A 954,644-nucleotide genomic window follows, 5' to 3' on the forward strand; every position below is an offset into this window, starting at 1 on the left:
AGCTGGACTCGAGGGTTTGTCTGGGAAGGCCAGGATGTACCATCCCTAGTGATTCCCAATAGCTCAGTCAGTAGCCACCCTCAAGTCACTTTAGAGCCAAAGTTTTGGTGGCAGGGTCAGCTGTCATGATGAAAATACTCAGCAAACTAGTAAAGAAAGAAAGTTGGTCAGGCACACTGGCTCACACCTGTAATCCCAGCACTTTGGGAGGCCGAGGCAGGCAGATCACTTGATGTCAGGAGTTCGAGACCAGCCTGGCCAACACGGTGAAACCCCATCTCTACCAAAAATATAAAAAATTAGCCAGGCATAGTGGTGCATGCCTGTAATCCCAGCTACTCATGAGGCTGAGGCAGGAGAATTGCTTGAACCCGGGAGGTGGAGGTTGCAGTGAGCTGACATTGTGCCACTGCACTATGGCCTGGGCAACAGAGCGAGACTCCCTCTCAAAAAAAAAAAAAAAGAAAGAAAAAGAAAAGAAAGAAAGAAAGTTATTTAATCAGAAAAGGGCATTTATATAAAACCCACAGCTAAATCATACTCAGCGATGAAATACTGAAACCTTTGTACCCTTTCTCCATAAGACCAGAATGTACTGCAAGTTCTAGTCAGAGCAATTAGGCAAGAAAAAAAAAGGCATCTAAATTGGCCTTTTCATGAGAAAAGCATTCAACAAACTAGGAATAGAAGAAACATAATAAAGATTGCATATGAAAAAGTCATAGCTGATATCATGTTTAAGGATAAAACTTGAAACTGTTTCCTCTAAGATCAGAAACAAGACAAGGATGTCCACTTTTTTTTTTTTTTTGGAGACGAAGTCTCACTCTTGTTGCCCAGGCTGGAGTGCAGTGGCACAATCTCAGCTCACTGCAACCTCCACCTCCCGGGTTCAAGTGATTCTCCTGCCTCAGCCTCCTGAGTAGCTGGGACCACAGGCGCCTGCCACCACGCCCAGCTAATTTTTGTATTTTCATTAGAGACAGGGCTTCCCCATGTTGGCCAGGCTGGTCTCGAACTCCTGACCTCAGGTGATCCAGCCCACCTCGGACTCCCAAAGGGCTGGGATTACAGGCGTGAGCCACCAAGCCCAGCCAGATGCCCACTTTTGCTGTTTGTATTTAACATAGTTCTGGAAATCCTAGCCAGAGCAATTAGGCAAGAAAAAGAAATATAAGAAATCCAAATTGGAAAGGAAAAAGTAAAATTATCTCTATTTTCAGATGGCCATGATTTTTTATTTATTTCTTTATTTATTAGAGACAGGGTCTCACTTTGTTGCCCAGGCTAGAGTGCAGTGATGCAATCATAGCTAAGTGCAGCCTAGGACTCCAGGAAACTCAAGCAGTCCTCTTACCTCAGCCTCCAGAGTAGCTGGGGACTATAGGTACATCAGGCCTTTTTTTTTTTTTTTTTTTTGTAGAGAAAGAGTCTCACTATGTGCCCAGGCTGGTCTCAGAACTCCCAGTCTCAAATGATATTCTTGCCTTGCCTCACCCTTCCAAAGTGCTGGTACTACAGGCATGAGCCACCACACCCAGCCAGCTGACATGATTTTATATGTAGAAAACCTACAGAGTCTACCAAAAAAAAAAAATGTGTGAGAACTAATAAAGGAAGCAAGGTTGCAGAATACAAAATCAACACACAGGCTGGGTGCAGTGGCTCAAGTCTGTAATCTCAGCACTTTGGGAGGCCAAGGCGGGTAGATCACCTGAGGTCAGGAGTTCAAGACCAGCCTGGCCAATAAGGTGAAACCCCCGTCTCTACTAAAAATACAAAAAATTAGCCAGCCATGGTGGTGGGCGCCTGTAATCCCAGCTATTTGGGAGGCTGAGGTAGGAGAATTCCTTAAACCCAGTAGGCCGTGGTTGCAGTGAGCTGAGATTGCCAATTGCACTCCAGCCTGGGCAACAAGAGTGAAACTCTGTCTCAAAACAAAAACAAAATCAACACACAAAAATCAGTTGAAGCCGGGTGCAGTGGCACACATCCATAATCCCTCAAACTCATGAGGCTGAGGCAGGAGGATTGCTTGAGACCAGGAGTTCAAGTTCAGCCTGGACACAACAATGAGACATTGTCTCTAAAAAATAATAAAAAAAAAAATTTAAAAACTCAATTGAATTTCTGTACACTAACAATGAACAATTCAAAGGAAATTAAGAAAATAGGCCAGGCATAGTGGCTTGCACCTGTAATCCCAGCACACTGGGAGGCCAAGGCAGGCAGATCACTGGAGGTCAGGAGTTGGAGACCAGCCTGGATAACATGTTGAAACCCCGTCTCTACTAAAAATACAAAAATTAGCCAAGCATGGTGGCAGGCACCTGTAATCCTAGCTACTCAGGAGGCTGAGGCAGGAGAATCACTTGAACCCAGGAGGCAGAGGTTGTAGTGAGCTGAGATTGACCCATTGTACTCCAGCCTGGGTGACAGGGTAAGACTCCATATCAAAAAAAAAAAAAAAGAGAGAGAGAGAGAGAGAAAGAAAGAAAGAAAGAAAGAAAATAATTCCATTTGCAATAGCATCAAAAAGGACAAAATAGGCTAGGCATGGTGGCTCACGCCTGATTTTGGGAGGCCAAGGCAGGAGAATTGATTGAGGTGAGGTGTTTGAGACCAGCCTGGGCAACATAGCAAGACCCTATCTCCATGAAAATATTTTAAAAGTAGCCAAATGGCGAATGTCTATAGTCTTAGCTACTCAGCTTCTCCGGAGACTGAGGTAAGAGGATCGCTTGAGCCCCAGAGTGAACTATGGCCATGCCAGTGCACTCCAGCCTGGGCAAAGAAGTAAGACCCTATTGGCCGGGCACAGTGGCTCACGCCTGTAGTCCCAGCACTTTGGGAGGCAGAGGTGGGCAGATCACGAGGTCAGGAGTTCAAGACCAGCCTGACCAACACGGTGAAACCCCATCTCTACTAAATACAAAAATTAGCCAGGCATAGTGGCACATGCCTATAATCCCAGCTACTCAGGAGCTGAGGCAAGAGAATTGCTTGAACCCGGGAGGCAGAAGCTGCAGTGAGCAGAGATCACACCATTGCACTCCAGCCTGGATGACAGAGCAAGACTCCATCTCAAAAAAAAAAAAAAAAAAAAGTAAGATGCTATCGCAAAAAGAAAAAGATACTTAGGAATAAACTTAACTAAGGAAACAAAAGACTTGTATACAGAAAACTATAAAACTGCTGAAATAAAGACACAAATAAAAATCCTGTGTTCATGGATTGAAAGACTTGATATTATTAAGATGGCAATATTACCAAAAGTGATCAACAGATTCAATGCAATCCCTATCACATTCCAATAACATTTTTTCAGAAATAGAAAAACCATCCAAAAATTCACATGAACTCTCCAGAGATCCCCAAATACTCAAAACAATCTTGAAAATGAAGAACAATGTTGGGAGATCCCACACTTGCTGATTTCAAAACTTACTGTAAAGCTACAGTAATTAAAACTGTGTGGTACTGGCACAAAGAACACCTTATAGACTAATAGAATGGAATAGAGATCCCAGAAGTAAATCCTTCCATATATGGTCAAATGATTTTCAGCAGGGATGCTAAGGCCATTCAATGGAAAAAAAGACAGTTTTTTCAGCCAGTGGTGCTGGGAAAATTGGCTATCCACATACAAAAGAATGCAGTTGGACCCTCAGCTTACACTATATACAAAAATTAAGTAAAAATGCATAAAAAACCTAAATATAAGAGTGAAAACTGTAAAACTCTTGGAAGAAAATATAGAGGGGAAAGCTTCGGGATATTAGATTTGGCAATGATTTCTTGGAAATGACAACAAAAATACAAGCAACAAAATAAAATAGATAAGTTGGACTTCATCAACATTAAAAACTTGTGTGTATCAAAGGACACTATTAACAGAGTGAAAAAGCAACCTATGGAATGGGAGAAAATATTGCAAGTTATATATCTGATAAGGGATTGGTATCTGGAATATATAAAGAACTTCTGCAGGAACCAGGCATGGTGGCTTACAGCTGTAATTCCAGGTACTCAGGAGGCTGAGGTAGGAGGATAGCTTGAGCCCACAAATAACATACCCTCAGCAACATAGTGAGATCCCAACTCTCAAAAAGTTAAAAAAAAAAAACCACAAAAAAAAACTAGGTATGATGGTGCACACCTGTAGTCCCAGCTACTTGGGAGGCTGAGGTTGGAAGATCAGATAACTTCAGCCCAGGAGTTTGAGGCTGCAGTGAGCTATGATTGTGCCACTGCACTTCAGCCTGGACAACAGAGTGAGACCCTGCGTCTAGAAATAAATAAATAAAGACAGAAAGAACTTCTACAATTAAACAACAACAACAAACACCTGATTCAAAAGTGGGCAAAGAATTTGGACATTTCTCCAAAGAGGAGCTATATAATGGCCAATAAACATGGGGAAGGATGTCCAACATCACTAAATAGGGAACAAAAATAAAAACTACAGCAAGATATTGCTTCACATTTATTAGGATGGATGTTTTTAAACATAGGATGTTATTTTTTAAAAAACAGAAAATAACAACTCTTAGTGAGAATGTGGAGAAACTGGAAACTTTGTGTCTTGCTGGTAGAGATGTAAAAACTACAGCAACTGTGTAAATGGTATGGCCATTTCTCAAAAAATTAAACATAGCATTACTGTAATTCCACTTCTGGATATATATCCAAAAAAAACGAAAGCAGGCCTTGAACACATATTTGTACATTCATGTTCATAGCAGCATAACTCACCATAGCTAAAAAGTAGAAGCAACCCAAGTGTCCACAGACAGATAAACGAATAAACAAAATGTGGTGTATAAATTGATGGACTATTATTCAGCCTTTAAAGGAAAGGAAAATCTGACACATGCTATAATATGGGTGAACCTTGAGGACATTATGCTAAGTTAATTATGCCAGACATAAAAGGGACAAATATTATATATTCGACTTATATGAAGTACCTGGAATAGTCAATCAATTTTATAGAGACAGAAAGTAGAATGGTGGTTGCCAGAGGCCACAGGGAGTGGGGAATGGGCAGTTATTGTTTAATAGGTACAGAGTGTTTGAGAAGATGAAAAAGTTCTGGAGATGGATGGTGATGATGATTGCACAACAATGTGAATGTAATGCCACTAAACTGTACACTTTTTTTTTTTTTTTGAGACGGAGTCTCGCTCCGTCGTCCAGGCTGGAGTGCAGTGGCGCAATCTCGGTTCACTGCAAGCTCCGCCTCCCGGGTTCACGCCATTCTCCTGCCTCAGCCTCTCTGAGTAGCTGGGACTACAGGCGCCCGCCACCACACCCGGCTAATTTTTTGTATTTTTTTTTTAGTAGAGACGGGGTTTCACCGTGGTCTCGATCTCCTGACCTCGTGATCCGCCCACCTTGGCCTCCCAAAGTGCTGGGATTACAAGCGTGAGCCACCGCGCCCGGCCAACTGTACACTTAAAAATAGGTAAAATGGGCTGAACACGGTGGCTCACACCTGTAATCCCAGCACTTTGGGAGGCCAAGGTGGGCGGATCACAAGGTCAGGAGTTTGAGACCAGCCTGGCCAACATGGTGAAACCCCAACTCTACTAAAAATACAAAAAATTAGCCGGGGATGGTGGCATGTGCCTGTAGTCCCAGCCTACTCAGGAGGCTGAGGCAGGAGAATCACTTGAACCCGGGAGGCAGAGGTTGCAGTGAGCTGAGATCACACCATTGCACTCCAGCCGGGGAACACAGCAAGACCACCTCTTGAGAAAAATAAATAAATGAATAAAAATAGCTAAAATGAATCAGGTTCGGTAGCTCACGCCTGTAATCTCAGCATTTTGAGAGGCCGAGGTGGGTGGATCACCTAAGGTCAGGAGTTTGAGAACAGCCCTACCAACATGGTGAAACCCTTTCTCTACCAAAATACAAAATTAGCCGGGCGTGGTGGCATGCACCTGTATTCGCAGCTACTCAGGAGGCTGAGGCAGGAGAATTGCTTGAACCTGGGAGACGGAGGTTGCAGTGAGCCAAGATCTCGCCATTGCACTCCAGCCTAGGCAACAGAGCGAGACTGTCTAAAAAAAAATTAATAAAAATAAAAAAAAGTAAAAAAAAAGCTAAAGTGGTAAATTTTGTTACGTATATTTTGTCACAATAAAAAAGCATTATAAAGGCTGGGGGCAGTGGCTCACGCCTGTAATCCCAGCACTTTGGGAGGCTGAGGTGGGCAGATCACCTGAGGTCGGGAGTTGGAGAACAGCCTGACTAACGTGGAGAAACCCATCTCCACTAAAAATACAAAATTAGCTGGGCGTGGTAGCACATGCCTGTAATCCCAGCTACTCAGGAGGCTGAGGCAGGAGAATCGCTTGAACCCGGGAGGTAGAGGTTGCAGTGAGCCGAGATTGCACCATTACACTCCAGCCTGGGCAAGAATAGCAAAATTCCATCTCAAAAAAAAAAAAAAAGCATTATAAAAATAGATAAATTGGACTTTATCAAAATTTAAAGGTTGGGAAATCACAGACATTATCCAAAAAGTGAAAAGTGCTGGATGCAGTGGCTCATGCCGAGGTGGGAGGAAAACTTGAGCCCAAGGGTTCAAGACCAGCTTGGCCTATCTCTACAAAAAATTTAAAAATTGGCCAGGCGTGGTGGCTCACGCCTGTAATCCCAGCACTTTGGGAGGCCAAGGCGGGTGGATCACAAGGTCAGGAGATCGAGACCATCATGGCTAACATGGTGAAACCCCGTCTCTACTAAAAATACAAAAAATTAGCCGGGCGTGGTGGTGAGCGCCTATAGTCCCAGCTACTCAGGAGGCTGAGGCAGGAGAATGGTGTGAACCTGAGAGGCAGAGCTTGCGGTGAGCCGAGATTTTGCCACTACACTCCAGCCTGGGCGACAGAGCGAGACTCTGTCTCAAAAAAAAAAAAAAAATTTAAAAATTAGCCACATGTGGTGGCACGTGCCTGTACTCTCAGCTACTTTGAGGCTGAGGTGGGAAAGTCACTTGAACCCAGGAGTTTGAGACAGCAGTGAGCCGTAATCTTACCACTGCACTCCACTCTGGGTGACAGAGCAAGACCCTGTTTCAAAAAACTTAAAATTTAAATTTTAAAAATGTAAAACAAAAAAGAAAAAAATGTGTACAGGATTTTATTTTGGGGTGATGAAAATGTTTTGAAACTAGATAGAGGCTGAACGCAGTGGCTCATGCCTGTAATCCCAGCACTTTGGGAGGCCGAGGCAGTTGGATCACCTGAGGTCAGGAGTTCGAGACCAGCCTGACCAGTATGGTGAAAGCCCATCTCTACTAAAAATACAAAAAAGCCAGGCATGGTGGCATGCGCCTATTCTCCCAGCTACTCGGGAGGCTTTGACAGGATAATTATTTGAACCCGGGAGGCGGAGGTTGGAGTAAGCCGAGATCACGCCACTGCACTCCAGCCTGGGGGACAGAGTGAGACTCCCTCTCAAAAAAAAAAAAAAAAAAAAAAAAAAGCCGGGCGCAGTGGCTCTCGCCTGTAATCCCAGCACTTTGGGAGGCAAAGGCAGGCAGATCACGAGGTCAGGAGTTCAAGACCAGCCTGGTCAATATGGCGAAACCCTGTCTCTACTAAAGATACAAAAAAATTAGCCGGGCCTGGTGGCGCATGCCTGTAATTTCATCTACTTTTTTTTGGGAGGCTGAGGCAGGAGAATCGCTTGAACCTAGGAGGTGGATGTTGCAGTGAGCTGAGATTGCGCCATTGCATTCCAGCCTGGGCGATAGGGCGAGACTCCGTCTCAAAAAAGAAATAAACTAGATAAGGTGGTGGTTGCATAACACTGTGAATGTACTGAATGCCACTTAATTCCTCATTTAAAATGACTTTATGTTATATGAATTTTACCACAGTTTTAAAGAAAAGGAAACTGAAGTTCAGAGTGATTGAGTTACCTGAGATCTTACAGCCAGTAACTGGTGGAACCATAAATTGAACCCAGATCTGTGAATTCAAATAAAGCATATGTTACACAGTGAGAAAGTAGGTGCATTTACTTTATTTACTTCAGGGGTAAATGACTGTTATGCTGGTGCTTTCTCTCTTTCTTTCTCCCTTTCTTTCTTCTCTCTCTCTCTCTCTCTCTCTCTCTTTCTTTCTTTCTTTCTTTCTTTCCTTCTTTCTTCCAGAGACAGGGTCTTCATTACCCCGGCCGGAGTATAGTGGCATGATCATAGCTCACTGCAGGCTTGACCTCTTCGGTTCAATTGATCCTCTCTCCTCAACCTCCTGAGTACCTGGAACTACAGGTGTGCAGCACCACATCCGGCTAATTTTTTTATTTTTCTGTAGAGACAAGGTCTCACTATGCTGGTGCTGGTGTTTTTCTGAGAGCAGGTGTTTGTAAGGGAGGAGGGATGATGCCTTCTGCATAGTAGGCACACAATTTCTGTTTCTTTGAGGAAGGAAAAGCAATGATTCCCACTGATAAGGCTCTGAGGTCTGGAGAGAACTTAGGATGTTTAGGAGGGGCCATAACTCCCTCAAAGCAATGAAAGGATCTTCCTTAGGGATGGGAGGGAGGGACTAGCTTCTTTCACATGCTTTGTGACCTTGGTCAAATTACTTAACCTCCCTGAGCTAGGTTCTTCATCTGTAAAACAGGAATAACATGCTTACAGTGGTGAGAAATGGGGAAATGGCCCATAAACACTTTTTAAAGTGCTAAATGGGCCAAGTGTGGTGGCTCATGCCTATAATCGCAGCATTCTGGGAGGTTGAGGCAGGAGGATCCCTTGAGCCCAGAAGTTCAAGACCAGCCTGGGCAACATAGTGAGACCCCATCTCTACCAAAAATAAAAATAATAGCTGGCTGTGATGGTGCACATCTGTAGTCCCAGCTACTTGGGGGAGCTGAGATGGGAGGATTGCTTGAGCCCAGGAGTTTGAGGCTGAAGTGAGGTTTGATCATGCCACGCCACCATACTCTGGGCAACAAAGCAAGACCCTGTCTCAAAAAAAAAAAAAAAAAAGCAATTATATAAGGTAAGCTGGGTTCCCCAGACTGAGCTGCACTTTTGCAGTTATCTAGATTGTAGCATCCCATTCTTACTGGAATTGTGTCTGATTGCTCCAGATGGGACCAGGTCAGTCTATTGCAGTAGCCCTAAAATCTGGACACGGATTGGCTTCTGTGAGCATGTATTGAAAAGGATATTAGAGTTGCTACTGCCCACACGTTCGCCATCTGGTGATTCAGTTTCATCCAACAGACCCAGCGGATTTGTTATACAGAGATGAAAACCTCACAGTCCCTAAGACCCCTGGGAGAAACAGGTGCACAAACATAATTTTATTTTTTTGAGATGGAGTCTCACTCCATTGTCCAGGCTGGAGTGCAGTGGCACAATCTCAGCTCACTGCAACCTCTGCCTCCTGGGTTCAAGCGATCCTCCTGCCTCAGCCTCCTGAGTAGCTGGGATTACAGCCACTTACCACCATGACGGACTAATTTTTGTATTTTTAGTAGAGTCAGAGTTTCACCATGTTGGCCAGGCTGGTCTTGAACTCCTAAGCTCAAATGATCCACCTGCCTCAGCCTCCCAAAGTGCTGGGATTACAGGCGTGAGCCACCGCGCCTGGCCAACAAACGTAATTATAATACAGCCTTAACTCCTGTGAGAAGGGAGGTTCAGAAAAGGAAATATTTGGCTCAGACACTTAAGAGTCAAATCCCTCCTTTGGCCACTCCTCACCCATTTCCAGGCCTTATCCTAATCCCATAGCAGTCACCCAATGGGTTGGATGCACAGTAATGTGTCCAGTTCAAGCTAGAGGGTCATCTTTCCCTCCCAGCTAGTAAATCTACTCCCTCTAATGCCCAGCCCAAATGTGACCTGTTTTGTGATGGCTCCAAGAACCTGAAGGCCAGCCCTTTTTCTGTGTTTCTTTGCACTTCATCCTACAAATACTTATTGGGTAAATTTCATTTTGGCCCTGGAGATGGATTTATACCACTTGGCTTCTGTCCTAAGCGTGTATGTCCATTGGAGGAGTTAGAACAGCAGCAGGCAGTGGTAGTTACACCACTACAAGAGGGGAGCACAAGGTAAATACTCCCTGAAGGAGCTATAGGAGACACCTTTGGGGTCTTTTTAGCCCATCTTCCCCTCTGTAAAACTGCTTACCCACTCAGGATTAAGGGGAGACCCTGTGTGTCTTGTGAGTCTTCGTTCCCTACCAGTAGCTGAGTGGCCCAGGGAGATTACCTCATTACAGGTGGGCCAATTCGATTCTATATCCCAGGATTTTGAGTCAAGTTTCAAAGATGCAGAGAGCTATGAAGCAACCAGGCAGAAAGCACTGGGCTGAGAGTCCCAGAGGAGGGAGGGAGGAAAGGACTAGGGTTGTTGCCTGTGGAGTCTAAAGAACACCCCCATACAATCAGCTGGGATTGTAAAATCCTTACAATCAGCTCCTTGTTTTGCTTAAAGGAGCTTCAAGCGTTCTGGATACTATTACAATGGTCCTTATTGAGGCAAGAGTAGCCAGGCAGGCTCCCAACCTATGCTGAGGTAAAGGACAGAAGGGAACAGACAGGACAGGCCAGGGCCAGAAGTTGGGGCTGGGTGAAAGATACAGGAGAGGATTCTGAGCAAGGGGAACAGCATAGGCAAAGGCCAAGACATGGGAACTCCAGGATAATGTGCAAAGAGGCAAGGCTGGAGATGGGGCCAGGGCCACACAGGAACTTGTAAGCCACATGAAAGTCTAAGACAAATTGCAATTTAAATGGACCATAAGGGCACTAAGAGTAGAAGCCTGGGATTGGGGAAACTCTACGTGGCCCCTTTGGGGAGATGGTGGTGGCCTAAATTAAAAGTGAGAGGACTGGGCCAGGTGTGGTGGCTCACACCTGTAATCCTAGCACTTTGGGAAGCCAAGGGGGACAGATCACTTGAGCCCAGAAGTTTGAGACCAGCTTGGGCAACATGGCAAAATTCTGTCTCTACAAGGAAGACCAAAATTAGCCAGGCGTGGTGGCACATGCCTGCAGTCCCAGCTACTTGGGAGGCTGAGGTAGAAGGATTGCTTGAGGCTGGGAGGTGGAGGCTGCAGGGAGCCAAGATCACACCACTACACTCCAGCCTGGATGAGAGAGATCCTGTCTCCAAATAAATAAATTAAATAAACCAAATAATTTAATTTCTTTTTTTTTGAGACGAAGTCTCATTCTTGTCGCCCAGGCTGGAGTGCAATGGCATGATCTTGGCTCACTGCAACCTCTGCCTCCAGGTTCAAGCAATTCTCCTGCTTCAGCCTCCCGAGTAGCTGGGATTACAGACACCTGCTACCATGCCCAGCTAATTTTTTTATTTTTATTTTATTTATTTATTTATTGAGACTGAGTCTCGCTCTGTCGCCCAGGCTGGAGTGCAGTGGCACAATCTCGGCTCACTGCAAGCTCCGCCTCCCGGGTTCACACCATTCTCCTGTCTCAGGCTCCTGAGTAGGTGGGACTACTGGCACCCGCCACCATGCCTGGCTAATTTTTTGTATTTTTAGTAGAGACGGGGTTTCACTGTTAGCCAGGATGGTCTCCATCTCCTGACCTCGTGATCCGCCCACCTCGGCCTCCCGAAGTGCTGGGATTACAGGTGCGAACCTCTGCGCCCGGCCATTTTTTAAATTTTTAGTAGACATAGGGTTTCACCATGTTAGCCAGGCTGATCTTGAACTCCTGACCTCAGGCGATCCACCTGCCTCAGCCTCCCAAGGTGCTGGGATTACAGGCGTGAGCCACTGCACCTGGCCCTAAATCAAATAATTTTACACAGGGGCTGGGCACGGTGGCTCACACCAGTAATCCCAGCAATTTGGGAGGCCAAGGCGGGTGGATTACCTGAAGTCAGGAGTTCAAAACCAGCCTGGCCAACATCGTGAAACCCCGTCTCTACTAAAAATACAAAAATTAGCTGGGCGTGATGGTGCAGGCCTGTAATCCCAGCTACTCGGGAGGCTGAGGCAGGAGATCACTTGAACCTGGGAGGCATGTGCCTGTAGTCCTAGCTACTCAGGAGGCTGAGGCAGGAGAATTGCTTGAACCCCGGAGGCAGAGGTTGCAGTGAGCCGAGATCACACCACTGTGCTCCAGCCTGGGTGACAGAGCAAAACTCCATCTCAAAAACAAAACAATAATAATGATGATAATAATAATAATAATAATAATAATGATGATGATGATGATGGAACCAAGCAAGAGAAACTAAAAAAAAAAAAAAATGAAAACTGAATGTGGCTAGATGGAGGAGCAAGGGAGAGATCAGGGGAATGGAAGAGAAAACCTCTTGGAGTCTGTGGAGAATCAGGTCTTCCGCTCCAGCAGCCCCAGCCCCAGGTCCCTAAGGAGAGGATTGGGGTTCCTTCCTTCCTTCCTTCCTTCCTTCCTTCCTTCTTTCTTTCTTTCTTCAGACGGAGTCTTGCCCTGTCGCCCAGAGTGCAGTGGCGTGATCTCGGCTCACTGCAAGCTCCGCCTCCCCGGTTCACATCATTCTCCTGCCTCAGCCTCCCGAGTAGCTGGGACTACAGGTGCCCGCCACCACACCCAGCTAATTTTTTTGTATTTTTAGTAGAGACGGGGTTTCACCGTGTTAGCCAGGATGGTCTCCATCTCCTGATCTCGTGATCCGCCCGCCTCGGCCTCCCAAAGTGCTGGGATTACAGGCGTGAGCCACCGCGCCCAGCCGGATTGGGATACTTTCTTTCTTTCTTTTTTTTTTTTTTTTTGAGATGCAGTCTTGCTCTGTCACCCAGGCTGGAGTGCAGTGATTCGATTTCACCTCACTGCAACCTCTGCCTCCTGGGTTCAAGCGATTCTCCTGCCTCAACCTCCCGAGTAGCTGGAATTACAGGTGTGCGCCACCACGCCCAGCTAATTTTTGTATTTTTAGTAGCGAAGGGGTTTCATCATGTTGGCCAGGCTTGTCTCGAACTCCTGACCTCAGGTGATCCACCCGCCTCAGCCTCCCAAAGTGTTGGGATTGCAGATGTGAACCACCGCACCCAGCCAATGCTTTCTCATTCTTCCCCAGGGCAAGTGTCCCAACAGACCTGGTAGAACCACCAACCTACTCCAGCCCCCCTGGGAAGAAGAGGCAGTCCTCCAAGGTGGCCTTTCCATTAGGCTGCTGAGGGTGTGGGGTCGGGGAGCGTCCCCGGGGTACTGGTGGAATGTTCACTTCTGTGCCTCCTTCCTGATAGAAGAGAGCAGAAACTGCCTGGACTGTTGTTGTAGCTGAGTAGCCTTGAATGTGTAATTTAACTTCTCTGGGCCTCATCTTACTCATCTGTTTAAAATAGAGCATAATGCCTACCCTACCTTGTCAGACTGTCGAGAGAATACTCTGAAGGCTGAACATAGCACCTGGCACAAAGTAGGTGCTTACTTCCTCTCAGAGGTCTGGGCTGAGTGCAGAATTCTGGCCCCAACAGGGATTAGTAACTGTCACCAGAGGCCTGGCTTGTAGCATCACCAGTTAAGCCATGTGCCTGAGCTAGTGACAAAGCCTCTGATGCTTCAGCATACTGAGATAAAGGGCAAGAGGGACCTGTTCCCACCATCTCCCTCCCATGAATGGCAGCTGAGAGGGAACCATGGGACAGAGATGCCAATAAAAGAAAAAGCCAACTCATATTGAACACTCATCTGGGCTAGGCTAAGCCCTTCACATCCCTTAGCTCATGTAATCCTTGCAAACCCCATGGGATGGGCACTATTCTCTGCATGTGTGAGTATTTATTTATAAATATACAGATGACCCTTAAACAACACAACACAGATTTCAACTGTGAGGGTTGGCTGGAAACGGTGGCTCATGTCTGTAATCCCAGTACTTTGGGAGGCCAAGGGGGGAAGATGGCTTGAGGCTGGGAGTTTGAGACCAGCCTGCACAACACAGTGAGACTCTGTCTCTACCAAAAAAAAAAAAATTTTTTTTTTGAGTCAGGATCTGGCTCTTTCACCCAGGCTAGAGGGCAATGGTGCAACCTCGGCTCACTGCAACCTCCACCTCCCAGGCTCAAGCAATCCTCCTTCCTCATTCCCCCGAGTAGCTAGGACTAGCGGCATGTGCCATCACACCGGCTAATGTTGCTATGTTGCCCAGGCTGGTCTCGAACTCTGGGCTCAAGCCATACACTCATCTTGGCCTCCCAAAGTGCTGAGATTACAGGCGTGAGCCACCACACCTGTCCTCTACAATAATTGTGCCAGGTGTGGTGGCTCACGCCTGTAATCCCAGCACTTTGGGAGGCCGAGGCGGGTAGATCACGAGGTCAGGAGATCGAGACCAGCCTGGCCAACAAGGTGAAACCCCATCTCTACTAAAAATACAAAAATGAACTGGGCATGGTGGCGCATGCCTGTAGTCCCATCTACTCTGGAGGCTGAGGCAGGAGAATCGCTTGAACACGGGAGGCAGAGGTTGAAGTGAGCAGAGATCTCACCATTGTACTCCAGCATGGGCGACAAAAGCGAAATTCTGTCTCAATTAAAAAAAAAAAAAGAATTGTGCAGGTCCACTTATACAAAAATGTTTTTCAATAAATACATTGGAAAAATTTTTGGTGCAACAATTTAAAAAACTTGCAGATAAACCTTACAGGTTAGAAATATTTTTAAAATTTAAGAAAAAGTTATATCATGAATGCATAAAATACATGTAGATATAGGTTTATTTTTTCATTTAGCACCATAACATATCACAAATCTGTTATAAAAAGTTAAAATTTTTAGGCCGGGCACAGTGGCTCACGCCTGTAATCCCAGCACTTTGGGAAGCCAAGGCGGGCGGATCACGAGGTCAGGAGATTGAGACCATCCTGGCTAACATGGTGAAACCCCGTCTCTACTAAAAATACAAAAAATTAGCTGGGCATGGTGGCGGGCACCTGTAGTCCCAGCTACTCGGGAGGCTGAGGCAGGAGAATGGCGTGAACCCGGCAGGCAGAGCTTGCAGTGAGCTGAGATCGCGCCACTGCACTCCAGCCTGGGTGACAGAGGGAGACTCCGTCTCAAAAAAAAAAAAAAAAAAAAGTTAAAATTTTTAGCAGAGCGTGGTAGTGCACACCTGTAATCCAAGCTGCTCGGGAGGCCGAGGCAGGAGAATCACTGGGACCCAGGAGGTGGAGCTTGCAATGAGCCAAGCAAGACTCTATCTCAAAAAAATAAAAAAATAAATAAAATAAAATAAAAAGTTAAAATTTATCAAAACTTGCACATACAAGGGCTGGGCGCAGTGGCTCATGCCTGTAATCCCAGCACTTTGGGAGGCTGAGGCAGGTGGATCACCTGAGGTCAGGAGTTCGAGACCAGCCTCAACATGGGGAAACCCTGTCTCTACTAAAAATACAAAATTAGCCGGGCTCAGTGGTGCATGCTTGTAATCTCAGCTACTCGGGAGGCTGAGGCAGGAGAATTGCTTGAACCTGGGAGGCAGAGCTTGCGGTCAGCCGAGATCGAGCCATTGCACTCCAGTCTGGGCAAAAAGAGCGAAACTCCGTCTCAAAAAAAAAAAGGCACATACAAGGACAGGCATGGTGACTCACACCTGTAATCCCAGCACTTTGTCAGGCCAAGGTGGGCGGATCACCTGAGGTCACGAGTTCGAGACCAACCTGGCCAACATGGTGAAACCCAGTCTACTAAAAATACAAAAATTAGCCAGGCATGGTGGTACACGTCTGTAATTCCAGCTACTCGGGAGGCTGAGGCAGGAGAATCACTTGAACCTTGGAGGCGGAGCTTGCAGTGAGCCGAGATTGCGCCACTGCACTCTAGCCTGGGTGACAGAGCCAGACTCCGACTCAAAAAAAAAAAAAAAAGAAAAGATTCTTGCTGGCTGCGTGTCTGGAGCAAACCTCTCTCCTTTGGACACTGAGGTCTTCACGTGAAAAACAAGGGGACTGGGTAGATGATCATTAGAGCTTTGTCCAAGCTAACAGAGGGAGCTGGGGCTGTGGCTGCTGCTGCTAGCAGCTTCATCTCTGGAGCCCTTCCTGTAAGCCAGTGCTTCCCGCTGCCCTCCTTGCAACCACCCTCAAAGCAGGTATTACTATCTCCTTTTTTTTTTTTTTTTTTTTTTTTTTTTTTGAGACAGAGTCTCACTCTGTTGCCCAGGCTGGAGTGCAGTGACGCGATCTTGGCTCACTGCAACCTCCACCTCCCGGGTTCAAGCAATTCTCCTGCCTCAGCATCCCAAGTAGCTGGGATTACAGGTGCACGCCACCCACGCCCAACTAATTTTTGTATATTTAGTAGAGACAGGGTTTCACCATGTTGGAAAGGCTGGTTTTGAGCTCCTGACCTTAAGTGATCCGCCCACCTCGGCCTCCCAAAGTGCTGGGATTACAGGCATGAGCCATCGTGCCTGGCCTACTATGTCCATTTTACAGAGGAGGAATTGAGGCTCAAAGGGTTGCCAGGGCCACACAACTAGAGAGTTCAGGGTCATGATTCTAACCCAGAGTGAGTGCATGCTTCTTCCCCTCCCTGGAGCTGGGTTCCTGAGCCTTCTGTTTTGCTTTCCCCACAATAGGTGCTGGGTGTGTGTGTGGGATGTGTGCGGAGGATGTGCAGGAGTGGGTAAGAAGGAGCCCTGTGGCCTCCAGGAGCAGAAAGGTCCAGCTTACTAGACCCCAACATTTTAGGCCTCTAGGCCCCACCTCAGGGTAAAGGTCATCATGCCCATATCCTTTTTTTTTTTTTTTTTTTTTTGAGACGAAGTCTCGTTCTTGTCCCCCATTCTGGAGTGCAATGGCGCAATCTTGGCTCACTGCAACCTCCGCCTCCCAGGTTCAAGCGATTCTCCCACCTCAGTCTCCCGAGTACCTGGGATTACAGGTGCCTGCCACCACGCCTGGCTAATTTTTGTATTTTTAGTGGAGACTAAAAATACAGGCACCTGCCACCACACCCAGCTAATTTTTGTATTTTTAGTAGAGACAGGGTTTCACCATGTTGGCCAGGCTGGTCTTGAACTCCTGACCTCAGGTGATCTGCCCACCTCAGCCTCCCAAAGTGCTGGGATTACAGGCGTGAGCCACCACACCCAGCCCACCCACATCCTGTTTAATGCCAGTCTTTCCTCCTAGACCAGAGGTTCTCTGCCTTAGCGGAGTATTCGTTATCCGGGGAGCTTTGGAAAATATTGTTGCCTGCGCCCTAGAGATTCTGACTTAATTGAACTGGGGTAGGGTCTTGACACTAGAGGTTCATAAAGGCTCTGCAGGTGATCTGAATTGCAGCCAGGGTTGAGAACCTTGTACTAGCCTGTCAGCTTAGTCTTGTTCGTTCACCACACCTGGCCCTAGGGAATGTCCGCTTTTCTTTGCCGTGCCTCGCTAGCCACAAGGCAGAGAGCAGCCTTTGCTCTCAGCTATAATGCAGCTCCCTTTCCCTGCAACAAGGCTCACAGCACCATAACTCTGCTCTCCTGACTTGCTCTTAGAATGAGCCAAGGCCCTGATGCTTCTCATAAATTCTTTGAAACAAAAGCTCATAGAATTCAGACATGCCTGCCTTAGGGGGCACTGGAAGCCCACATTGCCTGTCTTCCCTCTGATCTGTATCTTAGGAGAAAAGAAAATGGAGAGGGCAGGTTTTGTACTGCACCCTGGCTGTCCTGAGCATCTTCCGGCAGGTGAGGTTGGCAGCCCCATGAAATCAAATATGCCCTGCATCCAAAAAAGGACCAGGACAATTCCAGAGGCTACAGGGATCTCGGAAGAGAGTTAGGCAAAGATGAATGTTACCTGGAGAAAGCCTTCTGTCTCCTGCCTATTTGACTCAGGTACAGAGAGGTGACTGTTGTACTCCTGACTTAGAACCCATGTGGGCTTTGAGCCCCTAAGGCCTAGATGCTGATTTCAGAGCCTGCAAGAGAGGAGCAAAGGTAGGAGCAGAGGGCCAGGTGAGAGGTGGGCTGGGGACACGCTGGTGGCTGGAAATAAGCTGAACTGGAACCAGGAACGAGAAGTAGTTGCGGCGGAAATATTCAGAGAACTCTTGAGGTGGCCACTACATGTGGCATTCTTTGTCCTGTTTCCATCTTTCATAAAGCCTGGACTTTGCAGTCACAGATTCACAGCATCTGAAAGGGTATGGAAGCCATGTGGTACATGGTTGTTTTTTGTTTGTTTGTTTTGTTTTTTGGTTTTTTTTTTGTTTGTTTTTTTTGAGACGGAGTCTCACTCTGTCGCCCAGGCTGGTGTACAGTGGCTCGATCTCTGCTCACTGCAACCTCCGCCTCCCAGGTTCAAGCAATTATCCTGCCTCAGCCTCTCGAGTAGCTGGAATTACAGGCACCCGCCAGCACACCCGGCTAATTTTTTTTTTGTATTTTTAGTAGAGAGGGGGTTTCACCATATTGCCCAGGCTGGTCTTGAACTCCTGACCTTGTGATTTGCCTGCCTTGGCCTCCCAAAATGCTGGGATTACAGGCATGAGCCACCATGCCCAGCCGGCTGGTGCATGGTTTTTAAACTGCATTCCTTGTAACACTAGGAGTTTTTCTGCCACATCATGACCTAGAATCTCTTGCATCATTCCTTTTCTCTACTTAATGAAGAGGTATACAAGATTTCACTGGGACTAAAAGGACTCTGTGGTAAAATCATAATACTAATATAATTTGAAAATCACGGATCTAGGCCAGGCGCAGTGGCTCACGCCTGTAATCCCAGCACTTTGGGAGGCCGAGGTGGGTGGATCACAAGGTCAGTAGTTAAAGACCAGCCTGGCCAACATGGCAAAACCTCATCTCTACTAAAAATACAAAAATTAGCTGGGCGTGGTGGCATGTGCCTGAAATCCCAGCTACTCGGGAGGCTGAGGCAAGAGAATCACTTGAACCAGGGAGGTGGAGGTTACAGTGAGCTAAGATCGCGCCATTGCACTCCAGCCTGGGCAACAGAGCAAGACTCTGTCAAAAAAAAGAAAGAGAGAGAGAGAGAGAAAGAAAGAGAGAGAGAGAGAAAGAAAGAGAGAGAGAGAAAGAAAGAGAGAGAGAGAGAAAGAGAGAGAGAGAGAGAAAGGAAGAAAGAAAGAAAGAGAAAGAAAAAGAAAGAAAGAAAGAAAATCATAGATCTAGTAAAGCCCTCTTTATGGGGGATGGATGAGGAAACTTGCCCAGGGTCACCTCCAGTCTCCTGTACCTCACACCAGGCCTGTCCTACAGGATGCCTGCTGGTTCTGTAGAGCAGAGAGCAGAAACCCTCAGTGGAGGCATGGCTTGAACACAAAACGGCCAAGACATCTCCTTGGTCTGGAGGAGACACATGGTGGTGAGCAACTCTCAACAGAATTAATGACACCAAGACCCAGACCTGCAGACCCTGAGAGGCAGTGAGACATTGTCTTAGCTTAACTGCCAAAAGTCCACAGGATTTGGTCTGTTTTTGTCTTCATGAAATGTAATGCCCTGGACAGGGATACAAGGCTCTTGGGTTCCAGGCTACCCCTGACTTCTGGGAATAGCAGCCTTCATTTTAAGGGAGGGAGCTGGGCATGGTCACTCAGGCCTTAGACTGTGAGCCTTGAAGGCAGGGTCTGTGCTGCATTCTCCACAGCACTGAAGACACAGGGTGCAGGGCCAGGCACAGGGCGAGGGCTCAGGAATCCTAACTTAAAACACACTTTTGTTCACTTGTTTTTCTTTTTTTTCTTTTTTTTGAGGGAGTCTCTCTCTGTTGCCCAGGCTGGAGTGCAGTGGCATGATCTTGGCTCACCGCAACCTCTGCCTCTGGGGTTCAAGCAATTCTCCTGCCTCAGCCTCCCGAGTAGCTGGGATTACAGGAGTGCCAGCTGACTTTTTCTATTTTTAGTAGAGACAGGGTTTCACCATGTCGGCCAGGCTGGTCTTGAAATCCTGACCTCAGGTGATCTGCCCGCCTCAGCCTCCCAAAGTGCTGGGATTACAGGCATGAGCCACCCACGCCTTGCCACTTGTTTTTAAAACAAAGTTTCCATTCAGTGGCTGCCCCCATGCCCAGCTTACGAAGTGTGACCTTCCAAGGCAGTAACTGAGTTTCCACATTTCGTGGAATGACACTTTGTCCCCGGGTTGTTTTCTGTTTTCTCCCCTGAGTTGCCTCTTCAGGAGGTGGGAGTCTCTACCCTCTGGAGAGAGTGGGCACCGAGCGCTCCACTTTCTTCTCTTAACACTCTTCTTCCTCTGCATAATCCAACGGGTAGGGGTGCCCCAAGGCTACCAGGGCCACTTTTCAATGTAGCAGAATTTGGCAGCATGTGCTTGCCCAGGAAACAGGTAGAAAATGATGGTCAGGCCAGGCGCAGTGGCTTATGGCTGTAATCCCAGCACTTTGGGAGGCCAAGGTGGGTGGATCGTTTGAGGTCAGGAGTTCGACACCAGCCTGGCCAACATGGTGAAACCCTGTCTCTACTAAAAATACAAAAATTAGCCAGGTGTGGTGGTGGGCACCCGTAATCCCAGCTACTTAGGAGGCTGAGGCACGAAAATCGCTTGAACCTGGGAGGCGCAGGTCTCAGTGAGCCAAGATCACGCCACTGCACTCCAGCCTGGGCGACAAGAGTGAAACTCCATCTCAAAAAAAAAAAAAAAAAAAAAAGGAAAAAAAAAGAAAAAAGAAAAGAAACTGAATGGTCACAGAGGGATGGCACTGAGGAGAAGATCTGGTCCCTGGCTTAGGGGCCTTAACCTCCTTTTTCCATGGATGACCCAGAACATCAGTGATCAGGACCCTTATATATATTCAAAAGGGGCAAGGGTTCTTCTCCGGCCCTAGGGTCTCAACGGACGGGACAATGGTCAAGGAATACAGGCTCAGGCCCCAACTGTTCTCATCTTTTGGCAATGACTGAGACACGAGAAAATGATCCCATCCTGAGTCTCCAATAACTGTCCTCACCCACTACAGCCTGAGGCTGGTCCAGTGAGCCCCTCCAGACCCCACACCCCTCTCCAGAGCCTACAGGCTGCTTGTGAAGTCCCTTCTCCCCTAAAGTCATGCCCACTACTCCCTGGTTGTCCTGGTCCCTGGTCCTGTGGGGAGGCAACCAGCTTTGTGACTTCACAAAAGGCTATCTTGTGAGAAGCCTGGACCTGCTGAAGCAGGAGCAGGGCAGAGGGGGCTCCCCTCAGGAACATCATGAGACTTTTCACAGAGAGACATCGCCACCTCTAAGGGATGAAGCGCTTCCCCATGGTAAGAGCCCACGACACCCTCTACACCTAAAAACTCCCCTCTTGATGATTTTGGCTCCCAGGCCTAACTGGGTACCCCAGGCTGTATCTGGCAACATCTCCAAGAGGGATAGGCCCATGGTAGAGGTATTTACTTTGGGTGGCACAGTGGGTCTCTGACCTCTGAATTTGTCCCATTCAACAAGCCATTCTTCTATAGGCCCTCTCTTTTTTTATTTTTTTAAAAAATTATTATTAATTTTATTTTTATTTTTTTTGTTTTGAGACAGAATCTCACTCTGTTGCCTAGGCTGGAGTGCAGTGGCGTGATCTCGGCTCACTGCAACCTATACCTCCTGGGTTCAAGCAATTCTCGTGCCTCAGACTCCTGAGTAGCTGGGATTACAGGCATGCACCACCACACCTGGCTAATTTTTGTAATTTTTTAGTAGAGAAGGGGTTTTGCCATGTTGGCCAGGCTGGTCTCGAACTCTCGACCTTAGGTGATCCACATGCCTTGCCCACCTAAATTGCTGGGATTATGGTGTGAGCCACCACGCCTGGCCGTAAGAATTATTTTTATTTTTATTATTTTTTATAGAGATAGAGTCTCACTATGTTGCCCAGGTTGGTCTTGAACTCCTAGGCTCAATGATCCATTTGCCTCAGCCTCCTTAAATGCTGGGATTACAGGTGTGAGCCACCATGCCAGGCCCAGGCCTTCTTGAAATGAAATAACTGATAGAGTGGTAAACTCTTTCTGACCTGAGTCATCATGAGGGTCTGCCCCAGCAGTCTCCAGGGTACCTTCAAATGGGTCAGGCCAGAGATCCCTGAATCCTGTAGAATGGTCTTTCTAAAAATCCAAGAGTGGCCAGAGCACGGTGGTTCACACCTGTCATCCCAGCACTTTGAGAGGCCAAGGTGGGTGGATCACTTGAGGTCAGGAGTTCGAGACCAGCCTGGCCAACATGGTGAAACCCCCCTCTACTAAAAATACAAAAATTAGCCAGGCGTTGTGGCGGGCACCTGTAATCCCACCGGCTCAGGAGGCTGAGGCAGGAGAATCACTTGAACCCAGGATTCAGAGGTTGCAATGAGCCAAGATTGCTTCACTGCACTCCAGCCTGGGGACAGAGTGTGGCTCCATCTCAAAATAAATAAATAAATAAAAGTTCAGGGGCTTCTGAGAGCTTGGAGGCCAGGCCAATACAGACTCTCTCCCCAATGTTGACTCCACTCTTCCTCCTGGAAGGATTTCCAACCCCAGGAACCTGAGGCAAAAGAGGCTAGGCGTGCTTGCTTTTTTATCTCCCCTTTACCTGTGCCCACTGGTCAATGTGGGCACTTAAGTTGTTGACTTTGTGGAGTCTGTTTCTTTCTCTGTAAAGTGAGAGTAGTGGATGTGGATGTAATCAGACATAATTACACACCATTTGGGAAATGATGTGGCATTCCCTCTCCTCATTTTCTGGGGGTGGGGTACAGGCCCACCAGGCAGGAGCAGGGCACCCAGTGAATGATTGGGATTTCCTCTTTGTCCAGGCTGGTGTTCCCAAAGCCTGGTAGCCTCCAGCCTCTAATTGGTGGCTCCTGCGACACTCCTGGACACTTGCAGTAGCAGTCTTGTCTAGCCAACAGGAGAGCAGGGGTGGATATGGGACAGCTGACCTCACTTCCCAGCTCCAGGGAAGGGAATTGCTGGAGGAAGCGCAGGAGTTGTGGGGTGGCACCAGGGTGAGGATGGGCTGGTAGGAGCACCTGGGTAAGCCTAGAAGGAGGTGCTGGGAGTGAAAAGCTCATAGAAGGATGGGAGCGGGAGAGGGAGGAGAATGAAGGAGAAGCTTGAAGCCCAGAGGACTTGGTGCTGTCCATCTTCCTACCCAGGGAGTGGGCGTGCTTGGAGGTGGGAGTAGGTAGAGCATGCTAATCTGTAGGCCTTGGTCCTGGGGCCAGGGCTGGGCTCTTCTTGCCTTTTCTCTGCTGCTGGGCAGCCCCCAAAGCACTCCTCACTCTTTCAGATGGGGCTTCCTCTTTCTTGGGCACACCATGGAGCAGGGGGTAGAACAGGCAGAGCAAGGTGAGATGGAGTCCAGAGATGTCCTACCAAAGAGGCCAATAAATCTCCTCCCAATGGTGCAGGACCCATGTGCCAGAACCAAGCCAGGTGTGTGGGCCTGGATTGTCTGTAGCTTTGTGTGTGCATATGCTTAGACGTGAAAATATTTGTTGTGAGGACTGGGTGCCTAATGCATAGTGTGCATGCTTGTATGTCTGGCACATGTGGGTATCTGTGAAATATACCACCAAGCACACTTGGAATGCATGTGCAGTTGGGAAAGCCTGGGTGCTCCCTCTTCACTTTCCCAGAAGTGGGAAGGAGGTGTTTGAAGGTGTCTGCAGGTGTGTGGCTATGTGCGTGTTGGGGAGGGGGAGGTGTTGGCAGGGGTAGAGGAGGCTGCAGGAGTTAAGAGTGCAGATTCCTGAGGGTGTGGCTGCTGGAGAGGCCCTGTTTGTCTCCTGCTCTGCTTCTCCTGCCTCCTAGGCCCTGGCTTCTCCAAAGCCCCTTCTTAATGCTTCTTGCTCCCATCACCAACCCAGGGCCCCAGGCTGAGTTTCTGTTTTTTAAAAAAAATTAAAAAAAAAAATTTTTTTGAGACAGAGTCTCTCTCTGTCACCCAGGCTGGAGTGCAGTGGCACAATGACAGCTCACTGCAGCCTCAACCTCCCAAGCTCAAGCAATCCTCCCACCTCAGCCTCATAAATAGCTGGGACTACAGGCACGCACTACCACGTCCAGCAAATTTTTAAGATATTTTGGAAAGCAGTGGAGCAAGGGTGAGTGTGGGGGTGTCTCTCTATGTTGCCCAGGCTGGTCCTGAACTCCTGGGATCAAGAGATTCTCAGCCTCTCAAAGTGCTGAGATTACAGGCATGAGCCAGTGCTCTGACCAGGTTGGGTTTCTGAAAGGAAGCAGTGCCATCTGGTGGCAGGCTGAGGCAGTGCCAGGAGCTGGTGAGCTAAGCCTCGAGCTCCCCTAAGGACTCTGCCTCTTAGGACCCCAGCCAGGGGAGAAGTCACCACTGGGCCGGCTAGACCATAGACAGAGGGGAGATATCCAAGGCTTAAATGCCCCATCCTCATACATTTTAGGTTCATGGCCCAGGGAGGCATGGCAGGAAAGTCACCTGAAGGAGTGCTGGAGGAAAGGCATGTGGGTTCCATTCCTTGTTCTACCTCTCTGGGTCCAGATTTCTCATCTGTAAAGGTGATTAACCATATCTTCCCTGTGTGTGTGGCAGGGTAGTGAGGGTTAAATGAGAGAGTGTGGCTAGAACACTTGGCTCAGAGCCCAGCATGCTCTGAAGTTGAAAGAAATGGTAGTGGCCATTACTGACAGAGGCAAAGTTCCAGAAGCACAGAGAAGGGAGCTGTGTGTTGTGGCAGGAGAAAGAAGTGAAGAAAGGTGACATGTCTGTGGCGCTCCCAGCACACATTAGAGAATCTCTGCTTGGAGCAGCAGCTCCAAGTTACACATTTAAGAGAAGGAGGATGGTCTCTTTTCTGGAAAGAGGGAAATGGGAACTAGTGGGGAATGAAACCAAGGGACCCAGGATTCAGGCTCCTTACTAGCTGTGGAACCTGAGCATAGCAGCAGGCTTGCTGTGTCTTGTGTTCATGTGACAGTATTGTCCGTGGAGACTCACGGAGTTGCACGGAGACTTGCTCAGCATTCCTAGAGAGATAATGAGCTGCATAAGGCCTTGAAGGTTGGGTAGGATCTTGTCAGGTCAAGATTCTGCTCAACTGCGGAGTCATGTTTATCTTCTATGCCCCACAAAAGGGACGGCTGGTCAGAGTAAGGAGTCCTCCAGTTCTGCTGTTAATTGGTTGTGTGATGCTGGGAAAGTCGCTCACTCCCTCTGGGCCTCATTTTTCCCAACAACATGAAGAAATTGAATTAAGTGACCTGTGAGGTCAGTCCTGCCTTAATCTATGACCTTTTGATTTTTCACTTCTCTGCCTCATGTATAATACCTGGCAATAAGTATCTATTGATTCTTACAGGCTAGGTCTTGAACGAAAAGACAGAGGCTGGGTGCAGTGGCTCATGCCTGCAATCCCAACACTTTGGGGAGTCGAGGCAGGAGAATCATTTGAGCCTAGAAATTCAAGACCAACCTGGACAACACAGTGGGACTCCGTCTCTACAAAAAGTTTTAAAAATTAGCCGGGTGTGGTGGTGCACACCTGTACTCCCAGCTACTTGGGAGGCTGGGGTGAGAGGATAGCTTGAGCCCAGGAGGTTGAGGCTGTAGTGAGCTGTGAGTGCGCCACTGCACTCCAGCGTGGGTGACAGAGTGAGGCCCTGTCAAAAAAAAAAAAAAAAAAAGGACCGAGAAAAAAGAGGCTGGGAGAACTCAGCCCAGGAGTTCGAGACCAGCCTGGCCAACATGGCAAAACCATGTCTCTACCAAACACACACACACAAAACAAAAACAAAAATTGGCTGGGTGTGGTGGCATGCGCCTGTAGTCTCAGCTGGAGGCTGAGGTGGGAAGACTGAGCCCAGGAGGCGGAGGTCCCAGTGAGCTGAGATCGTCACTGCACTCCAGCCTGGGCAACAGAGCGAGACTCTGTCTCAAAAAAACAAAACAAAACAAAAAACAACCAGTGCCTTCTGATTTAATGAGTGCTGTGATTTCTGATATGTTTATGAGAAATATTTTCTTAGATCACGGTATGTTCTAGGTAAGATGAGGCAAATGGCCGAATAAAACAGAGGCTCTTTGCGCACACAGGTCAGAACAAGATACTAAAAAGGTATCAGGCGATTATAGCACTGTCTTAGAAGGATTGGCTCCCTCACTTTTCACTTCCGCCTTCCGAAGCAGCCAGTGAGTACTCAGCAGTTCGCATTTATCCAAAAAAACTACAAATCCAGAAATCAATGCGCCAGGCGAAGAGCTCATGCGTCAATTGGGACTAGTGGGCCCGCCCCTAGACGCGGAACTTCATTTCCCAGGCGTCCCCGGGGCTCTTCGATTTTTCCCCGATCGTGCAGGCGTTCTCCTCCCGCCCCTTGCTCGCGGTCCTCGCGCCAAGTAGGCGCGCGCGCGCGCGGTGCACGTAGCGCGCGAGTGACGCATAATATGTGGGCCGCTGTGGAGCCGTGGTCGCGCTGTGTGTGTGTGTGAGTGGAGAGTGAGTGCGGGACCTGAGGCTGTGTGTGTGAACTGTGGCCACTGGCGGGGTCGGGGGGGGGGGGCAGCGGCGGAGCCGCCTCGGACGGTGAGTGGGAAATGGTGGGAGGCGACTCTACGGGAGGGGCGCGAGGAAGCAGGTCGCGCGGCTGGCCGGGCGGTAGAGTGGGCGCCGGGCTGGGGGGAGGGGCGGCACCTGCTTGGGCCGCCGGCGAGGAGGGGGCGGGCCGGTCTGCCGGGAGGCTGGGCCCGGGGCCTGACAGGACTTTTCCTCATCCTGATTCTTGTCTCGGGGGCGGGGCCTCCACGTTCTTCCTGCATTCCCCACGAGAAGCTTCCCGAGAGTAACTCTTCCGCCCGGAGTGGGGGGGCGGGCTGTGTCCGCCCCTACCTAGAGGAGGGGCGCATTTCATTTCCCTTGTTATCTTTTTCCTTCCAATCCTCCTAGTCTCTGTTCCGTACGGGCTTGCGGGGCTCCATCTTCCGTACTATACGGCGGGCCCCTTCCCGGACTGTGTCTCCGCCTCCAGCTCCAGTCACCTGGGCGGGCTCTCCCGTCTCTCGGCCTCGTGCCACCTCTCCTTGCACCCGCCCGGCTCTTGGACCGTGCGACGGGGGCGGAGCTTTCCGGGCGCTCCTCCTATCTCCACGAAAGAGGGAAGGGTTGGAAAGAGGTGTGCGGGTCCCGCAGCCTGGAGTCAAACCTCAGAGTGCCCGCCAAGCTTCCCTGGAGTCTATTTCCGGGGGTTATAGTAGTTTTCAATTGGGGTGTCAGAAGCGTTTGCTTAACAACTTCACTTCTTAGACGGTTTTCTGTCTGACTTACTGCAGTGGCAGTGCTCTGGTTTTCCATTTGTTGAGGAAATAGTTTTGGAGTGTTTGTATTAGCTATTTTTGAGTCACAAATGACTTGTCCTTGGCCACGTCATGTTGGTCTCGGTTTTTCCTTACCCTGTTTTTTCGATGAAGCCTTTCAATTAGTCTACATGTTTTAATTTTTTATATTAGTAGCATCTTCCTGTTCAAAATGCATTGTTAATGTACAGAATGAGAGGTTAATTGGTAATATCATCCTGCATTTTCTTTTTCCAGCTTACTGGAGTTTACCTTTAATGTTTATGTAAGTGTGTATATTTAGATTTTAGGAATCGATTTAGTACTTTTCTTAATGATGTGAACATTTGGGTTTTCTATATAGCAGTTATTCATTACCCATTTTTGAGTGAGTATATATTTTTGGATGTTAAAGAGAAAATAGAGAATTTGGGGAATGTAGGGAAATCATTTTGTGCTCAATATCTCTTGGGTAGTTGCTGAGTACAGTGTTTTACTGTTCTGCCTATTATACAGTTTTAAAATTTTTTATTTTTGTTCATTTATTTTTTATAGAGACAGTGGTCTCACTATGTTGCCCAGGCTGGTTTTGAACTCAAGTGATCCTCCCTTGTCAGCCTCCCAAAGTGTTGGAATTACAGACATGAGCCACTACACCTGGCCTGTTTTTTTAGATGCAGGATCTTGCCCTGTAGCCTAGGCTGGAGTGCAGTGGTGTGATCATAACTCTTTTTTTTTTTTTTTTCTTTTTTTTTGAGACAGCATCTCATTCTGTTGCCCCGGCTAGAGTGCAGTGGCGTGATCTTGGCTCACTGCAACCTCCGCCTCCCGGGTTCAAGTGATTCTTCTGCCTTAGCCTCCTGAGTAGCTGGGACTACAGGCACGCGCCACCACGCCTGGCTAATTTTTGTATTTATAGTAGAGATGGGGTTTCACCATATTGGCCAGGCTGGTCTTGAACTCCTGTCCTCGTGATCTGCCCACCTCGGTCTCCCAGAGTGCTGGGATTACAGACGTAAGCCACTGCGCTGGCTTTTTTTTTTTTTTTTTTTTTTTGGAGACAGAGTCTCACTGTGTTGCCCAGGCTGGAGTGCAGTGGCACGATCTCAGCTCACTGCAAGCTCCGCCTCCCAGGTTCACACCATTCTCCTGCCTCAGCCTCCCAAGTAGCTAGGAATACAGGTGCCTGCTGCCACGCCCGGCTAACTTTTTGTATTTTTAGTAGAGACAGGGTTTCACCGTGTTAGCCATGATGGTCTCGAGTGTGATCATAATTCATCGCAGCCTCCAACTCCTGGGCTCAAAGGAGCCTGCTGCCTCAGCCTCTTGAGTAACTAGGACTGCAGTCACAGGCTACCATGATTGGCTAATTTTTAAATATTTGTGTAGACTGTGTCTCAAAATGTTGCCCAGCTGACCTCAAGCAATTCTCCCGACTTGGCTTCCCAAAGTGCTGGGATTACAGGCTTGAGCCACTGTGCCTGGCAATTAAAAATTTTTTTTTTTTTTTTTTTTTTTTGAGACGGAGTCTTGCTCTGTTGCCCAGGCTGGAGTACAGTGGTGCGATCTCGGCTCACTGCAACCACCACCTCCCGGGTTCAAGCGATTCTCCTGCCTCAGCCTCCCAAGTAACTGGGACTACAGGCGTGTGCCACCATGCCCAGCTAGTTTTTGTATTTTTAGTAGAGATGGGGTTTCACCATGTTGGTCAGGCTGGTCATGAACTCCTGACCTCGTGATCCACCGCCTTGGCCTCCCAAAGTGCTGGGATTACAGGTGTGAGCCACCGCGCCTGCCTATTTTTATTTTTTTGAGACAGTCTCTCTGTGTCACCTAGCCTAGAGTGCAGTGGTGCGATCTTTGCCCACTGTAACCTCTGCCTCCTAGGTTCAAGCGATTCTCATGCCTCAGCCTCTGGAGTAGCTAGGATTACAGGTGTGTGCCACCACGCCTGGCTAATTATTTTTAGTAGAGATGGGCATTTGCCACATTGGCCAGGCTGGTCTTGAACTTTTGGCCTCAAGTAATCCACCCACTTCAGTCTCCCAAAGTGCTAGGATTACAGGCATGAGCCATAGTGCCCGGCAAACAGTCGTTAATATTATGCCATATTTTCTCTATTTCTGTGTGTGGTATCTATATATTTATTTTGTGGAATCATTTGAAAATAAGTTGCAGGCCTGTCATCCCTAAATACCCTAGCAGACACTTGTTAGGATAAGGAAATTTTACATAGGTATTTCTTGAGGCTTTATATTATCCCATCATGGGGACAATATTGTCATTTAACCCCACACAACAACTGTTTCCATCTTACAGATAAGGAAATTGAGATTTGGAGAAGTTAAATAACCAAGACTTCACAGGTATGTCAGCAGAGTTGGGATTTGAATCTTTGAAACCTCTTTTCTACCTAGTACTAGCTGGTCTTGGGGACCTCTCTGAGCTTCTTTCATCATGTGTAAAAAAGGGTAGGATGGTTGTGAAAATTCAGAATAATGTAAGTATAGTAAATTACTTAGCTCAATGTCTGTCCCATACTAGATATTCACTAATTGGTAACTATCGTGTCACCATTGAACAGACCATCATTTCTTCATAGCACTTAAAGAACTCACTTAAGAACTTGAGTAATGCACCGTTACTGTCTTGGGCATAACAAGGTGAAGATGACTGTTTTTTTGCTCTTGTTGTGCAAGCTGGAGTGCAGTGGCGTGATCTCGGCTCACTGCAACCTCTGCCTCCTGGGTTCAAGCGATTCTGCTGCCTCAGCCTCCAGAGCAGCTGGGATTACAGGCGCGTGCCACCATGCCTGGCTAATTTTTTTTGTATTTTTAGTAGAGATGCGGTTTTACCATGTTGGCCAGGTGGTCTCGAACTCCTGACCTTGTGATCCGCCGGCCTCGGCCTCCCAAGGTGCTGGGATTACAGGCGTGAGCCACCGCGCCTGGCCTAATTTTGTATTTTTAATAGAGATGGGGTTTCTCCATATTGGTCAGGCTGGTCTCAAACTCCCAACCTCAGGTGATCTGCCTGCCTCGGCCTCCCAAAGTGCTGAGGTTACAGGTGTGAGCCACCGTGCCTGGCCTTTTTTTTTTTTTTCTTTTTTCTTGAGACAAGTTCTCGCACTTCTGCTCTGGCTGGAGTACAGTGGTGCAGTCATGGCTCACTGCAGCCTCCACCTCCTAGGCTCGAGCAGTTCTCTTGCTTCAGCCTCCCCAAGTAGCTGGGACTACAGGTTGCAGTGAGCCAAGATCGTGCCCCTGCACTCCAGCCTGGGCAACAGAGCGAGATTCCGTCTCACAAAACAAAAAACAAACACAAAAAAACAAACATTGAAATAGGTACTACTACTACTAATTTTTAAATTTTTTTCATAGAGGCAGGATTTCACCATGTTGTCCAGGCTGGTCTCAAACTCCTGGGCTCAATCTGTCTGCCCACCTAGGTTTTCCAAAGTGCTGGGATTACATGTGTGAGCCACCACACTCAGTTGCTGACTGCTTTCATTGACACTATGTTAATTCACATTGCTATTATTAGTTAAGTCTGTTATAAGTTTATATTTTCCTTTATTTATGTATTTAAGTAATAAAGACAAGGTCTTACTGTTACCCAGGCTGGTCTCAAACCCCTGGGCTCAAGTGATCCTCCCACCTCAGCCTCCCAAAGTGCTGGGATTACAAGTGTGAGCCACCACGCCTTGCCTTTATATTTTTTTATTCTTTATTATTCTTAATATTTTTTTGAGATGGAGTTTTGCTCTTGTTGCCCAGGCTGGAGTGCAGTGGTGCAATCTCGGCTCACTGCAACTTCTGCCTCCCGGGTTCAAGCGATTCTCCTGCCTCAGCCTCCTGAGTAGCTGGGATTGCGGGCGCCTGCCGCCACATCCGGCTAATTTTTTGTATTTTTAGTAGAGACAGGGTTTCATCATGTTGGCCAGGCTGGTCTCGAACTCCTGACCTCAGATGATCCACCTGCATTGGCCTCCCAAAGTGCAGGGATTACAGGCGTGAGCCACCACGCCTGGCCTATTTTTTGTTATTTTTTTTAATAATAGAGACAAAGTCTCACTAAGGTTTATATTTTCCTTGGGCAAATGGTTATTCCCAAAGTTATAATTATCTTCAGGCATAGATTAGTTGGAAGTTCTGAAAATGATACCAGAAGTATATATGTATATGTTGCTAAGTTGAACTCTAAAATTTCAGTGTTTTAGGCCAGGCATGGTGGCTCATGTCTACAATCCTAGCACTTTGGAAGGCCAAGTGGAGAGGATTGCTTGAGCCCAGCAATTTGAGACCAGCCTGGGTAACATAGTGAGACCCTGTCTCTACAAAATCATACAAATTAAAAAATTTTAAAAATATAAAATTTTAGTGTTTTAATGCCTTTGAATTAATCTTTATTAGAGGTAGTGTTTTTTAAAAAATCATGTCTTTATGTGCTCTAGTAGGCTAACTGCTTATCTAAGAAGCAGTCTCTTCTGGATCATTTCTTTTCTCATTAAAAAATTGTGGTAAATTTACGTAGCATAAAATTAACGACTACCCATTTTGAAGTGTACAAATCAGTGGCACTTGTAGATTCGCAGTGTTGTGCAACCATTATCTCTTTCTAGTTCTAGAATATTTTTATCACCTTAAAAGGAGACCTCATACCCATTTAGCAGTCACTACCTATTTTCCCCTTTCTTCAAGCCCTTGGCAACTACTAGTTAGCTTTCTGTGTATTGGTTTACCTATTTCAGTTTTTTTTTTTTGGTGAGACGGAATCTCACTCTGTCGCCCAGGATGGAGTGCAGTGGCGCGATCTCGGCTCACTGCAACCTCCGCCTCCCAGGTTCAAGCGATGCTTCTGCCTCAGCCTGCTGAGTAGCTGGGACTACAGGCGCATGCCACCACGCCTGGCTAATTTTTCTACTTTTAGTGGAGACGGGGTTTCACTGTGTTGGCCAGGCTGGTCTCAAACTCTTGACCTCGTGATCCACCCGCCTTGGCCTCCCAAAGTGCTGGGGTTACAGGTGTGAGCCACCATGCCCAGCCTTCAATGTTTTATATAAATAGAATCATACAATATGTGCCCTTTTGTGTCTGCTTTCTTTCACTTATTGTTTTCAAGGTTTTTCCACATCTGTAGCATGTTACTACATTTTTATGACTGAATATTCCATTGTATGAATATACCACATTTTGTTTATCTGTTCATCTGATGATGGACTTTTGGGTTGTTTCTACTCTTTGGCTATTGTGAATAATGCTACCAAGAACATTTGTGTATAAGTCTTTGTTTGAATTCCTTTTTTTTTTTTTTCCTGAGATGGAGTTTTGCTCTCATTGCCCAGGCTGGAGTGCAATGGCGTAATCTTGGCTCACTTCAACCTCCGCCTCCTGAGTTCAAGTGGTTCTCCTGCCTCAGCCTCCCCAGTAGCTAGGATTACAGGCATGTGCCACCATACCCGCTTAATTTTGTATTTTTAGTAGAGATGGGGTTTCTCCATGTTGGTCAGGCTGGTCTCAAACTCCCAACCTCAGGTGATCTGCCCGCCTCGACCTCCCAAAGTGCTGGGATTACAGGTGTGAGCCACCACACCCAGCCCTGTTTTCAGTTCTTTTGGGTATATATCTAGTAGTGAAATTGCTGGGTCGTATAGTAATTCTACATGTGACTTAAAAACCTACAACTTTTTGAGAGAGTCCCAAACTGTTTTTTATAACTACTATACCCTTTTACATTTCTTTTTCTTTTTTTTTTTTTTTTTGAGACAGAGTCTGGCTCTGTCGCTCAGGATGGAGTGCAGTGGCACGATCTTGGCTCACTGCAAGCTCCACCTCCCGGGTTCACACCATTCTCCTGCCTCAGCCTCCCGAGTAGGTGGGACTATTGGCGCCTGCCACCACGCCTGGCTAATTTTTTGTATTTTTAGTAGAGACGGGGTTTCACCGTGTTAGCCAGGATGGTCTCGATCTCCTGACCTCGTGATCTGCCCGCCTCGGCCTCCCAAAGTGCCTAGATTACAGGAGTGAGCCACCGCGCCCGGGCCACCCGTTAACAATTCTACAAGCAGTATGTGCTCCAGTTTCTTCACATGCTTGCCAATGCTTATATTTTCTCATTTCTTAAACTGTACTCATGTTAGTAGGTGAGAAGTGATATCTCATTGTGGTTTTGATTTGCAGTTTCCTAGTGACTGATGTTGAGTATCTTTCATGCGTTTCTTGGCCTTTTTTTTTTTTTGTTAAAGACAAAGTCTCACCCTTTTTGCCCAGGCCAGTGAGCAGTGGGGTAATCTCGGCTGACTGCAACCTCTGTCCCCTCCGAGTTCAAGTGATTCTCCTGCCTCAACTTCCCGAGTAGCTGGCATTACAGGTACCCGCCACCATGCCGGGCTCTTTTTTGTATTTTTAGTAGAAGACGGGGTTTCAACTTGTTGGCCATACTTGTCTCAAACTCCTGACCTCAAATGATCTGCCTAAAGTGTTGGGATTATAGGCGTGAGCCACAGCACTCGGCCGATTTTCACATATACCGTGAGGCAAAATCCAACTTCACTGTTTTGTGGGATATATCCAATTGTCTCAGCACTACTTTTTTTTTTTTTTTTGAGACACGTCTTGCTCTGTCAACAGGCTAGAGTGCAGTGGCGCAGTCTTGGCTCACTGCAATCTCCACCTCCCGCAGGTTCAAGCGATTCCCCTCCCTCAGCCCCCCGAGTAGCTGGGACTAGAGGTGTGTGCCACCATACCCGGCCAATTTTTTGTATATTAGTAGAGATGGGGTTTCACCATGTTGGCCAGGATGGTCTTGATCTCCTGACCTCGTGATCTGCCCACCTTGGCCTCCCACAGTGCTGGGATAACAGGCGTGAGCCACTGTGCCCAGTCTCATCAGTACTTTTTTGTTTGTTTGTTTTTTGAGATGGAGTCTTGCTCTGTTGCTCAGGCTGGAGGGCAGTGGCGCTATCTCAGCTCACTGCAACATCCGCCTCCCGGATTGAAACAGTTCTCCTGCCCTCAGCGCCCCCGAGTAGCTGGGGTTACAGGCACGCCACCACGCCTGGCTAATTTTTGTATTTTAGTAGAGACGGGGTTTCACCATGTTGGCCAGTCTGATCTCGAACTCCTGCTCAAGTTATCTGCCTGTCTCGGCCTCCCAAAGTGTGGGGATTACAGGCGTGAGCCACTGCGCCTGGGCAGCACTACTTATTGAAAATACTTTTTTCCTATTGAATGTTCTTGGTATCCTTGTTGAAAATTGATCATAAATGTGAATGCTTATTGCTGGATTATCAATTCTATTGTATTTGTGTATACGTTGATCCTTATGTCAGTGCCATGCTGTTACATTTACTATAGTTTTGTAGCAAGTTTTGAAATCAGAAGTGTGATTTTTCCAAGTTTTTTTTTTTTTTGAGACGTAGTCTCACTCTGTTGCCTTGCTGGAGTGCAATGGTGCAATCTTGGCTCACTGCAGCCTCCGTCTCCTGGGTTCAAGCGATTCTCTTGCCTCAGCTGCCCCAGTAGCTGGGATTACAGGTGCGTGCCAACACGCCCAGCTAATTTTTGTATTTTTACTGGAGATGGGGGTTTCACCATATTGGCCAGAATGGTCTCGATCTCTTGACCTCGTGATCCACCTGCCTCAACCTCCCAAAGTGCTGGGATTACAGGTGTGAGCCACCACGCCTGACCCCAACTTTGTTTTTTTTTTTTTTCCCAAGATTGTTGTGGCTATTCAGGTTTCCTTGCAATTACATATGAATTTTAGAATCAGCATGTCCATTTCTGCAAAAGAGGTCATTGGGGTGTTTTTTTTGGTTTTTTTTTTTTTTTTTTTGAGACAGAGTCTCTCTCTGTTGCTCCCAGGCTGGAGTGCAGTGGCACGATCTCGGCTTACTGCAACCTCTGCCACTTGGGTTCAAGCTGTTCTCTTGCCTCATTCTCCCAGATAGCCGGGATTACAAGCGTCTGCCACCATGGTCAGCTAATGTTTTGTATTTTTAGTAGAGACGGGGTTTCACCGTATTGGCCAGGCTGGTGTTGAACTCTCGAACTCAGGTGATCCACCCACCTTGGCCTCCCAAAGTGCTGGGATTACAGGCGTGAGCCACCAAGCCTGGTCTGTCATTGGGATTTTGATAGCGATTGCATTTAATTTATAGACCACGTTGGAGTGTATTACCATCTTGATACTAAGCCTTCTAATCCATGAACACAGAATATCTTTTTGTTTATTTAGGTTATTTAAAATTTAGGTCATCATGAATTGACTCCAGCAATGTTTTGTAGTTTTCAGTGTACAAGTCTTGTGTTTATGCCTTTTTTGTTGTTGTTGAGACAGGGTCCCGCTATGTCTTCCATGCTAGAGTGCAGTGGTGCGATCTTGGTTCACTGCAGCCTCAACTTTCTGGGCTCAGGTGATTCTCTCACCTCAGCCTATCGAGTAGCTGGGAGTACAGGTGCACACCATGCCTGGCTAATTTTTTGCCTTTTTTGTAAAGACTAGGTTTTGCCATGTTGACCCAGCTGGACTTGAATTCCTGAGCTCAAGCAATCCACCCACCTTGGCCTCTTAAAGTTCTGGGATTAACAGGTGTGAGCCACCCTTCCTGGCCTTGTGTCTTTTAAATTAAATTTGTTTCTAATTATTTTATTATTTTTGGTGCTATTGTAAATGAAATTGTTCTCTTCATTTACTTTCATATTTTTTTTGGCTAGTGTATAGCAGTACAACTGATTTTTGTGTGTTGCTCTCGTACCCTGCAACTTTGCTGAATTCATTTATTCTAATAATTTTTATGTGGATTCTTTAGGATTTTCTGTATACAGGATAATGTCATCTAGTAATAAAGATAATTTTACTTCTTCCTTTTCAACTTGGATACCATCTATCTGTCTATCTGTCTATCTCTATACACACACACACACACACACACACACACACACCTTTTTTTTTTTTTTGAGACGGAGTCTTACCTGTCACCCAGGCTGGATTGCAGTGGTGCAATCTTGGCTCACTGCAATCTCCGCCTCCTGGGTTCAAGCTGTTCTCCTGCTTCAGCCTCCCCCGTAGCTGGGATTACAGGTGTACACCACCACGCCCAGCTAATTTTTGTATTTTTAGTAGAGATGCGGTTTCACCACATTGGCCAGGCTGATCTCGAACTCCTGACCTCATGATCCGCCCGCTTCGGCCTCCCAAAGTTCTGAAATTACAGGCATGAGCCACCGTGTCCAGCCTATATTTCTTTTTCTTGCCTAATTACTCTGCCTAGGATCCTAGTAGAGTGTGGTTTTTTTGTTTTGTTTTTTGAGACAGTCTCACTCTGTTGCCCAGGCTGGACTGCAGTGGCACAATCTTGTGGCTCATTGCAACGTCTGCCTCTTCGGTTCAAGCAATTCTTATGCCTCAGCCTACTGAATACCTGGGATTACAGATGTGCCCCATCACACTCTGCTAATTATGTATTTTTACTGGAGACGAGATTTCACCATGTTGGCCAGGCTGATCTCAAACTCCTGGTCTCAAGTGATCTATCTGCCTTGGCCTCCCAAAGTGCTGAGATTACAGGTGTGAGCCACCGCGCCAGGCCGAGGACTCCAGTACAGTGTTTTAATAGAAGTGGCAAAGGCAGGCATTGTTGTCTTGTTTCTGATTTTTGTGGCAAAGCTTTCAGTCTTTCACCATTGAGTATAGTGTCGTTCATAATCCCCTTTATCATATTCTAGAAGGTCTCTTCTGTTCCTAGTTTATTGAGTGTCACTCCCCCCGCCCCACCCGAGACGGAGTCTCGCCCTGTTGCCCAGGCTGGAATGCAATGGTGCTATCTCGACTCACTGCAACCTCCGCCTCCCAGCTTCAAGCAATTCTCCCGCTTCAGCCTCCTGAGTAGCTGGGATTACAGGCGGACACCACCACGCCCGGATAATTTTTTTTTTTTTTTTTAGACGGAGTTTTGCTGTGTCACCCAGGCTGGAGTACAGTGGCACGATCTTGGCTCACTGCAACCTCTGCCTCCTGGGTTCAAGCAATTCTCCTCTCTCAGCCTCCCAAGTAGCTGGGATTACAGGCGCATGCCACCATGCCTGGCCAATTTCTGTGTTTTTAGTAGAGACGAGGTTTCGCCCTGTTGGCCAGGGTGGTCTGGAACCCCTGACCTCAGGTGATCTGCCCGCCTTGGCCTCCCAAACTGCTGGCAGGAGCCACCGTGCCAGGCTTAATTTTTGTATTTTTAGTAGAGACGGGGTGTCACCATGTTGGCCAGGCTGGTCTCGAACTTCTGACCTCATGATCCACCCGCCTTGGCCTCCCAGAGCGCTGGGATTACAGGCGTGAGCCATGTGCCTGGCCTTAATTTTCTTAATATGCTGTTGGATTCTGTTTGCTAGTATTTTGTTGAGGATTTTTATGTCTACGGGCATAAAGGACATCGGGCTGTAGCTTTGTTTTCTTGTGATATCTTTATTTGGCTTTGGTATCAGTAATGATGGCTTCATGGAATGAATGAGGAAATATCTTTCCTCTTCAGGTTTTGGAGAAGTTTGAGAAGGATTGGTGTTAATTCTTCTTTAAATGTTTGGTAGGCCTGGTGCAGTGGCTCATGCCTGTAATACCAGCATTTTGGGATGTCGAGGCGGGCGGATTGCGTGAGGTCGGGAGTTCAAGACCAGCCTGGCCAACATGGTGAAACCCCGTCTCTACTAAAAATACAAAAATTAGCTGGGCATGGTGGTGCATGCCTGTAGCCCCAGCTACTTGGGAAGCTGAGGCAAGAGAATCGCTTGAACCCGGGAGGTGGAGGTTGCAGTGAGATCACGCCTCTGCACTCCAGCCTGGGCGACAGAGCAAGACTCTGTCTCCAAGTAAATAAATAAATAAATAAATAAATGTTTGGTAGGCTGGGTGTGGTGGTTTGTCCCTGTAATCCTAGCACTTTGGGAGGCTGAGGCAGGAAGATTGCTTGAGCCTAGGAGTTCACGACCAGCCTAGGCAACATAGGAGGGAGACGCTGTCTTTAAAAAAGAAAAGAAAGAGGAAAGAGAGAGGAGAGAGAGAGAAAGAGGAGAGAGGAAAGAGAGGAAAAAGAAAGAATTGGTTAAATTGTTGCCACATTCTACCAGCCTGGGTAGTACTCTTCAGGATTGTCAAGGTCATGTAAAACAAAGACAAACCCCCAAACTATCTATCATAGACCAGAGGACAGCAGATAGACATGACAGCTGAATGCAGTGTATCCTAGATGAGATCATGGAACAAAGCACATGATTTGAAAAATGGTGAAATCTGAATCAGGTCTGGAGTTTAGTTAATAATAATGTAACAATGTTGGCTTCTTAATTTTGACAGTGTACCACTATAATATAAGATGGTAACATTAGGGAAAACTGAACTGGGTGAGAGGTATGTGGGAATACTGTGTACTGTCTTTGCAGCTTTTCTGTAAATCTAAAATTACTCCAAATAAAAAGTTTGTTTTGACTGGGCACAGTGGCTCACGCCTGTAATCCCACCACTTTGGGAAGCTGAGTTGGGCGGATCACGAGGTCAAGAGATCGAGATCAGACTGGCCAACATGGTGAAACCCCGTCTCTACTAAAAATACAAAAATTAGCTGGGTGTGGTGGTGTGCGCCTGTAATCGCAGCTACTTGGAAGGCTGAGGTGGGAGAATCGCTCACTGGAACCCGGGATGTGGAGGTTATAGTGAGCTGAGATTGCGCCACTGCACTCCAGCCTGGCCACAGAGCATGACTCCGTCTTAAAAAAAAAAAAAAAAGAAAAAAATTTGTTTTAAAAATATATATATCGAGGCTGGGCACAGTGGTTCATGCCTATAATCCCAGCACTTTGGGAGGCCGAGCCGGGCGGATCATGAGGTCAGGAGTTCGAGACCAGCCTGGCCAATGTGGTGAAACCCTGTCTCTACTAAAAATACAAAAATTAGCCAGGCGTGCTGGTGTGCACCTGTAGTCCCAGCTATTCGGGAGGCTGAGGCAGAAGAATCACTTGAACCTGGGAGGTGGAGGTTGCAGTGAGCCGAGATCGTGCCACTGTACTCCAGCCTGGTTGACAGAGCAAGATGCCATCTCAAAAAAATAAAAATAACAACATATGTATAGTTAGTAGATAGCAGTAAAATATGCAACCTGAGTTTTCTCAGGTTGAAGTCAGAAGTCCATATTAGTCTGTCACACCTACAGCATTTCCTTTTTGTGGCTTTGGTTAGAAAGTCTGAAAATATGGCAGGGTGTGGTGGCTCATGCCTGTCGTCTCAGCACTTTGGGGGGCTGAGGCAGGAGGATCACTTGAGGCCAGGAGTTTGAGACCAGCCTGGGCAACAGTGAGACCCCACCTGAAAAAATAATAAAAATAAAAATAAGCTGGGCATGGCAACACATACTGTAATCTCAGCTACTCTGGAGGCTGAGGTGGGAGGATCCCTTGAGCCCAGGTGGTTGAGGCTGCAGTGAGCTAGGACCACGCTACTGCACTGGAGCCTGGGAGGCAGAGTGAGACCCTTAAAAAAAAAAAAAAAAAATCTGCCGGGTGTGGTTTTCGCGGCTGTAATCCCAGCATTTTGGGAGGCCGAGGTGGGCGGATCATGAGGTCAGGAGATCGAGACCATCCTGGCTAACACGGTGAAAGCCCCGTCTCTCCTAAAAATACAAAAAATTTGTCGGGCGTGGTGGCACAAGCATGTAGTCCCAGCTACTTGGGAGGCTGAGGCAGGAAAATCACTTGAACCCAGCAGGTGGACGTTACAGTGAGCTGAGATGGCGCCACTGCGCTCCAGCCTGGCGACAAAGTGAAACTCCGCCTCAAAAAAAAAAAAACAAAAGAATCTTTTTGATTTTGTTCAATTTTGGGGGTGGGGCAGATATTTTCCTTTGGAGTTATGTGTAATACAGGTGACATGAATCACTACTATTGGAATTGCGTCTACTTGATTAAAACACAAATATTTGCATTTTACAATGCAATGCAATAATGCAATGCAATAATGACATCATCTTTTACATGTATTTCTTTTGGTTTTATGGTAGATATCTTTAGAAGAGTTCATTTTAGATCAGCTAGTAATTCCTTTCTGATGTGAAACTCTTTATGGAATGGTTGCTATTTCTGAGAAGATACACATTTTGCGTGGCAGAATATGACATTTTGATTTTAAAGCTAATTTTATAAAGAAGTTGATGCTATAACCTGTCAAACATTTGCGTCTCATTTATCCCTTTTGGATCCCCTTATAAGCCTCTCATATGTGGGTGTCTTATTTGGTCCTCCAAAGCTCACCTCAGCTCCCTGCCCTTCTGCATTCCTAGTTTGACCACTCATCCCAGCCAACCTTCTCTGCCTCTCTTCTGGCCTCTTCTTTCCAGGAAATCAGCTGTGAGAAAGGTTAGGAAGCTTGAAGGATAAATGAGTTTACAGTGTTCCTTGTCCACTTTCATGCTGGCAGTAGTGTCCATTTCATTTCTTGGCCTTCTCTTTAAGAATTAACAGAGCCGGGCACGGTAGGTCACGGCTATAATCCCAGCACTTTGGGAGGCTGAGGCGGGTGGATCACCTGAGGTCAGGAGTTCGAGATCAGCCTGACCAACATGGTGAAACCCTGTTTCTACTAAAAATACAAAAATTAGCTGGGCGTAGTGGTGCCCGCCTGTAATCCTAGCTACTTGGAAGGCTGAGGCAGGAGAATCGCTTGAACCTGGGAGGCGGAGGTTGCAGTGAGCCGAGATCGTGCCATTGCACTCCAGCCTGGGCAGTAAGAGTGAAACTCTGTCTCAAAACAAAAAACAAAAAAAAAACGGAGTTCAAGACTAGCCTGGCCAGCGTGGTGAAACTGTGTCTCTACTAAATATACAAAAATTAGCCAGGCGTGGTGGCGGGCGCCTGTAATTCCAGCTACTGGGGAGGCTGAGGCAGGAGAATTGCTTGAACCCGGGAGGTGGAGGTTTCAGTGAACTGAGATTGTGCCATTGCATTCCAGCAGCCTGGGTGACAGGTGAGACTCTGTCTCAAAAAAAAAAAAAAAAAGAATTAAACAGGAGTGTGCCATGCCCTTTATCTTTGATAGAACTTCCCTCAAAGGACAGGACTAACGAGCAAAATATTTTTGGGAGTAGTTTTGGCCACATTTTGTGCTTAAAAAAATGTAAGCACAAAGTTTTAGACCTCAGAGATCTAGGCCTGGGATTATTGTGTATATTACAAGTAGGCATTAGGTAAATCTATTTTTTTTCTTTTTGAGACGGAGTCTTGCTCTGTCGCCCAAGCTGGAGTGCAATGGAGTGCCCTCGGCTCACTGCAACCTCTGCCTCCCAGGTTCAAGTGATTCTCCTGCCTCAGCCTCCCAAATAGCTGGGATTACAGTCACCTGCCACCATGTCCAGATAATTTTTGTATTTTTAGTAGAGACAGGGTTTCACCGTGGTGGCCAGGCTGGTCCCAAACTCCTGACCTCAGGTGATCCACCTGCCCCAGCCTCCCAAAGTGCTGGGATTACAGGTGTGAGCCACCATGCCTGGTGGTAAATGCATTTTTGATGAGGGAAAGGTACCATATTTTTTGTCTGATTTTCAAAGGGGCTCCTCAGAAGGTTAAGAATCACTGTTTTGATCCAGCTTCTTGCCTCATTTGACAGTTGAAGCTGAGGCTGAGAAAGACGAAAGTACTTGTTCATCACGACTGAATGGGTATCTAGGCTTGATGAGTATCCCAAGTTTTCCGCTGTACCACAAATAAATCCAAAGGGTTCAAGGGGTTAAATTTCCCTTTTTAATTTTTTCTCTTGCCTTCTCATCTCTTTTCTACCCCTTCTTCACTTTTATTTGCTCGTGTTCATTTATCGGTTGTCTTTTTTATTTTTATTTTTGCTTCCTTAGGCAAAGCCATGACTACAGTAGTGGTACATGTGGACTCCAAAGCTGAGCTCACTACCCTGCTGGAGCAGTGGGAAAAGGAACATGGCAGTGGGCAGGACATGGTACCTATCCTTACCAGGTATGAATAACTTTTTTAAAACCTAGTTTAATAAACACAACTCATACGCTAGATTTCTTCATACACACACAGACACACACACACACACACACACACACACACACACAAGTTTAAAAGAAGCAAAAATTGGTGTGGAGAATAGCATAGGAACATTTTCACCTAGACTGTAAATTCTAAATCGGTTTTTTTCTTTCCTCAGATTTAGTCTGTATCTCCCTACTTCTGAAGCTGTTTAATTTTCTTATTTAATTTAATTTTTTTTTTTTTTTTGAGTCAGAGTTTTGCTTTGTTGCCCAGGCTGGAGTACAATGGCGTGATCTTGGCTCACTGCAACCTCCGCCTCCCGGGTTCAGGCGATTCTCCTGCCTCAGCTTCCCAAGTAGCTGGGATTACAGGCTCCCACCACCATGCCCGGCTAATTTTTCTATTTTTTAGTAGAGACGGGGTTTCACCATGTTGATCAGGCTGGTCTCGAACTCCTTACCTTAGGTGATCCACCTGCCTTGGCCTCCTCCCAAAGTCCTAGGATTACAGGTGTCAGCCACTAAGCCTGGCTTTTTTTTTTTTTTTTTTTCCCCATACGGAGTTTTGCTCTTGTTGCCCAGGCTAGAGTGCAATGGCATGATCTCAGCTCACTGCAACCTCTGCCTCCCGGGTTCAAGCGATTCTCCTGCTTCAGCCTCCTGAGTAGCTGGGATTACACGTGTTTGCCACCACGCCCAGCTAATTTTTGTATCTTTTTAGTAGAGACAGGGTTTCACCATGTTAGTCAGGCTGGTCTTGAGCTCCTGAGCTCAGGTGATCCACCAGCCTCAGCCTCCCAAAGTGCTGGGATTACAGGTGTGAGCCACCATGCCCAGCATATTTTTAAATTAAAAAATAAAAATAAAAAAAATTGGACTCATTTCACAACTGTTTGGTGAATGTATCTTTTTTTTGAGACGGAGTGTTGCACTGTCTCCTGGGCTGGAGTACAATGGCACGATCTCGGCTCACTGCAACCTCTGCCTCCTGGGTTCAAGTGATTCTTCTGCCTCAGCCTCATGAGTAGCTGGGATTACAGGTGCGCGCCACCACCCCCGGCTAATTTTTGGTATTTTTTGTAGAGACGGGGTTTCACCATGTTGGCCAGCCTGGTCTTGAACTCCTGAGCTCAGGTGATTCACCTGCCTCGGCCTCCCAAAGTGCTGGGATTACAGGTGTGAGCCACTGCGCCCGTCCTGGTGAATATATCTTTACCTGGCTCTTCTGGCTCTGTTTTTTTGGAGACAGGGTCTCACTCTGTCACCAGGCTATAGTGGCATGATCTCAGCTCACTGCAGCCTTGATCTCCTGGGCTGAAGCCATCTTCTTACCTCAGCCTCCCTATTAGATGAGACCACAGGTGTGCACTACCACACCTTACTAATTTTTAAATTTTTTGTAGAGGGAGGGTCTCCCTATGTTACCCAGTCTGGTCTTGAACATCTGGGCTCAAGCAATCCTCCTGTCTCAGCTTCCCAAAGTGCTGGGATTACAGGCGAAACCACCGTGCTGGCCTACATGGCTCTTCTACAGATAGCTTATCATCCTCATTTCTGTGTCTCTCCTCATTTATTCATAACTTAATGCTTTTTTTATTCCCTACCTTGGTTTTAAACTAAATGGTTTTAAACTGAAAAACTTTTTTCGTTTTTATTTTTTGTTTTTTGGGGGGATGGAGTCTCACTCTGTTGCCTAGGCTGGAGTGCAGTGGCACGATCTCGGCTCACCACACCCTCCACCTCCGGGTTCAAGCAATTCTCCCTGCCTCAGCCTCCCAAGTAGCTGGGATTACAGGTGCCCGCCACGATGCTGGCTAATTTTTGTATTTTTAGTAGAGGTGGGGTTTTGCCATGTTGGCCAGGCTGTTCTCGAACTCCTGACCTCAAGTGACCTGACTGCCTTGGCCTCTCAAAGTGTTGGGATTACAGGCGTGAGCCACTGTGCCTGGCCTATTTTAACTTTCATTTTTTTTTTGAGATGGAGTCTTGCTCTCTGCCCCAGGCAGTGGTGAGATCTTGGCTCACTGCAACCCCCACCTCCTAGGTTCAAGTGATTCTCCTGCCTCAGCCTCTGGAGTAGCTGGGATTACAGGCATGAGCTACCATGCTCGGCTAATTTTTCTATTTTTTTTTTTTAGTAGAGATAGGGTTTTGCCATGTTGGCCAGGCTGGTCTTGAACTCCTGACCTCAGGTGATCCGCCCACCTCGGCCTCCCAAAGTGCTGTGATTACAGGAGTGAGCCATTGTGCCTGGCCTTCGTTAGGTATTGCTTATGTCTTGACTGGCCCATTAAGCAGCGTGCCTTGTAAGTTTACCCTCCAGTTTACCCTCTTTTAATACATCCTCCCCCTTGCTGAAAGATTCCCTTTTCTCATACACAAATATGATTTTCCTACCTTCATTCACAATTCTTCTCCGGCTTCCTTTTTCCTACAGAGTAAAATGTAAAGTTTTCAGTGTGGCCTATGTGGCCATTTATGATGTAGCTTACTTTCATAATATTGTAGTTCTTTCTCTATAAAAAAGAAATCAATGCATAAAAGGTTTTGTTTTCACAGCTATGATATTGGGGATGGGATGTTGAGGATTCCCACGTTCCACTGACCTTTTCCTTAGAAAACCCATGAGCACCTCTACCCAGCCTTTACTTTTCACTCTTTCTACCTTAGCAGATTTTTTCAATAAAATTATGTACCACACAGTTATTAAGTACCAGGCAGTGGGTAAATCATTATTTGAAGAGACACCAATAAAAAGACATAGTATCTGCTTTCAAGAATTTTACAATTTAGTGAGGAAACACATGTCAAAAAAACGGTTCTAGTATAGTGTGGTATAATGGCGGAAAATTAAAATACATACACATGAATGATAGGAGTATTAAAACAAATCAAGGGGTGCTGGGTTTGGTGCCTCACACCTGTAATCCCAGCCCATCGTAAATGGCATCACATCATAAATAGCTCCACAGGATGAGAAAAAGGAGGATGGCCTCTTTTTTCTCCCTCATAGTATTAGTCTCTTTCTGTAAGTATTAACTTTTGTTTTTTTTGAGGCAGACTCTAGCTCTGTCACCCAGGCTGGAGTTCAGTGGCACAATCTCGGCTTCTGCAACCTCCGCCTCCTGGCTTCAAGCAATTCTGCCTCAGCCTCCCGAGTAGCTGGGATTATAGGCACCCACCACCACGCCCAGCTTATTTTTATATTTTTAGTAGAGACGGGGTTTCACTGTGTTGGCCAGGCTGGTCTCGAACTCCTGACCTCATGATCCGCCCACCTCGGCCTCCCAAAGTGCAGGGATTACAAGCGTGAGCCACCCTGCCCGGCTGGATTAACATATTTTTTAATGTCTTTGTGCCTTTACACTTGGTATTTCTTTGGCCTGAAATGCCTTTCCTTGGCATGTCTGCATGGCAGGCCTAGTCCTTACAAGAAGTAGTTCAAGAATCATGTCTGTAAAACCTTCACTGACTTTGACTTCCATAGGTAGGTTTGGGCTCCCCATCATTAAAAAAAAATTTTTTTTTTTTTTTTTTTTAGTGACGGGGTCTCACTGTGTCACCCAGGATAGAGTGCAGTGGTATGATTATAGCTCACTGCTAAATTTCTATTTTTTAATTTTTTTGGTGGAGACAGGGTGTCATTATGTTGCTCAGCTGTTCTCAAACTCCTCACTTCAAACGTTCCTTCTACGTTGGTCTCCCAAAGTGCTGGGATTACAGGTGTGAACCACCATACTGGCCACCACTTTGTTTTGATGCTCCTATCATTCATATGTATGTATTTTAATTTTCCCCCATTATACCACATTGTACTATAATTTTATTTTATTTTATTTTATTTTTTGAGACGGAGTCTCGCTCTGTTGACTGGTCTGGAATGCAGTGGCGCGATCTTGGCTTACTGCAAGCTCTGCCTCCCAGATTCACACCATTCTCCTGCCTCAGCTTCCCGAGTAGCTGGGACTACAGGTGCCTGCCACCACGCCGGGCTAATTTTTTATATTTTTTAGTAGAGATGGGGTTTCAGGTTTCACCGTGTTAGCCAGGATGGTCTTGATCTCCTGCCCTCGTGATCTGCCCACCTCGGCCTCCCAAAGTGCTGAGATTACAGGCATGAGCCACCGTGCCTGGCTATAATTGTTTTTTTAGACAGGATCTCCCTCTGTTGCCCAGGCTGGAGTGTACTGGCGTGATCTTGGGTCACTGCAACCTCAACTTCCTGGGCTTAGTTGATTCTCCCACCTCAGCTTCTTGAGTAGCTGGGACTACAGGCACACACCACCCTGCCTGGCTAATTTTTTGTATTTTTAGTAGAGATAGGGTTTCGCTATGTTGCCCAGGCTGGTCTCGATCACTTGGACTCAAGCAATCCACCTGCCTCGGCCTCCCAGAAGTGCTGAGATTACAGGCGTGAGCCCCCATGCCTGGCCTACGACTGTGTCTTTTTATTGGTGTCTCCTCAAATGATGATTTGTCCACTGCCTGGTTCATAATAACTGTATGGTATATAATTTTATTTAATAAATGTGTCAAGATGGAGAAAAAGTGAAAAGTAAAGGCTGGGGAGGGTTGCTCATGAGTTTTCTAAGGAGAAGGTCACTGGAATGTGGGGATCCTTAACGTCTCATCTTCAATATCATAGCTGTTAAAAAATCTTTGTGCAATGATCTCTTACTTTTTATGGAGAAAGAACTATAATATTATGAACGTTTAAACGGGGATAAATGCATTGTTCCTAATTGCTTTTAATACACGGGGAATGTGAAAATACAAGTTTTTTTTTAAGGAACAGGATTATTGCTGACTGGTGGAAACTGGATTTTAATTGGTAGAGGCATTGGAGAGTAAGAAAGTTAGGCCAGGTGTAGTGGTTTATGCCTCTAATCCCAGCACTTTGGAAGGCTGAGGTAGGAGGATCGCTCGAGGCCACAAGTTAAAGACCAGCTTGGGCAACATAGTAAGACCCCGTCTTAAAACAAAACAAAAGAATAATTAAACACCATCTATTAAACAAGATACTTGAAATGCAGCCACAGTGAATTAGAGAATTTAAATATTGTGCTGTTAACATGCGTATAATTGATGTGACTGTGAAAGGAGGAGAGTGTCGTTAATGAGGATGGTTATGTGGATTCATTCACTTGTTCAAGAAATATTCTTTGAGCACTTATACTAAAAGTACTTAATGTTTTATTTTCAACATTATTTTACATTACCACATTTTATCCTCAACTTTTTCACTGTGCTATGCTCTTCAGCAATGCAAAGCCTAAAATAGAGGGGGGCTGTCCTCAAGGAGATAACTACCTGGGAAGCAACTAAGACGAATGGAGGCCTGGCATGGTGTGGCTCACACTTGTAATCCTGGCAGTTTGGGAGGCTGAGGCAGGTGAATTGCTTGAGCCCAGGAGCTCAAAACCAGCCTGGGCAACATGGTGAGACTGTTGTCTCTACAAAAAATACAAAAATTAGCCAGGCGTGGTGGCACGTGCCTGTAGTCTCAGCTACTCAGGAGGCTGAGGTAGGAGGATTGCTTGAGCCAGGTAGGTGGAGGCTGCAGTGAGCTGAGATTGTGCCACTACACTCCAGCCTGGGCAACAGAGACTCTGTCTCAACAACAACAACAAAAACTAGCAGATAAAGAACAATGCATAGTAGCATTGAATAGTATATAATGATGAAGTTCCAAATCAGGCAGTATGGTTTGTGTGTGTGTGTGTGTATATATAAAACACACCTACTGGAATGGGAAGGTTTGTAAATATTAAAGGGGTTATCAGAATGGAAAGAAAATGAGTAAATCAGTTTATTCCACTCAACAAATATTTGAGGACTTTTTTTGGTGTCAGAACTGTCAGAGGCACTTATCTGAACTTCACCTTCCTCATTTGTCACTCAAAGTATCTCTGAAAGATACATCATTAAATGATAGACATTCTCAGATTTACTTGCAAAAAAATGCTCAGCGAGGCAGTGGAAACTTAGGTTAGAATCCTGGGTTTTGACTCCAATTCCAGTGTTGTTTTTTTCCCCCCAAGGCTGGAGTACAGTGTTGTGATCATAGCTCACTGCAGCCTCAACCTCCTGGACTCAAGTGATCCTCCCACCTCAGCCCTCTGAGTGGCTGGGGCGCATGCTACCATGCTGCACTAATTTTTTTTTTTTTTTTTTTTTGTAGAGATGGGATTTTGCCAGGTTGCCCAGGCTGGTCAGTTTGTTTTATTTTAATCAGGGGCAACTTTGCTCCTTCACCAAATTGTGGATCTGTTTACTGGATATTTTCTAAAATAGTTTTAGGGTTTTTTTTTTTTTTTTCTTCCCTCATCTGGCTGCAGGTTTGGGTGTTTTAGTATATTCTATGAAGAGCAAATGAATTTTAGGCCTGTCTGCTCTTTTATTGACCATTATTTTTATGATCTTTTGAGAGTTTTGTAAGAACAATGTATGTCATTTTGTAACTTTAATTCATCAGTTTATTAGCCTTTGACTTGATTCTGTTGAAAGGGGCTGGCTTTGGTCCAAGCTGTGCAAGTGGGCTTGTTTTGTTTTGTTTTGTTTTGTTTTGAGATGGAGTCTCACTCTTTCGCTCAGGCTGGAGTGCAGTGGTGTGATCCCGGCTCACTGCAACCTCCGCCTCCCAGGTGCAAGCGATTCTCCTGCCTCAGTCTCCCAAGTAGCTGGGATTAGGTGCCCACCACCACGCCCGGCTAATTTTTTGTGTTTTTTTAATAGAGACGGGGTTTCACTGTGTTGGCCAGGTTGGTCTTTTTTTTGAGACGGAGTCTGCTCTGTTGCCCAGGCTGGAGTGCAGTGGCGCGATCGCAGCTCACTGCAAGCTCCGCCTCCTGGATTCATGCTATTCTGCCTCAGCCTCCTGAGTAGCTGGGATTACAGGCACCCGCCAACACACCTGGCTGATTTTTTTGTATTTTTAGTAAAGACAGGGTTTCACCGTGTTAGCCAGGATGGTCTTGATTTCCTGACCTCGTGATCCACCTGCCTCAGCCTCCCAAAGTGCTGGAATTACAGGCGTGAGCTGCTGCGCCCGGCCTTTTTTTTTTTTTTCTTGAGATGTAAATTATATACTGTAAAGTACTCTGCTAGATGGATTTTTTTTTTGTAAGACCATTATCTAGATCAAGTTATAGTAGAACTTGAGTACCAGATTGCACCCTCCTGCCTCATCCCAGTCAGTAGCTACCCTAAATTAACTGTTTTTCCTATTTTTGATTCTCAGTTTTTTGTTTGTTTTGAGATGGAGTCTCACTCTGTCACCCAGGCTGGAGTGCAGTGGTTCGATCTTGGCTCACTGCAGTCTCTGCCTCCCTGGCTCAAGTGAGTCTCCTGCCTCAGCCTCCTGAGTACCTGGGATTATAGGTGCCCACCACCATGCCTGGCTAATTTTCGTATTTTAGTAGAGATGGGTTTTACCCTGTTGGCCAGGCTGGTCTTGACCTCCTGACCTCAAGTGACCCACCTGCCTCAGCCTCCCAAAGTGCTGGGATTACAGGTGTGAGCCACTGCGCCTGGCCCGATTCCCACTTTTTATAATGCCAATTACTCTTGGAAAATGAGAAGACTAAACAGAAGAAAAAAACCCCACAATTAACACCTAAAGAGCTCTTACTTGTCAGGTTTTATTATAATTAACTTAAACCCAGGGAAACTCTGTAACGTAGAGATTATTATCTTGAGGCGCAGAGAGGTTAAATAACTTATCCAGAGTGTCTCACACTGTGGAAGAGCTCAGATTTGAACCCTGAAAATCTGGCTCCAAAAGCCACGTTTTTTTTTTTTTGTTTTTTTTTTTTTTTTGAGACAGAGTCTCACTCTGTCGCCCAGGCTGGAATGCAGTGGCACAATCTTGGCTCACTGCAAGCTCCGCCTCCCAGGTTCAAGTGATTCTCCTGCCTCAGCCTCCCGAGTAGCTGGGACTACAGGCGCCCGCCACCATGCCCGGCTAATTTTTCGTATGTTTAGTAGAGACGGGTTTCACCGTGTTAGCCAGGATGGTCTTGATCTCCTGACCTCGTGATCCGCCCGCCTGAGCCTTTCAAAGTGCTGGGATTACAGGCGTGAGCCACCATGCTGGGCCCTAGAGTGCAGCAGTTTTATCATAGCTCACTGCAGCCTTGAATTCCTGGGCTCAAGCCATCTTCCAGTCTCAGTCTCCTGAGTAGCGGGGACTACAGGATGTGTTGCCACCATGTCTGGCTAATTTTTTAATTTTTTAGTAGAGATGGGGGGTGGGATTTCACTATATTGCCCAGGCTGGTCTCTAACTCCTTACCTCTAGTGATTTTCCCACCTTGGCCTCCCAAAGTGCTGGGATTATAGGCATGAGCCACTGTGCCTGGCCAAGGCCATATTTTTAACTTCTCTGTTATATTTCTTAGTTTCAACTGAGGATGCTAGTAGATCTTTTTGTTTTTTCTTTTTTGATACTAGTAGATCTTACAATATGTAATTCTAAGTATATTTTGTGAAGCTGAGGTGGAAGTATTGCTTGAGTCCAGGAGTTCAAGACCAACCTGGGCAACATAGCAAGACGCTGTCTATATAAAAAATTAAAAAAATAGCCAGGTATAAGGCCGGGTGCAGTGGCTCATGCCTGTAATCCCAGCACTTTGGGGAGCCGAGGCAGGTGGATCATGAGGTCAGGAGTTAGAGACCAGCCTGACCAACATGGTGAAACCCCATCTCTACTAAAAATGCAAAAGTTAGCCAGGATGGTGGCATGTACCTGTAACCCCAGCTACTCAGGAGGCTGAGGTAGAATTGCTTGAACCTGGGAGGCAGAGGTTGTAGTGAGCCGAGATTACGCCACTGCACTCTAGCCTGGGCGAAAGAGCGAGACTCTGTCTCAAAAAAAAGAGAAAAAAAAAAAAAGCCAGGCATGCTGATTCACACCTGTAGTCCCACCTACTTGGGAAGCTGACGCAGGAAGATTGTTTGAGCTCAGGAGTTTGAGGCTGCAGTGAGGTACGATTGTGCCACTGTGCCACTGCAGTCCAGCCTGAGAGACAGTGAGACCCTGTCTCTTAAAAATAAAAATAAAAAAATAAAAACCATCACCAACAAAAAAAATATGTACACATACGTTATTTTGTGTGATTGCCCTTTGTGTTAAAGGGAGGTTTCAAAGTTTAGAGGGAAAGGAAGAAAAAGCAGAAATACTTTTGAAGCTTGAGTAGCATGGACCAGCAATTTTTGCAGAGAGTTTAACTCTTTTATATTTATTTAGTTATTTTTTTGAGACAGAGTTTTGCTCTTGTTGGCCAGGCTGGAGTGCAATGGCATGATCTTGGCTCACCTCAACCTCCACCTCCTGAGTTCAAGCGATTCTCCTGCCTCAGCCTCCCGAATAGCTGGAATTACAGGCATGCACCACCATGCCTGGCTAATTTTTTGTATTTTTAGAAGAGACGGGGTTTCTCCATGTTGGTCAGGCTGATCTCGAGCTCCCAACCTCAGGTGATCCGCCCGCCTCAGCCTCCCAAAGTGCTGGGATTATAGGCGTGAGCCACAGCGCCGGCCAAGAGAGTTTAATTCTTAAGACTAGAAAGGGCCGGATGTGGTAGCTCACACCTGTAATCCCAGCACTTCGGGAATCCAAGGTGGGTGGATCACCTGAGGTCAGGAGTTTGAGATCAGCCTGACTAACATGGCAAAACCCTGTCTCTACCAAAAAAAAATGCAAAAATTAGCTGGGCATGGTGGCACATGCCTGTAATCCCAGCTACTCGGGAGGCTGAGGCAGGAGAATCGCCTGAACCTGGGAGGCAGAGGTTGCAGTGAGCCGACATCGCGCCATTGCACTCCAGCCTGGGCGACAGAGCGAGACTCCATCTCAGAAAAAAAGACTAGCAAGGCTGGGTGTGGCTGCTCAATGCCTGTAATCCCAGAACTTTGGTAGGCCAAGGTGGGCTTGAGCCCAGGAGTTCGAGGTCAGCCTGGGGAGCAAATTCCCCATCTACAAAAAGTTTTCAAAGTTAGCTGGGCATGGTGGTGTTCCCGTAGTCCCAGTTATTCAGGAGCCTGAGGTGGGAGGATCACTTGAGCCTGGGACGTTGAGGCTTCAGTGAGCCATGAGTCGTGCTGCTGCACTCCAGCGTGAGCAACAGAGTGAGACCGTTTTTTTTTTTTTTTTTCTGGTTTTTGGGTTTTTTTTTTTTTTTTTTGAGATGGAGTCTCATTCTGTCGCCCCTGCTAGACCCTGTTTCTTAAAAAAAAAAAAAAAAAGACTGGAAAGTATAGTGTCCTAGAAATAAGCACATAGGAGAGATTGACTTAGGACAGAGCATGTTAGATGGAGAGTATGATAGTCTTATATTGGCTTGTCATTATTATAAAGTGTCAGTCTTAGGGCACCCAAATAGTAATTTTTCTTGTTTTTGTTTTGTTTTGTTTTGTTTTTGAGATGGAGGTTTGCTCTTGTTTCCCAAGCTGGAGTGCAATGGAGTGCAACCTCCACCTCCTGGGTTCAAGTGATTCTCCTGCCTCAGCCTCCCGAGTAGCTGGGATTACAGGCATGTGGCAGAATGCCCGGTTAATTTTGTATTTTTAGTAGAGATAGGGTTTCTCCATGTTGGTCAGGCTGGTCTCGAACTCCCGACCTCAGGTGATTGGCCCACCTTGGCCTCCCAAATTGTTGGGATTACAGGCGTGAGCCACTGTGCCCAGCCATTTTTCTTGTTTTATAAATAATGCATGAATAGCCGGGCGTGGTGGCTCACACCTATAATCTCAGCACTTTAGGGGGCTGAGGCAGGCAGATCACCTGAGGTCAGGAGTTCGAGACCAGCCTGACCAACATGGAGAAACCCCATCTCTACTAAAAATACAAAAATTAGCTGGGTGTGGTGGTGCATGCCTGTAATTCCAGCTACTCAAGAGGCTGAGGCAGGAGAATCGCTTGAACCTTGGAGGCGGAGGTTGCGGTGAGCTGAGATAGCGCCATTGCACTCCAGCCTGGGCGATGAGTGAAACTCCATCTCAAAAAACAAATGCATTAATAAAACAGAACTTTTCATACATTTAGCAACATGGATGACTCTCAAAACATGCTAGGTGAAAGTTAGATGTAAAAAGATTATATATGGTTCAATTTATGTGAAAGTCTGGAACAAGCCAGACACAGTGTTGCGTGCCTGTAGACCCAGCTACTTGGGAGGCTGAGGCAGGAGGATTGCTTGAGGCCAAGAGTTTGAAGCTGTAGTGTGCTATGTTTATGCTTGTAAATAGCCACTAGACTCCAACCTGGGCAACATAGCAAGACCCCATCTCTACAAGAAAAAAAAGAAAACAAATTCTGGATCAGGCAGAACTCAGTTGTAGTGAGAGAAAGCAGATGAATGGTTACTTGGGGCAGGGGTGGAGGCTTAGATGGTGGGAAGAATGTTACAACCTGAGGTAATAGCACTGTAACCCTGAAACAGGAGTGAAATTGGGCTCTTTGAATAACAGTGACCGAAGGTTAATGCAGGAGGGTGGAGGAGTGGAAGAAGTGGTCAGGAAGCAGCAGGCAGAAGCCGGATAATTGCAGGCCATAGTAGTACTTGGATTTAATTCAGGGTATTGTGGTAAGTCATTGGAAGTTGGAGAATGAATTGCATCAGATCAGACATGGAAGCAGGAAGCAAGGAGACTGGTAAAAAGACCATTGGAAGTAATCCAGGTAGTTGATGATGGTGGTCTGGATGAGGATAGGAGTGGTCAAGAATTAGAGAAGTGATGTGAGTCAGGAAGTACCTTGTAGTAGAGCTAACAAATTGTTGTGGGAGAGGGAGGACAAAAGGAAGATTTTTTTTTTTTTTTGAGACAGAGTTTCGCTCTTGTTGCCTAGGCTGGAGTGCAGTGGCGCGATCTCTCACCTCACCGCAACCTCCGCCTCCCAGGTTCAAGCAATTCTCCTGCTTCAGCCTCCCTAGTAGCTGGGATTACAGGCATGTGTCACCACACCCAGCTAATTCTGTATTTTTAGTAGAGACAGGGTTTCTCCATGTTGTTCAGGCTGGTCTCGAACTCCCAACCTCAGGTGATCCTCTTGCCTTGGCCTCCCAAAGTGCTGGGATTACAGGCGTGAGTCATCACGCCCGGCAAGGAAAGGAAGATTTTAAAGATGACTCCTACATTTTTGGCTTCTGAGGTGAAGGTAATGTTATTTTTTGAGGCAGGGGAAGTTTATATAAGAATGAGTTTGGGGGCCAGGTGTGGTGGCTCACGCCTGTCATCCCAGCACTTTGGGAGGCCGAGGCGGGTGGATCACAAGGTCAGGAGATCGAGACCACCATCCTGGCTAACATGGTGAAACCCCATCTCTACTAAAAGTACAAAAAGTTAGCCGGGCGTGGTGGTGGGCGCCTATAGTCCCAGCTATGCGGGATGCTGAGGCAGGAGAATGGCGTGAACCCGGGAGGCAGAGCTTGCAGTGAGCCAAGATCACACCACTGCACTCCAGCCTGGGCGACAGAGCGAGACTCAGTCAAAAAAAAAAAAAAAAAAAAAGAAGAATGAGTTTGGGAGAGGAAACTCTTTTATGAGATAATTGCTTAGATTTCTGTGTATATCAGAAGAAATAGTCTTTTTCTAACTTTGCTTTTATTTTCTACCTTGACTGTTGAATTGACTGTTGTAGGTGGTGGTCCATTTTTTTATGCTTGTCCAGAGTTGACCTCTTGTTCCCTTTGTGCTAGGATGTCTCAGTTGATTGAAAAAGAAACTGAAGAGTATCGTAAAGGGGATCCAGACCCATTTGATGATCGACATCCTGGTAAGACTTGTGCTCTTAAGTGTGGGTCTTCTTTTTTTCTTTTAAGACACTTTTATTAAAGCAAGGGTCTTTTTTTTTCTTTTTTAAAAAAGAAAAATTACTTATGGGAATATTTTTGAATTGAAATAGCATCTTCTGTGGTAAGTTTTAAGACTTTTTTTTTTTTTTTTGAGACGGAGTCTCGCTCTTTCACCAAGGCTGGAGTGCAGTGGTGCAATCTCGGCTCACTGCAAGCTCTGTCTCCCAGGTTCACGCCATTCTCCTGCCTCAGTCCCCCGAGTAGCTGGGACTACAGGCGCCCGCCACCGCGCCTGTCTAATTTTTTGTATTTTTAGTAGAGACGGGGTTTCACCGTGTTAACCAGGATGGTCTCAATCTCCTGACTTTGTGATCTGCCCGCGTCGGCCTCCCAAAGTGCTGGGATTACAGGCGTGAGCCATTGCGCCCGACCAAGACCTTTTATTTGTTAAAATGTTGCTCAAGGTGGAGCCAGTGAGGAAAAATAAATTTCTGGAAAAAATTGGAAATATTTTTGATATTTGCCAGTCAAATATCACATAACTAACCTAAAGGAACAAAAGTAGGTGTACTTTAGTTAACTCAGTTGATATGATGACAAAGAATTAAAAAGAAAAACGGTTTTCCTTTCAGACTTTTTCTTTTTTGGAGATAGGTACTCACTCTGTTGCCCAGGTTGCAGAGCAGTGGCATGATCATAGCTCACTGCAGCCTGGATCTCCTGGCTCAAACGATCCTCCCACCTCAGCCTCTTGAGTAGCTGGGACCTACAGGCATGTGTCATCATGCCTGGCTGATTTTTAGTTTTTATTTTTTTGTAGAGATGGCATCTTGCTTTGCTGTCCAAGTTGGTCTGGAACTCCTGGACACAAGCTATCCTCCCGCCTGGGCCTCCCAAAGTGCTGGGATTATAGGCATGAGCCACTGTGCCCAACCAACTTTTTTAAACCATAAAAACAAAAGGTGTTCGTCTCTGTGCCTTCATCTTTCTAATAATAATTATCCTTTTAATAATTATCCTTTTACTGTTGGGGAAATACAGTTGAGAGAGCATTCAGTGTCCTGCTTTTAGTTAGGAAGTTGATATTTGGAACCTTGATGGTTATGTCTGCTTTGGTGTCTTGAGAACTAAAGTATGCCTTCTCATGTTAATTTGGTTTACTTTGGGCTTATTTATTTATTTATTTATTTTTTGAGACGGCATCTTGCTCTGTCGCCCAGCTGGGAGTGCAGTGGCACTTTCTTGGCTCAGTGCAACCACTGCATCTTGGGTTCAAGCAATTTTTGTGCCTCAGTGTCCCAAGTAGCTGGGATTACAAGCATGCACCACCACAGTCGGCTAAGTTTTGCATTTTTAATAGAGAAGGGGTTTCATCATGCTGGCCAAGCTGGTCTTGAACTCCTGACCTCAAGTGATCCACCCGCCTCCGCCTCCCAAAGTGCTGGGACTACAGGCGTGAGCCACCGAGCCTGGCCAACTTTGGGCTAATTAAAGCCATGATAGCACCTGCTTTGGTATGGAATTTGCTACAGTGGTACAGAATTATGAGGAACTTGAGACTGCCATTTTATGTTTACTGTAAGGTGGATCACCAGTGGGCAAAGCTGAAGTCATGCATGGGCCCGTAGTGCATATAAGCTCAATGGCCTGAAGCAGTCCTTTGTGGAGAGGAGTCTGAAATTTTGGCCTGGCGTGGTGGCTCACGCCTGTAATCCCAGCACTTTGGGAGGCCGAGGCAGGAGGATCACCTGAGGTCGGGAGTTTGCGACCAGCCTGACCAACAAGGAAAAACCCTGTCTCTACTAAATATACAAAATTAACCAGACATGGTGGCGCATGCCTGTAATCCCAGCTACTCAGGAGGCTGAGGCAGGAGAATCGCTTGAACCCAGGAGGCAGAGGTTGCGGTGAGCCAAGATCATGCCATTGAACTCCAGCCTGGGCTCTTGTTGCCCAAAACTCTGTCTCAAAAAAAAAAAAAAAAAAAAAAAATTCGTGTGTGGAAAGAGAGTGTGAATGAGTGGGAGTTATAAAAATAAGGACATTGTATATTCACCTGAATGTTCCAGGGTTTACTGCTATTTCTTATACTTTTGTTCTCACATGTAAGCTAGGCATTTCAAATTGAGAGTCTAGTTGCTTATGTGATGTTATCTGCTGCTCTTGTCCTGGACATCCCTACTTATGACTACAGAGGAATATTCACCATTTAACCCACATCTTCAGTAACTCAAATCAGAGCATGAAGAACTATGAAAGTGAATGTGAAATCAGAAAATAAGTTAATGCATTGGATTATGAAAAGCATTAAAAGATAGATGATCATGATGAGTGTCATTGCCTGGAGATGGATTAAATGGCAATGAGGAAGAAGGGAGAGACAGAGAAAGATATGCCATTTTTCAGTAGAGCTTACAAAGCAATTTTTTCCTCTTAATGTTAAGCAATATTTGTCAGTGGCATTATTTCTTTTATTAAAAATAAAGATTTCAGTTTCATGATTTATAAACAGCTAACATTAGGTAACTATGGTCCTTGTTTGTTTTTGTGATACTTTCCTCTAATGTTTCTTTTTGTGAATTATTTTGAGATACTAATTAACAGCTTGGTAAAAACATATCAGCAGCTCACATCTTGTCTTCATTCTCTATTGTATGTTTTGACTAAATTTGCCTCTGTAAATGCTCTGAAAGGAAATGAAATGAAATAGAGGTTTCTGTTTTAAAAACAAACCAGGCTGTGCGCGGTGGCTCATACCTGTAATCCCAGCAATTTGGGAGGCTGAGGCGGGCACATCACCTGAGGTCAGGAGTTCGAGACCAGCTTGGCCAACATGGTGAAACCCCTACTCTACTAAAAATTCAAAAATTAGCTGGGCTTGGTGGCAGGCACCTGTAATCCCAGCTATTCGGGAGGCTGAGGTAGGAGAATCGCTTGAATTTAGGAGGTGGAGGTTGCAGTGAGCCAAGATTGAGCCACTGTACTCCAGCTTTGGCGACAGAGCAAGACTCCGTCTCAAAACACAACAACAACAAACCAATAATTCTCCCTTCCATCAACTAATTCTTTTATCATTAGGCTATGCATTTAGTTGATCCTAGGCCCCTGGCCTCCTTTCTTTCCACAAGAGCTAAGTTAAGATGGCCAAGGTTATTGTATCTTTAGGGTTAGTGATTGCTTGGTGGAATTCACCCCCGTCACCCTGACCCAGGGTGTCCTTACATGTTTGAGGATGCATCTCTGTTGCTGTTGTCATTGTAGTGGAAGGAGAGGTTGGACTTGGAGCCTGTCTTCTCCAGGCCACCCATCAATAGAAGCATGCTTCCTACCTTTTTATGGATGGGGAGTCAGAAGTTTTCTCTCTCTTAGGTTCCTTTATGATTCTTTTGTAGACCTTGTATACTCTTGGTGATGCTCGTCTGGATCTAGTGCTCATTTGTTTAATTCAGCAGTGCTGTATAGGCAGTATGCTAGGAGATGGGAAGGCTAGAGAGCAGTGTCTCAAGTTTTTACATTGTTATTTTTAAAGCATGTTTCTTTTTATATGTATATATATATTTATTATACTTTAAGTTCTGGGGTACATGTGCACAACGTGCAGGTTTGTTACATATGTATACATGTGCCATGTTGGTGTGCTGCACCCATTAACTCGTCATTTACATTAGGTATATCTCCTAATGCTATCCCTCTCCCCTTCCCCCACCCCACAACAGGCCCCGGTGTGTGATGTTCCCCTTCCTGTGTCCGAGTGTTCTCATTGTTCAGTTCCCACCTATGAGTGAGAACAGGTGTTTGGTTTTTTGTCCTTGCGATAGTTTGCTGAGAATGATGGTTTCCAGCTACATCCATGTCGGTTTTATTTTAATATATTTTTTTCGAGAGGGAGTCTTCCTCTGTCACCCAGGCTGGATTGCAGTGGTGCAATCTTGGCTCACTGCAACCTCCGCCTCCTGGGTTCAAGCAATTCTCCTGCCTCAGCCTCCCGAGTAGATGGGATTACAGGCGCCCGCCACTGCACCTGGCTAATTTTTGTATTTTTAGTAGAGACGGGATTTCACCATATTGGCCAGGCTGGTCTCAAACTCCTGACCTCGTGATCTGCTCACCTCGGCCTCCCAAAGTGCTGGGATTACAGGCATGAGCCACTGCGCCTGGCCTAAAGTACGTTTCTTATGTAATCTAATTTAGCACAATAATGTTTTGTTTCTGATTATTTTTGCTGGCATTTTATTAGTGCATATAACAACCCAGGTGCCTTTCCAGAGGTCTAAGTTGCTTGACTGGGATGTCTTACTCATTCCTTTATTTGTTCCTCCCCTCTTCTCTTGGTAGGTCGAGCTGATCCAGAGTGTATGCTGGGCCACTTGCTGAGAATACTCTTCAAGAATGATGATTTCATGAATGCAGTAGGTTTGCTTCTTACTTTTCTCCGGCGATTATCATCTGTAGATGCTGTATCTTTATTGTTTTTTCGTGAATAGTTTGCCTTCTCTTAAGGCCTTGACAAAGTTGGGAGTAGAGTTTTTTGCCAAAGTCCTGGTTGTGGCCATAATGCTTTCTCTTTGGTATGTACTTTGATATTGGTGAGGCCTCCCAAGGTATCTATGCTCATTCTTGGGCAAAATGATTTTGAATTTGAGAATATAGGGGCCTTCTTCAGTTTTTCAGTGGAAAAATAAGAGTGATGCATACAGCATGATTCTGCACTGACACTGTGGGGTATGCATTGGGCATGTAGAGGGATAGAAAGGTGCTTTCTATCTTGAGGAGGATGTGAGGAGTAAATAAGAAATACATATTTTACTCAGCTCCTGAACATAGTAATTGCTCAACAAATTGTGGCTGATAGGTTTGTTTTTGGAGGTGGGATGGCATGATGCTTGAGAACGTGGGCTTTGGGGGTCCATGTTTTGGATTTAAATCCAGCTCCATAGTTCACTGACAGACTTAAGCCTCTTCAAGCTTTATTTTCTCCCTGCCTTCTTTTTCTTTTCTTCCTTTTGAGACGGTCTGACTCTGTCACTCAGGCTGGCACAATCTTGGCTCACTGCAACCTCTGCTTTCCAGGCTCAGGTGATTTTCCTGCCTCAGCCTCCCAAGTAGCTGGGACCACAGGCGCCTGCCAACCACACCTGGCTTATTTTTTTGTATGTTTAGTAGAGATGGGCTTTCACCATGTTGGCCAGACTAGTCTCAAACTCCTGACCTCAAGTTATCCACCCACCTTGGCCTCCCAAAGTGCTGGGATTACAGACGTGAACCACTGTGCCCAGCCACAGCCGTATTTTTCTAGTCTATAAAATGGAGTTAATAGCATTTAAAACCTTTTTTGTAATCCTTGAATGAAATTAAGCATGAAGGTGCTTGGCAGAGAGCCTGGCACACGTTGAAGGCCCAGTAGGTATTAGCTATTATTATCATTTATTTATTTGCTTATTTGTTTTTTGAGACAGTTTCGCTTTTGTTGCCCAGGCTGGAGTGTAGTGGTGTGATCTCGGCTCACTGCAACCTCTGCCTCCCGGGTTCAAGTGATTCTCCTGACTCAGCCTCCCGAGTAGCTGGGACTACAAGGGATGCACTACCACGCCAGGCTAATTTTTGTATTTTTAGTAGAGACGGGGTTTCTCCATGTTGGTCAGGCTGGTCTCAAACTCCTGACTTTGGGTGATCCACCAGCCTCGGCCTCCCAAAGTTCTGGGTTTACGGGCATTGGCCACTGCACCCAGCCAGTATTAGCTATTATTGTCTGTATTATGTTGACTCATAGATTTATTTCTGTATCACCAATGTCTGTTTCTTAGTTTCAGATCACTTCCCAACTGCCTTCTAGACATTTCCTTCTGGGTATCTCCCATATAAACCTTGAATTTTACGTGTCTGACCATTCACTCCATAATCTATTTCTCTTGTTCTCTAGCTTAGTAACGATGTCCTTGTCTAGTTAGCTAGAAAGTGTCCTTTACGCCTCCAAGCTCTCTTATACAGTGAACTTACAGATGTTATTATTCCCTTCCCCTTAAACTTCACAAATCCCTCCAGTTCTGTTCTTGTCACCAGACCCCAGTTTAGCTAGATCACCGTTTAGCCAACAATTTCTTACTTGGTTACTGAAATAACATCTTCACTGGTTTCTTCTTGTCTTGTCCTCCTCTAATTCATTCTTCACTTTATAGCCCAGAAATTATGGTAACCTCTTGCTTAAAATCCATTAATGGCTTTCTGTTACCTTCAGGATAAATTTTAAGTTTCTTAGTTTGGTATAAAAACCAAATCTGTCTCTGAACTTTGTTCTCTGCAGTTTCAGTTCTTGCCTTCTGGCCCTCCTCTCCTCCAGCGTTTGCTTAGATACTTCCTTCTCGTCTTTTACATCCTGGCTTGGAATCCCTTCTTTTAAGCCTTCTCTGATTCTTCTGCAGGGGTCGTGTGCCCTCCTAGGGACTTCGGTAGCATCCTTTACTCATGGTATTACTTGTTTTCCCAACTGTCACCTCTATTGAATTACACATCTTTTCTTTGTTTTAGATAGGATCTCACTCTGAGTGCATTAGTAAGATCACTCACTGCAGCCTTGACCTCGCATGCTCAAGGATTCTCCTGCCTCAGCCTCCTGAGTAGCTGAGACCACAGGCATGTGCCACCATGCCTGGCTAATTTTTTGATTTTTTTGTAGAGACAAGATTTCACTGGGTTGCCCAGGCTGGTCTTGAACTCCTGGGCTCAAGCGATCCTCAGATTTTGGCCACCCAATGTGCTGGGATTACAGGGGTGAGCCACCACACCCAGCCTGGATAATGAATCTTGGGATGGTGGGACTGTGTCAATAATTATTTACTGTTATATGCCCAGCACAGAACATAGTACCGCTTAATATTAGAGATTCAGTAAATATTGAATAAGTGCCAAATGGAGACTTTTATTAATACATATTATTATATGTATTATATATATAATTTATTATAAAATTTGAGTTTTTATTAACCAGTGTCAAGAATATGGGGCTCATATTGCCCTGCTTATGCATTTAAAAAACTGTATATGCAGTGGTGTGGGGGCCAGATGTGATGGCTCATGCCTGTAATCCCAGTACTTGGGGAGGCTGAGGTGGGAGGATCACCTGAGGCCAGGAGTTAGAGGCTAGCTCAGGCAACATAATGAGGTCCCGTCTCTACTAAAAATTAAAAAATTAGATGGACGTGGTGGTGTGCACCTGCGGTCTCAGCTTCTTGGGAGGCTGAAGCTGGAGGATCACTTGAGACTGGGAGGTCGAGACTGCAGTGAGCCATGCTTGTGCCACTGCACTCCAGCCTAAGTGACAGAGTGAGACCCTGTCCATAAAAAAATCATGAAAAATAAAGTGTATATGGAAGGGGATAGGTTTATTTGTGGCATTTTGTTTGTTTGTTTTTTGTTTTTGTTTTTGTTTTTTTTTTTTTGGAGACAGGGTCTCATTGTTGCCCAGGCCTGAGTGCAGTGGTGATTAGGGCTCACTTCACCCTTGACTTCCTGGGCTCTGGGCATCCTCCCACCTCAGCCTCCCATGTAGCTGGGACTACAGGCATGTGCCACCATGCTTGGCTAATTTTTGTATTTTTGGTAGAGATGGGGTTTTGCCATGTTGTCCAGGCTGGTTTCAAACTCCTGAGCTCAAGTGATCTCCTGCCTTGGCTTCTCAAAGTGCTGGGATTACAAGTGTGCATCACTGGCATCAGCGTTTGAGCTTTAATTTCTATGATTGCTGAGTTGTTTTGGGGGGATTTGGCTTTAAAGCTGCAGAAGAAATTATGTGTGGTATCATCATGGCTCAGCAGGATCATAAGTGTTTATAACAATTAAAGGTTTAATTAGTAAAAGTTTAATTAGTTACATACGGTCTTCTTTCATACCCGTTAAGAAAGTAATGGGAATATGTTGCGGTTTTATTAGATGTCCTTAATTTGACTGGGTTGAATTTTAGATAAACAATATTTCTTTTTTTCTTTACAGCTGGTGAATGCATACGTGATGACAAGCCGAGAGCCCCCTTTAAACACTGCAGCTTGCAGACTCCTACTAGACATCATGCCAGGGCTGGAAACTGCTGTTGTCTTTCAAGAAAAGGTACTTAGTGAAAAGTAAAATCATAATTTTATTTTGTAATTGAATTATGATGTATTTGATTTGTCTTTATGGTTAAAATCATTGTTACAGTTTTTGTTATTCATATACTAATATATGTTATAAAAATCTAAGAAATCCTGACAGGCAATAATAAAATTATTTATTTTTTATTATCATTTTTTAAATTGAGATAGGGGCTTGCTGTATTGCCCAGTGAGCAGCTGGGCTCAAGTGATCCTCCTACTTTAGCATTTCAGATTGCTAGGATTATAGTCGTGAGCCTCTGTGCCCAGCCAAAAATTTAAAAATAGTTATTTTGACAAATACTTGTTGCTTGGGTGCTTATAGTTTTTTTTCTTTTTTTTTTTTGAGATGGTGTCTTGCTTTGTCACCCATGCTGGAGTGCAGTGGCACGATTTTGGCTCACTACAACCTCTGCCGCCCGGCTCAAGTGATTCTCCTGCCTCAGCCTCCCAAGTAGCTGGGATTACAGGCGCCCACCACCATGTCCACTTAATTTTTGTAATTTTAGTAGAGTTGGGATTTCACCATGTTGGTCAGGCTGGCCTCGAACTCCTGACCTCAGGTGATCCGCCTGCCTCGGCCTCCCAAAGTGCTGGGATTATAGGCGTGAGCCGTCGCACCTGGCCAGTATTTTTAATTTTATTTTATTTACTTTTTTTTTCTTTTTTTGAGACTGAGTCTTGCTCTGTCGCCCAGGCTGGAATGCAGTGGTGCAGTCTCAGCTCACTGCAACTTCCTCCTGGGTTCAAGCAATTCTTGTGCCTGAGCCTCCTGGGTACGTGGGATTACAGGTGTATGCCACCATGCCTGGCTAATTTTTGTATTTTTAGTAGAGACAGCATTTCACCATGTTGGCCAGGCTGGTCTCAAACTCCTGACCCAAGTGTTCCACCCTCCTTGGCCTCCCAGAGTGCTGGGATTACAGGCGTGAACTGCCGCACCTGGCCATTATAGAATTTTTTTAAATCTTGAGTTTATATGTTGTGTGGGTTGTTTTTTTTTTTTTTCTTTTTTTGAGACAGAGTCTTGCTCTTGTCGCCCAGGCTGGAGTGCAGTGGTGTGATCTTGGCTCACTGCAATTTCTGCCTCCCGGGTACAAGTGATTCTTTTGCTTCAGCCTCCAGAGTAGCTGAGACTACAGGCTCGTGCCACCATGCCTGGCAAATTTTTGTATTTTTAGTAGAGATGGGGTTTCACCATATTGGTCAGGCTGGTCTTGAACTCCTGACCTCGTGATCCGCCTGCCTCAGCCTCCCAAAGTGCTGCGATTACAGGTGTGAGCCACCGCGCCCAGCCTTTTTTTTGAGATGGAGTCTCACTCTGTTGCCCAGGCTGGAGTGAAGTGGTGAGATCACCATGGCTCACTGCAGCATTGACCTCCTGGGCTTAAGCTGTTCTCCCACCTCAGCCTTCTGAGTAGCTGGAAGTATAGGCATGTGTCACCATGCCCGGCTAATTTTTTAATTTGTAGAGACGAGGTCTCACTATGTTGCCAGGCTAGTCTCGAACTTCTGGGCTAAAACCATCTTCCTGCCTTGGCCTCCCAAAGTGCTGGGATTACAGATGTGAGACACTATGCCTGGCCCATGTGTTTCTGGAATGGATTTATGATGTTAGTCAAACTCTTACTCTTGGTGCGTGATCTTCCCAGTGATGAAGAGCTTTGTATTTGAGGAAGCCTTTCTTTCCTATTCTTCGTGGTATTTAGTATTCGTGTAGCTAATATTGGAAGATCTCTTTTGTGCTGTGTTTTGTTGTAGGGGCTTGGAATATTTTGTTAGCAACATGAGAGCTTTACATTCATGTAGGTGTTTGGGGGTGGGCAAACAAAAGTAAACTGGTAATTCCAAATAAGAGTAAGTGTTAGGAAGACAAGCAAGTGTTAAATTGATAGTGACTATGCATGTATACTTCAACTATCAAAAATTGGGGGCTGGGTAGACCAGGCGTGGTGGCTCACGCCTGTAATCTCAGCACTTTGGGAGGCTGAGGTGGGCGGATCACGAGGTCAGGAGATCGAGACCATCCTGGCTAACACGGTGAAACCCCGTCTCTACTAAAAGTACAAAAAGTTAGCCGGGCGTGGTGGTGGGTGCCTGTAGTCCCAGCTACTCGGGAGGCTGAGGCAGGAGAATGGCATGAACCTGGGAGGCGGAGCTTGCAGTGAGCCAAGATTGTGCCACTGCACTCCAGCCTGGGCGACAGAGTGAGACTCCGTCTCAAAAAAAACAAAAACAAGAAAAAATTAGGGGCTGGGCGTCGTGACTCACGCCTGTAATCCCAGCACTTTGGGAGGCCGAGGCGGGTAGATCACTTGAGGCCAGTAGTTTGAGATCAGTCTGGCCAACATGGCAAAACCCCATCTCTACAAAAAAATACAAAAATTAGCTGGGTGTGGTGGTGTGTGACTGTAGTCCCAGCTCCTTGGGAGGCTGAGGCATGAGAATCGCTTGAACCAAGGAGGTGGAAGTTGCAGTGAGATAAAATCATGCCACTACACTCCACCCTGGGTGACAGAGTGAGACTCCATCTCAAAAAATAAATAAATAAAAGAGAAAAATTAGGGCCAGGTGAGGTGGTTCATGTTTGTAATCCCAGGACTTTGTGAGGCTAAGGCAGGAGGACTGCTTGAGCCCAGGAGTTCAAGACTGGCGATGTAGCCTGGGCAATATAGCAAGACCCTGTCTCCACAAAAATAAATCATTAGCTGGGCACGGTAGCTCAGGCCTGTAGTCCCAGATGTTTGGAATGCTGAGGCGGGAGGATGGCTTCAACTCAGGAAGTAGAGGCTATGGTGAGCCCTGATCGTGCTACTGCACTCCAGCCCTGACAAGAGTGAGACAGAAAAAAAAAAATTAGTTGCTCAAGTTTTAGAAGTAATGTAAATATTTTGTATCTTAGCTTTAATAATTTGCTGTGTGAATTGGATATGCCACATAGCTTGCTTTTTTTTTTTTTTTTTGAGATGGAGTCTCGCTCTGTCGCGCAGGCTGGAGTGCAGTGGCGCGATCTCGGCCCACTGCAACCTCTGCCTCCCGGGTTCAAGCAATTCTCCTGCTTCAGTCTCGTGAGTAGCTGGGATTACAGGTGCGTGCCACCACACCTGGCTAATTTTTATATTTTTAGTAGAGATGGGGTTTCTCCATGTTGGTCAGGCTGGTCTCAAACTCCCGACCTCAGGTGATCTGCCCGCCTTGGCCTCCCAAAGTGCTGGGATTACAGGTGTGAGCCACTGTGCCTGGCCACTTGCTTTATTTTTAAAGCTATTAAAATTTTAATCTTCTTAAACACTCTGGAAATCTTTTTTTTTCTTTCTTTTGAGAACAGGTTAAAAGAAAAGCTCACTGTATCCTCGATCTCCTTGTCTCAAACCATTCTCCTGCCTCAGCCTCCCAAGTAGCTAGGATCATAGGCAAGTGCCACCATGCCCGGCTAATTTTTTAAAAATCTTTTGTAGAGGTGAGGTCTCCCTATGTTGCCCGGGCTGGTCTCACACTCTTGGGCTCAAGCAGTCCTCCCACCTCAGCCTCCCAAAGTGCTGGGATTATAGGAATGAGCTATTGCACCCAGCCTGGAAGTCTTATTATAGTTAAGTGTATGACCCAAATGAAAGATCTTGATTCTTATTTAGCTTTTAAGAAAATTCATATTAACTTTTATTGCAGAATAATTGTGCCACATAAAGTATTTTAGAGAATAACATTGTGATTAACGTTATAATTTGCAGTATCGCTTATAGACTAAAATCTCCAGTTAGCAACCCCCGTGTGAGACTGGAAGAATCTGTCTTTGTAAAAAAATTTTAATATGGATTATTTTGAAAATCAGGATGATAAAAGCATTTATGGCAATATATTTGTATACTCAAGGTTTATCTAAGATTACAGAATTTTTTTTTTTTTTTTTTGAGGCAGAGCCTAACTCTGTTGCCCAGGCTGGAGTGCAATAGTGTGATCTCGGCTCACTGCACCCTCCGCCTCCTGGGTTCAGGTGATTCTCCTGCCTCAGCCTCCTGAGTAGCTGGGATTACAGGTACCCGCCACCACGCCCAGCTAATTTTTTAAATGTTTTTATTAGAGATGGGATTTCACCACGTTGGCCAGGCTGGTCTTCAACTCCTGACCTCAGATGATTCGTCCGCCTCGGCCTCCCAAAGTGCTGGGACTACAGGCGTGAGCCACTGCGCCCAGCCGATTACAGATGATTTAACTGGGCTTTTTGAAAATTTCCATGTTGTCCTTGTAGGAAAATCATCTCTGTTTCTTTATAGTTTCATCATTGTAGATCTGGAAAGAAATGAATGCCCTTTGGCGGTTAGAAACACTATTTAAGGGAAATTATGAATAATAAAGCTTTCTGCAAGAACAGTTTTATCGTTTCCTAATTAATGGTTTATTGGGAGAAGTGACTTATTCCATTGTGCATTAGATTGGAAATTGTCTTGAATCCAGTGTTTAGAGAACAGATTGCAAGCCTCTTTCATATTGTGTTACTTGATTACATGATGATCTGTACCCTTCAGAAGTATCCTATGCAGCTTTTTTAAATGAATCAGTATTTCTTAAGATATTTTAATTATAGCAATTAATGAGTCAGAAATCATTATTTCTCAACAAATTGGCTATTGGTGTTCCTCAAAAGTTATAATTAAGACTTACTCAGCCTGGATAACCTAAGGAGACCTCATTTACAAAGAGATGGAGTCTCTTTGTGGGTGTACTGGTGCACACTGTGGTCTCAGCTGCTTGGGAGGCTGAGGTAGGAAGATTGCTTGGGTCCAGGAGGTGGACGCTGTAGTGAACTGTGATTGTGCCACTTGCTTTCCAGCCTGGGAGACAGAGCGAGACCCCATCTCAAAAAAGAAAAGAAAAAGACTTATTGCTCTAGGACAGTGTTTTTCAAATTTTGTGAAACATAGTAACATGTACTTTTTTTTAAACCTTGAAACCTAGTCCATACATTATATGTATGAAAAAGAAGTTTTAAAAACACTGTTTACTCTTTGTGCAATTCATTCTGATACTTTTTTACTTTATTTCTTTTTTAAAATGCTGGTTCAGTGTACTAAGTTGATTTTATTCAGCCACTGTTTTTAAAAAGTTGTTGACTTTTACTTTCAGAGATATTGAAAAAAAGCTTTACGATCTTTTTTTTTTTTTTTTGAGACAGAGTTTTGCTCTTGTTGCCCAAGCTGGAGTGCAACGGCACGGTCTCAGCTCACTGCAACCTCTGCCTCCCAGGTTCAAGTGATTCTCCTGCCTCAGCCTCCCGAGTAGCTGAGATTACATGCACCTGCCACCATGTCCAGCTAATTTTTTGTATTTTTGGTAGAGATGGGGTTTCACCATGTTAGCCAGGCTGGTCTCAAACTCTTGACCTCAGGTGATCCACCTGTCTCGGCCTCCCATAGTGCTGGGATTACACCTGACCTAAAATCTATTTATTTTTATTTTTTAAATATATATGAAAAAATAGAGACAGAGTCTCATTATGTTGCCCAGGCTGGTCTTGAACTCCTGAGCTCAAATGATCCTCCCCGGCTTGGTTTCCCAAGGTGCTGGCATTACAGGCATGAGCCACTCTGTCTGGCCTAAAATTTATTTTTATTTAAAATTATTTAGCTGCAGGCTGGGCAACATGGTGAGACCCCATCTGTAAATAAATAAATAAATAAATATAAATATAAATATAAATATAAATATATATATATATATATATATATATATATATATATATGCTGAATGTGGTGGCACATGGCTGTAGTCCTGGCTAGTTGAGAGGTTGAGGCAGGAGGATTGCTTCAGCACAGGAGTTCGAGGTTGCAGTAAGTTATGATTATGTCGCTGCATTCCGGCCTGGGTGACAGAGTGAGACCTTGTCACTAAAAAAAAAAAAAAAAAAAGAATTTCCTTTTTATATTGTTCATTGCTAGTGTATAGAAATGCAACTGATTTTTGTATGTTGATTTTGTATCCTATAACTTTGCTGAATGTGTTACTTAACTGACAGGTTTTTTCGTGTATGGAGTCTTTAGGGTTTTATACATATAAGATCATGTCATTTGCCAACAAAGGTAATCTTACTTCTTACTCTCTAATCTGGATTCCTTTAATTTCCTTTTTTATGTCTAATTACTCTCACTAGAACTTCCAGTACTATGTTTAATAGAAGTGGCAAAAGTGGACACCTTGACCAGGTGTGGTGGCTCACGCCTGTAACCTCAGTACTTTGGGAGGCCGAGGTGGGAAGATCGCTTGTGCTCAGGAGTTCAAGACCATCCTGGAAAACATAGTGAGACCTTGTCTCTTAAAAAATAAGTGGACATCTTTTTCTTGATCTTAAGGGAATGCCTTTCAGTCTTTCACCGTTAAGTATGATATTAGCTATGAGTTTTCATAAATGGCCTTTATTATGCTGATGTTTCTTTCTAGAATCTAGTTTATTGTTTTTTCATTATAAAGTATTGACTTGTCAACATTTTTTTGGTATCAGTTGCAATGGTTATGTGGTATGTTGAACTATCTTTGAATTCCTGAGATATAGTTTATTTAGTCATGATGTATAGTCCTCTTATGCTGCTGAATTCATTTTCCTAGTATTTTGTTGAGGATTTTTATAACTATAGTCATGAGTGATATATTGGTCTGTAGTTTTCTTTTCTCATAGTGTCTTTAGCTTTGGTAATGCTGGCATCATAAAATGAGTTAGGAAGTGTTACCTTCCAGTCAATTTTTGGGAAGAGTTATGAGAAGGATTGGTGTTAATTCTTCTTTATTTAATTATTTAGAGAGATGGGTCTGGTTTTGCTGCTTAAGTTTGTCTAGAACTCCTAGCCTTAAGTGATCCTCCTGCCTTAGCCTCTCAAATTGTTGGGATTACAGGCATAAGCCACCGTACCCGGCTTTAATTCTTCTTTAAATGTTTCATAGAATTTACTATGAAGTCGTCGTGTCCTGGCTTTTTCTGTTTTGGGAAGTTTTTGATTATTGATTCAATTTCCTTACTACTTATAGGTCTATTTAGTTTTTCTGTTTCTTTATGAGTCAGTTTTGGTAGATTTGTCCATTTTATCTTGGTTATCCAATTTGTTGTTGTACAACTGTATATAGTATTCTCTTATAAATCTTTTTATTTCTATAAAGTTGGTAGTAATGAGGCCTGTTTCATTTCTGATCCTAGTAATTTGAGTCCTCTCTTTTATTCTTGACCTGTCTTGCCAAAAGTTTGTCAATTTTGTTGATCTTGAAGAACTTTTAGTTTCATTGACTTTCTGTATTTTTCTATTCTCTATTTCATTTTTCTCCACTATAATCTTTATTATTTCTTTTGCTAGCTTTGAGTATTGTTTTTTTCTGGTGGCATATGGCATAAGGCATAGTTAGGCCTAGTTCCTAATTTGATTTGAGATCTTTCTTCTTTTTTAATTGCATGTGTTTGCCGCTATAAATATCATTCTGGCCGAGTGCAGTGGCTCACGCCTGTAATCCCAGCGCTTTGGGAGGCCGAGATGAGTGGATCACCTGAGGTCAGGAGTTTGAGAGCAGCCTGGGCAACATGGTGAAACCCCATCTCTACTAAAAATACAAAATTAGCCAGGTGCGATGGCATGTGCCTGTAGTCCCAGCTACTTGGGAGGTTGAGGCAGGAGAATTACTCGAACTTGGGAGGCAGAGGTGGCAGTGAGCCAAGACTGTGCCATTGCACTCCAGCCTGGGCAACAAGACCAAAACTGCATCTCAAAAAAAAGAGAAATAAATAAATAAATATCATTTTAACCACCGCCTTTGCTACATTCCATAGGTTTTGGTATGGTTGTGTTTTCATTTGTCCAAAGTGACTTTCTAATTTCCCTTGTGATTTCTTTGACTCATTAGTTATTCAGGAGTGATGTTTAATTTCCATGTATTTGTGAATATTATAGTTTTCTAATATTGTTGATTTCTAGTTTCATTCCGTTGTGACTAGAAAAGATTGTGAGATTTCAATCTTTTTAAATTTATTAAGACTTGTGGCCTAACATATGGTTTACTCTGGAAAAAAAAACGTAAAAGAACATGGAAAAAGTTCTATGTGTACTCGAGAAGACTGTAATCTACTGTCGTTGGGTGGAGTTTTCTGTGTACATCTTTTAGGTTCAATGGCTTATAGTGTTGTTCAAGTTCTCTGTTTCCTTATTGAGCTTCTGTCTGGTTGTCTTAATTGTAATTGAAAGTGAGGGGTACAGAGTTTTTGTTTGCATAATGAAGAAGTTCGAAAATAGATACTATACTGGTAATACTTATTTAACATTGTGAATGTACTTAGTTCTACTGAATTACACTCTTCAAAATGGTTAAACTATTGGATGTAAAATAAGGAATCAGAACTCTAAGAAAAGTCCAAGACTCTATGAAAAAACAAAAATTATAGTTATGGAATTTAAAAACTTAGTAAATGAGCTGGGTATAGGGATGCATGCTTATAGTCTCAGTTGCTCAGGAGGCTGAGACAGAAGGATCCCTTGAGGCTAGGAGTTCAAGATCAGCCTGGGCAACGAAGTGAGACCCCTGTCTCTATGAGTTAGAGTGAAGTTTAAACAGAGCTGAAGATACAATTAATGAACTGGAAGATCTGACAGGATAACTAATAATGAAGCTCCTAGAAATGAGAGATGAAAAATACGAAAGAAGTTGAAACATGGACTTAGAATTAGAAAGTTCAAAATATCTAAAGGGAGTTTCAGGTAGAGGGAGTAGAGAGATGAGAAAGGACAAAGGCACATTCAGAGAGATGACAGCATTCAGACAGATGACAGTAGAATTTTAAGAATTAACAAAAGACATCACCATTCAGATTCAGGAAGTACAGTGAAGATTACCAAAGAGAAGATCTTAAAAGCAACTAGAGTAAAAAAAAATTCCTGCAAATAATCAAACAGAGCAAACTTTGCCACAGCGGCAGTAGAGGTCAGAAGATAGTAGAAAATATCCTCAGTGTCTGTCTGTAAACATAGAATTTTTTTTTTTTTTAATTGAGTCAGAGTCTTGCTCGGTCGCCCAGGTTGGAATGCGGTGGTGTGATGTCAGTTCACTGCAACTCTGCCTCCTGGGTTCAAGCGATTCTCCTGCCTCAGCCTCCTGAGTAGCTGGGATTATAGACGTGTGCCACCACACCTGGCTAATTTTTGTATTTTTAGTAGAGATGTGGTTTCGCCATGTTGACCAGGCTGGTCTCGAACTCCTGACCTCATGTGATCCACCCGCCTCGGCCTCCCAAAGTGCTGGGATTATAGGCATGAGCCACTGTGCCTGGCCTGGAAACCTAGAACTGTTAATCAAAAGAAACAGTTTAGGAAGACAAAAGGTGGAACAAAATTCTTCATAACATGTCAGTGGAAGAGAATAGATATAATTAATATTTTAAGTTTGTTATACTGTTTGGAAAAAGGGCACAAAGAAATATGCTGAAAATACATGGTAAATATATTCTATATCAGTAGAAATTTTACAACAAAATTTCCAAAAATGTGTTCTTCAGAGTAGTTTTTTTTTTTTTTTTGAGAGACAGTCTTGCTCTGTCACCTAGATTGGAGTGCAGTGGCGCAATCTCAGCTCACTGCAACCTCTGCCTTACAGGTTCAAGTGATTCTCATGCCTCAGCCTCCCGAAAAATTGGAACTACAAGCACGTGCCTCTGTACCCAGCCAATTTTTGTAATTTTAGTGGAGACGGGGTTTCACCATGTTGGCCAGGAGGCTGGTCTCGAACTCCTGACCTCAAGTGATCCACCTGCCTTGGCCTCCCAAAGTGCTAGGATTACAGGCATGAGCCACCATGCCCAGCCCATAGTAGGAATTTTTAGAAAATGGTCAAAACTTTTGGTTATGTATAGAAGAATGAGCTGATGACTTTTTGGAAGAATTTAAGAAAAAGAAAATATTGTTTCTAAAAATATTTAAAACGTTTTATTATTATTATTTTTGAGACAAAGTTTTGTTCTTGTTGGCCAGGCTGGAGCGCAGTGGCGCGATCTCGGCTCACTGCAACCTCCGCCTTCCAGGCTCAGCGATTCTCCTGCCTCAGCCTCCTGAGTAGCTGGGATTACAGGCGCCTGCCACCGTGCTGGGTAATTTTTGTATTTTTATTAGAGATGGGGGTTTCACCATGTTGACCAGGCTGGTCTTGAACTCCTGTCCTCAAGGTGATCCACCCTTCTTGGACTCCTAAAGTGCTGGGATTACAGGTGTGAGCCACCGTGCACGGCCAGTATTTTTTTTTTTTTAATTTTTAAATTTATTTTTGTTTTTATTCTTTTTAGGGATGGGGTCTTGCTTTGTCACCCAGGCTGGAGTGCAGTGGCGCAGTCCTAGCTCACTGCAGCCTTGAACTCCTGGGCTCAAGTGATCTTCCTGCCTCAGCCTCCCAAGTAGCTTGGACTATAGGCGTCCACCACCATGCCCAGCTAATTTTTAAATTTTGTTTTTGTGGAGATGGGGTCTTGCTACGTTGCCTAGGCTGGTCTCAAACTCCTTACTTCAAACACCTGACTTCAAGTAATCCTCCTGCATTGGTTTCCCAAAGCATTAGGATTACAGGCATAAGCCACTGCTCCCAGCCTTAAGTACGCTTATAAGAAAATTAAGAACTTGGCCGGGTGCAGTGGCTCACACCTGTAATCCCAGCTCTTTGGGATCTGAGTAGGAGGTGGGCGGATCCCCTGAGGTCAGGAGTTCAAGACCAGCTTGGCCAACATGGTGAAACCCCGTCTCTACTAAAAATACAAAAATCAGCTGGGTGTGGTTGGTGTGCACCTGTAATCCCAGCTACTCGGGAGGCCAAGGCAGGAGAAACGCTTGAACCTGAGAGGTGGAGGTTGCAGTGAGTCGAGATTGCGCCACTGCACTCCAGCCTGGGTGACAGAGCAAGACTCTGTCTCAAAAAAAAAAAAAAAAAAGAACTTGTGTTTAGCAAAAGACACTGGCAAAAGCAAGAGTACTTCACAGAAGCAAAAGCCTGAATGGTCAACACACAAATGAAAAAATGTGGAACTTATTTAATAAACAAGGAAATTCAAATTAAATGAAATGCTATTTTTACAACCATCAGACTGATAGTGGTAGTGTTGGCAAAGATGTGGAAAAACGAAGATAACTTTTATTCACTGTTGGTGGAAATGTGAATTGTTGCAATCACTTTGGAAAAATTTGGCCTCATCTAGTAAAGTTCAGCATGCACATACCCTGTGACCTAGCAGTTCTCTTCCTAGGTTTGTATGTTAGATGTTTGGCTAGCACAAATGTAGTTTATATCACCATTATTGGTCAAGCGAATAAAATAACAGAGTATGGCAGTGAAGAGCATCTGTAGGTACACTGTCTAGGTTCACATCCTAGCTCTGCCACTAGTTTTGTAACTTTTGGTTCACTAGCCTCACTGATTCATTTTCCTCATCTGCAAATACAGTACCTGCCCAATCATACAGGCTTGATAGGAGGATGAGATAAATTAATATTTGTAGACTGGCCGGGCGCGGTGGCTCAAGCCTGTAATCCCAGCACTTTGGGAGGCCGAGGCGGGCGGATCACGAGGTCAGGAGATCGAGACCATCCTGGCTAACAGGGTGAAACCCCGTCTCTACTAAAAATACAAAAAAATTAGCCGGGCGTGTTGGCGGGCGCCTGTAGTCCCAGCTACTCGGGAGGCTGAGGCAGGAGAATGGCGTGAACCCCGGGAGGCGGAGCTTGCAGTGAGCCGAGATCGCGCCACTGCACTCCAGCCTGGGGGACAGAGCAAGACTCCGTCTCAAAAAAAAAAAAAAAAAAAATATTTGTAGACTGTCTTGAGTGCTATTTAAGTGTGCTACATGCAGCAATATAGATGAATCTCAAAAACATATATTGAGTAAAAAATAAGTTGCAGCAAAATATATACACTATCACAATTTATGTAGTTCAAAAGCATATAGCAGTTAACAAAGTTTAACAAGAAAATTCTTAAAATTTAGGAGTGTTTAAACCGCCTTGCAGGAGATGGCATAAGGAGGGGCACATGGGAGGTTTCTATTTCTTTAAAATTTTTTCTTTTTAAATCTGTGATCTGGAAAAGGTAAAAAAAAATATTATTTATTTTTATTTTATGTTTTTATCAATCTTGGCCTACAGGAGGTTTCTATTTTTTAAGCTGGGTAGTAGGACATAAGTGATTTTCAAGTTCTTTGGACCACACATGTTTATATGTATTCTATTTCATAATGAAATGTAATTAAAAATAAGTTTGGGGGCCGGGCGTGGTGGCTCACGCCTGTAATCCCAGCACTTTGGGAGGCCAAGGTGGGCGGATCACGAGGTCAGGAGATTGAGACCATCCTGGCTAACACGGTGAAACCCTGTCTCTACTAAAAATACAAAAAATTAGCCGGGCGTGGTGGTGGGCGCCTGTAGTCCCAGCTACTCGGGAGGCTAAGGCAGGAGAATGGTGTGAACCTGAGAGCGGAGCTTGCAGTGAGCCGAGATTGTGCCATTGCACTCTAGCCTGGGCGACAGAGCAAGACTCTGTCTCAAAAAAATAAATAAATAAAAATAAATAAAATAAGTCTGGGAGGCCAGGCATGGTTTCTCATGCCTGTAATCCCAGCACTTTGGGAGGCCGAGGTGGGCGGATCACTTGAAGTCAGGAGTTTGAGACCAGCCTGGCCAACACAGCGAAACTCCGTCTCTACTAAAAAATACAAAAATTAGCTGGCTGTGGTGGCACATGCCTATAGTCCAAGGTACTCAGGAGGCTGAGGCAGGAGAATCACTTGAACCTGGGAGAAGGAGGTTGCAGTGAGCCAAGATTGCACCACTGCACTCCAACCTGGGCGACAGAGTGAGACTTTTTTTTTTTTTTTTTTTAAAAAGAAGGTTCTAGTATGTGGGGCTAAATTAAACACTACTTTGATGGAGCACCTCTCAGAACGTTAATATATTACCTGTGCTTTGTGAGCTTCTATGAGAGGTACTTTCAGTGATCCCCAGTTGATCATGGAGCCTTTTGGGAGTTAACACCTAGATTAGGACTATATTCTGGGGATTGTTAATTTTTAGCTTGAGTTTTATTTATTTTTTAATTAATTTTTTCTCACTGCAAAGACCTGAAAGAGATAGCTTGAGTTTTATTGGCTGAATAGGCTCCTATTGCACAGATACTTTATATAACTAAGGAACCTATTGGATGCTGTAGTAGTACTTTTTTTACTCTTACAAACATTGAAATATTAAAATTTTTTTCATGAGACTGAAATCTTTGCTTATATTGTTAATCATGAACTTGGGCTTTTTCCGAAATTTACTATTTAATTTCCTTTACTATAGGAGGGAATTGTCGAGAATCTTTTCAAATGGGCCCGAGAGGCCGATCAACCATTGAGGACATATTCTACTGGACTGTTAGGAGGTGCTATGGAAAATCAAGACATTGCTGCCAACTATAGAGATGAAAATTCACAGCTGGTAAGGACTGTGTTAGAATAAATTTTTATATAAGATGGGACAGTATTCACAAGTTCTTTCTTGTTATTTGAATCTGAATAAGTAGATCATACTGATTACCTTGTACTGGAGCATGGCTATAATTTCAATATTAGTTTCCATAAGAGTTTTTTAAAATTGAAAATAGCTGTTTTTTTTTTTTTTTTTTTTTTGAGACGGAGTCTTGCTTTGTTGTCTGGGTTGGAGTGCAGTGACGCTATCTCGGCTCATTGCAACCTCCACCTCCCAGGTTCAAGTAATTCTCCTGCCTCAGCCTCCTGAGTAGCTGGGATTACAGGTGCCCGCTACCAGGACCAGCTAATTTTTTGTATTTTTAGTAGAGACAGGGTTTCACCATGTTGGTCAGGCTGCTCTTGAACTCCTGACCTCATGATCCACCCGCCAAGGCCTCCCAAAGTGCTGGGATCACAAGTGTGAGCCACCGTGTCCAGCAGAAAATAGCTACTTCTAATCTTGTCAAGGATGATGACATTGTATGCCAATAAAGAATAGTAACATTCCCTGTTTCCCTTTCTACCATTTGTATTATGAAAATTTTCAAACATGTAGTAAAATTGAAAGCATTTTACAGTGAACAACTACATATATACATCACCTAAGTTGATTGTGAACACTTATAATATCCATCCATCTGCCCTTTTTTTTTTTTTTTGCCTCCCCCCCATCAACTTTTAAGTTCTGGGGTGCCTCTGCAGGATGTGCACGTTTAGTACATAGGTAAACATGTGCCATGGTGATTTGCTGCACAGATCAACCCATCACCTAAGTATTAGGCCCAGCATCCATTAGCTAGTCTTCCTGATTTCTCTTCCACTCCCCTTCGACAGGCCCCAGTGTGTATTGTTCCCCGCAATGTGTCCCTGTGTTCTCATTGTTCATTTCCCACTTATAAGTGAGAGCATGTTGTGTTTAGTTTTCTTTTCCTGTATTAGTTTGCTGAGGATAACAGCTTCCAAGTGCCCTTCCTTTTATCTATCTACTATTCTAATTTTAAAAACGCAATTCAAAGTAAAGTGCACACATAATCCCTCTTTTTTTTTTTATTTTTTTATTTGAGACGGAGTTTCACTCTTGTTGCCCAAGCTGGAGTGCAATGGCACGATCTTGGCTCACTGCAACCTCCGCCTCCCGGGTTCAAGCAATTCTCCTGCCTCAGCCTCCCCAGTAGCTGGGATTACAGGCGAGCACCTCCACGCCCGGGAAATTTTTTGTATTTTTAGTAGAGACGGGGTTTCACCATGTTGGCCAGGCTGGTCTCAAACTCCTGATCTCAGGTGATTCGTCCATCTTGGCCTCCCAAATTACTAGGATTACAGGCATGAGCTACTGTACCTGGCCATCCCTCTCTCTTTAAAATGAAACACAGTACCACTTTATAGGGTTGGCCCAAAAACTATGTACTTAAAAAGGAACTTGAAAAATGATAATGTAGTTATGTATAATATACATGGCAATATCTAATGGAATACAACCTACAGTAGATAAAAGTTTGAGAAACTTTCATCTTTGGTTTTCAAAGACACATTACAAAAATCATGAATATATCTAATTTCTGCCCCTTCAGGTGTGATGGTCCAGGTCAACTTGACCCAAACAGATCAGTTGTCAATGATGTATTTTATGTGCAAATCTTCTGGTTTGGATTCTCTGGAAAATTTTATGAGGAACAATACTTAGCTGTTACTTATTTCATCAACTTATAGGAATCAAAGCAACACATTTATCAAATTGTTGCTATTACCAGGCCTTGGGCTCACTGCATGAGTCTCCAGTTATTATGTGGAAATAAGAATTATTAAGGATTACTTAATCCTTAATAAAGAGGCACCCCCTTTTTCTCCAATTATCTGTTGATAGGTGGCAATAGTGCTTCGAAGACTGAGGGAGCTACAGCTACAGGAAGTGGCTTTGCGGCAGGAAAACAAGCGTCCCAGTCCACGGAAGCTCTCTTCTGAACCCCTTTTGCCTCTGGATGAGGAGGCTGTGGATATGGACTATGGTGACATGGCTGTAGATGTAGTGGATGGAGACCAAGAGGAAGCTTCTGGAGACATGGAGATCTCCTTTCATCTTGATTCAGGCCACAAGACCAGTAGCAGAGTGAACTCAACAACCAAACCTGAGGATGGAGGATTAAAGAAAAACAAGTCAGCAAAACAGGGTGACAGAGACAACTTTAGGAAAGCCAAGCAAAAGTTGGGTTTCTCATCTTCTGATCCAGATCGTATGTTTGTTGAGCTGTCTAATAGCAGCTGGTCAGAAATGTCTCCCTGGGTGATTGGCACCAATTATACCCTTTATCCTATGACTCCTGCTATCGAGCAGCGACTTATTCTCCAATATTTGACTCCTCTAGGAGAATATCAGGAGGTAAGCTTATTGGGAAGAGTACTGTTCACATGTAGGAATTATTGTGTTCATTTCTGTGTTATTTTATGGTAGTATTTTATACAAAGATATATTCTAACTCTACCACAAACAAGGCTTTGCATGAAATGGTTCCAAGTCTTATGCAGGTCATTCCTGATATGGTCTATTTGATTAAAGTGCATTTACACATTTATCTTCACAGGGAGGGAGGAAGAGGTGCATCATTTCTTCAGGCTTCTATCCTCAAAGAGTGGAATAGGAAATACATGAAAATAAAGCCAAAATTTAAGACTTGTATTTGGTGTTCATTTCAGCTACTTCCCATATTCATGCAACTTGGATCACGGGAGCTGATGATGTTCTATATTGACCTGAAGCAAACTAATGATGTCCTGCTTACATTTGAGGCACTAAAGGTAAAGTTCTTAAAAGTATTGGGTCACTGGGGATTTTTTAAAAACTTTATTTTTTTTTTAAATTTAAGATGGAGTCTCACTCTGTCGCCCAGGCTGGAGTGCAGTGGCACGATCTCGGCTCACTGCAACCTCCGCCTCCTGGGTTCAAGTGATTCTCCTGCCTCAGCCTCCCGAGTAGCTGGGATTACTGGCACATGCCACCGTGCATGGCTGATTTTTATATTTTTAGTAGAGACGGGGTTTCACTTGGCCAGGCTGGGCTCAAACTCCTCACCTCAAGTGATCTGCCCGCCTTGGCCTCCCACAGTGCTGGGATTACAGGCGTGAGCCACTGCACCTGGTGAAGCTTTATTTATTTATTTTTAGAGATAGGTCTCACTCTGTCACCCAGGCTGGAGTGCAATGGGGTGATCATAGCTCACTGTGGCTTTGACCTCCTAGGCTCAAGTAATCCTCCTGCCTCAGCCTCCTGAGTAGCTGAGACAAGTGCATGCCATCATGCTTAGCTAATTTTTAAAAAATTTTTGTAGAGACAGTCTTGCTATGTTGCCCAGGCTGGTCTTAAACTGTACTGAAGCAATCCTCCTGCTTTGGCCTCCCAAAGTACTAGGATTATAGGTATGAGCCACCATACCCTGTGTCACTGAGCATTTTATTGACAGAGATGTGCCTGTGTGTTTTAGCATGTAATTTCTCTGCATTTTATTGCTCAGGGTATTTCTATAGCCAGATGCATCAGAATAGTAACAATCAAAACATTCTTGTTTAGACAGAAGAGAGGAGGCTTACTGAGTATCTCTACAGAAACTTAGGTGTTAATCTAAAAGGCTGAATGTTGAGATAAAAAGTGGATCTAGACATGGGGTGGCCTCAGTTATTCTTACTGAATAGGAGAGGAAAAACTATGAAATAGTGCTTGCTTATGCCCTACTTTTTAGATATTACCTGTATCAGCTAACAACAATTTTTTCTTTTTTTCTTTTTTGAGATGGAGTCTCGCTCTGTTGCTCAGGCTGGAGTGCAGTGGTGTGATTTCTGCTCACTGGAACCTCCGCTTCCTGGGTCAAGCAATTCTCCTGCCTCAGCCTCCTGAGTAGCTAGGATTACAGGTGCCCGCCACCATGCCTGGCTAATTTTTTGTATTTTTAGTAGAGATGGGGTTTCACCATGTTGGCGAGGCTGGTCTTGAACTCCTGACCTCAAGTGAACCACTCGCCTCGGTCTCCCAGAGTGTAGGGATTACAGGAGTGAGCCATCACGCCCGGCCACAGAAATTCTTTCTAAACTATGTACATATTGTATAATGTAAAATTACCTAGGGTTAACAAAATATAAACCAGAAAATGAGTAATGAAATAGCAGACAGAATTAGCTGGGCATGATGGCAGGTACCTGTAATCCTAGCTACTCAGGAGGCTGAGGTGGGAGAATCGCTTGAACTCGGGAGGCGGAGGTTGCAGTGAGCAGAGATTGTGCCATTGTACTCCAGCCTGAGCAACAGAGTGAGACTCTGTCTCAAAAAAAAAAAAAAAATAGAAATAGCAGACAGGCCAGGCATGTTAGCTCACGCCTATAATCCCGGCATTTGGGAGGCTGAGGCAGGAGGATAGCTTGAGCCGAGGAGTTTGAGACCAGCTTAGTCAACATGGGAGACCTGGTCTCTATAAAAAATACAAAAATTAGCCTGGCATGGTATCTTGCACCGATAATCCCAGCTACTCAGGAGGCTGCGGCATGAGAATCATTTGAACCCGGGAGGCGGAGGTTGCAGTGAGCCAGGATCACTAGGGTGAGCCTGAGCGACAGGGCGAGACTGTCTCTGAAAAAAACAAAACAGGCAGACCCTTGAACTCAGTAAAGATTTCAAAGGGGCTAAACATAGGAGGGCAAGTAAGTCTAATTCACAAGGTCCACACTTAATTCAAGGTGACTAAGCTGATCTGAATGGAGAGAGATAGTTGAATGAATAACAGTGTAGCTATCATACAGTTCTCCTCAATAGGTAACTGTTGAGAGATGAGGTCATTAAAATTACTTTTTAAAAAAATATATAACACTTCGGCGTGGCGCAGTGGCTCATGCCTGTAATCCGAACACTTTGGGAGGCTGAGGCAGGTGGATCACCTGAGGTCAGGAGTTTGAAACCAGCCTAACCAACATGGAGAAACCCCGTCTCTACTAAAAATGCAAAATTAGCTGGGTGTGGTGGCACATGCCTATAATCCCAGCTACTCGGGAGGCTGAGGCAGGAGAATCGCTTGAACCCAGGAGGTGGAAGTTGCAGTGATCCGGGATCGTGCCATTGCGCTCCAGCCTGGGCAATAACAGCGAAACTCCAAAACTCTGTCTCAAAAAAAAAAAAAAAAGTGTGACACAAACAACATTGTAACAGTCCTGAAAGCCAAAAGAAAATAATATTCACAGTCTCACTTATAATAAAATAACTTTTTATTTTTGTGCTTCATTCTAATCTTTATTAATAGACACAGTTGCTTTGAAAATAATTGTTAGCTAGACTTTACAATTTAACTTCACTTGTATCCTAAGAATGTTTACATGCAGCTGTATGGTTGTTCTATACAAATTAGATGCTCTGTAATTTTCTTATTTTAGTTTTGTGAGATACCTATGCTGTTTTTTTTTTTTTTGTTACAAAGGACATGGCAGAGAACATCTTTGCATATGATTTTGAGGTTATTTTCTTTGAATTTCTACTGCTTAGAACAGGGACTGGTATATGGTAAGCAATCAACAAATAGTAGTCACTTAGTAAGTGAATGAATTCTCTTAATATTTGTTTCTTGAACCATGGAAATAAGGATTTTCATGAAAAACTGAAGTTACCCTGCTGGGCTAAAGTTTAATTTTAAAGTGAAATTACAGTTAAAAAAAAATGCATAACCACACCAAACCTTCAGTGAAATCTTGGGCATGCAGAAGTCGGAAAAGAATGAATGAATATGTAGCAAGTAAAATTTTAAGATGAACATATAACAGGTATAAAACTAGCCAAGATTTGAATGGAACACAAAGATGATAAGTTACTTTGTTATGAGACTGAATATTACTTTTGTTTGGGTTTCCAAGATTGTTACAGTGTTTTCTTTCTTTTTCTTTTTTTTTTTTTCTGTCATAGTGACTAGACTGCAACAATGTTGTTTTTGTTATACATTTTATTTTATTTTATTTTATTTTTTGTTTTTTTGAGGACAGGGTCTTACTCTGTCACCCAGGCTGGAGTGCAGTGGCGTGATCTTGGCTCACTGCAACCTCCACCCCCCAGGCTCAAGCCATCCTCCTGCCTCAGCCTCCTGAGTAGCTTGGACCGCAGGTGTGCACCACCCTGCCCAACTAATTTTTTGTATTTTTGGTAGAGACTGGGTTTCATTATGTTGCATAAGCTACTCTCGAACTCCTGGGCTCAAGCTTTCCATCTGCCACCCTTCCAAAGTGCTGAGATTACAGATGTGAGCAACCGTGCCCAGCCCCCTGTTATACATTTTATAAAAAAGTAATTTTAATGACCTCATCTCTCAGTAGTTACCTGTTGAGAACTGTATGATAGCCACATTGTTATTCATTCAACTATATTGCTCCATTCAGATCAGTTTAGTCATCATGGATAAGTGGGGACCTTGTGAGTTAGTCTTACTTGCCCTCCCATGTTCAGCCCCTTTGCAACCCAGGAAATAATTTCCCTTTACGGAGTTTGGGGTCTTCTTGCTCTTTCTTTCTTTCTTTTTTTTTTTTTTTGACACAGAGTCTTATTCTGTCACCCGGGCTGGAGTGCAGTGGTGCTATCTTTGCTCACCGCTACCTCCGCCTCCCAGGTTCAAGCAGTTCTCCTGTCTCAGGCTCCCGAGTAGCTGGGACTACAGACATGAGCTACTACACCCGGCTAATTTTTGTATTTTTAGTAGAGATGGGGTTTCACCATGTTTACCAGGCTGTTCTAGAACTCCTGACCTCAGGTGATCCGCCTGCCTCAGCCTCCCAAAGTGTTGGGATTACAGGTGTGAGCCACTGCGCCCGGCCATTTTTTTTCTTTTTTTTTTTTTTGACAGAGTCTTGCTCTGTCTCCCAGGCTGGAGTGCAGTGGCACAATCTTGGCTTACAGCAACCTCTGCCTTCTGGGTTCAAATAATTCTCCTGCCTCAGCTTCCCAAGTAGCTGAGATTACAGGTGTGTGCTACCATGCCTGGCTACTTTTTTTATTTTTTGTGGAGACAGGGTTTCACCATATTGGCCAGGCTGGTCTCGAACTCCTGACCTCAAGGGATCCGCCTGCCTCAGCCTCCCAAAGTGCTGGGATTACAGGCGTGAGCCACTGCACCTGGCTCTTTCTTTTTTTTTTTTAAAGACACTTAAATATGTCAACTTTATTATTTCTCTATACATACCTTTATTTGTACTGAAAATTGTAAAAATAGCACAAAATTTCATCTTATTGCAGTCCAGACTTTTGAAAGCCAGAAAATCTGTTATGCTCTAGGCAAACTACCCAATGGTCTCTCTATATTCTTCCCCCCCAAGTGAGTTTGCTCCAAATTCTTGATGTTGGGTTTTGTCTCACTGACTTTGGGCTTCTAAAACACATGGGAATACTTTTGTCCTCTTGGTGCTTCTTTGGGTCAAATCAAACAGTAGAGCTAAAGTATACTGAAGTTATTCAAATACGTTCAGACTACACAGATCCTTTATAAATTATTAGTATCATGATAGGAAGGAAAAGATACAAGAAGAAAAATACATCCTAGAACTTATTTCAAAATTATTGGTATGCAATCTATCCTAGCATAGGGTAGCTTTTTCAACCTGCTGCATAAAATTACTAGCAAGAAAGGAAAGTACAAGAATAAGGGTTGTGGCTGACGTGGCTCAGTGTCATAATTCCGTATTCTAGCATCCTCAGAAGGATCCCATCGGTTATACATGCAGAAACTGCAGCGACATCTGAATGGTCCACTACTTGATTCATTCTGAACTCTCTTAAGCCCAGTGTTTGTTAGTTCTCTTTCAAGCCTAGGAACTCTGCTGAGTAACATGTATCTCAATTTTGCCATCCTTTTCTTTCTATACAGACAGCAGTGTTCTTACCCCTCTCATGTAGAGCAAGTCATCTCTGATTTCCCTGAGCATCATTGCTCCTGTATATTGTTGTTGGGGGTGAATTTTCTGGTAGATGGGAAGGGAATTCAGTACTAGGGTGTATAGTCAAGTTACTAAGGTTCTTTATCAACATCTTGAAGCAGAAGTTTTGAGAGGCCCCTGAATCGTCCTGGGAATTTTCTTCAGTGAGCATTTGTGAAGACTGTGGGACCAAGGTCGGATCAAACTTTGTGATGTGCACATCGGTGATCTTGACAAACACTTTCCTTGCTTTTTCTTTAATCATCTACCCTTTGCCGAACTGCTTATTTTACTACCACTTGGCAACTTTATTTTTGTCTTTGTTCTTTGCTGAACATTTATTGAGTGTTTTTTATGGGCCAGATACTTATGTTCAGGTACGAGGGATACAAGGAGGCCAATGAATAAATAAGTCAAGTCTTTGCCACTTACGGTTTGTTAAGAAAGACAGACATATAAACCTATAATTTTTTTTTTTTTTTTTTTTGAGACGGAGTTTTGCTCTTGTCACCCAGGCTGGAGTGCAGTGGCACGATCTCTGCTCACTGCAACCCCAGCCGCCTGGGTTCAAGTGATTATCCTGCTTCAGCCTCCTGAGTAGCTGGGATTATAGGTGTGTGCCACTATGGCCGTCTAATTTTTGTGTTATTAGTAGAGGCTAGGTTTCACTATGTTGGCCAAAGTAATATAGTTCCAAAGTATTTTGAAATGGAATAGAAATGAGGAAATTTGCCTTTCAACTTTCAGAAATTTCAAGTTCGGAGGAGGTCAGACATGATTAGAGTAACGTGTCTCTACATGTGGTATTTGGTGTGTGTGTATATAAAGTGTGTAAGCTCATGGTTATACTTTGCACAGTGGGATGAAGCTGGAGGTCAAAGTTGTCTCCAGTGGCCCAATGATACTGCTTTCAGTTGCAATTTCTGGTCCTGAACAGGGTGCAGTGGAAGAAGGGATTGGGTAATTGCTATTTTTAAAGGTTTTTGTGTGGAGAATTATAATGGGCGTCACACAGTTTAGCTGCGTCTTGAGAGGGGGAGTGGGTGGAAGTGTGGTAGAGTGTTGTGTAACAAACAAAAACTAGGGTAATGATAGAAGGGATTTGAATTATATATAAGGGTTAGCCTGAGCCTGGTTATTGAGAGAACTTTTGAAGAGGGCACATCCCTGTTTTTTCCATTGACCGTGGTGAGATTTGTGCAGATATCATATCATGTAATTACAAATCTGTTATTGGTACCTGGAAGACACCTTGGCATGGGAAACAGTAGGGGGAGCTCTAGCTTTCCCAAGGCCCTGTCTATGTTGGCCTGGGTTCAGAGTCATCAAGCAGCCTGCTGCTTGGATTATACTCTTTGCCCATAACATTGTGCAGGAGATCAAGTCCACCCAGAGAGGCTAGTGGGACTTGAACAGGCAGTTAAAAAACCTTAAAAGATAAAAAAAACTTTAAGACATCTATTTAAAATGCATGTGGTTAGTTCTAAAAATATACTTGTTTAGATAATTTGCTCAAGATTCTTCTTTTGGGGATATATTGATCAATTTAAAGGGAGGCAGATTTTGTGAATTCATTAGTAGTTGATGAGTCAGTGACTGAGCAAAAGCTAGGATATAGAGCTATTTAAAAAGGATTAAAATGGGAAAGTTAGCAAAAGTCCATTAGGGAAGCTATTAAGTTGGTGCAAAAGTAATTGCGGTTTTTGCTATTGCTTTCAAAAGCAAAAACTGCAGTTTTTCACCTACCTAAATATGTAATAGTAAAATGGTTGTAGGGTTACTGATTGATTGACTGACAGGGTCTTTGTCACCCAGGCTGGAGTGCAGTGGTGCAGTTGATCCTAGCTCACTACAGCCTTGAACTCCCTGGCTCAAGCAATCCTCTTACCTCACCGTCCTGAGTAACTGGGACTACAGGCATGCGCCACTGCATTTGGTTAATTTTTAAATTTTTTGTGGAGGTGGGGTTGTGCTGTGTTGTCCAGGCTGGCCCTGAACTCCTGGCTTCAAGCAGTCTTTTCACCTTGGCCTCTCAAAGTACTAGAATTACAGGAGTGAGACACCCCGCCTGACCAGTATCATTACTTATAGTAAAATTTTTTTTTTTTTTTTTTTTTTTTGAGATAGGGTCTCCTTCTGTTGCCCAGGCTGGAGTGCAGTGGTGCAATCTTGGTGCACTGCAACCTCCGTCTCCCGGGTTCAGGCGATCCTCCTGCCTCAGCCTCCCAAGTAGCTGGGGTTACAGGCACCCACCACCATGTCTGGCAAATTTTTTATATTTTTAGTAGAGATGGGGTTTCGCCGTGTTGGCCATGCTGGTCTTGAACTCCTGACCTCAAGTGGTCTGCCCACCTCGGCCTCCCAAAGTGGTGGGATTACAGGCGTGAGCCACCTCACCCAGCCCTTACAGCAATATTTCTCATCTTCATAAAAAAATCAGGCTGGGCATGGTGGCTCACTCACGCTTGTAATCCCAGCACTTTGGGAGGCCCAGGTGGGCAGATGACCTGAGGTCAGGAGTTCAAGACAAACCTGGCCAACATGGTGAAACCCCGTCTCTACTAAAAAATACAAAAATTAGCTGGACGTGGTGGCGGGTACCTATAATCCCAGCTACTTGGGAGGCTGAGGCAGGAGAATCGATTGCACCCGGGAGGCAGAGGTTACAGTGAGCCAAGACTGCGCCATTGCACTCCAGCCCTGGCAACAAGAACGAAACTCTGTCTCAAAAAAAATAAATAAATAAAAAATAATTTCCTGGTGTTAGGAAAGAAAAGAGGAATGTTAAGGAATCTTAGTCTTTTTGTTTACTTTAAATATTATTGAGTTTTCTTTTGTGAGGGGTTGTTGTCTCCTTAGAGGACTTCTGTATTTAACAGCTTAACTGAATATTAGGTCAAAAGGTTTTGTTAATTTTCTAGATTATTTTGTGGTAATTTGTTTCCTCATTTTTTAGCACCTAGCATCTCTCCTGCTCCATAACAAATTTGCCACAGAATTTGTTGCGCATGGTGGAGTACAGAAATTACTGGAAATACCTCGTCCTTCTATGGCTGCAACTGGTGTGTCTATGTGTTTGTATTACCTATCCTACAATCAGGATGCCATGGAAAGAGTAAGTCATCTATACAGGTTTGTGGGGATAAGATTAGGTTGGGGACAACCTCTTTAAAAGATCACATTTGCTGAATGACTTTTGGATAAGAAAAAAACAGTAGTTGAAGGAATAAATTTTAATGAAGCAAGGAACATGAAAGTCTAGTCTTTATAAAGCAGTCTAAAAATGTAAAATTGTTTAGAAATAGTTCTATTTTTTTCTGACTCTACTGGGAAAATGCTGGGTGGATTGGAGTCTGGGAGCTTTATTTAGTTTTTGCCATTTCTGTGGCATTAAGATTAGCCTTCAGGCACTTTTCCGATGTCTTAGTGCAGTGACATTTATGAGTTATTGTAAAAACAACAGGCTGGGCGCAGTGGCTCACGCCTGTAATCAGCACTTTGGGAGGTTTAGGTGGGTGGATCACCTGAGGTCAGGAGTTCAAGATCATCCTGGCCAACATGGTGTAACCCCATCTCTACTAAAAATACAAAAATTAGCCGGGCATGGTAGCAGGTGCCTGTAATCCCAGCTACTTGGGAGGCTGAGGCAGGAGAATTGCTTGAACCCAGGAGGCGGAGGTTGCAGTGAGCTGAGACTGTGGCATTGCACTCCAGCCTGGGCTACAGAGCAAGACTCCTTTAAAAAAAAAAAAAACACACACACAACAGACCTAGTCTCTCACTGATTCATTCACACACACATTTGTATCGTGTATAGAGGTGTATGTGTTTGTGTATTTTTAGAGACAGGGTCTCGCCCTGTTGCCCAAGTGCTCAGCTTGTCAGATAGCTAGGACTACAGGCTTGTGCCACCATGTCTGGCTACTTTTTATACTTTTTTTTTTTTTTTTTTTGACAGAATCTTGCTCTGTCTCCCAGGTTGGAGTACAGCGGTGCCATCTTGGCTCACTGCAGTCTCCAACTCCCAGGTTCAAGCAATTCTCCTGCCTCAGCCTCCCAAATAGCTGGGATTACAGGCACCCACCACCGTGCCCTGCTAATTTTTGTATTTGTAGTAAAGACAGGGTTTCACCACGTTGGCCAGGCTGGTCTCAAACTCCTGACCTTGTGATCCCCGCACCTTGGCCTCCCAAAGTGCTGGGATTACAGGCGTGAGCCACCACACCCAGCCTTTTTTTTGTTCTAATGACAGGGTCTCGCTCTGTTGTCCAGGCTGTAGACTGTAGTGCAGTGGTGTGATCACAGCCCACTGTAGCCTTGACCTCCCGGGCTCAAGCCATCCTCCCACTTCAGCCTCCCAAGTAGCTGGGACCACAGATGTGCACCATCACACCTGGCTAATTTTTGTACTTCTTCTTTTTTTTTTTTTTTTGTACTTTTTGTAGAGATTGGGTTTCACCATGTTGCCCAGGCTGATCTCAGATGCCCGGACTCAAGTACTCCTCCAACCATGGCCTCCCAAAGTGCTGAGATTATAGGCATGAGCTACCACACTCAGCTGATGCTTGTTTTATATTAACAAATAGTTCGTTATGGAGATAATAAAACCATCCCAACTGTTCTTAGGGCTGCAGAGAGGTTTTCCATTTGGTTCTACTGTTCTTCTAGTTAAGACTCTTTCATATATAATCTTTTTTTTTTTTTTTTTTTTTTGAGACAGAGTCTTGCTCTGTCACCCAGACTGGAGTGCAGTGGTGGGATCTCAGCTCACTGCAACCTCTGTCCCCTGGGTTCAAGTGATTCTCCTGTCTCAGCCTCCTGAATAGCTGGGATCATAGGCACGTGCCACCACGCCTGGCTAAATTTTTTTTTTTTTTCAGTAGAGACGGGGTTTTACCGTGTCGGCTAGGCTGGTCCTGAACTGACCTCAAGTGATCCACCCACCTCAGCCTCCCAAAGTACTGGGATTACAGGCATAAGCCACCGTGCCTGGCCTTGTGATTTTTTTAGAAGTGTAAATGGGTTATACATACCTATGTGGTTGTTTTTGTTTTTGTTTTGAAGCAGGGTCTGGCTCTGTCACCTATGCTGGAGTTCAGTGGCATGATCTTGGCTCACTGTAGCCTCGGCCTCCTGGGTTCAAACCATCCTTGCAAGTAACTGGGACAACAAGGGCACTCCACCACACCTGGCTAATTTTTGCGTGTTTTGTAGAGGCAGGGTTTTGCCATTTTGCCCAGGCTGTGGGTTATACATTTGAAAAGCAGTGGGCTCCTGGGATCCCCTAGGAAAGCAAAGCTCTTGTTACTTCTATTCCTGAAACATTTTTCTAATATTCTTATTTGGTGTGTCTTTTCTGGTAGAGTGAAATGGGTAATTTCTTCTTGAGCTATGACATTATTTATCTTTGCTTATTAATAATATCAGTTTTAATTTGTTTTTCTTTTGGTATTTATGCAAGATAGGTAGTCTTTTGGGAGTAATGAACTTATCTGTGTGTGTACATACAAAATTACTTATGGCTAAGATAGAGAAAAAAATATCAAGGAAACCTGGGGATGCTTTACAGTTTCATTTTGTGACCCATAGTAGACATCAAAATGTGTGTGAATTAACCGGAGAATGAATACCAAACTCCTAGACTTAGGATCAGAAATCTGAGCCACTTTTATCACATTGGAGAAGTTCCTTATCTCTTCCTCTTCTTTTAAGTGAGAATCCTAATACCTGTGTAATGGAGCCCTCGTGAGCATTAAATGATGTAAATATTTGTTGGCACTCAGTAAGTATAGGTTGTATTTAAATATTTATCTAAATTTAGGTCGTTTTCAGGTTTGGAATGGATCGTGTTCTAAAATTGCCTTTGTATTATTACCTAAACTTTGTACTAAGAGTGACTTGATTGAAAATGGTTATTGTATTCTGCAGATATCTATACTGGCGAATTTTTCATCCTGTTTGAGGGCTCCTTTGCCCACAGTTTAAAAGCATTGTTTTATTTGTATTTTTCTGCAGGTTTGCATGCATCCCCACAATGTTCTGTCTGATGTGGTGAACTATACCCTGTGGTTAATGGAGTGTTCTCATGCTTCAGGATGCTGCCATGCTACCATGTTTTTTTCAATTTGCTTCTCATTTCGGGCTGTCTTGGAGCTCTTTGACCGCTATGATGGTCTTCGTCGTCTGGTGAACTTGGTGAGGTTCCTTCAGTGCTTTTCTCACTAGGATTAAGGGTCCTGGTTGTCTTGGCTGCCCTTTAACAGCACACCCTTGAAGAAAGGAAGCTTCTGATTAGAGGAGTTTTGCTGCCATTCTTTTTGTGAAGTTTTTTTTCCCCTTTCTTCACAAATTTCTCTTTTTCTTTAGTAGTTAGAGGACACTGTGCCGTTGTAGACTTGCCTTGGATATAGTAATCTTATAATGGGGATTGGCAGTTGATGATGTTGATCTTTCGGAAAGCAATAGTTTTTTATTCCTGTACATTTTTTAATATGATTAAAAGCTTGTTCATTTTTTGGTATGAGTTTAATATTTTGCTTTCATATAGCTACTGTTAGCATGCTATATGCATAGATATACATGAATATGCTTTGATATTTGTCAGTCTTGTTAAGCATAAAAGTTTACTGATACATAAGCAGAATATATATGGAAAGTAAAAAAAAAGTTTACTAAAATATTTTCCCTTTTGTAAATCTTTTTACTTAACTCTTCTTGCCTTTTCCCCTCTTTTGCCCCAATATTTTGCATCTTAATAGATCAGTACTTTGGAGATTCTAAATTTGGAAGATCAGGGTGCGCTTCTGAGTGATGATGAAATATTTGCTAGCCGCCAAACTGGGAAACATACCTGCATGGCCTTGCGCAAATACTTTGAGGCTCACCTGGCCATTAAATTGGAACAAGTGAAGCAGTCACTTCAGAGGACTGAGGGTGGCATTCTTGTCCACCCGCAACCCCCGTACAAGGTGAGAGGACCTTGCCTTGAAAGGGAAAGTTCTGTTAGCCCTCTCTGTAGCACCTCAGTCCTGAAACTCACATTCAGATTAGTGGACTCTCTGTGCTATGTCCATTGTTGGAGTATACTTCCCTGTATGAAGGCAGAACAATTGAAAAATGGATGTAATAGGTCAATTTCAGGGAATTATTTTGCTTCCAGTTGTAAATTGCTGGGATTCTCGAACTAAAAGATTAACTGAAGTGTGTATAAAAAAGCTTTCTTTTTTTCTTTTTGAGATAGTCTCCCTCTGTCACCCAGGCTGGAGTGCAGTGATGTGACCACAGCTGTTTGCAACATTAACCTCCCAGGTTCAGGTGATCCTCCCACCTCAACCTCCTAAGTAGTTGGGGGACTATAGGCACACACCACCACACCCAGCTAATTTTTAAATTTTTTATGGAGATGAGGGTCTCACTATGTTGTCCTGCCTGGTCTTGAACTCCTGGACTCAAGCAGTCCTCCCACCTCGACCTCCCAAAGTGCTAGAATTACAGGTGTGAGCCACTGTACCTGGCAAAGAGCTTTTCTGTATGAAAAGTACTAGATGATTTGCCTTCTGTGCAGAATTTCTTTTCTGAAAATGTGTTTATAACTCCACTTCGCTATCATTGTGGAATTTGATATGTTTTGGGATAATGACGAGTAGCTGCATATTTTTAAAAAAATCACCAAGAGATTTCTTGAGACCAGCCTGGGCAATAATAGTGAGACCCTGTCTTTACAAAAACTTTAAAAATTGGCTGGGCTCTGTGGTGTGCATCTGTAGTTCTAGCTACTTGGGAGGCAGAGGTGGGAGGATCATTTGAACCCAGGAGTTCAAGACTACAGTGACCACTGCACTCCAGTCTAGGCAGAGACTGTCTCAAAAAAAAAAAAAAAAGCGGGGCGGGGGCATGGTGGTACACCTGTGTCAGCTACTTGGGAGGCTGAGGTGGGAGAATCACTTGAGTCTGGGGGTTTGAGGCTGCACGTGATCGGGCTGTGGCATTCCAGTCTGGGCAACAGAGTGAGAACCAGTCTCAAGAAAAAAAAAAGTCACAAATTGAAATCAGTCACATGATGCTTCTTTCTCTTAAGCTGTAACTTACATGCACAAAGGAAACTTCTGTTATCTTTTTGGACAAATCATATTGTGAGTCTAGTTATAAATAAGATAAAATATTAAGCAATATATGGTCATTATTTCACATATGGGCTTTTGACTCAAGAATTGTGGAACTTGAAAGGTATTATTATTTAATTTATAATTAAAACCTTGGCCAAGCATGGTGGCTCATGCCTGTAATTCCAGCACTTCAGGAGGCTGAGGTGGGAGGATTGCTTGAGTCTAGGAGTTCAGGGCTGCAGTGAGCTATGATCATGCCACTGCACTCCAGCATGGGCAACAAAATGAGACCCTGTCTCTACGAAAAATAAAATAATTAGCTGGGTGTGGTGGCATGTGCCTGTGGTTCTAGCTACTTGGGATGCTGAGACAGGAGGATAGCTTGAGCCTGGGAGATTGAGGCTACAGTGAGCCGTGATCAAGCCACTGCCCTCCAGCCTGGGCAGCAAAGTGAGACCCTGTCTCGAAATAAGTAAATAAAATCTGTTGGCCAGTGAGCGGCGCTCAAGAAGGTAGTAGGCAGATGTAGAGTTATATATAATAATAATACTATATATCTCTCCTTATAGGCATGCTCATATACTCATGAACAGATTGTGGAAATGATGGAATTTTTGATAGAATATGGCCCAGCGCAGCTATATTGGGAACCAGCTGAAGTCTTCCTCAAACTTTCTTGTGTGCAACTCTTGTTGCAGCTTATTTCTATTGCCTGCAATTGGAAGACCTATTATGCAAGGTGGGACCAGAGAGAGATTTCAAATGAAGTTTGATGCATCTTTTTATTAAAGTTGATGTTGGTTTGCGCATTGGTTATGCTTAACAAACATTTGTTGAATTGAATTGAAATATTGGACTTGAATCTGAGAAATTAGATTAGGCATGAAAATATGATTTTTAATTTACAGCACACTTGTTCATATATATGGTCTTGGTGATTGTAAAATTTGCATAATAGGCAAGGATTAGTGTCTGTACTGACAGAGAAGGTACATGATTTACATAGCCACAGCTGCAGAGCTGGGGTTAAAGTCTTGTCTTGAGGCTGGAGTCCAGGATTCTTTAGTACTTAGACTTTAAGTGTCTTGCTACTACTTGACAACCATATATAATGTTTGTATTACGTTCATATAAAATTGTCCTTTTACTCTTGGAATTCAACACACTGTTAGGATTTTTACAAATTAGTTGAAGGCAGAGCAGGACAAGGCCCAGAAAAGGGTGGCTGATGTAATCAGAAAACTGGGTAGGTTCTATTTGAAGATGATATAAAAAGGAATAAAACTGTTTTGAAAAAGATGGGGTCTTAAGATAGTAAAAAAGTTTATAAACAGAGTGCTTGACCTTCTTTTCCTATTCACTCACTGCCATAAAGATAAGAGAGGGGCTTATTTAGGGGAGTATAATATGTTTATTAAATCCCAGAGTTTAAATATAGTGAGGTACTCTTGGAGCAGGTGTTATTAAACTTTTTGGTTTCAGGATACCTTTACCATGTTAATAGTTACTGAGAACTCTAAAAGGCTTTTGTTTTTGTGTTATATCTATCAGTATTAGAAATTAAAACAAAATGTAAAAATATTTATGCATTAAAAAATGTGGGCCAGGCACGGTGGCTCATGTCAGTAATTTCACCACTTTGGAAGGACGAGGTGGGCAGATCACTTGAGGGTCCAGAGTTTGAGACCAGCCTGGGCAATATGGTGAAACCCCATCTCTACTAAAAATAGAAAAATTAGCCGGGCGTGGTGTTACGCACCTGTAGTCCCAGCTACCTGGGAGGCTGAGGCAGGAGAATCGATTGAACACGGGAGGCAGAAGTTGCAGTGAGCTGATATCATGCCACTGTACTCCAGCTTAGGTGACAGAGCAAGTCTTCGTCTTAAAAAAAAAAAAAAAAGTGAACCCATTGCATGTTTGCGTTATTCATGAAACATTTCCAAAATAAAACCGGGTAATTTTAGCAAGTTTGAAAAATTGTCTGGCCTAATATCTCATATCTGCTTCTGTATTCAGTTTTTATGACATCACATAATCTCTGGAAGACTCTCTTACTGTGCAATGAGAGAATGAGAGTGCAAAAGGAAAGTAACATCTTACTATTATGAAAATAGCTTTGACTTCACAGGACCTTCTGAAAGGGTCTCAGACTTCTAGAGGTCTCCAGACTATACTTTGAGAAGTGCTGTTTTAGAATATTGGAAAAGTAGGTTATTATATTTATTTGGAGAATTGTTTAAAAAGTGATGATAGGCCAGGCGTAGTGGTTCATACCTGTAATCCCAGCACTTAGGGAGGCTGAGGCGGGCAGATTGCTTGAGATCAGGAATTCGAGACCAGCCTGGGCAATATGGTGAAACCCCATCTTTACCAAAAATAAAAAAAATTAGCCTGGTGTGTTGCCGCATGCCTGTAGTCCCAGCTACTAGGGAGGCTGAGGTGGGAGGATTGCTTGAGCCCAGGAGGTAGAGAATGCAGTGAGCCAAGATGGTGCCACTGCACTTTAGCCTGGGCAACAGAGCAAGACTCTGTCTCAAAAAAAAAAAAAAAAAAAAGATGATGACAGCTCACAAGATAACTAGAAAGGGTATAAATACATTTTTTAAACTGGTACATCTGTGTTTATTTATTTTTTTGTTGGTTTTGGAGACAGTCTTGCTGTGTTGCCCAGGCTGGAGTGCAGTGGCAGGATCTTGGCTCACTCCAGCCTCCATCTCCCAGGTTCAAGTGATTCTTGTGCCTCAGCCCCTGAAGTAGCTGGGATTACAGGCACGCACCACAAAGCCCTGCTAATTTTTGTATTTTTTAGTAGAGACGGGGTTTTGCCATGTTGGCCAGGCTGGTCTCGAACTCCTGGGCTTGAGCGATCTGCCCGCCTCAGCCTCTCAATGTGCTGAGATTATAGGCATGAAACACTGTCCAGCCTATATTTGGATTATTGAAAAAATATGTCCTTGATTTTAAAAATTTATTTTTAGAAATAAAATTAATAAATGTTTCTGCTTTAGAATATGCAGAATCTTTTAAAGAGAAAAAATTACTCTTAGCATTCACTACATAATATTTGTAAATACACATAATTGATATTATACTTTTTAATCAAATTCATCTTTTTTATGAATATTTTCAAAACCTAGAGAGGCACAGAGAATAGTATAACAACTGCTCCATCATTAACCAGGATTGGCATGTTGTTGTATTTGCTTTTCTCTCAATTCTTTTTCTGCCTCCCCAGAGTCACCCATCTTCTGAATTTGAACCATATTCTCCCCACTCATGCTTTTATACTATATATATCTGTGTGTTCATAAATAATAACGTCGTACTGCTTTGCATGTTTTTAAATTATAAATATTTTCCTAAGTTCATCTTCCACAGCTTGCTTTTTTTACCCTTACATGCTTGAGGTTTATATATGTTGATATTTATTTAAAACACGGTATTTCTATACCGCAGTTTATTCTGCCATTGATGGCTAATTTAGTGTTTTTGTTTGGCTATTAAATAAATGGTATCATGAACCTCCTTTTGGAGGCTCTCTTGAGGTTATGATGTAGAGCATCTGGTTTGTAGGGTATCTGTGTTCTTACCTTTATTGGATATTGCCAAATTGCTTCTAAAAATGTTCATACCATTGTCATCCCCCACCAGCAATATTATAGGAGCTTTCATTTCTCTACTTTTTTTTTTTCTTTCTTTCTTTTTTTTGAGGCAGAGTCTTGCTCTGTCACCCAGGCTGGAGTGCAGTAGTGGTGCGATCTCGGCTTATCGCAACCTCCGCCTCCTGGGTTCAAGTGATTCTCCTGCTTCAGCCTCCTGAGTAACTGGGACTACAGGCACCCACTACCATGCCAAGCTAATTTTTGTATTTTTAGTAGAGACAGGGTTTCACCATATTGGCCAGGCTGGTCTCGAACTCCTGACCTCGTGATCCACCCGCCCTGGCCTCCCACCACACCCAGCCGTTTTTTTTCTTTTTTAACTACAAAAGACATCCAACATTTCTCTACTTTCTTGTTAGTACTTGGTATTGTCAGATTTTTAATTTTATATCTTACATTTTTTATTGTTATATCATTAATGTTGTATTTTGAACCCTTTCCCTCATTCTTTAGGGTTCTTTGAAAATGATTGTCAATGGCTGTAGTTTATGAGTGTACTATACTCTAACACATATGTTGCTCTTGTCTATGTGGGTTTTCTCATTCTTTTGCTATTTTAGTGTGGCTAATGAACATCTTAATACATAAATTCTTCTGATTATTTCTTTCTTTTTTTTTTTTTTTTGAAACGGAGTCTCACTGTGTTGGCCAAGCTGGAGTGCAGTGATGTGATCTTGGCTCACTGCAGCCTCTGCCTCCCAGATTCAAGCAATTCTCCCTGCCTCAGCCTCCTGAGTAGCTGGGATTACAGATGCCCACCACCACGCTCGGCTGGTTTTTGTATTTTTTAGTAGAGATGGGGTTTCAACATGTTGGCCAGGCTGGTCTTGAATTCCTGACCTCAGGTCATCCGCCTGCCTCAGCCTCCCAAATTGTTGTGATTACCAGCGTGAGCCACTGCACCCGGCCTGAGTCTTTTTTTTCTTTTTCTTTTTTTTTTTTTTTTTTTTGTGGAGACAGAGTCTCTCTCTGTGGCCCGGGCTGGAGTGCGGTGGCTCAATCTCAGCTCACTGCAACTTCCCCCTCCTGGGTTCAAGCAATTCTCCTGCCTCAACCTCCCGAGTAGCTGGGACTACAGGCACCCACCACTAAGCCTGGCTAATTTATTTTTATTTTTATTTTTATTTTAGTAGTGACAGGGTTTCGCCATGTTGCCCAGGCTAGTCTTGAACTCCTGAGCTCAGTCAGTCTGCCTGCCTCAGCGTCCCAAAGTGCTAGGATTACAGGCATGAGCCATCATGCCTGGCCCTGGCCTGATTATTTCTTTAGGACAGACTGTTAGAGGTGAAATTTCTAGGACAAGGTTTATGAACATTTTAAGAATCTTGTTTCATATTTCCAGATTACTTTCTTCTTCTTTTTTTTTTTTTTTTTTCATTTTTCTTTTTTTGTTTTTCGAGACAGGCTGTCACCCTGTTGCCCAGACTGGAGTGCAGTGGTGTAATCACGGCTCACCACAGCCTCAACTTCCTGGGCATAGGTGATCCTCCCACCTCAGCCTCCTGAGAAGCTGGGACTATAGGCACGTGCTACCACACCTGGCTAATATATTTTTTTCTATAGAAAAAGATAAAACCATGTTGCCCAGTCTGGTCTCAAACTCCTGGGTTCAAGTGATCCTCCTGCCTCAGCCTCCTAAAGTGTTGGGGTTATAGGCTTGAGCCACCGTGCCTGGCCTCCAGATTACTTTCCGGAAAGAGTGTGCTAATTTCTACTCTCACCAAAACTTTGAGAGTGTGTGTCTCTATATGTTTTCACTAGGATGAAAGGATTCAGGATTATTCTATTTTTTTTTATCATAGAAGTTTAATAGGTAAAAATTCCATTGCTACATTTTTTGGAAGTAATGTCATGGTGACTATAAAATCCTCTCTTGATGCGACAGCTTGAGGTAGAGCCACACTGGTAGTGGTTCTGATTTATTGTCTCTCTGTGTGTGTGTGCATTTGTTTGTGTCTCTCTCTCTTGATTCTTGTGGCTATACTCTAATTTCCCTTTGACTAATTCTTCTTCCTGTCCAGGAATGACACTGTGCGCTTTGCTTTGGATGTCCTGGCCATTCTTACTGTGGTGCCAAAAATCCAGCTCCAGTTGGCAGAATCAGTGGACGTGTTGGATGAGGCTGGATCTACAGTCTCTACTGTAGGTAGGTTGTACTTTGTCATTTTTGTTGTTTCTTGGTCTGAATTAGTTTTTTCTTTGCCACTCTGGTTGTGGTTACTTACCTGACCTAATTTTGGATTTTAGAACAGAAGTAGTAGAGGGGTGCTCCTTGTCTGTCTGTTATAAGGAGTACCATTCAGCAGATCAGGAACTAACTTAAAAAAAAATACAAATGTAGTACCAGATAGTTTGATGTAAGGGAGTCGTGCTAGTAAACTCAGGTTTTCTGAGTGGTACTGGCATTTCTGCTGTAACGGTATATTATAGCTTTCCTGAAAAGCTCACACTCTGAAGAGTCTTGCACTAAAAATAAAGTTCATGGGAAAAATGGGTTGAGGCAGGTAGTAAAAAACTTAAGCATCACAGCTTTCCAGGAGTTAAAGTGGAAAAAAAACAAAGTAAGCAGTTTTGTAACCTGAGTCAGCAATTGGCAGGTAGCTCAAAATGGGTAGAAACCATCATACATATATATAAAAAAAGGAAAATATACTTTGATAATATACTTTATTAAGAGCAAGGCTGATGAGGGCACTGCTGGGGTGAGCATGGGAAGTCGTGTGATGGGACAAGATGCAGGATAGGACTAAGACACAGGCACTTGTTTTTAATTTTCTTAGAGTGGAAAGGGTTCTGCTTCCACAGTAGCAGCGCAACTGAGGGCTTTCTCCGTTCCTAAGGTTTTAGTGTATTAAAATTAATAAACCAGAAAAGGCCGAGCGCAGTGGCTCACACCTGTAATCCCAGCACTTTGGGAGACCAAGGTGGGTGGATCACCTGAGGTCAGGAGTTCCAGACCACCCTGGCCAACATGGTGAAATCCCACCTCTACTAAAAATACAAAAATTAGCTGGGCATGGTGACGGGCGCCTGTAATCCCAGCTCTTTGGGAGGCTGAGGCAGGAGAATCACTTGAACTCAGGGAGCGGAGGTTGCAGTGAGCCAAGATCACGCCACTGCACTCCAGCTTGGGTGACAGAGCGAGACTCTGCCTCAAAAAAATAATAAAACCAGAAAAAATTGCACATGAACCTTGATTACTTTTCCATAATTATGACATGATTTCTCTATTTAATAACTGCATATGAGATATCATAAAAATACATTGTAGTAGAACTGTCTGCACTTTATACAAACCCTTGCAGTTTTTACAAAAGTAATGTAGTTTTTTAAAGTAAAACAAAGTGAGTAGAACACCAAATTTTGACTCTGGAACAACTATTGAAGTTGGCCATTAGTTTTATGATGAAAAATACATGATTTTTTTTTTCCCATTAGGTATCAGCATTATTTTGGGAGTGGCTGAGGGTGAGTTCTTCATCCATGATGCTGAAATTCAGAAGTCAGCACTTCAGATTATCATCAATTGTGTGTGTGGCCCAGATAACAGAATATCCAGTATTGGTAAATTTATCTCTGGTACTCCTCGGAGAAAGCTGCCTCAGAACCCTAAAAGCAGTGAGCACACCCTGGCCAAGATGTGGAATGTGGTTCAGTCCAACAACGGCATCAAGGTGCTCCTGTCCTTACTGTCCATTAAGATGCCCATCACAGATGCAGACCAAATCCGGGCCCTGGCCTGCAAGGCCCTGGTGGGCCTGTCTCGCAGTAGCACTGTCCGGCAGATCATCAGTAAACTGCCCCTTTTCAGCAGCTGCCAGATCCAGCAGCTGATGAAGGAGCCTGTGCTGCAGGACAAGCGCAGTGACCATGTCAAGTTCTGCAAGTATGCTGCTGAACTCATTGAACGGGTATCAGGAAAACCACTTCTCATTGGCACTGATGTTTCCCTAGCACGACTGCAGAAAGCAGATGTTGTTGCCCAGTCAAGGATCTCCTTCCCTGAGAAAGAGCTGCTTTTGTTGATACGAAACCATCTTATTTCTAAAGGGCTTGGAGAAACAGCAACCGTGCTGACAAAAGAGGCTGACCTGCCCATGACTGCTGCCTCCCATTCTTCTGCCTTTACCCCAGTCACTGCTGCTGCTTCTCCTGTCTCTCTACCCCGAACCCCTCGTATCGCTAATGGCATTGCAACTCGACTGGGCAGCCATGCTGCTGTGGGTGCCTCTGCCCCTTCTGCCCCCACTGCTCATCCTCAGCCACGGCCCCCCCAGGGTCCGCTAGCTCTGCCCGGCCCATCTTATGCAGGCAACTCCCCTTTGATTGGTAGGATCAGTTTTATCAGAGAGAGGCCATCACCCTGCAATGGCAGGAAAATCAGAGTGTTGCGGCAGAAGTCGGACCATGGCGCCTACAGCCAAAGCCCAGCCATAAAAAAGCAGCTGGACAGACATCTTCCTTCCCCACCTACGCTGGACAGTATAATCACAGAGTATCTTAGAGAACAACATGCTCGCTGCAAGAATCCAGTTGCCACCTGCCCACCTTTCTCCCTCTTTACTCCTCACCAATGTCCTGAGCCAAAACAGAGGCGGCAAGCGCCAATAAACTTTACCTCAAGGCTAAACCGCAGGGCATCATTTCCAAAGTATGGAGGGGTGGATGGCGGATGCTTTGATAGGCACCTTATCTTTAGCAGGTAAGAAGAGGCCCCTTCTTACTCCCTGGGAATTGGAATGATTCTTTTATTTAAATCAAACTGGGCAGTATCAGCATAGTTGGCCTGAAATACCACTGATTGTCACTTTGTGTAATACTTGAACAATGTAATTGTATCACCTTTTGTCAACCATGGGTTCCTTGTGTGATTGTTGGCAGTATATTGATATAATCCTTTGTGTTCTCATCTCAACTAGTATGTTTTCTAGAACCCACACCCCCTCATTACTGTCCATAAGGAGGCACCCAAACGTGTGCTGGTGCAAGTTGCTTCCTGTTCTGATTCTTGACAAATCTTACATAAAGGTTATGGGATCGCAGGTTTTAAACATGGGAATTTTTTTTTTTTTGGAGACAGATCTCTCTATCGCCTAGGCTGGAGTACAGTGGTGCTCTCTTGGCTCACTGCAACCTCTGCCTCCTAGGTTCAAGTGATCTCCTGCCTTAGCCTCCTGAGTAGCTGGGATTACAGGCAGGCGCCACCGTATCTAGCTAATTTTTGCATTTTTAGTAGAGATGGGGTTTTACCATGTTGGCCAGGCAGGTCTTGAATTCCTGACCTCAATTGATCCCCCCACTTCGGCCTCCCAAAGTGCTAGGATTACAGGCGTGAGCCACTGCGTCTGGCCTAAACATGGGAATTTTTGTTATTTAAATTTGTAAGTGGAAATCTTTTTCTTATTTAAAATAAAAAGTACTGAAGGTCACTGTGATTTTGGAAGAAGCCGTTTGAAACATTAATGTTAGGCCGGGCGCGGTGGCTCACGCTTGTAATCCCAGCACTTTGGGAGGCCGAGGTGGGCGGATCACAAGGTCAGGAGATCGAGACCACGGTGAAACCCCGTCTCTACTAAAAATATATATAAAAAAAAAATTAGCCGGGCGTGGTGGCGGGCGCCTGTAGTCCCAGCTACTCGGAGAGGCTGAGGCAGGAGAATGGTGTGAACCCGGGAGGCGGAGCTTGCAGTGAGCCGAGATCGCGCCACTGCACTCCAGCCTGGGTGACAGAGCGAGACTCCGTCTCAAAAAAAAAAAAAAAAAAAAAAAAAAAGAAACATTAATGTTCTGTGCTTTTTCTTCTATCCTAGCAGTAGCAGTTTGCTTTTTCTGAGTCCCTGCACATTCTTTGCCTGTGATTCTTTTTTTTGCTTAGATTCCGTCCTATTTCAGTGTTCCGGGAAGCCAATGAAGATGAGAGTGGCTTCACCTGCTGTGCATTCTCAGCACGGGAGCGGTTCCTGATGCTTGGCACCTGCACAGGGCAGCTGAAGCTCTATAATGTGTTTAGTGGACAGGAGGAGGCCAGCTATAACTGTCACAACTCAGCCATCACACATCTTGAACCTTCCAGGGTAAGGGTTCCTTCCTAGGATGCTATCATTCTTCCAAGATGAATTGGTGAACTAGAGTAAAGGAGGCTTACCCTTTATTGAGCTCTCTCTTTTAAATGAGTCCTCAACTGGAAAGTCTAGTTGAGGTTAACTCATTTCAGATGGAGACTGAGGAATACGGCAAAGTTATTAGGAAGAAAGGAACCATCTTTGACATCTCATGTTCCCCCCTCCCTTTTATCTATTCTATTTTTGTGGCTAGTTCAGTAGGATTTAATATTCTCTTAAGTTTAGTTATTTTCTAGGACACTATAGGTATATGTATTCAAATCCTAGTGGCTTCTGACCATTTCTTGGTTCTGGGAGTTATAAAATTGTCTCTTTAATTCAACAACATTTTTATGCATATCTTTAAAAATGCTAATGGCAGGTAGTGACATCTGCATGTATGTAAATACATGGTTACCCACCTTGCGCCTTTTTCTTTTAGGATGGGTCCTTGCTGCTGACATCTGCTACTTGGAGCCAGCCTTTGTCTGCACTTTGGGGAATGAAGTCAGTATTTGATATGAAGTATGTATCTGCTTTTGGAACCTAGTCTGTGCTTTATTTACCTAGTTTATACCCCCCTTCATTTGGTTCTTAGACTGGAAGCCTTTTGGGGAAAAAGGATGCTGTCAGTTTTTGTTAACTTCTCTCTTCCTCATCTGAGACTCATGTTTAATAAGACTATCTTTCTTAATTCCTGGATATTTTTATGAGGTGTATACATTCTCATTATGCAGCAGACCCCGACCCAGAATCTGTGTATTTTCCCATGTTCACATAGGACATTGCAGTCTTTGCTATGTTTCCTGTCTTTTCTCCTCTCGTCTCCCCTCCCATCCCCTCCCCTCCCATCCCCTCCCCTCCCTTCCCCTCCCCTCCCTCACCTCCCCTCCCCTCCCTCACCTCCCCTCCTTTTCCCTCTCCTCTCTTCTCTCCTCTCCTTTCCTTTTCTTTTTTTATTTTTTATTTTTTTTATTTTTTTGTGAGACAGAGTGTCGCTCTGTTGCCCAGGCTGGAGTGCAGTGGCGCAATCTCAGCTCACTGCAAGCTCCGCCTCCTGGGTTCACAGCATTCTCCTGCCTTAGCCTCCCGAGCAGCTGGGACTAGAGGCGCCTGCCACCACGCCTGGCAAATTTTTTGTATTTTTAGTAGAGACAGCGTTTCACCGTGTTAGCCAGGATGGTCTCAATCTCCTGACCTTGTGATCCACCGGCCTCGGCCTCCCAAAGTGCTGGGATTACAGGCCTGAGCCACTGCGCCTGGCCTTTTCTTTCCTTCTTTAGACGGGGTCTCATTCTGTCACTTAGGTTGGAGTGCAGTGGCACAAGCATGACCTGCTGCAAACTCCACCTCCCAGGCTCAAGTGATCCTCTCACTTCAGCCTGCTGAGTAGCTGGGACCACGGGCATGTGCTGCCACGCCTGGCTTATTTTTTGCATTTTTGGTAGAGATAAGGTTTCGACATGTTGCCCAGGGTGGTCTCGAACTCCTGAGCTCAGACAATCCACCTACCTCAGCCTCCCAAAGTGCTGGGATTGTAGGAGTGAGCTACCATGCCTGGCCCCTTTGCTGCGTGTTTCAAAGGCACGTGTGCCCTGTTTGTCATTTCTCTAAGGAATTCCCATTCATTATTTTGTATCTGCTTGGACAAGCTGATAGAAGGAATTTTCTTTGTAATCTAAGTGTATGATTGTTTCCTCTTGGGGAGTCCAGGATCTTTAGGTGAGTGTGATTGTGCAAGAGGCTGGGGGTCACCCTTGTTTCAGTTGGTTGCAGGAATATGTCCTGAAGATCTGTCACTTCAGTGCTCCTGTTGTTTGTCCATAGGCATTCCTTCACAGAAGATCACTATGTTGAGTTCAGTAAGCACTCCCAGGATCGGGTCATCGGCACAAAAGGAGACATTGCCCACGTAAGTACTTAAGAACCACTGTTTTCAAGCTGATTATACCCATTTGTTCATACTGAAATCTTGATAGAATGTGAGGACCTAAGTCCTTTGGGTAACTAGAAATCAATGATATTCCTTCCAGTTAGAATCTAAAAGTATGATAATATAGTTCTGAGCTGTATGGGAAAAATGTATAAGGGCTAAACGTGACGTTGAGAAAGATGTCATTAGCACCACAGATATTTTTGAATTCTTAGTAAGTTTTAGATTAGAAATGAAGTCTCTGCCTTTATGGACCCTCATTGGGGAGACAATAAAGAAGCAAATGTATGGTAAATTTAGGTGGTAAGTGTTTCAGAGAAAATGAAAGCAGGGTAAGAGGTAGGAAATGCTTGGTGGTGGTGTGGGGGGGACTTCTCTTTTATCTAGGGTAGACAGCATCACTGATGGGGTAATGTTTAAGCAGAGCTTTGAAGGAAACGCAAAATTCAGGAAGATACCTGGAGGAACAGCGTAAGGCACAGGAAATGGCAAGGGAAAAGCCCTTGCTTGGGAGGTGGGAGGAGAGCTGAGGTCAGCGAGGGGCCTGTATCTGGTAGCATCTTGTAGGTGGTAGTTAGGGCCTTTAGCTTTTCTTTTGAGTGAGATGAAGACACTGGAGGGTGAGTAGAGGATACATGAGTGGATGTAAAGTTCCTAAAGTGTGACTCTGGTTTTTGTGAGAGAAGCAAGAGCAGCCTTCCAGGTCAGAGGGTGTTGTACCACCTGACACATGAGAGGAGCTGTGGGTTTGGGTCTGGGTAGGCATGGTAGAGGCTATGAGAAATGGAGGACCTTGGCCCTGGGATTTTGGACACATGAAATTTGAGATTCTCTTAGACATTCAAGTAGAGAATGGGGATTGAATACAAAAGTTGGGAGTTGGCCAGACTTAGTGGCTATGCCTGTAATCCCAGCACTTTGGGAGGCTGAGGTGGGAGGCCAGGAGTTCGAGACCAGCCTGGGCAACATAGAGAGACACCCCCCATCTCTACAAAAAAATAAAATTGGCTGAGCTTGGTGGGCTTGGGACCTATAGTCCCAGCTACTCAGGAAGCTGAGACAGGAGGGTTGCTTGAGCCCACAAGCTGGAGGCTGCTGTGAACTATGATTATGTCACTGTACTCCAGCCTGAGTAACCAAGTGAGACCCTGTCTCTGAAAACAAAAACAACAAAAAATTGGGAGTTCAGGAGAGAGGTGTGGGTTGGGAAATATAAATATGGGACTTGTCCATATATTGACAGTATTTATTTATTTATTTATTTATTTATTTATTTTTGAGACGGGGTCTTGTTCTGTCACCCAGGCTACAGTGCAGTGGCACGATCACAGCCCACCACAGCCTTGACTGCCTGGACTCAAGCAATCCTCTTACCTCAGCCTCCTGAGTAGCTGGGACTACAGGCGAGCACCATCACACCTGGCTAATTTTTTTGTATTTTTATAGAGATGGGATTTCCCCAACGTTGCCCAGGCTGGTCTCGAACTCCTGGGCTCAAGTGATCTACTTTTCTTGGTGTCCCAAAGTGTTGGCATTACAGGCAGGAGTCACTGTCCCCAGCTGATAGTATTTAGAGCCATTAACTTATATGAGATCATCAAGGGGGCTAGAGAAGAGTTGTGGGTATAGAACCCTGGCATGTGTTTAGGAGTTGCCAAATGAGGAACTTGGGAAGGAAATCAAATATAGTGGCCAGTAAGGCATAATGGAACCCCGAGAAAAAGAGGTGCCTGGCCGGGTGCAGTGGCTCACACCTGTAATCATCCCAGCACTTTGGGAGGCAGTATTCTGTGGTAATCATTGATCCATGTGGAGAATTTGTGTGTTAATCCTAGAAACTGCTTTGCACATTTTCTCTTTAAATTTGTCAGTGGATGGATTGGTCTGATTTTTCTCTTCCCATCCCTTCTTCTCTGAAGATTTATGATATTCAGACTGGCAACAAGCTGTTGACTCTGTTTAACCCAGATCTTGCCAACAACTACAAGAGGAACTGTGCCACCTTTAATCCTACAGATGATCTTGTCTTAAATGATGGCGTCCTCTGGGATGTCCGCTCTGCACAGGCCATCCACAAGTTTGACAAGTTCAATATGAACATCAGTGGTGTTTTCCATCCGAACGGACTGGAGGTGATCATTAATACTGAGATTGTATCCTTTATACTCATGTCTTACCTTCTATTTGTTGTCTGGTTTGTGGTGCAGAAATAATTTGTTCTATCTTTACACCAATACCTGGTTAAAGTGTCCACACTGGTAATAATATGGTGCCTGTCCTTTGGTTTGAAATGTTAGTGAAATCTCCAAAGCACTGTTGCCAATGTTAGTAATTACTGACAACTTTCACTAGCATGTTTTCTATGTATTTGGTAAGAGTGACCAGTTTCCTACCTCCCAGTTCTCCAAGAATTGAATTAGCTTTTATCTGTCTTCAGAAGGATTTTACTTTTGCTCTATAAAAATCAGTTGCCACATAAGAGGAAAATGAAGTACTACTGTTGGGAGGAAAAGAGCTCATAAAGCATTCCTGTATATGAGGATACCCTAGGATATTTTCAGAGACATCATTCAATAATAGGCATTCTACATGTATTTGTTTTACCTTGATCTCATTGACTTTTAAAGTATCAGTACCTGGCAGGAGGAAAAAAAGTGATATTTTAGAATTTCCTCCCATGAGATTAGATAAGTTTTATGTAAAATAGTTTTCCTTGACCATTCCCCTCCTAGTGGGACCTTCGGACTTTTCATCTTTTGCATACTGTTCCCGCTCTGGATCAGTGTCGCGTGGTGTTCAATCACACGGGAACAGTGATGTATGGAGGTAATAAACCTTATCCTTTACTATTCTCTTTCCTTTTGCTCTACCCCTTCACTTAATTTGATACTTCTTTTTGGAACCATCTCTCACTTGTGAATTGGAAAGCATTTGAGAGTTGTAACATAAAAGATAAAAAATTGATAGTACGAATGGTGACAAAAGATATGAAAATAATGTTGATTTAGGGTGAAAGGCAGCTGACTTTGAAGATAACAAGGAAATCTTGTATGGAAAGAAATTTCATGCAGTATTTTCCAGTGTATCATTATGAACTTAAGAGCTTTTGCTGGCCCGGCATGGTGGCTCACGCTTGTAATCCCAGCACTTTGGGAGGCTGAGGCGGGCGGATCACGAGGTCAGGAGATCAAGACCACGGTGAAACCCCGTCTCTACTAAAAAAAAAAAAAAATACAAAAAATTAGCCAGGCGTGGTGGCGGGCACCTGTAGTCCCAGCTACTCGGAGAGGCTGAGGCAGGAGAATGGCGTGAACCTGGGAGGCGGAGCTTGCAGTGAGCCGAGATTGCGCCACTGCACTCCAGCCTGGGCGACAGAGCGAGACTCCGTCTCAAAAAAAAAAAAAAAAAAGCTTTTGCATTTGTCCCCTTGTGGTGTTGTAAGCCTTGTAAGTACAGTAACACTTCTTGGAGGTAGATGAGAGGCTGAGGGTATTATTTGTCACAATAGGTGGGATATGCAAGGAAGATGCTCTGTGAGGAGCTAACTAGATGCAGAGTAGATTTATGTACAAGGGAATTTGTATGTAAACCTATATGCAAGTAGATTGTTTTGATTGGCCATTAACATTTTCTGCACTTGTGAAGAGGGGATGTTTGTGACTCCTAATAGTGTTTCCTCCCCCACTGCCTCTCAAGCTATGTTGCAGGCAGATGATGAAGATGACTTAATGGAAGAGAGGATGAAAAGCCCCTTTGGGTCATCCTTCCGAACATTTAATGCAACTGACTACAAACCTATAGGTAAGCAGGAAGCGGGGACAGACATTGATCATTTTGTCATGTTTTGGTGTTCCTTATTTAAGATCCTTCATTTTCTGGAGGCCTGTAATTTTTTATTGAAAAACAGAGGAGTTATGGAAATACTTTTGAGCAATCATCCTGAATTCCTTTAGAGGAAAAACAGGTTTTAGGGTCACAGCAGTAGTCCAATCCCAGTCTTCTCACATTCTATTTTCCAGCAACCATTGATGTGAAACGGAACATCTTTGACCTGTGTACAGACACCAAAGACTGCTATCTTGCTGTCATTGAGGTAAAGGGAGCTTGCAGAGGCCCTGCTCTTCTGTTCTGATGTTTAGGATAATTTTCAAGTTGTACTACAGACATTCTGTCTGATATAAGATGTAAAGTCAATACATTCCTGAAGGTAGATTATTGATAACCTGTTCATTTGATGGGGCTGGGGAGATGTACAGTACAAAGAGAAATAGTAAGAAAATCCCAATATAAGACAGCTTAGAGGATCCTGTCTCCTTTTTTCCTGGACTCACACTGTCATCCCTTTCTCAGAGGAATCTGGGATCTCTCACCAGAGCAAGACTGGTTTGTTCCAAGGGTGATGGTTCCTCACCAAGTCTTTTCATTCTGTTTTTCTTCCCCTTTATGTGTCCTAGGTATAACATTTTCATAGTCAGCTCAAGAATTTCGGGTATCAGAAGCTTTGATAATTACAGGGTCAAGGTCATGGGCACCACTCAGGGCTGAGGCGTGGATGTGGACCTTCTGCAAACTAACTGCTCCTTATGGACTCGATGTTCTATTTCAGAATCAAGGCAGCATGGATGCCCTGAACATGGACACAGTATGCAGGCTGTATGAAGTGGGCAGGCAGCGTCTGGCAGAGGATGAGGATGAAGAGGAGGACCAGGTCAGTGGTCTTTGAGATTTCTTTCTGCTGAACAGTGCTTAATAGAGGTTATGCTCTGCTTTTTGCTGTAGGAGGTTTTAAAGGTCTACTCAACCTTTGCTACCTGTTGCCATATTCATAAGGCTTGTCGTGTACCCTTGATCACTGAAACTCAGAAGAAATTTTATTACAAGATTGTAACCAGGACCTGATGATCCCGTGAATTCCATTTGCAGAGCAATTTAAAGCTTAGCAATCTCTGCTTTTTTTTTTTTTTTTTTTTTTTTTTTTTAGAATGGAGTTTTGCTCTTGTCGCCCAGGCTGGAGTGCAATGGCATGATCTCGGCTCACTGCAGTCTCTGCTTCCTGGGTTCAAGTGATTCTCCTGCCTCAGCCTCCCAAGTAGCTGGGATTACAGGTGCCCACCACCACACCTGGCTATTTTTTGTGTATTTTTAGTAGAGATGGGGTTTCACCATGTTGGCCAGGCTGGTCTCGAACTCCTGACCTCAGATGATCTGCCCACGTCGGCCTCTCAAAGTGCTTGGAGTACAGGCGTGAGCCACTGCACTTATCCTAGCAATCTCTGGTTTTCATTCAGAGATTTTTTTGTGCCCTGTTCTGGCTTCAGATAAGCATCCCTTTATACTCCTAATGTCAATAAAAAACAGAACAGTCACTTTGCTGAGATGGACTGTAGAAATGGCTTAACCTTTATAAAGTTCTGGTTTATATTTTCTCAGTTTTATGGCATAGTCTATTATTAGGGTAAGAGTTGAACTTATAGGTAAAGATAAGATTTTGATACTTTTGAGAAGTTAAACATATATAAAATGTGGGTAGATAGTATCATGTCCCTCAGTCTTTGCATTTTGTTTTCATAGGGAATTTTAATTTGTGGTTGTATTATGCTAGGTGCTTGCCTGTGTGGTGTGTCAGTATGGGTTCTGAAGAGTTTCTGAAACTTCTGAGTTTCAGCAGATTTTTTCCAGCCTACAGGGCTCACACCACATTCTCTTTCCAAGAGTACACTCTCCAGGGCAGATTCTTTTGTCTAATTTTCTGAGAAATATTCATTGCTGAGTGAGTACTGTAAAGTTGAAAATGAATGACTAGGATTTGACTTTGCTCTTCAGATATTAAAGCAGCTAAAAATGTTTTCTTCCCCAGTTCTTGGGTTCATTTCTATTTTCCCCCCCACTATCGTATTCTTTAGTCTTGGTGCTTTGTCTCTTTTTTTCCTTTTTTTTTTTTTTTTTTTTTGAGATAGAGTTTTGCTCTTGTCGCCCAGGCTGGAGTGTAATGGCATGATCTCGGCTCACTGCAACCTCCACCTCTGGGGTTCAAGCAGTTCTCCTGCCTCAGCCTCCTGAGTAGCTGGGATTACAGGCACATGTCACTATGTCCAGCTAATTCTTGTATTTTTTTTTAGTAGAGATGGGGTTTCACAATGTTGGCCAGGCTGGTCTGGAACTCCTGACCTCAGGTGATCCACCCGCCTCAGCCTCCCAAAGTGCTGGGATTACAGGCATGAGCCACCGTGCCCAGCCAGCTTTGTCTCCTTTTTAAGGGCACAGAGGTGCTCTGGATGAGGAGCAGTGGCATCACAGGACCGGGGAAAGTACACTTCCCTCAGTTTGCATTGCCACAGCTTTCTTGCCCTCATCCTTCCCCTACTTTTTGATAAATCATGCTCAGTGGTTAGGGCTAATGTAATAGCTTTCTCTTAGTGTCCTTCCAAAACAGCTTGTACTTGCTTAAAAGCAAGAATTTTTGAAAATGGTAATATTTGAAAATGGTAATTTTGTAAGGATGCAAGTCTAATACTAGGGTAAAGGACCCATGTTTTTCTCTAATGGGACTTAGTACTGACTAAGCAAGGGTGTTTTGTTGAGATTTAGCTAGTTTGAGATTTAGCTATGTGTTTTACTGTTGGGCATTATAGGTTATGAGCATATAATTTGTTCTGTAAATCAAATCCTTTGAATATTGCATCACCTGTACGTCAAAGATGACACAGTATACCTGGATCAAATACACCTGGGTAAAAAAGCTAGCACAGAGACTCAATCTAAAATCCCCTGTGTGTGCTCTCTTGGTCTTCACTGTTCTGACTGTCTAAGCATGCGTTTTATTAGAGGTCTGAGATGATTCATGATCTGCAGAAATGGGCTTCCGAGCAGAGTGAGGAGACTCTCGTGTGGTGGGCAGCTGGTGGCCATGGTGGGATCAGAGCAGAGCCTTCCTCAAGGCCTGGTAAAGGATAATTAGGCTGTAGAGTTTGAAACAACTTCACCAAATACTGCCAAGGATCTCCTAGTGTAGAAAGGCTTTCCTTTACTGCTTTCCAGCTATATGGGCTCTATAGGGGCCTTGGTTTCATGGGTGAGAGGAGCCAGCAGTGTCTAAAAGCTCAAGTGAGTTATGAGATATGGGTAGAAGGGAGAGGTTTTCCGATGGATACTTGAGATCTTTGATTTATTTGTAACATGGATTTTAGTGTTTTCTTGAGTGCTGTGCTGTTACAGCTTATACATGTTTCTAGTCTTTCTGGGTAGCAGAGCTTGGTATTAGGTCCTCCAAATTTCATGTGGTTGCCTTGAGTGGGTTTCTTAATACTGCCTATTCTTTTATTCTCACTTCAGTTTGCTACCTTAGACACCTCACTCCCTTAATGCCTACTTTTTCACATTAGCTATCATGAAACAAGATGTAGTTTATTCTTGAGTCCATACAGAGGTTGCAGTTGTCAGGCCATTTGCACGTACGTTACAATGGTATGGGTGGCTGTCGACTGCTTTGTCCTCCATGGGTTTATTCATCACTACCAGGTATCAGTTCTGAATCAGGCTTCTTGGATGTTACATGTTGAAGCATAAATCTGAGGCCAAAACTGGGTTATTTGTCAACATCATTATCCCAGCCCTCCCATATCCTTGCATTTAATAAGGCAGTGGGCGGCAGTCTTCTCTGGGAACCATCACCTGGGTCCATGTGATGCCTGGTGTCTGTCTTTGAGGGGGCGGTCAACTCAGGAAAGTTGAGATCGCCCTAGACACCTTGGGAGTTGGAAGGCTGTTCTCTGGGTTGGCCTTATTCTTGCAGACATGGAGTGGTGAGAGGCAAACGCACTGGAGATTGGTGGCCGGCTGTGGAAGCAAGAGGCCACAATAAGGGAATAATTTAAGAGTTACACTCCTCTTATCCCACCGTCTCCAGGGAGGCTTGGGTCAGGGAAAAGACTGACTAATTATTATTCTTTTGTCCTGCTTAACTTCTGAGAAGTTAAGGGAGAAGGAGATTAGGAAGGGCATATGGTAGTGGTCAGGACTTTTGACTTGGATGCAGGAAGGAAAGCAAGAGGCTGCCTCAGCGTGTGATAGCCAAGAGTGTGAGGGGCAGGCTCAAGAGGGCTCTAAGGAGTGGCTCTGGAGCCCAGCCTGTAGATGAGCCGGAAAGCTTTCTAGCTCAGAGAAGACTAGGTGGCAGGGTAGGTGTGCAACATGGCTAAGTTATTATTGTGGCTTCCAGATTTCTTAGGATCTAGGCATGTTTCACTCCATACTGATATTACAGCTCTTACTGATCATCTGGTGCATTTCATGTTTGAAGCACCTCTGTTAGAGAACTGCTTATCCCCTCAAGCCCTTGGCATTTTGATTTTTGATTTAGAGATGTTTCGGGTGGGATAATACCGTATCTATTTGAGTAGGTCTCTTTTGTAACCTTAATTCTGTTGATCCATGCTCCTTCTAGAATCTTGTGGAGTTTGGCTGTTTTTACTATCTCCATCAGATTTCTTCCCACTGCCTCTCATGCACAGTATGCCAGCTTGAATTTTTTTTAAACTCACTTTCCTTTGTAGGAAAACCAGTCTCTAGTTTTACTTTGCTTTGTACGCTTCACCTGATTTTAAAACTAGAGACTTTCCATTTTCCTATGAATCATTTGCTATTCAAAGTTTTGTCCTAGTCTAGATATCTGTTCTCAGGTCTTCTCAGATGTTCCAGATATGACTTATATGGCTCAGGGATACAGGCACCTGTGACCAACACCTTTGAATTTGCCTTTTCATTATAGCAAAATAAATTCAGAAGCCTGAATGGTCAGCTGTCATCTAATAAAATGGTCCAGCATAAAGAGCTTTATCGAGATATAATTGACATGCCATAAAATATTTGTCCTTTGTCCTTATGCTTAAATAAGTTTGGAGATTAAGAGGAAAGAATGAAAGGTACAGCTGTATCTAGATGAATGAAAACCTACACAATGTATTGGACAGCCATAAATATTTGGTTCCCGAGGCTGCTAGTCTGCCTGCCTTCAGGCATTTGATGAAAGCAGAGATAAGCTAGTCACCTATCAAAGCTCATTATTATCCATTAGAAGTTTGGTATCTGTTTTTTTTTTTTTTTTTTTTTTTTTTTGAGATGGAGTCTCGCCCTGTCACCCAGGCTGGGGTGCAGTGTTGCGATCTTGGCTCAGTGCAACCTCCGCCTCCCAGGTTCAGGCAAATCTCCTGCCTCAGCCTCCTAAGTAGCTGGGATTGTAGGTGCCCGCCACCACACCCGGCTAATTCTGTATTTTTAGTAGAGATGGGGTTTCACCATGTTAGCCAGGCTGATCTCGAACTCCTGACCTCAGGTGATCTGCCCACCTCAGCCTCCCAAAGTGCTGGGATTATAGGCATGAGCCACCGTGCCCAGCCTGGTGCCTGTGTTTTTAGAAATCAATTCACTCATCTTTGATTTGACTTTTAGAAAAGTTACAAAACCAAAGATAAGTAATTGATCATTGCTCCTAGATTTTGACAAGCCAATACATTTTAGCTAATTATACTTAACCTTAAATTTATAATAAAAAACTCAACAAAGGAATAATGCTATTTTCCACTCCATTTTGGAATCTGGGGCACACTGTGTGCTGTGCTTCCTGTGTGTTCTCCACTGCCTAGAAGCAGATGGTAAGAGTCTTTACTGATTACACACACCTGATCAGAGCTGAATGTGTTGATTCCTGAAAGGCTCATTTTCCTAAAGAATTAAAATGTAACTTGAGTTAGATTCTGCCAGTGAGGAAAGAAAAACACAAACATTTATGACCCTAAAGTGAACCTATAGCCTTTAAGGACAGAAAAAGTATTTTTTAAAAAGTAGGCATTTATACATTTAGCAAAATATGACATGTTACATAAAGGTCAGGATCAGATTTGAATGACTGTTTTTTTTTTTTGAGATGGAGTCTCGCTCTGTGTCGCCCGGGCCTCCGCCTCCTAGGTTCAAGCAATTCTCCTGTCTCAGCCTCCCAAGTAGCTGGGACTAAAGGCGTGTGCCACCACACCTGACTAATTTTGTATTTTTATTAGAGACAAGGTTTCACCATGTTGGCCAGGCTGGTCTTGAACTTCTGACCTCAGGTGATCCACCCGCCTCGGCCTCCCAAAGTGCTGGGATTACAGGTGTGAGCCACCGCGCCCAGCCAAAGTGTGGGTAAAAGGCATCTGAAGCCTATGTAGATGGAGAGCTTATTAGGTTTGGGAGAACTGAACCTCTTGGCATAGAAGGTGAGAAGCCAGTGTGAAGGTGGTGGTGAGGTGGGGATGAGAAAAGTGCCTGTGGTAATAGGGTCTCAGGGTTGGCCGAGATCCAGAGCAGGAGTGGGCAGCATGCTTCCTCCTTTGACCAGGGCTGAAGGCAGGTTTAGATGTAGAGGGGACCAGAGAGCAGCGGAGGGAGCTTATGCCAGTTGACCTATTTTCTGTAAAGGAAAGGGGTGAGTTGTTTATCTGCAGGGTTTGGGGGCTTTGGGTAACCATGAAATTGATGTAGGTGGAATTAGGAGAGAAGAGTTTTAGAATTCTTTCTGTAGGGAAATTTATTAGTACCTTAATTTAAAATGGCCTGGCCCTGAATTCCTCTAAGCCCTAAAAGAAGTCTTAGAGGATTAAAAAAAAAAAAACCAATATCCCTGGATCCAAAACATTTTCTAAATGTTGTCAGAGTTGAGTCAGGATTCTAGCAAAAAAAATTTTTTTTTTTTTGAGACAGTCTTGCTCTGTCGCCCAGGTTGGAGTGCAGTGGCGCGATCTCGGCTCACTGCAAGCTCCACCTCCCGGGTTCATGCCATTCTCCTGCCTCAGCCTCCTGAGTAGCTGGGACTACAGGTGCCCGTCACCACACCCGGCTAATTTTTTGTATTTTTAATAGAGATGGGGTTTCACGGTGTTAGCCAGGATGGTCTCGATCTCCTTACCTCGTGATCTGCCCGCCTCGGCCTCCCAAAGTGTTGGGATTACAGGTGTGAGCCACTGCACCCAGCCTGTTTGGTTTTTTTTTTTTTCCCTCAAAGAAATGGGATCTTACTCTGTTGCCCAGGCTGGAGTGCAGTGGCACAATCGTAGTTCAATGTAGCCTTGAATTCCTGGGCTCAAGTGATCCTCCTGCCTCAGCTTCCTGAGTAGCTGGGACTACAGGTGTGTGCCGTTGTGCCCAGCTAAGCTTTGCTTTTTCATTAAATACTTATTTTTAGTTTTTACTTTTTGGACCACTCATTATTGGAAGCTTTATTCTTTAGATCTGAAGGAGAGGGGCTCATGCCACCAGTTAGTTGACCAGCAGAGAATGCACCTAAAATTGCTTCCTAGAATCTCTTTTGGGTTCTGCCACAGCATTTTGGATGGGTCTTGTGAGCCTCTGCTTCATGATCCCGGTTTCAGATTTAAAATTTGGAAAGTGAGTTTATGGTTATGTCCATGTGTGATAAAATACGTGGTGAGAAATCAGCATTGGGCATTAAATACAAAGTAGAGACAACAAAATGAGGTGCTCAACTTGAGATTCAGGTAGATCTCTTTCCTACTAATTTCCCCTCCTCTCTCATGGTCACATATGATGTGTTCGTGGCCTTCTGGGATGAATATATATACATCTGTTTCTTCTGCTATAAAATTAAGTAAAATTTGGGTTTGTCTGCTGCAGGAAGAGTTTGGAATGGTATCTAGTTCAAAGCTTAGACCCTGCTTGAAAACTTTCCAGGATTGCTCTTGATATGGAAGCTTTTTGTTCAGTTCTTGTAGATCAGCTAAGCCTTGATGTTCTTCAAAATGAAAGAGAATTGTCTTCATGAATTTTCTGGCTAGCCCATGCCTATTTGAACAGTTTAACCTTTCATGTACCCACTCAACCGTGGACCTTTAGTTGTGCTATCTTAAATTTTAAATATAAGTGTTCTGTCCATGAAGTCTTAAGAGACACAGGGCCCTGGGTACTTTCTTCTTTACTTATTTTTAACTGTGGCACTTTGTTAGTGGATTAGCTAATTTTGGTCAAGTCTATGAAAATATGCCTGGAAAAAGAGGCAAAAGTTGTAATCTGGTAAGCACTTGGATGATTTCCCCTGAATTTTGACCCCGCTCTCCTTTCCCAGTTATTTGTATGAGCTTATGTGCTTTCAGGGACTGAGAGCCTGTCTGTGTTTCAGTTTATCATTGTTGACTCCAGACACACATAGTTCCTTTGAGGTGGGTGAATGCTTAGTAGTTATTTATCCACTCACCTCTGGAGGGGATGTGTGGCCAAGGCTATGGAATAGTCTCAGGTCTTCTATGTGTGTGTGTGTGTTGGCACATACACAAATGCTCCCACAAAATCTGGTACAGACCATACATGCACTTGCACAAGTATTAAGAGTACTAGGTATTTAAAAGGGGCTCAGTTTTTCCAACATAACTGGCAGAAATTTTGAAGAGTCTAAATTACTGAATTACACAGTTTATCAAAAAGTCACTAATGGTGGTTCCAAAATTACCAGAAGTCCGCAAAGCGGAGCTACCCTGCTGAATGATCCCAGCTTATGTTACACACTGGTTTCTAGTGGCTGGGTAAGCACAAAATGCTTGGTTTTTAAGTGCTTGGCAGGCAGTAACACCTTTAAAATGAAAAAAGATGTAACCACTCAGTATAAGTTTTAAAATAATGAAAACAAAAAAAATGTTTTTGTGCTTATGTTGGGCTTATTCCATCTTGACTTTCATTAGGTTGATGTATTAAATGAATTTTACATTTTATTATTGTAACAATCAGAATCCTTTGCTATTGGCAAGGCTGACAGTTGATGTTTGAGCAGCAAGATAAGTGTCTTGAGTGGCAGCTACGTTTACTTGGGAATGCCTGTTATCCCTGTCAAAGCAAAGAGGTATCTTTGTGTCCTCTCCCTTTTGAAGAGAAACAGTTGCAATTGTAATGCAAACCTGAAATCTGTGGCAGATGCCAGAATGTACCATTTACAAAGCCCAGGGTCCCTAGAACAAAGTATTTCATTGATGTTCTGGTAATTTTCTTACCTTTGGCAAGTTCTTGTAAGAATGGAAAGATAGTTTCTCTAGCATACTTTTTTTTCTTTTTGGCTTATAACAGGAAATACGGGTTTCTGTTAGTGTTCTATATTTTAAGTCTTTTGTTGCAATGTTGTTCTGATCAAATGTTTATGATAGCATGGTTAGGAGCTTATCCACATTCTTGGTTAGAAGATCAAGGGCAAGAGCTTGAAGGGCTGAGGAGATAATGAGCAGCTGTGTTCTTCCATTTTGTTAAAGCGTTGCATTTTAGATTCCAGGTAAAAGGATTTTTTCTAGTGCCTCAGCTGATTTCACTTGCTTTGGTTGATGCAGGTGAGAAAGAAGAGCCCCCTTGGGCTCCTAGAATATTGATGGCAGAGACTTCTGTGAAGCGAGTTGTCTGTTTCCTTGCATAAGGGGTGTGACCATTAATCCTTGTTTGAGAGGTGCTTTGACCATCTTGAGGGACATGTGTGCCTATCTCAGCCGTCACTGAAAAGTCTGGCTGGCTCATGAAGTCTGTGCTTGTCTAGATCACGATCCCCTCTACTGACTGTTTCCTACCCTGTCCCTTTGGTCGACTCGCCATGTGGCCCACATGGGTCAGGCCTCTGTGTTTGTACTAATGAACCTTATGCTTTCTTACCAGGAAGAGGAAGAACAGGAGGAAGAAGACGATGATGAAGATGATGATGACACCGATGATTTAGATGAGCTTGACACTGACCAGTTGCTGGAGGCGGAGTTGGAGGAGGACGACAATAATGAGAACGCAGGGGAAGATGGGGACAATGACTTCTCTCCCTCTGATGAGGAGCTAGCAAATCTTCTAGAGGAGGGAGAGGATGGGGAGGATGAAGACTCTGATGCAGATGAGGAAGTGGAACTGATCCTGGGGGACAGTAAGTATAGGGCAGAGTTCAGGCTGAGCCTTGGCACCCAGGGCAAGATCCCTTCTTTTGTGCCCATACAACTTAAGAGGGCAAGCCATACCACGGTTCTGTGCCCCATAATTTGATTCACTACTCTGGTCTCTTGAGGCAAAGCACCTTTGCATCTCTGCCCTCCTCTCCTATCAGACTGTGGAACCCAACCAAATGGCTGTCATCTCTTATCTTTCAAGTAGAGATTGGCAGACTTTTTCTGTAAGACCAGACAGTAAATATTTTATGCAGCTGGGCATGGTGGCTCACGCCTGTAATCCCAGCACTTTGGAGGCCGAGGCGGGTGGATCACCTGAGGTCGGAAGTTCGAGACCAGCCTGGGCAACATGATGAAATCCTGTCTCTACTAAAAATACAAAATTAGCTGGGCGTGGTGGTGCATGCCTATAATCCCAGCTACTTGGGAGGCTGAGGCAGGAGAATCGCTTGAACCTGGGAGGCGGAGGTTGCAGTGAGCCGAGATTGTGCCACTGCACTCCAGGCTGGGCTAATAGAATGAGACTCCATCTCAAAAAAAAAAAAAAAAAAAAAAAAATGCTTTGTAGGCTATATGGCCTTTGTTGCAGCTCTTCAACTCTGCAGTTGTAGTGAGAAAGCAGTCATAGACAATCCGTAAATGAATGATTGTGGCTGTGTTCTAATAAAATTTTGTTCTGCAAAAATAGGTGGTGGGCTTGTAGTTTGTCAACTCCTGCTTTAGAGGATTAGCCTTAGAATGAAAGGCCAAAGTGTAGCTCTCTGCTGAGAGGCACAGCTAGAATCAGTCAGAAGCAGCCCCTCATGGGGTGCTGTTCTTTTTGGGTTGAATTATAAAGAAATGCAGGCCCTCTTGTGGAGGAGCCCTTTCCTGTTTCCCTTTGGCTAATCCCTCCTAACGGCCAAGGGACAAATATTTTCCCTTTGGCTTCTGGTTTATTCACCTCCTTTTATTTACCTTTTTTTCTTAATCCAAATTTTGAAGAACAAACTCCAGTTTTTCTAGTTATTTCCCATTAGGTTTCTGAAGTCAAGTTGTCCCCTGACTATGGTAATGAATCCTGCAGAAATCAGCAAATAGTTCAAAGAGCCTATTAGCTCTGCAGCTGTACATGAATCTTCTTACCAAGGCTGTATTTTGAGGAAGCTTGAGGGTGGGAGGGTAGGGGAGTGTCTTCTATCTGTTCATCTGCTGTTGATCAACTTCTGTTTTTTCATACTTGGAGGCTGAGGTGATTCAGTGGAGTAGGCCGAAGCCATGGTCAAAGTTTTAATGAACGTTTTTGTCATGTGAATAGTGAGACATGGGAAACAAGTTATACCTCCTTTCAATTACAAGTAGTTAGCAGGGCAGGTTCGCAGGGTCAGCAAACAGCAGGCCAGCTGATGGTGGTGCTCCCAAAATCAGAGAACATCACTTTAATTTTTCCATTCTTAATTTGAATATAAAGCCACTCAGTTTGTATTTGGCCTGTACAATTACTGCCTCTTATAGCTGTTCAGGAAATTCCTTCTTTCAAGCCAAAGGTAATCTGGAAAACTTTAACTCTATCAGTTGTGAGAATGTTGTTACTTTATGAAAATACGATGTGAAAATAATGGATCACAACTTGAGGACGTCTCAGAGTGGACTTCAGAATTGAGGTGGAGATGCAGAGGTGGCATCTGGAGCACACTCCATGGCTCTTTCTGTGTTTCATAGAAGAGCCAGCTGCTGTCAGCAAGCAGAGCATTCTTGGCACCCATGGTTTTGCCTCACACTAATCCTTTAGAGCAGTAGCTCTGAACCTTACTGGGCTTATGAAGAGCCCTTTTAGGATAGGGTGAAAGCCATAGAAACTATAGAAAACCACACCCATGTGCCCCCATGTACCTTTACATAGGCCCTGGAGCCTTCAGGGACTCCGTGATTCCAGATGCAGAGCCCTGGCCCTAGGAAGAGAAACAGCTTGATTCTGAGATCTTTTTTTTTTTTTTTTTTTGAGATGGAGTCTTACTCTGTCACCCAGGCTGGATGCCGTGGTGCAATCTTGGCTCACTGCAAGCTCCGCCTCCTGGGTTCATGCCATTCTCCTGCCTCAGCCTCCCGAGTAGCTGGGACTACAGGTGCCCACCACCACCCCTGGCTAATTTTTTGTATTTTCAGTAGAGACAGGGTTTCACCGTGTTAGCCAGGATGGTCTCGATCTCCTGACGTCGTGATCTGCCCACCTTGGCCTCCCAAAATGCTGGGATACAGGCGTGAGCCACCGTGCCCGGCCTGATTCTGAGATCTTTATGTGTCTCTGCTTGTCAGCCCTGCCTCCAAAACCTGTATGTTGTAGAGTGACAGGTTAAACACTACAGGGACTAATTATACCTAGATTGTCTGCCTTAGCGACCTTTCAGAATGGGAGGTCCTAACCAGGGTTTGGGATTGGGTACTTCAACACTTGGAGAATGGAGAAAGGATAAGGAAGGTGGAGAAAGGATAAGGAAGGTAGAGAAAGGTGTCCTGTGATCTGACCACCAGAGGGGAGTTGGTGCCCAAGCCCTGGAGGTTTTCTCTCGGACTTTGAGCCTGACAGTTACTTGCTTAAAGAAGATTGTGCTGTGATCTCGTTAAACTGCATTTACAGTTCTTAGATGTGCTACAGTGTGGTTAAGATTCTTAGTTCTTAAGAGCTGCATAGCTGCTGGGCAGAAGGGTCTCAGGCCGGTGGGTCTGGCATCATTGGCTTGTGGAGAGCATGAGTCCTGGGGGATGCTGCGGATGCTGCCGCAGGGACCAGGCAAGTTTGTGGTATGGGGTGGGGACACAGTGCTGGACTTGGCTCTGGGGAGGAGGCCCCACACCCTCCTGTGACACTTCCTCCTGGAGCTCTTATAGCAGAGGAGCTGAGGCTTGCTTTGTTCAGCTGTGTTAGATAATAGTTCTTTGCCGTCTCCATCTTGTTTTCCTACTCTTCACCAATACATCACCAATACAGTCAGGCCACTCTTGTGCCCACTTAGACCCAGGAACACTGGTTTTGTCAGCCATTTCTTTTGCTTACTTCCAGACTTTTTTGTATCATTGCCATGTTTTTCTTGGTTTTCCTTTGTCCACTTCAGTTTTCCTCCTAAAGGAAATTGTGTTTGGGGATAATGAATGAAGGAAGGTTTGGGAACATGAATTGTTCTTTCTCTGTTTGTCCGTGAGTTGATTCTCTTAGGCACTGGAAAAGGCTGATGAGGGATTCTTTGCATCTAGTGGCTGCCCCTTACCACACGGGGCATTTGCAGGCCTCCAGCTCAGGGTTTGTCTGTTTTACGGGGGACCTAGTTAAAATGGTTTCATAGCCTCCTGAACTACGAGTAATCAAATTGGGCACTGAGAACTTTCCTTTTCTTTGACTCAGCGAATATTAGAGTCCCTACAAGCTAGGTACCCTGTTTCTTTCTGATTTTGATCAGCCAGACATGGTGTATCTACCTCATCTTGAGGGTCCTTTTTGCTACCACTTAAGTTTCACCCCTTAACAGATCCTTCCAGAAGTGTTAATGTGTCTGTGCGCTGCCAGAGAAGGCAGATTGTCAAGCAGAGAGGGTCCTCATCAGAAACAGTGCTGTCTTCCAGGGCGTCACACTGCTCCTGCTGGCCTCCTGCCTCTGGATGGGTAGCTACTTCTCCTGTATTGCTGCAAATTGGCCTGCACCTTTTTGGGAATATAATTTGCAGACTATATTCCGAAATTACAGAGGCGTGAATCTAGACTATCTCTGCCTTGATGGTCGGTCTTCTGAGGATTGAAGGGAGTGACTAAGGTGTTTCAGAAAAGATACATGCCTCACTTCTGCCTGGTCTTAGCCTGCCTTTCTAGTGGTCTCTTGGGATCAGGCAGGCCTGTGCCCATCCTTGAAGGACACCAGAGGCCAAGGGCCATGGAGGCTAACTCACTGCTCCCCTCAGCTCTGCCCCGTGGCATGGGGGGAAGCTTCAGATGGCACTCGCTTGATCCCTTCAGCGCCTCCCAGGCAGGAAGCAGGGGCACTGTGTCTAGGCCCTTAGGAGAGCATAAGGTCTCAGGGAGAATACAACTGCCAAGCAACAGGAGTATTCTCCAGAGCCAGCTCCAAGGAGTTAATTGATGTATTTTCTTCTTTCTGGAAACCGGTAGTCAACCTTGCTCGGGCATGAATGTATGTGAGTACAGGTGCTTCTGTATGAAAGCTTCCTATAAGCCTAGTGTGTAATCTTGTCTCTCCCTTTTCTTCCCTTTCAGCTGACAGCTCTGACAACTCTGATTTGGAAGATGACATCATCTTATCTCTGAATGAGTGAGGAGCCATCACTGCTTGGAAGAGATTCTTGGCAGGCGAGAAACTGAGTCAAATGAATTCAGAACATATTCCCTTCTCTTTCTCCCAGGGCTGTCTGTCTTTTAAGGAGCTGCATGCCCTGCATTCAGAAGATTATGGCTTAGAGAGCCTCACTGGCACCCGAGAGTCCTTCCAGAAACAATAACAACCACAAAAATGACAACAGGGACTAGGCCCTACTCTGAACCCCCCACCCCCACCCCCTACCATTTCCTAGGATGGACATATCTTTCAAGGGAAAAAAAAAACATGTCTCTGGGGTATTTCACAATATATTTTCTTTGTATAATGTTCTTTACTTAAAGAACAAGAAATAGTTTTTTATAAAACTTTAAAAAGGAAAAAAAAACAGGCATTTGTAACTGAGGGTATGAACTTATATCCACCAGGTCTCTTGTCCCTGCACTTCATTTTCTTTGGAAGAAAATGATGTCTAAAGAACAATATAGAGGCATTTTTACATACGTATTTAAATGAAAAGGAAAATCGTGATTTCTTAAATTGATAAGGATTAAGAATATTTTATTATAAATATAATATATGATTTTTTAACCTGTTTTGTTGCCTCATATGCTGTCAGGTTAATTTGTTTTCCTTCGTGCCAGAGGTGGGGAGGAAGGCACTCTTGTCTGCTGAGTAAATGCCTAAATTCACCTACCTTCATGGTTTGGGGGCAGCATGGTCATTGTGGATATTGGTTTTGTGGAGTTGAGGGAACTTAGGATATAAGTTCACTCCCTCTATTTTTCTTTGTGATTCAGTTTTTCAGAAATCTTTTTTTTCTTCCCTTTCTCCCCAATGTGGAAATTACAAATCAAAGGCCTTTTTCTTTAATGTAAAGTGTATTTATTTAAAAAAAAATACAAAATAAACTACAAGTCTGTCTTTGTTTATGGCCTTTCCCTATTTTCTTTTACCCAAGTGGGGTGTGTCCCTTTTTTGCAGCTCTAGCCAGGCCATAGAGAAGACACCTTCCAGGAGAGGCAGGGAGAGCATGTTCTGCCCACATAGAGCACTCCAGGGAGGAAAGTATCTTATACTCACAGTGTCTGCCCCTGCCCTGTAGCTCTCTCATGGGGAGGGCTTGTTTTTGTAAGGGTAATGTGGAGAGAGGAGAGGTCAGGGCTTTGTCCCCTGTGGACGCAGCTCTCTGTTCTCATGTTCTGGATCCAGCAGGCTGCTCCCAAGTACAGATTTGGTGGAACTCGAAAGGGAGGTATTCTGGGAAGTTTTGGAGGATGGAGTTGGCAAAGCTAAGGAGTGAAAGCATTTTGGCCGTCTATGTAGCTGGGGCAACGGCCACTAATGTTTTCTGAAAGGGATTGTGACAGTGGACTTGAGCATCCTGGCAGGTTAGGGGTAGTGGAGCTTGGTCTGCATTTGTAGAAAGATACTTCAGAGGCCCCTAAAATTGGCCTGTGGTTAAAATGTGTAACCGCCAGGCAAAGTACCAGGGATTTCCACCTTTTCACTCACCCACCCCACCCTGTTTTCCTTCCCACAATAAATAGAAGACCATAGTCTCTTTCTTCCTTTGATTTTGCCCACATAACAGCTGCTCAGTTTGTTACATAGGTATTATCCAGCTAAAGTGACTTCTCTCCCTTAACAGAGAGAAGAGGGAACAAATTTGGTTGTGAAGTAAACAAGAAAACACAAGATGGCTAAAACTCTCCAAGGGCAGGTAAAGCCCTGCTGGGCTCAGAAGCACTATAGAATTTGCTGTACACACTGAAGTGGGTCTGTGTCACACAGGTATTTCTTAGTCCTCTGGAGAGCAGAGAACTCACTCAGCTCTTCTGCTCATGCCTCACTTTAATGGTAGTTAACACTTAACCAGTGGAATAGTCTGACTGCTGGTACTGATGGCATCAGAAGAAAACAGGTTAACAATCAAGAAGTAGTGAAAGCACTATGTTCTAGTCATTAACTCAACGGAGCCAGTCTCAACTCTGCTGGGAGCACCCACAGGTCTCTAAGGGGGAGAAAGGGACTATAATAGGAAGGCAGAATTCAGGTTGGCTTGGCAACACACCCTCAGGAACATGTGCTAAGGGGCTAAGGAAGCATCAGCTGTCTTCCTTATTCTACCAGGGCTGAAAATCGGAGTCACTTAGGAGGCAGCATGAGAACAGTGGCACACCACCAGTGAGGCAGATGTTGCCTTCTTGTCTTTAAGCAACACCTTAGACAGGGCCTGAACCCCGGGTGGGGGCACTGGATGCCTGAAGTAAGAGTTTTCTCACTGGGGCAGTCTCATAAAATCACCAGGACATTGACCACCTGACCACCCCTAACTAGTGCTGGCCAAGGCCTGGGAGTTCACAGAACCTGCTAGGTCTTAAGAGCAAAAGGAAGGAAGTGGTTGAGGGCCAGGAAAGAGAAGGAATGCCATGCCCAGGGTGTTACTCCTCACCAAAACTTGGCAGTTCTTTTTGGGGCCATGGGACACCTTTCTCTGAAGAGGGGTTGGATAAGGCAAAGGTTGAAGTGTCTTCAGGCACGTTTTCTAGCATGTTTCCTTTTACTTGGTTCTGTCTCAGAAAGCTGGGAGGTAGATTCTTCCGGGTCCTGAGTACCTGCTTCATGAAGGAAGATGATAGGCAGCCCAGAGTTTTGGACTTACATACCAAGCAGCTCTGGCCTGTGACTCAGGCGTTTGTTGGAGAGCTACAGGAAAAACACTGCAGTGTGCCTTCAACAGGACAAGACCCACTCCTGTTTCTGGCGGTACCAGCTACCCTGGAATGGTGGCGTGTCCTGCTGTACCCAACTGACTGACTTGCTTAGGTACCTGGCAGCTGTGACCACAGCTCAAGTAAAAACAGGCAAATAATAAATATGCTTAACATGTCTTTGTGTTGCTGTTTTGTTATGAACGTGCTTGCTCTCTTGCGAGGCACCTGTCCATTCCACATCACCGAGGGGTCTACAAGAGCACTGCCAAGTGTTCCTGTGGACCAGCGTGGCCTCTCCACAGCCTGCACGGAGCCCCAGCCTCTAATCTCAGGTGTCACTCATGCTACCTCATCCCAGCTCTGGTAAGGGAGACCTGGAGAGAGGATGCCACGGCCAGCAGAACCTGGAGTTCCTGGTTATCTAGGGGCTCATTCGCTTACCAGAGCTTCTGTTCTCCTCAGCCGACAACGTTCCCTGTTTGAACATCTAAGGTGCCAGACACTCTGAAGAATGGCATTTGGGGTGTTCCATGGTGACAACTGTGTGCTCTGGTTTTCCTCCCTGGCCCGCACTGTCCGCACTACCTTACTTGAGACAGGGAAGACACAATTTCACCCTTCCTCCCAGCTAGAGGGTACCTCCGCATCCGTTTCCTCCCCAACTGGCTTGAGTGGCTTCAAGCTCTAGCACTGCCTAACAAACAAACAAACACCTCAGTGACTTGTGATTTCCCCCCAGAAAAATATCTATTATTTCCCAATGGTCTCCACCTCGGCATCAGGGCACAAGGTGTAGGCACATGCTCTGATCTTGCACCTAGGAAACCGTCATTACCAAGGGCATCCCCTAGTCCACTGTGCTCCCCTGTAAGTACTTCAGTCTAGAGGTTCAGTATCCCCCCACAAAGCTCTAGGTATGACTGGGCACGGGCCTGCTCTATTACCCATCAGCCCTGAACAACCACAGAAAACCAAAAATCACAAACATCTAGGCAAAGTTCATGAGTAAATCCAAGGAAGGCTGCCTCCAACCCTCCATTCCAGTATTTGGACTCCCGGGCGCCTGGAAACCTGAGGCAACTCTGTCTCCCAACACTGGGTATCTCTGGGCTGAGTGAGGCTAGAAAGGAGGCTGAACCAGGAGCCTGGACAGATCAGGGGCCCCGAGACCGCCTGGCATCAACAGTGCACAGCTTCTCCTTGTACAAGACTACACAGCTGCTGAAGGCTACCCGCTGCCAAACATGCCGAGTGGGCACTCTGTCCCAAACAGCCACAGCTCAAACTGATCATGGACACACACCCGGTTTAAGGCAGAAAAAACCAGTAGCTGCTGACCACAGGCCTTGGGCTCACCCCATCCCTTCCTTTGCAGGGGCTCTACTCGAGCTTGTGTGGCGGCGTCCAGAGCCCAAACTGAAGCTTGCCTGCTGTCAGCCAAGATAAAAACGAGTGTGAGTAGAGTCCAGACTGAGCCTGAAGAACTGAGAGGCCGAGAGTGACCCGTGCAGCAGTGGTGCTGCAAAGATGACGTAGGGCATTCGTGTACATGCACTAGGGAAGTCTTCGATTCTTAGCTTGATTAAACCAGGACTCTGAACAGGTTTAAAAATCCATCCTCTGTCAAAGGTTTTACTGACAACTTTCCATACAGTTGGTCAAAAAATAAAAAAATACAGAACCACAGCAGACAGTATCTTGCACACTAGAAATCAACATAACCGGATTCCCTTCTCATCGTTTAAAAAAAAAAAAATCCCCCAAAATCTAAGAACTTAGTTTTGGTGGTGGACAGGACTTTGATCCCCACCCAAATGAACCAAAATAACCCAGGAGATAATTCAAACCAAAGTGGTAGGGTAGAGAGGGGATCAGATTTTAAAATAACTGCTTTTGTGACACAAACATGACGCTGGGAAAGACACGCTTGGGCTAGGCAGTGTCTCTGACGATGACTATCACCATGTGTTCTTCTTCTAGCTTGCCCAATGTCCTTAGTGCTGACTGGAGGTACTGCTGGGAAAAGTCGCAGGGCGGGAAGGCGTAGAGCATGCCTGTGCCGTCTCTGCCCTTGGACCCCCCCACTGGCAAGCTGATCACCCCTGCAGCCTGCTTCTGTTTCAAGTAGGAAACCAGGTTCCTGAGAAGCCGCCTCTGCAGACCAGGCTCCACTGTCGGCATCCCCTCAGTGCCAAGCCCACTGGGGGTTGCCTGGGTGGCTAAGAGGACCGCATAGCCGTTGGGGCTCCCCTGCTTGATGCGTCGTGTGACCTCGTCAAGCTTGGGCTGGTCCAGTCGAAGGCGCTGGGCGATCTTCAGCTGGGTCAGCTTGCTCCCAGAAGTGTGGTCTTTGAGGAGACTGCTGATCACCCCCTGGTCCCCCTCTAGGATATGCATAGACGTGGGGAAGCAGCTGTTTTTCAACACGAGAAGCCCATTCCAACCCAGCTGTAGTGTCTGAGCGTACTCTGAAAGATTCTTCAGCTTTTTGGTCTCATGTTTTGGCTCTTCGAGAGGCTTGGGCTCAGCCTCCGTGGTCCGGTGATTGCGCTCGCTGTCTCTTGCCTTCTTCCCGTGGGAAGAGTCTGCAGCCTCGTGGTGGTGGTGGTGGTGGCCCCGTTCCTCAGCCCCGTGTCTGCTGTTGCTGAGGGAGTTGCTGCTGGACTCCTTGGTCCCTTCACTGGAGTGGTTCTCCTTGCGGCTGCGCTCAGGGGTGCGGTCGGAGCCCCGCTCTGACTGCTGCCCACTGCCCTTGGTCCTACTCCGTTCCTCATATGGGGAGTGGGTTGTCCTCCCACGGTCACTGGAAAGGCTTCTCCGTTTCCGCCTCTCTTCCCAGGGCTTGGGCAAACCACGGTCTCCATCTCCCCCCCAACGCTCACCACTCCGGCTGCGCACTGAGCGACTGTAGCCCTCAAGGCTGTTTCGGCGGTCGGAGCTTTTACTGGGGCTGGTCCAGTCCCCTTCCAAAAAAGTCCGGTCTCGGTCTGAGTACAGAAGGTGTGGGGGCGTCCTGTCCCGCACCAGGTCGGCGTCCAGGTTGCGGTGCCGGGTGTATCCATCTGTGAGCAGCTCATAATGCACAGGGAGTGGCGAGGGCTGGTACTGCTGGGGGTACCGAGTCTCCTCTGCTTTGGCAAAATCCACGCGGAGCCTGCGGTCTGGTCCACCCAAGGGAAAACCCCTCATTTTAGCACAGGCGGCCTGGGCTGCGTCCAAGCTCTCGTACTGAATATAGGCAAAGCTATCTCCTTTGACGTGATCAATGGTCCGAATGCTCCCAAAGCGGTCAAACTCTCGGGCCAGAGCCGCCAGTGACGTGTTAGGTCCCAGGCCACCCACCCAGAGACGAGTGGTGGGGTTGGCCTTGCCATAGCCTATCTTAATGGGGTTGCGACCAATCACTCGGCCCGACATGGCCACCTTAGCCCTATGGGCCATGTCCAGGTTCTGGAACTTGAGGAAGGCATAGGCACCGCCCTGGCCACGGGCAGGCCTCTTGATGACCACCTCCTCGATGATGCCATATTTCTCGAAGGCCCTTCGCAGCTCCACCTCAGATACGCTGTGGTCCAGGTTCCCAATGAAGAGGTTGCGCGTGGCCCGCTGGTCGTCCTCAGGCATCAGGTCCTCCTCGCACACAGCTGGGTAGCCATAGGGGCGCCCACGGTCGTCGTACAGCCCATAGTAGTCCAGGGCCCGCTCCCGGGACAGTCCCACCGCGGCGGCAGCGGCGGCATCCAGGGCGAAGGCTGCGGCGGCGTGGCGGGCACGGGGCTCCCGCAGGGGCGGGGCAGCGACGGGGGACAGGGAGCGCTGCTTGTACTGGTAGCCTCCGTGTAGCGGGAGGTAGCCAAGCGGGTCGGCGGGCGCGGGCGGCCCTGGGGGAGGCGTGGAAGCGGCGGCGCTGCTGCTGCTACTTCGCCGACTGCTCCCGCCGCCGCCGCCGCGCAGGTACACGGGCTCTACCTTGAGCGGGCGGTCGTAGAGCAGCAGCTGCCGGGCCAGGGCGTGCTGGCGGGCCTCGCGCGCGTCCTGTGGGTGCCGGAAGTTCACGTAGGCCACACGGCCCAGCTCAGGCGTGTGCGACAGGCGGAGGCTGATCTCGCCGAAGCGCTTGAACTGGTGGAAGAGCCGGTCCTCGAGGTGCTCGGCGGGCAGCGCGGGGCTCAGGCTGCTGATGAGCAAAGTCTTGTACTCAGGGGCGGCCGCGGATGAGCCGGGACCCGCGGGCTCGGCCCCAGGCGGTGGCGGAGGCGGCGGCAGAGGAGACGCGCGGGGCGACAAGCCGGAGGCGCCCGGGTCCCCCGAGGCCTTACCGCCGCGTCCCCCGCCGGCAGCGCCGGAGCCCGAGGAGCGCCCGCTACTCGCGCGGTGATTCGCGTCCCCGGTGCCGCGGCCGTCGCGATGCCCGCCCCCGCCGCTTCCGCTGCCGCGGGGTTTGTCGCGGGCCCGCGCTGGAACCGGGTGCTTGGCGCCTCCAGAGGCCTTGTGCGCCGCCCGCCGCCCGCCCGCCTCCGCCTCCCGTTCGCGCTCCCGCGGACGCTTGGCCGACGATGACGAGCCGCGCCCGCTCGGGCTAGAGTCTCGCTCGCTCTGCCGCTTCATGGCGCTGGCGCGGCGGGCGGGCGGCCCGTAAGTCTCTCACAGCGGCGGCGGCGGAGGCGGCGGCCGAGGAGGCAGCGCCCCCGGCGCCGCCATCTTGGACAAAAGGACTCGGCGCGGCGGTGGCGGCGGGGCGGGGCGGGAGCGGCGCCGAGGGGGCCGGGCATTACGTTATCAAGGTGCGCCGGCCGTGCCACGTGACTCTGCGGCGGGCGGAGCAAGACCCGCGCCGGGCCTGCGTCATCGCGCTGCGTCGCCCAGTGCCACGTGACCCTGTGAGTGCCGGGTGAGTGGGCCTCGGCCGCGCGCTCTGGCGCCACCGCGCGGCCCGCATAGCCGATGCTTGAGGCTATGCCGAGTGTAGCGAACCCTGAGAGGCCGGCGGGACGACCTAACGCTTTGTGTTCCCAGGCGTGCTTTGCCGCTCTGGGTCCAACTATCTCCTCTTGCAGGCGCTGGAGCCCGCGCTGATTGGAGCAGGAGTGGCAGCTTCCACGGGCGTTGGGGTCTGGGGCATTGACCCAGTCAGTGGTCTCTTTATGTAGTATCCCCTCAGTCCTAGGACTAGGCTTGAGCAAACCCCACATCACCCTCCTTGGCATCTCCTGCCTGGGATCCGGGGCTGACAGCCCCAAGGACTAATGCATGCCTATCCTTAGCCCCTGTCCAGGACCCAAGGCCCACATTCTGCGCATCCTCCACGTGCAGGTTCACCTGCAGCAGTCCCTGAAAAAGCCGTGAAGACAATTGCTGTCACGCAGGTAATAACCGAAAGCAGAGACAAACCTGCAGTTGCAGTTGATGGAGTTGGAATAGACTCTTTAACGCCACTCTTGGGTCCCACCCTCTTCTGTGGGCATCTGGGCAGACAGCAGGCTGAAAAGGTAGGGCCACAAGAGCCAAGGATGAAGAGGCCTTATGCACAGATAGTGCCAGCAGTTATCACAGCTTTCCACGCTGACCCTCGCTGGCCAGTACCCTCCTGTTCATCACCTTCAGGAGGACCTCTTCTCCCCAGGTGAGGTGAGGGAAAGGGTGCCCAGGTGCTCAAGCCCATTGAGGAAGCTTTCATTCTCCAACGACAGTTGCTGAAACCATGGTAGAACCTGACCCAATTTCCGGCACAGAATCCTTGCGATGGGGAAGAGCACACCAAGTCATGCCCTCTTCTCACAATGAGAAAGCAGCTCCTGGAGCAGCTCAGGCAGGTGCAGGGGGAAAGGTCTTGGAAGAAAGCAATGGGTTCCACAGCAGCAAGGCCTCCTACAGGCAAACGGAGCTTAGGAGACACAAGTGAAGTGATCTGAGGCAAGAGCAATTCCTTGGAAAGTACTGGTTCTTAGTCCGTCCTTTCAGGTGGTTTCTAAAGGTGTCTTCATTGAGCCACAGCTCACACTAACAATTGGGTTTCCTAAGCACAAATGCCACAGAGTGGCCTAAGCAGCAGACTCCAGCAAAACCCTGGGCCTCAACTGTTAGACTAATTTAGGGTAAACAAAGGCAAAAGGCTGCTTCCCACTCCCTCTTTGTATAAGCTGACTCCTGCCAGACTTGCAAAAACTGGAACAGACATCAGAGGCTTGGAATGGACAAAAGAGCAAGTAGGTGGCCAGGCCAACAGCATCTTTAGAGAGATGTCAGTGCTGACGTGCACTGTTATTGAAGATATCCTTGTGGAAAACCACACTCCACATACCCTGTCTTGCTTGTACTGAGCCACAATATAAGGCCCTCTAATGTATCCCAGACTCACTCCTCCTAGAGCTGTGGCCTCCAGCTCTCTTGGGTGGGTAAGACAGATACTGTATCAAGGGGCAGGGTATTAAGTGCAGCACCCACCCCCTCCTCCTTTCTGCTGAGTGCCTGCTGCCCTCTAGTGGCACACACCCAGACACATCAGCTGGCCCCAGGCCCTATGTCCTGCTCTGGTATTTTCAGCACTGGTGGGTTGAGGGATAAATGGGAATGAATATCCCCCCAGACTGCAACTGGAAAGCATAAACTGGTAGGAGCCTCCTGGGGCAAAACCCCATTTTGGTATTCACTATAATTCTGCAAGGACAGCTAGAAATTTTTTTTCTTTAATAAAAAAATCCTAGACACACTTTGAAGTCCTAGAGTACACCAGCAACAGAAGGAAGGGAATCCCCTCATGGGGGTACTGTAGGGCCAGCATCATCAGGAAAGCTCCAGGCTTCACATCTGATACAGTATTGTCAGGAGCCCACTTAAAAAATAAATTACAAAAAGGCTGTTTTGGGAGCAAGCAGTTGGACTGTTTTCTCCCCCTCAGGTGCAACAAAGATTGAGCAGACTACAAATCAGTCCGTGCACTGGCTGCCTTGGGGGCATATTTAGGCATCAGTTCATTTATCTTCCGGATGTAGTCAGACTTTTCTGCACAGCCTTTGCATGTCTCCCCCCAGTCATCCAGAATCTTCTTTAGCTCTTTAACTCGGAGCTTCTTCAGGTCCACTGTGCTCAGGTCGATCTGCTTGTCTGGAGGAGAGAGCAGGGAGAGTCACTGGCTGGGTGGAGCACCTGCAGTCCCCCAGTAGTCCCAGAATATGTCACTCCCTGAACGGCCAAACCAGCCCTACTGGTTTCAGAGGAAGAGACATTTCCAGACAGATTTACAGGCATGTCAGTGCCTACTGCCCCCACAAGAGGGAACTAGCCTCTTCACCAGGAAGGCTGGCCACATATTGTGTCTACTACAGATATGCAGTGTGAACAAGGATAGGGACAGAGGCCACTGTCCTTATAGGAGAAACATGGTTCCCATCTTCCAAGTGTCTCTGACATAGTCACCACATACTAACAGCTCCAGGCTGGTGACAAAGAGCAGCCCTGTTCAGGTCCTTGAGTTAGGAACTTAACTCTCCATGACCACAGTGACCTGGAGCCAACTGGACCTGTACCAGGAAGACACAAGTAGGCGAACACAGGTCCTTGGCCATTCAAGTTTTTCAGAAGAGGCCCTGACTGTTTCTGAAGACTGGGACTATGTACAACCAGAGACCCAGTCAGCAAGAGAGATGCTGTAGTTCCTAACTCTTGGGCTTGCATGCTTGGACATAGCGTTTCTTTTCAGAATAGTAAAGATCACTGGGACTTCAGAGCTTGCAGCCAGAACCAGCCTGTTAAACCCAAGTCGTACCATGTCCCTTCTCTGCTCAAAAACTCCTAATACTCCTAACTTCATGCAGATTAAAAGCCCTCACCAGCCTGCAATGCTCTCTGACTTGCCATGCCACTGGCCACCTTTATCCTGCCTGTATCCTCTGCCTGGAATGCTCTTCCATTAGCTGGCCTCTTGGCTAATCCTCACCTCCTTCAAAGTTTGCTGAAATATCACCTCTTCAATAAGGCCTATTCTGACCTCCACCCACTTCCGTGCCAGAGCCCTCCAGCATTTAGCACCATCTGTCATACAATACAATCCACTCGTGACTCTAGCTCACCATTTTCCTCTCCCAGATGGGAAACAAACCCAGAAGGTGCACAGCATTCATTAAGAAAGGACTAGGCATACTCACCATACTTAAGCTCACAAATCTGGCTGTCCTTCTTCTTAAGCTTCTCACAGATCTTCTCCACAGGGATGTGGTGGGCCAGAGGCTTTGATACCTCATTGATGATTTTGGTGGCTGCATCATCTGTGGCCCCGATATAGTAGCACTGGAGCAAGAAAGGACAATGGCCTTCAGAAGGTGCTTGAGAGCCATCTCCTCCAAACATACTGACACCTTGAAACATCATCTCTCTGTAGGGTCTTTTTTTTTTTTGAGATAGGGCTCCCTGTCGCCCAGGCTAGAATGCAGTGGCATGATCATGGCTCCTTACAGCTTCAATCTGTTGGGTGGTGATCCTCCCCTCTCAGCCACCCTAGTAGCTGGGTCTACCGGTGTGGGCCACCACACCCAGCTAATTAAAACAAAGTTTTTGAGACAAAGTTTTGCTCTGTCACCCAGGCTGGAGTGCAGTGGCGCAATCTCAGCTCGGCTCAGTGCAACCTCCGACTCCCAGGTTCAAGCAACTCTCCCTGCCTCAGCCTCCTGACCAGCTGGGATTACAGGCGCCTGTCACCATGCCTGGCTAATTTTCCTATTTTTTAGTAGAGATAGGGTTTTGCCATGTTGGCCAGGCTGGTCTTGAACTCCTGACCTCAGGTGAGCCACCCACCTCGGTCTCCCAAAGTGCTAGGATTACAGGTGTGAGCCACCGCGCCTAGCCTAAAAATTTTTTTGTGCAGACAGGATTTCACCACTTTGCCCAGGCTGATCTCAAACTCCTAAGCTCAAGCAATCCTCCCACCTTGCCCTCCCAAAGTGCTAGGATGACAGGCATGAGCCACCGCACCTGGCCCACAGCTGCATTTTTCGGTGCCCTGCCTGTACTGGTAGTCAGATTCAGCCAGTGTAAACCCTGGACTCTTAACACATGCTCAGTCCAAGCTGACAGCCACCAAATGAATTTAAGTGTCACCAGGATTCAAACCTTTAACAGAGAGAAAAGCCAGAGACCGCCAGGGAAATTCAAGTTAGAAAACCCATTGCTTCACTAGGGCTTTTGTCTTGGATTCGGCCTTTGCCTATCCTGTGGGCACCCTGTCACCTTCTCCTGTCCACATACATGCCAAACTCTTTCAGGCCTCTGGGCACTCACACTGCTGTTCCCTGTATGGGATGGTCTTACCCCACTTCAATGATAACCCTTCCTCAGAGAGACTTCTTGGCCACTCTAAATCAGCACCTGCTGGTCCATTTTCTTCATGACACCCAGACACTGCATTATTTGTGTGCCCGGCTGTCACTTCTTTCCCCTGATATTCCCAGTGCCCAGCACATAGTAGGTGCTTAATAAAGACTAACAGGATTAAAAAAAAAAAATCACAGTTTCAGAACACATGCCGCTTTGAGAAGGACACAGAAGCACTTCAGTCTCACATTAGTTTATGGAGAGAGTAGCTGGCTTCCTGAATAGAGGTGGGCAAGGCCTTTTATCAAACGGCTGGTGAAGCCAAGGGTTAACATGAGCCAGGGCCAGTTGGGGAGGGTCACCAGCTACTTACCAACCGATTCTCTTTGCCTCTTGCTTCCCGGCAGAACTTTATAAGTTCGTTTTCAATAGTGGCTGGTGAGAATGTGACATCTCTGTCTTTGAGGTCCTGGTAAAATCTTCCCAGATAAGAAATACAAACTGGAAAAGAGAGGGACGGGAGATGCTCAGCAATCACCAAGCTGTTCCAATCCACCAGGAAAGAACTCCGCCAGCATTTTTAATAGGAGACACGGAGATGAATCATTAGAGGTGAGCTTTTCCATCACCGATTTTTCTCAGGTGTCTACAGGTAGACAGAACCCGGTTCCAGGTGGCGGGGGTCCCCTGGTACACCCAGGGCATCAAAGGACCAAGCATCACCCAGTGACCTATAAACGACTCCTCCCTGCTCCTTTCATCAAGTTTAAGCCCATGGTGAACACGTGTCCTTGAGACGGGACTCACTGTGACCTCACAAATGGAGAGACTGGAAGGTGAAGAGAAAAATGATCAAAATGCTGCTGCTAATTTCCAAATACAACAGCCGACCCAGAGGTGCAGCTTCGTGATCCCAACAGACAGGGCGCAGCACCCATGGCCAGCCCTGGAGCTCCCGACGCCGGACGGGGAGCGGTAACCTCTAGATGGTGCTGGGGACAATAACTCAGGCGTGATGGAGATTTCAAGCCAAGTTTTCAACGGGATCTAGTCTCAACTTTTCTTCGTCGGACCAATGTTTTCTAGGCCCAGGAAAGATTTACTAGGGCGGGCGCCGGGGCCTCCTCATGCAGGCCCCGCCGGGACCCGCTGTCGCCCCCGCCCCCGCCCCCGCCCTCTTGGCCCCGGCCGTCTGGTGATTTTGTGGGGTTCAGCGCCGCCGCCAGAACGGTCACGGAGCGCGGCCCCAGGCCCCCTATCCTGCACCTTCGCAGTCGCCCGGCCGCAGCGCCCGGCTGCTCGGCAGCACGCTCAGAGCCAGCGCCACCGCCAGTCCCTGCGTGGCCCACATCCTCCTCATCCTCCTCATCCTCCTCCGCTGCCGCCGCCGACCGACTGAACCGCACCCGCCGCGCCGCACCGCCTCCAAGTCCCGGCCGCGCGCCGTAGCTCCCCATTGGCGGGGGGCCCTCCGGCGCCCTCCCACACGCCACTTCCCCATTGGTCCACGAGCCGCAAGCCCAGACGGGCGGCTCCACGCTGCCCTCCCTCATTGGCTGGTGGTGTCTGAGCCCTAGACAGTTGTCGGCCGCTGATTGAACCCGGACCGGCCGCAGGAAGCGGCTACAGCAGCGACGGAAGCGGTGTGGGCCGCCATCTTGGATAAGGGCAGCGACTCTGGCTGAGGCCGGGTACTGCTAGCTGAATGGGATTCGGCCACGCCTTACATCTGTTGAGTTGACCCGCGTACCCCTGCCCTGGGCCCCAGGCTCGCTCGAAAAACCCTGCTGATCTCCTTGCTCGGACTCCGACTCGTGGTACAGGAGTTCTGGGGTCAGCCAACACAACAGGTTAGGCAGGAAGGGCGGGCGGCCGCAGGCAAGGCTCAAAGAGGTTTCTTTTTTTCTTCTTTCAGTCGCGTGGGCAACGGACCCAATCTTTGAAAGCCCACGTGCTGATCCTCCAGCTGATCGGAGCCCGCCGTGCATAGGCTGATAGGAGACGTGCGGGGTGGACGGACTGCGGGACATCCGGAGGAAGGGCTCAAGGCGCGCCAAGCTCAAAGCTGGGCCGCCACTCTAGACCGTGGAGGGAAGCGCCCGGGCCGGATCATCGGTCGAGGACATGGGTTCGCCTCAGAGTGGGAAGGTGAGGGGCTCGGGGGGTGCCCTTACAAGCTCTGAAGCGTGGCTTGGTGGCTGGCCAGCCTCCTCCTGCCTCCCCGGCTAGGGCCTCGGGGGTCCCCCGCTGCCGAGGGGCTTCCTGAGTGGGGTCCCGGGAATCACTAGAGAAGCACTGGAGGATGTTTCCTTTTCGACTGCCCTTCAAGTGCCCTGCTGGCTGCCTGCCTTGAAGGCAGGATGCGGGAAGGGTTGGCTCTACTCAGTGCAGAAAGGACATGTCTATGGGGCTAAAAAGGGCTTGGAGCCCGGCGACAAGGGTTGGAGAGGGGCACATCCTCTGCTCCCATTCAGTGAATTCAGTGGATCAGTATCACGTATTTATCTTTAATTCACATCACAGCAGTCAAGGAAGTGGGGAAAGGGGGGAAAAAATCAAGTGGCAGATATTTACATCTAAAATTCACATTACTTGTTGGATTTTGAACATGCTACCACAATATATACAGTAAAATACCTCTTGGGACAATGGTACAAATTTTGTTTCGTTTAACTTTGCTTTTCTGGTACAGGTAAGATCATTTTTAAATCACTTTTTTTCTTTAAACATGAATGCACAAAAGAAATGGTTAGAAGTTTCCTTGTTTTAAATAAGCACAGAATGCGGGAGGTTAAAAACACATTTATAGGGCTGAATACCAATTGGACATCACACTCTATACATTTTTTGCTCAAATTCCTGTACAAATACACAGCATTCAAATAGGTATTTACAAATAAGCTTGAAAGAATGAAAATCAGTATTTTACAATCTTTTCAAAGGGTTCTCATCTCTGGCCTCCCATTTCCCCTCAGACTAATTCTCCAACAAAAGGGATTTCAGAATGTGTCCTTTTCATTCAGTTAGGGAAAATGGAGAGGGAAAACAAACGGTTTCACCTTGCATAATGCGAAGCCAGATGAACCCATACTCCCCTCCCTACCTCTTGTGCCACCAAGTGGAGAAGGTAGCTGTTCTTACGTGATGACTGCCTTGTCCAGGGATTGACGTTCAGAAGTGCCTTAAAATCTAAGCCCTCCTACCTATAAATCAAATCTGAAGCTAGCCCCCAACCCTCTAACATCTGTGAACAACAGATGGTCCAGCGATTGAAGCTTGCAAATGAATGTAGGCTGAGAAGCAGGCCAGCCCTTTGAGGTGAGGGCTGCTGTGACTGACCCACATCCTCAGCAGCCTTCTGCCCCACTCTGCCTGCAGTGAACCTGGTGGTATCAGAAGGGACCCACACTGGTGATAAACCCCCAGAAAAACCCTGGAGGTAATTTAGACCTCCATCTTTCCCAGTAGGTTATCAGCATTTCTGTTAAACAAGCTGGGGTTTGTTTACAAGAGAAAAACACACTGACCGTGGCCTTTACTGTCTGGAAAGAGGGGCAGTGGAGAAGGGACAAGGGGCTCAGGCCCAGGGCCTGGTTGTGGAGGTCACACAGGCCAGCAGAAGAGGAACTGGGGGCAACACACCTGCCCAACAAGGCAGCCTTGTGACCATCATTAATGTGAACTCGAGCAAATAAAAGAAAAAAAATATTTTGTAGGCTTTTTTTTTTTTTTAAAGTAACTTAAAAGCACCCTGGTAAAGTACTACTATACCCACCTGACCCTATCCCCCCAAATAATAAACTGAGAGGAAAATCAGTGCCCTGACTTGAATGAGGTTCCTCTAAAGACACCACTGCTCTGCTTTATAGTTTCCTATAAAGACACCAACAGACTAGGGAGACTGGAGAAACTGCCCTCCTGCCAGCCCCGAACCCTGAGTGGTGGTCCCCATGGCCTGGGGCGGGTTGCTGTATGTGGCCACTTGGGAGATGACAGTTCTACCTGCATGGCTATCTGCTTCCAAAAGGAGAAGCCCCCTCCCACCCTCTTTACCCAGGAGCCTGCTGAACCTGACCACATGTCCTCAGGGCCTGGAAGCCTGGCTGGGCAGCCAACCCCACGGCTCAGAGGTAGTGCTGAAAATCCCTGATTCAGGAGCTGATGGTAGGCATTCTGGACGCTTCTGAAAGCTTCGAGGATTTCCGGCGCCTGCCACACCCCACACTCACTCTTACACCAGTCTCTCTACCACATAGGAAGGGGACCAGCTCCCCCTAGGAGGAAGGTAGCTAGGATAGCCCCTCTGGCTCCATACCTCCACTCAAACCCCAGAGGGTGGGAGATAACCCTTGCAGATCCAGTCACCACTGGGGCTCCTGTGGGGCATGAGGTGTTTCAAGAATGGAAGGGAGCAAATGGTCAGAAATAATGTGATGGAGAGAAAAATCCAAGGTGGAGTAGGAGATGGCTGGCCCATTGAACCCTGGCAGTGCCCTGGGCATGCGGTTAGGCCAGTCACATGCCTGAGCCAGCAGGTTGGTCCAGCCAGCCCCTCAGTAGCACACTCCTGGATGGAAGAGGGGCAGGTGGGCAGGCATTTGTGCAAAACGGCTTGTGGCCCTTTTTCCACCTGTGACATGTCTATATGGTCCTTGCAATCCCTGAATGCAACCATGAACTCTTCTGTCCATACAGCAAAGGAAGAGGTCCTTAGTGCAATTTCCATTCTGTGCCTCTACCCTGGAGGGAGGGCCTGGGCTCCCACTCCTGGGCCCTGCAGTGTGGCAAAGTGATTCTGTCTGTGCAATTTCTCCATATAGCTCCACATGGTCCAGAACTGCAGGAGGAAGAAAGCATCTACTGCATAAAGGAAAGAAAGGGAAACCCATAGAAATGGAAATGTAAAAAAAAGGGAAGCCACAACCCTTCATGCTGCTGTGGCCTCTGTACATGGCAACACATGAGTTCACGGCAGTAGAACGGAGACTTGGGGGTAGTTCTCTCCTGAGTGCCAAGCCTCTCTGGCTCCCTGGGGTGGGGCTGGGGGACTTGCTTTTCAGACCTGGAGTGATTGGCAAGCTGCTTACTGAGGGCGGCATCCCAGCCGCCTCGTTGCCCCTCACTGCTCCCCTCGGCCGTGCTCCCAGGCCATGCGGGCCTGCTCCTCCTTAGCGCTCCCAGGAGGCAATGAAGCCTTGCGGTGCAGGCCTCGAGGCCTCTCAGTCTCTTCACGCAGCAGCACCCCCTCATCGTGCTCCAGGGCCGGCAGGCGGGGGTGGTAGGGCTTGGGTGGCAGCGCAGGCGGGTCCATGGGGTCCTGAGGGATGACGCACCCTGGGGCTGAGTGGCTTCGGCATGGCTGGGCCTTGATGGAGTCCAGGACGGCAGACTCAGAGAGGCTGTAGTGGACAGGGAGGTAGGGTGCCTCAAGATCTTCGTCAGCATTCCAGGCCTGGCTCGGCATGGAGTCCATGGTGTCGGTGCGAGGTGGGGCCTCCGAGGAGTGCCCAAAGTTACTCTCACTCAAGGAGGACACGCCGCTGCTGGCACTGCCGGACAGCGTAGAGTTGCTGCCGTCCAGACCTGACTGGGGGCTTGTGGGGGAGGCTGGGATAGGGTGGAGAGGAGACTGCGAAGGAAAGGGTGGGCATGTTAGAATCCCTCTCTCCAGACAGGCTGACTTGCCTGCCATGGGAAGACCAAGAGCCTGCTTATGAATGAACTTTAACCCTCATCAACAGCATGTTTCTTGTTTCTTCAGCAGCAAGCTCCCAGCTCCTCCCACCACCCCCAAGCCAGTGGAACTCCAGAATCATCTGCATTTCTGTGGCCAAAAAATTGCCCTGCCCTGGCTGCTGGGCATTGGTGCCCCCTGGTCCCAGGTCCCAGGCTGCCGTCGGTGGCTCTGGGATACTGACATAAAGGCTGGGTCATCAGGCCTGTTGAGGGGGGGCAGAAAGAACCCTGGTGGGCCATGGACCAGAGGAATGTATTCTGCTGCTAAAATCTGTGATAGACTCAGTCTTTTCCAATTTGCAGACAAGCTAACAGGAAATTTTACTCTCCTGAGTTTTTCATAAAGTTCTTGCTTTTACTGAATTCTAGTTTGAAATGCTCTCTGATCCACCACAGGAACATTTGTTTAGCTAGCGAACTACGGTGTGTTGATACCTTGGTGCTGGCTGAGAGCCCCCAGGTTTCCCAGTGCTCACTGCCCACACACTCTTGGTACTGTGTGTTGTTGTCTCCAGGACCCTCTGATCTCCCTGCCCTCATCACATTTGCTTCAGGACACAAGTGTGCACCTGCAGCTCAAGTGTGGCTCTGGCCATCCCCAGCTTCTGCCAGGCTGGGGAGAGAGGTGAAGGGGAGGGCTCCAGTTCCTCCTGTAGACCCCAAGGGTGGTTCTAGAGCAGACGAGGTGACTCATCTCACAGCCTGGTGGGGCTGCCGCTTCAGTACATTACCTTGCGCAGGGTCCGGGCAGGGAGGGCTGGGGGGGTATCACCCAGAGGGTGGTGGAAGGCGTCAAAGTGTAGGGAGTAATGACCTGCAAAGGGAACAGAACCAGAGCCTCAGCTGGGGGCCCTGCACAGGCTTCATGCCAGCACCATCTTGCTGGGCCAACTGGGCAGGCATGAGAAGAGTCCCCTGGGGACCCCTCAGCATTGAGGGCTATGGATAAACCTCTCTTTACACTGGCCTTCTCCAAAACACAGGCTGCTGGGGTAAAAGAAACTCACTCCACACAGGAAGTCAGAAAAGTTGAGTGCTTCAGAGTCTGCGGAACAGGCCTCAGGCAGCGGCAGCTCTAGCCCACTGCTAGGCGATGAGACAGTCTGGTGAGAAGTGTGCCTGGCACAGTCAATTCCATTGTCTTCAGCCTTCTGGTTGGGATGGCGTTCCTGAGCTAACCTGCTGTACTCAGAAACCTCACTGACCCCAAAGCCCAGCAGGATCCTTCCTGTGGTGGGGGTGTTTTTGCTTTGGCTGAGTCGGCCCAGAGAATGGCCCATCTTCTCAGCTTAGATGGCTGTTGCTGTGGCCCTTGAGCAGAGTCTGAGACCAGGGACTATTGGGGGACCCGCTGGAGGTCTTCTTACCATGCAGCAGGCTTCGGGGAGGCACTGGGGGGGCCAGGATGCACCCCATATGGGCAGACAGGAAGGGCTGGGCCTCTTGGGCTCCGCTATCCAGACTCCAGCTGCTGGGGGCTGCTGGCACAGCTGAAGGGTGGAAACAGATGGCATGAAGGGAGGTTACTTCTCGAGCCACCCTCTGGGAGAAGTACAGTTTGTGGCTTCTCCAGTGTGCACCATGTATCCAGCACACGTGTGGGGCATGCCAGCACCTGGAACTAAAAACACTGGCCAAGCAAGGCACTGTGGCCCACAGGGGAGAGTGGCCAGGGATTGAAGCTGCTTAAGAGGAGGGCAACAGAGTGAGCTTATGTCTAAAGAGTATTCAGGATGAGATAGCTGAATGTGCAGCAAAGAGTGAACACCTGCAGCCTCTGGGATCTGCCAGGAGGAGAAGAGAAAACAGGACAGAAGAGTAGAGATGAGAATGAGAGAATATAGAGAGAGCACAGGACATAGAGCTCCTTGCCAAAGTCTAGAGTCAGCTCTCCTACTGCCCAGGCTCAGTGGGAAAAGCAGGGAGCAAGGACAGGTACCTGTTGGAAGAAACTGCAGCCCAGATCCAGCTGGACCCACTGCTTCCCAACAGGAGGAGGGAGGGCTGTGGAGCCGATGAGTACCCTTTGGCGTCTACAGAACCCCAGTTCCTAGCACCCACATGCCATGGATGCAGGGGTGCAGTGGGCCCAAGCTAAAGGGAAGCACAGAGTGCCCTTCTGTGTTAAAGAAGGAGTCCACTGCCAGAATACTGTCCCCTCAGCCACAGTTGGGATGACAGGCTTTTCAGGAGGAGAGACGAATGATGGCTGGACCTTGGGGTCTGAGGGTGCCACTCTGTAGAAGCAGCAATGGACATGTGAATTCTCTTGGCCAGCTCCTCCTAGAGAACAAATACCAGCAAAAAGAATTATGTCCTTTCTCTGTTGGAGCCAGGCAACTCTCCCCTTTGGGCTATTAGCAGCAGAGAAGCGGCTCACAATCCAGGTGCTGTCACTGGATTTGTTCTAAGGCCGTGGTAGCTACATTGAGCCTGAGGTGGCTGAGGTTTGGGTTCTTCCTGGTCTACACACAGAGACGGGAATTTCAGCGTCTAATGGGAACTGAGAGGCTTTGGAAGGGAAGGAGCTAGAGTCTGTCCTTTGAAAAGGATGTGGCCAGAGGGGCTGGGCCCCCTCAGCTGTCCAGGGATAAGACTGTGACATCCATCATCCTCTTCTTCCTCGTTGCTCAGGAACTGGCGTGAGCTTGCAGCAGAACACAGGGTAAAACTCCACTGTCTAAACAGCCTCAGTTCTGAGAATTGCCCCGTCTCCTGGTATGGTTGATGGCTGGTGGCAGGAAGGAGGGGTGTGCCAGCGATTGAGTTGCAGGCAAAGACACTTAGCTGTTGCCTGAAAGGAGGAAAGAATTCTGCATCTAATGAGCATCAGGTGGATTTCACCAAATAGCCTCCTTAGAGAGCCTGAGCCATCCCAAGAACAGGCCCACTTACCTGTTGGTGAGGCTCCCTGTACCTTCCCCTCTCTGCCAAAAAAAGCACCTTCTCCATAAAAAGCCACCAAAGAAATATCAGGGAAGACGAAGCTTGGAAATGGGTCTGGGCGGCTTCCCTAAAGGGGTTGTGACAGCCCAGGATCTCAGATGCACACCTAGCCTTGGAAGAATTATGGGGTGCAGATGTTCACCCACAAGGGCTCAAAGGAGCTCTAGGGCAGGAAGGCTATGGGAGAAGAAAGCTTACAGGGCTGTAATGGTTTACAAAAGGGTGCCTGCCTGAGTGACTCCACATAAACCAGAAGCCATCAAGTTTGCCCTGCAGCCTGATGTCTATGAGCAGTGGGGCCAGTAGACCTTTGCCATGTAGCACAAGTGCACTGGGGCTAGAGGGAAGGCTAATATAGAATGACTTATCCTAGGAAAAGAGGGGTGATCCCAACAGGTATCCTGTCGCCTCCCTCTCTCACCATTAACAACTGTCCAGCACTGGCCTGAGGCCGCCAGTGCATAGCCCGTGGTCCTGAAGGCAGGCTCGCCTGATCTGGAAGTCACTGCATGGCAAAAAGAGATACCTGTAAGTGAGAGATGTAGTCCTCATGTGGTTCAGAACCCTGACGGACAAGAGAATGATGACAAGTATGTACAGTTCCTGCCCTGGAGGATCCAGGTAGAGACTTAGGGAGCTATACTCTGGCCTGTGTGTTGCCACTAGGCAAATGTCTGATTAGCTGCCTTCTAAATGCTGGCCCTGTGGTATGGATATGCTTGCTCTGGGTTCAGCCTCTGTTGTGAGACAACCCTCCTTTCCTTCCACACCTAGGGGTGGGCGTGTCCAGCTCCTTGATGTAGTCGTAGTCTGGCCTTGGCCTGAGGCCTGAAGCGCTAATGTGTCTGGTTGGGGTAGGGTCCTGGTCTGGCCACCAGCACCTGTTTGAACTCTAAGCCTGTCTAGACTCTTGGCTACTTCTGACATTGCTCTGCATCTCAGCTGAAGAAATGCCACTGTGGATTCTGGCCCTTCAGGCGAAAAAGACACTCTCTTTTGGGTCACAGGTGCAGAAGTCCAAGAAGCTGCATGTTTTCGGGATATACGACCTTGAAGCTATGAAGGCATCTTCAGCCAGTCTCCAGGCCCTTTGTGGCGGGGCACCCAGCTTCAGTGCCCATCAGTGTTTTGTCTCTTTAAAGAGGACACAGAGGTATGTCTTCCATGATGAGCAAAGGTGGAGCATAACAGTGGGGACAGCACATAGCACTCGATGAACAGAACAATGATAACGTGATGTTGACAGTTTCGGAGGGACGTGTTCTGATGGAATAGGGATGACAGGTTGTATTGGTGGGAACTGAATGTGCCCTAAACTCCAATAGATGGAGCAGCTAGGCAGAGAACCTGTGAGGAGGGGGGCGGATATGAGGCCAGGTTCTGGGTGGCAGGAAGGCTCAGCACTTAGTATTATTCTGTTAAAATTAACTCAGATCTCTGTGTCTGAGGTCTGAGTCTGCTTCTTCCATTGGCTTGCAGAAGCAGAACACAGGGTAAAATAGCCCACTCTCTAAATAGCCACAGGTCTAAGGAGGATTGCTCAGTCTCACAGTATGGTTGGTGGCCTTGCAATAAAAGATGGATTCACAGCAGCTGCTGGCCAGAGTGGCTACAGGAGGACTGGACTCCTTTTGGGGCACCCTGGGCTTCACTTGGAGAAGCCTGTCTTTGGGAAATAGCATGTCTTTCCCCTTCCTCTTGGGGCTTGTTTGGCCACGACCTGTTCTGAGCTCCAAGGAAAGATCCCTGAGGGCCCAAGCTGAGAGGGACCAAAGGGGCCACAAGGCCTGCTGAATTCTGGGGGTGGCCGGGAGGAGTCTAGGGAAGTAGTTGTCTACAGTTTGCAAACAGAAGCCCAAGTTTCCATAAAGGTGGACTCAGGGCAGGAGGCAGCTGGGACCTCTTTGAGGGTAGGCCCTGAGGAAGGAGGGAACAGGATATAAACCGTAGCATCAAGTCAGACATGGGTTAAATAGTGAGCACAAGAATTGGTCAGAATTCTGGACAGACAGACAGACCTGAGTGTTGAAGTATGGCTTAGCCGTGGCCAGCTGGTACTCAGGGACAAGAGTCAGACACTCAGGATGGGGACAGACATGGGGGGAAGGCCACCTGGGGAACAATACCTTTTTCAGCCACAGACAGATTGGGATCACTGCAGGGTTTGCAGGCTCCGACCACTTGCTGGAACAGGGCTCGCTGGAAATTCGGCGGCTGAAGGAAGGAGATAAACATTATAGAGAGTGAAAACAACCAGTTATATCTTGGGAGGCAGTGTTGTGGGCCACAAGAGACAGGACACTACAAGATCAGACAGGGAAAACAAAGCAGTGGCACAGCTCACACTTGAGATATATTGAGACCTCCAGGCCAGCCCTAGGAAAGACTATCCAGGGTGTCTGGTTCTCAGTACTTCTATACACAATATTTGTGATACCATCCTCCAGTATCTGGCTAGGACCCAGGTTGTCTTATGTAGGGCCCAAGAAACAGAACATAGCTACCTGGGAGCATCTGTTTGCATCCTTTTGTCTGGCCAGAGAGATCCCCACTTCCCCATGAGCATGACAGGTTTAGCCTCCTGGAGAGGCCCTGCACAGGCCCATGCTAGCACTGAAGGTAGACGAAAGGACAGTATCAAGCCTAGAGTCACAGACAGGACTTGCTGTTTTGATGGGCAGCTGCCAAGCAGACCTCATCCCTCTACCTGGCAGAGCCAACCAGGCACAGGGAGGTACCACTAAGAAACTCCTGGCATTCTGAGGCTAGGTAATGGTCACTGAGAGGTGACTTTTATGGATCCTGATAGAAGGGCAGGGGCAGACTGCCCAAGAGAGGGAGTTAATCCCTACAGCTTCTTGATCAAGGTCCCCAGGCAGAGCATTTGGAGAGCTGTGCAAATGGCATGTAGAACAGCCCCAGCAGGTAGTGAGGGACTTCAGTTGGATGGATGAATAAAAGAGGCAGAGTTTGCTCCAGTGAGGGTGCCCCACAAATAGGGAGGAAGAACATCTTCCAGACCAATGTGTCCACCACTGCCTTCTCAGAACAGGCTGCAAAGAACCAATTACTTCTGCTAGACTGTTTAGGGATGAGGAGTCCAGGAATCTGGTGGGAAGGACAGATAGCTACATGAGCAATGCTGGTTCCAATGGTGGTTCCTGCCACCATTCTACTCACGCCTACACTCTGTCTGGATTGCTGGTCCTCAGGTTCACTGCACTCCACATCCAGGAGCCCAGCGGCCTTTTGAGGGATCTTACAGTGGAATGAGAGAGGCATGTAGGACAATGCAGAAGGCCCAGCAAATGCAAGGAGGGAAGCACAGGCTAACACACTTGCAGCAGAGGACAGTGTGGTGGGTCTATTACCTGTCCATTCTCCAGGATGGCTGCTGGATACATGGCACTGCTTGGGCGGTCTCGGTATGTGGGCAGCAACAACATCATTTCACGGGCATGGCGGTACTTATCTGGCAGAGAGGGAGAGCCTGTAACCAAGTGAGAACAATCAAGCACAGATGACAAGCCACAGATGGAGGGTCCAGCAGTCAAGCATCCTCAGGACTAGGGAACCAGGGTAGGTGTCCCTTGCAGTTAGGATGAGGATGAACTCAGCAAGCACAGGAGGAATGAAGCAGAGCCTGGTTGTTAGATGGTGGCAGTGGCTGCACCTCATGTCCCAGCCAAGGCTGACATACGGCAGGCTGGTGAGATGCAGATCCGCTGACAGAGCCCCCACCATGCTCAGAAGCAGAGAGTGAGGAGAGTTAAGAACTGCAGCAGGGTGGCTAGGGGCTCCCTGCAACCAGCACTGTCAGGAAATGGGTGTGGCCTGTATGCTGGGCTCTCCTGGGGTCCAGGCATGGGAACAGGCCAGCTTGCAATGGAGACACTCACACAGAGACAGAGACACTCAGATAACATTGAGTGTTATTACTTGACATACTGTGTCTTTATGCACTTACCTTCTCCTGACACCACTGGCCCTGTTCTCACCTGGCTCCCTACCGCCTTTTCTCAGAGGCTTCTCCCTCCCAGATTCTAGGTCCCAGCACCTGGCCTCTGCCTTCCTGCCAGTCTTATTGCAGCCCTAGAGCCAGGCTGGCTGGGGGCCAGGGCTCTGCACACAGGTTGCTCTCCAGGGTTTTGCTCTGTGACACTTGCCCTTCCGTGAACTCAGGGTTCATGGAACTAATGTGGAAATTATGGGGCTTTAACTCAGGCTCTTTAGTTGACTTGATTCATGTTCTACTCCTGTGAGGCCTCTGCAGTGATTTCCCCTAGTCTGAGGGACTGTTATGGAGGCCACACCATGCCACATGTGGTGTGACTCAGTCCCCATGGATTCAGGCCATAGCCATAGGTCCAGGAACTTGTCAACCCATGGTCCTTGAGAAGATCTTCCACAGAAGCAGTAAGAGTAACTTGCTGGCTTTCCTGGGGGAATGGGTAATTTGGAAGGCCCTCCAAATGTGCTCATTGTACCAGATACCAGCATATCCATGAGAAACCACTGGGGGAGTCGGAGCCCTCACAGGAGGATCACCTGGACCTCAAGCCTCTGCCTGGCTCTTATGGTTGAAACCCCTCTCTGGGATGTCCTCTGAGTGAAGTTGGGTAGTTTAGACCAACCCATGAACTCCAGCTGAATCTGCAGCTGGGGTCAATCTGCAGCTCCTAGAGGCTCTGTGTCTCTGGAACTCAGGGTCTCTGGGGCTTTCCTTTGAGTGTGCAGTGCCAGCACTGTCAGGACACAGCTAAAAATATGTCTTCTTCAGCCAGCTTGCCACGGGAGTCCTTGAGAAATTCCTCTTGTATTCATTTCAGTCCAAGAAGATGAGGCTAAAATACTTTGAAGAAGTCAGCATAATAAATACCAGTAATGTAACTTTTTCCACAGTTGGTCTGAGTGATCCTGTTTGTAGAACCTCAGGGCTGGCTTTAAGACCCAGTCATTAAAAAATATCCTTACAATTGTAAGAGAATGACTAAAATATGATTTTTAAAACTTGACCTGAATTGCTATTTTGTGATTTTACTGGTTTCTATGTTCTCTTTTAGAACCTGTACTCTTAGGCAACCTCAAGAAGATGGCTATGTAAAGAGAAATGAAAAAAGCACCTATTCTCACTGACCGATATAGAGCTTTCCCAGCAAGAAACTCTCAGAATGCTTCCTGAGCCTTGCAGCCCACAGCTCTAGACAGGACTACTCTCTGTTCAGTATGCACCGAAAAACACACAGCACCTTTAGACCAACTCAGTAACATCAAACCCATATCTGATGCCCATTCCACACCAAGCATGTGGTTGGAACCTGGTATACTGTCTTGCTCAGGTTGTCCATGGTCTCCCACCTCATGGAGCTCACAGCCTGGCTCATAAAGAAAACCCCACATCTGCATACTCAATATCCTGATCCGTGTGAGGGTGTTAGGATGGAGATACAGAAGCCTGAAGGCTGTAGCCAGGGCTCAGGGGCTCTGCTGAAGATTCAGACTCATGTTATGGTGGTCTCTCTGGGCTATGGTGGCCACAAAAGGGTGCTCTGTGCCACCACTAAAATTTTTAACTCTACCACTTCACTTCCCTCCCCCTGCCCTCTGCCCTGGGCAGCCAATCCCATGGTAAGAGAAGGTGATGGTTACTTTTAATGAAAACATTTGAACAACACAAGGGTTTCTGTGTTCATAGGACTTCTGAATTATGTGAGTTGTAGTCTAGTAAATCCCAGTGTCAATGAATTACTTAAGGATTATTCAAAATCCCTGTTTCCTAGCTCCAATCAGCCTTTTGATCAGCAGGGGGAGCTGTCAACTCACAAGAGTTTAGGTGAAAAAAGCACCTATTCTCACTGACCGATATAGAGCTTTCCCAGCAAGAAACTCTCAGAATGCTTCCTGAGCCTTGCAGCCCACAGCTCTAGACAGGACTACTCTCTGTTCAGTATGCACCGAAAAACACACAGCACCTTTAGACCAACTCAGTAACATCAAACCCAAATCTGATGCCCATTCCACACCAAGCATGTGATTGGAACCTGGTATACTGTCTTGCTCAGGTTGTCCATGGTCTCCCACCTCATGGAGCTCACAGCCTGGCTCATAAAGAAAACCCCACATCTGCATACTCAATATCCTGATCCGTGTGAGGGGCCTTGCAGGCCATTCCTCTCAGACATTTCCAAAGCAACAGGAATCACAGCAGCGTCCATGGGTATGGCATGGAAGACCACTGGTCTCATGACCACTCTTGGGAGTAGGGGAAGTAACCCCAATGCAAAGGACTTCCCTCAAGATCACCTTTATGAAAGCTTTCCCCTCCCTGGTAATACCAAACACAAACTTCAAACAGAGTGGACTGTTTCCTCCCTTCTTTGCCCAGAGTGCATCTACTACAACATCTATTACATACATTTGAAAGTATCAGTCTTTCTGTATGATGCCATGTCACACAGACCCTTCTATTTTGTCTCCCAGGGCCTAACACTGCTTGATGGATGTAGGACTTGCACCTTTCTCCAGATGAGCCTGCACATGGATTGTATGGAAGTTGTGGTCTAGAAGGGACTTGCTTTCTTTCTTACTGCCTCTGATCTTGTCACTATTCTCTTTGGGCCCACTTCTGTTTAACCATTTTATTTTTGCACTTAATGTTTACCCCCAAAAGGGAAGGGGCTTCTCTCAGCCTTCTTCTGTGTGATATTCTGGAGTTTGGCCATTGTGACAGCTCATCTCCAAAAATGGTTACCATCAACACCTTCCGTCCCAAAACACACACGCCATTCCTTACAACATGAGGTGTAATCTCATTCCTCTGTCTGGTATCTGGGTTGACATTAGTGACTTGAGGAGACAATAGAAACGTGGGGACTTCCTGGGACATCCAAGGCTGGGTAAAAAGGGGCCTTGAGACTTCTTCCTGGATCTCTTGGAATGCTTTCTCTGGGGAAAATCAGCTGCCATGCTGTGAGAAGCCTAAGTCACATGGAAAGGTCATATATAGGAGCTCAAGTTGACAGCCCCAGTCACACCCCGAGCTGGCCACCAGCATCAATTGCCAGCCATGTATGTGAGCCATCTCGAATATCCAGCCCAGCTGAGCTTTCAGATGATTCCAGCCAGTGACATCTGACACCAAGTGAGAATTGCTCAGTGAGCCCTGTAAACCCACAGAATAAGAGATCATAATAGATTGTTTTGAGAAGTTTTGGGGGTGGTTTATTATGCAGCAACAGATAACCAAGCCATTTGAAGTAAAAATGAGTTATTTCCAAACAAGGAGAAGATAATTTCTCTCTATTCAGCACTGACACAGTGGCAAGAGCCATGCAGGTTCCTCACTGAGCATTCAGTAAAAGCTTGATAAGTGAATAAATCAGTCAACAGCTGGAAGGAAAAGGTGGTAACCACCAGCCTGTGAGGTCCCCAATAGCAGGGCCTGCTTATTCCTCCTCTTTCTTCTTTTCAGGACACTAAGTATCTGGAACAGCCTAGAGGAATGTTCAGAGTGCAATTGAGTTCAAATGTCCATCCTTGGTTGCCTTCCATGTTTATCAATCATCATGATTCAGAGCTCTGTCCTCAGCAAGAATACCAGATAAAGTCTTAGATATGTCAGAACATATCTTAGAGACGCTTTAGGTTAGGGAAAAAAACAAAACCAGAAGGGATTACATAATCTGTTTCTGCAGCTCTATTCAGGACTATTTACCTGAAGACACTATAAATGCCAACCTCAACTGTGGCATTCATGGCTCAGGGGTTCTTTTTATTCCCAAGGCCGTCTTTCAGTATGCCTTCTTGATAACACATATCACTGCTCCTTCTCTATGTCTGCAGCCTTCGCATACTGAAAATCTTCAGCATGCACCAATCTTTTGGTTCATTTGTCCTATTTAGTACTAGAAATGTCTGCTTTCAAATGCTGGCTCCCCTTTTCTGACCTCAGAGTCCATGCTAGGGAGGAAATATGGGCAGTGGAATGGGCATGAGAGTGAGGGCTGGTGAGTGTAAAGATCTGTGCACCAAACTTAGCTTGGCCATGAACTGGCTAGGTGGCCTTAATTCCCTTGCCCTGGAAATGAGGGCTTGGTCTGAATACTTCAGGTGAAGTCTGACTGTGCCTGCTGCAACCTTACTCCACTTCCCTCTACAATCTGCCAAGGCTTTTCCCAGGTGGTCACTGCATCTTTTCACTGTGCCATATAGCCATCACTCCTACTGTGGGCTTCTCTCCATCACTCCTACTGTGGGCTTCATGGGTTTGTGTGCTTTGGAGAGCTTCTTTTCTTAATGACTTCCCATGTCATACATTTGTGCTATTACATCAATCAGACGTAGATTTTCACATAGTCCCATATTTCTTGGAGGCTTTGTTCATTTATTTTTACTCTTTTTTCTCTAAACTCTTTTCGCTTCATTTCATTCATTTGATCTTCAATCACTGATACCCTTTCTTCCAGTTGATCGAATCAGCTACTGAAGCTTGTGCATGCGTCACGTCATTCTCATGCCATGGTTTTCAGCTCCATCAGGTCATTTAAGGTCTTCTCTACACTGTTTATTCTAGTTAGCCATTCATCTACTCTTTTTTCAAGGTTTTTAGCTTCTTTGCAATGGGTTCAAACATCCTCCTTTAGCTTGGAGAAGTTTGTTATTACCGATCGTCTGAAGCCTTCTTCTCTCAGCTTGTCAAAGTCATTCTCCATCCAGCTTTGTTCCATTGCTGGCGATGAGCTGCGTTCCTTTGGAGAAGAAGTGCTCTGATTTTTAGAATTTTCAGCTTTTCTGCTTTGGTTTCTCCCCATCTTTGTGGTTTTATCTACCTTTGGTCTTTGATGATGATGACGTACAGATGGGGTTTTTGTGTGGCTGTCCTTTCTGTTTGTTAGTTTTCCTTCTAACAGTCAGGACCCTCAGCTGCAGGTCTGTTGGAGTTTGATGGAGGTCCACTCCAGACCCTGTTTGCCTGGGTATCACCAGTGGAGGCTGCAGAACAACAAATGTTGCTGTCTGATCCTTCACTCTGGAAGCTTTGTCTCAGAGGGGCACCCTGCCATATGAGGTGTCAGTCGCCCCCTACTGGGAGGTGCCTCCCAGTTAGGCTCCTGGGGGGTCAGGGACCCACTTGAGGAGGCAGTCTGTCCGTTCTCAGATCTTAAACTCCATGCTGGGAGAACCACTACTCTCTTCAAAGCTGTCAGACAGGGACGTTTAAGTCTGCAGAAGTTTCTGCTGCCTTTTGTTCAGCTATGCCCTGCCCCTAGAGGTGGAGTCTACAGAGGCAGGCAGGCCTCCTTGAGCTGCAGTGGGCTCCACCCAGTTCGAGCTTCCCAGCTGCTTTGTTTACCTACTCGAGCCTCAGCAATGGCGGATGCCCCTCCCGCAGCCTCACTGCCTCCTTGCAGTTCGATCTCAGACTGCTGTGCTAGCAGTGAGAGAGGCTCCGTGGGCGTGGGATCCCCTGAGTCAGGCACAGGATATAATCTCCTGGTGTGCCCTTTGCTAAGGCCATTGGAAAACTGCAGTATTAGGGTGGTAGTGTCCTGATTTTCCAGGTACCGTCTGTCATGGCTTCCCTTTGCTAGGAAAGGTAACTCCCCCACCCCTTGCACTTCCTGGGTGAGGCGATGCCCCACCCTGCTCCATGGGCTGCACCAAGTGTCTGACAAGCCCCTGTGAGATGAACCCGGTACCTCAGTCGGAAATGCAGAAATCACCTGTCTTCTGCATCACTCACGCTGGGAGCTGCAGACTGGTTCTGTTCCTATTCATGATGGGGAGAATGGAACCAAATTGGAAAACACTCTTCAGGATATTTTCTAGGAGAACTTCCCCAACCTATCGAGGCAGGCCAACATTCAAATTCAGGAAATATAGAGAACACCACAAAGATATTCCTCGAGAAGAGCAACTCCAAGACACATAATTGTCAGATTCACCAAAGTTGAAATGAAGGAAAAAATGTTAAGGGCCGCAGAGAGAAAGGTTGAGTTACCCACAAAGGGAAGCCCATCAGACTAACAGCAGATCTCTTAGCAGAAACTCTACAAGACAGAAAAGAGTGGGGGCCAATATTCAACATTCTTAAAGAAAAGAATTTTCAACTCAGAAGCCAAACTAAGCTTCATAAGTGAAGGAGAAATAAAATCCTTTACAGACAAACAAATGCTGAGAGATTTTGTCACCACCAGGCCTACCTTACAAGAGCTCCTGAAGGAAGCACTAAACACGGAAAGGAACAACTGGTACCAGCCACCGCAAAAACATGCCAAATTGTAAAGACCATCAATGCTAGGAAGAAACTGCATCAACTAACGAGCAAAATAACCAGCTAACATCATAATGACAGGATCAAATTCACACATAACAATATTAACCTTAAATGTAAATGGGCTAAATGCTCCAATTAAAAGACACAGACTGGCAAATTGGATAAAGAGTCAAGACCCATCAGTGTGCTGTATTCAGGAGACCCATCTCACGTGCAGAGACACACAGAGGCTCAAAATAAAGGGATGGAGGAAGATCTACCAAGCAAATGGAAAACAAAAAAAAAAAAAGCAGGGGTTGCAATCCTAGTCTCTGATAAAACAGACTTTAAACCAACAAAGATGAAAAGAGATAAAGAAGGCCATTACATAATGGTAAAGAGATCAATTCGACAAGAAGAGCTAACTATCCTAAATGTATATGCACCCAATACAGGAGCACCTAGATTCATAAAGCAAGTCCTTAGAGACCTACAAATAGACTTAGACTCCCACACAATAACAATGGGAGACTTTAACACCCCACTGTTAATACTAGACAGATCAATGAGACAGAAAGTTAACAAAGATATCCAGGAATTGAACTCAGCTCTGCACCAAACGGACCTAATAGACATCTACAGAACTCTCCACCCCAAATCAACAGAATATACATTCTTCTCAGCACACCACACCCATTCCAAAATTGACCACATAGTTGGAAGTAAAGCACTCCTCAGCAAATGTAAAATAACAGAAATTATAACAAACGGTTTCTCAGACCACAGTGCAATCAAACTAGAACTCAGGATTAAGAAACTCACTCAAAACCGCTCAACTACATGGAAACTGAACAACCTGCTCCTGAATGACTACTGGGTACATAACGAAATTAAGGCAGAAATAAAGATATTCTTTGAAACCAATGAGAACAAAGACACAACATACCAGAATCTCTGGGACACATTTAAAGCCATGTGTAGAGGGAAATTTATAGCACTAAATACCCACAAGAGAAAGCAGGAAAGATCTAAAATTGACACCCTAACATCACAATTAAAAGAACTAGAGAGGCAAGAGCAAACACATTCAAAAGCTAGCAGAAGGCAAGAAATAACTAAGATCAGAGAAGAACTGAAGGAGATAGAGACACAAAAAACCCTTCAAAAAAATCAGTGAATCCAGGAGCTGGTTTTTTTTTGAAAAGATAAAATTGATGGACCGCTAGCAAGACTAATAAAGAAGAAAAGAGAGAAGAATCAAATAGATGCAATAAAAAATGATAAAGGGGATATCACCACCAATCCCACAGAAATACAAACTACCATCAGAGAATACTATAAACACCTCTGTGCAAATAAACTAGAAAATCTAGAAGAAATGGATAAATTCCTGGACACATACACCCTCCCAAGACTAAACCAGGAAGAAGTTGAATCCCTCAACAGACCAATAACAGGTTCTGGAATTGAGGCAATAATTAATAGCCTACCAACCAAAAAAAGTCCAGGACCAGACGGATTCACAGCCGAATTCTACCAGAGGTACAAAGAGGAGCTGGTACCATTCCTTCTGAAACAATTCCAATCAAAAGAAAAAGAGGGAATCCTCCCTAATTCATTTTATGAGGCCAACATCATCCTGATACCAAAGCCTGGCAGAGACACAACAAAAAAAGAGAATTTTAGACCAATATCCCTGATGAACATCGATGCAAAAATCCTCAATAAAATACTGGCAAACTGAATCCAGCAGCACATCAAAAAGCTTATCCACCACAATCAAGTGAGCTTCATCCCTGGGATGCAAGGCTGGTTCAACATACACAAATCAATAAACGTAATCCATCATATAAACAGAACCAAAGACAAAAACCACATGACTATCTCAATAGATGCAGAAAAGGCCTTTGACAAAATTCAACAGCCCTTCAGGCTAAAAACTCTCAATAAACTAGGTATTGATGGGACATATCTCGAAGTAATAAGAGCTACTTATGACACAGCCAATATCATACTGAATGGGCAAAAACTGGAAGCATTCCCTTTGAACACTGGCACAGGACAGGGATGCCCTCTCTCACTACTCCTATTCAACATAGTGTTGGAAGTTCTGGCCAGGGCAATCAGGCAAGAGAAAGAAATAAAGGATATTCAATTAGGAAAAGAGGAAGTCAAATTGTCTCTGTTTGCAGATGACATGATTGTATATTTAGAAAACCCCATTGTCTCAGCCCCAAATCTCCTTAAGCTAATAAGCAACTTCAGCAAAGTCTCAGGATAAAAAATCAATGTGCAAAAATCACAAGCATTCCTATACACCAATAACAGACAAACAGCCAAATCAGGAGTGAACTCCCATTCACGATTGCTTCAAAGAGAGTAAAATACCTAGGAATCCAACTAATAAGGGATGTGAAGGACCTCTTCAAGGAGAACTACAAACCACTGCTCAATGAAATAAAAGAGGACACAAACAAATGGAGGAACATTCCATGCTCATGGATAGGAAGAATCAGTATTGTGAAAATGGCCATACGGCCAAGGTAATTTATACATTCAATGCCATCTCCATCAAGCTACCAATGACTTTCTTCACAGAATTGGAAAAAAACTACTTTAAAGTTCATATGGAACCAAAAAAGAGCCCGCATTGCCAAGACAATCCTAAGCAAAAAGAACAAAGCTGGAGGCATCATACTATCTGGCTTCAAACTATACTACAAGGCTACAGTAACCAAAACAGCATGGTACTGGTACAAAAACAGAGATATAGACCAATGGAACAGAATAGAGCCCTCGGAAATAATAGCACACATCTACAACCATGTGATCTTTGACAAACCTGACAAAAACAAGCAATGGGGAAAGGATTCCCTATTTAATAAATGGTGCTGGGAAAACTGGCTAGCCATATGTAGAAAGCTGAAACTGGATCCCTTCCTTACACCTTGTACAAAAATTAATTCAAGATGGATTAAAGACTTAAATGTTAGACCTAAAACCACAAAAACCCTAGAAGAAAACCTAGGCAATACCATTCAGGACATAGGCATGGGCAAGCACTTCATGACTAAAACACCAAAAGCAATGGCAACAAAAGCCAAAATTGACAAATGGGATCTAAACTAAAGAGCTTCTGCACAGCAAAAGAAACTACCATCAGAGTGAACAGGCAACCTACAGAATGGGAGAATATTTTTACAATCTACCCATCTGACAAAAGGCTAGTATCCAGAATCTACAAAGAAGTTAAACAAATTTACAAGAAAAAAATCAAACAACCCCATCAAAAAGTGGGCAAAGGATATGAAAAGACACTTCTCAAAAGAAGACATTTATGCAGCCAACAGACACATGAAAAAATGCTTATCATCACTGGCCATCAGAGAAATGCAAATCAAAACCACAATGAGATACCATCTCACACCAGTTAGAATGGCCATCATTAAAAAGTCAGGAAACAACAGGTGCTGGAGAGGATGTGGAGAAATAGGAACACTTTTACACTGTTGGTGGGACTGTAAACTAGTTCAACCATTGTGGAAGACGGTGTGGCAATTCCTCAAGGATCTAGAACTAGAAATACCATTTGCCCCAGCCATCCCATTACTGGACATATACCCAAAGGATTATAAATCATGCTGCTCTAAACACACATGCACATGTATGTTTATTGTGGCACTATTCACAATAGCAAAGACTTGGAACTAACCCAAATGTCCATCAATGATAGACTGGATTAAGAAAATGTGGCACATATACACCATGGAATACTATGCTGCCATAAAAAATGATGAGTTCATGTCCTTTGTAGGGATATGGATGAAGCTGGAATCCATCATTCTGAGCAAACTATCGCAAGGACAGAAAACCAAACCCTGCATGTTCTCAGTCATAGGTGAGAATTGAACAATGAGAACACTTGGACACAGGGTGGGGAACATCACACACTGGGGCCTGTTGTGGGGTGGGGGGAGGGGGGAGGGATAGCATTAGCAGATATACCTAATGTAAATGACGAGTTAACAGGTGCAGCACACCAACATGGCACATGTATACATAGTAACAAACCTGCACGTTGTGCACATGTACCATAGAACTTAAAGTATAATAATAAAAATAAATAAATAAATTTGTGATATTTTTCTTTGGTTCCATAATAATGAGAAGAACAAAGAGACTCCCTCCTTCTGAAGCCTGGAAGCAAGAGCAAGTGACTGGCTGGCAAGCTCAGACCACTGTCACTACCCTGCAAAGCCAACCCTGGGAAGCACTCGATCCTATGTACCACAGCTAATTTCCATTCCATTGCAAATGTTTCTGTCTACAAGGACAGAATCAACTTTCACTTGGGAACCAGGATTAGAATGTGAAAAAGATGCTGCCTCTCAAAGAACAATATTTATTCAACTGAACAAGAAATCAAGTAATAATTGGCAAGGTAAATAGGTTTTTACAGAACCATCTCTCCTGAGAAAGCCTTTCCCAACTGAAGAAAAATTTTTTGGTTGCTGTTACTGTTTTAGAATAACATTTTCCAGGGTTAATTTTAGTCTCCCAATTTACTTTTCATACTTTGTCATCATGCCTGATTCCTCAAGACAAAAGACTCACTTTTGCCTTGACTTTGATCTTTGTTCTAGCAAAACTTTCAATGGGAAAGAAGTGAGCTTTCTTCTAAGCTGTGTGTCCTGTGACTGAGGTAGAAATGCAATGGCTGCACAGTGGCAGCCACTGCTCAGAGCGGAGTCTAAAGCCAGCCAGGGAAGAGGCCTGGAGGCAGGAACTCTCGAGTCCTTAGTGGTAAAAGCACAAATGAGTATTCTCTAAGTCAAGGCTGCTCAAAGACACAGCCACAGATGAGAGGAAGCCAAGTGGGGTTCATGAAGACCTTCTCTTCTCCATTCTGCAAGTAGCACCCTGCCATCCTTACCTCGGGCACTGGAAGGGGCAGAGGTAATCATCTGGGATGGTGCTGAGTGAGTGGAACTCAGGCTGGAGGAAGAAGGGCTTGCCTGGGACGAGGACAGAACAGAGACGTTGGTGACTGAGCCCTGGTACCTGGGATTGGGATACGCGAGCTGCAAAGGGAGAAAAATCAGCAGGATAGAGGTCTGAATGGCTGGGACTTTAGGGCTGGCACAGAGTTTGCTTTTTCATGCCCTGAGGTGCTCTGCCCCAGTGCCTTATGCTATACCCTGAGCCCTGATGGAGGCCAGGCTAATGGCTGGGCAACTAGGGGCCACCCACACCACCCATATGGAACAAAGTTGTTGGGCTGGCCATATTACGGTGACCATGGAGGGAGCAGGACTAAGCCAACAGGAATGCCAGGCAAGGGGGCAATCTTGCAGAGGATCTTTCCCATGGGATCTCTTAAAGCAACCAGGACTGAAGCTGGATTTTCTTCTTGGGAAATAAGGCCTGGGAACCGAGACTTAGGATGGTGTGTGGAGGAACGGCGGCTTTCTAGCTCTGGTGAGGGGTGTTCTGAATTCAGGAGCTAGATAATTAGGCAGGGCTGCCAGACACTGCAACAGCAAGGTGAGTTCTGTAGGCATGGTGCCCTGGCCCACTCTCCCTGGACAGCTCTGTACCTGCATGTGGTGGTACAGGTCCTCGGGAGCATCGCCCATGGAGCCGTCGCCCAGCATCACCATGTTTCCTGCTTCACTAGACGCATGTGAGGAGAGAGAGGATGATGAATGGCGGCCTGTGCCCATCAAGTTCATGGGGCTGTGAGCAAGAGTGGGAAATAGGGAGGAGTCAGGCCCATGGCAGGTGGCAGCGGGAGAGTAGAGCGGAATGTGTGGAACAGTCATCCCTGGTTTCAGCTACCACCAGTTTGGATGGTTCCATAGCCAATGCTCATACCCATCTGAGGCCTGGAGCAGTCCTGAGCTGTACCCTGCTACTCAGGAGCCCTTGGTCTGGGAGAGACAATGGTGTGGTACACTGGACAAGCCTCTACCTACAGCTACATGGCTTATGGCCACTCAGTTTAATGACATTAGCAGTTTCTCAGGAGGAGTAAGAGATATACCAAATCAGGTCAAAGATCTCAGGTCCCCCTTTCTATGGGGTATTAGTCTGGGTCAGTGCCTAACCCCTCCAGCCCCCCACACCATGATGGGATCTGCTTCTTGGTCAGAGGCTTCTTCCTAGTGTGGGAAGCTACCAAAATAGCTGGCTGTGAACTATCTGCGGGCCTCCTTCCACATCTGTGGCCAAAAGGCTTGTCAACAGCTCTCCTCTAGCAATACCAGGAAAGCTTCTCATTCATTTGTTCCTTATTTACTAAGTGCCCACTCTGTGCTGAGTTGCTGCTCACACTGGAAAACAAGCCTAAGTGAGAGGGTCCTCTCACTAGTCTCCTCCTCCAACCTGGCCTTCCTGGCCTAGAGGCTTTCAGTATTCTCAGTTGAGCCCCGGCAAACCAGTCTTTGATGTTCACATCACTATGCTGTTTCTTCCTTAAAACGGACTTGGTGATCCTCATTCTCCTTGGGATCAAGTCCAAAGGCCTGCATGAACAAGGCCCATTCAGAGCTGGTCCTATTCCCTGTCCATGCCCTGGAATCCTGCACTCCAGCCACTTGGCTCTACTCAGAGTGCTGACCAGGCTGGCTTGTTCATATCCTGAGGCTTCTGCATGTGTCAGTCAATTTGCATAGATCTTGCCCTATCACCCTCCTAACCCCTAGAAAACATCTACTTATCCTTCAAGACTTACCCCAAATGCCCCCTCCTCCATGTTCCCACAGTATCACGTATACACTTTTCTTACCCAGGATAGTGACTGATTGAATGCAGGGTTTGGGTCCTATGGCAAGAGCCACATAAGTGTTTGCTGTGTGTGTGGGTAAGAGGGAATATGAGTATACACAAGGACTCTTTCCTCTGACCCTTGACAATTTAGACTCACCTCTCCAGAGGGAACCCTCCCCAGCCCTAAGGCCATACCTGTGCCGGTGGGTCATCTTGATGCTCTCCGGACTCATGGGGCTATGGGATGTCAGAACATTACCCCGTGGGGTGCTGGTGCCTGAACATGCAGGACTTAGCTTATCCAAACCTGGAAACTCCTGTTGAGAAATGAATGCCCCTTCATAGAGAGTAAAGAATAAATAAGTAACTAAGGGATGTGAGGGAATAACTGACTGGTGATCAAAAATGTAAAAGAAACAAAAAAGAATCATATGGTTGGCTGAACCTGAACTGCTGACTTCCTTTGGGCAATGCCCCCTTCACGACCAAAACACCCTCCTAACTGCACTGGAACCTAGACCAAAGGCCATGTGCGAGGCCCCAGGTTGACTCCACAGTAAGAGAAGCACATCTGGAATGAACTGAAGCTGGTCTGAGCTCATAGGAGTGTGTTAACAGGTTTTCTCGCTACAGAATAAGTAGAACAAGATCTGGGAAGAAGGAGAGGAAGAGCTTATTATTAGTTGTCAATCGGTGGGCACCAATTACATAAGGATTGGTGTCGGGTTTTATTAGACTGCTAAATGGCCAAGCTCTTAGTGACCTGGGTTGACTGTGACACAGTCTACAGGGAGACAGAACATAAAATCCTGATGTATGTAACTGAAAAATAGTACAGCTCTATTTAAGCTTAATTAATTCATATTAAGTATGTAGATTTCTGGGCAGACACTTCTGATCTCAAACCCTACTGGGTGACAGCATGTTTGTTTGTGTCCCTGTGTGCAACTCAGAGGAAACAACTGTTAAGGTTTCCTCAAGTCCTTCAAAATCTGTAGTGAACACGGGCCCTAAGTCCACTGGGGATATTTCTGAGCTTGGTGTGAAGAAGCACCGGGTTTTCCACCCGCTTCTTCCAAAGCATACAGAGGGCTAAAATGTATTTCTGTAGCTGGAGAAAGGATATGTGTGCACATGGAAGAATGTGATATATATATAGGAAAGTGTTTTGTGCTTTTTGCTGCAACCCACATGGCAGAGAACCTCCCCAATGGCCAGGGTCCAGCCTGCTTGGGTCACCTGCTGTGATGGGGAAGTTTGCACACAGCAGAGACCAGTCAAACAGGCAGGAGACCCTGGAATGAGAGGTAGTGGAATGAATACCCACCAGACTCAGCGATACTGCCCAGGTTCTTAACTAAATGGACACTCCAATTTTAAGGCGGAGATGTAAAAGAGCTTCTCTGCATATTTCACCTTGAAATACCATGGGAGAATCCTAATAGAGGGATAAATTTCAGGATCTCCAGGCTTTCCTCTGGAAAATGTGCCCCTACCTCTCAAACTACAACAAGCTTCTTTTTCTCTTTTCATGCTGTCCATACTTGTCCACACAAGCTGACACCTGCACTGGGAGCCTGGAGGGACGGAGATGACCAGAACCTACAGCATCCAAGAACAAAGCAGGTCCACCCCAAATGGGTCAGGCCCACTGAGTTTAAGTAGTTCAACCTCCCTCAGGGCTACTGTGGCCATGGTTATCCCTAGAGGGGGAATTTTTTGCTCACGACAACCTCGTGCAGCATCGAACAGCTCTACTTCTTGTCTCCCTGCCACTTCTATCCAGTGGTCCTGGGTGATGAGAAGAGAACTTGGCTTGGGTGCCAGGTAGCAGCAGGTAATTAGGCTCATATCCCTTAAGATCTGGGAGCCAGCCTGTTTAGCAGGAAGGGATCTCTAGAAAACATTTGGAGTCAGCCCCACAGTTGAAAATGAGGTTTGGGTATGTGAATAGGGGGCTCTATCCTCAGCCAGTCAGCATTTCCTCTAAGACCTTGCCAAGGAATAGTGGTCCTAGAATATAAGTCCTGTTTGTGTGTTTAAGTCCTTGGACCAAACCCTACTGTGGAGGCTGAAGAGCTGGGCCAGAGTTAGGGAGACTTTCAGGAGCCTGGTCCAGCCCCAGGACCTGCCTGACTCCTTTAAGAACTGCTAGCATGAAAGTACTGCTCATCCTAGGCTATCTCAGATGTGAGCCTGGATCACCACACATGATAGAGGAAGTTGGGAAGAAGAGGGAGGGAGGGAAAGAGGGAGAAAAGGGAGTTGGGAGGAAGAGTAAAAAGAGGGAAAAGAGAACGATTAGAGGGAGGAGAAAGAATGAAGAAGGACAGGGAGAGAGGAGGAGGAGGGAGATGGGGAGAGAAGGCTGGCTCAGGCCATGCCTATCTCTTTACGTTCTTGGGATGAAAAACATCTCCAAAAAGATCCCTACATGTGGGCCATATACTTCAGCTGTTTTCCTTCACATATGAAAACCTGTTTACTAGCACAGTGCCCTGAAAAATGTTCCCTGCCCTTGAATCTGGCTCCTCCTTTGGGAGTGAGTGAGTGAGAGGATCCTCAGCATCCTTCCCCTGGATATAGCATCCATCCCTGCCCCCTGTCCCTCTGTAGGGAGGACAGCCTCTCTCCCCCATCCGGCCCCCGCCCAGGCTCCCTCCCTCCTATTTTCCTTTGGTTTGTGGTGTAGGTCTGGAGGAAGTGACACCTGGTTCTACTGCAGCAGGGGCAGGACAGGGATCAACTTACATGGTAGAGACTGGCCCGCATCATCTGGAACTGATCAATTAGCTTCTTATGCAGAGGCCGCATTTCTGGGTGCACAAACTTCTCATGAACTGCTAGCCCAACTCCAAGGACATGAACCTATCAGAGTCACAAACAAGGCCACTCTGTGAACCATGAGCAGCCCCTGAGAACTGAAGCCATCTTGTAGTGCATGGCTTTTCTCACCTGGCTGCTGGTCCCCAAGCTCTCTAAGACATACCTGCTCCTGCATAAGCTCCTTGAGCTGGGTGATCTTCTCAGCATCTCCTGGGTGCTTGTTGATGTAATCTTTATCAAAGAAGGCCTGTGAAAGGAAAGGCCAAGTCAGGAAGACTCTTCCCAAGACTACTACTTAAATGGAGCCCAGGAGACTTGAGTCCACTAATGCCACCTAAAAAGCAGCCAGGCTGTTTCCTCATAGTACACCAGTCTGGCCTGTTTGAACTTCTGGCAGTTAGAGGTGTGTTTTTTTGTCTGAGAAGGATTGAACGTGGCCAAGCCATCTAAGTTTGGATGCTGACCCCAGTCCCTCATGGAGCCTGGATGGCCTAGGTAGGGCAGGCAGGACTGGTGGACTGGGAGTAGGGGCTAGCCTCTTATCCAGCCTACGACTCACTTCTCCTGATGGGCTGGGCTCCAAGGCTCCTCTTGGAGGGCACTTAACATCCTCCCATAATCAGGATTACAGATTACCCATCTCAGAGTTCAGAGAATAAAAATGAAGAAAAGCCCCTACCAGAGAACTGTGCCAAAGAAACAGGGAGTGATAGGGAGCTTACGGCCTCATTCCAGGACCATGCCAAGGGAGGGCATGTAGGGAAGGCTACCTAAGGAGACTATAATCTTGAAAAGAGAAGCCTGTGAGCCGCCTTCCCAGCCAGGCTGCCTGCATGGTTTTGGCCTGTGGCCACAGCTTACCTCCTGATAGCGTGCAATGCCTCCATTGACAGCTGCATCAATAACACCATTCAGGCACATGCTTAGCAGGTTGATATTGCCATGCACCTGCTTGTGTTGATATTGGCTGATCAGGGAGCGTAGCTCCTGGTTCTTATTCTCAACCACTTGGATGGCATTCTCCAGAGGGCTCACCTCCACCTAGGGGCACACAGCACACAGAGTCATCTCAAAAATGATGATAACCCCTCATCATCTTCCTGAGATCTGGGGTCTAAGATCTGTGGTATTGATTCCCCTTCCTTGTTCCTGTGAACTTGAGACTCCCTGGACCCTTTCCACTTCTGTTGTCTGATTTATAGGCACTTGGAAGTACAGCAAATAGTGAAGAACACTAGTTCTGAAATCAGAGCACTCTGGTTTCTTGAATCTCAGAGAATAGTTTTCTCATATGTAAAGTAGGAGGTTGAAAATACCTGCTGCTCAGGGGTGTTGTATGGATTAGATAAGAGAAGGTACACAAAGATCCTAGCACAGGGTTGACCTGTGGGAGCCTTGGCCAGGCAGGTGGCCGACGCTCTCTTTTTCTTTAGTCCTTAGAGAAGGGCCCCCAGAGCTGGGGCTGATGGAGCAGTTGTGAAGCTCAGCTTCATCTGAGACATGTCTCACCAGTTCCCTCCTCTCCACTTCAAACCACCGAGAGATGCCAGGCAAGCTGTGGGTCAGGGTCAGTGTGGTACGTTCAATCCACAGGCTCTGTAGGGAGGGAACAGGCAGGTGTGGGCAGTTAGGCAAGTTTTGCCACACCCTGCCTCCCTGAGGGATAAAACAGTGGTGAGTTCCTAAGAAAGTTGAGCTTGTCCCTGGACTTGCTGTGTGTACTGCCCCTGTTTTCCTAGATTTGTTCACCTTGAATTCATTCTCCTTGTCCTTGGGGCCTTTGTGAAAAGGCCTGTCGTACCGGAACTTCCTCACATTGTTGACGCGATAGAAGCTCTTGACGCGATCTGGTACCCTATCCATCTGCAGAACATCCACATAATCTGGAATGGGCGTCACTGCATAGATCTGCAAGTCTGGGCAGGAAGTGAAGGAGAAACACAGACTTGCCAGAGCTGGACCTGAGAGGCTGACCCCTGTTATCTCCTCAAAGGGGGAAGTGCACCATAGCCCCTGCTCCTTACTGACAGCCCAGTGGGGGAGGCAGTGGCATCTCTAGGGGCAGATCAGACCCAAGCACAGTTAGGTAAATCTCTATCTGCTCTCTCCCTCTCCCTGCTCTAGTAGTTGAGTTTCATGAGCACTCAGCCAAGGTGAGATGTCAACAGCCAAGTGTTCTCTGGTGCCCCTTTAAGAAACAAAGGGAAAGAGGGGAATGCAGGCATCCACCCCACGGGAGTGAGAGAAGGCTGCAAGGGTCTGGGCTTCACCTCTATAGGTAAAGCATATTTACTGAAGAACAACTTTTAAATAAAATACTGTTTGAAATCTTTGTGGAAAAAAAGCAGGTAAGAGTCCACTTGCCCTCCCTTCTCTGAAACAAGCTTGCCATAGTCATGGCAACTGTCATGTGGTCCCCAAGGAAGCTGTGTGTGAAAGGTGAGGGGAAGGGCAGTGTTTCCATTCAGACTTCCAAGTGCCACCAAACCAAAGGAACTCCCCATCTTCTCCTGCTCCACACATCCTTGGGCCCTGGCCCAGTCCGCCTGATGAAGACAAGGGACAATAATAGTACACATGGGAGTGGAGCAGGGCACAGCACAGGTGGTATCCCTGTGACAAGAGCCCTGATAGGACCCCAAGTCACTCTGTAATGATTGCTCCTGGCTGCCTGGGCAGACTCCTCATAGGGCAGGGTGAGGATTAAGCTGTTGGAAGCAGCCAGCCTGAGGATAAAGGCCCTCCTGAAGCCCCACTGGTGACTAGACCACCCACTGCTAAGGGCGCGCCACTGCTTCCTCTTTGAGACATTAGTGCCTTGCTAAGCGTGTGCTAAGCAATGAGGACACACTCAGGTTTAGGACTATGGGATATCTAACCTGTGTGGTTGGCAATGTGGTAGAGGGGCAGCTGACTGGGTGGACCTCACCTCCCAGGGCCCCTGCCCTCCTCCTTCCACCCAGTATCAAAAGATACACTGGGCATCGCACTGTAGGATGGCATCATCAGGATGGTTGGGGTGCTGCATGGCGACAGCCTGCGGAAACTCGCTGAGCATCCTCTGCTGGAAGGCCTCCAGCCTCTCGTAGTCATGGCCACGGCACACGTATTCTTTGTTCTGCCATAAACAGAAGAGCACACTCTATGTATGCTTTGCTTGTAGCCCCCCACCTCCACCCTGGAGTCAGTAGCTACATATAGCACAAACATATCTTAAGAGCCTTCTCTATATCAGGCCCTGGGTCAGGCACAGGACATTGCACTCAATCCCCAGACAATCAAGGAGGCAGAAGAAAAACAAAGCGAGAATTACACTGTGGTGTGGCAGCCCCAAGGGAAGGATACAGGCTGCAAGAAGCTTGGAAGAAGGAGAAAAACCTTACGCAGGAAAGAGAGCAAGGTGGGAGATGGGATTTTAGAAAAAGCTATGTTTAAAAAATGTCCTGAAAGGTCCACCTAGGTCAGGCTGGTATGGTATGGTATGAGTGGAGAAGGGCAATCTATGTGGGTACCGTGACAACCAGGGCAACAACAATCAAGACAGGAAAAGGCGGAGCTGGAAAGAAGGTGTCTGTGTAGAGAACTGGTAGAAGCAGTTGGGCAGAGGGGGCACTGCCAGCCCCTCTTGGCATGTGTTCAAAGGAAGAAAGAGGCGTCACAGGGCCAGCCATATGCTTCCCAGGACAGGGTTAATCACTGGGCAGGCCTTGGAAGACCCTGACCCTGACTCCAATGTTACCAAGGAGTGATTGCTGTGGGTGCCACCAAATAATTTTAAATGGGGGGGGGCGGTGATCAAGTGTGTGGTTCTGAAGGATCACTTTTTTAAATTTTTTTATTATTACTTTTTATTATTATTATACTTTTAAGTTTTAGGGTACATGTGCACAATGTGCAGGTTTGTTACATATGTATACATGTGCCATGTTGGTGTGCTGCACCTGTTAACTCGTCATTTAGCATTAGGCATATCTCCTAATGCTATCCCTCCCCCCTCCCCCCACCCCGCAACAGTCCCCAATGTGTGATGTTCCCCTTCCTGTGTCCACGTGTTCTCATTGTTCAATTCCCACCTATGAGTGAGAACATGTGGTGTTTGGTTTTTTGTCCTTGCAATAGTTTGCTGAGAATGATGGTTTCCAGTTCCATCCATGTCCCTACAAAGGACATGAACTCATCATTTTTTATGGCTGCATAGTATTCCATGGTGTATATGTGCCACATTTTCTTAATCCAGTCTATCGTTTTTAGACATTTGGGTTGGTTCCAAGTCTTTGCTATTGTGAATAGTGCCGCAATAAACATACGCGTGCATGTGTCTTTATAGCAGCATGATTTATAATCCTTTGGGTATATACCCAGTAATGGGATGGCTGGGTCAAATGGTATTTCTAGTTCTAGATCCCTGAGGAATCGCCACACTGACTTCCACAATGGTTGAACTAGTTTACAGTCCCACCAACAGTGTAAAAGTGTTCCTATTTCTCCACATCCTCTCCAGCACCTGTTGTTTCCTGACTTTTTAATGATCGCCATTCTAACTGGTGTGAGATGGTATCTCATTGTGGTTTTGATTTGCATTTCTCTGATGGCCAGTGATGATGAGCATTTTTTCATGTGTCTGTTGGCTGCATAAATGTCTTCTTTTGAGAAGTGTCTGTTCATATCCTGAAGGATCACTTTTATTAGTTGGGAGAAACAGTCTAATGTTGCCCAGTGCCCAGTAGGTATTCAGTAACTGTTTATTGCATTAATAACCCTTTGGCAGCAAATTCCTTTGCAAACATGACAGCAGAATAAATAAATATCATTCTAAGTACAGATTTCTTAAAACTTTCTGTTATGTCACATTTAGTTTGGGTTATATCTCAGTTTTTCTCTTTGTGGACAAGACACCCCCAACTATGCTTGCTCTGCCTATGTCATAGCTGGTCATGAGTGGGTGGCTGGAGAAAGTTCCCCTGAAACCCACTGGTGATACAGTCCCACCCAACTCCCTAGCCAGACCCATTTCAACAAAATGGTATCAGGCACTGCCAGCCCCTCTTGGCATGTCTTCAAAGGAAGAAAGAGAGAGAGAGGCGTCATAGGGCCAGCCATATGCTTCCTGGGACAGGGTTAATCACAGGGCAGGCCTTGGAAGACCCTGACCTTCTTGAAATAGGATTTCTGTCTCATTTTTACTTTCTCTCTCACTATGGGAGAACTTGGCTAAGGCTGGGCCATGTGTCTGTATTGTTTTTTTGTTTTTTTGAGATAGAGTCTCACTCTCTTGCCCAGGCTGGAGTGCAGTGGTACAATCTGGGCTCACTGCAATCTATGCCTCCCAGGTTCAAGTGATTCTCCCACTTCAGCCTCTCAAGTAACTGGGATTACAGGTATCTGGCAACATGCCTGGCTAATTTTTGTATTTTTAGCAGAGATGGGGTTTCACCATGTTGGCCAGGCTGGTCTTGAGCTCCTGACCTCAGGTGATCCACCCCCCTCAGCCTTCCAAAGTGCTGGGATTACATGCATGAGCCACTGTGCCCAGCCTGGGCCATGTGTCTGGATGAATCAGAATGGAAGGGATTCTGATTCTGATTAACGCTAGAAGGGAAGTTAAGGTCAGGAGGAGCAGGCTGGCCTCTCCAGTGGAACAGACCAGTAGTTAAAGGACAGAGATATTTCTACATCTTTTGCTTGATAAATAAAATTGACAAAGAAAGTACTTGTGAAGAACTAGACTTTTCATATCATTCATATGTACAACCTCACCAACGTCTGTTCATGGGTCAAATGATGAGAAATATAAATTCCCTCAAGAAGGGAGGGTTGGATGTTTTCCTGACGCTTTGCAGATTAATAGAAAATCACATTTGTGAGGCGAGGCAGGCAGATGGCCCAGAGAAACCAAGCTGACAGAGCTAAAGTAATAGATGGCCTGTGCATTCAGGGATGGTAGGAGAGTAGCCTAGCCTTCTGGGGAAGGCCCAGCAGGAAGAACACACACAGTGTTGACCTTGAGGCTGACTGTTGGTTTCATATTCACTTGGGCAAGAGCCCCAGCATCCCCACAAAAGACAGATCTGGCCACCACTGCTTTGTACCTGGTTCTCACCATCTGCAAGGCAAAGAGCTACCTCCACTGGGGCTTATTATTCTGCCACAGATGAACTGAGCAGCTGAAATAAGGGAAGGTAGCACGTAGGTTGGCTGAGGAAATTTGTATGCATGAATTATACATGCATCATACCTCTCCTTGAGATTGCACCTTGTGTGGAGATGGGAATGGATTGATGGGTGATATTTCCTAACACCCCTTGTTATTCTTCCTCCATTACCAGGGTCTTTGAAACCACATTTGAACATTTGGACTGTTACTTGTGAGCATGATGTGGATGGCTTAGATGCAGGTTTTATGCCAGGTCCTACCTGACAGAAAGCTCCAACAACCCTGCGACACTAATGTGTCCTGTGACATGAGCATGAAAGGGTGGGAAACAGGTTGGACTATGATGGAGCATTCCTGCTTGGCAGAACAGAAACAGGGGACACCAGGGCCTGATTCTGTAATATCCAAAATAATGATGTTTTACAGTGAAATTTCATTTTTGATGTACAAATTGTGGATCTATACAGGAAGAAGAAAATGATAAGAAAGCATAATTTGCAAAGATAAAATGAGAAAAAGGCAAGTTACAAGACCAGAATCATTAGTTTGTCAAAGGACTTTCTGAAAATGCTTTTGGTTTCTAATTCTTGTACAATTGCTTCTACTTCTTTTGCTGATTTCCACCACTTCCATTTTTCTTATATGATCTATACTGATGGGGCTAGCAAATATGCCACTTCTGAAATGCCTGGGCTGGATGGTCACTAGAGATGAAGGAGGCCCAGTCCTCTTAAGAAAGTCTCTCTACTCATTCCTGGCTGGGCGCAGTGGCTCATGCCTGTAATCCCAGCACTTTGGAAGGCCGAGGCGGGCAGATCACATGAGGTCGGGAGTTCGAGATCAGTCTGACCAACACGGAGAAACCCCGTCTCTACTAAAAATACAAAATTAGCCAGGCGTGGTGGCGCATGCCTGTAATCCCAGCTACTTGGGAAGGCTGAGGCAGGAGACTCGCTTGAACCTGGGAGGCAGAGGTTGCGGTGAGCCAAGATCGTGCCATTGTACTCCAGCCTGGGCAATAAGAGTGAAACTCTGTCTCAAAAAAAAAAAAAAAATGTCTCTCTACTCATTCCCATTCTGCTACTAGAAATACTCCTGTGGAATAGAGTTAGAGCCTTCCTGGGGATCACAATTAGGCAGTGAGCTTGCTGTCCCTGTCATATTGCCAGTGCTCACACAGATCGTTTTTCCTTCTAGCCTAGAATGATTACTGCCCAAGAAAAGTGCAAGTTGACCTGCCTTACTTCTGCCATGTGGTTAGCCTGGACTCTGCCGCTAGCAGACTAGCTTTTTTTAAAGGAGATATTAAGCCCGGTTGACCCTTGATGTGATAACAAGCTTGTTATTGCTCATTGGCTAACCCAATTTCTCCAAGAAGACAGGATCCCAAACATATCAAAGGGAATTTTCCCAGCTACTTGCTGAGACTTGTGGACAGTGAACTTTAGTTAAAGATATTGGAACTGGGGGTGATTAGATTAGGTCTCAACTGCTCCAGGGCCCACACATCAAGGCAGCTTCATTTAGATAATCTGAGAACACATCTCTATGGGATTCAGCCTATAGTGTATGTTGACTACTCCTGGAGCCTCTGAGTTGTGCTGAATAAATAAGAAAATCACCACTGGTGTCAGTAGATCTATGCTCAGTCATCCTTTCCACTCTTTTTATATTCCAGTTCAGCCTGCCAGGGAATGGTAGGGAGAAAAGGCTGTTGTCATCCTGGGTCAGAGGACTGGCTGCCTAGAAGAGGCTTTCTACAGCCAAACCCAGTGCTTGGCAGCTCCCTCAGGATCCTAGGAGCCACATGCTGTGTTCTTCAGGTTCTCTCATACCAACAGTTCTCCATCCTGGCTGCACAGGCTACAGTGCAGCCAGGAGGAAAAACCATCATCTTAGATGACAAACCTAAGAGGCCAGTCTACTGTTAAGGTCAGGGCTTTACTAGTGCCCTATATGGCTGAGAAGAGTCACAATGGAGGTTCCAGGCACTGGAGGCAGAAGTTGAAAGGCACCTATGGGACACTCTTAGACCCTGGTCACTTCCTGAAGAAACTCCATTGATTTGGTAAGAAAGCCACCCTCACACATTCCTGGTAGCTACAGAATAACAGAGCAGACTAAAACAGAGTCTGAAGTTGGCAGCCAGTCCAGTCAAATAAAACCAAATGCCTGTTGTTAACTGGTCTATCCTCTGTAAAGAAGTATTCAGTAGAAAAGGCAAAAAGGGGAAGAAAAGAATACAGGTTTTAAGTGAATTACGTGTAAAATATATAAGTTCTTGTGGCCATCTGAATGGACTCACCCGAAGAAAGAAAGGAAACTTCCTGCCATAGAAGCCGACCCGAAAGAACTCAGGCTCCAGGCGTTGCTGCTCCATAATGTTGTCATAGTAGCTGGCCTCCATTTTCTGTGAATGAGAAAGGTCTTCAGGTTGGCTTGACTGCTGCTGGTATCCAAAGCAAGTTCTCCCAGGCCCAACTGGACAGTGTCTTCTGGAAAGGGATCATGGCAACTCAATCTAGACAAGAAGTAAGTGAGCCTCTAGACATGACCAGCCTCTCTCCAGGGCGTTTCATCATGGAAAAGAGAGTCCTCCATCACCACTGTCTGATGGTGGGATGGGGACAGGCCTGCCCACTGCAGCCCTGTGCAGCTGCTGTGAATGTCCTTCCTAGGGAATGGACTCAGCCCTATAGAGATCTGGGCTTACTGTACTTGGGAGGCACACTTTTAACATGGACATTTTCTGCCTGGGGATTTCTGGTTTTGACCAATACTCACTATACCAGTTAACCTCTGACTAGGTTGCTTGTAGCTGGCTACTAGCAATTCTCACCACCATTTTGCATCAGTCCAACTCTTGTTCATCTATCATCTGACTAAAGACGTTAACAACTGTAGTGAGGAAGGCTCAGATGCCAACAGCACTGGTACTCACTCCAAGTTAAGATATTTTAAACTTGAAAAGCTAACTAATATCCATGATGTCTAGCATTCCAAGGTCTGTAACTTTTTTACTTGTGGCTGACCTAGCTTCACATTCAGAAAAAAACTCACTGCAACTTTGATTGGGAAGATAGCTCTAATGCATTCAATCAAGCCAGCCTGCCAGAACTGGTTAAGAAGCCACTGCTAGAGGAACATGCCCAAACACCAATCTGGATCATAGAACAGGAGAGTTAGCCCAAGGATGAGGGTGCAGAAAGGGTGAGTTGAGACTGCTAGCCTCTTTTTTGCTGATGAAATCAGCAGCCATTATGATTCAGAACCCAGCACTAGCAACCAGGAAAAATTTGGTGCAGACCCTCAAAGCCCATCGGGCATTTGATTTAGTTTTTTAATATTCTGCATCAAAGAAGGCAGCAAGTACAACATGCTTAAAAGTGACCATAAGCAAAGTGGGGAAAGCTCGTAAAAAGATTTTGGATGAAGCATCCATAAACAAAACCATTCCAGGAAAAGCTTCTCTGTGAAGTTGAGCTGCCACCTCCTTGAAACCACCATCCTATCCTGCCTATGCCACTTCTCCCTTCTCTGAGCACCAGTGGCTCTTGGGGTCTAAATCATACAATTATTTGTCAGGTGTTATTTTTAGTTTCGTAGTCAGACTGCAAGTGTCCTGAGGGCAGGAGTCTTGGCTTTTGTTTCTCTTGTATTGTCCACAGCACTAAACCAAGGGCTGGGCCCATAAAGAACACTCATTTAGAAACTGATGCCAGTCAGGGCTGGGGCTGGGGGAGGGGCACAGCTCACCCGAATCCAGCTGAGGCTCTGGTAATCATAGAGGCTCTCGTACTGACACGCCAGCTCCCTGCATAGTGGGATCCCAAACTCCCAGCTCTGTGTCAGAAATAGAAATAGGGCTTCAGCATCTCATCCTCAGAATAGCCTAAGCCCACATTAAACACATCAGAAGACACACAACAAAAGGTCTCCCGCCAGCTCCAACTCATGTGTCACAAAGAACATATGCCTCAAAACCAATTTGGGGGGCATGACACAGCCGTGTGGCTTTCTAGCTCAAGCATAGTTTTTAGGTCTCTGCTCAAATGTCTCCACCTCCAAGAGGCCTCTCCTGACTACTTTGTCAAGAATAGGCACTTCCTTGTCCATTTCTGTTCTGTTACTATGAAGTTATCTTAATTTAAAAAAATTACTTACTTTTTTGTTGTATTAGTCTCAATCAGATGATAAACAGAATGAGGGCAGGGACCCTGTTTATTTTGTTCTCAGAGACTAGAACAATGCCAGGAATGTATCAGGTACTCAATAAAGATTTATTTGATGAGATAATGAAACACTAATTTTTAGATTAAGATCGTTTAAGCTCAGAAGCAAGTATGGAAACCAAGAAGAAAATGCTTACTCAAGGACTTGGCAGTAGGCCTGACAATTTCCTTTATGGAACTAATTGACCTTAAATTAGGCTTCACATGATCCTTGCCTAGTTAGATTCCAGGCTTTCTGTGGTATGGCTCCTGTTACAGCAACATGCCCATGCAACAGCCTGAGAGAAGGCTGCAGTGGCCTTCATTAAGAGGTGATATTATCCATTTCCTCCTTTAAAAAAAATATATACCTCTTTGGAAGTCAAATTGTCCGTGTTTGCAGATGACATGATTGTATATCTAGAAAACCCCATTGTCTCAGCCCAAAATCTCCTTAAGCTGATAAGCAACTTCAGCAAAGTCTCAGGATACAAAATCATTGTGCAAAAATCACAAGGATTCCTATACACCAATAACAGACAAACAGAGAGCCAAATCATGAGTAAACTCCCATTCACAATTGCTTCAAAGAGAATAAAATACCTAGAAATCCAGCTTACAAGGGATGTGAAGGACCTCTTCAAGGAGAACTACAAACCACTGCTCAACGAAGTAAAAGAGGACACAAACAAATGGAAGAACATTCCATGCTCATGGATAGGAAGAACCAATATTGTGAAAATGGCCATACTGCCCAAGGTAATTTATAGATTCAATGCCATTCCCATCAAGCTACCAATAACTTTCTTCACAGAGTTGGAAAAAACTACTTTAAAGCTCATATGGAACCAAAAAAGAGCCCACATTGCCAAGACAATCCTAAGCAAAAAGAACAAAGATGGAGGCATCACACTACCTGACTTCAAACTATACTACAAGGCTACAATGACCAAAACAGCATGGTACCAGTACCAAAACAGAAATATGGACCAATGGAACAGAACAGAGTCCTCAGAAATAATACCACACATCTACAACCATCTGATCTTTGACAAACCTGACAAAAACAAGCAATGGGCAAAGGATTCCCTATTTAATAAATGGTGCTCGGAAAACTGGCTAGCCATATGTAGAAAGCTGAAACTGGATCCCTTCCTTACATCTTGTACAAAAATTAATTCAAGATGGATTAAAGACTTAGATGTTAGACCTAAAACCATAAAAACCCTAGAAGAAAACCTAGGCAATACCATTCAGGACATAGGCATAGGCAAGGACTTCATGACTAAAACACCAAAAGCAATGGCAACAAAAGCCAAAATTGACAAATGGGATCTAATTAAACTAAAGAGCTTCTGCACAGCAAAAGAAACTACCATCAGAGTGAACAGGCAACCTACAGAATGGGAGAATATTTTTACAATCTACCCATCTGACAAAGGGCTAATATCCAGAATCTACAAAGAACTTAAGCAAATTTACAAGAAAAAAATCAAACAACCCCATCAAAAAGTGGGCAAAGGATATGAAAAGACACTTCTCAAAAGAAGACATTTATTCAGCCAACAGACACATGAAAAAATGCTCATCATCACTGGCCATCAGAGAAATGCAAATCAAAACCACAATGAGATACCATCTCACACCAGTTAGAATGGCCATCATTAAAAAGTCAGGAAAACAACAGGTGCTGGAGAAGTTGTGGAGAAATAGGAACACTTTTACACTGTTGGTGGAACTGTAAACTAGTTCCACCATTGTGGAAGACAGTGTGGAGATTCCTCAAGGATCTAGAACTAGAAATACCATTTGACCCAGCGATCTCATTACTGGGTATATACCCAAAAGATTATAAATCATGCTGCTCTAAACACACATGCACATGTATGTTTATTGCGGCACTATTCACAATAGCAAAGACTTGGAACCAACCCAAATGTCCATCAATGATAGACTGGATTAAGAAAATGTGGCACATATACACCATGGAATACTATGCAGCCATAAAAAAGGATGAGTCCATGTCCTTTGTAGGGATATGGATGAAGCTGGAATCCATCATTCTGAGCAAACTATTGCAAGGACAGAAAACCAAACACTGCATGTTCTTACTCATAGGTGGGAACTGAACAATGAGAACACTTGGACACAGGGTGGGGAACATCATACACCAGGGCCTGTCGTGGGGTGGTGGGAGGGGGGAGGGATAGCATTAGGAGATATACCTAATGTAAATGACGAGTTAACGGGTGCAGCACACCAACATGGCACAGTATACATATGTAACAAACCTGCACATTGTGCACATGTACCCTAGAACTTAAAGTATAATTAAAATATCTATCTATCTATCTATCTATCTATCTATCTATCTATCTATCTATCTTTTGGTTAGATTGAGGGTCACTGGTTTACTTGATATTTTACCTGGGCTCCCCAACTTCTCCATACTAATAAAAATGTTTTATTATAGGAAATTTAAGCATATAGAAAAGTAGAGAGACTAGAAGAATAAACCCCTATCCATCATCCGGCTTCAACAATGACCAACTCACAGCCAATCTTGTATTATTCATACCCTATTCACTTATTCCTTCCCATAGTATTTGAAACAAATCTCAGATATAATTTCACCAGTAAATATTTCAGCATAAATCATTAAACATAAGTATTATATTTGTAAGAATACTCTTTGAAATAGCATCAGGGAGAAGGAAAACATTGTTTCATTTGGGGTTGTGTGTCTCAAAAGAGTACATTTTTCTATCCTTCAAAGAAATTAACACCATATGGATTGAAACCGCAGGACCAATTAAAAAGATGAAAACAAACCAGAGGTTTTTGTTGTTGTTGTTGTTGTTATGTGTTTTTTTGTTGTTTGTTTGTTTTAGAAACAAGGTCTTGCTCTGTCACCCAGGCTAGAATGCACTGGCATGATCATAGTTCACTGCAACCTTGAACACTTGGGCTCAAGAGATTCTCTTGCCTCAACCTCCTGAGTAGCTAGGACTACAGGTGGGGCTAGGTGTGTGCCACCATGCCTGGCTAGTTTTTAAAATATTTTATAGAGATGGGGTCTCGCTATGTTACCTCGGCTGGTCTCAAACTCGTAGTCTCAGGCCATCCTACCACGTTGGCCTCTCAAAAGTGTTGAAATTACAGGCATGAGCCACCATGCCCAGCCAAACAGAATTTTAAATAGACCCTGACTCCTTGCTTTAATATAATGCCTGTGCCTCAGTGAGCTAGAAAGCCTCTTGTACCCCCATTATCACAGCTTTCAAGGGGGCATATTCAGTCCTCCCCAAGTGCTGCTTGGGCAGGTTTCAGCAACAGACCCACAACAGGGTCTACCTGGCTGGCAGCTTCATGAGGGCTAGCTAAGTTTACAGCTGAGTTGTATACAGACTCCTGGCCAGCCTGCCAAGAGCCAATCCATGGGAGACTGCTCATTTAGATGATAATGGCTGTATGTGGGGCTAAAGATGCCCTGTCTGCTAACAGTAGCTTCCAGTAAAAAACAGGTCTTCTCCTCCATTGGGATCAATGCTCATCTATCTTGCCAGCATCTCTGCCCTAGCTTGTAACCCTGATGCTCCAAGGCAACCCTCTCCACCACAATTAGAATGAGCCAGGACCAAAAATTTTAAGACACTCTGCAAACCTTGAGGAGTATGGTGTAACACTGGTGGGCTTGAGGGCTTTGAGAGCTGCCTCTGCACAGAATTAGTAAATACACTACAGACACAATGTATCCCCATCCACATCTTTTGCCTTGGTTTCCCTCCTTCAGGCAGGAGGCAAAGCTAACTCTAAAACTCCCTACCAGTGTCTGAAATCCAGTCACTTCTACCAGCTCCTGCAGATTTGTGCTTTTGTTTTGTTTTGTTTTGAGACAGAGTTGCTCTGTCACTCAGGCTGGAGTGCAGTGGTGCAATCTCAGCTCACTGCAACCTCCGCCTCCCATGTTCAAGTGATTCTTGTGACTTAGCCACCCAAATAGCTGGGACTACAGGCGTGTGCCGCCACACCTGGCTAATTTTTGTATTTTCAGTAGAGATGAGGTTTCACCATGTTGGCCAGGCTGGTCTTGAACTCCTGACCTCAAGTGACCCGCCCACCTTGGCCTCCCAAAGTGTTGGGATTGCAAGCATGAGCCACCTTGCCTGGCCTAATATGTGCTTTTATATATCCTTGTTGCTCCCTCGCAGGGACAGCACAAGAAGTTGTACTGACTTAGGGCTCATTCTAATCAAATGGCAAAGGAAGGGAAAAGCATGGGCCACCAGTCTGGCAGTCTGTTTGCACATTACGTATTAGAAGTAACAGTCATTCCTTCAAATAAGTTTGGACCATGGTAAACCCTCAAGCAGGAGAGCCCAAGCCCACTCCCACAGAAGTGGCTGGTCTAGCCCTGATGGTTTGCTAGCCTCTGTCCAGCTTCTCCTCCTGCCTGCTTCCTCCACCTAGAGATGCAGGACCAACTCTGATCTTCACATCACCCCTTCCTTCTCTCAACTCTCACCCTGCCACATCCTGTCTCTTTGGAGTTTCCATCTCTCCTTGTCTGGCCTGGGAGAGCTGACTCTCTGTGGACCAGAGCCCAGTCCAACTTGTAGCAGGTTTGTAAGTCAACTACCTCACTACAGGAGATAATGGCCCAGGACTAGGCTATGGCCATGTTATTAGCCATGGCTAATCCTCTTGGGTACCCAGGACATAAACATGAGACCAAGGGAGATTGTGTTGTCTAAGGCAGACACCAGAGAGCATGTGCCAGTTTTGAGGGGTGTACTGGAACAATGGTGGGTCTAAGGGCTTTTCAGAGCCCCATCTACATCTTTTCCCTTGGTTTCCCTCCTTCAGGCAGAAAGCAAAGCTAGTCCAAAATGCCTTACCAGTCTCCGAAATCCAATCACTTCTCTTCTACTACTTTGTGTCCTCGTTCATTCTAAAGATAACTGGAGTAGAGGCCTTGGAGTGAGTGCTTTGGAGCAGCATGGTTACAAACTAGGGAAGAGATGCCAGCAAGACAGATGAGCCTTGATCCCACTGGAGGACATTTGTTTCACTGGAAGCTACTGTCAGCAGGCAGGGTATCTTTAGCTGTACATGGCGCCATCATCACCTAACGAGCAGTCCCTACGGGGCAGCTCTTGGGGGTAGTGTCTGGAAGAAAAGCCAGAAGGGGCTTGCCTTGTGAGGCAGGGTGTGCTGGCAGTGTTGAGAGCTAGAAACTCATTACCTGCTCCTCCTTTCTTTCTTTACCCTTCTCTTGTTGCCAAGGTGGCTTTTCTCTTGGTGCCAAGCATCCCTGCCCCACAGGAGCATTTTTTTCCCATAGCATCTGGGTTTTGCTTTTCTAGAACCATGGTTTTCTTCTTGAAAACCCAGAATATTTTCAAGAAGGACTGGTTAATCTCACCTAATAGTTTCATCAGGAGCTGAGGCACAGGAACAGACAAGGTAGGCCTTCCGTGTGAGCCTAAGACAGTGGGTCTGACAACTGCCCCTTCGAGGATGAGCTCATGAGAGGGCTCACTGAGTGGTCTCTACTCAGCATAGACTCTGGTCCTCCAGCAATTCAGGGCAAAGGCAGGATTGCAGGAGAAGTGAGGAGATTCCTGAGAAAGTGGCCTATGGAGTCTCCTAGTCCTTCTCTCCTTCTTGTCCATCTACAGTACTCAAGCACACTTTGTGTTTTACTCCCTAGTCCATGTTAAAGTTTAATCCAGCTTTTCTATGCATTACTATAATGTGGGATGAAGAGGGGACCATCAATGCTCATGCATCCCACGGGTAGACTCAGTCAGATTAGGATAACTCTCCACTCTGTACTCTGTGCCCATGGAAAGAAATGAGAATGAATGCACTAGAAGCACACATGCGTACTCACACCATGCTTATGTCATTCCCTGTGAGCTAGGAGGGCTTGCTGGGTATGTGGGTGAGGGGCAGCTCCAGGTTAGCCAGGTGCCAGGAAAATAGGCCTAAAACTGCACGTGAGGGGCTCTGTGTCAGGCCCTGGATCAGCAAGGACCAGAGGCTTTGGGTCAGCATTGTGGATCAGTCGCATGGGCTGGCTGAGAGCTGTGCATGGGCATCCTTTCTGGGCTAGGTTACATAAGAGTTTCTGTGCTTTTGGAAAGGTTCTTGCTTACCAGTGCATTCTCTGTATGGGGAAATGTTTTCTGAGTGAATATTTTTGACAAACACAGAAGTCCCCCATGTTATGTAAAACTGAAGAATGTTTTCTGATTTATAGGCAAAAGCCATTAATGTTTAAATCTTTCTTTTTGATGAAAAAACTCATCTCAAAAAACAATTTCCATTTGAGTCAGGGGCTCAGCTACTATAATTCCATGAATGACCCTATTTCAGCTTTAAAATGTGCTCAAAGCTTAGTAATGAGAAAACGGCTTCAACAAGTTTTTCCAGCACAAGGGCCACATCTAACAGTAGGTAGTCAGAGGGCCCCATGTAGAGCTCTCCCAGAGATGGGAGGAGAATGGCTGGGAAGTCCCAAGGAAGCCTAAACCAGTGCTGACAACGCTGCCTATCCCATAGAAAGTAGTTTGATGGAAAATAACCCCAATATGAGAGGAGCCCAGGCTGTGCTGTAGGGAAGGGAAATCTAAGAAAAGAACACATACCAGTTTAGGACTCCTTTGGCTGTGGTTAAAATCCATTCATTTCTACCACTCATATTTTATATGGCAGCAGATTAGAAAGCCGTATCAGTTCTTTAAGTAAATCCAATAAAAACAAACAGGGTTCCAGAAGCCCCTGCTGTAGAAGCATTCGTATTTATAGATATGCAAAGCTGGTACGTGGGGTAGTCTCTAACACCTACAATCTGGATATGGCTTTCAAGCCACAGAATTAGGCTGTTGTCTTTTTCTCCCTCAGAGAAAATCATGCTGCCTCCACATCTTAGGCACATAGATAGGCACCCACCCATTCACCACCCCACACACTAACCCCTGCAGCTGCTGTTAACCCTATGGTGTCAAGATGCCATGCATCACAGCAGAAGCTGAAGGGCTAAAGGGCTTGCCTAATGATGCGTACCTTGCCTTTGTTGAAGTAGTGAATGATCTTCCGGCACAGTCCCTCCTTCCGCTGCCACTCTGTCTGCGATGGGTAGTGGAGGAATTCCCGTAGTGGCCGGTCCTCCCACTGCAGCAGCTCACAGTAAAGCAGCAGGGTAAATGCGGCCTCTGTGGGGACAGACGGCACGGAGGTCCAGGGGCTTCCCTTGCTCAGGGGCCCAGGAGCAGCCTGGTGTCAGAGGAGTATGCTGGGCAGAATGCCAGTGCAAGTCATGTGCAGCCCAGGTCAGGGACACTGGATACCAAAGATGAAACAGTAGGGCTGCTCAGCAGCAAGCCAATAACCCTTGTCCACAGCATGAAGGAGCCAAATATTCTGGTAGACACCTTCCTTCCATGGCCTGGTCACCTGTTCCGGCCTCCAGATTAATAAAGAATGGTTCAGCTACCCAAAAATCTGTGCACAGGTTGCCTTGCTTTGGGAGACGTTGACACATCAGAGAGAGCTCTTGGGTTCCTTTTTGCTCAACTGACTACAGCTTCCTTTCCAAACTTCTCAGAACTGGCTCTTAGGGCTCCATTACCAAAGGAACCTAAATTGATACTAGACCCAGAGTGAAGGCCTGGCAACATCTTACTCTTATGTGTGGAGCAATTAGAGAAGGTTATGTAAAACAACAGCAGTGAAATACCATGGCTCCCTACATTCCAAGGGATGAGTCATACTGAATCACAGCCACGGCTCAGGGGCCTCATTACACAGTTTTCTCTCTTCTGTTCTATTTGTTCATTTTTAGTGGGCATCTCCTACTGGCAAGTTAATTAGTTCTAGCTTCTGTGCTTCTGCCTGGCTTTCAAGGCCCTACTCAAATCTACTCCCCATGACTTTGAAGAATCTCATTTCTAACCATTTATTGACCCACTTCCAGTTTTAGCTAGGCCCACTTGCCTGTGTCCACTCTTTAGGCTCCTCCTCATCCTTGCCTCTTTGCCTGTGCCCTTGCCACTGGAACTTCCTGCCAAGGAATGTACACGCCTCCTCACGGGATCAGGAAGCCTTTTCTCTCTAGGGACAAGCCCTGTGGAACTCAGGGCCTCCCTCTGGAGCTTAGGAAACCATGGAACGTCTTTTTCTTCCTTGTCTATATTCTTTTCAGATGTCATTCCCTGAGCCATCAGAGACAAGGCTTAGCACTCTTTCTCTATTAAAATCCCTGACCCAGCCTCTCAGTCATGGCCCAGTTCCCTAGGAGTTTAGCAAATGCTTCTACTGATACATAACATTTATCAAAGTCTTTCTCTTCACTGCCCTCTCGGAGGGTTGCTGGGATCATGGGTGCGAGTGGATGCAGAGAATGGTAGACTCAGCCCAGTCATTTTATTTTATTAGCCAGCTGAATTTAAGATTCAAAGCTCAGTCATTTTAGATTTAATTCTTGCCAAGCTGTGCTATCAGATAAGATACCATCTATGCCAAACACTCTCTAACGGCTAGAGATAAAGAAGGAGGATTCTCTGTTTCTACAAATCTACCGAATTGCAATAGTGTTTGCAGACAAGGATAGCTTAAATTTCCTGGTCTGTCACACAAATTCAAGTCCTATCGCCTAAGAGCTAAGACATAATGGCTGGTCACCACAGTGGAGAAAATGGCTCTTTGAAGGGAGCGATGGCCTAAGTCAATCAGATAGGACACATGTGCATGCACGCAATCCCCTGATTCAGTGTGGTTCTCAGTAAACAGATGTGACAGCCACTTTGAAATGCTTTAAAATTTGTTCTAGTTAGAAAAGGCCTTGATATTGGATTAAATTGTAGATACAATGAAAGGAGCCCTGTCTGGCCTGTCGAGAAGTCAGATGAACATTCTTCATACTCTACACTGGGTGCACAATGTGAGGCTGCTATGCAGTTGCAGGGTCTGAAGAGCCTAGCCTGCAAGGAAGGTCTGCTAGTGAGTTCTGGAAGTTCCAGGGTTAGGGGGATATTCCTTTGTTATAACCTTAGCTCCAGCTTTGAAAGTCCTAAAAAAGGCTCTCTGTTCATAAGGAGTGACAGTGAGCTCAGGATGCTCTGAACCTGGTGCACCAGAATTTGGAGGTCACCCTTGAGACTTCAGAGGGGTGGATAGGAGGGAAGAAGAGTGAAACAGCCTCAAGTAGTGGAGGACATGGCACAAAGGCACAAGTGGAAGTTTCGCCTGCTGTCTACCATGTGCCACACAGGAGTTGAGGGAAATGAGTGAGGTGAGGGGATAGCATAAGCCCCAACATTCTGCTGAGATCTGGCAGGCACCAGCCTGAAGCCTTTCTCTGCCTATTGCACAAATCCCTTCAGTTTGTCCTCATGGTCAGGCATGGCTCTCTCTTCTCCCCACTTACCTGTGTAGTTTTCGGCCTGCAAGTGCATGTCACAAAGCTTATGGATGTAGCGGATATACATTTCTTCCTTGTTAATCTCAGATTTGTAAAAATTCTATAATAAAGAGAAGGAAATACCTGTCAACTACCTGGGGAAGCCATAGCCAAGCTCTGGGCAGCTGGCCAAAGCCGTGGGTGTGCCGGGCAGGAGGGGGAGGGCAGGCCCTGGAGGCAGACAGCACCAGAAGGAGAAAGCACCAGCCAGAAGGAACACCTGCTATGGGTGGAACCACTGGCAGGTCTATGGGAGCCCTGGGTAGTGTTAAGAGGAAAAGCATCAGGGCAGATCAGGAGTCAGGGTTGACTGTGAATTGGGGTATGTCAGGTTTAGTGGGTCCTTGCCAAGAGGCCAGGCTAGAGTTCTTTCCAAAGAGAAGCTCATTTCATTCCTTCCCCAAGTAGGAATGTGTTTGGGGAAGTGCAGGCCTCTAAGATACCAGTAACAGGGCTGATGTCCTGATTCAAACCCTTAGGCCTACGGCCATGTATTCTAGAAGGGCCAAGCCAATCAGTGCAGGACAGAAACCATTTCAGTAGGCAGAGAGAAGTCAGGGCCCATGTCCTCTCACCATCAGGTTAACAGTGCAGCCGATCTTCTTATTCTCTGTTTCCTCTCCTTTCATGCAGTCCCTGGAAGAGACAGCACAGATGAGCACCAGATATGAAATGGGGCCTTGAGACAACACACAGAACTGTACTATCACTGGGGCATTAGTATGACCAAATCCCAGATTGAGATGGCCTCCAACAGGAACTGCTTCCATAGATAAGGACTCTACTGTGAGCTCCTTTAGCTTTGGAACCATTCTCAGGGCTCAAAGATCTCTGTTCAACTGAGCCCCTTATTCTGGTGGCAGAGCACAGAGAGAGCCCAGAGTTACATCAGGGTATTAAGTGGCACCTACCAATGTCCTTGGCACAAAAGGGTGTATGAATTAAGTGGAAGGCCAAATCCTCAACTTCCCAAAAAGGGAGGCACAGAATTCTCCTTAAAGGGCAGGTTTCATTTTGTGGGAGTGCTGAATAGAAGCCAAGACCCTCCACTTCAGGGCCCTAGCTTCAGGGCCCTGTACATGTTCACCACCTAGTTGACATTTCTCCCTACGGTTTCCTTCCTGTGTACTAGTGTTTGGAGCCATTTATCACCAGAAGCAGCAGGTCTCATGCTTAAAGCATCAGCCAGGACTGAGCTGCATTCATACCTAGCAGGGTCTGGGTGTAGGAGGGGTCAGGGATGGCCTGTGAGAGACAGGAAAATAGGAACACTGAGAATGGATTTTTCCAAGATAGGGAGAGGGTTGGTCAAAGCCAAGCTCCTCTGGAAAGGAGCAGAAGCCTGGCACAAGGAGATGAAGGAGAATGAGAACCAGACTGGTGAATCCAGCAAGACGTCTCCTATGCCAGCCAGAGTGCCATCTGCCTGATGTGTCTCCTTCCATAGCAGCCCACACTGCTATGGAGAAGATCTAGTTTCTTGTGTAGCTGTGTATTAGCAGTTCTGGGGAAAAGCTGCAGAAAGGGGTTTATACAGATTTCTAGGGTCAGGTTGGAGAGTGTCTTTGGCTTTGCTCCACTGACAGGCACAGGGCCAGTGAAGAGCAGTATAGCTGGGAGTCAGGGTCCCTAGGCCAAGTCACTGAGCCTCTGGATGGTCATTTGACAAACCCAGTTCTCCCCACCTTCCCATCATGCAGAGGAAGAACATCGGGATGACTTCTTTGAAAGAAAAGGATGTTGAAAATCCATACTCCTCTCATGGTATTCTGCAAAGCCAAATGTCCTTCCTGTGGAAGTCTCCTGTCAGAGTTGACAGGTTTGTGAGGTTTGGAACTAAGGCCCTCCTTTCTAGGGGGGTTTGACCTATCAGCACATTCACCACATAAGATATTTGGTTCCTATGTAGCCAGACATGAGGGTCCTGAACATCCCTCTGCAGAACCTGTCCCTTTAGTGCTAGCAGGGCCAGGAAACTGCTTGACTTTTCGAGGAGTGAGCCTGAGGTCAGATGGCCAAGTTGTTCCAAGCAACCCACACAATAGTAGAAGGCATCTGTCTCCCCAGTAAGTTGGCCCCATGAAGGGCAGTGAGATCTTACCTAGCCACTTTGGCATTTAGTGATTTATATTTTCTATAAAGCATCTGAAACATTTACCAAGGATTAACTTGTTTGGCCATAACCAGAACTTCATAGCTAAGTCCCTTAAACAGAAAGGAACTGGCCTCAACACTGTGATACCAAGGGCATCCTACACACTTCTGTGCTCTATGACTGCTTCTCCTCTGCACTGCTGACAGCAGACTCTTTTTTTGTGCAGCTCTGCATCACTTGTGTGTGGCTACTTCATGGTGGATGCCTTTTAAAGTCTGACTTAGGTGCAGCTGTTGCTTTCCTCTTGCTCTTTCTCTGAAGGGTGAGCAGGGAAGACTCCAGAAAGAGGCTTCTGAAGCATCCAGCTCACCTGGGTAGTGGGCTGGCTGGGGACTACATCAGTGACCAGGCAGCCCTCATTGCAACCTGAGGGGCCTGGGAAAGGCAGGCTTCATAGCTCTCAGTTGCCTGTTCCAGGTAGAGGTTCCACTTTGAGCCACAAGGGCTTGGCAACTCTAGCTCTGTCCCTGTCTGTTCCAGGCACACACACACACAAAACCCTTCCAGGGCTCTGCTTCCTAACCTGGGAAATATAGTTACTACCAGCGAGAATCTTCATGTCTGACACAGAGTGTCAGATTCACACAAAAGTTAAAGACACTGATATAAAAGTTGAAGAGGTATTCCCCTGAGTGTCTACAGTTTTGCCAGTCTAAAATTGAGTCTTACATAACAGGTTCAGGTAATTCTAGAGTACAATCTATTGATTATTTGTTTAATCAATGTATATATTTTAAAACTTTGAACAATTATTTTTTCCTTTTTGTTTGATGTCCTTCCCTTGAGTCATATCAACAACTATTTTCTTTTTCTGAGACAGGGTCTCATTTTGTCGCCCAGGCTGGAGTTCAGTGGTGCAATCTCAGCTCACTGCATCCTCGACCTCCCCGGCTAAAGTGATTTGCCCACCTCAGCCTCCAAAGTAGCTGGGACCACAGGTGCATGCCACCACGCCTGGCTACTTTTCCAATTTTTCATAGAGATAGGGTTTTGCCATATTGCCCAGGCTGGTCTCGAACTCCTGAGCTTAAGCAATTTGCCTGCCTTGGTCTCCCACAGTGCTGGGATTACAGGCATGTGCCACCGTGCCTGGCCAACAACTCTTTTCTTAGTAAGTTCTTGAACTAACTGCATTGAGGTAGAGGCAAAGAGTTGCTTGGTTCCTGCATGGTCTTTCCAACAAGTTTATCACTCATTATTTACTATGCACCTGCCAGGAGCTGGCCCCCATACAGGGGAACAGGGAGATAAGGACAAGGTTCCTATCCTCAAGGAGCTGGTCCTCTTTTGTAAGGTAAGACAGAAAGATGACAAATGATCATCATTCAATGTGTGCACGGAAAGGTAAGCTCCTGGCTTGGGAAAGCTTCCTTAATAGAGGTGAGTTGGAAGACCACTCTTGGGAGAGAACACAGTATACAGAGAAGCCTGAAGGGAAAATACAAGTGGTTAAGTGGTGACAACATGGACACAGAGATAGGGCATGGTTCTTGAGTCAGCTAGATCTGAGTTTAAATCCTAGCTGTTGTACTTATTCTTTTTTTTTTCTTTTTCTTTTTTTATTATACTTTAAGTTCTAGGGTACATGTGCACAACCTGCAGGTTTATTACATATGTATACTTTAGTTGTCTCCTCATGGATAAAAAGAATGAGGATGCTTATGGGATTAGATAAAACGTATGTAGAGCACTCATGTGGTAGATTTTCAATAGACCGGTGCCATCATCAACATTATGCTGTTTCCTTTCATGTTAGCAAGGAGCAACACTGGGAGGCTGGGGTGTAGGGCATGAGTACTGGGGACTAGCAGAAGATTGGTCTGGAGAAGTGAGCAAAGGCCAGTGATGCCATATTAAAGACTTTGGGCTTTTTGTAGATACTACCACCGAGACAAGAAATAGAGAATGAAGTTGGTTTTGGGCATGAGTTTGAGCTGCTTGTAGAAGGCAGCTAAAGAAATCAAACAGGCGGCTAGAACAAGGCCTTGGAGCCTAAGAAATTATTTTATGCTCCTTCGTTAGGCCATGGTGAATAAAGCCAAACTTTAGAAAATGTTTTGGAAAGGGGGAGGTGCAGCGCTTTGCCCACCTCTCTTCCCTGTCTAATTGCAGCTGCAGGAGAAGCTACAAACCTGGTGTGAACAAAGAAGTCTCCTGCTGTAAAAGGGGCCCCAAGGCCAGCTTTGAACTCAAAAGGCCCAGGAAAAATGGGCTAAAGTTCGCACAAGCATAGCTGTGCTACAGAATGGGGGGGATGCTTAAGACATGAGCACATTTCTCAGCAATTCCATTTCCATTTCCAGGCCAGTGCATTGGACACCTGAATCTTTTGCATAGCAGCATCTTCTACTTCAGCAGCAACTGGAACCAGGCTTAACTCTCCCATTTCCTGATCCGTGAGCTGAAAATGCTCCCCTCATTTGGCATTTGCACAGCTTATAGCACAGAGAAGGCAACTATTGCTTGGAGCTGGGTTTCATTTATCATTTCTCCTCACCTTCCTCCAGGCTCCCAAAAGGCACCTTCAGCCATCACCTGAACCCTGCTGAGAGAATGATTAAGCCTGCAGTTGTGGTTTCATTGTCATGTTTGGACCAATTCAAAAGCCATGATACAACTGAGAAGGCAAACTTTCATTAAGAAATTCTAATTCTGGCTGGGCGCAGCAGCTCAGGCCTGTAATCTCAGCATTTTGGGAGGTCGAGATGAGAGGATCACTTGAGCCCAGGAATTTGAGACCAGCCTGGGCAACATAGTGGGAACTTGTCTCTACAAAAACAAAAAACAAAAAATTAGCTGGGCATGGTGGCTTGGGCTTGTAGCCCCAGCTACTCAGGAGGCTGAGGTGGGAGGATCGCTTGAGCCTAGGACTTCGAGGCTGCAGTAAGCCATGATTGCCCTCCAGTCTGGGTGACAAAGCAAGACTATCTCCAAAAAAAAAAAAAAAAAAAAATTCTTATTCCACATGAACTCCCAGACTGAACATAATATGAAGATCTCTGAGCTCACAGGCTGTTTCCTCTAATCTATTCTGGCCATGACCAGGGGACAGAAATAAATAGATTTTAGATAAAGAATATAGGCATTGAAAAGTGGGGTCCCTAGTCCCTGGAAAAGCCAACTTCAAGTCCTCCAGGTGATACTTCTATGCTCATCTGCCATATGGTTCTGAGGAGGGTCTGCACTAAGGACCTACAACTGTTCCCTGCCCTGCTCTGGAGAGAGCTTTACTCTTCCCTCTTGCTGTGCCCATTCCTCTGAACCTTGACCCTTCTAGATGGAAGGCCAGATGACTACATGTCCCCGAGCTCCCTCCTGGGTACATGTGTCCACATTTTAGTGGGGAATCCCAGGAGGACCTAGCCTACCCCTGGGAAAAGTCTCTGTCTCTGTCTCTCCTTGGTCATCAGCAGATTCCTATTGACTGGTGATGGCACCCAATATCACAACAGTCCTCCCCATGAAGGGCACATGGTCTCAGTTTTCAGGTCAGGGGGATTCCCTTGCTAGAGAGAGTATCCTGACAAGGGAAGAGGTGAGCAGGTGGCTGAGAAGATACCTGTAGTCAAGAAGACGTTCCATGAGGCGGGTGACTGAGGTCACAAAGGAAATGCCGGTTTCGCGCCATGTTTCTTGTTCAACCTTCTCCAGCAGGCTATTGGTGGAGGGGTGGAGAAAGCAAACACAATTCATGAGCCTTCTCCTGGGCATAAGAGTGAAGTCCAAGAGCCCATGGAGGCTGTGATGGATCTGGAGACAGCAGACTTACCACACTGCAGTCTTACCTGGGGTAGGGCCCAAAGAGCTGGGTTCTACTCCATGCAGCAGAAAGCAAAGACAAGAAGGTTACTGAACTGGCAGCAACAAATGAAAACACATCTTCGATTTCCATGTACAAGTTCCTAAGGATGCCACTGAGGTGGGGGGAGGGAGGGGCTCGGCTCCAGCCACCTTAGGCCTACACTGTAACTCACTTCTGTTCTGTTCTGAAAGAGTAGTTGAGGTCTGTTCTGAAGTAGTTGAACAAGAGCCCACTGAGGGATAAGGCTGACTTTGCCAATGGCTGATTGTCTTTATCACTGCCCAGAGCCATCCTCACCAAGGTCTGTTTTTCAAAATTTTAATTTTTCTTTTTTAAGATGGGGTCTTGCTATGTTGCCCAGTCTGGCCTTGAACTCCTAGCCTCAAGCGATTCTCCTGCCTCGGCCTCCCAAAGTGCTTGGATTATGGGCATGAGCCACCACACCCAGCCTAAACCCATCATCTTCATGGAAACTAAGGGAAAGATCCCACTAGTCCTGGGGCCCCAGCATGAGGGAAAGTGAGCAAGTCCAGGAGCTATACTTGGCCATCCTACTGTCACAGGGAATGCTCCCAAGCAAAATGTGCCACAGCCAGGAGCTAAATGCCCAGGTTTTTTTCTTACTTGACAACCCCATGCTTCTGGTACCTCAGGGCAGCCCCTGGCTTCTCCAAAAGCCTGGCTTCTGAGATCCTCTGCCATCCCACAGGTCTTTCCTAAGGGACAATGACTTGAACTCATTCTGCTTGTTCCAGTGATGAGCCCAGGTCCATCCTTCACTCCATACAATCCTATTCCTGATTCCTTTCCACACTGTTCCTTGCTCTCTAAGGTCATAAGAGTCACCTGGGGTGGCAGACCCAGCTAGGGGTCTAGCACTGAGGACTCAAACCCACAGCCTGACTGCTGTTAATGCTGCTGCTACAATGATGACTGTCTCCTTGCACAGAGCATACTGCCTAGGCCAGGCTTCTGAGAAAGTGAGGGTTTTCCAGGTGACTCCTGTTGTTAGAGAAGGTAAGAACACTGAATCTGACTTCTGTGGCTTTATCGGTTGAGAAATGTACCAGCATTTTTCAATTGTGTTCTACAGAGGTCTCTGTCCTAGAGGACAGGTGGAAATGTTCTGTGAGCACACAAGCATGGAAAATGCTGATCACTATACCCTCCTTTTGGAGATTTTTCATATCCTTTTTTTTTTTTGAGATGGGGTCCTGCTATGTTGCTCAGGATAGTCTCGAACTTCTGGGCTCAAGCAATCCTCCCACCTTAGACTCCCAAGTAGCTGGGATTACAGGTGCATACCACTGCACCCAGCTCATATCCTTTTGCATAACAAAGGCTTTGAGAAGTCCTACAATAAACAGGCTTGTTCAATTTTGCTTAGCTGAATTTTTTCTAAACTAATTTACCCATGATTTACTTTTTTTTTTAGCATACCTACAAACATCTTCCAAAAACACAAATTGGAAAATGATGCTCCATGTTATCAGTGATTCTCAGTTCTTAGACTGATTTTAAAAGAGCTTATAAACATGATTTGGTCAGGTAATTAGTAATTGCAGATTATTTTTGTATTTTTTCCTTTGTAGTAGTCATTTGTTAGTGGCCAAGGAACACTGCCTTGTTTCCACAATTAGACAAATCTTCGGCTAAAAAAGAAATACTAAAGTATGGATTCATTTTCACAAATTATAATTACTTAAATTTAAAATAAATTTACATTTTACCTCATGACTCCTCAAGAAACAAAATGGGCATGGTATAGCGGAAAGACTCTCCCATTTTGAAATTAGAAGATCTGGGCCCTCCTTCCAGAGCTGCCTGTTACTGATCATCCAACTGAGTGCATGCTGGCACTTCCCTGAGCCCAGTTCTTTATCTCTCAAGTGGGAGGGAAGATAATTTCTACTCTGCACACCTTGCAGGTATGTTGTGAGGATCAAATAAGGTAAGAAATGCCAATACATTTTGCACACTGGAAAATTCTAAGCAAATGGATAGTATTATTCCTGAAAAAATATGCTAGAGGTTTGTCTTCAAAATGGTACTAAAACAAAGAACATCTCAAAGTTGGAAATAAGTAAGATGGGGAGGGTATTCTAGAGCTGTAAATATCTTAAGATTTCATTTTTTAGGAAGATAAAATAGCAACATCACTATCTACTTGCGAGGGCCATAGTTCCCCTGAGTCTCTCTTCAGGTCTCTTGGCCTCCATCAACTCAAGCCAGAAACCATGGAATGGAGGACCCAGAAGAACCCTGACATCATTCAGTACAACCATCTCATTCCACAAACGTGAAAACTGGCCTGGAAAGAGTGTTGCAGCTTCTTCAAGAGCTCACTGCAATGTTTTTCAAGATGATTGTACTACCTTACAAAGCAGAGCAAACAGGAACCTGTCTCTCAAAGGGGGATTTATCCCCCACCTTGAAATGCCAGCACTGAGCCCAGAACTGAGTCTCCATGAACCGTCTGCCCCCCATCCAGATGCAGTGCATGTTATGAAGACATACAATGATCCTCTTCCTGTCAGCAAATCTAGGAGCTCAGAGATTACCTGTTTTCTATCTTTTCAGTCAACCATGGGACTCCCTGAAAGAGCTTGGTTTCTTGTTGACAGAAGTTGTGCATTGCTACCATCAGGAACAACCCAGGTCTCTCTTGATAACCAACCTCTAAAGCCTGCCAGTGCAGTTGCAACCTCTACTTTTCATTGGCCCACTTCATCCCATCCCCCAGTGTGGTGTGCCTGGGACTGGAGCAGCTTACAGTAGGCTGAAGAGCTCCCTGTAGCTCTCGTCACCTTTCCCTTCTGACACCATGCTGTCCAGCTTGTCAATCAACTCGGCCTCCACCTAGAAGGAAGCAGAGACTTCATAAACCTGAGATGACCTCAGAAGAAGAATGGGCAATCCAGTTCCTGTGGTGGGTGAGGATGGTGGGAAACTACTTCCGGATCCTGTCCTTGCTCCAAAGAAATCCCAGGGAAGATAGTATCTTACCTATAGCACCAAGAAACCACTCTGCCTCCCCAAATCAAGAAGGCCTCCCACCCTAGTGGTTTGAAAAAGAGATAGGACTTAAAAGTCTCAGGTGCTCTTTCCAATCTAAAGGCAAAAGGCAAGGATTCCCTACAGAGAAAAGTATTTTGGATTCAAAAGAGGCCTTTTTCAGATGTTTTTTTCCCCCTTTAAAAACATTAATTCAAAAGAATTTGTATGCATAAAATATATTTGGTTAGAACTTTACCCTGTAGTCAGCCAGTCAAAAAGGATGCTTTCTGGGGAGCTTGTCCTCACTCTAATGACTGGCATTAAATGGAGCTGAATGAGATTTGAGTGTTTCCTCCAGAGAATTTCCTTCAGGATAACAGGCTCCACTGTTTGTACCCACAGAACCTAGAGCCCTTGAGGCTGCTGTTCCTATCACTGGACCATCACTGGGTCCCTGCATTTGTTATTGGATACCTAAATCATAAGGAGCAAGACTATATTTGTTCCTACCCCATGGATTTGCAAGGGCATTCAGCAGTACTCAGTCACTTTTCTTTTTTTAAAATTTAATTTAAAGTTCAGGGGATACCTGTGCTTGATTGTTTGATTGTTTATTGGTACCTGTGCCAGGTTTGTTACGTGGGTAAGCATGTGCCATGGTGGTCTGCTGCACCTATCAACCCATCACCTAGGTATTAAGCCTCAGATGCATGGGCTATTTATCCTGATCTCAGCCACTTTTCTAATAGGTCTCACTGGATTTACTCTGAGGTGAGAAACGGGTTGTAAGTGATATGATATAAAATTGTTTTAACCTTTTATTAACCTTTATTTATTTTGAGATGGAGTCTCACTATGTCAGGCTGGAGTGCACAGGCGCGATCTCGGCTCACTGCAACCTCCACCTCCCAGGTTCAAGCGATTCTCCTGCCTCAGCCTCCTGAGTAGCTGGGATTACAAGCACGCATCACCATGCCCAGCTGATTTTTGTATTTTTAGTAGAGATGGGGTTTCACCATGTTGTCCAGGCTGGTATTGAATTCCTGACCTCAGATGATCCAACTGCCTCAGCCTCCCAAAGTGAGGAGGCACTCACAGGCGTGAGCCACCACGCTCAACCCCTTTGTTAACCTTTAAACTGTGGTACTGTGATATTATTTATTATTTCATATAAACAAAAAAGCCACGGTATGGCTGCATGAAATAATGTACTATAAACAGAAGCCTTTCTCACTATACAGAGAGCAAAGAATCCTAAGGCTAAGAAATAATAAAAGAATAACTGAATTAGTAAATTCAGTGAAGGCAATTAGGGCCTCTGAAGTCTGATGACCAGAAAATGAGGACAGATCAATAAATATAGCCTTTTTTTTTTTTTAATAGTGGTCTGCTACATGGCCAGGGCAGGGATGAGTGAGTTGCTTGAATATACATTTGAGAAGAAACAGAAAGTCTGAGACCTGGGGTCCTTAGGGATTGAAGCCGTCTCACTCTCTGTGTAGAGAAGAGGCATAAGCAGGGACTTGCCTGGGGTTATGTCAAGACAGGTAGAGCTGCATCTAGAAGTCAAGGTGGATCAGTCCCACTTCAGAGCTTTTCTTGCCTCACTGGGTCAACCTGCTGGCTAAAAGGCCCCCAAGAGATGGGCCTGATTATAACAAGGGATCTCTCTTCACACATTGTGGTATAGGTAGATTGTGCCTTCAGAACAGAGCAAAAATGTGGGGAGGGGACCTAGAGCAGCAGAGAGTACAACAGTGTAAACAGGGTACAACAGTCCACTGGAAACTAAATGTTTCTCAAAATGGGTCTCTGGGCCAGCAGCAGCAGTTTTACCAGAGATCTTGTTAGAAATTAAAATTCTCAGGCCTCCTCTAGTTTGCTGGATCAGAAACTCAGGGTGGGAGCACACAAGCTGTGCGTTAATGAGTCTTCCACGTGCTTCTGATACCTATTCAAGTGTTTTGAACTTTGTATTAGGCAAAGAAGCTGGTGATGAGGCTGGGTGTGGTGGCTCACGCCTGTAATCCCAGCACTTTGGAAGGCTGAGGCGGGCAGATCACCTGAGGTCAGGAGTTTGAGACCAGCCTGACCAACATGGTGAAACTCCATCTCTACTAAAAATACAAAAAAATTAGCCAGGCGTGGTGGCACCTGCCTATAATCCCAGCTACTCCGGAGGCTGAGGCAGGAGAATCACTTGAACCCAGGAGGTGGAGGTTGCAGTGAGCCGAGATCGTGCCACTGCATTCCAGCCTGGGCAACAGAGTGAGACTCCATCTCAAAAAAAAAAAAAAAAAAAAAAAAAGCTGGTGATGGAAGGATATGGGGGACATTACTTAATCACCCCTACAGCGCTCATAAAGGAGAAGTTATCAGGAGAAATCTAGAAATCTAAAACATGGGACACTGAATATCAATGCATGCAAAATCAACATCTCTAAGTCAAACAAAATAATAAGTTCTTCAAACATACTATGTACCATCAAGTTTGCAGTTACTTTTATTCCACAGAAACAATATTCCTGAAGTGACATCTTCATTCAACAAATATTTGTCCTGTGATATAATGAGCTGCATAGTTCTGATATTTACCTCTCTAAGCCCAAGTTTCTACATTTGTGAAATAGGAATGGTGGTAACATTCCTCTTTGGTGTCACTGTGCCCTGGATCTTGGGAAGTACTCAATAAATGCTAGTTTTGATTTTCATCTCTATAAGCCTACCACGTCCCAGGCACCATGGTGGGTTCTGAGATATAAAAATGCACAAGAAATAATCCTGATCCCTAAGAGCCCATCATCTGGCAGAGGAGGCAGGTATGACAGCTGACACGGCTCAGCATGGTAATTGCTTAGATGGAACATACACAGAAAAGGTAGTCTGGATTTCAAAAAATTGTGCTATAAAAACTTAAGAAAGGTTTCTGACTCTTTGATCTAGTGATTACAGGTTGAGAAATTTACCTAAGAAACTGAGAATAAATATTTTTTGCAATATTAACAACAAAAATTTGGAATGAACCTGAGTTGCTAAAATTAGGGGCTGGGAGAGGTGGGTCATGCCTGTAATCCCAGCACTTTGGGAGATGGAGGCAGGTGGATCACATGAGGTTAGGAGTTTGAGACTAGCCTGACCAACATGGTGAAACCCCATCTCTACTAAAAATACAAAAAGAAATTAGCTGGGCATGGTGGCACACGCCTGTAATCCCAGCTACTTGGGAGGCTGAGGCAGAAGAATTGCTTGAACCTGGGAGGAGGAGGTTGCAGTGAGCCAAGATCATGCCATTGCACTCCAGCCTGGGCAACAAGAGGGAAACTCCGTCTCAAAAAAAAAAAAAAAAAACAAAAAAACATGTCAGGCATGGGGGCTCATGCCTGTAATCCCAGCATTTTGGGGGGCCCAGGTGGGCAGATCATGAGGTCAGGAGCTCGAGACCAGCCTGACCAACAGGCTAGTAGTTTTGTAGTTTTAGTAGAAACCCAGTTTCTACTAAAACTACAAAAATTAGCTGGGTGTGGTGGCATGCACCTATAATCCCAGCTACTCAGGAGGCTGAGGCAGGAGAATCACTTGAACCCGGGAGGCAGAGGTTGCAGTGAGCTGAGATCGTGCCTCTGCACTTCAGCCTGGGTGACAGAGCGAGACTCCGTCTCAAAAAAAAAAAAAATTAAAAAAATAAAATTAGGAGCTTAACAAAATACATTACAGTCCAGCCATACAATGGAATACCATATAGCCTCTAAACTGACAGGGTAGTATAGGGGAGCATTAATTCACATGAAGAGGTAGTCATGACAAGTTGCTACCAAAAAAGGGATATTGCAAACCAATATATAACAACAATTTCATTTTTTTGGCCTTTTTTTTTGAATACTTTAGGTTCTGGGGTACATGTGCAGAACGGGCAGTTTTGTTACATAGGCATGCCTGTGCCATGGTGGTTTGCTGCACCCATTAACCTGTCATCTACATTAGGTATTTCTTCTAATGCTATCCCTCCCCTAGCCCCCATCCCCTGACAGGCCCTGGTGTGTGATGTTCTCCTCCCTGTGTCCATGTGTTCTCATTGTTCAGCTCCCACTTATGAGTGAGAACATGCAGTGTTTGGTTTTCTGTTCTTTTATTAGTTTGCTGAGAATGATGGTTTCCAGCTTCATACATGTCCCTGCAAAGGACATGAACTCATCCTTTTTATGGCTGCATAGTATTCCATGGTGTGTATGTGTCACATTTTCTTTATCCAACCTATCATTGATGGGCATTTGGGTTGGTTCCAAGTCTTTGCTATTGTGAATAGTGCCACAGTAAACATACATGTGCATGTGTCTTTATAGTAGAATGATTTATAATCCTTTGGGTATATAGCCAGTAATGTGATTGCTGGGTCAAATGGTATTTCTGCTTCTAGATCCTTGAGGAATTGCCACACTGTCTTCCACAATGGTTGAAGTAATTTACACTCCCACCAACAGTGTAAAAATGTTCCTATTTCTCCACATCCTCTCCAGCATCTGTTGTTTCCTGATTTTTTAATGATTGTCATTCTAACTGGTGTGAGATGGTATCTCATTGTGGTTTTGATTTGCATTTCTCTAATGACCAGTGATGATCAGCTTTCATTACATATGTTGGTTGGCCACATAAATGTCTTATTTTGAGAAGTGTCTGTTCATCTTCTTTGCTCACTTTTTGATAGGGTTTTTTTTTTCTTGTAAATTTGTTTAAGTTCTTTGTAGATTTTGGATGTTAGCCCTTTGTCAGATGGATAGATAGCAAAAATTTTCTCCTATTCTGTAGGTTGCCTGTTCGCTCTGATGATAGTTTCTTTTGCTGTGCAGAAGCTCTTTAGTTTAATTAGATCCCATTTGTCAATTCTGGCTTTTGTTGCTATTGCTTTTGGTGTTTTAGTCATGAAGTCTTTGCCCATGCCTAGGTCCTGAATGGCATTGCCTAGGTTTTCTTCTAGGGTTTTTAAGGTTTTATGTCTTACATTTAAAGTCTTTAATCCACGTTAAGGTAATATCTGTATAAGGTGTAAGGAAGGGGTCCAGTTTCAGCTTTCTGCATATGGCTAGCCAGTTTTCCCAGCACCATTTATTAAATAGGGAATCCTTTCCTCATTGCTTGTTTTTGTCAGGTTTGTCAAAGATCAGATGGTTGTAGATGCATGTTGTTATTTCTGAGGCCTCTGTTCGGTTCCATTGGTCTATATACCTGTTTTGGTACCAGTACCATGCTGTTTTGGTTACTGTAGCCTTGTAGTATAGTTTGAAGTCAGGTAGCGTGATGCCTCCAGCCTTGTTCTTTTTGCCTAAGATTATCTTGGCTATGCAGGCTCTTTTTTGGTTCCATATGAAATTTAAAGTAGTTTTTTTTCTAATTCTGTGAAGAAAGTCAATGATAGCTTGATGGAGATAGCATAGAATCTATAAATTAGTTTGGGCAGTACGGCCATTTCATGATATTGATTCTTCCTATCCATGAGAATGGAATGTTTTTCCATTTATTTGTATCCTCTCTTATTTCCTTGAGCAGTGGTTTGTAGTTCTCCTTCAAGGGGTCCTTCACATCCCTTGTAATTTGTATTCCTAGGTATTTTATTCTCTTTGTAGCAAGTGTGAATGGAAGTTCACTCCTGATTTGGCTCTCTGTTTGTCTGTTATTGGTGTATAGGAATGCTTGTGATTTTTGTACATTGATTTTGTATCTTGAGACTTTGCTGAAGTTGCTTATCAGCTTAAGGAGATTTTGGGCTGAGACAATGGGGTTTTCTAAATACACAATCATGTCATCTGCAAACAGAGAAAATTTGACTTCCTCTCTTCCTATTTGAATACCCTTTATTTCTTTATCTTGCCTGATTGCCCTGGCCAGAACTTCCAATACTATGTTGAATAGGAGTGGTGAGAGGGCATCTATGTCTTATGCTGGTTTTCAAAGGGAATGCTTCCAGTTTTTGGCCATTCAGTTATGATACTGGCTGTGGGTTTGTCATAAATAGCTCTTATTGTTCTATTTTGTTGATCTTTTCAAAAAACCAGCTCCTGGATTCACTGATTTCTTGAAGGGTTTTTGTGTGTCTCTATCTCCTTCAGTTCTGCTCTGATCTTAGTTATTTCTTGTCTTCTGCTAGCTTTTGAATTTGTTTGCTCTTGCTTCTCTAGTTCTTTTAATTGTGATGTTAGAGTGTCAATTTTAGATCTTTCCTGCTTTATCTTGTGGGCATTTAGTACTATAAATTTCCCTCTACACACTCCTTTAAATATGTCCCAGAGATTCTGGTACGTTGTGTCTTTGTTCTCATCGGTTTCAAAGCACATCTTTATTTCTGCCTTCATTTCGTTATTAACCTAGTAGTCACTCAGGAGCAGGTTGTTCAGTTTCCATGTAGTTGTGCGGTTTTGGGTAAGTTTCTTAATCTGTGGTCTGAGAGACTGTTTGTTATGATTTCCATTCTCTTGCATTTGCCAAGGAGTGTTTTACTTCCAATTATGTGGTCAATTTTAGAATATGTGCAGTGTGGTGCTGAGAAGAATGTATATTCTGTTGATTTGGGGTGGAGAGTTCTGTAGATGTCTACTAGGTCTGCTTGTCCCGAGCTGAGTTCAAGTCCTGGATATCCTTGTTAATTTTCTGTCTTGTTAATCTGTCTAATATAGACAGTGGGGTGTTAAAGACTCCCACTATTATTGTGTGGGAGTCCAGGTCTCTTTGTAGTTCTCTAAGAATTTGCTTTATGATTCTGGGTGCTCCTGTATTGGGTGCATATATATTTAGGATCATTAGTGCTTCTTGTTGCATTCATCTCTTTACCATTATGTAATGCACTTCTTTGTCTCTTAGTGCTTCTTGTTGCACTGATCTCTTTACCATTATGTAATGCAGTTCTTTGTCTCTTTTGGTCTTTGTTGGTTTAAAGTCTGTTTTATCAGATACTAGGATTGCAACCCCTGCTTTTTTTTTTTTTTTTTTTTTGCTTTCCGTTTGCTTGGTAAATATTCCTCCATGCCTCTATTTTGAGCCTATGTGTGTCTTTGCATGTGAGATGGGACTCCTGAATACAGCACACCGATGGGTCTTGACTCTTTATTCAATTTGCCAGTCTGTGTCTTTTAAATGGGGCATTTAGCCCATTTACATTTAAGGTTAATATTGTTATGTGTGAATTTGATCCTGCCATTATGATGCTAGCTAGTTATTTTGCCTGTTAGTTGATGCAGTTTCTTCATAGTGTTGATGGTCTTTACAATTTGGTATGTTTTTGCAGTGGCTGGTACCGGTTACTCCTTTCCATATTTAGTGCTTCCTTCAGGAACTCTTGTAAGGCAGGCCTGGTGGTGACAAAATCTCTCCACATGTGCTTGTCTGTAAAGGATTTTATTTCTTCTTTGCTTATGAAGCTTGGCTGGATATGAAATTCTTGAAAATTCTTTTCTTTAAGAATGTTGGCTGGTCATGGTGGCTCATGCCTGTAATCCCAGCACTTTGGGAGGCTGAGGTGGGCAGATCATGAGGTCAGGAGATCGAGACCATCCTGGCTAACATGGTGAAACCCCATCTCTGCTAAAAATACAAAAAAATTAGCTGGGCATAGTGGCGGGCACCTGTAGTCCCAGCTTCTCTGGAGGCTGCGGCAGGAGAATGGCATGAACCCAGGAGGTGGAACTTGCAGTGAGCTGAGATTGCACCACTGCACTCCAGCCTGGGCGACCAAGCAAGACTCCATCTCAAAACAAAACAAAAAACACAAAAAACAAAAACAAAAACAAAAGAATGTTGAATATTGGCCCCTACTCTCTTCTAGCTTTTCTGGCTTGTAGGGTTTCTGCAGAGAGATCCACTGTTAGTATGATGGGCTTCCCCTTGTGGGTAACCTGACCTTTCTCTCTGGCTGCCCTTAACATAGTTTCCTTCATTTCAATCTTGGTGATTCTGACGATTATGTGTCTTGGGGTTGCTCTTCTCGAGGAGTATCTTTGTGGTGTTCTCTGTATTTCCTGAATTTGAATGTTGGCCTGTCTTGCTAGGTTGGGGAAGTTCTCCTGGATAATATCCTGAAGAGTGTTTTCCAACTTGGTTCCATTCTCCCTGTCACTTTCAGGTACACCAATCAAACATACGTTTGGTCTTTTCACATAGTCCCATATTTCTTGGAGGCTTTGTTCATTCCTTTTCATTCTTTTTTCTCTAATCTTCTCTTCACGCTATATTTCATTAAGTTGATCTTCAATCTCTGATATCCTTTCTTCCACGTGATTGATTTGGCTATTGATACTTGTGTATGCTTCAAAAAGTTCTCGTGCTGTGTTTTTCAGCTCCATCAGGTCATTTATGTTCTTCTCTAAACTGGTTATTCCAGTTAGCAATTCGTCTCACCTTTTTCAAGGTTCTTGGCTTCCTTGCATTGGGTTAGAACATGCTCCTTTAGCTTGGAGGAGTTTGTTATTACCCACCTTCTGAAGCCTACTTCTGTCAATTTGTCAAATTCATTTTCCGTCCAGGTTTGTTCCCTTGCTGGCTAAGAGTTGTGATCCTCTGGAGGAGAAGAGGCATTCTGGTTTTTGGAGTTTTCATCCTTTTTGCAGTGTTTTCTCTCCATCTTCATGGATTTATCTACCGTTGGTCTTTGATATTCGTGACCTTCAGATGAGGTCTCTGTGTGGATGTCCTTTTTGTTGACGTTGATGCTATTCCTTTCTGTTTGTTAGTTTTTCTTCTAACTGTCAGGCCCCTCTGCTGCAGGTCTGCTGGAGTTCGCTGGACGTCCACTCCAGACCCTGTTTGCCTGGGTATCACCAGTGGAGGCTGCAGAACAGCAAAGATTGCTGCCTGTTTATTCCTCTGGAAGCTTCATCCCAGAAGGGCACCCACCAGATGCCAGCCAGAACTCTCCTGTATGAGGTATCTGTTGGCCCCTACTGGGAGACGTCTCCCAGTCAAGAGACACGAGGGTAAGGGAACCACTTGAGGAGGCAGTCTGACCCTTAGCAGAGCTCAAACACTATGGTGGGAGATTCGCTGCTCTCTTCAGAGCCATCAGGCAGGGATGTTTAAGTCTGCTGAAGCTGTGCCCACAGCTACCCCTTCCCCCAGGTGCTCTGTCCCAGGGAGATGGGGGTTTTATCTATAAGCCCCTGACTGGGGCTGCTGCCTTTTTTTCAGAGATGCCCTGCCCAGAGAGGAGGAATCTAGAGAGGCAGTCTGGCTGCAGTGGCCTTGCTGAGCTGTGGTGAGCTCCACCCAGTTCGAACTTCCTGGTGGCTTTGTTTCCACCGTGAGGGTAAAACCGCCTACTCAAGCCTCAGCAATGGCAGAAGCCCCTCTTCCAACCAAGCTCGAGCATCGCAGGTCGACCTTGGACTGCTGTGCTGGCAGCGAGAATTTCAAGCCAGTGGATCTTAGCTTGCTGGGCTTCGTGGGGGTGGGAGGCACCGAGCCAGACCCCTTGGCTCCCTGGCTTTAGCCCCCTTTCCAGGGGAGTGAAGGGTTCTGTCTCACTGGCGTTCCAGGTGCCCTGGGATATGGAAAACAAAACAAAACAAAACAAACAAAGTCCTGCAGCTAGCTTGGTGTCTGCCCAAATGGCCACCCAGTTTTGTGCTTGAAACCCAGGGCCCTGGTGGCGTAGGCACTGGAGGGAATCTCCTGGTGTGTGGGTGGTGAAGACCATGGGGAAAGTGCAGTATCTGGGCCAGATTGCACAGTTCACAGTCCCTCATGGCTTCCCTTGGCTAGGGAAGGGAATTCCCCGACCCCCTGTGCTTCCTGGGAGAGGTGACGCCCCACCCTGCTTTGGCTCACCCTCTGTGGGCTGCACCCACTGCTCAACCAGTCCCAATGAGATGAGCTGGGTACCTCAGCTGGAAATGCAGCAATCACCCGCCTCCTGTGTTGATCTTGGGAGCTGCAGACCAGAGATGTTCCTATTCGGCCATCTTGCCAGCCCTCTAACAATTTCATTTTCTAAGTTAAGAAAAGCCTATGTATTGAGAAGAAAAAGTCTAAAAAAGACATAAACTGCCTCCTCTCCAAGTTCCTAACAATGGTAGGATTATGGGTTAAAATTTTTCGTTACAGCTATTGTTTTTTTTTGAGATGGCGTCTCGCTCTGTCACCAGGGTGAAGTGCAGTGGTGCAATCTTGGCTCACTACAAACTCCACCTCCCAGGTTCAAGCGATTATCCTGCCTCAGCCTCTTAAGTAGCTGGGACTGCAGGCACACACCACCATGCCCAGCTAATTTTTGTAGTTTTAGTAGAGACAGGGTTTCACCATGTTGGCCAGGATGGTCTGGATCTCTTGACCTTGTGATCCACCTGCCTCGGCCTCCCAAAGTGCTGGGATTACCAGTGTGAGCCACCACGCCTGGCCCACTATTGCATTTTAAATTTTTCTACATTAAATAAATATTGTTCTATAATTAGAAAAAGTATTTTTAGGCTGGTCAGTGTTAGTGATGGTGGAATGCAACCCAGCCCCATTTTCAGCTGACTCAGATGACCCACAGTGCAGCTCTGCAATGTCATCCACTTCTTGGTAACAGTTTTTTTTTTTTTTTTTAATCAGGTGTTGTGCATTTTGCACATTTAGAAGGCACAAGTTGTGACAATACAGAAAAGTAACAGTTCCTTTTTTGTTTGAAGTTATTATTTCCCAAAGACCTGGAGGCATTAGAGCTACACACTCCCAAATTGATTTATCTTAAATACTATTTACCCATGATAAAAAGAATCTATAAAAACTTAGAGCTAGTATCATATTTATTTATTTGTTTAATAGGAGAAGCACATAAGGATAGTATCATATTCACTGGTAAAGACACTGGTGAATACCTTCTCCTAAGAACAAAGCAAGTTTCTCATTGCTCTTATTTAACATCATCCTGGAGGTCCTGGCTGATGTGATATGGCAAGAAAAATAAGAGATATATAGAGTAGAAAGGAAGAAATAAAACTCTCTATTCTCAGGTGACATGATTGTCTAAATAGAAAATCCCAAGGAATCTGCAAAAAAGCTTCCAGAATAAGTAAGTTTAGCGAGGACACAGGATATAATGTTAATATATAAAAATCAGTTGAATTTCTATATCCTAGAAACAAAAATAAAACAAAATTTAAAAATTGCAATCATTTATTTATTTATATAAACAAAGTGGAACATTTTAATTGAACTTTCTTAAAACCAATGGATCAAGTAGCAAAGCATTAGTAAGGCTACAGAAGTTCAAACAATATAATTAAGGAGCTTGAGCTACTAGATAAACATAAATTTTACTCCCTCACCCACAGAATACCCATTGTTTTCAAGTTCATGTAGAACAATTTTTTGAAATGCTGCATACTTGACAATAAAGGGAGTCTAAAACCTCTTCAAAGAATCAACATCATTCAGTTGCATGGAATTATTTAGAAGAGCACCAAAAAACAGGAAATACATATAAATTAAATAACATATGTGTAAGATCTGTATACAAAACACTGATGAAAGAAATAAAAGAACACCTAAATAAATGGAAAGATATACTGTTTCCATGGACTATTAAGACATCAATTCTTCCCAATTTGATATATACATATATATATATATATATATATATACATATATATATATATAAATTTTTTTGAGACAGAGTCTTGCTCTGTTGCCCAGACTGGTGTGCAGTGGTGCGACCTCAGCTCACTGCAACCTCCCTTTCCCAGGTTCAAACAATTCTCCTGCCTCAGCCTCCTAAGTAGCTGGGATTACAGGCACCTGCCACCACACCTGGCTAATTTTTATGTTTTTAGTAGAGATGGGGTTTCAGTGTGTTGGCCAGGCTGCTCTCAAATTCTTGATCTCAAATGATCCGCCTGTCTTGGCCTCCCAAAGTGCTGGGATTACAGGCATAGCCACTGTGCCCAGCCCCCAGTTTGATTTATAGAATCACTGCAATCCCAGTCAAAATACCAGCAGGAATGCTATAGATATTGACATGCTGATTCTAAATTTATTTAAGAAAGGAAAAAGAATTAGATAGCTAACACAATACTGAAAAAAAAAAAGAACGAAGCTGGAAGACAGACTCACACCATGTAGTTTTTTTTTTTTTTTTTAGATGTAGTCTTGCTGTTGCCCAGGCTGGAGTGCAGTGGCGGGATTTCGGCTCACTGCAGGCTCCGCCCCCTGGGGTTCATGCCATTCTCTTGCCTCAGCCTCCCGAGTAGCTGGGACTACAGGCACCCGCCACCTCGCCTGGCTAATTTTTTGTAATTTTAGTAGAGACAGGGTTTCACCGTGTTAGCCAGGATGGTCTCGATCTCCTGACCTTGTGATCTACCTGCCTCAGCTTCCCAAAGTGCTGGGATTACAGGCGTGAGCCACCACGCCCGGCCACACCATGTAGTTTTAAGACTAACTATAAAGCTACTATAATAACGTAGTGTGGTATTGATGAAAGAATAAATGTACTGATCTACGGAAAGACTAGAGTCTAGAAAGAGATTCACACAAATATGGTCAATTGATTTTTTAAGCAGTTTTAAGTGACAATAATTATATCTATTTATGGAGTACAATATGATGTTTTGATATATGTATACATTGTGAAATGGTTAAATCAAGCTAATTAACATATCTGTCACCTCGCCTAATTATTTTTTTTGCAATGAGAACATTTAAAGTCTACTCTTTTAGCAATTTTTAAATATACATCATTATTATTATTATTATTTTGAGATGGAGTCTCGCTCTGTTGCCTAGGCTGGAGTGCAGTGGTGTGATCTTGGCTTACTGCAACTTCCACCTCCTGGGTTCAAGCAATTCCCCTGCCTCAGCCTCCTGAATAGCTGGGACTACAGGCATGTGGCACCACGCCTGGCTAATTTTTGAACAATACATTATTATTAACTACAGTCACCATGCGGTGCAATAGCTCACTAAAGCTTATTCCTCCTAACTTTGAATACGAAGTTTCAAAGTTCTTTTTTCTTTTTCTTTTTTTTAAGCTTCTCCTTGTCCAAACCCATTTGTTTTTCTTTTTTTTGGCAATTGATTTTTGACCAAGGCAGAAAGACAACTGAAGAAAGGATACTCTTTTCAACAAAGATGCTGGAATAATTGGACATCTTGTTGCAAAATAAAAAAAAGAACCTGATCCATCCTTCATACCTTATACAGATATCAACTCAAAATAGATCATAGATCTAAATTTAAAATGTAAAATTGTAAAACTTCTAGAAGAAAAGACAGGATAAAAATTTTTGTGGCCCTATGTTAAGAAAAAGTTCTTGGGGTATGACCCCAAAAGCATGATCGATAAAAGAAAAACATTGACAAATTTGACTTCATAAAAATTAAAAACTTTTTTTCTAAGAAAGATATTGTTTAGTAAATGAAAAGATAAGCTAGAGATTTACAGAAAATATCTGTAAATCATATGCTCAACAAAGGACTTACATATAGAATATATAAAGAACCCTAAAATTCAACAATAAGGAAAGCAACAACTCAAATGAAAATGAACAAAAGCTTTGAACTCATTTCACCAAAGAAATATAAGGATGGTATATAAGCACATGAAAAGATGCTGAACATCATTAGTCACTAGGGAAATAGAAATGAAAACCACAATGATATACAACTACACACCTATTAGAATGGTTAAAACAAACGAACAGACAATACTAAGTACTGGTTAGTATGTGGAGCAATCGATTATATACTGCTGCTGGGACTTCAAAATGGTATAGCTATTTTAGAAAAGAGTTTGAGAACCTCTTCAAAAGCTAATTATAAACTTGTCACAAGGCCCAACAATCCTATTCCTAAGTATTCACTCAAGAAAAATAAGAGCTTATATGCATACAAAAACCTGTAAAGAAATGTTTTTAGTGGCTTTATTTATAATCCACAAAAAAGGAAATAACCCAAATGTCTTCTGAATGGTGAATGAATGAACTAAATACTACTCAGCATAGAAAAACTACTGATACAAGCAGTGACATGGATGAATTTCTCAAAGCATTATGCTAAGTGAAAGGGGCCAGTCTCAAAAGGCTACACTTTGCTTGATTCCATTTATATGACAGTCTAGAAAAGGCACAACTATAGTGATGAAGAACAGACCTATGGTTGCATTTGTTAAGAATAGGGGAAAGGTTTGACTACAAATAGACAGCAAGACTGAATTTTTAAGTATTCAAAAACTCTTGATTGTGGTGGTGGTTACACGACTATGCATTTGCCAAAACACACAGAACTGTAAATCAAAAAGAATACATTTTACTGTATGTAAATTTAAAAATAAATAAATATTTAAAAATTACTGTTTGCCTGGTCTACTTCTCACTGTTACAGTCACCTATTCTAAGACCACTGGTTCATCCCAGAATCACAGGCTCGGAAGGAGCTTAGTGAGGAACTGGTACAATTTCCAAGCCAATACAGAAAATTCCCCTAGAGGTTTCCTGGGAGCTTCTGCTTGAAGATCATCTGCCAAGAGAGAAAATCTCTATCTCCCAAAGCAGGCCTGCTTACAGTGGACAGTTTTTGCTGTTAGCAAGTTATGTATTTTATTAGCTAAAATTGGCTTCCTCACCATTAGCCCCATTGGTCCTGGTACTATCCCCTGGAGCTACAGATATAAAGGCAGGGGCCATCTCCTACACTTAGTGGTGGCAAAAGAACTACACAGGAGGACAGCCTGAAGCCACTCAGTTGGAAGCCAAGGGGCCTGTATCTCCTGGACCAACCCCTCTGTGCAGTAGTCTGTAAAATGCTGGGCTACCTGAGCCATGAGAAGTCATCTGGTCTGGGCTGCAGCCCTAGAAATGCCTAGATTATACAGTGAAAATCCTCAGTAAAGGAATAGCATCACACTCCCAGGGCCCTATCATGAATGAAACTGGGAGGCTACAGTCTCAATCATTCTCTCATTGATCAGAAAGTTATAGTGATGTTCATTCTTTCCTGGCCTCATTATTTTCTGGCCTCTAACTTCATGAAGAAAATCCACAAATCAATTTTGGCCAGCAAGTAAGGGAAAACCCTTGAACAGGATTCAAATTAGCCAAGCTACAGCCCATCCCCACTAGAATCATGGCTTGGTCTATCTAGGCTACCTGCCTAAGCAGAAGGGATCCATTCCAGAGAATACCCTGAAAACTGCCAGGTGTCTTACCTGTTTGAAGTTGCCATTTTTTCTCTGCTCCCAGTCCATCATGTCATGAAAGATGGGAATCATGATATTCCGTACTTCTGGCTGTGGGACCAGTGTCACACCCAGAAAAGGACCAATCATTCCCGGAATAAAGTGGATCTTATGTTCACCTGAAAAACAAAACCCAAATTAGTTTATGCCTGCTTTGCTCCTTCCATGGAAGATTCCCAAACGGGGCCACAACACATGCTACAATCTATACTGGAAGCTTCCGAGAGCAAAGCAAGCTCTCATCTATGGTTTTCTGAGATACTCTCCCTCAACTTTTTAGAGTTTATGGATAAAGTTGGCCTAGCCCAGTTAAAGCAAATGCGCAACAGTCACAAAACTGCTTTTCCAAAGAATTTCCTGACAGGTCCCACAAACTACCTGAAAATCTCTCTGAGATGAAGGAACAGAGTTTGCTACTTGAGACAGAATAGGTTTCTGAGTAATCTATGAGTGTCAGATGGTCTATTCACAGTGTTTATTTAACAAGAAAAACCCATATATTTCTGCTTAAATACAATGCACTCTCCTTGGAGTTTCTAGCTCTAGCCCAGAGACATTTAAGTGATGAGGATATCCAATCCCTGGTCTAGCCACCAGAGGTCTAGTAAGTCCATGGACTTTTACACTGCCTATGTTCATGTATGCCAAAGAAGTCCTCCTCCTGAGCTAGCAGGAGCCTCCTGCACAGCCCTACCCTAAAAGGCTGGCTTAGAGATTCTCTCTTTACCCACCCTGAACTCCCTTTGTGTTCATATTGCATTTCTGATGGTACCATTACCCCTACTTGGCTCAGCTCAACCCTCAACTTCCTTAATGAAGCATTTCCATGGTAAGTGCGTGATGTGGGTTTCCCTCTCATTGGCGTGCCATCTAGGGTATGTTAGCAGAAGCCAGAGACAGTCCTGTGGATGGTGGGATAGGATTTTTCTCTTCCTTGCAATGGTAAAATAGAGTGAACCATCTTTCAGAGCTCTGCTCTCAGTCCTTCAGAGACTAAGGAGGAGATAAACTGTGGGTCTGTGCAATGAATGCTACAACCAAGTAAAACCATTTCTTGGGGACCAGAGAATGTCATTTCCAGCAAAAGAAATGAGGTAGAAAAGGCTTTATCAGGCAAATCTGGAATTTAAAAAAATTCCATTTTGAAAACCTGAGAAGCAAATGTTTAGCCCTGAGGCTGGTTCAGTATATCCCAATTTTGGTACTTGGCACAATAGCCAGTCTTTTGCATTCCTGGGAATTTCAGAGTCAACTTTGGGTTAAAATCCATTTCCAAACTGTGCTGGATACAGGGAACCAGAGTGCTGGAAAGTCGGCTTGGGGAAAATGCATCCTCACTCATGAATAGAAGGCCCTCCCGCCGGCAGAAATACTTCATATCTTACTTGCTGCCTCTAGGTTAGTGGTGGGGATGGTTAACAGATGACTGGAGATTTTATGACCATCATTCCTACAGCTTCAGAGCCATGAGCTCAGCTGAAAGCAGACTTCACTTGAAATAATAATAGTTCTCTAGCATCCTGACAGGCCACTCAGAACTCTACAATATCACAGGATGGCCCACTCAGTCACCAGGGCAACCCAGAAATTCTACCAAAAACACTGATCTGACAAATTTAGATTCAAAGCAGTGGCTATTTTCAAAGCATTCAAAGCAGAAGCTGTGCAAAGAAGGGAAGCCAAAACTGACTCACTCAGAGGTTGCAGTTCTCTTCTTATATGTTACTCCATGCAATTGGTGTCAAGCATCTGATCTGGATACGTGAATACCAGAGATCCAAGAAATGTTTCAATCTTTATTAATGGACACCTTTGCTCATGTACTGGGTATCTCAGATCTAAGCTTCTGAGCCTGCAACATCCAGACTGGGAAGTGAAGAGCATGGAGGATCTTACAGGAATGGGTTCTCAAATTGGAAAAAACTACTACAGTCCTCCTTTTCTTTTTTTCCTTTTGACTTTAGTTCCTAAAAAAAGGGATTTGGCATATGTATTACTGAGGTCTTATTTCTCAGACAAACTCTCCTTGCCAAGGGCTTTAAGCACATGTGCTACACCATCCATCTGAGGTGTTATGTGAAAGATATGTAAGGATCTCTTGGGTCTGAATTAACATTCATAAAGCCTGAGAGACGTTATTAGTCTTGCTACTTTCTATTTGGCTATGCAATATATAGAAGGGAAGAATAGGGAGAAAAAACCTACCCAAATTCTGCCACATGCTGAACAGTTCATAGGCCATCATTACACGCATGTCCCCATACCTAAGAATAGTAACACAGGAGGCAACCGTTAGTGGGAGAAGGTTCAGGAAGATAGGGCTGCAAACCCATGAGGTCAGTACTTCAGCACTGTTTGTTTCTAATGTTTCCCAATGCGCTAAGCCATTGGGCTCTCCACTGAACTCCCACACTTGGGCCCCTGGGAAACCACCCAGCTGAGAACCTTGTGGACCTCTGAAGGAACTCTCATGGAAACATAGCCCTATTTGGCCAAGCGGTAAGGAGATGAATATAAGACATTAAGACATTTATCTTACTTATCTAGAATCTTCTTCCTTTTGGCTGAGGTGATAATTTCTAGCTGAAGGCTTGGCTGATTTATGAATAGAACTGCCAGGCTAAAATAAGAATTCCACACCTAGAGAGACAGAGAAAGAGAAAACGTGACAGTCTAAGAACTTAATCTTGTAGGGAGAGTTACTAAATACATGCATGTAGCATAGAACCCATTTTACAATCTTAAGATCCTCATTTTTTCCCTTTTAAACATCTTTGCAAACAAGAATTTTTCTTTTTTTCCCCCTTGACTCCTTCTGAAGCCAATTGTGTTGATGCTGGACTAGAAAGCGTACTCATGAAGTTTGGCTACCAACACTTCCAACAGGGGTATCCCAGGTCATATTCTAATCATCATCAGGCTTGGAAGCTGTTTGATACTATGAATCTATTAATAAAGCAAAAAACAAGTGAGCTTGGTTTTGGCTTTCTAAGGTTATTGCAATAATAGTGATGGATTTCAGGAGTGCCTACCTTAAAGTCAAAGTCAGTCTCTGTGAAATTCTTGTGCAGTGCAGAGGACAGGTACTGGACAGTAGTGACTATAATACTGCAGTAAGGAAACAAGGCATTGGCAGAATTAAAAGACTAACAATGGCATCTGATGGCTTGGTATCAGCTGTCTATAGCCTGTGTGCAAACTTCTTGAGTACGATTTGTTCCCATGTAAGATGTGACTATAAAGGAAAGAGAAAATGGTACAAACTCTATAGAAAAAAACTCTACAGAAAACCAGTCTTGGAGAAATGCCCCACAGTTGGCAGGACAGCACAGGACATCAGTGGGTTCTAGACCTAGTTCTGTCATTACCTGGCCTTCATACTTCTCTCTGGGTCTCATTTTCCCTGCCTATAAAAGGTGGTAGGAGTTCGATGATTCTTTAAGGTTTCTGCCAGTTCAGAGTAGTTCTAGTATTTTGGGGACCTCTGGGTAATCAAGAGATATTATGATCACTTTGTAGGACTTAGAACATAATTTTATTATTATACTGGATAACAGGGGTTTCTATAGTTAATAAATCTTTGCTTTTGTCATATACTATTATTTTCATCTATGTGTCATTTGAATTCAGCTCTTTTGGTCTAGCTTGAGTAATCACTCTCAATCTTAGCCTGGGCACATAGAAGGGACAATGGGAGGCTGTCCTGCTGGAACAAGAGAGTGAAGTGGAGAGGAAGTCTAGTGGGACAGTACGTTTCATTACATAGGGCCTTGGCTACCTGGCAAAGAGACTTACGTCTAACAGTGGCCACCTCTGCTTAGATGCAGAACATGACAAAAACAGTGCATTAGAAAGACTAGTCCACCACTAGAGGGGGTGAAAAATTTAAAGGGTCAAAGCTTTGAAAGAAAAAGCTGCTCTTGCAGGATAAGCTGGGGAGCCTGAAGTGCTCTGAATGGAGCTAAGAGATAGAAACAAGAAAGATTCAAATGGAAAAGTCACTATTTGAGGAAGTATCTGTGCAACTTTGTTTACAATCATCCTTCTATTCTTTATAAAACATTTGTATTTTGGAAAAAGTTACAGTGCTTATAAAAGGTGTAAAGTGGAAAGACCATGCTAGTATCTTGCTAATATATCTAACGAACACTTTCACTGTATTTTATATGTCAATATAAAAGGCAGATCAGTGGGAGGAAGCAATGGGCTAGAGTGTGGAGGCCAAGCAGCCTTCTTCTGAATAGAGAGAGACCAGATGAGCCAGCCCCTTACCACGTGCATCATTTGTCTGGTTTGCCAGGAGGAAGCACAAGCTAGAAATATAAATGAGGCAGTCAGGTTAGGATTATCTTTAGAGTAAATTCTATGTCAGTAATCAGAAGTGGTCAGAGCCTTGCAGCCAGGTCTCAGGTGGATAACTGGCACTGTCTATGGGAGGCAAGCACTGCCTGGTAGACAACACAATTCAAATTGAGAAGAAGGCTTGGGATAATGCCTAAACCTACAGGGCAGCAGAGGCCAATGGGCCACTGAGGCAGGCCTTCCTCAAGGAAGAACCCTTCTCTGGATATTATATTTCACATCCTGAAAATTTCCTTCTGTATGCTTACGGTGCCATCATCTACTAAACACAAAAATATTTTTCTCATTTGCCCTCTCCTCTCTGTTCCCATGGCCCTGGCCTTTATTTGTCTTGCTCATGTGCTCCCTCTCTGAAATACACATACTCTTCTTAGTCTGAGAACAGCTCAGTGATGCTGATACAGAGCCCTTCCATACTCACTTGCTTGTGAGCAGTCTCATTACCATCCAGTCCCGAGGGAAGACACTCATCTTCATCAGGTTCCGGAACACGCAAAAAATCTTCAGCAGAAATTCCTGACAGCAGAGGAAAGCTGATGTGAGACACCACCACCACAATATCCATCTCCTCAATAGGCCACTCCTGGCCACTAGATCACGACAATGGGTGGGACCAGTGACTTAGATCTGGTTCTCTCTGTGAGTTGTTTCTCTCTTAGAGGGCTACATGAGAGTGAGTTCTGGGTACTCTCACAGGCCAGATGGAAGCAGACCCAAACTGTGCAGAACAGAGGTAGCTCTATACCCACAGTGCCCAAAGCAGCTCTATACCCACTTTATACCCACAAAGCCCAAAGCATGGGACAGACTAAGGTCTAGCCAAACTGGTGTCCGACTGATTCCATGGGCTTCATTTTCTGGGGCATGGCCCCTGAGCGTTTGATTGTAAGAACATGCTTTTTTGGATATTAAGAACACAATGATGGGAGAGGTACTTTAGGAATGGCAGAGTAAAGACCTCTGAAAATCTGCTTGTCCATGAAAGCAATGGGGTGGCTAATACTGGTTAACCAAAGGCTTGTGACAATCTAAGAAATGTTTACTCAAGAAAAATGGATGAATAATAACAATGAGTTTTGTTGCATTTTTAATTTGCACTATTCCCATCCCCTCCCACCTCCACAGTAGCCTTAAAAACAAGCTGCTGTAGAATCATGAAAGTCATGAAAACCAGAGCTTAGCAGCCATTAGAAGGGACAGAATGGTTTTGGAACTCCTACAAAAAGTCCCAACCCCCAGAATTGTTATTATTTGACCTGCTTGGCAGCTTCCTGGAAAAACACCATTCATAGGGTTTGTCTTAATTTAACCTGACTCAGAGCTCACTCAGTGAGGAAAACTCTATACCCAAGGCATTTGTTGGAGGAAAAAAAAAACATATAATTTAACATCCCAGCTGCATGAAGCAGCCATGTCATTTTGGGCAAACCAGAGAATGGCTAAAAAAAAATTATAAGGAAAAGCTGAGGAATGAAATATCCATAGGAGGCCTTGAAAAGCTCTGACATATTCCTGGGAATCTAGAAGGCCACACATGAGTGCAGGGCTGTGCACATTTCTAGGGAAGGCCTGAGAAGGCCTAATCTCTCACCTGTGCTGACCTTGAGGCTCTGGGCAAGCAGGAAGTGAAGGCTACGGCCGAATTGAAAAGTGCTGGAGCAATGACAGTCAGCCCCAACACATACATATAAAAAAACCCTTAACAAAATGTGGAGAGTGATTGATTTAAGGCATTTAAGAAAATCTCTGTTCAGTTATTAGCTGATCATTAACTAACTGCATGGAGACTTTAGTGACTGCATATAATTAAAAAATATCAATATTAAAGAATGGGTCCAGGCATGGTGGCTCACACCTGTAATCCCAGTGCTTTGGGAGGCTGAGGCAAGAGGACCACTTGAGGCCAGGAGTTTGAGACCAGCTTGGGAAACATAGCAAGATCCCTATCTTTACAAAAAATTAAAAAATTAGCTGCATGTGGTGGTACATGCCTGTAGTCCAAGCTACTCAGGAGGTTGAGGTGGGAGGATTTCTTGAGCCCAGGCAAGGTTGTAGTGAGCTATGATCACATCACTGCACTACAGCCTGAGCAATACAGCAAGACCCTGTCTAAAAAAACCCCAAAAAGCAATGAGTCCAGTAATGTCGTTAAAAAAAGAAACAAGCATCATCAACAACATAAAGCAATAAAAAGCAACAATAACAAGCCCTGGGGATGTGGGGAAGGGATCTGATTTCCAGAGTTGCCAAATTATTTAAAATGTCCAGTTTTCAACAAAATATTATAAGATATAAAAAAATAGGAAAGTATGGCCCATACACAGGCAAAAAGAAGTAAATAAAAACTTTTCCTGAGGTAGCTCAAACACTGGACTTGCTTGGAAAATACTTTAAACAAAGAACTGAAGGAAATCACACTTAAAGAATTAAAGGAAAGTGTAAGAACAATGACTCACCAAATAGAGGATACCAACAAGAAGGGTAGAAATTACTTAAAGTACACCAAATATAAATTCTAGGATTGAAGAATATAATAACTGAAATGAAAAATTCACTAAAGGGGCTCAGCAGCAGATCTGAGCTAGCAGAAGAATTAGCAAATTTGAAGCCAAGTAAACTGAGATTATCTCAAGTAGGAAAAACAAAAAGAAAAAAGAATGAAGACAAATGAACAGAGCCTCAGATACCTGTGGGGCATCATTAAGGGTATAAACACACACACAGTGGTAGTGCCTGAAGGAAAAGAAAAAGAGAAATGGGAAGAAATAATGGGCAAAAACTTTCCAAATTGATAAAAAAACTTTACACAGCCAAGAAGCTCAACAAACTCTACAGGGGATAAAATCAAAGAGATTCACATATAGACACATTAGAATCAAAAGTGTCAAAAGCCAAAAATAAAGAGAATCTTGAAAGCAGCAAGATAAAAACAACAAACAACCCTCAATAATATTAACAGGTGACATCATCAGATATAATGGAGGGCAGAAGGCAGAGAGCAGAAATATTCAAAGTCTGAAATGAAAGACCATCAACAAAGAATCCTATAGCCAGCAAAACTACCATTCAAAACTAAAGAAACTGCGAAGCACAGTGGCTCATGTCTGTAATCCTAGCACTTTGAGAGGCTGAGATGGGAGGATTGCTTGAGCCCAGGAACTTGATACTAGCCTGAGCAACATAGCAAGACCCCATCTCTACAACAATAAATTAAAAAAAGAAAAAAAGAAAAACTAGCTGGTGTGGTGGTGTGCACATGTAGTCCCAATGACTTGGGAGGCTGAGGTGGGAGAATCGCTTGAGCCTGGGAAGACCGATGTGGCAGTGAGCTATGATTGTGCCACAGCACCCCAGCCTGTGTGACAGAGAAAGGCCCTGTCTCAAAAAAAAAAAAGAAGAAATCAAGACATTCTCAGGTAAAAACAGAGAGAATTTTCTATTTGTAGACCTGCCCTATAATAAACACATACACATACATACACACACACACACACACACACACACACACTGAGGGAATTAAAATGGCATACTAAATACATTTAACACAAAAGAAGGCAGTAATCGAGAAACAGATGAACAAAGGTGGCATAAGACCTATATAAAGCACATAGCAAAATGGCAGGTGTAAAACCTACCAATTACCTTTATTGACAATTACAGTAAACATAAATTAATTAAACACTCCAACTAAAAGACGGAGTTGGGAAAAATTAATTTAAAAATATGATCCAACTATATCTACAAGGTATACACTCTAGATTTAAAAGCACAAATACATTGAAAGTAAAAGAATGGAAAAATATATACCATGAAAATATTACCCAGACGAGAACTGGTATGGCTATATTAACAGACAATATAGACATTAAGACAAAAATTTTTGTTAGAGACAAAGAAGTATATTTTTATAATGATAAAGGGGTCAATTATGTCTGGAAGTCGTAATTATAAACATATATGCAACCTAAAAACACAGCCTCAAAATATATAATGCAAAAACTGACAGAATGGAAAGTAACAGTAGACAATTCAACAATAGTTGAAGACTTGATATACCACTAACAGTCAGAACAACTAGACAGAAGATCAGCAAAGAAATAAAAAACTTGAGCAATATTATAAACTATCTAGCTCTAACAGATGTCTATAGAACACTCCATCTAACAACAAAATACACACGTTTTCCTCAAATGCACATAGAAGGAAAAATATGTGCATTCCCTTCTCTAGGATAGATCATATGTTAGGCCATAAAGAAAGTCCCAATAAATTTAAAAGAAGTAAAATCAGAGGGGTGAGGATGGCCAGCTAGAAACAGCTGCAGTTGGAGGGTCCCACAGAAAAGAAACAAAACGGTGAGTGAACCCTGCAGTGGCAACCACGGTATCTAGGTTCTCTCACTGGGAATGACTAGGTGGTTGGCATGACCCATGGAGAGTGAGGAAAAGCAGGGTGGTGCGATGGCTCACCTGGGAGCCACGTGGGGTAAGGGGGCCCCCCACCCCCAGCCGAGGGAGGCAGTGAGGGATTGTGCTACCCAGACTGGGAAACCATGCTTTTTCCACAGATTTGTGCAACCCATAGATCAGGAGATCCCACTTGTGAGCCCACGCCACCAGGGCCTTGGATCCCAAGCACACAGCTGTGTAGATTCTCAGCAGCCACTCAGCTGGAGGCTAAGACAACTGAGTTCCCCCTAAGTGAGGGGTGGCAGCCATCACTGCAGCTGCCTGCTGTCTGAGACAACTGAGCTTCTGAGGGGGAGGGGAGGTCATCATCACTATAGCTGGCCGCTGCCTAAGACAAATGAGCTCCCCAGGAGAGGGGCAGCAGGCATCACTATGGCTGCCTGCTGCCTAAGATGATTAGCTCGCTGAGGGAGGGGCAGCAGCCATTACTGTAGCTCCAGTTTACAGTTTTTCCCCTGCTGGTGCTGGGGAAACTGGACGGTTTGGATCCAAACTGCCACACTGGCTGTGGCAGACTGTGGCCAGACTGCCACTTTAGGTCGGACCCTGACCCATTCTTCTTCACTGGGTGGGGCCTCCCTGCAGGAATTTCAGCAACTCCAGCCAGGGGTTTAGGGACAGAACTTTGATCTCCCTGGGACTGAGGGGTGGCTATGGTCTCCGTGGATCAGCAGACTTAGTCTTTCCCCCTGCTAGCTCTGAGGAATCCAGGCAGCCCAGACAAGTGGGATTCCCCCCCCGCACAGCACACCCCCTCTGCCAAGGGGCAGCCAGAGTGCTTCATTAAATGGGTCCCAGATCCCGTGTCCCCTGACTGGGTCAGACCCTCCAATAGGGGTTGCCAGACATCTTATATAGGAGCATTCCCACTGGCATCAGGTCAGTGCCTCTCAGGGACAGAGATCTCAGAGGAAGAAGCAGGCAGCTATCTTTGCTGTTCTGCAGCCTCCTCAGGTGACACCTCGGGGTGTGGGAGGGACCCAGGTGAATAGGGTCTGGAGTGAACCCTCAGCAAACCAGAGCAGCCCTACAAAAAGGGGCCTAATTGTTGAAAGAAAAACAAACAGAAAGCAACAACAACAGCATCAACAAAAAAGTCCCCACAAAAACCCCATCCAAAGGTCAGCAGCCTCAAAGATTGAAGCTAGACAAACTCATGAAGATGAGAAAGAATCAGTGAAAAAGCACTGAAAACTCAAAGAGGCAGAGAGTCTCTTCTCCTCCAAATGATTGCAATACCTCTCCAGCAAGGACAAAGAACTGGGCAGAGGCTGAGATGAATGAATTGACAGAAGTAGGCTTCAGAAGGTGCGTAATAACAAACTTCGCTGAGCTAAAGGAGCATGTTCTAACTCAATGCAAAGAAGCTAAGAACCATGATAAAACATTACAGGAGCTGTTAACCAGAAGAGCCAGTTTAGAGAGGAACATAAATTACCTCACGGAGCTGAAAATACAACATGAGAACTTTACAGTGTAAACACAAGTATCAATAACCGAACAGACCAAGCAGAGAAAAGAATTTCAGAGCTTCAAGACTATCTTGCTGAAATAAGGCAGACAAGATTAGAGAAAAAAAAATGAAAAGGAACAAACAAAAGCTATGAGAATATGTAAAAAGACTAAACCTACGACTGATGGGGGTACCTGAAAGAGACAAGGAGAAAAGAACCAAGTTGAAAAACATACTTCAGGATATCACCCAGGAGAACTTCCCCAACCTAACAAGACAGGCCAACATTCAAATTCAGGAAATCCAGAGAACCCCAGTAGGATACTCCACAAGAAGATCAACCCTAAGACACATAATCATCAGATTCTCCAAGGTTGAAATGCAGGAAAAAATGTTAAGGGCAGCCAGAGAGAAAGGCCAGGTCACCTACAAAGGGAAGCCCATCAGACGAACAGCAGACCTTTCAGCAGAAACCCTATAAGCCAGAAGAGATTGGGGGCCAATATTCAACATTCTTAAAGAAAAGAATTTCCAGCCCAGAGTTTCGTATCTGGCCAAACTAAGCTTCATAAGTGAAAGAGAAATAAAATCCTTTTCAGACAACCAAATGAGGAGGGAATTTGTCACCACCAGGCCTGCCTTGCAAAAACTCCTGAAGGAAGCACTAAATATGGAAAGGAAAACCATTGCTAGTCACTGCAAAAAAAAAGTACAAAGGCCAATGACACTATGAAGCAACTACGTCAACAAGTCTGCAAAACGATCAGCTAGCATCATGATAACAGAATCGAATTCATACATAACAATATTAACCATAAATGTAAATAGGCTAAATGCCCCAATTAAAAGATACAGAATGGCAAACTGTATAAATAGTCAAGACCCACTGGTGTGCTGTATTCGAGAGACCCATCTCATGTGCAAAGACACACGTAGGCTCAAAATAAAGGGATGGAGGAAAATTTACCGAGCAAATGGAAAGCAGAAAAAAGCAGGGGGTTGCAATCCTAGTTTCTGACAAAACAGACTTTAAACCAACAAAGATAAAAAAAAGATAAACGGCATTACACAATGGTAAAGGGATCAATGCAACAAGAAGGGCTATCCTAAATATATATGCATCCAATACAGAAGCACCCAGATTGATAAAACAAGTTGTTAAAGACCTATAAAGAGACTTAGACTCCCACACACAATAATAGTGGGAGACTTTAACACTCCACTGTCAATATTAGACAGATCACTGAGACAGAAAGTTAATAAGGATATTCAGGATTTGAACTCAGCTCTGGATCAAGTGGACCTGATAGGTATCTACAGAACTCTCCACCCAAAAACAACAGAATATACATGCTTCTTGGCACCACATGGCACTTACTCTAAAATCGATCACATAATTAGAAGTAAAACACTCCTCAGTGAATGCAAAAGAAATGAAATAATAACAAACAGGATCTCAGAACACAGTGCCATTAATTAGAACTCAAGATTAAGAAACTCACTCAAAACCACACAACTACATTGAAATTGAACAACCTGCTCCTGAGTGACTCCTGGGTAAATAATGAAAGTAAGGCAGAAATCAAGAAGTTATTTAAAACCAAAATCAAGAAGTTATTTGAAATCAATGGGAACAAAGAGATAATGTACCAGAATCTCTGGGATGCAGCTAAAAAAGTGTTAAGAGGGAAATGTATAGCACTAAATGCCCACATCAAAAAGCTGGAAAGATCTCAAATAAATCTTTCTAATATCACAACTAAAAGAACTAGAGAACCAAGAGCAAACAAACCCAAAAGCTAGCAGAAGACAGGAAATATCCAAGATGAGAGCAGAACTAAAGGAGACAGAGACATGAAAAAGCCTTCAAAAAAAAAAAATCAATGAATCCAGGAGCTGGTTTTTTGAAAAAATTAATAACATAAATGGACTGCTAGCTAGATTAATAAAGAGGAAAAGAGAGAAGAATCAAATAGACACAATAAAAATGATAAAGGGGATATCACCACTGATCCTGCAGAAATACAAACAACCATCAGAAAATACTATTAACACCTTTAGGCATGTAAATTAGAAAATCTAGAAGAAATGGATAAATTCCTGGACACGTACAGCCTCCCAAGACTAAACCAGGAAGAAGTTGAATCCCTGAACAGATCAATAACAAGCTCTGAAACTGAGGCAGTAATAAACAGCCTGCTAACCAAAAAAGCCCAGGATCAGATGGATTCATAGCTGAATTCTACCAGAGGTACAAAGAGGAGCTGGTACCATTTCTTCTGAAATTATTCCAAGCAATTGAAAAGGATGGACTTCTCCCTAACTCATTTTATGAGGCCAGCATCATCCTGATACTAAAACCTGGTAGAGATACAATAAGAAAAAGAAAACTTCAGGCCAATATCCCTGATGAACATTGGTGCAAAAGTCCTCAATAAAATACTGGCAAACCAAATCCACCAGCACATCAAATAGCTTATCTACCATTGATCATGTTGGCTTCATCCCCGGGATGCAAGGCTGGTTCAACATACACAAATCAATAAAGGTAATTCAGCACATAAACAGAGCAAAAGATAAAAACAATATGATTATCTCAATAGATGCAGAAAAGACCTTTGATAAAATTCAACATCCTTTCATGATAAAAACTCTCAATAAACTTGGTATTGATGGAACACATTGCAAAATAATAAGTGGCATTTATGACAAACCCACAGCCAATATCATACTGAATGGGCAAAAGCTGGAAGCATTCCCCTTGAAAACCGGCACAAGACAAGGATGCCCTCTCTCACCACTCCTATTCAACATAGTACTGGAAGTTCTGGCCAGGGCAATCAGGCAAGAGAAACAAATAAAGGGTATTCAAACAGGAAGGGAAGAAGTCAAACTGTCTCTGTTTGCAGATGACATGATTCTATATCTAGAAAACCCCACTGTCTCAGTCTAAAAGCTCATTAAGCTGATAAACAACTTCAGCAAAGTCTCAGGATACAAAATCAATGTGCAAAAATCACAAGCATTCATATATACCCAAGGAGAGAGCCAAATCATGAATGAACTCCCATTCACAACTGCTACAAAGAGAATAAAATACCTAGGAATACAGCTAACAAGGGAAGTGAAGGACTTCTTCAAGAAGAACTACAAACCACTGCTCAAGGAAATCAGAGACGACACAAACAAATGGAAAAACATTCCATGCTCATGGATAGGAAGAATCAATATTGTGAAAACAGCCATACTGCCCAAAGTAATTTATAGATTCAATGCTATTCCCATTAAACTACCATTGACATTCTTCACAGAATTAGAAAAAACTACTTTAAAAGTCATATGGAACCAAAAAAGAGCCTGTATAGCCAAGACAATCCTAAGCAAAAAGAACAAAACTGTAGGCATCACACTACCTGACTTCAAACTATACTACAAGGCTACAGCAACCAAAACAACATGGTAGTGGTACCAAAACAGACACATAGACCAATGGAACAGAATAGAGATCTCAGAAATAAGACTGCATATCTACAACCATCTGATCTTCAACAAACTTGACAAAAGCAACAGGGAAAGGATTCCCTATTTAATAAATGGTGCAGAAAATTGAAGCTGGACACCTTCCTTACACTTTATATAAAAATTAACTGAAGATGGATCAAAGACTTAAATGTCAAACCCAAAACTATAAAAACCCTAGAAGAAAATCTAGGCAATACCATTCAGGACAAAGGCACCAGCAAAGATGATAAAAACATCCAAAGCAATTTCATCAAAAGCAAAAATTGACAAATGGGATCTAATTAAACTAAAGAGCTTCTGCACAGTAAAAGAAACTAATATCAGAGTAAACAGACAATCTATAGAATGGGAGAAAATTTTTGCAATCTATCCATCTGACAAAGGTCTAATATCCAGAATCTACAAATAACTTAAACAAACTTACAAGAAAAAAAACCCCATTAAAAAGTGGGCAAAAGAGATGAACAGACACTTCTCAGAAGAAGACACTTATGCGGCCCATAAACATATGAAAAAAAAGCTGAACATCACTGATCATTAGAGAAATGCAAATGAAAACCACAATGATACAGCATCTCACGCCAGTCAGAACGACAATTATTAAAAAAGTCAAGAAACAACAGATGCTGGTGAGGCTGTGGAGAAACAGGAATACTTTTACACTGTTGGTGGGAATGTAAATTAGTTCAACCACTGTGGAAGACACTGTGGCAATTCCTCAAAGACCTAGAAGCAGAAATACCATTTGGCCCAGCAATCCTATTACTGGGTACATACCCAAAGGATTATAAATCATTCTATTACAAAGATACATGCACTTGTATGTTCATTGCAGCACTGTTCACAATAGCAAAGACATGGAATCAACATAAATGCCCATCAACAATACACTGGATAAAGAAAATGGGTTACATATACACCATGGAATACTATGCAGCCATAAAAAGGAATGAAATCATGTCCTTTGCAGGGACATGGATGGAGCTGGAAGCCATTATCCTCAGCAAACTAACACAGGAACAGAAAACCAAATACTGTATGCTCTCACTTATAAGTGGGAGCTGAACAATGAGATCACATGGACACAGGGAGGAAAACAACATAGACTGGGGCTTGTTGGGGAGTGAGGTGGGGGGAGGGAGAGCATTAGGAAAAACAGCTAATGCATGCTGGGCTTAATACCTAGGTAATGAGTTGATAGGTGCAGGAAACCACCATGGCACACATTTACCTATGTAACAAACATGCACATCCTGCACATATACCCTAGAACTTAAAATCAAAATTTAGATTTAAAAAATTGGTTCTTCGAAAAGATCAACAAGATGGACAAACTTTTAGCTGCATTGACCACGAAAGAAAAAAAGAACTCAAATTAGTCAAATTAGGAACAAAAGAAGTGACATCATTACCAATGTTATAAAATCAGAAAGGATTACATGGTTCTAGTATGAACAAATGCATGCCAACAAATTATATAACCTAGATGAAATTGACAAATTCTTAGGAAGTTACAGCTACCAAAGTTCATTCATGAAGAAATAGAAAATCTGAGTATACCTATTCACAAGCGAAAGATCCAATAATTAAAAAGGTTTTCACAAGAAAATTCTAGGACAAGACGGTTTCACTACTAAAATCTATGAAATGTTTAAAGAATTAATACCAATATTTGTCTTCTTCATTATATCTACTCTCTTTTTTTGTTTTTGAGATGGGGTCTCACTCTGTTGCCCAGGCCGGAGTGCAATGGCACAATCACAGTTCACTGTAGTATCGGCTCCTGAACTCAAGGGATCCTCCTGCCTCAGTCTCTTAAGTAAAGAAAATCTCAACAAATTCAGCTGGGACTAAACTGGGACTACAGGCATGCACCACTACACTCAACTAAAAAAAAAAAATTATTATTATTATTATTTGTAAAGACAGGGTCTTGCTCTATTGCCCAGGTTTGTCTCCAACTCCTGACTTAATGCCTCCTGACTTGACCTCCCAAAGTGCTAGGATTACAGATATGAGCTACCATGCCTGGCCTGTTATATCTACTCTCAGTGTGAAGTGCTATCTTGTAGATTTAATTTACATTTCCTTAATGAGTAATAATGTGGAGTATCTTTTCTTGTGCATATTGGCTATGTGTCTGTCTTCTCTGGGGAAATGTCTGTTCAAATCCTTTGCCCATTTTTTTTTTTTTTTTTTTTTGAGACAGAGTCTCGCTCTGTCGCCCAGGCTGGAGTGCAGTGGCGTGATCTCTGCTCACTGCAAGCTCCACCTCCCGGGTTCAGGCCATTCTCCTGCCTCAGCCTCCCGAATAGCTGGGACTACAGGCACCTGCAACCACGCCCGTCCTTTGCCCATTTTTAAATTGAGTTTTCTATCTTTGAGTAGTAGGTGTCTTTTTGAATATATTCTAGACCACAAGGTGTTTACTAGATGTATGATTTGCAAATATTTTCTCCCATTCTGGGGTTATCTTGATGGTAGCCTTTGAAGCACAAAAATTTTTAACTTTGATGAAGTCTAACTTACCTATTTTTTTCTTTTGTTGTTTGCACTTTGGTGTTATATCTATGAAACCACTGCTTAACGCAACAAGATATACTACTATGTTTTCTTCCAAGAGTTTCATAGTTTTAGCTTTTACATTTAGGTCTGAAATCCATTCCTGAGTAGCTGGGATTACAGGTGCCCGCCACCATGCCTGGCTAATTTTTAAATTTTTGGTAAAGACGTGTTTCCCCATGTTGGCCAGGGTGGTCTCAAACTCCTGACCTCAGGTGATCTGCCTGCCTCGGACTCCCAAAGTGCTGGGATTACAGGTGTGAGCCACTGCACCTGGCCCTACATGTGGATATTAGGTTGTCCCAGAACCATTTGTTGAAAAGACACTTCTTTCCTTACTGAATTATCTTGGCACTATTATAAAAAATCAATTTACTTTGGGAGGCCGAGGCGGGCAGATCACGAGGTCAGGAGATTGAGACCATCCTGGCTAACACAGTGAAACCCCATCTCTACCAAAAATTCAAAAAAATAGCCGGGCATGGTGGTGGGCATCTGTAGTCCCAGCTACTCGGGAGGCTGGGGCAGGAGAATGGGGTGAACCCAGAAGGCGAAGCTTGCAGTGAGCCAAGATCGTGCCACTGCACTCCAGCCTGGGTGACAGAGCAAGACTCTGTCTCAAAAAAAAAAACAAACAAAAAAAAAACTAATTTAAATAAGAGTTTATTTTTGGACTCTTCAGTTTTGTTGATCTATGTATCTATCTTTATGTCAGTACAAATCTTGATTACTGTTACTTTGTAGTAAGTTTTGAAAATGGGAACTGTGAATCTTTCAATTTTGTTTTTTCCAGGTTGTTTTGGCTGAGTCCCCAATATTTTGACATGAATTGAAGGCTCAGACTGTCAATCTCTGCAAAAATGCAGCTGGAAGTTCTTTTTTATTCATTCTGATGATATTGTAACTGGGATTTTTTCTTAATTTCATTTTTTGAATCATTTATTGCTGGTGTATAGAACTATAGATTTTTGGATATTGATCTTATGTCCTGAAATCTTGAACTTGTTTGTAACTTTTGATAATTTTCTTGTGGATGCCTTAGAATTTTCTGTATATAAAATCAAGTTAGCTTGAGCAACACAGTGAGACTCCATCTCTTAAAAAGAATTTAAAAAGTTAGTCAGGCATAGTAGTGAGTGCCTGTAGTTCCAGCTACTTGGGAGGCTGAGGCAGAAGGATCACTTGAGCCCAGGAGTTTGAAGCTGCAGTGAGCTATGATCATGCCACTGTACTCCAGCCAGGATGACAGAATGAGACCTCACCTCCTAAAAAAAAAGAATCAGGTCATCTGTGAATAGAGATAGTTTCACTTCTTCCTTTCTAATCTGAAGAGTTACCCCCACCCCTCAATGCCTTATTGCCCCAGCTAGACTCTCCAGTATAATAAATGAAAATGGCTAGAGCACACATCTTGCCCTTGTTCCTGATCTTAGGGGAAAGAAATTAATCTTTTGTTACGAAGTATGATGTTAGGTGTGTGTTTTTCATAGATGCCCTTTATAAGGTTGAAGAAGTTTGCTTCTATTTTTAGTTTGTTCAGTGATTTTATTACAAAACAAATATCAAAATTGTTGGCGGATTTTTTTTAATGCTTTTTCTACATTTGCTATGGTTTGGATATGTCCCCTCAAAACCTCATGTTGAAATCTCATCCCCAATGTTGGAGGTAGAACATAATGGGAGGTGTTTGGGCCATAGGGGTGGATCCATGAAGAATAGATAAATGCCTTTCCTTGGGGAAAAGTGAGCTCTCACTCTATTAGTTCCCATGACAGCTGGTTGTTAAAGACAGCCTGGCACCTTCCCCCTCTTTCTTGCTTTCTCTCACCATGATGTCTCTGCACACACTGGCTCTCCTTCACCTTCTGCCATGAGTGGAAGCAGCCTGAGGCCTTTGCCAGAGACCCAATCTTAAACTTTTTCAGACATTAGAATTGTAAGCCAAATAAACCCTTTTTCTTTATAAAATAATCAGCCTCAGGTATTCCTTTATAGAAACACAAAATGGACTAAGACAACATTCACCGAGACGATCATGTGGTTTTGTCCTTTATACCATTTAAGGGTGTATTACACTGATTTTCTTTTTAAAAATTTTTATTTTAATTGACAACAATTATATATAATTATTAAACACAATCTGATGTGTCAATACATGTATACATTGTGGAATGAACAAATCGGGCTAATTAGCATATCCATCACCTCAGATATTTATCATTTTTTTGTGGTGAGAACACTGAAAATACTGTCTTAGCTATTTTGAAATATACACTCCATTATTAACTACTGTCACCATGCTGTGTAACAGAACACCTGAACTGAAACTTTGCACTGACCAACGTCTCCCCTTTCTGTCTACTGCCCCCACCCCTAGCCTCTAGTAACCATCATTCTACTATCTACTTTTCGAGTTCAATTTTTTTTTTTTTTTCTTTGAGATAGAGTCTCTCTCTGTCGTCCAGGCTGGAGTGCAGTGGCGCGATCTCGGCTCACTGCAAGCTCTGCTTCCCAGGTTCACGCCATCTTCCTGCCTCAGCCTCCCGAGTAGCTGGGACTACAGGCACCTGCCACCACGCCTGGCTAATTTTTTGTATTTTTAGTAGAGACTGGGTTTCACCATGTTAGCCAGGATGGTCTCTATCTCCTGACCTTGTGATCCGCCTGCCTTGGCCTCCCAAAGTGCTGGGATTACAGGCGTGAGCTACCGCGCCCAGCCTCGAGTTCAATTTTTTAAGATTCTACACATAAGTGAGATCATTTGATATTTGTCTGTGCCTGGCTTACTTCACTTAACATAATGTCCTCCAGGTTCATCCATGTTGCTGGAAATGACAAATTTTCCTACTTCTTTTAAGGCTGAATAGTATTGCCTGTGTATATATACCACATGTTAAAAATCTATTCATCTGCTGATAGACACTTAGGTTTTTTCCATGTCTCTGCTATTGTGAATAACAGTGCAATGAACATGGGAGTGCACATATCTCTTTGACATACTGATTTTAATTCCTTTGGGTATATACCTTGAAGTGGAATTGTTGGATTATATGGTAATTCTATTTTTAGTTTGAGAAAACTTCATACTGTTTTCCAAAATGGCTGTATTTACAATATCACTAATAGTGTACAAGAGTTCCCTTTTCTCCATATCCCCACCAAGTTATCTTTCATCTTTTTGATTATAGCTTATCTAACAAATGTGACATGATATCTCACTGTGGTTTTATTTTGTGTTTACTGATGACTAGAAATGTTGAGCATTTTTTCATATATCTGATGTCTTCTTTTAAGAAATGTCTACTCAAGTCCTTTGCCAATTTTAAAAATAGGGTTATTTGTAGTCTTGTTATTGAGTAGCTTGAGGTTCCTTGTATATTTTGGATATTAGTCCCTTATCTGACATGTAATTTGCAAATATTTTCTCCCAATCTGTAGGTGTTCTCTTCATTCTATTGTTTTCTTCACTGCGAAGAAGCTTTTTAGTTTGATGCAATCCCATTTTCTGTTTTTATTTTCACTGCTAGTGCTTTAGGGATCATATCCAAGAAATCCCTACCTACATCAACGTCACAGGTTTTCCCCTATGTTTTCTTCTAGTAGCTTTATCATTTCAGGTCTTCAATCCATTTTCAGTTGATTCTTGTATAGGGGGGTGAGATAAAGGTCTACTTTCATTCTTCTATATGTGGTTTATCCAATTTTCCTAACAACACTTATTAATAAGACTCCTTTTTTCATTGTGTGTTCTTGGCATCTTTGTCAAAAATCAATTAATGGTAGATGTGTGGGTTTATTTCTGGGCTCACTATCCTATTCTATTGATCAGTGTCTGTTTTTTTTGCCAATACCATGGTGTTTTGATCACTATAGTTTTGTAATATGCTTTGAAATATGGTAGGGTGATGCCTCCAGCTTTGTTCTTTTTAGTCAATGTTGCTTTGGCTATTTGGGGTCTTTTTTGATTCCATACACATTTTAGGATTGTTTTTTTTTTCTATTTCTGTGAGGAATGACATTGGAATTTTGATGGAGATTGCATCGAATCTGTAGATTGCTTTAGGGAGTGTAAACATCTTAACAATATTAATCCTTCCAATCCATAAACATGAGATATCTGTCCATTTATTTGCGTAATCTTTAATTTCCTTAATCAATATTTTATAGTTTTCAGCATACATGTAGATGTTTAATTTCCTTGGTTAAATGTACCCCTGAAACCTGGCCAACATGGTAAAACCCCATCTCTATCAAAAAATACAAAAAAATTAGCTGGGCGTGGTGGCATGCACCTGTAAACCCAGCTACTCAGGAGGCTGAGGTGGGAGAATCTCTAGAACCTGGGAGGTGGAGGTTGCACTGAGCCAAGATTGTGCCACTGCACTCCAGTCTGGGAGAGAGAGGGAGGCCCTGTCTCAAGAAAAAAAAAATTGTAACTCCTAAGTATTTTGTTTTTTTAAAAATACTATTGTAAACGGGATGGTTTTTGTAACTTCTTTATTTTTGTAGAGAGGAGGTCTCACTATGTTGCCCAGGCTGGTCTCAAACTCCTGGGCTCAAGTGATCCTCCCATCTCAGCCTCCCAAAATGCTGGTATTACAAGTGTGAGCCACCACACCTGGCTTGTTTTCATAATTTCTTTTTTAGACAGTTTGTTGTTATTGTATAGAAACACAACTAATTAGGTGTTGTCTCCTGCAACTTTACTGAATCTGTTTTTCAGTTCTAACAGGTTTTTTTGTAGAGTCTTTGAAATTTTCTATATATATGACCATGTCATCGGCAAACAGAGACAATTCTACTCCATCATTTCCTATTTGGATGCCTTTTCTTTCTTTCTCTTGCCTAACTGCTCTGGCTAGGACAGAAGTATTTATTACAGAAGTATTTAGTATTGTGTTGAACAGAAGTAGTCAGAGTGGTCATCCTTGTCTTGTTCCTGATCTTAAAAAAAAATGCTTTCAGTTTTTCACTGTTGAGTGTGAAGTTAATGATGGGCTTATCATATATATTTATTGTGTGAAGAACATTCTTTCTATATGTAATTTGTTGGGAATTTTAAAATCAAGAAATGAAGAATTTTTTATATGCTTTGCCTGCATTTATTGAGATGATCATTTTTTCTCCTTCATTCTGTTAATATGGTGAATCACATTTATTGATTTGAGTATGATGAACCAACCTTGTATTCCAGTGATAAATCCCACTTGAACATGGTGAATAATCCTTTTAATGTACTGTTGAATATAGTTTGCTAGTCTTTTGTTGAGGACTTTTGCATCTATATTAATCCATGTTACTGACCTATATAGCTTCCTTTTCTTGTAGTGTCTTTGTCTGGCTTTAGTATCAGGGTAATGCTAGCCCCATGAAATGAGTTTGGAAATATCCCCTCCTCTTCAATTTTTAAGAAAAGTTTGGGAAGGATTATTATTAGTTTGTCTGTAAATGTTTGGCAGAATTCAACTGTGAAGCCATCTAGTCCTGGGCTTTTCTTTGACGGGAGACTCTTAATTACTGATTCAAGCTCTTTTACTAGTTATTAGTCTGTTCAGATTTCCAGTCTCTTCATGATTAAGTCTTAGTAGATATATGTTTCTAGGAATTTATCATTTTCTCCTAGGTTGTCCAATCTGTTGGCATATAATTATTTGTAGCAGTCTCTTATGATCCTTTATATTTCTGTTGTCAGTTGTAACGTCTTCTCTTTCATTTCTGACTTCACTCTTCTCTCTTCTTCTAGTCTAGCTAAAAGTGTCAATTTTGTTTTGCTTTTCCGAAAATAAAGTTGTTTAGTTGATTTTTCTTTTCTTTTTCTTTTTTTAGTGTCCATTTCATTTACTTCTACTCTGATCTTTCTTATTTCTTTCCTTCTGTTAACTTTAGGGTTAGTTTTTTCTTATTTTACTAGTTCCTTGAGGTGTGACATTGGGTTGTTTATTTGAGATCTTGCTTCTTATTTGATGTAGGCATTATTGCTATAAACTTCCCTCCCAGAGCTGCTTTTGCTGCATTCTGTAAGATTTGATATGTTTCCATTTTTATCTCTAGATATTTATTATTTTTGTTATTTTTATTTTTATTTCTGAGATAGAGTTTCACTCTTGTTGCCCAGGCTGGAGTGCAGTGTCATGATCTTGGCTCACTGCAACCTCCACCTCCTGGGTTCAAGCAATTCTCTGCCTCAGCCTCCCAAGTATCTGGGATTACAGGTGCCTGCCACCACGCCTGGGTAATTTTTGTATTTTTAGTAGAGACAGGGTTTCACATCTTGGCCAGGCTGGTCTTGAACTCCTGACCTTGTGATCCACCTACCTTGGCCTCCCACAGTGCTGGGATTACAGGCATGAGCCACTGTGCCCAGCCCACTGTCTCTTTTTATAATTTTTGACCTAAAGTCAGCTTTGTCTGAAACAGTATAGCTACCCCTGCTCTTTTTGTTTCCATTTGCATGAAATGTTTTATATATATATATATGTATATATATATATATATATATATATACATATATATATATTTATTATACTTTAAGTTCTAGGGTACATGTGCACAACATGCAGGTTTATTACATATGTATACATGTGCCATGTTGGTGTGCTGCACCCATTAACTCGTCATTTACATTAGGTATATCTCCTAATGCTATCCCTCCCCTCTCCCCCCACCCCACAACAGGCCCCAGTGTGTGATGTTCCCCTTCCTGTGTCCAAGTGTTCTCATTGTTCAATTCCTACCTATGAGTGAGAACATGTGGTGTTTGGATTTTTGTCCTTGCGACAGTTTGCTGAGAATGATGGTTTCCAGCTTCATCCATGTCCCTACAAAGGACATGAACTCATCATTTTTTATGGCAGCATAGTATTCCATGGTGTATATGTGCCACATTTTCTTAATCCAGTCTATCATTGTTGGACATCTGGGTTGGTTCCAAGTCTTTGCTATTGTGAGTAGTGCCACAATAAGCATACACATGCATGTACCTTTATAGCAGCATGATTTATAATCCTTTGGGTACATACCCAGTAATGGGATGGCTGGGTCAAATGGTATTGCTAGTTCTAGATCCCTGAGGAATCGCCACACTGTCTTCCACAATGGTTGAACTAGTTTACAGTCCCACCAACAGTGCAAAAGTGTTCCTATTTCTCCACGTCCTCTCCAGCACCTGTTGTTTCCTGACTTTTTAATGATCGCCATTCTAACTTGTGTGAGATGATATCTCATTGTGGTTTTGATTTGCATTTCTCTGATGGCCAGTGACGATGAGCATTTTTTCATGTGTCTGTTGGCTGCATAAATATCTTCTTTTGAGAAGTGTCTGTTCATATCCTTCACCCACTTTTTGATGGGGTTGTTTTGTTCTTGTAAATTTGTTTGAGTTCTTTGTAGATTCTGGATATTAGCCCTTTGTCAGATGAGTAGATTGCAAAAATGTTCTCCCATTCTGTAGGTTGCCTGTTCACTCTGATGGTAGTTTCTTTTTTCATCCCTTCACTTTCAGTGTATGAGTGTCCTTTAAGGTGAAGTGAGGCTACTATAGGCAGCATATAGTTGGGTCTTTAAAAAAAAAAATCCATTCAGGAACTCTACATCTTTTGATTGGAGAATTTAATCTATTTACATTCAAAGTAATTACCGATAGGCAAGGACTTATTTACTAGTGCTGTTTTAATTGTTTTCTGGTTGTTTGTGGATCCTTTGTTCTTTTCTTCCTGTATTGCTTTCTTCCTTTGTGGCTAGATGGCTGTCTAGTGGTATGCTTTGATTCTTCTATCTTTTGTATATTAATTACAGGCTTTTGCTTAGTAGTAACTCAAGTGGCTTACATAAAACATCTTATACTAATAGCATTTTAGGCTGATAACAACTTTGATTGCATAAAGAAACTCTGTAATTCTCCTCCTCCTACCCTCCACCTTCAAATAGGCCCTAGTGTCTGTGGTTCCCTTCTTTGTGTCCATGTATAGCTCCCACTTATAAGTGAGAACATGCAGCATTTGGTTTTCTGTTCCTGCATTAGTTTGCTTAGGATAATGGCCTCTAGCTCCATCCATGTTGCTGCAAAAAACATAATCTCATTCTTTTTTATGGCTGTGTAGAATTATATGGTATATACATTCTTTTTTAAAATAACCTAGAGCTGTTTCTCTATTTTGTCACTCCCGTCCTAAGTCATTTATACTCAAGTCTCTCATCTCTCTTCCCCCAGGCTACTCCCTTTCCTCTGTCTCTTTACTTCCTCCACCCATTTACTTTAAATACACACACATGTGTGTGTACACACACACACACACACACACACACCTCTCCTGGGCTAGGCTGTTTCAGCTTAGGAAATAAAAAATAAAATCTGTTGGCTTATGAGTAGCCTTTACCTGCAGACAGAGAGGCATACTGCTATCAAGGAAGTCAGCTTTTCATGCTCTCAGTTTCTTTCTTCAGGACCATTTCCTCCGCTCCTTTTCTTTCAAACTCATTTTCAGGAAAACTAGGCCATTAGTCATTTACTCCCTCATTCTAAGTGAGTTTTTGTCGCTTGTTATTTTGAGTAAAAGGTATTTAAAAGCCTTTATGTTAACTTTTTTCTTTCTTTTATTTTAGGTTCGGGGTACATGTGCAGGTGTGTTATATAGGTAAATTGAGCATCATAGAGGTTTGGTGTCCAGATTATTATATTGCCCCAGCAATAAGCATAGTACCTGATAGGTAGTTTTTTGATCCTCACCCTCCTCCCACCCTCCACTCTTAGATAGGCCCTGATGTCTGTTGTTCTCTTAATTTTTTTTTTTTTTTTGAGACGGAGTCTCACTTTGTCACCTAGGCTGGAGGGCAGTGCTACAATCTTGGCTCACTGCAACCTCTGCCTCCTAGGTTCAAGTGATTCTCCTGCCTCAGCCTCCTGAGTAGCTGGGATTACAGGCATGTGCCGCCATGCCTGACTCATTTTTGTATTTTTAGTAGAGACGGGGTTTCACCATGTTGACTAGGCTGGTCTCGAACTCCTGACCACAAATGATCCCCCTGCATCAGCCTCCCAAGGTGCTGGGATTACAGGCATGAGCCACTGAGCCTGCCTGTTGTTCTCTTCTTATGTCCATGAGTACTCAATGTTTAGCTTCCACTTACAAGTGAGAACATGTGGCATTTGGTTTTCTGTGTTAGTTCACTTAGGACAATGGCCTCCAGCTCCATCCATGTTGCTGCAAAGGACATGGATCTCATTCTTTTAAAATGGCTGTGTAGTATTCCAACGTGTATATGTACCACACTTTCTTTATCTAGTCTACCACTGATGGGCATTTAGGTTGATTCCATGTCTTTGCTATTGTGAATAGTTCTGTGATGAACACATACATGTGCATGTGTCTTTATGGTAGAATTATTTATTTTCCTTTGGGTATATATCCAGTAATGGGATTGCTGGGTTGAATGGTAGTTCTTTTTTAAATTGAGAAATCACAAAACTGCTTTCCATAATGGCTGGACTAATTTACATTCCCACCAGCAGTGTATAAGTGTTCCCTCTTCTCTGCAACCTCACCAGCATGTTATTTTTTGACTTTTAATTTTTTAATTTTAATTTTTACTATTTTGAGACAGGGCCTTGTCCTGTCACCCAGGTGGGAGAAATGTGGTACAATCAGCTCGCTGCAGCCTTGATTTCCTGGGCCCAAGCGATCTTCTTACCTCAGCCTCCCAGATAGCTTGGACCACAGGCACATGTCATCATGTCTGGGTAATTTTAATTTTTTTTGTCAAGATGGGGTCTTGCTATGTTGCCCAGGCTGGTCTTGAATTCCTGGGCTCAAGTGATCTTGCTGCCTCAGCTTCCCAATATTTTTTTGACTTTTTAATAACAGCTATTCTGAGTGGTCTCAGATAGTATCTTGCTGTGGTTTTCATTTGTATTTCTCCAGTGATTAGTGATGTTTTTCATGTGCTTGTTTGCTGTATGTCCTCTTTTGAAAAGTGTCTGTTCATGTCTTTTGCCCACTTTTTAACAGAGTTGTTTTTTTGCTTGTGAATTTAAGTTCCTTACAGATTCTAGTTATCAGACCTTTGTCAGATGCGTAGTTTGCAAATATTTTCTCCCATTCTGTGGCTTGCCTGTTTATTCTGTTGAGAGTTTTTCTGTGCAGAAGCTCTTTAATTAGATCACATTCATCAATTTTTGCTTTTGTTGCAAATTGCTTTTGGTATCTTTGTCATGAAATCTTTGTCAGGGCCTATGTCCAAGTAGTTCTTTTTTAAGTTATTTGAAAATCTTCCAGAGTTTTTATAATTTTAGGTTTCACATTTAAGTCTTTAATTCATCTTGAGTTAATTTTTGTATATGGTGTGACGAAGGGGTCCAGTTTCAATCTGCATATGGCTAACCAGTTATCCCAGCACCATTTGTTGAATAGGAAGTCTTTTCCCCATTGCTTCTTTTTGTCAACTTTGTTGTAAATGAGATTGTTGTAGGTATGCAGCTTTATTTCTGGGTTCTGTATTCGGTTCCTTTGGTCTATGTGTCTGTTTTTTGTATCCGTACCATGCTGTTTTGGTTACTGTAGCCTTGTAGTATAGTTTGAAGTCAGGTAATGTCATGCCTCCAGCTTTGTTCTTTTTGCTTAGGACTGCTTTGGCTATTCAGGCTTTTTTTATTCCATATCAATTAAAAAAAGTTTTTTTTTTAAATTCTGTGAGAAATGTCATTGGTAACTTAATAGGAATAGCAATGAATGTGTAAATTGCTTTGAGTTGTATGGTCATTTTAACAATATTGATTCTTCATTCTTCCTAGCCATGAAGATGGAATGTTTTTCCATTTGTTTGTGTAATCTCTGATTTATTTTAGCAGTTTTGTAATTCTCCTTGTAGAGATCTTTTACCTCTCTGGTTAGTTTTATTCCTAGATACTTTATTCTTTTTGTGGCTATTGTGAATGGAATTACATTCTTGATTTGGCTCAGCTTGAATGTTGTCGGTGTATAAAAATGCTACTGATTTTTTACATCGATTTTTGTATCCTGAAACTTTGCTGAAGTTGTTTATCAGATCTAGGAACTTTTGGGCAGAAGTTATGGGGTTTCCTAGGTAAAGAATTATAACATCTGTAAACAGAGATAGTTTGACTTCCTCTCTTCCTATTTGGATGTGTTTTCTTTCTCTTGCCTGATTGCTTTGGCTAGAACTTCCAAACTAAACTCTTTTTTTATTTGAGATGGAGTCTTGCACTGCTGCCTGGGCTGGAGTGCAATGGCATGATCTTGGCTCACTGCAACCTCTGCCTCCTGGGTTCAAGCAATTCTCCTGCCTCAGCCTCCCAAGTAGCTGGGATTACAGGCGCCCGCCACCACACCCAGCTAATTTTTTTTATTTTTAGTAGAAACGGGGTTTCACTATGTTGGCCAGATTGGTCTCAAACTCCTGACCTTGTGATCTGCCCGCCTTGGCCTCCCAAAGCGCTGGGATTACAGGTGTGAGGCACCGCACCCGGCCTTACCCTCTTTTTAAAATTTCTTTTTGTTCCTCAGATTATATAATTTTCAGTGACCTGTTTTTGATTTCACTAATCCTTTCTTCTGCTTGATCTAGTCTGCTGCTGAATCCTTTTATTGACATTTTCAGTTTAGAGTATTCTTCAGCTCTATGATTTGTTTGGTACTTATGTACACTTTCTGTTTCTTTGTTGAGATTCTCAGTTTATTCTTTCATTGCTCTCCTGACCTCAGTGAGCATCTTTATGAACATTATTTTGAATTCCCTGTTGGATGTTCACATATCTACACTGCACTTGGGCTGGTTTCTGGAGATTTATCTTATTCTTTTGTTTGAAATATACTACTGTTTATTTTCCTTGATGCTCTGTGGTTCATTTCTGCATATGAGATAAGACAATTATTTCTCCCAATCTTGTCAGATTGGCCTTGTGTAGAAGGATCTCACCAATCCATGGATCCAGAGATTCTAAGGTGCCTCTCAAATCTTTGTGTTTGTGCAGACTGCTGTCTCTGTTTTGGGTGGCCTCCTGGAGCTTAGGATGTGCCATGTCCTCTCCATACTCTGAAACTGGTAACTTAGGAGCCAGACTCTTGTTGTGTAGCTACAAATATTAAAGTGTTGGATGCATGCTCCAGTTCATTGCATCTTCATGGTAAAGCTGAACATGGGCATTTATATCCCACTGTTGCTGCACTAAGCTGGGGAAGAGGATCTGTTGCAAACGTTGTATGTCTACCTCTTGGCTTTCTGTGATCTAGGGCCACTCAGGAATACAAAGCCCCATTTTCCCAGGGTTAGGTTATTAAGGAGATAGTCTCTTGGGTGGGAGCTATAGAAGTTGTGGCACTTCATGTGTGGCCAATGCCTTCCAGGAAGAATGGGTACACTTGGACTTATCACTGTGGTGAGCCAAAGGAAAGGCTCATGAAGTACTGAGCTCTGGCTCAGGCTGCTAAATGGTTATTGTTTGTTTGCTCCATTAGCTCCCTGAAACAAGTTCAAAATAAGCCAAGCCATAAAGCAGCCACTGGAATTATGTGCCATGAGACCCTTCTAAAGAGAAAAATCGGAGCTGCATGTTCCTGCCCCTTTTCTGCACTACTCCAAAGGGGTATTAGCTCCTGGAAGTGTTTGTGTGCTCATTTAAAACCATCTCTTCGTTCTGTGATCTAGGGAGATTAATAAATGCCTAGTTCTTTCTGCTCCTAGAACTAAGAGGTTTAGGAAGGAGTCCTTCGGGAGGTAACTGTAAAAGTTGGGGTACTTGATGCATGGCATAAACCCCTTCCAGGGAGAAACAGAGAGGTGAGTTTTTAAAGCCACTTTTCTGCACTGATCCTGGCAGATGAAGACCCTGGAAGTATTTATGTGCTCATATAAAACTGCAATTTTTTTCCTGAGGTCTAGACAGACTCATATATATGCAGCTTCCCTTGCTCCCAATGCTGGGAGGTTTAGGATGCAGTCCTTCGGGTAGAAGCTGTAAAAGTTGGAGTACTCAATATGTGGACAATTCTTTCCAGGAGGGATTAATAGGCCTGCAATTGTTCCTGGGATGAGCTAGGGGAGAAGGCCTGCGAAGTACCAATCTGCTTCTCAGGCTGCTGGTGGGCCAATACTTGCCTGTCCCTTTAACTCATGAATGTAAGTGAGTTAGAAGCCAGATCACCAAGTAGTCATACACTCCTTCCAGGGAGAAACAGAGGAACTATGTTTTTAAGCCCCTTCTCTGCACTGTTTCAGGAAGATAAAGCCCCAGAAGTGCTTGCATGCTCATACGAAACCACGACCTTTTCATGTAGTCTACGGACACACGCATGCCAGTCCCCTTTATTCCCAGAACAGGGAGGTTTAGGATGCAGTCCCTTGGGTAGAAGCTATAAAAGCTGGGATGCTCAATGTGTGGACAAACTCCTTCCAGGAGAGGAGTTTGTCTGAAATTATCACTAGGGTGAGCTGGGGGAGGAGGCTCAGGAAGTGCCAATCTGCTGCTCAGGCTAGCAGCAAGCTACTACTTGTCTGCTCCTTTAACTCCCCAGTCTAAGTCAGTAAGAAGCCAGACTGCCACATGTCCACTGAAAGAGTTTGTCTGTTCCTGAGAGACACATGGAGCTGCATTTTTGGAGCCCTTTCTATGCACTGCTTCTAGAGGATAAAGCCCTGGAAGTCCTTGTGTGTCCATATAAAATTGCTTTTTCCCTGTGATCTAGAGATACTTACATGTGTCAAACTTCCTCCCCTCCGGAGCCAAACCATGGCAAATCTTAGAATTAGGGTGGTATATGTGAGGTCCAAACCCTCTTCTCCACAGTGAGCAGGTAAACGTTAAGGATTCCTTTCCTGATTTTATGGTGCAGTGTCAGGGGTGGGGTTTATGCCTGAGTGTGCCCCTCAGCTTTTCCTACCCATTCAATGTGGATGTTTCCTCAGTTTCCTGGTGGGTAAAAGTCTTTCAATGGATCTCCTTCTCTCAGAGGGAAGTGATTCATGAATAGATGTTTATTTGGTGTCTGTGGGTAGAGGGAAAGTCAGGAGCTTCCTATTTTTCTGTGTGGCTCACGTCATTCCTTGACAATTTTCACATGTTAAGCCAACCTTGCATTTCTGGGATAAATCCTACTTGATCATGTTATATAATTCTTTTACTATGTTGGTGGATTCAGTTTGCTGGTATTTTGCTGGACATTTTTGTGTTTATATTCATAAGGGGTATTGGTTTGTAGTTTGCTTTTCTTGTGATGTCTTTGTCCAGGTTTCTTATCACAATATTTATTACTGACCTCATAAAATGAGTAGGTAAATGTTCTGTCCTCTTCTACTTTTTGGGATAGTTTGCAAAGGATTGATATTAATTCTTATTTAAAAATTTGTTAGAATTCACCAATTAAGGCATCTGGTCCTGGGCTTTTCTTTGTGGGAAGTTTTTCTTTTCCTTTTTTTTTTTTTTTTTTGAGACAGAGTTTCACTCTTGTTGCCCAGGCTGGAGTGCAATGGCACAATCTTGGCTCACTGCAACCTCCACCTCCCAGGTTCAGGTGGTTCTACTGCCTCAGCCTTCTGAGTAGCTGGGATTACAGGCGTGCACCACCACACCAGTATAATTTTGTATTTTTAGTAGAGACAGGGTTTCTCTATGTTGGTCAGGTCAGGCTGGTCTCGAACTCCCGACCTCAGGTGATCTGCCTCTGCCTGCCTCGGCCTCCCAAAGTGTCGGGATTACAGGTGAGAGCCACTGCGCCTGGTTGGAAGTCTTAAATTACTAACTTGATGTCACTATTTGTGATGAGTTTTTTTAAGATGGATATAATCAGAAGCATTAAATTGTACACTTTAAAAGTATGAATTTTATGGTATAATTATAGCTTAATTAGGTCGTAGCCTATTCCTCTCTCTTATTTGGAAGTGTTTTTGCCTCTCTCAGCATTTCACAAGTTACTTCCTCTCTTCCTTTGTTCTCCTCTGCCTTTGCCTCTTTTGGGAAGTTCTAAGTTGCTAGCCAATTGGGTCGGGTATAGAATGTGAGGTCCCATTCCAGCCAATGGAAACCAGATACAGCAGTAGGGTGGATGTGTCAGGTTATAAATGACCCTGTCTCCTTTGTTTGTGTATGCTCTTGTGGCTGGACTGCTAGCGAGTGCACCCTTTCTGCAGAAGGTAAACTAGCCTTGCTGAGGAATCCTTTGTCTCAGTGTAGATCTTTTGTGACATCGAACTCCTGTGCCCAACACAGGAGAAGTGGAAGACTCCTCTCTGGGGAATGAACAAGTCCAAGTCCTCCAGACACAGGAATTAGGGAATGCTCTGACCAAAAGGGCAGCTCTCTTTGGCCATCTACAGGGAAGCCTGCTAGAGAAAGCCCTGCCTATACATAGAGTTTGTAATCAGCACTAAAGGACTTCACTTTTAGATACACACTATCATCCAGCAGTCTCTACAGGAAAGTCTGCAGGAGGAGAGTCTCCAACACAAAAGATAGTGACTGAAATAAATAAAAGCAGTGGGGGAGCAAATCTCTAGGAAAAAAAATTGATCTGACATCTCATAGATTTGACCATAAGGCAAGCTGGAAGAAGAGATATATTAGAAAGATGATAGCAAGAGTGGGAAATCCTCACCAGATTTGATGACCAAAACAAAACAAAGCATAAGCAAATAAAAAAAGAGGCAATTAATTTTTATAAAAACAATAAGTTCGACAACAAGCTTGTCTAACCCACGGCCCATGGGCCATATGCAGCCCAGGATGGCTTTGAATGCAGCCCAACACAGATTTGTAAACTTCCTTAAAATATTATGATATATATATTTTAGCTTATCAGCTATCGTTAGTGTTAGTGTATTTAATGTGTGGCCCAAGATAATTCTTCTTCCAATGTGGCCTAGGGAAGCCAAAAGACCGGACATCACTGTTCTACAAGAAAAGAAATACAATCCCAGGACAGTCTTGGCTCACTACAGTACTTATTTAGCTGTAATAAAGAAAAGATAAACAATATAATCAATGCAAACAAAAATATATGAAAACTACATTGGGAGAATGGGAGGAAGGATGTGTGTGTGACAGAGGAATGATTCTGGAGAATCATTTTCATTTTCCATAGAAAGAGGAAAATAGATAATAACAATAGCTAAAAATAGTAGTAGAAGCTTCCTGAAGAATAGCAAAAGAATTGAAAGTGGCTGCCTTTGTGGAGTAGGAACTGGACATGAGTCAGGCTGAGCCAGGAAACCATTGTATTTTTTAAAAAAATTATTTCTGGGCCCAATCGATCCTCTCACTTTAGCCTCAAGAGTAGCTAGGACTACAGGTGTTTTATATTATGAACTTTGGTAGTACGCTTTGGCTTTTTAAAGTATGTATAGCAATCTGTGATAAAAATAAGCCCCTCAGTGCTCCAGACCCAGAGTTTGGCAGCAAATGAGCAGTGCACACCCTTGCTCTCTAAAGGTATCTTCCACAAATATATTTAAATGAAAAAAAATTGACACCATTATTATTATTAAAGGTATTAAAACAGCAAATCCTAATTTGCAGGTACAAAATAATAAGGGTAACTGCCAAGTTACTAAGAAAGGAAGGAGTCCTGGTTTTCCGACAACCAGCGTGGGACAGAATAGCCTCTAATAGAGGCACATCATCACAGAGCCACTAATAGTCAAGGAAAACTTGGCAGTGTTACCAGGGTCCAGCTGTGAGGACACTGCTGGCTTTCAGCTTCTGGAGGCCAACACTCAGCTGTAAAGTAGGGCTGGTGAATCCTACACCCATGGCAATGCTAGTCACTTGCACTCATCCCCCTGACAGGGAAAAAGCCCCCGGGGAGCGCTGGCTGCACACTTCCTCTCCCAGAGGAAAGGTGTTCTACTGCCTACCTTGAGTTCATCTTTGCTCTGGAAGTTGTCCAGGAGGTGCTGGAAATGGGTGTCACACATCTGGCGGAGCAGTGAGAGAAGGCAGGACACATACTCGCCCTAGGGAGCAACCCAAAAAAACACTTAGCATGGCCAATTGCAAGGGCTGTGTTCCCCCAATCGACAGAGGGCAAGGAGAGAAGGGAGGGTCTGAGATGGCCCCAATGATCATGGAAGAAAGATGACAAATCTAGCCCTCTAAAGCTTTCTTTTCTGCTAAGGAAAGCCCGGAGGGATTGGCGGCGGGGGAATAAGCCCTCTGCAGTATGGGGCTATTGAAAAACCTCAAACTATAATAAAGTAGTACTGCAAAGTGAGACAAATATTCTCCCTTTTTTTCCTAGGAAAGTTTTGGCTAAATAGTCCTTTGCTGCCAAGGCACTGTACTGAAGTCTATAGAGGATACTTGGAACAGGGGAGAGCTTAACCTCCTCTGGATAGAATTTGGACTCTGCCGATCCTGCTGGGCTAGAGCAGCCCTTCTACAAGGACTTCTTTGGAACCTCCTAGAATTTGCATAGGGTTACTGGACTGGGCAAACAAAACACAGTGGATCAATATGCCTGTATGAAAGGCAGAGGAGTTAAAACTGACCTTTTTGAGGGGACAAGCTATGGGCTTTAAGACAAGTAGAAATTAAAGGAGAAATATCAATGTTCAAAATGTCTTCAAGTCCCAACTGGGATACACGGAATAAAATCCTGCTTTAAGGACTTCAAAAACCATCTTACAGCAACTTTTGGCATGGGGCAGACAAGCATGGCCTCCTCTTAGTTGCCTCCTTAAAAGGGAGGGAGAACACTTACTTCACTTGGGCAATTTTCAAATGTTTATAAACTCATGAGGAAGTGACAACAGGTTTTAGTCTCTCAAACCCTTTCTAGGTCTCTGAAATTATTATTATTGTTGTTTTCTGAGATGGAGTTTCGCTCTTGTTGCCCAGTCTGGAGTGCAATGGCATGATCTTGGCTCACTGCAACCTCCACCTCCTAGGTATAAGCGATTCTCCTGCCTCAGCCTCCCGAGTAGCTGGGATTACAGGCGCCCACCACTATGCCCGGCTCATTTTTTTTTTTTGTATTTTTAGTAGAGACAGGGTTTCGCCATGCTGGCCAGGCTAGTCTCAAACTCCTGACCTCAGATGATCCATCTGCCTCGGCCTCCCAAAGTGTTGGGATTACAGGCATAAGCCACCGCGCCTGGCCTGAAATTATTAAAAATACATGTGTGCAAAATATATATGTTCATGAACCTTATTTTTATCTGAAAAATGGGCATAATAAGCTATAGGTAATTTGTCATGAGGGTCAGATGGGTTAATGTACATAAAGCATTTAAGAATAAAGTCCATTATGTAAAAAGGTACTGAATAAATTACAGTTATTATCATCCTCATTATAATCTACATAAAATGAATCACTTCCTTAGTACTGCTAAATGAGCTAATATTGGACAAGTGCTTAAAGCAGGGTCTGGCCCACAGCAAGCACTGTGTAAGTGCTGGTTAGAAGGCTGGGTTACCAGGAAATGCCAGGGTACACATATATATATATGTTTTTTACTTACAGTGAGAGTGCCTTCAACAGAGGCTCCTAAAGGAGCAGACACTCTTTCCCCCAGTGCTCCAGAACACATACCTGCTCCCTGAGTGCTCCCTGCTCTCCCTAGCACGCTGTAGCTTGGCCTGCTCCAGAGGGTTTTCTTCAGAGAGATCACTGTAATCTCCCATCTGCCAATGGAAAGATTCCACGAAAACTGTTTATCATGTCCCCACCTCAGGGCTGAGAAGTAAGTCTACTCTGGAGTTGGGGTGCATGAGGGGCCCAAGGCATTGTCTCTCTGCCCCTCCTGAGAAGCCTTCCCAGTTTGTTTCTCTTCTAATTAGATCACAGAAAAATCATTATTCACTAATACCAGTGAAATTTACTTCATCACATTTTTCCAAATGCTAAAAATTTAGATACAAACATAATGGACAAAAGCAACTAATTTGTAGATAGAAGCCAATTCTGAGAAAATTATTCTGTCCTGTACATCATTTAGGAAAACCTGTATGAGGGGGTTCCTAGAAGAAATAGTCTGTTTTTCACCTTCAACCTCTTACTACATCTTACATACATCCCTGCTTCATTCCACAATATAGAAAATGACTTGGCTCAAAGTATGCAGGAAAACAGGACAAGAAACATTCCCCAGATCTGCCTGGGAATATGAACCTGGAGCTTTCAGAGTAGAGAGGAGAGTCAGACTCAAGAAGGGAAGAGGGCAGCATGCTGACAACCATGCAGGAGGGGAGGCTGAGATGAAGGTGGTGGGATGGTAAGATGGAGGGGGAGTGCTGTGGAGAAGCCCCGGGTTAGAAAAGAAGGCAAGAAAACCTGGATGTTAGTTACTAACAGTGATCTCGGCTGTGCACTGCGGGCACCGCTGCCCTCTTACCGCCTCCTGAGCGTGCGATTTGCTCATGATGGTGAGCAGAGTCTGCAAGAGCACGTCCAGGAGGCTCTCCACCATCATCTCTACTTCCTCCATGACATCTGCCTCCTGGAGCGAGCAGCAAGAGAGCACACCATTAGCACCAAGCCAGGCTGAAGTACAGCTGGCAGCACTTACTAGGTCAGCCACATCAGCAGTAGTCTTCTGGATTCGCAACACCAAGCTCTCAGTCTCACCAACATGCAGTGTCAAGGAACACAGGACAATGGCTTTGAGAGAAGGTGAGGCACAACTGCCACTGCTGCCCAGGCATGGTGGCTGGGGCCTTACCCTAACTCAACACCACCTGCAACTTTGAATCTCAAGCAGATACATTAATTTTGATATACAGGGCAGAAGCAAAGATCCTGAGTTATATGTTTTCTTTGATTTCCCTAGAATAGCCAGGAGAAGGCAAAACTCTGCTGACACTTTCGGAAATGATAAAGTTTGAGAAATGGTGACGAATTCACACTACAGGGTGTGGCAGCGGCACCTTCACTAGTGCACAGCACTAATGCACAGAAGTAGCTCATCTTTCTGAGCACCCTGTTTTCTCCTCAGGGTTTTCCCCTTGGGTGCCCTCAATTTTTGCCAGCCAGGACTGCTGCCTAGATATGCCTGGGTCCACTTCTAGCTCCTCAGCACTCTTGCTCGTGTTACAGGGTCCATTTGAAGGACTCCAGCCTCAGTGCATCTTTCTCTGGCCACCTCACAAAAACAATGGAGCATGTCTCCTCATTAAGGGCCACTTCCTAATTTAGGAAGAGTCTGTTATCCTATTATAGACCTCTCACATTCATCTCAAATTCTGTAGCATGATTTTAATTATCTCACAAAGAGATTCCTGTTGCCTCTTGTCTAAGATGTGTATACTATTACTGGTCCTCGTGTCTATCCTTTACCCATACATCAATCTATCATTCACTAAACATTTACCATGTGCCAGTCACTGTTTGAGAACCTGAATATATAGAGGTGAACAAGAGAGATAATATCTCTGCTCTCATTGAGCTTCAATTTCATTGTCCCTCTACCCATCCATCCATTTTAACTATACTCTGCCCCATTCCACATGAAGAATTTGAGCAGCTCTTGGGACCAAAGTCATCTTTCCTATCTGTCGAACTGATCATAACACTTACCAGTGATGTATCTTTGGGTAGTTATAAGCAACTAATTGCACTGACTCTAGCCCTACAAACACAACCAAACCATCACCTCCAAGTTTTTACTGGTTCCCACTCATGTTCCATTCCTCCTCTTTTTTTGCTTCAATTTCTCTCTTTCCTTTAGCAATAAGCTGTCTACCCCCTCAATACAACCTTGGGCTACGAGTAGATCTTATGTGCTTGGTGTGGCTTCTCTGAGGCCTGGTAGGAAGAAGAGCTGCCAAGTCTTACCTGGAGCCAAGATCAAATAATAGGGCCATTATCACCATCATAGTCACTCTCTGCCAAGCTAGACCTCTGTCACCAGATGGCACTTTAAGTTTGAACATTAGAGTATCCTATTGAGTCCCTGTCCCCTGCTCGAACAAAATATACTTTTTTTTTAGGTGCCTCTCCCACTCCGTGTGGATAGTCTATCCTTATCACCTGGCAACTGCCCTTCATTTTAAATGCATGTGAAATTCTATTCTCTAGCAACTTAATAAAATGGCATAATTTAAAAATCCATTTTTGTTCTACATTTCTTTCTTTATGCTTTTCTTTAGTTTCTGAATTTTCTATAAGTAATATGCCTTTCTTCTATGATCAAAAGTACATGAAATAAGTATCATTAAAATAAATTCCTACCCTCACCCGTGCCTAATTCATATCTTTCCTTCTCTCTTTCCCTACCTCAGTTCATCCCCTCCTACCACCGATTTCTTTTAAAAAGAAAAAGTAAAGAGGAAAGAAAATGGGTAAAAGCAATATCAGTTGAAACCCGACCCCTAAAGCACAATTCTACCATCCTCTGAGGCTCAGAGCTCTGGTGGGCAACATTAACCTCTCGTATGCCCTGACCTCATTTGGCACTGTATAGGAATGCCATATGGGTGGAATCAAGCTGTCAGGAAGCTAACAGAAGAGCCTGAATAAGCAAGCTACCTCTCAAGTCTGGATCTGCCTCCCTGTGCTCATGCCTGAATATTCTCAGAAAACTCCCAAGAATCCAGAATTAAAACCTATTGATGGAAACAGCATGACACAGAGTTGGGCTTTGTGGTACTACAGATAACTATATTTCTGGGTAGATTTATGGTAGTGCAACCTTTAAAAATAGCAAGAATGTGTTGTACTGAGAAACCTGCTGGGAACACACAGGCCTCCATTCACTTGGGCACCTTCCTGTCACTGATGAAAGCATCTGTGACTGAAAAGTGCACAAAGTGATCTTTGTTGGTCTGCCTCTGGCTAAAGTAACACAAGACTAGGGAAGAGCTGAGCAGGGTGGAGTGGGTGTGGGGCCACTACCAGAGAGCTGGTCTTGACGATGGAGAAGATGCTGCCAAGAATCCCTGAGCAAATTAGCAGCTCTTTCTGCTGCCTCAGGTGAAGGTGAATGTGATGGAGAACCACAGGAAGCAGGATGCGGCGGGATTCTGGGAGAGAAAATACAAAGGTGAAGAAAACTTTAGAGGAGAACTAGTTACTGCGGGAAGCCAGTGGCACTGTGAGACTTAGCTATTCTCAAAGCAGGTGCGGTTCAGACTAGAGCAATATGAAGGTAATCTCCTCACCTTACAAGGGCCTGAAAGCTCACTGCCTGGAGATTATAAGCCATCACGTGACATTATTCTTCCATCTTTCCTTTGTTCTCATTTCAATACCAAGCATCCATGACATTTTGTGCAGGATGAATGTTAGCAGTCTGCTTCCAAATGAAGTATCTTTTTTTGGAAACAGGGTCTCATTCTGTCACCCAGGCTGGAATGCAGGGGCATGATCATGGCTCCCTGCAGCTTCAATTTTCTAGGATTGCTAGAGCAATCCTCCTACCTCAGCCTCCTACGCAGATGGGACCACAGGTGTATGACACCACACTCGGATAACTTTTTCATTTTTTGTAGATGAGGTCTCACTATGCTGCCCAGCTAGTCTTGAACTCCTGGGCTCAAGCGATCCTCCCTCCTTGTCCTTCCCAAATGCTAAGATTACAGGTGTAAGCCACCACACCTGGTCCCAAATGAAATCTCTTTAATGATCAGACTCCAAATTAAAAGCACAGTTTACAGCGAAAATTCCACTTAAATGGTATACTTAGTATGAACTATGCTGACTGAACTTGCAGGCTTGAAATGGATTATAGATTGTCCCTCTTTATGCCCTGGCTAGGTAGATAGTCTGACACTTCCACTCCTGTGAGCGTTTACCTTGCCACAGCCAACAGGCCTGCTCCCTTTCCCCCACAGGCTTGTTAGATTGCTGCTCAGTGTGTACACAGCAATGAACACAATTGAAGCACGACCTTTGTCTTGTCACAAGACTTTGATAATTGGCCAACATCTATCACCAATCCTACTGAACACTTCAAATGATTTCTCCCAATGTTACCGAATAGCACTTTCATCAGGATCTGACTATATTTAGAATCCTAAATTTAGGAAGGCTGTCCTACTTCAAGCTCCCTTATTAACTCGTTCTGAGACCTCAGGCAAGTTGACTCCTCTCATGAGCTTTATTTTCCTCATCTGTAGAATGGGGTGTAAGGGCCTCTTCTATAATACATTTACTTCACAAGGGAGGTTAGAAGACAAGTGAAATACAAGTGTGAATGTGTTTCTGGCACCCTGTATTCCTATGTAGTCAGTGATTGTGTGACTCTGCAGGTCCCATCATATCTGGCCAGCATGATTTAGTCAGATTATCAGTAACACAAACAAGCCATGGCACTTTGGATTTATTGTTCATATATGTCCTTTGTTAAGAGTTACACATGAAATTCAGACAGCAAATCTTTTTCAGTCAAAGACAAATTACATGACATATAAGAGATTTGGGCACTGCCTTGTCAAATGCTTAGAATATGTTCAAACAGAATAGAATACTAGCTAGTCTAGATTTAAAAGGCTGCTTGAATAAAAAAAGTTGATACTGCACTGTGTAGATGAAAATACCAACATACTTAGTATTTGTAACAACCAATAGCTGCTTACAGAAAAAAAACAGTGGTTAGTTACTAGAACCTGCTGAAGAAGAGACCAAACTTATACTTTGTGAAAACCAGTGCTGGTTAAAGGACATCACTGGTAAAGAACCTTTTGCTTCAGGGAAGATGCTGCAACACAAGCATTCAATGAAAGTGAGATGCAAATGAAATTTTGGTGGTGCTTGTCATCTAAAATCCAGTTACATAGTCCAAGGCCACATAAATATTAAGAAAATTTTTCTGAAGTGTTTGTGTGAAGCAGCAAGTACATGCAGAGATATTAGAAATAAAGTATGTCAGTGAGAGCAGTCTGCTGTTCCCCTTCCCACATATTTTGAAAGCATTTTCTTTCTTTTTTTTTTTTTGAGATAGAGTCTCACTCTGTCGCCCAGGCTAGAGTGCAGCGGCGCAATCTCAGCTCACTGCAAATTCTGCCTCCTGGGTTCACTCCATTCTCTTGCCTCAGCCTCCTGAGTAGCTGGGACTACAGGCGCCCACCACCATGCCTGGCTAAATTTTGTATTTTTAGTAGAGACGGGGTTTCACCATGTTGGCCAGGATGTCTCAATCTCCTGATGTCGTGATCCACCCGCCTCGGCCTTCCAAAGTACTGGGATTACAGGCGTGGGCCACCGTGCCCAGCCGAAAGCATTTTCTTTAAGCAGTGCACAAAGCTCAAGTGTGAACAGTGGCCTTCAGTGACAGTGTGCCCAAACCATTAATAAAGTCTTCAGTATAGGAGCCGGAGAAGAGACAACTGTTTACCAGAATAAACAGTTCCTGGTGGAAAAAAGATGACTTTCTTGGTGGCAGCTTTACTACTACTAGCAATGTCATACGCTGGCAGAGCTAAGTCAAAGGGAACATCTATTTAGTATTACAAATGTGTGTAGCACTGGGCTAGAAATTTTTGTTCTTATACTTTAAAAGTCAAACCTGGCCGGGCGCGGTGTCTCACACCTGTAATCCCAGCACTTTGGGAGGCTGAGGCAGGCGGATCATGAGGTCAGGAGTTTGAGACTAGCCTGGCCAATATGGTGAAACCCTGTCTCTACTAAAAATACAAAAAAAAAAAAAAAATTAGCCAGGCATGGTGGTGCATGCCTGTAGTCCCAACTACTTGGGAGGCCGGGGCAGGAGAATTGTTTGAATCTGGGAGGCAGAGGTTGCGATGAGCTGAGATCATGCCACTGGACTCTAGCCTGGGCAACAGAGTGAGACTCCGTCTCAAGAAAAAAAAAAGTCAAACCTAAAAAATTAACCACCAAAAATTATAAAAATTCTAATAATTGTTTTGCTGGTGTTTTGGATTTATTTCTGTGCCTCAGAAGTTTATCCTACCACAGTGATATTATTCTTAAAGAATCAGGCTCACACTGATCTTAATATTTGGCCATTGAGCATTTGGTTGTCCCTGCAAGGCAGAACTTGATCACATATGATGTGGCTTCAGGAATAAAACCGGAAGTTCTTCGTGAAAGACAGACTAGGCTGCTAATATATTAGATTGTCCTGACCCCTTGGGGAGCATAAAGAGCTCCCTGTCCATTTCTCTCTCTAATCCTTGTTGTTTCTCCAAAGACTGGAAAAGGTATCGAATGGTATGGCAAGGAAACAAGAAAGCACAGGGTCCTCAGGGCCCCCTTTCAGGGCCTCTTTTTTTTTTTTTTTTTTTTTTCTGAGACAGTCTCCCTCTGTTGCCCAGGCTGGAGTACAATGGCATGATCTTGGCTTACTGCCACCTCCACCTCCTGGGTTCGAGCAATTCTCCTGCCTCAGCCTCCTGAGTAGCTGGGATTACAGGTGCCCGCCACCACGCCTGGCTAATTTTTTGTATTTTCAGTAGAGATAGGGTTTCACCCTGTTTGCCAGGCTAGTCTGGAACTCCTGACCTCAAGTGATCTGTAGGGCCTCTTTTATTTTCTTGGTTTATCCTTATTTCCTTGAGATAGTCCCTTCTCTTTTCCTCTCCTTCCTTTCCTGAGGATATGGCAGGCTCTGTTCTTGGAAGCTGTGGGCCTGGAGGCAGGGCCCTCATGAACAAGATTAGCGACCTTTTAAAAAAAGAGACCCCAAAAAAGAGCTGCCTTGGCCCTTCTGCTATGTGAGAACACAGAGAGAAGACAGCTGTCTATGAACCAGGAAGTGGGCCTCACCAGACACTGAATCTGCTGGCGCTTTGATATTAGACTTCCTAACCTCCAGAACTATGAGAAAGTTTGCTGTTTACATGCCACCCAGTCTATGGTATTCTGTTACAGTAGCCTGAATGGACTCAGACACCACCCCAGTGACATGCTCGTATGTATGGATTCCTAGGAATAAACTGTGAGTAAGGCAGTAGGCCTAGGTCTTGGCTGCGTTCTCTATTATAGTTTACCAAAAAATTCTGTATCTTAAGGGTCACTGGTTTCTTGCATAATGGTTGAGGAAACTGATCCTTTGATTATCACTTGGCTATCACCTCTGGAAGGAAGGAGGACTCTCATCCCAACTTGATTTACCTGAGAAAGAAAACAGGCGGCTATCCACTGTCCTGGCAATGGACTGCAGCTTGACCACGTCCATTGACTGCCCAATGTGCACAGTGCTGGGCATGCTCCCCAGTGTCCCTCTCACAAACTCTGCCACCTCTTGCACGGTGAACATTTGCAGCAGCTCGTCAAAGATGGTTGGGAAAGAATTGAGGAGTGCAGCCTGTAGAAGCAAATGAAGCTGTGGTTAGCACAGAGTTAGGGTGTGTGTCTATCTTTCATGCTCAGACAATGATACAAGGTGGTGAGAGGCTGAGAAGACACTGTAGCATCTCTGCCTTGGGTGGGCTCCTCCCTGGCCACTGACTACAGCACTCAGGCATGGAGCAAGAAAAACCAAAAAGGAAATGGAAACAAGATAATTTACTGGGATCCAGGCAATCTGAGGCTTTCATAACTTGCATACAGCATTTGCTGGCAAGAGAATGGGGTATAAAGAAAAATCTGCTCAATGTGGCTTAAGATCCACAGTTGTTTCTATTCATAAAATGGATTTATATTTTTGTTTGTCTCTATGATCAAGTTCTTAACTTTCCAATTTTGGTTCCAAACTCAAGAAAGTATGGCAGAGAGAGCTGAGTTCCTTCAAGCAGCACCAGCTGAACTCTGCTCACAGCCCTGCAGCCAGTGATCCAGTTCTGAGAGCTGTACCATTTCCCCAGAATAGAGATTCTCATTTGCAACCATGAAATATGAAGACTTCATAAATTATTTTCTTCATAAGTGATGCCTGGTAGTCTCAAGAGTAAATTCAAGAGGATGGGAAATGTGTGTATTTAGTTAGCCATAAACTCTTGAGGACTATTCACGTGGGCTTAGAGTTCAGCCACCTAGACACCCAAGCAAGGGAGTGGGAGTGTGCATGTTAGGCTTTTCTTCTAGGATGTAAGCTCTGGCAGACCATAAGGTAGTTTCTTGAGAACAATCTGATAATAGAACAGTTCCACAGCCTTTGGGAGGCAGAGCACTATAGGAGAAAGAGAATGGGTTTTGGAAGTAGACACAAGTTCAAATCCAAGCTTTAACACTTACCTGACACATAAACTTTGGCAAGTTACTGCCTAATTCTCTGTTTCCCCATCTATAAAATGGGGATGATGCTATTATTTATGTCTTGATACTGGTATGAGGGAAATTTTTACATGAAGTTTCTCGTAGAGTGCCTGGAACACAATAGGCCTTTGATACATGCTGGTTCTCATTATTTTCTCTTGTCTAAGTGAAGCAGCATGAAGACTTTTTTCACTTCTCTTTTTTTTTTTATTATACTTTAGGTTTTAGGGTACATGTGCACAATGTGCAGGTTTGTTACATATGTATCCATGTGCCATGTTGATTTCCTGTATCCATTAACTCGTCATTTAGCATTAGGTATATCTCCTAATGCTGTCCCTCCCCCCTCCCCCAACCCCCCTTATGCCATTAACTCAGGATTTACAAAGAGAAACGGAGTACCATCTTGAGACAAAAAGGTGAGAATGCACCCTTCCCAAATGGCAGGTTGGGGAGGGAAGGCTGTTTTCTTGACTGCTCCATCAGGCAACAAACACTGGCTTAGAGTGAATGAAAATTTATGCCATGGAAAACAGGCTTGTGCTGTGGTCTTTATTCGAGCCAGGCCCAGTTGCAGAACTTATACGAATTCTATCTGCAGATTTATAACTCCCTGGAATATCAAGGAGATTGTTTTGCAGTAATTAGAACCAGAACAAAACACATCGTTAGCAGCTTAGATATAAAAGACAAAGGAGTGGTGAAGTAGTGTTGCTTTATAATCAATAACAAACAGTAACTCATTTGCTCTCTTAAATGGTAAAATATCCTGTACTTAGACACCAGGACAGAAGGATTCTCACACCCTGACATCTTCTAGTGGTCATAATCAAAGATATAAAGTCTAACTGAATTTTATATATATATATATATATATATATATATATATATATGGAGGGGGAGCGAGAGAGAGAGAGAGAGAGAGAGAGAGAGAGTTGTGAAACTCAGGAAACATGAGCCTTGCACCAAAGAAGAAGGTCTGATTCTCACACAGGTCTTAGCCAAGACCAGATCTAAGCTATTTATCTTGATGTAGTAGGAGTGTGCCACTCAGTACAGGGCATTACTGTGTTACAAAGTTCCCAGAAAGCGTATCTGCATTGCTTTGCTAGCTACCTCTAATCTCTCCATATTTTGGCTGTGGGAGGGGAATGGAAGAGGAAGATGAGCAGCTTAAGGTACTTAGAAGGGGAGATCACAGGTGTCTTCCTTACAGAAGCACCTGGAAGCCTTGAGGTACTCATAGAGTTCCTTATAGACTCCCTTATAGAGTCCACTCCCTTATAGAGTCAAGGAAGCCTTAAGGTACTCCCAGTTGATCACCTGTCCTCTGGGCTGAGAAACCTACAGGCAACTGGTATCAAGAGGCAACACAGAGGCAAGTGGAAAACAAAAAAGTACACTATTTTAATATTAAATGAGGCAGAGTTTAAATACATACTTGGGCTAACAATATACCTGGCAGTGACTGAATGACTGGACATGAGAGAGGCTGTCTGATCTTTGCTGACAGGTTTTGGTGTAATATTTAGCTTCAAAAAGTTGAAGAACTATATACCATTACATAAAAATTGACATTCATCTTGTAAGGAAAAATACCTCCCTTTTGACTGGGGTAATGAATTCTTGATTTGTTCTAGGGTAAGGCTGTGTGGAAAGGTAACAGATTCGCTGGCCAGGCAGTTTTGTTTATTTTTGAGACAGAGTTTCACTCTGTCGCCCAGGCTGGAGTGCAGTGGTGCAATCACAGCTCACTGTAGCCTTAACTTCTTGGGCTCAGGTGATTGGTCAGGTAGTTTTAATATAAGAAAGCAAACTTTCTTCCCATACTGATATTTCTAATATTGAATCTAATCTAATCTTTTTTCGAAGTTTTATTTTAATTATTATACTTTAAGCTCTGGGATGCACATGCAGAACGCGCAGGTTTGTTACGTAAGTATACAGGTGCCATGGCGGTGTGCTGCACCCATCAACCCGTCATCTACATTAGGTATTTCTCCTAATGCTATCCCTCCCCTAGTCCCCCAACCCTCAACAGGCCCAGGTGTGTGATGTTCCCCTCCCTGTGTCCATGTGTTCTCACTGTTCACCTCCCACTTATGAGTGAGAACATGTGGTGCCTGGTTTTCTGTTCCTGTGTTAGTTGACTGAGAATGATGGTTTCCAGCTTCATCCATGTCCCTGCAAAGGACATAAACTCATCCTTTTTCATGGCTGCATAGTATTCCATGGTGTATATGTGCCACATTTTCTTTATGTAGTCTATGACTGATGAGCATTTGGGTTGGTTCCAAATCTTTGCTATTGTCAACAGTGCTGCAATAAACATATGCGTGTGGCTGGGTGCGGTGGCTCATGCCTGTAATCCCAGCACTTTGGGAGGCTGAGGCAGGTGGATCACCTGAGGTCAGGAGTTCGAGACTAGCCTGGCAAACAGGGTGAAACCCCGTTTCTAATAAAAAATAAAAAAATTAGCTGAACATGGTGGCATGCGCCTGTAATCCCGGCTACTCAGGAGGCTGAGGCAGGAGAATCGCTTGAACATGGGAGGTGGAGGTCGCAGTGAGCTGGGATCACTGCATGGCACTCCAGCTTGGGCAACAAGAGTGAAACTCCATCAAAAAAAAAAAAAAGAAAGAAAGAAAGAAAGAAAGACAGAAAGAAAAAAACCATACGTGTGCATGTGTCTTTATAGTAGAATGACTTACAATCCTTAGGGTTTATAGCCAGTAATGGGATGGCTGGGTCAAACGGCATTTCTAGTTCTAGATCCTTGAGGAATCGCCACACTGTCTTCCACAATGGTTGAACTAATTTACACTTCCACCAACAGTGTAAAAGCGTTCCTATTTCTCCACATCCTCTCCAGCATCTGTTGTTTCCTGACTTTTTAATGATCGCCATTCTAACTAGTGTGAGATGGTATCTCATTGTGGTTTTGATTTGCATTTCTCTAATGACCAGTGATGATGAGCTTTTTTTATATGATGGTTGGCTGCATAAATGTCTTCTTTTGAGAAGTGTCTGTTCATATCCTTCACCTGCTTTTTGATGTTTTTTTCTTGTAAATTTAAGTTCTTTGTAGATTTTGGATATTAGCCCTTTGTCAGATGGATAGATGGCAAAAATTTTTTCCTATTCTATAGGTTGCCTGTTCACTCTGATGATAGCTTCTTTTGCTGTGCAGAAGCTCTTTAGTTTAATTAGATTCCATTTGTCAATTTTGGCTTTTGTTGCCATTGCTTTTGGTGTTTTAGACGTGAAGTCTTTGCCCATGCCTATGTCCTGAATGGTATTGCCTAGATTTTATTCAGGGTTTTTATGGTTTTAGGTCTTATGTTTAAGTCTTTAATCCATCTTAAGTTAATTTTTGTATAAGGTGTAAGGAAGGGGTCCAGTTTCAGTTTTCTGCATATGGCTAGCCAGTTTGCCAACACCATTTATTAAATAGGGAATCCTTTCCCCATTGCTTGTTTTTGTCAGGTTTGTCAAAGATCAGATGGTTGTAGATGTGTGGTATTATTTCTGAGGCCTCTGTTCTGTTCCATTCGTCTATATATCTGTTTTGGTACCAGTACCATGCTGTTTTGGTTACTGTAGCCTTGTAGTGTAGTTTGAAGTCAGGTAGCATAATGCCGACAGCTTTGTTCTTTTGGCTTAGGATTGACTTGGCAATGCAGGCTCTTTTTTGGTTCCATATGAACTTTAAAGTAGTTTTTTTATAATTCTGTGAAGAAAGTCAGTGGTAGCTTGATGGTGATAGCAGTGACTCTATAAATTACTTTGGGCAGTATGGCAATTTTCACAATATTGATTCTTCCTATCCATTAGCAAGGAATGTTTTTCCATTTGTCTGTGTCCTCTCTTATTTCCTTGAGCACTGGTTTGTAGTTCTCCTTCAAGAGGTCGTTCATATCCCTTCTAAGTTGTATTCCTAGGTATTTTATTCTCTTTGTAGCAATTGTAAATGGGAGTTCACTCCTGATTTGGCTGTTTGTCTATTATTAGCGTATAGGAATGCTTGTGAGTTTTGCACATTGATTTTGTATCCTGAGACTTTGCTGAAGTTGCTTATCAGCTGAAGGAGATTTTGGGCTGAGACAATGGGGTTTTCTAAATATATAATCATGTCATCTGTAAACAGAGACACTTTCACTTCCTTTCTTCTTATTTGAATGCCCTTTATTTCTTTCTCTTGCCTGACTGCCCTGGCCAGAACTTCCAACACTATGTTGAATAGGAGTGGTGAGAGAGGGCATCCTTGTCTTGTGCTGGTTTTCAAAGGGAATGTTTCCAGCTTTTACCCGTTCAGTATAATATTGGCTGTGGGTTTGTCATAAATAGCTCTTATTACTTTGAGATATGTTCCATCAATATCTAGTTTATTGAGAGTTTTTAGCATGAAGGGATGTTGAATTTTATCGAAGGCCTTTTCTGCATCTATTGAGATAATCAAGTAGTTTTTGTCATTGGTTCTGTTTATGTGATGGATTACATTTATTTTTTTGTGTAGGTTGAACCAGCCTTGCATCCCAGGGATGAAGCTGACTTGATTGTGGTGGATAAGCTTTTTGATGTGCTGCTGGATTCAGTTTGCTAGTATTTTATTGAGGATTTTCGCATTGATGTTCATCAGGGATAGTGACCTGAAATTTTCTGTTTTTGTTGTGTCTCTGCCAGGTTTTGGTATCAGGATGATGCTGGCCTCATAAAATGAGTTCGGGAGGAGTCCTTCTTTTTCTATTGTTTGGAATAGTTTCAGAAGGAATGGTATCACCTCCTCTTTGTACCTCTGGTAGAATTTGGCTGTGAATCTGTCTGGTCCTGGGCTTTTTTTGGTTGTATGCTGCTAATTTCTACCTCAATTTCAGATCTTGCTATTGGTCTATTCAGGGGTTCAACTTCTTCCTGGTTTAGTCTTGGGACGGTGTGTGTGTCCAGGAATTTATACATTTCTTCCAGAGTTTCTAGTTTATTTGCACAGAGATGTTTATAGTATTCTCTGATGGTAGTTTCTATTTCATGGGATCAGTGGTGATCGCCCCTTTATCATATTTTTTGTTGTGTCTATTTGATTCTTCTGTCTTTTCTTCTTTATTAGTCTGGCTAGCAGTCTATCTATTTTGTTAATCTTTTCAAAAAACCAGCTCCTGGATTCATGAACTTTTTCAAGGATTTTTCGTGTCTCTGTTCTGATCTAAGTTATTTCTTTTTCTTTTTTTTTTTTTGAGACAGAGTCTCACTCTGTCACCCAGGCTGGAGTGCAGTGGCGTGATCTCGGCTCACTGCAAGCCCCGCCTCCCAGGTTCAGGCCATTCTCCTGACTCAGCCTCCTGAGTAGCTGGGACTACATGCACCCGCCACCACACCAGGCTGATTTATTGTATTTTTAGTAGAGACAGGGTTTTACCGTGTTGGCCAGGATGATCTTGATCTCCTGATCTCATGTTCCGCCCACCTCAGCCTCCCAAAGTGCTGGGATTACAGGTGTGAGCCACCACGGCCAGCTAGTTATTTCTTGTCTTCTGTTAGCTTTTGAATTTGTTTGCTCTTGCTTCTCTAGTTCTTTTAACTGTGATGTTAGGGTGTCGATTTTAGATATTTCCCGCTTTTTCCTGTGGGCATTTAGTGCTATAAATTTCCATCTAAACACCGCTTTAGCTGTGTCCCAGAGGTTCTAGTACGTTATGTCTTTGTTCTCATTGGTTTCAAAGAACTTCTGCCTTAATTTCATTATTTACCCAGTAGTCATTCAGGAGCAGGTTGTTCAGTTTCCATGTAGTTGTGTGGTTTTGAGTGAGTTTCTTAATCCTGAGTTCTAATTTGATTGTACTGTGGTCTGAGAGACTGTTATGATTTCTGTTCTTCTGCATTTGCTGAGGAGTGTTTTACTTCCAATTATGGTCAGTTTTAGAATATGTGCAATGTGATGCTGAGAAGAATGTATATTCTGTTGATTCGCGGTATAGAGTTCTGCAGATGCCTATCAGGTCTACTTGGACCAGAGCTGAGTTCAAGTTCTGAATATCCTTGTTAATTTTCTGTCTCATTGATCTAATACTGACAGTGGGATGTTAAAGTCTCCCACTATTATTGTGTGGGAGTATAAGTCTCTTTATTGGTCTCTAAGAACTTGCTCTATGAACCTGGGTGCTCCTGTATTGGATGCATATATATTTTGGATAGTTAGCGCTTCTTGTTGCATTGATCCCTTTACCATTATGTAATATCCTTGTCTTTTATGATCTTTGTTGGTTTAAAGTCTGTTTTATCAGATACTAGGATTACAACCCATGCTTTTTTTTGTTTTCCATTTGCTTGGTAAATAGTCCTCCATCCCTTTACTTTGAGCCTACGTATGTCTTTGCATATGAGATGGGTCTCCTGAATACAACACAATGATGGATCTCCTGAATACAACACAATGATGGGTCTTGACTCTTTATCCAATTTGCCAGTCTGTGTCTTTTAATTGGAGCATTTAGCCCATTTACATTTAAGGTTAATATAGTTATGTGTGAATTTCATCCTGTCATTATGATGCTAGGTGGTTATTTTGCCCATTAGTTGATGCAGTTTCTTCATAGTGTCGATGATCCTTATAATTTGGTATGCTTTTGCAGTGGCTGGTACTGGTTTTTCCTTTCCATATTTAGTGCTTCCTTCAGGAGCTCTTGTAAGGCAGGCCTGGTGGTGACAAAATCTCTCAGCATTTGCTTGTCTGTGAAGGATTTTATTTCTCCTTCACTTACGAAGCTTAGTTTGGCTGGATATGAAATTCTGGGTTGAAAATTCTTTTCTTTAAGAATGTTGAATATTGGCCCCCACTCTCTTCTGGTTTGCAGGGTTTCTGCAGAGAGATCTGCTGTTAGTCTGATGGGCTTCTCTTTGTGAGTAATCCAACCTTTCTCTCTGGCTGCCCTTAACAGTGTTTCCTTCATTTCAATCTTGGTGATTCTGACGATTATGTGTCTTGGGGTTGCTCTTCTCGAGGAGTATCTTTGTGGTGTTCTCTGTATTTCCTGAATTTGAATGTTGGCCTGTCTTGCTAGGTTGGGGAAGTTCTCCTGGATAATATCCTGAAGAGTGTTTTCCAACTTGGTTCCATTCTCCCTGTCACTTTCAGGTACACCAATCAAACATACGTTTGGTCTTTTCACATAGTCCCATATTTCTTGGAGGCTTTATTCGTTCCTTTCATTCTTTTTTGTCTAATCTTGTCTTCACACTGTATTTCATTAAGTTGATCTTCAATCTCTGATATCCTTTCTTCTACTTGATTGATTTGGCTATTGATACTTGTGTATGCTTCACAAAGTTCTCGTGCTGTGTTTTTCAGCTCCATCAGGTCATTTATGTTCTTCTCTAACCTGGTTATTGTAGTTAGCAATTCCTCAAACCTTTTTTTAAGGTTCTTAGCTTTCTTGCATTGGGTTAGAACATGCTCCTTTAGCTTGGAGGAGTTTGTTATTACCCACCTTCTGAAGCCTACTTCTGTCAATTCGTCAAACTCATTCTCTGTCCAGGTTTGTTACCCTGCTGGCTAGGAGTTGTGATCCTCTGGAGGAGAAGAGGCATTCTGGTTTTTGGAATTTTCAGCCTTTTTGCACTGGTTTTTCTTTGTCTTCCTGGATTTATCTACCTTTGGTGTTTGATGTTGGCGACCTTCGGATAGGGTTTCTGTGTGGATGTCCTTTTTGTTGATGTTGATGCTATTCTTTTCTGTTTGTTAGTTTTTCTTCTAACAGTCAGGCCCCTCTGTTGGAGGTCTGCTGGGGTTTGCTGGAAGTCCACTTCAGACCCTGTTTGCCTGGGTATCACCAGTGGAGGCTGCAGAATAGCAAAGATTGCTGCCTATTCCTTCCTCTGGAAGCTTCGTTCCAGAGGGGCACCCACCAGATGCCAGCCAGAGCTCTCCTGTATGAGGTGTCTGTTGTACGCTACTGGGAGATGTCTCCCAGTCAGGAGACATGGGGGTCAGGGATCCACTTAAGGAGACAGTCTGTCCCTTAGCAGAGCTCGAGCACTGTGCTGGGAGATCTGCCATTCCCTTCACAGCCGGCAGGCAGGAACATTTAAGTCTGCTGAAGCTGCGCCCACAGCTGCCCCTAGGTGCTCTGTCCCAGGGAGATGGGAGTTGGATCTAGAAGCCCCTGACTGGGCCTACTGTCTTTCTTTCAGAGATTCCCTGCCCACAGAGGAGGAATCTAGAGAGGCAGTCCGGCTACAATGGCTTGGCAGCACCGTGGTGGGCTCTGCCCAGTCCAAAGTTCCTGTCAGCTGTTTTTACACAGTGAGGGGAAAACTGCCTACTCAAGCCTCTGTGATGGTGGATGCCCCTCCCCTGACCAAGCTTGAGTGTCCCAGATCAACATCAGACTGCTGTGCTGGCAGCGAGAATTTCAAGCCAGTGGATCTTAACTTGCTGGGCTCCATGGGGGTGGGATTCACTGAACTAGACCACTTGTCTCCCTGGCTTCAGCCCCCTTTCCAGGGGAGTGAACGGTTCTGTCTCGCTGACGTATGAAAAAAACTCCTGCAGCTAGCTCAGTGTCTGCCCAAACAGCGGCCCAGTTTTGTGCTTGAAACCCAGGGCCCTGGTGGTGTAGGCACCTGAGGGAATCTCCTGGACTGCAGGTTGCAAAGACCATGGGAAAAGCATAGTATCTGGGCCGGAATGTACTGTTCCTCAAGGCAGTCTCTCCCGGCTTCCCTTGGGGAAGGGAGGGAGTTCCCCAACCCCTTGCGCTTCCCAGGTGAGGCGACGTCCCACCCTCCTTCTGCTCGCCCTCCATGGGTGCACCCACTGTCTAGCCAGTCCCAATGAGATGAGCTGGGTACCTCAGTTGGAAATGCAGAAATCACCCGCCTTTTGTGTTGATCTCGCTGGGAGCTGCAGTCCGGAGCTGCTCCTATTTGGCCATCTTGCCAGCCCTCTGATCCTAATTTAATCTTAATTCTTAGCCAAAGATTCCTAGTTATTCCTACTGTTTTTCAAATTATTTCATTCAACTTCCGGAATGGACAAAAGCTAATCTAAACTTTCTTTTTTTTCTTTTTCTTTTTGGAGACAAAGTCTCAGTCTGTTGCCCAGGCTGGAGTGCAGTGGTGCGATCTTGGCTCACTGCAACCTCCGCCTCCCGGGTTCAAGCAATTCTCCTGCCTCAGCCTCCCGAGTAGCTGGGACTACAGGTGCATGCTAGCACACCTAGCTAATTTTTTGTATTTTTAGTAGAGATGGGGTTTCATCATGTTGCCCAGGCTGGTCCTGAACCCCTGAGCTCAAGCAATCCACCCGCCTTGGCCTCCCAAAGTGCTAGGATTACAGGCGTGAGCCACTGCACTCAATTTTCATTAATACCATGATTAATCAGGAAATAAAATTCCCCATACATTCTGAATATCTCCTATGAATAAGATGTTCATAAAAAACTAAGTAGTATGGTAGCTAAATAAACTTGGTCTAAAGACATCACAAGAACAAATTTGTGCTTCTTCTCCAACATAAAGCCACTGAGCTGTTTTACATCTGGCAGCTGAGGCACAGCCAGATTTGCAGTAAAAGCAGCATTTTGTTCTATCAGGTATTTCCTTGTAAATAATCCCTTACCCAACACACATGATGTTGGCAGGGCTTCTTCATCTCTGAAAACCATAGGACAAAGAAACCACCTGCTGAGAAGGAGGAACCCAGCAGCAAAGCTTCCCTGCGGTGTGCGAACCTGAGTAAAAAGGAGTGTTTCTGAGTTTCGGCTGTCCAGACTGAGCACAAACCGGATGGACTGGAAAAGTTCTTGGATACTGGATCTGAATTGTTCCTCTTCCATTCCACAAGTGGCTCGTGAGTACAGGATCCGTGACTGTACAATGAACTTGAAAAGGTACTCCAAGGCCTGAAAAGTGTGGGAGAAAAAGTGATGGAGAGGTGTTGAAGATGCTCAGGAACTCACATAGCAGGAAACAAGGGGCAAAGTAACAGCAGTTTCTATACCAAAATCAGGTGATGGGCAATTCTAACTATGGAGATAGACAGGCACTTTATTTTTTAAAATTTTTTCTCAAATATCCAAATTGTCACTAAGCAGCAGCTACCTTCTTATTGAAAGAATCATCAAATAATTTCACAACTGTTTTCTGAGGTTCTGGAATTGAGGAGCCATAGACTGTTACAGAAATAGTTGAATTCAAGAACACTCAGAGTTTAAAAAATAAGTTTCTCTGTATTTTTTTTTTCAGGTCTGGAAATAAAAGGGTCACAAGGCAAGGATGTAAGAAAGACTCAAGTTTACTGCAATAAGGAAGCGTCCTAAAAGACTCAGGAGTCCTCAGACTTAGGAGTCTCCTACATCTTTAAGATACAGCTAGGGCCTGACACAGTTCCTCCTTTTTCACCAGGGGTCACAGAAATCTGAAGAAAACCTGTCCCAGGCTGCACAGGAGTTGATAGGGCTGATAAATCCAGTATCCACCCTCTTCCCACCAAGACATCTGCCATAAGCAGTTCGTAAATAGTACAAGATGAAGCTTCTGCAAAAAAGTTTGGGAGCAGAATCTGATTCTGAGGAGTTCCTGATGCTTGGCTCATGCTTACAGAGTAATTTTCTTTTAAAAGAACAAATTCAAGACCCAATACTGTGTTTTCTAATAAAAAAAAAATGCCACAGATTTCCCAGACACTGAAAAGGCAGAAATAATGGAGAGAAACTTATGCAAGGCTGAAACAAACAGAAGTCAGGTACTTGAAATATAAAACAGGAAACAATTCCCAAACTACCTTTTATGATCTATCCAGCTGTTAGATGGTTTGGAAAAGCAGAACTTAATATTTTGTGGCCCATACAAAATTCAGTTGGCACTGAGGAATGCCAGTTTAGAAAAATGTGTCTTCCAGGGCTTGTACCAGATAATTCTGTAGAAGAAATTAGTGTGCGGCCTCATCTCCATAAATGCTCACCCTCTGTTCTAGTAGCTTTTTAATGCCTAGTCTATAAAGAACTTGAAAAATCTGTTAGTTTCTAAACCCAGACACTTGCAGGCTAGACTCTGCCACTGCTCTAGTATGTTTATATTGTGGTGACTCTTCAGGCCCATGAAGCAGAAAGTATACACTTCTGAGCTAGCTTCATTTATTAAGTTATGCCAGTTTGAAGTCACTGAAGTAGGAGGTATTTTCCATCGGAACAAAGAAAATAAATGTTTGCATTTTCCAAACTAAATGGCTAAGTAGCAGGTCTGGCATTCCCCTTTAGGTACTTTGGTTTTGTATGATTAAGATGATGGCTTGCTGGGCTCAGCAGAGGACAAAAGAGGGACAGGGTCAGAACTGACACCCTGGAATCCTTATAGGTAAGGACTAGAATCCCTATAGGTAAAGGATAGAATAGATCTTCTTGGAGCAGCCTAAAAAAGCCAGGACGTACTCGGGAGGCTGAGGCAGGAGAATGGCGTGAACCCGGGAGGCGGAGCTTGCAGTGAGCCGAGATTGCGCCGCTGCACTCCAGCCTGGTCAACTGAGCGAGACTCCGTCTCCAAAAAAAAAAAAAAAAAGCCAGGATGGTTTCCTCAGTTAGGTCATACAGAAAATGAAAAGTATTAAGACCTGGAAAGATTCACCAAAAATGTATTATGCATAGAAGTACAAAATGAACTTGTTGAGCATCTTACTGTCATATGCCCAAGCCCCGGAAGATGCAGGAAGGATTGGCAACTACGTGGAGCATTGGAAGTAAAGACAGGAAAATAAACGAGATTTTTTTTGAAAAGTGGAATTTTAGGTCACCTGAGAGGTAGGCAAATCTAATTATGTGCTCCATACTACTCCTCTAATTTTAAAAAGTTTTTTTGTTTGGTTTTTAAGTTTGACACAGTTACCACAAGAGATGTAATGAGTGGCATGAAACATTCACCAGTTTCAGGGAGGCAGAACCAGACAGCAAAGTGACTTGCACCTTTAGGTCATAAGAGCTTGCTTCCTCTATTAGGTTACATAATATAAGACAACTAGCAGAGGAGCACAAGGCTGATGTCAGAGAAGTCTCCATGCAAACCCGGATGAGGACATGGAACATAAACCCACTTCCAGTCATCTCTCAGTACCTGACTTCCCTCTTCCCCACTCCTCTTGAATTTTTGGATCAGCACCATCTTGGTCAGGACCAGGTGATGGTGGCCACCTCTGACAGATTCAACTGGGGAAGGACAGCGGGGAGAGGAGTGGAATAGAAGGTGAGAGGTGGAGCCTGTGGAATTTGCTCAAGGTTTAAAGGTGCTCCTAATACTGTGTAGAGACAATGGAGCACTTAACTGTGGCTGAAGCAGCTGCCCTGTCCATTTTTGCTTAAGTCAATAAACCTGTAAGAAAAAGAGATCCTAAAAGTTATTACCATGTTTGTATCACCAAGAAGATCCACCATGCCCTCTCTTTCCTCCTTGTGGCTACCTGCTAAGGAACTGATACAGCTCAGCAGTGAAATGTGTGCTGTTGTTTTGGAATGCCTTGTGAAGAGCCACCCTAAAACCCACAATGACACCCCCTACATGCCTCTCACATTGTGAACAAACAATATAACAAAGTGAGAAATAATAAACTTTTCATTTTCACCTTCTTCAATAGAACTTTTTTTAAGGTCATGCTTCTGAAGGTAAAAGGAAGAGATAAGGTTATGAGTGGAAAGATATACTGAATCAAAAGTATTAAGGAAGAAGTTTCCTGGTTCATAGCTTTTGATATTGGAATGAGAAGTATCAGGCCACGAGCATGCATCCTATGAAGAAGAAGGAAAACAGGATTAGATGGAAACTTACTAATCTGGTGAAGGAGACTTATAAGCTGAAATCTGATGAAGAGGAGGAAATGACCTGATAAAACCTTAGTGTTGGATGTATTACAGAACAAGTGTGAAATGGTGAGAACAAATATGAAAACACCTCAGAAAAATGCTCCCCCAAAAGGGAATTCTTCCTTCTCCCTACCCAAACCTTATCTTTCCCAGAATTCTGTACCTCCATAAATGGCCTTGCCATCAACTCAGCTAATTTAGCAAGACCCCTTGGAAACAGCCACAGTTCTCCCTTATTATCATCTTCTACAACCAATCTAGCATTCCCTTGCTTTAGTCACATCAGTTGCCTTTTGGTTCCTTAAAAACCCAAGCTCTTGGAGATGGGTGCAATGGCTCATGCCTGTAATTCCAGCACTTTGGAAGGTGGAGGTGGGTGGATCACCTCAGGTCAGGAGTCTGAGACCAGCCTGACCAACGTGGTGAAACCCCGTCTCTACTAAAAACACAAAAAATTAGCCAGATATGGTGGCATATGCATATAATCCCAGCTACTTGGGAGGCTGAGATAGGAGAATCGCTTGAACACGGGAGGCAGAGGCTGCAGTGAGCCAAGATTGTGCCTCTGCACTCCAGCCTACACAACAAGAGTGAGACTCCGTCTAAAAAACAAAACAAAACAAAACAAAACAAAAACCAAAAATGAAAACTCAAGCTCTTGGCTGGGTGCAATGGCTCACACCTGTAATCCCAGCACTTTGGGAGGCCAAGGCAGCCGGATCACCTGAGGTCAGGAGTTTGAGACCAGCCTGGCCAACATGGTGAAACCCCATCTCCACAAAAAATACAAAAATTAGCTGGGCATGGTGGCATGCGCCTGTAATCCCAGCTACTCAGGAGGGTGAGGCAGGAGAATCACTTGAACCCAGGAGGCAGAGGTTGCACTGAGCAGATATCAGGCCACTGCACTCCAGCCTGGGCAAAAGAGTAAGTGAGACTGTGTCTCAAAAACAAAACAAGGAGGAGGTTCCAAGATGGCTGAATAGGAATAGCTCCAGTCTACAGCAATGCAGAAGATGAGTGATTTCTGCATTTCCAACTGAGCCTCCCCTGGTGATACCCAGGCAAACAGGGTCTGGAGTGGACCTCCAGCAAACTCCAACAGACCTGCAGCTGAGGGTCCTGACTGTTAGAAGGAAAACTAACAAACAGAAAGGACATCCACACCAAAAACCCATCTGTACGTCACCATCATCAAAGACCAAAAGTAGATAAAACCACAAAGATGGGGAGAAACCAGAGCAGAAAAGCTGAAAATTCTAAAAATCAGAGGGCCTCCTCTCCTCCAAAGGAACGCAGCTCCTCGCCAGCAACGGATCAAAACTGGACAGAGAATGACTTTGACGAGTTGAGTGAAGAAGGCTTCAGACTATCGGCAATAACAAACTTCTCCGAGCTAAAGGAGGATGTTCGAACCCATCGCAAAGAAGCTAAAAACGTTGAAAAAAGATTAGACGAATGGCTAACTAGAATACACAGCATAGAGAAGATCTTAAATGACCTGATGGAGCTGAAAACCATGGCATGAGAACTATGTGATGCATGCACAAGCTTCAGTAGCCGATTTGATCAAGTGGAAGAAAGGGTATCAGTGATTGAAGATCAAAGGAATGAAATGAAGTGAGAAGTTTAGAGAAAAAAGAGTAAAAAGAAACGAACAAAGCCTCCAAGAAATACGGGACTATGTGAAAAGACCAAACCTACATTTGATTGGTGTACCTGAAAGTGACGGGGAGAATGAAACCAAGTTGGAAAACACTCTTCAGGATATTATCTAGGAGAACTTCCCCAACCTAGCAAGGCAGGCCAACATTCAAATTCAGGAAACACAGAGAACACCACAAAGATACTCCTCGAGAAGAGCAACCCCAAGACACATAATAGTCAGATTCACCAAAGTTGAAATGAAGGAAACACTGTTAAGGGCAGCCAGAGAGAAAGATTGGGTTACCCACAAAGGGAAGCCCATCAGACTAACAGTGGATCTCTTGGCAGAAACTCCACAAGCCAGAAGAGAGTGGAGGCCAATATTCAACATTCTTAAAGAAAAGAATTTTCAACCCAGAATTTCATATCCAGCCAAACTAAGCTTCATAAGTGAAAGAGAAATAAAATCCTTCACAGACAAGCAAATGCTGAGAGATTTTGTCACCACCAGGCCTGCCCTACAAGAGCTCCTGAAGGAAGCACTAAACATGGAAAGGAACAACCAGTACCAGCCACCACAAAAACATGCCAAATTGTAAAGACCATCAATGCTAGGAAGAAACTGCATCAACTAACGAGCAAAATAATCAGCTAACATCATAATGACAGGATCAAATTCACACATAACTATATTAACCTTAAATGTAAATGGGCTAAATGCTCCAATTAAAAGACACAGATTGGCAAATTGGATAAAGAGTCAAGACCCATCAGTGTGCTGTATTCAGGAGAACCATCCCACATGCAGAGACACACATAGGCTCAAAATAAAGGGATGGAGGAAGATCTACCAAGCAAATGGAAAACAAAAAAAAGCAGGGGTTGCAATCCTAGTCTCTGATAAAACAGACTTTAAACCAACAAAGATCAAAAGAGATAAAGAAGGCCATTACATAATGGTAAAAGGATCAATTCAATGAGAAGAGCTAACTATCCTAAATATATATGCACCCAATACAGGAGCACCCAGATTCATAAAGCAAGTCCTTAGAGACCTACAAAGAGACTTAGACTCCCACACAATAATAATGGGAGACTTTAACACCCCACTGTCAACATTAGACAGATCAATGAGACAGAAAGTTAACAAGGATATCCAGGAACTGAACTCAGCTCTTCACCAAGTGGATCTAATAGACATTTATAGAACTCTCCACCCCAAATCAAAAGAATATACATTCTTCTCAGCACCACATTGCACTTATTCCAAAATTGACCACATAGTTGGAAGTAAAGCACTCCTCAGCAAATGTAAAAGAACAGAAATTATAACAAACTGCCTCTCAGACCACAGTGCAATCAAACTAGAACTCAGGACTAAGAAACTCACTCAAAACTGCTCAACTACATGGAAACTGAACAACCTGCTCCTGAATGACTACTGGGTACATAACGAAATGAAGGCAGAAATAAAGATGTTCTTTGAAACCAATGAGAACAAAGATACGACAGAATAGAACCTTTGGGACACATTTAAAGCAGTGTGTAGAGGGAAATTTATAGCACTAAATGCCCACAAGAGAAAGCAGGAAAGATCTAAAATTGACACCCTAACATCACAATTTAAAGAACTAGAGAGGCAAGAGCAAACACATTCGAAAGCTAGCAGAAGGCAAGAAATAACTAAGATCAGAGCAGAACTGAAGGAGATAGAGACACAAAAAACCCTTCAAAAAATCAATGAATCCAGGAGGTGGTTTTTTGAAAAGATCAACAAAATTGATGGACCACTAGCAAGACTAATAAAGAAGAAAGAGAATAATCAAATACATGCAATAGAAAATGATAAAGGGGATATCACCATCGATCCCACAGAACTACAGACTACCATCAGAGAATACCAGAAACACCTCTACGCAAATAAACTAGAAAATCTAGAAGAAATGGATAAATTCCTGGACACACACACCCTCCCAAGACTAAACCAGGAAGAAGTTGAATCCCTGAATAGACCAATAATAGGCTCTGTAATTGAGGTAGTATTTAATAGCGTACCGACCAAAAAAGTCCAGGACCAGATGGATTCACAGCCGAATTCTACCAGAGGTACAAAGAGGAGCTGGTACCATTCCTTCTGAAACTATTCCAATCAATAGAAAAAGAGGGAATCCTCCCTAACTCATTTTATGAGGCCAGCATCATCCTGATACCAAAGCCTGGCAGAGACACAACAAGAAAAAGAGAATTTTAGCCCAATATCCCTGATGAACATTGATGTGAAAATCCTCAATAAAATACTAGCAAACTGAATCCAGCAGCACATCAAAAAGCTTATCCACCAAGATCAAGTGGGCTTCATCCCTTTGATGCAAGGCTGGTTCAACAAAAGCAAACCAATAAACATAATCCATCATATAAACAGAACCAAAGACAAAAACCACATGATTATCTCAACAGATGCAGAAAAGGCCTTTGACAAAATTCAACAGCACTTCATGCTAAAAACTCTCAATAAACTAGGTATTGATGGGACGTATCTCAAAATAGTAAGAGCTACTTATGACAAGCTCACAGCCAATATCATACTGAATAGGCAAAAACTGGAAGCATTGCCTTTGAAAACTGGCACAAGACAGGAATGCCCTCTCTCACCACTCCTATTCAACATAGTGTTGGAAGTTCTGGCCAGGGCAGTCAGGCAAGAGAAAGAAATAAAGGGTATTCAAGTAGGAAAAGAGGAAGTCAAATTGTCCCTGTTTGCAGATGACATGATTGTATATTTAGAAAACCCCATTGTCTCAGCCCAAAATCTCCTTAAGCTGTTAAGCAACTTTAGCAAAGTCTCAGGATACAAAATCAACGTGCAAAAATCACAAGCATTCCTCTACACCAATAACAGACAAACAGGGAGCCAAATCAGGAGTGAACTCCCATTCACAATTGCTTCAAAGAGAATAAAATACCTAGGAATCTAACTAACAAGGGATGTGAAGGACCTCTTCAAGGAGAACTACAAACCACTGCTTAATGAAATAAAAGAGGACACAAATAAATGGAAGAACATTCCATGCTCATGGATAGGAAGAATCCATATCATGAAAATGGCCATACTGCCCAAGGTAATTTATAGATTCAATGCCATCCCCATAAAGCCACCAATGACTTTCTTCCCAGAATTGGAAAAAACTACTTTAAAGTTCATATGGAACCAAGAAAGAGCCTGCATTGCCAAGACAATTCTAAGTCAAAAGAACAAAGCTGGACGCATCATGCTACCTGACTTCAAACTATCCTACAAGACTACAGTAACCAAAACAGCATGGTACTGGTACCAAAACAGAGATATATATCAATGGAACAGAATAGAGCCCTCAGAAATAATACCACACATCTACAACCATCTGATCTTTGACAAACCTGACAAAAACAAGCAATGGGGAAAGGATTCCCTATTTAATAAATGGTGCTGGGAAAACTGGCTAGCCATATGTAGAAAGCTGAAACTGGATCCCTTCCTTACACCTTATACAAAAATTAATTCAAGATGGATTAAAGACTTAAATGTTAGACCTAAAACCATAAAAACCCTAGAAGAAAACCTAGGCAATACCATTCAGGACATAGGCATGGGCAAGGACTTCATGACTAAAACACCAAAAGCAATGGCAACAAAAGCCAAAATTGACAAATGGGATCTAATTAAAGAGCTTCTGCACAGCAAAAGAAACTACCATCAGAGTGAATACGCAACCTACAGAATGGGAGAAAATTTTTACAATCTACTCATCTGACAAAGGACTAGTATCCAGAATCTACAAAGAACTTAAACAAATTTACAAGAAAAAATCAAACAACCCCATCAAAAAGTGGGCAAAGGATATGAACAGACACTTCTCAAAAGAAGACATTTATGCAGCCAACAGACACATGAAAAAATGCTCGTCATCACTGGCCATCAGAGAAATGCAAATCAAAACCACAGTGAGATACCATCTCACCCCAGTTAGAATGGCAATCATTAAAAAGTCAGGAAACAACAGGTGCTGGAGAGGATGTGGAGAAATAGGAACACTTTTACACTGTTGGTGGGACTGTAAACTAGTTCAACCATTGTGGAAGACAGTGTGGCAATTCCCCAAGGATCTAGAACTAGAAATACCATTTGCCCAAGCCATCCCATTACTGGGCATATGCCCAAAGGATTATAAATCATGCTGGTATAAAGACACATGCACACGTATGTTTATTGCGGCACTATTCACAATAGCAAAGACTTGGAACCAACCCAAATGTCCATCAATGATAGACTGGATTAAGAAAATGTGGCACATATACACCATGGAATACTATGCTGCCATAAAAAAGGATGAGTTCATGTCCTTTGTAGGGATATGGATGAAGCTGGAATCCATCATTCTGAGCAAACTATCGCAAGGACAGAAAACCAAACACCACATGTTCTCACTCATAGGTGGGAATTGAACAATGAGAACACTTGGACACAGGGTGGGGAACATCACACACTGGGGCTTGTTGTGGGGTGGGGGGAGGGGGGAGGGATAGCATTAGGAGATATACCTAATGTAAATGACGAGTTAATGGGAGCAGCACACCAACATGGCATATATATACATATGTAACAAACCTGCACGTGGTGCACACGTACCCTAGAACTTTAAGTATAATAATAACAAAACAAAAACAGAAACAAAACCCAAGCCCTTTCCCATCTAGGCTTTTAAATATTCTGTTTCCTCATTCTGGAGTGCTCATTCCCTAACTGTTAACACTGACTTTAGCTCAGAGATCACCTCCTCAGAGAAGCTTTCACAAACCCTTGATCTGAAGTAAACCCTCCTTTCCAGCTAGTCTGTTCCACGATCTTATTTCCTTCATAGTACTCATCGAGATTTTTTGTTTGTTTGTTTGTTTGCTCTTGAGATGGAGTTTTGCTCTGTCACCCAGGCTGGAGTACAGCAGCACAATCTTGGTTCACTGCAACCTCCGCCTCCCAGGTTCAAGCAATTCTCGAGCCTCAGCCTCCTGAGTAGCTGGGATTACAGGTGCATGCCACCATGCCCGGTTAATTTCTGTATTTTCAGTAGAGATGGGGTTTCATCATGTTGGCCAGGCTGGTCTTGAACTCCTGACCTCAGGTGATCCGCCCGCCTCGGCGTCCTCAAGTGCTAGGATTATAGGCGTGAGCCACCACGGCCAGCCAAGTTTTTTTTTTTTTTTTTAAACTGACTTTCTAAGCCAATGTTGGTGGCAACATTGATTAGAATAAATACATGTATTTATTTGTTTTACATATATTGTATGTCTTTCCCCACTTGAATGAAAGTACTATGAAGCCCTAGTCATTTTTGTTTGGGCTCCTGCTGAATCTCCAGAGGTTAGAAGTGTCTGAAGCATGGTAGGTATCAAGCAACATTGACTGAATGATTAAACGAATGATTTTTAGGAGAAAATAACTTCTGCGCTGCCATCTCCAGTATCCTTAAGCAATTATTTTTCAGGCTGATATAGAATCTTTTGCATTTAACTCAACTTTTATCCACTCAAATATTGTGTTAGGCACCCGACAGGTGCTAGGGTTCTGAGAAGAAGAGAACCCAGGCCCTTTCCTCACATGCCTCAGCACCCTGCCCTACACTTGTGTTCATGCCTCCCTTTAGGGCACTGCGGGTATGTTCTTCAAGAAGATGGGCTGGTCTTATTCATCGTTGCATCTTAGACCCTAGGACAGATGCTCAGTAGACATTTGTATGAAAGAGGACAGAAATGAGCCTTGTAGCCTCAGATTTTTACAGAATGTGCAAAGAAGAGGAAGGCTAAATGCAAATCTATGATTTGATTTTGCCCCTTCAGTCTGATAATGCTTGAGAAAACATTCTGTTACCTGTTAAACATGTGGAAAAGGACAAAAACACAGGTCCAGTACTTGTTGCAGGTAATGTGATATTAAAAGAGGACAGAAATAAAGCAAAACTACTTTGCTTTTTTCTTTTTACAGCAGAACAGTAGCCATGAAAAGAAGTTACCAGACAGTGGAGTTAACTCAAAATGAGAACAGTCCCCTGTCAATTGGAGCTACCCAGCAATACAAAGGGCTGTCTTGTCAGGGAACCTGTCCAAGCAGGGATGCTGACAATGGTCATGACCATGGAAGACCACAGGTTCTTCCTAAGGCCACAATTTTAAGATTATCTTCTTCTGAACAAATCCACATACAGTGCATCCACTCAGCTCTTTCTACTTAAAACAGTTCAAAAAAATCAATGCTTAGTAACTACCAAAAAAAGAGTATACTATTAGAGGATCCTAATTCAATCAACGTTGCCACCAACATTGGCTTAGAAGGAGTTACTATACTTTAGCCAGTGGTAGAAAGGACTGATACTATAGGTAACAAATCAGGCAGGGGAGGACGGCCAGGAGCCATGTGCACATCATCTCTCCCTCCTTCTTTAAAGTTATCAGGAATAAAGGCTTTCTGGGACAAAATCAAGGTAAGGAAAAGAAATTATGTGGATCAAGACAGTCATTCCTGAAAGCAGGCCAGGTACTGCGATGTCTACATTTGTCCTGCACATTGTATCACTGAGATTACTCACAAATAATTGCATGAGTGGGTCTCTTATGTATGGAGAGGTTAGTACATTACCCGCATAGCTTCTTGAATGTGGTCCTGTCGAATCAGTTCTGCTGAGCAGTCCATATACCACTTCAAACAGCGGATGAGCTCCCTGGGAAAGAGAACAGTTCCAGAAACCCCACTTTAATTCAAAAGTAATACAGCCTGAAACATTTGTAGCCCTGAATTAGGCAAATAGGAAATAATATTCTGCTGATGAGCTAGAAAGGAGTGATAGATCCATTACAGCTTTGGACTATTCAGGTCACCTGAGAACAAACAACACTCTTTGTCCATAGGAGTTGCCACATTTTAATCAGCAACTAAAACAACTTTTTCCCACTCTCTCTGACATACATTTCTTTTTGATTACAAGAAAGTTTCCCCCAAGTCTGGGCAACATGGCGAAACCTTATCTCTACAAAAAAATAGAAAAATTAGCCAGGCATGGTGGTGCGCGCCTGTAGTCTCAGCTACTCAGGAGGCTGAATCAGGTGGATCAATTGAGCCCAGGAGGTAAAGGCTGCAGTGAGCCATGATTGCACCACTGCACTCCAGCCTGGGCAACAGAACAAGATCTCATCTGAAAAAAAAAAAAAAAAAAGTGTTCCTAAAGACCTGGACTGGATGTGTATTTTTGTTTTGTCTTAAATTGCTAGGTTTTCAGAACATCTGACACCAGCTAGTAAATAGTAGACTCTGAATAAAAGTATGCAGTCCCAGGAGTCCCTGTTCACAACCCCTGCTCTATCTCATCTATCTTATTTCCTTAGGACTAAGTCATCTGAATGGAATGAGATTACTGGGTCAGAAGGTCTGCATATTTATATGGCAACAGAGCACAGAGGTCAGGAGTATAGGCCGTGGTCACATCTGGGGCCTATCAATATCTAGTTTTGTATCCTTGAATGAGTTATTTAATCCCCTGTGTCGCGTTCTTTTCAATGAAAATATGGGGGAAATAGTATATCTCAAAGTTATCGTAAATACTAATAGAAAGACGCATATAAAGCCCATAGAACAGTCTGCTCTCCAAAGTGACATCAAAGTATCAGAGTTCCAGTGATTCCACAGCCTTGCCACCGCTGGGTTTTATTTATATTTTCAATAATTATGCTAATTCTGTATAAGAAAATGGTGATTTCTGGCTGGGCGAGGTGGCTCACACCTGTGATCCCAGCACTCTAGGAGGCTGAGGCAGGCAGATCACGAGGTCAGGAGTTTGAGACCAGTCTGGCCAACATAGTGAAACCCCATCTCTACTAAAAATACAAAAAATTAGCTGGGTGTGGTGGTGTGCGCCTGTAATCCCAGCTACTTGGGAAGCTGAGGCAGAAGAATCATGTGAACCCAGGAGGCAGAGGTTGCAGTGAGCCAAGATCAGGCCATTGCACTCCAGCCCAGGCGACAGTGCAAGACTCCATCTCAAAAAAAAAAAAAAAAAAAAAAAAAAAAAGAAAGAAAATGGTGATTTCTTATTGCTTTAATGGTCTTACTTATTTTTTTCTTTGAGACAGACACTTGCTCTATCACTCAGACTGGAGTGCAGTGGTGCGACCTTGGCTCATTGTAACCTCCACCTCCAGGGTCCAAGCAATTCTTGTGTCTCAGCCTCCCAAGCAGCTGGGATTACAGGAAGGGGAGGATGCACCACCATGCTTGGCTGATTTTTGTATTTTTAGTAGAGATGGGATTTCACCATGTTGGCCAGGCTGGTCTCGAACTCCTGGCCTCAAGTGATCCACCCGCCTCAGCCTCCCAAAGTGCTGGGATTACAGGCGTGAGACACCATGCCTGGCTTGCTTTAATGGTCTTAGATAACCTGTGTTTCTCATATTTGTTTACTAGTTATATAATCTCTTTTATGGACTGTCTTTTTATATTCTTTGACATTTTTTTGTGGGTGCTATTTTAGCTATTCGAATGTTTCTCATGGAAAAACCAAGACATCTTTAGCAGGTTTACCATCATTTCCTAGAAGTAAAAGTATAGCAACTACGTAACAAACTATAGTTTGAAATATCAGCTGAAAGCCCACAGCTAACATCAAACATAATGGTAAAAGACTGAAAGCGTTTCCTCTAAGATCAGAAACAAGATAAGAATCCTCGCTTTTGACACTTTTATTCAACATAGCACTGGAAATCCTAGCCAGTGAAATTAGGCAACAAAAAGAAATCAAAGACATTCAAATTGAAAAGGAAGAATAAAATGCTCTGTTTTCAAATGATATAATCTTATATGTAGAAAACCCTAAAGAATCCCCCAAAAAACCTGTTAGAACTAATAAATAAATTCAGTAAAGTTGCAGGACACAAAATCAACACAAAAAATCAAATACATTTCTATACGCTAAAAATGAACAATCTGAAAATGAAATTAAGACAACGATTCCATTTACAATAGCATCAAAAAGAATAAAACACTTAGGATACATTTAACTAAGGAGACAAAAGAGTTTTATACATGTTGCTTAAATAAATAAAAGATAGCAATAAATGGAAATACATCTTATATTCATGAATTAGAAGGTTTAATATTGTTATTAAAGATGTAAATGCTACCCAAAGTGATCTACAGATTCAATGCAATCCCTAACACAATTCCAATGGCATTTTTTGCAGAAAAAAAATATCCATCCTAATATGGAATCACAAGTGACCTGGAATAGCCAAAAACATCTTGAAAAAGAGGAACAAAATTGCAGTCTCATACTTCCTGATTTCAAAACTTACCACAAAGCTACAGCAATCAAAACAATGTTGAATTAGCATAAAGACATATTTATAAAACAATGGAAAAAAATAGGCCAGAAATAAAGCCTCACATACATGGTCAAGGGGCCAAGGTACCACCCTTTTGACAAGGATGCCAAGACCATTCAGTGGGGGAAAAGACAGCTTCAATAAATGGAACTGGGAAATTGGATATCCACATGCAAAAAGAACGAAGTCAGACACTTATCTTATACAATATAAAAAATTAACTCAAAATGGATCAAAGACCTAAATATAAGGGCTAGAATTATAAAACACTTAAAAGAAAAGATAGGTGAAATTTTCATGATATTAGGCAATGATTTCTTGAAAATGACACCAAAAGCACAGGCAACAACAAAAAATAAGGTGGACTACATCAAAATTTTAAAAACTTCTGTGTCTCAAAGGACACAATCAACAGAGTGAAAAGGCAACCAAGTGACTGGGAAAAATATTTATAAATCATATAACTGATAAGGGGTTAATATCCAGAATGTATAAAGAACTCCTATAACTCTTAGGGTGGCCACTATAAAAAAAAAACAGAAAATAGCCTGGTCCTCAGTGGGTCTGGAGGAAAGGTGAGTGAACTATTAAGGAGCAACTTACTCTTACCAGTGGCCTCTGGAACCCTGGCAGGAGAGCCCGCAACCACCACAGATACTTTAGTTGGCAGGGAGAGCTGCTTAGAGAAGTGGTAGGGGTAGCAAACCAGATGATGTGGAGCCCAGGGGGTTTGGTGTGGGAGTGTCTGTAGTGGTGCACAGCCAGGGACGGCCATCCCCCTAGGCTCGACTTGCTCCCGTGGGAGACTTCAGTCCTAGGGGAACTGTTGGTCCTGAACTCTGCAGGGTGGTCTTGCCCATCAGATGGGGCTGATCTATCCTGAGCACCCCTTGGTTGGCTGGCCTCGCCTAGGGCCCAAGTCTGGCCATACCTGCTTGCAGGGCAGCCTCAGGTGACCTGGGGGCCCCACATCATAGCTTCTACACAGACCATGCTTGACGGGGGAGAGCTCCGCTGGGGCAACCCTATGCCACACACCAGCCCGCATGCCCCCTCCCCATACTGCAGCTTCCCCAGGACCCACTGCAACTCTCCACAATGCTTTACTGGCTTGTGTCTGCACTGGCAGGTTTTGCTTTCCTTTTTCCATTAAAAAGTGGGCTAGCATGTAGGAGTGCAGCCTGTCCCTCGCTCCCACCACCATTGCAGATGGAGCCTTGGTGGGCACGGAGCCAGCCAGCCCCGTCCTTGTCAGTGCCCCACCCTTGCCCTAACACTGTGCAGAGAATAGCAGATCCTCCCATAACCTGAGTGACCACTTCTGCTTGCAGGACACAGAGAAGGCACCTAGACCTTCAGTGTCCCAACCCTGAGTCATCACCACCTCCACCATGACTGCGCAAAAGTTGCCAGTAGGGGCCCCAGCTCTGCCTAGCCATGTTGCCTCTGCCACCTTGGTCAATGCCTGCAGGGAGGCAGGTACCCTGGCACTGGCACCTGCTAGCATTCTGCCACAGGTGACTCTGCCACAGCTGCTGTACCCACTGCTGCTGGCACATGTGAACGGGGATAGATCCAGCTGTCACTGCACTATGAAACACTTTGGCTTACACCACCCAGCCAAAGTGGAATGGCCAGCAGTCTGGGAGCATCTTGGCCTACCCAGTACAGTGGATTCCTAACCTTGAGGAGCCAGAGAACAAAGCTGGGGCCCAATACAAGTCCCCAAGTTGTGTTAGAGTGCACAGTCCAGGAGTTGAGAGCTGAGCACTGTCCCCTAAAATGTTCCAGAAATGAATCCAGCTGGCTGAATCCACCTTATACCACAATCAAACATTCAAGGTCATCAAACGGGATAAAAGGGAAAAAAAACCCATCCAAAGGATATCAACCACAAAGATGGAAGAGTGACAAGCCCACAAAGATGAAAAAGAACCAGCACAAGGACCCTGGCAACTCAAAAAGCCTTCTTTCCTCTAAATGACTGCATCACCTCTCCAGCAAGGGTTCTGAACTGGGCTGAGAGGGCTGAAATGACAGAAATAGAATTCAGAATATAGATAGGAATGATGATCATTGAGCTACAGGAGTACACTGAAAGCTAATCCAAGGAAGCTAAAAATCAGATAAAACAATGCAGGAGCTGATAGACAAAATAGTTAATATAGAAAATAATGTAACTGACCTGACAGAGCTGAAAAACACTCTACAGGAATTTCAGAATGCAATTGCAAGTATTAACAGCAGAATAGACCAAATTCGGGAAAGAATCTCAGAGCTTGAAGACTGGCCTTCTGAAATATGACAGTCAGACGAGAACAGAGAAAAAAGAATGAAAATGAATGAACAAAACCTCCGAGGAATATGGGATTATGTAAAGAGACCAAATCTACAACTCACTGGTGTCCTTAAAATAGATGGGGAGAATGGAACCAACTTAGAAAGCATATTTCAGGATATCATCCATGAAGACTTCCCCAACCTAACTAGAAAGGCCAACACTCAAATTCAGGAAATGCAAAGAACCCCAGTAAAATACTTCACAAGAAGATCATCTCCAAGACACATATTCATCAGATTCTCCAAGGTCAAAATGAAAGAAAAAATGTTAAAGGCATTTAGAGAGAAGGATCAGGTCACCTACAAAGGGAAGCCCATGAGACTAAAAGTGGACATCTCAGCAGAAACAAGCAAGAAGAGGCTGGGGGCCAATATTCAACGTTCTTCAAGAAAAGAAATTCCAACAAATAATTTCATATCCAGCCAAACTAAGCTTCATAAGCGAAGGAGAAATAAGATTCTTTTCAGACAACCAACTGCTGAGGGAATTTGTTACCACCAGACCTGCCTTACAAGAGCTCCTGAAGGAAGCACTAAATATGGAAAGAAAAGACCAATACCAGCCACGACAAAAACACACAAGTACACAGACCAGTGACATTATAAAGCAACTACATAAACAAGTCTGCAAAATAACCAGCTAACATCATAACAGGATCAAATCCACACATATCAATACGAACTTTGAATATAAATGGACAAAATTTCCCAATTAAAAGGCATAGAGTGGCAAGCTGGATAAAGAACCAGGACCCATTCGTATGCTGTCTTCAGAGAGACCCATCTCACATGCAGTGACACAGATAGGCTCAAAATAAAGGGATGGAGAAAAATCTACCCAGCAAATGGAAAACAGAAAAATAGTGGGGGTTGCAATCCTGATTTCAAACCAACAAAGATTACAAAAGACAAAGAAGTGTATTACATAATGTTGAAGAGTTCAACAAGAAGACCTAACTCTCTTAAGTATATATGCACCCAACACATGAGCACCTAGATTCATAAAGCAAGTTCTTAGAGACCTTCAAAGAGACTTAAGACTTCTACACAATAATAGACGGAGACTTTAACACCACACTGACAGTATTAGACAGATCATCAAGACAGAAAATTAACAAAGATATTCAGGACCTAAGTCAGCACTAGATCAAATGGACCTGATAGACATTTACAGAACTCTCCACTCAAAAGCAACAGAACATACATTTGTCTCATTGCCACATGGCACATAGTCTAAAATTGACCACATAATTGGGACACAAAACATGCCTCAGCAAAATCACTGAAATCATACTCTCTCAGACCACAGCATAATCAAATTAGAAATCAAGACTAAGAAATTCACTCAAAACCATAAAATTACATGGAAATGGAATAACTTGCTCCTGAATAACTTCTGGGTAAATAATGAAATTAAGGCAGAAATCAACAAGTTCTTTGAAACTAATTAGAATAAAGATACAGCATACCAGAATCTCTGGAACACAGGTAAGGCGTTGTTAAGAGGGAAATTTATAGCACTAAATGCCCAAATCAAAAAGTTAGAAAGATCTCAATTTAACAGCCTAGCATCACAACCAAAAGAAACTAGCAGAAGACCATGAAATAACCAAAATCAGAATTGAACCAAAGGAGACACAAAAAACCATTCAAAAGATCAATGAATCCAGGATGATTTTTTTGAAAAAAATTAATAGACTGCTAGCTAGACTAACAAAGAAGAAAAAAGAGAATATTCTAATAAATACAATCAGAAATGAAAAGGGGGATATTCCCTTTGACCCCAAAGAAATACAAATAACCATCAGAGAATATTATGAACATCTTTATGCACATAAACTAAAAAATCTAGAAGAAATAAATAAATTCATGGACACAAACACTCTCCCAAGAGTGAACCAAGAAGAAACGGAATCCCCAAACAGACCAATAATAAACTGTGAACTTGAGTCAGTAACAGCCTACCAACCAAAAAAAAAAAAAGCCCAGGACCAGACAGATTCACAGCCAAATTGTACCAAAAGCACAAAGAAATGAGGCCAGTGGTTGGGCACAGTGGCTTACACCTGTAATCCCAGCACTTTGGGAGGCTGAGACAGGCAGATCACGAGGTCAGGAGATGGAGACCAGCCTGGCCAACACGGTGAAACCCCATCTCTACTAAAAATACAAAATTTAGCCAGGCGTGGTGGCATACGCCTGTAGTCCCAGCTACTCAGGAGGCTGAGGCAGAAGGATCGCTTGAACACATGAGGCGCAGGTTGCAGTGAGCCAAGATCGCACCATTCTACTCCATCCTAGGTGACAGAGTGAGACTGTCTCTCTAAATAAATAAATAAATAAATAAACAAAAAGTAGGCTTTATCTTTGGGGTACAAGATACCATCCTGCACCAGCCAGAATGGCTATGATTAAAATGTCAAAAAATAACAGATGCTGGCAAAGGTTGCAGAGAAAAATGAATGCTTATATACTGTTGATGGTAGTGTAAATTCCACAACCATTGTGGAAAGCAAAGTGGCAATTTCACAAAGACGTAAAAACAGAACTACCATTTGACCCAGCAATCCCAATACTGCATATAAACCCACAGGAATACAAATTGTTCTATCATAAAGACACATGCTTGCATAGGTTCATTGCAGCACTGTTCACAATAGCAAAGACATGGAATCAAGCTAAATGCCTATCAATGGTAGACTGGATAAAGAAAATGTGGTACATATATACCATGGAATACTATAAAAAAGAATGAGATCATGTCTTTTGCAGAAACATGGATGAAGCTGGAGACCATTATCCTTAGCAAACTAACACAGCAACAGAAAACCAAATACCACAGGTTCTCACTTATAAGTGGGAGCTACATGATGAGAATGCATGGACACATAGAGGGGAACAAAACACACCGAAGCCTATCGGAGGATAGAGGGTAGGAGGACGGAAAGGATCAGGAAAAATAACTAATGGGTACTAGGCTTAATACCCAGGTGATGAAATAATCTATACAACAAACCTCCATGACACAAATTTACCTATATAACAAACCTGCACATGTACCCCTGAACTTAAAATAAAATTAAAAAAACAAATTAAAAAACCCGGCCAGGCATGGTGGCTTACACCTGTAATCCCAGCACTTTGGGAGGCCGAGGTGGGCGGATCACGAGGTCAGAAGAGCAAGACCATCCTGGCTAACACGGTGAAACCCCGACTCTACTAAAAATACAAAAAATTAGCCAAGTGTGGTGGTGGGCACCTGCAGTCCCAGCTACTCGGGAGGCTGAAGCAGGAGAATGGTGTGAACCCGGAAGGCAGAGCTTGCAGTGAGCCAAGATCACGCCACTGCACTCCAGCCTGGGCGACAGAGCAAGACTCCATCTCAAAAAAAAAAAAAAAAAAAAGTGGTAAATATATACAATGAAACATTATTCAGTCTTTGAAAGGAATGAAATTCTGACCCATGCTAAAACATGGATGAGCCTTGAAGACATTATGCTGAGTGAAATAAGCTACTTACAAAAGGACAAATACTGTAATTACACTTACATGAGGTATCTAGAGTAGTCAAATTCATAGAGACAGAAAGTAGAATAGAATGGTGGGTGCCAGGGGATAGGGGAGGGGAGAATGGGGAGTTATTTTAATGATTACAATATTTCAGTTTTGTAACATGAAAAGAGTTTTGGAGATGGACAGAGTTCTGGTGATGGTTGTACAATGATGTGAATGTACTTAATGTCACTGAACCCTACACTCAGAAAATGTTTAAGATGGTCAATTTTGTGTTATGTGTATTTTATCACAATTAAAAATAAAAAGTTTTTATAAAGTCAGCTGAACTTTTTAAATGCTGGTTGCAGCTAAACTTTTTTAAAGCCTATATTTCTACTCAAACACAAGTCCTAATGATGATACCAAATGGAACTTACTTGTATGCCAGAGCTCCAGCAAAGTGCTTCTGGATATACGTGTCCATCACAGGTCGAAAGTGAAAATACTTGATGTCTCGGAGCAGGTTGATGATGAACACCTGGGAGATATGGAGAGTAAGCCATCAGGGTACACTGGAGGCCTGAGATCTATCCCCAGCAGGAAACAGAGTCTTCCTTCTCCAAATAATGGCAAATTGTCAGTGCTTTCCTCTAGCATTCCCCACGGGTAGTGAATGTAAGATTTCCATTCTGTGTCTGTATTTCTGTCTTGTCTTTTCTCTAACACCCCAGCCTCCTGATTCAGACCCTGGCTCATCAGTCTCTTCCTGTATTTACTCTGAGCCTCTTCCCTCACAATAATGCTGGGTGGTACAATACGTATCCGGGAAAGGCAAAACAATATGCGTGTAGATGGCATAAACAATAAGGTATCCCCAAAAACGTGGAAAAGAGAGGAAAAAAAGCTTGTCCTCTGAGCCGAATCAGCCTATGAAACACTGTATCCTTCAGAAATGGGGCTGGTGGACAGGCAAATTAGGAAGAAGAAGAGCCGGAGGGGCAAACTCATTGCAACTCTCACCTCTGCTCCCCATCTATGAGAGTATCTGGCTCTTCTTGAACGTATGGCTCTCTGTGGGACTGGATATATTATGCAAAATGCACTAAACATTCAAATCACTGTCCATTTTCATTAACCAACCTTCTGAGACTCTAGTTCTGAAACAACTGTGTAGATTCTGGACCTGCACAGGTCTCTAGAGACCAGCATGGGTAGCTCTCTGCTTTTCATGATGGTTATATCCTACTTTGTAAGCGAAAAAATGGGCCATCTGATTTATTGTATTACTCTCTGGGTTTCTGACCTCATGGAGGTCACTATTTCATGGGCCAGGCATACTGCAATAGTGATGAGATGGAAGATCCAGAAACTATAAAGCCAAGGTCTGGACTTGATTGTGTTAGATTCTTCAAGTTTGATCTGCCTGGTTGGTTGCTTGGTCTTCCTTGGGTGACGCTCTTTAGTCCCTTTTCTATTGGAAACATCTATATCTTGTGCTGATTCACTCTAATAAATTGCTTCCCTTAAATTTTCTGAAATATATGACAGGAATAATTAATAAAAGTAAAGAGTCAGGAAGGTGACTTACCAGAGACTGAAAAACCAACAGGCCGTACTTCTCTGTATTATCATCCAAAATCACAAAGAGTGTATCTAAGATGTCCTGCAGAAACTGAAACAACATAAAAAGCAGAGGGCTCAGGTCTCAGGACCTTACATGCACAAACTTCCATGAACCAATGAATTTAACTTCCAATAAAAAAGGGAAAGATCTCTTAGGATCTCAAAATACCACTTAAAAATCATCTAGTACCCTGACCCTCCACTCAGCTAAGTGATAACTAGGTGCACTTGAGGTGTTGGCTTATAGCCCAAAGGGCCCCAAGAAAGACTTAGAGAGGCTCTTCCTGTTGGGTGAGTGATACATTTCTAAGGAAAGGGCGATGACCTAAAAACCATAGAACACCTATGCAGAATAGCAATTTTGATATAAAAACAATCTAAGTGATACTGATGCCAAATTTATTTTGAGAAAAAGAGCTTACTGGTATCCCCAAAAGTTCAGTAGTCTCTTGCTCTCCACTGTGACCTAACTATATAGAGTATATTTGGATAAGGGTGTGGCAAGTTAGGCTTTACCTACAGACACTATTTTTTGGTCTAAGAATTAGTATTACAGGAGAAGGGAGAATGCATTCAATGAGGGCTGTCAATGGGGGTAAAAAATGTGGCAGCATTTTTGTTGTTGTTTGAGCATGTGCCTATTTTTGAGATGCAAAAACAAAGGAAGAGAATAATAAATATTGATGGACACTTGCAGCCTTCAAAAATCAAGTCTATCCTTCTTCCAGTTTAAAAGATACAATGTTTACAATTCATTTCTGAAAAATATGAGGTAGAAGGTGTAGATAGGGGTAATAATGATGGGTCAAGACTGGCTATGGGTAATGGTCTTTGGGGCTGGGTCAGAGATACATCTAAGGTTCTTTATACTATTCTGTATACTTCTGCATATGCTTGAAATCTTCCAATAAGAAGTAAAAAATATTTCAAAATGCTAGCACATTCTCTTTACATTCTCTTCTAGCTAGCTGGAGACAAATTATTGATGCTGAAACTAGATATGCCAGTAGGATGTTCTCTTCTCAGGAATATAAAAGCTCACCCTTGAAAAGGCAACAGACTTCTTAATACCTTGTTTACTGGTTGATATTTTCAATATTCTTAGAAGGAAAATATGAGTATGATTTATCTTAAGTTTTAAAACTAGCATTAGATTGCTTTGGAGAGTTTAAAAATTTTTATGATAATCTGATCACATAATTAAAACAAAATTCATACATCAACTTCATGAAAGTACACAGTGGTACACAACTGTTCCTGACTTGGAAACACTGTATTGTGTACTATTGAGTTAATGGAGCTGTGAAAGCAAAGTTAGATGGTGCATTTGTGCTCATTCATTTGACAATTGTGATGGCAAAGCTAAGAATGTTCATTATGGACAGGATGCCTTCTCCAGATTTAATCTCTAGCCTACATTCCATTACTCTTGCTGATAACCAAAAATACTTCTATTTTCCTCAGTAGAATTCAGTCCACTGTGTAGGATTCACCTGATGGGCTTTCACCACCAGGAAGTGCCTGGGGTTTTTATTGAGCTAAGGGGAAACACTCTGCCCAGAAAAACCCTATGAAGGCAACTGGGGACTGGCAGTGTTGATGTCAGCCTGCTAAAGCCATTAGATAGGAAATGTCACAAAGGTACTTGGAGAAGGCAGTTAACGTAGGGGTAAGGAAGGAAGGTATTACGGACTCCAAGTGAGAGACTAGACAAAATCAGCAGGTACAAGTTAATGAGCAGTATTTAGAGTTCTTAACATCAGGAGAGTAGAGCCAGAAAGATATCAGGCTTAAACATAGTTTTTAAAAGTTAATAAACTGATATGCTATATACCTTTTTAAAAAAGGAGCTAACAAAAAAATCCCAAAGTATGATTCCTTGAGTATGACCCCCAAAGCAAAGGCAACAAAAACAAAAACTGATACAGAAAACAGACAACTCATGGATTGGGAGAAAATATTTCCAAACCATGTATCTCTGATAAGGAACTAATATCCAAAATGTATAAGGAACTCAAACAACTCACTAGCAAGAGAACAACCCAATCAAAAAGATGGGAAAAAGGACCTAAGTAGACATTTCTCAAAAGAAGATACACAAATGGCCAACAGATATATGAAAAAATGCTCATCATCACTAATCATCAGGGAAATGCAAATCGAAACCACAATGAGATGTCACCTCATCCCAGTTGGGAGAGCTATTACCAAAAGATAAAACATAACAAGTGTTGGTGAGGATGTGGAGAAAAAGGAATTTTTATGCATTGTTGCTGGGTATGTAAATTAATACAGCCATTATGGAAAACAGTATAGAGGTTTCTCAGAAAACTAAAAATAGTATTACCTTATAAGCCAGCAATCCCACTACTGGGTATATGTCCAAAGAAACTGAAATCAGTAGGCTGAAGATGTCTTAGACATCTTCAGAACATGGGAGAGGTCTGCACTTCCATGTTCACTACAAAATTGTTAATAGCTAAGATATGGAAACAATCTAGGTGTTGATCAGCAGAAGAATGGATTAAGAAAATGTGGTATATGTTAAAAAAGCCAGTAGCTTTTCTCTACACCAACAATGTTCAAGCTGAGAGCCAAATAAAGAATGCAATTGCGTTTACAGTAGCCATACACAAAAAATACCTAGGAATACATCTAACCAAAGTGGTGAAAGACCTCTACAAGCATAACTACAGAATACTGCTGAAAGAGGATGGGCACGGTGGCTCAGGCCTGTAATCCCAGCACTTTGGGAGGCCAAGATGGGAGGATCACTTTAGGTCAGGAGTTCAAGACCAGCCTGACTAACATGGTGAAACCTTGTCTCTACTAAAAATACAAAAAAATTTAGCCAGGCGTGGTGGCACATGCCTGTAATCCCAGCTACTTGGGAGACTGAGGTAAGAGAATCACTTGAATCTGGGAGGCAGAGGTTGCAGTGAGCCGAGATCACGCCATTGTACTCCAGCCTGGACGACAGAGGGAGACTCCGTCTTAAATAAATAAATAAATAAATAGAAAGAAAGAAAGAATACTGCTGAAAGAAATAATAAATGACATAAACAAATGGAAAAACATTCTGTGCTCATGGGTTGGAAGAATCGATATTGTTAAAATGGCCATACTGCCCAAAGCAATCTATAGATTCAACACTATTCCTATCAAACTACCAATATAATTTTTCCCAGAATTAGAAGAAACTATTCCAAAATTAATACAGAACTGAAAAAGAGCCCAAATAGCCAAAGCAATCCTTGGCAAAAAGAACAAAGCTGCAGGCATCACATCACCCCATTTCAGACTATACTACAAGGCTACAGTACCAAAAATGCATCATACTGGTACAAAAACAGACACACAGACCAATAGAACACAACAGAGAGCCTCAAAATAAAATGGCCTACCTACAGCCATTTGATCTTTGACAAAATCAACAAAAATAACAATAGGGACAGGACTCCATACTCAATAAATGGTGCTAGCAGCAAAGGAAATATCAGTGGAGTAAACAGACAACGCTCAGAGCATGAGAAAATATTTGCAAACCATGCATGCAACAAAGGATTAGTATCCAGAATCTACAAGGAGCTCACGCAAATCAGCAAGAAACCACAAATAATCTCATCAAAAAGTGGACAAAGGACATGAATAGACATTTCTCAAAAGAAGATATACAAACAGCCAACAAACGTATGAAAAAATGTTCACCATCATTAATCATCAGGTAAATGCAAATTAAAACCACAATCAGATACCACCTCACTCCTGCAAGAATGGCCATAATTGAAAAGTCAAAAAACAACAGAAGTGGGTGTGGATGTGGTGAAAAGGGAACACTTTTATACTGCTGGTGGGAATGTAAATTAGTGCAACCACTATGGAAAACAGTATGGTGATTCCTTAAAGAACTAAAAGTAGATCTACCATTCAATCCAGCAATCCCACTACTAGGAATCTACCCAAAGGAAAAGAAGCCATTATATGAAAAAGATACACGCACATACATATTTATGGCAGCACAATTCGCATCTGCAAGGATATGGAACCAACCATTAGTAAGGTAGTGAGGGATAAAAGACAACATATTGGGTACAGTGTACACTGCTTGGGTGATAGGTGCACCAAAACCTCAGAATTCACAAATAAAGAACTCATCCATGCAACCAAAAACCACCTGTATCCCAGTAACTATTAAAATAAAAAAAAAAAAAAACATAAAAAAAGAGTGTAACAATTGGCAAAAAATGAATGGTGCTGAGATAGCTGGCTACAAGCAGTTAAGGTAGAGGTAAGAACATTCTTCCTCAGGCAGTATATTTACACTGTGTGGAAATTAACAATTTCCTTCCCACTGACATGCTGCAGCTACCACATTATTCATGCTGAAGAATGAAACTGGACCCCTACTTTCACTATGAACAAAAATGAACTCAAGACGGATTCAAGATTTAAGTGTAAGATCTCAGACTATAAGAATCCTAGAAGAAAACCTAGGAAACACCATTCTGGACATTGGCCTTAGGAAATCATTTATCACTAAGTCCTCAAAAGCAATTGCAACAAAAACAATTGACAAATGGGACTTTAATTAAACTAAAGAGTTTCTGCCTAGCAAAAGAAACTATCAACAGAGTAAACAGACAACCTACAGAATGGGAGAAAATATTTGCAAACTATGCATCTGACAAATGACTAATATCCAGAATATATAAGGAACTCAACAAGCAAAAAACAATTCCATTAAAAAGTGAACAGAAGACATGAACAGACACTTCTCAAAAGAAGACATACAATAAAGTGGCCAATAAACATATAAAAATGCTGATTATCACTAATCATCAGAGAAATGCAAATCAAAACCACAATGAGATACTATCTCACAACAGTCAGAGTGACTATTAAAATGTCAAAAAGCCTGGGTGTGGTGGCTCACTTCTGTAATCCCAGCACTTTGGGAGGCTGAGGCAGGCGGATCACTTGAGGTCAGGAGTTGGGGACCAGCCTGCCAATATGGCAAAACCCTGTCTCTACTAAAAATGTGAAAATTAGCCAGGCATGGTGGCACATGCCTGTAATCCCAGCTACTTAGGAGGCTGAGGTAGGAGAATCACTTGAACCCAGGAGGCGGAGGTCGCAGTGAGCCAAGATCACACCACTGCACTCCAGCCTGAGCAACAGGGCAAGACTCCATCTCAGAAAAAAAAAAAAAAAAAAAAGTCAAAAAATAACAGATGCTGGTGAAGCTGCAGAGGAAATGGAACTCTTTTTTTTTTTGAGACAGAGTCTCACTGTCGCCCAGGCTGGAGTGCAGTGGTGTGATCTCGGCTCACTGCAGGCTCCACGCCCCCCGGGGTTCACGCCATTCTCCTGCCTCAGCCTCCCGAGTAGCTGGGACTACAGGCACCCGCCACCTCGCCCGGCTAATTTTTTGTATTTTTAGTAGAGATGGGGTTTCACTGTGTTAGCCAGGATGGTCTCGATCTCCTGACCTCATGATCCGCCCGCCTCGGCCTCCCAAAGTGCTGGGATTACAGGCGTGAGCCACCACGCCGGAAAGGGAACTCTTATACCTTGTTGGTGGGGATGTAAATTAGTTTAGCTCCTGTGGGAAGCAGTTTGGAGATTTATTTAAAAAACTTAGAACTACCATTTGACCCAAATCTTATTACTGTGTATATATCCAAAAGAAAAAAAAAAGTCATTCTACCAAAAAGACCCATGCAGCACTCAAATGTTCATCACAGTATTATTCACAATAACATAAGACATGGAATCAATCTAGGTGCCCATCAACAGTGAACTGGATAAAGAAAATGTGGTACATAGGTCGGGCGCGGTGGCTCATGCCTGTAATCCCAGCACTTTGGGAGGCCAAGGCGGGTGGATCACGAGGTCAAGGGATCGAGACCATCCTGGCCAACATGGTGAAGTCTCGTCTCTACTAAAAATACAAAAATTTGCTGGGTGTGGCGGCACGCACCTGTAGTCCTAGCTACTCCAGAGCCTGAGGCAGGAGAATCGCTTGAACTGGGGAGACAGAGGTTGCAGTGAGCCGAGATCACGCCACTGCACTCCAGCCTGGCGACAGAGTGAGACTGTGTCTCAACAAAACAAAACAAAACAACAACAAAAAAAGACAATGTGGTACATGTACACCATGGAATAGCATGCAGATAAAAAAGAATAAAATCATGTCCTTTGCAGCAACATGGATGCAGCTGGAGTTCATTATTCTACAGAAACTAGCAAGAACAGAAAAACCAAATACTGCATGTTGTCACTTGTAACTGGGAGCTAAACATTAGGTACTCGTGGACATAAGGTAACAATAGACACTGGGGACTACTAGAGTGAGTGGGGAGGGACGGGGACAAGGGTTGAAAAACTGTTGGGTACTATGCTCACTACCTCAGTGATCAGATCATTTGTAGCTCAAACCTCAGCATCATGTAATATATCTATGTAACAAACCTGCACATGTACCCACTAAATCTAAAATAAAAGCTGAAATTATAAAATAAAAAAAGAAAACATGGCATATAAACACAATGGAATGCTATTCAGCCTTAAAATGGGAGAGATCCTGTCGTTTGAGACAACGTGGATACAATTGGAGGACATTAAGCTAAGTGAAATAAGTCAGGCACAGAAAGACCACACGATCACACTTATATGCGGAATACAAAAAATTGAACACATAGAAGTAGAACGTGCAATGAGGAATACCAGAGGCTGAGGGAAGGTTGTGGTCATTCTGCAATCATTCTACTTTGTAAACATATATTCTGCACTGTTAAAACATCATATTGTATCCCATACAGATAAACAATTATTATTTGTCAGTTAAAAATAAAATCAAAAATAAAAGTATTCCAAAAGAGGAAAAGGAAGCTAACAACAACAACAACAACAACAAAAATCTGATGAAACAGTCTCAGAGGGTTATTGGCAAAAATCATGACAAAGTAAGGTCTTCTGCCCAGATTCTTCCTCATTCAGTATGTTTAAATTATATGGAAGACATACCTTAACAATTTCCTCCCCACTGACATGCCGCAGCCGCCCTAGTACATCCATGATCCGGTCGGGGAAGGCCTTCCACTTCAGCAGAGCTAGGAGGTCCACTAGAAAGCAAGCCCAAAAGATGATTAACCCTTGAACCCTGGATATTCTTTTATTTTATTTTTTTTTTTAGACGGAGTCTCACTCTGTTGCCCCCAGGCTGGAGTGCGGTTGTATGATCTCAGCTCACTGCAACCTCTGCCTTGCAAATTCAAGTGATTCTCCTGCCTCAGCCTCCTGAGTAGCTGGAATTACAGGCATGTGCCATCATGTCCGGGTAATTTTCATATTTTTAGTAGAGATGGTGTTTCACCATGTTGGCCAGGTTGGTCTTGAACTCCTGACCTCAAGTGATCTGTCCGCCTCGGCCTCCCAAACTGCTGGGATTACAGGCGTGAGCCACCGCACATGGCTAAACCCTGGCTATTCTAAGGTCAAGCAAGGCCCAGACTCTCCCAGTCAAGGACAGGTGGAATCTAGAGGAACAGAACTAGTTGCAAGCATCACCACAGACTGAGTCCAAGGCCAAAGACTCATCTGTGAACTCTGGATGTACTGTGGGGCTACTAAAACCATGGAAAACCTTGTAGGCTGCTATTGCTGAGTGATTCCTTCAACTTCAAATGAAAAGAAGCCCATTATTATGGCATCAAGAAGGAATAATTTCTCTCTCCCTTCACATGCACTAGTAATGTGGAGTGAACAATGGAGGAGGGTGGAAGGCACCACCCTGCAGGCATTATCACCTACCGTTCTGGGTGAGTTTGGTAGAGGAGAGCTGAGTGGAGATGAAGAAAGACTCTTTGGTGCTGCGCTGGAAGATGAGGCTAGAAGGAATATTAGGGCAGCCATTGTAGTCCTCTTTGCAGCAGGGCAGGCCCAGGTACAGAGCATGGTTATTAAACGTGCTATTCTCATCACACTGTAGGCAAAAATGGAGAAAAAAATGTCTCCTGAGCCATGCAACATGCAAAAACCAGGTCCTAGGAATTTCTGGGCTGATATTTGCTCTCATCTTCCTAAGGCTGAACGTTGGGCCTCAGGTCCTCTTGGAAGAGTACTTTCTGTTCAGAAACTCCCTAGAACAGCTCATGTGCCTTTTAAACAGAATATGGTGGGGCATGTGGTTGCCACCTAATGTGCAAGTAACCTTGGGTGGCAGCTATGCTATGACAGTTGACAGTACCATGATCTCAAATAGCAGGTCTAAGAATGTACTAAACAAGACCACAATGGCAATGAGGGGTTGGTAATGGATTTCCATCCAGTGAAGCAAGAAGTAGAAAACAAAGAACCTGTTGGCATTACCTGTGGGAGGAAGGCCACTGCACTTAGAAGACAGAAGCCTGCCCACAGATGTCCCACTGTCACCCACCAGTGCACTTCCCTGGGTCTTCTGGCCTGCCCAGTGAAAACCACCTAACTGAGAACCATGTGTGAGAGTGGCCTCAGGGCAGGTGAGGGGTGGAGATGAAAGGCAGCTAGGCTTCATACCTTGTACACATAAAGCTCGTGAATATCATCTGAGAGGGTGGTGCCATCGTCACGCATCAGGGGTGAGAATGCAAAGCCAAAGAGTTTCTTTTCCCCTTTGTCCTTTGCTGTAATCAGAGCCAAGTATTAGTTGTTTTTTGCCTTCCACTCTGCTTCCTCATGGAAATTCTCCTTGTGCTTATCACCTATGCTCTTTTGTTCCTCACCTCTTTCATTAACTAGGTGGCAACCTGACTGCAGGAATGATGAGAAATGTACTGAAATGAGTTTCCATTCATACTCAAGGCATATAGGCTACCTAGATCCAAAAAGAAACTAAATTGCTGGTCTTGATGAACTAGGGTCTCTTTAATAAGCAGTTTAATAATGGTACAAAGGAATACTCAAAGCAGAATGACAATGGATAATAATTTCAGACACTAGGTTAGACACCAGGATGGGCCAACACAAGACTTCGTGGTTTTGAATCACTGCTTTTACAGTCACAAGAACAGCCTCTGGTGACATCCCATCTCTGAGTATCTGTTTATTCCTAACTCTTCATTTTCTTGTCCAAATAATAAGAATCCACTTAATTCTGTTCCAGAGAGGTGAGAGTTATATTTATATTCTCAAGGGAATGTGGGGGGGAAGTCTAACTCACTGGAACAATGTCTGAACTCAAAGCGCAGATGGGAGCCCCGGAACCGGTCAATGGGGATAGGCAATTTGATAATTTCTCCCCAGCGAGGACTATTACTGTGGTAGAGGACAAAGGAGTGGTAGGAACTCCTATTTGGCTCTCCTGAACCCAAGCTGATGCAATCCTGGAAGAAAGAAACAAAATAAGATGTCATCTTCCTAGTAGGAATGTCTGGATTTCTGTGTCACTAGGACACTTTTCTTCCTCTTGTCTAAAGGTCTCATTTTTGCTCTAAGAAAAATCTATAAGATAAGAAAATGCATTTGATTTAAATTCAATACTTTTGGAAGCAGTTACGTAGATGGTATATGAAATCAGTAGTCACAATGCTCCTTGTTTTCTTTGGGGTGAAAGTAACCACACGTACTCCTCAAAAACAGAGAGAAGCGGGGTGGTGCATCTAAATCACCAAGGTAGGCTCTTCATCCTCACTAAGAAGAGAAACAACAAGCTGCATGAGAAAAGTCAACTCTATGTAACATTTTACCAGATCAGAAAAAAAATTAAATTACAAAGTGGAGAGAGCCTGTTTTCTAATTGTCCTCAGTCCTACATTGGACTGGCATTTTAGGTCACCCCTGGCTGACTTTCTTTAGATATAAACAAGTTAGGCCAGATTTAACTTAACCCATCTCCCAAATATTGCCATGAAGATGCAGTCTCAATATTGCCCATGCCCTTGTCTGGACAACAGGAAGCTTTGGGACACATAATCCAGAGTAGGTCCCCGTCCACACAGGGGTGATGTGATCAGCTGACCATTCTCCTGCCACTGGCATGCTCCATGCAAACAGTGAACAGGCTTAGGTTTTTGAGTTAAGTTTTTAAAATGACACACAAATCGTTGTTCCTACTACTATTTCAACATTCTCCTCTATTTCTGTCTTGATTTGGGAAATGATTTTGACTAATTTTACCCTTTTCCTCTGTCAAATAGGAATGATCATTCCTGTTCTATCTCACAGGGCTGCTGCCAACACACAGAAGCAAGGTTTGTACAACACCGATTTGTCTTCTACAAAGCGGGCTGCAAATGATGCCTTGTTATTCACTGCAGACTTTACCATGACTAGACTGAAGAAAAAACTCACATGCAATAGAAAAACAGCACTCCAAGTCTTCACTTTCAGTGAAGAATAACAGAGGACATTTGTACTACATTGGCTTTAATCTTCCACGGCCTGAGTCTGCTGTTCTTTGTCCTATAACTTGGTACCAGGAAGTGATTGTCTAAGTTCCACCCTTGACCAAAGTGTAAATATAACTTTCTGTATTAGCCCAAGGAATAAAAACGCAGAATGAGACCTAATAACAGTTACCAAAAGTAGGCAGCTCTATGCTAGGTGGAATGGCAGGAGAGGCAACATGTAGGACAGAGCTAGAGGGAATAGGCCTAAAATGGAGCAAGAGGGATTCAGGTCAGACACTAGGATAAATTACCGCAATGGCTGTACAATACTGGAAGTCATTATCAAAGCACACTTTAGGGTTTTCTTTAAGAAAGAAGAAGGCAGAGAAAAAGGCTGATGGGGTGATTTTAATCCTGCTTGAAGAGAATGGGCCTCCGGATAAAGTCCACAGAGAATTATTATAGGATTATCCTCCAAATCAAATGACTGACTGGCAAGCCTTACCTTCAAGATTTCTCCATCTGCATAAAGCACATACATGGTCACTTCAATATTCTTTTGTACACTCTTTCCACCTCTCTCGAAATCCCCCTTCTCCAGGGTTAGGTACAGGTCATTGCGGATATCACCTGCGGGGAAAGAAATGCCATGTCTTTATGACTCCGGAAGCCATACTGTCCCATTTTCACGGAGAACTAGCTAGCATTTGGATCTTCTGGGGCTTGGGTGGGTGCTCAGGGCATTCCAAGCTTGGTTAATAATGATGGACATTCTACCAGTATCAGTGCAGCAGCACTCAGGTTGGTTAGTCATGTGTTCTCTAAGTCCGAATTCTAAAGATGTTCACCACACCTTGTCGAGGGTGGAGAATCATCAGTCTGCTACTGTCAGGACAAAGGCTAAATAAAGTCAGTCCTGAAAGTAAAATCCAAACTTAACAGAACTTTACTATGGCTTATTGCTATTTTTCTTCATTTTAACTTTCTCCTTTAAAGTCAGGTTATTGCTATTATAGTGGGATAAATCATAGTTATACCTGGAATTTTTAACAATTGAAAGAGGCTTCTTATAAAAGTCTTTTAATTGCACATTAGTTTTCCTATGGAATTTAAGTAATACTTAAATTTGTAGACTGATTTAGCACAAAGTGAATAGTCTAGATTTTTAAATTATTTATTCTAAAATTTTAATTTTTATCCTTTTCTGAGTCAAATAGTCCAGAAAATTTTAATGCTTAATCTAAAGAATAGGTGCTTCATTTAAATATTACCCTGGTTTGAACTCTCTGGAAGTTATTCTGAAAATAATCTATGAGGTTTTTAAAAGCAGTTATCTGTTGGCTACCAGAAATATTATTCTAGGTTGCACAAACATTTTTAGTTTCTGTGGCTCTATACACAGGTTAAGCAATAAACGTCCTTCAAATGAAACATTTTCAAACGTTTCCTAGTTATATATACTCATATACAACTAGCGGCTGAGCATGGTGGCTCATACCTGTAATTCCTGCTATGGATTATAAGGAGGCTGAAGTGGGCACATTGTTTGAGGCTAAGAGTTCCAGTCTAGCCTGGGCAACATAGTGAGGCTCTTCAAAAAAAAAATTTTTTTTAATTAGCTAAATATGGTAGTGTACACCTGTAGTCCTAGCTACTCAGGAGGCTGAGGAGGGAGGATCGCTTGAGCCCAGGAGTTTGAGGCTGCAGTGAGCTATGATCATGCCAGTGTACTTCAGCCTGGGTGACAGAGTGAGACATTGTCTCTTAAAAATAAATAAATAAATAAAATTAGTGTCTTGGAGATTGTTAATGACAGAATTTGATCTCTGTTGACTATACAGAGATATGCTCACAGTTTCTGGGCAGAGCATTTTAAGGTAAAATGCCAGTTTCAAAAGGGAAGGATTAAGCTACATACTCCTATAGTTTTCATTTTTTTAAAAAACAGAATGCCTTTGGTGATCGTCTAGCTGAGAAAATTTATCAATGCAAGTAATTGTACCCTCTGAGTTACAGACTGAAGCAGTTTATTTTCATCAGGTCTTTAGCTGCTCTTTATTTGGAGAACAGACCTGCCTAAACTAGAACTATTCTCAGTCAGGTTAGGTATTAGGCTATTGGGCTTATGGGTTGCAATTATGCAATTATGGTTTCAATTTCAAGAGTGGCAATTTGTGAAAATGAATGTTGCTGGGAGGGAGAGGCTTCTTGTCAAAATCTCTCTGGGGGATCATTTCAATCAAGCTCTCCACTAATTCTCTTGGAACTAGGAGAAAGCATAAGCAGAAGCAAATGTGAAAAGCTCCAGGGATCTAATGACCCAGGCCTGCCGGCCTGCCTTATAGATAGCCTTCCATGGTTCCCCCACTCTTCAGCTGTCCCTATTGAATGTTACATGTTCACAAAAACTACAAGTGGGATCATGCCTCTGGGTTAAGGCTGTGCTTCCAAGAGGCTCCTGTAAACTTTGGCACCAACTGCTGGGAAATATTACCAGGAGAGAGAGGCATGAGGGCAGGCACACTACAATGAAGATGAGAAAGAGAAAGCTGGAGCAGTGGTTTTGGAGGTTAGTTTGCATACCAGTGCCTGGATGATTGTATTCGAACCACCAAGGGAACTTGTTGAAAACAGATTTCTAGCACTCACACCTTGAAATTCCAGTGGGTCTTGTGTACATATATTTTTTAAAAAATCACCAAGTGATTCTGATGTTCTTCATTATTTAACACTAGGAAACCAGAACATGGAGGTCTGCTGGGAGGACATTGATGGAGTTTGGGTAGGAGTGGGGGACTGGGCAGCTCTTAGGCAGCATGGAGATGTGCTGAGAGGGTGAGTCTTTTCTACAAGAAGTAGGAGTAGGTATGTCTGAGGGTAGCCCCGATGACAGGTCTCTCCTTTAGGAAGGACCTTGGGCAGCCCTGACTCCCTTTGTTAAGTACCCTCTGTTTCCTAAGGTTGGCAGGGCATCTTACAGCATCAGTAATGCCTTACATTGGGTGCTTAGTGCCTGGGTGACATCCAACAGATTTTCTTGAATGAAGTGGAACGATCTGAGTTTTTTTTAATAAGAGGGTCTCGGAATAAAATATTTATCCCTTTCACAGTCTCACAGGATCTGTTGGTACAGCTGCACTCAGAAAACTGGGCACTTTAAGTTTATAGGAGTTGACAAACCTTTTCTGTAAAAGACTAAATAGTAAATATTTTAGGTTTTGTCGGCCACATATGTCTCTGGCAGGTGTTGTTTGTTTTTACAACACTTTTAAAATGTAAAAGAAAAACATTCTTAGCTGGCAAGAAGTACAAAAATAGGCTGTTGGCTGGATTTGGCCCATAGGCTATAGTTTACTGATACTTGGCTGGGAACGTTTATGTGTGAAGAACAGCTGCACTACACTGCAACTGCACATCAAAAATACAGATTCCTGTGCACCTAGACAAACAGCTACTGGGACAAAGCAAGGTAATGAACCTGGGGCTATGTTATTATGACAGGGATTGGCCTGGAATACTCTGAGGTGCTTATGCAGTGAGCAATCTTAAAAGTAAACAGTGCTGTTCAGCCACCAGAAATCTTAAGGGGATAGATAGGGAGCACTGTGACAGACCAGTGACAGGTCTGACTCTCTGAAGACCTGCATCCTAGTGACTCTGGAGAAACAGTTCATGACGTGTTTACAGATTTCTTCTGAGAGTAGTCTCAGAGGTCTCCCAACCTCTGAAGTCCAGCTCAAGCACCAGAACATTTGTTAGCAAGAGAATCTCTTGCCAGATACTCCAGTACTACTTGGAATTTGGGGTCAAATGTTTCATTAGTGCTAGCCCATGTGGAATTCCAACCCAGCAGAAATAATCTGGGAAGGCCCAAACAAGTTTGGCCAGTCAAAATCTGATATGAGTTCTTTATTATATTCACATTCCTTCTGTAGAAATTACTCACACTTCATATTAGGAGGCTCTGGGTTCAAGTATTTTATTTACATATATATATATATTTTTTTGAGATGGAGTCTTGCTCTGTTGCTGAGGCTGGAGTACAGTGGCACAATTTCGGCTCACTGCAACCTCCACCTACCGGGTTCAAGCGATTCTCCAGCCTCAGCTTCCTGAGTAGCTGGGATTAAATGCTCCCGCCACCATGCCGAGCTAATTTTTGTATTTTCAGTAGAGATGGGGTTTCACCATGTTGGCCAGGCTGGTCTGGAACTCCTGACCTCAGGTGATCCGCCTGCCTCGGCCTCCCAAAGTGCTGGGATTACACACGTGAGCCACCGTGCCCTGCCCAATAATATTTAATACTATATTATTTATACCTTGTCTACTTCTAGACAGGATTAGGAGGGGTTTCTACAGATGTGCTTTCTCTTCCTTAAGATCATGTAAGATGAGAACTGACTTTCTTTCAGTACAATTGGGATGATGCCAAGCCTATCTGTTGGAAGAATAGAAGGATGTCTCCTAACAGAATACATGGAAATGCAGAGATGTTAGCTACCATTCAACTTGGATGGTTTTAGGTATGTAACCAATGGAGTAGTTCTTATTTACTTGAGGAAGAGACCAAAAGAAAAAAAAAAAGGCTCTTGAGAGGACTTCTTTAGAGTACCCAGGAAAGAAGGATTCTTTCTTCTTCTTACCATGTCTTTGGTGTCACACTTCTGGTTTCCATTGTAACAAAGTCAGTGATGCTCTTTGCTCTAACAGGATGAGAGGTATGGGCATAGTGTGACATCACTATAGATAATTTTTCCTTTCTTGAGTCAGAGATGTGATGATCTTCCAACCTCTTTTGAGACTAGATGTGATTATTCTTAAACCAGCCCTTAGATACACTGCCATAGCCTCATTTGACACTCAGATCGACCAGCGCTATGAACCCGCTTGTGGTAAATAATGTCATTGCTCCCCTTGAGGAAAGCTTTCTTCCAAAAACCATCTCTCTGTTGGTTTGCCTTTTCATGTGACGTATGTCCCAACAAAGCCAAAAAGAGAAGCTTTCCGCCTTTCTGAATCTTTGTGGCTTGGAGTAAGCATGATTCCTTTTCTTTTCAATGAATGCAACTGATCAGTCTCATACAAAAATTGTTTCCTGTATCTATACACCTTAAGCTTGTTAAGATTCTCTAGACATTCCAATATGTCCCCAGTTTCTTCAGATCTTAGTGAATACTCAAAAGTAATACACAGTGTTATAGGATGGGCTGGTAGCTTTTCTTTTTATGTCTTGTCAGTTACCCAAGAAGGTAAGGCTGATGAGGATTATTAATATGTACATGACACCCCACCCCAGTATTGCAACATTCCATGAAACAAATGAAGATGAGAACAAAGCAGGCAATAAGCAGACAGAGCACACAAAAGACAGAACTTACACCCAACTATCTTCATCTCTGCATCAGAAAGAAAGGGGCGAAAATGAAGGGACAGCACAGAGAAAAACAAGAACAATTAAGACAAACAGGAAAAGAAAGAAACATCACTTGAAGGTCAGTGATGAAACATGTACATTTTTGTCAGGAGTCAAAGAAAAGGACAGAGTGTGTCTCTGAGCACAAGGGGAAGAGTCAGAGAGTCCTCTAAAAGGATGTCATGCCTATATAGCTGCCTTCTAATAGATATGTCCAAAGGGGAGCAGTAATTGAGTAAAGGGAATCAAGAAGGGAAAAACATCCATAAGCAGAGTACTCTCTAGGACATGGTTCTCAAAGGGGGTCCCAGACCAGCAGCATCACCATCACTTGAGAGCTTGTGAGAGATGCAAATTGCCAGGTCCCACCACAATCTTACTAAGTTAGAAACTCTTGGGGTGGGCCCAGAAATCTGTGGTTTATGGGCCTTGCAGGTGGTTCTGAAGCACACTAAGGTTCGGGAACCATTGCTTTAGGAAAAAAACTTAGTCATCTGTTAGAACAACATAATAAATCATAGATGGACTTCTCATGACAAGACAGAAAACCATTTAATATGTAATTTGGCTCATATCACCTACAATCAATGATAACCTTAGGAATTCACAGCTTAGAAAATAGGTTAAAACATTGTACTTCCCAAAGAACCATGACAAAGCCCTTTATTTCCACTGACTACAGGGTACAGACTTTCCAGGAAAGCAAAGAAAGAGAGCCATAGCAAGTGGTGGCACATCTCTGCTGGCTTAGACATGGTCTGAAGAAGGGTACGGTCCCTTCTTGAGCAAGAGGTTTTTTGTTTTGGTTTGGTTTTGGCTTTGAGACAAATTCTGCTCTGTCGCACAGGCTGGAGTGCAGTGGTACAATCTTGGCTCACTGCAACTTTTACCGCCCGAGTTTAAGCAATTCTCATGCCTCAGCCTCCTGAATATCTGAGACTACAGGTGCACACCACCATGCCTGGCTAATTTTTGCATTTTTTTTAGAGATGGGGTCTCACCATATTGGCCAGGCTGGTCTTGAACGTCTGGCCTCAGGTGATCCACCTGCCTCGGCCTCCCAAAGTGCTAGGATTATATGCGTAAGCCACCGCACCTGACCGAGTAAGAGGTTTTATTTTATTTTAATTTTTTGTTTGAGATGGGGTCTCGCTCTGTCACCCAGGACTGGAGTGCAGTGGCGCCATTTTGGCTCACTGCAACCTCTGCCTTCCAGGTTCAAGCGATTCTCCTGCCTCAGACTCCTGAGTAGCAAGGATTACAGGCGCCCACCACGACCCCCGGCTAATTTTTGTATTTTTAGTAGAGATGGAGTTTCACCATGTTGGCCAGGTTGGTCTTGAATTCCTGACCTCAAGTGATCTGCCTGACTTGGCCTACGAAAGCGCTGGGAATACAGGCGTGAGCCACTGTGCCTGGCCTGAGCTAGAGGTTTTAAATCATTCCTTTCAGGTTATACTCTTTTGGCTGACGGTTTTCTTTAAAGTTTTATTATAGCTAATTCTGACACAGGAGTTACAGAAAACAATGTTAACATCAATTTGTTTACCTGGAACACCTGGCCTGTTTGTCTTGCCTGCCTGTCTTCTTAAAAAAATCAAGAAAAGGACTAAAAGATGCCATAGAGTTATTATTAGCTTTTGTACTTTAATAAAATGAGTTTAGAAGGAAAGAAAAAGTATCCACTGAAATATGGTCATCAACTAACAAAAGGTTATATGCTCAGTTTTTAAAAACAACGGCTAAATTTCTCATATCTATTTGTTCTTCTATAATCTAAGATGGCATTTCCTGGTTTGGCTCCCAGAACACCAGCAGTATCACTGTTACCTCCTGCTCATTATCACGGGTCACGAGCAGAGCTGAATGGCTGTGTAGTCATGGCCTCAGTTATGGCAGAGCAGAGTATCTCATGCTCACATCATCCCTGTGATATGTATGTACACTCTCATGGAAAGCAATGGTAGAATGTCAAAAAGATCTTTTTAGAAATCATATGTTAGCTACTGGTGTGGCTAGAGCCTGTCTGAACTCTCCCTTACAGCTCTGCCAGTATGCTTTGACAAGGACCTATCTGGGCCATCCTGACCAAAAAAAAAAAAGACCTTTCCAAATGAGTGTTTGATAGTTTCTGCCAAATGCTGGATAGTTTTAAAATAAGGATCACAGTTTATGAATACTTCTAATTTTTCCATTTACTTTAATTTCTCAGACTTATCATGCTGTCATGGTCACAGTTACTGACATGATTTCCTTCCTTCTTATTTCTCCACATGTTCATGGGTCAAGAAGATGAAGTTGCAGTTTCTTGTAACTTGGTCACACCAGCACTGTGAGAGCTGAGGGGACTGCTACAACTCAAGTAAAACACTCTCACAGATGATGGGTGGACTAGCTGCAGGTAGAGATGTGGCCAGGGTTTGAAAGACTCCTAAGGACTTCTTAACACAGTCACTGTTTCCCAAGACAGGCTGACCACAATGTAAAACACTCTTGCATACTTTTCCTGTTGATCCAATAGGACCTGCAGGTACAGTCCTATCACTTTGCCCAGGGACTGCAAACCTACTCTTGACAGTATATTAGGGCATATTAAGGGGGAAATGCAAGTTGCTAACAGCCCACAACCCTGTAAGTGGCCATGTGTGCAAAAAGCTCTTTTCTCAGGAAGAGAACGGGTGGAAGAGGGGGCAGATTATGCAAAAGGGCTGCTCTGAATCAGACCTTACTTTCGGCTATAGCACTCAGTACTTCAAAGGCAGGCTCACAGCCTCACCCTGGGCCTGCCAGGACTGCCCAGTATCTCTGCCTTGTGGGGAAAATCATATGATGATCCCTTAGCTGCCTGGAAGAGGGAAAACCCCCTTAACCTCAGCTTGCCTCACTAATGCTTGAAATTACATATTTCCAGTCATGTCTAGCTGTGTGCCAATGATATGAAGAGATGCAGAGTATCCTAAAAAAGATTTCTTTCCACAGATGAGGTTTTGACAATGTAAAAAATCGAATTTTGCTTAAATACATTTTTGACTGAAGCTTGTTCCTTTCTAGCCTCTGATCACTTGGTTTTAATCGCAGGAGTATGTGAAGACTATCAGGAAGGTAGTATCCAAATCTTAGAAAAGTTCTCAAGAGAAAGGAAGGACTTTAAGTATATCCCTTGGAATATACTCCACCACATAAGCCTAGATATCTAATTTTTAAAAGATCACCAGGTCAATTTTGGTAAGTATTTATTCTTTTTTCAATTTTGGTAACTTTTTTTTTTCATAGTCAAGAAGCCTGACTCTGCTTGGGCTCTTTCCCTAATTATCAGCCCAGAAAGAGCTAAGAAAGGTGTCACGACAGGATGGTAGAAGTGTCCTGTGGCAGTCATTACCCCTACAACAGCTTTTATAAGCATGAAGTCTCCCTAGCATTTAGAAGAAAACATAATTGATCTACTAGCCTAAATTTCCCATCCAAAAGACTCTCCTGTGTGCATGAGTAGAAGACGAAGGCTGTGTGTAGCAGCTTGCTCTGCATTTACAGTGTCTATGGAGAGAGAATGAATGTGACAGAAAATAAATCTGGGCATAGCCTGGAAAGTTGGAAGGCAGCTGGAACCCATCACATAGGCCTTCTCTATGCCCAGGCTACCCAACTCTTTGTGTATGTGCTGGCAAATGCTTCCAACAAGAGAATTTAGTGAACCACCATGAAGAACTCCAAATAAATGATATTTAAAGTGATCACAATCAGTTCAGTCTAGCCTGGTCTGGCCTGGCCCTTTACAACAAAAGCAAATAAGCTTTTAGCAGAGCATTAAAACTCAACTGAGGCCAGGCGCAGTGGCTCCAGCCTGTAATCCCACCACTTTGGGAGGCCGAGGTCAGGAGTTTGAGACCAGTATGCCGTACTGGATCACTTGAGGTCAGGAGTTCGAGACCAGTCTGGCCAACATGGTGAAACCCTGTCTCTACAAAAATTACAAAAATTAGCCAGGTGTGGTGGTGTACACGTGTAGTCGCAGCTACTCAGGAGGCTGAGGCAAGAGAATTGCTTGCACCTAGAGGGTGGAGTTTGCAGTGAGCCAAGATGGCGCCACTGCACTCCAGCGTGGGCAACAGAGTAAGACTCTGTCTCAAAACAAACAAACAACGACAACAAAAAACTCAACTGAGAGGGTAGGTCCACTCCTCCTAGAATCTATCCAGATAACCAGACATTTACCCATTCTAATCTCCTTTTCCTTATTTGCATCTTTTCTGCTTATCAGGACACCTAACATCCATCTGAACCATGCCTCTACCCTTTCTTTACTCCTGATAGCACCCTTGGCTCTGATACCCCATTTGGATCCACTTTTCCAGGCCTACCCATGTCTGCCTAATTAGAAAACATGAACCTGATACTGACCTACTGGGACCACAGTTGAGGGTCAATGCATTCCCAATTTCTGCCCTGGCTCTCCACGGGGCATTAGATGAAATGAGTGAAACAATTCCTGAGAAGCTGGCCAGGTAGTGCTATATTCACAATGTCTAATTTATACCATTTGCCTGATCTATTTTTCTGATACATGAAAATGGAAATGTATCTGCTATTCCTACACATATGGGATTCACTGATACTACAGGCATATATTTTGATATATTCTTCCCCTTAAGCAGGAAGTTGTTGTGAGACAATTATATTCTAAGAAATGTGATGGAAGAGTAGAGTATAAAAACTCTCCATGAAGGTTCCATATTCACTTCTACCATCCAGCCTTCATAGAAGACAACAAAGCCAATCTGCTGGATTGTCATGTTGCACTGGTGAATGTAATGTAGGGGCTTCTGGAAAAGAACAAATGCCTATAAGAGCCAAAGGGCCATTGACTACAGACTGCAGTAAGCAGCCTGACTTGGGATGTGGGAGATTTTAATAGCTGCAGGTCTTCTCCATAGCACAGTTCACCACCTGCTCAGGAGGGGAGCGGTAGATTCCATCCTAACCCAGCTTCCTTCCCAGGCCCAAACAGTTCTGCATACCTGGCATAATGACATCAGGAAATCCCAATTTTCTTGTAATCGCCAATCCCCTATTAAATATCATGGGATTTTCTCTCCGAATCTGTTCCATGTCTCCACGAAGAAGCTGCAGAGAAATGATAAGACCTGCAAAAACAAAAGCATTTTCTTAGAACCCTGTTACATAGTACTTGAAAAGGCATAGTCACATTTTCCAGAAGAAAATGTGCAAAGTTCAGCAAAATTCTTGAGAAAAACTTTTATGCAGACAGTATAAGTTATTCTGAAGAAACATTTTGGAAAGCTAAAGAAATTTAAGTCAAAGTGACCCCAATAACCCAGAGAATTAGTCTATTAAACACAGACTGAAGTCTGGGAGATTGAGTCATCTCTCCCTCTGTTCCCCAGCATCCAACTAGGGTCCAGCTGGCCTTTGTGAATATTGAATGAGAGGGTTGAACTACATAAGTCGTATATTTAGGAACCTAGAGAAATCTAAAGACTGGAAACAAGTATGACCAAAGAAGACCTTCAGTCAGGCCATCTCAAATATGAGAAATGAGCAAGCTAAGATGTGCTGTGTTTTATGCTAGGAGTATGCCAAAGTGTGGGAAGTAACTTTCTAGTTCAATCTTGCACTGGCTTGCAACAGAGGAGACATCACATTCTGCAAAGAAAAGAGGGCGCTTTTGTGGGACTAACTAAGCCGTGACTCCATGAGGATTTCAGATCCTCCACATGATCTTTAATCAAAACTTGGGAGTATTTGTAATATCCCCTCAGGTGAGCTGCTTTCTGGCTCATTACTTACACCCTTGGAGTTGTGCACAAAGTTAGAATCTCCTGAAATTTCCCCTCCACACCACCCTCCTGAGGGTCCCCGATGCAGCTACTGGCTAGAAGGCTGTAACAGTTAAGCCTGTATGGAATTAGGAAGTGTTACCTCTATAACTGTGAATGGGTTTATCTGTTAACAGGATGAAGAATTTAGGTGTTGATCTATGGGTTGACAGGAGGCACCCTCATTGGTCTATAAACTTGGGAGTTAAATAGCAGATGAACATTTATAGAAATGAGGGAATAAGGTGTTATGATAATGAATACAATTAGAAGAGTAGTAGCTGGAATGGAGATAGTAACAAGCAGAATTGTAAAATAAGAATGGTCTAGGAATGGGGAGGGAGGAGGAAATGGAGAAGTAGACAAAGAGAGAAGTCAGATAGAAGAGTTACAGATATTTTATCTGGCAAGAAAAGTATGCCATAGCCAGGAATATGTACTCTCAGAGCTGGGCCAAGGGAGGAAATACGGTTCTACTACAGCCCGGACAGAACCTCAAGATTATCTCATTGCTTCTGCTAAACTCACGCTTTCCAAGAAACTTTGGGATTACAAACATGGTATCTCAAGTGTCATTAACACTAGGATCACAGTGCCCTGAAAAGGCAAACATATAGTATTCCAGTTGGCATTCTGGTTAGATAATCAGTGTTTAAGGTTTCAACCCCTCTAAAGTAATTATCTTAAGCCTAATCACTGGTGGACTAAACTGCAATTAGTTTATGAACCTGAAAGGCTGGGAGCCAGAACCAAAACCACAATAATCTTTGTAGAGAACAGCTTGGGCTATATCTGCCCTCACCTCATAACCTACTAACTTATTCATCTTTGTTGTCTGTACATAGCTATCAAATCATATCCTCTGGGTAAACAGAAATCCATTGACTTAGGAGACAGCCCAACATGAAGCAAATAGCTGGGGATGAAAGTCTCCATAATTTGAGGGGGTTGTGGTTGGAAGGCAAAAGCAAAAAAAAAAACAAAAAACAAATCAGTGGGTGTACTCTAATCATTCTGCATTGGCAAGGGTTTAAGTACCCACTGACTGCCTTTTGTCTTTGCATTTTCTGATCAACCAAAACGGCGTATAGATGCAAAGTGAAACTCATGAAGATGTTGACTAAAGGTGCTGGGAGTGTCACAGTTAGCTTTTGAGCTACCCAAAGGGATCCTAAAGAGCTGCTCTCTACTTCTAAACATAACAAATAAGGGAAAACCTTCAAGTTTATGCAAGAGATCAAATGAAAAGGCATGCAAAGAATGAAAGAAATCACCAATAGAGGCTATAAAAACTGTATGTCCTTTTGTAGAGTTGAGATCCTGGAACTTCTGGGTTTCCTTTCTAGTTCTGAAACCCTGGGTGATTGAAGCACATACCAAATAATGCTAAGGCATGATTCTGAGCACAAGAGAGCCTTCATGAATAGTTCAGTAAAGTGACCCACTCGCTCACCCAGTATGCAACCAGTCCCTTGGCAACACTTGATGTTCTACCTGACTATCATCTCAATGGGGCCCTCAAATCAACCCAGCCATCCCATTACTGGGTATATACCCAAAGGATTATAAATCATGCTGCTATAAAGACACATGCACACGTACGTTTATTGTGGCACTATTCACAATAGCAAAGACTTGGAACCAACCCAAATGTCCATCAGTGATAGACTGGATTAAGAAAATATGGCACATATACACCATGGAATACTATGCAGCCATAAAAAAGGATGAGTTCATGTCCTTTGTAGGGACATGGATGAAGCTGGAAACCATCATTCTCAGCAAACTATCACGAGGACAAAAAACCAAACACTGCATGTTCTCACTCACAGGTGGGAGTTGAACAATGAGAATACTTGGACACAGGAAGGGGAACATCACACACTGGAGCCTGCTGTGGGGTGGGGGGAGGGATAGCATTAGGAGATATACCTAATGTAAATGATGAGTTAATGGGTGCAGCACACCAACACGGCACATGTATACATATGTAACAAACCTGCACGTCGTGCACATGTACCCTATAACTTTAAGTATAATAATAAAAAAATTTAAAAAAAAGAAAGAAAATAACAAAGTCTAAACAATTTCTCCGTTAATCTGGTCTCACTGATTACCTGACACAAGAAAACCATTTTCTTACTGAACATCTTATTGGATTAAAGACTGACCCATAAAAAAGTAACTGGACAAATTAACACCTGTGTAAATATTGCAGGGTACCAACTTGACTCTGTTCTTGTGCCCCACCTCCCCCACCCCTCCTTGTGGAAATGCTGGATGAGGATTAATTATATAAATTAATGTCAGCCCAAGATGTGGAAATAAATTGTAGTTAACAGTCATTTTAAAATAAATAGAAAACTTGTGTGTTAACTGCTTTATCTTCACTTGTCCTTAATGCTCTTCATGCTACTACTGGAACTGTTAAAAGTTCAGTTTGTAGCTACATATCCAAAGCCAACAACGGAAATGAAGAGCCACATCTATTTAAAGTTCACATAGAAGAGTTGCTGCTGGATGACACATTTACTCTCAGCACTCAAACCCAATGTAGCAATTGCTTCTGCATTTTTAAATTATGTGACTTGAAGGAAAAGCACTAATGACTTCTGAAACAGAACTGCAATGCAATGAACTGCCCACAATATCTAACAAAGATGGGTAAAAGTTTATAGCAAAGTAAACTAATTTTTAATAAAGATGTATCTTTAATTAAGCAGACTAATAAAGACCTGAACTATTCCTTGAGCAATCTATAAAATTCTCTGACACAAAGACCCCAGAGTCCAGCAGTAGAAAACTCATGCTCAGAAGCTTGGCAACTGAGTAGAAAGGCCAAGTCCTGGAGTCTGAGGCCTGGGTTCTATCCTTATTCAGCCACTAAGTCATTTTGCTGAGCTTCAGTTTCCTCATTTATTTAATGAGGGGGTTGAAACAGGTAATTTCCAAGGTCTCAACTAGCTTCTAACATACTTCAAAAAGCAGCAGCCTGTTCCTCCTACTGACTTTTCCACAACTACACAGAGACCTCCTCTCACTACAGCCATCCTGAGGCTCTCCGAAGTCTATGGTGCCCCACAGAGAGATCTTTCTAACACTGTTTAAATGGCAAGTGTCTGTGAGTTCTAGACAAAAATCAGACACAGAATATGGCACAGTCCCTGCTCGCTCTGGGGAGCAAGACAAAACTCATCATCTTAGGAAGTTCTGGCCAGGACAATTAGGCAGGAGAAGGAAATAAAGGGTATTCAATTAGGAAAAGAGGAAGTCAAATTGTCCCTGTTTGCAGATGACATGATTGTATATCTAGAAATCCCCATTGTCTCAGCCCCAAATCTCCTTAAGCTGATTAGCAACTTCAGCAAAGTCTCAGGATACAAAATCAATGTACAAAAATCACAAGCATTCTTATACATCAATAACAGACAAACAGAGAGCCAAATCATGAGTGAACTCCCATTCACAGTTGCTTCAAAGAGAATAAAATACCTAGGAATCCAACTTACAAGGGATGTGAAGGACCTCTTCAAGGAGAACAATAAACCACTGCTCAATGAAATAAAAGAGGATACAAACAAATGGAAGAACGTTCCATGCTCATGGGTTGGAAGAATCAATATCATGAAAATGGCCATACTGCCCAAGGTAATTTATAGATTCAATGCCATCCCCATCAAGCTACCAATGACTTTCTTCACAGAATTGGAAAAAACTACTTTAAAGTTCATATGGAACCAAAAAAGAGCCCGCATCACCAAGTCAATCCTAAGCCAAAAGAACAAAGCTGGACGCATCATGCTACCTGACTTCAAACTATACTACAAGGCTACAGTAACCAAAACAGCATGGTACTGGTACCAAAACAGAGATACACATCAATGGAACAGAACAGAGCCCTCAGAAATAATGCTGCATATCTACAACTATCTGATCCTCGACAAACCTGACAAAAACAAGCAATGGGGAAAGGATTCCCTATTTAATAAATGGTGCTGGGAAAACTGGCTAGCCATATGTAGAAAGCTGAAACTGGATCCCTTCCTTACACCTTATACAAAAATTAATTCAAGATGGATTAAAGACTTACATGTTAGACCTAAAACCATAAAAACCCTAGAAGAAAACCTAGGCATTACCATTCAGGACATAGGCATGGGCAAGGACTTCATGTCTAAAACACCAAAAGCAATGGCAACAAAAGCCAAAATTGACAAATGGGATCTAATTAAACTAAAGAGCCTTTGCACAGCAAAAGAAACTACCATCAGAGTGAACAGGCAACCTACAAAATGGGAGAAAATTTTTGCAACCTACTATCTGACAAAGGGCTAATATCCAGAATCTACAATGAACTCAAACAAATTTACAAGAAAAAAACAAACAATCCCATCAAAAAGTGGGCAAAGGACATGAACAGACACTTCTCAAAAGAAGACATTTATGCAGCCAAAAAACACATGAAAAAATGGTCATCATCACTGGCCATCAGAGAAATGCAAATCAAAACCACAGTGAGATACCATCTCACACCAGTTAGAATGGCCATCATTAAAAAGTCAGGAAACAACAGGTGCTGGAGAGGATGTGGAGAAACAGGAACACTTTTACACTGTTGGTGGGACTGTAAACTAGTTCAACCATTGTGGAAGTCAGTGTGGCGATTCCTCAGGGATCTAGAATTAGAAATACCATTTGACCCAGCCATCCCATTACTGGGTATATACCCAAAGGACTATAAATCATGCTGCTATAAAGACACAGGCACATGTATGTTTATTGCGCCACTATTCACAACAGCAAAGACTTGGAACCAACCCAAATGTCCAACAACGATAGGCTGGATTAAGAAAATGTGGCACATATACACCATGGAATACTATGCAGCCATAAAAAATGATGAGTTCATGTCCTTTGTAGGGACATGGATGAAACTGGAAATCATCATTCTCAGTAAACTATCGCAAGGACAAAAAACCAAACACCTCATGTTCTCACTCATAGGTGGGAATTGAACAATGAGAACACATGGACACAGGAAGGGGAACATCACACTCCAGGGACTGTTGTGGGGTGGTGGGAGGGGGGAGGGCTAGCATTAGGAGATATACCTAATGCTAAATGACGAGTTAATGGGTGCAGCACACCAACATGGCACATGTATACATATGTAACAAACCTGCACATTGTGCACATGTACCCTAAAACTTAAAGTATAATAATAATAAAATAAAATACAAAAAAACACAAAAAACTCATCATCTTAACCTGGTGAAGCAATGGTAGAAGTTGCTCTTTCATGAATTAGTACTATCATCTCTCTTTTTAAATATTCTCTAGATGTTTTAATCACATTATGTCCCAAGAACGTGTAGTCAAGGGCACCTCTTTATAAATCAAATAAGTAAATAAAGCAAAGAACATGACAAATATTGATGTGAATGGTAGTTTCCCAAATTGCTAGTAACTTTCCTATCTGTTCAAAACAAAATTTTATTTGTCTCTTGCGTTAGCCTAGATTTAGCACAGTGCATGGAGCTACTTGGCATCCAGGCACATGTATAAGGGAAAACTGTCATTTAAAAATAGTGACAGGCTCTGAGATATCCCCCAAACCCCCACTAGGGTTTTAGAGGAATCAAGTTGTTACAACTGAAGGTCTCAATCTGGGCAGCCTCTGGTGTGGATCTCCTCTAAGGATCCTCCTAGTTGAGCATCTGCTCATCCCAACAGAGAAAAAACAAAGTTTTCTACAACATGTACTACTCTTTAGAAACTGCTTGCCTCTCAGTGACTTTACACTGTCATTTAAGGACAACTTATAATTTCCAACAAGGTCTATGAAAGTTAAAACAAAGAGGATTATGTAAAAGAGGTTATAAAATGATTTAGAGGTAAAAACTGTCAGGAGTAACCTGGTTCTGTGTAAATTAGATAGCTATCTGCAAGGGTCTATAAAGGCAAATAGGCTTTTAAATAATGCTTCTAATTTAATCAAGCATTAATGTTGAACTTAGAAAACAATATAATATGTAGAACTGCACTGAGATTATATAGAAATTATTTAAACAGAGTTTTTAAAGAAAGGAAGGGAAAAGGAAAAGGAGAAGTTGAGCTAAGATGAAGCTTCTTTGAAATAAAGATTTTCCATTCTAGTTTCAGAATGACTGATACTGGCAGACTAATCACAGATTCTCATTATGGTCAGTCTTTCAGGAATAGAAGGAGAAGTGTGTGATGTCTATATCTATATAGATATCTAGCTATATATATACAGAGGTATTTATTTGGCTGAGTATAATCTTTGTTTAGGCAAACATAGACTTCACAATGTAACAAACCCTGCAACATTTTTGCTCACTCTGGATTTGAATTGGAACTCAAGTTACCTATCAACACATATGGAACTCATCATAGAAAAAACAGAAAATGTATTTTGGTCAGCAGATATTAGGGAAGGCCTCAAATTATTACAAAAAGAATGAGTAGGAAATGCCTGGGCAGGAGAATAAATGTCTATAGGGAATACAGCAGCCAATCTGCACCAACCAACCGAAGTGCTGTATGATTAGCAACTACAAATGCAACATACAATGTTCTAGTCAGAGAAGTACCTCACCATGGCTGGCGCTGGGGGCAGAGTACTTGGCACTGGACTTTCGGATGATGTTCTCGTGGATCTGGGACCACTCACTCTCGTTGTTGCACCTGTAACAGAAGGACAGGTGTTATGGTACTCAAGTATTTCAAACACCTGGTCTGATGTTCCAATGTGTAACACTTAAGTTCGAAGGGAAAAGGATCCCTCACTTTCCTAAAGAAATGATGTTATGTTTTACTAAATTAAACAAGGCTCATTTCCTATTAAGCAAAAAAGATATACTTGGGCAAAGGATAGAAACTCTAAAATGAATCCCTACAAACATTTAATTGGCAAAATTCCTTCTCTCAGAAGTAACACTATCCCACATGAAAAATTGTTTCTTTTCTAGCACCCATTGCATGCGTGTGCACAGACATATAAACAGGCCCCAGAGGAAAGTTCCTGATGGAGGAAAAATATCTCCTCTCAACAAGTACTACTGTTTAGAAACTGCTATGGCATTGGTTTTTTACTGTCATACAACTGTCATTATGACTGGCCCCAATGGAAAGCCCTGCTAAGCTAAAAGCAATGTTGATACTATTTGCATGAAGCTATGTTTTAACCAGACCAAGTTAAGAAAAGCTTGTGAGAGCAGTGGGCTTGATTTACCATGAAGTCTTCTGTGGTCAGGGGGAAGGAGGACTTAGCAGACAAAGCTGGATGCCTAAATGTGTAAGAATAAAGTTTCTTCCTAGGAATAAAGCTCTTTCCTAGGAACTATGGGATTGAGACAAAATAATGGAGGAATAACAGTGCATTTCTCTTACATTCTGATGTTTTAGTGTCTTCCTTCTAAAGGTCAATTCCCAGAGAACTGCAACCACATAACCATTTGGAACAAAGTTTAGGAACAGAGACTAGGAATTCCTTATCCTAGTACAGACACCTTGATAAAACAATTGGAAAAAGATGAGGGTAATCTTGAAAATTCCACTTGACACTTAGGGAGTTCCCACAGCCCTGGTTCTACCCCGTCCCCTGTTGGTTAGGAAGGTATGGATCTACCTATCCCAGAAAACAAGACCCATGCAAAAAGGAGAACCCATGGAACTTTTCATGGATTACTCAGATGTGTCCAGTTCAGCATGGCCACTTCCAGGAGGAGACCCCAGTAAGAGTTATAGAATGTGCCATCCAATAGTATAAAGCATTTCAGGTCTCTAAATAAAAGGGTTGGAATAGAGGCCACTCAGAGATAAAGGAGGTCAGTTACTAGCTTAATTAATTGTTACCCAGTAAGTGGCTCTTTGGACTCCTGGCCATAAAAATATACCTCATTTACTCAGAGCTGTTGTGATGAATGGTTAAAGGAGGTTCTCACAGCCCAGGGCTCTGAGAATAACTTTCTGCCTATAGAATTTCTTCCAAACAAGGAAAGAGGGAAGAGTATCCTTTAAAACAATCTCTTGTGATTTAGCAACTTGGCAGGAAATTAAAAGCCTTGAAAATTACCTCCCCTACTGGATGTGGTAATTTCAGTTTTTCTCCAATAAAATACTCACTGGTACCATGGTGGTATGGTGGAGCTGGAGCTTTGTTAGTCATACCAACAGTGGCAATCTGTATTACTTCACTCGCATCTATCCCTCCACCCAACACATACAATTCATTTGCTAGACAACTGACAGCCTGTTCCTGCCATTCCTCTCCCCTTGCATACCTCTTACCTATTTGTGACCTTCACAGCTCTGCCTTCAGCCCATTTCCTTCTTACTCTACAAGCCTTCCTGGGCAATCTCACCCATTCCCATAGCTGCAACCACTACCAGAGGCTGCCAAGCTCCAAAGCATTGTCTCCAACCCAGACTTATCCCAAGCTCCTGATCTACATGGCCAAGAAAATTCATTTCTCCCCAACCTGGCTGTACCCAGAGATGCCCTCTCACTGAGAGGAACTCAGTAGTTCACTATACCCTTCCAGCATTCACCATATCCTACAGATTTTGCAATCATAAAATCTCACATTTGACTTCTCCTCTTCATTGTCTTGGTTTGGTCATTATCATCTCTCTTCTGGACCAGTATAATAATCTTCTAACAGGCCTTTTACACATCTTGCTTTCCAGAATGTCAATTTGGTCATATGGCCACCTTTCTTAACGCCCGTCACAGGTTAGGGTTCAAACTTTTCATCAAGTCATTTAAGGCAGTCTCATCAGGGTCCTCTCTTACCTCTCCAGATCTCTTTTACATTGAAAAAGCCTACAAAGACTCTACTTTATTAATTGTATTTCTTGCCTTTCTTTCCCCCTCTTTTTTTTTTAAAGGATTCAGTTCAATATTGCCTTTCCTATGAATCCTTTCCAGCTTGCTCTATTATTTTCCATTCTCAACATCCCTAATTTAGACCTGACCACTACTTCTTTTGAGTGTTCACTGAATTCTGATTTCCAGAAGAATACCTATTATATTTCAGGGCACCTATTTGTCACTTCACCCGACTGCAAGTCCTTAGATGATAAGGACTGTGTCTTGCTAATCATCTCCACCATGTAGCAAAACTTGTAGCACATAATAAGTGCTTAATATAATATTTGTTGAATAAGTAAATGGAATAATTGCCAAGGTCAATTGGTTCTTATAGCTTAAATGTTGCTAATTAAAACTTTGCCATCACTCTGCATCAGAATTACATTACACTAAAGGCAGATATTGAGGAAAACATTCTGCATTATGGTCATCTTATGAAATCATTACTAGATCTATCTTAAGAGGAAAACAGTAAAAGAGCAGTGAAAACAATCACATTTCTGGGGAAAGTAAAGGAAAAATGAATGGCCATATTTGTGCCTATTTGAGTCAAGGAGGATGGGAGCACCAGTGGCTGGAAATATGCTTGAAAGAAACTCCTGGTAGCTCCAAAGGAAAGACTATTTGAAATCAAATGTCATGCAGATTCATTTGCAGACTGCAAAGAGTGAAGTCTCGAAATTTTGCAGTCTACTCATGACTGGCTATAAAAAAGATTTAGCTTTGCAGAACTGCCAAGTTATTGTTACAAAGGCATCAATTTACCTTCAGTTATCAATGCCTCTTTTTATTCTCTTAATACAACACTTGCTTTCAAATACTATATGCTGTTAACAATGAATTCTTTCTTTCTATCTATTGACTGATCTATACAGGGTCTCACTGTCGCCCAGGCTGGAGTGCAGTGGTACAATCACTGCTCACTGCCACCTTCACCTCCCCAGGCTCAGGTGATCCCCCTACCTCAGTCTCCAGAGTACCTGGGGCCACAGGCACACAACACCATGCTGAGCTAATTTTTGTCTTTTTTTTTTTTTTTGTAGAGATAAGGTTTCACCATGTTGCCCAGGCTGGTCTCAAACTCCTGGACTCAAGCGATCCTCCCACCTTAGCCTCTCAAAATGCTAAGATTACAGTCATGAGCCACCACACCTGGGCTAATTGTTCAGTTTTTAAAATTATTCTCTTTAGTCCGAACCCCATAAAAGTCTTCATCATTTCATGCCTATCTTACTCATCCTCATGTTATCCCTGATGTAGTTATTAAAGGCATATTTAGGTAAAATTTCTTTCTAAATACTTAAACCTCATTCTGTGGTGATAGATGTGCACCTTCTTTTTCTTTTTTTTTCTTTTATTGAGTCGGAGTCTCCCTCTGTTGCCCAGGCTGGAGTGCAATGGCACGACTTCAGGTCACTGCAACCTCCACCTCCCTGGTTTCAAGCGATTCTCATGCCTCAGCCTCCTGAGTAGCTGGGATTACAGGCACCCGCTGCCACACCTGGCTAATTTTTGTATTTTTAGTAGAGACAGGCTTTCACCATGTTGCCCAGGCTGGTCTTGAACCCCTGACCTCAAGTGATCCGCCTGCCTCAGCCTCCCAAAGTGCTAGGATTACAGGCATGAGCCACTACGCACAGCCTGAATGTGTACCTTCTAAAGCTATTCTTACTCACAATTCCTTAGTTTGAATTAGTATAAAGAGCAAGTGGGTTTTCAAACCCACAGAAATGCACACAGATTGTATTAGTCACAGTCTAACTAGATCCATCCCTCCCTTTCCCTGTTTTTTTTTTTTGGTGAAGCTACAAATGACCTGTCAGTGAATGATAAATAATAATATTACATTCAAAAGAAACCCCACTGCTCTGTATCCTCTGCTCTAAGAGGCCCAAGTGGCTCTGTTGCAGTCTCTGTCACTCTTTGACGTGTAGTGGGAGATCCCTAGGAAGATGTTGGGAGATCCCTAGGAAGATGTTGGGACATCCTGGAAGCGGGAAAATGAGGCCAGACCTGTCTGCTCTTCCCTGCGGGGTTTTGTCACTTCGCAAACCGTGTTCAAAGAATTGTCCCTGAATCCCAGAACAAGGAGGTGAAGAGAACAGAGTGAAAAGCACCTGTGGTTAAGCAGCTCTGCAGGTGTGCAAGGTGCAGAAGCAGGTTCACCAAGAGGTGGATAACTTTCTTGGGTCTATTCGCTTCTCCAACTTCCCCTGACATCTCATCCCTGAAGTGTGTGAGGTGCAAGGCATCATTTTCAAACATAGCCTTTGGCAGACTGCTTGCTGTCCTGCAGCCCAGTAGTGCCAGGACTGAGGCATGACAGAAACTCAAGCTGTCGCTACTGGGACTGGGGAGTATGCTGTGGAAGCATACCTACAGCCAGAGCTAAGAAGCAAGCAAGGCATGGGGTGAAGCTGCTGGTGCTGAGAAGCGAGTGCCACCAGAATGGAGACTGGGATGCAAGTGGGGTAAAATATGCCACTGGGACTTGATCACCAGCTGGGTGGGGCTCCTGCAGCTGAGGTGGGCTACCCCTGCCAGGGCCAGGGAGCAAGCCCCATTGGGACTAGGGTGTGAGGAATGTGCATTCCCACCTGCTGGCCCAGGCTCTGGTCACCGACAATGACCCCACCCTCTATTGTGACAGGGTGTTAGCACAGCTGCTAACACCCCTCACCTGAGCACTCCACCTGGGGCCTGCGGAATGCCCTGTCCATGATGGCTGGTGCTGTTCTCACCATTCGAAGGTCTGAGCACAAGCCTACCTAGTCCAGCTTCACTCTCTGCTCTGTGACAGAGAACACAGACCAGGGTCCTGGCAAATACCCAACCCAACCACTTTGGGCACTTGAGTACTTCTCCTGGGGGCCTAAGCTCCTGGCTGCTATCACCTCATCTGGCACCTGCCTGCACATGCCACCTGAGTTCCTGGAGATTGGGCTACCCAGCCCATCAGAGCCACCACCAACATCAACGCTCATCACTCAGGACCCAGGGAGTTCTCCCACTACCGCTACTGCTATCACTCATGCCATGTAGCTGCCCAGGAATCTGAGAATCTGCCCACTTGTACAATCCACCACTGCCACTACCAGCATCTGAGCAAGCCATGTGGAGGCCCACCAACTGACCACAAATAATTGCCAACATGGCTGCCAGTGTACGCTGCCCAGTGACACTATCACTGGCCCACCTGGCATCCTAGTCCCCAGCACAACTTCCCCACAGCCTTAACTAACAACTGTACCGTAACCTATCTAGGAAATCACAGATGCCACTAATGCTGTTTACAGCCAAAGAAATCACAGAGAGATGACACCACTGCACACACCAGAGTCAAAGCCAAAGTACCCTACCCAACCAACACCATAGATACAACTTTAGGAAAAGGTCTTTCCCTACTAAAGTAAAATCAAAAACAGGAAGAAGTGACTGTTACTCCAGATACACAGATTTCAATGTAATGACACAGGAAACATGAAAAAGCAAGGAAATATGACACTTCCAAAGGAACATAATAAGTATCCAAAAATAGATCTTAATCCAAGAAATTTTTGAAATCCCAGATAAAGAATTCAAAATTTTGATTTTACAGAAGCTCAGTGAGATACAAGCGAATTCAGAAAAACAATTCAGGATATGAATGAGAAATTTACCAAAGACATAGTTTTTTAAAGTACCAGATAGAAATTCTGCAATTGAAGAATTCACTATAAGAACTACAAATTACAGTTGAAAGCTTCTGCAATAGACTAGAATAGGCAGAAGAATCTCAGAACATGAATATAAATCTTTTGAAATAATCCTGTCAGACAAAAATAAAGAAAAAGGAATAAAAAAGACTGAGCAAAGCCTTTGTGACAATTAAATATTAAAATTATCAACAAGTTCAAAGAGACAAAGACAGGATTGGAAAATGTATTTAACCAAACAATAAATGAAAACACCTCACATCTAGCAAGAGATTTAGACATTTCAGATACAAGAGACTCAGCAATCCCCAGGAAAATACAATGCAAAACGGTCGTCTCCACAGCACATTATAGTTAGACTGCCTAAAATCAAAGATGAAGAGCAAATCCCAAAAAAAGCAAGAGATAATCATCTATTCACATATTCACAGGCCAGAAGAGAATGGGGTAATATATTTAAATAACTAAAAGAAAAACGTCTGGCCAAATGCAGTGGCTCATGCCTGTAATCACAGCACTTTGGGAGGCTGAGGCAGGAGGCCTACTTGAGTCCAGGAGTTTGAGAACAGCCTACGCAGCATGACAAGAACCAATCTTCGAAAAAAAAAAAATTAGCTGGGCATGGTAAAGTGTGCCTGAAGTCTTAGCAATATGAGAGGCTGAGGCAGGAAGATTGCTTGAGCCTGGGAAGTTGAGGCTGCAGTGAGCTGTATTTACACCACTGCACTCCCACCTGGGTGACACAGTGAGACCTTGTCTCAAAAAAAAAAAACGAAGAAAAAAAGACAAAAAAATCTGACAGCTAAGAATGCTATACACGCAAAATTATCCTTCATAAGTGAAAGAGAAATAAAATCTTTTCCAGACAAGCAAATGCTAAGGGGATTCACTGCCCCTGGACTGGCCCTACAAAAAAATTCTCATGAGAGTCCTAAACCTGGAAGTGAAAGGATGACATTTACCAAGATGAAAACACACAAAATGGCCAGGCATAGTGGCTCAGGCCTGTAATCCCAGAACTTTGGGAGGCCGAGGTGGGCAGATCACCTGAGGTCAGGAGTTTGAGACTAGCCTGGTCAACATAGTGAAACCCCATCTCTACTAAAAATACAAAAAAAATAGCTGAGTGCGACAACACGCATCTGTAATCCCAGCTACTTGGGAGGCTGTGGCAGGAGAATCACTCGAACCCAGAAAGTGGAGGCTGCAGTGAGCCGAGATCTCACCACTGCACTCCAGCCTGGGTGACAGAGCAAGACTCTGTCTCAAAAAAAGAAAAAAAGAAAAGAAAACACACAAAAGTATAAATCTCTTTGGCAAAGTAATCACACGGAGAAAGAGAAAGAACTCAAATGGTACCACTGCAGAAGTCCAGCAAATCACAACAACCAGTAAAAGAAAAAGGAACCAAATTATATAAAAAAATCAGAAAACAATTAATAAATGACAGAAACAAAGCACCACATTATCAATAATGACACTGATCATAAATAGATTAAATTTTCCACTTTGCAGATACAGAATGGTTGAATGGATTTTTAAAAACCCACAATCTGACTATTTGCTGTTTACAAAAAACTCGGGCCAGGCGCAGTGGCTCATGCCTGTAATCCCAGCACTTTGGGAGGCCAAGGTGGGTGGATCATGAGGTCAAGAGATTGAGACCATCCTGGCCAACATGGTGAAACTCTGTCTCTACTAAAAATACAAAAAAATTAGCTGGGTGTGGTGACGCGTGCCTGTAATCCCAGCTACTCGGGAGGCTGAGGCAAGAGAATCACTTGAACTCAGAAGGCAGAGGTTGCAGTGAACCGAGATCACACCACTGCACTCCAGCTTGGTGACAGAGCGAGACTCTGTCTCAAAAAAAAAAAAAAAAAAGAAATTCACCTTAGCAGTAAAGACACATACAGACTGAAAATGAAAATAAAGAAATGAAAACAAGATATTCTCTGCAAATAGAAACCAAAAGCGAGTAGGGATAGCTATATTTATACTAGAGAAAACAGACTTTAAGTCAAGAACAGTAAAAAGAAACAAAGAAGGTCATTATATAATGATAAAGGGATCAATCCAGCAAGATGATACAAAATTCTAAATATATATGTAACCAACATTGGAACACCTGGATTCATTAAAACTAAAGAGAGAGATAAACTGCAAAACAATAATATTTGGGGACTTCAACATTCCACTCTCAGCATCACACAGATAATCTAGACAAAAAAATCAACAAAGAAACATTGGATTTAAGTTGCACTTTAGACCCAATGGAGCTGACATTTCAGAACATCCTACCCAACAACTGCAGAATATATATTCTTTTCATCAGCACAAAGAACATTCTCCAGGATAGACCAAATGTTAGGCCATGAAACAAGCCTCAACTCACTTAAAAAATCAAAATCATATCAAGTATCTTCTCAAATCACAATGGAATAAAACTAGAAATCAAAGCCAAGAGGAACTTTGGAAACTATATAAATACATAGAAATTAAACAACATACTCCTCAATGACCATTGGATCAACAAAGACATTAAGACGGAAATTTAAAAAAATCTCAAAATAAACGAAAACAGGAACACAACATACCAAAACTTGTAGGACATAGTAAAAGCAGTGCTAAGAGGGAATTTTATAGTAATAAATGCCTACATAAAATAGTTGATAGATTACAAATTAACAATCTAACAATGTATCTCAAGGAACTAAAAAAGCAAGAACAAATGAAACCCAAAACTAGCAGAAGAAAAGAGCAAAATGAAATAGAGACTGAAGAAAAACAAAACAAAGGATCAACAAAATGAAAAGTCGGTTCTTCAAAAAGATAAACAAAACTGATAAACTGCTAGCTAGACTAACCAAGAAAACAAAAAAAGAGAGAGAAGCCCCAAATAAACAAAATCAGAAAAAACAAAGAAGACATTACAATTGATACTACAGAAATGCAAAGAATCATTAGAGACTATTATAAACAACTATATGCTGACAGACTGAAACACCTAGAGAAATAAATTCCTGGAAACGTACAACCTATCAAGACTGAATTGGAAAGAAAGAAAAACCCTGAACAGACCAATAATGCATAGCAAGATTATATCAGTAATTAAAAAGCCTCCTCAGAAAGAAAAGCCCAGAACCAGATGGATACACAGCCAAATTCTACCAAACACAAAAAGAACTAATACGAATTGTCTTGAAACTACTTCAAAAATTGAAGAGGACAGAATTCTCTCTAACTTATCCTACAAGATCATCACTACTCTGATACTAAAACCAGGCAAGAACGCAACAATAACAACAAAAACTATACACCAATATCCCTGGTAAACACAGATGCTAACATCCTAAACAAAATACTAGCAAACCCAATCTAAGAGCCAATCAAAAAGTTAATACATTATGATCAAGTTGCATTTATACCAGGGATTCAAAAATGGTTCAACATAAGTAAATCAATAAACATGATACATGAAATCAACAGAATAAAGGACAAAAATCATATGATTATCTCAACAAATGTAGAGGAAAATTTGATAAAATTCAACATCCCTTCATGATAAAAACTCTCACAAAACTAGGCATAGAAAGAGCATATCTGAAAATAATAAAGGCCACATACAACAAACCTGTAACTACCATCACACTGAATAGGGAAATATCTGAAAGCCTATCCTCTAAGAACTGGAACAAGACAAAGTTATCCACCTTCACCATTCCTATTCAATACTGTACTGAAAGTCCTAGCCAGAGCAATCGGGCAAGAGAAAAAAACTAACAAGTATCCAAGTTGGATGAGTTAGCCCGAGTTAGCTAGTAGACTTCTGTGAAGTCCCCTGTGATGGAGAATGAGGAATGGCTTCCCTTGGTTCTAGCTGGAGACTGGGAATGACCACAAGGCTGGGCACCTGACTCCTGCACTTGTAGCTACTGCACACTTCCCATTTGCCCCTGGTTCTGGCCAAGAGAATTCATCCCCACTCAAGATTATATCACAAATTTCAGTTGGGAGCTTCTCTCAACCTGTGACTGCTGCCTGAGTTAGCTAGCAGACTTCTGTGAGGTCTCCTGTGATGTAGAATGAGGAATGGTTTCCCTTGGTCCAAGCTGAAGACTGGGAATGCTCACAAAGTTCTTTCTCTGCTGCTCCTACTTTTTTAATTCTTCACCACTCCCTAAATAGTTCCAGTGCTGGGTGGGGTTAAGGCCTTCCTCTGTGGGCTGAATTGTGAAGCATTGGCATCTGTGTTTATCAGGGATATTGACCTGTTAGTTTTCTTTTTTTCTTGTGGAGTTATTGCCTGGTTTTGCTATCAGGGTGGCGATGATCTTGTAGGATGAGTTAGAGAGTTCTGTCCTCTTCAATTTTTTTTTGGAACAAGCAGAAGAATGCAACAGGACCCCTATTTCTCACCATATACCAAAAAAATCAACTCATAATGGATTAAAGACTTAAACATAAGACCTGAAACTATAAACATAATAGAAATTTGAAAACCTAGGGAAAACACTGCTGGACATTGCTCTAGGCAAAAAGTTTATGACTAAGATCTCAAAAGGCAACAAAAACAAAAATAAACAACTGGTAGTATATTAAACTAAAAAGCTTCTTCACAGCAAAAGGGGATGTTCTGTAAGTAGTGTGGAAATATTTTTCCCTTTCAACAGGTTGTCTGTTTACTCTAGCAAACCAGAAGCAAACCTGAGTAAACAGACAACCTGTTGAATGGGAAAAATATTTCCAAACTACTTGTACAACAAGGGACTAATATTTCTAAACTACCTATACAACAAGGGACTAATATTCAGAGTAGACAAGGAACTCAAACAACTCAGCAGGAAAAACAAACTAATAATCCCATAAAAAGTGGGCAAAGAGTTTTTGTGTGTTTTTTCCTCCCAAGATGGCAGATTGGAGGTAGTGTCAGCATGTCTCTTCCACTTGGAAAGACAATAGTATGTAGAGATTCACACTGAACTTTTTTTCAAGAAGCAACACAAGAACTGAACAGGAAAGCTTAAAGAAACCACAGACCCTTTAAAAGAAGTGGCAAGTTGCAAATTATATCATGAGGCAGGTATAATTGACACCAAATCCCCAGAGTGTGAGAGGGGGAGACACTGCCTCCAGGATATACACCACCACTGGGAACCCGGCAATTCAGCCCACAGGGGAAGGCCTTAATCCTACCCAGCACTGGAACTGATTTAGGGAGTGGTGAAGAATATAAAAGTAGGAGCAGCAGGGAAAGAGCCTTGTGAGCATTCCCAGTCTCCAGCTTGGACCAAGGGAAGCCATTCCTCATTCTACATCACAGGGGACCTCACAGAAGTCTGCTAGCTAACTCAGGCAGTAGTCTCAGGTTAACAGAAGCTCCCAACTGAAATTTGTGATATAATCTTGAGTGCAGATAAACTCCCTTGCCCAGAACCAGGGTACAAGTGGGAAGTGTGCTATAGCTAGGAATGCAGGAGCCAGGTGCCCCAGCTTTGTGGGAGTGGACTGGGAGGGGTGTAGCATGAAAGCCCTGATTGCTGTCTCCACGGGGAAGATTTATAGCCTGGGGCAGTTTCGAGTTCTGAGTGTAGACAGCCTGGAACTTAGCTAGCTGCTACTAATGGATCACTGCAGGTGTGAGACCTGCCTTGCCAACTGTGTGAGAGCTGCGTGGGGCTTACTCTCACCTACTACTTTCCATTCCCTCTGCAATCTCTTCTGTGCAGCAGAGGCAGCAACCTTCCTCCATGGAACATTACCTCAGTGGCCAGTAAACCACCCGCAGAGGTGGTGATCTCCACAGAGATCTCTGTGATCTCCATAGAGGCCAGTGCTTGCCCTGCAAGTGGAGAGCCAGGGTGTGGACCTACCTGACCCAGCTCCCACCTAGATTTGTCCCTCCACCCACCCTGGTGGCATAACACAAAGAACAGAAACTTTTGGGAGCTCTCTAGCCCCACCCCTCACCTGAGAAACCAGAATACCTCTCCTGGGTAACATAAGGCAAGCACAAATCCCACTGCTACTACAGCAGGTGGTGCTCTTTTCCTAGTGCCATCTCCTAGCTGGGAGGCCAAATGACACAGTTCATTGCAGAATCTGCAGATAGAATAACACTGTGTCCAGAAAGGAGAAAACTTGTATGTTACCTCAGGTATTACCATTGCCTGCACCACCCTGGCTAATCAGGAGATCCTGAGTCTGTCCTAGTGACCAGTTCATTACTACTATAACTGGCATCTGAGAAAGTCAACACACTAAGGCTACTTATAACCAAAGAATCTCACAGAGTTTACATCACTCCTCTGCCACCCCTATCAGAGCTGGTGCTGATAGCTGCTGGTGGGAGACTTGAGGACAGGTCATATCACTGGATCTCTTGCATAGGTTCATCAGCACCAGCCTGCAGTATGGCAGCCCCACTGGGCAGTTAGACCAAGAGAGCAGTAGCATTCACAGCAATCTGGCTCTAAGGGACTCCTACTCTTAAGGAAAGGGGGAGTACATCACATCAAGGGAATACCCTATGGGACAAAAGAATCCAGATGGCAGGCCTTGAGTCTCAGATCTTTCCAATGGTGGGAAGTTTCCTTCAGCAGAGGCACAGTTGAAGTGCTGGGCTTAGTGGGGAAAGTCTGTGGCTATACCCCAACAGTCAGAAAGCCCTTGCGCTTGTGAAGGGTCCTGAGAAGGATACATCTTTTCCCCCTCATCACCACTGCAGACACATTTGAGGCTTCTCCCATGTGAGCTCCATGTGGGTGCACCTATTGAAAGCCTTTCTGGAATGTGGTGAAAAGGGAACACTTATACACTGCTGGTGGGATTAGTACAACTTCTATGGAAAACAGTATGGGGATTTCTTTTTTTTTTTTTTTTTTTTGCGTATCAAACATATTAGGAAGGTTGCACATGGGAAGACGGGGAATAGAAATGGGGAGTGGGAATCAAAGAAAATAAATGAGAGAGGGACTTTATATGGATCAATGATAACAACTCAATCCTCTATTTGACAAAGAAGAAGGAGAAGGAAGAGGAAGAAAAAGAAAGTGGGATAAAGGATCAGAAAGGGAGGAAAATAGAAAAAATTAGAGTATGACTCCAGGGTAGACCTGTTTTGCTGTCACTGGGTTGGTTGGTTGGTTTGTCTGTTGTATTTTTCATATGTTTTGCCATGTTGGCCAGGCTGGTCTCGAACTCCTAGCCTGAAGTGATCAACCCGCCTCGGCCTCCCACAGTGCTGGGACTACAGGCGTGAGCCACTACGTCCAGCCCCCACATTGCTTCTGGCCTCCATGGTAGACCTCCCAGACGGGGCGGTCAGGCAGAGGCGCTCCCCACATCCCAGACGGGGCGGCCAGGCAGAGGCACTCCTCACTTCCCAGACGGGGTGGCCAGGCAGAGGCGCTCCTCACTTCCCAGACGGGGCGGCCGGGCAGAGGCGCTCCTCACTTCTTCCCAGACGGGGCGGCTGGCCAGAGGTGCTCCTCACTTCTTCCCAGATGGGGCAGCTGGGCAGAGGCGCTCCTTATTTCCCAGACGGGGCGGCCAGGCAGATGCGCTCCTCACTTCCCAGATGATGGGTGGCTGGGCAGAGGTGCTCCTCACTTCCCAGACGGGGCGGCCGGGCAGAGGCGCTCCTCACTTCCCAGACGGGGCGGCCGGGCAGAGGCGCTCCTCACTTCTTCCCAGACGGGGCAGCTGGCCAGAGGTGCTCCTCACTTCTTCCCAGATGGGGCAGCCGGGCAGAGGCGCTCCTCACTTCCCAGATGGGGTGGCCGGGCAGAGGCGCTCCTCACTTCTTCCCAGACAGGGCAGCCGGGCAGAGGCGCTCCTCACTTCTTCCCAGAAGGGGCGGCCGGGCAGAGGCGTTCCTCACTTCTTCCCAGACGGGGCAGCCGGGCAGAGGCGCTCCTCACTTCCCAGATGGGGCGGCCGGGCAGAGGCACTCCTCACTTCTTCCCAGACAGGGCGGCTGGGCAGAGGCACTCCTCACTTCTTCCCAGACGGGGCGGCCGGGCAGAGGCGCTCCTCACTTCCCAGACGATAGGCAGCTGGGCAGAGGCGTTCCTCACTTCCCAGATGGGGAGGCCTGGCAGAGGCGCTCCTCACTTCCCAGACGGGGAGGCCTGGCAGAGGCACTCCTCACTTCCCAGACGGGGCGGCCGGGCAGAGGCGCTCCTCACTTCCCAGACGGGGTGGCCGGGCAGAGGCACTCCTCACTTCCCAGATGGGGCGGCCGGGCAGACACGCTCCTCACTTCCCAGACGGAGCGGCCGGGCAGAGGCGCTCCTCACTTCTTCCCAGACGGGGCGCCCGGGCAGAGGCGCTCCTCACTTCTTCCCAGACGGGGCGCCCGGGCAGAGGCGCTCCTCACTTCTTCCCAGACGGGGCGCCCGGGCAGAGGTGCTCCTCACTTCCCAGATGATGGGTGGCCGGGCAGAGGCGCTCCTCACTTCTCAGACGATGGGTGGCTGGGCAGAGGCGCTCCTCACTTCTCAGACGATGGGTGGCCGGGCAGAGGCGCTCCTCACTTCCCAGACGGGGCAGCCGGGCAGACACGCTCCTCACTTCCCAGACGGGGCGGCTGGGCAGAGGCGCTCCTCACTTCTTCCCAGACGGGGCGCCTGGGCAGAGGCGCTCCTCACTTCTTCCCAGACGGGGCGCCCGGGCAGAGGCGCTCCTCACTTCTTCCCAGACAGGGCGGCCGGGCAGAGGCGCTCCTCACTTCCCAGATGATGGGTGGCCGGGCAGAGGCGCTCCTCACTTCTCAGACGATGGGTGGCCGGGCAGAGGCGCTCCTCACTTCTCAGACGATGGATGGCTGGGCAGAGGCGCTCCTCACTTCCCAGATGGGGCGGCCGGGCAGAGGCGCTCCTCGCTTCCCAGACGGGGCGGCCGGGCAGAGGCGCTCCTCACTTCCCAGACGATGGGTGGCCGGGCAGAGGCGTTCCTCACTTCCCAGATGATGGGGGGGATTTCTTAAAGAACTAAAAGTAGATCTACCATTTCATCAAGCAATTCCACAACTGGGTATTTACCCAGAGGAAAAGAAGTCAATATACCAAAAAGACACTTGCATATGTAAGTTTACTGCAGTACAATTAACAACTGCAAAGATATGGAACCAACCTAAGTGCCCATAAACCAATGAGTGGGTAAAGAAAATGTAGTTATATATACACCATGGAATACTACTTGGCTAAAAAAGAAATGAAATAATGTCTTTTGCAGAAACTTGGATGGAGCTAAAGCCCTTATTGTAAGTGAAGTAACTCAGGAATGAGAAACCAAATACTGTATGTTCTTACTTATAAGTGGGACCTAAGCTTTGGTATGCAAAGGCATAAGGAGTGATATAATGAACTTTAGAGACTCAGAAAGGGGAGGGTGAGAGAGAGATGAGGAATAAAAAATCTACACATTGGATACAATGTACACTACTTGGGTGATGGGTGCACAAAAATCTGACTTCACCACTATACAATTCATCCATGTGACCCAAAACCACCTGTACCCTAAAAGCTATTGAAATAAAAAAAAAATAGTGGGCAAAGAATCTGAACAGAATTTCTCAAAAGAAGACATACAAATGGTCAACAGATAAATGTAAAAATGTTCAACATCACTAATCATCAGGCAAATGTAAATCAAAACCACAATGAGCTATCATCTTATCCCAGTCAGAAAAAGAAGAAAATAACAGATGTTTGCATGGATGCAGAGAAAAGGGAACTCTTATACACTACTGGTGGGAATGTAAACTAGTACAAGCACTATGGAAAGCAGTAGGGAGATTTCTCAAAAAACTAAAAACAGAATTACCATTTGATCCAGCAATCCCACTACTGACTGTCTACCCAAAGAAAAAGAAATCAGTATATCAAAGGGATATCTGAACTCACATGTTTATTGCAGCACTATTCACAATAGCAAAGATATGGAATCAATCTAAGTGTTCAATGGATGAACAGATAAGAAAAGAAAATGCGATACACACACCCACACCCCCACATCCCCTGAAACAAAATACTATTCAGCCATTGAAAAGAATAAAATCATGTTACCTTTAGTAACATGGATAGAACCAGAGGTCATTGTTTTAAATGAAATGAGGCATGAAAAGACATTCTCACTTACATGTGGGAACTAAAAAATTTGATCACATGGATGCAGAGAATGGAAAGATAAATAACAGAAGCTGGGAAGAGTAAGTAGCAGGGAGGAAGCTGATGAAGACAACTGGATTAAAGGATACAAACACACAGTAAGGAGGACAAAATTCAGTGTTTGAGAGTTGAGTAGATTCACCATATTTAACGAAAATGTATTGTACTTGCGTGGTGGACACCCTAAATACCCTGACTTGACCACTATGCATTATATACATGTAACGAAATTCCTCATGTACCTCATACATTTGTAGAAATAAAATAAAACCTACATCATTTTAAAAAACAATTACTATGCTGTCTTCAGTGAAACCTACTTAAATAAGTAACATTGTTTTAGCCTTACAATGTTTAGCATATTTAATAAACTTCATTTACTCTTAGAATAACATTAATTCTCTGCTTTCCACTTGGTACTAATGTGTCTCCAAGATATGAGGGCATCTCATGAAGAAATTTTAAAAAATGAAAATAGTTTAAAATACAAATGAAATAAAGGAGCACAAAAGACTATGCTGAGCATTTTTCTAGAGAACAGATAAAGAAAGGAAGGCTCCATTGTTCATCCTGAGTCTAGCTCTTTCCTCTAATAGCTTATAAGTCACTAAGGCCCACCCTGCCCACGTTCTCTACCACAATCATATTACATGAAGGCACATCTTGAGAAATCATTCTGTACTACAGTCACTGTATTAGTCTGTTTTCACGCTGCTGATAAAGATATGCCCAAACTGGGCAACTTACAAAAGAAGGAGGTTAATTGGACTCACAGTTTCATGTGGCTGGGGAGGCCTCACAATCATGGTGGAAGGCAAGGAGGAGCAAGTCATATCTTACAAGCATGGAAGCAGGCAAAAAAAAAAAAAAAAAAAAAAAGCTTGCGCAGAGAAACTCCCATATTTTAAAACCATCAGATCTCAAGAGACCCACTCATGAGAACAGCACAAGAAAGACCTGCCCCCATGATTCAATCATCTCCCAACAGGTCCCTCCCACAGTATGTGGGAATTATGAGAGCTACAAGATGAGATTTGGGTGGGGACACAGAGCCAAACCATATCATTCTACCCCTGGCTCCTCCAAAATCTCATATCTTCACATTTCAAAACCAACCATGCCATCCCAACAGTCCCCCAAAGTCTCAACTCGTTTTAGCATTAACTCAAAAGTCCACAGTCCAAGGTCTCATCTGTGCCAAGGCAAGTCCCTTCCACCTATAAGTCTGTAAAATCACAAGCAAGTTAGTTACTTCCTAGACATAATGGGGGTACAGGCTTTGGGTAAATACAGCCATTCCAAATGGGAGACTTTGGCCAAAACAAAGGGGCTACAGGCCCCATGCAAGTCTGAAATCCAGCAAGGCAGTCAAATCTTACAGCTCCAAAATGATGTCCTTTGACTTCATGTCTCACATCCAGGTCATGCTGATGCAAGAGGCAGGTTCCCATAGTCTTGAGCAGCTCCACTCCTGTGGCTTTGCAGGGTATAGCCCCTCTCCTGGCTGCTTTCACAGGCTGGTGTCGAGCGTCTGTGGCTTTTCCAGGAGCAGGGTGCAAGCTGTCTGTGGATCTACCATTCTAGGGTCTGGAGGATGGTGGCCCTCTTCTCACAGCTCCACTAGGCAGTGCCCCAGTAGGGACTCTGTGTGGGGGCTCTGAACCTACATTTCCCTTCTGCACTGCCCTAGCAGAGGTTCTCCATGAGAGCCCTGCCCCTGAAGCAAACTTCTGCCTGGGCATCCAGGCATTTCCATACATCCTCTGAAATCTAGGTGGAGGTTCCCAAACCCCAATTCTTGACTTCTGTGCACTGGCAGGCTCAACACCATGTGGAAGCTGCCAAGGCTTGAGGCTTGCATCCTTTGAAGCCACGGCCCAAGCTCTACCTTGGCCCCTTTCAGCCACAGCTGGAGCAGCTGAGATGCAGAGCACCAAGGCTAGGTGCCCTAGGCTGCACACAGCATGGGGGACTCTGGACCTGGCCAACGAAACCACTTTTTCCTCCTAGGCCTCCAGGCCTGTGATGGGAGGGGCTGCCGTGAAGATCTCTGACATGCCCTGGAGACATTTTTCCCATTGTCTTGGGGATTAACATTTGGCTCCTCATTACTTATGCAAGTTTATGCAGCCAGCTTGAATTTCTCCTCAGAGAATGGGATTTTCTTTTCTATCGCATTGTTAGGCTGCGAATTTTCCAAGCTTTTGTGCTCTGCTTCCCTTATAAAACTGAATGCCTTTAACAGCACCCAAGTCACCTCTTGAATGCTTTGCTGCTTAGAAATTTCCTCCACTAGATACCCTAAATTATCTCTCTCAAGTTCAATGTTCCACAACTCTCTATCACAGGGGCAAAATGCTGCTGGTCTCTTTGCTAAAACATAACAAAAGTCATCTTTACTCCAGTTACCAACAAGTTCCTAATTTCCATCTGATACCAACTCAACCTGGACCTTATTGTCCATATCACTATCAGCATTTTGAGCACAGCCATTCAACAAGTCTACAGGAAGTTTCAAACTTTCCCACATTTTCCTGTCTTCTTCTGAGCCCTCCAAACTGTTCCTCTGCCTGTTACCCAGTTCCAAAGTTGCTTCCATATTTTTAGGTATCTTTTCAGCAGTGCCCGACTCTACTGGTACAAATTTATTGTATTAGTCCATTTTCACACTGCTGATAAAGACATACCCAAAACTAGGCAATATACAAAAGAAAGAGGTTTAACTGGAGTCACAGTTACACATGGCTGGGGAGGCCTCACAATCATAGTGGAAGGCAAGGAGGAGCAAATCACATCTTACATGTATGCAGCAAGCAAAAAAAAGGGCTTGAGCAGAGAAGCTTCCTTTTTTTAAAATGATCAGATCTCATGAGACCCATTCACTATCATGAGAACAGCATGGGAAAGACCCACCCCCATGATTCAATTATCTCCCACCAGGTCCCTCCCACAACACATGGGAATTATGGGAGCTATAAGATGAGATTTGGGTGGGGACACAGAGCCAAGTCATATCAGTTACCCTGAGAGAGAGAGCATGCAGTTAGCTGACACTTAGAAGCTTTACTATCTTAGAACAAGAAAGCAAAGCCTCAAAATATACAATGGAAACTCTGAACGTACATTTTGTTTGATCTTTATAGAGTTCATTACTTGGTGCTTGCAGGCTACTTATTAAATGCCTACTTGACCATTATATTTAAGAAAGGGACCTCTGCTCCTTAGTACAGAAAGAATGTTGGACATTCTTTTCCTATTTATTTGCACTCTTTATAAGAGTTTTAGAGTCACAGAAAAATTGTGAAGATATTATAGAGGTCCCACATATCCTGCACCCAATTTCTCCTATTATTAATACTTTATCTTTATTTTATGGTACATTTGTCATAATTAATGAACCAATACTGATAATTTATTATTAGTTAAGTCCATACTTTATTCAAATTTTTCAGATTTTCTTAGTTTTAACCTAATATCTTTTTTCTGCTCCAAGATCTCATCCAGGTATCATATTACACTGAGGTATCATGTCTCTTTAGGTTTCTCTTGACTGTGACAGTTTCTCAAACTTTTCTCATTTTAGGTAAAATTGACAGTTTTGAGAAGTAATAATCAGGTATTTTGTAGAGTTTTCAACTGGGATTGCTCCCATATTTTTTCCATGATTAGAAGTAATGTGTTTTGAGGAGGAAGATCACAGAGATGAAGTCTCAGTCTCATCATATCATATCAAGGGTACATGCTATCAGCATGACTTATGCCTGCTGATGTTATCCCTGATCATCTGGTTGAAGTAGTGCTTGTCAGGTTTCTTTACTGTAGTTTCCCTCAGCCCCCTTTCCACACTGTTCTCTTTAGAAAGAGTTCAGTACGCACATGTCACACTTAAGGAGTGGGGAATTATGCTCCACCTCCTTGGTGGTTATCTATATACATACGTTACTTGAAATTCTTCTACATAAGAGATTTGTTTCTTCTCCCTCAGTTATTTATTCTATCATATTTATTCAAGTATCGACTCACGGATACTTATCTTATACTTTGGGTTAAAATTCTATATATATATATATTTTTTTTTTTTGCTAAAATTGTTCCAATTTTGGCCATTGGAAGTTCTTTCACTTGGCTTCAATGTTCCTTTGATATACTCCCACCACTGTGGATCTTCTAAAATTTAAAAAAAAATTTTGAGCACGTCTTTGCTTTCTGGCACTTTCTGCTCCAGGATCATTTTGTATATTACCTACTCTAGTCCTAGACTCAGCCATTTATCTAAAGAGCCCTGTTTTTTTTTTCTTTTTTTTTTGTTTCAAAGCAGACTTTTGCTCTTGTTGCCCAGGCTGGAGTGCAATGGCACGATATTGGCTCACTGCAATTTCTGCCTCCCAGGTTCAAGTGATTCTCCTGCCTCAGCCTCCCGAGTAGCTGGGATTACAGGCACCTGCCACCTTGGCCAGCTAATTTTTGTTATTTTTAGTAGAGACGGGGTTTTGCCATGTTGGCCAGGCTGTCTCGAACTCCTGGCCTCAGGTGATCTGCCCACCTTGGCCTCCCAAAGTGCTGGAATTACAGGCATGAGACACCACCCCTGGCCTATATTTTTTTGTTTGAAAATGATATTAGAAACCAAGATCTAGGCTCTAGGTATGGTCATTGCAATTGGAGTGTTTCCTGTAGGCCCTCTCAGCTGACAAAGTGAGGAAATATTTGTGTGTATACTAACGTATGTACATGAACATATTTAAAATCTTTTAATATGTAACTGTATGTGCCTATATTAAGCTAGACATGAGTTTATACAATGTCTCCAACCCTACCCCACTGCTGTGTGAGGCATTCCAATCTATAACCCTTGCTTATGTATAACCTCCTACTCTAAGAATGAGTAGGAGCCTGGTATAAACTGCTCCTTCGTGTTTATTCTTGTGAAACTTTATTTTTACATCTATTTTATCGTTTATTTATCTTGTATTATTTATCTTGTATTATAATTAATTTATGTTTGGTTTTCCCAATGAGACCATTAACTCCTTGAAGGTTTGGATGATGTCTTTAATTAGAGAATATTAAAGGTAAAAGGAATTTTAGAAGTCTAGAGGAGAAAAGGATACATACCATTTAGACCCTATAGGGATCTGAGTCTCAGCTCCCTGATGTACAGCCCAAAGTCCCTCCTACTATTCCTCTTCCCCTCACTCTTCCTGCCCCACCCCCAACCATTTCAAGATAGCTCTTCTTCTCACTCTTGATGAGAATGAGTAAAAATGCCACTGGTATCTCACCATTCCTTCACACTTTAATACACCCAGAAACCAAAGAATGGATTAGTATACACTTAATTTTTACAATGTTAGGCACATGCAATCAACCATGAATATGTAAATAAAAATGTTTATACTTTCACAAAGCAGATTTGATTTCCTCAAGTATTTAATTTCATATCAGAGGACAATGCTTAATCAATGTCTAATCAATACTCAAAGGTAGAAATTAACTCCTTTAATTCATTTTATTTCAAGTATACAAAGGGCCACACAGGAAGTGGCAGATGGAGAAAGTCTGGGAATTAGGGTTCATGCCTTAAAGGGGATAGCCAGACTTAAGTTAGCCAGATGTCAATGAGGAACCCAGATGCATATATTTGTCTGTGAGCCAGGATTAGTATAAAAACTGTACTCAGAGAGGAAATAGGAATGGGCTGTTCGCTGATCAAGTTCTCACTGAAGGCACACCACCAATTCAGCAGAAATTAAAAGCATGAGTTACAGAGCTGGAGAAACAATTCTGCTTCTGTCTATAAAAGCTTTTTTGGAACTGACTGAAAAATCAAGTAAGTAACTCCTTGAAAATTTTAGAGAGCACCTGTTAGCAGGAGAAATATTATCACAATCTTCACTATGGCTTAACATCCAGGGCAATAAAGATCAAAACCTCTCATTACACCATTTGGAGGAGTTTCCACTTCTCAGTTGGTTTAAAAGCCAAATATATTATAATAATCAATCAGAAAAACTTCAAGGTGAAATACGAAGGTTTCAAAGAATACTACTTCCTCCAAGTACCTATTTCTCTATTAGCAAGAAAAGAAGCAGCTAGAGGCAAAGAAAGACCAGCGGCTTCTTATGGGGAACCTGACTATGGCAGGAGGTCCTCTCTGGAGAGCAAGGAATAAATACACTCAATAGCACCTCCAGGATGGAAACCCCCAGGGAATAAGTCTAATACCTTAGAGTAATATGGCAAAAACCACAATTACTTTTGCACCAACCTAATAGCAGCAAGTGGCCCTTCCTAATCGGCCAGGTACCATACCAAAGCCTTTACCTATATTGACTCATTTGATCTTCACTGCAACCCAACAAGATAGATATTGTTAAAGATGAGAAAACTGAGGGATAGAGAGATTAAAACCCTTGCCCGAGGTCATACAAACTATAATATGGTGGGGTCAAGATTCAAACATAGGCAGTTTAACTCTGGAATTGGTACCTTTAACTATGCTAGCTCTACTGGGAAGGCACCTACCTCTCTGTGACTACTAAGTAAAAGCAAATCCACCCTTATCCCAGAGCAGGGAGTTAAAGAAACAGACTTTGCGTTTTACACTCTTTCTACAAAAATTTTTTTTAACAACAGTGAATGGATACAAAAGATAATTTATAAAATGTATAAGAAGTGCTGTCCTCAGACCAGCAGAACTGGCATCAACAGTGAACTTGTTAGAAATGGAAATTCTTGGGCCCCATCCCAATCTACTACATTAGACATCCCACGGAGTGCCATCCAGCACTGTGTTTTAACAAGCCTTCTACTGATAAAGTACTGGTATCATGAACACCTGTGTACTCACTGCTCCTGTTAGAAAAAAAACATTCTATCACCTCTGAAGTTCTTCTTCAATCCTGCAACCTTCTCTTTCAGGAACTCCTCAGAGGTAATCACTATCCTGAATTTTGTGGTTATCATTTGTTTTCCTCCATAACTTTCTCATGTTTTGAATCTACAATAAATATACTGTTTATATGTTATTAAATAGGCTATTATGCCTTTCTGAATAAGGTTCTTACAGCAGTTAAAAGGAAATACATTAAAAATTACCTTTTTATTTATAAAAATTTCAACCATTTCTCATATACACCATGGAATACTATGCAGCCATGAAAAAGGATGAGTTCATGTCCTTTGTAGGGACATGGATGAAGCTGGAAACCATCATTCTCAGCAAACTATCGCAAGAACAAAAAACCAAACACCGCATGTTCTCACTCATAGGTGGGAATTGAACAATGAGAACACTTAGACACAGGAAGGGGAACATCACACACCAGGGCCTGTTGTGGGGTGGGAGGAGGGGGGAGGGAAAGCATTAGGAGATATACCTAATATAAATGACGAGTTAACGGGTGCAGCACACCAACATGGCACATGTATACATATGTAACAAACCTGCACGTTGTGCACATGTACCCTAGAACTTAAAGTATAATTTTTAAAAAATTTAAACTATTTCTTATTTTACAACTTGTACATGTTTAATAGTCAATTAAAATAAAGACAAATAGCCTGTATGTGTATATACATGTAATTATAGCAATTTAGCAGAAACATTTATTTTTACTCCTCCTTCCAGGTTTCTGTAACACTGAGGGCCTTTCTGCCCATTCACTCACCTTACTGGGAGAAGTAGTAACTTCTCTGGTCAGCGCATCTAGAACGACCTGTGCATGAACATCTCAGTTCTGCCTCTTCCCTCCTTTGGACTAATCTCCTTGCAGAGAGCACACAATCTCTCCACCACAAGGCTCCACATTGACACTGATTTTAAAGGTCTTTCTAGTTAAGGGTTCATGTTAATCACAAGTTGTAATGGGTTGAATGGTAGCCCTCACAAAGATATGTCCTTATTTTAATCCCCAGAACCTGTGAATGTTACCTTATTTGGAAAAAGGGTCTTTGCAGATGTAATTAAATTAAGGATTTTGAGATAAGGAGATTATCCTGGATTATCTGGGTGGGCCCTAAATCCAATGACAAATATCCTTATAGGACAAAGGCAGAGGGAGATTTAAGACAAACAGAAGAGAAGACAATAATGTGAAAAAGAAGCAGACAGGAGTGATGTGGTCCCATCCAGGCATGTTGACAGCCAGAAGTTGGAAGAGACAAACAATACATTCTCCCCTACAACCTCCAAAGCGAGTGCAGTTGTGCTGACATCTTGATTTCAGACTTCTGGCTTCCAAAACTGTGAGAACGAATTTCTGTTGTTTTAAGCCACCAAATTTGTGATAATTTGCTACAGAAGCCACAGAAAACTAACACACAAGTCCACATGGCTCATAAATCTAAATCATGACCTCAAATTCAAGTTTTGTTGCTAACGAAGGTGGCACTTGTGTGTGTGTGTGTTTTTTTTTTTTTTTTTTTTTTTGAGACAGGGTCTCGAGCTGTCACCCAGGCTGGAGCACAGTGGCGTGATCTTGGCTCACCGCAACCTCCGCTTTGTGAGTTCAAGTGATTCTCCTGCCTCAGCCTCGAGAGTAGCTGGGATTACAGGTGCCGGCCACCATGCCTGGCTAATGTTTGTATTTTTGGTAGAGATGGGGTTTTGCCATGTTGGCCGGGCTGGTCTTGAACTCCTGACCTCAAATGATCCGCCTGCCTCGGCCTCCCAAAGTGCTGGGATTACAGGCGTGAGACACCACGCCCGCTGGCCCTTGTTTTTTTTTGAGACAAGGTCTCGTTCTGTTGCTCAAGCTGAGTGCAGTGCCATAATCATGGCTCACTGCAGCCTTGAACTCCCAGGCTCAAGCAATCGTCTGACCTCAGCCTCCAAAAGAGCTAGGACTACAGGCATGCACCACCAAGCCCGGCTAATTTTTTATTTTTTGTAGAGATGGGGATCCTCACTATGTTGCCCAGGCTGGTCCTGAACTCCTGGACTCAAGTAATCCTCCTGCCCCCTTGGCTTCCCAAAGTGCTGGTATTACAGGCAAAGGTAGCACTTCTATCCACACTACTTACATGTATGCACACATTAGATATTTATATTTATGCTAGTCTACATTGTATGTCTATTTGTATCTATACCTGCTTTACATCTACATTTTTATTTGTTTTGATCTCAGCTAGGGAGATCTATGATATCCATTAGGCCCCCTAATGGCAATGAATAACATTCTTAGTTTACTCGAAATTGTTAAATAATTGAGAAGGAGGGCAAATGGCAATGAATAACATTCTTAGTTTACTAACTTGAAATTGTTAAATAATTGAGAATGAAGGTTGACCTTTGTCAAATACTTTTTTGATATCAGGATGACTATGGTACTCCACCTTTGGATGACTGGTATGATGCATTGTATAATAATTGCACTGGGATCAGAGAGTAAGGGCTATGCAATTTCTGCCTTATGAAAATTACAGAAGTTTTTCCTATGAACAATTTTTGTAAATGTTTCACAAGCAATGGAAAAGATGTGTTCTGTTTGTAAACACAAAAAAATGTGTTTACAGCTGGGAGGACAATATGGCCTGGTGAGATGGAATACTCTACACCTGTTGTCCTGACATCACTACCACTCCCTTTGACTATCACAGTGTTCTGGTTTAGACTAAGTTATGCTCATCCTATTTAAAGGTAAGAGAGCAAGTGGTTAAAAGCATGGTCTATTAACCAGGCTGCTTAGGCACGTTCCTCCCCACTCTGTGCCTTGTTTCCTCATCTGTAAAAGAGAGAAAATAACAGCCCATGGTGAGTGCTCGATGATGCCTTTATTATCTGTTACATCAACTTTATCCAAATTCTTTTTGTACTTATTTCTGTGTTCATATCTGTCAAAAAGCAAGTGAAAATATCTTTTTACTATACTTTTGTCTTTGCTTTTTATTTCTAATAAGTTGACTGTAACTTTAAGTCAACATTATTATATACGTTATGTTCATGACAATTAGATCTTCACTATAAATTCCACCATGGACTGGCATGAAATGACTCTTCTATCCCTGTGAAGAAAAGAAATGGGCTTTCTAGAACAGTAAAGAGCTGGAGGCAGAGACTCTTTCAAGGTCCCCCAGCTCTGGCTCTGCTTTCTCTTCCCAGCTAAGAAGGTGGGTATGTTAAAGCTGAATTTGGTCAGCGTTCCTTTAAACAGAAGTGCATGAACGGCATTCCTCCAGAATGGGGGTGTGAACATTGAATTTAATGGGTAGCAAAGAGCAACCCTCTACTTTGCAGAGATCAGGCAATCAGGGGCTGGTCCTGTTAGGGATTCTGAGGCTGAAGGAGTGGTGATGTCACATGCCATGTTTGTGCCAACCCTGAAAGGCCACTTTGCTTGCCATGAGATCATGTGTTCTTGGATGATGAAATAAGAAACTGAATTTAACTTTACAGTGGGTGTATGTTCTCTTTCCATCAAACCCTGATACTCCTGACATGACACACCCATTTCATATCTTTCACCTTATACTTTATCATTAATATTGTGACATTTGTTTTCATTATTTGTATTTGATTATACTTAGCCTGTTTACTTTTAGTCTTTGTGAATCTCTTATTAATATCATATAGATGGATTTTGTTTGTTGACTATTTTGAGACTTTTTTTTACTATTTTGAGTTTTTTTTTTTTTTTTTTTTTTTTTTTTTTTTGAGATGGAGTCTCTCTCTGTCACTCAGGTTGGAGTGCAGTGGCATGATCTCGGCTTACTGCAACCTCTGCCTCCCAGGTTCAAGTGATTCTCTTGCTTCAGCCTCCTGAGTATTTGGGACTACAGGCATGCACCACCACGCTGAACTAATTTTTGTATTTTTAGTAGAGAGGGGGTTTCACCATGTTGGCCACGCTGGTCTGGAACTCCTGACCTCAGGTGATCTGCCTGTCTCGGCCTCCCAAAGTGCTGGGATTACAGGTGTGAACCACTGTGCCCGGCCAAGAATTTATATCTTACATATTTTTTCATCTTAATTACACTTACTGTTGTAACTGATATGGATAGGCTTTCTCCTATGCTTTGCTCTTGGCTTCTGATTTTTAAATGCTATTTTAAAGCCACTTTTGAACTATATGGTTTGTGTTCTTACCTGTACCTTTGTGGGGAATAATTATACATCCTGCATTTATTTCTATGAGGGGTTACCTTTAGATTAGAAACGTCCAAATTTTTCCTATAGTTTGCCTCTAAAACAAAAAGAATGCCTAAATTTTAACTAATAGAAATATTAATGCTATTTTTGATCTAATTTATGCCTATATTATTGGTTAATAAGAAGTATGATAGCCCAACAGCAATAAAAACTAAATGCTGATTATAAAGAAGCATAACATTTTAAAAGTAACATGTTCTATAAAGCCTGTGATATGGTATCTATCTCTAGCATTTTTGGTTATTGTTGCTTTGTTTTGAATCATCACAGATTAAAAAAATTAATTTTGAAATCAAACTATGATTACTAGCACTATCTTACTCTTCCAAGAAATGTTATCAACTTGCTGGGTCACCTACTTAACCAGGGTGTGGCCATATCCTCCTCTGTAAAATGATAAAGCCTGACTGATTACACAGGGTTAGTATGAGGTTTCAAACTGATTATATATCCAGAAGGGCCCTGAAAGTAGACAGAGTACTAAACAAATGTATACTGGCATTATTATTAAAACAGGTAGTAATTAAGATATTATTGATGGAATTATGTAGGATTTGTAGTTTAAATGTAAAAGTGGAACTTGCCAATGACCAAGAATCACTAGGAAAAAAAGACAAACCATTTTAGATGGCATGCAACATGCCCATTATTTGAGTACACCTCATTTTCTGAACCACCAGTTGTATAATTTATTTTTTTATCTCTTTCTTATTTGATTCACTAGTTCATAGGGGTTCTCTTTTTCTGTCTCTCTTAGATTGCCTTATTCTTTTAAGTCAGCTAACAAAGCTGACTTAACAAAAGGTAACAAAGTTGAAGGTAGCAGACCTTATTACGACTATGTTTGTCTACTCTTTCAGCAACCATTTTTTTTTTTGAGACAGAGTCTTGCTCTGTTGCCCAGGCTGGAGTGCAGTGGCGTGATCTCAGCTCACTGCAAGCTCCGCCTCCTGGGTTCATGCCATTCTCCTGCCTCAGCCTCCCCAGTAGCTGGGACTACAGGCACCCGCCACCAGGCTTGGCTAATTTTTTTTTTTTTTTGTATTTTTTAGTAGAGACAGGGTTTCACCGTGTTAGCCAGAATGATCTTGATCTCCTGACCTCGTGGTCTGCCTGCCTTCAGCCTCCCAAAGTGCTGGGATTACAGGCGTGAGCCACTGCACCTGGCCAGCAACCATTCTTTCATATCATCCTTTTTGGAAGAGGAGCAGAAGAAAAAAAGATGGGAAGAGAATACAGATTTGTTTTCCAATCCTACAGCAGAAAATACTTGGGACCTAAGGTACCAATACTGGGATCTGTGTTAAAGACTCCTGTTGTTAATTTCTCACTCCTGCATAAACAAGAGTCATCCTGAACTGACTTTCTTCACTCTGGCTCATTATTTGATGAATTATGTTTTGCAGCAGAAATAATATACAGACAAATCCAATTGTCTACTGAGGCTACAGATAGTGGGAACTGGAAGTCAAAATAGAGCAGTTCTATGGGCACAGACTTATTTGAGTCTTCCTTGTATGACTTAGCAGACATTTGTTGCACATGTTCAAACAATGCATGTCTGAACACTGTCTGATAATGGACATGGCAGATAATGGTCCTGGATAGATGATGATCCATGGAAACTGGGAAGGTCTAGACAAGGAGAGAGAAATTTGAGCACTTCCTTACCTGACTTATAAGTAGGAAGCAGTATTTTCATTTAACGTTATTATATACAAAGACTAGAACCTTCTTTTCTCTGTACCAAAAGGAGGATGGCCCCCACTCCCATGTATACCCCTGGAAGCATACCTATAGATCTTGATCTCACTGCAAATCTTAAAGTAGCCTGCAAATCCAATTCTAGCCCCTCCCAACTGCAGTGCAGGAGAAGTCCTACCCATCCAGGGACCTGCTGGGAGATACATCTGTCTATACCTCTGGAGGCAGACCTGCAGACCTCAGTCTGACTGAAGATTTTAAAGAGGCCTTGTAACCTGGCTCCAGCTTTTCCCAGCCACAGTCCAGGCACAGTTCTGCCCACTCAGGATCCACTGAGAAACATGACCATCTGTGTCTCTGGAGGCAGATCTGCAGACCTTTGTCTGACTGTGGATCTTGAAATGGCCCTGTAACCCAGATCCAGTCCCTCCTAGCCACAGTCTGAGTGGTCTTGCATTCCCAGTAACTCAAGAGAGACACACCTGTCTAGAGGCAGGACCACTAAACTTAGTCTGACTTTGGATCTTAAAGTGGCTTGATAACCTGCCTCTAGCCCCTCTCAGCCATGGTCTAGGAGCAGTCCTGCCCACCCAGGGACCCAAGGGAGAAACACCTATCTGTGCCACTGGAGGCAATTCTGAAGACCTTGGTCCCTGAAGCAGCCCTGTGTCTCATTTCAAGCATGACTCAGCTGAGGTCTGGGGCTAGTCTTGCCTGCCCAGGAACCCACCCAGTGACCTGGCAGGAGCATTCTCAGAGAATCAGTGGGAGCCACAACAGTCTGTACATCTGTAACTGGCCTGCCACTTGAGCAACCAACTGGGGCGCCTTGCCTCAACTCTATTGAACAAGGTCCTGAAGACAGTGCAGTCTACTCAGGGACCTGACAGGATCCACACTCACCTGAACTCCTAGAAAGAGGCCCACCAACTTCAGACTCCATTGTGAAACCAACAGAAGTCATATGACCTGATTTCAGCCTTGCCCAAATGTGATATGAGAAGTATTCCCATTAGTCTGGGGACATAAAAGAAAGTCCTTACCTGCCAAAACCAGTCTTGCTTTTTCATAGGCACTGACATTAACACAAAGCGACCTGGATCATGAAGAATCATGCAAACATGACACCACCAAAAGCAACCGATGAAGCTCCAATAAATGACCCTAAAGAAGTGGAGATCTATGAATTTCTTAATGAAGAGTTCAAAATAATCATTGTAAAGAAGCTTAATGAGATGCAAGAGAACAGACAGATAACTAAATGAAATCAGGAAAATAATGCATGAACAAAATGAGAAGTTATTTATTTATTTATTTATTTATTTATTTATTTATTTATTTATTGAGACAAGAGTCTTGCTCTGTGGCCCAGGCTGGATGTGAGTGGCATGATCTCAGCTCACTGCAACCTTCACCTCCTGCGTTCAAGTGATTCTCATGCCTCAGCCTGCCAAGTAGCTGGGATTATAGGCACAAACCACCACACCTGGCTAATTTTTGTATTTGTTACATTTTTTTTTAGTAGAGACAGAGTTTCGTCATGTTGGCCAGAATGGTCTTGAACTCCTGACCTCATGTGATTCGCCCACCTCAGCCTCCCAAAGTGCTGGGATTATAGGGGTGAGCCACCATGCCCAGCCAAGAAATTTAACAATGAAATAGAAACCATAAAAGGAACTAAAAAGATATCCTGGAACTGACAAATACAATGATAGAATTGAAAAATTCAACAGAAAGCTTTGACAGCAGACTCTATCATGCAGAATAAAGAATTCGTGAACTCAAAGACAGGTCATTTGAAATTAGCCAGCTAGAGACACAAAAAGAGAAAAGAGTGAAGAAAGCGTATGAGACTTATGGGGCGCCATGAAGATAACAAATATAAGCATTATAGTAGTCCCAGAAGGAGAAAAGAAAAGGGGGCAGAAAATTTAAAGAAATATTGGCTGAAAATGTTCTAAATCATAGGAGAGATAGGACATCCAGATTCATGAAGCTCAAAGGATCACAAGCAAGAGCAACCCAAAGAATATGATCTTGTCAAAGTGTCGAAAGTAAAAGACAATTTTGAAAGCAGTAAGATATAAGCAACTTGTCTCATACAAGGGAATCTCTATTAGACTATCAGAAGATTTCTCAGCAGAAACCTTGTAAACAAGTAAGAAGTGGTATGATATATTCAGTGCTTTAAAAAAATCCCAAGAATACTTTTCCTAGCAAAGCTGCACTTCAGAAAGTAAGAAAATATAAAGATATTCTTGACAAACAAAAGCTGAGGAGGCTCATCAACACTAGACCTGCCTTTTCAGAAATACTGCAGGGAGTTCTTCAAGCTGAAATACAAGAACACTAATTAGTAACATGAAAATATGTGAGAGTATATAACTCAGCTGGGCACGGTGGCTTATGCCTGTAATTCTAGCACTTTGAGAGGCTGAGGCAGGCAGATCACTTGAGCCCAGGAGTCTGAGATCAGTCTGGGCAACATGGTATATGACCTTGTCTCTACAAAAAATACAACAATTAGCTGCATGTGGTGGTATGTGCCTATAGTCCCAGTTATTCAGTAAGCTGAGATGGGTGGATCACTTGAACCCAGGAGGTCGAGGCTGCAGTGAGCCGCAATTGTACCACTGTGCTCCAGCCTGGGTGACAGGGTAAGACTATGTCTAAAAAGAAAAAAGAAAGAAAGTATAAACTCACTGGTAAAGGTAAGTATACAGTCACAATCAGAATACTGTAATGATATAAATCACTTATAACACTAATATATAGGTTAAGAGACAAAAATATTAAGAATAGTTATTGCTACAATAATTTGTTAATGGTTACAACATGTAAATATGTAAACAGTGACATAAAAATATAAACTGGGTGGGGTAACTAAAAGTGTAGAGTTTTTCACACACAATTGTTATTGTATCAACTTGAATTGTCATAACAAAAAATTATAAAATGTTTTATGTAATCTCATAGTAAGCACAGAGAAAAACCCCCAGTAGTTACACAGAAGGTGGAGACAAAAAGTGAAAATGAAAGCATACCAGTATAAAAATTAAACAAATTCCAAAGAAAGACAAGCAAGAGGAAGGAAAAAATAAGACAAAACTACCAAACTACCAAAAAAATCATAAAACTACCAAAAAAATCATAGAACAGTGAACAAAATGGCAAAAGTAACTTCTTACCTTTCAATTACTTTATATGGAATTGGACCAAATTCTCCATTCTAAAGACAGAGTAACTGAATGCATAAAAATGCAAGATCCATCAATATGCTGCCTATTAGAGACTCACCTTAGCTCCAAGGACATACATAGGCTAAAAGTGAAGTGATGAAAAAAGATATTCCCGCTGGGCGTGGGAGCTCACGCCTGTAATCCCAGCACTTTGGGAGGCCAAGGTAGGCAGATGGCAAGGTCAGGAGATGGAGACCATCCTGGCTAACATGGTGAAACCCCATCTCTCACTAAAAATACAAAAAAATAGCCAGGCGTGGTGGCCCATGCCTGTAGACCCAGCTACTCCGGAGGCTGAGGCAGGATAATTGCTGCAACCTGGGAGGTAGAGGCTGCAGTGAGCCGAGATTGTGCCACTGCACTCCAGCTTGGGTGAAAGAGCGAGAGACTGTCTCAAAAAAAAAAAAAAAAAAAAAAAAAAGAAACGATATTCCATTCAAATATAACCAAAAGAGAGTAGGAGTGGCAATACTTATATTAGACAAAATAGGTATTCAGTCAAAATCTGTCACAAGACAAATATGGACTCTCTGTAATGATAAAGAGTGAATTCATCCAAGTATATAAGTTGTATATATATATGCACCCAAAATTAGAGCATCTAAATATATAAAGCAAATATTAATAGTTCTACAGGGAGAGATATAGTACAATACAATAACAATAGGGGACTTCAATACCTCACTTTGAAAAGCTAAGAGATCATCCAAACAGAAAATCAAAAAGGAAATAGCAGACTTGAGTAACAGTGTAAACCAAGTGGATCTAACAGACATATACAGAGCAACAGAATACACATTCCTCTCAAGCACACATGGAACATTTTCCGGGATACAGCAATACAGCATTTATTAGGCCACAAAACAAGTCTTTTTTTTTTTTTTTTTTGAGACGGAGTCTCGCTCTGTCACCCAGGCTGGAGTGCAGTGGCAAGATCTCGGCTCACTGCAAGCTCTGCCTCCCAGGTTCATGCCATTCTCCTGCCTCAGCCTCCCGAGTAGCTGGGACTACAGGTGCCCACCACCACACTCCGCTAATTTTTCTGTATTTTTAGTAGAGACGGGATTTCACCGTGTTAGCCAGGATGGTCTTGATCTCATGACCTCGTGATCTGCCCGCCTTGGCCTCCCAAAGTGCTGAGATTACAGGCATGAGCCACCGCACCCGGCCCACAAAACAAGTCTTAACAAATTTAAGAAGAATGAAATCTCAACTATTTTTTCTGACCACAATGGTATGAAACTAGACATCAATAACATGAGGAAAACTGAAAATTTCACAAATATGTGGAAATTAAACAACACTCTTTTGAACAACTAATGGGTCAAAGAAGGAAATTCATAATATACCTTGAGATAAATGAAAATGAAAATAAAACCTATCAAGACTTATGGCATGCAGAAAAAGCAGTTCTCAGAGAAACATTTACAGCAATAAATGCCTACCTGCAGAAAAAATATCTCAAATAATGTAATGTTAATATCTCAAGGAACTAAAAAATAGCAAACTAAGCTCAAAGTTAACAAAGGAAGAAAATAATGAAAGTTAGGGCAAAAATAAATGAAATAGAGACAAAGACAACAGAAAAGATAAACATAGTTAACAGTTGGTTTCTTGAAAAGCCAAATTAAATTGACAAATCTTTTTTTTTTGAGATGGAGTCTCGCTCTGTGGCCAAGCTGGAGTGCAGTGGCGCGATCTTGGCTCACTGCAATCTCTGTCTCCTGGGTTCAGGCCATTCTCCTGCCTCAGCCTCCCGAGTAGCTGGGATTACAGGCACGTGCTACCACATCCAGCTAATTTTTGTATTTTTAGTAGAGATGGGGTTACACCATGTTGGCCAGGTTGGTTCTGATCTCCTGATCTCACGATCCGCCTGCCTTGGCCTCCCAAAGTGCTGGGATTACAGGCGTGAGCCACCGCGCCCGGCTGACAAATCTTCAGTTGAATTAACCAAGAACACAAAGAGAGAAGTCTCAAATAAATAAAATTATAAATGAAAGAGGAAACATTACAACTGATACTACAGAAATACAAAGTTATTATAACAAACTTCTATGTACAATTATGTTAAGAAATTAGATAACCTAAGAAAATGGATAAATTCCTAGAAACATACAACTTACCAAGATTGAATCATAAAGAATAAAAAAAAATCAATAATAAGAATACAGAAGCAGTAATAAAAAATCTCCCAACAAAGAAATGCCCAGGACCAAAAGGCTTCATGGGTGAAGTCTACTAAACATTTGAAAGATAATTAATGTCAATCCTTCTCAAACTCCTCCAAAAAAAAAAAAAAATGAAGAGAAGGGAGCATTTTCGAACCCATTTTACAATGCCAACATTATCCTGATACTAAAGTCAGATAAAAAGACTATAGGTTGAGTAACCCTTATCTAAAATGCTTGGGACTAGAATTGTTTCAGATTTTTAATTTTTTTAGATGTTGGAATATTTGCATTATACTTACTGGTTGAACATTCCTAATCTGAAAATCTGAAACCCAATATGCTCCAATGAACATTTTCTTTTGAGAATCATATCAGTGATAAAAAATTTCAGATTTTGGAGCATTTCAGATTTTAGGTATTAAACCCATACCATATAAAAAAAGAAAATTACAAGTCTGATGAACACAGATGCAAAATTTCTGCTGAACACAGATGCAGAATTTCTCAGCAAAATACTAGCAAACCACATCCAATAGCACACTGAAAGGATCATATACCACAATCAAGTGAGATTCATCCCTGGGATAGCAGGATGGTTAAACATACATGAACCAATAAATGTGACGTACCACATTAAGAAAATGAAGGATACAAATAATACGACCATTTCTTTTTTTTTTTTAACTTTTATTTTAGATTCAGGGGTAAATGTGCAGGTTTGCTATATAGGTAAACTCGTATCATAAGGGTTGGCTGTACAGATTATTTCATTACCCAGGTACTAGGCCTAGTACCCAATAGCTATTTTTTCTACTCATCTCCCTCCTCCCACCTTCATCTTCAGGTGGGTCCCAGTGTCTGCTGTTCCCCTCTTTGTGTCCATGTGTTCTCACCACTTAGCTCCCACATATAAGTGAGAACATGTGGTATTTGGTTTTCTGTCTCTGAGTTAGTTTGCTAAGATTGATGGCCTCCAGCTCCATCCATGTTCCTGCAAAGGACGGGATCTTTTTCTTTTTTATGGTTGCATAGTATTCCATGGTGTATATGTGCCACATTTTCTTTATGCAGTCTACCATTGATGGGCATTTAGGATGATTACATGTCTTTGCTATTGTGAATAGTGCTACAACGAACATACATGTGCATGTGTCTTTATGATAGAAAAATTCATATTCCTTTGGGTATATATCCAGTAATGGAATTGCTGGGTCAAATGGTAGTTCTGCTTTTAGGTTTTTGAGGAATCGACATACTGCTTTCCACAATGGTTGAACTAATTTATACTCACACCAACAGTGTATAAGTGTTCCCTTTTCTCTGCAACTTCACCAGCATCTGTTATTTTTTGACTTTTTAATGATAGCCACTCTGACTGGTGTGAGACGGTATCTCATTGTGGTTTTGATTTGCATTTCTCTAATGATCAGTGATGTTTAGCTTTTTTTCATATGCTTGTTGGCCACATGGATGTCTTCTTTTGAAGGTGTCTATACATGTCCTTTGCCCAGTTTTTAATGGCATTCCTTTTTCTTGTAAATTTGTTTAAGTTCCTTATCAATGCTAGATATTGGACCTTTGTCAGATGCATAGTTTGCAAATATTTTCTCCTATTTCTGTAGGTTCTCTGTTTACTCTGCTGATAGTGTCTTTTTCCATGCAGACTCTCTAATTAGATCCCATTTGTCAATTTTCACATTTGTTGCGATGGCTTTTGTCATTTTCATCATGAAATCTTTGCCCATTCCTATGTCTAGAATGGTATTGCCTAGGTTGTCTACCAGGGTTTTTATAGTTTTGGGTTTCATGTTTAAGTCTTTAATCCATTTTGAGTTGATTTTTGTATATGGGGTAAGGAAGGGGTCCAATTTCAATCTTATGCTTATTGCTACAAAGTTATCCCCGTGTCATTTATTGAATAGGGAGTCCTTTCCCCATTGCTTGTTTTTGTCAGCTTTGTTGAAGATCAGATTGTTGTTGGCATGCTGCCTTATTTCTGGGCTCTGTATTCTGTTCATTTGTCTATGTGTCTGTTTTTGTACCAGTACCATGCTGTTTTGGTTACTGCAGTCCTGTAGTATAGTTTGAAGTCAGGTAGCATGATGCCTCCAAGCTTTGTTCTTTTTGCTTAGGATTGCCTTAGCCATTTGGGCTCTTTTTTGGTTCCATGTAAGTTTTAAAATAGTTTTTTCTAGTTCTGTGAAGAACGTCACTAGTAGTTTGATAGGAATAGCATCCAGTGACCATTTCAACAGATGCAGAAAAAGTGTTTGACAAAATTTAACATCCTTTCATGATGAAAACTCTCAATAAATTAGATATATAAGAAATAAAGGCCATTTACGATGAGCCCACAGCTAATATCATATTCAATAGTGAAAAGCTAAAAGCCTTTTTTCTAGGATAAGAAACATGACAAAGATGTCCACTCTCGTCACTTTTGTTCAACACAGTACTAGAAGTTCTAGCCAGAGCAATCAGGCAAGAAAAAATAAGACACATCCTGACTGGAAGTGAAGAAGTTAAACTGTCTCTGTTTGCAGATGACATGACCTTATATACATATAAAAAGCCTAAAGACTCAATAAAAAAGCCGTTAGAATAAATTCAGGAAAGTAGCAGGAGACAAAATCAACATAAACAATCAGCAATATTTCTATATACTAATGACAAGCTCTCCAAAAAAGTTAAGAAAACAATGTCATTTATGATAGCATCAAAAATATATAATATTTAGGAATAATTTAACCAAGAAAGTGAATGATCTATTTACTGAAAACTATAAAACACTGATGAAAGAAATTGAAGAAGACACAAATAAATGAAAAAAATATCCAGTGTTCATAGATTGGAAGAATTAATATTTTCAAAATATCCATATACTACCAAAAGTGATCTACAGATTCAAGGCAGCCTGTATCAATACTCCAAATGACATTTTTCACAGGAATAGAAAGGAACAATCCTGAAATTTGTATGGAACCACAAAAGTCTCTGAATACCCAAAGCAATCTTGTGAAATAAGGACAAAGCTAGGGGCATCACACTTCCTGATTTCAAATAATGTTGTAAAGTTACAGTAATCAAAATAATATGGTAATGGCATAAAAACAGACACATAGACCAATGGAACAGAATACAGATCCCGGAAATAAACTCAGTGAACTAGTATTTGACAAGGGTACCAAGAATACACAATGGGAAAAGGACAGTTTTCAATAAGTGGTGCTGCGAAAACTGGACATCCACATATAAAAGGATGAAATTGGACCTTATCTGACATAAAACATAAAAACTAACTCAAAAGAGATGAAATACTTAAATATAAGACCTAAAACTGTAAAACTCCTAGGAGAAAACAGAAATAAAAGCTCCTTGACATTGGGTCTTAGCAGTGATTTTTTGAGATATGACAACAAATACACAGGCAAGCCAAAATAAATAAATGGAACTATATCAAACTAAAAACCTTCTTCACAGCAAAGGAAACAATCAAAACAAAAAGGCAATCTATGGAATGAGAGGAAATATTTGTAAACCATATATCTGATTGGGGATTAATATCTAAAACTATATAAAGAACTCATATAACTGAATTGCATAAAAACAAATAACTCAATTACAAAACAGGCAAAAAGGCCTGAAAGACATTTTCCCAAAGAAGACACACAAATGGCCAACGGGTATATGAAAAGGTACTCAATATCACTAACCATCAGGAAAATACAAATCAAAAAGAAAATGAGATATCACCTCACATCTCTTAGGATGGCTGTAATCACAAAACAAGAGATAACAAGTGATGACAAGAGTGTGAAGATAAGGGAACTCTTGAACACTGTTGATGGAAATGTAAATTGGTGCAGCCATTATGGTATGGCAGTTCTCCAAAAAATTAAAAATAGAACAACTATTTGATCTAGCAATCGCACTTCTGGTATATCCCGAAGAAAAAGAAATCAGTATCTTGAAGAGATATCTGCACTCCCAGGTTTGTTGCAGTATTATATACACTAGCCATGATACAGAAACAAACAGCCATCAACAGATGAATAATAAGGAATATACACAGGCCAGGCATGGTGACTCACGCCTATAATCCCAGCACTTTGGGAGGCCGAGGCGGGTGGATCATCTGAGGTCAGGAGTTCAAGACCAGCCTGGCCAACATGGTGAAACCTCGTCTCTGCCAAAAATACAAATATTAGCTGGGCATGGTGGTGGGCACCTGTAATACCAGCTACTCAGGAGGCTGAGGCAGGAGAATTGCTTGAACCCGGGAAGTGGAGGTTGCAGTGAGCTGAGATTGCGCCATTGCACTCCAGCCTGGGTGACAAGTGTGTGAGACTCCATCTCAAAAAAAAAAAAAATATATATATATATAGTTCTTTGAATAAAAATAATATATATAATTATACATAATAAAGAATATGGCCGGGCGCGGTGGCTCACGCTTGTAATCCCAGCACTTTGGGAGGCCGAGGCGGGCGGATCACGAGGTCAGGAGATCGAGACCACGGTGAAACCCCGTCTCTATTAAAAAATACAAAAAATTAGCCGGGCATGGTGGCGGGCGCCTGTAGTCCCAGCTACTCGGAGAGGCTGAGGCAGGAGAATGGCGTGAACCCGGGAGGCGGAGCTTGCAGTGAGCCGAGATTGCGCCACTGCACTCCAGCCTGGGCGACAGAGCGAGACTCCGTCTCACAAAAAAAAAAAAAAAGAATATATAATTACAATGGGAAGTGACAGATGAATAACAAGGAATTATATATTTTCTTTATTATTCATCTGTCAATTCCCAATGTAATTATATTTACTTGTGATGGCCACTGAGATAAATACATCTATTTTATCTTTTGAAATATAATAAATAATGGTATAGAATTAAAAATTATGTATCAATTATACATGTAACAGATTATTCATCCATAATAAAAAAGGGAATCCTGCTTTTGTGACAACATGGACAAGCCTAGGGGGCACTGTGCTAAGTAAAATAAGTCAGATATGGAAAGACAAACACTACATAATCTCTCACTAATATGAGGAATCTAAAAAAGTCATTCACAGAAGCAGAGAGTAGAATGGTGGTTGCCAGGGGCTAGAGGATAGTGGAAAAGAGGAGGTAATGGAAAGATGTTCATCTCAGGACACAAACTTTCAGTTGTAAGATAACTTCTGGAGATTTATGTACAGCATGGTAGCTATAGTTAATAATGCTATATTGTATATTTGCTAAAATGGTAAACATTAAGTGTTCTTACCACAAGAAAAGTAAATATGTCAAGTGATATTTGAATATGTTCCTTAGCTTGAATGTGGTAATCATCTGACAATGTTTATGTATATCAAATAATCATGTTGTACAATTTAAATGTGCACAATTTTTTATTTGTCAATTATAACTCAATAAGGCTAGGGGATAAAAAGAGGATGGCCCAATGGGCCTTCACCCATTTCAGAATGTGCTTCCATTTAAGAATGGCTCCTGGCCGGGCGTGGTGGCTCACGCCTGTTGGGAGGCTGAGTACGAGGTTAGGAGATGAAGACCATCCTAGCCAACATGGTGAAACCCCATCTCTACTAAAAGTATAAAAATTAGCTGGGCGTGGCGGCGAGTGCCTGTAGTCCCAGCTACTCGGGAGGCTGAGGGAGGAGAATGGCTTGAACCCCGGAGGCGGAGGCTGCAGTGAGGCGAGATTGTGCCACTGCACTCCAGCCTTGGCGACAGAGCGAGACTCCGTCTCAAAAAAAAAAAAACAAAAAACAAAAAAAAATGGCTCCTAAACAAGTACTCTTAAGACAGTTTCATGGATAAGGTGGTTATGAAGCAAAGAACCCAAAGACAGTATTCTCAAAAAATGCCTGAATAGGCCTAGTGTCTATCCCAAATATGAGCAGCAGTTCCCTTCTAGTCATCACTCACAGAAGAGGTTGCCACCTAATATTGCTTTAATTAAAAGAAGTTTATTTCTTTACATTTTTAATTTTTGTGGGTACATAGTAGGTGTATGCCACTTGGTATTTCTGGCCTCATAAAGCCTTTCATGATATGGGGCATTCTCTGAATCTCCTTTTTTTTTTTTTTTTTTTTGAGATGGGGTCTCGCTCTGTCACCCAGGCTGGAGTGCAGTGGCGCCGTCTCAGCTCACTGCAAGTTCTGCCTCCCGGGTTCACGCCATTCTCCTGCCTCAGTCTTCCCGAGTAGCTGGGACTACAGGCGCCCACCATCACGGCTGGCTAATTTTTTTGTATTTTTAGTAGAGACGGGGTTTCACCGTGTTAGCCAGGATGGTCTCGATCTCCTGACCTCGTGATCAGCCTGCCTCAGCCTCCCAAAGTGCTGTGATTACAGGTGTGAGCCACCGCGCCCGGCCTGAGTCTCTTTATTTTGAACATCACAGCACTGTTTGGGTAAGTTATGTTAATCTGAAATTACCTCAATCAATGGGAGTTTTTAGATGCTTATGAAGGTTATCTGGCAGAATTGGTTGAAACGCATTTTTTTTAAAAAGGAGCAAAGCTACACAGATTTAGTAATTATGGTTGGGGTATGATCACCAAATTGAAGTGTTAAATGCTATTGTAAAAACCACCATTAAAGTAGCATAGTAAATGGTGGTATCATCTTGTGCCTCAAGATGAATTTCCAGAATGAAAGCATAATGAAAGTGTCAAAGAATGATGCATCAAAGCCAATCTGGTGGGAGTAAAAATAATGTGCCTTGGAAAACTGTGTCAGATAATTCAGAAAGTGGCTTAAGTGAAGACAAAGACCCAATGACATGGCTGCATATGAATAATTTAAATAAATTTTTTCATAAAATTTGAGAGTCAAGAATAAGCAATATATCTCAATTTTACATAATATGATTGAGTACATAATTTGTAATACATATTTTATAATATAAAATACATTGTAATCCAAATTAAAAATTTAATATTCAAAATATGTATTTATCTTGTTTCATTAAGGTTGGACTAAATATGTTTATTTGGACATTTTTCATTGTAAAATTGGACAGCAATCATCACATATTCAAAGCCATCTTGTATTTGGTTACATGCATTATTTATGGACACCCACCCCCTCCAATGTTGGCTTTAGCTCCTGGCACTCCTTTTGGGTTCTAAGTACAGCATGCCCTGTGCCTGCTTGTGACCCCTTGTCCTTCTGGTCAAGAAAAATACAGTATCTATATCAGACAGAAATGTACATATGGTTATTTATTTGTGAGTTTTAAGGCGTTTGACTCATTAGGAAGTGACTTAGTTTTCATGCCTCAGCTTCTTATTGAATTTTTTTTTTTTGCTATTTTCTTATTTTTTTTTTTTATTATACTTTAGGTTTTAGGGTACATGTGCACAATGTGTAGGTTTGTCACATATGTATCCATGTGCCATGTTGTTTTGCTGCACCCATTAACTCGTCATTTAGCATTAGGTATATCTCCTAATGCTGTCCCTCCCCCCTCCTCCCACCCCACAACAGTCCCCAGAGTGTGATGTTCCCCTTCCTGTGTCCATGAGTTCTCATTTTTCAATTCCCATCTATGAGTGAGAACATGCGGTGTTTGGTTTTTTGTCCTTGCGATAGTTTACTGAGAATGATGTTTTCCAGTTTCATCCATGTCCCTACAAAGGACATGAACTCATCATTTTTTATGGATGCATAGTATTCCATGGTGTATATGTGCCACATTTTCTTAATCCAGTCTATCGTTGCTATTTTCTTAAAAGAATGTGTGGTGCCTTCCCATACACATGTGAAAACAACATTATACAGCAGAATAGTGGCCTTGGCAGAGACAAACAGGAGTTTCTACCTTCACTGGTTAAGGCTGACTATGAACAATGAAAGAAACGATGAGAATGTGAACAACTAATCAGATATTTGCCAACTCATTCATTAAAACTATATAAGAGGTTTTCATCTTTGTAAAATCCTGTCCTAGCAAAGGCTAAAGCACTATCAATAGCAATTAGTAAACTCTTTAAGCTTCCAATTCAATCTAACCAACAAAAATGTTGCCTGAAACTTACTGGAAAATATTGCTTCTCCTGAGGGCTAGATTCACTGTGCTGATGTGGATTAAAATGACTAATCCTAGAATAATTCTATATTGTACACAAAATCAATTTCACAAACATGCATTTGATAGTCTGAAAGTCTGTTAATATTTTCAAGTGGAAAAATTATTGTACATTTTAACTCTATTAATCCTTCAAAAGAAAATTTGAAAAAAATATCTTCTCTATAAACATATTTTTTCATCTTTTTAGAACTAGTATATTAGACACAGCCCATCCATAAGAAGGAGCTAAGAAAAATACATACATGAATCCTGTTTCTCGCAGAAAGCTGTTGCTTTAGAAGCAATTAGGCCAATTAAGCCTGACAGCATGATTTCAGGAGGAATGCTGTGCAAGCTCCTATCTGTAATGAAAATTTGCACCGAAACAAGGAAGGCATAATACATGCAAAGAATAACATTTCTGGAGTGCTATCTATAAATCTCTTGCCCTTGGAAGGAATACAGTGGAGTAAGATGATAATGATGATGATTTTGGATTTCTGTTTAGTCCTTTTCAAAGGGAGGAAAGCATATTAACAAGCAGGTTCCACCACTCATCAATTTGGGGATTTGGTAAATGGAAAAAGCCTGTGACTGATGCATGGAAGGAGGAGAAAACCAGCCAAAATTTTCTTTGTAAGTTATGATTCCAAAGGAAGATCCTCATCCCATAAAGTATACAACTCTGACAGGAACAAAGCTGAAGGGAAAATAGGTAATGAGGAGATTGGGTTTTTATTTTGAAATCAATCAAATGTGGCTTAACAGAAATTGTGAATTAAGCTTATTTCATGCTCAAGTCAGAGCAACAGATAATACAGAAAAATCTCTATACAATATTATGGTGAAGATACATTAACATGGTGATTGGAAGTATTTTATTTAATTTAGATAAACAATATTGGGTTTTTAAACTGAAAGATGAGTTTTTAAAAATTCTCACAGTTTTAAATATACTTGCTTTAAAAACTTATTAAACTCACCACTGATCATTTTTTAGCACTACAATTTGTGTCTAACTATATGAGCAAAGATGGAGTATATGACTGAATTCTGCATTTCTTTTCATTATTGTGTTTTTCCTATTGTTTAACAAGTTAGAAGGAGATGGACTGCTTATCTAAGACAATATCCCTTGGTTGAAGAACACTAAAAATAATGCCATGCCTGGTTGGATGTGACTTATCGATCTCCGGTGGCACAAGTGAAGAATAATATCTCAGCTCCTCAGAAAAATTGGCTATCTTTCATAGAGAAACTTGACTCATGATCACTCTTTTAAACAATCTTGATCATTAGCCAGCTCAGTTATAATAACTGGTGGGCAAGTATTAGACATGCAAGACTCTCATAGCCAAGACACATGAGAAGCATATTGTTAGCTTTTCTGCAAATATGTAAGATTGGTTAATTCTGGAGAAAAAAGAAAATGTGTACTATCAGATTTTCACTTTACGACAGAAGGTCCCAAATGAAGCTGTTTCAGAATTACCTGGGAAGCTTATTAAAAATAACACTGCCTGGGCCCCATCCCAAATCTTAGCTCAATCTTCCGCATTTTCTTTTTTTCTTTTCTTTCTCTTTTTTTTTTTTTTTGAGATGGAGTCTTGCTCTGTCGCCCAGGCTGGAGTGCAGTGGCGCGATCTCGGCTCGCTGCAAGCTCCGCCTCCCAGATTCACGCCATTCTCCTGCCTCAGCCTCCCCAGTAGGTGGGACTACAGGTGCCCGCCACCACACCTGGCTAATTTTTTGTATTTTTAGTAGAGACAGGGTTTCACTGTGTTAGCCAGGACGGTCTTGATCTCCTGACCTTGTGATCCGCCCGCCTCGGCCTCCCAAAGTGTTGGGAATACAGGCGTGAGCCACTGCGTGGCCCGTGTCCACAAGGTTTGAGTACTGCTACTCTCAAGGGCAGTGCTGGGATGTCTTATGCTACAAATCATTAATATTCCTGATGTCCATTACTCACGTGTAAACCTTAAGAACAAAATCCTTTTCTTCCTTTACTTCTGTGAGTGACTGTAGGACATCCAAGATGCTTAGGACCGCACAGCCATATGGTCGCCTGTAGTGCAGGTGAGGAGGACCTTTCTTTGAGTCGTTCAGGAGCATCCGGCCTTGGGCACAGCAGAAAACACCAGTCAGACTGAGAAAAGCATGCTCCTCTCCAGTATCACCTAATTGTCATCCAAGGATGCCTGAGCTACAGGCACCTAGGAAATCCTCTAAGGTGAAGACTACAGGGCTGAAAGGAGTCATCCAAGGATATTTATGTGGAAGAACACCAAACAGGCCTCTGGCCAAAGCTCTTTCCTATACTACATTCAATCTAATCATTCTTATCTGACTCTAAACCAATATTAACACTCCATTTATTAATCACATGAAAATAAAAGTGATTTTATGAATTTCTTAGAAAAACCAATGTGCTAATAATAGATTTAAACTTCTCAGGTATGTTTTAGATACAAAGTTTAGTATTTTAGCTGCCAGGTATAAACTACATATGCACAGACAAGGAGGTTACTGTGTTCTTTCAACCAAATTCTGCTGTCAAACATCATCCTGAACAATTGTGGGACTGAGAGTAGTCTTAGAAAGTGGATGAGTGTTTACTTTTCCTGCTTACCAAAGCTGTGCCTACAGTGGCAAGAAGACTTGCAAATGCGGGAACCTTAACAAACACTCTATTTAGTACAGCAAATAGCTGTTTTGTTGGCAAGGGATTAAAAAATATTCTTTGATAAAAATGTACATGATAGGCCAAAACTCAAACCTATGAAGGAGGACTTGGTTCGCCATAGCCCCAAAAGTTGTATCATAAACTTGAAATAAGTCTGAGCAAACAAACCACAGAACAGTAGTAAAAATCACTTTTTCATCTTGGGTGGGGTAGAAGTGAAATGTCATCCATCTTCTGGAGTGATGATAATAACTCTAATTTTGTGGAGAGAACCACAGATACATAATTTCAAACACAAACAATAGGTGGTGAATGGCCTTTGCTGTGAAGTTGGCACCTCTGGAAACCTGCTATAAGATCTCTGAGGGAAAGGGTAGGTACAGAGGCAGGGCACTGTGTTAGAAATAATGTCCAGAAGCAGACCATTTTAAATAAAAAGTTTGGGTCTAAAAACGGAGTGGAAGGTTTTAAATGATTACAAAACACAAACAAAACCCACCCCCCCGAATCCATTTATATCAAACCAAGCTACCATAGCAGTTGAGCTTAGGTATAACTTCAATACAAGCTGGACTCTAATCCTGAGACCTGAAATTACAGGTAAGATCTAGGGAGAAAACAAAGCTCATGCACAAGACATACTTATCCCAAGTTGGGCCAGTCTTAGTCATGTGAATGGGTAAGGTGAACAGTACCTATTCGGATCACATGGGCAACGATATACAAATCTCTCTTCATATCTTTGCTGCTCAGATCCTAAGAGAAAAAATAAGTAAATTCAGGCAAGGAATACACAGAAAATAATTAAAAATTCATTTTGAATCTCTAGTCATTTGCTTTTACTGTATGTTATAGGTAGGGGAAGGGAGATTACAGCACATAGCACTTTAATGGTTTATAAGATGCCTGCAGTGAAAGTCTGGATATCTTATATGCCTTTGGAAGTTTATTTTATTGACAACATTTTTCCAGCTCTCATTTAGACCACTTAACAAATAAAAAGTCTATAAAAGTTCTCACATTAGAAATCTTCACGATACTGCCTTATTCCATGTTTACTCTAACATCATATAAAAACATTCTGTAACAGAAGGAATAAATGTTCAGTAAAGAAAAAATTGGGAAAACACCAAAAAAGCTCATCAATAACTAAAATTCTGTAAGTTTGTTCTCCACTAATTTTACATTGATTCCTCTGTCCACAAATGATTATTACACACTAAGTTGTTCCACTTAAAAGAGATTAATTTGGTATCAGTGAAACCTCAATAATTTGATTTCTATTTCTAAATTCTGATATTTATCATTTGTACTAAATTATAGTTGAAAATAACCTTATTGAAAAAAATTAAGGGTTTCCTTTAAGTAAACAGATATGATCCAGAATCAGAAAATTTCCAAACCAGAGTTATGAAAATCATTCCCCTCCCTCCCTCCCTTCCTCCCTTCCTCCCTTCCTTTTCTTTAAAAAACAAGGTCTTGCTCTGTCATCAGGATGGAGTGCGGTGGTGCGATCACGGCTCACTGCAGCCTTGTCCTCTGGGTCAAGCGATTCTCCCACCTCAGCCTCCCAAGTAACTGGTACTACAGGTGTGCACCATCATGCCCAGCTATTTTAAAAATTATTTGTAGAGATGGGGTCTTGCTATGTTGCCAGAGCTGGTCTCGAACTTCTAGGCTCAAGCAATCTTCCTGCCTCAGCCTCTCAAAGTGTTGAGAATACAGGTGTTACCATGCCCAGTCTGATAATCATTCTATTTGTGTTTAGAACATATGTTGAAATGTTTGTTGAGTATGCATTATGCTTTTTAAATGTATTGTGCTTGAAATAACAAAAATTCTTTAATATATATTCTGTTTCAGATTTTTCACCAGGCCATCAACTTGCTGCTCTCTCAGCCATTATTGTGAGTTAATGATACTTGATGGAATAACCTTTGTCCTTAATGTGACAGGTTTCTGTGATCTCCCTTTTGCTTCTAGGAAAGGCTCCCTTAGTTCCATTTCCTTCTCCTCTTTCATCTTTTGATTGACCCCAGATGCCTGTCTCTCTTCAATTAAAAAAAAATGTAGTCCCAGCTACTCGGAAGGCTGAGGCAGGAGAATGGCATGAACCAGGGAGGCAGAGCTTGCAGTGAGCCGAGAAAGAGACAGTGCTACTGCAGTCCGGCCTGGGCAAAAGAGCGAGACTCCGTCTCAAAAAAAAAAAAGGTACAATCAAATGGCAGTCATGATTTGGAATGAGCTTAGAGATTCAGAGTCTCCATGTTTCTTAATTTGTGAACCCTGTTGCAGGGTTAGCACTAGGGTGAGGCAAGCAAGGCACCTAAGGTGCAAAATTTAAGAAGGCACTCGCTCTCAAGATCCTGTGCTTTGTTTGCCTTAGCCTAGTCCCAGCCTCGCCCTATTAAATGGCCCTGAACATATGAAAGAAAAGGAGACACTAAGAAGTAGTATCTGGGCCAGGCGTGGTGGCATATGTCTGTAATCCCAGCACTTTGGGAGGCCGAGGTGGGAGGATCACTTGAGGTCAGGAGTTCGAGACCAGCCTGGCCAACATGGTGAAACCCCATCTCTACTAAAAATACAAAAATTAGCTGGGTGTGGTGGCACGCACTTGTAATCCCAGCTACTCAGGAGGCTGAAGCAGGAGAATAGCTTGAACCTGGGAGGTGGAGGCTGCAGTGAAACTAGATTGTGCCACTGTACTCCAGTGACAGAGAGACTCCATCTCAAAAAAAAAAAAGTAATATGTAGTGGTGAAACTGAAGCTTTTAGATGGTTATAATATTTTGTCAAGTTCTTAAAATAATAAAGTATGTTTATAATGAAACAGGTTACAAAATAATTAAACATAAATTGATATCTGGAATCACAAAGATATGTTTTTACATGAAAGTTGTGTTTGATATTGAAAAAGGATGTTTCATGCCCCATTTCACTAATTCTTTTAATTGAACATGGAATTTAAAATATTATTAAAATAGTGCTATATTTTGATACTTATTAAGATGGTACTAAACAAGTGAAAATTGAAAACCAGGTTACCATTTTTTTTTTTTTTTTTTGAGGCGGAGTCTCGCTCTGTCGCCCAGGCTGAAGTGCAGTGGTGCAATCTCGGCTCACTGCAAGCTCCGCCTCCTGGGTTCACGCCATTCTCCTGCCTCAGCCTCTCCGAGCAGCTGGGACTACAGGTGCCCGCCACCACACCCGGCTAATTTTTTGTATTTTTAGTAGAGACGGGGTTTCACCGTGATCTCGATCTCCTGACCTCGTGATCTGCCCGCCTCGGCCTCCCAAAGTGCTGGGATTACAAGCGTGAGCCACCGCGCCCGGCCCAGGTTACCATTTTTATATACTTTTTTGGATGGAAAGATGTTGATTACTGAAGGATATAGAAATGTTCAACACATTTCAAAGTGAAATGGTTCCTCCTACACAGCCTGGATTGTGTACATCCAAACTATCAAATGACTCGTATAATCACTGACTCCAATGTACCTATGGAATTCAAGCCAGTTTCCAAAGATGTCCAAATACTAATCTGATGGGTTGTACACAAAAATACTAAATGTTTCCCTTGACTCTGCTGAGTGAATAAAAGAAGCCCTAAGTATAATTTATGGTATTTTCCAAGTGGCTGAGTAGGGGCTCTTTCTGACCATCATGTACACAGCATCCAGAACTTTCAGTGGTATTTATTTGACATCAATAGAAATAAGACAATAATTAGTGCAAGAAAATATTTTAAGCAAAATTATTATTTGTGAGTTCCACAGAATTTCAGTATAAAAGCTATCTTATTAAATGTAAGTGCATGACTAAACACAGTTACCATAAGGTTTGTTAAACATATATTCTTCAAGACTAAGCACCAAGGGTGGTTATCTATGTTATATTACTCACATGACCTGTAAAAGAAAGATGAGAAGAAGGGTGATGTATCTATCATTCATCTGGTGAGCAGGATTTCAATCCTGATTACATGGCATGAATTAGATTTGTTCACTGGACCAAACTCTCTAATCCTACTTAACTAGGAAGCTGCTCCCAACTAAACAGTGTGTAGAAGAGACAACTGGGGACAATGACTTAGGGTCCAGCATCTTAGACTCACTCATTTGAAACATGAAAAAGTTAATTAACTTCCCTGTGCCTGGGACACTCTTTCTCTATAGAGATAATGGGATTTACGAATACAAAATAAAACCAGCTTATTCATACGTAAGTTGCAGAAAATAAGGTAGTATTTTAATACATAATGTTATTATAGTAATTCAAGTTGAATTCTGAACTCTAAAAAATCACTACTCAAAATTCTATCTTGGAATGTAGAAGAGTATAAAAAATATATAAAATAAAATGACAGCTAATGCATGGACAACTGTACAAATGCATTCTCTGAGTTGGTCACTTGAATATGACAGCAAATAAACATTTATTCATTTGTTTATGTAACAAATCATTACTGACATCTTGCAGGCAGTGTGTATGAGGTCCTGAATATCTAAGAATGAGTAAATACAAATAGATATACTTTCACACATTTATCTATAGAGCCATTGTTTAGCATGAAAGTCAGCAAAATCCTCATTGTATTGGCTGTCCATGTAAGTATAAAACACAGTCTCCTTGGATAAAATTCTTCCTTGGTAGGAAACCCTAAAATCTAACCAAGTCAGAAAAACTAAGGCCTCAAAGAGAATAAGGCCGTGCCAAATAATGTGACTTTAATGTGGCTCTGAAGTGTGCTGAGTAACCTTGTAATCTGCTCAGTTTGTGTGATTCCCTTTTCCATATTCTAAGGTAAGCTAACAGGTCAGCATCAATCATAGTTGTGGCTACATTTTCTTGCATTTACTCTGAGACTCTGCAGCACATACGTCAATCTAGGAAACTCCCTTAGCTCATAGGAGGAACTCAAGTCTCAGATAATGAGAAAACAGGTCCCACCTATATAATTTCATAGAGCTTAAAGTAAAACATAAAAATCCTGGCTAAGATAATCTTGTTCAGAAATCTTGTGTGCTTTGTAAAAAATCCTCAAATCATGTTTCGGACCTTTTTAAAAAATCCAGGGCAGGGCTGGGCTGGGAACATTGACTCATACCTGCAATCCCAGCATTTTGGGAGGCCAAGATGGGAGGGCTGTTTGAGGCCAGCAGTTCAAGACCAGCCTGGGCAAAATAGCAAGACGCCATCTCTTAAAAAAAAAATTAGCCAAGCATGGTGTGCACCTATAGCCCCACTACTCAGGAGACTGAGGCAGGAGGATCACTTAGAGCCCAAAGGTTCAAGGTTTCTATGTGAGCTATGATCAGGCCACTACACTGAAGCCTGGGCCACAGAGTGAGACGCTGACTGCAAAAATAAAAAAAAATTCAAAAAAAAAAATAAATTTAGGGCTGCACTACAAAGAGAATTATGGAAGTATTAATAGTATATTTAGCACCCTGTGCCTTCCCATTGTGGCAGAACAAGAGCACATCATGCATGTTATGTGCAATAAAGTTGGAGCTATAGCTTTGGCCTCTGGGCTCATATGGATAATTAAAATGCTAAATGAAAATTTTGATTTACTGTAATTACATTCAAATACCACCCTAATTAAGTTCATTTTTCAAAAGACAAAGACTGTACTCATCATATTCAAGAATTCAAAGACATCACATGCACGCAGCTCTGTTCCCACAAATCCAAGAAACAAGGAATCAACAATTTCTCCTGATGCTTTACCAGGTAATATCAGAGAATCAGAATTTAGAAAAACCTCCTAAGGTTACTGAGACATTCGAGAAGATGGGTGTCTCTTACTAATTCTGTTTCAGAAAGGAGGTCCTACAAAACCACCTCAGTGTTCAGGAACTCCCACTTCAGAAGCTCTCAGCCAATAGACTAACCTAAATCCCATTTACTACAATTTAGATTCTTTCTTTCATTCTTTTCCAATTGAAGACAGAGAGCTGATCTTCCCAGACTAAGCCATCTTAACTCCCTTAACCGCCATCATGGGTCTGCTTTTCCTGTTCTTTCTCCTTGCATTATCTCCTAAGCCTTTACTGCTAAGCTCAAAGATGGACAAAATATTATTTTAGCTTAGCTAGATTTATAAATCTTTCCATACATCTGGAGCATTATCAATAAAAGCTATCCCTGTGAAAGTGGTTTCTGATTCTGCAGTAACATCATTTGATGTTTTGAAAGATAAAGTTGCAGTAAATGAACTAAAAAGTGAGGTGAGCAAATATAACTGTATCTTTTACAGAAAGTCACGTATCAGATCTCCAGATTAATCCCATTTGCATTTAAGAGGCCCAATGTAATCTTTACAATATCTGTCCCCTGTCAATCACACACCATAAGCAAGGTCAGTGACACTGTGAAACTATCACAATAGGTTTTGATGTATCTCAGGATCACTGAAACAGATCAAAGAATCCACAATAATCAAAACTGGTTTAAAATTGTGACACAGTCTTGTTTTATTCTACAGCAAATAAATTAACTCAAATAAATACCACTGGATAGTTTTTAACAAGGTAAAAACAAATTAGTAAATCAGAATAAACTTGAAGAACACACATGGCAAGGTGGGATTGTGAGGTTTGGTATTTTCTAATCAGCAGATTTCCAAATCTTTTCTAAGTTGATTGGTCCATAGTTGTATAGACCATGAACAACAGTATGGCTTTTCAGAAAAAACTGAAGTACAGAAACAAGGGGATTCCATTCCAAGATAGCCAAATAGGAACAGTTCTGGTCTGCAGCTCCCAGCATGATCGACGCAGAAGACAGTGATTTCTGCATTTCCAACTGAGGTGCCTGGTTCATCTCATTGGGACTGGTTGGACAGTGGGTGCAGCCCAAGGAGGGCAAGCCGAAGCAGGGCGGGACATCACCTCACCTGGGAAGTGCAATGGGTCGGGGGATATCCCTTTCCTAGCCAGGGGAAGCCATGACAGACTGTACCTGGAAAATCGGGACACTCTCGCCCAAATACTGCACTTTTACAACTGTCTTAGCAAATGGCACACCAGGAGATTATATCCTGTGCCTGGGATATCCTGGATGGGGCCCATGCCCACGGAGCCTTGCTCACTGCTAGTGCCGCTGTCTAAGACTGACCTGTGAGGCAGCAGCCTAGCAGGGGAGTGGCATCTGCCATTGCTGAGGCTTGAGTAGGTAAACAAAGCGGTTGGGGAAGCTCGAACGGGGCAGAGCCCACTGCAGCTCTGCAAGGCCTGCTGCCTCTGTAGACCCCACCTAGGGGGGCAGGGCATAGCTGAACAAAAGGCAGCAGAAACTTCTGCAGACTTACATGTCCCTGTCTAACAGCTCTGAAGAGAGCAGCGGTTCTCCCAGCATGGTGTTTGAGCTCTGAGAATGGACAGACTGCGTCCTCAAGTGGGTCCCTGACCCTCGTGTAGCCTAACTGGGAGACACCTCCCAGTATGGGCTGACTGACACCTCATACAGGTGGGTGCCCCTCTGAGGCGAAGCCTCCAGAGGAAGGATCAGGCAGCAATATTTGCTGTTCTGCAGCCTCCGCTGGTGATACTCAGGCAAACAGGGTCTGGAATGGACCTCCAGCAAACTCCAACAGACCGGCAGCGGAGGGACCTGACTGTTAGAAGGAAAACTAACAAACAGAAAGGAATAGCATCAACATCAACAAAAAGGACATCAACACCAAAACCCCATCTGTAGGTCACCAGTATAAAATACCAAAGTTAGATAAAACCACAAAGATGGGGAGAAACCAGAGCAGAAAAGCTGAAAATTCTAAAAACCAGAGCACCTCTTCTCCTCCAAAGGATTGCAGCTCTTCACCAGCAACGGAACAAAGCAGGGTGGAGAATGACTTTGATGAGTTGACAGAAGTAGGCTTCAGAAGGTCAGTAATAACAAACTTCTCCGAGCTAAAGGAGGATCTTCAAACCCATCTCAAAGAAGCTAAAAACTTTGAAAAAAGATTTGACGAATGGCTAACTAGAATACACAGGGTAGAAAAGACCTTAAATGACCTGATGGAGCTGAAAACCATGGCTCAAGGGCTACATGACACATGCACAAGCTTCAATAGCCAATTTGATCAAGTGGAAGAAAGGGTATCAGTGATTGAAGATCAAATTAATGAAATAAAGTGAGAAGAGAAGTTTAGAGAAAAAAAAGTAAAAATAAACAAAGCCTCCAAGAAATACGGGACTATGTGAAAAGCCCAAATCTATGTCTGATTGGTGTACCTAAAAGTGAGGGGGAGAATGGAACCAAGTTGGAAAACACTCTTCAGGTTATTACCCAGGAGAACTTCCCTAACCTAGCAAGGCAGGCCAACATTCAAATTCAGGAAATACAGAGAATGCCGCAAAGATACTCCTTGAGAAGAGCAACTCTAAGACACACAATTGTCAGATTCACCAAAGTTGAAATGAAGGAAAATATGTTAAGGGCAGCCAGAGAAAAAAGTCAGGTTACCCACAAAGGGAAGCCCATCAGACTAACAGCGGATCTATCAGCAGAAACTCTATAAGCAGAACAGAGTGGGGGCCGCTATTGAACACTCTTAAAGAATGAATTTTCAACCCAGAATTTCATATTCAGCCAAACTAAGCTTCATAAGTGAAGGAGAAATAAAATCCTTTACAGACAACCAAATGCTGAGAGATTTTGTCACCACCAGGCCTGCCTTACAAGAGCTCCTGAAGGAAGCACTAAACACGGAAAGGAACAACTGGTACCAGCCACGGCAAAAACATGCCAAATTGTAAAGACAATCAATGCTAGGAAGAAACTGCATCAACTAATGGGCAACATAACCAGCTAACATTAAAATGATAAGATCAGATATCTACCTATAACCTTCTGTCTCATTGATCTGTCTAATATTGACAGTGGGGTGTTTTTATCTACCTTTGGTCTTTGATTCTGGTGACCTACAGATAGGGTTTTGGTGTGGATGTCCTTTTTGTTGATGCTGATGCTATTCCTTTCTGTTTGTTAGTTTTCCTTCTAACAGTCAGGTCCCTCAGGTCACACATAACAATATCAACCTTAAATGTAAATGGGCTAAATGCCCCAATTAAAAGACACAGACTGGCAAATTGGATAAAGAGTTAAGACCCATCATTGTGCTGTATTCAGGAGACCCATCTCATGTGCAGAGACATACACAGGCTCAAAATAAAGGGATGGAGGAAGATCTACCAAGCAAATGGAAAGCAAAAAAAAACAAAAAGCAGGGGTTGCGATCCTAGTCTCTGATAAAACAGACTTTAAGCCAATAAAGATCAAAAGAGACAAAGAAGGGCATTACATAATGGTAAAGGGATCAATTCAACAAGAAGAGCTAAGGAGCACCAAGATTCATAAAGCAAGTCCTTAGAGACCTACAAAGAGACTTAGACTCCCACACAATAATAATGGGAGACTTTAACACCTCACTGTCAACATTAGACAGATCAACGAGACAGAAGGCTAACAAGGACACCCAAGAATTGAACTCAGCTCTGCACCAAGCAGACCTAATAGACATTTACAGAACTCTCCACCCCAAATCAACAGAATATACATTCTTCTCAGCACCACATCACACTTATTCCAAAATTGACCACATAGTTGGAAGTAAAGCACTCCTCAGCAAATGTAAAAGAACAGAAATCACAATAAACTGTCTCTCAGACCACAGTGCAATCAAATTAGAACTCAGGATTAAGAAGCTCACTCAAAACTGCACAACTACATGGAAACTGAACAATCTGCTCCTGAATGACTACTGGGTTAATAACTAAATGAAGGCAGAAATAAACATATTCTTTGAAACCAATGAGAACAAAGACACAACATACCAGAATCTCTGGGACACATTCAAAGCAGTGTGTAGAGGGAAATGTATAGCACTAAATGCCCACAAAAGAAAGTGGGAAAGATCTAAAATTGACACCCTAACATCACAATTAAAAGAACTAGAGAAGCAAGAGCAAACACATTCAAAAGCTAGCAGAAGGCAAGAAATAACTGAGATCAGAGCAGAACTGAAGGAGATAGAGACACAAAAAACCCTTTGAAAAATCAATGAATCCAGGAGCTTTTTGAAAAGATCAACAAAATTGATAAACCGCTAGCAAGACTAATAAAGAAGAAAAGAGAGAAGAAACAAACAGATGTAATAAAAAATGAAAAAGGGGATATCACCACTGATCCCACAGAAATACAAACTACCATCAGAGAATACTACAAACACCTCTACACAAATAAACTAGAAAATCTAGAAGAAATGGATAAATTCCTGAACACATACACCCTCCCAAGATTAAACCAGGAAGAAGTTGAATCCCTGAATAGACCAATAACAGGTTCTAAAATTGAGGCAATAATTAATAGCCTACCAACCAAAAAAAGTCCAGGACTGACAGGTTCACAGCTGAATTCTACCAGAGGTACAAAGAGAAGCTGGTACCATTCCTTCTGAAACTATTCCAATTAACAGAAAAAGAAGGAATCCTCCCTAACTCATTTTATGAGGCCAGCATCATCCTGATACCAAAGCCTGGCAGAGACACAACAACAAAAAAGAGAATTTTAGACCAATATCCCTGATGGACATCGATGCAAAAATCCTCAATAAAATACTGGCAAACCGAATCCAGCAGCACATCAAAAAGCCTATCTACCACGATCAAGTTGGCTTCATCCCTGGGATGCAAGGCTGGTTCAACATACACAAATCAATAAATGTAATCCATCACATAAACAGAACCAATGACAAAAACCACATGATTATCTCAATAGATGCAGAAAAGGCCTTTGACAAAATTCAATAGCCCTTCATGCTAAAAATTCTCAATAAACTAGGTATTGATGGAACGTATCTCAAAATAATAAGAGCTATTTAGGACAAACCCACAGCCAATATCATACTGAATGGGCAAAAACTGGAAGCATTCCCACTGAAAACTGGCACAAGACAGGGATGCCCTCTCTCACCACTCCTATTCAACATAGTGTTGGAAGTTCTGGCCAGGGCAATCAGGCAAGAGAAAGAAATAAAGGATATTCAATTAGGAAAAGAGGAAGTCAAATTGTCCTTGTTTGCAGATGACATGACTGTATATTTAGAAAACCCCATTGTCTCAGCCCAAAATCTCCTTAAACTGATAAGCAACTTCAGCAAAGTTTCAGGACACAAAATCAATGTGCAAAAATCACAAGCATTCCTATACACCAATAACAGACAGAGAGCCAAATCATGAGTGAACTCCCATTCACAACTGCTACAAAGAGAATAAAATACCTAGGAATCCAACTTACAAGGGATGTGAAGGACCTCTTCAAGGAGAACTACAAACCACTGCTCAACGAAATAAGAGAGGATACAAACAAATGGAAGAATATTCCATGCTCATGGATAGGAAGAATCTGTATCATGAAAATGGCCGTATTGCCCAAGGTAATGTATAGATTCAATGCCATCCCCATCAAGCTACCAATGACTTTCTTCACAGAATTGGAAAAAACTACTTTAAAGTTCATATGGAACCAAAAAAGAGCCCACATTGCCAAGACAATCCTAAGCCAAAAGAACAAAGATGGAGGCATCACATTACCTGACTTCAAACTATACTACAAGGCTACAGTAACCAAAACAGCATGGTACTGGTACCAAAACAGAGATATAGACCGATGGAACAGAACAGAGGCCTCAGAAATAACACCACACATGTACAACCATCTGATCTTTGACAAACCTGACAAAAACAAGCAATGGGGAAAGGATTCCCTATTTAATAAATGGTGCTGGGAAAACTGGCTAGCCATATGTAGAAAGCTGAAACTGGATCCCTTCCTTACACCTTATACAAAAATTAATTCAAGATGGATTAATGACTTACATGTTAAACCTAAAACCATAAAAACCCTAGAAGAAAACCCAGGCAGTACCATTCAGTACATAGGCATGGGCAAGGACTTCATGTCTAAAACACCAAAAGCAATGGCAACAAAAGCCAAAATTGACAAATGGGATCTAATTAAACTAAAGAGCTTCTGCACAGCAAAAGAAACTACCATCAGAGTGAACAGGCAACCTACAGAATGGGAGAAAATTTTTGCAATTTACCCATCTGACAAAGGGCTAATATCCAGAATCTACAAATAAATTAAGCAGATTTATAAGAGTAAAAACAAAGAACCCCATCAAAAAGTTGGCAAAGGATATGAGCAGACACTTCTCAAAAGAAGACTTTTATGCGGCTAACAGACACATGAAAAAATGCTCATCATCACTGGTCATCAGAGAAATGCAAATCAAAACCACAATGAGATACCATCTCACGCCAGTTAGAATGGCGATCATTAAAAAGTCAGGAAGCAACAGGTGCTGGAAAGGATGTGGAGAAATAGGAACGCTTTTACACTGTTGGTGGGAGTGTAAACTAGTTCAACCATTGTGGAAGATAGTGTGGTGATTCCTCAAGGATCTAGAACTAGAAATACCATTTGACCCTGTGATCCCATTACTGGGTATATACCCAAAGGATTATAAATCATGCTACTATTAAGACACATGGAGATGTATGTTTATTGAGGCACCATTTACAATAGCAAAGACTTAGAACCAACCCAAATGTCCACCAATTATAGACTGGATAAAGAAAATGTGGCACATATACACCATGGAATACTATGCAGCCATAAAAAAGGATGATTTCATGTCCTTTGCAGGCACATGGATGAAGCTGGAAACCATCATTCTAAGCAAACTATCACAAGGACAGAAAACCAAACACTGCATGTTCTCACTGATAGGTAGGACTTGAACAATGAGAACACTTGGACATAGGGTGGGGAACATCACCCACGGGGGCCTGTTGTGGGGTGGGGTCGGGGGGAGGGATAGCATTAGGAGAAATACGTAATGTAAATCACCAGTTAATGGGTACAGCAAACCAACATGGCACATGTATACCTATGTAACAAACCTGCATGTTGTGCACATGTACCCTAGAACTTAAAGTATATATATATATATAAAGAAAAGTACAGATCACAGTAGGAAAAGATCCCCTATTTAGTATTTGGAAGAGGACTATTTAGTTTGTCTTGCTGTATATGAACTCACTAACAAACTACAAAGCTGTAAACTTGGTGGATACCTTTAAAATAAATTATGCATCAGAAATTATACATCTCAGAGAAATTCCCAGTGGCCTTGGATAAGAACAGTAAGAAAGACCTATGTCAGATTTTTTTTTTTTTTTTTTGAGACAGGGTCTGGTCTCACTTTTTCACCTAGGCTGAAGTGCAGTGGTGCGACCTTGGCTCATGCAGCTTCAACCTCCTGGGCTCAGGCGGTCCTCTCGCCTCACATCCCCAAGTAGCTGTGACTACAGACACACGCCACACCCGGCTAATTTTTGAATTTTTTCTACAGATTGGGTTTTGGCATGTTGTCCAGGCTGGTTCTGTCAGGTTTTAAGTGTCTATTATATGAAATAGCTTATAAAATCTGTATCAGTGAAAGGTACTTGATATTTCATTAATAAAAATTAAGTTTAAACCTGTATATAATTTCAGTTTTCTATAAATATTTTATTAAAACCTAATAGAAACATAAATCAAGTCCTATTCTCCCCAGTGTTTGTGGAAATAAGACTAAAGGCTTGTTTCCAGGGTGACAATATCCACATAGCAGGCCACTGGTTAGAGTCAACAGCAAAGGAGGAAAAGAGAATTCGTACATACTGTAAAAAGGGCACACATTCGTTCTATCTTCTCTGGGTTCCTTGGCCCACCATTCTTGTTCAGTCTTACCAGAAACCGCTCACTGAAATGTAGGAAAGAAAGATATAGAGAAATGTGAGTAACACACTCCAGAATAAAGAAAAAGAGCAGATATGGAAAAACACTAAACATATTTACATAGCAGCTTGCAGTGACAAGCAAGGCCAAAAACACATGTCTAGTGGCAGGACACCCTCTTTTTTCCTGCCAAGTAACATACAAAGGAAACCACAAACTGCCTGATAGGTGCTTCTGTTTATTTGCTGATTGTAGCTGTGTGTTTTATCTGTTTGAAGGTGTGTGCTCCCTGAGGGCAGTAAGGAGGACTGTATCTTATATTTCTCCCAGATATTCCCAAAACACCAGCATGATGCGAAATCCATAACAAGCATATACATTCTTTGATGTGAGTACTCAGATCATCATAAAACTATTCATCATATTAGATCTGAAAGAATCTACATTACCAAATTTACATCTTCTATATCAGAAGTCCCCAACCCCAGGCTGCAGACTGCTACAGGCCTGTGGCCTGTGAGGAACTGGGCCGCACAGCAGGTGAGCGGCAGGTGGACAAGCATTACCACCTGAGCTCTGCCTCCTGTCAGATCAGCAGCAGCATTAGATTTTCACAGGAGCACAAACCCTATTGTGAACTTCACGTGGAGGGATATAGGTTGTGTGTTCCTTATGAGAATCTAACTTAATGCCTGATGATCTAAGGTAGAACAGCTTCATCCCAAAACCATCCCACACCACCATCTCCACCCATCAGTCTATGGAAAAATTGGCTTCCATGAAATTGCTCACTGATGCCAAAAACATTGGGGAGTGCTGTTTTATATAACTCTTGAGAATCACTTTAGGGCAGCAGTGTCCAATCTTTTGGCTACCCTGGGTTGCAATGGAAGAAGAAGAACTGTCTTGGGCCACACATAAAATACACTAACACTAATGGTAGCTGATGAGCTAAAAAATAAAAATAAAAATAAAAAAAATCTCACAATGTTTTAAGAAAGTTTACGAATTTGTGTTGGGCTGCATTCAAAGCCATCGTGGGCTGCATGCAGCCTGTGGACCACAGGTTGGACAAGCTTGCTTTAGGTCTTACAAAATGTTACAGCAACTTATAAAATCTTTGGTGGAAATTCAAAAAGAAATGATGTGTTATAGCTAAAGCCACCGTCAGAATTTAATAGAGCCACTAAATATTTTATTCTCTAAATAATATACATAATTTCAGGAGGAAATTAAAATTACTGGACTAGAAAACCTTAGAAACAGTGTTTGCAACATTTGGAGAAATGTCTCTTTACTCTCGCATCTCCTTCCTGCCCCTGTGCAGAATCTCATTCCCACCTCTTTATCCAAAGATTCACTACCAACTGTAAAGGAAAACTGTGCCATGGTGAAGATAAAGTATGTGATTCCAAAAGTAACTTACTTATCTTGTGCCTCCAGTCATGTATTCATGGAATATATGTAGTATCAGTTTAGTTTGTTCATGTATTCATTTGATCAGTCTACAAATTGTTATTAAGTTCTGTGTGCTTGGCATGTGAATATAAATGTGAACAAGACACATACAAGGTACTTTTTCCTCATACAGCTACGGTCCTCGTAGGCAGTTAGACACGCAGAAATGAATCTCAGAAAGATTTGGGTCAGATATAAATTTGAGATTCTTCAGCCAGGGGAACAAATGGGAATAAGCAGGGAACATGCAAAGAACAAAGAGAAAAAGGGGCTTTGGTCAGATTGCTGAGGGACAATGACATTTAAGAAATGGGTAAAAGAAAAACTATCAAAGTAGACGCATGGGGCAAATGGAAAAACAGAAGAAAAATATGAAGGATGGTGAGATGTTGCACTGGTCAAGTGAAGAGAGTGTCTGAAAGAGGAGGGAGGGGTCAACAAGGTCCAAGACCACTGAGAGTCACATGTAACAAGGACAAAACTCTCGAATACAGATCACTGGTGATTCTGGCAAGAACTGTTTTAATGAAATGGTAGAGAAAGATGCCAGTGTGAGGAGTAAGAAAGAAATGATGAAGCACAGTCTAGCCCACACTTTAAAGAATGGTTGTGAAGAGGTGGAAGTGATGCATTTTTAGTTAAATGGGCATGTGGGGTTGAGAGAGTCTTTGTTAAAATATGGGATAACCCACATATACATAGTCAATTAATTTCAAATGAAGGTATCAAGGGGGGTGTACAGTACATTCAGCAAATGGTGCTGAACAATCCATATGAAAAAAACTAAGCCTTGACCCTTGCTTATAAAAATTAACTTGAATGTATCACAGGCTCGAATACAAGAGCTAAAACTGTAAAAGAAGACAACTCAGTGAAAAATGAAGACAAGTATCTTGTATATCTTGTTCACATTTGTTTCCCCATGTAGCACATAGTAGAAAACTTTCTGTGGCCAGAGATTATTAAGCAAATATCACAAATCACAATAAAATGATAAATTAGACTTTACAGAAATTAAAAGCTTTCTTTTTAAAAGATACTGGTGAGAAAATGAAAGGACGAGCTACAGACTGAGAGAAAATAATCACAAAACATTCACCTAAGAAAAAACTGTATTGAGAACATATAAAATGTCCAATAAGAATAAACATTCAAATAAAAAATGGACACAAGATTTGAACAGACCCTTCACCAAAGGATGTGCAGAGATGGCAAATAAGCACAATAAAATATCATTAATCATTAGAGAAATGCAAATTAAAAACACGGTGAGGGCTGGGTGTGGTGTCTCACACTTGTAATCCCAGCACTTTGGGAGGATGAGGCGGGTAGATCTCCTGAGGTCAGGAGTTCCAGACCAGTCTGGCCAACATAGTGAAACCCCGTCTCTGCTAAAAATACAAAAATTAGCCAGGCATGGTGGCAGGTGCCTGTAATCCCAGCTACTCAGGAGGCTGAGACAGAAGAATCGCTTGAACCCAGGGGGCGCAGGTTGCAGTGGGCCTAGATCACGCCACTGCACTCCAGCCTGGGCAAAAGAGCAAAACTCCATCACACACACACATACACACACACACAACAGAAAACAAAAAACACAGTGAGATACCATTACACACCTACTAGAATAGCTATAATTAAAGAATGAATATACCAGCCGGGCACGGTGGCTCACGCCTGTTATCCCAGCACTTTGAGAGGCCGAGGTGGGCAGATCACATGAGGTCAGGAGTTCGAGACCAGCCTGGTCAACATGGTGAAACCTCGTCTCTACTAAAAACACAAAAATTGGCCAGGCATGGTGGCCTGTGCCTGTAATCCTAGCTGCTCTGGAGGCTGAGGCAGGAGAATTGCTTGAACCCGGGAGGCAGAGGTTGCAGTGAGCCGAGATTGTACCATTGCACTTCAGCCCGGGCAACAAGAGAGAAACTCCATCTCAAAAAAAAAAAAAAAAAAAAAAAAGAATGAATATACCAAAGGCTGGTAAGAATGTCAAGTAACTAGAACTAAACCTCTCATAAACTGTTGGTAAGAATGCAAAATGGTACATCCACTTTGGAAAACAGCTTGACTGTTTCTTATAAACATATACATACTAAATGACCCAGTAATTCTCCTATGTGTTTACTCACGAGAAATGAAAAAATTTACCCAAAGATCTATATATAAATATTTATAGCAGCATTATCCACAATGGCCAAAACATGTAAGAACCCAAATATCCACCAGGGGGATAAATGAATAATCTACATAATAGAGTATCATTTCACAATTTTAAAAAACAAACTACTGGGATGTATAATAATATGGATGAATATCAAAAGCATTATACTAAATGAAAAAACTCAGTGAAAAAAGGCCATAGGCTCTATGTCTCCATTTATATTGCATTCTGGAAAGGACAAAACTATAGGAACAGAAATCAAATCAGTTGCTAGGACTGGGGAAGAAGGGTAGGGACTGACTGCAAAGGTACATGAGGGAACTTTTTGAGAGTGATGAAATGCTCTACTTCTTGACTGTGGTGATGGTTTCACAACTATATACATTTGTCAGGACTCACTGAACTATGCATTAAAAAGGGTGAATTTTACTGTGTATAAATTACATTTTAAAAACCTGACTCAAAAATAGATGGGATACACCTAAGAAAATTTATATCTAATGGGACAAGGCTTACAGAAGGAGAACTACTGAAGACACAGGATATAACTGGTAAAGGAAAATCACTGAGTAGGTGAAGAGGGATAGAATCCAGGAAAGAGTGAAGAAGGAAACAATAGGTGTAGATACAAATAAGCTGTGGTTTTAGTAATAGTGTAGATACAAATAAGTTGTCAGTTTTATCACAGATAGGAAATAAAAAAAAGTAAAGTAAAAAAAAAAAAAAAAAAAAAGGCTGGGCGCCGTGGCTCACGCTTGTAATCCCAGCACTTTGGGAGGCCGAGGTGGGCGGATCATGAGGTCAGGAGATCGAGACCACGGTGAAACCCCGTCTCTACTAAAAATACAAAAAATTAGCCTGGCGTGGTGGCGGGCGCCTGTAGTCCCAGCTACTTGGAGAGGCTGAGGCAGGAGAATGGCATGAACCCGGGAGGCGGAGCTTGCAGTGAGCCGAGATTGCACCACTGCACTCCAGCCTGGGCGACAGAGCGAGACTCCGTCTCAAAAAAAAACAAAAAAACACTTCCAAAAATAACAGAAAAAAATTCTCAAGACCATTTAAGAGAAAATGTAATGGGGAAAGGTAGAAAAGACAGCTGTGACACAGATAAGTGAAAAAGTGGCAAAAACAGAGTCAAGGCAATTCTCTCCCCAAAGTATCTTCAATCTTTAAAAAGCTTGCCATCTCCTTTGCTGCTACGAGTCTTGGCCATTACTTGACTAACTTGGATTATTATAACAGCTTCCCGGCTCTACTTCCGTTTTTGCCTCTCTAAAAGCCATTCTTGGAGAGACTGATCCTTTTAAAATACAAATCAGATCATATCTTTTCCCAGCTTAAAACCTTTTCATGCTGTCAACTGATTTTTTACAAGGGTGTTAAGATAACTCAGTGGAGAAAAGAATAGTATTTCAACAAACAGTGTTGGGACAACTAGATATTCACATGCAAAGGAATGAAGCTGGACCTTTATTTCACACCATACATAAAAATTAAGTAAAAATGAATCATAGATCTACATGTAAGAGCTAAAACTACAAAATTCTTAGTAGAAAATATAGGTATAAATTCTCATGACCTTGAATTAAGTAATGGTTTCTTAGGTAGGAAGGACACCAACAGCACAAGCAACAACAAAAAAAGGGACTTCATTACAGTAAAAAACTACTGTGCATCAAAAGACACCATGAAGAAAGCAACAAACAAGCCACAGAATGGGCAAAAATATTTATAAATCATATACAGATAAGGGACTTGTACCTATAATATATAAAGCTCTCTTAAAATTCAATAATAAAAAGACAATTCAAAAGTGGGTAACTTGAATAGATATTTCTCCAAAGAAAATACACAAATGGCAAATAAACACATGAAAAGATGTTCAGCATCATTAGTCATCAGGGAATTGCAAATCAAAAGCACAATGAGGGTACCACTTCACACCTCTAGAATGGCTTTATTAAAAATGATAGATAATCATAAGTGCTGACAAAGAAATGGAGAAACTGGAACCATCATACACAGCTGATGGGAATGCAAAATGGTACTGCCACTTTGGAAAAACAGTCTGGAAGTTCCTCAAAAGGTTAGCTAGTAACCGCATGACCCAGAAATTCTACTCCTAGGTATATATCCAAGAGAAATAAAACATATGGTCACAAAAAAATTTGTACATGAATGTTCATAGCATTATTAATAATAGACAGAAGGTGAAAACAACCAAAATATCCACTGACAAATGGATAAAATGTGGTAGATATAGCCAAATAACAAAATATTATTCAGCCATAAAAGTAATGAAGTACTGACACATACTAAAATGTTGATGAACCTTGAAAACAATATTCTAAGTAATGGAAGCCAATCATATAAGACCACACACTGTATGATTCCATTTTTATGAAATGTCTACAATAGGCAAATCCACAGAGACTGAAAATAGATTAGTGTTTGCCTAGGGCTGGGGGTTTGGAGTAAATGGAGTGACTATTAAATGGTATGGGATTTCTTTTTGAGTTGATGATACTGTTCTAAGATGGACTGTGGAAATGGTTGCATAACTCTAATATAATAAAAGCCACTGAACTGTACCCTTTGAATGGGTAAACTCTATAGTATGTGAATTATATTACATAAAGCTGTTACAGAAAACAAACAAACAACAAACTTTTTCGTGGTTTACTCTCACTCTCAGATAACAGGTAAACTCTCCAAAATCTGCATGGCCTTGTGTGAAACACTTGACTTGGCCTGTCTTACAGCCCCATCTCATCTCACATGAGCCTTTCTTGCTTATTCTCCAACACACACTGGTGTCCTAGATACAAGTTTCTTGAACATGTCAAGCTCATTCTTGCCTTAGGACCTTTGTGTATGTTGTTTTCTCTGGAATGCTGTTCTTTCAGCCCAAGTGGCTGGCTCACTACCATCCTTCAGATCTTAGCCTAAATGCCAGTTTCCTAGAGAAGCCAACTTTGACATGTTGGCAAGAGCAGTACTCCTTTACCCCTTCCCATTACTTACTCACTTTTTTACAGCATGTGGCACAAACTAATTATTTTCTTTCTTTGTTTATTGCCTTTCTCTTACACAAGAGAATAAAATCCCAAGGATAAGAACATTTGTTCCCCTCTGTACCTCTAGTACTTCTAAGAGCCTAACCCTATAATAGGTGCTCAATAAATGTTGAATGGAAAAAGGTGGAAATTTCCTGAAGAACTGCTGTATGGTGTGTGGAAGTTTGCTAATGAGGGTCACCATAAAATGAATGGGTACATCACCATCACACTATGCAGAAACATCCATGAGCCAGGAGGGAGCAAATGAGATAGCACAAATCAACCTTCTAATTTGGTGACAAAGGACCAACAAGCATCAAGTATGTTGTGACAGACACAGTCCCCCAGATGCTCACTAAATCCATGTTTTCTGTTTCTTCTTGGGTACACAGCCAGAGTATACATCTTAGCCCCCCCATTGCAGTTGAGTGGAGCCATGTGACTGAATTCTAGACACCAAAATGTGAATGAATGTGATGTGTGCAATTTCTAGGCTTAGTCCTAAAAACTTTTTTTTTTTTTTTTTTTTTTTGAGACGGAGTTTCGCTCTGTCGCCCAGGTTGGAGTGCAGTGGCGCGATCTGGGCTCACTGCAAGCTCCGCCTCCCGGGTTCACGCCATTCTCCTGCCTCAGCCTCCCCAGTAGCTGGGACTACAGGCGACTGCCACCACGCCCAGCTAATTTTTTGTATTTTTAGTAGAGACAGGGTTTCACCGTGGTCTTGATCTCCTGACCTTGTGATCCGCCCGCCTCGGCCTCCCAAAGTGCTGGGATAACAGGCGTGAGCCACCGCGCCCGGCCAAAAACTTCTTATATATGTGCCTTCATGCTTTTTCCCCTTCTAGAGACCCGGAGTGGAGATGACCCCCAGTACAACTTTGGTGCTATGTATTGATGATGGCAGATTATCCATTAGTCTTGGTCCCTAAATGAATGTGTGGATGAAGGCTACCTTACTAACTGCAAATTCACCCACCCAGGGCTGTTATAAAAGCAAGAAAATACACTTTTATTGTGTTTGAACCATAATATATTTTGTATTTGTTACAGAAGTTGATCTAACTAATACGTATACCATGCACATAACAATCCCCAATTATCTAATAATGTGATAATATGTCTTCACAGATACATGAGTATAAAAGTAGGTTTCAGGAAGTTTATGTGTTTCGAAGAGATTTTCAAGAGAATCTATCATAACTTCTGTACTACTCTTCAGAAGAAAAACATACAATTGCTCTCATCCCCACATTATACGCTCTGTGAATCTCTCAAAAGCAGACACCTTCCCAACAGGCTGCTTTTTGGAGCTGCCCATAGCGGGGTACTATTTGGAGGGACTTACACCAAGGTCTTGTCCAAAGATAAAATGGTAGATTAAGCAAATATCTAGGTAAATAGGCTTGCTGGCTCTATCAGAACATAGGAACTTCTCTTTTTCTCCTCAATAATGAAAGGAAGCCCTTAAGTTTAGTTCTCACAGTGCCAACCTGAGCTTTACATTTCCTCAAGACTTTCATACTCTAGTTTCACCTGGCCTTTTTGACAATTTTTAACACTCAAAATAACTGTCTTTTTTTTCACTTCAGAGGGCTTTGGGCATACATATAATTATTTCATTTATCTATCACACCTGTTTATATACCTGTTTATTTATATATTTTGCTAGCTTCTCCAATGGGTATGATAAATAAATGCTGCTTTCCATTAACATTCAAACTATTTGAAGACAAATAATCTATCCAATGTTCCCATGATTTGTCGATAGTTGTTTTACAAAAAAAGTGGCAAAATATTGTTGGGAAATACTGTATTGAACACAGACAGGTTTCTACCCTCTAGGACTTTTCAGAGGCTTAAAATGGTGGTATATGTTTTAAGAACTAAGGGGACAGGTGACATTTTACCCCACAACCCACTTTTGTGTAAGGCAATGGAGTCTGTAGAAACATATTCAGATAAATGCTGATTGAATCTACCTGGCAACTAGAGCAAGAGCAAGTACTCATACTCTTCAAAGGTGTAACAGAAACTGTGGCCAAGAGAGTCAAATTTACTCATGAGATTTCATAAACACTCACACCTCTATATGAGTAATTCTTTCTCTTTAATATGAATGAGAAACCATCTTTCTAAGTTACTATCTGATCTCTTTCAAAAGAAAAAGAGATGGTTAATTCTTACTCTTCAGTAAGCAATATTACAAGACAACTACTCTACCTTTAGTTGTTTTTATGATGATGAACTATGGACATATAGCATATGAAGTTACATTAATTTCATATTATTGGTCAAGTTCTTACAAATGAATCCCATAATTTCAATCTGTGACAAGTCTAATGGTGTCTTAATTTTAACTACCTTTTTTGAGATTTATAATTCTTGGATGGCACTGCATTTTGTATATGCCTTCATTGATGGCAATTCATGTATCCCTTCAACAAATGTTTGGTGACTGCCAATGAGGTACCAGCCCATGCCAGGCACTAAGGCAGAGACAAGTTTCTTATCCTCAATGAGGGTACATCCTAAAGACTCTGTTCTGGAAACGGAAGCAGTTTTCTCAAATAAATTTAGAGGAATTCTCCCAACTTTTTCAATTTAATCTTTATGTTCCTCATTCGGTCCTCCATGAATATGGATGCCAGCTGCTTAGCATCTCTCTCATGATAACCTGCCAGGTGCTTGAAAATAAGCAAGTAGCCCCAAGGTTATACTACACTGTATGACCCAACAGGGTGCAGGAAATCAACATGGCACATGGATACATATGTAACAAACCTGCACATTGTGCACATGTACCCTAAAACCCTAAAGTATAATAATAAAAAAAAATGCAAAAAAAAGGAAATATCTAATATCCCCTCATAGATTCATTTTCCAATTTAGATCACTTGGCTTTATTTCTCAAATTAAGTTTTCCCACTTCATTTTAAAGCACAGAAAGCAGAAATACACAAAAAAAGGGGTTTTATAAAGGCAAATGATGGTACAGGGCTATGGTTTCCAAATTTATTTTTAGTGTCAGCTTTTCTCTTCTTTTCAACAGAATCTTACTCTGTTCACCAACATATAAAAAATTTCTTGGGTTGAATCAGAGGTGAGGGTTTCAGGAAAGGGGGATAACGCAGGAATCCTCCATAGTTAGGCCTCCACTCTGACCACCAGTTCTCCTTGAGACACTTCAGGACTCCAAGTAACATTTTTGTAACTACTGGTATAATGCAAGGGTTCTTTCTAGCCTTCCTCTTTCCCTTTTATTCTTTCAACAAACATTCACTAACTTCTATCGTTTTGCAGAAACTGAACTAAATGCTGAGGCTATAGAAATGAATTCCTGTCCTCAAGTCTGGTGGAACAGAGACACATATAAACCAAAAATTGCACCACGATGTGAAAATGCTATAATTGCATAGAAAGGGGCTGACAAGACTGGGCACAGTGGCTCGTGCCTGTAATTCTAGCACTTTGGGAGGCCAAGGCAGGAGGATCACTTGAGCCCAGGAGTTCAAGAATAGCTTTGGAAATATGGCGAGATCCTGTCTCTACAAAAAATTAAATATTAGCTGGGCATGATGGTGTACATTTATAGCTCTGGCGACTCAGGAGGCTGAAGTGGGATGATTGCTTTGAGCCTGCTGATGTCAAGGCTGCATGCAGCCTTGCACCCCCAGTCTGGGCAACAGAGCGAGACCCTGTCTCCAAAAAAATAAAAATAAAAATAAAATAGAAAAGAGAGTACTGGATAGCTGGCCAGAGGTGCCATGCAACACAGTGTGGATTATTTACGTGTGAAGAATTTCCAAATTTGACTACCATTAGTAGTACCTGGCAACTTACTTAAAATGCAAATATCCTGGGCCAAACCCAAGATCATCTGGATCAGAATCTCTAGAGGAAAGGATTCCTGGAGACGTTCCAGGAATCTATAATTTTAAGGACTTCAACTGGTGTTAGGGTTAGCAAGTTTGAAAAACCCTATTGTGGGCCTTAGAGAGGCTCTGAAAGTTCAAACTTGAGAAGCAGCATGATCCCCTAATGTTTAGACTGAGCATTTGGGCTGCAATGAGAAGCCAGGTTGGTAACATAGAAAGTACTCCAGAGAGACAACAGGAGTAGCCCAGGCAAGCTATGACACAGGCTTGAAACTGAGGAGAGGTGAATGGATGTGAGATATATTTAGGAGACACAGCTGACCAGATTTAGCAGTTGACTGGATGTGGCTGTATCAACTAGAGAAGATATAAAGGAAGATTATATAAATTTTGGGTGTACATACTGAATTTGAGGTCTCTGTGGAACACATATGTGAACAGAAAACAGGCAGCTAAAAACCCATGTCTGAAAGTCAGAGAAAATATGTGAGAGGGAGATACAGCTCTGGTATTAATTATTTTGCTGTAGTAGCTGCAACAGCAGCCACAGAGTGAGTGTTTTTTTGTGTGCCAGGCATTGTTTTAAGTATTTCTTTTCTTGCCTAATTGCTCTTGGTCTTTACAACAGGTATCTTACCTCTGAAGAAACTGAGAGTTGGAGAGGCAAAGTTCCTGGCTTGAGATGAAAAAGTAGAGAGTAGTAAAGTTGAAATTCAAATCTGGAAAGGTTTGACCTCAAAGCCCATGCTTTATCTGTTATTTCCTCTCAAGAAATAAGTACTGAAAAAAAGTTTTGGGGTGTGGAAAGTTCGGTTCCATGGGAAAATACACCTGAGAAATGCTGCAAGCCACATCTTGCTCCAGAGATGAAGAGTGTCTGTGTGGCATAGGCTCCTAGAGGTGCTGCATGAAAGAAACCTATCTCCAGGATTCCTATTACCTACATGTACTCTGACTCTTCCAACTACAAAGTCTATGCCATGTACCCACTCCAGCTCTTCTGGAGGCACACAGTTTGTTTGAAGTTGATGACATTCCGACCAAAGAGACACAGATAATGATTCGCTTGATTAAGAACAAGCAGAAACTTGAATGGCAAATAACCCTAGAAAATTAGCTTTTTCCATTTTGTCTAAGATAAAACAGACACATGAGTAAATTTGCTGTTACATATTCTCAAGTAATTATAAAAACATTTTTGTAATTATACAGCCCCTACCAGGTCTTCAGAAAACAGAACTACCATTTCACCCAGCAATCCATTGCTGGGTATATACTCAAAGGAATATAAATCATTCTACCACAAAGACACATGCAGGCATATGTTCACTGCAGCACTATTCACAATAGCAAAGACAGGGAATCAACCTAAATGCCCATCAATGGTAGACTGGATAAAGAAAATGTGGTATATACACACCATGGACTGCAGCCATTAAAAAGAACAAGATCCTGTCCTTTGCAGGAACATGGATGGAGCTGGAAGCCATCATTCTTAGCAAACTAACGCAGAAACAGAAAACCAAACACTACGTGTTCTCACTTATAAGTGGGAACTAAATGATGAGAACACATGAACCAAAAGAGGAGAACAATAGACACTGGGGCCCACTGAGGGTAAGGGTGGGAGGAGGGAGATGAGTAGAAAAAATAACTATTAGGTACTAGGCTTAGTACCTGGGTGATGAAAGAACATTCTATCACCTCTGAAGTTACTTCTCAATCCTGCACCCTTCCCTCTTAGTGGGCCCAAATCAATAAATTCAGCCTGACCCAACTCTATGTTCCTTCTACCTTTATCCCACACCCTTAATATCCATTCCCATGCCTGTTCTCCAGATTTCTGTTTGTATAAATTAGACCCAGCAATCCCATTACTGGGTATATACCCAAAGGATTATAAATCTTGCTACTATAAAGACACATGCACATGTATGTTTATTGTGGCACTATTCACAACAGCAAAGACTTGGAACCAACCCAAATATCCATCAATGATAGACTGGATTAAGAAAATGTGGCACATACACACCATGGAATACTATGCAGCCATAAAAAGGATAAGTTCATGTCCTTTGTAGGGACATGGATGAAGCTGGAAACCATCGTTCTCAGCAAACTATCTCAAGGACAGAAAACCAAACACTGCATGTTCTCGCTCATAGGTGGGAATTGAGCAATGAGAACACTTGGACACAGGGTGGGGAACATCACACACCAGGGCCTGTCATGGGGTGGGGAGAGGGGGGAGGGATAGCATTAGGAGGAATACCTAATGTAAATGACGAGTTGATGGGTGCAGCACACCAACATGGCACATGTATACATATGTAACAAACCTGCACGTTGTGCACATGTACCCTAGAACTTAAAGTATAATAATAATAAAGAAAACTCAAGCAGTTCTTTTCAAGTGTAGTGCACCTTCTCATGGGTCACACTCTCAGCCTCACCTCTAGGGACCTGCCAGGACTTTAGTCTAGTTATAGCTCTAGAAGCAAACAGGGTTGTTGGGGGTGAGTCCTGAGGAAAGTCAACATCATCCTGCCTGGCAACTGCCTCAGATGAGGCCATCAGTGTTGTCTCAGGCAGCACAGCATTTATCTCCTCAAAGGTGGAAAGGCTGATGGCAGATTGGGTCGGGGAGGGGATGCTGACATGACTGGGGATGGGGACGGTGTTCTTTCTGGCAAAAGAGGTTCATCAGAGTTCACAAACTCAGTGTCCCCAGCTTCATCAGGGTCCTCCCACACATCCCTATTCCAAGTTGCAGGGTCCCATTATTTTCCCATAAATGCCCTCACTTTAACAGTAGACACCTGGCAAGGCTGTGCATGCATCTTTCAATGCAGAACAGCCACTCGCATGATAAGAGCTTGTGTCTGTTTTTCCACAATTCTAGCTCTTTCTCTACAGGAACATAATGAAGCTGGTTGGTCGCTCCTAAGTTTGGTGGACAAAGTGATGAAAGAAAATGATAAACTTAGGGATTCTATCTCCCAGCTTCAGAAGCAGTTATGGAGCCTCAAATCTGCTACGATTGCCCTGAGTGACAGTCTTATCTCCTGAGGCAGTTGCCAGGCAAGATAATGTTGATTCTCCTCAGGACCCACCCCAACACCCGTGTTTGCTTCTAGACTTATAACTAGGCTAAAGTCCCAGCAGGTCCCTAGAGGTGAGGTTGAGAGGGTGACTCATAAGGAGGTGTGCTACACTTGAAAAGAACTGCTTGAGTTTTCTAATTTACATAAACAGAAATCTGGAGAACAGGATGGGAATGGATATTAAGGGTATGGGACAACGGTGGAAGAAACACGGAGCTCGGTGAGGCTGAATTTATTGATTTGGGCCCACTAAGTAGGGACTCTGCATTTAATGTTGCAGCTTGGGGAGTTAAAAAAGGTTCTAATAGTTTATTTGGTTAGCTGAAATATGGATTAAAAGATGGTCCACCGTGAGAGAGCTGGAAATGCCTGATCTCCCTTGGTTTAATGTAGAGGAAGGGACCCAAAGGCTTAGGGAGACTGGGATGGTGGAGTGGATTAGTCACTTTAGACCTACTCATTCCAGCTGGGAGGGTCCAGAAGATATACCCTTGACCAATGCCTTGCAAAATAGATTTGTGAGGACAACACCTGCATTTTGAAGATGCCCTATAATTTGAAGAGCCCTGTAACTGCTCTTTTCTGTATGCCAGATCTAACAGTGGGAACCACAGTCACTCAATTACAAAATGTAAATACAATGGAAATAACTGGATCCCAAGGTGGCAGAGGCCAGGTGGCAGCACTCAACTGTCAAAGGCAAAATGGGCCTACCATAATGGACAGCGGAGGCAAAGCGGCAATCAGAATAGTCTGACTCATGTAGAGCTCTGGCACTGGCTAAGTAATCATGGTGTTCCTAGAGGTTAAGTTGATAGGAAGCCCACTGCATTCCTACATAATTTATACAAGCAGAAAATTTCTAGGTTGAACGGACAAAAGATTAATTTGAATTATAAAAACAGAGAATCATGGCCCCGAATCTATTTCCAGACTTGAACCAGTTTACAGATCTAGAACCCCTTGAATGAAGGGAAGCCAGGTACCCCCAAAGAAGGACCCCACTACATTACCAACAATTTATGCAGTGAATCTTTCTCCCATCCTTCCCCAAGGAGACCTCCAGCCTTTTACCAGGGTAACTGTGCACTGGGGAAAGAGAAATGATCAGGCATTTCGGGGACTACTAGACACTGGCTCTGAGCTGATGTGGATTCTAGGGGACCCAAAACGTCATTGTGGCCCTCCAGTTAATGCAGGGGCTTATAGAAGTCAGGTAATTAATGGAGTTTTAGCTCAGGTCTGACTTACAGTGGGTTGCCTGACTGAGCCTGTGGTCATTTCCCCATTGCCCGAATGCATAATTGGCATAGACATACTTAGCAGATGGCAGAACCCCCACATTGGCTCCCTGACTGGTAGGGTGAGGGCTATCATGGTGGGAAAGGCCAGATGGAAGCCATTAGAGTGGCCTCTACCTAGACGAATAGTAAACTAAAAAACTATTGTGCCCGGGTGCAGTGGCTCATGCCTATAATCCCAGCAGTTTGGGAGGCTGAGGTGGGTAGATTGCCTGAGCTCAGAAGTTCGAGACCAGCCTGGGCAACACCATGAAACCCCATCTCTACTAAAGTACAAAATATTAGCCGGGTGTGGTGACGTGCACTTGTAGTCCCAGCTACTCGGGAGGCTGAGGCATGAGAATTGCTTGAGCTCAGGAGACAGAGGTTGCAGTGAACTGAGATCACTCCACTGCACTCCAGCTTGGGCTACAGAGTAGGACTCTGTCTCAAAACAAACAAACAAACATACAAAAAACCAATATTGCATCCTTGGAGGGAATGAAAGATTAGTGCCACCATCAAGGACTTGAAAGACGTACGGGTGGTGATTCCCATCACATCCCCATTCAACTCTCCCATTTAGCCTGTGTAGAAGACAGATGGATCTTGAAGAATGACAGTGTATTACCGTAAGCTTAACCAAGTGTTGACTCCAATTGCAGCTGCTTTACCAGATGTGGTTTCATTGCTTGAGCAAATTAACACATCTCCTGGTACCTGGTATGCAGCCATTGACTCTGCAAATGCCTTTTCCTCCATTCCAGTCCATAAGGCCCACCAGAAGCAATCTGCTTTCAGCTGGCAAGGCCAACAATATATCTTTACTGTCCTTCCTCAGGGGTATATCAACTCTCTGGCTTTGTGTCATAATCTTATTTGGAGAGACCTTTATCACTTTTCACTTCCATAAGATATCACACTGGTCCATTACATTGATGACCATTATGCTGCTTAGATCCAGTGAGCAAGAAATAGCAAACATGCTGGACTTATTGTGAGACATTTGTGTGCCAGAGGATGGGAAATAAATCTGACAAAATTCAGGGAACTTCTACCTCAGTAAAATTTCTAGGAGTCCAGTGGTGTGGGGCTTGTCGAGATATTCCTTCTAAGGTGAAGTATAAGTTGCTGCATTTGGGCCCTCCTACAACCAAGAAAGAGACACAATGCCTAGTGGGCCTACTTGGATTTTGGAGGCAACATATTCCTCATTTGGGTGTGTTACTCCGGCACATTTATCAAGTGACCTGACAGTTTTGAGTGGGGTCCAGAACAGGAGAAGGTTCTGCAACAGATCCAGGCTGCTGTGCAAGCTGCTCTGCCACTTGGGCCATATGACCCAGCAGATCCAATGGTGCTTGAGGTGTCAGCGGCAGATAGGGATGCTGTTTGGAGCCTTTGGCAGGCCCCCTTAGGTGAATCATAGCGGAGTCCTTTAGGATTCTGGAGCACGGCCCTGCCATCTTCTGCAGATAACTACTGTCCTTTTGAGAGACAGCTCTTGGCCTGCTACTGGGCTTTGGTGGAAACTGAACGTTTGAGACTATGGGTTAAGTCACCATGCGACCTCAATGGCCTATCATGAGCTGGGTGCTTTCTGACCCATCTAGCCATAAACGAGATCATACACCGCAGCATTACATCATCAAATGGAAGTGGAATATACATGATCAGGCTTGAGCAAGTCTTGAAGGCACAAATAAGTTACATGACGAAATGGTTCAAATGCCCATGGTCTCCACTTCTGCCACCCTGCCTTCTCTCCCCTAGCCTGCACTGATGGCCTCATGGGGAGTGCCCTAGGATCAGTTGACAGAGGAAGAGAAAACTAGGGCCTGCTTCACAGGTGGCTCTGTGTGATAGCAGGCACCACCCGAAAGTGGACAGCTGCAGCACTACAACCCCTTTCTAGGACATCCCTGTAGGACAGCAGTGAAAGGAAATTTTCCCAGTGGGCAGAACTTCAAGTAGTGCACCTGGTTGTACACTTTGCATGGAAGGAGAAATGGCCAGATGTGCGATTATATACTAATTCATGGGCTGTAGTCAATGGTTTGGCTGGTTGGTCAGGGACTTGGAAGAAGCATGATTGGAAAATTGGTGAAAAAGAAATCTGGGGAAGAGGTATGTGGATGGACCTCTCTGAGTAGTCAGAAACTGTGAAGATATTTGTATCCTATGTGAATGCTCACCAACAGGTGACCTCAGTAGAGGAGGATTTTAATAATCAAGGAGATAAGATAACCCATTCTGTGGACACCACTCAGCCTCTTTCCCTAGCCACCCCCGTCATCACACAATGGACCCATGAACAAGGTGGCCATGGTGGCAGGGATGGAGGTTATGCTTGGGCTTAGCAACGTGGACTTCCACTCACCAAGGCTGACCTGGCTACGGCCATTGCTGAGTGCCCAATTTGCCAGCAGCAGAGACCAACACTGAGCCCTCGATATGGCACCATTCCTCAAGGTGATCAGCCAGGCAGGTTGATTATATTGGACCTCTTCTATCATGGAAAGGGCAGAGGTTTGTCCTCACTGGAATAGAACTTACTCTGGATATGGGTTTGCCTATCCTGCATGCAATGCTTCTGCCAAGACTACCATCCATGGACTCATGGAATGCCTCATCCACCATCATGGTATTCTGACCAAGGCACTCACTTTTACGGCTAAAGAAGTGTGGCAGTGGGCTCATGCTCATGGAGTTCACTGTTATTACCATGTTCCCCATCATCCTAAAGCAGCTGGATCGACAGAACAGTGGAATAGCCTTTTGAAGTCACAATTACAATGCCAACTAGGTGACAATACTTTGCAGGGCTGGGGCAAAGTTCTCTAGAAGGCCATGTATGCTCTGAATCAAAATCCAATGTATGGTACAGTTTCTCTCATAGCCAGGATTCACAGGTCCAGATCAAGGGGTAGAAGTGGAAGTGGCACCACTCACCATTACCCCTAGTGACCCACTAGCAAAATTTTTGCTTCTTATTCCTGCAACATTACATTCTGCTGGCCTAGAGGTCTTAGTTCCAGAGGAAGGAACGCTGCTATCAAAAGACACAATGATTCCATTAAACTGAAGTTAAGATTGCCACCTGGACACTTTGGGATCCTCCTACCTTTAAGTCAACAGGCAAAGAAGGGAGTTACAGTGTTGGCTGAGGTGACTGACCCAGACTATCAAGATGAAATCAGTCTACTGCTCCACAACGGAAGTAAGGAAGAGTAAGCATGGAATACAGGAGACCCATTAGGGCATCTCTTAGTATTACCATGCCCTGTGATTAAGGTCAATGGGAAACTACAACAGCCCAATCAAGGCAGCACTACAAATGGCCCAGACCCCTCAGGAATGAAGGTTTGGGTCACTCCACCAGGAAAAAAACCACGACCTGCTGAGGTGTTTGCTGAAGGCAAAGGGAATACAGAATGGGTAGTAGAAGAAGGTAGTCATCAATACCAGCTATGACCACGTGACCAGCTGCAGAAATGAGGACTGTAATTGTCATGAGTATTTCCTCCTTCTTTTGTTAAAAACATTTGTGCATGTACACACTTGTACTAAGAAAATATCTTCATTTTATTTCCTTTCTCCTTTATCATGTGACATAAGATTTATTGACTTAACATCAGCATTTAAGTATTGTTAACTTTATGTAATAGTATTTGGGTTGGGGATTGGTGCGTTTCCGGTTGTGTGAAGGATAGTTGTATTATGTTGGGCTTAATTATGATCTTATTATTGTCTTTATTCAAAGATTATGTATGATCTCAGGAGATGTGTACGGGTTCAAGTTGACAAGGGGTGGACTTGTGATGGTTAATACTGAGTGTCAACTTGATTGGATTGAAGGATACAAAGTACTGATCGTGGTATGTCTGTGAGGGTGCTGCCAAAGGAGATTAACATTTGAGTCAGAGGGCTGGGAAAAGCAGACCTACCCTTAATCTGGGTGGGCACAATCTAATCAGCTGCCAGCAGAGCTAGAATATAAGCAAGCAAGAAAATGTGAAAAGAGAGACTGGCCTAGCCACCCAGCCTACATCTTTCTCCCAAGCTGGTTGCTTCCTGCCCTCAAACATGGGACTCCAAGTTATTCAGTTTTGGAACTCAGGCTGGCTCTCTTTGCTCCTCTGCCTGCACATGGCCTATTGTGGGATCGTGTGAGTTAATACTTAATAAACTCATATATATATATATGGGAACCCTAACACAGAGGGGAACAACAGACACAGGGGCCTACTGGAAGGTGAAAGGAGGGAGAAGATCAGGAAAAATAACTAATGGATACTAGGCTTAATACCTGGGTGATGAAATAATCTGTATAACAAACCCCCATGACATGAGTTTACCTATGTGACAAATCTGCGTATGTACCCCTAAACTTAAAGGTTAAAAAAAAGAAATCATGTACTTATGAAAATTAACTAAATGGTAGCTTAATGTAGTGAGCTACAAACAGTTGTTTTCGCTCTAATAATTTCTGCTCTTATCCCAGTATCAGGCTCCTAATTCTGACAATAACAAGCATGTAGATGAATAAATGGGGGCAAGGCTCTGATGACAGGACAGCACAATGCTAAGTCAGTTCATCTTTGCTGTCTCCAACATTCAGGTCATAATGCTTCTGAGGAAGGTGTGTGCCCATGTGAGGACACTGCAGGATGAGAAGACTGACCTTCCCTTCCATGTGTTTTGCTAATCACACCTATGGGAACTAAAGAAGTGTACATTTTATATTCCTCAGCTAAAAGTTAAGTAGTCTGAAGTACTTACAGAGAGAAGTAATGACACTTGGCCCTCGATGCCAAAAAAGCAATGTTACTAATAGAACAGCAGATGTTTCTCCTTTTTAAGGAAAAACTCTTTTGCCTGGTGTACAAAAATGCACCTTTCCTACACAGGCCCTTTGTGACTTCCCAAGAGTAACCCAGACCTAGTAGTTTTGAATGGCATGCTGAAATAATGATCAGATAAATAAATGAATGAAGGTTGAATAAACCAATTTAGTTTAAAATTACTTCATCAAGTGTACAAAAGACTATCCTCTCAGTCTATCTGACTGTACTTAGATAAATATGTAACCTAGCACTATCACAAGAAAACAACACATTTAAGAGCAAATCACTGATAACACGATTTAGTGTTTTCCTATTTACTGGTTTCCAATTTATTTACTATGTAAACTGAAAAGATTTAAACAAGTGCTAAAATGTGCTTGCTCTCTTAAAGCCTCATGTAAAAACACTGTCTTAGTAATAATAATATTGACAGTCTTCCTGATCTTGTTACTCTCCCTTATTACCTATACTGGTATTGATAATCTTGTTCTATGCTTTCCAGTTCCTTGCCACAACGTGAACATTTTTGTTCTTTTTAACTTCATTCCCTTACTCACTATACAAGTTTTTCTCTGTTTGGCATAAAACAAGACATAAGAGTATTTAAGTTTTTTTTATAGTTTGCCATGTAACATACATACTCCTCTATATTTGTCCTGTTGTGATTATGGAAGTCCTCTAAGAATACCAGAATATACATATTTATATTTATTAACTTGTTATTTTCACTATTTCTGCTGCTGTTTCTGTGTCTCAATGAGGCAAAGTCTTGCTTGCTTAATATGATATTACATGTCACAGTACAAGATAGAGCTAGTCACAGACTTAGTCCAAAATGAGGGAATCCTGATGAGAAAGACAGAGCTTACAGAAACTAAACACACACAGAGGAAATAGAAAAATATAGGCTGTTTATAAACGGGAGCTAGAAAATTGAGCCAACCTGAAAGCCACATTAATATTTAAATTTGTCAGATATTTTACTAGATATTTTCTAGGCTTTTAAAGTACACAACTGGGAAGTTCAGGAATAACTTCAGGGAAGAACATCAAAGAAAGTTCCTAAATGCTTTCAAATTTTTAGTACTTAAGAACTTTAAGGTTTTAGAAACATTGAAAATATAAGAATGTCCACTGCACTATGTTAAATTATTTTTTACTCTCTCTTAATATAAAAAATTATGGCTATTTATTTATTTATATTTGAAATGAAGTCTCAGTCTGTTGCCCAGGCTGGAGTGCAGTGGCGTGATCTCGGCTCCTAGGTTCAAGTGATTCTCCTGCTTCAGCCTCCCGAGTAGCTGGGACTACAGGAACACGCCACCACACCTGGCTAATTTTTTTTTTTTTTTTTAGAGACAGGGTTTCACCATGTTGGCCAGGCTGGTCTCGAACTCCTGGCCTCAGCTGATCCACCCACCACAGCCTCTCAAAGTGCTGGGATTACAGGCATGAGCCACTGCACCCAGCCTTATGGCATTATTTTTAAAACAGTATTATAGTATTGTAGCTAATAAGCTACAGAGACAAGATTTTAGCCTAAGCCTGGCTTTTCCAAAATCTGTACTCATTCCAACTGTCTTTCAAGATACAGTATCTGAATGGTGAAAATAAGATTTAATATTGATAAAAAAGAAATAAAGCATTTGAAAATAGCTACATCTCTGTAAATATTACATATTTATAAATGTGCACAAATGGATATACCCAGACTTCAAAGAACTCTCTTAATTTTCTTCTTTTGCTTCATGTCTTTCCTTCTTCTTGATATTCTGTGCACTCAGTCTATCCTTTCTGCCATGGCCCTGCACAGTCAGCTTACCAGATCATTCGGCTCACCAGGTTTTATGCTGTGCTAACCAACAGGGTAGCCACTAGCCACATATTGCTATTTATATTAAAATTAAATAAAGTTAAAGACTCAGTCACATTAGCCACATTTCAAGTGCTCAACAGTCACATGTGGCTAGTGGCTACCATAATGACCCCCGTATATAGAACAAATTCAGTTGTATTGGACAGCCTAGCCCTGCAGGGTCTGTGAGGGGTCACTGAGACAAAGGACCCTGTACTACTACATAGCAGCACTGTTCTCATATTAGAGAAAACTATATCAAGTTCCAAAGTACAACATTATAATGCTGGCAGCACTGAGGTCAGGATACACAGGTGGGGTTCTTGGGCTGGAGGAAGGATGTCCAGAGGGCCAGATCTAGGAATGGCACTCTCTGGTGCAGGCAGTCCTCATCTCCAAGGCTTAGAAATGGCAAGAGGAAACCTGACATCTAAAAACCTAGCAGTCAAAGCATAGATGAAGTTGTTTGTGGTCTACATAGTCATGGTGGGCCAAAATTCTAAGAACCAGGAGCTTGGGGCACAGAAAAGAGTTAACATAGCAGGCCTGAGACTGCTATCCTTAGAAAGGTCTGCTTGCAAGGCTGGCCCTTGGCTGGCATCTGGTATTTGGTTTTCAGAGTGTTCCCAACAACTAAGGGTGGCTCACTATGCCTAGACTGTCTGTGTGAACAATGTGGCTTATGTTAAATACCTGCTTCCCTTCTGGGAGCTCGGAATTTAGCATGTGCTACACAGAGGGCGCCTATGTGACAGCCCCCAATAAACCTTGGGTGCTGAGTCCCTAATGGGCTTCCCAGGGCTGAAACATCACATACATAATGCTACATTTTCATTGCTGGAAGAGTGCTCTGTGTGACCCCTCATGTGTGAGACAGAGAGCACAACGAAGCTTGTGCGTAGATTCCTCCAAAGTCTGTGTCTTTCTCTGTTATGATCCAGCTATGTATCCTTACTACATCACTGTCATAAGTCTTAGCCATGACTACAAGTATATGCTAAGCCCTATAAGTCCTTGTAGTGAATAATCACTAAGGGTGGTCCTGGAGAACCCCAACACGTCTTTTAAGTCCAGCGTCCTTGTCTGCAAAGCAGCAGAGACTCTATGTCTTACATCTCAGCAACCCTCAAAGAATATAGGGCAGGGCAGGTAAGGCCAGTGGCAGTGTGAGTTCAGAGTTTAGGACGAGGACAAGGACAGATCTCAGAGGTCAAACTCAGGAATCCTTGTGAGTTCTGGCCTATGGGGCTGAAGCTGGAAAACCATGGGCAGGGCTAGTGTTGGGTGGAGATGGACCATGGGTAGGCTGAATTATCCTCAAGGGCAGTGGAATGAAGCTATGGACTGGTTATGGCTGACCACACCCTGGTCAGGAGCAAAGTGTGGAACCAGAGTAGGTGGATAAAATGAAGTAGATGCTGAGGTATGAGGCATATGACAGCATGGGGACTGTTATCAGAGTGGGTCTTTTATGCTTTAAAGGACAGTTTTCAATCTGGGCTTGAGACAGGTTTCAGAAGATCTATGTATCCTCTGAAGCAGGATGTAAACGATTATGTGTCTGTGTGCATATAAAATCTTCCAAGGAGAGAGTATCAAAGGGTCCCAGCACCGTTCTCCCTAATCTATCTCTATGTCCTCATATATCCATAAATCCTGCAGGCCCATGTCAGATGTCAGGATGTTCTTCTGGGCAGTGGGAAGCTGGCTGCAAGTCAATCCCTCCATTTCCTTTTCCACTTTTTCCATTTCCTTTTCCACTTTTAGGGTCAAAAGTCAAAAAGTCTGTCTTTTGACTTTTTGACTTTTGACCCCATGCAAATGCCACTAACCAAGTCAAAATAAATTAGGTTGAACTGTTCCTCTTAAGCTATCCATAGGGTGTTCAGCCTTATCAATATGAGTATTAATATACTTCACATATTTCTCAATGGAAGTAAAAATATGTTTCAATGCAAAAATCCAAGAAGAACTATTTAAGACATATAACAATTGTGTATTTCAGGGTTTCTGAAGCATATAAATGTTTCTTTCTCTTTCTTTTATTTTGAGACAAAGTCTTGCTCTGTTGTCTGGGCTCACTGTAACCTCAAACTTCTGGGCTATTCCCATCTGAGCCTCCCAAGTACCTAGGACTACAGGTGCACACCACCATACCTGGATACTTTTAAATTTTTTTGTAGAAACCAGGTCTTACTATGTTGCCCAAGCTGGTCTTAAACTCCTGGGCTCAAGCAATCCTTCCAAAGTGCTGGGATTACAGGCATGAGCCACTGCACCAGTGCCAAATGTTTAATTCTGATATTAGAAAGTTTATTCCTCAGCTTTTTTCCTTAAATCTGAGCTCATGATATGCTTCCAGGGATGTAACATTCTGGCCATCAAGAAAAAATAATATCCTAGGGGGTTGCTGATAGGGAAACTTGCTTGCTGTTTTTTGGAAGGGACAGTGAGCAGTTATCAAGTACAGACGCTTGGGCTTCTGGAATCCATGACTATGACCATTAGTTCCTCTTAAAAGCTTCTGATTTCTATCTCATGCTAATCCTGTGATACGGTTGGCTATTCTCTTACGAATCTCTGAAGCAATATGGAGTAATGAAAATAATGCAGGACACAGACAGGGATTTAAATCTTGGATTGGATACTAGCAAACTGTTCAACCTCACTCAGTTGATTTAGGGACTGAATTAAACAATGATGTAAAGCTCCTGACACAGGGTTTGGTACATGCTCTAGAGGAGTGTTCACTCTTGCCCCTTTCTCTCCCTCATTCCCCACAGAGACTGACCCAGACCTTTACATTTCTCCTTAAGCCTCTTAGAAAAACACAAATCATTGAACATAAATGTCTTCCAATTGTCTTTAAAACTTATCATAACTCAACTTATTTAGGATTGCAGGTATTTCTATCCTTCCTTCCCAGTCCCTGTGGAATAGCGCCCCACTGAGCAATCTCTCCTCACTGAAATCTCCATGTCCCCCTTCTCTGCCAGCTCTTTTCCTGCTCTATAAGCTTTCCCTGGGATTCCTGGGCAAGGTGGCTGAATAGGAAAAGCTCCAGTCTGCAGCTCCCAGCAAGACCAAAGAAGAAGGGGGGTGATTTCTGCATTTCCAATTGAGGTACTCAGTTCATCTCATTGGGACTGGTTACACAGTGGGTGTAGCCCATGGAGGGCGAGCAGAAGCAGAGTGGGGCATCACCTCAGCCCGAAAGCACAAGGGGTTGGGGAACTCCCTCCCCTAGCCAAGGGAAGCCATGAGGGACCCTGCTGTGAGGGATGGTGTTATCTGGCCCAGATACCACGCTTTTCCTATGGTCTTTGCAACACACAGATTAGAAGATTCCCATGGATGCCTACACCACAAGGGCCCTGGGTCTCAAGCACAAAACTGGGTGGCTGTTTGGGCAGACACTGAGCTAGCTGTAGGAGTTTTTTGGTTTGTTTTTGTTTGGTTGGTTGGTTTTTTCCATACCCCAGTGGTGCCTGAAACGCAAGCAAGACAGAACCATTCACTCCCCTGAAAAGGGAGCTGAAGCCAGGGAGCCAAGTAGTCTTGCTCAGCGGATCCCACCCCCACGGAGACAAGCAAGCTAAGATCAACTGGCTTGAAATTCTTGCTGCCAGCACACAAGTCTGAAGTCAACCTGGGATGCTAAAGCTTGGTGGCAGGAGGGATATCTGCCATTACTGAGGCTTGAGTAGGTGGTTTTCCCCTCACAGTGTAAACCAAGTCACCAGGATGTTTGGACTTGGCAGAGCCAAACACAGTGCTTCAAAACCACTGTAGCCAGACTGCCTCTCTATATTCCTCCACTCGGGAAAGGCATCTCTGAAAGAAAGGCAGCAGCCCTAGTCAGGGGCTTATAGATCAAACTCCTATCTCCCTGGGACGGAACACCTGGGGGAAGTGGCAGGTATGGGCGCAGCTTCAGCAGACATAAACGTTTCTGCCTGCCAGCTCTGCAGAGAGCAGCGGATCTCCCAGCATGGCGCTTGAGCTCTGCTAAGGGACAGACAGCCTCCTCAAGTGGGTCCTTGACCCCCGTGCCTCCTGACAGGGAGACAACTCCCAATAGGGGTCGACAGACACCTCACACAGCAGAGCTCTGGCTGGCACCTGATGGGTGCCCCTCTAGGACAAAGCTTTCAGAAGAAGGACAGACAGCAATCTTTGCTGTTCTGTAGCCTCCACTGGTGATACCCAGGCAAACAGGATCTGGAGTAGACTGCTAGCAAACTCCAGTGGACCTGCAGAAGAGGGCCATGATTGTTAGAAGGAAAACTAACAAACAGAAAGGAATAGCATCAACATCAACAACAAAAAAAAAAGACCACGCATAAACTCCATCCAAAGGTCACAAACAGCAAAGACCAAAGGTAGATAAATCTACGAAGATGAGGAAAAAACAGTGCAAAAAGGCTGAAAATTCCAAAAACCAGAACGCCTCTTCTCCTCCAAAGGATCACAATTCCTTGCTACCAAGGCAACAAAACCGGACAGAGAATGAGTCTGATGAATTGACAGAAGTAGGCTTCAGAAGGTGGGTAATAACAAACTCCTCCGAGCTAAAGGAGCATGCTCTAACCCAATGCAAGGAAGCTAAGAACCTTCAAAAAAGGTTAGAGGAATTGTTAACTACAATAACCAGTTTACAGAAGAACATAAATGACCTGATGGAGCAGAAAAACACAGCACGACAACTTCGTGAAGCATACACAAGTATCAATAGCTGAATTGATCAAGCGAAAGAAAGGATATCAGAGACTGAAGATCAACTTACTGAAATAAGTTGTGAAGACAATATTAGAGAAAAAAAGAATGAAAATGAACAAACGAAGCCTCCAAGAAATATGGGACTATGTGAAAAGACCAAACCTACATTTGATTGGTGTATCTGAAGGTGAAGTAGAGAATGGAACCACGTTGGAAAACACACGTCAGGATATTATCCAGGAGAACTTGCCCAACCTAGCAACACAGGTCAACATTCAAATTCAGGAAATACACAGAACACCACAAAGATACTATTTGAGATGAGCAACCCCAAGACACATAATCGTCAGATTCACCAAGGTTGAAATGAAGGAAAAAATGTTAAGGGCAGCCAGAGAGAAAGGTCAGGTTATCCACAGAGAGAAGCCCATCAGACTAACAGCAGATCTCTCTGTAGAAACCATATAAGCCAGAAGAGAGTGGGGGCCAATATTCAACCTTCTTAAAGAAAAGAATTTTCAACCCAGAATATCATATCCAGCCAAACTAAGCTTCGTAAGTGAAGGAGAAATAAAAGTCTTTACAGGCAAGCAAATGCTGACGGATTTTGTCACTACCCAGGCCTGCCTTACAGAAGGAAGCACTAAATATGGAAAGGAAAACCTGGTACCAGCCACTGCAAAACAAACCAAAATGTAAAGACCATAGACACTATGAAGAAATTGCATCAACTAGTGGGCAAGACAGCCAGTTAGTGTCATAATGACAGGTTCAAATTAACACATAACAATATTAACCTTAAATGTAAATGGGCTAAGTGCCCCAATTAAAAGGCACAGACTGGCAAACTGGATAAAGTGTCAAGACCCATCGGTGTGCTATATTCAGAAGACCCATCTCATGTGCAAAAACACACACACGGTCAAAATAAAGGGATGGAGGAATATTTATCAAGCAAATGGAAAGCAAAAAAAAAAAAAAAAACGGGTTGTAATCCTAGTCTCTGATAAAATAGACTTTATCCAACACGATCAAGACCAACAAAGATAAAAAAAGACAAAGCAGGGTATTACATAATGGTGAAGGGATCAATGCAACAAGAAGAGCTAACTATCCTAAATATATATGCACCCAATACAGAAGCACCCAGATTCATAAAGCAAGTTCTTAGGGATCTACAAAGAGACTTAGACTCCCACACAATAATAGTGGGAGACTTTAACACCCCACTGTCAATATTAGACAGATCAACAAGACAGAAAATTAACAAGGATATTCAGGACTTCAACTCAGCTCTGGACCAAGCAAACCTAATAGACATCTACAGAACTCTCTACCCCAAATCAACAGAATATACATTCTTCTCAGCACCTCATAGCACTTATTCTAAAATTGACCACATAACTGGAAGTAAAGCACTCCTCAGCAAATGCAAAAGAATGGAAATCATGGCAAACAGTCTCTCAGTCTACAGTGCAATCAAATTAGAACTCAGGATTAAGAAACTCACTTGAAACTGCACAACTACATGGAAACTGAACAACCTGCTCCTGAATGACTACTGGGTAAATAATGAAATTAAGGTAGAAATAAAAAAGTTCCTTGAGACCAATGAGAACAAAGATACAATGTACCAGAATCTCTGGGATACAGCTAAAGCAGTGTTTAGAGAGAAATTTATAGCACTAAATGCCCGCAGGAGAAAACAGGAAAGATCTAAAACCGACACCCTAACATCACAATTGAAAGAACTAGTGAAGCAAGAGCAAACAAATTCAAAAGCTAGCAGAAAACAAGAAATAACTCAGATCAGAACAGAACTGAAGGGGATAGAGACACAAAATTCTCTTCAAAAAATCAATGAATCCAGGAACTGGTTTTTTGAAAAGATTAACAAAATAGACTGCTAGCCAGACTAATAAAGAATAAAAGAGAGAATAATCAAACAGACACAATTAAAAATTATAAAGGGTTGATCACCACTGATCCCACAGAAATACAAACTACCATCAGAGAATACTATAAACACCTATAAGCAAATAAACTAGAAAACCTAGAAGAAATGGATGAATTCCTAGACACATACACTCTCCCAAGACTAAACCAGGAAGAAGGCAAATCCCAGAATAGACCAACAAGTTCTGAAATGGAGGCAGTAATTAACAGCCTACCAACCAAAAAAACTCGAGGATCAGACGGATTCACAGCCGATTTCTACTAGAGGTATAAAGAGGAGCTGCTACCATTCCTTCTGAACTTATTCCAAACAACAGAAAAAGAAGGACTCCTCCCTAACTCATTTTATGAGGCCAGCATCACCCTGATACCAAAACCTGGCAGGGACACAACAAAAAAAGAAAATTTCAGGCCAATATCCCTGATGAACATCGATGCAAAAATCCTCAATAAAATACTGGGAAGCCCAATTCCAGCAGCACATCAAAAAGCTTATCCACCACGATCAAGTCGGCTTCATCCCTGGGAGGCAAGGCTGGTTCAACATACACAAATAAAAAAATGTAATCCATCACATAAACAGAAGAAATGACAAAAACCACACGATTATCTAAATAGATGCAGAAAAGGTCTTTAACAAAATTCAACAGCCCTGCATGCTAAAATCACTCAATAAACTAGGTATTTATGGAAAATATCTTAAAATAATAAGAGCTATTTATGACAAACCCACAGTCAATGTCATATTGAATGGGCAAAAGCTGGAAGCATTCCCCTTGAAAACCAGCACAAGACAAGGATGCCCTCTCTCACCACTCCTATTCAACATAGTATTGCAAGTTCTGGCCAGGGCAATCAAGCAAGAGAATCAAATAAAGGATATTCTAATAGAAAGAGAGGAAGTCAAATTGTCTGTTTGCAGATTACATGATGGTATATTTAGAAAATCTCATCATCTCAGCCCAAAAACTTCTTAAGCTGATAAGCAACTTCAGCAAAGTCTCAGGATACAAAATCAATGTGCAAAAATCATAAGCATTCCTTTACACCAATAATAAACAAATAGAGAGCGAAATCATGAGTGAACTCCCATTGAAAATTGCTACTAAGAGAATAAAATACCCAGGAATACAACTTACAAGAAATGTGAAGGACCTCAACAAGAACTACAAACCACTGCTCAAAAGCATAAGAGAGGACACAAACAAATGGAAAAACATTCCATGTTCATGGATAGGAAGAATCAAATATCATGAAAATGGCCATAATACTCAAAGTAATTTATAGATTCAATGCTATTCCCATCAAACTACCATTGATTTTCTTCACAGAATTAGAAAAAAACTGTTTTTTTTTTTTTGAGATGGAGTCTTGCTCTGTAGCCCAGGCTGGAGTACAGTGGTGCAATCTCGGCTCACTGCAAGCTCTGCCTCCCAGGTTCATGCCATTCTCCTGCCTCAGCCTCCCGAGTAGCTGGAATTACAGGTGCCCGTCACCACTCCCGGCTAATTTTTTGTATTTTTAGTAGAGACGGGGTTTCACTGTGTTAGCCAGGATGGTCTTGATCTCCTGACCTCATGATCTGCCCGCTTTAGCCTCCCAAAGTGCTAGGATTACAGGCAGGAGCCACCACACCTGGCCTAGGAAAAACTACTTTAAGTTTCATATGGAACCAAAAAAGAGCCCATATAGCCAAGACAATTCTAAGCAAAAAGAACAAAGCTGGAGGCATCACGTTGCCTGACTTTAAACTATACTACAAGGTGACAGTAACCAAAACAGCATGGTACTGGTACCAAAACAGAGATATAGACCAATGGAACAGAACAGAGGCCTCAGAAATAACACCACACATCTACAACCATCTGATTTTTGCCAAACTGGACAAAAACAAGCAATAGGGAAAGGATTCCCTATTTAATAAATGCTGTTGTGAAAACTGGCTAGCCATATGAAGAAATCCAAAACTGGATCCCTTCCTTACACCTTATACAAAAATTAACTCAAGATGGATTGAAGACTTAAACATAAGACCTAAAACCATAAAAACCCTAGAAGAAAATCTAGGCAATACCATTGAAGACACAGGCATGGGCAAAGACTTCATGACTAAAGCACCAAAAGCAATGGCAACAAAAGCCAAAATTGACAAATGGGATCTAATTAAACTAAAGAGCTTCTGCACAGCAAAAGAAACTATCATCAGAGTGAACAGGCAACCTACAGAATGGGGAAAATTTTTGCCATCTATCTATCTGACAAAGGGCTAATATCCAGAATCTATAAGGAACTTAAACAAATTTACAAGAAAAAAACAAACAACCCCATCCAAAAGTGAACAAAGGATATCAACAGACACTTCTCAAAAGAAGACATTTATGCAGTCAACAAGCATATGAAAAAAACTCATCATCACTGGTCATTAGAGAAATGCAAATCAAAACCACAGTGAGATACCATCTCATGCCAGTTAGAATGACGATCATTAAAAAGTCAGGAAACAACAGATGCTTGAGAGGATGTGGAAAGACAGGGACACTTTTGCACTGTTGGTGGGAGTATAAAGTAGTTCAACCACTGGGAAAAACAGTGTGGCGATTCCTCAAGGATCTAGAACTAGAAATACCATTTGACCCAGCAATCCCATTACTGGGTATATACCCTAAGGATTAAAAATTATTCTACTATAAAGACACATGCACACATATGTTTATTGCAGCACTATTCACAATAGAACCAACCCAAATGCCCAACAATCATAGACTGGATAAAGAAAATGTGGTACATGTACAACATGGAATACTATGCAGTCATAAAAAAGGATGAGTTCATGTCCTTTGCAGAGACATGAATGAAGATGGAAACCATAATTCTCAGCAAACTAACACAGGAACAGAAAACCAAACACCGCATGTTCTCACTCATAAGTGGGAGCTGAACAATGAGAAAATATGGGCACAGGGAGGGGAACATCACACACTGGGGCCTGTTGGGGGTTGGGGGGCAAGGGGAGGGAAAGCATTAGGAGAAATACCTAATGTAAATGACAGGTTGATGGGTGCAGCAAACCACCATGGCACATGTATACCTATGTAACAAACCTGCACGTTCTGCACATGTATCCCAGAACTTAGAGTAAAATAATAATAAAAACAAAGAAACAACAACAACAAAAAAGCCTTCCCTAACCCTGTCCATTTTGTTTTCCACCAAACTTCTAGAGGTATCCTCATTTCTGCCTCTATATTCCTACACTGCTCTTTCATTCCTCAGCCAACTTTGGTTAAGTTTCTACTTATCCAAAAATTCAAAACACTTTATTTAAACTAAAATCTCCACTGATGGCCTCCACATCCAATCCTATCATTGTGTCACTCCTCTGCAGCCTCTGGCATTGATGTTGGTGTGAAATAATGTTGGCCACAGGAAGCGTCCCTGCCTCACCCTATCTCTGTTCTTGAAATGTTTCCTTTGTTGGCTTCTATTGATTCTCCCGTCTGACCGCTCCTTTACAGTCTACTTAGCTAGGTCTTCTTCCTTTTCATTCCCCAGTTTTTTCCTTCATCCAATTCTTTATCTAAAATATTCCCCCTTGGTTATTTGGCACATTGTTCTGATGTCAACAATCACTGAGTGCTAATATCTAAATCTCTGGCCTAGACTTCTTTCTATATATGTACCATTCCAATCATTCAGGCATTTTTTTTTTTTTTTATGAGACAGGGTCTTGCTCTGTTGCCCAGACTTGAATGCAGTGATGCAATCATGGCTCACTGCAACCTCGACCTCCTGGGCTCAAGTCATCCTCCCACCTCAGCCTCTCAAGAACCTGGGACTACAAGCATGTGCCACCATGCCTTGCTAATTCTTATTTTTTGTAGAGATGGGGTCTCGCTTGTTGCCCAGGCTGATCTCAAACTCCTGGTTTCAAGTGATCCTCCCTCCTTAGCCTCCCAAAGTGCTGAGACTGCAGGCTGTGACTATCAATTTCTAACAAACTCTCAAATTTTATTGATGTATTTGTCTTTGAATCAAACTTCAAATAGCAAGGTTTGAAGGAACTATAATGAAAAAAGATTTGTTGAACCACTGGGCACTGCAGAATACAGGAAAATTCTGAGTATCAGTGTTGGGGTATGAGGGATTAACAGGTATATTAGATCACTGATGCAGACATCTATGTGAGTCCAGTGATTTATCTGGGGTCTTGCAGTGTCTCAGTGTCTTATGACTGGGAGTCTGTCTGATTTACAGTCCAAGGGAAGCTCTCAGCAGCTCTGGAGTCAGGGTGGATTAGTGTTTCTGGTATGTGGATTAATGTTCGAGAAGCTTCAGAGTTTCAGTGATGGTACAGCTTCTAGCAATAGTATGTGGGGGCCAACACCAGTAGATTACTGGGGTCTTTTAGAGGTCAATGGCTGAGGAGGCCCAGAGTTTGGCAACTGAAGCGGAATTGTTGTGGGGTCAGTCACTGGGGTTCTGAAATGTTCAATGTTTTAATAATCTGCAGAGTCAGTGTCACCTCTTTAGAGAGGTCATGCCTAACTGCCCTTCTTTAAAAAGTGCCATGCCCTATTTCTGTGATTCTCATTGCTTCATTTCTTCGAAGAATTTACCTCATGTCAGTTTTATAAATATATATATTTATTGTCTATCTCCCTCTCTAGAACATAAACTACAAGAATACAGGGATTTTGTCTTGTTTTATGCTGAATCCCCAGCACCTGGAACAGTATCTTATATATGGTGGGCATACAATGTGTTTTGAATAAATAAACAAGAAGAATATTATAGATATAATCTCAAATCCACTCAAATTTATAAAAAGTAAATGATTTTCAAATCAGCACTGTATTAGTAACAAATTACTTATAATACCCTCTTAATACCTTTTAGATGTAGCAGCTCTACCCAAAATCCAACAGAGTCCTTGAGCTCAGCTGTCGCAGGCACTAGTTCTTCACCTTTCCTACACACCGAAATCATCTGAGAAATCCTGTTTTAATTAATCTGTAGAGTGGCCAGGATATTAAAAACTTTAATTGTATGTGCATTTAAGATTAAGAACTCCTGGTTTAAAACCTGTCCACTCCTTTTGCATACCCTCCTGTGGCTAATGGCTTCTACATACACTCAACAGTCGCCCCTCCTGCTTCACATACCTCTAAAAACAAGTCTCTTGAATGTGTCCTTTTATCTTTATTGTCACTTCCACTATACAGGTAGCAAACTATGCCATCTTTCTTTTTCTCTCTAAATGTACCAAAGTACAGTTTACATATGGTAATAGGCACAAATCTAAGTATACAACTTGATGAATTTTTGCTTAGGGAACCACCATGGCAGATCATGATGCAGAATTAATTCCACCATCTAAAAGGTTCCGTTGTGATCTTTCTAGTGAATACCACCAACCATGACTATAGTTCAGGTTTGCCTATTCTTGAACTTTACATAAACAAAATCACTCAATATGTATCCTTTTGAGTCTGGCTTTTTTACTTATAATTTTTTCTCTTTTTTCTAAAAAATTTATTAGTGCTACAATGAATATATGCATGCATGTGTCTTTATAACAGAATGATTTATATTCTTCTGGGTATATACCCGGTAATGGGATTGCTTAGTCAAATGGTAGTTCTGTTTTTAGGTCTTTGAGGAATTGCCACACTACTTTCCACAATGGTTGAACTAATTTACACTCCCACCAACAGTGTATAAGTGTTCCCTTTTCTTCACAACCTCGCCAGCATCTGTTGTTATTATTTTTTACTTTTTAATAGTAGCCATTCTGACTGGTGTGAGATGGTATCTCATTGTGGTTTTGATTTGCATTTCTCTAATGATCAGTGATGCTGAATTTTTCTTATGCTTCTTGGCCACATGTATGTCTTTCTTTGAAAAGTGACTGTACATGTCCTTTGCCTACTTTATAATGAAGTTTTTTTTTCTTGTAAATGTGTTAAGTTTCTTATAGATGATGGATATTAGACCTTTGTCGGGTGCACAGGTTGCAAAAATTTTATCTTATTCTGTAGGTTGTATGTTTACTCTGTTGATAGTTTCTTTTGCCATGCAGAAGCTCTTTAGTTTAAATAGATCCCATTTGTCAATTTTTGCTTTTGTTGCAATTGCTTTTGGTGTTTTCATCATGATATCTTTGCCCGTTCCCATGTCCACAATGGTACTGCCTAGGTTGTCTTCCAGGGTTTTTATATTTAAGTCTTTAATCCATCTTGAGTTGATTTTTACATACAGTATAAGGAAGGGGTTCAGTTTCAATCTTCTGCATATGGCTAAGCAGGTATCCCAGCACCATTTCTTGAATAAGGAATCATTTCCCCATTGCTTATTTTTGTCAGCTTTGTCAAACAGCAGATAGTTGTAGCTGTATAGCCTTATTTCTGGTCTCTCTATCCTGTTCCAGTGGTCTATGTGTCTGTTTTTCTACCAATACCATGCTGTTTTGGTTACTGCAGCCTTGTAGTATATTTTAAAGTTAGTATATTTAAAACAACAAAGCAGAGTAGCATGATGTCTCCTGCTTTGTCCATTTTGCTTAGGATCGCCTTGGCTATTCTAACACTGATTCTTCCTATCCATGAGCATGGAATGTTTTTCCCTTTGTTTGTGTCATCTCTGATTTCTCTGAACAGTATTTTGTAATTCTCATTGTAGAGATCTCTCACCTCCTTGATTAGCTGTATTCCTACATACTTTATTTTTGTGTGTGGCAATTGTGAATGGGACTACCTTCCTGATTTGGCTCTCAGCTTAGCTGTTGTTGGGTATAGGAATGCTAGTGATTTTTGTACACTGATTTTGTATTCTGAAACTGCTGAAGTTGTTTATCAGCTTAAGGAGCTTTTGGGCCGAGATTATGGGGTTTTCTAGGATGGAACCATGTCATCTGAAAACAGAGATAGACTTCTTCTCTTCCTACGTGGAGGCCCTTTAATTCTTTGTTTTCCCTAATTGCTCTGGTCAGGTTTCCAACAATCTGTTCAATATGAATGGTGAGAGAGGACATCCTTGTGCCAGTTTTCAAGTGGAATGCTTCCAACTTTTGTCTATTCAGTATGAAGTTGGCTGTGGGTTTGTCATAGATAGCTCTTATTATTTTGAGGTATGTTCCTTCAATGTCTAGTTCATTGAGAGTTTTTAACATGAAGAAATGTTGAATTTTATTGAAAGCCTTTTCTGCATCTATTGAGATAATCATGGGGTTTTATCTTTAGTTCTATTTATGTGTTGAATCACATTTATTGATCTGAGTATGTTGAATCAACCTTGCATACCAGAGATAAAGCCTACTTGATCACGGTGGATAAGCTTTTTGGTGTGCTGTTGGATTCGGTTTGCTAGTATTTTGTTGAGGATTTTTGCATCAATGTTCATCAAGGATAATGGTCTGAAGTTTCTGTTGTTGGTGGTGGTGGTGGTGTTGTGTCTGCCAGGTTTTGGTATCAGAATGATGCTGACCTCATAGAATGAGTTGGGGAGGAGTCTCTTCTCATTTTTTAGGAACAGTTTCAGAGGAATGGCACCAGCTTTTCTTTGTAGATCTGTAGAATTTGGCTGTGAATCCATCTGCTCTAGAGCTTTTTTTTTTTGGCTGGCAGGCTATTACTGATTCAGTTTTGGAGTTTGCCATTTGTCGGTTCAGGGATTCAATTTCTTCCTAGTTCAGTCTTGGGAGGGTGTATGTACCCAGGAATTTATCCATTTGTTCTCAATTTTTTTAGTTTGCATGCAGAGTTGTTCAAAATACTCTCTGGTTGTTATCTGTATTTCTGTGCGGTGAGTGGTAATATTCCCTTTGTCATTTCAGATTGTGTTTATTTGAATCTTCTTTTCTTTTTTTTTTTTTTGAGACAGAGTTCGCTCTGTTACTCAGGCTTGAGTGCAGTGGTATGATCTTGGCTTACTGTAACCTCTACCTCTCAGATTCAAGCAATCCTTCCACTTCGGCCTCACAAGTGGCTGGGATTATGGGTGTGCGCCACCATGACTGGCTAATTTTTGTATTTTTGGTAGAGATGGGGCCATGTTGCCTAAGCTGGTCTCAAATTCCCAGGCTCCAGTGGTCCCCCTGGACCTCTGGACTTGGCCTCCCAAAGTACTGGGATTACAGACATGAGCCATTGCATCTGGCTGGATCTTCTCTCTTTTCTTATTAGTCTAGCTAATGGACTATTTTATTATTTTTTTCAAAAAATCATCTTGATTCATTGATCTTTTGAATTTTTTGTGTGTCTCAATCTTCTTCACTTCAGATCTGATTTTGGTATTGGTTATCTTCTGCTAGCTCTGAGGTTGGTTTGCTCTTGCTTTTCTAGTTCTTTTAGTTGTGATGTTAGGTTGTTAGAGATCTTTCTAGCTTTTTGATATAAGTGTTTAGTGCTATAAAGTTCCCTCTTAACACTGTCTTAGCTGTGTTCCAGAGATTCTCATACGTTGTATCTTTGTTCTCATTAGTTTCAAAGAACTTGATTTCCACCTTAATTTCATTATTTACCCAAAAGTCATTCAGGAGCAAGTTGTCCAATTTCCCTGTAATTGTGTGATTTTGAGAGATTTTCCTATTCTTGAATTCTATTTTTATTGCTCTGTGGTTTGAGAAAGTGGTTGATGTGACTTTGCTTGCTTTGGATTTGCTGATGATTGTTTTACGTCTAATGGTGTAGTTAATTTTAGGGTATGTGCCATGTGCAGATAAGAATGTATATTTTTTGGGGGGGTAAAGAGTTTTGTAGATGTCTATCAGATCCATTTGGTCCAGTGTTGAGTTCAGGTCCTGCATATCTTCATTAATTTTCTGCCTTGATGATCTAATACTGTAAGTGGGGTGTTGGAGTCTTCCACTATTGCTGTGTGGGAGTCTAAGTTTCTTTGAAGGTCTCTAAGAATTTGCTTTATGAATTTGAGTGCTCCTGTGTTAAGCGTATATATATTTAGGATAGTTAGGTCTTCTTGTTGAATTGAACCCTTTACCATTATATAATTTTTTTTGTCTTTTTGATCTTTGTTGGTGTGAAATCTGTTTTGTCTGAAATCAAGATTGCAATCCCTGCTTTTTTCTGTTTTCCATTTGGTTGGTAGATTTTTCTCCATCCCTTTATTTTTAGCCTATGGGTATCAACGAAATGTGAGATGGGTCTCTTGAAGACAGCATACCACTGGGTCTTGCTTCTTTATCCATCTTGTTACTGTACCTCTTAATTGGGGCATTTTGCCCATTTACATCCAAGGTTAATAGTGAATGTGTAAATTTTATCCTGTGTTCGTGTTTATTTGTTTAAGCTATTTGCCAACTTGTGTGGCTGCTTTGTAGTGCCACTGGTCTGTGTACCTAAGTGTGGCTGGCAATGGTCTTTCCTTTCCATATTTAGTGCTTCTTTTAGAAGCTCTTGTAAGGCAGGTCTGGTGGTAACGAATTTCCTCAGCATTTGCTTGCCTGATAAGGATCTTCTTTCCCCTTTGTTTATGAAGCTTAGTTTGGCTGGATATGAAATACTTTGTTGGGATTTCCTTTTTTTAAGAATGATACCAGCCTGGCCAACATGGCAAAACCCTGTCTCTACTAAAAATATAAAATTAGCCAGGCAAGTGCCTGTAATCCCAGCTACTCGGGAGGCTGAGGAGAAGTGCTTGAACCCAGGAGGCGGAGGTTGTAGTGAGCCGAGATCATGCCACTGCACTCCAGCCTGGACAACAGAGCAACACTCTGTCTCAAAAAATAAAAAGAAATGTTGAATATTGGCCCTCAATCTCTTCTGGCTTGTAGGGTTTCTGTTGAGAGGTCCACTATTCGTTTGATGGGCTTCCCTTTGTAGGTGAGCTGTCCTTTCTCTCTAGCTGCCTGTAATATTTTTTTCTTTCATTTCAACCTTGAAGAATATGATGACTTACGTGTACTGGGGATGATCCTCTTGTGAAGTGTTTTCTGGGAGTTTTCTGCATTTCCTGAATTTGAATGTTGGCCCTCTAGCTAGGTTGGGAAGTTCTCATGCATGATATAATGAAATATGTTTTCCAAGTTCTTTCCATTTTCCCCATCTCTTTCAGGGATGCCAATGAGTTGCAGATTCAATCTCTTGATAATCCTATATTTATCGGAAGTTTTGTTTGTTCCTTTTCATTCTTTTTTCTTTATTCTTGTCTGTCTTATTTCAAAAAGCCAGTCTTCAAGCTCTGAGATTCTTTCCTCAGCTTGGTCCATTCTGCTGTTAATACTTCTAGAGTGTTTTTCAGCTCTAGCAGATTGGTTATGTTCTTTTCTATACTGGCTATTTTGTCTGTCAGCTCCTGTATTGTTTTACTGTGATTCTTAGCTTCCTTAGATTGTGTTTCAACGTTCTTCTGAATCTCAATGATCTTCATTCCTATTCATATTCTGAATTCTATTTCTGTCATTTCAGCCATCTCAGCCCAGTTAAGAACCCTTGTTGGAGAACTGTTGCAATTGTTTGGAGGAAAGAAGACACTCTGGCTTTCTGAGTTGTCAGAGTTCTTGCACTGGTTCTTTCTCATCTTTGTGGGCTAACGTTCCTTCAATATTTGAAGTTGCTATCCTTTGGATGGGTTTTTTTCCCTTTTATACTACTTAATGACCTTGGGGGTTTGATTGTGATGTAAGGTGGGTTCAGTACAAGCTTCATTACTGGAAGATTTTAGGAAACCAAGGCTCAGCTCAGGACTTCTATAATGTGTGGTTTCACTCTGGAAACTGATATCAAGCTTGGCTTTGAAATCTGGCTTGAGGTTAGGAATCTGCTGCACTGGAGGGGTCAAGGTGCTCTGGGACTGCTGGTCACAACACTCTGCTGGGTGGTGCCAACCAAAGTACTTCATATGGTGGTGGCAGCGGGATCTGTCTTTGTTTTCATGTGCCAATGGCAGCAGCAACGCAGTGGGGAGCACGCTTGTTGCTGGGGCAGGGTGCTAGTGGGTACTGAGGTGCCAGCCTCCATTCAAGCATTTGAAGTTTGGCTGGGGGGACACTCCCTCCTAATAATGACTATGCTCACATTTGCACAATGGTGGTGTTAGCACGGGGGCAGGGTACTGGTGGGGGCAGGACTGTGTGTATCCACTGCATGCATTGATGCCAGCAGCAGTGGCTGCTCAGGGCTAGGAGCAAGTCCACTGTTTTCCATGCCTAGTTTTATGCCAGTGCCCCTGGTGCAGGGGCAAGGCACAGGTGAGGGAAGGAGCCCACCAACATTTTGAAAACAATGGCAGTATGGCAGGGGGAGGCAAGGGCAAGGACACTCATGTATGCAGGTGTGGCATGGCACAGTGCATGCACACACACACATGCCTGCAAAGTGATATAGAGGGTGGCCATGGTGACGTGTGTGCAGGCAAAGTGGCATAGGGAGGCTGCAGTGGAGGAAGGGTGTGGGTGGGCTGCAGCCTGTCAGTGGGGGCTGCTATGCTGGAGCTCTCTGCCGAATAAGTGTGGTCTGCCAGTGCAGGAGCTATGATGTGGGTACCCACAAATTACCTAAGGGCCACACTGATGCAGGCACAGCCAGGCTGGGGCCCTGGGAGACGCTAGCCAACTGAGGGGTGCTCAGGTCTGACCCAGCTCTATCTCATGGGCCAGACCACCTTGCAGAGTTCAGGTCAGACAGTTCCTCTAGGGGCTAAAGTCTCCTATTGGAGCAAGTGAAGCCTAGCAGGAGGGGCATCTCTGGCCATGCTCCACTACAGATGCTCCCACACCAAACCCTCTGGGCTCCACCCTGGCCAGAGTTCTGCCCCTACTACTTCTCTAAGCAGCTTTCCCTGTCAACATAAGTGTCTGTGGTGGTTGAAGGATCTCTTCCTGCCAGGATTTGTGGGGCCTGTGGCAAGAGCAGATTGTTCCTTGTCTGTTCAACTCACCCTCTCTGCAGGAGTTGTTGAAGGTCAGGAATGAATCCTGGTGCATGGTAGCCCCATGCAGAATTCCCAGCTTCTTCCCCCTTCAATCCAGCCTCTATGTCTTCCCTCCATTTGCTCACAATGTCTTCCCTCTGAAGATCTTCTAGGAGTGCAACCATCTTCCCAATGTCCGGATGTCAGTGGGAAATGTTCTTCTGGCTCCAACTAATTGGCCATCTTGGAGCAGGAGTCTGCGTCTGGCTTCTTTCACCCAACATAATGCTTTCAAGATTCATTCATGTTGCTGTATCAATACTTCATTCTTTATGGTTAAGTAGTATTCCATTATATATAGATACAATGTATGTATATAGATACAATTATTTATCATTCTCCTGTTGATATGTGATTTGTTTCCAATTTTTGGCTATGATGAACAAAGCTTCAATGAACATTCTTGTTTGTCTTTTTTATGGGCACATGCCTTGTTTCTCTTGGGTATATACCTAGGAGCAGAACTGCTGAAACAGAGTAGGCATATGCTTAACTTTATTAGAAACTACTTAAACTTCAGACCCAACCTCTGCACATTATCTGTGCACTATGAGATCCTCACCATTGGAGGGATGATTTGATATTTAAAGATGACTATGCCAGGCCCCTCCTTAAAATTCAATCATGTTCTTTATCATCTTCTTTATAAATAAGGCCCAAGACCCTTAGTTGGCACAGAACACTCCTCTCCCTCATCTCTGATTTCACCATTCATACTATAACAACATCAAATGCTTGTGGTGCTTCCTGCCACTGCTTATTTCCTAAGTCTTTATTCACACTCTCTCCTTTGCTTGGAATACCTTCTGCCCCTCAGTGCAAAGATTAGTAGGAGTACTCATGCTTCCCCATTATCTCTTCCAGAAAACTTTTCCTAACCCTCAGGAAGAAATGGGAAATTCTCATTAGCTAGGTGTGGTGGTGTACACCTGTAGTCCCGCTAGTCAGGAGGCTGGGGTTGGAGGATTACTTGAGCCTAGGAGGTTAAGTCTGCAGTGAGCTGTGATTCCACCACTTCACTCCAGCCTGGGAGACAGAGCAAGACCCTGTCTCAAAAATATTAAAAACATTTTAAAAATTAAAAAAGGAATGGGAAATCCTCCTAGACGTTCTGACAATACCCTGAGCAACTCTTTATTGTTGTTTATATATTTTTCTCAGATTATAAGTGTTTACTAAAGTAAATCTGGGAACTACTTAAAAGCAAAAGCAGAAAGCTATAACTGTCCACAGTCCCACTAAAATTGTTCACTCAGAGGCAATCATAATCACTGTTAACATTTTCACATAAAGCCATTTTACTGCCGCCACTGGTCCAAACCCAATCTCTCCTGCTATTATTATATTAAGTCTCCTAGCTGGTCTCCTTGTTTTTGCCTGCATTTACCACAATTCACTGTCAACATGGCTACTACAGTGAACAGGTTAAAACCCAAGTCAGAACATGTCCCTCTTCTCCTCAGAAACCTTCAATGGTCCCCACTTCACTTAAAGTAAAATCCAAAGCATTTATAATGGCCTTCAAAACCCCACAGTTCTCTACCACTCCCTCACCAAGGCCAGATATTTGTTTCTCTGACTTCATGGTCTACTTTGTCCTATGTCCTTGCTCATTTTGTTCCAATGACACTGGTCTCCTTGCTGTCCTCAAGCTCATGCTTCTGCCTGAGAGCTTCTGAACTTGCTGTGGTTCCCTGTACATGGAAACTTCTTTTCCAAAATATTCACCTGATTGTTGCCCCAATTCTTTTAGGTCTGTACTCAATTGTCATCCTCTGAGTAAACCTCTCTCCTCATTTATCCTATCAAAAATTTCCCCTATCCCATGTTCTAGCTCCCTTCTCTGCTTTATTCTTCTAATACATACAATATCTGTATACAAATAATTGAACACATCGCATATTTTACTTACTCGTCCTGTTTTTTGTCTGCTTCTCCCTCATCCCCCATGATGGGTAGAAATACTGCTGTCTAGCTCCCTAGTATATCCCCAGGACATTAGAACAAGGCTCATCCCATTGTGTAGTTGGATAAGTGAATATCCTCCAGTTTTTTTTCTCCTTGAGCACAAACATAGCTCAGGAAGCTCACAGAGTCCAACTTGTCCAAAGAAATGTATCCTTCCTTTGTACACATAAGGCAATAGATTTATATTAAGTCCTTGAAGGCAGAGGTATTTTACTGGTTTTCACTGATATCTGGGACTTAGAGAATGACCTGGCACATTGTAGGCACTAAATAGAGTCAACCCACTTTAAGCATTTGGAGAATTGTTTTGAACCTTCTATGAGACTATTGCACATGGCTTAAGTATCTTGGGAGTAGCTTATCAATTTTTTGAGGGTAGATTTACTAGAAATGGCAGAAAGTAATTCACGGCTAAGTTTGGTAAAGGTAGATAATCAAGAAAGGTAAAATGATTTTTGTCGAATAAACAGGACGACAATAAGGCTCATTTTCCTATGCCATTTATAAACTAGCTTTGCTTTCACTTTTTGAGATGCTAGAATTTATCTCTTCTGTTCTATTCCCTTTTTTGTGCATGAGCATGTCACCTACTTTGCTCTGTAGTCTCACTGTAGCACAGGCTCCAGCTCTCGGGCCTGTACCATCATTGGTTTAGTGCGTCTGCTATATATTTCTCTCCATTCTATGTCTTGGGGTGCTGAAATATTTATATTTTCCATTAAAAGCCCTTGAAAGAAAAAGATATCATTTTATATATTTAGGTTCAAAACTTAATAGCAACAATCAGGTAGACATTTAATAAAGAGTTTTACAATTTTGATTTGAAGAGTCTATATAAAGTGTATTGTGGCTTTCCTGCAGTGGGAGGGGAATAGTAGTTTTAATGACAATTGAGTTCAAGGTAAACAACTGGCGGAATCTATTTCCAAGGCAGTCTCTGTTCTAAATGTGCTCAGAGGGAAAGATATTTGGAGCATTCTTTCTCAGAAACCAGCAGCCATATCTCTAGATGCCATTAGAAGTTTACACATAGACAAAATATTCTCCCTTTTCTAACCAAGAATTGATTTTTAAAAACTCATAATTGTATATATTCTATATTTGAAATTCTAAATTTCTATTTTTCTCTCATACCATTTAACTTTTTCTAATGCGTCACAATTATTGGACTCCTGGTTCCCATGCACTGTAAAGGAGCCATCTAGTCTCAGGGCTTCCTTTTGTTTGTGCTATTTCTACAACACTATTTCTTCTATTCTTTTGTAGCTGATTTCTAGTTACCCTAACAACAGCCACACAGCTTACTCCATGGACAGCAAGTGTACATATATGTCACTCAATTTTCCATTCTCTCTAATGAGTCTCCAGACTTTGTTTTTAAACATCATTTAGCACATTCCTCAAAATATAAATCCTGATATACTGATCCAGACTTTGTTTTTAAACACCATTTAGCACATTCCTCAAAATACAAATCCTGACATACTGATTGATTTGCTGACAGGATCCAGTACCTTGTGTTCTTCACTTCCATGTGAAGATTAAAATATCCAGTTTTTTAAATCTTGCTCTGTCTTGAGATGATCTTTAATAAACCCTGATCTACAGCCAGGCAGATATTTTACATTGCTTTGTAAATGTAAAAGTAGAGAAAATAATCCCCAGTTTATGAATAAATGCTCTGGTGCTGACAGAAACACCTCCAGTCACTAGAAGTCTGTGTCCAGAGACCCTCAATGATTGTGACTCCAAAGACACCAGCCACAGGCCTTATAGTTGAGCTGTTTCTCCAAGTACCATGTTTTCAGATAAACACAAATTAGTTAAAATTTCCCCAGCTAAATATATTTTAACGACAACAAAACTTTTTAAAAGAAGTGCAAGAAAGGTAGTGAACTTCAAGCTTGTATTTTCTTTGATTCCTTCATATTTTCCTTTATCCCCAACTCTGGAAAAGCTTTAGTGGTACTTTGCAAATTTGAGATTTGGCCAAGTGGATGCTGGGATCGGAGGGGAAGTAACTGTCTGTTTAAATCATGCTTTCTGTGAGCCTGGCTTTGAGGCAGGAGTAGAAATGGGAGAAAGCCTAAAATGCCTTAATCTGAGTTCAGCTGGATTCTACACGAAGCCTTTTTTGCAACTATAGATTTAATGTTGGAACTCCATCTTGAGAGTTTATAATAAGTCATTTGTTCATTTGATAAATGTTACCAGCTCATAGCAGGCTCTGTAACATTTTTGCTTACATCAGCAATATTCTAAGGAAAGGGAACAGAGGGAGGAATTAGTGTGTACATATTATGGCTATTTTCTAGTTTTCACGGTAAGTTGAAAAACATCTTCAAAAGTTTACCACCACTTTATTCATAATGGAGTATCATTCTACCACAAGTTATCTATTTTCCTTTTCAGCATCCTGATGATCTCTGCTGCTTTGCAATTTTCTAAGAAAGACTAAGCTGGGTGTGGTAGCTCATGCCTATAATCCCAGTATTTTGGGAGGCAGAGGTGGGAGAATCACTTGAGGCCAAGAGTTTGAGATCAGTCTGGGCAACATAGCAAGATGTCATCTCTACAAAAAAAAAAAAAAAATTTTTTTTTAATTAGCCGGGTGTGGTGGCATGCACCTGTAGTCCAAGCTATTCAGCAGGCTGAGGCAGGAGAATCACTTGAGCCCAGGAAATTGAGGCTGCAGTGAGCCATGATTGTGCCATTGTACTCCAGCCTGAGCAACAGAGCAAGATCCTATCTCAAAAAAAAGATTAATTAAATTTAGCTATTGCTTTGTTGAAGTAACTAATTTTTCTGGTTATCCCATAACTTTGGATTTTATCCTGGACCTTGTAAATGTTACGTTGTACAGAATCTGAATTCTGTTATATTCTGAAGAGAATTAGTATTTTTGTTTTAATGGGGAATTAACTTGATTAGACTTAATCTATAATCTCCGTTTCTCCCGTGGTGGGTCAAATCACAGTTTTCTTTTAGCCTTAGTTGCTAGCTGCTTTGCGTCTGCCTTGGATATGCATGGTTCAGAGGTGAGCCAGTGACATGGGTAGAGCTCATCCACAGAATTTGAGATTCCCATTTCCTGCTCTCTTCTCTCCAGAACTCCCTCTGGTGGCCATACTTGCCCCAACTTCCATCTCTTGGTTCCTCAGGCTAAAAATATGGCAGGCTTTCTAATGGAGTTTTAGACACTCTATACTATGCTAGGACTACAGCTCACTTTCAGATCAAAACCACAAAAACAGAAAATTCACCTCATGTTGATCTTTTTCTCCAACTTTTTACTGCCTTACAATATCTGCCTGCTTTATTCATTTGGCAACACTGTCAGGTAGTTTTTGGATTTTGCCCAGTGTTAACTGTAGGAGGGCCAGACTGTCAGGGGCTTACTCCATCATACCAGAAACAAAATAAGCACAGCTTTACCTTTAGAAGATAGCCAGAATCCAAGCCCATCGTCTGTCATCTGGTCACTGCAAAGGCTTTCTTTCTTTATCTAGTTTTTTTATTTATCCTTAAGTAAATAAGGGTGACACGGCTGCCAGGAATTTGATCCCTTGGCTCCACCTCATTAATTTGGAAATCATTTAGAGATCAAAGGATGAGAGGATGGGAGAAATTAAGTCTCTTCCCTGGAAGGTAGCCCCACAGTAGGTGTATCTTCTCAGTAAGGCCTACCCTGACAATCTTATTTAGCATAGCAAATCTCCCTTATACTTTACTTCTTCTATTCCATAACACTTATCCCTTCGAATATGATACAATTTCCTTATTTCTATTTACTGTCTGTCCCTATTATGTAAGCTTCATGAGAACATGGATTTTTGTGTGTTTTATCCACTGCCATATTACTAGAGCCTGTAGCAGCACAAGCACATAGCAGGTGTAAAAATAAACATTTGGTGCATAAATAAATGACTTTATCAAACACTGTAACTTCTACCTCTGATCTCACTTAATTCTCCACATTCCTCTCCTCACAGAGGATTTTTTTGATATGTGAGATGCATCAGTCATTCTGCTCTACCTTGTCCTACGTATTATGTTTTAAGCAGAGAAGAAGTCAAATTTCTTGTAAACAATGTGAAACTTTCTAAAGAACCTGATCTTTTCTTTCACTGTTTTTATCTAGACTCTGCAGGATGATACATTAAAAATTTTCCACAGCCTAACAGCTAGACTCAGAACATAATGAAGGATGGCATATACAGAACAGCAGTTTCTGATCTTACTTTCAGATGAAAAAGGCAGGTTTAACCATAGGCCAAAGTATATATCTAAAGTAAAAGTTTCACTGTGTCTATCTCTCAAAAGACTTTCACTTTAATGCTTCCGAGTAAGAGCTGATGTGTTGGGCATATATGTAGAAGCATGTCAAGACAGCCTGACCACTAGTATGAAATATATTTAGCTTTAAACCCTATTTGAATTCATGCTGTCTGTATTTTCAGTTTTGAGTTATGTAACAAAATATACTGATGAAAAACTTAGCAGGGCAACAGGATTATAAAGTTTCACTTAAACATCCATTTGTTGGCCTCCTCATCCATAGGGCACAGAAATCATTAGCTTTCTTTGTGGATGTGTGAGAAAGAGAAAGAAAAAGAGAGAATACTATTAATTTCTCTAGCCCCTCATAATTTTTAGGGAAGATATGTATACTGACAATGACAGACCAGAGAGCAGGGTAGAAAAAGAAAGTGATGTTAACAGTTACCAGAGACAAGGTACCAACTCCTCTCTTATTTCTGCCGGGACTCACAGAAAATCTTTGTGAAAATGTTGGTTAGTGAGCTGGAGTCTATGTCCTGGACCAAGTTAAGACAGGCTAGACTTTACCATGGGGCCTAGGGTCGAAGGACCAAGACTAAATTGCAGGTCTATTAGTGGACTACCTAAATCCTGCAGATAAGCTCTAGCTGCGTTACATACATAACCTCTTTTGCAGAAGGAAACAAAATTGTTTGCTTTAATAAAAAAGTGCTCACCCATCATTTTAAAATGAAATTTATCTCCAGGGTCCCCTAAGATTTTCACAGAGGCAGATTATCTCATTTGGGTAGAATGCTTGACTCTCAGGGAGAGCCCTCTATTTCAATTATAGAAGCAACTGATTTTCAAGAAAAAGTTTATTTTATGCAAGGTATCTTGAATGCTGAAAAAACTCCAAGAGAGTAAGAATGGGACTTTGGGCCAGGCACGGTGGCTCACGCCTGTAATCCCAACATTTTGGGAGGCCAAGGCAGGCAGATCATGAGGTCAGGAGTTCAAGATTAGCCTGGCAAACATGGTGAAACCCCATCTCTAATAAAAGTACAAAAATTAGCTGGGCATGGTGGTGGGCACCTGTAATCCCAGCTGCTCGGGAGGCTGAAGCAGGAAAACAGTTTGAAACCGGAAGGCGGATGTTACAGTGAGCTGAGATCGTGTCACTGCACTCCAGTCTGGGCAAAAGAGCAAAACTCCGATCGGTGGCTGGCAAGATGGTCAAATAGGAACAGATCTGGTCTGCGGCTCCCAGCGAGATCAACGCAGAAGGCAAGTGATTTCTGCATTTCCAATTGAGGTACCCAGCTCATCTCATTGGGGCTGGTTAGACAGTGGGTACAGCCTATGGAGGGTGAGCTGAAGTAGGGTGGGGCGTTGGCTCACCAGGGAAACACAAGGAGTCAGGGAACTCCAGCCCCTAGCCAAGGAAAGCCGTGAGGGACTGTGCCATGAGGGACAGTGTACTCTGGCCCAGATACTATGCTTTCCCCACGGTCTTCGCAACTCACAGACCAAGAGATTCCCTCAGGTGCCTACGCCACCAGGGCCCTGGATTTCAAGCACAAAACTAGGCGGCCGTTTGGGCAGACACCAAGCTAGCTGCAGGAGTTTTGTTCATATCCCAGTGGCGCCTGGAGCACCAGTGAGGTGAGACAACCGTTCACTCCCCTGGAAAGGGGGCTGAAGCCAGGAAGCCAAGTGGTCTAGCTCAGCAGATCCCACCCCCATGGAGCCCAGGAAGCTAAGATTGACAGACTTGAAATTCTCGCTACCAGCAGAGCACTCTGAATTCAACCTGGGATGCTGGAGCCTGGTAAGGGGAGGGCCAGCCACCATTACTGAGGCTTGAGTAGGCAGTTTTCCCGTCACAATGTAAACAAAGCCACCTGGAAGTTCGAACTGGGTGGAGCCCACTGCAGCTCCACAAAGCCTCTGTAGCCAGACTGCCTCTCTAGATTCCTCCACTCTGGGAAGGGCATCTCTAAAAGAAACTCAGCAACCCCAGTCAGGGCCTTATAGAACAAACTCCCATCTCCCTGGGACAGAGCACCTAGGGGAAGGGGCGGCTGTGGGCGCAGCTTCAGCAGACTTAAGTGCTCCTGCCTGTGAATCTGAAGAGAGCAACGGATCTCCCAGCGCAGCGCTTGAGCTCTGCTGAGGGACAGACTGTCTCCTCAAGTGGGTCCCTGACCCCTGTGCCTCCTGACTGGGAGACACCTCCCAGCAGGGGTCGACAGACACCTCATACAGGAGAGCTCTGGCTGGCATCTGGTGGGTGCCCCTCTGGGATGAAGTTTCCAGAGGAAGGAACATTGCTGTTCTGCAGCTTCCGCTGGTGATACCCAGGCAAACAGGGTCTAGAGAGGACCTCCTGCAAACTCCAGCAGACCTGGAAAGCTAACAAACAGAAAGAAATAGCATTAACATCAACAAAAAGGATGTCCACACAGAAACCCTATCCAGAGGTCACCGACATCAAACATCAAAGGTAGATAAATCCACAAAGATGAGGAAAACCCAGTGCAAAAAGGCTGAAAATTCCAAAAACCAGAATGCCTCTTCTCCAAAGGATCACAACTCCTCACCAGCAAGGCAACAAAACTGGACAGAGAATGAGTTTGGTGAATTGACAGAAGTAGGCTTCAGAAGGTGGGTAATAACAAACTCCTCCAAGCTAAAGGAACATGTTCTAACCCAATGCGAGGAAGCTAAGAACCTTGAAAAAAGGTTAGAGGAATTGCTAACTACAATAACCAGTTTAGAGAAGAACATAAATGACCTGATGGGCCAGAAAAACACAGCACAGCTTCACTTCGTGAAGCATACACAAGTACCAATAGCCGAACTGAGCAAGTGGAAGAAAGGATATCAGAGATTGAAGATCAACTTAATGAAATAAAGTGTGAAGAAAAGATTAGAGAAAAAAAAAAAGAGAAAAAGAATGAACAAAGCCTCCAAGAAATATAGGACTATGTGAAAAGACCAAACCTATGTTTGATTGGTGTACCTGAAAGTCACGGGGAGAATGGAACCAAGTTGGAAAACACTCTTCAGGATATTATGCAGGAGAACTTCCCCAACCTAGCAAGAAAGGCCAACATTCAAATTCAGGAAATATAGAGAACACCACAAAGATACTCCCCGAGAAGAGCAACCCCAAGACACAAGAGCAACCCCAAGACACATAATCGTCAGATTCACCAAGGTTGAAATGAAGAAAAAAATGTTAAAGGCAGCCAGAGAGAAAGGTCGGGTTATCCACAAAGGGAAGCCCATCAGACTAACAGTGGATCTCTCTGCAGAAGCTTTACAAGCCAGAGAGAGTGGGGGCCAATAGTCAACATTCTTAAAGAATTTTCAACCCAGAATTTCATATCTAGCTAAACTAAGCTTCATAAGCAAAAGAGAAATAAAATCCTTTACAGACAAGCAAATGCTGAGAGATTTTGTCACCACCAGGCCTGCCTTACAAGGGCTCCTGAAGGAAGCACTAAATATGGAAAGGAAAAACCAGTATCAGCCACTGCAAAAACATACCAAATTGTACAGACCATCGACACTATGAAGAAACTGTATCAACTAATGGGCAAAATAACCAGCTAGCATCATAATGACAGGATCAAATTCACACATAACAATGTTAACCTTAAATGTAAATGGGCTAAATGCTCCAATTAAAAGACACAGACTGGTAAATTGGATAAAGAGTCAAGACCCATCAGGAGACCAATCTCACATGCAAAGACACACATAGGCTCAAAATAAAGGCATGGAGGAATATTTACTAAGCAAATAGAAAGTCAAAAAAAAAAAAGCAGGAGTTGAAATCCTAGTCTCTTATAAAACAGACTTTAAACCAACAAAGATCAAAAAAGACAAAGAAGGGCATTACATAATGGTAAACGGATCAATGCAACAAGAAGAGCTAACTATCCTAAATATATATGCACACAATACAGGAGCACCCAGATTCATAAAGCAAGTTCTTAGAGACCTACAAAGAGACTCAGACTCCCACACAATAATAGTGGGAAATATCTAAAATCTATGCCCTAACATCACAATTAAAAGAACTAGTAAAGCAAGACCAAGCAAATTCAAAACCAAGCAGAAGACAAGAAATAACTAAGATCAGGACAGAATTGAAGGAGATAGAGACACGAAAAATTCTTCAAAAAAATCAATGAATCCAGGAGTTCATTTTTTTGAAAAGATCAACAAAATAGACCTCTAGCCAGACTAATAAAGAAGAAAAGAGAAAAATGAAATTGATACAATAAAAAATGATAAAGGGGATATCGCCACTTATCGCACAAAAATACAAACTACCACCAGAGAATACTATAAACATCTCTACACAAATAAACTAGAAAAATATAGAAAAAATGGATAAATTCCTGGACACATACACCCTCCCAAGATTAAACCCGGAAGAAGTCAAATCCCTGAACAGACCAACAACAAGTTCTGAAATGGAGGCAGTAATTAGTAGCCTACCAATCAAAATAAGCCCAGGACCAGAGAGATTCACAGCCGAATTCTACCACAGGCACGAAGAGGAGCTGGTACCATTCCTTTTGAAACTATTTCAACCAATAGAAAAAGAGGGACTCCTCCCTAACTCATTTTATGAGGCCAGCATCATCCTGATACCAAAACCTGGCAGAGACACAACAAAAAAAGAAAATTTTGGGCCAATATCCCTGATGAACAATGATGCAAAAATCTTCAATAAAATACTGGCAAACCCAACTCCAGCAGCATATCAAAAAGCTTATCCACCATGATCAAGTTGGCTTCATCCCTGGGAGGCAAGGCTGGTTCAACATATGCAAATCAATAAATGTAATCCATCACATAAACAGAACCAATGACAAAAACCACATGATTATCTAAATAGATGCAGAAAAGGCCTTCGATAAAATTAAACACCGCTTCATGCTAAAAACTCTGAACAAACTAGGTATTGATGTAACATATCTCAAAATAGTAAGAGCTATTTATGACAAACCCACAGCCAGTATCATACGGAATGGGCAAAAGCTGGAAGCATTCCCTTTGAAAACTGGCACAAGACAAGGATGCCCTGTCACCACTCCTATTCAACATAGTATTAGAAGTTCTGGCCAGGGCAATCAGGCAAGAGAAAGAAATAAAGGAAAGAGAGGAAGTCAAATTGTCTCTGTTTGCAGATGACATGATTGTAAATTTAGAAAACTCCATCGTCTCAGCCCAAAATCTCCTTAAGCTGTTAAGTAACTTCAGCAAAGTCTCAGGATACAAAATCAATGTGCAAACATCACAAGAATTTCTATACACCAATAATAGATGAGCAGAGAGCAACATTATGAGTGAACTCCAATTCACAATTGCTACAAAGACAATAAAATACCTAGGAATACAACTTACAAGGGATGTGAAGGACCCCTGCATGGAGAACTACAAACCACTGCTCAAAGAAATCAGAGAGAACACAAACAAATGGAAAAACATTCCATGCTCATGGATAGGAAGAATCAATGTAATGAAAATGGCCATACTGCCTGAAGTAATTTATAGATTCAATGCTATCCCCATCAAGCTACTACTGACTTTCTTCACAGAATTAGAAAAAACTATTTTAAATTTCATATGGAACCCAAAAATAGCCTGCATAGCCAAGACAATCCTAAGCAAAAAGAACCAAGCCAGAGGCATCATGCTATCTGACTTCAAACTATACTACAAGGCTACGGTAACCAAAACATCGTGTTACTGGTACCAAAACGGATATATAGACCAATGGAACAGAAGAGAGGCCTCAGAAATAACACCACATGTCTACAACCATCTGATCTTTGACAAACAACACAAACAAGCAATGGGGAAATGATTCCCTATTTAATAAATGGTGTTGGGAAAACTGGCTAGCCATATGCAGAAAACTGCAAGTGAACCCATTCCTTACACCTTAATACAAAAATTAACTCAAGATGGATTAAATTGCTGCCTGTTCTCTCCTCTGGAAGCTTTGTCCCAGAGGGGCAACTGCCAGATGCCAGCCAGAGCTCTCTTGTATAAGGTGTCTGTAGGCCCTTACTGGGAGGTGTCTCCCAGTCAGGATATATGGGGGTCAGGGACCCACTTGAGGAGGCAGTCTGACCCTTAGCAGAGCTCAAATGCTGTACTAGGAGGTCCGCTGCTCTCTTCAGAGCCATCAGGCAGGGACATTAAAGTCTGCTGAAGCTGCACCCACAGCTGGTCCTTCCCCCAGGTGCTCTGTCCCAGGGAGATGGGGGTTTTATCTATAAGTCCCTGACTGGGGCTGCTGCCTTTTTTTCAGAGATGCCCTGCCCAGAGAGGAGAAATCTGGCAGTCTGGCCACAGCAGCCTTACTGAGCTGCAGTGGGCTCCACCCAGTTCAAACTTCCCAGCGGCTTTGTTTACACTGTGAGCATAAAACCACCTACTCAAGCCTCAGTAATGGCAGACGTCCCTCCCCCAACCAAGTTCGAGCGTCCCAGGTCGATCTCAGTCTGCTGCTGTGCTGGCAGTGAGAATTTCAAGCCAGGGAATCTTTTAGTTTGCTGGGCTCCATGGGGGTGGGACCTGCTGAGCCAGACCACTTGGCTCCCTGGCTTCAGCACCACTTTCCAGGGGAGTGAACAGTTCTGTCTCACTGGCGTTCCAGGTGCCAATGGGTTATGGAGAAAAAAAAACTGCAGCTAGTTCAGTGCCTGCTCAAATGGCTACCCAGTTTTGTGCTTGAAACTCAGGTCTCTCATGGGTTAGGCACCAGAGGGAATCTCCTGGTCTGCGGGTTGCAAAGACCATGGGACAAGCGCAGTATCTGGGCTGGAGTGCACAGTTCGTCAGGCTCAGTACCTCATGGCTCCCCTTGAGTAGGGGAGAAAATTCCCCAACCCCTTGCACTTCCCAGGTGAGGCAATGCCCCGCCCTGCTTTGGCTTGCCCTCCATCGGCTGCACCCACTGTCCAACCAGTCCCAACGAGATGAACCAGGTACCTCAGTTGAAATGCAGAAATCACCCACCTTCTGCATCAATCTTGCTGGGAGCTGCAGACCAGAGCTCTTCCTATTCGGCCACCTTGCCAACAATCCATCTTTTTTTTTTTGAGACCCAGTCTCACACTGTCAGCTGGGCTATAGTGCAGTGGCGTGATCCCGGCTCAGTGCAACCTCTGCCTCCTGGGTTGAAGCGATTTTCCTGCCTCAGCCTCCTGAATAGCTGGGCTTACAGGAGCCCGCCACCACACCCAGCTAATTTTTTGTATTTTTGGCAGAGACGGGGTTTCACTATGTTGTTCAGGCTGGTCTCAAACTCCTGACTTTGTGATTTGCCCTCCTCGGCCTCCCAAAGTGCTGGGATTACAGTCATGAGCCATTGTTCCTGGGCCACAATAATGGAATAGTTTTAACTGTTTCATATATTGGACTTTTTCATAAAATTTAGCTTGAAGAATGGATTTTTACACACACATACACACTCTCACACACACAAATAAAGTTTACAAACATCTGGATAGTAGGAAAAGAAGAGCAGCCAGAATCCATATCCACACAGCCCTGGCCTGTAGTCTTGCCTATGTGCAACAGTTTTAGCTTTCATCAATACCACTACGACCTTCTCTACAATAACTTTCCCAAGGGCACATACTAGGAGCCATTGGTGATAAGGAAAATTCACATGTCCTGATCAATGGGTGCATCATTTTATCCCTATGCCAAAGTAAAGCATAGTGTATTAATATTTTTGTCAAGATCAGAGGCACTGTGGGGCGTGCAAATTAACTGTTTTTCTTTTGCATTCTGTTATAACTTCCATTTCTAATTTTCCCACATGTAATATATAATTGGAAAAGTGAAAAATCTGCTTTCGAATTTAAAGTACTAAAGCAAGTAAAAGCCATAAAGCATTCCTAACACAAGAAGTTCCCAAGCAATATAAAAGAAACTCAGAAGATGTTCTCCTTTCATGGGCTGCCCAGACAAGACACCATCAGCCCCCTTCTTCTGCAAACCCTCTCTTCCACATGCAGCAAGCCAAGGCCCAGGGCTTCCTGCACTCTGGGGCTGTGTGTCTCTGCTGCATTTGCTTGGTTCTATGTTTCTCCTATGCCTTTTCTGTGGTATTAAATAGATGCATCCTTTTCTCTCTGTGAGGTGGTGATAGCCAAGACTCGATTTTGAGCTTCTATGTGGAAAAAGTCATAAAAAAGGCAGCCACCCATGGTATGGTTTACATGACTTAAGGGCACATGGAGAATTGGGGCCAAAACTCCTAGCTAATGAGATGAGGTTACTTTATCTTGTTTTGCTTCTTCTGTACATCTGTCTTCTCTGATGGCCAGAGATGCCTATGACCCATACCATCCTAACATAGAACCTTACCAGAATTTCCAGTGACTCTCACCTGATCTGCTTGCCTTCCCTCATGTCATATAAGGAAAAGAAGACATCGGTGTCTTCCCCAATAGTATTGTAAGTGAAACTCTTCAGGCTGAGGAAGAAGTGATGTGGCACTGGCATCCGACATGTTTCCCCATGACGTGGGCGCATTGTATCTACCTAATGAGGAAGAAAAAAACCCAGTGATTTTTATTTTAGTTATTTTTTATATTGATCATTAAAAGGTGGAAACTAAATTACAAACTCTTTTCACACTACTGAAGGAGATTATTTGAGAAACTGAAGATGTTTTCTCTGCTTGTAGAGGATACTGCATCAACAGACTTGGGTTGAGGTGGGCAAGCAAGCAGCTGGGAGGACTAAACAGTGAAAGAAATATAGGGACAGTAATTCCAACTTACAAGTGAACTAAAAATCTCCACCAGGTGACAAATATCTTAATTCTCCAGGAAACCATTTTCTTTTTTCTTTTTGAGACAGAGTCTCACTTTGTCACCCAGACTGGAGTGCAGTAGCATGATCTTGGCTCACTGCACTCTTACTCCCGGGTTTAAGCAATTCTCCACCCTCAGCCTCCTGAGTAGCTGGGATTACAGGCACCTACCACCATGCCCAGCTAATTTTTGTATTTTTAGTAGAGACAGGTTTCACCATGTTGACCAGGCTGGTCTCAAACTCCTAACTTCAGGTGATCCGCCTGCCTCGGCCTCCCAATGTGCTGGGATTACAGGCATGAGCCACCGCGCCCAGCCCAGAAAACCATTTTCAAAGTCATTTTAAAGAAATACCATTATGACCCCAATGCGCTTAATTTACACTGTTACCTCGTAATAGTTACCATTCCAAATAACATTTTTATTTTCTCCCAGACTGATTCACTTTAGTTTCAGTCTGCTTTGATTGTGCTTATGCCAATTTGCACAGTAGAAGTAGAGTCTGGCCAAAACTGTTTAGAGGTCAAGCCTCCTCAGATAAAGACACCACACAGTCAAGAAGTCAGTGGTGTCTGTCATTTCCTGGTGTGTTCATATGTTGTAATCTCTTAACAGAAAAAGTTAGGGGAAAGGCTGGAAGACCCAGGAAAGCCACTTACCTGGGATGTGCTTTGCTGTACACTTTGCCGGCTAGATAAATGCTATGGGAAGAAGGAAAGAAAAATAAACTCTACCGGGAAAGAAACTACATTTTATTAAGAACTTTCTATATGCTGGGCAGTCTGCTATGCCTTTTATATTCATGATCTCATTTGATTCTGATAACTTTGTAAAATAAGTGTTATTCATATTTGGTGGAGACAACTAAGGCTTAGAGTAAGGACGTAATTTGCTGAAGGTCACATAGCAAGAAAGTGGCAAAATCCAGATTCAAACCTGAACCCTTCCACATCTGACTAACAGACAAGTCACAAGTGGGTGCCTGGTACTAAATTTTTGCTTTGCCACTGTCGTCTCCATATACTGTACCACTTTCTGAGCTGCCTGATCCAGCTTCTTCAGACTTTCCACAATGATGCCTTTAACAATAAAGGGCTCCCTCCCAAACACTTCCCCATGCTGTTCCTTTACTGCTGGCTGGCTGAAATTAGAAGAAGCAGATTCCAATTCAAGCTATGCCACTCAAAGACTGTGAAATTTCAGACAAATCACTTAATCTCTCCAGGAGACATTTTCCTGAACGTAAAATTCAGATAGGAGCCTGTATTACCTTCCTTACAAAGTTATTGTGAAGCTCAAATTACATAATGAGCGTCAGTATGATATAGAAGTTAGGGACCTAAGTGCAGAAGTGAGGACCCTAGGTTTTGAATTTTTAAAAAGTGTTTAAATTGATACATAATATTTTAAAATATTTATGAAGTGCATGTGATATTTTGATACATGCATACAATGTATAATTATCAAATCAGGGTATTTAGAATATTCATTGCCTCAAACATCTATCATTTCTTTCTGTTGGGAACATTTCAAATCTTCTCTTCTAGCTACTTTGAAATGTAGAATAAATTACTGTTAACTACACTCACCCCACTGTGCTATCAAACACTAGAACTTATTCCTTCTAACTAGATGTTTGTACTTGCTGAGCAACCTCTCTTCAACCCCACCACCCCACCATTCTCAACCTTTGGTAACCCTCTTCTATTCCCTATCTCCAAGAGATCCACATTTTTTTGTTTTTGTTTTTGTTTTTTAGCTCCTACATATGAGAGAACATGAGATATTTGTATTTCTGTGCCTGGCTTATTTCATTTAACATATTGACCTCTAGTTCCATCCATGTTGCTACAAATGACAGGATTTCATTCTTTTTATGGCAGAATAGTATTCCATTGTGCATATATGCCACATTTTCTTCATCCTTTCATCTGTTAACAAACACTTAGATTAATTCTATATCTTGGCTATTGTGAACAGTGCTGCAATAAACACAAGAGTGCCGGTGTCTCGTTGATATACTGATTTTTCTTTCTTTTTGATAAATATCCAAAGTAGGACTGCTGGATCAAATGGTGGTTCTGTTTTGTTTTTTGGGAAGTCTCATACTGTTTTCCATAGTGGCTGTACTAATTTACATTCCCACCAACAGTGTATAAGAGTTCTAAGTATATCAGTATATCAGTTCTAAGAGATTTTTAGTAGACTCTTTAGGTTTTTCTATATATAAGATTATGTCATCTACAAAGAGGGACAATTTGACTTCTACCTTTCCAATTTAGATGCCTTTTATTTCTGTCTCTTGCTTGATTGCTCTGGCTAGGACTTCAAGTACTATGTTGAAAAGGAGAATTAAAAGTGGGTATCTTTGTCTTGTTCCAGTCTTAGAGGAAAGTATTTCAGCTTTTCCTCATTCAGTGTGATGTCAGCTGTGGATGTGTCATATACAGCTTTTATGCTGAGGTATTTTCCTTCTATGTCTAACTTGTTGAGAGTTTTTAACAGGAAAAGATGTTAAATTTTATCAAATGCTTTTTCTGTGCCTATTGAGATGATCATATCGTTTTTGTCCTTCGTTCTGTCAATGTGATGTATCACACTGATTGATTTGCACATGTTGAACCATGCTTGCATCACTGGGATAAATTCCATTTGATTATGGTTTATAATCTTTTTGACATGTTGTTGGATTCAATTTGCTAGTATTTTGCTGAGGATTTTTGTGTCAGTGTTCATTGTGTTCATCAAGGATACTGGCCCATATTTTTTTTTCTTGTGTCCTTGTCTGACTTAGTATCAGTGTAATGTGTAATGCTGGTCTCGTAGAATGAGTTAGGATGAATTCTCTCTGCCTCAATTTTTTGGAACAGTTTGAGAAGAGCTGGTGTTAGTTCTTCCTTATAAGTTTGGTAGAATTCAGCAGTAGAGCCATACAGTTCTGGGTTTTTCTTTGCTGAAAGACTTTTTATTACTGATTTGATCTCTTTTCTTGTTACTGGTCTATTCAAGCATTTCATTTCTTCCTGATTCAATCTTGGTAGATTGTGTGTGTCCAGGAATTAATCCATTTCCTCTGGGTTTTCCAATATGTTTGCATATAATTGTTCATAGTAGTCTCTAATGATTCCTTGTATTTTTTTTTTTTTTTTGAGATGAGTCTCACTCTGTTGCCTGGGCTAGAGTGCAGTGGCAGAATCTTGGCTCGCTGCAACCTCCAACTTCTGGGTGCAGGTGATTCTCCTGCCTCAGCCTCCTGAGTAGCTGGGATTACAGATGTGCGCCACTATGGCCACCTAATTTTTGTATTTTTAGTACACATGGGTTTTTGCCACGTTGGCCAGGCTGGTCTTGAACTCCTGACCTCAGGTGATCCACCTGCCTTGGCCTCCCAAAGTGCTGGTACTCCAGGAGTGAGCCACCATGCTGGCTGATCCTGTGTATTTCTGTGACATCAGCCGTAATGTATCCTTTTTTGTTTCTGACTTTATTTTGATCTGTTGGGAACACCCTAAAATCTGGCCATAAACTGGCCCCCAAACTGGCCATAAACAAAATCTCTGCAGCACTGTGACATGTTCATGATGGCCATGATGCCCACACTGGAACGTTGTGGGTTTACTAGAATGAGGGCAAGGAACACCTGGCCCACCCAGAGTGGAAAACCACTTAAAGGCGTTCTTAAATCACAAACAATAGCATGAGGGATCTGTGCCTTAAGGACATGCTCCTGCTGCAGATAACTAGCCAAACCCATCCCTTTAGTTTGGCCCATCCCTTTGTTACCCATAAGGAATACTTTTAGTTAATCTATAATCTATAGAAACAATGCTTATCACTGGCTTGCTGTTAATAAATACATGGGTAAATCTCTGTTTGAGGCTCTCAGCTCTGAAGGCTGTGAGACTCCTAATTTCCCACTCCACACCTCTATATTTCTGTGTGTGTGTCTTTAATTGCTCCAGCGCCACTGGGTTAGGGTCTCCCTGACTGAACCGGTCTTGGCATGGACCTTCTTTTTTCTCGATTAGTCTAGTGGTTTCTTGATTTTGTCTTTTCAGAAAACCAGCTTTTTGTTTCGCTGATCCTTTGTATTGTTTTTTTTTTTTTCAGCTCTATTTTGTTTAGTTCTGCTCTGATCTTTATTATTTATTTCTACTAACTTTAGGTTTAGTTTGTTTTTCCTTTTTTGGGGTCCTTAAGGCACACCATTAGGTTGTTTATTTGAAATCTTTCCAATTTTTATGTAGGCATTTATTGCTGTAAACTTCCCTCTTAGTACTGCTTTTGCCATATCTCACAGAATTCGGATATGTTGTGTTTCCATTTTCACTTGTTTCAAGCAAGTTTTTAATTTCCTTTTTAATTTGTTCATTGACTCATTGCTCATTCAGGAGCATGCTGTTTAATTTCCATGTGTTTACACAGTTTACAAAGTTCTTCTTTTTATTGATTTCTAGTTTTATTTCCCTGTGGTCTGAGAAGATACTTGACATGATTTTGATTTTTCAAAATTTGTTGAGACTTGTTTGTGGCCTCATGTGCTGTATCCTGGAGTATGTTCCATGTGCTGATGAGAAAAATATGTGCTCTATACTGTTGAATGAATGTTTTGTAATGTCTGTTAAGTACATTTGTTCTATAGCACAGAGTAAGTCTAATGTTTGTTGACTTTCCATCTGGATAATCTGTCCAGTGCTGAAAGTGTAATGCTGAAGTCCCCAACTATTAATGCACTGGGGTCTGTTGAACTCTTTTGCTCTGATAGTATTTGCTTATATATCTGGGTCCTGTGGTATTGGATGCACATATATTTACAACTGCTATATCCTCTTGCTGAATTGATCCCTTTATCATTACCTAATGACCTTCTTCATCTATTTTTATGTTTTTTGATGTAAAATCCATTTTCTCTGATATAAGTATAGCTATTATTGCATGCTTTAGGTTTCTATTTGCATGGAATTTTTTTTTCCATCCCTTCACTTTCAGTCTATGTGTGTCGTTATAGGTAAACTGAGTTTCTTGTAGAGAACATATAGTTGGGTCTTGATTTTTTTAAAATTTTATTATTATTATACTTTAAGTTTTAGGGTACATGTGCACAATGTGCAGGTTTGTTACATACATATACATGTGCCATGTTTGTGTGCTGCACCCATTAACTCGTCATTTAGCATTAGGTATAACTCCTAATGCTAGCCCTCCCCCCTCCCCCCACCCCACAACAGTCCCTGGAGTGTGATGTTCCCCTTGCTGTGTCCATGTGTCCTCATTGTTCAATTCCCACCTATGAGTGAGAACATGTGGTGTTTGGTTTTTTGTCCTTGCAACAGTTTACTGAGAATGATGATTTCCAGTTTCATCCATGTCCCTACAAAGGACATGAACCCATCATTTTTTATGGCTGCATAGTATTCCATGGTGTATATGTGCCACATTTTCTTTATCCAGTCTATAATTGGTGGACATTTGGGTTGGTTCTAAGTCTTTGCTATTGTGAATAGTGCCACATTTTAAAAATCAATTCAGCCAGTCTATATTTTTTAATTGGAGAATTTAAACAGTTCACATTCAAGGTTGTTAGTAACAGGTAAGGACTCATTCCTGTTGTTTTGTTAATTATTTTGTGATTAATACATTCTTCATTTCTTTCTTCCTTGTTTGTTTGCCTTTAAGATTTGCTGTTTTTTTTTTATGATGGTAATGTTTAACTCCTTTCTCATTTGTGTATGTACACTACCAGTAAGCTTTATACTTTTGTGTGTTTTCATGATGGTAGACATTGTCCTTTCACTTCCAGATATAGAAATCCTTTAAACATTTCTTGTTGGACTGGTCTAGTGGTGATGAATTCCCTCAGTTTTTGCTTGTCTAAGAAAGATTTTATGTAACCTCCATTTAAGGATAGCTTTGTTGGGAATAGTATTCCTGGCTGACAATTCCCCTCATGCCCCCACCAATCCTTCACCCCAGAACTATGAATCTGTCATCCCATTCTCTCTTGGTCTAGAAGGTTTCTGCGGAGAAATGTGCTGTTAGTCTGGTGGAGATTCCCTTATATGTGACACGATGCTTTTAACTGTTTTTAGAATTATTTGTCTTTGATTTTTAATAGTTTGATTATATATATATATACCTTTAAAATCTTATTAGATTACGTCTATTTGGGGATATTTGAGCTTTCTGTATTTGGATGTCTTTATCTCTTGCAAGACTTGTGAAGTTTTCACTATTATCTCATTAGTAGGTTTTCTATATCTTTGCCCTTGCCTTCTCCTTGTGAAACTGCCAAAATTTGAATAGTTATTTGCTTCTGGTATCCTGTATGTCACATAAGCTTTCTTTACTCTTTTTTCTTTTCATCTGATTGATGTCAAAAAACCTGTCTTCAGATTCAGAAACTCTTTTATTTATTTATTTATTTATTTGAGATGGAGTCTCTCTCTGTCGCCCAGGCTGGAGTGCAGTGGTGTGATCTCGGCTCACTGCAACCTTCGCCTCGTGGGTTCAAGTGAGTCTCCTGCCTCAGTCTCCCAAGTAGCTGGGCCTACAGGTGCACATCACCATGCCTGGTTAATTTTTTTCTATTTTTAGTAGAGACAAGGTTTCACCATGTTGGTCAGGCTGGTCTCAAACTCTTGGCCTCAGGTAATCCACCTGCCTTGGCCTCCTAAAGTGCTGGGATTATAGCCATGAGCCACTGCACTTGGCTGGAAAGCCTTTCTTTTGCTTGATTTCATCTATTGTTGAAGCTCTTGATTGTATTTTTTATTTCATTCACTAAAGCTTCAGTCCCAGAATTTCTGTTTGGTTCCTTTCTATGATGCATATCTCTTTGTTAAACTTCGGCTCATGAATTGCTTTTCTGATTTTTTATTGTTTATCTGTGTTCTCTTGTATCTCACTGAGCTTCTTTAATCTTATTTTGAATTATTTTTCAGGGATTTCGTACATTTTCTTTTCTATGGGATCTGTTACTAGAGAATTATCGTCTTTGTTTGGAAGTGTCATATATCCTTGCTTTTTTATGTTTCTTGTGTCCTTACATTGATACGTGGACATCCAGTGTAACAGCTGCTTGTTCTAATTTTATAGATTGGTTTACATAGGGAAAGACTTTTTCCTATAGATGTATATTTAGTGTTAGGTAGCGTGCTTTGGATTTGATTCTAGGTGAGTGCAGTAGCAGACTCGCCATATGATTTCTTCAGCTATAATCAGTGTCAGTGGTGTTTGTGAGTTCTGTAGTGACTTAGACTGCGGTTGTTAGTAGAGGCTGTGGTGAGGCTTAGCTAGGAACAAGAAGGTCAGATGGGCTGGTCCTCAGGTCCCCAGGTGGTATATGTGAGACCCCATGGTGGAAGGTCAGTCCTTCGGCCTCCAGGCAGCATGCTTGGGTGCTAGTGATAATGATCAAGTGGGTACTCAGGCCCCGAGGTGGTACACATGGCACTGGCAATGGCAGTAGCAGTGGTGTGCCACCTCTCAGGTCCCTTAGTACACAGGCAACAGCTAGGGCAGTTTCACCAGGCTGATCACCCTAGATGGCACATGGGGACAACAGCTGTGTGTAGGATAGGTCTGTCCTCTGGCCCCCAGGTGGTAAACACAGGTGCTGGTGGCAGGAGGAATGCTAGTCAATACCCAGGTCCTGGAAGGTATGTGTGGGTACTGGTGGTGACAGGTGAGGTGGGTCAATCCTTAGTTCCTTGGACTATGCACTTATGTGCCCATGGCAGTATATGGGGCAGACTGGTCCTCAGGTTCCGGGACAACGCACACAGGTGAACCAGTCCCCCAGGCCTCTTGAATGTGTTGAATGTGTGTGCAGGTATGCAGTGGCTCTGCCACTGGAGGGAGCAGGATTGCTATCAGTGGCAGTAGCCCCAGACATGCAGCTCTCAGGCTCTGGGGAGCACAAGCTTTAGCTTTCTGTGTCATGGGGGCAGTCTCCTAGGTGCACTGCACCACCCATTCCCCAGGGTGTAAGTCACTGTGTGGGCTAAAGCGCTGGAGACCCAGGAACAATGCTGGGTCCAGCATATATTGTGATGCTGCAGCCCTCTGAATGGACACAGGCGGATGTCAGCAGGGCTCCAGGGATGTGCAGATTCGGGTGTGTTGGACCCAAGGGTACAAAAATGTAGTCTGGTGGGAGCTAGGCTCTCAAAATGACACCGTGCTGTGGCCACTTGAATCTCAGAGGTAGTGTGAGGCCCAGCCCAAACTCTCTGGAACAATGCCTTTTCTCCACAATGGGGAGTTCCTTCTAGCTCCAAGATTATCCTGGGTGGGCTGGCTGCTTTGCTTGCCTCTCCTTCCATGACTCTGAAGTTTCTTGTCACTTCTCTGATGAACTCCAGTATTCTGTCTTAGATGCTCTGTTCAATATGTAGTTAATTACTCACTGAGTAGAAGGCAAGTGCCAGGTGCCTCTACTCAGCCATCTTGATGCCACCCTCTGCAACCCTCTAGTTTTGAATTTTTTTTTGTTTTTTTTTTTTTGAGACAGAGTCTTGCTCTGTCGCCCAGGCTAGATTCCAGTGGTGCGATCTAGGCTCACTGCAAGCTCCGCCCCCCAGGTTCACGCCATTCTCCTGCCTCAGCCTCCCGAGTAGCTGGGACTACAGGTGCCCGCCACCACGCCTGGCTAATTTTTTTTTGTATTTTTAGTAGAGACGGGGTTTCACCGTGTTAGCCAGGATGGTCTCGATCTCCTGACCTCGTGATCTGTCCGCCTTGGCCTCCCAAAGTGCTGGGATTACAGGCGTGGGCCACCATGACTGGCCTAGTTTTGAATCTTGACTCACACTTATATCTGTGTATTCATCATCTGAAAAGTGAGTATAAAATTTTATGCCTAACTCAACCTCACAGAGTTTGAGCAGACTGACTCAGCATATTACCTATCATAGTGTAAGTGGCTGATAATTATTATTCACAATTGGTATTTTTATTATTAGTATAATTGTTACTCTTTTTTATAATTAGTTATTACAGAAAGTCATTCACATTTAGAAGTAAACCCTGGCCAGGAATAATGGTGAATTTACAAATGTTCAGTGCCTGGTGTTGGTAAACTCAACAATGACAGATTTCATCCTGCTTCCTTTTGGACCCTAGAGGTATGGTACCACACTCATTTGTTGAATTGCTCCATATCACATGGGTAAGAAGAATGGTTGTGGCAGTGGAAGTTTCCATTTCTTTTCCAAACACATATATTTAACCCTATATAAAAGAGAAGTACAATTAAATATTGATTTAAATGTGTCTGACCAGCTATATTTGCTTATTACTAAATATCCATGTGTATATTTAGTAATATATATCCATGTGTATATTAGCAATATTATATCCATGTGTATATTATATCCATGTGTATAATATATCCATGTGTATATTAGCAATATTAACTAATTATTATTGAGTATTAATGTTCATTCATGGAAATATATGTCCCCATGATATATATATGAAATACAAAAAATCAAGTCTCCACCAGCTGGACAAAACATCATGTAGAATGTATATGCACAAAAGAAAAATTCACATATAAAATAGGTTTTAAAAAAGTACAAAAAAAAAATTCAAGCATTCCAAAACAAATCAGGTTTTCTGTGGTTTACTGACCATATCTCACTGGAAGGTTACTAGACTAAAATAAATTCCGTTGTTTTATTTTATATCCAGGAGCTGCACTAAGCCATTTTTCTCAAGTAGATTTACTGTTAACCCATTAAAAGGACTACCAATCTTGGTAGTCATAAATTTTCAATTAGAACTATATACAGAAGGAGTTTATGAAGCAGCTAATTTCAGTATGAAACATCCCTGTTGACAATAATAAGTCATTTTTTTATTTCAGTCATCAAATTTTGAGAGACTGATTTAGTCTGAAAGCACACCACATGGGCAGCCAGAGAAAGGCATCGGAACTGGCATTCTGGAACCTCTTTCAGGGCACTCCTGTCAACTAGCCTTCAGCTGGTCAGCCAATACCTCCCTTTTCAGTGTAATCATCACCTCTATTAGGGTTGTAATGCATTGTTTCCATGTTTGCTACGTAACTCTAGACTTTGCACTTCCAGGGAGCAAAACACTATCTTATTTATCTTTATACTACAAGTGCCTAGCAATGTGTATCAAAAATATAAATTAATTAAGAAATGCATGGAACACATTACTGCCTCTGCCAGTTTTTCCCCAGTAGAGAAGTCATTTTCAGCCCTGTAAAGTCTCTTGTTCGTTTAGTCTACAAAAATCTAGCAATATGGAAAGAAACTATGCAGCTTTGGATATGTTAACCAACTGAATAACAAAATTAATTGCCTGCTATATAGGTTGGGAATTGTGTTAAATATTGTGAGTCTTACAAGGAAGTATAAGGCATATCTAGTCAGAATCTATGAAAGGATGAAGCATATAAAATTACTGATTTTTAGTAAATAATCTAATTGACTGATTTATTCCAGAAATGAATGTATAAATATTGAGCTATTAAAAATATTAATTGACATAAGAAGACAACAGGCAAACACAAATCCCAATACATGATAATGTGGATGGATAATAATGAAGCAGGGGGCTATAATGCAAGTGTTCCGTTAGATGTTGCCACAATTTAGAAACTCTCATATTATGTAATTTTTGAGTGTCACATTTCACAAAGATGCATGGCTAATTAAGATTAACACAAATAGTTTGTGGTGCCTATTGAAATACTTTATATTTTCACAGCACCAATTCTCTATTGTTTAAAATGGATTTAGAGTTGTTATGATGCAGAATTGAAGAGCACTAAGGACTTCCTCTGGTTTTCATCATAAACAATGCAAAATCCTGCTAAGTATGGTGGTTCATGCCTGTAATCCCAGCATTTTGGGAGGCCAAGGTGGGAGGATCGCTTGAGCCCAGGAGTTGAAGACTAGCCTGGGCAACATGGCGAAATCTCATCTCTACCAAAATAATAATAATAATAATAATAAAATAAAAATTAGCTGAGTGTGGTGGCACGCACCTGTACTCCCAGCTACTTGGGAGGTTAAGGTGGGAAGATTGCTGGAGCCCAGGAGGTGGTGGTTGCAGTGAGCCCAGATCACACCACTGCACTCCAGCCATGGCAACAAAGACAGACTCTGTCTCAAAACAAACAAACAAAATAAAACAAACAAACAAAAAGAATGCAAAATCCAACTGTGTATTTAAAGAGACTTTTATCAATCATTATCATTCAACATTTGCATGGAGGCTTCATTTTTTATTAAAAAAATGCTATGAGTGCAAACTTTAAGTATAATCTTATTCATACGGGATTTTTTTCCCTAAAATCAATGACAAGGAGTATTATAATCAGAAAGTTTCATATAAAGTCTTCATAATTTCCAGCAATAGAGTTACATGTTAACACAAAATCTAAAAGGATATTCTTTTGAATCTTGAACTTTTAAGATTTAACCAAAAATTTACTGTGCAATTTAACATATAAATCCTAAGTGGTTTTTAATAAATGTGTGGACTCTTACAATTGTTTTTTATCATATCTAATTGTATGAAAAAGCAAATACATGAGATAAAAAGACAGGAAATTTAGCAGAAAATGAAATAAAGAGGGCTTTCATTGTGTCAGAATCCCTTTCCTGGATAACACACAGTAGACCTTTTGATTTACTCCTTCATTTTAGAAGGAATAACTTACTCTTCAGTAGTTTGCTGAAAAGGAGTTAAAGAGCATTGTTATTATTATTGTTTTGAGACTCTGAGTGACCAAAATTCTCTTTAGGCTACTCTCCCACTTGATTTATAATGTGGCTGAGTAAATATAGAATTCTGGGTTGAATGTTATATTCCCTCAGAATTTTGAAGGTAATGCTCTTATTTCTAATTTTTAATGCTGCTATTAGGAAGCCAAATGTTTTTCTTACAACAAATCCTTTGTATGTGATCCATTTTGTTCTTTGGAAGTTTTAAACTAATCTCTATCTCTAGTGAGCTGAAATTTCATAATTACGTTGGGCCCTTTAAATCTGGAGACTCATATCCATGTTCTGAGAAAGTTTTTAATATGATTCCTTCAGTAATTTTCTTTCTTTGTTTCTTTATTCTCTCTTCTGAATACTGGGCTTCCTGAATTGAACCTCTAAATTTTTAAACGTTTTCTCTCCTACTGTTACTTTATTTTGTTGCTGTTCTGTTTTCAGGGAGATTTTTCTCTATTTTCTAACCTTTATTCCAAGTGTATTCCAGTAATCTGCTTTTTAATTTTGTAAAGCTCTTTGGATTGTTGTACTCTGTTTCCTAATTTCTCTCTGCAGACAGCAATCACCATTTTCTTCTGTTGGGCTGTCTCTTTCTTCCAAGTTCCTTCCGTATGTTGTTCATTTTGGTCTCTCTCTCTGTTTCTTTCTCTCCCTCTGTCTCTCTCTTTTTTCGAGATTCAGATTTGTTGTATGGATATTGCAAAATTGTGAGGTCTGGGCTTCTAAGTGTACCCATCACCCAAATAGTGAACATTATGTGAGAGCTTTGTCTATTGATGCTTGGTTGTCTGGAAGTGCTGTATGGCCACTGGGTTTCACTGTATGGAGGTGGTTATCTAATTCAGTCCTACAGCCTTAAATACCATATGTAATATGATGGCTCTAAAACTGTTTTATCTGAACTTCACTTATGAGCTCTAGACTTTCAGCATCTCTGGTGGGATATCTAAAAGGCATCTCAAACGTGAAAAGAAAATCAGAACTATAGATCCTTACTGCTTCACTCTCCAAACTGCTTCTTCCACAAGGTTTCCCATTTCACTTTTATATAATTAGGCAGGTCAAAAACACAGGTGTAATTCTTTTCTGACCTTTCGCTTTCTTGTATACACATATGGCAATTTAATCTATCTACAACTATGGTTCTAACTTCAAAATATATTCAGAATCCAACTTCTTACTAGTTTCACTCTTCTAGCTCTAGCTCAAGCTACTGAAATTAAGATCTCCTGCTTGAATGACTCTTCTCTACTTCTATTCTTGCCCCACTCCAATCCTTTTCCACACAGCAAGCAAAGGCATCTTTTAAAAATGTAAGGCTGATCATGTGATTCTCCTGCTCAATTTACCTTCACAAGCTTACTGTCACACTAAGAATAAAATCCAAAACCTTTACCAAGAAAACAGCATCCTCCAAGCCACTATTCCAAGGGGAATTCTTAGTTTCAAACTCTCATTCTCTCTTCACTTTCCATATCTAACTGATCATCAAAATTTATCAATTTTAATTCCAAACATCTACATTCTTATTGTATTTCTTGTCCATTGCTGCCTAGCCATTTTTCTTACCTGAATCACTCCTGTGGGTCTCTTTCCTCCCTCATTCCAGTCTTTTGCATTTTATATTCTCTCTAGACAGAGTCAATGTTTGAAATCAGTATCTGCTTATGCCACTCTCATGCTTCTTTCAGACTACTGGATAGACTCTAATTTGAGAAATACAAAGCTCTTCATGGTCTGACTTTTGCCTCCTTCTTGGCCTCACTCCCACTCACTAACATGAGTTAGTGTTACTTTATGCCAAAGTTATGAAATGTCTTATCATTTCCTGGAACTGCCACTTCCATATGCTGTGTGCCTTTTTGGAATGTCTTTCCTTCTCTTTTCCTACTCCCAGGAAACCAGTCACTACCTCTAAGAGCATCATTGTATACTTAAATTATGCTACACAGCACATATATGCAGCACACATATGGCAACTGTTTGACTGTGGTCTATTGATTCCACTAGAGTAGAGTTTCTAACATAGGGTCCATGCATGGGCTTCAGAGCAAGCATCAGGAGAAACTATCCATCAATTCTCTAAAACTGATTATAAAACTTTGTATGCAAAGCATACTTGCATTGTCCTGGGAGAAAGTTTCACCTGATCTTCTATGATCCAAAAGGGATTAGGAACCAATACCCTAGATAGTGAGATTCTTTAGGGAATAGGTAAGTCTTGTTCATACATTTTGTTTTTTAAATAGATGGGTCTCACTATGTTGTCCAAGCTGCTCTCAAAATCCTGAGCTCAAGCGATCCTATCACTTCAGCCTTCCGAGTAGCTGGCTGTACCTACAGGTGCATGCCACCACATCCAGCTATCTTTAATCTCTATATCTCACACTTACCAACCTATTGTACTGCATACAGCATAGTTAAAGCAACTGAACAAAATTGCTTGGGTATGCTAGTAAGTACACATAAACAAATGTGCAGAAGCAATTTATATGTTATTTGCATATTACTTAGGCAAATTTCCTTAGGTCCTTGTCCAGGCAACATACTTGGTACCCTCTAAGCTCCCTAAAAATATTATGGTTTATTAAACAGACTCTAAAACTTATAAATCTCACCAATATATACTCATCAAATACATACTCTTCAAAATGAGTTTTTATCCAGTCTGTTAGTCTAAGCATAACTGTTACCACCTAAGGTTTCTTCTGTTTATTTATTTTACTTTAAAATATTGTACCCTTCATTTACTTACTTTGCATCTAGACTATAAAATGCAATCTTGATTAGTCGACCCAACGGACTTTTATAATAACCAACAGATAGCTAAGAATCTATCAGGCTCTGTCTCTCTAGAAAGACTAGTACATTATTTCCAGGCTCAATTTCTATATTACCTAATAATTGGCTCTTTCCAGCTTTAACTACTTTCTCTTTTAAAGAGGTGAGAGGAAAGAGACACAACTTTAGTTATGCTGCAGGCTGAAGGAGCTCTGGTTCACCAAGAAAGTCAACAAAGAAGTAATGCCTAGATAACCTGGTAAGCCCAGTATCTGTAGTTTACTACAATGGAATCCTATTTGGAAAGCTAGTGTGACAGATATTGCCAGAATAAGACATATCACTTAAATACACTGGGAAAGAGGCAAAACAACAACAACAACAACAACAACAACAACAACAACAATTTTAGCAATGTTGTTTCATAACGTTAGAGAAAATAAACAAAAGAGAAAAAATGAGGTATGCAGGAACAAGCTACCTCATGTTAGATTTCTTACCATCTTATAGAGATCTGAGACACTAATCTGGTCCGAGTCCACTACTTCAAAGTCCTTCCGAGGCACCAGGTCCAGGCCCAAATGTCTAGTAAAGAGAAAGACCACACTCAGTATGCCATGTACTCAGATTACTTATCTCTCTTTATGTGCCTGGGAACCCATACCTGCCACATCTTGTGGACAGAGGATCAGACACTGTCCTAGCAGGAACATGTCTTTATACAGCAACATCTAATTCTGTTCACTTCTGGGTAAATGAGGCTAGGGATTTAAGGTTGACACAATTCCAGTTCAGGCAGTTCCACTCATGATGGTAAAAAGGTTTCATTCAGTATTACATTATATCAGCATGCTTGAGTTCATTAAGGATAGGTTTTCTTTAGATCATTAATAAGTCATGTTTATTTTTCTATTTCCCCCCATCTGACAGTTATGCTCAAGGTTTAGTTATGCATTAGTTTTATTAGGATGAAAAAAATCTTCAGGGTGTAATTCAAAGTCAAACACATAAAATTCACCTCTTAAAAGTTACTAAATTCAAAGAGATGTATCTTTTTCTCTTTATTCATTTATTTTATTTTTTAAGTTCTGGGGTACATGTGCAGGATGTGCAGGTTTGTTACGCAGGATGTGCAGGTTTGTTACACAGGTGAACGTGTGCCATGGTGGTTTGCTGCATCTCACAACCCACCACCTAGAAATTAAGCCCAGAATGTATTACCTATTTTTCCTAATTCTCTCCCTCCCTTCATCACACCCCCAGATAGGCCCCAATGTGTGTTGTTCCCTTCCCCGTGTCCATGTGTTCAAAGAGATGTATATTTTGGCTGAGTTTCATCTCATTTTCAATTTAACTAATACTGATAGTGGAAAAGACCTAGATATGTATTAGCACCAATATTTTAAGAAACATTAGATAAAAGTTTAACCAACAAGTATTACTACTCAAGACAACAGTATTTGGAGGATCTTTGGGGCAGTAGAAAGAAGTGATGGTAATGGCAGTATTAGGCAGTGGAAATAACTCTGGACACAGTCAGCACTTGAGTTCAAAATGGTATGTAATTTATGGTCAATAAATGTTAGCTCTTTTCTTGCACTCTAAGACAACAGCTCTAAACCAGGAATTCAATGTTTATAGGGTTGCAGACCTCTGAAACTGCTTATGACATGGGATGAGTTTGTGTGTGTGTTCATTATAAATTTTTTCTGAGGAGAGGGTCTATAACTCTCATCAGAATTTTGGAAATGCTCTGTGACCACCCTACTCCAAAACAAGGGTTATGAATTATTGTGTCTGGCAAAAGCATTCCATGGGATTATAGAAGAAGAAAGATTTTTTTTTCTCTTCAACTAGACTATGAACTAATTTAGAACATGCTAGCACAGCTAAATCTATATGCTCTTTCTGTGCATAAAACTCATCATTGAAAATAAAATCAGGTGCACATCCAAAATTCAGATTCATTTACAATTTATACCCTGTTCATAGGAAAATATCTGATAAAATTACACTGCAGTGAGACTGGTAAAATAAAAATGGAAAATCAAACCTATATGGAGAAAGTATTATAGAAGCAAATGTACTAACAGCATATGCTAAAATGGTTACTAGGATTAAGAATTAAAATTTAAATGTATACTTTCTAGCAGGCAAGAAATAAAGAAAAAACATTTTCCTATTAAAGGTTAAAAACTTATGTTTTTCAATTAAAGTAGTGTTTTTTTCTATTATCCACTAATTAAAAAAATGAGTTTTTAAAGAGAAAAAATTTTTGAATCAAATGCTAAAAATAACCCACAGTTTTACATAATGAGAAGATCAGTAATAAACTGTTGGCCTTATCCATGATGGTTTACAATTTAATGATAAAACTATGCCAACTGAAGTTAATGCAATTAAATCTATGAAATTTTATTTTTCTATAATTGGGATCCCGATTTCTTAAAGAAACACTCCATTCCATCACCTCTTATTAGCTATTCTTCATTTATCTGAAACAATTTCAGGCCTCTGGCTTCTAACACTTAGAGCATGCAAAGGCAGTAGTGTTCATGGAGTGCAAGAGAGAGGTGCAGTACATCCTTTCTACCCCCCTTCTTATAAAAAGCAACTGACATTATAAAGATAATTTTGCAGATAAAATCTCAAATATTTAAAATACTTTTATAGAGATATGGAAGAACAATGGAAAGATCACAAGAATATTAGCATTTGTATTAGAAAACTGAAATAGTAATATTTAAAACACTTTCCAAATTTTCTGTAGTCACATTATTTAAACTTTTTAAAATAATAAAAAATGAAGAGACAACATTTCATACATATTCTTTAATCATTTGAGATCTAAAAATATATGTGAACTAGCCTACAATTAGGAAACAACAACAACAACAAAAAAGAATGAGTAAATAATATATCAAAATAGGTGTTTTTATGGCCAGGTGTGCGGTAGCTCATGCCTATAATCCCCGAGTTTTAGGAAGTCAGGGAGCGAGGACTGCTTGAGACCAAGAGTTTGAGACCAGCCTGGGCAACTCAGTGAGACCCCATCTCTAAAAAAAAAAAAAAAAATTAGCCAGGTTGTGATGGCATGTGACTGCAGCCCCAGCTACTCAGGAGGCTGAGGCAGGAAGATCACTTGAGCCAGGAGTTTGAGGCTGTAGTGTATTATTATTGTGTCACTTCACTCAGGCTTCAGGGACAGAGAGACACCCTGTCTCAAAAAAAAATGTTTTCAGCTGAGCGCCATGGCTCAGGCCTATAATTCCAGCACTTTGGGAGGCTGAGGTGGGTGGATCACCTGAAGTCAGAGTTCAATACTGACCTGGTCATCATGGTAAAACCCCATCTCTACTAAAAACACAAAAATTAGCTGGGTGTGGTGGTGTGTGCCTGTAATCCCTGCTACATCGGAGGCTGAGGCATGAGAATCACTTGAAACCAGGAGGCGGTGGTTGCAGTGAGCTAAAATCATGCCACCACACTCCCGTCTGGATGACAGAGCAAGACCCCATCTCAAAAAAAAAAATTGCATTAGATACAACAGTTTAAGAAATATCCAGATGACATTTAAGTCATTAGGTCTGGAATTGAGTGTATGTGCTCCTCTGTGGTAGTGCATCACACAGTGATGGCCATGTGTGGAGACTGGCGTTATAAGAGATCTATCTTAGCATCATGGCAACCTTAGCTTCCTTGTACAGTCAGCCGCCCACCCATATAAATATTTATCCACCCCACAGAACTTTCTGAGGAACTATTATGTATCCTCCCAATGGTGTTAGACATAAAGAATACAGTAGCTTTGAGTCATGCAAATGTTCATATTCTTCATGTTAATCCTCTCTTGACAGCAGAGTGTTTTCCCTCTCCCAGAAGTAACTAGAGCACAGTATCTTTTAGTTTTGTAATTTCATTATCTTGAGAAATAAGAGATTAATGGGTGATCTGGTAAAAACCAAAAAGAGTTCCCCCTACTAAGACTATCTTTAATGGATAAAGGGTAGTTTGCAAAAGTTATATTAGTGACTGTCCTCATTTGAAAAAGGCAGAGATGTTGGACAGTGAGAACCAATACGTGTTCACTACAAACTTCACTCTCAAAAAAAGGCTCCTGGCTATTTTTTCCTATGGTTTACTCCAAGAATAGTGAACATCGAATGCAGGGAATGGTCAACATGATCTCTATCTTCACAGTGAAAGATGCATTGCATTACAGTATTAAGGAGCATGGGTTCTGATGTCAGATCGCCTGGTCTGTATCTTGGGTATACCACCAAACCACACTGTCTAAAATCTACTATCGTAAGCTGTTGTAAGGATTAATCCACATAAACAACCCAGCACAGTACCTGGCATTGTAAATTGCTACTGTTATTTTAATTATTATCCCTATGTTACATTGTTAGCCAAAATGTTAGCTTAGACTATAGGGATTGTGATCAAAGAAGTATGGTGTCTGAATAAAAAACTCTTTAAACAGAGGAATGCAAGCAGGGGGCAAACATCTATGTATATCTACATACAGATGTAGTACAGAGCTAAGTTTTCAGAAATGGTCCTACCAATTGTTTAGGTAAACAGTCTTCACAAAAATACTTGGTCTTCTCTCACCCATCACTGATCATTCATTCATTCACTCCAATAATTCAACAAATATATATTAGAACCTACTCTGTGCTAAGCTCATGTTCAACCTAGGGACACAGCAGCTAATAAGGGACATAATCCTGACCCAATATTCTTTCAGGTGGAGCTCTCTGAGACCCTGAATCTCTATTTCTTTTAAATGCTCTATACTCTCTATGCTATGTTCTATTTTATCTTTTCCTTTCCTCATCTGAACCACAGAATATAGAAAATAATCTGAAATTATTTAATTATATACAATGGATACTTTAAGGCAGTGGTCCCCAATCTTTTTTGCACCAGGGACTGGTTTCATGGAAGACAATTTTTCCATGGATCGGGGGGAGGGTGCAGGGGTTGGGATGGTTTCAGGATGAAACTGTTCCATCTCAGATGGTCACGCATTAGATTCTCCTAAGGAGCGCACAACCTAGATCTCTCACATCACAGTTCACTATAATAGGGTTCACGCTGATTTGAGAGAATGTGGAGCTCAGGCACTAATACTGGCTCACCAGCAGCTCACCTCCTGCTGTGCGGCCCAGTTCCTAACAGGGGTCCACAGCCCAGGAGATGGGGACCCAGTATCAGTTGAGAAAAGATGGAGATGTTAAGATTTCTTGTGGAGCAGTGCCCTTTTCTAATGCTTATAGTAAAAACAGCATACAGATAAGAACTACACTAATGAAAACATAGCATATTTATATTTATATAACATATAAAAATATATAATTAGTAATTACTACCTTTTACCAAACATTTACTTGGGCTAGGCACTTTATGAACATCATCTCTAAGCACTCTGGGAAGTAGACAGTATTAGATCCATTTTTTAACCGAGGAAGCTGAGGCCCACTGAGGTTAATTAAGTGGCCTATTAAAGGAGTTGAGCTGGGCTTGTCTCAAGCTAGGTTGTTCTCATTCTGAACCTATGGTATTTCCATTATACCTGCTGTCTTTTTAAAAATAACTGAAAGTTATAATAAGTAATAATGGTTACAAGTGGTTGTAAAAATCAATTTAGTCATAACTGTTTGAAAGATGATTCTGTGTCAAACATCAAACCAGAAGGAAACAAATATCAATTGATTAATGAGTGTCCACCAGGCATGAAAACAAATCCACTTTATTACTCAAATGTTCACATAGTGCCTACCAAGTGCTGAGTGCAGGTTATAATGATAAGCAAAAAATGCCAAAAGAGTGTCTGTGTAAGAGTGTGTGTTAGTCAGTCGATTGAACATAAACTTGACAGGACTTTGACCATACATACTTTAAACATAGCCAAGACATCCCAGACTGTGAACAGGGCAAGACACTGATCAGTGAACACACCACCAGGTATGGGAAGAACCGTAACTGTGAAATCATTGAAAATTTCTGCTAATTTCAGGTGTCCTAAAGCTGGAAAATATCAGTAAGTCCTCAAGGGTAAAGTACTAAGCCACAAACCTTTCTAGATCCTGGCTAAAAATCTACTTAGAGGAAACTCACTGGGGGATATTTTCTGCACATAACAGACTAAATTACTGCTTGTGTATCTTACTCCAAAAGCAATTCCCTTGATGACAGACAAAGAGATATAGATAGGTTAGAATATGTAAAAATATGAGAAAGTAGAAAAGGGGAGGAGGAAGAAAAAATGACAGAGGGAGAGAAAAAGAGAATAAAAGAACCAGAATTTTATGTGTATATATATATATATATATGATTTGTTAAATTATTATTCTAAGAATAAAATATTTCTTAGGTATTTTTCTTAGGCAGAGATCAATTAGGCTATGTCAGTTCTTGGTTAATGCAATTTTAACCTAGCTAGCTACTGTAGTGATGAAATTAGAGACAGAAGAAACTTAGCATCTTTAGAGAAGATGTTGAAAATATTAAGTTAAATTAAATTTACATCACTAGACAAATTATTTTAAAATTTATCTGGAGTAGATATAATTAATTGACTAATTCTCTATATAAGACACTTGAGCAAAGATGATGACTAGTTAATCTGAACACAACTTTCTGCCCTTCTTGTATTGCAGTTCCTAAAAATATAAGAGCACAATGTAGTAAATGCTGGTTTCTATCTGATACAATTTAATAATTTTTACTTATGGAGTATCTACATATAGGCCAGTAAGTTTAAGTCACATAAGTTTAATGTCTGAATATTCAAATTTTAGGCCAATAATTTTAAGTCACATAAGTTTAATGTCTGAATATTCAAATTTTAGGCCAAATAAATAGTTCCTAATCTCAGGAAACAAAATAAAAAATTGTTATCTAGATGTGGAGAGCTCCTCACTAAATTAAAACTCTAAATGAAAGATTACAGGACTAGTTCAGTTTCCATCCTTGGAAGTTCTAACTGAATATTACTCAGATATACATTACAGGATATAACAGTATTCACACTTGCAGAACAGAACAAAGATCAAATAGCCTAATGACTAAAAATACTGGCAATAATGTGCCTGGTTTTAAGACTCACACATAATTAGACAGATGATAAGGTTCTGCATAAAGCACATGGGCTTTGGGATCAGTTCTGGGTACAAATACCAGCTCTACCCTTCCACTATACAACACTGGGAAAAGTGCCTTTGAGCCTAGGTTTCTTCAATGGGTTTAGAGCTCTGTTTAGAGCTCTTGTCCTAGAAAGGCATAGCAGCATTTCTTCCTCTTCTTCTTTTTTTTCTTTTTTTCATACGGAGTCTCGCTCTGTAGCCCAGGCTGGAGTGCAGTGGCGCAATCTCGGCTCACTGCAAGCTCCGCCTCCTAGGTTCACACCATTCTCCTGCCTCAGCCTCCCGAGTAGCTGGGACTACAGGTGCCCGCCACCATGCCCGGCTAATTTTTTGTATTTTTAGTAGAGACAGGGTTTCACCGTGTTAGCCAGGATGGTCTCGATCTCCTGACCTTGTGATCTGTCCACCTCGGCCTCCCAAAGTGCTGGGATTACAGGCGTGAGCCACCGTGCCCAGCCAACACATAGTAGCATTTCATTACAACAGTGCATGAAGTGAGACCATGTACTTGCCATAGTGATGTAGACATATTTAACCAATACATTACTAATAACAATTACTAGTTTCTGAAATAGATTCTGAAAAGGCAGAGCTATAATGTCCATGTAAGAGTTTAGAGAAAAGGCGTAAGAGTTTAAAATCACATATTTAATTACATCAATTAAAAGATTAAAATACATTTGGCAAACACTGATTCACATGTTAACGTGCTAAACTTCAAGATTTTATGGCATTTATAAAAGTGTGGTGGAACAAGAAGTGTGGAACTATCAGAATAAAATGGGAACAATGGTTATAGTCATCTGTTCTCAGTTTTTGTGTGGAACAGTCTGTTTTACATAATCTAATGGTATGAAATGACTTTGTTTTTATAACATACCATCTTTTCTTTCAAAATAGGAAGAAAAGTTTTAAAAGAGTAAGCTCAAGGAGAAATCAGAAAGAATAGTCCTATCAGTTTTGGTGCAACATGTCTTTTCCTTTCAATAATGACAGACCTGCAAAGTTCGTGTTTAGGTTTTTAAGTGACTATATTTTCCACTGAAGGAAAGGAGAAAACAAGAAAAAAAGGAAGAGAGGGGTGGAGGGAAAGAAGCGCAAGGGGAGGAAGAAAGGAGAAGAAAAGAAGACGGAAAGTAGGGAAGGGAGAAAAGGAGAAACAGGAAAGAGGGAGAAGGGAAGTGGGGAGGGAAGTGGAACTGTGTTTTTCATTTTTGCTTATTAAGATATGCATATACATACCCCTCCAACACACACACACACACACACACACACACAAACATATTTCATTGAGAAAAAGTTAGTCATGAAATTGGAATAGCCCTATAATTTACTGGCAGGTATTTATAATGTTCTGAGCCTTTTTCAAGTACAATTTGAACTTGTTTCTAAGCTATCATCTATTTATTTTCAGATTTGATTGCAAAATCAGATTGGTTTGTTTTTCAAGTTTCATAATAAAGAGGTATAGGTACTGATAGTTCTGAAATAATTCTATTTAATGGAATCTATAGTTGCAGTTAAACTGCAACATAATGAATTACACATTTATTAGTGTCATCAGTTCAAGTGTGACCAATTTGCTTGGCACACAGTAATGTTATATTTGCAATTACTGTATTCTTATCATTGACTTAAAAATAAAAACAGTGATATAATTTCATAACATAAAAATGTTTGGGTTTGAAGAGGCAGAATCAGTAGCTATGCTGTACATCAACATACCGTATTTTACTAAATTGTTATTCCCCAAAGTTAGATTTAGAGAACACTGATCTACGGTACACCTAAATTCATGTTATACACTATTATAGAAGGTAGTCTGTGGTAGGTGCCAAGCAATCCTACTAACAGTCATGAGAGGGTGTAATTAAACAAAACAAACAAGGATATTAAGTTGTGGCTTCAAAAAGGTCACAAATAACAAATTTAGTGTTATATTTTCTCTTTTCTACTGATGAACAGTACCAATTTGGGTGTGATCCACTGTTGATTAGATTCCATGTTTCCTCTTTCCTGATTTATTCTTCTACTTTGCAGGAGCACACCCTCAAGTCCCTTCTTAAGAAGGGGTCATGAGAGGTAATTTTTGTGCATCCCTGAATACCTAAAAATGGCTTTATGGTTTGTGTCCCCTCTCACTTAATTAGATGGTTGGGATTTGTAAAATAAAACTCTGGCTGGCAAATCATTTCCCTACAGAACTCTGAAGATATTATTTCATTATCTTCTAGCACCCAGTGTTAATGATAACACTTTTGAGGACAGTATGATACTTACTCTTTTGTGAGAGGAACTATTTTTCTGTCTAAAACCCTTAAATAGTCTTCTCTTCATTCCTAGAATACTAAGATATCTTAATGTGCCTCGCTATGAGTTTTTGTTTGTTTGTTTTGTTTTCCCATTCATTATAAATATTTGGTGGAACGCTTTCAATCTTAAGATTCCTGTTTTTTGGCTCTGACAAATTCTCTATTATTCCTTCAGAATTTCCTCTGTTCTTTTTCTGGAAGGCAAAATGTTTGATATTGGATCTCCCTGGGTAGAGCCTTTGTATTGAATTTCTTTCCTCATGTATTGCCTATATATTTGTCTTATTTTCCTAGAGATTACATAAAATTTATCTTCTCTGAGTATTTTATTTTGGAAATTACATTCTCCACTTCTTTTACATGGCATCTTATTCTACATAATGGATCTTTTAGATTCTATTTGAGGATATTAAAGTGTTTTTGTTTTGTTTTGTTTTAAAGTACTTTATCAATCTCAATTCGCTCTGGGGACAGGTTACTTTCTTTGGGTACAGGTGTTTTGTTAATCTTGGTCTCTCTCTGTCCTGTAGAAGCGTTTCTTCAAACATCTGGTGATACCTGATTGTCTATTCTTAAAAGATAGCAGAAGAAATGTAGAGGTTTTTTGTACATGGGTAGGTGACTGGCAAGTTTCCCTTTCTGGTAAGTGGAAGCAGTCTGCTCATTATACTTTAAAGTCCTTAAATGCCAGAATGTGGAGAGTTTTGCAAGAAAGTCCCAGTTCACACTCCTGTTGCCCAGTTTTCCCCCAGTGGCCATTTTTTATATTTGTTTATCTGAAGAGGAAATACCTGACCAGGCTTTCTGCTCATTGATTGGGGTAGACTGTTCCTTAGACACTCTTTTAAGCCAAGTCCTTTTCAAAGCTTCAAGGCCTATCCCACCTTCTATGATTCTGGGAGCTGTGGGGCAGACTGACTCTCTCATTAACTAAGGTTTCCTCCACATATAATGGATTTACTCTGTCATTAATCTTTCATCTACTTTCCAGCTTCCAGAAATGGGCTCATAGATCTCATTTATTGGTGGGCCCCTCCCAAAAAGGATAAGGAGCTAAAGACACATATTTAACTATACTTAAGGTATATGTATACTATAAGTAGGAGGCAACCTGGTCACTTAAAAGTTCAATGGACCCAATTTTAAGAGAATAAGACAAAAGCACCTGAAATTTATATCAATTATAAAGTTATATTAATTATTATATCAATTATTGATATATCAATTATATCCATTGAAAATTATACCCTAACTTCCCATACCAAAGTCTTCAAATTGTACTTGTATGGCATTAGCAAGTCATAGTCATTACATAAATGCAAGACTATTACTGAATGATGAGGTAGTTAAAAATATTCTGAAGTACATATGTAGACAGTTTCCATTTGTAGGTTATGCTCATTCAGATTCATCGTATGGCTATAAAATGTAAAGGACACAAAATTCACATTTGAAGAAAACACTAAAATATATTTTTAAGTGTATTCTGATTAGGAGGTGTAGAATCAAGAAATCTGAGGTCAAAGAAATTTAACTTTATAGGATAATCTAGTCCTATTATTTACCTCTTCTTTCCAGAAGCAAAAACAGAGGCTAAAAGAGGTTCAGCAACTAGAATCAGTGAGTATCCTTTGTTAACTAGGACAAATAACTGCTCCTAGCAAAAATGATGAAAGCTTAGTGAAGAATATAACATTGTCTTTGAATCATTAAAGAGAAGCTTTGTATAGGTGCAAACTCCCTGAAGACTGAGTTATCATAAATGAAACTGAGAGATACCCAAACAATTTTCATACTTACTCATTACCCCAGTCCAGGCGCACAGTGATGTGCCGCTTAACCTCCCGCACCTGATCCTGAGTCAGGTGACCAGACAGTAGCTGCCTTCGCAGGTCAATAAGTTCATTCATCACGTGGCGTAGTTTGTAGAAAAGATCTACTTTGTGTTTCTGAAAGGGCATTTTTGGTGTTGGGTGAAATACAAGAGACAGGGAAAAGGAATGAAAAGAAAAAGAGAAATAGTTAAACTACGAAAAGTGCTCATTTCTCTGAACCACTAAGGTAACATAAAGAGGAACTTAATTTTAAAGTCTGAAAGTCATTACCTCTTTCTATCCAAAAATCTCTACATAGTGACATCTAACAAAGTAACATAATTGATCTGGATCGTGCAAAAGTAGCATTTATCTCTACCACACCCTAGATCATTCATTTCTTTAGTAAATCAAAGTTACTAAACTTAGAACAGCATGTTACACAGGAGCCCAGAGCTGTTTTCCCTCACAGAAGTTGCAGTTCACATAAAAGCAAAAATTTCAACCATCCAGCAATAACTCTGGTTTCTCTAGGAGGGATATCCAAGTTGGGAGAGGAAAAATCATTTGCCCTGTTTTGAAGCAACTAATGTTTCAATATAAAGCCACAGTCCCTGGAGTGAAATTCACTCCTGATTTCTAGGCCTCATCTGATTTTCTAATTAGCTTTTCTAAACAGTGTGTCCTTCCCTGACTCCCTCTGGTGTAACAGATTTCCAGTCTTTTCAGTTTAATAAAAATTGTAACCTTTGTAAGAGTTAAATGGAAACATCTTAACAAACTTAATTATGGACCTTATAGTGGTTTTAACCTTAAAAGTAGAAAAATGTAAGTGTCATGAGAATAGATGCCTCAGAAAAAAGATGTACTTAAAAATAATGTATGAGTTTAAAAACTCAAGTCCTATTTGCTGATATGTGAAATCTTGATTTTAGAATCTTTTGGTTTCTGTATGATTAAAATTCTTGGGATGTAACTGATCTATAAATAATGCTTCTGAAGGCAGATTAAGATGTTAGTAAAATATCTGTATGAGATTTACCCTAAAAAAGATGTTTGCCAAAATAAGCTTAAGTCAAAGAAGCTATAAATAAAATTAGCTTTACAGCAAATCACAAAACAGTAGAATCAGGTAGTGTTTTGAGGTGGGCAGTGATCTTATAATTAAAACATTCAGAACATCATACTACTTAGAAATCATCTAATGTGACTTTTTTCTATTAAGAAACAGGATCTCACTCTGTCTCCCAGGCTGAAGTGTAGTAATATAATCATAGCTCACTGCAGTCTCCATCTCCTGGGCTTGAGAAATCCCCTCAACTCAGCCTCCTGAGTGGCTGGGATTACAGGCCTGGCTAATTTTTTTTTTTTTTTTTAGATAGAGTTTTGATATGTTGCCCAGGCTGATCTCAAACTCTCAGGCCCAAGTAATCCTCTTGCCTCGGTCCCCTAAAGTACTGCGATTAGAGGCATGAGCCACCACACCTGGCCCCATTAGACTTTTAAAGATTCATCTTAAAGAGAAATTATTTTTAACTAGAAGATGTTAGGAATCATACACTCTAACTTCTCCTTTCTTTAACTGATGAACTGATGAAAAAAAGTTAAGCATCCTGATGGTACACAATGCTGGCAAAAGGTGAGAACTCACAAATTCCTGCCAGCTCAAAAACCAGCAAAGCCTAAGCAAACTATACCATCTGGAAAATTGGAATCTTGACGATTAAGCTATAAAGGCAATGTGATATTTGTTTCCAACACATACATTTCTTATTGATAAGACAAAGTCACCTGTTTAAGTATAAAACAGAAAGTTTGAATTATTATTTTCCCATCAAAGCCTATGATAGTCCATTGCATGTATACATCCACAAGCATTCATTCATTCATCCAATTAACAAATGTTTGTGCAGCACCTCTTGAGTACTAACACTTTGTTGTGATCAAAAGTCCCTGCTCTCATGGCACTTTTGATCTAGAGAGCAGGCAATAGGCAAATCATTAATGATGGTGATAAATTATAAAAAGAAAAATCACAGTGGCCAAGGGTAGGCTGGCTGGGGCACTGGGGAAGGTACTGCTTTAGGTGGAGTGGTCAGGGAAAGACTTTTTGAGAGCTGAACTTTGAGAATATACCTGAATGAAGTAAGGTGGCAACATTTAAGAAAACTGGGGACATTTTTCAGGCATAAGAAACAAGTGCAAAGGCCTTGAGGTGGAAGTAAACATGGCATGTTCAGGAAGAACAGGGTCAGTGTGTCTTGAGAAAGGGAAGATTGATGATGCAGAGAGGCAGCAGGCACCAGGTTAAACAGAGATTTGGTAAACCACCTTTAGGGCTTTGGCTTTTATTCTAAGCAAGATGGGAAGTCACTGGAGATTTGGAGCAGAAGAGTGAAGTGATATGACTTAAGTCTCGAAAGCATCACTCTGAGTGCTCTATTGAAGATAAACCATAAAAAGGCAAAGAGGAAGGCAGGGATTCCAGTCAGGAGGCTATTTAGTGCAACAGTTCACAGCATAACAGCTGCTTAGATAAAGGTAAGAATGCTGATGTTAAGAAGGGCTTGAAGTTTTGACATGTTTTGTAGGTGGAGGTGCCAGAATTTGCTGATAGACTAGATGTGGGTTATGAACAGAGTAAAGTATCACTCTTGTTTTGTGGCCTGGAAAGCATGTCTGGAAGAAGGAAACTAAGTTTAATTTTGGACATGCTAAGTCTGACACTGATTTCCAACATTCAGAGGTTACGAAAGTGAGAAGTATTTAGCAGAGGAAACTAGAAGGAGTAAGCAGTGAGGTGAGAGGAAAAGCAGGAGAGTATGTGTCATGAAAGCCAAATGAAAACTGGATTTTTTTTCATTATACTTTAAGTTTTAGGGTACAGGTGCACAATGTGCAAGTTAGTTACATATGTATACATGTGCCATGTTGGTGTGCTGCACCCAGTAACTCGCCATTTAACGTTACATATATCTCTAAATGCTATCCCTCCCCTCTCCCCCCACCCCACAACAGTCCCCAGAGTGTGATGTTCCCCTTCCTATGTCCATGTGTTCTCATTGTTCAATTCCCATCTATGAGTGAGAACATGCGGTGTTTGGTTTTTTGTCCTTGCGATAGTTTGCTCAGAATGATGGTTTCTAGCTTCAACCATGTCCCTACAAAGAACATGAACTCATCATTTTTTAGGGCTGCATTGTATTCCATGGTATATATATGTGCCACATTTTCTTAATCCAGTCTATCATTGTTGGACATTTGAGTTGGTTCCAAGTCTTTGCTATTGTGAATAGTGCCGCAATAAACATACATGTGCCTGTGTCTTTATAGCAGCATGATTTATAATCCTTTGAGTACATACCCAGTAATGGGATGGTTGGGTCAAATGGTATTTCAAGTTCTAGATCCCTGAGGAATCGCCACACTGTCTTCCACAATGGTTGAACTAGTTTACAGTGCCATCAACAGTGTAAAAGTGTTCCTATTTCTCCACATCCTCTCCAGCACCTGTTGTTTCCTGACTTTTTCATGATTGCCATTCTAACTGGTGTGAGATGGTATCTCATTGTGGTTTTGATTTGCATTTCTCTGATGGCCAGTGATGATGAGCATTTTTTCATGTGTCTGTTGGCTGCATAAATGTCTTCTTTTGAGAAGTGTCTGTTCACATCCTTTACCCACTTGTTGATGGGGTTGTTTTTTTCTTGTAAATTTGTTTGAGTTCATTGTAGATTCTGGATATTAGCCCTTGACTTCAAACTATACTACAAGGCTGCAGTAACCAAAACAGCATGGTACTGGTACCAAAACAGAGATATGGACCAATGGAACAGAACAGAGCCCTCAGAAATAATACCACACATCTACAACCACCTGACCTTTGACAAACCTGACAAAAACAAGCAATGGGGAAAGGATTCCCTATTTAATAAATGGTGCTGGGAAAACTGGCTAGCCATATGTAGAAAGCTGAAACTGGATCCCTTCCTTACACCTTATACAAAAATTAATTCAAGATGGATTAAAGACTTAAATGTTAGACCTAAAACCATAAAAAGCCTAGAAGAAAACCTAGGCAATACCATTCAGGACACAGGCATGGGCAAGGATTTCATGTCTAAAACATCAAAAGCAATGGCAATAAAAGCCAAAATTGACAAATGGGATCTAATTAAACTAAAGAGCTTCTGCACAGCAAAAGAAACTACCATCAGAGTGAACAGGCAACCTACAGAATGGGAGAAAATTTTAGAAAACTGGATTTTAAGGAGGACTTTGTCAAATTCACTGGGGGGGAGGTTAAATAAATATGAACTGAGAATTGGCCAGGGGATTTGGCATTGTGGTGGCTGTCACTGACCTCTACAGGAACAGTTTCCATGAATTGTTGGAGTGAGTTGACTGAGATTGTGAGAGGAAGAAGTGGAGAAACAGCACAGACAACTCTTTTGAAGAATCTGCAGTAACTAAAAGCAGAGAAATGGGGTAGCAGAATGTGACTGTGTGGTTAAGGAAGGGTTTTTAAAAGATTTGACAAAATTTAAAACTAAATTTTGAAGGGAGTAATCTAGTAGAGGGAGAAAATTTGATGATGCAGCTGTTAAATCCTTGAGTAGACATGAACAGATGGATCCTGGGGAAAAAAGGGGAGGGTCTGATTTAGGTAAGAGGCTTGATACTCTGTGTTACCTACCTATTCTTTACAGAGAGGAAAGGTACAGAATATGGGTAATGACACAGGTAGCTTGTAGATCTGGTAATAAGAGAACTAAAATTTTCCTCTGACTGCTTTATTCTCAGAGAAATAAAAAGCAATATCATCAGCTGGGAGTGAACAGAGTGGGAAGGGGTATTTGAGATTTGAGAATAGAGGAAACAATATAAAACAGTCTCTTACGGAGTGGTAACTCGAATTGACCAGAAAGTTAGTTCCATTGCTAGGTAGTTTTGAGATCTGTGAAAACTAATTAAAAGTAATGTGGGGTGTGTGTGTGTGTGTGTGTGTGGTTTTTTTTCTAGACAAGTCTAATGAAGTATACTGATATTGAGGCATCATGTGTATTAATGCACGTGTGTGCTATGGTCCAAATATCTGCATTTCCCCCTCAATAAATTCAAACATTGAAATCCTAACCCTCAAGGCAATGGTATTAGGAGGTGAAACTATTTGGGAGATGATTAGGTCATAAGGGTCAAGCCCTCGTGAAATGGGATTAGTGCCCTTATAAAATAGGCCCAAGGCCATTATCCTAAGAAAATTAATGCAGAAGCAGAAAAACAAACACTGTATGTTCTCATTTACAAGTGGGAGCTAAACACTGGGTACTCATGAATATAAAGACGACAATAACAGACACTGGGGACTATTAGAGGGTGGAGACAGGGTGAAGTACAAGGGTTGAAAAATTACCTGTTAGGTACTATGTTCACTACCTATATGAGGGGATTATTCATATCTCAAATGTCAGAATCATGCAATATACCCATGTGACAAACCTACACACGTACCCCCGGATCTAAAATAAAAGTTAAAATGATTTTATACATACATACATATATATGTAATTATTTTATACATATATATGTATACACACACAGCCAAATTTCCTATTAATATTTAATTAAATATTTGTATTTATTACCTTAAAAAAAATAGGCCCAAGGGGGAGGTTCTTTCATCCCTTCTCCCATGTGAAGCCATAGCAAGAAGGTGCAAACTATGAGGAAGTGGACCCCCACCAGACACTGAATCTGCCAATTTCTTGATCCTGGACTTCTCAGCCTCCAGAAATGTGATAAATAAACTTCTGTTGTTTATAAACTGCTCAACTTAGAAAATGTTGTTATAGTGGACCAACAAACTAAGATGGCATATATGTATTATGTACATGTATATTAATGCATATACATGTACATACATACACACATACACATGTAATACATACATAAAGGCACAATACACATATACCATATCTATGCCACACACACAAACACACAGTATCTATGCAAGAATATACAATGTAGTCTTTTAAGGCATTGTACATGTTTTTTTTTTAATCAAGAGTTTCACAGATTGCATTTTCCAAAGATAACTACAATATCTTCCATGACAAGTGGTCTTTTGCAATAATGTGACTTTGATACCCTTCCAGCATGACATGGAGTCTATTTCTCCACAGTTTTGAATCTGGGCAGGCCCTGAGAATGCTCTGACCAACAGATATGGCAGCAGTGAGCTAGGCCAGTTCTCAGCCTTTAACTAGTCTGGCTGCTTCTGCTTCCTGCATTTTGGAATGCATGTTCTTGGGAGCTGAGGCCATAAGTAAGGAGTTTCAATGGTGTGAGTGAGCAATCTTGGATACCTAGCCCAGCTGAGCCTTCAAAGGACTACAGCCCCTACCAATATTCAACTGCAACAGAATGAGAAACTCTAAATGAAAAATGCCCAACTGAGTTCACTATATCCAGAAAAGAATGAAAAATATAGTTATTTTAAGCCACTAAGCTTTGGATGGTTTGTTATGTAGGTAACTGAAACAATTACACAATTTTTTTCAATAGAAAATCAGTTGTTTCCAAATACATGAAAATGAAATTACCCTACACCAATTGTGTAAAGATGCACAAAGAAGGAAATGGATTAAGTAAAGCAGCACTGTTATTATAACAAATGTGGTGTTAATATCTTTTTCCGGGCCAACCTAATGACCTCTCTGACCAGAGACCCTAGCAGTAGAGGCTCCACCAACATTGCTCCGACACTGCACTGTGTTCTTGGGCTTGTTAGCATAAGACAGTATATACCACTCAAGGTGAGCAATCTGGGTGACTAGCACCAGAGCATACATTCACCTAGAATGATTTGATGCCACAAAACAGCTGAATACCTCACTCAGGAAAAACAATCCTTTTCTACTTAAAGACCTGCTCCTCAGTGGATTAAAATAACAGTATAATTAGGTTGGCACTACAGGTTTTGTTTTCTGGCACAATCATCCCTATTTCCTGTCACTGCTAAAATAAAAGGAAAATTCCATGAGGAGGAGATTGGGCAGAAGAAACCTGTATAGCTCATCTTAGCAACACATCCAGCCTCTCCAAAAACTCTACAGACTAATATTTGTCAAGATCAGTCACAGATTATTTGGAAAGTACACTGAAGAGTCAGCAGAAACCATAAATTTAGAATGATTAAACTACTTTACAAACACATGCCAAGTACAATTTGCCTCACTGTTGTGAAACAATCCCTGGAGCTCTGCAGAAAAAAAGAATATGTTTTAGTGCTCCTGTTTTAAAGATAATTTTTGCTAAATTATTTTTAACCCAGTACGGAAAGAAACGTTGTGCCACAGTGATGCCTCTAAGTCAGTAAATGAGCAAAGTTGTAGGGCATTTGCCAGAAAGTATATTACGTTTATTTTAAAACTACATATGCTTACAGACCAATTAATATAAACACAGCATCATAAAAATCTAATTAAATAAAAGTGACATCAGAAATTCTGCTATCCTCAAAGAGAATAATGTCCTGCCACTAGTACTAAAAACTTTACATCAAAATCAATTTAATGGAAGCTAAACATTGCATTTAAATTTCAAGTTGTTGTCGGAAGATTACCAGATCTCCCCTATTTTACATTTTCTTTTTGAATATTCCTTTATACATAAGTAGATGGGTTTTTTCTCACTTTCTTTTCAATAAACTAACCATTAAGAACTTGAGTTTATTCAAAACTCCCAAAACAGCATTCTTTTTTCATTACCACTAATAATCAAGTCTCTTTTTATGAAGTAACCTCTAATCCTATTCTAGATGTTTTCTTATATTCCAAAACTCATCCCAATATAATGAAAAGATTGCTAGACTGCAGTACTTGGAGCCCTAATGACCTTTATGTCAAAAATACCTTTAAATGGCCAGGCACAGTGGCTCACACCTATAATCCCAGCATTTCGGGAAGCCGAGGTGGGTGGATCACGAGGTCAGGAGATCGAGACCATCCTGGCTAACACTGTGAAATCTCGTCTCTATTAAAAATACAAAAAATTAGCCAGGCGTGGTGGCAGGCGCCTGTAGTCCCAGCTACTCGGGAGGCAGAGGCAGGAGGATTGTGTGAACCTGGGAGGCGGAGCTTGCAGTGAGCTGAGATTGCGCCACTGCACTCCAGCCTGGGGGCAGAGCGAGACTCTGTCTAAAAAATTAAATAAATAAAATAATAAAAAAATACCTTTAAACCCAGGAATCTAAACTTTCATTTTAGGTTGCCAAACAACATAGTCAGCAACTGAGTACAAAAGATAGAAATTTTTGTGAAACAAAACAGTATCTAAACCAAAGCTAATTCACACTGATTTTCAAGCACATATTTACAACAATGAAAATGCAAAGAAGCAATATGAAAATTCTTTTTCTCTTCATTAATATGAGGAAGTACCCATACAATATCTATTTCCTTGGCACATACATCTAACTCCTCCACATCTCAAGGGCCATGATGTCATCCTCACTCTATCCCCAGCCCAAATACATCCTCCATTATAGAGTTGATATTCCAAATAACAAATAGCATTATAGTTCTAATCCTCTCTTACAACACACATATTTGCAGGAGAGCTAAGATTTGTAAAAATCTTTCTATTCCACAGAGCAGATCTTCATAAGAAAGGAACAACACCAAGGGCAGAAAGGTAGAAAAAATATTAGAGATATGAAAATGGAGGCTGTAGTTGCTGAAGTCATCCATTCACGGATGGATAGATGCCAAGTGAAGGGTATCCATTCACAATTCTGAACAAGGCAGACTTACCTAACAGTGGGCAGTAAACAGCTGAGGCGTTCTCAGGCTCACAGTCACTCCTATTACACAGGACAGATCAAATCTCTACTTAAAGTCAGTCCTTAATGTGTCCATAGGCATCTCTTCTTAGGGAGACTAATAAAAAGCCAGCCTCAATCCTTCCCACGCACAACTACCCACTCCACCAAACATTAAAGGTGAAAGCTTGAAAGTAGATGACTTGTTAAAGAATAGAAAACTAAAAAAGCCCTAAGAGTAGGGTGGAGGAAGACAAGTGAGGAGGGTGGGAAATAGGGAAGAAATCAGTTAAGACGCAAGCCTCTGCAGAAAGGCTCTGGGACTGGAGGTACCAGAAATCTCTGAAGCCTAGAAGTATTATCCCCCTTTACCCCCAACCCCTGCCCAGTGCCCTTTCCGCATCGAGCTCCCCAGATGTTAACAACCAAGCTGATACCTTCATATGAAGAAGAATGGAGAAGATTCCTCTTTAGGAAAACTCAGCCCAGGGGAAAAGATCCAGAAATATTGACAGCTGCTCTACTTTTTCCATCAAAAGCCAGGCCTTCTTCTAATCCCTCTAAAGTAATGTTCACTAATTGATAAATACTAGCCCAATTCACAGAACTTTCTGTCAACATTTTAATGCCTCATTCTTAAATATGAATGGACAAAGAACACCATATAATAAGGAAAGCTTCCAACATGAAGGAAAGAGACCAAAACAATCAGAAAAATAGATATTAGAGGAAAGAGACACAATGACAAGAATAAAAGAAAATTTCAAAGAAAAAATAATTAATATTTTACAAGACCATAGAAATTATAGCACATCCATCCAAAGAAGAATAGGACATAATAAAGGGGCATAACTCCCAAAACCCAAAAGGGCTTTTGGAAGTTAAAAGCAGGGTAGTTGTAATTTAATATAAAAAAACAGTGAAATAATAGAACACAAAATTGAGGAATCCTGCCTGAAAGTAGAATGAAAAGGTAATGCAATCCAACAGATAAATGGGAGACAAAATGTAAGAAAATTAGTGAATCATTTGAAGATGTCCAACTCTAATCAAAGGGTTCTAGGAAGACAGAACTGTGAAAACAAAGAGGAGGGAAATATCAAAAAATGAAATACAAATAAAATGTCCCAGAATTGAAAGAAATTAGCTTTTAGGCTAAAAGAATTGGCTGATTAGCCAGCATTATCAATGAAAAAAATCTACAGCAAATCATTGTAAAATTTCAGAACACTGGGGCAAAGAGATAATACTAAATTTTTCATAAAAAAACAACTTATCAATAAAAGGATCAGGAACTAGAAGGGCATTGGGACAGAACATGGAACATCTCAACAATACTGGAAGCTAGAAAATAATGAACCAATGCTTTTAAAATTCTTCATCTTATTTGTAACAAAGAAGTATATATCCAGCCAAACTATCAATCAAAGGTAAGGGTAAGCTAAATACATTTTCAATATGTAAAACCTCAAAAATAAAAATTCTCCCACACACTTTTTTTTTTTTTTTTTTTTTTTTTTTTAGGAAGCTACGGGGAAAGTGTTTCACCAAATGAGGAAGTTAACCAAGAATTAAAGCAACACTGACTTAACCTAAGAGACAAAGGGACCTAGGAGAGAAGCAAAGAAAATTTTCAGGTTAGATTGACAAAGAAGGTGGCAGGGTCCATGCAGGATATAATTGAGAAAAAAGTTCAACTGATAAAATACCTGAAGTGCTTGAACATAGTCAAAGATTTTCATTTATGCCAAAAGATTGAAACATAGAAAACAAAGGAAATAAAGCAAATTAAAAAGGAAAAACAACTATTAACCATAAGAAAAACAAAGTTACACAACAAAGGAAATGTAACCTTAATTCACTATATGTGAAGTGGCTACACAGACATAGTAACAACTAAACATTGGTTCAAAAAATGGTGATACGGCCCAGCATGGTGGCTCACGCCTGTAATCCCAGAACTTTGGGAGGCCGAGGCCGGTGGATCACGAGGTCAGGAGATAGAGACCATCCTGGCTAACACGGTGAAACTCGTCTCCACTAAAAATACAAAAAATTAGCCGGGCATGGTGGCAGGTGCCTGTACTCCCAGCTACTCAGGAGGTTAAGGCAGGAGAATGGTGTGAACCTGGGAGGCAGAGCTTGCAGTGAGCAAGATCGTGCCACTGCACTCCAGCCTGGGGAACAGAGCAAGACACTGTCAAAAAAAAAAAAAAAAAAAAAAAGGTGAAACAACTAGTTTGGAAGTATTGAAAGGGGAAGGGAAAAGTATGTACGTAGGAACAAGAGCATTCGGAGCTTAATTCTTATCTTCTATAATAAGAAGATCACTGAACTATAACTTAAATAGAAAAGTCAAGATATACGTTAAAATAACATTATTTAGAAATGTAAAATACCAGAAGAAACAACTAAAAGGGCTTAAAAAATGGGGAGTGAGAATCAGGAATGGGGAGAGATAGGGCCAGGAATTTAAAGCTATTTTTTTGTTCAATGCCAAGTAGTCTGTAATATATAACTTAAAAATCCATATATACATATATCTTTGACTTTTTTAAAAGATGAAACTGAATAATCCTTACTATAAAGGGCCCTCCTCCATCCTCTACCCCAACTGGGTTGCTATGGGTCACAAAGTTAAGCAGAGTCTCAATTTAGCCCTCATTGCTATTTATTACTTTAAATAAATAGAACCAGCCAAACCTGCACTAGTGCAATGATCCCTCTCAGAATCAACACAAAAGCTAGACCATTTATACATCTCATTCCTAGAGTGGATGAGAAATGAAACACATTCCACAGTAAAAGAATGCCCTAGGGAAAGCTCTGTCTCTTGATTACATATAGCATCTGTCCCTTCACAGCTTTCACATTGGTGACAGTACATACAAAGCAGAAATGATAGTTGCTACCCTGCCAACCAAGCCCCTTCAAGATCTGAGTCTCCTTGCTAACGCAAAGAAAGGAAAAAAGCAGAAAGTGCACACTGGCATGCAGCAGGCTCAGTCCTTTCACACGAAAAGAGCTGAAATTCCAAGGGCATCCAGGAACTCTCCATTAAAGGCATTATGTTGCGTTAACTCCTACCTCTAGTCTACTCTAGTCCATTCATTCATTCATTTTTTAGACAGGGTCTTGCTCTGCTGCCTAGGTTGGAGTACAGTGGCGCAATCACAGCTCACTGCAGCCTTAACTGCTCAGGCTCCAGTGATGCTGCCACCTCAGCATCCTAAGTAGCTGGGACTATAGGCACACCGTGCTCAGCTAATTTTTTGTATTTTATAGAGACAAGGTCTTGCTATGTGGCCCAGGCTTGTCTTGAACTCCCAGGTTCAAGCGATCCACCTGCCTTGGTCTTTTAAAGTGCTGGGATTACGGGCATAAGCCACTGCACCCAGCCTACTCTAGTCCTTTTAAATGACTCTGTCTTACCTACTGAAAAAAAAAGCTGTGAACTTCAAAAAAATCTGTGAAATTTATCCAGATCATTTCCTGCCTTCCTACTATTCATCCTTCCTCTGGAGTTTCATAATTCTTTAATATAGAGATAATGGTGCATAATGGGTGATATAGTTCAAATGCCCCCTCCAAATCTCATGTTGAGATGTAATCCCTAGTATTGGAGGTGAGGACTAGTGGGAGGTGTTTGGATCATGGGGTGTAGCCCTCATGAATGGCTTAGCCCCATCCCCTTGGTGATGAGTGAGTTCATGTGAGATCTGTTGTTCAAAAGTGTATGGCACCTCTCCCATCCCCTTGCTCCCACTCTTGCCATGTGATGTGTCTGCTCCCATTTTGCCTCCTGACATGAGTAAAAGCTCCCTGAGGCCTCCCCAGAAGCTAAGCAAATACAAGGCCCTGCTTGTACAGTCTGCAGAACTGTGAGCCAATTAAACCTCTTGTCTTTATAAATTACCCAATCTCAGATATTCCTTTACAGCAACACAAGAATGGCCTAACACCGTGGGAAAGGGTATTGGCTTTAGAGTCAGAATGGTTGGTTTTCTATCCCAACTCTGCCAACTACAGTACCTTAGGCAAATTTACTACTTGTGTGCCTCAATTTGCTCATCCCTTTACAAAAAGAAAAAAGAATATGGTCATCTACCAAGGATTATTACAGGGGTTAACTGTGCCTGGTACCTAGTAAGGGCTCTGTGATTGTGACTATTACCATACCACATTTCTTGCCTTCCCTCCAAAAGACACTCTGCTCTGAGCCTGGCTCCCAAACATCAACAAGTCTTCTAGTTGTGTTTCCAAATAATGACCAAGGCACCCCTGCCAGGGCACCACATCTGGCCTTTGCCGTTGAGTCTTACGTGCACCTCTCTAATAATAATCCTTTTCAACTTCCTACAGGTAACCATGTTCTTAATTTGTATCCTTTTCTTCCTTTGAATTTAACTGCTTATATATCCCTTTAAAAATTGTTTGGTTTTATCTATTTTTAAAAATTTTATATGAAGAAATTCTGTACCCTCTTGACTAAGTCAACCTTTACATTTGAAGAACATGTTACTCTGAATAAGGTAGACAGAAACTATTTACAATTTTTTTCTCAAAAGTGAAACAAATAAACTGAGCATCACTAAGTCCTAGACCTGAACCCAATGAACTGCCATCAAACTGTTACACCACAAAGTGTAAAACCAAAAATTTAATAAAAATTAAAACATTTTTACTTTTTATTTTCATTAAAATATATGTGGTTATCTATAATCATATAATGCTGTATGTGATGGTTAATGTGTTAACTTGACTGGGCTAAGGGATGCACAAATATCTAGTAAAATATTATTTCTGGGTACCTCTGGAAGAGATCAGCATTTGAACCAGCAGACTGAGTAAAGAAGAACTAATATGGATGGGTATTATACAACATGCTGAAGGCCTGAGAAGAATAAAAAGGCAGAGGAAGGTCAATTCACTCTCTGCTTGAGCTGAGACATTCATCTTCTTCTGCCCTCCATTTGTTTCTCAATTCTCAGGTTCTGACTCAGACTGAATTATACCACCGGTCTTCCTGGTTTTCCAACTTGCAGACAGCAGATCCTGGGACTTCTTGCCCTCTATAAGTGTGGGCCAATTTCTAGACTAAATCTCCTTTTATGTATATATCTATATATATCTTATTGATTCTGTTTCTTTGGAGAACCCTAATGTGCTACAATTCTATAAATCTCATGTATCAATTGGCCTGCTGTTAACTGAACAGAATATTGGTTTTAAGCTACATAAAAATATTATTATTTAATCTGGACTGGAGTGTAGTGGTGCAATCACAGCACACTGTAGCCTCAAACTCTTAAGGTCAAGTGATCCTCCCACCTCTGCCTCCCGAGTAGCTAGGACCACAGGTGTGCACAAAAATGTCCGGGTAATAGTGTTTTTGTTTTTGGTAGAGACAGGGTCTAGCTGTGTTTCTCAGGCTGGTCTCAAACTCCTGGCCTCAAGCAATCCTCCCACCTCAGCCTCCTGAGTAGCAGGGATTACAGGTATAAGCTACCAAGCCCAGCTAATTTTTTTCAATCCATGAACATGAAATGTCTTTCCATTTGTTTAAATTTCTGTCATCAAAGCCGTATTTTTTTTTTTTATTGCAGGGATCTTCAATTTCCTTGGTTAATTTCACTCCTGAATATTTTATTCTTTTTGATGCTATTGTAAATGGGATTTTCTTAATTTCAAATAGTTCTTTATCAGTACACAGACATGCAACTGATACTTGTGTGTTGATTTTCTACCCTGCAACTTTACAGAATGCGTTTATTAGTTCTAATAGTGTTTTTTTGGTGTGTGTGTGTGTGGACCCATTAGGGCTTTCTACACATAAGGTCATGTTTTCTGAAAACAGGAGATAATTTTTCTCCTTCCTTTCTGATGTGAATGCCTTTTATTCTTTTTCTTGTCTATTTGTTATGGCTAGGACTTTCAGTATAGGTTGAGCATCCCTAATCCAAAAATCCAAAATGCTCCAAAATTCTAAAATTTTGAGCACCAATACAACATTACAAGTGAAAAATTCCATACCTAACCCCATATGATGGGTCACAGGCAAAACACTGGTACAGAACAGTTTATTTAGTGTCCTCAAAAGAAAACTGACCCATAAAGTTAGCTAGCCATTTAAAAAAGGAACCAGCACAATGCCTCCTGATCCCTATAGGACCAACTTCCAGGTCCCTCAACTGCTTCTGATATTTCTTCTCACCAAAACAATTAAAATACACTGTACAGTAATCTTCTTTTTCTTTCTTTCTTTCTGAGACATGGTCTCACTTTTTCACCCAGGCAGGAGTGCAGTGGTACAATCTCAGCTCACTGCGATCACCACCTCCCAGGCTCAAGCGATCCTCCCGCCTCAACTTTCCAAGTAGCTGGAACTACAGGCATGCATCACCACGCCTGGCTAATTTTTGAATTTTTTGTAAAGACAAGGTCTTGCCATGTTGCCCAGGCTGGTCTCGACTCCTGAGCTCAAGGAATCTGCCTGGCCTGGTCTCCCAAAGTGCTGGGATTACAGGCGTGAGCCACGGCGCCTAGCCTACAGTAACCTTTTAATCAAAACACAGCATTGTAAGTAGAGACCGAAAGCCTGCCACTGTTTGTTGTTGCTGTTTAAAAGCTGATACAGGTATTCTGGTGATTCTGCTGTGCTGCTCAGTTACCCTGAACACATTATTTTCCATTGTATTAATGGCACGTCATAGTTTTTTTTGTTTTGTTTTGTTTTTTTGAGATGGAGTCTCGCTCTGTCGCCCAGGCTGGAGTGCAGTGGCGCGATTTCAGCTCACTGCAAGCTCCGCCTCCCGGGTTCACACCATTCTCCTGCCTCAGCCTCCCATAGTTTTTACTGTTAAGTACTTACGTATAAGTTTAAGAAAATAATTGCTTATTGCTAGCATATAAATTTAGAGTCAGGAATGATGATGATGCCAAACAATCACAGACTACCCACATGGATGGCTGAGATAATGGCACCTTTGCTTCATGATGGTTTGATGTAAACGAACTTTGTTTCCTGCATGAAATTATTTAAAATATTATATGAAGTTACCTTCAGGCTATGTGTATAAAGTGTACACTAAACATCAATGAATTTCATGTTTAGAAATTCCAAAATTTCTTGGGGTCCCATCTCCAAGATATCTCATTATATATATGCAAATATTCCAAAGTCCAAAAAATTCCAAAACACTTGTAGTCTCAAGCATTTCAGCTAAGGGATATTCAACCTGTACTATGTTGAATAGTGGCAAGAGTAGGCATCCTTATCTTATTCCTAATCTTAGAAGAAAACCACCAGCTTTTCACCACTGAGTATGATATAATCTGTGAGGCTGTCATACATGGAGCCTTTATTATGCTGAAGTACATTCATTGTGTACTTAATTTGTTGAAAGTTTTTTTTTTTTTTTTATCATGAAAGGATGCTGGATTTTGTCAAATGCTTTCCCCCCATCTATGGAGATGATCATATGATTTTTATCCTTAATTCTCCTATTGTGGTAATATTGCATCAATTAATTTGTATATTTTGAGCCATATTTGCATCCCAGGATTACTGGTTTGATGTATGATCCTTTTGGTGTGCTGCTGAATTCAGTTTCTGAATATTTTTTTGAGGGTTTTTGCATCTAGGTTCTTAGGAATAGTGGCCTGAAGTTATCTTTTCTTTTAGTGTCTTTGTCTTGCTTTGGTATCATAGTGATGCTGGCCTCATAAAATGAGTTGGAAGTGCTCCTCCTTCTGTTTTTTGTAAGCGTTAACAAGGATTGGATTAATCCTCTAAATGCCTGGTATAATTCAGCTGTTAAGCCATCTGGTCCTGGGATTTCCTCTGTTGGGAGATTTTTGATTACTAATTCAATCTCCTTATTTGTTATTGGTCTGTTCAGGCTTTATTCTTCTTGATCAGCCTTGTGAAGTTGTATATTTCTAGTAATTTATCCATTTCTTCTAGGTTGTCAATTTACTGGCATATAATTATTCATAATAGTCCATCATTTCTGTGGCATCAGCTGTAATGTCTCCTCTTTCAGTTCTGAATGCATTTATGAGTCTTCTCTCTTTTTTCTTAGTCTACCTAACAGTTTGTTGATTTTTTCCTTTCGAAAAACCATCTTTTTGATTTTTTCTATTGTTTTCCATTCTCTATCTCTGCTCTAATTTTTATTTCCATTCTTATTTATATATTTTTTTAATTATACTTTAAGTTCTAGGGTACATGTGCACAACGTGCAGGTTTGTTACATATGTATACATGTGCCATGTTGGTGTGCTGCACCCATTAACTCGTCATTTACATTAGGTATATCTCCTAATGCTGTCCCTCCCCCCTCCCCCCACCTCATGACAGGCCCCTGTGTGATGTTCCCCACCCTGTGTCCAAGTGTTCTCATTGTTCAATTCCCACCTATGTCTCTGCTCTCATTTTTATTTTTCCTTCCTTCTAACTTTAGGCTTAGTTAGTTTTCTTTTTCTAGCTTCTTGAGGCATAAAGTTGGACTGTTTATTTAAGATCTTTTTAAAGTGTAGATATTTATCACTATAAATTTATCTCTTTGTACTGATTCTCCTGCATCCTATACATTTTGGTATGCTTTGTTTTCATTTTCATTTGCCTTGAGATACTTTCTAATTTCTCTTTTAATTTGCTCTTTGACCTAATAATTATTCAAGAGTGTTGTTTAATTTCCATGTATTTGTAAACTTTTATTTTCATTCTACTATTATTAGAAAATATATTTAAAGTGATTTCAAACTTCTTAAGTGTGTTAAGACTTATTTTGTGATCTAGTACGTGATCTATCCTGGAGAATGAACTTGAAAAAAAGACTGATTCTGTTGCTATTGGGTGGCATGTTCTGTATATGTCTATTGGGTCATTTGGTCTATAGTGTTGTTCATTGATTTTCTGTCTGATCTATCCATTATTGAAAGTGGGGGACTGAAGTCTCCTACTATTACTGTATTGCTATTTCTCCCTTCAGATATGCCAATGTTTGCTTTATATATTTAGGTGTCATGATGAGTGAATATATATTTATAATTGTTCTATCTTCCTGTTAAATTGATTCTATCATTATACAAAAACCTTCTCTGTCTCTCACAACAGTTTTTGCCTTAATATCTATTTTGTCTGATACACACATAGCTAGCTACCTTTGCTCTCTTTAGGTTACCATTTTTATGGAATATTTTTTCCATCCCTTCACTTTTAGCCTATGTGTCTCCTAAAGCTAAAGTGAAACTCTTACAAACAACATATAATTAGATCTTGTTTTTAAAATCCATTCAGTCACTCTACATATTTTGCTTAATGAGTTTAATGTATTTACATTTAAAATAATTCTTGGCAGTTAAGGACTTACTATTAGCAGTTTGTTAACTACTTTCTCTGTTTTGTATTTATGTTGTTCCCCTCTTCCTTTCTTCCTTTGTGATTTAATGATTTTTTGTAGTGATATAATTTCATTCTTTTTTCTGTATCTTTTAAAAATCTATGACAGGTTTTTTTCTTTGTGGTTACCATTAGGCTTCTGTAAAACTTCTTATGACAGTCTATTTTAAGCTGATAACAATGTTACTTCCAATTGCATACTAAAACTACAGTGCTGCAGGCCTGCTGTCAGGGTCCATGAGCAGGAGAGCTCCTACCCTTCTGTATTGCTTCTTAAACAGCCTGGAAATCTATAATTATCTCAAAATAAAAAGTACAACCTAAAAAATGTAAGACAATAAAATAAGATGCTCATGGTAAGAATGACTTGATATTTTAAATAAATGAAATATCTCAAAATTAATCCCTAATTTCAATGCTATTCCATTATAAATTTCAGGAGATTTTTTAAATAAAGAAATTCTATAAACAAAAGTACAATATCATATGAATTAAGACCATGAATATCTACATCAACTTTGCAAAAGATGAGAAATAAAAATAGACCTGCCCTACTAAATACAGGCATACCTTGTTTTATTGCATTTCACTTTATTGAGCTTCATAGATAGTACAGTTTTTACAAATTGCAAAACTAGGCAACCCTGTGCCAACTGAGTCTATCAGCTCCATTGTTCCAAGGGCATGGACTCACTTTGTGTCTCTGGAATTTTGGTAACTCTTGCAATATTTCAAATGTTTTCTTTATTATTATGTCTGTTATGGTGAACTGTGTGTGATCAGTGATCTTTGATGTTACTATTGTAATTGTTCTGGGGCATTATAAACCACACCCATATAAGATGGAGAAATTAATCGTAAATGTCTGTGTTGTCACTGCTCCACCAATCAGGCATTCCCCTATCTCTTTCCCTCTCCTCAGTCCTCCCTATTCTGAGACAAAATAATATTAAAATTAGGTCAAGTAATAACTCTACAATGGCCTCTAAGTGTTAAAGGGGAAAACAAGAGTCATACATCTGTCACTTTAAATCAAAAGCTAGAAATGATTAAGCTTAGTGACAAAGGCATGTTGAAAGCTGAGACAGCCCAAAAGCAAGGCCCCTTGCACCAAACGACCAAGTTGTGAATGCAAAGGAAAAGTTTGTTGGGGGAAATTAAAAGTGCTACTCCAGTGAACACAAAAATGATAAGGCAGCAAACCAGCCTCATTACTAATATAAAAAAAATTTTGAGTGGCCTGGGTAGTCAATCAAAATGACCACAATATTCCCTTATGCCAAAGCCAAATCTAGCACAAGGCACTAATTCTCTTAATTCTATGAAGGCAAAGAGAGGTGAGGAACCTGCTGAAGAAAAGTCTGAAGCTAAAAAAGGTTGGTTCATGAGGTTTAAAGAAAGATGCTATCTCCACAACATAAAAATGCAAGGTGAAACAGCAAGTGCTGATGGAGAAGCTGTAGCAAGTTATTCAGAAGATCTAGCTAACATCACTGATGAACATGGGTACAGTAAACAACAGATTTTCAAAACAGCCTTCTATTGGAAAAGACAAAACAGCTTTCTATTAAAAGAAGATAAGAAGATGCATGCCATTTAGGGCTTTTTTTTTTTTTTAACTTTTAAGTTCAGGGATACAAGTGCAGGCTTGTTACATAGGTAAACTTGTGTCACGGAGGTTTGTCGTACAGATTATTTCATCACCCAACTATTAAGCCTAGTACCCATTAGTCGTTTTTCCTGATCCTCTCCCTCCTCCTACCCTCCATCCTCTGAAAGACCCCAGTGTGTGTTGCTCCCCTCTATGTGTCATGTGCTCTCATCTTTTAGCTTCCACTTATAAGTGAGAATATGTGGTATTTGGTTTTCTGTTTTCTGTGTTAGTTTGTTAAGGATAATGGCCTCCAGCTTCATCCATGTCCCTACAAAGGACATAATCTCATTCTTTTGTATGGCTGCATAGTATTCCATGGTATATATGTATCACATTTTCTTTATCCAGTCTATCATTGATGGACATTTAGGTTGATCCCATGTCTTTGCTATTGTGAATAGTGCTACAATGAACATACACATGCATGTGTCTTTATCATAAAATGATTTATATTCCTTTGGGTATATACACAATATTGGGATTACTGGGTCAAATGGTATTTCTGTTTTTAGGTCTTTTAGAAATTGCCACACTGTCTTCCACAGTAGCTGAATTAACTTACACTCCCAACAACAGTGTATAAACATTCCTTTTTCTCCACAACCTTGCCAGCATCTGTTATTTTTTGACTTTTTAATATCAGCCATTCTGATTGGTATTAGATGGTGTCTCATTGTGGTTTTGATTTGCATTTCTCTAATGATCAGTGATGTTGAGCTCTTTTACATACGATTGTTGGCCGCATGTATATCTTCTTTCGAAAAGTATCTGTTCATATCTTTGCGCACTCTTTAATAGGTTTTTCTTGTAAATTTAAGTTCCTTATAGATACTAGATATCAAACATTTGCTGAATGCATAGAATGCAAAGATTTTCTCCCATTCTGCAGATTGTCTGTTTACCCCATTCAGTTTCTTTTGCTGTGTAGCTCTTTAGTTTAATTAGATCCCATTTGTCAATTTTTGCTTTTGTTGCAATTGCTTTTGGTGTCTTTGTCATGAAATCTTTGCCTGTGCCTATATTCTGAATGGTATTGCCTAGGTTGTCTTCTAGGGTTTTTGTAGTTTGGGATTTTACATTTAAGTCTTTTATCCATCTTGAGTTAATTTTTGAATATGGTGTAAGGAAGGGGTGCAGTTTCAATCTCCTGCCTATGGATAGACAGTTATCCCGGCACCATTTATTGAATAGGGAATCCTTTCCCCATTGCTTGTTTTTGTCTGTTTTGTTGAAGATCAGATAGTTGTAGGTAGGCGGTCTTATTTCTGTGTTCTCTATTCTGTTCCACTGGTCTGTGTCTCTGTTCTTGTACCAGTACCATGCTGCTTTGGTTACTGTAGACCTGCAGTAGTTTGAAGTCAGGTAGTGTGATCCTTCCAGCTCTTTTTGCTTAGGATTGCCTTAGCTATTCAGGCTCTTTTTTGGTTACACGTGAATTTTAAAATAGTTTTTCTAGTTCTGTGAAGAATGTCAATGGTAGTTTAATGGACTAGCATTGACTATAGTTGCTTTGGGCAGTATGGCCATTTTAATTATATTGGTTCTTCCTATCCATGAGTCTGGAATTTTTTAAAATTTGTTTGTGTCATCTCTGATTTCTTTGAGCAGTGGTTTGCAGTTCTCCTTGTAGGGATCTTTCAACCTCCCTCATTAGCTGTACTCCTAGGTGTTTTATTCTTTTTATGGCAACTGTGAAGGAGAGTTTGTTCGTGATTTGGCTCTTGGCTCTATTACTGTTGATCTATAGGAATGCTGGCAATTATTGCACATTGATTGTGTATCCTGGGACTTTGCTGACATTGTTTATCCGCTTAAGGAACTTTTGGGCTGAGATGATGAGATTTCCTAAATATAGAATCATGTCATCTGCAAACAGGAATAGTTTGACTTCCTTTCTCTCTATCTGAATGGGCTTCATTTTTTGCTCCTGCTGGACTGCCCTGGCCAGAACTTCCAATATTACGTCGAATAGGAGTGGTGAGAGAGGGTATCCTTGTCTTGTGCCCATTTTCAAGGGGAATGCTTCCAGCTTTTGCCCATTCAGTATGATGGTGCCCATTATGTGGGTTTGTCATATATAGCTCTTATTATTTTGAGGTATATTCTTTCAATACCTAGTTTATTGATAGTTTTTAACATGAAGGGATACTGAATTTTATCAAAGGCCCTTTCTGCATCTATTCAGATAATTATGTGGTCTTTGTCTTTAGTTCTGTTCATGTCATGAATCACATTTATTGATATGCTTGTGTTGAACCAACCTTGTATCCCAGGGATGAAGCTTACTTGATTGTGGTAGATTCACTTTTTGATGTGCTGCTGGATTCAGTTTGCCAGTATTTTGTTGAGGATTTTGGCATCAATATTCATTAAGGATATTGGCCTAAAATTTTCTTTTCTTTGTTGTGTCTCTGCCAGGTTTTGGTATCAGGATGGTGCTGGCCTCATAGAATGAGTTAGGGAGGAGTCCTTCCTTTTCAATTTTTTGGAATAGTTTTCAGTAGAAATAATACCAGCTCTTCTTTGTATATATGGTAGAATTCAGCTGTGAATAAGTTAGAGCTTTCATGGCTAGGGAGAAGGCAGTGCCTGGTTTCAAAGCATCAAAGCACAAGCTGGCTCTCTTGTTAGAGGTTAACGCAGCCAGTGGCTTTAAGCTGAAGGCAATGTTCATTTACCCTTCCAAAAACCCTGGGGCTTTTAATAATTATGTTAATTCTACTCTTCTTATGCTAAGTGGAACAATAAAGGCTAAATAACAGCCTATCTGTTTACAGCTAGTTTACCAGAATATTTCAAGCCCACCGCTGAGACCTATTGCTCAGAAAAAAAGATTCCTTTCAAAATATTACTGCTCTTTGAAAGTACACCTAGTTACCTAAGATCTTGATGGAGATGTACAAGGAGATTCATGTTTTCATGCCGGTTAACACAAGATCTATTCTACAGGCCACAGATCAGGGAGTAATTTCCACTTTTAAGTCTTATTACTTAAGAAATACATTTTGGGCCGGGTGCGGTGGCTCACGCCTGTAATCCGAGCACTTTGGGAGGCTGAGGCAGGCAGATCACGAGGTCAGGAGATTGAGACCATCCTGGCTAACACAGTGAAACCCGGTCTCTACTAAAAATACAAAAAATTAGCCAAGCATGGAAGCGGGCACCTGTAGTCCCAGCTACTCGAGAGGCTGAGGCAGAAGAATGGCGTGAACCCAGGAGGCGGAGCTTGCAGTGAGCCAAGATCACACCACTGCACTCTAGCCTGGGCAACAGAGAGAAACTCTGTCTCAAAAAAAAAAAAAAAAAATACATTTTGTAAGGCTGTAGGTGCCATAGATAGTGATTCCTCTGATGGATCTGGGCAAAGTAAATTGAAAATCTTCTAGAAAGGATTCACTATTCTAGAGGCCATTAAGAGCATTTCTGATTCATGGGAGGAAGTCAGAATATCAGCAGTAACAGAAATTTAGATGTTGATTCCAACCCTCATGAATGACTTCAAGCGGTTCAAGACTTCCATGGTGAAAGTGATTGCAGATGTGGTAGAATTAGCAAGAGAACTATAATTAGAAGTGGACCCTGAAGACAGAACTCAACTGCTACAATCTCATGATAAAATTTGAACAAATGAGCAGTTGCATTTTATGGATGAGCAAAGGAAGTGGTTTCCTGAGATGGAATCTACTCCTGGTGAAGATGCTGTGAACATTATTGAAATGATAACAAAAGATTTAGAATATTACATAAACTTTATTGATAAAGTAGTGGCAGGGTTGGAGAAGCCTGACTCCAATTCAGAAAGAAGTTTATGGGTAAAATACTATCAAACAGCATTGCAAGCTACAGAGAAATCTTTCATGAAAGGAACAGTCAATTGATGCAACAAATTTGTTGTCTTAAGAACTTGCCACAGCCAAACTAACCTTCAGTAATCACCATGCTCATCAGTCAGCAGCCATCAATACTTAGACAAGACCCTCCACTAGAGAAAAGATCATGACTGGCTGAAGGCTCAGATGATCATTAGCATTTTTTTTAGCAATAAAGTATTTTTAAATTAAGGTATGTATAGTTTCAACATAATTTTTATATTCATTAGGAAACAAAAACATTCCTGTGACTTGCTTTATTGCAATATTCACTTTGATGTAGTAATCTGGAACCACATTTACAGTACCTCTGAGGTATGCTGGTAGTAAGATATGCCTTGTCATATATTAAGACAGATCACAAAGCCATTTTGATTAAAAAAAAACTGGCACATTTCAGACAATAAAAGAAGAGCCTAGAAATAAACCTTACATGAGAATCTGGTATTTGGTAGAGACAGCATTAGAATTCAATGAAGTACAAACAGATTGATTAGTAGGTGGTATAGAGAAAACTGGCTTACCATATTGAGAAAAGTAGAGATTACAAATTTCCATCTGGACAGTGGGTCCCAGATGGTTTAAAGACATGAATGTGAAAAGTAAAATTATGGAGCTAATAATATAAAAAGTAGTAGGAATATCTTTGTCACTATGAAACGAGAAAACAAATAAGATGAGGTCTTATATGTTAAAAAAAAAAAAAAAAAAACAAAGACCTCAAAGCACAAGCTATAATGCGGAAACCCGAGGGTGATTACATTACTATTTAGAATTTCTGCGGTATGAAAGAATCGCAAAGGTAACAGACAGATGATAGACTGGGGGTAGAGAGAAGACATGATAGACTGGGAGTAGATATATATAACAGCCAAAACTGACAATGAGAGATCTAAAAAATTATAAGGAATTGCTACAAATCAAGAAAAAATGAACGCAAAAGAAAAATAGACAAAAGATAACAAATAATAATTCAGAGAAAAAGAAATCTCAACAAATAAAGCAATTGTCAACAATACTACTAATCAGAAAAATGCAAAGGAAAAAGTAAGATGCCACTTTATAGCCCCCCAAATTGCAAAAATCATGGTAAAAGTACAGCTTAGCCAGTAATTTGGGGAGTGATTTGGTAAAATTAAATAGGCATGTACCCTACAATCCAGCAATTCCACTCCCAGTAATATCCCAGAGGAACTCTCACACTGGTCCTTGAGGAAACATTTATTTATAAGGATGTTTATCTCAGAACTTTTTATCCTAGCAGAAAACTGGAGGCAAACTAGAAGTAAAAATAAAAAATAGGCCGGGTACAGTGGCTCACCCCTGTAATCCCAGCACTTTGGGAGGCCGAGTTGGGCAGATCACCTGAGGTGAGGAGTTTGATACCAGCCTGGCCAACATAGTGAAACCTCATCTCTACTAAAAATATAAAAATTAGCCCGGTGTGGTGGCAGACGCCTGTAGTCCCAGATACTCGGGAGCCTGAGGCAGGATAATCCCTTGAACCCAGGAGGCAGAGGTTGCAGTGAGCGGAGATCGTGCCACTGCATTCCAGTCTGGGAACCAGAGCAAGACTCCATTTCAATAATAATAATAATAATAATAATAATAATAATATTAAATAATATGTATACAACATTCTGTGTAGAGAAATATGTTTCAATAACTTTTATATAAATTAAAACACATATATAAAATCTTTTGGAAATAACTGCATATCCAAAAAATACACTAGAATACATGCCTGTACTTATTTTAATGTATGTGTAGGAGAACAGGAGATGGGATATGGAATAAAGGGGAAAAATAGCCATATACAAATAAGATTAGAGAGGATCATTAAATTGACTGATGACAATAATGTGCCACGAACCAGCGAATATGATTACTTCAACCCTTACTTGGGGTCCAAAAGAAACTGTAATGAAAAACAAAACAATATGCCAAGTTATCACTATACAGTGAGAAACAGTAATAAAGCCAGATGTCAGCACTGGCCTTACCAACACTGTATATAGAGAGTTAAAACATCAAAATCTTACTCATTTGGAATAAACTTTAACAAGGGGAATCTGGTATCATTTAAATGTTTATAAAGAAGTCACAGTGTGATGGTCTGATGTATTCATCTCCACAGTGTGTTGAAACCAGATCTCTCTCTGCTATACAAATGCCTCTCTTCTATGAACTGGGGCTCATCAAATCTCCACTGGATATGATCATTATGAACAGTTGGTTTCAATACAGTACCTAGCTTTTACCTTTTTCTCACCCAATCTTAAATTCCATTTCATTTCATAGCTGACTCCTGAAATCAGTTATCTCTTGCCTAGATCCTAAAACCCTGCCCACCTACTACATATACCCTATACATACCCTAACTTACCAGCAGAGACGTACCCTAAAAATGGAATTAGTAGTTGGCCAGATTAATAGGGCTCCCTTTCAGTAAAAAAGTATCTGGATAGGCAACACTAGCATTTGACTCTGTGATTCTGTCCACCAGAATTGCAAAAATCATGGTAAAAGTACAGCTTAGCCAGCAATTTGGGGGAGTGATTTGGCAAAATTAAATAGGCATGTACCCTACAATCCAGCAGTTCCACTCCCAGTAATATCCCAGAGGATTCTCCCTTCTTTTTTCTACGTTTCAATTGTTTAAAAATTACTCTTCTGGCTGACACATTTTTCTTTAGATGAATTCACACTGGTTCCTAAACAGTCTGGTAGGCTGCATTCTCTTTCTAAGGTGTCTTAGTCAGCTGCATTTACTGTAATGAAATACCATAAACTGGTAGCTTTGACAACAGAAATCTATTTCTGATAGTTCTAAAGACTGTGTTCTAAGGCATAACACAATTCCTTTAAGTACTCAAGAACTATTTGATTAATGAATAAAACAATGAGACAAAGAAGAAAAAACACTTGATTATGCTCCATAGATATGACCCTACTCAATAAATCTCCTTATAGGTTCTCTGAGAGGTAATTTAATGAAATTAACTACAAAAGTTCTATCACTAAACTGTAAAGTCCATGAAGGCAAAGATAGTGTATATTCATTAACTGTTGCAACCCTAGAACCTGTAACAATGTTGGGCATGTAATACATGACTAATATTTCTGGAAAGGAATGAATAAAAACCTCATGAAGTGTTCACATAGGAAGAAAACTATAGAGAAAAAGAGAAAGGAAATGATCATGACCAAAATCAAAATATCACAAATCACCAATAAAGAACTAGCTCATGTAACCAAATACCACCTGTTCCCCAAAAACCTATGAAATTAAAAAAAAATTTAAATAAAGATAATGGTCATTTCAGTAGGAAGGGGAACACAGGGGACTTCTAAATTACTGGTAATGTTTTATTTCTTAATATGGGTGGTTGTTACACAGCTGTTTGCATTACATTTTTTTAAACTGTACCTATATTATTTACATACTCTGCTCTATGTATATTTTATTATTTAAAAGGAAAAAAATTATCATTTAAAAGGAAAAAAGTCTTAAAGGTCATCAAAAATATAAAACATATAAATAGATGTGTATTAGTCTGTTTTCAAGGCGTGATAAAGACATACCTGAGACTGGGAAGAAAAAGAGATTTAATGGACTTACAGTTCCACATGGCTGGGGAAGCCTCACAATCATGGTGGAAAGCAAGGAGGAGCAAGTCACATCTTACATGGATGGCAGCAGGCAAAGAGAGAGCTTGTGCAGGGAAACTCCCGTTTTTAAAACCATCAGATCTCGAGACTTAATCATCATCAGGTGAACAGCATGGGAAAGACCCACCCCATGATTCAATTACCTCCCACAGGTTCCTCCCATGACACATGGAAACTGTGGGAGTTACAATTCAAGATGAGATGTGCGTGGGAACACAGCCAAACCATATCAATATGTTTTGTAAAAAAAAAAATTAACCTAGTCGTGACTCCAAATACATCTAAAGTAAAGAGAAATGGAGCTTTAGCTGGAAAGAGAGCTAAGGGCATCAGAGTACAGTATAGTATGAAGTTCAGCATTCTGTTCTTCAAGACATATTAAACCTTTAAGGTAGTATTTTAGATATATGACCATGAGAGAGTAACAGGTATAAGACTTACATCATAAGATAAACTACCTAAAGGTAATCATCTCTCAGACTGTCAGGCAATGAATATTTTGATCTCTACAATTAGAAATTAACAGGAAAGATAAATTTTATGAAAGATTGACTGTATTATAGCCATAGGGTACCAGATATCAGGGTTCTGCAGATCACAACTGTACTTCATCCCATTCTCTCAAGGAGGAACATAGTATTGGAGTTCCACTCCCCAGAGGGAGGAGTAAGTGTCTAGCAAATTGATCCTCCTATAAATGACAGCTATAAATTCTGGGCAAAATACAAAACACCAATCATATATGAGTTCTCAAGGCTGAATGAAGGCAGGCAGATTTTGGAAGGGAGTATGGAGCAAGTAACTACCATGAAGTACCACCACATCCCCAGTGACCTTTAAAATTTTTTTTAGATACTTTGCCCTAAGGACATCTACTGTCTTCATATCTGCTAAAACTCTGATAAAAAGCCAGTCACCTTTCTGGCCAAGGGAATCAGGAGAAGATTATAGGCAACCGCACTAGTGAGGGGAGAAAAAATACTAAAAAGGAGAAAGCCTGATAAGGGTGACCCTGACTTCTGTGTTTAAATGCAGATCAAGTCTTTGGCTGATTTCCGAGTTATGTATGCACAGAGCAAACTGAAAGCAGTTTGTTTTCAAGGGGTTTAGAGAACTGAATTGAGATCTAAGCCACTGCCTGCCATAGGCATAACAGTGTATAGTTTCAGTCTAGCCAAATTAACCAACTGTAAAACAAAAACACCAGTACTCTCAGGATCAACAAAAAAGAAACTAGATTCTCTATAACATTTGCAATGTTTAGGACACAATAAAAAATTAACCAACATCTGATAAGTCAGGAAAAGCTTACCCAGTCTCAGAGGAAAAGACAGTCAACAGATGTCAACCCTGAGATGATAAGATGTTGGAATTATCAGACAAATACTTTAAAAGAGTTACTAAAACTACACTCAGTGAGGTAGAGAATGATATGCCCTTAATAAATGACAAAATAAGAAATCTCAAAAGAAATTATAAAAAAGAACTATTTGGAAATTTTAGAACAGAAACACAGTATGAGAAATTTGAAAATCACTGCATGAGCTTAATGGCAGAATAAAAATGACGTAAGACTTGGTGAAGTTGAAAGATCAACAGAATTTCATCTGAAAAGACAAAGAATAAAAAGAAACAGAATCTCAGAGACTTCTGGAAAAAATTTAAAATATCTAACGTAATTAGAATCTGAGGGCTGGAAAAGGAGAGAAAAAGACAAAGAGCGAATGAGGCAGAAAAATATTTGTAGAAATAATGACAATTTCCCAATATTGGTGAAGGGTGTAAATTTAGAAATTCTAAACTGTAAGAAATGCATAATATATATTCAATAATAAGCTCAATGAATCACAAACAGACTAAAGGAATTAATGCATAGGTATACCATAGTCAAACTACTAAACATAAAAAAATAAAGATCTTAAAAAGTCAGAGGAAAACAATGAATCACATAGAGCAGAACATGATCACTGATATCACATGATCATCAGAAACTGAGGCCAGATCACAATGGAATAACATATTTAATGTATTAGAAAAGAAATCATCGCAGAATTCTCTATCTAGAAATAAAGACTGTTAAAGAAATGAAGGTGAAATAGGGCATTTGTAGAAAAAGAAAACTGAGAGACATCACCAAACTCACACTAAAAGAAATGCTAAAGTTTTCATACCGAACTTTCCCAAGGGGAAACTCCACTCCTAAATCTACAGAAATGAATAACACTGGAACCAGTAAATGTATGGATAAATATTGAGGACTATTTTTGCTATTGATTTCTTTAAAATATAATTAATTAAAGAAAAAAACCATAACACTGTCTTAAGGAATCATAATATATAAAGATATAATAGAGATGATGAATGTAACAAAGAATAGAATAGGATGTATGTTTATAAATATACTCATCATACAGTTGTAAAGTATCTACATTTCATGCGAAGTGGAACAATACTAACTCCAAGTAGACTATAAAAAGCTATGAATGTATAATTCCTACTGTAATAGCCAAAAAATAATGCAAAGAAGTATATCTTAAAAGCTGATATATAAATTATAATAGAATTCTTAAAATTATTCAAATAATCCAAAAGAAGATGCAAAAGGGAAAAAACATATGGAACAAGCTAATGAAATGCTAGGAATACGAAGAATATTAATGATTGCATTAATTCTTAATATAGAGTAAAAACTCCAATTAAAAGGCACTTAAATGCCACCTATAAGAGATGTACTTTCAATACGAACTCAAAAAATTCACGGAAAATGCATATTATGAAAAAATTATATATGAATTAAAAATTTTTTGCACCAAAATAAATTCACACTAACATAACAAGCTAGTATGACACAACAAGTCTGAACAAGAACTAGTCTGAGCTACTAAGAATGATGAGACATTAACTTGAAAAGAGCTGCAATCAGAGCAACCTGAATTCTGTAAAACTGAAAAAAGAACAAACATCAAACTTATTGTGAGGCTTAAGTGGAAGAATGGTGAAATCATTGATGCTTTACAAAAAGTTTATAGAGACTTTTGCCATAAACTTTTGGGCCCCGAAGAAATAAGCAGTTTACAAATAGATAACTTGTTTTAAGAAGGGATGAGGTGATGTTGAAGATGAAGCCTACAGCCACAGACCACCCACCACATCAATTTGTGAGGAAAAAATTAATCTTCTTCATGCCCTAATTGAAAAGGACCAATGATTAACTGCACAAACAACAGCCAACACCACAGATATCTCAATTGGTTCAACTTACACAATTATAACTGAAAAATTAAAGTTGAGCAAATGTTCCACTCAATGTCTGCCAAAACTGTTGCACTGCATCCAGATTAGCAACAGACAACAGCAGAGCTTTCAATAGAAATTTTAGATAAGTGTGATCAATATCCTGAAGTATTGCTTCAAATAATCGTTAACATGAGATGAAACAAGGCTTTATCAGTATGATCCTGAAGACAAAGCACAATCAAAGCAATGGTTACTAAAAGGTAGAAGTGGGCCAGTCAAAGCAAAAGTGGACCAAGTAAGACTAAAGGTCATAGCAATAGTTTTAAGGAATAATTAAGGCATTTTGCTTGTTTACTTTCTGAAGGGCCGAAGTAACATCTGCTTATTATGAGATTGTTTTGAGAAAGTCAGCCAAAGCTTTAGCAGAAAAATGCCTGGGAAAGTTTCACCAGAGTCCTTCTCCACTACGACTATGCTCTTGCTCATTCGTCTCATTAAATAAGGGCAATTCTGTGAAAGTTTTAATGGGAAATCAAGCATCACCTTAAACAGTCCTGATCTGGCTCCTTCTGACTTCTTTCCTAATCTTAAAAAATCTTTAAAGGGCATCCACTTTTCTTCAGTTAATAATAGAAAGGACTACATTGACATAGTTAAATTTCCAAGACCCTCAGTTCTCAGGATGGACTAAATGGCTGATACAGAAGAGTCTAAACTTGATGGAGCTTATTTTGAGAAGTAAAGTTTATATTTTTATTTTATTTTTGAGACAGGATCTTGCTCTGTTATCCAGACTGGGGTACACTGGCACAATCACAGCTCATCGCTGCCTCGAAGTCCTGGGCTCAAGCAATCCTCCCACCTTAGCCTCCCAAGTACTTGGGCTATAGGACAGGTGCCACTATGCCTGGCTAATCTTTGTTTTTAAATTTTTAGAGACAAGGTCTCATTATGTTGCTTATGCTGGTCTTAAACTCCTGGCCTCAATTGATCCTCCTGCCTCAGCCTCCTGAGTAGCTGTGATTATAATGTTAGCCACTGTACCCAGCTTCCACATTTTTAATTTCTATCTAGTAAAAGAAAAAATTTATCCATGAGCTTTTTGAAGTCTCCTTATATAGGAACACAGAAAGATTGAAAATAGTTGGAAGAAAAAAATAATCATGCAAACACAATAAGCATAAGAAGGCTGGAGTGGCTAAATTAAAAGAAGATAAAATTCAAAACAAGAATACCAATGTCAAAATTAATAAAAACTGTATATTTTAAATGTATGCAATATAGTCTATGTAAATTATTTCTCAATTAAAAAAAGTTTAGTAGAGTATCAATTTAGGATTTGGGGACACTGACATGAAACTTAAGTTGTAGGGACTAAATCATATTCTTACTAAGACTACTAAAGTAAGCAAATTTCTGTTTTATCAAGATTGCAAACTAGTTTGGGATGCCAGCTACCTCTCCAAAAATAAACTCTGGAAAAATCACTGAAGTGAGAAATAAAGTAGAGATTCTTGGAACTAACATGCACACTTATACACACACACACACACACACACACACAGAGGGAGAGAGAGAGAGAGAGAGAGAGTGGGGTGGGGGAGGTACTTGAGGACACTCAAGAGTATCTTAAACTGATGTATATGTGGAAGGTGGTGTCTTAGTTTCATTTAATTTGCGCAGCTATAACAAAATACCTTATACTTGGGTACTTTATATACAATTAAAATTTATTTTTCACAGTTCTGGAGGCTAGAAAGTCTAAGATCAGGACACTAGTACACTACACTCATTATCTGATAAAGGCTGCTTTCTGCTTCCAAGGTGGTACCTTGTTCCTACATCCTCTGGAAGGAATGAATGCTATGTTCTCATATGCTGGAAGTTCCCTCCAGCATGTTTATAAGGGCATTAATCTCAACCATGAGGGAAGAGGCCTCATGGCCTAGTTACCTCCTAAAAGGAGGTATTTCTTTTAACCCCCAATACTTCTGCATTGGGGCTTAAGTTTCGACATGAATTTAGAGGCAGATACAAACACTCAAACCATAGCAGGAAGGTAACTAGTATGAGGCATTATTCTGAATACTGCTTTTGTCCCTCCAAAAATACTAAGAACATTATTGCTGGTTCTTTCACCATAAAATCAGTAGCAACAATTAGGGTTGCCATATCAACATGGTAAAATCAGGATAAAGGGCAAGCTTTTCTGGGACAAAGTACTGATGAAAATAAGTGCTGGCATAGACTCCTTTATCCTCTTGCTCCCCATTCAGAGACTCTTAAGGCTGGTGGATTAAAACATAAGGAGACAGCTTCCTCCTGATGCTGCTTATCTCTGAATTTAAAGGTATAATCATGGGCCAGAGTTTTCTTGGAAATATAACAAAAACTGCAGTGATCAATATGGTTTTATGATCTTGTACTCTCCTTTCTAAGGCTCAACCCTTAAAATTGATCAGGATAGATATCCACTAAAGCTTAGATTTCAGCTCTAACCTACCCAAAAATCTATTGCCAACAAAGTAGCTGATCAAAAAAGGATGACAATAAAATATAGAAAAAAAGTAATTGTTATAGACATATCAAATTGAAAAGTATGAAAATTTCTGTGTCCTAGTGATGACAGTTTCCAGCAGCCCGAAGTTCCTGTTAGCACAGCTAAAACACATGAAAAAGTACAAAGCATACCTTTTTGAAGTTAAAGAGTTTTCAAGACAGCCAGGTATTACAAAGCAAAGATCAAGGAAAGAAGGAAAACTCAGTGGGGTAGCCCAACATTTTGCATGCCATTTTCCCAATCAGAGATTTAATGATTCTTGGGTTGGCGAGAAAGGCTAAAAAGCCAGAGAGAGGATGGCCACTAATAGCTGAGAGCTTTTGGCAGTCACACAGGATGGGGAAGACAAAAGTTGGGGTTTGTGCTGCCAAAGTTGCCAAAACTTGAGGGGCTAAGATTTAAAAGAAGACAGAAGCCTATTTAGGTGTGCTCTATGCTCTTGGAGATGTTATTCCTCTTGACACATTTGCTGATTCTTAAAATGCTTATTAGTACTAAAATGACTAACAGAAAGTAAACTAAAAGTAGAACAGATTTTAGCAGTGTTTTGGAGACAAAAATTGGATCCAGAACTTCACAAGAAGGTAAACAACACACAGTAAACAACCTAGCCTCTCAACTAGAACCACTAGAGGGTGTATCCTAAAAATGGATATTAATCAGAGGTAGACTGTACCTTACCACGACTATAATGCTGCCTCATCAAAGAATCTGCCTCACTCAAATAGCCAGGGGATAAGGTGAGCACTCTATGGGGGAAGAGGACAGCATGCAAAGCCTCTATAATTTTTCATATGTGATATCTGGGATTCAATCAAAAATTATCAGGCCTACTAGGAGACATGACCATGGAAAAAACAGTCAATTGAAACAGACCAAAAGATGGCCGACTAGGAACAGCACAAATTCTCCTCAGAAAAAAGATCAGAGTTATTAGTGAATGGTCAAGTTTTGAGTGGAAAATGGAAGGTGGAGAGCCAGGACTTCTTGGAATGCCCAACCAAAGAAGTGGGCACACAGAAAATGAGCAGCAAAAGTCTGTCTGGCATTGACCTCCAAGGAGGTCAGAGTCCAGTAGAAAGAATAGGAGAGAGTGCTTTCCTCCTCCCCTTCCCCCTCTGATAATCTGCTTATTGCCAAACTGCTGGAGAGCGCCTCTGGCCCACTCCCCGACCCCGTGTCCCAGGGAAACACAATCGGTGGCAATTAGAGATCTTAGGAACAGAGAACCAGGTGTCCACCTTGAGCAGATGTGCTGAACCTGCCCCTTCGGATGCAGACTGAGATGGCAGGTGCCATGCTAGCTGTGCACATGTGGTACCACTGCCCTGACTAGAGATTCTCCACCCTTGAGCCACTGCACCCTCAGACCACCAGCAGACATACCCCACAACCCACTCTGACTCTGGCAAGCATGAGGGACTGTTGGATCCCCAGGGAGTTGTGGGTCCCCTGGAGATACAACCTTCAACACAAACTGCACCTAAGGGAAGGAGGAGGGCAGCACACCAAAGCCCTGTCTTGGGACAAAGGGAATGCAGGTGTGGCACCAACCACTTCACGGGGTTCCACCAAAGCCTGGGAATGAACATGAAGAGAGAATCATCTCTTTCCCCCTGTTCCCCTCCCCAGTGCACTGTTGCAGACATGGCAGACGCCTTTCCCACTGGGGCTTCGTGGGTGCGCACTGAAAAAGAACGATTTTTGTGCTTCTTTGGCAGCCCCACCCCCACTGAAAGCCAAGTACATGCTAAGAGAGACAGAGCTTTTCATGCTTTTATGGCTGCTCCAGCCCTGCAGAGGGTGAGCAAGCATGAACTAAGTAAAAGCCTACCTGCTGGCTCTTACTCTTAGGCACCATCTACCAGACTGCAGCCTGAATTACACAACCAAAGAAAAATACATCGTTGCAAGTAGCATCTGAGAAAATGACTACATGAACCTATCTGTAACCAAGGAACCCATACAAAACCTTGGCCCTCTGAAAGCATGCAGAAATGAAGAGAAATGATCATATACAACATATAGCACAGTCATACCCTCAATGGAAAGAAGAATAAAACAATCAAAAAAGCCCATTAAAATGAAAGTAAATTTTTTAAAAAAGAAACATCAGCTCTTTCAGATGAAAAGGAATCAGCACAAGAACTCTGGCAATAAAAAAAGCCAGTGTTTCTTCACCTCCAAAAGATCACACTAGCTCTCTAGCAATGGAAGCCAACCAGACTAAAATGTCTGAAATGACGATATAGAATTAAGAATACAGATGGCAAGAAAACACAATGAGATTCTCATGGAAGTTGAAATTAAATACAAAGACACCAGAGAAATGATCAAGATATGAAAGACAACATAGCTATATTAAAAAAGAACCAAACAGAATTGGAATTTAAAATTTCACTACAGGAATTTCAAAATGCATTGGAAACCTTAACAACAGACTAGACCAATTAGAAGAAAGAATTTCACAGCTTGAAGACCAGTCTTTTGAATCAACCCACTCAGACAAAAATCAAAGAAAAAACAATTTAAAAAAACAAAACCTTCAAGAAATATGGGATTATGTAAAGCAACCAAGCCCATGACTTATTTTCATTTCTGAGAGAAAAAAAACAGAAAGTAAGTAATTTAGAAAACCTATTTGAGGGTATAATTCAGAAAAATTTCCCCAATCTTGCTAGAGGTTGACATGCAGCTACAAGAAATTAAGAGAACACCTGCAAGATGATATACAAGACAAACATCCCAAAGTTACACAGTATTCTGATTATCCAAGGTCAACGTGAAAAAAAAAACCTTAAAACTAGCTAGAAAAAAGGGCTAAATTATCTATAAAAGGAATTCCACCAGACAAATAGCAGACTTCTCAGCAGAAACCTTATAAGCCAGAAGAGATTGGGGGCCTATTTTTAGCATTCTTAAAGAAAAAACATGCCAGCCAAGATTTCATGTATCACTAAGTTAAGCTTCATAGGAGAAATACAATCCTTCCTAGAAAAGCAAACATTAATAAAATTCGTCACCACCAGTCTAGCCCAACAAGAAATGCTTGACAGTTCTAAACATGAAAATAAAGAACAATACTTGCTACACAAAAGCACAAAAAAGTACAAAACCCACAGACCCTATAAAGCAACTACACATTCCAGCCTACAAAGTAACTAGATAAACAACACTATGACAGAAACAAAATCTCACATATCAATATCAAAGTTGAACCTACACAGCCTAAATGCTCCACTTAAAAGATACAGAGTGGCAAATTGGATGAAAAAAAAAATGAGATCCAACTTTCTACTGTATTCAAGAGACTCATGTCTCATGTAATGACACCCATAGGCTCAATGTAAAGAGATAAAGATCATGCAAATGAAAAATAAAAAAAGGAGAAGGGGGTGTTATTCCTATATCAGATACAACAGATGTTAAACCAAAGACAATAAAAAGGACAAAGAAGGGCATTACATAATGATAAAGGGTTAAATTCATCAAGAAGAGTTAACTATCCTAAATATATATGCACCCAACAACAAAGCACCCAGATTTATAAAACAATTACAACCAGACCTAAGAAAACAGCCACACAGCCACACAGTAATAATGGGAGACTTCAACACCCCATTGACAGAATTAGATAATCATCAAGGCAAAAAACTAACAAAGAAATTCTGGACTTAAATTGGATACTTAACCAATGGGACTAATAGACATCTACAGAATACCCCACCTAAAATCCACAGAATATACAGTTTACTCATCTATACATAGAACACACTCTAAGATTGACCACATGCTCAGCCAAAAAGCTAGTCTCCATAAATTGAAAAAAAAAATCAAAGTCATACTAAGCATCTTCTTGGACCACAGTTGAAAAAATTAGAAACCGATACCAAGAGGAACTCTCAAAACCACACAAATACATGGAGACTAAACAAGTTACTTCTGAATGACTTTTGCGTAAAAAACAAAATTAGGGCAGAAACAAAAAAAATTATTTCAAACAAATAGAAACACAACACACCAAAACCTCTGGGATGCAACAAAAACAGTGCTAAAAGGAGTTTATACTCCTAAATGCCTACATCAAGAAGACAGAAAGATCTCAAATTAACAACCTAGTGCCACAGCTAAAAGAACTAGAAATATAATAACTAAATAAAAATCTAGCAGAAGAAAAGAAATACCTAAAATCAGAGAACTGAACAAAACAGCAACCAACAAAACCATACAAAGGACCAAAAAGAAATTTGGTTCTCTGAAAAAATAAGATTGATAGACTGCTAGCTAGATTAACAAAGAAAAAAGAGAAAATCCAAATAAGCACAATCCAAAATAATAGAACTGATGCCACATAAATACAAAAGATTCCCAGAGATAATTGCAAAAATCTCTATGTGCACAAACTAGAAAATCTAGAGGAAATGGATAAATTTCTGTAAACACACAGCATCCCAAGACTGAACCAGGAAGAAATTGAAACCATGAACAAACCAATAATAAGTTATGAAATTGAATCAGTGATAAAAAGTCTAGCAACCAACAAAAGCCCTAAACCAGATGGATTCACAGTTGAATTCTACCAGATATACAAAAAAAGAGTTTGTACCAATCATACTGAAACTACTTCAAGAAAATTGAGGAGAAGGAATGCCTCCCCAACTCATTCTATGAAACCAGTATCATCTTGATACCCAAAGCTGACAAGGACACAATAAGAAAAAAAAAAACTACAGGCCAATATCCCTGATAAACATAGATGCGAAACTTCTCAACAAAATACTAGCAAACCAAATTCAGCTGCAGATCAAAAGATAATTCACCATGATCAAATGGGCTTTATTCCTGAGATGCAAGGATGGTAAACATGCACAAGTCAATAAATGTGATTCACCACATCAATGGAACTAAAAACAAAAAAAACCATATGACCATCTCAATAGACTCAGAAAAACCATTCAATAAAATCCAACATCACTTCATAATACAAACCCTCATTTTTTCATTTTTTATTTTTTCAAAATGGCAGATTGGAGGCAGTGTTAGCTTGCCTCTCCCACTTGGAAGGTCAGAATATTGTGTAGAGAGCCACACTGTGAATTTTTTTTTTTTTTAAAGCAAGAACCAACACAGGAACTTCATAGAAAAATCAAAAGAATCTACAGACCCTTTGAAACAAGTGTCAGGCTGCAGCCTACTCCATGAGACAGGTGAAAAACTAAGTTCTCAGAGCGTGAGAAGGGGAGAGTCTGCCTCTGAGTACATCCTCACTGGGGAATCTGAAAATTCAGGCCATGGAAGAAGACCTTAACTCTACCAAGAGCTGGATCAAATTTAGAAAGTGGCATAAAATATAAAAGTAGAAGCAACAGTGGGGAAGGGGCTTGCAGGCATTCCCAGTCTCCAGTGTGAACCAAGGGAAGCCATTCCTGACTGTATCTCACAGGAGCCCTTGGGGAAGTCAGTCAACGAGGGAGAATTCACAGGCTAAATGCAGCTCCCAACTGAATTTTGTGATACAATCTCAAGTGGGGACAAACACCCCCTGAACAGAACCTGGGGAGCAAGCAGGAAGTGAGCTGCAGACAAGAATGCAGAAGCTGGGCACTTGACCTTGCAGAAAGATGGGGAGGGGTGCAGCCTGAAAGCTGTGGTTGCTATCTCTGTGGGGAAGCTTATAGGCTGAGGCAGGTCTGAATTCTGTGCGCAGACTGCCTAGATCTAAACCAGGTGCTGTCACCAGAGCACCGCAGGAGTGACACCGACCTTGAAAACGATGTGGGAACTAGGTAAGGCTCACTGCTGCCCACTACTCCCCACTCCTTTTGTAAACTCCTCTGTGCAGCAGAGGCAGTTATATTCCCCTGTGAAACAGTGACCTGAGAACCACCTTCGTCTCTCACAGGGGCCTTAGCCTGCCCTGCACAAGGAGAATCAGAGCTCAGGCCCACCTAACCCTGACCCAACCTGGTGGTATTTCTCCACCTGCCCTGGTAACTTAACACAAAAGACATAAACTTTTAGGAGACTTGTAGCCCCACCCATCACCTAAGAAACCAGAATACTTCCCCTAGGCAACTTAGGGCAAGCTCAAATCCCACTGTTATTACAGCAGCTGGTGCTCTTTTGAAAGCAGCACCTCCTGGCTGGAGGCCAACCAACACAGATCTTGACACCATCTCCAGATAGAATAACACTGTGCCCAAGAAGGAGAAAACAGCTGCATGACCTCGGCAATCATCACTGCCTGCAACACCCTGGCAAACCAAAGGTCCTGAGTCTGTCCACGTGACAAGTTCACTACTAGTATTACCAGCATTCAAGAAAGGCAGCACACTAAGCCTATCTACAACCAAGGAATCTCAGAGTCTACGTCACATCACTGGATCCCTTGCAGACATTCCCCAATTCAGGGAACAATTCAGGGTGACTGCAGCCCCACAGGAGGAGCACTGCTCAGATGCAGGCTTACACAAGAGGCAGAATCACAATTCCTCCCTACCTGGAACATCAATATTCCTAAAGAAGAGGCGCCTGTCTGATCTGAACAGCCAGAACACTGGGAAAAGAGCAAAGCTGTGAGGTGGAAAGCTTTTCTGCTGGCCTAGCAGGGAAGCTGAGGTAGCTCTCACCCTTCACCCTGATAAAATCTCAGAACATCTAATTGAGATCTACCCGACCCCCTAGTTGCCTTCATCAAGGCTGGGACCTCTGCCCACCATTGGGTATTACATCTCCCCACCTGCTTTAGCTACAACCAGCGCCTACTCAGGGATACATCCACAACTAAAGCCTGAATCACCAACTCAGCTAATAAAATACTGGGGAAAAAATTGAATAAATAAATAAACCATACACCATGAGAGAATGAGATAAGCTTTAAGGAATCCCTGCCATTCCAACCCAATAGGAGACAGTGAACTGGCCTACACACCAAGTACATAACTACTACAACCAGCATCTGGGAAAGCCATTGCACAAAGACTTTCTATAACTAAGGAACTCATACAGAGTCTTAACCAAGCCCCAAGAATCAAATTAGGCTAAAATAATTTACTACAAACATTGAAGTCAGACCCTTAAAGTAAAAAAAAAAAACAAAACCATTAAAAAAACACAATCTAGTAAAAAATAAATTCAATAACAATTTGAAAAAATACGCTACCCAAATTAGAACGAACACCAGAAATGTAATTCTGGTAATATGACAAAACAGGGTTCCATAAAACCCCCAAAATGTCACAATAGCTCTCCAGATATGAATCCAAATGAAGACAAAATATTTGAAATGAGACACAAATAATTCAGAAGGTTGATTATCAAGCTACTCAAGGAAATACCAGAGAAAGGTGAAAACCAACAAAAATAAATTAAAAAAACAGTCAAGGATATGCATGAAAAATTTTCCAGGGAGATAGATAAATATAAAGAAAAAAAACAATCAGACCAGGCCTGATGGCTCATGCCAAATCCCAGCACTTTGGGAGGCTGAGGCGGGCAGATCAGCTGAGGTCAGGAGTTTGAGACTAGCCTGGCCAACATGATGAAATCCTGGTTCTACTAAAAACACAAAAATTAGCCGGGCATGGTGGTGTGCACCTGTAGTACCAGCTACTCAGGAGGCTGATGCAGGAGAATCGCTTAAACCCAGGAGGCAGAGGTTGGAGTGAGCTGAGATCACACCACTGCACTCCATGGCACAACAGAGCGAGACTCTGTCTCAAACAACAACAACAACAACAAAAACAATCAGAACATCTGGAAATGGAAGACAAACTTAGGAAAATACAAAATGCAGTGGAAAGCTTCAACAATAGACGAACAAGAAGAAGGAAGAATTTCAGAGCTCAAAGGCAGGCTTTCAAATTAATGCAATCAGACAAAGATAAAGAAAAAAAGGAAATGAATAAAGTATCCAAGAAATATGAGATTATATAAAATGGCCAAACCTAAAAATAATTGGTGTTCCTAAGGGAGAAGAGAAGTATAAAAGTCTGGAAAACTTATTTGAGTGAATAATTGAGGAAAACTTCCTTGGCATCATTAGAGATCTAGATATCCACCTACAAGAAGCTCGAAGAATTCCTAGAAAATTCATTGCAAAAAGACTACAGCCAAGGCACATACTCATCAGGCTATCTAAAGTTAACACCTACAACCAACAGATCTTTAACCCAGCCCACAAAAATAAACAATGGAGAAAGTACACTATTAAATAAATGATATTGGGAAAACTGACTAACCATAAGCAGAATGAAACTGGGCCCCTATCTCTCACCATATACAAAAATTAACATAAGGTAGATTGAAAACTTAAATCTGAGAAGTGAAACGATAAATATCCTAGAAGAAAACCTAGAAAATACTCTCCTGGACACTGGCCTAGGCAAAGAAAACAAAAATTGACAATTTGGACCTAATTAAACTAAAGAGCTTGTGTACAGCAAAAGAAACAATCAACAGAGTAAACAAGAAACCTACAGAATGGGAGAAAATACTTGCAAACTATACATCCCACAAAGGACTAATATCCGGAATCTATAAGAAATTTTATATGCATAAATTAAATGTAACTATTGTGTATGCTGGTAACATACACATTAGCAGTATGTTCCATGTATCTAACATACATGTAACTGGAGTTCCAGAAAGAGAAGAAAGAAAAATGGAGTAGAAGCAATATTTAAAAACATAGTTCTTTTAAGTCAAAGAAAGACATCAAGCCATAATTCAATTAGTGCTAAGAACTCCAATCTGCATACATAAAAAGAAATCCAGATCAAAGCACATTACAGTAAAAGTGCTGAAATCTAAGATAAAGTGGAAATGTTAAACTGTCATTATTCATAGGGAACAGAATTATGTGCAAAGAACTTCCAGAAGAATCTACAAGTAAACCATTACATTCAATAAATGAATTTAACAGGGTCACTAAATATACAGTCAATGTACAAAATCAAATCAAGTCTATCTACCTATAATAAAAAACTAGAAAGTAAATTGTTAAAAAACTTAAAAGTTGCAAGTGAAAAAATAAATACAAATTTCTAAGTTTAAAGCTAATAAAAGATAAGCAAGGCTTTTATACTGAAAACTCTAAAACATTTATGAAAAATATTAAAGGTGACATGGATCACATTCACTGATTAAATAATTTCAATTGTTAAAAAAATGTAAATTCTCGGCCAGGTGTGGTGGCTCACACCTGTAATCCCAGCACTTAGGGAGGCCAAGGCAGGCAGATCACAAGGTCAGGAGTTTGAGACCAGCCTGGCCAACACAGTGAAACCCCTTCTCTACTAAAAATACTAAAAATTAGCCTGGTGTGGTTGTGGGCACCTGTAATCCCAGCTACTTGGGAGGCTGAAGCAGGAGAATTGCTTGAATGCAGGAGGCGGAGGTTGCAGTGAGCTGAGATCGCACCATTGCGCTCCAGCCTGGGTGACAGTGCGAGATTCCGTCTCAAAAAGAAAAAAAAAAAAAGTAAATTCTCCCAGAAATTATCTATTGATTTAAAAACAATTCAATCAAAGTTCTAAATGGGCTGAAACGCTCATTTTAAAATTTGGGTAGAAATATAAAGGGCTAAGAACAGCCAAGAAAATGATAAAGAACTTCCTTAAATCTTAAGGAATTTGGAGAATTTATACTACTAGGTAAGGAAACTTATGAATCTACATTAATTGAGACATGTTGTTTGCTAAAAGAATATATAAATAGGATTTCCACTGAGAGGTTCACTGTTAGTCTGATGGGGTTTCTCTTTGTAGGAGACCCGGCCTTTCTCTCTGGCTGCCCTTAACATTTTTCTTTCATTTCAACCTTGGGGAATCTGATGATTATGTGTCTTGGGGTTGATCTTCTCATGGAGTATCCTACTGGAGTTCTCTGGATTTCCTGAATTTGAATGTTGGCCTGTTTTGCTAGGTTGGAAAAGTGAAGGATCTCTTCAAGGAGAACTACAAAACACTGCTCAAGGAAATTAGAGAGGACAAAACAAATGGAAAAATATTCCATGCTCATGGAGAGGAAGAATCAATATCGTGAAAATGGCCATACTGCCAAGAATCATCTATAGATTCAATGCTATTCCCATTAAACTACCATTGACATTCTTCACAAAATTAGAAGAAACTATTTTAAAATTCCTATGGAACCAAAAAAGAGCTCAAATAGCCAAGACAATCCTAAGCAAAAAGAACAAAGCTGCAGGCATTACACTACTTGACTTCAAATTATACTACAGGGCTACAGTAACCAAAACAGCATGGTACTGATACAAAAACAGACACATAGACCCATGGAACAGAATAGAGATCTCAGAAATCAGACTGCACACCTACAACTATCTGATCTTCGACAAACCTGACAAAAATAAGTAATAGGAAAGAATTCCCTATTTAATAAATGGTATTGTGAGAACTGGCTAGCCATATGCAGAAAACTGAAACTAGATCCCTTCTTTACATGTTATACAAAAATTAACTCAGGATGGATTAAAGACTTCAATGTAAAACCCAGAACCATAAAAACCCTGGAAGACAACCTAGGCAATACCATTCAGGATACAGCAAAAGGCAAAGATTTCATGATGAAAACACTAAAAGCAATTGCAACAAAAGCAAAAATTGACAAATGGGATCTAATTAAACTGAAGAGCTTCTGCACAGCAAAAGGAACTATCATCAGATCATCAGAGTAAACAGACAACCTACAGAATGGGAGAAAATGTTTGCAATCTATTCATCTGATAAAGGTCTAATATTACCATCTATAAGGAACTTAAACAAACTTATAAGAAAAAAACAAACAACCCCACTAAAAAGTGGGCAAAAGACATGAACAGATACTTCTCAAAAGGAGAAACATATGCGGCCAACAAACATATGAAAAGAAACTCAACATTGTTGATCACTAGAGAAATGCAAATCAAAACCATAATGAGATACCATCTTATGCCAGTCAGAAGGGCTATTATCTAAAAGTCAAAAAGAACAGATGCTGGCGAGGTTGCAGAGAAAAACGAATGTTTTTACACTGTTGGTGGGAATGTAAATTAGTTCAACCATTGTAGAAGACAGTGTGGCAATTCCTCAGAGGCAGAAATACCATTTGACCCAGCAATTCCATTACTGTGTATATACCCAAAGGAATAGAAATCATTCTATTATAAAGACACATGCACACATGTATGTTCACTGCAGTACTATTCACAATACCAAAGATATGGAATCAACCTAAATGCCCACCAATGATAGACTGGATAAAGAAAACGTGGTATATACACACCATGGAATACTATGCAGCCATACAAAAGAAACGAGATCATGTTTTTTGCAGGGACATGAATGGAGTTGGAAGCCATTATCTTCAGCAAACTAATGCAGGAACAGAAAACCAAACACCACATGTTCTCACTTGTAAGTGGGAGCTGAATGATGAGAACACATGGATGCATGGTGCGGTGGGGGAACAACACACACGGGCCTGTTGGAGGTGAGGGTGGAGGGAGGAAGAGCATCAGGAAGAATAGCTGATAGATGCTGGGCTTAATACCTAGGTGATGGGTTGACCTGTGCAGCAAACGTTTATGTAACAAACCTGCATATCCTGCACATGTACTCCAGAACTTAAAATAAAATTTGAAGGGAAAAAATAGAATCTATAAATAAACCAATGAAATAAAACAGAATCTGGAAAGAGACCCACACATATACAGTCACTAGATTTATGACAAAGGTGACACTGCAGTATAGTGAGAAAAGCATTTTCTTTTTAATATGAGGTGCCTGTTCAACTAATCAATTGATCTCATATTTCCATGACTAAAATTCAACTCCAGATGCGTATTAGATCTGAATGTAAAAGGAAAACAATAAAGTTTCTAAGTGGTAATCCAGTCACGAATTTGCAATAAACAAAGATTTCTTAAAAACATAAAAAGTGCTAAGTATAAAAGGTAAGGCTGATAAAGTAGACTACGTTAAAGTTAAGAAGATGTGTTCACCAAGACACCACGGACAGCCTAGGCAACATAACAAGAACCCATCTCTACAAGAAAAGGAAAATAAAAAACTTTACCAGGTGTGGTGGTAGCTCATGCCTATAGTCTTATCCCACACCCCTCCAAAAAAAGACACCACTGGGATTAAAAATACAAGCTACAGTGTAGGAGACTATATTTCTAACAATATATATAATAAAAGATTCCTATCCAAGATAATTAAACATGTCTACAAATCAATAAAAACACTGGTAATTTTTTAAAAACTGAACAGAAGAATAGGAACTTTACAAAAGAAGATACAGGATGAGCATTCATAATCTAAAAGTTGAAAATCCAACTTTTGAGCACCGACATGATGCCACAAGTGGAAAATGCCATACCTATTATCTTTGTTTCATGTCGAAAACTATTAAAAACAGCATATAAAATTACCTTCTGACTACGTGTATAAAGTATACATGAAATATAAATGAACTGCATATCTAGACTCGGGTCCCTTCTCCAAGACATCTTATTATATATATGCAAATATTTCAAAATCTGAACAAAATCTGAAATATTTTACATAGTAGATACTCAAACTGTACTGATACACCCAAATGGCCAGTTAGCTTATAATGAGGTGTCTTTTTTTTTATTTTACTTAAAAAAAAAAACAACTTTCTTGTAGAGATAGTGTCTCAATTTGTTGTCCAGGCTCTTCTTGGACTCCTGGACTCAAGGGATCCCCTGCCTGGGCCTCTCAAAGTGCTGGGATTACAGGCGTGAGCCACCACGCCCAGCCAAGGTGTTCTTAATCATTAGGAAAAAAACAAAATTACACTGAAATGTTAGTAAATGCTCAGCAGAATAGATAAATGAAAAAGGCTGACAAAACCTAGAGTTTTGGTGAAAGATAAAAAGATATAGAAAACCAGCAGTGGCTCACACCTGTAATCCCAACACTTTGGGACGTTGAGATGGGCGGATCACTGGAGGTCAGGAGATCAAGACCAGCCTGGCCAACATGGTGAAACCCCATCTCTACTAAGAATACAAAAATGAGCTGGGCATGCTGACAGGCACCTGTAATCCAACTACTCGGGAGGCTGAGGTAGGAGAATCACTTGAACATGGGAGGCAGAGGTTGCAGTGAGCCGAGATCGCGCCACTGCACTCCAGCCTGGGCAACAGAGTAAAACTCCATCTAAAAAAAGAAAAAGAGCTTCCTTCCTTCCTTCTTTCCTTCCTTCCTTCCTTCCTTCCTTCCTTCCTTCCTTCCTTCCTTCCTTCCCTCCCTCCCTCCCTCCTTCCTTCCCTTTCTTTCTTTCTTTCTTTCTTCTTTCTTTTTCTTTTCTTCCCTCTGTGGCCCAGGCTGGAGTACACTCGGCTCACTGCAGACTCCCTGCGTCCGGCTCCCGTGATTCTCCTGCCCTGGCCTGCGGGCTGCCTGGGATTGCCGGCGCACGCCACCACCCCTCCCTGGTTTTTCTCCTTTGGCTGGAGGCGCGGTTTCGCCATGTCGGCCAGGCTGGTCTCCAGCTCCTGACCTCCGGTGGTCTGCCCGCCTCGGCCTCTAGAGGTGCTGGGACTGCAGACGGAGGCTCACTCACTCCGTGCTCGGTGTTGCCCGGGCTGCAGTGCGGTGGCGTGGTCTTGGCTCGCTGCAGCCTCCGCCTCCCAGCCACCTGCCTTGGCCTCCCAGGGTGCTGGGATTGCAGCCTCTGCCCAGCCGCCGCCCCGTCTGGGAGGTGGGGAGCGTCTCTGCCTGGCCGCCCATCGTCTGGGTTATGAGGAGCTCCTCCGCCCGGCCGCCCCGTCTGGGAGGTGAGGAGCGCCTCTGCCTAGCTGCCACCCCGTCTAGGAAGTGAGGAACGTCTCTGCCTGGCCGCCCATCGTGTGGGATGTGAGGAGCGCCTCTGCCCGGCCGCCCATCGTCTGGGATGTGAGGAGCGACTCTGCCCGGCCACCACCCCGTCTGGGATGTGAGGAGCGACTCTGCCCGGCCACCACCCCGTCTGGGAAGTGAGGAGCGCCTCTGCCCGGCCGCCCCGTCTGGGAAGTGAGGAGCGCCTCTGCCCGGCCGCCCCGTCTGGGAAGTGGGGAGCACCTCTGCCCGGCCACCCATCGTCTGGGATGTGAGGAGTGCCTCTGCCCGACCGCCCCATCCGGGAAGTGAGGAGCCCCTCTGCCCGGCCGCCACCCCATCTGGGAAGTGAGGAGCGTCTCTGCCCGGCCGCCCCGTCTGGGAAGAAGTGAGGAGCGCCTCTGCCCAGCCGCCCCGTCTGGGAGGTCTACCACAGAGGCCAGAAGCAATGTGGGGGCTGGACGTGGTGGCTCACGCCTGTAGTCCCAGTACTCTGGGAGGCCCAGGTGGGTTGATCACTTGAGGCTATGAGTTCGAGACCAGCCTGGCCAACATGGCGAAACATATGAAAAATACAACTCACAAACCAACCAACCAACCAAGCGACAACAAAACAGGTCTACCCTGGAGTCATACTCTAATTTTTTCTATTTTCCTCCCTTTCTGATCCTTTATTGCACTTTCTTTTTCTTCCTCTTCCTTCTCCTTCTTCTTTATGAAATAGAGGATTGAGTTATTATCATTGATCCATACAAAGTCCCTCTCTCATTTATTTTCTTTAATTCCCACCCCCCATTTCTATTCCCCGTCTTCCCATGTGTGACCTTCCTAATATGTTTGATATGCATCTTTTTGTTTGTATGTACTTTTAGAAAATGTTTATTGTTTTGTGTGCAAAAAAAAAAAAAATTTAAAAAAAATTTAAAAAAGAAAAAGAAAAAGACATAAAAAACCTGAAATTGTCACACATCGTTGATAGAAGAGTAAATTTGCGTAACTATTTGGAAAGTTGTTGGGCAGTGCCTATTAAAGTTAGCATTTTTTTCTCAGCCATGATCATTCTCACTGATAGACCATATGTTAGGACACAAAACAAGTCTTAAAACATCAAGTATCCTCTCTAACCACAATGGAATAAAGCCAGAAATCAATAACAACAGAAATTTTGGAAACTATACAAACACATGAAAATTAAACAATATGCTCCTGAATGACGAGTCAATGAAGAGGTTAAGAAGGAAATTGAAAATTTTCTTGAAACCAACAACAGAAACACAACATGCCAAAACCTACTGGATATAGCAAAAGCAGTACTAAGAGGAACATTTATAGCTACAAGCACCCACGTCTAAAAGAAGAAAAACTTTAAATAAACAACCTAACGATACATCTTAAAGAACTGGAAAAGCAAGCACAAACCAAACTCAAAGTTAGCCAATGAAAAGAAATAATAAAGATCACAGTAGAAAGAAATTAAAAAAAAAATACAAATGATCAATGAAACAAAAAGCTGACTTTTTGAAAAGATAAACAAAATTGACAACCCTTTAGTCAAACTAAGATAAAAATAGAAGACTCAAATAAAATCAGAGATGAAAAAGGAGAGACATTGCAACTGATACCACAGAAAAATCAAAGGATCATTAGTGGCTACTATGAAAAACTATACACCAATAAATTGAAAAACCTAGAAAAAATGAATAAATTCCTAGACACATACAACCTACAAAGACTGAACCATGAAGAAATCCAAATCCTGAACAGATTAGTAACAAGTAATGAGATCAAAGCCATAATAAAAAGCCTCCCAGCAAAGAAAAGACACCCAATGGTTTTACTGCTAAATTTTACCAAACATATATATATATATATATATGTAAATGCCAATCCTAATCAAACTATTCCAAAAAACAAATGTGAACAAAATACTTCCAAGCTCATTCTACAAGGTCAGGATTACCCTAACACCAAAAGCAAAGACACATAAAAAAATAAAAACTACAGACCAATATCTCTGATAAATACTGACACAAAAATCCTCAACAAAATACTAGCAAACCAAATTCAACAACACATTAAAAAGACCATTTGTCATGACCAAGTGGGATTTATCACAGGAATTCAAGGATGATTCAACATATGCAAATCAATCAATGTGATAAATCACATCAACAGAATGAAAGAGAAAAACCATATGATCAACTGATGCTGAAAAAGTATTTAATAAAATTCAACATCCCTTCATAATAAAAATCTTCAAAAAAACTGGGTACATTAGAAACATACTTCAACACAGTAAAAGCCATATATAACAGATTCACAGCTGGTATCATACTGAATGAGGAAAAATCTGAAAGCCTTTCGTCTAAGATCTGGAACATGACAAGGATGCTCATTTTCACCACTGTTATTCAAAATAGTACTGGAAGTCCTAGCTGGAGCAATTAGACCAGAAATAAAGAAATAGCATCCAAAGTGGAAAGAAAGATGTCAAATTATCCTTGTTCAGATGATATGATCTTATATTTAGAAAAACCTAAAAACTCCACAGAACAACTATTAAAACTGATAAACTCAGTAAAGTTGGAGGATACTGAATCAAGATACAAAAATCAGTAGCATTCCTATATGTCAACAGTGAACAATCTGAAAAGGAAATCAAGAAAATAATCCCATTTACAGTACCTACAAATTAAATATCTAGAAATTAATTAAATCAAAGAAGTGAAAGTTCTCTACAATGAAAACTACAAAACATTGAAAGAAATTGAAGAGGACACTAAATGGAAAGATAGTCCATGGATTGGAAGAATTGATATTGTTAAAATGTCCATACTACCCAAAGCAATCTACTGATTCAATGCAATCCCTATAAAAATACCAATGATATTCTTCACAGAAATAGAAAAAAAAATCCTAACGTCTGTATGGAACCACAAAAGACACAGAATAGCCAAAACCATTCTGAGCAAAAAGAACAAAACTGGAGGAATCACATTAATAACAATAATTTTACATTTAAGAGATTATGAAGAGTTTGTATACCATGTTGAAGAACCTGGACTGCATTCTAGAGATGACAGCAAATCAATGGAAGCATTTAACCGGAAAATAACATGATCAAATAGATTCAGGAAACTGATTCTGGAAGCACTATACAGAATGATGGGTATAAGTGTTGAGGGAGGTGGAGAATGTAAGAGAGAATGAGTCTGGAACAGAAAATCTAGATAGGGAGCTTACAGAGAAGTCCTATTAAGAAATGATGAAGGTGCTCCATTCCAAGATGGCCGAATAGGAACAGCTCTGGTCTGCAGCTCCCAGCATGATCAACACAGAAGATGGATGGTTTCTGCATTTCCAACTGAGGTACCTGATTCATCTCATTGGAACTGGCTGGAAAGTGGGTGCAGCCGACGGAGGGCGAGGAGGGGTGCCTGCCATTGCTGAGGCTTGAGTAGGTAAAAACAGTGGCCTGGAAGCTCGAACTGGGTGGAGCCCAGGAAGCTCAAGGGGTCAGGGGATTTCCCTTTCCTAGCCAAGGGAAGCCTTGACAGACTGTACCAGGAAAATCAGGACACTGCCACCTAAACACTGCACTTTTCCAACGATCTTAACAAATGGCACACCAGGAGATTATATCCTGTGCCTGGCTCAGCGGGTCCCATGCCTATGGAGCCTTGCCCACTGCTAATCCCAGATCGAACTGCTAGGCAGCAAGCATGGCTGGAGGAGGGGCGTCTGCCATTGCTGAGGCTTAGGAGGTAAACAAAGTGTCTAGGAAGCTCAAACTGGGTGGAGTCCACCACAGCTCAATGAGGCCCGCCTGTCTCCGTAGATCCACTTCTGGGGGCAGGGCATAGCTGAACAAAAGGCAGCAGAAACTTCTGCAGACTTAAACGTCCCTGTCTAAAAGCTCTGAAGAGAGCAGTGGTTCTCCCAGCATGGTGTTTCAGCTCTGAGAACAGACCAACTGCCTCCTTAAGTGGGTCCCTGACCCCCAAGTAGCCTGACTTGGAGACACCTCCCAATAGGGGCCAACTGACACTTCATACAGCCAGATGCCCCTCTGAGACAAAGCTTCCAGAGGAAGGATCAGGCAGCAATATTTGCTGTTCTGCAATATTTGCAGTTCTGTAGCCTCCACTGGTGATAACCAGGCAAACAGGGTCTGGAGTAGACCTCTAAAAAACTCCAACAGACCTGCAGCTGAGGGACCTCATTGTTATAAGGAAAACTAACAAACAGAAAGGAATAGCATCAACATCAACAAAAAGGACATCCACACCAAAACCCCATCTCTAGGTCACCATCATCAAAGTCAAAGGTAGATAAAACCACAAAGATGGGGAGAAACCAGAGCAGAAAGGCTAAAAAGTCTAAAAACCAGAGCGCTCCATCTCCTCCAAAGGATCGCAGCTCCTTGCCACATCGGAACAAAGCAGGACAGAGAACAACTTGACAAGGTGACAGAAGTAGGCTTCAGAAAGTCGGTAATAACAAACTTCTCCAAGCTAAAGGAGGATGTTCGAACCCATTGCAAGGAAGCTAAACATCTGGAAAAAAGATTAGATGAATGGCTAACTAGAATAAACACTGTAGAGAAGACCTTAAGTGACCTGCTGGAGCTGAAAATCATGGCACAAGAACTATGTGACGCATGCACAAGCTTCAGTAGCTGATTCGAAGAAGTGGGAGAAAGGGTATTGGTGATTGAAGATCAAATGAATGAAATGAAGCAAGAAGAGAGGTTTAGAGAACAAAAGACTAAAAGGAAATGAACAAAGCCTCCAATAAATATGGGACTATGTGAAAAGACCAAATCTGGGCGATTCCAAGATGGCCGAATAGGAACAACTCCAGTCTACAGCTCCTAGCGTGAGCGACGCAGAAGAGGGGTGACTTCTGCATTTCCAACTGAGGTACCAGGTTCATCTCACTGGGGGTTATCGGACAGTGGGTGCGGGACAGTAGGTGCAGCCCACCGGGTGTAAGCCAAAGCAGGATGAGGCATCACCTCACCCGGGAAGCACAAGGAGTCAGGGAAATCCCTTTCCTAGCCAAGGGAAGCTGTGACACACAGCACCTGGAAAATCGGGTCACTCCCACCCTAATACTGCACTTTTCCAGTGGTCTTAGCAAACGGCACATGAGGAGATTATATCCTGCGCCTGGCTTGGAGGGTCCCACACCCACAGAGCCTCACTCATTGTTAGCACAGCAGTCTGAGATAGAACTGCAGGGTGGCAGCGAGGCTGGAGGAGGGGTGCCCGCCATTGCTGAGGCTTGAGTAGGTAAAAACAGTGGCCTGGAAGCTCGAACTGGGTGGAGCCCACCACAGTTCAAGGAGGCCTGCCTGCCTCTGTACACTCCACCTCTGTGGGCAGGTTATAGCTGAACAAAAGGCAGCAGAAACCTCTGCAGACTTAAATGTCCCTGTCTGACAGCTTTGAAGAGAGTAGTGGTTCTCCCAGCATGGAGTTTGGGATCTGAGAACCGACAGACTGCCTCCTCAAGTGGGTCCCTGAACCCCAAGTAGCCTAACTGGGAGGGACCCCCCAGTAGGGGCAGACTGACACCTCACATGGCTGGCTACCCCTCTGAGACAAAACTTACAGAGGAACAATGAGGCAGCAACATTTGCTATTCAGCAATATTCACTGTTCTGGAGCCTCCGCTGCTGATACCCAGGCAAACAGGATCTGGAGTGGACCTCCAGCAAACTCCAACTGACCTGTAGCTCAGGGCCCTGACTGTTAGAAGGAAAACTAACGAACAGAAAGGACATCCACACCAAAACCCCATCTGTACGTCACCATCATCAAAGACCAAAGGTAGATAAAACCACAAAGATGGGGAAAAAACAGAGCAGAAAAGCTGAAAATTCTAAAAATCAGTGCACCTCTCCCCCTCCAAAGGAATGCAGCTCCTCGCCCGCAATGGAACAAAGCTGGATAGAGAATGACTTTGACAAGTTGAGAGAAGAAGGCTTCAGACAATCAAACTTCTCTGAGCTAAAGGAGGAAGTTCGAACTCATCACAAAGAAGCTAAAAACCTTGAAAAAAGATTAGACGAATGGCTAACTAGAATAACCAGTGTAGAGAAATCCTTAAATGACCTCATGGAGCTGAAAACCATGGCATGAAAACTATGTGACGAACGCACAAGCTTCAGTAGCCGACTCAATCAACTGGAAGAAAGGGTACCAGTGATTGAGGATCAAATGAATGAAATGAAGGGAGAAGAGAATTTCAGAGAAAAAAGAATAAAAAGAAATGAACAAACCCTCCAAGAAATATGGGACTATGTGAAAAGACCAAATCTAGGTCTGATTGGTGTACCTGAAAGTGACGGGGAGAATAGAACCAAGCTGGAAAACACTCTGCAGGATATTATCTAGGAGAACTTCCCCAACCTAGCAAGATGGCCAACATTCAAATTCAGGAAATACAGAGAAAACCATAAAGATACTCCTCGAGAAGAGCAACTACAAGACACATAATTGTCAGATTCACCAAAGTTGAAATGAAGGAAAAAATATTAAGGGCAGCCAGAGACAAAGATCGGGTTACCCACAAAGGGAAGCCCATCAGACTAACAGCGGATCTCTAGGCAGAAACCCCACAAGCGAGAAGAGAGAGGGGGCCAACATTCAACATTCTTAAAGAAAAGAATTTTCAACCCAGAATTTCATATACAGCCAAACTAAGCTTCATAAGTGAAGGAGAAATAAAATCCTTTACACACAAGCAAATGCTGAGAGATTTTGTCACCAAGCCTGCCCTACAAAAGCTCCTGATGGATGCAGTAAACATGGAAAGGAACAAGCAGTATCAGTCACTGCAAAAGTGTGCCAAATTGTAAAGATCATTGATGCTAGGAGGAAACTGCATCAACTAACGAGCAAAATAACCAGCTAACATCATAATGACAGGATCAAATTCACATATAACAATATTCACCTTGAATGTAAATGGGCTAAATGCCCCAATTAAAAGACACAGACTGGCAAGTCGGATAAAGAGTCAAGACCCATCAGTGTGCTGTATTCAGGAGACCCATCTCATGTGCAGGGACACACATAGGCTCAAAATAAAGGGATGAAGGAATATCTACCAAGAAAACAGAAAGCAAAAAAAAAAAGCAGGGATTGCAATCTTAGTCTCTGATAAAACAGACTTTAGACCAACAAAGATCAAAAGAGACAAAGAAGACTATTATATAATGGTAAAGGGATCCATTCACAAGAAGAGCTAACTATCCTAAATGTAAACGCACCAAATACAGGAGCACCCAGATTCATAAAGCAACTCCTTAGAGACCTACAAAGAGACTTAGACTCCCACACAATAATAATGGTAGACTTTAACAGCCCACAATGGGAGACTTTAACAGTCAACATTAGACAGATCAGTGAGACAGAAAATTAACAAGGATATCCAGGAACTGAACTCAGCTCTGCACCAAGTGGGCCAAAAAGACATTTAGAGAACTCTCCACCCCAAATCAACAGAATATACATTCTTCTCAGCACCACATCGCACTTATTCCAAAATTGACCACATAGTTGGAAGTAAAGCACTCCTCAGCAAATGTAAAAGAAGAGAAATTATAACAAACTGTCTCTCAGACCACAGTGCAATCAAACTAGAACTCAGGATTAAGAAACTCACTCTAAACTGCTCAACTACATGGAAACTGAACAACCTACTCCTGAATGACTACTGGGTACATAACAAAATGAAGGCAGAAATAAAGATGTTCTTTGAAACCAATGAGAACAAAGACACAATATACCAGAATCACTGGGACACATTTAAAGCCGTGTGTAGAGGGAAATTTATAGCACTAAATGCCCACAAAACAAAACAGGAAAGATCTAAAATTGACAACCTAACCCCACAATTAAAAGAACTACAGAAAAAAGAGCAAACACATTCAAAAGCTAGCAGAAGGCAAGAAATAACTAAGATCAGAGCACAACTGAAGGAGACAGAGACACAAAAACCCTTCAGAAATTAAATGAATCCAGGAGCTGGTTTTTTGAAAAGATCAACAAAATTAGTAGACTGCTAGCAAGAATAATAAAGAAGAAAAGAGAGAAGAATCAAATAGATGCAATAAAAAATGATAAAGGGGATATCACCACCCATCCCACAGAAATACAAACTACCATCAGAGAATACGATAAATACCTCTACGCAAATAAACTAGAAAATCTAGAAGAAATGGATAAATTCCTGGACATATACATCCTCCCAAGACTAAACCAGGAAGAAGCTGAATCTCTGAATAGACCAACAACAGGCTCTGAAATTGAGGCTATAATAATAGACTACCAACTAAAAAAGTCCAGGACCAGATGGGTTCACAGCCAAATTCTATGAGAGGTACAAAGATGAGTGGGTACCATTCCTTCTGAAACTATTCCAGAGATCAATAGAAAAAGAGGGAATCCTCCCTAAGTCATTTTATGAGGCCAGCATCATCCTGATACCAAAGTCTGGCAGAGACTCAACGAAAAAAGAGAATTTTAGACCAATATCCCTGATGAACATAGATGTGAAAATCCTCAATAAAATACTGGCAAACTGAATCCAGCAGCACATCAAAAAGCTTATCCACCAAGATCAAGTTGGCTTCATCCCTGGGCTGCACAGCTGGTTCAACATACGCAAATCAATAAACGTAATCCATCACATAAGCAGAACCAAAGACAAAAACCACATGATTATCTCAATAGATGCAGAAAAGGCCTTTGACAAAATTCAACAGCCCTTCATGCTAAAAACTCTCAATAAACTAGGTACTGATGGAAGGTATATCAAAATAATAAGAGCTATTTATGACAAACCCACAGCCAGTATCATACTGAATGGGCAAAAACTGGAAGCATTCCCTTTGAAAACTGGCACAAGACAGGGATGCCCTCTCTATTCAACATAGTGTTGGAAGTTCTGGCCAGGGCAATCAGGCAAGAGAAAGAAATAAAGGGTATTCAATTAGGAAAAGAGGAAGTCAAATTGTCCCTGTTGCAGATGACATGATTGTAAATTTAGAAAATCCCATTGTCTCAGCCCAAAATCTCCTTAAGCTGTTAAGCAACTTCAGCAAAGTCTCAGGATACAAAATCAATGTGCAAAAATCACAAGCATTCTTATACACCAGTAACAAACAGAGAACCAAATCATGAGTGAACTCCCATTCACAATTGCTTCAAAGAGAATAAAATACCTAGGAATCCAAGTGACAAGGGATGTGAAGGACCTCTTCGAGGAGAACTATAAACCACTGCTCAATGAAATAAAAGAGGACACAAACAAATGGAAGAACATTCCATGCTCATGGATAGGAAGAATCCATATCATGAAAATGGCCATACTGCTCAAGGTAATTTACAGATTCAATGCCATCCCCATCAAGCTACCAATGACTTTCTTCACAGACTTGGAAAAAAAACTACTTTAATGTTCATATGGAACCAAAAAAGAGCCCACATTGCCAAGACAATCCTAAGCCAAAAGAACAAAGCTGGAGGCATCATGCTACCTGACTTCAAACTATACTACAAGGCTACAGTAACCAAAACAACATGGTACTGGTACCAAAAAAGAGATACAGACCAATGGAACAGAATGGAGGCCTCAGAAATAACACCACACATCTACAATCATCTGATCTTTGACAAACCTGACCAAAAACAAGAAACGGGGAAAGGATTCTCTATGTAATAAATGGTGCTGGGAGAACTGGCTAGCCATATGTAGAAAGCTGAAACTGGATCCCTTCCTTACACCTTAAACAAAAATTAATTCAAGATGGATTAAAGACTTAAATGTTGACCTAAAACCATAAAAACCCTAAAAGAAAACCTAGGCAATACCATTCAGGACATAGGCATGGGCAAGGACTTCATGACTAAAACACCAAATGCAATGGCAACAAAAGCAAAAATTGACAAATGGGATCTAATTAAACTAAAGAGCTTCTGCACGGCAAAAGAAACTACCATCAGAGTGAACAGGCAACTTACAGAATGGGAAAAAATTTTTGCAATCTACCCATCTCAAAAAGGGCTAATATCCAGAATCTACAAAGAACTCAAACAAATTTACAAGTAAAAATCAAACAACCCCATCAAAAAGTGGGCAAAGGCTATAACAGACACTTCTTAAAAGAAGACATTTATGCAGCCAACAGACACATGAAAAAATCCTCATCATCACTGGTCATCAGAGAAATCCACAGTGAGATACAATCTCACACCAGTTAGAATGGCAATCATTAAAAAGTCAGGAAACAACAGATGCTGGAGAGGATGTGGAGAAATAGGAACACTTTTACACTGTTGGTGGGACTGTAAACTAGTTCAACCATTGTTGAAGACAGTGTGGCGATTCCTCAAGGATCTAGAAACAGAAATACCATTTGACCCAGCCATCGTATTGCTGGGTAAATATCCAACAGATTATAAAGCATGCTACTATAAAAACACATGCACATGTATGTTTATTGTGGCACTATTCACAATAGCAAAGACTTGGAACCGACCCAAATGTCCATCAATGATAGACTGGATTAAGAAAATGTGGCACACATACACCATGGAATACTATGCAGCCATAAAAAAGGATGAGTTCATGTCCTTTGTAGGGACGTGGATGAAGCTGGAAACCATCATTCTCAGCAAACTATCGCAAGGATAGAAAACCAAATACTGCATGTTCTCACTCATAGGTGGGAATTGAACAATGAGCACACTTGGAAGCAGGGTGGGGAACATCACACACCAGGGCCTGTTGTGGGTAGGGGGAGGGAGGAGGGAGAGCACTAGGAGAAATACCTAATGTAAATGATGAGTTCATGGGTGCAGCAAACCAACACAGCACATGTATACATATGTAACAAACCTGCACATCGTGCATGTGTACCCTAGAACTTAAAGTATAATAATAAAAAAAAGATGAAGGTCTGTGGAAGCAGAGCTTGAAGGGAATGAGTAGATTTGGAAAGTATTTAGGAAGTACAATTGATGAGACTCAATCTTTTCAAGCAGTGAAGGAAAGGTAGAAGCCTTTGGCAACTTCCAGGTAAAGAATCTGAAGGAATATTTGGGAGTACAGGAGAAGCATTTTAAAGTATTTTGATTTAAAGTATCAATGGGATCTACTAGAGAGGTACAGTGGGTAGTTGGCTGTAAGCAATACACAAAACAATTTTTTTAAATCCCTTCTCTCATGAAGTTTACATTATTGGGGAAGGGAGAAAAGATAATTAAGCTGAATAACTAGATTATGACTTAGAGTTGATAAGTGCTACAGAAAAAAAAAGAAGGATTGGGAAATAAGAAGTGTGAGAGGAAACATTTATAATTTTAAACATCATGGCCAGGAGACTGGCTGAGACTGTAACATGAGCAGAGACACGAGGGAGACAGAATGAGCTATGAAGATAACTAAGGGGGGAGTATTCTAGACAGACAGAACTGGAAAGACAAAGGCTCTAAGGTCAATGCTTGCTTGGCACTGACATACTTAAAGAATATAAAAGAGACTAGGGTAGCTGGAGTGAACCAAAAGAAAGGGGCAGAAGAGAAAGCAGGAAATACAGTCATATATATAACTAAGGGCAGATCCACTGGGGCCCTAGAGACCATTTTCTAGACTTCTGCTTCTATTCTGGGTTAGATGATAGCCATTGGAGGGTTTCAGGCAAAAGAATGACATCTGGTCTTTCATTTTGGAACATTTCTCTGGATGTTAGTTGGGGGAAAAATGGAAGGGGCAAGGGAAGGAGGAGAGAAACCAGTTAGGAGATTATTGCAGCCATCACATAAATGATGATGATGGCTTATATGAGGGTGAGAACAGTTGAGGTGGTAAGTGGTCAGATTTAGATTTATTTTGAAAGTAGAGCTGACAGAACTTGCTAAACATCTGATTGGAGTTATAGTATGAGAAATTCCAGAAGTCTTTTGCCTAAACCATTGACTGAGATAAATAACAAGAAAGGAACCGTTTTGCTGATACAATATGGAATTTCGTTTGGGAGCTATTGAGTTTGAGGTGCTTATTAGACATCAAAACAGAAATAAAGTTTAGTTAAAAGTGTGGAGTTCAAGGAAGCAATATGCATTGAAGGAAGTTCAAGGAAGCAATATGCAAGTTTGGAAGTCAATGGTGATAATGGCGAGAGGGGACAGTGGCAGGATTGGGTATAAACAGAAGAGGTCAGAAATTAAGTTTGGGGGGGTCACCAGTGTTAGAAACACAGAAAGATGAAGAGGAACCAGTAAAAAAAACTAATAAAAGTTACCAGTGAGTCAGAAGAAAAAAACCTGCCTTAGTGCAGTATTCTAGAGGTAGAGAAAATAAACTCAAAGTGAAGGGAATAATAATCTCTGAGAATAGACTCCTGAATTCCACTTAGAAATATTTTTAAATTTCCTTTTTTATCTTTACTTCAAAATAATTTCTTTAAAATGTGACTAAAAACATAGCATGATATGACATCATAAACAGTATTTTCTCTTAAAATGAAGAATGTTTCGTGCTCAGTCAGTACAACATATAAATCAAGAAATAATAAGACTTAGTTGCTCCACCAATCTTAAATGAATAAAAGGACTTTTAAAATTAGATTAACTTCATACATCCAGGATGCTGTTGTCAAATGAAACATGAAACGTTAAAGATGTGTAGGCCTGCATGAACAATAAAGAGTAAGAATACTATGGGAAAATATGTTCCACTTAAGTAAGTTATAACTATATAGTAAGTCATTGTGATCACCACTGTTCTACATTTCCAGTCTGACCACCTAATGAGAAATGATGCAGGAGTTGGTAAAAAACAAAAACAAACAAACAAAAAAACTTAAATCTCTTCTCAAATGAAGTTTGCATTACAGTAGAAAGGCGAGAGAAAAGAATAAAATTAAATCAGTAGAATAATGCAGTATTATAAATTATCTACTACAATCATTCTACTATATCATACTACTATAATCATGGTTCCAAAGTTTCATAAACACAGTTGGAATCACAATCTCTACCATACTTATGACAAGAGAAACCTAAACCTAATCCATTATTTTAGTTCTCTATTGCTGTATAACAAATTACCCTAAAACTTAAAGCCTGGAAATCACCAATATGATGTCACAGTTTTTATGGATCAGGAATCTGGAAGTGGCTTAATTAAGTAGTCTGGCTTAGGATCTCATGTGAGACTACAATTAAAACACGTTAGCCAGGCTGCTGTCATTTCAAGACTTGGCTGAAGTAAAGTGTGCTCTTAAATTCATTCTGGGCCTCTCCGTAGCTTGCTTCACAACATGGTAGCTGGGTTCCCCCAGAGTGATTGATCCAAAAGACACAGACAGAAAGAGAGAGAAAGAAAGAAAAAATGGGCATCCAAGATGGAAATTTCAGTCTTTATAACTTAATCTCAAAGATGACAACCCACATCATTTTTACTACATTCTATTCACTAGAGGCAAGTCATTACATCAAGCCCACACTCAAGTGGAGGGTATCTCATGGGAGTGTTAAGTATCTGAAGTCAACGAGGATAACTGGAGGCCATTTCAGAGGCTGCCTAACACACCTACCTTTCCCAGCTACGTACATATTTAAAATTTATTGATTCTTAGGAAGGTAGGCTATTTTGTTGTTGTCTTTACTTTAAGTGTATTAATGTTTTGGTAATATCCTAGTGGCTAGCAGTTTTTCCCCCACAAACCCAGAACTCAATCCATTCACCAACACCTGGACAAAAATTGCTCAAATCCAAACACATTTGGAAATAATTTATTTCCTTTTTCTCTGAATAGAACATGTCCAAGTGAAAATTACATTAAAGACATTCCAAGAGACAAATATGAGATTGATTGTACCAGCTTATTGTATCAAGAAATAGGAGAAGCTGATTAATGATAGAAAATTAAAAAGTTGGCATAGAAAATGGGTAAATGTTACCTATGAATTCTCTACTATGGAAAATGTTAAGATTTCCCACTTGGTATCAGGCCTGTTACTAACAAATAGGTTCAGTAATATCCATCATGCATGCATAAATCATTAGGGTAAATGTATGTCTTTCACTTGCAGCTCTATGAATTGTTTTGGTAAATAGTAAACTGTACTATAACTAAAAATTTATCTCTAGATGTTTTTAAGTTACACCAATATATAGAGAGAGGGATTTAGAGATTCTAGAATTTCACATGTAAATTGACCTTACCTCCTTACCTGCTTTGCTGTGTGGTTCTCTGCTTCCATTCCCAACCAGCCTACAGACTACAGAGTAATGTATTGCTTAGGCTGGACACACTTTCTGCTAAAAGACTGACTAGCAGCTCTTTAAAAAAATGTGAAGAGTCACTGAGATCTATTTAAGGTTTTCTTCTCATCTTCTTTTCCCCTTAACTACTTTTTAATGAATCAATAGGAAAACGCAAAGCACTGAAAAGAAGAGAGCTACAAAGAGATTCTGGCTATCTGAAACATCTTATGTTAGGAATATGTATTCACATTTCCTTCTTTATGTTTCTAGACTCTATGCCCCATATCTGAGGAGTAATCTCTTTATTGTATTTGACGAGTCAGAGCATACCACATAGACTTAAATAATGCTATCCAGAATGAATAATAATCATTTAAAATTAATCACATACATTTATCCAGAGTTAACAGACCAGTCATTTCTTTTCAAATACTTTGAGGTTGAAAAGGTCAAATATAGCTTAAGAAAAAAATGTCATAACAAGAGGAAATGTAATTTGTCTAAGATCATTAAGTGGGTCAGAGAGGAGCTACAAGCTTTTTATCCCAAATGACAAGGGAATAAACAAGTAGGAGGGGTGATAAGTCTGAGTGCAAAGAACAGTCCTTTTAACAAACTGAATTTGTCAAAGTTCAAGGCTTTTTAAACAAATGTGGTTTTGAAACAACTGGATATCCAAATGCCACCTCTCCCCCAAATAAACCTTGAATGTTACATAAAAATTAACTTAAACTGGATCAGTTATAAGACTATACAACTTATAGAAGAAAATATAGGAGAAAATCTTTATAAGCTGTGGATAAGCTAAGAATTCATAGTCACGATATCAAAAGCATAATCTATAAAAGATCAATAAACTTGGACTTCAAAATTTGAAACTTTTGCTATGTGAAGATACAACTAAGAAACGAAAAGACAAACTATAGACAAAGAGAAAATATCTGCAAATCAAATATCTGGCAAAGGACTAATACCCAGAATATAGGAAAAACTCTCCAATTTCAACAAATAAACTAATTTTAAAATGAGATACTTCACTAGAGAGGATATACAAAGGAAAAATCAGCTGGGTACAATAGCTCATGCCTGTAATCTCAGCACTTTGGGAAGCCAAGGTGGGTGAATCACTTGAGGCCAGGAGTTTGAAATCAGCTTGGGCAATATAGTGAGACCCTGTCTCTACCAAAAAAAAAAAAACAAAAAATTAGCAGGGCATGGTCATATGTGCCTATAATCCTAGCTGCTCAGGGGGCTGAGGCAAGAGGATTCCTTGAGCCCAGGAGTTTGAGATGGCAGTGAGCAATGATCGCTGATTCAATGCAATCCCTATAAAAATACCAATACCCCTGCATTCCAGCCTGGGTGACAGAGTGAAACCCTGTCTCTTAAAGAAAATAAAAAATGAGTCATGAAAAGATGTTCAACATCACTAGCCACTAGTGAAATTAAATTAAAACAATATTGAGAGACACACCTATCAGAATAGCTAAAATAAAATATACTGACAATGAGGAGTACTTTGAGAATGAAGTACAACTGGTACTCTCATATATTACTGGTGGGAATGTAAAATGTGACAACTTTGGAAAACAATCTGGCAGTTTCATAAAGTAAAACATATACTTACAGTATGATCTAGTGATTCCACTCCTATTCACCCAAGATAAATAAAAAGATATATCTACATAATACATACACATGGTATTCGTGACTGTTAGCATTCTCCAGAGAAACAGAACCAACAGGATGTCTATATACAGAAAGAGACTTATTACAGGATTTGGCTCACGCAATTATGGACACTAAGAAGTCACAAGATCTGCAGTTGGCAACTTTGACACCCAGGAGAGCCAATGATGTAGTTCCAGTCCAACTCCAAAGGCCCAAGAACCAGGAGACTCTATGGTGTAAGTTTCAGTCTGAAGCCAGCAGGTTTAAGACTCAGTCAGAGCCAAATGTTTCCATTTGAGTTAGAATGCAGGAAAAAACCAATGTCCCAGCTCCATAAGTCAAGCAGGAGTTCCTTCTTACAGGAAAGTCAGTCTTTTTTGGTCTGTTAAGCCTTCAACTAATTGGATGAGGGCCACCTACACATGGGGAGGGCAATATACTTTACTCAATCTATTAATTCCAAATGTTAATACTACCCCAAAACACCAGATTAATAACTGACTAAATATTTGGCAGCTCAATCAAGTAGACAAAATTAACCATCACAACTGCTTTATTCAAAATAGATCAAAATTGGGAGTAATCTAAAAGTTTCCCAACAGGTAGATAAACAAATTGTGGGATGTCCATCAAATGGAATACTACTCAGGATAAAAATAAATTAACTGAGTGGTGTTAGAAAATGGCAGAACAGGCTGGGTGTGGCGGCTCACGCCTGTAATCCCAGCACTTTGGGAGGCCAAGGCGGATGGATCACCTGAGGTCAGGAGTTCAAGACCAGCCTGGCGAACATGGTGAAACCCTGTCTCTACTAAAAATACAAAAATTAGCTGGGCATGGTGACACGTGCCTGTATTCCCAGCTACTCGGGAGGCTGAGGCAGGAGAATCGCTTGAACCCAGGAGGCAGAGGTTGCAGTGAGCCAAGATCGCACCACTACACTCCAGCCTAGAGACAGAGCAAGACTCCATCTTAAAAAAAAAAAAAAAAAAAAAAAGAAAGAAAAAGAAAGAAAATGTCAGAACAGGCACCTCTAAGTGCTTGTTCCCTTGTAGAAACACTGCAATATAAGAAGAAACTATTAGAATCAACATTGTCAGAACTCTAAAAACCAAGTGAATGCTAAACCAAGAAAAAGGCAACTTGAAAATACAAAGTTTTGTGGTGTTTTTATTTGCCTTTGTCCTAGCCCTTCCCCAGCACGGCAACAGTCTTAAAGCAGTGGTACCAGTCAGGCAGCAAGCTGTGTTCCCAGTATGGGACCCTGGTACCTGGTTCTGAGGGGAGCAGAAGAGACTCATTCACAAATTATTGTATGTGTCTTTTCTAACTTGTCTATTTGGATACCTGAAATGCTGCTACAAGGCACTTTTGTCTGTTTTGCATAATTTGGACATAGGCTGAAAAAGTGGCTGGCATTGTTCAAAAACACTGCAAGATGAACTTACAAACCACAGCCACCTGGGCAAAAGATTATGGGGTCAAAACATGTAACAGGCCATTCAAGGTCCAGAAGCAAAAACCCGAGAAAGATTCCGTGGGAAATTAGGACATTTTAAAGCACCTATACAATGGAATTTAGAAAGCCACACACACGCTAAGAAAAGGCCAGAGAAGACCCTCAGTTTTCACTTTGGGCTGATCCCTAGGTCCACTGCAAGCCTACCTAGGTGTTGAAGCAGTGGCCAGTACCAGGCCAATCTATAAAGAAAGGCAGTGCTATTTAGTTTTCTTGTGTGTTGTTTTACTGTTTTTTAGTTTATGGCATTCAATGAAATCTGTTAAAATTATAGATGAACCCAAGCTGAAGAAACAGAGACACTTCAGTGACCATCTACAACAAGGAATGCAGTCTTTGCAAAAATAGTTTGAAAAGTGAAGAGACCTTAATCATTTTGGTCTATTAGCAGGACTGAATTGCCATTTACCAAGAAGGAGAAGTCTGAGGTGGGAAGCAGAGTCTAAGAGTTTGTTATGCACATGTTGAGTTTGAGATTCCTATTGAACACCAAAGTGAAAATGTTGGATAGACAGTGGATATCTGAATCCTGAGTACCAAGAAAGGTTCTAACCAGAAATATAAATTTGAGTCATCAGTATGAAGAGAATATTTAATGCTACAAGGCTGGATAAAACCTAGGGTATAAGGAGAGGTCTGGGTACTCTAAAGTTGAGAGATCATAGAATGCATGTTTCAAGGTAAATAACTAGGTTTCTATTTGGAGAAATCCCCAATATAAGTACTTGAGTAAGTGCAAGGGCTGGGTGTTGTCTCTTTTGAGTCTCCCCATAGCCTGCTATCACAGTGTCTAACTCTAACCAGAGATCTCTACTGCAATGGCTCTGCCATAGTTTCAAGAGCATATGGTCTTTCAACCCCTCTCTTTGGAAATTTCAGATGAAGCTGAAAAACTGACAATATATTAACTAATAACTGTTATTTATACTTATATCTTAACAGGTTGGGCAATGATTTCCTATTTTGGTTGTCATTTTCTGCTAAATATGCATTTGTGGCATTATTTCTATGGTTTTATAGCGTACAATTCTTTTTTTTGTTTTGTTTTGTTTTTTGTTGTTTTTTATTATTATACTTTAGGTTTTAGGGTACATGTGCATAATGTGCAGGTTTGATTCTTTAGAAATATTTGCTTCACTGATAGCAATAAATGCTACTCCACAATAAGCTATAATTTTAACTCTTTTTAATTTCTAGAAGAACATTAGTGTTGGTTAAATGAGCCTAAAATTTTAATAAAATTTAGAAGAACATTACTTAAGTACAGATTAATGAAAACGTTTTAAGCCAACATTTTGATATGACTATTTCAAGTTTTACAATTAACCAGAACAATGTCCAAAGGAAATAACTTCTGTAATCTTCTTAATCATACTGCAGGATTAGTTGCTAGATTTATGGTGCTTATCTAAATGACAGTTTTCCATGGATAAAATAAAGATTTTTAAACTTTTGTTTTGTATATTAAATTTCAGTAATCCTTTGCTTATGAAAAAGCTATAACATAATCGTTACATTGTTTATTTAGAATCTGGACATTTTCCATGGAAATAATTAGACATACAGTAGTTAGACCTCTAGGTCTTGAAGAAACTAAAAGATATTGCTATATTAATGATGCTATGATTTTTAACACTATTTATAAAAAGTTTCTAGGAAGAAAGTATTCAGAGCGTGGCCTTGGGTATACCAGGTGCCCATGGCTTAGGTATCAGAGACTAACCTCCTTTTTATTGTCTCCCTCCCACCTTTCCAGAAATTGCATCAACTCGTGTAAACCACTGATGCTAGCTCCAATAGTCTACAATAACCCTCGATGCATCAGAATCACCTGAAGAGTTTGTTGTTTTTTCTTAAACAAATCTGGGCCCCATCTTCAGAGATTCTGACTCAAACACTTGGTGTACAGCCTGGGCATCAGTATTTTAAAAGCTCTCCAATTAGTCTAATCAAGAGCTAGCATTCAATGTCCCAGGTCTGGAGTACATCCAGGTCTAATGCTGAGGGATGAGGGCTAGGAAAACCTATAACACAAATCTAGCTCCTCTATTTACTAGCTTTGTGACAAAGGGCAATTTTTGTTACCTCTCTAATTTTCAGTTCCTTTGTTTGTAAAATGTGGTTAATATTATCTTCAATGCCATTTCAAGGATTTGATAAAATAATGTCTATATATAGAAAACATTCAAAAAGTATATTACTCATCTCAGAAAGTTTGTAATATAGTACCCCAACATTATATTTTTTAAAATTAGACCCATTAAAATACATTATATTCTTTAATATTACATCTCATTACAATTGAGAGAAGCAGCAAAGTCTTCCACAGAAAATAAAAAAGCTCTTTCCAGTCTGCTTTATTTTAAGCAAGTAATTTTAGTCATCTAATTTTCTCTTCTTGGTAATTGGCCACAGTAGGGATTTTAATATGATTTAGAGAAAAAGCTACCAAACACTCCTCCAACTGATCCCTATACCTAGCCAGTTATTTTTCCAACATCATAAAGAGTGAGGGTGGGTGGGGCGGTGCATTCAACCCAGCCAGTGCAGCACCAAAGCAACCACCAGCACAATGTCTCAGGTGTCAGGGGGAATTTGGTCCTTTCTGGCTCCCATTTCTAAGAAGAGACAGTTCCCTGTTAACATTTTAGTGTATTTCTTTCCAATGTTTCATTTATTATAAAATAATATACCCTTATTTTAAAAACTCAAATAATATGGACATAAGTTAAATTCAAAGTCCTCTATTTTTGGAGTGTGCCTCTCCTACACCTATTCCCAATATCATTTCCACAATAACCAATACTAATGGCTTAAGTATACATATATATCTATATACTTCCAAGCTTTTGTCTGTACACTATATGAGTATCTTTTTTCCTAAAAGATATGAATATATAACCAACATTTTTCCTCACATATACTGCTCTATAATTTGCTTTTTATTTAATATATACTAGACAATCTTTAACTTCAATAAAAATTCATTTATTCAATGGATACTGTGCATTTTTTATGTTTGGCATAATGAAAATTCATTAGGTAAATAAACAAATGTATTTGTACGTATAGGGTGCACTGTTAGGCACTAGGTATACAGAGATAAAGAGAACAGTGCTCATTTTCATGGAATTTACGGATTAGCAGGGAAAACAATAATGGCTGAATTATAAACACAAAAGGTCACTGAAGGTAATCTACATAGCACTGTCATAACAAATACCAGGGACCTATTTCTATAGGACTGCTGGGGAAAGCCTCTCGGATGAAGAGCCAGGGATGAACAATCCAGATAGCAGAAGCAGTATGAGCAAAGATCCCAAGCAGGAAACAGGTTAGCATGTCAGCAAACGGGCAAATAGAAAAGAGGTGCAGTAAGAGACAGAGCCAGGGATTGGCTCTTATTCTAAATGCAATCAGAACTACTGGAAGGCTGACCACTGAAGAGACACAATGATCCCATATGCATTTTAAAAAGCTCATGGCTCCTGTTGTATAGAAAGAATAAAAGAAAAGGGGAAATTAAAATGCCATGCACTACTCATTTCCTCTTTTCTTCTCTTTTTTCATTTAGGCTAGTGTTACACAGTTTTCCCCCCTAAGAATCAAATAAGTAAGAAAAGAAGTAGAGAGAAAGAAATTGAAAGTCAAGGTATGTTATGGAGATAAAAATAATGGGGTTTATTATTATATACATAGAGAAGAAGGAAAATAAATTACAAATAGTTAAGAAAACGCCGGGCGCCGTGGCTCATGCCTATAATCCCAGCACTTTGGGAGGCCAAGGCGGGCGGATCACGAGGTTAGGAGATCGAGACTATCCTGGCTAACATGGTGAAACCCCGTCTCTACTAAAAATACAAAAAATTAGCCAGGCGTGGTGGTGGGCGTCTGTAGTCCCAGCTACTTGGGAGGCTGAGGTAGGAGAATGGCATGAACCCGGGAGGCGCAGCTTGCAGTGAGCCGAGATAGCGCCACTGCACTCCAGCCTGGGCGACAGAGCAAGACTCTGTCAAAAAAAAAAAAAAAAAAAAAAAAAATAGTTAAGAAAAAATCCTGCATGCAGTCTTGCAAATAAGAGATCAACAATACAGCCGGATGCAGTGGCTCATGCCTGTAATCACAGCACTTTGGCAGGCCGAGGTGGGCGGATCACCTGAGGTCAGGAGTTTGAGACCAGCCTGGCCAACATGGTGAAACCCCATCTCTACTAAAAATACAAAAATTAGCCGGGTGCAGTGCTCAGGAGGCTGAGGCAGGAGAATTGTTTGAACTTAGGAGGTGGAGGCTGCAGTGAGCTGAGATTGCACCACTGCACCCCAGCCTGGGTGACAAAGCAAGACTCGGTCCCCTCCACCCCTGCCAAAAAGGAGATCAACAATACTTGATGACAGAATAAGTGGCTAAATAAACTGACGTACCATGTTGGTACTATTCTACAGGACCAATGCCTGACATTCTGAGACTCTGCACAGTCTCTCTAGGTTGGAACACCCTTCTTCCCATTATGCCCCTACTTTCTTTCAATATTTCAATCTTATAGATGTAATTTCTCTTCCTGACCACACCTCCTGAACTGTTCTCACCAATCTCAAACTTTCAAGGCCTGTAATACTCACTGTCTTTACAACTTGTTAGGGAGTAGACAGAACCTTTTATTGCCCTATATCACCTCTCGTGTGTGAACCTTTCTTCCTCTGCAAAGTCTGTAAGCACCTGAAGGTCTGGGACCATATTTTTTATGTGCATTCTCCACACTCCACTCTACCTCTTTCTCCAACTGCCTAACTGACATCTTAAAGGAGCTCAACAAATAATGGCTGTTCACAAAGTCTTTTTTGCTGCACATATCAACATCTCAGAGCCTTATTGCTAAGGACCATGCCTCTTCAGTAAATATTAAATAGACTTAGTAGGTGGCACTGATTAAACCGCTAAAAAACACTCCATACCTAGTCTGTTTAAACAGAAACTAACAGCTGGCAACTCTTTTGCCAGACAGTTGTAATTTAGGCTTTTTATTGTAGATGTAAAAGTTTAAATCAGTTGACTTTTCCAAATGAATGTAATCACTAGAAGAACATTTTTCTATTGAAAAGATAAATGAACATGTGAAAGTAACAGTAGTACATATAAATATAAAAACACTGTATTAAAATAATACTAAATGTCAGAATCCAAATGCTTTTCATTTAGAAATATGAATATTGAGATAAATATTGAGTTATTTATCTCCTACAGAATGCCTGCCCTTTCATGACATACCTAGCATACCACCATAATTCATTAAGAAAATCATGCTATACATGTTTAATAAAATTATAAGAAATCTGAGTTCTCATCCTTTCTTTTAATGGTATACAATAATGATGATAACAGGTAACATTTATTGATCTCTTAGAGTGCTCCAGGCATTGTGCTATGTGCTCTTTAATATCTTATCTAATTGAACTCTCACATCAGGCCTATAAAGCCACACTTTCTCCCTGGGTAATCTTGGGCCCTTCTATGTCTCTAAACATCACTGACAAACAATTGCATAACCTCACTCTGCAATCGTACTCTGTCTTTGGAAATCTACAACCATACTGCCAACTGTTTACAGGTATCTTCACCTGGATATCCAGAAATAAAGTCATTTTTTGTTTTCCCACTTTCATCCTCATTTTTTGACATATACATACTTGTTCTTCAAAATATTTTCCCATTCTTAGGTTTTCCATCTTAGCTAACACAACTAATGTCCACTGGCTTTCTTGAGTGAGAAACAGCACAACTTTGACATCACACCAGTTTTGAAATCTTCCTGCCATCACTCTATAGCTGTGAATGGGTAAGGTACTTAATATCTCTATGTCAGAGTTTCCTTTGCCGAAAAGCTGAAGATACTAATAATACTTATCTCACAGGATGACTGTGAGAAGTAAAAGAGAATATAGTAAAATGTTTAAAATGGTGTCCAATATATTGTAACTGCTTGATAAATTTACATGTGAAATATTTTATAATTTTGACTTCTCTTTTTCCCTTACCAACCACATGCAGTAAGTTGCTGACTCTCACTAATTCTATCTCAAAAAGCATTTCTGTATGAAACCTCTGCCATCCTCCTGGTTCAGGTCCTCACTACTTGTCATCTTCACAGGTCTCTCAGTCCTGCCACTCAGTCCAATAGCAATGCTACAGAGGCAAATATATCTTTCTATTGCTTTAAGTCTTTTTTTGTGGTTCCCTGCAGACTCTTCACTGCCATTAAAAAAATAAAAGCAACTTTATAAGTTAGGACAAATAGCCTTTTCTAGATCTATGTTAGACAGTTTTACCTCCAAGACCCTATGGTTGGGAGGCAGCACAGAGCAGACAATGCAGGGCCTGATCAACGATAGAGTAATTTGGGTCTTTGTTCTGAATATCATAGGAAGTCATTAAAGGACTTTACACAGGGCAATGGCATGATCAAATCTGAATTTTAAAAAGGTCATTTTGGCTACAATCTCTAGAATAGACTATGGGAGCCTAAAGATAGAGGCGTAGATTCTACTACTGTTATACTGGTGAGTAATGACAGATCAGAATGAAAGCAATGGAAGTAAAGTGATTAAAGAACTATTTGGTAAAACTATAGAGAACCAGATGGTGAGTTCATATGGATTTCTCATGTGCACAACAAACTGATGAATATTGGAAAAAGACCATGCTGGGGGTGCAGAGGAGGACAGAAGTCTTGTTTTGAAAGTCCAGGGTTGAGTTGCCTTGAAACAATCTGAAAGAGATGTTAATTAAGAAGATTTCTATTTCCAGTCATTCCAGGCTTAGCTATTTACATCTCCTTGCTGAAATTACCTAAAATTACTGGATAAAATATTACAAAAATTCAGCTTCTGAAAAGTATCAAAGAGTTAACAGGATGGCAAGGAATTATTAAGCCAAATTTTGAAAAAAGGCAAAAACCCAGAAAAGCCAAGTAACCAAAACTGCTTTTTCCCCAAGGGCAATTGCTAATCCAGGCAAAACCACAGTTTTAACAGCTCTTTTAGCCAACAAGACATATATGAAAGCTCACTCAAGTGAACAGTCTAATAGGAGGTCCCATATATTCAACTAGGGCCTCAACAGCTACAATCCAGAGATAGGAGAACTAGAAGTAAACTGCCCTCTCACATTAATTACCCCAAGGGATTGAGGAGATGGTCTATTGCTAAAGAGGGATGTCCCTAAAGGGTGTAATCATTAATGGCCTTTGTGTAAATTTGATGCCCGATGTACTTAATGCATCACTGGCATAGTACAAAAAAAGAACACAATTTTAGGTTTTTAGGCTGTGAATCCATCAGGTCCTGGGTTTTTGATCAATAGGCTAATATTACTGATTCAATTTTGGAGCTCATTATTTGTGTGTTCAGGGAATCAATTTCTTCCTGGCTCAGTCTTAAAAGGATGTATGTGGAATTTGTCCATCTCTTTCAGGTTTTCTAGTTTGTGTGCACAGAAGTGTTTGTAGTAGTTTCTAATGGTTGTTTCTATTTCTGTGAGGTAGTAGTAACATTCCCTTCATCATTCCTAATTGCGTTTATCTGAATCTTCTCTCTTTTCTTAGTCTATCTAGTGTCCTATTATTTAAAACAAACAAACAACTCCTGGGCTGGGCAAGCTGGCTCACGCCTGTGATCCCAGCACTTTGGGAGGCCAAGGCGTGCGGATCACCCGAGGTCAGGATTTCAAGACCAGCCTAGCCAACACGGTGAAACCCCATCTCTACTACTAATAAAAAATTAGCCAGGCATGGTGGCACATGCCTGTAGTCCCAGCTACTCAGGAGGCTGAGGCAGGAGAATCGCTGGAACCTGGGAGATGGAGGTTGCAGTGAGCTGAGATCACGCCACTTCACTCAAGCCTGGGTGACAAAGAGAGACTCCATCTCAAAACAAAACAAAACAAAACAAAACTCCTGGATTCACTGATCTTTTGAATTGTTTTTCACATCTCGATTTCCTTCAGTTCAGTTCTGATTTTTGTTATCTCTCATCTGCTAGCTTTGAGGTTGATTTGTTTTTGCTTCTCTAATTCTTTCAGTTGTGAAGCTATGTTGTTAATTTGGGATCTTTCTAACTTTTTGATGTGGGAATTTAGTGCTATGAATTTCCCTCTTAACACTGCCTTAGCTGTGTCCCAGAGATTCTGGTATGTTGTATATTTGTTCTCAGTATTTTCAAAAAACTACTTTATATCCACCTTAATTTCATTATTTACCCAAAAGTTATTCAGGAGCATGTTGTTTAATTTCCATTTAATTGCATGGTTTTGAGTGATTTCTATAGTCTTGACTTCAATTTTTATTGCACTATGATTGAAGAGTGTATTTGGTAAGATTTTGGTTTTTTATATTGGTTGAGGATTATTTTATGTCCAATTATGTAGTGGATTGTACAGTATGTGTCATGTTGCGATAAGAAGAATGTATATTCTGTTGTTTTCTTGGTGGAGAGTTTTGTAAAGGTATATCAGATGCAATTGGTCCAATGTAGAGTTTAGGTCTTGAATATCTTTGTTAATTTTCTGCCTCAATGATCTGTCTAATACTGTCAGTGGAGTGTTGAAGTCTCCCACTACTATGGTGTAAAACTCTGTGTCTCCTTGTAGGTCTCAAATAGCTTGCTTTATGAATCCAGGTGCTCCTATGCTGGGTGCATATATATTTAAGAAAATTAAGTCTTCTTGTTGAATTGAACCCTTTATGATGATATAATGCCCTTGACTTTTTAAATCTTTGTTGTTTTGAAATGTTTTATCTGAAATTAAAAATCACAACATCTGCTTTTTGTTTTCTATTTGCTTGGTGAATTTTCTTCCATCCCTTTATTTTGAGCCTATGAGTGTCATCATGTTTGAGATGGGTCTCTTGAAGACAGCATACCATTGGGTCTTGCTTTTTTATCCAGCTCGCCACTCTGCCTTTTAAGTGGAGGATTTAGACTGTTTACATTCAAGGTTAGTATTGATATGTGTGGATTTGATCCTGTCACTGTGCTGTTAACTGGTTATTATGTTGGCTTGTTTGTGTACTCCTTTACAATGACACTGGTCTGTGTGTTTTTGTATTAGCTAGTAGCAGTCTTTCCTTTCTACATTTAGTGCTCCTTTCAGGATCTCTTGTAAGGCAGGTCTGGTGGCAATGAATACCCTCAATGTTTGCTTATCTGAAAAGGATCTTATTTATCCTTCACTTAGGAGGCTTAGTTTGGCTGGTATAATGGTTAATATTGAGTGTGAACTTGATTGGATTGAAAGATGCAAAGTATTGTTCCTGGGTGTGTCTGTGAGGGTGTTGCCAAAGGAGATTAACATTTGAGTCAGTGGACTGGGAGAGGCAGACCCACCCTCAATCTGGGTGGGCACCATCTAATCAGCTGCCAGCACGGCCAGAATAAAAAGCAGGCAGAAGAACATGGAAACATTAGACTGGCTTACCCTCCCAGCCTCCATCATTCTCCTATGCTGGATGCTTCCTGCCCTTGAACATCAGAATCCAGGTTCTTCAGCTTTGGGACTCGGACTGGCTTCCTTGCTCCTCAGCCTGCAGATGATCTACTGTAGGACCTTGTGATCATGTGAGTTAATACTCCTTAATAAACCCCCTTTTATACATACATCTATCCTATTAGTTTTGTCCCTCTAGAGAACCCTAATACAGCTAGATATAAAATTCTTAGTTGAAGAATTTTTTCTTTAAGAATGTTGAATATAGGCACCCAGTCTCTTCTGGCTTGTAGGCTTTCAGCTGAGAGGTCTGCTGTTAGCCTGATGGGGTTCCCTTTGTAGGTGGACCTGCCCTTTCTCTCTAGCTTCCTTTAACATTCTTTCTTTCATTTCAACCTTAGAACATCTGACAGTTATGTGATGTGTCTTGGGGATGATCTTGTGTAGAAACTTGCAGAAGTTATCTGTATTTCCTGAATGTGACTGTTGGCCACTCTAGCAAGGTTGGGGAAGTTTTCATGGATGATATCCTGAAACATGTTTTCCAAGTCGTTTTTGCTTTCTCCCCCTGCCTTTCAAGGATGCCAATGATTCACAGATTTGGCCTTTTTACATAATCTCATACTTTTTGGGGGGATTTTGTTCATTCATCTTTAGTCTTTTTTCTTTATTTTTCTCTGTCTTATTTCAGAGAACCAGTCTTTAAATTCCAAGATTTTTTCCTCAGCTTGGTTCATTCTGCTATTAATACTTGTGATTGCATTGTGAAATTCTTATATTGTGTTATTCAGCTCTGTCAGACCCATTAGGTTCTTTTTTATATCAGCTATTTTGTCCTTCAGCTCCTGTATCACTTTATTGTGATTTTTCTTTTCCTTGGATTGGGTTTTGCCATCCTCCTGACTCTCAATTATCTTTGTTCCTATCCATATTCAAATTCTATGTCTGTCATTCCAGTTCAGCCTTCACTTAGGAGGCTTAGTTTGGCTGGTATAATGGTTAATATTGAGTGTGAACTTGATTGGATTGAAAGATGCAAAGTATTGTTCTTGGGTGTGTCTGTGAGGGTGTTGCCAAAGGAGATTAACATTTGAGTCAGTGGACATTTGACCAGTTCAGCCTGGTCAAAAACTCTTGTTGGAGAACTGGTGTGGTCACCTGGAAGACATATGACACTTTGGCCATTTGAGTTACCACAGTTCTTACATTGGTTCTTTCTCATCTCTGCATGTGGGTGTTCCTTTAACTACAATGTAGATTTAGTACAGTCAATAGACTTTTCTGGATGTTTTCACTGAGCTGAAGTACTCTGCAGGGGTTTTATTTGAAGCTGACTTCCTCTTTCTGGTTTCAGAGGTGGGTATGTAAGAGAGGTATTTTGTGTTGAAGCTTCGGGATGTGATCCAGCTGGTGGCACTTAGGCTTCCTGGTCAGTTGGTAGATGCTTCCTTGGTTGTGTGGCTCCCCTGTGTTTCCTCACAGTTGCAGCCATGTTCCCGCATAATGCTGTAAAAATATGGGTTCCTTTCCCCCTTGACTGCTACCTGTACCTCGTGACTTGGTACTCCTGGCCTGCCCACTGTAGCTTTGGGGCAATCTCAGTGTTTACATTCCTCCTCCAACTTGGAGGCAGCAGAGGAAGGAATCTTAGTAGTAGCTTTGCCCAAAGGTCACCTGCGTGTCTCCTGGGAGCTTCACCCCAGAGAGATGCAGGTCAGCAATTACTCAGTGCAATCAGCCCAGGATGGAGGGTCTGTGTTGTGGGCCCAAGCCAGGGGTTTCCTGTCTGGTGACAAGCAGTGTGGGGTGTGTGAGACCCACAGGAGACAGAACAGCCTTTTCTTCTTGGGTCAAAGACCAGCCTCTTCTTCTTGGGTCAACTGCAGCTTGTAGCAGGTGTGGATAAAGCACACAGGGTCTTTGCTTCTTTTTTAGTCCGAGGGTGGCAAGGGTGGTTTCACTGCAGAAACAGTGCCAGAGAGGCTTTCCGTTGCCCCTGGAGGCTCTGTCCAGGGAGTTGCCAAGTTGCTACTCACTTGATAGCTCTGGCTGGAGGAGGCTGGAGGCACAGGCCTGGAGGACCTGCCCAGTGAGGATATATGGGAATGGGTGCCCACATAACAGTCTGGCCACTTTTCCGTAGGGCTGCTGTGGTATGCTTGGGGCCTGTTCCAGTCCCTAGTCACTTTAGATTTTCCAGTACCTGGAGGTGTCACAAGTGACAGCTGCAAAACAGCAAAGATGGCAGCCTGTCCCAGGGAGATACGGGCCAGTTGCCAGCCTAAAGGCACCTGTAGGTGGCTGGAGACCCTGGTTGGGAGGTCCCATCCAGTGAGGAGGAATGGGATTGGGGATTCACTTAAAAAAGCAGTCTCACCACATTTTGGTAGAGGAGCTGTGCTGTGCTGGGCATCCACTTCGGCCCCCTGTCGCTTCAGACACTCCGAAGCCCAAAGGTAGGAACAGCTAAGTAGCCCAAACAGCAAGGATGGTGGCCCACCTCTCCCTCTGGCAGCTCCATCTCACAGAGGTTACAAATTTCTGTCAGCCAGAGAACACCAACAGGGGTTGCGGCGGGGCACGGGGCCGGTGGGGGGGGGTCCCTGACTGGGAGCTACGACACAGCAAGTAGTGGGATCTGGGACCTGCTTAAAGCAGCAGTGTGGCAACGTTTTAATAAAGCAGCTGTGCAGTGCTGGGGGATCCCTTCTGTCCCCGGGGAGCTCAGACTCTCCAAAGTCCGAAGGCTGGAATGGCTAAGGTGCCCAAACAGCAAAGATGGCAGCTCCCTCTCCCCTTAGGAGCTTCCTCTTAGGGAGGTGCAATGCTGCTACCAGAGGCTGGGTGGAATTCCAAGCCAGTGGGTCTCGTGAGGTGCTGTGGAAGTGGAGCCTGCAGACTGTCACTGCTTAGCTCCCTGGATTCAGCCTCTTTCCTAAGGGGTCTAACTTCCTACTTTTCAGCTACTTTTGCCCGAAAGCCCAAATATCTAAGACTCCAGGGTCTCCATGCATGCTTTAGCAACTGCTCTGCTGAGACTCCACGTAGCTCTGTCTGTCAGACTGAAGGCCCTAGTGGAGTGGGTTCACAAGGAGATCTCCTGACCTAAGAGTTGCAAAGATCCATGGAAGCAGCGTGAGTTTCCCGGGGTTGCACATTCACTCACCGCTTCCCTGGACCGGAGAGGTTCCCCTGGCTACATGTTGCTCCCTGCTGGGCCACTATCCTGTCTTTTCTTCGTTCTCCATGCGTCAAATTGTTTCCTTGATTAGTCCTAATGTGAGTACCTGGATGTTTCAGTTGAAGGTGTTTTATTTACTTGTCCCTTCCATTCCTTTCTGTGAGAGCCACATACACTAGTTGCTTCTGGTGGGCCATCTTGGCCACTCCCCCCACCAAATTTTTAAAGTTGCTATTGTAAACCACAAATAGTAAGTAATAAAAAGTAACCGTGGGTAGGTTGTAACGTTTTTGTGCTTCAGTATCCTCCTCTAAAAATGGAATAATAATTATATCTCGCTCATAAGATTGTTCTAAGGATTAAATAAGATCAGGCAAATGATTAATACACGGTCATTTAAAAACATAACTAACTACCAGCTACCACATTAATACATTAAAATAAAATGTAAAAGGTCAGGGATAAATTTCTAGAATGTATTCTTTATGAATAGAATTTGTAAATATTAAATCAATATAAAAAAGAAACTCTTATTACAGATTCTAGCATTTCGACCCTACCAATGTGTATTCAACAGCAAAAAACCAGCATTGTGATAAAGAGACCATAAGGAAGCAGTAATTAAGAAGAGACATATCCCTTGCCATGTGGCCCTCTGGGAAGGTATTCACAAAGATAAGAAACTATCTTTGTTAAAACATTAAAATCTCTGTGGCTGAAAAACATAAATACCAGGAAAGACAAAATGGACTAGAAATTGGAGAATGTTGCCTGGAGAATGGACAGAGTTAGTATGTGGCTGCTAGGCAATGGGTTTCCAGGCTCCAGCACCTTAAGATCATAGCAGCAGGCTGCTTTCATAAATGATGCATAGAGCTTTAATTTGTGGGAAAAGTATGAACAACTTCAGGATCTTTAACATCTTTTCTTGTAAAAAGCAAGCCTGTGCTTAGACTGAGGGAATACAGAGTTCTGTGTAAAAGTACATTGTTTTTATACTAGGTAATTTAATCTATCTCATAAATATTTATACAATATAAAATATACATTTTAAAATATAAAACATGCCAGGTGTGAGGCAGAAATAAAAGATTCAATATAACGTTAAGAGAGAAAATACAAAAGAATATGATTATTTGAAACATTTGGAAAAGCAATGCAAACTGTAATTGGGCTTACTTTGAAATTTCCAAAGCTATTCTAGTAAGGATGGGAATGGGCCTAAAAAGTCCTGTACCAGGATAATGTCATTGTGTAACTGGGTAGGAATAGAGTATGGAATATGTGGGTGAATTTGTCACATGTAAATCCTACACACAGCATTTATAGTAGCCAAACTAATCTTCACAATTTCACTGACATTTGTCATTCTTGGACAAGTATGTCACAGGCTATCAGGCAAACTTGTTAGCATTAAAGGGGTTTATGATAAGGAGAAAAGAAGGGCACATAGTTGGGTTTTACTTTAGATTGTAACTATATACTTGCATAATATTTTTTTGGTTTATTCATCTACCTCTTCCACCACTCTTTATACACTCTAGGATAAAAATCATAGGTCATTTATCTTGTATTCTTGGGTCCTAAGTGAGGATCTGGGCACATGGTAGGTTCTCAGTAAATGTTAATTAAACATAATAGAAACTGAATCAAATCAATGTTGTACTGGAAATAGTGACTCAAAGGTTCAAAGTACAAATGCCTGCAGACTGGGGAGTGACAATATATAGAGTAAATAGATATTTAATAAAAAAATAAGCACAAGGTAGAATGCCTAGGAGAAAAATATACTACACTGGCATAAAATTTTTAAAACTTTTAAAATAGATTAGCTAAAAAAAAATCTTAAAAGAGGGTCACATGACTATCGTACAGAGACAATACATCCCTGGTTTATTAAATAAATTTATTTATTAAATTAATTTAATTTAATAAATAAATTTAAATTTAAAATACTATCTCCATAGTTCTGAAAATACATTCATACTTGTCAAAATAAAACGCTGACCTAAGACATGATAGAGGTCTCTTGAGTTCAATAACCTGTCTTAATCATATGTTATGGTGTTCAGCACAATGCCTGGCACATCATGGAGGAGCTCAGTATATATATTTTTTGAACTGACTAGAAGCAGAGTTGTCATTTTAAATGGGTAGCCTAATACCTGCCTGTCCAACAAATAAATATGTACTACTGAATCCCACTGAAAGTGATTAAAAGCTATGCAACCAGAACAAAGTGTCTCTACAATGTCTGTTAAAATCGCCAGAGGGGTTTTTAATCTATTAAATAGAAACAATAAAAATATTAATATTTAATGTGAGGATACAGGAAGAAAAAATTAGATTCACATGACATATCCATAGGCATTTAAATTAAAAAATGTTGCTAAAAAGCAAAAATTACTCTTGTACAAATCTGCTTTAAAAGGACAACTGAGGATACAGCAGAAAATTTGTATACACATTTTCACTGTAGGCTTTTAATAGTAATCAAAATTTAAAAGCATATGTCCAATACAGAAAAACCTAATATGCATCCATATGTCAATACACATTCAGTTTTTAAATTTTTGGTGATTGCTTGTAAAAATTCTGACAATTCAGGAGTACAAAAGTGAAAGAAGTAAGTCTCATAAAAATACATATAATGTGATTCTGTTTTTATGTATTTAAGACTTACACATATGTGTGAATGTAAGTGTATTTACATGGGTACACAGTCATCCCTCGGTATCCATGGAGAGCTGGCCCTAGGACCCTCTTGAATACCAAAACCCATAGATACTCGTCACTTACATAAAATGGCACAGTATTTGCACACAACTTACATCCACAGATGTACTTTCAATCACCTCTAGGTTACTTACAATATCTAATAACAAATGTAAATGCTATGTCAATAGTTGTTATATCATTTTTAAATTTCTGTTATGTTTTATTTTTTATTTTGTTGTTGTTCAAACATTTTCAATCCGTGGTCAGCTGAATCCTCAGATACAGAACCCATGAATACAGAGGCCAACTATATATATAGATATGTGCAGTTTTGGTTATTTTTACCTGACATTCAGGGGTCCCTTTCAGTCTGAAGTTTATAGCAAGAGAAATGAATAAAGTAACATATAAGAAAACCCCCATCAGACTAACAATGGTATTCTCAGCAGGAACCTTTTCTCCTTAAGCCAGGAGAAAAGAGGATGGCATATTCAAAGTGCAGAAAGAAAAAAAATGCCAGCCAAAAGTACTATATGAAGCAAAGCTATCCTTCAAAAATGAAAGATAAATAGCCTCTACCAGACAAGCAAAAATTGAGAGAACTCATCACCACTACACTGACCCTACAAGAAATGGCTTGAGAGTCCTGCATCTGAAAGTGGAAGGATGATATGTACCATCGTGAAAACACACAAAAGTATAAAACTCCCTGGTAGAGCATGCAAACAAATGAGAAAGAACTCAAATGTTACTGTTACAGGATCTTTGGGTTGTCGCTTTTCTGACTGGAAACCTTTGTGGCCAGTGGCACCTTTGCTCAAGTTTTGCTTGGGCCCACTGGGTTCGTTCTGCCACTCAGCCTGGCAGGCTGTGCTCGGCTCATGCAACTGGCCTGGATCCCACACCTGCCAAGGGCAAGTAAGGCTTGGAGTGGTAAGCGGTGTGTGAGCAAGTGTGGGGTCTGGCAACTGTGCAGTCAGACATACTGGCTGCTGCAGCAGGGCAGGCTGCCGGCTCTCCGTGAGGCTGCAGCTGGACCAGGTGCACCACAAGCAGCTTCCACAGCTGGCACCAGGGAACAGAGTGGCAACAGGAAGCCTGGAGACACCAGGAACAGGAGGGCCCCAAAGAGACAGTCATAGCCCTGGCTTGAGTCATAGCCCAGGACTGGGCTCCCCAAAGGGCTGCAGCTCTTCTCTTCATCTGCAACATGGCGAGCAAGGGGCATGTTTCAGCCCTGTTTGTGTTATAGCTCTTTTAGCCTCACCAGTTTGGCAGGTTCTGGGTTCTTGTTCTGTGACCAGGAAGAATGAGATATGAAGGCAAGTGGAGGGTGAGCAAGACGAAGGGAATCTTTATTGGGCAATAGAACAGCTCAGAAGAGACTCACAGTGGGCAGCTGCTCTCTGCAGCAAGGGTACCCCAATGAGTGTTCAGCTCCTAACAGAGAGGGTAAGTAGCTCCTCTCTGCTAGGCAGGCTATCCTGACTAGTGTTCAACTTTCAGCAGAAAGGGTAGCTCCTCTCTGCAACTGGTCATCCCATCGTCTGTCCAGCTCTGGCTGAGCCTGGGCTTTTATGGGCCACCGAGGGGAGGAAATGTGTATGACTGGTCCAGAGGCAGCCATGGGTGGGCCCAGAAAAGGTACCACATGTTCCTCAACTGGCAGCCCAGCCCCCAGCCTTCAGGTCTTCCCTAGCCTGAAGGTGGGGCCTCATCGGGGACCCACCCCCTTCCACCCAAGAGCCTGTCTGCCTCCTCCTGTCATCATAGCACTGAGACTGCTTGCTCCAAGGGGCACCTGCAGGCCAGCACCAGAGCCGCCCTCAGCCCCACCTCATCCCTAACCCCTGTGTACCCAAAGTCCAGAGGGGGCACCCAAAATCCAGAGGGGGTACACAAAGTCCAGAGGGGGCCGAGGCAGCAGAGGTCTGGTATGTTGGCACTGCCTCAAGCATGCACACGCCTGGCTGGGCTGTGACAGTGCCTGGGCTTGGCCCAAACCCTGCTCCAAGATCTGAGCGGGTAATGGGGGCAGAGAGAGACCAGGCAGTGAGAGCAGAAACCCTTGAACCTGTTGGGGGAATGAGCAGTCTTCCCAGGTGCCCAAGAGTGCAGAGATGCCCAGGTCCTGCACCTGGGAGAGTGGGGCTCCCGCCCACTCCCTCCCACTCAGTGGAGCATGCAGGCAGCTCTGGCTGGGCCTCCTTGCAGCCTGGGGCGGGAGCTCCAGGTCCCCTTGCTGGGCCCCTCTCTGCCCACTCCTGTGTGCCTGACCGCACTGCGTCTCCACTGGCAGGCAGCTCAGCCCAGCCCCACTGCAGTGACCCTGAGGGTGGTGGGCTCTGGTAGAGCTCCCACTTGTCCCTGGCTCCCGCTGGCTCCGTGGAGCCTAGCACTGTCCAGGCCCAGCTCCACCTCCTCCCTGTACCCTCTCTGCAGCAGCAGCGGGTGAGAGCAGCAATGCAGGGTCAGGGTCTGGAGCGGCGGAGGCTCCAGGCCTAGGGCTGACGCAGTCGGCTGCCTCGGGGATATGAGGCACAGGGGTCCCACCACCACCAATGCTGCTCCTGCAGCAGCCATTCCTGCCACCACTGCTTGCACCTCCCCACTGCAGCCAGCACGATGGCAGTGGCTGCTTCAAAAGGCCTGCCACTGCCATCATTACTACTACAGAAAACCACCAAATTGTGGTGATAAACAAAAATACAGGAAGAAATAAACAAAAGATATGAAAAATAACCAGCAAACAATTAACAAAAAGAATATGACCTCTCTATCAATAACTTTGAGCATAAGTAAATTAAATTCCCCACTTAAAATATACAGACCGAATGGATTTTTTAAAAATATGACACAGCTATACGCTGCCTACTAGAAATTCACTTCGCAAGAAACATAGACTAAGGCCAGGGGCAGTGGTTCACCCCTGTAATCCCAGCACTTTGGGAGGCAGAGGCAGGTGGATCACCTGAGGTCAAGAGTTCAAGATCAGCCTGGCCAACATAGTGAAACCTCATCTCTACTAAAAATACACAAATTAACTGGGCATGGTGGCATGCTCCTGTAGTCCCAGCTACTGGGAAGCTGAGACAGGAGAGCTGCTTGAACCCAGAAGGCAGAGGCTGCAGTCAGCCAAGATCGTGCCAATGCACTCCAGCCTGGGCGACAGAGAGAGACTCCATCTCAAAAATAAAATAAACAAAATAAATAAAAAACAAAACATAGATTGAAAGTAACGGGATGAAAAAAGATATTTCATGCAAATGGAAATCAAAAGTGAGCAGGAATAGGTATACTTACATTATATCAAACAAACTTTAAGTCAAAAACTATTTTTAAAAAGAGATAAAGTCATTACACAATGAAAAGGGGGTCAGTTCAGCAGGAGGATAATAAATATATGTGCACCTAATACTGGATCACTCAGATGTATAAAGCAAATATTATTAGATCTAAAGAAACAGCAGACTCCAATACAACACAGTTGAGGACTACAACAGCCTACTCTCAGCATTGGATGGATCATTGAGACATAAAATCAACAAAGAAACATTGGATTTAAACTACACTTTAGATGGAATAGATAAGGCAGAACATTTTCTCCAACAGCTGCAGGATACACATTCTTCTCATCAGTACATAGAACATTCTCTAGGCTAGGCCATCTGATAAGTCACAAAACAATTTCAACAAAATTTTAAAAATTGAAATCATATAAGTAAGCTGTCAGATATACTGTGATCTGTCACAATGGAATAAAACTAGAAATCAATAACAAGAAAAAATTTTTAAATTATACAAATACATGCAAATTAAACATGCTCTGGAATGACCACTGAGTCAATAAAGAAATGAAGAATAAACTTTCTTGAAACAAATGAAAATTAAAATACACTATACCTAAATCTATGGGATACAGCAAAAGCTATGCTAAGAGGGAAGTTTATAGCAATAAATGCCTACTACATAAAAATGTGGAATAAGTTATAATAAACAACCTAATGATGCACCTCAAGGACAGAGAAAAGAACAAACCAAATCCAAAGTTAGTGGATGGAAATAAATAACAAAAATGAGAGCAGGGCTAAACAAAATACAGATGAAAGGCAATACAACAAAAAGCTGTTTTTTTTCAAAAAGGTAAACAAAATCAACAAACCACTATCTAGACTAACCAAAAAAAAGAGAGAAGACCCAAATAAATAAAATCAGAAATGAAAAAGGAGATATTATAGCTGATACCAAAGCAATATAAAGTATAATTACAGAGAATTATGAACAATATACTAACAAATTGGAAAACCTACAGAAAATTGATAAGTTCCTAGACATATACAACCTACAGATTAAACCAGAAAGACAAAGAAAACCTGAATAAACCAGTAACAAGTAATAAGACTGAATCAATTATAAAAAGTATCCCCCAATAAGGAAAAGCACAGGAATGCATGGCTTTATTGTTGAACTCTATCAAACTTACAAAGAAGAACTAACACCAGTTCTTCTCAAACTATTTCAAAAAACTGAAGCAGGGAAAATTCTTCCCAACTTACTCTATGAGGCCAGCATCACCTGATAGCAAAACCAGACAAGAACACAACAAAAAAAGAGAAAACTGCAGGACAATATCCCTGATGATCACAGACACAAAAATCCTCAACAAAATACCAGCAAACTGAATGCAGCAACACATCAAAAAGATAATACGCCATAGTCAAATAGAATTTATCCCAGGAATGTAAGCATGATTCAACATCTGCAAGCCAATAAATGTGATACATCACAGCAACAGAATGAAGGACAAAAGCCATATTATCATCTCAATAGACGCAGAAAAAGCATTTAACAAAATTCAACAAACCTGCATCACAAAAACCCTCAACAAATTAGGCATTGAAGGAACATATCTCAAAATAATGAAGTCAATACATGAAAAATCCACAGCTAACATCATACTGGAATGGGGAAAAGCTGAAAGCCTTTCCTCTAAGAACTGGAACAAGACACAGATGTTCACTTTAAACATTCTTGTTCAACACAGTACTAGAAAGCCTAGCTAGAGCAATCAGGCAAGAGAAAGAAAGAAAAGGCATACAAGTCGGAAAACAGAAAATCAAGTTGTCCCTCTTTGTAGATGACATAACCTTATATATATAGAAAAAGCTAAAGACACCACCAAAACACTCTTAGAACTAATAAATGAATTCAGTCAAGTTGCAGGATACAAAATCAATACACAAAAATCAGTACCATTTCTATATATCAAAAAGAAACTAGTTGAAAAAGAAATCAAGAAAGCAATCTGTGTCAGTCTGTTGCTATAAATGTATACCTGAGGCTGGGTAATTTATTTTTTTTTTAAAAAGAGGCTTATTCGGTTTGTGGTTCTGTAGGCTGTACAAGAAGCATGGCACCAGCATCTGTTTCTGGTGAGGGGTTTAGGGAGCTTCCAATCATGGCAAATGCGAAAGGGGAGTTCAAGTGTGACACAGCCAGAGACGGAGCAAGAGAACAGGAGGGGAGGAAGTCCCAGACTCTTTAACACCCAGAGCTCATATGAACTAAGAGAGCAAGAACTCTCTTATAATGGGGAGGGCACCAAAACATTCATGAAAGATCCACCCCCATGACCCAAACACCTCCCACTGAGCCCTATCTCCAATATTGGGATCACATTTCAACATGAGCTTTGGAGGGGACAAATATCTGAACTATATCACAATCCCATTTACAATAGCTACCAAAAAAATTAAAACCTAGAAATAAATTTAACTAAGGAAGTAAAAGACCTCTATGAGGAAACTACAAAACACTGACTAAAGTAGTTGAAGAAGACACAAACAAATTGAAACACACTGAATGCCCACGGAATGTAAGAATATTGTTAAAATGACCATACTTCCCCCAAAACCTACAGATTCAGTGAAATCCCTATCAAAATACCAATGATGTTATTCACAGAAATAGGAAAACCATGCTGAAATTTGTATGGAATTAAAAAAAACAACGACAAATAGCCAAAGCAACCCTGAGCAAAGAGAACAAAGCTAGAGGCATCACATTACCTGATTTCAAAATATACTACAAAGCTATAGTAACCAAAATAGCATGGTACTGGTATAAAAACAGACACATAACCAATACAACAGCATAGAGAAACTAGAAATAAATCCACCAGGGAACCTCAGTGCTTGCGTTTCCACATCACTGGAGTCCTAGCAGACATTTCTCCGCACCCACATGAATTGCAGCAGCCACACAGGGCTGGCTGAACCGAGGAGAGCTGCAGGGTTCCCAGTGTCCCAGGCCTCAGGGAATGTTGTTTCTAAGGGAAGAGTGCAACCCGACAAATGGGCACCCCTTGAGACAAAAGAGACCATAGTGCATGCTTTCCCTTGCCTTAGAGCTGCCCATCTGTGGGGTAGAAATGACTGCATCACTTCCAGTGGAGCTGCAGATGTTGTGCTTAGTTCTAAAAGGGAAGAGTGTGGTTCCATCCCAGAAGCCAGGCAGCCTCAGTGCTCGGGCACAGATACAGAGAGGGAGACTTCTCTCCCACTATTACCCACCACTGCACACAAAGCCACGGCTGCTCCTGCAGGAGGCTGGCGAAGGCACACTGGAGGATGCCTATTCTAGAGCGATTGGGGGCAGCAACATCCCCACTGGTGGTGTGCCCACCAGGCCCAGCCTTGCACAAAATGCATGGCCCCTCCCAGCAGCAGCATACCTGCAGTGAAGAGCAGAAGAACCACAGAGCTGTGTGTTTGGGGATGCGGGAGGAGGTTCCACACAGAAGACATTTTGACTGTGAGCCACTAGATAGATATCTTCACAGCTCTTGGCTACACTGCAGCCTGGAGGTAGAAAGCACTGTCTGTCCAATCTGAGTGTTCCGAGCACTGGACAAGAGCATGACAGGGAAGTGGATCATATTCCTGCCTGTATAGGTCATGGAGCTGGGGCAGCAACCCCACCTCCTGTGGAGACCTCAGCAGATTTCACCAGGAGGTCCCCTCGCCAGTCCAATCAGTGCTGGTGCTTGTGCCTGGCACTGGGGTATCTGAGAGTAAGCGCGGGGGTTCAGATCTGCCTGGCTTTGTTCCCCACCTCAGTTACTGAGCAGGGATCTAAGGCCACTGTATATTTTATAGACGAGCCCAGTTCCTGAGGCTTCTGGTAAATAACGTCCTTTATCTGTCTAGCATATACACATCTGCTTCTGCCTCAGCCAGCCCTTACCTGTAAGCGCCACCTACTGGCCTACAGGTTGAACTGCAAAACCCAACATAAAATCTGCTGACACAAGTGCATAGCACCAGGAAACAAGATTAGTTTCCTAAGACCTCGCCATCCTGGCCCTGCAAGAGGGAGTGAGTCTGTTCATACATCTAGTGCATTGTCACTACAACCAGCGTGTAAGAAAACCACCCCACAAAGGCTATCTATTACAAGGAGTTCATATAGTCTTTACCACTAAAAGCATCCAGAACCTAACGATCCTATACAACATACATTATAGTCACACCTTCAAGGGGAAAAACTAATACCATCCAACATAAGTAAATTCAAAAATAAGAAAAATAGATAGTTTATTTAGAAAGGAAGGAAACAGAGAAACAATCCTGAAAATATAAAAAAAACAGAGCATTACAACACCCCCAAAGGATCACACTAATTCCTCAGCAATAGACACTAACTAAAATGAAATCTTTGAAATACCAGATAAAGATTTCAAAACTGATTTTAAATAATCTCAATGGAGCTGAGCATGATGACACACAGCTGTAATCCCATCACTTTGGGAGGACAAGGCCAGAGGATCACTTGAGGCCAGGAGTTCAAGACCAGCCTGGGAAACATAGTGAGTCCCCAATCTCTACAAAAAAAAAAAAAATACACACACACACACACACACACACACACACACACACACACACACACACACACAGATGAGTGTGGTGGTATGTGCCTGTAGTCCCAGATACTTGGGAGGCTGAAGGATCACTTGACCCCAGGAGTTCATGGCTGCAGTGAGCTATTTTTGCACCACTGCACTGCAGTCTGGGCAAGAAAGTGATACCCTGTTTTAAATTTTTAAGAAAAAGGCTCAACAAGATCTAAGGAAAAGTTGAAAACCAACACAAAGAAATCAGAAAAAAATATTCAGGACATAAATGAAAAATTTACTGAAGAGATACACGCTTTTTAGGAAAACCAAATAGAACTTCTGGAAATAAAATGTTCACTGAAGACAATAGACTAGAACAAGCAGAGGAAAGAATCTCAGAGCTTGAAGACAGGTCTTTCTAATTAACCCAAGCAGACAAAAAATAAAGAAAAAAGATTTAAAAAGTGAAAAGCCTTCAAGAAGTAAAGGATTATGTAATATATCCAAACCTATGTGTTATAAATATTCCAGAGGGACAAGAAAAAGAAAAAGTTTTGGTATACCTATTTGAGGAAATAATTGAGGAAAATTTCCATAGTCTTGCTAGAGATTTAGATATCCAGATATGAGAAGCTCAGAGAACTCCATAAAGATAAACTGCAAGATAGACCTCAGCAAGACATACAGTCATCCAACTATCTAAAGTGAACATAAGGGAAAAAATCATAAAATCAGCAAAATAAAAGCATATAATCACCTATAAATGAGTCACATCAGACTGACAGCAGACTTCTCAGCAGAAACTTTATAAGCCAGAAGAGACTAGGTCCTATTTTCACAGTTTTTTTTTTGTTTTGTTTTGTTTTTTTTAAGATGGAGTCCTGCTCTGTCACTCAGGCTGGAGTGCAGTGGCACTATCTTGGCTCACTGGAAGCTCCGCCTCCCAGGTTTACACCATTCTCCTGCCTCAGCCTCCATAGTAGCTGGGACTACAGGCACCCGCCACCATGCCCAGCTAATTTTTTTTGTATTTTTAGTAGAGATGGTGTTTCACCATGTTAGCCAGATGGTCTTGATCTCCTGACCTCGTGATCTGCCCACCTCGGCCTCCCAAAGTGCTGGGATTATAGGAGTAAGCCTCCGTGCCCGGCTTCATAGTTCTTAAATAAAAAAAGTGTTAATCATGAATTTTTTATCCTGCTAAACTAAGTTTCATCATGAACGACAAAGTCTTTTCTAGACAAGCAAACATTAAGGGAATTAATCACCACTAGATCAGTACTAAAACAAGTGCTCAAGAGAGTTCTAAACATGAAAACAAAAGGTCGATACTTGCCATCATAAAAATACACAAAGTATAAAACTAGAGGCCTTATAAAACAATTACAAAATTGAGACTACAAAGCAACTAGGCAACAGTTAACATTATGACAGGAACAAAACCTCATGTATCAATATTAACTTTGAATATAAATGGGTTAAATACACCATTTAAACGATACATATTGGTGGAATAAATTTTAAAAACAGGATCCAACCATATACTGCTTACAAGAAACCCATCTAACTTGTAAAGACATTTATAGACTCAATGTAAAGGGGTGGAAAGGGATATACCATGCAAACAGAAACCAAAAGTAAGCAGAAGTGGCTATATTTATCTTAGATAAAAGAGACTTCAAATCAACAACAATAGAAAAAGATAAAGAAGGTCATTATACAAGGATAAAGAGAACAATTCAACAAGAAGTTACAACAATCCTAAATATACATGCCCCAAAACCAGAGCACCTTGATTTATTAAACAAATACTACTAGACCTAACAAAACAGACAGCAATAGAATAACAATGGGGAACTTCAACACCCCACTGACAACACTAGACAGGTAATTGAGACTGAAATCAACAAAGAAATCCTGGACTTAAATTGGACTCCAGGCCAAAATGGACCTAATAGACATGCATCGAACACTCTACCCAATAACCACAAAATGTGCATTTCTTCTCATCAGCATATGGAACATTTTCCAAGATGGGCTATATATCAGGACACAAAATTAGTCTCAATAAATTTTTCAAAAATTGAAATCATGGCTGGGCACAGTGGCTCATGCCTGTAATCCCAGCACTTTGGGAGGCCGAGGCAGGTGGATCACTTGAGGTCAAAAGATCAAGACCATCCTGGCCAACATGGTGAAACCCCGTCTCTACTAAAAATACAAAAATTAGCTGGGCATGGTGGTGCACACCTGTCATCCCAACTACTCGGGAGGCTGAGGCAGGAGAATCGCTTGAACCTAGGAGGCGGAGGTTGCAGTGAGCCAAGATAGTGCCACTGCACTCCAGCCTGGCAACAGAGAGAGACTCCGTCTCAAAAAAAAAAAAAAATGAAATCATATAAAGTATCTTCTTGGACAAAAGCAGAATAAAGGTAGAAATAATTCCAAGAGGGACTCTATAATAAACTATATAAATAAATGAACCCTTATGAGTACAATGTACACTACTCAGGTGACAGTTACACTGAAAGCTCAGACTTCACTTTACACAACACACCCATGGAACAAAACTTCACTTGTACCCCTGAAATCTATTTCTTTTAAAAACAGAGGTGGGCATGGTGATGTGTGCCTGTAGCCTCAGCTACTCCAGAGACTGAGTTGGGAGGATTTCTTGAGCTCAGGAGTTTGAGGCTGCAGTGAGCTATTACTGTGCCACTGCACTCCAGCCTGGGTGGCAGAGACCCTGTCTCAGAAGAAAAATGAAAGTAAAAAGGAAGACATACAAATGGCCAGGAGGTAAATGAAGACATGCTCAACATCACTAATCACCAGGGAAATGCAAATCAAAACTATAATGAAATATCATCTCTCCTCAGTTAGAATGGTTAATATAAAAAAAAATGCTGGTGAGGATGTGGAGAAAAGGCAACTCACACACTGTAGTGGGAAAATACATTAGTACAGCCATTATGGAAAACAGTAAGACAATTCTCAAAACAACCGAAAACAGAACTACCATATGGTCCAGCAATCCCACTACTGGGTATCTGATATGGTTTGGCTGTGTTCTCACCCAAATCTCATCTTGAATTGTAGTTCCCATAATCTCCACATGTCATGGGAGGGACCAGCAGGAGATAACTGAATCATGGGGGTGGTTCCCCCATCCTTTTCTCGTGATAGCAGGTTAGTTCTCAAGAGATCTGACGGTTTTATAAGGGGCTCCCTCCTTCATAGGGCACTCATTCTTCTCCTGCCTGCCATTATGTGAAGAAGGACGTATTTGCTTCCCCTGACACCATGATTGTAAGTTTCCTGAGGCCTCCCTAACCGTGCGAAACTGTGAGTCAATTAAAACTCTTTCCTTTATATCCAGTCTCAGGTATGTCTTTATCAGCAGTGTGAAAAGGGACTAATATGGGTATTTATCCAAAGGAAAAGAAATCAATCTAAAAGATACTGGCACTCCCATTTATCAAGGCACTATTCACAATGGCCAGGATATAAAATCAATCTGTCAATGGATGAATGGATAAAGAAAATGTGGTATAGATACACAATGGCATACTATTCAGCCATAAAAAAGGAAGTCCTGCCATGTGCAACATAGTTGGATCTAGTGGTCACTATGTTAAGTGAAATACACCAGGCACAGAATGACAAATATCACATGTTCTCACTCATACGTGGGAGCTAAAAAAGTGGATCTCACAGAGGCACAGAGTAGAATGTTTACCAGAGACTAGAAAATGTGGGCAGGAATGAAGAGGTTTGTCAATGGGTACAAACATACAGTTAAATGAATAAGTTCTAGTGTTCAACAGCCCAGTAGGGTGACTGTAGTTAACAATATATTATATATTTCAAAATAGCTAGAAGATATGAAAAATTCCCAACACAAAGAAATTATAAGTGTTTGAGGTAACAAATATTCTAAATACACTAATTTGATTATAATTACTATGTATCAATAAAAAGATTTTTTGAAAGGAAAGAGGTGAAATTCTGCCTCATTCCCCTACAAGGTTATAGAAAAAAAATGGCATTATAAATGTCTGATTCTAATCATCACAAGACTTTTGTTCTGTTGTTTCCAACTTGGGCTTGTACCCTTTCCTTCAGGCAACTTGGTCATCCCCTACTCCCAGGAGTTTACCGTACTAACATCCATGTTAGTGCAGACACCCAATCAGCATAGTGCACTACAGCCCAGAAATCCTGGATGCAAGCAATTCTCCTGCCTCAAACTCCAAGTAGCTGGTGCCTTTTACCACATCTGTCTATAGATATTTTCCCAAAGATATACATAAGGCAACAGGTGTATGAAGAGGTGTTCAATATCACTAATCATCAAATAAATGCAAATCAAAAGTAAAATGAGATATCACCTCACAAGTAAGTGTTAGAATGGCTATTTTCAAAAAAAAAAGAAAAGGAAAAAAAAAACGAGATAACCAGTATTGATGAAGTTGTAGAGAAAAGAGAATCCTTGTACACTAAAGATGGGAATGTAAATTAACATAGCCATTATGAAAAACAGTATAGTGGTTCCTCAAAAAAATTGAAACAGACCTACCATACAATCCAGCAATCCCACTTCTGGGTATATACCCAAAGGAATCACATCAATATCTCAAAGAGATATCTGCACCTCCCCATTCATCCACAATAGCCAAGGGGTGGAAACAACCTAAGTGTCTGTCAGTAGATGCATGGGTAAAGAAAATATGGTGAATATATACAATAACGTGTTATTCAGCCACAATGAAGAAGATCTAGTTATTTACAACAACATGAATGAAATGTCCTGGAGGATATTATGCAAAGTGAAACAAGCCAAACACATAAAGACAAATCTGTATTATCTCACTTATATGTGGAATCGAAAAAAAAAGAACTCATAGAAACAGAGAGTAGAATGGTAGTTGTCAGGGACTGCAGGGTGGGGGAAATGGGGAAATGTTGATCAAAAGATACAGACTTTCAGTTCTAAGATCAACAAGTTCTAGGGATCTAATGTACAACATGTGTGGTGACAAATGAGATAATCATTACATAACATGTATATAATATACCCAATCATCCATTGTACACCTTTAATATATACAATCTTTGTCAATTAAATATTTTTAAGCTAAAAAATGTTTAATTTAAAAATGTTTGATTTTGCCTTCAACTTCAAGAAGAACTTGCATAGATCTGATACAATCTCGTCCATAAACATGTAAAATTCTAAAGGGAAGCCATTTGAGACTGAAGTTTTCCTTGTGAGAAAGTGTTAAACTAAAAATTAATTTTATTTGATAGATATATTAGTTATTATACACAGAAATAGATCACCTATTTCTTCAGTGAGCCTTAGTAGTTTACGTCTTTCATGGAATTTGTCCATCTCATCTAATTTGTCAAATTTACTGGCATAAAGTTTTTCACAATACTTCCCTCATTCTCTCTCTCCCAGCCTCTATTTGGTTTTTCTATTTCATGTATTTCTGCTCAGATCTTTATTATTTCTGCTTTTCTATTTACTTAGGAATTAATTTGCTCTTCTTTTTCCGTTTTCCTAAGGTGAATGCTGAGGTCACTGAGATCATTCTTTTCTAATATAGACATTTAAACTATAAATTCTTCTCTACTGCTTTAGCTGCATCCTACAAATTCTAGTATCTTTCATTTTTATTCTAGTCAAATTCATCGTCATTTCTTTTTTGACTCATGAATTATTCAGAAGTATGTACATTATAAACATTTTGAGATTTTCCAGACGTTTTTAATATTGATTTCTAATTTAATTCCACTGTAGTCAAAGAACATACTTTATATGATGTGAACTGTATTACTTTTATTGATTCCTTCTGCCTGAAGAAATTCCTTTAACATTTGTGGTTGTTCAGGTCTTCTAGTAATACATTCTTTCAGCGTAGTTTATATCTAAAACATCTTTATTTTGCTTTCATTTTCTAAAGATAATTCAGTGGGTATAGAAATCTAAGTTCTTCTTTCAGATTTTGTTCTTCTGTCCTCTCATTTACATTGTTTCTGATGAGAGCTCTTGTTATCCGTATTTTTTATTCTCTTTACCACTGCTTTTGAGTAAACTGATTATGGTGTGTTCATTTTTTATTATGATATATATTCTTTTGTTTCTTCTACTTGAGATTCATTAAACATCTTTCACCTGTAGGATTGCAGTTTTCATCAAATCTAATTTTTTAGTCATTATTTATTTAACTATTCCATCTACCTCCTGTCCCTTTTTGGAGACTCAAAATTACATGTATATTAGGCTGCCTTAAGTTGTCACACAGCTAGTTCATGCTCTTTTCATTATTTTGGCTTATTTTATCACTTTTGAGCTTCATTTTTGAGAATTTCTAGTGCTAAGTCTTTAAGTTCACTAATCTTTTCTCCTCCTTTCTTCGATCTGCCATTGATCTCATTCCAGATGTAATTTTTATCTCTAGAGATTCAAACTTGGGTGTTTTTTAAATACCATCCAGCTTCTATTTCATTTTTTGGACATACTGAATACTGTTGTAACAACCACTTTAACATCGTTTGGTAATTCCAATATCTGTGTCAGTTCAGGGTTGGTTTCAAATTATTGATTATTCTTCTTTTTAATCATATTGAAGTGCTGAGTGTTTCTAAATTTCTGTAATTATCCCTGAGTTTTATTCTGGTATGCAGTTAAACCATTTGGAAATAGTTCGATCCTTTTGGTCTTGCTTTCATGAGTTGTTTTATGATTTATAGTGCTCAATCTAGTGATGATAATTCCCCACTATTGAAGCAAGTCCTTCCTGAGTATTCTACCTAATGCTCTGTGAATAATGAGCTTTTTCAGTGTGCACTGTAGGAACAGACACTATCTGCAGCACAGTGTAAATGCAGGCACTGCACTATTAAATCCATTCTAATGAGTGTTTCCCCAGCCCTGAGTAGTTTCCTCACATGATGGCTGATCAGCACACTGCTGAATACACAGAGGATACCTTCTACAGATCTCTAGGTCTCTTGAAGCTCTCTCCTCTTCAGTACTGTGTCCGGCCAACTCTACTGCCTTGTTCTCCCTAGAATCTCAGTTTTGTCTCCTCAGTTCAGGAAACCCACTGGATTCCCCTTGAATTCCATCTCCCTGCAATGCAATGCAGAGGAGATGCTCCAGGCAGTAAGCTGAAGCAATCTTATAGCTCACCTTATTTATTTCCTGTGTCTAAAGGATCACTATCCTTTGTGCTTGATGTCCAGTTTCTTTAAAACCATTATTTAGTATATTTTATCTGTGATGTTGCTGTTGTTCAGGTGGGAAGGTATATACTGTCTGGGTACATACAGTCCCATTGACTTTATTGTGGGCAGAAGCAGAAGTCTATATTGATTTTTAAATATTAAATCAAGTTTATATTCTCAGATAAACAATATTTGGTCACGATGTGTTATTCTTTTTACATATCTGGATTCAATTTGAATATTTTGTTTCACGTCTAAGTTCATGAAACAATATAAATATAACGGCTACCACAAGAAGAGGAATAAAGAACACTACCACACTGTCATATTTACTAGAAGTAATCAGAATGACAGAACAGAAACAGAAGTACAAATTTTATGCAAAACTTTTCAGGCACTGACAAAAGAAACAAGACTTACAGGTAAGATGGTCTGGATATACATTATAATGTTTTACAAGAAGATTCAGCAAACAATTTATTTTTTTTTGTTTTTGTTGTTTTTGAGACAGTCTCACTGTCACCCAGGCTGGAGTACAATGGTGCAATCTTGGCTCACTGCAACTTCCACCTCCTGGGTTCAAGCAATTTTCATGCCTCAGCCTCCCATGTAGCTGGGATTACAGGTGTGTGCCACCATACCTGGCTAATTTTTGTATTTAGTAGAGACAGGGTTTCGCCATCTTGGCCAGGCTGGTCTCAAACTCCTGACCTCAGGCGATCCACCCGCCTCAGCCTCCCAAAGTGATGGGATTATAGGCATGAGCCACTGTGCCTGGCCCAAATAATTTCTTTCCAAAGTAAGTTTAATTATTACATTTAAAATTGAGGTTAATTTCCGAAGCTATTGCATAAAGGGAGGAATATTTACATACTCTGCATATGGTTGCAGAGACCCATAACTGAAAGGAATTAGGTACAACCTAGAAGAGATGAAAGCACGTATAAGAAAGAACAGGATTAAAAAATAAAAAAGAGCCCTAGCCATTAGTAATGTTCTCTGAGCTACAGGTCTCACTGGATCTAATTATCTCCTTACCTAGTAAAAGTATTCTGAATTTTTATAAAAATATTCAAATACTGAAAGTATACATGGATTTATTTGAGCTCTAAGAAAGAAAAGTGGTATAAGCCATTGTTGACCTTAGAGTGAACTAGCTCTCTACATCTATCTAGGAATATAACTGTGTTCCATGGCAGGTATCTAGTCCTCATGAAAACTAGGAAGTGAGAAACAGAAGTCCACACCAAGTAATGCTACAGTACCTCACAAGATCTGCCTAGATGTAAAATGTCAAAAGAATTACTTTAATACCAAAATCAGGGAACTAAATAACAGCCCTTTAGATAGATATCAGAAGAGGAACTTTCACTTCAATATGCATTGTAAGCCATCATGACTTTCATAAAATATACCTTTACGTCTTTTGTTGCAAAAACGTGGTTCATCTCATAAGTGAGCGTTGAACAATGAGAACACATGGACACAGGGAGGGGAACATCACACACCAGGGCCTGTTGTGGGGTCGGGGGGCTAGGGGAGGGATAGCATTAGGAGAAATACCTAATGTAGATGACGAGTTGATGGGTGCAGCAAAGCACCATGGGACGTGTATACATATGTAACAAACCTGCACGTTCTGCACATGTATCCCAGAACTTAAAGTATATATATTAAAAAAAAAAGTGGTTCATGTTACATGGATGGTTTCGTAACTTCTAGTAGTTGTGTACTACGAACTAAACAAGATTATGCATGAATTTTTCCCCATAAGAAGGCTGGGATAATATTTAAAAATTAATAATTCCTTTCTATTAAAATTATGAAGCCATTTCATACATACCATACTAAACAGATCAGAGATTTAGTAAGACGAAGGAGTAAACCAAGATAGGTAAGGGGATAAATTATATCATGTAATGCTTGCATTGTCTTTGGAAGAATCATATTCTCCCTGTATAAGTACTCGTTAACTTTTGTTTCATTTAACCTTAGAGAAATAAGATTCAAAAGTCTAATTAAAGTCCTCTTATCTCATTTACCACTTTATCCCTTGTCACTTCCCTAAAGCTACACATATAATGATCTAATCTTTGTTCCTGGAATAAGTCCAATATGTTCCTCACTCAGAGCCTTTGAATTTGTTCTTCCTCTGCCTAAACTACTTTCTCCAGATATCACCAAGTTTCAACTCCTCATCTTCTTCAGGACTCTGCTCAAAAGTCATCATATCATGAAGGACTTCCCTAACCATTCTGTTTATAAACTAGCAATGCAACACCAGCCCTAGAACTTCCTATTCCTCTCACTGCATTCTTTCTTTTGCATATATCCTCATTTGATATTTTACCATTTTTCCCTCAATCTAAGATATTACTCAGTGTAACATCACTCTGACAGAAAAAATCTGCCAATTGTAATTGTAAAAAAACTTATGTTTCCCAAATTTTTTGACAAGCTGATCCTAAAACTTACATGAAAATGTAAAGGACCCAAAACAGCCAAAGCAATTTGGAAAAAGAAGAACAAAGCTGAAGGACTCGCACTTGTTAACTGGTTTTACAATTACTATAAAACTATACTTACTATATTTACCTACAAAACTACAGTAATCAAGAAAATGTGGTATTTGTATAAAGACAGAAATATACATCAACTGAACAGAATTTAGAGTCCATAAATTTTCCCTTATATTTTTGGTCAATTAATTTTTGACAACTGTGCCAAAACAACTCAATGGGGGTAAAGAATAGTCTTTTCAACAAATGATGGTGGAACAATTGCACATTTACTTGCAAAAAACTTAATTTAGATTTTTATCTCACACCGCCACAAAAATGAACTCAAAATGGATTACAGGTCTAAATATAAAAGCTATTATTATAAAAAGTCTTAGAAGAAAATATAGAGTGACCTTGGGTTAGACAGAGTTATTAAGTATGACACCAAAAGCACAATACATTTAAAAAATGGATAAACTAGGACTTCATCAAAATTAAAAATGTCTCCACTTTAAAATACGTATTAAGAAAGTAAAAAGAACAGCCACACACTGGTAGAAAATATTTTCAAATCATACTTCTGATAAAGGGATTATCTCCAAAATATATAAAGAACTTTTATAACTAAGACAAACACAACCTAATGGGAAAAAAAATGGGTGAAAGATTCAAGTAGACATTTCACCAAGAAAGATACATAAATGGCCAATAAACAACTGACAAGATGCTGAATATCATCAGCCATTAGAAAAATGCAAACAAAAACTACAATGAGATACCATTTCTCACACAGAGAATGGTTATGATTTAAAAAGGGAGACAATGATAGGAGTTGCCAGAGATGTGGAAAAAACAGATCCCTCACACATTACTGGTGAAAATATAAAATGGTACAACCATTTTGGGAAACATTTTGGCAGTTTCTTTAAAAGTTAAAAATAGATTTACTATATGACCCAGAAATACTACTCTTAGATATCTACCCCCACAAAAGGAAAACATATGTTTACACACAGATTTGTACACAAATGTTCATTGCAGTATTATTCATAATAACCAAAAAGTGGAAACAATCCAATGAATGATGAAATGTTATCCACAGAATGGAATACAATTTAGCAATAAATGAGCATGAACTACTGATTTCATGCAATGACACGAATAAACCTCAAAAACATTATGCTAAGTAAAAGAAGTCAACATGGATGAACCTAGAGGACATTATGCTAACTAAAATAAGCCAGACACAGAAAGAAACATACTGTATGAAATCACTTACATGTGGAATCTTAAAAATATATACATAGAGGGCTGGGCGTGGTGGCTCACACCTATAATCCTAGTACTTTGAGAGGCTGAGGTGGGCAGATCACGAGGTCAGGATATCGAGACCATCCTGGCTAACACGGTGAAACCCTGTCTCTACTAAAAATACAAAAAAATTAGCCGGGCATGGTGGCGGGCACCTGTACTCTCAGCTACTCTGGAGGCTGAGGCAGGAGAATGGCGTGAACCCAGGAGGCAGGGCTTGCAGTGAGCCAAGATCTCGCCACTGCACTCCAGGCTGGGCAACAGAGCGAGACTCCATCTCAAATAAATAAATAAATAAATAAATAAATAAATAAATAAATAATGTGTGTATATATATATATATACACACACACACACATACACACACACACACACACAACATAAAAAGAGTAAAATGTGATTACTAGGGATTGAAAATGGGAAGATGCAGGTCAAAGGTAGAAAGTTGTAGTTATACAGGGAGAATAAGTGTAGAGATCTAATGTACAACATGAAGACTATCATTGATGATACTGTATTTTATACTGGGAATTTGCTAAGAGTAGATTCTAGATATTCTCATTATTAAAAAAAAAAAAGGTACCGATGTAAGATGATAAAGTATGTCCATTTGCTTGACAGTAGTAATCTCTTCACCTTAAATGTTTGTCAAAACATCATGCTGGACACTTTATATACAATAAAATCAACCCATTCATCAATAAATGCAACAGTCTATTATTTAAAAAGATGCTAGATACAAAAGGCTGCACAGTATATTACTGTATTTAAATGAAATGCACAGAAAATGTAAATCTACAGAAACAGAAAGCAGATTAATGGTTGTTTGAAACGTGGCAAAAGTGAGGAATGATGGCAAATGGGAATGATAGATCTTTTTGGGGTGATGGAAATATTCTAAAGCTGGATGTGGTGATAGTAGCCCTACTTTGTAAATTGACTGAAGATCATGTAAATCTATACTTAAAATGAATGAATTTTATGGGTAGGTAAATTGCAAAATTATTTGGCAAAAAATGCCTCCCAATGCCCAATATAACCAGAAATGTAAAACACGTATCTCACAATATATTAAATCCATTTCATTTTTTGGGGGGGTTTCACTGAACTTTTCTTTAAAATACATTTCTTGTGTTTGTTTTCCCACACTAGAAAGTGAGCTCCAAAAGGGCAAAGATTTTCTTTTTATTTACTGTTGTATCCCAGCAGCAATGTGGAGCAACCTTGTAATGTACTGAACATAGAAAGCATTCAATATTTGTTAAATGAAAAAATAAATTATCAATGTCCTTTGAAGAGAATATAAATTTCAGCTTCTGTTATGCTCAGCACGGCCCACCATTAATTGCATACCCTTTTAGAAGTGCATCTGGAGCAATGATTATCTAGGGCTTACATATGTATTATCGTAGTTGATCCTTGCAAGAGCCTGGTGACATAAAAAAGATGAGAGGGCACAGAGGCCAAAAAGACATATTGGCCTTGAGCCACCTGTGGTACAGGCAAGCAGATATAACTAACAAGCCAATAGGTAGATAGAAATAGGAGAATGCTGGCTTGGTGGAATGATTTGGCTCATCATACTTTGGGAATCATAATTTTTGTGAAACTGCAAGACTGAGCAAGCAGGGAAAATGAATACAGAATGAGAACTGAAGGTGCAGCTATTCTTTCTGCAGAAGACAATCCCAGTCAAGGATGACTTCTGAGCAGAGGAATAACATAATAAAAGAAGAATGACACGAAATAGTTTGGAGGAAGAAACAAACTAAATCTTATCCGAGGAGGTGAATATCCAGACAATAGCAGTGGGACTGGACAAAGACAGGAGAAATTAGAAGACATATCAACGGAAGAATTGCTATGGGTGACAAAATACTTATTGTCTGCAGGATAGGAGAGAAAAAGAAGAGGAATCTACAGAAAGAAACCAACTTAAGAAGCCAAGAAAAACAAAAAACACTAAATTAAAAAATAAGTTTTCAAACAGAAAAAATAGAATAAACTAGGGAAATTGTGGAGTGGAAATTTTGGCTTTAGTTAATTTAAATAATTTAACAATCTTTCCTTCTCAATTAACCTAGTGAAGTCAATGAACAAATGAAGAGAACTAGAATTATTCTAACACTTGCTAGAGAATAATACAAACAATCTGTCACGTACCAGAAGGTTTCTGGATAAAACTCGGCTGATGTATTCTGGCTGGTGTTCAACAGTGTAAGCATTCCTTACAATATTTACCTGAGTGTCATAGATTTAGTAAACAGAAATCTTATTCGCCTAAATAACAATGTCTCCATGAAACGTTTGGTTCTACTTTAACAAAGTTTTGTTATGTAAGTGCACAGAATGATGAGACAAAAAGAAGCTGGCACTGTGTCTAGCGGTAGTAACATCCAATGGAAGTCTCCTGGCATTTGGTTTTGATAGATTAGCAGAATAACTTTCAGAGTAAGGTAGTCCTAAAAATTTCAAGATCTGGAATAGCAACTAGGTAGTGCTAGATTACAGAAGCTAACGGAGTAATTAGAAATGAAATCTAATGCTCATTAAATTTCCGTTTTTAAAAGAAAGTTATTTTATCTTAAATATCAATTTGAAACCAAATGAACTTCAATATCAGTACCTGGCTCTAAATGTTTTCCTCTTTGTTGGCAGAAAAGTATTGTTTCTGTATTTAGACAACAGCTATTTATTTGCAATATTATCAATCAAAATTTTTTTACAATACTAAACATCTCAAATAAATATACAAATATAATAGGAAAGGGCTGGTACAATATTACAATTTGTCCGTGACTTAGCATTGACCAGATGCTTCAGTTAAAAATTGATTAATATAAAATACTCTGGGGCCGGGCACGGTGGCTCGCACCTGTAATCCCAGCACTTTGGGAGGGCAAGGCAGGCGGATCACTTGAGGCCAGGAGCGAAGGCAGAGGCATGAGAATCGCTTGAACCCAGGAGGCGGAGGTTGCAGTGAGCTGAAATAGCGTCACTGCACTCCAGCCTGGGCGACAAAGCAAGACTCTGTCTCAAAAATAAATAAAATAAAATAAAATAAAACAAAATAAAATAACTCATCAACTTTTCCATTTTTAAATCTTTACACTTAATGGTTAACAAATACTGTGAATTTGTTCATTTTAATTGGACCTAACTTTCTTAAAATGGAAACCTTGGAGTCGAAGCAAGGTACTTAGATTCTAGTTTCATTTTGCCTACTCAGCTAGACAAAATCTATGTCCTTCAGCTTGGCCATGACATCCGCTAGTCTTCCGTTTCTATAAAACAAAGAGAATAAGGAAAAAGCAATCATCCCTGCCCACCTTCTGGGATGTAGTGAACATAAAATGGAATAATGGATGCCAAAGCACTGAAATTGACAAAAGTATGTAGTGGTATAATCATCACCAAAATCCAACCTGTAGTTCACAAAATTTAAATACTAGGCTGCTTGTTTTGATTCAATCTTATAAGCAGCCAAAATGAATTAAGCCCAATAGTGTGACTCACAAGGTAAAAATAAAGCATCTAATTATACAAGGAGTTGTAGTGAAGACATGAGGAATCTTGATTTGACAATCTGCGGTTCTTAAAATATCTGTGCTTCTAACAACTGGTCCACTGGTACTAAAGTTTCTTATTTCTTATTGGAGTTGCTCTCTAACCATAGACTTTTTCCTTTTTCCATAGCTTTCTCTAAAATATCTTCTATAAAATGAAATATGAAGTTCAGATAGACTTGATATACAGCAGAATGCTAAGAAAACAGTTGACTTCTCAAATTCTGAACTAAATGCAAATCAAACAGTGGCTGGTGGCTGACCAGCTTTTTTTTAAAAAAAAAAATGTGGCACACAGAAAATAAGAAGCAGTTGACCTCAGTAAAAATTCAGCATCACAGTCAAGGTAGGCTCTGCTGTGGGTAAAGGGAAAATTCCAAATACTGATTTGAAATGATAATTTCAACAAAAGTACATCATCCTCAAAGAACATAAAGAGGGCCAGGCATACACAAGCATCTTCAGGAGAGTTAGTGGTAAGCAATCAACTGTTATCCTTTTTTCAGCTTTTGTTTTCCATTCAGGGGTACATGTGCAGGTTTGTTATATAGGTACACTCAAGTCACAGGAGTTTGTTGTACAGATTATTTCATCACCCAGGTTCTAAGCCTAGTACCCAATAGTTATTCTTTCTACGCTCCTCTCCTTCCTCTCACTCTCCACCCTCAAGTAGGCCCTAGTGTCTGTTGTGCCCTTCTTTGTGTCCATGTGTTATCATTTAGCTTCCACTTATAACTGAGAACATCCAGTATTTGGTTTTCTGTTCCCACATCAGTTTGATAAGGATAATGACCTCCAGCTCCATCCATGTTCCAGCAAAAGACAAGATCTCATTCTTTTTTATGGCTGTATAGTATTCATGGTGTATATGTACCACATTTTCTTGATCAATCTGTCATTGATGAGCATTTAGGTTGATTGTGAATGGCACTGCAATGAACATTTGTGTGCATGTGTCTTTATGGTAGAAAAATGTATATTCCTCTGAGTACATAACCAGCAATGAGATTGCTGGGCTGAATAGTAGTTCTGTTTTTAGCTCTTCGAGGAATTGCCACACTGCTCTCCACAATGGTTGAACTAATTTACACTTCCACCAACAGTGTGTAAGTGTTCTCTCTTCTCCACAACCTTGCCAGCATCTGTTATTTTTTGACTTTTTAAAAACAGCCAATCTGACTGGTTTGAGATGGTATCTCATTGTGGTTTTGATCTGCATTTATCCAATGATCAGTGACACTGAGGGCTCCCTATTCAATAAATGGTGCTGAAATAACTGGCTAGCCATACGTGGAAGATTGAAACTGGACCCCTTCCTTACACCATATACAAAAATCAACTCAAGATGGATTAAAGACTTACATGTAAAACCAAAACTGCAAAAACCCTGGAAGACAACTTAGGCAATACTACTCTGGACATAGGAATGGGCAAAAATTTCATGACCAAGATGCCAAAAGCAATAGCAACAAAAGTAAAAATTGACAAATAGGATCTAATTAAACTTAACAGCTTCTGCACAGAAAAAGAAACTATCAACAAAGTAAACACACAACCTGTAGATTGGGAGAAAATATCTGCAAACTATGCATCTGACAAAATTCTAATATCCATCATCTACAAGGAACTTAAATTTACAAGAAAAAAAAAACAACTTCATTAAAGTGAATAAAGGACATGAACAGGCATTTTTCCAAAGAAAATATACATGCAGCTAACAAGCATATGAACTTTTACCCTTAATTGTTCTCCTCGGGCCTGTCACTATATTGGGTACTTTATATAAATAATATAATTCATACAACAGTCCCATCAGAAAGGCTTTCTTTTCATTATTTCATAGATGAGGAAGCTGAGATTCAGATAAATTACAAATCTCCATCAAGGTCATAGAGCATGTGAGTGACCTAGATAGGATTTAAACCCAAGCATACATATTTAACTCCCAAATCCTGGTTATTTCTGTATTGTTATCTATATGAAACTCAGATTCCACTGACACTGTACATAAGATAGAGTATTATTCAGCCTTAAAAAGGAAGGAAATCCTGACACATCCTGAACCCATATGGATGAACCCTGAAGACATTATGCTAAGTGAAATAAGCCAGTCACAACAGGACTATATGATTCTACTCATATAAGGTACTTAGAGCAGTCAAATTCATAGAAGCAGAAAGTACAATGGTGGTTTCCAGGGTATATGGGAGGGAGAAATGTGGGTTAATGTTTAATAGGAACAGAGTTTTAATTTGGCAAATGAAAAAAAATTCTAGAGATGGATGGTGGTGGGGGTTGCATAACAATGTGAACGTACTTAATACCACTGAACTATACACTTTACGATAGTTGAAATGGTAAATTTTATGTTATATTTTACCATAAAAAATGACTTTTAAAAATTAAAAAAGAATAGGTAGATATATAGTTGTTTTGTTGTGTGACAATTCAAATATATGTAGAAGAGTACATGTGAAAATTTAATAGCGAAATGAACTGTGCTAGTTACCAATTTATTGCCTCTCACATCCAAATTCATTCTCTTTGCCCACTCTGCAAAAATTAATGTGAGGAGGTGAAATTTTAGCTGAGAATTAAAGAATATGACAATAGTCAGATGAACGTTAACACATTTTTTTCATTCCTCCCAAAATATCCTAGGAAGAACCTATCTATGCATTTGTATACATAATTATATTTATTGTATTTCCTAAGGAAATACATTCTTCAGTTGGGAGTCATCCACATGCATTTTATATTCAATGTACTAAATTTTCTGAGGTTTCCAGCCATCTAAGAAATGAACCTTTCCTGTTCCTATGAGATCTCAATTGGCAGGCTGTATAACTAGGTGTGGAAAGTGGAATGAGACAATTCACAATACTCTTCCATGGTTCTCTTGGAAGCCAGGAAGGACACAAGCCCTGCTATGTCCACTCTCAGAATACTGCTCTAATGTGAAGACTTTATCTTCTTCATTTTTTGGGGTTTGGGAAATTTAGTAGATCAAGCAGCCATTCATTCACTTGTGGACTATCCTAGAAACCAAACATCATTTTCTAAATAGGAAGAAATCTGAATTTTTAAAATTACATTTTAGGACTGGGGTCTTTTTCTTTTCCCTATAGTCTGCTTGATTCTGCTTAATTTCAAGAGTGTTTATTCTAAAATTAAACAGATTAATCAAGTTTCAAGAAAACAATATGCATCAACTCTGAAAAAAACTTCTAAAATCTTTAGTTAGGGATTAGAAAGTCAGAGAATGGTTTTAGGAACTGTGACATCTTCTGAGGAGGATAAGATTCACATAAGCAATTAGCAAAAATCTTAAGAAAATCACTTAAGTTTCATCAACCTTCAGTACTTCATACACGCCAGATACTCAGGAAAGGGCCTTCATATACTGTTATTTATTTGTTATTTATCTTCACAATAACCCAACATACTGGCTCTTGTCTCAGCTTCACAGATGAGGAAACTAAGACTCGGTGTTTAAGTAATTTGCACTAACACACAAACCTAGAACTTTGGGGAGTTGGGATCCAAGCACAGGTATATAATATAAAAGCCTATGTACTTTCCACTCCTTCCAATTATTACATACAATTAAACTGGTATTGTGCCTTATAATAATGGCCTCTCATGGAACCCAGTGACACTGATTCTCCTGGGTGGAAGTTGTGACAAGGGAGGATGAAGAAGCTGGCCATTCTAGGAGGCACTACCAAATCCTTTACATGGGAATAAGTTAGTAAATAGATATTTACTGAGCATGAAAATAAATGGTATTTCTAAAGACAGGTTTCTAAAAACCAGGTCCTTCTTTAGGAGAGAATTTTAAGAAAACCAGACATTTACTTTCTTTGAAATATCTTTTTTTCTATGAACAGTTTCCTAGTTTTAGACCCTAGGTTCGTCTTTTGGTGAAAAAAACAGATTAATATCCTTTGAGCCATCTCTAAATACTGCTGTGCTCCTGCATGTTTTTGACCCAAAGTTTTAGAACATTTGACACCTGAAACAATCACTTTCAGGTCCTGTTAGGTAAAAACATTTCCCAGGAATTAGGAAAGTATTATACTATTCCAACCTTTTTAATATGCTGCTGTCATAATTCAGATTTAGAGAGCAAGCCTCAGAGCTGGCTATGTCTTACTGAAAGAATGTCCTTGGGTATAATTTGCTCTTCCAATTCTCTGCACACAAATATAAGAGGACATGCAACTCCACTGGGGTGGCTTCTGAGAGAACTAAAGCTCCCCAGTCAACCCATCGTTTGTCTGAAATATTAAGTGTATTTCTATCGAAAATGTGCTTAAAAGAAGCCTAATAAGTTGGCCCAAACTACATTTACACAGAAGGATGACCTCATTTTTAGACAATGTTGGAAATGAATGTTGTGATAAAACTGCCACACATCATAATGGCATCAACAGGTAAGTTAAATGAAATCAAGTGCATTACGCCATCATGAAAGCAGTGAGGTCTTATGTATTATTTTTTTTTCAGTCTCAGCATTGTATAATCTCCTTTAAAAGTGTTTTCTCTTGATTGTTTTAAACCAGGATAACAGTCTAAAACGCCATTGCTAAAATTAAAAATAATCATGAGAGAACTGACAACCCAAAACAGTCTGAGTAATCCTACTATAAATGAAGGAAAAGCTCTAACAGCAAATTAGATAGAATTATGCAATTTTAAATACTATTTTATGTCCCCTGTTCCACTGATGTAGATGAATCAGTACCAAATGCTTGCCTGTAAATCAAGATTTCAATATCATTTTTACATTGATATTGCCCCTAAATAGGTTTAAAGAAAAGCCATGATATAGTCCATAAAGAACTCATATGGAAAAAAATACTGGTTTTTCATTTGTGAACTCACAGGAAGCCAAATGTGGAAAAGAAATGAGGATTAGTCAACGTAGTAATACAGTGAATCTTCCTGGGAACTAGCTGGAGACAAGGTCTGAGACAAAAAGGATAACCCAAATTTGTTCATCCATCAACTATTATCTAGTGAAATCTCGATAGGAGAGAAAGAAGGAAGGAGGCAGTGTGTTACCAAGTCAGTTTAGTTACTTCCTAGATGTGAGACTCACCAATGCTAAATGAGGATATCATTGCCCATCTCACAAGGTTACTGTGAGAACAAAATATCTGGAAGTGTATAAAGTGCTGTGTCTGTAGTAAATCATCAATAAATGAGGGCTACTTATTAATAGAGGGAAGAAAACCCTTTCAGAGAGTTGTTTTAAAAGAAATAGGAGCTTTCAAAAGCAAACAATATGTATTCTAAGATGCAGGAATATTACAGGAGAGAGAGAGAGAGAGAGAGAGATTCCCTCCATTCTTTTGGAGATTGGAGATTCCCTCCAATATTTGTTGATAAAATATATCAACAAATGTTGGGTAACATCAAAATGAAAGTAAAACTTATTTACTATCGGGTTGAGTAGAAAGTAAGACCAAAACAACCGTAACATTGCAATAAGGAGAACTGCATTTTAGCATCGGATTTCCACTTGCCCTGTGAGCACCTGCTAATCCCTGGGTTTTGGGTAAAGTGGGTCAGGAGGCCAGGTCTTAGGCAAAAGCTAGGCAGCAGGAGGTATCAAACCCTGGAAGGCTGGAATTCTAGAAGGCAGGTACTCTCCTAGAATTAGGAGGGGAAAATTCCACCAGGCATAGAGGCATTGAAGCTAGGTATGGGTCTCAGCTTGGGTCTCAGGGTTAAAGGGCAAAAAGGAATATTAACTGCAAATGAGCACTACTATGGGTTTAAAGAAGAAATCTACATACTACTTTATGGCCTAACAAACTTCAATCTAAATTTTAATGTGTTTCCAGGTAGGTAATACTTCAGGCACTTGGTAAAACCACCAAATGCAAATCTTCCCTGGAGAAATGTTTTAATTCTGGTTTCAAGGCATTACTATACTTAGAGTTCCAAGGGACATTAGCTCAAAATAAAACATGTCAAAAACAAAACTAAAGCAAGTGAACAAAAGCAAGAGTCAGTAGATTTTTAAAAATTTGAATCAGAACAACAAAACCTGAAGGTATTGAAATCATCAGACACAGAATATAAAATGGGTACCTATAATATGTTTAAAGAAATAAAGGAGGACACTGAAAGTATATAACAGGCAGAAAGGACTGTCAAAATGAACCAGGCAAACTTGAAAAATAACCAAATAGAATTTCCAGCAATGAAAAGTGTAATAAATAAAATATGAACTTGTTGCTATTTAAACAGCAGACTAGACATGGCTGAAAAAAAGATTTAAAAAATAAACGAGCTAAGTATCTAACCTTTTAAGCTGGAAAAAAATTGGATAAACCCACAAAAATGTAGAAAGAGATAAAGAACAGAAGTTAAATAAAAAATAAAACTATAATAGAGGATCAGCAAAGCCAAAAGATATTTCCTATATAGGTTACTAAAATAGACACAAGTTTAGCAAGAGCAAGAAGAACAAATAAACACTAGCAATGTAAAGGGGAAATAACTGTGGGTATGGGAGAAAGCAATTTTATGGCTTTACCACTAAAAACTTGGGTAAGATGGAAAAATTCCTAGAATATAAATAATCAAAATTGATCAAAAACCTTGAATGATTCCCAAACCGTTAGATAAATTGAATCAATAATTTTTAAATGACTAATATAAAGAAAACACAATCCCAGAGAGCTTAAAGGTGAATTCTACCAAATGTTTAAGGAAAAGATAATCACAAACTTAAAACTGATTAGGAAAGCAGACAAAAGGATTGAAGAATGGGAAATTACAGCCCAATCTCACTCCTAAACATGGGTAAAGACTAAAATTAATGTCAAGCAACAATGAAATGGATAAATTTTTAATTTGCATTTCCCTGATGACTAATGATGCTGAGTATCTTTTCATTGGTCATTACTTTTTCTTCTTCTATAAACTGTGTATTTAAATCCGTTGTCCTTCTTTGTTGGGTTGTTTTGTTATTGAATTCTAAGAGTCAAGAGTTCTTTTCTCTTGATGTGACTCCTGATATATGAAACATAAATATTTTCTCCCACTCTGGGATTAGTGTCCACTTTCACAGTGGTATATTCCAAAGAACAAAAGTTTTTTTTAATAGAGTCCAAAATGTCGGCTTTTTTCTTTTATAGTTTGTGCTTCTAATGTCCTAAGAAATCTAGCCTATCCTAAGGTTAGGGAATCCTTTGGTTCTAGTACACGGTGTAAGGTAAGGAACAGGGTTCATTTTTTCCTCCATATGAATATTCATTTATCCTCATTTGTTAAAGAGACTTCCTTTTCCTCATTTAAGTGCCATCTCACCTTTACCTAAAATTAGCCATATCTGAATTGTCTCTATTCTGTTTCATTCATCTATATGTCCATCCTTTTGTTAATACCACAGTCTTACTATATTTTATAGTCTTGAAATCACATACACAAAGACCTCCAGCTTTGTTCTTCTGAGTTTTTTCTAGTCATTTACTTTTTCCATATACATTTTAGAGTCAACTCATCAGGCTGGACGTGGTGGCTCATGCCAGTAGTCCCAACACTTTGGGAGTCCAAGGCAAGAGACAACTTGAAACTAGCAGTTTTGAGACTAGCCTGGGCAACATAGTGAGACTTGGTCTCAAGAAAAAAAAAAAGAAAGAGGAAACAAAGAGGAAAGAAAAAAGAAAAGAAAAGGAAAGGAAAAGAAAAGAAAAGAAAAGAAAAAAGAACAGAACAGAACAGAACAGAAAAGAAAAGAAAAGAAAAGAAAAGAAAAGAAAAGAAAAGAAAAGGAGCCGGATTTGGAGGTCCCAGCTACTCAAGAGGCTGAAGTGGGAGGATCTCTTGAGTCCAGGAGTTGGAGCTTACAGTGAGCTATGACTGCGCCACTGCATTCCAGCCTGGGAGACACAGCGAGACTCTGACTCAAAAAAAAAAAAAGAAAAGATTAAAACTTCAACATCAATTTCTACACACAAAAAATATCTGCGGAGGCCAGGCGCAGTGGCTCACGCCTGTAATCCCAGCACTTTGGGAGGCCACGGCGGGTGGATCACGAGGTCAGAAGATCGAGACCATCCTGGCTAACACAGTGAAATCCCATCTCTACTAAAAATACAGAAATTAGCCAGGCGCAGTGGTGGGCGCCTGTAGTCCAGCTACTCGGGAGGCTGAGGCAGGAGAACGGCGTGAACCCAGGAGGCAGAGCTTGCAGTGAGCCGAGATTGTGCCACTGCACTCCAGCCTGGGCAACAGAGCAAAACTCTGCCTCAAAAAAATAATAATAATAATAATTAGCTGGGCATGGTGGCAGGTGCCTGTAGTCCCAGCTACTCGGGAGGCTGAGACAGGAGAATGGCGTGAACCCAGGAGGTGGAGCTTGCAGTGAGCTGAGATAGCACCACTGCACTCCAGCCTGGGCAACAGAGCGAGACTCCATAAAAAAAAAAAAAAATCTGCAGAATTTTTTATTTTCATTAGGATTATGTTGACACTACACATCAATACTGGAGAGAACTAACATCTTAACCATATTGAGTCTTCCACTCCATAAGCATGACATATCTCCCTATTTATTTCAGGTCTTTTTAAATTTCTTTCAGTAGTGTTGTCTAGCTTTTACTGTGCAGATATTCCACATATTTCATTAACTGAACTAATGCTAACCACACAAGCTTCAGTTTATTAGCATATCTTGCTTTGAAAGTGGGAGTAATTCAGGAGCCCAGAATAGGATTTGCAAATATATGAGATACAATCCAATTTTAACATTTTGTTCCCATACAACTATACTGATGCTATCTTACTGTATTAACGCAATTCCTCAATGATGACATAAAAGTAATCTAAGAACTCTGAAAAATTATTTCTCCTGCAAATGCTTTCAACTGAAATGGAAATTTACTTCACACTGAAAATCTAGTCAAGTAGAAAAGGCATATAATCACTCTAAATAATTTGACTACTTAGTTATCTCTTCTGTAGTTACCGTGTCTTCTTGGGGACTAAAAGCTTTCAAACTATTATAAGTTGACTATGTCTGGTGTGAAAGCTATATATTACAAAATTAAAATAAATCACATTTTGAAGAAAAAGTCAATTTTAAAACATATATTTATACAAATAATCTGAGAATCAATTTCTATTTCAATACAGACAGTAGTGAAGGTAAGCTCACTATATCACATAAAAAAACTCGTAAATTAAAAGTAGTGGGAATCAATCATTTGAGTCAGTTCACTATTCCTCAGTGACATCTCATAGATCAATTAGGTTTGTTAACAGGATTTAACTATTTTCTCATATAAAAAGTTTAGAAGTTAAATAGGATTTTTACAGTGACTGTACAACGTGAACAAAGTTTTAGACATCTTCCATCGTTGCGTCCTGACATCCCTGGAATAAAATTTTTAACCTTGTAGTTGTCATATCCTGGTAGTAAGATGGCAACTCCATCATAAGCTTATCCAAAAGTAAAAAGAGAGAAGGATGAAGGACGATGGGCTAACGAGCATGCTAACACAGTTACAAGAAAACAATCTTGTGACACTGCAGTCTGCTACAAGCAAAACAATGGCATTTCCAGAAATCCCTTGTACAAACTACCTCTTATTTCTTATAGCCAGAAGTGTATCATACAACCTCCCCTAGCTTCAACGGAGTCAGGAAAGATGAATACTTTTTAGCTGTACACACTGCCTATCTAAACAGTTCTGAGATCTTTTAATAAGGAAGAAGATTCTGGATACTGGACAGCCACTAGGGTGTCTGCCAAAATATACTTTTAGATTGTAAACCTAGCTAAGATGAAATACACTAAAAGTTATCTTCAAAAAACAAAAGACAGCCTTACATAATTAAAATACTAATTTTAATTACATTGAGAGAAAAATGTTTGAAACTATCATATCTTGTTATGTACAAAATATGTCTTTAATGCAGCAAAAAACGGGCATTATCTTCCAAAGATTAAAAAGTTTTGGGTGGGGTAAGATAGGGAACTAGTATATATTTGAAAAATAGTAGGGTTAAAGAAGGTCAAAGCCCTTCTTCAGTAACAGACTCCTACAACAGTAAATACTCAAATATGAGTAAGCATTTAATCACTGAAAATGCACAAGGCACAGTTATAAGCCTTTTTTTTTTTTTTTTTTTTTTTTAAAGAGACGGGGTTTCACTCTATTGCCCAGAGCTGGAGCAAAGTGGCTCAATCATCGCTCACTACAGCCTCAAACTCCTGGGCTCAGATGATCTTCCTGCCTCAGCTTCCCAAGTAGCTGGGATTACAGAAATGAGCCACTACACTGGCCCTAAGCTTTCTATATCATTTAAACAACATGACAACCCTGGAATGTGGGTCCCATTATCCCCTACAATGAAGCTAAAGTGCTCAAAATCATGCAGCTAGCAAATTGTGACATTTGAATCTGAATTCAGGAAATCTGTTTCCAAAGCCTGTGCACTTAGCCGCTATATGATATTCCCCTAAATTCCTCTTATATATAATCTGAATACATAAAGGTGCAAAAACGTATGTTCTTAATCTTTAACAAATCAATATTCTTGGGATAACCATAAAAATGAATGGAATTTTGCATATTCTGTTATGAGGGGTCTCAACGTGATACACCATCTTCCATTTGCAAATTTAATCTTCCAGGGATTTAAAGGAAGGGATTATACAGCAGAATTTAGAGAACTGTATCTTGTTTCTCATAAAGTCTAGAAATTGTTCATTTCTTAGAGACTCTTTAAAAAATAAAACATTATCTCTTACATTAATACAAAACAGAACTGTTACAAAGCATGTCATCTTCAGTAACTATGCCCAGTAGAAATGTGTTTAATCTCTTCCTACAAAATGAAAATACTATTACATTAAAGTATGTTTCACTACAAAAAACAAATAAACTATATGGTAAACTTCATCATACATACCCACTTAAATAAAGGTGAACTTTTAATAGGAAAGCAAAAATTCTAATAATATTGTCACCCTACAGTAGTACACATAAAATGACTGAAGCAATTTATCTACAATTATAAAATGCTTCAGTTGTATACTTGAGGAAAAATAGTCAAAATTAACTCAAACACACATACCTTTACCTTTTAGTTTATCTTTATCTTATTAAGTGTCATCTTAACAGGATACTCTAGTTGAATGTTAAATCCTCTCACAGAAAATATCATGTTTAAGTTGATAGGAAACAACTAAGAAGCTTTTTTGAGTTTTTGTTTGTTAGTTTGTGTTTGTTTTTGTTTTTTTGAGACGGAGTTTCATTCTTGTTGCCCAGGCAGGAGTGTGATGATGCAGTCTCAGTTCACTGCAGCCTCCACCTCCCAGGTTCAAGCAATTCTCCTGCCTCAGCCTCCTGAATAGCTGGGATTACAGGCTCCTACCACCATGCCCAGCTAATTTTTTGTACTTTTAGTAGGCTGGTCTCGAACATCTGGCCTCAGGTGATCCGCTCACCTCAACCTCCCAAAGTGCTGGAATTACAGGCCTGAGCCACCATGCCCCGCCTACAAAGCTTTTTGATGAAGATTTCCTAGTTGCTGGAAAATTCCCTTTTTCTTATTGCCACAATAACTCTAAAAATGAAGAATAAAGATGATTCTGGGTAGTAAATCCCTTTTCTAGCTTACATTAATACTTGGCCTTAATTACTATCTTGGCACAGGGAAAAATATAACTATGACCTCCAGTATGCTTTCGGCTTTTAAAATATAGCATGTGAAACATAAATAACTATTTAAAATATGACAATCTTTGACTTTTTTGTAAGAGCAGTCAAGTGCACTATTGAGAAGGGGGACCAGGGAGAACAAGGAGTTCAATCTGTAATGACAAATCTTGTTCTGACAGGAATGCATAATACAAAGTCAACATTTTCCACAAATGATGGTTCTCAGATAATCTGTTTTTCATCAAAACAAGATTACTGGATAGACAGATTATGGTTTTAACTGCCTCAGAGGAATGGGGTTTTTCTATTCTGGTTTAAATACATATAATATACTCTTTTCCAAACATCCCATTATACAAATGAAGTCTATTTCATTGTGTCCACTTATTTCTATATACAGAGAAGCTTAAGTGAATGGAACTGCTAACATGCTAAATATCACCTATATCAGCAAATAGAGATCAATTATGCATATCTGGAGAGAGATATAATTCATATCAAAAACAGAATAATGCAACAAATATTCATTGACCACTTGAAGATTTACATGTTTTTTCATCTCTAACAACTCTTTGAAGTACGTTTATAACATCCATTTATAGCATAAGAAACTAACACTAATAATGAGCCTGTCATAGAAGTGGATAGACCCAGATTCCAGCCCAGATCTAAAGCCCTCTTCTAGTCCACAAAACCACCAAAGAATTGAATAAATACTTGCTGATAATGTGATAAAAGGTAAACGTAGCAAATTAAGTAGTATAATCCCTTACCTTAAACACTTGTATACACTACTTAACCACTTAATACTGATTATATGTTTCTACAGTATCATCCATTGTGTTCATTATTTAAATGAAAGTATTATTTTTCATAACAATTAAAATAATATATATTCACAACTGAGAACTTTGAAAATAGATAAGAAAAAAAGAAAACATCTAACACCTTAGCCCCTTAAGTAACCTCCATTAATATTTTGGTACACTGTCTTAATCATTTTCCAAATGTTTTCAGAATACAGGTAAAATTATACTTTACATGTAATCTGTACAAAAATTTTCACTTTATTATATAATGTACTATTTAAATTTTTTTAATGGCTCTTCACATGTAAGCACTAATCATCGATGTCTTAATTGGACCATAGCTTTAATATTTAGAGAAATAAAATTTATTTTTGCTACTGCAAACAGTGCATCAATGTAGATATTTACAAAACAGAGATTCACCAGGGTATTTTCACTGCCCTAAAAATCCTCTGTGGTCTGCCTATTCATCCATTCCCATTTACCCACCAACCCCTGGTAACCACTAATCTTTTAATGATCCCCATACTTTCACCTTTAGCATTATGTTTTTAAGTTGCTAAATACTTTCCCCTAGGGATTTTATTTATTCTAATTTTTAGAAATTCTTTTCCTTTATGGGCTAAACAGTTAAGTATGTTCTTAACATACGGCCTGTTTCTTAAATGTTACTGATACATTTTATGTACCTAATATATACAAAATATCACCATTTCCACATATAATCAATATAACAAATTGTTAATAGAATATTTTCCACTCATTTCCTTGTACTAAGTCTCAAAACTCTAGCATGTATTTTATACTTACAGCACATCTCACTTCAAATGCTAAATTTTCATCACAAATATTTGATCTATGTTTAGATTTCAAAAAATTTGTAGTTGAAAAAGTAGATTAACATATGAAAGTTATCTAAAACATACCTAAAAGCTTTCCAAAAGCCAAAAAAAATGCTTCTCCTTTAATATTCACATTCACAGTAATAAAATTAGTTCATCTCTTTTAGAATAATTTATTTGACTTTAGAGTAATCAGTTATTGATCTGCAGTTATCAGTTTCAAAACTACAGCCAAGTTAAGTAAATTCAGACCCTCTTATGTTAACTCTGTAGCATTAACATCAAATCCAAAAATGTACTGTATACATTAATACCAAAAAGGATTCTTCAAATTTACATTACAGTTTTTGGAGTCAATTTAGTTAACACTGCCAATCATAATTAAAATCTCATGCATAAATAATAGCATAGCATAACAGCTATTCATAATAGCATAATAGCATAATTCATGCTAAAAATGTCTAAAACCATTATTGTTTTTATTAGTAAAAGATTTTAGTTTTAACAAAAATTTTTGCGACCATCTATGTCACAAATAAGCTATTTCTTTCCATGAAGCTTAAAATTTAACTTTGTTCGTATGGAATGTGGTATCAGGAAGAAAATGTCAATCACATTGACAATTTTTGTCCTAAATTACTGAATATCTGGCAAACATTCCTTTTTAAACCTCTGGTGTGTATGACTCTGATATTCACCAGGACTTGCCAAAAACATACAGAGAATTCCATATACCATTTACCCAGCTTCATCCATTGATAAGATCTTATACAACCACAGTACACTGTCAAAACCAAGAAACTGACATTGTTACAATATTATTAACTCCATTACAAAGAAACCACATGTGTAAATTCAAATAGCTATCACCACAATCAGAATTCAGAACTGTGTCATCACCATAAAGATACTCTCTCATATTAAGCCTTAACAGTCACACCCTGACCTCAACCTTAACTCTTGGCAAACACGAATCTGTCTTAATTGCTATAATTTTGTCACTTTGAGAATGTTATATAAATGGAATCACAGAGTATGCAACCCTTTGAAGGTACATTTTTTTAAGTAGCATCATGCCCTTGAGATCAATCACTCTAAGTTGCTGGATGTATTAATCATTTACTCCTTTTTGTTTCTGAGTAGCATTCCAGTTTTTTCTTCTATGCACCTACTGAAGGATATTTGGATTGTTTCCAGTTTATGCTATTACAAATAAAGCTTTTTATAAACATCCATGTAAAAGCTATTATGTGAACAGAAGCTTTCACTTCTCTAGGGTAAAAACACAGGAATGTGATGGCTGGGTCATATGTTAAGTATATGTTTAACTTTATAAGAAAAGTCCAAATTTTTCTCCAAGTGGGTGTGCCATTTTACATTCTAACCAGCAATGTATGAGAGATCCAGATCCACATCCTTGGCATTACTTGGTATCAGCAGTAATTTTTATTTCAGTCATTCTAACAGGTATATATTAGAATCTCATTGTAGCAATTATTTGCATTACTCTATTGGCTAATGATGCAGAAAAATCTTTTCATGTGCTTACTGGCTAGCCACATATCCTCCTTGTCCCTATTCAAGTATTTTGCCCAATTCCTAATTGAGTTGTTGTATTGCTGTTCCATTTACAGAGTTCCATAAATATTCTAGATACAAATCTTTTGATGGATATATAATTTTCAAATATTTTCTTCCAGTATATGGCTTACCTTTTCATCCTTTTAACAGGGTCATTCAAGAGCAAAAATTTTGGTTTTGATAGAAGTCCAATGTATTGCCTTTTACTCTATGGATCATTTCCTTTAGTGTCATGTCTCCACTTAAGACTAGGTCATGAACGTTTTCTCCTAAAATTTTCTTCTGAAAGTTTAATAGTTTTACATTTTACATTTGAGCCTATAATCCATTTTGAGTTAACTTTTTATAAAAAGGATGAGACTTAGGCACGTTTTTTTTTTCCTTTTGCCTATGAATATCCAACTATTCCAACACCATTTGTTGAAAAGACTATCGTTCCTCTACTTAACTGCTTTTGTACCTTTGTCAAAAATCAGTTGTGCATACCTGTGTGAATCTACATCTCAGGCTCTATCTTGGTCCCTTTAAGTGTCTATCCCTCTGCCAGTACCACTCTGCCTTGATTACTGTACAGTAAGTGTTAAAATTAGATTGAGTGATTCTTCCAACTTTATTATTCTTTTCAAAATTGTTTAACCATTTTAGTTCTTTTGCATTCCCCTAGAAATTTTATTTTTAATTTAAAAAAAATAATTTCAACTTTCCCTATAAATTTTAGAATCAGCTTGTCTATATCTAAAAGAATCCTGCCAGGAATGTTTTAGGAATTACATTAAATATACAGATCAACAGTCTGGATAGAACAAATATTTTTAATATGTCTCTTCTAATCCGTGAGCATACTGCCTCTCCATTACTTAGGTCTTTTTAAATTAGCATTTTGTAGTTTTCAATATACAAATCTTGTGCATGTTCTATTGGATTTATGCCCAAGTGTTTCTTTTTTTTCCTTCTTCCCTTTTTTTTTTTTGGTAGAAATGGGATCTTGCTATGTTGCCCAGGCTGATCTCAAACTCCTGGGCTCAAGCAGTCTTCCTGCCTCAGCCTCCCAAAGTACTGACAAGCAGGAGACACTGTGCCTGGCCTCATTTTTTCTTGAGCAACTAATAAATGGTACTGTGTTCTAAATTTTCGTTTTGAATTATTCATTATTATTTGTGGAAATATGATTGTGTGTTTGTGTGTGTGTGTGTGTCTGTGTGTGTGTGTCTGTCTGTGGGTATGTGTGTTTGGATATCTGCAACCACAAACTTGCTTATTAATTCTAAAAGGTTTCTTTTTAAACTCTAGTGTCTTCTTGTTTGTAGATTCCTTGGGATCTCCCATGTAGCCAACCATATAATCTGCACACAGGAAGAGTTTTATTTATTCCTTTCTATCTGTATATCTCTCGTTTTCTTGCTTTACTCCATTGGTTAAATCTTCTAATATTGTGTTGATAGGAGTGTTGAGAGCTAACATCCTTGCCTTGTTCACAAAAGCAGACTGTCTATCATCATTACAACACTTGCTGTGGGTTTTTATAAATATCCTTTATCAAGCTGAGGAAGTTTGCTTCTATTGCTAGTTTACTGAGAGTTGTTATCATGAATGGGTGTTGAATTTTCTAAAACACTTTTCTGAATCAACTAATGTCATCAGGTGGTTTTTCTTCTTTAGAATGTTAATATAATGGATTATACTAATTGATTTTCAAATACTGAACCATCCTTGCATTACCAGAATAAATCCCACTGGCCATGGTATATTATTATTTTTATATATTGATCAAGTTGTTAATACCTTATTGAGGATGTTTGCATCTAGATAGTCACAAACATAGGAGATACTCCATATTTTTTTCTTTTTATACTATCTTTGTCTAATTTTGATATCAAGGTAATAGCAGCCTCATAAGATGAATTAGGAAGTATTCCCTCCTCATCCATTTTCTAGAAGACTCTGTATAAAACTAGTGTTATTTGCCTGGATGGTTCTTTTTGGAAGGATTTTAATTATAAATTCAATTATGTTAATAGTTGCAGGATTTTCAGATTATCTATTTTGTCTTGGGTGAGTTTTGACAATTTATGGTTTTCCAGAATTTGACCTATTCATCTTAAACTATCATGTATGTAAAGTTGTTTACAGTATTTTCTTTTTGCCTGCTTAATGTCTCTGGTGATATCTCTTTACTCTTGATATATTGGTAATTAGTATTTTCCCTCATTTTCTTTTTCAGTTTTGGTAGGTGTTTATCAATTTTATTAATCTTTTTTTTTTATACTTTAGGTTTTAGGGTACATGTGCACAATGTGCAGGTTTGTTACGTATGTATCTATGTGCCATGTCGGTTTGCTGCACCCATTAACTCGTCATTTAGCATTAGGTATATCTCCTAATGCTGTCCCTCCCCCCTCCCCCCAACCCACAACAGTCCCCAGAGTGTGATGTTCCCCTTCCTGTGTCCATGAGTTCTCATTGTTCAATTCCCACCTATGAGTGAGAACATGCGGTGTTTGGTTTTTTGTCCTTGCAATAATCTTTTATAAACCAGTTTTTGCTTTGATTTTCCCTATTGCTTTTCTATTTTTTTAATTTCATTAATTTCTGCTCATTTTTTCCTTCATTCTGCTTGCTTTGGATTATTTTTTTTTTTTCTTTTTGACAGAGTCTCACTGTGATGTCTAGGCTGGAGTCCTTTTTTAGTTTCTTGCAGTAGAGCAGGAGCTGCAATCATTGATTTGAAACCTTGCTTTTTTTTCCTATTATTAGGACTTAAAGCATACATTTCCCTTTCAACAATGCTTTTGCAGTATCCCACAAATTTTAATATATTTTCATTAAAATTCACTTTGATATATCTTTTATTTCTCTTACAGTTTTCTCTTTGACACAGATCATTTAGTAGTGGGTTAATTTTTCAGGTTTTCTTGTTTTCTTTTTTTCTTGTTACTGATTTCTAATTTGTTTCCATTATGGTTAGAATATCCTTTGCATGACTTCAATTATTACAAACTTGCTGAGATTTGTTCTATGAACTAAGATATTGTCTATCTTGGTGAATGAACATGTTTGATTGAAAAGAATCTGTATCCTGATTTTATTAAGTATTCTATAAATTTCAATTAGAGCCTATGGTTGATTGCATTGTTCAGTTCTTCCCTATTCCTAATGACTATTGCCTAGTGGTTATACGGATTATTAAGATAACGGGTTATTAATCCCCAACCATAATAGTGATTTTGTTCTCTTTGGTCCATTCAGTTCTTTCAGGTTTTGCTTTATTTATTTTGCACCTCTGTTAGATTAAGATTATTTTGTCTTCCCAGTGAATTTATCCTTCTATCATTTTGTAATGTCCCTTTTTCCCTGGTAGTTTTCTTTGCTCTGGTATTGAATTTTTCTTATATTAGTATAATTAATATTATTCAAGGAAAAATTATTCATAATATAATGACATATTATTAATATAATTACCCTGTTTTTCTTTTATTAATGTTTGTATAGTATATATTTTTCTATCTGTAACCTTTAGCCTCCCTATATCATCATATAGACAAGTGAGTTTCATATAAACAACATATAGTTTTTTTTAATTGTACAATTCTGCTAAACTCTATCTTGTAATCATTCATATATTAGGATTTAAGTCTGCCATTTTGGCATTTACTTTTGTGTTTCCTCCCTCTATTTTACCTGCTTCTATTTCCCTTCTTATTTTTCTGTAGGTTACTTTAACATTTTTAGTGTTCTATTTTGATTTACACTACTTTTTATTATATCACTTTATGTAATATTTTAATGATTGCTCTAGAGATTGCAATATACATATGTAGCTGTTCAGCCTATCAGTATTAATTTTTTGTTGCTGCTGTTGCTATTTTTCAAGACAGAGTCTCGCTCTGTCACCCAGGCTGGAGTGCACTGGCGCCATCTCTGCTCACTGCAAGCTCCGCCTTCCAGGTTCACGCCATTCTCCTGCCTCAGCCTCTCCAGTAGCTTGGGAATACAGACACCCACCAACACGCCCAGCTAATTTTTTCGTATTTTTAGTAGAGACAGGGTTTCACCGTGTTAGCTAGGATGATCTCAATCTCCTGACCTCGTGATCTGCCTGCCTCGGCCTCCCAAAGTGCTGGGATTACAGGCGTGAGCCACTGTGCCCAGTCAAATGTTTTAATACTTAAAATGGAATGTAGTTACCCTATCATAACTTATGTCCTTTTCCCTCTCCACTTTATAAAACAGTTTTTTGTTTTTTTTTTAGATAGAGTTTTGCTCTCATCGCCCAGGCTGGAGTGCAATGGCACAATCTTACTGAAACCTCTGCCTCCTGGGTTCAAGTGATTCTCCTGTTTCAGCCTCCCATGTAGCTGGGAATACAAGCGTGCACTGCCATGCCTGGCTAATTTTTCTATTTTTAGTAGAGACAGGGTTTCACCACATTGGCCAAGCTAGTCTTGAACTCCTGACCTCAGGTGATCTACCCACCTCAGCCTCCCAAAGTGCTGGGATTACAGGCATGAGCCACCGCACCCAGTCAACAGTTTTCTTAAATATTAATTCAACATACACTGAGAACTGTATCAACATTATAATTTTTGCTTTGTATTATCAAACAATTTTAAAAACTGAAGAGAGAATTAATCTACCCTTTCCATTGCTTTCTTCATTCCTAATGTTACAAGCATCCTGTTATCACTTCCTTTCTTTCTGAGCAACTTCCTTTATAGTCATTCTTTTAGAACCAATCTGCTGTCAACAAATTTTCTTAGCTTTCCTCCTTCTGATATGGGTTGATTATCCCTTCATTCTTGAAGCATATTTTTGCTGGATACACAATTCAGGGTAATCTGTTTTTTTTTCTTTAAGCAGTTGAAAAATGATGGGATACTTCCTGTCTGCCATACTTTCTGATGAGAAACCTGTTACTCAAATTGCTGACACAGGTAATGTGTTAATGTCCTCTAGCTACCTTCAAGATTTCTTCTTTGGCTTTAATTTTCAGAATTTGGACTATGATGTGTCTGAGTATAGATTTCTTTGGGGTTTTCCCATTTGGAGTTCACTAAGCTTCCTGAATCTAAAACGGTTATGTCTTCTGCCAAACTGGGAAATTTCAGCCATTATTTCTTAAAAAAAAAAAAAATTTTTTTTTGACTCCACATCCTGTCCTCTCTATCTAGTATTCTGAGGCTACAGTGCTACATCTTATGTTATTGTCCCACAGGCCTCTGGAAGCAGAGCTCATTTTTTCTATTTTTCTCTCCATTATTTGTATTGGAGAATTTCTAGTGAACTATCTTCAAATTGACCAATTCATTTCTCTATAATTTCTACAGGCTGCTATTGAGCCCATATAATATTTTTTTATTTTGGTTATTATATATTTCAGTTCTATCATTTTCATTTGGTTCTTTATAGTTTCTACTTTGTTACTAAGGTCGTCTATGTTTTTGTTTGTTTCCAGAGTGTTTGTAATTGCTTGTTGAAGCATTTTTACAAAAGCTGTTTAAAAGTCCTTGTCGATCATTCCACATCTGTGTCATCTCAATGTTGGCATCTGTTGAGTTTCTATTTTCCTGATTTTTCATATGACAAGTAATTTTGGGCCATATCCTGAATATTATTATACTATGACACTCTGGTTCCTATTTAAATCATCTATTTTAGCAAGTAGTCAACCTGCTTAAAACTGCAACCTTCTCACCTTTATGGGCTGTGGTTGAATGTCAATCCAGTTATAAAAATCTCTGCAGTGCTTTTCTGATTTCCCTCATTTGTGTCATGTAGATGACATAACTTCACCCTACTATCTCCTTAGTTTGAGTTTGGGTGGGGACAAGCACTGCCTCATTTTAGCAGGGCAAGGATGGAAGACAGGGTACTATCCCACAGGGTCTGCCTCATCAATGCAGCGGGGAAGGGAGGGTGGAAGTCAGAGTCTTGCCCACAGGCTCAGCTGGGGAGAGCACAACAAGGAAAGTAGAAATCAAGAGCTCCAACCACAGGTTTCTCCATGGAAAGTTACCTCCTCTTTACTTCATATTCCACTGAGGTGGGGCACCACTTCATTACTATAGGGTAGGGGGTGAAAGTTTAATTTTCTGGGTTCCTCCCTGCTACCTGCCCCTACATTTTTCCAGATTTTTCCAGTTCATTCTACAGACTCCACTGGAGAGGGGCATCCCCTTGTTACTGTAGGAGGGGGAGGATGTATGTATGAAACAGTACTGGTTATGGATTCCACTGCTGAAATGCCTGTTAGGGTAGGAGAGAAATACGGCTTTTATTGTGCTGTTCTCTTAGAGAACAGTAAAGTATTACTAAAAAAAGTTTCTGTCTTTTGGGGCTATCCTTTGGCTAGAGAGAACAGGCTTTCCTTGGCACTAATTTTATTTTGTTTGTTGGTTTCTACCCACTGGCATTTCCAAGTTGTGTGCCTCTCTAGAGACCAGGTCAGGATATATGAAGGTACAGAAAGGAGAAAAAAAGAGAGAGAGAGAATTCATTTGATCCTTGAGCCCCCAAACTGCCAATCCCTTGGCAGTTCATTCTCTTTCTTCTAACTTTCAGAGTTTTCCAGTTGGTGAATTATGTGTTTTATCCAGGGCTTTTTGTTGTGATTAGAAGAAGTAAAATAAAATGTGTTTACTCCATATTGTCCAGAGCCCAAACCCTGTCACTTACTTTTAGTGTAGATATTATGATTATTTCTATGTCTTATCACTCTCTACTTTCTAAGTTTCCTGAAAAGTTTATTACTTTTTTATTAGGTTTCTATTACTTTTTTTTCTTTAAGAATCAAGGTCTCACTCCTTAGCCTCCCAAGTAGCTAGGACTACAGGCACACACCACCACACCCAACTAAATTTTTTATTTTGTGCAGAGATGGTGGCCCCCAAGGTGGTTTCAAACTCCTGGCCTTAAGCAGTCCTCCTGCCTCAGCTTCCCAAAGCACTAGGATTACAGGTGTGAGCCATCATGCCTGGCTTTTATTAGATTTTCTATTAATTTGTTGGGCCAGCAAAGTGTCAGATATGACATATCCTTGAAGCTTAGTAGCTGTTAAAAACTGTTAACACAATTTATCGGCCTTTATACCCACCACTGGGTTCACAAAAGATAAAAATAAATAAGTCTCAAGTTGGTTCATTTGTTCTGTAAATATCTGTTTTATGAAAGCATCTGGGGACACAACAATGAGTAAGACAGCTAAGATCCCTGGTGTTGTGTAACATATTCCAGTGACTGGAGGAGAGAAACTACAGGCGTATGAATAATAATGTGTTCTCCTCAGGTTGAAAAAACTCAGTCTGCTATGTTTCAGTAAATATTAAGAACATATGTTTGATAAACTGTAAATATTCAGAAATCTAAAACTGCATACTTAGCATAGTTTAATATTTTTACTTGGTACACTAAACTTTAATGATCCAATAAACCAGTAATCAACTACTTACCACATACAACTGTTTCCACAAACTTGCCCATTCTTGTAGAGTTGCTGTAACTTCAGTCACAATAGAATCTTCAAGTGGAACCACAGTTTCATACTGCCTAGAACCAGAGCCACAAAAGACAGCCACATTATCTCTGAAAAAAATCTTGGCAAACTGTCTCTTGTCTTTTTCTACTTGTTTAACTCAAATTTTAAATTTATGCAAATAAAAAAGTATATCTAATTGATCAAAGACCTTTTTATAATGATATACTGCAACAGTGAAAGAGAACTGAATTAAAGTAAAGAGATTTGGGTTTTACTGTATAAGTCCTCAATTTTACTTTTATAAATACTATCCTTAAAACACACTTTTTTAAGAACAGTCTCTAAGCTTTTTTCCTTCAATGAAAAACCATGATACTACCCAAGTCTTGCTCAGATTAATTTTTTAAAATTATTTATGACCTTTAACATTTTTCTGTTTGAAAGTTTGCTCATACCCTTGGTTAAAAAAAAAAAAGATCTGGAAAAATGTGGGGGGTTGTGGCAGGGAGGAACCCACACAATTAAACTTTGAAAAGTTTAATGCATACTCCCTTACATTGGTATTGTATTTTCCTGCAACATAATGTCAGCAGAAGAATTCTAAGTCTGATAGAGGAATTCTGAACCTGGTAACAGAAAGGTGCTTGGATTCTCTCTGACTACTTCATAAGCAGCATCCACTATAATGCCAGTCCCTGTGCTAACTGTCAAAAATTTATCAGTGAACAAAAATGAACAGGATTTCTATCTTCAGAGAGCTCTTGGTCTGGATAGGGAATCAGACAGACATGGACAGTAATAAATCTAAAATGAAAATGAAAAGGTACTGATATGGTTTGGCTGTGTCCCCACTCAAATCTCATCTTGACTTGTAGCTCTCATAATTCCCATGTGTTGTGGCAGAGACCCAGAGAGAGGTAATTGAATCATCGGGGTGGGTCTTTCCCAGGCTGTTCTCATAATAGTGAATAAGTCTCACAATATCTGATGGTTTTTTAAAGAGGAGTTCCCCAGCACATGCTCTCTTGTCTGCTGCCATGTAAGATGTGACTTTGCTCCTCCTTTGCCTTCTGCCATGATTGTGAGGTCTCCCTAGCCACGTGGAACTGTGAGTCCATTAAATCTCTTCTTTATAAATTACCCAGTCTCACATATGTCTTTATTAGCAGCATGAGAACAGACTAATACAAGTACAATGAAAGAGTTTAGCTGTGGTATACAATTTACAATGAGCAGATCAATGAACTCTTCTCTGAAGAAGTGTCAAGGCCCAATACATGCAAAAAAATCACGACATGAAAAGCGTTTGGGGAGGGAGAAAACCAGTTATGGTGCCACCTGGAAATGAGAAAAGTATGCAAGATGTCATGGAGTTGGAAAATAATTTCACACATCCAAGATGAAAAAAAGCTGGTATGACTGGGACCAGCTCTCATAGGACCTTTTCAAAAGACAATAAAAATTCCAGATCTTAACAGAAGTAACCTGAATGAAAAGTTACTGGAAGCAGGGGGACTAACTTGATAATATTTCTATAATGTCCACACCAATGTTGAGGGTTAATACAAACTTTCTATGACCAAAGATTTAATATACTGATATTTTGAGGTAACTTATACCCATTTATTAGCCAAGAGGAATATCATCCATCTGAAAAAAAAAAAGTACAGGAAAACATATTCCACAAAATTAGCATCAAGTATTATTTCCACAAGAAGACAGCTGACAAAGCACCACTGTGTTTAAAGACGACTCAGTGCATTAATATTGAGCATCAATGAATATATAAGTTATCTGATTATGTCTTACAGTTTTACTGTGTTCTTATTTTGTGTGACTTACCACAGCAGATTACAAAAAGTCACCCTGAAATAATGCTATGGCATTATCTATATCCAAAAAATTTACAAGCTCATTAATATAAAAGCTTTCATCAAGGGCTTGTTAAGAGTAAAATATGACAAAGGTAATATCAGCAAGATGGCAGAAGAGCTGCTTTCTACTGTCATATGCCCCCAAGAAGCATCAATTTTGACCACAACCTATGGACAAGAGTACCTTTGTGGGAGTCTAGGAATCCAGCAGACAAGTTTCAGTACACCACTGAGGCAAAAAATCCAGAATAGATGCAGTGAATAGGGTAAGAAGAAAGTTTCATTTTACCTGCATCACCCCTCCCACAAAGCAGTACAGCTCAACAAGAGAAACTCCATAATCCTGCAACTTCTCTCACAGCGGAAAGCACAATGATTAGGCACCCGGCTCCACCAGCCACGTCAGACACTGCCCAAGAGACTCACTTTTCTCACCCCACCCCAAATATTGTGGTAATTAGCATGGCTGAGTATTTGGGGAAGATGGGAGCAGGAAAATAACTATGGTTTAATTTAATTTTTTGAAATAGGTCATATTGATCTTCTCAGATGAAAAGGAATAAGCTAATGATAAATGTCATATCTGAGAAGAAAGTCATAATGACTTGCTATACAAATTCAAATTGAATGAGAAGACATCCTTTATTTCTTCAAGCTACTGGTTATAAGTTGAAATTTCTGAAGTTATTTCCATATACCACATCTTAAGAATGCTGCAGAGATCATTAGGAGATGTATAGAAACAATCAGGGAAATCACAATCTTAGTAACAAAACTTAAACATAAAGCACAAATAGGTGCTAAATGTGTGACATGAACTATAACACCTAATGTTCTAAAAAAGGAGGTTCACTGTAAACTGTTGCAGTCAGATAAAGATTCATGAAGAAAGTGAAGTTCCTAGAAAAGGCTTGGGTCTGAAAGGCAAGCAGGTGGAGAGAGGGCCCTAAACACTGTACTATGCTATAAAAAGTGGTATAGAGAAAATAATGAGCAAGGCATATTAAAGATAATTCATGCTACTGATGGCAGCAGCAGGCCGTCTGTAGTGGGGAGGCATGGGCGGTAGCAGCAGGAGTGGCTGCAGGAGCAGCAATAGCTGTGGTGAGTCTCCCGTGCCCTACCTCCAGGAGGCAGCCGACTGCACCGCCCTCACCCTTACACAGCCGGGCAGGACCCACCCCCAGGACCGGAGCCTCTGTGGCTCCAGACCCTGTCCCCAAGTCACTGCCCTCTCCTGCCACTGCTGCAGGGAGGGTGAAGGGAGGAGGCAGTGCTTGGGGCCACGCTTCGGGGGAAGTGAGAGTGGTGCCCACTTCGGGGATCAGCCAGCGGTACGGTCGCCATGCCCACCCCGCAGAGAGCACTGGGTTCCTGCGCCTCTGGAAGAGGCTGTCTGCACAAGCCCGTCTAGGGTCGCATCCCCAGGGTCTGCCCCATATGGGTCTGCACGGTATCACTCCCAATTGCCGGCCCGAGGCCTGTGATCCACTCCCAGAGGTGCCCACCCTGGGCAGGGCCCCAACCCAGGTGAGGGGGAGCTCTGGGCTGCCCCTGAGCACTGGAGCCACCAAGGGAGCCTGGGGAGACGTTGCCTCTGCCCTGGACACTGGCCTGGGCCCAGCAAGGACCTGGGCTGGGGCCCAGGCTGTGAGGTAGTGCAGCGAGGCTGCCTGCTCCAGGGGGCCAGGAGTAGGTAGCAGCGCCACCGTTTTGGGCACAGCTGCAGCCGCCCAAGTCAGGGTTGTGGACCTGGGTCTCCCTGGGCTCTTGGGGGCAGGGAGCAGGCAGGAGACTTGCACCAGCGAGGCTGCAGCCGCCCAAGTCGGGGGGCTGTGGATCTGGACTTCTGCACTCACTACGAGGCTGTGAGATTTTAAACTTGACACTATGGAAATAGGGAAACATGAGTGATATTAAAGGAGTGTTGTGCTTTAGTAAGATTAATGCAGAAATGATATGCATGACAAAGTAAAATATAATTTTCTTGGAGTTTAATCTATTAGGTCTTTAGCTACTTTAATCATTAAGATCTATAAAAAAAAACTTAGATTGTTCCTATTTTAAAGTTCTAAGACGTAGGACTTATAATAATTTGGCCTCAACTGCTAGTTTCCTCACTTCCTAGCTAAGCTACTTTGGTAAAGGTATTTGAACTCTCAAAGCCTTGCCTTCCTCATTGGAAATAAGTGGATAATTCCACTATGAATCTGGGATACCAAAGTGCGATGTAGTAAGTGTGAAGTGTCAAATAAAATGATTAGTATATAGGATATTTAATAAATGGTAGCTATTGTTGACTCTTAATCTTTAATTTTCATTGCTTACAATTAAGCAAAGAGTTTCTAGAATAAAATGTCAAAATCAGCTAGATTTTATATTGTACTTTATATTTTTTACAGATGTCTTAACAAAATAGCTCAGTAAGTTCTTATTCTGACATATTTCCTCAGCTCCAAAGACACAGCAATTATAGGTAAAATATAAATATTTTTGAGCTCCAAAATAAAATAAATATCTCAGCATAGCAGCAACAGAACAACGACGACAACAAAAACACAGCAGTGAACCAGTGTGAAATCACAGGTCTTCTAGACTCTGAAGTCAAAAGCCAGCACTGGTGACTAGGAACTTAGAGAGATGACAAGGACAAAAAAGTGCTCAAAATGACATGAGAACCAAGGCCAGATTCACTGGTTGAAGTTTCGGAAAAGAAGGCCAACATGAGGCACAATACCAACTGCTATTAAACCTCATTTGGGACTATGGTTTTTAGCAAGCTGCAGGACTAAGGAGACTGGACCTTAAGCAGCCCCCTCCCCACTTCAGCCAAGGGTCAGAATCTACCACAGCCCCAGTGTCACTGTGGGGAAGAAGCTCTAAAATGCTGTTGAAGGACCTGGTTCCACACTGGAGGTTAGGGGACAGATGGCAGTAACTGCTCAAGCACTACACAGATATGCTCAGAGGGAGAAACAGAGAGGGGAAACAAAATCATCCGCTTCTGAAAACCAAATTCTACAACACATGAAGACTCTATAATGTTCAAAGGCTTAAAAATAACACAATGCTGTTCGACTTGCAACAGGGTTACATCCTCACAAACCCACTGTAAGCTGAAAATATCATGAAGTCAAAGATGCATTTAACCTGCCAAACATCCATAGCTTAGCCTATCCTCCCTTAAACGTGCTCAGAACATATGGCAGAATCATCTAACAAAAAGCATATTTTATAATAAAGTGTTAAATATTTCATATAACTTGTTGAACACTGTACTGACAGTGAAAAACACAGTGGTTGTACAGGTACCCAAAGTATGGTTTCTACTGAATGCATATCACTTTCGCAGCACTGTAAAGTAGAAAAATCTTAAGGCAAACCATCATATGCTGGGGACCATCTGTAAATCCTTTTCAGATAAAATTAACTTTATGAAATGGCCTGATAAACATTTTTAAATGTTTAGGATGCTTACAGAAATGAAAAGAATCACTCCCATTTCAGAAAGGAAAAAGTATGAAACAAAACCAAGCACAAATAAAACAAGAACCAATGATATGCAATAGAATCAACTAGGAAACTTGCAAACGAAAACTATTAACACCCAAGTGTCCATCAACAGATGAATGGAAAAATTAAATGTGGTATATGTAAGTGCAATGGAATATTATTCAACATTAAAAAGGAATGAAATTCTAATACATTCTACAACATAGATGAATCATGAAAGCACTATGCTAGTGAAATATGCCAGATACAAAAAGACAAATGTATTATTCCATTTATATTAGGTACCTAGAATATGAAAATTCATAGAGACAGAAGTAGAATAGAGATTACCAGGGGCTGGGTAGAGGGACAATGGGGAGTAACTGTTTAACAGGGACAGAGATTCTTTTGGCGATAATGAAAAAGTTCTGGAGATGAATTGTGATGACGGCTGCACAACATTGTGAATGTATTTGATGCCACTGGATTGTACACTTAAAGAGTTGAAATAGTAAACTTTATATATTTTATATATATACATGTATATATATATAATCACAATAAAATCGCACAAAAATATTGCCAGTGAAAAAAGGAAACCTCAATAGAGAGGATACATGTTAGAAAGAATTCAAAAGAAAACAGTTGCAAGACAGTACTGATGAAATCTCTCTAGAATGCAGGTCAGGGGAAAAAAAAGAGTCCCAAAGTATCTACGAGTACTTAAGAGTACATGGGAGAGAGGTGGAAAAACTCTCATCTACTGCTAATAGGAATCCCAAAAGAAGTAAATGGCAGTGTTACAGACAATTGTGGTATTATTTTTTTCTTTCTCTGTTCTGCCTCATAATCCCCTTCCCCTAGGCGGAATGTACAGACAGACTGTCTTCCATTATGTGAGTGTAAAATGATGGATACTTGATTTATCACTCTTCCTACATCTGGGGAACACAGGGCTATGACCTAAGCTCCTTTCAACCCAGACTTAGAAAAGGAAACCAATGACTTAAAGAAGCAAAGACTGAAAAAACAACAACTTGGTAGCAGCTACAGTCAATTTCCAGGGACGGTAGTCTTTTTTAAAATTTCCCACGCAGTGCTTATTTTTATTTTGATTTTTTATGGATGTATAATAGTTACACATATTTATGGGGTACATGTAATATTCTGATATAAGCACGCAATGTGTAATGAGAAAATCTTGGTAAATGGAATATCCATCACCTCAAATATTTATGATTTTTTTGTACTGGGAACATTCTAAATCTTCTCTTCTAGCTATTTTGAAATATACAATAAATTATTGTTAGCTATAGTCATCCTGTTGTGCTATCAAACCACTAGATCTTATTCTATCTAGCGGTATTTCGGTACCCATTAACCAATCCCTCCTCATCCCCCACTCCCCACTGCCCTGTGGGAGCATCCAGTTTTAAGTCAGTGAGGGGAAGGAAGGAGGCAGAAGTAAATACTGTAGTCAAGGTATGTTTCGCTGAGAAGATTTCAGAAAAGGCCTGAAGGAAGTGACAAAGCTAATCCCAAGCATAAGAAACAATAGAAGCCTCAAGGCAGGAGCATACCTGAAATGACTGAATAAAAGCAAGAAAACCAGTGTCACTGAAGGTTACAGGGTGACAGGAAGCCACATCATAAAACTTGTAAGCCTTTATAAGAACTTTGATGTTTGCTCTGCGTGAGATGGGAGTCGCTGGAAGGTTTTAAGCAGAGGAGTAACATGATCTAACATATTTTTAAAGAACAACTCTGGCAGTTATGTTGCACTATAAACTGCAGGGGAACATGGATAGAAACAGGGAGACCAGTTAGAAAGTGGTGCTGTAACACAGGCAAGAAACTATAACCCCAGAAAGTACCTGTTTTTCATTCCATGCCATAATGTGACAATTTAGGACACTGAGTTTCTCCTTCTTAGCTGTCTAATGCTGTACCAACTCCACCCAACAGTCCATAACATGCTCACATCTTTCCTACTGTTCCTTAGCAGCTGACTCTCAACAACTCTCACAATCTTGCTATAGTGGGCACCCACGCTAATTCCCTTTCAATTCCCACTTTCATCTAACCGAAGCCCCAGATCTCTAACCCTCTCTGGTTATGATAATGTCAAGGTTCCTATAACACTTATAAATAAAATATGCGTAACTAGAAGCACAGTCTAATATTGTCTCCATCCTAGAGAAAAGCATGAGATTGAGTTTGAGAAAAGCTTTGGTAAATAGACCAAGAATGAGGTCATAGAATGAATTAAATAAATGGATGAACAAACAAATGAACAAATTAATAGGCAAACTTTTTTTAAAAACCCTTGGCCTGTATGCTCAAAAGCAAGAAATCTTCCAGGTACTGCTGATCTACTGATTCTCCCTTTAACTAAGAGTTAACAAATCTAGCAGATGTAGAATGGATATATAAAAATTGGTTACATGAATTGGAATTATCTTGGCATACCCAACTAAATTAATGTCAAGAGACTGGGTCAGGGGAGGAGAGAAACACTCAGGCACAAAGCACCTGTCCAAGGGTTATATCACAAGCCAGCTGCCAAAATGGCCTGCTATAACTTTGGGAGGCCGAGGTGGGTGGAGCACCTGAGGTCAAGAGTTTGAGACCAGCCTGGCCAACATGGTAAAACTCCATCTCTACTAAGAATACAAAAATTAGCCAGGCTTGGTGGCGCGTGCCTTGTAATCCCAGCTACTCAGGAGGCTGAGGCAGAAGAATCACTTGAACCCGGGAGGCAGAGGTGGCAGTAAGCCAAGATTGTGTCATTTGCACTCCAGCCTGGGCGACAGAGTGAGACTCTGTCTCAAAAAAAAAAAAAAAGACTAGTTTTACCTAGTAGCTGCTGAAATGAACTGCCATGACTTTAAGAACAGTTTTACCTACTGCCATCACTCACCCAACCAATCAGAGCTTGCCAGCTCCCAAAAACTTCACTAGCATTAGTAAGTTTTCTTTCAAAATAATATGTAACATTTCTCTAATAAAACCCCAACCTTCTGTTTCTTCTTCGGACACAAAGAAGACTACCCTGTCTGTGTGTATGCCCTGAATGGCCATTCTGCTTTCCTAAATAAAACTGTTTTTTTTTTAAGGAGGCAGAGTCTTGCTATGTTTCCCAGGCTGGAGAGCAGTGCCTTTTCACAGGCATGATCATAGTGCACTATGGCCTCGAACTCCTGGGCTCAAGCAATCCTCCTGCCTCAGCCTCCCGAGGAGCCAAGACTACAGGTATGTGCCAATATGCCTGGCCTTCCAAATAAAATGCTTTGTTTAGAGATTTGTCTCGATATTTTTATTTGACTTTGACAGATGATTGAGACAATTTGATATATACAAAATACTACTTGGAAGAATAATATCTAATCAGGAAACCAGGACTGCAAAAAGCTTAATGCTCACTTTTCTGATGCTCATGCAAGAGTTCACTTTCTCTTTCAGCTTCATCACTCATATAGCCAAAAATCAAACTCAAGTTTTGATCCTAAGGATTGCTGAATTACAAGATCAGTTGAATTCACGGCCTTTTCATTAAAATTAAGATAAAAGGCAGGGTAGTGACATAAAAATAACGGTAACCTGTGAATCAGAATGGAGACAGAAGAAAGACATGGGATAACTTAGGAAAGTCTGAGCTCCACCCCTAGTAAACCTTCTTTTGGCATCAGAAAAAGTCCCTCCTTTTCGGCTGATGAGGGTATCCTTGCCTTGCTTACATACTGTGAGATTACATCACCTGAGTGAATTATCTTGCAAAGAGAAGCCCATTTTCCTTAGACCCTACACCACCCACATAACTGTCCCCAGTGTCCTGTAAATTCAATCTGTTTACTTTCCCAGCCATCCTGAAAAGAATGCTGTGAAAGAAATAGTAGCTATAGAGGAGCTCAACTTCATGAACTTTCCCTCACCAAGGCTGATCTGACACCACAACTGCTGAATCAGAACTGACTGGTAGCAGTGGGCAACCCTGAGACTTGGGTGTGGTACACATACTCCAAGTGGATTAGCCAACTGCCTATAGGCAAGTTCATACTTTTGACCCCATTCATGACAAACAGGATGAGATTTGGACTTACTTTCCCTGGCTGCTTCATTTCTGGAAACATAACCTTCAGTAGACTATTCAATACCCGATTTGCCATAACACTCTTGCATACAAAACTGGAATATGAGCAAGGAATTCATTTTAAACACAAAGAAGGAAGATAAGGAGCTGACACTCACAGATCAACTGATCTTACTAATTACTTCATCACCCAGAGCAACAGACTGTATAGAACAATAGACAAGACTATAGAAGACTTTGTTATACTAGCTTTTTTAAGGATGGGGCAATCCACAAATTGCGACAATTATCCTGAACCAGTAACTAATATGAAGTTATGTTTCTCCCATAGCCACAATACATGGGTCCAGAAACATGAAGTAGAAACGTAAAAGACAACTTCTCATTCTCACACCTAATGACTCACCTGCAAATTTTTTGCTTTCTATCTTTGAGGACTCTGGCTCAAAGGCCAGGGAAACATGCATATACAGATAAGAATATGATTCAATTATATTGAAGCTGAGATTCCCATGAGGCCATTTCAGGTTCAGGTTACCCCTGCCACTGAGCAAACAAACAAACAAACAAAAACAGAGGCAGTTTTGGCATTGGTTGGCATGATTTTTACAAGTCTTCAACAGAAATACTTTTGGTGCTATACAACAGAGTAGGAAGAAGCATGAATGGAACCCAAAAGATCCCCAGAGAATATCATAATACTACCTTGCTCTGTGGTAAAAATTAGTGGAAGAGTACAGCATCCCTCTGCATATTGAACCATCAAGGGCTCAAACACCACAGTTAAGCAGTACCTAGCTAAGGCAAAGAAATTATAAAATGGGAGGTAAAGAAATCATTAACACGAATTAATGTCTGTGACCAGGTAGAGAAACATGTCTGTAATACCCATGATATATTACTCCTTGCTATGTCATGTATATATTTATAAATTTAACTTCATTGACTTTTCCCCTCTTCCATTCCCCAGTGATTATTTCCCCACCTATTTTTAAAAAGGTAGTGATAAGGTTTAGCTTTACACTAAAATATACAATTTACAGAATAGCAAAAGAGAAACATTATAAAACTAAAGGAGAATATTCGTGAGATTATCAATTAGTAAATTTATATTAAGTATTAAATATTGTGGAATACAGCTAAGGCATTATATAGAGGTAATTCCATAATATTCAATTCTTGCATGACAAAAGACTAAAAATAAAAACCACTATGTAAAGTAGCGTGGAGTGTCCTCAGAGAACTAAAAGTAGAACTACCATTGATCCACCAATCCCACTACTGGGAATCTACGCAGAGGAAAAGAAGTCATTATACAAAAAAAGATACTTGCACACGCATGTCTATAGGAGCACAATTCGCAATTGCAAAAATGTGGAACCAGCCCACATGCCCATCAATCAACAACTGGATAAAGAAACTGTGGTATATACATATATGATGGAAGACTACTCGGACATAAAAAGGAATGAATTGATGGCATTCACAGCAACCTGGATGAGACTGAAGTCTATTATTCTAAGTGAAGTAACTCAGAAATGGAAAACCAAGCATCGTATGTTCTCATTCATAAGTGGGACTAAGCTAGGAGGATGAAAAGGCATAAGAATCATGCAATGGACTTTGGGGACTCAGGGAAAAGGTGGGAAGAGGGTGAGGCATAAAAATACAACAAATTGGGTGCAGTGTATACTGCTTGGGTGACGGGTACACCAAAATCTCACAAATCACCACTAGAGAACTTTCTCATGTAACCAACCACCACCTGTTCCCCAGAAACCTATGGAGAGAAAAAAATTAAAAAAAAAAAAGACTAAAAATAAACTGGCTAAGTGCATAAACCTTAAAATTGACAAGAACAACAAACAAAAGTACAAAACTTCAGAGGTGGAGGAGGTTCCAAGACGGCCGAATAGGAACAGCTCCAGTCTACAGCTCCCAGCGTGAGCAACGCAGAAGATGGGTGATTTCTGCATTTCCAATTGAGGTACCAGGTTCATCTCACTGGGGCTTGTCAGACAGTGGGTGCAGCCCATGGAGCAGGGCAGGGCATTGCCTCACGTGGGAAGTACAAGGGGTCGGGGAATTCCCTTTCCTGGCCAAGGAAAGCCATGACAGACAGTAACTGGAAAATTGGACACTCCAACCCTAATACAGTGCTTTTCCAACAGTCTTAGAAAACAGCACACCAGGAGATTATATCCTGTGCCTGGCTCGGAGGGTCCTATGCCCACGGAGCCTCACTCACTGCTAGCACAGCAGTCTGAGATCAAACTGCAAGGTGGCAGTGAGGCTAGGGGAGGGGAGTCCGCCATTGCTGAGGCTTCAGTAGGTAAACAAAGTGGCTGGGAAGCTTGAACTGGGTGGAGCCCACGGCAGCTCAAGGAGGCCTGCCTGCCTCTGTAGACTCCACCTCTGGGGGAAAGGCATAGCTGAACAAAAGGCAGCAGAAACTTCGGCAGACTTAAATGTCCCTGCCTGACAGCTTTGAAGAGAGTAGTGGTTCTCCCAGCACAGAGTTTGAGACCTGAGAATGGACAGACTGCCTCCTCAAGTGGGTCCTTGACCCCCGAGTGGCCTAACTGGGAGACACCTCCCAGTAAGGGCCGACTGACACCGAATACAGCCACGTGCCCCTCTGAGAGGAAGTTTCCAGAGGAAGGATCAGGCAGCAACATTTGCCATTCTGCAATATTTGCTGTTTGGCAGCCTCTGCTGGTGATACTCAGGCAAACAGGGTCTGGAGTGGACCTCCAGCAAACTCCAACAGACCTGCAGCTGAGGGTCTTGACTGCAGGAAGGAAAACTAACAAACAGAAAGGACATCGACACCAAAACCCCATCTGTACGTTACCATCATCAAAGACCAAGGCAGATAAAACCATCAAGATGGGGAGAAACCAGAGCAGAAAAGCTGAAAATTCTAAAAATCAGAGCACCTCTTCTCCTCCAAAGGAATGCAGCTCCTCCCTAGCAACGGAACAACGCTGGATGGGGAATGACTTTGATGAGTCGAGAGAAGAAGGTTTGAGATGATCGGTAATAACAAACTTCTTCGAGCTAAAGGAGGATGTTCAAACCCATCGCAAAGAAGCTAAAAACCTTGAAAAAAGATTAGACGAATGGCTAACTAGAATAAATAGCATAGAGAAGACCTTAAATGACCTGATGGAGCTGAAAACCATGGCACAAGAACTACGTGACACACAAGCTTCAGCAGCCAATTTGATCAAGTGGAAGAAAGGGTATCAGTGACTTAAGATCAACTGAATGAAATAAAGCAGAAGAGAAGTTAGAGAAAAAAGAGTAAAAATAAATGAACAAAGTCTCCAATAAATATGGGACTGTGTGAAAAGATCACTTATCACACTTATTCCAAAATTGACCACATAGTTGGAAGTAAAACATTCCTCAGCACATGCAAAAGAACAGAAATTGTAACAAACTGTCTCTCAGACCACAGTGCAATCAAACTAGAACTCAAGATTAAGAAACTCACTCTAAACTGCTTAACTACATGGAAACTGAACAACCTGCTCCTGGATGACTACTGGGTACATAACAAAATAAAGGCAGAAATAAAGATGCTCTTTGAAACCAATGAGAACAAAGACACAACATACCAGAATCTCTGGGACACATTCAAAGCAGTGTGTAGAGGGAAATTTATAGCACTAAATGCCCACAAGAGAAAACAGGAAAGTTCTAAAACTGACACCCTAATATCACAATTAAAAGAGCTAGAAAAGCAAGAGCAAACACATTCAAAAGCTAGCAGAAGGCAAGAACTAACTAAGATCAGAGCAGAACTGAAGGAGATAGAGACACAAAAAACCCTTCAAAAAATCAATGAAGCCAGGAGCTGGTATTTTGAAAAGATCAACAAAATTGATAGACCGCTAGCAAGAATAATAAAGAAGAAAAGAGAGAAGAACCAAATAGATGCAATAAAAAATGATAAGGGGGTATCACCACCGATCCCACAGAAATACAAACTACCGTCAGAGAATACTATAAACACCTCTACACAAACAAACTAGAAAATCTAGAAGAAATGGATAAATTCCTGGACACATACACCCTCCCAAGACTAAATCAGGAAGAAGTCGAATCCCTGAATAGACCAATAATAGGCTCTGAAATTGAGGCAATAATTAATAGCCTCCCAACCAAAAAAAGTCCAGGACCAGACGGATTCACAGCCGAATTCGACCAGAGGTACAAGGTGGAGCTGTTAGCATTCCTTCTGAAACTATTCCAATCCATAGAAACTAAGACGGAATCTTCCCTAACTCATTTTATGAGGCCAGCATCATCCTGATACCAAAGCCTGACAGAGACACAGCAAAAAAAGAGAATTTTAGACCAATATGCCTGATGAACATCGATACAAAAATCCTCAATAAAATACTGGCAAACCGAATCCAGCAGCACATCAAAAAGCTTATCCATCATGATCAAGTGGGCTTCATCTCTGGGATGCAAGGCTGGTTCAACATACACAAATCAGTACATGTAATTCAGCATATAAACAGAACCAAACACAAAAACCAGATAGTTATCTCAATAGATGCAGAAAAGGCCTTTGACAAAATTCAACAGCCCTTCATGCTAAAAACTCTCAATAAATTAGGTATTGATGGGATGTATCTCAAAATAATAAGAGCTATTTATGACAAACCCACAGCCATTATCATACTGAATGGGCAAAAACTGGAAGCATTCACTTTGAACACTGGCACAAGACAAGGATGCCCTCTCTCACCACTCCTATTCAACATAGTGCTGGAAGTTCTGGTCAGGGCAATCAGGTAGGAGAAAGAAATAAAGGGTATTCAATTAGGAAAAGAGGAAGTCAAATTGTCCCTGTTTGCAGATGACATGATTGTATATTTAGAAAACCCCATTGTCTCAGCCCAAAATCTCCTTAGGCTGATAAGCAACTTCAGCAAAGTCTCAGGATACAAAATCAATGTGCAAAAATCACAAGCATTCCTCTACACCAATAACAGACAGAGAGCCAAATCATGAGTGAATTCCCATTCACAATTGCTTCAAAGAGAATAAAATACCTAGAAATCCAACTTACAAGAGATGTGAAGGACCTCTTCAAGGAGAACTACAAACCACTGCTCAATGAAATAAAAAAGGACACAAACAAATGGAAGAACATTCCATGCTCATGGATAGGAAGAATCAATATCGTGAAAATGGCCATACTGCCCAAGGTAATTTATAGATTCAATGCCATCCCCATCGAGCTACCAATGACTTTCTTCACAGAATTGGAAAAAACTACTTTAAAGTTCATATGGAATGAAAAAAGAGCCCGCATTGCCAAGACAATCCTAAGCAAAAAGAACAAAGCTGGAGGCATCACACTACCTGACTTCAAACTATACTACAAGGCTGCAGTAACCAAAACAGCATGGTACTGGTACCAAAACAGAGATATAGACCAATGGAACAGAACAGAGCCCTCAGAAATAATACCACACATCTACAACCATCTGATCTTTGAAACACCTGACAAAAACAAGAAATGGGGAAAAAATTCCCTATTTAATAAATGGTGCTCGGAAAACCGGCTAGCTATACGTAGAAAGCTGAAACTGGATCCCTTCCTTATACCTTATACTAAACTTAATTCAACATGGATTAAAGACTTACATGTTAGACCTAAAACCATAAAAACCCTAGAAGAAAACCTGGGCAATACCATTCAGGTCATAGGCATGGGCAAGGACTTCATGACTAAAACACCAAAAGCAATGGCAACAAAAGCCAAAATTGACAAATGGGATCTAATTAAACTAAAGAGCTTCTGCACAGCAAAAGAAACTACCATCAGAGTGAACAGGCAACCTACGGAATGGGAGAAAATTTTTACAATCTACCCATCTGACAAAGCACTAATATCCAGAATTTACAAAGAACTCAAACAAATTTACAAGAAAAAAACAACCCCATCAGAAAGTGGGCAAAGGATTTGAACAGACACTTCTCAAAAGAAGACATTTATGCAGCCAAAAAACACATGAAAAAATGCTCATCATCACTGGCCATCAGAGAAATGCAAATCAAAACCACAATGAGATACTATTCACACCAGTTAAAATGGCGATCACTAAAAAGTCAGGAAACAACAGGTGCTGGAGAGGATGTGGAGAAATAGGAACACTCTTACACTGTTAGTGGGACTGTAAACTAGTTCAACCATTGTGGAAGACAGTGTGGCGATTCCTCAAGGATGTAGAACTAGAAATACCATTTGACCCAGCCAGCCCATTATTGGTTATATACCCAAAGGATTATAATCATGCTGCTATAAAGACACATGCACAAGTATGTTTATTGCGGCACTATTCGCAATAGCAAAGACTTGGAACCAACCCAAATGTCCATCAATGATAGACTGGATTAAGAAAATGTGGCACATATACACCATGGAATACTATGCAGCCACAAGAAAGGATGGGTTCATGTCCTTTGTAGGGACATGGATGAAGCTAGAAACCATCATTCTCAGCAAACTATCGCATGGACAAAAAACCAAACACCGCATGTTCTCACTCATAGGTGGAATTGAACAATGAGAACACTTGGACACAGGAAGGGGAACATCACACACTGGGGCCTGTCGTGGGGTGGGGGGAGTGGGGAGAGATATCATTAGGAGATATACCTAATGTAAATGAGGAGTTAATGGGTACAGCACACCAACATGGCACATATATAAATATGTATCAAACCTGCACGTGGTGCCCATGTACCCTAGAACTTAAAGTATAAAAAAAATACACATTTAAATAAAAAAAAAGAGCTGGTACCATTTCTACTAAAACTACTTCAAACCAATTAAAAGGAGGGACTTCTATCTAATTCACTCTATGAGGCCAGCAATATTTTGACACCAAAATCTGGCAGAGATACAACAAAAAAAGAAAATTTGAGGCCAATATACCTGATGAACACTGATGCAAAAATCCTCAACAAAATACTGGCAAACTGAATCCAGCAGATCATCAAAAGCTTATCCACTATGATCAAATCAGCTTCATCCTTGGGATGCAAGGCTGGCTAAACATACGCAAATCAATAAATGTAATTAAGCACATAAACAGAACTAAAGACAAAAACAACATGATTATCTCAATAGATGCAGAAAAAGCCTTCAATAAAATTCAACATCCTTTCATGTTAAAAACTCTTAATAAACTAGGTATTAAAGGACTATAACTCAAAATAATAAGAGCCACATAGGACAAACCCATAGCCAATATCATATTGAAAAGGCAAAAGCTGGAAGCATTCCCTTTGAAAACTAGAACAAGAAAAGGATGCCCTCTCTCACCACTCCTATTCAACATAGCATTGGAAGTTCTGGTCAGGGCAGTCAGGCAAGAGAAATAAAATATTCAAATAGGAAGAGAGGAAGTCAAATTACCTTTGTTTGCAGATAACGTGATCCCATATCTAGAAAATCCCATCATCTCAACCCAAAAGCTTCTTAAGCAGATAGACCACATCGGCAAAGTCTCAGGATAAAGTCAATGGTACAAAAATCGACAGCATTCCTATACACCAACAACAGGCAAGCAAAGGGCCAAATCATGAATGAACTCTCATTCACAACTGCTACAAAGAGAATAAAATATCTAGAAATACCACTAACCAGACAGGTGTAGGACCTCTTCAGGGAGAACTACAAACCACTGCTTAAGGAAATCAGAGAGAACACAAATGGAACAATATGCCATGCTCATGGATAGGAAGAATCAATATTGTGAAAATGGCCATACTGCCCAAAGTAATTTACAGATGCAGTTCTATTCCCATAAACCTATCATTGACATTCTTCACAGAATTAGAAGAAACTATTTTAAAATTCCTATGAAACAAAAAGAGTCCAAATAGCCAAGATAATCCTAAGGAAAAAGAACAAGGCTGCAGGCATCACTATCCAACTTCAAACTATACTACAAGGCTCAAGTAACCAAAACAGCATGGTACTGGTACAAAAACAGACACACAGACCAATGGAACAGAACAGATAACTCAAAAATAAGACTGAACATCTATAGCCATCTGATCTTTGACAAACCTGACAAAAACAAGCAATGGGGAAAGGATTCCCTATTTAATAAATGGTGCTGGGAGAACTGGCTAGCCATATGCAGAAAATTGAAACTGGACCCTTACATCTTACACAAAAATTAACTCAAGATGGATTAAAGACTTAAATGCAAAACCCAACACTATAAAAACCCTAGAAGAATACTTAGGCAATATTATTCAGGACATAGGCACAGGCAAAGACTTCATGACAAAAATGCCAAAAGCAATTGCAACAAAAGCAAAAACTGACAGATGGGATCTAATTAAACTAAAGAGCTTCAGCACAGCAAAAGAAACTATCATCAGAGTGAACAGACAACCTACAGAATGGGAGACAGAATCTACAAGGAACTTAAACAAATTTAAAAGAAAAAAAACAACCACACTAAAAAGTGGGCAAATGACATGAACAGACATTTCCCAAAAGGAGACATACAAGGGGCCAACAAGACATACTGGGGCCTGTCGGGGTGGTGGGAGAGAGAGAATCAAGAATAGCTGCTTTCTTTCTTTATGGCAAGATGGCTGAATAGGAACAGCTCCGGTCTGCAGCTCCCAGCGACATCAGTGCACAAGGTGGGTGATTTCAACATTTCCAAGTGAGGTACACGGCTCATCTCATTGGGACTGGTTAGACAGTGGGTGCATCCCACAGAGGGTGAGCTGAAGCAGGGTAAGGTGTTGCCTCACCCAGGAAGAGCAAGAGGTCAGGGAATTCCCTCCCCTAGCCAAGGGTAGCCATGAGGGACTGTGCCTTGAGGAACAGTGCACTCTAGCCCAGTTACTATGCTTTTCCCATGGTCTTCACAATCAGCACACCAGGAGATTCCCTCGGGTGCCTACACCACCAGGGACGTGGGTTTCAAGCACAAAACTAGGTGACCATTTGGGCAGACACTGAGCTAGCTGCAGGATATTTTTTCACACTCCAGTGGTGCTTGGAATGTCAGCAAGACAGAACCATTCACTACCCTGGAAAGGGGGGTGAAGCCAGAGAGCCGAGTGGTCTAGCTCAGTGGATCTCATTCCCATGGAGCCAAGCAAGCTAAGGTCCACTGTCTTGAAATTCTTGCTGCCAGCACACCAGTCTGAAGTTGACCTGGGACACTCGACCTTGGTGGAGGGAGGGGCGTCTGCCATTACTAAGGCTTGAGTAGGCAGTTTTCCCTTCACAGTGTAAACAAAGCCATCAGGAATTTCGAACTGGGAGGAGCCCATTATAGTTCAGCAAAGCCACTGTAGCCAGACTGCCTCACAGGATTCCTCCTCTCTGCGCAGGGCATCTCTAAAAGAAAGGCAGCAGCCCCATTCAGGGGCTTATGGATCAAACTCCCATCTCCCTGGGACAGCACCCTGGGGGAAGGGGCGGCAGTGGGCACTGCATCAGCAGACTTAAATGTTCCAGCCTGTCAGTTCTCAAGAGAGGAGTGAATCTCCCAGCACATTGCTCAAGCTCTGCTAAGGGATAGATTGCCTCCTCAGGTGGGTCCCTTATCCCCGTGCCTCCTGACTAGGAGATACCTCCCAACAGATACCCGACAGACACCTTGTACTGGAGAGCTCTGGCTGGCATCTGGTGGGTGCCCCTCTGGGACAAAGCTTCTAGAGGAAGGAACAGACAGCAATCTTTGCTGTTCTGCAGCCTCCGCTGGTGATACCCAGGCAAACAGGGGCAGGGTCTGAAGTGGACCTCCTGCAAACTCCGGCAGACCTGCAGCAGAGGGGCCTGACTGTTAGAAGGAAAACTAACAAACAGAAAGGAATAGCATCAACATTAGCAAAAAGGAGGTCCACACAGAAACCCCATCTGAAGGTCACCAACATCAAAGACCAAAGGTAGATAAATCCATGAAGATGAGGAAAAACTAGCACAAAAAGGCTGAAAATTCCAAAAATCAGAATGCCTCTTCTCCTCCAAAGGATCACAACTCCTCGCCAAGGGAACAAAACTGGATGGAGAATGAGTATGACAAATTGACAGAAGTAGGCTTTAGAAGGTGGGTAATAACAAACTCCTCCAAACTAAAGGAGCATGTTCCAACCCAATGCAAGGAAGCTAAGAACCTTGAAAAAAGGTTAGAAGAATTGCTAACCAGCATAACTGGTTTAAAGAAGAACATAAATGACCTCATGGAACTAAAAAACACAGCACAAGAACTTCGTGAAGCATACACAAGTATCAATAGCCGAACCAATCAAGTGGAAGAAGGGGTATCAGAGATTGAAGATCAACTTAATGAAATTAAGTGAGAAGACAAGATAAGAGAATAAAGAATGAAAAGAAATGAAAAAAGCCTCCAAGAAATATGGGACTATGTGAAAAGACCAAACCTACATTTGATTGGTGTACCTGAAAGTGACGGTGAGAATGGAACCAAGCTGTAAAACACTCTTCAGGATATTATCCAGGAGAACTTTTCCCCAACCTAGCAAGACAGGCCAACATTCAAATTCAGGAAATACGGAGACCACCACAAAGATACTCCTTGAGGAGAGTAACCCCAAGACACATAATTATCAGATTTACCAAGGTTGAAATGAAGGAAAAAATGTTAAGAGCAGCCAGAGAGAAAGGTCAGGTTACCCACAATGGGAAGCCTATCAGACTAACAGCAGAAACCCTACAAGCCAGAAGAAAGTAGGGGGTAGGGGGGCAATGTTCAACATTCTTAAAGAAAAGAATTTGCAACCCAGATTTTCACATCCAGCCAAACTAAGCTTCATAAGTGAAAGAGAAATAAAATCCTTTACAGACAAGCAACTACTGAGAGATTTTGTCACCACCAGGCCTGCCTTACAAGAGCTCCAGAAGGAAGCACTAAATATGGAAAGGAAAAACTGGTACCAGACACTGCAAGAACACACCAAATTGTAAAGACCATCAACACTACGAAGAAACTGCATCAAGTAACGGGCAAAATAACCAGCTAGCATCATAATGACAGGATCAAATTCACACATAACAATATTCACTTTAAATGTAAATGGGCTAAATGCCCCAATTAAAAGACACAGACTGGCAAACTGGACAAAGAGTCAAGACCCATCAGTGTGCTGTATTCAGGAGACCCATCTCACGTGCAGAGACACACATAGGCTCAAAATAAAGGGATAAAGGAATATTTACCAAGCAAATGGAAAGCAAAAAAAACAGAGGTTGCAATCCTAGTCTCTGATAAAAAAGACTTTAAGCCAAGAAAGATAAAAAAAGACAAAGAAGGGCATTACATAATGGTAAAGAGATCAATACAACAAGAAGAGCTAACTATCCTAAATATATATGCACCCAATACAAGAGCACCCAGATTCATAAAGCAAGTTCTTAGAAACCTACAAAGAGACTTAGAATCCCACACAATAACAGTGGGAGACTTTAACACCCCACTGTCAATATTAGACAGATCAACGAGACAGAAAATTAACAAGGATATTCAGGACTTCAACTCAGCTCTGGACCAAGAGGACCTAACAGACATTTACAGAACTCTTCATCCCAAATCAACAGAATATACATTCCTCTCAGCACTACATCACACTTATTCTGAAATCGATCACATAATTGGAAGTAAAACACTCCTCAGCAAATGCAAAAGAATGGAAATCATAACAGTCTCTCAGACCACAGTGCAATCAAATTGGAACTCAGGATTGAGAAACTCACTCAAAACTGCACAACTACATGGAAACTGAACAACTTGCTCCTGAATGACTACTGGGTAAGTAATGAAATGAAGGCAGAAATAAAGATGTTCTTTGAAACCAAAAAGAGCAAAGACACAACATACCAGAATCTCTGGGACACATTTAAAGAAGTGTGTAGAGGGGAATTTATAGCACTAAATGCCCACAAGAGAAAGCAGGAAAGATCTAAAATTGACACCCTAACATCAAAATTAAAAGAACTGCAGAAGCAAGAGCAAACAAATTCAAAAGCTAGCAGAAGACAAGAAATAACTAAGATCAGAGCAGAACTGAAGGAGATAGAGACATAAAAAACTCTTCAAAATATCAAATCCAGGAACTGGTTTTTTGAAAAGATTAACAAAATAGGTAGACCGCTAGCCAGACTAATAAAGAAGAAAAGAGAGAAGAACCCAATAGACCCAATAAAGTGTGATAAAGGGGATATCACCACTGATCCCACGGAAATACAAACCACCATCAGAGAATACTATAAACACCTCTATGCAAATAAACTAGAAAATCTAGAAGAAATGGATAAATTCCTGGACACATACACCCTCCCAAGACTAAACCAGGAAGAAGTCGAATCCCTGAAGAGGCCAAAAACAAGTTATGAAATGGAGGCAGTAATTAATAGCCTACCAACCAATAAAAGCCCAGGACCAGACAGATTCACAGCCAAATTACATCAGGGGTACAAAGAGGAGCTGGTACCATTCCTTCTAAAAACTATTCCAAAAAACTGAAAAAGAGTGACTCCTCCCTAACTCATTTTATGAGGCCGGCATCATCCTGATACCAAAACCTGGCAGAGACACAACAAAAAGAGAAAATTTTAGGCCAATATACCTGATGAACATCGATGTGAAAATCCTCAATAAAATACTGGCAAACCGAATCCAGCAGCACGTCAAAAACTTATCCACCACGATCAGGTCGGCTTCATCCCTGGGATGCAAGCCTGGTTCAACATACACAAATCAATAAATGTAATCCATCACATAAACAGAACCAATGATAAAAACCACATGATTATCTCAATAGATGCAAAAAATGGCCTTCGACAAAATTCAGCAGCGCTTCAGGCTAAAAACACTCAATAAACTATACCAATTGAACGTATCTCAAAATAATAAGAGCTATTTATGAACCCACAGCCAATGTCATATTGAATGGGCAAAAGCTGGAAGCATTCCTTTTGAAAACTGGCACAAGACAAGGATGCCCTCTCTCACCACTCCTATTTAACACAGTGTGGGAAGTTCTGGCCAGGGCAATCAGGCAAGAGAAAGAAATAAAGGGTATTCAAATAGGAAGAGAGGAAATCAAATTGTCTCTGTTTGCAGATGACATGATTGTATATTTAGAAAAACCCCATCGTCTCAGCCCAAAATCTCCTTAAGCTGATAAGCAACTTCAGCAAACTCTCAGGATACATAATCAATGTGCAAAAATCACAAGCATTCTTATACACCAATAATAGACAAACAGAGAGCCAAATCATGAGTGAACTCCCATTCAAAATTGCTACAAAGAGAATAAAATACCTAGGAATACAACTCATGAGGGATGTGAAGGACCTCTTCAAGTGGAACTACAAACCACTGCTCAAGGAAATCAGAGAGGACACAAACAAATGGAAAAATATTCCATGTTCATGGATAGGAAGTATCAATATCATGAAAATGGCCATACTGCCCAAAGTAATTTATAGAGTCAATGCTATCCCCATCAAGCTACCACTGACTTTCTTCACAGTTTAGAAAAAAACTACTTTAAATTTCCTATGGAACCAAAAAAGAGCCTGTATAGCCAAAACGATCCTAAGCCAAAAGAACAAAGCTGGAGGCATCACACTACCTGACTTCAAACTATACTACAAGGCTACATTAACCAAAACAGCAAGGTACTAGTACAAAACAGATATATAGACCAATGGAACAGAACAGAGGCCTCAGAAGTAACACCACATGTCTACAACCATCTGATCTTTGACAAACCTGACAAAAACAAGCAATGGCGAAAGGATTCCCTACTTAATAAATGGTGTTGGTAAAACCAGCTAGCCATATGCAGAAAACTGAAACTGGACCCCTTCCTTACAGAACCTTATACAAATATTAACTCAAGATGGATTAAAGACTTAAACGTAAGACCTAAAACCATAAAAACCCTAGAAAAAAACCTAGGCAATACCATTCAGGGCAGAGGCATGGACAAAGATTTCATGACTAAAACACCAAAAGCAATGGCAACAAAAGCCGAAATTGACAAATGGTGTCTAATTAAACTAAAAAGCTTCTGCACAGCAAAAGAAACTATCATCAGAGTGAAAAGGCAACCTACAGAATGGGAGAAAATGTTTGCAATCTCTCCATCTGACAAAGGGCTAATATCCAGAATCTACAAAGATTAAACAAATTTATAAGAAAAAAACAACTCCATCAAAAAGTGGGCAAAGGAGATGAACAGACACTTCTCAAAAGAAGACATTTATGTGGCTAACAAACACATGAAAAAAAGCTCATCATCACTGATCATTAGATAAATGCAAATCAAAACCACAATGAAATACTGTCTCACGCCAGTTAGAATGGCAATCATTAAAAAGTCAGGAAACAACAGATGCTGGAGAGGATGTGGAGCAATAGGAACACTTTTACACTGTTCGTGGGAGAGTAAATTAATTCAACCATTGTGGAAGACAGTGTGGTGATTCCTCAAGGATCTAGAACCAGAAACACAAATTGACCCGGCAATCCCATTACTGGGTATATACCCAAAGGATTATAAATCATTCTACTATAGAGACACATGCATGGGTATGTTTATTGCAGCACTGTTCAGAATAGCAAAAACTTGGAACCAACCAACCCAAATGCCCTTCAATGATAGACTTGATAAAGAAAATGTGGCACATACACACCATGGAATACTATGCAGCCATAAAAAAGGGATGAGTTTATGTCCTTTGCAAGGACGGAGATGAAGCTGGAAACCATAATTCTCAGCAAACTAACACAGGAACAGAAGACCAAACACCACATGTTCTCACTCATAAGTGGGAGTTAAACAATGAGAACACATGGACATGAAGAGAGAAGCATCACACACTAGGACCTGTCGGGAGTTGGGGAGCTAGGGGAGGGATAGCATTAGGAGAAATACCTAATGTAGATGACGGGTTGATGGGCGCAACAAATCACCATGGCACACGTATACCTATGTAGCAAACCTGCACATTCTGCACATGTATCCCAGAACTTAAAGCATAATCAAAAAATTTAAAAAAGAAATCTTTGTATCCCCTTACCTCCCTGAGCATGCACATGGGTACACAGTTTATGATGGCCTGTGTACTGCCATTGCAATGCTCATTCCTGAATAAATATAATTTCCTTAAAAAAAACAGGAGAAGAAGAATAGCTAATGAATGCTGGGCTTAATACCTAGATGATGGGTGATCTGTGCAGCAAACCACCATGGCACACGTTTATCTATATAACAAACCTGCACATGATGGACATGTACCCTGGAAGTTAAAATAAAAGTTGAAGGAAAAAAAGAGTTTTTCAAAGTTCTAAAAAAATAAGGGGGGGGGGGGAAATAAGGTCACTAAGCATTTCATATGGATGCTGAAATAAAAACTAAGATTACTCTTTTATGTGATTCATTTCTGATGTTTTTTGTTTGAGGGTTTTATCCCAATTGATAAAGAAAAAAAGCCATTAAAATTTCCTTTAATTGAAGAAGAAGTGATAGAAACTACATCTTTAACATTACTGGAGCAATACTTTGAAAGTAAATCACTTAGCAGTCAGAATAACAATTTGGAATTGTGACCAAATAGTCAAATACAGCTGGGAGACTTAGAATTCAACAGAACATTGTTTTAACACTTAAGAATTGTGTGACCTAACAGATGGGAAGAATATATAAGAATAAAGCTTAATTAACCAACTATGTAAACAGAACCAATCATTATTCACAGTTCCCTTAAAAGTAATTAAGATTTGCTAAACTTAAAAGATTTGCATGCTGTAAAAAAAAAAATCAAGAACAAAAACCTGACAATTTTAATTCTCAACAAATGTTTTATTGTTGGTGACACAATTTACATATTTTATATTGTGCATCTACTAACAAGTTTTGTATAGTTATTCTTAATACTTTTAACTTATACTAAAATTATTTATATACTGTCTTTACAGTATTCAAATATTCTGTATATGTGTATGTATTTGCCTTTGCCTGTGAATTGTATACTTTTGTATGCTTTCATGTTGCTGTACGGCATCATTTTGTTTCACATTGAAGAACTCCTTTTAGCATTTTTTATAAGGCAGATCTAGTGGTGATGAACACCCTCAGTCCTATCTGGGAAAGCCTTTCTCTCTACTTCATTTCTGAAGGACAGTTTTGCTGGGTACTGGTTGACAGGGTTTTTTGTTTCCTTCAGTATTTTGAATATATCATCCTGCTCCCTTCTGGCCTACAAGGTTTTGGCTGAGAAATCTGCTGATAGCAGGTTTAGGGAGGCTCTCTTATATAAGACAAGTCCTTTTCATCTTGCTACTTTCAAAATTCTCTTTGACTTTGGGCAATTTGACCACAATGTGTCTCAGCATGGATTTCTTTGGATTCTTTTTTTATTATACTTTAAGTTCTAGGGTACATGTGCACAACGTGCAGGTTTGTTACATAGGTATACAAGTGCCATGTTGGTGTGCTGCACCCATTAACTCGTCATTTACATTAGGTATATCTCCTAATGCTATCTCTCGCCCCTCCCCACTCCCCTTACCAAACGAGAGGCCCTGGTGTGTGATGTTCTCCTTCCTGTGTCCAAATGTTCTCATTATTCAATTCCCACCTATGAATGAGAACATGCGGTGTTTGGTTTTTTGTCCTTGTGATACTGTGCTGAGAATGATGGCTTCCAGCTTCATCCATGTCCCTACAAAGAACATGAACATCTTAAGGGGTTGTTTGGACTTCAAGGATCAATGTTCATTTCCCTCCCCAGATTTGGGAAGTTTTCAGCCATCGCTTCTTTAAATAAGTTTCCTGCTCCTTTCTTTTCCTTGCTCTCTCTCTTCCTCTCTCTCCTGTCCCCCTTCTGATAATTCCATATTGAGCATATTGGTTTGCTTGATGGTATCCCATTAGTTTCTCAGGATTTCTTCACTCTTTTTCCTTTTTGATTCTCTGAATGGATCATTTCAAATGACCTATCTTCAAGATGACTCGCTCCTCTATTTGATCAAGAATGCTGTTGAAGTTCTCTATAGAATTTTCATATTACTTATTGTATTCTTCAGCTCCAGAATTTGTTTGGTTCTTTGCTTTCTTATGGTTTCTATCTCTTTGTTGGTATTCTCATTATTTTCACTTTTCATTTTCCTCATTTCATTTAGTTGTCTGTATTCTCTTGTAACTCATTTAGTTAAGTAATCTTTAAGACTATTATTTTGAGTTGTCTTGAGGGCAATTCATATAACTCCTTTTCTTTAGGGTCTGTTATTGAATATTTATTTTGTTCCTTTGATTGTGTCATGTATTCCTGATTCTTCATCTTCCTTGCAGCTTTGCTTTGGGGCCTGCACATTTGAAGAAACAACCACTTCTCCCAGTCTTTATGGACTGACTTCAATAGACAAACACCCTCACCAATCAGCCCAACTCAGATTCTGGGAACCTCTCAAACCTTTTCTATGAATGTACGCACTTCATTCCTCCATCCATCCTGAGAGTCTCAGGGTTCTGTGCCTTCTCCCAATCTCACAAAGAAATGATGGCCACAGTAAGCTGCCCATCTCTTTTCCCTAAGGCAGTACTCTTAAAATTCCAGGATGTATGCTTCATTCTTCTCTTTCCCTTCTGAGGGAGAAGACTCACAGATATGCATCTTCTCCCAAACCTGCAGAGCTCTACTGGCCACAATTGCCTGCCCTCCACTTTTCTCTAGAGTGATGCATTGAAATGATGGGATATTGCTCCCACTCCTCATCCTTCCTCCTGCAGAAATCTTAGGGTTGTGCACTTTTCCCAATCTTGCAGAGGCAAGCTAGCTGCAGTGAGCCTCTCACTCCTTTTCTTTGTTCTTAGCTTCCCCCGCATGTTTAAATTATATTGGCTACTCCAGCACTCTGGGTGAGTGGGATAGAAAAAGGTCTTTCAAGCAGCACCCACAAATGTTAAAGATGTTTGATGTACAGTCCTCTTTTTCTTTGCCCCACTGGAAGAGTCACAGTCTGGGACAAATTATCTCTTAACCAGCTGGGAGAAGGGACTGACAAAGGTAAGGGTGAAATTGCTCTTCTTAGCCATTTCAATGTGTCTACTCTCTGTTTTGTGCTCCTCTGGAGTACTGCAACTTCTTCACTGGATACTGGACCTCTTAGAAGGTATTTTTCTTGGTATACGATTGTTAAATCTGTGTTTCTGTAGGGGGATGAGAGCTGAAACTTCTTATTCTGCCAAATTGCTGATGTCATGAAAGACTACTACTTTCTGGTTGGGTTCTATTCCACTACAACACAGTAAAATGAAAAATTGTTTGGCGAAAAAGGCCAAAGTAAACATGAAGCTCCCCTTGTGTGCATCCCTTCCTTCAAAGATCATAGCCCCTCAAGATCTTGCCCAACCAATTGCTCTCCAGTGCCTGCAGACAATTGTTTTTTAATATTTTCTCCAGATTTTAGAATTCTTATTCTGGACCATCAACTTATTGGACATTTGGATATGGAGGTCAATTCCAAATAGCTTTCTAAGATTTATATCCCACTTCCAGCAAATATGGCTGCTCTGTGTGTAATTTTATGTACAGCCACATCACTTCTACTTTCCTGAGGCAAACTGAATCCAGGTAGGGATTCTTCTCCTAGCAAAGTGTTCCCCAATGTCCTTTATAACTATCATAAATGGGACATATGACTCATGAACTTAGGATAAGTTCCTCATCATCAGAAAGTGTATGATTTTGCTGGTATTTTCTAAGGCACTCTATTTCTGCATCCCTAGATATTATCTGTATCTCCTTTTCTCACCTTGGTCCCTCACAGCTTCTGCCCACTTTCAGCTCTGATCAGCCTCATTACTGATAAATAAAGGATATTATTTCTGAATTATATGATAAGCCATTCACATTCAGAAAATGTTTTTAGCACTTTCCAAAATATATGCTTTGCTAATCCCAAGTCGAAATACTCTCTTTTCCTTTTCCCACACTTCTATCCAGGCTTGATACTTTTGATAGTCCTTACTTACAAACTTGAGATGGCAGACTATTTGTTGTAAAGGTTCATAAACATGAGATGTATAAGTTGTTTTTCTTTTTTATGTCCTTATGGCTTTACATGTTTTGTAAAAGGAGAAGGGGAAGAATAAGAAGTATGCTTTTTTTCTTGTAAATTTGTTTGAGTTCATTGTAGATTCTGGATATTAGCCCTTTGCCAGAATCTACAATGAACTCAAACAAATTTACAAGAAAAAAACAAACAACTCCATCAAAAAAGTGGGCGAAGGACATAAACAGACACTTCTCAAAAGAAGACATTTATGCAGCCAAAAAACACACGAAAAAATGCTCATCATCACTGGCCATCAGAGAAATGCAAATCAAAACCACAATGAGATACCATCTCACACCAGTTAGAATGGCCATCATTAAAAAGTCAGGAAACAACAGGTGCTGGAGAGGATGTGGAGAAATAGGAACACTTTTACACTGTTGGTGGGACTGTAAACTAGTTCAACCATTGTGGAAGTCAGTGTGGCAATTCCTCAGGGATGTAGAACTAGAAATCCCATTTGACCCAGCCATCCCATTACTGGGTATATACCCAAAGGATTATAAATCATGCTGCTATAAAGACACATGCACACGTATGTTTGTTGCGGCACTATTCACAATAGCAAAGACTTGGAACCAACCCAAATGTCCAACAACGATAGACTGGATTAAGAAAATGTGGCACATATACACCATGGAATACTATGTAGCCATAAAAAATGATGAGTTCATGTCCTTTGTAGGGACATGGATGAAACTGGAAATCATCATTCTCAGTAAACTATTGCAAGGACAAAAAACCAAACACCACATGTTCTCACTCATAGATGGGAATTGAACAATGAGAACTCATGGACACAGGAAGGGGAACACCACACTCCGGGGACTGTTGTGGGTTGGGGGAGGGGGGAGGGACAGCGTTAGGAGATATACCTAATGCTAAATGATGAGTTAATGGGTGCAGCAAACCAACACGGCACATGGATACATATGTAACAAACCTGCACGTTGTGCACATGTACCCCAAAACCTAAAGTATAATAAATAAATAAATAAATAAATAAATAAGCTAGTTGTGGATTCATATCAGAATCTTCTAAGTTATATTCTTACTATTTCCCCAACACAAATTTTATATTGGAAGGCATACAAGACAATTAATAATAACTATCATCTCCAAATCTATTCTTCTAAGGACTAATCACGAGGCTGCAATCGCAAACTGTGTTTTGCTGTCTCCTTTGCCAGCTGGGAGCATTAGAAAGATACTGGGGAAAAGAAGGTAAAGAGGTGTGTTTCCTGCTGTTCCTGTAAACAATTTCTTTCACAGTGAAAATTGGTTCCAGCCTCCAGCTGCTTTTGGCATTCCCCAAAACAGCCTCATTACCACCTTCTTTATACATACCGACAGTAGCTATTTGATATTCCCTCCTGAAATTTCTGAGCTCCAGTATCTCAAGATCTAATTTCTGAGTTCCTGGGTTTCGGTATCTCCACCATTATTAATGTGTAGGCCGCTTTATGCAGTTATAATCTATGGGTTACATCAGTATTTCCTCTTTTGTTCTTTCACTCTTCAAACGTGTGTAAATAATTTCCCACATTAAATTCTACCTCATAAAGTGACTCATGTTTCTATTTTCCTGAATGAACCATAACTGACCAGAAGGTTACTCTGATGCTTAGTCACCCTCCAGTCAAGAACAGTATTTCTACTTTAGGAAGCTACCTTGGTTACAAATTATACAGTACCTAAATTTTATGTTTTAAAATAATAAATTTTGAAAAATAAAATCGAAACTATAATACTTATTATTAAACATGACAAAGAATTTTTTGAAAACTCATTCATATTCCCAACATGCAAAAACAAGTGTTAGCATTTTGATATATTTATTTCTTGTCTCTTTTTAGGCAGATTGCTTTGTTTTTAAAATCTGTGATCAAACCGTTTTGTATATTGTCTTCTTATGGTTAAGGTATACCTTTAAACTTTTTCAATTTCAACTTGCAAATAAAAAATTTTAAAAGTCTCTTTCACTTTGTAAAAACAAAATGACATATTTAACGCCTACCCTATGAATGACTATGCTCAAAATAGTACATAATTTTTTAAAACATACTGCATGCCTAATTGATTTTATAAAATTCACAGCTAACGTCATTTCTTCCATATACAAGAAAACAGATTAAAGTTGTCTGTATTTTAAGAAAACATTATTCTCTCAAAATTACATGATAAAGCATGTACATTTTTGCCAGGAAAACATATCAATTGTATATTTTATATTATGAACCAAAACGAAAAACAATCTTCCTCTGTAGCCTATAAAAATTGTAAATAAATTTAGTAAGGCCAATTACTCACCCCCTATTACTGACAATTGCCTTTTTCAAGTGAATGTAATTTGCAGGAAAGATCCCCTGTAAAAGAGAAAATATTTCCTGTTAGAAAACATAAATTGTGATTAACATTCCATATGTACAAAAATAGCAATCAGATTTCAGCACAGAAACATAGTAGATCTCCTGCTACAGCAACCACTTTGCATATTAAGTATGCAGAGCTGTACAAAGTATATTAGGTAGGAATTTCACGGCCATATGCAATCAAAATCTATTCTCAGGAGACAACTGTGATCTTTAGCACTGCAAAAATAAAACTTTAAATTTTAATTTTAAAAGAGTTATAGATTAGAGATGGTCCATCAATTCACTCTCCAGAAATAGTATTATGTACAGAACTTGTCATGTATCTCCAAAACGAATATCATCATCTAACCAACAACTTACAGATTATCTAGCTCTGAGCTAGAAAAACAATTCTCAAACTCTAGCTAACACTAATATTCACAGGAGTGAATCAATTTGAGAACTTCTAAAATATGTCTTCTTTTACTCTTTCCAAAACTGTTTCTACTTTGTTATTTACCATAATTTGATTTCAATTCCTAAAGAATAAGTAGCGTATTTTAAAAAAAAAAACCACATCAGTTTTTCAATCAATGTTTTGCCCCCATCTCCTGATGTATAAAATGCTCTTTAAATAAAACATGAATGGCTTACAGGTTTGGCGGCTCATGCTTGTAATCCCAGCACTTTAGGAGCCTGAGGTGGGAGAACTGCTAGAGGCCAGGACTCCATGACTAATCTGGGCAACATAGCAAGACTCTGTCTCTACAAACAATTAAAAAGTTAGTCAGGTGTGATGGTGCACACCTGTAGTCCTGGCTACTTGGGAGGGTGACTTGAGCCCAGAAGTTTGGGGCTACAGTGAGCTATGATAGCACCACTATACTCTAGCCTATGTGACAGAGAAAGAACCTGTCTTAAACACACCCACACACACACGGCCTAAATATATTTTATACTCTTTGGCCCACACTACCACCAATAATCATCCAAATGAAGGCTATAAGCAATTAGACTACAATAATGAGTTTTGTATTTTGGCTCATAATAAAAGACAGCATATACTAATGTAAAATCCTAATATGGGAGAATATAGAGACTTAAAAAAAGGATTTAAAAAGCAACTGCATGTAACCATAGCTAACTGATGACTATTGTTTATCTGTTTTTAAAAAAACAATTGATAGTAAAAAACTTTAAAATATACATGCTTGGCATACACTTCTGGGAAGATGAAATAAACATACTTTTCAGTATTTCTCCAAATAAACACCTAGTGCATACCTAAAAACTCTGGAATATATATATACATATATATATCTCCAAAATAAAAAATATTCTGAAAGGTGGAGAGAAGAAGGCAGACCAACTAGGGAATGTGGGAGACACAAAATAACATAGTGGTGAATTCCCTAGTTTATCTTTTTGCCATATGTATCAGGCTATTTTAAAGTGAAGAAGCTGGAAACCTGGAAACACCAACAGGCACAGACAGAAAGAAACTCCAACAAAAACTTGCTCTCTCTAGCCAAAGAACCAGGAAAAGGTCATCCTATTAAGACAGAAAACTTTTAAACAATAACCACTACACTGCTGTCAAACAGCACCCCCTTCTGCCCCCCACCCCAAAAAACTGTGACCTAATCCCCGCCCACACGAGCAAGGTCAATTGGAGATACTAGACTTTCACCATCATCAGGCAGTAACGAAGCATTCAAACCCACATTGGGGTAATGTAAGAGGTGGCTGACTGTTTAGGGACCCCAAAACCTTCTACTCCAGTAGCTAATAACAAGCTCCCACCACACAGTGGCAGTGGAGATTGCCTGGATTATCTGGACTTACACCCCTAACCAGCATTAATAGGACTCCCTCTGTCAGCCTTCTCTGGTGGTATCAGAACTGCCCAATGCGACAGTTGCACTGAAAAAGTACATGAAGAAAATAATGACATACTAGTGAGGATGTGACTCAACCTCATTCACTGCTGGTAGGAATACAAAATGGTATAGTCACTTTAAAAGACACTGGCAGTTTCATACAAAACGAAACATAGCCTTACCATATGATCCAGCAATTACACACCTAGGTATTTACCCAAATGAGTTGAAAAGTTGATGTTCATACAAAAAAAAAAACCTGCATACAAAAGCTTATACCATTTTTCTTCATAAATGCCAAGACTTGGAAGTAACTACAATGTCCTTCAACAGGTGAATGGATAAACAAACTGTAGCACATCCATATAATGAAATATGATTCAGCAGTAAAAAGAAATGAGCTATAAAGCCACAAAAACATGGGGAAAACATTAACTGCATATTGCTAAGTGAAAGAAATCAATCTGAAAGGCTACATACTGTATGACTCCACCTATATGATATTCTAGAAAAAGCAAAACCATAGAGACAGTAAAAAACACGGTTGTTGCCAAGGTTCCTAGGGGAAGTGGGAAAGGATGAACAGGTGGCACACAAGGGCATTGTTAGGACGGTGAAACTATTCTGTATGGTACTGTAATGATAGCTACATGACATTGTGCATTTTGTAAAACCCTTAGCACTGTACAACACAAAGAGTAAACCTTACTGTAAATAATAAATAATATTAATAGTGTATCAATAGTGGTTAATCAATTATAACAAATGTTCCACACTAATGCAGTATATTAATAATAGGAAAACTGTGAGGGGGGGGAAACCCTGTACTTTCTGCACAATGTTTTGGAAACCGAAAACTCTTTAAAAAATAGTCTAATTTGAAATGTAAAATTTTAAAAATGACACAAAACTTTCCAAATTTGGAAAAAGACATAAACGTACACATTCAAGAAGTTGAATGAATCCCAAGCAGGAAGAAAACCAAAGAAATACACAAGTTACAACATAGTCACTTTGGAATACTATGGGCAAAGAAAAAAATTGACAAGAGAGAAACAACACCTTACCTATAGTGAAAAAAACCTATTTGAATTATCAGCAAATTTTTCATCAAAACCATAAAAGACAGCAGCACCAGCCACAACAGCCAAAAGCTGTTTACAACCCAGATGTCTATCAACTGATAATAAATGAGCTGTTCAAATTATTGAATGGTATATATCCAGCCAGGCACGGTGGCTCATGCCTGTAATCTCAGCACTTTGAGAGGCCAAGGCGGGCAAATCACCTGAGATCAGGAGTTTGAGACCAGCTTTGCCAACATGGCAAAATCCTGTCCCTACTAAAACTACAAAAATTAGCTGGCCATGGTGGCGGATGCCTGTAATCCTAGCTACTCAGGAGGCTGAGACAGGAGAATCACTTGAACCCAGGAGGCAGAGTTTGCAGTGAGGCGAGATGGCACCAATGCACTCCAGCCTGAAAGACACAGCAAGACTCCATATCAAAAATAAATAAAAAAAAGAATGGTATATACGTGCAGTGAAATCTTATTCAGCCATAAAAAGGAATGTAGATGAATGAACTCAGAAAACATTATGCTGAATGAAAGAAGCCAGATGCAAAAGACACCTATTATATAATTTCATTTACATGAAATATTCAGAATAGGCAAATACACAGAGACAGAAAGAAGTCAAATGGTTGTCAGGAGCAGGAGGATGAAAAAATATGACCACTTAATGGGCTTGGAAGCTTCTGTTTGTGGAAATGAAAATGTTTTGGAACATAATAATGGTGATGTTTGTAAAACATTACGCATGTACTAAATGTCACTCATGGTAAATGTTATGTGTATTTTACATTCTAGATTTTTGAAAAATAAGTATAAAATATTTAAAATACAAATTTCTATAATTTTCAATGAAAATACAGAAGACAGAAGGAAGTGGCACATTTGTCAAATGCTGAAAGAAAAGCACTGTCAATCTAGAATATTATACCTACCAAAAATACATTTCAGGAATGGAAGACAAATCAAAACATTTTCAGATGAAGGAAAACAAAAAGAATTTGTCATCAACAGAAATGCCCTAAAAAAAAATACTGAAAGAAAATTCTCTAAGCAGAAAGAAAATGATAAAACAAAAAACCGTGGAACTACACTAAGAAAAAACAAAAAATGTAAGCAAATCCATGGGCAAATATAATAAACTTTCATTTTTCTCTTGAATTTTCTTAATTAGGTTTGATGGTTGAAGCAAACATTATGTTTTTTATAAAGAGAAAGAAAAAACTTTTCTTTGTGCATGATTATTTGCCATTCACAGCCATTTAGCAAAGTGGCTTTTATTTCTTTTTTTTTTAATACTTCAAGTTCTAGGGTACATGTGCACAATGTGCAGGTTTGTTACATATGTATACATGTACCATGTTGGTGTGCTGCACTCGTTAACTCGTCATTTACATTAGGTATATCTCCTAATGCTATCCCTCTCCCCTTCCCCCACCCCACAACAGGCCCTGGTGTGTGATGTTCCCCACCCAGTGTCCAAGTGTTCTCATTGCTCAATTCCCACCTATGAGTGAGAAGATGCGGGGTTTGGTTTTCTGTCCTTGCGATAGTTTGCTCAGAGTGATGGTTTCCAGCTTCATCCATCTCCCTACAAAGGACATGAACTCATCCTTTTTCATGGCTACATAGCATTCCATGGTGTATATGTCCCATATTTTCTTAATCCAGTCTATCACTGATGGATATTTGGGTTGGTTCCAAGTCTTTGCTGTCGTGAATAGTGCTGCAACAAACATACCTGTGCATGTGTCTTTATAGTAGCATAATTTATAATCCTTTGGGTATATGCCCAGTAATGGGATGGCTGGGTCAAATGGTATTTCTAGCTCTAGATCCTTGAGGAATCGCCACACCGTCTTCAACAATGGTTGAACTAGTTTACAGTCCCACCAACAGTGTAAAAGCGTTTCTATTTCTCCACATCCTCTCCAATATCTGTTGCTTCCTGACTTTTTACTGATCGCCATTCTAACTGGTGTGAGATGGGATCTCATTGTGGTTTTGGTTTCATTTCTCTGATGGCCAGTGATGATGAGCATTTTTTCATGTGTCTGTTGGCTGCATAAGTATCTTCTTTTGAGAAGTGTCTGTTCATAGCCTTTGCCCACTATTTGATGGGGTTGTTTGATTTTTTCTTGTAAATTTAAGTTCTTTGTAGATTCTGGATATTAGCCCTTTGTCAGATGGGTAGATTGCAAAAATGTTCTCCCATTCTGTAGGTTGCCTGTTCACTCTGATGGTAGTTTCTTTTGCTGTGCAGAAGCTCTTTAGTTTAATTAGATCCCATTTGTCAATTTTGGCTTTTGTTGCCATTGCTTTTGGTGTTTTAGACATGAAGTCCTTGCCCATGCCTATGGCCTCAATGGTATTGCCTAGGTTTTCTTCTAGGGTTTTTATGGTTTTAGGTCTAACATTTAAGTCTTTAATCCATCTTGAATTAATTTTTGTAAAAGGTGTAAGGAAGGGATCCAGTTTCAGCTTTCTACATATGGCTAGCCAGTTTTCTGAGCACCATTTATTAAATAGGGAATTTTTTCCCCATTGCTTGTTTTTGTCAGGTTTGTCAAAGATCAGATGGTTGTAGATGTGTGGTATTATTTCCAAGGGTTCTACTCTGTTCCATTGGTCTCTATCTCAGTTTTGGTAACAGTACCATGCTGTCTTGGTTACTGTAGACTTGTAGTATAGTTTGAAATAAGGAAGCATGATGCCTCTAGCTTTGTTCTTTTGGCTTAGGATTCTCTGGGCAATGCGGGCTCCTTTTTAGTTCCATATGAACTTTAAAGTAGTTTTCTCCAATTCTGTAGAGAAAGTCATTGGTCACATGATGGGGATAGCATTGAATCTATAAATTACCTTTTATTGACTCTTCCTACCCATGAGCGTGGAATGTTTTTCCATTTGTTTGTATCCTCTTTTATTTCATTGAGCAGTGGTTTGTAGTTCTCCTTGAAGAGGTCCTTCACATTCCTTGTAAGTTGGATTCCTAGGTATTTTATTCTCTTTGAAGCAATTGTGATGGGAGTTCACTCATGATTTGGCTCTGTTTGTCTATTATTGGTGTATAAGAATGCTTGCGATTTTCACACATTGATTTTGTATCCTGAGACTTTGCTGAAGTTGCTTATCAGCTTAAGGAGATTTTGGGCTGAGACGATGGGTTTTCTAGATATACAATCATGTCATCTGCAAACAGGGACAATTTGACTTCCTCTTTTCCTAATTGAATACCCTTTATTTCTTTCTCTTGCCTGATTGCCCTGGCCAGAACTTCCAACACTATGTTGAATAGGAGTGGTGAGAGAGGGCATCCCTGTCTTGTGCCAGTTTTCAAAGGGAATGCTTCCAGTTTTTGCCCATTCAGTATGATATTGGCTGTGGGTTTGTCATAGATAGCTCTTATTATTTTGAAATACATCCAATCAATACCTAGTTTATTGAGAGCTTTTAGCATGAAGGGCTGCTGAATTTTGTCGGAGGCCTTTTCTGCATCTATTGAGATAACCATGTGGATTCTGTCTTTGGTTCTGTTTATGTGATGGATTACATTTATTGATTTGCATATGTTGAACCAGCCTTGCATCCCAGGGATGAAGCCGACTTGATCATGGTGGATAAGCTTTTTGATGTGCTGCTGGATTCAGTTTGCCAGTATTTTATTGAGGATTTTTGCATCAATGTTCATCAGGGATATTGGTCTAAAATTCTTTTTTTGTTGTGTCTCTGCCAGGCTTTGGTATCAGGATGATGTTGACCTCATAAAATGAATTAGGGAGGATTCCCTCTTTTTCTGTTGATTGGAATAGTTTCAGAAGGAATGGTACCAGCTCCTCTTTGTACCTCTGGTCGAATTCGGCTGTGAATCCGTCTGGTCCTGGACTTTTTTTGGTTGGTAGGCTATTAATTATTGCCTCAATTTCAGAACCTGTTATTGGTCTACTCAGGGATTCAACTTCTTCCTGGTTTAGTCTTGGGAGAGTGTATTTGTCCAGGAATTTATCCATTTCTTCTAGATTTTCTAGCTTATTTGTGTAGAGGTGTTTACAGTATTCTCTGATGGTAGTTTGTATTTCTGTGGGATTGGTGGCGATATCCCCCTTATCATTTTTTATTGCATCTATTTGATTCTTCTCTCTTTTCTTCTTTATTAGTCTTGCTAGCAATCAATTTTGCTGATCTTTTCAAAAACCCAGCTCCTGGATTTATTGATTTTTTAAGGGTTTTTTGTGTCTCTATCTCCTTCAGTTCTGCTTTGATCTTAAGTTATTTCTTGCCTTCTGCTAGCTTTTGAATGTATCTGCTCTTGCTTCTCTAGTTCTTTCAATTGTGATGTTAGGGTGTCAATTTTAGAACTTTCCTGCTTTCTCTTGTGGGCATTTAGTGCTATAAATTTCCCTCTACACGCTTCTTTAAATGTGTCCCAGAGATTCTGGTATGTTGTGTCTTTGTTCTCATTGGTTTCAAAGAACATCTTTATTTCTGCCTTCATTTTGTTATGTACCCAGTAGTCATTCAGGAGCAGGTTGTTCAGCTTCCATGTAGTTGAGCGGTTTTGGGTGAGTTTCTTAATCCTGAGTTCCAGTTTGATTGCACTGTGGTTTGAGAGACAGTTTGTTGTAATCTCTGTTCTTTTACATCTGCTGAGGAGTGCTTTACTTCCAACTATGTGGTCAATTTTGGAATAAGTGTGATGTAGTGCTGAAAAGAATGTATATTCTGTTGATTTGGGGTGGAGAGTTCTGTAGATGTCTATTTGGTCCACTTGGTGCAGAGCTCAGTTCAATTCCTGGATATCCTTGTTAACTTTCTGTCTCATTGATCTGTCTAATGTTGACAGTGAGGTGTTAAAGTCTCCCATTATTATTGTGTGGGAGTCTAAATCTCTTTGTAGGTCTCTTGCTTTATGTCATAAAGGACTTGCTTTATGAATCTGGGTGCTCCTGTATTGGGTGCATATATATTTACGATAGTTAGCTCTTCTTGTTGAATTGATCCCTTTACCATTATGTAATGGCCTTCTTTGTCTCTTTTGATCTTTGTTGGTTTAAAGTCTGTTTGTCAGAGACTAGGATTGCAACCCCTGCTTTTTTTTGTTTTCCATTTGCTTGGTAAATCTTCCTCCATCCCTTTATTTTGAGCCTCTGTGTGTCTCTGCACGTGAGATGGGTCTCCTGAATACAGCACACTGATGGGTCTTGACTCTTTACCCAATTTGCCAGTCTGTGTCTTTTAATTGGAGCATTTAGCCCATTTACATTTAAAGTGAATATTGTTATGTGTGAATTTGATCCTGTCATTATGATGTTAGCTGGTTATTTTGCTCGTTAGTTGATGCAGTTTCTTCCTAGCATCGATGGTCTTTACAATTTGGCATGTTTTTGCAGTGGCTGGTACCTGTTGTTCCTTTCCATGTTTGGTGCTTCCTTCCAGAGCTCTTGTAAGGCAGGCCTGGTGGTGACAAAATCTCTCAGCATTTGCTTGTCTGTAAAGGATTTTATTTCTCCTTCACTTATGAAGCTTAGTTTGGCTGGATATGAAATTCTGGGTTGAAAATCTTTTCTTTAAGAATGTTGAATATTGGCCCCCACTCTCTTCTGGCTTGTAGAGTTTCTGCCAAGAGATCAGCTGTTAGTCTGATGGGCTTCCCTTTGTGGGTAACCCGACCTTTCTCTCTGGCTGCCCTCAATATTTTTTCCTTCATTTCAACTTTGGTGTATCTGACAATTATGTGTCTTGGAGTTGCTCTTCTCGAGGAGTATATTTGTGGCGTTCTGAGTATTTCCTGAATTTGAATGTTGGCCTGTCTTGCTAGGTTGGGGAAATTCTCCAGGTTAATATCCTGCAGAGTGTTTTCCAACTTGGTTTCATTCTCCTTGTCACTTTCAGGTACACCAATCAGACATAGATTTGGTCTTTTCTCATAGTGCCATATTTCTTGGAGGCTTTGTTCGTTTCTTGTTACTCTTTTTTCTCTAAACTTCTCTTCTTGCCTCATTTCATTAATCTGATCTTCAGTCACTGACACCCTTTTTTCCACTTGATCAAATCAGCTACTGAAGCTTGTGCATGCGTCATATATTTCCCGTGCCATGGTTTTCAGCTCCATCAGGTCATTTAAGGTCTTCTCTACACTGTTTATTCTAGTTAGCCATTTGTCTAATCTTTTTTCAAGGTTTTTGGCTTCTTTGAGATGGGTTTGAACATCCTCCTTTAGCTTGGAGAAGTTTGTTATTACCGATCGTCTGAAGCCTTCTTCTCTCAACTCATCAAAGTCATTCTCCGTCCAGCTTTGTTTCATTGCTGGCAAGGAGCTGCGTTCCTTTGGAGGAGAAGAGGCACTCTGATTTTTAGAATTTTCAGCTTTTCTGCTCTGGTTTCTCCCCATCGTGGTGGTTTTATCTACCTTTGGTCTTTGATGATGGTGATGTACAGATGGGGTTTTGGTCTGGATGTCCTTTCTGTTTGTTAGCTTTCCTTCTAACAGTCAGGACCCTCAGCTGCAGGTCTGTTGGAGTTTGCTGGAGGTCCACTCCAGACACTGTTTGCCTGGGTATCACCAGCAGAAGCTGCAGAACAGCAAATATTGCAGAACGTCAAATTATTGCTGCCTGATCCTTCCTCTGGAAGCTTCGTCTCAGAGGTTCACCTGGCAGTATGAGGTGTCAATCAGCCTCTACTGGGAGATGTCTCCCAGTTAGGCTACCCAGGGGTCAGGGACCCACTTGAGGAGGCAGTCTGTCTGTTCTCAGATCTCAAACTCCGTGCTGGGAGAACCACTACTCTCTTCAAAGCTCAGTTGGAAATGCAGAAATCACCCGTCTTCTGCATTGCTCACACTTGGAGCTGCAGACAGGAGCTGTTCCTATTTGGCCATCTTGGAACCTCTCCCTTGAAGCAAAAATTATAATACTAACTTATATGATTCTTAGTTTATGCATAAAAATAATTAATACAATTATATTATCCAAGGGGTAAAGTGATACCAAAGAAGAAGAAAACATTTCTATAATTTACTCCACTGGAAAAAACGACAACACCAGCTGACTATAAGTTCTGCATATATGTTAAAAGCCTAGGGGTAACTACTAAAAGAGCTCTACAAAAGGATACATTCAAAAAGACAATATATCTAGACATGTGTACATGTGACAATGGAATTCTTTTTCAAAATTTCAATTAAACCACAAGAAGGCAGGACAAAGAAAAGAGAAAAATAAAAAATTATTTTACAGAGAAAACAGGAACAGAAGATAAAAAATAAAACGGCAGCCTTAAATCCTAATACACCAATAATTACATTAACTGTAAATTATATAAATGCACTAAAAGACAGAGACAGGCAGAGTATACAGGTAGATATGACCAACCTATATGCTGTCCACAAAATAACTCACTCTAAATACAGTGATACAAGCAAGCTGAGTGTAAAAGGACAGTAAGATATGTTATACAAAAATTAATCAAAAGAAAGCAGTAGTTAATGTCAAAGTAGACTCCAAAGCAAAAAAAAAAAATTACAAAACACAAAAAGAGACACTATTTAATGACACAGGATTAACCACCAAGACATAGCAATTATCAATGTGTATGCACTAAACAAAAGCTACAAAATACATGAAGCAACACTGACAGAAATAAAAATAGGCAAATCCACAATTATAGAGAGGTATAGAACTAGATAGAAAATCAGCAATTATAAAGAAAACTCAACAACACTATCAACCAACAGGATCTAGCAACAGTCATTGAATAGTCACCTAACAAAAGCAAAATATACTTTTACTTCAAGTACATACACCAAGGACATACACCAAGAAGACATACACCAAGAAAGATCATATTTCTGGGGGAAAAAAAATAAGATTAAAAGAAATGAAATCATACATGAAATATTTTCTCCAACCACAATGCATTGTAACTAAAAATCAGTAACAAAAAAAAATTTCTAAACATTTAGAAACAAAACAATATACTCTAATCCATGCAAAAAGGAATTCTCAAGGCAAATAAAAAAGTTACACCAAACTGAATAAAAATGACAATATAATATAACAGAATTTGTGGAACACAGGTAAAGCAGTGCTGAAAGGAAATTTTATGACAGTTAAATATACATATTGTTAAAGAAGAAAAGTTTGAGATCAATAATCTAAGCTCCCATCCTCAAGAAATTAGAAAAAATAGAGAAATATAAAACTGAAGGAAGCAGAAAGAGGGAATATAATACAGAAATCAATAAAATTGAAAACAGAAAAGCAACAGAGAAAATCAATGAAATATAAAGCTGGTATTGGACAATATATATAAAATCAACTGATTTCCAGTCAGGCAAAGAAGAAAATAGAGAAGATGCAAACTATCAGTATCAGGAAAGAAACAGGGTATCATTACAGACCCTAAAGATATCAAAATGTTAATTTTAAAAATACTATAAAAATCTCCACACACATCAACGTGACAACTCACAGGAAATGGACCAATTCCTTGAAAAACACCAACTACCACAATTCACCCAATCTAAAATAGATAATTTGAACATCCCATACTATTAACAAAATTTAATTTATATTTTGAAAACTCTCAAAAACTCTGCAGCCCCAGATGGCTTCACTGCTAAATTCTACCAAATGACTGCAAAAGAATTAGCTCTAATTCTACCAAATCTCTACTGTAAAATAATAGAAAAGGGCCAGGCACAGTGGCTCACACCTGTAATCCCAGAACTTTCAGAGGCAGAGGCAGGAGTACGGCTTGAGCCCAGGAGTTTGAGACCAGCCTGGGCATTTTGTAGAAACCCCATCTCTATTAAAAAGTTTAAAAATTATTCGGGTATAGTGGCATGTGCCTGTAATCCCAGCTACTTGGGAGGCTAAGGCGGATCTATTGAGACCAGGAGTTCAAGGCTGCAGTGAGCTATGATTACACCACAGCACGCCAGCCTTGGTGACAGAGTGAGACCCTGTCTCTAAGAACATTTTAAAAAGAATAAAAGAAAACAATATTCCTCAATACATTTTTAAAAGCTGGTATTACCCTGATACCCAAAATCAAACAAAGACAATATAAAAAAATTAAACTGATATTCCTCATGAGTATACGTATAAATATGCCTAATCAACTATTACTACATATAATTCAATGATATATGAGTTAGGCATTATAAGGGTTATTCTAAGGATGCAATTCATCTTCAGTATTCAAAAAAATCAATGTAATCTACCACATTAATACTTTAAAGAAAACAATCACATAATCATATCAATTAATGCAGAAAATACATATGACAAAATTCAACACACATTCATGATAAAAATAACACTCTTGGAAAAACCAAAATAGAAGAAAATTTCCTCAACTTGATAGAAAGCACCTACAAAAAAAGCTACAGCTGGCTGAGAGCAGTGGCTCATGCCTGTAATCCCAGCACTTTGGAAAGTCAAGGTTGGCAGATCACCTGAGGCCAGGAGTTCACGACCAGCCTGGCCAACATGGTGAAACCCCGTCTCTACTAAAAATACAAAAATTCGCCAGGCATGCTGTAGACCCAGCTACTCGGGACGCTGAGGTGGAAGGACTGCTTGAACTCAGGAGGTAGAGGTTGCAGTAAGCTGACATCATAGCACTGCACTCCAGCCTCAGAGACAGAGCAAGACTAAGTCCAAAAAAAAAAAAACCCTACAGCTAACATTATTTAGTGGTGAAAGAATGTATATTTTCCTCCCAAGATCAGAAACAATGCAAGGTCCACTTTCACCACTCATATCAATATACTGCTGGGAACTCTATCCAGTGCCATAAGGTAAAAATGTAAAATGTAAATAAAAAGCATACAAGATTAGAAACAAAAAAATTAAAATGCTGCCTAGAATAAGAGAATTCTGAAAGGTTGCAGATACAAATAAACATACACAAATCAATTATATTGCTATATGCTAGCAATAAATTCTGAAACTAAAAATACAACACCATTTACACTCACTCAAAAAGAGTGATTTAGTTAGGTATAAATCTAACAAAACAGACACACAACTTGTATGTAGAAAACTAAAAAACACTGATAAAGATATCAAATACAATACTATGCTTATGGAAAACTCAATAAAGGAATGCAAATTCTCCCCAAATTGGTATACGTGTTTAATATGATTCCTATAAAAATAACTTATATGGAAAGGCAGAGAGACTAGAAGAGCTAAAAATAATTTTGAAAAAGAATAAAGTGAAAATAACAGTCTACTTGATTTTGAGACTTATTATATAACTAATCAAGACTGTGCAGTATTGGCAAGAGAATTTACATATAGATCAATGAAACAGAGAACCTATAAACAGACCCATACAAACATATGCCACTAATCTTCTATAAAGATGCAATAGCAATTTAATGGGAGAAAAATAACCTTTTCAACAAATGATACCAGAGCAAATGGACGTCCATCAACAAAACTATAACCCTCAACCTAAGTTTAAAACATTCTATAAAAATTAACTTAAGATGGATCACACCTTAATTGTAAAACTGTAAAACTTTTAGAAATACAACACAGAAAACAATTTCAACTTCTAGGGTTAGCCAAGAACCCACAGACTTGACACCAAATGGACAATCCATGAAAGGAAAAATTAACAGATAAGAATTCATCAAAATTAAAAACTATTTCTCTGTTTAAAAAAAAAGAAAACTGTCAAGAGCATAAAAGGATAGGTTATAGACTGGAAGAAAACATTTTCAAATCACACATCTAACACAGACTAGTATCTAGAATATATAAAAAACTCTTGCCCCTTTCTATGCAGTCAAACCGAGCCAGCATCTGGGCCCATCATCAGGCCACACCTTCCTCAGTCACGCCCCCTGCATCCTGATCACCCATGACAACAAAGTGAGCAAGCTTCAGGCCTTCAGGAAAATGTGCAAGCAGGATCCAAACATTCTGCATACCAAAAAAAAAAAAAATGCACTTCCTGAGGAAGTGGGTGGAGAACATGGAGGCTAAAGTATTGCCTGCTATTTGCAAAGCTGAAACAGAAGAAAATATCAAGGAGAAAAACAGAGTAGGAAGGTAAAAGAAAACAAAAAGACAGATGAACGATTAAGTCAGGAAAGTGATCTAGAAATCAACAATGAAGATGTGACTGAACCAGACACTGATGCCTCTCAAGAAATGGGAAATGAATGTGCAAAGATAACCAAGAAGATGATAGATCAAGCAAATGACAAGAAAGTGGCTGCGGCCAGGTGCGGTGGCTCATGCCTGTAACCCCAGCACTTTGGGAGGCCAAGGCAGGCAGATCACGAGGTCAGGAGTTCGAGACCAGCCTGACCAACATGGTGAAACGCATCTCTACTAAAAACACAAAAAATTAGCCAGGCGTGGAGAAAGAAATAGGGTTTGGAACTTTACTAAAAGAAATAATAACAGAGAACCCTCCAAACATAGCGAGACACATCGATACCCAAGTTCAAGGTTACAGAACACCAAGAAAATTTAACCCACAGAGGACTACTTCAAGACATCTAATAATCAAACTCACAAAGATCAACGATTAAAAAAAGGATCCTAAAGCAGGATTCAGACTACAATATAGCTGCTAAGTGCTGTGTTGTCGTTCCCCCTGCTCAAAATAAAGTTGTTTCTTAACTATCTAACATCACAATTAAAAGAACTAGAAAAGCAAGAGCAAACACATTCAAAAGCTAGCAGAAGGCAAGAAATAACTAAAATCAGAGCAGAACTGAAGGAAATAGAGAGACAAAAAACCCTTCAAAAAATTAATGAATCCAGGAGCTGGTTTTTTGAAAAGATCAACAAAATTGATAGACTGCTAGCAAGACTAATAAAGAAGAAAAGAGAGAAGAATCCAATAGACGCAATAAAAAATGATAAAGGGGAGATCACCACCGATCCCACAGAAATACAAACTACCATCAGAGAATACTGCAAACACCTCTACGCAAATAAACTAGAAAATCTAGAAGAAATGGATAAATTCCTCGACACATACACCCTCCCAAAACTAAACCAGGAAGAAGTTGAATCTCTGAATAGACCAATAACAGGCTCTGAAATTGTGGCAATAATCAATAGCTTACCAACCAAAAAAAGTCCAGGACCAGATGGATTCACAGCCGAATTCTACCAGAGGTACAAGGAGGAGCTGGTACCATTCCTTCTGAAACTATTCCAATCAACAGAAAAAGAGGGAATCCTCCCTAACTCATTTTATGAGGCCAGCATCATCCTGATACCAAAGTCTGGCAGAGACACAACAAAAAAAGAGAATTTTAGACCAATATCCTTGATGAACATTGATGCAAAAATCCTAAGTAAAATACTGGCAAACCGAATCCAGCAGCACATCAAAAAGCTTATCCACCATGATCAAGTGGGCTTCATCCCTGGGATGTAAGGCTGGTTCAACATACACAAATCAATAAACATAATCCAGCATATAAAGAGAACCAAAGACAAAAACCACATGATTATTTCAATAGATGCAGAAAAGGCCTCCGACAAAATTCAACAACCTTCATGCTAAAAACGCTCAATAAATTAGGTATTGATGGGACGTATCTCAAAATAATAAGAGCTATCTATGACAAACCCACAGCCAATATCATACTGAATGGGCAAAAACTGGAAGCATTCCCTTTGAAAACTGGCACAAGACAGGGATGCCCTCTCTCACCACTCCTATTCAACACAGTGTTGGAAGTGCTGGCCAGGGCAATTAGGCAGCAGAAGGAAATAAAGGGTATTCAATTAGGAGAAGAGGAAGTCAAATTGTCCCTGTTTGCAGATGACATGATTGTATATCTAGAAAACCCCACCGTCTCAGCCCAAAATCTCCTTAAGCTGATAAGCAACTTCAGCAAAGTCTTAGGATACAAAATCAATGGGCAAAAATCACAAGCATTCCTCTACACCAATAACAGACAGAGAGCCAAATCATGAGTGAACTCCCATTCACAGTTGCATCAAAGAGAATAAAATACCTAGGAATCCAACTTACAAGGGATGTGAAGGACCTCTTCAAGGAGAACTACAAACCACTGCTCAATGAAATAAAAGAGGATACAAACAAATGGAAGAACATTCCATGCCCATGGGTAGGAAGAATCAATATCATGAAAATGGCCATACTGCCCAAGGTAATTTATAGATTCAATGCCATCCCCATCAAGCTACCAATGACTTTCTTCACAGAATTGGAAAAACCTACTTTAAAGTTCATATGGAACCAAAAAAGAGCCCACATTGCCAAGTCAATCCTAAGCCAAAAGAACAAAGCTGGAGACATCACGCTACCTGACTTCAAACTATACTACAAGGCTACAGTAACCAAAACAACAAGATATTGGTACCAAAACAGAGATACAGATCAATGGAACAGAACAGAGCCCTCAGAAATAACGCCACACATCTACAACTATCTGATCTTTGGCAAATCTGACAAAAACAAGCAATGGGGAAAGGATTCCCTATATAACAAATGGTGCTGGAAAAACTGGCTAGCCATATGTAGAAAGCTGAAACTGGATCCCTTCCTTATACCTTATACAAAAATTAATTCAAGATGGATTAAAGACTTACATGTTAGACCTAAAACCATAAAAACCCTAGAAGAAAACCTAGGCAATACCATTCAGGCCATAGGCATGGGCAAGGACTTCATGTCTAAAACACCAAAAGCAATGGCAACAAAAGCCAAAATTGACAAATGGGATCTAATTAAACTAAAGAGCTTCTGCACAGCAAAAGAAACTACCATCAGAGTGAACAGGCAACCTACAGAATGGGAGAACATTTTTGCAACCTACTCATCTGACAAAGGGCTAATATCCAGAATCTACAATGAACTCAAACAAATTTACAAGAAAAAAACAACCCCATCAACAAGTGGGCGAAGGATATGAAAAGACACTTCTCAAAAGAAGACATTTATGCAGCCAAAAAACACATGAAAAAATGCTCATCATCACTGGCCATCAGAGAAATGCAAATCAAAACCACAATGAGATACCATCTCACACCAGTTAGAATGGCCATCATTAAAAAGTCAGGAAACAACAGGTGCTGGAGAGGATGTAGAGAAATAGGAACACTTTTACACTGTTGGTGGGACTGTAAACTAGTTCAACCATTGTGGAAGTCAGTGTGGTGATTCCTCAGGGATGTAGAACTAGAAATACCATTTGACCCAGCCATCCCATTACTGGGTATATATCCAAAGGATTATAAATCATGCTGCTATAAAGACACAGGCACATGTATGTTTATTGCGGCACTATTCACAATAGTAAAGACTTGGAGCCAACCCAAATGTCCAACAACAATAGACTGGATTAAGAAAATGTGGCACATATACACCATGGAACACTATGCAGCCATAAAAAATGATGAGTTCATGTCCTTTGTAGGGACATGGATGAAAATGGAAATCATCATTATGAGCAAACTATTGCAAGGACAAAAAACCAAACACTGCATGTTCTCACTCATAGGTGGGAACTGAACAATGAGAACACATGGACACAGAAAGGGGAACATCACACTCCGGGGACTGTTGTGGGGTGGGGGGAGTGGGGAGGGATAGCATTTGGAGATATACCTAATGCTAAATGACGAGTTAATGGGTGCAGCACACCAACGTGACACATGTATAGATATGTAACAAACCTGCACATTGTGCACACGTACCCTAAAACTTAAAGTATAATAATAATAAAAAAATAAAATAAAAAAGAAAGAAAAACTAGGTGTAGGCTATATTGGATCTCTATACTATCATTGTAATTTTTCTGTAAATCTAAAACTGTTCTAAAAATAAAATTCTTCAAAAAAAAAAAAAAGGATCCTAAATGCAGCAAGAGAAAAGAAACAAATAACTAACATACAATGGAGCTCCAACATGTCTAACAACAAACTCTTCCATGGAAACCTTACAGGCCAGAAGAGTAGCATAACATATTTAAAGTGCTGAAGAAAAAAAAAAAAAACTTTTACCCTAGAATAATGTATCCAGGGAAAATACACTATAAACATAAAGGAGAAATAAAGACTTTCCCAGATAAACAAAAGCAGAGGGATTTCATCAACACCAGACCTGTCCTACAAAAAATGCTAAAGGGAGTACTTCAATCAGAAAGAAAAAGGATGACGACAAGCAACAAGTAATCATCTGAAGGTATGAAACTCATCGGTAATACTAAGTACACAGAAAAATACAGAATATTATATATATAACTGTAACTGCAGTGTGTAAACTACTCTTATCCTAAGTAGAAAGACAAAATGATTAGCCCACAAAAAATAATAACTACAACAACTATTCAGGATAGGCAGTACAATAAAATATAAAAAGAAACAAAAAGTTGAAAAGCAGGGGAATTAAAGTGAAGTTTTTCTAAGTTTTCTTTTTGCTTGTATGTTTATGCTAACAGTGTTAAGCTGTTATCAGCTAAAAATAATGGATAATAAGGTAGTATTTGCAAGCCTCATGGTAATCACAAACAAAAAAAAATACAGGAGATCCAAAAAAAGGAAAAAATTAAATCATATCACCAGAGAAAAATACCTTCACAAAAAAGAAGATAGAATGGAAAGAAAGAAAAAAGAGAAGACAACAAAACAACCAGAAAACAAATAACAAAAGAACAGGAATAAGTCCCTACTTATCAATAATAATGCTGAATGGAAAGGGACTAAACTCTCCAATCAAAAGATATAGCATGGTTGAATAAATGAAAATGCAAGACCCGATGATCTTTTGCTTACTAGAAGCACACTTACCCTATAAAGGCACATGTGGACTAAAAATAAAAACATGAAAAAAGATATTCCATACCAATGGAAACCAAAAAAGAGTAGAAGTAGCTATACTTAGATAAAATAGATTTCAAGACAAAAATTATAAGAAGAGTTGAAGAAGTACACTATATAACAATAAAGTGTCAATTCAATAAGAGAATATAACAATTTTAAGTATATGTGCACCCAACACTGGAGAACACAAATATACCAAACAAATATTATTAGAGCAAAAGAGAAAGACTGACTTTAATACCATAATAGCTGGAGACATCAACACCCCACTTTCAGTACTGGAGATATCTTCCAGGCAGAAAATCAAAAAAGAAACATCAGATTTAATCTGCACTATAGATGAAATGAATCGAATAGATATTTACAGAACGTTTCATGCAAAGGCTGCAGAATATACATTCTCTTCCTCAGCACATGGATCATTCTCAGGGACAAACTGTATGTTAGGTCACAAAACAACTCTTAAAATATTTTAAAAATGGAAACAATATTAAGTATCTTCTTTGACCACAATGGAATAAAACTAGAAATCGTAACAAAAAGACGTAGAAACTATACAAATATATGCAAAAGAAACAACATGCTCTTGAATGACCAGTGGATCAGTGAAGTATTTTTTAAAAAATGAAAAATTTCTGAAAGAAAAATACAGCAAAAGCAATACTTTGATGGAAGTTTACAGCTATAAGTACCTACATCAATAAAGAAGAAAAACTCTGAATGAACAATCTAACAATCCATCTTAAAGGACTAGCAAAGCAAGAGCAAATCAAACCCAAAATCAGTAGAAGAAAAATAATAAAGATCAGGTCGCACATGGTGGCTCACACCTGTAATCCCAGTACTTTGGGAGGCCAAAACAGATGGATCACTTGCTCTCAGGAGTTTGAGATCAGCCTGGCCAGCATGGCAAAACCCCGTCTCTACCAAAAACACAAGACATTAGCTGGGCACAGCAGCACGTACCTGTGGTCCCAGCTACTCAGGAGGCTGAGGTGGGAGAATCACTTGAGCCTAGGAGGCAGAGGTTGCAGTGAGCTGAGATCACACCACTGACTCCAGCCTGAGTGACATTGAGACCCTATCTCAAAAAAAGAAAAAAAATTCAGAACAGAAATATATAAAATTGAAACAAAGAAAACAATTTTTAAAAATGAAAAAAGAGTTGGTTTTGGCTGGGCGCGGTGGGCTCACACCTGTAATCCCAGCACTTTGGGAGGCCGAGGCGGGCAGATCACGAGGTCAGGAGATCCAGACCATCCTGGGTAACATGGTGAAACCCCGTCTCTACTAAAAACACAAAAAGTTAGCCAGGCGTGGTGGTGGGCGCCTGTAGTCCCAGCTACTCAAGAGGCTGAGGCAGGAGAATGGCGTGAACCCGGGAGGCAGAGCTTGCAGTGAGCCGAGATCGAGCCACTGCACTCCAGCCTGGGCAACAGAGCGAGACTCCATCTCAAAAAAAAAAAAAAAAAAGAGTTGGTTTTTTGAAAAGTTAAACAAAACCAACAAACTTTTAGCCAGATCAAAAAAAAAAATAGATTATCCAAATAAATAAAATCAGGGATGAAACATTACAACTGACACTGCAGAAAAACAATGATCATTAGTGGCTACTGTGAGCAAGTATATGCCAACACCAATAAATTGGGAAATCTAGAAGAAATGGACAAATTCCTAGACATCCAACTTACCAACATTAAACAACGAAGAAATCCAAAACCTGAAAAGACCAGTAACAAGATTAAAGCCATAATAAAAAGTCCGCTTGGTGCGGTGGCTCACACCTATAATCTCAGCACTTTGGGAAGCTGAGGCAGGTGGATCACTTGAGCCCAGGAGTTTGAGACCAGCCTGGGCAAAATGGTGAAACTCTGTCTCTACAAAATATACAAAAATTAGCCAGGTGTGGTGGTATGTGCCTGTAGTCCCAGCTACTTGGGGATCTGAGGTGTGAGAAATGCTTGAGCCCAGGGAGGTTGATGCTGAAGTAAGCCATAATCATACCACCACACTCCAGAATGGGTGACAGAGTGAGATCCTGTCTCCAAAGAAAAAACAAAAGCAGGCCAGGCATGGTGGCTCACGCCTGTAATCCCAGCACTTTGGAAGGCCGAGGTGGGTGGCTCACAAGGTTAGGAGATTGAGACCATCCTGGCCAACATGGTGAAACCCTGTCTCTACTAAAAATACAAAAATTAGCTGGGTGTGGTGGCACGCGCCTGTAATCCCAGCTACTCAGGAGGCTGAGGCAGGAGAATCGCTTGAACCTGGGAGGCGGAGGTTGTAGTGAGCCAAGATTGTGCCATTGCACTCCAGTCTGGCGACAGAGCAAGACTCTGTCTCAAAAAAAAAAAAAAAAAAAAGAAAAGTCTCCCAGTAAAGAAAAGCCTGGGACCCAATGGCTTCAGTGCTGAATTCTACCAAACATTTAAAGAAGAACTAATACGAATCCTCTTTAAAATATTCCAAAAAATAGAGTAAGAGGGGATACATCCAAATCATTCTACAAGGCCATTATTACCCTAATACCAAAATCAAACAATGACACATGAAAAAGGAAAACTACAGGCCAATACCTCTGATAAACATTGATGCAAACATCCTCAACAAAATACTAGCAAAACGAATTCAACAACATATTAAAGAGATCATTCATCATGATCAAGTAAGATTTATCCCTGGGATGGAAGGATGGTTCAACAAACACAAATCAATGTTATACATCATTATCAACAGAATAAAAGACAAAAACCATATGATCATTTCAACAGATTATGAAAAAGCATCTGATAGAGTTCAAAATCTCTTCATGATAAAAACCCTAAAAAAAAAAAAAAACAGGTAACTAGGAACATACCTCAACATAATAAAGGCCATATACAACAGACCCACAGCTAGTATAATACTGAATGTGGAAAAGCTGAAAGCCTTTCTTTCCTCTAAGATCTGGAACACTACAAGGACGCCCACTTTTTCAGTGTTTCTCAACATAGTACTGGAAGTCCTAGGTACAGCAATCAGACAACAGAAAAAAATACATCCAATTTGGAAAGAAAAAAGTCAAGTTATCCTTGCAGATGATATAATCCTATATTTTGAAAAACCTAAAGACTCCACAAAAAAAAAAAACCTATTATAACTGATAAATTCAGTAAAGTCACAGGATACAAAATGAACATACAAAAATCAGTAGCATTTCTATATGCCAACAATGAACAATCTAAAAAAGAAATTCAAAAAGTAATTTTCTTTACAATAACCCCACATAAAATTAAATCTATGAGGTAACCAAAGAAGTGAAAGATTTCTATCATAAAAACTATAAAACACTGACTAAAGAAATTGGAGGGATGCAAAAAAATAAAAAACATTCTATATTCATGGACTGGATGAATCAATGCTGCTAAAGTTTAGAAGAAAATTTTGGGGAAACTCTCCAGGTCATTGGTCTGGTCAAAGCTTTGTCTCAAAAAAAAAAAAAGAGTCTCGCTTTGTCACCAGGCTGGAGTGTGGTGCCGCAATCTCAGCTCACCACAACCTGACTCCCTGGTTCAAGGGATTCTTCTGCCTCAGCCTCCTGAGTAGCTGGGATTACAGGCACATGTCACCACACCCAGCTAATTTTTATATTTTTAGTAGAGACGGGATTTCACCATGTTGGCCAGGATGGTCTCGATCTCCTAACCTCATGATCTGCCCACCTCAGCCTCCCAAAGTACTGGGATTACAGGCGTGAGCCACCATGCCTGACTCTGACAAAAAATTCTTAATACCCCAAAATTACTTAAGGAGAGGCAACAAAAGAAGGACAGGCAAAAGGACAGGCAACAAAAGAAAAAATGGACAAATGGGATCACATCAAGTTAAAAAGCTTCTTCACAGCAAAGGAAACAATCAATGAAATGAACAAACAACCCACAGAATAAGAGAAAATATTAATGACTAGAATATATAAGGAACTCAAACAACTCTATAGGAAAAAAGTCGAATAATCTGATCAAAAAATGGGCAAAAGATTTGAACAGAATTTCTCAAAAGAAAATATACCAACTGCAAAACAGGCATATGAAAAGGTATTCAACATCACTGATCCTCAGAGAAATACAAATCAAAACTACAATGAAATATCATCTCACCCCAGTTAAAATGGCTTATATCCAAAAGACAGACAATAACAAATGCTGATGAGGATGTGGAGAAAAGGGAACCCTTGTATGCTGTTGGTGGGAATGTCAATTAGTACAACCACTATGAAGAACAGTTTGGAGGTTCCTCCAACAACTAAAACTAGAGCTACTGTATGATCCAGCAATCCCACTGCTGGTTATATACCCAAAAGAAAGGAAATCAGTATATCGAAGAAATATATGTGCTCCCATGTTTGTTGCAGCACTGTTAACAATAGCCAAGATTTGGAAGTAATCTAAGCATCTATTAACAGACAAATGGATAAAGAAAATGTGGTACACATATACAATGGAGTACTATTCAGTCATAAAAAAGAATAAGATCCTGTTATTTGCAACAGCATGGATGAAACTGGAGATCATTATGTTACGTGAAATAAATCAGGCACAGAAAGACAAACATCACATGTTATCACTTATTTCTGGGATCTAAAAACCAAAACAACAGAACTCATGGAGACAGAGAGTAAAAGAATGGTTGCCAGAGGGTGGGAAGGGTCGTAGGGAAACAGAGGGTGTGGTGGAGATGGTTAATGTGTACAAAAAAATAGGGAGAATGTATAAGACCTAAAATTTGAAAGCACAACATGGTGACTACAGTCAATAATAATTGGATTGTACATTTAAAAATAGCTAAAATAGTATAATTAGACTGTTGGTAACACAAAAGACAAAAGTTTGAGGGGATAGATACCCCATTCTCCATGATGTGATTGTTACACATGTATGCCTATATCAAAACATCTCATTTACCCCATAAATATATAAATCTACTATGTACCCCCCAAAATTAAACATTAAAAATTGAAGAGAAAACCTCTGACACTCCTCACAGAAAGGAAAAAAAAATCCTAAAATGTATGTGGAACCATAAAAGACCCCAAATAGCTACTGCTGGGCAAAAAAAAACAAGGCTGGAAGCATCATAATACCTGACTTCAAAGTATACTACTACAAAGCTATAGTAACCAAAACAGCATGACTGGCATAAAAACACACATAGATCAATAGAACAGAACAGAGAACTCAGAAATAAGTCCACACACAGCCAATTCATTTTCAACAAAAGAACCAAAAATATACATTGGAGAAAGGAGTCCCTTTAATAAATGGTGCTGCGAAAACTGGATATCCCTATGCAGAAGAACCAAACTAGATCCCCATCTTCAACCACATAAAAAAATCAACTCAAAATGTATTAAAAACTTAAATGTAAGACCTGGCATTATTAAACTACTAAAACAAAACAAAATTAGAAAAATGCTACAGGACATTGTTTTGAGCAAAAATTGCTGGGGAAGACCTGAAAAATCACAGGCAACGAAAGCAAAAATAGACAAATGGGATTACATCAAACTAAAGTTTTTCAAAGCAAACAATCAATAAAGTGAAGAGACAACCTACAGAATGAAAGGAAATAATCTGCAAATTATCCATCTGTCAAAGGATTAATAATCAGAATATATGAAGAACTCAAATCAATAGCAAAAGAAAAAAAATCCAATTTTAAAATGGACAAAATACCTGAATGGACATTTCTCAAAAGATGTACAAATGGCAACAGGTATATTAAACAATGCTCAATATCACTAACAATCAGGAAAATGTAAATAAAAACTACAATGAGATATCCATCTTACCCTAGTTACAATAGCTATTACTAGAAAGACAAAAAATAACAAATACTGGCAAGAACTGTAGAGAAAAGGGAAAGCACATACACTGTTGGCAGGAATGTAAAGTGACATAGCCATTATAGAAAACAATATAGGGGTTCCTCAAAAACCTAAAAAAGGACTACCATATGATCCAGCAATCCCCTGCTTGGTACATATCCAAAGAAAAAGAAATGAGTGTGTGGAAGATAGAGCTGCACACCTATGTTTATTGGAGCACTAATGGCAATAGCCAAGATGTGAAATCACCCTACGTGTTCATCAACACATGAAGGGATAAAGAAAATATAGTATATACACAAAACTGAATGTTATTCAGTGATAAAAACAAATAAAATCCTGTCATTTGCAGCAACATAAATGGAACCGGTGATCATTAGGTTAAGTGAAATAACACAGTCACAGAGTTTGTTTCTTCTCAAGATGCCTGACTAGGGATGTCAAGTGCCAGCTCTTCTCAGAAAGAAGATCAAAGTTACTGGTGAATGGACAAATCCCAAAAGAAAAACTGAGAAAAAGTAGCCAGGACTTGTCACAGTAGCCATGGGAAGGACATGGGATGCAAAAAAGAAAGCATCAAGAGTCTAGCAAAGATCGACCCCTGGAAAACTGGAGTCTCATGGCAAGGGTAGGTGGGAGTACTTCTCTGCTGCACTCACCCCTGTAACATTATATGAATCACCAAACTGTTGGAAAGACCCTCTGCCCTTGTAACCCAGAGCTATGCTATTGGTGATTATTTGGGAACTTCTCAAGCACAAAGAACCGGGTAGCCAGCTCACACAGGCTACCTGCATTCCCCTCAGACCTGAACTGAGACAGACCATGCCATACAGGTTCCACACTTGTTGTAAGCTACTACCATGCCCAGGGACTCTCTGCCCTTGAGTCACAGCACCACCAGATCCCCTGCAAATATACCCTACAATCCACTCTGACAAACACAGAGAACCATCAAGTCCCTAGGAAGCTGCAGGATGCCTGGAGATCTAACCCTCAGTGTGGGCCACCCATAAGGGAGGGGGAAGTGCAGCCCACCAAAGCCCTAGTTGGCACAAATAAAACACAGGAGTAGCGCCAATCACTGCAGGGGCCAGCACCAACACCCGGAAATGGCTGTGGAGAACGGGTCCTCTCCTACCCTAACTGCTCCCATCCATTGTTGCAGAAGCAGCAGTAGTTCTTCCCACTGGAGGATGACACATGTGTACTTGGAGAAAGTGTTGTTTGTGCTTTTCATGGTGGCTCCACCCTTGCTGAATGTGAGTCTGTGCCACTTGGGCCTACATGAAAGGAAGGGTCCAACTCCCCCTCCCTACACAAAATGGCAGTGTCCTGGCAATAAAGGACAGCCAATTCATGGAGTTGCCTGCTCTGGATTAGGGGGAAAGGCTCTGCCCAGGGCTCATTTTGGTGGTAGCCATGAGGAGGGCATATCCACAGCCTGCAGCCACACTGCAGCCAGGAATGAAAAAGACAAAGTCTTTATGAAGTGAAGGTCATGAGTCCTGCAACAAAGGCATGATAGGGAAGCAGACTGCATTCTCACTGAATAATGACGAGGAGCTGATGCACTCCTCAGCCCCTCCCCTAAGAAGTAAGCATACTCCAACAGGATCGCTTCCCGCCACCCCCACATCAGGGCAGGTGCTTCCACTTACCATCAGCCTACCTAAGGGAGAACCAGCTCTTACTCTTAAGCACCACCTACTGGATTTCAGCCTGAACTGTACCACCAAATAAAAGACGCTGCCCGAAGGGCTTGATGCTAGATCAGATAAGTTTCCTGAGTTCTCCGTATCCTCAGCCCTGAAGGATATATGTAAGCTAATTCATCCAATATATCGCTACAACAAACAGTATCTGAGAAAGCTGCCACACAGAACATATTCACAACCAGGGAACCCATACAGAGCCTTGGCCCCCTGAAAGCACCCAGGAACTAAGCCAAACAATTATGCACATCCAGACAAGCAACTGCTAAAAGAAATCATCACCACCAAATCAATCTAATGCTCAAAGGAGTTCTACAGATGAAAATGAAGGCGCTCTCTCTCTCTCGCTCTCGCTCTCTCTCTCTCTCTCTCTCTCTCTCTCTCTCTCTCTCTTTCTTTCCCTCTGTGGCCCAGGCTGCAATCTACTCGGCTCGCTGCTGCCCGCGCCGCAGACTGCCTGGGACTGCCGGCGGGCGCCACCGCTGCCTCCTTTTTCTCCTTTGGCTGCAGGCGCGCGTTCGCCATGTTGGCCACGCTGGTCGCCAGCTCCTGACGCCGAGTGCTCTGCCCGCCTCAGCCTCCCGAGGTACTGGGACTGCAGACGGAGTCTCGCTCACCCGGTGCTCGGTGTTGCCCGGGCTGGAGTGCGGTGGCATGGTCTGGGCTCGCGGCAGCCTCCGCCTCCCAGCCGCCTGCCTTGGCCTACCAGGGTGCTGGGATTGCAGCCCCTGCCCAGCCGCCGCCCCGTCTGGGAGGTGGGGAGCGTCTCTGCCCGGCCGCCCCTCTGCCCGGCCTCCCCATCTGGGAAGTGAGGAGCGCCTCTGCCCGGCCACCCATCGTCTGGGAGGTGAGGAGCGCCTCTGCCCGGCCTCCCCATCTGGGAAGTGAGGAGCGCCACAGCCCGGCCGCCCTGTCTGGGAAGAAGTGAGGAGCGCCTCTGCCCGGCCACCCATCGTCTGGGAAGTGAGGAGCGCCACAGCCCGGCCGCCCCGTCTGGGAAGAAGTGAGGAGCGCCTCTGCCCGGCCACCCATCGTCTGGGAAGTGAGGAGCGCCACAGCCCGGCCGCCCCGTCTGGGAAGAAGTGAGGAGCGCCTCTGCCCGGCCGCCCCGTCTGGGAAGAAGTGAGGAGTGCCTCTGCCCGGCCGCCCCATCTGGGAAGTGAGGAGCGCCTCTGCCCGGCCGCCCCGTCCGGGAAGAAGTGAGGAGCGCCTCTGCCCGGCCGCCCCGTCTGGGAAGAGGTGAGGGGCGCCTCTGCCCGGCCACCCATCGTCTGGGAAGTGAAGAGCGCCTCTGCCCGGCCGCCCCGTCTGGGAAATGAGGAGCGCCTCTGCCCGGCCGCCCCATCCGGGAAGAAGTGAGGAGCGCCTCTGCCCGGCCGCCCCATCTGGGAAATGAGGAGAGCCTCTGCCCGGCCACCCATCGTCTGGGAAATGAGGAGCGCCTCTGCCCGGCCGCCCCGTCTGGGAAGTGAGGAGCGCCTCTGCCCGGCCACCCATCGTCTGGGAAGTGAGGAGCGCCTCTGCCCGGCCGCCCCGTCTGGGAAGTGAGGAGCGCCTCTGCCCAGCCGCCCCGTCTGGGAAGTGAGGAGCGCCTCTGCCCGGCCACCCATCGTCTGGGAAGTGAGGAGCGCCTCTGCCCGGCCACCCATCGTCTGGGAAGTGAGGAGCGCCTCTGCCCGGCCACCCATCGTCTGGGAAGTGAGGAGCGCCTCTGCCCGGCCACCCATCGTCTGGGAAGTGAGGAGCGCCTCTGCCCGGCCGCCCCGCCTGGGAAGTGAGGAGCGCCTCTGCCCGGCCACCCATCGTCTGGGAAGTGAGGAGCGCCTCTGCCCGCCGCCCATCGTCTGGGAAGTGAGGAGCGCCTCTGCCTGGCCACCCATCGTCTGGGAAGTGAGGAGCGCCTCTGCCCGGCCACCCATCGTCTGGGAAGTGAGGAGCGCCTCTGCCCGGCCACCTATCGTCTGGGAGGTGAGGAGCGCCTCTGCCCGGCCGCCCTGTCTGGGAAGTGAGGAGCGCCTCTGCCCGGCCGCCCCGTCCGGGAAGAAGTGAGGAGCGCCTCTGCCCAGCCGCCCCATCTGGGAAATGAGGAGAGCCTCTGCCCGGCCACCCATCGTCTGGGAAGTGAGGAGCGCCTCTGCCCGGTCGCCCCGTCTGGGAAGTGAGGAGCGCCTCTGCCCGGCCGCCCCATCTGGGAAGTGAGGAGCGCCTCTGCCCGGCCGCCCGTCTGGGAAGTGAGGAGCGCCTCTGCCCGGCCACCCATCGTCTGGGAAGTGAGGAGCGCCTCTGCCCGGCCACCCATCGTCTGGGAAGTGAGGAGCGCCTCTGCCCGGCCACCCATCGTCTGGGAAGTGAGGAGTGCCTCTGCCCGCCGCCCATTGTCTGGGAAGTGAGGAGCGCCTCTGCCCGGCCACCCATCGCCTGGGAAGTGAGGAGCGCCTCTGCCCGGCCACCCATCGTCTGGGAAGTGAGGAGCGCCTCTGCCCGGCCACCTATCGTCTGGGAGGTGAGGAGCGCCTCTGCCCGGCCACCCATCGTCTGGGAAGTGAGGAGCGCCTCTGCCCGGCCACCTATCGTCTGGGAGGTGAGGAGCGCCTCTGCCCGGCCGCCCTGTCTGGGAAGTGAGGAGCGCCTCTGCCCGGCCGCCCCGTCCGGGAAGAAGTGAGGAGCGCCTCTGCCCAGCCGCCCCATCTGGGAAATGAGGAGAGCCTCTGCCCGGCCACCCATCGTCTGGGAAGTGAGGAGCGCCTCTGCCCGGTCGCCCCGTCTGGGAAGTGAGGAGCGCCTCTGCCCGGCCGCCCCATCTGGGAAGTGAGGAGCGCCTCTGCCCGGCCGCCCCGTCTGGGAAGTGAGGAGCGCCTCTGCCCGGCCACCCATCGTCTGGGAAGTGAGGAGCGCCTCTGCCCGGCCACCCATCGTCTGGGAAGTGAGGAGCGCCTCTGCCCGGCCACCCATCGTCTGGGAAGTGAGGAGTGCCTCTGCCCGCCGCCCATTGTCTGGGAAGTGAGGAGCGCCTCTGCCCGGCCACCCATCGCCTGGGAAGTGAGGAGCGCCTCTGCCCGGCCACCCATCGTCTGGGAAGTGAGGAGCGCCTCTGCCCGGCCACCTATCGTCTGGGAGGTGAGGAGCGCCTCTGCCCGGCCGCCCCGTCTGGGAGGTGAGGAGCGCCTCTGCCCGGCCACCCCGTCCGGGAGGAAGTGAGGAGCGCCTCTGCCTGGCCGCCCCGTCCGGGAAGAAGTGAGGAGCGCCTCTGCCCGGGCGCCCCGTCCGGGAAGAAGTGAGGAGCGCCTCTGCCCGGCCGCCCCGTCTGGGAAGAAGTAAGGAGCGCCTCTGCCCGGCTGCCCCGTCCGGGAAGAAGTGAGGAGCGCCTCTGCCCGGCCACTCATCGTCTGGGAAGTGAGGAGCGCGTCTGCCCGGCCGCCCCGTCTGGGAAGTGAGGAGCGCCTCTGCCCGGCCACTCATCGTCTGGGAAGTGAGGAGCGCCTCTGCCCGCTGCCCATCGTCTGGGAAGTGAGGAGCGCCTCTGCCCAGCCACCCATCGTCTGGGAAGTGAGGAGCGCCTCTGCCCGGCCACCCATCGTCTGGGAAGTGAGGAGCGCCTCTGCCCGGCCACCTATCGTCTGGGAGGTGAGAAGCGCCTCTGCCCGGCCGCCCCGTCTGGGAGGTGAGGAGCGCCTCTGCCCGGCCACCCCGTCCGGGAGGAAGTGAGGAGCACCTCTGCCCGGCCGCCCCGTCCGGGAAGAAGTGAGGAGCGCCTCTGCCCGGGCGCCCCGTCCGGGAAGAAGTGAGGAGCGCCTCTGCCCGGCCGCCCCGTCCGGGAAGAAGTGAGGAGCGCCTCTGCCCGGCTGCCCCGTCCGGGAAGAAGTGAGGAGCGCCTCTGCCCGGCCACCCATCGTCTGGGAAGTGAGGAGCGCGTCTGCCCGGCCGCCCCGTCTGGGAAGTGAGGAGCACCTCTGCCCGGCCGCCCCGTCCGGGAAGAAGTGAGGAGCGCCTCTGCCCGGCTGCCCCATCTGGGAAATGAGGAGAGCCTCTGCCCGGCCACCCATCGTCTGGGAAGTGAGGAGCGCCTCTGCCCGGCCACCCATCATCTGGGAAGTGAGGAGCGCCTCTGCCCGGCTGCCCCGTCTGGGAAGTGAGGAGCGCCTCTGCCCGGCCACCCATCGTCTGGGAAGTGAGGAGCGCCTCTGCCCGGCCACCCATCGTCTGGGAAGTGAGGAGCACCTCTGCCCGGCCACCTATCGTCTGGGAAGAAGTGAGGAGCGTCTCTGCCTGGCCGCCCCGTCTGGGAAGTGAGGAGCGCCTCTGCCCGGCCGCCTGTGTCTGGGAAGAAGTGAGAAGCGCCTCTGCCCGGCCGCTCCGTCTGGGAGGTCTACCACGGAGGCCAGAAGCAATGTGGGGGCTGGACGTGGTGGCTCACGCCTGTGGTCCCGGCACTCCGGGGGGCGAGGCGGGTTGATCACTTCGGGCTAGGAGTTCGAGACCAGTCTGGCCAACTTGGCGAAACATGAAAAATACAACAGACAAACCAACCAACCAACTCAGTGACAACAAAACAGGTCTACCCTGGAGTCATACTCTAATTTTTTCTATTTTCCTCCCTTTCTGATCCTTTATCCCACTTTCTTTTTCTTCCTCTTCCTTCTCCCTCTTCTTTGTCAAATAGAGGATTGAGTTATTATCACTGATCCATATAAAGTCCCTCTCTCATTTATTTTAACTCCCACCCCCCATTTCTATTCCCGACTTCCCATGTGTAACCTTCCTAATATGTTTGATACGCATCTTTTTGTTTGTATGTATTTTTAGAAAATGTTTATTGTTTTTGTGTGCAAAAAAAATTAATAAAAAAAAAGAAAAAAAGAAAATGAAAGATACCTGCTACCATAAAAGCACACGTAAGTATAAAGCTCACATATCATATAAAGCAATTATACAATTGAGATGGCAAGGCAACTAGCTGACAATACTATCACAAGGACAAAACCTTACATAGCAATATCAAGCTTGAACATAAATAAATGAAATGGCACATTTAAAAGACACAGAGTGGCAATTTGTATTTAAAAAAAAAAAAAGACCCAACCTTCTGCTGCCATCTCATATGTAATAACACCCAAAGGCTCAACATAAAGGGATAAAGATCACACAAATGCAAAGCAAAAAAAAAAGAGAGAGAGAGAGAGAGAGAGAAGGGGTTGCTCTTATTCTGAGATAAAACAGACTTAAGACCAGCAACAGGAAAAAAAAGACAAAGAAGGCCATCATGCAATGATAAAGGGGTTCAATTCAAAAGAAGATTTAACTATCTCAAATATATACACACCCAATATCATACCACCCAGGATATAAAACATATACTACCAAAATTACAAAAAGAGACAGAGAGCCATACAGCAATAGTGGAGAACTTCAATACCCACAGACAGAACTAGACACATCACTGAGGCAGAGAAAAAAGAAACTGTGGACTTAAACTCTTCACCAAATGACCTAATAGACATCTACAGAATACTCCAAGCAACTACCACATAATATACCTTTTTCTCATCTGCGCATGGAACATTCTCAAAAATTGACCATTGGGGAGTGGCAAAGATGGCTGACTAGAAGAAGCTATTGTATGTGGCTCTCACAGGAACAAAAGGGGTGAGTAAATACAACACCTTCAACTGAAACATCCAGGTACTCACATTGGGATTAATCAAGAAAACAATTTGACCCACAGAGAACAAAGAAAAGCAAGACAGGACAATGACCCACCTGCGAGCAACATAGAGCCAGGAGATCCTCCACCACCTGGTGAAGTGGTGAGTGAATGAGCAACCCTGGAAAACCATGCTTCTCCCACAGATGTTTGCAACCCTCAGATCAGGAGATCCCACTAAACCAGGACTTTCAGTCTTCAGTCTGAGCTACATAGAGTCTGGGCAGAGCAGCCACTCAGGCGTGCATGGAGACCCTGGAGCCTAGATACTTGGGCTTCCAGCAAAAGTAACTAGAGCTACAGTAAAGTGGAAGGTTAGACTGCTGTATGTACCCCTAGGAAAGAGACTGAATCCAGAAAGCTCAGCAGCAATGGCCTGCAGGCCCCACTTCCATGGCACCTCAGAAGATAAGACCCACTGGCTTGGAATTCCAGCCAGCTACAAGTAGTGACATTGAACCTCCCTAAGAAGGAGCTCCCAGGGGGAGGGGCAGGCTGCCATCTTTGCTGTTTGGGTGACTTGGCCATTCCAGACTTTGGGCTTTGGAGTCTCTGAAGCAAGCAGGGACTAAACAGGACCCCAAGCACAGCACATCTGCTCTACCAAAACATGGCCTGATTGCTTTTTTAAGTAGGTCCTGACCCATTACTCCTCACCAAACAGGACCTCTCAACCGTGGTCTCCAGCCACTTCCTACAAGTGGCTTTGGGCCAGCAGCTGGTTGAGTATACCCCAAGCATACAGTAGCAGCCCTTTGGAAAAGTGGCCAGATTATTACATGAGTACCTGTTCCCATATCTCCTCACTGGGTAAGTCCTCCAGGCCTGAGCCTCAAGCCACCCCCTACCAGAACTATCAAGCCAGTACCAACTCAGCAACTCCCTAAGCAGAGCCTCCAGGGGCAACTGAAAGCCTCTCTGGCACTGCTTCTGCAATGGAACTGCCCTTCCTACCCTCGGAATAGAGGAAGAAAAGACCCTAAGGGCCTTATCCACACCTCCAACAAGCTGCAGTCGACCCAAAAAGAGGAGGCCATTCTGTCTCCTGCAGGTCCCATACAACCCCCACGGCTCATCACCAGACAAGGAACCCCTGACTTGGGCCCACAGTACAAACCCTCCATCATGGACTGACTGCACTGAGCAAATTCTGACCTGCATCTCTCTGGGTTGGGGTCCTCAAGAGTCAACCAAATGACCCTTGGCCACAACCAGTACCAAGATCTCTTCCTCTGCTGCCTCTAAGCTGGGAAAGAAACATAAACACTCAGCACAGAGCTGCAGTGGGCAGCCAAGAAGTACAAAGTCATAAATTACAGCCAGCACTCAAGAAAGAGAGGAACCCACACTTTCACAGCATTGAGAGGGAACATGGCTGCAACTATGAGAAAACACAGGTGAGCCACACAACCGAGCAAGAGTCTACCAACTGACCAATGAGCCTAAGTGTCGCCTTCTGGATTATATCCCAAAACTTCAACACCAAAAATACCTCACTAACATAATCCCCTCTGAAACTAGAGACAAGAAGTCAGCTTCAAATAAAACCCCCGCACAAAGCCTCAGCTTGGTGAAAACATCCAGAAAAGTCAACTGACTGTACTCAATCTACACTGTAGTTAAAGGAACACCCACATGCAGAGATGAGAAAAAACCAATGCAAGAACTCTGGTAACTCAAATGGCCAGAATGTCATATGTCCTACAAAAAAACCACACTGGGCCAGGCGCAGTGGCTCACACCTGTAATCCCAGCACTTTGGGAGGCCGAGGCGGGTGGATCATGAGGTCAGGAGATTGACACCATCCTGCCCAACATGGTGCAACCCAGTCTCTACTAAAAATACAAAAATTAGCTGGGTATGCTGGCATGTGCCTGCAGTCCCAGCTACTTGGGAGGCTGAGGCAGGAGAGTCGCTTAAACCCGGGAGGCGGAGGCTGCAGTGAGCCAAGATCACGCCACTGCACTCCAGCCTGGCGACAGAGTGAGATTCTGTCTCAAAAAAAAAAAAACCACATCAGTTTTCCAACAAGAGTTCTTGACCAGGCTGAACTAGCTGGAATGACAGAAATAGAATTCAGAATTCAGAATATAAGTAGAAACAAAAATAATCAAGAGTCAGGAGGATGACAATATGAAACCCAAGGAAAATAAGAACCACAATAAAGTGATACAGCAGCTGAAGGACAAAACAGCCGATATAAAAAAAGAACCTAACGGGTGTGACAGAGCTGAATAACACAATACAAGAATTTCACAGTGTAATCACAAGTATTAACAGCAGAATAACCAAGCTAAGGAAAGAATCTCAGAACTTGAATACTGGTTCTCTAAAATAAGACAGAGAAAAATAAAGAAAAAAAGAAATGAACAAAACCTCTGGGAAGTATAAAATTATATAAAAAAGAGGCCAAATCTATGAATCATTGGCATCCCTGAAAGGGAGCGGGAGAAAGCAAACGGCCTGGAAAATATATTCCAGGATATCATCCATGAAAACTTCCCCAACCTTGCTAGAGAGACCAACAGTCAAGTTCAGGAAATACAGAGAACTCTTGCAAGATTCTACACAAGAAGATCATCCCCAAGACATACAACCATCAGATTTTCCAAGGTTGGAATAAAAGAAAGAATGTTAAAGGCAGATAAAGAGAAAGTACAGGTCACCTACAAAGGGATCCCCATCAGGGCAATAGCAGATCTCTCAGCTGAAACACTACAAGCCAGAAGAGACTGGGAGCCTATACTAAACATTCTTTATTATTATTATTATTATTATAAATTCTAGGGTACATGTACACAACGTGCAAGTTTGTTGCATATGTATACATGTGCCACGTTGGTTTGCTGCCCCCATCAACTCGTCATTTACATTAGGTATTTCTCCTAATGCTATCCCTCCCCTTGCCCCCCATCCCACGACAAGCCCAGGGTGTGATGTTCCCCGTCCTGTGTCCAAGTGTTCTCATTGTTCAGTTCCCACCTGTGAGTGAGAACATGCGGTGTTTGGTTTTCTGTCCTAGTGACAGTTTGCTCAGAATGATGGTTTCCAGCTGCATCCATGTCCCTGCAAAGGACATGAACTCATCCTTTTTTATGGCTGCACAGTATTCCATGGTGTATATGTGCCACATTTTCTTAATTCAGTCTATCATTGATGGACATTTGGGTTGGTTCCAAGTTTTTGCTATTGTGAATAGTGTCGCAATAAACATATGTGTGCATGTGTCTTTATAGCAGCATGATTTATAATCCTTTGGGTATATACCCAGTAATGGGATGGCTGGGTCAAATAGTATTTCTAGTTCTAGATCCCTGAGGAATCGCCACACTGACTTCCACAATGGTTGAACTAGTTTACAGTGCCATCAACGGTGTAAAAGTGTTCCTATTTTTCCACATCCTCTCCAGCACCTGTTGTTTCCTGACTTTTTAATGATGGCCATTCTAACTGGTGTGAGATAGTATCTCATTGTGATTTTGATTTGCATTTCTCTGATGGCCAGTGATGATGAGCATTTTTTCATGTATTTTTTGGCTGCATAAATGTCTTCTTTTGAGAAGTGTCTGTTCATGTCCTTCATCCACTTTTTGATGGGGTTGCTTTTTTCTTGTAAATTTGTTTGAGTTCATTGTAGATTCTGGATATTAGCCCTTTGTCAGATGAGTAGGTTGCAAAAATTTTCTCCCATTCTGTAGGTTGCCTGTTCACTCTGATGGTGGTTTCTTTTGCTGTGCAGAAGCTCTTTAGTTTAATTAGATCCCATTTGTCAATTTTGGCTTTTGTTGCCATTGCTTTTGGTGTTTTAGTCATGAAGTCCTTGCCCATGCCTATGTCCTGAATGGTATTGCCTAGGTTTTCCTCTAGGGTTTTTATGGTTTTAGGTCTAACATTTAAGTCTTTAATCCATCTTGAATTAATTTTTGCATAAGGTATAAGGAAGGGATCCAGTTTCAGCTTTCTACATATGGCTAGCCAGTTTTCCCAGCACCATTTATTAAATAGGGAATCCTTTCCCCATTGCTTGTTTTTGTCAGGTTTGTCAAAGATCAGATAGCTGTAGATATGCGGCATTATTTCTGAGGGCTCTGTTCTGTTCCATTGGTCTATATCTCTGTTTTGAAACCAGTACCATGCTGTTTTGGTTACTGTAGCCTTGTAGTATTGTTTGAAGTCAGGTAGTGTGATGCCTCCAGCTTTGTTCTTTTGGCTTAGGATTGACTTGGTGATGCGGGCTCTTTTTTGGTTCCATAGGAACTTTAAAGTAGTTTTTTCCAATTCTGTGAAGAAAGTCATTGGTAGCTTGATGGGGATGGCATTGAATCTATAAATTACCTTGGGCAGTATGGCCATTTTCATGATATTGATTCTTCCTACCCATGAGCATGGAATGTTCTTCCATTTGTTTGTATCCTCTTTCATCTCATTGAGCAGTGGTTTGTAGTTCTCCTTGAAGAGGTCCTTCACGTCCCTTGTAAGTTGGATTCCTAGGTATTTTATTCCCTTTGAAGCAATTGTGAATGGGAGTTCACTCATGATTTGGCTCTCTGTCTGTTATTGGTGTATAAGAATGCTTGTGATTTTTGTACATTGATTTTGTATCCTGAGACTTTGCTGAAGTTGCTTATCAGCTTAAGGAGATTTTGGGCTGAGACAGTGGGGTTTTCCAGATATACAATCATGTCATCAGCAAACAGGGACAATTTGACTTCCTCTTTTCCTAATTGAATACCTTTATTTCCTTCTCCTGACTAACTGCCCTTGCCAGAACTTCCAACACTATGTTGAATAGGAGTGGTGAGAGAGGGCATCCCTGTCTTGTGCCAGTTTTCAAAGGGAATGCTTCCAGTTTTTGCCCATTCAGTATGATATTGGCTGTGGGTTTGTCATAGATAGCTCTTATTATTTTGAGATACGTCCCATCAATACCTAATTTATTGAGAGTTTTTAGCATGAAGGGTTGTTGAATTTTGTCAAAGGCCTTTTCTGCATCTATTGAGATAATCATGTGGTTTTTGTCTTTGGTTCTGTTTATATGCTGGATTACATTTATTGATTTGCATATGTTGAACCAGCCTCGCATCCCACAGATGAAGTCCAGGGCTTCATGTCTAAAACACCAAAAGCAATGGCAACAAAAGCCAAAATTGACAAATGGGATCTAATTAAACTAAAGAGCTTCTGCACAGCAAAAGAAAACTACCATCAGAATGAATAGGCAACCTACAAAATGGGAGAAAATTTTCACAACCTACTCATCTGACAAAGGGCTAATATCCAGAATCTACAATGAACTTAAACAAATTTACAAGAAAAAAACAAACAACCCCATCAAAAAGTGGGTGAAGGATATGAACAGACATTTCTCAAAAGAAGACATTTATGCAGCCAAAAAACACATGAAAAAATGCTCTCATCATCACTGGCCATCAGAGAAATGCAAATCAAAACCACAATGAGATACCATCTCACACCAGTTAGAATGGCCATCATTAAAAAGTCAGGAAACAACAGGTGCTGGAGAGGATGTGGAGAAATAGGAACACTTTTACACTGTTGGTGGGACTGTAAACTAGTTCAACCATTGTGGAAGTCAGTGTGGCGATTCCTTAGGGATCTAGAATTAGAAATACCATTTGACCCAGCCATCCCATTACTGGGTTTATACCCAAAGGATTATAAATCATGCTGCTATAAAGACACATGCACACGTATGTTTATTGTGGCACTATTCACAATAGCAAAGACTTGGAACCAACCCAAATGTCCAACAACGATAGACTAGATTAAGAAAATATGGCACATATACACCATGGAATACTATGCAGCCATAAAAAATGATGAGTTCCTGTCCTTTGTAGGGACATGGATGAAACTGGAAATCATCATTTTCAGTAAACTATTGCAAGGACAAAAAACCAAACACCGCATGTTCTCACTCATAGGTGGGAATTGAACAATGAGAACACATGGACACAGGAAGGGGAACATCACACTCCGGGGACTGTTGTGGGGTGGGGGGAGGGGGGAGGGATAGCATTTGGAGATATGCCTAATGCTAAATGAGAGTTAATGGGTGCAGGAAATCAACATGGCACATGGATACATATGTAACAAACCTTCACATTGTGTACATGCACCCTAAAACTTAAAGTATAATAATAATAAAATAAAATTTAAAAAAAAGAATATTTAAGGGAAAAAAAAAAAGAGTGATACCTGCTGTCACACAACCCCACTTAAGTATATAGCCTATAAAGCAACTACACATTAGAAACTAAAAAGCAGCCAGCTAACAACTTCACGATAGGATCAAAACATCACATATCAGTATTAATGTTGAATGTAAATAGTCTAAACACTCAACCTAAAAGGCAAAGAGTAGCAAGTTGAAGAACAACAACAAAAAGACCCATCTGTCTGCCATCTTCAGGAGATCCATCTCAGATGTGACAACACCCATAGGCTCAAGGTAAAGGGCTGAAGACAGATCTACTATGCAAATAAAAAATAAAAAAGATCAGGGGTTACTATTCTTGTATCAGATAAAAGAGACTTTAAAGCAACAATAAAAAAAAGGACAAAGAAGAGCATGATATAATGATGAAGAGTTGAATTCAACAAGACTTAACTATCCTAAATACATACGCACCCAACAATGGAACACACAGATTCCTAAAATAAGCACCTCTAAACCTACAAAAAGACTTAGACAACCTCACAATAACTGTAGGGGATTTTTTTTTAATGGAGCCTCGTTCTGTCACCCAGGCTGGAGTGCAGTGGCACAATCTCCGCTCACTGCAACCTCTGCCGCTGGGTTCATGCAATTATCCTGTCTCAGCCTCCTGAGTAATTGGGACTACAGGTATGCACTACCATGCCTGGCTAATTTTTGTGTTGAACAAAATTCAACACAATGTTGAATTTTGTTGTTGGCCAGGCTAGTCTTGAACTCCTGGCCACAAATGATCTGCCCGCCTCAGCCTCCCAAAGTGCTAGAATTACAGACATAAGCCACTGCACTCGGCCATAGTGGGGGATTTCAATATCCCACTGACAGCATTAGATCACTGAGACAGAAAACTAACAAACAACATCTGGATTTAAACTCAACAGTTGACTAGTCAGACCTAACAGACATGTACAGAATACTCCACCCATCAACCACGGGATATTCTCAAATTTTTCTCATCTACAGAAGAGAATGAAATCAGAACATATTCCAAGATTGACTGCATGCTCAACCATAAAGCAAGTTTCAATAAATTCAAAAAAATGAAGTCATACAAACTATACTCTCAGGTCACAATGGAATAAAAACAGGAATGAATACCAAGAAGACTGCTCAAAACCACATAATTACATGGAAATTTAAAAACTTGCTCCTGAATGAATGTTGGGTAAACAACAAAATTAAGGCAGAAATCAAAAAATTATTTAAAATAAATGAGAACAGACACAACATACCAAAACCTCTGGTATGAAGCAAATGCAGAGTTAATAGGCAAGTTTATAATGCTAAACACCTACCTCAAAAAGTTAGAAAAAAAATTAGCAATTACACCTGAAGGAACTAGAAAAACAAGAACAAAGTAACCCCAAAGATAGCAGAAGAAAACAAATAACTAAAATCAGAGCAGAACTGAACAAAATTGAGACCCCAAAATCCACACAAAGAATCAACAAGATTGATGGACTGCTAGGTAGATTAAGAAAGAAAAAAGAGAAAAGATCCAAATATGTACAATCGGAAATGACAAAGGTGACATTATAACCAATCCCATAGAAATACGAAAGATCCTCAAACACTACTAGGAACACGTAGAAGATCTACAGCAAACTGGAAACTAGAAAATCTAGAGGAAATGGATAAATTCCTGGAAACACACAAGCTCCCAAGATTGAATCAGGAAGAAATTGAAACCCTGAACAGACCAATATCAACTTCAAAAATTGAATCAGTAATAAAAAACCTATCAACCAAAGCAAGTCCTGGACCAGACGGATTCACAGCCAAACTCTATTAGATGTACAAAGAAGAGCTGCCACCAATCTTACTGAAACTATTCCAAAACATCAAGGAAGAGGGACCATTCCTTAACTCATTCTACTAAACCAATATCACCCTAGCACCAAAATCTTTTAAGGACACAACAAAAAGAGAAAACTACAGGCCAATATCCCTGAACACAGACCAAAATCCTCAACAAAATACTAGTAACTTGAATCCAGCAGCACATCAAAAGATAATTCATCACAGATTGTTGCCCCAACACGTTTTCCCCTTTGCTGATTTTTCTTTCTGTTCTTTCACTGTAAAAATTCATAGCTGTGAGTATAACTATATGCCCCTATTCAGTACTCATTCTACTCCACAGTACCTGAAACCATTAATTACCCTTTTTTTAAAAAAATGTTCTCCTTGGCCAACTATGACCTCCATTAGTCTTTTTTTGCCAGTTCCTCTTTCTCTGTCCTCCAAAGTGTTGGCAGTTTTTACAGTCTCATTTGCAGTGCTATTCTTTAATAGTAAAAGATGATAGTGCAAAAGAATTATCATGTTCTTATGTGCTAGGCACTGCAATAAGGGCTTCATAACAACTCATTGATTCCTCATTACAATTCCATGAGATAAGTAATAACCCATTTCAAATACAGACAAAATTAGACAACAGTATAATGAATCTCCACAAATCCATCACTCAGCTTCAACAATTATCAACATTTTGCCAATCTTGACTCATCAATCTACATACATTTTACCCATTATAGTATTTTTAGAGAAAATTTCAGAAATTATCCATAAATACTTCAATATTTACCTTAAATATTCAAGGAGGTTCAATCGCTTGAAGCGCTGCCTCCCGAGTTCAAGTAATTCTCTTGACAGTAAATACCTTCAATATTTACCTTTTGTTTTTCTGATAAACCCTATTTTATAGTTATACTGTATGACAGTAATGGATCCACGTCTCTGTTGAATGATACATTCCCTGTTGCCAAAGTGTAAATTCCTTAGATTTCTTTGGCGTATGACTCTAAATATATAGGTCCAATCCACCTTTCCTGCCTTACCACCCATCACTCTCTCCTGCACTATGCCTTACCCAGCTTAAAACATTTACTATTCCATGAACATGTCTTGCAATTTTTTTGCTGTGCAAAACATTCCATAAGGCCCTGTTCCTATCTCACAGAATACTACGCATTCTGTTCACAATTATTGTATAAAAGCTGATCCTGAAATCACAAAATGGAAGTATAAACTGTACTGAATTTCATTATTCCTCTTGAGCATATATTTTATAAAAAGCAAAAAATTAAAATCAAGTATCTGTTGTCCTTTTTTCTCAATTTTATTTCTTATTCTTAATTCTTCATGTATGCTCTTAAGTATTTTTGTTTGGTTGGTTTTTTTTTTTTTTTTTTTCTTTTGAGACAGAGTCTCCCTTTGTTGTCCACGAGATCTCGGCTCACTGTAACCCCCACCTCCCGAGTTCAAGCGATTCTTCTGCCTCAGCCTCCCGAGTAGCCAGGATTACAGGAGTGCACCACCAAGTCAGGCTAATTTTTGTACTTTTAGTAGAGAGAGCATTTCTCCATGTTGGCCAGGCTGATCTCGAACTCCTGGCCTCAAGTGATCCACCTGCCTGGGTCTCCCAAAGTGCTGGGATTATAGGCAAGAGCTACTGTGCCTGGCCAGAAAGTTAATATTTTGACGGCTCTAACAAATACATAACATGGCATTTCGGCAATGGAACAGAACACTATGTCTCAAAACCTTGCTTTGGTCTCTAAAATTATAAAACTAAAGTAAGTTCTACTGTAGAAGTGTATGCAGAAAAAACAAAGTCCTCAAAAAATGAAAAGACAGTAAACTATCATTCTGAAAATCATCTAACATAAAATTTAGTTATACTTTCTGCCTGTCATGCTTCTCTTAAACTGCAAAATTTTAATATGTAGTCATAACAGAAAGGGTATTTTATAATCACCCCAGTTTTTCCTTCTAAATGTTTTACTACAAAATAATACAGGGAACAAAAAGATTAAGCTTTGCAAATTTTTAAAAACTTTTATAGGAAGAACTGTTTCATCATTTATTTATATATCTAAGTGCTGGCCAGGCACGGTGGCTCATGTCTGTAACCCCAGCACTTTGGGAGGCTGAGGCAGAAGCATCGATTGAGCTCCAGAGTTCGAGACCAGCCTGGGCAAGATAGAGATATCCCGTCTTTACAAAGAGTGGAAAAAAAAAACTAGCCGGGTGTGGTGCTATGCACCTGTAGTCCCAGCTACTCAGGAGGTTGAGGGAGGACGGTAGCCTAAGCCCAGGAGTTCGAGACTATAGTGAGTTATAATCATGCCACTGGACTCCAGCCTGGATGACAGAGTGAGACTCAATCTCATTCATTCACTCACAAATAAACAAATAAATAAATAACTATATTCACTGTCTAGTTCAGATATTATTTTATTTGAGCTATTTTGTGTTTTACTTATTAGTATAAATCATACATGACTAAAGACAAACTTTAATAAGTCATCTTTATTTTTTCCTTTAACCACTAGTATCTATGAAAAACCTATAGAAAATTTTACTTATTATGACTGAAATAAGATCACTTCTTAGCCTTTTGGCTAAGATCAAGTGTAGTAGGACCATAATATTAGCACAAATAAAGGATATACAGAAACGCATTTTTTTGTATCATTTTAAGGATGTGGTATCCCTAAATGATTATATTTTACAAACATTAAATAACTGGTTCCATAAAATATCACTGACACAGGATGAAATTAAGTTAGTAATACTGTCTTTCCACATTTGCTTAAGAATACAGATACAAGCTATTAAGAGATATATAGATACATGTTGCTAATAAATGCTGTAATAACCTAAGATTCTAGAATAGAGATATTACCAAAATATACAATCTCTGAATACCACATTAGCCCCCAAAGTAATGAAATTACAGGAGTCTGATCAGATAAAACGAGCTCTAACATTCTTTGGAGTAGTGTGAGTTAGGTTCCTCATTTTGTTCAGCTTGTCAAAACACTGCTAAGAGTAATCACAAAATAGCCTCTCCCACAGAGTCCAAAAACTTTTTTTTGTAGGAAAGAGAATTAAGAACTAAGTATGAGGTTCCAGGTACTTTTCCTTAACTCTAAAATAAAACTCTAATTACTTGCTGGATAAACCATGTGAAGCCACATGGAAACAGAGAAACCCTGAGACTAATAGAGAAGCCTGGTTATCTTGGTGGTCTAGCTGAAGACAGTCTTCCAGCCAACCCTGCCAAGATGCCAGATATATGAGTAAACTCTCTTGGACATTCCTACCAGAATGTCTTGGACACTGACTCCATAGCTGACTGTTGACACAGGTAACCTCACACATGCCAGAATAACTAGCTACCCTGCTGACCCAGTCAAGCCACAAAAGCGTAAGAGATAAAATGTTTATTAGTTTAATCCACTAAATTTTGGCGTACTTCATTGTGTAGGAAGATATAATCAAAACAGTTATGTTTAATATTTTAAGGGTACCATCATTCCTGTCTCAATAATGTTTTCAAGCTACAAACTGCATCAATTTCATACTTTAACCACAAACATACAATAATTTTAATAAGCACAGTCCACGCGCTGATCCTCAAACACTAGTATCGGAAATAAGATAGTGGGAGGTGGCCAAGACCACAAATGTTACTAAAATAAATAAATAGCACGCAATATCACAAATTACAACTATTCATTTATAAGATTCCTCATTTATTCCAGTTGTAACTTTTCAACAATTTTAAATCAAAATTTAAAAAATAAACCACAAGTAGAAACTATTCCCACATAAGCATTCATGAATGTACTTCAAAATTAGAAATATAAGAAAAATTACCTATAAGCAGTGGTTCTCAACCAGGGGTCATTTTGTCCCCAAGACAAATTCAGCAATGTCTGAAGTCCTCTTTTGTTGTCACACTAAGGGACAGAGGGTTTCTGGCATCTAGTAGGTAGAAGCCATATACTCTGCTAAACATCTCACATTGCACAAGACTGTCTCCCACAATAAAGAATTATCTGGCCCAAAATGCCAACAGTGCCAAGAGTGAGAAACCACAGCTAGTAGGCATTAAAATGTAAAGATACTGTCTCCCTTATAATCATTACCTTAAAACTAATAAAACTGAATGATTCTACTGGCAAAACTGATTATTAGAACTCTAAACAATTTTCTTTTTGAATGAAAAAATGATAATTTTGGTATTTTTCTATACAAACAAAAGCATACTGCATCAAATATTAAGCTACAGAAACATACAAGAAAAGCTGATAATATTAATTACATGAAAAAATATGCAGAAAGAAGTGTTTGCAAATACATTGGGAAAGATTATTTCTAACTGTATTATAACTGCTAATTAAACTATGTTTCATTAATATTAATTGTAATAAACATAAAATCTAGTATATAAAATTAGTATTCTATTCTAATAACTTGTTTAAATTAATATTTCAATAAATTATGATTAGAGAAATATCTAATTGGATTATTTGAAAATATTTTCCATTGTGCATTTTAGAAACAATTCATCTAATTATATGGTTCCACAGGACTAGGCCTGTGAATAAGTCAATTTACTTTTTGTCAAATACCTTAAAGAAAAAATATTTAAAAGCCTGAATAGGCTTTTTCAAGATAAGCTTTGTAGCTATGACCATATTTGCATTTCCTGTCCTTTTAGAAGAAACACTTTAATATGCTGAGACAGAGAAGAGTTTGCTGCAGTTTTGTAAAGGAAAGAATCATTGTGGCAACTGTAAAATATTAAAAGATGAACTACTAAGAGTTGTTATATCAAACAAACATACAAGGTAGTTCCTTCCTACATTAGAAAAGGTAACAATAAAATTTTCATTACCTTCACATTTGGCTTCTTTGTTGAAACTCCTCTGTACCAACCTAAAACAAAGCATAAGAGGATATTAAAATCACAATGTCATGTTCAATAAGAGACACAATAGCATTTTTTGAAAAAAATAGATAAATGCACATCTTTCCTTAAAACACCCACTGTGGCTTTATTAGGATCTAGAGTTGTCACAGCAGCTTACTCCAAAAGGAACAGTCATATGGTGAATAAAACATTTCTAATTTTCATTACAAGGCACAAAGCCCTTTCAACTGAGTAAAATGCAATTAGAAAAGACTTCAGAGGACATATAATTCAACGGCACAAAAATTCCTACATGAAGGTGTTGGGGCAGAGAAATGCTAAAATTGTATCACTTTTTTCATGGCGGATAGGGAGTACAGCCCAGACTTTCTGTTTCGAAGTCTCATTCAATTTCGCATGCAGTATACTACCTTACTCTCATTTCTTTGCCTTCTAGCTGCTAAAGTCAACATCCTTGCTAGTGCAGATCACCTTCTTGATTTATTTCCTTTAGCATTCACATTCAGCAATACTAATAAAAGTTTCAATTACACAACAAAAAACAATTTTCAGAGAAAGAAAATTTTACTGCCAACTTTTCTCAATTTCAATATATTATTTTCAGAGCTTTGCTATAATTTCTTTATTTGGGTTTAAAAGGAAGCAGCTCCAATGGGTAGGAGAGGAAGCCAAGAGTTGTATTTAAAGAAGGAAGATAAAGAGATTGCTGATGATATGATAGCTAAATTAATTGAGAGGTTATCGTTGAGAGTTTGCCCTACATATTAACTTTTAAAATAACAAAGCTATGAAAAAAAAGAATCAACTTTTTTCACCTGAAAATATAACAACAAAAGAGATGAGCCTTGCTCCTATTTAGAACAATAGCTGAAAAAATAAATTTCATTAACTCATTTTATATCTTGAGTCTCATTTCTCCACTTATTTTTGAAAAATGGTGATAACTTACCAATGTGACACTTTACAGTATTTTAAGAAACATAACAGAAAATGACATCATGAGGTATGGCAGAGTAAGTCTCTTCAAAGAGCCTCTCCTCCATAAAAGCAATGAGAACACTATGAAGCTAAAGTAATCAAGACAGTATGATATTGGTGAAAGATCAGGCAAACAGAGAACTGAATAGAGAATCCAGAAATAGATCCACATAAATACAATCAACTGATCTTTGACAAGGAAGCAAAAGCAATAAAATGGAAAAAAAAGAGTTTTCAACAAATGGTACTGGAACGACTGGACATCTATATGCAAAAAAAAGAATCTACACATAGATCTTACTCTAGTCACAAAAATAAACTCAAAATGGATCACAGACCTTAACATAAACTGCAAAACTATAAAACTCCAACAACACAGGAGAAAATCTAAGTAACCTCGAGTACAGCAATGACTTTTTAACTACAACACCAAAAGCATGATCCATGAAACAAATAACTGATACACAGAGCTTCACTGAAATTAAAAACTCCTCTGTGAAAGGCATTGTTAAGAGAATAAAATGACAAGCCACAAACTGGGAGAAAATACTCACAAAAGACATATCTGATAAAGGAATGTTATCCAAAATATACAAAGAACTCTTAAAATTCAATAAGAAAATAAACAGCCCGGCCAGGCGCAGTGGCTCACACCTGCAATCCCAGCACTTTGGGAGGCTGAGGTGGGCGGATCATGAGGTCAGGAGTTTGAGACCAGCCTGACCAATGTGGTGAAACCCCATCTCTACTAAAAATACAAAAATTAGCCAGGCATGGTGGCACACACCTGTAATCCCAGCTACTCAGGAGGTTGAGGCAGGAGAACCGCTTGAACCCAGGAGGCAGAGGTTGCAGTGAGCTGAGATGGTGCCACTGCACTCCAGCCTGGGCAACAGAGTGAGACTCCATCTCAAAAAAAAGAAGAGGAGAGGGGAGGGGAGGGGGAGGGGGAGGGGAGAGGAGGGGAGGAAACAGCCCAATTAAAAAATAAGCAAAACATCTAAACAGACACTTCACCAAAGAAGATACAGAGATGACAAATAAGAATATGAGAAGCTGCTCAACATCATTATGTGATTAAGCAATTGCAAATTAAAACAACAATGAGATACTACTGCATGCCTTATCACAGTGGCCAAAATCCAGAACACTGTACCGAACCAAATGCTGATGAAGATGTAAAGCAAAGGGAACTCTCATTCACTGTTGATGGAAACCCAAAATGGTACAAAGGCACTCTGGAAGACAGTTTGGCAGTTTGTTTTTTTTTTTTTTTTTTTTTTTTTTTTGAGACAGAGTCTCGCTGTCGCCCAGGCTGGAGTGCAGTGGCACGATCTCGGCTCACTGCAGGCTCCGCCCCCCGGGGTTCACGCCATTCTCCTGCCTCAGCCTCCCGAGTAGCTGGGACTACAGGCACTGGCCACCTCGCCCGGCTAATTTTTTGTATTTTTAGTAGAGACGGGGTTTCACTGTGTAAGCCAGGATGGTCTCGATCTCCCGACCTCAGGATCCGCCCGCCTCAGCCTCCCAAAGTGCTGGGATTACAGGCGTGAGCCACCGTGCCCGGCCCAGTTTGGCAGTTTCTAACAAAACTAAACATATTGTTACCACATGATTGAGCAATCCATTCCTTATATTTACCCAAATGAGTTGAAAACCTACATCCACACACAAAAAAAACCTACAAATTGATGTTTAGAGCAGTTTTATACTTTCTGCCAAAACTCAAAAGCATCTAAGATGTCATTCTTCAGCAGATGAGTGAATAAAACTGTGGCACATCCATTCAATGGAATGTTATTCAGAGACAAAAAGAAATGAGCTAACAAGCCATGAGAAGACACTGAAGGAATCTTCAATGCATACTGTGGATACATTTAACACCATATAATGATAATGCAAATGTGACACCATGCTCTCTTGTAGTCAACCCTCCTCCCTAACTTCTATCCCCCAGCCCTGACAATCACTAATCTAAGTAGTTTCAAAACCACATTATCATCTCTAAGGGATGCCACCATTATAAGGTGTACATGAGAATTCTGCTCAGTGAACTTCAGCCATCACCTTTTCTTAAAACTGCAACTCTGCTACAAGCTTTGCCAAATGTATCCATTCCATGACTAAGAAGAATTGAAGACAGTAAGGAAAAGAGAAAGGGAAGAACAACTCATTATTTCTGTTTCTTACATATGAACCAAAAAAGTTCATAAGCTCTCAAAGAAACAACTAAAATATCTCCCAAATCATTATGAATCAACAGGAAATATATGCTTTTAATGAACCACAATGAAGTATTTTCCAAATGTCAATTTACCTACTGTCCAAGAACTCTGGAAAATCTACCTCTGCAATTATATTCTCCCCTTTCATTTTCATCATTAATATCTTGACTTTCCAAAATTTCAGAATACTAGCAAAGAAAGTGAAACTCCCCTTGATGTTCAGATTGTCTGAGTGTTCAGCAATTTCAATGTCATCATATGCATTTAACTGAAGAACACATCAGAGTCTCATTTGGCGAGTAAAACATCTGCTGGTTTGATTACTACTAGGAACTTAAGGTTAAGGCAAAGTTTTATACTCTAACATTTTCAGATATAAATTTTTATAGAAAATTAAAGAAAGGAAGGCATTCTTACAACACTCAAGTTTATAAAGACTTATGTCTAACTTAAGTCAGAAAAATATAACTGAATTCTATAAAATGCTAAACAAGTATTGCCTCCAAAAGTTCTCTATTGGTCTTCTATCCCTTCTACCTATAAATACCAGCTCTTCCCTTCCTCAGTAACTTGCTGCAACTCTCTAACTTCTAAGCTAGGGACATGTTACTCACGGCATGATTGCAAGAAACACAGACTTTTTCCACTTTACCCAAATGAACGGAAATGAAAGAATTATTGGAAATGGTTTGGGTACTAACTTCAAATTCCAAAAGAAAAGTTTAACTTTTCGAGCCTTAGTTACTCCTCTGCTCTAAGCTCTCCAAAAGCATCCCAGATCAAAATAAAATCCAAAGTCTTTATTAGAGCCTCTGCTGATCTCAACTTCCACCACTCTCTCTGCTTCTCCCCATCCCATCCAACCACTGCAGCCATAATAGTCTCTCTGCAATTCCTTCAACTTACTAAGCAGGCTCTCGCCTCAGCACCTTTATACCTATTGCACCATATTTCTGGACTGTTCTTCCCCTCCCCAAACCCCTTCCACTCAGAGTATCTCAGGATTGCTTCCTCATTTCCATCTGTTCTCTGCCCAAATGTTATCTTCTCAGAAAGGCCATCTCCAATCATCCTATATAAATACACAGAAGAGAGAAGTTTCCCCGCACCCACTTCCCCACTAATATGGCCTGGCTCTCTGTCCCCATCCAAACCTCACCTTGAATTGTAATCTCAGTTCTAATCCCCACATGCTGGCGGAGGGACCCGGTGGGAGGTAACTGAATCTGGGGGCGGTCACCCCCATGCTGTTCTCATGATAGTGAGTTCCCACAAGATCTGAAGGTTTTATAAGGAGCCTTCTCCCCTTTGTTCAGCACTTCTCTCATCTGCCGCCATGTGAAGAAGGACGTGTTTGCTTCCCCTTCCACCATGACTGTAAGTTTCCTGAGGCCTCCCCAGTCATGCAGAACTGTGAGTCAATTAAATCTCTTTTCTTTATAAATTACCCAGTCTTGGGTATTTCTTCATAGCAGCATGTGAACAGACTAATACACTAAATTGGTACTGCGGAGTGTAGGGTGCTGCTATAAGGATACCCAAAAACGTGGAAGCAACTTTGGAACTGGATAACAGGCAGAGGCTGGAACAGTTTGGAGGGCTCAGAAGAAGACAGGAAAATGTGGAAAAGTCTGGAACTTCCTAGAGACTGAGGGCTCAGAAGACAGAAAGATGTGGGAAAGTTTGGAACCTCCTAGAAACTTGTTAAATGATTTTGACCAAAATGCTGATAGTGATATTGACAATGAAGTCCAGGCTGAGGTGGTCTCAGATGGAGAAGGGGAACTTGTTGGGAATTGGAATAAAGGTGACTCTTGCTATAGTTTAGCAAAGAGACTGGTGATATTTTGCCCCTGCCCTAGAGATCTGTGAAACTTTGAACTTGAAAGAGATGATTTAGGGTACCTGGTGGAAGATATTTCTAAAGAGCAAAGCATTTTCAAGAGGTGACTTAGCATAAAAGTTTGGAAAATCTGCAGCCTGACGATGTGGTAGAAAACAAAAACCCATTTTCTGGGGAGAAATTCAAGCCTGCTGCAGAAATTTGCATAAGTAATGAGGAGCCAAATGTTAATCACCAAGACAATGAGGAAAGTGTCTCTGGGGCATATCAGAGATCTTCGTGGCAGCCCCTCTCATCACAGGCCCAGAGGCCTAGGAGGGAAAAATGGTTTCCTGGGCAAGGTCCAGGGCCCCACTGCTGTGTGCAGCCTGAGGACTTGGTGCCCTGCGTCCCAGCTGCTTCAGCTCCAGCCATGGCTAAAGGTACACTTCAGGCCATTGCTTCAGAGGGTGAAAGGTACAGCTCAGGCTGCTGCTTCAGAGGGTGGAAGCCCCATGCCTTGGCAGCTTCTACATGGTATTGGCCCTACACAGAAGACAAGAATTGAGGTTTAGGAACCTCCACCTAGATTTCAGAGGACGTATGAAAATGCCTGGGTGTCCAGGCACAAGTCTGCTGCAGGGGCAGAGCCCTCATGGAGAACCTCTGCTAGGGCAGTGCAGAAGGGAAAGGTGGGGTAAGAGCCCCCACATGGAGTCCCCCCCTGGGGCACTGCCTAGTGGAGCTGTTAGAAGACAGCCACCATCCTCCAGAATGGGATCCCCAGGAATTAGAAGTGATAGATCCCTCTCAAAATATAAGGCTCTGTTCTGTTTTGCATTGTTTTATCTGATGTTTTTTACTTTTGGGTGTATCAGAAATTCACATTATGAGAGAATTTTGGTGTGTCATAAACAAAATATACTTTGGTAGGAAATACATTTTTAGCAATGGCTATTCGCAGTTATGGGGGGATACTTGGCTCTTTGCATGTTTGGATAAGAGAAGCAAGCTCTTGGCCACCTGGAAGGAATGAAGATATTCCTCTCCCACCACTGCGAGATAAGATCTCATGGGGTTGGGCTAATCACAGAATGAGCTGATTGGCTTTGGGTTGCTTTGCAATGAAATGCACAGTAAAATCATTGCACTGTCTTGTTCCATAATGTTTCTCTTTTAAGGATCCAGAATCTGCTACAAAAATGGAACCCTTAATTTGGGATTTTGTTAATCTGTTTTGCCTTCCAGTTGTGCCTGCTTATTAGGCCCTAAAAATGGCATACTTTAAAGACAAACCTAAAAACTGGCGAATAAAAAATCTTACAAGTACTGGATCTTCTTCTATCTGTGTATTTATATGTGTTCTATGTGTGATATGAGGCTTTAATAGAGGCTGCCCTAAGGAATTTTGTCATCCATGAACAATTGTTGTCTTGTTCTGATCCTCTTCAAAAGATGGTTTATAGTCAGCTATATAACTTTAACAGGTGCTCTTGAATGGAAGTTTCTGATAAGTTTGAAGATTGTGATTTTAATTAATTGGTTTAAAGGTCATAAGCACTTATATCAAATATTTTGTCAGAAAAGTAAAAAGTGCAATGCCTTTTAGTTCATGTGACTTAAGTAATCTTTGGGAAATAAAAAGTTTTGCATGCAAGGTGTGTAAAGAAAGTGACAGGTGATTTGGTAAAAGATTATAAAAAGGCATGTGAATGTGAGGTGGTTTTCCCTAGATTAAAGGGTTAAATAATTGTTTTAAGTTAGATAAGATATAGTTGAAGGTTTGTGCAAGTTGTGAAACATTTGTGAAAAATTAATCTTGTAAAAAAAGTCTGTGTGTGAACAATGGAATAAAAGTACAACAGGGTTTTCTCAGAGCACTAATCTGCCTTCTGTAACAAAAATTTTAAACGGTTATGAAAAAGGTTTATGAGAATCTACCTTATGGTCAAAGTGATTAAGATTGAATATAATTGTCTATAAGGTTTTAAGAATTGGGTGTGACATTAATAGTGCACTAATGCAATAGTGAAATGTGGCTTTCTGTCTTGAAATAGATTTTCATGTTACATTTAAAAAAAGAAGGATTTTTGTTTGCCCCTTTTGAATCACTACAGGAAAAAGAAGGGAAAGAAAAAAGACACTTTGGAAAGCTAAGTCTTCCCTCTTAGTTTTTGCCTTTTTTAAATGTTTGAGTTACCATTTTGGCTAAATGAATGACTTATAGTGACATGGAACTCTATTTTCTAATATGAAGAGTCTAAAAACTTTGATATTTGACAAACTTTCCAAAATCAAATTATAAAGTATGACTTTCTCTGACTTAATTAATATTTTAGCTATTAGGTCACCTAAAGTCCAAAAATGACATATTCGGCTTATTTGGTATATACAAATCATACAGGAAGCACTGTCAAATATGAAATGGTGTTTGGCTTTCTTTGGGCTGCATTTGTTTAAATGTTATTGGTATGTGTTCCAAAATTATGAAAAACTCCTATAATTCTGATATGATTTAGTGTGTTATTAATAATTATAAATTGTTATGTAAAATTGTTGTATGCCACAGAAGTAACTAAAATTCCTAGTCAATTGTGGCTTTAATAGGGGCTTCCCTAAACAATTTTGTCATCCACAAACAATTGTTTTCTTGTTTAGATCCTCTTCAAAAACAATTGTTTTCTTGTTTTGATCCCTTGAAAAAACCTCTTCAAGGTTTAAAATCAGCTATAGAACTTTGACAGGTGCTCTTGAATGCAGGTTTCTGGTAAGTTTGGAGATTGTGACATCAGAATGTAGGAAAAACTTTTAGGACTCTCCTGGAGAGCTGAAATATTCATGAATATCAAGCAGAAGAGGAGTTAACTGCATGGATTAAACTAATAAAAGTTCAAAGTAATCTTTCTGACTTTGCTTAAAATGTTGCTGATCCTTTGTTTTGTTTTACAGAGTCAAGAAAACTTTTCTTTTGAGCTACTTACAGCTTTTAACAATTAAGTGAAATATACTCCTGTGAAAAAAATTTGGAGCATATTTGTTTCTCTCTACCTGATTTCTCCAGAATTTGGAAACTATTTGTGAGTATTCTTAATTAATGGCAATATAGTTATTTGCATAAGTGCAGTAAGAATGTTTTCTTTTGCAACAGGACACAATTGGAGAAACTGGTTATTTTACCAAGGTTTTGACTGGGATGGTGTGCTTTCCTTTAAGGAATCAAACTTGGTGTGCTTTCCTTTAAGGAATCAAACTTGATGTGTAGAGCAATGAAAGCCTCATGGGAAAACTGACCTCATACCTTGTCTACACTGTCCCTGTACAAGATTCCTGACCTGTGGTAAGTAAAGAATGTCAATTTCTGAAAGGCCCAGGAGCCTCAAATAGTCTTGAAACCTCAAGAGGAGATGAGTTTACCCAATTCATAGGTATTTGAAGGTACAAACCCATGGCTGGGCTTGTCTTTAAAAAAAAAAAGTTTTATCTGAGATTCGTTATGGAACACAGTTCCATCAAAGCCTATTTAAAAAGCCTATGGGAAAAATAATTATTCTTGCTGCACTTTAAACAAATAATCAGGCCAAGTATAAGAGTAAGGTTTAGTTTTGCAAACAAATTGGTCCTACTATGATTTGTCTTTAGTAAAAACAGAAGACTAAAGAGAAAAAAATATGTTTCAAGAACTATGGTATGCCTGTTATTAGATTCTAGTCTCATCAGTTGTTTCAAAGTTTTATCTGCATTTTAGATTAACCCTGCCTATCCTGTGAACCAACCAGTGATCTCTGACTGCTGCTCAGAAGAAACAGAGGGATGAGTAATGCAAAACTCTGGATCAATATTCTAATTCTGGGCACATATTGGGATCGGCTAGCAACCCCATATCAGCTTGATTCCAACAATTGCCCAGTTCATGAAAAGCTTTCTTATTTAGTTTACCTGGAATAATTTTACTTACTTTGCTTTACTGTGGTGGAATATATTGCCGTTATACTCCTTGTACAGGAATGCAGGATAAGCTTACTGAATGTTTTCTTAAATTGAAGACTTATTAATCTTCCAGATATCACCTTTGTTCAAACTCAGAGCTATGAATGGCCCTCGACAAACCAATGCTTTCTGACTGAGCTCCTCTCTAACCTGAATACAAGAGACCCTGATAGTTAGGCAGGAATATCACTACCCCTATTCAGCCTGAAGAAGTTTCAGAAGATGGATCTTCACCCTTCTACTAACCTCAGGATTAAGAGTTCCCTTGTAAAAGGGAGAAGAAAAATATGTCAGAGGCATTTGAATAAAAGCAACTCCATCTTGAATAGGGGCTAGGTAAAATAAGGCTGAGACCTACTGGGCTGCATTCCCAGTAGTTTAGGAATTCTAAGTCACAGGATGAGACAGGAAGTCAGCACAAGATACAGGTCACAAAGACCTTGCTAATAAAACAGGTTGCACTTTTCTTGTAAATTTGTTTAAGTTCCTTGTAGATTCTGGATATTAGACCTTTGTCAGATGAATAGATTGCAAAAATTTTCTCCCATTCTGCAGGCTGCCTGTTCACTCTGATGATAGTTTCTTTTGCTGCACAGAAGGTCTTTAGTTTAATTAGATCCCATTTGTCAATTCTGGCTTTTGTTGCCATTGCTTTTGGTGTTTTAGTCATGAAGTCTTTGCCCATGTCTATGTCCTGAATGGTACTACCTAGCTTTTCTTTTAGGATTTTTATGGTTTTAGGTCTTATATTTAAGTCTTTAATCCGTCTTGAGCTAATTTTTGTATAAGGTGTAAAGAAGGGGTCCAGTTTCTATTTCCTGCATATGGCTAGCCAGTTTTCCCAACACCATTTATTAAATAGGGAATCCTTTCCCCATTACTTGTTTTTGTCAGGTTTGTTGAAACAACCTCATCAAAAAGTGGGCAAAGGATATGAACAGACACTTCTCAAAAGAAGACATTTATGCGGCCAACAAACATATGAAAAAAAGCTCATCATCACTGATCATTAGAGAAATGCAAATCAAAACCACAATGAGATACCATGTCACACCAGTTAGAATGGCAATCATTAAAAAGTCAGGGAACAACAGACGCTGGAGAGGATGTGGAGAAACAGGAACGCTTTTACACTGTTGGTGGGAGTATAAATTAGTTCGACCATTGTAGAAGACAGTGTGGCGATTCCTCAAAGATCTAGAACCGGAAATACCATTTGACCTAGCAATCCCATTACTGAGTATATACCCTAAGGATTATAAATAATCCTACTATAAAGACGCATGCACACATATGTTTATTGCAGCACTGTTCACAATAGCAAAACTTGGAACCAACCCAAATACCCATCAATGATAAACTGGATAAAGAAAATGTAGTACATACATACCATAGAATACTATGCAGCCATAAAAAAGGATGAGTTCATGCCCTTTGCGGGGACACAGATGAAACTGGAAACCATTATTCTCGGCAAACTAACACAGAAACAGAAAAACCAAACACCACATGTTCTCACTCACAAGTGGTAGATGAACAATGAGAACACATGGACATAGGAAGGGGAACATCACACACCAGGGCATGTCAGAGGGTGGGGGACTAGGGAAGGGATAACATTAGGAGAAATACCTAATGTAGATGACGGGTTGATGGGTGCAGCAAACCACTATGGCACATGCATACCTATGTAATAATTCTGCACATGTATCCCAGAACTTAAAGTATAATTTTAAAAAATAAAAAAAATTATAAATAAATAAATAAAACAGGTTGCAGTAAAGAAGCCAGCCAAAACCCACCAAAACCAAGATGGCAATGAAGTGACCTCTGGTTGTCCTCATTGCTCATTATATGCTAATTATAATGCATTAGTATGCCAAAAGACATGCCCACCAGTGCCACGACAGTGTACAAATGTCATGGCAATGTCAGGAAGTTATCCTATATGGTTTAAAAAGGGGAGGAACCCTCAGTTCCAGGAATTGCCCACGCCTTTCCTAGAAAACTCTTGAATAATCTATCCCTTGCTTAGCATATAATCAAGAAATAACCATAAAAATAGCCAACCAGGAGGGCTGCTCTGCCTGTGGAGTAGCCATTCTTTCATTCCTCTATTTTCCTAATAAACTTGCTTTCACTTAAAAAAAATAAAAATAATATGCATTCTTATTTAGCCTGTGAAATGTCCTTGCCAGTCACCCAATGCAAGTGAAGTTATACTATCCCAAAGAGCCAACAGTACCACTACAATTGGTACTGATAGAGAAGTTGCAGAACAGTGTCGGCAGTGTGAACCCAAAAGAATGAAGCCTCTATACAGATCAGGCCATGTGACAGTCAACAATCAGCAACCCTTTACAAAGATTCCAGGTGCAAACCAATCAAACCAGATCAAAAGCATCAAATGCAGTCCAACAAAAAAATACCCCTTTGATAAGAAGTTTCAAAGGTGAAAGTTTTTTATTCCAAAGGTGTAACATATATTCCTCACTGATGGAAGGAAAAAATGAAAATTTATTTATACCCAATACCTGGCTAATAGCTGCACAGGAAGTAGAGACAGGTAGAAGATAAGCACAATTTCTCTTCCATTCCATACCATATTAAAAGTAGTTTAATAACAAATCATGGTTCTTTGTGAAGACCCACTTTAGAGATCATTTAAGCAACGAACTGTAAATTCTAGAGCCAAAAACAAAATCTACAACCTTTTAAAAATACTGATTTTTTTCCCTTTGGTGCATCAATAGAAATATATGGAGTTCACCCAATTATGGATCCCTTTTCCAGTTATATAACTAATAATAGGCAGGAAACAACGTGCCAATCACTTGTAAAAATAAGCAACTTAGAAGAGAATTCAGCCTCAAAATAGAAAAATGTGATTATTCAAAAGGTCTACATTCAAAATCCTCTTTCCGTTATTTGCACTGAAAAATTTACACAGTAATCATCTGCATTTATTTGCACAGTTTAAAGTTATACTAAATCTTCATTTGTGAGCTGTAAATTTAAAGATAATAATCACCAATAAATAAATGTACATTAAAAAACTGAGAATTTTTACTTGCAAATGAGTCATTATTTAGTTAAAATTAGTCACTCTGGAGGGCCATAAGCAAATTTCAATAATACTGCCACTGATCAAGATATTTTTTAACTCTTTTGGGATTAAAATACTATATATTTGTGAACTTCTGGTTCTAGTCCTGACAAAACTTTGCTTTGGACAAAATACATGAAACAGCCGTGTAAGGGCATTGGAAAGCAACTATCCTCGACAGAACTTCAGACACTATAATCTCCAAGAGAAGGAAACCACATCAAGGTGAGCTCCTCATTCACCTGACTTTTTTTTTTTCTGAGGGCATACCAGCAGAAAATGATAGTTCCATTGAGATAAGAGAAAAATGTTGACATTGAGGGCTACCAAAGTAACTGAGCCTTAGGGATAAAAATCTCAGAAAGAAGTGAATTACAGTAAATCCAAAATTTTATATTAATCTCCACTCCTGAGATTTCCCAGTTCCCAAAATGGCATACAGGGCTCCAAGAAACCCCACAAAAAGCAGCAGCTGAGAGGCTGACAAGCTGAGCAGAGCCACATTACATTTAGGAGAAATCAATAACACAGTGACTTTTCAAAGAAATTATGCAAGTCAAATATTAATCAAATGAAACCTTTAAAATGCTAAAAGAATACACCCATCAACCTAAAATTCTATACTGAGGAAAAATATCATTCAAAAATGATGACAAATTTAAGAGATTCATATAAGCAGAAACTGAAACAATGTGCAACAAACCAGTGCTGAAAGAAATACTACTAAAAGGTGTATCTAAATGGCAAATAAATAAATAAATCCCAGATAGAACCATGTAAAAACATGGTAAAGAGATAATTGAAAAGGGTAAAAGGGGCCAGGCGTGGTGGCTCACACCTGTAATCACAGCACTTTGGGAGGTCAAGGCAGGCAGATCAAAAGGTCAGGAGTTCAAGACCAGTCTGACCAACATGGTGAAACCCCGCCTCTACTAAAAATACAAAAATTAGCTGGGCATGGTGGCACATGCCTGTAATCCCACCTACTCAGGAGGCTGAGGCAGGAGAATCACTTTAATCCAGGAGGCAGAGGTTGCAGCAAGCCGAGATGGTGCCATTGCACTCCAGCCTGGGCGACAGAGTGAGACTCCATATCAAAAAAAAAAAGAAAAGGGTAAAAGGCTGGGCGCCGTGGCTCACACCTGTAATTCCAGCACTTTGGGAGGCTGAGGCGGGCGGATCACCTGAGGTCAGGAGTTTGAGACCAGCCTGGACAACATGGTGAAACCCCATCTCTACTAAAAATACAAAAATTAGTTGGGCGTGGTGGTGGGTACCTGTAATCCCAGCTCCTCAGGAGGCTGAGGCATGAGAATTTCTTGAACCCAGGAGGCAGAGGTTGCAGTGAGCCAAGAAAGATCATGCCACTGCACTCCAGCCTGGGTGACACAGTGAGACTTTGTCTCAAAAAAAGAAAAAAGAAAGAAAAGAAAAGGGTAAAAAATGTGGACAAACGAATGAATGTAGACAGAAGTAAAATACATGACCATAGTTGCATAAAAGACAAGAGAGGGACAAATGTAGTTAAATCATTGTAAAGTTCATGCAATCTGGGGAGAGGTAAAAGAACAAATTTAAGGTAGACTCTAATAAGAGTGCCCGTTTTCTGGCAGGTGTGGTGGCTCACACCTGTAATCCCAGCACTTTGAGAGGCCGAGGCGGGTGGATCAATTGAGGTCAGGAGTTCGAGACCAGTCTGGCCAATATGGTGAAACCTTGTCTCTACTAAAAATATAAAAATTAGCCAGGCATGGTGGTGCACACCTGTCGTCCCAGCTATTCAGGAAGCTGAGGCCATGGAGGCAGAAGCTGCAGTGAGCCGAGATTGCACCACTGCCTGGGTGACAGAGTGAGATTCCATCTCAAAAAAAAAAAAGAGTACATGTTTCAAACTCTAGGATAACCACTAAGGGAAAAGCAAAACACTGTAAAACCAACAAGCTAATAGAGGAGCCTAAATGAAATCATTAAAATGCTGGGTTAATTCAAGGAAAGTAAGAAAGGATAAGTTGAGAAACTAAGGAACAAAAAGAAGACAAGGACCAAGATGATACACTTACACCTAACTATATCAAAGTGCAAATGGACTAAATAATCCAGATTGTCAGTTTAAAGAAAAATAAACTCCCAAACCACAAGCTATAGGTTGGTGCAAAAGTAATTGGGGTTTTTGCCGTTACTTTCAATGGCAAAACCACAATTACTTTTGCACCATTCTAATATTTATATATGCTGCAGACAGAATGTTTTGTCTTCCTCCTGCAAATTCATATGTTGAAACCTAATCCCCAATATAAGCGTATCCAGATGTCAAGCCTTTGAAAAGGTGACTGGATCATGAGGACAGGGCCCTTATAAACAGGATTAATGCCCTTATAAAAGAGAACCCAGAGATCTCGCTTGCTCCCTTCCTCTATGTGAGGACACACCGAAAAGACAGCCATCTATGAACCATGAAATATGCCCTTACTAGACATTAAATCTGTTTGGCACCTTGTTCTTGCACTTCCCAGCCTCCAGAACTGTGAGAAATAAATTTCTGTTGCTTATAAACTACCCAGCCTATAGTATTGTTATAGCAGCCTAAATGAACTAAGATAACATATAACACACATTTTCCTTCGGCATTTTGAAGACCCTCCTCTACTCTTCTAGTATCCACGGTTAAAATCCAATGTCAGTCTGATTCCTGGTCCTTTTTACATGGCATGCATTTTCCTGCTTGTTAAATCTTCTTGGTCCAATATTCTGAAATTTCACAATGAAATTAGTCTATTTTCATTTATTTGTGTTAGTTTCTTCCTGGGCCCTTTCAATCGGGAAGCCCATGTCCTTACCTTCTGGAAAATTTTCCCAAACTACTTCATAGTGAATTTTTATACTTCAGTTTCTCTCTTCTGTGCTTCTGAATCCCCACCAAATAATGCACCTCTTGGAACTGATCCCTAATTGTATCTTCTCTAATTTTCAGTGACTTTGTCTTTTTACTTTATTTTCTAGGAAATTCCCTCAACTTTTTCTTCCAACTCTCCTACTGAGATTTTCATTCTTGCTATCATATTTTTAATTTCCAAGAGCTCTTTTGTGGTATCTGAATGTTTCTTTTTCTACAGTATCCAGTTCCTGTTTCACAGATGCAATATCTCCTTTATCTCTCAGAGGATATTAACGATAATCTTTCTTCACCCTGTGCAGTCTGTTTCCTACAAAGTGATTTTTCATTTTGGGGGGCAGAATGGGAGATAGTGAAATGTGGCCATCTTTCATGTTAGAGGCATCCTCAAATATCCTATATCCTTGGTTGCCAGTTCATATTTAAGGGAAAGGAAATAAAAAGTTAACTGGAAGCTCCAAACAGATGGGTGAAGCTTGCTGACCTTATGGTTCACTGCACAGAGATCTCACTGTATCATTTGTTGTGGAGACCCAGACTTCAAGAGTATCAAGTGGGGTAAAGTCAGGAGACAGAAAATATACCAATCATTCAAACAGTAAAAATTTACAATAAAGAACATTAAATAGGTAAAAGATGGTAAACAACCGAAAATGGAAGAGAGCTCTAAGATATAACAGAGGTAGCAACTACAGAATGCAGCTGCCACATTTAAGGCTGAGGGAAAAGTAAACAAGGAAAAAAAAAAGGCTTAGCAACTTACAAAAGGGGCCCCAAAAGGCTAAGAATACAGATCTGTAAGGAAATGTTGTACTACTGCAGAAATATGCTATCCACTGACTGCTCAGTGAGAAAGAATGTTGCTGAAGGTCATGCATCAGAACAAAGACCACTGCTTGCCATGGGAAATACTGTGGGTATCAACTACTTGCAGAGCAGTCTGCCACTGTGATAAAAAAAAAAAAACCATGAAGAACCACAACGCGTCTTCTTCCTAGTAATCTCCCTACTACACCCCTTTATTGGCAGTGACTAACATAGATTCAGCTGACGAAAAAATGTAGTTTGCAAGTCCAACTTCAGCATCATAACGAGGGGTTGTAAGGGTGGGTCTGGAACTCAGAGGCAATAAATAACTGGCACAGTTAGCATCTTTAGGGCCTTCCCCTTGTCATGGACTGCCCACACAAAAGTCTTCCAGTCTCCTGCTTGAAAGGGGAAACGACTGGCTGCCAGGATTTTGAGAGCCGAGTACAGGATGAAGGCTGTCAGTCTTCAATACTCAGTAGGCATACTGTCACTTAACCACCCCCAACCCCGTTTTAATATGGAACCCTTTTCCTCAATTGTGCATGAAATCTCCCAATCCAGAGATGCTCTATTTTAACCTTCCATTGAAAACAAACCTCAAAACTTCTACCAAGATGAGACAAGAGTGGCCATCAAATGAGATGAAGTAAAGGAGAACCACTTAAAAATATATTCATCCTCAGTTCCAAAGCTATCTGGTGCTAAAATTCATTATGCCTTTTAAGGATATGTTGTATAAACAAGGTTAGTTCTCAGCTATTCCTGCTACCACCTTGGGATTCAGCTGTCTCAGCTCTACTAAGTGACAGTTTCCACTCTTTCAATGCCTTGCCAATTTCCTTGTCCTTATGGGTATATGACATTTTATAATCTCTGTATCTTCTTTTTTGTAGTGTTTCAGAGAGAAGCAAAATTAAATGCAGATATTCAATACTCCATTGTAATCCCAAAACTTCCAAATATTATTTTCAACGTGGTAGCAAATTTTTATCCTTTGACAGTCTGTAAGCTTACTCTGAGGGAAATTCCAAATATTTTTTATAAAAGCCCAATATTATTAAAATAATTATACAATCTGCCCAAGTGCCTGTTATAGGTACAACATTCATCTAGATGTACATGCTGTAACATTTGCTTTTAAACTGTTTGCTAATTTATGATATTTAATATTAAACAAAATTGCAAGAAGGATTAAAGATTAATACAAAGACACATGTTCTTTTTTGAGTCCTAACAGTAGCACTGAAGTAAATGTAAGAGAAAAATTGGAATGAACACCAACCATGGCACAGACATGATCTTCCTAGTCGTAGCTCAAAGGTTATTAGTTCATTTATCTACCTAAAATTTACATGAAAAAATAGCTATATTGCAGCGGATAACTTGAGGCATCAGAAAGTCATGCTCACTGTCATAAATCATCCAAAACAGAGCTAGAAATAGACCCTGGTCCATTATCATCTCTACAAAGCCAATAATATATCTGGAAAAAGGTATAGTAGGAAATGGCAGTGAACAGGCAAGACTTGGGAACACAAGGAAAAGATACATACCAGTTTGAGTTGCCTGTGGGCCATTCATCAAAGGCCATGAGAGACTTAAGTTATCTACATAATTTTGACCCCCTAAAAAATTTGGTTTCAAATATGTACACAAAATCACAAAACAAATTACAACCCTCCTCTGCCTACCACAGGCTATCTTCAAGACCCAGGAGTAGGCAAAAACATATCAATACAAACCTTCAAACCCTGAGGCTTCTTTTTCCAATAGCCCACAGTCTATTACTGATTTAGCAAACTCTTATATAATTCTCCATGAATGAAACGCTTTCCAGGTGACCAGAGAACTATAGTTCAAAGTTACTTCTATTGCTCATGTGTTCAAAAATAGAAAACCTCATAAATATGTTGTATTCATTTATTCACTTATTAAAGTAGCCTAGTAAAGAACAAGCCCCATACAACCCAACAGACTTTGTAAATGGCTCTCAAAAAATACTGGTCTAGACTCTCAGTGGCCTTTCTAAACTTAGTCACTCAGTGACTTCCAAATAGCTTAATACTCAAGGCAGATCAAGAGAGTCCGAATACACATTCTGTCACATATAACCTATGTTCTATTCAGCCACTTTAAGTTTAGTTTCCTCAACTAAAAAATTGAAGTAGTAATATTTCACAAGACTACTGCGAGATTAGTTAAAATAATGAATGTATAATACCTATTTCTGGTGCCTAGGACATGGTGGTTAATGAGCAAATAGTAACTATTATAAAATTCCAATTTATTTTTAAAAATTAACTTGTTACAAGTATAATGAAAAATCTGTCAAAGGCATTTAAAAGTAATAGTGTTAAGTATTTAGAACTATATTTTACAAATGTACACTAAGTATTCTGATTTCAAATTCTGTGACAATATTCAAACATAAATCAGTTCCCAGAGCTAACAGAAATCAAGTCTTTATAGCTACAAGAAGCCTTTTTTCTTATCGAAAAGATGAAAATGTCAATTCTCCATATAATCTTATTAAAATTTGAAATGTTAAGTGTCATTAGTAAGTGGCAGGAATATTTATCCACCAAAGTGAAGTAGAGACTAATGAAAATGGTACCCAAGGCCAGGCACAGTGGCCCATGCCTGTAATCTCAGCATTTTAGAAGGCCGAGGCAGGTGGGATCACTTGAGCCCAGGAGTATGGTACCAGCCTGGGCAACAAAGCAAGACTCTACGTAAAAAATTTAAAAATTAGCTGGACGTGGTGGCACATACCTGTAGTCCTAGCTATTCAGGAGACTGAAATGGGCGGATAATTTGAGCCCAGAAGTTTGAGGCTGCAGTGAGCTATGATTGCACCACTGCCCTCCAGCCTGGGTGACAGAGCAAAACCTTGACTCTAAAAAAAAAAAAAAAAAAGAGTATCCGAGCTAGAAATCTCCTTAAATCTTTATTGTATAATTTCTCAATATCATTGTGACAATGTAATTCTATATCTAGAAAATCCTAGACTCTGTCAAAAGGCTCTTGGAACTGATAAACAACTTTAGCAAAGTTTCAGGATACAAAATCGATGTACAAAAATCAATAGCATTTCTATACACCAATAACATCCAGGCTGAGAGTCAATTCAAGAACACAATCCCACTTACAATAGCCACAAAATAAAATAAAATAAAATAAAATACCTAGAAATATAGCTAACCAAGGAGGTAAAAGATTTCTACAAGGAGAACTACAAAATACGGCTGAAAGAAATCAGAGATGACACAAATAAGTGCACAAACATTCCATGCTCAGGAACTGAAAGAATCAATATTGTTAAAATGGTCATACTGCCCAAAGCAACCTACAGATTCAACACTATTCCTATCAAACTACCATCATTGTTCATAGAATTTAAAAAATAACTCTAAAATTCATATGGAATTAAAAAAAGGAGCCCAAATAGCCAAAGCAATCCTAAGCAAAAGAACAAAGCCAGAAGCACCTCATTATCTGACTTCATACTATAAGGCTACAGTAATCAAAACAGCATGGTACTGGTACAAAAACAGACACATAGATCAACGGAACAGAATAGAAAACTCAGAAATAAAGCTGTAAAACTCAGAATAAAGATCAGCTACAACTGTCTGATCTTCAACAAGGCTGACAAAAACAAGCAATGGGGAAAGGACTCCCTATTCAATAAATGGTACTGGAATGGTTAGCCTAGCCATATGCAGAAGAATGAAACTGGATGCTTACCTTTCACCATATATAAACATTTACTCAAGATATATTAAAGATTTAAATGTAAGACTTCAAACTATAAAAATCTCAGAAGGAGGCTGGGCGCAGTGGCTCAGGCCTGTAATCCCAGCACTTTGGGAGGCTGAGGCAGGCGGATCACGAGGTCAGGAGATCGAGACCATCCTGGCTAACACGGTGAAACCCCGTCTCTACTAAAAATACAAAAAAATTAGCCGGGTGTGGTGGCGGGCACCTGTAGTCCCAGCTACTCCAGAGGCTGAGGTAGGAGAATGGCGTGAACCCGGGAGGCGGAGCTTGCAGTGAGCTGAGATCACACCACTGCACTCCAGCCTGGGCGACAAAGCGAGACTCAGTCTCAGAAAAAAAAGAAAAAAAAAAATCCTAGAAGAAAACCTAGGAAATACCTTCTCGGCATTGGCCTTGGCAAAAACAAACTGTGGCTAAGTCTCCAAAGCAACTGCAACAAAAACCATTGACAAGTGGGACCTTATTAAATTAAAGAGCTGCTTCTGCACAGCAAAAAAAAAAAAAAAGAAAGGAAACTATCAGCAAACCGACAACATACAGAATGGGAAAAAATATTTGCAAACTATGCATCTGACAAAGGACTAATATACAGAATCTATAAGGAACTTGAATCACTAAGCAAAAAACAAATAACCCCATTAAAAAATGGCCAAAGGACATGAACAGACACTTCTCAAAAGACAACACACAAGCGGCCAACAAACATGAAAAAATGCTCATCATCACCAAAACCACAATGAGATACCATCTCACACCACTCAGAATGGCTATTATTAAAAGCTTAAAAAAAAAAAAAAAGATGCCAGCAAGGCTGTGGAGAAAGCGGAACATTTATACACTTTTTGATGGGAATGTAAAGTGGTTCTGCCCCTGTGGGAAGCAGTTTGGTGATTTCTCAAAGAACTTAAAGCCACCATTCAACCCAGCAATGCCATTACTGAGTATATTTCCAAAAGAAAACAAATCATTCTACCAAAAAGACACATGTACTCACATGTTTATCACTGCAGTATTCACAATAGCAAGACATGGAATCAGCCTGGGTTCTCATCAACAGTGGATTGGATAAAGAAAATGTGAAACATATAATCCATGGAATACTACGCAGCCGTAAAAAAAAAGAATGAAATCATGTCCTTTGTAGCAACATGGATGCAGCTGGAGGCTATTATCCTAAACAAATTAACACAGGAACAGAAAACCAAATACACATGTTCTCACTTATAAGTGTGAGACAGCAATTTGGCAGGACTGATTTTGCAACATAAGGGTCACAAAGACCCCACTGATAAAAAATGATACGTGATCGCTCCTACTTGTCACAGGGCAAACCCCAAAAGTGGGGTTTAGCTGGGAGGCCATGTGGCTTCTTGGCTTCACGCAGGAAGGAATTTAAGAGTGAGCTGACAGAGTAAAGTGAAAGCAAGTTTATTAAGAATATAAAGGAATAAAAGAACGGTTACTCTATAGACAGAGCAGCGACATGGGCTGCCTGAGTAAACTTATGGTTATTTCTTGATTACATGCTAAACAAGGGGTGGATTATTCATGAGTTTTTTGGGAAAGGGGTGGGGAGTTCCTGAACTGAGGCTTTCTCCCCCTTTCAGACATATACTGTAACTTCTAGATGTTGCCATGGCATTTTTTGTTGTTGTTGTTTTTTATTTTGAGATGGAGTCTCGCTCTCTCGCCCAAGTTAGAGTACAGTGATGCAATCTCGGGTCACTGCAATCTCCACCTCCCAGGCTCAAGTGATTCTCCTGCCTCAGCCTCGTGAGTAGCTGGGATTACAGGTGTGCACCACCACGCCTGGCTAAGTTTTGTATTTTTAGTAGAGACGGGGTTTCGCCATGTTGGCCAGGCTGCTCTCAAACTCCTGACCTCAAGTGATCCACCTGCCCTGGCTTCCCAAATTGTTGGGATTACAGGCATAAGCCACTGCGCCTGGCCCACCATGGCCTTTATAAACTGTCATGGCACTGGTGGGAGTGTCGTTTAACATGCTAACGCATTATAATTAGTGTATAATGAGAAATGAGGACAACTAGAGGTCGCTTTTGTTGCCATCTGGTTCTGGTGAGCTTTGACTGGCTTCTTTCAGATTACAGGCATGAGCCACCATGCCCCACCTAGATTCTGTTATTCTTAAAACTTTGGCTAATCTAAGAAATAGTGTGTTCAATACACTTTAAAAGAGAAATCTGCTATCAAATATGTGTGAAACTATCTATAATGTGATTCAGAAAAAAATCAGATTTATACTCTCCAGCTTGATGGTAGAAAGAGCCAACATCAATGTTAGTGCTACAGGCAGCACAGGAATGGGCAGCTAAGTCAAATCACACTAAGAGAACAAGAAAGAAGAGGTGGAAGGTAGAAATGCTCCAGGTAAAATGGAAGCTGGAATCAAGCAAAAAATCTATAGCAGAAGTATATGCAGGTGCCAAAGTCAAAGCATGATACAAAACTCAAGTCTAGATTAAACTAGGACATGAAAAAGATGGCTTCAGGGAGCTATATGGAGAAAAAACCAACAAACTGATGCAGTTCGGATCACTGGCACCAGTCTTCCAGCACAAAGCATTTATTTTAAAAAACAAATAGTATCTCAATATTTAAGCTAGAGAATGTTTCACATACTTTAGAATTATGAGCCCAGGAAGTGCATATTAAGAAGAATCCTGGCTTAGAGGTGATGTAATGAAGACAAGATACCTACTTGAATTGGCTCTTGAAACAAAGAGATTCTAACACTAATTGGGACAGGGAAAATGACATTAAATAAACAACAAACATCATGCAATGGTCTGAGGACACCTGACTGCTACCACAAACAATTTCTAACTACTCTAAATACCGTCAACCTCTAAGACATAGTAAACTTTTCTTTCAAGGCAACTCAATACCAAATAATTTCTAAAATCTTCCCTGCTCTTCTCCCCTCTCCCTTCCTGTCCCAGTGAAGCCAACAGCTCAGACCCTCTGTGTAGTAACCATAATACACTGCACCTGACTTCTTCCTAACATGTTCAAATATAAATATGTCTTCATATATCTGTCACCCCAAGCTGACATGCACTCCTTGTAGGCAGACAGAGAACTATAACATTTTGTATCACCAGAGCCAGCCCAGCAAGTGTTTACACCCGGTAGGCATCAGGCATCTGCCTAGGGCAAAATAATTTAGATGACAGCAAACAAGAAGCACTTAAAACATTTGGAAATGTAAGACCCAAAAGACAAATACTGAAATCTAAGCCCACATGCAGAGAAGTCAACGAGAGTCAATTCCCATTACAAAACCCCAGAAAATATTAGGAATTCAAGGCATCAGACAATTCAGGAGGCCTGGGTATGGTATGGGGCTCAAAACAAAAGAACTAGTTGAAACTATTGAAGAAAAACAATCAGAACTCTATGGTTCTTCCTCTATTCTGCCCAGCAAGTAGGGCTAAACATGTGTCCACCACCAATCTGAAAAGAGAATAATCACTCCTAGAGAATTTGGACAAGGCAGGCTCAAGGTTCAGGAACCTAGGTTTTGCTGAGTATCAGGGATGGGCACCAATCTGAAAACAGATTCCAACCCCTATTCCTACTGGGCAGCCAGGACAATGGCAGAGGCTTCTACCTCTATGCATAATACTGAAGGATTAGTCCAGATAACTAGGTAAAGAGAAAAAGACAAGGATAGTAGCAGTTGGGTTGGGGGTGAGGCAAAAACTTCAAATGAAATGAAAATGTCAAGGTAGCTAATCAAGTACTAGTACAAAGCCCTCTTCTCAGCCTCACACTTGCAAAACTAAGGCTCAGCAGTCATTTAAACAAAGCCTTTAGCACAAAGCACAAAAGTCAAAACAGAAAGAGTTGAGGAAGAGAGAAAAAGGAGACTCAGAGGAAAAAGAATCCAGCAAGGGGAAAAACAATAGCCCCAAAGAGAAAAAGATTTACATCCATGAAGCAAGAACGAGAAGTTATAACGTTTAGATAGTGAGAAAATGCTGTTAGAAAATGAAAATATGGCCAGGACCAGTGGCTCACGCCTATAATCCCAGCACTTTGGGAAGCCACACTGGGAGGATCACTTGACCCCAGGAGTTCAAGACTAGCCTGTGCAACACAGGGGGAATTCTGTCTCTACAAAAAAAAAAAAAAAAAATTTAATTAGTTGGCATGGTGGCTCACGCCTGCTGTCCCAGCTACTTAGGAGGCTGAGGTGGGCAAATGGCTTGAGCCTGGGAAGTTGAGACTGGGTCAGAGGCGTGTGAACCAAAACAACTCCATCTTAAATAGGAGCTGGGTAAAATAAGGCTAAAACCTACTGAGCTACATTTCCAGATGGTTAAAGCATTCTAAGTCACAGGACAAGATAGGAGGTTAGCACAAAATACAGGTCACGAGAATGACTTTTGGTTGTCCTCACTGCTACACTCTCACCAGTGCCATGACAGTTTACAAACGCCATGGCAGCGTCAGGAAGTTACCTTATATGGCCTAAAAAGAGGAGGCATGAATAATCCACCCCATGTTTGGCATATCATCAAGAAATAACGATAAAAATGCCAGCAGTCTATGGAGTAGCCATTCTTTTATTCCTTTACTTTCCTAATAAACCTGCCTTCACTTTAGGGCGAGTCTATGGACGCACCCTGAATTATTTCTTGCACAAGATCCAAGGATCCTCTCTTGGGGTCTGGATTGGGACCCCTTTCCTGTAACAGCTGCAGTGAGCTATGATCACGCCACTGCACTCCAGCCTGGGTGACAGGTGAGATCCCATCTCAAAAGAAATAAAGAAGAAAGAAAAGAAATGAAAATATAAGAGAGAAACAAAAATCCAATAGAAGGCTTGGGAGATATTACCTATATACACCAGAACAAAGAATAAAAAGATAAAAACATAGAAAAGATTAGAAAAAAATGATCAATTACAGACTCAGCCTAGATAGGAGAGGCACCATTCAAGTAACAGGAGTTACGAGAGGCTGAGCATGGTGGCTCACACCTGTAATCCCAGCACTTTGGGAGGCCAAGGCGGGCAGATCACCTGCGGTCAGGAGTTCAAGACCAGCCTGGACAACATGGCAAAACCCCGTCTCTACTAAAAATACAAAAATTAGCTGGTGTAGTGGTGGGCACCTGTAATCCCAACTACTCAGGAGGCTGAGGCAGGAGAATCACTAGAACCCGGGAGGCAGAGGTTGCAGTGAGCCGAGATCACAACATTATTACACTCCAGCCTGGGTGACAGAGCAAGAGTATCTAAAAAAAAAAGAGTACAAGAACAGAAAAAAACATTAAGGGAGAAAATAATCCTGAAAACAATGAAAAAAAATCTGAGAATGGAAAAACATTAGTTTCCAGACTGAGTATTCAGCACAAAAAATAATAAGGGGAAAAATAATATATACCTGTTAGATGAAATTATGAAAGGCCATTGTTTTGGACTGAGCTCCTGCACTGGGCCCCAACAGATCAACCGAATCAAAATGAAGTTACTCATGTTAAGTGCCACATAATCAGAATGAAACTTCAATGAAGCAGACAGATCTAAAAAAAAGACCAGTTTTTCCTGAACGCAGAAGATTCCAGCCTACCTGAGTCAGTGTTTAATAAAAGTCCTCTCTGCTTTAACCCTTAGAAAAAAGTAAGCCGATGCTAACCAATCAAGTGTTTTTTCTATTTTTCCATTTCTCTGTTCCAACCTTACAAAATGCACATTCTGCTACTGCCTATTGGGAGCTCTCATTCCATTTTGCAGAATGAAGGCTACCCCAATTCATGACTCACAAATCCAAAGAGATCTGTAAGTAAATCCGTTGTAATTTTGTCTTTTGACTGAAGCAATGCCTTGAAATGTAGGACAAATAATTCCCAAGGCTAGGATTCTATACCCACTGAAATTATCAATCAAGCATGAGAGCAAACTAAAGATCTTTTCAGGCATTCAAACACTCAAAAAAAAAAAAAATTGCCTTCCGTGACACTTGTTTCTTTTTTTTTTTTTTTTTTTTTTTTTTTTTTTGAGATGGAGTCTCGCTCTGTCACCTAGGCTGGAGTGCAGTGGCGCAATCTCGGCTCACTGCAAGCTCCGCCTCCTGGGTTCACGCCATTCTCCTGCCTCAGCCTCTCCAAGTAGCTGGGACTACAGGCGCCCGCCACCACGCTCGGCTAATTTTTTTGTATTTTTTAGTAGAGACGGGGTTTCACCGTGGGCTCGATCTCCTGACCTCGTGATCCGCCCACCTCGGCCTCCCAAAGTGCTGGGATTACAAGCGTGAGCCACCGCGCCCGGCCGACACTTGTTTCTTAGGACACTCCCAGAGCATTTCCCAGAGGACAAAAATTAGAAAACAGAATAGGACCTAGGAAGTAGAGAGGGTCCAACATGAAAAGAGATAAAGGTCAATTTCATGATTATGAAGTGAGGTACAAAAACCAAAATCCAAAACATTTGAATGGTCTAATAGTTTCATTTCCGGCAAAGAATTTGGGGAGAAATTGATAGGTACATGAAAAACTAGGTAAATGAAAAAATAAGTCAAATATTAATTCCAAAGAAAACAAAAAGTAATGCGAGATATAATCATAACATGCTATATAGATAAGCTGTGAATTAATCATAATGATATATAAGCCAAATACTAAATTAACCAAAAAAGGTAAATATATTGGAAGAATGAAAGGAGAAGTATGTTTGGAATAGGAAATAATAATAGAGCAGAAGTCTTGATTTATACTGCAGAGTGAATCTATAAAAATAAAATGAGGCTGGGTGTGGTGGCTCACACCTGTAATCCCAGCATTTTGGGAGGCCAAGGCAGGCAGATCACAAGGTCAAGAGATCAAGACCATCCTGGCCAACACGGTGAAACCCCGTCTCCACTAAAAATACAAAATTTAGGTGGGCATGTTAGTGCACACCTGTAGCCCCAGCTACTCAGGAGGCTGAGGCAGGAGAATTGCTTGAACCCAGGAGGCGGAGGTTGCAGTGAGCCAAGATTGCACCACTGCACTCTAGCCTGGCGGCAGAGCAAGACTCCATCTTAAAAAAAAAAAAAAAGAATGAAAATAAGTAAGAAATAGAAATAGAAGCATGCTATTTTAAAATATGAAAGTATATCCCAGCAGAAACAAAAAACTAAAAAATTTTGACTTTTGAAATATAATTCTTTAAGATAAATAAAACTGAAAGAGAAAAGGCATTTTATAGTCCGGTTTTAATGCCTCTTCAAAAATCTATCATCCTGGACTAGATTATAGAACAGCAAAGAAACATTAGTGAGCAAATTCAAACAAAATCTATAGTTAAGTTCATAATATTGTACCAGGCCAGGTGTGGTGGCTCATGCCTGTAAATCCCAACACTTCAGGAGGCCAAGGCAGGCAGATCACTTGACACTAGGAGCTCAGTACAAACCTGGGCAACATGATGAAACCCTGTCTCTACCTTGCATAATAGTGACACAATCTATCAAAACCTCTGGGATGCAGCAAGAGGTGCTAAGAGAAAAGTTCTCAGCATTAAACACCTACATCAAAAAGTCTAAAAGAGAAAAAAGAAGACAGTCTAAGGTCACACCTCAAGGAACTAGAGAAACAAAACAAACTAAACCCAAACCCAGCAGAAGAAAAAAAATAACAAAGATCAGAGCAGAACTAAATGAAATGGAAACAAACAAAAAAAAGAAACAATACAAAAGATAAATGAAACAAAAACCTCGTTCTTTGAAAAGATAATAAAGGGGGGTGGCCAACAAAGGAAGGGGACGGGGCGGGCACGCGCCCTCGCAGTCACTCGCCTCCCTCCCTGCACATACATCCACATACCCACACCCCCTCCCCTGCCTCCCTCCCTGCACTCTGCCCACCCTGCCACCCTCCTTGCCCTCAGGCACTCAGAAGGAAGTCCAGAGACATGGGAGTGGTGGCCACGTAGCACTGCGGCCAGCAGCCGAGGCCAGGTCTGAGGAGCAGCCCTGAGGACAGACATTGGGCAGGAGTGAGGGGCCTGGCTGGAGGTTGTGACTCTGGCTACAGTCCCCCCACTGCAGGGATGGACTGCCAAGGCATTGATCTAGGCAGTGGAGGTGGCCGGCCCAGATAAGATGCTCCAAGTCCCTTGTAGTTCTCTTCAGAAGAAAAATCACTAGTGGTCTGCTCTTGCCATAATACCAAACCTTTTTGACTTACACTTTGGTGCTGCAACACTGGAAGAATTCAGTTTCCAGGAATATCTTTTTTTCATCTGAGTGATTCTTAGGGATGGAAAAATATTTCAGTCTTAATAATTACCTTGTTTTAGGGGGCTATTTTCTTTACAGTCTGAACTGCTTAATAAATTGAGTCATTTACCAATGAGGCACACAGCCACTTCTCGTCAGGAGCTGGTTGAAAACTGTGCTGTGCCTGTAGCAGGAATGGCACAAGATGATAGCCGTCAAGGGCAAGTGCCATCCAGCTTTCATCATGGTGCCAACAAGGAACTTGACCTGTCCACCAAAGTGTAACAAAGGGAACCAGGAAGTCCTTATTCTGTGTTTGTGGACACCAAGATGAGCAAACTACACCTCCATGAAACAGAAGAACAGCCACATTTCAGGGAGACAGGAGCAGAGTCTGATGCGCATGCTATTAAGGAAGACCAAGAGAATTCTGATGACACAGAAGAGGAGGAAGAAGAAGAGGAAGAAGTCTCTTACAAAAGGGAGCAGATCATAGTGGAGGTAAACCTTAATAATCAAACATTAAATGTACCTAAAGGGGAAAAGGGTACCTCTTCTCAATCCAAAGAGACTCCTGTTCTTAAACAATGAGGACGAAGAGAGTGATGAAGGGGCCACAGATAACAGCAATGACTATGGAAAGAATGATAAGCAGAAGAAAAAGGAGAAGACAACAGAGAAAGTCAGCGTTACAGAAAGGAGAACGAGGAGAGCTGCCTCTGTTGCTGCAGATACCACTTCTCCTACTCCCAGAACTACAAGAGGTTGCAGGCAGAGTGTAGAGCCACCTAAGCGTAAGAAGCAGGCCACAAAGGAGCCTGAAGCACCAGTGCAGAAAGCTAAGTGTGACCTGTGAGAAGTGCCCCAGGGTTGTTTTTTGTTTTTTGTTTTTGAGACAGAGTTTTACTCTTGTTGCCCAGGCTGGAGTGCAATGGCGCGAATCTCGGCTCACCACAACCTCCACCTCCCGGGTTCAAGCGATTCTCCTGCCTCAGCCTCCTGAGTAGCTGGGATTACAGGCATGCATCACCACACCTAGCTAATTTTGTATTTTTAGTAGAGACGGGGTTTCTACATGTTGATCAGGCTGGTCTCGAACTCCTGACCTCAGGTGATCAGCCCACCTCAGCCTCCCAAAGTGCTGGGATTACAGGCGTGTGCCCCAGGGTATTTAACACTCACTGGTGTCTGGAGAAACAAATGAACGTTACTCATAGGCACATGCAGATTTGTGATAAATGTGGCAAGAAGTTTGTCCTGGAAAGTGAGCTGTACCTTCACTGGCAAACAGACTGTGAAAAAAACATTCAGTGTGTTTCCTGTAATAAATCGTTCAAGAAACTGGATCCTTCATGAACATATCAAGTTCGTCCACGGATATGCAGAAAAGAAATTTTCCTGTGAAATTTGTGAGAAAAAATTCTATGCCATGGCTCATGTGCGAAAACACATGGTTGCACACGTGAAAGACATGCCATTTACATGTGAAACCTGTGGAAAATCATTCAAATGCAGTACGTCACTCATGGGGCACTCCCTGCAGCATTCTGGAGAGAAGCCCTTCAGATGCGAGAACTGTGATGAAAGGTTTCAGTACAATTACCAGCTACACACCCACATGAGCATCCACACTGGGCACAAACAGTTCATGTGCCAGTGGTGTGGCAAGGATTTCAACATGAAGCAGTATTTTCACGAACACATGAAAACAAACATGGGAGAGAAACCCTTTATCTGTAAAATCTGTGGCAAAAGATTTCATAAATCATAAAGGCCAGAGTAAGGACAACTTTAAATCATAAAGGCCAGAGTGAGGACAACTTTCTGCGGCAGCTGGCAGAGAAGAACAGTTCAGCACAGCATCACTAACATCCATCTCCTTAAGTGTGTTCTCCAGGAGATATGTTCCCATGTGTTAGTGTGCACAGAAAGGAACAATGGACATTTCTTTAGTTCTCAGACTCTCCTTGGCCTCCACTAAGAGTTCTGTCGTTGTCACTGAAACAACAGATCTAAGGAAATGAACAAGAAGACAACCTTGAGCTCACAGAGGGACTGTCATCTAAACCAAGGGAACCACCAAACTAAAGCCCAATATGCTTGCATTTTCTGGTGACTTTTGTAAGTTTCAAATATTCAGACTTCTGGAATTTTATAATTTCATATCAGCTGATTAAAGAAAAAAAGAAAAGATGAATAACACTGATAGACCATTAGAAAGATTAACCAAGAAGAGAGAAAATCCAAATAAGCTCAATTAGAAACAAAACGAGAGATATTACAAGCAATACCAAAGAAATACAAAAGATCATTCAAGGCTACTATGAACATCTTTATGGGCACAAACTAGAAAACCTAGAGATGGACAAATTTCTGGAAATATACAACACTCTTAGATTAAACCAGGAAGATACAGAAACTCTGAACAGACAAATAACAAGCAGTGAGACAAAAATGGTAATAAAAAAAAAGCCAATAAAAAAAGTCCAGGACCAGAATTCACAGCTGAATTCTATCAGCCATTCAAAGAAGAACTGGTAAAAATCCTATTGAAACTATTCCAAAAGATAGAGAAAGAGGGACTCGCTAAATCATTCTATAAAGCCAGTATCACCTTAATATCAAAACCAGGATAGGACGTAACAAAAAAAAAAAAACTACACACCAATATCCTTGATGAACATAGATGTAAAAATCCTCAACAAAATACTAGCTAACTGAATCCAACAGCATATTAAAAGATAATCCACCATGATCAACTGGGTTTCATACCAGGAACACAGGGATGGTTTAATATAGGCAAGTCAATAAACATGATATACTACATAAACAGAATTTAAAACAAAAATCACATGATCATCTCAATAGATGCATAAAAAGGATTTGACAAAATCCAGCATCCTTTATGATTAAAACCCTCAGCAAAATTGGCATAGAAGGGACATACCTTAATAAAAGCCATCTACGACAAACCCACAGCCAACATTATATCGAATGAGGAAAAGACGAAAGCATTCCACCTAAGAACTGGAACAAGACATGGATGCCCACTTTAACCACTTCTCTTCAACATAGTACTGGAAGTCCTAGCCAGAGCAATCAGACAAGAGAAAGAAATAAAGGACATCCGAATTGGTAGAGGCAGTCAAATGATCACTGCTCACCAATGACATGATCATATACCTAAAAAACCCTAAAGACCCATTCAAAAAGCTCCTAGAACTGAAAAATAAACTCAGAAAAGTTTCAGAATACAATCTTTTTTTTTTTGAGATGGAGTTTTGCTCTTGCCGCTCAGGCTGGAGTACAATGGCACAATCTCAGCTCACTGCAACCTCTGCCTCCCAGATTCAAGCAATTCTCCTGGCTCAGCCTCCCAAGTAGCTGGGATTACAGGCGTGCACCACCACCCCCGGCTAATTTTTGTATTTTTAGTAGAGACAGGGTTTCATCATGTTAGCCAGGCTGGTCTCAAACTCCTGATCTCAGGTGATCCACCCGCCTTGCCTTCCCAAAGTGCTGGGATTATAGGCGTGAACCACCATGCCTGGCCACAGGATGCAAAATTGATGTGCACAAATTTGTAGCACTGCTATACACCAACAGCCACCAGGCTAAGAATCAAATCAAGAACTCAACCCCTTTTACACTAGTTGCAAATAAATAAAATAAAATAACATAACATAAAATAAAATAATACTTAGGAATATACCTAATCAAGGAAGTGAAAGACCTCTACAAGGAAAACTATAAAACACTGCTGAAAGAAAACATAGATGACACAAACAAATGGAAACACATCCCATGCACATGAATGGGTAAAATCAATATTGTGAAAATGAACACATTGCCAAAAGCAGTCTACAAATTTAATGCGATTCCCATCAAAATACCACCATCATTCTTCACAGAACTAGAAAAAACAAATCTACAATTCATATGGAACCAAAAAAGAGCCCACATAGCGAAAGCAAGACTAAGCAAAAAGAACAAATCTGGAAGCATCACATGACCCTACTTCAAACCATACTATAAGGCTATAGTCACCAAAACAGCATGGTACTGGTACAAAAATAGGCACATAGACAAATGGAACAGAATAGAGAATCCTGAAATAAAGCCAAATACTTATAGCCAAATGATGTTTGACAAAGCAAACAAAAACATAAAGTGGGGAAAGGACACACCCTATTCAACAAATGGTGCTGGGATAATTGGCAAGTCACATGTAGAAGAATGAAACTGAATCCTCATCTCTCACCTTATACAAAAATCAACTCAAGGATGGGTGCAGTGGCTCATGCCTGTAATCCCAGCACTTTGGGAGGCTGAGGCGGGAGGATCACTTGAGGTCAGGAGTTCGAGACCAACCTAGCCAACGTGGTGAAACCCCTTCTCTACTAAAAATACAAAAATTAGCTGGGCATGGTGGCAGACACCTGTAATCTCAGCTACTCGGGAGGCCAAGACAGGAGAATCACTTAAACTTGGGAGGTGGAGGTTGCGGTGAGCCCAGATCATGTCACTGCATGCTAGCCGGGGCAACAGAGCGAGACTCCATCTCAAAAAAAAAAAAAATCAACTCAAGATGGATCAAAGACTTAAATCTAAGACCTGAAACCATAAAAATTCTACAAGGTAACATTGGAAAACTCCTTCTAGACACTGGCTTAGGCAAAGACTTCATAACCAAAAACACAAAAGCAAATGAAACAAAAACAAAGATAAATGGATGGGACTTACTTAAACTAAAAAGCTTCTGCACAGCAGAAGAAATAATCAGCAGAGTAAACAGATAATCCACAAAGTGGGAGAAAATCTTCGCAAACTATGCATCTAACAAAGGACTAATATCCAGAATCTACAAGGAAGTGAAACAAATCAAGAAGAGAAAAACAAATAATCACATTAAAAAAAATGGGCTAAGGACATGAATACACGATTCTCAAGAACTGTCCATTGAGAATCTTCTCAAGGAGATATATAAATGGCCAATGAACACATGAAAAAATGCTAAACATCATTAATCATCTGAGAAATGCAAATTAAAACCACAATGAGATGCCACCTTACTCTTGCAAGAATGATCATAATTTAAAAATAAAAAAATAATAGATATTGGCACGGATGTGGTGAAAAGAGAACACTTTTATACTGCTGATGAGAACGTAAACTGGTACAACCACTATGAAAAACAGTGTGGAGATTCCTTAAAGAACAAAAAGTAGATCTACCATTTGATCCAGCAATCCCACTACTGGGTATCTACCCAGAGGAAAAGAAGTCATCATACAAAAAAGACGCATGCACACGCATGTTTATAGCAGCACAATTCGCAACTGCAAAAATATGGAACTAGCCCAAATGCCCATCAGTCAATGAGTGGATAAAGAAAACGTGTGGTGGTACAGACACACACACACACACACAAACACACACACAAATATACACACACCACGGACTACTCAGCCACAAAAAAAAAAAAAAAAAATCATGGCATTCACAGCAACCTGGATGGAATCGGAGACCATTATTCTAAGTGAAGTAACTCAGGAATGAAAAACCAAACATCATATGTTCTCACTTATAAGTGGGAGTTAAGTATGAGGATGCAAAGGCATAAGCATGATACAATGGACTTTGGGGACTCGGTTGGGGGAAGGGTGGGAGGTGGGTGAGGGATAAAAGGCTACACATTGGGTACAGTGTACACTGCTCGGGTGATGGATGCACCAAAATCTCAGAAATCACCACTAAAGAACTTACTCGTGTAACCAAACACCACCTGTTCCCAAAAACCCTATTGAAATAAAAAAATTTAATTTTGAAAAGAATTTTTTTTTAAAAGCTACACACACACACACACACACACGAAAAAAAAACCTCAAAAAATAACAGGTACTGGTGAGACTGCTGAGACAAAAGAATGCTTAAACACTGTTGGCGGGAGTGTAAATTAGTTCAACCATTGTGGAAAACAGTATGGCAATTCCTCAAAGACCTAAAAACAGAACTGCCATTCGACCCAGCAATCCCAATATTGCATATATACCCGAAGGAATATAAATCATTCTATCATAAAGACATATGCATGTGTATGTTCATTGCAGCACTATTCACAATAGCAAAGACATGGAATCAATCTAAATGCCCATCAATGGTAGACTACAGAAAATGTGGAACATATACACCATGGAATACTATACAGCCATAAAAAAGAACAAGATCCTGTCCTTTGCAGGAACATAGATGGAGCTGGAGGCTATTATCCTTAGCAAACTAACATGGGAACAGAAAACCAAATACCACATATTCTCACTTACAACTGGGAACTAAAACATGAGAACACATGGACACATAGAGGGCAACAACAGACACTGGGGCCTACCAGAGAATGGAAGGTAGGAAGAGGCAGAGGATCAGGAAAAATAACTAATGGATACTAGGCTTAATACCTGGGTGACAAGACAATCTGTACAACAAACCTCTGTGACATGAGTTTACCAATATAACAAACGTATACACAAACCCCTGAACCTAAAACAAAACTTAAAATAAATAAATAAATATTTCAAATTTAAAAAAAAATACTACAAATAGAACTACTATATGGCTGAGTGCGCTAGATCATGCCTCTAATTTCAGCATTTTAGAAGGCTGAGGTGGGCAGATCACTTGAGCCCAGGAGCTCATGACCAGCCTGCCTGGCAACATGGCAAAACCCCATCTCTACCAAAAAATACAAAACTTAGCCAGGCCTCGTGACGTGGTGCACCTGTAGTCCCAGCTACTAAGGAGGCTGAGGTGGGAAGATCACCTGAGCCCAAGGAGGTCGAGGCTACAGTGAGCTGTGATGGCACCACTGCACTCCAGCCTGCTGACAGAATGAGACCCTATCTCCAAAAAAAAAAAAAAAAAAAAAAGAACTACTATATGATCTAGCAATCCCACCCCAGTGGGATTCTTTTTTTTTTTTTTTTTTTTCGTCTCAAGATCTCTCTGTGGAGCCACTGGGATTTTATCCAATGGAACAGAAGTCATTATATTGAAGAGACATCAGCACTCCCATGTTTACTGCAGCACTATTCACAACAGCCAAGATATGGAATCAACCTAAATGTCCAATAACAGATGGATGAAGAAAATATGTTGTATATACACAATGGAATACTATTCTGCCATAAAAAATACTGAAATCCTGCCATTCGTGGTAATGTGAACAGAACTAGAGGACATTATCTTAAGTGAAATAAGCCAAAAAGAGAAAGTTAAACACCTCATATTCTTATTCATACGTGGAAGCTAACAAAAAAAACCTGAATGAAGGATACTGGGAGGGGAGGGGGAAGGGAGGATTTGAAGAGATTTGTCAAAGGATACAAAATTACAACTAGATAAAAAGAATCAGTTCTAATGTTCTATCCCATATAAGATGACTGTAATTAATAATAATATATAGTTTCAAAAAGCTAGAAGGAAAATATTGAATTTTCTCAACCAAAAGAAATGATGTTTGGGATAATGGATATTCTAGTTACCCTGATCTGATCACTATATATTATATGTACCAAAACATCACTACGTACCCATGAATACAATTATTATTTGTCAATTAAAAAATAAAAATTTTAAACAGAGCCTGGCACCTCCCCTCACTCTTGCTTTCTCTCTCGCCATGTGATCTCTGCATGTACAGGTTTCTCTTTGACTTTTGCCATGAGTGGAAGCTTCCTAAGGCCCTCACCAGAAATAGAAGTTGGTGTCATGCTTCTTGTACAGCCTACAGAACCATGAGGCAAATAAATCCCTTTTCTTTATAAATTATACAGCCTCAGGTACTCCTTTATAGCAAAACATAAACAGAGTAAGACAGTAGATATTCTTGTCTCACTTTTAGATCTCAGTGAAAACTTTCAATATTTTATGACTGAATGTGATGTTTGCTGCAGGTATTTTAGTAGCTATGGTTTATTAGATAAAGAAAATTACCTTCTATTCTTAGTTCCCTTAGAGTTGTTATCATAAAAGGGTGCTAATTTATACTTCTGTTTTTAAGAAAATTTAAAACGGGTGTAGCTCCCTTTCCAGAAAAGTGCACTCCTAAATATATATGATTCCTGGGTCATGGTAGGTTACATGTCCTCCCATACCCCTCTTAACAGTAACCCAACTAGATTAGAGCTCCACTCCCATATACATTGGCTCTATACCCACACTGCAACAGTTCTACTTATCATATCATCTGAGATGGCTTATAGCCATACTGAACTGCTAGTCCAGGCTGCCCAAGTTATTTGCCATGGCATCAATTTTGCTTTGGTTAATACTCTGATTTTGTGTAATTTCTCCCTATTTTTCCCATAAATCTTATTGATTTAATTACAGATTCTGAAGAACATGATCCATCTCAAGAATGTGTAAATGTTACAGTAGAAATACCCATATATGCCACAGAAGAGAACAGTAGTCAAGCCAAACTACATTTAAACGTATTTAGGCCAGGCGCAGTGGCTCACGCCTGTAATCCCAGCACTTTGGGAGGTTGATGTGGGCGGATCACCTGAGGTCAGGAGTTCAAGACCAGCCTGGCCAACATGGTGAAATCCCATCTGTACTAAAACTACAAAAATTAGCCGGGCATGGGAGTGGGTGCCCGTAATCCCAGCTACTAGGAAGGCTGAGGCAGGGGAATTACTTGAACCCAGGAGGCAGAGGTTGCAGTGAGCTGAGATCGCACCATTGCGCTCCAGCCTGGGCAAAAAGAGCAAGGCTCCTTCTCAAAAATAAATAAATAAATAAAAATAAAAAAATATTTAAGGGCCTGTTTTAATTAGGACTAAAGATGCCCAGCCAATCAGATGGAAACATACAAATAAATGGACTATAACGTAGTTCTATTCAAAGGCAGCTAAGCATGGGTAGATTACCTATTCATAAAAAATAAGTAAGAGGGCACAAAATATAGTTAGACACAATGAATAAGATCTAGTATTTGATAGCACAATAGGGGGACTACAGTCAGCAATAATTTATTGCACATTTTTTAATAACTGAGGGAGTACAATTGGAACCTTTGCAACACAAAAAAAGGTAAATGCTTGAGGTGATAGATACTACATCTACCATGTGATTATTACACATTGTATATCTGTACCAAAGTATCTCATGTATCCCATAAATATATGTAAAAAATGTGTTCTAACAGCCAGAAATTAATTATCTAATTGTTGCTAATATATTAGAATCAAAAAAGCTCATACCTTTATGCTGAACATAGATCAGGAAGAATTTCATATAACACTATTTCATCATGTGACTAATTATGGCTCCAGAATTATTGCTTATAATCTTATTAGCAAGAAATAAATGTATATAATACTGCCAAAAATGATCACAATTTATGTGCTTTGTAGGTCCATACTCACCTTCACATTTTTCAAGAATCTGGACTGTTTCTCCTATTTCTAAGACCAATCCTTGAGGGACAGATCCTCGGAAGCTGCATATCACTAGAAAAGCAAGGATAAACACACCAATTAGCATTTTTAAACACTGAAACATGGTCAGAGTCACTGAATTAAGCACCAAATTTTCTTAAATGTATACCTTCCCTTCTTTACTAATTCCTCTTTCTAAAGTGTAAGCCCCTTTCCATTTAATCTACATTTTGAAAAATAATATTAGCAGTTTGGGGCAATAAAATACATTGGGGGAAAATTGCTATCCATGAGTGGTGGGTGCATGTGTGCTTGTAGAAAAACATTTCTATTAACAGAGTCTCTGTCCCTTGGATATCCTGTGTTCAAGCGTCCTTTTTGAGCAAGTTTGTATCAATTACTTAAGAAAAAAATAATATTAGCAGCTTCTTATCTACCACAAGCAAACAAATAGATATTTTTTAAAAGAATCATAAATAAATTTGATTATGCTTTGAAAAGCAGAATTCTCATAATAAAAATGAACAGAAACTAATGAAATAGAAAGCAAATACACAACAGAAAAAATCTATAGATAATAATCAAAATCCCGTAACTTTTTTAAGGAAGTTGACAAACCGATTCCAAAATTCATATAAGAATACAAAGAATAAAGAAAAGCCCCATCTTACCTCAAAGTAATAAAAGCTATATATGACAAACCCACAGTCAAATCACACTGAATGGGGAAAAGTTGAAAGCATTCCCCCTGAGAACTGGAACAAGATAAGGATGCCCACTTTCACCACTTCTCTTTGACATAGTACTAGAAGTCCTAACCAGAGCAATCAGGCAAGAGAAAGAAATAAAGGGCATCCAGATTGGAAAAGAAGATGACAAACTGTCACTATTCATCGGTGATATAATCATATACCTAGAAAATCCATCGTACAAAAGATTCCTAGATCTAATAAATTCAGTAAAGTAAGGTCTCAGGAACAAAATCAATGTACACAGATCAGTAGCACTGCCATACACCAAAAATCAAGCTGAGAATCAAATCAAGAACTCAATCCCTTTACGACGGCTGCAAAAAATTAAAATAAAATACCTAGGAATATACTTAACCAAGGAAATTAAAGATCTCTACAAGAAAAACTACAAGGCACTGCTAAAAAAAAAAAAAAAAAGTCACAGATGACACAAACAAATGGAAACACATGCCATGCTCACAGATAACAAGAATCAATATTGTAAAAATGACTGTACTGCCAAAAGCAATCTACAGATTCAATGCAATTCCCATGAAAATATCATCATCATTTTTCCCAAGAACTAGAAAAAACAATCCTAAAATTCACATGGAACCAAAAGAGAGCCTGAACAGCCAAAGCAATATTAAGTATCACATTATGGGACTTTGAATTATACTACAGGGCTATAGTTACCAAAACAGCAGGATACTAGAATAAAAATAAGCAGTTAGACCAATGGAAAAAAATACAGAACCCAGAAATAAAGCCAAATGGTATTCAACAAAGCATACAAAAACATAAGCTGGGAAAAAAAAAACACTAATATGGTTTGGCTTTGTGTCCCCACCCAAATCTCATCTTGAATTGTACTTCCATAATTCCCACGTGTTGTGGGAGGGACTTGGTGGGAGATAACTGAATCATGGGGGCAGTTTTCCCCATACTGCTCTCATGGTAGTGAAAAAGTCTCACGAGATCTGATGGTTTGATAAGGGGAAACCCGTTTCGCCTGGCTCACATTCTCTCTTCTCTTGTCTGCTGCCATGTGAGAAGGGCCTTTCATCTTCCACTATGATTGAGAGGCCTCCCCAGTCACATGGAACTGTAAGTCCAATAAACCTCTTTCTTTTGTAAATTGCCTAGTCTTGGGTTACGTCTTTATTAGCAGCATAAAAATGGATTAATACAGACACCTTATTCAATAAATGATGCTGGGAAAACTGACAAGCCACATGTAGAAGAATGAAACTGGGTCCCTATCTATCACTATACAAAAAACAACTGAAGATGGATAAAACACTTAAATCCAAGACTTGAAACCATAAAAATTCTGCAAGATAAGATCGAAAAAAACTCTCCTGAACATTGGCTTAAGCAAAGAATTCTCCTGAGTAAGACCCAAAGGCAAATGCAACAAAAACAAAAACAAATGAATGGAACCTAATTAAACTAAAAAGCTTCCGTATAGCAAAAGAAATAATCAACAGAGTAAACAGACAGTCCACAAAGAAAATATCTGCAAACTATGCATCTGACAAAAAACTAGTATCCAGAATCTACAAGGAACTCAAATCAGCAAGAAAAAAAAATCACATAAAAAACTGGAAAAAGGACATGAATAGGAAGTTCTCAAAAGAAGATATACAAACAACCAACAAACACATGAAAAAAATGCTCAATATCATTAATCCTCTGGGAAATGCAAATTAAAACCACAATAAGACACCAACTTCCACAAGAATGGTCAGAATTTAAAAATCAAAAAACAATAGATGTTGGCATGGAAGTAATGAAAAGGGAACACTTTTACACTGCTGGTGGGAGTGTAAATTAGTACAACCACTACAGAAAACAGTATGGAGATTCTTTAAAGAATTAAAAATAGATCTACCATTTGATCCAGCAATCCCACTACTGGGTATCTACTCAAAGGAAAAGAAGTCATTATATGAAAAAGACAATCCACATGCATGTTTATAGCAGCACAATTCACAATTGCAAAGACATGGAACCAACCTAAATGCACACTGACCAACAAGTGGATAAAGAAAATGTGGTAAATATACACCATCGAATACCACTTAGCTATAAAAAGGAACAAAATAATGTCTTTTGCAGCAACTTGAATGGAGCTCGAAGCCATTATTCTAAGTGAAGAAACTCAAGAATGGGAAAGCAAATACCATATGTTCTCATCTATAAGTGGGAGCTACGCTATGAGCACACAAAGACATACAGAGTAATAGACTCTGTGGATTTGGTGGAGGGATATTGGAAGGGGTTGAGAAATAAAAGACTACATATTGGATACAGTGTACACTGCTTGGGTAACAGGTGCACTAAAATCTCATTTCATCACTAAAGAACTCATCCATGCAACCAAAACCTACCTGTACTCTCAAAACTATTGAAAAAAATAAGAAGAAAGGCCCTGTCAATCTTGAAGAACTTCCACTACCATAAATCAAGCCTTATAATCTAAAAATTGGTTCTTTGAAAACACTAACATTGACAGATATCTAGAAAAACTAATTAGGAAAAAAGAAAAGAAACAAATTATCAATATCAGCAATCAAAACATTAAAATCATTATAAAAGGATATTACACAAAAAAACTTATACCAACTAATTTGAAATTTTACATGGGAGACAAATTTACAGAAAGGCAAAATCTACAAAAACTGGCAGAAAGGTTAAAAATTTAAATAGTCCCATATTTATTAAAGAAAAGTTAATCTGTAACTAAAAACTTCCCACAAATGAAATGCCAGGTCCTGATGACTTTATCAGTGAATCTGTCAAAATATCTGAAAAAAATAACACCAATCATAAATAATCTCTTCCAAAGAGGGAATTCATTTTGAACTCAACATGATAGCAAAGCCTGAGGACATGAGACTAAAGGAAAATTACAGGCTAATCTTTCTCATTAATATAAATAAAAATATTTTTTAAAAAATACAAAGCAAATCAAATCCAACTATGCAATAAAAAGGATGATGCATCATGACCAATTGGGGATTATTCCAGGAATGCAAGATTGGTTTAATATTAGAAAATCAATGAAGGAAAAAAAAATCATACAATCACCTCTATATATGAAAAAACTGATAAAATTCAAAGTCCACTCATGGCAAAAATTCCTAAGAAAATAAGACTAGAAGGGAACTTCCTTAATCTGATAAAGGGCATCTACAATGTGTCTATAGCAAACATCACACACATTGGTGATATACAAAACATTTTATCACTAAGGTTAGGAACAAGAAGAGGATGGCCACCGTTACCATTTCTATTCAACACTGTATGCAGGACCAGTCAATGCAAATAAGGCAGTAAAGGTGTAATAATTGGAAATGAGGAAATAAAATTGTCTTTATCAGCAGGTCTAACTGTGTATGTAAAAAAATCCAAAAGAATATAGACATAAACTATTACAACAAATACATGATTGTAGCAAGGTCACTAGATACAAGGTGAATATTTTTAAGTCTATATATCAATAAACAATTAGAAAATTAAATGTTTTGAAAATACACCATTTATAACAACATCCAAAAATGCCATGTAACTGGAAATAAATCTAATGAGACATGCAGAAGAACTCTACACAAGAAGCTAGAAAATATTAAAGACATTAAAAACCTAATATAAGCATATATCATATTAATGGATTAGAAAACTCAATAGTGTAAAAATATATATTCTCCCTAAATTGATCATTACATTCTCTGCAATCCCAATCAAAATTCTAATAAACTTTTTTGTAGAAATCAATAAACTGATTCTAAAATGTGTATAAAAATGCAAAGGATGAAGGAGGTGAACATATACTAAGAGATATCAAGCCTTTCAGTTGTAAAGAAAACAAGCTGTGAAAAACTGTATATACCTTGAGTCTATTTGCATGTGTATATATGCATATATTTATATTTGATCTCTGCTGAAGACTTCAAACCTGCTATTGGTAATCTGTATACTCTGGGAATATTTGCCTATATTTGCAAGTACTTGTAGCATTATAAATCTGTAAATGTTTTAAATCCTCAATGGAAAATAAATTCTGAACAAAAACTTTTCAAATTTTTTAAAATTTTAAAAAGCAGTTCTACCAAGCTCTATCACTTAATATTGTACAGACTTGGGAATTGTTAAGAAACATCAGATACTCATCCGTGTCTTACTCTGACTACCAAGTGAAAAATAAATGGTCTACCCTAGGATTTATTGCATTGAACCCTCCAAGGTAGAGGGGAAAGGATTAGGTTCTGTAGTCTCAAGTCATTGCAGGTAGCCACAAATTAACAATGATATCGCTGTCTAAGATCAAAGGTGTATTTTCAGCATGGCTCATAAATAAAACTACAATGAATTACATAAGCACTTAAGAATTTAATATCAGCAGTTCTTTTACTCATTAAACTCTTTATTGAGGCCCTTACTATTAAATTTCAATCTCCAGAGCACTCACCACCACTCCTGTCATCTTAATCTACATCATTAATTAACAAGAATATGTAAATTAACAACAGCCTTCATCGTTTAAAATTGAGTGTTTCATGTGTATTCAGAGAACCTATGTAAACTTTCCATTTCCATAACTATCTTCCTTCTACATTGGCTTTCAAATGATTTTTTTTAATTAATATAGATCAATGTCATGAAGTGCTTCCCATTTTCCTCTAGTAGTTTTATAGTTTCAGGTCTTACATTTAAGGGTTTAGTCCATTGTGAGTTGATTCTTGTAAATGGTAAGAGATAGGAGACTAGTTTAATTCTTCTGCATGTGAACATCCAGTTTTCCCAGCATAATTTATAGAAGAAACCATTCTTTCCCCAATAAGTATTCTTGGCACCTTTGTCAAAAATCAGTTGGCTGTAATTGTGGACTTATTTTAGGTTCTCTATTCTGTTCCATTGGTCTCTGTGTCTGTTTTTATGCTCGTACCACACTGTTTGGGATACTACTGCTTCATTGTATATTTTGAAGACAATTAGTGTGATGCCTCCAGCTGTTTTCTTTTTGCTCAACATTACTTTAGCTATTCAGGGTCTTTTGTGGTTCCATACTAATTTTAGGATTTTTTTTTTTCTATTTCTGTGAAGAATGTCATTGGTACTTTGACAGGGATTGCACTGAATCTGTATATCATTTGAAATAGTATGGACATTTTAATGATATTAATTCTTCAAACCCATGAGTATGAGATCTTTCCATTTATGTGTGTCCTCTTCAGTTTTTGTCATTAATAACATTAGTTTATCATTGTAGAAATCTTTCACCTCTGTGGTTAAATTTATTCCTAGGTATTTTTTGTTTTAGCTATTGTATATGAGATTGTTTTCTTGATTTCTTTTTGAGATTGAAAAATCACAGCATATATAAATGTTAACAGATTTTATATGTTAATTTATGGTTATTTTTAATTTTTGTGGATACACAGTAGGTGTATATGCTTATGGTATACACGGGATGTTTTGATACAGACATACAATGTGAAAATAAGTGCATCATGAAGAATGGAGTATCCATCCCCTCAAGCATTTATCCTCTGAGTTACAAACCAATTACACTCTTTAAGTAATTTTAAAATGTAAATTAAGTTACTGACCATAGTCACCCTGTTGAGCTATCAAACAGTAGGTCTTGCTCATTCTTTGTAACTATTTTTTGTACCTATTAACCATCTCCACCTCCCCTCACCCACCCACCCACTACCCTTCGCACCCTCTAGTAACTATCCTTCTACCCTCTGTCTCTAATAATTCAGTTGTTTTGATGTTTAGATCCCACAAATAAGTGATAACATGTGATGTCTGTCTTTCTGTGCCTGGTTTATTTCACTTAATAATCTTCAGTTTCACCCATGTTGTTGCAAATAAAAGGATCTCATTCTTATGATTGAATAGTACTCCGTTGTGTATGTGTACCACATTTTCTTTATCCATTCATCTGTTCATGGATGCTTAGATTGCTTCCAAATCTTGGCTATTGTGAACAGTGCTGCAACAAACATGGGAGTGCAGATATCTCTTCGATATACTGATTTCCTCTCTTTGGGGTATATACCCAGCAGTGGGATTGCTGAATCACATAGTAGCTCTAGTTTTTTTTGTTTTATTTTGTTTTGTTGTTTGTTTTGTTTTTGTTTTTGTTTTTTGTTTTTTTGTTTTTGAGACGGAGTCTCGCTCTGTCGCCCAGGCTGGAGTGCAGTGGCGCAATCTCGGCTCACTGCAAGCTCCGCCTCCCGGGTTCACGCCATTCTCCTGCCTCAGCCTCCCGAGTAGCTGAGACTAAAGGCACCCGCCACCACGCCCAGCTATTTTTTTGTATTTTTAGTAGAGACGGGGTTTCACCGTGTTACCCAGGATGGTCTCGATCTCCTGACCTCGTGATCCACCCACCTGGGCCTCCCAAAGTGCTAGGATTACAGGTGTGAGCCACCGCGCCCAGCCAGTAGCTCTAGTTTCAGTTTTTGGAGGAACCTCCAAACTGTTCTCCATAGTGGTTGTACTAATTGACACTCTCACCAACAGCATACAAGGGTTCCCTTTTCTCCACATCCTCACCAGCATTTGTTATTGTCTGTCTTTTGGATATAAGCCATTTTAACATGGGTGAGATGATATTTCATTGTAGGTCTCATTTGTATTTCTCTGATGATCAGTGATGTTGAGCACCTTTTCATATGCCTGCTTGCCATTTGTATAACTTCTTTTGAGAAATGTCTGCTCAAATCTTTTGCCCATTTTTGGATCAGATTATTAGATTTTTTTCCTGTAGAATTGTTTGAGCTCCTTATATATTCTGGTCATTAATCCTTTCTCAGATGGGTAGTTTGCTAATATTTTCTCCCATTCTGTGGGTTGTCTGTTCACTTTGCTGACTGTTTCGTTTGCTGTGAAGAAGCTTTTTAACTTGATGTGATCCTATTTGTCCATGTGTGCTTTGGTTGCCTGTGCTTTGAGGTATTGCTCAAGACATTTTTGCCCAGACCAATATCCTGGAGATTTTCCCCAATGTTTTCTTGTAGTAGCTTCATAGTTTGAGGTTGTAATCCATTTTGATTTTATTTTTGTACATGGCAAGAGATAGGTGTCTAGCTTCATTCTTCTATATATGGATATCCAATTTCCCCAGCACCATTTATTGAAGAGACTGTCTTTTCCATAGGGTATTTCTTGGCATCTTTGGTGAAAATGAGTTTGCTGTAGGTGTGTTAACCTTAACTCTAACCCTAACCTGCCAGTTAAGGTACAGTTAGGGTTAGGGTTAGATAAACCCTGTTTCTGGGTTCTCTATTCTGTTCCATTGATCTATACGTCTATATGTAGCATAATCTGAAGTCAGGTAATGTGATTCCTCCAGTTTTGTTCTTTTTGATTAGGAATGCTGTGGCTACTCTGGGTCTTTTGTGGTTCCGTATAAATTTTAGATTTTTTTTTCTATTTTTGTGAAGAATGTCATCACTGTTTTGATAGGCAGTGCCTTGAATCTGCAGATTTCTTTGGGTAGAATGCACATTTAAAAAATACTGATTGTTCCAATCAATGAACACGGATTTTTTTTTCATTTTTTTTGTGTCCCCTTCAATTTCTTTCATCAGTGCTTATAGTTTTCATTATGGAGATCTTTTACTTTTTTGGTTAATTCTTAACTATTTAATTTTATGTGTAACTACTGCAACTGAGATTACTTTTTTCTTTCTAAGATGGTTCAATCTTGGCATATAGAAATGCTACTGACTTTCGTATGTTGATTTTGTATACTGCAACTTTACCAAATTTATCAGTTCTAATTGTTTTTTTGTTGGAGTCTTTAGGTTTTTCCAAATACAGATAATATCATCTGCAAACATGGATAATTTGACTTCTCCCTTTCCAAGAGGGATGCCCTTTATATCTTGCTCTTGTCTGATTGCTTTATCTAGGACTTCCAGTACTATGCTGAATAACTAGGGAAAGTGGGCATCCTTGTCCTGTTCCAGATCTTAGAGGAAAGGCTTTGTATGTTGATTTTGTAGCCTGCAACTTTACTGAATTCTCATTTCTTAGTTTTAATAGTTTTTTGGTGAAGTCTGTAGTTTTCAATATATAAGATCATGCCACCTGCAAACAGGGACAATTTGACTTTCTCCTTCCCAATTTAGGCACCCTTTATTTCTTTCTCTTGCCTAATTGCTCTGGCTAAAACTTTTTTTTTCTTTTTCTTTTTTTTTTTTTTTGAGACTGAGTCTCGCTCTGTCGCCCAGGCTGGACTGCAGTGGCGCAATCTCGGCTCACTGTCACCTCTGCCTCCGAGGTTCAAGCGATTCTCTGTCTCAGCCTCCCAAGTAGCTGGGATTATAGGTGCCTACCACACACACCTGGCTAATTTTTGTATTTTTAGTAGAGACAGGGTTTCACCATGTTTGGCCAGGCTGGTCTCGAACTCCTGACCTCAAGTGATCCACCTGCCTCAGCCTCCCAAAGTGCTAGGATTACAGGTGTGAACCACTGTGCTGGACCAAGACGTCGAGTACTGTGTTGAACAGAAGTGGTCAAAGTGGGCATCTTCGTCTAGGTCCATATTGTAAAGGAAAAGCTTTTAGCTTTTCCCCATTCAGTATGATGTTAGCTATGGGTTTGTCATATACGGACTTTATTGTACTTCAGCACAATAAAGGAATAATACATTCCTTCCATTAATATATCTAGCATGTTTAGAGTTTTTATTATGAAGGGATATTGAATATTATTGAATGCTACTAGTAAAGACCATAGGAGAAACAATTCATAACATTAGTCTGGCAAAAGCACAGACCAGAAATGTTTAACAAAAAAGGATTACATTAAACTAAAAAGATTCTGCACAGTAAAGAAGAGTGAAGAGACAATCTATAAAATGGGAAAAAATATTTGCAAACTATGCATCTGACAAGGGATGTTAATATCCAGAATATAAGGAACTCAACTCAGTAGCAAAAAAAAAAATCCAATTAAAAATTAACAAAAGATTTCTCAAAAGAAGACATAAATGTGATGAACAGGTATATGAAAAAATGCTCAATATCATTAATCATCAGAGAAATGCAAGTCAAAACCACAATGAGTTATCACCTCATCCAAGTTAGGAAGGCAATTATTAAAAAGACAAAAAACAAGTTGCTGAGAATGTGAAGAGAAAGGAAACTCTCATACACTGCTGGTGGAAACGTAACTCAGTACAGCCATTCAGGACAACGGTATGGAGGTTCTTCCAAAACTTAAAAAATATAAATACCGTATGATTCTACAATCCCACTACTGCGTATATATCCAAAGGAAATTAAATCAGGATGTCAGAGATATCTACACTCCCATGTTTATTGTAGCACTATTCCCAACAGCCAAGATATGGAATCAATCTAAGTGTCCATTAATGGATGAATGAATTTTTTAATGTGGTATATATACACAATAGAATACTATTCAGTCTTTTCTGCATCTATTGAGATAATCATGTGGTTTTTGTCTTTGGTTCTGTTTCTACGCTGGATTACGTTTATTGATTTGCGTATGTTGAACCAGCCTTGCATCCCAGGGATGAAGCTCACTTGACCATGGTGGATAAGCTTCTTGATGTGCTGCTGGATTTGGTTTGCCAGTATTTTACTGAGGATTTTTGCATCGATGTTCATCAGGGATATTGGTCTAAAATTCTCTTTTTTTGTTGTGTCTCTGCCAGGCTGCTTTGGCAAATTCAACAGCCCTTCATGCTAAAAACTCTCAATAAATTAGGTATCGATGGGACGTATCTCAAAAGAGTAAGAGCTATTTATGACAAACCCACAGCCAATATCATACTGAATGGGCATTCAGTATGGAAGTATTCCCTTTGAAAACTGGCATAGGACAGGGATGCCCTCTCACCACTCCTATTCAACATAGTGTTGGAAGTTTTGGTCAGGGCAATCAGGCAGGAGAAAGAAATAAAGGGTATTCAATTAGGAAAAGAGGAAGCCAAACTGTCCCTGTTTGCAGATGGCATGATTGTATATTTAGAAAACCCCATCATCTCAGCCCAAAATCTCCTTGAGCTGATTAGCAACTTCAGCAAAGTCTCGGGATATAAAATCAATGTGCAAAAATCACAAGCATTCCTATACACCAATAACAGACAAAGAGCCAAATCATGAGTGAACTCCCATTCACAATTGCTTCAAAGAGAATAAAATACCTAGGAATCCAACTTACAAGGGATGTGAAGGACCTCTTCAAGGAGAACTACAAACCACTGCTCAACGAAATAAAAGAGGACACAAACAAATGGAAGAACATTCCATGCTCACGGATAGGAAGAATCCATATCATGAAAATGGCCATACTGCCCAAGGTAATTTATAGATTCAATGCCATCCCCGTCAAGCTACCAATGACGTTCTTCACAGAAGTGGAAAAAACTACTTTAAAGTTCATATGGAACCAAAAAAGAGCCCACATTGCCAAGACAATCCTAAGCCACAAAAACCAAGCTGGAAGCATCACGCTACCTGACTTCAAACTATACTACAAGGCTACAGTAACCAAAAAAGCATGCTACTGGCACCAAAACAGAGATATAAACCAATGGGACAGAATAGAGCCCTCAGAAATAATACCACACATCTACAACCATCTGATCTTTGACAAACCTGACAAAAACAAGAAATGGGGAAAGGATTCCCTATTTAATAAATGGTGCTGGGAAAACTGGCTAGCCATATGTAGAAAGCTGAAACTGGATCCCTTCCTTATACCTTATACAAAAATTAATTCAAGATGGATTAAAGACTTAAATGTTAGACCTAAAACCATAAAAAACCCTAGAAGAAAACCTAGGCAATACCATTCAGGACATACACATGGGCAAGCACTTCATGTCTAAAACACCAAAAGCAATGGTAGCAAAAGCCAAAATAGACAAATGGGATCTAATTAAACCAAAGAGCTTCTGCACAGCAAAAGAAACTACCATCAGAGTGAAGAGGCAACCTACAGAATGGGAGAAAATTTTCGCAACCTACTCATCTGACAAAGGGCTAATATCCAGAATCTACAATGAACTCAAACAAATTTACAAGAAAAAAACAAACAACCCCATCAAAAAGTGGGCAAAGGATATGAACAGACACTTCTCAAAAGAAGACATTTATGCAGCCAAAAAACACATGAAAAAATGCTCATCATCACTGGCCATCAGAGAAATGCAAATCAAAACCACAATGAGATACCATCTCACACCAGTTAGAATGGCCATCATTCAAAAGTCAGGAAACAACAGGTGCTGGAGAGGATGTAGAGAAATAGGAACATTTTTACACTGTTGGTGGGACTGTAAACTGCTTCAACCATTGTGGAAGCCAGTGTGGCGATTCCTCAGGGATCTGGAATTAGAAATACCATTTGACCCAGCCATCCTATTACTGGGTATATAGCCAAAGGATTATAAATCATGCTGCTATAAAGACACATGCATGCGTATGTTTATTGCGGCACTATTCACAATAGCAAAGACTTGGAACCAACCCAAATGTCCATCAATGATAGACTGGATTAAGAAAATGTGGCACATATACACCATGGAATACTATGCTGCCATAAAAAATGATGAGTTCATGTCCTTTGTAGGGACATGGATGAAGCTGGAAACCAAGATTCTCAGCAAACTATCACCAGGACAAAAAACCAAACACTGCATGTTCTCACTCATAGGTGGGTATTGAACAATGAAAACACTTGGACACAGGAGTGGGAACATCACACACTGGGGCCTGTTGTGGGGTGGGGGGAGAGGGGAGGGATAGCATTAGGAGATATGCCTAATGTAAATGACGAGTTAATGGGTGCAGCACACCAACATGGCACATGTATACATATGTAACAAACCTGCACGTTGTGCACATGTACCCTAGAACTTAAAGTATAAAAAAAAAAAGAATACTATTCAGCCATAAAAACAGAATGAAATCCTGTCACTTGCGACAAGATGGATGAACCTAGAAGACATTAAGTGAAATAAGCCAAGGCACAGAAGGACAAATACCGTATTATTTCACTCGTGGAGTTTTAAAAAGTTGATCCCACAGATGTAGAGAATAGGACCGCGGTTAGGGGCAGGGGCTGGGGGTGGTTAAGGGATGGGGAATGGTTAGAGGTTTGGTCAAAGTTGCAGTTAGATAGGAGGAATACATTCTGGTGTTCTATTTCATAGTAAGGTGACTACAGTTAACAATAATGTATTGTATATTTCAAAATAGCTAGAAGAGAGGACTTTGAATGTTCTCACCAGGAAGAAATGAAAAGTGCTTGAGGTGATGGAAAACCTAACTGCCCTGATTTGATCATTACACAATGTGTACATGTATCAAAACATCACACTGTACCCATAAATATGCATAATTATGTGTCGATTAAAAATAAAACTTTAAAAATGATTTTTTTAATTAATATAAAAAGAAGAGGAAAGAAAAATAAATTACACCTGCTAGAAAAGCAGGCAGCCTGAAAGAGAGTAGAGCTTTCTCCCTAAAATCATGGATCCATTTTCAGGCCTATATTTTATTTGCAGGAATATCATGAAGAATAAATCTACAAGTTAATAGACTGTTTGGCTCTGTTCCCCACTGTGTCTGTCAGATACTTTATAAATTCTAAGAAAGGCTGGACGCGGAGGCTCATGCCTGTAATCCCAGCACTTTGAGAGGCCGAGATGGGCAGATTACTTGAGGTCAGGAGTTCGAACCCAGCCTGGCTCATAGTAAAATAAAACTCTCTACTAAAAATTCAAAAAAAATTAGCCAGGAATGGTGGCACGTGCCTGTAATCCCAGCTACTCGGGAGGCTGAGGCAGGAGAATCACTTGAACCTGGGAGGCAGAGGTTGCAGTGAGCCGAGATTGAGCCACCGCACTCCAGCCTGGGTGACAAAGCGAGACTCTGTCTCAAAAAAAAAAAAAAAAAGAAAAGAAAAAAAAAAAACTAAGAAAGTGGCAACTTCAAAACAAATATGCCCATAATCCCAGCACTTTGGGAGGCCAAAGCAGGTGAATCATTTGAGGTCAGGAGTTCGAGATCAGCCTGGCCAACACAGTGAAATCCCATCTCTACTCAAAACAAAACAAATATGCCCTTTAACATTACTCATTGTTAACTTATAGTTATAATGAAGGATTTATCTGTGGCAAAATAAAACTGAAGACTTGAAAAACAACATATTAGGAAGAAGATACACTAACACTTTTGACATTTAAAAAAAAATTTTTTAAGAGATGGGGTCTCGTCATGTTCCCCAGGCTGGTCTCAAACTCCTTGGCTCAAGTGATCCTCCTGCCTCACCCAAGCAGCTGGAACTACAGGTATTTGTCATCATACTGAGCTGCTAATTCTTAAATTTTGTAGATATTTATTAACTTCAATTTTTTTCATACTATGTTAAGTAGAAAGGGTTATAAGCAGTATTTACAGCATAATTCCATATAGTCATCTCTCAGTGTTCATAGAGGATGGTTTCCAGGAATTCCTAGATACCAAAATCCATGGATGCTCAAGTCCCTGATATAAAATGGTGTAGTATCTGTAAATAACCTATACACATCTTCTTGTATACTTTAAACCATCTCTAGATTAGTTATAATGCCTAATACAGTATAAATTCTATATGCCTATAATAATTTTGTATTTTTTATCATGGTACTGTTAGGTTTTTTTCTATTTTTGATCTGCTGTTGGTTGAATCCACAGATGCAGAACCCACAGGTATGAAGGGCCAATTGTACACAGCTTCTGTAGTATTTATTTCTGTTTATTATGCAATAATATGAAATCTGTGCTAAAAGAATACATGTTAGCATTACCAGACTAAGCACTCAGCATAATATTCCCAATTCACAGGTAACCATCTATCAAGCAAAAAAAATGTAATACAACATCTCATCACAGAACTACACAAAAATAGAAATGAAAATAAAACCAACAAAAGTAAATTTCTGAGTAGCTCATTAGCTAGTCGTACAAGGAAGGCCACCTACAAATAGTGAATTAATTAGTGTTTGATCACAGCAAACAAAGAAATATGTCCTGAGAATATAAACTTGTTCAAGACCATTAGCATTTTGGTGAGAACGAGTGCTCTAAGAGTTGTATACATATAGACCAATATCCATAGTCAATTTGAAAACTGAGCAAAGAAATCGATGAAACCAAATGTTAGTTCTTTGAAAATATCAATAGAACTGATTAATCCTTTAACCAGACTGACCAAGAAAAACAGAGAGAAGACTTAAATTACTAATATCAGGAATGAAAGTGAAGCTATTACTACCAACATTTAAAAAATTAAAAATATTAAAAAGAAATACTTTGAACAATTGTATGCCAAAATTTTTGATAAGCTAGATTAAGTGGATAAATTTCTAAAATGAAACATATGATCAAAACTGACTCAAGAAGAAATAGAAGCCAGGCGCAGTGGCTCACACCTGTAATCCCAGCACTTTGGGAGGCCGCGGCAGGTGGATCACCTGAGGTCAGGAGTTTGAGACCAGCCTGGCCAATGTGGCAAAACCCCATCTCTACTAAAAATACAGAAATTAGCCAGGTGTGGTGGTGCGCACCTGCAATCCCAGCTACTCAGGAGGCTGAGGCAGTAGAAACCACTTGAACTCAGGAAGCAGAAGTTGCAGGGAGCCACATATCTCACCACTGCACTCCAGCCTGGGCAACACAGCAAGACTCCATCTCAAAAATAAAAATAAAAAAGAAGAAATAGAAAAATCTGAATTGCTCTCTAATATGAAAAGAGATTGAAGCAGTAATCACAATGCCTCTCACAGGTCCAAGACCAGACAGATGGTCCCTGACTTAACAATAGTTAGAAATATAACTTTCAACTTCACAATGGTTTATTGAGATATAACCCCACTGTAAGTTGAAAAGAATCTGAACTTACAACTTTTTGACTTCACAATGGGTTTATCAGGGTATTTTTAACTTACAACTTACAATATTTTCCACTTATGATGAACTTATTAGGATATAACCCCATTATAATTCAAGGGGCATCTGTCCTGGTGAACTTTACCAAATGCTTAAAAAAGAACACTAATCCTTCAAAAAAAAAACTTTCAAAAAAATAAAAAAAGGAAGGAACAACTCCCAAGGCAATTATTACTTACTCTCATGCCAAAACCAAACAAACATATCACAAGGAAAAAAATCCATAACACATAAAGATGATTACACATGATGAAGCGGGATTTATTCTGGATGCAGAAATAACCTTTGACAAAATCTAACGCCCTTTCATGATTAAAAAAAAAAAAACCTCAGGATATTAGGACTACAATATAACTTCCTCAACCCACAGGTAACATCACACTTACTAAAGAAAAACTGAATGCTTTCTAAGATCAGGATCATAAAGTAGGGTACAAAACTACTTCCATTTATAGATGACAAGATCTTTAGTAGGAATATTGGTTCAAAGTATGCAGCCCTACCTTACCAGAAGTAGAATTTATCCCCATTTCTCAACTCTTTATGTATTTCCTGTCTCTCTTAATTTCAGATGTGCACAATGACCACCATATTGATGACCAAAACTAAGTATTATATGTCATTTACATACTATAATGTGAATAATGTTGGTTTTAACATTATATATCTAATTTTACTGACTTCTAACTGTGGTTTTTTATTTATTGTCTTTGAGCCTCTAGCTGGGGCTTCTTTCCAATTTAAAAAGCCTCCCTACCTTAAGGTTATCTATTCTTTTTTTTATTTTAATACTTAAGTTCTAGGGTACATGTGCACAACGTGCAGGTTTGTTACATATGTATACATGTGCCATGTTGGTGTGCTGCACCCATTAACTCGTCATTTATATTAGGTATATCTCCTAATGCTATCCCTCCCCACTGCCTCCACCCCACAACAGGCCCCGGTGTGTGATGTTCCCCTTCCTGTGTCCAAGTGTTCTCATTGTTCAATTCCCACCTATGAGTGAGAACATGCGGTGTTTGGTTTTCTGTCCTTGCGATAGTTTGTTCAGAATGATGGTTTCCAGCTTCATCCGTGTCCCTACAAAGGACATGAACTCATCCTTTCTTATGACAGCATAGTATTCTGTGTTGTATATGTGCCACATTTTCTTAATCCAGTCTATCATTGATGGACATTTGGGTTGGTTCCAAGTCTTTGCTATTGTGAATAGTGCCACAATAAACATATGTGTGCATGTGTCTTTATAGCAGCATGATTTATAATCCTTTGGGTATATACCCAGTAATGGGATGGGAACGGACATTTTATCAAAGCTATTAGCCTAATGACACCAAAAAGCTCAGAAAAATGGTGAAAAATTATCAGGTGAAAATCCAAAAGAAGATTAAAGTGCAGAAAAGTGAATCCAGCTGAGAGGGTAATTTTTCCCTTGGGGAAATTAGCTGCTGAGGACCTGGCCAGCACTTCTGATGGCTTCCCAGGGATAAAGACACCAAAGGTAGAATCTAGGCCCACATTTTAAGCTTGGAGCCCTAAAGACTACATTCTGAATCAACCTCAAGTAGCACTGCCCTCACACAGACTGCAGCCCAGTTTCAAAGCAGCTAAATCTCTGAAATTGTGTTAAGGTGTTCTAAGGCTACTAGCAATTTAGAAATTTCGTTTTTGAGCCTATTTCATGTTCCTTTCAGCTAAGTTTTCCTTCTACTGGACACAGGTGGAATCTCAATGAGAAAAGATATCCATGAAACTATTAAGGAAATCTAAAATGACATACCATGTGTGTTGCAAAAGGGAATTTTATTTATTATGCTAAGGAATTTAGAGGAAAACATTGCAGCTCTATTTTAAAAAATAATAAAAGTAAAAGTTAAACTTAAAAAAATAAAATAAAAATAAAAAAATAAAGATGACAAGATCTTATGTGTATTTTTTTAAATAAAGAATCCATCCAGGTGCGGTGGCTCACGCCTGTAATCCCAGCACTTTGGGAGGCCAAGGCAGGCAGATCACGAGGTCAGCAATCGTGACCATCCTGGCTAACACGGTGAAACCCCGTTTCTACTAAAAATACAAAAAATTAGCCAGGCATGGTGGCAGGCACCTGTAGTCCCAGCTACTCAGGAGGCTGAGGCAGGAGAATGGCGTGAACCTGGGAGGCGGAGCTTGCAGTGAGCCGAGATCATGCCATTGCACTCCACCTGAGAGGCAGAGCGAGACTCTATCTCAAAAGAAAAAAAAAAAATCCACATTAAACTATTAGAGGTAGCAAACTAGTTCAGAAAGACTGCAGGATACATAATCTGTACAGATGCTCCTCAACTAACAACGTGGTTACATTCTGATAAATCCATCGTTAAGTTAAAATATCTTTAATTGAAAATGCATTTAAAATATCTAACCTATCAAACATCATAATTTAACCTAGCCTATTTTAAACATGCTCAAAACACTTCAATTAGCCTACAGCTGCACAAAATCATCTAACACAAAGCCTATTTTATAAGATGTTCAATGCCTCATATAATTTAGTGAATATTATACTGAAAGTGAAAAACAGAACGGTAGTATTAATACTCAAGGTATGATTTCTACTCAATTCGCATCACTTTTGCACCATAGTAAAGTCCAAAAACCATAAGACAAACCATCCTAAGTCAAGAACCATCTGCATATAAAAATCAGTTGTGATCTTAGAAACAAACCCTCACATAAATGATCACTTGATTTTCGACAAGAGTGCCAAGACCATTCAACAAAGAACTGACTGTCTTTTCAACCAGAGATAGTGGAAAACTGGATACCACATGCAAAAGACTAAAGTTGGATGGACCCTTATCTCACATCATATACAAAAATAAACTAAAAATGGCTCAAAGACTTAAAAGTAAAAGCTATAACTGTAAAACTCTTAGAAGAAAACACAAGGGAAAAGCTTCATGACACTGGGTTTGGAAATGATTTCTTCATGACCAAAAGTACAGGGAAAAAAAAAAAAAGAGTCTGCCTTCATCAAAATTTAAAACTTGTATGCATCAAAGGCTACATCAACAACAATCCACAGAATGGGAAAAGTATTTTTAAATCATATATCTGATAAGGAATTCGCTGACAGGATAAAGAACTCCTACAGATCAGCAACAAACAAACTGATTTTTTTTTTTTTTTTAGATAATATCTCACTCGGTCACCCAGGCTGAAGTGCAGTGGCATGATCACAGCTTATTGTAGCCTTGAAATCCTGGGCTCAAGCAATACTCCCACCTCAGCCTCCCAAGCCTTCCTGTAGTTGGAACTACAGGCACGTGCCACCATGCCCAGCTAATTTTTTCCATTTTTTTCTTTAGAGATGGGGTCTTACTTGTCACCCAGGCTGGTATTGAATTCCTGGGCCCAAGCAATCCTCCTGCCTGGCTTTCCAAAGTGCTGGGATTACAGGTGTGGGCCAAAACACTCAACCCAAATTGATTCTTTTTTTTTTTTGAGACGGAGTCTTGCTCTGTCGCCCAGGCTGGAGTGCAGTGGTGCAGTCTCGGCTCACTGCAAGCTCCGCCTCCCGGGTTCACGCCATTCTCCTGCCTCAGCCTCTCCAAGTAGCTGGGACTACAGGCGCCCACCACCACGCCCGGCTAATTTTTTGTATTTTTAGTAGAGACGGGGTTTCACCGTGGTCTCTATCTCCTGACCTCGTGATCCGCCCGCCTCGGCCTCCCAAAGTGCTGGGATTACAAGCATGAGCCACCGCGCCCGGCCCAAATTGATTCTTAAAATAGGCAAAATACTTGAGTAGGCATTTTTGCAAAGAAGATACACAGATGCTCAACAGGCACATAAAAAGAAGTTCAACATCCCTAATCATTAGGGAAACGCAAATCAAAGCACAATGAGATGCCACTTCATACCCATTTGGATGGCTATTACGAAAAAATAAAAAAGAACAAATGCTAAAGGTATGGAGAAATTAGAACCTTTTTGCATTGCTGGTGGGGATGTAAAATGGTACAGCTGCTGTGGAAAACAGTATAGCAACTCCTAAAATAATTAAACAGAATAATCAAATATTATTTTAATTTAAAAAGAATTTAAATTAAATACTTAATTTAGTTAATTAAATATCTAATTTCATTTAACAAATTTAATTTTAATTTGATATTAAACAGAATTACATGATCCAGCCATTCCACTTCTGCGTATATATCCAAAGGCAGGGGACAAGGACAGATATTTGTATACCCATGTTCTAGCACGATTATACACAATAGTGAAAAGGTGAAAGCAATGCAAGTGTCCACTGACAGATGAACAGATAAAATATGGTATGTGCCTACAATGGAATATTATTCAGCCTTACAAAGTAACAAAATCTTGACATGCTACAACATGGATAAACCTTGAAAGTACTACACTAAGTAAAATAAGCTAGTCACAAAAGGAAAATTTTATAAGATTCCACTATAGACGATCCTCAGCTTATGATGGTTCAAGTCATGATTTTTCAATCTTACAATAAGCTTTTGGATGTACCCTCATCAAAAGAGAAGGAGTATCTGTAATATAATGTTCCTAGAGTGCTCAAATTCATAAAGAAAAAAGTAGAATATTGGTTGCCGGGGGCTGCGAAAGTGTGGAATGAAGAGTCAGTGTTTAATGGGTACAGAGTTCAAGCTGAGGAAGATGAAAAAGTTCTAGATATAGATGGTGGAAATGGTTAACAACAGTGTGTATGTACGTGATGCTGCAGAACTGTACACTTTCAGACGAGATCGGGCGCATTCAGGGTGATATGGCCATAGACAGAACTGTACACTTTCAAATGGTTAAAATTGTAAATTTAATTATATATCTTTTTTTTACTGTGGTAATATATAAGCACAATAAAAAAAAACAGAGATACAGAGATCCAGAATATCCAAAACAATCTTGAAAATGAGGACAAAATATAAAGGATCCACAAAACTCGATTTCAAAACTTACTGTAAAATTACAATTGTGAAGATAGTGTGGTAGTGGCATAAGGATAGAATTATGTCAAAGGAAAAGAACTAAGACTCTGGGGCAGGGGGGATAACCTTCAAATTTATGTCCAATTAATTTTTTTTTTTTTTTTTTTTTTTTTTTTTGAGACAGAGTCTCACTCTGTCGCCCAGGCTGGAGTGCAGTGGCGCAATCTCGGCTCACTGCAAGCTCCACCTCCTGGGTTCACGCCATTCTCCTGCCTCAGCCTCCCGAGTAGCTGGGACTACAGGCACTCGCTGCCACTCCCGGCTAATTTTTTTTTTATTTTTTAGTAGAGATGGGGTTTCACCGTGTTAGCCAGGACGGTCTCAATCTCCTGACCTCGTGATCTGCCCGCCTCGGCCTCCCAAAGTGCTGGGATTACAGGCGTGAGCCACTGTGCCCAGCCATCCAATTAATTTTCAATAAAGGCACCAAGACAATTCAACAGGAGAAAGAATCATCTTTTCAATAGATATCCACAGGCAAAAGTATCAACTTTGATTCTTACTTCACATCATACACAAAAATTATCTCAAAAAGGTTTAAACCTAAATGTAAGAGCTAAACCACAGAATGCTTAAAACAGGAGTAAATCTTTATGGCCTTGAATTTGTCAACTGTTTCTTAGATGTGAAACCAAGAACATAAGCAATAAAAAAGAAAATTAAATTTCATCAAAATTTAAAACTTTTGCACTACAAAGACCACCAAGAAAGTAAAAAGACAACCTACAAAATGGAGAAAATATCTGTATATCACATATCTTACAAGGGACTTGTATCTAGACTATATAAAGAACTTTTACAACACAACAATAAAAAGACAATCTGGGCCAGGTGCAGTGGCTCACGCCTGTAATCGCAGCACTTTGGGAGGCCGAGGCAGGTGGATCACTTGAGACCAGGAGTTCAAGACCAGCCTGGCCAACATGGTGAAATCCTGCCTCTACTAAAAATATAAAAATTAGCCAGGCATGGTGATGCGTGCCTGTAATCCCAGCTACTCAGGAGGCTGAGGCAGGAGAATCGCTTGAACCCAGGAGGCGGAGGCTGCAGTGAGCCGAGATCACACCATTGCACTCCAATCTGGGTGAGACAGCAAGACTCAGTCTCAGAAAAAAAAACAAAACGACAATATGACTGGGCACAGTGGCTCACACCTGTAATCCTAACACTTCGGGAAGCCAAGGCAGATAGATTGCTTGAGCTCAGGAGTTCAAGATCAGCCTGAGGAATATGGCAAAACTCTGTCTCTATGAAAAATTAGCCAGGTGTGGTGAGGTGTACCGGCAGTCCCAGTTACTTGGAAGGCTGAGACGGGAAGACTGCTTGAGCCTGGGATAGTGAGGCTGCAGTGAGCCATGATCCAGCTTGGGTGACAGACTAAGATCCTGCCTCAGAAAAGAAAAAAGATAACACAATTTTTAAATAGGGAAAGGATGTGAATAGATATTTCTCCCAAAGAAGATATACAAATGGCCAACAGGCACATGAAAAAATGCTCCACATCATTAGTAATTGGTGAAATGCTAATCAAAACCACAAGATACCAGTCTGCATCTGCTAGAATCAAAAAGACTGACAACAAAAGTGTAAGAGAGGATGCATTATTGGTGAAAATGCAAAATGGTGCAGCTCCTGTGAAAAATAGCTTGGTTCCTCAAAAAGTTAAGCATATAATTACTATATGATCTAGCATTTCCACTCCTGGGTATATGCTGAAGAGAACTAAAAACATATGCTCTCATAAAAACCTGTATACACATGTTCAAAACAGTGTGTGTTTTGAACTAATCAAAACAAAAAAAACGTATGTTTTGATAAACAAAATGTGATGTATCTGTTAGAGTAGGTAGACAGAGAAGCAGGGCAGGAGAACCCCCCTCTACATCCCCCGGCTCCCCGCTCCCAGAATGTCAGGCAACCATAGAAAACACCTGGAGATGGTAATCAGCAGCTTCCCAGTAAGATCTCAGGAACTGGGCGAGCAGGCTCAAGCATGCACATTATGAGGCAAAATGGCAGAGTTTAACCAGTATATGACCTTCCTCTGGAAACACTCTATTGGTAAAGGAAAAACGCCCCGAAATTAGCATGTGTACAACTTCCATAAACACACAGTGCATGTGGCCCTCCCAAGTGCTGGCAGGCCACTGCACATGCAGACAGCCCACCCCAAGGGAAAAAAATCAAGGGAGGAGAAACAGAAACCCCAGAACCATGCCAGCAAATGAAACCTCAAGTCCAGGGCTGAGCGGGGCATTTGGATCTCACTTGGCCTTCTTCCAAGTATACTGTGCTTCCTTTCACTCGTGCTCTAAAACTTTTTAATAAACTCTCACTACTGTTCTAAAACTTGCCTTGGTCTCTCCCTCAGCCTTAAACCTACTTCTGCCCCTCAGCAGAATTCTTATCTATACAGTGGAATATTATTAGTCTAGAAAAAGAATACAATACTGATACATGCTATAACACAGATGCACCTTGAAATCCTATGCTAAGTAAAAGAAGCCATACACAAAAGGTTATACATTATATGATTCCATCTATATGAAATGTCCAGTATAGGCAAATACATGGACACAGAAAATGGATTCACTAATCTATTTTCTGGAGAAGGGAATAAGAATTGATTGCTATTGGGCACAGAGTTTCTTTCCTGGGAGATGAAAATGTCCTGAAATTAGATGATGATGGTTGCATAACCTTCTGAATATACTAAAAACCAATGTATTGTATATTTTATAAAAAGGCAAAATAATTCAAATGGTTCTCTTTTACATCAACAGATATTACTGATACTGTTCAGTTATACTCAAAAAGTCACTTGCAAGTCCAAAGTGACTGAACAAGTTAAGACACTAATTCATTATAACCTGAAGTGGTATATGCTAAGATGTGTTACAACTAATGGTGGTGATACTATACAAGGAGCAGAAAAAGGTTCAGTTTGGCAAATTTACAAAGCTTACAAAAATGCAAGATGTTTAAAATCTATGGTATTATTCATCAACAAGTACTCTACAAAAATTATTTGACTCTACAACCATTAGTCAATAACGAACTTCATTCACTCACATGGAGTTAACCATCTTCACTTATGTGAACCTCCGTGAGAAATTGAAGCTGAATATACTGACTTGCTCAAGTACAGAGTAAGATGATTAGCAGTGGTCACGTTTTTTGCAATTTTTTGAGCTTACAAGCTTAAACTCAAATTTTTCTGAATGAGAACTGCCCTCAACCACTATTTATCAAATACTAAATGGTTTTGGAAACTAGCTTTTGCTGCAATTTTAATATTTTTAATGAATGAAACTTAAAAAACACTTATATATGAAACTCACAACTGCTGTAAAGTCATTTCAACAACAACTTGACTCACAAGTAAAACCAAGCTGCTTTACACACTTCCCATGCTGTCACAAGTGAAAACGGGCTGGGAGTGGTGGCTCACATCTGTAATCTCAGCATTTTAGGAGGCCGAGGCAGATGGATTACCTGAGGTCAGGAGTTCGAGACCAGCCTGGCCAACATGGTGAAACCCCATCTCTACAAAAAATACAAAATTGGCCAGGCGTGATAGTGCACACCTGTAATCCCAGCTACTTGGGAGGCTGAGGCAGGAGAATCACTTGAAACCAGAAGGCAGAGGTTGCAGTGAGCCGAGATCACACCATTGCACTCCAGCCTGGGCGAAAAGAGCAAAACTCTGTCCCAGAAAAAAAAAAAAAAAAAAAATTGTTAAAACAAACAGCAGTACTCCATTCTCACTCAAATTTGCGGCAAATATGTTTATGTGCTCAAAGTACAGTTCCTGCAATATTTTTTCAATTAAAAAGTTTTCTTATATATTTCAACTTTTTAGATGCAAGGGGTACATGTACAGATTTGTTACATGAGAATACTCCATTATGCTGGGTTTGGCGTATAAATCCCATCACCTGGTTGTTAGCATAGTACCTGGCAGGTAGCTTTTCTACCCACCCCACTCCCTTTACCTTCTAGTAGTCCACAGTGTCTACTGTTCCCATATTTATGTCCTTGTGTGTTCAGTGCTTAGCTCCTACTTAGTGAAAACATGCAGTATTTGGTTTTCTGTTCCTCCTGCAGCATTTTTTTTTTTTTTTTTTTTTTTTTTTGAGACAGAGTCTCACTCTGTCATCCAGGCTGGAGTGCAGTGGCACGATCTTGGCTCACTGCAATCTCCGCCTCCCATGTTCAAGCCTCAATCTCCCAAGTAGCTGGGACTACAGGTGCGTGACACCACGCCCGGCTAATTTTTGTATTTTTAGTATAGATGGGGTTTCACTATGTTGGCCAGGCTGGTCTCAAACTCCTGACCTCAGGTGATCCACCTGCCTCAGCCTCCCAAAGTGCTGGCCTGCAGCATTTTTTAAACTTCTTGCAACTGCAAAGGAAAATGCAATTTCAAAGGAAATCTCTGTATTTCACAATCCATTTAACAGTACAACTGATGAGCTGCCACCTAACCATCATCAGAAGTACTTTAATTTGCAATGTAATAATATAGTAAGTGGCAAATAACAAGAGAAGACTTTAATAGATTCCCATAAATGCCTTTAAAGTGACAAATATTCTCAAATTAAAATATTTGAGAATATGGATGAGACACAGTGCCTCACGCCTGCAATCCCAGCAATTTGGGAGGCCAAGATTGAAGGACTGCCTGAGCCCAGGAGTTCGAGACCAGCTTATGCAACACAGTGAGACCCTGTCTCTACAAAAAGTAAACTAAAAACAAACAAACAAATTATCCAAGCATGGTGGCACACACTTATAGTACCAACTTGGGAGGCTGAGGTGGGAGAATCACTTGAGCCCAGAAGATTAAGGCTGTAGTGAGCCGTGATCCCAGCACTGCACTCCACCCTGGGCAACAAAGTAAGACTATGTCTCAAAAAAAAAAGAAAAATTCACCTATGGAGTGACACCAGTATTTAGCAATATCTATTTATATGAAAAGGTATTTCTACAGATAAAATACATAAAATCTCATTATAAATCAGCACTGACAGATGAAGATTTATAAATTATTTTGATCACAGGGAACAAGGAACACTAAGTAACTAAAATTTTATTCAAAAAAGATTCTATTCTTCTCATTAGTAAGCAGGCATTACAAAACATTATATTCAACTATTATATTTTGAATTTTATCAATAAAAATGTGTGGAGATCTGTTCCCTCTCTTGTTATCTAAGTACCTACATAATATCCTCGAATTTGCCTCATGGCCCATGAAGTCTAAAGTACTTACTATCTAGCCTTTTAGAGAAAATATTTGCAAACTCCCAGTCTAAAGCAAAAATAGTACCAATGTCATATATTTTTGGTATTTTGTAAAGTAAAATTTGTAACAAAGGTAGCACAAAGTATGGGAGGGAGGAATTTATAGTGTTGTAGATCATTACACTACATGGAAGTAATTTAATGACTGCCTCCACTTAATAGTCGATAAGTAGGGGTTTTTGTTTGTTTGTTTGTTTTGAGACACAGTCTTGCTCTGTCACCCAGGTTGGAGTGTAGTGGTGTGATCTTGGCTCTGTGCAACCTCTGCCTCCTGGGTTCAAATGATTCTCCTGTTTCAGCCTCCTGAGTAGTTGGGATTACAGGTGTGTGCACCACCATGCCAGGCTAACTTTGTATTTTTATTAGAGACAGAGTTTCGCTTTATTGGGCAGGCTGTTCTCAAAATCCTGACCTTAAACGGTCCACCCACCTTGGCCTCCCAATTGCTTTTTTTTTTTTTTTGAGATGGACTCTAGCTCTGTCACCAGGCTGGAGTGCAGTGGCGTGATCTCAGCTCACTCTAACCTCCGCCTCCCGGATTCAAATGATTCTCCTGCCTCAGCCTCCTGAGTAGCTGGGACTACAGGTGCACACCGCCACGCCCAGCTTATTTTTTAATTTTTAGTAGAGATGGGGTTTCACCATGTTGGCCACGATGGTCTCAATCTCTTGACCTCATGATCCACTTGCCTCGGCCTCCCAAAGTACTAGGATTACAGGGGTGAGCCACCACACCTGGCTATAGTCGCTAAGTAGTTTTTTTTATCTCTTCACTAGAATGTTTTTAAATTACCTAACACACCTTTCTTACAAAGAAAGCTTCCAGTGAAATATCATATTTTCTATTTGACAACCTTCCCTATGAAGCAGAAAAGACAAAAAGAAAAAGCATTGCAGGTACTAGGGTGATATAGTTTGGCTGTGTCCCCACCCAAATCTCATCTTGAACTGTAATCCCCATAATCAGCACATGTCTAGGGAGAGACCTGGTAGAAGGTGATCGGATCATGGGGGTGGCTTCCCCCATGCGGGTCTTGTGATAATGAGTGAGTTTTCAGGAGATCTGATGGTTTTATAAGAAGTTCCTCCATATGGACACCGGAAAGGGAACATCACACTCCAGGGACCGTTGTGGGGTCGGGGGAGGGGGGAGGGATAGCATTAGGAGATACACCTAATGCTAAATGATGAGTTAATGGGTGCAGCACACCAACATGGCACATGGATACATATGTAACAAACCTGCACATTGTGCACATGTACCCTAAAACTTAAAGTACAATAATAAAAAAAAGAAGCTCCTCCCCCTTCACTCCTCATACTTCTCTCACCTACCATCATGTGAGAAGGTCCAAGCTTGCTTCCCCCTTGCCTTCCACCATGACTGTAAGTTTCCTGAGGCCTCCCCAGTCATGTGGAACTGTGAGTCTATTAAACCTCTTTCCTTATAAATTACCTGGTCTCAGGTAGTATCTTTATAGCAGTATGTGAATGGACTAATATATATGGGATTTATTTCAAACCATCAAAACATAAGCTATATACATGCTATCATATATGCAATTAACTGGTGCTATTTTGTGGTACCATAATAAGATCAAGATGGGAAGACTACTATGAATTTCAGTTAACATTTACATAAGCTGTAATACCTATGCATTCATTGCACTACAACTGCTTATAAAAAGTCCATTCTTCAATGTGAACACATGGGCACAGGGAGGGGAACATCACACACCGGGGCCTGTCCAGGGGTTGGGGGAAAGGGGAGGGAGAGCATTAGGACAAATACCTGATGCATGCAGGGCTTAAAACCTAGATGACGGGTTGATAGGTACAGCAAACAACCATGGCACATGTATACCTATGCAATGAGCCTGCATGTTCTGCACATGTATCTCAGAACTTAAAGTTAAAAAAAAAAAGTCCATTCTTTTTATGTCACAGGGTCAAAGGACATATAAAAAAGTCACTTCAGGGGCTTTTTTCCTCAGAAATAGTTTTAATCCAAGTAGACCTATTATCACCTAATACTACTTTAGATACCCACAAAAATATTATCAGTCCTATACATACTTATGCCCTTTTTCTTATTTCTTGGTTAAAAGAAAATATCAAAATTGTTTGCATTTGAAGCATTATGGCATTGCTAATTAATCTCAAAATTATTACATTAAATGAGAAGCTATTCCAATAAATTAATTCTATATTGTCCATACAAATAAAAAAGAAAAAAATTGCAGCTCACTCAAAAAATAATTTGTTTGGCTTTGCAAAGATGATCTCTTAGGGCAAATCTGTCTTCTTAATTATGTTTTGCTTGGGCCAATTATGAAATTAATTTACATTTACATCCAGCACACACCAGCTGGATGGTGGAGTAACATTCTGGGAGCAAATGGACGGCAGAGAAAATCTAGCTTAAAGCACACAAAACTGGCCATGAATAACGCCAAAGCAATTCCCACTTCTTTCCCAACTGATAATTAACTATTATTTTAGCACTACCTCATGCAAAGCAAGTGAAGCACTGCAATGCAAAATCAAAGGTAGGCCGGGCATGGTAGCTCACGCCTGTAATCCCAGCACTTTGGGAGGCCAAGGCAGGCAGATCACGAGGTCAAGAGATCGAGACCATCCTGGCCAACATGGTGAAACCCCGTCTCTACTAAAAATACAAAAATTAGCTGGGTGTGGTGGCAGGCGCCTGTAATCCCAGCTACGCAGGAGGCTGAGGCAGGAGAATAGCTTGAACCAGGGAGTCAGAGGTTGCAGTGAGCCAAGATAGCGCCACTGCACTCCAGCCTGGTGACAGAATGAGACTCCATCTCAAAAAAAAAAAAAAAAAAAAATCAAAGGTAGACTGTAAACTCTTTAAGGCAGATGTCCCCAACCTTTTTTGGCACCAGGGACCAGTTTCGTGGAAGACATTTTTCCATGGACCCAGGGCCAGGTCGGGGATAAGGGTTTGGGGATGAAATTGTCCTACCTCAGATCATCAGGCATTGGTTAGATTCTCGTAAGGAGCATGCAACCTAGATCCCTCACATACACAGTTCACAATAGGGTTTGCATTCCTAGGAGAACCTAACGCTCCTGCTGATCTGACAGGAGGTGGAGCTCAGGTGGTAGCACTGGCTTGCTCGCTGCTCACCTCCCACAGTGAGGCCCGGTTCCTAACAGGCCACAGATTGGTACCAGTCCACGGTCCAGGGGTTGGGGGCCCCTGCGTTAAGGGATACTAGGAAACTGGGGAAAGGCCAGAGTGTATAATGGATTTGAGAATAGTAATGGAAGACAGAAAATTAACTAAGGAGTTAGGCTATACCCCAAAGAAAATATTGTCAGTTAAACACTACCTTAGGGCATCTGAAATGATGTTTATAGAAATGGCCCAAGACTTTTATCTGACATATTACTAGAGAGTAAATATACCAAATTAACTGTAATTTGCTTCTAGATAGTCTTTCCTACCTTTCTTTTTAGCATAGAGAGTTACTAGATGATAAGGAGTCTCTATGATGGGATTTTTCTGTGAGACATGCTTAATCCAAAGAGGCAGTGAAAGATGATGTCCACTGATAGGATGTTTAAAAATAGGTATAAAAACAAGTTGGGGTAGGATGTTGACTACAGATTGACTCACAGAAATATCTATCCTTACTAAGCCACTCCAGCCTTAAACCAAACAAATAAGCTCATTATCTGAAGCTATTTACAAGACCAGGTAGAGAAGAAAATCATTTACTTCTTTTACTTCTTCTTGTTTTCTTTCACCTCTTTTCTTCCCCATTTGCCTGAAACTTAATCCTTACTTTCCCAGTTCCCATTCTCCTGCGCCATACTATATACTACAAATTTACTAGCAACAGAACACAGTATTAAAAAGCACGTTTCACCTATAGCTATGTAAACATTAAATGCTAAATTTGTCCCAGGCTAGGGAAGCAAAACAATGTTTTAATTAAATATTTGAAACAAAGAAAGACAAGTTAAAGCTATACCTAGAAAAACTATAAAGAGGAGGCAAGTGCTGATAGAAAGAAACTAATTAATGAAGGCCTGCTCTCATCTCAAGCATTTTCCTAGGCATATCACACACATTATCCCATGTAATCTTAATTTTGGGAGGGAGGGAGGAAAGAAGGCAGGCAGGCAGTCAGGAAGTATCATCAGGAGAAATCTAGATGGCTATTTTCTAACAGACCTAAAAGACAGCATTATTTGTTACAATACATAAGAAGGCATTTCAAACAGAGTTCATCTGACCCATAAAGGTCACCATAACACTCCCTGAGAATCAATTCTAAGAAATAACTCAGTATGTAAACCAGCCTACCAAGTAATTAAAATTTCAGTGAAGAACATTCTTTCCCAGTATCTAAGGTGCTGACGTCCTCTATTCAAGGTAACCTACTACTGGTACCACAGTATACTACAAGGTGTAACGGGAAGTAGTTTGGTAAGAAACCACGAAGAAAGAGGGTAGAGAGTTTGGAGGAAATGTTACATCTAAGCCATGGAAAACCTAAAAGTACCAACTTGTCCCACCATAAAGCACTGTTTCTCAGAGACTGTATTTAGTTTCAAGAAATTCATTTCTTTCTTCCTTGAAGAACGGACAAACATTACCAACAACAAGCACTTTGGAGCTCTTTTTTCCATACTCTTAACTGACTATTCATTCCTTCCCCAGCTGTGACCAGATCTGTCTTTGCTCTCTAGAGAGAACACCCACAACTCTGGTATCCTACACAGTCTCTTGTCGTTCCCCGCCCAGTGTTTACTTATGTTCATTGTGGAAACTCACTAGTTTAAGAAGTCATCTTTACAAGACCGAATCCTTTCCCTCTAAAATCAGAAACCACAGGGACAGGCACACTGGCTCACACCTGCAATCCCAGCACCTTGGGGGGCTGAAGTGGAAGGATCACTTGAGGCAAAGAATTCAAGACCAGCCTGGGCAACATAGCAAGACCCCATCTCCAAAGAAAAAGATCAGAAACAATAAAGAATGTCTACTTGCACCACTTTCCAAACTGTACTGAAGGCTGTAGCCAGGGCAGTCAGGTAGGAAAAAAATAAATAAAAGGCATACAAATTGAAAAGGAAAGAGTTAAACTCTACTTGCAGATAACATGATTTTCTAACCTGAAAATCAAATGGAATCTACCAAAAACAGTTACTAGAATAAGAGAGTTTAGCAGTGTCATGCATTACAAGATCACTATGCAAAAAATAACCATATTTCTATAATCTAGCAGAAAACAAAATGTTTTTAAAAACAATACCCCCCCATTTTTTTTTGAGACAGAGTCTTGCTCTGTTGCCCAGATGCGAGTGCAGTGGCGCAATCTTGGCTCACTGTAACCTCCGCCTCCCAGGTTCAAGCGATTCTCCTGCCTCAGCCTCCCGACCAGCTGGGATTATAGGCATGTGCCACCATGCCCAGCTAATTTTTGTATTTTTAGTAGAGACAGGGTTTCACCATGCTGGCCAGGCTGGTCTCGAACTCTTGACCTCACGTGATCCGTCTGCCTCAGCCTCCCAAAGTGCTGGGATTGCAGGTATGAGCCACCACACCCAGCCAGAACAATACCATTTAAACAATACCACTTAAACTAACATAAAACCTATGAAATACTTAGGGGTAAATACGTCAAAATAAATGAAACATCTGTATACTGATAACTAAAATATTTCTGAAAAAAACTAAATAAGTGGATATGCCTTGTACATTGGTCAAAAGACTCCATATTGTTAAGATGATGATTCTCTCCAAATTAATCAATAGATTTTAATCAACCCAATCAAAATCCCAATTATAGAAATAGACAAATTGATTTTAAAATTCATACGGAAATGCAGATGACACAGAATAGCCAAGACAACTCTGAAAAGAAAAAAAAATTGGAAGCTAACACTACCTGATCTCAAGAATTATTATAAAGCTACGATAATCAAAATTGTGTGGCACTGAAGACTAATGTGTGGTAAATACAGACTAATAGATCAGTGGAACAGAATTAAAAGTCCAAAAATAAATCCATGCATATAAAGACAGTTGATTTTTTACAAAGATGCAAAAACAATCCAGTGGGAAAAGGAATGCCAATTCAACAAATGGTGTGGGAACAAATGGATATCCATGTGAAAAAAAAAATGTACTTGAATCCATACCTTATACCGTATTAAAAAGAAAACTCAAAATGGATAATAGATGATATCGTTTGGATCTTTGTTCCCTCCAAATCCCCTGTGGAAATGTAATGCCCAGTGTTAAAGGTGGGGCCTGGTAGGAGGTGTTTGGGTCATGCAGGTAGATCTCTCATGAATGTCTTGGTGCTGCCCTCTCAACAGCAAGTGAGTTCTCATGAAATCTGCTTGTTTAAAAGTATGTGGCACTTCCTCCACCCCTTACTCCTGCTCTTGCCATGTGATGTACTGGCTCCCCTTTGCCTTCTACCATGCCTGTAAGCTTCCTGAGGCCCTCACCATAAGCACATGCCGGCACTATGCCATGTGTACAGCCTGCAGAACTGTGAACCAATTAAGCCTCTTTTCTATATAAATTACCCAGCCTCAGGTATTTCTTTATAGCAAACAAGAATGGACTAACACAACCTAACTGTAAATCTAAAACTATAAAACTTCCAGAAGGCATTATCAGAGAAAATTGTCATGACCTTCGGTTAGGCAAAGGTTTCTCAGATAAGATACCAAAAGCATAATCCACAAAAGAACCAACTGATAAATTAGATATCATCTGCTGGGCATGGTGGCTTACGCCTGTAATCCCAACACTTTGGGGGGCTGAGGTGGGCAGATCACCTGAGGTCAGGAGTTCGAGACCAGCCTGGTCAACATGGTGAAACCCCATCTCTACTAAAAATACAAAAATTAGCCAGGCATGGTGGTGTGTGACTGTAATCCCAGCTACTCAGGAAGCTGAGACAGAATTGCTTGAACCCAGGAGGTGGAGATTGCAGTGAGCCGAGATTGTACCATTGCACTCCAGCCTGGGCAACAGAGTGAGATTGTCTCAAAAAAAAAAAAATTAGACATCATCAAAATTTAAACTTCTGCTCTTTGAATGAGACTGTAAAGAGAATGAAAACATAAGACATAGACTGAAAGAAAATCTTTGCAAAGTATATATCTGATAAAGGACTTGTGTCTAGAATATATGAAGAACTCTCAAAACCCAACAATAACAGTGAAGTGACACACAATGACAGAACAGGAAGCTCTATGAGTTGGTCCCTCCCCTGAAAAGAAAACAAACAGGAAACTGGAATAAAAACCAGAATCAATTATCTTGGAACCCTGGAGCCTAACTGGACGCTTGTAACAACCACAGATGAACAATCTGATTAGGGAAGAAGTTAATAAAGTTGATGTTGGGTAGGAGAACAATATATGCAAACTAGTTATCTTTGCTCATTCCTCATCCCCTCTGCAACAGCGGGGATAGCAGCTCATATTCCTGAAGCAGCTGATTGATGCCTAAACAGGCAGGGGGACCTTGTCCTCCAAAAATTCAGGGTTATGCATTTTGTTCGGTCTGAAGGAACCCTGAAGAATCAGCACGAACATCTTCCTGGTTTTGATCACATTCCATTTACGGCAACATGAAAGAGAATAAAACAATTAGGAATGAATTTAACCATGGAAGTACAAGACTTGCATAATGAAAGCTACAAAACATTACTTAGTGTAAGGACATTCCATATTCATGGATTGGAAGACTTATTGTTAAAATAACATTACTACCCAAAGCAATTTACAGATTCAATGCAACCCCTATCAAAATCCGACAGGCACCGGGCATGGTGACTCAGCCTGTCATCCCAGCACTTTGGGAGGCTGAGATGGGCAGATCACCTGAGGTTGGGAGTTCGAGATCAGCCTGGCCAACACAGTGAAACCCCACCTTTACTAAAAATACAAAAATTAGCCAGGCGCAGTGGTGCACACCTGTAATTCCAGCTACTTGGGAGGCTGACGCAGGATAGCAACAGAGTGAGACTCTGTCTCAAAAAAATAATAAAAATAAAAAATCCCAAAGACATTTTTTACAGAGAGAAAAATACATCCTAAATTTAATATGGAAGCTCAAGGGACTCTAAGTAGCCAAACAGTCTTGAAAAAGAATAAAGTTGGAGGACTCACACTTTCTGGTTTCAAAGCTTACTACAAAATTGTAGTTATCAAAATACTGTGATACTAATATAAGGGTAGACATATAGATCAATAAAATATAATCAAGAGCGAAAAATAAACCGTGAGACATTTTTAACAAGGGTGCCAAGACCACTAAATGGGGAAAGGGCAGACTGTTCAGCAAATGGTGCTAGAAAAACTAGATATCCACATGCAAAAACAATGAAGTTGGACCTTTACCTATCAACATATACAAAAATTAACTGAAGGCCAGGAACAGTGGCTCACGCCTGTAACCCCAACACTTTGGGAGGCCAAGGCAGGCAGATCGCTTGAGCCCAGGAGTTCAAGACCAGCCTGGGTGACATGCCAAAACCCTGTCTCCACAAAAAACACAAAACATTAGCCAGGCGTGGTGGCACGTGCCTGTAGTCCCAGCTACCAAGGAGGCTGAGGTGGAGAATAACCCAAGCTTGGGATGTTGAGGCTGCAGTGAGCCTTGATGGCACCAGTGCACTCCAGCCTGGGTGACAAAGTGAGGCTCTGTCTCAAAAAAAAAAAAAAAATTAACTGAAGATGGATCAAAGAGCTACATATAAGAACTAAAACTATAAGTCTCCTAGAAGAAAACATAGGGGCAAATATTCATGACATCAGATTGGCAATGGTTTTTAAGTTATGACACCAAAAGCACAAACAAAAGAAAACATATGAATTAGACTTTATCAAAATTAAAAGCCTTGTGCATTAGGGGACACTATTAAGAGAGTGCCAAGCTCACAGAATGGTATAAAATATCTGTAAATCATATGTCTTATAAGGCTTTCATATACAGAATATATAAAGAAGGCCTACAATTCATCAAAATACAAACAATTTTAACCTGATTCAAAATGGGCAAAGGACTTTAATAAAAGATATACAAATGAACAACAAGCACATGAAAAGATGCTCAACATCATTACTCATTAGGAAAATGCAAATCTAAACCACAAAATACTACTTCACATACACTACGAGGACTATTATTTTCTTTTTAAAAAATAGAAAATAAGTGTTGGCTTATAAGAATGTGGAGAAATTGGAACCCTGTGCACTGCTGGTGGGAATGTGAAATGGTACTGCTGCTTTATAGCAGTTTTCCATAAACAGCTTGGCGGTTCCTCAAAAAGTTAGACAGAAAATTACCATATGCTCTAGGAATTCTACTCCTAAGTACACACCAAAATAACCCCAGAAAACAGAGACTGAAACAGATACTTGTACATCAATGTTCATAGATTATTCACAGTAGCCAAAAGGTGGAAACAATGTAAGTGTATATCAGCGGATAAACAAAATGGGGGATATATACATATATATAATATATATATTCATAAAAAATAATGAAGCTCTAGCACATGATATAGAACCGTGAAAACACTATGCTAAGTGAAACAAGCCAAACGCAAAAGAACATGTATTGTATAATTCCACCTATATGAGGTACCTAGACTTGGGGGAGGGGAGAACAAACAGTTATTGTCTCATGGGTATTGACTTTTTGTTTGGTGTAATAAAAAAGTTCAGGAACTAGATAGTGGTGATGGTTACACACTGTGAATATACTTAATACCACCGAATCATACATTTAAAAATTGTTAAAATGGTCACTTTATGTTATATATATTTTACCACAATTCTTTAAAAAGCTATTGTGGTAAAAAGTAAAACCCAGGTACAAGCCATGAAATTTTATGGTCAATCAAATGCATGACAAATAAATTAATGATTCCATACTACAACAACTTTAAAAACCCAATAATGAGAAAACAACCTAATTTTAAAACAGAAAAAAAATTTTCAATGTTCACTTCCAAGACAGTAAAACAGCTGTCACATAAAAGGATTCTCAACATACAAATTAAAGCTACAGTGAAATACCACTACACACCTATAGACTGTTAAAATTAAAAAGACTGGCCATACCAAATATTGGTAAAAATGTGGAAGAACTGGAATTCTTAAACATCACTAGTGGAATGTAAAAATGATACTATCGTTTTGGAAGAAAGTTTGGCAGTTTCTAAAAAAGTTAAGTATATACCTACCACATAATTTAACCATTCCATTCCTAGGTATTTTCTCAAGAGAAATGAAAAAAATATGATGATACCAAAATTGATTCACGAGTGTTCACAGCAGCTTTATTTGATTAGCAAAAAGTTGATAATAATCCATATATCCATCAACAATGAATGGATAAACAAATTTTGGTATGTCCATACAATGGAATACTATTCTGTAAAAATAAAGAAAAGAACTATTGATACAGGCAACAGAGATAAATCACAAAATAATGAGACTAAATGAATAATGAGAAAAGTAGTCAAAAAGAGTACATACAGTATGACCAATTTATGTAAGATTTTAGAAGACGCAAAGTAATATACAGTGACAGAGAGCAGGTAAGTAGTTGTTTGGAGATGGGGGAAAAGGCAAGAGGAGAAAAGAGAGATTAAAGAGTAGGATTAAAAAGAGGCTTAAGAAACTTCTGGGAGTGATTACAGTGATGAATTCACAGATGAATACATATGTCAAAATTTATCAATGTACACTTTAAATAGGCATAGATTATATCAAGTATAAAGTTTTTTTTAATGTCAAGGTGAATTGATATGGCTCACTTTTATATCCAACAGGTATAGTTGCCAATCTATAGAGAAGGAAACAGGTAACAGATTGTTCAATTAGCCTGCCCCAGGTCACACAACTAGTAAGAAAAAAAAACAGAATTCAAATCCAGGACTGGGCAGTAACCAAGCCCTTTCTCTTTATACTTTTGAAAAAAGTGAAGCATATAAATGGGTAGAGATCCATTCAACAAATATTTATTATATGCCAAACACTCTTCTAAGAACCAGGGATATATCAGAGAACAAAAGATACAAAAATCCTTCCTTGCACCATGAAGAGCTTAAACATTCCGGGAATAGACAGGTCATAAACAAAGGTAAATAATACGTCAGATGGTCAAGAAAATGCTAAGAAAAAATAAGGTACTAAGGAATGGGTGGTTCAATTTTTGAAAGCAGAAATGTCTGAAGGAATGTACTGTAGAACAGTGCAAAACATACAGTCACTAATGTGAAAAAACAGATGAAAAGGGAGGAACAACTAAATGATTTGGTTGGTCTAAAAAAAAAATAAAAACAGTTAAGGAAGGGGAAGATACATTAATAGACTGATTTCAACCTAACGAAAAAACTTAATTTAATGCAATGCCTGGGTATGTATTTGTGGTACATAAAGAGTAGTTAAGTCATTCCCTGTAACAGGTAAATGAGACAATAAGACAATAAGATGTTGCAAAAACTTGGAAGAGATGTGTCTTACAGGAAACTAGTAGATTAGAGAATATGTTTTTAAATCTATTATACCTAAATCTAAATAAAACCACCCCCAAAACTCAAGTGGAATAATATGACCCAAAATGTTAGTATAGTAATCAGAGCACACAGTACCAATCTGCTGCTTATTTAGCTGGAAAACTGCTATTATGCAGTAGCAAAATTACAGAGAGTTGTTTCTGCCTGGACCTACAAAAAGTAAACAACAAGAAAAGCCTAGCAACTGAGATATGAAATATGACAGTTTAAGATTATTGATACTAAGTCACAAACCTAGAAAACACAAACAGGGCTCATTAGGCACAGTAGATATACTGAAAATAAGTAATAAAATAAAGTGACATTTAAGGCAGAAAAAAATGTGAAATTTTCTATTGTGATTTGGGAATAGTCCCTCACCATAAATGACACTGACAAAATGCTGGGTGTTAAAGGGTGAACTTAATCTTCACCTATAACAGGAAAAAGGATAAAGCCTCTAAATCACTTCCCTCTTTTTCCTTTATAACCTACCCTCATGCCACAAGCACAGAAATTTCCCTTACAATTTGATGAAAGCAGAAGCCATTCTTTAAAAAACATGCACATAAATTCATTGAAATCCACAAAACACAGATATTGATTTCTAAAATGACTGCAAGCATGCCAGCCCCTGAGGACCTCGTTGCCAGGCCAACCCTGGTTCTAGGTCAGCTCCCATGGACTCAGGCTCCAGGCCAGGCCCTACAAACCCAGGCCTCAAGCCTGCCCCGTGAAACTGTGGGCCTGGGCTCCAAGCTGTTCCTTCAGGCTCCAATTGCCAGTTTGGTGCCTGGTAACTCCAGCACCAGGCTGACCTCCATGAACCTCAGGTGTAGACCAGCACCCACATACCCAGGCTCCAAGCCCACCTCAGAATACCAAGACATAGGATCAGCCTCTGTGAACCCAGGGGCCAGGCACACCCACCCGCTGACCAAAGCACCAGGCCATCCCACCCAAGGACTATATCAAGCCTGCCTGCAGAACCCACCAGATGGTCTACCCATAATCTCCAGGCAGAATGACTGTAAAGGATTTGCCCTGCCAAAACCAGCCTGTAAAGACTGAAAGAGGTGCCTATTTTTTCAAATGCACAGAAGACATCAACCCAAGGCCAAGAGAATCACAAATAAGGAATTATGACATCACCAAGGAACAAAATAAATCACTAGTAACCGACCCTAAAGAGAGCTAGAAACTGCATTAACAATTCAAAATAACTGTCTTATTATTAGTTCAGTGAGCTACAGGGGAACACAGACAACTGAATGAAATAAGGAAAATAATACATGAACTAAATAAAAAGTCCAACAAAGAGACTCCATGAAAAAGAACCAAACAAATTCTGCAACTGAAGAACACAATGAACTAAAGAATTCCATAGGGAGCACACTCGATCAAGCAGAAGAAAGAATCAGTGAGCTTAAAGGTCATTTGAAATTACCCAGTAAGAGGACAAAAAGGAGAAAGAAAAGAATGAAATGAAGTGAAAAAAAGCCAAAGGAATTTATGGGACACCATCAAGTAAACTAATATATTCATATATATGGATGACATGGTTTGAATCTGTGTTACCACCCAAATCTCACATCAAATTATATCCCCAATGTTGGAGGTGGGGCCTGGTGGGAGGTGACTGAATGATGGGGGTGGATCCTTCAAGAATGGTTTAGCACCATCTTCTTGGTGCTGTTGTCGTGACAGAGTTCTCACGAGATCTGGTTGTTTAAAACTGTGTGGCACATTCCCTCCCCACCCCCCGTCTTGGTCCTGCTCCTGCTCATAGGCATAGGCAAGGACTTCATGTCTAAAACACCAAAAGCAATGGCAACAAAAGCCAAAATTGACAAATGGGATCTAATTAAACTAAAGAGCTTCTGCACAGCAAAAGAAACTACCATCAGAGTGAACAGGTAACCTACAGAATGGGAAAAAATTTTTGTAATCTACTCATCTGACAAAGGGCTAATATCCAGAATCTACAAAGAACTCAAACAAATTTGCAAGAAAAAAACAAACAACCCCATCAAAAAGTGGGCGAAGGATATGAACAGACACTTCTCAAAAGAAGACATTTATTGGCTGGGCACAGTGGCTCACGCCTGTAATCCCAGCACTTTGGGAGGCCAAGGTGGGTGGATCATGAGGTCAGGAGATCGAGACCATCCTAAGACGGTGAAACCCCGTCTCTACTAAAAACACAAAAAATTAGCCGGGCATGGTGGTGGGCACCTGTAGTCCCAGCTACATGAGAGGCTGAGGCAGGAGAACGGCATGAACCTGGGAGGCGGAGCTTGTAGTGAGCCAAGATCATGCCACTGCACTCTAGCCTGGGCGACAGAGTGAGACTCTGTCTCAAAAAAAAAAAAAAAAAAAAAAAAAAAGACATTTATGCAGCCAACAGACACATGAAAAAATGCTCATCATCACTGGCCATCAGAGAAATGCAAATCAAAACCACAATGAGATACCATCTCACACCAGTTAGAATGGCAATCATTAAAAAGTCAGGAAACAACAGGTGCTGGAGAGGATGTGGAGAAATAGGAACACTTTTACACTATTGGTGGGACTGTAAACTAGTTCGACCACTATGGAAGACAGTGTGGCGATTCCTCAAGGATCTAGAACTAGAAACACCATTTGACCCAGCCATCCCACTACTGGGTATATACCCAAAGGATTATAAATCATGCTGCTGTAAAGACACATGCACATGTATGTTTATTGCAGCACTATTCACAATAGCAAAGACTTGGAACCAACCCAAATGTCCACCAATGATAGACTGGATTAAGAAAATGTGGCACATATACCCCATGGAATACTATGCTGCCATAAAAAATGATGAGTTCATGTCCTTTGTAGGGACATGGATGAAGCTGGAAACCATCATTCTCAGCAAACTATCACAAGGACAAAAAAAACAAACACTGCATGTTCTCACTCATAGGTGGAAATTGAACAATGAGAACACTTGGACACAGGAAGGGGAACATCACACACCGGGGCCTGTTGTGGGGTGGCGGAAGCGGGGAGGGATAGCATTACGAGATATACCTAATGTAAATGACGAGTTAATGGGTGCAGCACAACAACATGGCACATGTATACATATGTAACAAGCCTGCATGTTTTGTACATGTACCCTAGAACTTAAAGTATAATTAAAAAAAAAAAAAAGAAAACTGCTCCTGCTATGCCTTCCGCCATGAGTAAAAGCTCCCTGAGGCCTCCCTAGAAACAGAAGCCACTATGTTTCCTGTATAGCCGCAGAACCATGAGCCAATTAAACCTCTTATTTATGCATTACCCAGTCTCAGGTATTTCTTTATAGCAGTGCAAGAACAGGCTAATATAATAAGAGTTCATAAATGAGCACAGAAAAAGGGCAGACACTTTATTAAAAGAAATAATGACAGAAAATTTCCCCTAATCTAGAGAAATAGGCTGGGTGCAGTGGCTCACCCCACAATCCCAGCACTTTGGGAGGCCGAGGCAGGCGGATCACTTGAGGTCAGGAGTTCAGGACCAGCTTGGCCAACATGGTGAAACCCTGTCTCTACTAAAAATACAAAATTAGCTGGGCATGGTGGTGCACCTGTAATCCCAGCTAATTGGGAGGCTGAGGCAGGAGAACTGCTTGATACCAGGAGAAGGAGGTTGCAGTGAGCTGAGATCATGCCATTTGCACTACAGCCTGGGTGACAGAGACTCCATCTCAAAAAATAAACAAATAAACTGAGAAATAAATATCCAGATCCATGAAGCCCTAAGAACCTTATATAGAATAAACATAAAGAGATCTTCAGTGAAGCACATTATAATCAAGTTCTCAAAAGTCAAAGAATGTTGAAAGCAACATGAGAGCACCCATCACAAACAAGGCATCCCCCGTAAGACTATCTGCAGATTTCACAGCAGAAACCTTGCAGGCCAGGATAAAATGGAATACTATAATCAAAGTTCCAAAAGAAAAAAAAAACTGACAGCAAAGAGTATTATACTTGGCAAAGCTGTCTTTCTGAAACAAAGGAGAGATAAAGATGTTCTCATACAAAAGCTGAGGCAGTTCATCAATACTAGACCTATCTTACAAGAAATACTAAAGGGAGTGCTTCAAAGTGAAATAAAAGGATGCTAACACACACATGAAAATATATTAAGTATAAAACTCACTGCAGGCTGGGTGCGGTGGCTCACGCCTGTAATCTCAACACTTTGGGAGGCGAAGGCAGGCAGATCACAAGGTCAGGAGATTGAGACCATCCTGGCTAACATGGTGAAACCCCGCCTCTACTAAAAATACAAAAAAATTAGCCGGGCGTGGTGGTGGGCACCTGTAGTCCCAGCTACTTGGGAGGCTGAGGCAGGAGAATGGCGTGAACCCAGGGGTGGAGCTTGCAGTGAGCCGAGATCATGCCACTGCACTCCAGCCTGGGCAACAGAGCAAGACTCCGTCTCAAAAAAAAAAAAAAAACCTCACTGTAAAGACAAGAATATAATCAAATTCAGAGTATTTGTGACATAAATGTGGGGAGAGAAGTTACAGTTGTACAGTTTGTTTGGTGTTATTTTATTTTTTGAGACAGAGTCTTGCTCTGTTGCCCAGGCTGGAGTGCAATGGCACAATCATGGCTCACTACAGCCTTGAGCTCCTGGGCTCAAGTGATCCTCCCACCTCGGCCTCCCAAGTAACTGAGACTACAGGTGCATGCTACACTCACATGTGGCTAATTTTTATTTTTTTGGTACAGATGGGGTCTATGTTGCCCAGACTGAAGTCCTGGGATCAAGTGATCCTCCAACCTCAGCCTCCCAAAGTATTGGGATTACAGGCATGAGTCACTATGCCTGGCCTGAATTTATTTTTTAATTGACAAAGAAAAACTATACATATTTGTTGTGTGTAACATGTTGCTTTGAAAGATAGGTAGGTAGATAGGTAGACAGACAGACAATGGAATGGCTAAATTGAGCTAATTAACATATGTATTATCTCACATATTTATCATTTTTCTATGGTGAAAACACTTAAAATCTACTCACTCAGCAATTTTCAAGAACACTATACATTGTTACTAGTTACAGTCACGATGTTGTGTCAAGTTCTTTATATGCAGTTGAGTTATCACCTATAAACAGCTGTTACAACTATAACATGTATTAAAGACTCAGCCAGCCACAAAGCAAAAGCTTACTGCAGATATATAAATGATAAGCAGAAAGGAATCAAAGTATACCACTACAAATAATCATCAAATCACAAAGGAAGACAGAAAGAGGAGAAAAAAAATAATAGAACTACAAAACAGTTAAAAAAATTAACAAAAGGTTAACAGTAAGTACCTGAAATGATGGCTTTAAATGCAAATAGATTAAATTCTCCGATCAAGACACTGAGTGGCCAAATGGATTTTAAAAGTATGATCCAACTATATGTTGCCTATAGGAGACCTGACCTAGATTTAAGAACACACATAGCCTGGAAGTGGAGGGCAGGAAAAAGATATTCCATCCAAATGAAAACCAAAAGAGAGGAAGAGTAGCTATACTTATATCAGAAAAAATAGGCTTCAGTGAAAAATTTTATAAGAGACAAATATAGGCATTATATGATGATTAAGGGGTCAATTCATCAAGGGAATATAACAGTATAAATATATATGCATCCAACATCAGAGCATCTTAACACATAAAGCAAATATTAACAGATCTAAAGGGAAGAATAGACAGAAATACAATAATGGTAGAGAACTTCAATACATCACTTTCAACAATGGATAGACCATCCAGACCAAAAATCAGTAAGAGAACGGTGAACTTCACCAACATAATAAACCAAATGGACCTAAGAGACAGACAAAACATCCCATCCAACAGCACTAGAATACATATTATTTTCAAATGCACAGAACATTCTCTAGGATATACCATATATTAACTATTCTAGGCCCATATAAATTTTTCAATCAGCTTACCAAATTATATATTTTTAAAGCCTGGGCTAGGCATGGTGGCTCAAGCCTGTAATTTCAGCACTTTGGGAGGCCAAGGTGGGAGTATCACTTGAACTCAGGAGTTCAAGACCAGCCTCCCGTCTCTAAATTAAATAAATTAATAAATAAATGCCTGGTAGGACATTGATTGAGATTACAATATTGAGTCTGCTAACCCATGAACACATTACCTTTAAATTTATTTCAATCTTTAATATTTCAGCAAAGTTTTATTATTTTCAAAACATTACTACATATCCTACATATTTCATTATATTTATCCTTAGGTATTCAATATAATTTATACTACCATAAAGCATGCTACATAATTTCACCAAATGTTCATTAGAGGAACATAGAAATATGTAATTCACTTTTTATGGCCAGGTACAGTGGTTCACACCTATAATCCCAACACTCTGGGAGGTGGAGGTGGGAGGATGGCTTGAGGCCAAGGGTTTAGGACCATCCTGGGCAACATAGGAAGACACTGTCTCTACAAAAAATAAAATAAAAAATATCAACCAGGCATGATGATGTGCACCTGTAGTCCTAGCTACTCAGGGGGCTGAGGCAGGAGGATCTTTTGAGCCCAGGGGTTCAAGGTTACTGTGAGCTATGTATCATGCCACTGCACTGCAGACTGGGCAACACAGTGAGACCCTGACTTTTTTTTTTTAAGTTCTGGGGTACATGTGCAGGATGTGCAGGTTTGTTACATAGGTAAACATGTGCTATGGTGGTTTGCTGCACCTATCAACCCATCACCTAGGTATTAAGTCCTAATGCTCTCCCTGCCCCAGTCCCACCACCCAACAGGCACCAGTGTGTGTTGTTCCCCTCCCTGAGTCCGTGTGTTCTCAGTGTTCAGCTCCCACTTACAAGTGAGAATATGTGGTGAATATATATGTGGTGTTTGGTTTTCTGTTTCTGCTTTAGTTTGCTGAGGATAATGGCTTCCAGATTCATCCATGAAAGAAATGGAGCACCCAAACAGGGACTTGAACCCTGGACCTTGTTTTTGTTTTTTTTTAAAATACATTAACCTTGTTCTCAGACTTTGCCAAACTCCATAACTAATATTAGGCATTTCATTATGGATTGTCTACAGTTTTCTAATAACATAATCATGATCGTCTGCAAATCTGAGTTTTACTTCTTCAATTCCAATAGTTATGCTTGCTACTTCTTTTCTTGCTTTATTGGCATTAACTAAGATCCCAAAACAATGTCAAATAGAAGTTGTGAAGGCAGAGATCATTGTTTTTTTCCCAAGCTTAGGAGAGAAACATTCTAGGTTTTATTATTAAAAATGATGTTAGCTGTGGGTTCTTCGTAGATGCCCTTATTAGACTGAGGAGGTTCTTTCCATTCTTGCATGATGGGACTCTTTTCATAATAAATGGTAGTAAGTTTTACCTAATGTTTTTTCTGCATATACTTAAGATGACTGCATATTCTTCTCTTTTATTCTGTTAATGGTGAATTACACTGATTTATTTTTTAAAATACCTTTTTTAAAGAGCTGTTTTTGGATCACAGGAAAATTTAGAAAAAGGTATAGAGATTTTTCATATACCCTTTCCCCTACACATGTATAACTTCACCCATGATCAACATCCACCCACCAGAGTGGAACATTTGTTATAAATGATAAGCCTACATTGACACACCACTATAATTACACAAAGTCCATAGTTTACATTAGGGCTCACTCAAGATTTTGTATATTCTATGGACTTGAACAAATATATAGTGACTTGAATCCATCATTATACAATCACACCTGATTTACTCCTGAGTTGTTAAATTGACCTTGCCTTTCTCGGAGAAACAACACTGGTTGTGGTGTGTTATCCTTTTTATATAATGCTGAATTTAAATTGTTAATATTAAGGGGATTCTACATCTATGTTTAAAAGGAACTTTTTTTTTTTTTTTTTTTGAGACAGAGTCTTGCTCAGTCGCCCAGGCTGGAGTGCAGTGGTGGGATCTCGGCTCACTGCAAGCTCCGCCTCCCGGGTCCACGCCATTCTCCTGCCTCAGCCTCCCGAGTAGCTGGGACTATAGGCGCCCGCCACCACGCCCGGCTAATTTTTTTTTGTATTTTTAGCAGAGACGGGGTTTCACCATGTTAGCCAGGATGGTCTCCATGATCCACCTCTAGTGATCTGCCCGCCTCAGCCTCCCAAAGTGCTGGGATTACAGGTGTGAGCCACCACGCCCAGCCAAAAGGAATATTTTTTTAGAGATGGGATCTCGCTTTGTCACCCAGGCTGGCATGCAGTGGTGTGATCCTAGCTCACTGCAGCCTCAAACTCTTGGGCTCAAGCAATTCTCCCACCTAAGCCTCCCAAGTAGCTAGGACTACAGGTGCACACCACAGCACCTGGCTAATTTTTTAATTTTTTTGTAGAGACAATGTAGAGACACTATGTTGGCCAGGCTGGTCTCAAACTCTTGGCCTCAAGAGACCCTCCCACCTCGACCTCCCAAAGTGCTGCAATTATAGGCATGAGCCACCATACCTGGACAATTTTATTTTAATCTCCTTAGGTTTGGGATCAAGGTTATGCTGGCTTAATAAATGAGTTAGAAAATGTTTCATCCTCTATTGCTGTCTGAAAGTGTTTGTGCAGCCGGGCACAGCGGCTCACGCCTGTAATCCCAGCACTGTGGGGAAGCCAAGATAGGTGTATCACTTGAGTTTGAGACCAGCCTGGCCAACATCGCAAAACCCCATCTCTACTAAAAATACAGAAAATTAACTGGGCATGGTGGCGGGCACCTATAATTCCAACCACTTGGGAGGCTGAGGCAGGAGAATCGCTTGAACCTGAGAGGCGGAGGTTGCAGTGAGCCAAGATCACGCCACTGCACTCCAGCCTGGGTGACAGAGTGAGACTCTGTCTCAAAAAATAAATATTTTTTTTAAAAGCGTTAGTGCAAAGTTAGTATTACTTCTTCCTTAAATGTGTCATAGAATTAACTCACAAGTGAAACCATCTAGAACTTGAGTTTTTTTGGTGGGAAAGTTCTTTTATCAGAAATTCAGCCAGCCTGGCCAACATACAAAAATACAAAAATTAGCCAGGTGTGATGGCAGGCACCTGTAATCCCAGCTACTCGGGAGGCTGAGGCAGGGGAATCACTTAAACCCAGGGGGCAGAGGTTACAGTGTGCCGAGATTACGCCACTGTGCTCCAGCCTGGGCCACTGAAGTGAGGCTCCATCTCAAAAAAAACAAATAAAATTCAGAGCAGGCGCAGTGGCTCACTCCTATAATCCCAGCAATACGGGAGGCTGAGAGGATCACTTGAGGCCAGGAGTTCAAAATCAGCCTGGACAACATGGCGAGATCCCATCTATTAAGAAAAAAATTAATTAGTCTGGTATGGTGGTGTGTCCCAGCTACCGGGGAGGCTGAAGTGGATCACTTGAGCCCAAGAGTTCAAGGTTACAGTGAGCTATGATTGAGCCACTGTACTCCTGCCCAGACAACAGAATGAGACCCTCTCTTAAAAAATAAATAAAAATAAAAATAAACGTAACTTTTTTTTTTGGAGACAGGTTCTTGCTCTTTTGCCTGCCCTGGAGTGCAGCGCTGCAATCACAGCTCGCTGCAGCCTCAAACTCCTGGGCTCAAGCGATCTCACCTCAGCCTCCCAAGTAGCTGGGAATACAGGCACACCACATCACCACACCCAGCTAATTTTTGTATTTTTTTGTAGAGATGGGTTTTGCCATGTTGAGCAGGCTGGTCTTGAACTCCTGAGCTCAAGTGATCCACCTGCCTCGGCCTCCCAAAGTGCTGGGTTTACAGGTATGAGCCACCGTGCCTGGCCAAAAAAAGAAAAACAGGCCAGGCACAGTGGCTCACATCTGTAATCCCAGCACTTTGGGAGGCTGAGGCGGGCAGATCACTAGAGGTCAGGAGTTTGAGACCAGCCTGGCCAACATGGTGAAACCCCGTCTCCACTAAAAATATAAAAATTAGCCCGATGCGGTGGCAGGTACCTGTAATCCCAGCTACTCAGAAGGCTGAGGCAGGAGAATTGCTTGAACCCTGGAGGCAGAGGTTGCAGTGAGCCGAGATCGCACCACTGCACTCTAGCCTGGGCAACAGAGCAAGACTCCATTTCAAAAAAAAAAATCAATTTATTTAATATAGTATCACTCTGGTTTTCTATTTCTTCCTGTGTCAACTTTGTTCAACTGAGCCATTCAAGCAATATTTTAAAGTAAAACGGTTCATAATATTCCCTGATGTCTCCTCTTCTTTCATTACAAATATGTCTTCCCTGTTTTTTAATTCATCAGTATTGCTAGAGATTTATCATTTTTATCAATACTTTCAAAAAACCACTTTAGGCTCTACTGATTTTCTCTAATCTGTCTATTTTCTCTTCAATTGATTCCAGCTCTTATCTTTATTTCTTTCCTTCTAACATTATTTGGGTTTAACATACCATTCTATTTCTAGTTTCCCTTGTGGGTAGCTTAGATCGTTTAAGTTTTTCTTTCCTTCTAACATAAGTATTTAAAACTATAAAATTTCTTCTCAGCATTGCTTTACTGCATCCACAAATTTTGGATGTTATGTATTCATTATCATTCAATTCAAAATATTTTCCCTTTTTTTCCAGACTACCCTGCATGACAAAATATTTTCTAATTTCCTTTGTGATTTTTTATGGCCCTGGGTTACTTAGAAGTATTTCCAAATATTTGAAAGTTTCCTGATTATTTTATAGTTTTTATTTATTTTATTTTATTTCATTTTAATTAAAGAACACATGCTGTATGATTTCAGTTCTCTAAAATTTATTAAGACATGTTTTTTGGCCCATCATATGATCTACATCACTAAGTATATAAGCAACTGAAAACTGTGTACTCTGTTGGGTGTAATGATCTAAAATTTCAATTTTGTCAAGTTTTGGTTGATAGTGTGGTTTAAATCTTCTAAAACCTTACTGAGATAATGTTTGTTTCTTCTATTGGTTACTAAAAAATGGATGTTAAAATCTCCAGCTATTATTATAGATGTGTCTATCTCTTTAGTTCTCTCAATTTTTGCTTCTTTAGCTTGTTTTGCTTATAGCTTGTTTTAAAGCTCTATTAACTGTGCATGCTCATTTAGGATTTTTATATCTTCAACAAATTGACCCTTTCATCCTTTTTTGTTTTGTTTTGTTTTGTTTGAGATGGAGCCTCGCTCTATCACCCAGGCTGGAGTGCAGTGGCGTGATTTGGCTCATTGCAACCTCTGCCTCCCAGTTTCAAGCAATTCTCCTGCCTCAACCTCCCGAGTAGCTGGGATTATAGGCATGTGCCACCACACCCAGCTAATTTTTGTATTTTTGGTAGAGATGGGGTTTCACCATGTTGGCCAAGCTGGTCTCGAACTCCTGACCTCAGGTGATCTGCCCACCTCGGCCTCCCAAAGTGCTGGGATTACAGGCGTGAGCCACCATGCCTGGCCGACCTTTTCACCATTATTAAATGTCTTTTTTCTCCAGTAATATTCCCTTTCTTGAAGTCTACTTTGTCTCATATTAATACAGACATAACAGATTTCTTATGCATAACATTTGCATGGCATATCTTTGTTCTGTTGTTTTAGTTATAACATTTCTATGTCTTCATCTTTAAAGTACTTCTCCTCTAAACACCATAGGCTTGGATCTTGCTTTCTTTAATCCAGTTTGTGTTGGTCTATTAAATGGTTATTCAATTTACATTTAATGATGTAATTACATGGTTTGGCCTAAGTCTACAATCTTGATATTTGTTTTCTATTGGTTCTAACAGCCCCATTTGTTCTTTCTTCTTTGCCTCCTCTGTTTTTTAGTGAGACATTATTCTCCTGGATTCCCTTAGTTCTATGCCCATGGTTTCCTTTAGCTGTCTGCATATATTTAAGACAGCTGACTTAAAATCTCTCTCTAGTAAGTTCAATGATCAAGCTTTCTCATAGAAAGCTTCTATTCTCTTTTTTTTCCCCCTGTGAATAGGCTACACATTTTGTTTCTTTGCAAGTCTCACAATTTTTTTTGTTAAAATGCAGCCATTTTGAATATTATAATGTGGTGACTCTGGAAATCAGATTATTCTCCCTCCCTGGAGTTTGCTGTTGTTGTGGGTTATATTTGTTTAGTGACTTTTTTAAACTAGTTTTGTAAAGAGTAAATTCTCTGTGATGTGATCACTTAAGTCTCTTTTCCATTGGCTTAGTAGTCATCCTGAAATTTGACAAATTTCCTTAAATGCCTAGAGTCAAAACAGAAAAAAAAAATAATAATACTCTCCTAGTCTTTGCAGACTGGCCTGACTTAGAGCTCTCCTTCAGTGCTTACCAAGGCCACTTATAACTCAGCCTTAGCCTTTACTTCCTGCTCACACAGAGCCGGAAGATCAGTCGAAAGTACAAGCTTAGGGTCTTCTCAGGTCTTTTTTCAGTATAGGTCTAGCCCTGGTATGTACATGGACTTCTGGATTCTCCAATATACACTTTGCAAAGTCCTTATACCTCCTGTATCTCCTTCCCCAGTCTCTCCCTTCCTAGATTTTTCAGTCTCTCTGCTGCTTGCCCCAAATGTTGTCCCTTCTTCTGACTGGCTGAAGGTAGTACAGTCAGCCTTCTGAATCCACAGAGTTCTGTATCCATGGATTCAACCAATTGTGAATCGAAAATATTCAGGAAAACAACTGCATCTGTTCTGAACATGTACAGGCTTTTTTAAATCTTATTTTTCCCTAAACAATACAAAAAAAACTATGTACATAGCATTATACATTGTATTAGGTATTATAAGTAGTAGAGAAATTATTTAAAGTATATGGGAGGATAGGCATCGGTTATACCCAAATACTATTCCATTTTATATCACACACTTAAGCATCATTGAATTTTGATATCCGCGACATTGTGACATAAAAGGGTGTACCCTGTAAAAATCACTTGGGAATTTTTGTTCTCTTTTCACAATTACTCCAAGAGACACCAAGGGATGACTGTATATGCCTTCAAATATTTTCAACAAATGCCACCCGGGAGGCTACTCCAACCCTGAGAAAGTTCTGAGGAGTGACAAAACAAAAGCAAGCCCCTAAACCAATCCCTAATAGCAGACAGGTCAAAATGTACAACCACAATTATTTGAGACAAAGTCCACATGGACCTCCTCTGGCACCAGCAAACCATACCAGGAATATAGGTCACTATCCCCATTGCTGCCACCAAGAATGGGAGATGGTGAGTAGGTAAGCAAAAGTGCCACAATACCCTTGTATCAAAATTTAGCAGCCTCTTTCTTCACTAAGCATTCACTTGGTGGTTATTTTTTATTGGATACCAGAGTTCCAGAAAGGTTCATTCTGACATTTTTGCCACTTTAATCACTGTACCAGTAGAGGAATGAATCACTGAAGCTCCTTACTCTTCCATTCTTGGTGACCTCAGGTCCCTCCTTTGTTTTTGGTTTATAGAAAACATTTCACAATTTCACTTGCCTCTTTTACTAACTGTTTAGGAACAGTGCTTGTGTTTCTAGTACTTTAGTGATTATAATACACATCCTTAGTTTACCATAGTCCTTCTCTAAATAATATTTTACTATCTCAGAAACAACATGAGAACCTTATTTAGTATCTCTATTTACCCACCATTTGTGCTCTTGTTGTCATATTTGTCCTTTATATATGTGATAAACACCATAAGATGTTGTTGTTATTATTCATTCTTCTTGTTGCTTTCATAAGATGCCTTTTATCTCTGGCTAACTTTAAGATTTTCTTTGAGTATAATTTACCTAGGTGACGCAGTTGGGTTTCCCCGAACATGCTGGATCTGTGAGGTGGTATCTTTCATCAATACTTGGAAATTCTTACTCATTATTATTTTTTTTTTTTGAGACAGAATCTCATCTGCTGCCCAGGTTGAAGTGCAGTGGCACTATCTCGGCTCACTGCAACCTCCACCTCCCAGATTCAAGTGATTCTCCTGCCTCAGCTTCCCAAGTGGCTAGGATTACAAGTGTGTGCCACCATGCCAGCTTTTTTTATATATATATATACTTTAAGTCTGGGGTACATGTGCACAACGTGCAGGTTTGCTACATAAGTATACATGTGTCATGTTGGTTTGCTACACCCATCAACTTGTCATTTACATTAGGTATTTCTCCTAATGCTATCCCTCCCCCAGGCCCCCATTCGCCGACAGGCCCTGGTGTGTGATGTTCCCCTCCCTGTGTCCATGTGTTCTCATTGTTCAACTCCCACTTATGAGTGAGAACATGCGGTGTTTGGTGTTCTCTTCCTGTGTTACTTTGCTGAGAATGATAGTTTCTAGTTTCATCCATGTCCCTGCAAAGGACATTAACTCATCCTTTTTTATGGCTGCATAGTATTCCATGGTGTATATGTGCTACATTTTCTTTATCCAGTCTATCATTGATGGGCATTTGGGTTGGTTCCAAGACTTTGCTATTGTGAAAAGTGCTGCAATAAACATACGTGTGCATGTGTCTTTATAGAATGATTTATAATCCTTTGGGTATATACCCAGTAATGGGACTGCTGGGTCAAACGGTATTTCTATTCTAGATCCTTGAGGAATTGCCACGCAGTCTTACACAGTGGCTTAACTAATTTACACTCCCACCAACAGTGTAAAAGTGTTCCTGTTTCTCCACATCCTCTCCAGCATCCATTGTTTCCTGACTTTTTAATGATCGCCATTCTAACTGACGTGAGATGGTATCTCATTGTGGTTTTGATTTGCATTTCTCTAATGACCAGTGATGATGAGCATTTTTTTCATAAGTTTGTTGGCTGCATAAATGTCTTCTTTTGAGAACTGTCTTTTCATATCCTTTGCCCATTTTTTGATGGGGTTGTTTTATTCTTGTAAATCTGTTAAAGTTATTTGTAGATTCTGGATATTAGCCCTTTGTCAGATGGATAGATTGCAAAAATATTCTCCAATTCTGTAGGTTTCCTGTTAACTCTGATGATAGTTTCTTTTGCTGTGAAGAAGCTCTTTAGTTTAATTAGATCCCATCTGTCTATTTGGGCTTTTGTTGCCATTGCTTTTGGTGTTTTAGTCATGAAGTCTGCTCATCCCCATGTCCTGAATGGCATTGCCTAGGTTTTCTGCTAAGGGTTTTATGGTTTTAGGTGTTACGTTTAAGTCTTTAATCCCTCTTGAGTTAATTTTTGTAAAAGGTGTAAGGAAGGGATCCAGTTTCAGCTTTCTGCATATGGCTAGCCAGTTTTCCCAGCACCATTTATTAAATATTTGAAAATATTTGAAATTATTAAATAGGGAATCCTTTCCCCATTGCTTGTTTTTGTCAAGTTTGTCAAAGATCAGATGGTTGTATTATGTGTGGTGTTATTTCTGAGGCCTCTGTTCTGTTCCATAGTAGATACGGAGTTTCGCCATGTTGGCCAGGCTAGTCTCAAACTCCTGACCTCAAGTGATCCCTCCGCCTCAGCCTCCCAAAGTGCTGAGATTACAGACATGAGCCACCACACCCAGCCAGTCATTACTTTTTGAATTATTTCTTTTATTCCACTTTCTGCCTACTCTTCTTTTAGGACTCTAACTACCAATATGTTAGCTTCATTTTGTCCCACAGATCTCAGAAGCTCTCTTTAGCTTTACTGTCATCCAGCTTTCTTTTTACGGTTTGGTATGGGTAATCTCTATGGACCTATGTATAGACTGCCTCATATTTTCCTGCTGCTATGTCCTGTCTGCAAGTAAGACCACCAAATGAATTCTTCTGTACTTTCCGGTTCTAAAAATTTTCACGTGGTTCTTTTCAGTTTTCATTTCCCTGATGAAATTCTCCATCTGGGGCCAGGCATGGTGGTCCGCGTCTGTATTCCCTGCACTTTGGGAGGCCAGGACAGGCAGATCGCTTGAGCTCTGGAGTTCGAGACCAGCCTGCACAACATGGCAAAACCCTGTCTCTATAAAACAAATACAAAAATTAGCTGGGTGTGGTGGCATGTGCCTGTAGTCCCAGCTAGTTGGGAGGCTGTGTGGGGAGCATGCCTTGAGCCCAGGAGGAAGAGGCTGCAGTGAGCCGAGATCATGCCACTGCACTCCAGCAACAGAGCCAGACCCTGTCTCAAGAAAAAAAAAAGGAAAGAAAAAAAAAGAAATCCCCCATCTGTTCATACATGTTGTCCACATCCCCTACAGGCTTTAGTATATTTATTACAATACTAAAGTCCCCTATCTGCTAATTCCAACACGTGGGTCATCTGTAAGGCTGCTTCTATTGACTATTTTGTCTTTTAATTATGAATCACTTTATCCTCCTTCATTGCATGTCTCATAGCTTTTTACTGTATGACAGACAGTACTGTGTAAAAGAACAGTAGACGCTAAAGGAAATAATACTTCTAACATGTACTTAAGATAAGCCCAGCTTTCTTTCAGGTTAAATTTTGATTTATTTCACCAATGCTTCAAATGTTTTAGATGCTAGATCAGAACTTTTTCTTCACCAGGGTTAGGAATCTGGGCACTGGTAAAATTCTTAATATCTACCACTTTCCAGTCCAGATAAATCATAACCTCTCTCTGCTTCACAAAGCAGAGATCTTGATCTTTCTCTTTGTCTCTCTCTCTGATTTACACAGCCAGCTGCCAGCCTTTTATGCCCCAGGCTTTCTGTACTTCAGGAAATCACCCTTTACCCTACTGCCCTGCTCTCAGTTTTCTGCAGGATGCTGCTATGTGCTTGATAATGTCCTCGCATGCCTCAGGAAGATCTCTCTCAGCTTTCCTACCCTGTCCTCAGTCTCTGGCACACCACAGCCATGCACTTAAGTAAAAACCCCATGAATCTTAAGGGTTGCCCCCACAGTCTCCCTGACCTGTCCTCTTTCTTTTGGCATATTTCCACCCCACATTCAGTGAAGACCCAATAGAAAATAATTGCCAGGTAGATGCAAACTCACTCTGTGACTAGGGGCTCTGGGGACTCTGATCAATTAAAAGTTCATCAAAAGTTCAGTTGAAAGAATTACAAAACACTGCTGAAAGAAATCAAAGATGACACATACAAATGAAAAACACATTCCCATGCTCATGAAGAAACCAATATTGTTAAAATGGCCATACTGCCCAAAGCAACCTACAGATTCAGTGCTAGTCCTATCAAGCTACCAATGACATTTTTCACAGAATTAGAAAAAATTATTCTAAAATTCATATGAAACCAAAAAGAACTAAATAGCTAAAACAAACCTAAGCAAAGAACAAAGCTGGAAGCATCACATTACCTGACTTCAAACCTTCAAACTACACTACAAGGCTATAGAAACCAAAAGAGCATGGTACTGGTACAGAAACAAACACATGGGCAAACTGAACAGAATAGAGAGCCCAAAAATAAAGCTGCACATCTACAACCATCTGAACTTTGACAAAACTGACAAAAACAAGCAAGGGGAAAGGACTCCCTATTCAATAAATGGTGCTGGGATGACTGGAAAGCCATATGCAGATGACTGAAACTAGACCCTTCCTTACACCATATACAAAAATCAACTTAAGATGGATTAAAGACTTAAATGTAAAACCTCAAACTATAAAAATCTTAGAAGAAAACCTAGGAAATGCCATTCTGGACATAGCCTCTGGCAAAGATTTCATGACAAAAATGCAATTGCAACAAAACAAAAACTGACAAATGGGACCTAATTAAACTAAACAGCTTCTGCACAGAAAAAGAAACTATCAACAGAATAAACGACCTACAGAATGAGAGAAAATATCTGCAAACTATGCATCCAACAAAGGTCTAATATCCAGAATCTTAAGGAACTTAAACAAATTAACCAGCAAAAAACAAACAAAAAAACACATTAAAAAGCAAAGAACATGAACACTTTTCAAAAGAAAACATACACTCAGCCAACAAGCATATGAAAAAAAAGCTCAATATCACTGATCACTAGAGAAGTGTAAATCAAAACCACAGTGAGATACCACGTAACACCAGTCAGAATGACTATTATTTAAAAGTCAAAAAATAATAGACACTGGCAAGGTTACAGAGAAAAGGGAACGCATATACACTGCTGGTGGAAATGTAAATTAGTTCAGCCATTGTGGAAGAAGTTTGGCAATTTCTCAAAGAACTTAAAACAGAACTACCCAGCAATCCCATTACTAGGTATATATCCAACCAGCAATCCCATTACTGGGTATATATCCAAGGGAATATAAATCATTCTGCCATAAAGACATATGCACATGTATGTTCTTTGCAGCACTATTCACAATAGCAAAGACATAGAATCAATCTAAAAGCCCATCAATGCCAGACTGGATAAAGAAACTGTGGTACATATACACCATGGAATACTACGCAGCCATAAAAAAGAATGAGATCATGTCCTTCACAGTAACATGGATGGAGCTGGAGGCCATTTTCCCAAGTGAACTAACACATAAAAATAAAAACTAAATACTGCATGTTCTCACTTATGAGTGGGAGCTAAACACTGAGTATACACGGACACAGAGAAGGGAACAATAGACTCTAGGACCTATGTGAGGGTAGGTGGTGGGAGGAGGGTAAAAATAGAAAACAACCTATTACATACTATGTTTACTACCTGGGTGATGAAATAATCGTACGACAAACCTCCATAACACGCAATTTACCTATATAAAAAATCTGCACATGTACCCCTGAACCTAAAATAAAAATTTTAAAAAAACAAGATTCCAGGTAACACCTTTGCATGTTAAAGGTTGAAAAACACTATTCTAGAGCATTATTAAAAGAGTAGGTTTTAAATGTTTTCACCACAAAGCAGAACACAGAATTAGTGAACTTGAAGACAGATCAATAGAAAATATCTAAACTGTCTTTGTAGACAACGACACCACCCAGAGCCCCGACATCACCATGGATGGTACGCCCTTGGGCTGCATCTCCTTCAAGCTGTTAGCAGACAAAGTTCCAAAAACAGCAGAAAATTTCATGCTCTGAGCACTGGAAAGAATGCATTTGGTTATAAGTGTTCCTGCTTTCACGGAATTATTCCAGAGTTTATGTGTCAGGGTAGTGACTTCACACCCCATAATGGCACTGGTGGCAAGTCCATCTATAGGGAGAAATTTGATGATGAAAACTTCATTCTGAAGCATACAAGTCCTGGCATCTTGTCCGTAACAAATGCTGGACCCAACACAAATGGTTCCCAGTTTTCATCTGCACTGCCAAGACCTCAGTGGTTGGATGGCAAGCATGTGGTCTTTGGCAAGGTGAACAATAGCATTAATATCATGCAGGCCATGGAGTGCTCTAGGTCCAGAAATGGCAAGACCAGTGAGAAGATCACCATTGTTGATTGTGGACAATTCTAATAAATTTGACTTGTGCTTTATCTTAACCATCAGACCATTCCTTCTGTAGCTCAGGAGAGCACCTCTTCACTCCATTTGCTCGCAGCATCCTATAATCATTGTGCTCTTGCTGCACTTCTTTGGGTTTCATATTTTCCTCATTCATTCTCTTCCATGCCTAGTTGGATCGCAGAGTTAAGTTTATGAGTATGAAATAAAAACTAACAAAAAAAAAGAAAATATCTAAACTGAAACAGAGAGGAAAAAACAAGACTATAATAGACATGTGAAACTTGATCAAAAGATCTAAAAAACTTACAACTAGAGTCCTAAAAAAAAGAGAATACAAGAGAAACAATATTCACAAAGATAATGACTGATATTTTCCCCGAACTGATTAAAAACATCAACCCACAGCCAGGCGCGGTGGCTCAGACCTGTAATCCCAGCACTTTGGGAGGCTGAGGTGGACAGATTACGAGGTCAGGAGATTGAGACCATCCTGGCTAACACAGTGAAACCCCGTCACTACTAAAAAATACAAAAAATTAGCCAGGCATGGTGGCGGGCACCTGTAGTCCCAGCTACTCAGGAGGCTGAGGCAGGAGAATGGCTTGAACCCAGGAGGTGGAGCGCAAGTGAGCCGAGATCGTGCCACTGCACTCCAGCCCGGGTGACAGAGCAAGATTCCGTCTAAAAAAAAAAAAAAAAAACCCACAAACTTGACGGGAGATTATAGAAAAAATTATAGCAACAGCGGATGGCAAAAGGAATCCAATATATGCATAATTGAAATTCCTAAACAAACCCAAAACAAGAGAAGATTAATTCAGAAATATAATTACAGAGATATAATTCAGGAAGGTTTTCTTGTGGGAGGATGAAAAATACTTTAACATATATTTTGTGCCAAGAAACACTGACACAGAATGCTCAACACAAGACATAACCTAGAAAATTTATTAGACTTTAAAACTTAAAAAGAAAAATAAAAGGGGTTAAAGTCATACTAGCCTCAGATTTCTCCACTGCAATATTTAGCACTGAAAGACACTAGAGAAACATTTTAAAGACACTGAAGGAAAGAAAATATATGCAAAAGAGGTTCATCCAACCAAGATGTCCTTAGAGGATGAAGTATAAAAGCTACAAACAGTTCTGAACACCCAAAAACTCAGGGAATATCTTGCTCATGATCTCTTACTGAGGAAACAGGATAGTTTTGAGGAAATTTCACAAAAAAGAGCTGACAATGAGCACCGAATAAATTTGATAGCTGAACTAAGAATAAAACAAATATGGAGATCAGAGTGACAGACAGGATATAAAGGTTATATGGCCTGATAATGTAGAATGACACACACAAGAAAAAACTGAAAAGGAAAGAAGGTGAGAGGCAGATTAAAGGTGCTGATGGCCTCATCTGTAACCACTGGAATTCAAAGTATATCATTTAGATATTCTGATATACTTGATATATATTGTGAATGCTTAATATAACACAAACCAAGTAAGTATAAGATTATTTAATAATGCAAAAGTAAACACAAACACAGCCGGGTGCAGTGGCTCACGCATGTAATCCCAGCACTTTGGGAGGCCAAAGTGGGTGGATCACTTGAAGCCAGGAGTTCGAGACCAGCCTGGCCAACATAGTGAAACCCCATCTCTACTAAAAATACCAAAAAATTAGCTGGGCATGGGCATGGTGGCACATGCCTGTAATCCCAGCTACTTGGGAGGCTGAGGAAGGAGAATCACTTGAACCAGGGAGGTGGAGGTTGCGCCACTGCACTCCAGCTTGGGGAACAGAGTGAGACTCCGTCTCAATTAAAAAAAAAGGAAACACAAAGACACTCTGTTATTAATAGCAGGTGTGGACAGAAAGGGAAAAAATAAACACTATTCTGTAGGTGATTTCACATACTCAAAAAACCCAAGATAATCAACTAGAAAAAAAGCTACAATAAGAGTAAGGTATATATATACATATATACACACACACACATACACGTGTGTGTGTATATATATACATATACACACATACATAAATATATGGAATCAACAGAAATACAATCATAGAAAAGATCCCACTTACAACAACTACAAAAAGGTAACTACCTAAGAACAGACTAAGAAATGGGCAAGACCTATATAAAAAAAGAAAAAGAAAAAAACTTTAAACCACCACTGAAAGACAAGTGCATACACTCAGAGATTCTACATGTCCAACATCTGTAACTTTATCTTACAGGTATATTTGCACAAGTGTAAATGAGGATCGGCAAGTATATACAAGGTCACTCACTGAGGCATTGTTTCTATTAGCAAAAAATGTACATAATGCAAATATCCATTAATAAAAGACTGGTTAAATTATGGCATATCCATGTACTAGAACACTATGCAGATTTTTAAAATAAGGACTCTCCCTATGGACTACATTAAAAGATCTCCAAGAAGTATTAACTAGGGGGAGAAATTTGCTGAACAGTGAATATAGCATGCTACTTTTAGTATCAAAAAATGTAAGAATATGCATTAATATTCGCTAGTATTGTGAATGCACAGAGAAACTCCAGAAAAATACATAAGGAACAACCATGGAAAAAGTAGAGAACTGAATGGGCAAGGGAAGCATCACAGTGGTGTATACCCTATCATGGGATTTTTTTGTTTTTTTTTTTTTTACAAATAACACTTTTTATTTGCCACTATTTGAAGTCTGAACTTTAAACAGATTCTTGGACTGGTGGTTCATATCCATCAGCTTGTTCAACTTTAGCACCTGTCTCGTCCCCAGTGGCTTTTCCAGAACCAAGCCGTCAGATTCTTTTTAAAAAAAGAATGTTCAGAAGCAAACCATCACAAATAGCACTTTTTATTTGCCACTATTTGAAGTCTGAACTTTAAACAGATTCTTGGACTGGTGGTTCATATCCATCAGCTCTTTCAACTTTAGCACCTGTCTCGTCCCCAGTGGCTTTTCCAGAACTACTGCCTTCACCATGAAGCTCCATGAGCTTTCCCAATTCAAACTTGGGCTTCTTCAGCATTTTTACTTTTCTAACAAAGACATCATGGAGAGGATAAATAGATTGGCAAGCCTTTTCTATGTCTTTTCCAATGCTGTCTGGAATCAATTTATTGACCACTTCTTTCAAGTCATTTGTCTGCACCTCTAGGGTCATGATTTCCATCATCTTCTTCCGGATTTGGCGGACCTGTTGGTGCTGAGTGTAAGAGGTCTTCCGTATCTGATTGTTAGATGTTTTTTAGTAAAACCAACACAGAACAGACGAAGCAAGTAACCATTGGTAGTCTTGACATCAACATGAGCTTCAATCATTGTCTGCCATTTTTTGACCATGGAACACATTTTGTCATGGGTAAGATCCATGCCATGGAAGTTAGTCAGGCAGTTTTTACCCTGAACATCTTCAGTAATCAGCTTGAATTTTCTAAATGCAACTTCATCATTCTGCGAATCAGCAAGACTCACTTCAAACACACGATCCTTGAGACCATCAGATGCAATTTTGGTTCCTTGGGTCCTGGTGACAAGCGTCTTTCCAATATTTCTTATATTGAACATAACAGGTGCTTTCACATCATACCAATCTTTCTTAGAAAATGGATCAACCACTTTCTTCTTGGCTCCCTTTTTGCCGCCTTTCGTAAGGCGCTTGTTCTTGCCAACCGCCATGATGCTAGTCAGAGAGCCAAAAGGGCTATCATGGGATTTTAAAGCCTGTATTAGTTATGCAAATATATAAATAAGATCCAAATAAAAAAATAAGTCAGAATTAGAAACTAAAACAGTTTAAGAGGAATAAATAGTAAAATTCCTAATTTAGGTTCCAAAGATCAACTACAAATAAAAAAATCTCAAAAGTAATTCATGTCAAAAGCTTGATAAGCTTTGGCAAATAAACATAAACATAACCAAAACATAAACCGAAAATTACTACACCAAAAAAAAATAATAAATATATATATACACATATTTTTTTTTGAGACGGCGTCTCGCTCTGTCACCCAGGCTGGAGTGCAGTGGCGCGATCACAGCTCACTGCAAGCTCCACCTCCTGGGTTCACGCCATTCTGCTGCCTCAGCCTCCCAAGTAGCTGGGACTAAGGTGTCCACCACCACACCCAGCTGATTTTTTGTATTTTTTAGTAGAGACGGGGTTTCACCGTGTTAGCTAGGATGGTCTCGATCTCCTGACCTCGTGATCCGCCCACCTCAGCCTCCCAAAGTGCTGGGACTACAGGTGTGAGCCACCACGCCCAGCCAACTACACCCAAAAATATTAATGCCACTGTCAATTTCATTAACAAAGCAGAAAGCAAAGAACACAGGTAGTAAAAGCGCTATTCTACAGGATTCATCTGGTATGCTGTACTCATTTTGAAAGAGGCATTGATAAGAGTATATCAAAACTGTACCAAAAATGACCTAAGTTCTCTGTGGGATATAGAGAAGTGTAATACACAAAATCTGATTTCAAAGAATAACGATCTTGCTTAGGATATAATTATAAACACCTAGTATATCAGGATAAATAAGATACCAGCCTTCACTCACTTAAGATGAATCACAGCTGACAGAAAGAAGACTGTTGTATTAAATAATACATTTTTAGAAAAAAACCTAAGACATAACAAAAGCTTAATAAATGTTAAAATATCCTCCTTAACATGAATGGCTCCTAATGCCAATCAGAAGACAATTACCTTTAAGGCCCTCCATGATCTTGTCTCTTCTTCATCATCTAGTCCCATCTCTCAAAAATCCCTCAAATTCACACTTTACCTGGTTGGAACTATGGGCAGTTGGCTGCCTCATGGCCTGTGCTTTTTCATATCTTTGTGCCTTTGCAAATGGTGTTCTGTCCTCCCAAAATGCCCTTCCCCTCATCACCCTCATTCTCTCTCCAATATCCTGAAAACACCTACTCATTTTTCTTTTTTTTTTCTTTTTTTTCTGAGGCAGTGTCTTGCTCTGTTGCCCAGGCTGCAGTGCAGTGGCACCATCATGGCTCACTGCAGCCTCAACCTCCAGGGCTCAAGTGATCCTCCCACCTCAGCCTCCAGAGTAGCTGGTACTACAGATAGATACCACCACGCCTAGCTAATTTTTGTATTTTCTGTTGACATAGGGTCCTACTATGTTGCCCAGGCTGGCCTCAAACTCCTGGGCTCAAGTGATCCACCCACCTCAGCCTCCCAAAGTACTGGGATTACAGGCATGAGCCGCCACCACGCCTGGCCCACCTACTCATTTTTCAAGCCCCAACTCATGCATTTCCTTGTCTCTGAGACATTTCCTGACATACCCAAGCAAAGTTAATTATGACAGTCATTCCTCAACATTCAGTAAATATGCACTGAGCATTTTCCATGTGTCTGGCAAGATGCTAGGTCTGGAGATACAGTAGTGAACCAGACAGACCCAGACGCTGTCCTTTCAAAGCTCACAGTGCTGTGGAGAAGAAAAACAAGTAATCCTTATAAAGTATGTTGAGTGCAACTGCTAAAGCACATAAAAGGTTCAGTGGGTGCATGTAGCAGAAAAATTAAACCTGGTCTAGGGGTCAAGGAAGGCCTCCTTGAACAAACAACCTGAAAACTGAAGAATGAATAGGAGTAAGGCAAAAATGGGTGAAAAGGAGTAAAAGTGTTAGAACAGCATGTGCAGAGAGCCAAAAGGCAAGAGAAAGAATAACTCTTAGGAACTAAAAGATAATTGATTGGTTGGATAATACAGCTGGAGAGAGGGAGACTTAGAGAGGTAATTAGAAGCTGGGTGCAGTGGCTCACCCCTGTAATCTCAGCACTTTAGGAGGCTGAGGCAGAAGGACTGCTGGAGACCAGCCTGGGCAACATAGTGAGACTCCATCTCTACAAAAAAATTTAAAAATTAGCCAGATGTGCTGGCATGCATCTACAGTCCCTTGAGCCCAGGAGATCGAGGCTGCAGTGAGCCATGATCACACCACAGCACTCCAGCCTCGGGTAACAAAATGAGATCCCATCCAAAAATAAATAAGTAAATAAAAGAAGTAGTCAGAGACATAAATTAGGACCAGATGTGCAAGAACAGCAGGTTACAGAGAATATGCCACATTTTAAACTCAAGAAGTTCAATATGGCAGATTAATAGCTTGGTGATTGGGATGAAGCTGGTGAAGTAAGCAGAAACCAGAAGTCCAAGTTGCTTTTAAGTCATTTTAAGAAATGTGGACTTTATCCTAAATGATGCAATAAAAAGGTTTTAAGAAAGGGAGTGCCAAGACATGATTTGTTTTTATTAAAATCACTTGGGAAGTTACAGTGTAGAAAAGGGAGAGAGAAGAATAGCAAAATTGAATGCAGGAAGATTCTGCCCAGCATGGTAGTGTACGCCTGTAGTTCCACTTAGGAGGCTGGGGCAGGAGAAATCACATAACCCCAGGAGTTTGAGGCTGCAGTGTATGATGACTGCTCCTGTAAACTGCCTCTGCACTCCATCCTGGGCAATATTGTAAGAGCTCATCTGAAATTTAAAAATAAATAAATAAAAATAAAAATGAAAAACCTGATCCAGCAGTCCAAAAAGAGACAATGGTATAATGGTGGCCTGCTACCCTTACCTCAAGAGATATTTAGAAGCATTAATACTTGGTGACTAACTGAATATGGACTTGCAAAATTGTAACTTCACCTGACTAATATCATTTATTGAGCCAAAAATACTAAAACAAGAACAGACTGGAGATGACTAAAGATTATGATCTCCATCTAGACATGTAGTTGACGTCCCTGGGAGACATCCAAATGGCAAATCTATTAAGTATGGGATATCTGCATCCAGAGCTCAGAATCTAAAACAATATATATCTATATATTACTTATCAGACTGATACATATTATTTATCAGACTATAGACAGTAACTTTTCTTGTGCCACCACCATACCTAAGACATATCAAAATTACTGTACTTGAAACACTGAATGTGATTGTGAATTCTTGAACAAGAGGAGCTCAGCCCATGCCTAACACAAAATAAATTCTCAACAAGTTTTTAATAAATTGAATGTAAATTTCTTCCTGCATAAACTCTAAATAAGCTCCATAGTTCTAGTCTCTTCTTCCCATTATCCATACTACAGATTAACCTCACTAAAACAAAATGTGTTTATTTCGTAAAACTTCAGTAGTTTCCCAGTGCATATAGAAGCAAATCCTTAACCTTAACTCTTTACAAGATCTTTTCAATTTATCTTCAACCTGGGGCACACATACCCCTGGAGAAAAATAAAGCCCTACTAAAAGATAAAGAACCACAAATGGTTTTAAGATAACCCATTTCCAGATCCTTTGTCTCCTTTATAGGACTTCCTCAAATAAATCTGCCTGAGAACACACTTAAAGTTGAGGCACCATACTGGTTCCTCCTTTCTCATCTCCCTTTGCACAGTAATGTCTCTTCACCCATCTTCAAACACCCCTGATGCTCCATCCAGGACATCAAAGGGATCATTCTAAGAACTGGGAAAGAACCAGAGACCTACATATATTTCTTATTAAGGGCACAACATTGTCTGTTTTAGGCCTAAGAGACAATTACAAAACATTCCACCCAAAAACAGCAGCATAGTTATCAAGTGCTCATGAAACACTTGATAGAGCCTGTTATGCCATAAACGAGCTTCAATAAATGTAAAAGGGCTGAAATTACACAAACTATAATCGATCTCCTGTAACAGTAGGAAAATCAGGGAATATACAAATATGTGGAAATTAGACAACACACTCCTAATTAACCAGTGAATCAAAGAGGAAATCACAAAGAAAAACAGAAAAGACTTTGGGATGAATAAAAATGAGACTACCACCTGTCAAATCTTACAAGAGGCGGCCGGACGTGGTGGTTCATGCCTGTGATCCCAGCACTTTGGGAGGCTGAGGCAGTCAGATCAGTTGAGGTCAGGAGTTCAAGACCAGCCTGGCCAATATGGCGAAACCCCGTCTCTACTAAAAATACAAAAATTAGCCAGGCGTGGTGGAAGGTGTCCATAGTTCCAGCTACTCAGGAGGCTGAGGCAGGAGAATTGCTTGAACCTGGGAGACAGAGGTTGCAGTGAGCCGAGATCATGCCAGTGCACTCTAGCCTGGGCAAAAAAGCAAGACTCCGTCTCAAAAAATAAAAATAAAAAGTCTTACGAGAGGTGGCTAAAGAACTGCTTAGGGGAACATTTATTGCTATAAATATCTCTAATAAAAAAGAAGAAAAATTTCAAATAACTTAAACGTCCACCATAAGAAACTGGAAAAAAGAATAGAAAATTAAGGCAAGCAGAGGAAAAAATGACAATGATTAGAGTTGAAGTAAAGGAAATAAATGGAAAATAGAGAAAATTGGCAAAACTGAAAGTTGGCTTTTTGAAAAGATCCATAAATGTGACAGGCCTTTAGTTGGATTGACCAAGATTTTTTTAAAAGACTTAAATTACTAAAATCAAGAATAAAACATGGAACATCACCACCTACCTTATAAAAGTAAAAAATGATTATAAAAGAACACTATGGACAACTGTACACCAAATCAGGTAATTTACATGAAATGGACAAATTCCTAGAAAGAGACAAATTACTGAAGAAATAGAAAATCTGAATATGCCTGTAACAAGTAAAAAGATCAAATTAGTACTTTTAAAACTTCCTACAAAAAAAAGCACAGCCCAGAAAAGCACAGCCCAGATGGCTTCTCTGGAGAAATCTACCAAACATTCAAATAATTAATATCAATCCTTCATAAACTCTTCCAAAATGAAAGGAAAGAACATTTCCCAACTAATTATATGGGGCCAGTATTACCCTAGTATCAGAACAAGACAAAGACATCAAAAAAAAAACTACAGAGTAATATTTTTTATTAATACAAACATAAGAATCTTCAACAAAATATTACTAGCAACATCCGGGTGCGGTGGTTCACGCCTGTAATCCCAGCACTTTGGGAGGCTGAGGAGGGTGGATCACAAGGTCAGGAGATCAAGACCATCCTGGCTAACATGGTGAAACCCCATCTCTACTAAAAAATACAAAAAATTAGCCAGGCGTGGTGGCAGGCACCTGTAGTCCCAGCTACTCGGGAGGCTGAGGCAGGAGAATGGTGTGAACCCAGGAGGCGAAGCTTGCAGTGAGCTGAGATCACACCACTGCACTCCAGCCTGGGCGACGGAGCAAAACTCTGTCTCAAAAAAAAAAAAAAAAAAAAAAAGGACTAAGCAACATTACAAGTAGGATTTATTCCAGGAAATGCAAGGTCAGTTCAACATATGAAAATCAATTAATGTACTATGTAATATTAATAAAGGACAAAAACCATAGTCATCACAATATATGTATGCAAGAAAAAAGCCAGTGACCTTTTTTATTTCAATAGTTTTTGGGAAACAGGTGGTTCTTGGTTATATGGTAATTTCTTTACTGGAGATTTCTGAGACTTTGGTATACCTATCACCTGAGCAGTGTATGCGGTGCCCAATGTGAAGTCTTTTATCCCTCTTCTTATGTCTTTACATCCTCATGGCTTAGCTGCCACTTATAAGTGAGAACGTATGATATTTGGTTTTCCATTCCTCTGTTACTTCACTTAGAATAATAGTCTCCAACTCCATCCAGGTTGCTGCAAATGCCATTATTTTGTTCCTTTTCATGGCTGAGTAGTAGACCATGCTGTGCATATCACATTTTCTTTATACACTCATTGGTTAATGGGCATTTAGGCTGGTTCCATATTTTTGCAATTGCAAATTGTGCTGCTATAGCACACATAAACATGGATCTGCAAGTATCTTTTTCATATAATGACTTATTTCCTTTGGGTTGTGAGACTGCTCAATCAAATGGTATTTCTACTTTTAGTTATTTAAGGAATCTCCATTCTGTTTTCCGTAGTGGTTGTACTAGTTTACATTCCCACCACCAATGTAAAAGTGTTCCCTTTTTACTACATCCATGCCAACATGTTTTTTTTATTATTTTTTAATTATGGCCATTCTTGCAGGAGTAAGGTGGTATCTCACTGTAGTTTTGATTTGCATTTCCCTGATAGTGATGTTGAGCATTTTTCCATATGTTTGTTGGCCATTTGTATATCATTTTTTGAGAACCGTTTATTCATGTCCTTTAGCCACTTTTTCATGGGATTATTTGTTTTTTATCTTGCTGATTTGAGTTCCTCATAGATTCTGGATATTAGTCCTTTGCTGAATGCATAGTTTGCAAAGATTTTCTCCTACTCTCTGGGTTGTCTGTTTACTCTGCTGATTATTTCTTTTGATGTACAAAAGCTTTTTAGTTTAATTAGGTCCCATCTATTTATTTTTATTTTTGTTGCATTTGCTTTTGGGCTCTTGGTCAAGAACTCTTTGCCTAAGCCAATGTTTAGAAGAGTTTTTCTGATATTACCTTGTAGAAATTTTTGGTTTCAGGTCTTTTTTTTTTAAGAGATGGGAGTCTTGCTATGTTGCCCACACTGGCCACAAACTCCTGGGCTCCAGTGATCCTCCCACCTCAGCCTCTCAAGTATCTGGAACTATGGCAAACATCAGCATGCCCAGCTTCCAGCATCCTTTTGCAATAAAAACACTGAACAAACTAAAATAGAATTGAACTTCCTTGACCTAATAAAGCCCACCTGTTTATTTATTTTTGAGATGGAGTCTCACTCTTGTCACCCAGACTGGAGTGCAATGGCGTGATCTCAGCTCACTGAAACCTCCACCTCCCAGGTTCAAGTGATTCTCCTGCCTCAGCCTCCCAAGTAGCTGGGATTACAGGCACCCACCACAACACCCAGCTAGTTTTTGTATTTTTAGTAGAGACGGGGTTTCACATATTGGTCAGGCTGGTCTTGAACTCCTGACCTTAGGTGATCTGCCTGCCTCAGCCTCCCAAAGTGCTGGGATTACAAGCGTGAGCCACCATGCCCAGCCCCACCTGTTTAAAAAAAAATCATGGCTAATACTATAATTAATGGTGAAGGACTGAATGCTTTCCCCTTAAGATCAGGAACAAGACAAAAATGTTCACTACTGTCAGCTCTACTTAACATTATAATGGAGGAAAAGCCATTTGGTAAGAAAAAGAAATAAAAAGGCATCCAGATTGGAAAGAAAGAAGTAAAACTATCTCTAGTAGCTGATGGTATGAGCTTCTATACAGAAATTTTTAAGGAATCCACTAAAAAAAACTATTAGAATTAATAAACAAGTTCAGCAATGTTGCAGGACACATGATCAATACACAAGGTCAAGTGTATTTCTATAAATTAGCAGGGAACAATCCAACAATAAAGGGAAGAAAACAACTCCTATTATAAATAGAATTGAACTAACAAATGTCTAACAAGTGACATCTCTTGGCTATTTTCAGGATTAGAAGTCTCAGCACTTTTGTCCACTGCATCTTGGTATCACAGTTGCCAAGGAAAACACAACAAAGTCGAGCACTGGATGGAAGAATGCTTTACTCACATAAAACGAAAACAGAACAGAGAGATGATGGTGGGCTTCAAGATGGCTGACCGAAGGCGACTAAGGCTCACTTCCTTCACAAAGAAGGACCAAAACACTAAGTAGATAACCACACATCAAACAGAGCTTCTAAGAAAGAACACTGACATTCAGCACAGAAGTGACAAGAAAGCTCTGAGGAATAAAAGGAGAGGAAAGCAAGGCAGGCAGCCAGGTTTGGCTCAGTGCCAGGAGGCACTCCTCATTGTGAAAAAAAGGTAAATGAGAGATCCCCAAGTGATATACATTCCCACTGCAGACTCCCACAATCCTAGCCATGGGAGAGCCCCTAGGCCCTTGTGGACCCTGAGACTATTAGAGGGAGATCCCAGGAGCCCACACAATGGCATTATTGCAGAGAAGGCATTACTGCCAGGTCCTACATACCCACTGGAGACACAAGCAGCCGCAGCATAGTGCCATTTTGAAATTACAGCCCCCTCTAGACTACATCCTCCACTAGGGCCCTATAACCCTTAAATCTCCACATCCCTAAAGCCCCAGTGACATCCTCCCATGTCCATCTGAAGCATCAAGACACACCAGCTGGATCCAGCAATGCAACCAGGTCCCCTGCACTATAGCCAATGCATCACCCTATATCCTGAGAAAAGGTCAGCACAGCACGCCAGGGAGGCTGCCCCAAAGACAAAAAGAACAGAAGCATGCACTCCCCACAGCCTGAGAGCCACCTACACAAGGCCACTGCCACTAACAGCAACCTCAACCCCTCCAGCAGCAGGGTCCCTATGAATATACAAGGGCCTTTAGGGTGCCTGGAGACCAGTCTGCCTGGATGCCATCCCAGGAACTGACAATAGGCCCACACAGCCCACCACCACCTGCATGCACCGTTAGCAGGGCCACAGGACTGCCCACACTACCCACCACCACCATTGTCAGTACCTGCACATGCTATCCAAGTGTGTGTGGATCGGCCACTCTGCCCACCACTAGCAACGCACATGTGGGCTGTCCAAAGGCATAAAAAGGGGGCCACCCCATCTAGCTGAAAACACCTATGTGCACTTCACGGGGGCCTATGAATCAACATGCCAAGACTGCACCACCACCACAACACACATACCCCACCTGGGGGCCAGGAGACTGTCTTGCCCAGCCCAACACCACCACCACTGGCATCCATGCATACCAATCAGGGCCCAAAGGTGGCACGCCACTGCCACTGCCACTACCAACATCATGCACACCACCCAGGGGCATATGGCAATGCCCACTCAGCCCACCACTGTAATCACTAGCACCTAAGCATGACACCAGACAGCCCAAGAACTGACTCAGCTCAGACCCACAACTACAGATACAGACCCACCACCACTGTGCCCAAGGACCAGCCCATCTGACATCCCCATCCCCACCAAGACTCACCACAGTTTCCACTAACAACCACAGCCAAGCCCTAAGAAATTCACAGACAACACTGACACTCATTACAGCCAAAGAAATCATACAGGGATGTATTAGGCTGTTCTTGCATTCCTATGAAGAAATACCAAGGACTGGGTAATTTTTTTTTTTTTTGAGACAGAGTCTCACTCTGTTGCCCAGGCTGGAGTGCAGTGGCACAATCTTGGCTCACTTCAACCTCCACTTCCTGGGTCCAAGTGATTCTCATGCCTCAGCCTCCCAGGTAGCTGAGATTACAGGCATGCCCCACCACATCCAGCTAATTTTTTGTATTTTTAGTAGAGACGGGGTTTCACCATGTTGGCCAGGCTGGTGGCATGAGCCACCGCGCCTGGCCAAGACTGGGTAATTTTGAAAAGAAGTTTTAAACTGGCTCACAGTTCCACAGGTAGTACAGGAAGCATGGCAACATCTGCTTCTGGGGAGGCCTCAGGGAGCTTTTACTCATGACAGAAGGCAAAGCCAGAGCAGGCATCTTCACATAGCCAAAGCAGGAGGAAGAGAGAGAGGGAAGAGATGCACACAACACATTTTTAAACAACTAGATCTCACAAAAACTCACTCACTATCATAAAAACAGCACTGAGGGAATGGTGCTAAGCCATTCATAAAGGACCACCCCCATGATCCAATCACTTCCTACCAGGCCCTACCTCCAATACTGGGAATTACAATTCAACATGAGATTTGCTAGGGACACAGAAAAAATTCAGAACTTGTCTGTTTTCAAATAACCAAGTCAGACCAAAAGAAAAGAATATAAAAGAATAAATAAAGTCTATGAGACACACAAGACACCATCATAAAGCAAATAAATAATTGAATTTTGAGAGTTCCAGAGAAGAGATGGGCAAAGGTATAGAAAACTTGCCTAACAAGATAATAACTGAAAACTTTCCAAGTCTTACAAAAGACAGACACAACCAGACACAGGAAACTTAAAGGTCTCCATATAGATTCAATCCCATAAGGTTTTCTCCAAGGCATATTTTACCCAAACAGTAAAAAGTCAAAGACAGAGTTCTAAAAGCAGCAAGAAAAAGGCATCAAATAACATACAAGGGAAACTTCATCAGACTGACAGCATCTTCCTCAGCAAAAACCTCACAGGCCAGGAGAGAATAGATTCAAAGTACTGAAAGAAAAAACCTGCTAGGCAACAATACTATATTCGGCAAAGCTATACTTCAAAATAGAAATAAAAGTCTTTCCCAGACAAGCAAAAACTGAGACAATTCATAACGACTATACTGGCCCTAAAGAAATGCATAAGGGAGTCCCACATCTGTATTAGTCCTTTTTCACACTGCTATAAAGAACTTCCCTAAGACCGGGTAGTTTGTAAAGGAAAGGGTTTAACTGACTCACAGTTCCACATGGATGGGGAGGCCTCAGGAAACTTACAATCATGGCAGAAGGCAAAGGAGAGGCAGGCGCCTTCTTCATAAGGTGGCAGGAGGGAGAAGTGAGCGTACAGGAGAAAACTGCCACTTTTTTTTTGAGACAAAGTCTCACTCTGTTGCTCAGGTTGGAGCACAGTGGCACAATCTCGGCTTACTGCAACCTCTGCCTCCCAGGTTCAAGCAAGTCTCATGCCTCAGCCTCCCGAGTAGCTCAGACTACAAGTGTGCACTACCACACCCAGCTAATGTTTGTATTTTTTAGTACAGATGAGGTGTCACCATGTTGGCCAGGCTGGTCTTGAACTCCTGGCCTCAAGTGATCCACCTGCCTCAGCCTCCAGAAGTGTTGGGATTACAGGTGTGAGCCACCATGCCCAGCCAGAAAACTGCCACTTTCAAAACCATCAGATCTCAACCGGGCGGGGTAGCTCATGCCTGTAATCCCAGAATTTTGGGAGGCCGAGGTAGGCAGATCAAGAGGTCAGGAGATCAACACCAGCCTGGCCAGCATGGTGAAACCCCATCTCTACTAAAAATACAAAAAATTAGCTGGGCATGGTGGTGCATGCCTGTAGTCTCAGCTACTTGGGAGGCTGAGGCAGGAGAACTGCTTGAACCCAGCAGGCGGAGGTTGCAGTGAGCCAAGATTGCACCACTGCACTCCAGCCTGGGCAAGAGAGTGAGATTCCGTCTTAAAAAATAAAAATAAAAATGAAAAAAACCATCAGATCTCATAAGAATTCACTCACTATCAAGAGAACAGCATGGGGGGAACTGCCTCCAGGATCCAATCACCTCCCTCTCTCAACACATGGGGATTACAGGTCCCTCCCTCAACACGTGGGGATTATAGTTCAAGATGAGATTTGGGTGGGGACACAGAGCTAAACCATATCAACATCTCAAAGCAAAAGGTGATATATACCATCATGAAAACACATGAAAGTATGAAACTCACTGGTAGAACAGGGTACACAAAAGAGAAAAAGAGTCAAACATTACCACTACAGAAAAACCACCAAATTGTAAAGGCCAACAATAGGAGAAGAAGAAAGGAACAAGGAATAGATTAAAAAAAAAAAAAATCGGAAAACAAGTAGCAAGTAGCAAACGGAGAGGAATAAGTCCTCAACTATCAGTGACAACCTTGAATGTAAACAGTTTAAATTCCCCAATTAAAAGATACAGAGGCCGGGCGTGGTGACTTACGTCTGTAATCCCAGCACTTTGGGAGGCCAAGGCAGATGGATCACTTAATGTCAGGAGTTCAAGACCAGCCTGGCCAACATGACAAAACCCTGTCTCTACTAAAAATACAAAAAAAACTGGCTGAGCGTCATGGCACATGCCTGTAATCCCAGTTATCCAGGAGGCTGAAGCAGGAGAATAGCTTGAACTCAGGAAGGGGAGGTTTCAGTGATCCGAGATTGAGCCACTGCACTCCAGCCTGGGCGACAGAGTGATACTCCGTCTCAAAAAAAAAAAAAAAAAAAAAAAATGCTGCCTACAAAAAATGTTCTTCACCTATAAAGACACACATAGACTGAAAGTGAAGAGATAGAAAAAACATGTTTCCACGCATACTAGAGTAATTATAGTAACACAGTCATTACATGGTTACTTTATACTTATATAATGAGACTATAACAACCATAAATAAAATGCATCCAACACTGGAATACCCAAATACATAAAGCAAACAATAGAACTAAAAAGAGAGATACCAATACAATAATGGCTGGGGAATTTAACACCCAGTTTTAGCACTGGACAGACCACCTAGACAGAAAATAAACAAAGAAACATCAGACTTAACCTGCACTATGGAACAAATGGACCTAACAGATATTTACAGAATATTTTATCCAACTGCTGCAGAATACACATTCTTCACATCAGCCCATAAAAGTTTTCCCAGGATAGATCATATGTTAGGCCATAAAGCCTCAACATATTCTTAAAAATCAAAATGATATCAAGTATCTTCTCAGACCACAATAAAACAAATTAGAAATTAGTAACTAGAGGAATTTTGGAAACTGTACAAATAAATGAAAATTAAACAACATGTTCCTGAATGATCACCTGGTCAATAAAGAAATTAGGAAGAAAATCAAAAACTTTCCTGAGACAAATGAAAATGGAAAAATAAAATACCTAAATCTATAGGACATAGAAAAAGCAAAGCTAAGAAAAAAGTTTATAGAAATAAACACCTATATTAAAAAAGTAGAAGTTAACCTAACAATGTACCTCCAAGGAACTAGAAAAGAATAAAAAAATTACAGATGAAAAAAACAATAAATATCAGAGCAGGACTAAATGAAAGAGACCAAAATATACAAAGAATCAACAAATGAAAACTTGTTTTCTTAAAAAGATAAACAAAATCAATAAACAGCTAACTACAGTAACTGAGAAAACCCAAATAAGTTCATAAACAGAAGACATCACAACTGATACCACAGATACATAAATCATTAGACTCTTATGAACAACTATATGCTAACAAATTGGAAACCCTAACGAAAATACCTAAATTCTTGGACACATAAAACCCACCAAGACTGAACCAAGAAAAAAACAGAAAACCTGAACAGATCAATAGTAGGTAATGAAATTGAATCAATAATAAAAAGTCTCCCAAAAAGAAAAAGGACCAATGGCTTTGCTGCTAAATTCTACCAAACTTATGAAGAGGAACTAACACCAGTTCTTCTCAAACTATTCCAAAAACTGAAGTGGAAAGAATCCTTCCCAATTCATTCAACAGGGCAAGCAATACTCTGATACTAAAACCATACAAAGACACCACAAAAAAAAGAGAAAACTACAGGCCAACATCCTTGATAAACATAGACGCAAAAATCCTCAACAAAATACTTGCAAACCAAATACAATAATACATCAAAAAGATAATACACCATGATCAAGTGGGATCTATAACAGGGATTGCAAGGATTGTTCAACATATGCAAATCAATAAATGTGATACATCACATCCACAAAATGAAAAATAAAAAGCATATGATCAAATCAATGCATGCAGAAAAAAACACTCAATAAAATTCAGCATCCTTCATGATAGAAACTCTCAACAAATCAGGCATAGAAGGAATAGAACTCAACATAATAAAAGCCACATATGACAAATCCACAGCTAACACCATACTGAATGGGGAAAAGTTGAAAGCTTTTCCTTAAAATCTGGACCAAGACAAGGATGCCCACTTTCACTACTCTTATTCAACATAGTACTGGAGGTCCTAGCTAGAGCAATCAGGCAAGAGAAATAAAAGGCATTCAAACTGAGAAAAAGGAAGTCAAACTGTCCCTCATCTGAAAACAGTATGATCTTCTACACACAAAAAGCTGGAGACTACAGGAAAAAAAAAAAGTATTAGAACTGATAAATGCATTTGGCAAAGTTACAGGATACAAAATGAACATACAACAATCAGACCGGGCACAGTGGCTCACACCTGTAATCCCAGCCCTTTGGGAGGATGAGACGGGCAGATAGCTTAAGGTCAGGAGATCGAGACCTGCCTGACCAACATGGTGAAACCCCATCACATGGTGAAACCCCATCTCTACTAAAAATACCAAAAAAATTAGCTGGGTGTGGTGATATACACCTGTAATCCAAGCTACTTGGGAGGCTGAGGCAGGAGAATCACTTGAACTCAGCAGGCGGAGGTTGCAGTGTGCTGAGATCGCACCACTGCACTCCAGCCTGGGTGACAGAGCGAGACTCCATCTCAAAAAAAAAAGAAAAAATCAGTAGCATTTCTATATGCCACTAATGAACTAGCTAAAACACACATGGAAAGATAAAATACCTAGGAATAAATTTAATCAAAGAGATGAAAGACCTCTACAACAAAAATGACAAAACACTGATGGGAGATTTGAAGAGAACACAAAGAAATGGAAAGAAATCCCATGTTCATGGATCCAAAGAACTAATAGCATTAAAATGACCATACTACCCAAAGAAATCTACAGATTCAATGCAATCCTCATTAAAGTACCAATTATATTCTTCACAGAAATAGAATAAACAATCTAAAATTTGTATGGAACTACAAAAGACTGCGAATAGCCAAAGTAATCTTGTACAAAAAGAACAAAGCTAGAGGCATCACAATATCGGACTTCAAAATATACTACAAAGCTACAGTAACCAAAGCAACATGGTACTGGCATTAAAAACAGACACATAAACCACTGGAACAGAACAGAGAAAACCAGAAATAAATCCACCTATTTATAGCCAACTGATTTTCAACAAAGGTGCCAAAAATACACATTGGGGATAGGACACTTTCTTCCATAAATGGTGCTGAGAAAACTGGGTATCAATATGTAGAAGAATGAAACTAGACACCTGTCTCTCACCATACACAAAAATCAACTCAAAATGGATTAAGGAGGTAAACATAAGACCCAAAACTACAAAACTACTAAAAGAAAACATTGGTCTACACAAAGATTTTATGACTAAGACCTCAAAAGCACAGGCAACAAAAACAAAAATAGACAAGTGGGGCTACATTAAACTGAAAGCTTCTGCACAGCAAAGGAAACAATAAACAGAGTAAAGAGACAACCTACAGAATGGGAGAAAATATTTGCAAACTATTTATCTGATAAGCGACTAACATACAGAATATACAAGGACCTCAACAGCAAAACCAAATAATCCCATTAAAAAGTAGGCAGCAAGCTGGGCAGCAGCAAGCTGGGCAACAGCAAGCTCATGCCTGTAATCCCATCACTTTGGGAGGCCAAGGTGGGAAGATCACTTGAGGCCACAGGTTCAAGACCAACCTGTGCAACAGAGCAAGACCCAGTCTCTACAAAAAATTTAAAAATTAGCTGGGTGTGGTGGCATGGACCTGTTGTCCTAGCTACTCAAGAGAATGGCTTGAGCCCAGGAATTCGAGGCTGCAGTGAGCCATGATCCTGCCACTGCACTCCAGCCTGGGTGACAAAGTGAGAAACTGTCAAAAAAAAAAAAAAAAAAAAAGGATCTGTATAGACATTCTCCAGAGAAGACATACGAATGGCCAGCTGGCATATGAAAAAATGCTCAACATCACTAACCATCAGGGAAATGCAAATCAAAACCACTAGCTATTATCTCACCCCAGTTAGAATGGCTATTATCAAAAAGACAAAAAATAACAAATGCTGACTGGGCGCGGTGGCTCACGCTTGTAATCCCAGCACTTTGGGAGGCCGAGGCAGGCGGATCACGAGGTCAGGAGATCGAGACCACGGTGAAACCCCGTCTCTACTAAAAATACAAAAAAATTAGCTGGACGTGGTGGTGGGCGCCTATAGTCCCAGCTACTCGGAGAGGCTGAGGCAGGAGAATGGCGTGAACCCGGCAGGCAGAGCTTGCAGTGAACCGAGATTGCGCCACTGCACTCCAGCCTGGGTGACAGAGCGAGACTCCGTCTCAAAAAAAAAAAAAAAAAAAAAACAAATGCTGGCAATGATGCAGAGAAAAGGGAACTCTTATACACAGTTGGTAGGAATCTAAATTAGTATGGCCATTATGGAAAACAGTATAAAGACTTCTCAAAGAACTAAAAACAGAACTTCCATATGGTCTAGCAATCTCACTACCGAGTATCTATCCAAAAGAAAGGAAATCAGTATATATCAAAAGGATATTGGCACTCCCATGTTTATCACAGCACTACTCACAATAGCCAAGATACGGAATCAGCCTAAGTGTCTGCCAATGGATATGGATAAAGATAATGTGGTATGTACACACAATAGAACACTATTCAACCATAAAAAAATAATGAAATCCTGCCATTTGCAGCAACACAGTTGGAACTAGAGGTCATTATGTGAAGTGAAATAAGTCAGGCACAGAAGACAAATATTACATGTTCTCACTCATATGTGGGAGCTTTTTAAAAAAATGGATCTCATGGATGTAGAGAGTAGAATGATGGTTACTAAAGGCTGGAAAAGGTAGGGAGGAACAAAGGGGCGGTTGGTCAGTGGGTACAAATATATAGTTAGATGGAAGAAATAAGTTCTAGCATTGGACAGCACAGTAGTAATATACAACTTATTGTATATTTCAGAAAAGCTAGAAGATAATATTTGTTTTGTCTTTTTTGGCATAGAGTTTCACTCTTTTCACCCAGGCTGGAGTGCAATGGTGCGATCTCTGCTCATTGCAACCTCCACCTCCTGCGTTCAAGTGATTCTCCTGCCTCAGCCTCCCAAGTAGCTGGGATTAGAAGCACGCACCACTACATCTGGCTAATTTCGTATTTTTAGTAGAGACGGGGTTTCACCATGTTGGCCAGACTGGTCTCAAACTCATGACCTTAGGTGATCTTGCCTGCCTCAGCCTCCCAAAGTGCTCGGATTACAGGTGTGAGCCACCACTCCCTTCCAGAAAAGGATATTTGAAATGTTTCCAGCACAAAGAAATGATCAATGGCCGGGCGCCGTGGCTCACGCTTGTAATCCCAGCACTTTGGGAGGCCAAGGCGGGCGGATCACCAGGTCAGGAGATTGAGACCATGGTGAAACCCCATCTCTACTAAAAATACAAAACAATTAGCCGGGCATGGTGGCGGGCGCCTGTAGTCCCAGCTACTCAGAGAGGCTGAGGCAGGAGAATGGCATGAACCTGGGAGGCGGAGCTTGCAGTGAGCCGAGATTGTGCCACTGCACTCCAGCCTGGGCAACACAGCGAGACTCCGTCTCAAAAAAAAAAAAAAAAAAAAAGAAATGATCAATGTTTGGGGTGATTAATATCTTACATATCCTAATTTGCTCACTAAACATTGTATGCATGTATCAAAATATCACATATATTCCATAAATATGTACAATTATTATGTATCAATAAAAAAGAAAAAGAAAAAATAGAGCAAGATCAGCTTCAGTAGCAGACTTTTGTCTCCCATGGCTAGTGGATCCTTCCTGATAGCTGACACAGGTCAACAGGCTTGACTGCAAGCCTCTTGCGCTGCAGTAAAAGAACCTTGTCCCCTCTCTGCAGAAGACAGATATAGTAACAAAGTTGACCAGTTGCCATATGGCGCATACACTTAAGCAGAACAAGGGAATACACACAGAGTCTTAAAAAGAGAGATATTCCCATACCAGCTACTCAGGAGGCTGAGGCAAGAGAATTGCCTGAACCCAGGAAGCAGAGGTTGCAGCAAGCAGAGATCGTGCCACTGCACTCCAGCCTGGGCAACAGAGCAAGAATCCATCTCAAAAAAAAATGTCCAACAACATTCTTTGCAGAAATAGAAAAAATCCATCTGAAAATACACATGGAATCCAAATAGCCAAAACAATATTGAAAAATAAGCACAAGGTTGGAAGGCTCAACTTCCTGATTTTAAAATTATGACAAAGCTACAGTATCAAAGCAGTACGACACATGTATAATGACAGACAAATAGACCAGTGAAACAGAAAAGAAAACCCATATATAAATCCCCATATATATGGTCAAATGATTTTTGACAAGCATGCCAAGATTTCATTTGATGGGAAAAGGACAGCCTCTTCAACAAATGGTGCCGAAAAAACAATATCCACATACAAAAGAATGAAGTTGGACTCTTCTCTACTATCACATACAAAAATTAACTCAAAATGGATAAAAGACCTAAAATAGATTTAGTCCTGATTTCCTTGATACGCCAACGGCACTGACGACAAAAGAAAAATTCACAAATTGGACTTCATCAAAGCAAACTACCAGCAAAGTGAAAAAGCAACCTATAAGATGGGAAAAAAATATGTAAATCACTTATCTGATAAAGGATTGATATCTAGAATATATAGAGAACCCCTAAAACTCAACAACAAAAGAACAGACCCAATTAAAAAATGGGCAAAGGAACTGAACAGTGAAGAGATACAAATGGCCAATAAGCACACAAAAAGAGACTCAACATCATCAGCCATCAGGGAAATGCAAATTAAAACCACAATGAGATGCCACTTCTTAAAAGACAGAAAACAGTTAGTATGGGTGAGGATATGAAGAAACTGGCACCCTTGTGCACAGCTAGTGGGCACATATGAAAAAGAGTGCAGCCTCTACTGAAAAAGGTATAACAGTTCCTCCAAAAATTAAAAAATTACCATATGATCCAGCAATTCCACACCTGGGTATACAGCAAAAAAAAAAAAAAACTGAAAACATACATCCACAGAGAAACTTGTACATGAATGTCCATAGCATAATTATTCATAACGATGAAAAGTGAAAAAGTAGAAACAATCCAACTATCCATTCTGGTAGATGTACAAATATAGTATATCCATATAATAGAATATTATTCAGCCATAAAAAGGAATGAAGTATTGATATATGCTAAAACATGGATAAGCCTTAAAAACATACTCAGTGAAAGCAGCCAAACACAAAAGGTCACATAATACATGATTCCATTTATATGAAATGCCTAGAATAGGCAAATCCTTAGAGACAAAAAGCCAATTAGGGGGTGCCAGGGTGGGGGAGAGAGAATGAGTAGTGACTGCTAATGGGTATAGTATTTCTTTCGGGGGTAATGAAATTGTTCTGGAATTAGATACTGGTGATGGAGGCACAACTCTACAAATATACTAAAAATAATGGGATACTACACTTTAAAGACTTAACTATATGGTATGTGAATTATACCTCGACACCCTTGCTATTTTTAAAAGATAAAAAAAGAAAAATAGTAAGCAAAAGATGATAAACATCATGGAAGAAAACTTATTATGAGAATAAATTTTATATAACTGATTTTTACCTCAAAAAAATTAAAATAGCACAGACTTTAGGACCTAAGACCAAATATAATCAATTATCACAACAAAGCAGCAGACAAAAACAGGTGTCTCTCCAGTCACAGGAAGCCATCACAGAAGAACTTTAAAAGCATTAGAATAATTTTTATGGCTGCATAGTATTCCACAGTGTATATGTGCCACATTTTCTTAATCCAGTCTATCGTTGTTGGACATTTGGGTTGGTTCCAAGTCTTTGCTATTGTGAACAGTGCCGCAATAAACATACACGTGCATGTGTCTTTATAGCAGCATGATTTATAGTCCTTTGGCTATATACCCAGTAATGGGATGGCTGGGTCAAATGGTATTTCTAGTTCTAGATCCTTGAGGAATCGCCACACTGACTTCCACAATGGTTGAACTAGTTTATAGTCCCACCAACAGTGTAAAAGTGTTCCTATTTCTCTACATCCTCTCCGGCACCTGTTGTTTCCTGACTTTTGAATGATGGCCATTCTAACTGGTGTGAGATGGTATCTCATTGTGGTTTTGATTTGCATTTCTCTGATGGCCAGTGATGATGAGCTTTTTTCATGTGTTTTTTGGCTGCATAAATGTCTTCTTTTGAGAAGTGTCTGTTCATATCCTTCGCCCACTTTTTGATGGGGTTGTTTGTTTTTTTGTAAATTTGTGTGAGGTCATTGTAGATTCTGGATATTAGCCCTTTGTCAGATGAGTAGGTTGTGAAAATTTTCTCCCATTTTGTAGGTTGCCTGTTCACTCTGATGGTAGTTTCTTTTGCTGTGCAGAAGCTCTTTAGTTTAATTAGATCCCATTTGTCAATTTTGGCTTTTGTTGCTATTGCTTTTGGTGTTTTAGACATGAAGTCCTTGCCCACGCCTATGTCCTGAATGGTAATGCCTAGGTTTTCTTCTAGGGTTTTTATGGTTTTAGGTCTAACATGTAAGTCTTTAATCCATCTGGAATTAATTTTTGTATAAGGTGTAAGGAAGGGATCCAGTTTCAGCTTTCTACATATGGTTAGCCAGTTTTCCCAGCACCATTTATTAAATAGGGAATCCTTTCCCCATTGCTTGTTTTTGTCGGATTTGTCAAAGATCAGATAGTTGTGGATATGCAGCATTATTTCTGAGGGCTCTGTTCTGTTCCATTGATCTATATCTCTGTTTTGGTACCAGTACCATGCTGTTTTGGTTACTGTAGCCTTGTAGTATAGTTTGAAGTCAGGTAGCGTGATGCCTCCAGCTTTGTTCTTTTGGCTTAGGATTGACTTGGCAATGCGGGCTCTTTTTTGGTTCCATATGAACTTTAAAGTAGTTTTTTCCAATTCTGTGAAGAAAGTCATTGGTAGCTTGATGGGGATGGCATTGAATGTATACATTACCTTGGGCAGTATGGCCATTTTCACGATATTGATTCTTCCAACCCATGAGCATGGAATGTTCTTCCATTTGTTTGTATCCTCTATTATTTCATTGAGCAGTGGTTTGTAGTTCTCCTTGAAGAGGTCCTTCACGTCCCTTGTAAGTTGGATTCCTAGGTATTTTATTCTCTTTGAAGCAATTGTGAATGGGAGTTCACTCATGATTTGGCTCTCTGTTTGTCTGTTATTGGTGTATAAGAATGCTTGTGATTTCTGTACGCTGATTTTGTATCCTGAAACTTTGCTGAAGTTGCTTATTAGCTTTAGGAGATTTTGGGCTGAGACAATGGGGTTTTCTAGATATACAATCATGCCCTTCATGCTAAAAACTCTCAATAAATTAGGTATTGATGGGACGTATCTCAAAATAATAAGAGCTATCCATGACAAACCCACAGCCAATATCATACTGAATGGGCAAAAACTGGAAGCATTCCCTCTGAAAACTGGCACAAGACAGGGATGCCCTCTCTCACCACTCCTATTCAACATAGTGTTGGAAGTTCTGGCCAGGGCAATTAGGCAGAAGAAGGAAATAAAGGGTATTCAATTAGGAAAATAGGAAGTCAAATTGTCCCTGTTTGCAGATGGCCCCATTCTTTAATGGCGTCCACCCATTACTCTGAACTCAGTAATTTTAACTAAGAAACAGTAGCTATGTTAAAAAGAATACCCTATTGAACTAAAATACACCTTTCTGGAATTTAATTGGCTATCCTGAAGCTCTTTTGTAAAAGAAATCTAAATCTATAAAGGAAATCTCCATTTTTAAGGATATCTGCCTCTAAGTACTAGAAACTCTTACCATTCTTTTATTTTTATTTATTTTTTAGTTTTTTTGGAGACAAAGTCTCGCTCTATTCCCCAGGCTAGTGTGCAGTGGCACAATCTCAGCTCACTGCAACCTCCACCTCCTGGGTTCAAGCAATTCTCATGCCTCAGCCTCCCCAGTAGCTGGGATTACAGGCACCCACCACCATGCCTGGCTAATTTTTTGTATTTTTAGTAGAGACGGGGTTTTGCCATGTTGGCCAGGCTGGTCTCAAACTCCTGACCTCAGGTGATCCTCCTGCCTCAGACTCCCAAAGTGCTGGGATTACAGGCGTGAGCCACCACACTTGGCCAACAATTTTGTATTTAGCAAACAAACTATTTTTTTAAGGCCTATTAGAGCTGATAAATGAATTCAGCAGTTGCAGGACATAAAATCAACATGCAAAAACCAGTTGTGTTTCTGTATATAAACAACATGAGAATGATATGAAAAGGAAGGCCAGGTGCGGTGGCTCACACCTGTAATCCCAGCACTTTGGGAGGCCAAGGTGGGAGGATCATCTGAGGTCAGGAGTTCGAAACTAGCCTGGCCAACATGGTGAAACCCCATCTCTACCAAAAATACAAAAAGTTAGCCAGGTGGCAGGTGCCTGTAGTCCCAGCTACTTGGGAGGCTGAGGCATGAGAATGGCTTGAACCCAGGAGGTAGAGGTTGCAGTGAGCCGAGATCATGCCACTGCACACTAGCCTGGGTGACAGAGTGAGACTCCGTCTTAAAAAAAAAAGAAAAGGAAATTAATGAACAATATGAAAAGAAAGAAAACAATTCCACTTATACTAGCATCAAGAAATACAATACTTAGGTATAAATTTAACCAAAAAATGAAAAATTTGTATATTGAAAATTATAAAACACTGCCAAAAGAAATTAAAGACCTAAATAAAGATAACCCATGCTAACTGATTGGAAGACTTAACATTGTTAAGATGACAATCCTGCCCAAAGCAATCTACAGATTCAATTCAGTCCCTACCAAAATCCCAACAGTATTCTTTGCAGAAATATTTAAAAACTCATCCTGAAATTCATATGGAATCCCAAGGGTCCTCTAATAGCAAAAATAATCTGGAAAATTAGAACAAAGTTGGAAGACTCACACTTTTGATTTTTAAAGTTAGTACAAACCTACAGTATCAAAACAGTGTGATACTGGCATAAAGACAGAACTATATAGACCAATGAAACAGAATAGAGCCCGGAATAAACCCTCACATATATTGTCAAATGATACTCGACCATGGTGCCAAGACCATTTAATAAGAAAAGGACAGTCTCTTCAACAAATGGTGCTGGGAAAACTGGATATCCACAAAGAATAAAATTGGACCCTTATAATACCACATATGAAAATTGACTCAAACTGGATCAAAGCCTTAAACATAAAATCTAAAGTTAAGAAACTCTTAGAAGAAAACATATGGGGAAAGGTTCATGACACTGGATTTGTCCATAATTTCTTAGATATGTCACCAAAGACACAGGCAACAACAACAACAAAAAAAGATAAATCGGCTTCATCAAACTTAAAACTTTCATGCATCGAAGGACACTATCAACACAGTGAAAAGGCAAACAGCTACAGAATGAGAGAAAATATTTGCAAACCATATATCTGATAAGAAATTAATATCCAGAATATATAAAGCGGGGTCCCTAACCGAGCTGCAAAAACCACGAGGTGAGCAGTGGGTGAACAAGCATTATCACCTGAGCTCTGCCTCCAGTCAGATCAGCAGTGGCATTGGATTCTCGTATGAACCCTATTGTGAACTGTGCATGTGAAGGATCTAGGTTGCACGCTCCTTATGAGAATCTAATACCTGACGATCTTGAGGTGGAAGAGTTTCATCCAGAAACCATCCCCTCTGCGGTCCGTGGAAAAACTGTCTTCCACGAAACCAGTCCCTTGTGCAAAAAAATGTTGGAGACTACTGATATAAAGAACTCCTACACTTCAACAACAAAACCAAAAAAAAAACAAAATTGAGGCCAGGCACAGTGGCTCATGCCTGTAATCTCAACATTTTGGAACTCCGAGGCAGGAGGATCTCTTGAAGATAGAAGTTCAAAACCAGTCTGGGCAACATAGCAAGACTATTACCTCTAAAAAATAAAAAATAAATTAGCTAGGCATGGTGGCACACAGCTGTAGTCCCAGCTACCCAGGAGGCTGAGGTGGGAGAATCCCCTGAGCTCAGGAGTTCGAAACTGCAGTGAGCTATGATCGTGCCACTACTGCACTCCAGCCTGGTGACAGAGCAAGACTCCGTCTCAAAAAGAAAAAAAAAAAAAAAAAAACTTTTTAGATTGACTTTTAAAATGGGCAAAGGATTTGAACAGACATTTTTCCAAAAAAGACGTACAAATGGCCAATAAGCACATGAGAAGATTCTCAAAATCACTAATCATCAGGGAAATACAAATCAAAACCACAATGAGACACCACTTCACATCTATTTGAAAGGCTATGATCAAAAATCAGAAAACAACAAGTATTGGGGAGGATGCAGAGGAACTAGAATCCTTGTGCACTGCTGGTGGAAATGTATAGTACAGCCACTACAGAAAACAGTACACTAGCTCCTAAAAACACTAAAGGCAGAATTACCATATTGTTCAGGAATTCCACTTCTTGGTATATACCCAAAGAAATAGAAAACAGGGAGCTTAACAAGTACTAGCAAGCCAATGTTCACTGCAGCATTATTTACAATAGCTAAAAGGTAGAAACAACCCAAGTGTCCATCAGCAGAAGAAGGAATAAACAAAATGTGGTATACCTGTACACTGAAATATCATTCAGATATAAGAAGGAACGAAGTTCTAACATAAACTACACCATGGATAAACCCTAAAGACCTCATGCTAAGTGAAATATGCCAGACACAAAAGGACAAACATTGTATGATTACCTTTTTTTTTTTTTTTTTTTTTAAGACGGAGTCTCGCTCTGTCGCCCAGGCTGGAGTGCAGTGACGCGATCTCGGCTCACTGCAAGCTCCACCTCCTGGTTTCATGCCATTCTCCTGCCTCAGCCTCCTGAGTAGCTGGGACTACAGGTGCCCACCACCATGCCTGGCTAATTTTTTTGTATTTTTAGTAGAGACGAGGTTTCACCGCGTTAGCCAGGATGGTCTCAATCTCCTGACCTCGTGATCCGCCCGCCTCAGCCTCCCAAAGTGCTGGGATTACAGGCATGAGCCACCGCGCCCAGCCATATGATTACATTTATATGAGTTATCTAGAATAGTCAAAATCACGGAGATAGAAAGCAGAGGCCAGGCACAGTGGCTCACGCATGTAATCCCAGCACTTTGGGAAGCCGAGGTGGGTGGATCACGAAGTCAGGAGTTTGAGACCAGCTTGGCGAACACAGTGAAACCCCATCTCTACTAAGAATACAAAAATTAGCCAGGCATGGTGGTGGGTGCCTGTAGTCCCAGCTATTCGGGAGGCTGAGGCAGGAGAATCACTTGAACCCGGGAGCAGAGGTTGCAGTGAGCCGAGATTACACCACTGCACTCCAGCCTGGGCGACAGAGCGCGATTCCGTCTCAAAATAATGAATGAATGAATGTAGAACAGTAGTTGCCAGGGGTTCAGGGTGAGGGGAATAAAGAGTTATCATTTAACTGGTGTAGAATTTCAGTATGGGATGACGAAAAAATTCCATAGATAGACAGTGGATGACAGTTACACAACAATGTGAACATACTTAATGCCATGGAACTGTATACTTCAAAATGGGCAGGGCACAATGGCTCATGCCTGTAACTCCAGTTCTCTGGGAGGCCAAGGTAGAAGGGTCTCTTGAGGCCAAGGGTTCGAGACCAGCCTAGGCAACATGGCAAGACCCCATCCATACAAAAAATTTTAAAAATTAGCCAGGCATGGTGGCACATGCCTATAGTACTAGCTACTGGTGAGGCTGAGGCAGAGGATCACTTGAGCCCAAGAGTTTGAGACTACAGTGAACTATAACTGCATCACTGCACTCCAGCCTGGGACAGAGAGCAAGACTTTGTCTCCGAAAAAAAAAAAAAAAGGTAAAAATAGCAAATTTTATGTTACATACGTTTTGCCACAATAAAAATGAATTATAAACAACCATAGGGGAAAAGCTTCATGATCCTGACTTTGGCAACAGTTTCGTAGCATGACACCACAAGTACAAACAAAAGAAAAAAACAGATAAATTGGACTTCATCAAAATTTAAAATTTTTATACATCTCGAGACACTACCAAGTGAGCAAAAAGACAACCACAGAATGGGAGAAATATTTCCAAGTCACCTATTTGATAAAGCAGGGAGGGCTCCCCAACCCTGCTGTATCCCCGTTAGGAACCAGGCCACACAGCAGGAGGTGAGCAGTGGGTAAAGCAAAGCTTCATCGGTATGTATTTACAGCCACTCCCCACTGCTCACATTACCACTTGAGCTCCGCCTCCTGTCAGATCAGCAGCAGCATTAGATGAACCCTATTGTGAACTGCTCATGCAAGGGATCTAGGATGCATGCTCCTTATGAGAATCTAATGCCTGGCTGATATGGTTTGACTGTGTCCCTACCCAAATCTTATCTTGAATTATATCTTCCATAATCCGCCATGTGTCATGGGAGGGACCTGGTGGCAGGTAATTGAATCATGGGACCGGTTACCCCCATGTTGCTGTTCTCATGAAGATCTGATGGTGAGTTCTCACAAGATCTCATGGTTTCACAAGGGGCTTTTCCCCCTTTTGCTCAGCACTTCTCCTTGCTGCTGCCATGTGAAGAAGGACACGTTTGCTTCCCCTTCTGCCATGATTGTAAGTTTCCTGAGGCCTCCCCAGGCATGCTGAACTGTAAGTCAATTAAACCTCTTTCCTTTATAAATCATCCAGTCTCAAGTATGTCTTTATTAGCACTGTGAGTACAGACTAATACACTGATGATCTGAGGTGAAGCTGAGGCAATGATGCTGGCACTGGGGAGCAGCTGCAAATACAGACTAGGTTTGACAATCAATTGCTTGCAGACTCATCTGAAACCCTATCAGTGAGTGGCAAGTGACAATTAAGCTGCATCAGATGGCAGGCTTTACAGTGGCAAGTGAGTTAATGTACTTAACACAGCTGTATCTGGTGGCAGGCTTTAAGTCACAATCCGACACTTAATTTACTCCTCAAATAGCCCACCCATTATTTTATTTACAGTCCATGCCTCTTTCCCACATGGTGCACTTGTCTCAGTCACAGTTTTGGTAAGCCCACAAGCTAGCTCTAGCCAAAATGAGTAAAAAACAAACATCACTGGAGAGCTTCTTTGAAAAGGGGGTAAGACTCAATGATGAGACAGCAGAAGACTCTAAGACATTCTAAGAATGCCAACAATAAAGAAAGCTGCATTTAAAAGAAAATACCAGCCAGGCATGGTGGCTCATGCCTGTAATCCCAGCACTTTAAGAGGCCGAGGCGGACAGGATCACCTGAGGTCAGGAGTTTGAGACCAGCCTAGCCAACATGGCGAAACTCTGTCTCTATTAAAAATACAAAAATTAGTCGGGCTTGGTGGCATGCACCTATAATCCCAGCTACTCAGGAGGCTGAGCCAGGAGAATCGCTTGAACCCAGGAGGCAGAGGTTGCAGCGAGCCGAGATTGCACCACTGCGCGCCAGCCTGGGCAACAGAGCAAGACTCCATCTCGCAAAATAATTAATTAATTAATTAATAAAAATACCAAGAGTCCTACTTAAATTACGGGTTCATTGCAACAAATGATTCACATTCTCCAAGTGCTTTGTATATGTGGCAACCAGCTATCCAACAAAGCCATGAAACCTTCAAAACTGTCTCACCACACAGAGACCAAGCACCCTGCATTAAAAGACAAGCCTTTGGAGTTTTTCAAAAGAAAAAAAATGAAACACTAAGAACAGAAGCAATTATTGAAGGCCACCGCTTCATCAAATGTGTCTGCACTGGAGACACATTCTTAGTGGCTAACCACATCACTAAAACTAAGAAGCCCTTTACTATTGGTGAAGAGTTGATCCTGCCTGCTGCTGAGGACATTTGTCATGAACTTTTAGGAGAGGCTGCAGTTCAAAATGTGGCACATGTTCCTCTTACAGCTAGTACTATAATTAGACAAACAGATAAAATAGCAGAAGATACCGAGGTACAACTGTAAGAGAGGATTGAGTCACTGTGGTACGCAATCCAGGTTAACAAGTCCAGCAGTGTTGACAAGGCAACAGTGCTTGCTTTTGTGCGATATGTTTTCAGGAGGATGCACATGAGGATATGTTGTGTGCACCTTTGTTGCCAACTAGCACCACAGCTGCAGAACTATTCAAGTCTTTGAATGATTACATATTAGGAAAACTGAACTGGTCATTTTGTGTCAGTATATGCATAGATGGAATGGCTGCCATGACTGGACAGCTTTCTAATTTCACTACTCAGGTCAAAGAGGTCACTTCGGAATGTGAGTCTATGCACTGTGTCAAAAAATGACCAAAAAATGTCGCCTGAACTTAACATTTTGCAGGATGTGATTAAAATTATCAACCACATTAAAGTACATGCCCTTAGCTCATTCTATTTGCACAGCTCTGTGAGGAAATGGACGCAGAGCATACATGTCCTCTCTTATATACAGAAGTGAGATGACTTTCTAAAGGTAGATCACTGGCCAGAGTTTTTGAGTTATGAGAGCAGCTCCAGTGATTTCTTTTAGAGAAACAGTCAGTCACTACTGGCAGCACATTTCAGTGACACAGAATGGGTCACAAACTGCTTGTGTGACATATTCAACCTGCTCAATCTGTCACTTCAAGGGAGAACAACAACTGTGTTCAAATCAGCAGATAAAATGGCTGCATTCGAAGCCAAACTGGAATTATGAGGGCAATGAGTGAACACTGGGATTTAGCAGAGATTTTTGTGTGTGTGTGATGGAGTCTCACTGTGTTGCCCAGGCTGGAGTGCAGTGGCATGATCTTGGCTCACTGCAACCTCCTCCTCCTCCCGGGTTCAAGTGATTCTCCTGCCTCAGCCTCCCGAGTAGCTGGGATTACAGACATCCGCCACCATGCCCAGCTAATTTTTGTATTTTTAGCAGAGATGGGGTTTCACCATGTTGGCCAGGCTGGTCTCGAACTCCTGACCTCAAGTGATCCTCCCACCTTGGCCTCCCAAAGTGCTGGAATTACAGGAGTGAGTCACTGTGCCCAGCATTTTTTTTTTTTTTTTTTTTTTTTTGAGACGGAGCCTCGCTCTGTTACCCAGGCTGGAGTATAGTGGTGTGATTTTGGCTCACTGCAACCTCCACCTCCCAGGTTCAAACAATTCCCCTGCCTCACCCTCCCAAGTAGCTGGGACTACATGCACGCACCACCACACCCAGCTGATTTTTTATATTTTTAGTAGAGATGGGGATTCACCTTGTTGGCCAGGCTGGTCTCGAACGCCTGACCTCAAGTGATCCACCCACCTCAGCTTCCCAAAGTGCTGGGATTACAAGCATGAGCCACCAGGACCGGCCTTTTTTGTTTGTTTTTTGAGATGGAGTCTTGCTCTGTTGTCCAGGCTGGAGTGCGGTGGCGCAATCCTGGCTCACTGCAGCCTCCACCTCCCAGGTTCAAACAATTCTCCTGCCTCAGCCTCCCCAGTAGCTGGGACTACAGGTGCATGCCACCACGCCCAGCTAATTTTTGTATTTTTAGTAGAGATGGGGTTTCACCATGTTGGCCAGGCTGGTCTCAAACTCCTGACCTCAGGTGATCCACCTGCCTCAGCCTCCCAAAGTGCTGAGATTATAGGTGTGAGCCACCATGCTCGGCGAGCAGAGATTTTAAAAGAGACTGAGCCAGGGCCTTCTTTTTCCCAGCTGCTGCATGATCACGTATCTCAGCTTTCAAAAGAGTCTGAGCATTACTTCCCAACCACAAAAGACCCCCAAACTGGGAAGGAATAGATCCACGACTCATCTGTGAATAAACCAGGTGAGCTGACTTTGTGCATGCTAGAAGAGGATCAACTGCTTGAGATCACAAATGACAATAGCCTTAATAATATGTTTGCGACAACTTCAAATCTCCATACATTCTGGATTAAAGTCAAGGCGGAATATCCTGAGATTGCCACAAAAGCACTGAAAAGCCTACTTCCACTTCCAACATCCTATTTTTGTGCAGCAGAGTTTTCTGCAGTGATGGCAACCAAAGCGAGATTAAGGCATTGACTGGACATAAGCAACACACTTCTGGTGTCACTGTCTTCCGTCACCCCCAGATGGGACCATCTAGTTGCAGGAAAACAAGTTCAGGGCTCCCATTGATTCTACATCATGGTGAGTTGTATAATTATTTCATTATATATTACAATGTAATAAAAATAGAAATAAAGTACACAATAAATGTAACGCACTTGAATCATCCTGAAACCATTCCCTCATCCTGTCCATGGAACAACTACCTTCCACAAAACCAGTCCCTGGAGTCAAAAAGGTTGGAGACTGCTGTATAAAGGATTAATATCCAAAAAATATAAAGAACTCCTACAACTCAACAACAAAAAACCAAATAACTCAATTAGAAAATGGGCAAGGCTTTGGAGACACCACTGCCCCCCAAAGCTCCCTGCCACCAGCCACGGTCAACCCCACCGTGTTCTAGGCCACGGACAGACCTTGAGCCACGTCTCCCTTGAGCTGTTTGCAGACAAAGTTCCAAAGACAGCAGAAAACTTTCATGCTCTAACCACTGGAGAAAAAGGATTTGATAATAACGGTTCCAGTTTTCATATAATTATTCCAGGGTTTTTGTGTCAGGATGGTGACTTAACACGCCATAATGGTGTGGCAAGTCCAGCTACAAGGAGATCTAATGAGAACTTCATCCTGAAGCATACACTCACTGGAACTAGCAATTTTCCTATAGATATCAATGAGGAAGAAACAAATATCCCTGTATTAACACCATAACCCTCATAATCACTTGTTTGTATTAATAATGTCAAATCACTAGAAACTCAGTTAAACAATTGATACTCAAGAAGCAGAACTGGTAGTAGGGGACCTTTTACTTTTGTCATGCTTGAGGATTTATTCCTCTCAAGCATGTATCAATTTTGAAATTTTTCAAAATCCAAGTCTGTGGAGGAAATAATGCCCTACTATAACAAAAATGCAGAAAACAAGTACCCTCACTGTCCTGGAGGACAATCTGGCAACAGTTAATTTCAAACAACCAACTGCTCAAAAGTAGGAAAGTAAAGGATAGTGTATCTGTATTACAGAACGGCAGTCTTAAAAGAGTGAAGAATCCAGATATAGGAACATGTTCAAAGTATAATAGACTTAAAATAAAAGTAAATTATAAGACAATATAAGCAGTACGGTTCCAAATTTATTTTAAATGCCTACTTAAATGTATATACAAAAAAAACCTAAAAAGATATGACAATATGTTGAAAGGGGTTGTCTGGGTAATGAAAATAAGACATCACCTTTATGTTCTTTTTTGTATGTTTTTCTGTATTTAGTGACATTTCTGTAATGATATATATGTTATGTAATCAGAAGGAAATGTTGCATAGGAAAATAAAAAGCTCATATGTATTCAAGATATTGAATTCACATATAGAAAAGACTAGATATGTCATATTTTAGAAAAAAAATCTAACAGAAATAGACAAAATCTCTTCTTGGTGCTCTTAAAGGTTTAACCTTGAGTCCTCTGGAAAAGTCACTCATCCAAAACACAGCATTCCCCAAAGATGTCAAATAAAAGAAGTATTGTTGGGATAAGTTCAAACTGCATCCCAATTACCTGCTGTAAGATTTCTGGATCACTGTTGTGATGACTGTGAAACTGTAGGTGAGAGAGAGGGATTCATACTGGAATCCTAAGGCTCCCACTCAAAATCTGTCATCTGAACTCAGCCATAGGCACTAAGCCTCTCTAACAGGCTCAAGAAAGAGAAAGGCCAAGAGAAAAAAAGTATACTCATGATGTCACAAATTTCTAACAATCAAATATTATTAGGTTTATAGCCTGCCTTTTAAAATACCATCAGGATTAATAAAACAAAATAAAATTCTTCACTAGGTTGGACTCTTAATTAAGCATTCACCAGTCACTCACTATGAACTAGGTCCTGACGATACAAACATGAAGACAAAGTTCCTTATCCTCAAGAAACTCAGTCCCTGAGGAAGAGATGAAATTAAGCATGATCTAAAAGGATAAATGCCATACTAGAGGTTGGTACCAACTGCAGTAGAAGCAGCAATGCTTATTTGTATCAGGCAGAGTAGGGAAAGGCATAAAAAAGAGATGACATTTGAGCTTTTTCAGTTAACATCCCCCAAGCAGAGAAAGGGAATCATGGAATTCCAATGATATAACAACACCCTGAGTAAAGCAATAAAGGTAGGAATATTATAGTCCTGTCTGGAAAAGGGTGAGTTGTCCAGCATATCTAGAGTATAGAAAATGTGGAGAGAGACCCGGCACGGTGGCTCACACCTGTAATCTCAACACTTCGGGAGGTCAAGGCAGGCAAATCACTTGAGGTCAGGAGTTCAAGATCAGCCAAGAGGAGAGAGGAGATGGGAGAGGGGAGAGGGAGTGGGGGGGTGGGGGAGAGGAGAGCAGGGAGGGGAGGGGAGAGAAAATGTGGAGAGAATGTCAGAAACAAAACTCTGAGAAAAGTTTAGTGCCACCCTTCCTCCTGTACAGGAAGATGAAAATGAGGTTAACATCTTTTCAATGCTGATATTTCTTTCTCACTCCCCGTGCTTTAGTAAGTCCACACAGACTTTTTAGCAGCATCTTTCCCCCTTGTTAAAACACCATAGCCATGAACTAAGGCTAAGGAGGCCATCCTAACCCCAAACATTTTCAAGTTCACAAAGGTGGTACAGCTGGCGCTATCATAAAATGTTCATACAGATAATCTGCATTCAAATCACAACACTGCAAACACTACTTGTTTATACACTAGACATAATTTCCCTCTAGGACAATAAAATTTTCTTCCTCTCCTGTCCAATATTTTTATTAGCCACTTGGAAAAACATAGAAGACAGGCTTATCAACTGCATAAAGGTTCAAAGAAAATATAGTAATATCTTGGATTACAAACTTCAGCTTCAAAAAGATTTGACAGGTTGTACTCATGAGCCAAATACAGTGTTAATGTTAACAGAAATATAAAATATTTTTAAATGAAACTAAAATTTTACATTTCTGTTTAATATCAATCACACAAGTTCAGGATGGAGGGGATATAGCTTTACTTCAGTTCATATGAAATAAGACCTAGAGTTGTTATAAATTCAGTATGAGCAATTAGTGTGAAATGGCAGCTCAGAAGTCTCCGAAAATCAGTCTTTATACCACATTAACAAAAATGTCCAATTCAGTGTTACAAATATGTGTGTAAAACCTTCTGCACACCTGGTTCTGAGGTGTGTCTGCCAAGAATGCAAAGATAGACCAGGCACGGTGGCTCACGCCTGTAATCCCAACACTTTGGGAGGATCACGGAGTCTTACTCTGTCACCCAGGCTGGAGTGCAATGGCGCGATCTCAGCTCACTACAACCTCCGCCTCCCAGGTTCTAGCGATTCTCCTGCTTCAGCCTCCCAAGTAGCTGGGATTACAGGCATGTGCCACCACGCCCAGCTAATTTTTGTATTTTTAGTAGAGGCAGGGTTTCACTATGTTGACCAGGCTGGTCTCGAACTCCTGACCTCAAGTGATCCACCCACCTAGGCCTCCCAAAGTGCTGGAAATACCGACATGAGCCACTGTGCCTGGCCCAAGATAAGAATTTTAAATATATTTTTTATTGTAGGTCATAGTCAAAAGTTGGAAAGACATTAGTCTAATGAAGAGGATAAAGTAAATATACCACTATAAAGTACAAAGTATAACAGGATTTAACAGAATAAAATATATCTGGTTGGAGAAAGAGGGGGTAGGGCCAAGAATCTAGGAAAGGATTTACAGAGATAAGAATATATGAGAGAAGTCTTGGCAGGCTGGAAATAATTTAAGAAATGAAAATGTGGGGGAAAGGCATTCTATGTAGAAGGAACAATATGAACAAAGACATGATGCAGCAAATAAGTGTTTAATGGTCCTGGGACATGGCGGCACTAGTTATAAGTTAAGTACAAACAGAAGAACCTGGGGAAAGTTCAGTTTGGCTAAAGTGTAAAGTATTAACAAGTCAGTGGATGAGGCTGAACATGTGAATTTGAACCATAACATGAAAGTGCTGGATACATGATAAACAATGAATGCTAGCTGTTCCAATTAGTCTTAGCTCTGGGGCCTTAAACCATATTATCTCTAAGATTTCTTAGAGTTCTAAAGTTTATGACTTACTGAAGAGCTATGATGCAAGTTATTTATATAAAGGCACAGAACAAGGACTTATAAGAAACTACAGGGAGTCATTATTCTACTCAATAAGGAAGAATGTTCTCATTACAGCTAACAATAAAATGGGCTGTCCCAAAAAGTGGTGAGGGCATTGGCAATAGATACGTTTGAATATAGGCCAAATACATATCTGTTGAAGGTATGGTACTAAATCAGTATTATCAAGTTCTGTGTTTATCACACTCTAATTCTTCTATCATGTTGGTTCTCACTTATTAGCAAGAGCTCATGAATGAGTTCCGAAGGGAGAGGGTGAATCATATTAAAGTAGGAGGATGGGATTTTATTCCACTGTAGATAAGCAGGAAAACGGGAAGCTTCTGAATGACATTTCCCAACATAGCAATTATCTTTACTAGAGTATCCTAAGGTGTGATATAGCAAATCAACTGCAAGTACTTAGCTAAAATAATTTGGTGATGTATAAAAAAAAATTAAGGTTTTAAGAGCCTTTATGTGAAAAAAATACTTGTTTCTCCATGCAAAAGCTGTCAAAAGGGGGTATGCAAAACACTTAAATGCATAATCATAAACAGGTTTGGCTTGTTCATTACAATAAAAGCATAACATTGGAATTAAAATCCTAATATAGCATACCCAACAATGCTTACATGTTGGGAATAATTTCAGATCATTCTTAAAGAATAAAGACACAAAAATTTTAAAAAACTCAAAATACAAACTATTAAAAATTAAAATTTAGCACCAATGTAAAAAAATGCTATGAAGGTAAAGTACTTTCAACCTCAATGACCATTCTTTTGAGACTGTCCTGCTTCAGAATGCATCTAATACTACACAGAATTAGGTGCCATGTTTACAATTTAGCTTAATGTTTCTAAATCATATTCTAATACTGCATGATAAAATGAACTAGAAATCTGAGTCTACTGAATAGACTTAAGACGATTAAAAACTTAAACATAAAACCCAAAACCATAAAACTACTAAAAGAAAACATAGGGAAAATGCTTCAGGACATTCGTCTAGGCAAAGATTTTATGACTAAGACCTCAAAAGCACAGGTGACAAAAACAAAAATAGACAAACGAGGCTACATTAAACTAAAAGCTTCTGCACAGCAAAGGAAACAAGCAGAGTAAAGAGACAACCTACAGAATGGGAGAAAATATTTGCAAACTATTTATCTGATAAGGGACTACTATACAGAATATACAAGGAACTCAACAGCAAAACCAAATAATCCCATTAAAAAGTAGGCAACACGCTGGGCACAGTGGCTCATACCTGTAAACCCGCCACTCCCCAGGAGGGAGGGTCTCTTGAGGCCAGGAGCTCAACACCAGCCTGAGCAAAATGGCAAGACCCAGTCTCTATAAAAAAAAATTAAAAATTAGCTGGGCATGGTGGCATGGACCTGTTGTCCTAGCTACTGGAGAGGATGGCTTGAGCCCAGGAGTTCAAGGTTACTGTGAGCTATGATCATGCCATAGCACACAAGCCTGGGTGACATAGCAAGACCCCATCTTAAAAAAAAAAAAAAAAAAAAAAAAAAGCAGGGTGCAGTGGCTCATGCCTGTAATCCTAGCACTTTGAGAGGTCAAGAAGGGCAGATCACTTGAGGTCAGGAGCTCGAGACCAGCCTGGCCAATATGGTGAAACCCCATCTCTACTAAAAATAGAAAAGAATTATCCAGGCGTGGCTGCACACACCTGTAATCCCAGCTACTCGGGAGGCTGAGACAAAAGAATCTCTTGAACCCAGGAAGTGAAGGTTGCAGTGAGCCGAGATCACACCATTGCACTCCAGCCTGGGCATCACAGCAAGACTCTGTCTGAAAAAAAAAAAAAAAAAGAAAAAAAAGAAAAAAAAAAGTCCAACACAGAAATAAAATTCCTTAAATATAACTATCCAATTTAACTTGAAAACTGTAGAGTATGTCTCATCTTCCAAGCCAGAGTCATATACTACTGACAAATTCCTTTCAGAGGACACAGTGTAATAATACAATCTGTGGCTGGGCATCTCAAAGTCCTAGGTTCAAATCTCTCAGCACTTACTATCTAATGTATCTTAGATCAGTTACTTAATTTCTCTAGCTAAAGCTTCTTTCTCATCTGTTTAAAAAAGGGGGCAGAGGCAGTGATACAGTATAAAGCTCAAGTACAATCATGAATGAGGAAGTTCCCCATAAACACTAAACAAGACATCAAGCACATCCTCACTTTTCAGAACAAAATAAAGTCATAGGTATATGAAATCTTTCCTACCCCTAGTGGATGATGTCTTTACCTCTAAAGGGGTATTGGGGCCCTTCCAGAGGTTGCAAAGGTTGGGCTTCCCTCACTGAATAAATAACTAAAGAGCACACTGTCTTCAGACTATTTCGGTGAGTTCTAGTCCATTTACCAACAAATTCACTCAAATTTTTTGAACAGTAATTCTTTCACATCTGGTTTCAAGGATCTATTACCTCCCCACCTTCAGATTCTTTTCCTGCACCACAGGATCTTTACAAGTTTCTTTTAAGGACTCAGGATTTGTTTGTTTGTTTGTTTTTAAGTGCTTTTCTTCCCTATCTGGGGAAACCTAACTAAAAGGAAGTTAGGTAAAAATGCATAAAATATGGATTACTTTTTAAATAGGAAAAAATAAATATAACATTACAAAACTAAAATGTAAGGTCTTCAGATTGGTAATGAGAAAAATTTTTCATGTTCTACTAAAAGGGATTTAGAAAAAATAAGCAATAAATGCCCTAAATTATTTAAAAATTTGCCTTAGCTAGGCACAGCGGCTCACAGGTATAATCCCAGTGACTCGGGAGGCTGAGGTGGGAGGATAGCTTGAAGCCAGCAGTTTGAGACAAGCCTGGGCAACATAGCAAGACCATGTCACTAAAAAAAAATTTTTTTAATTAAAATTTAAAAATTAGACAGGCAAGGCTGGGCGCGGTGGCTCGGGCCTGTAATCCCAGCACTTCGGGAGGCCGAGGCGAGCAGATCACGAGGTCAGGAGATTGAGGCCATCCCGGCTAACATGGTGAAACCTTGTCTCTACTAAAAATACAAAAACAAAATTAGCCAGGCATGGTGGCGGGCGCCTGTAGTCCCAGCTACTCGGGAGGCTGAGGCAGGAGAATGGCATGAACCCGGGAGGCGGAGCTTGCAGTGAGCCGAGATCACGCCACTGCACTCCAGCCTGCGCGACAGAGCGAGACTCCGTCTCAAAAAAAGAAAAAAAAAAAATTAGACAGGCAAGGTGGTAAACAACTGAAGTCCCAGTTACTTGGGAGACTGCTGCGGGGGGATCGCTTGAGCCCAGGAGTTCAAGACTGCAGTGAGCTATGATCATGCCGGTGTACTCCAGCCTGGATGATAAGAGCAGGACCCCATCTCTCAAAAAAAAAAAAAAACATTGCCTTCATGACATTCATGACAGCAGCAGAATAAACAAGATGACCTTCTGAAGCAGCTTCCACTTCTAAGACGTCAAACTAATATCTATGTACTCAAACCTTTACCACTTTTCTATTCAAGGAGTGTAATTACAAACATTCTTGTTTTAAAAATTGTTGGTGTTTGCTGCTCCTGCTGTTGCTCCTGTTAGAGGGTGAGAAAAGTATTTTCTTGGTTTTTGTATTCTATATTTGGTACTCTGGGTACAGTCAGTATAGGGAAAGACAGGTGTTTCACAAAAATAGCTGGATTTTTCTCACCTAATACACTTTAGAGCAGGAAGCTTCTTGGAAAGGTAGAATAAAGAATGGAAGGATGCAGGATTTTCCAAGCATTCATGGCAACAGAAAGGAAAGCAGAGATTCTCTAAGAGGGAAAGGGATATAAGAAGTCAAAACATGGGCGAACGGGTACAGTAAAGAACAGTACCTTACAGTACCAGAGAAGAAAGCAAGACAGTCAAGTATTTCACAAAATACTGCCCACTGCCAAGAAGAAAATTAAGGAAAATATACAATCGTTGAAGGACAAAAAAAAAAATTAACAACCTTTGGGATCTAGTTTCTGTATCTGTGTAATAACGATAACATTACGACTACTCTGGGAATCGACATGGGGTTACCTGAGTGAGAGTCCCGGGCACACTGACAGGCCTATCACTGACCCTCAGAAAAGGATAATGTCCTCCACACTGCCTAAAGTCACTCACAGAATATTACAATGGAAAGGGGAGCTCAGTCATCACCTCATCCTAAATGAATAAACCAAACAATTCAGTCATGTTATAACCTGTAAAGAATTCCTATATTATAAAAAATTTAGTAAGATATTACTACAGGATCTCAAAGCCTTACCAATGTCAAATACAAATGAACAGCTGCAGTGGAAAAAACCCTTTGTACTGCTGCAACAGGGGACTCCTTCCCTCACTAACATCAGGGCAAAAGGAGGCCCTCGAGGCCCTCCTCCACAAATTTCTCCAAATTGGTAGGAAGTAAGTGTAAGGGGTTTCCCTCCTTGCAATGTGATTATAGGTTGACAAACAGAGACAGAAATCTGTGCTCCAAGTTAGTCATAAAAATCAAAGCTGAAACTCAAACATTTTCTCACAGGAAAATGATAATGGTTGTATTTTCAAGCTAGCCCTCATAGCAATTAAATGATGCAGCAAAAACGCCATTTTAATTGACTATTTTTCTCATAAGTATAATGTATAAGCTACTTTATAAAGTGGATTTTATGAAAAGGTCTAGAAGTGTAGCCCTAACATCCTTACGAAAAAAAATGTGTCCTGAGTTTTAAACAATTTACACAAAAACTTTTAGATCATAACTAAGGCAGGGACAGTAGAAGACTGTGAGATAAATAGAGAGTTGCTTGGTTTGGTAGAAAAGGCATCTAAGTTATGCTAAACCACAGCTGCTATGAAAATGTCTTCAGTGTAACTGTCTCTCTCATTTAGCAAGCATTTAAGCTCTGCCCTGAGCCCAATGCTGTGGCCCTCCAAAGGGAATAACAATTTTTCTAAAGCTAAACACACAGTCCTAGAAATGCAAGAATTTCGTTGCATCTTGCTGGGTAAATCACACACCAAATCCTAGTGCTTTGAGATTCACATGTACCTATCTTGATTACCTTGCATTGGCTCTGTCTCAGAACTAACACACTTAGTGTTATTAGTCTAAATACTAAGGCAAAAGAAGAAACTATTAAGCATTCAGCATGTTCTCATTTCACTTTCACAATCCTGTAAGATAGGTAAACATTATCCCCAATTTATACATTAAGAAACTGATGTTAAATGATGTTAAATTACTTGCCCACACCACCAGTAAAGAGAAGCTAGGACTCTGAATTCCACTTTGTCCACTGTTCAAGGGCTCCTCCCTCCACGCCCCCCCCACCCCCGCCAAAAACCGGCTCCTCTCCCCTCCAAAAAAATCAATCATGGGGTGCCACTGGAGAGTTGACCACTCACATCAATTATTTGTTATTCTAGTTCAGCAGTTCCGGGAGCGAGTTATGGAGAAGATAAACCACCAACTCCTCATTTCACAGAATCAACTCAGTATTCAGAGAATACTCTAAGAGAAGGGGTAAAATGTCCCTAGAGGTGAATACTAGCTCTTTGCATCATTTCTCAATTCCTTCTCAATAGAGACTCTAGGACCGGAGCTCCCTTTATCACCTCCATCCTAACATAGCTAGTTGTTTCAGAAAGTTACCTTTTAAAACAAGATTTTCTACCAGAATAGAAGACCTCTCTGCTGGTCCTCGAATTTAAATAAATTCAATTTTCACACGATAACCTGCCTGAGAGCATTCCAAAACATTCGTTACCACTGCAGTTTCAAGTTATTTTGTAGTGAATTGTGAACTAAATCTTGATTAAATTGCAGTAAAGATGGGAAACAAAAATCTATGTTTAGACAGGTTTCCTATCTAAAATTTTCCATTACGAGCTTAGGAAAAACAAAACCTGTACACTCAGCATTTTAAATCTGTTTCTAACTGAACAAGATGATAGGTGATGCAATGAGGCTTAACTCTATCATGTAATTGCCACAAAACGCTAACATTGTAAAACATTCAATACTTTAAATGACTGAATATTCTCTTTAAAGAAGTTGAATATTGTAAGAATTATTTAGCTTCTGGAGTTTAACACTTACAACATTTAAAAAACGGTTTCTAAGAGGAATAAGGTCTCATCTGAAAACAGGGTTTAAAAAAAAAACCGTGTAAACATTGATACATGTCCAAAAACATTTCCCATTGTAAAGTATTATTTCTAATACTAAAGGCAAAACAAATTAAAACAGATCAAACATTTGCAGTCAAATGTCCAAATTTTTGAACTGGGAAAATGATGTCAACGTTTTTCATCCGTTTTCTTGTAAGGTTCCAGACCAAAAATAAACAGCCATCGGGCTCATCAATTCAGGTGCGGAAACTCATTAAAATCGAGCTTTTGGAGCGGAGAAAACATATTCCCAGAATTTGGTTTCTCGGGTAAAATTGCCCCGTGGCCCACACCAGAAACCTCGGGCAACTGCTCGGGCCTTGCCCACCCCTCCCGCGGGCCGCACCTGCCAAGGCCGCACCGCCAGCGCCCCCTGCCGCCCTCTCTGCACAGAGACTCGCGCCCACCCCCGCACCCGCACCCGCACCCGCACCCGCACCTGCCCCTACCCCGCGCTCGCCCCGCGCCGAGGCCGCACAGCCTGCGGGCAGGGGCGGGGGCACGAGGATGCGAATCCAGGCGGGGCCGGGAACTGGGCGCACCCCCCAGAACACCCGCCACGGCCAGGCCTGAGCCTCACCTACCTACGCCGTATTTCTCCTCCTCCGTGGGGGTCCACATGGCCGTGCCGGGCGCGGCCCCGCGGGCGCGGCGACCGGGCGACAACGCGGCGGGGACGGCCGCGGGCCCGGCTGTGGCGCACCGCGAGTCGAGGCGGGGACGGTCAGGCGGCGCGGGGCAGTGGGCGGCGCATCCCTCACAGGCCGTCCGGGATGCCGCCGCCACCCCCGCCACGTCTGGACCGCGAGGCTCCGCGGGTGGCCCAGCAGCCCCTGGAGGCGCGGGCGAAGGCTCGCCACCTGTCCGTCGCCGCTGCTCCCGTGCCGCAGCTTGCTTCCTCACAGCTCCGCCGCCCGGCTCCCGGCGCCGCCGCGGCTCGGCTCGCCCCAGCGGGCTCGCAGGACGCCCGCGCATGCGCCACTCCCTGCCGCGCAGGGGCTCGCGCTGCCCGGGCTCGCGCCGTCCCGAGCCCGCGCGCGAATCCACGCGCCGCTGCTGCGCGCCAGCAGAGGGAAATCCGCGAGAAGCGATTGGACTGCCCGGCCCCGGACCTGCTTCTAGAATCGCTGGTCTGGGGCCCTCAGCTGCAGCAGACTCCGGAGGGGGCGAAGCCGGTCAGGTGGGCGACTCCCTCTACCCGGACTCCCCACTCGCTTCCGCTTCCAGTGCCTCCTGCCTGCGCCCCGAGATGGCCACAGGCCTCCTGGTCGGAGACGGGAGGTCCAGAAAAGGAGGAGACGACACCATTTTCAGACCCATCCCAGTGTCACCCACAATGCTGTCGGAAAGGTCCCCGGAGCCACCTTGTGCATTCCCAGGGCCCGCAGGATGGAGTCGCCACGAGGGAACCAGGTGGGGTGCATTCGTGCCCCTCTCTCCTGGATCCCCTCTGGGCTGAGGCCGCTGACACCTCCTGGGTTCTTGCTTCTCTGAGATGGCCTGAGTGGTGAATGTTTGGGGCCAGAACAATCACAGCCGCCTTGCTAGTAAGGAAGCACTTCATTGGGCCCTTCGGGTTCCTACCCAGGACACGGCATCTGCTGCTCCTGGGTGTCTGCCTCCCTTGGAGCCCTAAGAACTGGCTCCTACCGGAAACTTTCCTCCTCTCTCTCCTCCCTAAGAATCCATTCATTCTGATGCCTGTAAATGTCACCTTGTGACCCCCAAATCAACCACTTACCAAAGACCAGGAACTGAAGGACTCCTTTCCACCTACATTTGGACCACATGCTCTAATCCCAGCAGATTTGCCCATTTCTGTCACTAGTACTGCTAAGTCAAAACCCTAGTGTCATTCTTCACTAGCACTCTCAGACACCCCCACTCTTGAAAGCCCAGCTCGGCCCCTCACCTCCAGGAAACCTGCCCTGACCCATAGTCTCCTTTTCTTCTTTGTCTGGAATTGGAGCTATGTTTGGTTTGTCTTATTTCCTTTATAAGACTGTCAGCTCCCAGAAGGCAAGCTCCAGGCTAAAATCATCTTTCTAACCCCTCACCACCAACCCAGCACCTGGTGTATAGTTGTTGCATGGGAAGCCAGACTAATACAAGAATATCTTGTAATCAACAGATCTTGATTCTTCCTTCAAAGTGTCATGATTGGTAACTCCTCCCAGGCCTGACTGTGCTCCCCTGGGTTATGGTCACCCTTTCCCACCTTCCGATCTTCAGGCTCCTCCCCTCACTAATCATAGCTGCCCGCTCCCGCCCAGAAAATGTCTGTTCTGTGAATGATAGAATTTCTCAGTAGCCAGATACACTTCTTTTTAGGGGTAGCAGGGGTGTCCAAGAACATAACGAAAGAGCTAACTGTTCCGAGAAGATAGACTCCTCCCCAGTGGCCACCATGGAAGTATACTATGGAATGAAGCCACATTCTTACAAAACTCTCGAGGGAGCTATTCAACAAGTGGGGCTGAGCTACGCAGGCCTTCGGAGAACAACCTTAAAACTCTAATTTCATCCTCTAAGTTCACTCCCTTGTCTGCTGTATGTGATGACAGTCACAGAGCCTAAGGGCCAGTTTTTCCAAAGTTTATACTCTTGTTCCCAGTCTGAATCCATCTTAGAATAATGGCTTAACCAGATGAAGAAAATTCTCCATGATTGCACGCACCTCAGCTCCAGGGTGGAAGGGCATTAAACCCAACCAGGGAAGGGAAAAGAAAGGACCAAAGTGAGAAGGAAGGGACTCAGTAAGCCTGGACTCCTACACTCTTGCTGTTTGTATAAATTTAGATTGTTTTTGTGAGTTGAAGCAAAAGGGCATAGCACACATTGGCCTTCAGCAGGACCATGCACCTGCTGTCTTATCCCCCTAGCATCTGCTCTGATCCTTTCCTTCCTCAGGCTCCCAGTCCACTCAACACACCACACACACACACTCTCCCAGCATATGAGCTGCCTTCCAGCTTGCCTCTGAAAATCAAGACTCTCAGCACAGTAACCTCCCCTCCTCTCCAACCGCTCTTCTTTGTGTTCTCGCCACCACCAGGCTCACTGCCTGCTACTTCTCAGGATCTCCAACTATCATTGCCCCATCTCCCATTTTCACCCTGACCTGCTCCACAGACTCCTGCGGTCCCAGGAAGACCTGCTTGTTGGTACCCTCATCCCCCCATTCCCTCTCTCTTCCTCCTCTCTCCATCTGACTACAAAGGAGAATCATCCATTCCAAATCCTTTTATTTCAATGTAATTCATTTGATTCTCAGCACCCGAAGGTCTGCGTTCTGACCCTGTCACCTCCTGAAAACTACTTTCCCAGAATTCCCCAGGGCCATCCCAACTTCAGACCATTGCCTGGTTCTGGCTGGGCTTTTGCCTAGAGTGTCCCTCAGCTCGGGTCCTCTATTCTTGAAACCCACACATCTGCATCAAGCTCCAAGAGCTGTCTCAGGGCCACTTTCCTGAGGAAGGCTTCCTCAACTGCCCTCAGTTCAGCTGGATTTTTCGCACCCATTTTGTCCTTTCCTGTAGCACTAACTCATTCCACCCTTCTCCAAGAGATCAAATGGGTCTGCTTCTCACATTGGCAAACATCTGTTTTTTTTCTTCAGTGACAAGGATTGTTCTTCAATTATTTTTACCTTACACAGAGACTAACATAGTGCCTACCACCTAACACGAATTTAACATACACTCTTGGGTGAATAATCTCCCTGTATGTTTTCTGAAACCATAATGAAATAGGTTGGAAGAGAGAACTGAGATATTTACCTCAGCAAGTCACAAATCTGCAAACTCAGAAACTCTAATTAATTAAATTTCTTTGTTATGGACATATTGGTTTTAATTAAAAATTCATTGCAATGTCTTATTGAGTAGCTATATAAAAGATAAACATGATAGAGCAATTTAAGAAACAAAATATGCAAACAGTTTGACTTATCATGTCACTGTTATTTTTGGGTTCAACTCATTACCTTAGATGATAAATTGCAACTCGATGAGCAAGGAAGGCATCAAGTTTTCTGCAGGAAATTCGTTAAGACTGGTGGCTGTTAAAAATAGCCGATAACCAAACAAATTTTATAAATAATTTACAAGAAATGCAGACAGTGTTATCTTTTTCTCTTAGAGTTAAAGTTGATCAATAATTTTTTGTCATGAGCCAACTCTATAATGGTAAATCCCCCATCACCTTTGGTGAATGATACTGGCCCTCTACAAAGCTCGATGAGATACACTTCATATCTTCTCTCCTTGTTTTCTGCTGCCTAGAGAATCACACAGCAGCATTTAAGGAGCCAGCCAGTCTGATGACTCAGCTCATAAAACAATGTGTGGCCACAAAGATGATGTTTATCCATGAGCATTCTGGAGGCTCTTGCTACTGAAGTCGGCAAGCAGTGGGTAAGTGGCACACGATGCTCATTCTCAAGAGTTTCTGGCAGCAGTGCCAACACAGCACTCACTTCCCTCTCTCAGCAGTTGATTTCTTCTGATGCTGTGTCCAAGCAGAATGGTAGAAAAAAACTTCAGAGAAATGCAGTGGGTATAGAGGCAAATCCAAACAAAGTGCAGGTGATAGTGGTGACATTCTGCCTTCTCTTGATCAGAAGGTGTCAGCAGCTGGAGCTTATCCCCATATGAACCCCAGGGTCAGGTAAATGGAAGGCTTAAGAACACGTTACCCAACTTACCTCTGCCCTTCTGGGTACCTCAAGGAGTGGGTCTGCTGTGGTTAGTAAAACATCTGCAGAGCTAGTTTTCTTCATGGCAGAGAGACGCGCAAGCTAGTCTCACTTCACCACCACCTCTTATTTACCCCAAAGCAACACCTTTTAGGAAGCCTCCTTTCAGGAGGCAGCTTTGGAATAAGGGGCAAATTCAAAGTAAGTTAACACAAAGGCTGGACACAGTGGCTCATGCCTGTAATCTCAGCACTGTGGGAGGCTGAGACGGGCAGATGACTTGGGACCAGAAGTTCAAGACCAGCCTGGCCAACATGGTGAAACCCCGTCTCTATTAAAAATACAAAAATTAGCCAGTCATGGTGGTATGCACCTGGAATCCCAGCTACTTAGGAGGCTGAGACAGCAGAATCACTTGAACCCGGGAAGCAGAGGTTGCAGTGAGCCGAGATTGCTCCACTGCACCCCAGCCTGGGTGACAAAGTGAGAACGTGTCTGAAAAAAAAAAAAGATAAAGTTAACACAGAGATGGCTGACACAGTTAGAGCCCTTTCAAGTGAAGAGACCTAAAGTGCCTAAGAATATATTAGTATTTTGCTTTAAGTTTTGTTGCTTCTGAATATATTTTCAGTAGGGAGGGGATAGGGAAGAGTGTGACAGGAAGACAGATTAAGCAGTACAATATTTCATTATTTTCCCGAAAATGACAAACTTTAACCATCTGTTCCTATTTTATCAACCCATTCAAAATATTATTAATATGTGGATTTCTTTCAGTTAGCCAAGGTCTTCAAATGAGAAATGGCCAAAGCTCCCCTGATTGTAATTCCTGGAGACTGATGTGGCACTTCTGGATGGGCTCTAATGAACAAGCTCCACCATGAGAAGCACCCCCAGATGTTTCCAGATGTGTCAGAGAATTCCCAGCACTTGCTTGCTGCCCACTTGACTTTGAGCTACCTCAAGACAGCACCATGCTATATTCTTTTTTATTTTTAGTGCCTAGCACGCAGCATCTGACACATAGTAGGTGCTCAGTAAATATTGTTTTAATTAATACATTAGTAAATGAGTGCTTTTAATGTTTTCCAGAAATTTATGTTTTCGTTCCAATAGGGTTTTTGTTTGCTTGTTTATTTTCTGTCTAGGAAAAAGGGCGGAGATAGAATCAAAAACAAGATACCCCTTGGAAGGAAGGGCAAATAGAAACTTGGCATTACCTAGTTCTCTTTTCCCTTGGGGGGAAATAATTATGTCCTTAAATTTCTGCACTAAGTCACCAAGGAGGGCTTGAAATTAAAAACCTTGGAGAGTAATTAGCAACAAAACGTTCTGATGTCAAGAAGCACATTTTATGGGATCGTATTTGTAATATTAATTGGGCCTCTGCATAGCCAAATGGTGAAACTATTGCTATAATACAAATAGGCCCAAAAGAGAAAAACAGCCCAAAATAGCACAGATATTCCCAATCAGGACAGAGGTAATTTCTCTACACATAAAAAGCCACCAATTGAATGCCTTCACCAACTCACTTGAGTTAAATGAGTTAAAAAACAAAAGCTTGTTGTGTAGTGTAGCACCACCTACCCCATCTCTGAAATGCTGTGGGACTGGGGCTGGGAAAAGAACGGAGACTTTATCCCCACCAGCTTTTCATACCTTTTATCTTGAAGTGTAAAACATTTGAATCATTTATTTACCAAAAATTTATTGAGCACCTATTATCGGCCACGTCCAGAGGAAAAAAAAAAAAAAAACAGGGAGCCACTGCACCCAGCCTCTCTTCATGGAGTTTAGCATCTAGTTGGGAGAAGAGACATTGAACCAATAATCACACAAGCAAATATCTAATGAGAGACACAAGGACAGGTGCAGTGGCTCACGCCTGTAAATCCCAGCACTTTGGGAGGCTGAGGCGAGCAGATCACTTGAGGCCAAGAGGTTGAGACCAGCCTGGCCAACGTGGCGAAACCCTGTCTCTACTAAAAATACAAAAATTAGCCGAGTGTGGTGGTGGGCGCCTGTAGTCCCAGCTACTCGGGAGACTGAAGCAGTAGAATCACTTGAACCTGGGAGACAGAGGCAGAGGAGACAGTGAGCAAAGACTGCACCACCACTGCACTCCAGCGTGGGTGACAGAGCAAAACACCAGAAAACAAACAAACAAACAAAAAACATGAAGAGATACAAGTACTAGGAAAGAAGAGAAAGAGAAAGGGTACATGTACAGAGGGAGCCTCAGCCAGGGATTCTGACCTAGTTTGCAAATAGGGAAGACTTCCTGGAGGAAATTATATTTAAACTGGAGGCTGACAATACATACAAATTAGCCAAGTAAAGAAGAGAAAAGTGTTCTAGACAAAGGGAGCAGCATTTAGGGGAGGTGAATCTGGTGAAGAAGGAGCTTAACGTATCCAAGGAATGGAAAGGCCAGTGTGACCAGGACGTGATGTGTGAGCGAGCAAGTGGGGAGTGGGGAGAAATGTGGGGACTAGAGTGGGAGATAGGGGCAGCCGTTGGGGCCTTGCCACGTCCCATGACATTAGGGAACCAACCATTGACAGACCTTGGGTCAGAAGCAGAGATAAGAGACATGAATAAGAACATGATCTCCCCTCAAGGAGATCCTGGGCTTGTTGAGGGAACAGCCTAGGAAAAGGCCTATCCTCTTGAGTCCTGGGCTCAAAGGCACCACTGCACATTCACCAATTCTCTGAGCACCAGCAAAGTCTGTGCAGAAGCATCTAGGACCACTGTTCACACAGGACCACTCCAGGCTTCTTTCTCCTCGAGTCAATCTTTCCTTTATTCTCAAGATGGCACACCTGTGTCCAGGCTCCAGCGCTCATCTCCCGGGTTTGGAGGGGAAGCACAGCTTACCTCCCTACACAGCCCACTCTCCAGGTTCTGTGACCCACTGCTTTAGCTGTGGTCTCAACACCTTGCTTGTCCCTCACACCCCTGCCCATGCTAAGGGTCCAGGGAAAGAATATTGCCAGGGGCACCAACAAGCAATTGGCCCTGAATCTGATCAAGGATTACTGCTAATCTCTTCCTTGAGAAACATTTAATAGAGGATGCCAAAAAAGAGAAATCTTTAGAGAATTCTCTCACAAGATCACACCTTAGGACTTGTACTCAGAACATGCAGGGCCCTGACCCAGGAAGCAGCAGGAATAGTACTCACTCTGTCACCACTGAGGAAGAGCAACTCTAAGAAATGGGGACTATTCTGTTCTCCAATTAGCATTGAGAGTGATGGATCAGAATTTATAATATGCAGTTATGAATTATGGAACAATCAGAGAAGTGATCCTGATTCAGAAACCTGCCATTCCAGGAGCCATGGCAATTTTTTATGAGAACTCAGCATGGGGTGGCCCCTGCCAAAACCTCACTTGCACCCAGCATGTCCCAGCCCCAGTCTGTCACTCCAGCCCATTGACAGCCTCAGGCTTTTTCAAGTTTCAGGTGACCTAGCAACAGGGAATAGAACTTGAGAGCTCTGGAGTCAGAGCTGGGTTCACATCCAGCTCCAGATAGATACTTCCTAGCTGGGTGACCCCAGGCAAGTAGCTTAATCCCTCTGAACCCAGTTTCTTCCTGTCAGGTGGGAATCAGAATGGCTTCTACATCAGGGATGCTTCTGAGGTAATGCCTGCAAAGTTCTCAACACAGAGCCTGGCACAAGGTAAATGTTCACGAAACTTTGGAACCTTGCTCCCCTCCTACCAGCTCAAATTGCTTCCCAGAAATGCTGGGTCTCCTTGCATTTGTGGAATCTGCTTCTCCTCCAAGCTAGCCTGCGAGAGCTGGTTTGGTCACCCCTGTGCAGCTGGGCTGGCCTCCTGCGTCTGCCTCTTACCAGCCAGCACTTAACTCAGCGTGAGCCTCTTCTCTCTATTTAACACCAAAAGGAATTGATTTCCCTAAGCTATTTCCATGATGCAGCACCCCTGAGAACTACATATTGCATCAGTTCTCCTCCATGACCATCAAACCCCCTGCTCACAGCCACTCTCCCTAGAGCCACAGGGTCCTCAGCTGCCAAGGCATAGATCTGTTTCATTTTGCACTTGCTTAAAGGTCAAACATGAATTTCTCCCCATTATTGTACTGTGTCTTATCACACAGACTCTCTGTTTCATGGATTAGTCATAGTCTTGCTATCAAATTAAATATTCCTCAGTAGTTATTTTTAGATAAATCTTTTTCTAATTCTACACGGCGCAATGATGCGTGTGCACCCACAGCTCTGGAATCCAGGCATTACTAGGTGGGTTCCAAATTGTATGAGGGTTCACATTCCTCCAGAAAGCAACAGCCAGTGGAGCAGTGGAGTTTGTAACCTAGCTCTGTCCATGGACTCTTCTGTCCAGCCCAAAATAATTAATCCCCATGCCTTGGATAATCCAATCACTTATCATCAGTCCAGTAAAAGCCCAAAGGAGGCTCGTGACACAATTGTGAGTTAAGCAAAACCTGTCTATGCCATCCCAACCTCTTGTTTGACTCTCTCCTTAATCTTAGTACAGAGACACCAAAGGCAATTGTGCCTTCATGCCCTGCACCCCCATGGAAGACTGCCCTCGGGAAAGGCCCTGCCACCCTCCTGACTGAGACCTGAGTGAATGATACTGGTTGTATCCCTGCCTGCTCTCATGGTTCTGCCTGCACACTCAGACCAGCGTCCATAGGGAAATGAGGTCCTCAGAACAGCATTTTAGACTTAACTGGGGTGAGTGTGCATGGAGAAGGAAGGGCTTGCTAAGAGGGAGTCCTCTTCACCTGCTCCAAGGCACTTTGAAGATAAGAAGCTGTACATACCTTGGGCTTTAAGGACCTCATATAGTTGGTCCAGCATAGTTGAAGCAACAAAACCCATAGTAACTCTATTTTTTTTTTTTTTTCTGAGACGGAGTCTAGCTCTGTCGCCCAGGCTGGAGTGCAGTGGCGCAATCTTGGCTCACTGCAAGCCCCGCCTCCCAGGTTCACACCATTCTCCTGCCTCAACCTCCCAAGTGGCTGGGACTACAGCCACCATGCCCAGCTTTGTTTTGTATTTTTTAGTGGAGATGGGGTTTCAGCGTGTTAGCCAGGATGGTCTTGATCTGACCTCATGATCTGCCCGCCTCGGCCTCCTAAAGTGCTGGGATTAGAGGCGTGAGCCACCGCGCCCGGCCAACCCGTAGTAACTCTATTAATTCAAGACAGGATTTAGCATTTGCCCCTGGGGTATGAACTGTGAGGAGGGGGGCAGATTTCCCATTCCAATGCTTTCTTCTATGAGTGGATCTCCATTGGCTGGGATGTGTGGGGCCTCACTTACCCAAAACAAGTGAGACTACGGGAAGGGGGAAAGTCAGCCCAGCACAGACCCATGTGACTTCACACTAAGCCACTTCCTCCTTTAAGCCTTCTTCAGTAAGGAAGATAATGCTTTGGCCTCCATCTGAGTTTTTATCTCTACATTGTTCAGAACTTGGATGAGGGAAAGAGGACTACTTATTGGGGACCCTGTCAGAGAGCCCCTATAGACTATAAATGCTTCAGCCATTCAGAGGCAGGGGAGGCTGAGTGGATTGGAAAAATCTGGGAAGGCTCGGCTGAGGAGGCAAGGTCTCAGAGGATGAGTTTAAGTAGATAAGACTCTCCAGGGTGGTATCATGAACCAAGGCACAGAGGCAGGAAGAGCAAGAAGAGTGGGATGCAATGACGAGGCCAGTGTGACCAGAGCCCAAGACTTCCTTGGGGGTGGGGGCAGGGTGACAGGTGGGTGGAGGCAGACTATGAAGAATTCTGAGTAGTCAGTAGAGACTAAACTAGTCAGTGGGTCAAGGTATATTTTCTGAAGGCTCTTCAGGGTCCAGCGGAAGTGACTGGAGATAGTCAATGTTGGCTTAGAGGAGTCTGTGGGGCAGGCCAAGAGGCTGCTATGAGGCATTTAGGAGGAAGAGTGTAACCATGAAGACTGGCTGAAGGCGTGGAGACAATGTAGGAGGACACAGAGATTTGACCTTGCATCATTCCAGCTGTTGAGAACAGCCCTAGCAGGGCTGATGAGCCATTCAGAGAGCCCACGGGGAAAGGTACAAATTTGGGTCACCTGATGGAAACTGCTTCTTCCCATGAGGAGAAATAGAATAGTAAATAAAAAGATAGGAAAATGAACATCTTCTTTAACTACCAAAGAAAGACAAATTGAAGCCACAAGAAGACCCCTTCTCTTTTCTTTTTTTTTTTTAAGATGGAATCTGGCTCTGTCACCAGGCTGGAGTGTAGTGGCGCGATCTCGGCTCATTGCAACCTCTGCCTCCTGGGTTCACGCGATTTTTCTGCCTCAGCCTCCCGAGTAGCTGGGATTATAGGGACACACCACCACACCTGGCTAATTTTTTGTATTTTTGGTAAAGACAGGCTTTCACTATGTTGGCCAGACTGGTCTCAAACCTGACCTCATGATCCACCTGCCTCTGCCTCCCAAAGTGCTGGGATTACAGGCGTGAGCCACCACGCCAGGCCAAGAAGACCCCTTCTTTGGCCTATCAAATAAAAAAAATTTCTTTTTTTTTTTGAGACAGAGTCTCACTCTGTCACCCAGGCTGGAGTGCAGTGGTGCAATCTCGGCTCACTGCAAGCTCCACCTCCTGGGTTCATGCCATTCTCCTGCCTCAGCCTCCCAAGTAGCTGGGACTACAGGCACCTGCCACCATGCCCGGCTAATTTTTTGTATATTTTTTAGTAGAGATGGAGTTTCACCATGTTGGCGCTCACTGCAAGCTCCGCCTCCTGAGTTCACGCCATTCTCCTGCCTCAGCCTCCCAAGTAGCTCTACAGGCGCCTGCCACCATGCCCGGCTAATTTTTTGTATATTTTTTTTAGTAGAGACGGAGTTTCACCATGTTAGCCAGGTTGGTCTCAATCTCCTGACCTCGTGATCCGCCCGCCTCTGCCTCCCAAAGTGCTAGGATTACAGGCATGAGCCACCGCGCCTGGCCTTTTTTTTTTTTTTTTTTTTTTTTGAGATGGAGTCTCACTCTGTCGCCCAGGATGGATGCAGTGGTGCGATTTCAGCTCACTGCAGCCTCTGCCTCCCAGGTTCAAGCAATTCTCTGCCTCAGCCTCCTGAGCACCTGGGATTACAGGCACGTGCCACCACACCTGGCTAATTTTTCTATTTACTTAGTAGATACAGGGTTTCACCATGTTGGCCAGGCTGGTCTCGAACTCCTCACCTCAAGTGATTCACCCACCTCGGCCTCCCAAAGTGCTGGGATTGTAGGCGTGAGCCACCGTGCCCAGCCCAAATAAAAAAATTTTAATGGGCCGGGCACGGTGGCTCAAGCCTGTAATCGCAGCACTTTGGGAGACCGAGGTGGGCGGATCACGAGGTCAGGAGATAGAGACCATCCTTGCTAACACGGTGAAAACCGGTCTCTACTAAAAATACAAAAAAATTAGCCAGGCGTGGTGGCAGGCGCTTGTACTCCCAGCTACTCGGGAGGCTGAGGCAGGAGAATGGCGTGAACCCAGAAGGCAGAGCTTGCAGTGAGCCCAGATTGCGCCACTGCATTCCAGCCTGGGCGACAGAGCAAGACTCTGTCTCAAAAAAAAAAAAAAAAAATTAATAACTGCGTGCAGGCAGTTAGTGTAATAGTAGGCTACTTATTTGAGGTAGGGTGGGTCCAGGTGACCCTCCCACCAGCACTATGGCAAGTGGGTATCAAGAACTTCCCCCAAAAAATGTTAGTTCTATGAAAATGGATTGAGATAAGTTTCATTTCTATAGATATCCAATGTAACATTGTCTATAAATATTGGAAATAATCCAAATACTACCAGTAGGGGATGAAGTTATTGAACATGGGACATTACCCCATGCAATTGTATGCAACCAATAACAACCATGAAATCCATCTATCAACAAAGAGAATGTCTAGTATGTCACATTCAGCAAAAAACAATCAGGCCCAAAACTCTGTTCACAATGTGGTTATAATTATGCAAGAACAATCACATGTAGATAGAAACCAGAGTAAAATATACCAAGAAGAGACCCTTTCCTCCTTTCTGCAATTTCCCAATGATTATGTGTTGCTTCTCTGACAAATTTACCTGTATACAGCAGTACCACTTTCTCAGGAGAATAATATACACAGACGAGACATGGAGCTGGGCAGCACTGGCCACCCTGTACTCTGGAGCCCACCCTCTTTGGAGCTCATCCTTCCTGCTAATGAGCAGGGAGTAGTTTTCAAAGCTAGGCTCTTGTGATAGAGAGCTGTGACAGCACTGAACATGGATTCTTGTACCTGATTCATCCTTCCCAGCCTAGCTCATCTACTCATCCACTCTGGCCAACCCAGGTTCTGACTTCCAGGACATAGGACCCATTTTTGTCTTTCTCTATGGCCCCTAATGGCTCTGGTCAGCCAGAGGAGAAGCCCAGAGCTCAAGGCTCCTCGTGGGGTGCCTGGAAAAAGGCTGCCACTCCCCTTCACTGCACTCACTGTCTCTACCTCCATATTACAGCTCCCACTTCTCCCCATTTGGGCTTCCAGCCTTGTTGTTCCACTGAAACATCCATGCCAAGGCCACCAAGGATGTCTGTGGTGGCAAATCTGATTATTGCTTCTCTGTCTTCATCCTACCTTTCCTGTGCAACAGCATTCAACACAGTGACCATCCTTTTTTTTTTTTTTTTCTTTGAGACAGAGTCTCACTCTGTCTCCCAGGCTGGAGTGCAGTGGCACGATCTCGGCTCACTGCAACCTCTGCCTCCTGGGTTCAAGCGATTCTCCTGCCTCGGGACTCCTGATTAGCTGGGACTACAGGCGCCCGCCACCACGCCTGGCTAATTTTTTGTATTTTTAGTAGAGACAGGGTTTCACCATGTTAGCCAGGATGGTCTCGATCTCCTGACCTCGTGATCCGCCCACCTCAGCCTCCCAAAGTGCTGGGATTACAGGCCTGAGCCACCCGCCCAGCCGTGACCATCCCTTTCTTATAATACTTGCTTTTAGAAGCTTCCAATAAACTATACTCTCTTATTTTTTCTCTTAGCCGGCTGCTCCCTCTCAGTCTACTTTTCTGGATCCTTCATGTCTCCCCAGCCTCTGCCACAGGATTGAGTCCCCTTTTCATCTCTCTCCACATTCTCTCCTCTTGTCTGATCTTGTGGCTTTGGACCCCATACAAATCATGATGTCTCCCAAAGCTGTGCCCCAAGCTCCATCACTCCAACTGCCTTCGTGACCTTGAGTGTCTAATAGTATCTTGAAATGAGAGTGGCCAATGCTGCAAACCATCTCCTCCACACACAGTCTCCTCATCTTAAGAGACAGCACCTCCATCTCTCTAGCAGCCCAAGGCAACACTCTAGCAGTCACCTTGGTGCCTCTCTCCCTCTTACATGTCCATCTATGATGAAATGGTTTTGACATTTGTCCCTGCCAAATCTCATGTTGAAATGTAATCCCCAGCGTTGGAGGTAGGGCCTGGTGGGAGGTGTTTGGATCATGGGGGGCCAATCCCTAATGAATGGCTTAGTGCCATCCCCTTGGTGATAAGTGAGTTTACCTGAGATCTGGTTATTTAAAAGTGTATGAAGGCCAGGCACAGTGGTTCACGCCTGTGATACCAGCACTTTAGGAGGCAGAGGCAGGCGGACCACTTGAGGTCAGGGGTTCCAGACCAGCCTGGCCAACATGGTGAAACCCTGTCTCTACTAAAAATATAAAAATTAGCCGGGTGTGGTGGTGCATGCCTGTAATCCCAGCTACTTGAAGGCTGAGACACGAGAATAGCTTGAACCTGGGAGGCGGAGGTTGCAGTGAGTCGAGATGGTGCCATTGCACTACAGCCTAGGCAACAAAGTGAGACTCTATCTCAAAAAACAACAACAACAACAACAAAAAAAAAAAAAACGGTGTATGACACCTCCCCCTTCTCTCTCGTTTCCACTCTTGCCAAATGACATGCTGGCTCCTTTTGGAAGCTACTTGTTTGAGCATAACGAACCTATGGCGCTGTTCTTTTTTTTTTTTGAGATGGAGTCTCACTCTGTCACCTAGACTGGAGTGCAGTGTCGCAATCTTGGCTCACTGCAACCTCCGCCTCCTGGGTTCAAGCGATTCTCCTGCCTCAGCCCCCTGAGTAGCTGGGATTACAGGTGCACACCACCACGCCCAGCTAATTTTTCTATTTTTAGTAGAGACAGGGTTTCACCATGTTGGTCAGGCTGGTCTTGAACTCCTGACCTCATGATCCACCCGCCTTGGCATTCCCAAAGTGCTGTGATTACAGGCGTGAGCCACCGCGCCTGGCCCTGGCGCTGTTCTTAGAGTCCATCACAGACCTGAACTGCTGAATGCTATTCCTCATGGAAACTGAGGCATGGACATTTCTGTAGCTCCCCCTTGGATGTGGCCTGGAGGAGTTGGAGAAATCAGGCCTGGGAGCATACAGCATGTATTTGATCTGATTCATTCATCAGGTTCAAGTTAGGCCTTGACTTCTGGGCTTACAAAACTGGCCCTGGGGAGCATGAGGCATGTGGTTCTGTGCTCAGTAAGATGGACCAGGACTGCCAGGGGACGAGGCTGGAACAGGGGTCTGAAAACATGCCTTCCTTGGGCCTGGAACCAGGTAGTGCCCTCAGAGTTTATCTTTTGCTTAGGAAACGTTCTCGTTCCTGTTGGGCTGTCCCCCAGCACCCAAGGCCTGAGGCATAACCCAAGTTCGTGAGCATAGGTGTGGCCTTTGGAAAAGAGCACTATGTCTCCAGCTTTCTCCACCTACTCTCTTCTTCCTCCAGGCTGGCCATTGGCCTCCCAATACTGGCTCCCTGGACCCCAAGCTTTTGACTATTGTCTATATAAACTCTTCTAGGTAAACAGCAGACTACCCTTAATGTCTGCAGGGCAGGCATAGTACAGCAGAGATCTCTGCATGGCATGGGAGCCCCTAGATGAATATAACTGCTCTGGCCCTCTCTGTCAGATCAGATGCTACCCGCCCTCCAGCCCCTTTCATCTCCCCATTCTGTAGAGCTGGTCCAGGGCCCCCCAACTCCCTCTAACCTGAAGTAATTCTACTCTTGGAGCACCAGACTTTGTAATTATGGTATTTTCTCATGTATTCTCATGTGAAATCTTCCCAATATTCCTGTGACCATAATTTTGGCCATTTTACAGTCAAGGGAACTGAGATTGCAAAGAACAGAAGAGACTTGTACAAGATCAGCTATAGCAGCCAGCCCCAGAGTTCCGAGGACTTCCTAACACCAAAACCCCTTCTCTATATCCAGGGAAAGCAGCAACCACAATCTTTTTTTTTTTTTTTTTTTTTTTTTTTTTTTTTTGAGATGGAGTCTTGCTCTGTCGCCCAGGCTGGAGTGCAGTGGCGCAATCTCGGCTCCCTGTAACCTCCACCTCCCGGGTTCATGCCATTCTCCTGCCTCAGCCTCCCAAGTGGCTGGGACTACAGGCACCCGCCACCATGCCTGGCTAATTTTTTTTGTATTTTTAATAGAGACAGGGTTTCACCATGTTAGCCAGGATGGTCTCAATCTCTTGACCTCGTGATCTGCCTGCCTTGGCCTCCCAAAGTGCTGGGATTACAGGTGTGAGCTACCGCGCCCGGCCAGCAACCACAATCTTTAAGAGGCTGACCTTCAAACTTTTGCAGAACCTGGAGTGGGCAGTACCAAACCTAAGACTGTGACACTCCATAGTGACAAGTCTGGAAGCTATGGAAGATACTTTGGGGAAGAGGAAAGTGGGAGAGGCTTTCCCCTATCCCCTGCCCACTTCCAGGATAGAGCCTATGTTTTTGTGCTCTTTTCTAAATGCAGAGAAAACCCTGAGGGCTTCTTGAATGGTGTGAGAAGTGATGGTGGTTCTTGATGCTGGCAACCACCAGCCAGAAAGAGACCACTAGAGGTGGCCACCTGGGACCAACCTCCCCAGACCCAGTTGTGGAGCAGTATCACTCAAGGAGCCTGCAGTAAATGCATGCACCATCCATGCTCAGGCAGGTTTTCAAGGTGGAGGCCCCAGGGAGGTTCTGATGGGGCCCAGAGCCGGGGAAACCCCAGAGTCTAGGGACCAGCAGGGACTGTGGAGTCTGAGAAGACTTGGCTCATCGGGACGTGTTAGGTATAAAATGGGTGCAAATGGCACCTGCCTCTGACTGCTGCAAGGGTTACATGAGCTGAGGGGTTCAGGATCCATCTCTCAATAATGCAAGTTTTCCTTTTTCCTTCCATTGGACAGGAAGTCCCAGGCTGTGGGGAACCTCAGGTCTGACAACATAAGAACTGCTCGGCTCACCTGGAAAACACAACTGGTGCTGGTTTAAGAATGCCCCAGGGAGAGCTTGTCAAGGAATACTCTAACCAAGGGTGGGTATGAGCCAGGGGTTGATGGTGATTTGCATGGGAATCATCCTGGGCTGTCTCTGAGCATCCAGCCACAGTCCCAGTCACCCTTGGAGAGTAACGTCTGCCCTGAGGCTGTGCTACTTGAATCTGGGAGAAATTGTGAGGAGAGTTCCTCCACTCTGGCTTCATCATTGCCAATTCCCAGGCGAAGCGGCCCCAAACCACTCTCTTGTCACTTCTCTTCAGTCCAAGGGTCCCTAATGGCTCCCTATTGCCTCCAGAGTGGTGTCCATACTCAGCCTGGCATTTCTTTTTCCACCCCAGGCTGGGCACTTAAAGCTTAAGAGGGCTTGCCCCTTCCTAGCCACACTCCCCACACCCAAATCAGCAAGACCATTCCCAGAGCCATGCTGTGCCCTCTCTGCTTTGACCTTCCATCTTCCTTCCAAACCCACCTCAAGTCTCAAAGCCAAGCAAAACTACCACTCTCCTCTCGTGATCTCCATAGCCCTGATTCTCTGAAAGACATCGTTATGCTGAAGAGCCTATAGGCAGTGGCTGCATTTCCAGCCGGAGAGTAGGGACTTCAACTCAGCCAGGCTATGGCTTCCAACATCTCCTCAGCCCCACTCCATCCACAGGATGCAGCCAGGAAATCCCTGTGTGTGTCCAGCCTTTGGGCAGTTGTAGTCTTGAGAGTGGTAGGGAGGGGGACATCAGCAGCCACCCAGAAGCCAGGGCTCTCAGACTTGAAGGGCCTCTGGCTTCCAGCAGAACATGCATGAGAAGGGGTCTGAAAACCCCTCTTCAGGCCTTCAGGCTCTCTAGGCCCCAGTAATTCAGCACCAGTCTCCCTGCACATCTGCCCTTCTCTCCGTGCTATGGGCAGAGCACTCTACACTGATGCCAGTGCCAAATACTGATGGTCTTTTCACTCAAAGCCTTCTGAAAGGAGGCCTAAGGAAGCCTAATTAAGAGCCATGGATGCCACAAAACCGGTCATCGATAAAGTCCCCTTCAGGAATAAGCAAAAATGGAAAACAGCTCTGCAGGGAAAAGTGAGAGCCAGAAAGACCTGAGAGGGAACTCTAAGGCCAGGGAAGGCAAGGTGGCCCAGCCAGGGGACAGGGGGCTGCACATGTTGGGCGAGACAGTCAAAGCTGGGTAGCTGGCTTCTGAGCCTCAGTTTTCTCATTTGTAAAATGAGAATCAAATGGTACTTTCCAGCTGTGACCGTCTTGGAGTCTATTTAGAAGTGCCTGTCCATTCCAGCTCTCAAGCTGTTTCTGAACCATGCCTGTGTCAACTTTCATTTTTCCTGGATCCACTTCCATCCTCAGAGGACTGGGTTTGGCCAGTCCAAGAGGACAAACATGGAGGCAAGAAAGTGTAGAGGCCCAAGAGGTACCATCTTTTCCTAAGAGTAATCGTACTCTAGGGAGGAATCATCGGAAGTCCTGAAGCTAGAGCCACAAGCTCTTCTAAGTCCCTCCAGTCCTGATGCCATCTTCCTCTGCCCCTACATTTCAGACCATCTCCAGGGAGCCTTCTTTTGTTCATAGGTCCAGCTACTAACCTTCTGGGCAACCTTGGACAATTCAGCTGACCTCTGACTATCTTCCCTCCAGAGCATGGAAACTGGCTGCCTGCTCCTTCCCTAAACCCCCTTTCACACATGCACGGCATCCTAACCTCCTCCAGGCAGCCCTCCCAGCTTCAGGTGGGAAGTATTTATTCCATGGAACTAACTGTCTCAGGAAACCCACCTGACTTCCAGAGCAACAGAAGGAAGAAAACCTTCTCAGGGCAGGCTGGGAAAGGTGGCCATAGGAGGAGGATGGCTGTCCCAGGAAGAACACCTTGGGATCCCCTCATCCCTTGGCAGTGCTCCTAGTCCTAGGCCCCTAGCCTCCACTCACTCACGGGCTAGAGGGAGGAGGGGCTTGTCTCTTGCTGGCTGAGATTAGAGTGTATGACTATTGCTGAAAATCTCTGCTCACCCCTACTCCAGGATCTCCCTCCCAAGCACTCATATAACTGTGATAAGATCAAGCCTGGTTACAGGAGCTTAGTAACAGGAATCGACCCTCTCTCTTCCAGGCCCAAAGGGCAGAGCCCTGTCTCCATGTAATCTATCTCCAGAGGTGAGTTGTATCTTATGGCATCTTGGTGTGAAAACAGGCACAGCCACTGGCTTTGCTGATGTTAACAGCCCCAGTGAGCTTTGCATCCACGGTTTTGTGGGTTTAATTTATTGCCAGCAATTAGATATCAAAGCCATCTTAGGAGCTGGTGTTCCATCGGTAAAGTCAAGGGCCAGGTGGGGGCTGATTCACATCTGGCCAACCCATCCTGAGCCCTGGACTCATTCTGTCCTGGGTGGTCAGTGGCAGAACCTAGAGAAACGTGCCTTCAAAAAGCTTGACTTCCTTGGGTCACATAAGTGTGCCCACATGCTCACTTCTGTCCGGGGGAGGCTGGATGAGACCAGCACTCTCTATATTGTGTTCTTTTCTGCACCTCAGATTCTCAAAGGCTGTTTCCACTATAAGGCCTTTGCGCTTGCCACTCTCTCTTCCTGGGATGTCCTTCTCTTTTCTTTTTTTTTTTTTCCTTTTTTTTTTTTTCCTTTTTTTTTTTTTTTTTGAGACGGAGTCTTGCTGTTTCATCCAGGCTGGAGTGCAGTGGTGCGATCTCGGCTCACTGCAACCTCGCCTCCCAGGTTCAAGCAATTCTCCTGCCTCAGCCTCCCAAGTAGCTGGGATAACAGGTGCATGCCACCACACCTGGCTAATTTTTGTATTTTTAGTAGAGACAGGGTTTCACCATGTTGGCCAGGCTGGTCTTGAACTCCTGACCTCAGGTAATCCACCCACCTCGACCTCCCAAAGTGCTGGGATTACAGGCATGAGACACCATGCCCGGCCTCTCTTTTCTTATAATCAACTTCTTGTCATTCATCCTTGGCTGAGTGTCCCCTTCTCAGAGACACTCCCCACCCCCTGACCATTTTGTCCCTGTCACTCCACTGTTTGGCTATAGGCTCCATCATTGTAGGAGTCCTGTCTGCTTAACTTGGCTCAGCCAACAACACAGAGACACCTGCCCACAGGAGGCACACTGGGCCAGTCCATCCCCTCACCAGCTGGTACGAAGGGAGCCACAGTCTCTGGCTCCCTTCCTGATCCTGTAAGGAGGGGTTCTCTGGACCTGCCTGATGCCACTGGGCAGAGCCTCCCCTGCTTCATCTGTCTTTCATAGCAGCCCTGGCCAGTCCCACTGCGCAGCCTACTAGGGCCTGGCCTGGCAGGAACCTTCAGAGAGAGAGAGAGAGAGAGACCTCAAGGGCAGGTGGGCGGCTCAGTTAGACAGGAGCTCTGACTGCAGCTTCTCCCAGGAAGTCAGTCTCCTTTCTAAAGGCTTTAACCTGTGACTCAATACTTCCTTAAACACCATCACGCCCCACACGGTCTCATATGTGAGGTGAATTTTTTCAGGACCTATGACATGCTGGGAGCGCAGCAAACTGTCGTGCCTTACCTTTCCCAGTCTCACAGTCTGGGGGGCAGGCATTGCTATCCACATGTTCTAATGAGGAAATGGGCTCAGAGAGATTAAGGGAGTTGTCCAAGGTCATAGGGTGGAGTCAGAAGGGGATCCCAAGCTGTGTGACTCAGACCCAACATCTGTCTCCTCTGCAGGGAAGCACTCTGACTTTAAAGCATCCTGAGAGGTGCCAGCCGCTCCTTGCCCAAGTTCAGGGACCAGAGGCCATAGAAGGTCACCCCCAAGAATCCTTCCTCTGGCATCCAGGGGCATAGAAGATCAGGGCAGAGGAGGAACTGGTTTATGACATCTCCTCCAGCTAGACCAGATCAGGGAAGGGGTCAGATGACACTGGAACTCTTTGGGCAGGGGTAGCCTTCCCATTAGGAAGGGGATTGTGAAGCTCCATGCCCCTAGCTTCAGACCCTGGTCCTGCCACATACCACTCATAGGAACCTGGGAAGTTTCTTCTGCTACTGTTCAAGTTTCAGTGACTTCATCTGCAAAGTGGGCATAATCTCTGCCTGGGAGGGCTACTGAAAAACAGAAAAGTAAACAAAGTCAAGTACGAGATCTGTCTGGCACACACTAGGTGCTAAAACATGAGCTACAAGGCATGACTCAAACAGGCCAGGCCCAGAGCTAAAAGCCCAGCCCCTCACACCCTGGGCCTTTTCAGTTGGCCCTGAAACCCTCCATCCAGCCCTAGTAGCTCATGTGGGGGAAACGTGACCCATGAGTCAAGGTCCCATCACCTGGAAGGGAGACTGGGGTGGGAAGAGTCCCTGCACTGGGGGTGCTGCTTCAAGAGGTGGCTGAGGGGCCTGCCTCATTCCCACACAGAGCATTTCTGCCAAGTCTGAGGGTTGATTACTCCCTGGCTTGCTGTGAACACAGATTAAGGTCAGGAATGGGAATGGGGGTGTCATCTGCTTTATCTACACAGCCTCTACACTGGTGCAGGGTTTATAGGCTAAGGCAGGCTTCCCAGTGCCTCCCCTGCTGCCTCAGTCCCACCACCCACTCTTTGCCCCAACTGTCTCTGTCCGGAGTGAACTCTCCAGAAAGGGGAAAGCAAGCCTGCCTAAGACAGCCATGATCACCCAGTCATCTCTGCTCCTTTTGTCAGCACCACCAGACAATGCCGGCAGGTGCCCGTGCCCATGAAGTATGGACTCTCTGAGGGCAGGAACCGTAGGAGAAAGGACAATCTTGTAGCCATTTTGCCATGTCAGAGCCCTGCCTCCTGTCCTCACCAGCCATGAACCTTGGCAAGCTACTTAGTTACTCCGAGCCTTGGTTTCCCATCTGTAAAATGGAGATCTTAATGCCTGCCTTGCAAAATTTGAGATCAGTTTTGTTGATGTCTAGCTCAGTGCTCCATAAACTTTTTTAATGCATGTAAACTTGTTCAAATTAAATCTCAGGACACCAATCTATAAAATAGCTGTGTTGGAAGCAAAAGTGGAGGGCCCCAGGGCTCCTTCACCAAATCCTAGGGGGTTCAGGGAGTCCAATGTGAAAAGATCTGGCCCCAACTCTAACAGCCAACTCTGAAATCAACCAGAAATGCTAGAGCAGTAAGAGGGGATGGATAGATTGTCTGACACATTGGCTGGGTCTATCTCCACAGGAGCCAGAAGTGCACATGTGGAGGGGGAATGCACCACCCATGGGAGAACCCTGGGGGCTCTAAGAGAGAGGAGCTGTTACCAGGGGCCCATTGTCTCATCCCTGAGCACCCCATTCTGACTTCCTACAGGAGGTGGGACAAGGAAATGAGAGACCCCTGTGCCATGGCTGCCTCTCACCCAGTAAATAGACTTGTTTTCCATTCTTCACACAAAATGCCTTGCCTCCCCGTGTACCTGCCAGCTGAGTCCCTAAATGTTTGTCTATCCAAATCTGGCTTTCCCTTTGAGTTCGTATTGTCGCCACCTTTTGGAAGTCTTCTGTGATTGCCCCTAGCCAAAAACAGCATTTCCTTCCTTTGACCTCCTGTAGCACAGAGAGCAGCGGCTAAGAGCTTGGGACTCAGTTTCTCTATCTGTAAGATGAGAATGTGAGGACTAAGTGAGATGATCCATGTAAAGCTTTAGCACAGTCCTGGCACACAGTAGGCACTCAATAAATGCCAGCTATTCATTATGGTGCTGTGGTCTCTCCCCTGCCCCACAGCTCCTTCAGGCTATGGCACACAGTAGGTGCCCACTGAATGCTTACCCAGGTGACCAGCGGGTGGCCCCACACCCCAATTAACCTCTCTGCCAGCTCCTCTGAGCCCCAGGGAACTTGTTCCCTTCAGTCAACAGCTGCCTTCTCCTGGTCAGGGGACACAGAGAGGGTAGAACTAGCACAGTACTGGGCAGCTTAGTGCATCACCTAGCAGACGCTTGGGCTATGCTGGTGACCAACGCCTTTGGGCTCGGCCATCCCTCTCCCTGTCTCCATTGCAGCCCTGCCCCATCCTTGTGAGGATCACGCTAACAGATAAGAAAACTGAGGCTTGGAAAAATGCATGATCTGCCTGAACATAGAGCAGTCCTCACAATCCATCAACTGGTGGTGATATGTCTGTCAAGGGTGCTGGAATAATCTGGTCCTGTTAATTCAGCCTCTCATTTTACTGATGGGCAACCTCAAAAATAAGAACTGCCTTGCTCAAGGCCTCATGTAAACCAAAGCTCAGGTCTCCTGGCTCTAGACAACCCCACTCCATCCCACACACAGCAGGGGAGGTGGGCTTGCCAGACCCTTCCCTGCCTGCTGGTTAAGCATGCTGGCTGCTCAGTATGACAAAACGAAGAATTTTACCCTGCTGGGTTTGTGGGCAGCCGTGAGGACCCACTAGGGATGCAAAGGCTCGGCCCAAAGCAGCCAGGCCTGGTGACAGCCACACACAGCCTGCCCTCCCCCCTCCCCATGCCTGCCAGAAAGAAAGTTTCAAGCAGGCTTGGAAGCACGGAGACCCCTGCAGAGGCTGTAGCGGGCTGCATTTTGAGGCTCAATTCTGACACTGAAGTGGAGGGGCTGAATTGAGGGCAGAGAGGGGCTGGTGTAGAATAGCAATGAGCCAGGCTATTGGAAGCCAGCCAGCATCAGGTTTGGAGGACAGAATCAGGGCTGTTGGCCAGGTCAGGGGGAACATCACTGGGAAGAGATGTCACACACACACACGCACGCACGCATGTGCACACGTTTGTTTATAACTTTGATGGAATTTTTTTTTTTAAGAGACAGAGTCTCGCTCTGTTGCCCAGGCTGGAATGCAGTGGCACAATCATGGCTCACTGTAACTTCAAGCTCCTGGGCTCAACCTGCCTCAGCCTCCCAAGTAGCTTCTTACGGAATTCCTTAGCAAAAGCTGCCAGGGAAGTTATCATAGAGCCCATGCAAATGCCTGTGCGTCTGGACTCGCTGATGAGAACAAGTGGTCACTTGGCTTCTTAGCTCACCTAATACTAGCTGATTGTCAGAGATTTGCTCCCATTTCACAGACAGCCACACTGAGGCCCAAAAAGGAGTGTGACTTGGCCAGGCATACAGCCTCCCGGTCCTGGCTTGTAAGCGCGACACCTGATGCAGGAGATCATGGAGCCAGGCCCTGGGCTGGGCTAGCAGCTGGACCAAACTCCTCATGGGCTCTTGGAAGTGGCCAAACAGATGCGGGAGATAATGGGGCAATCCTTCCATCTGCTTTTCTGCTAACGGCCTCTAGGGCACCCCTCCCCACCTAGTTACAGGAGGGGCCCTACCCTCTCCCCAACAACAGCAAGGGGCCAAATGTGACCAATAAGAACCCTTCCCTGAAACTGACATGTGGACACCTGAACAGATGACCTCCCCAGCTAGGACTTCTGCAGCTCTAGTTTTGCCAGAGCTACGGAGAAGTCAAAAAAAAAAAAAAAAAAAAAAAAAAAAACCCCAGCGCAGGCAGAGGATCAAGGCCAGCCCCAGGGAGAAGCATAGACTGGCAGAGCGGAGTGGCAGATGGGAGTCCTAGAGCAGGGAGTCCCTCTGTCTCTGAGGCCCTGGTCCCTGCACTTCTGCCTGCAACCCTGTATCCTATCAGGCACCTTTCCCAGCACTGGGATGCATATATTCTCTCTTTGGCTGAAACTGTCCCATGACACCTCCTTCTCCTGGAGCCATGTTCTTCCATCACAGACCATATCAAGACCTTGATTAAACATTTTTTTTTTTTGAGATGGACTTTTGCTCTGTTGCCAGGCTGGAGTGCAGTGGTGTGATCTCGGCTCACTGCAACCTCCACCTCCTGGGTTCAAGTGATTCCCATGCCTCAGCCTCGAGAGTAGCTGGGATTACAGGCACCTGCCACAACGCCCGGCTAACTTTTTATATTTTAGTAGAGATGGGGTTTCACCATGTTGGCCAGGATGGTCTTGATCTCCTGACTCCTTGATCTGCCTGCTTTGGCCTCCCAAAGTGCTGGGATTACAGGCGTGAGTCACCACGCCCGGCCAATTTAACATTTTCAGCATGTGATGTTTTCACCTTCTTCCGCATGAATGTAAACACTTTGAGGTGAGCCCCCGTCTGAAGTTCTCACTGCAGCCTTCCTTGCACCCAGCACAGCATCTCAGGTACACTGGATGCTTGGCAGCCAAGCAAGGGAGGCCATCTGTGCCTCCACAGCTTTGTGACTAGATGGACTACATCTACCTTTGCGTCTGGCCAGCATTCCTCCAGATGTAGAGTACACTAGGAAGGCTGGGCTGAACTAGTCTCCATGGAGTCTCTTGAATTTATCTGGCCACCCTCCTGGAAGCCCAGTACTGGAACCAAAGCCCAGGAGGCCCACATGTTGCTGCTCTGGGGAGCAGGCCCTTGGAAATGAAACCCCATGGGTGAGGAAGGCCTGATTGTCTAGATAGGAAGTTCCTGAGGTAGATTTGGGGTTGCTTTTTCTTCTAGAGACTTCTAGATACTCTAGATATAACTCTAGATACTTCTGTCCTTCCTGAGGCAGATTTGGGGCTGCTTTTTCTTCTAGAGACTTCTAGATACTCTAGATATAACTCTAGATACTTCTCTCCTTCCTGATGACTAAGGATGTTGGAGTAGCTAATGAGTGTGGGGCATAAGCCATGCACCTGGCACCTCACTAAGTACTTCACACACATCATCTGCTCACATCCCCCACACGACTCCATGAGATGGGCATTATCATCGCCAGGACACAGCTGAGGAAACTGAGGCCAAGAAAGCTCCCAAGGTCACCAGGCTGGGAAGCAGCAGAACGTCTCAGGCGTGTTTGCCTGTCCCCTGCCTTCCAGCATCTCTGCACCCTCCCCCACGCCCCGAAGGAAGTGGGGGTGGAGGAGAGAGCGCTGCAGGCAGCAGATGAGCTCTTGGAAAACTGGGAGGTTTCTCAAGATAGGAGCTGGGAGAGAAATGCCAGTTAGGGCCCTCCTTGAAGCTACCCGCAAGGGCTCCTGAGGGGTGAGAGTGCTCTGTTACTGGAGTAGTCAAAAGACAGTCTTGCAGCATGCCGCCCCCTCCCCTCCTCGATATTCTCACTGCCAAATGAAATCTGGCAGTTTCTGAAAATAGCTCAGCGCTGCAGCAGGCACTCTGCCCGCCCTTCAGCAGGCTGGCACACAGCTGGGGGTGGCCACTGTGGGCAGACACTGGCACACACAGGACCGGGGGTAGGTGTCACACACACTGCACAGGGGTGGCACAGAGCTGGGGGCATGTGGCAGCTGCCATCCCTCAGCTCTTCTGACCTTTCTACGCCTAGTGAGGACTCAGTGGCCTTGGAGTTAGCATGGCATGCTTATCAGGCCGGAGGCACCCCCTCCAGCTGGGATGAAATCACTAGTGGGTCTGAGAAGCGGCCCTTGGGCCACTTTTGTCCACCCCTGTAGACAAAAAGTAAACCCAGGAGCCAGGAGAAAATGATGAAATGGTGTTTATTACTATCTGGATGTAAAACCCAGCAGTGTTGTCCTATCTGACATGGTCTAGGGTTTCCCAGCCAGTGAGGGGCCAGGAAGGAACTAGGCTGGGTGTCAGGCACTTGTCAGGCAAGTATCAGGCACTCGGCGCCCTGAGGCTACCATGGTGGGATGGGGCTGGTAAGCTCTGATCAGCCAGGAAAGGCCCCTCTCTGCCCCACTCAGGCCCAAGCCAGGACCAGACGGTCTGAGCATGGCTCAGTCGCCTTCCCCAACCTCAGGTCTGACCCAGAGTAAAGAAAGCAACCTCAGGTTAATGGGAAGCCACTTAGCTCTGCTCCCAACCAGCCACTTTCACACAAGTATACCAAAAGATAGCCCCTGACATCAAGAGAGAGGGGCTTTCCTGCCTGAGATCTGGTGAGCAGATGGGTGCCGGGAAAGTATACTGGCTTTTGTCACAGTGATGTTTTCCAAAGTGGAAAAAGGTTAAAAATATCCCCCACCTTAAGTTCAGATGAAAAGTCACCCTTTGGGTCGGGAGTAGTGAGGGGATGGCTAGGCCCAGGGACTCCCTCAGGGGAGAGCGCTGAGTGCCGTCTGGGCTGGGGCTGCAGCAAGGCAGGGCTGGACTGCACAGGGAGGCAGGCAGACTGGATCCAGCAACCTCAGGGCCCAAGGAGGAGTGAGAATGAGAGGGCCAGCCAGTGCGTGAGAAATCAGCCTCCCCAAGAAGGCAGAGGTGAACCCTCGATTGCCCCTCCTCCCTTACTCACTCACTCAGCATTCACAGGCAGCAACGTGGTCCCTGGTCACCATGGCAACCAATGGCCAATGCCTTTCTCAAGGCCAGGCCCATCTGCCCATCCCGCAGGGGGATGTCTCTGTGGAAGATGTGGAAGATGGGAAGCCCAGCCACAACTCCCAGTGGCCTAGAAAGCTAAGGCCATGCACCAGGGCAGGACAGCACAGAGGCCTCGCTCAGGCCAACCTGGCTAAAGGTGCTGCTATGGCAGCAGGCAGCTCCCAGCCCCTAGGCCCTGCCGTCTCTAGGGCTTGAGCCTGGGCCACAGATCTGAAGGAGGTTTAGGGTCAGGATCCTCCATCCTGAAGTTCCGAGTGACAAATTAAAACACAACAAAATAATCCTTTTGTTAAAAGAATGACCCTAGGCCCTCCTGGCCAGGGCCTCAGCACATTTCAGTCTGTCATGCAGGCTGAGAGGCCAGGCTCCTCCAAGGCCCCATGAGCTACTGGTTGTTGCAGCCCTGTGAGGCAGAGGAGCTGCCTGCCTGCTTTTTTCTCCTCTTGTTGAGGAGCCGGTTGTTAGAGGTCTTCAGGTCCTTGATCTTCACCTGGTCGTAGTCTACCCGCATAGTGGCCAAGGCACTGGTCATCTCCTCCTGGGGACAGACAGGATGGGGGGAACTAAGAGGTCAGGATGTACTGACCTTAGGAACTATCACCCCCTGCCTGGGCAGCCCCTTAATGTCAGTGACAGCCTGTGCTGCCTCTGTGCCCACTGTGTGCCCAGCACTGGGCCAAGCCCTTTGCATCACATGATCCTCACTACAGTCCTCTGTGGTAGACACCGAGCTTATTCACTAAGGCACAAAAGGAGAGTTACTCCCTGGGACCACACCAAGGGTAAGTGGGATAGTGAACTAAACCAGTTCCACCACAGAACCACAAGATCTGCAGAGAATGCCATCTCGCTGGGCAACCAGCGCACTGGGGCCTGGAGATTGTGCCACTGGAGCTGCTACTCCATATGTTCAAATGTGGCCTCTGCTGGGTCTAAACCAGGCTGACCGCCCTCCCAAATGTTGTTGGTTATAAGAGAGGTCATCATCCAAGCTTGGTACCAAAGCCCCATTTCATTGAGAAAGTGAGCCAGGAACAGCACCACACTGAATGGCGTAGTGAGGCCCAATCCTTGGAGTGCCATGGTTGGACCACTGCGACAGTCACTGACACCCTGTGCTCCAGGTATAGAAAGGGGCCAAAGACCCCAGACCCTGCGTAGCCACCCCCCTGAAGTCCCTTTTGCCCAAATCCTGGCACCTGTAGTGAGACTGAGGCAGAGCCCACCCACCTTGACTTCATCCCAGTGGTCTTTGTCCTCCTGCAGCACTCGGGCCGTGTGGAGTGGGGTCTGTGGCACCACCATCGATTGCTGGAAGGAGCCCCACGCCCATGGATTAGAAACTGAAGGCACCTGGGACAGCACTGGTTCCCCCCACTCCATCCCCTTCTCCCAGTCTCAGATGGAAAAACTAAGGCTCAGGGCGGGGAAGGAGCCTCACTGGGGCAGTGACAAAGCCAGGTTGTAGATGAGGCCCTACTATCTACCTGTGCGCATGGGCCCATTCCAGCCCTGCACTGGGGCCTCAAAGCAGAGCCACCACCCTCCTGCCCGGCAGCCCCACTCCTGCTGGACACCCTGCCTGCCATGGGAGGAGGAGGGGCTCACGTTGATCCAGGGGTGGTTCATGAACTGAGTGATGGTCAGCCTCTCTGTGGGGTCTGTCTTCAACAGGAGGCGGATCAGCTGCTTGGCTAGGGGGGCCGGGGAAGAGAGGGGAGAGGTGAGATTGCACAGCCAGCCCCTCCACCCTTCCCCACAGACCACAAGCTCTGCTGGGGCAGGGACTGCATGTGCTCCCAAATTCCCAACCCACAGAAAGAGTGAGCTAACAACTATTTCTTGTTTTGAAGCACTAAGTGTTCAGGATAATTGGTTAAGCAGCAGTAGATAACTCATACAGGGCAGCCTGGTTTGTGGTCCTCAGAGGGGAAAATATGAATGAGGAATAGGAGTTAGAGGGAGTTTTGAGGAGGCAAGTTTTGAGCCTGTTTGGCAGATGTAGAAACTGAGGCTCAAGAAGGTTAGGGGACTTGCCTAGGGTCCCATAGCTGGGAAGAGGGGGAGCCAAGATTTGAACACAGGTCAGTTTGACACCAAAGTGATGTTTCCCAGAATGAAAGCTGCAGGGGCCAGGTGAGGCAGGCTGGGACAGAGAGGTTCACTCACCATCCTCAGAGACTTCTGACCACTCAGGATTGGGGAAGCCATACTGGCCCAAGCGGATCCTCCTCTTCATCCCTGGGGAGATGGCCTGGCCCGTGTTGGAGTAGAAGGGTGGGAAGCCACAAAGGCTGGGGGAAGGGGTAAGTCATTTGGCATAGGGTGGGAGCAGTGCCAGGGTGGACCCATTTCCCCTCAAAAGCCCCTGACTGGGGAGACAGGCAACCAGACACCATGGCAATAATACCAGCCCTCCGGACTCCCAGGCACATCCCAGGAATGCCATCAGCCCTTGGCATGGGGAGACCCTCAGACAGCTGAAGGAGTGGTGTCCCATGACCAAAAGAGAAGGGCAGCCTGCATGAGGAGTGACACACACAAGCTCCTCACCAAGGACATGAGGGTAAGGGGACAGAAGTGGTCCTGAGGGCTTACAGTGGGGGTAAGGGCAGGAGATGGAGGCAGGGGGTGGGGAAGGTACTCACAGGATGTACATGATGACACCCAGGGACCACATGTCGCATGACTTGTCATACTTCTCTGGACCCAGGACCTCAGGGGCTGCCAGGGCAGAGGGACAGCAGGGCTCTCAGACCCAAGGGTCTTGGAGCCCAGGCAGGAGCCTGAAGCCTGGGCAAGGTGGGGAGCAGGTACCTGGGCTGGGAGGTAGGGCAGAGCAGACTGGAGTCTGGCACCTTTTGGAAAGGCAGCATGTGTGTGAAGTTGGGGAAGGAGAAAGCTCCCAGAAAAAATTCAACCACTTTCAGACATACCCCTAGCTCCTTTGGGCCTGAGCCCCTCTGCCAGTCTCAACCTTGGTGAAAGAAGAGAAGAGAGGGCCAGTCTGGGGCTTGGTGGGAAACTGCCGTGGGTGAGAGGGTCTTGGCCTACCAGCTGTCCTGTGTCCCTTGCCTCCCTGAATGCACAGCCTAGGTCACAGGCAAGGAGGAACCAGGGGCAGGGCTCTGCATTCCATCATCAGCTTGGCTACCAATCCATGGGGCCTTTGTCTTCCCTGTGCAATGAGGTGGGTAGGCTAGAAGATTTCTAAGTTAAAATACTGAGTGCAAAACACATCCTAGTCAACAAGAGTGCCATTTCAACTGTCTCAGGGAACTTCCCACCCCTTCAGCAGCCCTCCAGGAAGACCTCTTCTGAGGGAGAAAAGCCCTCTGTCATCACCCCACTCAGGTTAGGGGGCAGTTTTGGCAAGGAGCATTTTCAGATCCGGGAGTTGCCCACTTGCAGAAGGGCAGTGAACTTTTCCAGGAAGCATGAGTATGTGCACACCTCCAAGCCCTGGCTTTAGTGACCCTCTCCCACAAGGCAGGTGACTGGTACCCTTTGTCCCTCCAAGTTAGGAGGAAATGCATGCCCACTTTCTGAATATGAATCCCAGGAAGACAAAAACTAGAGAAAAACAACCGCGGTTGGGCTCTGTCCCGAGCTGATGGCAGCCTTTTATCACATATATATTTAGAGCTGCTGTGATGTCATTCAGCTCACAGGCCACAGCCAGAATTTTCCTGGATCTATTTTCAAAAGCAGAAGCTGAAGTTTGGGAGAATATTTTTGCAGCCTCCGGCCCCCCACGTCACCCGCCTCCATGCAGACAGAATTCTCCCCCTCCCTCCTTGCTGGGCTTTAACCCTTTGGTTTCTGCAACCCACTGGCTACCCCACAATACAGCTGTATAAGTTGGGGTGAGGAGTTACAAATCATGTCCCAAGGACTCACCCACATAATAGGGAGTATAGCAGGGTGTCTGCAGGGCATTTTGGGTGGTCTCCTTAGCAAAGCCAAAATCGGTGAGCTTAAGCACTGCGTCTTTCTCCTTAGATGTGTAGAGCAGGTTTTCAGGCTGGGCCAGAAAGAGAAAACATTGGTTTGGAGTTAGGAACCAGGCAGGAGCAGAGCCCCAAGGTGATCTTCAGCCAGACTCCCCAACTCCATCCCAGTGCAGAAGGAGCCAGGTCCATTTATAAAAAGACCTGGGCCTTGCCCACCAACCTGGGCCAAATATAGAGAAACCCAAGGTGCTACCTTCATTCACAAAAGGGGAAGCAAGGCAGGTGTTCAGCCAAGGCTGTGAATGACCAATTGCCATAGAAAGCCTCGGGGCAGGAACTTCTGATCCTGAGTTGGTGACATTGCCATGAAATGCTAGAGCAAGGGTGCCGGGGGAAGGCAGGCTGCTCGTAAGTCAGTATCGTCAAGCACATGTCCCATATCCAGCCCAGTGTGAATTCTACAGGGCTAGAAGGACAGCCCCATCTGAGGTTGCTCAGGGCAGAAGGCCCTGGTTGCTCAGACCCCAGGAGCTGCACAGGGGCAATCTTCCTGTGTCCCAGGAGTAGCCAGGGGCCTGGCAGATGAGGGCAGTGGGGAGGTCTGTCCCTGAAACTAGTTTTTAATGAATGGTAGGTAGGATGTAGGCCCGTGGAGAGGAGCAGAAGAGACCCCCAAGCAGAGCTGGGGTAGAAGGATGGGGTGTTGGTAGAAGAATGGGGTGGTGGTTTAGAACCAATGGATGCTATTTCTCGGGTTCCGTTTGAGAAGATCTGACCTTCTCAATTGTGATAAAAACAGAAAAGCAGTTTTAGTCTATTCAAGGGAATCTCCTCTGCAGAAGGCTTTTCTCTCTTTGGGAAAAAAAAGCCAGGGTCCAAATAAAGCAAGGATTTACAGGTTGGGGTGCTCAGCCAGAGGGAGGACCTGATGCAGCAGCTGTAACCTCAGCTCACCTCTGCCCAGACTGAGGAGGAAATAAGCCAAGGAAGGTAATGTTCTAGGCTTGGGGCAGAGGGCCCAGGAGGAGCAGACTCTGCTCTGAGTGCTCACACATGCTTATGTGTGCACGTGCATGTGTGTGCTGCCTTGGTTTGCATTTCATCCATCTGATCCTGATGACCTCTAAGACCCAGTCCTCCCAGGATAGGAAATTTGGCGAGCTGAGCTTCCAGCCTCAAGACTGGAAGGTGGCCCAACAACTGGCACTACCTCTGTTCCTTCCTCCAGTACTCAGCAAATGGCTTCTTTCCCTTAAAATGCTGTATCAGAGGGCCTGATCTGTCAAAGCTATGGCTGTGACTTCACAAAAGCCACAACAGGGCCGGGTGGAATGGCGCACACCTGTAATCCCAGCACTTTTCGAGGCCGAGGCGGGAGGATTACCTGATGTCAGGAGTTCAAGACCAGCCTGGCTAACATGGTGAAACCCCATCTCTATGAAAAATACAAAAATTAGCCAGGTATGGTGGTGTGCGCCTGTAGTCCCAGCTACCTGGGAGGCTGAGGCAGGAGAATCGCTTAAACCTAGGAAGCAGAAGCTGCAGTGAGCCGAGATTGCCCCACTGCACTCCAGCCTAGGTGACAGAGTGAGACTCTATCTCAAAAAAACAGAACAAAACAAAACAAAAAAAACCCCAACAGCATCAGGCAGCCCCTGCCTGAGGCCTGGCACATTGCGTCCACACAAAATTTCCTGCTGAACAAGTGAACAAATGAATGAATGAATCCCAGTGCAGCAACTACACAGCCCCTGGGCAAGTCACTTAATCTTTTTCTGAGCCTTGTTTTCCTCATCTGTAAAATGGGTAATGGCACTTATCTCACAAGGTTGGGTGAGAATGAAACGAGATTGCTTGTCAGGGCCTGCTGGCTTTAGGCAGGCAGTCAGTTATTCTCATTACTGTTGGGATTACTCAGTGTTTGAAAGAAACAAGGGGACCCACCTGGTGAGAACAGAATGAGTATGCTGAAACTAGAGAAGAGGCTGAGAAAAGCAGTCTGGGACACAGAGCAGAGGCTTTGAATGTGACTAGGGAACATGGCCTCCATCCAGTGGGTCCTGGATGCCATCAGGGATTGTGGAGTGGGACAATATCCTCTTCCCTGGGCCCCCAACCTGAATCCTGGAGCCTCACCTTGACATCTCGGTGGGCGATGTTATGGCTGTGCAGAAACTGGATGGCAGTGCCAATATCCCGCATTATCTCTGCAGCTTCTGCAGAAACAGAGGAGAACGGGGTCAGTGATGCCAGTCAAAGGTCAAGCCCCCACCCTATCATCCCTACTGGACACAGTCTAACAGGCCAGCACAAGACAAGAAGACAGTGACAGCACTCCTGCTATCCAGGTTCTCTATCCTGGGATGTCTGCGCCACCCCAGACACCTCAGTTTCCTCCGAGGATACCCCCAACCCATCTAAACTTCTTTTCTCAGTCCTGAGCTACCTCTCCCCAGCTCAACTGCGAGACAGCACCAAGAAGCTTTGAGGCCTCCATCCCAAAGCCATAGAGTCCAAGTTCAACAAAGTGTCTCAGACTCAGAGAGTCCCTTGTGGGGATGGACACTGAGTCTCACCCTTTCTTATTCAGATGGGAAGATTGAGGCACAGAGAGGAACAGGGTCTTGCCCAGCATCACACACAACACTCTGGTCCATACCTCTCACCCTGAATCCTCCAGCTGGTCCAGCTACATGCACATACCTCTCTCAGTGAAAGCCTGGTCGCCACGCTCCTGAATCCTGCTGAACAACTCACCACCTTCCATGCTGTAAAAGAGGTGACTATAAGCAGAGAGGGAGAAACTGCACATCATTCTACACTTGCCCCTGCCCAGGCTTCAGGCCCTACTGCTCCGCTCCTCCCCTACTGAACAGCCACTGTCAGCCTCCCTGTCCCTTGTAGAACCTGGTGCATGGTGGGTTGTCGGCTTGGGTGGGTTGAACTGAACTCTTGGAACTAGAAGAGGGTGGTGGGCTGATCCCTGCCAAGAAGCCTGTGTGTTCCCAGTGGCACGGCCCCTACCTGACTGTGAGGGCTTGGGTACTCCCAACCCCATTCAAGTCTCTGTTTCCCCAAATGTGGGATGAGATGTTAATTATCATCATATGACCACTGTTCTCTGGGCACCTACTATATGCCATGCCCTGGGATCCACATTTCATGAGCGCTGTTGTGTGATCCTGGGCTGGTTCTTTCACCTCTCTGTGACTCAGCTATCTCTTTTGTATGACAGGGATGACAGCACCAACCCCATAGTCATGCAGATTGAATATGCAATACACATGGGCCACTTAGAATGGAGTCAAGCACAGGGTAAATGCTACATTAAGATCTTCCCCACATCTTACATCTGAGTTACAGAGATTCAGAGAGGTTAAGAGCTGCCCATGGTCACATAGCTAGTGGGTGGCAGAGGCAGGATCTGAACCCCAAATCTGAAGAACTGGCTAACCGGTGCAGGAAGGGGGGACTTGAAAGGCAGACAGGGAGAAGCTGGAGACCCAGAGTCTAAGGACGGCTGGTGCTGAGCCACGGTGTTACAGGAAGATGCCCAGGGTGGAGAAGGCCACTGGCTCCTGGTTCTAGGCCCCAAGCACCCAATTCCTGGTGGGACCATGGGAGCACATACCCAGGTCAAAAGGAGAGAAAGTTGAGGGAACTGTGTGGGTCCTGTTCTTCCCCAAATCCCCTGTCCATCCATATTCAGGGATTGGGAGCCTTCTCTGACAGCTCTTCCAGTCCTCCTCACAGGGTAGAAATCACACTCAGGGAGGCCATATTAACCCCTATGGTTTCTTGCCCACCCTTGAGGGAATGTCTTTATGGCCAACTCCATAGATCCATAGGCAGGGCCTGCGGCTGCCTGCTCCATTGCCCCTCAGGGGCTACAGTGGCCCCCAGCTCTGCTACCTGAAGAACAACGAAAGCCCCTAGAAGCATGGCAGGGAGCCCGGGGGCCACAGGGATGCCGAGGGGGTATGGAGACAGGGCAGGCCAGCATACCATTCCATGATGATGAGGAGACAGCGCTTGCCATGGTGCATGTTCTCATACACATCCAGGATGCGGACAATATGGGGGCCGCCAGAAGCCTGCCAGTGATGGTCTACCTCCTGCCGGGCCTTGGGGCTGTCATACAGGAGCTGTGGATGGGTGGGCATAGAAAGCGTCAGGCTCAGAGCCCTCTACCATCACTTTGCAGACAAAAACATATAAGCTCTGAGGCCTGTGACCTGCCCCAGGTCACACAGCTTATAAGGAGAAGAATGAGAATTTGAATCTAGGTTTCTCTGATTTGTGGTCCAGTGAGCCTCTGGACTTGAGGGTCAGTCCTGGGCTTAAGCAGCTTGGCAGGTAGTTCAAGGGGTCCCCAGGAGGTGGCTGACTGCTTCGAGGGGCTCAGAGGCCAAAGAAGCCCTTGCCTCCCTTCTCAGATGGAAACTGAGTGGGTTTTAAAACCCCACTCTAATCACACAGCAGCCATGGGACCCCAAGCCAGGGGCCACACATCCCTTGAGCCTCATTTTTACAATGAGGATGACACAGTTGTTCCATTTCCTAGGCTAGGGTTGGAAATTGTACATGTAAATCGTACAGGATAGCACCTGATACATAGTAGGCCCTTGGTGCCTCCCTTGTGATTCTCACCCAGTGCATCTATGAGAAACGTAAGTGTAGAAGTAGAAGGTGCTGGGGAAAGGCTAGGGAGGGGAGAGGGTGCACCAACATGCAAATCTGCCCTACAGGCCTCAGCATGATCAGGAGAGTGCTGGAGTGGGAAGGAAGACTTCCTGCAGGAGAGGTTGAGGCCTGTGTCTGTCAATCTATCTCCCACAAAGAAAATGGCCCAGAGTGGAGGGAGACAAGGCCACACTCCTGTAGGGGTAAAAGTAATTAAGACTTCAAATTCTCCAGGAGTGGGCATGAGAACAAAACTGTCACTACCAAGAAAAGTGCTTCTAAAATGAGTTGCTTGGTCATGACCACCCAGTCAGTACCCAGCTCCCAAGGTAACTTTATAGCCTGCCTGGGAGCTGCTATGCAGTACCAGGGCGACAATGTCATCGCACTGTGAGAGAGGTGGGGCCATCTCAAGGTGACCTAGCTGCCCAGCCTCCACCCTCATCCCTTGCTTACAGATCGCCGGTAAGGACCCAGAGGTAGAGACTGGGGGAAGGGAGGACCCTAGTTGAGTGAGATGACAGCTGAGTGGAGTGAGATGTGGGTTTGGGATTGAATTCCTCCAATGACTTGGTGTGACCTCAGGCAAACATTCACAGCTCCAAGCTGCAGCCCACAACTCTGTAAAATGGAGTAATAGCAGAGTCATCCCCACAGGGTGCATCCTGGCCAAGGCAAGCATCCAGTGGGCGGGCATCAGGATCCTTGCTCGGGTTAATTCAGCCATGGACTGTGGCTGCCAACCAGCACCAGAAATGAACAAGGCCTCACGGTGGCACTGCTGTAGGGGGAGAAGGAGAAGTCAGCATGCATAAGGAGATGGCCCAGAATGGTGACAGCAGGGACAAGCCACCCCACAAAAGGGTTGCTCACTCAAGGACCAGCTGTGACACTGTGTTTCCTAATGGAGGAGGGCTGGGGACCAGGGCTGATGCTCAAGACCGGGGCTCGGATCAGCACTGCTCAGCAGCCGTAGGACCCTGGGCTGCCCCAGCCTTAATTTCCTCCTCTGCAGGATGGGGAGAGCCAGGCCACTTTACACAGGGCACTGTTAGGGGCAGGCTCTGGGACCACACATGCTCTCTAGGTAAAGACAAACTGGGGCAGGGCAGTGTCCCAGAGAGGGGAGAGGCAGCCAGTGGTTTCTCGAGCCTGCTGCCCCTTGGCTGTCCCTCCTTTTCTAGAGCTGCTTCCCTCAACCCTAGCCTGGGAATACAGGCAGTGCAAGCAATACACAGAGCCAGGGGCTAGACAAGCCCTCCAGCAGCTCTGTGCCCTTGCCCCATTACCCAGAGCAGGCTGGGGGTGTGCATCAAGGCTGCTGTGGGCAGACGCTCCCGCCTGGACACCGTGGATCCTTGCTCATGCTGCCCTTGCCTTCCAGAACACCCCTCAGGTTAGTGTCCGCACAATTCCCCATCACCAGCTTCTTTCTCAGCGCTGGGACCAGAAAGCTCAGTGCCTCCCACCTGCCTCCACCATGTCCTGTGGCGGCTCTAGCTAGGGGTACCCCAATCCTCAGCCACAGGAGCCAAGAGGTACCATCCTCCCTCCCTGCACCTGGTTCCTTCTTTGCCTCCTCCCCCTCCCCCTGCCTGGTCCCCTCCTCCCCAGCCTGACCTGATCATCTCCTGTCAGGCCTCCCAGGCTGGCTCCCACCCCCCTCCTCACTGCCCACCTTGTGGCATCTCATTCTCACATCAGAGTCTTCCTCTTCTCTCTTAAAAGTCCAAGCTCACAGCAGGAATGCTTTCAGTAGGGTCCTCAGCCCTGCCTCTCCCCTTATGACACTAATCCACCTGTGGCCACAGACACTTCCTCACATCTTCCAGGTAAATGTCCTCCCCCAGCACACAGGGCTTGCCTTCCTTTCCCACCTCACTTCCTGCCACCTCTGGGCCAAAACCAGTTTGTTCTGGCCAGAAAAATATATGTGCTGTTCCCAAACAGGCCTTACTCCCCGAGGCCTCTGTGTCTAGGCCTGTGCTGGTCCCTGTCACGTGCATTCTTGCCTCATCTTCTCTGTTGGGTCAACTCCCTCTTTTTGAGGAAACTTCAGGGCTCAATTCAGATCGATCGATCTCTCTCTCTCTCTGTCTCCATCTCTGTCTCTCTCTCTCTCTCTTTCTCTCTCTGGAAAGTCCCCCTAGCGCCTTTTTTTGTTTGTTTGTTTGTTTGTTTTTTGAGACAGAGTCTCACTCTGTCACCCAGGCTGGAGTGCAGTGGCGCGATCTCAGCTCACTGCAAGCTCCGCCTCCCGGTTCACGTCATTCTGCCTCAGCCTCCCGAGTAGCTGGGACTACAGGTGCCCGCCACCAGGCCCGGCTATTTTTTGTATTTTTAATGGAGATGGGGTTTCACCATGTTAGCCAAGATGGTCTTGATCTCCTGAGCTCGTGATCCACCTGCCCAAAGTGCTGGGATTACAGGCGTGAGCCACGGCGCCCGGCCCCTCCCAGCACCTTTCTTACTGGTTTTGCCTCTGTTCCTCCTACCAGCCTGGGAGCAGCTTGAGGGCAGAGGCAGGTCAAGTTCACTTGGGGGTCCCCAGCTGGGGCCTGGAAGGAAACACTGGGCTCCTGAGGAAACAAAGGATGGGAGGATGGGCCCAGGACTGGAGGGAGATGGGAGGAGCGAGAGGGAAAGAAGGAGGGCGGTAGATGGCCAAGGAGGGGCTGGAGAGCCTTCCAGCCTGGGCCTGCAGCCTGTGCTTCGCTGAGGTAGAGGAGCAGGTGGAGCTGCCCTGAGCTGGAGCCTCTCGAGGCTTCCTGCCCCACTGAGTCCATATTTAGGAACCCATTTCCCACATGGATTAAAATAGTCCTTCTACAAATGCCAAAGCCCTGAAAATAGGCACAGGGGCAGGGGTGAGGGCTGTCCCCGGAAAATATAATAAACGCCCCACTGGCCTCTCTGCAGAGCACATCACAGGAGCCAGAGCCCTCAGCCTGGGCCCAGGTCCAGCTGCCAAGAAATCCCCTGAGCTGTCTCTCCTGACCCCTTGAGTTGACCCTGAGCCCGAAACCTCCTAGAGCCTCAGTTTTCTCATCTTCCTTCCCCATAGCCAGAGCCTTCTCCTCCAGGCCTCCCCTCAATGTGGTCCACCTCAATGTCATCTCCTCTCAGAAGACCTCCCTCTTCATCCTTTGTTTTTCTTTCTTTCAATATATGCTTTGTTTATTGAGGTGTAACTGACATATAGTAGAATGCGCAGGTCTCAAGGGTCCAATTCAATGAGTTTTGATGATTGCACACACCCTTGGGACCCAAACTTCCATCAAGACAGAAAACATTCCTAGCTCCCCAGAAAGCTCTCATGTCATCACCCTTTTCACTTCCTGTGCAGCACTTGCTAACAACATGCAATTAGCTTGTTCCTTTGATAACTCTTTAAGCAAACACACACATACAGATATTGTACTTTCAATGTGCCTGGCTCTGTTTGGAATACTTTATAAACATTAGGAGGAAAGGACTTCATTATCACCACTTTTTGGATGAGAAACTGAGGCACAGAGAGCGGAAGTAACTGGCCCCAAATCACATGGCTGATCCCCCAGCCGGGCCGACACCAGCAGCCTCCCTCATCAGACTCGGGGCCAGTCTGCCTGGCCACCTCTAGGTCCCAGTACTGGGATACAGGGCCTGACACAGAGCACTAACTCAGGTAATAGTTGTAGATTTTTTTTTTTTTTTTTGAGACAGAATCTTGCTCTGTCACCCAGGCTGGAGTGCAGTGACACAATCACAGCTCACTGCAGCCTTGATCTCCTGGGCTCAATGATTCTCCCACCTTAGCCTCCCAAGTAGCTGGGACCACAGATGCATGCCACCACACCTGGCTAATTTTTGATTTTTTTTTGGTAGAGACGGGGTTTTATCATGTTGCCCAGGCTGGTCTCGAACTCCTAGGCTCAAGTGATCCTCCTGCCTTGGCTTCCGAAGCACTGAGATTATAGGCATGAGCCACTGTGCCTATCAATGTTTGTCGATTTAATAAATCTATACAGTAAGGATGTGGGGGAAAACCTCTCACAACCTATCATGAGGATAAGATAAGATTAAATTGGCCAGGCGTGGTGGCTGACGCCTGTAATCCCAGCATTTTGGGAGGCCGAGGCGGGTGGATCACGAGGTCAGGAGTTCGAGACCAGCCTGACAAACATGGTGAAATTCCATCTCTACTAAAAATACAAAAATTAGCCGGTGTGGTGGTGTGCGCCTGTAACCCCAGCTACTCAGGAGGCTGAGGCAGAAGAATCACTTGAACCCAGGAGGCAGAGGTTGCAGTGACCTGAGATCGTGCCACTGCACTCCCACTCCAGCCTAGATGACAGAGTGAAACTCCATCTCAAAAAAAAGATTAAATTGAGGAGGCCCCAGTGAGGCTCAACAAATGGGAGACATGACAACCTGGCCAAACTTTCTCCCTGCTGCCCAAGGGCAGCCAGTACCTCACCTACCCTCTCTGTTGAACCAGGCTTTACCTCCTCTTCCAGGGAGCCCATCATGACTGTTCCATTCCACAAGGCATTTTTGCAAGTTGGCCTCCTTCACATAGGTACATGACTCCACACTATTCTTCACAAAAGATGTCCCAAAGTAAGAGCTCCATCTTCCCAGGCATGAGAATGAGCACAGGGCCAGGACACAGGAGGCACAGGTTCTATGCCTATTCTCAGTATGACCTTAGGCCAGTCCCTTTTCCTCTCTGGGCCTCTGTTTCCCCAATGTTAAGCTGTAGGGCTTGGGCTATATAGGGTGGGGGAGAGAAGTGGGTAACAAGGCGGACTTCTAGACAGGGGTTCCTTGCAAAGTACCTACCATAGTACCACTCCCACATCATTGCCCCCATGGAGCAGCCTCCGGGTCCGCATGGCCTCCATATCCACATGCCTGAGCCCACTGGGGGCTACCTGAAATGGGCAATGATGTCATGGTTCCCAGTCACAGCTGGGAAGACAAGAAGATAGGAGGGGGCTAAGCACGGTGGCTCACGCCTGTAATCCTAACACTTTGGGAGACCGAGGTGGGAGGATCACCTGAGGTCAGGAGTTTGAGACCAACCTAGACAACATGGTGAAACCTCATCTCTACTAAAAATACAAAAAAATTAGCCAGGTGTGGTGGCATGCACCTGTAATCCCAGCTACTTGGAAGGATGAGGCAGGAGAATGGCTTGAACCCAGGAGGTGGAGGTTGCAGTGAGCCGAGATCACATCATTGCACTCCAGCCTGGGCAAGAGAATGAGACTTTGTCTCAGAAAAAAAAAAAAAGAAGAAGATAGAAGGGGATTTCTGACAACCCAACAGGCCCCCACCCTTGCCTCACTCCTCTCCTATGTTCCCTGAGCTCCCCAGGGGTCCACCAGAACTGGAGGGTCTGTGATGGCACTTGGGCAGCTCCACAGCTCCAGCTAGTGCCCAATAGGTACACACAGACACACACTCACACACACACAGACATACACATACACACACCCCTGTGAGGTGGAAACTGGGCTTCTTCCTGAGGAAGGGGATTCCTGGCCATGCACCTGAGGTGTGGGTCCCCACTGAAGCTCAACAAGCATTGAATTTGAGATGACATTTCCTTTAGCGAGTGACCACAGGCCTCAGGCTTTGATATACTGGTTTTCACTTCCCCCTTTTCCCCTCATCCTCCTTTGTCAAATTCTCTCTCTTGCCTCCAGAGCCAGCACCCAGAAGGCCAAGACCCCTACTGACTTCACCAGCTAGTGAGCCCCAGCAAAATTTGAGAGCAGAAGGGCCTGTGCCCCTCTAGCATCACCAGGTGGAATGTGGGGGCCTCAAAACAGGCCAGGCCCCTCACTATCACCACACTATATCCCTTTCCACCCAAGGACACGGTTTACTTGTGGGTGGAGGAATTCTTGAGTTCCATAGCTGGGAGAACAACAGCACCATTTGCCTGTTTGGAAAACAATTTGCAGTTTACAAAACACTCTGCTGTCCCTTATCTCATGGGAATGCTTGGTGCCACCCTGTGAGGCAAGCAGGGTGGGAACCATTAGCCCCAATTTACAGATTGAGGAAACACAGGCTCGGGAGGATGAAGTCATTGCCCTGTGGCCACCTGGCTGCAGGATGGCAAGGCTGGAGGAGGAAGGAGAACAGGACTTTTGAGAGAGCACCCAGACAACCCCTCCCTGAGGGGAGATGAGAGGAGGGGGTGGCCCCAAGTTGGAGAGGCACTGGCCAAATCCACAGCTTGCACAAGACTCGGGAAGCTTGTTCTGAAATAAATGTGTACATCAGTGCGTGGGTGTGTGCATATGCAGGGGTATGAGGAGGGTATGTGGGGGTGTGTGTATGCGTGGGAACATGAGTGTGTGCATGCATGCATACATCCATGTGTACAGGTGTGTGCATGGGTGTGTGGGGAGTATGGGGGTGGGTGTGTGGGCCCATGGGCATATGTGTGTCTCCAGTCTCTGCAATATTGACTTTGAACTCGCAGAGAACAGGATTTATCCATCTATCCATTTGTTCATCTAATGTTTTCTACTTCTCCAAAGTACCTAGCAGAGAACTGGCCACAGAGAGGTGCCCAAGAAACATTGGGGGGTCTTATGGCTACAACTCAACCTAAGACAGCCTGTGCAAGAAGGTGACCAAGCCCAGATGCCTCCATTCAGACCTCCTCTCCCACTGGGACCCCATCTCCATGGCAGGGCCTAATATTTCTTGTTGCCCAGAACTAGAAAAGCACTCTGTCTGTCTTCTTAGAGATCGAACAAAGCTGGGATGTCTGCAGTGACTCTTGGGAACCAGTCCCCAACACCCTCCTCCAGCCACTTCCTCGCCCAGGAAGTGCCCCCTATCCAAGTCCACCCACCCATACATGGGTGTCCCCATCCAGCTCACCCCAGTGCTGGGCTCTTCTCAAGTTAAAGTGCCCACAGTATCTCCATCTCTCACATACAGGAAGCGCCGAGGCTACCAGCTTGGACAAGCAGTTTCCCCAACACCCCTTGCAGCCAAACCCCAACCTCCATACCCCTGGCCAATTAACCTGCAGCCCCAGCCAGGCTGCTGTATGGCCTCTGCCAGAACACCCACTGTTTCCGGGGGAAGAGAGCTGACTTATCTCTCCCATCAACGAGGCAGTAATAAATTAAGAAGCTGAAGCTCTGGATTTTGTGACAACTCACAATATGGAGACATCAGCCCTACAGCAAAGGGAACTTCCTCTTGGAGGCCAAGGATCTAGTTCCTCTCACCACCCCTTGAGGCCCTCCAAGTGCCACTACTTCTGCAAGCCCTGCTTATTAACAACAGTATTTCAGACATTTTATAATTCTAAAACAAGACAGAAGCCAAACCAAACAAAAACAGCAGATTCGCTTTAGAATGAAGAAAAAGATAAAATGCACCAGAAACCCATGTAAGTTCATAACTATAAATGAGGACAAATTTTAATTCTGAGCTTCCTGGAAGTCTTGCAAAGAAGGAAACCAGTTAGGCTCTGCTGCTTTTATTACCACATGAAGAGGAGCACAGATATTCACTGAACATTTTCTAGGATGAAATTCTAAAAGGGATTTCACATCAAACCTTATATAGGAGAAAACCTTCTGGCAACACCTTCAACAGCAATTCTGCAAAAGATACAGACTCGAATGAACATATCTAATATGGATTCCCCCATGAAGACTGCGGCCAGCACATATGCCTCAGCTATCGCCTGGCATGTGGGCCAGGAGTGCTGAGGTAACATCACCAGACCTTTATTTTCTTGGGATTCCAGCTTTGTTTTGTGCCGGAGAACAGACAGGAGAGGAGCAGCAGGGACCAGCATGGCCTCCAACACCTTCTGTCCCACCTAAGAGTCTCATCCCAGCCTCAGGCAAAGGCAGGCCAGAATGCTGAAGATTAAATCTCAGCGCACGTGCTCAACACCAAATCTCAGGCGGCAAAAACTGCAGAGAACGTTGTAGGGAAATTTAGGTTTCATTGTTGGGAACCCCTATTCTTACAGAGGCAGGCCATGAATAAGACAAAACACTTTGAACCTACCATACTCCCTCTCTGACAAATCTTCGACTCAGCTGTCTCTAAGATCTCTCCCAGCTCCCAGCTGTATGATTATCTGGGATTGTTTCCCATGAGGATCACATCTCAAATGATCTAAGAGACACCACTGGAATAGCAGAATTTATTTTACAGCCAGTTGTTGAAACCCCTGCCAGTGCTGCTGGCACCTGTGTGGGCTATTAACACACTCGGCCCTGCCAGCCAGTGTGACCCTTGCGAGGAGCTGCTTTGCCCACTCAGAGAATGGGTCACAGCCTCAGCCTCTGCTCTGCAGGGAAGACGTCATGATGGGACTGACCCTGAATTCAGAGTTCAGCAGCAGGCTTTTCCTTCTTAAAGCTTCAGCATCTTCCTTATAATGCCAGAACCCTGCTCCCGCACCCCATGTCCTCCCTCTCCCTCCCCACAAAGGTACTGGTGCTATTTGGAGAGCTGGAAGATAGTGTCATATCTAACTTTTTAGCCACAGTTTCAAATCAGAGCCGCAGACATGTGCCATTATTCTCTCACACACTCATTTTCCGAGCTTTCGTAGCTCATTAAAGGAGCTAATGGAACCAATTTTGCAGCTATGGATGAGTTGGCCTCCTGCCAGATGAGACCTCACTTCATTAAGTTCTGACCACATCCTGTCCTCTGTCTCACCCTGTCCATTTACCTCTCCTCCTCAGAGGCTCGGTTCCAAGGAGGGTGGCTCACATGATACCAATGACCCCAAACGTCCAGGCCCCAGGTGGGTGCTGAAGGAATGAAGGAGTCAGGGAGGATTAGCGCTCCCTACATGACAACAGTCTGTCCCTGGTGCTGGGCCAGTACTGTGTGGAGGCCACCTCACAGAGTAGTCACCATAACCCAACAAGCATCAGCAGCGCCCTTCTACCTGTGGGGAAATGTCCTTCTGGGAGGTTAAGCGACTTGCCCAAAGTCATACAGCTGGACAGTGAGAGTCAAGACTTGAACCTGGATCTGTCCCCTGCACTGGGGACCATGTACAGCTGCTTCACCCCTTTTCCATGCAGCTTCAAGGCTTGGAGCAGGCACTCATCCCCACAACACCAGCCTGGGGAAAACAAACAGAGAAGGCCCTGCCACTCCTTCCGAGAGCTTGGCCCATGCCCCTGGTCTGGACCAGACCCTGCTGCTTGGTGGCTGTTACAACAATGGCAGATGTTCACGGAGCCCCGCCCTGTGACATGTCACACCCATTAGCTCTTGCCCTTCAACAACTACATTGTTAGCCACCATTTTCAGATGAGGAAACTAAGGGTCAGGGAGGCTTTGTGGATTCTCTGGGTCACATGGTTTGCACATGGCCACCACTGAGTCAGAATTCTTTGGGAACTAGGATTCAACTTTCATCCCCAAGGAGGCCTGCCCATGTACAGATCCCCTCCCAACTCCTGCAAACATGTACTGGCCCTGTCTGGAGGCTAGGCCTGGACTGGGACTGGGAATGCTGCCATGGGCACTCTGTCCTCAAGGATTTAGGGGTCTACAGATGAGTCACTGCCAACTAGGATGCTTGATGATGACATGTACACCTGGGAAACTGGTCCTGGCTCTTTCCCTTCCCTTCTCCTTTCTTTCCAGAACCAGAACCTGGCAGAACAGGCGAGATGGGGAAGGCCAGCCCCTTCTGAGAGAACTCACAAGAAAGGAGGACCCCTAAACAACCACTCCCCTTCTAGGCCAAGGCCAGGACACCTGATGGGGGGCAGGGTGGCAGCTTGACAGGCTGGGAACCTCCACCTGACCACTTCCCACCAAAGTTCTTGGGAGGGGAGGGAGTAGCTGAGGTTCCAAGCCTAGTGTGTTCCCAGGAAGCTCTGGGACAGGACAGCCAACACAAATTTTGAAATCATCAAGTCTTAGGAAGACAAGATTCCTCCAATTTACTAAATTTTGATGGCCTCAGTTGGTCGGCTTCCCACCAGCCCCAGACAACCTGGAAACAAAGGCTGAAATGCCAAGTCTGGGGGATGGGAAGAGTGGAGGGAAATGCTTCTAAAAAGAGGGAACTGAACGAGGCTCCCAGGAAGGAAGAGGGAAGAACGGTGGGAACGTGAGTGCTAGAGGGTCCCAGTGCCCCAGACCAGGGACCATGCACAGCAGGACTAGCTGCGGCCACAGGGGTCCAGGTCTATCCCCAACTCCCCTGTGGCCTTGGGCAGGCCATTCAGCCTCTCTGAGCCTCACGGGCCCAACCTGGAAAGTGAGGATGGTGCTAATACTTCTGTTCCCAGGGAGCCACGAGGAGGGAATGAGAGCACACACAAAGAGCTCAGATGAACTTGGTGTCAGGTGCACACTGAAGGTATTGGGGGCCATGATGGTATGGGTGAAAACAGTTTCTGGGTTTGCTTGGGGACTCCTGGCTTCAGGATTCCCCTGGGTCTTCCTGAAATGGCCTTACACTCCTCCCCTCCTTGTTTCCCAGAATTCAGGGAAAGCTAGGTGCAGCCTTGGAGACCTGGGGGAGGCAGAACCTCTTCAATCCAGCAGGTCACAGGAAATGGTCTCATATCCTCAGAGGGGCACAGCCAGACTGGGCTCTTCAAAGGTGGACCAAGAACCAACCTTGAGTCCACGAATCCTGTTTTGCTGTGAAAGGCTCAATAAGGAAGGGGAAGACCTTCCAGGGTGGAGAGAGGGTGGCTGATCTCTGGGTAGGGACCCTGGGGAATGGGAATCAAGACTGAAAGAACAGAGACCCACAACAGGGAACTTACCCAGCTCTCAAGCTTGGTCAACTACAGAAGGGGGCCCATCTTCAGTTCTTTGTGGCAGCCCCCTACTCTCCCAGGTGGCAGACACCTTTACACCCCTCGACAACTCCACACATCCATTTGAACAATGTCCCTCCTGCAAAATGTGTGACCATGGCCAGTCCTTTCACCTTCCTAAGCCCCAGCTTGCATCTGTGAACTGGGCACCCACTCTCCTCCCACATGGCGCCTGTGTCACAGGTGGGAAAGAGGCCTAGAGACAGCTATGGCCTCCTCCCCTCCCCCAGAGGTTCTACAGTGAGAAAGTGGCAGGATCAGAACTCCCTCTGCCCCTGACAGGTGTGGGATCCCAGCATTCTGCCCACAGCCTTCCCACAGAGGGCTGGGGGAGGCCGCAGAGACCACTTGTGAGCCCCCTGAGTACATACTCAGAAGATCCAGGTTCTGGTATCTTCCTTTAACTTCAAAGAGGAAAAAGGGATTTTTCTATCAAAATCAGCTACATAATCTGTGAAACTTTACCCTGGTTTTATTTCTTCTGACAGTGTAAAAATAGGACATTTTCATCATAAGACTGGAACATTTTAGCAAACACAAGTGTTTTGTTGTAATCTCATAAATAATGTCCCATCAGTGGTCTCTCTTCATGAAGAGACCCCACAGCAGCAATGAAATATGTGCCCCCAACTGGCCAGTTGTGTGGCAGTGATGCCCACATAGCTGGCACAGGGTAACAAAGGGCCATACCACCCTCCCTAGCAGGGGTGGCCAGGGCAAGTGAGGTCATGCCTAGGTGACCCCTGCTGAAGCACTCAGCAGGCCAGGCCTCTGGCCAGCTCTAGAGAGAGGGGACCCAAAACCCTCCAGCTTTCAGAAGAATGACAGCTGGTCTCTCTCGCCTGGAGGAGATGTCACAGAGATGACAAAGGAATCAGAAGTGGGTGTGGGGAGATGCACTGGCTCACCCCCAGAGGCATGGCACAGAGGCCCTAGGGAACCTTCCATCCCTACCCCCGACACTGACCTTCTATCTCATATCTGCTCAGCATCTCTCCCTCATCCTTTGGCTTCATTCATGTCTCTGCAGCTCCCCACACAGGCCTGGGTGAGCACAGGCAGCCATCGCTTTCCTCAGGCTCCTCCCAGGGGTAGCAGGGGCACTGGCCATCCAGGCTTCCAGTCTCCCTTGGCCCCTGGCCCCTCTCCCCTCCTGCTCATGTTCAGCCAGAGGACTCCCAAGGCACCGACACCCAGCCTACTCTCGGAAGGCTTTCCTAGTCTCTGATCACACCATGGAGCCATAGCTACGAGGAAGAGGGGGAGGCTCTGCCCTCTAGGGGACCAGGGTGGTGGCCTGGCAGCTCTGAGGGACACTGCCTGTTCCTGCCATGAGACTAGGCGGCAGTGACTCACTCCCCATCTCCTGGGCCTGCCTAAGGTAAGGACACACCCTGGTACTGGCTCAGCCTGACTCAAGCACTTAATTAGGCCATGAAGTACAGCGGAAGGGGTCTCCAAACCTGAGTCATAACCCTCAGAGCTCCTGACCCTGGCAGAATATAGCCCTTGCTGGTGGCATCGACATAGCCAAATGTTCCCCCTGACAACACCATTTGCTGACTGGTGTGGGAGAGGCATCCTGGGGCACCCTCTGACCAGTCTCTATGCTGTCTATCTACTTGCAAGATCAGCCCCAGCAGTGGGCAAGGCAGGCCTCCCCCGATCTGCCTGCTTCCCTGGCACTGCCGATGATCATTGCCCACCTAACATGTCTTCACAGCCAAAATGGAGGCCTTTGCCAAGCAGAGCACTTAGGCCCTCGTTTTTTTTTTTTTTTTTTTTTTGAGATGGAGCTTCACTCTTGACTCCCAGGCTAGAGTGCAATGGTGCAATCTCAGCTCACTGCAACCTCCATTTCCCAGGTTCAAGTGATTCTCTTGCCTCAGCCTCTCAAGTAGCTGGTATTACAAGCGTGTGCCACCTCACCCAGCTAATTTTTCTATTTTTAGTAGAGACGGGGTTTCACCAGGCTGATCTCGAACTCCTGACTTCAGGTGATCCACCCGCATCAGCCTCCCAAAGTGCTGGGATTACAGGCAAGAGCCACCGTGCCCGGTCCAGGCTCTCATTTTGCAGATGAGGAGACTGTGGCTTCTGATCCCCAGAGGAGCACACACACAGGGAGGAATGGCTGAGAGCCAGGCCTGGGTTCCAGCACAGGGCCATGTCCATACTATGTGACCCTGGGTGAGTTACTCTGCCTTTCTGAATCTGTCTCTGCATCCATGGCATGGGCATGATAATCCATTCTGATTCTGCCATGTTTGTGCCTGGCATGTAGGAGGCACTCAGCAAGTGGGTGCCCTTATTGCCATCCCCCTGCCCCCTGTGCCGCTGCCTGCCAGAAAGCATGGAGAACACCTGCCAGTCCTTCTACCACATCCTGAGAAGGGGGCTGTTAATGTTGGGTGAGCATCTATGGACGAGCTATGGGTCTCTTATGGAGGCTGAACCCTTAAGAATGGGGCAATGAGGCCAGGCGCGGTGGCTCACGCCTGTAATCCCAGCACTTTGGGAGGCCGAGGCGGGCGGATCACGAGGTCAGGAGATTGAGACCCCACCCTGGCTAACACGGTGAAACCCCATCTCTACTAAAAAAAAATACAAAAAATTATCCGGGCATGGTGGCGGGCGCCTGTAGTCCCAGCTACTCGGGAGGCTGAGGCAAGAGAATGGCGTGAACCTGGGAGGCGGAGCTTGCAGTGAGCTGAGATCGCGCCACTGCACTCCAGCCTGGGTGTCTCAAAAAAAAAAAAAAAGAATGGGGCAACAAGTGTGGCAGCTCAAAGACCTGGTCCCTCAGGCCCATGAATGTAGCCTCTGAGCCTTAGCAGGGCAAGGGTGGTCAGGTGCAGGGTGCCAGCTAGAGAGTCTTGAGTGTTCACACCAGCTAGTGCAGGTGCAGCTCACACTCAGTTCTGCCCTCTGTAAAAATGGAGGCAGGTTGCACCTCACACCTGGAGCCCTCCCAGACTCCCACCAGCTCCTCTGGCTGGCTCTAAGGCTCTGATTCAGGTCAGATCTCAGCCCCGTCTATACCTCACTGTGGCTAGGGAACCCTTGGGGGTCATACTGTGCCTAGTCCCACACAATTGTCCGAAGCAAAAGTCTCAGACCATTGGGCTGTAAAAGGAGACCCAACAGCAGAGACTGCAGCTAAAGTTGACTTCACACAAGCCATGGGGGGTGTGGCGGGGGACCTCCTCAGGTTACAGCTCAGCCCAAGAACTCCTGAGTCCACTGTTCTGACTGCCAAGGCTGCTGACACCTGGTCAAGGCGGGCAGCAGGAGGGGACACTGTGAGTGACATGGGTACAGCAGTCACTCCTCCTTCCTTCCCCACCCCCACCCTCCCCTGGGGTGGGGGTGGGGGAGTGAGCTGCCCGCTGACCAGGATGAGTCCTCAGCACCTGACCTGGCCCTGCTCTGTCCTCCGCCTGCCCTCAGCCTGCCAGGCTGCAGAAAAGAGGCCATCAGGCCTGAAACACATGAGACAGGCAAACTGGCAAGGCCCGGGAGAGCGGGGACAGAGCGATAGCAGGAGAAACAGGTGGAAAAGAAGAAATGAGAGGGACGAGGAGGCAGAGGACAGAAAGATCACTAGTGCCATGAGGAGAAGGCAGCAAAGACAAAGCCCTAGTCTAAAGAAAAAGGCAAACCCTAATCCCAAACCCGCCTCAAAAACAAAAGCAATCTTTTCAGCATCTCTGGCCTGTCTAGTGCTGAAAGGGCCTCCTGAGGCTCCTTGTTCCCCAAACAGGAGCCTCGTGTTCCTGCTCTAAGCAAAACCTCCACAGTTCCCACACAGCAGGATTTTAATCACAATTGCACAGGGCCTAATCCACTTAGTTCCAAATGGGCAGGAGGGTGGGGAGGAGCCCAGGACCCAGAGCTCCCTTCACGCCATTCTTTCCTGTCCCTCAAGGGGCTGGCTTCCCCAGGTGCAGGGCGTACCCAAGTGAGTCCTCATAAAAACCAATAATGTTTCACCAGCAAATGCACCCAGGCCACCCCAAATGAGAGCCCTGCCTTCTGAGAGTGTCTGCTGGCCTATGTTGTCCCATAGCATGAATGCAGGGATAGTAACAGTCACTGAGACTGGATCCTACTCCCCACCACATATTCAAACCCAGGGTTCAACTGCACCACAAAGATGATGGTTTTGCAAAAGATTATGAAACTGCCTTTAGTCCAAAGTCACTTGGGGAGAATGTCGCAGAAAGCAATTTAAGCCAAGAGCACTGTTCCTCTTTCAACCCCAGGTGGGGCCTTTCATCTGGGACCACACAAGATGTCCAATAGATGGAGGGACAGCAGTAGAACTAATGTTCTCCAGGGAAAACACCAGCACTCACAGAAGCCATGGTCTCACTGCCCTGAGAGCAGCAGAGCCAGCTCTCCAGGAAGCGCTTGGTGCACACTCTCAGGGCACAGGTATGCTTGGAATGCCTCTCACCTAGGGATGTCCTCAGCTCTTGCCTGTGGGCCTTCAGCATTAGACATGGCAGCCTGGAGCCAAGGGAGGTTGCAGGCTTACAGAGCCAGATGTTCCAACTACTGCCTCCACCCAGGGGTCTTCCATGATGATGTCCCCAGTAGAGGAAAATGAGGGATCTAACTCCACTTCTCCAGGTGTGAAGCTCAGAAGAGATATAACAGACCTCTGTTGTAATGAAAACTGAGTCCTTCCCACATAGTCTGAACAATAGCCCAAGTGACCCAGGAGTCACTGCAGCACCCTCAGCAATGGTGCTCTACCCTTCAAGGCCCTACACAAATGCCTCTTCCTCCACAGATTCCTCTGGTCCTCCCTCAGCTTCCCAGGCTTTGTCAGGACTTTGGCACCAGCCCTGCTGAGGTCAACCACATCCTGCCAGAACACAGGTCGGCGAGTGGGAAACTGGTACTCCACAGCAGGTGCTGAATGTCTAAACCAGGCATATTGTCACACACATGCACACACACATACACATACACACACACCCACACACACATACACCCTATGCCTTCCTCTGTCATCCACATCCTTCTCAAACCAGAGGTCTGGATTAAACTGGCAACCTCTTCCAGGAAGCCTCTCCTAGCTGGCCCAGCCCAGAAACAGTTTCCACTCGCCCACTCACCAGTCTGACTTCCTGCCCGTGGTGCTCTGGGCTTTGCCCAGCTGCACTTGTCTGAGACTCACAAGGCCTGGGAAAAGGCACACGACCTTTCCGAGGTGGCCTTCACAGTCATCCTGGTCCTTGTGTGCTGGCCTCTTGGGACTGCCACCTGTCCAATCACTGGCATAGAGTTCCATACAGTGAGGAGGACTGGACAGATGTAGGCAGACACTGGCAGCATCACTCAGGGCCCAGCTGGGGCTGCCAGGGCTCCCAGTGGAGCCAGAGAGGACAATGCCAGCATCTTTCCAAGGGCCAAGTCTCAGAGACCCTCTCGTGTCCCCACAGACTTGCATGAGGAGTGAGATGACTTAGATGCTAGGACTCTGGCATCAAACTGCCTAGGCTCACAGCTCAGCCCTGCTACCCACTAGCTGAGCACTTTGGGCAAGTTGCTGACCTCTGAACCTCATCCATATAATGGGAGGGATAAGAGTTAGGTAAGATAACTCACGCTGTGCATCGTTGTGCACTGTGGACAGGGCCTGCTGGGCAGAATCCTCTGAAAAACTGTTAGCTGTTTATGGGGGTATCAGAATCCACAGCACCAAGGCCTGAATCCTGGAGAGCTGGCATCAGCTCCTAGATGGGATGGGAAAAGATCCTAGAAGCCCCAGCAGAGGTGATCCTGAGAGTAGGCTGGGAGCACAGCTTCGAAAACAGTAAGCAAGGCCAGCCAGGCACGGTATGAACCATCTCAGAACAATCAACCTCTGCCTAAAATTCCACTATTTGCATTTTGTAGGGTTTGATGCCCTCCCCAGGATCTTCATGAAAAAGCAAATTGCCCATCCCTGGCAGTTAACACTCTGGCTCCTCAGATTCTTTCCTTCCAGGTAAGGAGAAGCGTTGGGAGAACCCAGGGGGCAGTGAAACTATTTCCAGCGACTCTATTGTACCGGGCTGCATAGTCCCTCCATGTGCCTCCCGATTTGTTGACTCTAACAAGTGGCCCTGCGGAGGCTGATCTGACCGGTCTGGAGATGGTAGGTGAGGGGTTGGTGGCTGCCAAATGAAAAAGGGCCTGGCCTGCCTGGCAGCTTCACCTGGCTTCAAATCCAGCTCAACAGCACCAGCCCCAACAGGCCAGCCTCACCCATGGAGCAGTGGGCACCATCCCCCCAGGGAGAGTGAGGCATCCAGGGTACTGGGCTCTGTATCCACTGCTTTCCAGTCTCTGCATCCATCATGTTCTATCTTCCTTTTGGCATTCTGGTTATACAGAGCCCCTCTGTCTAATCAGAGGTGCAGCCTGGACAGCAGGCGGGGGCAGAAATGGCCTCATGAATGGGCATTTCCTTTCTCCCAGGAATTCCCCATGAGGTCTGTTGAGGCAGTGGAACTGTTAGATTCCATTGTGAATTCCCAGACCTTAGGAGAGGAGAAATAGCATTTCTCTGTGGCGTATCTCTGAGCTGCAATCAAAGAACCCCTCTCCTGTGGAGAAGGTGCAACCTGGAAAAAGTCCAGTTCCTGATGCTCCTTCCAAAAGCTCAGAGGGGCCAGAGCCTGGTTATTTTCATAAGCATTCATGAATCCCTGATATATGACAGGCCTTGGGCCTAGGTGCTATAAAGGAGCTTTGAATCAAAGGGGAGTATTATGGCTTTAGGGGTCAAAGAAGGTTCCATTGCCCCAAAGCCAGGAACTCTGGGCAGCTTCCTGGAAGAGGTGGCACTGGAGCTGAGTCTTGACAGATGGGAAGAAATTCTTCAGTGCTGGAGAAGGAAAGATGTCACCTAAGGTAGAAAAGGGAGGTGGGCTGGACTGCAGAGGCTTTGAATGCCACAATTAGAGGCTCAGAACATACACAGCCAAGTCCCAACATCCCTGTGTAATCTCAAATCCTTGTGAGATCTCCTCCTGGTCTCCAGAGCTTAGTTTCCCATCTGTCAGGAGAAATATGCCCTCTTCTGTGTTGTGCTTTGAGGTATCACTGAGATCCCACATGCAGAACAGCCTGGCTCATGGAAGCCAACTGGCATCAAGGGGAAGGAAACTGTCCCAGAAACGGCAGCCCCAGCAACCTCCCCAGATCCTGGGAACCAGAAGGGAGATGTCTGCTACAAAGACTTGACCCAGAAGACTCTGCAGAGGTCTCCTGGACATGTGGATCCACCACCCCACCACTCTACTCTCCTTAACAAAGAAGGGAAGAAGAGGGCACTGGGAGCCTAGAAGAGCTTCCAACATGCTTTAGGGGTCAGAGGGGAAGAGCCCCCAGTCCCACAGTCCATAACACAGAGGCAGGAAAGAAAACCCCACCATTATGTCTCCGTAAGGCCTTTTATTGCTTTTCTTTCTTTCAGTTTTTGAGACGGGTCTCACTCTGTCACCCAGGCTGGAGTGCACTGGCGTGATCTCGGCTCACTGCAACCTCTGCCTCCCAGGTTCAAGTGATTCTCCCGCCTCAGCCTCCCCAGTAGCTGGGATTACAGGCGCCCACCACTGTGTCCAGCAAATTTTTGTATTTTTAGTAGAGACAAGGTTTCGCCAGGTTGGCCAGGCTGATCTCGAGCTACAGACTTCAGGTGATCCTCCCGCCTCGGCCACAGTGCTGGGATTATAGGCATAAGCCATCATACCCAGCCCTAATTTTTAAATTTTATGTAGAGATAGGGGTCTTACTATGTTGCCAAGACTGGTCTTAAACTCCTGGACTCAAATAATCCTCCTACCTCAGCCTCCCAAAGTGCTGAGATTACAGGCACAAGCCACCGCACCCAGCCTATTGCTTTTATTTAGAGATACTAAGTGCCATGGTCACTTCTGCCTGCCAAGAGGCCAAAAACCACAAGAGGGCTGGGCAGGATGTCAGGAGGGAAGAAAATTCGGGCCTCTGCTACAACCCCACTTCAAGCCATGTGACTCACTTTGGGTCCCAATTTTCACGTATGTGATAAAGTTTGAGGGACTGGATCTTGGATGTGGTGGAGTAACTGATGTGTGAAAAATCTGCAGGGCTGTGCCCAGTTAGAGGGAAAGCTGAAGGGTACTAATTAACTAGTTAAGGCTGGGAGAGGGCACAAGCAAGAGGTCAGCAGGAGAAGCAGACACTGGAGGACTGCCTGGCCCATACACCCTCTCCAAGAAAGGCAGTCCTCCAGTTCCTGCCAAGAGGACAGCAATGAGTGCTTGGGGTACAATGGAGTAGAATGACTGCACTGGCAGCAGAAGGTAGCCTTGGGAGGGAGCCACTGAGTATGACTGAGGCCAAGATGAACCAAGCAGGTGGTCAGGGGCTAAGGGAAAGCAGAAGAGGCCCAGCTCCCTGAGAGGGAGGGACCTCCTCCTCTAGGGCCTCCACAGAATAGCAACAGTTACAAGGACAGTGGCCACAGCTCTTCCTGTTTTATGAGTGTTTGCTGAGTTTCAGGCTTCCTGTTAAGCACTGTCTTCCATCTTCGGCAACAGACTCAAGCGGATGAGCATGAGACAAATGGGCAGAGATGGCCTGAATAAGGTCAAGTTATAAGACGAGGACAGGCCACCCTGGTTAACCTGGGGCACATCACCAGGGAGGCAGAAAGACACAGAGCCCACGACTGTTGCCTACGCGGAGCTGGGGCAACTGGGGGGAGAGGGCTAGGCAGATGCAAGGAGAGGACTGTGATCCATCATGAGCTGGCTAAGCTCCCTGGGCCCAGGCCTGCCCATGTACTGCGGTCCCCAGGTCCTGGTCCTCCTGGGCAATGGGCAGAAGCTATAAGTGGGGAGATGTCACCTTCCTCCTCATGGCCACAGCTACCACTCACAAGACAGGTAAAATGACTGTACCAGAGGTTGTGCTTAGCCCAATATTAGGAGATAGTAAATGCCTACTTAGCTGGGTAAGGACTTCTAGGCTTGGTCACTAGAGATACTAAGAACAGGAAGGTCCTGGAGTGGGAGGCACATTTAATCCATGTCCCCTTTGAGGGCCAATTTAGGGCCAGATCCTGAAGGTCCCAAGTTAGTAGCCCCAGCCATGCTCACCCATAAAGGGGTACAGGCCTGACCCAATTCCCAGTCCAGAACAAGGAGAGCACTGATGAGGTGCTGTGGAAGTTCTTGCAGTCAGAAGTTACCCCAAGTCACTCATCAGACATAGCATCTATGGGGAAGGGGTTAATTCCAGCCTTACTTAAAGCTGGCACTGCGTGGGCCTACAAATTCTGGTCTCCCACCCCATCCCTGACTCACCCACAGCATCTGGACACCACAGGGGATGGTCAGAGCTCAGTCTTGGCCCACAGGGCCAAAGCCTTGGTATTAAGAAATGGGTCTCTGGCCTCAATCCCTCACCCACCCAGACTGCCCTCAATCCTAGCACAGGTGGAAGGTTAAATGGTGCCCAGAGGGGGATGAAAACTCTCATTCCTCATCCCCTTACCCCTGTCTGCCCTCAGAAGAGCCACTTTTTCCCTAAAAGACTCAGAGAATCCCATTCCTGATACTCTGAAAAGCTCCCCCACCCCATTCGACTGCTGGGTTAGTGGGCAAAGAAGCTATACCTGGGGCCCAGCCCCTCCAGCCCAACCCTGATCCTCTTCTAGACCCACCCGCATGTTCCCCTCCAAGGCACTCTGGGGAGACAACCTCCTCTGTTGGCCCTAGTGGTCCTGGGAAAGACACAGAGAGCTGGGTCCAGCTCCCTGCTCAGAGGCTTTAAGATCTTATGCCTTAAGTAAGTCCTGTAACCTCTCCAGACCTGTATCAGGTCCTATACCAAGTGCTTTAAACGTATAATCTCATTTCATGTTCACAACAACTCCTCATCTTTCCCCATGAATAGATGCAGAAACCTGGCTTCCAGAGTCTAGGATATCATCCAAGGTCATGAAACCGGCAAACACAGGATACCTATTAGCCGTATCTAGAGGACTCTGCACTTGGACTCTAATTAAAACTTGTGTAAAGGCCAGGCACGGTGGCTCACGCCTGTAATCCCAGCACTTTGGGAGGCCGAGGCAGGCGGATCACGAGGTCAAGAGATCGAGACAATCCTGGCCAACATGGTGAAACCCTGTCTCTACTAAAAATACAAAAAATTATCTGGGTGTGGTGGGGCACGTCTGTAGTCCCAGCTACTCAGGAGACTGAGGCAGGAAAATCGCTTGAACCTGGGAGGTGGAGGTTGCAGTGAGCCGAGATTGTGCCACTGCACTCCAGCTTGGCAACAAAGCGAGACTTTGTCTCAAAAAAAAAAATCTTTTGTAAAACGAGAAGGGCCTTTGCTGTACTTCTAGCCTCCAGGAGCCACTATCCCTGCCATGCTCTACCCATCCATTGGCACAAGCTACAAATGAGTAAAGACCCCAGAGATGACAGATTCAAGGGATTCTGGGTATGGGGTGTGGCCCTAGGCCCAGAACTGTATGCCTTAAGCCAGAACCAGGTACCCGCCCCTAGCATCCCCCGACCCCCACCATGCCACCTATATCAGCATGCCAGGTCTCCAGGGAGCCTATAGTCTGAGGTGGTTAGATGGCTGGCCCGCCCTCTGCCCAGGAACCAGGGGTGGGTTGGACCAGGGCCTGTCCCTTTCAACATGGGACCAGCGACTCGTCAGGGGTCTATCAGCAGCCTCCTGAGGCTCCACAGGTGCAGTGGGCATCAGCCTTGTCCTCTGGCCAGCCCTGGGAGGCTCACACCACTCCAGCCCAGACAGGCAGGGGCCACAGGGAAGAAGCAGTCCCACCCAAGCCTTGGTGGGGGCTCAGCTTCCAGCAAAGGGAAACAGATCCATTCCAGTCAGAGGAGCTTCACATGGAAGAGGCAGCCAAGCTGAACAAGAGATCCCCTTTGGACCTGAACACATGGGTCCAGCCAGAATCCCAGAGTCAAGAGTCACCCCTTCCCTGCTTCCGGATACAGCATATCTAGCCATAGTGACTCCACCCCTTGCTCACTGGGACACTCAACGCTTAGCTAGACTATGCCTCAGTTTCCCCATCTGTAAAGTAGGAAGGACCACAAGCCTGACCTTACAGGAGAGTATGACGATGAAACATGTTGCTGAGCATAGGAAGCTTAGCAGGTGCGCTAGACATAGCTTCACCCACAGGCTTCCGCTGTGGACCCTCCAGGATACCCCAGGCCTCAGTGAGGGCTCACTGACCTTCAGGGCACACTTCTGCCCAGTGCGCCGATGGAAGCACTCCAGCACTTTGCCGTTCACACCCAGGCCCAGCACCTGCTTGGACAACTGGTAGTCGTCGGTCACTGCGTACTTCTTGGGCTCCCGCCGCCCCCCCGGAGCACCGCCCAAACCGGGTCCGCCGGGTGCAGCTGGCTGGGGCACAGGGCCCCCCTGCTCCTCTGCTGTTTCACCATCCATGGCCCCCGCGGGGCGCTCAGAGGCGGCCCCAGCCTGGCGCTTCTAGTGGCACCTGGGGGAAAGGGGAAGAGTGAGTCCCGCCCAGACTTTTCCAACACACCCCAGCCTTGGAGCCTCTGAACTGCGCTGGGCTGCGAGCCCGGGGCAAGCTGGGAGTGCGGGACGAACGGCCTGAGAGTAGAGACGTGCAGCAGGGGGCGGTGGTCGCGCGGCCGGGTAAAAGCGAGCACCGCCCGGGCACGTGTCAAGAAGAGAAGGGGCCGGGCGCCTAATGGCCGCGAGGTCCCCGGAGGAGGCCGCAGAGGGGGCCCAGCGAGGGCGTACCTGGCGGCAACGCACCTTGCTGAGGTACCGGCGTAGGGCAGGGGCGGCGGTCGCGGGAGCTGGCGGCCGCAGAGCGCCCAGGGCCGAGAGTCGCGCTGCCGGCGCCCACGTGACCTCCCCCCCCCACCACTCCACCCTCCCTGCTCCCTGCGCGTCATCCCATCTTGGGGCCTCGCTAGGTCAGCCTTAAAGGGCCAGGCGGGCCCCGGCTGGGTCCCGCCCCCGAGCCGGAACAAAATAGGAGGCGTGGCTTCCCAAGGGGGCGGTTACTTCCTCGGTTTCCAGGGACACCCAGGGAGGCCCCTGCACTGGCAGTCCGCTACTGTGCGGGTCCCGGGTTTTACTCGCAACCTAGAACGTGACAGCGCAGGACGTCTTATTTCCCTTGAAAGCTCTCCTTGAGTCGGGTGTTTGCTCTGCACGCTGCCAGGTGGCCCTCCAGTATGGCTTGCTAGGCTTCCGACTTGCCTAGTGGTGGCCAGCCCTCAGCGTACTCAACTTTTTAATTTTTGCCAACATGCCGAGGGAAGTGGCATCTCGTCGTTGTTGAATTCGCCACTCTTTAGCCTCTGGTGGCTCTGGGCGTCTCCAGCACTGGCGACTGCCCCCTTTTGTGCAGCTCCCGCTCATGCCCTTGACTCGTTGCTTCCCTTTGGTATATACAGCGTCCTGGGGACCAGAAATCCCGAGTTGCCATTTGATCAGATCTGCCAACCTTTCACCTTATGGTTTGGGCTTTTGGCGTCGTGTTTAAAAAGTCTCTGCCTCCCATCCGAGTGACAGATATTCTCCATTAGCTTTCTAGTTTTGCCTTGCACATTTAAGTCTCTATTAAGCCCATCTTAGACTACCTTACGTATTTTGCGCCAGTTTTCCCAACACTGGCTGTTAACTCTCATTTCACAGATGAGGAAACTGGGACCCCTGGGGAGAAAACAACTTGTCTAGAGCCATAGAGAGGGTGACTGTGGCTGTCTTCTGGGACAGATTTGAACTACTCGCGCATATCACATCACTCCCCCAATCCGGAAGCTGAGGGACCTGAGCGAGCTGGCTCACTTGGAACTGGGAAAGTGCGGCTCAGGGCAGGGGCTCTGCATGGGCCTCTGCTGTCATCTACAGGCCATCTACAGGACTGCAGGTACCAGGACCTCGGTCCCACTCACAGGCGTCTTCCAGCCATCCTGCTCCTGGCTCCGGAATTTAGGCCCAGTGAGCGCCTTCCCCTCAGCCCCACTGGTTAACACACGCACACTCACGGACCCCTGGGCTGCATGTCCAGGCTCATCAGAGAAGTAGCTCTTGGAAATATGATCTTCTGTCAATGAATGAGTGAATGAGTGACTGAAAGGGTGCTACAACTTATTAGTGGGTACCCACTGTGTGCAGATGTTGAGTGGAGATGTGGGTGGGGCTCTGCCCCATTTCTTTCAGGCAACCTTCAAGCTAGCAGTGTTCAGTGAAGCAGGAGGCTCCAGACAATAGCCTCAGCTGGCCATAGTGAACACTTCTTGCAGACCAGATGCTGGGAATGTGCTCTCCCTGCAACCCCCTGACCTTACAGAGACTAGAGGAGGTCACACTATCCCTTCTGCCCCACACTACAGACACACAGGACAGAAAAGCCCAGAAAGGTTAAGTGACCTGTCTGAGGTCAGCAGCTGTCATGACAGAGCCCCCGTTCCAACTCCAAAGCACAACCTCAGGGCTGGGCTCTTATCCTCAAACCATGGCCTCTTCTCCTAGTCCTTTCTGGCTCCTCACACAGCCACATGTGCAAACATACTCTCACACATATACACATGCAGTCACACCTTTACACATGTGCACACACATGCATATAACACATGTGTAAACACACATGCATATAACACACATGCACACAGATACACATGCACATGTGCACACACACATGCATTTATGCCCAGCTGGACCCAGGATTGATGTCCCTGAGCCCAACCTGAGAATCTGATTCAAGATCTCAGAGCCTCTTTGAAAGCCCTATGATCTGGAAGCTTCTACTGCTGGGAGGAGCCGAAGAAGGCTCTGCTCTCTGAAGGCAACTAGTTTGAGCCTGGTGAACCTGAGGCTGAGCAAGATGTCACTCTGGTGAGCAGAAGGCTAGGCAGCTGAGGGTGGAGGCTGGCTCCTTGCCCCAGCCAAAGGCATCTCACTGAATGTTCTGTGAAGATGTCTTCTTTCTTTAAAATGGAGTTAGATTATAATTGCTCTACAAATTTTATAATTGTATTTTTTAAGCTGGTCCCTTTTATTAAAATTTTAAGTTGCATAAGTAAAACTTCCTCATTGTAATTAATTCAAATTATACAGAAGTATGAAAAGTAAGCAAAGGTGCTGCTTCTCCCCTCCCAGTCCCTATAACCAGTGTCCATGGTTCCACAGGCACATGCATTCCCCACATGGGTCCATCGGAGAGATGCCTTGCAACTACTCACTTAGCCCAGGAAAGTCAGAATATGTGGTTTCCCTTAGTGCTCATGTTCCAGCAACCACCTGCCACATCCCCTCCACAATGATGGGAGGATTTGGCATGCAGGATGGCTAGGCCTGGTCAGGAGTGGGTTCATGGTGGCAGACTCTGCCACACAGCCCTTCATATAGCTGTGTGTCCAAGTGGACAGAGACTTTGGAATAGCTTAAAGTGAGGGGGGCTAAATCATACACACACACACACACACACACACACACACACACACACACACATTCTGTCCTTCCTGGAGAGGGGAGGCTGCACATGGTGAGAGGATGGAGGCCAAATGAGCGAGACTTTGGGGAAGGCACTGCTGTGTATTCTTGTGATTCATCTTGTGATTGTTCTGGGTAGGGAGTGGCAGGGGAATCTTGCAGTAAGGTCAATCCCTGGGATGCAGGAGAGGGATTATCCTAGAAGGGAGGAATCTATGGAGATTTGGCTAGTGAGGGCATGAGAGGGGGCACCGCTAGGTGGCAGTGTGGGCCCAGCAATCAGAGCCAGGGCTTCTAGGGAGCAGCCAGGGCAGGAGAATTAAGTACTAAGTTGGCCAGAGGGACCCAACTTAGTACTTGGGGCAGAACAGGGGCACATCACTGCTCCCAGCATGCAGGTGAGGTGCACAGTTCTGTCATATTCACACACACACAAAAATAGTTGGAAGGCCAAAACCCTTGGGACCCTTTGGTTTACACATAGACCGCATAATCACTGACCTCTGTAGGAGACACTTTCAAAGGGACACTCATGGTGCTCTGACATGGACAGGCCTGGGGGCAGAGAAGCTTCACTGAGGACCTCAAAGCTGGATGTCTAGGAGTTGGCAGATCACCAGCACCCATAGAGGAAGTAGGAGGAAGTGTGTAGGCTCCTGGCTTAAACCATTACTTGCCAGCTGGGAGATCTAAGGTATATTGTAAGCTCTCCATGCCTCAGTTTCCTCACCTGTAAAGAGGAGATAATATGTGGTAGTTGTGACAATGACATGAGGCTGCAAATTGCTGAGAGTGCTTGACACATAGTAAGTGTTCAGTTGAATAGTCATGGTGAGGGGGAAGAAGTATAGTTTTGGTAAAGAGCTTGGGATTTGGCCCCATAAGAGACCCAAGTTCAAAACTGTAACTCTGTTGCCTGGCAGCCGCAAAGTCCTTTTGTCTTCATAGTAATGAGACAGTGGACAGTTCCTACTGGCAAGTCAGTGGTCCACACAGGGGCCGCATACCAGGCTATCCAGGTATTCCAGCCCTCAAAGTGGGTTATAAGGTATCCATCCCCCCTACCCCCATTCCAAGAAAGTGGCTTCCGACCAACTCAGGAGGGGGCTGGCAGAGTTGTACTCATGAAGCCCGGCTTCCCTTCAGGAAAGCCACAGAGAAGTGACTGCCCTGAAATCTGAAACTTAACCATTTTTCCCCCAGTTTCACAGGGTTTTGCTTTCAGGTTTCTTTTGCCCTCTGCCACTCTGGGCAGAGCAAGCTGAGCCCTGTCTTTCCTGGATGCTATCGTTCAGGCCCTTCAACATGGCCAGGGGTCTGTCATCCCTGCCCAGGATCTCAAAGCTAGCCTCCTTTCTGGGGACCCCGGGGGCACACACTGGGAGGGGGATGGGGGTGGGGAGTGGACCCTGCAACCTCTCCAAATCCCACAGTTCAGGCCCAAGTGTTTGGAGGAGATTCACATAGACCCTATAGTCTTTCAAGATGCTCCATAGTGAATCCAGTGAACTGAAAAAAAGGGGAGAGGGTCCTAGTAGGAGTGTGGGCTTCTGATTCAGAGCTGGGATCAAGCTATTACCCTGCCATTTCCTAGCATTTGTTCCCTGGGGCTGTCTTCTGTCTGCATAATGGGAGCAACACCAGTTGTAGAGGATCAAATGCAGCAAGTACTCCCTGTAGATAAGAGCGAGTGTTACTACTCTGCCCCCGCCATCCTGCCCCAACCTCTATCACCCTACTCCCAGATTATCTCCCTATGTTTTGAGCTGCAGGACTCTCTCAGCATTTTTTTTTCCCTGGGGCTGGGTGGGGGGGCACCAACCCAGAGTCCAGGCCGTCTGGGGCTGTCTCTGCTTGCTTTCTCAAATCTGTAGTCTCTTCTCCCCTGACTGGCAGGGCCGGCCAGAAACCAGTGCCAGCCAAGACTGGATGGTCTGCCTGATTCAAAAAGTTGGGATGTGCTTTCTCCTTCAACTCTTTCAAAGAAAACGTTCTTGTCTGGATCTTTCTGCCTGTGGTGACCGCTGGCTTGACCCCAGTGGACCCACTCATTTATGGAATCGTCCTCTGCACCCCGCCCTGCCCTAAGTCCCGCTCCAGACCTCACCCCATGCCACCCAATCCGACACCCGACACACAGAGTCCTAGGGTTCAAGAGCGGCCGTCCCAACACGGGGCGCTTGCACACGCCGACAGACCTCCTTGGAGGAGCCGCTCGCAGGGAGGACAAGCCCGGGACTCCGCCCCCTGCCCTGCCACGAGTTCCACGGCGAGATAAGAGGGCCCTTCCCCAACGACGCAGAATGCCAGAAGGCAATCTGGGCTCGGGTTGCTGAGCCCGGGCCCCTCCTTAACTTCCCGGACCCGGTCTTTCCCCACTGATCTCTCCGTCCTGCCCCGCTCGGTAGCGTCAGCCCCGGGTCCACGCGCTGCTATTGGCCCTCCCCGACCGCTCGGCTCCACCTTCAGCGTCGCGATTGGTCGGCTCGCGGGGCCCCGCCCCGTTTTCCTGGAAAGTTCTTGGAAATCTGTCAAAGTATTTCCTTTCACTGCCCAGGGCCCTAGACCCGGCGACGGCGCCCGCGCACCCCGCCCGGGCCCCACCGCTCAGCCCGCGGTTCTAGGAAGACGCCGCTTCCGGGAAGGGCTGGAACGCGGCAGACAAAGGATTAGGCAGCAGCTCGCCCCGCCCCGCTCGTCTGGCCCGCCCCCCTCACCCTCGCAGGCGGTCCGCGCCACTGTCTCTCAGTCCCTGCCCTGCGCCCGCGCGCACCGGGAGCCTACCCAGCACGCGCTCCGCGCCCACTGGTTCCCTCCCGCCGCCGCCGTCAAGCCGAGTCCCCACTTCGGAGTCGCCGCTGCCGCGGGGACATGGTCCTCTGCGTTCAGGGGTAAGCGCGGCTCTCTGCCCCCTCCCGACCACCACGAGGGGCGCACGGGAGAACAGGGGCTTTGTGCTAGCTGCCGGGCATTGGGAGGGCTTGACGGGCCAGAGGTGACTGAGCGCAGACGGACCTCAGGAGCGAGGCTCTGTGTGGGGTTGTGACACTCCCACTCCCCGCCCTCACACACTCACCTCAATTCCCACTGTGGATTGGGAAACCGGGGGCTGGCCGGCTAAAGGAGGAACTCACAGGGTGGGCTCAGCCTGGGTTCTCACTGGAGCAGATGGACGCTAACGGCAGGGCGTCCCCCAAGATGTGGCCAACAATCCCAGATATTCTTCTGGGCCCAGAGCACTCTACGCTAGCCTGCCTGCTGCCCTGACTGCCAGTAACCTTGGACCAGCCCCTGGCCCCCTCTGTCCTGGTGTCCCCTCTCCTGCCCCAGGCTAGCAAGTAGGCTCTTCTTGGGAAGCCAGCCGGAGATCCTTGCCTTTCCTCAGGCTGGCACCTGTTGGTCAGCAACTCTCGGGAGGCCCTGGGTTTGGCCTGGTCCTGCCTGGGACCACAATCGTCTCACAACCCTGTCTCAGCCCAGTCTGGGATCCCAATGTGAGAAGGACCTTGGCTCCTGCCTCTCATCTTCAAATTTCCCAGACTTGAGGTAGGGGACAGTGGAGAGGGGATGCTGATAAGACAGTCTTGACCTGAGCTGAGCATTCCTGGCCATCCACTCTGTCCTGAACCTCAGCAACCCCTTCAAAGGGTCTGATGCTGGCCATGGTGATCTGACAGGAGCTCAGGAAGCTCCAAGGAGAGAGGAAGAAGGTATAAATGGGTGTTCTGCACTCAGGGAAGACTGGGTGGCTGTGCTTATCACAACTGGCCTGGCGCCAAGTGAGGGAGGGTGGAAGGTGAGGCCAAGGAAGAGGACATGGAGGTGCTGGGAAGACTACTTCTCCCTTGCTGTCTCCAGCAAGTTCCTTCCCCCTGTCTGCATTCCGGGATTCCTGAATACCTGCCCCACCACTGCCTTCCACCCCAGGAGCCTCCCCCTGCATTCTGGGGTCCCATAGCCTCTTTCACTTTTTACCCTAGGTGAGCACCCCCTTGTAAGCTCAGGGCCACTGTTGGGTGTCGGGGAACAAAGTTTTTAACAGACTGCTGCGCTCCAAAGCAGGCACACACATGTACCTAGAACACACCAGCCACTGTCCCCACCATGATGATGACACAGCCATAGACACACCCCTGCCCAGGTACACACTCACCAGGAGCTTGTGGTGATCAACACAGCTATTCATATACCCAGCTACCACATCAGCCCCAGAGGTGCCCACACCTACATGTGGGATCTGAGGACCGGCTAAGCTATCTGGACGTGGCCACCCACAGAGGTTCCAGCCTGACCGGCTAGCCACCAACCATTCTCCTGGGAAGGTAGCTGTGGGCCCCAGCAGACAGGTCATCTCAAAATTTGGCCTCCAGCTCTCCAAGAGGGATTTCCGAGCTCCCACAGTACAGCCAGGGTAGGTGTGGAAAAGTTTGTGGCAGGCTGTTGTGTGCCAGAGTCGTGTGGCCCTTTCTCACTGTGAGTGGTCACAGGGCCATGATTTTTAGAACCTAGAGAGTCACCTATAACCTACACAGGAGTCAGATCTGGCTCCTGCCACCAGCTCCTGCCTACCCCTTCCTGCCTCACAAGCAATACTGGCGCCGTTTGCCCAAGCTGTCCTCTCTACGTGGGGTCCCTTCCCCCAGCTCCTTCCTTTGGCCTGGAAGACTCAGCTCAGGAGCAAGCAGACCCTGACTCCCCCACGACACCTGCAGTTTTATGACTTTGCATTATAATCACTCTTAGTGTCGTCTTCCTCAGCCAGTCTGGTTCTCCTTGAGGGCAAGGCCATGGTTTCATTATCACAGTGTCCTGAGGCCCAGCCAGGGACTAGACCCAGAACTAAGGCTTGGAGATGTATTTTGCAAGGAGTGAGGGAGGAGCAGCAGTCTTCCTGGGGAAGTAGAGCCAGTCCCTGCTGCCCTCCCAAGGAGGAAGCCCTAGTATCACCCTGCTGGGTGGGCTTCCCCTAGGAGAAAGCTGCTACTCAGATTTTGGTCGGCTCAGTTCCCCCAACCCCAGCCATCCAAGGATATGGTGTTACTGAACCTCTCAGTGTATGGGTTGGTGGGACCCTTTATTGCGGAAAAGAGAAACTGAAGCCCAGTGAAGAGCAAGCTTTGTACAAGATCGTAGAGCCTGGTAGGGCTGGCTTGCCAGGGTGGGATCTGGAGTGTGGGTTAGGTCCCTGCCCTTTGGTGGGAGCTCATACTGACAGGAGGTGAGACTTACCAGTGCCTTTAGAGGCCACTGCCCACCCCAGACCCTCCACTGGGAGAAGCAGAGGCCAGGATAGGCTGACTTGTATGGGTAGGGGATTATTTCAATCTCTAAGTCCTGGCCAGTGTGGACCTAGGTCCCTCTGAGAGACACTCCTATCCATGGGGAGGTAGCGTGTGACCTCAGGCAGACTACCATAATCCTGGGGCTTCTCTGGAGGACCCCACACAGATCTATCGTAGGATAAATCTACCTGTCTATCGTAGATCTATCTCTCAACTAGGACCCTTCATCAGTGGGCCATTTAATCAGCCCACCTCAGCCAGGAGGGCACAAACATGAAGCTACTTTGCACTGAATCCTATCTGTGTGGTGAGAACATTAGAAATGCCTATAGGGAATGATCTGTGTTTTTGGTTGATATAAAATAGAGAGTGATTAATTACTGTTTAGTAAATGCAGGGCAGTGGAAAAGAATCTTTCAAAAGAGGATCCCCACATGGAAACAATCAAGGTGGCTTTTGTGATGACAAGTGGGGAATGAGATACTGGACTAACTGAGCCCATGGCTGGGTAGAGGGGAAGCTGAGGCTCATAGTGAGATGGGCCAGCCAGTGGTCATGAAACTAGTCTGGGGCATAGGGGGGTCTCTGGAGATGGGGGAAGCATGGGTCCTCCACTCACTGCTCATCCACTGCCTTCTAGACCTCGTCCTTTGCTGGCTGTGGAGCGGACTGGGCAGCGGCCCCTGTGTGCTCCATCCCTGGAACTGCCCGAGCCAGTCATGCAGCCGTTGCCTGCCGGGGCCTTCCTCGAGGAGGTGGCAGAGGGTACCCCAGCCCAGACAGAGAGTGAGCCAAAGGTGCTGGACCCAGAGGAGGATCTTCTGTGCATAGCCAAGACCTTCTCCTACCTTCGGGAATCTGGTGAGTCTGAGGTGGGGAGGCAGGCCTTTTCCTGAGTAGTCTGGTGGGAGAAGCTTAGTTCTGCCTTTGATTCTGATTTGGGAGGCATAGCCCTACCCAGGAGAGTCTGATGGGAGAGGCACAGCCCTCTCTAGGGAAGTGTGAAGCGGGAGGCACTGCCTTGACTTGCCCTGGATTGGTTACCCCAGCCAATTTCCACTATGTCCCTTGGTCCCCTCTGCACTTGCCTAGGCTGGTATTGGGGTTCCATTACGGCCAGCGAGGCCCGGCAACACCTGCAGAAGATGCCAGAAGGCACGTTCTTAGTACGTGACAGCACCCACCCCAGCTACCTGTTCACGCTGTCAGTGAAAACCACTCGTGGCCCCACCAATGTGCGCATTGAGTATGCCGACTCCAGCTTCCGTCTGGACTCCAACTGCTTGTCCAGGCCACGCATCCTGGCCTTTCCGGATGTGGTCAGCCTTGTGCAGCACTATGTGGCCTCCTGCGCTGCTGATACCCGAAGCGACAGCCCCGATCCTGCTCCCACCCCGGCCCTGCCTATACCTAAGGAGGATGCGCCTAGTGACCCAGCACTGCCTGCTCCTCCACCAGCCACTGCTGTACACCTAAAACTGGTGCAGCCCTTTGTACGCAGAAGCAGTGCCCGCAGCCTGCAACACCTGTGCCGCCTTGTCATCAACCATCTGGTGGCCGACGTGGACTGCCTGCCACTGCCCCGGCGCATGGCCGACTACCTCCGACAGTACCCCTTCCAGCTCTGACTGTGCCGGGCAACCTGCCCAGCCTCACCCAGTCGCACCCTGGAGGGGACATCAGCCCCAGCTGGACTTGGGCCCCCACTGTCCCTCCTCCAGGCATCCTGTGCCTGCATACCTCTGGCAGCTGGCCCAGGAAGAGCCAGCAAGAGCAAGGCATGGGAGAGGGGAGATGTCACACAACTTGGAGGTAAATGCCCCCAGGCCGCATGTGGCTTCATTATACTGAGCCATTGTGTCAAAGGATGGGGAGACAGGCAGGACCTTGTCTCACCTGTGGGCTGGGCCCAGACCTCCACTCGCTTGCCTGCCCTGGCCACCTGAACTGTATGGGCACTCTCAGCCCTGGTTTTTCAATCCCCAGGGTCGGGTAGGACCCCTCCCGGCAGCCAGCCTGTTTCTGGGAGGATGACAGGCAGAGGAACTGAGATCGACAGTGACTAGTGACCCCTTGTTGAGGGGTAAGCCAGGCTAGGGGACTGCACAATTATACACTATTTATTTATTTATTCTCCTTGGGGTTGGTGTCAGGGGTGAGCCAACCCCACCTCTATGCCCTGAGCCCTGGTAGTCCAGAGACCCCAACTCTGCCCTGGTTTCTCTGGTTCTTCCCTGTGGAGAGCCCATCCTGAGACACGTTGCTGGAACCAAGGCAATCCTGGATGTCCCGGTACTGACCCACCCGTCTGTGAATGTGTCCACTCTCTTCTGCCCCCAGCCATATTTGGGGAGGATGGACAACTACAATAGATAAGAAAATGCAGCCGGAGCCTCAGTCCCCAGCAGAGCCTGTGTCTCACCCCCTCACAGGACAGAGCTGCATCTGCATAGAGCTGGTCTCTCTGTGGCACAGGCCCCGGGGGTAGTGCCTGTGCTGTCAGGAAGAGGGGGTGCTGGTTTGAGGGCCGCCGCTGCAGTTCTGCTAGGTCTGCTTCCTGCCCAGGAAGGTGCCTGCACATGAGAGGAGAGAAATACGCGTCTGATAAGACTTCATGAAATAATAATTATAACAAAGAACAGTTTGGTGGTCTTTTCTCTTCCACTGATTTTTCTGTAATGACATTATACCTTTATTACCTCTTTATTTTATTACCTCTATAATAAAATGATACCTTTCATGTACAGAGCCCTCAATGGGGCCTCTTTTGAGTTGTGTACACAATGTGTCCCCTTTGATCTTGTTATCATTAGCCCCATTTGATATTTGGGCTAGCGGAGAGGCCCAGAAATTCTATGTGGCTGAGCAGTCCCTGCTGGGGACTAATTAAGGAGTGGAGGAGACAGGGAACAGCCTCTCCTTTCATCTCCCCTGGGTCCCCTTGGGAAATGGGAGCTAGGAGACAAAGGCCAGTTAGACTGCCTGCAGGGTGACTGTCCTGGCCACTGCCAGGCGAGGGCTGTGGGGAGGGTGGCAGAGGTGCACCAGCCCTGAGAGATGTGTAAACAAGAAATGCCAACTCCAAATCGCAAGTGGAGACTACCCAGGGAGAGAGAGCTGTGGACCACTCCTGGGGTCAGTGTCTTGAGATGAGGAAACTAGTAGTCAGAGAAGTCAGGGCTGGTTCTCCCAGGAAGAAGGTACAGTGATTGCAAAGGCACCAAGGCATGACTGGGAGGCGTGTGTTCCTGACACAAAGACCTGAAGAGGGCTTGCTCTGTGCAGTGGGGCAGGGCAATTGAATCGGGGTAGGGGCCAGTGAGCTGGCAGAGTCTGGCCTGGGGCAGGGGTGTCCGGGTTCTGGTCCAGACTGGTTGGGATTGGGGGATCCTTTCTTCTCTCTCAAGGTTCAGCACACCAGAAGTGTGTGGAAAAGCAATTACAATGAAAACACCCTCCATTACCGGACAGTCTGACTTTGGAGCACTATCTGTTGAGATCTTCCTGTGTCCCGAAGTTTTCCGCACCTTTGTGTAAGGGCCCCACAGGAAAGCTTCTCTAAAGCTTTCTAACCTTTATTCTGGAAACAATCCTAAGCTTCCTGTTGTCTTAGCCCTCAAGCAATTAGAAGTCTTAGAGTAGAAGAGACACTTGTTGGCAGGTTGAGAGCAAGAAGGGGTGAGGAGTGACAGGCTGATTACAGGGAGGGGTGAGGACAAGAATAGACAGCAAGAACCATGGAGTTCACACAGGTCCCTGGGGACATGGAGGCAGTCACGGCAAAGAATAGGTCTGACGTTAGGTGAGAGTGAGCAAGAGGTGGGTGATGGAGGGAGGGCTGTCTCTCCTGGATGTGGCACCCAGACCCAGGTGGCCAGCCATGTGCCTTCCCTGTTACTGGCGGCGGCCTGAGCACTTGGCTGTCTGTAGGGCCAGATGGCACGCTTCCTCCAGGTCACCATGACCCAGCCAGGGGTATTTGCAGTTCCTCATTCCTTCAGTCTGAATTTCAGCTGCTTCATTGCTTCCAGAATGCCTGAGGTAACCCCTCTGTCTGCTTCACCCCTAGATTTGAGTCACCTAGCGGATGGGTAGTGGATACAGAGGGGCCAGTGTCAAGCTGTTCCTCACCTGGTGCTGCAGCCTGGACAGAAAGCTGCTGTGGCGAGAGGAAGCACAGAAAACTGCTTTGTCCACAGAGAGAAATGTCTCAAGGTGCCTACCAGATGCTGGGCATGGGGCAAGGGCTTGCACCTCATATAGCACTCACCACAACTTTGGGAGTGAAGTCCAAATATTACCCACGCTCCACAGATGAGGAAACCAAGGCTCAGAGCAGGGAAGGGGCTGACCGAGGCCACTCAACAAGTGGGGCTCAGGGCAGAGCTAACCCTGGGGGGTCCTGACTGACCTTTTGTCCCCTGGATTACTACGAGATGGGGAGGACAGGGATGGCGGCTTCCAGGCAAGTTGCTCTTGGACGCTGTTTTCTATCTCCTGGTCTCCCTGCCTGCTGAGAGCTCTTGGCCACTGGCCTGGCCACCAAAGTCCTGTTTTCTTCACCCTGGCCTCAGCTCAAGCCAGGGCCCGCCTCCTGTCTGGGGAGGGGCTGCCAGCTACTTCTGACCCCCAACATGTTCCAGGTTCCATCTTCTTTTCTTGTTTCCCTGCCAGGGTAGTGAATGATGCCTGCCCAGACCCCAATCAGAGACTCAGCCTAACAGATGCTGAAGATCCTCTGGCCAACGTGATCACCACTGGGTAGTCCCGGCACACATGTTGACACTAGCCAGGAACAAAGGGATGAGCCTTCTGGTGGGTACAAGGACCCTGTACAACATACAAATAGTAACAAAGGTCGCACTTTATCATTAAGTTCTCCACCAGCACATGTGTTCCAAAGGCACCAACTGGGCCAGACTCCATCTAGGTCCTGGGGACAGCAGGGAACAAGACAGACACGGTCCCCATACTCATGGGGCTCATGGGCTAGTGGGAGAGGCAGAGAGTGAACTAGTGAACAAATGGGTGCATAGGACAAGCTTTGAGAGTGTAAAGAAAAAGCAGTGGGGGTGGGGAGAGTAACTTTGGGTACAGGGACACCCTGCAGCTGGGAGGGCGTTGGGGATAGCTCTGCAGCTTTGGGTGGCACTGAGCCTGGAGACCCAAGCAAAGAGCAGGAGCTGGCCATGCAGACAACATACAGAAGGGATGTCCCAGGTGAAAGGAACTACAAGTGCAGTGGCCCTGAGGCAGAAACCTAGAGCCCAGAATGGCTGCCCAGGAGGGGTGGGAAGGGCAAAGGAAGCAGGTGGATTTTATTTGAGGATGGCAAAGCACCTCTTCAGAGCCTAGCAGGGGAGTGCTGTGATCTGACCCTCATTTCTAAGGGAGGTATCTGTACTCATGAGGGCCTGGAGGCAAGAGGCCAGAAAGAAGGATCTGAAGGGTAGAGTGTGGGAGCGGGGGCAGGAAGAGGTGAGGGCAGCAACTCTGTGACTCTGGGTTGTGTTCCTACCCCACTAGCAGAGGTTGTCCTCATCAACAGCTGAAGAGGGAAGGCCTCAGAGAGGGGTGGTGAGAGGCAGAGCCAGAGTTCACATCCTGATTCCAGACCTTGTTTGGGTAACCACTGCTCTATTCTGCCTCCAAGGGGCTGGCTTGCTAAAGCCTAGGCACCCACAGGTTCAGAAGGCCTGCAGAAGGGTGGAGAGATTCAGGAGGGCTTTCTGGAGGAGGGGATCTGGGGGCTGGGCCCTAGAGGATTCTGCCTCCAGGTGGGAAATGGGTTTGGAGATTGATCCTGTGTGGTGTCCCTCCCTGGATTCAGAAGCCTCCCTCTGGAACGACCTTCAGACAGAAATGCTGCTAACCCATTTAGGTATTTCTTGTTGCCCCCAAGGAGTGTTTGCTGGATACCACCCCCCTTCCAGCAACACCACTGGGGTATCATTGGTGCCAGTGTGTACATCTCACTAGGTTCCCTGCACCTAGGCTGGACTTTTAATCTACTGACTGAGCAAATCTCTCCTGGCCAAGGCTGGACACACATCTGAGTGGGGCTGGGGTCCATGACTAGGCCCACCTCACTCTCAGATGGGGACCCTCCCATCCTGCATGGTTGCCCACAGTGAAGTGGAAGGCGAGGGGCCGGGGGCCTAAAGGCCTAGAGGCCTGACTACGAAGGCAGGAAGACTCAGGGTCTGTGCACAGGACATCCCAGACTTCTCGGGCTCTCCTCTTCCTCCAGGAGAAGTAGGCCCTGTGCAAGCCTGGGCAGCCGTTGACACCAACCTGCTAGACCAGTTTTAAGATAAAGTAGGCTTGAACTTTGCCGGAAATTCAACAGCCTCTCATGGTGGATGCGTCCCCCCTATCCCTCCCTGGCTCCCGTGGACCACTCAAGGGGTCATTCCAAGAGTCACTCTGGGGCAGCAGGCTGGAGTTCCCATGTCTGAGACTCAAGCTAGAGGAGGTCCCCGGAGGTTTGATTTTGGTCAGAATGCAGACCTCAGAGTGGTTGGAGAGTGGCTGGGCCTGGATGCTGGGGAATGGGGAGTGAATGGAAACCGATGCTCATCTCTGAGCAGGAGGAGACACAGCAGGCCCAGGGAAGGGGAGCTTTTGTGATGTGGTCAAAGCTTCCTGCTCAGTGGAAAGACAGTTGCTTTCATGGCCTGGGCCTCATTAAAGCAGGCAGGGCCCCTGAGGGCTATAGGAACCTAGGATTGCCATGACTTCTCCCGGCAGCCCTCCAGGACTGTCTCACCCACACAGACCCTACTAGTGAGATGCTTGCACTGGCACCAATGATGCCCTGATGACATGGCTGGTGGGGAGGGTGGTATCCAGCAAATGTTCCTCAGGGCAGAGTCCTGCTCCAGGGACTCTCCCCACACCCAGCACCCATGAGCCAGATGGGGCCCTTCCTGTCACAGGAGCTAGGCTCCTCCACCAGAGGTGGGAGTTGCACTCATAGTCCAGACTGGGCCAAAGCTCTATTCTTCAAAGTGCCTCTCAGCCCTCAGCCTCCTCCCAGGAAGCACTTCACTGCTCCCACCCCCACCAGCCCCACGTCAGCGACATCACTTTGTGTATGTGTGTGTGTGTGCGCGCGCGTGCTGACCTTTCCACTTGGCCAACATTCCTTTGTTTTTCTCAACTCCTTCCAGTGGATGGCTGTGGGAGGAGGAGCTGCTGGGAGAGTAGGTTCTCAGGAAACATTTCCCCCAAAGCCCCAGGGACACGGAGCCCACGAGACATGAGAAAATGAGGCTTAACCAGAAAGAGAGGTGTTCCAAGGGCAGTTCGAGGGGTGTGGGTGAGAGAAAAGGAGAGATCCCTGGCAGAGATCACTGTTAAACCTGGTGTGTGCATGCCTGTGGGGGCGTGCTCCCGGGCATCCTTGCCAGATCAGCACCATCAGCCTGGCACCTAGTAGGCAAGCTGAGCTTATAAGGGCAGGCGAAGCTGGGTGGCCCTAGGAAGTTGCTGCATCTCGCCGGGACATATATGGCTCAGAGTAGGCCAGGGTCCTGGGTTTGCTATTGTGGAATCAATTCACTTTCTCTCCTACCCAGAGGCGCCTGGTTGGGAGCTGTGGGCTTTGGGGGCAGGAGCACCTCCTCCCAGCACCTTGACAACCACTCCCTTTCTCTTCTGGGTCTCAGTGAGTAACTAGGATGGGTGCTAGCTTCCAGAGGATCCCTGGGCCTTGTGGAGGGCAGAGAAGGCCTGGCGTGGGCACCCCCCACCCCCAGCCTGGGTGAGGTGTTTTCGCCAGAATTGCAGCAGCTGCGGCTGGAGGCCTCTTCCCAGGAAGAGCAGAGCGCCTCTTCCAAGAACTCAGAGGAGGCCGCAGGCGGGAGGGGGAGCGGGGGAGTTAATTTTAAACCACACTGCCTTCAACGCTTCTCAGGAACTGGTTGCTCAACGTGATCTGGCAGGTCCCAGGCGGCTGGGCAGGCCTAGTGCCAGCTCAGAGGTGGCGGGTGGAGGACACGCCCCAGGGAGAGGCCTGGTGACCTTGAGGGAAGTTGGGCCCTGTCCTTGACCACTTATGAGGGCCTGTCCCCCATTCACCTGACCCAACTTGCTGGGGAGTGTGAGGTGGGGTAACTTATTCAGTTCTAACCAGGCAAGATAAAATTGTAACAGGATTATAACAAGTGTCATGGCCTTCCAAGGGCCCCAAGATGATCCCACCCCCCTTCCCTGCTCAGAACCTGCCTGTCCTGCACCCTGGCCTGTCTTCTGGAGGTTATCTGATGAGGGCCTATTCTGAGGGTAAGGCCTGTGCTGATTCTGTATGGGATGCGACCCTGGTGCCAGGCTAGTGGGGGGAGTAGAGTAGGGGGTGGAGGGTGGCATGTGGCAAGCTGGTGGAAGTTCTGGATCTAGGGAATGAGCCTCCTTCTTGTGCAGGGAGAACTCATGGGCCCGCACCCCATGTTTGACTGGAGTCAAAGCACCTGCATTTCACCGACCTCCTGTTGGAGGTGTTAACCACCCTAGTGTGGCCAACCACTCCTGGCTGACAGCCTAGGCCCACCTCCCAGTGTCTGGTCCATGGGATGTTCTCCCTGCAGAGGCACCTCCCAGGGCACCCCCTTCCCCCACTATCCCCACTGGCTGCCCTCTGAGACCCCAGCAGTCTGGGCAGAGCAGGCCTTGAGTTCTAGGAAACGATCCTAAGCAAATGCTGCCAAGAGCTGCAGTTCTTGGAACCAGCACTGCAGGGCGAGGGGACACTTCCTGGAACCTGCCGGCCCTTCCAGGGAGTGAGGCTCAGAGGACAGCCAGTGACCTGGGGTAAGTGGGGGGAGAAGGTACTAAGCCCTTAGCTTGGGTCTCTGCCTCCAGGAAGCCCTCCCTGACTGCAGGTGCCTCCTTAGACTCCTCCATCCCAGTGCTGGATCTGGCATGACCTCTGAAGCGCCCAGTGTCCGGCCTGGCAGAGCGGACGACGAGAAACAGGTGTTAGTAGAGAAAAAAAGGGCATGTGTACCTATGGAGGCAGTGTGTGCATGTGGGTCCACAGTGAAAGCAGGAGGTTAGACAGGAGTGTCCTGCCTAGGCCAGTGAGCAGCCAGGGGTGTGAAGCACCAAGGGAGAGTAGGAGGGAAAGCAAGGCGGGGTCAGCAGTGCCAGGCCCTGCTCACTGAGCCCCCTTTGCTGGTGGGCAGCCTCTGGCTCTAGTCACTCCCTCAGGACAGCCTTGTCTCACCCACAGTTCCCTGTCCCACAGCAGGGGGCCCAGGACCCAGCTTCAGCATCAAGCCACCCAGGACATGCATCTGGCCTTTTGGAGAATGGCCTGGAGAATGCGGAGGAGAGGCTGCAGTGAGTGGGCACTGACGCCTGTCTGGGACTGGGCTGAAGTCTGGCCACATTTCAAGGGAATGGCCATGAGTGTTCCCATCACAGGATCCCAGGAGCAGCATTGTTAGAGCAGGGGCCTGGAAGTATAGCTGAGGGTGCTGAGTGAGCAGGTCAGGGTCACATAGCTGGGAGGCACTAGGACAACCTTTTAACCACTCATGACCTCTTTACCTTCAGAATGGAGAACCTCTCCTGGCCAAGGCTGGACAAGGGTGTCAGCAAGAACTTGCCTCTCTGCTCCCACCCTCAGGTCACTCCTTGGCCCTCACTGAGCACAGCGCCAAGCCTGCTACCCACCGACCCCAATGTCACAGAGAAGGTGGGGACAATGCTGGGGTTAAGAAGGGCTAGGACCCAGTGGGTGGGTGGCAGCTGTGAGGTGGGGCTATGGCAGAGAGGTCCTCCCACCGCTGTAGGAGGGCAGTGGGGCAGCCCAAGGACACAGGTCATTGCTGTGCTTGTACTTTGCAGTGGCCAGTTCTCAGAGGCTACCTGGGGCAGCTGGCAGTGGGTGGGAGTGCTGCATTCTCTGTCACTTAGAGGCCTTGATGCCTGCACCCAGGTCAGGCTGGCTGTGGCTGGAAAGAACCTGCTGTGGATGAAGTTGACCTGGGGCCCACCTGACCTGAGTGAAAAGAGCTATGGGTTTGCAGGGGACACCGGTGCCCTGCTGCAGGTGGTTCTAGAGCTCGGTATCCTGCATCGTGACTTGAGCAAGTCATGAACCCACTCTGAGCCTCAGTTTCCCACTCTGTTTTTGGTGGTTGGTTTGGTTTGGTTTGGTTTTGAGACGGGGTCTCACCCTGTTGCCCAGGCTGGAGTCCAGTGGCACAATCTCGGCTCACTGCAGCTTCTACCTCCTGAGCTCAAGCGATCCTCCCACCTCAGTCTCCCAAGTAGCTGAGACTACAGGTGTGTGCCACCACACCCCACTAATTTTTTGTACAGATCTAGTTTCACCGTGTTGCCCAGGCTGGTCTGAACTCCTGGGCTCAAGCAATTCTCCTGCCTCAGCCTCCCAAAGCACTGGGATTACAGGCGTGAGCCACTGCACCGGGCCTCCACCTCTGTTTTGGGGACAATGTTATCACTTGCCTTATGGAATCGTTGTAAGGAGGAAATGTGTAGACTTAGTGATTTTTGTTTCTCCTTGGAGTCTTCCCCTGGATCCCACCTCACCCCTCCAGCTCCCGCTTCACCATGAGCCCATGGAGACATGAGCCCCAGGGGAGCTCTTTCTCTGGTCTCTATTGCAGCAAGAAGTACCTGTGGGCACACTGGAGCATAGGCCTTGATGTTTGCAGTGCTCCAGCCAAAAGGACCAGTGGAGGCCCACATACCAGAATCTAAATATTAAACAACCATAAATCAAGCTGCTAATAAAATGTGTTCTGTCCTCCTACTGAACAAATAAGCTTTCATAGGAGTAAAAACATCTGTAAATCTAGTTTTTATATATCTGAAAGTCAGCAGATATCCAAAATGATGGAACTTAGTAATTATCACTCATGTCCAGGTGTTCAGTGACCCGAGGTTTAAGTGAGAGAATGAAGACTTGCCTGATGCCTAAGATATTCTGTATTTATTCTGTAACATTGATTCTCCTCGTCTTTAGTCTAGTAAAATGATTGATTATGTTGTTACAGTCAAGACTTCTACACTATTACTGTTCTTTTCATAGTAATGGTTTAAAAGATTAAAATAAGGCTGGGCATGGTGGCTCACACATGTAATCCCAGAGCTTTGGGAAACCAAAGTCACAGGATTGCTTGAGCCAGGAGTTCAAGTTTATAGTAAGCTATGACTATACTACTGTACGCCAGACTGGGCAACAGAGCAAGACCCTGTCTATAAAAAAAAATAATAATTTTTAAAAAGACTAAAATAAAATATTGGCCAGGTGTGGTGGCTCACACTTGTAATCCCAGCACTTTGGGAGGCCAAGGAGGGTGGATCACCTGAGGTCAGGAGTTCAAGACCAGCCTGGCCAACATGGTGAAACCTCATCTCTACTAAAAATACAAAAATTAGCCAGGCATGGTGGCACACACCTGTAATCCCAGCTACTTGGGAGGCTGAGGCAGGAGAATTTCTTGAACCCAGGAGGCAGAGGTTGCAGTGAGCCGAGATCCACACCATTGCACTCCAGCCTGGGTGACAAGAGTGAAACTCCATCTCAAAAAAATAAATAAAATAATGAAATAAAGTATTACATTCAAAGAACACAAAAATATGTTAAATTAAATGAGATATATCAAAATTTCAAAATATGATATAGTCCAAAAAGTTATTGCTTTTTTAAAATTTATTATTATTATTATTTTTTGAGACAGGGTCTTACTCTTTTGCCCAGGCTGAAGTGCAGTGGAGTAATCTTGGCTCACTGCAGCCTTGACCTCCTGGGCTCAAGTGATCCTCCCACCTTAGCCTCCCAAGTAGCTGGTACTACTGGTGTGTGCCACCACACCCCACTAATCTTTTGTATTTTTTGTACAGATGGAGTTTTGCCATGTTTCCCAGGCTACTCTCAAACTCCTGGGCTCAAGGGATTCTCCCGCCTCGGCCTCCCAAAATGCTGGGACTTCAGACGTAAGCCACTGTGCCTGGCCTTAATTTTAATTATTCTTTTTTGGTGGGGGGGGTCTTGCTGTGTCACCCAGGCTGGAGCGCAATGGTGTGATCATAGCTCACTGACACCTCAAACTCCTGGGCTCAAGGGATCCTCCCACCTTGGCCTCCCCGAGTAGCTGGGACTATAGGCACCCGCCATCACACCTGGCTAATTTTCGTATTTTTTATAGAGATAGGGTTTCGCCACATTGCTCAGGCTGGTCTTGAACTCCTGAGCTCAAGCGATCCACCCATTTCAGACTCCCAAAGTGCTGAGATTACAGGCGTTAGCCACCACACCCAGCCTAAAAAGTTGTTTTTAAAATAATCAAAATCACTTAGTAAAATTGAGGCAAAACTATGTTATAATCATATTTAAATTAAGATTTAAAACTAAAATTTTACTTAACTTTTTGAAATTGTTATTAAATATTGCTAAATGTTTTTACAAAAAGAAATCTTAGCAGAGTGCGGTGGCTCCCACTCCCAAAGTGGGAGGATTACTTGAGTCCATGAGTTTGAGACCAACCTGGGCAACATAGTGAGACCCTTTCTCTACAAAAAATATTTTAAAAATTAGCCACACATGGCGGTGCATGTCTGTAGTTCAGCTACTTGGGAGGCTGAGGCTAAAGGATCACTTGAGCCCAGGATTTCGAGGCTGCAGTGAGCCACGATTGTGCCACTACACTCCAGCCTGGGTGACAGAGCAAAACTCTTCTCAAAAAGAAAGAGAGAGAAGAAAAGAAATCCTCACTATTCACAGTCAAATTCTCTGTGAAGGCTGAAGTAGTGTTTGCCCTGCAGTTAGCGAAAGCACAACCTCCATGCATTGCCCTAGAACATGAACGGTGCTATCATGAGAGTGGATGTTTGGGTTTGTCTCACACTGCATCAGCACTGACTGTCAAATCCCAGTGATGGGAATGCACATGAACTCTTTAATCAATTTATTGGAAATTGATCTCTTGTATGTTTGTGATACACTCTAAGGAACAGGCCGCACGCAGATTAGAAGAGAGTGGTAACAGACAAAGCATAATTTCCAGTAAGTGATATTGGAGCAATTTGGAGGGAAAAAAAAAAGTGCAATGTCTACCTCACACCTTCCACCATAAATTCTAGATGGACCAAATATTAAACATTAAAAATGAAATTCTAAGAGTCCTTTAGAGCACCTGCCCTGGAGTCCCAGCAGTATCAGTCCTAGGTGTGGAAACCTCTTCCTTTGCTTGGCTCCCCTGCGTTGTTTGCAGGACAGGTCTGGAGGAAAGAGAGTCACCCCAGAAATACATTGATGCCTATATAGTGTTGTCTCTCCATCTTGGGTTTTTCCTTCAGAAACGACTCTGAGACAAGCATCCAAATGCAAATAGATTATTTGGGAAGTAATGCCAAGAAGCACCAGTAAGGTATTGAGAGACAATTCCCCATGGTTCTCTCCTATTTCTGCACACTTGCCAGTAGAGGCACTGGTTGCCCTTGTTCTAAACAATCTTTACAAGGGTGATTATTATAGTGAGTAGCCTTAGAAGATAGAGGTAGTATCTCCCTCCAGGGCAAAAGGCAGATTTGTTTATTGTCCCATATACTAAAGATAACATCTCCCACCTGGGCAGGTTTGCTTGCAGCTTATTATAAAAGATGTGGGTCCCCTAAATTCAGCATGCAGTTTCTCCACTGTAGTGCAACCCAATGCATATGCAGGCATCACCGGGCCATCATCACATCACTCTGTGGGAACTGCGGTTCAGGGAAGTGGTGCAAGAAAATGCTTTTACTCTGTCTACTGCTGTTACTGTAAACAATAATCTGTTGTCTGTTTCTGAACCCAGAGTTCTGTGCCTTCTGCCATGATCCTTGAGAATATGATAGACTAACTTGTTTGCTTGAAAGTCAGATAAGCCGGGCGTGGTGGCTCACGCCTGTAATCCCAGCACTTTGGGAGGCCGAGGTGGACAGATCATGAGGTCAAGAGATTGAGACCATCTTGGCCAACATGGTGAAACCCCGTTTCTACTAAAAATACAAAATAGCTGGGCGCGGTGGTGCGTGCCTGTAGTCCCAGTACTCGGGAGGCTGAGGCAGGAGAATCACTTGTACCTGGGAGGCAGAGGTTGCAGTGAGCCGAGATCGCGCCACTGCACTCCAGCCTGGCAACAGAGCGAGACTCTGTCTCAAAAAAAAAAAAAAGAAAGTCGGATAAAATCTCAGCCTTCACACTTATTGATATAAAATGGGAGAGGGGGTGAGACAGGGAAGGAAAAGAAGCCAAAGGAGGTAGGTGGGTTAATGAGTGGGTTCCTTCTGTAGGCAACTGAGGCTCAATCTTCAGTTGAGAGCTGGCAGGAAACACAAGCCACGGTTGTCCCACCCAAGGGGTGAGGGAGCTGGGCATGTGTCTACCAACTCTCTGTCTTCCTTGGTTTCAGGCTGCTCCAGGGGATTAGCTCTCAGGCACTTTTGGTTACTTACCCACCTGGCCTCTGCAGCAGAGAAAACCTCAGCTCACCACTGCAACTACTCTGTGGGAACTTGAGCAAGAGGGGATGTGAGCTGCTTGGACCCCACCAGACTGTGATGGGGGCCTGCCTGAATAGTGCCCATTCCTGGTGCCTGGCACAGTGCCAGCAGATGGTGACTGAATGCATTCCCCAGGGCCTAAGGACAAGGATCTATTTGCCTGCCTGTATCCTCCACCAGACCATGAACTCCTTATGAGTAGGGACCATGTCAATTTTTCTTTGGTACCATAGTATGACAGTGTAGTCCTGGCAATCAGCTCACTGAAGGTCTGTTGCATGAATGAAAGATGAAAAAAAAAAAGCCTCTAAAATAAACAAAAAATCAGAGTCAGCCAGAACTAGACCGAACCATTTTTAAGTAGAAAAGGGCCATCTATCCAAAATCAATAGCAAGTGCACTCAACAGGGCGGGACCAGAGGCACCCCAAGTGAGAAACAATATACAAATGCTCTAGTCGTTACAGTTTTTCAATATTGTATTGAAGGTCTCAGCCAAGCTATTAAACAAGGAAAATAGATAAGAGCCATAAGTATTAGAAAGGAAAAGACAGGCCGGTTGTGGTGGCTCATGCCTGTAATCCCAGCACTTTGGGAGGCCAAGGTGGGCAGATCACTTGAGGTCAGGAGTTCGAGACCAGCCTGGCCAACATGGCAAAACCCCGTCTCTACTGAAAATACAAAAAAAAAAATTAGCCTGGCATGGTGGTGGACGCCTGTAATCCCAGCTACTCGGGAGGCTGAGCCAAGAGAATCGCTTGAAACTGGGAGATCACGCCACTGCACTCCAGTCTGGGCAACAGAGTGGCACTCTGTCTCAAAAAAAAAAAAGAAAGAAAGAAAGGAAAAGACAAATTTATCGTTGTCATTATTTTCAGTGGTAAAATGTCAATGTGGAAAATCCAAGAGAAGCAACAACAAGCACATCTTGTAAGATAAACCAAAAAGGTGTCCAGTTATAATATAAACCCCTATAAATTAATGGCTTGCCCATGAAGCAGCAAGAACCAGTTAGGCCATCTCTCTGTATAATACATAACAAGAAAAACTGTAACATCTGGGACTAGATAAGCAGGAAAGTGAACCTTCCATGAGGGGCATGGCCCTGGTGCAGCCACAGTAAGAAGAAATGAAAAGGGGGGAGCTGAAAGCCACCTTCCGCTTGGCTGTGAGTTGTATTCTCCTGTCCACCCTTAGCCCACCAAATCTTCTCCGGGGCCCCTGAGTCAGGTGCACAGGCAGGGTCCTAATGTCCTTCCCTAAACTAGCCCTCTGCACTAGGGGCTGGATGCAAGCTGGCTGTCCCAGAGTGTGGAGTGTCTGTGTTCTTTCCCTATAGCAAAGCCAAGGGCATTAGTATAGCTATGGGCAAGGTTCCTAAGCCAGGCCTGAGGCTCCCATCGGGAGTGGGAGTGGGTGGTGAGAGAATGAGGGGACAGCCAGATAGTGAGAGGGTTCAGAGCTCATGGGGTAAAGGCAGCCTCTCTGGCCCCTCCTCAAGACCAAGTGGAAGGGAAGAGCTCTGCAGACTGGCAGAGAACTTGGTCTGGGGCCATGTAGTGGAGGGGCAACACCCCAAAGACCTGAGACTCCTCTACAATTTGTCTGGCCCCCACCCCTCACCCTGCCAAATACAGGCACAGGCCTGGCACCCACTTGATGGTGCTCAGAGTACAGAGGAGTAAATAAAAGCTGGAATAGCAAACTCCACAGGGCCAGCTTTGCCTGGGGCACAGTGCTCCAGGTCTCCCCCCACAGCCAGCAGCCTCCTCTGCCCTTGGAGGGCGCACAGGACCTTGTTGGGCCTTCGGAGGAGAAGTAGGGGTTGGGGCAGGTGGTGACTCTGGCAGAGGCTCTGTTTCCTCTTCCAGCTCCAGGGCCCATCCCACTGTGACTGGCAGAGTCTGAAGGGCTGGGCTGGCCTGGGTGTGGCCCCAGCTACAAAGATCCTCCACCCAGAGTCTCAGGCTCTAGGGATCAATTTTTGGCTTTTGTAGGGAAGTAAACAGGAGGTGGGAATGAGGGGACAGATGCTGGAGGGAGGCTGGCAACAGGGGAAAGTTCCAGAGGGTCAGAGAAAGTAGAAGCATTTGAGTAAAATTTAGAAGGCTGAATTTTATTCAAGGAATCAGGGAGGGAGGGTGGCAGGGAGAATGAGTTCCAGGTGCCCAGCACAGCTAAGCAAAGCACCGGTATTGGAAATCCTGGGGTTGGTTAGTGAAAGTTGGGAGGAGCCTGTGGTTAGTTCCCAGGTGGGTTTGCTGGGAGAATCACCAGCCTCCATTTCCCAGAGGTCAACGGAGTGTGGTTCTCAGGGGGTGCCAAGCTCCAAGCATGAAGCCAAAAAGGTCAGGGATGTGGATAAGGTCTGGTTCATTTCCCTCCCAGACCTGCCTCACCTTGCTGTGTGACACTGGGCAAGTCATGGACCCTCTCTGAGCTTTGGCCCTCTTTTCTTTTCTTTTTTTTTTTTTTTTTGAGACAGAGTCTCGCTCTGTCATCCAGGCTGGAGTGCAGTGGTGCAATCTCCACTCACTGCAAGCTCCGCCTCCCTGGTTCACGCCATTCTTCTGCCTCAGCCTCCCGAGTAGCTGGGATTACAGGAGCCTGCCACTACGCCCGGCTAATTTTTTGTATTTTTAGTAGAGACGGGGTTTCACTGTGTCAGTCAGGATGGTCTCGATCTCCTGACCTCGTGATCCAGCCGACTTAGCCTCCCAAAGTGCTAGGATTACAGGCGTGAGCCACCACGCCCGGCCCCATCTTTGGCCCTCTTTTCTATGACATGGGGCAGTGTTTGAGCTTACATGGGCTGTGTGCTCCCATGACTTGGAGGCAGTGGTTGGGCCTCTGAGGCAGAGTAACACCACACACACACACACACACACGTGCGCGCATGCAACCCTGACATGGTTTCCAGAGCCTGGAGCTCCCCCATTCAAGGGAGGCCCTGCGTGGACACCTATGATTATGGACATGGACCCAGTTGGCCAGGTGCAGTGGCTCACAGGACCCAGTGCTCAAGGCCCACGCCCATGAACATACACGTACATGTGGGTGACTGTGCAGGGGTGTGTGAGTCTCTATGCTGTGTACATGTGATGTGGCTTGGCTTCCCCAGAGCCTAATGCTTCCCACGGCTCCCAACTGCTGACCAGAAAAATCGTAAGGACCCAGCTACTCATGAGGAGCCTGTCAGGAGGAGTCTATGTGCAAGTCCATGAGTTCTGCAAGGGCAGGGCCCCACCTGAACCATCCAACCTCCTGGGCCTGGCTTACAGTTGGTGCCTAATAAATGACTGTGCAGGAATGATGGGCCTGCAGGTAAGACAGGTGAGACAGGCCAGATGACAGCCTCAGTTACCCCTTTCCCAACTTTGGGAAGGTGGTCTCAGCCCTCAGCAATCCTAGGACCCCTCACAGAGGCTGTTGGCAAGAAAGGACTTGTCCCAGATGCTGTGTCCTCGCCTGACCTTGTATTCTGCCCCACCCAGTGGCCCTAAGGGAGGCTGAGGTACTGAGCTCTTGGCTGTGACTAAGCGGAAGGAAGACAGAAAGGAGGGGTGATACTGGGGCCCTAAGGTTTTGCTTCTCATTTCTCTCTTTCCAAAGCACAGTCAGTTCCCAGAAATGAAGGTACTCAGAAACAGTGAAACTCCGGGCTTTCAGGGGCACAGGGTTCCCCAGTCTTTCCACCCTTGGAGGCACCACCAAGGGCCTGGGTAAGTCCCTAGCCCATGTCTACTCTCAGGGATGGAGTACTTGGGGCATCTACACTGGAGCCAGGTGGGGCTCCCAAGGACCTTTCAGGAGCATGTGGCCCAGATTTGTTTGCTGTGACAGATGCTGGGTGGGAGGTGCCAGGAGCCTCAGGCTATGGGGGCTGGAGCAGTTGGGGCAGACCTCCGGGAAGGGAATGGTCACGTGGGGCATCAAGTGCCCCAGATGCCCCACCCCACAGGAGTTCCTTTTCTTTTCTTCTTCCTTCCTTTCACTCTTCCTCTTTTTTTTTTTTTTGAAACAGAGTCTTGCTGTTGCCCACGCTAGAGGATAGTGACGTGATCTCAGCTCACTGCAACCTCCGCCTTCCGGATTCAAGAAATTCTCCTGCCTCAGCCTCCCGAGTAGCTGGAATTACAGGCATGAGCCACCACGCCCGGCTAATTCTTGTATTTTTAGTAGAGACAGGGTTTCACCATGTTGGCCAGGCTGGTCTTGAACTTCTGACCTCGGGTGATCTGCCCACTTCAGCCTCCCAAAGTGCTGGGATTACAAGCGTGAGCCACCCTGCACAGCCTTTCTCTCTTTCTTGCTTCCTCCTCCCTTCATCCTTTTCTTTTCTTTCATTTTTAAAACATTTTTTAAATTATTATTATTTTTAAATTTTTTTTTTTGAGATGGAGTCTAGCTCTGTCGCCCAGGCTGGAGTGCAGTGGCGTGATCTCGGCTCACTGCAATCTTTGCCTCCCAGGTTCAATCGATTCTCCTGCTTCAGCCTCCCGACTAGCTGGGATTACAGGTGTCTGCCACCACACCCAGCTAATTTTTGTATTTTTAGTAGATGGGGGTTTCACTGTGTTGGCCAGGCTGGTCTTGAACACCTGACCTTGTGATCCTTGGCCTCCCAAAGTGCTGGGATTACAAACATGAGCTACTGTGCCCGGCCTATTATTATTATTTTTGAGACAGAGTTTCGCTCTTGTTGCCTGAGCAGGAGTGCAATGGCGTGATCTTGGCTCACTGCAACCTCTGCTTCTCGGCTTCAAGCGATTCTCCTGCCTCAGCCTCTCGAGTAGCTGGGATTACAGGCGTGAGCCACCACACCCGGCTAATTTTTGTATTTTTAGTACAGACGGGTTTTCGCCATGTTGGCCAGGCTGGCCTCGAACTCCTGACCTCAAGTGATCTGCCTGCCTCAGCCTGCCAAAGTGCTGGGATTACAGGCGTGAGCCACCGTGCCTGGCCTAAAATTATTTTTTTAGAGACAGGGTCTGACTCTGATGTCCAGGCTGGAGTGCAGTGGTGCAATTATAGCTCACTGCTGTCTTAAACTCTTGGGCTCAAGTAATCCTCCTGCCTCAGCCTCCCGAGTAGGTGGGACCACAGGCACGTGCCATCATGCCCAGCTCATATTTTTAATTATTGAAAAAAAAACACAATTTTAAAAACTACACACAGACTCAAATGGGCACAGCACCAAATTATGACACATTAGAATCCTTCCCATGTGCTCAGAGAACAGGGTTTGTGCTGAGCTTTAAATAAGGCTTCTCTTGCTGTCTCTGTCAATCAAAGAGACTGCAAGGTGGGCTTCAGACACAGTGCTAGCATTTGTAAACAATTATCTGTGAGAATCAGAGGTCACTTTGTCCTGTGCTACCAAAATCAAACACTGAAAGAAAATGGACATTGAGACCAACATAAGACTACAGCTACCATCCCAGGCCCCAGTTCAAACATTTGTGTTCATTGCTGTTCGCCTTGATGGACTGTATGCTAAGAAAGAATTTGCACTTGCAAAATACATTTATGCTAACAAGATGCTCATTTTATCTTTTTAAAAATATGTATTTCAGTTGCACATGAAATGTACTTTGAAAGAATGAGCTCCAAAGTTCTGGGGGGCTGAGACAGGCGGGCTGAGCGAAATGATGAAGAAACAGTGGCTTTCAGTGCGGGCCAAGAGAGTAGTGAGCAATGGTCAGTTCTTGAGCTGTGGAGTGCCTTCAACAAGGGTTTTCAGACACATCCATCTGGTGCCTCATCCCAGAACCTCACAGGCCTAGGGACCTGAAATGCTCCCCGTGACAAGGCAAACTTCATATCTTCACATGCTGAGATGGACTCAACTTTCAGTCTGGAATTGGGCTGGGTGTCGGTCGGTCCACGCCACCTATATCCGGAGTACATCAGAGTCTGGGTTCACTGGCAGCCGCTTTCGCTGCCCTCTCCTGCCCCACATCTAGCGCTCTGCCTGGCCCCTTTGCTGTGGGCGTGAAAATCTGGCGCCCGGGCTGACAGGGAGAGAGCTCAGTCTGCGTCTGCTGCTTTCTGTTTGATTCATCACTTTCCCCTTCACCCTGAAGCCCACGTTGGCTGTGGGGCACCTCACCGGCTCCTGAGGCCCCTCTGGGGGGTTGAGGCCCTGGGCTGCATTTGACCTCTGCAGCCTGCTCATGCCTCTCCTGGCTGGGATGTCAGAAGACTAGGTTCAAACTCCAGCATGGTCAGTTGCTGGTTAAGCCACAGTCCCTTCATCCGTACAGTGGGCCAAGGAAGGGATCCCTGATGTGCCAACAGATGGATTTATGACAAAGTGTGTGCAGCACCTGGCACTAGTTTACACACTGCAGATGCCCGGTACTGTTGTTGCCAGCACTCAGGTCTAGGAGAGTGGTCTTCCCAACTCTACCTCAAGGGTTGCCTTTGGACTGTGTCCCCACATGGTCACATTTGCATCTCCAGATGTCCCAATGCTGCCTCTCAGATATTCTGAAGGCATCCTACACTGTCAAGCTCCCTGACTGTCCCCCCCAGCACCCCAGTCTCAAACTCAGGGTGGCCCCATTTCCCCCAGGTCCCAATCAGAGCCCTGGGCCCATTGTGGTCCTGGCCATCCCACATCTAAACCCTCAGCAATTGTTGTGAGTCAGTTCTGTTCCAGAATATCTGATGCCACTGCTACAGACCCCAGCCGCCTCCAGACCCTGGACAGTTGCAGCCTCCTGCCCCAGCCCCTTTTTCCTGGCAGCCAGAAAGAGCAGCCTCAATGCCTCTCTAACCCTAACTCAGCTCAAAAAGCTCTTTAGGCCCCTGGTCCCCAGAAATGCATTCAGAGCTCAGCCAAGGGCACCCCCCAGCACCACCTCACCCCTACACATCCCTACCTGCATGTCTGCAGAACTCCAGGCTTTTGTCCAGACTGTCCCTACTGCCTGGTATATTCCTGTCCTATCCGCCCCTCCTCAAGTCTGGTGTGACGACTAAGGCCTCCAGCTCCAGGTCACTCAGCCTGTGCCAGAATCACAGCTCAGCCAGCACATGAGCAAGTTTCTTAGCCCCTGTTTGTTTCCTTGTCAGTATAACGAGAGGGTTCACAGCCTCCATCTCTGAGGATGTCATGAAGGTTGAGTAAGATAATCCTGGAAGTACTTGGCGCAGGATGCACCATATTCTATAGGACCCTCCACTTGGTATCATCTCCCTGGTGCCTGACACAAAGTAGGTCTTGAGAGACTGAGGCCCTGGCCCTACACCTCAGGAGATGCACCCAGGGGCAGCTGCAGGTCTTCTAGAAAGCCCTCTAGGGACAGCCCTGGAAACCCCTGCTCCTGCTCCAAGGGTCCACGAGCCCAGGTAACTTCTGCGCTAAGCTCTGTAGGGGACAGCCCAGGACCCAGTCATGCTGGCCTCAGCGTCTCTGATATTCAAATGGGCACCAATGGCAGCCTCATCCTCCCTTCCAGTCCAGCTATGCAACCTGACCTGTAACTGCACCCTGCTGAGCCTTGGTGTCCTCAACTTTGTAATGTGGGGACAATTAAAAACCCCATGTGTTGGGAGGCCAAGGCGGGTGGATCACGAGGTCAGGAGATCGAGACCATCCTAGCTAACACAGTGAAACCCTGTCTCTACTAAAAATACAAAAAAAAAAATTAGCCAGGCGAGGTGGCGGGCGCCTGTAGTCCCAGCTACTCGGGAGGCTGAGGCAGGAGAATGGCGTGAACCCTGGGTGGGGGGCGGCGGCGGAGCCTGCAGTGAGCCGAGATCGCGCCACTGCACTCCAGCCTGGGTGACAGCGAGACTGTGTCTCAAAAAAAAAAAAAAAAAAAAAAAAAAAAAAAAAAAAAAAAAACCCATGTGCCAGCCCTGGCAACATAGCGAGACCCCGTTTCCATAAAAAAAAAAAAAAATAAAAATTAGCCAGGCAGGGTTGTTCGCACCTGTAGTCCTAGTTTGCTTTGCTTGGTCACGTAGCTCAGCCTCACACTGACTTCCAGGAACAGCAGAGGGACTTGGCCGCCTCTCCAGGCAGGCAGGCCTGTTCCTGGAAAGCAAGGTGGGGTGGGGGTCTTCAGGTGGCAAAGGAAGGACTGGCAGCTGGGAGCCAGAGAAGAGACCTGGCTTGTGCCCCAGCCCTGCTCCTGTCCTCCTAAGCCTCAATTTCCTCATCTGTAGCACAGGGATCTCTGTGAGTGCTTTAGGCACCAACAGTCTGCTCCCTGGGCTCAGTAGGGGATATCTGATCCCACCATTTCCCCAGCTACATGCCCCAGAAGAGGGCCGCAGACCTAGTACAAGAGGGAGCAATAAGGTGACATCCTCTGCTCTGAGAGGTAGAGTGTTTGGGGAAGACCCCAGCCCCTGGGAAGGGGGCCACTTAGCCAGGCCTGCCTACCATGGGGCATGGCTACTCTAAGCTGTCTCACCCTCCCCGTTTAGGCATAGCTGGGGCAGGTGGAGGTCAGCCCAGTTCAGGGCTTTCAGTGAGGCTGAGGTAGGCTTCCCTGCCTTTCCCACTTTGTGAGCTGTAAAATTGGCCTTTCCTGACCATTTTCCTGAAGGACTGCTGTATGTGTGAGAGGTAGTCTTTGGAAAAAAAGGGGCCCATAGAATTTGAAGCTTCTGATTCCTGGTTATGAGGCCAAAGATCCCAAAGGTCCTTCCAGACACCTCAGGAGGGCCCTGGGGGGACAGAGGCTGGGGGCTGTACAGCCAGTCACCTGAGAGGGGAAGGCACCCACTCATTCCGCAAGCAGGGGAAATCCTGCTCTCCTCCCACGGCTACCAGAGCTTCAGATGGGACCCAGATCTGTCCACACACCCAGGGGCTACAGTTGGCCTAATGTGCCTCTTACCTGCCCATAAATCTGGCCCAGAGGGCTTTATGGGCCAGAATCCCTGGGTTTAGTAGCTGCATGGACAGCCATATGAGCAACACCTAATTAACTTAATTAACTAACCCCAGACCTTTGGAAGCAATGGGAGATGAGAGCATCATACTGGGAGTCAGGACTCAAGTGCTGTGTTACTTCAAGTAAGCCCCATCCCTCTCTGGGAAAAAAGATCAGGGATTGAATATAAGTCTTGCCATGATCCACCCCTTCCAGTATAAACAGGCCCTCCTGGCTTCATCCAAAGCGTATCCAGGTGATTTGGGGCCAAGCTGACCCTTGAACCCAGGTGTCCACGCTCTCTGTCCCCCAGCTTCTCAGCTCTGAAACCCAGCATGAGGCCCATGTCTGGCCTCCCAGTAGCTCTCCATGTGGCTCCTGCGTTAGGACTGGCTTCAGGAGCCCCAAGCCTTGGCTGGGTGGGATGGTGTCTTCAGAGTCCTTTAGTACCCCTGGAGAGGGAGGTCCTAGTCCCAGCCTGGACAGGGACAGGGCTGAGGGCACCAGTTGGCCAATTCAGTTTTAGGGACCAGGAGGTTGAGAACCCCAGGGATAGCCCCACTCCACCATAGGAACAGAATGGTGACACAGCTCTGCTCAGGCCTGTGGCTTACATGGAGGGGCCAGGCCCATTAGCTCAAAGTCAGGGGCTGCTGTGCTCATTTCACAGATGCAGTACCTGCAACCCAGAGAGTACAGGGCTCCTGCTTATCCTCACACACCCAAGGGGTGCTGGGCCAGTCACATAACTCCACAGGAGAGCAGAACAGGCTTGGTCCCAGTCTCTGAGGTCCTCTCTGGACCCAGTCTCTGGAGATGGGCCATGGAGGCCAGCCTTGCACTCTCTCCCCACATCCCAGTCCCATTCCTCACCCACTCCCTTCTGGAACCCATGCTGGTCAGTCTTCCAGTCTTCTCACTCTGGGAAAGGGCCACCTCTCTCCAAATATGAGTAAAAAAAGGGGGGCCTGGGCAGTTTAGGTCTGAAGGTTGAGGAATAGTTCTCCTGGCCACATCACCTATCAGAAGAGAGGTGGTTAAGGCAATTTATCATGACTCTCAAAATTCTTCCAGCCTCTGCCCATTTCCACATTGCAATTCCAAAGCCACTTCAATCAGTAGGCGTGTGTTACAGCAGCGCTCTAATTTGGGCACCACAATCTATATTCATTTCCCATGGCTGCTGTAACAAATTATCACACATTTAGTGGCTGAAAAACAACACAAATTTATGATCTTACTATTCTGGAGGTCAGCAATCTGAAATCAGTTTCACAGGGCTTAAAATCAAGGTATTGGCAGGACTGCATTCTTCTTGAGGCCCCAGAGGAGAAGAGGCTGTCTGCATTCCTTGGCTCATGGCTCTTCCTCCAGCAATTGCATCACTCTGACCTCTGCTTCCATTGTTACATACATTTTCTCCCGTCACTCTGACACTCCTGCCTCCTTTACAGAGGGCCTTGTGATTATACTCAGTTTACCTGAAAAATCCAGGATACTCTTTCCAAGATCCTTAATCACATCTGCAAAGTCCATTTTGCTATGTGAAGGTAATATAGTCACATATTAAGGTTTAGGTAATTAAGATACTGCCATTTTGGGGGGGGTCACTGTTCAGCCTACCAGAGCAGGGGTAGAGTTGCTTTGACAGTCCCAAATCCAGTTCAGGGGGCTTGTCCAGGGCAGAAGGTCATGAGGAGGAGATCAGGTCACTGTCCTAGCAAGGACTCTGGCTGGGGGCTGGCTGAAGCCAAGAGCTCCAGGAAACCTGGCGCCTGCTCCTACTGCCGCCAAGGACAGCCTGTTCTCCTGGCGTGGCTGTCGCGCAGTGATCAGGTGCACTTGAGTCTTCAAAGTGGCCATCGCTCAACTTGAATGGCTGCCTGGGTTGGGCCGAAGGCCAGGTCCTCATGGCTTCCCATCCCTAATAACCGGAATACATGGGCCGCCAGGTCAGATGTGGGCCACATGGAAAGTCCCAGCTCTATTCTAGAAAATGCATGTACCATCAGCTTACTGGTAGACATTTACTGAACTTGGGTATGCCAGATTCACAGGGGGCCCCAGAGATGAGGGGGATAAGAAGGTTTCTGAAGGCATGGTACAGAAGGTGCCAGCAGAGGTATGGGCTAGGAGAGGCAGGGAGAGCACAGAGCAGGCATCCTAAAGGAGGCAGCATTTGTGTTGGAGCTTGAAGAAGTGGATTGTTTGCACTGCCTGGACAAAGGGAAGGTGTGTGTTCAGGGCATCCAGAGTGCTGCAAAAAGGCTGAAGCCCAGGGCAGTAGAGAAGAGAATCCATTAAGAAGGAGCCAATGAAGAAAAAAAAGAGGAAAGAATCAAAGGTGGATAGGGAAAGACATGCTGTCCCACAGAGGTTAAAGGGGTTCTCACCTCAAGCCAGCAGTTCTCAAACCTTGTCAGCAGTGGAGCCCTTTGTTCTCATGGCAGCCTACTCAGAGAACTGATGGGGCCTTGGGAGGGGCCCCCAGGGCTTTTCCCACAGTTGTCCTCCCCCACCTCTTCAGAACTGGATTCCATAGGACACAAGAGAACACACTTAGGTCATGGGGAGCCAGCTAAGTGTTTGGGGCAGGGATTGGGAGCAGCCAATGGCCCAGGGTCCAGGTGGGGGTAAAGGAGCAAAAAAGAGTGTACTTCTTGCACTTAGGGGGTTGGGAGCATATTTCAATATGGCAGCTGTATGAGACACATGGAGAAACCCACTGACAACTGGGAAAAGCATCCAACTGTGAGACAAGGCCTCAGTTTCCCCAACTATCAGAAGAGGAGTTAGAATTACTCTCCCAGAGTACATCAAACAGGGACTCCTACACTCCTGTCTATGCTCTGGGCTCTGGCTGAAGGAGGCTGCATGGGCAGTGGGCACATCTCTCAAGACCTCAGGGGCTTGCACAGCCTGGACTCCATCAGCTCCACGTCCTCCTCCCATTCTGCCTGCAAGTGCTCCTTGACTTATGCTGGTGGTGGTGGGGAGGCAGTTCGAGTCTCTGGCTTTGGCCTCAGGAGCAAGGGAGGGGATAGGGCAGGTGAGCCTGGCTTTCCCTGAGCTGGAGCCACTGGCTACCCTGGCCTGGGACTCAAGGCACTGGGGCCATAGTAAGGAGGGGCTGAGGGGAGATGTGGGCTGCCAGGCTACAAGCCTGCTGGCTCCATCTCTAGACAACAGTGAGGAGTCAAGAGCCCAAGACTGAAACTCCTGCCTTCCCTTCTTTCCAGATTGTCTTGTATCCCTGCCTGCCTTATGTTGGTCCCAAGCATCAGATGGACGCCTGAGGGCACTGGGTCCTTCCTCCCTGTGTCTGCCCTCTGAGGAAGGCAAGGAAAAATGCCACAATGTGCCAAGCCAAGCACATTCCACGGGCTCCTCACATGCATCTGGGCTCAACGTCCAGGGCCCAATCAAGCCGGTAGCTGCAGGCTTGAGGCCCCGCCTGCCAGTCCTCTTGGCTTGGACCTTTTCCTCAGCAGAGTCAAGCTGCACATTTTTCTGGGCAGAAAGTTGTGCCCGAGGCCGGCTCCTGCTTGTGGCCCCAGCTGCCCCAACACTGTCACTCTCCAACACTGCACTCTCTTCTGGTGCAACATCCACAAGCTCACCAAGGCCCTTCCTCAGGAATGGGCCTGAGGCCAGGAGGGTGAGACCATCAGGGAAGCCAGGACTGGCTGAGGTGTGGGGGGCAACAGACTGCTCCGAGGTCAGGGCAGCTGCCCTGAGATGCTGCTGAAGACAGCAAGAGCCAAAGGGCACAGGGAGGAAGACAGAAAGGGCAATACTGGTGAGGACCTTAGCAGGCAAAGGTCTGTGAGCACGGGGGACTAAGGAAGTGGGGAGCCTTGCCCTGGTTGTACACCCCCTTCGCCCTCCCCACCCAGGTTCCTTCTGGAGCAGCCTCCTCAAAGGAAGCCGGGGCAGCTCAGGGTCCATACAGCTGGAGCTGGGCATGGGGCAGGACACTGGGGCGCTGGGAGCTGCAGTGTGACCTCTACCAAATGTGTCCTCCAGCCATAGTGCAGGGCAACACTTAGGCTGGGTATGACTCCAGCAATATAGGCTCCCCAAAGGGAGGGATCTAACTTACTGTCTCCACTTGGCCACTGTCATGGGACCTCAGGCAGTCCATACCTTCTCTTGTTCTCCCTGCCTGGAGAATGGACATTCAGATGCCAGCATGCACATTCCACTTGGCTAAGAGTAAAGAGGCTGCCACTTGGCGTTGGCCTTGGACTCAGAAGAGCCAGCTTCTCATAGGGAAAGGAGCTGCCCAAGGTCCCACTGCAGGACACAGCCCTGGAACTCAGCTCTCCCGGCTGCAGCAGAGGATGCTGCTGCCTATCGGACCATACTGCCCATCAGACCATACTGCCAGGCCCTGGGAAGTGCCAGGGTGGCAGGGGGCAGTCTAGTGGAATGAGCCAGGCTGGTTTGCCATGTTCCTTAGGGCCCACCCTGATGCAGGCTCACATCACCAGCACTCACCAACCTAGAGATTTCCTGTCACTGTTGACAGGAAGGCTGGATCTGCAGGCCTCCTGGTGGCCATGAGTCTGCACAGACCAGAGCTGGGGTGGAGGCCACAACCCTGTGCCCAGTATCTCAGCTTCTCACTCTCCCCAGCCCCAACCAGGGACATATGGGTTATTTGAAACCCCAGGGGGTCAACTCAGGAGGGATGTTTTAGCTAAAAGCTATGGGGATAAAAAGGAAACACCCCTCACTGGCTCAAGCCTTCAGTTAAATGAACGTGGATGTGCGACCCAGGAACTGTGCAGCAAGGACCTCCAAGCCCTCCCCTCCAGAAAGCAGGTAGTCATCCTTGAGCCGAAACGCAGATGAGCTTCCTGCGCTCAAGCCAGGCTTGGCCAGGGAATTGTGTACGCACGCACCCAGGGCAGTGGCGGACTAATCAATCCCTGGGAGTGAGCTGCTCTACGCCAGGCCCCATGGTATCCAAGGCCAGGAGTGAGGACTCACGTGCCTTCCTCCACACTGCACCCCCACACCCCTACCAAGCAGGGGACTGACAGCCAGCCCTGCTGGGGCAGAAGGAAACTCTTACCCCAGTGCTACCTGGGAGTAAGGGGTCAGGGGACCTGCAAGTAATGTATAAAACATTAGGTCACCATTTGTTAATCTTTCAATACTTTACTGGCCATATCCCCCAATACCCCCCATAACAATTTCACCAACACAGAGCAACTGCCCTCAGCCACTCTGAGGTGATGGAGCCTATCCAAGTGTCCTAGAAATATCCTAGAAATGCAGAGCATGGGGAAATCACAGAACCCTGAGAAATGCCATAAGCACCTGGGCTCTGGAAAGTGCCATCCACCTCCCTCTGGTCAGGCTGGCGGCACTGACAAGGCATCCACAGGGCAGCCACGCTATGGCCCAGACCTCCGGATATGCAGGAACCGGGGCCTGAGGAGACAGGGACAGGGGCTGGTTACCACCTGGGCTTCGGGGAATGAACAGGGAGTGAGAACAGCACACTCTCTTGACAGCCAGGGCTAAGGATGGCCCCAGTGGAAAGACCAGCAAGCTACAGGGCTAAAGGGGGCTAGGATCTTACCTCCCACAGAAGTCCCTGCGCACAGCCACAAGATTAAGGTACAGGTCAGGCCGGCTCTGAAGCCAGCTGCTAACAAGCTCCGGGTGCCTTGGGTCCACTTCTAAGAAGATACTACTACATGGAGGAGAAATGGGTGGGCTCAGCAGGACAGGTCTGGGGCCTGCCCTTCTGGGCTGCTTGGGCTGGTGAGGTGAGGGTCCTGTGCTCACCTCTGCCAGGGCCTGCCCAGTACACATTAGGAGCAGAGGAGCCTGCTGGAGACAGACCTAGAAGACCCATCCCATTCATACCCAGAGTCCTTCAGAAGCCGGGGTGCCAGGGCCAGAATGTGGGTAATGATGTCCATGCCCTCCTCCCCACCATCCAGGGCCGCGGGGTCTTCATAGCTGAAAGAGAAAGCAGTGGGAAGTGACAGCCTGAGGAAGGGGTATCTGAAATGCATGGAGGGCATGGGCAGGGCCTCCATGAATGGGGCCCTGTGGAACTTACACTGTGGGCTGAAGGGCAAATCTGAGGACCCAGAGAAGGAGGGCCCCAAATGGGTGGCAGCTCCTCCTCCCTTCCTCCCATGGGTAGCACCCTACCAGGCAGCGCCAGGCATGCTTGCTGAATCCCACTGGCTGATGGCCTCTCCTGATGCACTGACTCATGTCAGGGCATGAGTGTCTCCCCACAAGGCTGCTCCTCTTCTTGGTCTGGGAGATCTGGGGCTAGCCCTGACCACTCCTGTGAGCCCAGAAAGGGAGAGCGAATACCCCAACCCCATCCAACATGACTGCTGCCCCATCCAGGACTCCTGGGCTGCCCCTGGTTCTCAGTCCCTGTGTAAGAACAGGATGGTCTGGCACAAAGCTAGCCTGGGGCCAGCTTTTAGTCCCGGCTTTCCCACTGAGCCCCCATGTGACCATAGAAAAGACACCTTCCCTCTCTGGGCCTCAGTATTCTATAAAATGATGCGCCCATCTACTGAGCACTCTGTATGAGCCCTCCACTGTGTTTGATGCTTTCAAGTCGTCACTGAGTCCTCCCATGGCCCTGCAGAGCACTACCTCTCTTTTTCCAGAGGCAGGAAACAGGCCCAGAGAGGTTCGGTGGCTGTCCAGTAGTTTTAGTAGGAAGTAAGGAAGGTAGAAGCTGAATCTAGGTAGGACTGTGAGCTCTCGAGTGCGTCCACTTAACACCACTGCCCATTTCAGCACCAACTCCCCTGTCCCTCCAAATGGTGTGGTCCTCGAGGGCAGACTAATCCCATTAGGCCTTTTGAGGCCTGGCCTCCCTGGCCCACCCTGCTTAGCACCTGCGGATCTCGGGGGCCAGCTGCTCCATGTCCTGGTGGAAGACGTAGGGAGGGTTGCTGACGACCAGGTCCACGGGGCCCCAGGGCAGGTATGTCCAGCTCCTTTCTGTCGTCAACGAAGAGGACACACAGTAGGGACTAACCCATTGGGAGGTAAAGGATGGTAGCTCCACCTGCCACCATGTCCCTCTCATCATGCCACACCTTGGGCCTGCCTCTGGATCTGACAAGCCAGACTTGCAAATTAGTGCCCAGGGTCCCCAGCTGGTAGCCTGGTGGGAATGTGCATGCTTTAACATGGCAGCCCTTCATTCCAAGACATAGAGTGTCCTTGCCAAAAATCCTCCTTATTATGCAAGACTCTGTTCAAGTGCCACTTCCAGGGTGTCCTCCCTGATTGCCTAGACAGAAAAGAGCCTTTCTCTTCTGTAGCTCCACTAGCCTTATAGCCAACATGGACTGAGAGTACATGGAGGGTAGGCCTGGCCTCATCGACCAATTCCTGATGGCTCTGACTACTGGTTTCACCCTGTGCCAGGTGCTACACCAAGTATATCACACTCCATGGAGAGGGCACATGAGGCTCAAGGATCCCACGGGTAAGGCAATGGAGCCAGAACTGGAGTTGGAGGCCTGGAGACACTGTAAAGGCTATGGCTGAGCTGTGCAGTGCCTGGACTTCTTCCCCTGCCAGGCAGGGGGAAAGGGGCACTCAAGTATTCTGGTCCTGAAGGCATTATTTTAAGCTTTTGCTTATCTGTTGCCAACAAGCAAGCCCTTAACTCATTGGTTATGAGGAATTCAGAAGTTCTCTGTGGCTGGTCCCTTATGGGTCAGGTCAGCCTAGGAGGCAAAAGCAACTTGTCTGTCCTCAGCCAAGGCTTCGTTTGAGCTGCCACAAACGTGCACACACACATGTGTATGTGTGCGTATTGTGTGTGGCTGTGTGGCTGTTGGGGGAAGCTCTCCCTCCATCTCCGCAGAGTGCCTCATCCACCCAGCAGCACCTGTATCTAGTCTCCCTATCTCAAGGAACATGCAGGGGAGGGTACCTGAGGTCATGTCGAGGTGGATGATCCAAATCCTGTCCTGCAACCGAAGCCTAGACAGACAGGGAGAAAGGGGTGAGCACGGGGGCAGACCCCTACCCTTCGCTACAAGAATGAGGTCTTGTAGTCAACCCTTCTTGGACTGGCAAGATACTCACTGCCCACTACCCATTCAGAACCCCGTGGGACCCATGCCAGGCTACCCCACTGCTTCCTCCTTCTTGGGAGTAGAAATCAGACACTGGTGAGTTTGAAACCTGAAAAGGAGTCAAGATCAGGCCCCAAAGTGCAAGTCCCCCACCTACCTCTGAGCATTCTCATGGGTCAGAGAGATAGCAGCTTCCCCCTTATCCACAGCAATGACTCGGCTCTGTCCCAAGAACAAACAGAGGATATGTGGAAGGCAATGCTGAGAGATGCTGGGAGATACTGGGCCTGGGGGACCCTCCTCCAACCCCCCACCAGAAGAGAAGGGAAATACCCAACAGCCTTTTCTTCTTGGCCAAAGTCTAGCCAGATAGATGTGGTAGGCGTTAAGAGTCTGTGAACCACAGTGGGCTAGGGGCAGCCCTGTCCTCCCTCATCTAGCTGCTTCCCCTCAAGCGCTCCTAGCAGAGGGACGTGGGGGAAGCACTAATGGGAGGGACAGTGAGTGTCAGTCGCAGTCTATCCAGAGTGGGTGGAGGGGCTCACCTGGGGGAGCTGGCTCAGCAGGCTGAGGGAGATGGCTCCCGATCCGCAGCCCACCTCCAGAATGAGGGGGCTGCCTGGGGATCCCACAGCATGGGACCTCTGGGCCACCTCTTCCAGCACCCACTCAACCAATTCCTGTGAAGCAGAGGGATCTGGATCAGAGTTGGTGCCAACGTGGCTCCTGGGGATCTTGGTACAGAGGCCTAAGCAGTTACCTTTGTGAACATAGGAAGGGGAGGCAGCCAAAGCCAGACTGACCTTCATGTCAGCTGGGCCATGGCCAAGTCACCCTGCCCCTCCAGGCCTCAGCTTCCCCATCTGTACACCTGAGCCCAGTTGAGGATAGCCCACCTCGTGCGGATGTGGTGGGGATTAAATGCACTAATCCATACCTGTTTCATGTTAAGTGTTCAATCAACCCCAGCTAAGCCCTTTACAGACATCCTCCCATTCTGTGCTTACAGAAATGCTAAGAACTGGCTGGGCACGGTGGCTCACGCCTGTCATCCCAATACTTTCTGAAGCTGAGGTGGGCAGATCACTTGAGTTCGCAGTTTGAGACCAGCCCAGACAACATGGTGAAACTCTGTCTCTGCTAAAAGTGTGAAAATTTGCCAGGCATGGGCATGGTGGCGGATGTCTCTGGTCGCAGCTACTCAGGAGGCTGAGGTGGGAGGGAGAATTGCTTGAGCCCGGGAGGTAGAAGTTGCGGTGGATCAGGATCGCGCCACTGCACTCCAGCCTGGGAGACAGAGCAACACTCCATCTCAGAAAAAAAAAAGCTAAGAGCCATATCTGATAGTTTCTGGCCACTCCCTCTGGCCTGACCCTGCTCCCAGAGCTTTTCCTGTATTAATCTGTTAAATCCTCACAAGTGTCCCATGAGGAAACTGAGGCCTGGGGTCAAGGCCCCACCTGAGCCTGGCCTGTGGTTCATGGTGGCCAAGAATCAGGAGCTGGTGTGTCCCTAGCCTCCTCACAGAGCTGGGCTTGAGAGGCCCCCAGGGAGGCTCCTAGGCCAAAGGGACAGGGAATTCCCTCCTTTGGAGCAGATGGGCCATGGGGGGACATGGTCCTGACTAAGGACCTGAGGGCTGTGGCATACACAGGCATAGGTCAACAGGCATGGGTGCAGAGGGAGGTGCCTGACTGCACTGTACCTGCCCTGGCAGCAGGAGGACATCTTCAGACGCTGTCACGTTGGAAACAAGAGGGTTTCAAGCCTTGCCTACCCAGCCACTGCCTGCAAGGACTATGCCTGTAAACCAACATAGGGTAGGGGTAAAGGGTGGAAGGCTCCTGCTGTCCAATGGCCAAAATTTTTCTAACCAGCAGTGGAGTGAGACACCTGAGTAGCCAGGCATGGGACTAGGAAAGGGCAGTGTAGCCCCTTCTCAAAGGCATCCCTTTGAATGTGGGCAGAGAAGCCCCCCAGAAGGTCAGGACTCCTGGGACCCCAGGTCTAAGGAAAGACTGGCTCAGGGAGCTGGGGATGGTGGGCAGCAAGTGGGTGCTTCCCCGATCTGAAAAGAGGACCACCTTTTCCAGAAAGCCTTCAAGCCTGGGCCAGGCTCTACCACGGCTTTCCCCACCCTGAGCCTAAGGTCTAGCCTAAGGATGGGGTGTGCCTCTCCCACCAGACGCCATAATAGGAAGACCTGAGGTCTGACTCATTGCAGTGTGTCCCACACTGGCAGGGTTTGGCCTACAGACAAACCTCTTGGCTACTTTCTTTTTTTTTTTTTTTTTTTTTTTTGAGACAGAGTTTCTCTCTTGTTGCCCAGGCTGGAGTACAATGGCGCGATCTTGGCTCACTGCAACCTCCGCCTCCCAGGTTCAAGCGATTCGCCTGTCTCAGCCTTCCCGAGTAGCTGGGATTACAGGCATGCACCACCGTGCCTGGCTAATCTTGTATTTTTAGTAGAGACAGGGTTTCTCTATGTTGGTCAGGCTGGTCTCAAACTCCCGACCTCAGGTGATCCACCCGTCTCGGCCTCCCAAAGTGCTGGGATTACAGGTGTAAGCCACAGCGCCCGGCCCCCTTGGCTACTTTCTAAGTGCTGGGCAAGCTCTCTGTGGCACCACCCTCTGTGTCTCACACCCCCAGGTCTCCCCCACACCCCAATGCCATCAGCCAGGCCCAATGGAGCAGAGGGCTCCAGATCACTCACACCCATTTTCCACATAAGTTCCCCAGTACTGGGTTCCAAAAAGCATCTCACCCTTCCAGGCCCCCAACCCCAACAACAATGTTCACCCACCTGAGGGTGGCAAGTCCAAAGCAGGCAGAACTTGGCCAGCAGGTCCAACCCTCCCTGTTCCAAGCCTCTTCTGCACCAAACAAATGATTGCCTGTGGGTGATGGGGCCCAGCTCCAGCAGGAGAGGGTGTGTATTCACTAGCTCTCACCAGCCCTGTGCCAGGCACTATTGGAGACCACTAGGGTACTTGTGGCAAGCTGAGCCTGCAAGGTTGGGACAGGTACAGAGTGAGCAGTATAGGGCTGTGGCTGACAGTCTGTGGTCTCAGTGGTGAGGCCACACGCTGAGAGGTTGGCAGGGTGACCAGGACTTGTCAGGTGTGTAAGCCTCTCTTGGTTTCCTGGCCATAGACAGACCTACTCTGGCTGGAGAATGACCCCTCAGCCAGCCACACTGGCCAGCCACCTCACAGAAATACTCAAAGACCTCAAAGACACACATCACGTATGTGGATGGCCACCTTGGGGAGGGTGAGAAGCTGAGAGACTAAGCCCCTGCCACCGCTAGTGGCCTCTTGCTTGTCATAACACTCCAGAGCACAGGAAACTCATCTTGGTTGTAGAGCCACCTGGGGCAGGGGTAGACAACAGCCCGAGGAGTCCAGAAACTTTCTCTTCTCCGCCTAGTGAAGAGACTCCCTCAGCCTAACGCTGGTGGCTCTTTTGGGGAGACTAAAAGCCATGCTGGTCACAGGCTCAGGGCATCCCCTCCAGGTGAATATGGGAAGAATCCAAGAACAGGGTGGGGTGCAGATGCATGCGAGAAGGAGGTGAGGGGCAGGCAGTTGTTGGCTCTGCCTAGAACTGCTGCCCCAATATGGACTCCATACCCCACCAAGAGGTTGGCCCAAGGCCTGGGCAGAACCTGAGTGCCCACAAGTACCCTCTATTAGGATGGCATCCATGGTGGGGCAGACCCAGGGAGGTGGCATTGCCTCCTTCAAGCCAATCACAGACAAAACACTGAGCCTCCCACAACCTGTACAGCCTCACAGCAGGCTGGGTGAGAGTGGCTCACACCCCCAGCCCTGAGTTTCCTACTGTATTCACTGCCAGGCCAGGGGCTGAACCACCTTCTCACCCTTAGGGAAAATCCAACTCACTGGGTCACATGCCTCCTGCAAGTTTGCACTTCAGACTCCCCCTTCATCAGAAACCATCCCCTGCACCCATTCTCACTACTCCCTGCCACAGGCCACGTCCTCTTGAGTTCTTGGTAAGGCATCCCCCAATGTGGCTTTACATTGGGGCGAACCTGATGAGTTCTCAGAAATGTCTGCACAGCAAGGTGAGCACCTGGCCTCCCAATCGCAGCATCTCCCCTCACCCCACCCCTTGCAATAGAGCTGCTCTCTTGGCCCAGACCCATCCAAGAATCAGGGGGCCACATGGGAGCCAAAGTAAACACTTGATACTCAGAACCCTGGCACATATGGCTGGTGCCAGGTCAGCTCTGAAGGAACTCAAAGGTCACCATGCCCTGACCCTGGGCAGCCGGAGACAGCAAATGATCTCTTCGCCAGAGATCACGTGTTTTCAGGAGCCACAGGTAAGCCTCCCAAAGCCTGCAGGTGGCAGGCCACACCTTGCTCTGGGTCTCCATGCTGTGTCCTAGGTCATGCCAATCCCAGATGGGGCAGCCCCATGTGAGGGATGGGGCTCTGACCTGGGAGTCAGGAAGTCCAAGTGCTGCCCCCATGCTCCCTTCCTTGACAGCCTTGACTTCAGCAAGGCCTCAGATTCCCTACTGTCCCTGCCCTGACACTGGGCAGTGAAGCAAGGACCTGGCCTCCCAACCACATGATATGGAGGGGAGAGGGGTCAGAGAGTTTCTTGGCTAGGGGACAGAAGCTGGGAAAGTGAAGGAAGGGTTTGGGGCCCCCTGGCCACAGCAGGGGAATGGAAACTAACCTTTCCCAGAAATATTTGTGTGCCTGGGTCTTTCTAGAAACACTCTTTCTCAGAACCTGGCGCCCTCTGGCTTGCCCACCAGCTCTCACCCAGCTCCACTCCCTGGTCTGCGCCCTCTGGCTCCCAGCTCTGTCATCTACAAGGTCAGAGGGGAGTCCAAGAAAGGCCATAGAAAGCGTCTCTTCCAGGACCAGGGTGCCTTACCAAGGGATAACACACTTGCGCCGCACATCCCTAGTCCTAGTAATTTGAGGGACAACACAGGTGATTACCAGACCAATCAGTAGACCTAAGAGGGCCACCAGATTCTCCGGTCTGGAGGCCCAACCCTCTCATCATCTGGGCCCAGAGATGGCAGGAGGGCAGTGACCTGCCCAAGGTTGCACAGCTGATACCAGGTCTCCAGGTGTCCAGCTGTAGCCCTCTCCACTTCCTCCATGCCTCCTGAGAAGCTGCTGGAGGACATTTGTTCCCTGTGGGTTGGGTGAGCCGTGGGACAGCTCCCAGAGAAATGGCAGAACAGGCTAAGTACTTGGGCAGCACTATTTGAGGCACTCTGGGCCACTGCCAGACCTAGAGGCTGGGGTGATAGCTTGGAACATAACAGTCAAGGGGACCAACAGGAATCCTCTGTCCTCTGGGCTCTGCCAACACAGAGAGGAGATACATGTCTAGAAAGGCACTGTCCCTGAAGTCATGGGGCCCCAGTGCCCCCTGGAGGAAGCCTGGGGTAAGACTGGTGCCCTGAACTCCACCATCATCCTGATCCTGCCTTGCCCTGGTGGCACACCTACCTCTGTTTCTGGCCGAGGAATAAACACTGGGGGCACCATCCTCAGGCTGAGCCCCTGAAAGTCCCACTCTCCAAGGATGTACTGCACGGGCATCCTGCAGAGGGGGCAGCTGGGTGGTCATCAGTGACAGAGCTAGGACCAACAGGACCATGCCTGGGTTGAGATACCACTTGTGGCCAAAGGTATCAGGCAAGACCATGTCTCCAGGGCCTTGGGATTCCTGAGGCAAAACCTCCCCTCCCTCCCTTCTTCCTATTCACTTCCCCGGCCCCACTCTTGCCACTCCTGCACCCCAACACCCCCCTAGTCCTTGGACATTCTCCTCCTCCCTGAACTTGGTGGGGATGGGGAAGGCTGGACTGCTGCTCCCCAGACACATCCTTCAGGTCTGATCCATGGGTGCTCACCTCTGCAATCGACGGCTACTCAGCTCCTGGATACACTGTAGTTGCTGAGAGGTCAAGGGCTGGGTCCAAAGTGCCGGCCTCAGGCTCTGAAACTGTCCCCACAGAGAATGTAAGTGGCTGGCTCACTGGGCCCAAGGGCCCCAACCCAGGTGTCTTATGTGGATAATGCCTGCCTAGCACTGGTGTGGAGGCCCAACCCTCTCATCATCTGGGCCCAGAGGGGGCAGCGTTCTGCCTAAGGTTACACAGCTACCACCAGGCTTCCAGGTGTCTATCCCAGAACACTTAGGCAGAGATATATTCATTCATCCAACAAGCTGTTACAGTGTGTGCCAGGCGCTAAGACGTTCCTTCAGAAAAATCCCGTCAGTCTCAGCTAAGCACTCTTAGTGAACAGAAAACCTGGATATCCCTTCCCCAAGTCCTCCCTCCTCCCTCTTCCTGTCCTCTTGACAACACTAAACTTAACTGTTTTGGCTCCAAGGACATGGGCCACGATGTACTCACTGGATTCCCGGGCCTCAGGGATACCCCTCTTCTCAAAGACCCGAGTCCAGTGGCTGACCAGTTCTGTGGCACTGGATAACCCAGCCAGAGGTGGTTGGGGTTGCCATGAGCTGAAGGCCCAGCCCCGGGTACTTCCCCGCCTCCCTGGGCCGGACAGGAGGGCCCACAGCATTCGGCCCCAAAGCTCCATGTCTCAGGAAAAGGTTCTCCAAAGTGCTTCCAGGTTCCCAAGTCAGCTTTATGATGTCAGCTGCTGAGGTGGGTGCTGAGAGTGGCCCCTGGACCCAGCTGGGTGGAGATGGAGAGGTCACAAGCTCTGGTGCCTCAAAATGGCTCTGGTCCTCAGATATAGTTGGTTGCCACCCTGGGAGTGAGAGGAACCAGGAAAGCAGGTGAGCCTTGTATGACATCCCCCCTTCTACCAATACATTGCCTGAGAATAGTTGTGCTCTTGCTCTGACACCCCCTTGACTCCATTTAGAGCCTTATCCACCTATTTGATCATTCTTGTCTTGGCCACTTACGTTTTCTTCACATTTTTAGCTGGAATGGGCTGAGCCCATAGCTCAGTCTCTGCTAATAAATGGGTTGGTGGTAGGTTAGGGCACATATGTGGGGATAGGACAGATCTGTGTCTAACTTAGCGTATGTGATCTTGAGCAAGTCATTATTTATGAATTTCACTTTCTTAATCCGTAAGATGGGGGAAAATCACACCAAACCCATGGCAAGCAATGCATTAGTCTATGAATATCCAAGGCCTGGGAGGCAGCTCAACACACAGCAGGAACCAGATGTTACATGATCTTAACTGATGTTACAAGGGGCAGATGATTGCCTTTGATTGGGAGCTTTCAATTTGACATTGTGTGTGTAATGTCATGGATTTATATGCTGAAAATTTCCTCCGAATTTAACCCATAATCCAGGACATCAGCGTAAACAACCAACTAAAAAATTTACAATTTTATATTTAAAGATGTCACAAGCAAGTTTAACTGAAGGTTTAAAATCAGCAGTCCCCTTTGCTTCCAGATAAAAGTCCAAACTAGCGTTTATTGAGCACCTGCTAAGTGCCACATCTTCAGATACAAGTAGGGTCAGGGAAGGGAAGCGACTTGCCCAACGTCACTCAGGTAGAAACTGTCCCAGGCAAGCTGGGCACGGTGGCTCACGCCTGTAATCTCAGCACTTTGGGAGGCCGAGGTGGGCGGATCACGAGGTCGGGAGTTCGAGACCAGCCTGGCCAACATGGTAAAACCCTGTCTCTACTAAAAATACAAAAAATTAGCCGGGCATAGTGATGCGCACCTGTAGTTCCTGCTACTCGGGAGGCTGAGGCAGGAGAACTGCTTGAACCTAGCAGGCGGAGGTTGCAGCGAGCCGAGGTCACGCCACTGCACTCCAGCCTGGGTGTCATAGAGACTCCGTCTCAAAAGAAAAAAAGAAAAAAAAAACTGTCCCAGGCAAGACACGAACCCGAGTCCACCAGACTCCAGAAGCGGCTCTGTGCACCAGTGCGCCGTCCCAGGAGCCAAGGCCCGAAGTCAGAGGTGTAAACTCCCTCACAGCTACGCACCGCATTGTTAACGACCCAGACGAAGTCCCCTCTCTCCAACCCTGTTTCCTCATCTGCACTATGGAGAATGGTACTGGCCAGGTCTCCAGGCGGTTGCAGTCGAAACACCCCGTTCCGATCCCCACCTCCCATGCATACCTGCCTGAAAGGCTTGCCCCACCCGCCCACCAGCCGGAGAAGCTGCCCCGAACTGGACGCCCGGACGTGCGTGGCCCGTCGCGCGCTCCCTCGGATGCCCCGCTTCCGGGGTCGGCGCATTTAAGAAAAGGCTCGGGCGGACGCCGTAGCCCAGCTTCAGGGTTCCCATCGCTGGTGGGTTCCTCCCAGGAGACCCCTGCGGATGGGTGGGGAAGCTGTGAATTCCACTCCCTCTACGCCCGCAGGCCTACAGGAAAGTGCGGGGATGTGTGTGGGGTTGACCCCTGGGGGCCCGGACCTGCCAGTCTTCCTTAAAATCACAGCATGTATTTGGCTCCAGCCCAAGAGAATTGCTCCGAGCTGGCGTTTAGGAACCAGGCCGGGGAGGTGTGTGGGCGGAGCCCAGTAGCCTGCCGGAACGGGGGCGTGTCACCAGAGGGCCAGGGTGTTCGGGCGGGGACCAGATGTCCGGGGGCGTGGTCTATCTTAGCTTGGGGGCCGGGTGGAGCTGTGCGTGGGCGGGTTCCAGTGTTGAAGGCTGGTCCAACTTTGGGGTCCAGTCCCAGTGTCGTGACCCTACCGAGGTCAGTGGCCAGAGCCCACCAGGGGGGCAGCCGGCTGGCGGCCAGACTCCAGGGGCCGCTCTTTGACTGATTCGAATCCTGACTCTATTGGCAACTCCTCCAGGTGTTGGGACCCCTCTGGACCTCAGTTGCGCCTTCTATAAAATACACGGCAGCATCTCGCAAAGTGTGTCTTGTCAACATCCCCCCACCGGAAAGTACTGTTAACTAGAACACTGTTAACTACTTTTTTTTTGAGACGGAGTTTTGCTCTTGTTGCCCAGGCTGAAGTACAATGGCGCGATCTCTGCTCACTGCAACCTCGGCTTCTGGGTTCAAGCCATTCTCCTGCCTCAGCCTCCCAAGTAGCTGGGATTACAGGCGTTGAGCCAACACGACCGGCTAATTCTGTATTTTTAATAGAGACGGGGTTTCACCATGTTGATCAGGCTGGTCTCAAACTCCTGACTTCAGGTGATCCATCGCCTCGGCCTCTCAAAGTGCTGGGATTACAGGAGTGAGCCACCACGCCCAGCCTTAAACTACTATTAAACATGCTGTTTCCCTGCCTCCTTCCCAGACCGGGAGACACAGGGGCGTTTGCATTTGTACCAGGCTACCCTGTGACTCCCATAAATTCCTTTGAAAACCGGCGGATTAGGAGTATCTGAGGGCTCCTTCCCTGAGCTGATCATGCAGTGGATGGAAGCTATTGTGAGGGTATATGTAGACTTGCCTGGGTCGGGGTGCCCAATAATAAATCCACTCCACTCTCAACTTCTCTAGACGAAGATTCCCCATTTCTAGCCCGGGGTTGGAGTCATTTGCCAAGAACCCTTACACCAGAGGACCCTTCTGAGTAGAAAGCCAAGGTTCAGGAAGGGAAAAGCAGTTTCTTCAAGGTCACAAAGTCAGCCAGAGTTCAGTGCAGGCCCAAGGACTCCCAGTCCAGTGCTCTCCCCAAGTCTCCTCTGTACATCTGCATTTTGGGGGCGTGAGTCTGTCCTGGCACGGGTAGCTGGCAGGGGTCCCAAGTTCTGGCCCGGAAGGGCCTGGCCACCCACAGTCCCCCGTCCAACTTCAGCGCAGGCCACGAGGTGAGGGGTAGTCTCTAAAAACTGCGACCAGGCTCTAGGCTCCCTCTGGGGGTGGAGCCGGACCCGAGCGACAAGCGAACAGTCCAATTCTGGGCGGGCTCTAGGCCCGACAGCCAATCGGGGGCCGGGGGCGCGGAGCGTGCAGGGAGGCAAGGCGCTGTAGCTTCGGGGATCCCCCGAGGCTGCTCGGCCCGGCCCCACCTCCGCCGTGGGTCCCTGCTCTACCTACCCTAGCTCAGGCCGGCAGAGCCAGCGCTCGCGGATGCGGCTGGTGCGCAGTAGCGGGCCTGGCCAGCGGCTGGGAGCTTGCAGAGAGGGCGGATCTCGGGTCGGACCCGCAGCCCCCGACGCCGGGCCTGGGGGTTCCCCCCGCCCCGGCCTCCTGCCAGTCACTACCACCCCTAGCCTCTCCAACTGAGCTCGGCGCCGGGAGAGGATTAAGTAAGTGCTGAGGTCGCTGCTCCTGTGCAAGAAGGGAGGCATCACAGGGTCGCGGAGGCGGGCATGGGGATTGGGGCAGGGAGGACTGAGAGACCTGGTGGAGAATGGCATGCCGGTTCTCAAAGGTCGCGGTGCCGACCCCTTTCACCCCGGTTTCCTTCCCTTCCCCTTGGGACCCTGAGGCAGGCCTGGAAAGTGGTCAGTAGGGCCCCTTCTCTCCTTTGGGAGGCGATGTAAACAGAGCCCCAGGGCACGAGTTAAGGGTTTGGCCCAAGGTCACGCCCGGTATCAGTTGCAAAGCCAAGAAAAGAACCCGGGACTTCCTATGTGCCCAGCCTAGTTGGAGGGAGAAGGCAAAGAGGGATGAGCCTTTCTACCTCATAACTCTCTGCCAGCCTTGCCCTTTCCTCAGGGACCATCAGAGGTGTGTACACACCTCACACACGCCCATGCATCTGCACAGGGAGGCAACCCCACTAATGCCCATGAACCAGCACAGGGGGATGCGTGCACCCATGAGCTAGATATCCCTCCTCTCCCTAGGCCGCCCTATCTGCAGCTTGGCTGGGACCTCTTCCCACCCCACCTTAACCAGGGCCCTCTGCACTGGGCAAATCTCTCACCCTCTGCTTCCAGGGGAGGAGGGTAAAGGAAGAGAAGGCACCCAAACTGGGAGCTCCATTCCTGCCTCGCCCTTCTCCTTGACCCTAGCAGCCCCTCTATTGTTGGTGGGTGGGGAGGGAAGTCCAGTGTCCCCTAGAGCCTGCAGAGAAGCCCCGCCAGAGAACCAGAGCCTCTCTCTCCTTCCTGTCTTCTGGTCTTTCCACATCAGCCTCCACCCACACTCCAAGCATAGTCTGGACCACACAGTGGACTGGATCCAGGGGCTCCCATGGCTCCCCTTTGTGACTGGGTTGGCCATGGGGAGAAAATCTAACATGTAGTGGATGCTTACTGTGGATGGGGGTTGTGCTGAGCTAAGTCTTTCTTCGAGACCTGTTTGTTCTGCCATTCTGTAACCCCATGACCCTGTGGGGATGTTCTCAATATCCCCACCTTAGACTCAGGAAAACGGAGACACAGAGAGGTGGAGTGACTTTCTAGGGATCACTAGTTAAGCGGCTGAGCTAGGTTTCAAAGACAGGCCTGTCTGACTCTTGGGCAAGTGTTTCCGTCCAGGAAAGGAAAAAGCTGTGGTATTTTTTCCCCAAGCAAGATGAGGGATGTGGGAGGCAGCGAATGAGGAGGTGGATATGGGGAGGTGGGGGATATGGGGACGCAGGTTGGGGGGAGTTTTTGATCAAGGGAGGGAGACTTTTTCTTTCAAACATCCCCACTGCCTTTCCTATCTTCCAGGTTTGATCACTATGATCATCTTACCCACAGACAGAGGATGCAGGGCTTCATTTTTGTTTCTAAAAACAGGGGCACCGTAGATATGTAAAGTATGTGTCCTAATGTCTCCTGAATTTGCCCTCATCCTTGCCCTCAAACCTTTACCTCCCCAGTGCTTTCAGAACCTAGAGAGACTTCATCTCACTACTGAGCCCGTGTCCTTAGCCTCATGTTTCTTATTCTTTCCTTTCTAGCACCCGGGAAGGCAGGGGGCTCCCTTTATCCAAGGAGGTGGCTGTGCAGGTGGCCACCACAGGTGGCAGGAACCACAGGCTGGGGCACTCCGGAGTCAGGAGTGAGTGGGCAGGTTGACTGGCCTCAGGCAGCCTCTCAGCCAGGGCCCTCTCCGCGTCAGCATGAACTCCAGGACCGCATCTGCTAGGGGCTGGTTCAGCAGCCGCCCACCCACCTCTGAGTCTGACCTGGAACCTGCCACAGATGGGCCAGCCTCCGAGACCACTACCCTCAGCCCAGAGGCCACCACCTTTAATGACACCAGAATACCTGATGCACCTGGTGGCACGGCCGGCGTGGGTACCATGCTTCTGTCCTTTGGGATCATCACGGTGATAGGCCTGGCTGTGGCCATGGTGAGAGCTGGGGTGGGCTGGGGGAGGATAATCAGTGTTTAGATTTATAGAGAATCAAATCAATCAGAAGACAATCTGGTTGTTGTTGTTGTTTTTGAGACAGAGTCTTGCTCCGTCATGCAGGCTGGAGTGCAATGGCTCGATCTCAGCTCACTGCAACCTCCACTTCCAGGGCTTAAGTGGGTCTCCTGCCTCAGCCTCCCAAGTAGCTGGGATTACAGGCGTGAGCTGCCACGCCCGGCTAATTTTTGTATTTTTAGTAGAGATGGGGTTTCGCTATGTTGGCCAGGCTGGTCTTGAACTCCTGGCCTCAAGTGATCTGCCCCTGTTGGCCTCCCAAAGTGCTGGGATTACAGGCATGAGCCTCTGTGCCCGGCCAACAATCTATTAATGAGAGTGCGGTCCTCCTCTCCCGCAGAGATTTGTCCATTGGGGCCCAGAGACCAGAGAGGCTATGCTTCCAATTGGAAACAGCAGAAAAGGTTCTCGGGAATACATGGTGTCTTGAGCTGGGTTGTGAAGGCCACATAGTAGTCAGGGAGTTCCAAGTAGAGGGTCCTGATGGGCAAAAGTTTGGAGCCAGACAGAAGGTTCTGTGAGCAGCCAGCAGGACAGTTAGGGCAGTGGATGTGGGGTTGCAATAGAAGAAAAGGCTTAAACGTGGTTGACGTGGACCGTGGGCTGCAGAGTCTGGGTAAGATGATCTGTGCATGGGAGGCTGTTGGCAGTGAACATTCATTTATTCACTTGGCAATTATTTACTGAGTACCTGCCCTGGACCAGGCCTTTGGGACCCAATAGAGGCTGGGAAGACAAGGTCCTGCCCTGTGGTTCTTACAGGGAGTGGGAAACAGATAAAAACCAAGGGTTCCAAGGGAAGCCTGCAGAGACTGACTTGGGGACTCAGGAAGGCAGGAGCGCTTTCCAGGCTAGGTGGTTAGGGACAGCTGAGAAGCAAAATTAGAGCTGAGACCTCAAAGTGGAAGCCTGGCTTCCGTGTCATGAGAAGGGGTAGAGGTGGCAGCCATCAGGAAGGAAGGGGGCTGGGGAGAGGGCTGCAGGTATCCTTCAGTAGTGAGTGTGACGCCTCTTGATCTGGTGTCAGTCCCTAAGGATATGGGCTGTCCCCCTAAGATGATACACGGACACTCAGAATGTCACTGAGGAACCACTGGAGATCGTGCAGGCTGAGACTAGGGAAGATGGGGTGCCCCTGAGGTTCCCCAGTGTGCCTGGCAATGGTAGGATTCTGCCCACTTCTCCTCGCAGGCTCTGATGGCTGGCCTTGGGCTCAGGAGCATGTTGCTCTGACAAGTAGGGCTGTGGATGGCCCATCATGGCTTGGTTGGAGCTGCTGTTAAACCAGGGTTGCCATATGGGCCCCGCAGGCTCCAGATTGCTGCCAGGGAGCAACTGCCAGCCAGCAAGCAGGCCCAGGGTGCAGCACAGGCAGAATGAGGCCAGGGCCTGAGAGGTCTCCTGGGTGGGGGTAAGGCAGGATGCCAATGTTTTCCCTTGGCACCCATGCAGTGGGTAAGCAGATGGAGGCACACTTAAGGGCAGAATGGGGCCTAGAAACTGCCTTCGTTACTTTCAGTGAAAGGTTTTGTCCTTGGAACTTGAGAACGCTCTCTTACTCTTTGTTCTAGAGGAACATTCAGAAGGCCTGGGTGGATGGCCCTTTTGCCAAAATCAGAGGTAGGAAGCTCGTAGGACAAAGGCAGCGGAGGGCAGAAGATAGCTCCTGGGGACCGGAGACAGGCCCAGAGGTGCTCACTGAGTGCTGCTTCCTCTCCCCGATGCCAGCCTCAAGCAGGACCGTGGGTACAAGGAGGAGCAAATCTGCACCAGGCTTTCTGCCTTACCCAGGAAGGAAAAGTGTTTGGTATGGGCAGACCAGGATCAGTGGTGGGGGAGGTTACTGGAGGAGGTGGGGCTGCACCTGCTGGACAGTGAGGGGTAGGGAAGATTTGGAAAGGAAGGTGTAGGGGTGGCTGTTAGCTGAGGAAGAGGGGAAAAGGCATGGAAATTGGGTAAAGGTTCTGGCCTTTTCTGTAGATCCTTCTGAATCCCAGGGTCTCAGGGAAGGGAGGAGGGCTTGGGGCAAGGGCTGAGAGGTGGGGATCACAGGGGCTGGGGTTGGGGCTGGATCCACTTGCTCAGGGTGGCAGGGGCTGGGCCAGAAGACCCCAGAGTTCTTGTCACAGCCTACCCAAAGGAGAGCAAGGGAGCACCCCTACATGCGACCCTGGACAGGAGGGGAGAATAAGGATCAATACCCTAGTTTCTTTTCACGTTTTGGGGGTCCTGCAGGAGGAGCTCTGGGCCAGACTGGAAATCAAACCAGATTCAAGCTGTGAATGGGGTACAAAGAATGTGGGAGGATTTGGGGTAAACCACAGGGCTGTGCTTTCCCCCAGGCAGAGGTAGTCATGCTCCTGGTAGTCAGAAACTGCCAGTTTAGGGAAGAGCAGGTTGATGGCAGAAGTCCCTGGATTCCCCACCCAAGGTGGTCCCCCAAGTCTTACCCACTTCCTCCCTCTCCTCAGCGCATTGTACAGGGTTTCTTACTCTGGCCTAGAGGTCCTAGATGTTTTCTCAGGCTGCCTAGGCCCTCATCTTCAAGGCTGTACAATGGGGGACCAGACCTAGGGGCCTTCTTAGGTTCCTCTTGCATCAGAGTTTTTGGGGGTTTACCTGGGCTGATGCTTAGGGGCTCCAGTCCCCCACCCCTACCTTAGTCCACTGGGGGCTGTCAGCCTCCCATAGGAACTCTGGAGACCACCAGCACAGGGCCTTGCCTAGAGCCACTGTTCTACACGCTACAGAGTCTGGCCACTGCCTGTCCCTGGTTCTTTTTACAAGTTATAGAGACAGGGTGTCAGTATGTTGCCCAGGCTGGACTCGAACTCCTGGGCTCAAGAGATCCCCCTGCCTCAGCCTGTTGAGTAACTGGGACTACAGGCATGTGCTACCTTACCTGGTCCCTTTACTTTTTGCCTGCATGTGGCTTTGGGCCTGGGAAGAGTTGAGGGGAAGGGACGTGCTGAAGTTTTCCCTTTCTTCAGCCCTGGGGAGCCACAGGCAGGTGCTGAGTGGCTGGAGCTACAGTTAGTATTGGCACTGTCTGCAGCTAACAATGTCAAAAGGAGGCATGGGGCCGGCGTGGTGGCTCATGCCTGTAATCCCAGCACTTTGGGAGGCCGAGGCGGGTGGATCACAAGGTCAGGAGTTCAAGACCTGACCAACAGGTCTGGCCAACATGGTAAAACCCCATCTCTACTAAAAATACAAAAATTAGCTGGGTGTGGTGGTGCACACCTGTAATCCGAGCTACTCGGGAGGCTTAGGCAGGAGAATCACTTGAACCTTGGAGGCGGAGGTTGCAGTGAGCCGAGATTGTGCCACTGCACTCCAGCCTGGGTGACAGAGCAAGACTCTGTCTCAAAAAAAAAAAAAAAGGAGGCATGAAGGTGAAGGGGGGGTGGTGTGTGTGTCATTAAGATGGGGACCCACAGGTCTCTTGTTCGTCAGCCTCAGCGTGTCCCCATCCAGAAGGGCTGCTGGGTTCCTCAAGGCCTTCTCTCCTTGCCATTTGATGCTGCTCCTTCTCTTGCAGGTTTTGTACATCAGGAAGAAGAAGAGGTAATTCCCCACCCAAACCCAAATCCCACCCAAAACTCGAGCCCAAGGGCAGTGCTGGACTGGGCTCCGAGGGAAGTGGGTGAAAAGCTGATCAGGGAGTCAAGGCCTCTCCTGCCCATTCACGGTTGGGGGTGACCACTTTCCTTTGGGGAGGGTTGAGGGCCCCCCTTGCACAAGGATCTCACACACAGGGCAGGCAGGTGTGAGGATTCTAGATAACTGGGTATAACCCTGGGACTGGGGATGGGCAGGGAGGGGGAAGGCTGGGATTACTCCCACCCAACTGCCCAGCCGCCCTTGCCCTGCTGCTCTGAGCTAACTGCTACTGGCTCCCCAGTCCCACCTGAGACTCAGACACTGTGGATTACAGCAAGGCCCTAGCCTAGGTGATCCCTGTGGGGCCCATGGGTGACAGCTACTTGGCGTATGGCCTTAACCTGGAGTGGGTAACTGCTGCCTCCCTGGCTACCCATTTAAGGGGTTGAGCTGGTACTACAGGTGCAAATATGTCTGTCATTTGTTCCCATTTCAAGGGAAATCTTAAGGCCCTAAGCATGGTCGTGTGCTGTGGCTCAGCTAGTCAGGAGGCAGGGCCTGGAGGGCTGCTGGGAGGGAAAGGGCCTGCCCTGTCCCCAGCAGCCTTTGCCCCCATCCCCAGGCTGGAGAAGCTACGCCACCAGCTCATGCCCATGTACAACTTCGACCCCACGGAGGAACAAGATGAGTTGGAGCAGGAGCTGCTGGAGCACGGGCGGGACGCCGCCTCCGTGCAGGCTGCTACTTCTGTGCAGGCCATGCAGGGCAAGGTGGGCACTGACCAGGTTCCCCACCCCGCCTGCAGCATCCTCTGTCCTCCACCCTCACCCTCCCTCCTTTCTCATGCAGCTTTCTAGCACCTGCCTTGTGGTCAGATGGCAGGTATTGGGTACATGGCTTTTTCCAGATTTGTTCAGAAAGTGGTCAGATTGCTCTGGGGCCACCCACAAACTCACAGCGCAAGGCCAGGCCGAGGCAGTCCTGGGATCCAGCCTGGCTCTGCCCCATAGCCTGCTGATCCTGGGAGCCCCACTGGCATCTCTGAGCCTCAGTGTTCTCATCCACAATTGAAAATCCTAATTCTTGCCTCATGTGCCCCCACGTACTGGTTAGGAAAGTAGGAAAGGACTAATGGGGGAGATTGTTGGCGGCTAGGACCCCAGGTTCCTCTGCTTCCTGGGGGTCCGTGGTCCTGAGTGGGTTGTGGATGGGGCCAGACTCTTGGGCAGCGGTACCTCTGAGTAGGCTGGTGGATTCCCAGTGGCTGACAGACCCAGGCATGTGAAGATCCCAGCCAAACTTGCCTCCTGTGTCCAGAGGGATGGGTACCTGTGTGGCCATCCTGCTGTAGCCACTGGGCTGCCTGACCACTTGCCACCATTTCCCCAAATCCGCAAGGGCCAGAGCACCATGAGCAGGCCTGGCCTGCCCCTGACTCATCCAGCCTCTTTGCGTCTTCTTGGGCTCAGAAAGAATCCAGGCTGGGAGATCTGAAGACCCTTTGGTTTTGCCACCAGTTCTGCATCACCTGGGTCAGGATATATTGCCCCCTTGGGATATTCAGGAACTCACACTGAGAACCTCGGTCCACCCAGCCGCTGGGACTGCTGGCCACTTGATACTTGTTTCCCATGTTCCTCCTTGTACCAGCCCCTGTGCTAGGGCCCGGGGGTACAGATCCCCCGCTGGGAAAAGGTGATGCATGCATAATGAAATCAACACAGTTGCCTCCAAGGTGACAGGGCAAGCTGGGGAGGAGTCATCTGAGCCAAGTTGTATTTATAGGCTGAGCTTGCAGGGAGGGCATTCCAGGCAGAAGCCATTGCTAGTGCCAAGCATAAGCAGGCACCAGGAAGTGAGGGTGGAGGTGACCAGGCCAGTGAGTGCATGGCCTTGCCCATGGTCTCTGATGCCCTTGCCTATCTTCCTGCAGACTACTCTGCCCTCCCAGGGCCCACTGCAGAGGCCCAGCCGGCTGGTGTTTACCGATGTGGCCAATGCCATCCATGCGTGAGTGGCCTGGGACAAGCCTGGACTTCTGATAGAGACCCGCCACGGTGCCCACAGAGCTCCCCACTCCCTGATTGTCAAGACCTACTCTGAAGATCTGCCCTGCCAAGACATGAGAGGGCTGAGCCAGGCCCCAGCTGTTCTCCAGACCCACCTGCTGACTCTAGACTCTAAGAGAGGGCCCTAGCCAGGTTGGACTTCTGACCACTGACTTCTCCTGACCTGAGAGCCCTGGCACAGAGGGCATCCCTCAGGCTGAGAAGGTCAAGAGCCTCTGCTGGCTTCCTCATCCCCTGTCCAGATCCCTCACATCAGGGTCTGCCCCATTAATGTGGAGGAAATGGGGGAGATACAGAGTGGGAGGGATTGGGGGAGGAAAGGGGAGGTTTCCCTCTGTTAGGGAGAGACCTGTTTTTTGGAATCTGGAGCCTCCTCTGGGGTGGGGAGAGGAAACCACCCAAGCTATAGGGACAGGGTAGGGCAGCACCTGTTATGGGCCCTGAGAAGCCCAGAGATGGAGCTGAAACTGTCCAGTATGCAAGGATGCCAGGAGAAGGGCAATTCACACCCAGGGTCCATCCATACTACAGAGGGTCCAGGAGGTCTCCCAGCCACCCATCCTTGGCAACCAGATGTTACTGGGGCCAAGCTAGGATGGGAGCTGAGGGGGAAGGAAGTAGGGGAATGGAAGTGGAAGGATACAGCTCCCCCAAGACCTGCCGAGAGGCCTCATGCATGTGCATGAGTGTGCCCATGGGCAGACATGTGCCTGTCCCAGCACAGCGGGCAGGATGAGATTGTCCACACTGGCCCCACCCTCCAAGTCGGCCTCTACCCCATGGTATATAGTGGAGCATCAAGGTAGGCTATCTTTTCTGCCTTCAATCTTCAGGGACTGCAGGGAAGAGGGAAGCACGCACGGCACGGTTCCTCTCTCTACTGCATTGCTTCACTGGGCTCACCTGCTTCTGAAAACGACTCCCTGTCTTGGGCTCTACTGAGGATCTGGGGTTGGGAGAGGCTGTTGGTCTGAGGGCAGTAATCACAGGCTGCAGGCTAGAGGGGGCAGTTATGACTGCCTGAAAGCGGGTGAGGGATTGCACGTCAGAAAAACATCTAAAAAACGTAGTCTATGTTTGAATTCCCCACCTCCATCCCATCTATGGGAAGAGCCGTTCAGTGTTTAGAGAGTGGGGAGATGGGTCCCTGCACTTGGCCTCTCCATAAGCCTTGGAGGGTCAGGGCTGATACCAGGGGTCCTGGCAAGGCATTGGGCAGAGACAGACCCCAAGAGCGGGGCATTTTTTTATGCTGGGCATACATATGCACACAAGCATGCACAGAGGCATGTCCTGTGCCCAGCCTGTCCACCGTCACTGTCCGCCACTGCTTGGAGGGGATGCAGGGGTAGTGTATGCAGACCTTCCATTGGGCAAATGCCATGTGGCAGGAGGGAAGGGCCTAGAAGCCCCCATGGGGAAGGTTCTGGATTTATTCCCTCCTCTAAATGCTGTAAATACGTTAGCACTTGAGTCGACTGGAGGCTGCCAGGGATTCAGGATGCAAACAGCTGTAATTTAACCCAGAGCAGCTCCATGTGAGAGCATTAAAGATGTAATGAAGATGTTTACATGGAGAGAGTGTGAGCCTGTGACACTTGGGGTGTGGAACCCTAGGAAGGGCAGGATGGGTGAGGGGCTTTGGGGGGCCTGGGGATAGTTGCTTGGATCACAGCTATGAGGTGGCAGCCCAGGTTTCTCTTGAGCCGTCTGAGGAAATGCCTCTGGCCCTGACTTCGAGGTTGCCCTGGGGCTTCATGTCTCAACTGTGGATTGGGGTCCCAAGGCCTGCCACCCCCTAGGGTGGAAAGGTCAACTGGACAGGACCTTGTGGGACCGGGGGAGGAAGGGGGCTTGAGCCCCAAGGGCCCCGGGGGAGGTATGGCACCTCGGGACCCATAGGAGCTGGGTCTGAAACACGAAAGGAAGCAAAATAGTGTGGCTTTTTTCTGGAGCACAAGGGTGCAGGGGAAGGGTGGGGTGTGGGAAGCCATTAGGGTCATCTGTGTGGAACCCACCTGCAGGGTTCAGAAGGGTTTGGGGGGAGAATGACACTAGGGTGACCAGCCATCCTGGTTTTCCCAGGGCTATTCCAGTTTTAGCCCTGAAAGTCCCACAAACCAGGACTCTAAGTGACATCCAGGCTCTCCCCAGAGAGCTGAGCCTTCAGGCCAGCGTCATGGAAATAAGGGGCGGGCGAGCCCCCGCTCCCCCAGTTCCACGATGGAGGGCTGAGCTAGAGGAAGGGGCTGGGGGACAGGGCCTTAGGTGAGGGGAGGGCCACGTGCCCATGAGCCAACCACACTGGGGTCACAGCTCAGCCTGTCAGTGATGGCCTTGATCTTTGGAAGAGGTCTCCTTCCCTCAGCAGATTGGCAGGATTCTGGAGGGGCATGGAGTGAGAGGAAAGGTGGTGGTGGGCTGTGTCCTCCCACCCTGTTGGGTGGCCCTTCAGCCCAGGGATGTGGGAGCTGCAGAAGACCCAGCATCTGGGGGATCCTGAAGAAAAGGGGCCTGTGGAGTAAGGCTGGCTCCCAGGGACCAGGACCTGGACAGTGGCTCCAGGAGGATCCCAGTGCCCATCCGCTCCTGCTGCCTGCCCCATGCCCGTCTCCTGCAGGGCGGGCTTGGCTATATGATGTGCACAGGGCAGCTGTCTCTGTGGGTGCCAGGGCACATGTTCGCACCTCTTGTGCCCTCACAGGCACCTTCTCCCCCTTCCACCCACCTTCTGCTCTCTAGCTGTTATGCCCAGTCCTGCAGGAAAACCAAATTCCCAGCAAGTTCCCAGGTCTTCCAGAGTGTGGGGTCAATAAATATTGGGGTGAAACGTTCTGGTTGGTGTGTCCTCCTTGAGGCCTTGAGGCTGGTGTGCTCACCACCCTCAGCCAGGCAGTGGAATGAGATGGAGTCGCCTGCCTGCCTCACTGCTTCCGAAATTGACTATTAAATGGGGCCCTTTGAGAAATGCCCCCTGCCCGACAACACACACACACACACACACACACACACACACACACACACACACACACATACACACACTTCCATAAGTAAAACCCTTCCTTGGAAGTAGCAACCAGGGCTTGGGCTCAGAAGCTGGGCAGTTTGCAGTAGGTGGTATCTGGGTGGACGCGGCTCGGCGCCTTCAGAGGCCATCTTCTTGTTTAATAAAGTGAAATGTCACCTTCGAGCCAAAGTGAATGAAATAATCCCATTGCCTGGCTGCAGGCAGACACTGGGGACGCCTACAGAATGTAAAGGAAAGTTCTTGCCGGGGAGGGCCCAGAAACTCCAGTAGAGCAGCTTGACCTTGCTGTGGATTCCTTCCAGAAACATTGCTAAGCGTCTATCATGAGCCTGGCACCACGGTCCTGAGGGTGAACCCACCTAGACTCTGCATTTCCATTCTAGATGGAGGAGACAGATGTCAAATAGGAAAAAAGGTGTGTGTGTGTGTACACACATAACACACATTCTATAGGTCTATATATCTCTATATCTACAGCTGTAGGAAAAAGAAGGTGGGGTGGGGCACGGTGTGCCTAGGGATTTTATAGGCTGACGGCAGACACCCCCACCCCATCCTGCCCAGCTGCACCCCTCAGCAGGCCTCAGTGTGGAGAGCCGTGGTCAATAATATGTGGGGGAACCCTAGGAGATGCTGTTTTGACATTCCCACACACCTTGTCCTCTGAGGGCTCAGGACAGGGGGCCTTAGTCAACCAGGGGACACTCTAAAAGGCCAGAGTTGCTGAGAAAAGAACAAGTGTGTAGACATCAGCTGCAGGGAAAGGAGGAAGGGAGGGGGAGAGCATGGAGACCCCTTAGGTGGGGTGGGACCAGAATGCCATCCCACCTGGGCCTGGGTCTGCCCGTGGCACCTTCTCTCACCTCCCCTCAGCCATCAGAGCTCCTTGGCAGCATTCCCTGCCCCCCTCACCCTAGGCGCTTTGGTCCTGCAAGTGGAAGATCAGGGCAGGTGTCAGTGCTCCCCAGGAACAACTCCCTGCCCCTCTCCCCCAACCCAAGAGAGCTAAGGGAAGGGCAGCAGGTATACAGGGAGGAACAAGAAGTGGGTGTCCCCTCCCCCATCACAGAGAAAACTCTAGGGCTACAGCCTTCAGCCCAGGAGAAGGTCTGTTGGGGAAGCAGAGAGGGAGGCGGAGCTGAGACCTATCTGGGTAGGGGGTTTCCTTTCCCCAGCCCCTGGCCTGGGGAAAGCAGTCTGTGTCAAAGAGACCTTCTGCCGGGCAAAGGAGGAGGACCTGCTTCTCAGGTCTGCCCTCAGCTTTGAAGGATCCCCCTCTCTCTCAGGGTTCTGCTGGGAAGGTGATCCTCTGGGAGCCTGGGGCCACGGTTTCTGTCTGGAGATGTTACCCTGAACTCAAATCTGCAGACAGGGGAGGGAGGTCTAGAGAGTCTTTACTCTGAGGCCAGGGGGCCCCCTCCCTAGCCTCACCCAGGGGATACCAAGGCCTTCAGTAAGCCAGGTCAGCTCTGATCAGTCGATCATAGCCTGAGCCAGATGTTCACATTTTGAGCAAAAGCTCAGGTAGTCCAGCACACCATTTAACTTGAAAGCAAAGTGAAAAATCACACAAGGGCCTCCCTGGCGTCTCCCTCATGCCAAGTCCACAGGAGGAATCGAGCACTTTCTGTATGCTCATCCATGTGCTTGGAGGTGAGTGAGGGCTTGCCCCCCTTGAGAGCCAAGTCTGCTGGGTCGGAGAAAGTCTGCTGACTGAGTTGCTCCCAATCTCCAAGAGTTGCATTGAGGGAGACCTGCCTGGAGGAGGCAGAGGAGCAGGCATCAGCCACCTTCATTTTCTGCCTGACTCATCAGGACCTGGGTTGCAGGCCAGGATGTGGCAGCCTCTGCTGCCCATTCTGTGGGTGTGGCCGTAGCTGTGACAGATGTGGCACAGGCTGTCTAGCAGTGGAACAGAACAACAGAACCCAGTGAGAAACATTCTCTACCCGTGGCGTTTCCCAAGAAACCTAGTTGAGTGCTGCTCTCTCTCCCAGCAGGCACAGCAGCATCCAGGAGGTGCCACACTCCTGGCTGATCCTCCTGTGCAGTAACACCATCTTCCCTTCTCTGGGTTCAGCTCGTGGCCCAGCAGAGCAGCCCCTCATTCCCAGCCTGGGGAACCCAATAACATAAAAGCCAGTCCCACCAAGGGGGTGTTAAGAGGGCAGGTCGCCATTTAGAAGCCACCAGGCCTGGGCTGCTGGACGGCCCCAGTGGGCCAGACCTGCAAGAGCTGCCCAGCCCCGTTTACCCATGAGGAACTGGGTGGTCGGAGGGGCTGAATGAAATGTCCATGATTGCCCCACTGTGTGGGGCTTTGGAGCCCCGTGCTATCTGCTCTTCCCACAACACCAAGAGAGAAAGTGAGGTTGGCAGCCACTTGGCCCCTTACCACAGTTCTTGGTACCAACTTCAGGCTTGCCCTGCCTGAGGACTTTGGGGGCTGCAGAAGAAGATGGCCACATGGTTCCAGCCTGGGTGAGCGGGCAGAGCCATGGGGAGGGGAGCTGGGGTGAAAGCTCTAGAAAGAGCAGGTCCTGGGCCATAGAGGGAGCAAGAAATGGGGGTGAGGGGGTTGTTCCTCGGGAGTCTCAAGGTTCAGGCCCCAGTCCTGGATTTGGCATGAACTGACCAAACCAGGAGGGAGGATCTGTTCCCTCCCCTGGCCCTCCATTGACTCATTTGTAAAGTGGGCAAAGCAATCCTGCCCTTTTTTCTGCCCAGGCACGGGGAGGTGGGAGGCAGGAATTGCTCGGATAGAGTTTGAAAAGGGAAGGCCTAGGTGAAGAGGGGAAGGGGTTAGGGGCTGTCATCTGGGCCCACCTTCAGCCTGGCCAAGCTCCAACAAGGCTCAGGGTCACTAGGTGCTTCCCCCTCACTGGGAATCTTGGAGAGACAACCTGGGAAGAAGACAACGATTCACAGCCTCTCCAGCCACGCCAAATATAACTGCTTCCCAGGCCCTGAAGTCTCCCAGGTCTAAAGTGGAGGGCAAGGAGGGGTCCTTGGAGGGGGATTTGGATGAAGTCTTCTTGGGGACCTCACATCTTTGATTTTAGAGAGGGCAGGGGGTGGTGGGTATGAGAAGGAGGCCTGCCTGATGCTCCTGGGCACCACCTCTGCCTGTCTGTCCTAGTGACAGAAGAAGACACAGTTCAGCCAGTGGCTGGAGCTTGGGTAAAGCCTGCAGTCCAGCTGGAGGGGCTGGCAGGGCAGGGGCCTGGTGTGCCCTCCTGCCGGGGCTACACCCTTGCTGGAGGCCAAGGCACGTGGGGGGCTGTCCCCTGTGCCAGAGCCATTGGCAGCGAAGGCACGGAGAACACACAAAGCCCCTGGCTTCAGGCTACCTTCATGGGGACTTTCCCTGGGACATCCCTCACCTGTGGCTCTCCCTGATCCCTCAGGCTCCTCAGCCTTGGCCCCTACATCTTCACCTTCTCTTTGAATTTTGTCCTGGCCAATGTTCTCTCTTTACTCTAAAAGAAGGCAAGTGCCTGGGCTGGTCTAAGCCCTGTCTGAGTCCCTAGTCCCCACTTGGACTTGAGCCCAGGCCTGTCTTGAGCCTGGTAGGTGCCCTGAGAGGGGCCGTCCACAGGGATCTCTACTCCTACCCCGCCGAACAGTACCTTCTGCCTGTTGTGTACCCCCTCCCATCATCTCATTTAATCCCTGTGACAAACATTAGCCCCCTCTTACAGAGAAGGCACAGCGGGGCTCAGAGAAGCAGTGAGACTGTCTCAGGGCCGTGCAGCCACGAGGCACGAGGCAGGGATGGCAGGTCACAAGGGCAGAGCTCGGGGAGAACCTGAGCACAAGGCCGGCTCCCTGCACATAGCTGATACCCAGGAATGTCACCAATTTCACAATCCTCCAGGCCATTTTTTAACTAAGTGGTCTTGCTCATGGAGATCCCTGTCAAAGAGATAGGACCCCTAACCTTGGTCCAGGTGGGGAGGGTGAGGCACTTGGCAAATGGGACTCCCCAAACCTGGGCTCCTCAAAGAGCAGCAGAGCCCCTCACCCCAGGAAGCCTCATCCTGACCACCTCTTGGCTGATCCTGGGACCCTAGAGCTCCCTCTTGGTTTACTGCCCACCTTGAGGTTTCTTCCTGGCTATGGTTTCCCATGGCCCCTTTCTGGACGCTAGTGGGATGGGGGCTGGTTTGAGAGTTCAGTCCAATTCTATCTACCTCGCCCAGGACATCTCTTGTATGCTGGACTGAGAGCCCTGTAAGGTGGTTTTGCACACAGGTCCCTGTATCCCCAGCCAGGAGCGGTGCCAGGCATGTATAACAATTCCATACGTGCACTTCCAGGGGCTCCAGCCAGCAACTCCGGAGAGCTGCCAGAAGGGCCTCGGTAGTGGGCCTTGGGCTACCTTGAGGGCCAGAATCTGGTCCTAATAAGTTACCCTTGATTGGCGCCATCTGGCACCATCTCACTTTATTCTCAGTAGCCCCTGGGAGGGTATACGGTCACCCCTATTGCAGGGGAGGAGACCCAGCACCCAGAGACTGAGAGCATCAGACTCAGAGCCAGGGACCTGGCCCTTCTCCCACACCATTCTAGAAAGGAGCCTCAGATAAGCCTCAGAGACTGGGGGTGCAGGGGCCTGACAGGGCACCCAGCAGGCACTATCCAATTCACTCCCCAATCTGCCTGCCAGCCTTCCATGCCAACCTGTTCTGCCACCTGCTTGCAGTTCCAGGCACTGCCACCCTCAGGCAGGTCACCTGTCTGGTGGCCCAGGGGTTCTGTGGTCCCACCCTCAGATCTCTTCTCTGCACTCAGCCTCTCCCACATGTGGCATGGAGAGCAGCCCCCAGACTGCAGGCCCTGATATGGGGATCAACTGGCAGGGCCAGGACTAGGCCAAGTGAATGAAGGGCCTAGGCTTCAAAATTTTAGGAGCCACTCACTTTCGGGTACTGACACTGCACTTTCACCAACATTAATGTGTGTGCTTCCTTAAATCTCATGCCCTGGATACCTCACTCACTGGAATCTCAGGCCCCTCTGCAGCTGAGGCCCAGCAGACTGATATTAAACCCCTACCCTCCTCCCACACCCTGCTAGCAGGCTGGAGGCCCCAGAGGTCCAAGCAATGAGAGTGTGGGCCAAACCCTGCCCCAGCTGAAGCTCATCAGGAAGCTCTTTACCCAGAAGAGGCTGAGAACACCAGATTATGAGAGATTTAAGGGATTTCTCAGCAGCTCGATAATGGGTCAATAAAAATGACACTCTGAAACTCCAGGTGAAGGAGGCAGGAAGATTCCTGCTATAAATCCCTGCAGATGAGTCAGGCCCAGAGTCTGTGTGCGTGTGGACCTCCTGGGGCACTCACAGACAGAATCTGAGCCCATTTACCTCCCCAGCAACCCACAGAGTGGGCACCTCTTGTGCTCCCACATCACAGATGGGGAAAATGAGGCACAGGGCAGTAGGGTTTCTGAGCACAAGGCAGGACCTGAATTTGGTCCCAGGTGGGTGAACCTGAGTTCACACCCCCGAAGAAGGAAAGAATATTCTCTGAAGACAGAGCTGGCTCCTCCTGACACCACTCATTTATTATCTTCACACATTCCTAGCTCTTCTACAGCAGGCCCTCTGCTGGGCCCTGGTGCTGAGGGGCACCCAGTCGGTTCTGGACTTGGAAGAGACCCACCAGCAGGAGAGCCAGGATGGCAGCACTGACAGCAACGACAGCCCGCTCAGGAGGAAGCGACCAGAGAGGCAGCTGAGGACAGGGGATTCCAGAGGAGCTGACACCTCTACCTGGGGGCGAGGCAAGGCTTTCATCTGCTGGGCCTCGTGCTGGGTTTGATAGAAGATGGCAGTGGATATTTCAGGCTGGGCAGGGGGCAAGGGGTGAAGGACGTGAACTTCCCCATAGCCAGGACACTAAGATGGTGACCTCACCGGGTGAGTCCTGCGGGCATGGAGCGCCCGCATGGTGCTGGACCAGCATGACGTGCAATACTCATCCTGCCTGCTCTGCTGAGGCCCTTGTCACAGACCATGGTGTTGGGTGGGGTGTGGATCTGTTGGACGCTGCTCTGTAAGAGCCACCGGGACAACAGGTGCTGCTGAATGACTCCCCCAGAGAGACCGCACCCGCCTCTACACCCTCCAAAGGGGCCCAGGAGGCCCGTTCCCATCGCCCAAATGGTGACCATCCCAAACCTGGGTGGGTGGGATGGGTGCAAGTTTCCTCGGTGGAGGAGGCAAGGGCACACTGTTTGGAGCCATTCTGAGTGTGAACACCAGGTGGCAGTGCAGACCCAGATTATTAGGTAGGAGTAGGCAGCGGCTTGCCTGAAATTTGGCCTTGAGGTTTTTTTTAGGGGCCTGGGGTCTGGGAGGCTGCTGCATTGGAGCTGTTTGCTTCCCCCCTGCCAGAAGCAGGTCTGGACTGGGGTTGGGTCAGGGACACTGTCTGGTCACCACTGTATCCTGAGCCTGCCACATAGTGGGTGCTTAGGGCTATTTATCAAATGGAGAATTGAAAAAGTGGTTCTTGCCTCAAGGGAATTAAATGAGTTAATATATTAAAAGCACATGGAGAGCCATCAGTGAAAGTGTGCAGCTGTTTGTGCTTGTATTATGGAGGGTGGTTCTTCTCATCAGGGCCCACCTATCTGGGCTCGGTGCATCTAAACTGTGAGCCCTGCCGTGGGATTTGGACAGCCTCCACCAGCACGGGATGAAGACTGAACCCCAAAGCCTTACCACTCGATGCAGCAGCCCTGCAGGCAGTTGGGGGACAGAAGGGGCCTGTCGTAAGCACTGAGGATGACACAGGTGTCAGGCCCCTAGGCCTCACCACACAGCTAACATAGCAGGGGGAGAGCCAACCTGCTACTGTCCCGTAAGTGCTGTCAGGACTGGGCCACCGGCAGGGTTAGGGAGGGTGAGGTTGGGGCATGCCCCTCAGTGGTCAGGGCCCAGGCTCTCAGAATCGTCTGATCATTCCCTCCCAGGCTTTTCTCGCTGCACACCTTTGCCTTCCCTGAGACCTCTACTGTAAATGCCTGTCTCATTCTTACTTCAAATCCTGGCTCCCTTCCCTGCCCACCCAAGGCATTGCGCAGAAAGCCGCTCCCAGACGTCAACCTCTCTCCCCCAGCTCCTCCCCACAGAGCACTCATGAGCTCCATCAGCCACCCCACCTGACTCAGAGTCTCAGTAAGGTTGAGTGACTTGTCCTAGGTCACACAGGATTTGCACCCAGCTCTGTTGAACTCCTACAGCAGGATTGAACAGGCCTGGGTTACCTCTGCGTCCCTCATGGTGGGTTCCTGAGTGTGTCACCAAGGGCCCCCTCCTTTTGGCTCCTGCATCCCCCAACATGAACGAGCGAGATGGGGACATTTGCCACCTCCAGCGACCTGGCTGTGACTGGGAGGGAGGGCAGGAGCTGTACCACCTCTTCCCCATATATCATCTCCAGCAAGGCAGACAGCAGGAAACAAGCCGCTCCTGCACCAGGACTCCTGGTGATCCAGTGCAGCAGGTGGCTGGAATCCAGGGAGGAGCTGTGACTGGCCCCGCACCTCTTTGGGCTTCCAGAGGAGGCATGCCTCATGGCGAGTCAGCTCTGCCTTCTATAATACCATGGGTCCTGGTGCCAGGTTCCCAGACACCCCTGCCCAAGGGCCCTGGGGCAACTGCATTCTCTGAGTGCCCCTTGCTACATGAATGAGCTTATCTGAATCCCAGCTCAGCCACTATGCAACTCCAGGCAAGTCCCTGAACCTCTTGCCTCGGTTTCTTCATCTGTAAAATGGGGCAGGTCCTCCTACTTGATAGAATTAAGAGTTCAATGCCAGTGGGTACCAAGATATGGAAAAAAAAGTATAAAAAGATTTAAGCCCTGGGTTTGAGACCAGCCTGGGCAACACAGCAAGACCCCCATCTCTACAAACAAACAACAACAAAAAAAAACCTTTTTTTAATTAGCCAGGCGTGGTGGCATGTGCCTGTAGTCCCAGCTATTAAGGAGGCTGAGGTGGGAGGATTGCTTGAGCATGGGAGGTCAAGGCCAGCCTGAGTCACATTCTCCACTTTAAAGACCCTGTCTCTAAAAATAAAATAGTCCATATTTGTAGAGGGTCTAGAACAGTGCCTGACACGTAGGAACACTAGGTAAATATTTGCTTAGTAAATGACACGCTAAAGGTCTGAAAAGTGGCCCACGGGGAACAGAGCTTTTGCAGGGGTGGGGCCTCTGAGCCACACACAGGCTCAGCCCTCGGGCAGCCCTGAGGTCCACAGGGTCTGCAGGGCCACCCAGTTCTAGATTACATCTTCCTGGCTCCACGGTCTGGAAGGTCTAAACCTTAGAGTGGCCCCAAGTGCTAAAGTTGCCTCTACCTAGCAGTGCGTGTGCCCTCACCAAGTCCCCCACTGCCAGGTGGGGGCAGGGTCATGGGGCAATCCCCTGCTGTTTACCTGGCTTGACCTGGAGCCTCCTGAAGACACAGCCCAGACTCAGATCCAGCCTGGGAGAGGTGAGTAGAGGCAGCTGGGGCAGGTGAGAAGGATGGGGCAGGGCCTGAGCTCTGGGGCCAGAGAACCCTCTGACCTGGCTCTAAGCAGCAGCCTTGGGCCACAAGGTCATGGAGTATTTTTCCACCGGGGAGAATGGGGTGAGCCCTCTGGGTCCTGAGAATTCCTGAAAACTGGTGGGTGGCTGAGGCTACTTGGCCACTTCCCCAATCACTCCTAATACAAGAGCCACAGAAGGGCTCAGGGCCTAGGAGGGCTGGGGGTCCACAGGCTGCAGGGGAGAGGCTGGCTCCTTTCCCCAATCAGTTCTCTGTCTGGCTCAGCAATGCCCACTGCCTTCCCAGTCCCCAGGCCACAAACCAGGGTCTTCTCCCAGCCCTCAGCCCCCAAGGCTAGTCGCTCTCCTCCCCACAAGACTCATATGCATGACATAAGTACCACCTGGCCAGATTTTCCTGGGCCTCCCACCCACCCCTACCGAGCTCCCAGACACACCCTATTTGCCAATGCCTTTGTATCCTCCTACTCGGGCCTGCAAGGCTTCTTCTGAACTATGGAACGCCCCAGTCTGGCCTCCAAGGTCCTCAACCTGCTGCCTCCCATCGTGCCCAGGCCATCTGCTCAGACAGCAACCAGTCTCCTGCCTCTGTGCTCTCCGCCCATGCCTGTGCCAGGGTTACTTCCCACCCTGTCCCTGGCTGGGCCTTGCCTCCCTGCCATCTTTCCAGCTCTCTGGCAATTACCCAGGTGATTAATTTGGCAATTAATTTGGTAATTAATCATGCTTCTGCTGCTTAGGATGCTCCCTTTCTGCCAGCCAGGCCTGGAATAGAGATCTACTTGGCTTGACTTTCCCTGGGAAGGGGGGTTGAGCCCTGGAGGCAGGAGAGGCGGTCCACTCTGAGTCCCATTGCCTGGCCCTGCAGCAGCCTTGGGCCAGGGGCTGCATGCAAAGGAGCCCAGGATTTAGCTGAGATAGAGACCCGGGTCCTGCCTCTGGGGAGGCCCCAAGTGTGCCCCAGGATGCACCTTAGCATTGTTTCTCAGCCTGTCTCTAGCTGCAGAAACTCACTACCCACACTGTGGCCCCAGCCCCAGCTCAGCCTTCGCTCAGCCTCCTGGTGACTTTTCCTCCAGGCTCCTGGGGGAGCCGGGCAGTGGTGGAGAACCACTGTCCTGGTCCTAAGTGAGTTCACAGCCTCCCGATGCCTTGGAACAGGTCAAGTCCTTCCATCTGGTGAAAGGGACTGTGCAGCCTCCTGACAGGCACCATTTCAGGTGGGCTTTGATCGACAGCAGGATTTAGTGGCAGAGGAGAAACTGAGTCCTGGTGCCCAGTGGGGTTTGGGGCCGGGTCTAACCCAGGTAGCCCTGGCCTTGTTATGGGCTCCAATGGGGCTAGCCACCAGATGTGTAGCCCTACAGGTACAACCACCAGATGCACTGCTAGGAGGGGGTCCCCGTGGAGTCAGCCCTATGGCATTGATTGAAATGCCCCCCTGCCAATTAGGAGTTTTAAAGAAATGTATAATGATCCCTAATTGGCACCCTCATTAGTTGCCAATTAAACACTTAAGCATTTCTTACAAGTTTAACACATTAATAAGGCAGCTCATTACATGGTAACGAGATTTATTTCTCATATTTATTATATTGTTTCACCACTACTGACAGCAGAGTTATTTTTTAAAAACATGGCTTCTTACTGATTACATACAGTCCCCTTCCTACCCTGCCTCGACCAACAGCTGTTCCTGCCAGCACCCTGAGCCTTGCTTTCTGGTGGACCAGGACCCAGTGTCCTGGGTCTTCCCTGATTCTTTTGGTCTAGCCTCCCAGAGGTGAGTCAAGCAGGGCACCTTCTTCCCAAAGTCTGGAAGGGCCAGAGCTGGGCTGTGCAACACAGCACAAACCCGGAGGGCTTCAGGGCCAAGAGCCCTGGGGAACCTCTGTGCATTTAGCCAACCTCTGCATTCCAGGAGCACCGGGGTGAGGTGGGGGACGGGCTTCCTGCTTTCAGCACCCTGGTAGAGCCCAGTCTCAGGACAGGCACCACACTAGGGGCTGACACTGAGGGCAGGAGAAACAGCAGCCAGGGGAGGACAAGGAGGTCCTTTGAGACTGTCCCCTCAAAGGGGGCAGGAGGAGGGTTGCAGATGGTGGGAACTGGGCTGAGACCAGGAACCTGGGAAAGGTTAGGGAGTCTACAGGATGGGTGGCCAACAGAAGCAGACCCTCAAAAGCAGCGGTGGGGACCAGGCGCAGCAGCTCATGCCTGTAATCCCAGCACTTTGGGAGGTCGAGGTGGGCGGATCACTTAAGGTCAGGAGTTCAAGACCAGCCTCGCCAACATGGTGAAACCCTGTCTCTACTAAAAATACAAAAAAATTAGCAGGACATGGTGGCACATGCCTGTGGTCGCAGCTACTCAAGAGGCTGAGGCATAAGTATAGCTTGAACCTGGGAGGCAGAGGTTGCAGTAAGCCAAGATCACGCCACTGTACTCCAGCCTGGATGACAGAGCGAGACTCCGCCTCAAAAAAAAAAAAAAAAAAAAAAAAAAAAAGCAGTGGTGGGGATCTGACCTCCTGACCTCCATCCAGAGGGCAATGGGGAGCCATAGAGTGTTTTGAACCGGGAGAGATATGACCAGATCTCTGGGTCAGAAAAATCAAGTGGAGGGTGGACTGGAAAGGGCCAAGGGAATAAACACAACCTCCCCATCCTGCCTGCTAAACTCCTGGGGGACTCCATTGTCCAGATCCAACTGGACGCCAGAGGGCAGAGCCAGACGAATGCCACCTGTGCAGCTCAGCTTCCTGGGAGATGGGACCGAGAGGTCTTGGGGACATCGCAGTGTTTGGAAGCACTTATCCTTCTTCCTTTTAAAAAACACGAGGTCACCATCCTATACATATACTATACCTTGTCCTTATGGCCCTACGTGTGGCTCTGCCTCCCCCTTATTGGTTCCAGTAATTGCAGAGTATATATGGTGAGGAAGCTCCCTATCCACTCAGCCAGCCTTCCTGGGGTAGGCTGTTTCCAATCAATTACTCTTAGAAACATCATGCAGTGAACACCTTGGGCATAATTTCACATGCGTGTCAGTTTGTAAAATAAATTCCTAGAAGTGGGCAGTGCTAGGTCAAAGGGTCTATGCATTTTTAATTTTGATAGATATTGCCAAATTGCTTTCATGAAGGCTGCACAGATTACATTCCAATGAGCAACTCTAAGTTTCTGATTTTCCCATGGTCACCAGCAAGTGCATCAACCTTTCACGGCTTTGCCTATATAATTTGCATCTCTCTTAAAGAAATGAGGGTAAGCGTGGGTTCAGTGGTTGAGACTTTCGGATTTCCTTTTGTGTGAACTGTATGTTCATCTTGTTTGCCCCGTTTCTCAATGGGATTCTTGGTCCTCTCCTTATCAATTTATAAGGACCCTTTATATATTATGAAATTTGCATTTTTTTCCTTAACTTGTTGTTTGTCTTTAAACTTTGATTTTTTTTTTTTTTTTGAGATGGAATCTAGCTCTGTCACCCATGCTGGAGTGCAATGGCACGATCTTGGCTCACTGCAAACTCTGCCTCCCGGGTTCAAGCGATTCTCTTGCTTCAGCCTCCTGAGTAGCTGGGATTACAGGCGCTCGCCACCATGGCCAGCTAATTTTTGTACTTTTAATAGAGATGGGGTTTCACTGTGTTGGCCAGGCTGGTCTCGAACTCCTGACCTCGTGATCCACCCGCCTCGGCCTCCTGAAGTGCTAGGATTACAAGTGTGAGCCATCGTGCCTGGCTATTATTTTTTTCCGTGTAGAAATATTTGGTTTTTGTGGAGTCAGGTGTATCCATGTTTTCTCTTACGGCTTTTGTATTTTTTGTTATATTTAGAAAAGCCTAGACCAAATCAAACCTTTGTTTTTGCCTAGGGATTTTTTTCTTCATTCTTTAGTCCCCCTACCTTTGATCCAGCTGGAACTGGTTTTTGTTTTAAGGTGTGAGGTAGGGGTCCAAGTGGATTTCCGCCCCCAGATTATCATCCAGTGATTTCAACACCATATTTTCCCAGAGGTTATGCTTGACTGAGTTGTTGAGACTTTAGGAAGTGTATGACAGAGGAAATAGCACATCCTGTCGCCTGGTGGGTGGAAAGAGGCAAACCTTGTCAGGACACCATCCCCAGTAGGACAGGGTGAGCTGGGTGGGATTTACCTCCTGGAGGTTGAGGAAAAGGAGGTAAAGGTCCATGGGAGGAACTGCATTTGACTTTTCCCTCGGATTCCAGGAACAGTCCATTTTTGTACCCAATTTTAACTTTGCCTGCCACATCACAATTCCTTTAGTAGACTTTGTGACTTTTACATAATCTTTTTTTTTCTTTCTTTTTTTTTTTTTTTTTTTTAGACAGGGTTTCACTTTATCACCCCAGGTTGGAGTGCAGTGGCTCAATCTTGGCTTACTACAGCTTTGACCTCCCCTGCTTAAGCGATCCTCCCACCTCAGCCTCCTGAGCAGCTGGGGCTACAGGCATGCACCACCGTGCCTGGCTAATATTTAAAAAATTCATTTGGAGAGACGGGGTCTTGTCATGTTTCCCAGGCTGGTCTCCAACCCGTAGGCTTAAGCAACCCACCTGCCTTGGTCTCCCAAAGTGTTGGGATTACAGGTGTGAGCCACCGTGCCTGGTCCCTTGACATAATCTTGAGCTTGAGGTGTAGAAAGGAACTATGTTCCTTCCTGAGGGCCCTCTGCTGGGGGTTCCTGAGCAAGCCTCCCCTCTTCCCCCTACCCCTGCCCCTCCTCTGGAACTGGGGGTGGTGTATTATGACACAAGTAGGTGACAATGGGGTGTGGAGGAGAGCCTCATGGGACTCACTCCAGGTCCTGCAAGAAGAGGACCAGCAGCATTTGTGAGTAAGGCGAGGACAGGGCAGGCAGGGCCCGGCTAGGCTGCACCCACCTCCCAGCTCCACCTTCTCCCTGCCGGCCTCCCAGATCCCACTCTTCCCTCTCTTCCGTACACCAAGAGCCATTGTGTGTGCTCCTGGATGTCATTTGGGCCCTCTGTTCCCCTCAGTATAGTAGAGGCCAGACAGGCATCCCTGATGCTAGATTCTGGAATGCTCTGGTGGGCAAATGTCTGATGGCACCTGGGGAGGCTCTGAACCAAGCTGAGTGAGGGCAAAGGTTGCAGGCCAGGATGCTGACCTGGAGCAAGGAGTGCATATTCTACCTCACTGTGCCTCTGCTCCCTGAGGAGCATCCTTCCCTCCACTGCCTTCTCCAATTCCTTCTGGGAATTGGAATAGCAGGTGTTTTAGGTGCTTTACGTCTTTTAGCCACCAGGTGGCAGCAGTGCAAGCCCTACTCTGCCTCACTCCATCCCCTCGTTGGAGCTGTGGATTTAACCTCCAAAGAGACTCTGAGGTTATCTAGTGGCCCTGGACCTGCAAGAGTTGAGGAAAGATGGGGTCATGCTCCCCACTCCCCCAGGCACAGGAACCCCTTCCATCTCAGAGGAATGAGGGGCCTGTGGCCCTGGCTCCCTTCCTAGCCCCACCCCTGTAGAAGCCGCTGGGGCAGTAGCTGGGCTGGAGGAACAGACTGGATGCTACTAGGGTAAGCCTCAGGGCCTAGGCCCCCTGAGATACCCACACTGACCAGGCCAACTAATTCTCAGATGTCAACCAGAGAGGACACTTCCTGGAGCCCAAGGAGGCAGGGAGTGTAGAGGGAGAGAAGAGGAGCCAGGACCTGGCTGGCTCCTCCACTGCCCCTGCCTGGTTACTCACCCAGGGCTCAGCACCAGGGTGGTGTTAAAGGCTCTGGCACAGGCCCCCCATGGGCTGAGCTGAGCTGGGCCCCAGAGCTACCCCGCACCCCACACACACCTGTGGAGCACACCTCCCCTCCTCCCCACAGAGGGCGGTGTCCAGGAGGGTTTATGGATTCTCTCAACATATTGTGTCCTCCTCTGCCCCATCTTGTCCCCCTCCACAACCCCTGCATCAATAAGCCTGCACCAACCTCCTCATAGTCCACTACAGCTGCACACCCTTCTCATTTGTCTCCATCATTGGGGGTAAAGGTGCCCTGACTTGCTAATATCTACATGCACCCCCCTCTGGGTTCCATCCACAGGCGCCAGCCCAGGGAGGGCTCAAGGAACCTGCTTTCTGGGTGTGCAAGGTCCTTGGGTCCTGGCCATCTGAACACCCTCTGAGAGCCTAGATCCAAACCCATAAGCCTTTACATGGAGTCCCTCAGAGATGGGCAGCCTGTTGCCCTGGGAACACTCCTCTTGTTTCCTGTCCATGACCAGGGCCTGCCTTATGCTGACCTGAATGACCCTGGGGACTCGGGCACTCATGGACGGGTGGGGAAAGCAGCTGGGACCTCGGTTCCTATGCAAGGCTTGGTGAGGCACCTCCTCTTTGGGGCTCCCCAGTGCTAAGGGGAGATAGATAATAAATAGGTGTGTCAATAAACAAGGCATTTTCAGGCTCTGGAGGAAACAAACCAGGACTGCATGGGAATAAAAATGGAGGGGGCAGCTTCTGATGGCGATCAAGGAGGGAGGGCACCTTCAGCACTGGCTGAGACCTGAATGTCAAGAGTTGCTGGCCATGCAGGGATCTGGGACAGACGGGTTCCAGATGAGGGGGAAAATAAAAGCAAAAGCAAAGGTCCAGAAGCTTCTTGGGGAAACACCAGGAAGCCGATGTGGCAGGAGGGGAGCGGCATGGGCAAGGAAACGCCAGGGCAGGGGGAGGGCCTGGCCTCACTGGGTGGAGAGGCCAGAAAGGACAGCAGGGGCAGATGTGGGAATGAATGAATGAAGAAATGAACAAGGCCTGGGACCAGGCCTTTCCAGCAGCCTAGTCCTTGCCCTGAGGTCTTTCTTGGTCCACTTGACAAATGGGGAAAACCCACCACTCCTTGCTCTGGCGGAGGCTTGACCCACAGTGCAATTGAGGGCCTGGCAGGGCTCAGCTTTCCAACCTGAGATGGGGAGGAGCCAGCCCACCTCTGGTGATACTCTCAGCATCTGCGTCGGGGAGGGTGGGGCAGGGGGATGGCCCCATAGGCTATGGAAAGTTGGGTCCCAGCTGCCCAGGAAGATCCACTGCAAGAGGTGTCCTTGACTTCCTGGCCCAGCCCAGAGCCATCCCTCAGGCCCAAGGCTGCCTTACCAGGCCCTGACCTCCACCCCAGACAGGAACCATTTATCTCCATCAACTGCTCCCAGCAGCCAGGCCCTCGGCCAGCAGGTCCTATCTCCATTCCGTGAGGCTGACACCGGGCAGCCCTTCCTCCACTCTCAGTCTCATCAGCTGGACTCCCAGGAGGAGGCCAAATCAGGCAGCCCCTGCACAGTCTGCAGGGGCTTAGAGGAGCGACCCCTTCCCTCCAAGCCCCCAGAAGACCCAGCTTCTAACACCTCAGGGTTAATCCACCCCAGACATCCGCGAGTGCCCACTGCAGGCCCACCATGTGTTGGGCACTGGGCTCAGCATGGTGAACAAGGCCAGGGTTCCACCCCCACCTACACAGAGCTATATTCTCCTGGCCAGGATGGACTTGGTTCCCCAGGCCCAGCCACATGACCAGTGCAGGCTCAGGGAGCCTCAGGCCTGTCTCAAGCCCAAGGCCCAGGGGCCATGGGCCTCCATGAGAGGCCACTGTCCTGCCCTGGAGGGGGAGAATGGGGGTGTCCTCAAAATCTGCCTCTGAGAATGACAGCATGCCACACAGGCTGGTATGGGCCTGTCTTTACCTGCCCCAGGTGAGAGGCTACAGGCACCAAGCCGAGTGTGGGAATCTGAGAGACCACATGTGGCCAAGCACGTGTGAGGACACAGCTGCAAAGGACACACATGCACAATGGGCCAGGCTCCCGCAGGGCAGGGATAGTCACTGTTGCCTCCGTGAGCTGACCTGCATGCCTGTCGAGGTGTGATCATTCCAGGCTCGTGGAGCATGGGTTGTGACTTGTCTTCTTTGACTGGAGGAGAGCCCTGAGCTTAGGGAATCTGTCTTGTCCCTCCTGGCCCTGCCCAGGTCCAGAGGCCTGGGTCTGCTTAGACAGCTCACTGTGCAGTGGAGATGGGGTAGGGGTGGGAGGCCTTTCTCCTCACTCAACAAGGGCACAGCTGTACCCTGAAGTGAGAGCTTCCTCCTCCCTTCTCCCATCTCACTGAGGCAGCCACCCTTCTTCCTGGGTTTCCACCCACAGGCCCAGGACAGGCCCTTGAGCCCCTAATCCCTGCCCTCCCATCAGCGGCTGCGCCTTTCTCCCCAACCTTATCTGTCTCCTGCAGCCATTGTCAACTCCCCTGTGGCCCAGGCTCCCCCTCCCTCCAGCCTCCCCGCAGGTCAGGTTGGTGTGTCCTCTCCCCGTGTCTCCTCCCTCCCTCTTCCTCTCCTCCCTTCGCCTTCCTCCTCCTTTCCCTCTCCTCCTCCCCACCCCTAGTCAGCCTGCCCTCCTATCTCCCTGTCTCCCTCTTTTCTTCCTCCCCCTGCTTCCCCTGCTTCTTTCCCTTTCCTGCCTTTCCTTCCTTCATCCTCTCCTCCCCTGTCCTCCCTAGGGGAGAGGAAGGATTTGCAGGGTGGGGGGCAGCCACTGCACTCAGTTACCCCAGGTCAGCCTAAGAGGCCCCTGCACAAAGACCCCTTTGGCTGCTTTCTTCTAAACCGGAATCTAATTGTGATCAAGTGAGGGAGAAACAGCTAATTACACCCAACAAAGAGAGGCCCCCGGGGCTGTTTTATGGTGGAGATGAGAAGGTATAGGAAGGGGCACGTTTACCTAGCAAATGTGGGCTGGGACCCAAAGGGTTTGTGTCTGGCCTGGCAGCCTGAATGAGCTCCCGGGGAGCTGGAGCCCTCAGGAAGGCTTCAGGAGGAAGCTTTGTCTTCCAGGTCAGAAGAGTAAAAGGAATATCTTCCCTCACCCATCGCAAGGGTCGTGCCTGACACCGTTATAACAAAAGACAGATTGACAGAAAAGCAGAACGCATTGATTTCACCACAGTTTTAATGACTAGGGAGCCTAAGGAAATGAAGATCCAAGGACCTGGGAAAACAGAATATTTTTATGCTAAGTCTGATGAAAGAAGTTGTGGAGAAATGCTTAAAGCAAAAGGGCATGGCCTAATGCTAATAAGCTGGGAGCAGGGCTTCAGCAAGACCCATTTGTTCAGGTTTCTCACTGGGTCTCTGCATGATAGAGGTGCCCTTGCCCCCACCCAGGGGCAGAACCCCTGTCTCAGGAGGATCTTTACAAGAGAAGGGAGGAGGTCAGAAAGTGACCTTTCTAGGTTTTATGGTTTGCTTGGCCAGGAGAGGGGTTCTAGTTCCTATGACCACTTTCGGGGAGAAAAGGGAGTGGAAAAAAAGGAGGGCTGGAGAAGGGCAGAGTGACCTGCAAGGTGCCATATTCTGGAGTCATGTTTCTTTTTTTTTTTCTTTTTTGAGACGGAGTTTCGCTCTTGTCCAGGCTGGAGTGCAACGGCCCGATCTCGGCTCACCGCAACCTCCGTCTCCTGGGTTCAAGTGATTCTCCTGCCTCAGCCTCCCAAGTAGCTGGGATTACAGGCATGCGCCACCACACCTGGCTAATTTTGTTTTTTTAGTAGAGACGGGGTTTCTTCATGTTGGCCAGGCTGGTCTCCAACTCCTGACCTCAGGTGATCCCCCTGCCTTGGCCTCCCAAAGTGCTGGGATTGCAGGCGTGAGCCACCACGTCTGGCCGGAGTCGTATTGCTTGATCCCCAACAATACCATGCACTGAATACCACATACCACACACTGTGGAGCGTCCCAGTGCTGGGGGCCACCACGCAGCTTTCTTTCTTGGCCGCTGGTCTTCAATCCTTCCATCTGTACCAGGGTGTGGAGTGCAGACCCAGCCCAGTTGGTGACCTGACCAAGATCCATTCCTGCCACAGCTACTTTCTGCCTGTGAGCTCCCCAGTAAGTCACTTAAACTCCCAAAGCCTTACTTTCCTCATCTGCTCAATGGGGTCATGGGGCATGCCTCTGCCACAGGGCATGTGAAGACTTTAGCAGTGGCCTGGTATACCAGACATTGCCCATAGGAGCCAGGACCAGAGATTATCACTGTTGAAAGCAGCAAGATGAACCTAGGTTAGCAGTGAGCAGAAAGGACAATGACACTCGACCCCCCAAAAAAGAGATGCAGCTTGGGTTTACCCCTGACCTTGCAAACACAGACAGGGAAACTGAAGAGGCTCCAGCAGGCTGGGTGTGACTTGGGAGGTGTGCTCCCTGAGGAGCTCATTCCTTGTGTTCAAGAGGAGGGAGAAATGGGGGATGTGTGGGCAGGAAACAGAATGACTGGAAGGACTGTGATAACAACCAACTTCAACCGTGGTGTGAAAGCTCCAGTGCGTTACAGGTACTCAGCGAGGGCTCACTGTCCTCTGAGTTCTGCCTCCTCCAGGAGGTGCCTTCCCTGTGCCCCACCTCTTCTCCAGTTCCTGGGATCAGCTCAGGGCAGGTGAGAGTCCAGGTGCTGCCTGGCACAGGGTGTCAGAGGAGGGGAGATGATGTGTGAGTGGGAGACCTGCTCAGAGTGTCTGCCCCAGGGGCTCCCCCGGGGTGACTGACACCCCCACAGACACACAGACTGCTGGATAGAGATGGAGAGCCTCCACTTCTCTGGCCAGGCCTGTAGCTGGTCAGCTCCTACCCCTCCAGCCCTGTCCTGAAGGTGCCTCAGCCCCTGCTGTGTTCAGGGATATCTCAGAGCGGGGTGGCTGGAGTGGTCTATTGAGGTTTGATCATGGAGGCCTTGAATGCCAGGCCCAGGACAGGATAGTAATAACAGCTGTTTGCTGCAGCTGGAAGCACAGTCAGCCAGTATGGATGTGTGTGTGGGAGATGGTGATGTGTGTTTGTGTGTGTGTGTGCATGTGTGCACCCGTGGCTGGCCACGTGGGATGTGGGGTGTGACTGTGCTAGTGTGTTACACATGTGGAAACACAAGGGTGTGTGTGTGTGTGTATGCATGTGTGGGTGGGTGCATGCACTCCTCTTCTGCTGCCCTGGCATCCCAGAGAAGCACACCCACACTGCTGCACTCCCAGGTGCACAGGCAGGTGCCCACTGAAGGTCTGAGCCATCCCAGCTGTCCACCTGCCCACCAGCTCACCCGTCTCTGCCAATAGGCCATGCAGGCAATGAACACATCAGGTAATTAAGCAGAAGATCAATTCAACTTAACTTGGAGGAAAGCAGCCGTGCCTAGTGGAGAGGAGAGACAGGGCTGCAGGAGGCTGAGGCTGAGCAGGGAGTGGGTGGGGAACTGGCAGGGGAAGATGGGAGGGGGTGGTTGCTGGAGTAGGTTGTGCCATGCACCCTGTGGAGGGGAGCAGAAGCCAAAAGGAGAGGAAAGGAACTACGAGGACCAAGGCCACTGACCAAGGGGGCAAGGAAGGGACTGGCTGGTGGCAGAGAGAATGGGAAAGATGTAAGGAAGAACCAAGGCCAGCAAGAGGACAAGCTTGTGTCTCCTCAGCTTCCCAGGGGTTCTCTCCTGGTGGGGCAGGGGCCAGTGGTCAGGATGGGTCTAACACCCAGCTTCCCAGATGGCTCACAACCTCTTCTGTGGTCCTGCTAGCCCTGAGCATGTGCACAGAACTTGCCCCTGTTGGCTCTGTGGGGGATGCCGAGGAGGATCTTTGACCATGCCCCATTGTTCACCAGCAGAACTGGCCCCAGGTGTGAAGGCCCCATCACTGGAAGGTCATCCATTCATTCAATGAACACGCACCGAGAGCTGCTGAGCACCAGCTCAGGGTCTGACATGGACCGACTCCCGGAGGAATCACACACTGGCCACCCTCGAGGGGGCAGAGCTTCCCTGGGGAGAACATGCAGACACAGACAGATATCCTACAGCAGAGGAGAGGACAGTGGGGGACCACAGAAGGCTTCTCTGTGATCCCTGAGCTATGGCTTAAAGAATAAGGGCAGCTAACCTGGGAAGCAGGAGAGCTCAGAGCACAAGGCCAGAGAGAAAAGGAACTCAGGCCCTGGGAAGGGCAACAGCATAGGCAGAGAACCTATGAGAATATCCCTCGGAGATGGCACCTTGTCTGTGGGGACAAGAGAGGCCAGCGTCCATGGGTCCACCAGGGCCTTGAGAGCAGGGGTGGGCTGGGCAGGGGCTAGAATAAGGGAGCTTCAGCAATGAGGAGGTAGAGAACAGAGCGGACACCACAGGAGTTTAGGCAAGAGGGATACATGGACAGGCAGAGCTGGAGACCACACCAGAAATGGGGGTGGTTTGGGCCGGGGGCAGATGACACAGAGATGTGGGAGATGGAGGGTTGGTGCAGTGAAGACAGCATGAGGGCACAGCACAGGGCGCCTTGGCATGAACATGGATGTGTGATCTCAGCTAAGCCCCTGCCTCAGTTTCCCCATCTGTACCATGAAGGGCTCCCCCTCACTCATGGACACTGGGAATCCTGTGGTAAACAGGACAGCCTGGTTCCTGCCTCTGGGCTCACAGCCTAGGGGGAGGTGAGACAGGAAGAGAATTAACTCCCTCAAGGAGTTAACCAAGGAAGGGGAGTTGAGGCACTGTGGAGGCTCGGCAGAAGCCGGGCCATGCTCGGGTGCTCACTCTCAGTTGTCCTTGGGGAACCCTTGACCCCATCATGATGCGTTGGGAACAGACACATGCCTCCCCCTTGACTTAGGCCTGGCCAATCAGCTTCCTTCATCTCCAGGCCCACGGTGATTTTCCAGGACGGGCATGTGGATGTGGCTGACTCAAGGCTGGCGCTCCAGCTGAGGGGTCAGGGAATGAGGTGCCTTGAGGAGCAGAACAGGGGAGGCCTGGCTGGGCACGGAGTTAATATTCAGGTTAAGTACGACAGGCAAGAGGCCAAGTCACGGTAATAACGTTTGAGCACCTGTATCCAGCCATACCTCAAGTTCACAGACCTGGATTTTTAAACTAGTTGTGCCAATAAATTCCATTTTGCGACTGAAGAAACTTGAGTCTTGGTCTTTGCCTCCTGACTTATGGCCTGAGGCTTCCCAAGCATAGAGAACAGCATGGGCAGAGGCCCCGGACTGAGAACAGCTCCATGCTGCTGAGGAATTGGAAGTAGCTGCTGGGGCAGGGAGTGTAAATGGTGGCGGGCCATGAGTTTCCGGAGCAGCTGTCTTGGCCAGAGATGAAGGGGTCTGTGGAGTGAGTGGCTCAGGGGTTGGCTGAGCAAGAGGGGATTGTGTGAGAGGGGGAGTGGGTGGGGCTAGCGGAAACGAAGGGGGCAGCCAGCACAGGGTTCCATCCTGGGACCAGGAGAACGTCTAGGAGACCTTAGCAAGAACAGAGCCCTGAAGAGGCTAATCCTAGAGGCAAAGAAGGGAGTACGAGAGTAGGCTCAGGACAGAGCCCCAGGTAGCTGCCAGACATGGAGCTGGGGGAGGACAGTGGGGTCTGGAGAAGCAGCTCACCTCGTCCATCACGGAATCTGCCCAGTAGGGTCTTTGGTGATCTTGGCCTGAACCAGTTCTGGGGTGTGGAAGGGTTACGGCCAGGGCTGGGCAGGAGGAAGAATGGGGTAAATATGGATGAGGCTGAGGGCGCCGGGGCTCGGCAGAGGGGGCTGGGAGGCTCGAACAGCACACTCCGGACACGGACATGGGCTCCATGGACTCTCTGGAGGGTCCCTCCCCACCTCTCCTGTCAGGGCTGGGGACAGGAGGCACAGGACCAGGCAGGAGGGGGCAGGAAATCCTAAGAGAAGGGTCAGGAGACTCAGGGGAGCGTGGAGCTTTGGGGAGGACCAGGCACATCCCAGCATGGGGAGAAAGACTGGGGTTGCAGGGCAGAAAGAGCTCTCAAGGCTCCAGGGAGGAGGGAGCATAGCAAGGGCAGAAGCACAGAATGAGTTGGAGTGGGGCTGGGTCAGGGGACTGATGAGAGAGGAGGCCCAGGGGTCGGCCTGATGGCAGGCCCAGTAGGCCCCAGAAGGCAAGGGGGATCCAGAGGGCACTCTGCCATGCTCTGTGGCCAGTTTCAGGTGCTCCGCTGGCCTCTGGCTTCTTCTCTCTTCTGTGAAATGAGGGTGCCCTGCAACTCCTGGGGGGAGGGACAGGATACCCAAGCCCCTCCCTAAATCAATGCTTCCTCACCCCTCCCCACCCCACCGGGTGGCTAAAAATAAAAGCAACGATAATTTCCCTAAATGAAACCTCCACTTAAACACTTAAAAAGCAATAAAAACTCAATTTTCTTTCTCTCAATTATTTTACTTATTCCATTTTCCAAAAGGTTCACCCTGTTATGAAGATGTATTTTTCCCCATCAGCGGCAACGTTCTCCGCCATTACTCAAACTGACTCAGCCTCCCCCTGCCAGGAGGGTCGCCTGGTCTCCGTGGCAACCAGATGTCTTAGGATTGTGACTTCACCACCGCTGCCTTCGTTGGTGGGGACACTCCGAGGGGGCGGTATCTGCCTCCCTCTAGCCCTTGCCTTGGTTTCCCGGCCTCCTAGCGCCATTCCTAGGCCTCCTGCCTCCAAGCCTCTCCCACCAGCCTCTGTACCTGCCTGCTGGCCCCTCTGAGACGTATAGAGGGAGATAAAGTCCCACCGGCCTCAGGGAAGCATGCGGCCTGGTTCAGGGGAGCAGGCCCAGTGCTTTAATCACTCAGTCCTGACACTGTAAAAATTGGGTTTTCTGATGTCATTAGTGCTTTGTGATTGGCTCCATTTGTATCATGCCAGCCCCGTTGCCTCATCTCTGCTAATTGTTTTTACTCAGTCCTTTCATTTTTAAACTGCTGTCTTGTTGGTTTTTAATTTTTAATTATTGCTGCCTCCCCTTCCATCCTAATTGGTCCTGGCACCTATTGAGGCTCCCTGTGCCTGTGGCTGTGGCCAGTTCCCTCCCGGTAGCCAAGGCTTGCCCACCGCCTGCCCCCAGTCTGTCCCAGTTGGTCACAGTCTTACTCCAGAGGCAGGCCGTACACCTGGCCCCTGGTGCAGCAAAGGCATCATGATCCAAGTTCATGCTCCAAACACACATTGGTCACTGACTGTACACAGTGCAGTGATCCTTGGGGGATGTGAATGACCAGACCTCCCTGAGTACTGCCTTTGTTCTGTTGTGGGAGGGCTGCCTGTGTTAGGTAGGGGTACTGGGGGGGATCTCAGCCACCTCCCAACTACCTGCCCCTCCAGCTCTGCTTTCCTCATGGCCTTGGGCCTCTGCGATGTACTATCATAGGACACCAGCCTCCTCCCCTACTGCCCCTAGCCCAGAGGTCACTAGCAGCCTCCCCTCCAAGCCTTTGCTCACTCCGGTGCCCCTAGGGTTGCCCTTTCTCCTCCTGGCTCAGCTGAATCCTGCTCAGTGCTCTCTGACTGTTTGAATTGGCTTGTCCACTTGTCCATCCTTCTGTCCATCATCCACTCATTTGTCTGTTCTTCCCTCTGTCTGCCTGCCTGTGCTTATTAGCCTGTCTATGAGTCTCCTAGTCTGATTTTTTGCCTCAAGTTCCTCTTTGTATCTGCCCTGACCTCAGTCCTTCTCATGTGTCTGCCTTGAAATCTCTGGTTTTCCCTTCTGCGAAGGCCCCTCCTGTATTTTATTTGGTCACAAACAACCAGCCACGGGCAACTTCCTGAGAAGTTTCAAAAGTAAACTTGACCCTCATTTCTCCCAGCTGATGTCACACACATTCCTGCCTACAGGCCTTTGCACTCAGCAGGCATCTCTGCCAGATGTACCCTCTCTTCTCCTTGACCCATCCAGTGACCACAGACCCCCATCCTGGAGTCAGAGGCCTGGGCTCTGTTCTGGGTTCTGCCTCTCTCTTGCGGAGTGACTTGGGCAGATCTTCCATTCTCTGAGCTCCCACTTTTCTCATCTGTGAATGGGAACAAACCACAGGTTCTGCATGGCTCCTCACAGGGCTTGTGAGGTTGTTACAGCTTCTAGGTGGACATGCAACCACATAACCAGTGGGCAGGGAGGCCAGGGGCGTAGTTGTCACCCTTCCTTTGGGGCCTGTTATGCAGGCCCATGCCTCTTCTCTCTGAGCATCTCCACCCTCTCCACCAAAGGAGTCCTTACTGGGTTTTAGAAACTGGGCCCCCTCATGCCATTTGATCTCCAGAGCAACCCTACGAAGTAGGAACCTTCCAGCAGCCCCAGAGAGGAAAGGAGTGTGCTCAAGGTCCCACAGCGATTAAGGGCAGAGTAGAATTTGATTGAACCCAGGGCTGTGTTGATGGGGTCAGTAGATGCTGGTGAATCCGGATGCACGGAGGGTTGGGATGGGCAGCACCAGCCTTGGCCAGCAGTGTCAGCTCCCCTGCATGCTGGACCCATGCTCCAGATGGACACCCCAAGGCCCACAATGGGAAGAGAGCCGCCAAGGTCACATGTGAATCCTGGTCTACCCAGTGCTTCTTCTGCCAGGTTCCCTAGCCTCCCTGGCGATGGGGAGATAGGCCCCCCTCTGCAGGGGAAGGGTGCTCTACTAGCCAGCCCGGGAACGTATGAATCAGGTTGTGGTCATAGGCGACTGAGGTTTTCTTGTACCCAGTTACCCTTCCTCCCCGCCCTGGTCTGTTCACTTCTTCAGTGAGGTGAAAAGGAGGACAGACTCAGGATGGAAAGAAACTTTTATTGAGCATCTATTCTGTGCCAGGCACAGTGCTGGGCAAGGCCACAATGAATCCCTGAAGCCACCCTGTTCAGGAGGAGCTATTGTAATCCTGCTTTGCAGATGAACCCCAGAGGCTCAGAGAGGGGCAGTGCCGGATCCAAGGTCTCACCCTTGGGAATCTGATGCTCCTCTCACCCCTACCAGAGGTCCTCCTTCTCCAGGAACGAGGATGGCCTGCCCTAGTCTGGGAATTATCCCCACCCCTACCCCTTCTGAGAAGAAGGCAGTATGGGGCCTGCAGTTAAGTCCCTGGAGCAGGGCCATCGCCTGTCTTGCTCCCCTCCTGCGTGCCAAGCCCCCAGCATAGAGCCTGGCTGGAACAGGTGGTCTGATATGTTTGGTGACTGAAGACATGAGAGAAGAAATAAATGTCTCAGCCCCACTTGGCTTATACTGAATGCAGCCCCAGGCGCTAATGGGCTCCTCATTCAGAAGCACCTGGACTTCAAAGGAGGCTCTGGAGGAGGCCAGGCATCACTAATGGAATTGCAGGCACAGGAGAGTTGGGACTCCACTAGAACTGGCTGACTTCCTGGTGCCCCTGCTACCGGCTCTCGCAGCAGCCCCAGACGACTCAGGCTCCTGGTACTAACCCCCTGTGTACCCGACGTGTTCTCCCCACCCCTGTGCCCCGTCCCCCGTCCCTGCGTCCCCGACGTTGGCACCCTGCGGGCCCGGGGCGGCCGTGCCGGCGCCGCAGAGTAGGGCAGGGCCACCTGGAAGGGTGCACATGCGCGGAGCAGCCGCCTGGCCCCGCCGCAGCAGCCGGCGCCCCCCGCCGCCGCCAGCGCCCCAAACGAGCGAGAAAAGCAAACAAAGACGTATTGGTTTCTGCTCTATTAGAGGCGCAGGAGGGGGGAAATCAATGTTTAGTAAATGGGAAAAGAGAAAATCGTTCAGGAAAGACAGTCTATTTCCAAGCCAGAGAGGGGTTCGTAAACAGCACAGGCCATTGCGGAGGAAGCACCGCGGGCCATAAAACTCCCCCAGCCGAGGAATGTTCACTTAGCGAGCCCTGAGCCGGCCTGAGCACGGTGATACTGGAAGCCCCAGGGAAAGGGTGAGGAAAGAACCCGGCATGTCCTTTTAAAGCCGCACCCAGGCACCTTGCATTGACTACACCGCTCCCCCTTAATCCCTTCCATGGCTCACCATTGCCTGGGTTGAATCTGAGTCCCCTACCCGCCTGCAGGGGCCTGCATGGTGGAGCAGGGACAGTTGGCCTCTCCTGGTGCCCCATCCCATGGCTCTAGCCTCCCTGATTGGCTGGACTTGGCTGTTCCCAGGAGGGTCAGGGCTGGCTTCCTGGAGGAAGAAGTGTTTGAGTTGGGCCTTGAATTTGTGGAGGAGTTCTCCAGGTCGAAAAGGGACGGAATGTTGATTTAGGGTAGGGGAACAGCCTATTCAAAGGCCAGCGGTACTTGGGAAGAGACCACAGTCTCTAACGGGGTGGAGTTCAGGCAGGGATGGGGGAAATTTTGTTAGGGAAGGAGTTGCTGAATTGCCGCTGTGACTGAGGGAGCGGAAGAGGCTAAGAGAAGCGGAATTGAGGTGGGGGTTGGCTTCCAGGAAGTTGGAGGTGGCTTAGTCTACCCCCTACCCAGGCTGCACTGCTCCCAAAAGACCCCGAAAAAAATAGAGCATCAGAGAGGGACTGTCTGACCCTCTAGGACGCTGCAGATAGGATGACTTAAGCCAGAACATTTTCTGCTCTGGGCCCACATCTGCTGCTAGACCATTAGAATCCATCCCTTGAGACAGCTGGGATGACCCCTCCAGCACCTCACCCATCCCTACTAGGCCCTTGTGGCTGGCGTTCCATTGTTTCAGAGAGGGGGGCTCAGCCTGCTATGTGGGACAGAGTGTTGTCCTCTCCATCGAGGCCCAGCGGGCCACGCCAGGAAGTACTGAATTTTAGTTTAAGGTGGATAGCACGACTGGAGTCTCCTTTACAAACGAATTATATTCTGTGTACTGTTTGTGCATGCATGTGTTCAAGCATGTGTGTGTGTGCCAGGTCGGGGGTGTGGATTTGTGGCCTGTTCCCGTGAGGGGCATGCTCCCATGGGTAGGCATGAGTGTGTAGGAGTATGTGCTTGGACAGAAAGAGGCAGCTAGGATGCAGGCAGCTTTTACAAGAAGTTTGATAGAGAAAAAAAAAAAAAGATCTTTATGGGTGAGGATCCAGAGAGGGGGATGTAGGGAAAGGCAGAGTCTTTGTTATTGCTGTTGGTGTTACTATTATGTTGTTACAGGACCCTGTTCACTGCACTAAGTTCCTTCCGGGGGAGACTTTCAGCCTCTGGACAGCATGTGAGGTCAGCTCTGCTATTTCCTCATCTGCTGAGGAAATGAACATTCAGAGAGGTGAGGTGAGCTATCTGAGGTCACACAGCTGGAGCTTGGAGCTAGGACTCTGGAACATGGCTGGGGCCTGAGATGATTTTCCTAATGAAATGGACCTGAAAGAGAGCTGGTGGAGGGCAGAGGTTGAGGGACAGGGAGGGTGCTGAGTCTCCCCAGAGAAGAGCACTGAAATCTTATTTGCCCTGGAGAGTAAAAGAGGCTGGAGAGGGAATGTGGCCAGGCAAGTGGCCCAGCAGAGGGACCTGCCTTTGAAGCAGTCAGGGGAATCAGTTGGACCCCTAACCCCTCCCTGGGATATGACAGCTCTACCTCCCACTCAGGATGACTGCTTCCATTCCACCACTCTGGGCCTCTGCTTTCCCATCTGTACAGCAGGGCATCGGACTGGGTTAGCGGGTGGCAGGCTTCTGGGAGTCTAGGTTCCGATCTTCTGGAGCCCTGTGTTGGACAAATGCACAGGTTTGTGGATACACATTTTTGTTGGGAGCGTGTGCCCAGAGCAAAGCACAAGGCAAAATGGGGGTCCAAAGACATTCAGGCATATGCTGTGTGATCAATGGGGTAGGGAGTATGTTCACACTGGGTAGGGGGGGTGTCCCAAGGGTCTGCTTGGTAAGTTCAGCCCAGGGTGAGAGGGGTGGGTAAGTGTAGGTATGAGCAGTAGATTGGGGTAGGCCAGGCCTGTGCCTGGAGTCTAGGAGCGGAGGGGTTGGCATGGGGTCCGGGTGCAGGAAGAGGGGACAGAGGAGGCCCATGGACGTCAGCACTTGAATTTCCTCCTGCCATAGCCCATTCCCATCCTTGCACCCACTCAGGCCCCACTGCTAGGGGCAGGCACAAAGAAAACTATTTTTTCCAGTTAAGGCCAAGCAGGAGATGAAAATGGTGAGAAGGGAACTTCAAGGTGAAATCTGCCAGTATGGCCCCTGGGCTGGGCAAGAGAGGAGCTCAGAGCAGGGAGGGGGCTAAACGGAGGAGGTTCAGAGGCTCTGGGGTATGGGAGCCTGAGAGAGGGAGGGGTGGGGGAAAGGCCGCCTTGGGGGCCAAGTTGCAGGGAGACAAGGATGACTCAGGGACATCAGGGATGGATGAACACGTTGAGGAGAATGCAGGCATTGAATAAGGAAGGGGCTTCCAGGCCTGGTCCCTGTGAGGCCCTTGGGAGTCACCCACTCCAAGCACCTCCTGAGTCCTAGAGTTGTCTTCAGCATGGGCATACAAAGGCAGCTGGATATGGGTTGCAGGTTCAGGGAAGCCCAGGTGTTGAGAGGCCAGGGCTAGACCTTGGCCTCGAGTGCCAGTAGAGAATCAAGCAGCCAGCCACAGGGATGCTGACCAGGATGGTGGCTGGGGGGGTTCCTGGCACCAGAGGCAGCTCCCCTCCCACCTTGAAGAAGGCAGGCATCTTTCAGACCAGAAGCATGGTGCCAGGTGGGCAACTTCACCAGAGGAGGTGTTGCCAGGCAGGGGCTCAGGCCACAGTACACTTGGGCCCACTTGCTGATGGAAGAGCAGGTACCAGAGTGAAGGCCATGCTGAGGCCATGCTGGGGCCCATCCAACTGAGCAACTTCAGTGCCCTGTCCTGCCAGTTTGAGGTCAAGCAGGACTGGACAGCTGGCTCAGGATGAGGCAGCAGCTGGATGAGTGGGTCCCGGGGCTGCAGGTTGGGGCAGGTGCTCCTGGGCCTGGTGAGGAGGTGCCCTTTCTCCAGGAACCCCTTCCACCTCCAGCAGGAGCCAGGTCAGGCCCTGTCCAGCTACCCAGCCCTTGCTGCGCCTGGTTCATCTGCCCCTCATGGCAAGTGTGCCATAGATGACCCTGCTGAGACCCCCTTAAGAACAGGAATAGGCACCCAGCATGGCTAGCCTGAAGCCTCCCTCCTCCCCATGGCTGTGGTGGGCGAGTAAAGGGCCTGGAGGCTGTTGCTGGGAGTGGGATGCCTTTTTAGTGTATTTTGCTCATTGAAGAAACAAATGGGTCCCCCAACCAGAGCCTCTAGAAAAATAGCTGCAGCTTCAGAATTGCTCTGGCTCCTCCAAGAGGGCAGCCTGGGGGTCCAGGTTGTGTGTGGTGGAGTGGCAGGGGAGGTGAGAGGTGTGTATTTTCTGCCACTCCGGCCCTTATGAGCCAGCCCTCCCAGGGGCTCCTATCTGTTCCCTTAGGCTTGACACCCCTCATGCTCTGAGTGTCTTCCCTGCCCCACTTCAACCCTGCAGGCCCAGGGGTACAGGGTTGCTGACTGTGCTCCTGGCCTAGGCCTTCAGGTATGTGGGTCTGGGGTGTGAATCAGACTCCAGTGAGAAATGCCACCCACTGGGGAAACATCACTGTGGAGGTGGTCCATCTGCCAGGCAGTCAGGGGCTCTGTCTATCCATCAGTCTCTCTTTCCACTGCCCTGGCTGAGGCAGCCTTGGAAAATCTCTCTAACTTTCTTGGTGGGAGAGGCAAGGAAGAGGGTGAGGAGGGGCCAGAAGAGGAGTATTTGCAGAGGGGAAACAGAGGGTGGGGCAAGCTGGGCTCTTATGTCGGCTGTTGGCATCTGTCTGGGTCCCAGACTCAGGTAAAGAAGGAGGGGCCCCTGACCTTGCTGCAGGGAGGGCAGGATGGGTAGCAGCCCTCTCACCTGGTAGATGGGCCTCAGCACCATGGAGAGCTCCGACAACCCTACCAGGCCCCAGCCTGAACCCAGCCACGTGTCTGCTGAGTCAGTGCCTGAGGTTCCTCCTGCTGAGTCTCATGGCTATGCTGCCCACAATGGGTGGGGCCCCATGGTTACTGTGTTTCCCCCACATTGGCCTGGATAGGCCAAGACCTCAGGAAGGAACAGTGTGTTTGTTGGCAGACTGGATGATGTTCTCCAGGCTACCCCTACCATGCCCCAGCAGCTCCTGGGTCCCAGGGACCATCTTCCCACACTCCACTTCCTCTCAGAGTTTTAATTTAACCAAGCCATCCTTTCTTCTCCCTGAAGAATCAACATTTTCTCTGTCTTTTGACATTTATTTTATTTTATTTTTACATGCGGCCTCCCAAAGGCTGTAATTTATGGCTAATACCATGCAATCAGACACAATGGCTGGGTGCCTGTGAGCAAGAGCAGGCAGGCTCCCTGCCAGGTGCCCCTGCCCCCACCACCACTCTCAGGGGTGCCCGTGACTGTGAGGCCTCTGGGTACAAAGTCCATGAGTTAAGACCTCAAGCCCTTATCTGGAGGACACAAAGAATAGGTTCCCAGCTGCCCTGAAGCAGCCCAGTAGTGTGGGGGCTTCTGTAGAGAACTAGTCTGGGTGGAGGGGGAGGTGGGATGCTCAGGGGCTCCCTGCTGGGACGGCCTCAGCTGCAGAGAAACCCCCCAGCTGAGGTGCCAAGGAGATGCCTCTTGGCCTGCACCTCCTCACTGCCTCCCTCCCCCCGCCTCTGCTGTGCTGTGCCCGCGTGGCTCCCGCACTGTAATCTACGGCGCTGTTACTCTGTGTCAGTGATTTAAATCCTCTGATGGAGCTGGTGACAGCTTAAATGGCTGCCATCCCCTCCTGGTACCCGCCAGGCCCTGACGAGGCCCCATGGGGGGAAGGAGGGTTAGCCAACGTGGGGTTCAGACAGTATTTTCCAAGCTTGAGGGTGGCCAGGCTGCTCTTCCTTGCCCCTCTAAAGGGGAGGGAATGAATCATTCCCTCTCCTTCCCCTCACCAGTGATCAAGGAGGGAAGATAAAACCCTCCATAAATCCCCCGGAAATGGAGTATCTGGAGCATGCTCAATTCTACCTGCCCGCAGGTGAGAGACGCAGGGGCGGGGGCCAAGGAGCGAGGCACCCAGTAGCCCATCTCTGCAGCCCTGTGGCCTGTGACAGCTGGGAGCAGGGCAGGCCTGAAGCTCAGCTGTGCTCAGACCCTGCCCCAACCTCACCAGTCACCTCCAATTATGCTGATGCTCAAACCTCAGCCCTCCCAGGGCCTCCTTCCTCTTCTGGAGTCCTCCCCTCTGTTCAGATATTTGATCTCCAGCCCAATCTCTGTTCTGCTAATGGGGGGGGCGGGTATTGTACCTATGGGGAAACAAAGGTACACAGTGGCAGAGCTGGCTCAGGTCACCCAGGAGTCAGTGGCAATGCAAGCCCTGGCCCCCAGCCCTTGCCTCGTCTTGAATTTCTTGGAGGGTGTGGGCATCTCGAGAGTGGGGCTGGCAGCAGGTCCAGAGCAGGGCACTCAGCTGGGGGCAGACAGCAGAGCTGGCAGGTCTTGTTGCTGGATGGGGTCTCTCAGACGAGATCGGGTGCGTTCAGGGTGGCATGGCCATAAACTGGATGGGGTCATTCAGTGCTGGATCAAGAGAGCCTATGAGGGCTCAGCACTGCCTGGTCCTCTGGCTCTGAGGTCCTGGACCCTCCCAATACACCCACAGAAAGAGTGGCCTGCCCAATCCAGCAAGGTCCAAGTCTCACGTGGGCGTCTCGTGTGGATGGGGCTTGGGGGTACCAGGTCTCAGCTCTGTTGGGGGATGTCAGAGACGAGACCTGGCTTTTCTGAACCCCATGCCTTACACCACATGCATTCCCGGGACATTGTTCATGACTCTATTGAGCTTAAGTCAAATGCTTTGCATCCCCAAATCCAACTGATTCATAATTACAAGGAGCAAGTCTGTCTTTAGTGTAATGTGTTCAGGAAAACTGGTGGATTTAATTTCAGGCCTCTACTTTAATGACCTTCCCCCAATCTGGGCAGGAATACCCAGAGGGCCCCACCCAGATTGGGGGAAGGTCATTAAAGCAGAAGCCTGAAGAAGGGTGGGTGGAATTCAGAAGAAAGGCTCGTGGGAGAGGGTAGGTATTCCAGTCAGAGGGAACCACATGAATGAAGCAGCCCCTGAGGGGGAGCCAGACTTTGCCCTGATGGCAGAGAGGGAGAGAGGTGATGTGACAGAGCTCCCGCCCAGGAGGGGCAGACACAGGTCTCATGACCTCCTTGTCCTGTGTGAAGAGACAGGACCCCTTTCGCTAGAAGTGGAAATTGAAGCTCAGTGAGTTTAACTAACTTGTCCAAGGTCAGCAATTTGCAAGTGGCTGAGCTATGCCTTGAGCCTGGGTCCTATTGCCGCCTTTCCGCTCCCACCTGAGCCAGGACGCAGGCTAAGCTGGGCTTGTAGCTTGCCAGCCTCCTAAACCCCTGTAAATCCCTCCTGGGAGCAGGAAGTGTCAGAGGAGTAATTAAATGATTGAGTGAGCAAGGCCAGCAACTGGAACGAGGCACTCGGCCACACCAGGTGTCCTTCCAAATAGCCACATGTCCCCAGCTGGGGGCTCCAAAGGCCTGAGCTGGTAGGAGGGGCCTGTCTCCCTGCCGGGGGTGGGAGGCAGGCTGACTGTCAGCCCTTGGTGCAGGACCACTGGAGAGTGAGCTCAGGGCTCCGTAGGGCAAATTGTTCCCCCTGAGTGATCTATTACTACATTACTGCCACCATTCCATGCGGTGAGCTCACAACCCGAAGGAGTGGACCCTGGACAGATGAATGAGTATAGTGTGAGGTTGCTGAGGTGGGGGCAGGGCCTGACTCCTGACTTCTTTTCTTTTCTTTTCTTTTCTTTTTTAGCTGTCACCCTGGCTGGAGCGCAGTGGTACAGTCTCGGCTCACTGCAACTTCTGCTTCCTAGGTTCAAGCAATTCTCCTGCCTCAGCCTCCCAACTAGCTGGGACTACAGGCATGCGCCACCGTGCCTGGCTGATTTTTGTATTTTTAGTAGAGACGGGTTTTCACCATGTTGTCCAGGGTGGTCTGGAGCTCCTGACCTTAAGTGATCCGCCTGCCTTGGCCTCCCAAAGTGCTGGGATTACAGGTGTGAGCCACCGTGCCCGGCCTTGAGGCTGACTTCTTAGGGTCCCATTTCAACTTGAGCAGGCCCCTCAGAGCCAGGTGTAGGAGTAAGACACACTGGGTTTCTTCCCACTTGCAGAAGCCCCTTGACGACTCTACACCCCCGATCCACAACCCTGACTCAGCGGCTTAGTCCACCTCTCCTTACCTCCCACCCCAACTGCCTTAATGACTTTTTAATAAATTGAAAAATTGTTTCAATACCAAATGCGATCCCGGGACATTGTTCGTGACTGTATTGAGCTTAAGTCAAACGCTTTGCGTCCCCAAATCTGACTGATTAATAATTACAAGGAGCAAGTCTGTCTTTACTGTAATGTGTTTAGGAAAACTGATGGATTTAATTTTTTTATCGGCCAAAGTAAGAAAATGTAATCTTTCTGAAAGTATCTAATACAACAATGCACCATAATTAGTTTCTCTGGAAACAGGCATAATGGAATAGAATAATAAATCACTTCTCCTTTCGTCCCTTTCCTCTGATGGAGAGAGATTTCCCTTCCACGGGGCTGGGAATGGGACAAGGAACAGAACTGGGGGAGATGTGCAGCCCTGGCTCCTCTCCGTTGAGTCTGCAGATTTGGCCCTGCCCCACCCACCAAGAAGCTCAGGGTGCAACTCATCTATTCCCAGGTCAGACCCCAAACATTTCTCAGAAGCTGGGACCCAGGCTCCAGGGTTGTGAGTGTTCCTGCCTCCCTCACCAGTCAGATCCATACCCGTGGCCTTTGACATCTCCCCTCCTGGGCAGCCAAGATGACATACCTTGGGGGACTGCAGTGACAAATTATTATTTTGGTTGACTGTTTAGGCGTCCCAAGATGAGGGAAGTACAATAGACCAGCAGAGAAGGACTCTTAATTTGTGACTGGAATAGCTCAGTTACTAACTTTCCTGATGTGCCCCCTGCCCCCAGCTTAGGTGGCTGGGGAAAAAGGGAAGAGGGAAACACCAGAAAGAGGGGAGAGGGTGAGGGGGTGGGTCAAGTTCAGCCTCCAGTTTCCCTCAGGCAGCCCCCCGAGGTGGCTTACCAGACAGCTCAGTCTTCCTGGGCCCTGCCCCCACCGTAGGGCAGCCCTGCCTGGCAACCTCCACAGTCCTCTTCCCCTGCACCCCCATCCTGAGCCAACCCCTGAGGTGTGGGTTGTTCACATCAGAAACTCCCGTTTACTGGATGCTCCCTGCTTAGCTGCCACCCTGCCCCAGGCCTACAATCAGTGATGACAGGATACTTGTTTGTTTATTGATCCTGACCAGCCTTCTGTGGCCTAGTGATGGATGATGTGGGAAGAGCCCTGCTTGCCCGGGCACAGGCACCCCAGTACCGGAAGAATCAGGTGCGGGCTTGCGTGGACCCATCCCCATCCTGACACATCACTGCCCCTCTCCTGGCCTTGGCCTATGGTGATGGAGCAAAATGAGCCCCAAATTGGGAATCTGGAGCCCTGGGGCTGAACCCCAGAATTCCAGACTGTTACCCAAAGGCCTCATTCCTCTCTGTGCATACCTCATTCACCCTCCTCCTCTGTCTTGGCCTTCTTGCTGAAGCTGGCCCATTCTCTCCTTCTCTGTACCCTCCTGAGACAATCCCAGCTGCTTCCTGCCCCAGCCTCTCCCACTGCAACTCACCACACCCATGGCCAGAGCCACTGTCCAAGGCCCAGCTCAGACCCTCCCTCTCTTTCCACAAGGCTCCCCTGGGACAGGACAGGCTCCCACGTGCTGCTGGCTAACCCAGCCTCATCTCCGGAGGCATTCGTTCCTGGAGTCCCAGAGCCTTGCCCATCTGCCTCCTGAGGAAAGGCTCTCTGGCATCTGGGAGCCGGTGTCTGGAGCAGGAAGCCCAGCCTGTGATCCCAGGAGGACTGAGGAAGCCCCACCTGAGCCCTCACAATCCTGCTGGACCATGGGGCCGGAGGACATGGATAGGTGGGGCAAGGAGTGAAGGCAGGGAGAGGAAGAGAAATCAGATCTCCACTGTTGGTGGGTGCCAAATCCACCTGATCTCCTTGCTTCCTGGCTAAAGGTAGGATTGCACCTTCCTGCCCCCTGGTGGTCATGCAGGGGTGCGTGCCTGGTTCCAGTGATGAGTGGTAAGCAGAGGCAGAACTTTCAGGGCAGGGCTTTTAACTGCCGGTGTGAGACCTTTAGGGGCCGGCTCTCCCTCCACCATGACAACAGTCAGTTTTCCAGAATTTGGCTGTCTGGCCAGCCGGGGCTCAGTATGAGGATGACACAGAACAGAGCCTCAGCTGACCCATGAAGAGCAGGGAGCAGGAAAAAGAGATAAATCTTCATTATTTTAAACCAGTAAGACTTTAGGGTTGTTGTCATTGCAACCTAACTGAGCCCATCCTGACTGGTATGAGGAGGAAGGATCTTCGCTGTGAACAGCTGTTATTGGAACAGGGGAGGGGAGGGATGGAAGCGACCATAGTCCATATGCCAGGGGGCTGGCTTCTCTCTCTTGTTTAGATGGCATAGCCCTTTCTCTCTCTGTGCCTTGGTCTCCCTACCACTAAGCTGCCTGTGTATCTTTTGGGACTGTGGGAACAGTGTAAAAGTGTCTTGAGTCGGGGAAGAGTGAGCACAGGTGACTGTGGATGGGGATGGTGATAGTGAGTCCCGGTGGGGCAGGGCAGGGTGGGGGAGTCGCTGCTGCTATAAGGGTGACAGTGATGTGACCATGATGGAGACAGCAGCACTGAACTGCTGGAGACAGTGTTGGTGATGGTGTCTGTGCTGGCAGTGAGGGTGCTGACAGCAGTTGAGTCCCTGACTGTCAGCCTGGCCCAGGCCCTGACTTCCACCAGGGCACAAGCGTGGCAGTGATCACAGCATTCCCAGATGGAAGGTCCCCAACATTGATTAATTACCTCTGCTGGAGCTGGCTAATTGTCCACTGATCTCTGCCCTGTCTGCCTGACCTGGGCGAGCCTTCCAGAGCAGTACCGCATGGCGTCAGGGCAGGGGTTTTCCAGATATGCCAGCCTCACGTCCTCTTCATTAGCCTTAGATGAGCAGCCCCTCACTGCGCACAACGCAGGCTCCTTCTGGGAAACTGGGTGTTGTGCTGGGCAACTATACAAGGCATCAGATGGTGTTTTCCTGAAACTTGATGAGCACAATATGGAGTTGCCATGTGCCAGTGATGTGCGCCGGGTGCAGTCTGTTGGGGGTGGGGTGCTCAGGGACGTGGCCAATGGAGTCCACCCTTGGATGCTCCTTATAGATGTTGCGGAAGTAGCCTTGGCTCCATCAGCAAAAATCTCTGCCCCTTCCATGTGGGACCTTGCACTGGCCGCTGAGGGCACCATGGATTCAGCAATGATTCCACCCTGCCTTACCCCCTGGGAGTCCCAGTCTGAGAAAGGAGGCAGTTCCAGACCCAGACATACCCAGTATGATGTGTTTGACATGGACATCTGGGCAAGGGCCAGGCCAGAGCAGCTCTCTGATCCTAAGAGCCTCTGCCTCCCGCCCATCTCACTCCTGATACTGATGGGCAAACTGAGGTTAGGAATGGGTGAGGCAGGTCCCAGGCCACACCAGGATAAGCTGGGCCAGGGCCACATTCTTGTCTCCTGGCCAGGGCTCCTCACACCACACCCCACCTCCTCATTCTGAGCTCTATTTTTGCTGGAAGGCACAGATGAAGATTAAAAAAAAAAAAAAAAAAAAAATCCTGTTTTGTTTTTGCTGAATCGGCACTTCTGTCATCCCAATCTGAAGGGCTTGGCTTGTCTGCTCTGAGGGGGAAAATGCTTCCATTTAAAAGCAGAACTAAAAGAAAAACATCCACAGGCCCCATTTCACTGCGCCAGACACGATGAGCAAACCATGGTCGTTAACATGATAAAAGTCACTTTGTCTGTGTGTAAAATTCATTTTTCCCCATTTAGCACATGGTGCATTTGCATCATGCTGCAGTTCCCAGGCTGTGATCTCCTCCCAAGGATGTCCCAAAATTGTTCCCATTCCCCAGGCAGGGTTAGGCCTGGTGAGGCTGGGGCCACAGCAGCTGTTCCCTTGGCCGTGAGGTTTTCTTCCTGGCAGCATCAAGGGAGACCTTGAATCCCCATATTTTCCAGCCAGGCCTGGAGGGGACTTGGCAGGATGAATGAGTGGAGTATCTGGGCACCCCAATGCACCCCTGTTGGACCAGTCCTTGCCCTGGCTCTGCCACACAGTACCCACAGGGGTCTCCCTGTCCAGCAGCCTGACCCAGAGTCCCATCTGCACCCCCTCAGCCCCAGAGCAGGGCCTCACCCACTCCTGCCTCAGAGAGGGAAAGGAGTTGCCTTTGGTCACCTGTGCAGCTGAGGCAGGGCTCATTCAGTTCCACCACACCAGGGCCGAGAGTTCAAATCCCATCATTACCAGTGCCAGGGCCAACAAGGGTCAAACACCAGGGCTGAAGCTGACAGCTTGAGTCCTGCTTCCCATCCTGTCTTAGAATATAGCCTCAGAGCTTCCTCTCACTTGGATTTAGTTTCCCCAACTATACAGTGACCCATTCCATGGGCCAGACTCTGAGGTCCTTTTCAACTGTATCCTTCCCTGAAAGTTGTTCAAACATCATCAACTCTTCAGCCTGAGCCTTCAGGGGGACCCAGCACCATGGGGGCACCACAGCTGTGGGCCAAGTGGCAAGTGGACAGAGAGGGCAGGAAGCAGCAGGCCAAAGAAGACCCAGGGCCTCCTAGAAGGCCCCAGCCCCAGCTTCTCCCCACAGAGGCTGAGCTGGCTCCTGGAGGAGCTGGCATCAGTCTGCTGCCTCAAATGGCCCAGGTGAAGCAGCTGCCAATGCTGAGTCTGTGGATAAGATCCAGCCCCAGGGCTTTGGGAGGTGGGAATGGAGGCCTCCTTTCTGCAGAGCTTTGCCAGCAGGCATGGGAAAAGGGGGAAGGCCAGGACTTCCAGGCCCCTGCCCCTCAGCCCTGGGGACTTAGACACAGTTACTGATAACGCTACCAGCTGCAATGGGCAAGGAAAGAGAGACAGCCCCTCCTGGAGAGAAGGAATGCAGAGGGCCCTGGGGAGAGTGGAGGAAGAGCCAAAGAGGAGATGAGCATTGGCCCCAAGAAGGAGAGGGAGGGACCCCTTAGGTAGCATCCTCACCTGGCCCAGGGGTGGGCCTGGGGAGTGGACTCAGAATGCACAATCTGGAGAACTGAATTCACAAGCAGCCCTGCCCTGCCCCCTTGACTGGAGAGCCGGAGAGGCTGCGAAGGCCTGGGCAGCAGACGGGAGTCCTGCTAAAACTAGGGAACATGTCCAGGCTACAGGGGCAGCAGAACAGGTTGCAGGCCCTTTAGAGATGATGCTGGGGTCCCCACATGACTTTTTCTGGGACAGGCAGGACCCCAGCAAGGCCATAGTCCAGCCTCAGGGTACGGTGTGAACTGTCCCTCCCCTCCAGTCTGGGCCATGGAGACTCTGTGCCCCACACCCACAACCTACATCCTGCTGCCTGAAGAGGGGCCCCTGGCAACAGTTCTCAGGGACTCTGGAGTCCCTGGGGAGGGGCGAGGGGCCCGGCCCTGATGTGAGGGTGCGGGAGGCGCAGTGCGCAGGGTGGGTGGGGCCCGGCAACAGCTGCTCACTTACTGAAGCTATTTTATAATATTGCCAGAGCTTTTAAAATAATCCCATTTCGGCAGAATATTCCCAGCTAATTGGAGCTGTCTCTTTCTTATTAAACAGAAAGGTTATAAAAACGTGTGTTGAGGGTTTAAGAGCAATACCTCTCGGCTGCTCTGATTGTTATGACAAGGATAACGTACCGGAAGCCCGTGCTTGGCTGGCTGGGCGGAGCAGGCTCTGGTGGCTGGGCAGGGGCAGCAGTGGGGGCAGGGGCGGGCAGCGGAGCAAGGACGGGGGCAGGGACAGGGGCAGCGGCAGGGCCAGGCTGGCTCTCCTCGTGGCGCCCCGCACAGCACACGCTTGAGGAATGGCAGCCTTCCCCAGAACAATTGTTCTCTAAACACTTAGGCTGCTGTGACAGGGCTGTCCATCACCCAGGCCTCTGACTGGGGGAATTCGCATAATTTACTGAGAGGCAGAGGAGAAGTGGGGAACTGATTCCAATTAGCTGAGCCGGGAGGCAGATGAGTTCGCCAAGACCTCAGTTCTTACGGAGGATGAATAAATACCTGCCCCCCTCTCCATGAAGTGGGGCAGCCTGAGAGAGAGGGCTCTCTGCCCCGACAGTTGTTCTGGCAACTGAGGGGCCTGCTGGGCCGGGGTACCAACAGCTCCCATTCTGCAGATGAGAACATGAAGCCCACGGCTGTAAAAGGCTTTTCACAAGGTCGTCCTAGGAGAGTGGAAACCAGAGTCCAGACCCTGTAAGGGGCAGAAGCCTCTGCCCAGCACCTGTACCACCTCCAGTGCAGGGCATGCACCCTGATTCTGTCCTGGGAGCCTCTCAACCCCCTGACCACCCTCCATCAGAACAACCCTACTTCAATCTGGCATATATTGGGGATCTGCATCCAATTTAGTTTAAAAATAATTCCTTGTTGCTTTAAAACCAGTTTGAAATCCAGTGTCCTGGAATGGGTAGACCCAGCTTCCATGGATCCCCTCCCTGCCTGGAAGCTGCCCCTGTCTGATCAATTTACCAGACCCTCCTGGGGCCTTTCTAACAGAAGGCAAGATTCCATACTGAGCTCAGCCACCCACCTCTGGACCCTTTCTGTTTGTCTGTCTTGGAGTCTCTCTGAGACTCTGCTTCCACCATTGCTCACCGCAGGCCACGCCACTTTCCCTGTGCACCTCAGAAACAGGCAGGGAGGCCTCCACGTGCTGCCCTCCTTGCTGACCAATCACTGAAATGGACCCTGAGCCTGGCCCTAACCTTGACTTGGGGCTCTGTTCCTAGCTGGCTGGGTGGGGGTGTCTGGCATGTGCCAGGCCTGGCTCATCACCTCGGGGAGTGGTGTGTGTAGGGGTGGTGGTGGCACTCCTGCCCCGCCTCCCTCTGCAGGTCTGGAGGACACCACGAGTACAGTCTTTCCATAAATGCTTTATGATTCAGCAATGGGAGAAGCCCCCAGTGGCCTCCCAGCAGCTCTGAAAGGAAGATGAGGAGTTTACTGAACCCATTTTACCTTCAGGAAGACTGAGGTGCAGTGACGTCAGCTAACAAGCTCAAGGTTACCTGGGCCCGGTGGATGTCTGCTACCTCCCTAGCCATGAATCAGGCCAAGGCGCTGGATGACTGTCCTTTCCACCCTGTGCTCATGGGACATTTCTCCCATGATTTGTGGCCGCAGCTTGGATCTAGCCTGGCCACCCACCTCCCAGCCTCCTGTCCTGCCTGCTCTGGTGGAAAGGGCTCTTTCATCATGGAGAAGCCTCATTCCTCGAAACAGAGCAGACCTTCAATGCTTCACTGGCTTTCCCTGGAGCAGATCCTACCTCAACACCTTTTACTAGTTCTCCAATGTTCCCTTCATCTGGAATGTCCTTCTCTACTCCACCTCCAGAAAGCCTTCCCATATTCTGGCAGCAGAAAGCAGCCCCTGTCCTCATGCACACCAAAGTGCAGACGTTCAACTCTAAGCCTCAAGGAGTCCAATAAGGGGCAGGAGACGAAGGAAGGGGGCTGGGCATAGGACCCTTGCCTCATTCATGGGGTCTGAGGCTGCTCACCTCACTGGCCATGTGCCAACAAATCTTCAACTCTCTCCTACAAAGCCCTCCCCAGAGGTACCTTGGTGGGGAGGCACAGTAAAGAGGCTCAGCTAAAATGAGAGAGAGGCCGCCGAATTGGATCATTGGTGAAACCCAAAGGCTGCACTGTCACCCTGGGGGCATGTCTAATAATTTGCATGCCATGTGCATAGTTTTGCATATTGAGATAAAATGGGATTACTAAAAAAAAAGATTACAATATGCTCCTCATGAATCAACCCAGGAGGAGCTGGATCGGGAGTTGGAGCCCATCTTTGCTGCTTCCCAGCCAGCCTTAAACAAGCCACTCAGAACTACTGGAGCCTCAGTTTCTTCATCTGCCTAGTGGGGCAATGGGGCTAATGCTACCTACCTGGAAAGCTGTTTTGAGAATTAGACATCCTTCTGGCCCAGTGCCTGGTAGGAAGTGGGGATGAAGGGGTTGAAAAGGAGGGAGTGGTGATGGGGGTTATTATTCTGGAGGAAACATCAGGAATTCTTACTTGAAAATCATAAGCCCCAGTGACCTGGGGCAAGCCCTTTTCATCTGTACAGTGAACATATAGTCCCCAGGGGAAGTTAGGAACAGGGGCACTCCAGCCTGGGGTCTAGCCCCTTGGGGCCTCCTTATGGGTACCTCAGCAAGACTCAGTGAGGTCACAGTGTGGTCCCTGTGGTCCCAAACCTCTGCCAAGAACAGGCTTAGGGGCCTGAGGGGTGAGCAGAGCCTGGGGTAAGAAGACCCTAGAGCTGTCCAGCTTTCTATGCGAGCAGCCAGACCAGCCTGAATGAGCAGCAGCTACCCAGGCACGTCCAGGAGAACGGCAGTAGTGCGTGTGCATTTGTTGGGAGAGGGGACCACTGAGTGGCTGGGGCTTACAGGGAGCTCTGAATCTAATCAGAGAGATGTGGCTGGCAGGGAATAGCAGGGCAGCCTGGGAGGAGGTTACATGGAGTTCTGAAGGCAGGGTTCATCTTTTGTTTGTTTGTTTGTTTGTTTGAGACAGAGTTTCGCTCTTGTTGCCCAGGCTGGAGTGCAATGGCACAATCTCGGCTCACCACAACCTCTGCCTCCCAGGTTCAAGCGATTCTCCTGCCTCAGCCTCTTGAGTAGCTGGGATTACAGGCATGTGCTACCAAGCCTGGCTAATTTTGTATTTTTAGTAGAGACAGGGTTTCTCTGTGTTGGTCAGGCTGGTCTCAAACTCCCGACCTCAGGTGATCTGCCCGCCTCAGCCTCCCAAAGTGCTGGGATTGTAGGCGTGAGCCACTGTGCCCAGCCAGGGTTCATCTTACTCCCAGGGATCTGACCTGCAGGACTGGCAGTGGTCACACATGCCAAGCCTGACCCCAGGCCTCAGCGTGATGGAGGTGACGTATGATTACATAGTCATTTATTCATTCATCAACACTTGATAATGCCCTACACTCTGAGGGGTGAGCATGCCTGGCATACCCATTGCCCTGGTGTTTGAGTTCTACCTTCCACTCTTGCCCCACGCCTGACTCACTGCCAGTCTTTCCTGTCCATGGCCTGCTCCCAGCCACCCCACAGCAGCCAGCTTAGATTTTCAGGTAAGACCTTGGTGGCTTGTTGCAAACTGCTGAGTCCACATGCTGATCCTCCCTGAAGTTTCTCTCAGTGAGACTTCCCCCCGCCTCTGCCTCCCTGAGGCTCCTCCTCACTCATTTAGAAATTAAGACCTCAGCAAGATGGTGCTTTGGAGCTGCCAAGCAGGGCTCAGGAAGGCCATGGCGGAGGGAGGGGAGGGGCTTCCAGCTGGTGGGAACATAAGTAGGTAGGAGCCTCCTCACTCTCCTCTGGACTCTCACTAGCCTATGCAGGTGCAGCCTCCCAAGCACCCCTTCTGGGGCCTGGAGCCCAGCAAAACTCTCTGGGAGGAGAGAGGGTTTAGTTCTGCCTTGGGGGCTCCCAGACCTTTAGGGTCTGTCTAGGCTACTGAGAGGCCCTCTGCTCTCTGCATTTGTCTTGGCACCTGCCTTGCTCTGCTGGCCTCAGCATAAGCCCCTTATCAGCAAGTGGAAAACAGACACCGAAGATGGGAACATGGGCCAGCTCTAACCATCAGACAAGACCATGGATGGCCCCAAGCAAGGACCCAGGGGACATGGGACCTGGTCTCTACTGCTTACTGGGTAACTCTGGGCCTACCCCAAACCTCTGAGGCTCAGTTTGCCCAACTATGGAATGGAGTAAGGGGTCCACAGAGATCCTGCTGTCCTTTGAAGGGGATTCTGCGGCTCAGTCATCTCCAGAGTGGCCAGGATGTTTCCTATCTGCCCATACTCGGGGCCCAGGTGGAACGGGACCCAGAATCCTGACAAGCCATAGTCATTTCTGGACTTGTACCCTGGACAGCCTCCCCTTCCCACCTCAGACCCTTGGGGCAATGATGCCCCTCCCTCAGCTAGCCCACCTGGGGACAATGGTCCCAGGCCAGCCCCTGTCCTGTCTATCCCCCGAAACTCCCATCCCTGTCCCCATTTCCTGCCATACCACATGGCCTGCATCTTCCATCCTGAGCAGATGCTCCTTGTATTTGCTTAACTAGGTACTACTTCATGCTAGCAGAAGAGAGACAGGAGTGTTTCTACCAAGCTTGGGGAGGGACAGCCCTGCTCACTTTGCCCCTTTGTGTGGCCTGAAGAGCCAGAACTCCCAGCCCTGCCTGGGCCCAACTCTTAACTGTGCCTCCGAGGCAGCAGAGTAGCCTCCAATCCAGAATGACCTTCCGCAGCAGGGGCTTACCCATTCCCCCTTGGGTCAGCAGCATTGAAGGTTTCATGGAGGCCTGGGCTGGAAAACGCCCTCCTCCATTTGGAGTATGTTCAAAGGCTGGCGGACTGGCTTCTGGGGCAATAGATCCAGACTGAGAGGGGCTCCTCCAGCATCTACATCCTTAGGTTACTCCAACCAGCTGGTGAGGAGCCCCATGCCTCCTTGCTCTCTGCCCGCCCCCCCCCCACCCCCCAGCTCACTTCAGGCCTGGAAGCAGGCAGAGGTCTCAAAGGCCTCAGCTCTAGGGAGAGCAATGAAGACTGCAGATGAGGCCATGATGCTGGGGTGGAGAGATCTACACCTGTGCTAATAGGAAAGGTGGATTTGTTATAAGGCTGAGAGCATCCCTTCCCCTCCCCGCCCGGTGTCCAAGAAACTCAGGTGGAGGGGCCTGAGTGCCAGCACCACCCCAAGGAGGCAGGCACCTCACCAAATGCAGCAGGGCTGCCTCTCAAGCCCTCCAGACTCCCACGACATGATGCTCCTCCTGGCCCTGCCTCCACCCCACACAGCGCCATCCTCCCCTGCAGGTTCCAAGAACCATCTAGCTTCATCCGTCTTCCAGGTTCAACAAACAGAGTGCTAACTGCCCCTCACAGGAAGAGCAGCCATCAGTTAAATTAAGTGATGGTAGAGCCAGGTCCTGCCCTCCCCACAGCTGCCTAGCAGAAGCTAATTCCCTAAGGAGTTGATGAGCAGAAGCCAAGAGGTGCTTTGTGCAGAAGCAGAAGACTCGAGGACTTTCCTCAGGGTGCTTCCCCTACCTGTGTGCTGAAGAAGATACTTCCTTGGGTATACAGCCTTGATCTCTCCTGCCATTTCATATCCATCTATACTTAGGGCAGTCACTCAAGTGCCTTCTGTTGTTACCAACAGGAAGGTGGATGGCATGAGGTATGGCCCTGCCCTCAGAGAGCCTCCTCTGAGGAAGCAGACCCCTCATTCCTGACACAGTGGGCAGAGTTGGCTTATTCATGAGATGCATCCCTGGCCCTCTCGTTTCATTCAGCAAGTCGCCAAAATCCTCTGTGCCTCAGTTTTCTCAGTTGCAAAATGAGCAAGTAAGTTAGGGACAGTTGTCTTCAGAATTACTGACAACCAGATCCCAACCGTGGGCAGGGAAGGGAACCGCCCAGGAAGCTCTCCCCCAACCCCCTTGGTCGGGGAGGCTGGTCCCGCTTCTCACCCTTCGCTGACTGGCCTGGAAGGGCAGCTATCAGAGGAGACAATTTGCCGTGGCCGTTCCGCTGAGGCGTTGATGGGATGTTGGGCAGTGATGGAAGGCTGCCTCGTCACAGCCCAGCTTAGCCTACCACCAACACTCTTCGCTTCCACCTAGAGGCAGAAAAACACATCTTATGGAGAGTTAGAGCTGCTGTCAGTGCTGGCCGGGGGCTCTGAGGAGACTTTTATTTATTCGGAAACGATTCAGACACCTAATGCTCTTCTGAAGGGAGAATTTCTCTCTTTTATTTGTCCTCATTTTCTGCTGCCAGAGTGGGGTGAAGGCCTTAGGGGAGGGGCAAACCAGCTCTGGGCCCTTGCACTACACACATCAAGGCACGTGCGACACGGGTGGCACCAAGGGGCCTCCTACTCCCCTGGGCAGATGTTTGGGCCAGGGTCCTCTCAAAGAGGGTTCTGAGGGTTCTGAAGACCCCAGTGGCTGGGAGCAGGTACAGAGGACGGAACTTAGACCTTAGCCTGGAGCCTGTGTCTCTTTGCTTACTGGAAGCTTGAGACCAGTCCTGCCCCTCCATGGCCCTCAGTTTCTTTATCAAAAAATGAGCAGGTTGATCCTGACCTCTCTGAAGAAAACTCCAGACTGTCTGGAGCATCTGCCAGTGGCAATGGGGACAGCTGAGGCAGGGGCTCCTGGTGGGAGCAGACCCTCTAGCTGAGCAGTTGTGCCCATTTCCGTCCTGTTGAAGCTGGGAGGACCTGAGTTTTGTGAGGGTAGCTGAGGCAGTGAAGGTGAGGCTGAGCTTCCCTGCGCTCACACAACCAATGATCAA

The 954,644-nt window shown here is 43.4% G+C and overlaps 8 protein-coding genes, 1 long non-coding RNA gene, 1 other non-coding gene and 3 pseudogenes across 34 annotated transcripts; 6 read left to right on the plus strand and 7 right to left on the minus strand.

Moving 5' to 3' along the window:
* Positions 1 to 26,350: 26,350 nt before the first annotated feature.
* Positions 26,351 to 123,581, plus strand: DCAF1 (DDB1 and CUL4 associated factor 1). Of its 2 annotated transcripts, XM_012498720.2 has the most exons (24): positions 26,351 to 26,494; positions 42,125 to 42,242; positions 54,964 to 55,040; positions 59,395 to 59,468; positions 63,046 to 63,159; positions 76,514 to 76,651; positions 78,548 to 79,060; positions 79,375 to 79,476; positions 87,563 to 87,721; positions 90,622 to 90,801; positions 91,365 to 91,574; positions 93,281 to 93,450; positions 98,395 to 98,519; positions 99,812 to 101,075; positions 102,249 to 102,447; positions 102,917 to 102,999; positions 104,302 to 104,386; positions 106,327 to 106,560; positions 107,140 to 107,233; positions 108,104 to 108,208; positions 108,427 to 108,500; positions 109,014 to 109,115; positions 118,079 to 118,331; positions 122,594 to 123,581. In XM_012498720.2, exons 2-24 carry the CDS (start codon positions 42,133 to 42,135, stop codon positions 122,650 to 122,652), a joined length of 4,524 nt encoding a protein of 1,507 aa, XP_012354174.1. In that variant the 5' UTR covers positions 26,351 to 26,494; positions 42,125 to 42,132; the 3' UTR covers positions 122,653 to 123,581. The 2 variants fall into 2 exon arrangements, with proteins under 2 accessions (XP_012354174.1, XP_030667536.1); XM_030811676.1 differs by lacking the exon at positions 59,395 to 59,468 and having other exon boundaries at positions 122,594 to 123,579.
* Positions 123,520 to 130,102, minus strand: RBM15B (RNA binding motif protein 15B). The gene has a single exon (XM_030811679.1). It carries the CDS (start codon positions 129,974 to 129,976, stop codon positions 127,301 to 127,303), a length of 2,676 nt encoding a protein of 891 aa, XP_030667539.1. The 5' UTR covers positions 129,977 to 130,102; the 3' UTR covers positions 123,520 to 127,300.
* A 1,930-nt stretch (positions 130,103 to 132,032) lies between these two features.
* On the minus strand, positions 132,033 to 136,175 carry MANF (mesencephalic astrocyte derived neurotrophic factor). Its single transcript, XM_030811680.1, has 4 exons — positions 135,941 to 136,175; positions 135,048 to 135,175; positions 133,513 to 133,654; positions 132,033 to 132,472 (listed from the first exon to the last, which is right to left on the minus strand). The coding sequence occupies exons 1-4, from the start codon at positions 136,173 to 136,175 to the stop codon at positions 132,288 to 132,290; spliced, it is 690 nt and encodes a 229-aa protein (XP_030667540.1). The 3' UTR covers positions 132,033 to 132,287.
* Positions 136,176 to 137,161: 986 nt separating this feature from the next.
* On the minus strand, positions 137,162 to 790,465 carry DOCK3 (dedicator of cytokinesis 3). Of its 5 annotated transcripts, none has more exons than XM_030811683.1 (54): positions 790,067 to 790,465; positions 688,403 to 688,486; positions 651,116 to 651,156; positions 606,081 to 606,136; positions 575,135 to 575,231; positions 450,328 to 450,476; positions 439,562 to 439,646; positions 425,181 to 425,222; positions 424,092 to 424,246; positions 369,137 to 369,218; positions 356,092 to 356,152; positions 354,683 to 354,830; positions 310,232 to 310,320; positions 302,794 to 302,919; positions 292,871 to 292,995; positions 291,198 to 291,360; positions 290,555 to 290,661; positions 289,811 to 289,982; positions 289,025 to 289,122; positions 281,964 to 282,047; positions 280,813 to 280,913; positions 271,806 to 271,887; positions 260,375 to 260,545; positions 249,567 to 249,759; positions 245,388 to 245,515; positions 242,890 to 242,994; positions 240,412 to 240,510; positions 211,967 to 212,061; positions 210,216 to 210,291; positions 209,723 to 209,823; positions 209,389 to 209,447; positions 207,154 to 207,302; positions 191,767 to 191,852; positions 188,977 to 189,003; positions 188,751 to 188,846; positions 183,612 to 183,672; positions 183,004 to 183,097; positions 180,642 to 180,790; positions 173,116 to 173,202; positions 171,665 to 171,769; positions 166,182 to 166,323; positions 164,955 to 165,121; positions 164,715 to 164,801; positions 164,067 to 164,246; positions 163,369 to 163,452; positions 163,131 to 163,247; positions 160,575 to 160,696; positions 159,209 to 159,347; positions 158,545 to 158,692; positions 146,728 to 146,846; positions 145,483 to 145,570; positions 141,778 to 141,900; positions 141,142 to 141,224; positions 137,162 to 140,303 (listed from the first exon to the last, which is right to left on the minus strand). In XM_030811683.1, exons 1-54 carry the CDS (start codon positions 790,455 to 790,457, stop codon positions 139,794 to 139,796), a joined length of 6,528 nt encoding a protein of 2,175 aa, XP_030667543.1. In that variant the 5' UTR covers positions 790,458 to 790,465; the 3' UTR covers positions 137,162 to 139,793. The 5 variants fall into 5 exon arrangements, with proteins under 5 accessions (XP_030667543.1, XP_030667544.1, XP_030667542.1 ...); XM_030811684.1 differs by having other exon boundaries at positions 159,209 to 159,284; positions 242,848 to 242,994; XM_030811682.1 differs by having other exon boundaries at positions 146,728 to 146,828; positions 242,848 to 242,994.
* Positions 313,661 to 337,849, minus strand: LOC115834794. Its single transcript, XR_004029747.1, has 3 exons — positions 337,835 to 337,849; positions 322,188 to 322,192; positions 313,661 to 313,733 (listed from the first exon to the last, which is right to left on the minus strand). It is a non-coding gene; the product is annotated as an uncharacterized LOC115834794 (long non-coding RNA).
* Positions 620,644 to 620,770, plus strand: LOC115834943. Its single transcript, XR_004029928.1, has one exon. It is a non-coding gene; the product is annotated as a small nucleolar RNA SNORA63 (small nucleolar RNA).
* On the plus strand, positions 679,063 to 680,789 carry LOC100595563 (annotated as a pseudogene).
* Positions 744,882 to 745,832, plus strand: LOC115834793 (annotated as a pseudogene).
* On the minus strand, positions 748,104 to 749,146 carry LOC100598175 (annotated as a pseudogene). Its single transcript, XR_121088.4, has one exon. The product of XR_121088.4 is annotated as a 40S ribosomal protein S3a pseudogene (transcript).
* Positions 790,466 to 816,027: 25,562 nt separating the features above from the next.
* Positions 816,028 to 848,291, minus strand: MAPKAPK3 (MAPK activated protein kinase 3). 2 transcript variants are annotated; one of them, XM_003257123.4, is made up of 11 exons: positions 848,196 to 848,291; positions 847,638 to 847,908; positions 824,854 to 824,993; positions 823,552 to 823,616; positions 822,985 to 823,064; positions 820,796 to 820,919; positions 819,544 to 819,619; positions 819,065 to 819,189; positions 818,504 to 818,589; positions 818,126 to 818,206; positions 816,028 to 817,433 (listed from the first exon to the last, which is right to left on the minus strand). In XM_003257123.4, exons 2-11 carry the CDS (start codon positions 847,854 to 847,856, stop codon positions 817,281 to 817,283), a joined length of 1,149 nt encoding a protein of 382 aa, XP_003257171.1. In that variant the 5' UTR covers positions 847,857 to 847,908; positions 848,196 to 848,291; the 3' UTR covers positions 816,028 to 817,280. The 2 variants fall into 2 exon arrangements, with proteins under 2 accessions (XP_003257171.1, XP_012354679.1); XM_012499225.2 differs by having other exon boundaries at positions 848,181 to 848,291.
* A 5,343-nt stretch (positions 848,292 to 853,634) lies between these two features.
* On the plus strand, positions 853,635 to 858,919 carry CISH (cytokine inducible SH2 containing protein). 2 transcript variants are annotated; one of them, XM_003257120.3, is made up of 3 exons: positions 853,635 to 853,777; positions 856,809 to 857,029; positions 857,261 to 858,919. In XM_003257120.3, exons 1-3 carry the CDS (start codon positions 853,758 to 853,760, stop codon positions 857,794 to 857,796), a joined length of 777 nt encoding a protein of 258 aa, XP_003257168.1. In that variant the 5' UTR covers positions 853,635 to 853,757; the 3' UTR covers positions 857,797 to 858,919. The 2 variants fall into 2 exon arrangements, with proteins under 2 accessions (XP_003257168.1, XP_030667557.1); XM_030811697.1 differs by lacking the exon at positions 853,635 to 853,777 and having other exon boundaries at positions 856,771 to 857,029.
* A 19,655-nt stretch (positions 858,920 to 878,574) lies between these two features.
* On the minus strand, positions 878,575 to 895,894 carry HEMK1 (HemK methyltransferase family member 1). Of its 13 annotated transcripts, XM_030811691.1 has the most exons (13): positions 895,804 to 895,894; positions 894,049 to 894,450; positions 893,580 to 893,671; positions 893,173 to 893,266; positions 888,208 to 888,342; positions 887,820 to 887,884; positions 887,518 to 887,567; positions 886,466 to 886,571; positions 885,459 to 885,554; positions 885,169 to 885,282; positions 884,904 to 885,017; positions 880,817 to 881,499; positions 879,691 to 880,594 (listed from the first exon to the last, which is right to left on the minus strand). In XM_030811691.1, exons 2-11 carry the CDS (start codon positions 894,274 to 894,276, stop codon positions 884,981 to 884,983), a joined length of 1,017 nt encoding a protein of 338 aa, XP_030667551.1. In that variant the 5' UTR covers positions 894,277 to 894,450; positions 895,804 to 895,894; the 3' UTR covers positions 879,691 to 880,594; positions 880,817 to 881,499; positions 884,904 to 884,980. The 13 variants fall into 13 exon arrangements, with proteins under 13 accessions (XP_030667547.1, XP_030667551.1, XP_030667552.1 ...); XM_030811692.1 differs by lacking the exon at positions 884,904 to 885,017; XM_030811693.1 differs by having other exon boundaries at positions 880,817 to 883,319; positions 883,678 to 885,282.
* A 1,680-nt stretch (positions 895,895 to 897,574) lies between these two features.
* Positions 897,575 to 907,216, plus strand: C4H3orf18 (chromosome 4 C3orf18 homolog). 5 transcript variants are annotated; one of them, XM_003257114.2, is made up of 6 exons: positions 897,596 to 897,904; positions 899,261 to 899,349; positions 899,494 to 899,889; positions 903,509 to 903,534; positions 904,193 to 904,340; positions 905,504 to 907,216. In XM_003257114.2, exons 3-6 carry the CDS (start codon positions 899,656 to 899,658, stop codon positions 905,582 to 905,584), a joined length of 489 nt encoding a protein of 162 aa, XP_003257162.1. In that variant the 5' UTR covers positions 897,596 to 897,904; positions 899,261 to 899,349; positions 899,494 to 899,655; the 3' UTR covers positions 905,585 to 907,216. The 5 variants fall into 5 exon arrangements, with proteins under 5 accessions (XP_003257161.1, XP_030667560.1, XP_003257162.1 ...); XM_003257113.2 differs by lacking the exon at positions 899,261 to 899,349 and having other exon boundaries at positions 897,575 to 897,904; XM_030811700.1 differs by lacking the exon at positions 899,261 to 899,349 and having other exon boundaries at positions 897,575 to 897,904; positions 899,494 to 899,829; positions 905,504 to 907,210.
* Positions 907,217 to 954,644: the final 47,428 nt, after the last annotated feature.

Source organism: Nomascus leucogenys, chromosome 4, assembly GCF_006542625.1.
Source record: "Nomascus leucogenys isolate Asia chromosome 4, Asia_NLE_v1, whole genome shotgun sequence".
NCBI classification, from domain to species: Eukaryota; Metazoa; Chordata; class Mammalia; order Primates; family Hylobatidae; genus Nomascus; species Nomascus leucogenys.

Bases quoted from the DNA above. Each gene is read 5' to 3' on its own strand.
- DCAF1 (XM_012498720.2), top strand. From the start codon at position 42,133: ATGACTACAGTAGTGGTACATGTGGACTCCAAAGCTGAGCTCACTACC. The intron at 103,000-104,301 runs GTATGTATCTGC...GTTTGTCCATAG, and splicing joins AAGTCAGTATTTGATATGAA to GCATTCCTTCACAGAAGATC. The intron at 104,387-106,326 runs GTAAGTACTTAA...TCTTCTCTGAAG, and splicing joins CAAAAGGAGACATTGCCCAC to ATTTATGATATTCAGACTGG.
- RBM15B (XM_030811679.1), bottom strand. From the start codon at position 129,976: ATGAAGCGGCAGAGCGAGCGAGACTCTAGCCCGAGCGGGCGCGGCTCG.
- MANF (XM_030811680.1), bottom strand. From the start codon at position 136,175: ATGGGGAAGTGGCGTGTGGGAGGGCGCCGGAGGGCCCCCCGCCAATGG. The intron at 135,176-135,940 runs GTGCAGGATAGG...TCTCTTTTCCAG, and splicing joins GCGGCCGGGCGACTGCGAAG to TTTGTATTTCTTATCTGGGA. The intron at 132,473-133,512 runs GTGAGTATGCCT...TCTCTCCTCCAG, and splicing joins GATTTGTGAGCTTAAGTATG to ACAAGCAGATCGACCTGAGC.
- DOCK3 (XM_030811681.1), bottom strand. From the start codon at position 790,457: ATGCGCGGGCGTCCTGCGAGCCCGCTGGGGCGAGCCGAGCCGCGGCGG. The intron at 280,914-281,963 runs GTAAGTCACCTT...CATATCTCCCAG, and splicing joins TGTTGGTTTTTCAGTCTCTG to GTGTTCATCATCAACCTGCT. The intron at 207,303-209,388 runs GTAGGTTTTTTC...TTTGTTTTTCAG, and splicing joins CAGCATGTGGCAGAATTTGG to GTGAACATAAGATCCACTTT.
- MAPKAPK3 (XM_003257123.4), bottom strand. From the start codon at position 847,856: ATGGATGGTGAAACAGCAGAGGAGCAGGGGGGCCCTGTGCCCCAGCCA. The intron at 823,617-824,853 runs GTATGCTGGCCT...CCTCTTTTACAG, and splicing joins CTCCTCATCATCATGGAATG to CATGGAAGGTGGTGAGTTGT. The intron at 818,207-818,503 runs GTGAGCCCCTCC...GGCTCCTTCCAG, and splicing joins TGAACCACCCCTGGATCAAC to CAATCGATGGTGGTGCCACA.
- CISH (XM_030811697.1), top strand. From the start codon at position 856,771: ATGGGTCCTCCACTCACTGCTCATCCACTGCCTTCTAGACCTCGTCCT. The intron at 857,030-857,260 runs GTGAGTCTGAGG...GCACTTGCCTAG, and splicing joins CTCCTACCTTCGGGAATCTG to GCTGGTATTGGGGTTCCATT.
- HEMK1 (XM_030811687.1), bottom strand. From the start codon at position 883,541: ATGCCCAGCTCCAGCTGTATGGACCCTGAGCTGCCCCGGCTTCCTTTG.
- C4H3orf18 (XM_003257113.2), top strand. From the start codon at position 899,656: ATGAACTCCAGGACCGCATCTGCTAGGGGCTGGTTCAGCAGCCGCCCA. The intron at 899,890-903,508 runs GTGAGAGCTGGG...CTTCTCTTGCAG, and splicing joins TAGGCCTGGCTGTGGCCATG to GTTTTGTACATCAGGAAGAA. The intron at 903,535-904,192 runs GTAATTCCCCAC...CCCCATCCCCAG, and splicing joins TACATCAGGAAGAAGAAGAG to GCTGGAGAAGCTACGCCACC.